This window comes from Triturus cristatus, chromosome 9, assembly GCF_964204655.1.
Source record: "Triturus cristatus chromosome 9, aTriCri1.1, whole genome shotgun sequence".
NCBI classification, from domain to species: domain Eukaryota; kingdom Metazoa; phylum Chordata; class Amphibia; order Caudata; family Salamandridae; genus Triturus; species Triturus cristatus.
This window is the reverse complement of record NC_140592.1, coordinates 502,893,986-504,047,418: the sequence shown is the minus strand read 5'-3', so window position 1 is coordinate 504,047,418 and position 1,153,433 is coordinate 502,893,986.

The window sequence follows — 1,153,433 nt, the reverse complement described above, 5'->3', positions numbered from 1 at the left end:
CCTAAGTATTATTTAATTGTCAGTTTTCTTTTGTCTGAGTGCCAAAAACCAAATTCCCAACTTGATGCACATAATACAAACAGTTAAATCTGTGTGCTGTGGCTCTTTTTTATCCTTTCTAAGTGTACAGGAAAGTTTACGTTGGTGTGGTTTTACAAATGGAATGAATACACTTATTGTTAATTATTTATAACTTAAGTAACCACACTATATGATACTACTAATTCAACTGCAACAACGCCACATTTCACTGTTTTTTTCCTGCTTGTTTGCTCTTAGGTGCACAAGAGGAGAGACATAACTCACAGTACTGCCAGACGGAAGGCCTGTGCATGTTGTGATGTATGACCACACAACACGGACATCTCTTCAGTTTGTGAAGCTAAGTGCAACTGGCAACAGACAGCTTCAAGATGGCCCCAAAGAAAGGTGCTGCCTAGAAAGTGGCCAGTGCGGAGGAGAAAAAGCTGATTTCTGCCACTAGCATGCCAGCCAGAACCTTTTTTGGCAAACTTATACCGGGGAGCAAGCTGGGAGCAACACCCAGCATCACTGGACACACCTCAACCTGGGCCCAAGCCTATGTATGGCACAGAGGCAGCCACTCTAATCACAAAAATGCTGACGAGCAGCGATATTGAAATTGACTTATCTATTTAGCAAAGTAGTACCCAATCATTGCAGAAAACTCAGATAAGAGGACAACAACAACCCCGGTCAGCAATAGTTGTTCCTCCCGAAGTAGGACAGTTCAGGAGATTGAGCTTCATGCTGAGGAAGTAGAAGAAGCCCCTCTTTCAGAGCATTCATTGTCTTCCAGATATCCAGCAAGACAAAGGAGAGGTACTCCATCATCTTCTTCTCCAAGGCCCCCTTCTGATGATCAAGTTTCCACTTGGATGCAGACTCAGTCTGAAACATGCCAGGAGAGGCTAGGGACAAAAAAGATTCCTGAAAGCCTTAGTTATGGATGAAGAAGAGGAGGATCAAAACGGGCCAGTCATCATAGGTGTAAGCCAAGCCCCAGTGGAGGCTAACATTACCCCATCTCAACCTGCTCTGAGGGATATGGCACAGATACCACCAACACCAGTTTCCAGATTTACAAAGCTTGTGCAGCAACTTATATCCTCAACCACCTCAGTAGGAGTAGGCACTGCAGAGAGGCAAACATCAAAACACCCACCTACCACCACTTCAGCTGACATTTGCAGTAGCACCATTGTCAGAAAGTGACCAACCCAGTTTGGTATTGGACCTCCTCCCTTTTTCTTTTGTTGAAGGAGTAGGTTTTCTGGAATTTACAGCGACCATCTGCCGGTCCTATTTTGCCAGAGTTGCTGTTCCAGCACTACATTACAATGTGCTGGAATTGGTTGCACAAGCTTTGCAGCAGAGTGCTGTTCCCACTATCTACCTGACGATAGACAAGCGGACCAGTAGCCAAGCCATTCCCTATATGGGCATCCCTGCATATTGGATCTCTTTTGTGGGTGTTAGAGAAAGTATATCTGCAGGTGTTGACACTGCTGAAATTTCTTATGACGCTCGAAAGCATGCAACAGTGGTCATGCTTGCCATCGAGAAATCCCATACTGCTTCAAATGTCTTGGATGACTTTAGCAGCAAGGTCCTTGAATGACTGCGACCATGAGGGCTTTACATTGGATTTCTTGCCACAGACAATGGCAGTAATATAGTTAAGGCCATGGTAGATGGTGGCCATTTCAGGGTCCTGTGTTTGGTGCACTGCATCAACATCATTGTACAGGACTTTCTCAAAATAGAAGGCAGAGTCAGCAACTTACTGTTCACCTGCAGAAGAATCTGCATTCATTCAGACATTCATTTAAAGCCCAGAAGCAGTTGAGGGTCGTTCAGCGTGATAATTGAATGCCAGTTAAAGGACTCATACAGGAGGTACCAACTAGGCCTGGGCTAAACTTCCGTTCTGCTTGCGGAAATTGCGATAATGTGACATTTTCGCGTTCCGCGGAAGGGGTGAAAATGTCAAAATTTCCTCAATCCGCATTTTACCGGAAAATTTTGCTTGCTCGCACTGTAAAATAATACATTCTTGCATGCGCATGATCGCCTTACCGGAATCCCCCCGTTAGCCGACAAGTTTTCCCGGTCCGGTCGCGTTCTCCACGAGATGTTGGATTGTTGGTAGCCATTTGCGCTGTCTAGCGACAGTTCGCGCCCGCAGTAACGTCATTCGTCGCGCGATCATGTCTTTCTTCTCGCGATCATGCACCACAAGACAAGTAAAAACAAGATGGCCGCGCCCGTGAGCAACCGCATGGGTAAGTTGGCGAGCCGCGACCGCGCAGAAAATATCGCGAACGGGTGGGAAAAAACTTCTGCATCTTCGCGATATTTCCATGTGTTTGCGGAGATTTTTAACATTTTTGAGATAATTTGCGAAAGTGAATTTCACAAATTCCGACCACCCCTAGAACCAAAACGTTGGAACTTGATTTATTACATGTTGCAGCTTCTGTCTGAGCAGTACAGACCAATCAATGAATATGCCATGCAAAGAGGGGATGAAACTGTGAAGGGCATGATCATTGAGATGGACCAATGAGGCCTAGTCAAGTGCCTCACAGAGAAGCTGCTTCCTTTTGAGGTTTTCACCTGGGTAGTCAGCAAGGAGGACAGTATCATAGGCGAAGCTCTCCTGTTATTGCATAAGCCTCAGGAACAGCTAAAGGAGGTGTCAGAAACGTATGCAGGTATGGATGAAAAAGAAGATGTGCATGAGCTGTTGGAGAACTTTATCCTTTGCTTGTCTTTTAATACAAGGGTGAAAGAGACATTGGTGCCAATTCCGATCCGGTAAAAACCGGGTACGAACCGTCGGACGGAGCTTTTTCTCCGTCCGACTCATACCCGGTGCGAAATCCATCCAAAAATGCAAGTACGATTCGTACGGAAACACCATTTCCGTACGAATCGAACAAAACACCGACCGAACAGAATCGAAACACAATTCCGATCCTGAAAAGCGCCGACCTGACGTCGGTACGCATCCAGCCTACGTTTCACGAACCAGGAAGTACGATTCGAACCGACGTCATCCCGCACGGAAAATATTTACCGGCTGCCAAAAACTGCCGGGAAATCAGGACGACACACGCAAGGAGCAGCTGGACGCGACGAACAGACATGGACCCGAACCTACGTGCCATCCCTGCCCTCCTAGCAGTCCACCTGGCATACAGGAACCGACGCAGACGCCGCAGAAGGTCAGCACAACAACCAGGGGCAAAGGGGGGGGGCAGGGGCAGGACACACAACACCAACACATGGTACCAAATCACACATGGCCTGGACATACCTGACCATCAGGGCCTGGTCACTTCCAGGGGGTGGGGGCGAGGCCAGCAACGCAAGCGTCCGCCACAACGGAAGTGGATGGTCACGCGAACCGGTACGTACCCTACCCAGGCCGCAAGAGCGTGGGTACGGAACGTATCACGCGTCCCCCTACGTCACTCCAACAATGGCGGTACGGCCCGTACCCACGTCAGAAAGGCCTTGGTACGGCTCGTACCAGCATTGCTGGGGTCATGTAGGGGTACGCGTGGTACGACCCGTAGCCACACCCCCAAGGCCTGTGTACGGTGCGGACCCCACGGCACCGCAACAATGGGGGGACGCACCGTACCCACCCACCAAAGGCATGGGTATGGGCCGTACCCAGGCACGCAGAGCGTGGGTAGGGGTATGTACGGACCGTACCCCCACCCGTGGAAGTACAGACCGTACCCCCACCCGTGTATGTACGGTCCGTACCCCCACCCGTGTATGTACGCACCGAACCCCCACCCCAGCAGTGTATGTACGCACCGTACCCCCACTCGTGTATGTACGCCCCGACCACCCACCCGTGTATGTACGCACCGAACCCCCACTCGTGTAAGTACGCCCCGAACCCCCACCCGTGTATGTACGCACCGAACCCCCACCCCAGCAGTGTATGTACGCCCCGAACCCCCACCCGTGTATGTACGCACCGAACCCCCACCCGTGTATGTACGCCCCGAACCACCACCCGTGTATGTACGCACCAAACCCCCACCCGTGTAAGTACGCTCTGAACCCCCACCCGTGTATGTACGCACCGAACCCCCACCCCAGCAGTGTATGTACGCCCCGAACCCCCACCCGTGTATGTACGCACCGAACCCCCACCCGTGTATGTACGCCCCGAACCACCACCCGTGTATGTACGCACCGAACCCCCACCCGTGTATGTACGCCCCGAACCACCACCCGTGTATGTACGCACCGAACCCCCACCCCAGCAGTGTATGTACGCCCCGAACCCCCACCCGTGTATGTACGCACCGAACCACCACCCGTGTATGTACGCCCCGAACCACCACCCGTGTATGTACGCACCGAACCCCCACCCCAGCAGTGTATGTACAACCCGAACCCCCACCCGTGTATGTACGCACCTAACCTGCAATAAGAATGGTGTGTGCCTAACACCCCCAGCAGTGCCCAGACATAGGAGGGGTGGGTGCAGAGTCCTCCCAGCAGTGCCCAGAGACAGGAGGGGTGGGTGCAGAGTCCTCCCAGCAGTGCCCAGACACAGGAGGGGTGGGTGCAGAGTCCCCCCAGCAGTGCCCAGACACAGGAGGGGTGGGTGCCTATCACTCCCAGCAGTGCCCTGAGACAGGAGGGGTGGGTGCCTAACACTCCCAGCAGTGCCCAGAGACAGGAGGGGTGGGTGCCTATCACTCCCAGCAGTGCCCAGAGACAGGAGGGGTGGGTGCCTAACACTCCCAGCAGTGCCCCGAGACAGGAGGGGTGGGTGCCTATCACTCCCAGCAGTGCCCAGAGACAGGAGGGGTGGGTGCCTAACACTCCCAGCAGTGCCCCGAGACAGGAGGGGTGGGTGCCTAACACTCCCAGCAGTGCCCAGAGACAGGAGGGGTGGGTGCCTAACACTCCCAGCAGTGCCCCGAGACAAGAGGGGTGGGTGCCTATCACTCCCAGCAGTGCCCAGAGACAGGAGGGGTGTGTGCAGAGTCCTCCCAGCAGTGCCCAGAGACAGGAGGGGTGTGTGCAGAGTCCTCCCAGCAGTGCCCAGAGACAGGAGGGGTGGGTGCAGAGTCCTCCCAGCAGTGCCCAGACACAGGAGGGGTGGGTGCAGAGTCCCCCCAGCAGTGCCCAGAGACAGGAGGGGTGGGTGCCTATCACTCCCAGCAGTGCCCAGAGACAGGAGGGGTGGGTGCCTATCACTCCCAGCAGTGCCCAGAGACAGGAGGGGTGGGTGCCTAACACTCCCAGCAGTGCCCCGAGACAGGAGGGGTGGGTGCCTATCACTCCCAGCAGTGCCCAGAGACAGGAGGGGTGTGTGCAGAGTCCTCCCAGCAGTGCCCAGACACAGGAGGGGTGGGTGCAGAGTCCCCCCAGCAGTGCCCAGACACAGGAGGGGTGGGTGCCTATCACTCCCAGCAGTGCCCTGAGACAGGAGGGGTGGGTGCCTAACACTAACCAGCAGTGCCCCGAGACAGGAGGGGTGGGTGCCTAACACTCCCAGCAGTGCCCAGAGACAGGAGGTGTGGGTGCCTAACACTCCCAGCAGTGCCCAGAGACAGGAGGGGTGTGTGTAGAGTCCTCCCAGCAGTGCCCAGACATAGGACAATATACCCCATCAACAAGTTCAGTGACCAACAAGGGTGATACCCCAGATGCAGGTGGAGCCATCGCTGAGCCAGCATGCCTATATTAAAAGGCAACCCTCACACATCCAGGAAATGTAGACACAGCACAGCACAGCATTTGGGAGACACCCTGCAGTGAAAATGGCCTGCTCCACAGAGGATGGAACACACCTTGGGACAATGTCACCATACAGTGAGAGCAAACATGACCAAATACCATTGGCAGAGACCTTTGTGATGGCACGCAGATGGCAGGGTACACCCCATAAGCAGCACACTCCAACATTTCACAGACCCCTAACACATTATCACCACCCCAACTCAGGGAGCACCAGCACCAACAGCAAGTCCAGGAAAGCATCAGTGTGCAAAACCAAAAGAAAATGCTTTATTCAGCAGGAAAATATCTCTGAGAAAATGTCCACTATGTACAAGGGCCATGGGCCAGGCCAGCAGCAAAGTCCGGGGGGGGTACACATCGGGACGTGTGTCCCCTAGCTTGCCTGCACAGTGCACATGTCCATTTCATCCACAGAAGAGGGGGCATCAGGGGGGAGGGTGGAAACAGGCACCGCAGGGACAGGAGGGGCAAGGGTAGGTGTTGTGGGTGCAGGGAGGGATGATTCTGCCACAGGGGGGGTGCCAGCGCCAAAGGTGGAGGACAGAATGGCGCTGCACACGTCGGCAAGTTCCCCCAGCGACTCCCCCGCACCCAATCGAACCACAGGCCCCAAGGAGGGGGGGGCAGAGGGATGGGTCGCAGCGCCACTGGGGGAGGGTGTGGACAGGATGGGGGACTCAACTCCCCTGGCCGGGTCCCGCCTCCACCGCTTGCGGGGTGGTGTCATCCTGGGGCTCGGGGGCACACTTGCAGTGAGTTGACCAGGAGAGCTAAGGGGAGTGGATTTGGAGGAAGTGGGTTGTGTGGACTGCGGACTCCCACTGTGGCTGCGTGTTGTACGTTTCCCCCCCGACCCAGTGGGTGTGCCTTCCTCACCCTGTGTGTGCGTGACAGGAGGTGTGCGCTTCGACTTCCCTGGTGGTGTGGTGCCTGTGTCTGTTGGGGTGCGTGCACGCTGACATCTGGATGTGCGTGGGACAGGCACGGGAGTGGGAATTGGGGATGGTGCAGGGGTAGGGGGGTAGGAAGCGCTGCAGGAGATCCAGTGCTGCAGTCAGTGTGGAGTCTATGGACCTCAGCAACTGCCGTTGGTCAGACTGCGCAGCCGACATGCCCTCCATGTATGCCTCCATCTGGGTCAGCACCTGGGTGTGGGCATGGAGGACATTTAGCATCGCAGTCTGACCAACCTGCAACTGCCTCAGGATGTCCACAGACTCCGCACTCACCGCAGCAGTGGTGACAGGGGCAGGGGGTGCGGTGCCTGGCAGGAAGGAGACATGTGGGGACCGAGCACGGAGGGAAGGGCCACGAGCAGGTGGGAGGCCGGTGATGGAAACTGAGGTGGCGGGGGGATGTGGAGGGCTGCCTTCAGCTGGGGGGGGCAGACTCCGCCACCTCTGGGAGCTCAGCCTCGGACCCGTCTGAGTCATAGTCTGTGTTGGCAGTCAACAGGTCCTCTGCCTCACTCCCCTCGGCCTCCGTGCCACTCCATGTGCCAGACAGGACAGCACTGCTGGCACTGGTGCTCAATCCCTCCTCCCGGTCCGTGCTAGTGTCTCCTTCCGTGTCCCCCGGCGATGCTGTGGGCAAGGTGAAGAGACAGGAGATAATCAGACACCTGTACACATATGTCACATGAGTCAAATATACATAGGTCACATTGCATAGCCTGAAAAGCAACAGGAGTTACACCTACAAAACAATGTACACATGTAGGCCATGGAACACACAGTTTGTCGACCCACCATGCCACTGAGAAACAATGGTGAGCATGACACAACAGCAAATCACTTCACTTCAAATTTTACAGAGGAGCCAGCCTCTGGGGACAAATGTGCACAGCATCTGCACCACACTGCGTCGTCAAAAAGGGATGAGCAGGAATCATATCCATTTACTCTTGGCACATGCTGCAAAGGCAATACATGAAACCATGCCAAACATGACTGGGTCACTGCACCTTGAGCGTATGTCCAGTCAAACATCACACACAGGCCAAACCCAGCAAGGAGGATGGAGCTTTTGACATGTAGGCCTTGTACGCACAAACCACCCACACCTGAGACAATCTCATTGAGACGGAGAAAGTATGTACACCTCTTACTCTGGGATGAAAACACATGGCCTCCACTAATTCATGACTGTACACACACTGCCCCTGGTGCGCCTGTCCACACATCATTGACAAGCAAACATCATCAGATTGTCTTAACAACACACACAGGTAATGCCCACTGTGAGTATGCACAAGCAAAATGGGTCCCCCTGTACAGTGGACACATGTAGCAACCTGTAGGTCATAACAGTTGAGCCCAGGGTACAATGCCACCCTACCCAACCCCTGGCGAAGACACAGTGAATGTCCATATTGTTGGATGACGCACATGATACCTAGGAAGAGGTGCCCCAGGGCACAGTAGTGCCCACACTCCTCCATGGTCCAGGATGGACATGACTGCAAATTAAGCAACCGTCCCTGCACTTAGCAGGCCTCCCACTCAGGCACATCATGTCAGAGGGCACACAATTGGACATGCATGCTGGAAGGCTGTACACTTTGGAGACACACCCCTATGTCGTGATTCACAATCATTGCCAAGTGACATGGACCCCACAATGACTGAAATTGGTCATGGCACACGCAAGGTCCCCAGACCTGTGACACATCACCCCCACACATGATGCTGCTAGCATTGGGCACCTGCATAAACTGCCTGCCTAAATAACCTTGTGCAAGAGTGGCTACACACAGACCAGGGAACACATGGCAAGGAGGGGAAGGGAGGGAGTGAGAACAGCACCGGGCTACTTTGGGGACAAGTTGACGCACTGCACAATCAAACCCTGGCAGTGTATCCATGCAACTGCGCACTTACATTGGCTGGGGACACACAACTGACACACATGTACCTACCCCCTTCCTGCTGCTGCTTCTCCTGTAGGCGCCTTTCCATATCGGGAAAGACCACCGCCAGCACACGCTTCTGGATGTGGGTCAGACGACGGCGCCCACGGTTCTTACGGCTCTCAGGTGAGTCCCCCAGCAGGACCCGTGCAATCCTCCTCGTCCAGCACCGGATGTCCTGCCAGCGTTTCCTCACCTGAGACAGGCTCCGCCTCCGACCCTCTGTACCCCTCACGGCACTGACGGCTTCCCTCCAGATCTCCCCCTTGGCAATGGCGCCTACCTGTGAGGATGCAAAAGTGAGAATACATTAATCCACATGAGCAAAGACACAGAGACACACATATAGAACAATCCTCTTTATGAACAGGCCATGGTATGCATGCAACTCATTGCACCTTTGTCATAGGGACATTATCCACTGTGGAAGGCCAAATGCACTACTCAGCAGAGTACACAGACACACACAGGTACAGGACAATCACATGGCATTGCCAACTGCGGGTACACACCTCACTCTGCCCATGTGCCAGTAGACGGGGGGTGTCACAGGTGTGGGGCTGGCTCAGCACGGCATGCACACAGCACTGCTCCCTGCTCACATCGGATGGCCAGGCTATATCCATCCCTCATGCTGCTTGTGTGCAACACTCCCCATATGCACTCACCCACATGACAGGGGACTTACACACACACCAATGTGCAGGGGACGAACACGGCCTTTGGACACTCACAGCACAGGTACACTGAACAAACACACATCCATGGGTACTGTCACCCGTCACACTGGGGGGAACACAGGATCACATCAGGACTGTGGAAACCACATCCCCAGGAGGAGTATGCAGGCAGAATGTGGCATGCACCATGCATTCATTGTCACGGTAGGCACTATGCAAGTGAGGAGTGCACACAGGAAACACAGCATGCTCTGCATGGGTGACATGAGGCCTTTCACACCCTGGGACCCACTCTAAACAACAGTGCATGTCTGTCACACATGGACACAATGCCAGAAGTCACAGTCACACAAAAGGGGCACAGTCTAAGCTAGTGGAGTCTGCACTCACCTGAACCCCTGGTCGACCATACAGGCTCTGGAACTGTGGGAGGATCACATCTATCAGTGCAAGGTTCTCCTCCTGGGTGAATGGCTGTGACCTCTCCACAGTCCTGGACATGGTGCCAGAGGAATCACTATCAGCAGCAGTGGTAATGGATGAATGGATGTGCAGGCAAGTGCTCTCTCATGGGACCTGGCTGCCTTATATATGCCTGGCTGGCCTGTTCATGTACAGGAGTACAGATTGATTGGTCAGTCACATTTGCATCCTACGTTTCATCCAATCCCTTCAAACCTACCCCAGTGTGTGGCTTTGCATGGTTTCAGTTTTGATGATGATGTCAAGTCAACATCCACTTTGCAACAATGTAGATTCTTTCAAACTGACTTCTGCTGGGCACCTGGTGCTCAAATTCAAAAATCTAACTCAGTCTCCATAGCAACCATCATGCATTTAGGCCCTTATACTTGTCCCTCATGTGTCCCCTATGTGTTTTCATACATTTACACACAGGTACGGTGCGTTCCACGCCCTAGGGCACCCCAAAAGCAGTGATACGAACATGGGCGCTGGCGTATGCGTACGCCACAGTAGTACGGACCGTACAAGCGCTTGTACAGTCCGTACTACTGTGGCGTACGCATACGCCAGCGCACATATTGTGATCCGGACCGTACAAGCGCGTGTACAGTCCGTACTACTGTGGCGTACGCATACGCCAGCGCACATATTGTGATCCGGACCGTACAAGCGCGTGCACAGTCCGTACTACTGTGGCGTACGCATACGCCAGCGCCCATATTGTGATCCGGACCGTACAAGCGCGTGTACAGTCCGTACTACTGTGGCGTACGCATACGCCAGCGCACATATTGGCCCAGGGACCCTATACACGCACTCAGAGCATATGTACGGTGCGTTTCACACCTGTCAGTGGTGACAGGCGGCACACAGACAGGAATGGAGCGGTCAGATTTTGCCAAGGGTGGACACCAATGCATTGTCTGTGCAATACCACATGTGTGTGACACAGGTGTGTCAGGATGTGATGTGGCACTTTACCCCTGAGGTGTGGGCAAAGCATATGTACGATGAGCTGTGTACACATGTCGTGTGTGATGGTGCGCATTGTACCACACATCCCCTCCACTCCTTTGACATGTGTGCATGTCGTACACACTAGTAGAGCCATGAGTCACTTGCATGTCCCAGTCACGGACACCCGCACCTGTCCCCTGATGCCAGGTACACGGAATATTACACATGACATGTGAATGGCTGCATTGCACGCTGCAACCATGTCATGTGTGTGGCATGTGTTGCCATGATTTTGCTGTAGGTGTGTGGTCCAATGCATCAGCAGTTGCTGCTACCAACATGTGTCTGTGTGTAGATGGCCATGGCACACTGTTCCGCACACCAGCCAACATATGTGATCTGCCATGAGGTGTGTATGTATGCAACTACACGGAGTATCAACACAAGTACATATCTACATGCTCTCAATGTATGTACGTTCTGTCTCGACATGTAATCCTCGAAGGCAATGTGTGTGGCCTGTCCTTTTCCTATGACATGTGACCAGTGCATATCGCATACACCAACCTGTCTGTACCATACGCATCCTACTTCTGCACATGTGTGGATGTCTGTGAATCCTGTGATGCGTGTGCATGTTCACTTGCACTGGCCCACAGCTGGTCTCATGCCATGTCATCGTGAGCTTGCCCCACTCCGTTAGTGGCTGTCCCTTGGTAGGAGTGTCACCTGCCTGGCGTACGTGTCCAGGAAATGTGGTACAGACCTGACTCAGAATGTGGCATTTGTGTATTGGCTGTTTAACATGTGCTCAGTGCATTGACAATGTCGTCGTACAGTGCTCACTCTTCGGTGTCCCTACCATTTCACTGCAGGGCTCCGCCTCTCCCTCGACGTATGCCAGACCTGGCTGCCCTGCATGAACGGGACTGTATACGCCGCTACAGATTCAGCCAACGGTTGATTGATGAGTTGACTGGCCGGCTGGAAGCACACCTCCTCCCGCGACACAGGTATCCCAGTGCACTGACACCCAAGTTGAAGGTGATGGCAGACCTACATTTCCTTGCCACGGGTACGTTCCAACCTACCATTGCTGACGTCGGGGGCATGTCCCAGACGATGTTCAGCCATGTTCTGCATGATTTCTTAGAGGCTATGTTGGTTCACCTGGATGAGTACATTAAATTCCCAAATCCTGAGCAGTTGACAGGTGTCAAGCGTGAGTTCTATGCCCTGGGAGGGATGCCCCATGTCATTGGGTCCATAGATGGGACACATGTAGCGTTGGTGCCACCACAGGCACAGGAGGTGGTGTATAGGAATCGCAAACATTATCACTCCATTAATGCCCTTGTGGTGTGTCTGTCCAACATGGTTATTTCACATGTCTGTGTTCGCTTTCCAGGATCAGCACACGATGCCTTCATCATGAGGCGTAGCAGGGTGCCTGAACTGATGCTGCAGCTGCGGAACGAGCGAGCATGTATTGTTGGTGGGTAGACTCTGGCAGTTCAGTGTTTGGCGTGATCTTCCAATCTCACTGCCTGTGCTGACACACTTCTGTCCATGATGTGTCCTTGTAGGGGACGCTGGCTATCCCAACATGCCATGGCTGATGACGCCTGTCCGCAACCCCAGCACGGCTGCCGAGCACCGCTACAACAACGCCCATGGGCAGACCAGGAGAGTCATTGAGAGGACGTTTGGCCTTCTGAAGAGCCGATTCCGGTGCCTCCACAAGACCGGCGGCGCACTCCCATATGCCCCAGTGAAGGTGTGCAAGATCATCATCGTCTGCTGCATGCTGCACAACATGGCAGTGGAGAAAGCTGTTCCACTCATACTGGATCCAGATGACCAGGACCATCCACCCGTGGAGGATGAAGGGCTTGGTGACGGGGAAAGTGATGTGGAGGAGGAGGAGGCTGTGGAGGACATCCGGAGTCGGCTCATACGCGAGTTCTTTGCTTAGTGGTGAGTTCCAGTGTCTGAGTGTGCACGCATTGGGCCGTGTGTGGGATGTGTTGCAATGTGTGTGTCCATCTGCATGTCTGCCAAGTGAGTCAGTGGTGTGTATTGAAGTGTCACTCGAGTGATGGCGCAATGGAAGGATGTTGTCCGAGAGTCATCATTGTCACCTGTCATGTTGACAACATGATACGTGTTGAGTACATGCTTGCGGATGTGCTCCTTTGGGCTGACTCCTTGTGTGTCTCTCTTCCACAGGTACATGGGCATGCTGTCTGCTGGTGGCATTGTTGTGCTCCTGCTACTCCTCATGAACACAGCAACATGTGCTGATTCTGCGTCACATGCACGGGCAAGTTTGGAAATCTCCTTAGGGTAAGGGATGCCTCACGGCGTTTTGGGTGTGTAAATTGTTTGTAGTCTGTGTGCACTTCTCCGGTTCAGGTGTGGTCAATTTGCATACATGTGGATCCTACATTGGGAACATGACATGGGGCAGGCTTCACCTGGAGCCATGGTCAGACTTGGTGACTGTCATGTGTCAGGGGATTGGGGACTGTGATGAGGCCATCAATGTGTGTAACACTGGCCTCGGAAACATACAGGTTGCACCGGGTTGACATGGTGTGTGATTGCCCCATCAGGGCCTCAATGGTGTATAGCAGCCTCTCCGTGGCAGCAGGGGGTGTTTAGCTGTTATCCGTCACTTGTGTGCCAGTTCAATGGATTACCAGCATCTGTGTTGCAATGGGGGGGTGCCAGTGTTGCTCCCACATGTTCATCCGCATGACCTGTGTATTTGTTGACAGAGTAGCATTGTCATTCCAACACACATGACTAATAAATTTGTCCCTCTGTCTCCAAGGTGCCTCTTCTCTGTCAATGGTGGCCTGTTGCCACTGTGCATGCGGCATGTCTGGCATAGTTTTCAGAGGTGGTGCATATGTGTCTATGTGTAGAGTAGCAAGATGCTAGCGGTTTGTCAGGGATTGGAATCTGTATTATGCACAAGATGCACAGTTCCATCCACCTCAAGGCAAGGGAGACCATCCCCCAGGGCAACTACAACATCCGTGTCTAATCCTACCCTGCAGTCTACGGACATGTGCCTTACAACTCCCATGATACTTGTCCATATCCGGAGTGCATCTGCACAGCTCTGCTACTGCATCGGGCAACCAGGCCACATCAACGTCCAAACGGGATGGGGGGAATGGTTCACAGCCAGCTGCAGGATGACCTTCTCGATCCACGCCCACACTCATGATGCAGCCCACAACCCCAACACAACCATGTGGCACTGTGATCCAAAACTGCATTCTGGCATCTCCATGCATCCAACCTTGGCCTAGCCACCATTCTCAACATCCGCCTGACGCAAGCATGCAGGACATGGTAGGGACACATGTCTAGACATACCTGGGAGCGGCAAGCCAGGTCACTCCACATGATCCCTGACCTCTGCGCATGACTGTTGGTCCCCTAAATGTGTCTGTAGCCACAGTTGTGCGGGAACCCCTCAGCTGGTTGGGCCCAGCACAGGTGAGTATGGTACTCCATGTCTGTATCAGATGATACATTGGGACCCATGTGTGTCCTGGGCAAGACTGAGACCCCACGGTTTGGATGGTTGGAGTTACTTCTGAGATCAGGCATGCTTTGACTTTACGACACACACATGTATTGTAATAATGCAGAATCACGGCATCATCTTGTAATTGTGATTAATTTATTTGTGGTGGGGTACGGGTTTGTGGGGATGACAAGAGGTGCACTGCGGGAGGGTAGAATCCAAAGTTCACTGGGGGAGTTGGTATCCTTGCCGTTGCAAATTATCAGAGTCCATGCCACATTCTTCGTCAACATAGGTCAGACAGTGACCAGCAAGTCCATGTGGCAGAGAATGTCATGTGCTGCTATTGGGCCAGAGGGCCAGGCGCCAGGCCAGGTGACCTGGGAGATGGTTATGTTCTGCTGACTCTCACAGTCTTTTTCGTGGACGACCCACCTTCCTGCGGGGACCCTCGGAAGCAGGCCGTGACGATGTCTTTGACGCTCCGTCGGATGAATCCTCCTCCTCCTGATCCCTCCCTGTGTCTGGTAATGGCCTTCGCCTGGTGCCACAGGGAGGGTTGCCCATGTTGTCGGCAATCCGACGGAGTACACCGGTCATTTGGGTTTGCACCGCCACGAGCTCAGCCTGTCTATGCTCCATCCTTCCTTGGTGTTGCAGTTGACAGGCATGTTGCTGGGCCTGCAGGGTCTTCATCTCCTCGAGGGTCCCCTTGATGTCATTGAGGGTGGACGCAATCTGGTCCATGCCCCTGGTGTCACACCGGTATGTCGCCAGGATGTTGCTGATCTGGGACACTACCGGGTCCTGAGCTCCCTGGTCAGGTTCGCGCCTCCGCCGTCCTCCACTCCCGCCACCCCTGCCCACGTGCACCTGGCCTGCCGTTGTGGGCGCGTCGGGTCTCCGGGACCCCTGAGGGATGGCATTTGCGTTGCCGCCTGCCTCCTCCTGGGTGCCCGGAGGACCGTGTCCCTCCTGGGCAGACTGGCTGGGTTGTCGTGTGCGGGCAGGGCTCCTGGACATCTCCTGGGATGTGGCAGGAATGGGGGTGGTGGTTGGCACAGTTGTACCTGACGCAGGTCCTGCAGGTGGTTGGACACCAGAGGGGCCAGGTTGGTCTGGGTCATCCACGGAGTGGTGAGAGTCGTCGCTGGCGGTGGGGTCCTCATCCCGCTGAGCCTGGTCCTGTGAGACTTCCCCCCCAGTGTTGGGGGGTGATCGACGACGTTGACCTGTGTGTGAGAGAGACAATGTTAAAAGTGTTACATGTGACATCCATGTTTCATGCATTTCTGATTTGGCACTCTTCCTCTGGGTAGTTGGATCTGTCTTGCATTCCTCTCACAGTGCACTTGTGCATGGGTATGTCCCTTGGCCACAGCTATCAGGGCTTTACGCATGTGTGACACAATCTTAGTTGATGCATCTATTTGGGTACACAGTCAGCAGTGTGGTGTGCGGGCGTAGCGAGCAATGCAGAGGCGCCTTACGTGTTGCACTGTACGTGGCCAAATCGTGTTTTCCCAATGCAATTTGATGATGCAGGTAGGTGACTGACGCATTTGTGACAGGGTTCTTACCGACACAGTGGGTGGGTATACTGGGTGTGTGGTTAGGTCTGTGCCTGCAGCAGGGATGTACTCGTGCACAGATTGACACATGGACCGGTCTTCATCTACGGTAGGGGGGAGTTGAGGCACTGCCAGACCTTGTCTGCATGCACACAGTCCACCGGCTGACGAGTGGACATGGCCACACCACCCAAGGTTGATTTAGTCTCCCTGTGTCTCCCTTCCTCCCTCCCTCTGTCACCCTCCTCCCTCTGTCGGTCTCCCTGTGTCTCCCTTCCTCCCTCCCTCTGTCACTCACCTCCCTCTGTCGGTCTCCCTCTGTCACCCTACTCCCTCCCTCTGTCTGTCTCCCTGTGTCCCCCTCTGTCTCCTTCCCTCTCAATCCCCCTCTCCCTCCCTCTATTTGTCACCCTCTGTCATCTCAGGCCAGCTTCCTGGGCACACACAGTTAGCCGGTCTTTGAATGGCCATTGGCTTGTTCATGTGAGTTAGTTTCTGTTCTCCGGGCACCCATTGGGCAGTGTGTCTGAGTGTAGGCTGCTGCTGTGGCAGTGTGTGCTGAGACTCTATCAGAGCGATGCATCTTCATTGTTTGCTGTTATGTGCAAATTGTGCCTTCAGACCCATGTCATCCTGCAAGGCGGCCACCATTTGCAGGCAAGACAGTACTGTGTGGGTACACACAGTTTGTATGGCTGTGCCCTGGGCCATATGGGCTGAGGGCATTGTTGTGTGCTTGTGAGTTGCTCAATGTTAGTTTTGATGCCCCCCCTCCCAGCATCGGCCACATCCTGTGTTGTGTTGGTGTTTTGTGTGGCCTGTGACTTGGCATGGCCCTGATTGGTGCATGGGGCATGGAGGCGCTAGTGGCATGTGTGTGTTTGTGGAGTGTGGTTGTGTCCGGTAGTGGCTTGGGGGGGGTGGCGTGCATGATTGATTGTGTATGGCATCCCCCCCATGTGAGGTGAGTTGTTTGTGTACTCACCAGGGTCTGGGAGTCCTGGTAGTCCGTGTAGTCCCTCCACCGCCAGCGTGGACATCACCTTCTCCTCCCAGGGATGGTATTGTACCGGTCTGGGGGGCGGCCCTCCTCCAGTGATGTTCCCCTGGTTGTGATTGTCAGTCATCTTCCTCTTGACCGTCCTCCGCAGATCGTACCACCTGGATTGGCACTCGTGCCTGGTCCTTCTGGTGGCCCCAACAGCATTCACAGAATCGACAATCCTCTGCCACATGGCCGATTTTTCGGATATGCTGGTCTGTCTGACCAATGTTCCAAAGAGCTGTGGCTCGACTCTGAGGATTTCGTCGACAAGGATCTCCAGCTCCTCCTTTGTGAACTTTGGATTCTTGGTAGTGGACATGGCGTGGGGTGTGGGTGTGGATGGTTGTGGGGGTGTGGGTGTGGATGGTTGTGGGTGTGTGAGTGTGGTAGTGGAGGTGTGTGTGTGAATGTGATGAGGGGGTGTTTGTGTAGGTGGTTGTGTGAAGGTATGCAAGTGTGAGGTTCAAGTATGGTAGTGTGGGTCGTCTGTGGTCTCTGGCAGCAGTGGGTCTGTTGCAAAGGCTCATGGTTTGTGTGTGTGGTCCATTTTTATTGGTCCATTTGTGGGTGTGGCTGTGTTTGAATTTTGTGTGGGTGTGTTATGAGGAGTGTTTGTGTTTTGGGCCTCTGTTTGGCAGTTGCAGGTCAGTGTATGTGATGTTTGTGGGGTTGTTGGGCATGTTTGGTGGTGTGGGGCAACTCTAATTGACTCTCCTTGTGTAAATATGGTTTGTCCTGGTTCAGTGCGTGTGTTTTTGGCGTCAGTACGGTCCGTACATGCACTGGTGGGGGTACGGTCCGTACATTCACTGGTGGGGTGGGGGTTCGGGGCGTACATACACGGGTGGTGGTTCGGTGCGTTCATACACTGCTGGGGTGCGGGTACGGTGCGTACAGACACTGCTGGGGTGGGGGTTCCGTGCGTACATACACGGGTGGGGGTTTGGGGCGTACATACACGGGTGGGGGTTCGGTGCTACATACACTGCTGGGGTGGTGGTTCGGTGCGTACATACACGGGTGGTGGTTCGGTACGTACATACATGGGTGTGTGTTCGGGGCGTACATACACGGGTGGGGTGGGGGTACGGGCCGTACTTCCACGGGTGGGGGTTCGGTGTGTACATACACGGGTGGGGGTTCGGGGCGTACATACACGGGTGGGGGTTCGGGGTGTACATACACTGCTGGGGTGGGGGTTCGGTGCGTACATACACGGGTGGGGGTTCGGTGCGTACATACACTGCTGGGGTGGGGGTTCGGTGCATACATACACGGGTGGGGGTTCGGGGCGTACATACACTGGTGGGGTGTGGGTACGGGCCGTACTTCCATGGGTGTGTGTTCGGGGCGTACATACACGGGTGGGGTGGGGGTACGGGCCGTACTTCCACGGGTGGGGGTACGGTCCGTACATACACGGGTGGGGGTTCGGGGCGTACATACACGGGTGGGGGTTCGGGGCGTACATACACGGGTGGGGGTTCGGTGCTACATACACTGCTGGGGTGGTGGTTCGGTGCGTACATACACGGGTGGTGGTTCGGTGCGTACATACACGGGTGTGTGTTCGGGGCGTACATACACGGTCAGTGCTCGGTAAGGGTGGGCGGAATTTGCGTAGTCGTGTTACACAAATTTCAGCGAAATTGTAAAAAATGGTGAGCAGTCTATATATCGACCTTTTAATATCGAGGGACATAAATATCGAGTCAAAAATATCGAATGTACAAAATATCGAAATAGATAATATCGATGTGAAAAATATCGTTTTTTTTTTTTACTTATATGTCGATGTAAGTAATATCGTTAGTAATACTATCGACATGTGAAAATATCGTTATTGTTTGTTTAGTAAATATTTTGAAGTTGTTTTTATAAATAGTTAAAATGTATATAATATGAGAAATATTTATATTGTTTTAGGGGCGGGATGTTGGGTTATAGGGGATAAGGGTGGGGAGTGTTTTAAAAAAGTTAATTTAGTTTTTTAATATATTGTAAAATTTAATTCGTAAATTTTATTTAAAATTTGAAATGTATATTTAATTTTAGGAGCGGGATGTTGGTTTATAGGGGATAAGGGTGGGAAGGGTTTTAAAAATGTTTATATATTGTTTAATTTAAAAAAATATATAATTTAGAAATTGTAAATTAAATTTAAAATTTTACAAATAATTTTAGGAGCGGGATGTTGGTTTATTGGGGATAAGGGTGGGAAGTGTTTTAAAAATGTTTATATATTTGTTAATTTAAAAAAAATAATTATTTAGAAATTGTAAATTAAATTTAGAATTTTACAAATATTTTTAGGAGCGGGATGTTGGTTTATAGGGGATAAGGGTGGGAAGTGTTTTAAAAATGTTTATATATTGTTTATTTTTTTTTAAATTTATTTAGAAATTGTAATTTATATTTAGAATTTTACAAATAATTTTAGGAGCGGGATGTTGGTTTATAGGGGATAAGGGTGGGAAGTGTTTTAAAAATGTTTATATATTTGTTAATTTTTTATTAAAATTATTTAGAAATTGTAAATTAAATTTCGATTTTTACAAATATTTTTAGGAGCGGGATGTTGGTTTATAGGGGATAAGGGTGGGAAGTGTTTTAAAAATGTTTATATATTTGTTAATTTTTTATTAAAATTATTTAGAAATTGTAAATTAAATTTCGAATTTTACAAATATTTTTAGGAGCGGGATGTTGGTTTACAGGGGATAAGGGTGGGAAGTGTTTTAAAAATGTTCTTGTATTGTTTCATTTTTTATAAAATGTATTTAGAAATTGTAAATTAAATTTAGAATTTAAAAAAAAAAATTAGGAGCGGGATGTTGGTTTATAGGGGATAAGGGTGGGAAGTGTTTTAAAAATATTTTAGATATTTGTTAATTTTTTAAAAAAAAATTAGTTAGAAATTGAAAATTAAATTTAGAATTTTACAAATAATTTTAGGAGCGGGATGTTGGGTTATAGGGGATAAGGGTGGGCAGTTATTTAAAAATGTTTATATATTTTTTAATTTAAAAAAATAATTATTTAGAAAATTAAATATAATTTAGAATTTTACAAATCCCATAATTAAATATAGATTTGAGTCAGAATAGTAAATTAATTAAGTTCAGTGTCCAGCACTTATCTTACTTAAATATAGACTGGAGTGGGAATAGTAAATTAATTAAGTTCATTGTCCAGCACTTACTGTAATTTAATATATTTTGGAGTGAGAATAGTAAATTAATTAAGTTCAGTGTCCAGCACTTATCTTAATTAAATATAGACTGGAGTGGGAATAGTAAATTAATTCAGTTCAGTGTCCAGCACATACTATAATTAAATATAGGTTGGAGTGAGAATAGGAAATTAATTAAGTTCAGTGTCCAGCACTTATCTTAATTTAATATAGACTGGAGTGGGAATAGTAAATTAATTAAGTTCAGTGTCCAGCAGCTACTCTAATTTAATATAGGTTGGAGTGAGAATAGTAAATTAATTAAGTTCAGTGTCCAGCACTTATCTTAATTAAATATAGATTGGAGTGGGAATAGTAAATTAATTAAGTTCTGTGTCCAGCAACTACCCTAATTAAATATAAATTGGAGTGAGAATAGTAAATTAATTAAGTTCAGTGTCCAGCACTTATCTTAATTAAATATAGATTGGAGTGGGAATAGTAAATTAATTAAGTTCAGTGTCCAGCACATACTCTAATTAAATATAAGTTGGAGTGAGAATAGTAAATTAATTAAGTTCAGTGTCCAGCACTTATCTTAATTAAATATAGACTGGAGTGGGAATAGTTAATTAATTAAGTTCAGTGTCCAGCACCTACTCTAATTTAATATAGGTTGGAGTGAGAATAGTAAATTTATTAAGTTCAGTGTCCAGCACTTATCTTAATTTAATATAGACTGGAGTGGGAATAGTAAATTAATTTAGTTCAGTGTCCAGCACCTACCCTAATTTAATATAGGTTGGAGTGAGAATAGTAAATTAATTAAGTTCAGTGTCCAGCAGTTATCTTAATTAAATATAGACTGGAGTGGGAATAGTAAATTAATTTAGTTCAGTGTCCAGCACCTACTCTAATTTAATATAGGTTGGAGTGAGAATAGTAAATTAATTATGTTCAGTGTCCAGCACTTATCTTAATTAAATATAGACTAGAGTGGGAATAGTAAATTAATTAAGTTCAGTGTCCAGCATCTACCCTAATTAAATATAGATTGGAGTGAGAATAGTACATTAATTAAGTTCAGTGTCCTGCACTTCTCTTAATTAAATATAGATTGGAGTGGGAATAGTGAATTAATTAAGTTCTGTGTCCAGCAACTACCCTAATTAAATATAAATTGGAGTGAGAATAGTAAATTAATTAAGTTCAGTGTCCAGCACTTATCTTAATTAAATATAGATTGGAGTGGGAATAGTAAATTAATTTAGTTCAGTGTCCAGCACATACTCTAATGAAATATAGGTTGGAGTGAGAATAGTAAATTAATTAAGTTCAGTGTCCAGCACTTATCTTAATTAAATATAGATTGGAGTGGGAATAGTAAATTAATTAAGTTTTGTGTCCAGCAACTACCCTAATTAAATATAAATTGGAGTGAGAATAGTAAATTAATTAAGTTCAGTGTCCAGCACTTATCTTAATTAAATATAGATTGGAGTGGGAATAGTAAATTAATTAAGTTCAGTGTCCAGCACATACTCTAATTAAATATACGTTGGAGTGAGAATAGTAAATTAATTAAGTTCAGTGTCCAGCACTTATCTTAATTAAATATAGACTGGAGTGGGAATAGTTAATTAATTAAGTTCAGTGTCCAGCACCTACTCTAATTTAATATAGGTTGGAGTGAGAATAGTAAATTTATTAAGTTCAGTGTCCAGCACTTATCTTAATTTAATATAGACTGGAGTGGGAATAGTAAATTAATTTAGTTCAGTGTCCAGCACCTACCCTAATTTAATATAGGTTGGAGTGAGAATAGTAAATTAATTAAGTTCAGTGTCCAGCAGTTATCTTAATTAAATATAGACTGGAGTGGGAATAGTAAATTAATGTAGTTCAGTGTCCAGCACCTACTCTAATTTAATATAGATTGGAGTGAGAATAGTTAATTAATTATGTTCAGTGTCCAGCACTTATCTTAATTAAATATAGACTAGAGTGGGAATAGTAAATTAATTAAGTTCAGTGTCCAGCATCTACCCTCATTAAATATAGATTGGAGTGAGAATAGTAAATTAATTAAGTTCAGTGTCCAGCACTTCTCTTAATTAAATATAGATTGGAGTGGGAATAGTAAATTAATTAAGTTCTGTGTCCAGCAACTACCCTAATTAAATAAAAATTGGAGTGAGAATAGTAAATTAATTAAGTTCAGTGTCCAGCACTTATCTTAATTAAATATAGACTGGAGTGGGAATAGTAAATTAATTTAGTTCAGTGTCCAGCACCTACCCTAATTTAATATAGGTTGGAGTGAGAATAGTAAATTAATTAAGTTCAGTGTCCAGCAGTTATCTTAATTAAATATAGACTGGAGTGGGAATAGTAAATTAATTTAGTTCAGTGTCCAGCACCTACTCTAATTTAATATAGGTTGGATTGAGAATAGTAAATTAATTATGTTCAGTGTCCAGCACTTACCTTAATTAAATATAGAGTAGAGTGGGAATAGTAAATTAATTAAGTTCAGTGTCCAGCATCTACCCTAATTAAATATAGATTGGAGTGAGAATAGTAAATTAATTAAGTTCAGTGTCCAGCACTTCTCTTAATTAAATATAGATTGGAGTGGGAATAGTAAATTAATTAAGTTCTGTGTCCAGCAACTACCCTAATTAAATATAAATTTGAGTGAGAATAGTAAATTAATTAAGTTCAGTGTCCAGCACTTATCTTAATTAAATATAGATTGGAGTGGGAATAGTAAATTAATTTAGTTCAGTGTCCAGCACATACTCTAATTAAATATAGGTTGGAGTGAGAATAGTAAATTAATTAAGTTCAGTGTCCAGCACTTATCTTAATTAAATATAGATTGGAGTGGGAATAGTAAATTAATTAGGTTTTGTGTCCAGCAACTACCCTAATTAAATATAAATTGGAGTGAGAATAGTAAATTAATTAAGTTCAGTGTCCAGCACTTATCTTAATTAAATATAGATTGGAGTGGGAATAGTAAATTAATTAAGTTCAGTGTCCAGCACATACTCTAATTAAATATAAGTTGGAGTGAGAATAGTAAATTAATTAAGTTCAGTGTCCAGCACTTTTCTTAATTAAATATAGACTGGAGTGGGAATAGTTAATTAATTAAGTTCAGTGTCCAGCACCTACTCTAATTTAATATAGGTTGGAGTGAGAATAGTAAATTTATTAAGTTCAGTGTCCAGCACTTATCTTAATTTAATATAGACTGGAGTGGGAATAGTAAATTAATTTAGTTCAGTGTCCAGCACCTACCCTAATTTAATATAGGTTGGAGTGAGAGTAGTAAATTAATTAAGTTCAGTGTCCAGCAGTTATCTTAATTAAATATAGACTGGAGTGGGAATAGTAAATTAATTTAGTTCAGTGTCTAGCACCTACTCTAATTTAATATAGATTGGAGTGAGAATAGTTAATTAATTATGTTCAGTGTCCAGCACTTATCTTAATTAAATATAGACTAGAGTGGGAATAGTAAATTAATTAAGTTCAGTGTCCAGCATCTACCCTAATTAAATATAGATTGGAGTGAGAATAGTAAATTAATTAAGTTCAGTGTCCAGCACTTATCTTAATTAAATATAGATTGGAGTGGGAATAGTAAATTAATTAAGTTCTGTGTCCAGCAACTACCCTAATTAAATATAAATTGGAGTGAGAATAGTAAATTAATTAAGTTCAGTGTCCAGCACTTATCTTAATTAAATATAGATTGGAGTGGGAATAGTAAATTAATTAAGTTCTGTGTCCAGCAACTACCCTAATTAAATATATATTGGAGTGAGAATGGTAAATTAATTAAGTTCAGTCTGTAGTGGGAGTAGTATGTTAATTAAGTTTGGTAAATAGCAAATATTAGAATTAAATATAGAGTTGAATAGGAACAGTTAAATTAATTTGTTTTAATTTACAAAAAATCTGTAGATTTTAGTTTTGGTTGTATAAAAGATAGAAGTTATATCAGAATGCAAATTCCAAATATTTTTATAAAATAGTAGAAAGGAAAATAAGATTGTTTTTTATAGTTGTTGGAATGTATATTCATTAGAGAGAAAATATTGTTTATTATTACGCATATTCTAATAATTAAATCATTGAAATAAACATTTAATAAAATAATTAATATTTAACATTTGTATTATTGTCATAATTTTTTTATAATGGATATATATTTGTTTAATGTATATTTTGGACATGAATATATGAACACAGAAAATAATTAAAAATAAAAAAATCTGATTTTTATAGCTGTTTAATATTTTTAAATTTATATTGTGTACTCTCAATATTTTTAGACTTTATTTGACTTTATAAGAAATTGTATGTTTTGAAATATATGATAAATATATTTTAATTATTAATATTTATATTAGATAATTAGGTGCCGACTACGATCCGGTAAAAAATTTCTCCGTGCGACTCGTATCCGGTCTTTTTACCGTACGAATCGTACAAGTGCCGTACGAACTGGCAATCACGATTCGCATGGGAAAAAGACCGTACGAATCGCATTGGGAATAATTCCCCACACGACCTCGGGTCGGAAAAAGTGTCCGACACGTCCTCGTACGATTTACCGTACAAACGTGAAAAGCGAAGTCCGACCGGGGAATCACGATCAGTCCCGGGCGTCCGAATGTACAACCGTATGGTTAAAAGACCGTCCGCACCGAACTCCTATAACAACCATGGAGACGTCCAAACAGGTGCCCGGTACGTGCCGTACCCCCCCAGCCCCCGCATGTACGCGCCGTACCCCCCCCCAGCCCCCGTACGTATGCGCCGACCCCCCCCAGCCCCCGTATGTACGCGCCAGCCCCCCCAGCCCCCGTATGTACGCGCCGACCCCCCGTGTATGTACACCCGTGTACGTTCGAGTCGAACCCCCCTGTGTACGTTCAAGTCGAACCCCCCCCCGTGTACGTTCGAGTCGAACACCCCGTGTACGTTCGAGTCGTACCCCCACCCGTGTATGTACGGTGGGGGTACGCACCGTACATACACGGGTGGGGGTACGACTCGAACGTACACGGGTGTACATACAGGGGGGTTCGACTCAAACGTACACGGGGGGGTTCGACTCGAACGTACACGGGGGGTTCGACTCAAACGTACACGGGGGGGTTCGACTCGAACGTACACGGGGGGTTCGACTCGAACGTACACGGGGGGTTCGACTCGAACGTACACGGGGGTTCGACTCGAACGTACACGGGGGGGTTCGACTCGAACGTACACGGGTGTACATACATGGGGGGGTCGGCGCGTACGTACGGGGGCTGGGGGGGGTCGGCGCGTACATACGGGGGCTGGGGGGGGTCGGCGTGTACATACGGGGGCTGGGGGGGGTCGGCGCGTACATACGGGGGCTGGGGGGGCTCAGCGCGTACGTACGGGGGCTGGGGGGGGTCGGCGCGTACGTACGGGGGCTGGGGGGGGGTCGGCGCATATGTACGGGGGCTGGGGGGTGTACGGTGCGTACCGGGCCACCTACTCTGGTCGATTCGCGCCGTACTTCGCTTTTCCGGCACTTTTTGGGTGCCGTGAAAATATTGCCGTCCGGACTGCTGTCGGTTCGAATCGTAATTCCTGGGTCGTGAAACGCTGCCTGAAAGCGTCCCGACGTCACGTCGCAGCATTCCCGGATCACATTCGTATGTATGTTTTCGTCGGTCGGTGTTTTTTACGATTCGTACGGAAATGGTGTTTCCGTGCGAATCGTAATTCCATGTTTGTAAAGTTTTACGACCGGGTACGAGTCGGACGGGGAAAATGCTCCGACCGACGGTTCGTACCCGGTTTTTACCGGATCGTGATCGGCACCTCAATATTGAAATTGTTTACATTTTAGAATATGTATTTTTATTTTTATTTTTGGTATGTTGTAGATACAATATATTAATTATATCATGTTCATCAATTTATTTTGGTAATATATACAGTTTTATTATTATATTAATAAATATATTTTATTTATTATATTTATTTTTATACGTTAAATAATTTTCACATAGATAAAAAAAAATAGGTATTCTTTTTGAGTATTTTATTCTAATGTTTTACTAATTATTAAAGTAATGTGTAATGTTAAATAAATAGTTAGGGCATTTATTGGTATTTTTTTAGTTGTTATGTTTGTTTGGGTCTTTTATTTTGTAACCGCTCGCTGTTGTTTTGGGTTATTTTGGTCGAATCCAGGTCGCGGTCGGGAGCTGTTTCGCGTTTGAGAAGGTAAGAGTTATTTTCTTTATTATTAAATAGTTTTAAGTGTTTTGTGGAAGTAGTAATGTTGTAATAAGTGTGTATGGATTGATGTTTTAGAAGTTAGGGTGTTAGTAATAGTTTGTATACGGTTTTATAATTTACGTTGTGTTCCGTGTTTGTGGCTTTGTTAGTGTTTTGTTATTTTGGTGTGTTAAAGTTTTATAGTGTTTGAATAATGTTTGAAGTGATGTTTATAGGTGCCTTATGTGTGTTTGTGGGTGGGTGGGAATGTTTGTTTCTCTTTTGTAGGTTTTACGGAGAAGATATTTTCGTCGGTTTCAAACACCTTATTTTTTTTAAAGGAAGTGTGCATTAGTTGTGTTTACTAATCTTTATTTTACACTTCCTTTATTTTTCGGGTTTCCAGGAGCGGTTATTTACCTTTTTAATATTTTTCGGGATTTTTATGGTTAATGGATAGTCGTTTTTTTGCGTAGACGTTGTTTTCGATAAACAGTTGTATTTTTACATTTTATTTGGAATTTTTTTTGATACCTATGGATTTTGAACTACCTGGATTTATTTGCAAGGAATGTTATTATCCCATTGGAGCAACTACACAGGTAAGTTCATTTAAATATTTTAATTGTTGGTGGCCAAACCTTATATATTTAATATTGTTGTTGTGTACTTGGTTTGTTTAATTATGTTGTCTAAATATATGTCGATATAATTGATTTATATATTTTAGACCACATAATTAAATATGTGATATAATAAAGTGGTTTATTTATGTTGTGATAGTTGTTTTAGTAGAATTGTGGGTTAATATTTAGGAAAGGGTTTAGAAGAGAGTTTGAGCTATTATATTTAAGTACTCAAGTCCTCTTGTGGATGGGTATAGCTGTACCTGTTGTTGTAGGTAATTATACATTTGAGTAGTTTCTCTAGATTGTTTTGGTTTTAATTGTAGGACAGATTGTTGCATTCTTAATTCTTGGAAACTTTGTTCCTTTTGTATGGCAATTAGTAGTTTTTGTAGTGTTGGAGTTGTTCTCCCAGTAGAAGTTAGGAATGCATTATGCCAGCCCTCGACGGCGTTGTTAGTTTTGGCTTGTTGGTTGAGTGTACTTACATATACATTCCACCAAGGTATTTGGAACTTGGGCTGACGTCTATGGCCTGATCTGTGTGGTCTCCCCACCCAGGTATCTTCAAAATAATCTAATAGGGGAGATAACTTTACTTCATTTTGTTTGTAGAATGGACTTTCTAATAAAAGATTGTAATGTTCTGCAACATCTGTGGTTGGTACATAAGCTAGGGCTGTTAGAAGTTTTATTTGATGTGCAAAACTTATGTTAGTGGCATATTCTACACTTAGGTGCCGATCACGATCCGGTAAAAAAATTCCCCGTGCGACTCGTATCCGGTCTTTTTACCGTACGAATCGTACAAGTGCCATACGAACTGGCAATCACGATTCGCATGGGAAAAAGACCATACGAATCGCATTGGGAATAATTCCCCACACGTCCTCGGGTCGGAAAAAGTGTCCGACACGTCCTCGTACGATTTACCGTACAAACGTGAAAAGCGAAGTCCGACCGGGGAATCACGATCCGTCCCGGGCGTCCGAATGTACAACCGTATGGTTAAAAGACCGTCCGCACCGAACTCCTATAACAACCATGGAGACGTCCAAACAGGTGCCCGGTACGTGCCGTACCCCCCCAGCCCCCGCATGTACGCGCCGTACCCCCCCGCATGTACGCGCCGTACCCCCGCCAGCCCCCGCATGTACGTGTCGAACCCCCCGTGTATGTACACCCGAGTACGTTCGAGTCGTACCCCCACCCGTGTATGTACACCCGAGTACGTGTCGAACCCCCCCGCGCTGGGGGTACGCACCGTACATACACGGGTGGGGGTACGACTCAAACGTACTCGGGTGTACATACACGGGGGGTTCGACACGTACTCGGGTGTACATACACGGGGGGGCTCGACACGTACTCGGGTGTACATACACGGGGGGGTTCGACACGTACTCGGGTGTACATACACGGGGGGTTCGACACGTACTCGGGTGTACATACACGGGGGGGTTCGACACGTACTCGGGTGTACATACACGGGGGGTTCGACACGTACTCGGGTGTACATACACGGGGGGGTTCGACACGTACATGCGGGGGCTGGGGGGGTACGGCGCGTACATGCGGGGGCTGGGGGGGGGTACGGCGCGTACATGCGGGGGCTGGGGTGGGGGTACGGCACTTACCGGGCCACCTACTCTGGTCGTTTCGCGCCGTACTTCGCATTTGCGGCACTTTTTGGGTGCCGTGAAAATATTGCCGTCCGGACTGCTGTCGGTTCGAATCGTAATTCCTGGGTCGTGAAACGCTGCCTAGAAGCGTCCCGACGACACGTCGCAGCATTCCCGGATCACATTCGTATGCATATTTTCGTCGGTCGGTGTTTTTTACGATTCCTACGGAAATGGTGTTTCCGTGCGAATCGTAATTCCATGTTTGTAATGTTTTACAACCGGGTACGAGTCGGACGGAGAATACGCTCCGACCGACGGTTCGTACCCGGTTTTTACCGGATCATAATCGGCACCTTAGTGAAGATTTTTGTAAATGTCTCCATATACATTGGTTTCGATGGAAGTAACATCCTTGGATAGCTGTATGGGGGTACAGTTTTAGAATGCAATTTATCATGGCTTGCTCAAAGTCTATGATAATTCTTTGAGGGTAAAAATCATTTGATTCTTGTTTTAGTTTTCCTAGCATTTCATTATATGTTGTGTTTCGTTTGTTAGGTAATAGTGCATGAATTAAAGGTATGGAAGTGTTGTGATATTGACCGTGTATTGTGTAAAGCTGGTAGAATGGTTTTGGGCATATTGTAAAGGTGCCATCCATCATCCATGTTTGGCATTGTTGGAGTTTAGTTATATTGTTTGCAGTAGCAAACATTATGATTCTTTTTTCTGTGCTTTTGTTATCAAAAAAAATAAAAGGTTCATTATTGTGGGTGATAGTTAATTCTGGTGGAATGATGATATCTTGAAAAGTTTTAGGGGATGGTATAGTTGTCGTGGTTGCTTTTCTGGTCCTAGCAATAGTTCTTTTTATAGAAGCAATTGATGGTAATTGGCCTCTTGCTTCTTTGGGCACTCTAGGTAATAGTTCTTTTAGGATTACACTTGTAGCAGTTTGTGAACCAGTGCTTAATTCTTTGATATTTTCGAGGGTTGATCTGACTTCTATTTCAGAGAGATTGGGTGGATGGTTATGCTCTCTTGTATATAGTACAGTTGTTTCTCTTGTTGTTGCTCGTCCGTAGCATTTGTTCGAATAATATTTAGAACACTTCCAGTTCACTTTTCGGTCCGTCTGCTTTTCTTGGGTGTATGTGTAACCCATGTAACACAATAGGAATTTTCCTTTCTGCGAAGTTATAAATTGGGCTTCTTCTGTCATCGTGATGTGTTAGAAATCTGGAAAAAATGTATATGAAAATATATGCAATAGTACTTTATATATTTCTATAAAAATAGGAAACAAACTACTTTTTTATATATACTTACCAAGTGTTTTTGGTTGTATTTGAATGAAGATGTTGTTTGTAGACAAAATGCTGTTTAGTTGATGTAGTCTCTGAAAGTTAAAGAACATATATTGTTTTGGTTGGTTTAGTTTTTTAAGTGGGGTGGTATTGTTGTTTGGTATAGACTATATTTTTTTGGTTGAAATGTATTTTATTGTTTTACAAATCAACAACTCTACAAACATTCCCCCGCCTTCACCTGTCCCGGAAGTACCACACATTTATCATCAAGACCAATTATTCAGGAGAAGGAACAACCTTCCCACCCAGTTCTCTACCCCCCCTCCCCACCACATGTCAATGTACCCCCGTCCCCTACCCCTCTTACTATGTGCCCCTCCTCCCTAATAAATAAGATGCAGTAGCCCAACCTCTCCCTAAGCAAACAGAGCCTTCCCTCATGCCCAGTGGTATAGACTATAGGTGTTAATTTATACAGGTTTTTTTAAACTTAAAAAAGAGAACATGGATTTGTTTAGGGGTTTAGGATGTTTTGGGGTTTGAGTAGGATTTAATTAATATTTAATAAAGTATTTTGATAGTATACTTACTTCAATTTCTTTCTATTGGATGGTTTGAATTTTTTTTAGTTAATTGGTTTCCTTTTATGGAAAATGCTAAGTAAGAGTATATTTAGTTTTAACCCCTTCGATGCTCATGACGGAACGGTTCCGTCATGAGCATCGGTTGGGCTGTGCTCATGACGGAACCGTTCCGTCATGAGGACAGCCCCCGGGGGAAGCGCTGGCGCTCCCCCCCTTGTGCCTCGATCTTGCCCCCCTTTACGGGGGTGGCAGCGGAAGAGCTTCCGCTGCCACCCCCGACCCCCCCGAGCCCCCCCACGCTTTCTGATGACGTCAGCGCGCACAGCGCGCGCCGGCGTCATCAGGAAGCGTTGGACGCGCTGGAATCCATTTCTTCCAGCGCGTCCAAGGGGAGCAGAGGTAGGTGTTTGTCGTCCGGTGGGGGCCGCGGCGGTGAAATCTGTAGTATTGAGGCATCGGGGGAGAGGAAAGAGTATTTCCTCTCCCCCGATGTCTCAATACAGGGCATTCCTGCTCCACGATCGCGCACAGCGTCGCGATCGTGGAGTAGGGATGCCCCACTAGACACCAGGGATTTAGTATTTCGAATTTGGGAAGCGACCCCTTAGGCAAGGGTCGCTTCCTTGGGGATGAAAATTTGGCGAAGTCTTTTCTGCCCCCCCTGGGGGCAGATCGGCCCGCTTTCTGCGCGTTTCTGCCCCCAGGGGGGGCAGAAAAGCCCACTAGACACCAGGGATGTCGTTTTTACTATGTAGGAAGCGACCCCTTAGGCAAGGGTCGCTTCCTTGGGGGCAAAATTTTTGGAAGTCTTTTCTGCCCCCCCTGGGGGCAGATCGGTCCGCTTTCTGCGCGTTTCTGCCCCCAGGGGGGGCAGAAAAGCCCACTAGACACCAGGGATGTCGTTTATGCTATGTAGGAAGCGACCCCTTAGGCAAGGGTCGCTTCCTTGGGGGGCCCAATAATTTGAAGACTTTTCTGCCCCCCCTGGGGGCAGATCGGTCTTCTTTCTGCCCGTTTCTGCCCCTAGGGGGGGCAGAAAAGCCCACTAGACACCAGGGATGTCTATTTCGTTATGTAGGAAGCGACCCCTTGGGCAAGGGTCGCTTCCTAGGGTGGTAAAGTGAATAGAAGACTTTTCTGCCCCCCCTGGGGGCAGATCGGTCGTCTTTCTGCCCGTTTCTGCCCCCAGGGGGGGCAGAAAAGCCCACTAGACACCAGGGATGTCTTTTTCTTTATGTAGGAAGCGACCCCTTGGGCAAGGGTCGCTTCCTTTGCGGCCTATTTATTTAGAATACTTTTCTGCCCCCCCTGGGGGCAGATTGGTCGTCTTTCTGTCCGTTTCTGCTCCTTGGGGGGGAGGGCAGAAAAGCCCACTAGACACCAGGGATATAAATATTATTGTAGGAAGCGACCCCTTGGGCAAGGGTCGCTTCCTTGGGCCCCTAAATGTTTTGAAGACTTTTCTGCCCCCTCTGTGGGCAGATCGGTTTTATTTTTTTGCCGTTTCTGCTCCCATTGGGGGCAGAAAAGCCCACTAGACACCAGGGAATTAGTTCAATTAGAAATAGAAGTGACCCCTCGCTTCCAGGGTGCAATTTGTTATATGTATTTGGCTCACCTGCCCCGGGACTGAATAGCCTTTTTTTTCCTGCTGTTTTCTGCCTGACCTGGCACACAAACCGATTGACCATTTGGGTAGTGACATGGCATGTTATAATGTTTATTGTTATATTTTTTGTGATTTCCAATTGTAATGTTTTTTTTGTTTACTTTTTTGTTCTAGGTGAAGGCTTTTCTTCTGTTCACGGTGACGTTTTGGTTCTGGTGGTTTTGCTGTTTGTGTAGTTTGGTAAGAGACTGTTTTTTTGTACAATGCAAATGTGTTTGATTTCTCTGCCTGTTTTTTTTGCAAATGGTGTAATAATAGCAGTATGTTTGGTTTTTGAGTTTCAAAAACTTTTTGCATTGGTGCACGATGTGTATTTTGTTGTCTTGTGAGTAATTTGTTTTTTTTTCTTCTTTCTAGTTTGATATCGCTGGTCTTTGCTGTGTCACTGCAGAGTTTGTTTCTGGTGAGTGCAGCTGTCTCTTTTGATTTTGGATTGTATAGTTTTTGAGTACATTGATCTTATTGATATAAGGTACACATTTCTTTACTTACTTGGTTTGCACATTGTTGGTTGTTGTTGACTTGTTTGTGCAGTCTTCCATCTTAGTAGGTATAATGGCTAGCCGCAGGATGACTGCTCAGCAGGTTGTTGGTTTGCTGTTTGAGTCTTCCTCTGATATTGGGTCAGAGACTGACTCTGCTTCTGAGGGAGAGGGGGCAGGGGACGATTCTGACAGTGAGTTTTCTCTCCGTATGGGGTCATCGGATGATGAAGATACTCTTAGTGCGGATGAAGTGCCTGTGTTAGAGGAGGAGACTGATGTGCCGATAGTGCGGCAAGAGGCATCTGGGCTGCAGCCTGCGGCTGCAAGGCTTCCCGTTGGTGTAGTGCGGCAAGAGACATCTGGGCTGCAGCCTGCGGCTGCAAGGCTTCCCGTTGGTGTAGTGCGGCAAGAGACATCTGGGCTGCAGGCTGGGGCTGCAAGCCTTTCCGTTGGTGTAGTGCGGCAAGAGACATCTGGGCTGCAGGCTGGGGCTGCAAGTCTTCCCGTTGAAAGTGATGACCTCTGGGTTGCCCCTGGCATGGTGCAGCCGGAATTTCCTGAGTTTACTGGTGTTCCAGGGTCTAGAGTGAATACCGAGAACTTTTTGCCTGTAAATTTTTTTCAGTTGTTTATGGACGATGTGTTTTTGGCAGAGATTGTTGAGCAGACTAATTTGTATGCCGAACAGTTTTTGAGGGACAACAGTGCCAGTCTTAAGCCACACTCTAGAGCTACCCGGTGGACTCCCACAAATGTTGAAGAGATGAAGAAGTTCTTGGGTTTAACTTTTTTGATGGGCTTGCTAAGGAAGCCATCATTGGCTTCATATTGGTCTAGCAGTCCCTTGATGGCAACGTCTATTTTTCCGGCAGTCATGAGTCGTGACAGGTATTTGCTTCTGCTTCGGATGATGCACTTTGTAGATAATGGTTTAGCGTTGCCACGAGATCACCCTGATTGTGACCGTCTTTTTAAGATTAGGCCTGTCCTTGATCACTTTGTTGATCGATTTTCTGAGATTTATGCCCCTGGTAGAGAAATTGCAGTGGATGAGTCTTTGGTGTTGTTCAAGGGCCGCTTGGTTTTTAGGCAATACATTCCTAGTAAGAGGGCACGCTATGGAATAAAGCTGTATATGCTGTGTGACAGTAGGACTGGATATGTCTCTAATTTCAGGGTGTACACCGGTAAGGAATCTAGGTTTAACCTCCCTGGTTGTCCGTCCACTTTTGGAGTGACTGAGAAAATTGTTTGGGAACTTGGAAGAGGATTTTTTAACAAAGGCCACCATTTATATGTAGATAACTTCTACACTGGTGTACGGTTGTTCAGGGAATTGGCCAAAGTGGACACTTTTGCTTGTGGCACAGTCCGCTGTAACCGTAAAGGTTTTCCGAAAGAACTTGTTTGTCAAAAGCTTGTGCGGGGACAGTGCAGTGCGTTGCGTTGCCAGGAGCTTCTTGCTGTGAAGTTTACAGACAGGAGAGATGTCTACATGCTGACTTCCATCCATGATGAAAGCACTGCACCTGTGACTGTTTGGGGTCAGGTCGCTGAAGCGCGCAAACCTGTATGTGTTTTAGACTATAATAGGTACATGGGTGGTGTTGACAGAGTAGATCAGAGGTTGGAACCTTACACTGCTCTTCGTAAGGCTTACATTTGGTACAAGAAGTTGGCTGTCCATCTTTTCCACTTGGCAATGTTTAATGCTTTTGTTGTGTTCCAGGATTCCTGCCCTGAGTCAAAGATGACTTTTGCTAAGTTTCAGGAGTCTGTAATAGGCAGCCTTGTTGTAGTGGAACAGGCAAGTGTTCCTAGAGTTGGACTGGTGGAGGATGTTGCTAGATTGAAAGAACGCCACTTTCCAGATCACATTCCTCCCACACCCGCAAAAGATTTTCCCAGTAGGAGATGTAGAGTCTGTTGGCGAAGAGGTTTGCGGAAGGAGAGTCGTATGTACTGCCCCGATTGTCCCTCTCATCCTGCACTGTGTCTCTCTGCTTGTTTCCGAGCGTACCACACGCGTAAAAACTTCTGGGAAGATTCATGAGTGGTAAAGTGAACTGCCTGGTCTGTATTCTTTGGAAAATATGATTCTGTTTCAAGGTTGGTGTTAGTGCAATGTATTTAGTTGCTGATTTTCTGTTAGAAGATTTGTATCTATTTGCAATTTGTTTGTGTTTTTATTTTTTTCTAAAAAAATCCAAAATGTGATGGCGGTGTGTGTAGGCTTGCGCTTGGCTGTTGGTGTGTGTGGACTGGCACTTGGTTGGTGGTGTGCGTGGAATGGTGCTTGGCTGACGGTGTGCGTGGACTGGCGGTGTGCATGGACTGGCGGTGTGCGTGGACTGGTGCGTGGCTGGTGGTGTGCGTGGAATGGTGCTTGGCTGGCGGTGTGCGTGGACTGGTGCGTGGCTGGTGGTGTGCGTGGAATGGTGCTTGGCTGGCGGTGTGCGTGGAATGGTGCTTGGCTGGTGGTGTGCGTGGAATGGTGCTTGGCTGGCGGTGTGCGTGGACTGGTACTTGGCTGGCAGTGTGTGTGGACTGGTGGTGTGTGCGGACTGGTGTTTGGCTGGTGGTGTCCGTGGACTGGAGCTTGGCTGGTGGTGTCCGTGGACTGGAGCTTGTCTGTTGGTGTGTGTGGACTGGAGCTTGGCTGGCGGTGTGCGTGGAATGGTGCTTGTCTGGTGGTGTCCGTGGACTGGAGCTTGGCTGGCGGTGTAGGTGGATTGGCGATTGGCTGCCGGTGTGCCTGGACTGGCGATTGGATGGCGGTGTGCCTGGACTGGCGCTTGGCTAGCGGTGTGCGTGGACTGGCGTTTGGCTAGCGGTGTGTGTCGACTGGTGCTTGGCTGGCTGTGTGTGAGTAGTGACTTTCTGCTGGTCACTACACACACTGCTAGCTGAGTTAGACTCCACGCAATCCTTCAGCCTGTGTAGTTGCTGTGTCTGGATTGTGGGCGTGTGAAAGTGATGGGCCCTTGAATGGCGCTGTGTGCTGGTGTGAGTTTTGTTATGTGATGGGCCCACGGCTGGCGGTGTGAATGGTTTTGTATGTCTCACACGTATGAAAGGTGTATGAATGGCCTGTAAAGAGGTTGGTGCCTTGTCGTGGCTTTACAGCTCACGAGCTGTGAGTCAATGGTTCAGTTTCTTGCCCTTTCAATTATTACCAGTGCATTTCATGTTTTGTGAAATCACTTGGTAATACAATTTTATCTACTGAACCATCACTCACCCTCGTGCCAAATCCAACCAGTATGTGCGTGTGCTTGCGGGTTAGATGACTGTGCAGTAATATTTGTCTTTCTGAAGCAGGGTGTACCTTGTCCCTTTTTGGTGATTTTTGTACTGTGTTGCTTTTGTACCTGGTGGTGCGAATGGTCTTGTTTGTATCGCGTATGAAAGGTGTGTGAATGGCCTGTAAAGCGGTTGGTGCCTTGACGTGGCTTTACAGCTCACGAGCTGCAAGTCATTGGTTTGGTTTTTTGTGAATTTAATTATTGACAGTGCATTTCATTTTTGTGAAATCTCTTGTTAATAAAATTTAATACACTGAACCATGACTTGCCCTCGTGCCAAATCCAACCAGTATGTGTGTGTGTTTGAGGAATAGATGGTTGTGCAGGAATCTTTGTTTTTTGTTTCTCTGCCAAGGTACACTTTCCATGTAAGATTAACCCACCAACTGTAGATATTGTCGAAAACTCTTGGGAGTTCATGGTGATGTCTCTCTAGTGATTTGAAAAATATTTTTTATCCCCATTGTCCTGTAAACCTCAAATTGTCTGCCACATTTTCTTTGCAGTATTATTCCTAAATTCTCACGCTGTAGTAACAATAGGTAATCTGGTTTTGCAAGGGGGGTTACTTTGGTTTTTTGCCCAGGGCTCGGCGGCCATCTAGGGAAACCTTTCCAACCCACGCATTTCTGAAAACTAGACACCCGGCGGCTTCCAGGGAGGTATGGCTTGCGTGGATCCCCCAACGTTTCCTTACCCAGAATCCCCTGCAAACCTCAAATTTTGCTCAAAAAATCACTTTTTTCACACATTTTGGGGTGGGAAAGTAGTGGCATCACCGGGCTCACACAAATTTACCACCACCCAGCGTTCCCCCAGGTCTCCCGGTAAAAATGGTGCCTCACTTGTGTGGGAGGCCCAAGTACCCGCGGCAGGCAAGGGCCCCAAACGTAGTGAGGCGACATCAAGATGGCCTATCGCCAAACCACCTGGTTTTGCAAGGGGGGTTACTTTGGTTTTTGGCCCGGTGAGCGGCGGCCATCTAGGGAAACCTACCAAACCCAGGCATTTTTGAAAACTAGACACCCGGCGGCTTCCAGGGAGGTATGGCTTGCGTGGATCCCCCAACGTTTCCTTACCCAGAATCCCCTGCAAACCTCAAATTTTGCTCAAAAAATCATTTTTTTCACACATTTTGGGGTGGGAAAGTAGTGGCATCACCGGGCTCACACAAATTTACCACCACCCAGCGTTCCCCCAGGTCTCCCGGTAAAAATGGTGCCTCACTTGTGTGGGAGGCCCAAGTACCCGCGGCAGGCAAGGGCCCCAAACGTAGTGAGGCGACATCAAGATGGCCTATCGCCAAACCACCTGGTTTTGCAAGGGGGGTCACTTTGGTTTTTGGCCCGGTGCGCGGCGGCCATCTAGGGAAACCTACCAAACCCAGGCATTTTTGAAAACTAGACACCCGGCGGCTTCCAGGGAGGTATGGCTTGCGTGGATCCCCCAACGTTTCCTTACCCAGAATCCCCTGCAAACCTCAAATTTTGCTCAAAAAATCACTTTTTTCACACATTTTGGGGTGGGAAAGTAGTGGCATCACCGGGCTCACACAAATTTACCACCACCCAGCGTTCCCCCAGGTCTCCCGGTAAAAATGGTGCCTCACTTGTGTGGGAGGCCCAAGTACCCGCGGCAGGCAAGGGCCCCAAACGTAGTGAGGCGACATCAAGATGGCCTATCGCCAAACCACCTGGTTTTGCAAGGGGGGTCACTTTGGTTTTTGGCCCGGTGCGCGGCGGCCATCTAGGGAAACCTACCAAACCCAGGCATTTTTGAAAACTAGACACCCGGCGGCTTCCAGGGAGGTAAGGCTTGCATGGATCCCCCAACGTTTCCTTACCCAGAATCCCCTGCAAACCTCAAATTTTGCTCAAAAAATCACTTTTTTCACACATTTTGGGGTGGGAAAGTAGTGGCATCACCGGGCTCACACAAATTTACCACCACCCAGCGTTCCCCCAGGTCTCCCGGTAAAAATGGTGCCTCACTTGTGTGGGAGGCCCAAGTACCCGCGGCAGGCAAGGGCCCCAAACGTAGTGAGGCGACATCAAGATGGCCTATCGCCAAACCACCTGGTTTTGCAAGGGGGGTCACTTTGGTTTTTGGCCCGGTGCGCGGCGGCCATCTAGGGAAACCTACCAAACCCAGGCATTTTTGAAAACTAGACACCCGGCGGCTTCCAGGGAGGTATGGCTTGCGTGGATCCCCCAACGTTTCCTTACCCAGAATCCCCTGCAAACCTCAAATTTTGCTCAAAAAATCACTTTTTTCACACATTTTGGGGTGGGAAAGTAGTGGCATCACCGGGCTCACACAAATTTACCACCACCCAGCGTTCCCCCAGGTCTCCCGGTAAAAATGGTGCCTCACTTGTGTGGGAGGCCCAAGTACCCGCGGCAGGCAAGGGCCCCAAACGTAGTGAGGCGACATCAAGATGGCCTATCGCCAAACCACCTGGTTTTGCAAGGGGGGTCACTTTGGTTTTTGGCCCGGTGCGCGGCGGCCATCTAGGGAAACCTACCAAACCCAGGCATTTTTGAAAACTAGACACCCGGCGGCTTCCAGGGAGGTATGGCTTGCGTGGATCCCCCAACGTTTCCTTACCCAGAATCCCCTGCAAACCTCAAATTTTGCTCAAAAAATCACTTTTTTCACACATTTTGGGGTGGGAAAGTAGTGGCATCACCGGGCTCACACAAATTTACCACCACCCAGCGTTCCCCCAGGTCTCCCGGTAAGAATGGTGCCTCACTTGTGTGGGAGGCCCAAGTACCCGCGGCAGGCAAGGGCCCCAAACGTAGTGAGGCGACATCAAGATGGCCTATCGCCAAACCACCTGGTTTTGCAAGGGGGGTCACTTTGGTTTTTGGCCCGGTGCGCGGCGGCCATCTAGGGAAACCTACCAAACCCAGGCATTTTTGAAAACTAGACACCCGGCGGCTTCCAGGGAGGTATGGCTTGCGTGGATCCCCCAACGTTTCCTTACCCAGAATCCCCTGCAAACCTCAAATTTTGCTCAAAAAATCACTTTTTTCACACATTTTGGGGTGGGAAAGTAGTGGCATCACCGGGCTCACACAAATTTACCACCACCCAGCGTTCCCCCAGGTCTCCCGGTAAAAATGGTGCCTCACTTGTGTGGGAGGCCCAAGTACCCGCGGCAGGCAAGGGCCCCAAACGTAGTGAGGCGACATCAAGATGGCCTATCGCCAAACCACCTGGTTTTGCAAGGGGGTCACTTTGGTTTTTGGCCCGGTGCGCGGCGGCCATCTAGGGAAACCTACCAAACCCAGGCATTTTTGAAAACTAGACACCCGGCGGCTTCCAGGGAGGTAAGGCTTGCATGGATCCCCCAACGTTTCCTTACCCAGAATCCCCTGCAAACCTCAAATTTTGCTCAAAAAATCACTTTTTTCACACATTTTGGGGTGGGAAAGTAGTGGCATCACCGGGCTCACACAAATTTACCACCACCCAGCGTTCCCCCAGGTCTCCCGGTAAAAATGGTGCCTCACTTGTGTGGGAGGCCCAAGTACCCGCGGCAGGCAAGGGCCCCAAACGTAGTGAGGCGACATCAAGATGGCCTATCGCCAAACCACCTGGTTTTGCAAGGGGGGTCACTTTGGTTTTTGGCCCGGTGCGCGGCGGCCATCTAGGGAAACCTACCAAACCCAGGCATTTTTGAAAACTAGACACCCGGCGGCTTCCAGGGAGGTATGGCTTGCGTGGATCCCCCAACGTTTCCTTACCCAGAATCCCCTGCAAACCTCAAATTTTGCTCAAAAAATCACTTTTTTCACACATTTTGGGGTGGGAAAGTAGTGGCATCACCGGGCTCACACAAATTTACCACCACCCAGCGTTCCCCCAGGTCTCCCGGTAAAAATGGTGCCTCACTTGTGTGGGAGGCCCAAGTACCCGCGGCAGGCAAGGGCCCCAAACGTAGTGAGGCGACATCAAGATGGCCTATCGCCAAACCACCTGGTTTTGCAAGGGGGGTCACTTTGGTTTTTGGCCCGGTGCGCGGCGGCCATCTAGGGAAACCTACCAAACCCAGGCATTTTTAAAAACTAGACACCCGGCGGTTTCCAGGGAGGTATGGCTTGCGTGGATCCCCCAACGTTTCCTTACCCAGAATCCCCTGCAAACCTCAAATTTTGCTCAAAAAATCACTTTTTTCACACATTTTGGGGTGGGAAAGTAGTGGCATCACTGGGCTCACACAAATTTACCACCACCCAGCGTTCCCCCAGGTCTCCCGGTAAAAATGGTGCCTCACTTGTGTGGGAGGCCCAAGTACCCGCGGCAGGCAAGGGCCCCAAACGTAGTGAGGCGACATCAAGATGGCCTATCGCCAAACCACCTGGTTTTGCAAGGGGGGTCACTTTGGTTTTTGGCCCGGTGCGCGGCGGCCATCTAGGGAAACCTACCAAACCCAGGCATTTTTGAAAACTAGACACCCGGCGGCTTCCAGGGAGGTATGGCTTGCGGGGATCCCCCAACGTTTCCTTACCCAGAATCCCCTGCAAACCTCAAATTTTGCTCAAAAAATCACTTTTTTCACACATTTTGGGGTGGGAAAGTAGTGGCATCACTGGGCTCACACAAATTTACCACCACCCAGCGTTCCCACAGGTCTCCCGGTAAAAATGGTGCCTCACTTGTGTGGGAGGCGCAAGTACCCGCGGCAGGCAAGGGCCCCAAACGTACTGAGGCGACATCAAGATGGCCTATCGCCAAACCACCTGGTTTTGCAAGGGGGGTCACTTTGGTTTTTGGCCCGGTGCGCGGCGGCCATCTAGGGAAACCTACCAAACCCAGGCATTTTTGAAAACTAGACACCCGGCGGCTTCCAGGGAGGTATGGCTTGCGTCGATCCCCCAACGTTTCCTTACCCAGAATCCCCTGCAAACCTCAATTTTTGCTCAAAAAATCACTTTTTTCACACATTTTGGGGTGGGAAAGTAGTGGCATCACCGGCCTCACACAAATTTACCACCACCCAGCGTTCCCCCAGGTCTCCCGGTAAAAATGGTGCCTCACTTGTGTGGGAGGCCCAAGTACCCGCGGCAGGCAAGGGCCCCAAACGTAGTGAGGCGACATCAAGATGGCCTGTCGCCAAACCACCTGGTTTTGCAAGGGGGGTCACTTTGGTTTTTGGCCCGGTGCGCGGCGGCCATCTAGGGAAACCTACCAAACCCAGGCATTTTTGAAAACTAGACACCCGGCGGCTTCCAGGGAGGTATGGCTTGCGTGGATCCCCCAACGTTTACTTACCCAGAATCCCCTGCAAACCTCAATTTTTGCTCAAAAAATCACTTTTTTCACACATTTTGGGGTGGGAAAGTAGTGGCTTCACCGGGCTCACACAAATTTACCACCACCCAGCGTTCCCCCAGGTCTCCCGGTAAAAATGGTGCCTCACTTGTGTGGGAGGCCCAAGTACCCGCGGCAGGCAAGGACAACAAACGTAGTGAGGCAACATCAACATTGCCTTTCCCAAATGTCGCCTCACTACGTTTGGGGCCCTTGCCTGACGCGGGTACTTGGGCCTCCCACACAAGTGAGGCACCATTTTTACCGGGAGACCTGGGGGAACGCTGGGTGGTGGTAAATTTGTGTGAGCCCAGTGATGCCACTACTTTCCCACCCCAAAATGTGTGAAAAAAGTGATTTTTTGAGCAAAATTTGAGGTTTGCAGGGGATTCTGGGTAAGGAAACTTTGGGGGATCCACGCAAGCCATACCTCCCTGGAAGCCGCCGGGTGTCTAGTTTTCAAAAATGCCTGGGTTTGGTAGGTCTCCCTAGATGGCCGCCGCGCACCGGGCCAAAAACCAAAGTGACCCCCCTTGCAAAACCAGGTGGTATGGCGATAGGCCATCTTGATGTCGCCTCACTACGTTTGGGGCCCTTGCCTGCCGCGGGTACTTGGGCCTCCCACACAAGTGAGGCACCATTTTTACCGGGAGACCTGGGGGAACGCTGGGTGGTGGTAAATTTGTGTGAGCCCGGTGATGCCACTACTTTCCCACCCCAAAATGTGTGAAAAAAGTGATTTTTTGAGCAAAATTTGAGGTTTGCAGGGGATTCTGGGTAAGGAAACGTTGGGGGATCCACGCAAGCCATACCTCCCTGGAAGCCGCCGGGTGTCTAGTTTTAAAAAATGCCTGGGTTTGGTAGGTTTCCCTAGATGGCCGCCGCGCACCGGGCCAAAAACCAAAGTGACCCCCCTTGCAAAACCAGGTGGTTTGGCGATAGGCCATCTTGATGTCGCCTCACTACGTTTGGGGCCCTTGCCTGCCGCGGGTACTTGGGCCTCCCACACAAGTGAGGCACCATTTTTACCGGGAGACCTGGGGGAACAATGGGTGGTGGTAAATTTGTGTGAGCCCGGTGATGCCACTACTTTCCCACCCCAAAATGTGTGAAAAAAGTGATTTTTTTAGCAAAATTTGAGGTTTGCAGGGGATTCTGGGTAAGGAAACGTTGGGGGATCCACGCAAGCCATACCTCCCTGGAAGCCGCCGGGTGTCTAGTTTTCAAAAATGCCTGGGTTTGGTAGGTTTCCCTAGATGGCCGCCGCGCACCGGGCCAAAAACCAAAGTGACCCCCCTTGCAAAACCAGGTGGTTTGGCGATAGGCCATCTTGATGGCGCCTCACTACGTTTGGGGCCCTTGCCTGCCGCGGGTACTTGGGCCTCCCACACAAGTGAGGCACCATTTTTACCGGGAGACCTGGGGGAACGCTGGGTGGTGGTAAATTTGTGTGAGCCCGGTGATGCCACTACTTTCCCACCCCAAAATGTGTGAAAAAAGTGATTTTTTGAGCAAAAATTGAGGTTTGCAGGGGATTCTGGGTAAGGAAACGTTGGGGGATCCACGCAAGCCATACCTCCCTGGAAGCCGCCGGGTGTCTAGTTTTCAAAAATGCCTGGGTTTGGTAGGTTTCCCTAGATGGCCGCCGCGCACCGGGCCAAAAACCAAAGTGACCCCCCTTGCAAAACCAGGTGGTTTGGCGATAGGCCATCTTGATGTCGCCTCACTACGTTTGGGGCCCTTGCCTGCCGCGGGTACTTGGGCCTCCCACACAAGTGAGGCACCATTTTTACCGGGAGACCTGGGGGAACGCTGGGTGGTGGTAAATTTGTGTGAGCCCGGTGATGCCACTACTTTCCCACCCCAAAATGTGTGAAAAAAGTGATTTTTTGGGCGAAAATTGAGGTTTGCAGGGGATTCTGGGTAAGGAAACGTTGGGGGATCCACGCAAGCCATACCTCCCTGGAAGCCGCCGGGTGTCTAGTTTTCAGAAATGTATAGGTTTGCTAGGTTTCCCTAGGTGCCGGCAGGGCTAGGGTACAAAATCTACAGCTAGTCACTTTGCCAAAAAAAGGGTCATTTTTCACTCCAAAACCACTTTGCGTTTTGCGCCATTTCCTGTTGTGGGCACTAGGCCGACCCGCACAAGTGAGGTACCATTTTTCTCGTAGGACTTTGGGGAACGCGGGGTGGGTGGAAATTTGTGATCCACGCAGGTTCCAGAACTTTCCATCACAGAAATGTGGGGAAAATGTGTTTTTTTTGTCAATTTTTTACGTTTGCAAGGGATTCTGGGTAACAGACCATGGTGGGAGGCAGTCAAGTCACCCCATCCTGGATTCCCCTGGGTGTCTAGTTTTCAAAAATGTATAGGTTTGCTAGGTTTCCCTAGTTGCCGGCAGGGCTAGGGTACAAAATCTACAGCTAGTCACTTTGCCAAAAAAAGGGTCATTTTTCACTCCAAAACCACGTTGCGTTTTGCGCCGTTTCCTGTCGCAGGCACTAGGCCGACCCGCACAAGTGAGGTACCATTTTTCTCGTAGGACTTTGGGGAACGCGGGGTGGGTGGAAATTTGTGGATCCACGCAGATTCCAGAACTTTCCATCACAGAAATGTGGGGAAAATGTGTTTTTTTTGTCAATTTTTTACGTTTGCAAGGGATTCTGGGTAACAGACCCTGGTGGGAGGCAGTCAAGTCACCCCATCCTGGATTCCCCTGGGTGTCTAGTTTTCAGAAATGTATAGGTTTGCTAGGTTTCCCTAGGTGCCGGCAGGGCTAGGGTACAAAATCTACAGCTAGTCACTTTGCCAAAAAAAGGGTCATTTTTCACTCCAAAACCACGTTGCGTTTTGCGCCGTTTCCTGTTGCGGGCACCAGGCCGACCCGCACAAGTGAGGTACCATTTTTCTCGTAGGACTTTGGGGAACGCGGAGTGGGTGGAAATTTGTGGATCCACGCAGGTTCCAGAACTTTCCATCACAGAAATGTGGGGAAAATGTGTTTTTTTTTGTCAATTGTTTACGTTTGCAAGGGATTCTGGGTAACAGACCATGGTGGGAGGCAGTCAAGTCACCCCATCCTGGATTTCCCTGGGTGTCTAGTTTTCAAAAATGTATAGGTTTGCTAGGTTTCCCTAGGTGCCGGCAGGGCTAGGGTACAAAATCTACAGCTAGTCACTTTGCCAAAAAAAGGGTCATTTTTCACTCCAAAACCACGTTGCGTTTTGCGCCGTTTCCTGTCGCGGGCACCAGGCCGACCCGCACAAGTGAGGTACCATTTTTCTCGTAGGACTTTGGGGAACGCGGGGTGGGTGGAAATTTGTGGATCCACGCAGATTCCAGAACTTTCCATCACAGAAATGTGGGGAAAATGTGTTTTTTTTGTCAATTTTTTACGTTTGCAAGGGATTCTGGGTAACAGACCATGGTGGGAGGCAGTCAAGTCACCCCATCCTGGATTCCCCTGGGTGTCTAGTTTTCAAAAATGTATAGGTTTGCTAGGTTTCCCTAGGTGCCGGCAGGGCTAGGGTACAAAATCTACAGCTAGTCACTTTGCCAAAAAAAGGGTCATTTTTCACTCCAAAACCACGTTGCGTTTTGCGCCGTTTCCTGTCGCGGGCACTAGGCCGACCCGCACAAGTGAGGTACCATTTTTCTCGTAGGACTTTGGGGAACGCGGGGTGGGTGGAAATTTGTGGATCCACGCAGATTCCAGAACTTTCCATCACAGAAATGTGGGGAAAATGTGTTTTTTTTGTCAATTTTTTACGTTTGCAAGGGATTCTGGGTAACAGACCATGGTGGGAGGCAGTCAAGTCACCCCATCCTGGATTCCCCTGGGTGTCTAGTTTTCAAAAATGTATAGGTTTGCTAGGTTTCCCTAGGTGCCGGCAGGGCTAGGGTACAAAATCTACAGCTAGTCACTTTGCCAAAAAAAGGGTCATTTTTCACTCCAAAACCACGTTGCGTTTTGCGCCGTTTCCTGTCGCGGGCACTAGGCCGACCCGCACAAGTGAGGTACCATTTTTCTCGTAGGACTTTGGGGAACGCGGGGTGCGTGGAAATTTGTGGATCCACGCAGATTACAGAACTTTCCATCACAGAAATGTGGGGAAAATGTGTTTTTTTTGTCAATTTTTTACGTTTGCAAGGGATTCTGGGTAACAGACCTTGGTGGGAGGCAGTCAAGTCACCCCATCCTGGATTCCCCTGGGTGTCTAGTTTTCAGAAATGTATAGGTTTGCTAGGTTTCCCTAGGTGCCGGCAGGGCTAGGGTACAAAATCTACAGCTAGTCACTTTGCCAAAAAAAGGGTCATTTTTCACTCCAAAACCACGTTGCGTTTTGCGCCGTTTCCTGTCGCGGGCACTAGGCCGACCCGCACAAGTGAGGTACCATTTTTCTCGTAGGACTTTGGGGAACGCGGGGTAGGTGGAAATTTGTGAATCCACGCAGATTCCAGAACTTTCCATCACAGAAATGTGGGGAAAATGTGTTTTTTTTGTCAATTTTTTACGTTTGCAAGGGATTCTGGGTAACAGACCATGGTGGGAGGCAGTCAAGTCACCCCATCCTGGATTCCCCTGGGTGTCTAGTTTTCAAAAATGTATAGGTTTGCTAGGTTTCCCTAGGTGCCGGCAGGGCTAGGGTACAAAATCTACAGCTAGTCACTTTGCCAAAAAAAGGGTAATTTTTCACTCCAAAACCACGTTGCGTTTTGCGCCGTTTCCTGTCGCGGGCACTAGGCCGACCCGCACAAGTGAGGTACCATTTTTCTCGTAGGACTTTGGGGAACGCGGGGTTGGTGGAAATTTGTGGATCCACGCAGATTCCAGAACTTTCCATCACAGAAATGTGGGGAAAATGTGTTTTTTTTGTCAATTTTTTACGTTTGCTAGGGATTCTGGGTAACAGACCATGGTGGGAGGCAGTCAAGTCACCCCATCCTGGATTTCCCTGGGTGTCTAGTTTTCAGAAATGTATAGGTTTGCTAGGTTTCCCTAGGTGCCGGCAGGGCTAGGGTACAAAATCTACAGCTAGTCACTTTGCCAAAAAAAGGGTCATTTTTCACTCCAAAACCACGTTGCGTTTTGCGCCGTTTCCTGTCGCGGGCACTAGGCCGACCCGCACAAGTGAGGTACCATTTTTCTCGTAGGACTTTGGGGAACGCAGGGTGGGTGGAAATTTGTGGATCCACGCAGATTCCAGAACTTTCCATCACAGAAATGTGGGGAAAATGTGTTTTTTTTGTCAATTTTTTACGTTTGCAAGGGATTCTGGGTAACAGACCATGGTGGGAGGCAGTCAAGTCACCCCATCCTGGATTCCCCTGGGTGTCTAGTTTTCAAAAATGTATAGGTTTGCTAGGTTTCCCTAGGTGCCGGCAGGGCTAGGGTACAAAATCTACAGCTAGTCACTTTGCCAAAAAAAGGGTCATTTTTCACTCCAAAACCACGTTGCGTTTTGCGCCGTTTCCTGTCGCGGGCACTATGCCGACCCGCACAAGTGAGGTACCATTTTTCTCGTAGGACTTTGGGGAACGCGGGGTGGGTGGAAATTTGTGGATCCACGCAGGTTCCAGAACTTTCCATCACAGAAATGTGGGGAAAATGTGTTTTTTTTGTCAATTTTTTACGTTTGCAAGGGATTCTGGGTAACAGACCATGGTGAGAGGCAGTCAAGTCACCCCATCCTGGATTCCCCTGGGTGTCTAGATTTCAAAAATGTATAGGTTTGCTAGGTTTCCCTAGGTGCCGGCAGGGCTAGGGTACAAAATCTACAGCTAGTCACTTTGCCAAAAAAAGGGTCATTTTTCACTCCAAAACCACGTTGCGTTTTGCGCTGTTTCCTGTCGCGGGCACTAGGCCGACCCGCACAAGTGAGGTACCATTTTTCTTGTAGGACTTTGGGGATCGCGGGGTGGGTGGAAATTTGTGGATCCACGCAGGTTCCAGAACTTTCCATCACAGAAATGTGGGGAAAATGTGTTTTTTTTGTCAATTTTTTACGTTTGCAAGGGATTCTGGGTAACAGACCATGGTGGGAGGCAGTCAAGTCACCCCATCTTGGATTCCCCTGGGTGTCTAGTTTTCAGAAATGTATAGGTTTGCTAGGTTTCCCTAGGTGCCGGCAGGGCTAGGGTACAAAATCTACAGCTAGCCACTTTGCCAAAAAAAGGGTCATTTTTCACTCCAAAACCACGTTGCGTTTTGCGCCGTTTCCTGTCGCGGGCACTATGCCGACCCGCACAAGTGAGGTACCATTTTTCTCGTAGGACTTTGGGGAACGCGGGGTGGGTGGAAATTTGTGGATCCACGCAGATTCCAGAACTTTCCATCACAGAAATATGGGGAAAATGTGTTTTTTTTGTCAATTTTTTACGTTTGCAAGGGATTCTGGGTAACAGACCATGGTGGGAGGCAGTCAAGTCACCCCATCCTGGATTCCCCTGGGTGTCTAGTTTTCAGAAATGTATAGGTTTGCTAGGTTTCCCTAGGTGCCGGCAGGGCTAGGGTACAAAATCTACAGCTAGTCACTTTGCCAAAAAAAGGGTCATTTTTCACTGCAAAACCACGTTGCGTTTTGCGCCGTTTCCTGCCGCGGGCACTATGCCGACCCGCACAAGTGAGGTACCATTTTTCTCGTAGGACTTTGGGGAACGCGGGGTGGGTGGAAATTTGTGGATCCACGCAGATTCCAGAACTTTCCATCACAGAAATGTGGGGAAAATGTGTTTTTTTTGTCAATTTTTTACGTTTGCAAGGGATTCTGGGTAACAGACCATGGTGGGAGGCAGTCAAGTCACCCCATCCTGGATTCCCCTGGGTGTCTAGTTTTCAAAAATGTATAGGTTTGCTAGGTTTCCCTAGGTGCCGGCAGGGCTAGGGTTCAAAAACTACAGCTAGACTCTTTGCAAAAAAAGTGTAAATTTTCAGTGTGAAAATGTGGTGTGTTCACCTTAGGTTTTGAGCCACTTCCTGTCGTGGGCACTATGCCTACCCACACAAGTGAGGTACCATTTTTCTCGGGAGACTTAGGGTAGTTCAAATTTGTAAAGCAACTGTTATTACCTATTGATTTTTGATGCATTTCTCCCTTCCAAATGAAAGACATTGTGTAAAAAAAAAGTCATTTTGAAAAATGACCAATAATTGTCATGCAAATATGAGTATTCCCAATTTCGAAAATGTGCAAATATGCACTGTTTCTGAACTCTGTAATTTGTTCCCATTTCAGAAATACATAGGTGACTTTCATACCGATTTTTCCAAGTATACATTTTTCCACAATAATTGCTATATACCCGGACCAAAAAAAAAAAACATTACAAAATGCTGCTCATTTTTCTACTCTGGGTTCGTTGGGCTCTTGGTGAACCTACAAGTCCTATATGTCCCCACAACCAGGAAGGTCTACCGGATGTAACGGTACATTGCTTTCAAAGAGATGTCATAATTCGAAGAAGTTACAGGTAAAAACGTTGACTCAAGAGGCTGCTTTTTTCAACAAATTTTTAATTTTTCCAATATTTGCCTGTAAATTTCTATAAAGAAACCTTGATGGATCTACGCAAATGACCCCTTGCTGAATTCAGAATTTTGTCTACTTTTCAAAAATGTATAGCTTTCCAGGATCCATTATTGTTTTGTTACCCTTTTCTACCGTTAACTGGAAGGAGGTTGAAAGCACAAAAAATAGCAAAAATAGGGTATGTCCCAGAAAAATGCCAAAACTGTGTAAAAAATTTTGGTTTTCTAACAAAAGTCTGTCATTCCCTAAAAGCTGGAGAAATTGTGATTTCAGCCCCACAAACCCTTTTTTGATACCATTTGCAGAGAAAAACCCAGAAGCTTTCATTTGCAGCCCGTTTTTCACATTTTTCACAAAAAAAAAAAAAATTGCTGTATTTTGACTAATTTCTGGGAACCCTCTAGGAGAATCCACAAACCCTGGGTACCTTTAGAATCCCCAAGATGTTGGAAGAAAAGGACGCAAATTTGGCGTGGATACCTAATGTGGTCAAAAAGTTACAGGGGCCTAAGCGCGCACTACCTTAAATAGCCCAAAAAGGGCTTAGCACAGGAGGGGAAAAGGCCTAGCAGCGAAGGGGTTAAAGGAGGAGAGTTTTAAATAATTATATATAAACAGATTGTTTATAATGTGTTGTAATTTTTTTTAAATGTGTTCGAAATGCAAATGTGATAATTATTTCAGTGTTTTTTTATTATGTTGTTAAATATTGAGATCGTTATAAATGTTAGGTTTATGTTCAAGTAGAATCTCATTTGAAAATGTATGTTTTCGGAAAATATTGTCTTTATGTTGTTTAAAGTATTGGTTTTATTAGTATTAGAATTGTCGATATATTTTAAAAAAAAACGATATTATTGATGTCTATATTTTGGTTATCGATATTTGTGACATGTGTCATATTTATTTACTCATGTCGATATTTAGTATTGCGATATTTATGTGTGCGATTTTTGTGTGATCGATATAATTGTATTACGATATTGTAGTGTCGATATTAGTGTAGTTTTTTAAATAAGTATACAATGTCGATATTTTTGATGTCGATATATTTGATGCGATATTTGTGTAGTTCGATAATGTGTCTGTCGATAATATGTCGATAATATGTCAGAGATCCGTAAAAAATCTCCACGAGCACGGGGAAATTCCGCGAACGCGCGGAATTGCTTGTCCCGCCCATTCGTGATGTGTTTTTGCGTGCTCACAGGGAAATATATCGCTAACTTGCCCATGCGGTCATTAATGGGCGTGGCCATCTTGTTTTTCACTTGTCTGGCCCGCTCGCAATGCTTATTTCCTGTCGTGTATTTGCGTGCTCCCGCCCATTCGCGATGAGTAATTCTTCTTCAGGAACGCGTATTACGTGTTCATAACGCTTTTTGCTTGCTCGGGGGAAATATCGCACAAACTTGCTCATGCGGTCGCAATGGGCGCGGCCATCTTGTTTTTCACTCTATTGCTATGGTTGTGGGCCGGCTTTTATAACCTCCCTCTATCTTTGCAATCCTTTGTTTCTGTACACTTTTTTAAAATCTTTTTTATTTATTATCTATCTCTCTATTTTCCTGAATCTATATTTTGATTTTTTTAAATTTTTTGTGACTTTTCCTACTACTTTTTCACTCTTTTTCTATAAATTGCTTTTTTCATTTATTTAACTTACTTTTCTAATTCCTCCCTTTTCTTTTCTGCCCCCCCCGAGTTCCAGACCCATGCCCAAGGGAGAGACCAAGAGCAACAAGGGAAAGGGCAAGGTTGCCCGTAGCCGCAGCCGCAGCGCCCACAAGGGTTGCAGGCACGGGCCCTTATTTGGTGAGGCGGAGGTGGCAGCACTTGTTTTTTTGTGCAGCGCTGCCTCCCTTTTACCCTAGCAGCAGGCGGCAGGCCTGGGTCCGGGTACGGGCTCCGAGAGCATCGCCAGCAGTGGGGAAAGGTGCGCCAGGAGGTGTTTTGCTGCTCTGGTGTCCAGCGCACCGATACCCAGCTGACGCACCGGTGGTCGGATATCCTGGACCGGGAGCAGGACCTGCTGGACCTGCTAGGAGTGGAGGTCCCGGGGCTTGGTGAGTTGCTATTTAATATTACTACTTTGTGTTCTTCTGCTCTGTGTTATATATTGCGAATATATATTTTTTCCGAACAGCAAGAATGCTGCTGCTTACATTGTAGGTAAATTACGTTTAAATATCTTCTGTGATTGTTATGACACAGGTGCTCGGTGCTACTAATCTTACTTGTTTGCAACTTTACGCTCGCTTGGCTTGATTATGTAGGAGTTTACTTTAGAGATCTTAAGTTAGGTAATGCTAGAGAGACTCTAGTCCTTCCTTTGTACTTCTGCCACTAAGAAGAGATAGTGGTGGATTGATAGGTTTAGTTACTTATTAGTATTAGTTGGTAATATTTTAGCGGTCTGCCTGACGCATCCTCTGTCACGTCACATGCTGCGGAGTGCAGCTTACCCCAGTGCTTAGTAAATTTTTTTGTAGTTTGTTTAGTGAATGGTAAAAGGCTTATCACTAGCAGAACATCAGCAGCAACCAACCAACAATTTGGTATATGTTAAACTGTATGCATGTGTCCTCCGTCTATGCATTGTTGAGGGCTAAAATAAATGCAGACTTAGTGAACAATGGGCCCGTCTGGAATAGGTGGGCTAGGTCAGGTGGTACTTAGGCTTAGTTAGTATTCTGGAATCAGAATGGAACTCTGGATTAGTGTTCATAAATATTAAGTAGACGGTCCGTGAATCCCAAATTACTACTAGTCGATCATCAGATTAGATAGGTCAATCTTATTGAAATGCTGTTTCCTAAAATGTTTTTGGGGCATTTTTTAAAATATTTTATTTGTTTTGCACCAATCATTAATGTTTGTCTCTTTCTTTATTATATCTTACATGATCAGCACTCAGGGGCAAGAAGACGAGGTCAGAGTCGGCGGGACAAGAATAAGATGCCTCCCAGGGCCAGGACCGCTCCTCAACCGAGGGCTCTGCTGCTGGCCCCAGTAAGTCCTCCAGTGGTTAATGTTAATAATTATATTTCCCTGGCTTTTACTGCACCTTATTTTTTCCGAACTATTATTTCGGTCTCCTAATTCTATTTTTTACAAAATCTTCTTCGATCTGACTATCTGTTTCTAAATTCTTGTTATTCCTGCCTCTAACTACCTCTGCTATGACTCTCTGTACCACTACTATTAGACTGTCTGTAGCTAAGCTTGCCCAGTTGGTCACTCTTTATTTAAAAGGTTTTAAATAAAACTCAGATTCACCAATAGCTCTAGTTTTGGGTTGTCCTCTTCTAGTCTCCTTAATCTTGAGGCTTTTCGACAATTCCCACCAACAAAATGCCCAACCAGATATTTTACAAATTTTAGGATAGTACATACTACTACTACTGTTGTATGGATTCTGCACATACAGAACTATGCACAAGAAGATAGGATGTTGGTGATGGGAGGTTGGACCTTCCTCACACCTCAGTCAGAACCTACAAACCCCTGACCGACTAGCTATAGTGTCTCATTAACTCCCCGAACCCCCTGAAGATACCCAATGACTAGACAACCCAGAACATAACACTCTTGACCAGGGCCGGACTGGGAACCCAAACCGGCCCTGGCAAAGTGCTCGGCCGGCTCCCATGGGGTTTGTAACAAAAACAGCCCCCAGGGACCCAAAAACAGACCCCACCCTTGCAGTTCACTGGGGGAATGCCTGATGCCCACTACGGCCAGTCCGGCCCTGCTCCTGACCTCTCAGAGTCGCTCACTCACTCGTGTAAGTCCACACCAAATACCACAGAGTCTATGTAAGTTCAAAAGGTTTATTTTCAACTAACAAGCTCTGTACGTTGTTCTATAATACAGTATATGAGCCTGCATGAGAAAAATGGTGCGCGTTAGTATAATGCAATCATTTCTCAGTCATGCCAAAAAGTGTAGCATGTTATGGCTAAGCAATACAGACCGACCTGAACTCCATAACAAAGTGGCTTGTTTTTCGACCTCTTGTACGTAGCGATCAGATAGTAGCAGTATGAGCTCATGTGGGCTCAATGGCGTCTTACACAACAAGCTGTGAGGTAACGTGCACAAAAGACACAAAGCTAAAATGGTTGCATGGCTCAAGCTAACTTAGCAAAGAGTAGACTAGAATGACCCCAGGGACCAGATAGCACTACTAGTGTCTACTCTACTCTAGTACCCGATTTGTACTAGTGATATTGGTTGTATATGTATGTATTAACTTTTTTTTCAAACTTGCTAGTGAAAAAAAAGAAATAGGAGGAGGTATATATGTCATCGAAAAAATGTGTAATGTTTTTTCTAGGCGTACTACAGACCACCAGGATCGGGGCCAGCGGCAATGGTGACACGGCCATTTCGGAGGGAGCAGGAGATGTGGCACCTGCAGGAGCTACAGGGGGTGAGCCAGCAGCAGTGGCGGGTGGTGGTAAGTTATATTCCTTACTTATTAACATTACACTCCCTGCAAGGGTGTACACTCACTGTACTGTTGAGACTTCGTAAGTATGAAGTTGTAGTGAACAACGGTTGAATAAGACACCCTTTACTTAGCATTGGCAATAGCATTAGCGGCGGGAGTTGAGTAACCAATGGCCTCTTCTATCTGACTTCAACTCAGCTTTGAAAGTTTTATTGAGAAGACTAAAAGTCAGATCAGATGACCTTGATGGATGTGTTGAACGAAAAGGGAAAGAAGGGTGGAAGGAGGAAGGAGGGGCGAGATGTAATATGACTGGCAGAGATTGATACGTGGGAAGCATGCATAGGTGGCTGATAGGAATCAGATGCATGGGTGGCTGAAGGATGGGTGGAAGGTGAAAGAAAAGATGCCTGCCTGGGTGGGTGAAACTGTATGGGTGGGAAGCAAGAATTGTCAGTGGTGTTTGGGTCAAACTCACAGCCAAGGCAAGCAAGGAAGGACGCATTGGTGTGGTTTAAAAAACAAGAATAAATGTTTGTTGTTGGTGAAACAAACTAAGGTTTGTTGAGAGATTAAGAAGAAAGATAGACATTTACTTTGAATGGATGGATGCTTGGATGGTATTTATCATAGATAGCATATGTGGAGACTGTCACTGGATGAAGAGTCTTAGTTTGAAGAGAATGTAAAAGAAACCGTGCCAGAGTAGCACAGCCGAGGAGAATATAAGTTGTATTTTCAGAATACTCCCTTGACTCACAGTAGTTTGCAAACACAGCATATATATATTGTGTATGTATGTAGTCATCAAGCGCCTTCCTCCAACTCCGAGGACCACTCCCTACCTATGTTAATTTATTTTCAACTGTGTCAGCCAGCCTGCCATTGGTGGCCTATCGGCTGGTTACACAATCAATCAAAACAAAGTACCTCATGTCGTCCCATATATATCGGCAATCATCATTGGATCAGATATCATCGGCCATTTTGTAGTTGTCAGGGCAGGGTGAAAGTGAAATTGAGCAGTTGCCCTTGATGTAACAGAGAGAGCATGGCCAGTGCCACCCGTAATAGAAAAACATGAGCCTCCCCACCTGCAGACAGTAGTAAATAAAACTAACGTTAGTCTGCGTCATGACTCGAGTATGTTTGTCATGGGCGCAAGCTGACTGAGCTGGCATGCCGGCTATAACAAGGTTATGTAATTTCGCTAAACAAGAGAGAAGAAGAAGACTGGTGTACTGTGTACTCGAGTCCATAGTGCTAGTATAATGCCTGAAACTCCCACAAATGTTAGAGGCCGAGGAAGTGGGAGGACAGATACATACCAAAAATGTTATGTACTGTGTTTGCTAGTGCTACTGTGCCACTATGTGTTGAATTAATTTTGTGTTTCTGTTTTGGTAAGAGTATTGGTAATAGTCTTTTTTTCCTTCTTGATATAGCTCCTCCTTCCCAAGCAAAACAAACCAGGAAGGAGTTGGCAGCCATGGCCCGGTGCCGAAAGCTGGAGGCCATCTGCAAAGAATACCGGTGGCTGGTGGTTCTGGCGGAGGAGAAGGAGGCGGTAGCAGCTGCAGCCTCCTCCAATGCCCCAGGCCCTGGCCAGGCCCCTCCAGTGGTACGGCCCCGCGGTCAGTTAGCTGCCCACAGCCGCACCTTAACATCCAGCACTGCTGCCCCCCCGTGGACGCAACTGCAGGGCATATGCGCGCCGCATGCTCCTACGAAATGCGTGACTAGAGGAGCAGGTAGAGGAGCTGAAGAAGAAGGTCAAAGTCCTGGAGAGGGAAGACCGAAAAGCCCGCTGCTAACTTAAAGACCCTGTTGGATTGCCCCTTTTTAATCCCATTTTTGGTGGGTGGGAAATGGGCATTGGGCTTTATTATGGACATTTTGGACATTGGTTACCGTTGGACTTTCTCGTTTTGGACATTGGTTGGGGTTAGGGAGAGGGGTGGGTCGGGTCGGGTCCGGTGTTGTGGGATTTTTTACATAGTTTATTTTTGTTCGGGCATTAAATTATATTTATACTTAAACATAGCATATGTTGCTAATGTTATGTAGGGGAGTTACTGTTTTACGTCACATGGTTTCCTTTCATGCTGCTGCAGGGCCGCAACCAGTGTTTTATTTAAATAATCTGCCGATTTTGTAACACACAAACAGATCGATACGGTACCCCTCACTAAGTGGCTTTTCCTACTAGTACTGTCAGTCTCTCCTCTAAGTCAATTATTATACCTCCCCCAAACTTCTTTTCTTACCTGTGATTGATGTTTAAGTTAGGCACAGTGATGGCTGCATGACAATGATGGTTTGATTTCCCAAGAGAATGGAAATGCCATGGTTGTGGTGGTAGTAGTAGACACTGGCAGTAGCATTTGCAAAAAAAGAAAATGAGACAGTCAGTCGACTGAGAGAGACTCTAGGAGGAGTAGTAGAACAAAGTAAATAAAACATAATGGTAGCGGGGATAGCCTAGTACAACAAGTTATTAACTGTAGTTGTGTCAAGTCACTCAAAACAAGCGTAACCTTTAGTGCTGTGTAGAGGGATGTTGATGAATCCAATCAATGCCAGAAATTAATTATGATGGATTAGGTTCCTTTGGAAAAAAAATTGAATTGCAATTTAAATATACTGAGCATGGGTGGACAAGCAGAAGAAGATCCTCGCCCTGCCTTGAAATTGAATTAGTGTTCGCTTTCGCCACATCCACCCCAGCAAGCGTGTAATCAATTATTGGTGTACATTTAATTTAGTCACACCTCAATAGATCACACAGTCCGGGGTAAGAGGGTTAGGATTTGATGAATGGTTGGAAAGGGGGGTTTGGGGAAAGGTTTGACAAAGAAAAACACTACGAATGGACAAACAACAAAACACAATCTTGGCAGACGACCATATCCATAAATCTGTTAAGGGGGAAAATGGAAATGCTTGCATGATGATGATAATGATAACTTGATGGTTAATGATAAGTAGTACTTACTAACCACTACTAGACAATTACACAGTACAGGGCAGCAGTATATTATGCAACGTGCCTTGCCTGTCTGTCCTCAGAGAGACCCAAATTACATACAGTTTCTGTTCTGTTATGCCAGGCTTACTTTTAAAGATGATGATGATGATACAAAAAATAGTGGTCCTAAACCAATTATTGACACATCAGAGCAAAAGGCTCTCACTTAGTTATATTATTCACTCAGTAACGAGCTAAATAGGAAAAGGATTTTTGATAGCTCACAGTATTCAATATAACATTCCAACATAAAGAAGACAACATCCAAAAACTAAATCACCATACATTTATTTTTCTTTTAAGGCAATTCAAATTTCTGTAATATGTACCACAATGTTGCTCCAGAGGGAACGTGCATAAAGCAAGGGTGCTGAAGGGTGAATGAGTGAGTGAGGGAGAAGGTTGTAGAACGTAGTGACAAAAAGATTCATTAAATTCACAAGGGGATCGGTTGTAAATCACCATCCAAGAAGAGCCTGGTTGCGGCTGTTGTTGCGGCTGTTGTGGCGGCTGTTGTGGTGGCTGTTGTTGCCCACTTGTCCACCTGTGTTGATTGGGTAGTACTTTGCGATAATGACATTTCAACATCACTGCTCATTAGTAGACTGGCTACCTCTGCGACACTAATGAGCTTGGGCCTAGGTTGGTGGGGTGGGCCCGCTGATGCGGAGGTGCTGCTCCCAGCTTGGTCCCCAGACACCGCTGCTGCAGGAGTACTTTTTTGTTTCCCAAAAAATATTGTGGGCGGCACACCAGTCTTGGTAAGTGCCACTTCCTTCTTCTGTTCCTTCTTCTCACTGGCAACTTTCTTGGTACTGGAGGACCTGGTAACTTTCTTTGGGGCCATCTTCTTCAGATGTCAGCAGGACGCTGTTGCACAAGTTGCAGAGATGTATGTGGCCACACATCACGTGACGTTGTGCACAGCAGGACTTCTGTCTGGCAGTACAATGGGTGATGATGACACTTCCTTCTCTGTCTTTTTGTGCAGAAGCCAGTAGAAAAACATCTGTGAAATGTTGCATTTGTTGTTGTGGTTCAATAACTACTAGTACAAACAAACAAATATAATATATAACTTAGTGTGTGGTGGTCACACTTGTTAGTGTTATATTATTAAATGTTATTAACTCTGTTTAATTTTTTTTTAAAACATAACAGTGTAGCCATTTGTGAGACTTTGACAACAAGGGCTTTCATGGTATACTGTGTACACTCAGGAAGGATAGAAAAGAAGAAGAACAAAAACAAAAATACAAATGTAATGGAAGTGGAACCTGTTTGTTTGGCATTAAATTGTTTGCTCATCAAGTCATTGAGGGAGCTGCAGCTGGCAAAGGGGATGGATGGAAGCAGTAAGCCAAGAGGAACATAGGAAAGACATGCAGACATATATGGAAAAAACAGCACACTACTAAAGTACCACCACAAAATGGCCACCAGCCACATGGACACTTACAGTCACAAGCAACAAGCAGGAGGCCTGGAAAACAATGAACTGAACCAGGCCTATAATAGCCAGGCAACGGAGGTATGCTAAACAAGACAGCTTTAATGCAATAAAATGCAAAAACGAAAATCCACAGGGCTAAACAAGGTGTGCAAGTTACACAACAAACACACCACACACAACAAAGGCATTTATTTAACACACACAAAAAAGTGAAATACCCCCCAAAAACACATTTTGCAATTCAATCCAATGCCATCCATGCCCTAAATGATGTTTAAATTCAACAGAACACACAGAAACAGTTGTTTCATGCACCCATGACTACCCCTGAGCCTACTGGATGAAAGGCCTGTTGGCAGACTAGGACACAAGCTTGCAGGCCTATGGCAAAAGCACACTGCCTGGCTTCAAAATGGCCACTGGCCACATGGCCAGACCCACAACAACAACAAGAAAGCAAAGAAAGACAATGCAGGCCTATGGCAATAGCACACTGCCTGGCTTCAAAATGGCTGCTAGCCACATGGCCAGGCCCACAACAACAAGAAGCATAGGCAAAAAAGGAACAAAGGAAACACATGCAGGCCTAGGCCCTATATGGCAAAGGCAGCACACTTATAATAACTACCACCACGAAATGGCCACCAGCCACACAGTCACAAGCAACAAGCCGGAGGCCTGAAAAACAATGAACTGAAACAGGCTGTTAACCGTCAGGCTTCTTCTACCCTTTCTCTGCCTAATTATAAACAAAAAACTACTATTCCCATGATGCACTGCGATGGTTATCACATTGTATGCTTTCCCATGCTGCACTAGTACAGGTCAGGTGACCATTCACCGCATATAGGCAGCTAGCTCAAGCTACCAGGTGCTTGGCTTTCTTCTAACGATTAGGACCATGCCCCTTTTTTCCTGCCTGTTCGTGTTCGTGTTCTAGTATCCTGACCTCCTATTCCAAACTATTGTGTTTTGTGTAATTTCTCTCGATTCTGGAGATTCCCATCTGATTGTACACTCATCGTGGATTTCATCCCTTCTATTAAGCCAGGACTCCTGACTGTTAGCCTTTAATTAGCGCGAGGACACACTGGAATCTGTCTCCCCATTTTCTCCATTAGCCTCCACCCGAACGCGAGGCATTTTGATCCTTTATTGATTCCTCCCAAGCGCGAGAACGTGCTACGATTTGATTCCCCTTCGTCTGACCTTCAGCAGCATCAGGCGCTTTGAATTTTAGGGAGCGCGAGGTCACGCTATTTCATTATTTCTTTTGTTTGTTTCGGCACTGTTGTACGCGCTATCATGCGAGTGTACGACAAACCTATTGCCAGCCTTCTGTCGCCTGAAGTCAATTTCACAGTGAATACAGCAAGGTACGCGCTATCCTAACGGGATATTTTGCTTTCCTTTTTGTCTACTTGCCACAAGCTGCGCAGCTATGAAAAACGGACTGCTGAGGACTTTTAGTTAGATTTAGTTAGCCTCATATTCTCGTGTGGATTTATAGACTGAGTATTTTTGGAATAACCACCAACAGAGTAATTTGCATACCATTTCGGAGAGTGTGTGTGCAAGGAAAGAATTACCTGCATATCTTCTGTTGCCCCTTATATTTTTTTGGGAGAGACCTGCTTTACTATTTCATGCTGGCAATGTGAAAGTGAGTATGGGGAAGCATATAATTTGAAATCTTAACACTTCCTTGTTCTATATTTCTGCCTGATTGTTTGTCATCGCTATAACTTCTGCTTCTACTGTTTATTTGTTTAACGCAGGAATACCAGCCCTATTGTTCCTTCTTCCTCATTATTGAAAGAAGTCCTGGTGGTCCTTCCTGGTCTCCTCACTCCCTGGGGGTATCAGTCTACCTTTGGTGTGCCTAAGTGGCTAGAGGTGACTATACCCTACAAAAGTGAAAAGGCGTTCTCTTCGCTCCCGTGAATATTGGCGCATCTGGCCTGGGACACAAACAAGACCCTAACACAGGCCTGTAATAGACAGGCAAGGGATGCATGCTAAACAACACAGCTTTAATGCAAAAATGCAAAAATGAAAATCCACAGAGCTAAACAAGGTGTGCAAGGTACACAACACAACACACTACACACAACAAAGGCATTTATTTAACACACACTAAAAAAGCGAAATACACCCAAAAAACACACACCAAAGGAACAGCTGTTTCATCATGCACCCACCATGACTAGCTCTGGGCCTACTGGCTACTTCCAAAAAATGTTTTTTAAAAATGATTCAAAGTACCAAAATTGTAGTTGCAGCAACTGCAATGCCCCAATCAAACAAACAACAACACCAACTTACTTGTAAAATATCAAATCCAAAAGTCCTCAAATCCAATGATATATGATGCAGCAGACACAAAGACTGATTCTTCCAGCTCCAAATCCGAATGATAAATGAATAGGAGATGGACAAAGCACTGGGATGAGCCTGCTGGGCAGGAACAGGAAGTTAGAGAATCTGTGGCACTTCCTTCCTCTCCCAATAAAAAGTTTATTTTTTTTAAAAGGACTCCTTGCACAAAAAAGTACAGCCAAATGTCAATCTGAGGAGTTTTTTTCATCCAAATCATCATTTTAGAGAAGGTTTTATGCTGCTCGAGATATTCTTCTTCTCCAGATTATAAAGTTTGCGTGTTCGGCATCGCGAGCTTCACCAAACTGCCGCCGGATGTCCGATGGCGCGTCCGAATGACGTGTTCGTGATTGCACACTCTTGCGGTGTATGTTGGTGAGGCGAATGACGTGTTCGCGATCACATACTCTCGCGGGATCACGCGGCCGGCTACCAAAATCTCGTGGCACACGTGATCGGATAGGAAAACTCGTTGGCGAATGCAGGGATCCCAGTAAGTCGCTATTGCTCGCGTGAAAATGCATTTTTAAAGCGCGAACAAGGAAATAATTCCGCTACGCCGCGGATCGCGGAATTTTCAGTAATTCCGCGTTCTCCGCGGAATGCGGAATTGCCAAAAATCTGCAAACTCCGCGAGCAGAGCAGATTTTACCGCCCAGGGTTAGTGCTCAGCAGTCTGGCATTAAAGTATCTGGCTTACTCATTAGTGAGTGTGTCTGCTGAGTGTGTGTTCAGTGCAGCTGGTGCAGTTGTTACAGTGAGAAGGGCCAGTCTCTTGCCCCAAAATGTAGAGAGATTAACCATGATCCAAATAGATCAGCACTGGTGATTGTCAGATTCAGGTCGGGGTAGTGTAATAACTGACCAACCTCTGACAAAAAACTTGAGTTTGAGGACAAACTCTATTCCCTGACTTGTACTGACGCCTGGGTCACTATAGAACTTTCTATCACCGAACTGCTATGACATTAAAATATATATAGCATTAGCTATAGGAGCATTATATTCTTTTGCATGTTTGTGTCTCACTGACTAATGCGGTAAAAAAAACAATGGTTCGGGTGTGGCCAAAAGGTCCAATAATAAAGTGATCCTAAGGACAGCATTTATGGTTAGAGAGTTGAAGATTAATTATTTTAAAGGAGCAAAAAAATTAATAATGTACATAGGGACATAAGTCAGTTCATGTGAAACATTTATTTCCACAACAATAGAATTCAGGTGCTCACACAATAAGTGAAAGAGGCGTGACGTGCAGAGTGATGGTGAAGTTTAAAATAACGGCATCGCATTGACAACAATAGTGTAAAACTCCTCAAGCAACTTTATAGAATAGGAAGAGTTTTGTTGTAAAGGGTCAACGGCGTTTCGATCTCAACTGTTCGAGATCATTGTTATTGATATTGATACTGTTATAAAACCATGTGACAAAGGAGGAGGTATAGTCTTACAGGACAATACCTCATATGACAAAAAGATCCATAGACAGCTTAGCAACACCTCACACTACGAACCCCTGGCACGCAACCCTTTGAGAGAAATCAGCGACCTGATTCTTAATGTGACCAAAAAGGGTTTAGATGAAGGCTACGTTAGCAAGAATGAATTCTTGTTCCTCAATAATAAAACCCTACGGACACCAGTACTGTACACCCTTCCCAAAATACACAAAAATCTAGAGGTACACCAGGTAGGCCTATTTTATCCGGCTGCGGCTCAATTCTAGAGCTCCTTGGTAGATACATTGACTACTTCATAAATGGTATGGTACAAGACACCACCACATATGTAAAGGATACCACTCATTTCATCAATTAGATAGAATCACAACCCTTTAATCCTCAATCAGAACTCTTGGTTACTCTTGACATTGAATCATATACACGAACATCCCTCAAGATACAGGCATAGAAGTCATCAAAATGCATCTCAACATCCGTCCCTTCCCACATCAGGTACCTACAGACTTCATCACATCACTCCTGGAAATAGCATTGACTAAAAACTACTTCCTTTTCCAAGAGAAATATTACAGACAATGCAAAGGTACATCTATGGGGGCAGTTTTCGCCCCCAATTTTGCCATTCTGTTTGTAGACGACATTGAGACGAATATCATCCTCAATATGATGAACCCATTCCTTCAAAACATTTGTTTATGGCGCAGATACATAGACAATGAGTTCATGATCTGGGGTGGCACTAACTCTGAACTTGAAGCCCTTTGCTCCTGGCTCAACAATGCACAACCTGACCTTAAATTCACCTACAGCTATGACAATACCAATATTGACTACTTGGATGTCACCATCAAAAATCACAATGACAAACTTTATACCACCTTGTTCAGAAAGCCTACTGAAAGAAATACCCTCCTCCAATACAGCAGTGCACATCCCAGGGCACTGAGAGATGGACTACCGTATGGCCAGTTCCTCAGAATCAGAAGAAACTGTAAATTCAAAGAAGATTTCTTCTTAGAAGCCAACACACTATGCAAGAAGCTCACTGACAGAGGCTATCCCAAACGCCTAGTAAAACGTTCCATGAAACGGGCCTGGTACTCACACCGTGAACACCTGTTTCAGCCCAAAGTCAAAACACCATTATCCAGAATTACATGTGTGACCACATTTTGTCCTGTGAGTAACAAACTGACGAAAATGATCAAAAAACATTGGACAGTCCTAGCGTCACTAAATCTCGCAACAGGCACCCCACTTTTTTCATTCAAAAGAGGTCGCAACATAAAAGACCATTTGGTTAGGGCCTACAAACCTACAACAAGAGATCAGATTATACACCCCTACCTCAATCTTCCTCCACTGCAAGGGCACTACAAATGTAAACTGCATGGCATGCGAGTCCACTACTAACACCAAAGTATTTGAATTTGAGAACTCTAAGTATACTTTACAGTCTTTTTCAAATTGCAATTCACAAAATGTAATCTACTGTATTGAATGTCTATGCAAACTGAGGTACATCGGCCAAACCACACAAAAGATCAAGGCAAGAATCGCCCAACACAGGAGCAGAATCCTATGCAAGATCACAACGGCGTCCCTCGTGGAACACTTTATATCAAAAGGACACTCTGAAACAGACTTCACTTGGCAGGTCATTGAAACCCTTCACTCCAATGTTAGGGGAGGAAACCAACAACAGATCCTCAACCGATTGGAATGCAAATGGATTTTTAATTGCCGCACTATTGAACATGGTCGATTGATGAATGGAATCTCATACTATAAACATTTGACTATACATATCTGCACATTTTGACCTCAGCCACCTGATACCACTATGTACTTCTTGCTTAGTGTTTTCCTAACAGATGTATACACACTTCCTTATGTTTGAACCTCTTGCTACCCATTGGTTCACGTGCTACCCATTGGTTCATGTCTAGTTTATCTGTTGCCACAGTAATTGAATATCAGTGAGTACATTGCTAGACTATATGCCTTAACTGATTTTGTGGTTGGTTTTTAATTCATATAGCAACTACCTCCGTAGGTACAAAACATTAGGGGGCATATGTATCAAACTCCCGTTTAGCGAATCCTAATTTGCGATATTTTGCGATTCGCAAATTCAGATTCGCTAAACGGGATGTAAAAAATTAATTGCTAATCATTTGCGATTTCTTAAAAATCGCAAATAATTCGCAGATACCCGTTTTGCGATTTCTTAATAGTGAAATTCGCTAATTAAGAAATCGCAAAAACGGGAATCTGCAAGCCAGGTGCAGCCTGATGACATCACAAACAGGAAACTGGAGTGATTTCCTGCACCTGCTCACCTGAGCCACACCCAGAGGCTGCTTGGGGAGTGTGAGGAGGCATCCCAGGAGAGTGCAACCAGCAATGGATTCCACCAAACAACAGCAGGGCAAGGATGCAGAGAAAAGGAAGAGAAAACATAAGTTTTCTGAAAAGGAGCAGGAGGTCCTCATTGAGGAGGTGGTCTGCAGCCATGTGCTCCTCTTCGGCAAGAAGGCACTGCGTGTCCCAGAGGCCAGGAAGAGGAAAATCTGGCTAGAAATACAGAGTAAGGTGAATGCAGTGGGAGTCACCACACGTACCATCGAAGAGCTACGCAAGCGGTGGTACGACATGCGCCAGAGGTCCAAGGAGAGGGTGGCAGCCAGACTGAAGGACGCCAATCAGACTGGAGGAGGACCATCCACAGCAGAGCAGCCAACCCCCCATGAGGAGCTCGTGGAGTCTACTCTCCTGCCTGAGAGCGTTGGTGGTGTGGCTGACATAGACAGTTCCGACCCTGCATCCAGCAGTCAAGGTAAGATGCATGCAAAATCAATCTGCACTCCTCCCCATCCCTTGCACACTTCCCCAAATGCGCATAGTAAACTCCCAAAATGTCAATCCAGGCCAGGTCTTATAGCACACCCAGCAATGCATCATGGGACTCGTAGTACTGTGTCTGACTGTGTGTCCATGACACTAACGAAATTAAATGCAACATGTGGGTTGGGGATAAGTGAATGATACAGTGTCAGAGGTTAGCCAAAAAAAAGTAGTAACTTTATTGATTGCCACATGCAGACAATAACACAAACTCATGTAGTCCCCTTTACATCCACAGCACATGGCATGGCACAAGAAGACAGCACAGAGGGAGAGGAGCCTGCACACACTGCGGACTCCAGCGATGACACAGAGCAGCAGCCAATCCAGCGCAGGAAGCGCGCACATGTGCCCCTACTGCCTCCATTTGAGAACGAATTACCTGCCACAGGGGATGACACCGACAGGAGAGAGGGGAGTCAGGGTGAGTCACATATGCCCAGTCATGACACACAAACGCCAAGGATAAGACCACAGGAGACATCCAGATCAAGGCCCAGGAGCAGCACTGCGACTGAAGCAGAAGGGTCCGTGTTCTGAGGCCTGGAACAGAGCATGCTGCAGGAACAGCGCCTGCAAAGCAAAGCACTGCGGTCAATTAATCGGCAGCTATGCCGCATACACAAGGACCAGAAGAACATGGGGGAGGGCTTTGTTGCCATGGCAGGGGCAATCCATGAGCTCTGTGCCACTTTGAGGCACACCCAAGCTGCCAATGACAGGGCTGGCCGACGTGCCAATGCACGCCTACACAATTACATAAAAGCCGTGAACCGCCTCTGCAGCACCACCAGCACCCTCACACGCAGAAGCATAACAATGAATGTCGACATGGCACACTGCTGCCAGGATATTGCCCGAGGGCTTGCGCAGGTAACCACTGCTGTGGAGCAGCTGCAGACAGCCAATGCTGGTGGCAGCGCACTCATGGCCTCTGCCGAGAGTGAGGACACCTCAAGTCGGAGCAGCCTCACTCCCACCTTGCCAGGGGAAAGACGCCGCAGTGCCAGACAGGGTGCAGGCCAAGGGAACACCATGGGGGCACTCAGCCTGGACGTCACCGAAGGAGGTGAACATCTGCGGGGACACTCACTGCAACACGGGTGCATTAACCCGAAAATGCTGTTTGCACAATTACTTGTGCCTTACCTGCACTGTGTGCACAACATGTGCTGGGGACAGCTACTATTTCTTTCATGTGAAGTGTGATTAAACACTTCACACATCATCAAGCTTTGTTGTCTCATTTCATCATTACTCACCTAGAAGTAGTTTTGTGTGATCTCTGTCCGTCTCTGGCGTCCAGCAGCTGCCCCATCTCCTGCTGCAGGTCTGGCAGGGGGAGCAGGGCGCTCGTCATCCGATGTGTCTGTATCGGACACATCATTTGTGGTGCCTTCCTCATTGCCATGTTATGTAGCATTGCACAGCTTGCCACGATTTTACAGCAGGTCTCAGGGCTGTATTGCAGTGCGCCTCCACTTTTATGCAGGCACCTGAAGCGGCTCTTCAGGATTCCAAAGGTTCGCTCAATGACGCAGCGTGTAGATCTGTGTGTCCTGTTGTAGCTCCTCTCACTTGCATTTGCAGGATCCAGATATGGGGTCAGGATAAAGTCGCGCACTGCATAGGCACTGTCACCTGCATGGACAAACACAATAGGTAAGTCAATGTCCCCCCCCTCAAGTGATGTAGTGGATGTATTGATGTGTGCCATGTATTTACCTAGCAGGTACCCCTCCCCAAACTCTCCAGCATTCAGACGTCTGTGTATTCCACTGTGTCTGAAGATGAAAGAGTCATGTGTACTGCCGGGGTATTTGGGTACGATGTCTGTGATGAGATACTTAGCGTTGCACACAATCTGTATATTGAGGGAATGGTAGCATTTCCGATTCCTGTAGACATGTTCAGTTGCTGCTGGGGGTGTGATGGCCACATGGGTCCCGTCAATGCAGCCAATGACGTGGGGGAAACGTGCAATCTGGTAGAAGTCCAATTTTGTTTGCTGTAATGCCTGTTGGGTGGTGGGGAAGTAAATGTGATGTGAGAGCCTCTGCAGCATTGCATCTAGGAAAGCATGGAAGAAACGCGACAGTGCACTCTGTGACACCCCACCAACCTCCGCTATTACCCGTTGAAAACTCCCTGACGCCAGGAGGTGCAGGGAGCACAGGACCTGCACATGTGTGGGAATTGTTTGTGTCCTGCGTGTAGGGTGCTCCAAGTAGGGTTTCAGCTCCTCAATCAGGTCCATTATGGTCTGTGGGTGCAGTCTGTACTTGTCATAGATGTCCTCTTCAGTGTGCTGGAACAGAGTGATGCGCAGCCTGAATATACGTTCCTGTCTCATTCTCCTCTGAGCAAGGGCCCGAATACGCAGCCTCCTGGCTATCACGAACATTGCTGCCATTGTGGGTGGGTCTGTTGCATTGTGGGGTGGTTTATGTACCTTGCACCAGTTTACCACCTGCAAGCAATTGGTGTTAATAGCGATTTCTTAAATTGCGAATTTCGTGAAATCGCAATTTGCGATTTTTTCATACATGCGCTTGCGATTTCTTAGTTTGCGATTTCTTGTTTGCGATTTTCGCTAAGCTAAGAAATCGCAAATTAAGTATTCGCAAGGAAAATCGCAGTTTCAATGTTTCGCAGCCTAATAAATCACTAATTTAGCGATTTCTTAGTTTTCTGTGTGGAAGTGTGTCATACATATGAAATTGAGAAAAATCAGTCGCAAACGCTGTTTTTAGCGATTCGCAGCGTTTGCGACTAATTTTTCCTTTCATACATATGCCCCCTGGTTGCTTAAGAATTAATTCTGCTATCATGTGCCTGAAACAGTTGTTGCACACACATTGATTTATTTTTTCCTATGACTTTCTTCTCTTTTCTTACTCTGCTGAGTTAGTGCTTTTCCCTCGTTCCCTTACTTGATTCCTACTGACAGCCATTTCCCTTCAGCATGCTCCCTTGCACACAACCGTTTGCAAGTGTGTGCTAATTAGCTCCACCCTGCTGGTGGTTTCACAGCTGACACAGCCCTTAAGTACTTCCTGGCTCACTCTGTCTCCCTCTCTCACTAAACGTGAACAGCCCAAGCAGCATGACGTGCTGAGCTCCTCACCCAAGACTTTCCAAATATGAACTGGGAGTGACTTTAACTGTAAGTACTATGACTGGGCATACACCTTTACCATCATTTAATCTTTACCTTGGAGTTTCTGACCCCCCACCCTCCTTTTGCCCTTAACAGAAACTTATTGGCAGCAAATCATTAAGCGCAATTTATACAGCTGACCCTGCCTTTCAAGTTTACACAGTAAGTGTTTCCTTTCACCACTTTCCTTGCAAGCGCCCTTCACGGATACACACCAGTTTCTAATTACTGCTCTAACTTTACAGCACGTGATATTCTCACGCTCGTACCTTCAGTGAATTAATCTGGGTGAACTCGTCTACCCTCAGCTGTTTTCTGAAGCCCTCAATTGCTCTTCCTTGCGCTACGAATAATTGCATCAGTAAGTCTACTCTGAGTGTTCTCCCTCTCCCCCTTCTCTCATTTAGCGGGTTGCTACCCAGCTTCATCTGCGCTCTCAACCTTCCTACTAGCGCAAATTATTCCTTGTACTCCCACCTATGCTTGCGTATTCACATGCAGCATTTTCACCATTACTGGTCTTTTGCTTCTGAATCGCTACAATTTATCTTCTCTTTTCCACCGTTTAAATACTTTCGCCACTTGTAATTTACATCGTTGACTTTTGCTTCCTAATTGCCTTTAAATCATGTCTTTCGCTTCTGTATTTGCCTTAATTCATGTATTTCCACACCTACCTTGAACCCTAGACATGTTATACAGAATAATTCAGGAGTAATATATATTTATATATGTCAATATGTTTTTTATAAAAAGGAGCCTCTGATTGTACTAATTATACTACATGAAGGAATCAAACTATAGCTTATTTATTTGCCCGTTTTTCCTCATTTTAGATTCATCTTGCTCACCCGTTATATGTCCTGATGATGATCTCGAACAGTTGAGATCGAAACGCCGTTGACCCTTTACCACAAAACTCTTCCTATTCTATAAAGTTGCTTGAGGAGTTTTACACTATTGTTGTCAATGCGATGCCGTTATTTTAAACTTCACCATCACTCTGCATGTCACGCCTCTTTCACTTATTGTGTGAGCACCTGAATTCTATTGTTGTGGAAATAAATGTTTCACATGAACTGACTTATGACCCTATGTGCATTATTAATTTTTTTGCTCCTTTAAAATAATTAATCTTCAACTCTCTAACCATAAGTGCTCTCCTTAGAATCACTTTATTATTGGACCTTTTGGCCACACCCAAACCATTGTTTTTTTACCCCATATTTCACCCCAGGTTCACGTATTAGGGTACCCTTGTTTTTCTTAAAACTCACTGACTAATGCAGCCCAACCATTTTAGATACATGTACGGCCGTATTGGTGTTAGACCAGTGTGCAGTGAAAAAGCCTCCCCCCCATTTCCCTCAAGGACATTGGAGAGAAAATGCCTGCCTCCATCCTGTGTCAATATATCCTATTTTCTTTCTCCTAGCAGGACTGCCCAACAATATTTAATTTACAAGGCTGGCCAATGTGTGTTTCATGAATCAAAGAGGATCAGCAATGTATCACAGAGCTTGAATTAGAACAGTTAAATTGCATGCACCAAAGGTTGCTATATATTATGAGTGATTGTTGTTTGTGAGTGTGCTGTTGAGATTATTGATTCATGTGGTGGTGGCAGACAGTGAGCGTGGGTGTTTAACTATAACTAGTAAGCTTGATTCTGTTTTTGATGATTTACAATGTTGTTTGCCTAACAAGGAGAATTTTTTTTTTCCTGAAGGTGATATTGTCCTTCTTCCTTGACACTTAGCGAAATTTGTTTGCAGAGTCCAAACTGCTTTGTTTTCTAGTTCACAGTTCACACTCCCTAAAGACCAGAACAGTCTCTTTAGCTAACAAACAAATGTAGTTAGTCTACACAAAAAATAACTCAATGTTTCTCTTGTTGTTCATCAATAACATTGCATTACAGGTTGATCTCTCGCACTTGAGAAGGGAGATTTGGAACTGGAGTTGATACAGAGTTGGATATATTCGTTACACGGAGTCAGGAGGATGATGAAAGCACTCAGGGCCTGACTACTTCAACAACTGCCAGAAGAAGGAAGTTATGAACTTCACAGAAAACAACATGGTGAGGCCCCTAAGTGGTCTACTCAACTCTGTCGACTGGTGAGAGGTGTGTTGATTTTACTTGATTTTGAAAATTCAAAGTTTCTGGGTGTGTGTGCTGGCTGGCTCACATTTGAAACTATGTAGTGGTGACTGGGTGGAGGCCTTGTTGTTGTAGGTAACTAGAGACAGACATGTTGATCATCACATTATACACACCCTAGGCTACTTATTATGATGATCATCATGAACAGTTGTGAGTGTGATCAACCCAAAACATGCAGCCACTTGTCTGTGATTGTTGGTTGTTGTAATTGCTCCCACCTAATTAATTGCACATCCGTCATAAAATGAATGTTTGCAAATGACTATTCTCTTTTGCTCTGCCTCTAGACTGAGTCTTCTTGGTGCACTCCTCATGAAGTTTACCTTCTGTCCTTCTCCTTGATTCTACAATATCATTTTTGTTTTACATTCTGCAGGTCGTCTCTTCTCCTGCACAAAAGGTAAAAGCACCATAACACTCATGCTTACCTTACTGGACCGCATCAAAAAGGCATCCGAGATTGATGGGCAATCGAAGAGGAAAGCAGCAGATGCACCCCCTAATTTGGCAATACAGTATTATTTTTCTTTTAATGGTCATTTTTTAGAACTGTGTGTGTTGTTCGCTTCACTCCTACATAATTTTTATTGACTATTTTTCAAACCTAGGTGACAGAACATTTAGATATATAATGAATTAATATAACTTGGGTCTCTTTGGGGCTGATGGACTGTTTGCATTGCATTTAAGTTAACTGTGCACTAGTAGTTATTCCTTTGTTTCCTTTTTCTCACACAACAGATTGATGATGATTTGCTTTCATTGCCCAGATGAATAGAGTCTCTGTGCAATGTTTGCCTTTGTCACACCTGTCCCCAAATCCCCTTTCCCATCCATTCAACAAACCTCTAACCCTCTTCCCTCAGGCTGTGTGATTTATTGAGGTGCGACTTAATAATTTACACCATTAATTGATCACACACCTGGTGAGGTGGATGTGGGGAAAGCAATACCAGCTCAGTGCAGGATCTTCAGTTCTGCTTCTATTACTGGAACAATAGCCCACACTGGCCCCATTTACCCACCCAAGCATAAAATGTGATCGATATTTTATATATGAAGAACATCATTCGTCAGCATCATCATTAAGGCATTGGGTGTTGCGTTACGTAAACGCTTAACCATGTCCACTTCAGACTTTGAGCCCTCTTCAAGATTTAAGTGTCACTTTTGTTTTAATTGAAATACTAGCTCACCATTGCTTTGAATAATTTAATATTGTTTGTTATAGTTTTCCTATCAGGTATTCTTTGTTTTGTAGTCTGGTTTCAATTGTTTGCAAAGCTATGATATAGTAATAGATAAACCACTAGCTCAATTTATTTTTCAATTTAGTTGCCTGCGATGAATAATCCTTCCGATCAAAATCCTACAGTTGGAGTTCACCTTGGTGGGAGTGAAAACTCACTTTTGATGCCTTCACGGTGGTTAGTGTGCTAGCCTGCTACTACTACCACCACCATGGCACCTTGGGAAACCCTGCAGCCCTCGCTTCATCTATTCGGTGAGAGAACTATGGAGCATTGTTCTACTGAGTTGGGGGCAATATAGGCAATGGCAACCCCCACCCTCTTAGTGGTCAATATAGTTGCAGACCGCAGAGACTAGGAGAGAAGTAGGACAAGGGTACCACATAGCACATACCTAATTGTTGTTATACATTACCAGCAAATGTTAAAAACAGGTTGCACTAAAATGCAGCAGTGAAAATTAAAACACCCCATAAAAGATTACAGGCATAAATAATGTAACATAAATATTTATCAACCCAAACAATTAAAACCCACCCCTTCATCCCACACAACAACTGGCCCACCCCCTTCCCAAACAAGTCCTCCCGTCCCCAACCATTGTCCAACCAAAATGCCCATTATTGTCCAAAAAAAAACAAAAGTCCAAACCATAACTGCCCCGGTCCCAACTCCCACATCCCCACCCTCCCCACCTACTACAAGTCCCAACCACCAAAACAAAAGTTTAAAAAAGGGTAGAAGAGGGTACTGCTAGGCACGTCGTGTCCCATACTCAGGAGCTGTGTTAGGTGCCTCTCCATCTGGTTCTGTCGGGCTTCAATCCACGACAGCCTCAAACAAATGCAGTGTTGGAAATTGCGGTCTGGGGGGCAGCAGTGAAGGATTGGCGGCGGGTGGGTGCCAGCGGACTGTAGCGCCAATGTTGAGCAGCCGGAGGCGCTGGTGATAGAGCCTAGCTAGGGCCCTGGGCAGCTGCCTCCTCCTCCTCCAGGGCCACCAGCCGCTGGTACCCGGCCATAATCATTTCCAGCCTCTGCTGCTGCAGCCGGGCTGCTGCATCCTGGCTAGATGGAAAATTATGACCAGAAGTAGCTACAAAGAGAAACGACAAATTATAAACAATGCTTTTTGCAAAGATTTTTGATAGAAAATTATGTACGTGTGACACAGTAGCAGTAGTCAAGTCAAGTTTATTTTATGCGATCAATTGCATGATCATACACAGAAACAAAAATCACAATACATACAAGATTTCATTAATGATAAAATACGCAAAGGAATAAAAAGCAGCACGACCTTCACAGTCTTATACAGCATCCAAGTGTAGAATTACAAGTTGTGACTTGATTTAGAAGATTAAAAGTTATTTTTAAGAGCTATAGTAAGCATTAAAAAAGAAATCAGCAGTTAGCAAGACAATCCTATGCCGTTATTTACACTACTGTACCTGTCAGGGACCTTGATACACACTTTCCCTATGTGTACCTAGAGGCCTGCATTAAAGCGTTATTTTGCCAGTTTGGACCTCTGCCACCAAGCATAAAGGAGATATCTAGATAAAGTGAAAACAAGCCACCTTGTTGTGTCTGATCTAAATACACGTAAAGCATCTAATGGAAGTGAGAAAGTCAACAACCGACAGGCAGGGATAATCCATGTTTTTCTCAGGTTGCCATAAGCAGGACAAAAGAGTTTCTGAGGTAGAACTATAAGATGGACACATGGGGTTACAGTAGCATTCGCCCAACCGCTTTTCATAACATTCAAAGGGAAAGTCCCAAATCTAAATTGTATGTATAGTGTTTGTGCTTGAGGTGGTTCAACGTCGTCCATATAGGTATCAAGCTTAAAAAACTTTTAACATTAAAAATTCTGGTAGTTAAAATGCCAAGTGACCTAGTATCAGTGTCGGAAGAATCAAAGAAATCACAGTACCTTATCTTGATCTGTGGTACCATTTTGTTGTGATAGACTGCGGATCATCCCACATATTCACCAACCCCAGTAGCAATATATTGATGGTCCCCTAAGGCCATTCAATTTTATGTGATTAGAGTCACAGCCTTTACCCGCATATGCTTCTCAAAAACTAAAGGTAATAGGGAAATGCATTAACTATCTGAAAGGAATTAAGGCAGAATAAACACAGCAGCATACCAGTTTAAAAAACTGTTTTTTTCCCTTTGAAGGATTTCCTAATAAAAAGTACCTAAACACAAACTGTGTGTGGAAAAATAAAAAATAAATTACCTCTCAATATAGAGAAAGGCATTATGCACTATGGAGTACAAGTATTCTCTCTTTTGTTGTGCTAAATTAATTAATGGAGGTATCCCTCAGCTGGCGCCCTAGTTGTACTTGTTAGTTGTACTTTCTAGTCTCTGCAGCTGGGGTAGCTGTAATAGACAATTATCTTATTCCCATAGCCCTGCTCTTCTCCAAAACGCTTTTCAATTTTTCCCTGACTACAACTTAGCAGATGAATAATATGAACGATACATGTTAAGTTAAAATAATAAATCATGCAGACATTGTATCTGCCATAAGTAGAAGGTGGGAAAAACAATGTACTGCAGTACAAGGAAAGGATTAAGGAATGGGATATAGCTTTGGCACGTTCGAAACCGACTATCTCATCCACAAAAGTCAAACAAATATCAATTCATCATTCCATTGTTCTTCTAGTATTCTAAATCTTCCCCCTTAGATACGCATCTTTTAAGCTTTACATTCTCTCATCCAGTGTTTCATCATAGAAAGCCATCCATCCATATATATCCAACCAATGCATCCATCCAAACATAGCTCCCAGCGAAATTTTCACCAACATCCATTTACCCATCCATGCATCCTTTCACCTATTCACCCATCCTGCTTTGCCTTTAACCCTCCTGAGAATTCCTTTCACCCACCCAGGCAGGCATTATTTCACCCATACTCTTTCCATCACCCAGGCAAGCATATTTTCATCAATATATACCCTTGCATCCATCCTTCACCCTGCCATGTAGATTCCTACCATAACCCACCTATATGCATCATTTCACCCACACATCCTTTCACTCACATTACATACATTTCACCCATTCTTTCTCCTTCCATCCTGTTTTCCAATTCCCATCATTCCATTATTGTTAAAGTTTATTTACAAAACTTTGTCTGCTGAGTTGCAGATAGAAGAGGACATAACTAATCAACTCCCGCTGTTTCTTCTAAAGGAGGGTGTTCACAAGTTAATGCCCTTGCAGTGAGTATATTACTATTTGTCAATAAGGAAGCAATGTGACTTTCCACTGCCTGTTCCTGCTGCTGCTGGGACTCCCCCTCATTGACCACTGAAGCGTCCCCTATGCTGGCGCACTCACTGCAGGCCCTTGCACTGGTGGTCTGTGAGGCTACAAAACAAAAACCTTTTTACATTTTAAATGCCAAATAGTTGCGCCTTCCCCTGTTATTTTGTCAAGCAAGAAACAACCACAAACATCACTAAAGTTCAGTTACAGTATCTTCTATCAAACATTCAAAATATCACTTTGGGCATTTTATTGGTTGCAAATGTTAAAAAGCCAGGTGGTCAAGCCAACCCAAAAACTTTTTGTAATGGAGGGCCAGAGCTGTGATGAATTGAAGCGCAATAAAAGGGTGCAATAATTGGTCAAGGAAGGACATATGGTCTAGGTTGGTACATGCAATGGGGCTGTACTCCTCATACTTCCAGCCATGCTGCACTGTCTTCAACTAACTGCTGGTATACTATACTATATGATATAATAAATACACAACATTTGGGGCATCCACCAAGACCATGGCCACTCTCTCGTTTACTGTTTAAGCAAGAAAAACAAAGCCTTCTCAACAACCATGCGTAGAAAACCTTACTTGGGCATGCAATCTTCACAGTCGACTACCTGACCTAAAAAGGTTTATCTGAGTCTTAAAGTACCACTTGTCCACCAGCTATATAAAGGGAGAGGGAAAGCTTACTGAGTATACTGACAAAGCAGAAGAAAGGAAGCTACAGACTTGTAAAGAGAGTTTGAAGCCAAGTACAGAAAATAAAAATAGAAAATGTGTAGCTAGCATAATGCAGGGATAAAGAGAATTTAGGAAACAGAACAAAAACAAGTTGGTAAAAAATTAGAAGACAGGCACAGTACATAGGAAACATCATTCTAAATATAGGGCAGCAAATGTTAGGGAAATAATAATAATATAAACAGCTGGAGGACTTATTGGGGCCTGCAGAGCCATCACCAGCGGCATTCGTGGAGGCACCTCCAGCTCCCTCACCCGCCTCGGTGGTAACCCTCCTGCTCATGGATTTCTGATGCTTGAACTAAACAAAATAAAATATCAGATTAGTGGTACAGTTAATGATCTCACAAGTACAAAAAAAAAACTGAACTCTCCCTAATCAATGAACTAGGGTATAACTCCTGAGATCAATAGAGATAAATATAATATGACCAAAAAACCTAAGCTTAACAAGCAATTTGTTTGTTTTTATTGATGTATTTTATTTTATTACTGATAATGCATACCAAAAAACTACAATAGCTAAGGGCACAAAACATATGGCTAATCATACAGCTAAACACTTCCAAAATTCAATTGCATGACATAATATATATCAGTATACAATATACATTAGTACAAATACAAATACAGACACCCAAACATCATTCAAACTAAAACATAATTATAACCATGTTTTGCAGCTCATTATTCTTTGTTACTTCTGTGAAACTGTTTATCTAAGTTTATCAGAATCATCAAATTATTTGTAAATTAATCATGACCAACCTTGCCAAACCTCTTGTTCTGTTTTACTTTTGGTGTGTTGTGTAAGAGAGAGTATGGGGAATGATTGATTTGCATGTGTTTTTAGTCGAAATGATGTTTGGGTAGCTGTCTTTGTAGTTGTACCAATGTATATTGATACATATTAACATGCAATAGAATATTGGAAGTAGTTAGCTATATGATTAGCCATTTTTTTGTGCCCTAAGCTATTGTCATTTTTTGTGCCTTATCAGTAATAAATTAAACAGATCAAATAAATTACTTGTTACTCTTAGGTGTTTGACTTCTAATCTACTTAACTTATTGATCTCAGGAGTTACACTCTAGCCTATTGGCTAAAGGGATGTAAGTTTCTTTTTTTGTGCTTGTCTTTGCTTCCCCTGGTATTCTCTATCCCTTATTTTCCTTGGGGGCCCTCTGTTTATAATCACAGTTAATAATCTCTCCAAAAATATTTTGACAGGGAGAGGCAAAGGCAGTAACATTGAACTTTTCTAAATCAGATCTCCTCTCCTATTAGTATTGCAAACCTATTCCTAATTTTCTAACCTTATTTCAAATTTCCTAAACTACATTTTGGAACCACTAATAAATTGCAACAAATAATCTTTGCTTCTCATCTTGTTCTCTCAGTCTCAAACCCCTTCGACGGGACAACTCAATCTTCATTTTTTTCAATGCTTAGATGCATGATTACATACTACTACATCTCACTTGGAAACTGATTGGGGTTGGGATTGTACGAGCTACAAAAAGAAAGTCACTAATACTATAACCACAATCTTAGAGACAGGACAGAGGAGTATCTGCACGACTTCTTAAATAATCAGCTCAAGCGAGCGTCAACAAGTAGGATTAGGTAGCGCCGAGCACCTGTCAAGATGACATAATTATCTGTAACATAAACTTAACTTACCTGAGTGTGAGCAGCATGCTTTCTATTTGGAATTTTTTAGCAAGAACACTATAAATAAATAATTATTTCTCACCAAGCCCCGCAACCTCCATACCCAGCAGGTCAAGCAGGTCCTGATCCCTATCTAGGATGTCGGCCCACCAGTGCATCAGCTGTTGTTGGATGTGCCGAACCCCAGTATTGGGGTGCACAGTCTGGCATACCCTCTCCCGGCGCTGCTGATGCTCCTGCTCCACTTCCAGGTCTGCCGCCCTCTGCCAGGGTGGAGGGGAGGTGGCGCTGCACTTTAAAAAACAAGCTCAGCCTCCTCCACCCCAAAAATAAAACAGCTCAGGGCTGCACGCCTTTGTGGTGCCGCTGACCGCAAGGTAGGCAGCTGGTGTTACAGTCCTGGGAGGTTCAGCGGGGCCTGGCACTGCCACTCCCTTGCTCTACCATGGTGCTGGGTGGGAGGAAGAGAAGAAGCAGGAAGGAAAAAAAGAAGGAAGGAAAGAAAAAATAAGGAAGTAAAGTGAAAAATAAAAAAGTACAAAAGTCACACATGTAGAAAAAACGTTAAAATACAAAAACACAAATGTAATAAAAATGAGGGGTAGATATGTTTCATAGGGGCATGAATAAATGGATTTAAAAAAAGAGGCCCCAGCACCAGAAACAGAGCAGTGAAGAAGAAGGGCGCACACATGCGGATCACATGGTGCCATTCGCGTGTGATTTCCGATGCAAGAACACACTTCGCGTAGGACTGAAAACGTCACACAAACAGACCTGGCGAGCAACTCCGCCCGCTTGCGAAGCTCCGCGTAGCTCTGCAGATTCTTTTTTGGACTTTGTGGAGTACCGCGTAGTGCAGCTGTGCAAACTCCACCTGGGCCTAATTTAGACCTCAAGGATGTCTATCCAATGGTCCCAATATGTCAGAAGCACAGGAAATGTCTTCAATTGTATTGGCAGCATCAAATTTACGGCTTCAGGTCCCCTTCAATTGGTCTGCATTTAGCTTTATGATGTTTCACTGAGTTCCTAAAGTCCATAGCAACCACCTCCAGATCTGAAGGGGTAAGGATGGTAATATATTTGGATGATATGAAATATCAGGGCCAACAGAAGGATGTGCTGGTGAACCAATTACAGTAAGCAGTGGAATTGATTAAATCTCTGGGATTTATAGTCAGTATGGAGGAATCAGACTTAATACCCCCAAAGACAACGGATTTCTTGGGGTTCCTTGTGGACTCAAAAGAAACACTTTTCTCCTTCCAGATTCAAAGCTAAAAATCATCACGAAGAGTTGAGAGGGGTGAACTCAGATCTCCCCATACAACTGGCGGAGCTGTTGGGTCTCCTGTCTACATCTATTCAAACAGTACTTCCAGGGCCTCTTTACTACAAAGTATGACAGCAGTTAAAAATTAGACATGTTCAGAGGATATTCAGTTTTTCAGATATGATTTGTTTAGACCAGGATGCAAGAGCAGAGGTGGCATGCTGGTTAGACCATTAAGAGACCTGGAATGGAAGGATAATCTTGCCCACATTGCCAGATCTTGTCTTAGAGTCAGATGCAAGTCTCTGGGTATGGGGGGCACAGTGTGGCAATTTCTAGACAGGAGATTGTCTGAGAGGGAATGATCAAAGCACAAAAAATGTTTGAGCTTCTTGCAGACTCCTTTGCAATCCAGGGTTTCGTAAAACGCAGGGCAGGTTGTGCTGTGCTCTTTTGAATGGGCAACTTAATCATGGTAAAATAAAAATTAATTTGGGAGGAACAAGGTCAAAACCTTTAGCAGAGTGAGTTGGCCAAAGCCTTGTAGGAGTTTTGCCTCGAGAAAGGTGTCCTTAGTAGCGGTGCAGATTATCTCCCTGAGTTAGACAACAGGGTACAAAACGTGTGTTGAAGAAATCTGGATAACAGCAGCAAGTGGAGCTTAGATTGGCAGATGGTCAAAGCTCTGAACAAAATATGTAGGCCATTAGATATAGATATATTGCTTCCAGACTAATTACTCAGCTGGACAGGTTTTTAAGCTGGAAACCAGATTTGGATGCCTTGCAACGGATGCCTTTGTCCAGGATTGGTTTGGTGGAGTCATTATGCTTTTCCTCCATTTGCCATGATCTCCAGATGTTTGGGCCAGATTCGCATGCAGTTGGCATCATTAGTGATAATCACCCCTTTGTGTAAGTGTCAGCTTAGGTATCCAATTTTATTGGAACTGTCAAAAGACTGCCCAATTAATCTTCCAGTACTCCCTAAGTTGTTGAGAAGCCTTTTTGCCAGGACTTTTGGAGTCAGCTTCTGGATTTATCCAAGCTTCCTGGGCAAGGAGCACAGTTAAAGCTTATAAATCTTCATGGGAGGTATGAAATTGTTGGTGTGTGGAGAGGAGTTTGGTTCCTATTTCAGCAGATATTGTAGAGGTCTTTAACTTTTTGGTGTAACTGGCACCAGAGAAAGTCATACAGGACAATAATTAGGTATGGAGCAGGGGTAGTGGCTTTGTAATCAAAAGGTTAATAGGAAGCCAGTGGGGGGACACCCATTGGTGTGCAGATTATTAAAGGGTATAAGGTACATGGGGCCAGATGTACGTAGCCTTTTTGGATCTCAAAAATGTCCAATTTGTAGAATTGGTCCATTTGCGAGCGCAAAAAGGCTCTTCTGAATGTACAAACCACAAATTGCAATTTGGTAGCATGTTACCGAATCGCAATTAGGATTTTCGAACAAAGTCCACATCGGTATAGGGTATATTTACTGCATCCCTTTCAAATACCTATTTGTTTGTTATGTGTTATAGTCTTGCAACCAAATTCCAATCGAAAAACATTCTTTTTTAGTCCCCTTCTCATTTCAGAGTGTTGAAAAAATTATTGCCAAATTTTACATACATATCTTGTTTTCCTTTGATGAAAACTGGCAAGCATTTAAACAAAAAAAAATGCTTTAACCAGAAGCATTCACAGACATAGTGGTGTGCTGGTGTCATCTGGCTACCATCCTTGTGATGGCTGCAATCCCCAGTGGGTCTCAATTCACAACCTACCTCATTAAAACTCATGATATAGGTGGAATTGCTACCCACAAGGAGATGGTAATTTGCCAACAGACATATTAGTACATAGGTCGGGTCACAAATCACCACACTGGTTGCAAAAACACTAGCCAAAAATTGCAAACAGTATTTGATAATCATTGCTACATACACCTGGCCCATGGTCCTTTCTAAACTTGGTATTTTACCATGTGGGATGTTAACCTAGTCTTGCGACTATTTCAGTAATGTGATGATCATGACAAGTTGTCATTGAAATTATTATCAGTCAAATTGGTAACTATTATGTTTGGTGTCATTTAAGAGGGTTTCAGATGTTAGGGCATTGGATATTTCTGGAATGCGTTTCCCTCAGGGTGTGTTCAGTTTGGCATTAGGAGCCACACTTAAAAAGCTTCAAATCTAATAGATTTTTCTGCTTTTTCTGTCACACCAGAAACTGTGTGTAGTTTTATGTCTTAAACAATTTGTAGAGATAACTAGATCCTTGAGAACCATCATCTCACAGTCATTAATAACCTTGTGGAAACCATTCATGACTGTATCTTCATCTTCTATTAGTAGGTGGACTGATAGTGGGATGACAATTGATTGAGTGGATCCAGATCACCTTTGGGCACACTCGGCTAGTGGTGCTATGGCATTTAAAGATTTTTGGGCTGGTGGTAGGTTGCAGGACATCTTAAAGGCAGCAGATTGGTCTAGAGTTTCAACATTTAAAACATGTTACCTTAAACCAGTTGAACATGTTTCAGAAAGAGTTGTCTATACGCCTTAACATTTAAGAGCAGGTGTTGGCCACCACACTCCCTCCCCTGTGCATCAGTCACCCATTGGCCGACACTGGGTAGGGCTGTAAAGGACCCTCTGGTGCTTACACCAGATGGTTTCATTTTAACATTTTTGAGATTGAAAGAGCTTCAACAGCAGCTCAAATATTTTATATTCTTAATGGAAGAAATGACAATCAGTGTGCATGGCTCTCTGACGTAATTTCTCTGAAAGTGAAATGAATGGATCAGCTTATCCCAAGCAGGGATACAATCACTAGACACCATGGACAGGTTTGCGGAGAGGAAGTGGCCACACTAGGCATGGGCCTGTGCTCCCCCCAGGGCCCTTAGACCTTGACTGGGAGTCAATGGGGTGTTCCCCCCAATTTGCTCTGGGGCGGCAGAAAACCCATTAGACACCAGAGAATGTAGATGCACAGTATTTTGGGTGTGGGGAGTGGGCCAACTGGGCATGGGCCTGATCCCCTTCATGTCCCAAGTCTTTCTGTGAACCCTGGAGTTGAATGGGGGTGCTCAACAAACCATATTGCCACCCGAGGAGGCAGAAAGCCTACTAGAAAAGTGAATTTTTTAGGTATAGTATTTTTTAGGCGGGTGGGGTGACCCCTCTGGGCCTGTGCTTGCCTCGCCTTGGGCATCATTTGGCTTTCTTCCCCCCTTGGAGAGTGGATGCCCCTGGGGGAGCAGAAAGCCCACTAGACACTATTTTTTGGCATAGTATTTTTTTGGGGGAGGAGTGGCACTCCTGGGCATGGGCCTTTGCTCCCCCTCCCCGGAATGCATTGGCCTTTCTGCTCCCCTTGGGGGTGGATAGGGGTGCTCAGCGCTATATGCCCCTCCAGGAAGGTAAAGGTGGTAAAGGGGGGAAGCCCACTAGACAACAGGGGTTGCTTTTCAGTTTTTTTTTTAGAGGGGACCCCTGTGGCATGGGTCTGTGCTGCTCCACATCCTGGGACTATTAGTATTTCTGCTCTCTCTGAAGGGTAAATGAGGGAGTTCACCTGCAATCTGACCCCCCCCCCAAGGGGGGAGGCAGAAAGCTCACAAAACACCACTTCATTTTTCAGGGATCATATTTTTGGGGGTGGTGCCCCCCTGGGCATGGGCTAGTGCTTCCCTACACTCTATGCCAAATTAGTCTTTCTGCTTCCCTGGAGGGGTGATATGCGGGAGTTAACCCCCAATCTGCCCCTCTAGGGGTGGCAGAAAATCCACTAAACACAAAGCTAAGTTTCAGGAATAGTATTTATTTTGGGGTGGAGAGGCCCCATAGCATGAGCCTGTACTATCCCTGCCCCGGGTCCTATTAGTATTGCTGGTGCCCTGGGGGTTGATGGGGGTGCTCACCCCCAGTATGCCCCTCCAAGTGGGTGGGGTAGAAAGCCTACTAGTCACAAGGATTACTTTTCAGTTTTCTTGGTGGGGAGAGCAGCCCCAGTGGCATGGGGCTTAGCATCCAACCTCCCTGGGCCCCATTAGTGCTGTCTGCCCTGCCTGGGGTGGTAAATAATAATCCACATTTGTTAAGCCCGAACAATCACCCGTAAGGGTCTCTAGGCGCTGGGGGCCATCAGGAAGATTAAGCAAGCTATTGCCCAGAGTCAAATGGTGCTGGGCTAATCTGCCGCCGGCGCTGGGGATCGAACCGTGATCCCTAGATTCTGGAGTCAGTCGCTCTGGCCGCGGAGCCACAACTCTTCCCTGGGGGAGTTTGCCTCCAATCTGCCCCCCACAACACTCCAGTGATTATGTTTCATCATTTTGGGGGGGATGAGCAGCCCCAGGGGCGTGGGTCTGTTCTCTGCCAAACCAGTGCCCAGTAGTCATTCTTCTCCCCTGGGAGGTAGAAGCACTATCTAGGGAAGAAAGTCTACTAGACACCTGGGATATATTTTATTTGCTGTAGAAAAAAATATGGTGTGTGGGTGGATCACCCTTGTGTTGGGCCTATCCTTCAGCCCTAAAACACCAGCAGTCTTTCTGACCGGCAGGTGTGGCACACAGCCTAATTCCCATGCCAAACAAGAGGAAATGTTTTGGCCATAGTTTTGACATATCTAGTGGCACAGTAGGATTAAATCCAGATTTCGTCCTACTTGCCATGGTAAATTGTTGCACTACTCAGGCCCATGTTTTGCCACCCAGGAAAACCAAATAAACCCAGCCATTTTCAAAACTAGACACCCAGAGAACACCAGAGCGATGTGCCTGGAATGCTGCATGGGGCCTGCCACATAGTGCAGAAATATGTACAGTGTATATTTTGTATTGCGGTGTGTGCTGCAGCCCGTGCCTCAATACAAAAGATACACATTGTGACCTCCTTGAAGGCAGGCGCATTGAGATATTGGTTGCAGGACCGCCGTTAGCAAGTTGGGCAGTCCCGTTTCCAATATGATGGTGGTCGGACGTAAGTCCGACCGCCATCCTATTCAGACCCTGAATTGAATTGTGAAAACCTTTTGCTCCATACGTGAGATTTTTTTCTTTTGTGTAGGAGTTTGTTATTCAATTTAGTATCATTCAGCAATCAACAGGATGACATGTTTTTCCACACTGAAACCAGGTTACATAAAAGGAGGAACATTTTTGACCTTTGCTAGACCTTGGTCACAGCTCACATCAGGACTGTGACATCTTTTCCCCTAGTTTAACAATGCAATTTCCTACAGTTACAATTTAATTAACTACCACATCAACACCACTATGTCATCAAAGCTAGGTATTCAGCCCTAACATTAATCCTATACCAACAAGACAGCCTTTGGGACTTGTCACACCCAACAAAGAATGTAGAAGTATATATATATAAATATAGGGCACCACCCTCAAGTCAATGTAATTTTTAGTGGAAGGGCACGCTCCAATAGCTATTCATCATCAAAGACATCTTTATTTCGGCAATTTGCCTTAAAAAGAATACAAAAAATAAACATATGCATAAACATCACCATACATTGTAATATAACATGTCGTAGCATTTTCATTGAATGTTAATCAAACCCCTTCTCTTGTTCCACATTGCTAATAAAAATTGGGAAACTGCAAATACTATGTATTTTGATGTATCTGACTTTAAAATTCTAAAAGCATAGTTACACTGTCGAAAGCCCATATTTTTACAGAGAGGTACTAGCCAATACGTCCTTGCTTTGGTGTACGCAGGCCAAAAAAACAATACATGGAGCTCATCCTCTTTGTCACAGCTGCATCCAGGACAAGTCTTGATAGAAGTATTTGACCAATTGCTATTAAAAACTCTCAAGGGTAAAGTACCATATCTCCATTGGAGATATAATTTTCTTGATGCAATAGGATAAATGATATCCATAAAATTCTCAAATTGATAAAAATCCTTAAAACTTAAAAATGATTTAGACTCCAATATTGGGGGCAGACTGTACACTAGTAAGTTGCTCAGCCACATAAATCTTGGTAAGTAACCTCTGCGGAATCGCCTGGCAGCTCCTTTCAGGGTCATACCACATGCCAGGCAAACCCAGTCTGGTAAACTGGGATTTTAAAAACCTGAACCAAGGGGTTTTTGCTGCACCACTGCTACTCAGTATTTCCTTTAACTCTGTCCTATAGTGCAATAGTTCAGGTGTAGTCCACAGCCTGTGCCAATACCTGAGAGGTTTCAAAGCCATTTCATCTTCAATAGACCTCAGGCCCAGGTCCATCCTTAAAGGATGCAGCGGGGTGCTTTGTGGGAGTGTCAGTAGCTGCCTAATAAACTTATTTTCTATTTTGAGAAATTCATTCCCAGTTAGATGCCCCCATAGTTCCCCGCCATACAGAATTGCGGCCCTCGCCTGACTCTTGTAGATCTCCATAGGGGGTTTTATAGGTTTGTATGTAGACGTGTTGGACGGCCTGAGAATACCCCCTACATACTGGGTTAGTTGCATTTGCGCTTTTACTTGTTGGGGGGCCCATGAGAGACTTTCGCTTAGGGTTACCCCCAAATACTCAAAAGTTTTTACCCTTTCGAGTCTCACTGTGTCTAGTTTGGGATTCGGCCTAGTAGAGAATGAAGGGTTAAAGACCATATACTTTGTCTTATTAACATTTATTTCAAGGCTACGACTTTTACAAAAATCCTCAAAACTATCCAACACACGCTGGATTCCCATTGGTGACTTGGGGAGTAGCAGGGTGTCATCAGCGAACATGATCGCCGGCACCCTGCTACCTGCCAGACTTGGTGCATCATTGTTAGGGGCACTGTCAAGATGGGAAATCACACCATTGACATAGAGGCAGAACAGGGTAGGTGCCAATACGCACCCCTGCCTAACCCCTCTGTCAATGGGAAACTTTGATGACAGTGCCCCGTTCCTCCCACATCTGACCCGAGCGAAATTCCTCTCGTGCAACTTCATCAGCATTTTCAGGATTGGTAGTGGAACACCCAGGCTGAGGAGCACAGTCCAAAGTTACCCCCGAGGCACCAAGTCAAAGTGGGAGAGGAGGTCCACGAATACCATGTAGAGGCTGCCACCCTCAATCTTTGCCGTTTTCCAGAATAGTAATAACAGGCGAAAGATTTGGTCCATGGTAGAGGTGTTCCTCCTAAACCCCGCTTGGTATTGACTCAGTACGGCGTGCTCCTCCATCCAGTCCTGCAGTCGGTCAAGGATGAGCCGCGCAAAGATTTTTTGCGGGACATCTATGAGGCTGATGGGCCTATAATTAGCTGGTAGCAGAGGGGAACCCTTCTTAAAGATGGGAACAATTTCTGCTCCCAGCCAGGTACAAGGAACCTTCATTCCTCTCAAGACTGCATCAAATATAATGCACAAATATGGTCCCCAGATCCCCGGTTGGTGTTTAAAGAGATCTCCCGGCAATTTATCTAGACCCGGTGCCTTTCCTGTTGCAATTTTAGAGATGGCGTTGACTACTTCCTCCGGCGTAAATTCTATGATGTCATGGGATTCTTTACATGCTTCGAGAACCGGCTTCATGTCCATGTTAGGTTCGACAGCATACAAGGCCTTAAAATGGTCTTCCCAAACATTTGCCTCAATATTTGGTTCAGTTGCGGGTTTTAAGTCACCGCCTCCTGTGTTAATTATAGCCCAGAATTTGCAAGCATCTTTCTGTTCTAGGGCACAGGATAAATCGGTCCATTTATCATAGTCCCACTCTTGTTTAGCATGCTTCATCATTGCTTTATATTGGGTTCTCTTGGCAGAGATGAGTGGCTTATCGCTGCAAAGTTTTAGAGCCCGGATCAACTCTTTTTTTGCCAGGCGACATGCAGCATTAAACCAGGAGGAGACAGGGGTCCTTTTCTTCCTCTTAGTCACCAGTGGATTGAAAACAACAAGTAGGGTGTTAACTATATTCGTATGCAGAGCCTGCAATTTGGTATGAAAGTCTGGAGGAGGTTGTTGGGAATTTAAGGCTTCTATTTCAATAAAGAAAGGAAGAATTAGATTGTACAAATTTGCGAGTTCCTCGCGGGACGCCACGACCTTGTCCCACTTGACCCTGTGCCGATCATTAGTTAAAACTGCCCTGTCTCCGAGATCATCTAGGTGTCCTTGTTCCTTCGCTCGTGGGGCGGGGAAAACCAGCTCCAACCTCAATGCATTGTGGTCACTGTCATCCCTTGCAATAACCTCAAAATCAATTACCTTAGACCACAATCTTGTCCCAACCATAATGTAATCTATACGTGAGTCGTGGCCCTTTTTGTTATATGTGCACCTCGAAGGTACATCAGAGCGGGTACGTCCATTACAGGCCCTGATAGAATGACTTAATGTTAGGGCCGTTATCTGGATCGCTAGGGGAGACCATGACCTGGGGTGTGGAGATTGAGTTGGGGGTATAGACCAAAAATCGTCCTCAGTCGCAAGAGCACCATCATCCATCCCCTGCAAGGGTTCATAATGACAGTTCAAATCTCCCGCTATTAATAAAAAAGTATCCGTTGGGATGGAATACAAAAAGTTTATCAGATCTTCCACTGTAGTAGACTCGCTGGCTATGCCTACAGGTCTCGAGTAGACATTCAGAATAGCAAGCTTAAAACAGTTAGGCCATTTCAAGACCACACACTGTAGGTCATCCGAATGGGTGGTCACAGACTCAGCCGTACAGCCCAAGTGGGTTCCCACCCATATGGTGAGCCCCCAGACGGTCGTCCCTTCCCCCCCATCGTGCCGGTATATGAAAGCCCGCAAATCCAACTCTCCTTTCCTCTTCCCTAGCCCACGTCTCTTGAAATAAACATATATCCATCCCATCTATAAAAGTAACCCAGTCTGGACAAGATAATTTACTATGTAGACCCGCCACATTCCATGACGCAATTACCAGGGGTTTAGTAATACTGGTTACCATGGAATTACAGTCACTCCTTCTAGTGATGCTTTCTCCACATAGTAGCTGCTGGGAGACCGATAAGGCTTCTGGGCAGCTGCCATCAGATAGAACCTCATCAGTCTCAGGGGGGATTTCTACAGTGGGCTACAACGCTGAAAATTAGTGCTTGTGGTGCTATCCTTGATTAGCGGGCACTCTTCCTCACAAGTAGCCTTGCCCCTACTATTATTAAACACTTGAGTTCCTCCCAGTGTCTGGTCAAGTCAATCAACCAGATCGAGACAGCTAAATCTGTTTTGGGTTGATATTTTGCCCGTTAATGACAATTGATCATAGGGAGCCCTGACAGTCCTTTCCCCTCCTCTATGCTCTACCAGGGTTCAGCCACTCTCAAAATTATTCCGGCAGATTGGGGGATAGAAATAGGACAGTAGATGTGGTTGTATCTTCGCTCCCTGATTATAATGTCTCCAATTACAGATGTATTCAACAGTTTGCGGATCGTTAAAGTTAACCAATATGCAATCACCCATAATAGTTTTTGGCCTATGTCCCACCCACGGTACTCTACGTACCATCAATATTTTGCTAGTGATGTGGGGGGAAAGTGGTCAGTTTTTGTTGAGCCAATCTATAACTTTGTTTTTGAGGGACGAAAATGATTCTATACTTGAGCTTGGTAGCTCAGGGACTCCAACCAAAATTGCCAAATAAGGACTACATTCTGGTGGCAAATTAATTCTTCGTTCTTTTAGGGAGTCCCCCGGGGTCTGGATCTGGCCACCCGAGCTAATATATGGGGGAGTATCCTCCCTCGGGGAAATAGGGCATGCAACTCCAGTTATAGGCTGCTTTGCAATTGGTGCTGTTGGTGGGGGGAGTAAAGGGTTATTAGATGTAACTATGTCAGTCTCCCCCTTTCTGGTATCAGAATCAGCAGAACCTGGGTTTGTCATATCTGGCTTCAATTTGCTCTGTATATCCAGTGTCACATGTTCAATTCGCAGGAGCTGCTGCTCGATACGGGTCAATCTCATTTCCAGGGGCTTGATAATGGCGCTTAATAGGGCACTCACAGTGGCATGTGTCTCCGATACAGTATCACTACTCCTAGGAGCTAGGGCTTGTGGAGGTGCTCCTATCGGTGTTTCAATTGGTAATAGTGAAGCATGGACTAAAACCACCTTGGAAGGTTCTTTTCCTATTTGTTTGGTTAATACATCCCTGCCATTATGACCTTTGGCGAGTTTAGCTTTTCTGCCCCCTGCCCGGGAATCCTCATTCCTCTTCCTTTTTGGCATCGGCCCCTCACGTTTGCCTCGCAGCTGGCGAAAGTTTAGTCTCTCAGGGGAGCTTGCCATGGTTGACGCTATAGTGGAATCTAGGGCTTATTCAGGTTTGGAAGAGTGAGCCAGATCCGGTCTGGTGTGTACATTGTCAACAGTTGGAAGAACATTGACTATAGTTTCCCGCCTAATGGGATTCGGTGTGCGCGCACTGGCAATATGACCCATAGAGGACCTTTTAGCGAAGGCTAGGTCTTGTGAAACTCTTCGCTCCGTTAGCAATATCCCCTAGTCAATTACAGAATTAGCTCTGGTAATGAAGCTATCAAGAGTTCCTGTTAGAGCAGACCTGCTTCTGGTATGGGAAACAGCCATATTGTTATGCACAGTCTTGGTTGCGGGAAGTACTTACGGAACTCCACAAGTATATTGGTGGCTATGTGGCAGATGATAGTTGACAGAGGGGTTGCCCGGTCCGGTCTTGACCGTGCTTGAACGGGCTTAAACGGGCACGCTCTTTGCCCGGGCTTCGCCCCGGACTACGTCCCGCACGCGTCCCGCTACGCGTCCCGCTACGCGTCCCGCTACGCGTCCCGCTACGCGTGACTAGGCGTGCCTTAAATGGGCGTGTAATGGAGGTGGGGGCGGGAAGAGGACCCAGGTGCGGCAGCCAGGAATCCAGCAGTCCTGCAAAGCACCGTGGTCCTCGCAGTCCCATCGGCGATTGCACCCCGTCACAGAGTCACCCTCTTCAGTTACGGCACGATGTCTCCTCCAAGCGAGTGGCAGAAGTGAAGTATTGCAATGTGCAAAGTCCTCGCCTACGAGCGGCTCCCGCGAAGCGGGGGCCGCGAGGCGTTAAGTACGCTAGTAGATGGGAGCGGGAAGAGGACCCAGGTGCGGCGGCCAGGAATCCAGCAGTCCTGCAAAGCACCCTGGTCCTCGCAGTCCCGTCGGCGATTGCACCCCGTCACAGAGTCACCCTCTTCAGTTATGGCACAATGTCTCCTCCAAGCGAGTGGCAGAAGTGAAGTATTGCAATGTGCAAAGTCCTCGCCTACGAGCGGCTCCCGCGAAGCGGGGGCCGCGAGGCGTTAAGTACGCTAGTAGATGGGAGCGGGAAGAGGACCCAGGTGCGGCGGCCAGGAATCCAGCAGTCCTGCAAAGCACCCTGTTCCTCGCAGTCCCGTCGGCGATTGCACCCCGTCACAGAGTCACCCTCTTCAGTTATGGCACGATGTCTCCTCCAAGCGAGTGGCAGAAGTGAAGTATTGCAATGTGCAAAGTCCTCGCCTAAGAGCGGCTCTCGCGAAGCGGGGGCCGCGAGGCGTTAAGTACGCTAGTAGATGGGAGCGGGAAGAGGACCCAGGTGCGGCGGTCAGGAATCCAGCAGTCCTGCATAGCACCCTGGTCCTCGCAGTCCCGTCGGCGATTGCACCCCGTCACAGAGTCACCCTCTTCAGTTATGGCATGATGTCTCCTCCAAGCGAATGGCAGAAGTGAAGTATTGCAATGTGCAAAGTCCTCGCCTAGCTATTCAGAGTCAGACCCTGTGTCCAAGTGTGACACATTTTTTCAAAACTGGTGCCAAGGAACCTAGTGTTGCAGGGATTCTGCTCAGGAATAGAACTATGTGCTGGATCATAGACCATCAGCATGTAGGGACTGAGTCATTATACCCCCTCAGTATCTGAGCCCGAGTCCAACTAGCTGTGGTGCCTCACTTGCTCTCCTAACCTTACCAGAGAAACAATTGAATTGGCACCCCTGAAAACAACACTCTAGATCCTCTCAGGGAATTTGGTAACAGGATACACCCTTTTGCTCTCTCACTCATACTCATCCACAATCAAATAAACAAGAGACACCAGGGAAGTTTAGAATATTTATTCAAACTATCATGTTCTAAAATGCAGTATTCGTGCCACAATTAGAAAAAATGCATATTTAAATACTGTTAGCACGGTCAATAAACCATATATCATAAAAAGCCCTGTCATGTTATAAGACAGAATATCCTAAACCCCTCCCCCTTCTACTGAAGCTAACTGATTATATAGCAGACCCCCCGTACCTTAGCATTCATAGATTGACGTTCTACATCTCAGTTGACGTAGTAGTCTTCTCTTGGAACCTTCTCTCAAAGTTTGTACTTAAATTCCTGTGCCCAGGTATATAACAAGACATGAGTGCTCATAAACAGCAGCTGCGTTCTCATGTTGTATCTAAGCGCTAATGCCTCACCAGAGAGAATAACAAGGCGCCTTGTTATTTGACCTTGTCCATGGTGTTCAGATTAAATCTCATGAAAAGAACAAAAGACGAAAACATGTGCAGGTTCTGTGTGAAAGTACAGTGTTTTACAAAAGCAAGTATGTTTATATAGTAATGTACAAAGGAAAGTGCAGCCTACAACGTGCACAGTCAGGCTAGTATAGGGAACATTATAATGGGCTATGCATGAAACACACAACACCCTCCCTTTGGTCAGGATAATAGCACTAAAGGGGATACTAAATGTAATCGAAAGGTAAACAAACTCAAAGCACAATCTGAGAATAGACCATACGGAAAATGAATAACAGGAAATGTCAATTTGGAAAGAATAACCAAATCATTGTGTCTCCATTCGCCATCTCAAATGCATATGACTCCATAAAGGAGTTCTACTTTGCATACAATGATTGGTCAACAGCCCAAGTTACGAACTCCAAAGAACAAACATGATCTCCGGTCTCATCCAATGCCAAGACAATTACCGTGTTAGTAGAGCCTGTATCCTGTGATCCATCTGCCAATGCACATGTTTCTTCGAAGGTTAGTGGTTCAAACGTCCTATTGTGAACAAGTCACAAACCTAAAGGACAGTCCTGAAAATGGGTTGCTAGGGAACTCATTAGCAGTCTAATGTCCAAGGTAGCGAGCATCTGCACAGTCAGACAAATGTCCAGTGCCCATTTGAAGGGGCACCAGATACAGTGAAATATGGTTTGTACACAGGTTAACGAGGCATGTCGAAATGTTAAGGACAAAGAAGATCCAGTCTTGCAGTAGAAACATTCCAAAGAACTGACGTATATGCTCACAGTAGTACTGGAGAAGTGCCAGCTCCAGAGCGCCCGCAAAAGGAGCATCCAATGCGCAGAATCAGGAACAGGATGAGAATGCCACAAAAGAGGAATAACAGAAACAGGAATCCTCTAAATACACTAGAAAAAATTGAGTGGATAAAAGCCAGCATTACTCCAAAGATGGTTTAAATAGAACTAATGAGGCCGAAGCCTACATTCTTAAAAAATATGGCCAAGGCTGGCCATCAAAGAGCAAATAAAGATTCAATGCACTAATTCTCTGAGGTGCAGGGTAAGATTTTTATTTGAAAATAACTGTATCTCACTAGGAGTTCTAGCCACCTGCAATTCTAAGGTTCCTGCAAGTAAGTACCTGACCAAAACGTTGGTGGCGTCATGTTGCAGGGATTCTGCTCAGGAACAGGATTATGCTTGGGATCATAGACTATTGGCAGGCAGGGACTGAGTCATCATACGACCTCAGTATATATGAGCAAGAGTGTGAATAGCTAGAATGCTTAACTTGCTCTTCTAACCTTACTGGAGAAACAAGTGAATTGGCACCCCAGAAAAACAACACTCTTCATCCTCTCAGGGATCACTGTAACAGGACAAACCCTTTCGCTCTCTCACTCATACTCATCCGCAATAAAATAAATAAGAGACACAAAGAAAATTTAGAATATTTATTCAAACTATTGTGTCCTAAAATGCAGTATACGATTAGAAAACAAATGCATACTAAATATTTTGTTAGCATGGTCAATAAACCATAAATCATAAAAAGCCCTGTCTTGTTATGAGATGGATTATCCTAAACTCTTCTGCCTTCTTCTGAAGGTAAATGATTATATATAGAAGATCTCTGGGATCAGTGGCAGACCCCGTACCTTGGCATTCATAGATGGGCGTTCTGCATCCCAGCTGATGTAGCAGTCTTGTTTCAGAATCCTTGCTCAATGTTTGTTCCTAAATTCCTCTGCTCGGTTATATGACAAGATGTGTGCTCCTAAACAGCAGCTGCGTTTTCATGTTGTGTCTAGGTGCTAGTGCCTAACCAAAGACAACAACAAGGGGCCTTGTTGCTTGACCTTGTCCATGGTTTAAAGACTAAATCCCAGGAAAAGAACAAAAGACAAAAACATGTGCAGGTTCTGTGTGAAAGTACAGTGTGGTACAAAAGCAACTGTGTTCATATAGTAATGTGTGCAAAAGAAAGTGCTGCCTACAACATGCACAATTTGGCTAGCATAGGGAAAACTACAATGATCCATGCAGGAAACACACAGCTCTACAAATCAAAAAAACTATTTAAAAAAATATACAGGAAGTGCCTCACATAAGTAACCACCATGAGCTGTTACTTACCTACTGGCTCGCTGAATCATCGTGGGCCACTCTCCTATATTAACATACACCATGTCGAGAGCTAATGGTGCTCACTGTGTATAACTCTTCTATAAGCAAACAAAAACCATCAACCTCCTGTCGGTCCTCATTCAGGAAGAAACAACAATGCTGTCTTCCTCACAAAAAAAACAAAAAAATAGTTACATACGGCATATCACTTACATCTTTATTCTAAGCCTATGCTCATGATTAAAAACAAAATTGTTTGATAACACCAGCCTTGAGGAAGAGTCATCTGGTGAACAACCTTCCACAATGACTAATACTAAAGTCCACTTTGCATCACAGAATCGGCAGGCAGAAGATCTGGGTAATCTCCTAAAGGCTTTTTTAGGACAGGATCAGAGAGTCAACATTTAGGGGGGCTGAGGAAGGAGCAGAGGTTGAGGCGGACAGGATCCCCCATGGCATTGCAACTCCCCAAGAATAACTCAGAGCATAGGGTGGGCCCCTTAAAAGGACTTTCCCCTGTAGGACTTTCGATTGTTGTGAACTTGTCCGTCTATGTCTTGTCAGAGGCCGAGAATCAGGTTCTCAATAAAGATCTGGGGTTTGTGCTGATGTCACAAGTTCTTTCAGATGTAGGATAGAGTTCCAAGAAACCATGCGCAAAATCCACCTCCATAAGATATTTATGGACAAACCTAGGGATCCGCCATCTCTTTTTTTCAACCAGTCTCCAAAGCCCATCTGGTTTTTGTCCCCCCCCCGCCCCCATCTGCTATGGGCCCATAAATAACAATCTTTGAGCAACGGGTCTTGGAAGAGATTTCGAAATTGCAGCAATCTGCTCAGCCACAGCATTTGCAGAACATAGCTAGGCCTGAATGGGTGGCTACAAAATCATTGCAGGAAAAACAAAATATATAATCAAACCCAATGTAAAATTATCCTAAAATTATACTAAAATATATCTGTATTCATATTAGATTGCTAAAGCCGGATACGGAAGCCGCTATTCACCTATATCATGTGAGTTGCTTTCATCTATGTTTCTACCATAAGTCGTTCACTGTATGCCAATAACTATTAACGGATTGGAAGTGATGGTGGAATTTCTTATGCTGCTAGTCAACAAAAGTTAAGACGCGACTCGCTTTTTAGAGGTTCTAAGCTACTTATATTACGTATATATTACAAGGACGCAATTGTAGAAATATATAGTTAGAGTACATATCTCATACGGATGGAGGATTTTATAATAATTCCGGGACTGGGTCGTATACTGCAAAGTAACATATGGTGATCTCGTATCATCGTTAACAGATTGCGGTATTGTTTGTGCCAGTAAGCAAAATACAACGCAACTCATCTATAAGTAGTTTTATACTCAGCTACGAGACAGGCTGATTATGATATATTATAGGTTTATTGGTTGCCTTCATATCATAGCAGTTGGACACTGTTTTCACACTATATCTTTGTTTCAGACATATTACTTATGTTCTGTGAAACTGATTGATCACAATTCCTGCTCTAAGTGGCCAGGACGGATATATTACTGGTCACCAGGTATCTATTTGCTTATATGAGTTACTTTGGCACTCTGGACTTTTCCACTTTCGGTCCTTATAACTGATTTATATGTTCATTTATTTTTAGGTTTTTTCCTGATTCATATTCAGCCTTTTGGTATGTTTGAATTTATCCTTGATAGTATTTCACATCATGGTTCGTTCACCATCGCTTAGTACCAGTGGTGTAATCTATGGTTTAGTTTTCAACACTGGTTTCTCACTTTCATGGAGGCTAACATATAATTCTCTATTTGTTTATATCACTCTTTTTCAGCAACGCGGGTTTTTGTCATCATATTCTGTATTTCAATCTGTTACCCACTGTTTTGAACGTTGTTCACCAATTTATTATCTTTATTGGTCTTCCATGGGCTCCACCAGTATCTCACATTATCATATTTTGTGTAGAGTCTATATACATTACAAGGAAATCTTGTATTTATTTATTTTTCCAGCCCTGAGGAAGTCGCAGGCACTCCCGGGCGACGAAACACGTGTTGGCTGGACCAATGAAAACAAAAATAAAGAGAAGATACAATGAAATGAAATAATCATGAAATTGTAGTGTATTTGCTGATAACACAGTAGTGTGTAATATGATAGTTGTGCTCAGGGATTGATTTTACATTGTGTGTGAACGCTAGGGATTACAAACTGGGAAGGGTGGATGACCCTTCTTCCTTTGAGCACCTATAATAATTTAGACCTAATATACACTGGAAAAGGGCAAGCGCCATCACCAACCAGGGACCTGTCATCCATTTATTGTGAGATATAATCAAACCCGCCAACAAGGGGGGGGGGGGGGCATTGTCATGCTTAATACATGTGACTATGATGCAGAGTTTGAGAGATTGCTGGGTGTAAAAACTAACTACATAACATTAACGAGAGACACTACTTCGGATTTACAAGGGATTATTACGACCATGGTGAGTGAAGCTAAAATAAAAAGAAGATAACAACTAAGGAGGCTGATTTATTTTTGTTTAATCCAACACCATGGGTGCCAGTCTTCTATATTTTGCCCAACACCATGGGTGCCAAGCTTTTATATTTTACCGAAGATCCACAAGCCCCAGCATCCCCAGCCAACCCCTATCCAGTCAGGGATTCGGTCATTGTTGAAACCTCTCTCCCAATGTGCGTTTTTTTTCTATGAGAAACTGTGGTCGATAAAGCTGCATATGTACAGGATACCACTAATATGTTGAACCTTTTACATGACCTTGAGTATGATGCAGCTACACAATTTTTGGTTACTCTTGAATCAAATCCGAGTATACCAGAATTCCTCAAGATGCTCTTTTGATTTCTATCTCTAGTGCTCAAAAAGAATAGTGGAGGTTTTCTGACACTCATCCATCTTTGTATTGAAATGCATCAAATTAGCATTAATCAGATTATTTTTTTTTGTATATCAAGATAAGCTTTTCTTCCAAGTTTCAAGGACTTTAATGAAAGTCACCTTTTCTCATAGACTTGTCTGCAGCTATGTTTGTCTGTTTGAGGAGAATTTAATTTTTCATTAAACCAAGATATACCACTTCAAACTGTGTGTTTGAAGAGGTATTTAGATTTTATCTTCTGTATCTAGTCAGGTCCTGAGGACGACTTGATGTCATTTTTATATTGGATAAATGGTTTTGACACTTGTCTCTATTTTACATGGTCTATTAGTGGAGATTCAGCTATCCATTTATACCTAGATATATCAGCAACTGGGTCACGATTGACATCAGAAACCCACTGATAGAAATTCTCTTCTACTTTATTAAAATCTTTTTATCCCCGGGCCCTCATCAAAAATCTTCCAGTTGGTCAATTTTTTAGACACAGAAGAAATTGTGGTGAGGTGAGCACTTTTGTGACCCAATACAGGACACTGGCAGAACGGCTAAAACAACAGTCCTATCCAAAAAGGATTATGAACCAGGTTCGAAAAAGGGCATTGAATACCCTTTGTGTTGCCCATTTGGAGAAAACATGTGTAAATAAATGATTCTTGTTTATCTGTGGTCTCCACCTTTGACTCTCTCTCAACCAGAATACATCAATTTCTGTAGAAAAAGGATGGCATCTGCTACATGTGGGCCCCATAAAAATGCTGCAACCTCGTTTATGAGTTCCAACAGGCCTCAAATTTAAAGGACAGACTAGTCCATACCCTTCCTAAGTGGGGAAGATCAAACGCCTCCAATTTACCTTCTGGTCACTTTACCTGTTGAGGGATGAAATGTTTGTTAACTTATGGCAGCATCCCAGAGTGTCACTTTGAGCAATGGCAGCACAAGTTTTCAAAATAGGTTTAGCAACTGTAATTTGAGTTTTGTAATTTACAGACTTGCCTGTAGCTGTGGTTTGCAGTCTGTTGGACCCACTACCCATAAGGCAAATGTCAGGATTCAGTAGACCATTAGCGCCCTGAGGACGGGGAAAATTTCAACCCAACTGGTGAAGCATTTTCAAAAATAGGGGCATTTGGATTTTGAGTGAATGGTCCCTGAAAAGATGGATCAGGGATATGCGGGTGCAGAGGATGGCGGCGGAGTCTTTCGGACAATGTATGTCCATCAATATATTTTTACAGTTGTCAAAAATTGGAATATATATAGGACATAAATCTGACAACAGTCCCCCGGTGAAACCGTGATAAAAACGACAATCAGTAATCACAAAACGGCTCTAGCAAATGAATTGCTTCATGGAGGTCAATTGTACCATCACCATTTCAAAATGGAACCGACAGCAACATAGGCGCACACAGCGAGACGTATACCAGTATGCAGGGGAACACGTGATTCAATATCGCAGGTGTTCGTAATTAGTAAGTTTGTATCGTATAAAGAGGGAATAGCTTCAACGGCTATTCTATCAGAGCCGGAGTCTGTTTACCACGTTGACGAAGGAAAATACGAAACCATCGATAGGTAAGATACCGCGTTAAGATAATGGACATACTAGAACCTTTTTTAGGCTGTTTTACTTAATTTAATCTTTCTCGTCTTAGTGCCTCAACAAATTAGGAAGTCTAATTGTAGTGATACCACTAATATCAAAAAAATTTTTGGGGGGGGAGAGAAATTGTAACTGGAGGCAACAATCAGAGTATACAGGACTTGTAACTCTATATGTTTAGTTTCTAGTAAAAATACGACGATTACAGACATTAGTGAGAAACGAACTCTAGTGAGATTCTTTGGTAACACTATAAGAATAACAATAAGAAGTCGCCTCATAATGCGTCCTATTCTTTTACTATTCTAATCTTTATTGCCTACTAGAGCACACAACAAGAAGGGAACCAGCCATCCCCTTTCGGAACAACGCGACTACATGATGAAATAAGAAACAAGGTCGCACTGGGAAGAATTAATACTCCTCGTTATATACAAAAAAGACTATGTAGGTAATCACACACCAACCAAAATATGCTGTACGGGTAACAACAAGACTTAGAAATACTAATTATTTCAAACCTTTTACCAGATTATATAGCACCGGGAAGACCATTTGAGGGCTGGTTAGCCATGTGCTCTGTGAAAAAGGCTTGAAAAATGAAAAAATAATTTTACAACGATCTGTGATACTGATTCTTAGGATCGTAATCCGGATTGACCAAGGTACATACAATGGAGATATAAAGCAGATACGTAGAAGAGGAAGTGTATCCACAGAAAAAGCATAATGTGTAACAATAATATGAAATCTCCTGGCAGCACTGGCCATATCAGGAAATAAGAAGAGTGACATATGAGATGCCAACTGAGAAGAAGACCTTTATTACCTGGATAACAGCATAGAACAGGTAGATCTAGGTTCTCTTCTGAATGTTCACGAATAAGATGTAATAAAATGGAGTAATCTCAGCGAGACTCCAAAAACAGAAAATATTAGCCAACAGGACATAGGCCCGTAGAAAAATAAGATCCTTATGAAAAAAGTAAGATTACTTGAAGTGTATACCTCTCTCATTTATCCTATCCTTTCTACTCTCTGAGCAATCACCATTTTTTTCAAACTCTTAGAGAGCTATATAGTCACAGGCACGTTTGTAATCTTGACAGAAGTGTAAATTCTTGGTTTTAATTGTATATATTGGAGAATAATGAAGTATTCTCCTGTGGGATACATAAATAATACATGGTGTGAAATTATGTTCTAATACTATTTAATTGATTTACAGAATAACAATCCCCTCATCTTTGCCCGCGATAAAAAATTCGTAAACTACAGGTCCTGAAGAAGGTGGCAAGAAAAGAAGTTAGATCCACCGAAACGTGCGTCGACCAGACAGAGTGACACACCCTAGTATCTTGCATCATAATTAAAGGGTCGAGCATCTGGCCCAGTCCTGGCTAGTCCAGTAACATCTTTGGTGCTTATCTGGGGTGTAGTGTGAATGTGTTGTATGATAGTGATATGCATGAAGTATGAGTAGAAGAGTGATTGCTGTGGGGATTTCTCTCAAATCATTGGAGAGACGTTTGCAGAATGACTAATAGTCTATATCTTTATGTACTGTGTTGATAAAGCTAAGTAAACGCAGAGTAATTAAGAATATTTCTGTATCGGTTGTTTTTAGTAACAAGAAAAGAATCCGATGTATATCTGAGAAAAATGTATATAAATAAGTAAAAATATTTAAAAAACAATTTATAAAAATAAATTCAATAGATGAAATGTAAATATACAATTGGTGGTCTTTTCTTTATGTGAACCCACAACAAGTTATTTGTTAAGTAAAAGCAATATAGGTCCAGAGGGATACTTATTAGCTTTGTTTGTAGTGTTTTGTTCCCCCTGATCCCTGACCTAAAACAAAACTTCTTAGGGGGTTACCTTTTTCTAATTGGCAGAGGATGCACTGTTCAGAAGAGAGGCAAACTGGATGTTTTAAAAGCAGACAAAGTGGGCCTGAACTAATTGGTTGAATGGTACAAGCTCCGTGGCTAATCCTTTATTGAGGTCAGTTTCTGGTCTGTTGGGTGTGGGAGGCTTCCTAGTTCCTTCTTGACGTTGAGCATGTATTTATGATCCCCCTGAGGATGTGTATGCATTGACCCATTTTTTTCACACAATTTATAAAGTGTATGCCTCTTTAGGTGTAGTATATCAAATCAAATCAAATCAAAAATAGCTTTATTCGATTTTAGTTCATAAAAGGTGTAGTATATACTTCTTGTGCGTTGAGAGCGCAGGAAATTGCCCTTGTGAATGTGCTGTTCAACAGTGGGAAGTCAGTTTTTCACCTGATGCTCAGCCATATACCCTTTCAGGTTTTGAGCTAAATCGGGAGGGCTGCATAAATATAGGCAAGGGGTGTGGCCAGCTCTCAATGTTTAGATAATGCCCGCTTATATGTTGGTCCCAGTTCTATGTGTCCTTGGTATGCTTGCGGCCAGCTGTTTGTTTCCCCAAACATATTTTTATTGGCATTTCAACTATTATATTTTTCAAGCAATTATTTCCACATTGATATAAAGGGCGCCCGTTTTTGGGCTCGTAAGAAATAAACATATAACTGTTTCAATAAATGTCGGTTTTCCATCATTACAGAGTCAAGGGATTGAAGCAATCTATATGTTAACATTATTTAAGGAGTCTCTCACATCCTGCATGTTGACAAGAATCCCCATTATATGTGCAGAATAAGCACCTTTTCAAATCTTCATGTAGCCATATTTATAGGGAGTGCTAGCCTCACTGAATAAGGATCCTTAAAGGAAAGCAACATAACAAACTCCAAACAATGCAAACTTTGAGAACTGGTGCAGGAAATGTATGAGCCAATGATAAAGTGGTCAGAGTGAGGAGGGTGCAGGCTAGGGGGTCCCCATAGTAGGTGTCAAGCCTACTATTGGAGCCGAATTCCGTACCCAGTAGTGAGGAGTATAATGATGTGAGGTCAAGTTCCCCCCAATATTACTCAGCAGTGTTTTAGGGTGTGATAGCTGTGCCCTCCCTTATTTCTTCGTCCTCCAGAGCATCGATGTTCTCAGGCAAGACCACTCCCAGGTTCTCCCAGGTGTAAAGTTCCTTAGCCCACAGGTCCACTATGTGGCGCTGTCGTATTCCCCGTGCTTCTTCCCTTCCTTCTGCAGCTGCCCATTGTGATACGCATTTCACCCAAGTCCCCATCACTTATCCGACCCCTGACTTCCAGGTCACAGCAATCCTCCTTTTGGCCAATGCCAGGTCTATGAACCAAGTTCCCACTTTTGTTTTAGGGGGTTTTGGATAAAGTCCCAGCAGGCAAACTTCCACAGTGGTGCCTAGTGCACGATTCAGTGTGGTATCAAGGCAGCCATGACACCCTCCCAAAAGGGACGCAGTGCAGAGCAGTCCCATGTCATGTGTATGAAGTCTGAGTTTGCCAAGGTGCAACGAGGGCAGTGGTGAGGTTTCAATCAATAAATCAATCAAGGTATTTGTTAAGCGCAACTACTCACCTGTAAGGGTCTCAAGGCGCTGGGGGCAGGGGGGTGGCTTTTAAGGAGGGGTTCTGTCGGAGAGCCAGGTTTTGAGGTTTCTTGCGAAGATGGGGAGGGATGTTGTCTGTCTGAGGTGGAGCGGAAGGTCGTTCTAGGCTTGCATCCATATACCATTTGTAGCCTGTGGGGGGGTCTTATAAGTCATGTGGAGATAATTGAACTGTGTCTTGTTTAACCTGGTGTTCCTCGAGACTTCTTTGGGGTAGGCTATGATCTTATTCCAATCAGAGTCAGTGAGTTTCTGGTTTAGAATCGCTTACCATTTGAAGCGCAGCTTGGTAAGCGGTTTGCGAGTCATGTCCGATAGTTCATTATGTAAACATTTCACTAGGTGTCTTGCCGTGCCCAGAATTAGTATGTGTTGCAGTTCTGTATGTTTCTTGGGCTCTTCACGTCCCACACCCCAAAGTGTTTTAAATGTGTAAACTAGGGCCTCGTAGTTGAGAAATTGGCCAGCCGGTAACCCATAATCAGCCATTAAATCTGCGACGGGAAAAAGAGCTCCCTGGTTATAACAATCACCTGCCGTTACCAGACCCGCATCAGTCTAAGCTGTTAACTGAGTGGCTGTGAAGAACTTCAGTGGATTCCCATGTGGAAGGCCAACCAGTGGCACTTCAGGGGCTTATAGGGGGTCCCTGTTGTCTTGACTATACAACGCTTCCAACATTGCAATGCAGTGTTCAGCAGCAGGGTCGGGCAAGAAATTCCAACTGCCAGGTTTAGCAATTTGGCCAGCAAGGGACCCATGTGGGCCGAGGAGACCACTACCCCTAATTTCCCTTGTCTCACCCCATCCAACCATTGGGTGATCCGTTGGATCTGGGATGCGGAAAAGTAAAGTTCAACACTGGGTACGCCCAGTCCTCCCACTGCTAATGGACGTTGCATTGTTTCCAGGGACACCCTTTGGCGGCCTGTATCCCATATCAGCTCTCGCAGCAAGGTGTCCAACTGACGAAACCAGTGTGAGGACATCGCCTCCGGCAGGTTGACGAAAAAGTATAAAAAGTGGGGATGCATGATCATTTTGACCAATGAAATCCGAGCCATAATCGGTAGCTGTAACAAACACCAGAAAGGAACACATGCTCTAAGCTACCTAAGTGTCTTTTCAAGGTTACCATCCCGCAGGTCCTCCAGGGTGTGGAACACCTGTATCCCCCAAATACCTGAAGGTAATTGGAGCCCAATTAAGGTTGAATGAAAGCCCCTGTGGCCGGGGTGTATCCCGGTGTACAGTTAACAAGTATGTCTTGGTCTGGTTAACCTACAGGCCGGAAAGCTGACCAAAATCATTCAAGAGAGCAAGTGCCTTAGGGCAACCCGCTGAAGCGTCCCCCAGGAAGATCTATAGGTCATCCGCATAAAGGGAATTAATATGTTTTTGGCTATCAAGTTTCATTTCCAGACCCCTCCTTGTTCCCTAACAGTGCCACCAGCGGCTCAATAGCTAATGCAAATAGGAGCAGGGAAGGGGGGCATCCCTACCTAGTACCACTGAAAATTTCATACTGCGAAGATATTATTCTCCAAGTTTTGACTCTCGCAGTGGGGTTCGTATACAAGAGTTTAACCCATTGAATCCATCCCTCCTCAAGGCCCATTTTTCTCATGACTGCAAATAGGAAATCCCACCTATTTGTCTTAAATGCCTTCTCCAGGTCTACTGACAGCAAAGTTGCTCATGGGGAGGCCTGTAGGTCTGCGTGCTATACCACACAGTAGTGACTCCACAGGTTACATGACGTACTCTAGCCTGAATGCACCCATTTTGGTCCTCATGATTAAGAGTAGGCATACATGGGAGTAGGCAGACAGCTATAATTTTACTAAGGATTTTAAAGTCCACATTCAGCATGGAGAGCTGGTGAAATCCGTGGTATGGCCCAATGTATGTTTAGTTTAGAGAGGGTGATCACAACTGCATCTCGTGTGGAGCCCGGTAGTCTTCCCTATAGCAACGATTCCGCGTACAGGGTCTCAAGTCAGGGAGTCAGTTTTCAAATATAAACTGCGTAGAACTCTGCTGGGAGACCCTCTGGGCCTGGAGGCTTTCCCGTGGCCATATATTCTTAATAGCTGTATGTATCTCATGGGTTGTTATCGGCACCCCCAGTGCTTCCTGTGCTTGGCGATCTAGTTCTCGCAGTTTCAGCGTGGCCTGAAAAGCCACCTGGGCTCCCTGTGGAACAGCAAAGGGCGATTGATATAATCTTTTATAATAGTCTCGGAACTTAGCATTAATGAGTTCCGGCGCATACACAGAAACCCCTTTATCAGATCAGATATGTGTAATAGGTGACCCACCTGATCCCAGCTTAATGAGCCATGCCAACAACCTGCCTAGACGTCCTGCTTCTTCCTGCAACTTAGTGAGATAACCGCTATAATCATGACATCTGAGCCTTTCCAATGTGGCGTTGTAGCAAGCTTGTGTCTCCTTAAAGCTTTCAAGGTCAAAGGCACCTGATCCCTGGGCATTATCCAGGTCGCGTACCAGGTCTATCAATCCCCCAAGCTCTCAATGCACTCCTTGTTGTATCTCTGTCCCTTGCCCCAGACAATGCCCTCTCAACACCACATTGAAAGCCTCCCATATCATTTGCCTCGAGGATGCTGTCCCCTTGTTTACGGCACAGTAGCCGTCTATGGCCTCCACTAGGGTTTCCCGAAAGCACACATCTTCTAAGGTTGTGGGTCGATCCTCCACACGGGAACCAGTGGGCACACCCCATGGGTATAAAATCCAGCAATAAACTACTATGGTCAGAAAATGTGCACCCTAAGTATTCTGTGTGTACTATAGATTGATTGAGACCCTTTGAACACATAAACGCGTCCAGTCTCGTGTGTAGGTGGTGTATGGGAGACTAAAATTAGTAATCCCTGACTCCCTTGTGTTGTGCCCGCCATATATCTATAAGCTCCCAATGCCCCAGCGAGTCAAGGAATCCCTCTGATATTTTATGTGTGAGAGCACCAGGCAGGAGGGGGAAGGAGCGGTCCAGGGTGATATTTGCCACACAATTAAAATCTCCCCCAAGTAGGAGGGAGTCAGAACCCCAAGAGGCCAATGATGTGGAAAGGGAGTGTAAGAATTGAACTTGAGGTTTGGTGCATAGATACTTCCCAGGGTAATGTTGCGACCCAACAGCCTCCCCTTCAACAGCACGTAGCGACCCTCTTTATTTGTTTCCCCTTTTTAATGTCTGTTTTTTGTAGTGCATCATCAAATGAAGTTTTTCAGCCTTTTGAAAAAATTCTGAATTGATTGGCCCTATCGAAATACTGTTAAATGTCAGTGCTCATTTTGAAGTTTGACCACCTCCTAATATGGCGCCCATCACGGTTCACATCCTAGTGGAACGTATGACATTGAAGGCCAATTTCCCTTGCCTTGTGGTGCTTGCGTTGGTCCTGTGGCCTTAAATGCGGTGTGCCAGCACGGACAGTCAGTTGTAGATGATGCGATTTCTAATGGGGACATTTCTTTTCTGCTATGCTGGCCATGAGTATTAGAATGATGGGGGCCGGTCATAGATGTTGCAAGTACTTGTGTGAGTATGACGTCCCGGGTGTATCACATCATACTTTAACGCAGAGGTGGTTTTGGTATTCCTCACCCTGATATGAATTTTTAAGAGACATATGTAACATCAAGCTGATATATAAGCTGGCACTGAGCCATGTATTATTGCAGATAAATGTTTGCTGGTGCAATCTTATGCATAAAATCTATTATGTGTCTTCAACTACATTGGCTATTTCCCTTTTTTAGGCGACTACAACTCATGTTCAGAAATTGTTTCCTAAAACCTACTAGTATGCATTCACCTGGGGGGGTCAAATGCTAAATATACCTTTCAATGTTATAAAAGAAAAACAGTGGGGAGTGAAGTGATTTTAGATCTACTCTAATGTGAGTTGTGTGTGTTTTGTTTCACTCCTTGTTGTCTGTCCACTTCTCCTTCTCTTATTGCAGATTCAGTGCACAATTGGGTGAATACTGCTCCTCATGCCCTGACAAATATGCCAGTAAGATTTTGTGTGGCAATAAAACATGTTGCCCATTCACAACATAATGACCTAAACATGCAATTCTGTTTTTAATCATCAGCATAGAATAAAGATGCATGTGATATGCCGTATATGACTCATTTTTAATGTTTTTTGTTGGGAAGACGGCATTGCCATTTCTTCCATAATGAGGACCGACAGGAGGTTTTTGTTAGTTTATAGAAATGCTATATACAGTCAGAACCATTAGGTTTCAACATGGTGTTGGTCCCTCCTGAGAATATAGGAAAGTGGCAGATGATGCAACAGCAAGCCAGTTGGTGAGTAACAGCTAACCGGCACACTGTGGACGCTTAAGTGAGGCATTTCCTATATATTTATTTATTAATTTTTGATTTGGCACTGGGCTTGATAAAAAGTATCACACTTAGGCACAGGGTCTGACTCTGGATTGCTATTGGTTGACCTCCCCCTAAAAATGATGTTGGCTTGAGAGTGGTGCCCTATACATTCTTCTATATTTTTTGTTTGGTGTGGCAAGTATCAAGAGCTACGTTATTGATATTGGTACTAGGAGTGGAGTGTGCCCTTGATATTTTAGTCCCTCTGTAGCTCCTTTTAGAGTATGATTTCTAACATTAACCCTAACCTGACTACTTAAACTAACTTTAACATTTACTCTAACCCGAAGTCTTATTCAAACACAGAGCCTTAACATGAAACTTGCTGTCTGAATGAAAGTCACTTGTACATCTCGTTAAAGCTATGTTTCTGAGCCATAAAGTGTTATTCTCAACAAACCCGCGTTTTTCCTCCAGTGAGCTCTGCTATCACACAAGTTTATTGGAAATGCTCAATGTATTTTTTGGTTCTGGAGGTTCGCAGAGCTTTCTTCTGAAGACTACAGGACACCCAAAGTGGCTTCCTAGTGATGGTAACTACAGTCCCATTAGGCGATGGTGGCAGAGTAATTCTATTCTAAGGGGCCAGATGATTACACCTGTGGCCTTGAAGTCAGGCTGGCTCTTGGGACTCACTAGAACAAAGTTTTGGCTGATCCACATAGCTGGAGTCCCTTGCGTTCATTTTGTCATGTATCTGTGTGGTGGATATCTCTGTGTGTCATCCACAACAATACACTACTAAGACTGATGATTTTGTGATACTCTGGTGTGGGTGTGGGTGTGGGGGAGGATAGAGAGAGAGAGATAGAGAGAGAGAGAGTGAGAGAGAGAGAGAGAGAGAGAGAGAGCGAGCGAGAGAGAGAGAGAGAGAGAGAGAGAGAGAGAGAGAGAGAGAGAGACCATTTGCGTACATGCACCATCAGACAAATTTGACCGCCTTTGATGTTTTCTGAAATACAGGCCCCAGCACAAATACAGTTCCACTGGGGTCTCTATAGTGAGGACTAACCCACTACTTCACATGTCTCTTTCAAAAGGATAAGAACTAGTTATGTCCTTGGTGCTGCCTGAACTCCAGAAGAATGTGAACTGTGTTATTCCGGTTACACCAGCGACTAGAACGAAGGACACTATTTGTCAGGGGAGGCTAATTGGATTTACACAGTGGGATCTTTACTTATTGGGTGTTTGAATTAGTAGGTTTTGGTGTGACACCATATATTTTTGTCCTGGTCTACTGGAATGTTAGACCTGGCACCTTGGCGTGAGTCTCCCTCCCTCTTTTTGTCGCTGTGCCTCATGTGTTTTTATGGTGTTGGCCGCTCAGCACGCTGTGCCACTGCCAACCAGTGTCGCGGTGCGAGTGCTCCCTTGTAAATTATATATGTTGGTTGGATTCCATGATTGGATTGTTTGGTTTACTGTCAGACCCCAGTAAAGTGCGCCAGGAGCGCCAGGGCATGTAAATGCAAACCCCGCTGGTGGGCTTGCAGCACGGGTTGTGCCACCCACAGAAGCGGCTGGTAAAATATGTCTAAGGTCTGCCGTCGCAGAACCTGCGTGCAGTCTGGTACTGACATGCTGACTGGCAAGTGCCCACACTTGCCGGTCCCTAAAACCTTCCCTTAGCTGCATGTTAGTCACCCCTCTGGTAGGCCCACGGGCAGGGTGCGTTGTAAGCATAAGGTAGGACAAGCCTAGATGCGTTGCCTGTCCTAGTAGTGAATTACCGCCATCTTGTTGTTCACTACTGCAAGGCTACCCTGTTCTCATAGGCCAGTATGGGCGGCAAGGATTGTTACATCCTATGATCCTAACCGACCCAGGGAACATGGTAGAAGATCGAGTTTAGTATGCCAGAACTCGGAATAATAAGGTACATCTTTTCCCAAGGTTTATTTTAATATTCCGCGTTTGCAAATGCCGCTTTTAGAAAGCTGGCCTTTGCTTGCCTAAACATTTCAGCCCGCCTCTGCATGATGTGTATCTGATGTCTGACTGGTGTGAGTGACAGGGCTGGGGGAACCCAGATGGGCAGGGCTAGGTAGCCTGGTGGTGAATAGGACGATCGACAGGTAGATGGGGGGGAGGAGTGCTCCTAGGCTCTGAATAGGACAGTGCTCTGCCACCTCAATGCCGGCTCCGCCCCCTGTGGAGCGTCTGAGGACTCTGCCCTGCACTCTGAAAGAAGAAGCCTGCATCACGTAAACAAAGTGCTCGGAAACTGGACTGCACTAGGCAAGGGCCCCCCTGGCCTGGGAGAACAAAAGATTTGCTGTATAAATGTAGGAGCCCTGCTCCTAAGAAACTAGATCCGCTTTTGACCAAGAAGAATCTCTGCCTGAGGAGAAGGCACCGGGAAAGCTGTAGGAGGAAGACTGTCCCTGTCCTGGGGGATTGGCCTGCAGTGGTGACCTTGCTACCAAAGGGGAGAAGAGAAACTGTTGCTGAAGACTTTGCTTTCTTTTTACTTTCAAGACTTGTGCTTTCCAAAACGATCTCCAAGGGCTTGGAACTGAGCTTGCCCCCTGAACTGAGCCCCAGGACCATTGGGCTCTACCTGATCTTCACTCGCCTGCCGCTGGACTGTGGTGTCTTTTCCCTTGCCGGAGCTGTGACCCTCGTGCCCCAGTCCCTCCCTGAGCTGTGACCAGGACTGCTTAGCCGCCCCCGCCTTGGGAAGAGCCTCGCTCGATCGGAGCCGCTCCCCCTACGCTGTGCTGGGCTGCCCCTGTCACCTCGCTCGCCGGAGGCTCGCTGTGCACCTTCACCCTCCCGCCGGAATCGGCGTTGTGAGCATCTCCAAGCCTCGGACGGCCCGGACGTAACCTGCATGCCCGGCTGCCCCGCTTTGTTCACCCGCCACCTGCAACACCCCGCTCTTGCCGTGAGCCTGAAGATCAGACCCCCATCGAGAAGTGTGGGAGCCCCGGACGCCGCCTCGCCCTTCTGCCGAAGAGCCGCTGAAATCCCGCACCCGCCTTCGCGTCAAGAAACAAGGTACTTTACTTACGAACTCGACCTCGAGCTGCATCGGATCCAGGGTCCGCAACGTTCTGATTTCCCTGTCATCTGCCGTGTGCTTCCCGGGTGCCGCCTCAGCACGAAGTGCGCTGAGGCCCACAGCTACCTTGTGCCCGCCTAAAGAACTTTCTGTAACAAAGAGACTTTACCGTATTTCCAAGAGTTGTGGCCCCATCAGTTCAACGTTACTGGGCCTTGTATTTGAATCTGCTGAATCTACCTAAAAGCTTATTTTTATATACTTCCTGATTGGTGTCCGTTTGTGGTGCATGCAAGGGGTTTACTGTATGTGTAATTGCATTTGCTTAACCGTGTACGCCTGAGACTTAGCCTAGACTGCTCGTGCCACGCACCTAGAGGGTGAACAGGGGTTATTCTGGGGAGTCATCCTTCGCCCTGACAAGAAGTAAAGGGTCCCTGCTTGTTGTGGGTACACACCTGCGTCAACCAGAGCCCCCTCATTTCTAACATGGAAACACACCTACCAAGGCTAAAGCCCACTGATTTTCTCACTGTGGCACCAAGGGCTCATTCAGGACCAGGTTTGTGTGCACCGTCCCCTACATCTGTATCCCTTGCTCACAACCTAGGGTGTTTGGTGGGAGAAAAATGTGTGCCATGAATTAGAGACTTGTGGGCTTTCAAAGACTAATTTAACTCATACCAAGTCCCACAGGATGACTTTGGCCTGAGCACCAATGTCAGTAGCACCTCAATCTCAGAATTAATAATCATGAGTGGAGTTGTCACTGGGGCCAAGAAATTGCTAGCATCTTCTGGTTTCTTTTTGCATCTTCGGCTTAACTATTCTATCCACCACCTGCCTGCTGAAAGTAATTTTCTAATTTGCATAAACATTCCCTAATCCAATCCATCCCAACCAATACCCATAGAGATACAAGACACAATTCTAAAGGCATAGTTGAAAACAACCTCACACAAATCCCACTCATACTTGAACCCAACTCAACACCCACCAAGAGATGGCTAAATTGTATACTCCTAAAATGTAGGTCGGCATCACGACACGCAACCGATATAGCTGACCTCATACTCACTAATGAACCTGACCTACTAATCCTGACTGAACCATGGCTAAACGAATCATCTTCGCCCATCCTTGACATACTGGTTCCCCCGAACTATGACATCACAAGACTAGATAGAATTGATAGGCCAGGCGGCGGTATCGCTTGCATTCATCAGAGCAATCTATCAGTGAACAGATCCAACGCCCCTGTATTGTCTTCCAGTGAATACCTTTGTTTGGACATCTCTGGTAATAACAAATCAATATGTTCACTACACACATTCTACCACCCTTCAGGGAATAACCTCACCTTCATCGAACACCTCATGGTTGTTCCTGCTACTAATGACGGACAACAAAATATTCAAATATTCCTTGGTGACTTCAACCTCCATTGGGGTGCCCTAAACGACCCAGGGGTCAACAGCCTCAAAGCTTTCCTCTCAGACCTTAACCTTAACCAAATCTGTAATAGCCCCATACACGATAAAGGCTCAACCCTCGATCTAGTAAGGTCAAAAGCGAACTCCACTCAATTTGAATTGATCCTCCCCTATGACTGATCTGACCACCACATGATTAAATTTCACATCAATGAATCAGTTAAACTACTCTCTGCACAACCCACAAGAATGAAAATTTGGAAAAAGGAATCTAAAAAACATTGGTTCTGACTTACTCTCAACCTCTAATCCTAACTTCTTGCTTCCCCCTGAAGGCCTAGCCGATGTACAGGGCCTGACTAACCTTTACTTACAATCCATGAACATGATACTAGACAAAATAGCTCCATTACAATTGAAAAGAGTCACCACTAAAGACTCAAATCCCTGGTATGATGGCAGGTTAAATGAAGACAGACGAGCCCCAAGATTCATTGAACGAAGATGGAGATCTGCGCCATCCTCTGACCACCTCAAGCTACTAAGGAAAACAAGAAACACCTACTACAGAAAGATCAGACGATCCAAATCTAACTTCTTCAATAATCAATTAGATGAAGCCAAGAATCGTCCCAAAAAGCTATTTGAATTAATCAAAACCCAAACTAAGGGTGCACCCCTCCACCACCATGCTAACCCCGACACACTACCCAATTGTGAGGAATTTGCCTCCTTCTTCACTATGAAGACAGAAACCATAAAGACTGACTTGATCAACAAACTAATATCCCTTTCTAACACTCAGATGCACACTTCATTGCCCCCGCCAGGAGGCCCACTCATATGTTCCGCAATGTTCGAACTCAAAAACAACGCATCCTGGTCCTCCTTCCACACTTACAGTGAAGAAACTGTACAAAAAACTCTAACAAACTTGAATCCCTCGAGCCACTTCACAGACCCTCTTCCCGCAAACTACCTAAAATACTTCATACCACTGTTACTGCCCCAATGGACAATGATTATAAACACCTCCATCCTTCAAGGAACCATCCCAGAAATCCTTAAAACAGGACAGGTATCCCCTATCTTAAAGAAACCAGCGGTGGACCCATCGTACTTAAATAACTCTCGCTTGATAACCAACATCCCCACTCTTGCCAAACTCTTGGGAAAAATATGTGAACAAGCAACTTAGCAATCACATTGATCAATTCAAATTGCTCAACCAATACCAATCAGGCTTCCGTGCAGGTCACAGTACAGAATCTGCCATGACCCACATAATTGACGACGCACAAAAAGTCCTTGACCAAAATGACGCCTGTTTACTAATCTTACTTGACCTGTCATCGGCAATTGACACAGTCAAACACAACAGCCTGCTAGAGCTCCTGAAATACAGAATGGGATTATCCAGATCTGTGCTTACTTGGTTCACCTCCTTCCTCCAAAATCGTTCACAAAGATTCAAGGTTAATCAATCCCTATCCAAACCCGTCCCAGTCACTTTAGGAGTACCTCAGGGATCATCCCTCTCACCCACACTTTTCAACCTTCTTATGGAACCACTCACCGAACTTCTCAGCTTCTCCAATATCCACTATCACATGCATGCAGATGATACTCAACTTTACATAAGGATCCACTCACTTGAGGACATCAAATCTCTCAACTTAGCACTTCAAAAAACGCAGACCTGGTTGGCCAAAAACCATTGAAACTAAACATCCTCAAAACTAAATTCCTCTTAATCGCCCCCCCCCCCCCAAAAACCGACCATCATCCTCGACTGGATAAATCACCTAACAGCACTCAAAGGTCAACCTCTCATTATGGACTCAGTGAAATTGCTGGGAATTACTCTGGACAGAAATCTAAACATGCAGAAACATATCAGCGCCTACACAAAAAGGAGGACATTTCCAGATGAACACTTTGAGAAAACTGAAACCTTTCCTGCCCGCAAATGACTTCAAACAGGCAGCTCAAGGTCTAGTAATCCCAAGAGTGGAATATGGGAGTCTCGCTCTTTGCGACCTGCCCAGATCGGCGACAGCCCCTCTTAGAGCCTAAATCAACACAGCTGCTAGACTCATCACAGCTCCAAGAGAAACTGTCATATCTCCCCAGACCTTAGAGCCCTCAACTGGCTACCTTTCAAGGCTAGAATTAATCTGAAAATCGCTAGTTTGACTCACAAGGCCTTACATCACAATACTCTGAGTTATCTAGCTCAGAAACTGGTACTTTCTTGTGGCAACAGATCCTCCAGGAGCTCCAGGAATGTTCTTTTCAAACCGCAACGATTTGCCAAGAAGAAAACTTACAACCGGACCTTCTCAGGAATGGCCCCAGAGTCTGGAATGCTTTGACCCCAGAAACAAGACAGAACCCTTCCACTGTCTCCTTAAAAAAAGAAGTGAAATCGATTCTCATGGCCAAATTTACTTGAACTACTTACAAGGCCTGGGCGGTAAATTCCGTTCCACTCGCGGAATGTGCGGAATTTGGGTAATTTCGCGTTCTACAGAGAACGCGGAATTGCCCAAAATTCTGCGTTCCGTGGCTTCGTGGAATTTTTTGCTTGTTCGCGTTCTCAAAATGTGTGCTCGCGAAATATTTCCCCCCGAGCATGCAAACAGCGATCGAGAACAGGAAAAAAGCATTGCGAACAAGCAATTCCGTGTGTTTGCGGAATTTCTGCGTGTTTGCTGAGATTTTTTACCATTTTGGGGAGCTTTGCATAGCGCAACTACGCAAATCCGCCCACCCCTACTTTACATATCAGTATATTTTATTCACTAGTTTGTATTAGTCATCACTATGTATTATTATCACTTATATTTTTCGATGTTGGTATTTGTTTCTTACATCTGCCCTGTAATGCGCTCTGATACTTGCAAGGGTCTTGTCTGCACTATAACAAACCTTCAAAATAAAGATAAATCACTAATTGGGCATTAATGTTATTGAGTGTAACTCACTGTGTCACTCTGTATCGGAGTATCTAGCCACCTTCACTTCTGAAGTAAGCCTTGACTGATTGTTGTTGACTGCTTGTTGTTGCCAACTTTGTTGTCCACAGAAGTATTTTGGATTTGTGGCCATGGGACATGATGGTAAATGATAGTACCCACAGAGGATTCGTCCTGGTCAGCGATCCCAAGAATAGCCTTATATTTTCCTTAACCATAAAATTCCCATCTCACCCTCACCTACCACTAAGTCTAAGCCTAAACTTAATTCAAATCTTTATGCTAAACCTAGGACGAGATTTAGCCTACAACCTAAGACTAGTTATACCCTAAACCTAACCATTAACCTAACTCTCTACCTTGTACAGTATTGAAATAGTGATGTCTGTGTAGTAGAATGTCAATGCATTGAACGTGGAGGTGCACTATAAGAGGGTGTGCTAGACAGAGAGGGAAATTGTTATGGGTAGGGTGCATTATGCTCTGCTGTTGCATAGTGTCGATCAACTGAATATCCAGTGTGAAAAGGTGACTTCCTTATATGTAATAATTTGTTTATTGGATAGATTTTGTAGAATTGCACGAGAGAAGTGCAATAATCTTCTGTTGAAATGACCCAAGGGTACAAAAACAAAAGAGCATTGATCACCTGCTGTAAACAACTGTGGCTGTGCAAAGAAGTACTTTTTTAGGTTTCCCCTGCACAATGCTTGGGCTATGCTTGGGAAATCTCTTGTATTTAATATATCTTAAAAGGGGGCTCTTCTCAGTTCCCAATGCCGATTTACTGTGTTCATTTGCTTTGTGTGGAACGTTTTTGTTTGTTAACATCTCCCGGCTGCACTCATTTACGATGTTTCTAATAAAGCTGTTCACACTGTTTCAGCCCCATTCACAATCAAGATAAGATCTCTTCCCACAGAAAAGGCAGACAGCTTCTAACAGTATGCAGGAATGCTTGCTTTTTCTTACCTGGTCGTATAAAGCAGATACTTTAGCCTCAGAACGTTTGTGTCATTTCCTATTCATGCCTCAGTACCTTTCTTTGTACTTTGTAGGCATTATCGGGTTGATTTTTGCAACTTAATCTTTTTGGTTATTATGATCAAATTCTAAATATTGTAATAACCATTGGACATTAAAAATAAAGTTAATATACAAGAGCTACACTATATCTTACTACTAAACAGGCAGCAACATGTGCCGGTATCTTGCAGACAACAAGGTTTAGGGGTGGGCGGAATTTGCGTAATCGCGTTACGCAAATCTCCGCAAAACGGTAAAAAATCTCCGCGAACATGCAGAAATTCCGCGAACTCGCGGAATTGCTTGTTCGCGATGCTTTTTTCCTGTTCACAGTTGCTGTTTGCGTGCTCGGGGAGAAATATCTCGCAAACACGCATTTTGAGAACGCGAACAAGAAAAAATTTCGCGAAGTCGCGGAAAGCAGAATTTTGGGCAATTTCGCGTTCTCCGCTTGGTTAGCACTGTTACGTTTGGTTAGATCTAGAGCGGTGGTTCGGACCCTTTGACATAGTGTGGAGCAATTTTTTTGCTTGATAAATAATGTTTCCATATGTGTATGGCTACGCTCTTGCACTGACTAGCTCGCTAAGGATGTTCTCAGGCCATCCGGTGATTGCGTGCCAATTTGTTTGTAAGGGGTCACATGCGTCAGGTGTCATTCTGGACCGCTCTGTGTGCTTGTTTGCACATTTGGTGGGGGCTAGATGATTAACAATCTCTTATTTTGTCGTGACTGCATAGAGTGCAAATGATCATACAACTTACTCTATTTTAAATCTTGTCCGTAGTATCCCATTGGATGAGTGATTCTACTCCACATCGTGCCAATACAAGGCCTGCCTAGACTGTCCGTTAGGTGAGTCATGGCTATCCATTTCTGCTACCATATTTCGGTGGCAGGTGGAACACATGAATCTTTTATCAAGGATCATTTTTGATATGTGCTTTACTTGCTTTTGCAGGTTGCCATTGTGTATTTTTAGTCCTGATGAAGACCCGCATGACGATCTAGGATCGCTTATATAGGGTTGAAATGTCGACACCACTGAGGCCCAGTCCAAGACCTTGTTTCATAAAGAATTTAAGTAATCTCTGGAAACATTGTCATTGCCTTTCTTTATACTGGCCTGTTTTACTGTGTATATATATTTTTTCTAATCACTTTGTATATATTACGCACTAATTGTGTCACTTATATCACTATGTCACTTGTTCACGAATTCACTTTAATGTGTACAACTTTTCCAGCCTTTTTTTGCTCAAAAGAATTATATGGGTGTCAATATAAATGATGCAATTTATATATAAAGAATATCTTATCACCCAGCAAATCTGACTATACGCTGGTTTGTGCATTCTCTTTTGTTTTCATGTGTTCTTTTTAAATGTAATTTGTATTTGATTTTTTGTCAATTGATATATTCAGTTTTCTCCAAATCCTATTGCAAAGCAAAGTAATTGTGTGGTTATACCCGACAGAACCTTTGTACTTTATATAATTTATACCCAGGTTCTGAGGGACACAGGGTCACCCCATTGTTTATGAAATACTCTTTGAATGCTACAGCATCAGGCTGGGGGGGGGGCAGGCTCACTCTCCGGAGTAGCGCAGCGACTCTCCCCAGAAATCTGAGTAGCTTTCAGCTCACAGCGATGCAGGAAGTCACCATTGCAGTTACCTTGCAGTTAAAAGGGACTTGATTTGAATGGTGCAGCAGGTGCAGTGGCACTGGGGCCAAAAGCTCTAGGGACCCCACTAAACCCAGATTGTTGCAAACCTTTACTACTAAACAAGACAGTCACAGGTGGATGTATCTATCAGGCTATAGAGTCATGTTTCGAATAGTGCAGCAGGTGCAGTAGCACCAGGCCAAAAAGTGCAGTTAGCTTGCAAACAACAGGGTAATGATTTGAATGGGGCAGCAGGTGCAGTGGCACCAAGCCTAACAGTTGTCATAGCTCCTCTAAACAGCTAATACTGTTATATTTTACTACTATACAGGCAGACACAATTGCAGCCATCTTTCAGTTACAAGGGGATTGATTTGAATGGTGCAGCAGGTGCAGAGTCACCGGGGCCAAAAGCTCTAGGGACCTCACTAAACACAGATTATTACTAACTTTTACTACTGAATAGGCAGTCACAAGTTCAGTTATCTAACAGGCACTAGAGCCATGATTTCAATAGTGCAGCAGGTGCAGTGACACCAAATATACTTCTAAACAGGTAGTCACAAGTGCAGTTACCTAACAGGCAATAGGTTCATGATTTGAATGGTGCTGCAGGTGCAGTGGACCAAGGGCCAAAAGTTGTCAGAACTCCTCTAAATAGCAACTATTGCTAAATGTAACTACTAAATAAGCAGTCACAAGTGCAGTTTCCTTGCAGGCACTAGGGTCATGATTTCAATGGTGCAGCAGGTGCAGTGACAAGTGGCCCAAAGCTCTAGGAACCCTTCTAAATACCAAATATTGCAATATTTTACTACTAAACAGGCAGTCACAAGCGCAGTTACCTTACAGGCAATAGGTTCATGATTTCAATGGTGCAGCACGTGCAGTGGAACCAGGGCCAAAAGTTGTCATGACTCCTTAACACACCAAATATTGCTATATTTTACTACTAAACAGGCAGTCACAAATGCAGTTATCTTGAAGGCGCTGTGGGCATGATTGGAATGGTGAAGCAGGTGCAGTAGCAACGGGCCCAAAAGTTGTCAGAACTCCACTAAACATATAATATTGCTACCACATCAATTGATTCTATTATTTCCAACTTTCATTTAATTTTTCAAAATGTTGCTATTACTCACCCGCACTATACCACTAGCAACAACACAATATATTGCCGTTTTGTACATAAGCAAGTCATAACACTTTAACAGACTGTCTGTAACTTATATTGCACAACTACTCAGCAAGCTCCACCTTGCAACAAAAAACAGCTTATTATGAACTGCATAGGCGAAACCTAAGGCATTTAACAATGTTTGTTTTACTAAAGATTGCTAGGTGTGAAGCTTGATGGGAGGGACATCCTGCAACTGGAATTCAGTCACCTGCCATTACTGTGGTTATTTTTCTGACTTCTCCCAAGTTCTCTAGCAAAGGAAAAACCTTTTTGTTCACCCTTTCAAAATTGCATTTTTTTGCACTGGTTGGTTGGTGGAATCAGGGGTAAAATTACAAAGGCTGTGTAATCTGGTCTGTATTTAAATTTCCACCATGTCATCTGAAGGCGCTCTCCAGGTACATAATGCATGCTTGTCAGTATGTGCATCCTTTCACACATTTGCCTGTTTAAGACCATTCTTAGGAAGAGAAGAATTCACGTATGCTCAGCTATATGCGTTCCCTTGCATGCCTCCATGCTTACAGCCTTTGGGGCATATTCACAAGGGGTTATCACCAATAAAACGTCACTTTTTTGACGTTCTTGTGGCGATAATCCCTTTGCCTTATTTACAAGACAGGGTTAAGCCACATAACGTGGCCTAATGCCGCCTTGTAAATAATGCCCCTATTCATACAGCACTCAGCATGAAGTGGGTGTTCCACCTCAATACCCATTGCTTTTTGACACTGCCTCCTATTTACAAGGCTAGTGTAAATATGGGCAGCGCCAAAATAATGCCAGGGAAAACCTGGTCTTAAACTGGCACAACAAGGCGAAATTAATAGTTTCTCCTCATCTTTGCTGTTTCTATGTATGCTGCATTCTGCAGCACACATAGAAAGAGCAAATCGCCAAAAGTGATTGTTCATGTGCAATAAGGTGTCCCTCCCTTCACATAAACAATCATTAAATAATGACGAGTTGCAACTTCTATGTGTGATGCATCCTGCAGCACACATAGAAGTTACACATTTCTGCATATAAGCAATCATTTCCTGCAACGCAGGTGCCCTTGCACTATGGTGTAAGGGTGCCTGCGTTGGCACTAGGCAGCTACATTTAGCACCAGTGCTAGGGGAAATGCAGGGGTGCACCGTATTTTTGTAAATTCAGTGCATCCCTGCGTTTTCAGAATGTCGGAACGCAGTGTTACAAATTATGGCGTAACACCGCTCGCCTCCATTCTGTTGTGGAGATGTCCCGTTGAGCGTGTGTGCATGTGTGTGTATGTGTGCATCTGTCCGCGTATGTGAGTGTGTGCCTGTATCGGTGAGAGAATAAGAATGTATGGTTTTCTGGCTGTGGTTGCAGTGCTCAATTTGCAGAAGAATGAAGGGCCATGCCCAAAGTCCTGCAGAGTCGCTAGTCTTCATTTCATCTCATACCTCTCTCATACACTACAAGAAGAAGAAGGGGGGACAAAGTGCTTTTTTTAGGTCCAGCATACATGGCCAAATGAAGTAAAAAAAATTGGTAGGCAGTTCCTGAAAGGCAAGGGGAATGAGGTTAGCTAAGTGAGGAAATGTCCTCACTTAATAGCAGGGGGAAAGGGGGATTCCTCCTTTCGGAATTAGGGCCCTCTCACACCCAGCAAGCTGGGTGATCATGCTTCATCATAGGGCTTGCTCCTTGTCAGGTCGGCGCTGCAATACCTGACGGGCACCTATGTGGGTCAATGGACTGTGCAAGGGTTAAAACTGGAAATGGAAGTCCATAACCGTGATAGACCACAAGCAGCACCCTAAATGTGGTACCTGATTAAGATGGCCAACGCAAGTTAGATTGGTGACTCACCCTATCGACTCCCAGCAGGTAGACCCACTTGGTAATTCCAGTGTTGTGTTGCCAACCGTTAGGTCATCAGTGGACCTACTTGAACGCTGCCGCTTCTAACTTGGGTTGGCCATCATACTCACAGGTACCACATTTAGGATGCTGCTTGTGGTCTATCATGGTTATTTACTAGCCACTAGTATAGATAGCATGTTTTTAGGTCCTGATGAATTGCCGTCAGATTTTATGACGCTAAGGCAAGAAACACACCGACCACAATGTAGAGCACAGTATCATGACGCATCATATCTGGAGTGCGCGACTTCTATATTTTCTATCCAGGTTGAAAGCCATATTCATTAAAATTGTTCTGGTTGGACTTCCATTTCCTGTTTTAACCCTTGCACGGTCCATTGACCCACACTTCACACATCTACACCTTTAGGTCCCTCACACCCACGGCACCAAACAGCATGTAATAAAAGATCTCCGCCAAAGAGCCCCCCATTGGGTGCCCGTCAGGTATTGCAGCGCTGACCTGACGAGGAGCAAGCCCCATGATGAAGCATGACACCCAGCTGCCTGGGTGTGTGAGGGCCCTAATTCCGAAAGGAGGAATTCCCTTTTCCTACTGCAATTAAGTGAGTACATTTCCACACTTAGCTAACCACATTCCCCTTGCCTTTCAGGAACTGCAGCCCAATTTTTTTTGTCTTTCATACAATATCTGTCACTTTCTATCTATTAATGTCACGCAAGCTTTCTCACTCTGTTGCTGTTTTCTGTCTTTCTCTCCCTCATTCTCTCCTCCTTTGGTGCCTTTCTTTCTCTTTTTCTGGGAAAGGTCTAATGATGAAAAATGGGTCCTGGTCTCCCAAAACGGTGCTGCTGGGCCCCACCTGCAACCTCAGGCTCCAATGAATCACTGTGTGGCTGTCTGAATGCTTGTACGTGCCTCTGTGAGTGTGTGCGCGCTCTACACCTGTCTCTGTGGAAACATGAGATCTACAGTGTGGGGAAAAAAACGAGTACTTAATGCTGTGGCTGCAGAATCTCTGCAAACCAGGTCTGATAGTCCCTGCAAGGTCAAGTCAGCCATTACCCTTTTTCATAGCAAGATAAAATGACGATCAATTCTAATTGGATCATGTTAACGTTTGTGTGAATTGTTTGTAGCTCAGTTTGGAGAAAGGGTGAAAGGTGCTCTGTTAGTGCGTAATACATTTTATTATCTCATTCCATGTCTCTGAGGACTCTCTTTGCTAGCTTTTAAATATGTTTCTGCGCAGAAAGTTAATATACCCTGTATGTGCCGCCCATCTGAGTTTTGCTTGTGATTGCTAGGGTGCCTATGAGCACTTTTGAAGAACTGGTATAGCTGCTTTGCTGAAATAAATGCTTTGCAGTAATGAAAACTCAGACTCGAGCTAACTTAAGACAAGCTAAGCCTTAGACGACATTTTTCTGTGACCTTTCATTATACTAAGTCAATAGACTTGCATTTTCGTGTCTCACTAAGATGTAAATTAAATGCTTCCCACAGAGAATGACAAAGACTTTCACAGTCTGTTCTGAATAAAGTAAACACAGGTTAAAGCTAGCTGTCCCAGGGAGAACCCCATGTTATGTAACCTTTTCAATCTCATGCTTAGATGATTGCTCATGAGAAGCTCAATGTAGTCGAATTATGAGAATCCATTAAATATTTCACTTTTGTGTTATTCTGACTGATTTAGAGCCAGTGATCCATAAACTACTGTATTGAATGTATGAAATCCTTTGTTTAGAACACTATAGAAGACTGTGAGTTCTTGTAGTGGGCGAGGGGGCTTAATTTAGAAGGCAAACCTATGCTGGAATTTCCGCCATTTTAGACTCTGCATCTTGACGATCTGAACTTTACAGACTTCTTGATTGATTCTGTACTTTAACTGAGCTTTGCACGCTGATTTATTGACAAATTGATTTGACTGTTTTGAATTTACTCCTGCATGGCTAAAATTCTTAAAATAAAACCTTTACAGCTGAGACTTCACAGTCTATCATTCTTGTAGGATCAAATGTGTTCTACATCTCTACTATTTGAATATCCAACTTTGACTTCTTAAACTGAGACAAATCTTGCACGGACGCTTCTAGGGGCTACACCGCTCCTGGTCAGTAAAGGTACGCTTTGAGAAAAGATTGAATGGGTTTTCTGTGGTGGCAGATCCCAACCCCAGGCTCAATAGGTTTGGTTTGACTGACTCCTTTTGTTTGGATCTTAATCTGTTTCTGGTTTTGTATCTATTATACTATACACCGCTCCACTAAACTCCACTCCACTCTACCCCACTCCTCGCTATTATACTGTACACAACTCCACTCAATGCCAGTCCACTCTTAGCTATTATACTGTATGCAATTCCACTGTTTACCACTTCACTATACGATACTCCACTCTACGCCACTCCAGTGTATGCCACTCCACTCTTTCTATGCTAGGCCATTTGATGCCGCTCCAGTCTAGGCCACTCCACTGTATGCTATTCCACTCTACCACACTCCATTGTACAGCACCCAGTCTATGCCACTTCACTGTAAAACACTCCACTATACTCTATTCCACTCTACTCTATTCCAATTTATGCTATTCTACTCTACACCTCTCCATTTTATGCTATTCCACAGTACGCAACTCCACTCTATGCTATTACATTGTGTGCAACTTCAGTCTTCGCCATTCTTCTGTATGGTATTATACTCTACCCACCTCCACCATACGCCACTCCAGTCAACTCTATTCCATTAGGCGTCGCTTCACTGTAGGCCACTCCACTATAGACTATTACACTCTACCCCACTCCATTGTACACCTCTCCAGTCTACACCACTCAACTTTCTGCCACTCCACTGTACGCTATTGCACTGTGCACAACTCCACTCTATGCCAGTCCACTTAATGGTATTGCACCGTGCACAACTCCACTCCACACCACACCACTTCAGTGTACACCACTCCATTGTATGCTACTCCACTAAACACTACTCCACTATATGCTTTTACACTCTATGCAATTCCACTGTAAGCTACTCCAGTCTATGCTATTCCACTGTATGCCACTCCACTATACGCTGCCCTTCTCTATGGCACTCCAGTATGCACCACTCCATTCTACACTAGTCCATTGGACGCCACTCTACTCTACACCACTTCAATGTATGCTATTTCGCTCTACCCGACTCCACTGTACACCACTCCACTGTGCACTATGCCACTGTACGCTATTCCACTTTACGTTACTCTTCTCTATCCCACTCCATTGTACTCCATTCTAATCTATTCCACTGTACACCACTCCACTCTATGCTATTACACTGTACGCAACTTCAATCTTTGCCACTCTACTGTATAGTATTACACTCTACCCCACTCCAATGTATACCACACCATTCTACACTATCCCATTGGATGTCACTCCTCTGTCCGCCACTCCAGTGTATGCTATTACACGGTACCACTCTTCCCTGTACACCACTCCAGTCTACATCATTCCACTGTATGCCACTCCACTGTACACTGCTACACTTTATGCTGTTACACTCTATGCCACTCCTCTCTATAACACTCCACTGTTCGTCACTCCACTGTACACCACTCCACCTTATGCTACTCTACTGTACTACTCACCACTGTACGCCACTACACTATATGCTCTTCCACTCTACGCCACTCCATTATAGGCTATTCCACTGTATGCCACTCCATTCTACGCTATTCCACTCTACACCATTCCACTGTGCTTTACTCTACTCTATATAACTCTACTTCACAGAACTCTATTACACTCTATGTCACTTTACTAGACTCAACTCTACTCTATCCCTGTACACTCCACTGTCCAAATTTGTACTCAACGTTATGCCCATACACTCTATTGTACAACACTCTAGTCCACTCTATGATAGTTTCAACACTGTACGAAACAGCACTTCACTCTATTATATGAGAGGCCACTCCAATTTATATCCATTCTACGCTACCCCAACGCAATGTATGCCAATCCACTCTATGCTAATCCACTAAACCCTGCTCCCTTCTACATCACACCACTTCACACCACACCACTTTATACTGTTCCACTCTGTGCTACTCCACTCTTCTATATTACTCCACTGTATGCTATTTCACTGTTTGCTACTCTATTTTACGGTAATCCACTCTACACTACTACAGTGGTTGCCAGTCCACTCTACACTGCTCCACTGTAACACTCTCCACTCTATATAACTCTACTCTATAAAAGTCTACTACACTTTATAGAACTCTACGATACTCTACTCCATACACTCTACTGTCCAGCTTTATATTCCACCCTATGTCCATACAATCTATTGTGCAACACTTTATTAACACTTTTCTATACTCTATGACACAGCACTCCCTTCTACTATAAAAGACCACACTCCAGTTTATAGTAGATTGCTACCTATGCTATGTCACTACACTACACTACACTACACTACACTACACACCATACCACTCTACTCTATAGTACACCAATACACTCTATTATACTTTAATCCACACTACGTAATGCCACTACACTCGAATTTACTACAATGTTCGAGACTTTACCTCACTCTACGCTACTGTACAACAATTCACTCTGCGCAGCTCCACTATTTGAAACACTACTGTACTCTATGAAGTTTCACTCTACTACACATTATACCACTCTCGACACTTTCCTCCTGACAATACCCTCATACTCTACTGTACAACACTACACTCCACTCTGTGCTGCTCTACAACGCTTTCCAGTACTGTACAACACGCCACTACCCTCTACTTTACAACAAGGTGCTCCAATTTATGACACTTTAACCAGCTGTATGCTACACCACTTCTACCTACTGCACTCCACACCACAATAGTCCAACCCACGCAGCAATCAGCTTCTGTATTCCCATAAAGCTCCTGGTCTCAACAGAATCCCCAATGATCTGTACAGAAAAGACCCGGAAGTGTGGGGCACTTAAATCAATATGTTATCTAATGCTTTTCATTTGGGCATGGAAATCTTTGTTCCTAGAAGTCAGCTGAGATCATACCGATGTTTAAAAAAGGGGATAGGGCAAATCCGGGTAGGTATAAACACATTAGTTTAATAGATTAATTGCTGAAAAACCCCGAAACCGGTCCTAGGATTTTTGTTTCCAGTCCAGGGAGGACCTGGCCTGGCAGTTCGGGCTGGACTGTTCCAATTGGGTGCAGGGTTAAGACTGATTTCTATATGGCGGGGTTTAAACTGGAATGGCATGAGGAGCAAAAAACGAATGATTAAGGCCCAGATCTCTGTAGTGGGGTGAATTTATGACATTGTTCTGCATTCTGTCAATCAATTGTTTTTTTTGCATTTGTCACCCTGAGTAGGATGGGTATGCCCAGATGTGGGTCCTGTGCTCTCCATGCCACTGGAGTCAAGCCATCCTGGCTGATGAGGGTTGAAACCCCGAAACCAGTCCTAGGATGTTTGTTTCCCGTCCAGGAAAACCTTGCCTGGCAGTTCTGGCTGGACTGTTCCCATTGGGCGCAGGGTTAAGACTGACTTGCATATGGCTGGGTTCAAACTGGAATGGCATGGGGAGCAAGAAAACTATGGATTTAGGCCCAGATCTCTGTTCTGGGGTGAATGTATGACATTGTTCTGCATTCTGTCCATCAATTGTTCTTTTTGCATTTGTCAACCCGAGTGGGATGGGTCCCGTGCTCTCCACGAGGTGTGAAACCCCTAAACCGGTCTTAGGATGCTTGTTTCTAGCCCAGGGAGGACTTGGCCTGGCAGTTCAGGCTGGACTGTTCCCATTGGGCGCAGGGTCAAGATTGATTTGCATATGGCTGGGTTCAAACTGGAATGGTATGGGGAGCAAAAAAACAATGGATTTGGGCCATGATCTCTGTACTGGGGTGAATGTATGACATTGTTCTGTATTCTGTCCATCAATTGTTCTTTTTGCATTTGTAACCCCGAGTGGGATGGGTCCCGTGCTCTCCACGAGGGGTGAAACCCCCAAACCGGTCTTAGGATGCTTGTTTCTAGCTCAAGAAGGACCTGACCTGGCAGTTCGGGCTGGACTGTTCCCATTGGGCGTAGGGTCAAGAATGATTTGCATATGGCTGGGTTCAAACTGGAATGGTATGGGGAGCAAAAAAACAACGGATTTGGGCCATGATCTCTGTACTGGGGTGAATGTATGACATTGTTCTGTATTCTGTCCATCAATTGTTCTTTTTGCATTTGTCACCCCGAGTGGGACGGGTATGCCCAGACATGGGTCCCGTACTCTCCATGCAACTGGAGTCAAGCTATTCTGGCTGATGAGGGGGTGAAACCCTGAAACTGCTCCTAGGATGTTTGTTTCCAGTCCAGGGAGGACCTGGCCTGGCAGTTCGGGCTGAACTGTTCCCATTGGGTGCAGGGTCAAGACTGATTTGCATATGGCTGGGTTCAAACTGGAATGGCATGGGGAGCAACAAAACAATGGATTTAGGCCCAGATCTCTGTACTGGCGTGAATGTATGACATTGATCTGCATTCTGTCCATCAATTGTTCTTTTTGCATTTGTCACTCCGAGTGGGACAGGTATGCCAGACGTGGGTCCCATGCTCTCCATGCCACTGGAGTCAAGCTATCCGGCTGATGAGGGGTGAAAGCCCGAATCCGGTCCTAGGATGTTTGTTTCCAGTGCAGGTAGGGCCCGGCCTGGCAGTTCGGGCTGGACTGTTCCCATTGAGCGTAGGGTCAAGACTGATTTGCATATGGCTGGGTTCAAACTGGAATGGCATGGGGAGCAAAGAAACAATGGATTTAGGCCCAGATCTCTGTACTGGGTTGAATGTATGACATTGTTCTGCATTCTGCCCATCAATTGTTCTTTCTTGCCAATATCAGTACTCTGGACCAGGTCTTCCAATTCTTCTGTATCTTTTGCAAAGAAGTTCTAGTCCAAGGGGAGAAGTTGTATGTAGCATTCGTGAACCTGCGCTCAGCCTTCGATTTGGTACCACGAGGCAAACTATGGAAGATTTTGGCAGGGACAGGGATCCCTCCCAACAATTCAACATTTTGCTGTGTCTACATTCGCAAAAAAGGCCCAAGTCAGGTTGGGAGATGAGGGACAACTAACAGAGCCCTTTATGATTAACCACGGAATAGACAGGGGCATCTTAGCACCCACTCTGTTTTTATTATTTATCTATGGGGTGGTAGGGTTTCTCGACTGAGATGGGTGTGACCAGTGACGGCCCGTGTAGGGCGTTTTACCAGGCGGTGACGTGGCGCAGAGGAGGGGCAGGGTGGGGGGTTGCAAAATGCAGCATACGGCCGAGTTCAGGTAAGTTACGAAAAAATTAATAAAACGAATTTCGTTGCGCGCGCTGCATCGCATTTGGCCGTCACTGGGTGTGACGCCCCAAAAGTTGGAGAGAGAAGGGCTCCAGCCCTTCTCTTTGCTGACAATACATTATTTATATCAAAGTCTCCCCAAGGGCTTCAACAGTTAATAAATGATTTTAAACATTTCTGTGATGAGCGTGGTTTGAAGTTAAATGTTTAAAAAACAAAGTACATGGTATTCTCCAATAGTATTTTGAAATCTCCTAAGAAAAGTATGTATGTAGACAACCGCACTATTGAATAGGCATCCAACTTTTACTATTTGGGGATTCTTTAACCGTGAATTTGAGCTGGTCCCCCCCATATAGCGAAAGCTCACCTGTCCCTAGTTCAACAAACTACTCATGTAACTAAGATCCATAGAAGAACTGTGCCGAGGAAGGTGGCCCTAGCACTAGAAATATACAATACAAAAGCCATAGGTTCAGCTACTTATGGAGCAGAATTGTGGGGAAGGGGGAACATTGATTGCCTCTCTGTGATCGAACATCGTTTCATAAGATCTCTATTCAATCTCCCGGCTAGTACCCCTCTGATCCCCATCTTCTTTGATCAGGCCCAACGAAAAATGTTACACAAGATGGAGTACAAGCATTGAATGTTCTGGTACAGCTTATGGACAATTGAGGAGCTTGCCTCTTATCAAGTGGGCATTAGGTACCTTATGGAATTGTCGAGGGTACATAAAATCCCCTTCTTTTGTTTGCTCATAGACCTATTGAGGAAACTAGGGTTGAAGAATTACTGGATCAACCCAGAGGAAAGTAGGGTTAAGGCTATCTATTGGGAATTCGTTTTAGTGAAGAATGTGTCTAACCCTATGGATATATTCACAGGACAGTTCAACATACTTAAATCCTTTCCCTATTTTCGAAGACACCTCAGATGAGATTGTTCCGCTATTAGCACAGAAATGATTTCTTCAGTTTAGATATAGGACTTTTGCACCAATCTGTTTTGTAGTAAATGGCGAGGTTATGCTCTTTCTGAAGTTATATGTCCTGCATGCAAAGGAAGCCCCAAATCCCTAGTCCACCTGTTATTTTTCTGTACACATTATGAGCATCTGAGAGCTAAGCTGATTATTCCATTGTGTAGTCTTATTCGCCCTGGCCACCACCTAGATGTGCTTAGACTACTTAGACAGTTAATAGCCGAATTGTGGTATTTGGCTTAGCCAAATTCCTGTTGGTTGTATGGATTAGACGTTCAGAGTGCTTCATGCAATATACCTAATTTATAGTATTTATTAACATATATTTTAATATTAAGTGCATGAAATGTTTTATATGGCCCTTATCTAGAAATGGGACTTTAAGTGTCCTTTTTATAGATTGTAGTACTCGATTGATCCCTTGGCTTTCATGCTTTTAGGAAGACTATTTTCTATTTTAAATCATTCTTGTGTTTGAAATATATGTATTGTTTGTGATATACTTTGTAAGATCTTTGTGATTGATAATAGTCATGATGATGATGAGTCCATGAGAAGTTGCTCCCCTCTATGGCACTTTACTCCACTCTACGCTACTCCACTCTACGCTACCCCTCTCCAGTGTACTCCCACTCCACTATGCCCCACATTAAACAATTTATCCCACTTTATGCCACTGTACTATGCTCTGCTCTACACCACTTCATTAACTGACACTCTTCTCCAGAGTATGCAACTCCTTTCTACAACACTATACTACACTCTATGCTGCTCAGTGACACTCATCTCCCCTCTATGCCCATCCACTGTATGCCACTGTATGACACTATATGACACTCAACAACACTCCACTCTACTCCTCTCTACGATATGCCACTCCACTATTTGACACGGCACTCCACTCTACGACTCTCTCCTTCAGTGTACTCTGACACTCAACTCAGCAATACTCAACTCTATGACACTCTACTTCACCCTATTCCACTCCGAAATGCTCTAATGCACTCTATGACAGTCCACGGCACTCTACTATACAATACTGTGCAACCAGCCGCTGCACTCTACAATACTTGACTCCACTATATGAGACACCATGCCACTACATTATAGAACAGTTTACTACACTGTACGATACGCCACTCCACTATATTACACTCTATAATAATACACTCCACGACAATAGACTTTACAACACTCTCCTCCACTGTACTGTACAACACTCCTCATAACACTCCACTCAACAACACTGGGCTCTATGATTTGAAAGCATTTAAAAAAAAAATATTTTATTCAATGAAATAAAACAAAGATTAATTCCTTGTTATAGTTAGGAAAAGTTCTTTTTTTCCCTATACCAAACTTAAACTACACAAACTTTAAAAATTCTAAAGATATAGTTATAGCTTTCATTTACAATTAATCCATCACCCTCAAATTCTTATAAGTTGCACACCTCATTACGCACCCTTTTCAGATTGCTAACCAGACAACACTAACTATACCATGCCACTCTACCATGCACTGTGTTCTCACAAATAATGAAACTACACTGTATGAAACTACACTGTACGAGACTCTCCGCCACTCCACTGTACGACACTGCACTCAGCAACACTGAACTGTACGACACTGTACTCCTTTGAACTCCACTTTATGCCACTACACTCTACAGCACTCTTCTACACTGTGTGCCACTTTACCACACTCTACTTAATGACAATCTACTCCACCACACTCTATTTCACCACACTCTTGTCAATGACACTCCACAGTACAACATTCACCTCCACTGTTTGACAAGTCACTACACTGTACATCACGCTGCTCCACTCTATGATACCTCATTCCAGCATACGACGTACCACACTACTCCCCTGTATAACACTTGACTCCACTGTATACTACGTCACTCCACTCAACTCAAATTCACTCTGGTTAACTCTAAAAATATTCCACTCTACAACAATAGACTATGTAACACTCTCCTTTACTGTACTGTACAACACTCCACTTTACAACACTTCAATGAATGAAACTTCACACTGTGATTTGAAGCACATTGTTATTAAAAAATAAAAACCATTAACATATAATGAAAAAACAAAGTTTAAGGATAATTTATATATAGAAACACTTTGTTTTTTCTTTTTATACAACACCCAACTAAAAATACACAACCATGAAAAATTGTAAACTTATAATTATAACTTCAATTTATAATTTACACACCACCCTCAACTTACTAGAAGTCATGCACCTCCAAATACAGTCCTGTCACCTCACTCACCACCATAGTTCCCTCTAAACTGCGCGCTGAGCGGGTGTGCACACTACGATTTCTCTCCGTGCAGAGACCTACAAACACGGCGCACCACAAAGGATTCCTCTGCACTTGTGAATTGCATAATTGGAGCCTTCGGAATACGGCCATAGTAATTAAGCGGAGCTGTTAAAGGCATTTTGAAAGACGTGTTTTTGTCTTAAAAAATGCTAATAGAGAAACTTTCAAACACCTGCAGTGAAGGGTAGCCAAGAAGCAGCAGGAGAGCAGTCACAAAACTTCACTGCTTCCCAAGAGTCGAAGCTGAGACATACCTTGGGAATTTGATGGTCATCAGACATTAACATACTCTGGAAGTTAGGGCACATATGCACCATTCAAGTGTTGGCCGCCACTAACATCCCACAGGCTGAATCTTCATAACTAAATATGAACCATCAATTTTGAACGCTGATAGTTTTAAAACTTACGAGCTGACAGTGCTGGATATTTTAATTTCTGAAATATCTCTTGTTTTAAAGGGTAACATGGATAGAAATTGTGAAGCAGGTGGAGAGGTTCCGGTGCCCAAGTCTGTTGGGTACCATCAGGTAGCTCTTAAATTAGCGTGATTCAAAACTCCTCTGATTTTCACTGTTGCAGATTTTCATAGTTGGAAAAATAATCTGAACAATTAATCTTCGCAGTCCCACTATTTAGGTAATTTGTTTTCAGGGTCCTCTATTCCAAGTAACATACCGGTTACAGAGAGTACCACATTCCTATTTCCATATAGTTAGGGTCACTGGAATTATGTGGCCAGGGAAGACCAAATTATGTGCCGGGATTGACTAAAATATGCAACAATAAACGGCAAATTATGCTGCTCAATGCAGCACACTTTGTAATGGTATTGCTTCCTGTGAGCGGGTCGGAAGGATAACGCAACAGGTGTCGTCTGGTTAAAGAGGGTTTTATTTTTAAACAGTCTCTTCTCTTCGAGGATGCCAGGTTGGTGTAGATCGGTAGGGGAACGTAGAGCCTCAATGATGAGTGTTCGTCTTCTCGTACGGGAAATGGTGTTTCAGCGTCAGTAAATCCGTAGGGATACGTAAAACAGAAACAGAGAAGCGTGGGTCAATACAACATCCCTTTCAGATTACTTCCAAAGGACTCGGGAGTGAGGGAAACACTCTGGTGCTCGGGTGATAAGAGAGAGTATAAGCCGTACGTGAGTGGAGAGTAGTGCTAGTGAAGGGGGGGTTTAGTTACTATATACACAATCGAGGCGACGAGCGGCAGCGTCTTTAACCCTCAGCCTTCTCCCGCTTCCTGACCCAACCCGTGAAGCGGTCCCGTACCTGGGTCAGCCACGCTCCTCCCTGGGCGTGGCTCGGCGAAGCGTGGTTGCGGAGTCCTCCAGTCTCCGGCTTCTTCTCCTCCGTCGTACTCCCTCTGCTCTCCTTGCGTCTTCGTGGTTCGTATTCTTTCTCCGGTCCTCCGATCTCCTTCTCCTCGTCTCCCGCTCCGGTGTTCACACACCCTGAGGCGCTCCTCCGGAGGTCTTATTGGCTGCCTGATACCACCGTCATCAAAGAGGGCGGGGCTGTCAGGGAGCAAGGCCCAGTTAAAGGGACCTGCTTCATTTGCCGATTCCTCCATTAGGGAAGTCGTCCACGCATCTCCCTGGGGAGCATAAAGCATAGGGTCCGTGAGATCCCGAGCTTCCCACCAGTCACCCCCTTGTCTGATGTCTTCCCCGCTGTCCTTGTGACACTCCTCCACCATTGGTTTCTCCCGATAGGGGAGAGGGAATGTCCTGGATAGGTAGTCCGCACTACCATTTTCCAATCCTTTACGATGTCTAAGTGTAAAGGAAAAGGGTTGGAGTGAGAGAAACCAACGGAGAACCCTTGGATTGTTGGAGATATTCCGACTCATCCACTGGAGGGGGGCGTGGTCTGTATATAAGGTAAAGTGACGACCCTCGAGATAGTAGCGTAACTTATCTACGGCCCATTTGATAGCAAGGCATTCACGTTCAATGGTGGGGTATCTCATCTCCCTCGGGAACAGCTTTCTGCTAATGTAGACTATGGGGTGCTCTACACCATCCGCTAACTCCTGGGATAGCACTGCACCCAGGCCGTGGTTTGAGGCATCTGTGTGTAATATGAAGGGACGAGAAAAGGCTTGGTGCTCTTTTAGGATCGTGTTCATGAGACGCTGAAATGTGGCCGGAGCGCCATGTAGTCCGAAGGGCAATACCGTGAATTCGAATAGTCCATCGGGGGTTGAAAACGCAGTCTTTTTTCGATCTTCTTCTCGTAAGGGTACTTGCCAGTACCCTTTTGTTCAAATCCAGCGTGGTAATGTATCGGGCTTCCCCTAGTTTCTCGATAAGCTCATCGATGCGGGGAATGGGGTAAGCATCGAAGGTTGATATCTCATTCAGCGCCCGAAAGTCCATGCAGAAACGGGTGCTTCCGTCTGGTTTTGACACCATCTCTGTAGGAGAAGACCATTCACTTCTGGAGGGCCTGATCACTCCCAGTTGTAGCATGTCACATACTTCTTGCTGGACTGCTTTTCTTCGGGCCTCGGGTATCCTATAAGGTCGCTGTTTGATTACTTTTCCCGGTGCGGTCTCGATTCGGTGTTCAGCGAGGTGGGTCATCCCAGGGAGATCTGAAAACAGCGAGGTGTACGAGCGCAGGACCTCCATCAGCTTCCTCGCTTCATTCCGACTTATCTCAGGGTTGATGACCAATTGCTGTAAGGTGTTCATTTCACTCCCCCGAGTGGGCAGTGTGAGGGAGGCGGTCTTCGGTGGTGGTCCTATCCATTTTTTTAGCAGGTTTATGTGGAAAACCTGGATCCGATTTGGTGATAATCGTAATTTATAAGTGGTCTTCCCAATGGAGGCGATGACCCAATAGGGGCCCTTCCATTCGCTCTTGAATTTGTGGGTGGATGGAGGGAGTAGCACCAAGGCCCAGTCGTTTACCTTTAGGGATCTCCATTTTTTTCCTCTATTGTAATAGTGGGCCTGTTTTTCTTGCTTCTTAGCGAGGCTTGAATAGGCCAGGTCGCGGAGCTTCCCGATTTTTGCTTTTAATCTCTGAGTGTATTCCAACATCTCTCGGGATTCCAGGGTTTCTTCCTTCTCCCAAGCCTCCTTAGTCATCTCCAAGAGGCTTCGTGGTTGGCGCCCGTATAGCATTTCAAAGGCGGAACAGCCGAGGCTGCTCTGTACCTGGCTTCGGATAACGTATAACGCCAACGGTAGAAGTTGGTCCCACTCTTTCCCATCTACCTCTAACATCTTCTTGAGGGTGGTTTTCAGGGTCTCATTGTAACGCTCTACCAAGCCATCCGTCTGCGGATGGTAGACGGATGTTCTGATGTGACGGAGGTCCAGGATTCAGCATACTTCTTTCATTAGTCGATATACGAATGGCGTCCCCTGATCTGTTAGTATTTCCTTGGGGAATCCTACTCGTGAAAACAGCTCCAGGAACCGGTCTGCTATGTTACGGGTGGTGGGAGTTTGAAGGGGGAAGGCCTCGGGGAATCGGGTGGCGTAGTCCACCATCACAAGTACGTACAAGTGTCCTCTTTTTGTACGGGGCAATGGTCCTATAAGGTCTATCCCACTCTCTCAAACGGGGTCCCTATCACTGGTAGTGGTTGTAGGGGTACGACAGGGGGCCGGTGAGTATTCCTTTTCTGACAAATCATACAGGCCTGGCAATGTGCTTTAATATCCTGGTAGACCCCAGGCCAGTAAAAATGTCGTAGTACATTCTGTGTTGTTTTTTCTGACCCTGTGTGTCCAGCCGTGAGGTGCGAGTGGGAAAAGAACAGGATTTGCTCTCTAAGGGAACTGGGAACCAACAGTTGGTGGGGGTCAGAAGGGGACGCCTGTCTATACAACAGAGCCTCTTTGATAAGAAAACGGGGATACCTAGGGGAGTCGGTATCAGAGGAGCCGTGAGCCTGTTCCCACGCATTATACAGGGTGGCATCGTTGGCTTGGGCAAACCTGAAACTACGATCCAGAAGCCATGGTTCTGGGGTTATCAGGGCAGGAGCAGTGGTGGGGGAAGGATTACCCAGGGTTGGACTCCATCCCGCTGTTTTGTTTAACACTCGTCGGAACATGGCCAGGAAATCCGGGTTATCTGTCCCGATGATGAGGTCCTCCGGGAGGCTGTCTAGGACCCCGACTCTTATGTGGCTTCGGGCCCCTCGTGGAGTGTATAAGGGGAACATCAGCTATCGGGTATGGCTTAACGTCCCCATGTACACATCGAATGTGTACGGACGACTCAAGCAAGAGTTGGTCGGGAGTGACCCACAACCCCTGAATGACAGACTGCTTACAGCCCGAGTCTAAGAGGGCTCGAAGGGTCTTACCGTTCACCTGCACACTCACATGAAACACTGTCCCCATCTCCGCGGTGTACAAGATGGACTTGGGTATGTAACCGACTTCCATGGGTTCTTCCGTTGGTCTCTTCTTGGGACAGACTCGGGCGATGTGGCCCCACTGCCCACAGTCAAAACACTGGGGCCCTTTTAGGATGGGGATGTCAAACCTCGGTTGTCGGGGTTTTATCGGATCTGGGGGCTTGGGCCTCTTCTCTGTTCGGAAGGGTAGGTTGCGCGGCTTCTCTCTCTCCCAACCGTATCCTCTTGGTTGAGCTCTTGAAAAGGTTGTGGCCATCTCAATGGCTTGTTGTGCCGTCAGGTGGGTATGCTGCCTCAACCACCTCTGAGTTTGGTATGGTAGTGCTACCAGATACTGCTCCAGGTATATTTTCTCCATATTTTCTTCCTTGGAGCTAGTCCCGGGAGTTAACCATTTGTCTGCTGCCATTTTTAGCCTGAAAAACAAAGTTTTCTGGTTCTCACCGGGTCCTCCTTTCTCTTTTCTGAACCTCACCCGGTAGGCCTCAGCATCCAGGCCCAAGTGATCCAATATAATGCCTTTAATGGTCCCATAAGGCGCATCTCCGGTGGCATTGGCTACCCGGTAGGCAGCTTGAGCCTCTCCTGTCAGGAGAGGGGCCAAGAAGAACGGCCACTTTTCTAGGGGCCAGCTACACGCTCTGGCCACCCTTTCAAAGATGGTGAGGAAGGCGTCCAGGTCTTCGCCGGGAATGTACTTCTGTAGGGAAACTCCTGCAGGGGTGGGGTGACTGGGGCTACGGGATTCACGCAAGGTGGCGACCTGTGGATCCGATACCGCTTTCTGTAGTCCATCGAGTTGTGCAGCGATCGTGTCTTTAAATACTTCTCGGTCTGCACTCGCGGAGGCCATCTGACGCTCGACTGCCCATTCGAGCTTTTCCTGCCCCTTGATGAGATGTTGAATCAGTGCATCCATCTTTACCGTACAGATGGGAGTTCCTATGCCCGCATTCTCCACCACTGTGAGCGGGTCGGAAGGATAACACAACAGGTGTCGTCTGGTTAAAGAGGTTTTTATTTTTAAACTGTCTTTTCTCTTCGAGGATGCCAGGTTGGTGTAGATCGGTAGGGGAACGTAGAGCCTCAACGATGAGTGTTCATCTTCTCGTAGGGGAAATGGTGCTTAAGCGTCAGTTCTCTGCGGCGTAGTTCCTCAGGGCAAGCCGGTGCAGAGAGGGGACTCCCCGGGATCCGTAAAACAGAAACAGAGAAGCGTGGGTCAATACAACATCCCTTTCAGATTACTTCCAAAGGACTCGGAGTGAGGGAAACACTCTGGTGCTCGGGTGATAAGAGAGAGCATAAGCCGTACGTGAGTGGGGAGTAGTGCTAGTGAGGGGGGGTTTTAGTTACTATATACACAATCGAGGCGACGAGCGGCAGCGTCTTTAGCCCTCAGCCTTCTCCCGCTTCCTGACCCAACCCGTGAAGCGGTCTCGTACCTGGGTCAGCCACGCTCCTCCCTGGGCGTGGCTCGGTGAAGCGTGGTTGCGGAGTCCTCCAGTCTCCGGCTTCTTCTCCTCCGTCGTACTCCCTCTGCTCTCCTCGCGTCCTCGTGGCTCGTATTCTTTCTCCGGTCCTCCGATCTCCTTCTCCTCGTCTCCCGCTCCGGTGTTCACACACCCTGAGGCGCTCCTCCGGAGGTCTTATTGGCTACCTGATACCGCCGTCATCAAAGGGGCGGGGCTGTCAGGGAGCAAGGCCCAGTTAAAGGGACCTGCTTCATTTGCCGATTCCTCCATTAGGGAAGTTGTCCACGCATCTCCCTGGGGAGCATAAAGCATAGGGTCCGTGAGATCCCGAGCTTCCCACCAGTCACCCCCTTGTCTGATGTCTTCCCCGCTGTCCTTGTGACACTTCCTTATTTTGGTATTCTTTGCACAGTTTAACACTGTCTGGAAAAAGGGATCACCTTATTAGTAGCACCCAAATACAGCAATACGTAACAGAAAGAGGACCACGCAGCAATAAGCAACAAAAAGAGGACCAGTCCACCTTTCCAAAGGGCCTTCCGCTGCGTGACAACCTTCGTTGCTGCATTTTTGGGAACTTATCATCCATTTGCACTAGGAACAGAAACCTTTTTTTTTTTTTATCTGCAGTTTGTGCATCAGATGATGGATTATGTGGCAAATGTTGAAAATCCATAAATATGCAGAAAATGCTGCAACAGCAAAATCGCGTGATTCCAGTGGCCCTGCTTATAGTCTGAACATGCTTAGGAAAACTTCAAGTACCAGAATCCTTTGCAGTGGTGTTTCTGATTTCTAATGATGTTGACAACTATGAGAGAGGTTCTACAGATATTTTTAATCACATTTGTAATTCAATAACTTTACGCTCACTGTTTATAACCTTTTGCGCACTATACAGGTTATGGTGTGAAGCCAAGGAAAAGGACTATAGACCTGGTTCATTTATTAGGAAACGTTATGTCTGATGCCATACATCTGATCTGTTTATTATAAAACGTTATGACAAAGGCAGTAGGAGTGGCTTGTTTATTGTGAAAGCATTTGTTAAAGCCAGTAGGCCTATATTGGGGATTGTTATAGTACTTAGATGGAATTTCACAGATTACCGTAGCAGGCAAGAGTTTTGGTATTGGCGACTGACTCAAATAAACTGTGGACATAAAAGATTTGCACTATGATAATCCTTGTTAGGCCTTCTTAAAGTTTTTAAAACATTTTTTAGACAATTGTAATTTTGTGTATATTTGCAATTTTACTGGTGGTTGCCTTGTGGTAAAGCTTATGCTCAGGACGGTTGGCCTGCTTCTATAACAGTGATGAGCCAATGACAAAAGCTATAGATTCAATTAGTTAATTTGGAAAAGTTATTTCATATACCATTGGTCTGATCTATCTCTTATGAAAAGTTCTGGTGCAGGCTGTAGACCTGCTTTATATATCAGTTTTTAGGCAAGACTTTGGGGCCAAGTCTGATGTCGGACGGACTCAGGTCCGTCCAACATTGGTCAGGAGCCGTAACAGACCGACCTGCTGTGGTCGGTTACGGCCCTGCTAGTACGATGCGACCGAACAGGGTTCGGCCGCACTCATATACATCACAATGCAAGCATGCATTCCGAGCAGAATGCATGCTTGCATTGTGGAAAGCAGGGGTGCAGCTCAACAATGCCCCTGTGGGCGGCACCCCAAGGTGCCTGCCACCGGGTGCAGGGATCCACAGAGGGGCACCATAGGTGCCCCCAGGCCGCCATATGGCAGCCTCACACCCATGAGGCTCTACTGGGGACCCCCAAAGACAATTTCCGACTGCCTTTTCGTCCCGGAAAAACCGGCACGAAAAGGCAGTGAAAAACTGCCATCGTACTCCCTCGGTTGCAAAGAGGCGGCCGGGGGAGTACTGAGGGATTTCCGGACGGCGGACGGTCTCTCCGAGCCTGTCATCCGCAATCCGGAAATCCGAGTTGGATTCCTTTCCAACCGAGCCCATCAGAATGGCTCTGTCAGAAAGGAAGCCTTTCTGTAGCCCTTCCGACCGAAATCGGAATCAACCTTTTTGTGTTTATTAGCATATGGACAAACCTAAAGGGTACATAATTTGCACTGTAATATTTATTTCTAGAATTTCTTCAGAAGGTCTGACAGGTTTAGTTGTCTGCTAGTATCTTGTAATAAACAAACATATATACTACTGCTATATATACCAGTGGTATATAAACCAGCTCAGTCATTGACTCTCTTGCCCCATGAATGACATTTGTTTCACCACATGTGCACAACCACCTGAAAATGAATGCAATTAAAGCCAAGGCTTGTGGGCCGGTCCTTTAGTTTTCCATGCTCTAGATACAGGCCCCTTTTCAATTCTTTCCTTCTCTTTTTATTTACATGATTAATGCCTGCTACACCTCCAAAGACAGTTCTAACTCGCAGCTTGCTACAAGCTCACTCCATCTGCAGTGTACTACAACATGTACAGCCATTGCATCTAAACCACCATGGAAGAATATTGTCCATAAGGTTTTATTGTTTTTAACATTGTGTAATGGCCAGCATGTTGTTTCTAAACGTGGCAGGCAGATGCAACTATTAAACAATACACTATGTACAGTACCATTGCAAAACGGCCATCTGCTGCTCAGTTTAATTTTGTTATTGCAAGCAGATGTCTTCCATTTTTAGGATATAGCATGTTTTCTTTTTTCTGTTTTTATTCTTTAATTTCTTGCCTATGTTGCTGACTTTGTACATGCATTTTATTGTGGTTGTGTAAACGTTGAATGTAAGAGTGATGAATACATGCATGAGTGCATGGATGAGTAAGAGAATACATATATGATGGCATATTCTGTACCTAAACCTATTAATGACTAAAGAGATATGTTCATAATATATAAGCCAGACCTATTGACATTGCCAATGCTTACTAGCAACTTTCAAGTGGTAGCTAGTCGATTTTCCACATTGCACATCTCATCACTCAGTTGTGCACACAAGTTAGAATTGTCTGCACGCAAGCATTCTGTTGCCCCACATGAGGAAAAATAATAATTAGGGGGAACATTGCTTATCACCCTAAATTAACTATAACTCATGCCTTTTCCATGCACTGGTTATACCCTTGCATACAACATCATTTATAGCATGTGAATTTATAGCATTCATAGCTGTGTTGTGCATGCTACAATGGTGAGTTATAGTTAGTGATGTCTGTTACCGAGATGAAAAGAGTGCGTAGCAATTTGTTATATATAATAAGAGCAAACCAAATGAGCATTGGGAAAGCCAAAAGTTCAGCAGGCAATATCAGACCTATTGGCTTTGTCATGACACAGTTTTGTCGTGGGGACCAAGGGGTGGAAAATGAACCAAACATGGTTACAAAGACAGAAAATGTGCAAGGTTTATGGATTGAGAGCTCAAAATAAGGGACAAAAGAAAAACGCAAAGAAGGAAAAAAGATAGAAGTGAAAAAGAAAACAGATTGGAAAGAATGCTGTAAGAAATTAAAGAAAATGGAAAGAAAAATTGAAAGGAGAAAAATGAAGGAAAAGGAAGGAAGGAAACTTTCCGTGGTGTAACAAATCCAGAGTTATTGTTTAAAACGTTGGGGATCCCAAGTTTTGGTCATTCAGTGGCAGTCATGTAGTTTTAAAGTGGGTGGAAATTTTAGTCTGGTTACTTCCTTGGTTGGAGAGGTTAACCAGCTCCCAATGCCTGCAGACTGACAATAAAACAAATCATGGAGCAATGTTTCAGAAGATTCACAAAGAAATGGAGAGAATGTTAGATACCAGCAGAAACATGCAAAGAAATGTTGCAGCAATGAGAGTGAAAATGCAATAACAAAGACTCAATTTACAAAAAGGAGAGTGTCATCTAATGGAATCTGACTCCCTGCAATTGGGATTATGCAGCCGATATAGCTATCATAGGGTAGTTTGTGAATTAAAAGCAGTGCAGGAGGACAAGAAAGTTAGACATATTCTCAAATATAAAAATAACAGTACAGGGAGACCCTGGAAGATGTGCAGTCTTTCTGCACATTGAGACAAACTTGCCTCAGTTGGAGGAACGGTAAAGCTGGGGGACACCCTCCAAACCCAGAAATGGCTTAGAGACTAAAATGACATCAAAGCTAAGACTGGAGATTGTGACTGATCAGGCACTGTAGTGGTTCTGGGACAGGAAAAGTCTGAAATATGAACGAACCGTGTCCAGGCCGTTGTGTGAAACGGTGCAGAGATAGAATATCGAAGCAGTAATATCGACTGACATGGATATTAAGTCAAGAATATCGCGGAAGAAGAATATCAACGTAAGTAATATCGATGTTGAAAATACCGAAATTTGTGTAAGTATGAAATATCGAATTTGAAAATCTCCCTGTTTAAATTAATTTAAAATATATTTGATTGAAAAAAATAAATATATATTTTTCTAATTTTAATTTGCATTTATTTTTGTAAGTTATACAAAAAAAAATTGTTTAAATAAAATAGTTTCTAAGTATAGAAAAATGTAGCGGTTTTTTGGATGTCATTGTTTTTTTATTCTATTAAGGGGTTGATTATTAAAACAAACTTATGAATTTTCTTTTCTTTTGATGATTTAAAAAAAAAGAAATTAAAAAAACTATCTTTTTGTTGGTTTAAGTTATATTTTAAATATTTTAACATATTTATGTTCATTATATGACTAATATGTATAAAATATGTTTAGTTGGTGCAATTCTTTTTTTTAAATGTTTACAAAAATTAAAAATAATTAAACTGAGAAAAATAATTGATGTATTTTAAAATGTTTGTAAAAATATATAAATTATAAATAGAGCTCCCGGTTTTCCGTTTAAACTGATTTTTACATATAAATACCGATGGAAAACACCTTTTCATTTGGCTGTATTTATATTTAAAAATGGGAAAATACTAGCACATTCTGCGGTGCTGCCGTGTTCCAGCAGAGAGTTGCCTCTCACCCGCCATCTTCCTGACTTGCAGAAAACCATGACTGTTCTTTCCATCCCTTTCCGTCATTCGTTTCCCTGTGAAATGGATTAAAAAAAGAGGAAACACTTTTGCTGCAAATGTCTTTCTCTGAAATCTTTCTATTCCAAAGTGCATCCTCAGGAGGAGAGAAAAAAGGTTTTGAAATACGAAAAATACGTACACAATTAAATAAAACAAGACAGAGTAGTCGTAAAGTGGCCAGATTGGTTTTATTCACACCCAAACACATTAGCTCCACCTTACAGAGTTTGCCTGTGAAGCACTACTTTCTTTTCATGTCCTTAGCTTTTCTAGCAAAAATACTCATTGATTTCTGAATAATGAGTGTAAAAGCTTTAAGTCGTATTCCCTATGAGTGTTTGCTTTTTCCAGAATATTGTTACTTTTTTTTCAGGTAGCATATTACTCGCCTAGTGCATAATTTGAATTGAGTTGCTTCCAGGTGTTTATAGCAGGGCACAAGTGAGTTGTAGCTGAAGGCAGTGTGAGTTTCTCTCAGTGGGGCAGTATGGTGTTCAGTGTGGGAAAGGATGTGGCATTCTGTGCCGATGACAGAAACTGCAAGGCTCTGAGACAAACTGCTTGTGATAGCAGTTTTCAGATGAATGTATTGTGTTGACCAAGAACAACAGAGTGCATGTGTGCATTGTCAATTTAAATAAATTTGGAATAATACTATCTGAAGCGGCGTCTTTTTCTTGTGGCAAAAATAAATGTGGATAAATACAGATAAAATGACCCAAAAAGAAATATGGATAAATACAGACAGAAATGGCAACAAAATAAATACCAGAAAACCGAAAGCCCTAATTATAAATTACGAAAAAAAAAATATTTTTGATTTTTTAAACTTTTTACATTTTCAATTTATGAAAATAATTTATTAACATTTAAAAGAATTAGGGGAAAATTATATTAAACAATGATTTTTTAATTATTTTCAATATAGTTTTTAATATTGTTGTATATCTTTAATTCAAATAATTGGTAAATTAAAAAAAGAATGTATTGGAATGTAAAAGCAAATGTGTAAATTTTAAGTTTATCTGCATTTGTATTACTATGTTTCTTTGTAAATTAAATGTTTATATGTATATTTTTGTTTTGGAACTTTTTTGAATATTTAATCAAACAAAAAATTAGGTTACTTTATGATAATTTAATATTGGTTTTTTTTTTGGGTTGGCGTAGCATTAGTAAATTTGATTGATTATGCATTAAGGGGCTGATTACAGTGTTGGGCGGAACCTTTCCGCCCTACACCATCTCGGAATTGGGACTGACCGACTTGCGGTTGGCGGTTTCATATGACCAATTACAATGTGATGACAACCGCCTGTAATACAGGCACCTATGGGGAAATCGGGGGTGTGTGTAAAACCCTGCACATTGTCACGGGCACCCCATTGTGCCTGCCACACAGTGCAGGGTTTTACAAGGGGTCCCTTAGCTACCCCCTTGGCCCCCAACCAGAGGCTGCAGGAAGGAATGGCCCTTGCTAGGGGCCCTCAAATTTACTTTCCGACAGCCTTTTCATGTCGAACAGGCCGACTTGGAAAGGCTGTTGGAGATCAACATCGTAATTGGTCGGAAACACTGTCCATAGAGGTGCCAATGTGACACAAATACCCCCAGAGCAAGTCGGAGCCTATTCGGAATGACCACACAGTTTACTTTTGCGCCCGCGAACATCGTAATTTGCCGGTCGAAATGTAAACCGACCAAGTTGGCTGGAGGAGTTCTGACGCGGTCGAGGAGATTCCGACTGTCAGGAAGAGGCTTTCTACCCAACATCGTAATCGGCCCCATAATGTTTATTTAATTAACTTCAAAATAGTAATTGTTTTTTGTTTCATATATATTAATTGTTTTTGAGTTTTAATATTTAAAAAATTGATTAGTTGTATGTTTTTCAGGATTAGGGTGTGGCATTTTATTTAATTTTAGTTAATTTGGAGATGGAATAGTAATTTTGTTATGGTTTATTGTCCAGACCTTTTCTGGATTTAGTCAGTTTGGAGTTGGAATAGTAATTCTCTCAGCTTTTATTGTCCAGCACTTTCCCTGAATTATGGGGCTAATTGTGATGGCGGACAGACTTCAGTCTGTCTGCCATCGTTTCGTATTTGCGACCGCCTGCCTACAATGCGGCAGTCCCACAGTACGCATTACGATGCAACCGCCACCAAGCCGGCCACATTGCCTATGTTTTGTATTGCGTCTTGTGCTGCGGTCTGCAGCACCTGCCAGAATACAAAACAAAGTCAGGTCACATATGCCTGCTACATGGTGCTGCGATATCTAGGGGGGCACCATAGGTGCCCCCAGGGCATATGTCCCAGCCCCTGGGACAGCTGCGGTCGGTAGTGGGAGTAGCTGCCAGGCGGTGACGTGGGGAGGGGGAGGGGCAGGGTAGGGGGTAGTAAACTATGGATTATGGAGGTTTACAGGTAAGGAAACATATATATTAATAAAACGAACGTCGTTGCGCACACTGCATCCCCAAATGCGATGCAGTACAAGCAACTAAATTTGTTTTATTAATTTATAGGTTTACTTACCTGTAAACCTCCGTAATCCATAGTTTACTACCCCTCACCCTGCCCCTCCCCACATAACCGCCCGGCAGCTACTCCCACTACCGACTGCGGCTGCCCAGGAATAAGGGCCCCCAAATCTGTTTCTGCCAGCCGTTTTACAGAGGGTTGACTGCTGCAGAACGACAGGCGGAAAGGGATATCATAATCCCTACGGCAGTTACTGCCACAATGCAGGGACTAGTGGTCGTTCCGACGGATGGTCAGATTGAATCCACCCATCTGAACCCTGCCAGTCGGTGTTTCTGACCGCCACACTTCCACCCGCCATCGTAATATGGCAGGTGGAAAACCGCATTACAATGGCAGAGGGACTGCCACCGACAGCCTGTTGGTGGCAGTCCCTCCACCATGTTTATCAGACCCTTAGTTAGTTTGGAGTTGGAATAGTAAGTTTTAGGTTTTATTATCCAGCACTTCCCCTGAATTTAGTTGGGAGCTTATTAGGATGGCGATGAGACAGCGGTCTCTCCGCCATCCTGAGCAAGTTTCACACCTGCCACATTAGGATGGTGGGTGGTGTGTTGGCAGTCAGAAAGACAGACCACCCTTGGCGGAGGGGTTTTTTGTCCCTACCATGGTGGTAGTGGCTGCCAGGCACTGCCGTAGGTATTACAATGTCCCTTTCCACCCACCTTTTCATGGTAGTTAACCCACCAGGAAAAGGCTGACAGAAAGAGGCTTTGGGGGCCTGTAGCATGCCCCCCCTACCCCCTGGCCCTCCGATATGGACACTGGGGACACCTATGGTACCCTCCTAATTTTCTCGCACCGTATGGTGCTTGCCACATAGTGCAGGGATATGTGGAGTGTCCCTATTTTGCAGTGAGCTGGGTGCTGCAGACTTTTTCTGAAGTTTGTTTTGTTTGGAGTTGCAATAGTCATTTTTAATTGGTATTGTAATGTATAATTTTTTATTAGTTGATTTTGGTTACGGTTAATACATTTTTTAGGGTTTGTTATTTTTTTAAATTAAGGGGCCGATTATGATGCGGCTTGGAAGGCTCCGACCGATGGTCGGAGGCTTCCGAGCCACTTCGTAATGGCCCGGTTGGATTCCTTTCTGACCACCTCATTTTGATGGAGGCAGCCTGAAAGGAATCTGACCTGTCATTTCAGCTGGCTTCCGAAGGGCTCCAACTGGAGGCCTCCAGGTAAAGGGGTGCCCACTATGGGCCCCCAAACTCAGTTTCCAACAGCCGTTTCGTGTCGGACAGACCAATTCGGAAAGGCTGTCCGAATACGACATCGCAATACGTCGTTCAGTAACGCGGTCCATAGACCTGTATGAATCTGCTCCGACCGACTCGGAGTCTCCAAATACGGATCGGGACCGAGTCAGAAAGACCGAACGGTTAGCTTTCCATCATAAACGGTTGGTCTGAAATGTTTCCGAGTCGGTCTGAAACAAAGGTTACGACACAGGTTAGATAATCCAAATGCCGTTTGGAACCTTTCCGACTGACATCATAGTTGGCCCCTTAGTGTTTACAATTTTATTTAAAATATTATGGGGCTGATTCCAATCCGGGTCGGAAGGGCTCCGAACGCGATACGTCCGGAAAAACTACGAGTCGTATGCGTGTTTTCCGGCTGACTCGTACAGCTGTACGAGCGAGCAAGTACGATGCGAGCTACGTGAGATTCACCGACCGAGTCATTTCCGGGTTCGAACCGCTCCGTACGTCTCGGTCGTAAGCTAACCGTGATGTGCAATGGATGCGATTCACGACCGAGCCAGTACGATGCACGTGTCGGATGGCCTGTGCGAACCGGAGTGTCCAGCTCGCATAAGCTCCCAGAGTCAGCCTTCGGGGGTCTGCGTCGGACCCCCTGACACCCGCAGCTCTACGACTCGGACACAGGGGGAGACCTATGGGTCTCCCCAACACAGGCATGTACGGTGCGGATGGCACCGATGCGTACCCACTGTAGGGGGTGCACTTGTTCGAAACGTGCCCATTCAGTCAATGGGAGCGCATGTACGTGTCATACAACTGGCTCCCATTGACTTCTATGGGAGTCCGACCGAACCGAGTCCGACAGCATACGTGCGCATCGTACTCGCTCGGTCGGACTATAGGGGTCCAGCTCGGTCGGAAAACACTCCGGATCCGACTCGGTCGGAGTGCTTTCCGACCTGGATCGGAATCAGCCCCTATATATTCATATGACTTAATGTTCTCAAGTGATGTTATCAAAGACTGTTCAAATACAGATAATGTTTTAAAGATTCCCTGGTTTCATTATTTGAGGAGAAAATACCCTGAGATAGGTCTTGAACATGATTTTGAAACCCCTGAAAGAATTCCCCCAAATGCCAAAACTAGTACCAAAGTGGCGTACCGTACCAGAGGTAATAGGCGTATTTGTCACTAACATGGCGATATGGGAGAGCCCCGCTTGTTTCCACCCCAATTTAATTTAAGTTTTTCTGTTAAGTCCCAGTCCTGATTTTATCTAACAGGGTTTCGTTTATGCACTGTGCACTTTTTGCTGGCTTTTCCACGTCAAGGAGGGTGGTCATCCAGGCTTACGCCCTGTCCATGTGATAATTCCTCCAGACAAAGCACTATGCACTTTGTATTGTTTTGCACATTGTATAAATAGGGAAGAACTACTTTCCTGCTGCCTCCACTAAGGAACATTTGTCCCTGTTCGTATATCAAGGGTTTTGCATTGCAGTAGCTAATTACATTAGAGGCTCTATTGCGATTATAAAGCACTATGAGTAAATCTGCATAAAGAATATTAGGGTAATAGCATATTGCTCAAACTGACCTTTTGTAAATCTTAACATGAAATTAGTGCAGTTTTATAAATTGTTTTAAACATTTAGGGGCGATTCCGATCCTGTAAAAAAGCCCTATGAATCGTCGTACGGAGCGTTTTCCCTGTACGACTCGCACCTGGTAAACTGGCCCTACAACCGAGGAAGTACGATTCGTACAGAAAGTCTATTTCCATACGAATCGTACAAAAGACCGTACGTGGAAAAAATACCTACGATTCTGATCCAGAACAGCTTGTACGCGACGGCCGGACGTATTCAGGCAGCGGTTTCCGGCCCAGCAAGTACGATTCGTCCCTACGTCACTCCATACGGCTCTTTTTCTACGGGAGTCAAACACAGCCGGAAAAGCAGAGTTCGACGTGAACCGCTATGCAACGGAGCCCCGGTACGCGACGTACATGCCATGAACCCCATCGTATGTGTCATCCTGGTCCTCTTGGCCTACGACCTGGTGCACCGCACCCGACGCACACGCCGCAGAAGGTGAGAACAACACCCAGGGGCCAGAGCGGGGTCAGAGGCACGAAACATACCCCATAACCAAACCCAAACCTATAATATGGAGGCCATACATTACCACCAGGGTCTGGTCACTTTGGGGGGCATGTCCAGCAACCCCTGCATACCGCAACAACAGAAGTGGACATGTAGGGTGAGTACCACACGTACCCCTAGGGCACCATTACAACAGTGGCAAGGACCGTACCCATGCATGAATGCGTGGGTACGGTGCGTACCACACGTACCCCTACGGCACCCTGACAACTCAGGTACGGTCCGTACCCACGCATGAATGCGTGGGCACGGTGCGTACCACACGTACCCCTACGGCACCATGACAACTCAGGTACGGACCGTACCCTGGGTACGGTGCGTACCACACGTACCCCTACGGCACCATTACAACTCAGGTACGGACTGTACCCACGCATGAATGCGTGAGTACGGTGCGTACCACACATACCCCTATGGCACCATGACAACTCAGGTACGGACCGTACCCACACATAAATGCGTGGGTACAGTGCGTACCACACATACCCCTACGACACCATGCCAACTCAGGTACGGACCGTACCCATGCATTAATGCGTGGGTACGGTGGGTACCACACGTACCCCTACGGCACCATTACAACTCAGGTATGGACCGTACCCACGCATGAATGTGTGGGTACGGTGCGTACCACACGTACCCCGTTACGGCAGCAGTACATTTGGGATAGGATGCGTACCCACACCAGGAATGTGGGCCTAGAGGACTGGCCCAGCATGTTACCTCCATATTGGTGTGTGTGTAGGTCCAGGCCAGCAGTGTACAGCCACAAGGGGGTGCGTGGGTGGGTGCATATGACTACCAGCAGCATCCAGACATATGAGGGGTGGGTGCAGAGGACTCCCAGCAGTGGACAGACATATGCGGGGTGGGTGCATATCACTACCAGTGGCATCCAGACATATGAGGGGTGGGTGCAGAGGACTCCCAGCAGTGGACAGACATATGAGGGGTGGGTGCATATCACTATCAGCAGCGTACAGACATATGCGGGGTGGGTGCAGAGGACTCCCAGCAGTGGACAGACATATGAGGGCTGGGTGCATATCACTACCAGCAGTGGACAGACATATGAGGGGTGGGTGCATATCACTACCAGCAGTGGACAGACATATGGGTGTGGGTGCATATCGCTACCAGCAGTGGACAGACATATGGGGGTGGGTGCATATCACTACCAGCAGCGTCCAGACATATGAGGGGTGGGTGCAGAGGACTCCCAGCAGTGGACAGACATATGAGGGGTGGGTGCAGAGGACTCCCAGCAGTGGACAGACATATGCGGGATGGGTGCATATCACTACCAGCAGTGGACAGACATATGGGGGTGGGTGCATATCACTACCAGCAGCGTCCAGACATATGAGGGGTGGGTGCAGAGGACTCCCAGCAGTAGACAGACATATGAGGGGTGGGTGCAGAGGACTCCCAGCAGTGGACAGACATATGAGGGGTGGGTGCATATCACTACCAGCAGCGTCCAGACATATGAGGGGTGGGTGCAGAGGACTCCCAGCAGTGGACAGACATATGAGGGGTGGGTGCAGAGGACTCCCAGCAGTGGACAGACATATGAGGGGTGGGTGCATATCACTACCAGCAGCGTCCAGACATATGAGGGGTGGGTGCAGAGGACTCCCAGCAGTGGACAGACATATGCGGGGTGGGTGCATATCACTACCAGCAGCATCCAGACATATGAGGGGTGGGTGCATATCACTACCAGCAGCGTTCAGACATATGAGGGGTGGGTGCAGAGGACTCCCAGCAGTGGACAGACACATGAGGGGTGCGTGCCTATCACTACCAGCAGCGTCCAGACATATGAGGGGTGGGTGCAGAGGACTCCCAGCAGTGGACAGAAATATGAGAGGTGGGTGCATATCACTACCAGCAGTGTCCAGACATATGAGGGGTGGGTGCAGAGGACTCCCAGCAGTGGACAGACATATGAGGGGTGGGTGCAGAGGACTCCCAGCAGTGGACAGACACATGAGGGGTGGGTGCATATCACTACCAGCAGTGTCCAAACATATGAGGGGTGGGTGCAGAGGACTCCCAGCAGTGGACAGACATATATGGGGTGGGTGCATATCACTACCAGCAGCGTCCAGACATATGAGGGGTGGGTGCAGAGGACTCCCAGCAGTGGACAGACATATGAGGGGTGGGTGCAGAGGACTCCCAGCAGCGTCCAGACATATGAGGGGTGGGTGCAAAGGACTCCGAGCAGTGGACAGACATATGCGGGGTGGGTGCATATCACTACCAGCAGCATCCAGACATATGAGGGGTGGGTGCATGTCACTACCAGCAGCGTCCAGACATATGAGGGGTGGGTGCAGAGGACTCCCAGAAGTGGACAGACATATGCGGGGTGTGTGCAGAGGACTCCCAGCAGTGTCCCACTCCCAGGAGGATGGATGTCTTACACACACTGCATGACACACCAAATGTGGGTGTGAGGACATATAACACATGCATACCCACCCATGGTGGATGCAGCACAATACACACCAGATTTCATGCCAACAGACTGTATAGTCAATTAGTCATGTAACTGCATACAAAACTAAGATAGCCAAAGGGAACACACACAGTCACGCACATCCCAGGACTGATAGGAATGTCTAGGTGCTGGTCCAGCCACCAAGATGTTGTCTCTCATGGAAGGAATAGGGTTCAATTCCACCAGATACAATGCCCACAATTGTGAGTCAGGTGCCCAAATACCCTGCATAACAAGTACCATTTGTGTGGTAGGCCGTGATTACACACATGCATAGTGCTGAAAAGGGACAATTTGTCCCCAAAGGCATTCCTACATACCCAAAACACAAGTACAGTGACTAGCAAGGATGGCACAGACGATTCAGCAGGAGACATAGGTGAGCAGGCATGGCCATTGTTGAAGGGATCCGTCACCAACAAAGGAAATGTTGACACAGGTCAGCACAACAATTGTGCAACTGTTTGCAGGGAAGATGTCATGTGCCACTGTGGAAGGAACACTCCTTGGGACAATGTATCCAAAGAAAAGGAACACACACTACCAATGCTTTTTGCAGAGACATTGTGATGGCACACAGATACCATGGTCCACCTCATGACCATCATACAAAAACATTTCTCAGAACTCTAACACATTACCAGAACAACAACTCCAGGAGCCCCATCACCAACATCAAGTACCTGAAGTGCAATAGTGTTGAAAGTAAAAGAAAAGGCTTTATTCAGCACACAAAAATAATAAATTAAGAATACACTATCTACAAAGGCCAATGGCCAGTCCTTTGTTATAGTCCAAGGGTGGACATAGGGGACTGTGTCCACCCCTACCTTGCCTGCACAAAGTAACCCTAAGGTTTGTCGACCGGGGCAACCATCATCTGTGGCAGGACCAGGCACCGCTGGGACAGGAGGGGGTTGGGTAGGTGTGGGGGTGCAGGGCTGGACGTCTCTACCACAGGGGGTGGGGCAGCGCTAAGGGTGGGCGTAGTTCGCGAAGTAGCACTTCGCGAAGCTACGCAAAGTGAAGTTCGCACTACGCGAGCTACGCGTAGCACTTCGCGAACTGCGTAGTAACATGTTCGCACTGTGCAAGATGTTGTTTTCAATGATTGCACAGTGCGGACAAGCAACCGGCACTGTGCAATCATTGAAAATGGCATCTTGCACAGTGCGAGCTGTAGTTTTCTGCTGCTCGAGTAGATTTTTACTCGAGCTGCAGCTTTCTCAACGCGAACTGGTAGTTTCTCATCGCGAGCGGTCGCGAGCATACGTGACCCCTCGCACTGAGAAACCTGACCTCCTCGCATTGGGAATCTCGCCGGGAGGTTTATTTTCCATGCTCGCGATCGCGAACAAGGAAAAAGTCTCGCCAGGATGTCATTTTGCTTGCTCGCGGTCGCCAACTTGACGTTGAGGACCGCGAGCAAGCAAAAAATGACCGCAGCACTACGCAACACTACGCTACGCGTGTTCGCACTGTGCTACGTGCAGTTCGCGTAGTGCGAAGTAGCGCGAACTTCGCAAACTACGCGAGCGTAGCGTAGTGCTTCGCCCAGGCCTAGGCAGCGCCAAAGGTGAAGGTGAGCTCGGCGCTGCACACTGCTGCCAGGGCGTCCAGAGTAACCCCTGCACCTGAAGAGACCACAGGGCCAACGGAGGGGGGGTGGCCGAGGGATGGGGTGCAGCGCTCATGGGGGAGGGGTTGGACATGGGGGGACTCAACTCCCCTGCCCGGGGACTTCCTTGCATGCTTGCGGGGTGGTATCACAGTGGGGGTGAGGGCCAGCCCACCCATGTAGAGCTCTTTGGGTGACAGTTTGGCAGGGGAGCTAAGGGGAGTAGTTTTGGAGGGACTGGGTTGTGAGGACTGCGGACTCTGACTGTGGCTGCGTGTCTGTCGTTTGCCCCCAGACCCTGTGGGTGTGCCTACATCTCCCTGAGTGTGCGTGCCAGGAGGTGTGCGCAGTGCCTTACTTGGGGGTGTGCTGGATTTGTCTGTTGGGGTGCGTGCCCATGACTGTCTGTGTGTGCGTTGGGCAGGTATGGGAGAGGGCAGTGTGGATGGGTCCGGGGTAGGGAGGGACAGAGCGCCGCAGGAGAGAAACTGCTTCCGTCAGTGAAGAGTCCATGGACCGCAGCATCCTGCGTTGCTCAGACATCATTGATGACATGCCCTCCACGAACGACACCAACTGTGTGAGCAGTTTAGCGTGTCCATGGAGGACATGCAGCACTGATGCCTGGCGCAGTGTGTCCACAGACTCTTCACTGAGGGCAACAGGGGTGACAGGGGCAGGGGGTACCGTGCCTGGTCCAAAGGAGACACGGTGGGACCCTGCACAGACAGAAGGGACGGGAGCAACTGGGAGGGCGGAGATGTCAATGGAGGAGGCGGGTACAGATGGTGGGATGCTGCCAGTTGTTGGGGCATCCTCTGCCTCCTCAGGGAGTTCAGCCTCGGACCCGTCGGCGTCGTAGATGCTCTCGCCTCCAGACAGGTCCTCCGACTGACTCCCCTCGCCCTCCGTGCCACTGGCTCCTGCTGACTCCACAGCAATGGCGGCACTGTCGCTGGGTCCCTCCTAAAGGTCCATGCAGGTGTCTCCCTCGCTTGCGGATGATGATGCTGTGGGCAAGGAGAAGAAACCAAAATGCATCAGCCACCTGTATACATTTGACACATGAGCACAAGAACAATTGATCACAGTGCATATCAGGCAATGCATCATGAGTAACAGCTAGCTTACTCCGCACATATGGTATCCCTGTACTGTCCAGTTGTTAGACCCACCATGCCACTTTGACACCAGGAAAATACATACACAAAAGGCCACAACTTGAATGAGAAATACACTGAGAAGCTAGTGTCTGTGAACCGGTGAGCACAGCAATACAATGAAGTCATGACACCTCTTCTTTAGCCTGAAAGAAACAGTAGTGATGCACTCAAGGTAAACTAACACACCTCAATACTCAAGGTGTCACCACAATCAGAGATCTGTAAGTCCTTTGGAACACAAAACAAACAAATGTTGCTACCTTGGAACTCACAATACTTAACACAATCTACATGTTTGGAATGTGTCAATTGGCCATTTCGTGAAAACAACACTCATGTGGCTGCATGCAATATGTCGCACACGGCAGTGCACACAAAAGTACATGTACACTGTCATTGAAGAAGCTGGCACCTTTGCTGAGAAGCCACTGTTAGAAATAAATTGTGTTGCAGATAGTAGATATACATGGGCCCACGGAGGTTCTGATGTCTTGAGACGCGTTAGTGTGTATCACCAACAACAAAGGAGTCTCACAAAATCAAGACTACTGCGGGAACATGTATATGGAGAATCTGCAACACCATTTAATTTGAACAGTGGATTCTTTGAATAGGTGCCAGTGTGTTCCATGAAAGTTGAAATGTTGTTTGGTGTGCGCTTCCTTGTTAGACTTTTTTCATGCAGGCACATCAGTGTACTTAACACAAATCATCCAATTTCCACATTTAAAACATGAACAACTGTTGACAAGTGCTGTGAGTGCCAAGGTACAATTTTGTAAGAGTAACAACTTTAATTATGTCAGTTGTCACCAGGCCATCCATCACCTGATTACACAGTTGGCTACACATATGACCTACTGCCTGTCATCTGGAGTGGCACACATGTCCGCACCCAGGACAATGCATGCGCTAATGGGCCTGCAACTGGCTGGTAAAAAAGCCCAGCTGTACTGTGGGGACACCCTCATGGCAAGCCAGAATGGACACACAGATGTCAGCACACAAAATCCAAAATGCGTTGCATCTGAACCACACACAGGTGCAAAAAATGTATGATCAGGATTCATGTTGGTAAAAAAATTACACAGGCTGCAAAGCACGAACATTGAGCACTGGCCACCATCACAGGGGCACTGCACAGTGTATTTTTGTACAGGCAATTTTCACACACAAGTCAGACCTGGCAATGAAAAATCAGGGTTGCATATGTATGCCTCTGCCGCACCCCCCCCCCCAATACCTGAGTCAATGTGATTGATACATATCAAGAACTGACACCTCTTATTCTGGGATACAACAACTGTGCTTGAAAAATAGCTTCATTTACACAACATCACCTCATGGGGCTGCAAACACATATTTGTGGCAAACAACCATCAACAGATTGTTGTGAAAAGCCACACAGGCACTGCCCAGTGTGAGTATGCACAAGCAAAATGGTGTGTCCCTGTCCAGTGGACAGAGGCAGCACACATTAGCAAAACACAAACTAGGCCAGGGAACAATGCCACAGAGGCAGACCTATGCAGAACACACAGAGAAAGTGCACAGTGTTGGATGACACACATGATTAGGAGGCCAGGGTGTCTCAGGGGACTGTAGTGGGCACACTGCTCCGTGGTCCTGGAATGAGCTGACTGTACCATCTTCAACCGTCATGGCACTATGTATATCTCACACTCATGCACATCATGCCTGAGGCCACAACATTGGTCATGCATGCTGCAAGGGTGTCCAGTTGAAAGCTCACACTCCTGGAGTGTGGAGAGTCAGCATCAGTGACAACAACTATGGACCCCCAACATTGTGAACAGGTCATGGCACAGGCAAGGTACCAACACAAGTCACAGACCACCCTCCCACATGATGCAGAAAGCAATGTGCACTTAGATTTACTGGCACCGTAGATGACCATGTGCAAATGTGATTACACACAGACCAGGGGACACATGTCAAGGAGGGGAAGGGATGAAAAAGAGCAACAGGTGACATTGGGGAACAGAAAAGGCACTGCACATATCAACTCTGGGAGTGTATCCAGGCTACAGAGCGCTTACAAAAGCTTGCGACACATAACACGACAAACAGCCATGTACCTACCCCCTCCTTGCTGCAGTCTCTCCTGTAACTGCCTATCGAGGTCTGGTAAGACCACCACCAGGACACGTCTCATTTGGGGGGTCAGCCGTCGGCGTCCGCCGTGGGGGCGAGGAGGGTCCAGCCCCAGCTGGACACGGGCGATCCGCCGGGTCCAGCACCGGATGTCCTGCCACCTCTTACGGACCAGTGGCAGCCGGCGACTACGCTCCCCCTCAGATCTCACGGCCCTGACGATGTGGTTCCAAATCACCCCCTTCTTGTAGGCAGTTAGTTACCTGTCAGGATGACAAAGTGACACACCATCAATATACCTGCTCCATGTCCCCGAGACACACATTTGAACCTCTTAGAAACAGGGCACAGGATGCAGACAGGAATTACATCATACACAATAAGAAATTGGCCTCTGTGCAAGCTCCAATGCAATACATGGCATTGAAAGTCAACCGGTTGGCATGAGGTTTGCGACACACTCACTGATCATGCCACACACTGTGCAGCACATGCAACAGCAGGCTGATGGCCAGCACGTGCCAAGCAGTCACATGTCTCACTCCAATGACGCACCCTCAGCATACTAGACAGACACACCCAAGCACAGATCACTGACCTGTCATTGACAACAGCAGATACAACCCTCACTCTGCACATGTGCCACTTGCCAGTGGGGTGTCACAGGTGTCATGCTAGCTATGCAAGTCAGACACACAGCATGGCCTACTTGTCACATCAGATGGGTAGATATGTTGCCACCTCCATGCAGGTGTGGCGCAACACTTCACATAGACACTCACCCACATGTAAAGGAAGATTCACACACATTAATGTCCATGAGGTCGTACACATCATTTGGACACTCTCACCACAGGTCCACTCAACTCATACACATCTGTGGGTACAGTCACCTGTCACACCGGGGGGAGCACTGAATCACCTCAGGACAATAGGAAAAAAAGCCACCAAGGATTTCACAGGCTGCATGTGTCATGCACTATGCAGTGAAAGTCACTGTAAGCACTATGCAAGTGAGGAGTGCACACAGGGACTACATCAGGCTCTGCATGAGAGACATCAGCATGTCCCCCACCCTGGGACCCACTCTAAACAACATAGCATGTCTGTCCCACCTGGACACAATATTGACAGTCACACAACAGGTGCCTAGGGAAAGGTAGTGGACTCAGCACTCACCTGCTCCCCTGGTCTCCCATACAGGCTGGTGTACTGTGGGAGGAGGGCGTCCAGCAAGGCCTGATTCTCCTCCTGGGTGAATGGCTGGGCCCTCTCCACAGTACGCGACATGGTCCAGAGGAAGCAGAGACAGCAGCAATGTTGTCGACAGGAAAGTTGTTCAGGCAAGTGCCCTCTCATGGGTTCTGGCTGCCTTATATCTGTCTTGCTGAGGGGCATTCATTTAGAGGAGTACATAGTGATTGGTCAGACTCATTAGCATCCTACGTTTACTCCAATTCCTTTAAACATACACCAATGACTTTAAACATACACCAATGACAGCATTCGCATCGTTCAAATTTTGAGCATCATGTCAAGTCAACAACCACTTTGCAACATTGTATTTTGTGGCCAACTGACTGTTCCAGGACAACTGATCGACACTTTCCAACTGAAAACTCTGTCTCCATGACAACCAGCATGCATTTAGGGCCTAATACGTGTCCCTTATGTGTCCCCTATGTAATTTTGAAATCCACACACCGGTACGGTGCGTTTCATACATACCCCTATGGCACAAGTACAATGGTGAAACGAAACATACACATACGATGATAGCGGGTGTACGGTGCGTTTCACACGTACCTCTACGGCACAAGTACAATGGTGAAACGAAGCGTACACACGCGATGATAGCGGGTGTACGGTGCATTTCACACGTACCCCTACGGCACAAGTACAATGGTGAAACGAAGCCTACACACGTGATGATAGCGGGTGTATGGTGCGTTTCACACGTACCCCTTCGGCACCAGTTGTACAGTGCGTTTGACACGTATGTGTACTTCTAGTGCATACACGTACGTGTACTACCTTAGTACATGTACCTGTACGCACTAGTACTACACGTACGGGTACGTGTACTACTAGTGCGTACATGTACGTGTACTACCTTAGTACACGTACGTGTACACACTAGTAGTACACGTACGGTACGTGTACTACTAGTGCGTAGTAGGACACATACGGGTACGTGTACTACTAGTGCGTACACGTACGTGTACTACCTTAGTACATGTAGGTGTACTACTAGTGCGTACACGTACGTGTACTACCTTAGTACACGTACGTGTACGCACTAGTAGTACATGTACGGGTACGTGTACTACAAGTGCGTACACGTACGTGTATTACCTTAGTACACATACGTGTATGCACTAGTAGTGCACATACCCATACGCACTAGTAGTACACATACCCGTACGTGTACTACTAGTGCGTACAGTTACGTGTACTAAGGTAGTACACGTACGTGTACGCACTAGTAGTAGACGTACCCATACGCACTAGTAGTACACGTACCCGTACGTGTACTACTAGTGCGTACAGGTACATGTACTAAGGTAGTACACATACCTGTATGCACTAGTAGTACATGTACCCATACGTGTACTACTAGTACGTACACGTACGGGTATGCACTAGTAGTACACGTACCCGTACGTGTACTACTAGTGCATACACGTACAGGTACGCACTAGTAGTACACGTATGGTGCATGCACTAGTAGTACAGTGCGTACCCGTACGTGTACTCATTTCACACGCTAACAATGGTAATACAGGCGTACACATGACAGGAATGGAGGACTATGAGTCGCACATGGATGTCCATCAAGTACTTGTCTTTGCATACTTACATGTGCAGGCCCTAGGTGTGTTAGTCAGTGATATTGCACAGGTCATCTCATCTAGTTGCACAATTGATGTGTGCTGACCTGTGGACACATGTCATGTGTGATAGAGCACTATGTGGCACACATCACCTTGCCACTTGCCACATGTGTGTCTGTAGTCCAACTGTGTCATGCACAGCAGCAGTGGGATGGCACAGTAATCAACACTCGCACCTGTCTCCTGATGCCAGGGACAGGGACACTCTCTCAACGGACAGGTCTCGATCACCATGCCCCTTTGGGACTATGTCAGGTGTGTATCATGTGTTCCCATGAGCTTGATGTCAGTGTCCCGTCAACTGCATCTGCTGTTGGTGCATCCAACAGGGGTCTGTGTGGAGATGGGCATGGAACACGTCTACGCACACCATGCCACATGTGGATTCCCACAGCTGTAGGGACTGTGTGCATCGTGCATATTTTCCCAGTCAGACATGTGTGCGTTGTCTCAATGGCTGTGTTTTTTAGTTGTCATGTGTACCCCTTCATCGCAATGTGTTTGATATGTACATTTGACATTCCATGTGACCTGTGCGTGTGCCTTGCAGTCAGCTGTCTGGATGAGATGACATCCTTCCAATGCAGCTATGTGGATGTGTGTCACTCTGGTGATATCTCTGGCTGTTCACGCAGACTGGCCCCCAGCTAATTTCAGGGAATGTCATGTAGACTTGACAATCAACAGGTGTATCTGTCTGTTTGTGGGAGTGCCAGCAAGCGTGCATATGTGTCCTGGATGTATTGCACTCACCCAACTCCATAGTTACCTAATGTGTATTAGCAGTGTAGCATGTGCTATGTTCATTGACATTGATGTTGGCCGACTCTCAATCTTCATTCATCCAAACAATGTCTTGCAGGGCACCACCTGTCCCAAGACTAATGCCAGACTTGGGTGCCATGAGGGAACGTGCCTGCATCCGACGATACAGATTCACTCAACAGTTGATTGAGGACTTGACCGACAGGCTGGCACCACACCTCCAACCGCGACACAGGTATCCTACTGCACTGACCCCAAAGATGAAGGTGATGGCAGCCCTACATTTTTTGCCACAGGTACGTTTCAATTCACCATAGCTGATGTTGGTGGCATGTCACAGACAATGTTTAGCCGTGTCCTGTGTGATGTTTTAGCAGCCATGTTGGAGCACCTTGATGAATTCATCACATTTCCTACTCCTGAGGAGTTGACAGATGTCAAGGGTGATTTCTTTGCCCTGGGAGGGATGCCCCATGTCATTGGGTCCATTGATGGTACACATGTGGCTTTGGTACCACCACAGGCACAGGAACAAGCCTATCGCAATAGGAAACATTACCACTCGATAAATGCCCTTGTGGTGTGTCTTGCTAACATGCTGATTTCCCATGTCTGTGCACGTTTTCCAGGATCAGCCCATGATGCCCACATCATGAGGCGTAGCAGGGTGCCACAAATGGTGCTGCTGCTGCACAACGAACGAGCATGTCTTCTTGGTGGGTATACTCTGTTTGTCCTGTGTGTTGCAGTATCTTTGGCTCTTACGGCATCTCCTGACCCTGTTTTTTACATGATGTTTCCATGTAGGGGACTCTGGATATCCCAACATGCCATGGCTAATGACACCTCTCCGCAACCCAAGAACAGCTGCAGATCACAGGTACAACGATGCACACGAGCAGACCAGGCGAGTGATTGAGAGGAAGTTTGGCCTCCTGAAGAGCCGATTCCGGTGCCTGGACAAGACAGGCGGGTCCCTCCCTTATGCCCCGGAGAATGTCTGTCGAATCTTCCTCGTGTGCTGCATGCTGCACAACATGGCAGTTGAGAAGGCAGGAACATCCACCCGTGGAGGATCAAGGGCTTGCTCACGAGGCTAGTGATGAGGAGGAGGATGATATCCAGAGTCAGCTCATACGCAACTTCTTCTCATAATGGTGAGTCACTGGGTATGAGTGTGCAAGCTTGTAGCATTGAGTGGCATGTGTTGCAATATGTGTGTCCAGCTAACTGACTGCAAAGTGACTTGGATGTGTGTTCTGATGTGTCACTAGAGTGATGATGTCATGCCACACAGTTTTGCGGAGAGACATTCTTTGAAATTTGCATGTGTCAAACATTGTTCATGTTTGGTAAATGTCCATGTGTGTGGTGAGAATTGTTTTAGGTGACTTCTTGTGTGTCTGTCATTCCCAGGTATTTAGCACCTGTTGTCTGCTCGTGTGATCGTTGTCCTCCTGCTATTCCTCATGAGGATTGCAACGTGTGCTGAATCAGCGTTCCATGCACGGACATGTGGAAAGGTCAGTCTTGGTAAGGTTTGCAGCAAGGATTTTTAGTGGTGGTATGGGTTTGGAATGTATGGGGACTGCTTCTGTGCATGATGTGGTACCATGCATACATGTCTTCTCACCATGGAGTATATAACATGTAGCATCACTCTCATGACATGATAGTCACCCTTCTTGACAGTCATCTGTAGTGGAGTGTGGTGTCTGATGAAGGCATCAATGTGTGTAAACCTTGCCTCTGAAATATTGCAGATGCTCCGGGTGGACATAGTGGGTGACATCACAACAACAGGCACCATGGGGAATTGCAGCCTCTCCGTGTGCAGCAGGATGTGTTTGGCTCATCCCCTTAACTTGTGTGCCAGTTCATTGGGATTGACATCATCCGTGTTGTGAAGGGGGTGTCCAGCATATGTCCCACATGTTCTGTCAACTGACCTGTGAGTCTGTTAACATGGATGCATATCCCTTTGTGTGTGTATGTGGAATAAAGGTGTTCAGCACAATCCAAAGTGCCTCATCTCTGTCACTGCAGCTCTCTTGAGTTTGCATGCGTCATCTATGGCATAATTGTCGAAGATTGAGCATCTGTGTGTATGTGTACTTTGGCAACATGCATGCAGTGCTTCATGGCTAATGATCTCTATTGTGCATGAAGTACCTTGTTGGGTATGTATTTGTGCAGCTTGCTCTCCACAACGGGACGTCAACGCCTGCTGATGGTGTGTGTCCTTTGCGCATCTCCGCATTTTGTTGCCTGATCCAGTGGCTGTAATTTATGGTGATTGTTCATACATTTTCTCGTAGTGACCCATGAGTGACCTGACACTCCTTCCTTTACATACACCTGTTGAACTGTGCCTTTCAGACCTTGTCTGTGTATGCTACTTTTTCCCTAATTTCTAAGCCCTTCCGCCTGCTGCTGCCTCACCTGCGGCACCGCCCCACCGAGTGCCCTGATTCTGCAACCCCCACGCCTCCGAAATGCTCTGCCCTTCCCCCTCCACCCATTCGAAATGTAGGCAGCAGCTTTTCTGAGCCACTGTAGCCCCAGTGCCGTGCCAAAGGCAGGTACGTAAGCGCCTGCAACATGCACAGTGCACGACCCTCTAGTCTTTGCATGACCCACGTCACACAACAGGCTCATGCTGCAACCACTCTCGAAGCAATGTCATTGTGTCAATCATCCTCCTGCTATCAGGCAACCCCTAAGCACACACAGGACACCTTTGCATGCTGAGTGTGCTACTCTAACTGCCTACACAGCGCTGCCCAGCCTACAAGACCCTGTCAGAACAACCAGGTAATGTGCCTCCTACTCCACACTCGCTCTGTCCACCAGCACACCATTGGACTCTGTTACCTCCTCAACACGACAGCCCCACACATCACCTTCATGACAGCAACCTGGACAAAAGCATCCTTAGCACATGACGTCTTCATTGCCATCTCACACGGATACAAGACCAACCGCAGGGACGGCAACACCAGTCCCGGGGGATCAATTGCTATTTATTCACAAGTACACCCTCAGAGTCACAAATCCGGGTTTTCAGCAACTCCATGGCAACCCTCAGTGTAACACTCCTCTACAGATCTGCAGGACTACATCCACTATTCCGCTAAGCCATCAACACGTACATCTGCATGCATGCCCTAACCTCCACGGGCTACATGTGGCTGTGTGCCAGTAACTTCTTGCTGGAGGGAAACAACACCACCATCCATCATTGGTCCATCAACATTTGACTCCATGTCTCCCACAAGCAACACACTGCCCCCCACCCTGCTCCCGATCCCCCAAAGATGCTTGCTGTAAGTCACCACAGACAAGCTGTGTGGGACAATCAAAACAACACCCCCGCCACACCCTGCAACCTCACGCACTGGATCAGCAACTGATCCAACAATCTTGCCACATTGACGGACTTTCCTGTGAAGCAAAACAACAGTTTATGCACCTGGGACAAGGCAGACCTAAAGGACTCCTACAGACTTAGCCGGACTCTTGTGCAAATCTTGCAACACAAAGAGCCATCATTTGCCTTACAGCCCTGGAAAACACCACACACAGCCATCACCATATCATCAGCAAGGACAAGTGGAGATCCTTCAGATAGTGCAGAGACTCCCAAACACACGACATCAAGGGGCTCATCAGCATTGTGAGTGAACTGACAGCAGATCTCCATCCAAGACACCCCAGCCTTGCAAGGCAGATCACATCCCTTGCAACTTTGTACCACTGCAAGCTCATGGGCAAACACAACAGCCTTGGCACACAGACGCAGACAGCACTATTATCCGCAGGACAAACCCCCATCAGGTTATGGACTCCCATCAGCAGCAATGACACAACCTGGCTCATTGCAACATACACTCTGGCTCTCCATCAGGCCCCTTCCCACACAACATCTAAACCACATCATTCCACATCCTTGAAGCCCAGGTCCAGCGCGTCCTGAATGTCTCCTTTGAGCTTGCCACATTCCATGGATGCAGGAGGCATGCAGAGACCCAGGCCCTTCTTAGACAATGGACGGCAGTACCGCAAGATCTCCTGGTACATCACCCTGCTTCCCTACCCACTAAATGTCATCAAGAAGACACTCAACAAGCAAATGACAATTTTCATCCATGCAACCTTCTCCAGGCAATCGGCACCAGACCATCTTCCACAGTAATAACACCACTGCAACCGTCAGCATTGCCACCACCAATGACAACTTTACCATGCTCAACAATGGTGAGGCCACCACCCTTGACTTCTCAATGGCATTCTACACCATGTGCTACCACACTGTCAGCTCACACATCTCCAACACTGGTATCCAGAGGAGGGCCCAGAGTTAAATCAGAAAGCCGCTCACCAGCAAGGCCCAGGGATTCTGCCTCCACCCTGCAACATGTAGTACACTGGGGTCATCTGGCCCATGCCCCAGGGCTCTTCTCTCAGCGTGACAATCTTCAATGTCTCCATGACCCCACTCTCCACCATCACATGCGCACACGACCTCATCATCATCTTGTATGCCATTGACACCCAGATGCTCCTCCAACTTACCAAAGACCCAGCCATTGCCAGATCAAAGCTTCAAGAAGGCATGAGATCCATTAAGGAATGGCTGAACATCAGCCACCTGAGGCTGGACTTGGACAGGACAGTAGTCATCATCTGAGGATTGTCCCCTTACAGCTGGCTCCACTCCTTGTGTCCACTGGTCTGCGCACCGCACCAGCACCCAGTGGCCACGCACGCAAGCTGGTGTTTATCATGGACCCATCGCTGACAATTACCATGCAACTAACCACCATCTGTACCTCATGCTGCAACACCCCCCACATGCTGCAAATGATCCACAGATGGATCCACTCCAAGGCAAGACAGACCGTTCCCCCTGGTCCACGACACCAGCCGGCTCAACTACAGCACCGGCCTCTACGGAGAACAACAGCAAAACTGCAGGAGAAGTTGTCCACATCCTGGGTGCATCCGCACACATCATCTGCAACATCCCCCAACCCAGCCCCATCACCGTCCACCTGAGATAGGTACAATGGCTCACTGTGTGCTGCAGGATCATCTTCAGACTCCTCAACCACACTCAGGAGGCAGTCCACAACCCCAGACCCAACACTGACCTTGGATGTCTGTCATCTAAAACCCTGTTGGCCCAACTCCATGCAGCCCACCTTGCCCTGGCCACCATTCATCACATCCACATAAAAACTGCATGCAGGAGATAGTTCTCCCACCTTGCAAAACAGACCTGGGACTCCCTCTCCAAGCACATCAACATGACCCATGACCTCTACACTTTCATGATACTCTACCAAATTGGTCTGTCTGAGCAGTATTGCAAGCACCCCCTCAGCATCTTGAGGCCATCACGTGTGAGTATTGGGCTCCATGTCTGTACTTTGTGATACATTGTGACCCATGTGTGTCCTTGACCGGACTCAGATCCAAGTGAGGGGATGGCTGGAGTTTGTTCCACACTCAGGCATACTTCGACATATCCCCACAAGTATGTTGTGTAATCATGCTAATTGACTGCAACATAAAATTTCATGTCTTAATTTTTTATTTATAGCTCTGGGGCGTGATTTGTGCACAGAAAAAGGTGCTATGCAGGGACCATAGAATCCAAAGTTCACAGGGGGAGATGGGATCCTTGGCATTTGAAGTCATCAGAGTCCAGACCACAGTGTTTGGCATCATTGGTCAGACTGTGACCAGCAAGTCCATGTGGCAGATGATGTCAGCCAATGAGGTGATGCTGTCGCACATGAAGGCCAGGTGCCAGGCCAGGTGACCTGGGAGATGTGGATGGGCCGCTGCCTCTCATGGTCTTTTCCGTGGATGACCCACCTTCCTCGCAGGACCCTCAGATGCAGGCCTTGACGATGCTTGGGACACTCCGTCGGACAAATCCTCCTCCTCATCCCTCTCTGTGGCTGGTGGTGGTCTTCGCCTGGTGGCACAGGGAGGGTTGCCCATGTTGTCGGCGATCCGACGGAGTGAATGGCTTATGTCCCTTTGCACCGCCAGGAGCTCAGCCAGTCTTGCCTCCATCCGTCCTTGGTGTTCTTGTTGACTGGCGTGTTGCTCGGCCTGCTGGTTCTTGATCTCTGTGAGGGTCAGCACTACCTGGCTGAACTCCCTGGTGTCATGCTGGTATGCCTCCATGATGTTATGGATGTGTGACATACCGGTCCCTTTAGCTGGCTGGTCAGGTTCTCGCCTCCGCTGTCCTCCACTCCCACCACCCCTGCCCACACGAGCCTGGCCTGCCGTTGTGGTCACATCGGGTCTACGAGACCCCTGAGGGATGGCAGTGTCGGTGTTTTCTGCCTCCTCCTGGGTGCCCGCCGCACCTTGTCCCTCCTGGTCAGACTGGCTCAGTTGTTCACTGCGGGCAGGGTTCCTCGGTGTCTCCTGGGATTTGGCAGGAATGGGGGTTGTGGTTGGCACAGATGGTCCTGAACCAGGTTCTGCAGGGGCTTGGACACCAGAGGGTCCAGGTCGGTCGGGGTCATCCGGCGGAGTGTTGAGAGGCATCGCTGCCAGTGGGATCAAGTTCCTCCCGAGCCTGTGACTGTGATTCTTCCCCCCATTGTTGGGGGGATATTCGTCACCTTGCCCTGTGTGTGAGAGACAGACAATGTTAATGCTGTTTCATGCAACATGCATGTTTGATACACATTCAAGTTGGCACTGTTCCTCCAGGTAGCTGTATGTGCCTAGCATTCTCCTCAATGTTCACTTGTGGATGGGTATGTTGCGGGGGACAGATTGATATGTTCTCCTGAGTCTTTGACATGTCGATTTGTGGCTTGGATGCTTTTTCGGCTATGTATTGGTCTTGTTGTGTTGCATGTCCATTGTGACAGTGGGTAAATTCATTGCCTGTCCTGGTGGTGTCTGCTTGTGTAAGGGGTGTGTGTGACAGGGCCTGCTGGTGAGTATAGTGTGATTTGGTAGTGGGACTCCCAGGTGATGTAGCTGTCCCCCCCATGGAGCATGCTGCCATGACAGTGAGTGTGAGTTCCTGTCCTAGATATCTGACCTTGTTGTCTTGGTGTTTGTGTTGGCACTGGTCACAGGAGGGCCTTGTGCTGCCTACACCCAGGCCGAGTGTGAGCTATCTTGTCAGTACTTTCCCAATCCCTGAGCATTGCGCATGGTGCATGGGTATGTAGCTGGACCATATGGGATGAGGGCAATTGTGTCTGATTTGGAGTTCAACAATGTGTTTTGTGCCACCCACCCTCCCAGCATACCGGACATCCATTCTTGGGTTGGTGCTTCATGTAGCATGGAACGTAGCATGGCCTTGCTTTGTCAATGGGGCATACACATGTTATTGGCATTAGCGTAGTTTTTGAGTGTGGTTCTGGCCGGTGATGGCTTGGGGGTAGTTGGGTGCATTTGGTGTAGTTGGGGTGTGGATGGCATTATCCCCATGTTACATAAGTTGTTTGTGTACTCGCCAGGCTCTGCAACTCCTTGGAGTCCATGTACTCCAACCGGCGGAAGCATGGCCATCACCTTCAACTCCCAGGGATGGTAATGTACTGGCCTGCGGGGCGTACCACCGCCAGTGATGTTGCTCTGGGCGTAGTCCTCATTCATTTTGCGCTTGACCGCCCTCCGCAGATCGCACCACCTGGCTTGGCATTCATTCCTGGTCCTTCTGATGGGTGCAACAGCATTCACCCTATCGACGATCCTCTGCCACAGGCGTGATTTTTCAGCTATGCTGGTCTGTCTGACCAATGTTCCAAACTGCTGTGGCTCGACTCTGATGACTTCATTGACAAGGTTCTCCAGCTCCTCCCTTGTGAACTTTGGATTCTTATCTGTGGGCATGGTGTGGGGTGAGGGTGTGGATGGTTGTGGGTGTGTGGGTCTGATTGTGACGGTGTGGGTGTGAATGTGTAGAGGGGGTATGTGTGAAGGAGGTTGTGTGAAGGTGTATATGGTAAGGTGGATGGGTGCAGTTGTTGGTGTGTGCTCTGTAGCTGCAGTGAGTCTGTTGCAAAGGCTCATGGTTTGTGTGTGTGAGCCCTTTATATTGGTCCATTTGTGGGTGTGACTCAGTTTGAATTTTTGGTGGGTGTGTCATAAGAGGTGGTTGTGAGTTTGCCCCTCTGTTTGCCTGTTTGGATGTGTCCAGGTGAGTCCTTTCCATTTTTTGTGCAGTGTAGACGTGTTTTGTGGTGTTGTGCGAGTCGAATAGGCCCTCCTTGTGTTGTTTTCTAGTGTCCGTGGTTCAGTACGGTACAGGGGTACGAGTCGTACAGACACACGGCCCCATGCGTTGTGTATGTATGGGGCGTAGGCCGCCATTGCTATGTACGGTGCGTACACCGCCATCGCTATGTACGGTACGTACACCGCCATTGCTTATGTACGGTGCGTACACCGCCATCGCTATGTACGGTGCGTACACCGCCATCGCTATGTACGGTGCGTACACCGCCATCGCTATGTACGGTGCGTACACCGCCATCGCTTATGTACGGTGCGGACACCGACATTGCTATGTACAGTGCGTACACAGACATTGCATTTGTACAAGTCATTCCACGTGTACGAGACGGACGTTTTCCGTACAAATCGTAAATCTGTAAGCCGGTCCGGATCGTACTTGTACGCTCGGACTGTGTTTTTACGATTCGTACGGAAAAGTGTCCGGGTCCGTCTCGTAAAACTTTTCCCGCTACAATTCGTACGGATCGGGTCGATCCGTATGTACTTTTTCCCGTACGAATCGTACTTCACCGGTCGGATGTGAGTTGTACGATTCGTACGGAAAAAAATACAGATACGAGTCGTACGGCAAAAAAAAATACAGGATCGGAATCGGCCCCTTATTGTGAATTTTATATGTTTTGTATTTTATATTTTTGAATCTGTGATACTTTTTATGGTTCTCTAAACACGTATGTTTTGTAAACAATTTATAATATTACAAGTTTATTTTTTAATATAGTTGTACTTTTGAAACATTGTTTAATCTTTTTACATTGTTTGTAAAATATTTTCATTTTACAGAAATCCAGTCATATTTTCAACATTTTTTATCATAATTGTACTTTTTATGTTTGACAATTTCAATTTATTTTTAAGTTTTTTTAGTACATTTGTTTTTACACATATTTTAACACATTTTAGATAATTGTATTGTGATCATAAAATGATTTAATATATATTTTACAATGTTCATTTTAAACAGTTGTTTTAGGCATTATTTAGTAGATTAAAGAAAAAAATATCATTACATAATTTAAATAATGTACACATTGTAGCAAAGTACACTTTTTTAATAAATCTCATTTTACAATAATTTTTTAGTTACTAAATATTGTCATATTGTTTGCATGTTAACAATATTATTTTGGTAATTTAATATTTTTCTAATTATATATATAACAAATATTTTTAATATACATTAAATATAAAATGTTATGTTATTGTAGTATTTAATATATATTTTAAAGTGTTTTTTGGTCAAATATTTTATATATTGTTATAATTTGTTATAATTCAACAATATATATTTAAGTTGTTTGAATAATTTTTTGTAAATATCTATTCTTGTCTACAGGAAAGTAGTCTTTTTTCCTGTTTTATTACGCGCCTATTTTTTGGGATTTTCTTGCTCATTTTGGAAGAGGGAACCTCGCACTTGGGAGCTGCGTTTCGACCCTTAAGGTAAGTTTGTTTCATTTTATTTAATTTGTAAGGTAATTTTGGGGCAGCAGGAAGTTGGTAAGAGTGTAGCTAGAGTAGGTGGAGTGTTAAATGTAGGTTTGTTTTGTAGTGCGGTGTGGTTTTGGTAGTTTAGTGTATGGTTTGTTTATCGTGGTCTTTCAGAGTAGGATGATGTTATAGAGTGTTAGTTATATGGTATTTAAATGTGTGATGCTATTTTGAATTAAATATAAAGGGCCTAATTATGATGCATTCAGGAACAGTTCCGACCAACGGTCAGAGCCGTTCCGACCGCATCGTAATATGTCGCTCGGATTCCTTTCCGACCGACCCACTAGTCAGCCAAAAAAGAATGCGAAAAGTCATTCCGGCTGGCTTCCGAGAGCCCGTCGGCCAGACAGAATGTGGCCCGTAATCCCAAAATCGTCACCCTAGGGATTACGATATCGAGTTTAAACAGCCTTTCTGTGCCGGCCTTTCTGACACAGTAAGTCTGTAGGAACTCAACTTTGGGGGCCTCCAGCAGGGCCCCCTTTGGTGTGTGGCCTCTGGTTGGTGGACAAGCGATCACCTATGGTGCCCCCCTGTTGATCCCGGCACTTTGTGGCAGGCACCTTGAGGGATGACCTGCACCTAATATTTTACAATGGTGGTATAGGAGTGTGACCGAACAGTGTTTAGTCGCATCCTAATTAGTCGGTCAGGACCACTGACCGGGTGTTGGTCGATCCCTTGACCAAGACAATGTCGGGTGGAGGAAACTCCACTGAACATCGTAATGAGGCCCTTAATGTATGTTGGTTTGTGTGTGTTTTTGTTGAGGGTGTTGTTTTTCTATTTTTGCAGGTTTCCGGTTTCGATTTACAATGGAGGTGAAGAGGTGTTTTTTTTGTATTTTACAATAAGGCAATTTTATTTAGTTTCATTGAAGCTATTTACTCTTTTACATTTCCTTTAATTTTGTGTAAAATCTGATTTTTGTGGGTTTCGTTATTGAGAAGATTGCATCGTTGGATCCTTTTTTTAGAGCTGTATTTTTACTTTTTTATGGGGCTTTACTATTTTGAGGGATTGGAATTTCGTTGGAGATCGTTTGGAATTCTATGCTTTTGATGACGATCTACTGGTACAAAACTGTAAATTATGTTTGAATATTATGGGTGGGCAAATTTTTTGTTTACGGTTTGCTTTGCTGTTTGCTTTTTTAATTTAATAATTATGTTATGGCCTACGTTTTTGTGTAAATTCTAATAGATCTAATGACATGATTATAATTATTGATATAAAAAGATGGATCATAGGATGTTTCCTGCTTTTGTTTGTTTTTTAAAGTTTATGTTGTTTAGATTTTTGTGATTTTTAAAGTATAGATTTGGCTATTGTATCTAGGTATTCTAGGCCTTGGGTGTTTGGGTATAGTTTAGTTTTGTACTGTAGGTGGTCGTACATTGTTTTTGATTGTTTACTAAATTTAGGACCTATTTTAGTTAGGGATTGTTCTAGCCTTATTTCTTGGTAGCTTTCTTCTTTTTTGATAGATTTGATTAGTTTCTGTAGAGTTGATTGTATGCTTCCTATTGTGGCTGGAAGGCATTATGCCATCCTTCCACTGCTCTATTTGTTTGCTTTTTGTGATAGGGTACTATCATAGACATTTCACCAGGAAATTTGTAATTTGTGTTGTCTGTGGTGTCCTGATCTATGTAGTCTTCTTACCCATGTATCTTCAAATTAGTCGAGTAAGGGTGTTAGTTTGGTTTCATTGGCTTGCTAAAAGGGGCTTTCTATGAGTGAATTATAGTAGTTTTCTAATTCTGTTGTTGGTATATAGGCTAGGGCTATTAGTTTATTCGTAATTTGGTATGCAAAGTTGCTGCTGGTTGCATATTCTACACTTAGGGCCTGATTTCGATGTCTGGTGGAATTCCTTTTGCCCGACACCGACTCGGTCCTGGGACTGACCAACACCCAGTCGACGGTCCAGACTATCTCATTAGGATTCCTACATTTCCCTATGGGAGCATGCATTACGGCCGTAAACCATCTGTAATGCATGCTCCCATAGTGAAATGGGAGGTTTGGTTCATCCCTGTACCCCGTGGCGGGTACCTCAAGGTGCCTGCCACAAGGCATAGGGATTATCAGGGGGGCATCATAGATGCCCTCTCGGCCTCCAACCGTAGGCAGTGCATTCTGACATGGTTTCCATGTCGGACAGGCGGGCATGGAAACCATGTCGGAAACCATGCATTGTAATCTCAAGGGTGGAATGGCCCGTCCTTGAGACTACTAGCCGGCGTCCAACTGGCCGACAGGCTCTCCAAACCTGTCAAAAGCCACATGGAATGACCGGGTGGTTCATCTTCCGATTGTCTATATCTTCATTAGGCGTTCAGAAAGTGATCCGAGGAGCCCATTATGATGCGGCTCTGAATCGTAATCGCTCCAAGGTGTTAATTTTTAGAGATGCTTCAATATATTCTGGTTAAAATGGTAATAGCATCCTTCTATTGCTGAATGTGGATGTATTTTTTAAAATGCTTGGATCATTGCTTGTTCAAAGTCTATTATTATTTTTTGTGGGAAGAAATGTTCTGTTTGTTATTTAATTATTATTAGTGGTTCTATATAGGTTGTTCTTTGTTAGTTGGGAAGTAGGGCGCATATGAAAGGGATGTTAGTTTCTTGACATTCGCCATGGATAGTGTAAAGTTGATAGAATGGCTTTGGACAGATTTTAAATGTGCCATCGATCATCCATGTTTCACATTGTTTTAATTTTTAGATATTTGTATTGGTGGCAAAGATGAGAATTCTTTTTTCATGACTATTATTGTCAAAAAGAATGAATTTTTCATCTTTGTGTGTGACTGTATATTCTGGTAGGATTTCTATTTCAGAGAAAGATTGAAGGGGTGGTGTTTGACTGCTTGATTTTTTTTGTTCTGACTCTAAGGCGTTTTAGGGTTTAGAATGGCAGGTAACTGTCCAGGTACGTGCTCTGGGACATGGCTTAGGACATTTTTTAAGATTTCTGTGCTAGATTGTTGTGAGCTGGTGCTTGCATCTTTGATGTTTTCTACAATGTCTTTAATCTCTATTTCTGTAACATTGGGGGGTGGTTGTGTTATTTCCTGGTGGTTGCCCTCCCATAGCAAGAATTGGAGTAGTGTGTAGTACATTTCCAATGTATTTTATTGTCTGATAATTTTTGTTGTGTATAACTGTAGCCAATGTAACACAGTAGTAATGTTCCTTCTTTTTGTGAGGAAAAATGTCCCCTTCTGTCATTTTCTTTGTATTTCTGTGAATATATATATATATATATATATATATATATTCACAGAAATACAAAGAAAATATATGTTCATTGTTAATAAGTGAATAGTAAACGTTTTAGTATGTATTTAAAATTTTTAGCAATGCTTACATCTACGTTGTTTTTTCTTTCTTGATGTTTTTTCAAAGTTTGTTGGTGGTTTTCCTGCTTTAATGTTTTTGTTGGTTAAAAAAATAAGTTGTTAGTTTTATTGAAGTTTATACATTTGTTGTTAGTTTAGTTCAGTTAGTGCCTATTTATCATTTAGGGGCTGATTACGATGGAGGTCGGACTTAGGTCTGACTGCCATCTTATTGAGGAAGGGGCCGCCTGACAAGCTGCCGGTGGTCCCGCACCCCGAATTACAATGTGACCACCTTCAATGCGGGTGCAAAGTGTATTTTTTGTACTGTGGCACGTGCTGCTGGCTGCAGCACATGATGCAGTCCAAAAACACACACATTGTACGTATGCCTGCACTATGTGGCAAGCACCATGCAGTGCCTGCCACATGGTGCAGGGATATGTAGGGGAGCATCATAGGTGCCACCAAAAACCAAAACTGAGGCCCAGGGGGGCAAGGGGGCTTGCTACGGGCCCCTAGTGTCTCTTTTTTCCTGCCTTTTCATAGTGGTGAAAGGAACATCTTAATGCCTATGGCGCAATTTTAGGCATTACTCCGCCTCTGCCACACCGGTGGGCTCCGACCGCCAACAAACCGCCCGCCACCATAACATGACAGGCGGGAAACATGCTTAGGATGGCAGTGAGACCGCCACCGACGGGCTGTCGGTGGCGGTCTCACCGCCATCCTAATAAGCCGCTTAATTATTTTTTATGTTAGGTAAAATACGTAATATATTTGGTTGATTTCGTTAATTTCTTTGATGTTGTTTTGGACATTTTGTAGGCTGTAAAAGGGAAATAAAAATAAAGATGTTTATTATTTATGTTTTTGTTAGGATTGCTTTTAAGTTTATTTAGCTAAGTCTTACAAATAATGAAGAAATATACTTACTTTATTTTTTGTCTTTTGTTAATGTTGATTTTCGTATTCTTTTTGGGAACCAATGATGAACGGAAAAGTTCTCTGTAGAGTAGACTTTTGGTAAAATTTATAAATCTGTGTATCTTGTCTATAAAAAATAAATAGAAAAAAATGCATTTGCGTAGTAGGTGTATATGTTTAATTATTTGTAAGTTAAGTTAGGGGGATTTAGTTATTTAAAAAGTTTGTACTTACTTTGAATGAGAATTTTCAGGTGTAGTAGTATTTGTAGATTTTTTTCTTTGCTTCGTCGTTCTGGCAGAGTTTTGTCCTTCTTCAATTTTTGTCAATTTTGAGGTAAATTTAGGTTAATTAATTGGTTAGTTTTATAGTGTTAGCTTAATTGGTTGAAGCTTTCTATTGGTCTTTTTTGTTGTAGTTTAATTTCATAGGTTGGAATAGAGTCTGTGTGATTATTTTGGCAGTTATACTTTTATTTCTTTAATGTTATATGTATTGATTTATGTTTATATTATTTTATATTAGAATGTATTTAGAATATGTGGTTTTATAAATGTTATATATATTTTTTTAAATAAGTTGTATATATGTTTGTGTATATTTGATGGTGATAATTAATATTTTATGTATTATATTTTGTGTATTTATTTACATATGCTGTTTTTTAGTTTATTAGAAAGTAGTTTGTTTTTTGTAGTTGTTACATTTTTTATATATAATTTGATGTTTGAAATGTTTATTATTTCTGTTTTTTTAAAGAGTAAAATGTATTTATTTATAATGTTCAAATGTTATTTTTATGTTGAGTTAAGATGTATTTTAGCGATGATTCTGTTGTCGATATTGTGTATGTCGATATTGTTGTTGGATTATGTGTTATGTTGAATTTTCCAATATTTTTGTGTACGATAATTTTGTAGTTGATATTTTTTGGGATGATTTTCTCTCATCAATATTTGTGGAACTTTAATTTTGGGGATTGGTAGTCAATATTTTTGTATCAGATATTAGTGACTCGATAATTGTGTAGGTCGATTTTATGGGCGTTGAAATAGTGTCAGTGAACCATGTGAAACAGAAACGATCATGACAAATTTGATTCTGAAGACAAATGATGCAAAAATAGGAATTCTGGAAAATACTGTTGATCATGACTTGTAATATGTTTTACTACATCTCTTTTGGTGAAGTTTTTAAAAAATATTTTTTTTAAAAAGGAAACATAAAAGAAAACCTAGGCAAAATGAAGAATTCAGTGATAATTTCTAGCAAGCGCCAGTTTCAGCTATTTTGACATGTTGATGTAAATATCCCTCCTATCAGGACGACGCAATCCAATCTTGTAACCAAAATAAGGATGGAGGGTTGCCACTCTTGCGGAACTTTGCTTTGCTTTGGATGATGACTTCCAGCATATATATTCTCTGGTGTCCAAAAAAAGGCCTTTTTTTATGAAGCTTGTCACATGACGCCCCAGCTCTTTTTTGATCTGACTGGGGAAAGGACTGAAAACCATTTGTGTCTAGATAAATGGGAGGCTCAGTACGCAGCACTTATGGAGCTTGCACAAAACTATATGTACTCTACTATACTCTATTTAATTCTACTCATATGTGGTGCTTCTAACCAAGAGTAAACAGAATTATACTTACCAATCCGAAACAGGGCCAAAAGTCCTTCCTTTGCCACACACAATTCCAGACTCCTTTTTTAAACTGACTAGGAGAACTTGCCTTTCCAAGTCTTCTTCAGGTGGTATAAATGTAAAACTAAGGGCCTCATTAGGATGTCGGTCGGAGTTTTGTCATTCCGACTCCGACACCAACTTGGAATCGGGACCAACCGACTTGTGGTCATCGGTTCCTCACAACCAATAACTATGCAACCAAACACTGTTTGGTCGGATTCCCATTGACTCCTATGGGATCCCATGTTCCGCCCAACAACACATGCTTCTATGGGGAAATGGGGGGTGTGTGGAAAACTCGGCACCATGTCGCAGGTAGCCTGTCACACAGTACGGTGTTTTACAGGGGGGTCCCTTAGGTACCCCCTTGGCCCCCACCGGAGGCCGCAGGATGAAGGGTCTCTGCTAGGGGCTCCAAAAGTCACTTCCCGACAGCCTTTTAGTTTCAGACAGGCCGACTCAGAAAGCTGTTGGAAACCGACATCGTAATCGCTCGGTCGGAATCGCAGTCCATAGAGCTGTATGATGGAGGTCCGATCGACACAAATTCTCAGAGAGCTGGTCGGAACTGATTACGAAAGACCGTACAATTTACAAACCAACCGCAAACATCAGAATTGGTCGGTCGGATTGTAAACCGGCTGAGTCGGTTCGAAGAGTTACTACACGATCTAAGCGATTCCGACTGTCGGGAGGAGGCTTTCCGCCTGACAACATAATAGGGCCCCCAACTATTGGTTGGAAATCCTTATACAGTTTGAAAATCAAAAATCTTATTTAAGAAAAACAGTGCCTAAAGTTTTGACTCCTGCAATGGCATTAGCCAGGCAGAGAGGAATTGCAGAAAAAGTTCTCCTTCCAGCAGGACAGGTAGCAAACCTGGCTGAGAACACGGATGCCAACATTTCAGAAAACCTACGTGTGAGGCTTAGGGAAGAACATTGTGGGAAAATAGGGCTAGATATACTAAACCATTTTAATGTCACAAATTATTTATTTTCTAAACCCATAGGGGCCGATTCCGGCCGCAAAACGAACCGACCGACACGGACCCGGACCGAATACCGACCGACACGGACCAGCGCCGTACAACCCGTGCAGTACGATGCAACGCGAGTGAATTACAATTGACACGTACGGAATACAAGCCGTACGACCGAGCCGGAGGGAAAATAGTGATCCGGCTGGAAAACCGACGCGATTTTCACCGACCGACACGAACCCGGAATCAACCCGACCGACCCATACCCGCGATGTATGATTAGCGCAGTAAAACTAGACCGACTTGCACGGAGACCAAGCCGCACGACCGACACTCACAGACAACCCAGCACACAAGCAATAGAGACCGCCGTGAACGACGCCTACTAAACACAGAAGACAGGCAGCGTGAACGAGGCAGAGAAGCCTGCAGGAGACAACAGCAGCGTCCGTTTCCATCACATGAACGTCTCCTACATGCCTACAAAACACAAAGGAAAAAACACAAAAAAGGACCAAACTAGCAACGACTAAGCCAATAAATACCCAACACAAATTAATTGGACAAAGACACACCCACAACTACAACTATATAAAGGACTACAATCACTACCATCATCCCTTGCAAACAGGAGACACAGCCAGCAACAAACACCAGTACACAGAAACCACAGACACACTCCCAACTCACCCATCACACAACTCACACACCATCAGCACCTCATCCAAAATCATACACACATACACTCAGCAAAACCAACACCAAACCAACATCACTTGCACCCTCAAACACACATCCCTCACCACCACCACCACCCATCACCATACCCCCAAAGAAGAATCCAAAGTTCACAGATAGTGAGTTAGAAGTGCTGGTAGACGAGATCATCAGAGTAGAGCCACATTTGTTTGGTACATTGGTTCAAAGGACCCCCATCTCACAGAAAACAAAGATGTGGGCGAGGATTGTGGACAAGGTGAACGCACAAGCGCCAACGTTGCGCACAAAGGACAATATCCAGGACAGGCGGTATGACGTCGCGCAGGGGGTCAAGAAACTAATCGAGAAAGATCACGCCTTGAGTCAGCGCACCGGCGGTGGCCCTCCTGCCAAACCAGTCTACTTCAGGACCTGGGAGGAGAAGGTGCGGGACATCCTACAACCAGAGAGCGTCCATGGCCTAACAGACATCCCAGAGACTGGTGAGTACACAAACAACAAACCCAAGATTGTTTGGCAAGGGGACAGTGAAACCATGCACCCCAAGCAAACCTACACTAACCAATAGATAATAAACCAAGATGTGTATGCCAGTCACACAAACACAATACCTGCCATCTCATAGTGACTGGGGACTTTGTCATGACATGCACCAACCTACAAACAAAGCAAGTCACTGGCACTAAGACAAATACATCCAGCAAGACAGTTTGCCACCACAAACACACCACCTCATAGTGCAGCTGACTGTCAGGAAGGAATAGTGAGGATGCAGGTGAAGTGAGTGTAGCCAAAAGCATGATGGGGCCTGTAGTCACAGATTATGTTCCCCCTCCTCATTGGCCCATCAAGAACTCTCTGAAACATGCCCACATCACAGGGAGTGGAAAATGACTGACAAGATGGCTGACACTGGCTCCTGCTAGGGGTTGTGTGCAAATCAGAGCAGGACACCACTGACTGACATCCTGAAAGACAACTTGCACGCCCTGCAATGGAAGCACGTGTCATGATAGGAAGGAGGACTGACAGCCCTGACCATACTAATCAGCATGGGGAGACACCCCCCCCAACACAAACTCCACACAACTCACCGGGTAAAATGCTTTGACACACACCTCATTGAAATATCAGCAAAAGATTCCCCATACTAGCTGCTGCTGTGTGAAGCACAGGGGCTCACTTGGGACTTGTAGCCAAACAAACACCAGGATTTCACAGTCAGCCATCTTGCCATTGCTGTCACACCCCCTCACAGGGAAGCAGAATCAAGAGGGAGGAAGCATGGGCATGCTGGGTAGGGGGGTGTAGCCAAGAGTATGATGGGACTCACAGTCACACCCAACCTACACCCACCCACATGGCCCAGCAAGATCAACCTGAACCATACTCGCCCCACAGGGAGTGGGAAGGGACCGACAAGATGTCTGAGACTGGGCTTTGTTGTGGGGAGCACAAGGCCATGCTGGGACTGCTAGCCAAACAAACACCAGGATTCCACAGTCAGCCATCTTGCCATTGCTGTCACACCCCCTCACAGGGAAGCAGAGTCAAGAGGGAGGAAGCATGGGCATGCTGGGTAGGGAGGTGTAGCCAAGAGTATGATGGGACTCGCAGTCACACCCAATCTACACCCACCCACATGGCCCAGCAAGATCAACCTGAACCATACTCACCTCACAGGGAGTGGGAAGGGACCGACAAGATGTCTGACACTGGGCTGTGTTGTGGGGAGCACAAGGCCATGCTGGCAAATGGCCAACAACAAGATCAAACTCTGTCCGTGACAAGCTGGGAAAAAGAAGTGTACAGGCAGGCATCTGTTATAAAAGTAGAAAATGTCATGTTTGTGAACCAACGATGCATGTAGAAACTTAAATCACATTGTGTGTCTCTTCCAAACACAGGTCGTGCTGGGCACCCACTGATAAATGACGAGGATACCCAGTCCCAGACTCTGGTGGACACTGAGCACTCTGGTCTGACTCTCTCACTGTCCTCTTCGGATGACGACGACCAACCTGGCCCCTCCGGTGTGAGCCATCATGCAGCACCAGCAGCAGCAACATCTACCCCCCCTGTACTCACGCCTCCACCATCTGGACACCGACAGGGCACCCCCGCCAACACGGACAGACCAAGGACAATCAACATCCACAGCACAGGGACACAGGACCCCCCGGAAGCTACAGCCAACACCACCAGCAACATCACCCAAGGGGTCCCAGGGTCACCTGTGCGTACCGCCGCTGGTCCTGCACGTGTGGAGAGGGGTGCTGGGAGGGGTGGGAGGCACAGGGCATGCCTTGCAGAGGGGTCTGGACTGCATGATGACCCCCAACTGGCAAGCATCATAGATGCGTACCAGGATAGCACCAGAGGATTTGGCCAGGTAGTGGGGATCCTCAAGGACATGCAACAGGAGCAGGTCGCCCACCATGCCCGCATGGAGGCAAAGTGGGATGCCCTTACTGCGGTGCATCGGGACATACTACAATGCCTCCGCCAGATCAACACCAACCTGTCCCCACCCCCCTGTGTGCCCACAACATCTGTCGCAACACCATCTGCCAGCGCCACAGGGAGGGAGGAGGACTCTGGCGGAGAGTCCCCTGCACCGCAGAGGCCTGCACATGAGGATCCCCCCCGGAAGAAGAGGGGTCATCCAAAGAAGGACATGTGAGAGGCAGATGTCCCAGCACATCCCCCAGGGCCTCTAAACCTGTTCTGGACAATGTTCTTTTTGCGCAACCCGTTCACCTTGTCCAATCGCACACAACTCGCCCACATGACATGGAGGGTTCATGTTGGGCCAATGTATCAGATGACTGTGGACTTTACTCTGGACATTTCATCTACCAGCACGTCCAACTCAAATGTGAACTTTGGATTCCCAAACCACTGTACAGCACCCAACATCCTGTGCACCTCACTCACACATGTTTGTAAATAAACTCACCAGTGCACCATACTTGCCTCTGTTGTGATTCAAACTTGTCATGTTCAGGGCGAAGTCGATCTGTTACACAAAACAGTGCATGCCAAATACTGCAACCATGTGACCAACGTAAGGTCAGTCACGGGGATGTGACACATGTGAGGGAGACACACCACTATGGCAACACAAAACATACTCACCATGGCCATGTGTCTCATCACACACAATGATGTTGACCTGAAACTCATTGGCATGCACAGACACAACACCAAGCACAGTCAGTGGTAACAAGTCCAGAGGTGAGGTAAGCAGATGTCACTCAGATGTGGGAAGACAGACAACGCACATAACAAAGCGTAGCACAGGTTCATTAAACACCAGCAACACGTTTATTCCACAATAGTTGCACGGTAATTCTACGTAACAGTGGACACACGCTCACAATGTTTTGGAGAATGGAAGTCCAGGGATGTGTGGTACATCAGTTGATGGGAATTCTCAACTTCCACACTGGTGTTGGCTTCTGGGTGTTGGGGGTCAGTGTTGACCACACAACAGGCAAAGGACCCTGGGAAGGACAGACAAGATACAGTCAAAAGTAGACGAACAGGAGAGAAATGCAATACACATGCACAAAACATGTTGCAAAACACCTACACAAACACTAGTTAGCAGTACTACCCTATTGTGGAGTATACACCACCTGAATAGACACATCACAGCACGCATCAGTCAAGTGGCACACAGACACAGTCGGACAGCAACAGAGCTGGCTCAACACATTCCTGGCTACCTCCATACATTCACATAACAGCCCTGGAAACTGACATTCAGGTGAAGAAGTTGTTGATGAGCTGGGAGCGGACGTCACCATCATCTTCATCATCACTGGCATCTTGGCCCAGGCTGGGATCCTCCACAGGTGCCGGACGTTGGTCGTCGTCATCCTCATCCTGGATGAGAGGCACCACCTTCCGCACCACCATGTTGTGGAGCATGCAGCAGCCCAGTATTATCTTAGACACCTTTGCAGGCTCATATGGGAGGGCCCCTCCGGTCTTGTCCAGGAGGCCGAATGTCCGCTCAATCCCCCTCCTGCTCCGACCATGTGCCTCATTGTAGCGCAGCTCGGCTGGTGTCACAGGGTTCCTGAGGGGTGTCAGCAACCACGGCAGGTTGGGGTATCCGGAGTCACATACACACACAAAAATGAACAAGTAGATGAGTTTTGTAGGAGTGCGGAATACAACACTGACAAACACAGACAATGAGAAACAGTCAGTACACACCGACAAGCCAGGCACACTGATCTGGAATCTGTGACATCAGCGTTGCAATGTGACTTCTCCTCAAAATGTAGGCATCGTGCGCCGAACCAGGGAACCGTGCACACACATGTGTGTAACATGTCAGCAAGACAGACCACCAGAGCATTGATCGAATGGTAGTGCTTCCTGTTACGGTATGCCTGCTCATGTGCCTGTGGTGGTATCAGGGCAACATGTGTCCCATCAATGGATCCAATGACGTTCTGCATCCTCCCCAGTGTATAAAAGGCATCCTTAATTTCAGGGAGTTCATCTTGGCTCGAGAACTTGATATACAGGTTGAGGAATTGCAACATCCCCTCCAAGACATCACGTAGCACCCGACTAAACATCGTTTGCGACATACCACCAGCAGTAGCCACAGTGTACTGGAAGGTACCAGTAGCAAAGTGCAGGGCTGCCATCACATTCACCTCTGGGGTCAGTGCTGTAGGGTATGTCCGGCCAGGTAGCAGATGTGGCGCCATCTGCTCCGCCAACTCCTCAATCAGTAGCCTGGTGAAGCGGTACCGTCTGATGCTGTCGCGTTCCTGCATGGTTGCAAGGTCTGGGAACGGACGATGGACAGCTGGTGCCCTGCAGTACAGAGATGCACAAAGGAAAATTGTCAGTACATCCCCCCATGTGGCCAGGACCACGATCACTATCACATGCTAGTTCATGACATTACACAATGTACTGAGGTGTGTGCTGTTGGGCATGGACACATATGTCACCTACAAGACCACCACCTCACATCTCAATTCCACATGTCCACATGAGTGTCATGTAGTGCAATGGGCTAATCATCTGGCTGTGTCACCCAACCTATGTGCTGCTGCAACGTTCAAAAAACCCACCCCTGTGACTAATGAGGACTCATGTCTCCCAGGCATCACAGATCTTTGCCATGCAGAAACCCAGTCTCCCTGTATTGCCACATCAACACAGCAATGGACATGGCGTAGCACGTACACACCACAAGGCAAGCGTAAGTCCCACAGGTAGTGGCCACTGTTGTTCATGCCGGCCCTACATGTACGTCTTTTAGACACACACCCCATCAAGGTTGATGCATATACCACATGGATGTGGAGACTGTCACCCATTGGTAACATGTGATCAGACACATCTGAGACACAACATGCACACAGACTGCGGGTACACATCAGTATTGGGGCTACAGGTCTCACTGTGACGTACATGCCATCACCCCCAGGACTCAGGGTGTATGTAACATGCCCCAAACATATCTAACCTGACACTGTGGCCTTCACTCATGCCAATTACTGTCCAATTGCACATCACAGTGCTAATGTGCACAACACACAAAGGACTCTCCCCCCCATGTACAAGATAACAGCCTGGGAGAGGCTGCACAAAGTGCCAGACAAAAAAACTGCTGTGGCCCCCTCAAACACCCAGGGAATGCAGCCTCACATGCCATGGGACACTGTGTGGCCAATGCTATAGTGTGGCAGGTGTGTGCAGGTGTCCATGGCCAGTATATGTGTGTTGCATCCGTCTAATAGTCACACTAATGCGGTCCGAAACGGGTGACTATGCGTACGCATTGCACGGGTCATGTCTGAGCCCTGCGTACGCCTTGTCATTGAATCCAATGAGGTCGACGCGGGTGACAATGCGTATGCATTGCACGGGTCATGTCCGAGCCGTGCGTACGCCTTGTCATCGAATCCAATGAGGTCCGACGTGGGTGACTATCATGCATACGCATCGGACAGGCATGGTCCGAGACAGGCGTACGCCTTGGCCATTGAATCGTATGGAGACGGGTGCATGTGTACATTCAAAATACGCGTTGTACAGTCAGTTGAACGAGCCGGGCGCACCCATTGGCTCAGGACTGTCATGGAGACGGATGCGGATTCAAAACTTGTACGAGTTGTGCACTGGAAATTCAGTTGGATGCCTACAACAATGTTGCAATTTCAAGTGTTCCATGAAGGTGAAGATTTGAACGATGCGGAAGGCGTGTACGAGTCGTACTTTTGAATGGAGTGGCCAGATTCATAGAATGCAACCGTGTTGGACCTCGTACTTTGGACACATGGCACAGAGTCTGCCTCTGCAGCACAGATATATGGCTGGCTGGACCCCAAGGAGCTCACTTGCCTGCACTACATGCTACTGGACCACACACCTGCTACCACTGCTGCTGTCTATGCATCCTCTGGCTCCTGCTATGGCACGTACACTGGAGAGGGCCCCAGCCTTGACTGAGGAGAAGAACCAGGCCCTGCTGGACGGGCTCCTTCCAGAGTACAGAAGGCTCTATGGGACACCAGGGGAGCAGGTGAGTGTGCTGTCCACTGCCTTCCTAATTATGCATGTTGTCTGACTAGCAGTACTAGCAGTGCGTTCAGCAGTGGCAAGCATTCTCACTGACTACTTTCATCCCCCAAAGTGTGTAGGTACATGTACTGAATATTTTTCCTGCTGCTAAAGTGAATTTTTGCCAGCTTAAACTATCCAGGCATTGTTAACATGTCAGACATGCATGTGAGTTTTCATTCCCCAGGGTTGCACTACCTGTGTAATTAATTTCCCTTTGTGATGATGACATGTATATCTAATTGTGTGCTGCACAAATCTGGGGCATGTGTGTTAATGTACTTTTCACTTTGTCCTCCTCACAGGTTGATGCCCACCAGAAGCAGGAGATCTGGCTGACCATCGCCCGGGCTGTTCGTTCTGTGGGAGTCTACAAGACCCGCATCCGCAACTGCCAGAAGAGGTGGCAGGACCTTCGGAGCTGGACCCGGAGGATAGCTAGAGTCCAGCTGAAGCTGTCACCTCCACGCAGGAGGGGCGGACACCGGACCCTGACTCCCCACATGCTCTGGATACTGGCGGTGGTCTTCCCAGACCTGGATAGGCAGCTGAAGGCCAGACAGCAGCAGGAAGGGGATAAGTCCATGCCTGATCTGTGTACTATGTCTGACATGCAAATAGCAGTCTTTTGTCCGGGTCACACTTCCACATTACGTAGGTCTTGTAGTCCCAAAATCAGGTCCCTAATCTGTGTGATGCACCCTCCTCATCTGTTCCACAGGTGTGGCCCCTACAGTCTTTTGCTAGTGTTACTAGGGCACTGTGTCCCTGCAGTCAGCTATGTATCAGGTACCAGTCAGCATCAGTTCCCGTGACTCTATTGTGTGTTTCATGGGTGGGTCAATTGTTTACACAATGCCTGAGATCTGACATGTGAACTGTGTGTGCCCTTGAGATGTGTACCAATTGCTGGTCTGACTCACAACATGTTTCTGGGGTATTCAATACAAAACCATGCAGCAGGGTACTCCAATTTTTGGGCATCAGGAGTAGGCATAGCAAGTATGCCACAATTGCTTAGCCACCTGACTACTGTCCGGGGCAAAACACTTGTTCACTTAGTCCTGCCCAGTCCTGCCCCCTCAAGGGCATTCAGAAACACTCTGTAATCCCACTCCTGTGTGTGAAATTGCAGGTTGTGCTTCGTGACATGTGTCCTCAGGTGTGTGCCTCTGTGTCATTAGGGTGTGGCTTGTTGCTACGTACAACTGGGGTGTCCATGATTCAGAGGGTCAGCATGACATCTGCAATGTGACTGTGGGAGACAAGACCTGTGTGACATATAGGTGTGTGATCATCTGACAGCGCACAATGGTGTATGCAACTCTGTCCCTCATGCAGCTGGGTTATATGCATGGCAGACTGTGATGTGTTAATGTATATGGATTTGTGTTTGCTGAAACTCATATGTCTGATTTTCATGATGTGGGGTCTTCTGGGTCCTGGATATGTTGTTTGCATGGGATGGGCAAGTGCGCCGGTCATCTGCAGAGTCAGATTTGCCCCTGAGCTAGGATTGTGAGTCAGTGCATATTGTTGTTGTCTGGATGCCCTGCCCCTGTGACAGGAGACAGTGTTGACTGACTTTCAGGGCAACCCAGTGCCATGGCATTGAACTTGCTATGAGTGAGCCTGCGTTGTGTTCAAGTATGCACTATGCACCCCATTGTGGCCTTGCCCATCAGGACAGGAGTACATCATAGTGTGGGTTGCTGGCATGCATCCAAAGCATGTGAAATGAGTCTCTGCCCATCCCTTCATCCGGACACCTGTGCTGAGTCAGTCGCAAGAGATGTACTTTGGGTCTAGTGACATACTCCTACATGTTCACTTGCATGTACAACTAATGTGTAGGTGGTGCATGTTGGCACATTGGGGTATTAGCATCCAACATGCCACGTCCATATGTGTGCAAGTCAAGGAAGGATATGTGTGCCATGGTTGATGTTGAAAATGACAATTGGCTTATTCTAAACAGTGTTGGCACTTTGAGCTGTGGTCAGCTGATGATGCCAGGGCTTGCCCTGTGAAGTGATGTACTCATTGTGGTGTGTCCAGTTGGTGCAGGTGACTGATGTTGTTCTCTTACTTCCTATTCCTATCAGATACATTCACGGCCACAGGAGGGGACAGTTCCACGGACCAGGAGGAGCCACAGAGCCTTACAGGGACAGAAGGAGATGAGTCAGGTGGACCCAGTGGCATGGGGGGCGATTTGAGCCACACAGAGGAATCATCAGCACCACCCCCCCCAGCTGAAGGCCACAGCAGCTCTGAGGATGACTCCCCTGTGGAGGCGGGTGTCAGCAGCCACCAAACCCCAGCTATTGATGCTGTCTCCGCCACTGCCACCACTACCACCACTACCACCACCACTCCCCTCCCATCGGCTCCCATCCCAGAGGTCCCTGTGGGCTCCCGTGTTCGTGAGCATGTCTCCTTTGTGCCAGGCACCGCACCCCCTGCCCCTGTGACCCCTGCTGCCCTGAGTAAGGAGTCTGTAGACTTACTTAGACAGATGCATGTAGGGCAGACGTCGATGCTGAAGGTCCTCCATGCACACACAGGTCTGTTGACACAACTGGTGTCATTCATGGAGGGCATTTCCTGGGGAATGTCTGCCCAAAGGGACCAACCAGTCCGTGGCCTCCTCCCTGACGGCAGCAGTGTCCCTCCTCCAACAGTCCCACACCCCTCCTACCCCTCCACCACCCACGATTCCTAGCACACTACCTGTCCAAAGCACAGAAACCCCCAAACCAAGGGCTAGACGTGCACACAAGCAAGCACAGGGGACTGATTCCACACTCACAGGGGCTGGTTTGCTGACACACACACAGTCATCCACAGCCACTCCACAGTCCTCCGAGACCTCTCCCTCCCAGCCCCCTTCCCTTGCCTCACCTGCAACCTCATCCCCCCAGAATCTCTTCCTCTGTGACCATGGCCTCTTCCCCACCGACCCAGCAGATCCTGATTACAAGGGGAAGAGGAAGTCCTCACACACAGAAGGGAGTGCCCCGCACACCCGGACACCCTCCCCCAGGCGCAGTCAGACCGAGACGCCCACCCGCAATTCCCCCGGCGCAAGAAGAGCAAGACCCCCCCGCCAGCACGCAGCTCCAAGGCAAAGTCTCTGTCCTCCATCCCCCAGGCCACCACTCCAGAGGTTCCCTCGCCACTCCCTGCCCCGGGTTCCCCCACACACAGATACACCATCCCCAAAATGCTAAGGCCATCCCCCCTAGCACTTGCTCCTCCACACCTGGTCATACAGTTGGTGCCACTGATGTGGGGATCGTGTCCCCACCCCCTGCCCTGCAGACCTCACCTGTCCCCCATTCCGCTCCCATGGATGTAGGCACTGCTTTGGAGTCCACGCCCACCCCGTCTGACTTGGGCACTGTAGTGGTGATCCAATCCACTCCATCTGACCTGCCCACTGGAGTTGTGCCAGCACCCACCCCATCTGACTTGTGCCCCACAGTTGTGACAGCACCCACCACTTCAGTCATCTCCACTGCAGTTGCAAGTGTCTCGCCTGCATCTCCCACCTCTTCACTGCCTCCTTCTGCTGCGCCCTGATCCTGTCCCTGCGGTGCCTGGCCTGCCCCCATGTATGCCCCTCTGAGGGGATGACCCCGGTCCTTAGCAGTGCAGGCAAGCAAGGTGTGACAGTTGTCACTCTAGTTCACTCCTTGGCAATTTGACATGGACTGGCCATTGGCCTTTTGGTTGCACAGACGTTTCGAATTTCATATACTGAATTTGTCACTCTAGTTCACTCCTTGCCATTTGAACATGGACTGGCCATTGGCCTTTAGTTGGATAAGACGTTTCACTTTTCATATGCTGAATAAAGCTTTTTACTTTGTCCCTGTGAACTTGATTTAGCTGTACATCATGTTGTGGTTGTTTTAGATGCCCTTGCACCTGTAATGCTTAGTTTACAATGTTGCATACTGATGTGTTGATGTGTGGTACTCCCTGTGGTCCATGAGATATGTATCCTATTCTGGTGGGTATCCATGTCACAATACACAAACCTATATAAGGACAGATCCCTAGTTAGGTTAAGGGGCCGAGAGGAACTCGATGAGGGAGTACACCCTCCCGTGTTTTAACACTATGGGCCATATGTAGGTAGCTTCACATTTACCGACTCATAAATACCGAATTTTACCGATTCGGTATTTATGAATCGGTAAATGAGATGTAGGTAATAAATCGGTAAAATTTACTGATTCGGAAAAAGTCGGTAATTTTGAATCGGTATTTACCGATTCGGTAATGAGGCATACCTTCCCATTGATTCCTATGGGCCAGGAGGCCCATAGGAATGAATGGGAAGCCAGTTACCATTACCGATTCGGTAAATACCGAATCGGTAATGGGGGAGGCAGTATCATGGGTGGCAGGATGTCACATTGACACCCTGTTGCACCCCTGATTCGTCCATGTGTGCACATGTGGCGCACATACATGTCTGCCACATGGCACTTGTACATCAGCAAAATATCACGTTTTGCAAGGTATTCGGTATTTATCACCAACCTATATTTGGTGGTAAATACCGAATTCTAATTCCTACTCATCACTCATTAGAGTGTTTCCCACATATCATTTCAGGATTCGGTATTTACCGAATCGGTAATTTTACCGATTCGGTACCGAATCCTGAAATATGCCCCCTACATCTCAATTAGCTAAATACCGGTCGGTAACGGGATATTTACCGAATTTCGGCCGTTACCGACCGGTATTTAGCTACCTACATATGGCCCTATATCACTATAGGTACTCCCAAAGTGGACCAGTAGGCAACAGAAGAACTTTTTTGCTATCAGTACAAGTGTTTGTATGCCCTATTTTAAGAAAATAACACCACCTAGGCGTGGGAAAGGAAGCAAGTCCTATAGTGATATAGTGTTAAACCACGGGAGGGTGTACTCCCTCATCGAGTTCCTCTCGGCCTCTTAACCTAACTAGGGATCTGTCCTTATATAGGTTTGTGTATTGTGTCTTGAGCAGCGCACAGCTGTGGGGCTTCAATCCCAATACATATTGGTAGCACACTTGTATAAACCCGGAAAATGTCTTTTGGTTATAGATCTAGCGATCTCGTTGTTCTGATTTTTAGTAGTGCACCAATAATCCACTGTCAACTTCCGAATTCACACACTGAGAACTACACACTTCCCCCACTCCACCTCATCAATACTGAGAAGTAAAAAAAAAAAAAAAAAAATTTCCCCCACTCCTATCCCGCCCACCTATGGATAGGGAGATGACAGACCAACTCTCCATTTCGGAAGCCCTCGGCTTGGGATACTCTGACGACATGGCAGCTTTGATTCTGGCAGGACCATCGTTACTACCAGACACAAACATAAACCAGAGTTTGAACCAGGCCCAGAATTGGGATGAATTAAAAGAACTCAAAAGATCACAAATGAAGATTCTCCTACATGGTGCAATCCTAACCGAGTACCTAAGGGGAAATGCAGCACCAAGAGGACTTCTGGTAAATAATGCTCCCAGGATTTTCCTTGATGACCAACTATTTAAAAAGGAGTGGTCCCTTATCGCGTGGCGATGCACCCGCGATTGGCTCATATTAATCATCAACACCGCAAAAAGACTATCAGATGCCATCCTGGTTAAAATAAAAACGAGCGAGGATGCACTAATGACAGAAATTAAGATCACTCTGTATCGGAAAAAACTGGAAGAAGTCAATAAAGAAATAAACGAACACAAAGACTTTTTGATGCAAAGTAAAATCACAAAATTACAAAAGGATTTGAAGAAATTTGCACACAACAAGGTATATCACCCGGAAAAGACAGATTCCGGCTCTTCCTATCAAAGTGATTCAAGCCGTTCAGAACCAGAACAAGACAGCTGGTCTAGCGACGGGTCAGAAAAAAGCTGGAGAAGAAGATCGAGGAGACGAGGTAGAGGTAACTTTAACAGAGGCTACCAACATCCACATATGTACCCATGGCCAGGACCCTATGGACCGATGCCCTTTCAGGGCCCACCACCTCCATACCAAGGACAACAACTCTTTCAACCGGGACCTTTCTTCCAGCCAAACTTCAACCAGAGTCATTTTTTAGGACAGGGCGGAAGGAGAGGAAGACGTGGCAGGAGAAACAGTACAAACAAACAAGTTAAACCAGATTGGTCGCACACTGCTACATCTACCAGGCGTGTTCCCCCAATGAAAATGGTCCCTGAAGGTCAGCGTCGGCAGATACACCTATGCTCAAGTTTGAATGCAAGTATGCGTGGCGTGTGCCATCTCTGGACACGTGTTTCGAGGTAGTTGCCTCACGTCAGCAGGGAGTAGGAAAATGTGTGGGGTTGCTGTGTAAGCTGCTAAAATCATTATCAGGTCTAGTACCTCTCGTAGCGCGCAGGTGCGTAACCATGAGTGCGTCGACTCCACCGGCTCAAGGGAGCCTGAATATAAAGTTAAACCAGATTGGTCGCACACTGCTACACCTACCAGGCGTGTTCCCCCAATGAAAATGGTCCCTGAAGGTCAGCGTCGGCGGATACACCTATGCTCGAGTTTGAATGCAAGTATGCGTGGCGTGTGCCATCCCTGGACACGTGTTTCGAGGTAGTTGCCTCAAACAAACAAGTCCAGTGGGAAGACAGCAACATACCAGTGAGTACACGAAGCATGTCGAAGGGACCCATTGCAGGGACAAGCAATCAACGGGATTAGTGGTTAACCTTACAGACATCCACCTGACTAAAGAAGAAACAGATATTCTTAACAAAGGCCTGGGTTTTGTACCTACAACTTACATGGACAAGTTCCAGATGCGGTGTGAACTCAGCGAGTTCTTCAGTAAGATACGTGTAAAAGCTTTCTTTATGGACAAAGAAAAACCTGATGAGGACGACACACACACACCATTGAGGCTAAAATCTAATTTCCTTCCTCCAGCATCTCTTATGCCTCCTGAAATACTGGCTTTCGAAGAGAGTGTCACAAAAGAGATCGAGGAGCTCTCCGTCCAAAAAGAGACATATAACAATATGAGTAAAAAAGAAAGAGAAGCTTTAAAGAATCTAAGCTCGAGGAACGACATTATAATCAAACCAGCAGATAAAGGCGGAGCCACCGTAATCCAGAGCACCACCGCCTACCGCATAACATGCCTGAACCTCCTGGCTGACACTAAATTTTACCAACCTTTCACTAGAGACCCTACCACACGGCTAAAGAAAACCATAAAATCTATAACGGCCGAAGCATTGGAAGAAGGATGGATTAACAACAAGGAACTCGCATTTTTGAACTGTGACGACCCAAGAACACCCATTTTCTACACCATCCCTAAGATACATAAGAACAAGTTTCCTCCTCCGGGTAGACCTATTGTATCTGGGATCGGATCCCTCCTGGATCCTCTCTCAAAATATACAGACTGGTTTCTATGTCCTTTAGTCACACGTATCCGGTCGTATATACAGGACACTAAACATCTTTTGAACATTCTCCAAGAAGTGCCATACAACCCGAAAAAGAATGTATTAGTGTGTCTAGACGTGGAAGCTCTCTACACAAGCATCCCTCAGGAAGAAAGCATTGAGGTGATTCAGACTGTTTTAAACAAAGAGAACAGGTCCTGGGAAGCCCCGGTAAGCTGGGTCATTACCCTGTTACGGCTGGCATTGAAGGAGAACTTCTTTAGATTTGATGACCAGCTCTATTTACAAGTCCACGGAACATCTACGGGTAGTACATGTGCTCCTAGCATAGCATGTCTGTACATGGGGCATTTTGAAGACGAACATATATGGACCCCTAACCCTTTTTCAACCAACATAAAGAAATGGTGGCGGTACATAGATGATGTCCTAGTTGTATGGGAAGGAGATATAACTATACTAGGACAGTTTTACACATGGCTCAACAACCTCAACCCACATCTGAAGTTCACAATGTCCTACGATCAAAACCATATATCTTTCCTAGATATCACGATCAATGCGAGGAACAATGGCATTTTCAGTACCCTGTATACAAAACCCACAGTCAAGAATAGTCTGCTACACTTTAACAGCGCCCACCCATGTGCGTTAAGAGAAAATCTACCAGTGGGTCAGTTCCTACGAATACGTAGGAACTGTTCAGATTTGAAAGAATACAAACTTGAGGCCCAAATCCTGACTGAAAAATTGGCAGAGGTCATATCCAAGAAGGATCATTGAAAAAGCGCAAAAACGATCCCGCAATACCCCACGGGACGTTTTATTGGAGACCCACCGCAAAGAAGAACTTAATACTCTCATCTGCGTTACTACCTTTAATGCATCATCCAATGAGTTCAAAAAAATCATCAACAGGAAATGGCCAATATTAACTTCGAACAAGTTGAAATTTGAAAAACCCATGTTCTCCTTCAAAAGGAATAAAAGCCTGAGGGATACACTGATCCATACAGACCTACGGAAAGTAAAAACCACCTACCAAAGTACCTTATGGAGTCAACCATCTGTTGTTGGTCACTATCCATGTGGGTCATGTGTGGCGTGCGAGTTTACGGAACACACAAAAGAAATTGATTTAGGTATGCATCACAAATGGGAACAGAGATCCCACACCAATTGTAACTCAGAGAGAGTGATTTACGTCATCAAATGCCCTTGTCAACTTTTGTACATAGGTATGACAGGGAGAAAAATAAAAGTTCGCATTAATGAACACAGGAGTACCATCAGAAGATCCATAACAGCTACTAAACTCACTGCACATTACCTTGAGAAAAAACACTCAGACAGCGATCTCTGGTGGTCTGTGATTGAAAAAGTCAAAGGAGATGGTAACATGTCTAAGATCCTTTTAGAACGGGAACAAAGATGGGTCCATAGATTGAAAACCCATATAACCGGTCTCAACGACCACATTCCTTGGAACCAACTTAATAAGAATCGTCAGTAGAGACTTTTCCATCCATGCCAATATGATACATCTCCCCCACCAGGTTGACACATGAGGTCTTTGTTTATGATAACATCCCCCTTTTTCCGTCACGTTCTTTAGTCAGACTTATATATAAATGCCATATGAATTCTCAGGAACCTTATAAAAGAATGAGTCTCCATCTCACGATACGTTCTGTTATATTGGTATTTGGATACACCATTACATATATATATATATAGATTTATATAGATGCACCCTGGGTAATATGGTCAGTGATGTCATCTATGTGGAATTAGCCTTTGTATTTCACATATTCGATTCGACCTCAAAATAACTTTCTTTACACCCCCCTGTTTTCTTGTGTCTATGAATACGAACATAAAATATCCGTAATTTGGTATTTAATATTACTTAACTTCAGAGTTCATACAAACACGAGTTCCGTGAGGTGATGACGAAATGTTAACCCCCCACGGAGTTATGACTGGGGAGTATCCAGAGTAATAAGTCTGTTTATCCAGCACTACCACGCATTAACACCAGAAACTACAAGTCCCATGTTTATTGAGACCACGCATGCGTAGGACCTACTTCCGCAGAGGGCGGCGTCACAGGACCTCGATAGCAACGGAAGCAGCAATTGAAGCCCGCATACAAGCTTTAAAAGTGTGACTACGGCAACGGCAGTGATTCCAAGCTGTGGGAACCCATACCGATTAGGTGTTCATACGGGGCAGGACCCTTGGTGGCGTTAGTAATATGGGCATGTACAGTGCATTGAAGAGTGAAGAGCGAATTGGGGAGAAGTATGTTTACGTACGCTTGCATGACCATTCTACCTCATACCGAGTAAGTGTTTAATCGGGGCAGGACCCTTGGTGGCAAGAGCAATATTGAAGCGTACAGGGCATATAAATGTGAATAGTGAGTTGAGACTTGGTGTGAGTACAAACTGACACGTGACTTTTACACCGGATTTGGCGGGAGTAATACTAGAACATAGAATGCATGGAAAGGTGAAGAACGAGTTGGGACATAGTGTGATCACGAATCAATGCGTGACCGTTATACCTCACTGTTGTTTCCTTTTTCTTTGCTTCTCTTCACATATCTCGGCCTCTATTACTGGATTGGATTATGATCGGCTATTTTCCGAACACCTGGGTCATCTAACCGGGAACTTAACGGTTGAATGTATTTGTTTGGCATGAATACACAGTGTGTGACTACAGGGCTACCCTGAGTGTAGCAGTCCCACATGACGTTTACCCTCTCCTAAATTAGGGTAAGCATATACCATATGATTACAGTGAGAGTGTATTCGTGACATATATACGAGTAGGGAGTTGTGTGTTTTAATTTCGTGTCTGTACACCGGAAGTTCGACTGTTGAGTCTTTGGTCTTATAAACACACGCAAATGGATGTGTGAGATTTGGATGCGGTAATTTTTCCGCCACTTTGATAATCAGACACCATAATTATGAGTGCCTATAGAATTCGGAAAATTCCGCTACACAAACTAGATATACGCCAAATTGCTGTGTGTCACATTAGTGAATGGTTATGCCTAAAAATCACGCGCACATTCTATTTTGGTGGTTTCACGTATGATGATGTGGAAAAGGCAGAGACGTACACATTGCAAATGGTGGTATGTCTCCTTACCGAAAAGAATTGACGCGTTTTTATATGTTGTTTGTCATTTTTCTGTTTCTCACAGATGGAGTGATTTCAATGGCGGAATGACATTATAATAAGGAGCAGCTATCTGCCCTTAACATACAATAGTGTAGGGAATTTCTTTCTTTTTTCCCTAATTTCACAGGGGGCACAAGCCCTGATGAATGTCCGTGCACCCTTTACGGGGCATTAAGGACAGAAACATGTTTGCAATAGGGTCCTAGGACCATAATAACCCTAGAAAACCCTTATCTTTATCATATTTTTAACATCAGTGCCAAACCCAAGAATAAAGGGATACTGGGGTTTGACGCCAATTTTTAATCTTTATACCCCCTGGCCAAAAAAACGTCTCATCAAGTGCTCCCTAAAATATATTGGTCGAGCCCACCATGACCGTTAGACGTTGGGGTGTCCCAATGATGAAGCATGACACCACTAGGGTGTGTGAGGGAATATAACAACAAAAGGACTTGCTTCCTTCCCCACGCCTAGGTGGTGTTATTTTCTTCAAATAGGGCATACCAACACTTGTACTGATAGCAAAAAAGTTCTTCTTTTGCCTACTGGTCCACTTTTGGAGTACCTATAGTGATATAGGGTATCCATGTCATCCTTTGCAGCTACCTTGGTGTGTCTAGCTCAACTATTTGTGTACATCTCTCTGTGAGCATTTAATTACCATGGTCACATCTGTGGCTTGCACCCCTGCACATATAATGTGCTTCTCATTGTCCAAATTGTCACTTGCACATACTTCGTGCTCATCACTACTGGCCCTACAGGTGTGGGCATCATTGTAATAGGAGAAACTTGGTCCTCTGTGCAACTTGCTAGACATATGTTTGGGCTATTTGCAGCTGACTTAGGGGTGACTCCCGTACCCAGGCTGTTGTGACCATTGCCTTCATTGTGTGGTAATTGATGGCTGACTGACCAAGTGTTCTGCGGACATGAGTGGGTCTTGCAGTGAATATGTTTGGCACAGCTGTGCTAACACAGGAGTTGTGTCCCCTCAAGTTAGTGTGTTGTCCAGTGACATGGCCTGGGCCCATGGTGTGTGTTGTATGTGCATGTGTGTGTGTGTCCACATCCCTGTTCATACACAGACAGTGTTCCCTTGATATGTTCCTGTTGTTGATGCTTGCTGAGTGGTACTGGGTTAATCCCACTACTTTTCCAATGGGCTACCAGATGTGTGGGTGCATGACTCACTACTGTTAATTGGTGTATCATCATTGTGATCAGTTCTGAGTGGTGCTGATGTTGTCAGACACAGATGGGACACAGTGAGGGTTCCTCAAGGCACTTGTTTGTTCGCAATATCATGTAGTTGTCCCTAGGTGGAAGTTTTCAGTGATTGAGACATTTGTATGTGTGTGTGACTGCTCCCACTTGTCGGGTTCACGGCAGCGATGCTGGCAGGTGTCAGCATGGGTGCCTTGGGTTCCTCCTTGGCATCTGCATAGTGCTGGGACTGTGGCAGGGATTGTGAAGGTCACATGAGCTTTGAGGTCATGGCCATGTACCGCATACTGTGCAGTGTGTCTGTCACTCCCCAGGGTTGTAAACAGTCCTTGTGTGATGTGTGTGTGCACCTTAGTTCCTGCCAACATTCCTGTGTTTGTCATGTGGGCATGTGCAATGTCACCTGTCCATGTGGGCTTCACAGATACACATTGTTGCAGTTAAGGTGTGTGGTGTTGATGGTGGACTGATGTGAATGTTTGCATGGATGGTCCCCTAGCTCCCGTTTGTCCATGGATGAGGGGCCATGCTGAGTGATTTGTGTTGTGTATGTGTGATGTACGTTTGTGGCACAGGACACATGTCTGGGTTTCCCAGTTTGTACGACATCTGCCTTTGTCATCACAGAGGAGGTGTCATGTATGCTTTTGTCACCCCAATGTCTTGTCCTTGGGGATTGTGCTGTTGTGTGTCAGTCTCTTGCTGTGTTAGTTGGTGTTCATTCCAGCTAGTGTCACATGTGTCTGTTGTGCTTCCTCTCATCTCCCAACGTCTGATTGCCCACTGAGGGTGTCCCAATGATGGTTTACTTTTGTATGGCACTGTGTCCACATCTGTGTCACTGTGGTTCAGCCCCTCTCATGTGTTGTGTAGTTGCCTGGGGATACTGTGACACACACACACACACACATGTTGTGTCCGATGTGCAGTGTGAGTTTGCCTGTTTGTGTTTGTGCATCTGCACCAGTGCATTGGTATTGCTGTTGTGGGCCTTTGTCTGGATGCTGTTTCTGTGATTTTGCATGCTGTCCCTGTGAGTCATTTCACATCATTGTGCACATTCATCCTGGTTGTTGGGTGCCATTGCTGGCATGGAATGTGAGTTAGTGAGCTGACACCTACAGTCTACACATGTTGTTTTGATGGGTGTGTCTATTTTCGAGATGTGTGCATGCTTGTTGATAGTCACTTCTGCTGTTGTGTCATTGTACGCTGTGTGCATTGTCAGCCCCCATGTGTGGTGCTTGTCTGCACATGGCCGAGATTGTTATGTTTTCACAGCACTATTTGCCTTGCCACATCTCTGTGTGTATGGGACACAACCACTAGTTTGCCCCAGAAGTGTTTGATGTGTTGGGATCAGGGATCATACATGCTGTTTGTTATTTGCAGCTTTAACCATGATGACACTTACCTTTTAGTCACTGTGTTGAGGGGGGTTTGGTCCCCATCACCACAATGCTCCACATCTGCTGCATTTTGTGAGCCCCCACTTGACTTCTGTTCTACACAGTGAGGGGGTGATATTTTTACATTGCCACATGCTATGGTGATGCTTGCCTTGTGGATGTCACACTCATGTGTTGGTCACACATGTGCTGTTACTTACATTGTATGCTCGTAGCCATATTCACTGTTGTGGGCATTTGTCACAGACTACACACTGTTGTCATGATGTCATGGGGGATGTATTTTGCGGACATACCTGATGTTTGCGTATGCTGGATGTGTTGTGCATCACCCATACTATGACTGGGGGTGGCAAGGGTGATGTGCAACAGTTCCCCTGTGAGTGGGGGTGGCAGGGGTGATGGGCAACAGGTCCCCTATGGCTGGGTGTGGGTGGCAGGGGTGAAGGGCAACATAAGGCCTGTGACTAGGGGTGGCAGGGGTGATGGGAAACATAAGCTCTGTGAGTGGGTGTGGCAGGGGTGATGGGCACCAGGTCCCCTGAGAGTGGGGGTGGCAGGGGTGATGGGCAACAGGTCCACTATGGGTGGGGGTGGCAGGGGTGATGGGCAACATAAGCCCTGTGAGTGGGGGTGGCAGGGGTAATGGGCAACAGGTCCCCTGTGAGTGGGGGTGGCAGGGGTGATGGGCAACAGGTCCACTATGGGTGTGGGTGGCAGTGGTGATGGGCATCATAAGCCCTGTGAGTGGGGGTGGCAGGGGTGATGGGAAACATAAGCCCTGTGAGTGGGGGTGGCAGGGGTGATGGGCACCAGGTCCCCTGTGAGTGGGGGTGGCAGGTGTCATTGGCAACAGGTCCACTATGGGTGGGGGTGGCAGGGGTGATGGGCAACATAAGCCCTGTGAGTGGCAGGGGTAATGGGCAACAGGTCCCCTGTGAGTGGGGGTGGCAGGGGTGATGGGCAACATAAGCCCTGTGAGTGGGGGTGGCAGGGGTAATGGGCAACAGGTCCCCTGTGAGTGGGGGTGGGAGGGGTGATGGGCAACAGGTCCACTATGGGTGTGGGTGGCAGGGGTGATGGGCAACATAAGCCCTGTGAGTGGGGGTGGCAGGGGTGATGGGCAACAGGTCCCCTGTGAGTGGGGGTGGCAGGGGTGATGGGCAACAGGTCCACTATGGGTGGGGATGGCAGGGGTGATGGGCAACATAAGCCCTGTGAGTGGGGGTGGCAGGGGTAATGTGCAACAGGTCCCCTGTGAGTGGGGGTGGCAGGTGTGATGGGCAACATAAGCCCTGTGAGTGGGGGTGGCAGGGGTAATGGGCAACAGGTCCCCTGTGAGTGGGGGTGGCAGGGGTGATGGGCAACAGGTCTACTATGGGTGTGGGTGGCAGGGGTGATGGGCATCATAAGCCCTGTGAGTGGAGGTGGCAGGGGTGATGGGCAACAGGTCCCCTGTGAGTGGGGATGGCAGGGGTGATGGGCAACATAATCCCTGTGAGTGGGGGTGGCAGGGGTGATGGGCAACAGGTCCCCTGTGAGTGGGGATGGCAGGGGTAATGGGCAACATGCCCCCTATGGGTGGGGGTGTTAGTGGTGCTGGCCATGCAACCCCTATGGTGGGCTGTTGTTATTGGCCAGGATATGTATCCACTGTGTGTGTGTGCCATTTTGCGGGCACATGTTTGTTTATGTGGTAGGTGTCTGACTTACCGCCTGCTCCGTCGTCGTCGGTTCCTGATCCGGTCATAGATGTAGAGTACTGGTATGACCTGCGCGATGGGATTCATGATGTGTTAGTGTCGTACATGCTGCTTGTTGCTCCGTCTCATACCCGCTGCAAGCTGTTCCGTCTCGTAGCCGTGTATTGATTTGTGGCACGAATCGTAGCTGATATGCTTGTTTTCCGGATGCCGTACGTGACGACCCGTCCGGCGCGTAGGAAGTACGCATCGTACTTGTCATGCTGGAAACTGCTATGGATACTGCTTCTGGGCGACACGGTTCCTCTTTGGGAGTTACGGCTCGGACGGAGAATGGGGCTTGAATCACAGCCTACGTGCCGGTTGTGTTTTTGGCAGTTATGCGCATCGTACTTACTCTACAGGAAGGATCGGCTCCGGGTACGTGTCAGTCGCAGGGTAAGGCTACGGACAGCTGTCCGACCGGCCATCGGAATCGGCCCCTGTGTGCAAATTGCATATCCAGGTTTGCAAACAGGTCTTAGTACACCACACTCTTCGGGGCATATTTACAGGCCCCTATCGCCACGATAACGTGGTTTAATGCTGCCTTGTAAATAAGGAACCATTTCACGCTATACTTAGCGTGAAATGCATAGGCAATGGGTGTTGCAGTGGGTGTTCCGCCGCATTGATTTTGATGCTGCTCTGTATTTACATGAGTGCCGTAAATATGGGGTAGCGCCAAAATTTAGACCAGGAAAACCTAGTCTTAACAGAGCACAACGAGGAGAAATGTTTTATTTCTTCTCGTTTGTGCTGTTTTTATGTGTGTTGCATTGTGCACCACACATAAAAACAGTAAAACGCCATGCATGATTATTTATGTGCAGGAATGTGTCCCTTCCTGCACATAAACAATCATTTTAAAAATGATGTGATGCAACTTCTATGTGTGTTGCAAAAAGTAGCACATATAGGAATTACAAATAGCCATTTAAGATTGTTTATGTGCAAGAAGGGACACCTTCCTGCACATAAACAATCATTCATCACAATGCAGTGCAAGGGTGCATGCGTTTGTTTTAGGCAGCTACATTCAGCGAGCACAGGGGGAAATGCAGGGCTGCACTGTATTGTTGTAAATATGGTGCAGCTCTGCATTTTAGAAGTGGCGGAACACAACGTTAATCCAAGAAGGCTAACACACACTCTGTCACTTCTTTGTAAATACCCCCTTCATTTTAATTTTGTATTGGAGTGCAGGATGTTTTCAGTGGGATAAAGCTAAAAAAAAAAAGCTTAACTTTAAGTTAAAATGCAAGTCTTCCTTCTAAATTGGGAAGTGATGGTCTATTTATTTCACTATTGTGTATTTCCTCCTGCCAATCCGTTTGTTAAGTGTGGGCGTCAAATTACGTTCCGTTCGTGGAATTTGCGATATTTTGACATTTTCGCGTTCTGCGTACAATGCGAAAATGCCCAAATTTCCACGATTCGCAGCGTTGCGAAGATTTTTTTCATGTTCGTGCTTTGAAAATGTGTTCCCGTGCGTGCGATCGCCTTACCGGGAACCCCGCGTTTGCCGACGAGTTTTCCAATCCGTTTGTGTGCTCCACGAGATGTTGATAGCAGGTTGCACTATCCCTTGAGAGTTCGCGATCGCAATCACGTCATTCGCCTCGCCATCAGACACCGCGAGAGTCTGAGATCGCGAACACGTCAATCTCCACCGCGACAGAGAGCATGAGATCGCCAACACCTCATTTTGGACGCGCCATCGACATTCGGCAGAAGTGTGGTGAAGCTCGCGATCGCGAACACGCCAAATTTTCAATCTGGAGAAGAATATTATCTCTAGCAGCATAAAGCCTTCTGTAAATGATTATTTGGATGAAAAAAACTCCTCAGATTGACATTTGGCTGTCCTTTTTTGTGCAAGGAGTCCTTTTTTTTAAAAAAACTTTGGGGGGGGGGAGAGGGAGGAAGTGCCACAGAGTCTCCAACTTCCTGTTCCTGTCCAGCAGACTCCTCCCAGCGCTTTGTCCATCTCCTGTTCATTCTGCCTTTGGATTTTGAGCTGGAAATATCACTCTTTGTGTCTGCTGCATCATTATCATTGGATTTGGGGGCTTTTGAATTTGATATTTTTCAAGTAAGTTGGTGTTGTGTCTGTTTGATTGAGGGCATTGCAGTTGCTGCAACTACAATTTTGGTACTTATCATTCTTTTTTTTTTTTAATTGTTGGGGGTAGCCAGTAGGCCCAGAGCTAGTCATGAGTGGGTGCATGATGAAGCAACTGTTCCTTTGGTGTGTGTTGAATGTTTTTCAAACATCATTTAGGGCATGTATGGCATTAGATGGAGTTGGAAAATGTGTTTTTGGGGGGTATTTCTGTTTTTGGGTATGTGTTAAAGAAATGCCTTTGTTGTGTGTCCCTGGTGTGTTGGTGTGCACCCTGCAGACCTTGTTTTGCCCTGTGGATTTTCGTTTTTGCATTTTATTGCATTTAAAAGGCAAAGCAGTGTGGTTTAGCATGCATCTTTTGCCTGGCTTCTTTTATAGGCCTTTTGTCAGTTCATTGTTTCCCAGGCCTCCTGCTTGTTGCTTGTGATTTGTGAGTGTCCATGTGGCTGGTGGCCTTTTCTGGTGGGAGTTATTAGTGTGCTGCTTTTGCCATATATAGGCCTGCATGGTATTCCTTGTGGCCTAGGCTTCTTGTTGTGGGCCTGGCCATGAGGCTGGCGGCTATTTTGAAGGCAGGCAGTGTGCTTTTTGCAATAGGCCTGCATTGTCTGTCTTCTGTTTCTTGTAGTTGGGTGGGCCTGGCCATGTGGCTGGTGGCCATTTTGAAGCCTAGGCCTGCAAGCCACAACAACAAATGCAACATTTCACGAATGTTCTTCTCCTGGCTTATTTGCTTTTAGGTGTACAAAAAGACAGAGGAGGAGGTAACTATCAACATCATCCGTTGTACTGCCAGACAGAAGTCCTGCTGCGCACTGCATCACGTCCACGTGTGACCACAGACATCTCTGCAACTTGTGCACCTGCGTCCTGCCTGACATCTGAAGAAGATGGCCACAAAGAAAGGCACTAGGTCCTCCAGTACCAAGAAATTTGCCGGTGAGAAGAAGAAGGAACAGAAAAAGGAAGAGGCACTAACCACGACTGGTGTGCCAGCAAATGTGTTTTTTGGGACAAAAACAATTACGCCTGCAGCAGCGTTGTCCGGGAACCTAGCTGGGAGCAGCACCTCCGCACCAGCGGGACAACCCCACCAACCTAGGCCCAAACCCATGAGTGTCGCAGAGGTAGCCAGTCTATTAACGAGCAGCGATGTTGAAATGTCATTATAGCAAAGAAGTACACAATCAACGTAGGCGGAAACTCAGCAGATAAGTGTGCAGCAGCAGGTGCAGCCGCAAGAACAGCAGCAGCCGCAAGAACAACAGCAGCCGCATGAACAGCAGCAGCCGCAAGAACAGCAGCAGCCGCAAGAACAGCAGCCGCCGCAAGAACAGCAGCCGCCGCAAGAACAGCAGCCGCCGCAAGAACAGCAGCCGCCGCAAGAACAGCAGCCGCCACAAGAACAGCAGCAGCCACAACAACAGCTACAATAACAGCCCACAATAGTAGTTGTTCCTCCTGAAGTAGGGGCATTTCAGGAAATCGAGCTTCCAGCAGACAAAGTGGAGCAAACCACTGTTTCAGAAGTTCCATTGTCTTCCAGACCCCCAGCAAGGAAAAGGAGGGCTAGTCCATCATCTTCTTCTTCAAGCCCCGCTTATGATGATCTTGATGCCACTTGGAATCCACCAGCTTAGTTTGAGAGTGATGCACGCCACGAGACAAGGCTAGTGAAAAGGAAAGTTCCAGAAAGCCTTAGAGTTATGGAGGTAGATGTATAAGAGGGGGTGATGATGATGATGATGAGCCAGTCATCACGGACATCACTCCCGGCCCAAAGGAGATGGAGACCAACACTATTACCCTATCCAAAATGGCTGCAAGGGATGTAGCACGGATACCACCAACATCGGTAATACCACCACGACCTCCAGCTTCCAATTTTTATTTGCAAAGGAAAGGCAGGGACATACATCCAGCTCAACCACCACCTCAGTAGGTAGTGGTAGAAGTCACGGTGTAGCTCCACAGAGTCACATTCCAAGCACACCCTCCAGTTCATCTGGTATTGAAAGTGGCACATCCAGCAGCCCCAGAAAGTTCTCCTCCCCAGTTTGGAAGAGAACATTGCCATATGCTCAATTTGTCGACATGCTGTTAGGCGGGGTATGCTTGGTACAAACTTTGGTACTAGAGGCCAAACAAGTCATCTCAAAATACACCATACTATTGTGTGGGAGGCTCACCTACTTCGCTTAGAACAAAGTAAAACTCAACCCATTGTTGTTGTGCATTAAGAATCAGGGGACGATATTATCGTGGTGGAAGGTGAACAAGAGGGAGACATTTCTAGCCCTGTCCCCAGTAGTGTAGTGGTACCGCGCACATCCTCAGCAACATCTCAGTGGCACCGCAGTGAGTCAGAGTAAGGCTGAGACACCAAGGCGACTGAGTAGTACTGCAATGAAACAAAGTGCGTCGTTGAGCCTAACTGGGTTAAAGAAAACAAGTGCACCACAAAGGACAATAATCCAACCTAGCATTGACAGCATGCTTAGGTTGAAGAGGCAGTACCAACGCAACCACCCAACGGCACGATTGTACAATGCGAAGCTGGCTAAAATGTTAGCGCTGGACCTTCTCCCTTTTTCATTTGTGGAAGGGGTGGGTTTCCTTGAATTTGTGTCAACCATCTACCCTAAATGGAAGATCCCCAGCCGGTGCTATTTCGCAAGAGTTGCTGTTCCAGCACTACATCATGATGTGCTGGAATTGGTTGGACAAGCTTTGCAGCAGAGTTCTGTTCACAATATCCACCTGACAACAGACATGTGGACAAGTTTCCAAGCCACTGATTATATGTGCATCACTGCACACTGGGTCTCTTTTGTGGGGGTTAGAGATAAGCTATCTGAAGTAGGTGCTGTTGACACAGCTGAGATTTTTAAAGCTACTTGAAAACATGCAACTGTATCCATGTTCACCATGGAGAAATCTCATACTGCTGTAAACATATTGGAAGAGTTTCACAGCAAGGTTTTTGAATGGCTGCGCCCAAGAGGGCTTTAGATTTATTTTGTTTCCACAGATAATGGCAGTAATGTACTTATGGCCATGGAGCTTGGTTCCTATTTCAGGGTTCCGTGTTAGGCGCACTGCATTAACATTATAGTTCAAGACTTTCTGAAAAAAGAAGCCATAGTCAGCAACTTACTGACCACCTGCCGAAGAATATGCACAAATTTCAGCCATTCTTTTAATGCTCGGAAGCAGCTGAGGATCATTCAACGTGACCATAGAATGCCAGTCAAAGCACTCATCCAGGAGGTGGCAACACGTTGGAACTCAACTTATTATATGCTTGACCGTCTGTTTGAGCAGTACAGGCCAATCAATGAATATGTCATGCGAAGAGGAGATGCTACTGTGAAAGGCATGACCCTTCAGATGGACCAATGGTGCCTAGTTAAATGCCTGACTGAGATGCTTCTTCCATTCGAGGTCTTCACACGTGAAGTAAGCAAGGAGGACTGTACTATGGGCCAAGCTATCCCATTGTTGCAAATGCTAGAGCATCAGCTGAAGGAGGTGTCTGAAGCATATAAAGGTGTAGAGGAAAAAAAGAAGGACGTGAGATGGTGGAGAGCTTAGCCCGTCGCTTAGCTGACAATACAAGGGTGCAAAAAAAGATTTTGTCACAAAAACATTTAATTTGCGCCACAATTCTGGATCCACGGACAAAATGGCCACTGAAGACATTAATTCCTTTTTCAGACATGGATGTTGCCCGGTACAAAACTTGGATAGCTGAGTCAGCGAGTAATTTGGAAAATGAACAGCTGCTAATTAAAAGTCCGCTAGATGAACCCACAAGAACTACTGCAGCAGGGCATCCGGCGTCAAGTTCAACTTCAGAGCCTGAGGGCAGTGCGTTTGGCGCAGAACACTCACCAACACTATCGACAACAGCAAGAACTGGATCATTAGGCCCAGTAAAATCGTTAAACGATTGGTATTTACAGCAAGGCATTGGTAAATCCAGTGCTGATGCAACGAGAAAAGAGCCCGAAAAACGTTTAGCACCCCTGTACATTAAGCGAATGGTCCAGGCCTATCTGGACGACCCAACAGAGGTGTACATTGATCAAAACCCATTGCGGTATTGGTATGGAAAAGGGGCCAATGGCCACTGCTCAGCAGGCTGCTGATAAACTATATGGCTTGCCCTGTCGCAAGTGTCTCTTCTGAACGTGTTTTCAGTGCTGCTGGTTCCATTGTAACAGTGAGAAGAACCAGTCTCTCACCCAAAAACGTGGAGAGCTAAACCATGATCAAAATGAATCAGCACTTTATACCACGAATTACACAATACATGAATCAAGGGAGGACGATGAGGACAGCGGCTCAGGTGACGGAAGTGGTGTGTTAGATGATGATTACCTACTTCTGGTTGAACCCCCAGAGTTTGAGGACGAGCTATACTTCCCTGACAATTAGGCTTGCAGTTTTTACTGTCTTCCTCCCTTATTTTCTTTTATTTGTGTGTCTATCTTTCTGGTTAGAAACTTTGAATCACAACAAATCCATCATCACCGTCTTCTACTCGTTTTATCGCCATATACGAGTTTCAGCTGTCTGCATTTCATAGTACACTCCTCCGAATCCTGCTCCTCCATCCTCCGAATCCTGCTCCTCCATCCTCCTGAATCTCCCTAAATCCATTGCCCTCAAGAAGATAGATGATGATTGGGTGATACAAAATAGAAGAAAAAGAAAATCTTTCCTTGTCCCTCCAAAAGATGCGGAACATGATTGATGAGGACTACTATAGCTATCCTCCTTTCTGATGTGAGAGAGACTGCCCATTAACTGAAGATGAGAAGGAACAGCTAATGAATGATGCCATACATTGGACGCTGACTGAGTGATTTTGTTGTTGTTTTTTGTTGTGCATGAAGTTACTTCATTGTGTACTATATGTAATAATATACACACTAAAAGTAACTCAAGGCACTCTTTCCCTTCTTGTATTTTTTAATAACAAATGTGTACTTCTACTGCAGGCCGATACATTGCATTTTGAATATAGAAAGGGGACTTAATCTGCACACTGAGTAGGACAACACCATGATGATGGCGAGAGAGACGGCCCCTTCACTTAAGATGAGAAGGAACAGGTAATGAATGGTATGCATTGGACACCGACTCTGAGTGATTGGTGTTTATGTTTTTGTTGTTTGTTGTACATGAAGGGAAGTCAAAGTGTACTAGTGTTTACTCTACACACTAACAGTGACTCAAGACAATATTTCCAGTCTTATTGTTTAATAACAAAATTGTACTTGTACTGCAGGCCGATCCATTGCATTTTTGAATATGGAATCTGGACTTACTCGGTACACTGCAGACTGAGTTGAACAACACCATCATGATGACCACAGTGACATAGTACCTTGACAGTCACTCAGTACAAGGATCGGAGATGATTGATGGAATAAGTCAGGGCGTTTCATGAGTGGCATAAAAGGTAAACAAGTAAACAACAACCACAGCAGACCTAAATGTCTATGTAGCGGGGGAGTTGAGTTTAGCGGTGGTATGACTGCGGTGCATTGATTTAGTCACTTAAATTGTAAAATGCTATTTTGCTGGACATGTGCTTTGTTCAACTCTTTCAAAAAATGTACGCTAAATGGAAGATGTGCAAAGGGTGCCGTCACCGTGGGCCTGCTCTGTCCTGTTGGTGTTGTAGGTTGTCTGGAAACAGACTAGAGTAGAGAAGATGCATCAATGCCGCCTCGGAAAGTGTTCTTGTTGCACTACACCATAACTTGTGCATTTTTTTCAACTTGGTTTCTCAATATCCCTTTTGTTTTTCCATCTACAATTGCAGGCTGGGCCTTACCCTGTGCTATACTTGGGAAAACAATGCACACTTACCTTACCAATTCAATTCAAATATACTTTATTCGGTATCCAACAATACCATAAAAGTGCAGAACAGTTATTTAAAAACACAATCGATAAAACACTACATTTGTTTAAATACTTAATAAAATTATGTACGGATATCAGTGCAAGACATCGTAAGAATACTACTAGGTCAGACTAACAATTATTTTAAATGAAGGCCCACGTCACAGTAAAAAGCAAGGATATGGGTTACCGGACCGAAACAACAATAAGTCCATCCTGAGAAGGGGGCATTTACCCCCGATCACAACGAAAATAATTCATCTGTATTAAAAAGAAAAAAAACCCAACTATATAAAACAGCATACAGAACCACCCAAATACCGGAAGAGGAATTTCATAACCCAATTCAGCAGCCTGAATCTATCGTATTTCTTAATCACACTTACCTTACCAATGAATCTACATCTGCCAGGCAGGCAGTGGTGACACCCAAGATTGATGGACGGAGCATCCATGGAAGGGAGGACCAAGAGGAATGCCGAGATTCAACTTCCCATTTCACCAGGATAACACAGTAACAGTATCAACTTTCATCATCTTTTAAATAATTTGATTCATTTTTTTGTCTACAATCATTACAACAGTGTGTTCTTGTTATTATTATTATCATTAGGTTTGCTCTCTGTTTATAATTCATCCCTACAGATATTTTAAAATTTTCTTTGCTATCTGTAAAAGTAAGCCCGGTAACATGAACACAAACTGTATGTAATCCGGGTCTCCTTATCATCATCATGCATGCATTTCCTTTATGGTAGTCTACAAAGATTCTGTCGTTTGTTGTTTGTCCATGCGTACTGTTTTTCTTTCTCAAACCTTTCCCCAAAAACCCCTTCCCAACCATTCAACAAACCCTAACCCTCTTCTCCCGGGCTGTGTGACTTATTGAGGTGTGACTAAATTAAATGTACACCAATAATTTATCAAACGCTTGTTGGGGCGGATGTGGCAAAAGCAACAGTACTACAATTTCAAGGCAGGGCGGAGATCTTCTTCTGCTTGCCCACTCATGAGCAGTATACTTGTGAGGTAATTTTTAACCAAAGGAACCTAATACATCAGCATTAGTTGCCGGCATCGATTGGATTAATGGATTTGTTGTCATCCTCCTACACAGCACTAACAGTTACGCTTGTGTCCAGTGTACTGTAGGCCTAGTCAAGTGACTCGACACAACTAGAGTTTATAATTCTGTGTACTACTAGGCTATCCCCACCACCATTATGTTTTGTTGTATTTTTGCATATTATTGTTTGACAGTAAGTTCTGTACTGTACTTCATTCTACTACTCCTCTAAGAGTCTCTCTCAGGCTACTGACTGTCTGATTTTCTTTTTTTGCAAATGCTGCTGTCAGTGTCTACTACTACTACTACCACCACAACCATGGCATGTTAGGAAAGAAAACCCTCATCACCATGCAGCCATCGCTGTGCCTAAGTTAAACATCAAGCAAAGGTAAGAGAAGTTTGGGGAAGGCATAATTAATAATGGACTTGTTTTCATTAACCTAAGTAGTGCCACGGGCCGATCTAATCGGCCCTATGTTAAAAGCGAAAGTGCTCAGGCCGATCAGATCGGCCCAGGAGCTGACACTCATTTGGGAGGGGTTTATTTCCTGTTATGCCTTTTAAAACTGGAAACTAACCTCTAATTGCACTCAAGGACATCTCCCTCTTTCTTCGCAATAGCTGTATTTTTCCATATTCTGTCCGAATTGCAGCTATTTCGGTTTGTAAACGTTGCGGCGAAATCATGTTTACAGAATAGAAGAATCCAGTCTGCTGAAAGCTGCACAGGTCGTTCTCCACCATTAGAGGGCGCAGATAGCTCAGAGACATTGCTCTAATCTGCCGTCAGCCCCAGAGACAGTACAGCCAGTGTGGACACGTGACTTGCCTGAATCGTTTTGGGTTTGAACTGCAGACACCCTGCGCAGGTACGGCTCATTTATTTCCTAAATAAAACATTCACTTCACGTTTGAATCTTGGGTGATGACATGTGTGTTCGCCTTCGTTTTTCATTCCGCCAAATACTTTCACCCTTACTCCCATTTCTGTTATTATTATGTGGTCAGTCCGCTGCTCCATGAGTACAGCTGCCTTTTTCCCAATTGTTTCTGCCTCCGGCTACGTAAGTAAAATTCAACCCATAGAGCCTTTTTCTGTGTTTGGGCTGTTAGAACAATTTTGCTAAGTTCCAACTAACCTGCTGCCTTCCAAGCCAGTAGCACTGCACCATGGTTCTTTCAAAAGGCACAGGCCCGCGCCTCCCCTCTGAATTGATTCTAACAGCCCACACACAGAACAAGCATTTACAATGCAATGGTCTCGTCCTTTGCATAAATTGGAGCTATTGGTATTGTAAATGAAAACAGATAAATAAATGGCATAGTCATTTACAATGCCAATAGCTTTAGCTCTCGCAAAGGCCAGACCTATTGCATTTATACACACACACACAAACAAACACACCGAGCCCCACACACACAATCCTTTGGTGAATATGTCGTGTTGGAAGGGGTCCACAGGGGGCACAGCGGCGGGGAAACGAGTGGGACAGAGGGCAGAAGGGCACAGAAAAACGAGAGGAACAGAGGGCAGAAAGGCACAAAAAACGAGTGGCACAGAGGGCAGAAGGGCACAAAAAAACGACTGGAACAGAGGGCACAAACAACGAGAGGAGCAGAGGGCAGAAAGGCACAAAAAAAAAGAGGGAAACGAGTGGAACAGAGGACAGAAAGGCACAAAAAAAGAGTGGAAAACGAGTGGCACAGAGGGCAGAAAGGCACAAAAACGAGTGGCACAGAGGGCAGAAGGGCACAAAAACGAGTGGCACAGAGGGCAGAAGGGCACAAAAGACGAGAGGAGCAGAGGGCAGAAAGGCACAAAAAAAAGAGGGAAACGAGTGCAACAGAGGACAGAAAGGCACAAAAAAAAGAGTGGAAAACGAGTGGAACAGAGGACAGAAAGGCACAAAAAAAGAGTGGAAAACGAGTGGCACAGAGGGCAGAAAGGCACAAAAACGAGTGGCACAGAGGGCAGAAGGGCACAAAAGACGAGAGGAGCAGAGGGCAGAAAGGCACAAAAAAACGAGTGGAACAGAGGGCAGAAGGGCACAAAAACGAGAGGAGCAGAGGGCAGAAAGGCACTAAAAAACGAGTGGAACAGAGGGCAGAAGGGCACAAAAACGAGAGGAGCAGAGGGCAGAAAGGAATAAAAAAAAGAGGGAAAACGAGTGGAACAGAGGACAGAAAGGCACAAAAAAAGAGGGACACACGAGTGGCACAGAGGGCAGAAAGGCACAAAAACGAGTGGCACAGAGGGCAGAAGGGCACAAAAGAGCCACACACCGAGCCACACACACACAATCCTTTGGTGAATATGTAGTGTTGGAAGGGGTCCACAGCGGCGGGGAAACCAGTGGGACAGAGGGCAAAAGGGGCACAAAAGGGAAAAAAAACAAGGGGCACAGAAAAAACGAGAGGAACAGAGGGCAGAAAGGCACAAAACACGAGGGAAAAAACGAGTGGCACAGAGGGCAGAAGGGCACAAAAAACGAGTGGAACAGAGGGCAGAAAAAACGAGAGGAGCAGAGGGCAGAAAGGCACAAAACAAGAGTATGTTGGGGGGGGGTGCAATAAGCAGCAGGAAGGTCCTTCTTTTTTGGGGGTGCGGCTAACAGTTGGGGAAAGGAGTGAGCGGGGGGGGCGGCGGCGGTGGCGAGGTGTGTGCGCGCACGTTAGGCGCGTGCGTGTGTCTGTGTGTGCGGCTGCGCAAGCGCGTCCACAGACCCCGACCCCAATCGCTGCACGTGCCCCGGTCTGTCTCCCTTGAGAGGCATCTCGGCGACAATAGGTCTCGAGAGCGAGACCTAAAAAGGCTCCATGGTTTGAAATTTACTTATGAATGTAGTTTTATTGAACACGTAGCACCAAAGCTCCAGCCCGGAGAGAAAACAATTGGAAATCAGGCAGATGCACACACGGAGCAGGGGACTGACTGAATAATAGTGTCACTGAGCCTGCTACCATTGCACGAGATGTCTGCACAGTGAGTCCGACTACCGCACTACATGTAGCACTGAATAGGCATGACTCAAGCACAAGTGACAGCAACGCATCTACTACTGAGACATTACAGCCGAGCTCCGTGTTTTTTATGTTGGGGCCTCACAGCCTTTGACTTGACTGCTTTCTGGCAGCAAGGAGGATTCAGGGGGCAATGTGGGTGAAGACTGCTCTAAATAAATAACATTAATGCTTTAATTATTCTAAGTTGCCTGTAGCGCTAAGAACTGTGCAGTCACGCAGTCTGACTCTGCTCAGTTTTTTGCTGCCTGCCTTTGACCCACTTTAGTTCTACGACTTTCTAGTTTCTATTTGCTCAAATGGGTGTAATTTTTGATATTATTTATATTTACCTCTTCTAAATTGCTTCATGTTGTCATGAGAATTCATAGTCACTGACCTGAAACCTTGGCTGCTATGTATTATAGTTTCGTCCATTCCGTTCTCTCGTACCCCAGCAGTGACAGTAGGTCATGTAAGCATGGCCCCAATGAAAATAGCATGAGCAGGCAAGTTCCAGAGTTGTATTGAAGTCTAATACATTTGCAGCAGGGGTGGAGGTAGTAATGTGCTTATGGGGCAGCAAAAAATACAGTAATCAGGGGTTGCATCATGAATGAAGCAGGATACACCATACTTTCATTACCTTGAATCATGCTGGCCGGTATTTTTAAAATATTTGTGCTAAAATTCGAGCATCAAAGTGTGCAGTGAATATATTATAAAATATGAAAGGATCAAGCAGCGAAAATGAGGACGGTGATGCATGCATGTGACGCAAGTAATTTTTCATGCACTAATGGGTACATTTCAGTAGGTCGTGCTTTTGCATTCTGACCTCTTCAAACTGAAGATATACTTTGCTATGATTTAATTTTAGTGGTTGTGCAATTAACTTGGCCTGTCTTACCTGACAAGCTTATCAGTAAGAACGATTTATGAGTAAAGATCTCTCTCATGAAATGAAAACACAATTTTCTGCTTCCTAACTGGTATTTCCTATAAAGCAGCTTTACAAAAGAAAGGCTCAAGGTTGAAAGCTGTGGTTTCACACTTTTCTAAGTTGTGCCATGTACATGTTTTTGCAGCCTTCAACGGTATGCAACTTGAACACATAGGGAGACAACTAGTTTAAATATTTCATGCAGGATGGATGGAAGGACAAATGCATATGTTTTCAATACTGTGGCCGCGATTTTTAATAGGCTTCAGACTACTTTTGTCGGAAAGAGCTGTACGTTTTTGGTGAATTCAGGTGGTATGTAAGGAGCAGGCACAGTGACATGGTGGACAAGGTTTGAGGGAGAGAGGTGGGCTGGGTAATTACCAGCAGCAATTAAATGTGCTTCAGACTGTCAGAGTCTTGCACCCAGTCATACCAGTTGAGGGATGAAAAAGGCACATGATGCTCAGCCAGTTTCTGAGAAAGCACTTTATGTGTCTATCTCCCTGATGTCACAAGCTGTTATCATTTAGCAGCTCCAAGGGATCTGCTCGTACAAAATATCATGACAAGACCAGTGTGGCTACAGACACCTCGCTCCTATTACCCACTACCTATCATATGAATATGGACATAGGTAGTTGTATGTGAGTTTTTTTTTACTGTGTTAGATGTTATTGTTTTATATCGCATTCATACTACTTTTTTTTGCTGACTAGACACCTAATGCATGCAAAGACACACTAGTATTTACAAACCGAGGCCCAACTGCAGACCACGAAAGCAACTGGCCTCTGTTTACTCTTGAGAAGCTTGGATTCCTAGCCATTTGCAAAAATAGATGCAAGCAACATTTTAATGCACTATTACATATTTAAAATTTGCAAAAGGGCAGCTGGATTTTCCTGCTGCATATTTTCAAATTACGTTTAGCAGTATTATGTTTTTACTTGTGTCAGGCTGGACCTGCACTTTCTCCAGGTTTTCGCAAATGTATTATTGTGGTAGTCGTGCATTTTTGCAAAAATGAAATATCCTCACAGACTAAAATTTGCAGACCTTGTTGGGTTGGAAGGAGCTATGTATTCACAAGGCTGTGTTGTGCAAGAAGGGTTTGGTTAAAAGGTTGGTGGTTTTATCACTCAGGTGAGTTTTTGTGATCTTGAGACTCGCCCCATCAACCTCTTCCTGCCCTTATGCTGAAACAAGCAGAAAGAAGGAGGTGATTCCCATTACAAATAGCACGGTACATACATTGTGAGAGTATTTGAGTATTCATAAGTGTTGCTTTATATGTACTGGTTTGTGATATGTTAGACTGGGTGTTGCTCTCTGTGGATATGTATGTGGATGTCTGTGGTGTTGGTGTCTGAGGTCTTGGTCTTTGTTCTTTTGGGTGTATGAGTGTATCTCTGGGTGTATCGTAGTGTCTTCAGGGCCATTGGGCCACTATTTAGCTGTTTAGGGTGTGTGGTGTGAATATTTTTACCTGGCTGGTGGGGGTGATTGTAGGTGTTTGGGGGGATTTGTAAGAGTATCTTGAATGTTGTAAGCTGGCGCAGATTGAATGTTTGGCAATGTTTTGTGGATGTTTGGTTGTGTTGGGAAAGTTGGCAGAGAGGTAAGCGCATCGACAAAGTGCAAGAAATTAAATCTACATAGTCGTTTTTTTTTAGCATACCAGCCACAGTCCATAAGAAGGCAGTGGTTTTCTTTCCACATATGGTTTTCACTTGCCCTTGCATGACTGGATGCTAGTCAGCCCTGTTTTCTTTCTGGAGGTCCTAGGTTTTCTTTGGCGGGGAACTGCAATTGTAAAAAGTTTTGTTTGAAGAGTTTGTTGGTCATGTTTTTTTCTTGGGTACAGGACACTTTTCCTTTTCTTTTAATCACATTAGTGAGGTTCCAGAAAAAAATATGGAAACATGAGGGTATTTCCTGTGTTTGGGCTTTATTTTTTGAGTGATGCTTTGGAAGTCTGATTTTTTGTGACTGATCTGTTTGCAGTGTTTGGAGTCCTAAAACATTGTGCATTAGTATTCATCCCTAAAATATTTTGCATTAATATTTGTCTGCTGGTTGCTTTTAAAATGTACCATATAAACCCGTGGAAAGTCAGTCACGTTTGATGTGGGGGTGAGAGAGGGTGACCAATGTCTTTTTGGAAGTGATATGATTGCCCTTGGTTTAGCACTACATGGTTTCACTAATACCAACCATGTTCTGCATGAGACTTTCTGATGGGATGCTCTGCCTCTGAAAATGCTACTTACAATCCAACTCTGCATAGTAGGAGGGCGAGTATCAAATAAATGGATGGGTGCGATTTGGGGATTTGTGACTAATAGTATTTATTCATTTTCTTCACATGGTGGAAACTTTACTCATGAGAACACTTTGATGGTGTCTGCGATGAAGGTGAAGAAGATGAACAATCACGTCACGCTGGAAAGACTGTAGGATGTTGCCAAAGAAACATCATTCAGGTAAGTCGGTGACTAGAAGGTATACCAAATCTGTGGACCTCCTGGGAAGCATCTTGGTATACGCTCTAGGAATCCGGATCTAGTTTTTACTCTTTCAACAAGAGGAGCATAGGGTCAGGTTATAGACATATTCTTTTTTCCCTCCTAGGTGGACCAGGAACTTCAACAATAGTCAACTACACGTTTAGCTTAAGGACAGCTTGCAGGTTTATGGCAGCTTGCCTTGAGCTAATGCCCTCACTGAGGTGTTTTTGCTGCCAGCAGAGCCACAGCACCACTTTGTACAGTTGGTTCAAGGCAACCTGCCTCTCGTTTTGCATCTCCTCGATCTGCCATGAATGTTTAGAACAGGGACAGGAGGTAGGCACACTCTCTCTCTTTTTCCCTGTTTAGGTGGACCAGAACTTCGACAACCGTCAACTAGACATGTTTAACCTAGGGACAGCTTGTAGGTACATGCTTTGCAGCTTGCCTTGAGCTAATGCCCTCACTGAAGTGCGTTTATTGGCAGCAGAGCCACAGCACCAATTTGTACAGTTGGTTCAAGGCAACCTAGCTCCTGTTTTGTGTCTCCTGGCTCTGCCATGAATGTTTAGAACAGCGACAGGTTGTAGGCACACTCTCTCTCTTTTTCCCTGTTTAGGTGGACCAGAACTTCGACAACCGTCAACTAGACATGTTTAGCCGAGGGACAGCTTGTAGGTACATGCTTTGCAGCTTGCCTTGAGCTAATGCCCTCACTGAGGTGCGTTTATTGGCAGCAGAGCCACAGCACCACTTTGTACAGTTGGTTCAAGGCAACCTAGCTCCTGTTTTGTGTCTCCTGGCTCTGCCATGAATGTTTAGAACAGGGACAGGTTGTAGGCACACTCTCTCTCTTTTTCCCCGTTTAGGTGGACCAGAACTTCGACAACCGTCAACTAGACATGTTTAGCCTAGGGACAGCTTGTAGGTACATGCTTTGCAGTTTGCCTTGAGCTAATGCCCTCACTGAGGTGCGTTTGCTGCCAGCAGAGCCACAGCACCACTTTGTACAGTTGGTTCAAGGCAACCTGCCTCTCGTTTTGTATCACCTGGCTCTGCCATGAATGTTTAGAACAGGGACAGGTTGTAGGCACACTCTCTCTCTTTTTCCCCTTCTAGGTGGATCAGGCATTTCTACAACCATAAACAACACATGTTTAGCCTAGGGTCAGCTTGTAGGTACATGCATTGAAGTTTGCCTTGAGCTAATGCCCTCATTGAGGTGTGTTTGCTACCAGCAGCAGAGCCACAGCACCACTTTGTACAGTTTGTTCAAGGCAACCTCGCTCTTGTTTTGTATCTCTTCGCTCTCCCATGAATGTTTAGAACAGGGACAGGTTGTAGGCACACTCTCTCTCTTTTTCCCCGTTTAGGTGGACCAGAACTTCAACAACCGTCAACTACACAGGTTTAGCCTAGGGACAGCTTGTAGGTCCATGCTTTGCAGCTTTCCTTGAGGTAATGCCCTCACTGAGGTGCGTTTGCTGCCAGCAGAGCCACAGAACCACTTAGTACAGTTGGTTCAAGGCAACCTCGCTCTTGTTATGTGTCTCCTGACTCTGCCAAGAATGTTATTTTTTTAACATATCTTTATTGCCAGTTTACAACATACATTCCAATCATATATTCATAGCACTCAGCTTTTAAATGGATTAAAGATTTTCTCACCAGTCGGCCTTTTCAGGTCTTTTCCCCATCTTCTAGCTCTAAGACCCATGCGTCTCTGTATGGGGTACCACAGGGCTCGATCCTTAGCCCAGTGCTATTTAATCTCTATGTTAACCCGCTAGCTACAATTGCCGAAGAAGCTGGGTTGTCTATCTTTTCTTATGCGGATAACACCCAGCTAATCTTCTCCTTATCCTCCAACGAGCTATCTAGAGTGAGAGTACAAAAAGACAAGGTGGAGCTGCAGGAGAGGTGAATTGGAGGTACAAGCAAATATGGCGTGTGCTAAAAGAGACTGGTTTGAAAGTTGAGTTACAAGTGGAAAGTAGGTCGTGAAGGGAGACGTGTTTGAACAAGATCGCCTGACAGAGTGGGATCTAGTGGAGTAGAGAGTCAATCATGATTCTGTGCTTTGAGTTAGTGCGCTCAGCTTCACCTGACCTAAATAAACACGATCCTGGCACAAGTACTTTTTGAGCTCTGTTCTGCAACCCTCAGAAGATATGGAAAACCTGAAGCAATTGTGAAAAGATTTTTTGGTGACGTGTTGTGTTAGGGATGCTTGATAGGTATTTTTGGGGACACTATAGCTACCTTTGCTTGATTCTTATCTGGATATGGCTGACAATGCTTTCAACTCAGCTTCGCATGCCACATCACCTCACCACATCACCTGCGACAGCCTCTGAAGGCTGTCGCAGGTGATAAGGCCACCTGTGAACTCTTATGTACCTGAAGCAAACTACTATACCAATCGGTCCAGGGTGATGTTCAATCTGTCTGTGGACGTTTTTGGTGGGAATTGTGACATGTTGCCTGGTGTGGGTGCTTTTTGACACCTGGAGGGAGTTGCATACCTGACTGCTATATTGGATGATATTAAGCAAATTAGAGGGGGGAAGGGGGTGAATAACCTGTCTAAAACCTGGGCATTTAACAATATTGCAAAGAAAGGGTTCTCTGTAGGGATAAATCAAGCAATTCATTTGTCAACAATATTCAACTTGTAGGTATGTCTAAAGCAGTGGGATCTATGGGTGTCTGTTCACATTGGTGTTTGATTGTAGGCATAAGTGAATGGCCCAATGAAAAGGTGTCATCCTCAATCATACTTTGTGTCATTTTGGAAAGTTGGGAAAGTCCTAGAAAAAATAAAGATGCCTTTAAGTTCTGTGTTTAGCTTGTCACCTCTGCAAGTGCTACAAAGACAGAGGTCAAATGTCTGGCTATCTCTTCTGACAAATTGCTGCAGAATTGGTGTTTATATTTCTTTCTCTGACTGCAAAGTGAAAGGAGTTTTCAAAGTGAATTATGTGAAAAAGTGTAGGAAGCTGGCTCCGTATGTGATATTGCCACTAGGTGATAACATGCAGAGAGTCCAAGGGGTCTCCAAGTGTACAGGGCTCAATGTTGAACCCAAAATGTTCTATTAGTGGTAGTGTTAGCAAGCAGCATTAGGCCTAACACAGAGGACTGTAAAACATGTATTGCACAACCATGATCAATAAAGGACATATGACTCAAAAAGAAGATCCACAACAATTTTAGAAAATATACTTTGTTTGTATTTTATTTTAAGACTAAGATCTTCACAATCAGGTAAGTACGTTTATAAATAAAAATACTTTTCACTTTCATAAGTTGACAGACTATTTTCAAAACAGTTCAATATCCCATGGTGAAAACAATATAGCAGTAAAACAGGTAAGTACCACATTTGCAGTTTCAGTCTTCGGGACCAAAGGTCAGCTAGGGCAAAGGGTAAGGAGAGTACCAAAACTGCACCACCAGTGGCACAGGGGCGGCTGGGTGCAGAGGTCAAAGTTGGAGGTTGGTCCAATGCTTTCCAATGGAGACTGGGAGTGCCTAGAGCCACACTGCTTGCAGATAAGTAGATCAGTTGCCGGTTCCAAGCTTTGGGGGTTAGCTCAAGCACAGGGGACTTCAAAGCAGAACCAAACATACACCACCAGGGGCGTAGGGGTTGCCAAGTGCAGGGTGCCAATTAAACGCCAGGCGCCCATTGCTTCTCAATGGAGTTTCTTCTTTTGACAAACAGTTTACAGGTGTGGTACTGGAGGTTGCAGGCGAGAGACCAATGATAGCAGAGTTAAGTAGAGGTGTAGGGGGTCATAGGGGCAGGAAGTATCCAGTCGTAATGCATTAATGACATTGAAAGACTTAGAAAAGTGTAATTAGAGGTCAAAGGTCAACAGACATGATCCCCCGACACCAATTAAACCAATGAAAACGCAAGTATTTATCAAGACAATTACAATAATGCAACACTAGTAACAAATGATCCAAGGGTAATGCAATAACGACCTTGATACACCTAAACAAGTATAAATAGAGGTCAAAGGTCAAAAAGCATAACCTCCTCCAACACAGTAACTAAGGAGGATGTAGGTACTCATATTTACAATTCCAATAATGCCTCACTTGTAATAAATGATCTAACAGTAATGGATTAATGACCATGAAACACTTAGAACAGTGGAAATAGAGGTCAAAGGTCAAATTACATGACCCCCTCCCACCAATTTAATGAACAAAAATGTAAGTACTTATCATTACAATTCAAACACTGCAACACTTGTAAACAATGGTCTCACCATAATGGAATAAACACCTTAAAACACCTACAATGATGGCAAATAGAGGTCAAAGGTCAAATATTGTGACATCTACAATAATTTGAAGAAGGAAAAAAATAGTACTTTGCATGTTGAGTCCAATAATGCCCCACTTGTTGAAATTGATCCAAGGGTAACAGAATAAAGAGAAAAAAGGTTAAAAAAATGTGTATTTAGGGGTCAAAGGTCACGTTTTTTTCACCTCTTATAAAATTTGACTAGTTGACCTGTGAGACCAGACAATGACCTTTCCGAAGATACCTCACTTTGCAAAAACAATTTCACTGTTACAAAGATATATCCTTTGTACACTTCCAGGAGCTACCATTTAGGGTCAAAGGTCAAGGACTGTGACCTTCAGGAGTTATATGCATGAAATCATATGCCAACTATTCACAAAATATGCATCACTAGTGTGCATAAAAGTCAGAAAATACATTTTGAGGTGTTGAACATGTGTCCAATAACAAGACTAAGATCATTATATGAAAAACATCAACAGACGAAACAACATGTCGGCCATTTTGTAGCATGTAAAGTGCTGTGAAAGGCAGCAAAAATATGTATTTTTATATATTTACTAACAGCAGTCTCTGAAACATCCATTTTACTTCTGTGAACCAATTCTGCTAGGCTTATATAAGTTTAGATTCTGCACAACAATAGAAAAACATGAAAAATGTATGTGCCTTATATCTATGTCATTGTATGACAAAGAGCCATAAAAAACACAAAAACAAAATTAAAATCAAAATCTGTCCTATTACCAGGTGAGCAAACAGACTAATAAATATTTCTGCGTATCTGCTTTTGGAAAACACTATTTTTGTTATTACCCTACCAACGCGGTCATTTACTCTTAACATTTTCACAGTCACCTGGCGGCCATCTTGAATTGTGTCATGTGACTTCAGGGTGTTTTATAAATGTAAGTTTTATATATAAAATAATAGCACAAGAAGTACTGAAACCAAAAATATATAGTTTCCCAACATTATAATCATAATTACACAAACTACAGCATGTTGAAGCAAAGCACTCCAAAAAGTCATTAAATGGCTTGGCACTGAAGGATTTTCAATGGGCACTAATATGGTTAATTCAATTTCACACACCCCTTTGAGTCCAGTTGCAGAATGCATCGAGTAGAAGAGACTGACAGTACTAGTAGGACAAGTCACTCAGTGAGGGGTGCCCCATCTATCTGTTTGTGTCATACAAAGTTAGCCAATTATTTAAATCAAACACTGGCTGTGGGTGGCCCTGCACCAGCAAGGAAACAGTGTGATGTAAAACAGTAACCCCACCCAGAAAACATTAACAACATTGTATGTAAAGTAGAAATATATTATTTAATCCCCCAACAAAAATAAACTATGTAAAAAAATCCCACAACACCAGACCCACCCCTCTCCCTAACCCCAACCAATGTCCATAAAGAAAAAGTCCAACATAATGTCTAATTGTCCAAAGAAAACAGAGAACCCAACGCCCGATTCCCACCCACCAAAAGAATAAATAAAAAAGGGGCAATGAACAGGATCTTATGTTCGGCGGGCTCGACTCTGGAGGACACGTACTTTCTCCTCTAGGCAGGCAACACGGCTCTTCAATGTGCGGCAGTTGCATCCACAGGGGGGGCAGCAGTGATGTTAAAGGAGGGGCGGCGGTGGGCAGATGCCAGGCGGTGGCGCCGTACCACTGGAGGGTGGTGGCTGGGGCCCGGGGCACTGGAGGAGGCTGCAGCTGCTGCCGCCTCTTCCTCCTCCTCTTCCAAAACCACCAGCCGACGGTATTCACGCTGTTTGGCCTCCAGCTTCCAGCGCTGGACCTTGGCTCCCAACTCCTTCCTGTCAGGTTTTCCCTTGGAAGGAGTAGCTATATATCAAGAAGAAAAAACAAGACTATTGTAAGATGTACTCTTAGCAAAGCAGTAAGACAAATTAATTCTACACATGGTGGCACGGTAGTACTAGCAAGCACAGTACATAACATTTGTGGTATGTATCTATCCTCCCACTTTCTTGGACTTTAACATTTGTGGGAGTTTCAGGCATTCAACCAACCATGCATCTGATTCCCATCAGCCACCTATGCATGCATGCATCCCACGTATCTTTCTCTGCCAATCATAAATATTAAATCTCGCCCGTCCTTCTTCCTTCCACTCTTCTTTCCCTTTTCGTTCAACCCATCCATCAAGGTCATCTGATCTGACTTTTAGTCTTCTCCGTAAAACTTTACCAGCTGAGTTGAAATCAGATAGAAGAGGCCATTGGTTACTCAACACTCTCGCCGCTAATGCTTTTACTAATGCTAAGTAAAGGGTGTCTTCAACCGTTCACAACAACTTCTTACTTAGTAAGTCTCAACTGTACAGTATACAGTACACCCTTGCAGTAAGTCTAATGTCAATAAGTAAGGATTAGGAATCTAACTTACCACCGCCCACCACTGCTGCTGGCTCACCCCCTGCAGCTCCTCCTGCAACTGTCGCATCCTCTCCTCCGTCAGCAGCCGCGTCGCCTTCGCCGCTGGCCCCGGCACTGGTGGTTGGTAGTGCGCCTTGAAAAAACATTACACATTTTTTTAGGTGTCATATACACCTCCCCCTATTTTTCACTAGCAAGATTGAAAAATTAGTTAATAGTAATACATACATATACAACATACATCACTAGTACAAATCAGGTAGTAGTAGAGTAGACACTAGTAGTTACATGGTCCCTAGGGTCATTCTAGTCTTTGCTTAGTTAGCCTGAGCCATGCAACCATTGTACCTTTGTGTCTTTTATTTTTGCACACGCGTCGTTACCTCGCAGCATGTTGTATAAAGACGCCTTAGAGACCACATGAGCTCATACTGCTACTGTCTAAGCGCTGCGTACAAGGTCAAACAAAACAAGCCACTTTGTTATAGAGTTGTGGTGTTAGTCCATATTGCTTATCCATAAAAATGCTACACTTTTTGGCACGACTGAGAAATGCTTGCAATATACTAACACGCACCATTTTTCTCATAACAGACAGAAGATTCCCTTCTACGAACCAGAGCTTTGCAGAGCTTATGATGTAACCAGTACTAGGTTCTTCTAAGGTGAGGGGTCCACAGAATTCCCTCAGAGATCTTCATTTATAATTTTATATAAACTATATTCCTACCAAGGGGATGGTGGTGCTTCAAACCACTGTTCACTTATCATGATTTCTCTTTTTTTTTTCTTCGTTCTATGGACTTGTAGTTGTTGTAAGTGTAACCGTGTGTAACAATGTTTATAGTTTTAATCTTATGCATTTTGCTGTTGGTACTGCATTACAGAACAACGTACAGAGCTTGTCAGTTGCATATAAAACTTTTGAACTTACATAGACTCGGTGGTATTTGGTGTGGATGAACTTACACGAGTGAGCGAGCGAAAGGAAGGGTGTGCATGTGCATTGCTTCCACGACTGAGAGGTCGGGAGTGTTATGTTCTGGGTTGTCTACTCATTGGGTATCTTGGGGGGGTTCGGAGAGCTAATAGTAATGAAACACTACTACAACAAGGCGGGCAAGGGATTGTGGTGGGTTCTGTTCTGATTGAGGTGTGAGGAAGGTCAAACCTCCCATCACCAACATCCTATTTTCTTGTGCAAAGATCTGTATGTGCAAAATCCCTACAACAGTAGTAGTATGTCCTATCCTATAAAAATAGTAAAATCTGGTTGGGCATTTTGTTGGTGGGAATTGTCGAAAAACATCAAGATTAATAAAGCCTCAAGATTAAGAAGACTAGAAGGAGTACAAGAGGAAACCCAAAGGACTGGACTCAATGGCTAGAGCTACTGGTGAATCTGAGTTTTATTTAAAACCTTTTAAATAAAGAGTGGCCAACTGGGCAAGCTGAGCTACAGACAGACTAATAGTAGTAGTACAGAGAGTCATAACAGAGGCAGTTAGAGGCAGGGATTACAAGAATTTAGAAACAGATAGTCTAGATCGAAGGATAATTGTTGGTAAAAAAATAGCATTAAGAAACGGAAACAATAGTTCGGAAAAAATGCGGTGCAGTAAAAGTTACTGAATAAGAATTATTAATATTAAAAACAGGAAGACTTACTGGGGCCAGCAGAAGAGCCCTCCTTCTGGTCCTCCTGTCCTTGGTGTTGAACTGCTCCCGCCGACTCTGACCCCGTCTTCTTGCCCCTGGGTGCTGATCATGAAAGATATAAGAAAGAAAGAGACAAACATTGATGATTGGTGTGAAACAAATAAAATATTTTTAAAAGACGGTCAAAAAAACATTTATGTAAACAACAATTGCAATAAAATTGATCTATCTAATCTGGTCGACAAGTAGTATCGGGGGATTCGTGGACTGGCTAGTTATTATTTATCAACACTAATCCAGTTTTCCATTCTGATTCCAGAATACTAACTAAGCCTAAGTAGGACACACCACCTGACCTAGCCCACCTGTTCCAAGCGAGCCAATTGGACATTAAGTAAGCATTTCCACTTCTTTTAGTCCTCAAAAATGCATAAATGTAAATGGAGGACACATACCTACATTTTTGCATACACCAAATTGTTGGTTGGTTGATGCTGATGTTCTGCTAGTGCTAAGCCTATTGCCACTCACTGAACAAACTACAAAAGGTTCTACTAAGGACTGGGGTAAGCACAAGCAGCACTCAGCAGCACGTGACGCAACAGAGGGGGTGTCAGGCAGACCACTAAAAAAATTACAAACTCATAATAAGTAACTAAACCTAAGTATCAATCCACCCCTGTCTCTTAGTGACAGGACAAAGGAAGGACTAGAGTCACTCTAACATTACCTAACTTAAGTTCTCTAAAATAAACTCTTACATAATCACTCAAAACGAGCGCAAACGCAAAGTTGCAAATAACAAGATTAGTAGCGCAGAGTACCTGTGTCATAACAATCACAGAAGACTTTTAAACGTAATTTACCTGTAATGTAAGCAGCAGCATTCTAGCTAGTTGGAAAAATATATATTCACAATATATAACACATAGCAGAAGAACAGACACAAAGTAGTAATAATTAAATAGCTACTCACCAAGTCCCGGGACCTCCACTCCTAGCAGGTCCAGAAGGACCTGCTCCCGGTCCAGGATTTCGAACCACCGGTGCGTTAACTGGCTCTAGCTGCGCCGGACACCAGAGCAGCGAAACACTGCCCAGCGCACCTTTCCCCACCGCTGCCGACGCTCTCGGAGCCCGTACCCGGACCCAGGCCTGTCGCCTGCTGCCAGGGTTAAGGGGAGGTGGCGCTGCACAAAAAAAACCAGTGCGGCCAACTCCACCTCCCCAAATAAGGCCCGTGCCTGCACCCCTTGTGGGCGCTGCCTTCCGCAAGGAAGGCGGTCGCGGCTCTGGCTGCGATGATGAGCCCTGCTGTGGCCCTTTGCCATGGTTCTGGGGTAGGCAGGGGCGGAAAAGAAGAGGTAAAAATTAAAAAAGTAAGTAAAAGAAATGAACAAAGCAGGTAATAGAAAAAGAGTGAAAAAGTAGTTAAAAAACACACAAAAAGTAGACAAAAACAAAAAATATAGAATCAGGAAAATAGAGAGAGAGATAATAAATAAAAAAGATCAAAAAAAAGTTTTCAGAAACAAAGGATTGAAAAGATAGAGGGAGGATTAAAAAGCAGGCCCCAGAACCATAGCAATAGAGTGAAAAACAAGATGGCTGCACCCATTGCAACTGCATGGGCAAGTTTGCGCGATATTTTCCTCCCGAGCACGCAGAAAGCGTCGCAAACACGTAATACGCATTCCCGAACAGGAAATACTTATGGCAAATGGGCGCGAGCATGCATTGCGCGACCCAGAACAGGAAATAACATAGTGAGCGGGCAGGACAAGTGAAAACAAGATGGCCGCGCCCATTATCGACCGCATGGGCAAGTTGGTGACACATTTCCAATGCGATCACGCAAAAAACATCGCGAACAGGCGGGACAAGCACTTCTGCGTCTTCGCGATATTTCCGCGTGTTTGCGGAGATTTGACGTTTTCGCGAAGATGTGCGTACCGCGATTACGCCAATCCAGGCGTTTCCACGTCTCTTGCCCACTCTGATGGCCGAGTCTTGTCGCTCATGGCGGAGTCTGACTGGCTACCCTATGCAGTGAAGTCTACCCAGCGATCCGGACCCCATGTTGAGCATTAGTTGACCTCTCCTTATCCCCACGACGGCGCCTGCAGTGTGAATCCAGAGGGTCCCCCTGACCATGATCGACTTCGGGAAGAAGACTCGGATGTCAAAAGACAGCCCTGCAACAGAAGCCCCTGGGTCTTGGTGAGCTAAACCGACGGTGCCCCTACGGCTCCTACATCTCTACTTACCTCCACTGTCGTTGGTCTTCCTCCTGCAACCATGAGTGCCATTTCTGCAGCATCTTTGCCAAAAGACGAATGCACCTTGCCGGCCCTGGGCCATTGGTGGTGCATGTTTTTGGTGCTGCTTTTTGGCCCCCCTTGTGCTTAAGCTAATCCACAAAGCTTGGCCCCTGCAACTGATCTACTTACCTGCAAGCAGTGTGGCTCCAGGCACCCCCAATCTCCACTGAAAAGCATTGAGCCGAACTTCAATTTTGACCTCTGCACCCAGCCGCCCCTGTGCCGTTGGTGTTGCAGTTTTGGTGCTCACCTGACCCTTGGCCCTTGCTGACTTTTGGTTCTGAAGATTGGGATTGTAAGTGCTTTACTTACCTTTTTAACCGCAATATTGTTTTCCCCATAGGATAACATTGAACTGTGCTGAAAAGTTTCTTAGTGTTGATTTTTCAAAGTGAAAAGTATTTTTAATTAAAAACATACTAACCTTATTGTGAAGATCTTGGTCTTAAAATAAAGTACAAGCAAAGTATGATTTTTTTAAATTGGTCTGTATCTCCTTTTTGAGTCATGTGTCCATTATTGATCACTGTTGTGCAATAAATGTCTTACACTCCTGTGTTAGGCCTAAGGCTGCTCACCCACACTACCACTAATAGAGCACTTTGGCTTTTACATTGAGCCCTCTATACTTTTTGGGAACCCCTGGACTCTGTGCACGGTATAACCACCTTGTGGTAATACCATATACAGAGCCAGCTTCCTACAGCATGAATCACACACAATGAAAAAGAGCCTTGCCTGCCTTGCACTTCCATCAGAGGAGTGACGTTTCAGAGGTAAATAATTGAGAATGCGCTCCTGGCAGAGAATTCCATCTGGGAGCAGGCACCGTCTGTCAACACCCCCCTTGCGTAACTGCTTTAGTCTCCTGGCAGCCCATAACCATGGTTACAACTCACGAGGGGCATAACACCCATTGCGTAATGTAGGCACATATGTTTGAAAACTACATTCACAGACTTATCCAAAATATGTCTTTTTAATTGGAACGGCAGCCTTATGCAAAAAATCATTCCATTGCATTTACATTCACTGAAAGACTGGAGGGATTTATTTATAACAAAGATCTGAAAAGGGACAGAAAGTCAGTCAGCCAGGAGTGTATTTTTGGCTGTAACCATAGACTGAAAAGGTAGGTAGAACAATATCTTTTTAGGTCTGGTATTGGCCAAGATCTTTTGATTTTAACAAAAGTATATATGACATACTTACTTGCAGGGGCTTTCTGTCAGCTCTCTGTTTTAACAGTCGGCCAGCTACATTATTTTCCGCCCCCACAGCAGACAGCAGGGGGCACAGGGTCAGCCCATTATAGCCATTGGCATACCGCTCTGAGTAGTGCCCTTCTGTTGTTGAACTATGTGTACTTACACACAGAAAGTAGTCCCCGTGTACAGCTTTACAACAAAAAAAAAATCACATGTAATGGTAAAGACAAAAGTTGCTAATGAACACCAGACCTACTGGCTTTGCCAATACCTGTTTAAATCAGTGCTTAATTTGTAAAATAAAAATAAAAGTTCCAGGGCCTTCGTCAGGAGGTCACTGCAGCTTGCACCACCTTTTACCCCTGCCAACGCTGCCAATGACAGTGCCAACAAAACTACTAGCCATCAGACTCCTATAACTGTGACAATTCAGACAATTCTAGGCCCCAAAGGCTATAAGAAAGGCTTGGGTTGCATGTATTAATTGTAGTTCATGAACATTGGATTAACAAACAACTGTTGTACTCATATATAAATTACACAAACAGCGCCACCATGTGCCAGTCTGTCATAAGTGCTGGTATTGGCAATTAAGTGCCGTTGCTGAGCACTGGAAACCAACGGCTCAAATCAAGCACGGGTTTAAATATGGGTCTAGCACTTTATCACGTAGCATCTGATATTCCCACTTAAATTCATTAAAAAAGCACATAGTTACTGGGATCCCATTTAGCTTGGTGTTGTGTTTCTCCAGAAAAATAAATAGTTCATATTTTCAGTCATACGAAAGCTATATTGTCCAACAGAATATATTGTAAAATATTCCATGTGTGGCAGCTGCTCTCAGGGTGGTTGATGTCACGGTTTGCTCTGGCCCTAGGTAGCCAAGCACATTAAAGACATTTAATTTTCCAATTTTTCTGGTATTTCATTATCTGCCACCCAAAAACAAAAAACCTTTTCAAAGGAAAATCGCATGCGCTTTTAGATTTTTCACTGAAAATGTTTTTTTATGTCCCGAGAAATTCTGTTGCATTTAGAAAATTATTTTGATCTACACCACATTTTTCAGCAAACGTCTCTGCTGTTGTGCCAAAAGCAATATTTGATGGAAAAGAGTTGAAAATCAGGTCAACAAAGGGCTGGTTGCACTACAGATTTTAATAAATTCCTTTATTTATGACAGATTTACTTCTCAAGAAGTGGGTTTGACTAGCAGGTCTCTCAAATTTGGGTGGTACAAAACAAGATGCATGTCGACCCCACTCACAAAATTCTTAGCAGGGCTGTCCAAAGATGTGCAGCGGAGTGCTGCACGAAGGGTGAACAATTGTGCAGTGCTGTATTTTCAAGGAGGTGTGTGGTGATGATGACAAATTGTCGGATGGTAAGCCTTGGGAGAGAGGACACTGTCTCTCCATGCCATGTGTTCTTCAGGGATACCCTCCACTACATACAGAGGAGACAACCGGTCAGCGGTGTTTTGCATGAGAATTTTCTCAATAAACAACGTCCAGTAAAAAATCTATGAGGTTAACAACTGCCCAGTGGTTAATCGTGTAATAGGTGTAATTTTGGTGATATTCTGCTTAATACGTAGGATAGAACACTCAGTTCTACTTATGCATCTGCTTATATTTGGTTCTAGGAATTCATGCAAACCTAGGTCGTGCTACGTTGGTTTTGCATGGATTCCCAGGGGTTCTTGGCTGTTCCTGCGTTTGAATACATTGATGGGATTAGCACAACATGATGCAAAGAATATGTTGTGTGTCTTCATTCCCTCTATATCGGAGCTTGTGCCTGGAATGCTGAGAGTAATTGATGTAATAGAATGTTGGTGTGTGTGGTTTGGCATGGAAGCTAGCAGATGTGGACAGCTGGAGGGAGGATGAAACTCTGATAGCACTTACCTGCTGTTTTTTTGGTTTTTTTGCAGATTTAGTATTGCGCTAACTCGACCGTAGGTATTGGAGTGCTTTACATGAGCACCAGTTATGTTACACAAGGACACATTCATTCTTTTGTAGGCAAGGGGAGATTAAGTGGTTTGCCCAGAATCACAGGATGCTGAGCCTACGCAGAGGCTCGAACCTGGTTCCTCAGCTCCAACGTCGACAGCTCTGGCCTTAAGGCCACAACCTCTACCATGTCCTGGTTCCTTTGACCAAAGAAAGGAAGAAATGACTTCCTACCTAATTAGCTCCGGTTTCTTGTATGAAGAACCTGCTCTCTGACTACAACATTTTCGTGACAAATTGTTAAGGACCTGCATGAAGATGCAGCAAGACTGGAAACTGTGAGCAACTTTAGCCAGCGAACATTTGTCGCGAGAAGGAAGACGGCCCTATGACAATGGAGGACTAGTTTGAGGCCACCCACCCTCAAATATACTGGCAAAAGATTTCAGCTTAGGCTGCTACTCAGGAGAAACCCAGTGTGGAGGGTGTCTCAAACAAAATACAGGGCAATCTGGTATGCCTACAAATCTGGGTATATTTGTTACAAAATAAATGATGGTTCCCCCGGAGGAAGCTTAAAGTCTATGCTTCCTAGGCAACAGTGGAATGCGATACATCAACAGTATCATATGTAGGTGCTCCAAAGAAAAATGCGCAATGTTGGTAATTTGTGCAATTGCTGAACAGAATTGCAATAGTATATAAAACCAGAAGGTGATGACTTAAAGACTCGGGGGCAGATTTACAAGCCCCTTGCAACACTTTTGCGTCACTTTTAACATGGGAAAAGTGCCGCAAAAGTGGAGCAAGGGGCATGTAAATAAGCCCCTCAATGTTTATCAGATCATAGACTCAAAGTTGGTGTACAAGTTCCAATGAAAACAGTAAACATCTGTTAAAGTCAACATTTTTGCATCAACATTTCAACCCCTATGTAAATGCTTTTGTCAAGAGACTTCATTGGAGTTAAATGGCATTTGGTGGCTTCAGCGCTCACTTTATGATGGTATCGTTCATTGACCGTCCTGAGCGGATATGAAAGTTATGTGGATTGCACATGCCAAGAGACAATTGCTTCTGCACTTGACCCAAGATTAGACGTTGCTACCTGTATGGTCGTGATGAAGACTCTTCACAAAAGTGTTTACATAGGGTTTGAAATCTGTGTTGAAAACCGTCAAGCCGGATTAAATTCCTGTGTTGGCTAAGAAGCATGGGTTTTAAGCTTCCTCCAAGGGGACCATTGTTTAGTTTGTAACAGTGAGGAGTGTGGGTAAGGCCTGGCAAGGACAAGATGCCACCGAAGGGGAGTTATACAATATGGTGACATGTCCAAGAGTATGGTCCTAAGTTTAAGCGCCAGGATACCCGTCGGGTGATAGAGCGCTATATAAGCACCTCATTACATTACATTACAGTTAAGGTCAATGCTATGGAGACATTGTTCTAAGAACAGCACTGTGGAGATAGTGCTATGGAGACAATGCTGTGGAGGCAGTGAGAAGAGGCAGGACATCTTATATTGAGCAGAAATATGAAACAACCCATGGAGATATAGGCAGCAATACATTCAACAGACACAAGTAGAGTTAGAAGTAGAAGCAGAACTAGAAGTAGAAGGTGAGTGTGCAGTAGGATTTCTCAATTAGCTCGACTTTGGCACAGGCTAGTTCATGCCTTTCAATGGTCCTGTGTGCATCTTGAATATTTTATGGTGCCCAGTGTAAAGTGAACACAGAGGATGATGCAGTACTGGGTAAAAGGGGAATTTTCTTTCTGGCACTAGTCAGTTGGTGCTTGGAAAATGCTTCCCTCTTTATAGCAGTGCAACTTGTTCATGAGAAAGGCTCACCACTGTCTTAGATTTCAGACCTGGGTGTCTGAGTGGAGGTGCTGGTTATGTAGACTTGGACATCATGAAAGAGACTAGTATGTTGATGCTTAATTTGGAGAGGTCTGGAGGTTTATCACCAAGGACACAAGAGATAGAAATAAGGCTGTGTTGTAAGAGGGCATACTGTGTCTTGAAGTCATGGGAAGTCAAAGCATCACAGGCCTGCCATTTGTTCAATTGTGAAGGTAACATATGGCATCCGTTAATCAATATGTGGGGTCATTTGGCATTCATGGAGTGGATATTGTTCTATGTACTCTGGTGTTAAAAAATATGCATTTTGCCCACTAATTGTGATGTTTATTAGGTTAGGTAACCATTTGGTTGGTGAATCTTATGTATTCACTTGTTCTATTTACATCCCATTTGTAATGCAAGTGTAGGGTTAGTAAGTTTATGTGTAAGCTGACTTCTGTTATTTGAGAATTGAAGTTTAGTTTAATGGTTGTGATGTTCTTAGTACTTCACGACATGTCTGGAAGTTGAAATGATGATCCTGTAAGTTGTTTTGTGAGCACGTAGTGTGCATTTACTTTCAACTCAATACGGAGTCTAGTTAGCAGTTAGGGGAAAAGGCTGTTTTAAACATCTCTGTGTTGTTCTGTAGATACGTGTTGGTTGTGGTTCTTTATGTATCTTCGAGGTTGGAAAGAGTAGTATATTGTGAAAAGTATGAGTAGTACACATGCATGGGTTGGTGAGAACCAAGGAAAGAGCAGTACCCTCTCACCAAAGGTTATATGCTGTAAGTATCCTTTGATATACATATTTGGGGTAGTGTAGTACTCTGTCATGAGAAGTTGTATGGGGAGGACCCTATAGTGTGCCTGTTAGGTTTCTGGTTGGCAGAGGTATGCACCCTGTCCAAGCAGGAATCACAATCCTGGTCAGGGTAAGTCATATACACACCATAAATTAACCTGAGTTCACCATCTGGTAGATTGGCACAGAGCAGTCAGGCTTAACTTAAAAGGAAATGTGTAAAGTATTTGTGCCACACTTCCAATTGTAACACAGTTAAAACACCACAGAAAGACTCCACACCAAGTTAGAAAAATAAGTTGCATTTTTATTAATAAAACAACAAAAATCAAATAAGTGCAACAAAGTTATGAATTTTTTAAGAATAAATGAAAATGTAGTGTTGCCAACCAGGGATATCTGGTCACCCTAGACAGGGGTAAATCCAAAAGTTCAGGCTGATCGCGATGGAGCGTGGCTCGGATACAGGGACTATCCTTGGCGCGCCACAAAATACCTTAGATATGTCATTGATGGATTCAAGATTCAAGAAGCAATGTAGTGATGCGTCATCTTCGAACTGCGGGATTGAAGGCGATGCGTTGGCATCGAGCCGTGCAAAATCGTAGATGCGTCGGAAACTGATGCTCCGTGCAGTTAGCGATGCAAGTTCCCTGGTCCATTCAGCAGCGGTGATGTGTCGACGTCGAGGGAGATGCGCCGGTTCCAATCGGTGCAATGTCGTCCATGTGTGGCTTCTAGCAGTTGCAGAACTTCATAACCACTTCCAAGGGCCCAGGACTATATTGATAGCACTTGGCTGGGCAAGACTTGTAGCAAGCAAAGTCCAGGTACTGTTGCAGGTTCATGAAAAGTCTTTAATGTCCATGAGACTTAGAACATGGGGCAAGCCAGCATACCCTTGGAGCTACTCTGGATTCAAGTGAGATGGGTCCTGTCCGTCCTCAGCAGGGCAGAGGGTAGCAGGCAGCAGGACAGCACAGCAGTTCTTTCAGAGCAGCAGTCCAGCAGAGTGGCAGACCTTGTAGTCACACAGCAGTCCTTCCTCCTGGCTGAGGTCCAGTAGTACACTGATTTGGTGGGATCAGAGACCCAGTACTTATACCGAGTTGTGCATTTGAAGCAGGGGTGACTTCAAAGAGGGGCTTTGAAGTGCACGGAGGTCCTCCCTCCCAGATCTGGGTCTAGACTCCCTCCAGGAGGTTATGCCAGCCCTTGTCTGAGGACAGGACACAGACTATTCAGGTGCAAGTATTAGCTCCTCCCTCTTATCCTGCCCAGGATGATACATCAGGATATAGATGGACACTGTCACTTCTAAGCTCCATTTGTGTGTGACTGTCTAGAGGGAACGCACAAAGTCCTTCTGTCACCCACCCCAGACGTGTAGTAGAGACAGGCTGCAGGCACACAGGACTAAGAGCAAAAAAGTGCCATCTTTCCAAAAGTGTCATTTCTAAAAGGGTAATTATATAAGTTCAACTTTACCAGTAAAGAGGATTTATCATCATCATTCCAGTGATATGTAGCATGACAGCTCTACTGCTTCTCAACCAGGAATTACAGGTTATAAGTGTTATAAGGAATGCCCAATGTTAACCTATGAGAACGGTCCGCAGTAGTGAAAACTGAATTTGGATGTTTTTCACTACCAGGACATGCAAAACATAAATGAACATGTCCAACCTTTTGATCATACAGCACCCTGCCCTATGGGCTACCTAGGGCCTACCTTAGGGGTGACTTATATGCAATAAGAGGTGTTTTAAAGGCTAGGCAATGGGTTTTAAATGCCAAGTCCACATGGCAGTGTAAATTGCACACACAGGCTCTGCATTGGCAGGCCTTAGACATGTTTAAAGTGCTACTTGTGTGGATGCCACAATCAGTGCTGCAGGCCCCCTAGTAGCATTTAATTTACAGGCCCTGGGCACATGTGTTGCACTCTACTAGGGACTTAAAGATATATCAAATATGCCAATTGTGGATATGTCCATCAAACCATGTTTAGGGGAAAGAGCACATGCACGTTAGCACCGATTGGCAGTGGTAAAGTGCTCAGAGTCGTAAGGCTAACAATAGGAGTTTAGCAAAATTGGAGGCAAGCAGGCAAAATGTTTCGGGAAAGAACTCCCTAAGACTGACAGGTCTAGCATGTATCCCCCCAGCTGAAAGTTAGGAGAGCTACCCAACCTCCTGGAATTTCTCTCCACTAAGGCGTAAGAACCTGGACAGACCATCAGCATTGGTGTGATCTGCCCCAGGTCTGTGTTTCACATGAAAATCTATTCCCTGTAGGGAGATGGACCACCTCAACAATTTTGGATTCTCACCCCTCATTTGCATTAGCCACCTGAGTGGCCTGTGTTATGTCTGAATCTGGAAGTGAGTCTCAAACAGATATGTTCTCAACTTCTTCAGTGCCCAGATCACAGCAAAGGCTTCTCTTTCAATAACACTCCACCTCTGTTTCCTGTTTCCTGAACCCTCGGAAAGCATGTTTAGGAAGAAACTGAAAACCCACCTCTTTCCGCCTGGTTAGCTCTCCTTGATCCTCTACGTGACGTGCACCGCAGCGCGGGGACACACTGTCTAGTGTAACCAGGCGCTTTATAAACTCGATTATTATATTATGGCCTGGAAGAGCTGCACCTTACCCCTGCACACCAGGTGTCCCAGGTACACCACAGACCCCTGCCTTATCTGGCACTTACTGGCCTTGATAGTCAGGCCTGAATTTTTTAGGGCCTGAAGAACTTCCTGCAGGCAAAAAGGGTGATACTTTCAGCTGCTACTGAAGACAGATGAGTCCTCCAAGTAAGCAGCACGGAAGGCCTACTTACCAAGCAACACCTGGTTCATCAGCCTCTGGAAGGTGGCAGGGGCATTCTTTAGTACAAAGGGTATCACTCTGAATTAGTAGTGGCCCTCTGAAGTTGAGAAGGCTGTACTCTCATTGGCTCCTTCAGTACCCTGAAGTTAGACCAAAGGTACTGAGGAACTAGGAATCCCCTAACCTATCAATGAGCTCATCATCCTGAGGAAGGGGATGAGCACCAGTCTTGGTGACCGAATTGAGCCCCCTTTAATACACAGAACCTGAGCTCTGGATTGGTGCCAGGTGGGGCAGCTTTTGGTGCCAGCAATACAGGGCTGGACAAGGTGCTACTGGAGGGTTCAATCACCCCCAACTCCAGCATCTTCAAATCCTCATGTTTGATGCTGGCCTCACCTTGTCAGACAACTTATAGATCTTATTCTTGACAGGGAGGCTGTCTCTTGTGTCTACATCATGGGTACACAGGTGGGTAAAACAGAAAGGAGAACTGTCCCAGTAACTGGTGACAGTCCCTCTGCTGTTTTGATATTGTCCCAGCCCCACTCACCTGAATCACAGGTCCTGCGGGAGCGAAGAAAGTTCCATTCACCCACCCTGTATCTTGACCCTCCATGCCTAGATAGACATCAGCACAGGTGGACAATGCACCGGGGGGAAGGAAAACAAAACAAGGATGGCAGTAGTGACACAAGTCTGCTTCTCTCTGAACTGCACCAACACTTCAGGCACACCAGTGAACCCCAAAGGAATCACACTGCAGAAGAAGAAAAGACAATAATCAGTAGACAAATCCCCCCAAAAGCTGGGCAATGTACTACACAGATCATAACAATCAAATAAACCCCTGCTCACCCCCTTGTGATAGGGACCAGTCTCCACAGGCTCCAGAAAAGTCTTCTTGGTATGATGCACGCAGGAAAAAGGAGACCCTTGAAGAAGATGTACACTGCACAAGGTTCAGGGTAGAAATACTGTGCAAAATACGAGAAAGGCGGGAAAAAGCACAAAGGCACAAAAAACCCGCCAAAGAGAAGGAGGTAGTCCATTTGTGTAACACTCCGCCAGTGCACTGGAAAAAGTAAAAACAAGAATCACGGGCAACCAGGTTAAAAAAGTCCCAAAGCCAAACTTCAGTGAAAGGAAGGGGGAATCGATAAAGTTCTAGCCAGAACTAATTACTGCATGAAAAAAGCAGAGAAATCAGAATCCAATCCAATCAGCAGGAGCTCCATAGTAAGGACGGCATCCAGAATCCTTCCGGACACAAACTGGAAGAGAACCCAAGCAAGGAAGTCCCGGGAGGTGGTTCTTAAATACTCCCCAAACCGCCTTTGAACCAATAGCGGCTGCGCTTACACAGCAAAAGGAAAGCCGCAGCACGCAGAAAGAAAACAAAAGAAGGACCCCCCCCCCCAGGAGCAAAGCCAAAAGACAAATCGCCAGTAAAACATCACACAACAGTGTGAACCATGCACAGGAGGCAGATAAGGTAAATCAGACCGTAACAGTACCCCCCTCAAAAGAGCCCCCACATGGCGAGGCTTGGCAGGGTGACGGATATGAAACAAAAACACCAATCGAGGAGCATGTACGTTACCAGCTGGTTCCCAAGTATTATCATCAGGGGGATAACCCTTCCAATCCACAAAGTAAAACAAACGACCCTGTCGTCTCCTGGAGTCAAGAATGGAATGAACCTCAAACTCCTCACACCCATCAACCAACTAAGGGGGAGGAGTTGGCAAGGCCACAGTGGTGAAAGCATAGGGTTTCAGAAGGGAGGTATAAACACAGGGTGAATGCGGTAATTATCAGGTAATTCCAGCTCTACAGCAACCGGATTAACCACCCGAAGTACCCGAAAGGGACCCACAAATCAAGGCTGTAATTTACGGGGGCCCCCCAAATGCAAATTCTTACAAGCCAGACACACCCTATCCCCTGGGGCATGAGCAGGTGCCGGGAGACAATGTCTCTCTGCTTTGGTTTTCATTCCCTTTTTGGCAGCCAACAAATGTTCCTGGGCCGTACTTCATATAGCTGTTAAATCACGACTCAAAAAGTCTACAGTGGGATCCCTACCAGCTGGCTGAATGGGTATAGCCTGAGGATGAAAACCCATAGAACAAAAGAAAGGGGAACCACCCAAGGCCAAATGAAGGCTATTGTTATAAGCAAACTCAGCAATGGGGAGAGCCTTCACCCAACTGCCAGTAAGGGAGGTAAGAAGACAACGAATATACTGTTCCATCGTCTGATTCGTGTGCTCCGATTGCCCATCACACGGAGGATGGTAAGCAGAGGGTAAACGGATTTCCATTTTCAGAGAAGAACACAATTCCCTCCAGAAGTGGGACACAAACTGCGCTTCCCTGTCGGTGACAACGGCAGTGGGGAACACCATGCAAATGTAAAATATATTTTTTAAATACCTCAACCAACTCCTGATCAGTGGGCACCTTGGGTAAAGGAATAAAATTAGCTGTTTTGGTGAACAAATCAACAACAACCAGTATTTCTAATGTTTTCAAATATAACAAACATTATTATTCACAATATTAAACCACTTACATGGACAGATCACTCCTTAATGTCTTTTCCCTAGCTATTCCAACTAAGTCATCTAAGACTAAAGCTACACATCAATCAGGGATAATATCTTGGAAACTAATTACTCAGGAAACATTTCCTGTGCACTTCACTCACCTAGACCAGAACACATTTCACTCTCACTGTGCTAGTACCTCAGCCACCCTACTACAACAAGAAATAAAATTGTAAATTGTAAATTGATACTTGTATAGCGCACTACTCACCCGCAAGGGTCTCAAGGCGCTTGTACGAATACCGCTGTGGAACCCATCCTGGCTTTCCCTGTGAGGCGTCCACTCCTGGGCACCCCCAAGGTGGAGGCCAGGCATCCTTAGCGTTGTGGGGGCCGTTGTGGAGATTAAGCAAGCTATTGCCCAGAGTTGCAGAGTGGGACTCCATGATTGGAATGGCACCGAGGCGAGAATTATCAGGTCCGTGGAATTTTTGAGCCCAAGACCCGCCGAGACGGGGAATTGAACCCTGGTCCCGGGCTAGACCTCTGCATCAGGGTCTGCCGCTCTAATCATTGAGCCACACTTCTCCACTCATTGAGCCACACTTCTCCAAATAAAGAAGTCGCTTGACAAATGTAACCCCAAACTAAAAAAAAAAACACTACCAACTCGAGATCAGAAAAGTGGTACGCTTCTGAACTAAAAATAAACAAACGAAAATGTCGCACTTTGGAGCATAAATGGAAACTATCAAAGGACAACGTAGATAGACAGAACTACTTAGCTGAATTGAAAATCTACCACCATGCTCTAAAAAATGCCAAATCGAAATACTACACAAGAAGGATAGAAGATAACGGCAGTTCATCCAAGGAACTCTATAAAGTGGTTCGTGAGCTGTATAAACCTACCAGCCTATCACAAACCATGGCTCCTACGGTAGAGAACTGCGAATTAATAAATAATTTCTTCACTGACAAAGTGACAAAAATGTATGCACCCTTCGATAATCCGCCCGAAGGTGATAATATTGACTGGGAAAATCTGGCTCCTCACCCCTCTGCACAAATCCACCTAGACACTATGACTCCCTTTTCAGAGGAAGAAGTGACCATGATTGAGGTCAAGGCGGGATCTCCACTTGACCCTTGTCCGCATTTTATTTTCTCAAAACTAGCGCCAATCCTATCCCCCATGTCACTAAAATATTCAACCAATCTCTGAAACAAGCGTCATTCCCAGACATTTGGAAGAAAACAGTAGTATTTCCACTCTTAAAAAAACAGGACTTGGAATATATGACCCAGCTAATTATCGCCCCATCTCTCAACTACCTCATTTATCCAAAGTTCTGGAGCGCTTAGCAACTCACCACCTTCCTCGAGTCTAACAACCTATTCGATCCCCTCACAGACGGGCTTTAGAACCAACAACAGCACAGAAGCAACTCTACTAGCTGTGTCCGATAACATTAGAACACTAGTAGACCAGGGCAGAGTGCTAGCATTGATCTTATTAGATCTTACTACAGCCGTCGATACTGTTTCCCATACTAAACTACTCCAAATTTGGGGGCGTGGCCAAGCCGGAGACCGAGATGGTCGCTCGGCGTTGAAGCTCATCCGGCCGTTGTGGCAACAATGTGAATTCCCGCTATCCAGCGAGGCTACCGGGCAGGGAAAAGACGTTTAAATGCAGTTGAGGGGATCCTGATTGACGGTCTCCCTGCGGCACAGTGAGAACTCCATCAGAACGGCGGAAATCGGAGGCTACAGGTGGACGAACGATCTCCAAGATGGCGGCGTAGACGATGTGAGGAGACTCCGGGAGCTGCGGCAGAGGGTCTGAGCCAGCGACTGGCGTGCGGTGAGTCGCCAGGCCGCGAGTCGGAGCACTGATCGGCCAAATGTTGGGCAAAGCGGCGCTCGTTACTTGTGGTAGGTCCGTTTGACCTCCGGCGGTCCGAGCGCGGCACTATTATATCGGCGCTGCTCGCGGGGGCGCACTGGGACAGGGCCTGTGAACGCCTCCGCATTTCGACCTGGCAGAGCATTCCTGTAGCGCTTTTGGAGATTTCCTCCCTGAGTTTGCACTCGCTCGGCCGCGGCCTGCGCTGTTCTCCCTCCCCCCCTGCAAGGCTCCATTGTTGTAGTGCTGCCTTGAATGGCTGCGTTGCTCCCGGAGGAATAAAAACATCAATAACTTTTTTTTTTTTAAACCAAAAAAACAACGGAATCCATACCTTAGCAGTATCTCCGCCCTAGCCACCAATATATGCTGCAGCAAACTTGAGACATTGTTAGTCCACCACGCATTGCCTTGTCTCTAACTAACCAGCTCTGTGGTAGTACTATGCCTGGACCACTGCTGCTCCACAATAGGGAAATACCCGAAACCTCCCTTGTTGCCAGGAAAGTGCAAACACGGGTAGGAAGCCCATTCATTACTGGTCAGTTCTACTTGCCTAATCTCTCTTCGCCAGCTACTTACACCTACTCTGCGGCCATAACCAGGAGATTCTGACATTGGGCCTAATTAATACTCGGCGGGAGGAACTGCGGTATGGGCCGCAAAGACCCCAGACAGTGCCTTCTCTCCTTCGAAAAGGTCACCGAAGCAGCCCAAGACGCCCCTGACACCATGGCGGAAGGTGGCCAGAAAAACACAATGCCAGAGGGTGATGCCAACCAATTAGATTCCCTGCTGCGAGAGATTAGATCGGGTTTCAGAGTGCTAGATGTGCGCTTTGATGCCCTAGATAAGCACATGGCTTATCTGGGTTCGAAGATCCAAGTTCACGACAGGCGTCTCAACGTGGTGGAATCGTGTACATCAGATTTAGAAGTTGGGGCGGCACAATCCTTGAAAAGGTTTGACCGAATGGAACGCATCCTCAAAGACGTAGTGATCAAGAACGAGGACTTGGAGGAGCGCAGTCACCAAAATAACTTGCGCATTTTGGGCGTTCCCGAGTCGACAGCCACTGGTCGCATGGACACCTTGGTAGAAACAATCCTGATAGACTTGTTTGGTAGAGAAGGCTTCACTACGTGCTTTGTGATAGAACGCGCTCATAGATCGCTGGGTCCCAGGCCCAATCCTGGATGCCTGCCCAGACCCATCATTGCCCGTGTCATGAACTGTAGGGATCGAGACACGGCCCTGCGCCTGGCACGAGAACGGGGCGAAACGTTATGGCAGGGCTCCAAGCTGTCCCTATACCCAGACTTTACAATCATGGTTCAGGAAGCCAGGCAAAATACACTGGAGTTAAGGCTGCCCTCAGGAATCTTGGACTGAAATATGGTATGTTCTATCCAGCTCGGTTACGTGTTGAGGTCAATGGGAAAGCCCATTTCTTTGACAATCCTACGGAGGGGCAGGAGTTCGGTCACACTTACAAACATAACAACAAACGCTCAGCTGAGAACAACAGACTTTCCCCTCCGCAGAGAGGATCCGACGCCAGCATGGAACTGTTCTCGGGATCTGGAAACGGCTGAACTGTTTTATATGGCCTTCCTTTACATGATGACTTTAATAAGTTGGGATTTCATTCAATCACTTTATTGTACACTTTTCTTATTGCCACGCAGCCGTAGGGGCACTGCCACCAACCCTAATGGTGTTCACCTTACAATTGTTGTGTGAATTTAGTAAGTACCATTTATGGTTGTTTTTCAGCGATGCAGAAGAACTATTGGTACTGCACTGCTTTTTGGATAGTAATGGTTTTGCCTCTCTGGTTGGGTGGGGAGGCTGGGTGGGGGGTGAGGTTGGCACCTTGTTTAGCTACATTGGGACGTTCTTAGGTACACAGTTGGATGTAAATGGCAAGTATGCATGGTTGATTTCATTAAGCACTCATTTTTACCACTGACATGGCTCAGTTAGGGCATAATTCTGGCCCCTCGGAGGTGGTTTTGGCGACATGGAACATCTGCGGCCTGAACAACACTCGCAAGAAAAGGCAGATAACACAGTATTTACTGCGTCACAGGGTAGATGTAGCCTTCTTACAGGAAACTCATCTGCCTCCTAGTGATCAGGCCCGCTTTGCCGCAAATTGGGGAACACTTGGATATTTTGCAAACTTCAGCAACTATGCAAGGGGCACTGCCATTCTTATACATAAACAACTGCCCTTCCATTTGCACTCTGTAACAAGGGATAGCGAAGGCAGGTATATTATTGTCAGGGGCACAATAATGGGTCACAGGGTGGCATTGGTCTGTGTGTATGGCCCCAATAGCGACTCCCTGGACTTTTTTTATACCCTACTCTCTAAACTAGCACAGCTAGGCCCGGTTCCTCTTTTATTGGGGGGTGATTTTAATGTATTCCAGGACCAGTCACTTGACACCACTTCGAGAGCACCAGATCCCAAACCACAAGCGCGAAAGGCATTGAGCTCGCTTTGCGATCAATTCTCCTTAATTGACATAGGTCGTGCGCAAAACCCGCATAGCACTGACTATACTCACTACACTGGCAGTCACAACACGTGGACGAGGCTCGACTATTGCCTGACATCCCCAGAAATGGTCAGCTAATGCCATGTGGTCCGAACGCTACCTCACACATATTCTGATCACTCCCCAGTATTGTTAACATTAAAGGTCCCGCGACCCGAGGGTTTTGAACGGCAGTGGCGATTCCCCAGCCGCGCACTAGATGATGAAGTTTTTCGACAGGAATTGCGAGACGCAATAGAGGACTACTTCGACATTAACACTGGTTCAGTAGACACCGTGGCAATGTTATGGGGAGGGGTTTAAAGCATACATGAGGGGTGTATGTATATCCAAGAACGCCGGTGTATTGCGGGATTTACGCAGTACGTTAGCCCGCCTGGAAAGGACTTAGGGGCGTTAGACTCTGAACAACACCAGGCGACAGGTCCCGAGCTAGACAAGCGACAGTTGTCCCTGCTCACAGAATACAAAGATACCACTGAGAGAGAGATCCTTTTTATGAGGAAATACTACAACGCCAGGAAATAAGGTGAAGGCGAGTGGCCGGGACAAATCCTAGCACAGATGATCAGTCCTCCCTATTGTAAGGCATACATCCCCGAGTTGAGAACTCTATCGGGACAGAAAATCACCGACCCACTGGACAGCCAGGGGGAATTTATGTCCTATTTTAAAACATTATACACCACTAGATTGGGTCAAGACAGGGCGGAGCAGGAGAGTTATTTGTCTGAGGTCGCTTTAGTGTATCTCGAGAAATATATGCAGGACTTCCTCGCTGCGCCTATCACTGAGGAGAGCATTGATGAGGCCACCTCTGCCCTGAAGAGTTCGTCGGCTCCGGGGCTCGACGGTTTCACAGCTAATTTTTATAAGGCCTATAAAGATTTATTGATTCCTCATCTCCTTGATGTATATGCAGAAGCCCTGGAGAGGCAGTTATTACCTCCCACTCTGCGTGAGGCAGTCATCATTCTTCTCCCCAAACCTGGCAAAGACCCCCTACTGTGCAGTTCCTACTGACCATTATCACTCTTAAACCTAGACTACAAAACACTGGCAAAGGCTCTGGCATGTCATCTGTCCCTCTTAATGGAATAGATCATTTCCCCGGCTCAGTCTGGTTTCATACCTCATCGCTCAACAGCCTTCAATCTATGCACGTTATTTAACACTTTGCATAGAATTAACCCGGAAATCCCTGCTGCGACAATCCTACTGGATACAGAAAAGACATTTGACTCACTTGAATGGCCTTTTATTTTATCCATCATGAAGCGTATGGGGATGCCTTTCTGTTTCATTGACACAACTGCCCTACTATACAGTCAACCGTTGGTCCGTCTCTGACTGAATGGTACCTTGACGGCTCCCTTCTCCCTTTCACGTGGCACAAGACAGGGCTGCCCGTTGTCGCCTCTGTTGTTAATTTTAGCCATGGACCCACTAATACGACACTTCCAAGAGAAACACCTTCATAGGGGTTTACAGTTTACCACCGGCCCATTGTTAGTATCATTGTATGCAGATGATACAATTTTATACGTTCGCAACCCCCAGACTAATTTGGATCCCCTTATCTGGGAAATTCTGCGATTTGGCAGACATTCCGGACTAGGAATCAACTGGCACAAATCTGAAATTTTTCCGCTCACCACCAGCACAGTCAAGCGGGACTTGGAATTCCCCCTGGAATGGAATACTGATTTGGTTACATACCTGGGCATACATATACACCTATAAACAGAGCAGATCATCCGCAGCAATTATGAGACGGCTATTTCAAAATTAGAGACTCAAATAGAGCAGTGGCTAAAGCTCCCACTATCCATGGCTGGATGAGTTTCCCTCATTAAAATGGTTGTGCTTCCTACATTTTTATATCTATTTCAAAACATCCCGATCCCTCTCACAAATAAATTCTTTTCAACCCTCCAATCACACTTAATAAGATTAGTATGGGGTGGCAGAAACGCCAGGGTAAACTGGCGGGTTATGACACTCCCCTGCGATAGAGGTGGGTTCGGGGTTCCTGATTTACAACTGTACTATTTAGTTGCGCAGTGCAGTTTTGCACAGACATGGTACCACCCTGACGCCAGAATTCCATACCTCCAACCAGCGTCTGACTTACTCCTCCCGGATGTTTTAGCGGCAATATTACCGAAGGGCTTCCCCAAAGACCCTAAGGACATCCAACCCGTATCGACTACTAGTTGGGCATGGGAGCAACTACGTTGCATAACGCACACACCATTGCTTTATTCTTCTGATCTCCCACTCCCGAACCCTAAATGGATACCTATAACTAGCGAAAAGCCCATACAGAAGACATGCTCTAAAGTTGATATTGCTAAAATAGGCGATCTATTTCCAGATGGACATATTTTTGATCCCGATGATGAGTCCTTATTCCCTGGAGCCACATTTATGGACAGATTTGTCCTTCTATGAATCCGTTCTGCCCTTCAAGCTACTTTCCCGGACTACCCTCTGGAACCTCCTTCCTTTACCCCATTCACGACAGTGATAGGCAACAAGAGAGGGGTACATATAGTTTCCCAGCTCTATAAGGCATGCGCTGCCTTCGTACCGATTAACGATGACAGAATACGCAGTGCCTGGGAGACGGACAAACAGTGGGCTGCCTGCTGTGCAGTTACAAAAAACTTTTCCCTTAATAGCCGACACAAATTTATTCACTTTAAGTTTCTCCGTAGGATATACATTACCCCCTTCAGACTCCACAGGATAGACCCTGCCAGACCGCACCATTGTGCAAGATGCAACGCTCCAAATGCAGAATTCGCCCACCTCGCCTGGACCTGTCCGCGCATACACTCATACTGGGTAGGAATACATAAGATAGTAAGTGTCATGATTAAAGTACCAATGACCCCCTTGCCTGAGATTGCACTGTTGGGATATGTAAAGCAGTTCCCACCGGCAACTCGCAGGTTTGTTGCCATTTGCTTGCTACCGGCCAAAAGGGAGGTATCCATTCATTGGGGTGGCAGAACAGCACCCTCGGTGAAGGGGTGGCTGAAGAGCATGGCGTCCTGTTCTACAAACAGTGACCTATACGCAACAACAGTCCCCCCACCTCCAGGCCCAAAGATATCTGGGGCCCTTTCAGAGCATACCTAGAGGCACAGCAACAAGACCCTCCTACACAGAAAGAGCAGGGCATTGTCCCAGCCGGGGTGGGTTAGGCGGTCCCGAAATACATGTGAATAATCAACTACATTGGATGCGAAGTTTTTTTTTTTTTAATGATAATGCAGTTGATATATTTTCATCACACCGTTTAAGTGAGTCGGAGTCAAGAACGATTGTACCAGAAACTTTGTTGGGAGCCGAGGTACTTGCTTTATGTAAAATGAGAACACTCTGCGGCATTGATTGAGCCTTTGACGGTGTGTATTTTCTCTACCTATACTTGCCTAAGGATTTTACCTGTCCTAGTGAACCACTTTACTTATACCTAAATGCAAAATAATGTAAAAAAAAAAAAAAAACTACTCCAAAGTTTGCACAAAAAAGGGATCAGTTCCAAAGCCCTATCATGGTTTGCCTCTTTTTTGAAAGATCAAACCCAAACAATTCAAATGGGATCCTGCACCTCCACTGCAAAGAACATTAAGTAAGGAGTCCCGCAGAGAGCTACCTTAAGCCCCACTCTTTTTAATGCCTACGTTTCATCGGTGGCGGATATTAGTAGGAAATGGGGATTTGACATTTGCTCCTACGCCGATGATACACCATTGGTGATTCCCTTGATAGACAGGCTGACCAACACTGAAACAAAAAACAATCTAATTAACTGTCTCACTGAAAATCGCAGATTGGATGTCCCAGAACTTTCTAAAACTGAACGCCAGAAAGTTGGAAATGCTGCTCTTCGGAGGTGCCAAGGATATCTGGGAGAGTAGCTGGTGGCCCCAGGCACTAGGCACCACCCCAGAACCTAAGCCAATGGCAAAAAATCTGGGCATTATCTTCGATGATACCTTATCTATGTTGAACCAAGTACGTACACTGTGCGGTAAAATCTATGCCATTCTGAAACTTTTCAGGCGACTCTTTCTCTGGATCCCACAAAAATGCAGACAAACGGTCACCCAGGCCCTGCTCATGAGCAGACTTAATTATGGCAACGCCCTTTATGTAGGAATGGCTGACTATCTTTTCACCAGACTCTAGGTAGTTCAGAATGTGGCCGCCAAACTCATTTGTAATAAAAAAATATATAGTTCAGCATCCCTCTGCCTGAAGGAACTACACTGGCTCCCAGAGAGCCAGAGAGCCAGCTTCAAGCTCTTCTGTTTTGCGCATAAAACCCTCCATAAAAAGGGGCCACAAATTCTACACGATAAATTACAATTCCACATCCCTTCGCATAACCTGAGATCATGCTATCTAGCTCTTGCCTCTGTCAAGCGCACTTCCAAGGCCAAAATGGGCGACCGGTCCTTCTCAAAATCAGCCGCGGTCTCTGGAACAACCTACCCCATGATCTTCGCTTAACAGACAATTATCTACTGTTCAGGAAAACATTGAAAACCTACCTGTTCCCTAGAGACTGACCCTACCAATGATCAATCACATCGCACTCTAATCCGTCCTAGCGCCATGATGTCCCCCGGGATGATTGATGTGCTTTACACATACTGTTAAATTACAAATTACAATTATGGTGGTATACCCCGCTTCCATGGGCAAATCAGTAACAAAATGCATACTAACCGTGTGTTGAAGGTCAGGGGGAACCGGCAATGGATGCAAAAGACCTTCTGGAAGAGTGTATGAAGCTTTATTAATAACACATACTGGACAAGAGGACACAAACACCTGTACATCATGACATATCGTGTTCCACCAAAACCAATGAAGACATATGTCCGGTGTCTTAGTGATTCCAGGATGACCCATTACAGAAGAAGAATGAAACCAAGTTAGAACCTTATCCCTGAGTTCGGGGGGTAAAAACAACTGAGAACCATGATATAACACCCCATCATTCAACTGAAATGAGGTGTCAGATTACCAAGGGGTCATATCAACAGAGGATAACAACCCCTTTATCTCAACCATATATTCATCAAAGGAACAAAAATCAAATATCCTCTCTGTGGGAATCAAGTGCTGCTCACCCTGAGGAATAGCATCACCCACTGAAGACACATGTAAGCGGGACAAGGCATCCGATTTCACTTGCTGGGCAGCAGGCCTATATGTGATGATAAAATCGAATTCGTTAAAATCAAGCTGAGACAGAACCCCACCCGCAGCATATTTTGAGGCATCAGCCTCCACATAAAATGGAAGTGCGGGATCTGGATGTTTCAAAACAGGGGCAGAGTAAATCTTTCAACCAAGGTCTGAAAAACCAACTGAGCCATCGGAGTCCATTGAAAGGCGACCCCTTTCTTTAGTAAAGAGGTAATAGGATTAACTATATCGAAGAAATTAGATATAAATCGCCGATAAAAATTGCAAAACCTGCACATCCCTGACACATGCCGGAACAGGCCAGGTGGTTATAGCCTCGGTCTTTTTAGGATCCATTTGAATACCATCCGCGGCGATGACAAAACCTAGAAACTCCACTCGAGGTGTTCAGAACTTAAATTTTTCCATTTTCACAAACAGATGGTTGTCACGTAATTTCTTCAAAACCTGAGTCACATGAAAATCATGATCCAAGGCATTCTTGGAAAACACCAGAATGTCATCGATATACACGATGACACTTATATCCAAAAGATCCCGTAACACCTCGTTGATGAAAAACTGAAATGCCGTGGGGGCATTACACAGACCGAAAGGCATAACGCAATACTCATATAAACCAAACTTTGTATGGAAAACGGTCTTCCATTCGTCCCACTCATGGACACGAATGAGATGATATGCCTTGCAGATCTAGTTTTGTGAAAATAGTGGCATGTCTCAGTTGATCTAATAACACCGATATCAAGGGAAGGGGATATTTGTTCTTAATCGTCACCTTGTTTAATGCCCTATAATCAATACAGGTGCGCAAATCTCCACCCTTCTGAGGTACAAAGAAGAGGGGAGAGGACACCGGAGAGGAGGACTGCCTGATGAAACCCACAGCCAACATCTCATCCAGATAAACCTGCAAATGCTGTGTGTTGGGTTGAGACAAGGCATAAATCCGGCTACAGGGTAGAACAGCTCCAGGAACTAAATCTATGCGACAATCAAAGTCACGGTGTGGTGGTAAAACACATGACTTGACCTCATCAAACACATCAACATACTCCATACACTGAGCAGGAATACGAGGTGTCTCGGTAGAACAACCCGTAGCACAAACCAGAGGAGACACCCAATCAGTTGCTTCCTGATAACAATGTCTCAGGCTATGTATTGTATCCCAGGTTACTGAACATCTAGCCCAATCTATCCTGGGATTATGACTCTTCAACCACGGTACCCCAAGTATGATTCCAAACGTAGGGGCATCAATAAGGTCAAAACACATAGTTTCTGAATGACTATTATCGCAGATCAGAACAAGAGGTTCTGTCTGCTTTATGATCAACCCAGACGACAGATCAGTGCCATTAATCTCCCTCACAAGTTCCGGCTGTTTTTTCTGAATGCAAGGAATCTCATATTTTCGGGCTAACTGGATATCCATGAAATCACCCATTGCAGCAGAACCAAGTAAAACAGGAAAGGTGTTTCTCTTGCAGTTGGTAATCACTAGGGTGACTGTAATAGTAAAATGACGTGGCATACGAGATATTGATCCAGCCACATCATAGGGATTAAAATCACTTATTGATTCTGACCATACCAATGCCTCCCCAGGCCCAACACGTGCCACAGACTTCCTAACGGGCTCAACAGATGGCTTCACAGGACATTCACATGCAAAATGCCCACTCTTCCCGCAATACAGGCAGAGATTAAGCACTCAACGCCGGTCCTTTTCCTTCTTGGACAAAGGACCACGTACCCCTCCTAACTGCATGGGTTCAGGTGGATTCTTATACCCAATCTCTTCTTTATGATCACCTCGACCGGTATATTACTGGGATGCAGGCATCTGATTTCTCTGACCCCGACGTTCTGTTAGTCTGTGATTCAACTTGACCACTAGATCAATAAACTCTGTGCAATCATCAGGGGGATCCACTACCTGAGACAAGACATCTTTCAGCTCCTCACATAGACCCTGATTAAAAGTAGTGACATGTACCAATAAATCCTGTTTTCCCTGTCTCAATTTAAGCAGCTTTGCATCACTCGCCTGCATAAAAGTATGTTTAGAAAACAGACGGCACATCTGCTCCTTAAAAGCCGGAAAGTTGTAAAGTAGAGGATCATCATTAGCCACCTAAGGTACAGACCACATGGCTGCAGTACCAGCAAAATAGAAAATAACAAAAGCCACCTTAGCGGCATCATCGGGGAAATCTGCAGGTCTACACATAAAGTGTAGATGGGATTGGTTCATAAATATGCCATATTTATTGCTGTCCCCGGAGAACCTTTCAGGAACAGCCAATGGTACCGGAATTGCTGTATTTACAGTAAGGGAAACAGGGGAACCCCCAGAGGCGCTAGACGCTCGATCAAAATAAAAAGTGTCTGGTTGTACTAAAGGTACATGTGGTTTAGGTACCCCCCCGAATCCCTTCAGCAGGAACTCTCCCTTGACTTATAGGCAATAAGTTGTAATTGCACAGCCTGATTCTCTTGTCGTAAATCCCTCACTTCACTCTGAACTGAGGAAAGGGCTAGTGCTAAGTCCTGTAGGGTAGGACCAACCCCCAAGCCACCAGATAAGGACACGGATTCACCCTGGTCCAGGTTCGTGCAGCCTAATTTTCGTGGGCTTGGGTTTCATTACCAGCCCCACTCACCTGAATCACAGGTACTGCGGGAACGAAGAAGTCCCATTCACCCACCATGTACCTTGACCCTGCTTAGCTAAATAGATATCAGCACGGGCGGACAACGCACCGGGGGAAGGTGGGAAGGAAAAGAAAACAAGGATGGCACTGGTGACACGAGTCTGCTTCTCTCTGGACTGCACCAACACTTCAGGCACACCAGTGAACCCAAAGGAATCACACTGCAGAAGAAGAAAAGACAATAATCAGTAGACAAATCTCCCCAAAAGCTGGGCAATGTACTACACAGATCATAACTATCAAATAAACCCCTGCTCACCCCCTTGTGATAGGGACCAGTCCCTACAGGCTCCAGAAAAGTCTCCTTCTTGGTATGATGCACCCAGGAATAAAGGAGACCCTCAAAGTAGATGTACACTGCACAAGGTTCAGGGGAGAAATAATATGCAAAATACAGAAAAGGCAGGAAAAAGCACAAAGGCACAAAAAACCTGTCTTTGATCTGTAAATATAGATCCAAACAGAAGGAGGAAGTCTGCTTGTGTAACATTCCTCCAGTGCACTGGAAAAAGAAAAAACAAGAATCACGGGCAACGAAGCTCAAAAATCATCTTGCACCTCTGATTACAATGTCGAATGAAATCCCCAGTCCCAATGCCAAACTTCAGTGAAAGGAAGGGGGAATCGATAAAGTTATAGCCAGAACTTATTGCTGCATGAAAAAAGCAGAGAAAACAGGAATCCAATCCGTTCAGCAGGATCTCCGTAGTAAGGTAGGCATCCAGAATCCTTCTGGGACACGAACCGGAAGAGAACCCAAGCAAGGAAGTTCCGGGAGGTGGCTCTTTAATACTCCCCATAGCGCCTTTGAACCAATGGCGGCTGCGCTAACTAAGCGAAAGGAAAGCCACAGTGTGCAGAAAGAAAACAAAAGAAGGACCCCCCAGAGGAGCAAAGCCAAAAGAGAAATCACCAGTAAAATATCACACAACATGCACACGGGCCAGGCAAGGGAAATCAGACCATAACAGATATGGAGCACCCTCAGGGGGTCTTTAGGTCCACCAGGTAGGGGAACTTCCCCTTCCTCTCAACTATCTGATTGGACCCAGTCCAATGGTCTTGGCGGCCCCTGGGCTCTACGTTTTCCATCACCCACACTTTCTGCCCAGACTACAATTCCACAGGGGTAGCCGTTTAGTCATACCACTACTTCATCACCTCCTGGTTGGCCTCTAAGTTGTCAGAAGCTTTCTTCTTCAACTTGGCCATCTGGCTCCAGGAGGCCAGCATATAGCTAACTACATTCTGGGAGGATTCCAGAGAGCTTGCACATATCCCTTCTTCACCAGACTGCGAGATCCCTTTACAGGATGATTGCACAGAAGCTCAAAGGGGCTAGACACAACCCGTTCCTGTGTTACCTCTTTGTAAGCAAAGAGTAGGAATGACCAGAGGACGTCCCAATTATGCCTCATGGCCACAGACAGGTCTTTGATCATGTATTTGAGGGTTTTGTTGAATCTTTCAAAAAAGCCCATTGGTTTGTGGATTGTAGGGGGGGACAACTTTTTTTAAAAAACAGACTTTAATGGGTTTTACATCAACTTTATTTAACAAAAAAAGCTGTTTCTTCTATTTCCTTTCTATGCACAAGGTCACCCCATCCTATTCCACATAAAATCAGTTTTTAGCCCTCCCGAACATCTTTAACATAATGCATGCCTAATAAGTACAGAAGTGTTAGATCATTATACAATGTCCATGAGCGTCCTAATGGGAAATACATTTCTCATGAAAATACAATTGTCTTGCTTAGTGATTTGGTCTATAGGACACTTAGGCTGAGGGGGCAGCTTATATGAATGCCCAGAATACTGATGAGTGACAGTTGCAGGTGTTCCCTCAGCTGATATTTCTGATGATGGGGGCTCTGGGTCTTTGAGGCTTTCCACCAGTGTCTCCCAGGCCCAGGCTGTATCCAGGGAGCCTACCCCCCTTTGTGCCTCTCTCAGCAACACTCCTTTTTTATATCCTGCCCATTGCTCAAGTTCCCTGTGCTATGTAGTCACTTGGGGTCCCCAAGGGGCCTTCCAGTTTCTAGTAATTTCTCTTTTTGGCAATATAAAAGCCAGATCTTAAAATATGCTGGTGACCTTAGTTGTGGAGGTATGTGGGAACCAGCTCAGTAGGCAATGACCAGGAGAAAATGGGACCGCCCTCTCTATAATTTCAACGACTAGTCTCATTATATCATCCCAGTAATTATGCAGCGAGGGACAAGACTACGACATATGTTGCAGCTTGGTTCCTACTTCCTCACATCTCGGGCATGCTGCGTCGGCCGTGTGGAAGTATTTGTTACTGCACCCGAACTTAGTAATTGATCAAACTGAATTGGGCATTCCTAGATACCTTAGGGACTCTGTCTAAGCCAGTCTCCCAATCCCTTTCTGGTATGGGGATACCTAAGTCTCCCCCCCAGTGCGCCAGCAAGGTCTCCTGGTGCTGGATTATATCTCACCCGTATCATCCTATATAAACATGTGAACACCTTGAAGGTGCCTGAAGAGAGAACAATATGTTGACAGCTTTTATGAGGCTGTGATTCTGACATACCATTAATCCAATGTTTATGGAACGCCGCTGTCATTGCTCTATGGAGTAAGAAGTGTCCTGAGGATGGTTAAATTCAGAGCAAAATTCCTGGAGTGGAAGTAGCTCTGCTGTGCAGAACAGTTTCCCATTCTCTCATTGCTCCTGTTGTAGCCCGGTCCTCTAATCCCCCAGTGTCCGCCGTGAGGTAGCACTGCTAGCATAGTCAGGGGCAGGTCAGGTGAATATGGAATCTGTCTACGTGTTTTCTGTAAGCATCTGTTCCAGCACCGACATATCGTTTGGAATTCATGGGTGTCATCGCCTGAAGGACGTCCAACTCTGAGCAGTGCCCTAGATGGTCTGTGACACTCTGGGACACACGATCAAAGTGTGCCTTCCGGGACCCGTCAGCCTACCAGCCATTGTGTAAATCATTGGATTTGTGCTGCGAGGTAATATGTCTCAAAGTCTGGGATGCTAGCCCTCCCATGCAATGGGTTAAAGAAACGGGGTATACCCAAAATCACTGGGACCTGGGTGTAAGACAATATAGAACAAGTTGGTCCCAGTACAAATATACAAAGGCAATGTAAAACAAACATTAACAAATAAGTCAAAAGATTTGAAAAGAGTTCAAGTGTTATTTAATCACACTGAACCTCTATCGCAGATTTTTTTAATACAGTAAGCAACAATCATTCAGAAAAACATAGTTGATGTGCCCAGGGGGGTGAGAACGGAAAGGGGCAATGAGTTGTGTGAAGTTGTGGGGTACGTGAACAATATTATAAACACTTGTTTACAATCAAATTGTTAGTCATGTCTATTCAATGCAGCATATTCTACATACGTTTCATCTCACAATACACTACAGTAAATTTGTGTACAGCCATGTAAAACGGAGGTCACAGTGCGACATGCACTGTTGGCGTTACTGGCATCAGTGGTGTGTCAACGTTTTGACCCCCGGATTCGTGTAATATACCTCGATAAGTTAACGCCAACTTACGCGGCCAAAGGGGAGATCCCCTAATAATTCGGTTGGATGCAGTCCAAGTCCTGCCTGGGAAAAGCCACGGTCAAAAGATCGTGGGCTGAAGCATAAAGGCTTAAACTCGATTGAATTAGCTTGAGGAATAAATCTACAATTAAACGAGAAGAAAAGGAGGATAAAATCAGTGCTATGGACCCTGTAGCCATTCTGAAGACACGTTATGAAGTGGTTTGTTCGAGTTTTTTTTTTAAAAAGGGGGGTGGAGAGCAGAGTCGAGTGAGAAGAATCTGGGGTCTACGTCCCGTAATCTAAAACGTATGTGCAATGTAATTCTATTGTGGAGGGGGAAATGACATGCTGCGCTTGATAGAGCAAATAACGATTGCTCTGTGTTTAATTGTGGCGAAAGCGAGTGGCCCAGGTCTGGTCCTGTATGGGTATGCCGTTAAAATAAGTTAAAAGTGGAGATGTGCTCAACATGCTGCGCTTAATACAGAAAATAACGATCGCCGTGTGTCTGGTAGTGAAGAAAGCTAATAGCAGGGTTCTAATCCTGTATATGCATGCAGTTACAACAGGTTAGCAGCGGGGGTGCGCTCGGTCCTATCGGTCCTGTGAGTCTATACGGGAGTAGATGTTGAAAGCCCAGAATCACTGTTCAGTTATCCGGTAGCTAAACACCCAAGTGGATGTGCATGATGATAATGGCGGAGATGTATTGTGAGATGAAACATATGTATAATATGCGGCATTGAATAGACATGCCTAACAATTTGATTGTAAACAAGTGTTTATAATATTGTTCACGTACCCCACAACTTCACACAACTCACTGCCCCTTTCCCTTCCCACCCCCCTGGGCACATCAACTATGTTTTTCTGAATGATTGTTGCTTACTGTATTTAAAAAATCTGCGATAGAGGTTCAGTGTAATTAAATAACACTTGAACTGCTTTCAAATCTTTTGACTTATTTGTTAATGTTTGTTTAACATTGCCTTTGTATATTTGTACTGGGACCACCTTGTTCCATATTACTCCCCCTGCAATGGGGCACTGTAGTGCAGACTGCACAACTCTCCTACAGCGTGACCCACATGGGAATGCATAACCAAGAAATTCAGCTCTCTGAACATTGGCCGAGGGATCCAAACTAGGAGAGTCTCAAAAAAGTATAGCAGCTGAGGGAGCACCACCCTTTTAAGAAGTGCCACTCACCCGCTACTGAAAAAGGATGCATTTTCCAAACTTTTGTGTTCATTCCAAGCAATCTGATAGCTAGCCCCACATCTCCCTCTAGTAGATCAGCCGTGGACATGAAATATCTTGACCCCCAGATAGGACAGGCAGCGAGGCTCCCATTGCAGTAAGTCTAACACCTCCGGAGGATCACAACCCTCTGTCATTGGGAACTGTCTAGATGTATTTCTGGTAACATTCAGGCCCGATAAGGAGCCAAACTCTTCCATAATTTCCCTAGCCCGGCAAGATTTGCGTCCGTGTTCTTGAGGAACATCAGTAGGTTGTACGCGTACAAGACTATGCGGTGATAATGGTCCCCAGTCTGTATACCCTGATACCTATTCCCTGTTCTTGCATGGCGGCCAGAGATTCCATAACCAGCACAAAGAGTAAGGGCGACAGGGCATCCCTGCTGCGTCCCCTGCCCTACCCTATAACTCTTATATATGGTCCTACCTGTGTGGACCCTAGCTGCGGGGTCCGTGTACAGCGACTTGGTTCATGTGAGGAAGCCTCTTCTTAGATGCATGTGTTCCATTGCACAGAATAGAAAGTCCTGCTCCAGGCTATCAAAGGCCTTTTCTATGTCCATGGCAAACACCGCTGCCTACCCTTGGTCGTAAGTGTTAGTCTCCAACAGCATCACAAGGTGCCAGATGTTAAGTGCCGTGTTACAGCCAAGGATAAATCTCACCTAATCTGGGTGTATTAACTTGGCCATGAACGGAAGTAGTCTGGCAGCTAAGATCCTCCTCAAAATCTTATAGTTGATGTTAAGCATCGACAACGGTCTATAAGCTTTACAGTTGTATGCAGGTGTTCTGGGCTTTAGTAGGGGCACCACTAGTGCCTCCCAGGTAGAACCTGTCAGACGATTGTCTCTCTTACCTACGCAGTACAACACTGGGGACAGATGGCTTACCAGTCAAGTCAAGTTTTATACCACGCATGTTAGGAAATTATTCCCTAAACTGTTGGACCTCTACCGCAGAGATGCACCTTTAAAAATGGCTGGCAGGCACCTACTGTCAGTAGGGCCCTCGCGCTGCTCCGGTTCACCCAATGCGGGACCAGCTCCAATTTGGGTCCGCTTCAGGTGCAGTTGCAGCTGTAACCTCTGCTCTCTTTCTTTATGTTTATTTCCCCTACTCAGGGTCTCTGCAGTTCTCTTCTTCTTGCCCGGCAACCTGGGTCAATGGGCTGCCCAGTCCCCGCTGGTGGCTTCCCAGGGTGTCAGTTCACTCGCTGCTCATCTTGCAGCTCGTTGCAGCCCGAATTCTCACCGGAGTGGTCCTCCAGTCAGTCCCAGGGGTTTTGGCAGGTCAGGCTCTGGTGGGGGTCCATCCCTGGCCTTAGGTTAGGTTTCGGCCGCCATCTTGGTGCACGGCCGCTCGGCTCCGTGTATGTCCAGCGGTGGCCATAAAGTGCCCTCAAGGACTGCAGCCGCCGTTCAACTGGTCATCCCGAGCCTCATGGGCTTCACAGCTTCACGTTGGTGCTATTCAAATTGGTCTTCATTGTCAGGATGATGCTGAATGGGTCTTTGCCGGTAAGAGCATCGCTCTGTGCTTTCTATGCTATTGGCACCAAGACACGTCTGTTGGGGGGTGGAGAACTTGTAAGTAACTCCACACTCTTTACATATTGACTGCATACAAGCAGACATGAAGCTGCTGCCACTGTCCAACATCACTTCCTTGGAGAAATCCATTCTGATAAAAATCTGCATTAGGGTCTTAGCCACTGCAGGTTCCGTTGCAGTCCTCAAAGGTATGGCTTCTGTGTATTTTGTGGCATAGTCCACCAGTACCATGACAACACTGTTGCCAGAGGCTGTCTGGGATCCATGGGCCCTACATTGTTGATGCTCCCCCTCTCAAAAGGGAGTGACAATAACTGGACAGGGGAACTTTTAGCTTCTGCCCTGTCTTCCCGCTGGCCTGGCAGGTCAAGCAAGCCCTACAGATGCACCTGAGCAAATCTTCATCTGGGGCTAATAAAAGTGGGTGATACACCTTGCAAAGTTCTTGTCCTGTCCCAGATGTCCTGCCAAAAGTATCTCATGAGCCAACTCCAGTAGGAAAGCCCTGCAGCATTGGGGAATGACCAGTGACATTGTTGTCCCATTACAGGTGCCTTGAGCTCACTATACGGGAGGTTTCCCTCCCAGTAAATTCACTGATTCCCAGAGGCATCACCTGTTGCCTGGGCTTAGCCTGTTGCCTCATTCACTACAGGATTGAACACTCTCTCTGTGCCTTGCATAACTCCTGTATGATAGGCCCCCCCTCTATTGCCATCCAGCAAGTTCAGGTAGGTCACTAAGAGAGTCAATGTCCTCCTCAGTGGACTCCAGGGCAACCTCCTCTACCGCACCACCCACTTCAGCTGGGAGACATTCAGGGGCTGTTTTCCCATGACCATTGCCCTTCCCTCTTTTGGCAGCTGCCCCAGCCATTCTTCCAGGCTCCAGACTTCCTTTTTTTTTTTTTTACTTTATTTATCGTTTTGGCAGTAAGCAAGGCAGATCAGGCGTACAAATTCACTGTCGGTGACATTACATCAGAATGAGTAATGAGAAGGAACATAATATTATCATTACAAAACAGACAAGACATAGGTTGAGTGATATCAACGATGTAACGACTTATTAAAAAAAAACAAAGTCCCACAGGTCAATCCCTTCCTGCATATCATGGCCACTATCAACTGGTGGCCAAATTCTAGTCCCATGTAAAGTCCACAGAAAGAATGAGCCGTAGAGTCAGTAAGAGCCACACACTTTGAGGAGTAAGAAGAATATGTAGTACAAGTATTATGAGGAGAGGAGCCCTTTACCCCACACCTTCTGGGACTATGCCCTGCTCCAATTGAGAGACAGCGGCCTGCCGAATGGTTTCAACATATGATCTGTAGAGACCCCAAACGTCTTTAGGACGGGAAGAGCTTGGCAGAATACTGACATAAACCTCGCAGTTGGTATTACAGTAAGCCAGGCTGCACAGCCAGCCCTGTAAGGTAGGAGCTTACTTGCGGCCCCCTAATAGAGCAATTTCTCTTTTGGCTAGTAGCAAAATGAGGGATACAAAACGTTTGATATTTTTGGGGAAGTTCAACGTGTATCATAATAGGGCCACTTCCGGTATGGGGGCAAGGGTCAGCTTTGTCATGGCCCCTAATGTGCTGTGTACTTCTTCCCAATATGTGCAGAGTTTTGGACAGGTCCATGTGAGGTGTGCAAAATCAGCATGTGGGGCAGCGCACTTGCGACATATGTGGTCTGGCCGGATCTAGTCTGTGTGCTTTGGCAGGGGTAATATAAATTCTACGTAAGATCTCAAAATGAAGCAGTTTATGTCTGCTGTTGAGAGAGACTTCCTTTGTTACTGCGCAGCACTAAGCCCACTGATCATCCGTGATGGGGTGGCCTAAGTCTACTCCCAGACTGTGAGAACCTTGTCGTCATTAACAGGCCTCAGCGAAGCGCATGCTTTATATAGTTTAGAAATTAGATGATGTCCGCTCGTGCTCTCAATTATCAGTGTGAGAGGTGTAAACAAGCCTGGTTCTAGGGGGAAACTGGGCAGCGCAGCGCGCAGAGCCGAACAGATTTGACTCAGCACGAAGCTGTCCATAAAGGTGACGTCATGGAAACTTGTATCTTCCGACTAGGAGAAGATATGCCCCCCTGGGTAAAAGTCCCCCAGTGTGGAGATATCAAATTTGGTTAAGGTGTATCAATCTCTTGCCGGTGATTGGCAGCCAGCGGGCGTTTGGGACAGGCAGGGCAGAGGAGTACATTATGGCGGCACCGGTGACCCATCTCAGTTTAACCCAGGCCCAGCTGGTGGTGGAAACTGTCTGAGTATCATTGGGGTCTCTGGGAACTCCCTTGGGTAGTACGGTGGACAACCGCTCAGGAAGGACAAAATCTGCCTCTGGGCGGAGATATGGGATCCTGGTGTCTGGGTGAAACCATGCGTAGGTTTAGCAGCATTGAAATCGTAGTATTTCTCTAATGAGTGGCTCTGAGTTTACCCGAGGATCTCTGACATAGAGGATATTGTCGTCGGCGTAGAGAGAGACTATGAGGGGGCCGGTGTCGAATTGTGAGCCCCTCTGTAGATGCCGTTCCTGGAAGTGGCAAATTAAGAGGTCCATGGCTAAAATAAACGATAACGGAGATAAGGGACAGCCTTGGTGTGTGCCGCGGAAGAGTGAAAAGGGTCAAGATGAGGTTCCGTTTAGGTGGAGCCGTGCCATGGGGCGGCTGTATAGCAAGGCGGTGGTGGCTGTAAAGCCCACTGGCATGCCCATGCGGCGCATAACAGAAATGAAAAAGGGCCATTCTAGGGATCAAAGGCCTTCTCGGTTTCTAACAGGATTTTGGTGGCCGGAACCGCTGGATTAATTCTGTGGAGGACCGAAAAGAGTGACCTAAGATTCAAAGAGGTAGATCGGCGGGGGATAAAGCCGGATTGGGCTGGAGATATGATGAATTCCATCAATTGGGATCGGCGATTGGCGATGATTTTAGCTAAGATTTTATAATCTGATTTCAAACAGGAAAATGGTCTGTAGGACCCGCATAGCGTCGAATCTTTGCCAGGTTTAGGGAAGAGGATCACAACCGCTTCCCTAAGCGTGGGGTGCAGTATTTGTTTCTCGAGGGCCTCTGCGTAAACCTCAATCAGCTGCGGGGCCAATAGCTTTTTGTATGCCTTGTAAAATTCCCCTGTGAAGCCGTCCAGCCCAGGGGCCGAGGAACAGCCGAGGGTACCAATGGCACCAAGAACATCGGCTTCTGAGATTGGTTTGCAAGGAAGCCCTGCATGGTTTTTTCCAGATAAACCAATGCAATTTCCGACAGATAAGCTTCCTGCGCCGAAGGGTAATGCCCTGTTCTGGTAGTATACAAGGCCATGAAATAATCCAGGAATTCATCACGAATCTCCGATGTGGAGATGAGTGTCTGATTTGTAGAAGAGCGCAGATCAGTGATACAGGCTTTACTGTAAGGGGGCCTTAACATCTGTGCCAGTAATCAGGCCAGCTGCTCTCCCTCTCCGTACCGCCTAGCGGTCTAATATTTGCCCAAGTATAATATATCGTGGTCCACGGTCTCCCGGAATTCTATAAGGAGAGCTAAACCTCGACCTGTCATGTCCAGAACAGACGAGTGTAATGTTGTGATATCCACGTTCAATGCGGGAGATCGTGGTGCAGAGACTTTTAAGCACTCCTGCGTGTTTGGCTATGCAAACGCCCCTAATGTACACTTTGAAGCCCTCCCATACGACTGCCCAAGAGTCAACTGAGCCTGTATGGATAGTGAAGTAGTCTTCAATGGCTTCGTGCACGTCTGCATTAAAAAGGTCATTGTTAAGTGCGCGGCTCGGGAAGTGCCATTGTCGTTCAAACCCCTCCAGACGAGGGACCCTCAGGAGGAGCTTTAACCGGAGAGTTGTTGGAATACATCCTCGGGAGTATCTCAAGTGCCTGGAACCAGTTAGAAATGCCAGGGGAAACCAGCCAAAAGTTGATTCTCATCTAGGTGTTATGTTGGCCAGCGTAATGTGTATATTTGGTGAGGGTGGGACTGCGCAGTTGCCAAATGTCTAGGAGAGATAGTTGCTTGCAGAGAACCAGGAGAGCGTGTCGTGCCCGCGGTTTAGTGTCAGGGGTTGTGGCTGTACTATCTAAAATGGGATTAAGGAGCAAATTAAACTCCCCCCCAGTAAGAGCAGACAAGGTTCTAATTTTAATATTTGGGCATGTAAGGAGTGGAAAAAATCAGGAGAATCAATGTTCTGGGCGTACAAGCACACCAGAGTCGCCCTGTGTCCCATGAGAGATCCCGTGACAATGATGTTATGTTATTTGGGAATTTGTATAAGCGCACGTTCATCTACAGGTCTCTTGGCGCTGGTGGGTTTGAGCAGAAAAAGAAGTAAAAACAGATAGAGGATCAACTAATTATAGGCCAGGGAGAACAGCCAGGTTTTTACAGATTTCCTGAACTGCATGTAGTCAGCCTCCAGCCTAATAGAAGTAGGCAAGGAGTTCCAGAACTTCGTGCCCAGATGGGCGAACCGGGTCCCACCACTTCGTTTCTGTTTAATTCTATGCACCATCAAAAGATTCAGATGATTCGATCTCAGGTTATGCTGAGGCAGGTGCTTTCTGATGCATGAGAGAATGAAACTTGGGCCGGCTTCTTGAGTGGCTTTGAAAAGGATGCAGACAATTTTAAACGTCACACAGAAGCCAGTGGAGATCTTTAGGTAACGGAGTCATGTGACATCTCCTATCCTTAAGATGGATGATTCTAGCTGCCTGATTTTGAATCATCTGAAGACGGTGACTCAGATATAGTGGAATTTCAAGATAAAGGGCATTTCCATAATCTAATTTAGAAAGGATGAGGGCAATCACAATTTGAATGCTGGCCTCTCTACTGAAGAAGCGTCTGATCTTACGCAGTTTACGAAGTTGGACAAAGCAGGCAGAAGTAACTGCGTTAATTTGAGCGCTCATAGAGAGGATAGAGTCAATGTGAAGACCGAAACTCTTGATTGCTGGTTTGGTGATTGGGACCGCACCTAACTCAGGTGGCCAATAATAGAGTGTTCGGTGAGTAAGTTTGTTGCTCAGCATGATTATCTCCGTTATTTCAGAATTTAGTTTTAGTTGGTTTGTATCTATCCAGGCTTTTACATACATCATGGAGCTCCTGACAAAATCTTTGCATCTACCATCACAATCCCCTATAACAAAGCCTAAGCTGAAGGGGGCCCGTTTGTGAATAAGGATGGCTGTGCCCCTGACATAGCTACTAAAATTGGCAAAATACCGGTGTGCCCCCCAACTGGCAGCAAAGCGGAGCAAGACTGTTTTAGGTAAGTGCGTTTCATGCAAATAGCCAATGTCCTCTCTATGCCTGAGGAGATAATGAATAACATGTCTTCTTTTACGATTATCGTTAAGGGCTCTGACGTTCCAGGACATCAGGGACAAGCCTGAAGGACCAAATACATTACCCAGCTGAGCCATTGGGAGAACGCATCAAGCCTGTCATGCATATATAACAACAATAAGAACGATCCTGCAGCCAACTATAAACATCTAAACAATAATCTTTTGCCCCACTCTGTAATAGAACAGCTTTCCCCCCACCCACTACCCAGCCTCATCCAAAAGGGAGCGAGGCATGCCCCAGAAATGAATGCGTAGCAAAATATAACAATAGACTTTAAGCTATAATAGAAAAAAAAACAACTCGGTATATCCGAATCCCAAGAAATTAAACCAAAGGCGTACACTACAAGGGGTGGCAACGCCACACCAGTCGGTCAGTCATTGGAAACATTATGGAGTGAGGAACATTAATATCCCAAACTAGGAATGACCTCAATCGGTCGCCTTGCAGGATGTGGTAGTCAGCCTGTGCCCGCGCTTGAAAACAGTTCCATGCTTGCGTTGCAGCTGCTGCCCAGGGGTGAGGATCTGTTCTTGTCTGCCCTTGCCTGGCTGTTGTTCTGTTTGTAAGTATGGCAGAATTCCTGCGCCTCCGTCGGGGTGTTGAAAATGCATGACCGGCCGTTGACTTCGACTCGCAGTCTCGCCGGGTAGAGCATGCCGTATTTCAGACCCAAGTTCCTGAGTGTGGCCTTGACGCCATTGTATTTGCAGCTGGCTTCCTGCACCATGAGTGTAAAGTCTGGGTAGAGTGCTATTTTGGAGCCTTGCCAATCAGTCTCCCCCTCTCTCTGGCGAGGCGCAATGCTGTGTCACGGTCGCAAAAGTTCATTATGCGGGCAATGATAGCTCGTGGGGGAAGGCCTGGATTTGGCCGAGGGACCAGAGTGCGGTGTGCGCACACCACCACGAAACCTGGGGTGAAGGACTCCCTGCCAAACATGTCCGCAAACAAGGTCTTGACGAAGAGGTCCAGGCGGCCCATTGCAGTGGTCTCTGGAACCCCTAAAATGCGGATGTTGTTGCGCCGACTGTGCTCCTCAAGATCTTCGTTTTTAATCGCCACATCTTTGAGGATGCGCTCCACGCTCTCCAGCCTATTGAGGGACTGTGCCATTCCGTCCTCGATGTCGGAGATACCTGCCTTAGCAACGTTCAGGCGCCTGTCCTGCATTTGGATTTTAGCCCCCATGTCTTCCAGGCGCTTATCCAGTGTGTCTAATCGCCCATCCAGTGCATGAAAACCTGCCCTCATCTCCTGGAGCAGCGTGGATGTCTGTGTCGTGAGATTGTGAGACCGCACCCTTGCTACTCTCCACCATGGTGGGGTCGTCATCTTGACGTTGCTCCATGACTTTTTCAAATGGAAGGGTCCTTTGTTTAGGGTCTTTGCGGCCCATGCCGCTGTTGGGCCAAGCAGCGGCGCCTAGGCCACGTCACAGGCGATGATAAGGCCTGGAAGAAAAGCTGGCATTGTGGCAAGGAATTAAGGTGGGGGGCTGGTGTTGGAGCCCCCGATGCCAGTGAGCTGACATCCTAATCAACCTGATATTGGGGGGGTGCCTTTCCAAGTAATGACCCAGGAGTTCGCTGCAACAGTGATGGCAGGCCCTGTGAAGGGGCGCGAGGTGGAAGCAGGGTATCTCCCCGCATGCAGCTATGTCCCGTGGAGGCCAGGGGAAGATGTAGGCAATGTGGCGGCGATGGCAGGCCAAAAAGGCAGACTGCTGAGGCGTTGCGGGGTGGAGAGCTGCAATGGCAGGCCAGGAGCTGGATGTCTGGGCCTCGCAAGCGATTAGCCTGAGGTCTGTTCTGCCGGAAACGGTAGGCACTGGGGGGGGGGGCGCTTTGTTGAAGCAGGACCTCTACCCGCATGCGTCTATGTCCCGTGAGTGCCTGGGGAAAGCGGTAGGTAGTGTAGCAGATGCGGGCCCAAATGGCGGACTGCTGGGGCAGTGCAAGGCGGAAATTTGCAATCTCGGGCCAGACGCTGGATTTCTGGGCCTTGAGCCGTCCGGCGTCACAAAGGAACTGCCGAGCAACGGGTACAGCGGCTCAGCCCCTAACGCCCCCTGGCCCGCACCCGCTGGAGGCTGACTATGTGCTTCCCAGGCCCAACGTGGGCCCTGTGGGGCTTATGGGGGAGGAGGGTCGGGTGGTGTGGGCCTATGAAGCCGAACGGGCCACAAACCGGCAGAATGGAGGGGTGCTCGGGGGGGGGGAGAGCGCAGATTGCAACCCGCGCCCGACGGACTCACCCCGATTCTCGGCATCTTCTCAGGCTGGGGATTCCGCTGTCGCAGGTATCCGCATCCAATGCTGGCCGCGTTGGCAGTGGGAGCCGCTCCAGCGAAGGTTCACTCCTCCCCGCCGTACATCGATCGCTTGGAGCCCTGTGTAGCCGCCATATGGTCACAGTCTAGATATAGCTGTGCGATCGCCACGATGTGGGCAGTTCCCTGGAGCCAAGCAGAGTTGCGGTTGCGTGGTGTTTAGGGGGATATTGCTGCTGGACTGAGGGCGACTGGCAGAGCTTGTTGGTCGTCGGCTTGGCCACGACCCCGCTCCAGACTTCCTTGACTCCCTTCCTGGGCAGCCATGGACCTGGTGGTAGCACATATCCATTCAGGCAACCTTAACATTTCCAGGTGTGACTTGAGTTCCACTTCCTTCCAAGTAGTGTGCTAAAGTAGCAGAACAAAGTCACTGCTCTACTCAATGGGGACGGAGAGCGACTGGGGGGGGGGGACCAACGCCTAGAGTTGGGGCTTCCGTGTGCAGAGGACACGGTTTGCTACCTAGGGATTCGGATCAGTAGGATTAAGGCAGAGTTTTATCAGCACAACATGGGGAGGATAATCCGGGGGCTGCAGGGTAGTATTACCTTTTGGAACACGCTTAGCCTCTCCCTGATGGGAAAGATTGCATTAATAAAGATGGTGATCCTACCCCGATGTCTCTACACCATGCAATGCTCCTTCTTCAAAATTCCGCACCGGATATTCAGGGAACTCGATACACTGCTGGTCCAATTATTATGGAACGGAAAGCGATGCAGGATTAGTTTAGAAGTCATGAAACGCAGTTGGGGTAGAGGGGATTTGGAAATTCCAGACTTGGAACTTTATTATTTTGCATCGCAATTGCAACATGCCATTGCCTGGTTGGACATGGATCCATCCTGGGAGAGGTCCCTGTTGGCAGGTACATATGGGGACCGACAGCTGGGGGCATTGTTATGGCGGGCCGGGGGGCCCAAGGTGCACGCTCCTCCTTTGGTACGGCTTGGGGCTGCAATTTGGCATTGAATGGTCCGTAGAATAATTTATTAACAACCTTTCGCCCCGGAGGCGGACTTCTGGCTGATGCCGCCCTTTGCTCAAATTGACCAGGTGATGTCAACAGAGGCTTGGAAGGCGGAGGGCTGCCTGATGTTATCTGACCGCTACCCGGTCAGTAAATTTATCACTTACCAGGAGAGCGGTGACCACTTTTGAGTTGGGGGCAGGGCAGTTTTTGCAATATGCAAAAATAGTGTCAACGGCGCGACAATTATGGCCCACATTTCCGGAAACCCCGGGGCACACCCACACCCTGGTCACTTTGATTGCTATGGCGGGAGGGCGAAAGTGTGTCACTCACCTTTATAGGGCATTGAGGGACGATAAAAAGTACGGCCCCCTAAAAATAGAAGAAAAATGGCAGCAGGTGAGTCCACAGGAGATCACGGCGCGAGACTGGGAAAAGATACACGGGAGTGTAAGGAAGGTGTCGGTGAGCAATCGATTTAAGTAAATCCAGTACAATATAATACAGATGACGTACCTCTCACCCAGGAGGCTGCATGCCATTGATGGCTCCAGAGATCCCCACTGCCCCAGATGTTGCTATGATCAGGCAGATTTTCTACATATGGTATGGACATACCCAATGATCCAGACGTATTGGGGGGGCGGTTCTCGAGAATTTGACCCGGATAACGGGGTGGACAATAGCCTTGGATCCACGCGCTTGTCTGCTGGGCTTGATTCCTCGGGATCCGAAACGTAAGATAAGTAGGCGGTTCCTGGTCCTAGGTCTAGTTATAGCCAAAAGGCGTATTGCGATCCACTGGTTAACTAAGCAAGGGCGTTACTGACAAAATGGAGGACTGATCTACAGGAGTGGGCCCTAGCAGAGGAGGGGCACATACGGAACACCAGGAGAGATGCCAAACTACCCGAGGTGCTACTGGCATGGGGAGCGATGATGCAGGAGATAGCAGGACAGGCCTCTCAAGTCACCATAGACAGTGCGGATGAGACGTCCCCCGTAGAGGGGGGGCTCCAGGACAGGGGAGGGAGACACAAGGTGACCCCACATGAACACTGATACGTGGACCTTAAGTTACATAGACCCGACAGAGGGGGGGAGGGTACTGAGGGGGGATATTGGGACAGGGGGGGTTGGGAGGCAGGGGGAGTTTAACACAGTTGGGTTTGATTATGCATGTATAAAGACAAACTAAAGATACTGTTGAAGATAGGGGACTCTCCACGGCTGTGAATTCAGGCATTATTGTTGACATGTATTCTTATTGTGATAATCATCACCTCGGCAGAGGTGGACGAACTGGATACTTGTTGTTTTGGATGCGAGCTGCTGATTTGGAGAAAACCTAATAAAAAAATAAAATTTAAAAATTTTAAAAAAGTAGTGTGCTAAAGAACATTCCCTAACAAACTGTCCACAGGCATGGCAGGGCTCACAGCAACTTTTAGAAGACCTGAGACACCCACTCACTCAAATGGAACAAGGGTCACTGGATAGTGACCCTCACGGTTGTCGGCTACTACAATCTGGTGGAATACATTGGGTATAACTTGATCTGGGGCCACTAGCTGGTTCCTTACCATAGTCATACTGGCTATTTTGCTTTTCAGAACCTCAACACACTGCCCATTGGTGGTAACCCATTGCCTATACTTTGCTCTATTGGAAGACACATGGGAATTAGGCACCATCTCAATGTCACCCAGGTACATTAGAGTAACCTCCCTGAGTTCACCCCACTTAGTTACTCCTCCCCAAGCATTAAACCTACCATCCCAGGTGTCTCACCTCCAGTGAGAGAATGTGTTCTTTTTGGGCACTTTGGATCCCCCTTGTAATGCCCATACTCCTAGCACTCATAGCATTTGGGAGACTGTTCTGACTATTGTCAGGGAAGCTTTTTTTCTGGAGGCCAGAATCAGAATCAAACCCTTTCACTGTGTGTTGTTTTGGAGGCCTTGAGAAAACTCTTTCTTCTTATCTCCCACCCCTCTTTTCTCTGTTAGCAACTCTGGTCACCCTTTTGGGAGTCCCTTCCCGGATACCTTCTTGGACACTCTGGTGCTGTCCCAGATGTCTGCCTCCTTAGCAAGCTTCCTTGGGTCAGTCAGCTTGCTATCAAATAGGTGTTGGCGCAGCTTTGGAAAACCAATATCAAGCAGTGCTCCTCAAAATTAAGTTGTACAGCCCAGAATAGTAATCAACCTTGCTGTCCCTCACACAGTAATTCAGTGCCTTGCTAGCATAACCAAAAAGTCCTCCAATGTCTGGGTAGAGATTTTTTGGCTGCCCCTGAACCTCTCTTTGTACCTCACAGAGGTCAGCACAAATTTACTAACAAGCATGGCTTTCATAGGGGTGTACTGTGTAGTGTCAGGAGTGTGTCACTCCCCACCGTGGGCATGTATCTCCTAACCCTGTTTGGAGTCCGCGGAGTTACAAGGAACTCCGTAAGGGGCACAAATAACTCTGCCGCAATACGTGGAGCTCTGGAAGCTCAAAGTGCAGTAGATAAATGCAGTTTGCAGTGATTTTCAGTGCCTGGTGTTTGTCAGCAATGTGCAATCATCGCGAATGGCACCATGCACAGCCCAAGCGGGCGCTGCTTGCTTTCTGCTGCTTGAGTAGATTTTTTACTCCAGCGGCAGCTTTCTTAACGCGAACAGACAGTTTCTCAACACGAGCGGTCATGAGCACACGCAATCCCTCGCAATGAGAAATCAGAACGCCTGCGTTGAGAAATCTCGCCGGAAGGTTGATTTTTAGCACTTGCGCTTGCCAACTTGATGTTGAAGTTTACGAATTAGGAAAAATCTCGCCGGGAGGTGGATTTTCCTCACTCATGCTCACCAACTTGAGGAAAAAAAACTCATAGGGGAGCTGAGTTTTCGGAACTCCGCGAGCTCCGCGTAACGTGGAATGCAGAAAACCTCCACAACCTCTGGGATCGGAGTTCACTGCCCAGGCTTAGTATCTCAACAGGCTACCCCAACTTGACTCCTCAGGAACCTTGTGCAGCCTTAGAGCCACCTCATAGGCAGAAAAACATTTGTCAATATCATCCCCCACAACAAAACTCAGTACCAAATCTTTTGGGATGCAAACCTTCCCTTCACCAGCAGACACTCCAGGTACACTGCTGCCATTACTGCTGGACTCTACTTGCATGGCTTTGAGGTCCAGCTGCCTTGAGGCTTAGCTCATGGCCATTCTTTTTTCCTTCATGGCCAGCCTCTTGTCCTCCGGAGCTTGTTCTCTCTCCATCTTCTTTTTGCAAACTCGTGTTTAAGCTTTCGCTCCTCCCTTCTGTCCTCCAGCTCCTCTGGGGACAGGCCCCTAGATGACACACTGCTCCCTGCACTTGGATGGACTTCCAGTCCTTGGAGGATGCCCCCTCTCCCAAACAGGTCGCATGTCGAGACCCTCAGGCAGGTCTTGTTCCGTTTCCTCCTCAGATTCTGACTCTTTCTCCTCATTGTCTGTGTGGGTCTCTTCCCTTGCTCTTAAAGCTTTGTGGAGCTCTACTTTTCTTGTGCTCCAGTGGGCAAGCAACCTCTTCTCCTGGCAAAATACCTTGAGCTCTCTAGTCAGTGTAATCAGTGTAGCTCTCTATGTTGGTCAGCGCAAACTCTATCTTGGAAAGTAGGTCACAGACATAACAGTAGAAATGGGAAGAGGACACATTTGAAAATCAGAAAGTGTCAATCAGGGAGACTTTAATCTAATTAGTCTAGATATGCAGTGGTAGTGTACATCTAGTCACTGTATGTAACTACATAAACACAAGTCCTATCTTCACCGCTAATCACCAATGTTAGACATTGGGTTTCTGGTTGGTAGAGGTATGCACCCTGTTCAAGCAGGAACCACAATCTTAGTGAGAATACACATCATAAATGAACCTGTGCTCACCCTCTGGTACTCTGGTAGCTTGGGACAGAGCTTTCAGGCTTAACTTAAGAGGCAATGTGTAAAGTATGTGTGCAGCACTTCAAACACAGTGAAAACACCACAAAAAGACTCCATACCAAGTTAGAATAGGTTGTATTTTTATGAACAAAAAAGACCAAAATGACAAAAATCCAATAAGTATAACCTTGTTATGAATTTTTGAAGAATACATGAAAATGAAGTGTTTAAAAGCCTAAAGCGCCAACCAGAGATATCTGGTCATGCTAGACTGGGGTAAATCCAAACGTTCAGGCTGACCACGATGGAGCATGGATTAGATACAGGTACCATTCTTTACCCGGAACAAAATACCTTAGATGTGTCATTGACGGAGTCGAAGATGAAAGAAGCAATGAAGTGATGCATCATCATCTAACCCCTGGATTGAAGGCGATGTGTGGTGTCGAGCCACACATAGTCGGAGATGTGTCGGAAACTGGAGATGATGCACCACGCAATCGGCGATGCAGGATCCGCAGTCTGTGCAGCAGTAGCCATGTGTTGGTGTTGAGGGAGATGCGCTGGTTCCGATTGATGTAAAGTCGTTGATTCATGGGTTCGAGCAGTTGCAGCAATTTATGACCACGTCCAAGGGCCCAGGACTGGATGGGAAGTACTTGGCAGGGAAGAACTTGCAGCAAGCAAAGTCCAAGTGCTGTGGTAGGTTGATGAAAAGTCTTTAATGCTCCTGAGACTTAGAACAGGGGCCCTTGGAGTCACTCTGGGTTCAGGTGTGATTGGTCCAGTCCTTCCTTAGCAAGGCAGAGAGTAGCAGGCAGCAGGGCAACACAGCAGAACAGCAGTTTTTCCATAGCAGCTGTGAAGCAGAGGGGGAGTCCTTGTAGCAGCACAGCAGCCCTTCCTCCTGGCAGACTTCTTCACAGGTCCACTAGTGTACTGATTTGGTAGGGTCAGAAACCCAGTACTTATACCCAGTTGTGCCTTTGAAGTGGGGCTTTGTAGTGTACAGGGGTCCTCCCTCCCAGCTCTTGCTCCAGACTCCCAGGGTGTAGGCAGCCCTTTGATTGGGGATGGGACACAGACTATTCAGGAGTAATTGTCAGCTCCTCCCTGCCACCCTGCCCATGATGACCCATCAGGATGTGGATGACTCAGTCACAGCTAGGCTCCCGTTGTGTGTGACTGTCTAGAGGGAATGCCCTGCCCCAGACATGTGTTGGAGACAGACTGCAGGCACACAGGGCTAGGAGAAGAAAAATGCCATCTGTCTAAAAGTTCAATTTTTAAAAGGTTAATGATAAATTGCGATTCTCCTATTACCATGACTAGAGAATCTGGATTTCATTAAAGACACGGAGGCTAACATTATGCATATTTCTTTTAATGCAGAACTCCAAGCCGCATACATCATAAAGCAAAAGTTCCAGAACGTGAACAACAATAAAAGGCATGAGCCCATAGCAATCTGCCTCTTTTAAATGAAGTGTAGAGCAGGATAAGTTCCAAGGAATAGATAACTTCGATAATCAACAGTGAAAAGACTTGAACAGTAGTGAAGAACATCCGAGCATCAGCAACATCCGAGCATCAGCAACTTGAAGATTAAGAAAGATTATCTGTAAAAAGAGAGATATGCAAGTAAATCTTGAATAAAGAAGGATGAAGAAAGGAAGCAAAACAAAATTGGTTAGGCATAGGTAAAACAAAAGACATTCAAAAAAGAATAAAATGACATTCATTAATAGAATTCTCAATATGTACTGAATGAACAACAACATCATAAAAAGTATGAACTTAAAAATATAATTAATGTTAAAAGGGACAAAGGGAAGCGGAGGGGGGGATAATGTTAGCCTCCGTGTCTTTAATGAAATCCAGATTCTCTAGTCATGGTAACAGGAGAATCGCAATTTCATCACAAGACCGGAGGCTACCATTATGCATGTTGGTAGCCTTGTAAGACTACATCAGACATATGAGAAATTGGTTTGCAATAATGGTGAGCAAAGGTACTAGCATTGGACCAATCGGCAGCTTTGAGAATATCGTCCAACTTACCTCCGGACCAGAAGGACTTACTGGCCATGGCACCCCGGATGGAATGGGGTTTGAATAAATTTAGATCTATACCTGCCAAGCTCATGGCAGTTTTAACCCATCTAGCGATAGAAGCAGAGGAGATAGCTTTGTGAGGTCTAACGAAGGAGATAAGAAGTTGATTAACGCCAGGGAGGCGAAGAGGATTCATTCTGCGCTCATACTCTAACTATATCAAAATTGACCCCAAACATGTTGTAGTATCTATTGGAGATGTCGAGGGCCTTAACATCCGAGACCCTACGGCAAGAGACTAGGCAAAGAAGGGTTGCGAGTTTAATAGAAAGATTCTTATTATTCAAGAGTGTATTATCAGGCCAATTGGAAAAGAGATTGAGGATCAAATTCACATCCCATAGAGATTGATATCTAGGCTTAGGAGGTCTCCTAAGTCTAATACTTTTGAGAACTCTACAAATGATGTTATTTTTACCAACGGTTTTACCATTAACAAGAGCGTGACCAGCGGAGATAGCAGATCTATAACAATTGATAGATCTATAACTAAGTCCTCTTTCGAATTGTTCCACGAGGAAGTTAACTATGTCAACAATAGGTGCCTCCACGGAATCCAGGTTCCTCTCCAGGCACCAACGAACCCATAATTTCCAGATGTTATTATACCGGTAGTGAGTACCGGGAGCCCAGGATTCTCCGAGGAGAGTAGAAGCTGTTGACGAAAGTCCTGAGAGATGGTTGGATCACCTGACACTCTCCAGGCAAGAAGGTTCAAACTCCCGGAATGAACCAGGGGATGAATTCGGCCGTCTATGTCTGTAAGGAGGTCCCTGAGGGGAGGAATCAGGAAGGGAAGGTCGTAGGCAAGCTCCAGCGTTGTTGGGAACCAGGCTTGGGAGGGCCAGAAGGGAGTGATTAAGACGATGGAAGAGCGTTCGTGTCTGATTTTCTGGAGAACCCTCTGAATCATGGAGAAAGGAGGGAAAGCATAACCCTTGGCTCCGATCCAGGATTGGAGAAAGGCATTTACTGCTAGAGCACCCGGGTCTGGCATCCAGCTGAAGTAGTTCTTTACTTGGAAAGTTAGTCTGCTCGCAAAGAGATCTAATTCCAGAGGACCCCAAGAAATGTTGAGAGAGTTGAAGACAGAGGGATTGAGTTTCCAATCCGTGTGGTCCAGGAGGAACCTTGAGTTCCAATCCGCCGAGATGTTTGTCTTGCCTGGGAGGTATTCGGCTCTTAGAGATATCTTGTGTTCTAGACAAAACATCCAAAGTTTCTTGGCTAGATTTGAAAGATCTACAGATTTTGTTCCACCCAGGCGATTTATATTAGCAACAGATCTCCCTTGAAGGGAATGCTTGAAGCTCATTAAGGCATATAGTCCCGCGGTCAATTTTAGGAAATTTACATGATGGGAAGATTCTTCCAGAGACCAGACTCCACCCGTGTTCTGATCTAAGAAACAGGCTCCCCAGCCATGGAGACTCGCATCGGATTCTAAGACAAATTCCGGAGTTGAGCCAAAAATTGCTTTCCCATTCCAAGCATCCAGGTTTTCTAACCACCAATTCAGTTCTAGAATTGCTTCTTGATCTAGGGAGATGCGATCTCCGTACCAGAGACCTGAATGAAGGGCTTTCAATTTTATTCTCTGAAGGGCACGATAGTTTAGAGGACCCGGAAAGATAGCTTGAATAGAAGACGAGAGGAGACCGAGTAACCTGGCTAATTCCCTTAGGGATAAGAACTGTTGAGACAGAACATGTCTTATCTCTTTCTTTATTTTTGACATCTTCTTTTGAGGAAGAAGGAGACATTTTGTGGTATCTACCGTGAAACCCAGAAACTCCAAAGATTTCGAGGGGAAGAGAATAGACTTCTCCTTGTTTATAATGAAACCTAGGTTTTCTAAAAGGTCTATTACAGTATTCAGGTCCTGAATGATTTGAGACTGGTCCTGAGAAAGAATAAGGATATCGTCGAGGTAAATGATCATCCGAATACCCTTCTCCCTTTGTGAAGATGCGACTGATCTCATCACCTTGGTGAAGCACCATGGTGCTGAAGAGAGACCGAAGGGGAGAGCTTGGAATTGAAAAAGATGCTTTTTCCACATAAATTGAAGGAAGGGTTGATGACACCTGGCCATAGGGATGGTAAAGTAAGCGTCTTTTAGATCTAATTTGACTAACCAATCTCCCTCTAGAAGAAGGTCTCTGAGAAGGTGAATACCTTCCATCTTGAAATGTCTGTAGACAAGGTATTTGTTGAGCTCCCTTAAGTTTATAACGGGTTTATAACGGGTCTCCAACCCTTGTCTTTTTTCTTGACGAGAAAGAGTGTGCTTATGAATCTTAACATTTCTAAGGGTACTTCTCTGATGGCACCTTTCTGAAGCATTGAGGAAATCTCCTCTTCTATTATTTTTTCCTGATCTACGGAGAGGGGATATCTTTTGGGAAATGAGATTGACTCGGGATCTGAGTAAAGTCTAACATAAATCCCTTCACAGTATTTAAGACCCATGGGTCTTGGGTAATTAATTTCCAATTCTGGAAAAAGAATTTGAGTCTCCCTCCCACTTTGGTTGGAAGAGGAGCGAAAGGGAAAGAAAGAGAAATTATACTTACTTTGAGGGGTGCCTTCGTTAGAGGGACCGCGTGATCTGAAGCCTCTGGATCGAAATCCTCTTCCTCTTTGTGGAAAGAACTGAGGGATGTTGGAGGGTTGGTACCCTCTTCCTCCATATCCTCTGGATCTAGGGTAGGGCCTTCGGTTGAACCCGCAGGAAGAGAGGCCCCTTCTCCCGGCCCTTCCAAAAAGGTTGGTGGTATTAAAGACCTTTCTCATGTTTTGATGGGCCTTGTCTAAGGCAGTGAAAGTAGAAACGTATTTGCCTAGAGTCTTGATAAGGTCTTCCCCAAAAAGAAGCCCTGTAGGATTTAGAGAGGGTCCCTTATCAGCAAGGTCGTTAAGTTTAGGAGAGATCTTATTAAGGACCACTCTCCTTCTTTCAGCGTTGAGGCTGGCGTTGGCATTACCCAACAGAATCAAGGCTCTCTGGCTTAAGCCTCTAATCAAGTCAGCATTAAGGGGGGTCCCATTAATGTGACTATCTTCTGCCATATCGATAATCCTTGCTAGAGGGCCAAGGATATTGAGGTCCCGGTCTTGACATCCCTTTAGGGATCTCTCCATTCCTTTTCTTGGGTCCCTTCCCAGTTTAAATAAGTATTTGATAAGCTCCGGGTCCAAATTTGGGGTTTGGCACGTTTTGTCATCTATTTCAGGTCTTGAGCATTCCGCTCTCAATAAATTACGGGTATTTCTTTCTAGGGGAAATCCTAACCATTGTTTAATGAATTTACTGACATGATCCTGGGGAAACCATTCGGAACTCCTAGGGTGTTTTAAATTGAGGGGAGAAAACATATCTTCGCCAAGAGGATCTTTAATATTATCATTAGAAGTAGAAGGCGTTTCCTCATCAAGAGGCTGTGAATTAAACTCTTGGTCATCTTCGTCGAGGTCCAGGATATATTCATCTGGGGGGTCAGAGTAATCGTTTTCGGTATCCTGGAATTCCTCATCTCCAAATTGGAGATCATACTTATGAGCACTCCGATAATTTGTGCCGCGAGGGACACCCTGATAGTTTGTGCCGCTGAGGACACCTTTAAGAATTGTGCCGCTAAGGACACCCATAGAGTCTGAGGTGCGGAGACCTCCCGTAAGGGAAGAGGTGCTGAGACCTTCCATAGTGCTCTTGGGGGTTGCATGATCAATATTCTTATTCTTCTTAATTCTTTTCCCCCTTATCTCACTGAGATCTTCGTTAGGTAGAGATAGATAACTCTCAGTGGTATCGAATTCATGAGACCTTTTAGAGGTTATGGCTTTAGAAAGTGTTTGAAACATACAAGATCTCATTTCCTTGTGGATCATGCTTTTGATTCTGTCATCATCCATCATAGGTATAGAGTTACCTTCGTCAGAATCAACTTCAGACATAATGAGATGACCAGGAGTATTCAAAAAAGTTAAAATCTCTAAATTTCCCCTCCTTTTTTTTTTTTTAATATTATTTTATATTAATTCTTATTTTATATTTAGATCTGGGTAATTTAAATTAAACGTTGGTATATATAATTAAAATTGGGAATATCTGAGGGTTTTAATCATGTTAGCAGACTAAAAATAATTTAAATGGTAATTTTAATTAATTCCGTATGGAAAAGCCAAAGTGGCGATATAATGACAGACATCCGTTGAAAAAAACGAGCTAAGCAAGCGGCAGTTGAGGGGGTCAAGCGATCAATACGACAGAAGCTGGCCGGGTGATTGAAGAGGAGGAATGCACCTTAGCGGAGAGGCCACGCAATGCGTGCGTTGCTAAGGTGCATTCCTCTAAAGGCAGTCTCCGTGAGGGTGCCAACGGACGACGTCTATGGAGGAGTTTCCCGAAAGAAGAAGCGGGTAAGAAACGAGGGGAGAGCCATAGTTGAGACGAGGCTCTCCCCCCGTAAGAGGGTACGATTATCGCTTGCAGTACAAATTTAAAAAAGGGGTGAAATATAGGCAAAGTCGATCTCCGTAAATTGGAGGTCGTTTGAAAAAAGGAAAAGAAAAGTAGGGGGATTATTCCCGAAAGAAGAGAGAGACTGGAAATAAACAGTGCAAGACAATAGGAAACAAGCGCTTTTTAAATAAACGTAATAAAACGTAATTACATTAAGACAAAGTAGAACAAAAGGCAGTATTAATAAACGGAATTAAACATGACATAGTATCGATAAATAGAAATAAACATTATAAAATCAAAGGACAGTAGCGTAGCGAAGAAAAATGAAATGACTTATCTTGCTTGGAGCCGCATTTAAAAGAGGCAGATTGCTATGGGCTCATGCCTTTTATTGTTGTTCACGTTCTGGAACTTTTGCTTTATGATGTATGCGGCTTGGAGTTCTGCATTAAAAGAAATATGCATAATGTTAGCCTCCGGTCTTGTAATGAAATTCAAGCTTACCATTAAAGAGGATTTACTATCACCATTCCAGTGATATGAACCATGACAGATCTACTCCTTCTCAATCAGGAATTACGCCTTGTAAGTGTAATAAAGAATTCCCAATATTAACCTATGAGAGGGGTAGGCCTCACAGTAGGGAAAAATGAATGTGGGTGTTTTTCACTACCCGGACATGCAAAATCTAAAAGTACATGTCCTACCTTTTGGTTACACAGCATCTTGTTGTATGGGCTACCTAGGGCCTACCTTAGGGGTGACCTATATGTAATAAAGGGGAGTTTAAGGTTTTGGCAAGGAGTTTTAAACACCAAGTCGACATGGTAGTGTTAATTGTACTCACAGTAGTGGCAGGCCTGAGACATGTTTACAGTGCTACTTGTGGGGTTAGCACAATCAGTGCGGCAGGCCCACTAGTAGCATTTAATTCACAGGTCCTGGGCACATGTAGTGCATGCTTCTAGGTACATATAGATAAATTAAATATGCCTGTTGTGGATAAGTCAATCGCACCATGTTTAGGGGAGAGAGCACGTGCACTTCAGCACTGGTTGACAGTGGTAAAGTGCTCGGAAGACTACCCTAAGGCTGACAGGTCTAACAGTGCCTAGTTGGGGAAGAGTAGTAGCCTCTCATAAGAGTTTGCATGGTGGAGTATTCTATAGTGTGCTGAGGAAACCTCAGAACCCCGTCATGAGAAGTTGCAAGGCAGCGTGCACTCTAATGCTCTGATTTGGGAAACAGTAATGCCCTGTTGTGAGAAAGTGCATGGGGGAGTACCCCTTAGTATGCCAAGTTGGAGAACAGTAGTACCCTGTTATGTGAAGTTAAAAGACGGAATACCCTGTGATTGTTGTGTGTGAGAAGAGAAGTACCTAAGGTCCCAAGAGGTTGTTCCCAGTGAAGTGAAAATGTGGGGAAGTGTAGTACTAAGAGGTGTTGTGGGTAATAGTTACAAGTGTCACCGATTGTTGTGGATGATATCTTTTAGTTTCACCTGAGTCGCTACTGTGTACAAATGGAAGGATTTGTACCTTTTTCAGTTTGGGGACAATGGAGTCAGTCAATATTGAGTTTGAATGGTAGTGCTTATTGTAGCTTTGTAGCTCTATTGTGGTGTAGGTGAGTACTTCTTTGCCTGCTGATGTGGTTTGGTGTCAATGGTTGTATTGCTGAAATGAAAAGTGTTTGATTGTTGGCTTTAGTCAATTCTTCAGTATGCGTCTACTACAGGCTGTCATCCTTGTGTTCGGAAGATGTCCCAACTTTTTCAGGTGCGATTTCCAGAGCTCATGGTGCTGTGTATAGATTAAGAGCGTTTCTTGCCCTGGCCTCAGGTCATGTTGGCTTGGCCATCTAGTGAGACTGAGGGCCTTATTTATGAGGAATTGGCATAGGGCAGGGCCGCAAGTCTTTTTGCTGCGCAGCCCTACACCAATGTGAAAGGGCAGGAATGCACCTTATTCATCAGATACGGTGTAGTCCTGTCCTTTCCCCCTGTGCTGGCGCACAATTTTCTGTCTAGCGCCAACGTAGGCACCCTTGCACAATGATGCAAGGGTGCCTCCATTGCAGGTAGTATTGTTTCTCTGCAGGAAGGTGTACCTTCTTGCACAAAAACAATCCAGAGAACTATTTTCTTATGTGTGAATGCAGCACACATGGAAAGAGGAAAAAACAAGGAGAAATAAAAATACTTCTCCTCGTTACGTTTGCTCTGGCGAGGCGTAAGGTTTTGGCGCTGCTCCAGGTTTATGTGATGAAGCAATACTGGGGCAGAGTCAAAATCCATGGTTGTTGTGTGGGAAAACCCACCTCAATGCCCATGGAATGACTCCTTGATGCAAGGGAAGGCAGCAACTTACTTCTTACTCCCTATCTATGAGGCCATGCAAAGGCACACAGAGTGACTGTTCATCACCTCATAGATTTGATTGAGAGGTTTGAGCCACCGGAGCGTCCAAAAAACTGAAGCACCGGTGGTGCAAGCCTCTCATAAATAAGCACCAGATGTCAAGCATGTTGGGGGCACTGGGCTGCACTTTTGTGTGTATGTCTGTGGTGCAATTGGTATCCTTGTGGGGATGTGGGTGCTGCGTGTGGATGATGTAGAAGGTATAAGAGTTTGTTATGCTGTGTAGTTGATTAATATCAGATCGATGTATGTTGAAGTTCTGCATGAGTGTAGTTGTGATGAAGTTTTATGCTGGTGTTTTGTCAAGGGAGTTTTGAGTTAAGGTGACATACAGTTAAACTTTCTATTTTTGCTTTGTTTGTGCCTTGAAAGTGTTGACTGAGGGAAGGCTCGCAAACACTTTGTTGAAGGCTGTTGTGTAACTGAGGATCCATGAGTACATGTCCTGTGTATATAAAAGTTGTATAGTTTTGCGAGTGTTCAGCCATGTGGTGTTTGGGCCTCATGCTCAAGGAAGCCACAAGACACCTTTAATCTTTGTGCAATGGTTGTCACAACGTACTTGTTACTTGTTATCTTGTTTCTTTGCTTGACATGAGGTATGGGGAGCTTTATGTCTTGCCCTGCTGTAGAGAGTATATGACTGTTCTTTGTCTTCGTTTGTCTGTGTCGGTATTGGAGAGTTTAACAGGTTGTTGTTTGCTGAATTTGTAAGTGAGACAAGTTGGAGGCTGAGCGATTGTGAATAATTATCCTTGTACTTGAAATGCAATGGAATTGCTGTTCAGTGTTTGAAAGAAAGGGAGATATGTGATATCCTGCCTGCCTTCATTCCCTGTATTTCTGAGATGATAATGCTGAGAGTGAATGATGTAATAGAATGTTGATGTGTCATATGGCTTGGAAGCTAGGATTATGGACATTTTTTGTATCCTTAGGATCTCAGATGAAAGAAAATAATATACCTCTTATTTGAGTAGCTCCAGACTCTTGTATGGGAACTCTGTTCTCTCTCTCACTATAACACACAGCTATTTTGCTGTATACTCATCAACTTTAAGGCATAAAATACTTTTGGTAGTATACGTTGATTGACTCAGCTGTTTGAGCCCCTTAGCAGCATCATGCAGGCACTGGCGAAAAGCAACGGTCAAACGTTTCACTTTAAAGCCCACTTTTGGATGTACCTCATGACTTTCTTCCGCCACCCTGGCCCTTTTGGCAGGTTCACCCCTAAACTTTTTGCCTTTTAATGTGACCTGATGTTAGTTGTTTTTGGCTTCTGCGCACTTTCGCACTGTGGCCCAGTGTAAAGTGCGTGCACACTGAGTGTGTGTGGTGAGATTGGCCTGCCCTCCCATAGGAATGCATGGGAGATATGTGTGTCCATGGTAGTTCCTGATTTGAGAGGAATGCAGGGGCGAGTTTGGTATGTGCGAACTAGTGAGAATAAATGCTGCGCAATGGTGTGTGCAGATTTATTGTGACTGGTGGAGAAGTGCCACTTTTAGAAGTTGGTATTTCTGTGTACAGTATGATGTGAATTGCCTGTCTGGCTTGTGAGTGACAGGGGCTGGATGGTGTGGGGAATTCCAGGAGCCAGGATGGGACTGCCAGGTGGTGAATGGAGAGATCTGCATGTAGATGGAAGGGAGGAGTTGCACCTGGGACCTGAATAGGGCTGTGCCTTCCCTACACAATGCTGTCTCCACCTCCTGTAGTGCGTCTGATGTCCCTAGCCTGTCCTGTGAATAGGGAGAGAGGCTGAGCAAAACAAAGTGTTCCAGAACCAGTTGTAACTGGTTCTCCCCTTGCCCTGCAGTTTGTGACAAAGGAAATGTGTGTATAAGAAGGGGCTGTGACCCCATGAGGGGGGTTCTGTTGTGCTTGTGTTCTTGAGGAGACACTCTGCCAGGAGGAACCACCGCGGGACCCAGCTGCTGTTTCCTGTGGGTCCCTGCATGCTGGCCTGCCTGGCTGCGCCTTGCTGGGGTCTCCCCAACACCAAAGATCCTCTGATTCTGCCTTCCTGGGGCTTTGTGGAACCTAGCGCCTGGGAGCGCTTTTGTGCAGCCTTTGAGGAGCAGCGCTTCTGTTTTCACTGCAGCACGGAGCTGCGAGCATTTTGAAAAGGGGATTCCCCCGCTTTTGGTGCCTTTAATTAATAGCGGATGCCCACCTCACGTTTTTGCAGCCTCTGGTGCCTTTAATTAATAGCGGGTGCCCACACCGAATTTTTGCCACTGAACGGGAGCCCCGTATTGCCTGCGAAGAAGGAATCACCGCTGCGACCCGGAAGTCCAGAAGGGCGGCCTTGGTGTGGGCGGGGCGCTCCACTAACCAGGAAGCGGATGGGAGCCTATCCCGCGCTCCTGTGATCACCGCAACCAAGAAACCGACCGGAGCCTACCCCGTGCTCCTGTGATCACCGCAGCGAGGAAGCGGACGGGAGCCCACCCTGCGCTTCTGAAAAGTGAAGAAGACCATGGGGACAAAGGCGGCGATTGCACCCGGCCCCCCGAGAGCGAGGGAGAGCCCTGTGGTGCAGAGTGAGGCATGGAGGAGTGCTGCAGTGGCTGGCGGGGATCCCGTGTGAAGAAGGGAGCCTGCGTGCAGCTGCAGAGGCCCCCAAAGAGCGAGAGGACCCCACCGGAGGAGCAGCCAAGACAGTCCGGTGAGCGGAGTAGAGAGGGGGCCGTGTCTTCCTTCTCCAAGGAGGGCCTGAGTCTGGCCAGTACTTTGGTGCCGGTGCCCGCCCCCCTCCAGCCAGTACTAACTTTTCTGGGGGCACAGTTGCTGAGCAGTCCCGCAGGGCAGCGGACCACTCCAGCATTGTTGGGGGCCTTTTTCTAAAAAGAGGAGCCCCGGGAAGGAGAAGCTCCCCAGCCCCTTCGTGGTGCCTGCGCTAATTTCTTCTTTGGGGCACATTGTATTAGAAGTCCCAGAGAGGCTTCGGTGGCACAGTGGTGCCCGCGCTAATTTCTTCTTTGGGGCACATTGTATTAGAAGTCCCAGAGGGGCTTCGGTGGCACAGTGGTGCCCGCACTAATTTCTTCTGGGGGCATATTGTTTCTAAGGCCCCAGTGAGGGTTCGGGGGCACCGCAGTGCCAGCCCCATGTTTCCTGGGAGGCATTTTATATTTAGAATCCCAGACAGAGGGCACAGTGAATGCCAATGGCCATCTTCGTGATTTCACAGCTGCCCAGCAAGTAGTGGGCAGTTGCCACGTTTAGGCCTGATCTTTTGCTTTGCTGCTTTTGCTGCGTGCGCAGCCAGGCCAGACATTCTGGACATCGGGCATTTGAGCCTCTGTGAGAGGCCAGTTAGCCTGGGGCCCGGTTCAGTGTGTTGTGCCCCCGACTGGGGCACACTGTTTTTAAGCTAATCTGTTGCCTAGGATGTTTACGCTTGTGATGCCCAATGTGATGCTATGGTGTTTATGCATAATTTATTTATGCCCCTGAGGTTTATGCAGAATATGTTTTAGGCCTAATGTGAGGATTATTGCACAGTGTGATTTACGTTGCAGGATCTAGGCCTTAGTTCAGTATTTCACCAGTAGTTACTGGTTGTGCTCTACATTTATTACCTGTTCTACATTTACATTTGGTGATTTGTGATAGTTCTGGCAGTGGCCCAATTGGCCCTGTCAGGTGTATATAATCCCCTGTAGATACTGCCCAGTGCCAGTTGGCACAGTGTATATTATGTGATTATGATCTAATGTGTTTATTATAATACAAAGGCTATTTTTATATATAACCTTGTGTGGAGTTCCTTTTGTGGTGTGCCTGGGGTGTTGTTGCTGTGTGCGCGTGCAAACGCTTTACACATTGCCTCCGGGATAAGCCTGACTGCTCGTGCCAAGCTACCAAGGGGGTGAGCAGGGGTTATCTTTGGCGTGTAACTTCCTTGCCCTGACTAGAGTGGTGGTTTCTGCCTGACTTTGGCGCAAGCCTTAGCCAACCAGAAATCCCATTTCTAGCACTTTCTTTCTCTAAATCTCACAATTGCAGATTCGTTTCCGTCCCCACTTTCTTTCTTTATCACTGTTTTCCTATCTTTGTCTTCATTTTGTCTCCCTTTCTGCCTTTCTCTCTTTTGCACTGAGTCAAAGTCTGATAATTGAAAAGAAATCCTGAAAATCAACTGTTAGTACTCACTACCTGCAAACACCTGCACAAATTAAGCACTAGTTCTAAGACATAACACTGAGTAACTGTTGATCATGAGAGCCAAAATGATAGCCAGTATTATTTCATGTATCAAACAACGATTTTCTGAGGCCTCATAAGATAACTTTCTCCACCTCCACTACAGATCTATTCATGCCACTGGATTGTCAGAGAAGCTTATTGGTAACCATGCTTTCTCTCTTCAAGCCACCTTTATTGACAATGTCTCCCTTCACCTTACTAAAGTACTTGCTGATCCAGTGATGGCTCCTCCGCTAAGGTGGAGGAGTGTCGCCCCACTGCGTTGCAGCAGTGAAGGAAAGGAAAAATAAAATTATAAACGCTTGATGTTATTAACATTTTATTTGTTCCTGCTGCCGCAGCATGGGGGCAGCAAGGGGCTGCTCTGCTCACCGAGCAGGGCAGGAGAGGAGTGGTGAGCACACTGAAGTGTGCATGACACTTTGGCTGGCCATCTTGGGCCGACCAAACAGTCATGTTCACTTAGCATGTTCTCCACCCAGGCTGCATTACAGCCTGAGTGGAGAACATGCCCAAGCTTCCAGAGCCCGTCTGAACACTGAATTACGGAGCTGAGACCAATCACAATGCTGCAATGCAGCATTGTGATTAGCTTAGGAGAGCCAATCACAATGCTTCTTTGCCTTGTTGTGATTGGCACAGGGAACCTGGCTGCTTCCTGTGGTTGGCTGACGGAGGGGAGATGACGTGGGAGAGAGCGGCAAGGAGGTAAGTGTATTTTTCTTGTTTTGCACCCCCTTGCCCCCCTCCCTGCCACCCCAGATCCGTGCTGGCTGCCACTGTGCTGATCACTTTTATTTCCAGAAGGCCCTGATGCCACAACTCATTCAAAAATAGGCTTCAATCAGGGCTGAATGAGACCAGATTTTTTGCAGCAGTTGGTATTTTGAGTCGACTATACTATTGACAACATTTAATGCTTTTAATAACAGAACAATAACCTACTGCCCATCAAGAAAAATCCGAGGAGGCACTTCTAAATGTGCCACAGCCATTTCTGTAAGGTAATGCACTCACTCATAAGTTCTCGACAAAATAATATGAAAGATATAGTGGCCCACCCAAACACACCTTTTCCTTGTAAATATTATGCAGTAGTATATGGTCACTTCTAGCCATAAATGTATTGACTGTGAAGAAAAGGTATGTACACATATATGAGTAAGTCAATGGTTGTCCCCATGTACTTACCCAAACTGCAGGAAAATCCTATAGTGAATGCTGACCGCTTAGTGCAGCGAGGAATGTAAATAAAGGATATATCTAATGAGAAATGCATTTCTTGGAAACGGGGTACTCAAGAACTAAGAAATGACAAAATATGATGGAAAGTAATGGAAGGGAAAATAATGGATCTTAACTCAGAAGAAGCCTATGAAAGCGAGGCATCAAGCCATTACATTTTTGGACCTGAACATTGTCCCCCACAAAATATTTTACTCTGTTGTAAATATATTGATTGACATTCATACTGATTGTTCATGAAGCTCTGCTTAAAACAAAAGTTTGAAGCTAATTGAAGATGTGACTATGGTCCTGATTTAGAATTTGGCAGATGGGTACTTCGTCACAAATGTGGCAGATATTCTGTCCATCTAATTACAAGGACATTAGGATATAATGCAATTCTAAGAAGGTGGGCGGGATATCCATCACATTTATGAAAGTGTATATGTCACCAAGTCTAAATCAACCCCTCAATACATTGTTCTGAAAGCAATTGTAAAGATACCAATAATCATGCCAAGGCACAACCGATGCTTCCAACATCTATACATGAAGAAGACACATATGCAAATTTGGTTATGACTATAACTAAGCACTGTTGGGCAAGAAGAGGTCCAAAATGAAAGTAGGAAACAATTCAGCATGGGGGAAATGGTTTCCTAGATCAACATGCTGCAGAAAGGAACAATGGAAAATAAAGGAGGAATTACTTCTAAATTAAATCATAAAAAACAATAATTTGACAGAAAAGTTACTCTTAAGGGGCTGGCCTTTACATATAAAGGGTGACAGTCTCAGCTTCTGCAACATATTAACTTCAGAATTTGAAAGCAACCTGTTCTATGGAAATTGATTAATTTCCATTAGGCGACAACCCATTGTATCCTCATAGTCTTATTGATTAAGAGCTATTGTGTTTTTTTTCAACATGACATGAATGAATCTGGGAATGTGGCCAAATTTCTGCTTCGTTGTAATTTATGGGAGCTATTTGGAAACTCCAGATTCTGTGCACCAAAATGGGAACTCTAAAAACATTCAATCAAGTGAAGGAGGTAGTGATTCATGTGGATACCACAAAGTGATGTCAAATACCACAAAGAGTGATACTATTAATAAGAAATTGATACTTCTTTAAAAAAAAAAAAAAAGACCAAACGGGAAAGATGTACGACCTTGTATGAGGTGGAGTGAGTGGATTGCCTCACCTACTGAAAGATATTAGAACCTTGGTATAGTGGGTGCGCCACTGAAGACAATGAAGTGGCTCGGGTGCTAATAATGGTCGATATATGCCTTCTGCACCAACATTCCAATGTTTGTCTTTCTGTTTCTCTCTTTTAGATATAGGACATTTTATCCTAACTGGTTTGCAAATTCTAAGAGCCTTTTAGACTACCTGTTGTTAAAGGATCTTTGCCTCATTATAGGTCCTAACCTGTGGCTTGGGCTTATAACTCAGGTTCAGGTCCTTTAACCACTGGCATAGCCCTCAACAGCGGGCTATAAAGTTTCAGTGATCTTTCAATGCACTGAGTTTTCTTTCATCAAACAAGTCGCAAAGACAGTGCAGCTCATAGGTGACCACTGTTCAAGAATTTTCCCAAAGTCATTAAATAGTCTATCTGAATGAAGAATTGGTCAGACACTACTTTTGCAATGGAGGAACATTTTTTGCAATGCCAAACATGAAAATAGACTGTGAAAAGACTGCACGGTATGTAAACAACTTCCTAAATTTTCTTTTGCAGACTAGACTATTGATTCTCACAGAACCTTAGCAAGCAGCTGGCGTTTGATGATCTTAGCAGGAATAATACTGGCATCTTAATCATTTTCAGCAGGAAGATTATGTGTCAATAGCTGAGAATTTGCTGCTAGAAGTTAGAAGGCCATTCCCTATTATTGGGTTGTTGTAGTTAGAGATTGAAGGCTTATTTCAGAAAACAATAAAGCTGTTCCCTGACCGAAAATGTCCGTGCTGCATTTAATATTACCCGCACAGGGCTATGGGGATATTATTAATAAAAAGAGTAGTTGGAGACTGAAAATCAGATTTTAAAAATTGAATGTTGTTAATAGATGGTCGCACCATGCCTGATATGATCAGAAAGTAAGAACATGATGCATTTGGGAAACGGAAACTTACTGGTCAGTTGCAGCAGATCACTAGGACAGAGATATTTATTTTGAAATAATGTCCTACTGAGCAATAATGCTTCTCTTTTCTTTTTTCTTCAGCAAAAACACATACAATTTTTTTGTCATGGCAAATGCATTACATATCATACAGTCACTTTCTGCAGTATCATCGCAAAAAAAAAAAAAAACAGGAAGAAAACAAGCTTATTTTACTCCAGCCATCTGTATTGGGGCCCAGATTTTCCTGCCCAATTCGCGCCTCCTATGACCTCTCAATCTATATACAGCAGATTCCAAATTACATATCGCTAAAAGCCGTGCCCACCAATTATTAAACGTAGGGGGGGTCAGATCTGATCCATTGAGAAGTTATACAAAGTCTGACAATAGCCATTGCAATAAACACAAATCCAACCTCCGTACTTGTCCAAATATGAACTGCTGAATTTCCTTCTAAACCCAAAATGAATAGATCAGATGTTAGAATTATTGGGAAATCAAGAATCAGATTCGGAAAGGATTCAATATCCTGTAAATATTTAGCAAGATTAGGACAAACGAAGAACATATGTGTGGTGTCAACAGCCCATGTCCCACACCTACTACACGAGCTGCCACGTGGCCCCCTCCCCCCCCCCCATTTAGAGACTTTTGCAGGGGTATAGTATAGGTCAAAAGCAGACATGAAATGCTGGGCCCTCAAGCTCCCTGTTATAATTTTATAAGCTAAACCCAGAAAGCCCTCTAGATCCACAGACTCTATTCCGAGCTTCCTCTCCCACCTGATAGTCTGAGCACTCAGATCATCAGGAAGACCTTCCATAAGTTTTTGGTACATTACCCCAACCCGAGATCTATTCCCTATTATATCGACCAGAGCAATTTTACCCATATTTACATGCGGCCGTTGCATGATTTTACCCAAAAAACTCCTAATCTGCAAAAACTTTAAAAAATCATTCCTAGAGAGATCAAACTTTTCCTGCAATTCGGTAAAAGAAAAGATTTGGCCTTCCCAACAGACGTCCCCAAGAGCATCTTTCCCCAAGGCTATTTCATAAATGGTTGGGGCAGATGCAGCCTTTGCCCCTACTAGTAGTATCTCCATGTTTTGTAGAAGAGCGGCCCAATGATACAAAAGAAGACAAGGCACACCCCAGCCGCCCCTCAATTTCGGTAGCCTCATCCATTTACTAGCCCTTCTAAATCTGCTATATCCCCATAGGAATCTAAAACAAGTTCTTTCCGCTTTGGCAATACAAGATGTTGGAATTTCCAGAGGTATTGTCCGAAACAAATACAAGAACTTTGGGAGGATCATCATCTTAATAACATTATTGCGACCGTGCATAGACAGATGTAGATGATCCAGTCTCTCCAGTGTCTTGTTAACCTCACTGACCACGGGCAGAATATTTAGTTAAGGTATACACTCCACAGATGTTGATAACTTCACCCCCAGATATGTAGCTACAGGAACAGTTGATATATCTGCTGGAAGCCCTATATCCGTGTGCAAAATCTGTGTTTTGTCGATATTTAATTTATATTTTAGAAATAGAAGTGTCCTCTGGGGGAATTGATCAACCACACCTTCGTCCTCACTCGCGTTTCATATCTCATTCATACAACTACTCCTCTCTGAGTCTATTACGAATTGGCACAAATATTTGAAATTAATACACTCAAAAAAATATTTTTTTAAATATATCAAAGCAAATTATTCCTCAGACTTGCCACAATTAGATACAATTTTATCAAAATAAAACACAATAAACCGTAAAACAATTACAATGTAATCAATATTAAAAACCAACTCATCAAGTTACTATCTACAGCATATTTTACATGAGAGTATACTGCTTAGACAATATTCTTTGTCATTGTTTGCCACAACTGGTGTATCTATTTAGCCACATAAACCCCGATATCCCCTAATTATTATATATCTGGGGAAATATTCATACACCCAGGTTTGTGGTTACATAAAAGCGTCGACGCGTTTCGTAGGAATAATTATATGAAACCTTCTTTCTCAAGACAATGGATTTTGTTACTCTTGTGTTTCCAATCTACAAAAATAAATGAATCATTTAAAATTACAGTAAGGTTATATCACCTATAATACAATTCATATTTGTGTTATAAAGAACAGTTTAAAAAAAAAAAATTCTTTTACATTTGTCTCCCTCAATGTGAGCTAGACCAAGAAGAATATTTTATGCCAATACCATAAACCTAAAAGGAAGGATATCCCTTGATAAAGACCTATGTCAACCACCAATCATACTTCACATCTCCCATTTTGATTTGAATTTAATAAACTAGGGTAATATAAGCCTCTTTGGTATTTTTTACTTTTACTTCCCCGGTTTGTATACATCTCAATGTTTCCATTCTAGAGACATCTATAGTATAAGAATGATTCGTTTGGGGCAGAGATACCTTCACTTGCCCTTATGTCTAAGCCTGGGCGAAGCACTACGCTACGCTCGCGTAGTTTGCGAAGTTCGCGCTACTTCGCACTACGCGAACTGCACGTAGCACAGTGCGAACACGCGTAGCGTAGTGTTGCGTAGTGCTGCGGTCATTTTTTGCTTGCTCGCGGTTCTCAACGTCAAGTTGGCGACCGCGAGCAAGCAAAATGACATCCCGGCGAGACTTTTTCCTTGTTCGCGATCAGCAACATCAAGTTGGCGATCACGAGCATGGAAAATAAACCTCCCGGCGAGATTCCCAACGCGAGGAGGTCAGGTTTCTCATTGAGAGGGGCTCGCGACCGCTCGCGATGAGAAACTACCAGTTTGCGTTGAGAAAGCTGCCGCTCGAGTAAAAATCTACTCGAGCAGCAGAAAACTACAGCTCGCACTGTGCAAGATGCCATTTTCAATGATTGCACAGTGCCGGTTGCTTGTCCGTACTGTGCAATCATTGAAAACAACATCTTGCACAGTGCGAACACGTTACTACGCAGTTCACAAAGTGTTACGCGTAGCTCGCGAAGTGCTAACTTCACTTTGCGTAGCTTCGCGAAGTGCTACTTCGCGAACTACGCCCACCCTTACTTATGTCCTTAATGGAACCTATTCATGTAAATACAATCCGAAACCATCCTCATCTCCTCTATAACCATGTTGGGGATCACATAGTTTAATTAAATAATGTATATATATATATATATATGTATATGTCGGATGTATTAATGATTCTAGATTGTCTCAGATCCAATATTACTCAGCTGTTCATTACTAAAGGGCCTAAATTAAAGTCGGACCTTCATCTCTTACCATAAACCCTTTGTAAGAAATGGAGCCCTCAATGTGTGTAACCGACCCAATTTCCGCAGTCGTTTTGGTTTTGCTATTTGCTGCCTAAATCAAACAAAAAGACTTTTTTTAATTCATAGAGTCATTGTGGAGTATTAATTCATTAATCTATACTCAATTTAATATTTCTATATCATACATACCTTCTAATTGGTAAATGGTGTCCTATTTGATGTATTTTCTTATATAGGTTTTATACAGTCACTGCAACCATTTCCGCCTTGATATAAGATATATAAATAGAAATTCCACCTTAAGTTTCATATGTATTGACCTGATTGTATCTTTTTTTTTTTTTTTTTTGAAAATCTGTTTTTATTGTTTTAAACAAGAACATACCTTGGTATATGACACAATAGGTAAGCAGAGAGATGAAAACATAGGTGGGGGATCGCCCCGCATCAGGGTCTATAACTACTACTTTATGGCATGCAATCAGTCTTATTTGTGAACACTGTCCCCAGCGGAGTCATCTACAGTCTCTTTGACAGTTCCAGTGCAGTCACATCGAGAAGGACAGTGTTAACCATACCTCAGCCAGGCTCCGTGCCTGTGCGCGGGTGCTTCCCGCCTCATTCAGGTAATGAAGAACAGGCAAAATACCCTCAAGGTCCAAAGATTATACATAACAAAACCGTAACAATGGCAGCATAAACTGTACATACAGGCTCAGTACCCCCCCAGCTGTCAGTAGACCCCCACCCCTCCGCACCCCCCCGAGGATCCCCCATGTGTGTGTGCCTCGGCTGTGAACAACGCCTTGCAAGTGTGGGTGTCGTGGCGCCAAGGGAGAAAGCAGTCAGGGGCCTATCATCTCGACAGGGGGGCATCCCCCGATCCACCCCCACCCTCGTCAGCTCCGTCGGTCGCCTCCTGCAACTCCGCGCAACCCTCCGCGCCTAGGCGTCTGAGCTTCCCCAGCAGCTGCTTCCAGCGGTCTGCCATGGGTTCCCTCCGCAGGCCCAGCGTTTCCTCCCTCTGAATGGCGGTCCCCTCAGCCCCGGCCCATGCCTGAAATGAGGCACTCCAAGCCTGCACGCGCGGCGGGTCATGCGCTTTCCACCGCTTCGTAATGAGGCGTACCGCTACCACCAGCCCCAGGTCTATGAATCGAGACGTCACCTTATCCTTACGCGATCGCTTAAAGTGATGCAATATGTGTTCGGGCCAGTCGAATGGGATGCTGCGGCCCACACTCTCTAGCAGTAACCCACTGACCGATCTCCAGTAGGGACCCAGCCGCGAACAGCTCCACAGCATATGTAGGAAACCCGCCCCCGGCTCACTGCATCTAGGGCACACTGCGTCAGTACGGTGGAAATACCTATTGATTAACTCCGGCGTGAGGTAAGCTCTGTGCACAATAAATAACTGGATTTGGCGGAACCGCAAGTTTCGGGGTATACGCACCGGGCCCTTGAGTATCCTTTCCCACTCTCTGTCCGTTAGCGGCCTTCCCAGGTCCAGATCCCACTTAGCACGGAGGCGGTCCAGACTGATGGACGACAGCTCCCTCAGTGAAGCTGCGAACCAGCGGATCAGGTGTCCTCCCCTCCCCATGACATGCAGGTATTGCATGGTCAGGTGCAGGGTGGGTTCCGAGGCCATATCTCCCCACTGGGCGGGTATGCTCGCTATCAGCGAGCGGTGCATCAGGAACCCCCCGGGTGGGAGCCCGTCCTCCGATACCAGGGTCTCGTATGGTATGAGCTCGCCCTCCCGGTACAAATCTCCCAGCGTGCGCACATCAGCTCCCCACCAATCCGCCAGCATGGGGGCCGTGAGCACCCCTCCTCCACCAGGTGAGCCCTCCAGCGGTATTGCCGGCGCATACGGGACAGTAGTACGCGTGAGGAACAAGGCCCTCCGGAAACACCTGTGCGCCACGTCCAGAAGGAGTGGCAGCGGGCGTGCGATCCTATGAAGAGGATGGAAGGACCTGATTATTCGCTCCAGGGAGTAAGGCGCCAACCCCGAGGCCGTGTCATCCCTGCCCCTATCAGCTAACCAGCGGGCCACCCATTGTAATTGAGCGGCCAGGTAGTAGTGCTCGAAGCAAGGGGCGGCTAGACCACCTCTGTCTGTCGGTAGATACAACTTCGCGAGCGCCAGCCTGTGTCTGGCATTGCCCCAGAAAAAAGTCCCGCAGCAGCTGATTAAGCTTACCAAAGAATGCGGGGGAAATATACATCGGAAGGTTGGCAAAATAGTACAGGAGGCGGGGGAGCATGACCATTTTGGCCAGCGCCACCCTGCCCGTGATCGTCAGTGGGAGTGCGCTCCAGAAGAGTACCTGCGACCTGAGCGCCGTGACCGCCCTCCCCAGGTTCCCGTCGAAGAGGTCGGCCGGGCAGCGGTATATTTGGATCCCCAGGTAGCGGAAGGTGTCTTCCTTCCATTGGACCAGCGTGCCATCCAGGCAGTATCTCGGATCGTCGATACCGGCGTTAAAGGCATACAGGCATGATTTGGCTGCGTTCACACGCAGCCCCGAGACGTCGGCAAACGTCCTCAGCAGCAGCGGTAGCTCCTCTGGCACACGCCCCACATCTTGCACATAGACCAGCATGTCATCAGCGTAGAGCGACACTTGGTGGACAGCGTCCCACAGCTGTATACCATCTCCCAGGGTCGCCTGCACAGCCACAGCCAGAGGCTCAATTGCCAAGGCGAACAGGAGCGGGGAGAGCGGGCACCCCTGGCGGGTGCCTCGGCCCACCGGTATCGCCTCCGAGACGTGAGGGCCCAGACGGACACGGACCGTGGGTCGCCTGTATAACAGGTCGACCATCTTCAGGAATTCCCAATCCAACCCATATCGCAGCAGCACCTCGGCTAAGTAACCCCACTCCAGACTATCAAATGCCTTCTCTAAGTCCAGGATGAGACACCCTGCCCTGGGCCACCTGTGCACTGCCTCAGTTGCTACCCTGAAGTATCGCCGAATGTTCAGGGACGTTGACCGTGCCGGGACAAAGCCATTCTGGTCGGTGTGCACCAGATGGGGGACCACCGGCGCCAGCCGCTCCGCCAGCACTTTGGCGAGGATTTTGTAATCCACATTCAGCATCGCTAAGGGACGGTAGGAGCCCAACTCTGTGTGGTCTCTGTCAGGCTTAGGCAGGGAGACCAGGAACGCCTCCCGCATAGAAGGGGGGAGCGACCCCACCTCAAGTGCTTTATTGTAGAGCTCTCTCAGCAGCGGCACCAGGGACTCGCGGTAAGCTTTGTAATATTCCGCGGGCAGGCCATCCGGCCCCGGCGTCTTCGCAGATGCCATTGATTGAATTGCCTCCCCTATTTCCTCCAAAGAGAGAGGCCCGGCAAGTTCCCCATTGTGCGCCGCCGTGACCTCGGGGAGCTGGACAGAGGCCAAAAAGTCCCCAAGAAGCTGCGGGGGGCCAGTGCCCCTCGCATTGTACAGTTGCCTATAGTGGTCAGCAAAGGCCCGGTGTATTTCACGCTGTGTGTGGACTAGCATGCCATCCTCCCTGCGGATCGTTCCTATAGGGTACGTCGGTCCTCCTGCCGTATGAGCCAGGCCAGGAGGCGGCCCGCCCTGTCCGCCCTAGCGTGCGTCCTGGCTGTGTGCGCAGCGTAGTTGTGGCACCGGAGCCGCTCCAGGAGGTCCACGTGCTTTACCCGGAGGTCCGACAGGGTGTGTGAGCGGCGACCCCCTCCTTCCCCCTCCCTCTCATGCCGCAGGAGCTCATTCTCCAGGCTCGTCAGAGAGTCCGAGAGGCCCCTGCGTATGTTCCAGGTGGCTCCCAGGCAGTGGCCTCGAATGGTCGCCTTATGGGCCTCCCACTCCACCAGTGTATCACTCGCGGTCCCTTCGTTTGCTTCAAAGTATGCCAGAATGGCCGTGCCAAGGGAAGACCTAAATTCCGGGTCCTCAGGCGCGCTCGGCTGGAGCCGCCAAGTGGGCACCGGCTGCCGTTCCACCTCCCAGCTAAGCTGGAACCACAAGGGGTTATGATCGGAGTGCGTTCGGCCCAGATATTCAGAACGCGCTATAAGCGGGAGTAGCGACTGCGAGCCCACCAACCTATCCAGCCGGACGTGCAGATCGTGCACCGCCGAATAATAAGAATATATCCTGTCTCTCGGGTGGAGGGTGCGCCACAGGTCCTGTAGCGCCCAGTGCGCAAGCCAGTCTCCCAGCGCCCGAGCATTGGACTCCACCATCGCAGCGCACAGAGGAGGGAAGGATCTGTCCAGCTGAACATCTAGCACCATATTAAAGTCCCCACCCAGCAGCCAGGGGAGCCCCCCATAAGGGTGCAGGATTTGTGTCAGGCGTTCCAGGAAGGTCGGCTGATCCACATTGGGTGCGTATATCGACCCCAGCAAGATCTCCTGCCCGTTCAGGTGTCCCCGCACCAGCGTGTACCTGCCCTCGACGTCCACCACCACCTCCTCGTACCGGAAGGGGACCCCCGCCCGCACCCATATCAACGTGCCGCGCGCGTGCGCCGAGTAAGTGGTGCCATATGTGTGCCCTCTCCTTCGCCTAGAAAGCCTACCCAGTTCTAGCTGTGACATATGCGTCTCCTGTAGGAGGGCGATCCCCACAGAGTGACGTTGTAAGTAGGAGAAGATGGAGTAGCGCTTTGACGGCGTGTGCATGCCCCGTATATTCCAGGTCACAACATTAGTGTGCGTCATCGTGAAGGTAGGAAAGCCATCCGGGCTGGAAGTAGAGCGTCCGCACCCGGGAAGGAGGGGGAGGGGCCGGCCACACGACCCAGGGGAACATATAAACGCGCTGCCATGTGAACAGTGGAACTGCCGTGAACAGTAGAACAAAAGGGGCGTATTCCCAACGGGGCATCCGTCCAAACTGCAAAGAAACTAGTTAACAATGCAATGTGTCAGTACAGTGTCTGATGGGGTACGCGCGGGAGTATCGACTAGTTGGCACAGTTTCCCCCACCCCAGTCACCTCTAAGTGGAGGAAAAAGCAGCAGCATATCTAGCATGAAACTGTCGCGCTGTCCGGGCTCGAGGGCTCGGTAGTAGGGACTCCCCACTGTAAAATCTAGCGGCACGCGCCACAGGTGAGTCGCCATGCCCTGCCGGGCGCCCCCACGCTAAGCCTATGCCCTTCGTGGAAGAACCCCCTCTCCCTCAGGTCCCCGCCCCTCCTCTAGGTGCATAGTTGCATGACAATGGCGTGGGCATACCCACCCCACATGGCTCCCACCTCAGTGTGGTGCAGCAGTGTCCCATCACACAATCAAGTCAGCAGTCTGTGGGGTCACCACCGGCAGCACCAGTTCCTCCGAAATCACCGTGGACGGGGACGAGGCACCACTGGTCCCCGGAGCACTGCACGCTCCAGTCTCCATGCAGTCTCCACCAGGTGGCGTCCCCAGAGTCGCCACCGCGTCAAGGGCCTCCTGTCTCTCCACCCTAATCCGCTCAGGGCTAGGCGCCACCAGCCCCATCCACATCTGCTGTCGGGCTCCCCGCCTCCTGCGCCTCCTGGGTCCTCTCTCTGGGCGGCCGTCAGGCACCGCACCCGTGGGCCTCTCCCCCGTCCATTGCCCCGTCTCCTCCAGCCAGTCCCAGACATCCGCCGGGGAGTCGAAGAAGCGGGTCCCCTCCTTTGCCACCACTCGCAGACGGGCCGGGAACAGCAGGGAGTAGGGCAGCGCCAGTTCCCGAAGTTGCCTCTTCACCGCCAGGTAGTTGCTCCTGCGCCGTTGCACCGCCGCGGTGTAGTCGGGGAAGAACATGACGCGACTACTGCCAACCGTCGGGTCCCCAGATTTGCGTGTTTCACTCAGGACCGCATCTCGGTCGCGATAGTTCAGGAGCCTGAAGAGGAACGGGCGGGGCCGGGCTCCCTGTGCGCTCGTTCTACCGCAAAGTGTTGGGAGAGTGCCCCTTGCGGCAAGAGGTCCTTCAGCCAGCGCTCTATATACTGCTCCGGGTTCCGTCCTTCCACACCCTCTGGAAGTCCCACGACGCGTACATTATTGCGGCGGGAGCGCCCTTCTGCTTCATCAACCCGGTCTTCAAGTGCATTAACCCTGTCCAACACATCCTGCAGCGCAGCCCCATGGCTCTGGGTGATTGGCTGGAGCTCCCGAAGTGTCTGGCCCTGGACCGTTTGACCTCATTGTATCTTTAACTTAATTCTAAAAAATACTTAACAAGTTCCTAATTGTTTTGCGTACCTTATATTCAGCCTAACATTCATAAATTCAATCAATGGATTTCCAATTGTAGTTTTTTTTCCCCCGTAGTACTTGCTTTACTGCTCCAATATGGTTGTTCTTGGAGATATCGTTCGCTACAATAAAATAAGACCAGGGTCTTAGTAAGTGTAGCGTTTTTTAACTATTGGTCTTAAAAGAAGTGTAAACTGTTCTTTAGCAATCTAGAATCTCCTTTTACTAGTATTAGACGCATATCATTAAACTTTTTATTACCCATTTTTATTAACCCTTGAGCGCTATCTTTTTCTGTCAAAAAAGTATTATATTTTTTAAGGCTGATTAAAGGCTGATTCTGATTCATTTGCCCATCATTATCTCCGTGCCACAGATGTGTCCACTTATTTACATGGGGCCATTCACAAAATTGTTTCGTCAATTCGAGTGAGACCAGGACTCTATCAGACATCATATTTCCCAGAACTCACTCTCCTCAGAAGCCCTAATCTGTCAAACAACCATCCCAATTGTTGTTAATTCCTATCCAATTGTATACCTTGTGTCTCTATCTTTTGGGCCTCGATTACATGTGAAAAAGCCAGCTCTTATATTCCCTTGTATATATCTCACACGGAAATATTGCTACCCCACACTCACATTTATCATCCTCACCTTCTTTTAAAACGGAAAGACACACCGGCGATATATTCATATGTTCGTCCTGGTGGCGTATAGTGGCCGTTTGACGCTGCACTATTTAAACCGTATTTGTTTAAAAAAACGGGACCCTCTCTTCTGGTTGTGCCTTGTGCGTACATCTAACTTCATTACGTACTGTGTGCTACTTTCAATTGGTTTCCATATTTTTTGAAAAAGTCAGAACCCTCTCTTCCGGTGGTGCCCTGTGCGTGTATCTCACGTCACTGCGTGTGGCGCGATGCTTTCGATTGGTTACTAAGACCCGGAAGTGCTTGGTCCTATTTTGCTCTCTTTTCTCTCCTTGCTACAGCGTTTTTTTAGAAAAAGTACTGACACGGCTGGAATTAACTTTATTGAATCAGCACATCTAGGGCAATGTTATTAACTTGACAACTAAAGCTCATATCCATGCTGTTTATCAACTTCTTTAGGGATGAGGCTTTTTTTTAATAACAGTCCTTTTATTTTACCAAAAGATTTTATGTGTCTAGGGTATCTATAAAGGAAAACATTTTTTATATCTACAGAAAGGACGCTCTTTAGTATATAATTATTTTAATGTTATCAATATTATTTATAAATAAACAGGTCTCCTTCTCATACAAAAATGGACCAATCCCTATAGTGTGCAGTAATTAAAACCTATTTGTTGGCCAATGGATTTATCCAAAGGTTAGTTGATTTCCAGTCTATGAGTCGTTTTAAACCAAACACACAGATGTAGGCACGCCTACACCTCGTGTGTAAAAATGGATGAGTCTCTATTTTTTACTTGTGAATGATTTATATACCAATATGTCTATTCATGAGAAAATCTTATACCTTTGTATATTCGATTTTAAGAAATTATTGACATCCAGTCTTCACGGGAGTTTAGCCCCTTCTGGACAGTATTTAATTTATAGCCTGATACAGTACCACATTTTTTGGTTAGATCCGTCACTGCCGGAAGGGCAGTCCTAATATCAGTCGTAAATATTGCGACATCATCAGCGTAAGCCAATGATTTATACTCACTGTTATTAACCTTTACACCTATGATGTTCAAACTAAAATCTATTTTATTAAGAAAAGGATCAATATATAATGAGAATAACAGCGGGGAGCAAGGGCACCCCTGCCTGGTACCTCTACTAATACTGAACATATTGGATTCTTGGCCAGATATTCAGATTCAAGCTTCTGGTAATACATAAAGTGCCTGTATGGCTTGAACAAAATCCATGGATATCCCCTTCCAAACTAAAACCGCCCAGAGGAACCTCCAGGAGACCCTGTCGAAAGCCTTCTCTGCGTACAACATGATCATCCCTAGAGGTGCCTTCGTGGCCTGGGCCCAATCAAAGAGGGCAATAGCTCGCCTTACATGATCCGTGGTATCCCGCCCGGGAATGAACCAATGGGGTAATGACCTAACCCAGCTTTGAGGCGATGATCTTAGAATAAATCTTACTGTCTGCACTTATGAGTGAAATAGGCCTATAAGATGATGGACTAAGTGCGGGTTTGTCTTTTTTTTTTTTAAGACTTCTATGGTCGTCTTCCTCCAAGAGTCGGGTATCCGGCCCTGTTGAGCCTGCTGGAATAAAGACTCGAGCTCATTTCAAAGTGCTGGTCGAAATGTCCAATAAAATTCTAAAGGTAGAGCGTCAGGTCCAACAGCTTTGCCTGCAGCTAAAGATGTTATTGCATGCTCGATCTCTTCCCAGATAATCGGAGCAGCCAGAATTTCATTTTGTTCCTGAGTAACCTTCACTGTCTCATAATTCCTAAAATATTCTTCTACAGATACTGCTGCCGGTCCCCCTTCCTCTGGATATAGTTGTTGATAATAATTCTGAAAAACCCTCAGGACCTCATCCGCAGTGTCCTGAGTGTGACCCAGTTGATCTTAAATCTTGCCAATCCTATTCGAAACTCCCCTCTGTTGTATGCGTTTGGCTAGCAGTCTCCCCGTGTTTTCCCCAAATTTGTATATATCCACCCGATGCTATACATATTTAATAGCTAGTTCTTCCCCAAAGTGCTGATGTAATCTACTTTTTAATACCGCGATAATCTGGCGACACTGGTTGATATTTTGAGCCTCCCTGATTCCCCTCATAAGCTCTACTTCGCGTTCCTGAGCTGTTCTACCCACCCTTTGATCTTTTCCTGTGCCTTCCTCTGCTGCTATATCAAAAAACTGAGAGTCTCCCCCCTGACAGCAGCTTTAAAAGCGTCCCAAACAATAATTGCAGGCGCAGTGCCTCTATTTATGTTGAAGAAATCTGTGATCCATTTGGCCATATGGACGCCGTATGCCTGATCTGATAATAACTTCCTTTCAAAGGTCCATGTGGTGTGAGATCGAGGGGCATGGCTAACCGGTAATTCGACAACTAACAGGTTATGATCAAAAATTAGCCTGGGATATAGCTCAATTGTGACCTTCTCGGCAATTTCATTTGAGATAAAAAAATAATCTAGATGAACAAATGTGTTGTGAGGTGCCGAAAAAAAGTGTACCCTGGATCTCGCTGCCTGAACCTATGCCAGACATCGGTCAGTCCATGTTCTCTGACAATACCCCGTAATGCCTTAAAAGACCGGCCCTTTCTGCCATCATACAAAAAACTGCTGAAAAGATCAACGTTGCTGTCAAGATGGATATTAAAATCGCCACACAAAACTAAAGGAGATGGCCAAAGCGCTAATTATATACTTAAAAATTCCAACACAGCTGGACCATCTAAGTTCCATCCATACAGAGAGCAGATTGAGAATGTAGTTTTATTAATTCCAACATCCAAAATTACCCACCGTCCTAATTTGTCCTCCTTAATATGACGAGGTGTTACCAATCCATGTCTTGCTAGAATGGCCACCCCCCGAGTTGTAGTGCCTTGATGAGTGCTTGACAGTAAATCAAGGCCCATGTCCTTCAGCCAGCCCCGATTATTCCTAGATACATGGGTTTCTTGCAGACATAGCACATCTATCCGCATATATCTAATAAACTTAGCAAGCAAGCCCCTTTTTTTCTGGTCATTAAGACCACAAATATTTATTTATTTATTTAATTATTTAATTCACTTATAGAGCGCACGGTTACACCACCAGTGTGTCCCCGCGCTAAGAGATCGCTCTAGGAGATGAGGTTACAAAGTGCCCGACCTGCAGTAACATGTGGCCATATCACATCCTATCCTAAACTAGGTTGTACAAACAGCCATGTCTTTAGCTGTCTACGAAAACTGCTTTCGCATGGTTCAATTCTTAGGTCCATCGGGAGGCTATTCCAAATTCTTGCTGCACAGTACCTGAATGAGCGTTCCCCCATTCTCGCTCTGAACATTCTCGGTACCGTCATCAGAGCCTTTTCTGATGATCTTAAACTACATCCTGGTGTGTATTTGGTGATTAGCGGTAGCAGATATCTTGGTCCTTTCTTTTGTAAGATGCGGTGGCAGTGGCACATTGCCTTAAACACGACTCTCTTTTCCACTGGCGCAGCCGTTGGAGGGCTTTCAAGGCTTTCTTCGTGTTAGATCTTCTCGGAAGGCCAAGTACCAAACGCACCGCCGCATTTTGTACCCTCTGTAGTTTGGACAGTGCCTTTTTAGTGGTTCCAAGGTATAAAACATTCCCATAGTCCAATTGGGATGTTATTACCGAGTGTACAATGGTTTTCCTGGCATTAAGTGGTAAAAGATCTAGGACTTTCCGCAGAATTTTCATGGCCCCAAAGCATTTTCCAGCTACCTTCTGTATTTGGTTCTCAAATGTCAACTCTGAGTCAAACCAGACTCTGAGGTTTTTCACTTCTGTTTTAGGGGTGGGTAGTTGGCCTAATGCATCAGGCCACCATGTGGTTGACCATATGGATGGGGTTTTGCCTACTATCAGTACCTCCGTTTTATTCCCATTTAACTTGTGGCAATGATTCGACATCCAGTATGCTACTTCTGTCAAACATTCTGAGAAATGCATGGCTGCTTGATCCTTATTCTGTGATAGCAGCACAATGAGCTTTGTGTCATCAGCATAGGAGACAATTGACACATTATGTTTCTCCACTCTTTCTGCCAGTGGTCCCACATAAATGTTAAATAGAGTAGGGCTCAGAATAGAGCCCTGTGGAACCCCCTGGGGCAAGGGAAAGCTTTCAGATAAAAAGGATTGTTGTGCAACTTTGAAGCTCCTTGCTGAAAGGAATGAGGTCAACCAGCTTAGAGCCCTCTGCTTGACACCACATGCCTCTAACCTGTGAAGGAGCAGTTTGTGGGAGACGGTATCAAACGCTGCACTGAGATCCAGCAGGATCAGTGCAGCTGTTTGTCCTTCATCTGCATATTTTCTTAGATTTTCCGAGGCCATAAGTAGCGCTGACTCTGTAGAGTGAGCCCTCCTAAATCCTGATTGGGATGGATGCAGAACATCATTCCTGCTTATATGGTCTGCTAGCTGTTTGTTTGTTACCTTCTCTGCTATTTTAGCCACAAACGGAAACAGTGAGATCGGGCGTAGATTTTCTAATACTGTTTGATCTAACAGGTTTTTTTTTTTGAGTGGCTTAACAATGGCCTGTTTCCATTTGGTGGGAACAATGCCAGTTTGGAAGGAGTGTAGAATGAGCTCCGAGACATGTGGCACAATTGCAATCGCTACCTCCATCATTATTTTTGGTCGAGCTAGATCCAACGGGGAGCCAGATTTGATCCCTTTTGCTATTGCTGTAAGTTATTCTATTTCCAGGATCTTGAATTCATCCAGTGTCACCCCTGTAAACTTTGTCTGGCTACCGCAGGATAAGCCTGTTCCTTGACGCACTTCCACCGGAAAAGTGTCATATATATTAGTGATTTTATTAGAGAATAATTCTGCCACCTTATTATAGCTCTCTGTAGAGGCAATAGTGTCCTCTCTGGTTTCATGTGTTCTAAGGGTCTTGAGTATGGTAAACATTTCTTTGGAGGAGTTGCTAGCCTTTTCAATGTTTTCCATATAGAAAGTACTTCTGGATTTCTTTATTGAGGCATGGTAGTGTTTTAGTTCCCTTTTATAGTTTTCTTTGGCTGGAGTACAGTACTCCTTCCTCCATACTCGCTCAAGCTTTTTACATTCTTTCTTTTTTTTGTGTTGAAATTTTTTAATAAAGTTTTGTAAAACAAATACATCAAAGCATAAACAACAGAAAATGAAGAGAAAATAGATCCATGTTGAGAGAAATAGTGCAAAAAGATACTGATGAATAAATATTAGATAAATATGATATAAATATGCATTTAAATATATAAATACTAATTGAAGTAATAATTATGTCAAGACATAGAATGATATATTATAAAGACATAACCTATAAGGGGAGGAAAAAGGGAAGGAGCTTAGACAATAGAAGTGCAGGAAATATAAATAAATAGATAAAACAAAGGTAAAATGATTAGATAAAGACGGATGAACACTGTAGCGAATAAAACAGAGAGTACAGAAGACAAGAAAAGAAAAGAAATAAACAAAGGACAAGAGAGGGTAGAAGCAGATTAATGTGCTTGGATAGAAGTAGAAGCAGGGGAGTTAGCAGAATTTGATTTAAGAAATGGAGACCAAATTCGGAGAAAGGTGTCAGCTTGATCCTGAAGGTTATAGATTGTGCGTTCATGTGAGGCAGTCTGTATCATCGCTACCAACCAATCTTCTTGAGAGGGAGGCAAAGATGATTTCCAATGACGCAGGATACATATTTTAGCAGTAGCCAGTGAGATATGAAAAAGACGGAGTTGTGGCTTCGAGAGCTTTGGGGAGTGGCGGACATCATGCAGGAGGATATTAGTTGGTGTAAGTGGCAATTTTAGGGGCATAGTGGAATTCAAAGTAGTACCAATGTAAGCCCAATAAGATCGGATACTAGGGCAATCACAAATGATATGAGTAATATCGCAACCTGAATTGGAGCATCTCCAGCAATTGGAATGGGAAAGAAGGCCAGCTTTGTGCAATTTGACTGGAGACCAGTGCCAATCGTGTAGTATTTTAAAAAGACAAAATTTAAGCCTTGATTCACGGGCTCCCTTGTTCAAATTCTCCAGAATCAGATCCCATTCAATGTCAGAAAAGGAAATTGAGAGGCGAACTTGCCATTTACGCTGAAGATCATGTGAAAGGGGTTTAGAGAAGAGGTGGGACGATAACATTTTATATATGCCGGAGGTAACACCTTTAAATTTCCCCCAAACGTGCAAATAGGATAAAATAGGGGAATCTTGTAATATCCATGGCGGTGACCCCATATGGATCTTCAGACATTGCTGAAGCTGGAGGTATTTAAAAGAATGGTGTAGGGGAAGATCAAATTCTACTCTTAGCTGAGAGAATGGCTTAAAATCCCCATCATGCAGAAGCTGATCCGGATAAAGGACACCTGCAGCACGCCATTCAGGCCAGGATAACATACGACCATTGATACGAATGCCCGAATTATTCCATAGGGGGGCTTTGATATGAATTCTTGGATTCGAACCCAACAGCCTATGACTTCTCTGCCAGGATTTATGCATGGCAGATAAAATCGGATTTTTCGGGTCAAGACGGCTAGTGCCACTACCATACAAAGGAGTAAGATTCGATTCTGAGGATAGAAGATGTCGTTCTATTTGGACCCATTGTGGCAAGTCTTTAATACCAGGTAAAAAATATGAGAGTTGGGAGATATGTAACGCCAAGGAGTAGTGTTCAATGGATGGGAGACCAATGCCACCAGATAACTGATGAGCCTTCAGCTTAGTTATGGCAAGACGTGGCTTGGCATTACCCCAAATGAAGGTTTTAATCTGGGCATCTACTGATCGGAGTAAGGATAAGGGAATCTGTAGGGGAAGCATGCCTAGAATGTAAATAAATCTCGGAAGAGTAACCATTTTAACAGCCTGAGCCCTACCCCAGAGAGAAAGACCCAGAGCCTTCCATTTATCAAAGTCCCGACGCATTTGGGAGATAAGAGGAGATAGATTATCTGTAACCATGTCCTGTAACCCTTTATTAACTAGGACACCCAAGTATTTGAGGCGTGAGGCCTGCCAACGAAAAGGAAAACCAAAGATGGCAGCTTTTGTGGTACCATTAGAAATGGGTAGAGCCTCACTTTTGTCCCAATTAATCTTATAACCTGAAAAGGAAGAGAAATCATTAATAATCTGAAGAAGAGAGGGGATCGACTGAGGAAGACGAGTAAGGGTGAGTAAAATATCATCAGCGTACAGGTATATTTTAGAATGTCCAATAGGGAGGGGAATACCAGAAACTTCATCGGATTGACGGATGGTTGCAGCTAGAGGTTCCATAGCTAAAAGAAACAGAAGGGGGGATAGTGGGCAACCTTGGCGTGTCCCTCTCTTGATTGTAAAGGTATCAGATAGAAATCCACCACAGTTCACTTGAGCAGAAGGATGATCGTAAAGTAAACGCACTTTATTAATAAATTTTGTACCCAAGCCAAATTTTTCCATGACCGTGAAAAGGTAGTTCCATTCGATGCGATCAAACGCTTTCTCTGCGTCAAGTGAAAGGGCTAACGCATCATCTGTGAGATGTTGAGCCGACCACAGTGCATGGGACAGGGAACGCAGATGATTCCGGGAAGAGCGTCCCGGTACAAAGCCTACTTGGGAATGATGTATCAAAGAAGGTAAGACTTTACGCAGACGAGACGCAAGGATACTGGCCAGAATTTTAATATCAGAGTTCAACAGAGAAATGGGACGATAACTACTGCAAAGCTGGGGATCTTTGCCTGGCTTTGGTAGCACGACAATGATAGCTTTGTTAGAAAGGGAACCCAGTGAAGATGCAGCATCCGCCTCCTGGAATGCAGCATGTAGAGTGTCAATAATATTGAGACCCGCCCAACGATAGAATTCAGGAGGAAACCCATCCTCACCAGGGGCCTTGTGATAGGGCAGAGCAGCTATCGCACTGGAAACCTCATCCCTAGTTATTTCACCCTCAAGGATGGCCTTACCATCCGCTGAAAGAGAAGGGAGATGCACATTCGCAAGGAATGCCGTCATCTTATCCGAATCCATTCGATTATCAGAAGTATAGAGAGATTCATAAAAGGAGGCGAACTCATTGACAATGTCATGAGGTTTTGTGCACAAGTGTCCTTGCGCAGATCTGATGGCCGGAATGGCCATAGATGCCTCCCTTTGACGCAACTGTGCGGCTAATAACCTTCCCGCCTTTTCTCCCTGCTCATAATGTCGACCTTTCATTTTCTGTAAGGCGTATTCTGCCTTAGATGTAAAAAGACTGTTTAAGGCCATTCGGGCTTGTTCAAGCAATTTCCGATTTTGTAGGGACGGAGAGGTGATATATAGGCGAGAATAGGTTTGTATGTCATGTTCGAGTTCCACTTGCTTCCTCGCATTTTGCTTATTAGCGAGTGCTGCATCGCGCATTAGTTGACCCCTTAAAGTAGCCTTAGCAGCAGCCCAAAGAGTCCTGCTGGAAGTCACGGATCCCTGATTATTAGAAAGATAAGTTTGAAGGTGTGACTGCAGTTGGGATTTACCAACAGGAGTTCTGTGGCGCTGAATGTTCATTCGCCAGGGCTTACGTCCAGGATTAGAAAGTCCCAGGTCTAGGGAAAGGAGAACCGGAGAGTGGTCAGACAATGCCGCTTCCAAGATGCAGGAATCTGTGACCAACTTAACTGCATTCTGTGAGATAAGGAAGTAGTCAAGGCGAGAAAACGTACCATGAGTCGACGAAAAGAAAGTATATTCCTTATCCGTTGGGTGACTGATACGCCAATGGTCAACCAACCCGATATCTGACACAATATCGCCTAGCAAAGCTCTATCTGACGCATTACCCCTATCTAATGGACCAGTTTTATCTAGAATAGAATCTTGCGTCACGTTCCAGTCACCACCAATCAAATATTGCGATGCATTAATTTCAAGCAACAATCGGGATAGTTGAAGAAAAAATGTTTTCTTGGTATCTGTAGGGGCATATACAGACCCTACACAAACGTGAGAATCACCAATTTTAAGTTTAGCAAAAACATAGCGGCCATTTACATCTGACCATGTTTTAGAAACAGTGACCGGAAGGGACTTGCGAAGAAGAATTGCAACTCCACATTTGCGGAGGGGGCCTGTGTCCGTGGATTCATCTTGTTGAATGCTGCTATGTATAACTTTACCCACCCAATCCCTACAAAGTTTGTCTGATTCTAGAGCATCCAAATGGGTCTCTTGAAGCAAGGCTACATCTACATGCTTAGTCTGAAGGTAGGAGAGAACTTTTTTCCGTTTTATGTAATGGGTGAGACCATGTACATTCCAAGTAATTGCATTAAGAGAGTGTGTTTTTGCCATATTAAAACAACGTAAATATCAGAAACCGTAGAATGGAGCACAAAACAACGTGTTAAACCAAACAAAGGAAAAAGAAAAGAAATGACAAAAAGAAAGGGAAACAAGGATAAAATAAATAGAAACGAAACTACAATTTAAATGGAATACATGAAAAAAGCGATAAGAAGAATGATGAAAAAAGAAGAAAAAGGGAGATAAGATTTAGAGAGGTGATATAATATTAAAGAGAACTAGAAAATATTGAGTAAAAGCAAAGAGAGAACACGAGACCGTAGACTGTTACCCGCGGGCCTGGGCGCACTAGAGCACCGCCACGGGAAAGGACCCCACAGAAAAGAGAAAAGATTAGGAGAGTAATAATGATATAGAAGGGAAGCCCAGAATAACATTGTGGAAAAGAACCTAGGTGTAATAAAAAGGTAGGTAGAGCAAAATAGAGGTTGAGAATCCAGAGATAATTAAATGTAAAGTAACCTAATATCATAAGGCATACAATGTGTGTTTAAATAAACCAACATAGAAACATGCAAGTAGAATAATAAAACTGTAATTAAACCATTAAGCGCCAAGACGCCCCAATAGATACAAAATTGTTGGGGAAATATTTAAGGCAATAAATTGTAACAGGAAAAGCAATGAATGTAAGAAGAAGAAAGAATGGAATTATTATTAGGCAGAGGAATAACAGTAAGCAGGTTGGAGGAGAAAAGAAAATAAGATGAAAAGCTAGAAAGAGAGAGGTAAAAAAGGGACAAGCAGATATTATAAGAACAGCAAAACATGTGAAAAATGTGGTAAATAATTAACAGTAAAAAATAAGACTCTCAAGACAAGAGAATCTACAGCTAACTGCCAATAGTATTAAGGACAACAACCTCTAGGAGTGAAAGGATTATTCAGTCCGCATCCGAAGGAGTTTTAAGAGGAGACCGTGACTTGTCTCTCTGTAGATCTTGTGAAAACGTAGCAACCGAGACCGATTGAATTGCAGCTTTCCTATCTTCTTGTGAGCGATGAAGACGTTCAAAATCCCTTCCCCTTGGTCGGGGGCTGCTAGGAGGGCGCCTGTTGCGATCTGACAATGTAGTGGAAGACTTAGAGGGTGAATGGAACTGAGCTTGCTGTGAGGGTGTAGTAAGAACCTCCATTTCTTGAGGATGAAGACGGTCCAGGAACTGTTGAAGATGCTCGGGGTCGAAAAAGTCCTTAGAGACTCCATCTTTGGTAACGCGAAAGCGTGCTGGATCGAATAGGCCATATTTGATACCTAGCTGACGCAGTTGAGGTCGCATGGAGAGAAAGGCTTTCCGCCGCTCATTAGTTTCCTTGGAGAAATCAGCTGCCATAAAAATGCGATGACCTTCAAAGGAAAAGGAGCCTTGCAGCCGAGCCGCAGATAATATTTGTCTTGTTTGTTCATGACGAAGAAGACAGGCAATAATCGGTCGTGGACGTGCGGCAGGATCATCACGTGGAGGACCAATTCTATGAGCACGTTGTATCTCCAGGGGTGGATTGAAAGGAATACCAGTTAGCTTTGGGAGTATACGACACAGAAATACACTGGAATTCTGCCCTTCAATGCGTTCTGGAAAGCCAAAAAAACGAATGTTGTCCCTCCTACTTCTGTCTTCCAAGTCAATGAGTTTACTATGGAAGAGTAAAAGGTCCCGGTCTTGATTTGGAAGAGATTCCAATCGATTCTCCACTGCCAAAACCCTAGAATCAAGGGATTCAAACTTCGTATGAAAGGTGGTGAGTTCTGTCTTAATAGATTTAGTCTCTTCAGCTAGTGATGTGATTGTGAGGTGCATGTCATCTAACCGACGACTGACCTCGGATATTTCGTGCAGGATACGTTGCAAAGCTGCCGCCGACGCCTGCCCACCATTAGAGGTCGACGCCTGAGGTGAGGCGGAAGGAGAGGAGGCATTGTCTTTTGTAGGCATACTGGTGGATTGCTTGAGAGCTTCTGCAAAAAGAAGTGGTTTAGAAGCCTTGTTTCCTTGCTTAGAGGCAGGCATTTGAGGAGAATGTTTAATAAAAACTTTGAAAGAACGTAAAGCCGTCTTGCTGCCAAGGAATGCTTATATATAGTTGCAGAACAACACCAAGACATGCAAAAGAAACACCTGATAACTGTATATGTACAGCATTAATAAGCAAAAAGAAACTTATAACGCGTTTCTAGACAGTAAAATGTAAAAGTGTATCATTGCTTAATGACCCCCACTGCCTACACTTGTAAATATAATAACAACTGTCGCTATATTCACAGGTATGTAAATAGAGGTAAAATAAAATGAAACATCATTCGCGCGTTTGTGGTAATAACAATAAGCACAGCTACATGCACAGCAATATGAACAGGGCTGTAGAATGCAAAGTAATCATAGTCAAAGCAGAAAAGGCACAGCCTGACTGAAGGAGTTGACATGAGCGCTATAATGGCGTTAGAGGAAAGCACTCTCTTGTGTAGGACATATATACTGCGCTAAAGGAGGCCATGAAGCGTCAATTGTAACCAAAAGTCAAAAAGGCGCGAAACTGTAACTGCAGCAAAAAATTTCCCAGCTTTGAAGAACAGTTTAGCGTGATGAAGCGCAAATTGCTTGCTGACCTGATAATATGCTCATTGGCTGATTGAGGCGAATGACATGTGTGCCACAACAGGAGTATAGAAGGAAGTTATCCTACCAGTGGCTGAGCGACGACACGTCCAAAAAATCTAACTCCTGTCAGGTGACATTCCTGAAGAGAAGTATTGCAGGCAGGTTGAGAAAAGCGCGACCTCATGAGGAGGCAAACAGTCGTCAGGAGCAACGAAGGCGCGGCCTCATGAGGAGGCGGGCGCCCGTCGTCAGCAACGAAGGCGCGGCCTCATGAGGAGGCGGGCGCCCGTCGTCAGCAGCGAAGGCGCGGCCTCATGAGGAGACGAGCGCTCTTCAGTAGCAGCAAAGGCGCGGCCTCATGGGGGCAGGCGGTCTTCGTGGCATAGGCGCGGCTTAAGGAGGGAGGAGAAGCAGCCTGTGTGAATACGTCAGGCGAGCCCCGCCGGACGCGCAGCTCCACACCACTCCGTCATCCGAGCAGCAAACACCGGGGAGACTTCGCCGTCACATCGCCGGAAGCACACCCAAGTCGTGCCCACCACTCTCCGGCTGTCGCAGGGCACAAGAAGAGGACTCCAAAGCAGACGTGAGGTAGGAATTTTTCTGTTAAGGGTCCATCCCGCGACGGAGCTCACTTGTCAGGCGGCCATCTTCCTGCGTGGCCAGACCACGCCCCCTACATTCTTTCTTGGCCATCTTTAATTGATCGTTGAACCAAGTTGCGGCTTCCTTTTGTCTCTTTGGGATCCTAGTGCTCCAAGGTGCTATCTTATCTAGTGCCTCTATAATCCATGTTTCTAGATTGCTATTTGCTCGATTAATATCTTTATCTAGTGTAGGCTCTTTTTCCATCAGTGCTCTGGTGAAGGTGGTGGAGTTAAATGTTTTCCACTTTCTGCTAGTGATTTCCTTAGGTTGTTGTTTTAGCCTCTTTCTGTGGGAAGGTACTGTAACTTGGACTAGATAGTGATCTGACCAGGTAATTGGCCAAGGTGTAGCCACCTTTATCTCCATAATATTTGAGAAAATGGGGTCCAAGATGTGACCTCCTTGGTGAGTTTGTGTTTCTATCTTTTGTACTAAGTTAAGTGTCGATAGCTCCTTACATATTGGATTAGCTTCTCGATTCTGTTTATTGTCGAAGTGTATATTAAGATCTCCTAGAGCCAGAAAATGTTTGTGTCGAAGAGCTGGGTGTATTATCTTCTCTTCCAGACTCGTAATAAATTGAGATGATGGACCTGGCGGACGGTAAATTAGTAAGCCTGCTATGGTGTTATCATCCGTTGCTGCTAGTGTAAATAAAAATGCTTCACAGTTTTCAAGGTCAGCTTTTTTATATCTCACACTTCAGTGTTGATTTATAAATTATGGCAATAACGCCACCTATTTGACCTTCACGGTCCTGCCTTACTAGCCTATAATCGTTGGAGGTTGCATCTAGAACATCTGGAGTAGAACTCTCATTAAGCCAAGTCTCGGTCAGGAAGAGAGCGTCCAACGATTTTTCCCTAAGTAGGTCATGGATCTCATATTTATGTTTGGCTAATGACCAACAGTTTAGTAGAGCTAACTGCATCTTTTCCTCCTTGTTCTTGTTCGTTTGAAAAGTTAGGGTCATATTACAGTGCTCGCACTTCTCTTCCATACTATCAACATTTATGGTGTGTCTACATGATATATCAGTAGGCTTTGATAGTCTCCGTAATTCCTCTCCTGAGTACCTAATCCTCCCTTGCAGCCCCAGAGGTCCAGGGGTTCTTGCCCCTGGGCCCATTCGGCGGCATCGGTAGAACTGCACAGGTAAAGCAAGGCAAAAGGGGCTGTCAGTATAGAGGAGCTGTTTGAAGCCAATCTTGAGGGAAGCAGCAGTCCCCACAGCCAAATCCTCGAGCGCCAATTCATTTACTGGTGCTAGATAATGCAAGTTTTACATCGGCACTGCATAATCCTGATCAAAGAGCCTAAGAAGAAGAGGTTAGCCGGGAGGGGTCTGACGGTCAGCTCACTCGACCGCGGAGGTCCTGGATGTAGAACACACGACAATAATGCTTCTCAAAGGACTTTGTTGAATGCCAGGCACTTCAAAGCAGGGTGATGTGAGGAACTAGCTCCAAAGTCTAAGGTTGGATCCAGACAATGAGTTTCCGTTTATATTTTCTGAAGAGTTGTAAGCCATTCATTGTTTTGATGAGCATTGTTTGTTCAAAGGTTGGTGGACCTTTTGGGGAAACAATGCAGTTCAAATGTAAAATGCATAATGTTACGATGAAGCTTGTAGAAAACTAACAGCTGATGAATAAGGATGCTGCTAGGGACAGGACATTCAAACAATAACTTTGGGAAATTGACAGATTCCTAAAAGAAAGGAGAAAGTTAAGTAAGAAGTAATATCAAGTAATGAGAATAAATCATAGCAGTCTTTAAACCTTCTAGAGAAATGTCATGGTATTGTGTAATGTAAACTCCCTGTAAATTGTGGCAGTTGGTCAAGGATGGTTAGGGAACAAAGAAAACATGACCCGCAGTGGTTCTTGCCATTAGCGATGGATCCTGTATGTTGGGATCACCTTCAGACATACATGTTAGTTCCGGCTACAGGAAGGGATAATATCTTGCATGTAAATGGTAAGCCTGGGCAAAGCACTACGCTACGCTCGCGTAGTTTGCGAAGTTCGCGCTACTTCGCACTACACGAACTGCACGTAGCACAGTGCGAACACGCGTAGCGTAGTGTTGCGTAGTGCTGCGGTCATTTTTTGCTTGCTCGCGGTCCTCAACGTCAAGTTGGCGACCGCGAGCAAGCAAAATGACATCCCGGCGAGACTTTTTCCTTGTTCGCGATCAGCAACTTCAAGTTGGCGATCGCGAGCATGGAAAATAAACCTCCCGGCGAGATTCCCAACGCGAGGAGGTCAGGTTTATCATTGCGAGTGGTCGCATATGCTCGCGACCGCTCGTGATGAGAAACTACCAGTTCGCGTTGAGAAAGCTGAAGCTCGAGTAAAAATCTACTCGAGCAGCAGAAAACTACAGCTCGCACTGTGCAAGATGCCATTTTCAATGATTGCACAGTGCCGGTTGCTTGTCCGCACTGTGCAATCATTGAAAACGACATCTGGCACAGTGCGAACAAGGTACTACGCAGTTCGCGAAGTGCTACGCGTAGCTCGCGTAGTGCGAACTTCACTTTGCGTAGCTTCGCGAAGTGCAACTTCGCGAACTACGCCCAGGGTTAGTAAATGGTACCTGCTCTCAAGATAGTCAGACTGATACAAAAGGTAAGTTGGTTGCGTACACGCAGACCAGATGCAGTCTCACATGGCCCCCACACAGATTAACCTGGAGCGGTTTACAGGTAACATGTACCGTCTTTTCAGTTGTTATCTTTCGTCAACAGCATCAGATATTCCTTTGGTTATTTCTCCTCGTAGGGTTTGTCTCAGCGGCGACTAATCAATGGGCAGGCAGGCAGTGAGTGAATGCCACTAAATCGTGCTTAACCCAGGCGGGTTGGCCTTGGGGTACAGGCGGCTGAAAGCTGATTATCGGCGCAGTGCCTTGGAGCTCTCCTAAAGAGCGTTCGCCATGTTCTGCACCCCTCTCTAACACTCTTGCTACTGTTCACCAATTGCTGTTCCCCTTCACGTATAAATACCTGGTAAGTAGCTTTCATGATTCATCACTCAAATTTTCAAAAGGATCCAAGTGATATCTATCTAACAGTATTGAGAAATTGTTCCGGAAACACCTCTGGGTGTACCTGAACCTAAGCATAGAATAATTTATAAAAGGGAAAACTCTCTTGGAGTACGCATGTCTCCCTTAATCCACAAATATTTTCAAAGCAACTGCAATAATGTTGTCTAAGTTGTGTGTACCACTTCAGTCTATTTCATAGTGGTTGCAGAAGCATTTTATGCACCACGTTAGTGTCAATGGGTATCAGAAGGGACAGGGTTCTACTTTGTTGGTTAAAATTGTTACCCATTGGTGCACGGATCCAAGCGCTCAAGTGAAACACTAGGCCATTAACGCGCATAAATAATTTTCAGTATAAAGAACCTCTAAGGTTGTGCTTACACCTCTATTGGTTTTTAATGTACTAATGTATTCAGTCAGTACTGTCACTTCTAAAAGGAACCTTTTCTGTTATGTTATGTTACAGATACTTTTAAAGCACACGATTACCCAAGGGTGTCTTGGCACTGAATTGGGATGTTTACAGTGTCGAGGGAACTAAGGCGGCTAGGCATTAAAAAGCCACGTTTTATCAAGTCTCCTAAAGCTCAGTAACGTGGGAGCTGCTTTGATATTGTTATGGGGCCCCTGCTTTGGAATCAACGTCCAAAGTCTGTCCCTTTACTGAAATTCGTAAGTTTGTCCAGATGGTTCTCAACTGCGTTTTTTCAGATATGATAACAGCTGGTGGCTGGGAAGGGATCACTGATTGGTTACTCCCAGTGCCAAGATACCTTTGGGAGCCAGGCCCGGTTCTAGCGGGTGGGCCAGGCCCACCCAAACATGAGCCTTGGCCCTCGCAGTGAGGGCTTGAAGGCAGGGGCTCAACGCCATTTGGCTCCGAGTGCTTCAACCCCCAGTCGTGTGTGTCAGCCCGGGCCGAGACAGCTGCCTGGGCGCGCACACACACAGACAGTTTTTGAGATTATCGCAGCCGCACCCGAGTACTTCACAGGTCTTTAAAAGACCATTTACATGTTAATGAGGCTTTGTTTATTTTTTCACCCCTTCATTTCCACATGGCGAAAGGGACAAATCCTTTGTTTGACAAAGGTAACCTTTGCCTACTGTCCTGCTGCGTGGATATTTCTTCTTCTGTGCATTGCAGAAGAAAATACGTTTGTTTAGTGATATAGTTAGAACTTCCCCAGGCTTTCAATATTCTAATGTTGCTAAAATGAGTATGTTTGGGCAGATACACATTTTTATCAGTAAAGCTGACCCCCATGGAATACTCTTTAAATCCTAAAGTTGTGTTTCCCCAGACCAAACCCTCTTAAAATACACTGCCCACCACTATGGATGACATGTGATCTTACACCTTGTAATCCTCATTGGCTTATGTGACATTCCCTATAGACTGATTTATATACTTGTATGACTCATTGTCTCTGTATAATGTGTGCGTGGTGTAAAGTACTGACATACACTACACTGATATGAGTTGCGCTATACAACAAATGAAATGCATATGAGAGAGGGGCTACGTAAAGATGAGGGGCACTGTTGGAAGGTGGCAGTAAGAGAATCTGAGGAGGAGGTAGTGGGAGGGGCTATGGAGCGAAGAGGGGCACTGTTGGAGGGTGGCAGTGAGGGAATTCGAGGAGGAGGTCATGGGGTGGAGAGGGGAGCTAGGGAGAGACCAGGGGCAATGGTGGAGGGTGGTAGTGAGGGAGTCTGAGGATGAGGTCATGAGGGGGAGGAGCTACAGAGAGATGAGGGGGCACTGGTGGAGGGTGGCAGTGAGGGAAACCAAGGAGGAGGTCACGAGGGGGAGGGGCTATGGGGAGATGAGGGGCACTTGTGGCGTGTGGCAGTGAGGGAATCCAAGGAATAGGTCAATAGGGGGGCCATGGAGGGATGAGTGGCACTGTTGGAAGGTGGTAGTAAAGGTATTTATGGAGAAAGAGGTTATTGGTGTGGCGCCAAAAAAGACTTTCGCATCAGCGCTAAACCCTGTCATGGCCTTTCTGTTTTTGTTTATTTAATTAGCAGTCTGGTCATAAGGGCTACTGTGGAACATACTTTAAAGTGCATGCTAATTATATTTACTGCTATATTCAATGTTTTAAGTTTGAAGGTGATTTTACTAATGTTTTTACCGAGAAAAATGAAAGTGGAGCCCAATAATGCCTAGTATGGGGCTGGGGCACAAGGTCAGCTGTGAGATAAGGTGCACTGGAGAGGAGAAGTGGATAATCAAGCCTGTAAGGGAGTGCGTTGCAGAGTCCGGGGCCAGGTGGAGGTAGTAATGAAGAGGGATTCTCCCTGAAGGCTCGCACAGAGGGAGCCCGAGAAGTGTCCGTTGCCTGATACTCCCACCTCAGAAACCTCCTTTTCCCATCAAAGGAACATTACATGGGAAAAACACTTTTGAGAGTGATAATATTTAGAAAGAGATTTGAAAAAGAGTGCTTTTTACTGGGCCTTGTAAGACTAAAAAGAGATAAAGGAGGGCCCTGAAGCAGGCCTGCCTAGACATATATGCCACAAATCGAGCCCGCAGTGGCCCACCCAAATGCACCCTTGGCCCACCCAAATAAAAATTCCTGGAGCCGGGCCTGTTGGGAGCTCGTGTGCTCTAGAATTATTTTCACTCACCCACTTACCTCCTACTGGGCCATAGTGTATTTCAAGTAACCTAACTGCCTGCTGCTTGAAAAAGGGTTTGATTATAAATATTAATAAAACCTAGGTGGCGTAGTGTGGTAGCTGATGAGTGAGCAAATATTAAGAATGGTACCTAGATAGGGGGAGTCTGCCTTTCGGAGGAAGCAAGCTTGAAGCTCCTAGAGACCCCTTTCGGTGGAACTGGCAACTGGTCGACACCTTTGAAGAGTCGATGTGCTAAGTGGGAGTGCGCGAAATTTGCTTTTTTGTAATTACGTAAAATGAGGCACAAAATATACGAAATGAACATGTGAGCCCTATATTTCAGTTCCAAACGCATATTCAAACAATAGTGCAAACACAAAAGTGGCAAAAACAGCAGCTGGCATCCCTGTCATTCGTAGTGTTCCTTTTCTCCAGCGTTAAAATTCTGTCTAACCGCCGTTAGGAGATTCAACCACAGGTATGAAAGAAAGTGCAATTTACGGCTGCACCGCGCAGTTCAGCGTGTCTCGTGGTATCACGCTGCACACGCTGCAGCGCGCCTGTTTGATCTCTTCGTGAATCTCTTTCAAGACGCCATTTTCTACGTGTTTGAGGACCGTGGCACCCGTAGTGAAGCGTTGTGAATAATCAATGAGTGTACCAAGCGGCACCGCAATGACTTTGATATCGAAAGGTGGTGTATCTGTTAACATGAGGTGCCGTTTGATCAGGAGGACAGATTCAGCAGAATACCTAGGGGCAGATTTACAAGCCTCTTGCGCCACTTTTGCGTCACATGTCCCATGTAAAAAGTGAGGCAAAAGTGGTGCAAGGGGCATGTAAATCTGCCCCCAGTGCCTTCATATTAATCATAGGGCTACCAGTCCCAAGGGACCCTCCTACCTGCCCCTCCCTCGGTTATACACCTATACTTAGAAAATGCATGAAGATTAGATTGACTGTTGTAGAGAGATGGCAGGAAGGAAAAGGAAGTGATTGGATTAATGTGAGTGGATTATAACAATGTGTCCTATAGGGAAAGAAAGAACAATGCAGATCAGCATCTGGTACCATAAATATGTTGCAGCACAAGCACGGGGCCCTCAAAAAGTGCAGGGCATGGAGACTAATTACCCCATTACACCCACCCTATCCTACCCTTTCAACAGGCCTGCACATAATGTTACACGAAGAGCCAGAAGAGTTTGATATAGTTCTACTGATCTGACATTCGGGAGATTCGAATATTCTCAGGAATGAGAGAAGGGGAGTTTTTCCTGGAAACAGGTCCAAGTCTTTGGTGAGCATCTGTGGGTTTAAGGTACCCTCCAAAGACCGCATTTTGTGTAGAAGTACTCGGTGAAGCTTCTTTTGATAATAATTACAACCCTTACACATTTTACTCCTTCACTTGCCTGGTCCCTCAGCACCGATAGAAGGTGTGAATTACAACCCAAGCAGTGACGCTCGCACAGGTAATGCTGTGGGGTGGTGAGGTGGAGTGGGGTGGGGGGTAGTGAAGTTCGACTAGGGTGACCAACCGTCTGTAAATTTCACAGACAGTCCGTAATTTCGGCCGTCTGTCCGTTGTCCATGAAGGATTCTTTAACAGACGCATTTTGTCCGTAATTTTAACCGGGCACCGTCGCACCACCCTAAAGCCAGCATATCTTCCACCCACCTCCCTTCCTGACTCCGATACTGTTGAGGTCAGGTGTAACAGACTCCGATGCAGTACCAAAGCTCAGATACCCAGCAGCATTGCACAGCGGGATGGCAACCCTCACACCTTCCGCCCTTGATGAGCTGTTAAGAGGTGCTTGAAGGTGACTGAGAAGGAGGGGCTGCAGATTCAGGCGCAGGGGCATCTATTCAGATGCAAACAGCCCTAAATGCGTCATGTCTCTGCAATTTAGAGGGGCTTCACACATTCCCTTTCTGCCCAGGGCCCCAAACATCCTAGAACCGGCCCTGATTACCCAGAGGCAGCACGTGGTTCTCTTCACAGAGCTTAATTAATGTCACTAAATTGTAAGCAAACCTTGGTTCTTCAAACATGCAGTCTATAATGTAATAAAATAAAGAAATGGTACAATCGCACCCACACTGATTAACAAAGTATGGACGACTATCAGTTAAATTAGTTCTCTTGGAGTATCTCCTTTAAGTACTGTACATCACAGTGGGGGATGGCAAAACTAACATTTTGGAAAGAGAGCCTGTCTTCTCGTTGTCTTGTCCAGGAGGGGGTGAGGAGCCCTACCCCACCCTGGAAGAGACTAAGATGATACTAGACTACTGCATGCCCACCCCTGTCCCCACCCTGGTGGATCCTGTTCCCCCTCCTGTGATGGCTCCTGCCCTCCCCCCGTGATGGCTCCTGTCCCCCCATGTGGTGGCTCATGTCCCCCCCGCCTGTAATGGCTCCTGTCCCCCCTGTGGTGGCTCCTGTCTCCGCCCTGGGTGGCTTCTGTCCCAGTCCTGGAATGGCTCCTGCAGCGAGGGTGAAGTTCTTGATGAGCCTCTTCTCAAAAAGGCTCAGCTCAAAATTAATATGAAAAGGTGGGCGAGTGAGTGAGGGAAGAGATGGGTGGATGGCTGGATGAATTAGTGAAAGGGTGAATGGATGAATGAAAGATTGAATAGATGGATAATGAGAGAGGATGGATGGATTGATGAGTGTGGAAGGATGGATGAGATAAAAGGTAAATAGCTGGATGTATGGGTGAAAGGGTAGCTGGATGGGTAAAAGGGTGGATGGATGAGTGAAAGGATGGATGAGTGAAAAAGGTGGATGATTGAGTGGGTCGATGGATGAGTGAAATAATGGATGGATTGATGAATTGATAAGTGCAAGGGTGAATGGATGGACGGATGAGTGAAAGGGTGGATGTAAGGATGGATGAGTGAGTGAACTGGAGGGTAGATGGACAAAAGGATGAATAGATGAGTGTAGGAGTGAAAGGATAAATGGATGAGAGAAAGGATGGATGAGTGATAGGGTCAATGGATGGATTCATGAGTGGATGGGTGGGTGGATGGAAGGAAGGATGGCTAAGTGAAAGGGTCGATGGAGAGAGAAAGGGAGGATGGATGGATGACTGAAAGGGTGGATGGGTGGAAGGATAAGTGACTGGGTGGATGGATGGATGAGTAAATGAAAGGATGGCTGGATGGGTGAAAGGGTAAATGGCTGGATGGATGAGTGAATGGATGGATGGGTAGAAGAGTGGATGGATGAGTGTACAGATGGATAGGGTGAAAGGGTGGATGGATAATGGATAGATGAGTGAAAGGATGGAGGAAGGGATGGATGGATGAGTGAAATGATAGATGGAAGGATACATGATGGATAGGTTTGCAAATGGTTGAATATGTTTGAATATGGCTGGGCTTACTTATTTACTATTGCACAACCTCCTCTGATGTGTCTGTAAAACTTACCTATTGTCCTGAAGTTTTGTCCTGAATTTTAACCTCCTGTCCTGAATTTGTGTCCTGAATTTTGACCCTTTGTCCTGATTTTTTACACTCACTGTCCTGAATTTGCACCAATGCCAGTTGGTCATCCTAAATTCGACATACGACAGAAAAGGTGAAAGTAAAGAAAGAAATAAAACCACCTACCACGATTCGGCGAAACGGTGAGTGCAAGGTAAGTGGTTTTATTTCTTTACTTTAACCTTTCCCGTCGTATGACGAACTCCACTACCCCTCCACCTGGTATCGCCCCCACTGCCTCACCGCATTACCTGTGCAAGCCGCCACTGAACCAAGTCAATGGTATTCATACGATTGACTTTAGAAGGATGAAAGACAGAGCTGACTCTAGTAGGATTTGAACCTCTAATCTTCATATTCCATATATATATATATATATATATATATATATATATATATATATTCACTGAAAAAAACATAGGTTTCACACACGTTATAGTTAGGAATTAGCATTTAAAAAACCTTGCAAATTCACTTAAAAAACCATAGGTTTCACACAAGTTATAGTTAGCTGTACATTTCACTCGTAAAAAACCAATGAAATTCCACGTTATAGTTAGATCAGGTAACTATAACTTGCGCGACCGCAATCCACTGCTGATGACGTCACATATTACATCACTCATGACATGGTCAGTGACATCACTCATCACATCAATGATGACATCTCAAATGACACATTGTGGATTGCAGTCGCGCAATGGGGGGGGTTTCACCGTGCACCGCGCACCCCCGCAATTAAAAAAAAAAAAAAAAATGTTCTGCCTTCGGGGTCCTTCAGGCACCCCCTGACAAAGGCTAGGGGGTCAGGAACTCTCTACCCTGCCCCCTTTTCACGTTCGCCACCTTCCTTTTTCACTCTCGCACTGAAAACAAACAAAATGGCGGCCGACACTTCCTGATTTCGACCGATTCGAACGTTGACTAACATGTAACCACCAATCAGAATTACGCTTGCGCACGTTAGGGTGGGCGCACCCTGCACGCGTATAGATATTGATATGCTTTTAAATGCTATTTTCTCAGGAAATACTGAACAGATTTACACCAGACCTGCAAAAGGCACTTCCTTGACCTTATGGCTACCTCTCTGCCAAATTTCAAGTAATTCTGTTCAGCCGTTCGGGCTGTAGCTGCGTCTAAAGGTCCTATGGAAAAATGCAATGGGGAAAACGCGTTTTGGGACCCCCCTTTTTTCTCGGCCCCTTGACGAATCACCCCGAGACTTTCAGGGTAGGAGCTGAACGGAGCGCCCCATTAGTTTGGAAAATTTCGCGAGGATTCGTCAACCGGCGCCAAAGTTATTCAAAATAGAATTTTGAGATTTCCTATCGAAACACGGTCCTAACTATAACTATCTACTATATATATATATATGTATGTATATATAGATATAGATTACCTACTGGCGGTCGCCAGTAGGTAGTTATAGTTAGGACCCCTTTTCCATAGGAAAACCGCAACATTCTATTTTGATTAACTTTGGCGCCGGTTGACGAATCCTCGCGAATTTCTCAAAATAGGTGGGGCGCTACGCTCCGCTCCTACCCTGAAAGTCTCGGGGGGATTCGTCAAGCGGGGGCTGAGATAAAAGGGGGGTCCCAAAACGCGTTTTCCCCATGCATTTTTCCATAGGACCTTTAGAACGAGCTACAGCCCGAACGGCTGAACAGAATTACTAGAAATTTGGCAGAGAGGTAGTCCTCAGGTCAAGGAAGTGCCTTTTGTAGGTTTGGTGTAAATCTGTTCAGTAGATTCTGAGAAAATAGCCTTTAAATCAATATATATATCTGAGCCAGCTTACGGTACGCTTACCGTAAGCTTACCGTACGCGTACGGTGGCGTGCGCGAGCGCGATTCTGATTGGCTCTTAGATCTTAGTAAACATTCGAATCGGCCGAAACCAGGAAGCGGCGGCCGCCATTTTGTGTATTTCACTCTGAAAAAAAAGAGTGCAAACAAGAAAAGGGGGCAATGAGGAGAGTTACAGACCCCCTAACATTTGTAAGGGGGTCAAAGAAGGACAGAAAAGTACAAAAAAAACATTTATTGATTTTTAAAAAAATCGCGGGGTACGCGTACGGTAAGCTAACCGTACGCGTACGGTAGAAAAAAAAAATAAAAAGAAATAAAATTCAGATTTAAGTGTTTAGATATTAGGGGCTCTAAAAAGAGCCGTTGTGTTTTTGAAGTGATTTTTTAGTGGTACCTACAAGTAAGTACCGATGCAGAGTCTAAGGTTCAAAAGGAAGACTCTGTTCCCTTCATCATTGAAGTGCACACCATCTCCTCTATAAATGTCTTGCATGTCATAACGCAAGTTGTTGTGGTAAATGGCACCCATACCATAGTCACGGAGGAAAGCAGAAACAGATTTGTTGACGTGCTTTCTTGCTTTGTCAATCTGCGGACAGAAATGATTGGACCAGTTCCATTTTTGCCTTTGGCATATGTTGGAAAACACAAAGGCAGTTTTAGGGAAAAGTGAAAACAGTTGTGCAAAGGTGTCCTTCATAAGCATTTCCAGACCTACCCCAGTCAAAGTGCCTAGGTCATTGCCACCACAGTGCACTATTATGAGGTCAGGGTGTTGGATTTGCATGAAGGATTTCACCAATGGCATCAACTGGTGCCACTTTAACCCTCTCTGACCAATCCATTTAATGTCTACATTTGGCAAAGCAAGGTCTCTCACCATATCTGTTTTCTCTGCAAACTTTTCACTCCAGAAGACATAGCTGTGCCCTACAATCCACACTGTGAACATCTTCAAAGGAGAACTGGATGCACTCAGGAGGTGTCTTTCAGTAGAATGGCAATATGAAAAGAAAGACAGTTTGGAAATGGAGGCATACATATTTTTTTCAAAACAAAAAGAACTGATTGGCTGTTTCATACCATTCTAGAATAAAAACTAGGCTGTATGTGTAAATTAATAGAAGCATGTTTTGTATTGGTACAGAAAAATGTGTTACCAAAGAACAGTACTATGGATTTGCTGTTAGGTTTGAAAAGTCAAGCACTCTTGCTCTGTGGAATTGAAACATTGTGTGGCGAACTTCTGACCTAACTCCACACAGCAGTGTTCCATGAGCTGTTGCTATGGTAGCAGGCAGAAGTCAAGTTGGGGGAAGGGTACTAGGCAGAAGTCAAGTTGGGGGCAGGGTACTTTTGGAAAAGGGTTGGTTTTCAACCAATAGAAATGTGTGATTACATTTGAAAAAAAGGGGGAAGCACTGAGATTTGAAACTTACATGTATATGTGTGGAAAAATAGAGGGAAAGTTTGCCATTATCTGGTTCTGCTGAGAGGAGAGAGGTGAACACAACAGAGATCCTGGCTCTGATAATCTGCTGTTTGAGTGCCACATTTCTTTCACAACTAACTAATTTTAAAGGTGAGGATAGAGTTTGAGAGGAGATGTATATGGTAAATTAAGAAATGAATAATAGAAATGGAAATTCTTTTTGTTGAAGTTGCGTTTATCATTTTCTGTTTTGGGAGAAATTTAAATGTGAGGAACATGTAAAATAATATGGACTATGTTTTCACAATAAATTAAGGTGTACTGGAAAAAAAAAGAATAGTTTAAGGGTTTGAGGTTGGACTCAGTAATGCAAATACATTCAGCATCACTAAGGCTGGTTGCCCTTGCTGGAATGTAGGCAGCCACCCAGGTTACACATGGTGGTGGTCTGTAAAAGCAGTTTGGACATGTGCATTTAAGAAAATCAAAAAAGTGGTTTCATAATGTGTCAGTCTGTAAAAGTGATTTTCACTTGCCCAAAAAAAAGAGCAGTAAGTGTGCTTTCAAATTGGCAAAGAAATTTCGTTTTGGGACTAATGTGAAAACATGACTCTGTGTGCAAAGAGGAATTATAGGCAGAGATTTATTGCGTTTTTTTCTGGTGATTTCACAGTTGCATTAGTAGGAAAAAGGGGGAGCGATTTTTTGGGGGAAGAAGCAGACTCTTAGCACACACCCATGTGCTTGCCATGTATAATCATGCACAGTATTTACAAGCGAGTGGGGTTTTCAGGTTTCAGTCTGTAATGCAAATACATTCAGCATCACTAAGGCTGGTTGCCCTTGCTGGAGTGTAGGCAGCCACCCAGGTTACACATGGTGGTAGTCTGAAAAAGAAGTTTGGACATGTGCATTTAAGAAAATCAAAAAAGTGGTTTCATAATGTGTCAGTCTGTAAAAGTGATTTTCACTTGCCAAAAAAAAAGAGCAGTAAGTGTGCTATCAAATTGGCAAAGAAATTTCGTTTTGGGACTAATGTGAAAACATGACTCTGTGCAAAGAGGAATTATAGGCAGAGATTTATTGCGTTTTTATTTGGTGATTTCACAGTTGCATTAGATGGAAAGGGGGAGCGATTTTTTGGGGGAAGAAGCAGACTCTTAGCACACACCCATGTGCTTGCCATGTATAATCATGCACAGTATTTACAAGCGAGTGGGGTTTTCAGGTTTCAGTCTGTAATGCAAATACATTCAGCATCACTAAGGCTGGTTGCCCTTGCTGGAGTGTAGGCAGCCACCCAGGTTACACATGGTGGTAGTCTGAAAAAGAAGTTTGGACATGTGCATTTAAGAAAATCAAAAAAGTGGTTTCATAATGTGTCAGTCTGTAAAAGTGATTTTCACTTGCCCAAAAAAAAGAGCAGTAAGTGTGCATTCAAATTGGCAAAGAAATTTCGTTTTGGGACTAATGTGAAAACATGACTCTGTGTGCAAAGAGGAATTATAGGCAGAGATTTATTGTGTTTTGCTCTGGTGATTTCACAGTTGCATTAGATGGAAAGGGGGAGCGATTTTTTGGGGGAAGAAGTAGACTCTTAGCACACACCCATGTGCTTGCCATGTATAATCATGCACAGTATTTACAAGCGAGTGGGGTTTTCAGGTTTCAGTCTGTAATGCAAATACATTCAGCATCACTAAGGCTGGTTGCCCTTGCTGGAGTGTAGGCAGCCACCCAGGTTACACATGGTGGTAGTCTGAAAAAGAAGTTTGGACATGTGCATTTAAGAAAATCAAAAAAGTGGTTTCATAATGTGTCAGTCTGTAAAAGTGATTTTCACTTGCCAAAAAAAAAGAGCAGTAAGTGTGCTATCAAATTGGCAAAGAAATTTCGTTTTGGGACTAATGTGAAAACATGACTCTGTGCAAAGAGGAATTATAGGCAGAGATTTATTGCGTTTTTATTTGGTGATTTCACAGTTGCATTAGATGGAAAGGGGGAGCGATTTTTTGGGGGAAGAAGCAGACTCTTAGCACACACCCATGTGCTTGCCATGTATAATCATGCACAGTATTTACAAGCGAGTGGGGTTTTCAGGTTTCAGTCTGTAATGAAAATACATTCAGCATCACTAAGGCTGGTTGCCCTTGCTGGAGTGTAGGCAGCCACCCAGGTTACACATGGTGGTAGTCTGAAAAAGAAGTTTGCACATGTGCATTTAAGAAAATCAAAAAAGTGGTTTTATAATGTGTCAGTCTGTAAAAGTGATTTACACTTGATAAAAAAAAGAGCAGTAAGTGTGCTATCAAATTGGCAAAGAAATTTTGTTTTGTGCCTAATGTGAAAACATGACTCTGTGTGCAAAGAGGAATTATAGGCAGAGATTTATTGCGTTTTGCTCTGGTGATTTCACAGTTGCATTAGATGGAAAGGGGGAGCGATTTTTTGGGGGAAGAAGCAGACTCTTAGCACACACCCATGTGCTTGCCATGTATAATCATGCACAGTATTTACAAGCGAGTGGGGTTTTCAGGTTTCAGTCTGTAATGCAAATACATTCAGCATCACTAAGGCTGGTTGCCCTTGCTGGAGTGTAGGCAGCCACCCAGGTTACACATGGTGGTGGTCTGAAAAAGAAGTTTGGACATGTGCATTTAAGAAAATCAAAAAAGTGATTTCATAATGTGTCAGTCTGTAAAAGTGATTTTCACTTGCCCAAAAAAAAAGAGCAGTAAGTGTGCTTTCAAATTGGCAAAGAAATTTCGTTTTGGGACTAATGTGAAAACATGACTCTGTGTGCAAAGAGGAATTATAGGCAGAGATTTATTGCGTTTTTTTCTAGTGATTTCACAGTTGCATTAGTAGGAAAAAGGGGGAGCGATTTTTTGGGGGAAGAAGCAGACTCTTAGCACACACCCATGTGCTTGCCATGTATAATCATGCACAGTATTTACAAGCGAGTGGGGTTTTCAGGTTTCAGTCTGTAATGCAAATACATTCAGCATCACTAAGGCTGGTTGCCCTTGCTGGAGTGTAGGCAGCCACCCAGGTTACACATGGTGGTGGTCTGAAAAAGAAGTTTGGGCATGTGCATTTAAGAAAATCAAAAAAGTGGTTTCATAATGTGTCAGTCTGTAAAAGTGATTTTCACTTGCCAAAAAAAAAAGAGCAGTAAGTGTGCATTCAAATTGGCAAAGAAATTTCGTTTTGGGACTAATGTGAAAACATGACTCTGTGTGCAAAGAGGAATTATAGGCAGAGATTTATTGCGTTTTGCTCTGGTGATTTCACAGTTGCATTAGTAGGAAAAAGGGGGAGCGATTTTTTGGGGGAAGAAGCAGACTCTTAGCACACACCCATCTGCTTGCCATGTATAATCATGCACAGTATTTACAAGCGAGTGGGGTTTTCAGGTTTCAGTCTGTAATGCAAAAACATTCAGCATCACTAAGGCTGGTTGCCCTTGCTGGAGTGTAGCAGTCTGGACATGGGCTTTTTAAAAAATCTGAAAAGTGGTTTCATAATGTGTCAGTCTGTAAAAGTGATTTTCACTTGCCAAAAAAAAAGAGCAGTAAGTGTGCATTCAAATTGGCAAAGAAATTTCGTTTTGTGAGTATTGTGAAAAGAAATGTAGTAATATATTTAAATAAAATAAAGGAATTTTTTTTTTAGTTTTTTTCAGGTATTGCTGAAGAGCAGTGAACAAAATTTAAGATGCCTACAAAATCCAGAGTTCAAAAAACGCTAAAAAAAAACTATATTTGAAGACAACTAGAGGATCAAAGTTAGTAGAAGATGCTGATGTTGGGAGGAAGAAAAAATCTTCTGGTAAGCAAAAAAAAGATTTTCTAAGGAATATATTCAAAAAAAGGAAAAATGTACAAAATGTCTGTACAGGAAAGAATGATTTCAAACAAAAAGGACAAGAAAAAATTGAGAATTTAGTTAATGCAAATATACCTTCTGCAACTAAAAAGTTAAACTTAAACAGAAAAACAGCGTTTAAAGAGATACGTAGAAAAATGTTTCAGAGAAGAGTTATGTCCAATTTGATAAAGGATGTGAAGAAATATAAGCAAAAGGCAAAATATTACAAGAGAAAAAAAGAAATTGAAGCCATTGCAGCAAAGGCATTAGAATTAAAAAGGAAACTATTCATATTAATTTTGAATAGGATGCGTACATTAGACAAAATGGTTAATGTACTGAAATCACATAGCAAAAGGAAAAGAGTAGTGAACAGAACAAACTTTTGTAAAGTGTTTTTAGGAAAGTGGATGCATAGTTCAAGTAGTGAACCTTTTTTTAATGAAGAGAGCTATTTTCAAAGTAATAGTTTGCTGCATGCAGTTGACACCAGAGGTCGTTCATACGAAGTAAAAAATGGTTGCATAATGGAGAAGGAGATAATGGTTCCAAGAGATGAGGTACAAGTGATGGCAGATGAGGCAATGGGGAGACGTCCTAAAGCCCCAGTGTACACTTGGAATTGTAGTAGTATTTGCACTGTGCGTCAGGAATCTATTGACAAATTTCGAGAGTTTCTAAGAGAATATAGTAAAAAAAGTATAAAACAGAAGATTAAGGTGCTTCAAAGTCTGGATCCATGCAGAGTGAGAGAGAATACTGGTTTGCAGGGTCATTCTCTGGCTTGTCTATCTAGAAAAGTGTGCAATAGTGTTTTCCATCATTTTAGGATGCTGGCTGTTCATCATACTGAAATGAGAAAGTTTGTGAGACGGTTGTATTTTGCCAAAAGTCCAGCAATAAAGTTAAATGAATTGAATAGGGCTCTGTTCCGAGGAACGGTATCAGATGTAGAGAAGGTTGTTGATGAAATTCAGTTTTGTTACTTTTGTCCTGAACAAAACAGTGCAGAGAAGGACACAGTAAATGAGGAAGAAGTGGAAGAGAATGTAGAACCCTCTGTAAGTAACACATTTAATGATCACATAACAAAATTTGCAATAGTCTCTAATGAAAGACCAAATTTTACTTGTATTTGTTGCCGCAGAACTCATTATAGAAAACAAACTAGGAATGTTGATCTCTACAGAAAGAGTGAAAATGAAGATAATTATAAGTGGAAGGATTTTGCCACATATATATTTCTAGAAAATTGTTTTGAATTGGGTGAAGATCAGCGTATTTGTAAATACTGTTACAACAAGTTAGAGGAAAATAGAATGCCGACCAGAGCTGTACATAATAATTTAGAATTGGATGCTATTCCTGCTGAACTTTCTGAATTAAATACATATGAGTCTATACTCATTCAATGTGTTCATCCGTTCCAGACCATAGTACGTATGGAGCCCAAAACTGGTAAATTACCTCCTTCAGATTTACTGAGAGGTTTAAAAGGTAGAGTGGTGTATTTTCCCTTGGATTTGAAAAAAATATGGAAACTATTGATGCGGATACTTTGGAAACTGAACCATTAATTATTCTGGTTAATGGTGTACCTACAAAGAATAAGAAGATTTGGCAGGAGCTGGTAGATGTACGGAAAGTACAAAAAGCAAATTTGTATTTGAAAAGGAATAACAAATGGTATGAATCAATTTATATAGAAGAAGAAGAAGAAGAAGAAGATTTACAAGAAGACACAGAAACACCAACTGGACAAATTGAAAAAGTGGACAAGTCAAAGGAAGAAGAAATTTATGAACATTTTAGCATACATCCTCTTCATTCAAAAGAAGTTATGGGAGACAATATTGATCTCTTTCAGATGAAGAAAGCAAAAGGAACTCCCGTGAGTGTATGGGAGGAGAGCTTGGAAGCTCGATGTTTTCCCCAGCTGTTTCCTAAAGGAAAAGGAGGACGATACGATGAACGTCCAGAACAGATTCCAGCTTCTGAGTATCGGACTACAAGACTATATGCTGAAGATCCCAGATTTCGACAAAGTATTCCTTATTTGTTCCATCTTTTATTTGAAAGCGACTTGTCTGCACTGTCTTATGCAGTAAATCACATTTTAAAAAGTGGAGTACATTTACAAAATGTGTCTGCTAAGGATTTTATGGAGAAAGTGCAGCACCGAGATGATCATTTGGAAACACAACTGACCAATCTGATGGCTTGTCAGCGTGGGACACATGAATATTGGTACCGATGCCATGGTGAACTAAAATGCATGTTACGGAATTTAGGAACACCAACATGGTTCCTTACCCTAAGCTGTGCCGAGTACGCTTGGGATGATTTACTGGATTTTCTACGAGAGGCAAATTCAAACATTAAAAACATCGAATACAAGACAGCAGGAGAACTGTGCTCATTGGATCCGGTTAATGTTTGCAGATATTTCAATCATAGATTTGAGGCTATGATGTCCTTCATCTGCAATAAAAAAAATCCACCTCTTGGAGAAGTAGTGGATTTCTTTTGGAGAAAAGAGTACCAGGCAAGAGGTGCTCCTCATATTCATATGCTGTTGTGGATCAAGGATGCCCCAAAGTTTGGAACAGATACTGATGAAGCAGTGTTATCTTACATTGAAGAATATGCAACATGTGCTATACCAAAAAGCACAGAAGAGAAAAAGTTAAAGGAGCAAGTTTTACGTTTCCAAAGTCATCGGTGTGGAAAATACTGTCGACGGAAATACAAGAGCAAAGAAAAATACTACACTAAATGTCGATTTGGATTTCCTAGACCTGTTCTTTCAAATGGAAGAGTAAACAGTTTTATGTCAGCTGTGAGACATACTATCACAAGGAAATCACCAAAGAATACCTACAACCTTAAAAGAAAAGAAGAATCAAAAAATATAAATGACTACAACCCAGTCATTTTATCCATGTGGAACGCTAACATGGATATACAGTATGTTGCTGACAATTCCATTGCTGTTGCTCGATATGTAACGTCTTACATGACGAAATCAGAAAAAACAGAATTGAAGGAAATGTGGGAAGAGATTTCTCACGAGAAGACTGTCAGTAAGAAGCTGTACAGTTTCAGTTTGAAGATGTTATCGCATCGAGAAATTGGATCCTACGAATGTTCAGATAGGTTATCTTCTGCAAGTCTCTACTCGAAGTCAAGAAGAATAATTTGGGCAAGTTTAGGCCTTGCAGCAATGAGAAATCGGGTACTGAAATCTGTAGGAGAAATTGAATATTTGGCAGAGAATGACCCAGAAAGTACAGATATTTTGAAATCAAACATGTTGGACACTTATTATCCCAAGAGAAGTCATCATCTGGAGAACATGTGTCTCTATGAAGTGTTGCAGAACTACATTTATTCACGGAAAGCTGCAGAAGACATCAACAATGGAAAATATAAAGTCGTTGGTGAAGAAGGATGTTTGGTGAAGCAAACAAAAGGAAGTTTGATAAATCACCGGAAGCTGAGTTGTGACACTACTGACAAGAAGGAATTTTACTACTTGGCTCTTTTACAGTTGTTTAAACCATGGCGTACAGAGGATGAACTACTGGGAGAATTTCAAAGCTATGAAGATTCTTTTAATGCTTGCAAAGACAGCATACAATGCAGTACATTCTCAACTTATCTGCAAATGTTAAATGAAGAAATTGAACAGGAAACTACAATTGCAGCAGAAATAGCTAGAGACAGTTCTCAGGACAGCCAAAGTTCAGGAACACTCAGTCAAGATCCCCTAGGACAACCAATCGTTGAAAATGAAGCATCAATAGCCATGAATGAAGTGGAAACGGCTATGAATCAAGCTCAAGAAGAATTTATAGACTTAGAAAATTTGGAAAGACAACTGAATCAAGAGCAGCAACAAATTTATGAAGAGATCAAAAACAAAATTGATCACGGATTTCTACATGAAAAAAAAGAGTGCTCATGCACATCATTTCATCCAATCAGGATGTATGTAAGCGGACAAGCTGGAACTGGAAAAAGTTTCCTAATAAAAGTCATCAGAAGCTACCTAAAGCAAAAAACGGATTCTACTTTGTCTTGTGTGGTTACTGCTCCAACTGGGTTAGCAGCATATAACATAAAAGGAATCACTTTACATCGTTTGCTAATGTTACCAGTGGAGCATGAGAACAAAATACAATTCAACAAGCTAACTGGAGAAGCATCCTTGGAAGTTTCAAGAGTATTGAAGAAGATGCAAGTTCTCATTATTGATGAGGTGAGCATGGTATCAAACTTAATGCTTGCCTTTGTGCATTTAAGAATGCAGCAAATTTTGAAGACAGACTATGACATGTTATTTGGTGGAAAACACGTCATAGTTTTTGGAGATCTTTTGCAACTTACTCCAGTTAAAGGACAACCAGTGTTTAGTACTGTCACACATGAAGACACAAAGAAGTCATTGGGAAGCATCGGAAATACAAATATTTGGTCCTTCTTTGAGTACAAGGAACTTACTACTAATATGAGGCAAGCAAGCGATGAAGAATATGGAAGTATTCTGAAGGATATCAGAATTGGACTACTCACAGAAGTTGGCAAAAAAGCATTACAGAGTCGGCTGCTACATATTTTATTTCCAAAGGAAGAAATAGTTGCAGAGAAGATATACAAGAACATTGCAGAAAACAAAAGTGTCATCTGCTTAATGCCAACTCTACGTGAATGCTCAATATTCAATGAGGAGCTTTTGAAATTGGAAAAGGAAGAGATCAGGAAATTGGAAGCAGTGGACAAAATTGAGGATGGAAGAATTACTGTCACAGTAACAGGCAAACTGAAAAATAAATTGGACTCACTAGAGAAGAACATCTCCAAAACAGCTGGATTAGAAAAAAATCTATATGTTTGCATGAACTGTAGAGTATTTTTAAGGAGAAATTTGGATGTTGAAAAAGGTTTAGTTAATGGAGCTATGGGAAGAGTTGTGGGTTTTATTAATTATCAGAAAAAAGATGGAATTGAATGTTTAAAAATAAAATTTGATCAGATAGAAGAAGTTAAAGACATTTGTCGTTGTACAGTTCGTTTCATGCTTGTGAAAGACTTATATGTACGTAGGAAGCAGTTTCCGTTTTCTCTAGCATATGCTGTAACTATTCACAAGTCTCAAGGATTGACTGTAGATTGTGCATTTGTGAACATTGGTTCAACTGTGTTCAAAGAAGGTATGGCATATGTTGCTTTGTCACGAGTGAAAACTTTATCAGGTTTATTCATGATAGACTTTGATGACTCAAAAGTTAGTGCTGATACAAACTGTGTAAAGGAGTATAATAGATTAAGAAGAAGCTATGCTCCTCATTTAGGTCAGTATCCTGTGTTAGAGAAACGTGTAGTTTCTCGTAAAAGAAAAAATGACAATATCTGTAATGAAGATGTAGAGAAGAGGAAAAAAAAGAGGAGTGATGTAATTGCAAGCAAAAAGAAAAAGGAAAATGAAGAACAGGTTGTAGGATGTCATTTTGAAAATAGCTCTGGTGTCAACTGCTACGCAAATGTAGTGCTGAATGTTGCATTTTATCTGGAAAGTTTGCAAGAGCAGATAATAGTAAATCAGGGAAAAAGATTCTGTTCAGAGCTGAGTCTCCTTTTTCAAAAGCTGAGTAAAGATAAAACTCAAATAGAAAGTGCTACTGAAATTAGAAAACTTTTAGATGTATGTTCAGGACGAACACAGTTTTCTCAAAATGTACAGCAAGACGTACAGGAATTTTTGATGTATTTTCTTCAGGTAGTGGAAGAAGAAGGAGTTCCCATTGACATTTTTTTTGGTCTCTCTTATAAATGGGAACATAGTTGTGATAATTGTTATAATATATGTGGTTCTAATGTTGATAATGAAAGGTTTATTTATTTGACATTGCCAGAAAGTAAAACAGTTACTTTTGCAAAATTAGTTAAAGATGCTAATCATAGCATGAAATGTGGTGAGTGTAAATCTGACATGTTTTCAACATTAATTTTAAAGGAATACGGACAGTATGTAATTTTAATGATGCAACGATGTAGAGCTGATGGTTCAAAATTGGATACTTTAATAAAGAAGTTTACAGGACAGCAATTATCAATTTCAGGAAAAACTTTTGTAACTGTTGCAATAATTTTCCATGATGGACCTACTGTTACTTCTGGACATTACACAGTTTATCTTAAATGTGAAAAAGGTTGGACACTGTGTAATGATTCCCAATTGATTTTCAAACAACGTTTGCCTTTTGATTTAGCAAATTCCTATCTAATCTTCCTGAAACCTAAATTTTAGACAGATTTGGCAAGATCGGGACAAAATAATTTTACCATTTTACTGCATTACCATTACAATTTTGTAGAAAAATGATTTTTTAAATTATCATTTGGCCTAATGGAAAGATAACCAATTGTAATGTGGACTTTTTTAATTTTTAATGAAACTTTGAAAAACCAATAATTTAGAGATAATCGGTAACATCTGCACAATTTAAATTTTGGAATGTTATTGGACTGCCATTGGAATTTTTTTCAAAAATGATTAAAAAAATTACTATTTGGCCATGCGGAAAAGTAACCAATTCTATTGTGGACTTAATAAATTATTCCAAAAATTTTCTTTAACCAAAATGTAACAGAGAATCAGTGAGATCTGGACAAATTAAACTTTAGAATTTTATTTGATTACTGTTGGAAATTTATTCCAAACAAAATTTTAAAATTACTATTTGCCCTAAAGGAAATGGAATCAGATGTATTGTGGAGTTATTTGAGATATAATATTGTGATTATACTTCTGAAACAAACATATCAGACGGTATTTTAAAGAAATAACTATTGGTATTAGATGATATTTTTTTAGAATATTATGCATTTCTATAATGTTAAGTTTAAGTAAAAAGAGATTCTGGGCTTTTTTATTACAATCTTTGTGATTGTTATTTTTTTTTGCCCGTTGTAAAATGATGAATGCAATTGCTTCACAATTTATAGTGAAATGCAATATATTCTTAAAACAGCAAAAATAAGGCAAAAATATTTTTTGGAAAAAAATGTAAATATGTGTACTGTATTATAAAATGTTTTAAAAATATTAATACTTTTTTCTTTTTTTTCAGATTCATATAGAAAATTTTTGAAAACTAGAACCATTTTTAAAGCTATTTTTTAAAAAAACAAATGAATAAATATTTTTTTGAGTGAGTATGGTAAGTCAATAATAATAATTGTAGTCTCTCAAGGACCTTGTAATGTGATAATTGATTTTTAGTGTTTTTAAAAAAAAAAAAAAAAAAAATTACGCGTACCGTACGCGTACGGTAAAAAAAAAAAAAAAAGTTTTTAAAAACATATATAAAAAATAGATGAAAGGTAAGGTTGGCTCTTAAAAGAGCCGTTGTGTTCATGCAGGGACAGAGGAAAGAAAGATTGGGAATATTAGACGGTACGACAAGTGTGCTGATCTATTTTACTGTTCACTAGGGAAACACTGGTCTCCCTATAAGTAATTAGATCGTGACAAGTGGCGCACCGTACTTCAACCCTCGCAAACCGAGGGTTAATTTCCAGAGGGCCAGCAAAAGGAGATGCTCCCCCCACAGATGAAGGGCTCACCTGACCTGCAGAAGAAGGAGTCAGCTCTGCAGATGATGGTCCAGGCTGAGCTGCTGTGGATGTACTTGCTTGTCTTTCTGAAGAGTTACCTCCAAAAAGATGACCATGTGTCCTTTTGTGTACATCCTTGAGGTGTCTCTTCATGGTGTGATTCCCAAAGGAATACTTCCTGTCAGGATTACCTCTAGAAAGTACACGCTGACACAGCCTGCAAGTTACTAAGGGTGCATTCACCTTTTGCTGGCCTTCAGGAAAAGTAAAATAATCCCATACATAAGAGGGCTTTTGTTTCCTCGATCTCTGCCTCAAGACAGTGCTGCTAGTGCTAGCCTCACTCTCAGAAGAGCTCTGCTGTTCTGCCATCGTATCCCAAAGACAAACCAGCTCCTTCTCCTAAGGGATCACAAGCAGAAATGAGGGGAATGGGTGTGGTGTAGGAGAGTTCTAGAACTGAAAGTAGTTTCAACCAATCAAAAGTTGTGTTTCATGATCACATGACCTACCGTACGCTTACGGTACGCTTACGGCAAAAGTGCGCATGCGCGTAAAAAAGACACGCGCTTGCGCGCATGCGCATAACAGACACTACCCGACCCTTCCGCGTAACGTGCGCGTGTAGCGCACACGCGTACGTGTCCCACGCGGAGTACGCGCGGCTACGCAAATTGCGTAACTATACGCAAGCAGCGTGGATAAATTACTGACGTAGCGTAAACCGTATGCTTACCGTAAGCTTACGGTACGCGTACTAAAAAAATAATAAAAAAAATAGAAAAAAAGTGCTGCAAATAAATTTTACATGTTTATTTTTAAAAAAATATAAAAAAAAAACATATTAAAGAATTTTAAAAATTTAACCATAGTCTTTATAAAAGGTAAGAAAAATAAAATAAAAATATGTTAAAAAAAATAGAAGAAAAAAAAAACAATTAGCATTTAAAAAACCTTGCAAATTCACTGAAAAAACCATGGGTTTCACACACGTTATAGTTAGGACTTAGCATTTAAAAAACCATAGAAATTCAGTGAAAAAACCATAGGTTTCACACACGTTATAGTTAGGAATTAGCATTTAAAAAACCTTAGAAATTCAGTGAAAAAACCATAGGTTTCACACATGTTATAGTTAGCTGGACATTTTACTCGTAAAAAACCAATGAAATTCCCCCGTTATAGTTAGTTCAGCTAACTATAACTCGCGCGCCCGCAATGCACTGCTGATGACGTCACATATTACATCACTCATGACATGGTCAGTGACATCACTCATGACATCACTGATGACATCTCAAATGACATCACTGATGACCTCACTGATGACATCATCCTTGTGATAGAGTGGCAGACCTCCTCTTCCCCTAATAAAACCTTTGATACACACAAACAAAAATAGAGACTAAAATATTCAAAACAATGGACATACCAATAACAGTTACAACAACCTCTTCAGTAATTCTAAGATCCACATACACATCCACTCATTCACCAACAGTCCAATACAGTCACTCATACATGTACTCACTTATCATATGTACTCATACACCTATACATCCTGCTACACAACGCCACTCATCCATAGAGCTACTCACACACATAGTCACTCATGCCAATAAAGAATCAAACATCCATTTACTTGCATATACAGTTAAACACACACCACCACACTTACTTCTACGGAAACGTACACATACTTAGTCTTTTTAACAATCACTTATAGAAACACATACTTATTCATACAGGAACTCTTTCAATCTCTCACTCTCACATATACTCACATATATAAACCAATAGTCACATATACTAGTTTTAAACATATGTAGTTACTCATAAAGACACTATTGAGACAGTCATTCACTCACTAACACACCCATACACACACTCATCCACCCATGCAGTCCTGCACACATGCTCTGTTCAACACATACAAACAGTGAGTCACTCATTCATGCACCTATGCACTACGTCATACCCCCCACCGAACCATGCAGACACTCATACTGATACTCAAAAAACCAACTAATAACCTATATAGACACCCATGTAGCTACTCTCCAACCCATGCAGCCACTTATACACAAAGTGAGAGACTGATACAGATATTTATATATTTAAACATTACTCACTAAGCCATGTATTCACTATGATACACTTAATCAGTCAGTTACACAATCAATTTTTCAAAAAGAAATCATCCATTTAGACAGTAATATACCCATTTATTCTTCCATCGACCTTGAGATATACATATATAAAACATATTTAATTTTCAGAAAAATACACATTCACTGGATGATGTCATCAGTGAGGTCATCAGTGATGTCATTTGAGATGTCATCAGTGATGTCATGAGTGATGTCACTGACCATGTCATGAGTGATGTAATATGTGACGTCATCAGCAGTGCATTGCGGGCGCGCGAGTTATAGTTAGCTGAACTAACTATAACGGGGAATTTCATTGGTTTTTTACGAGTAAAATGTCCAGCTAACTATAATATAGATATAGATATAGATATAGATATAGATATGGATATAGATATATAGATATAGACATGTATATGTATACATATATATTGCAATACCATTTTGTAGAAACACCGTTGATGCTTGTGAATTCCTCTGACAGAGGGAATGCTAGGGCCACACTCCCGGGGACTGTTAAGATGGCCTTTGACGACAACTTGGCTGCTCCTGCTTGGTGAAGGAGGCGCTTGGTGGAGTCTCGGCGACTGTCGGTTAGATTTAGTACCACTAGGCTGACTGAAGTGTTCAATTGTTTGAGGGGCGCTTCTTTCAAGGGCGCTCGAGCAGGCCGTCAGGGCAGTATTTCATGCCACGAGTGAGAGAAGGCAGCGGACAACACTTTTAGATCCAGACGGCGCCCCAGAGCTCGGGGGCATGACAAGCTTCACCGAGTCAGGTCGATGCTCTGACAGGCCTTCTTATATCAACAAGCATTTGCAATGCAATAGGTCTCGCATTTACGCGAGTTTGAGTTATTGACATTGCAAATAACAATGCCTATTGGCATTGTCATTTACAATGCCAATAGCTTTAACTCGTGTAACTGCGAGACCTATTGCATTGCAAATGCTTGTTATCTTAAGTGTTTTAACCCACGCCCTTAATTAGATTGGCTACTCCCCTTTGAGAGACCCGCAGTTTTTTCATCCCACTTAAAGCCCTGCTTAACACTCATAAGGTCCCAAAGGCAAGAACTATTAGCTATGCCAATGCTTGTTTTTCAAAAATGCAGCCAGGAAGCTTCGCAGAAAGGTTTCATTTTTTCCAGTCAATGTTTTCGTTTTACAATGGAAAATAATTCTCACAACCTCCTTCTCTCAATGTAGATGTGTCAGTAAGTTTGCTACGTGGCGGATATTTCAATTACCTCTTCTGCAAAGTACCAAGGCATACATTTTGAAGCGATCTCGAAAGAACGTATTTCAGAAAACAAATATCGCCGAAGCCAACATACAGGCCTCCTACTTACTGCTCTTTTATATAATGTAGTGAACTGTAAAGCGAAGGTAGTACCTAAGGTCTTGATAAAGTAAATGTTTACTCTTCCTCGTAGTCCCTCCCACCTCTTCGCCTCAGAGCTGTGTGGCCGTAGTTTGAAAGTCTGGGGCAGAGGAGATGTAATCTAGCCTTGATTAAGAAACTCAAGTGTACCCCCAGCGGGTGAAGCGAAGATTTGCCTGCTAATGTCCTGTGAACCGATGCTAATGAGACCTTCAATATGTAAATCTGGGAGTTCAAAGGGGACTACGGGGTAGAGAAGCTGCGGGTGGCAGCTCGTCGCCGAGTGAGTGTATTACTGCCAATTATCAGGGTCTTCTGATAAACCATGCCTGCTGTAGGATATGAGCTCTGCAGACTGCCCTCCCAGGGCGGTGTCCAGCCCGGCGAGATAAAGCCCCGGAGTCAGGAGAGGGGCATTTGTGGAGCTTTTCTGGCGTAATGTCCAGAGCTGCCGTCTTCAGAGGGAGGGAGCCAAGTTCGAGTCTGGGCATGGGCTCTAACAAAACAATTAATGAGTCATTGTGTAACGTAACTGCTGCTCATGTAAAGCCCTCCAATACTTTGGGGTCGAGTTCGTGCGATATAAAACTGCAAATTTTTTTTTTTTCTAAAAACAGAAGAACCATCCATCAAGGTGTCAGATGTCAGATGTGGCAACTTGGTCCCCTGATGTAGCGAAATGCACATACTGATGTTAATCTTCGTCTGTGGGACACCGGGAGTAGACATCGAATTATCCTCCTATGGAGGAAGTGATGGGAGGTGCATACTGTATTAGGAGAGTCGTAAAAACGCTTTGTTATGATATAATAAAGCCAAGTCCCTAACAGCCTGTTGGACTGCGGTTGCTGCTCCAGAGTAATGTTTGCTGTACTGTGCAGACAACAGTGGCGTAATGCAAAACAAGCGCGCACTGAAGCTGACGAAGTGGGAGGGGGGAGTGGGGGCGGGCACGCAGGCTGCCAAATGGTGCGCTGAAAGTGATCGCGATTGCGATCACATCACGGCGAAAGTGAAAGCAAACGAGTGCTTTCAGGCCTCCAAATGGTGCGCGCGCCCGGACGGCGCACATGCACTGTACTTTTGAAATATTGCGTCATCTATCGTTGTGTTGACTGGACAGTTTTAGTGAGCAGCATTGCTCACATGGCCAAGTACGCCGCAATATTGCATGAGTGTCAAAAGCACAGTATGTAATAATGTTAACATTAAAAGCTTATGATCCTGGCAAAACTTGTGCTGTGCAAATTCGCAATGTAGTTTAATGGCACGGCAAGATGCAAATGTCTTTGAGAGTCACTGTGTCAATATTGTGATTACGTATGAATTGCAAGAAAAGGGGGGATGGCAAAGAGGTTCTACATTATTCTTGGAATCTGAAGGAAATGTATAAATGCTGTAGGATTTATCCAGTAGGCTCCTGGCTGCCCTTGTAAGTCGGCAAGGATTCTCATAGTAGAAGCTGTCTATGACTGACAGCAGTGGAGAAACAGACACATTGGTGAAGCAGACACTGCTCTCATGGGATGCTGCATGCTGCCCCTGATGCCCTCTCTGAAGAATTTATTTTGGCACTGCAACCCTCGTCCTTGCAAGTGTACAAATAGAAGTTTCCTCCCAGCAGGCCTTTTGGGCACTTGCAACACCAGCTCAAATTAAGCACTGCTTGCAAACATCCTCTGTGCTGGATTGATACATCCTGTAAAGACCAAATAAGTGGCTGTTCACGTCGCAATGCTTCGCTGTGATAACACCCGCCTAACGGTGTAGCTGTCATTGGTGCAGCAGGGGCAGTGCCACTGAGGTCCATAGTCTTGAGGGCCCTTTAAACCCTGTAAATGCTGTTGTATATTACTATCCCAACGGCAGTCAAAGTGGCTATTTTCCATGCTTCCACTAGGGCCTGTGGCATCCTCACTACGTTACTGACCCAGACAATAATACATCAGTCTCAACATGTTCCTTAAGAAGTGTACGATGCTCGGGGGTTTCAGCCTCGCGCAAATTAACAAGCAGGCAGCAACCCTTTCTGTGCCAGGCAGTTGCACTCAACATGTTTTGCTTACCTTTATTTGAGAATGTGCGCTTCAGGAATGTGCTTTGTGGTGCACCACCATGTTTACTAGCACAACATAAATTCCATGTGTCACGAGATAAATTAACATATTTTGTTTTCATTTCACTGGTTGAAATTCCATTCTGAAATCTGTGTAAAGGCGTTTTGCTAGTTTCAGTTACTGCACTGGGTTTTACAGCATTACGTATTGTATGCCCAGTAGGAAAATATAAGGGGAATTTTACAAGTTAACAAAAAAATATGTAGTAGAAAGGCACTGGCACGATAAACAGTTTAAAAATGCAAGCAACTCGATTTAGCTGGAAATGTCTTCATAGCAGATCTTTAGATGTTCAAAAACTCACATCCCAGAAAACATTCACACCAGGTGCAGAGAAATAAAACAAACCCCAGCCTGATGTATCGGTGTAGACTTGTGTTTAGATGAGAATATGTCAAAATTATATTTTTTCAGATTCTCTGTTAGACACAACTTAAATGTGCAACAGCTGCCGAAAATGTAATATTCGCATCTGCGTTTATCACAAACCCGGGTGTGTGCACAACTTAATGATTCGGCATAACAATGACTGAAATACGACGACAGCTGTGCAAACGACGGTGCACAAATCAGTGTTTGCATGACAGCATATTGTTTCTGACATGGCTCCTTGACGTGTGGCACATTTTCCACATGATGCACACGGACATGTACAAATTGTTCTTTTACCCCACCCGTGCACACGTCTAGAGGGGTTGAGAGGGGTGTCACCCTGGTCCACTGTATTCACCACCCCTCCACGGAATCAGGAGGAAAGCAGAAGTCAAGAACTGTCACAAAGAACTTGAAAATGGACCAACGCTCGACCCCATCCCAAAATAGATCGTGCAAACAGCAAAGCGCCTGTTTTGGGGAAAAAGTAGGATGGAACTGTGATATTTTTGTACATTATGTAACTAGGCCCTTCAGAAGCCTGGGAGGGGCAGGGGTCATTATTCTACAGGCCCCGTGCATGTTGAGAGCCCGTGTTCATACTGTATTAGAGTCGTAAAAACGCTTTGTTATGATAAAGCCAAGTCCCTAACAGCCTGTTGGACTGCGGTTGCTGCTCCAGAGTCATGTTTGCTGTACTGTGCAGACAACAGTGGCGTAATGCAAAACAAGCGCGCACTGAAGCTGACGGAGTGGGAGGGGGAGTGGGGGCGGGCACGCAGGCTGCCAAATGGTGCGATGAATCACGGCTAAAGTGAAAGCAAACAAGTGGTTGCAGGACTCCAAATGGTGCGCGCGCCCGGACGGGTCACATGCACTGTAGTTGGAGGCCTGCAAAGCCACTGTTTGCACTTCCAAAACGCGCTTACTATAAGTCTCGCCAGAGCAGCGCTAAAGCGCTGGTCAGGCGAGACCTAAAAACCGAAGTCACCAGGCGACGTCGCGGACGCTCCCTGTAGATGGTCCGTCGTTAGTGACATTCTTGCTCAGCACCTTTCCCCTCGATGACAGCCGCAGTGACAGCGAAACATTTTTCCTTGTCACTTTTCCTGTTTCCTGATCTCACAATGACTGTTGTAGCCAGAGACACATCTGCCGTAAAGCTGGTCTGATCTGGGACACTCGCGCGCCGCTTGTCCTTCAGCCGGGCCACTAGACACAACCAGGACGTCCACGGGCGGGAAATGGCAGGTATTGCAGCAGCAGAGATTGCTACTCGAGCATCGGTTTGTGACCATAATACGTCCTATGTGTTTCTAGTGGAGTAGCGCACACTGACGGGGCTTACCTGCAGAATGTGATGAGAGGCAAAGAGTCCCCCATACCTCACAGACAGGGCACAAGTCCTAAAAATCAAAAGTGGAGGCACTATCTAACTTAAGCAGTATGAAAGTGACCTCATGGCTTATGACAGCATGGCCTGTGACATCACACTGGCATCACATGATGTGACATCACAGGAATTGGCATCACAACCCATCACCTCATAGGAAACGATATCACAAGAAGTGACATCAGACGTTAACACCTCAGACATATATTTATAGTATATTTAAGCGCATTTTGAGATGTAACAAGTGAGATTTTGTGTAGGGGTTGTGCCATAAACGAGACACAACCCCGAAACATTTTTTTTTAACTCTTCCACAAAGAATTGCCAGGAAGGAGAAATGTGTAAGTAAATCTGTTCTGCTTGATTAGTTGCCAAGTCTGCAATTTAAAATATCTTATGTGGTTAAGGCACATGCTGCTGAGATCTTTGTGCTCCCAGTAAATCTCAGGGAATTATAATAATGGTAAAATGAGTCTGGTGGTTAACATAGTTGCTGGAGGTATCTGTGTTTTGTCTAGTCACTGTTTTGAATCAAAGTAGTGCCAGCCTTTCCCGAATTCTAACTCAAAGGATGCGCTCACATCTAGGATCGGGGGCGGAGAAATACCAATACGGACTTTGGTGCTCTCGGAATGGAACTGTCTCTTTTCATTAGGAAAACATTCTCATCATATGACAGAATCTCCTGCAAAGCACATCATGTAAAATGCATATGACAGATTTTACATTTATGTAGCTATGTAAGTGGTTTACTGATTTTAACACAAAAATCCATTTGTTACTTACAGTTCATAAATTGTAATCTTTCTAATATAACATAGTTATGAAGGGCATGTGACTCCTACACCTTGTAACCCTTGCTGCCTTATGTAACACATCTTGCATATTGATTTACATTCCTAGGATTTATTGTCAATGTATAATGTTTACACATGCTGTAAAGCTCTCTGAGACCCTGCATTGGGATGAGTTGCACTATACAAGAAATGAAACAAAATAGTGGTTTTGAGATTGTTATTTGTGTAAATACTGTGACAGACCAACACATCTGACATTTTTACAGTGCATGCATATCTGTTATATATAGGGACTGAACAAAGTCAAAAGCATGTCTCTCTTAAGTTCCTGTGAAGGGATAAGCTGTGTGCCTTTGTTTCCCCTCCATTGCATGTTGGTGGGAGACTCAATATAGCTCCCAGTCTGAATACCCGAACAAAAAGAGGCCTGATGACCACTTAACTTCGGCCTTTGTTTTGGGCTAGCTGGAATTTAAAAAAAGAAAGCCCTCTCCCCACTTGCACGTTGCTGCTCTGAACCAAAACAGATAACGTGCACACCCTGCTGAAAGCACCCCAGTGTCTAAAACCTACACAGGGACAAATTCAGCATATTTCAGCGGGGCCCAACTTTGTGGCAGGGAGATGGTACCCGCCCTGTGAAAGTGGTGGGTAGACACCGTCCACCCACATGTACTCCCAACTTGTGCCCTACTCACAGAAATGAGTTGGCTGTGGGCTAAATGCACCCCACCCCAAGGCTTTTATTGGCCCCTGAAGGGTTGCACCCACCTGCTCTGGAGGGGCTGTGTTACACTCTTCTGTGCTTACAATTATCTTGTGAATTCCAAATGGCACCTATGTGCATCCTAGCAACAGTAATAGTAATGCAGAGAAGGGTGTTGTAAGAAATGGGGGTCTCTAGTTGGCAATGGCTGGCCACTGTCCAATTAGGGACCCTTCTTCCTAAGTCAGAGTAAGCGGGCTACACCCTTTGATAACCCCTGCTCAACGTAGCATGAGCAGCTAGGCTTATCTCAGTGGCAGCGTGTGAAGCATTTATGACCATACACAGTAACACAGTGAGGAACACTACAAAGGGACACCACACAAGTAGTTATAAAAAATAAGTATCTTTATATATAGACTTAACACAAGACCAATAACAGTAAAAAGACACAATACTAGAAAAATAGGGTTACTCTTGAAAGGCTGCAAAAATAGTTCAAAGTGTGCAAAGAGGAGTTCAGTTCAAAGCAGTGGTCTCTGAGACCCTTTTACTTACAAAGTACCTGGATTCTGTAGCAAAACAACCAAAATGTCGCCAAGGAGCTGTAGCGATGATTTTCCTCACGCAAGACCAGCGATGCGTTGAATACTTGCCGCAAGGGAGGATGATGCGCTGATCTGTGTGCAGGACAAAGAGACAAACTTCTCCACGCTAAGCCGGCGATGCGTTGAAATCCTTGCCGCGAGGGCCTGTTGCGTGTGCGATCTTGTTACGATGAAAAGAAATGGCGCTCCGCGAGGGAGCTATGATCCTGATGCGATGCGATGAAAATGGCGGACGCCCTGCGTCCGCGCTGGGATGTTCGTGAAGGGATGAACTCAATGCAATGATCTTGGAGGCCCGCAAACATGCGATGCGATGATCTTCGGGTTAGCGAGTCTTTGGCAGCCCGCACACGTGCGATGCGATAATCTTGAGGTCAGCGAGCATTTCGCAGCCCGCAAACATGTGATGCGATGCTCTCCATAGCGAGCACTCAGCAGCAGTAGTGCGATGATTTTCGTACACGCTTCAGCTGCGGCGGCTCGCAAACGGGCGTTAGCAATGATTTTCAGCACTCTCTTCTCTGTAGTAGAACTAGAGGACCTGGAACTCACAGGAGCCTCACCTGCAGATAGAAATCATCGCTGGGAGGAAACAGGATGCTGGTGGTGGAGTCTGATGTGCCTGAGACTCCAGCAGGAGGCTAGCTCTCTTCTAGCCCTTGGGTGATTGCTGTAGCAAGACAAAATAAAAGTTCCTTCAAAGTCCTTTTCCTCTTCTTCCAAGTCCAGTAGTAACCACTGCAGGCCAAACCAAGAAACAGCACACAAGGACAGTCACCTCCTGCAGATTCCTTCAGTTACACGGACAGAGGTTCTTCTTGTTGTCCTGGAGCAGTACAAATTGTAGGGGTTTCAGCACAGATATTTATACCCCGAAAGTCTTTGTTCTCAGAAGCTACAAGTCACTGAACCCAGCCAGAACCAGTTCTGTCCAGTCCTGGAGCACTTTGTTTACCAGGCTGCATCCTTCCTTTCAGAAAGAGGGGGTCTGTCATCAGACACACAGTGGGAGATGGAGCCAGCATTCACCTTGCCAGGCACAGCCCTATTGAGGTCAAAGAGCTACTCCTCCCCATACTCCAATGCAGATCTCTCTATTCAACCCAGGTCTGACTCAGCCTGCCCTGTCCCTCCAAAACCAGACAGCCAATACACATAACAGCAGAGCACACTGGAAGGCTTAGGCAAGAAAATACGTACTTTCTAAAAGTGGTATTTTCAAACACAGAATATAAAAATAAACTTCACTAAAATATGTATTTTAATATTCTGAGCTCAGGCATACTAAATTCGTTTCTCTACCATGTTCTTTGGGTCAGTTAGGACTATAGAATGTAATAGTCAAACTGCCCATTCTGGCCTATGGAGAACAGGTAGCCTTCCAGTAGTGAAAAACGAAATTGGGTGTATTTCACTTAGGGGTGGGCGGAATTACCGGAAGTGCCTTTCGCCAAATATCGCGAAACGGCACAAAATCTCCGCGATCTCGCGATATTTCGCATGATCGCGGAAATTAGTGCTTCCGGTTGGGTGCCCTCGAGTCAGCTGTCCGTCATAGTGGGGGAAAGGGCGAAAAGACGTTGCCCACCGCTGGTGTGTGTGGCGGGGCTTCCATGCAGTTTACATGCCGCTTGTTTAAAGGGCCAGAGACCGATCAGAGCAGCAGACGAGGAGACAGAACCTCCTGGTGTCAGGAACTACACGGGGATTGAGCTCGAAAAAGTCGTGGATGCACAGAGCTCCATCGAGGATCACAGCTAATTTTTGACGGGAGATAACTGGACTCGGAGTACTTTCTACTGGCTAATCAGTAAGTGCTACCTCGTTGGGTAAATGTATAGTGCTTTTCCTACACTACAACTGCGTAAAGGGCCAGAAGAGTTGTCTACAGTGACCATGTGTGTCTTTAACGTTGCCACGGCGCCGACGGGCCCCGGGGTTCCGTGAGTCAGCTGTCCATCATAGTGGGGGAAAGGGCGGGAAGACGATGCCCATCGCTGGTGTGTGTGGCGGGGCTTCCATGCAGTTCACATGCCGCTTGTTTATAAAGGGCCAGAGACCGATCAGAGCAGCAGATGAGGAGACAGAACCTCCTGGCGTCAGGAGTTACACGGGGGTTGAGCTCGAGAAAGACGTGGATGCACAGAGCTCCATCGAGGATCACAGCAAATTTTTTACCGTAGATGTGGGGAGAAAAGCACACCTGCCCAGCCTCGACCTAGCTACTCCAGAATGTTTTGTGCTGATTAATGCGTTACTGAATTTGAGCTCCAACTCGGGCACCTGCTTTATTTATATCTGTAAGTGCTTCCTGTTGAGGTTTAATTTTTGTGACAGGAGCATCGTGCCAGAATGAATCCTGTCCTGCATATGTCCGTTCCGGTCGCGGATCGCGGAAGTTTCGACATTTTCGCGTTCCGCATGGAACGCGAAAATGTCGAAATGTCGCAATTACCGCGAGCGGAACGGAAATCTCGCCCTCCCCTAATTTCACTACCAGGACATGATACACACATCAGAGCATGTCCTACCTTGCACATACAATGCAGCCTACCATAGGGGTGACTCACATGATGCCAAGGGAAGGTTCAGGGGCTGGGAAGTGGGTGCCCTTCACAGCCAAGATAGCAGTTCTGGACTGCACGCAGACTCTGCAGTGGCAGGTCTGAGACACACTTTACAAGCTGCTTCTGTGGGTGGTGCAAATCAGCGCTGCAGCATTTTTTACCAGCCCTGGGCACACACAGGCCACGCTGCTAGAGACTAACAGGTAAACCAAATAAGCCAATCATGGATATACCAATTCACATGTCATATTTACACAGGGAGCACTCGCGCTGTGGCACTGAATGGAAGTGGCACAGCGCCCAGAGCATCTAATACCAGCAAAAACAGAGGAGATGACAGCGAAAAATGGAAGGGAGACCCATGCCAATGGTGCCAGGTCTAACACGTGTCACCTCCAGCTGAAATGTGGGGAGAACTACCCATCCCCTTGGAAGTTCTCATCACTAAGGCGGAAAAATCTGGACAGACCATCAGCATTGGCGTGTGTTGTAAAGGCTCTCTCCTTTTTATTTTAAGATATATCATTACATCTCACTGTGAGATGTCTAATGTTCTAGAATGTCAGTGACTAAGCTAGCTGTAAGAATGTTTGAGGTCAGTGTGGTGATGAGCCTGCTCACGGTTGGGTGGATGAGCTGTTAAACCTTCTACTGAGGGGGCGTGGCTAGCCGGGCAGCGAAATGGCCGCTCTGTGAGCGAGCTCCTCCGGCCGGAAAGTAATCCTGGCATTATCCTGCACTTCGGGGAGATCGTGTGCCGCCCAGACCAGCTGGCACTGTGCAGTAGGCAGTGGTGCACCGGCAGTGGCGAGCAGAGCCCGACATCCACCGTGTTGGCGAAGATCGGAACCCGCGAGACCAGCGGGCGGGCCGTTGGGAGGCGCATCCTGATGGTCGGACCGGGGTGAGCTGTGACTCGAGCCCGGGGTGGACGCAGCTGAGTAGGCCGGAGCGGGCGCGGTGAAGGGCCGCGGCGGAGTCCCCGCCTCACCGGAGCTGACAAATTTGTGCTGCTAGAGCCTGTGACCGTAGTGGAACCTGAGCTGGTGCCGATGGGAGCGGTGGTGAGCCGGGAAGCTGCGAGGAGATCCGCGATCGCTGCGCTACTTGTCGCGGCGTGGGGTGCCCATTGTTGACCCGGACGGCCGCGGCCCCTGTGGAGTGACTGCAGCGTCCCGGCGTGCCCTGCAGAGAGTGTGCTGCCGATCAGGGCGAAGCCCGTGGCCTGGTCGTCCTGGAGAGCGGGCCGTTGGAATGCGGGGGGCTGCTGTGAGGCCCTGTGGCGGCCACGTGGAGACGAGCTGGAGCCCGCTGTAAATCCGAGGTTGGTGGTGGATGCCCGGCCCTCCAGCGGGCCGCAAGAGACACAGCGTGCGACGCGAGCAGAGTGACTGGTGGTGCTGGGCCAGAATCGGGGTGCGAGAGGAGGTCTGTGGACTCTATGCTGGCGGGGGGCGTGTAAAGAGATGGATGCTGCAACGTGTTGACCTGGTGTACGGGGGCCATTGGCGGTGACCAATAAGCTGCCATCTTTCTCCCCCGGGGCCCTGCGGAAGTGTGGAGGACGTCTGCCCGATCTTGCGCTGTGGGCTGCCCTGCCCTGTGCTGCGGCCCCGTGGTGGCCTGGGAGCGGCGCTGACGTTGTTCGTGGGGGCCTGGCCGGGTGGTCCTGTAGTGGGGAGTGCTGCGGGACGGTGGCGGACTGACCCCCCGCCTTTTGCAGAGGCGTGTTTCTGCAGTGAGGACTTGAGGCGGTGTGCCAGTGACCCGGTTCTGGTAGGCGGTTGGCGGCTCGTGGTGCGGGCTGGTCGCGCCTTCTCCGCCATGGGTAAGCACGACTCAAAGCAGCCGAAGCTGAACTTCGACAACAAACGATCGACGCGCGCTGGCGAGATGGAGCGGGGCCCCCAGGAGGCGGAGAGGCTGGACTCCACTTCTGAAGATCACGGCGAAGATTTACGCACATTGATGCTCGAGATGCGCTCTAGTCTCCGTAATATCGACACTAAATTAGACAACCTCACAAGCCAGTTGGACTCTGTGAAAACGCAGGTGGCGTCGCATGAGACGCGGCTGGACACGCTTGAGTCTCGTCAATCGGAGTTCCATGAATTTCGAGTGGAGACGAAGGACCAGCTCCTACATATGGACAAATTGTTGGGCATCATTCGCGTCAAGAACGAGGATTTGGAGGCGCGCTCTCGGCGCAATAATCTGCGCGTCACTGGGGTCCCGGAGACCACTGCCATATCTAAAATGGAGACCTATGTCAGCGACCTCCTTCACAAACTGTTTGACCCTGGCCTCTCAGCGGTGTTTGCAGTGGAGAGGGCGCACAGGTCGCTGGGTCAGAGGCCCCCAGTCGGTGCACCGCCCCGGCCCATAATTGCTCGACTCCTGAACTATCAAGATCGCGATGTGATCCTTAAATTGGCTAGGGAGAGAGGAACCATCACGCACAAGGGCAACACGCTCTCATTCTATCCTGACTTCACCCCGGCTGTCCAGGCCGCCCGCCGGGAATTCCTACCGGCCAAAAGACTTCTCCTGCAAGCGCAGGTTCCCTATTCGCTCCTATATCCAGCCAAGTTAAAGGTGTCCTTTGAGGGGTCTGCCCACATCTTCACGGATGCTAAGGAAGCGATGAAGTTCGCCAAACATGTGGGTCGTAAATCCGGACAACGATCCAACGGTGCTGCGGCGGCGGTGCCTGGAGGTCTCAGTGACGTTGAGTAACTGCGGGCCTCCGTACTGGTATCTTTGAGTAAGGGGCTCATGTTTGTTTGGGGTCTCCTTTTCATTCTACGGGGGAGTGCTTTGGGGAAGCCCTGTAACCTGGTGTTGCCACCTGCCAACGTAAGTAGATCTCTTGTATTAGGGCTTGGGCGGCTCGCATCCCCTGCAGATCTTCCGGCCACCCTGTTCCACACGGGGAAGTAGCCGACATAGCCACACCCCATTGGGAATGTTCCCGTGTCCATTTAAGGGGTGTTTGGGGGCAGGTTGGGGAGGGCTATTCTACGACCCGGTTGGGGGGTTGGAGTGGGTGGGGGGAGGCTGGTTGGGGTTGTTGTTTGGATGTTTATTGCCAGACTTGATCTTCTGCTCTAGGTGTGGTGTCAAGACCGTGAAGGTTAGCTTTCGTCATTGTTTTTTTTTTTGCAATCCATTTAATATGTGTGGGGAATGTCCGGATCTGGGAAAACATTGAATTGCATTACCTGGAATGTTCGGGGGCTCAATAACCATAGGAAGGCCAGGTTGGTGCATGCATATCTGGTACGGCACTGTGTGGATATCTGCTTACTGCAGGAAACCCATTTGAATACCGCCCCTGCCCCAAGACTGAGACACACCAGATGGGGACATGTCTATTCTGCAATTTACTTTAACTATGCCCGAGGGGTGGCAATATTGATCCGTCGCGGGTTGGACTGGCGGGAGGGCCCCGTCCAATGTGACCCGGAGGGTAGATATGTTCTAGTTCAGGGTATTGTGTGTGGCATGTCGGTGGTGTTTGTCGCAGTGTACGGGCCCAATGTTGACTCCCCTGGGTTCTTCCACAAACTTTGGGGGCAGGTGAAGAACACTGGCTGCGATACCATAATATGGGGGGGGATTTCAATGCCGTGATTGATGACAGAGCAGATAGGCAGGGGGTGGCTCGCGCGCTGAATCCGATGGCGAGCTCCGCGCTACGCGATATTATGGTGGATGGGGCGTTGGTGGATGTGTGGCGCGGTCGTCACGGGAGTCTGAGGGAGGGCACCTGTATATCGGCCCATGGTGGAGCGTGGTCCCGCTTGGACTTCTGGCTGGTGTCGCGGGACGTCACGCTGTGGACGTCGCAGGTAGAGCACATGCCCCGCTCGTTGTCCAATCATGCGCCGTGCATGCTAAAGCTGCTGCTCCCGGGTGACTCTCTCCCGGCGTTTTCGTGGCGGCTCCCGCCCCACGCGTTACTAGATGATGCCTTCAAAGAGGAAATACGTATGGATGTCACCGACTATTTCGAGCGCAATGTGGGATCGGTGAGCACGGCGGCGACTCTATGGGAGGCCTTTAAGGTCGTCATTCGGAGCCAGTGCATAGCACGTCAGGCAGGCGTCCTGAGGGCTATACGGGGCACCCTGGCTACGCTGGAGGCCGATATAAAACAGCTCGAACGCACTTTCTTTGAGGGTGGGGGCTCAGAGGTAGCTGGGTTGCTGAAAACCAAACTATTGGCGTACGACGAAGAGGCGATGCGGGAAGTTAAATTCCTAGGGAAATATGCAGAGGCTAGGCGCTATGGCGAGGGTGGGAGACCGGGGAAGGTATTGGCTAACATGACCAGGCCGACGCGTCCCGCGACATATATCCATGAGCTGCGCACGACCACGGGCGAACTGCTTCATACTAAGGGGGAGATTGTAGGTGCATTCTCCAAGTTCTACTCCAGATTATACACTCACACCCAGGATGCGTGTCCGGAGGGGCTCGAGTCCTTCCTGGACTCCATTGCGCTGGCATGGTTCAATAACAAACACAGAGAATATATGGACCTCCCGATAGACGCTAGGGATGTGGCGCAGGTCATCCGGAGCTTGCCGCCTGATAAGGCGCCGGGGCCGGATGGCCTTACGACTGCCTTCTATAAGGCGTATGCGGACGAGCTGTCGCCCCGGCTGCTGGCAGTATACGAGGAGGCCTTGGAAACCGGTGTTCTGCCTGCCACCATGCGTGAAGCGATGATCATTACATTGCTGAAGCCGGAGAAGCCCGCGGATGACCTAAATTCATACCGGCCCCTATCTTTGATTAATGTGGATGTGAAGATCCTGGCTAAGCTACTCGCGAACCGGGTGCAGCCGATGCTGCCGATGATTGCCCTCCCGGATCAATCAGGATTTATACCCGGGAGAGCGACCTCCCACAATTTGCGTACGATATTCGCTGTACTGCATTACCTACATCCTGAGGTCAAGGCGGCGGTGGTGTTCTTGGACGCCACGAAGGCCTTTGACACCCTGGAATGGCCCTATTTATTCCGAATACTGGAGAGGATGGGATTCAGCGAGCTGTTACTTAAGAAAATTCGACTGCTATACACCCTACCTACCGCCAGAGTGCGGGTGAACGGCCTGGTGCCTGACCCGTTCACTATATCGCGAGGGACTAGGCAAGGGTGCCCTCTCTCCCCGCTGCTGTTCGCTATAGCTATGGAGCCGCTGGCAGCCAGGATCCGGCAACACCACACGGCGAGAGGCATAGGTTTCAGTACTAGAAGCCTTTTGGTCTCGCTATATGCGGACGATGTGACCCTTTATCTGATTAATCCCGCGGACAACCTTGATCCCATTTTGCGGGAATTCTTCCGCTTTGAGGGCCTCGCTGGCATCTCCATAAATTGGTCTAAGTCGGTGCTCTTTCCCCTTACGGACAGCACCGCTGAGGTGTCCTCCGAATACCCCCTGCGTTGGGAGGCGCAGGAGGTCAAATATTTGGGGATTTGGATTAGTCGCAACACTCAGGAGATCTGGAATCTCAACTTTGGCAGGGCAGTGGAGTGGCTCAGAGCAAAGGTGAAACTATGGGCTTCTCTGGCCTTGACGCTGACTGGGCGCATTGCGCTAACAAAAATGATAGTGCTGCCAAAATTCCTTTATCTATTTGCCAATATACCTGCGCCACTTACAGCGCATTTCTTTGCCGCTCTGCGCTCCTGCCTGGTGGAGCTGGTATGGGCGGGCGGTCAGGCCAGGGTGGCGTGGGAAACGTTAGCGCTGCCCCTGCGACGGGGAGGGCTGGGTGCCCCGGATATGAAGCTGTATGCTCTCTGTGCTCAGGCACAGTACCTGCATTTCTGGGCCCACCCTACTCCCTTTCAGCCCCACGTGGCGGAGGAGCGAGATGTGGTGGCGCCCCTTCCACTGGGTGTAGCAATCTGCGCCAGGGCGCGCCGCCCGGGGGTGGAAGTCGATACAGTGGGGCTGTTGCAATGGGTATGGGAGGAGCTGCGTCGGAAGGCACAGGTTCCGTTGCTATATGCTCCTTCGCTTCCTCTGATGCATAACCCGCTGCTGCCCTGTGTTGCGGATGGGATAGCCGGACACCTTGTCAAGAAGCTGCGTCTTCGTACACTTGCTGACCTCTTCCCCGATGGCACGTTCTTGCCTCCCCCGACGCCGGGAGACGGGGGGACGGTGCCTTTTTCCGAGTTATTTTTGTACCACCAGCTTCGTGCGGCATGCCGGGCGATATCGCGGGAGTTCCCAGCCGAGCCACTAGTCTTTCCAGCCTTGGAGGCGGTGGTGGGTTCCCCGTCTCCTCGTAAATTGGTCACTCGTATTTATCGCCATATGCAGGACGGGACTCAGGTGGAGGCGCCGAACGCTCTGCTGCATTGGAACGGGGAGAACCAACCTGAGATATCGGAGGAACAGTGGGGGTTCTGCTGCGGGCAGCTTACCGAGCTTTCGCCGAACTATAATTTGCGTCTAATACATTTTAAATATCTGCATAGATTTTACAGGACCCCCATCAGCCTGAAAAGGATGGGCCTTAGGGAGACGGATGAATGCTGGCGGTGCGGATCTGCCGCTGCTTCTTTTCTGCATATCGCGTGGTCCTGCCCCAAACTAGACAGCTATTGGTCTCAGGTTTTTATGTTGGTCAACCAGATTGTGGGCCGGGCGGACGTCCCCTGCCCCCTGATTGGGCTGCTGGGTTATGTCAGAGACACTCCGCCACCGTCGCGTAAGCTGCATGCTTTACTTTTATTGTTTGCCAAGAGGCGGGTGGCTATTCATTGGGGCCGGAGGGGGGTGCCCACGGTGAAGAGCTGGCTGGCGGATGTAACATATGGCTGCACGCAGCTTACTACGTTTTGGGAGTTGATGCCGGCTGCTTCCCGGCCCAGGGACATCTGGGATCCATTTGTGTGTTGGGCTCGTGAGCATCAGCGCGGGGACTCGGAGGCGGGTGGCCTGAGTGAATGATACGACAGGGGGGTTAGAGGCGGGTGGGCACGGCGCTTCGCTCCTAGCTAGCCGCGGGGGCGTCGCCTGCGACACTTGCATGGCCGGTTGGCGACCCGTGTTTCCTTCCAGGGATGCTCTATTTAGGTGCCGTTGCAATGAATGATGGTCTGGTGGGCTCCTGAACTGGGTTTATTAGTATGTGGTCCCTATCACGGTATTGTTTAGACGAAGATTGCACTGTTTCCTTTTCTGTATGACACCTACTAGCGATACAATAAAGGTTTTTGAAACGCAAAAAAAAAAAACCTTCTACTTTGAATAAACCTCCTTGAGTCCTCATCTCAAGCCTCTGCATCTTTCTTCATCGTAAGAAGTTACCTTTTAACACTGGCGACAACTGGGATCATCATCAGCTCAACTCCAACCCTCAACAACATCTAAGGAGACCAACCTACATCATTTCTACTCTCAAGAGGACAGAACTTTCAAGTAAGACCTTTCCTTCCTTAATACCTATCACGAAGGACATCAAAATCTACTTCTGTCTCAGCTTCACATTGCACTACCACCGTATTTCATCTACATGACTTATTTTTACAGTTCAAAATACGGAGATTATTATTCTCATCGTGACAACTGAGACCTCTGAATAGTTTTGCCTGTTTTTTTGGGCCCCTCACTTTCCAATCTAACTGTTGAACTGTTGGGAAATAAAAGGGTTAAATCTTTCCATATTTCATTCTAACGTCTGCCTATTTCTATTTGAAAATACTCACGTTAGCACTCACGCTGTCACGCGCTGGTCTTCCAAGTTCTTTGATTTCTCCCATGCGCGGACTCTCTCATGTTGAAGTTATGACGTTCAAACCTTCGAAGTACCTCGTCTGTCACATGCGAAGATACGCTGTATCTGGAACGCAACGTGAATATTTCGAGTCTTGGAACGCAACGCTGCTGGTTCTTCTTTCTTGCCCGTGATTGGCTGAGACGCAAGGTCTATGTAATTACAACATCAACAATGGAGATTTGCAGTTGCCAAGAAACCTTTCCTTAACAACCGCATTTGTTTACACTCTTTCGTCTCTTGCAAATCGCTGCGACTTCAAAGACGAAACAACACCGAGTGTTTTCGTGAATATTTCCTTTTCTTCGAGGATTTATGCTTTCATGCTGACATGCTCAGCTATACTATTGTGGCGTGCATTTTCAACGTATCTTCTTTCAATTTGGTCAACTATTAATCAATGCACAGCTACATGCCTATCAGTTTCTCTTAGTGGATTGTACATTACTACACTGACACGCACAGTTTCAATTCCATGATTAAGCGTGTCAATGACCTATTATACTACAGCGCTGACACGCACAGCCTACTTCCCATGAAACTCTTTACATTTCATTACTAATGTCAACTACCTATTATACTACGGCGCTGACACGCACAGCCTATTTTTAAGAAACTGTTGACAACGTGTAACTAATCATCACCTTATCTTACTTCTTCATGGAACTGTTCATTCCAAAGTTCATAATACTCATGTATATGTCTTTCTTTAATGGACTTACATATTATACTGTGTCTTGATTTAATCTTTACGTGTGATGCATGCATGTGTATTCTCTCAACAAACACAGTTGAGTCAAACCATGAAGAATTCAATGCCTAACTATCGCGTTTGATGGTTATACATATACTTAATTAGCATAAACTCGTTCTTATTAAGGTTGTGCTATACTCCTCTTCTTTAGTACATTCTATTTAATTCAAGACACTCACTATTTTTTTTTCTTTCTTTCTTTCTTCTTTCTTCTTCTCCTTTTCTTTTGTTTTAAAAAAAAATTTAAAGACATCGACGTTCACATATTTATTTTTGTGCTGTCTCTTGCACAATCCTTACTATTTTTTTTTTCTTCTTCTTAGTTTTGCAAACATCTAATCATGCAAAATGTTACGGCAGCTCCTTTCTTCCTACAGTCTCCAGGCGATCCTCCCATCAAATGGTCCAAATGGAAGAAAGTTTTCGAGTGCTATGCTCGGGTATGTGGCACCTCTCTCAGTGTTGAGAGGAAGACGGCTTTGTTAATGCACTGTCTTGGTTCTGAGGGACAAGATGTTTTTGATCATCTTCCAGATGTCCCTAACAGTACTGCATCTAGTCTGAATGAGTTTGAACAAGGCATTTATAAGCTTGATGCACATTATTTACCAAAGGTCAGCACTATTTTAGAGCGCTACCATTTCGGTAAGCGTATGCAAAATGAAGGTGAAAGCATAGAGAACTATGTAACAGACCTGAGACGTTTGGCGTCCGCCTGTAAATTAAATGTTCTTATCAAAGAAAGGATACGAGATCAGTTTATGCTTGGTTGTGTGTCTGAGAGGGTGCGTGATGAGCTCTGGCTGAAAGACGAACCATCTATGGACGAAGTCTTAGTGGTGGCAAAGAGAATAGAACACTCCCTACAATGTGTAAAAGAGATGAAAAAAGATCTCAATAAGGATGTTTCAGTAGTCAATACCAACTTGAGCTCAAAAATGAAAGACTCTCAAACAAAATCACAACTCAAAGAGAAAAATACTAACAAGTCTCGAGCTAGTCTCAACAAAGAAAATAAGTGTTATAGATGCAATAGCACTTCTCACTGGGCCAATGATAAATCGTGTCCTGCTCTAAATGCTACATGCTCTTATTGCAAAAAGAAGGGTCACTTTGTGAACGCTTGCAGGATCAAAGCTTCAAAAAAAATGTTAGTGAGGTTTCTATTGGAAACATGTCTGACTAGCATGATTTCGAGTGTGGGCAAATTGTAGTCCAAGTTGGTGGTGATGGACCCCTTGATTTTATTCTTGTGGAAGGCTACAAGACTAAAGTGTTGTTTAAATCAGGGGCAAAGATTGCCATTGTCTCCAGTAAATTCTTTGATGACAATTTGTGTGGGAAAGTTAAATTACTAAAACCTGACATTCGTCCCACCGCATATGGCGGAGATCCCATTGAATTAAGGGGGTATTTTGATGGACTGTTTGAATATGATGGCCGTTTTGCTCCTGGGAAAGTTTATGTTTCCAAGAAAGGTGATATCATTATCAGCTGGTGGTACCAAAAAGATCTAGGTGTCATGTTAGACCCCAATAATGCTCCTCCCATTATTGTCAAAGAGAGGAAAACCATTGAGTCTGTTGTTAATGATTCTTCTTTACAAACTCTTTTGGTAAGTGAATATCCACAGGTGTTTAGGGATAAGTTAGGCTGTCTTTATGGTTACTGCCACAAGATTAAGCTACCTCCAGGTTCAGTTCCAGTATCTAGTAAGGTGCGTAATGTCCTATTTAGCGTCAAAGAGGACATGCTTAAAGAATTGAACAAACTCAAGTCCCAAGGCATCATAGAGGAGGTAGAAGGGACATCATGGCTAGCTCCGGTGGTGGCCGCTAGGAAGGCTAACGGATCTTTGAGGCTCTGTGTTGATCTCAGACAACTCAATAAGTGTGTACTTGTGGGCAGGTATCCTCTTCCAACCATATCTGAGTTGTTGAGTATGGTGGGTGGTGCAAAGATATTCAGTACCATTGATCTGACATCAGCGTACCACCAAATCTTGCTTGACGAGTCCTCCATGGATTTGACTGCTTTTGTCACAGCGTTTGAAACATTTACATTCATAAGACTCCCGTTTGGTTTAGTTTCTGCCGCTTCGGTTTTTCAACGTGTCATTAAAAAGGTCTTAGTTAACATTCCTGGTGTCTGTGTGTACCAGGATGACATTTTGGTATATGGTTCAAGTGTGGCAGAACATGGTAAGAGAGTTAGGCAGGTGCTGGACAGGCTTACTACTCACAATGTAACTATTAAACGAGAGAAATGTAGATTTGGCCTTAGTAAAATTGATTATTTGGGACATACCATAAGCGCTGATGGTGTCATTCCTAAAGCTGATCTTGTGAACACCATCAAAGACCTCATGGCTTCCTCTTCGAAGGAGGAGCACATGCGTTTTCTGGGGATGGCTGAATACTACAGAAAATTAATTACAAAGCTGTTCCTTTACAAAAGGGGATGAGACAATCCATGTATTGAGCAAAGGATTTTGCTTGTCGGATATTGTGGCCCTCACACAACCATCGGGGTGTCGTGGATCACGTACCCTTCAGGATGTATCGTGTCATCATCGGGCTGCTCCTGCGTCGAGTCGGCTGGTGCAATACCCGACGGGCTCTTTTTAGGGAGCTCTCTTTTGGAGTTATATTTATCCGGTACAGCCGTAGGGTGAGGTGGGAGTGTGGGGCTAATTTTTTATATAATGTAGATGAAAAACAGTAATTAGAAATTAAAATAGGGTTCGGAGTGCTTGTCTCAAACTATTTATTTAGGAAGCCTCCTTGCCTAATTAAAACTGTGAGGTGGAGTGTGGGTAACCTAGAATAATGAGCTAAGTTATGTACACTGCCTCCTAGGGGTCGACATGTTTCTCGCTCAAGTAGAGAATTTCTCTGGCGATTCTTCAGGACCAATAATTATTCTATCTACATGTGAGTTTACACTAATAATCCTAAAAAACAGTGAGCATTCTCAATATGTAGTTTTTACCTGCAGCTCGGACTACCTGCGGGATTAGAAGGAAAAATTCAAGATGGTTATAGAATGCGTTTGATCAATCACTGTGTATAAACATGGTATGCCTCGTGAACTTATCGAGTGCTACTATAGTGATAGTGCACCCTATACGTGGTAGTGAAAACATTAAAATTGCAGTGAATAGGAGCCTCGTGAAGTGATCACACTGACCAGTGGTGGTTGTTAACACTTGAAACAACTAAAGGAACTGTATTAATGGACTTACCCTAAGATTTGCATAGAATAATCCTCTGCAGTTCCTGGTAGGTTTAAGCAAGGAGTTCCTTGCTTTCTGTAAGTCATATAGTGGAAAAAGCTAGTTGTTCAGAAATGGTTATTCCATAATACTCCAGGGTTAATTTAACCCCTTCTCTTATTTATACAATCATATTTGAGAAAAAACTTGAAGACCGGTTTATCATATGCAGTGCTGTATTCAAAATTATATCTACCCCTAGTCTCTGTCACATATAGTCTTGTCAATATGACTGATACTATAAGGGGTCACTGGTGTTCGAGGTCGCTGTGTAGTCTGTTGCCTCCATATTTTTAGAAATATTTCTAATGGACATTTCAACCGGCTATTTAGCAAGATTTACTCGGAACTGGTGTACTGGTTTCATTCATTTAGATGTGTAACTGTCATGCAGGTCATACTCGCGTGTAAGGCTGTATCTCCTCTCGTTATTAGCCTAAGAGATATGATCTCCTACAAAGCCAACCAATTACTTTATAGCCCGTTAGGATACGCTATAGTGGAGTAACCACCCGCAAGTCCCACATACCAGCAACACGGAGCTCAAGGTCCCCGCAACTAGCATCCCCAAGACCTCTCGTGTGTCACATCAGTAATAATGATTCCACCACACAATTCTCTCGAGCCCCATGCCGCCTGCACACGGAACGCGCAGGCGATACCCCCAAAAAAACGCAGCGCGCCCAAACAGGGTTAACCTGTGTGCTCATGCGTCGGCTCAATTTTAGGGAAAAAAGGAATAGATATGTAATACTTACAGACACGCCGAGTCCGTGTCTCTGTTTCACCTACCCCTCTCTACCAGGTCTGGGCGGTGAGATTCCCGGCAACTTGCAGTGTATAAAAGGTGTTCCGCTTTCATTAGCGGAAGTGGGTGTCGGGATACCGCTAGTCCGTTGCCGCTTGAATTATGGTTCAGTGTGGGCGCCATGTTGGATGGGGACAAGACTAATCTGCGGTGAATGCAAGGTCTATTAATCGTTAACAAGTGTTAATTCAAAAATTCTTTATTTTCAACCGCTCTGTAGTTATATTCAAACAAGTAGAGTCACCATTAAATCACGTTTAAAACTGATTGGTCCCAGGTATCCTGAAAATGTACCAGAGATCTCCTCATTCTAATTATTCGTACTGCCAAGAGATTAGCAGATACACTCCTAGCAAGAATCCAACTGGGGGAAAGCACACTGAAGAGTGCAACCACCACAACTCTCTTTAAGACCAAATTGTCAGAAATTAACAATGAAATGGCCGAACATCGCGAATACTTAATGAAACAAAAGGTCAAGAAATTACAAAAAGATGTGAGTAATTTCAGTAAAGAGAAGATGTACCCCTATTTAAAAGAAGATTTCATACCTCCCAACACCAACAATGGAGGGGACTCAGATTCACTCTCTAACTCCACAAGAAGAGGGTCCTCTAGCAATAGCAATTCTAGCTCTGATTCAGCTAACTACGGTACCTTTCGTAAGGGAAACCGCTAGAACCACCACAATTTACAGACAATGGCCTTCCAACATCCAGCCTTCTGGCAATATCCTATACTTCCCCATGGTCCACCACAATATCCCATGCCACCACAGGGACCACCCCAATTCTACCCCCCGATGTACAACCAGCCTTTTTTAGGCAGAGGTTGGGGCAGAGGGCGAGGGCAAAGAAGAAGAAACAATCAATCAAACCCACAAGGGACACGAGTCCAGTGGGAGGACACCCCGAGAACAATGGAAACTCGGAGCCACACCAACGGCAGGAAGAAGACCTAGTAGTCAATCTGTCATGCAAAACCCTTACCAATGTAGAACATGATGTACTACAGAGAGGGTTGGGGTTTGTACCAACACCTAAGATTGACTTGTTCAAGCAACAATGCGAAATCCAACAATTCTTCCGCAAAGTTAGGTTGAAATCTTTCTTTCAAGATGCTGAAACAGTACTAAGGACAGATAGTGGGCTACACACGAAATCCACGTTTACTCCTAATGTATCCATGATCCCACCAGAAGTTATTAATTTACTTTCGAACAAGCGGTGCTTAAAGACCTGACCAATATGAGGAAACCTAGACAGTATAACAACATGTCTAAAGCAGAAAATGAAGCGATTAATAACTTGGCTAATGACACATCAATCACTATAAAACAAGCGGATAAAGGTGGGGCAACGGTAATAATGGATACTGTGGATTATGAATTGGAATGTAGACGACAACTGTGTGACAGAACCTATTACACCCCTGTCCCTACCAACCCAACCAAACGACTACTCACTACGATCACAGCCTTGGTTTTCTCGGCTGAGAGCCAAGGCTGGATAAGTAAAAAAGAGGCCAACTTTTTGGTTAAGAAAGACCCACGCACCCCCTATTTTTATACCCTTCCAAAAATACACAAAGGGACTATACCAGTTCCAGGAAGGCCTATTGTATCGGGCATCGATTCTGTTCTCGAACCCTTGTCGCAATTTTGTGACTACTTCCTCCAACCACTCGTAAAAACCACAATGTCTTACATCCAAGACACTGCAGATTTATTGAGACTCCTCATCGGGCTCCAACCTACGGATGAGATCACACTTCTAGTGACCCTAGATGTACAAGCCCTGTACACCAACATACCTCAGAGGGCCACCCTTGATGTGGTAGAAAACGTCTTAAACCACGAACATTGGGAACACAACACGCCCATTAGTTTTATCATGGATTGCGCAACCTTAGCCCTTACAGAAAACTTCTTTGAGTTTAAAGGTCAGATCTACCAACAAACACAAGGAACTTGTATGGGCAGTACATTTGCGCCAAGTCTAGCGTGTCTATATATGTCTGATTTTGAGACTCGCTACATTTTCCACGACTCAAATCCATTTGATGTCGATATATACCTTTGGAAAAGGTTTATAGACGACATTTTAATTCTATGGAAAGGAGAGATGGCAGCCTTTATCGAATTCTGCAACTGGATAAATACTCTCGATCCACATCTCAAATTTTCCCATACAATTTCTGCTGAAACTATACCTTTTCTAGACCTAAATGTAAATCTACATAGAGGTACACTATCAACAACTCTATACAAAAAACCAACGGACCGTAACAGCCTGCTACTCTACTCCAGTCATCACCCACGGAGTTTGAGAGATAACCTACCTATAGGACAATTCCTTAGGGTGAGACGAAACTGCAGCAACCTGACAGACTATAGGACGGAGGCTGAAAAACTAGCCAACCACCTCAAAGCACGCGAATACCCAGCTAAACAGATAGCTTTAGCTAATAAAAGAGCCCGTAACAATCATCGAGAAGCTTTATTGGAACCAAGAATACAAACCACCACGGAGGCCCTCACATGTGTCAGCTCGTTCACACCAGTGTCTAATCAGATCACTAAGATAATAAAGAAACACTGGGGTATTTTAAATACAGGCAGAATGAATCTTGAGGTCCCTAGGTTCTCATTCAAACGCACCAAAAACCTTAAGGTCACTCTGATTCATACACGCCCTTGCTTACAAGGGCAACAAATCCAAAGGCAACTATTGGATCTACCACCTGTCACAGGGCACCACCCATGTGGATCATGTACAGTATGTCCCCTCACCGCAATCCACAAGACTGTCCATTTCCCGAACAATTTTAAGTGGGAGTTGCGCCGTCACACCAATTGCAATACAACCAATTGCGTGTATCTAATTACATGCCTTTGCAAACTACAATATATCGGCATGACAACCCGCCCAATCAAGACACGCATGATGGAACATCGCAGCAATTTTCGCTGCAAAAAAATCAATACCAGAATGTGTACACATTTTCAAGAAATGGGACACCCCCCCGAATCATTTAGATGGCTTATTTTGGAGTCATTCACCAATATTACTAAAGAAGCCTTACTAGTCAAGGAACAGAGGTGGGTGTATAGATTGGGAACCCATGTCACAGGACTAAACGATGCCATCCCTTGGTCCTCCCTTAAACCACCTTGAATCTCACTCAACAGATATTAAGTAATTATCTGTACCAAGCTATTTTTTTTGTAAAACTTATGGTTTGGGCAATTACTTTATGAGTTCCTAACCACAGTCTCCCCCTTAAAAAACATCCTTGAGTAATGAACAAAACCGCTACAATTGACCTAATTCTGGTATACTGCAACCTTAAATCATTGCCCACTACATGTCTATACCTTTATACAACGGATGATGACGTCACCAATTTGAGCACAACGTCCTTAAAAACATCATAATTATCAACAATTTAATGGTGACTCTACTTGTTTGAATATAACTACAGAGCGGTTGAAAATAAAGAATTTTTGAATTAACACTTGTTAACGATTAATAGACCTTGCATTCACCGCAGATTAGTCTTGTCCCCATCCAACATGGCGCCCACACTGAACCATAATTCAAGCGGCAACGGACTAGCGGTATCCCGACACCCACTTCCGCTAATGAAAGCGGAACACCTTTTATACACTGCAAGTTGCCGGGAATCTCACCGCCCAGACCTGGTAGAGAGGGGTAGGTGAAACAGAGACACGGACTCGGCGTGTCTGTAAGTATTACATATCTATTCCTTTTTTCCCTAAAATTGAGCCGACGCATGAGCACGGTTAACCCTGTTTGGGCGCGCTGCGTTTTTTTGGGGGTATCGCCTGCGCGTTCCGTGTGCAGGCGGCATGGGGCTCGAGAGAATTGTGTGGTGGAATCATTATTACTGATGTGACACACGAGAGGTCTTGGGGATGCTAGTTGCGGGGACCTTGAGCTCCGTGTTGCTGGTATGTGGGACTTGCGGGTGGTTACTCCACTATAGCGTATCCTAACGGGCTATAAAGTAATTGGTTGGCTTTGTAGGAGATCATATCTCTTAGGCTAATAACGAGAGGAGATACAGCCTTACACGCGAGTATGACCTGCATGACAGTTACACATCTAAATGAATGAAACCAGTACACCAGTTCCGAGTAAATCTTGCTAAATAGCCGGTTGAAATGTCCATTAGAAATATTTCTAAAAATATGGAGGCAACAGACTACACAGCGACCTCGAACACCAGTGACCCCTTATAGTATCAGTCATATTGACAAGACTATATGTGACAGAGACTAGGGGTAGATATAATTTTGAATACAGCACTGCATATGATAAACCGGTCTTCAAGTTTTTTCTCAAATATGATTGTATAAATAAGAGAAGGGGTTAAATTAACCCTGGAGTATTATGGAATAACCATTTCTGAACAACTAGCTTTTTCCACTATATGACTTACAGAAAGCAAGGAACTCCTTGCTTAAACCTACCAGGAACTGCAGAGGATTATTCTATGCAAATCTTAGGGTAAGTCCATTAATACAGTTCCTTTAGTTGTTTCAAGTGTTAACAACCACCACTGGTCAGTGTGATCACTTCACGAGGCTCCTATTCACTGCAATTTTAATGTTTTCACTACCACGTATAGGGTGCACTATCACTATAGTAGCACTCGATAAGTTCACGAGGCATACCATGTTTATACACAGTGATTGATCAAACGCATTCTATAACCATCTTGAATTTTTCCTTCTAATCCCGCAGGTAGTCCGAGCTGCAGGTAAAAACTACATATTGAGAATGCTCACTGTTTTTTAGGATTATTAGTGTAAACTCACATGTAGATAGAATAATTATTGGTCCTGAAGAATCGCCAGAGAAATTCTCTACTTGAGCGAGAAACATGTCGACCCCTAGGAGGCAGTGTACATAACTTAGCTCATTATTCTAGGTTACCCACACTCCACCTCACAGTTTTAATTAGGCAAGGAGGCTTCCTAAATAAATAGTTTGAGACAAGCACTCCGAACCCTATTTTAATTTCTAATTACTGTTTTTCATCTACATTATATAAAAAATTAGCCCCACACTCCCACCTCACCCTACGGCTGTACCGGATAAAAAGAACTCCAAAAGAGAGCTCCCTAAAAAGAGCCCGTCGGGTATTGCACCAGCCGACTCGACGCAGGAGCAGCCCGATGATGACACGATACATCCTGAAGGGTACGTGATCCACGACACCCCGATGGTTGTGTGAGGGCCACAATATCCGACAAGCAAAATCCTTTGCTCAATACATGGATTGTCTCATCCCCTTTTGTAAAGGAACAGCTTTGTAATTAATTTTCTGTACATTTTAGGGCACACTCAGCTGGACCTCCTTAAAAAGCCCGTTATGCGCCCCCCCCTTTTCGTTCTTGATATATGATGGCTGAATATTACAACAAGTTCATTAGGAATGTTGCTGAGGTGACCTTCAACATGAGAAATCTACTAAAAAAGGGAGAAAAATTTGTTTGGGATAAACTGTGTGACAAAGAATTCAATGACATAAAGCTCAGATTACAGAATGCACCCAATCTCAGGAATTTTGATCCAACCAAAAGATCGATTATTACAACTGATGCAAGTTTGAAAGGGATTGGTGCAGTCCTGTATCAAGGGGGTACCTCCCCTGACAACACCATCATGTTAATTTCTAGGTGTTTAAAAGGTGCTGAATGTCGATATTCGGTGATTGAACGTGAAGCTTTTGCGGTATATTGGGCTATCAAGAAATTTAAAAAGTCCTTGTGGGGCACTCCCTTTGTTGTGAGAACTGATCACAAACCTCTTTGTGAGGTATTGACTAACAAGGGCATTGACTCCATATCTCCTAGAATCTCAAAGTGGGTTGTTGATTTACAGGGGTTTGACTTTCTTATCAAGCATGTTCCTGGTTCAGATAACATTGTTGCTGATACTCTTTCGAGGTTAGTTCCTGCTAATCAATCAGACATACCTGACACGAATTATGATCCATCATTTGGTCATCCTCATGATTTTGTTTGTGGGGTGGATTATAAAGCAATTTCTCGTGAGCGGTGGTTGGATGCTTGCAAGAATGATACAATCATTAAGGATGTCTCTAAGCTCATTTGTGATGGCTGGCATCATAAAGAACAAGGTGGGGTTTCTGTGAGAGATTTTGGTTGGTTAAGGACCAACTCTCCAGTTGTGAAGGATTATTGCTGAGAGGTCACAGGTTAGTTCCTCCAGTTTTCTTAACGAAAGAAATTTTAGATCTAGCACATGAGGCACATTTGGGCATTTCCAAAACTAAAGAGAGAGTGCGCTCCAGCTATTGGTGGCCAGGACTTGACATCCAGATTGAACATCTGGTTAGGGAATGTGTTCAATGTTCTCTTAGCGAAAAGAGTTTGAAAACCAGGACACAACCCATGGAGAAAAGAACACGTCCCTGTGGTCCCTGGAAGGATATAGCTCTTGACATTTTAGGGCCCATTTATGGGGATGGAACTGACACATTTATTATTGTTGTCATGGATCTATTTTCAAGGTGGCCGGAAGTATTCTTTGTAAAGAATGTAAACACTGTTATAAATTGTTTGAAAGATCTCATTGCTAGGCAAGGGAATCCTGAAACTTTACTCACGGATAACGGTGTACAGCTTGTCTCAAGGGACATGGAAACCTTTCTCTGTAATTGTGGTATTACTCATAAAAGATGTGCTTTGTACCACCCTGAGTCCAATGGCACTGCTGAACGATTCAGTAGAGTTCTAAAGGAAACTGTGTCTTTAGCAAAAGTAAATGGTCTCAATTGGAAGGATGAAGTTTCTAAAAGGGTATGTGTGTATCGTTTTGCCCCGCATACCACTACAGGGAAGTCTCCTTTTCTTTTGTTTCGGGGAAGAGATCCTGATACTTTCTTAGAACCACCATGGGTGAACAAGTTTCTTTCTAACAGGTCTCAAACTTTAGATTCTACCTCGTGGCAAGAGAAAGAGGATTTGAGATGTTCTAAGAGTTAGGAAAACTATGATGAACGACATGCTGTTAAGTCAACAAAGGTTAAGGTGGGTGATCTTGTTCGGATCAAAAGGCCTGGGTTTGGTGTTTCTGGATCTAAATTTTCCAAGCCTATAAGGGTTAAAAGAGTTTTTGACAATGCTATAAGAACGTCTGATCACAGGGTGTGGAATCTGGATCGTGTTGCTCCATGCAATGCAAACAATGCTTCAAGTTCCTCTCGTACCATCTCAGAGAGAAAAGATGTTCCTGAAGCTATTATAAGGCCCAACAGGGTTTCACACATTCCCTCCTATTTGAATGATTATGTCACATGATGATTTATGTATTTGGTTGAATATACTATAATTTCTTTTTATGTTTTAATGGGTTTCTCTGTTGTATTGTGTGAAGAAGGGATATATGTTGTAAAGGCTTTCTCCTTTTTATTTTAAGATATATAATTACATCTCACTGTGAGATGTCTAGTGTTCTAGAATGTCAGTGACTAAGCTAGCTGTAAGAATGTTTGAGGTAAGTGTGGTGATGAGCCTACTGACGGTTGGGTGGATGAGCTGTTGAACCTTCTACTGAGAATAAACCTCCTTGAGTCCTCATCTCAAGCCTCTGCATCTTTCTTCATCGTAAGAAGTTACCTTTTAACAGCGTGTTCTGTACCAGGGCGGTGTTCCACCGTAAAGTCCATACCCTGTAGGGAAATGGACCACCTCAACAACTTGGGATTCTCACTCCTCATCTGCATCAGCCATCTGAGGGGCCTGTTGTCTGTCTGAACCCGGAAGTGAGTCCCAAACAGGTATGGTCTCAGCTTCTTCAGTGCCCAGACCACAGTAAGTGCCTCACGCTCAATTGCACTCCACCTCTGTTCCCGTGGAAGTAACCTCCTACTGATGAAGGCTACAGGTTGGTCTAGTCCCTCCTCATTTATCTGTGACAGAACGGCCCCCACCCCATGCTCTGAAGCGTCTGTCTGGACAATAAATTCCTTAGCAAAATTGGGCACTTGGAGTGCAGGTGCTGTACACGTGGCAGTCTTGAGGGCGTCAAAACCTTTCTGACCGGTGTCAGTCCAGTTCATAATCTTTGGCTGCTTCAGGGGTTGGGAATTCCTATCTCCCGACGCCCGAGACATCTAGATTCTTTACAAGGGCAAGAAGTTTTAATTTCTAACTTGTCCAAAGGACAAGTAGACAGTCTTACAGTAATCCGATACAGCTGCAGCCTGTTTAACCCTTTTGGTCTCAGCTAGTTAATAAGTAGCTCTGAGCAGTTTATTGGCAGTGAAAGGGCAATACAAAAGCTGGGGCCTGCACTTTAATTTCGGTAAGAGTCTTTTTGCTTTCTCCCCGAGGCTCTTGTGTGGCTTCCAGGCCCTCCTCTGGTCCTTTCAGTTTCTTTTAGCACCAGACAAACATGGAGCTTCTGCAGCTCCATAACACTCAAATCACTGGAATGTAAGTGGCTGCCTTAAGGGCCTCTTGGCTCCTGCTCTGACTTTAACCTTGTGACCCCCCCTGCCTTTTATTCTGTGCTTCACTCTTGAGCCTCAAATCGGCCCCAAGATCCCTCCTCACCCATGGCCTCCATGGGCCTGCAGTAAAGCCGATGCTTTCCCTTCTCATTATGCCCCTGCACAACCCTCCTTTGCACTTTGCTTTTCCTTTACACCTTATGTTTAACCTGGTGCCTGTACATGTTAACCCCACCCCACTCCCCTCTGCTGCCCCCTCTGACTGACCTGACCCGTCCCCCCTTGGCCTCCTATATCTTATCTCATCCAGGGCTTACATTAAAGCTCATTAGTTTCCCCATGGGGAATTCATGCAATCCTCAGGTACACCCTCATTTCTCTCCTTGCACTGGGCCTCTCATCACACTTTGTGCATGCACCAGGGGCATCTGAACACGCCGCTGTAGCAGCTACAGCAGCTGTGGCGTTCTTAATGGGCCTCTTCTTTCTGCATGTCCAGACAAAGGTTCATAATTGACATGAAAGGGTGGATGGATATATACATGGATGAATGAGTGAAAGGGTGGATGTAAGGATGGATGAGTGAAAGAAGGGATGGATGAGTGCAAGGGTGAATGGATGGATGGGGTGAAAGTGGATGGATGAGTGAAAGGGTGGATGTAAGGATGGATGAGCGAGGGGGTGAATGAATGGATGAAGTGAAAGTGGATGGATGAGTGAGAGGATTGATGGTTGAATGAAAAGGGTGGATTGATGAATGAGAGAAAGAGTGGATGAATGGCTGATGGAGTGGGTGAATGGATGGCTGGGTGGAAGGATTGATAGATTGATGGGTGGAAGGATGGATAGATTGATGGGTGGAAGGATGGATAGATTGATGGGTGGATAGTTGAGTGAAAGGGTGAATGGAGGGATGAGTGAAAGGGTGGATGGTTATGAATGAAAAGGAGGATGGATGGGGAGAAAGACGGAAGAGCAGATGGATGGATGGATGAGTGAAAGGGTGGATGGATAGGAGTGGAAAGGAGGATGGAGGGGTGAAAGATAGAAGAGCAAAAGGATGGCTGGATGGAGGGATGAGTGAAAGAGTGGATGGATATGAGTGAAAGGGTGGATGGAGGGGGTGAAAGTGGATGGATGAGCGAAAGGACGTATGGATGGATGGATGGATGAGTAGAAGGGAGGAAGGATGGATGAGTTAGAATGATAGATTTGGAGCTGGAAGGATAGGCTTGGCCAGGGGAGTTGTGAACCACTCGCTTTAGCAGCTACAGCGGGGGTGGAGCTCTTGATGAGCCTCTTCTCTCTGCAGCTCGGCAGACAGAGGCCCATAATTAACGTGTAAGGGTGAGTGAGTGAATGGATGGATGTGTGGGTGAAAGGGTGGATAGATGAGTGAGTGTATGAATATAAGTGTGGCTTGTTAGATGGATGAATGAGTAAAAGGATAGATGAGTGACAGGGATGGTGGATGGACGATGGATGTGTTGATGAAGGAAAGGGTGAAAAGATAGATGGGTTGCAGAGTGGATGGATCAGTAAGCAGAAGGATGGATGAGTGAAAGGGTAAATTGATGGATGAATGGAAAAATGGGTGAGCGAAAGGATGGACAGATGGCCGAGATGGATGGATGGATAGGTTTGGGGATGGATCGGTAGATTTGGATATGGATGGGTGGATGGATGGATTGACAAACAGAATGGTGAAAGGTTGATGAAAGAATGAATGGAACCAATGTAAAAGGGAAATGCAAGATATCAGTGGGTGAATGAAAGGAAAAGGATGAATGGGTAGATCTGCAGAAAAGGAAATCACTAGTATTCAAATCCTTCTATACTATGAGCCTGACATAACCAGAGAGGCTATTATCCGAGCTCTTCTATAATGAGTGCTGTCATTATTTGACGGTTTACTACATAGCACCAAAGGGACAAGTGGCTTTTGTACAGGACAAGTAGATTTATGAAGCTACCTGTCCCACGGACAAGTAGATATTTTATTAAATTCCACACCCCTGCTGCTTCTTGGAAGTCAGCTCAGTCAAGGGTGCAACAATATTTCCATACCCCTTGACAAACCTCCTGTAGTAACCCGTGAGTCCTAAGAAGGCCCTCACATGGGTCTGGGTCCTTGGGGGCTCCCAAGCCAGGATGGCTTCAATCTTGGGCTGTAGGGGTACCACCTGGCCACTCCCCACCTGGTGTCCCAAGTACACCACAGAACCCTGCCCAATCTGGCACTTACTGGCCTTGATTGTGAGGCCTGCTCTGCGCAGCACCATCAACACTTCCCAGAGGTGGCGCAAGTGGTCCTCCCAGGATGAACTAAACACTGCAATGTCATCCAGGTAGGCGGCACTCAAATCCTCCAGCCCAACCAACACCTGGTTGACCAACCTCTGAAAGATGGCAGGGGCATTCTTCACCCCAAAGGGCATCACCCGGAACTGGTAGTGCCATCTGGTGTGGAGAATGCTGACCTCTCCTTTGCCCCATTAGTTAAGGCGATCTGCCAGTACCCAGACGTTAGATCAAACGTGCTGAGGTACCGGGCAGCCCCTAACCGATCTATGAGCTCATCAGCTCTGGGGATGGGGTGCGCGTCGGTTTTCGTAACCAAATTGAGACCTCGGTAGTCCACACAGAACCTAAGTTCAGGAGTGTCACCAGGCGCTTCAGCTTTTGGTACCAAGACCACGGGGCTGGACCAGGGGGTGCTAGAGGACTCAATCACCCCTAGGGCAAACATTTTGGAGACCTCCTCCTTAATGTAGGCCCTGACCCTGTCAGTTACTCTGTAAGCCTTGTGCTTGACAGGAGGACTGTTCCCGGTGTCCACTTCATGGACGCACCACTCAGTGACACCAGGCACCAGGGAAAAAAATCAGGGAATTGCCCCAACAGCTGGCGACAATCTCTCTGCTGCTCCGGGGTCAGTGTGGTGGAGAGGACCACACCCTCCACTGACCCATCCTTCTCTCCTGCGCACAGGAGGTCAGGAAGAGGCTCACTCTCCTCCTCCGTTCCAGCATCTGTGGCAAGAAGCATGCCCACTTCAGACCTCTCAAAGTGGGGCTTCAGGCGGTTCACATGCAGGACCCGTAAGGGGTTCCTGGGAGACTTAAAGTCCACCAAGTAGGTAACTGGACTTTTGCGCTCCACCACCTCAAATGGACCGGTCCACTTGGAGGACACATGGCTCCACTGGGGCCAGTACCCAAACCTTCTGACCAGATTGAAATTCGACCAGAGTGGTGTTCTGGTCGTACCAACGTTTCATTTCCTCCTGGCTGGCTTCCAGATTTGCCTCAGCAATATTTCTGAAACGCTGAGTCTGGTTCCTGAAGGCCACCATGTAGCTAAATACATCTTGGGGAGGTTTCCTCGGAGATTGCTCCCAGCCTTCCTTGACCAGACTCAGAGGTCCTCTTACCAGATGGCCATAGAGCAGTGCAAAGGGGCTGAACCCTAAGGACTTCTGTGGCACCTCCCGGTAGGCAAACAACAGGCATGGCAAGAGGACGTCCCACTTACACTTTGGGGGCTCCTCTAGGCCCATGATCATGCCCTTCAAGGTCCGGTTGAACCTTTCAACCAGACTATTACCTTGAGGGTGGTAAGGAGTGGTGAACTTATAAGTTACCCCACACTCCTTCCACAGAGACTTCATATACTGGGAGATGAAGTTGGTCAACCTGTCAGACACCACCTCTCTGGGGAACCCCAAATGGGCGAAGATCCCCATCTGTGCACGTCCCACCATGGGGGCCATCACTGTCCTGAGCGGGATGGCTTCAGGGTACCGGGTGGCATGGTCCACCAAGACCAGGATATACCTGTTTCCCATGGCTGTCTTGGGGTCCAGAGGCCCCACAATGTCAATGCCCACTAACTCGAATGGGGTACTAACAACTGGAAAGGGCTGGAGTGGGGCCTTGATCTTCCCCCCACTCTTCCCACTTGCCTGGCAAGTCTCACAGGTTTTGCAATAGGTATCTAAGCTCTTGCACATCTGGGGCCAATAGAAGTGGGTTGCCAGCCTCTCAAAGGTCTTGGTCTGCCCCAGATGTCCTGCCAATGGAATGTCATGAGCCAACCCCAGAAGGAAGGCTCTGAAGCACTCAGGTACCACCAGCACACGGGCTGGCCCCAGCTCAGCAGCCTTAGGCTCGCTATACAGGAGACTGTTCTCCCAATAAATCAGATGTGAACCAGACATATCACCTGCTTCCTGGGCTGCAGCCTGTCGCCGCGCACCCTCAAGAGAAGGGCAAACTCGTTGCTGCTCACAAAACTCCTCCCTGGTGGGCCCCCCTTCCTGCTGCCAATGGGTCAGCTCAGGCAGGTCCCCCAGTTTGGCGATCTGTTCCCCCATAAGCTCCAGGGCATTCCCCTCAGGGTCTGCTCCCTCCTAGGCTGTGGGAACCAAGGGGGCCGGCTTCCTGTGCCCCCTGCCCCTTCTCTCTAAGGAGGGGACCTGGGCCATACTTTCAGGCTCCAGGTCTTTCTCAACACCCTCCTTGGCTGCCATGGACCGAGTCATAGCACACGCCCACTCAGGCAGACCCAAGATTTCCAAGTGAGATCTCCTCTCCACCGTAGCCCACGGGGAGTTCTCTAAATCATTGCCCAACAGACGGTCTACAGGCATGGCGGGCCTCACAGCCACCTTAAGAGTTCCTGAGAACCCCCCCACTCAAAGGGAACCTGAGACACCTCACATTGGCTCTCTGAGTTGTCTGCGGACACTACTGGGTAGAATGCATGGGGAACAACCTGCTCTTTGGACACCAACCGGAAGCTGACAGCAGTTGCACTGACTCCTGCGTCTCTTAGAGCCTCTACTCTTTGGCCATTGATGGTCACCCACTGCCTGTACTTTTTAGTGTTATCAGGCAGTGCAGGCTTAGGGACCATCTCAAAGTCTCCTAGTGAGACAAGGGTCAACTCTTTGGGATCCCACACACCTTGGACACCCATCTCCTCCCCTCCCAGGGCTACACTAGCAAGCTGGCAGGGTGGTGCACGGGGTGGTGCAGGAGCATCCCTTTGAGGACACTGTGGATCAAAGTATCTGTGGCCCACTTGACCAAACTTAAAACAAATAAGGGCCCCCCTCTGAACAGGCCTACCTGTCGGGGGCACTGGCTTCCTATCTTGGGGAGGCTGGGTCACAACTGCTTGGTTCTCTTGGGAATTACTTTGGGGCCCTCTGTGGAACTCCCTTGGTTTACCCCTGTCCCCCCCACTTCTCTGCTGGGGACCCTGCCCACCTTTGGCAAAGTCTCCCACTGGACCCTTGCGAACCTGGGTGCTCACCCAGCGGTCCGCCTCCTCAGCAAGCTTCCTAGGGTTAGTTAGCTTGCAATCAATCAGGTGCTGGCGTAGCTCAGGAAAACAGTTACTAGATAAATGCTCCCATGCAATCAAATCATAAAGCTGCTGAAAAGTTTCTACTTTGCTACCTTTTACCCAGCGCTCCATTGCTCTGCAAACAAAAGACACATATTCAGCCCACGTGGTACCCTCTAGCTTCTTGCAGGTTCTAAATCTCTGCCTATACTTCTCAGGGGTCAATCCATAGCGGGTAATCAAAGCTAACCCTGGGCGTAGTTCGCGAAGTGGCGCTACGCGTAGCTACGCAAAGTGCACTTCGCACTACGCGAGCTACGCGTAGCACTTTGCGAACTGCGTAGTACCCTGTTCGAACTTTGCAAGATGTCGTTTTCAATGATTGCACAGTGTGAACAAGAAACCGGCACTGTGCAATCATTGAAAATGGCATCTTGCACAGTGCGAGCTGTAGTTTTCTGCCGCTCGAGTAGATTTTTACTCGAGCGGCAGCTTTCTCAACGCGGACTGGTAGTTTCTCATCGCGAGCGGTCACGAGCATACGTGACCACTCGCAATGAGAAACCTGACCTCCCCGCATTGAGAATCTCGCCGGGAGGTTTATTTTCCATGCTCGCGATCGCCAACTTGATGTTGCTGATCGCGAACGAGGAAAATGTCTCGTCGGGATGTCATTTTGCTTGCTCGTGGTCGCCAACTTGACTTTGAGGACCGCGAACAAGCAAAAAATGACCGCTGCACTATGTAACGCTAGGCTACGCCTGTTTGCACTGTGCTACGTGCAATTTGCGTAGTGCGAAGTAGCGCAAACTTCACAAATCACGCAAGTGTAGCGTAGTGCTTTGCCCAGGCTTAATCAAAGCTTCTTTAATGTGGGCATAAACCATCCTACTTTCTGGGGGCAGGTCCAACAAGGTATCCCTCTCCTCACTCACAAAGCATCCCCACAACCCCACTCCCCAATCCTTCTAAGGGACCCGGTGGGACACCATGGCTAATTCATAAGCGGCAAACCATTGCCCAATATCTTCACTTTTATGGAAATCCTTAATAACCTCCTTAGGCATATACACTCTACTCTCAGTGTGCACTACTGGTATGCTGCCACCAGAGGGGGAGATCTCTACACTCTTTGCTTTAATCTCCAACTACCTCAATATTCTCTCATGCTCAAGTTTCACTTTCATTATTTAAAATTCTAACTTCTTGTTCTCTATGTCCCTCTGACCATCCATTTTAAGCTTAGCCATCTCCATGTTATGCCGCCTATCTCTCTCCCTTTCCTCCATCTCTTCTGGGGACAGACCCCTTGAGGACACACTAGTGCCCGGGCTGGAAACTGCTTTATCTCCCACCAAATCTACCACTTCATCCTGCTGCTCTCCCGCATTCTCTTCCCCCTCCACAGGCTCTCCCATATTCCTAGGGGCATCCCTGGCTTCTAGCCAGGCCTTCAGCACCTTGTAATACTCTTCCCTTCTAGTGAGACCTGTGATAGGGACTGTGAAGCGTTTGCAAATATATTTGAGCTGCTTGGCATTGTAGGTTTCTAATTTCTCTTCTTCCCAGGAGAGATCCTCAGAGGCATTGGATCTGGGCTTGCCCCATTGTAGCACTAACTGGCAATATCAATCAAAAATAGAAACAAAAAACCTCACAAACGGATGTGGTTATGTTATGGTCCAGATCCTCACCGCTGACCACCAATGTTAGAAATGGGGGTCTCTAGTTGGCAATGGCTGGCCACTGTCCAAGTAGGGACCCTTCTTCCTAATTCAGAGTAAGCGGGCTACACCCTTTGATAACCCCTGATCAACCCTGTGGTAATGTAGCACGAGCAGCTAAGCTTATCTCAGAGGCAGTGTGTGAAGCATTTATGACCATACACAGTAACACAGTGAGGAACACTACAAAGGGACACCACACAAGTAGTTATAAAAAATAAGTATCTTAATGTATAGACTTAACACAAGACCAATAACAATAAAAAGACACAATACTAGAAAAATAGGGTTACTCTTCAAAGGCTGCAAAAATAGTTCAAAGTGTGCAAAGAGGAGTTCAGTTCAAAGCAGTGGTCTCTGCGACCCTTTTACTTACAAAGTACCTGGATTCTGTAGCAAAACAACCAAAATGTCGCTAAGGAGCTGTAGCGATGATTTTCCTCACGCGAGACCAGCGATACGTTGAATCCTTGCCACAAGGGAGGATGATGCACTGATCTGTGTGCAGGACAAAGCGACAAACTTCTCCACGCTAAGCCGGCGATGCGTTGAAATCCTTGCCGCGAGGGAGGATGATGCGCCGGGCCTGTTGCGTGTGCGATCTTGTTGCGATGAAAAGAAATGGTGCTCCGCGAGGGAGCGACGATCCTGATGCGATGAAAATGGTGGACACCCGTCGTCCGCGCTGCGATGTCCGTGAAGCGATTAACTCGATGCGATGATCTTTGATTAGCGAGCACTTGGAGGCCCGCAAATGTGCGATGCTATGATCTTCGGGTTAGCGAGCCTTTGACAGCCCGCAAACATGCGATGCGATAAACTTGAGGTCAGCGAGCATTTGGCAGCCCGCAAACGTGTAGCGAGCACTCAGCGGCAGCAGCGCGATGATTTTTCGTATGCGCTTCAGCTGCGGCGGCTCGCAAACGGGCGTTAGCGACGGTTTTCAGTACTCTCTTCTCTGTAGTAGAACTAGATGCCCTGGAACTCACAGGAGCCTCACCTGCAGATAGAAATCCTCGCTGGGAGGAAACAGGAGACTGGTGGTGGAGTCTGATGTGCCTGAGACTCCAGCAGGAGGCTAGCTCTCTTCTAGTCCTTGGGTGATTGCTGTAGCAAGATAAAATAAAAGTTCCTTCAAACTCCTTTTCCTCTTTTTCAAGTCTAGTAGTAACCACTGCAGGCCAATCCAAGAAACAGCACACAAGCACAAGGACAGTCACTTCCTGCAGATTCCTTCAGTTACACGGACAGAGGTTCTTCTTGTTATCCAGGAGCAATACAAATTGTAGGGATTTCAGCACAGATATTTATACCCCGAAAGTCTTTGTTCTCAGAAGCTACAAGTCACTGAACCCAGCCAGAACCAGTTCTGCCCAGTCCTGGAGCACTTTGTTTACCAGGCTGCATCCTTCCTTTCAGAAAGATGGGGTCTGCCATCAGACAGACAGTGGGAGGTGGAGCCAGCATTCACCTTGCCAGGCACAGCCCTATTCAGGTCAAGGAGCTACCCCTCCCCATACTGCAATGCAGATCTCTCTATTCAACCCAGGTCTGACTCAGCCTGCCCTGTCCCTCCAAAACCAGACAGCCAATACACATAACAGCAGAGCACACTGGAAGGCGTAGGCAATAAAATACCTACTTTCTAAAAGTGGTATTTTCAAACACAGAATATAAAAATAAACTTCACTAAAAGATGTATTTTAATATTCTGAGCTCAGGCATACTAAATTTGTTTTTCTACCATGTCCTTTGGGTCAGTTAGGACTATAGAATGTAATAGTCAAACTGCCCATTCTGGCCTATGGAGAACAGGTAGCCTTACAGTAGTGAAAAACGAAATTGGTTGTATTTCACTACCAGGACATGCTACACACATCAGAGCATGTCCTACCGTACACATACAATGCACCCTACCATAGGGGTGACTCACATGATGCCAAGGGAAGGTTCAGGGGCTGGGAAGTGGGTGCACTTCACAGCCAAGATGGCAGTTCTGGACTGCACGCAGACTCTGCAGTGGCAGGTCTTAGACACACTTTACAAGCTGCTTCTGTTGGTGGCGCAAATCAGTGCTGCAGGCCCACCAGCAGCATTTGGTTTACCATCCCTGGGCACACACAGGCCACTCTACTAGGGACTAACAGGTAAACCAAATAGGCCAATCAAGGATATACCAATTCACATTTCATATTTACACAGGGAGCATTCGCGCTGTGGCACTGAATGGCAGTGGCACAGCGCCCAGAGCATCTAATACCAGCAAATACAGAGGAGATAACAGCGAAAAATGGAAGGGAGAGCCACGCCAATGGTGCCAGGTCGAATAGGTGTATTCAAATTAAATTGGGTAGCCAAAACGTAAATATCGAGCGCTGTGCTACCTGAGGGGATATGGCTGAATACTCACAGTAAAGTCTAGTTTGTGCCTTCGTGACTGAATTAACTTCTACAGCATCATATCTGAAAGAGGCCTCTTGCCTCTATGGTCATGTTTGGCCATTTAGTCAAACAGAACACTATCCATATTCTTCCAGAATTCCAGCAATGAGGCAAAACGCCTGATATTCAAAGGAGATTACTACCACCAATAGGAATGATGAGAACTGTGGTAAATTTGTAGAAATGGGGCCTTCTCGAAAACCAAGATTGCACTAATTCTTCATTTCTTAGGGGACACTCAGCGTCCATCATGTAATACCCGATAACTCTGCCGCTTAAAGTTATCAGTGCTCCTGGTATCCATACCTGGTGGGAGGGATGAGTTCTGAACATTACACTTGTAATGGTGTTCTAAGAGGTCATACTTACTAAAGTGACACCAAACATTATTAATTCTGCTAGCAGTAGTTTTAATGCAACTACTATTCACAATTGTAGTCAGAGGGTACAGTGTTTCTTCATTTTTTAAAGTCATCTTCAGAAAATATGCACAAAAGTCATACTTGATGGCCACTATCAATATAGCATCACTGTCGCCCATACACAATTGTTGCAGTTCAAAACAAACAGCAGCATTTTCCCTTACTGGTAATAACACAACACAACACCATACCTTTGTCAGTTATACACAAATGTGATAGGCATGCATAAAGGCCAGCATTGTGCCTCATAGTCAGTCCAGCATCATACATACTCCTTTCTAAGAGTTACCCACATCTTGGCTGCGGTAGTATGCCCAGTGGTTGAAATGGAAATATAAAAGTGCAGGCACTCTGTATCTCATAGTAGCTACTTGCTATTGGGAAGTGCTGGTAATCCCCTAAACAGTATTGCACCCTTGCCTATAAGTGCTGGCATTCTCCCTTTCAACATTAGGAAGTGCAGGTGATCAACCCCAATGCAAGAGTCATCAATAACTATAATACAAATGCTATTGGAAAGACCATGCTGCCTCATGGCTTCTGAACTCGTTCACCAACAATCTGCAGTGAATCCTCTCTCAGCACTGGTGCTGGATGCTGAGTTTCATGGGACTTAATGCAACATGGGACAACTGCAAATACCACAGAAGTTTGTCTTTGCCATGGCAAGGTCCTCGTTGACAACACTGCCTTGTTTCATTTTATCCGTTTTCTGAAGATCGTTCACCAAAGCACATCTAACAACTATAGTGCATACATATTTTAAATCGGATATAAGTGAGGCAATCAGTAAAGCAAATGTCCTTTAAGAGGATGTGGAAGAGGCGAGGACCAGTAACTGAGCACACAGAAATAGAGCATTGCAGAATTCAATGTCAATATAAAAAGACATTGCTAAAAGCAAATATATATTTTTGTTCTCAGAAAGCACACATTGCCTTAATATTTTCTGCTCATGTTGTATGATGTAGTGGGCGGAAGAAAAATGTGAATGGCACTGAAACAAACCAATGGATGAAGAGGGCTGACTGAAAGCTTCTATACTAAGTATCAAAGTGTATTTTATATATATATATATATCACTTAAAAAACCATAGGTTTCACACATGTTATAGTTAGGTGGACATTTCACTCGTAAAAAACCAATGAAATTCCCCCGTTATACTTAGTTCAGATATCTATAACTCGTGCGACCGCCACTCTATCAAAAGGATGATGTCATCAGTGATGTCATGAGTGATGCCACTGACCATGTCATGAGTGATGTAATATGTGACGTCATGAGCAGTGGATTGCGGGCGCGCGAGTTATAGTTATCTGAACTAACTATAACGGGGGAATTTCATTGGTTTTTTACGAGTGAAATGTCCACCTAACTATAACATGTGTGAAGCCTATGGTTTTTTAAGTGAATATATGTATATATATATATATATATACTTGTGTGTGTCTACATCTATGAATGTGTACGAACATATATATATATATATATATATATTACTGCAAACGTTTAAGTGATGAACAAAAACGTGGCGCACACACTTCAAAGGTACTTGTGTTTTTTATTCCGCTCCAATGGCAGACAAACGCGTTTCGGCCATGTTGGCCTTTGTCAATGTCAATGCATGCAATGTTTACGCCGAATAAATAAACATGATTCCACCCACGTCGTCTTTGATTCAAGTAGAAAGAGGACTATACAGCTGAAAACTCATTCAATAATGCAGGTCTAAAAAGCTGCCATTTTGAACTGGTACAGAGATACAATGATTCTACATCTCAAGTTCAAAGGATATATGTGTATACATATGTACAGAGAGCATGTCACAAATTATTTTTCAGAGTTTTCCTTAGTTAATTAGAATACTCTTTCTAAATGAAGTTTCGCCCTAAATGGGCAAGGGACATGCCATGCACTACTTTCCAGGGTTATTCTTATTTCATTGATTAGAATTCCCTTTATGAATAAAGTTACGCCCTGAATGGGCAGTTATAGCCTCAGCATCTCAAATTATATCACATCATTTTATCTTTTTTTCTTTTTTTCTTTTTCATTTGGGTTGAAGTTTTACAATAATTAAAAGCAATCAAATCCTTACAAAATATCAAATTCTTAGGAGGGAAGCGTCTTGAAAAATGTATATATGTATATATTGGGAAGGTCCATACCTTCTATCTGTTATAAACAGTTGAAGCTTCCACTTCCATTTAACATCTTTTTTTCTTTTTTTTTCAATATATCTCCAATACTCACTAAAGATCATTTACTCTCAAGAAGATAAACAACATTTCTGAACAGTATTTTTTTTTTGATAAGCAAATTTTTATTTTGGCAAATAAACATACAAAAATACATGGACAACCGTCCAAGCGAACTGGCATCAAAAGATATCTCATACGTTCATTGACCTTCAACAGCAAAACCTCCCACCCCCTCCCCGACCACTGCACTCCCTCCACCCGCATCGTCACCCCTAAATTATACCCCCTAGCCACTTTCCCCACACTCTGTGAAATTTCTTAGGACAGCCCCGCACCGAATACATCATGCGCTCCTGTGTTGCACACCAGTCCACCCCCTCCTCCACGCAGCACATTTGGGTGGGTCAGACCTCTTCCATGCGGCGGCAATATCTCGTTTCGCTACTGCCAAAGCTGTAGTTAGGAAAAATTTCTCATGACGGGAACCGTCCAGACCGTCCGTTATCCCCAGCAGGGCCATTCTGGGATCATGGGGAACCTCCCACCCCAGTGTCTCAGTTAGCTCAGCCTCAATCTCGCCCCAGTAGGCTCCCAGACGCGGGCAGGTCCACACCATGTGGAAAAAATCCGCCGGGTCCGCCCCACAACGTGCACATGAAGCATCTGGAGAAAGACTCGCACGGTGGAGGCTCTCCTGGGTCAGATAGGCGATGTGCAAATAATACAGCTGGATGAGCCGCAGCCTGGCTGAGGAGGTGATCGTCCTAGGTGCCATAAGGGCGTCCCTCCAGTCGGCCTCATCCAGTGGTCCCACCCAGGCCTCCCAGCGCAATTTTGTGTCCTCCCCTTCCAGTGGGGTGTTATTAACCAGGGTCCGGTAAATACGGGAGATACCCCCCCTTCCCAGAAACCACATCATCACCTGCGCTTCTGGTGGGCTATGGTCAGGGAGCCGCGAATCTAGAGGGACATGGGACCGAATCGCGTGGCGCAGCTGGAGATATTTGTAAAACTGTGAGGGGCGCAACGAGAAGCGAGCCTGAAGTTCCCGGAAGGAGCACATGTGACTCCCTCGCCACAGATCGCCTAATTTCTGAACAGTATTACAGTTAATTCATTATAATGTACTGTACTTATCATGAAACATACGATTATTGCTCTTTTTCTATGTTCATTTTCATAATTTTCACCTCTTCATTGTATACTCTGCTTTTATTTTACGCATCCTGTGTCTTCCTCATACTATATTCATTCATTCTGTTATACCTTGGTTTCCAGCATGTTTCTCTTTTTCTCTTTTTCTATTGTCTTTAACCAACATGTATCCACATTTCTTCCTCACAGTTTAATCCATTTGGTGCCAGGGTACGGAGTTCTATAATGTATTTTGATTCTAACTGCCTTAAAGCTCTTATCCGGTTACCACCTCTTCTAAGGGGTGGAACCCGATCCAGGCAGAAGAATTTTAATAAATTACTATTACTTTTGTGCCTTTCGGCAAAGTGCCTGGCCACAGGATAGTTGTTATCAATTTTAGTTATCGCACGCATGTGCTCTAAAATACTCTTCTTTGTCTGGTGTATCGTGCTTCCCACGTATCGTAGGTTGCACGGACACATCAGACAATAAACAGTAAAATCTAAATTCCAATTAAGTAATTTAGTGACAATTTTAGGCTGATCATTGCCAGGAATCATATAGGTTTTTACTGCTGTGCTATTTTTGCATGTCTTGCAAAAAAAAAAAAAAAAGGAAAAAACATATATATATATATATTATTTTTTCATTAAAAAAACAACAGTTTCAGGGAAGTAATAGTTAGGCTCAGATTTCACTCATACAAGACCATTGAAATTCAGCAGCTATAGTTACCTAAGCTAACTATAACTTACACCCCTGCAATGCACTGCTTATGACCTCACACATTACATCACTCATGACATGGTCAGTGACATCACTGATGACACCTGAAATGACATCACTGATTACATCATCCGCAGTACCACTCACACATCCATTCACACCCCAATACAACCTCTCATACACCTATGCACACACCCACACAGCCACTCACATACCCATTCACAGACTCATACAAGTACTCACACAACCATTCTCACATCCATTGAGCCACTCACACAACCACTCACTCACCAATAGCCACTCATACAACCAGTCACTCACCCATATAGCCACTTACACAGCCACTCACTCACCCATATAGCTACTCACACACCCACTTAATCACCCACACAGCCTCTCAACAGAGCCACTCACTCACCCATACAACCACCCACACACTCACTCACATACCCACATAACCACTTACATGCCCATTCACAAATCCATACAACCACTCACACAGCCACTCACTCACCCATACAGCCATTCATTGACACTCACTCTCAAATACAACCACTCACACATCAACTCACTTAACCAATCACCCACTCAAACAGCCATCCACTCACCGATACAGCCACTTACACACCCAGTCACTCACTCACACAGCCATTCAGACAGCCACTCACTCACCCATACAGTCACTCACACACATACTCACCCACCCATACAGTCACGCACTCAGCCACACACTCACCCATACAGGTACTGACACACCCCATCACTCACCAGTAAATCCTCTGACACAGCCACTAAGTCACCCACACAGCTTCTCACATAGCTTCTTATACGCCCATACAGCCACTCACACACCCACTCAAGTAAACGTTAGTGTTTTTAGGAGTTTATGGGTTTTAAACAAATATTCTAATCTACTACAAAAGTTAGATTAGTATTATAGCTGTGCTACAGAGTGATTCTATCACTAACATGTGTGATCTGAATGGGTGTGTGACTGTCTGTATCAGTGTGTGAGTGGGTGTGTCAGTGGCTGTATGAGTGCATGCATGAATGACTGTATGGGTGAGCGAGTGGATTTCTGACTAGTCAGTAGGTGCATGAATGGTTGTGTCAGTGCTTGTATGTGTGTGTGAGTGGGTATCTGTGTAGTTGTATGGGTGTGTGAGTGTGTGTGATTGGCTGTATGGGTGTGCGACTAGTTGTGTGTGTGGCTGTATGGGTGTTGAGTAGCTGCATGGGTGAGTGAGTGGGTGTGTCAGAAGCTGTAAGGGTGAGTGAGTGGCTGTTTGAGTGAGTGTTTGGTTAGGTGAGTTCGTATGTGAGTTGTAATGGAGAGTAAATGTCTGTGTGAATGACTGTATGGGTGAGTGAGCAGATATGGGAGTGCTTGTATGGATTTGTGAATGTGTATGTAAGTTGTTGTGTGGGCATGTGAGTGGCTATGTTGAGAGGCTGTATATATGTGTGAGTGGGTGTGTGAGTGGCTGTGTCAGTGAATAAGTCCGTGTGTGAGTAGCTGTATGGGTGAGTGTATGGCTGTGTGAGCGGCTGTATGAGTGAGTGAGTGTGTATGTGAGTTGCTCTAAGGAAGAATTAGTGGTTGTGTTTGTACTTGTATGGGTCTGTGAATGGGTATGTGAGTTGTGTGTGTGTGTGTGGGCATATGAGAGGTTGTATGGGGGTGTGAGTGGGTGTGAGAGTGGTTATGTGGATGATATCAACAGGGATGGCATTTGAGATGTCATCAGTGATGTCACTGACCATGACATGAATGATGTAATATGTGAAGTTATAGGGGTAATAAGTTATAGTTAGGTCAGGTTACTTTATCTGCTAAATTTCAATGTTTGTGTATGAGTGAAGTCTGGGCCTAACTTTAATGTCCCTGTAACCTCTGTTTTTTTCAGTGAATTTCTATGGTTTTCATAATCCTATTTCCTAACTAGAACGCCCTGAAACCTTTGTTTTTTTCAGTGAATTTCTGTGTTTTAAATGATATCATTTCCTAACTATAGTGTCCCTGTAAAAATTGTTTCTGAAAGTGAATTTCTATGGTTTTTATAACTACTAGGTGCATTTGCAGAGTGATGGAGAAAGGGGATGGGGCCTCTGACCAGCTTTCAGCAATCCTCTTGTGTGGGACCCACTGCTGGTAAGAAGAGGGCTTCTTAACCCCCAAGGACCCTCAGCATCCAAAGGGACTTTATCCCCTACAAGTAGTGTGCCAGGAGGCTCATTTGCAGAGTGGTGGAGAAAAGGGGTGGGGCCTCCAATGATCTCTCAACAATCCCACAGTGTGGGACTTCCTGGAGGTAACAGGAGGGGTCTTGGCCCCCAAGGATCCTCAGCATCCAAGGGAACTTCATCCCCAAAGGGGGTGGGGCCTTGGATGAGGTCTCAGCAATCCCACAGTGTTGGACTTACTGGAGGTAACAGGAGGGGTTGTTGGTCCCCAAGGACCCTCAGCAGCCAAAGGCACTTCTTACCCCAACCAGTAATGCGCCACGAGGCGTGTTTGCAAAGTGGTGGAGAAAGGGGGCAGGCTTCCGATGTCCTCTCAGCAATCCTGCTGTGTGGGAATGGAGGTAACATGAGGGGTTGTTGGCCCCCAAGGACCCTCACCAGCCAAGCAAACTTCATACCCCAACAAGTTGTACTCCAGGAGGCCCCTATGCAGAGTGGATGAGAAAGGGGACACCACCACACACCGGCCTTCCAAAAACAAAATTCTATCATTTTATGTATGTAAAATCTGAACCTAACTATACCGTCCCTGTAACCTTTATTTTTTAGTTAACATCTACGTTTTTTAAATTCTATTTCCTAACTATACCGTCCCTGTAACCTTTGTTGTTTTAGTGAATATATATACAGCACCACCGTGAGACCCGAGCAGGTCCGCCGCTGCGCACTGGAGAAGCTGTAATGCGGAGCAGGAAGTGCTTTCAAACAGCACAAGCGAGCCTCCAGGACATTGTGTGCCTCTTTAAGAAACTTTATTTTAAGGTTTTAATCGGCAGCGACCCACATGGGTTTTACTTGGACTACCAGTCCCAGAATGCTATTTTGTTGCTCATATTTGATGAAACGATATAAATAAGGGACTTTCTGGTATCTCATGCTTGCCTTTTATCTCCACAGTCTGTTCAGGAAGAAGGGCGTTGGCCCGAAACGTGTCAACAGTGTGACATGAGGAGTGTGTCCGAGGGGATCGCTGTGGCAAATGGGGATGACCTCCTGGGAGTGCATTTCCACCAAGGGGCAACCTTTGCAATTCATATATATATAGACATATACTATGTCTTTTGTCATTTTACAGCTCGGCGTGGATAGCACTGTGCTAATCCTATGCTTAAAGACTACTTTGCTGTAGAAATGGCAAGAGAATTTGTCCCTTTCTATCTCGGCGTGGATAGCACTGTGCTAATCCTATGCTTAAAAACTTTAATAGGAAAACAGACATTTGAGATGAGCAAATTTAGAGTGTCGCTGGTGTTGAGGGTGCTCTATACAGGAGCTACCTTCCACCTAAACTTGGGAACTACCCAGAGTTCTCTGCTTCTTTTTATATATATATATATATATATATATATTCAGTGAAAAAACCATAGGTTTCACACACGTTATAGTTAGCTGGACATTTTACTCGTAAAAAACCATTGAAATTCCCCCATTATAGTTAGTGCAGGCAACTATAACTCACGCGACCGCAATTCTCTGCTGATGCTAATACTGTATTTAGACACTTATTTGCCCATGTCTTCTTCCATTAAATTTTAGCTATACATATATTACAAATATTTTTTTTTCATACAGACACATATGTCATCAGCAGAGGATTGCGGTCGCGTGAGTTATAGTTGCCTGCACTAACTATAACGGGGGAATTTCAATGTTTTTTTACGAGTAAAATGTCCAGCTAACTATAACGTGTGTGAAACCTATGGTTTTTTCACTGAATTTGCAAGGTTTTTTAAATGCTAATTCCTAACTATAACGTGTGTGAAACCTATGGTTTTTTCAGTGAATTTGTACGGTTTTTTAAATGCTAAGTTACTTTACGCCGTTCGTGGCGTGCGCGCCCACTTAACGCACTTCGTTCCGTGCGCGCACGGTGCGCTTCGCGCACCGTGCGCGCACTGCGCGCCCAGTTTACGCAGTTAGTGCCGTGCACGCACGGTGGGCACGCGGTGCGCTACGCGCACCACGTGCCCACATTACGCTGGATGGGCCACGTACGCACGATGCGCTTCGCGCATCGTCCGCACACGGAGGACATATTATGCGCTTCGTTGAGAAACTAAATCTATTAATTGTTCATTTCATTGCTATGCCATGCACAAATGGTGCCCTGCGGGAACCTTTTGAACACGGGGGAGGGGTGAGTGTGGATATTTTTTTTTTTTAATTAATTTTTACCGTACGCGTACGGTAAGCGTAATCGGCGTTTTTTCGAAAAAAAATAAAATTGCTTTTTTTGCCTTGGGGGGTCTTGTGGGGCCCCTTAATCAATGCTAGGTGGTTAGGAGCTGTCTAACATGCTCCTTTACATATTTTCCACCTTTGTTTTTCCTCCCCCCCTCAGAGTGCGAGAGAGAAAATGGCGGCCGCCGCTTCCTGGTTTCGACCGATTCGAATGTTTACTAAGATCTAACAGCCAATCAGAATCGCGCTCGCGCACGTCACCGTACGCGTACGGTAAGCTTACGGTAAGCGCACCGTAAGCTGCCACAGATATATATATTGATTTAAAGGCTATTTTCTCAGGAACTACTGAACAGACCTACAAAAGGCACTTCCTTGACCTGAGGACTACCTCTCTGCCAAATTTCAAGTAACTCTGTTCAGCCGTTCGGGCTGTAGCTGTGTCTAAAGGTCCTATGGAAAAATGCATGGGAAAAACGCGTTTTGGGACCCCCCTTTTTTCTCAGCCCCCGCTTGACGAATCCCCCCGAGACTTTCAGGGTAGGAGCGGAGCGTAGCGCCCCACCTATTTTGAAAATTTCGCGAGGATTCGTCGACCGGCGCCAAAGTTATTCCAAATAGAATGTTGCGGTTTTCCTATGGAAACAGAGTCCTAACTATAACTACCCACTGGCGACCGCCAGTAGGTAATATATATATATATATATATATGCTATATATATATATTATCTACTGGCAGTCGCCAGTAGATAGTTATAGTTACAAGCTAGTTTCCATAGGAAATCTCAAAATTCTATTTTGAATAACTTTGGCGCCGGTTGACTAATCCTTGCGAAATTTTCAAAACTAATGGGGCGCTCCGCTCAGCTCCTACCCTGAAAATCTCGGGGTGATTCGTCAAGCGGGGGCCGAGAAAAAAGGGGGGTCCCAAAACACGTTTTCCCCATGCATTTTTCCATAGGACCTTTAGACACAGCTACAGCCCGAACGGCTGAACAGAATTACTTGAAATTTGGCAGAGAGGTAGCCATAAGGTCAAGGAAGTGCCTTTTGCAGGTCTGGTGTAAATCTGTTCAGTATTTCCTGAGAAAATAGCATTTAAAAGCATATCAATATCTATATGCGCGCACCGTGCGCGCACTTTGCGCGCACCCTGCCGTGCGCGAGCGCAATTCTCATTGGTTGTTAGATGTCGGTAAACATTCGAATCGGTCGAAACCAGGAAGTGTCGGCCGCCATTTTGTCTCTCGCAGTCTGAGGGGGTGAAAAAAAAAGGTGGAGAACGTGAAAAGGGGGCAGAGTGGACAGTTCCTGACCCCCTAGCCTTGGTCAGGGGGTCACAGAAGGACCCCCAAGGGAGAAAAAAACAATTTTTTTTTTTTTTAAATCGCGAGGTGCGTGCACCTTGCGCGCACGGCACGCACTTTGCACGCACGGCACACACTGCGAACCGTGGGCGCTCGGTGCGCGAAGCGCACCGTGCGCGCAGGGTGGGCGCTCCTCGCGATTCAAAAAATAAATAAATAATTCACGGTGCGCGCACGGTGAAAAACTTGAAAAAAAAATTAATTAATAAATATATAACTTAGCATTTAAAAAAACGTACAAATTCAATGAAAAAACCATAGGTTTCACACACGTTATAGTTACGAATTAGCATTTAAAAAACCTTGCAAATTCACTTAAAAAACCATAGGTTTCACACATGTTATAGTTAGCTGGACATTTCACTCGTAAAAAACCAATGAAATTCCCCCGTTATAGTTACTGCAGGCAACTATAACTCACGCGACCGCAATCCTCTGCTGATAACGTCAGATATTACATCACTGCTGACATATGTGTCTTTATGAAAAATAAATATTTGTAATATATGTATAGCTAAAGATTAATGGAAGAAGACATGGGTGAATAAGTGTCTAAATACAGTGATGTAATTTCTGACGTCATCAGCAGAGGATTGCGGTCGCATGAGTTATAGTTGCCTGCAGTAACTATAACGGGGGAATTTCATTGGTTTTTTACGAGTGAAATGTCCAGCTAACTATAACATGTGTGAAACCTATGGTTTTTAAGTGAATATATATATATGTATATGTATATGTATATGTATATGTATATATCTATATATATATATATATATATATATATATATATATATATATATATATTATCTACTGGTGGTCGCCAGTAGATAGTTATAGTTAGGACCGTGTTTCCATAGGAAATCCGCAACATTCTATTTGGAATAACTTTGGCGCCGGTTGACGAATCCTCGCAAAGTTTTCAAAATAGGTGGAGCGCTCCGCTCCGCTCCTACCCTGAAAGTCTCGGGGGGATTCGTCAAGCGGGGGCTGAGAAAAAAGGGGGGTCCCAAAACGCATTTTCCCCATGCAATTTTCCGTAGGGACCTTTAGTCCAAGGTACAGCCCGACCGGCTGAACAGAATTACTTGAAATTTGGCAGAGAGGTAGTCCTCAGGTCAGGGATGTTCCTTTTGCAGGTCTGGTGTCAATCTGTTCAGTAGTTCCTGAGAAAATCAAAAGTAAAATTATATATATATGTGGGCGGAGCCTAACCACACATCTCATCCTGAGATCTGATTGGCTGTCAGCACTTCATCCAAGAAGTGTTGGCAGCCATCTTGGCACCAATATACATGATAGCACCTCATTAAAAAGCATTGCAGTTAATAGAAGGTTTTAAGACTTTAGTTACATTATAAATCATTTGTTGATGGTACCATACTCATTTTAGGAACTGTGGTATGTTCTCAGGTGATTTCACCATGTGAAAAAGCCTTCTGCTGGTATATCATGATTGAGAGAAAAATATTTTCTCCTGCTTTTCCCACAGAGGTTTGGAAGGTGATCTATAAGCTAAACTGAGAGCTTATTTTCTGTAAATTCACATTATCTTTCTCAGTCATGTGAGAATGAAGTCTGACATTCTCAGTAAAACATGTACATCCAACAAGGGCAGAGACTGTCAGTTGATTCCTTTGTGTTCTACTGCAGCTTCCCAGAGTGTTCCAAAGAACAGCTAGAGCGCTAACAGTCCTACGTATGATAAACATATGGCAGACCTGAAGCCATCTTGCTTAGATTAAAGTGGTAACTCTTAAAACATTTAATTTAAAAAGGAACAAAATGAGGGGGTTCATTTTTCCATAAAAAGTATGATTAGTGCTGCAGAAAGAAAAATTAGGGCACATTTTGAGTGACTTCTCAAATCCTCTTCTATTTCATTAAAAAATTCTGACATGCAGACTGAAACATGCACTTTCAATACCAGCAGCAGTTTTCCCTGGTGAGCAGTAGCTTTACTACAGTGATCTAATGAGCAAAAATAGTGCTAACATTCTGAATTTATGGCAAATGTGTGACACATCTGAATGCCTTCTTGATGGAATCAAACTAAAAAACTGAAAGTATTTCCTACTGAGGAGACTGCAGTAAGTGAGGAAATTAGGAAACTTCATAACAAATAAGTCTCCCAAGATGGCCACCAGAGACAAAAGAGCCCAAATGTAGCCCAAATATCACCCAGATGTAGCCCAAGTATAGCCCAATGACAGAATGTTCCAGAGTGTTCTTAAGAACAACTAGAGCGCTTACTGCCTTCATTATGACAAAAGTATGACACACCTGAAGCCATCTTGATTGGAATAAACTGGTAACACTTAAAACATTTAATTTAAAATTATGATTAATGCTGAAGAAAGAAAATGAGGGCACATTTTGAGTGACTTCTCAAATTCTCTTCTATTTCATTAAAAAATTCTGACATGCAGACTGAAACATGCACTTTTAATACCAGGAGCAGAGTTCCATGGTGAACAGTAGTTTTACTACAGTGATCTAATGAGCAACTAGAGTGCTAACATTCAGAATTTATGGCAAATGTGTGACATATCTGAATACCTTCATGATGGAATTAAAGTAAAAAACTGAAAGCATTTCCTACTGAGGAGACTGCAGTACATGAGGAAATTAGGAAACTTCAAAACAAATAAATCTCCCAAGATGGCCACCGGAGACAAAGGAGCCCAAATGTAGCCCAAAATCACCCAGATGTAGCCCAAATATAGCCCAATGACAGAAGTGTGAAAAACACTTATTATTTTGTGTTTTTGCAGTGTTATATAGTGCAGACTTGTCAGGTATTGGAGTGCTTTACATGAGCATTGGTTACATCACACAAGAACAAATTCATTTTGGTTGTAGACATGGGGAGACTAAGTGATTTGACCAGAATCACAGAATATCGAGCTGAAGCAGAAACTCCAACCTGGTTCCCCAGTTGCAAAGTCTGCAGTTCTGGAAGTAACACCACATCCTCTCCCCTAAGTGCAACATTTAATCAAGTGGTCAACTGGATAAAAAAACATAAAGATAACAAATAATTTAAAAGTGCTTTGTCGCTATTTGAAAACTCAGAAAATATGTCCTTATTTTAGTCTTTTAGTGCACTAACCATAATTTTGATGCCAATAAGACCCTCTCATATATGTAATTTCTAAAGGAAATGCTCTAGGTATTACAGTTTTGATTACATCAAGATGACGTCAGACGTTCCACACTTTTGTAATAAATATAGAATGTTAGCAATCTAGTTGTTCATTAGGATACTGTTGAGAGGCAGAGGCCAGGGGCACGGACTCTGAAAATTGAAGGGAGGTAGGAGGGTGCAAAGGCAACAATTTAACCACACTAAGCAGGCAGGAAGGGCCGTGGCAGCACAACAGACTATGGAGGGCAGTTGAAAGGGGGGCAGGGGCAACAAACCAACAATACAGGACTTGCAAGAGAGGCTGTGGCAATGTAATAGACCATTGTGGGCAGAAGGAAGAGGCAATGGTAGTACAACCATACATGCCAACAGACCCGATTCAGCCAGGAAAATCCAATGTTTTTAAGCTCAAATGGGCTTTATTTGATCTGTCTCCTGTCTACAATCTCCTCTTTTTCAATGTAACTCAAAGGGGAAAATCAATACCCCAGTTTTTTTTCAAAATCTCCCTCTTACCAAGTTCAAAATGTTCGCAAGTATGGTACATTGGATCATGGAAGGAAATGGGGTAGGGACATGGACTTGGATAACAGAGGACAGGAGGGACATGGAGAGGTGCACCAAACTGACCCTGCAGGGCAGGCATCAGGGTTTGCAGCAGCACAATACACCACACAGGGCATGCGGGACGGGAGTGCAGCACAACAATCCATAGAAAGAAAGAGGGAGGGGACAGGACCATGCACATGGACAACAGAGAACAGAGGGGCAAGAGGCAATGGTAGCTAGCTGACCATAATGGACAGACAGGAGAGAAAGCTGCAGCATAACAGACCATAAAGGGCAGGAGGGACGGATCAGGGGCATTACAATGGAACAGACAAGCCAGGAGGGAGGGAGTAGGGGTCTGCACATGTAAACAGAGGGCTGGGGGCAAGGGGGCAGGGCAGGAGCAGCAAGATAGCCATGGAGGTTAGGCAGGATGGGCACTAGAAGCAAGACACACCATGAAGAGCAACACTGAGACTGTGATGGCATACACACAGACCATGGAGGGAAGGTGGGAGGGGGTCAGGGGCAGCTAACTGACCACACAGGGAAGGTGGGAGGGACCATGGCAGCACAGAAGACCATGCATGGCAAGTGGGAGGGTTAGTGGCAGCACAATGGCTATGATGGGCAAGAAGGAGGGTGCAGGGGCATGCACAAAGGACGATGGAGGATAGAAGGGAGGGTCAAGAAAGTTCAGGGGAAGGGGCCTCACAACAGACCGCACGGGGCAGGCAGGAGGAGCAGTTGCAGCACAACAGACCAGGGAGGGCAGAAGGGTGTGGCAGTACAATGGACCATGTAGGACAGGAGGAAGAGGATAGGGGCATGGCATGTGGACAGGCAGGGTGGAGGTGGCAGGGACAGGTTACAGTCATCTGACAATGCTAGGCAGGTGGGAGGGGAGTGGCAGCTCAACAGAACACTCAGAGTAGATAGGAGTGGCAGGTCCATGGAACATGGTGGGCAAAAAGGATGGAGCAGGGACATGCACAAAGACATCGGAGGGCAGGGGGAAGGAGAATAGGGGCAGCAAGCTAAGCACAGAGTTTAAGCAGGAGGTCAATGATGGGGCATAGAATTGGGCAATGGAGGGCAGGAGGAGTGGACTGGTACATCATACTAAATTGAGGGCAGTGGCAGCACATCAGACCATGCATGGCAGGAGGGAGGAGGCTAGTCCATGGATTCACACAACAGAGGATAGGGAGGATAGGGAGGAGGGGGATGGGGCAGCAAGCTAACTGTTCAGAGAAGGCGGGTATTAGGAACTTTATTGTTTTTAAAACGTGTGTCTGTGCGAACTACTTAAAATATGAACAAGTATGCAGCATAATCTCACTTTTATTCAGGAAGAAGAGGACGTTTGTGACTGTGACTCCGGGCTCACTTGGCAGAAACACACCCTTACCCTCCACCCCCTATCGCAAAATGTAATGCCCGTGAAAAGGGTAGGTGAACACAGTGTTATATAGAACATAGTCCTGAGAGCACGATTGAAAATGAAAACTAGATATAGTGTATGGTATAAACTATGCACCAAAAAGTGTGATATAAGATAAACCGGCGTGAAATATAATATGCAATACATTGCGCGCAATTACAGATTCATTGGAGAGCGCGAGTTAGCACAGGCACTAGCGCGTGCTATGCGATATGCGCCTTGGAGTGTAATATGCACAGGGCAGTGTTGTGTCATTGAGATGTCATCAGTGATGTCATGAGTGATGTCACTGACCATGTCATGAGTGATGTAATATGTGACATCATCAGCAGTGCATTGCGGGCGCGCACGTTATAGTTAGCTGAACTAACTATAACGGGGGAATTTCAATGGTTTTGTACAAGTGAAAAGTCCAGCTAACTATAACACCCCTGAAACCTATGGTTTTTTCAGTGAATTTCTGAGGTTTTTTAAATGCTAATTCCTAACTATAACGTGCCTGAAACCTATGGTTTTTTCTGTGAATATATATATAAACGAATACTTCCTTTTCAGAGAGGAAAGTCGACGCCTTGTCTGTTGCGCAAAATTGTTTTATTTCGTCAGCTAAAGCGTTAAACGCGTTTTGCCTGCCCTGCAGGCTTGTTCACTAACAATTAGCATAAAGTTTTTCAGCCATTTTAAACAATCAGTGACTACGTGATACGTGTAGAACTACTCAACCATAAAAAGTGATAACAGACTAGTAGTTCAGTGCAGATTAAACAGTGTACGCAGCTCAGGGTTAAAATTGTAAACAGTTAATATGTTATAAAACAGTTTGATGCATTGAAATCACTTATAATGCTTCACGTAATGGCTGTTCTGAAATTTGTAAACATTATTAAACTTAATCCACAATTTAATAAAAAAATGAATTAAAGAGATTCGAACCCTGGTCGATGAAGAACATTGATTGCAAGTACAGACACCGCCCCAGTGGGCTAATCAATGGTCACAATAAACCTGACTGATAAAAAAGCAGTACTAAGGAACCAAGATTCAAGTAATCCAGCCCAAGTGGGCAAAATTGACACTGTTCTGAGCCCTTGAGCAGACTCGCCTTGTCTTCTACTGCATTGCACTAGTCTATATAAAGTGCTTGTGCTAGATTTAAAATAAGTTCTAAAAACTTTACATACAGTACATGTTAAAATCAGAGTAGGGAGTAGAGCGGTAATGACTTCATAGATGTGTATGAAAGTCTTCCTCAATGTTAAGACCTTCATGGATTTTGGTATTGAGTCGGATGATATAATTTGATTCCAATTTTCTCAATTTTTTGACTCGATCAGCTCCCCTTACGCTCATTGGGACTGCATCGATTACGTAATACTCAAATCCCTTGATATTTCTGTCATGGTACTGATCAAAGTGTCTTGCCACGGGGTAGGTTTTATCCCCATTTTTAATGGGCCTTAGGTGCTGTAAGATTCGCTCATGCACAGGAAGGATCACAGCAAAATCGGTCCTGCAGGAGTATTGTCCCTTAATCTTGTTTGCCTAAGACGAAAGGCCTCCCACAAAGGTGGAAGTATTCTTACCATGGATACAAGCTTTACATTTTGCACATTTGGAAAATCCTTCCTTTCTTCTAAGCCAATTTTTTGACATTTGACCCTGCGTCGCTGGCAGCATATTGCTGACCAATGATTGCTTGAGCGACTTAGCTTTCCTGAAGGTTATTTGTGGTTTGCGCCCCACAAATTTCTGAAGTATAGGGTCATTGGTAATAATATGCCAGTGCTTTTGCAAAATCTTACGCAAACTGCCCTCTTGGGTGTTATAGCTGGTAATTAATCTACACTGGTCCTCACTGTTATTGACTTGCATGCCTGATTGCTTTTCACGGCTAAAGAGTATTTCCTCCCTCGATTTCTTTCGAGCTTTCCAAATAGCTGTATTTACCCAGGCCGGGGGATAACCTCGAGCTGCAAAGCGGCCCTTTAGACATCTTAGTTCTGCATTTAAGTCTTCAGTGTTACTACAATTCCTCATAGCCCTCAGGCATTCGCCATAGGGGATACTTCTTACTAAATTCTTAGGATGGAAGCTAGTGGCAGGCAGCAGGGTATTTCCATCTGTAGCTTTGCGGTAGAGTTTTGTTTCCAATTTATCATTTTTGATATATACAGTCACATCCAGAAAACTAACATTGGTCTTACTAATGTCATGTGTCAGCTTTAAATTAAGGTCATTGACCTGCAATCTATTGACAAAATCTCTAGCACTCTCCTCGGAGCCCTTCCATACGACAAAGAGATTGTCAATGTAGCGGCACCAAAACATCACATTATCTTGCCATTCTTTTGGAAACTGAGATGGGACCACCTGCTCCTCCCACCAGCCCATATGCAAATTCGCATAGCTGGGGGCGAAGCAGGTGCCCATCGCAGTCCCACATACTTGGTGAAACAATTCTCCGTTGAATAAAAAATAATTGATACTAAGGCAGGTAGAAATCATTGTCAGTAACATCTGAGTATGATGCCATAACTGCAGAGACCTCTCTCCCAAATAGTACTTAATAGCATTAAGACCATCTGAATGCCTAATGCTTGTATACAGGGTTGTCGCATCAATTGACATCAATAGAAAATCAGATTCCCACGGTATATCGTAGATTTTACGCAAAAAGTCACCCGTATCTTGGATAAAGGACGGGAGCTTTTTTACCAAGGGAGCTAAAAAATAATCAACATATTTCGAGGTGTTTTCAAGGGCACTGGCAATAGCCGATATAATTGGCCTACCCGGGGGGTTCTCAATGTTCTTGTGCACCTTTGGTATTAGATACAAAACAGGTATTGTTGGATTATTGATTTTCAAGAATAACATTTCATCATTACTGATTAGTCCATGCCTATACCAATCCAACTGTGGTAAATAATTTAATTACCGGGACTTAATTTGATACAGAAACATAATAAAATAGCTCAGTAAATAAGAGGCAGAATCCGTGGTATTAGAGGTTCGGAATGGGCTTTATTCCAGTGGTCGATTATAATCGGTTGCTCCAGGTTCCATCACCACGAAGGTTCAGGAAGTGAAGTACACACGTTATTGACAATCAATTACTTTTATACAATAGGCATTACAGTGAGGCCAATACAAGAGGCGTAACAATTGATAGTGGTGATAATATATTCATACGTAGCAAAAATAGGCGTAACTGGGAGTGATGAAAGAACGTCATCAGATGTGATGTCATAAGAGGGTGGTTACATGAAAGAATTTCGCAATGTCAGCAGAAATACTTGGCAGATATGCGCGCGCAGCAGTATGACGTGTGATTGACGTGCAACTAGGGGGTGAAGGGGACTTGACATTTAGCTCTACATGTGGCGACAGAAGTCTGGAGGGTCAAGTCAACCTAATCCCAAATCATATCTAACATCCTATGTTTAAAGAACTATGTTATCCAAAAGAGAGGTCTCTTAGAGTAGAATCTTATTCTATACTGACTATACTGACTGTTAGTGCGTGTACAAGCGTCTAAGTGTCTACACTAGATGCGAGGGCGGAATCTTCCATAGTAACAGGGCTATGAATTACTTGCATGAAGACAGAGAAACCGGGCCTTTGCTCGGTAGCTGGCAGAATGTTTACTTAAGCTACTAGACAGGAATGCATTGGGCCGGGAGCGGAGCAGATAATTTTCGAAGGTGAAATACAGTTCTTGGCAGGCAGCAAGCTGATGTCAGGCTTCGTGAGCCGCGCAGAGAATGAGACAAAGTTCATGGTCACAGATGCAGGCTCAGACTGGAGCTTTCAGAGACAGAAGGCAAGAAGAGTTCGATGACAGAATCAGGGCCTACTTGCCTGGACTGTAAAAATGGCATAAGTGAACCATATAAAGGCGGTGGCCTTTCATACTTAGGAATGGAATATCCGGCCTATTCATGGCGGATCTGACAGAGGACATGTTAACGGTGGACGCACATGTATTTGCGTCTTCATAACTGGAACTGGAGGGAACATACATGTACTTGTAACATGCACATAGAACCGTTGGGGTCCAAGATAGGGGACATAACTGACCAGAAAAATCCATATTTCCACATTCCCTCCTTGTCCCCTACTTGCCCGTCAAGAGATATCAATCTTCATTAATCCATTGATCTGTTCATATAGCATCATTTGTTCTTCTTTCTTCTTCCGGGATCTTGAATGAAAATCTTGATGTGGAATGCACGATGTGGCACACAGACCACAAATCGCTGGTCCACATTGCAGGCATAGACAGCAACTGAATAGTATGAGAAGGCCAATACCTAGGAAAGATAGGACCTTCCATCCAAAGGTAGATAATACACTCCAAAACCAACCGGACCAAGTCCAGGTGCCTGGATTCTGGTGTATCTGGCTTACAATCTTATGCAGACGAGTTATGGCTTTATATACAGATGGCGAATTTTCTGGTATGAAAATACAACAGCTTGATCCGATGACCCTACAAGCTCCGCCCCTATCGGCTAGGATGACGTCAAGGACAAGACGATTTTGAAGCACAACAATCCGCATAGCAGACTGCTCTTCTGTTAAATTGCCTAAGGCGGAAATAGTTTCGTTCACTACTGCTTCAAGGGTTCTAGTTAATCTACGTATCAGCTTACTATTAGTAACGGTACCTATATAGGGAAAGAGACCTTTATTGAAATCTGTGTATTTTTCCCATGCTGTTTCAGTGTAATCGACTATCGGGAGATCTCTCCTTACTCTATTATATACTAAATGAATATTTCTGTGATAATCAGCAGGAGCTAGAAAAACAGGTGGCAAAAGGAATCCAATATAGCAAGTACCATCCCAATCTAGAGGTAAACGTACATATGCCGTCTGACCACATATGAAATAGGAATGGCGGGAAGCTCTAAATGTAGACTTGCCTTGATCACTAAATTCTACTACAGTGGTGCATTTACTATGGCCCATGTGTATGGAACCATTCTTTCTTATACATAATTCACCTTTTACTGGAAATATTGGCATAGCGGGCAAAATTGAAGTAGCTTCTGATTCGACATTTAGGATCATAAGATTGAGCGTAAAATTACCTAATCCATACACTTCATTTTCTAGATCAGTTCCTGTTCTCTGGGGAAGTCCCTCCTTGTTAGGGTGGCAGACTTTAAGCAAAACTAAGTTCAAATTTCCCCATACCCAGTTATCTTGATAAACTGCAGAATTCGAATCTAGAGAATTAATTAAACTAAACCATGCTCCACAGGAGCCGTTGTGTGTGAACGGGTATGGAAAGAGAGGCAGAATTCCTTTATAATTCTGATAGGGAGGGAGTCGGCCACATATCCAACAATTTGTAGCATTGCTAACCTGATGGGAATGATGCAACATACTAATAAACGTGTTATTGCGCAGTGCAAATCTATAAGACAACTCAAGCGGAGGTAATTCACTAAAAGAATGTTCAGCAGTAACATTGTAAACATGTCTAGAAATAGGATAATATATGTGCAACAATATACTTGCAGTAATTATTAAAAGACTTGAGAAAAACAAAATTAATAACGTCACTATGCAATGACTACGCAGTGATTTACAGTACGCCTGTCGTTTCAACATTTTTCGGGTGCTTTCTCTATTCAGGTCCAAGGGATACATGTCAGAGACAATTCAACCGCTTCACCTTGGAGAGGACTTAAACAATCAAATTGCTCGACTGATTGGGCCTGAGCTTTAATTTATAATGTTCGGAATCACTTTTTTCCACAAAAGGAAGTTTTGAGTCAATGGGTGAAGACACACAAGGTGTGGTATTCACATCTGATTTTAGTCCATGAAATTTCTTGATATGACTTGAATGAATCCATCCTTTTCTGCCTTCGATCTTTACGGCTGTTCTTGTGGTGAGCAACACCAGCTGAGGTGACCTCCACCTAGGTTCCAGCTGCGTCTTTCGATCAAAGTTCCTCACGAGGACCAAGTCTCCCGGAACCACGTCATGGGGTTTCACCTCAGTGTTGTCAGGAAAAGCTGCAGCTACCTGTGAACGACAAGATTGTAGTGCAGACATCAAGGAAGCCAAGTAATCTGTCAGCATGTTACAGTCAATATCAGTTATTTTGCGTGGTATAGGCGTCCCCCACATATTTGGTGGTCTGCCGAAGATCACTTCATACGGGGATAGCCCTGTTCGAGAGTGTGCTACCATTCTTGTGTAAAAGAGTGCAACTGGTAATGCTACTACCCAGTCGACACCTTTTTCTCTGCATATTTTGGATAATCTTATTTTCAGAGTCTGATTATGTCTTTCTACGAGACCTGCTGCTTCGGGGTGTCGGACACAGTGGAATTTCCACTGATAGCCTAACAAAAGTGAAACGTGTTTCATTAATTCGGATGAGAACGGCTGGCCGTTATCTGAGTGAACAACACGTGGTAAACCGTATCGTGGGAAGAATTCTCGAACCAACTGTTTGGCAGTAGTCGGGGCAGTGTAATCTGAAACCGGGTATGCCTCCGTCCAACGGGAAAGAGCACACACAACTACGAGAACATATTTGAATCCTCTACATCGTTCCATCTGGATATAATCCATCTGGAGGACTTCAAAAGGATGATCAGGAGGATGAAATCCACCCTGTTCTACGGGAACGCTTTTTCCTGGGTTGAACTGGCAACAGATCAGACAGGTACGAACTTTTTGTTTGGCTGCAGCTCGTAAATGTTTATTAAACCAAATGTGTTGAATGCTATCTAGCATAGCTTTTTCTCCTAGATGTGCTGGACTATGTACAGTGTTAATTATAACTTGGACCATTGAATCAGGAAGGAACCACACAGACTTTTCCTTCATCATCCATCCTTGATCGGTTTGGATCCCTCCTAATTCAGTCCATTTCTTTATTTCGTCTGGTGTAGCATGTGTCTGTATGTCAATTACGTCAAGAGTAGGATCTTTAACCGTCATACAATGTGTTGGCGTCGGGACTATTGTCTTTGTCATGTCGGATGTTTGAGTTTGAGCAGTCTGTTTAGCTGTTCTATCAGCTAAATCATTGCCTTGAGAAATGATATCAGTAACTTTCGTATGTGCTTTGCATTTCATAATCGATATTGCAATGGGTAAATGTATTGCATCTAATAAAGCATGAATGAGGGGTCCGTGCTGAATGTGGCCACCGTGAGAAGTTAAATAACCTCTCTCTCGCCACAGTACGCCGAAATCATGGACGACTCCGAATGCATAACGTGAATCTGTGTATATGTTGACTTTTTTATTTGTGGCTTGAATACAGGCTTGTGTCAGAGCGACGAGCTCTGCTGCTTGAGCAGACAAGGTATTTATGCAATTTGTTTCAATGATTTCAGTGTCTGTTGTGACTGCGTAAGCGGCCACTAGTTCTCCTGTACCTTTTCTCATACATGAACCATCTACATACAACGTCAGGTCTGGGTCTGATAATGGGACATCGGTTAAATCTTGTCTGGGTTTCGTCGTGATTGTAATAACTTCAATACAGTCATGGGCTAGTGGGTCTGTTCCATTCACAGGTAAAAGTGTGGCAGGATTCAATGTGTTACAACGTCTGATTTCTATATGTGGCTGAAACAGTGTTAGTTCATACCCTGTAAGTCTTGCTATAGTCAAATGTTGTGTTTGTGTTCGATTCACAAGAACCTCCACTGCATGTGGTACTTGTACTGTCAATGGATGTCCTAACACTATGGCATCGCTTTGTCTGATTGCTAAAGCTGTCGCTGCCACTGATTTCAGGCACGCAGGCAGAGCCTGAGCTACGGGATCTAATGTACTAGAAAAATAAGCACATGGTTTGTGTGCTCCTGCTTGTTCCTGTGTGAGTACTGACAAGGCAGTACCTTCGCGTTCTGTAATAAAGAGTGTAAACTGTTTACTGTAACATGGTGTTGCTAAAACAGGTGCTTGGCATAGAGCTTTCTTTAAGCTTTCAAAAGCTTGTGTATGTTCCTGAGTCCAAGGGAGAACAGTCGATGTGGCTGCCTCCTGTGTTGTCAACTGAATGAGTGGTTTTGCCAGAAATGCATACTGAGGGATCCACTGCCTACAATATGAAGTGAGGCCTATGAAAGCCCGTACCTCCTTTTGTGTCTTGGGTATTGGCATGTTAGCTATTAACTGAATGCGGTCGGGTGTAAGCTGCCTTCCCTCCTTGGACAGCGAGTGTCCAAGATAAACAACTCGCTGGACACAGAATTGCAGCTTAGAAGGGGACACCTTGTGCCCCTTTTCGGCTAGAAATTGTAAAACTGTCAGTGATGCTTTCTCACAGTCGGGTTCGCTTCTAGCGGTGATCAGCAGATCATCGACATATTGAAGCAAGGCAGTGTTAACTGGCATGTGGATACTGTCGAGTTCTCGTTTCAGTGCTTGGCTATAGATGCTGGGGCTTTCTGTAAATCCTTGAGGTGCGCGTGAGAATTTAAAGCTACGTCCATTTAAACTAAATCCGAACAAATATTGGCTTTCCGGATCTATTGGGACGCTGAAAAAGGCATTTTTGAGATCAATTACAGTAAAGAATGTTGCTTCGGAATCAATAGCTGTCAGTAATGATGAGATATCGGGGACCACAGGGAATTGTGGCACAATGCACTTGTTTAATTCGCGCAGATCAATAACCAATCGGTATACTGGCGGGGCCTTCGGATCTGTTCGTTTGAGAATCGGAATTATCGGTGAATTACATACATTGGAGTCTGTTTCTACAACCACTCCTTGGGCAATGAGTTCGTCAATGATTTGCAGTAAAGCCACTACAGCATCTGGTGGTAACTTGTATTGTCGCATTCGTGGTAGTACCACTCCTGCCTTTAGTGTAACTCGATATGGTGTAATATTCATGCAACCAACATCAGTAGGGCCTTGTGCCCATAGATGTGTAGGTAAAGTCTGCAACCGGGGATCCATGTCTCTAGACACATAATGACCTTTAAAATCACGTAAAAACAATCTTACTCCTTCCGGAGAACAACATATTATAGCTCCTAGAGCTTTCAATGTCTTTATTCCTAACAGGTTTTCAGGACATGATTTAGTAAGCAATAAATCTGTAGTTCGGGTCAAAGGTCCTATCGTAAGTGGAAGAGGTTGTGACACTTCATTAACAATAGGTTTTCCTGAAAAACCAAGGGAAATATTCTGTGAGCCTGAGAGGGGTGCCCCTGGAACTTCACTACGTTTTATAGTTGTTCGACTTGCCCCTGTATCGAGTAAAAATTTTCTGTCTTGGCCTAATAATTCACTATGTACATAAGGTCCTTCTTGATCTACAGGGATCTCGATAAGGGGTAAGTCCACTTCCCTCTCTAGGCTGGTTCATGCATATCGTTGATAATCAGGATAGTCATACTGTGCGGTCTGGTACAGTTGTCGTGTCGTGGTTTGCGTGGCAGCAACAGGCAGCGCTGGTGCAGCTGGCACAAACTGTATAGTCTGTTGTGGAGCTGGCATGGACTGAGCATGCTGCAAGGCTCCTTGTTCATTCTGATCTTGTCTAAGTGGCCGTGGTCTTTCTTTTGTAATACCCGTGGCGATATTACGCTTCAGGACTGGACAATCGTGTACATGATGACCTAGTTGTTTACAATAGTTGCGTGTCCCTTTTACAGGTCCTGCTAAATCGCCAGAATGTGTCGTACCCTTTTTATGTCCTTCAGCTGGAACTGTCTGGGAGACTAGCATTTTCATTTTCGTGTCTTTCATGCGTCTTTGTTCATGATCTTGTTCCTCTCTAATTCTATTGTGATGATACTGTAACATTTGTAACATTTGTGATGGAGTGTTACCTTGCCAGGTACTCTCGAATTTTAATACTCTATTCTTCACTTGGGGCAAGGAATTTTCAACTAATTTTGTCACAAACAGATGTGGGTAGGACTCGCTACTTGCTTTTATACCACTATTTATACCAAAACATTTTTCGAATCGGGCATAGAAATCACTAGTGTCTTCATCTTGCTTTTGTTTACAGGCTGAAATTGCACCCCAGTCTTCCTTTTTCGTGGTTAATAAACGTGGCAGTACCTGGACTAATAAACCTGGCAGTGCTTTAGTTTTGTCCCCAAGCCCCGAACCTGGACCTCGGGCCTTTTCTTCATTTTCTAATGCTGTCCAATCTATCTTTTGGTCTCCCACCTCCCACTCTTTTTCCTTGAGTTTTTCATAAATGCCAGCAGGCATTAATACCTTTAATATTGTCATAATGTCGGGATAGGTATACTCTCCCATGAGTAACATGTCTTTAATTTCTCGGTGGAAACCCGCTGGGTCCTTGTCATGACTGGGTACCACTTTCTTCATTTCCAACAATTCTATTTTCGATATGGGCGTATATACATATACACGTTTAAACTCATTGTCCTCGCCCTTTATTGGGTGCACTTCTCGTAAGGGATTCTGTCTGTCCATGTAATACGTGGTTCTTTCTTTGATGGGCAGTGAGACATGTTCTGGGCATATAAAAAGAATGTACTGCTTTCTTGATTCTAGTATTTCTTTAATTAGCTTAGTACCTGAACCTCTCCATCTATTCGTGAGTAATTCGGTCAATATATCAGGTAAGGGACCAGGATCTGAATGTTGGCTTTTATATAGTATAAGAAGTTGTTGAATCATATAAATCCCAGCTAAACGCTGTTCATCTGGGGTGAGATTCAAAAATGTGTGTGCTACTGTATCATCACTATACTTCCCGGGACTGTCAACCCAATGGACAGCTGACCTGGCTAATTCTTGTTCATCCATAGAATCGAGAAAATGATAACCCCTTCGTTCTCAGAGTAATTTATCAGCTGCTTGGAATGAATGCTCGTTAGACCTTATATTTATTATTGGTGTTTGAAAATTCCTGTTATTTTCTAGACATATCGGACGTATCGGATCAGTAGGACATCTAGTACTATTACAAGATCTTCCTCTACCTACATAGGCTATAGTTTCTGACTGTCCTGTGGGCAGTCCTGATGCTTCTTCCTCGCTTTGTTCGAACTGGTCTACCGCTAATCTTTCTTCGTGTAGGCGTTCTATTTCTTTACGGATCTTTCGGCACATGGCTATTATACAGTTTTGCTTATCATGTCTCCCTTCTGATATATTCTGGCTCCATCTGGTAAGAATCTGCATTGCTTCCGGGTCTACCCCCGGTCGGTCTTGATTTCTGATCACACAATTTATGAGGAAACGCAACAGTTCCCCCTGTATTTCCACTTTCTGGTATTCCATAGCTCTGTTAATACATTCAGAATCTCGCCCGGTTTGGACAAAATGGTATATATTATCTAGATGTGCAGTCATTCCTGGTAATTTCCCTAAATACACTGCGGCTCGTCTGATACGTAATGATGCTAGGGTCATTTCGTCCTCTTTTCCGGGCATAGGGTCATATCTACAATCTATAAGAAGTTCCTTAAGCGTACGGGCATTTATGAGTTTAGGGGTACGTGAATGTGCTGACTCTTGAAAGGTAAGTTTATTTATTCTAGGTGGCGTAGAAAAGATATTGGTAGCACCTCCGGTAGCCCCGTCTGGGGTATCGGGTGTGAAAGGATTCGTAGAACGTGATACAGCAACTATAGGTGTGGATACAGCTATAGAAGTAGCTGTAGGAACAGATGTAGAAACAGATGTGCTTGCCGGAACTTGTGTCAGAACTTGTTGCTGTAGGGATACGGGTACTGGATCTTGGCGTTGAACCTCCCTGGCAGGCGGTCTATGTGGGGCGGGATTAGCATACTCGGGAGCTGCGTCATCTAAATATGAGGAAAGAAAAACATCTTCTGCGGTTCTAGGATGCCCCTTAGGATGTACCTTTATTGGAAATAATGGGGTTGGCAAGTCTTTTGGTATCCCTGGAGTAGCCTTAGGTAATCCTTCGGCCAGAAGGGGATACATACCATTCATAAGGGCATTTCTTTGTCTGTCTACTTGTTCTGATTTCACTCGTGCACCTTCTTCAATTAATAGATTTTCTCGGACTTCATTGGAATTCTCTTTACTCTTCTCTTCCTGTCTACGTGCTTTTTCTGTACGTCTATATGATTCTTTACGCCATAATTCAATGGCGTCTTTCTGTGATTGTCTAGCTTTCTTTTTCCATAATTCTTCCTCTACTTTCACGATGCACTCTGCATCCCAGGTCCCCGCTACGGGCCACCTCTGACTTTCTGGTAATTCCTTAGTGTAGTCTACCCATAAATCAAGAAATAATATAGCATCTAAGCCGTGTTTATGATACATGAAGTACCCTGGAGTGTCCCTAGGAGGAATAGGAACAGCTTCTTCGAGTACCCCTTTTCTAGTTGTGATCTGTCTTAATTTCGAAAAGAGCGGCATATTGAGAACTGATCTGATACTTGATCTTGAACAAACTTAATACAGTAATCACAATAATGGACAGTCATTCATACCACAATATGCAGAATGTACAAAAAAACATTTAACATTTAACATTTAACTGAGCAACGATAATGATGACGATCTAAAGAAAACTTAATCACTAAACATAATACTCGACTTGAACTGAATTATTCTGAATTTATATACCTGATATACTAGATATACTGCTAAACAGTACAGATGCACTGCTGAAACAGTGCAGACCGGATTTGTGTACCCAAACCCGTCTGGACCGGCACAACTTATGTGCACGCCAGAACGCCTCCCCAGTAATGGTACTCACCGGGTAGCTCGGAAACGGAAGGCCTCAGAAACTGGACTGAACTTGAACCGGACTGGACTCGACTCGAACGCTTCGGACACTGGACTCGACTTGGGACTTTGGAAACTGGTGGGCCTCCGTATACCTCGGATCTTGCTCTCTCAGCTAGGCTCTGGTCGGGATACTTCGCACTTCTCACCGCCTCGTCTGGGTGTTGATCGCAGCCTCAGTCGCCCCCGCTTGACCGGAGGGAGATACAGGAAATCCTGCTGGTACGCGTTATTGTCCGTCCAGCTGTGGCAGGAGACCGGGCCTGCAACGCACCGCCGGCGCGTGAGATGAGAAAGTGTCCCTATTCGGGCGCCATTCATGTGGTAAATAATTTAATTACCGGGACTTAATTTGATACAGAAACATAATAAAATAGCTCAGTAAATAAGAGGCAGAATCCGTGGTATTAGAGGTTCGGAATGGGCTTTATTCCAGTGGTCGATTATAATCGGTTGCTCCAGGTTCCATCACCACGAAGGTTCAGGAAGTGAAGTACACACGTTATTGACAATCAATTACTTTTATACAATAGGCATTACAGTGAGGCCAAAACAAGAGGCGTAACAATTGATAGTGGTGATAATATATTCATACGTAGCAAAAATAGGCGTAACTGGGAGTGATGAAAGAACGTCATCAGATGTGATGTCATAAGAGGGTGGTTACATGAAAGAATTTCGCAATGTCAGCAGAAATACTTGGCAGATATGCGCGCGCAGCAGTATGACGTGTGATTGACGTGCAACTAGGGGGTGAAGGGGACTTGACATTTAGCTCTACATGTGGCGACAGAAGTCTGGAGGGTCAAGTCAACCTAATCCCAAATCATATCTAACATCCTATGTTTAAAGAACTATGTTATCCAAAAGAGAGGTCTCTTAGAGTAGAATCCTATTCTATACTGACTATACTGACTGTTAGTGCGTGTACAAGCGTCTAAGTGTCTACACTAGATGCGAGGGCGGAATCTTCCATAGTAACAGGGCTATGAATTACTTGCATGAAGACAGAGAAACCGGGCCTTTGCTCGGTAGCTGGCAGAATGTTTACTTAAGCTACTAGACAGGAATGCATTGGGCCGGGAGCGGAGCAGATAATTTTCGAAGGTGAAATACAGTTCTTGGCAGGCAGCAAGCTGATGTCAGGCTTCGTGAGCCGCGCAGAGAATGAGACAAAGTTCATGGTCACAGATGCAGGCTCAGACTGGAGCTTTCAGAGACAGAAGGCAAGAAGAGTTCGATGACAGAATCAGGGCCTACTTGCCTGGACTGTAAAAATGGCATAAGTGAACCATATAAAGGCGGTGGCCTTTCATACTTAGGAATGGAATATCCGGCCTATTCATGGCGGATCTGACAGAGGACATGTTAACGGTGGACGCACATGTATTTGCGTCTTCATAACTGGAACTGGAGGGAACATACATGTACTTGTAACATGCACATAGAACCGTTGGGGTCCAAGATAGGGGACATAACTGACCAGAAAAATCCATATTTCCACACAACAGTGAATCATTATACTTATCATGACTTACAATCATTATTTCCTTGCTCACTCTCACATAATTTGATTTATTATTGAGCTGCTTGTATGCTTCTTTGAGGTACTGATCTTTACCCCATAGCACCAAATTCCCCCCTTTGTCAGCATCGCGTACAATACATGTATCATTGTTTGTCAGTTTTTGACTAAAGCATGGTACTCTTTATCACGCGGGGTAAATGCTTGCTTCTTCATCTTTAGTGTGAGGCATAGATTTTTTACATCATTAACCACTAGGTCATTGTACTCATCTACGGAATCCCTGCTAGTCAGTGGTGTAAATTTGGATTTCAACTTGAAACTGGTGGGTGCACTCTGTTCTATGTTCAAGTTCTCATTATGGGCTAGACTGAGTGCCTGCTGCAAAGTATTAGGCATTTCCTGCGATGAATGTGCACCTTGACTGATATCATTGTCCAAGTCAGCCATTACCATCATAAGGTTCATATCATCAACTGCTAATTCAGCAGGTTCATCAACTACTGATCCTCTCCTTGGTCCAGCCGGACGTTTGGGAGCAACTGCAAAGAATTTCTTCAAGTTCAGCGTTCTGGTGAACTTAAAAATGTCCACTCTAGTTTGTACATAGTCGATGTCTGCTTTGGGACAGTAGGATAAGCCCAATTTAAGAATGTTTTGTTCCTTATCAGATAGCACAGTGTCCGTTAGATTAATGACTGTGGCAGCCTTACTCTGGTCTACTTGTTGGTTTTCATTGTCTTCTTGTTGCTGCTGCTTGAATTGCTTTGCCCCTTTGCGCAGTCGCTTCCTCTGCCTCTTCCTCTTGGAGGCCTTGCATTTACCGGGGGGCGTGGACGTAGTTTGAATCATCTTTCCTTCCTTAAAAAATCAAATTCATCAATGACTGATGGGATTGATACTCCAGTACTCGGCCCTTCCTCCAAGTCAGTATCCAATTCAGAACTCTGCAGACTACTTAGATCAGACTGCTGGTCTTGTCTGCTTCCACTGGCAACATTGAGTCTTTGTTTCCGCATGTTATCAAACTTTTTTGCAAAGGTGTAGATCTGACCCCGGTCGTAATCGATTTTGTCGCGCAGAAAGTTTTGCGCCTTCCTCTCCTTAATTGTGCTTTCCAGCTTGGTCAGGCGATCTTTCATTCCCGCCATAAATTTGGTGATCACGTCCTGGTCTACTTCTTTATCTAACATTTGCACGATCTGATCGATTTCCCTCAGTATCTTGACACGGTCAATGTCTGCGTACTTGACAAGGATTGATAGCATTCTGCTGGAAGCATCTTGGTTGTTGTCCGCCCATTCCCTTAGCATGTTGGGATTGGGATCTTCATATGTGGGTGCCACCAGGATCCTAAGTCCTCTAGGGATCCTCTTAACTTCCAGATAACGCTGTAGTGATTTGGATTCCCACCATTTGGACAACTCCGAACGTTTCAACTTCTCCAGTCTTCTCAGTCTTGCCATTACATCAGAGACTTTGGCATTACCCACCGGAGCAGAGCTCGTATGAGCGACAGTCACAATATCATTGAATATCGAAAGCGCCGCCTCCTCCCTCTCCTGAAATTCTGTAGCTGACATTATATATCGATTGGTGTAATTGGATTAATCCTAGCGCACAGAACCGCCAGTGTCCGCATTACTTGAAACTTGGTTCCGTAGTTCTGCTTTTTGATCAGTCAGGTTTATTGTGACCATTGATTAGCCCACTGGGGCGGTGTCTGTACTTGCAATCAATGTTCTTCATCGACCAGGCTTCGAATCTCTTTAATTCATTTTTTTATTAAATTGTGGATTAAGTTTAATAATGTTTACAAATTTCAGAACAGCCATTATGTGAAGCATTATAAGTGATTTCAATGCTTAGAACTGTTTTATAACATATTAACTGTTTACAATTTTAACCCTGAGCTGCGTACACTGTTTAATCTGCACTGAACTACTAGTCTGTTTTCACTTTTTATGGTTGAGTAGTTCTACACGTATCACGTAGTCACTGATTGTTTAAAATGGCTGAAAAACTTTATGCTAATTGTTAGTGAACAAGCCTGCAGGGCAGGCGAAACGCGTTTAACGTTTTAGCTGACGAAATAAAACAATTTTGCGCAACAGACAAGGCGTCGACTTTCCTCTCTGAAAAGGAAGTATTCGTTAATATTTTCGGGCCGTGCTTTGGAGGTCTGTTCGTCGACACGCCCTCTGGTCTGGAGGTGGTGGGCATACCGAAGCATTTGGAGGAGCAATATATATATATATATATACATATATATATATATATATATATATATATATATATATTCACCGAAAAAAACATAGCTTTCAGGGGCTTTATAGTTAGCTGGACATTTCCCTCGCACAAAACCCTAGAAATTCCCCCGTTATAGTTAGTTCAGCTAACTATAACTCGCGCTCCCGCAATGCACTGCTGATGACTTCACATATTACATCACTCATGACATGCTCAGTGACATCACTGATGACATCACTGATGACATCTCAAATGACATCCTTGATGACATCACTGATGACGTCATCCAGTGACTGTGTGTTTCTGTAAAGTTTAAATATGTTTAATATGTATAGGGAAAGGCCTATGGAAGAATGAGTGGGTGTATAAGTGTGTGAATGGATGATTTAGTAGGTGCGTGACTGACTCTATAAGTGAGTCATTAAACATATGTTACTGCAGACTAGTGACTAAACTGTGTGAATGTCTGTATCTGTCTGTCTGTTGCTGTGTAAGAGGCTGTATGGTTTTCTGAATAGTTACATGAGTGTCTATATGGGTTATTGATTGGTTGTCTGAGTATCTGTATGGGTGTCTGAGTGTTTGTGTGGGTGGTCTGTTTGTGACTCTGTGCATTGATGTGTGAGTGGGTGATTCTATGGGTGCATGGTTTTAAGAGTGCATCTGTGATAGACTGTATGGTTAGGTGAGTGTATGTATGGGTGTGTTAGTGATTGAATGTATATCTCAGTGGTACATGTGTGAGTAACTACATCTGTGACAGCCAGTAGATATGTGTGTAAGAGTATATAAGTACATATATTTGAGAGTGTGTGATTGTGAGAGTGGCTGTATGGATGAGTGTGTGCTTGTATCAGAGATCATTGTATAAGAGCGTAAGAATGTGGTAGTATTTTTATGAGTAAGTGAACTTGTGTGAGTATAACTGGATAGATGAGTAAATGGGAGTGTGATTAATTATTTGCATGACTGACTAGGTGTGTGAGTACCTCTATGGATGATTGGTGGTGTACGAGTGTCTATATAGGTGTATAAATGCATATGATAGTCCTGTACTGAGTGACTGTAAGTATGAGTGACTGTACAGATGAGTGACTGGATGTGTGTGTAGACCTAAGAGTCAATGAGTGGGTATGTAGTTATTGGTATTGGAGTATCTATGGTTTTGAGAATGTACGTCTGAAATTTTCATTGGGAATATCAAAGGGTGTGAGAAGATGCACTAATTTATCACATGGATGACGTCTTCAGTGATGTCATCAGTGATGTCATTTGAGATGTCATCAGTGATGTCATCAGTGATGTCACTGACCATGTCATGAGTGATGTAATATGTGACGTCATCAGCAGTGCATTGCGGGGACGCGAGTTATAGTTAGCTGAACTAACTATAACGGGGGAATTTCTAGGGTTTTGTACGAGGGAAATATCCAGCTAACAATAACTCCCCTGAAACCTATGGTTTTTTCAGTGAATTTCTAAGGTTTTTTAAATGCCAATACCTAACTATAACGCCCCTGAAACCTATGGTTTTTTCAGTGAATTTCTAAGGTTTTTTAAATGCCAATTCCTAGCTGTAACGTGCGTGAAATCCTATGGTTTTTTCAGTGAATTGTAAAAGGTTTTTTAAATGCTAATTCCTATCTATAACTTATCTCTAAAGATATCATGTTTAATGATTTTCATTGGATTTCTATATTTTTCAATTTCAGTGTGTCAATTTCATTAATTATGTTTTTTTTTAAATACTTTTTTATCACCATTTTTAAAGTTATTTTTAAAATTAATTATTTTAAAAATTAAAAAATATTATTTGTTTTTATTGGGTTTTAAAAAAATATTTTTTTATATTTGTAAAAATATTTTTTAAACTATATTTTCAAAACTTTATGTTTTATTTTTTTGTTTCCATTTTTTTGGGATCCGCGCACCCTATGCGCACCGTTCTCGATCCCTACGCGAAAGCATCCGCGCGCGGTATGCGTTGGGTACATGTTTTATGCGCAATTGCAATGCGACCGGTACGCGACTCCAAGCCTATACGCGACACGTACGATGTACGTAACGCGACGCTTGCGTGCTTCCGCGATGCGTCACATGCGTGTATGACGCGGTGGGTGCCGCGGATCCCGCTAAATATTGAACTTTTAAAAAAACATATATATATATATATTTCATGTGAATATTAATTGAAGACAAACTCTAAACTACTCTTAAAAGTAATATATTTTTACATCTAATCCTATATTCCTTTTAAATTCAGTTTCGGGGATGCGTGCTGAGTGCGTGCTGCGTAAGCGCAGGGTGTGCGGATCCCATGTGACCGGCAAAAAGAGAGATTTGATTGGTTCATTACACTTCCTGTTCTAACTATTGAAAGACCCCACCCATTTCAATCATTCTTCTTTGACCTTCTTTGGAAAGGCATCTCTTTGCAGAGAAGAAGCTTTTTTGACTAAGTTTTTACTTAGCACAAACATTTTTTCAGAACAAACAATGGCTTCAGGGCAGCAGGCATCTCCTGCATCTCCATCTGAGGATGATTTTGTGGAAGAGCCACCACACACACCACGTTTTTCATCTGTCGTGTGGATTTTTTTACCTATCTTGAGGGGCAAAGTAAGACCAATGCCACCTTGGTGACTTGCAAGATCTGCCAGAGAGTGCTGTCTCGAGGGGATCCTAACAAAAAATATTCATGCGGAACAGCTAGCATGATGAAGCATCTGAGGACCCTTCATCCAGTAAATCTTGCTCGGGAGGAATGACGAAGGATGAGAGTCGCTCCTGCTCCTTCCGACTCATCGCAGCCGAGCACTTCAAGAGTGCATCCTTCAGCACAAAATTTGGACATCCGTCCACAATTCCAATTTTTGAAAGTGCTCTGCACTAAATGCAATGCGACTTTATGCTACGGAGAGCAGTCTATCGATCTGATCTGCTGTAGGCAAGAAAGTCACCATTGCTAGTTTTTTTGTTTTTTTTTCCTGAAGTTCATTGTTTTTTCCCTCCTGTTCTGTTTTTTCCTTTTTTTTTTGCAGAAAAACCCCAAAAATGTAAAAATTGTTCAGAAAACCCCCCAAAAAAATATAAAAGAAGAAAGAAGAAGAAAAAAAAGTTCTTGTAAGAACTAACTTTCCTGGTTTAAAAAAAGAGCTATATTTGTTTGTTTGTGTGTGAAAGTTTAGATGAATGTATGTGTAGTATGTAATTGACTGAATGAATGCATTAGTAGCGTATGGTGAATGTATAAGTGGAAAACTATGAGGAAGTGCTGCAGCATCACACAGTAACCTCTTTAACTGTAGTGTGCTGTAGTACTTCCGAAGCACAGGGATGCAACATATGTACATAAATATGTTGCAAATCTATGCTTCTCTCTGCACGGCTGCTTAAACTGCAGCCATGTGGTGACACAGGCACCCTTGCACCATAGGGCAAGGATATCTGTGCCATGTGCTGTTTGTTTTTGTGCAGGAAGACACACCTTCCTGCACAAAAACAATGAGAAAACGCATTTTTCTCCATCAATGTATGCTGAACATGTTAGCATGCATTGAAGATATAAAAATGTGGAGAAATGAAAACAATTTTCCTTGTTGTGCTTTCCTACACCAATTTTAGAATGGTGCAGCATTCACACACATATCGAGATTTATGATTTCTGATAAATCTAGAGATGTGTCTTGTTCTATGAGTATTCAGTGCAATCATGCACAACAACACTTATAGAACACCCTTTCAACGCAAAGTGGTGTGTATGATGAGGTTGTATTTACATGGAGTAGAAAAAGTGCACAGAGTGCCTTTTCCTCTCTTTGTAAATATGAAAGAGTGTCTTGCGCAATAACTATGTTACAAAAAGTGACATATTTCTGTTTTTAAAATTGCTTGCGAATGATAGAAGGTAAGCACAGAGTTTTGTCTGCAAAGATGTTCAAAGAAGAATGATTGAAATGATTGCGGTCCTTCAATAGGTACAATGGGAAATATTAGGAACCCCTCAAATCTCTTTTTTTGCAGGTCACATGATATCCGATTTCGGTCAGATTTCAAAACTACATAGGTATAAACAGAGTGGTTTTAAAAACGTGTTTAAACTTTGTAGCTTCTTGCAGATCTCACCAGTCTGCATATTGATACTTAGTTAAACTTACCTTCACAGTAATAGAAATAAAAAATTGTATACATTTTTTTCAGATTTTCTTTGCAATCTAAATTGATGTAAATTGCTTATTTTAAAATTAGGATCTGTGAAAAAAAAGAAAAAAATAGTTATAACATGTCACAATAATTTTTTTACAACACAGCATAGTTTCCACAAAGTAATTTGTTTGCCTTTTTTGCTGCTCTCAGAATATATTGAATTTCACTAGAAATAGTGATTTCAATCGTACTCATCACTTAACAGCGGGCAAAAAAAAAACAATCAGAAAGATTTTTTTTAAAAAACCAACATGCTATTCTCAGTAAACTACCAAAAATACAAATCACACAGATATGAAATGCTTACGGCTAACAAAGTTTTATAACTTTAACGTATAAAAACTGTAAATGTTGCCGCTTTAAAATATTCACCGAATCAATGACCACCAAAAAGTCCATAATTCAAACATATACCTTTCCTTGAGGCCAAATGGTATTTTTGCACTCCTTTTTTATGTAAATTATCCAATGGTAGTTGTATTAAATTATAATAATAAATTCGTCAGAGAGGGAATTATCTTCCTAAAAACTTTGACCTTAAAAATATTAGGTAGGAATTTTGTAATTCCCTAGGCAAAAGTTGTTTGAAAACCAACTGGGAATCATTACAAAGTGTCCAGCCTTTGTCACATTTTAGATAGGCAGTGTAATGTCCAGATGTGGTGGAAGGACCATCATGGAAAATTATAGCAATTTCTACAAAAGTCCTTCCTGATATTGATAGTTGTGGTGCTACAAATTGCTTTATTAAAGTATCCAATTTTCTTCCGTCAGCTGTACAAGGTTGCATCATTAAAATTATGTATTTGCCATATTTTGTTAAAAATAATGTGGATAACATTTCTGATTTACATTGCCTACACTCCATGTTTTGATTTGCAGCTTTATCTAATTTATTGAAAGACACTGATTTACAGTCTGGTAATATTAAATACAGAAATCTCTCAGTGTCTACATTGGAGCTACATGTATAAATGAAATTTTCACAATAATTTTCCCATTTGTACGAAAGGCCAAAAATATTTTCTATTTCTACACCTTCATTTTCAAAAATGGTAAGCATATACAAAATTCCTGAGCATCTTGTTGGATATTTTGTGAAAATTGTGTAGAACCAGAACACACATCCAAAAGATTACGAACATCTGAAACAGATTGTATTTTACTTGTGTCTGTTGTCAATATTTCAGAATCAGAATGCAACAGAGAACAAAATCTTTGTTGCCGATTCTGCATAATTTGTTCTTGCAAACCTTCAAGATAAAAAACAACATTGACCACTATATTAGCAAAGCAGTTGACACCTGAACTATTTTCAAACTGATAACCAACAACCTCTTCAACTGTGTCCAATTTCTTTTTACTTGCAATCACAACATTATCTTGTGCTATTCCCTTCTTAACACCCTCAGAACAAATACTGTCAAACCTTCTTTTTCGACCAACCACACGCTTTTCAAATACAGGATATTGACCTAAATTTGGAGCATACACCCTTCTTAACCTATTATACTCTTTTACACAGTTTGCATCTGCAGTAACCTTTGTCTCATCAAAATCAATCAAAAACAAACCAGATAATGTTCTGACTCGCGACAAAGCAACATATGCCATACCCTCTTTAAATACAGTAGATCCAATGTTCACCAATGCACTGTCTACAATTAATCCTTGAGATTTATGAATAGTCACTGCATATGCCAGAGAAAATGGAAATTGTTTCCTACGGACATATAAATCTTTAACAAGCAAAAAACGAACTGAACAACAACCAATTTCTTTAACTTCTTCAATCTGATCAAATTTAATTTGTAAAAATTCAATTCTTTCTTTTTTCTGATAATTAACACAATCTACCACTTTACCCATTGCGCCATTAACTAACCCTTTTTTACATCCACATTTCGCCTTAAAATTACCCGACAGTTTACACAAGCATACAGTGTCTTTTCTAAACCAGCTGTTTTAGATATTTTTTTTTCTAAAGAATCCAGTTTTGTTTTCAACTTTCCAGTCAAAATAATAGTAATTCCTTCATGCTCTATTTTATCGATGGCTTCCATTTTTATAATTTCTTCATTTTCCAGTTTCAATAGTTCTTCGTTGAATATGGAACACTCTCGCAGTGTTGGCATTAAACAGATCACTGATTTATTTTCAGCAACTTTCATGTACACTTTTGCAGGAAGTACATTTTCATTTGGAAAGACATTGCAAAGTAATCGACTTTCCAAAGCTTGTTTGCCATGTTTTGTAAGAATTCCAATTCTTATATCTTGAAGAATACTTCCATATTCAGCATCATTTGCCTGTTGCATATTTGTTGTCAGTTCTTTGTCAGTTCTTTGTATTCAAAATGAGTCCAAATGTTCACATTACCAACACTACCAAGAGACTTTCTGGTATCTTCATGTGCAAGTGTTTTAAATACCGGTTGTCCTTTTACCGGAGTAAGTTGCAATAGATCTCCAAAAACGATGACATGTTTTCCTCCAAATAACACGTCATTCTCTGTTTTAAGAATTTATTGCATTCTTAAATGCACAAAGGCAAGCATCAAGTTTGAGACCATGCTCACCTCATCAAAGAAGTTTCATTTTCTTCAAAACTCTTGAAACTTCACAACAAGCTTCTCCAGATAGCTGGTGGTATTCCAATTTGTTCTCATGCTCTACTGGGAGCATTAGTAAACAATGTAAAGTAATTCCTTTAGTGTTATGTGCTGCCAACCCAGTTGGAGCAGTGACAACACAAGACAAGTGTGACTCAGTTTTTTTTTTGCAGATAACTTGTAATTACTTTAATTAAGAAACTTTTTCCTGTTCCAGCTTGACCACTCACATACATTCGGATAGGTTGAAATGATGTACATGAGCACCCTTTCTTTTCATGAAGTAATCCATGGTTAATCTTCTCTTTCACTTGTTGATATATTTGTTTCTGTTCAACATTTAGTTGTTCTTCCAAGTTTCCTAACTGTACTACATCTTCTTGAGCTTGAAACATTGCTGTTTCCACCTCATTCATGGCAGTTGCTGCTTCATTTTCAACAATTGGTTGTCCTAGTGGATCTTGACTCAGTGCAGCATAACTTTGACTGTCTTGAGAACTGTCTCTAGCAATCTCAGCTGCAATTGTAGCTTCTTGATCAATTTCATCAGTCAACATTTTCACATAATTTGCAAAAGCACTGCAATGTATGCTATCTTTACAAGCATTAAATCAAGCTTCATAGCTCTGAAAATCTCCAAGTAATTCCAGTTCTGAACGCCATGGTTTGAACATTTGCAAAAGGGCTAAATAGTAAAATTCCCTTTTATCAGCAGTGTCGCAACTCATTTTCCTGTGATTAATTAAATTTCCTTTCCTCTGTTTCACCAGACATCCTTCAGAACCAATAACTGCATATTTTCCATCATTGATGTTCTCTGTAGTATTCCGTTTAAAAGTGTAGTTTTGCAGCACTTCATAGAGACACATGCTCTCAAGATGATGACTTCTGTTCGGGTAATATGTGTCCAACATATTCGTTTTCAAAATATCTGTACTTTCTGGTTCTTTTTCTGCTAAATATTCAAGTTCTTGAACAGATTTCAGTACCCGATTTCGCATTCCTGCAAGACCTAGACTCACCCAAATGATTCTTCTACTTTTTGAATATAGACTTGCAGATTATAACTGATCTGAACATTTATATGCTCCAATTTCACGATGTGATAACATCTTCAAACTGAAACTGTATAATTTCTTACTTAGAGTCTTCTTGTGAGAAATCTCTTCCCACATTTCTTTCAATTCCGCCTTTTCTGATTTAGTAATGTAGGACGTTACATACCGAGCGACAGCAATGGAATTGTCCGCAACATACTGAATATCCATGTTAGTATTCCACATGGATAAAATAACTGAATTGTAGTCATTTATGTATTTTGATTCTTCACTTCTTTTTGAGTTGCAGGTATTTTTCGGAGACTTTCTTGTGATAGTATGTCGCACAGCTGACATAAAACTGTTCACTCTTCCTTTGGGTAATACAGGACGTGGAAATCCAAAACGACATTTGGTATAGAACTTATCCTTTGACTTGTACTTTCGTCGACAGTATTTTCCACATCAATGGCTTTGGAATCGTAAGACTTGTTGTTTTAAGTTTTTATGTTCTTTGCTATTGGGTACAGCACATGTGGCATAATTCTCAATGAAAGACAAAACAGTTTCACCTGAATCTGTTCCAAATTTGGGGGCATCCATGATCCATAACAGCATATGTATATGAGGAGCACCTCTTACTTGATGCTCCTTTCTCCAAAAGAAATCCACAACTTCTCCAAGAGGAGGATTCTTTTTATTGCAGATGAAAGACATCATAGCTTCAAATCTATGATTGAAATATCTGCATACATTAACAGGATCCAATGAGCACAATTCTGCAGGTGTCTTTTATTCAATATTTTTTATATTGCAATTTGCCTATCGAAGAAATTCAAGTAAATCATCCCAAGCATACTCAGCACAGCTTAGTGTAACAAACCATGTAGGAGTTCCCAAGTTCCGTAGCATACATTTCAGTTCTCTATGACGAAGGTACCAATATTCATTAGTCCCTCACTGACATGCCATCAGATTAATCAACTGAGATTCTAAATGATCATCTCTCAGATGCACTTTATCCATAAAATGCTTAGCAGTTACATTTTGCAGATGCATTCCAGTTTTTAAAATGTGATTTACTGCATATGAAAGTCCAGACAAGTCACTTTCAAACAGAAGATGAAACATATAAGGGATACATTGTCGAAATCTTGGATCTTCTGCATATAATCTTGTTGTCCGATATTCAGATGCAGGAATCTGCACAGGACGTTCATCATTTCGTCCACCTTTTCCTATTGGAAAAGACTGCGCGAAACAACAAGCTTCCAAACTCTCTTCCCATACACTCATGGCACTTTCTGTTGCTTTTTGCATTTGGAACAACTCAATCGTATTCCCCATCACCTCTTTAGTATGAAGTGGATGTACACTGTAATGTTCATAGATTTCTTCACATCTGGGCATGTCCACTTTTTCAATTTGTCCACTTAATATTTCAGTATCTTCTGCTAAATCTAATTCTTCTTCTCCTACAAACACATTTTTATAGTACTCATTATTTTTTGACAGATACAATGATGTCTTTTGCACTTTTCTAACATCCACTAACTCTTGCCAGATTTTTTATTCTTAGTAGGAACACCATTAACTAGAATGACTAGTGGCTCATTTTCTGCATGGTGTACACCAATAGTTTCAATATTTTTCCTTAAGTCTAATGGTAAATACACAACTCTTCCTTTCAATCCTCTTTGCAACTCTGATGGAGGTAATTTACCTGTTTTAGGCTCCATACGAACAATAGCCTGAAACGGGTGAACACATTGAATGAGAATAGACTCATACGTATTTAAAGCTATCAGCTCTGGAGGAATAGCAACCAACTCTAGATTATTATGAACTGCTCTAGCAGGCATTTTATTCTCATCTAATTTGTTATAACAATATTTGCAAATACACTGCTCAGATCCCAAATCAAAACAATCCTCTACCAGCAAATAAGTTGCAAATTCCATCCACTTATCATTATCTTCTATTTCACTTTTTTAATACAGATTGACACCCCTAGTCTGATTTTTATAGTGAGTTCGCCGACAACAAATACAAGAAACATTTAGTCTTTCACCTGAAATTACCTTAAACTTTGTGATTTCATCCTCAAAATTTCACAGGTTCTACATTGTCTTCAACATTTTCTTCTACTAATGTCACAGTTTCTCCACTCTCTTGCTGAGGACCAAAGTAACAAAACTCAATATCCTCACAAACCTTCTTTACATCTGATACTGAGCAACGTAAAAGAGCACTGTTCAACTCAATTAACTTTAGTGCTTGACTGTTCGCATAATACAATCTTCTCACTATCTTCCGCATTTGATTATGATGTACTGCCAGCATAATTAAATGGTGAAAAACACTTTCACAAACTTTCCTAGAAAGACAAGCCAGAGAATGACCTTGCAAACCAGTATTTTTTCTCACTCTGCAAGGGTCTAGTCCTTGCAACACCTTAATCTTTTCTTTAACACTTTTTTAGTATATGCTCGTAAAAAATGACATAATTTATCAATAGATTCCTGTTGTACACTACAAATACTACTGCAATCCCATGTATACACAGGGTGTTTAGGACGTCTCCCAAGAATCACTTCTTCTGCATTTCTTTCAACCATTTTCTCTTTCTCAATTGGACAACCATCTCTAACTTCGTAACCTCTACCACTGGTGTCAACTGCAAACAGTAATTTTTTGCTCTGTAAATAACTCTTTTCATTAAATAAAGGCTCTGAACTGGAACTGTGTTTCCATTCTCCCAAAAAAATATCAATTTTTTTTTTCTATTAATTATTCTTTTCCTCCTACTTTTGGCCTTCATTAAATTGATTGGTTTATCTAGTGATCGAATTCTGTTTAATACTAAAATGAATAGTTTCCTTTTTACTTCTAAAGCCTTTTCAACAATGTTTTCAATATGCTTCTTCTTTTTATAAAACAGAGCTCTCTTTTTAAATTTCTTCACTTCTTTCAGCAAATTATGTACTACTCTCTTGTAAAATATGTTTTTTTGTAATTCCTTATACTGATTTTGCCTTCTTTTAGCACACTTTGTCTCCTTTGACTGAATATTAGTTTTTTTGCTTTTCCTCTTATTTTGAATTTTTTTCTAGTTGAAACATTCACAGTGGATTCAGCGTTCTGTACATTCTGTTTCCTCCTACAAACATTTTTAATAAATTGCTTTGTGATCTTACCAGAAGATTTTTTCTTTTTAGCCACATTATCTTGTACATTCAATAGTTGTGGTTGACTTTTCTTCAAGTAATTCTCCTGTCTCTGTTTTTTTCTTTTTTTTTCAGGCATGATTTCTCTATTTTAACGTCGAAAAACAGTATCTGTAAAAAAGAATCACAAATAAAGTATATTAATAACTTTCAAATTCATACTATTCTATTACTGTAAAAACACATTTTATATAAAAACTGACTAAGAAACTATAGCCATGAAGCACAAGTGTGACGATGGTTAAAACACTACAAGCATAGTGCATACTACTTTGAAACAGTTTATGCCCTAAAGCCTACCTTACTAAAAGAGTACATGCTAACTGACTGAATGATTGCAATACTATTAGGAAACAAACTGGGTGTGTGACAGGGTATTTCCTAGAGTTGTATGAATACTGACATGATTATTGATGGTGTGAAAGACAAGTGTGAAGGTGATTAGAGACCTACATGCATACTGGACACATGTTTCAATCCATTCATACGTTAAGGCCTGTCTCACTCCAATACTATTTGGATACTGATTAAATGATTAGAGTACTGCAAGAAGAAGGCCTGGGTGAGTTTATAAGTGTTCGGGTTTTGGCACAGTGAATGGATTACTCAATGGTGCTGAATGGGTCACTAGAGGACTCCAAGAGGAGTGACAGAGTATTTGCTAGAAGTGTATGAATACTGACGAGGGAATTGAAGGTGTAAAACACAAGTGTGTTGGTGATTAGAGGACTGCATGCATAGTGGATAGGCATTTGAAGCAATTCATGTACTAAGGCCTGGCTCACTGCATGAGTACTTGGGTACTGACTGAATGATTAGAGTATTGCAAAGAGAGTGCCTGGGTGAATTTATAAGTGTTTGGGTTTTGGCGCACTAAATGGATTAGTAGTAGTACATGGTGCTGAATGGATCACTGGAGGAGTACAAGGGGAGTGATAGGATGTTTGCTGCACTATATGTATACAGAGTGGGGAATTAAAGATGTGAAAGACAAGTGTGTAGGTCATTAGAAGACTGCATGCATTCTGGATAGACGTTTGAAGCAATTCATGTGCTAAGAGCTGGCTCACTGTATGAGTACTTGAATACTGACTGAATGATTAAAGCACTGCAAGGAGACTACCTGGGTGAATTTATAAGTGGTTGCCTTTCAGTGCAGTGAATGGATTAGTACATGGTGCTGAATGGGTCACTGTAGTAGTATAAGGAGAGTGAGAGAGTATTTGCAGGAACTGTATGAATACTGTCTGGGATATTGAAGTTGTGAAAGACAAGTATGTAGGTGGCTAGAGACCTACATCCATAATGGATAGACGTTTGAAACAGTCCATAGAGTAACACTTGGATCACTGCAAAACTACCTGACTACTGACTGAATCATTAGAGTACTACAAAAAAAAGTGACTCGGCGAATCTTTTTAAGATTTTGGATTCTAGTGCAGTGAATAGGTTAGTACTTAATGCCAAATGAGTCAGTGGAGGTGTGCAATTAAAGTGACTGAGTGTTTATTGCAGTTTATAGATACTGACTGAGAAATTGAACGTCTCAAAGGCAATTGTGTTGGTACTTACAGGCCTCCATGCATACTGGAAACACATTTGAATCAATCCATGTGCTAAGGCCTGCCTCACTCCATTAGTACTTAGGTACTGACTGAATGATTAGACTATTGCAAGAAGCGTATCTGGGTGAATTTACAAGTGTTTCAGTTTTGGCACAGTGAATGCATTACTACATGGTGCTGAATAAGTCACTGGAACACTGCAAGGGGAGTGACAGGATGTTTGCTGAAAGTACATGGATACTGACTGGGGAATTGAAGCTATTAAGGACAAGTGTATAGTGTGTTACAAGACTGCATGCATATTGCATAGACATTTGTAGCCCTCTATGTGGTAATGCATGGTTCACTACACGAGTACCTGGAAACTGACTGAATCATAAGACTACTGCTAGCAGAGTGCCTGGGTAAAACTGTCAGTTTTTCAGTTTTGGCACAGTAAAAAGAAACTGACTAGTTAATTAAAGAAGTGAAAGACAAATGTGTAGGTGACTAGAGGCCTGTATGCATACTGCATAGGGGATTCAAGCAGTCCATGTTGTAAGGCCTGGCTCGCTGCATGAGCACTTGGATACTGACTGAATGATAAGAGTACTAAAAAAAGAGTGCCTGAGTGAATTTATAAGTGTTTGGGTTTTGGCAAAGTGAATGGTTTAGTATATGCTACTGAATGGGTCACTAGAGGAGTACATGGGGAGTAACAGAGTGTTTGCTTGAAGTGTATGAATACTGACTGTGGAATTAAAGGTGTGAAAGAGAACTGTGTAGAGGACTGCATGCATAGTGGATAGGCATTTGAATCAATGCATATGCTAAGGCCTGCCTCACTTAGTTACTACTCGAATATTAACTGAATGTTTACAGTATTGCAAGGACACTTCCTGGGTGATTACATAAGCAATAACTGCCTTCTAATTCTAACAAAACTTGAGAACAGGAAAGTTTTATAAGCAGTTATGCATATTGAAACATATGAAGTACTCAAATGCTTCTCTCACAGTGGTTCCCAAATGCACACAGACTCACAGTGTGATTCTAGACGAGCAACACTATCTCTAGGAGTTTACCAAAACTCATTCACTACTGTGGAAGGGGTAAGGGTACTGTAACACAACCTACATATTTCAGTACTACACTTTACTGTCAATGCCTGTCTCATTTTATCAATGCATAAACAATGACTGGCTTCTAATGCTACTAAAACCTGACAACATGACAGGTTTTAAAACAGTTATCTGTCAGCAAATACATGATGTTCCCAAATGCTTCTCTCACAGTGGTTCCCAAATGCACACAGACTCACAGTGTGATTCTAGACAAGCAACACTATCCCTAGGAGTTTACCAAAACTCATTCACTACTGTGCAAAGAGTAAAGGGACTGCACACAATCAACATATTTCACGACTCCAGTTTAGTGTCAGAGCCTAACTCATTTTATCAAAGCATAAGCAAAGACTGGTTTCTAATGCTACTAAAACCTGACAACATTGCAGGTTTAAAAACAGTCATCCGTCAGCAAATACATGATGTTCCCAAAAGCTTCTCTCACAGTGGTTCCCAAATGCACACAGACTCACAGTGTGATTCTAGACAAGCAACACTATCCCTAGGAGTTTACCAAAACTCATTCGCTACTGTGCAAGGGGTAAGGGGACTGCACATAATCTACATATTTAAGTACTGCACTTGAGTGTCAAAGCCTAACTCATTTTATCAAAGCATAAGCAAAGACTGGCTTCTAATGCTACTAAAACTTGACAACATGGCAGGCTTTAAAACAGTTATCTGTCAGCAAATAAATGATGTTCCCAAATGCTTCTCTCACAGTAGTTCCCAAATGCACACAGACTCACCGTGTGATTCTAGACAAGCAACACTATCCCTAGGAGTTTACCAAAACTCATTCACTACTGTGCAAAGGGTAAGGGGACTGCACATAATCTACATATTTAAGTACTGCACTTTAGTGTCAAAGTCTAACTCATTTTATATAAGCATAAGCAAAGACTGGCTTCTAATGGTACTAAAACTTAACAACATGGCAGGTTTTAAAACTGTTATCTGTCAGCAAATACATGATTTTCCCAAATGCTTCTCTCACAGTAGTTCCCAAATGCACACAGACTCACCGTGTGATTCTAGACAAGCAACACTATCCCTAGGAGTTTACCAAAACTCATTCACTGCTGTGCAAGGGGTAAGGAGACTACACACAATCTACATATTAAAGTACAGCACATTAGTGTCAAAGCATGCCTTATTTTATCAATGCATAAGCAAAGACTGGCTTCTAATGCTACTAAAACTTGACAACATGGCAGGTTTTAAAACAGTTATCTGTCAGCAAATACATGGGTGCCGATTACGATCCTGTAAAAACCGGGTACGAACCGTCGGATGGAGCATATTCTCCGTCCGACGCGTACCCGGTCGTAACAATATACAAACATGGAATTACGATTCGCACGGAAACTCAATTTCCGTACGAATCGTACAAAACCCCGACCGTCGAAAATAAACATACAAATGTGATCCGGGAAAGCGCCGACGTGACGTCGGGACGCACGCAGCCTGCCATTCACGAACCAGGAATTATGATTCGCACCGACGTCATCCCGCACGGTGAATATTTTCCAGCTGCCAAAAACTGCCGGGAAATCAGGACGACGCGAACAAGGAGTACCTGTACGCGACGGACAGACATGGACCCGAACCTACGTGTCATTCCGGCCCTCATAGCAGTCGACCTCCTCTACAGGTTACGACGCAGACGCCGCAGAAGGTCAGAACAACAAAGGGAGGGGGGAAAGGAGGGGGGCAGGACCAGGGGCAGGCCACAAAACCCCCACCAAACTCACACAGCACACATGCCCTGGACATACCTGACCCCAGGACCTGGTCACCACGAGGGGGTGGGGGCGTGTCCAGCAAAGCCAGCGTCCGCCACAACGGAAGTGCCTGACGACGCGAACCGGCAACACAACAATACAGGTACGTCCCGTACCCACGCCTTAAGAGCGTGGGTACGAGTCGTACCACGCCCACACCTACGTCATCCCAACAATGGCGGGACGGCTGTACCCACGTGGCAAAGGCCTGGGTACGGCCCGCACAAGCACCACATAGCGTAGGGACGCATATGTACGACCCTTACCCCCACACGCGTACGTATGGAGCGTACCCCCCACCCCAACAGTGTAAGTACGACCCGTACCCTCACACGCGTATGTATGGAGCGTACCCCCCACCCCAACAGTGTAAGTACGACCCGTACCCTCACACGCATACGTATGGAGCGTACCCCCCACCCCAACAGTGTAAGTATGACCCGTTCCCTCACACGCGTACGTATGGAGCGTACCCCCCACCCCAACAGTGTAAGTACAACCCGTACCCTCACACACGTACGTATGGAGCATACCCCCCACCCCAACAGTGTAAGTACGACCCGTACCCTCACACGCGTACGTATGGAGCGTACCCCCCACCCCAACAGTGTAAGTACGACCCGTACCCTCTCACGCGTACGTATGGAGCGTACCCCCCACCCCAACAGTGTAAGTACGACCCGTACCCTCACACGCGTACGTATGGAGCGTACCCCCCACCCCAACAGTGTAAGTACGACCCGTTCCCTCACACGCGTACGTATGGAGCGTACCCCCCACCCCAACAGTGTAAGTACGACCCGTACCCTCACACACGTACGTATGGAGCGTACCCCCCACCCCAACAGTGTAAGTACGACCCGTACCCTCACACGTGTACGTATGGAGCGTACCCCCCACCCCAACAGTGTAAGTATGACCCATACCCTCACACGCGTACGTATGGAGCGTACCCCCCACCCCAACAGTGTAAGTATGACCCGTACCCTCACACGCGTACGTATGGAGCATACCCCCCACCCTAACAGTGTAAGTACGACCCGTACCCTCACACGCGTACGTATGGAGCATACCCCCACTCCAACAGTGGAAGTACGACCCGTACCCTCACACGCGTACGTATGGAGTGTACCCCCCACCCCAACAGTGTAAGTACGACCCGTACCCTCACACACGTACATATGGAGCGTACCCCCCACCCCAACAGTGTAAGTACGACCCATACCCTCACACGCGTACGTATGGAGCATACCCCCCACCCCAACAGTGTAAGTACAACCCGTTCCCTCACACGCGTACGTATGGAGCATACCCCCCACCCCAACAGTGTAAGTATGACCCATACCCTCACACGCGTACGTATGGAGCGTACCCCCCACCCCAACAGTGTAAGTACGACCCGTACCCTCAAACGCGTACATATGGAGCGTACCTCCCACCCCAACAGTGTAAGTATGACCCGTACCCTCACACGCGTACGTATGGAGCGTACCCCCCACTCCAACAGTGTAAGTACGACCCGTACCCTCACACGCATACATATGGAGCGTACCCCCACCCCAACAGTGGAAGTACGACCCGTACCCTCACACGCGTACGTATGGAGCGTACCCCCACCCCAACAGTGTAAGTACGACGCGTACCCTCACACACGTATGTATGGAGCGTACCCCCACCCCAACAGTGTAAGTACGACCCGTACCCTCACACGCGTACGTATGGAGTGTACCCCCCACCCCAACAGTGTAAGTACGACCCGTACCCTCACACGCGTACGTATGGAGCATACCCCCCACCCCAACAGTGTAAGTACGACCCGTACCCTCACACGCTATGCATGGAGCGTACCCCCACCCCAACCGTGTATGTACGACACGTACCCCCCCTCGTATGCATGCAGCAGCTAACCCACACCCGTGTATGTCCTAAGCGTACAAATCATGAAATAGGAGGGGTGTGTGCAGAGTCCTCCCAGCAGTGCCCAGAGACAGGAGGGGTAGGTGCCTAACACTCACAGCAGTGCCCAGACACAGGAGGGGGGGGTGCAGAGTCCTCCCAGCAGTGCCCAGACACAGGAGGGGTGTGTGCAGAGTCCTCGCAGCAGTGCCCAGAGACAGGAGGGGTGGGTGCAGAGTCCTCCCAGCAGTGCCCAGACACAGGAGGGGTGGGTGCAGAGTCCTCCCAGCAGTGCCCAGACACAGGAGGGGTGGGTGCAGAGTCCTCCCAGCAGTGCCCACACACAGGAGGGGTGTGTGCAGAGTCCTCCCGGCAGTGCCCAGACACAGGAGGGGTGGGTGCAGAGTCCTCCCAGCAGTGCCCAGAGACAGGAGGGGTGGGTGCCTAACACTCACAGCAGTGCCCAGACACAGGAGGGGTGGGTGCAGAGTCCTCCCAGCAGTGCCCAGACACAGGAGGGGTGGGTGCAGAGTCCTCCCAGCAGTGCCCAGAGACAGGAGGGGTGGGTGCCTAACACTCCCAGCAGTGCCCAGAGACAGGAGGGGTGGGTGCCTAACACTCCCAGCAGTGCCCAGAGACAGGAGGGGTGTGTGCAGAGTCCTTCCAGCAGTGCCCAGACACAGGAGGGGTGGGTGCAGAGTCCTCCCAGCAGTGCCCAGACACAGGAGGGGTGTGTGCAGAGTCCTCCCGGCAGTGCCCAGAGACAGGAGGGGTGGGTGCCTAACACTCCCAGCAGTGCCCAGAGACAGGAGGGGTGGGTGCAGAGTCCTCCCAGCAGTGCCCAGAGACAGGAGGGGTGGGTGCAGAGTCCTCCCAGCAGTGCCCAGACGCAGGAGGGGTGGGTGCCTAACACTCACAGCAGTGCCCCTGCAAAGAAAAGGGTGGAGTACCCACAGATCCAATGCCCACAAATGTCAGTCAGGTGCACAAAGATCCTGCAGTACATGTACCACATGTGTGCGAGGCTGGGAGTACACACATGCATAGCGCCAAAAAGAAAACATGTACACATGAAGTCATGGCAACAGTCTACATACACAAGTACAGTGACCACCAAGGATGCCACGAATGATGCAGGTGGAGACATCGCTCCGCATGCATGTGCAAAGTTGAAGGAGTCCCTCACACCCCCAGCTGATGTAGACACAGCTCAGCACCACATAGTGGAAACACCCTGCAGGGAAGATGTCATGTTACACAGAGGAAGGAACACACCTTGGGACAGTTTCACCATGCAGTAACTGCTTACATGAACAAAGACACTTAGCTAACACCTTGTGATGGCACACAGATACCAGGGTCCCCCCTATGACCAGCACACTTCTACATTTCCCACACACCCAACACATGTTCACCACCCAAAATCATGTAGCAGCCCCACCAACAGCAATACCAGAAAAGCAGTAGTGATCTAAGGAAAAAAAAGTGGCTTTATTCAGCATTACCAAAAATGTTTGTGTGGATAAAGTTCAATATTTACAAAGCCCATAGGGCAGTCCATGAGTCACAGCTGGATGGGGGACACAGTGGGACGCGTGTCCCCTAGCTTGCCTGCACAGTCAGACTCCTTCGTCTTCCACAGCGGGGAGGGCATCATGTAGGGGGGAATGACCAGGCACCGCAGGGACATGAGGGCGAAGGGTAGGTGTCGTGGGTGCAGGGATGGAGGACTCCACCACAGGGGGTGGGGCAGGGCCAAAGGCGGAGGCCAGGATCTCGCTGCACACCAAGGTCCTCCAGCGTCTCCCCTGCACCCGAAGGAACCACAAGCCCCAAGGAGGGGGGGGGCGGAGGGATGGGTCGCAGCGCCACTGGGGGAGGGTGTGGAGAGGGGGGGACTCAACCACCCTGACCGGGGACTCCCTTGACCGCTTGCGGGGTGGTGTCACAGTGGGGCTAAGGGACAGAGCGGCCATGAAGGAGTCCTTGCCGGATATGTGGCCAGGAGAGCTGAGGGGAGGGGATTTGGAGGGAGTGGATTGGGTGGAATGCGGACTCCCACTCTGGCTGCATGACTTGCGTTTGCCCCTGACCCAGTGGGTGTGCCTACTTCACCCTGTGTGTGCGTGCCAGGAGGTGTGCGCTTTGCCTTCCCTGCTGGTGTGGTGCCTGTGTCTGGTGGGGTGGGTGCATGCTGACATCTGGGTGTACGTGGGACAGGCATGGGAGTGGGAAGTGTGGATGGGGCAGGGGTAGGGGGTGGGACGTAGCGCTGCAGGAGACCCACTGCTGCAGTCAGTGTTGAGTCTATGGACCTCAGCAACTGGCGTTGGTCAGCCTGCGATGAAAAAATGCCCTCCAAGTATGCCTCCATGTTGTGCAGCACTTGGCTGTGGCCATGGAGGACATTAAGGATCGCAGCCTGACCAACCTGCAACTGCCGCTGGATGTCCACAGACTCAGCATTGGCGGCAGCAGTGGAGACAGGGGCAGGGGGTGTGGTGCCTGGCAGGAAGGAGACATGTGGTGACCGGGCACGCTGGGAAGGGACACGAGCAAGTGGGAGGCGGCTGATGGCAATGGAGGGGGCGGGGTGCGATGTTGTGCCGCTGTCAGCTGGTGGTACAGCCTCCGCCCACTCGGAGAGATCATCCTCGGACCCGTCAGCTTCATATTCAGTTGTGCCAGTGGACAGGTCCTCGGCCTCACTCTCCTCCGCCTCTGTACCACTCAATGTGCCAGGCACGATGTCAACGCTGGCACTGGTGCTCGGTCCCTCCGCTCCGTCTGTGCTCATGTCTCCCTACATGTCCCCCGACGATGCTGTGGGCAAGGTGAAGAGACAGCAATTAATCACACACCTGTATACATATGTCACATGAGTCCAATATACATAGGTTACAGTGCATAGCCTGCAAAGAAAGATCAGTAATACCTACAAAACAAGGGACAGATGTAGGGCATGCAACACACAGTTGGTTGACCCACCATGCCAATGAGAATCCATGGAGAGCATGACACAATAGCAAATGACATGAAATGGAGTTTGACATAGGAGCCAGGCCCTGGGGACAATCCAGCACTGCATCTGCACCACACAGCGTTGCCGAAAATAGGGATGAGGTGGGACCATATCCATGAACTTGAGGCGCATGCTGCATAGGTAATACTGAAAACATGCCCACCATGACTGGCTCACTGCACCTTGAGTGTATGTCCAGACAAACATCACACTCTGGCCAGACCTAGCAAGGAGAACTCTGGTTTTGACATGTAGGCTTGGCCCGCACCAACCACCCCCTACATGAGACAATTTGTTGAGACACAGGTGGCACTTACATCTCTTAGTCTGGGTGAAATACACAGGGGCTGCATAAATGCAAGATTGGACGCCAAATACCCAAGGTGCGCCTGTCCAAATAATCATGTACAATTGGCCACCATCAGATGATTGTAACAAGACACACAGGCACTGGCCACCGTGAGTATGAACAAGGAAAATCAGGTCAGGCTGTACAGTGGACACTTGTACTACATTTTACGCCATTATACATGGCGCCAGGGGACAATGGCACAGAGCACAACCTATGCTGTAGACACTGAGAGTGTCCATGTTTTGTGATGACACACATGACACCTAGGAAAATATGACCCAGGGGACAGTAGTGGCCACACAACTCCATGGTCCTGAATGGGAATGACTGCAACACACGCCACCATCCCTGCACCATGCGTATCGCACACTCATGCACATCATGTCACAGGCCACAACATAGGACATGCGCGCTGTAAGGCATTACACTTGAGAGACTAACTCCCATGTCTGGACTCAGCATCAGTGCCAACTGACATGGGACCCACATGTACTGAACTGGACAGGGCACAGGCAAGGTCCCAAAACCTGTTACACACCACCCCTACACATGATGCTACAGGCATTGTTCACGTGGATAAAGTGCCAGCCTAGATAACCTTGTGAAGGAGTGACTACACACAGACCAGGGAACACATTGCAAGGAGGGGAAGGGAGGCAGGAGAGCACCGCTATACTGTGGGTAACTGGATCTGCACAGCACCTTTAAACCCTGGCAGTGTATCCATGCAACTGTGCACTTACAAATGCTGGTGACACACAACAAACACACATGTACCTACCCCCTTCCTGCTGCTGCTTCTCCTGTAAGCGCCTGTCCAAGTCTGGAAAGACCACCGCCAGCACACGCTTGTGGATGTGGGTCAGACGGCGGCGCCCGCGGTTCTTATGGGTCTCAGGTGAGTCCCCCAGCAGGACCCGTGCGATCCTCCGTGTCCAGCACCGAATATCCTGCCAGCGTTTCCTCACCTGGGGCAGGCGCCGCTTGCGACCATCCGCACTCCTCACGGCACTGACGGCGGTCAGCCATATCTGCTTCTTGGCAGAGGCGCCTACCTGTGAGGATGAACAAGTGACACTACATCAATACACCAGGCACATGTCACAGAGAGACATATTTGAACAAAATTGCTGTTTACAACAAGGCATAGTATGCATCCAACGCATTGCACCTTTTTCATAGGGACATGATCCTCTGGGGAAGGGCTAAAGCAGTACGTGCCATTGAAAGTACACAGGTGGAATGAGGGCAACCACACAATCAATGATCCAGGCTCACACTGTGCATCACAAGCTACACCAGGATTATGTGCAGCACCTCAAAGCAGTCACATGCCACAGGCCACTGACGCTACCGCAGCAGAGTACACAGACACACACAGGCACAGGCATTTGCCATTGCCAAATGCAGCGACAAACCGCACTCTGCACATGTGCCACTAGACGGGGGGGGCTCACAGGTGTGGGGCTGGCTCTGCACGTCAGACACACAGCACTGCTCCCTGCTCACATCACATGGGCAGGGTATCTCCATCCCTCATGCAGCCCGGGTGCTACACTCCACATATGCACCCACCCACATGACAGGGGACTTACACACACACACATGTCCTGGGTACAAACACATCATGTGGACACTCTCAGCACATGTACACAGAACTAACACACATCTGTGGGTACAGTCACCTGTCACACTGGGCTGACCACATAATCACATGAGGACTGTAGAGGCTACATTCCCAGGAGGATAAGACAGGCAGAATGTGGCATGCACCATGCAGTGATTGTCACAGTAAACCCAATGCAAGTGAGGACGGCAGACATGCACCACTGCATGCTCTGGCTGGGAGACATCAGGCATTCCCCCCCGGGACCCCCCCTACAGTACATAGCATGTGTGAGACACCTGGACACAATGGCAGAAGTCACAGTCACAAAAAAGGGACACAGTCTGTGCTAGTGGACTCTGCACTCACCTGATACCCTGATCGCCCATACAGCATGGGGTACTGTGGGAGGATCACATCCAGCAAAGCCAGGTTCTCCTCCAGGGTGAAAGGCTGTGACCTCTCCACAGACCTTGACATGGTTCCAGGGAATCAGTAGCAGCAGCTGGGTCGTCGAATACAAAGATGTGCAGGCGAGTGCTCCCTCATGGGACCTGGCTGCCTTATATCTGCCTTGCTGGCCTGTTTCATGCACAGGAGTACAGAGTGATTGGTCACTCACATTTGCATCCTATGTTTCCTCCAATCCCTTCAAACCAAGCACAGTCAGTGGGTTCTTATTGTGTTTTTTTCTTCAGCATGATGTCACCTCCAGAACCACATTGCAACAAAGTAGATTCATTCAAACTGACTACTGCTGTGCACCTGTTTGAATAAATTCAAACTTTAAACTGGGTCTCCATGACAACCAGCATGCATGTAGGCCTTAATACTTGTCCCTCATGTGTCCCCTATGTAATTTGGAGCTCCACACACAGGTACGGTGCGTCCCGGGGCCCTAGGGTACCCCAAATGCATGTCAACGGCCCGTACAGGCGTGTGTACGGTCCGTATCACTATGGGTGTTCTCGCGTATGCGTACTCATAGTGGTACGGACCCTACACGCGTGCGTACGCTCACTTTCACTATGAGTACGCATACGCGAGAACACCCATAGTGATACGGACCGTACACGCGTGCGTACGCTCACCTTCACTATGGGTGTTCTCGCGTATGCGTACTCATAGTGGTACGGACCGTACACGCGTGCGTACGCTCACTTTCACTATGAGTACGCATACGCGAGAACACCCATAGTGATACGGACCGTACACGCGTGCTTACACTCACCTTCACTATGGGTGTTCTCGCGTATGTGTACTCATAGTGATAGTGAGCGTACAGGCGTGTGTACGGTCCGTACCACTATGGGTGTTCTCGCGTATGCGTACTCATAGTGATAGTGAGCGCACAGGCGTGTGTACGGTCTGTACCACTATGGGTGTTCTCGCGTATGCGTACTCATGGTGTAACGGAGCGTACACACGCCTGTACGCTCACTATCACTATGAGTACGCATACGCGAGAACACACATAGTGAGACGGGCCGTACACGCGTGTGTACGCTCCGTACCACTATGGGTGTTCTCGCGTATGCGTACTCATAGTGATACGGACCGTACACACGCCTGTACGCTCACTATCACTATGGGTGTTCTCGCGTATGCATACCCATAGTGATACGGACCGTACACACGCCTGTACGCTCACTATCACTATGGGTGTTCTCGCGTATGCGTACCCATAGTGATACGGACCGTACACGCGTGCGTACGCTCACTATCACTATGGGTACACATACGGCAGCACTCCCATAGTGATACGGGAACGTACACAGGCCCTCTTTGCGAAAGTACGGTGCTTTTCACACATCACAGTGGTGACAGGCAGCACACAGGAAGGAATAGGGCTGACATACTTGTCCACGGATGGACATCAAGGCATTGTCTAGGCAGTACTACATGTGTGGGGCACAGGTGTGAAAGGCTGTGATGTGGCACATTACTCCTGAGTCGAGAAGGCACCAGATGTATGATGAGATGTGTACACATGTAATGTGTGACGGTGCAATGTGTGCCAGGCATGCCCTTGACTCCTTTGACATGTGTGCATGTCGTACTGCACACTTGGGATGAGCGTCACTGGCATGGCACGGGCAACAACACACGCAAGTGTCCCCTGAGGCCCGGTACAGGGGTTACCACACCTGACATGTCACTACCCACGGTGCACGATGTGACTATGTCATGTATGTGTGGGGGGTTCCCCTTAGGTTGATGTTGGAGCTCCCTCAAAAGCAGCAGCTGTTGCAGCAACCAACATGTGTCTGTGTGTAGATTGACATGGCACACTGTTCCGCACACCATGCCACATGTGGTATCGGATGTGAGGTGCGTATGTATGCATGGGACACGGAGTAGCGTAACAAGGACATGTCTGCATCCTCTCTATGAATGTGTGGTGAGTCATCACATGTACACCTTCATGGCAAGGTGTGTGGGCTGTCCTAGTGTAATGTCATGTGACCTGTGGCTCTAGTGTTCCGCTACCAGTCTCTGCAATCGACATCCTACTTCTGCTGATGTGTGGATGTATGTCACCCCTGTGTTGCGTCTGGCTGTTCACTTACACTGGGACACAGCTAATCCCATGCCATGGCATGTGGAGGTTCACAATCTCCGTGTGTAGCTGGGTCTTGGTAGGAGTGTCACCTGGCAGCCATACGTGTCCAGGGCATGTGGCACATACCTGACTCCGTATGTAGCATATGAGTATTGACAGATTAACATGTGCTCAGTACAAATAAATTGTTGTTGTGGTGCACTCACTCTTCCTTGTCACTTCCAAATTTCTGCAGAGCGCCGCCTCTTCCCCGACCAATTCCGGACTTGGCTGCCATGCGGGAGAATGACTGTATCCGGTGCTACCGCTTCCCCCAACCGTTGATTCTGGAGTTGATGGCGAGACTGGCACCACACCTGCAACCGCTGCACAGGTATCCTACGGCACTGACACCCAAGCTGAAGGTAATGGCAGCCCTACATTTTCTTGCCACGGGTACCTTTCAAAATACCATAGCTCATGTTGGTGGCATGTCCCAGAGCATGTTCTGCCGTGTGCTGCATGATTTCTTAGAGGCCATGTTGATTCACTTGGATGACTTCATCCATTTCCCAACCCCTGAAATGTTGACTGGGGTCAAGCGTGGATTCTATGCCCTGGGAGGGATGCCCCATGTCATTGGGTCCATAGATGGGACACATGTGGCTTTGGTACCACCACAGGCACAGGAGGTAGCGTACAGGAATCGCAAGCACTACCACTCCATCAATACCCTTGTAGTGTGTCTGTCCAACATGGTGATTTCACATGTCTGTGCTCGTTTTCCAGGATCAGCACACGATGCCTACATCATGAGTCGTAGCAGGATGCCTGAAATGATGACGCAGCTGCGCAATGAACGAGCATGTGTTGTTGGTGGGTACAGTCTGTCTGTCCTGTATTTTGCGTAGGCTTCCAGCACGACCGCTTCTCCTGTCCTACTTATGTCCATGTGCTTTCCATGTAAGGGGCGTTGGCTATCCCAACATGCCATGGCTGATCACACCTCTCCGCAACCCCATCACGCCGGCTCAGCTCCGCTACAACACCGCCCATGGCCGGACAAGGCGAGTGATAGAGAGGACGTTTGGCCTCCTGAAGAGCCGATTCCGATGCCTCCACAAGACCGGCGGCGCGCTCCCATATGCCCGGGCGAAGGTCTGCAAAATCTTCATGGTCTGCTGCATGCTGCACAACATGGCAGTTGAGAAAGCTGTGCCACTCATCCTGGATCAAGATGATCAGGACCATCCACCCGTGGAGGACGAAGGTCTTGGCAATGGGGCTAGTGATGTGGAGGACGTGGTTCCGCAAGAGGACATCCGGACTCGGCTCATACGCGACTTCTTTGCTTAGTGGTGAGTACCAGTGTCTGTGTGTGCACACATTGGTCCCCGTGTGGCATGTGTTGCGATGTGTGTGTCCATCTGCATGTATGCCACGTGAGTCAGAGGTGTGTGTGGATGTGTCACTGGAGTGATGGTGGCAGTGATGTGTATTTCCCCAGTCATAATTGTGACCTGGCATGTTGTCATCCTTACATGTGTCGAGTACATGCACATGCAAGTGGCTGTGCTTTTTGTGGCTGACTTCTTGTGTGTCTCTCATCCCCAGGTACTTGTGCATGCCGTCTGCTGGTTGCATTGTTGTGGCACTGCTATTCCTCATGGACACGTCATCGTGTGCTGACTCAGCGTTACACGCACGGACAAGTTTGGAAGTCTCCTTAGGGTAAGGGATGCATCAGGGGTGTATTGGGTGTGGCAGTTGTTCATGATGTATGCACACTGCCCCTGTCGATGTTTGGTTCCTCTGCAGACATGTCACATCACCATGGTACACATTACATGCAGCTGGGTACACCTGAATAGATGGTCAGACTTGTTGACAGTCATCAGTGATGGGATTGTGGAATGTGATGATGGCATCAATGTGTGTTACACTGCCCTCGGACACATATGGTTTGCCTTGGCTTGACATGCTGTGGGACTTCCACATCAGCGGATCAATGGTGTATGGCAGTCTCTCCGTGAGCAGCAGGGGGTGTTTAGCTGTTAGCCGACACTTGTGTGCCAGTTCCATGGCTATCACGCATTTGGGCTGCAGAAGGGGGGTTCCAGTGTTGGACCCACATGTTACTCCACATGACCCGTTCATGTGTACTCCGAGTTGCCTCTGCAATCCCGAATACATGAATAATAAAGGTGTCCCTATGCCTCCAAGGTGCCTTTTCTCAGTCAATGCTGGTGTGTTGCCACGGTGCTTCCGGCATGTCTGCCATGGTTTTCCGTGATAGTGGCTATGTGTCTATGTGTAGAGTAGCAAGATGCAAGCTGTTTGTGTGGGATTAGACTGTGTATTGTGCATGTAGTCAATCACTGTGTGGGTATTGTGACATGTGCCATCCCCATGCATCCAACGTTGGCCAGGCCACCATTCACTGCATCCACCTGACTCAAGCTTGCAGGACATGGTTCTGCCACCTGTCCACACATACCTGGGTGCCCCCAGGACACTCCACATGATCCCTGACCTCTGCGCATGGCTGTCGCTGTACTCAATATGTCTGTCGGCACGGTTGTGCGGCCACCCCCTCAGCTGGTTGGGCCCATCACGGGTGTGTATGGTGCTCCATGTCTGTCTTGCCTAATACAATGTGACCCATGTGTGTCCTGTGCCAGACTCAGGCCCCAGGGTGTGGATGGTTGCAGTCAAATGAGAACTCAGGCATAGTTAGACTTTACAAGACACATGTAAGGTAATAATGCAATCAGTAGGCATCTTCTCTTTATGGTGTGACTTTTTTATTTTGGTTGGGGTGGGGGGGGGGGGGTTTGACATGAGGGGCTTTCCGGGTGTGTGGAATCCAAAGTTCACTAGGGGAGTTGGTGTCCTTGCCATTTGAAATCCTCAGAGTCCATGCCACAGTCTTTGTCAACATTGGTCAGACAGTGACCAGCAAGTCCATGTGGCAGAGAATGTCTTTTGATGCTGTGCTGCTGTTGCTCCAGTGGGCCAGGTGCCAGGCCAGGTGTCCTGGGAGATGGTGCTGTTGCGCTGACCCTCACGGTCTTCTCCGTGGACGACCCGCCCTCCTGCGGGGACCCTCAGAAGCAGGCCGTGACGATGTTTGGGATGCTCCGTCGGATGTCTCCTCCTCCTCCTCATCCCTCCCTGTGGGTGGGATGAGGTGGGCTCAGCCTGTCTGTCCTCCATCCTCCGTTGGTGTTGCAGTAGACAGGCATGTTGCTCCGCATGTTGCTGGGCCTGCTGGGTCTTGATCTCATCGAGGGTCCCCTTCATATCGTTGAGGGTGGACACAACCTGGGCCATGCCATGTGGGAATATACCGGTTCCCCAGCCAACCAGTCAGGCTCGCGCCTCCGCCGTCCTCCACTCCCACCACCCCTGCCCACTTGCACCTGGCCTGCCCTTGTGGGCACATCGGGTCTCCGGGACCCCTGAGGGGTGGCATTGGCGTTGTCTCCTGCCTCCTCCTGGGTGCCCGGGACACCGTGTCCCTCCTGGCCAGCCTGGCTGCATTGTGGTAGTGGGGCAGGGATCCTGGGGGTCTCCTGGGATGTGGCAGGAGTGGGGGTGGTGGTTGGCCCAGTTGTACCTGACGCAGGTGCTGCAGGTCGTTGGACACCAGAGGGGCCAGGTTGGTCGGGGTCGGGTTCGTCCACAGAGTGGTGAGAGTCGTCGCTGCCAGTGGCTCTGTCAGTGTTGGGGGGTGATCCACGGCGTTGACCTGTGTGTGAGAGAGACAATGTTAATTTTGTTCCATGCAACATCCATGTTTCATTGGTTTCAAAGTTGGCACATTTCCTCTGGGAATTTGGATATGTCTTGCATTCCACTCACAGTGCACTTGTGCATGGGTATGTCCCTTGGGCACAGCTTTTGCAACTTTACCTATGTGTGGCACAGTCTTACTTGCTGCGTCAATTGTGACAGCAGTCAGCAGTGGAGTGGGCAGGTGTGGCGAGCCATGCATTAGTGCCTTCCGTGTAGCACTGTACGTGTGTACATGGAGTGGTTCCACACACTTATATGATGCAGGTAGCTGTCGTTGTGCTCGTGCACAGGTTGTGACATGGCCCTGTGTTTTGGCATGGAGAAGAGGGGGGGTTCTGGCACTGGCTACCCTTGTCTACATGCACGTAGTCCACCTGCTGAGGAGCAGACATTCCCACGCACCACAAGGCTGATTTGCTCTCCCTGTGTGTCCCTTTCTCGCTCCCTCTCTGTCCCCCTCTCCCTCCCTCTGTGTGTCAGCCTCCTCCCTCTGTCCGTCCCCCTGTGTCTCCGTCCCTCTCTGTACCCCTCTCCCTCCCTCTGTGTGTCAGCCTCCTCCCTCTGTCCGTCTCCCTGTGTCTCCGTCCCTCTCTGTCCTCCTCTCCCTCCCTCTGTGTGTCAGCCTCCTCCCTCTGTCCGTCTCCCTGTGTCTCCCTCCCTCTCTGTCCCCCTCTCCCTCCCTCCGTGTGTCAGCCTCCTCCCTCTGTCCGTCTCCCTGTGTCTCTGTCCCTCTCTGTCCCCCTCTCCCTCCCTCTGTGTGTCAGCCTCCTCCCTCTGTCCGTCTCCCTGTGTCTCCCTCCCTCTCTGTCCCCCTCTCCCTCCCTCTGTGTGTCACCCTCTGTCACCTCAGCCCAGCTTCCTGGGTACAGACTGTTAGCAGATCTTTGAATGGCCCTTGGATTGTTGATGTGAGTTTGTTTCTGATCTCCAGGCACCCATTGGGTGTAGTGTGTGTGTCTGCACTGCTGCTGTGGTGGTGTGTGCTGCCACTCTTTCACAGTGTTGGCTGTTCATTAGCTGCTGTCATGTGCAAGAACGTGCCGTCACCCCCATGTGTTGATGCAAGGCGTCCGCCATTTGCTGGCGAGTCTTTCCTGTGTGGGGACACACTGTTTGTCTGGCTGTGACCTAGGCAATATTGGCAGATGGCATTGTTGTCTGCTTCTGAGTTGCACTATGTGATTTTTGGGGCCCACACTCCCGCCATCCGGGTTACCGTGTCTTGTGTTGGTGTTTTCTGTGGCCTGTGACTTGACATTGTCCAGCTGGGTGCATGGGGCATGGTGTCGCTAGTGGCATGTGCGTGTTCATGGAGTGTGGTTGAGTCATGCGATAGCTTGGGGTGGTTGCGTGCCTGTTTGTGAGTTTGGTTGTGGATGATGTTCCCCCCATGTGAGGTGAGTTGTTTGTGTACTCACCCGGGTCTCGGAGTCCGTCTAATCCGTCCACTGCCACCACCGGCAGTATGGCCATCACCCTCTCCTCCCAGGGATGGTATTGTACGCATCTGCGGGGCGGCCCCCCTCCAGTGACGTTGGCCTGGTTGTGTTCATCCGTCATTTTGGCTCGGACCCTCCTCCGCAGATCGTACCACCTGGCTTGGCATTCATGCCTGGTCCTTCTGGTGTCCGCAACAGCATTCACAGCATCGACGATGGTCTGCCACATGGATGTTTTTTCTGAAATGCTGGTCTGTCTGACCAATGTTCGAAAGAGGTGTGGCTCAACTCTGAGGATTTCATCGACAAGGACCTCCAACTCTCGGCTAGTGAACTTTGGATTCTTGTTAGTGGGCATGGTGAGGGGTGTGGGTGTGGATGGTGGGGGCGGGGTGTGTGGATGGTTGTGGGTGTGTGGGTGTGGTTGTGCAGGTGTGTGTGTGAATGTGATGTGGGGGTGTTTGTGAAGGTGTGTGTGTGAAGGTGTGCAAGTGTAAGGTGTGGTAAAGCTTCTAGTATGGTGCTGTAGGTTGTCTGTGGGGTCTGGCAGCAGTGAGTCTGTTGCAAAGGCTCATGGTTTGTGTGTGTGGGCCCTTTTTATTGGTCCATTGGTGGGTGTGGCTGTGTTTGAACTTTGGGTGGGTGTGTTATAAGGAGTGGTTGTGTTTTGGGCCTCTGTTTTGGATTTTGGCAGTTGCAGGTCAGTGATTGTGTTGTTTTTGAGCTTGTTGGACATGTGTAGTGCCTTTGTGCCATTCGAATGGTGTATTCTTGTGTTGTTTTGGTTTGTCCTGGTTGTGTACATGCGTTTTTAGCGTGTGTACGGTGTGTACTTCGGGCATTTTGTTGTACAGTGCTGTCCTTGTGTTTGGCTTGGTATGACTCGTACATGCGCGGTGTTGTGTGGAGGTGCTGGTGTTGGGGCCTGGGGTACGCTCCATTCGTCCGCGGGTGAGGGTACGGGTCGTACATACACGGTTGGGGGTACGACACGTACACGGGTGTACATACACGGGGGTACGACACGTACAGGGGTGTACATACAGGGGGGGTAGGACACGTACACGGGTGTACATACACGGGTGGGGGTGCGACTCGAACGTACACGGGTGTACATGCACGGGTGGGGGTACGACTCGTACACGGGTGTACATACACGGGGGTACGACACGTACAGGGGTGTACATACACGGGGGTACGACACGTACAGGGGTGTACATACACGGGGGTAGGACACGTACACGGGTGTACATACACGGGTGGGGGTACGACTCGAACGTACACATGTGTACATGCACGGGTGGGGGTACGACACGTACAGGGGTGTACATACAGGGGGGGTAGGACACGTACACGGGTGTACATACACGGGTGGGGGTACGACTCGAACGTACACGGGTGTACATGCACGGGTGGGGGTACGACTCGTACACAGGTGTACATACACGGGGGGTACGACACGTACAGGGGTGTACATACACGGGGGTACGACACATACAGGGGTGTACATACACGGGGGTTACGACACGTACCGGGGTGTACATACATGGGGGTAGGACACGTACACGGGTGTACATACACGGGTGGGGGTACGACTCGAACGTACATGGGTGTACATGCACGGGTGGGGGTACGACACGTACAGGGGTGTACATACACGGGGGTAGGACACGTACACGGGTGTACATACACGGGTGGGGGTACGACTCGAACGTACACGGGTGTACATGCATGGGTGGGGGTACGACTCGTACATGGGTGTACATGCACGGGTGGGGGTACGACTCGTACACGGGTGTACATACACGGGGGTATGACACGTACACGGGAGTACATGCACGGGTGGGGGTACGACTCGTACACGGGTGTACATGCACGGGTGGGGGTACGACTCATACACAGGTGTACATACACGGGGGTACGACACGTACACGGGTGTACATGCACGGGTGGGGGTACGACTCGATCGTACGGGGGCTGGGGGGGTGTTGGGCGCGTATGCGGGCACATGTCTCCATGGTTGCTATGGGAGTTCGGTGCGGACGGGGTTTTTTCCATACGGTTGTAACATCGGACGCACGGGATGGATCGTGATTCCGCGGTCGGACTTCACTTTTCACATTTGTATGGTAAATCGTCCGGGAACGTGTCGGACACATTTTCCGACCCGAGGACGTGTGGGGAATTATTCCCAATGCGATTCGTATGGTCTTTTTCCCATGCGAATCGTAATTGGCAGTTTGTACGGCACTTGTACGATTCGTACGGTAAAAAGACCGGATACGAGTCGTACGGGGAATTTTTTTACCGGATCGTGATCGGCACCATGATGTTCCCAAATGCTTCTCTCGCAGTAGTTCCCAAATGCACACAGACTCACAGTGTGATTCTATACAAGCAACACTATCCCGAGGAGTTTACCAAAACTCATTCACTACTATGGAATGGGTAAGGGGACTGCACACAATCTACATATTTCAGGACTCCACTTTAGTGTCAATGCCTGACTCATTTAATCAAAGCATAAGCAAAGACTGGCTTCTAATGCTACTAAAACTTGACAACAATACAGGTTTTAAAACAGTTATCTGTCAGCAAATATACAATGCTACCAAATCCTTGTCTCACAATCCTTACCCAAATGCACACAGACTCACAGTGTGATTTTAGGCAAGCAACACTATCATAGGAGTTTACCAAAACTCATTCAGTAGTGTAGAAGGCGTAAGAGTACTGTACACAATCTACATATTTAAGTACGGCACTTTAGTGTCAAAGCCTGACTCATTGTATCAATGCATATGCAAAGACTGGCTTCTAATACTACCAAAACTTGACAACAATACAGGTTTTAAAACAGTTATCTGTCAGCAAATACACGATGCTACCAAATCCTTGTCTCACAATCCTTACCCAAATGCACACAGACTCACAGTGTGATTTTAGGCAAGCAACACTATCCTAGGAGTTTACCAAAACTCATTCACTAGTCTAGAAGAGGTAAGGGTACTGCACACAATCTACATATTTAAGTACTGCCCTTTAGTGTCAAAGCCTGACTCATTGTATAAATGCATAAGCAAAGACTGGCTTCTAATACTACTAAAACTTGACAACATGACGGGTTTTAAAACAGTTATCTCTCTGCAAATGCATAATGTTACCAAATGCTTCTCTCACAGTGGTTCCCAAATGCACACTAACTCACAATGTGATTCTAGACAATCAACACTATCTCTAGGAGTTTACCAAAACACATTCACTACTGTGGAAAGGGTAAAGTATTGAAGAGGAATTAATTCCCCAACTTACAACTCGCCAGGGGGCGCGTTTGCAGAGTGCTGCAAGGAGGGGGAGTGGCCTCCGGCACGATGCCAGTCTTTTATTTATTTTAATTTTTTAAGAAGGGGGGCTGTGTGGTTCCCCTTCTTATTCTAATTTATTGGCCCTGATGACCCCATCCCCCAGGGCCTGTCTCCTAATTATATTTTTTTGACCCCAATCCCCAGGGCCGGCCACTGTTTTTTATTATTTTAAAAAACATATATATTTATAGACACACCTAGGACATGCTCGACAAACCGTACGTACCTATCACCATGACGATTTGCGTGATATTCATTAAAAGGCGACTATGCATACAATGAATCCACGTGGAATGTATTTACACCCCTAGTGACATGTCTGATGCCCTACCGTGCCTAATCCCGGTAGACACCCTTGTCGTTTATTTATACAAACATGGGTAGCTATTGACGGGCACATTTAATACACATGCACACCAAGCCATTCAAAGGGGATTCGACAAAAATTCGACCAAAACTATGCAAGAAACCCCCCTCACGGTTAATAAAACACACATCCACTGCCGGATGTGTAATACTTTTTATTTTACTCTCTGGAAAGGTGACGAACATCACTTGAGAGTCACAGCGCGCTCCTGGCAGAGCCCAATGCTGTGTTACACCCACCATTGCCTGCTGAGTGCCACACACCTCTGTGTTGTATTCCACTAGCTAGTGCATATGCTATGACACTCTCTAGCCCATGTGCACTGTAACACCACCCCGTGAATATGTCATGCCACACTTGTCTTCGCACGGGTTATATTGTCCCATCTAACGTGCCTTCCTCGACGCCTATGTTATAACGCACAGTGCTATGCCATACATATTACAATCTGGGATCCATATCTTTGTCACAGTGCATATACAACGTTACACTCTCCAGCACATATTTTATATTAAAACTTTAGAGACTAGTTAGGTTACACAACACTGCCCTGTGCATATTACACTCCAAGGCGCATATCGCATAGCACGCGCTAGTGCCTGTGCTATCTCGCACTCTCCAATGAATCTGTCATTGCGCACAATGTATTGCATATTATATTTCACGCCCGGTTCATCTTGTATCACACTTTTTGGTGCATAGTTTATACCATACACTATATCTAGTTTTCATTTTCAATCGTGCTCTCAGGACTATGTTCTATATAACACTGTGTTCACCCACCCTTTTCACGGGCATTACATTTTGCGATAGGGGGTGGAGGGTCAGGGGGTGTTTCTGCCAAGTGAGCCTGGAGTCACAGTCACAAACGTCCTCTTCTTCCTGAATAAAAGTGAGATTATGCTGCATACTTGTTCATATTTTAAGTAGTTCGCACAGACACACGTTTTAAAAACAATAAAGTTCCTAATACCCGCCTTCTCTGAACAGTTAGCTTGCTGCCCCATCCCCCTCCTCCCTATCCTCTGTTGTGTGAATCCATGGACTAGCCTCCTCCCTCCTGCCATGCATGGTCTGATGTGCTGCCACTGCCCTCAATTTAGTATGATGTACCAGTCCACTCCTCCTGCCCTCCATTGCCCAATTCTATGCCCCATCATTGACCTCCTGCTTAAACTCTGTGCTTAGCTTGCTGCCCCTATTCTCCTTCCCCCTGCCCTCCGATGTCTTTGTGCATGCCCCTGCTCCATCCTTTTTGCCAACCATGTTTCATAGACCTGCCACTCCTATCTACTCTGAGTGTTCTGTTGAGCTGCCAGTCCCCTCCCACCTGCCTAGCATTCTCAGATGACTGTAACCTGTCCCTGCCACCTCCACCCTGCCTGTCCACATGCCATGCCCCTATCCTCTTCCTCCTGTCCTACATGGTCCATTGTACTACCACACCCTTCTGCCCTCCCTGGTCTGTTGTGCTGCAACTGCTCCTTCTGCCTGCCCCGTGTGGTCTGTTGTGAGGCCCCTTCCCCTGAACTTTCTTGTCTGTGCACAGGTCCTGATCCTCCCTTCTATCCTCCATCGTCCTTTGTGCATGCCCCTGCACCCTCCTTCTTGCCCATCATAGCCATTGTGCTGCCACTAACCCTCCCACTTGCCATGCATGGTCTTCTGTGCTGCCATGGCCCCTCCCACCTTCCCTGTGTGGTCAGTTAGCTGCCCCTGAATCCCTCCCACCTTCCCTCCATGGTCTGTGGTTATGCCATCACAGTCTCACTGTTGCTCTTCATGGTGTGTCTTGCTTCTAGTGCCCATCCTGCCTGACCTCCATGGCTGTCTTGCTGCTCCTGCCCTGCCCCCTTGCCCCCAGCACTCTGTTTACATGTGCAGACCCCTACTCCCTCCCTCCTGGCTTGTCTGTTCCATTGTAATGCCCCTGATCCGTCCGTCCTGCCCTTTATGGTCTGTTATGCTGCAGCTTTCTCTCCTGTCTGTCCATGATGGTCAGCTAGCTACCATTGCCTCTTGCCCCTCTGTTCTCTGTTGTCCATGTGCATGGTCCTGTCCCCTCCCTCTTGCTTTCTATGGATTGCTGTGCTGCACTCCCGTCCCGCATGCCCTGTGTGGTGTATTGTGCTGCTGCAAACCCTGATGCCTGCCCTGCAGGGTCAGTTTGGTGCACCTCTTCATGTCCCTCCTGTCCTCTGTTATCAAAGTCCATGTCCCTACCCCATTTCCTTCCATGGTCCAATGTACCATACTTGCGAACATTTTGAACTTGGTAAGAGGGAGATTTTGAAAAAAAACTGGGGTATTGATTTTCCCCTGTGAGTTACATTTGAAAAGAGGAGATTGTAGACAGGAGACAGATCAAATAAAGCCCATTTGAGCTTAAAAACATTGGACGTTTCCTGGCTAAATCGGGTCTGTTGGCATGTATGATTGTACTACCATTGCCTCTTCCTTCTGCCCACAATGGTCTATTACATTGCCACAGCCTCTCTTGCAAGTCCTGTATTGTTGGTTTGTTGCCCCTGCCCCCCTTTCCACTGCCCTCCATAGTCTGTTGTGCTGCCACGGCCCTTCCTGCCTGCTCAGTGTGGTTAAATTGTTGCCTTTGCACCCTCCTACCTGCCTTTTAATTTTCAGAGTCCGTGCCCCTGGCCTCTGCCTCTCAACAGTATCCTAATGAACAACTAGATTGCTAACATTCTATAATTATTACAAAAGTTTGGAACGCCTGACGTCATCTTGATGTAATCAAAACTGTAATACCTAGAGCATTTCCTTTAGAAATTACATATATGAGAGGGTCTTATTGGCATCAAAATTATGGTTAGTGCTCTAAAAGACTAAAATAAGGACATATTTTCTGAGTTTTCAAATAGCGACAAAGCACTTTTAAATTATTTGTTACCTTTATGTTTTTTTATCCAGTTGACCACTTGATTAAATGTTGCACTTAGGGGAGAGGATGTGGTGTTACTTCCAGAACTGCAGACTTCGCAACTGGGGAACCAGGTTGGAGTTTCTGCTTCAGCTCGACATTCTGTGATTCTGGTCAAATCACTTAGTCTCCCCATGTCTACAACCAAAATGAATTTGTTCTTGTGTGATGTAACCAATGCTCATGTAAAGCACTCCAATACTTGACAAGTCTGCACTATATAACACTGCAAAAACACAAATAATAAGTGCTTTGCACACTTCTCTCATTGGGCTATATTTGGGCTACATCTGGGTGATTTTGGGCTACATTTGGGCTCTTTTGTCTCCGGTGGCCATCTTGGGAGATTTATTTGTTATGAAGTTTCCTAATTTCCTCATGTACTGCAGTCTCCTCAGTAGAAAATGCTTTCAGTTTTTTACTTTGATTCCATCATGAAGGTATTCAGATATGTCACACATTTGCCATACATTCTGATTGTTAGCACTCTTTTTGCTCATTAGATCACTGTAGTAAAACTACTGTTCACCATGGAAGTCTGCTCCTGGTATTAAAAGTGCATGTTTCAGTCTGCATGTCAGAATTTTTTAATGAAATAGAAGAGGATTTGAGAAGTCACTCAAAATGTGCCCTCATTTTCTTTCTTCAACATTAATCATAATTTCTATGGCAAAATGAACCCCCTCATTGTGTTCCTTTTTAAATTAAATGTTTTAAGTGTTACCAGTTTATTCCAATCAAGATGGCTTCAGGTGTGCCATACTTTTGTCATAATGAAGACAGTAAGCGCTCTAGTTGTTTTTAAGAACACTCTGGGACATTCTGTCATTGGGCTATACTTGGGCTACATCTGGGTGATATTTGGGCTACATTTGGGCTCTTTTGTCTTTGGTGGCCATCTTGGGAGACTTATTTGTTATGAAGTTTCCTAATGTCCTCATTTACTGCAGTCTTCTCAGTAGGAAATAGTTTCAGTTTTTTACTTTGATTCCATCAAGAAGGCATTCAGATGTGTCACACATTTGCCATAAATTCAGAATGTTAGCACTCTTTTTGCTCATTAGATCACTGTAGTAAAGCTACTGCTCACCAGGAAAAACTGCTGCTGGTATTGAAAGTGCATGTTTCAGTCCGCATGTCAGAATTTTTTAATGAAATAGAAGAGGATTTGAGAAGTCACTCATAATGTGCCCTAATTTTTCTTTCTGCAGCACTAATCATACTTTTTATGGAAAAATGAACCCCCTAATTTTGTTCCTTTTTAAATTAAATGTTTTAAGAGTTACCACTTTAATCCAAGCAAGATGGCTTCAGGTGTGCCATACGTTTATCATAAGTAGGACTGTTAGCGCTCTAGTTGTTCTTTGGAACACTCTGGGAAGCTGCAGTAGAACACAAAGGAATCAACTGACAGTCTCTGCCCTTGATGGATGTACATGTTTTACTGAGAATGTCAGACTTCATTCTCACATGACTGAGAAAGATAATGTGAATTTACAGAAATAAGCTCTCAGTTTAGCTTATAGATCACCTTCCAAACCTCTGTGGGAAAAGCATGAGAAAATATTTTTCTCTCAATCATGATATCCCAGCAGAAGGCTTTTACACATGGTGAAATCACCTTAGAACATACCACAATTCCTAAAATGAGTATGGTACCATCAACAAATGATTTATAATGTAACTAAAGTCTTAAAACCGTCTATTAACTGCAATGCTTTTTAATGAGGTGCTATCATGTATATTGGTCCCAAGATGGCTGCCAACACTTCTTGGATGAAGTGCTGACAGCCAATCAGATCTCAGGATGAGATGTGTGGTTAGGCTCCGCCCACATACATATATAATTTTACTTTTGATTTTCTCAGGAACTACTGAACAGATTGACACCAGACCTGCAAAAGGAACATCCCTGACCTGAGGACTACCTCTCTGCCAAATTTCAAGTAATTCTGTTCAGCCGTTCGGGCTGTACCTTGGACTAAAGGTCCCTATGGAAAATTGCATGGGGAAAACGCGTTTTGGGACCTCCCTTTTTTCTCAGCCCCCGCTTGACGAATCCCCCCGAGACTTTCAGGGTAGGAGCAGAGCGCCCCACCTATTTTGAAAATTTTGCGAGGATTTGTCAACCGGCGCCAAAGTTATTCCAAATAGAATGTTGTGGATTTCCTATGGAAACACGGTCCTAACTATAACTATCTACTGGCGACCGCCAGTAGATAATATATATATATATATATTCACTGAAAAAAACATAGGTTTCAGGGGTGTTATAGTTAGCTGGACATTTCCCTCGTACAAAACCCTAGAAATTCCTCTGTTATTGTTAGTTCAGCTAACTATAACTCGCGCCCCCGCAATGCACTGCTGATGACGTCACATATTACATCACTCATGACATGGTCAGTGACATCACTGATGACATCACTGATGACATCTCAAATGACATCACTGATGACATCACTGATGACGTCATCCAGTGAGTCTGTGTTTCTGTAAAGTTTTAATATGTTTAATATATATAGGGAAAGGCCTGTTGAAGAATGAGTGGGTGTACAAGTGTGTGAATGGATGATTTTCTAGGTGCGTAACTGACTATAAGTGAGTCATTAAATGTATCTTACTGCAGACTAGTGACTAAACTGTGTGAATGTCTGTATGTGTCTGTCTGTTGGTATATAAGTAGCTGCACGGTTTTGTGAATAGCTACATGAGTGTCTATATGGGTTATTGATTGGCTGTGTGAGTATCTGTATGGGTGCCTGAGTGTTTGTGGGGTAGGGTGTGTGTGACTCTGTGCATAGATGTGTGAGTGGGTGATTCAGTGGGTGCATGGTTTTAAGAGTGCATCTGTGATGGACTGTATGGTTGGGTGACTGTATGTAAGGGTGTGTTAGGGATTGAATGTATATCTCAGTGGTACATGTGTGACTAACTACATATGTGAAAGGCAGTATATATGCGTCTAAGAGTATATGAGTGGGTATATGTGCGAGTGTGTGATTGTGAGAGTGGCTGTATGGATGAGTGTGTGCTTGTATCAATGATTGTATAAGAGCGTAAGAATGTGGCAATTATGAGTAAGTGAACTTGAGTGTGTATAACTGCATAGGTGAGTAAATGGGAGTGTGATTAATTATTTGCATGACTGACTAGGTGTGAGAGTACCTCTATGGATGATTGGTGGTGTGTGAGTGTCTATGTAGGTGTATAAATGCATATGATAGTCTTGTACGGAGTGACTGTAAGTATGAGTGACTGTACAGGTGAGTGAGTGGAGGTGTATATAGACCTAAGAGTTAATGAGTGGGTTATTGGTATTGGAGTATCTATGGTTTTGAGAATGTACGTCTAAAATTTTGAGTTGGTGTATCAACGGTTAAATTAGGGTGTGAGAAGATGCAGTAATTTATCACATGGATGATGTCATCAGTGATGTCATCAGTGATGTCATTTGAGATGTCATCAGTGATGTCATCAGTGATGTTACTGACCATGTCATGAGTGATGTAATATGTGACGTCATCAGCAGTGCATTGCGGGGGCGGGAGTTATAGTTAGCTGAACTAACTATAACAGGGGAATTTCTAGGGTTTTGTACGAGGGAAATGTCCAGCTAAATATAACACCCCTGAAACCTATGGTTTTTTCAGTGAATTTCTAAGGTTTTTTAAATGCCAATTCCTAACTATAACACCCCTGAAACCTTTGGTTTTTTCAGTGAATTTCAAAGGTTTTTCAAATGCCAATTCCTAACTATAACGTGCATGAAACCTATGGTTTTTTCAGTGAATTTCAAAGGTTTTTTAAATGCTAATTCCTATTTATAACTTATCTCTGAGGATATCATGTTTAATGATTTTGATTGGATTTCTATATTTTTCAATTTCAGTGTGTCAATTTCATTTTTATTTTTTTTAAATACTTTTTTATCACCATTTTTTAAACTTATTTTTTCAATTAATTCTTTTAAAAATTAAAAAATATTATTTGAATTTAATGGGTTTTTCAAACATATTTTTTTATATTTCTCAAAATATTTTTTTAACTATATGTTCAAAACTTTATTTTATATATATTTTTTCCATGTTTTTGGATCCGCGCACCCAATCGCACCGTTCCCGATCCCTACGCGATAGCATCCGCGCATGGTATGCATCGGGTACGTGGTTAATGCGACCGGTACATGACTCCCAGCCTATACGCGACACGTTCGATATACGTAACGCGAGGTTTACGCGCTTCCGCGATGCGTCATCTGCATCTATGACGCGGTTGTTGCGCGGATCCCGCGAAGTATTTAACATTTAAAAAAACATATTTATGTATTTCATGTGAATATTAATTGAAGACAAACTCTAAACTAGTCTTAAAAGTACTATATTTTTACATCTAATCCTACAATTTTTCTTAATTGAATTTCGCGGATGCGCACTGGGTGCGTGCTGCATAAGCGGAGGGTGAGCGGATCCCATGTGACCTGCAAAAAAAGAGATTTGATTGGTTCATTACACTTCCTCTTCTAACTATTGAAAGACCCTACCCATTTCAATCATTCTTCTTTGACCTTCTTTAGAGGACCATCTCTTTGGAGAGAAGAAGATTTTTTAGACTAAGTTTACACTTAGCTCTAACTTTTTTCAACCAAAAATGGTTTCAGGGCAGCAGGCATCTCCTCATATTTCTGAGGATGAATTTTAGGAGGAGGCACCACCCAAAGAACGTTTTTCTTCAGTGGTGTGGAAATTTTTTACTTTTCCCGAGGGGCAGAATAAGACCAATGCCACCTTGGTCACGTGCAAAATTTGCGAAAGAGTCCTGTCGTGAGGGGATCCTAACAAGAAATACTCGTGCGGCACGGCAAGTATGATGAAGCACATGAGGACCCTTCATCCAAACAATGTTGCACGAGAAGAGTGCAGACGGATGAGAAACACTCCTGCTCCTGCGCCTTCCACCTCATCGCAGCTGAGCACATCAAGAGTGCATCCATCAGCCCAAACCTTGGACATCCGTCCTCAATTTCAATTTTTAAAAGTGCTCTGCACTAAGTGCAATGCGACTTTGTTCTATGGTGAGCAGTCGATCGATCTGATATGCCGCCGGCAAGAAAGTCACATTTGCTCGTTTTTTTTTGCTTTTTTTATTGTTCCCTGAAGTTCATTGTTTGGTTTCTCCTGTCTTTTTTGGTGTTTTTTTTCAGAAAAACCAAAAAAATCACAAAATTGTTAAAAGAAGAAAAAAAAAAGTTCTTGTAAGAACTAACGTTTCTGGTTTAAAAAAGAGCTACATTTCTTTGTTAGTGTGTGAAAGTTTAGATGAATGTAAGTGTAGTACGTAATTGACTGAATGAATGCATTAGTAGCGTATGGTGAATGTATAAGTGCAGAACTATGAGGAAGTGCTGCAGCTTCACACAGTAACCTTTTTAACTACAGTGTGCTAGAGTACTTCCGAAGCACAGGGATGCAACATATGTACATAAATATGTTGGAAATCTATGCTTCTCTCGGCACGGCTGCTTAAACTGCAGCCATGTGGTGACACAGGCACCCTTGCACCATAGTGCAAGGATATCTGTGTCATGTGCTGTTTGTTTTTCTGCAGGAAGACCCACCTTCCTGCACATAAACAATGAGAAAATGCATTTTTCTCCTTCAATGTATGCTGAACATTTCAGCATGGATTGAAGATATAAAAATGTGGAGAAATGAAAAAAATTCTCCTTGTTGTGCTTTCCTACACCAATTTTAGAATGGTGCAGCATTCACACACACATATCGAGATTCATGATTTCTAATAAATCTAGACATGTGTCTTGTTCTATGAGTATTCACTGCAATCATGCACAACTGCACAACAACACTTATAGAACACCCTTTCAACGCAAAGTGGTGTGCATAATGAGGTTGTATTTACATGGAGTATAAAAAGTGCACAGAGTGCCTTTTCCTCTCTTTGTAAATATGAAAGAGTGTCTTGCACAATAACTATGTTACAAAAAGTGACATATTTCCGTTTTTAAAATTCCTTGCAAATGATACACAGTAAGCACAGAGTTTTGTCTGCAAAGATGTTCAAAGAAGAATGATTGAAAAAATTGCGGTCCTTTAATAGCTAAAATAGGAAATATTATGAACACCTCAAATCTCTTTTTTTGCAGGTCACATGATATCTGATTATGATCAGATTTCAAAACTACATAGGTATAAACAGAGTGTTTTTAGAAACATGTTTCAACTTTGTAGCTTCTTGCAAACCTCCTCATTCTGCATATTGTAACTTAGTTAAACTTACCTTCACAATAATAATAATAAAAAATAGTACACATTTTTTTCACATTTTCATTCCAATCTAAATTCATAAAAATTGCTTATTTTAAAATTTGGATCTGTGAAAGAAAAGGAAAAAAAAATGATAACGTTTAATAATACATTTTGTGCAACACAGCATAATTTCCACAAAGTAATTTTTTTGCCTTTTTTGCTGTTCTCCGAATATATTAAATTTCACTAAAAATAGTGATTTCAATCGTACTCATCACTTGACAGCGGGCAAAAAAAAATCTATCTCACAGATTGTTAAAAAACAACAACATGCTATTCTAAAAAAAAAACAAGATACAAATCACAGATATATAAAATGCATACAGCGAACAAAATTTTATAACTTTAACTTACAAAAACTGTAAATGTTGTCGCTTTAAAATATTCACCGAATCTAAGGATGAATTTTTGGAGGATGCACCACGCCCACAATGTTTTCCTTCAGTGGTGTGGAAATGTTCTACTTTTCTCGAGGGGCAAACAAAGAACAATGCCACCTTCGTCACGCGCAAGATTTGCAAAAGAGTTCTGTTACAAGGGGATCCTAACAAAAAATACTCATGCGGCACGGCAAGTATGATGAAACACCTAAGGACCCTTCATCCAAAGAATCTTGCACGAGAAGAGTGCAAACAAATGAGAAACACTCCTGTTCTGTATCTGTAAAAAAGAATCACAAATAAATGTAGATTAATAACTTTCAAATTTATGCTATTCCATTACTGTACAAACATATTTTATATAAAAACTGACTAAGAAACTATAGCCCTGAACCACAAGTGTGACGATGGTTAAAACACTACATGCATAGTGCATACTACTTTGAAGCAGTTCATGCCCTAAAGCCTACCTCTCTAAAAACCTACATGCTAACTGACTAAATGATTACAGTACTATAAGGAGACACACTGGGTGAGTGACAGGGTGTTTTCTAGAAGTGTATGAATACTAACTAGGGAATTGAAGGTGTGAAAGACAACTGTGTAGGTGATTAGAGGACTGCATCCATACTGGATAGGCATTTAAAGCAGTCCATGTGCTAAGGCCTGGCTCACTGCATGAGTACTTGGGTACTGACTGAATGATTGGAGTACAGCAAGGAGAGTGCCTAGGTGGATTTATAAGTGGTAGGATTTTGGCGCAGGGATTGGATTTGTACTTGGTACTGAATGGGTCACTAGAGAAGTGCAAAGGGAGTGACAGGATGTTTGCTGGACTGTATGGATACTGACTAGGGAATTGAAAGTGTGAAAGACAAGTGTCTAGGTGGTTAGAAGACTGACTAGCGAATTAAAATGAAATGAAAAAAAATGAAAGACAAGTGTATAGTATGTTAGAAGACTGCATGCATACTGCATAGACATTTGAAGCAATCTATGTGGTAATGTAGGGTTTACAACATGAGTACTTGGAAACTTACTAAATCATCAGACTACTGCTAGGTTAGTGCCTGGGTAAAACTTTTAAATTTTCAGTTCTGGCACAGTGAAGAGAATAGTACATGGTACTGCACTTTAGTGTCAACCCCTGACTCATTTAATCAATGCATAAGCAAAGAATAGCTTTTAAAGCTACTAAAACTTGACAACATGACCGATTTTAAAACAGTTATCTGTCCTCAAATACACTATGTTACCAAATGCTTCTCTCACAATCCTTACCCAAATGTACACAGATTCACAGTGTGATTTTAGACAAGCAACACTATCCCTAGCAGTTTACCAAAACTCATTCACTAGTCTAGAAGAGGTATTGGTACTGCACACAATCTACATATTTAGGTACAGGACATTAGTGTCAAAGCATGACTCATTTAATCAACGCATAAGCAAAGACTGGATTCTAATGCTACTAAAACTTGACAACATGACAGGTTTTAAAAGAGTTATCTGTGAAAAAATACATGATTTTACCAAATGCTCCTCTCACAGTGGTTCCCAAATGCACACAGACTCACAGTGTGATTCTAGACAACAACCACTATACCTAGGAGGAAATTTTCTACTTTTCTCGAGGGGCAAACAAACACCAATGCCACCTTCGTCATGCACAAGATTTGCAAAAGAGTTCTGTTACAAGGGGATCCTAACAAAAAAAACTCGTGCAGCACAGCAAGTATGATGAAACCCCTAAGGACCCTTCATCCAAACAATCTTGCACGAGAAGAGTGCAAACAGATGAGAAACACTCCTGTTCTGTATCTGTAAAAAAGAAACACAAATAAATGTATATTAATAACTTTCAAATTTATACTATTCCATTCCTGTACACATACATTTTATATAAAAACGGACTAAGAAACTATAGCCCTGAACCACAAGTGTGACGATGGTTAAAACACTACATGCATAGTGCATACTACTTTGAAGCAGTTCATGCCCTAAAGCCTACCTCACTAAAAGACTACATGCTAACTGACTAAATTATTGCAGTACTATAAGGAGACACACTGGGTGAGTGACAGGGTGTTTGCTAGAAGTGTAAGAATACTAACTAGGGAATTGAAGTTGTGAAAGACAACTGTGTAGGTGATTAGATGACTGCATCCATACTGGATAGGCATTTAAAGCAGTCCATGTGCTAAGGCCTGGCTCACTGCATGAGTACTTGGGTACTGACTGAATGATTAGAGTACAGCAATGAGAGTGCCTAGGTGAATTTATAAGTGGTAGGCTTTTAGCACAGGGAATGGATTAGTACTTGGTACTGAATGGGTCACTAGAGGAGTGCAAAGGGAGTGACAGGATGTTTGCTGGACTGTATGGATACTGACTAGGGAATTGAAAGTGTGAAAGACAAGTGTCTAGGTGGTTAGAAGACTGCATACATAGTGGATAGGGGTTTGAAGCAGTCCATGTTCTAAGGCCTGGCTCAGTGCATGAATACTTAGGCACTGATTAAATGATTAGAGTACTGCAAAGATAGTACCTTGGTGAATTTATAAGTGTTTGGGTTTTGGCACAGTGAATGGATTAGTACATGATGCTGAATGGGTCACTAGAGGACTGCAAAGGGAGTTACAGGGTGTTTCCTAGAAGTGTATGGATACTGACTAGCGAATTGAAAATGTGAAAGACAAGTGTATAGTATGTTAGAAGACTGCATGCATACTGCATAGACATTTGAAACAATCTATGTGGTAAGGTAAAAACATTTTTTTGAATATCAGGGTACACTGTACCTTCAGTCTACAGGCACTTCGATGGGCAGTACTTTTGCGCCGATTGTGGCTGGGCTGTATGTTTATGATTTTGAACGTAAACACATTTTGAGTGCGTCTAATCCCTTTTCCTCTCACCTTTTATTTTGGAAGAGGTATATAGACCTTATCTCCATCATTTGGCAAAGTCCTGAAAACATCTTATTTGAATTTTTTGTTTGGATCAATACTTGTGATCCAAATCTGCTCTTTACACATACCCACAGTAGAGATGAGATGGTATTTTTGGATGTGGTTGTTTACCAAGACAGAGGGGATTCTACTGACTAAGACACATTATAAGCCCACTGCCAAAAACAACCTCCTGACTTTTCCAGCTTTCATCCGCGACCGTTAAGGGAAAACTTGCCCTATGGTCATTTTTTGCGCATTCAACGCAATGCAGCACTGTGGGGGATTTTCGGGTATAGTCCAAAGAGTTGACACAAAAGTTGAGACAGAGGGGTTATCCTGAAAGGATACTTACCAAGAGTTGTAAGAGGGCTAGGAATCAACCTAGAGAGATTCTCTTGCAAGATTTTCCCAAACAAACGAGTGACATTCCCCTCACATGTGTAACCACCTACAATGTTGCTTCCAATGCCATTTCAAAATCCATCACAAAACATTGGCGGATACTTGAGAGCAACCATATCAAATGGGAGAGCCATTATTTTCGTATAAAAAGGCCAAGAGCATAAGAGACTCCCTGGTTCACACTAGACCCAGAATTTTGAAGACTTCCACTGAAACCTCTGTTCTCAATGCATGGGGTTTACCACCTGTTTTGGGACATTTTCCGTGTGGATCATGTAGTGTCTGCCATTTAACTTCAACCACTAAGACACTGGTCTTGGAAAATGGCAAAGTTTGGACTCAACGGGGACATACCAATTGTAACACCACGGATGTGGTATATTTGATCACCTGTCCCTGTGACCTGAACTATGTGGGGATGACCACAAGGAAGGTCAAACAGCGGATTGGAGAGCATCGGAGTAATATCTGTTGTAAAAAAAGCACCACTAAACTGACTGAACATTTTCTTCGTCTAAATCACACTGTGGATGATCTACATTGGACCATTATTGAGCAAGTCAAATCAGGGCTCAATTCATCTAACTCATTGTTCGAAAAAGAACAGAGATGGATTTACCGCATGTCAACACATCTAGTGGGGTTGAACGAGAATATCCCGTGGGAGTTAGTCATGAGACGTAGCAATTAATGTTAATGTTTTTTAATACATTTTTTGCTACCCCTCCTACTATTTGTAATACCCCCATTATGACTGTGGTGCTTGTTCTCACCTTGTTCTCACTTTTTTCTGCTGGGGTTCTTATTCAAAACAACAAGGGGTATTATCGATTCTCTTTGTTGGGGTTCGTTTACTATTCTGTTTGTTTGTTTTATACTCTCATTGATTCCTTTTAATTGACACTACCCTTTATTACACTGAGCCATGAACTGGAACACCATTTCCTCCTGGCTTGATGGTGTATTTCTTTTTTGACTTCCGAAATCTGTTAATCGTCTGCGCTTGGGTTAGATCATTTATGAAGTTCACCGTCTTTTTCACGGAAAAGACGGGTTGGCATTCTAGCTTCATTCTTAATACAGGCGGTTTAGTCCTTCTTTCTTGTTGGTAAGGACGTCCTCACGCCGGTCACGTGGCGTGTGGGACGGCTTGCAACAGTTGAATGAGACTTCTCGCCTCTAGTCTTCTCTACTTAAACACGAAGACTTCATACCTATGATGACTCCGGGCTCGGTGGTTCCAATAGGTTGATTTACTTGGCGGTGGACTTGGATGATGTGAGTACCGCTCGATATATTTTTATAACGGTACGCTGTGGGTTATGATTTAACAGGGATGGTAAAATGACATGTATTTTCCCTGCTTTTTCTTTTTCCCGCTATAGTTGTTCTGTAGTCCCGCCACCCACCTGTATGCCTAAGGAGCAGGTTAACTTTCTTTTTCACGTAAGCCCTGTTTTTATTAGTTTTTTTATTTGTTTTTATTCCTCCTGAGTGGTAGTACTCGCCATTTGTTGTTGGTGTTGTTTCTATAAATCAAAGTGCCAAAGCTTTAGCGTGATTACAGTAACATCTCAGTAATCCTGTAGTGTTTCTTCTCACTTGATAAATGGCGTAATTGGGTAGACTCACTCATTTTACGCAACAGATTCGAAGGATTTATATAAAGTTTTGATTTCCTTTTATGAATCTTTACACTGGGAGTTATGTAACATTGTCACTGTCAATGTACTGGCAAATGCTATTATAACAAGTCGTCATTGTGCTTATGACCGTTCAACCGGTATGTAATGAAGCCGCAAATTTTATTATTGTTTGGGGAACATATGCAAAATATGCACTATACACATACATTTGTTCCGTTACAGATATCCTGAGGCCTTTGTGGAGTTCTCGAAGGCCCGCACAAAACCGTGAGTGTGTCCGGTTCTTTTGCACTTGAGGTTAGTGGGAGCCTTAGCGAGCTCATACCGCCAAGGTGCTGGTTCTGTATATAAGGTCCTGAAGAAAGCTTTGCTAATAAACGATAATAAGCTGAAACATGTCGACCAAATATTAAATAGGATGTACCTGACCAATTAAAGCCAGTATTAACCATCCTACACTGTTTTTACTAGTGCCAGATCCATCACCATTAAAATTGTTTTGTGGACGAATCACCGGCATTTTTTAACTTCACTATCACTTTTTTCATTTATCAGACATGAGAACCTCGTTGATCTGATATTTGCGCCCCGCTCTAAGGAAGCGTCGAAGCACACCAGAGGTGCAGTAGGCACCCCTGGTGGAACCCTATGATGAAGCATGTCACTGACTAGGTTGGTGAGTGAGGGTTCTATACACATATCTGATTGATTGGTTTGTGGCGCACACATATTTATCTACATAGACATTAATATACATTTTTTGCCATTGGGATTTCTCTTTTTTGCTTTTCCCTCTTCACACTCTTTTGTTGTTGAATTTATGATATAGGGGGAGTAAGAGTGTGACTTAACCCTCTCTCTCTTGTTGTTTTGTACAATGTATGGTTCACAAAATGAGTACTTGGAAACTGACTAAATCATCAGATTACTGCTAGGTTAGTGCCTGGGTAAAACTTTTAAATTTTCAGTTCTGGCACAGTGAAGAGAATAGTACATGGTACTGCACTTTAGTGTCAAACCCTGACTCATTTTATCAATGCATAAGCAAAGAATAGCTTCTAAAGCTACTAAAACTTGACAACATGAACGATTTCAAAACAGTTATCTATCATCAAATACATTATGTTACCAAATGCTTCTCTCACAATCCTTACCCAAATATACACAGACTCACAGTGTGATTTTAGACAAGCAATACTATCCCTAGCAGTTTACCAAAACTCATTCACTAGTCTAGAAGAGGTAATGGTACTGCACACAATCTACATATTTAAGTACAGCACATTAGTGTCAAAGCATGACTCATTTAATCAACGCATAAGCAAAGACTGGCTTCTAATGCTACTAAAACTTGACAACATGACAGGTTTTACAAGAGTTATCTGCTAAAAAATACACGATGTTACCAAATGCTTCTCTCACAGTGGTTCCCAAATGCACACAGACTCACAGTGTGATTCTAGACAACAACCACTATACCTAGGAGTTTACCAAAAATAATTCAGTACTGTGGAAGTGGTAAGGGAACTGCACACAATCTACATATTTCAGGACTACACTTTTGTGTCAAAGCCTAACTCATTTAATCAACGCATAAGCAATGACTGGCTTCTAATGCTACTAAAACCTGACAACATGACAGGTTTTAAAACAGTTATCTGTCAGCAAATACATGATGTTCCCAAATGCTTCTCTCACAGTGGTTCCCAAATGCACACAGACTCACAGTGTGATTCTAGACAAGCACCACTATCCCTAGGAGTTATACCAAAACCCATTCACTACAGTGCAAGTGGTAAGAGAACTGCACACAATCTACATATTTCAGGACTGCACTTTTGTGTCAAAGCCTGACTCATTTAATCAAAGCATAAGCAAAAACTGCCTTCTAATGCAACTAAAACTTGACAACAAGACAGGTTTTAAAACAGTTATCTGTCAGCAAATACACAATATTACCACATACTTCTCTCACAGTGGTTCCCAAATGCACACAGACTCACAGTGTGATTCTAGAAAAGCAACACTATCCCTAGCAGCTTACCAAAACTCATTCACTACTGTGCAAGGGGTAAGGATACTACACACAATCTACATATTAAAGTACAGCACATTAGTGTCAAAGCATGACTTATTTTATCAATGCATAATCAAAGACTGGCTTCTAATGCTACTAAAACTTGACAACATTTTTTTTTTTAACTTTTTTTATTGAAATTGAATGGTGTCATACATATTCAAAATACAAACTATAGAATAATGATACCCATAATTTTTTCATAGAGCATGCCCCGCTTTCAACCGCGGATATGGACAAAATAGTTAACTTACAATTTTCCAAAATCAAAAGACAAACAAAGGATTTTTACAGATTATTCGAAAGATGTCCCCCAAATTTTTTCAAATTTTCTTACCCCCCCAATCCTCAAAGCATGGCTTCGCTCACTTATCTTTACTCTTTGCATTTTGAATAACCATTCATGCATGGATGAAGTCTGATTTGTACGCCAGTTTTGAAGTAACAACGATCTGGCAACTGCCATGCAAATATAAACTAATTTAGCGAATGATTCAGATAAATTGAGGTGCGGATCGAAACCATAAAGCATCAGTTTTACATTTGAAGATATCTGAATATGACAATTAGAGCTTAAAAAAACAAAAATGTCATCCCAGACTGCTTTTACCATACAACAATCAGCTATTACATGAGTCCAATTAGCAGGGGCGAAGTTCAAACATTGGAAACAATTCAGAATATAGTTGCTGTACATTTTGGCTATTGCCGCCGGGGTACGATACAAAAGCTATTTTCCAAAAAATAACATTCTGCGCCAGTTAGCTCCCCTTAATGTGGAAAAATGAAACTTATTAATGGTTCGCAACGTAGACAATGTCAAAACATGATTTTCTTGTTCCCACCATTTTTTAACAACTTTAGCGCCCAGATCCCTTTGTCTGGATTGAGCGAGGCAACGCTTCCACTCTCCGGGTTTCCTTATCAAAGTATTGTTAAAAAAAGATCATTGTTTAAAGAAGAAATCTGAGTAAACGATGTGGGAGCATGCTGCTGCAAGGATTGATAAATGTAAGTATAAGACCCGGCTAACAAAACATTTCTTGAAATTAATAATCGCATCTCCGGCGGAGTTATCCACCTTGTATGTTGCAAAAAATCACCCACTTTGCTAAATCCAGCATTTGTCCAATGACCCATTAAATCAGAGTCAACCACCTGCCCATAAAATGAGAGTAAATTAATCAACAAAGAGGAAGAATTAAACAGAGAAAGAGAATATCTTCTGAGCATAGCCGTACGCTTCCTAAAAAAACAGGCAATTATTTTATACCTAACCAATTTCGGAGATTTAGGAACTTGAAGAGGGGGAAAAATTTGACTTTCCGAAAAAATTAAATAAAAAAAAAAACTAATAAATACGTTAGAGTTTGATATTGGAAATTTAAATAGAGTCAGATACTGAGCAAAGTAAGCATTATAATAATCTCTAATATTCGGTAGTGCGAGGCCTCCATTGTCTAATTCCTCATAGAGAATATTCAGCGCAATACGAGGCGTTTTATGTGCCCACAAAAAGCGTGAAAATATAGATTCAATTTTAGTAAAAAAAATACCCGGAAGAAAGCAGGGAATCATTGAAAACAAAAAAATTAAACAACGGTAAAATTGACATTTTGATCAAAGCAACTCGGCCCAAAATTGATAACGGTAATTTATGCCAGCGAGTAAGCATTGAGCCAACTTTCTGAAGGAGGGGATCAAAATTAAGACTATAGAGATCTTTAACTGAAGCTGTAAAAAAGACCCCGAGATATCTTTTAGGTTTATTATTGATACAGCCCCTTAAATCCGGATATAATTCAGGTTTATGATTGCCACAGACCAATATTTCTGTCTTCTTTTTGTTAATACGGTAGCCCCCGAAAGTCTCAAATTCCTCAAAAAGCTGAAATACGCGAACTTGTGACTGCAAATCGGATTGGATAAGAAGCATAATATCATCAGCGTATAGTTTTATCTTTGACGTTAATGGAATTGGAGGCGAAATCTCTACCCACTGCCGAATTGCGATTGCAAGGGGTTCGATAAAAAAGCAAAAAGAATCGGTGATAAGGGACAACCCTGACGTGTACCCCGATTAACTGACACTGATCCTACTGTTAGTGAATTAATAATAATATTTGCTTTGGCACCGGTGTAAAGATTACGAATAAAATTAATAATAATTAATGGAATATGAAAATGTTGCAAAATAATAAAAAGTGTCTCCCAGACCACCAAATCAAAAGCTTCTTCCGCATCAAATAACATAAGCTGGAATCCTCAGTGTCTGAAAGTAATCCAGGGCTTCCGAGAGATAATGGGTATTAGTCATCAATTGTCTACCGGCAATAAACCCATTTTGATCTTCGTGAATCAAATCCGTGGCAATATGATTAAATCGAATGGCGAGTAATTTAGTAACGATCTTATAGTCCGAGTTTAAAAGGGTGATGGGACGATATGAATTAGGATCCCTAGCGTCCTTCCCCTTCTTCAGAAAGCTAACCACAGTACCCTTGCGAAACGAGTCTGGGATGGAGGTTCCTGCGAGCATGGAATTAAGGAGTTGTAAAAAAATATCAGAAAAGGCAGGGAAAAAACTTTAAAAAATTCAGTGGGTAATCCGTCTGGACCGGAAGCTTTCCCTGATGGAAGATCTTTCACTACCGATTGTACCTCTTCTAAAGAGAATTCACTTGCCATATTTAATTGCTCGGATAGGGAGAGGGAAGGGATCACGTCCTTCCTCAAAAAAGCATTTAATTTTAGCTGCTCTATTTCATGCTGATGGCTATTTATTTTTTGATAGTGGAAGTGCATTATCTTACCTATCCCATCCGAGTCAGTTATATATTGATTAGTAACGGGGCAGATTAAACCCCGAATTAAATTGGAGGCAGCTTGTTCTTTAGCCAAAAATCTACCCGTAAAATTGCTTTCTTCGTAAGACTTTCTGGTATTGACTACGAAAAATCGCCTCTCCTTGCTCAAATAAATATGTACTAAATTCACGTTTAGCTTCACTTAGTTGATCTTTAATATTTCTAGAGGGATTTTGTTGTCTTAGAGCACTAAGAACCTGTATACGATGTTCAAAGGAGTTTTTTATAGCCCTAGCAGCGATAGATGTGGCAGCATCTTTCCCAATAACAATTCCATGAATAAAAGCCTTTAGGGCGTCCCAAATAAAACTGAGAGGGGCGGTGCCAGTATTGCGGATTATGAATTCTCTAATCATAACTTTGAATTCGGAGACCCATATTTCATCGTTGAGATATAATTTATTAAAAACCCATCTTTTAGGAGACCTTCTAGTATCCCCGAAAATAAATTCCCTAATAAGCATAGCATGGTCGGAAAATACATTATGCACCGTTAACCTGAGTTTACGTGAAGCAAGAAAAAAGTCAATGCGGGATGGAGACTTAAATCTACTCGACCAGCAGGTATATTCTTTTTTAGAGGGATTATCTAGACGCCAATGATCAGAGAGATCCAATAGTCTTTTATAATTGGAAATAGTCTGGAAAATTTTAGGTTTGAGTTGTTTTTTTGATTGGGACGATGAGTCCAGTTTGGGATCCATCAAGACATTAAAGTCGCCACCGATCACAACATCCCCTGACACCGTCAATAAGGATTGAAACATATCTTCAAACATATTAGAATCATCATTTAATGGGCCATAGCAACTAAGCAAAATAAGAGGTCTCTGTCTATTTTTGACTCTGCATGAGACCCAGCACCAACACCCTAAACCTCCTTCTTCTGAATGAATTATTTCAGCATGTATGTTCTTATTTAAAAATATCGCCACCCCTCGTTTAGATTCGTTGCATGATGCAAAACACCGAAACAAAGCCCATGATTTAAACATTGAAAACTGATCTATCTTAAGAGAGGAAATATGAGTCTCCTGTAATAAGATTACAGAAGGATTTTTTGCCTTAATCCAGATTTCCACAGCTCGCCTTTTCTTAATATTATTTAAACCATTAACATTAAGAGAAAACAATTTCAAACTCTCCCTATTTGACATTGACATCTTAGATTATCTAATTGTAAGCAGTTATCATCAGGTCTAGCATTACCCATTGTAAACATTCTGGCACTTTGAATTGACTCATAAGTAAATAAACAAAACCTGACACCATCAACTTCATTTTTTGTTATAACCCACCCATCACCACCCTCAACCCCATCCCCACCCCCACCCTGAACCCCCCAAACCCTGCCCTCCAATGGCCCAACTTCTTCCCCCCACGCAGACCATCGGAACCTGCCCCACTGCATTGGGGTGACCTGTCGCACCCCCTAGCCCCCTGGGTTCCGCACTCCTTCATCCTCTCATAGCCCGCCCCCCACCCTCCAATTAATCAGCTCCCAGAAAAAAACCCTATAGCATCCTACGGACAGAAAAAGACATAGCTCAACATATACTCCTCCCAATCTAACTAGATTGAGAGGACGAAATCTCCTTAAGTAGATCCTGTGCTGCTGCTATATCAGATAACAGAAAAAATTTGCCTTTAACCAAAACTTTAAGCTTAGACTGTTGCGCTATCGTCGCTTGGGCGCCTTTAGCTTTAAACAAGTGTAACATTTGCACAAACTCTTTTCTCCTCCGAGCTGCGGAAGCCGACATGTCTGAAAAAATACGACACTTCGAAGATTCAGTAACAAAAAATTGTCTTTTCTGGATTGCCATTGAAAGAATAGTCTCTTTAATCCGTATATCAGAAAAATGTACTAATATTGTTCGAGGAAGAGAAGAATTTGAAAAAGGCTGGACAGGAACTCGGTGTGCACGCGTAATAGTTAAGTCACCCTCATGATTAGGGATCACTTTTGATTTTAAAAAAGAGGTAGCCCATTGCAACGTACTGGCTCCTTCAAGGCCTTCCGGAACCCCCACTATACGAAAGTTCGAACGACGATTATAATTTTCCAAATCGTCCAGTTTAGTTTCTAGAGAACGTGTAGTAAGGGAAAGCCGACTAGTATCTTTTTTAACCTCGATCATTTGATCCTCAAGATTAGAAATGCGAGTTTCGGCTTCTTGAAGGCGGGCAGGAAATGTAGAAAAAAGATCCTCCATTTTATCCAATCGCTGATTGATCAAAGCCAACTCCGACTTTTGAAACCTCTTTAATTCTCGAACCTCATCCAGAATTAAATTTAGCATATCTTTGACAGACATCTGGATCTCACCGACAGTCTCAGTGTCCAAATCTAACAAAGGACTCAGGTGACTATCATTTGAAACTAAGTCAACAGCAGTTTTGGGAAGCTTGCTGAACAATGAAGCGGCTGTGGCCGAATTTTCCGAGGACAAAGCCTCTTTCTGAGTGTCGTCCATAATTTTCAAGGAATGTTCCAAAGAGTTTTCTTTGAGTGGAGAAGTCACACTTGTTGAGGGTGCCAAGAGGTTAGGTTTATGCAAAAAATTTGGGGGTTGAATGAATGAGGGAGCAGAGGAGGAACATATAAGAGCGGGAGTTATCTGACAAGATGCTGCATGTTTTTTATCAAAAAGAGGAAAAGATTTAGCACCTTTTGACACATCCGTAGAACCTTCTTGTTCGAAATAGTACCCGAAGCGGGAGAAGAACATGCCACCTCTACACTTTGGGAGTCCTCAAAATCCGGAAGCGGAGTCGAAAACTCCACGAAGGACTCCTGCATCTCATCCGATCTTTCAGAACTATCAATTTTATCCCCTGCATCGCCTTTATCGCAGATGGTATCTTTATTTTTATTTAATAACTTGGCTGCGTTTTTTGCTTCTCTGGCCTGAACACGAAGCGCTTTTGCCTTACGTGTATTAGTTAGCTTCCCCATATTTAAAGAAAGACGGGGGCAGCAGAGAATTCATTAATTAATGCCTGAAATTGAAATTCAAGCCCAAAGCCGCTGTACCTGGAATCCACGTCCTGCCGTCCCATCAGATACAGACACCAAGGTCCAAAGATAGTGGCTGAAGCCAGCAGTTTTCCGCTGCACAGGCAGAGAAAGGCAGAAAAAGAACTCCACAAGTGCAGCTCACCCCAGCTCATCACAGCTCCCCACAGCGTCCTCTGCAACTCTTCCAGCATCCAACACAACCAAAGAAGACAAACGGCTCCACTCTACGCCGTTTTGCAGTGAACAAAGGCACCCCCTTTGGCGAGGCGGCACGAATTTTCAGCACCACAAAAGAGAAAAGAAAAAAGCCGCTCCGCTCCGTTACGGTGTCTCGTATCCTCGGAGCCCGGAATCAGCATCCTTCACTGCCGTCCACCATCAGCCTCGCCGTGCAACGAAGGGGAGGGGAGGAGCCTGGAGCCGGAGACTTCAGGTGTGCACGGAGGCGTGGAACTCCATGCCGGGCCCCTACAGGTTTTAAAACAGTTATCTGTCAGCAAATACACGATGTTACCAAATGCTTCTCTCACAGTGGTTCCCAAATGCACACATAGTCACTGTGTAATTTTAGACAAACAACACTATCCATTGCACTATACCAAAACACATTTCTTCGTCTAGAAGAAGTACTACATTTTAGTATAGAAACATAACATAACTCATTTCACAAATTCATAAACAATGACTGGTTTCTAATTCTGCCAAAATATAAAAACAGCACAGTTATCTGTCTGCAAAGACAGGAAAAATACAAATGCTTATCACAGAATGGTTTCTACATGCACACACACTGTCAATAAGATTGTAGAGAAAAAAAGTACTCCCTACACTTTAGCAGGAGAAATACATTAGTCTGATTAAAATCAAAATACTCTACATACATCCCCTCACAATTAAATAACTCACCTTTCAAGTTGTTTTGTAGATTAAGAAGTATATCAGTCACAAACCAGATTTTCTTTTACAGAATCTCTGCACTGTGCACCTCTCAGCAAAAACAAAGAATGGCAAAGTTTCCCTTTCATTTTCCACACATATACATGTAAACATCAAATCACAATCCTTCACACATACACTCAAAAGCAAACACACATTTCTATTGGTTAAACATTTCAACTCCAACTGAAATAAATTTCAACCCTTCCCCCAATCTGACTTCTGCCTCTTACCATAGAAACAGGTTGTGAAACACTGCACTGAGCACACAGGTCACAAGTTCAGCACACAATGTTGCTAAACAAGACAGGAAGTGTGCTTGACTTTTCAACATATCAGCTTATCATATATAATATGTTCCTTACAATCTGTTTTTGTTAACCAATAAGAATCATACATTTAACAAGCAGAAATATACACCCTACCTTTCAGTGTAGAAAGTAGTCATACAACCAATTATTTCTTGTCTTTTTTCAAAACAAAATTCTGTGGATCCGCGCACCCAACGCGAGAGAATCCGTGCACCCAACGCGATAGGATGCGCGCACTGTGCGCGCATTTCGACATTTCATTTTTTTTTAAAAGGGGGCCCCAGGGGGTCCTTCTGGGACCCCCTAAGCACCTCTAGAGGGTCAGAGTATTTCCATTCTGCCCCCTTTATATGTTTTACACACTTATTCCCCTTGCTTCTTCAGCCTCGCTTCTACCGAGGCAGAAAATGGCAGCCAACAGTTCCTGGTTTCGAATGTAGACAGACACTCGACAGCCAATTAGCATTCAGCGCGCGATCGGGAGGGTGCGCGCTTGGTTCGGTGAGGGTGCGCATACAGTACGGGTAGGGTCCGCGGATCCTCCTCGGCCACAGATATTTATGTACTTTTAACTCTCAGGAACTACTGAATGGATTCACACCATTTATGCAAAAGGCATGAGTCTGAATTAAGGACTATCTCTTTGCCAAATTTGGTGTCATTCCATTCAGCGGTTTGGGCTGTAGCTGCGACAACAGATCCTATGGGAAATTGTATGGGGAAAACGCGTTTTGGGACCCCCCTTTTTTCTCGGCCCCCGCTTGACGAATCAACCCGAGACTTTCAGGGTAGGAGCTGAGCGGAGCGCCCCATTAGTTTTGAAAATTTCGCGAGGATTCGTCAACCGGCGCCAAAGTTATTCAAAATAGAATTTTCAGATTTCCTATGGAAACACGGTCCTAACTATAACTATCTACTGGCGACCGCCAGTAGATAATATGTGTTATGAATTCCTCCGTTCTTCCGGTCTGCTGCTGAATTTGGCGAAGGATCACAGCACCACGTCCAGAAAGGTTTTCCAAAGTCCTTTTATTAAACCATTGTGCAAATACAAACGTTAGAGGACGGTCTACGCGTTTCAGCTCTCAGCCTTCTACTGGTCCATATATATGCAGGGCCGGACTGGGAACCGAAACCGGCCCTGGCAAACTGCTCGGCCGGGCCCCCTTGGGGGGAGAGAGTTGCAGCAGAGCGGTTTGCTAGGGCCAGTTTCGGACGATTTTGTTACAGGGGGCCGATTTTTCTGACCCCCTGTAACAAAAACGCCGCATGGGGCCCAAAACCAGCCCCTACCCTGGTGGCCCACCGGGGAAATGCCCGGTGCCTGCTACGGCCAGTCCGGCCGTATATATATATATATATATATATATATATATATATATATATATATATATATATATATATATATATATTATCTACTGGCGGTCGCCAGTAGATAGTTAAAGTTAGGACAGTGTTTCCATAGGAAATCCGCAACATTCTATTTGGAATAACTTTGGCGCCGATTGACGAATCCTCGCGAAATTCTCAAAATAGGTGGGGCGCTCCGCTTTGCTCCTTCCCTGAAAGTCTCGGGGGGATTCGTCAAGCGGGAGCGGAGAAAAAGGGGGATCCCAAAACACGTTTTCCCCATGCATTTTTCCATTGGACCTTTAGTCCGAGCTACAGCCCGAACGGCTGAACAGAATTACTTGAAATTTGGCAGACAGGTAGCCCTCAGGTCAGGGATGTGCCTTTTGAAGGTCTTGTGTAAATCTGTTCAGTATTTCCTGAGAAAATAGCAAATCAATATATATATCTATAGGCGCGCTCCGAGCGCGTACCGTAAGCTTACCGTACGCGCACGCCGCCGTGCGCGAGCGCGATTCTGATTGGTTGTTAGATCTTAGTAAACATTCGAATCGGTCAAAACCAGGAAGTGTCGGCCACCATTTTGTCTCTCGCACTCTGAGGGGGTGAAAAACAAAGGTGGAGAACGTGAAAAGGAGGCAGGGTGGACAGTTCCTGACCCCCTAGCCTTTGTCAGGGGGTCCCAGAAGGACCCCCAAGGGCAAAAATTAATTGTAATTTTTTTTCGAAAAATCGCGGAATGCGCGTAGCGTACGCGCACGGCGTAAACGGAAAAATTCCGCGAACTTCGCGTAACGATTCCGCAACTACGCGTACCGTACGCGCACGGCAAAAAAAAAATTCAAAAAAGGAGAGGTTAAAAAAAAATAAAAAAAATTGTGAGGTAAGGTTGGCTCTTAAAAGAGCCGTTGTGTTAATACAGGGATAGAGGAAAGAAAGAATGGGAATATTATGAACATCTACAAACGTGCTGGTCTATCTTATTGTTAACCCCTTCCATGCTGCGCAGATTCCGCCGCTGTGCTGACGGAATCTTGCGCGGGCGTGGTCATGACGGAACGGTTCCGTCATGAGCACAGCTCAACCGTGGCTCATGACGGAACCGTTCCGTCATGAGCACCGAAGGGGTTAATAAGGGAAACACTGGTCTCCCCCAAAACAATAAGACCACAACACGTTGTACACCTCATTGAAACCCTCCGAAATCGAGGGTTAATGTCCAGAGGAGCTGAAGAAGGTGATGCTCCCACCTCAGAGGAAGGGCTCAGCTGAGCTGCTGATGATGTACTCGGCTGAGCTTCTGAGGTTGGGCTCCGGTGACTTACTGAAGAGTTTTCTTCAGTATGTCGAGCAAAGGTCCTGGGATGTTTATCCCTAATGTGTCTCATCATAGAGTGATTTCCAAAGGAATACTTCTTCCTTGGATTTCCTCTAGATAAAACACGGTCACAAAGTTTGCAAGTGACCAATGGAGCATTGACCTTTTTCTGCCCCTCTGGAAAAGTAAAATACTCCCACACAAAAGAATCCTTTTGTTTCCTCCTTCTCTGTCTGATGATGGTGCTGCTAGGCTCACTTTCAGAAGAGGACTGCTGCTCTGCCATTGTATCTCAATGTCAATTCAGCTCCTTCTCCTAGGGGATCTCAAGCAGTAATGAGGGGAATGGGTGTGGTGTTGGAAGTTTCTGGAACTGAAAGTAGTTTCAACCAATGAAAAGTGTTCTTTGTGGATCACATGACCTACCGTGCGTGCTCCGTAAGCTTACGGTACGCGCTCGTAAACAAGTACGCATGCGCAAACGTGACGTAAACATGCGCTTACGGAGCGCTTACTGAGCGCGTACGTAGGACGCACTCGCGCATGCGCATTACACGCACCCGCGTAACCGCGACGTTGGTTCCGCGCAACGCGCATGCGTGTACGCGTACGTCACATACGTATCACGTAAGCGCACCGTTCTTATGACGTACGGAGCGCGTAGCGTCAGCTTACCGTACGCGCACGGCAAAAAATCAATAAAAAAAAAAAATTCAAGTTTCAAGGGTTGTAGAAGATAATAACTGTGATGTACAACTGTATGTAAACATTAATTTAAAAAAAATTAACCATTCCATAAAGCAGGATACAGTACATATATTATTTTATACATAGGTTGGATATTGTTTTTTAACAAAAATCTCAAAAAAAAATGTGCATTTAAAAAACCTTTGAAATTCACTGAAAAAACCATAGGTTTCACACACGTTATAGTTCGGAATTAGCATTTAAAAAACCTTGTAATTCACTGAAAAAACCATAGGTTTCACACATGTTATAGTTAGCAGGACATTTCACTCGTGAAAAACCAATGAAATTCCCCCCGTTATAGTTAGCGCAGGCAACTATAACTCACGCGACCGCAATCCTCTGCTGATGACGTCAGATATTACATCACTGATGACATATGTGTCTTTCTGAAAAAAAAATATTTGTAATATATGTATAGCAAAAAATTAATGGAAGAAGACATGGGTAAATAAGTGTCTAAATACAGTGATGTAATATCTGACGTCATCAGCAGAGGATTGCGGTCGCGTGAGTTATAGTTGCCTGCACTAACTATAACGGGGGAATTTCATTGGTTTTTCACGAGTGAAATGTCCTGCTAACTATAACATGTGTGAAACCTATGGTTTTTTCAGTGAATTTGCAAGGTTTTTTAAATGCTAATTCCTAACTATAACGTGTGTGAAACCTATGGTTTTTTCGAATATATATATATATATATATATCTAATGTCATTAAGATCCATAGGTCTTGGCTAACACCAGACCTCAAAATGGGAATGAAAACTTCAAGTGGAACAGCAATTGTTGAACAGTAGCAAGAGTGTTAGAGAGGGGTGCAGAACATAGAAGACGCTCTTTAGGAGAGCTGCCTGTTCCCCAAGGCCAATCCACCTGGGTTGAGCACAACTCAGTGGCATTCACCCACTGCCTGCTCCACTGTTAATTAGTCACCGCTGAGACAAACCCTACGAGAAGAAATAGCCAAAGGAGTACCTGTTGCTACATGTGATGTGGGCCTATCGGGCCAAGAGGTGATTGGGCTGCTGTCTCCTCCGTGCCCCTACCGTGACAAACATTTCTGGTGCACCCGAGGTCAGAGGAGTGGGCTGTCACAGAGGGACCCCCCTCTTAGCCTGCATCATGTTACTGCATCCTAGCCGCTTGGCGGGCTCTCGAGCTAAGACCCTACCGGGGGCCTACACCACACTCTAGGTGTGAGGAGGAGCATCGCTGCCTGATCCGAGGTTCCCCGGTGCTGTTTGCCCTGTGCTGGGTTCAAGTGACACCAGAAGACCTGCTGCCTGGTGGGTTTTGGACGGACCCAGATGTGAGAGCCGCGGTGAGGCTAAAACCATGACCCTCGCTGGGACCTGGCCTGCAAGATTCTTCCCGGCATATCCGCACCTATGGTGTTTCACTCTAAAGCGCTGGGAGCAACCTCTTACTGCCATGAGAGGAGCTGTGCAGCTGCCGTACTGGATGGGTGCGGGTAGCTGTGAGACTGTCTGGGTGAGCAGGGGGACGTGGGTCTGGACGGCCCCTGGTTGCTACCGATGACCAGGGCCTTCTGGTGAATTTTAAGCAGCGGCTGCCACGTGTTGGCCCTCTGAGACCTAACACAATGTGCTCTTAATGGCTTCCTTACCCGGGGGTCCTCTGGTCACATAAATGGTGTACTGCTGCTGTGAGGGCCCACATTGATGTGGGGATGGCTGTGTGGCCCTGCTGAGATGGAACTGAGTCAGCGGCATGACTGAGCCATGTGGCCCATTGATCTTCTCAGCTGACAGCCTCAGAAGTTGGGGCACCTACAGACAGAGCCTGTGCGAATGGACTGGATGGGCCTGCAATGACAATTCATGTATTAGTTGCAACACTTGTTTTGAGTAGGTGGCATCCCCCATGGCCGGAGAGCGTAGCCACTTGAGGCATGTGTGGTCGCCCTTTCCTTGGATGCTACCCGTGGATTACTGTCTTTCACGCCTGCAAACTTTCTGCCATTGGGCATCCTAAGTGGTTAGGGCCCCCCAAGCTTCTTCTTTATCTGTTCTGCCCTGTTTGGTGTTCTTTGGTTCGACTATGGTGGAAGACAAGCCAACTGGTTCTGCCTCCCAGCAGAAAATTGATAAATTCACCAAACAGATGACCCTGGCCGAGGATGCTGCTGCTGTTGGGGGTGACCTGCCGCCAGCGGATGGGCTCCAGACTTCCACCATTCTGTAGACAGTCCAGGTCCTCAAGGACACAAAGGTGGGCAATATGGAGGAACTTAAGGTCAATTTTGCCCTTATTGAACTGGACCTGCGGTACACTCTCTACAAGGTCCCAGAAGTGGAAACTAGAGTCTCATAGATTGAAGACGCAGTCAAATCCCATGAATCCCAAGTGGTGAGCCTGCAATGTTTAGTTGGACAGTGGAGGCCTGGGTGGAAGATGCTGAGCGCAGGTTGACATGCAACAATTTTTGCTTTGTGGGTATCTGTGCAGATCCTGAAGGGACTGCGCCTAGCTCCTTCATCTAGGACTGGTTGAAGTGATGGGTGCCCGCAACTGAGGTTTCCAACTGCTTCATAGTGGAGTGAGAACACCATACACTGACTGGTAAGCCCCCAGTTGGTGCCCCACCCCACCCTTTCATCTTACAAGCAGCACACAATGTGGACTTGTTGACATTCAAGTACTCTCCTTTGATAAATTTCCCGGACTACACCTTGAACATCTAGCAGCAGCAGCGATCCTTCCACGAGAAAAAGAAGAAACTTAGGGCCATGGACATCACTAACCTACTCCTCTTCCAATCCTGAAGTTTATTTTTCGGGACAAGACATTATTCTTTGACACTCATGAGGTGGGCTGGAACTGGATAGAGGAGCTTCCTTTACTGCGTACTGCCGGGTCTTCCTCTTCGGGGGTGGTAGGAGAGGCAGGAGGGGGGCAAGCACTGGAGACTCCCTGGGTGAGTGGCAGACTTCCCTGAGATGGCGGATGAGCCAGTTGGAGTGTAGAGAGCGGTCCTTTAGACCTAAGATGTCCCCTAGTCTATGGTGGCCAAGGATACACCTGCTCAAGACGCATCCACTGACCCTTTAGTGACTCCTCCGGAACACACATGAATTCTCATTCAGCATAGGCTGGCAGGTCCATCTCCACACATTTGTGCAGGCACGACGACACACTGATCCACATGTTAGAACCCCACCCACTAATTATTCTTTGGTGGGTTTGAGTTTCTTTTGTTGAGAGGCCTTTTCTCTTGGGGTGTTGGAAAGGGGGTTCTCCTAAAAGGGGAGACACACATCTCCGGTTAGGCCAATTGGGTACTCTTCCATGTTGCATCATGACAGTTACTTCTAGTTCACAAAGTATAGGGAGAGAGTTATGGGTGAGGTGGGAGGGTTTCTTTTGTTTATTTCCACTGGTGGTGCTACATGTGAGGGTGGCACAACCACCGCATGAAGGACTTTCATTGAAACTTTTGACAAAACTACACCATGCATGGCAGACTGCAGCATGTGGGTGGTACAAAACCGGTCCCCCAGTAGGATGTCGGCCCTCTAGTGGAACGTTAATGGTTTGCTTTATAGGATCAAATGCAGGGTGGTGCTCAAAGTGGCACAAAGATCCACTTGCAACATCCTGCTGCTTCAAGAAACCCATCTTTGAGGTAACAAATGTCCCTTCCTGGTCCATAGGGGCTTCTAGCTGGTCTATCACATGGCGTTTCATCTAGGCTCGCGGGCGTGGTTATTCAAATACAGAAGCATACCCCTCTGGTGGTGTCCCAGGTGTAGCATGACAGTCTGGGCTGCTACATTGCGATAGCAAGTACTCTGATCTCCATCATCTCTGTTTATGCACCCCCAACCCTCTGTGCAGACTTCTTGGGTAAGCTGAGGGTCTTCATAGGTAACTGCCCGATGCTCTATGGATCTTAGGGGGGTGACCTCAACACTCAACAGGGTGTTTGATCCCATTCTAGACCGCTTTACCACGTCTTCCACTGCAAGCCATGGATCAACATTCTATCCACCTTTTTGCATAAGTTTGCAATAGTGGATGTGTGGCAGGCACACCACCCGACTGAGTGCGCTTATACCGTTTACCCCGGGGCCCACCAGTCCTTTACCTGTTTGGACTATTTGTTTATGCCCTGTCAAGAGGGTTATTGAGTACTTGATGACCAATTTTTAACCAGGTGCCTTTTGGGCTAGTCGCCGATGGTAATGGACTTGGCGTGAGGTCCCCCCCATTTGGAGTGGGGAGGAGTTCCAGGAGACTTGCCAACTCATGAGTCAGATATTTTTGAGTGAGAGCCAGGGTTCTGTCGACTCCCCAGGTGTTATCTGGCAGGCCCACAAGGCCACACTCCGTGGCGACATTCTTAGTTTTTGGAAGGGTCAGCGAGACCGTACCCAGCAGCAGGCAAGAGACCTTGATGAGCGGGTGCTTGAGCTGGAGCAGAGCTATATTTGCCTCTGCGGAGGACATCTTCCTCCATAAACTCCTCCATACTCAAACAATGCTTAAACAGGAGATCGTGCAAGAGGCTTGAGAAGCTTGGCTATATACCAGTGGCTGCATCAATCAGTGGGGTGACAAATCAAGTATAACGTTGCACTACCTGTGCCCTCCACAGGTGGTGGGTGCTCCAGTTACATACCTTAAGGCTGAGTAGGGTTCATGTATGATGTGTAGTAAGGCAATAGCAGCCACATTTGCGGCCTACTATGGCTATTTGTATAGCTCAGAACCCGCTAGTCCTAGGGAGGACCGTTGTCGTTTTTTGGCAAATATGCCGGTGCCCTGCCTGTCCCCTGACAACAGCGAGTCCTTGGAGACATAGGTCGAATGCGAGGAGAGGCCCTGGGGCAACTTCACTATTGTTCTGGTCCCACACGGGCCCTTTGTTGATCAAAACTTTAAGTGAGGCTCTTGATAACAGTGTGTTGAGCCAGGACTTCAGAGCAGTGGAGAGTGTGGTAATCCCGAAACCGGGCCTTGCTGGTACCAAATGCAAAGAAATCCGACTAATTTCTCTGCTCAATTCAGAGGTGAAAAGCGGGGCCAGGATGTTGGTCAATCTGCTTGCGAGTGTTATCACTCGCCTCATTCATTTGGATCCATCCAGGGTTATGCCTTGTCAAGCTACTCACCACAACATACACAGAGTTCACAACTCCATAAAATTGAGTGGTAGGTTGCCCGATAATCATGTCCTGCTAATGGTCGACTTTAAGAAAGCATTATTTGTTTATCATCCTGCATGAATTTGTCTTTGGACCACAATTTATCAGTTCTGTGTGACTCCTCTATACTAACCTCATGTCCATGGTGTTCATTGGAGGGGCTGTTTCAGAGTGCTTTGGCATCAAGAGGGGTACTTGCAAGGGGTGCCCCCTACTATTTGTCTTGGCCATCAAGCCTTTGGCAGCGTGGGTGCGCATTGATACTCAGTATCATGGTTTCCAGTGGTCTTCGGAGGTGAGCGATAGAATATCTCTGTATGCAGACAATGTGCTCTTGTTTTTGGATGACCCAGGAGAGTTGGCACCTTGGCTCTTCAGATCCTCTGGATCTTTGGGTCTTACTCCGGCCTTCGTATGAAGTAGGACAAATCCTCCATCTATCCTATTGTCCCATGCCTGCCATCATGCCGTGGGCACCGCATTTATGGGTGCTCCTGATGGGGTTAAAAATAAAATATCTTGGAGTTTTTATCACTACTGATAAGTCATGAGCATAACCTGCAGACCTAGGAGGATGGCCTTGCTAGTGACGTGAAATTTTAGTCAGCCCTACCGTTGTCCCTTTGAGGCTGTTCGGCCATCTTTAAAATAGTCTCTCTTCTGCTGCTACTATATTAAGTGCAAAATTACGCATTCCCACTGAGCCGCACCTTCTTCGCCAGAATCAACACCTTGATTCACACCTTGCTATGGGGTGGAGGATTCCCCCAGATTTACCTTGGAAATTGCTGTTACTTGATTTCTGAGGGGGGATTGCCCCCCCAATATGTTTTTGTAATTTCAGGCCATGTATCTACTCGTCTTGAACTACTAGTGGTTCAAGGGATTCGAGGACCCGACATATGCGACTGAGGGGTGAATCATGGGCCTCAGTAACCTACTGAAGTTGCTCTATGGTGGCGACATTTCTGCACCTATGCCCACCACCACTAGAGTTGTCCTTTCGGTGTGGACGGACGCATTAAATTGTATGGCTAGGGCGGGCAGACTCACTTTGGACACCCTGTTGTGGAGAGGAAACCGTCTCCAGCAGATCGGGTGGGCTCTGTGATTTTTCCGCTTTGGATACTTTTGGCATCTCAGTGCTGGGAGATGTTCTGCACAATGGGTCACTGAAGTGCATTCGGGATTTTCAGATGGAATACAACATGTATTTCACCCAGTTCTTTGGATACCTCCAGCTCCGCCATGCACTTATACCCTACTGACAATCTGTGGCAGACATTCCTGAATACTCACCCTTAACAGCCAAGATTCTACTTATCAACATCCAAACCCACAAACTTTCAGTGATTTACCAAATGATTCTCTGCATAATGCCACATCCAATGGTCCGGTGAGGGAGGCATGGGGTCTGGGGTGCGTGGACGATGAGGACTGGGTTGCGGCCAAGGATGCCCCAAGAGAAGTGGTGATAGCAGCCCAGTTTCAACTGATCCAACTTAAATTACTTATTCTAAAGAGACATGGAAACCATGAAAGTCAAACGAGACCTAGGGTGTCAGTATCTATAACAAAAACAGTGGTTCCTTCCAATGCAGGTAAGCAATAAATATAATGATGTCTATGTTTGTAAACTTCAAATGGAGATTCAGTTATTTATTTTCACAAAACATATTTCAAAACCATAAAAGTGGGAAAATATGCGGACAGAAAGAACGAGGGAAATCATGGGATTTCCAAACCCCAGGCATTATACATTTACGTGGCTTAAAATGTCATTAACAATCAGTGAGCCACAATTGCAAAGTATCTTTGCTCATAGACAATACCAAATAAATAACTGTAGTCAAGACACTGAAGTCGACGATGTTGCGATCCCTACTGAGGTAGGGGGATCATCATCAGGACACAAGGGATTATGCCTGAGACATTGCCTGGTAGTAAGTCTTGGTGGTGGTTGGAGAAGCGTGTGGATTAACAGGAGTAAGGTCTTAATCCTTATAGGGTGGCAAAAAACAATGATGTCAGTGATAAGAAGCCTCCTCGGGGAGCAGCAAAGGTTTCCACTAAAATTGAGATAACTCGGTCTGAGACTTGGATAGATCCTTATCTGTATTTATGTCCAGAATGGCATAGGGCTCGAGCTGGAAACCCGCAATGATGAATGGCCTACCCAGGCCCGACGGTAAAATCCAATTTTCTTCAAAGTAGGTGTGAGCCGTGCCAAATCTTACAGTGCAGTCAACTAGGGTTGACTGCACTGTAAGACTAGGTATGGGCCGATTCGGGCTGCGCACCATCAATGAATCATATTGGAGAAAGGGGGAGAGTAGAAGAAAGAAATGGGTGAAAGTAGGAGACAGACAAGCTAGGTGTGATTATGAAGATAAAAACAGAAATTCTGTTTTGTTATGGTTGAAGTGGGGAGTATTATAGCTTATGCAAAAATAAAACAACCTACTAAGGTGATAGAATTGAGAAAGAATAAGGAGACAGAGATCTTGTTATGTTAATGTTAATGTTACCGGGATTTATAAAGCGCACGAATACCCGGAGGTGTCTTGGCACTAAGAACACAGTAAGCCCGCTCTAGCATCTAGTTCTGGAACAACCAGGTTTTTAGTCCTTTCCTGAAGGTGGAGAGGGAGCTCGCACTTCTGAGCTCACTCGGAAGAGTGTTCCAGAGTTTGGAGGTGCCATAGTAAAAGCTGCGGCCACCCCAGTGCGCCGTTCGAATTCTGGGCACTGTCAAGAATCTGGCCCCTATAGAATGGAGGTATCTGGTAGGTTCATACCAGGCAACAAGGTTTTGCAGGAAGGAAGGACCTGTGTGGTTCTGTGTTTTGTAAGCCAGACACCGAGCCTTAAATTTGATACGTTGTGATACAGGAAGCCAGTGCAGGCCGTGAATCTCTTTAGATACAGATTTGCGCCTAGGGATGTTAACCGTGTTGATGTATTTTGAACGATCTGAAGCTTTTTTAACACTGCTTCTGTATGTTCAAATAAAGCCCATTGCAGTAATCCAGTTTAGACTGGATTAGCGATGTTACCTCAGTTTTTCTAGGGTCCGCGGGGATATAAGGAAAAATCTTCCTTATTTTCTTGATAAGAAAGTGGGAGGCAGACACAGTTGCATTTGTCTGCTGAGAAAGCGATAGTTTGTTGTCAAACAAAACTCCCAGGTTCTTAGCCGTGACCACAGGTTTTGGAGATTCTCCCATCTCTGCCGGCCACCACAGATTGCCCCAGATTGGCTGCATATTACCAAAGATCATGACCTCTGTTTTTGCAGAGTTGATTTTGAGACAATGTGTACTCATCCATCTGTTTATTGTACAAATACAGTTCTGAAATTTTTGAGTAGGATGAGCCTGATTTTTATATGCAGCCACCACTATCTGGGTGTCATCAGCGTAAGAAGTCAGACTAAACCCAAAGACCCGGATCAGAGGCTCCTCAGTTCGGAGATATAAACGTTAAAAAGAGAAGGGCTTAAGAAGGAGCCCTGTGGTACTCCGCACGGGAGGGTATAAGGCTGTGAATGAAACCCATCAACCGATACTGTTAATCGCCTGTCCCTAAGAAAGGAGGACAGTATGGCTAGTGCCGTACCCCTGACCCCCAGACACTCCAGCCGCTGTTGTAAGAGAGAGTGATCAACAGTATCAAAAGCAGCTGACAGATCGAGGAGCACAAGGGCAGCTGTGCCTCCTCCATCCATCACCGCTCTGATCTCCTCTGTGGCTTTAATGAGTGCCATTTCCGTGCTGTGTTCTTGACGGAAACAAAACTGGGAGTAATCAAGCAAGTTATTTTCACGAATAAATTGGGTTAATTGAATATTCATGATTTTGTAAATTATTTTGGCTGGTAACGGCAACCGGGCTATTGGTCAGTAGTTGTTTGGGTTAGTCGCATCCAGGTTATTTTTTTTTAGCAGCGGAAGGATGGAGGTATCTTTCCACCTGGAAGGAAAGTAGCCGGAGTCAAACATACAGTTAAAAATATCTGTAAGCCCAGGACTCACCAGGTCCGCAATTTCTTTCAGAAATGCCTGCGGGCATGGGTCGGAGGGGGATCCCGACTTTGCTTCTTTTATATATTTTTCCACTGCTTCAGATGAAGTGGGGGAAAAGCTGAGCAGGGTGTTTTTTCCAGAGTCAGGGCTTGTCGGTAGAGTGATGGGGAGGTGAACTGATGTAGCCTCAAAGATCTTATAAATGTCCAGGACTTTGGCTTTAAAAGCAGCTGCAATGTCGTCACAAAACGTTTGATTGCCCTTGATCCCTGTATTTTTGGGTATGGTAAGTTTGTTTACTACTGCAAATAATAATTTAGAGGAATTTTTTGCTTTCTCAATCTGTTTGGTAAAATAATCCCTCTTTTCTGATATCAATATATTTTTATATTTCGTTAGGGCAGTTCTATATACGCTTTTCTCTCAGGTGAGTGATAATTTGCTCACCAACACCTTTCTAGTCGGCGACATTTTTGCTTTTCTGTCTGTAGTGCGTCTGAAAACCAGGGGGCAGAGGGGGTGCTCCTGTTCCCTGAAGTTTCCACAAGAACTGAGGTGGAAACAATGATGTAAGTGGTTATCAGAGCCAGTGACACTGGTGCAGATTGGGGTGTACAAATTCTCCCTACTTCCACGGATAGAGTAAATTCACAGATACACGCACATACACTCATCATATGCTTGGGCCCATTTCACTAACATACACTCAGATTACTCCATTAGCACTGAACCTGTGGAAAGAAACCTTCTAAACACCCTGCATCTACACACATGGTCGATAAGACCTAATTGACACTGTCTCGAGTCATGATTTAACTAATAATAATCAACAATAATCAAAATAGAGTACTCAATAATTGACAAGAAATAATAACCAACACTGTATTTAAAATTATGATTCTTTATCTAAAATTAGTTCAAATGGAAAATCAATCAAAATAAATCATTATTCTCATAATTACCTATTCTAGCTAAATGTCAGAATGGGTCAGGACAGGTCTCTCAGTAAAAGTCTCCCAAGTCGCCGTCCTCACAGCATAGATCCTCACCAACGCAGGTTTGGGAAGAAGTGGCAAAGTGGCAAAAACCCTCTCTAGGCAATCAATATTTATAATAATTCTAACAATAGAAGGCAACATAAAATGTTTTCGATATCCGCTGAACCGCTGAGCAGAGCGAGCAGGAAAGGATGTAGCATCGCTACATTTGGAAAACCTCCGCTCAGAAAAATCACAAAAATAAAAAGACAGAACACGGAACTGGAAATTAAAAAGTAACTCTTCATGTTCATCTTTCCTCGGAACCAACATCATGATCTCAGAGTTCATTCATTATGGCTCCTTTGTCCTCCAAGGTTGCTCAGATGTATCTGGATATTTGCCCAGAACTGCTGCTGTCCTCACGGAAAATTTTAACCAGGCGAAGACTGTGGTCAGATGACTCTCGACCATGTTCAGCAAGGCCTTCTCATCACGAATCACTCACTCGAGGCCAGGCTGCAAACGGCAGCCATTTTATTCTAGGCCAGAACGTACCATCTTAATTAAAAGAAACAAAAACAACGTTACCACAGCATAGTGATTAAACAGTGTTAACCCCACTAATACCCTTATGTGTATGTAATTATCTAGCCTTTGCAACACAAGAAAAGCATTAGTACATGACATTTAAAAAGCGTTTTCGTGCTTTAAAATAAACCGCACTCAGCAACGTTTATTAATAAAACATACACATTATTAAAGCAACGCAAAAGCATCCCCACGTATAATTTTCTCCTGTTAGTTTATATTGATTAGTCAAAACATTTACACAAGACAAATAATTAATAGTTAAAAATTAATATTTTATTAATCGACAAATAGACAAACCAGAGCTTAAAAAAACCCAATAGATTTTCATCAGAAAACTCTGCTCCAGCAATCCCCCCTTTGGTGATATTATCACCAAATAAACAACCCAAAAAAAAAATTTGCAAAATTTTTAATCCCAATTTTTTAGGAGAAACTGGAAATGTCTTTTTCTTTTACACAACACTAGACACCAGACTCCCTTTCATCATCCCTCTTTGTCTCCAAATAAACACTCTCCCTCAATTCTTCTAATTCTATTTCTTGTGGATCTCTTTTTCTTTTATTTCTCTTTTCAATATTTCTTTTAATCAATTTCTTTTTCCCTCCCCTGTTTTTACAACACAAACACACCAATCTTAGTATCCATAAAGCAACAATTATACAAGTCAAAGGAAACAATATCTTACCTATAATAGTACTACCTATTTTTGCAATAAAATTCTTAACAGCAACTATTTTACTAGCTATTTTAGTCCAAATACTCTCAGCTTCCAGTGGTACTAATTCTTCATGCAAATCAGTCATATTTTTGATATAGACCTTTAAGTCTTTACTTTCGTCTGGAATGTAAGTGCAACAATGTTGAACTTTCAGTATTCCACAAACTCCACCCTCCTTGGCCAATAGAATATCAAGGGCAAGTCGATTTTGCATAGACATGGCACATACGGCAATCAATTCCGTATTCACCAAAACAAACCCTCCAGCGGTATTTGTCGATAAGCGATCCACCACTGTTGACAGTTTCCGAATTTTATATGCATTCAAAGAAATTTCCACTGCTGGAATTAAAGCTCCAAAAATGTCACCCACTATTTCAGACCAAGTTTCTCTCTTAAAACGTGTTAGTAAATTAATATGTTCTACATCTTCTATTCTATCTATATGAAAAATCTTTGGAAAGACCAGGCCCACATAACACGTGCCATACCAATGGTTAGGCAACTTGTAATAAGCCTTGTTCCCACAAACATAATACACTCCTGGGAAAACTGGATCCTCTCCTCCTCTAAAACCCCATCCTGTCGCAATGAAGTATGTATCATGACACTCACTAGTCCCAACAAAGTATGTATCATATTGGGATTTCCTTCTTGTAATGCACATCTTACCCTTCTGTGGTGCATCTAAAGCTAAAGTTGGACTAACTCCATTTCTCAATTCTTTTCCCATCTCAATGTCCCAAATTGTCTCACTCACTTTGTATTTCCCTGCCTTTTCATGCATGCTCAATCTCCTTTCCTCCACCATATTTAGGAAAGCTTTCTCCTCTTCTTTCAAACTACAAGTTAAATTATTCTTAAAAATGTAATCTAATGTTAATTCTTTTTCAATAAAAATCTCACCAAAAATGTTAGCTTCTTTAGCTGGATTCAGCTTCTCATTCATAGGCAATTGCCCAAAAATACTATCTTTGTTATACATCTTATAATCTATTTTCCCTAGCAAATAAAAAACACTACTCAACACACTACAAGAAATTCCATACGTAGCTGGTAAATGGTGATAAGTCACACCCTCTGAAACGGATGCAGGTAACTGCATACATACATAGCAATCCCTTACTTCCATTGTCTTCACATATTCATACAATAATTTTGAAAAAACATTACTAGAAAAATCATTAATTGACCTATCTTTATGCATGTAAGTATTACTAATTCTAGTTGGAACTACTTTTTGCGAACTTTTCTCTACATTAGTCTCATTCCCAGTATGTATCTCAAATGTACCTATTGTAACTCTAAGTGTAACTAATAAAGCTAAAACACCCCATAGTAGCATTAATAATGCAGTACAGCAACAGCACATCCTACACCATCTTTTCAAGAAGGCACATCTACTTTGATTATTCTCTATGTTAGCCATTTTACTACTTTGACCTTGTCTTTTGACTTAGCCTCTACTACTCCACTACTGTATTACTCTTTATTTCTGGATTACTTCAAACAGCTGGATTTCAGACTTTCTCCTTTTCACTTTTCTCCAAGTGATTTCTTCAGTTCACTCAATTTGGATATTCATCACTTTTCACTCCTTCTTCTTCAGCAACATCAAATTGTATCAGATCATCAACAACATCCTGTGCATCCGACTCTTCTCCAATGTCAGTCAGGATAACTTTTAAGATTCCAACAGATTTGTCCTTTTCCTCAACCACTTTTCTCAAGATCCCCTCCGGATTGTCTCGATTCACTGTTTCTTCTTCTTCTCCTCCTTCAGACAGTGCCACATAAGACCATTCCGGTGATCTGTACTTTTGGTTGGGTTTTCTAATTCTCTTTATCTCCTCAGGTTCTCTCGACTCCTTTTGCTCCTTCCTTTTTACTTCGTTTTGACTCGACACCTCATTCACTTGTTCAGCTTTCGATGTATTTGCTCTTATCAGTCTGTATCTCAGCCTCTTTACTCTGTTGTTAGGCCAAAAATCTCCTCTTACAACCTTTTTCGGTCTTGTTTCTGTATTATTTCTTTCTCCAATCCAAGTTCTCTTTCTCAGAACTCGACCTTCTGATTTTTCATTCTCACTTTCATCCGATTCTGTTTCAAATGCCTCTTCTTCTTCAGCAGTTTTCTTTTGCTCCACAGTCTTTTTCACCACTGTTTGAGACTTCCCTACTTCTTTCCCTCCTCGAGTCTCCAACACGCAATCTTCTTGCTGTCTACTTGTCCCTTCACCTAGCTTATCAGAAGTGTTCCCTACACCTACTCGGGGGTCTTCCGCAATCTGTCCCTCTCTATCTTCTTCTGACCCTACTTCTTCAGGTATAATCTCAAGTGGTTCTTCAATCTCCTCCTCTTCTGATTCAGGAGTAATTTCTGTGGAACTGCTCTTTTCTCTTCTTTTTCCTCCACTGCTTTTTGGAACTTCAGGCTCTCTTACAGAATCTGATCTCCCTTCTGAGACTCTCAATGGTTCTCTTGAAGTCTTTTCTGCTTCTTTTCCTGAACTTTGATTTTTTCTCACTGGTTCTGGGTCTTCATCATCACTGGAATCTGATTCTTCAAAATACTCCTTGCCAGTCCCATCCTTTGGGTTTGGAACTCTCAGAGTATGACTCGCATGTACCCAGTTTTTCACACCAGCACACTTCACTGCAGTTGTCGTAGTCAAAATAACTTGTCTTGGTCTTCCCCACCTTGGAACCAAGCAATTTCTTCTTCTGTGTACTTTAATCCTCACCCAGTCTCCTGGACTCAGATCATGAGCTTGCTTCTTCTCAAGTGTGGTAGCTTCTTCTCCAACCTGGTGAAACACAGAATGAACTGCGTCAGCCAGGCCTTTACAGTAATCCAAAATCATGTCATCAGTTATTGTCATCAACTTATTGACAGGCACATATGCATGTCGCATTGCGCGTCCCATTAGGATTTCGTGCGGACTCAACCCAGTAGTTCTATCTGGAGTAGATCTAATAGTCATTAGCACTAGAGGCAAGACATCAGGCCATTTCATTCCAGTGGCTAAACACATCTTACCAATCCTGTTCTTTATTGTGCCATTAATCTGCTCAACCACACCAGAAGCCTCTGGCCTGTATGCACAATGTAGCTTTTGCTGTATGCCCAATGCTTCACAAATCAAACTCATGAGCTCATTATAGAAGTGTCCACCTCTATGAGACTCAATCGTTACTGGAAACCCGTACCTAGGAATCAACTCTCTTAATAGTAACTTTGCCACTGTTATTCCATCATTTCTCCTAGTCGGATAGGCCTCCACCCATCTTGAGAACAAACAGACTACCACTAGAACATACCTCAGTCTGTTCACTTGGGGCATTTCAATGAAATCTACCTGCATTCTCGTAAAAGGACCACCTTCTCTACCTATCGTTCCCAGACTCACCACTGTCTTTTTCCCAGTGTTAAATTGCTGGCAAATCAAACACCTCTGACAGATGCTCTCTGCAATTGTCCTGAACTTTGCATTGTACCAAGTCTGTTTAAAAGACCTGATCATCGCATCCCTTCCCAAATGTCCCTGGCCATGATACATCCTTGCCATTGTCGACAGCATGGAATTAGGCATGACTGGTCTGCCATCTCTATAGACCCAAACATGGTCTGTTTCTCTTGGGGCACAACCTGCCTTGATCCAGTCTTTCTTTTCTTCCTTTCCTGCCTCATCCTGCAACTGTTTCACTTCATCCCACATTTCTAGGACATTAGTAAACATCACAGAACAAAAAGACATTTCACCTTCTCGTTCCCTATTAATTGAGTGATTGTTTTTCGCGCAATATTGTGCAATGTCGTTAGCAAATCTATTGCCAACAGTCACAAAATCATCTCCTTGTCCATGAGCAGCACATTTTACCACTGCTAATTCTTTAGGCAGCTGTATCGCCTCAAGCAATTTCCCAATCACTTCAGCATTCTTTATTGGAGTCCCACTCGACGTCAAGAAACCTCTCTGTAGCCAAAGTTGGCCAAAATCATGCACAACTCCAAATCCATACTGACTATCAGTCATCACAGTTACTCTCAGATCTTTCCCAATTTCACAAGCTTTCGTCAATGCCACCAATTCAGCAACTTGTGCGGATTTCACTCCTTTCAATGGTGATGCTTCCATTACTTCTGAAACCTTGCACACTGCATATGCTGCACTCAGCACACCCTCATCATTCCTCAGGCATGATCCATCTACAAACAGCACATGATCACTCTCAAGTAAGGGAAGATCCCTTATCTCTGGTCTCGGTTTTGTACAGTAATCCAGCACATCCAAACAAATGTGATCATCTTCTGTCTTCACACCCACATTTTCAACATCCGGCAACAATGTCGCTGGATTCACATTCACACATCTCTCAAGAGTCACATTTGATGCTCCCAGAATGACTTTCTCATATTTAGTCAACCGACTATGTGACATGTACTGAGTTCTGCTTCTTGTCAAAAGAATTGCCACATTATGAGGTACGAATACCCTTACAGGATATCCCATTATGATTCCCTCACTCTGTTCCAGACTTCTGCATGTTGCAGCCACAGATTTCAGACAACCTGGTAAACCCACAGCTACAGGGTCAAGTGTCGATGAGAAGTACGCAATAGGCCTTCTCAGTAATCCATGCTTCTGAATTAACACTGAAAGTGCACATCCATTTCTCTCACTGCAGTACAATTCAAACTCTTTCTCATAGTTTGGCATACCCAAAGCAGGGGCTTCACACATTCTGCTCTTCAGCCCCTCAAATGCTGCCATTTGTTCTCCATCTAATTCCAATGGATCTGTCATCTCACTTTTTGTCAGCTTAATCAGTGGCTTTGCTATCAGCGAGAAATTAATTATCCACTGACGACAATAACCCACCATTCCCAGGAACATTCTCACTTCTCTCTGGGTCTTTGGGGCTTTCATTTCTCTGATAATTTTGATCCTGTCATCAGTCACTTTTCTCAGACCTTTTTCAATATTGTGTCCAAGATAATGCACCTCTTTCTTGCAAAATTGCAATTTAGCCGGAGATACCTTTAACCCTCCATCTGCCAGATGATTCAGTAAAGCTATAGTATCTACTTCACAAGCTTCACGTGTCTTTGATGCCACAAGTAAGTCATCAATATATTGCACTAGTACTGAGTTTTCAGGCATGATCAAACTCTCTAATGACTTTTTCAATAACTGATTGAATATCGATGGACTCTCTGTGTACCCCTGTGGGATTCGACACCATGCTAAAATACGCTGGCCAAACCTAAATGCAAAAATCGGCTGGCTGTCATGATGCAATGGAATTGAAAAGAAAGCATGACACAAATCAATCACTGTGTACCACTCAGCATCATGTGGAATCTGATACAAAATCACTGACGGATTTGGCACAATAGGACAACATGCCACCACAATTTGATTAACTTTTCTCAAATCCTGTACAATCCTGAACTTCCCATTAGGTTTCTTTAGCCCCATTATCGGTGAGTTACACGGACTACTCAATAGTTCTCTCAAAACTCCTTGCTGAATTATTTTCTCAATTATAGGAGTTATTCCTTCAATTATTTCTGGTGTCATTTTGTACTGAGGAATGTTAGGATAAGTAATTCCCTCTTTCACTGCAATTTTCACAGGATCTACATTATTCATCAATCCCACATCTTCTCCAGTAAAATCCCAAACTGTCCTTTTCACTGTGTCTCTCAGCTCTTGAGGCAAATCCTCCGGATCAAACACAGCATATGCACCAATTAACTCACTCTCTCTATTTTCTAGAGTCATTCGGTACAAAACATCCTCATCTGGTGTTTCAAAAGCTATTCCATCCGGTGTACAAGAAATTGTACAATTCATCTTACAAAGTAGATCCCTACCTAACAGGTTCACTGGACTAGTGTCACAGACAATAAATCTGTGCATGTCTGAAAATTTCCCTATTTGTACTCTTACTGGTTCAGTAAGACGTGTCTTGATTTGTGTATTGGCTACACCAACTACTTGGATTGCTTCATCCGAGAGAGGAAGATTTCTAATATCTGCTGACCTGACAGTTGATCTTGTCGCACCTGTGTCTACTAAAAAAGTAACACCTTCTTCATTTATTTTTCCATCCACAAATGGTCCTGCCTGGTCTATTTCTAGAGTTGCACCAAGTATGCACTCTTCCTCCTTTCTTCGGCACCGTCAATAATCACCTTCAGACTCACTCCCTTCATTCTTTAACAAGTACTGTTGTACCTGGTTAGAACGCCTTGGTTTGTTTACCTGCTCATCATGGTAGAATCCCGAATCCTTATTATACTTTTGTGACCCTCTATTCTGCGGCAAGGGCGGTTTTGGCTCTTGACTCTGCTGTTTCACAACAGAAGATTGTTGCTGCTGTCGATTATTCCCTTCGTTCTGCACCTGTTGATTTAAGTTTTTATTCTCATTATTCGCTAATGGTGGATTGGTACATTCAGATCTCCAATGTCCCAGTTGGCCACAGTTGTGACACGGGAACTTCTTTTTGGCTTCCTCAAGATTCCCCTTTCCTTTCCCTGCATATCTAGGTCTATTCCCTTGATTATTTCCTGCATTATTCGCCTGTTCCACCAATTGTGCTTCCTGTCTTTCCGCAACTTTCACTTGTGCCCACATTGCTTTCTCTTTCAGCTTTCTCTGTTTTGCTTCAATTTCATCACTGAAGTATTTTGCATGTCTCAAAATCTCATCTATTTTCTTACTCTGCCAATCTACTGTATGCTCACGAATTCTCTCACTAATCTCAGGTCTCAGGCCATATACAAATCTGTATACAAAATGACTCAAATCCTTGTCACCCAGGTGTTCATCCCCACTGAATTGTTTAAAAGCCAGTATCAGCCTCTCATAAAAAGCATGAACCGATTCTTTTGCTTCCTGGTGTGTTCGATCTATTTTAACCCAGTCTGTCTCTTTTGGAGGTACTTTATTTTTCAGGTATACGATCACCTGCTCATACTTTCTCATTACCTCTGGATCTGGTGCTCCTGTTCTTTGATCTCTTGGATATTCCTCAGTAGGCCAACTTACAACTATTTTACACTCAGCCCACAAATCTGCTGGAACAATTATATCAAACAGACTATTCAGGTCAATCCACAGCACTTTTGACAATTTCACAAATCTGTCTACCTGCCTATACCACTCGACGGGCTTTTCTCTCAGCCGAGGGAAATCATTCGTAAATGATAAAATATCCTGTCTGGTCCATGGAACATGTACATATCCTCCTCCAGGTATTTCTCTCATAGGATAAGCTAAAGTGGATGCTTTGTCTTTTTCTCTCACAGGAAATGCTGAATAAGTCCTATCCCCTGATTCTTCTCTTTTCTCGTACCACCTATCCTTCCACTTCTCAACATCACCCCATTTCCGCAATAAAGCGATCATCTCTTTAATCTGTCCTGTTCTACCAGCACCATTCAAATTTTCAATGTCTTTATCCGTGAAATCCATCCTGTAAGACTTCTGCAAAGCTTTCACTTTATCCATATCAACTCCCTGCTCATTCGCTATTGCTCTTAACCTGTCATGTGTATTTTTAGTTCTCCAGGTGATATTTTTACACATAAATAACAATTCACCATCATGATGATTTTTTTGAATTTCTGTAGGAACTGTCCCTGCAACAAGCTCTTCTAATTCTACACGTAACCTAGCCACATCAATTGCCTGTGAATCTTTATCCCTCTTTTGAAGAACTTTCATCCATTCATTCAAATCTTCAGCTGATATTTCATTAGATTTTCTCACTGGAACCACTTTCTTCTGCGGTTCTAAAATCGGCATCCCTGAACAACTAGCTTCACCAGCATTCAATCCTGAATTAGACTGTATCTCTAATCCTTCACTACATGTCTCATGTCTGGATTGTCTCAGATCACTACTTCCTGTCCTTTTTCCTGAATCTCCTGAAGGACCAGCCAAATTTGTCAATCTATTCCCAACATATGGAATCACCAAACCATTCTCACCTGTCCTCTGCTTATCAAAAACAGGCATAATCGGACCTATGGTTACAGGCACCGTAACAGCATCTAGATTCTTTGTCAGCTCTTTGATCCTTTCAGTCAACTCCGATGTAGTTCTGGCTAATTCTCTCGTATTTTCGCCACTACTTCTATTCTCTCTTTCCCTAAAAGGATTACCACTTCTTGACTCAGGTGTCACATTTTCTGTTTCAATAAGGCGCAATGTATCTCTTATCGGAGAAACAACTGGTGTGCTCTCTTCTGGTTCTGGTCTATATGGGGGTGGTCTTTTGTAAATCATGTCATTCAAGACTTCATCCTCATACTCATTAACTCCATATCTTCTCACTTCTGCCTCAGGAACCCTTTCTGTACCCTTCTCTTCAACTGTTCTCATAGGGTATAATTCCTCTGACATACTAGCATCTCGCCATCTCGTCATTCGATCATGATGAGTTTTACGACCATGTCTCCTCCCAAACATATACCTATAATTTCCCCCAGACCTCTGCTTCTCTCGCTCATGTACTTCCTCTTCCCATTCCACTAAAGCCTCAAACTGTGTCGGCCTTGGTCTTGGGTCAAGACATAACATCTTTTCCCGCAAATTTTTCAACACGGCCAAATTAAATGAACCATGTTCTGGAAATGCTAAAACACCATCTTCCTTTGTATACCTAACCCAATTCTCCAACCATATACAGGTATGATACCCATATCTCGCAGCCATGAAGGATGCAGGCGTTTTCGATGGAGGTAACAATTCACCTTCTCTCGTTTTAACATCTTTATCCTTGTCGAACCAATTTTTAATCTTTCTGAATAAAGATGTTTTCTTTTTCTCTTCTTGGTAATACATTTTAGCTTTTACCAAACTTTCTAATCCCTTCCATAATACAACTCAATAGTACGATGTTTTATCCTGGAGCGTCTACGTCACTAGAGTACAAAGTGACTCTTTCCAATCCTTGCGCGGCTCACACCAACGCACCAATCTCAGCGCGAGCACTGTTCTGATCTAATATCCAATCAGAGCGCGGTCTGTTTGACGTCAGCAGTCGCTGCAGTCTCTTGCTCTTGTCTCCTGTCAGTCGTCTACCCCTCCTTTACAAAATTTCTCAGTAGAATTCGTGTCAGATTCTACAAAATCTATTAGTTACAACATATAAACATTTCCATTGTCTGCTTCGCTAACCAAACAATAGTAAAGAAAATCTATTTCACAAGAATCCCGTTGACACAGTAGCACATCCCTCTACTCTGCCCTTCTAACATGCATTTATTAACTGTTTCCTCTAGGACTGCTCCAAAGAGTATTACAATTAACTAAATATATGAGCATTCACGCACATTCATACAAGAAAATATATAGTACATACACACAGAATCCTGCCTTTCCCGAGAACAGCAAACAATCTTCTCCACTACAGAATTATATCATACGTTAACCAAGCAGTGTTTACCTCTGCCTAGTCCTTCAAACAAGCTCAGAGAATACCTATTACTCCTCCCGCAATAAGCTTTAACGGTGAACCTTACGGATCCCTGGGACTTAAGACCAGAGTTTCACAGATAACCTTCACTACCATACACACTCCTTTTATACCAGAAATATTTCTAATAGTAACACACAACGATGTCACTAATTCCGAACACAGACAATGTGACGCGTAACTTCAATTGTCACACGTTTTTCCTGCATACGTACAGGACCAACAATCCCGTCTTTCCCGAGAGCAGCATATACTTCCCTCTGCCCTACTACGGAACTGCTACCAGCTCCCAAATTCCAGAAGCACTACATAAAACTCAACATGTCGACTTCAACATATAGTATTAGTACATATATCAACATCAATAAATCATAAAATCAAAACCAATATACAAGCAATCTAATCAGATCAAGACAATCATCAATAACCATCAAATTCTGCTACCAGGAAATTGGTGCAGATTGGGGTGTACAAATTCTCCCTACTTCCACGGATAGAGTAAATTCACAGATACACGCACATACACTCATCATATGCTTGGGCCCATTTCACTAACATACACTCAGATTACTCCATTAGCACTGAACCTGTGGAAAGAAACCTTCTAAACACCCTGCATCTACACACATGGTCGATAAGACCTAATTGACACTGTCTCAAGTCATGATTTAACTAATAATAATCAACAATAATCAAAATAGAGTACTCAATAATTGACAAGAAATAATAACCAACACTGTATTTAAAATTATGATTCTTTATCTAAAATTAGTTCAAATGGAAAATCAATCAAAATAAATCATTATTCTCATAATTACCTATTCTAGCTAAATGTCAGAATGGTTCAGGACAGGTCTCTCAGTAAAAGTCTCCCAAGTCGCCGTCCTCACAGCATAGATCCTCACCAACGCAGGTTTGGGAAGAAGTGGCAAAGTGGCAAAAACCCTCTCTAGGCAATCAATATTTATAATAATTCTAACAATAGAAGGCAACATAAAATGTTTTCGATATCCGCTGAACCGCTGAGCAGAGCGAGCAGGAAAGGATGTAGCATCGCTACATTTGGAAAACCTCCGCTCAGAAAAATCACAAAAATAAAAAGACAGAACACGGAACTGGAAATTAAAAAGTAACTCTTCATGTTCATCTTTCCTCGGAACCAACATCATGATCTCAGAGTTCATTCATTATGGCTCCTTTGTCCTCCAAGGTTGCTCAGATATATCTGGATATTTGCCCAGAACTGCTGCAGTCCTCACGGAAAATTTTAACCAGGCGAAGACTGTGGTCAGATGACTCTCGACCATGTTCAGCAAGGCCTTCTCATCACGAATCACTCACTCGAGGCCAGGCTGCAAACGGCAGCCATTTTATTCTAGGCCAGAACGTACCATCTTAATTAAAAGAAACAAAAACAATGTTACCACAGCATAGTGATTAAACAGTGTTAACCCCACTAATACCCTTATGTGTATGTAATTATCTAGCCTTTGCAACACAAGAAAAGCATTAGTACATGACATTTAAAAAGCGTTTTCGTGCTTTAAAATAAACAGCACTCAGCAACGTTTATTAATAAAACATACACATTATTAAAGCAACGCACAAGCATCCCCACGTATAATTTTCTCCTGTTAGTTTATATTGATTAGTCAAAACATTTACACAAGACAAATAATTAATAGTTAAAAATTAATATTTTATTAATCGACAAATAGACAAACCAGAGCTTAAAAAAACCCAATAGATTTTCATCAGAAAACTCTGCTCCAGCAACACAGCCATGGAGGACACAATATTGTAAAATAAAGGAAATGTAACCAGCTGACAACACTGGATTAATTTAGGAAGTGGAAATAACAATGGAGTGCAAAGCCAAAGATCGGGAAGGACAAGAAGAGAGAGACGAGTGTGGGTTAAAAAGATAGATATAGAAGAAATGAGTCAGTTAAGTGTGCAGAATAAAATTCAGCCTAGAGTAGTTAGAGAAGTCAATTAGAGACAAGAAAGTTAAGCTGATGCTGCAAAGACTTTAGAACAACATGCTTTAGCAAGTTAGGAGAAACAGCAGACAAGAGTCAATGACTGAACAAAGTGGTGTAATACAGGTCCAGATTTACATAGAGCTAATTCTGCACAGCAAGTAAATTTGCTTTGCTGCATTGCATTGATGGGAGAGAGCCGAACTGGAGTGGAGCAATTCTACTCTCTCCCTGTACTAGCTTACTTTTGGCAGCCACTCGCCAATGGAAGCACTCCTGCGCCATAGGCAAAGGTTTTGTGGAGGAAGGGATCCCTACCTGTAGAAAAACTATTCTGTTAAGCATTTTCCTCTTTTCATGCATGCTGTAGAATGCAGTACACATACAAAGAAGAAAAAAGGAGAAATGAAACACCAGCCTGAGAGAAGCACATGATTCTGCTGCAAATCCCTGTCTACAATGCTTTGCAGATAAGGATTTGCATCAAAATCCAATTGGTGGTTTTATGGGACTACCCATGCACCAACCATGGAACTCCTCTGTGACCCAAAGTAATGCAAGGCAACGTAGTGTGCTCTGTTGCATTACTTTGGGTTACAATCCAAGATAAACCATGATTTGTGTTGGATTGTAAATTCCACCAGTAGACGTTGTGTTGGTTCTGCACTACAAAAAAGAATGTAAACCTGATGAAAATTCTTTCTAAATTTGGGCCAGTGCACATGTGTTGTATACACATACATATTTACACAAAGATATTCACCAGTGGTGGCTGGTAATTTTAGCAGGGAGGGGACAGGGGGCCATGCATTAACACACACACACACACCCATTCATAACACTCACTCACAAATACACATACATTCATACATTCATACATACATGCACACATGCACCAAACATTCAAACATCAAAAAACATAAAACTTATCTTCCCTGCTGCTCTCCAGGAGAGAAGCCTCGGAGGTCCCAGGAGGGTTGGGACTGATTTCTTCTCCCATTGGCTGACCTTACGTCATTAAATGAGGGAAGCAGCAGTACCTCACTCTGCACAGAGTGGGATGGGGACAATGAGGCTGCTGACCCCACCCCACTCTGTGACAAGGTGTCACTGGTTGACACTTGGTCCTTGGCATTTGTGGGCTTAAAACTGAAGTGTCTATGACATCAAAAAATATTAATGGGATTCCCGCCTCGCAGCAATTAACCAGTGCACATACAGACCGCAGAGTGACCCCGCCTTCCAGGTCGACAGGTGGCTCCTTCGGGGAGGGAGCTTTGATTGGGCACTATACTCACGTCTGGTTAAGCCAGCCTTAACCGGACCCATTGGGCATGCGGTGCAGGTGTGGAAGGCGGCCACGAAAAGTCTGGGATGGGTAGGTAAGATCACACAGGCCACACCATTCCGGCATAGCGAGCAACTGGGCAGACTGATCCGATCGAAGGACTTTGACCGTTGAGACCTCATAGGCATATCAAGGATGGGAGACATGTGGAAGGCATGTGAATAATTCCTTTCACCCGGCTGCAGGTGGAATATGAACTGGCGCAAACCGAACACTGTAGGTACTTACAAATCAGACATGCTTTGTTCGCGGTACTGCACAGGGGAGAGTCAACTCCGGAGTCCTCCCCTCTTGAAGATAGAGTTTTAGATGGAGACCTGCTAGAGAAGGCCATTTAACTAATTTATAAAAAATTGATTAACAACACTGCTGATCCATTAGTCCGGCTGGGGGCGAAATGGGACCATGACCTAGCGGGACTGGACGACGATGAGTGACTTGCGGCAACGGCCTCTCCTCGGGAGGTGGCCATCTCCTCCAGGCTCCGACTGATACAGTTAAAGCTTCTGCATAGATCCTACTTGTCTGGACCTCTATTGGTTCAAATGGGCTAACATACAGAGGGTGGCTGCTGCAGGCAGTGTGGGCAAGAGGGCACCTTTATCCACACTCTATGGGAGTGCATGGCTATCCAAGGATACTGGGCGGCAGTAGTGGGATGCATGGAAGGGGTGTTGGGACAGAAGATTGACTGTAACATTAAGCTGGCCATCTTAAATACCTTGGGCCCAATTGTCCTGAATTCTAAGGAGCGGACCTGGGTTACTTTGGGACTGATGGTGGCGAAGCGAAAAATTGTGCCATTGTGGAAGGCTCTTAATCTGCCACGCTCAGTCGACTGGGGCAAAGATATGGACTGGTGCATGGTCACTGAGAAGACCATATATGAAGCTAGAGGGTGCCCCACCAAGTGGACGTAGATCTGGGAGAACTGGAATAATTATAGGGGTGGGATATGTGTACCCCCGCCGACGAGGGATGATGCTACCACGCGGGGTCTGCACATGATAGAACTATGATCATTCTGTTGCTGCTTTGTAACTATTATGTGCTGTGCCTACCCTGTATACTAATTATGTTGCTATTGCTTGTTAGTGCTGCCTCTTTTGAATGTCATAACCGAATTTCAATAAAAAGAGTTATTAAAAAAAAGAAACTGAAGCGTCTAGGTCTGAGACTGTCAGTGATGCTCTCCCTCATCATGTAGGGGAGAACCTTGAGGCACTTTTGCCAGACTGAGAAGGTCGTGCCCATTGGGCTGTGAAATCCTCAGTCTAGCATAGTTCAGGTCAGGGAGCCAGGATCCAGCACATTTAGTGCATGTCTAGCTCCTGTCTGCCTGACCAGAAAGAAAAAACTATCTGTCAGGCTGAAGTTTGGCGGACACTCTTCTTTTTGGGAAAAAAAGATGGGGGGTGTGGCCCCTAAGCCGGTACACCAACAACAGAGAAAGAGATACACGCACAAACATCAAGTCACATGCTCAAAAGTTAACACTTCAAGACGTTAAGATTATAAAGCAAGAAATGGCCCATAATTCAATAATTTAGATACATTCCCAAAGTTGAACATCCTAAATAGAGAATCTAAATGAATCCAAATGCTGGCCCTCCATGCAGGGAGGGCCAGGAAAGCCTGTACCTAAAGTGCACAGTGGTGGTGGGCAGATAAGATGAGGCCAGGGGCACAGATAAAAAATGTAAACTCTGACTGCAGATACAGCATGACTGCCTGGTATGCAGCAACGGGGAGGAACAATTTGTGGAGAGGGTATGAAATGACATGGGCCGGAGGAGCAGGCAGGGGTGACCAGGGCACAAAAAAACAACTTGCAACTAGTGACACATTTTCTACTTGTCAATAACAAAATAAAAGGGAGCATCAGAAAGCAGTCAGAAAGGAAAACATACTCTGGCATATGAAAAGGAGGCAGCATCCCTCGTGCGACTTTAAAGCAAAACGGTACAAAAAGAGTGGTGATGGACGGAGCATCAGAACCAATCAAACAGTCACACCCAGTCAACAGATCTGGGTTTGATCCATCACCGTTCTTTAGCCCACTCTGCCACCCCAGTTCAGACATGGCCATATGCAAATCAGTCTGACCCTGTGCCTCATGGGAACAGTCCAGCCCGAACTGCCAAGCCATGCCTTCCCTGGACTGGAAACAAGCTTCCTAGGACCGGTTTCTGGCATTTCAGCTGTCTTTAGCCAGACTTGCTTGAATCCAGTGGCAAAGTGAGCAAGGGACTCACGTCTGAGCATACCCTGCCAACTTATGGTGAACAAAGCGGTACAAAAAGGGTGGTGATGGACGGAGCATCAGAACCAATCAAACAGTCACACCCAGTCAACAGATCTGGGTTTGATCCATCACCGTTCTTTAGCCCACTCTGCCACCCCAGTTCAGACATGGCCATATGCAAATCAGTCTGACCCTGTGCCTCATGGGAACAGTCCAGCCCGAACTGCCAAGCCATGCCTTCCCTGGACTGGAAACAAGCTTCCTAGGACCGGTTTCTGGCATTTCAGCCGTCTTCAGCCAGGCTTGCTTGAATCCAGTGGCAAAGTGACCAGGGCACAAAAAAACAACTTGCAACTAGTGACACATTTTCTACTTGTCAATAACAAAATAAAAGGAAGCATCAGAAAGCAGTCAGAAAGGAAAACATACTCTGGCATATGAAAAGGAGGCAGCATCCCTCGTGCGACTTTAAAGCAAAAGTCATGAGTGGCATCCTGGCCTTAGGACATGTAGCATTACGGTCACCAGGCATCATGGACCCCAGGAAGAAACACTAATGTGGGCCATCACCATAGCTAACATCATCTCACCGCTTCCAAATTGAAGTCACCACCCCACCGACGCTGTCTCAGTGGTGCCGGGGGATGGACTGTTGTGCGCAGCAGGAAAAGATGGTACATGAGACCTGGGGCTAGCCTCATACGCATGGCACGATCTGGAGGAAATACTGGAAACGCTTTGAGCAGGGCTGTTTTTTTTTATTTCAAATAACTTTATTGCCATTCGAGATTCATAAACAGGCAATTACAGTACAGGAAATACTCAAGGATATGTCTATCCCCCCTCCCGGGTTCCCTTCTCCAAATGACCACAGATCAAGGAACCGTTGTTTTCAATTTCTCACTATATCTCATGCCAACATGAAAGTTATGAACTCCCCCATTATCTTACCCCCTCCCGAGCCTTCGTGTCAATCAGCTCTCATTCTAGTCAAGACTGGTTATCTATGAACATCCAAGATGTACCAAGGTGTCCCTAATTAGTTTTTACCACCCTCCATTCCTCTATCGGTGGCGTGTTGTATCTATGTCCCCCCACTCAGTCCTCCCAGCTCACCCTCGTCGCAGAGATCAACTAACACAGTTTCCCATGCATGTATGTCATCTTCAAGTTTTTTCTCTCTCCTGACGTGTTTCATTTTCACCACCTCAGCGGTCACCCATTCACAGAAGTCTTTCAACTAGGCGCCAGGTAACAGGGGCTTAGGGGCCAAACATGCTATCATAAGATGTCTTTTGGTGAGAACTAGCCCCTGTAGAAGGGACCTTAATGTCTTGTTTTTGGGAGTGGGAAGAAAGTCCAGGACCACCTACCTGATCTCTCTGAGACCCGTCCATCCATAGCTCTTTTCAATTGGGCCAGCATGGTGTCCCAATACAGTGCCGTGGGAGGACAAGTTCATATCATATGTAAGATCCCTGCTACTATCGATCCACAATGGTGGCATTAGAGCACACCTCTCGCACATCCTCATGCACTTGATCTGTTAATGGTTCCTCCATTATAGCATCCCACGTACTCTGCATCGGCAGAGTCCCACCTGGATAATCATCTCGAAGCACTCGGTACAGATGTAAGACTAGTCGTCGTCCCCGGGCCATATAAAGCGTCACTGTCAGGACATTGGTACGGGAGTTCCTCAGGGAAGCACTGCCACATCTCCCCGGCCACTCTTGAGATGTATTCGTATTGCTGGAACTGCCCTGCTCCCAGCGCAAAGGTGGTCTCTGCCTCCTCCCTTGATAAGAAGTGCCAATTTTTACATAAATCCCCCATCAGCACGCACCCACCCTCCCTCCATCTCTTCACCGACATTGAGACAGCAATGCTGGCAATGGGTCTCACCACCCATAAAGGCATTTCAGGGGCATAGGGCGCATGTTTCACCACTCTCCAGACCGTGGATGTCCACATGGCAGCCACTGAACGTATAATGTATGGGAGATAGGTAGGAACTTCCAATCCAAGCATTAGTAATTCTGGCAGTGTGTGGATTCTGTATGTACCAGCTAAAATTTGAATTTCCCAATTGCCGTCCTCATCTAACCGGTGGACTGCATGTTGAAGATGAGAGGCCATGCAGAAGAATTCCTCGACATGGAACCTCAAGTCCCCCCCGGCCCCAGGTTCTCTGTAACGTCTTCAAGCTCATACGTTTGCCCCCCATACCCCACAAAAGATCCACCAACAACCCATCTAACACCCAGAAGTACCGCCTGGGGACTGTATACAAGGAATGCTGTAGCACATAGAGACACCGGGGTGAAATGTTTACTTTTACTATGGCTACCTAGCCCATAAGGTAGGTCAAACCAGAACCATATAGAGTCACGTAGACCTTCCACCACTCTGCCCACGTTGAGATCTAAGTATAGGAGGTGGTATTCGCCAGTCGGATCCCCAGATACCTCTTGCTATCTGTGACCCATGGAAGCCCTAGCTCGGATAACTGCTCTACCGGCCACGCTGTCAATCTCCCCAGTGGGACCAGTTTGGATTTCCCTTGGCTCATCCGAAGACCCAAAATGTTCCCAAATCTCTGCAGCACTGTGAAGAGAATGGGCACTCAATGCGTCGGCAGGAGAAGATATACCAACATACCGTCAGCGTATAGAGACACCACATGGTTTGTCGCCCCAAGCGATAGTCCCCAGGCTTCCATCTCTCCCCGCAGAGCCGCCGCCAGGAGCTCCATCGCAATCGCAAATATGAGCAGCGATAAGGGATAGCCCTGTTCGGTGCCCCAGTCCCAATGCAAATGAGTCAGATATCATTCTCCCAGCCCGTACGCTGGCCTTAAGGGCGATATAAAGCAGCTGCATCCACCGAAGGAGATTGGTGCCCACCCCAACATGCCGTACAACCTGCCAAATATATGACAAACCACTGAGTCGAAGGCATGCTCTATGTCGAGCAACATCAGGGCATAATCCTCCTCCCTCAGGCATGGAGCGTGCCAGACGTGCACAAGGTCATAAGTGGTGCTTCACCTTGGGATGAGCCTGGACTGGTCTGTGTGTATGAGGTAAGGTATATGTGGGAGAAGACGGGCTGCCAGGATCCAGCTAAGGATTTTTACATCCAAATTCAGGAGTGAGATCAAGCTGTAGGAGATGCCCATTAAGAGGTCCCTCTCAGGCTTCAGTATCATTGCCAACACCTCCTCCGGCATGGATGCCGGAAGAGACCCGGCCTCAAGTGCATCCCTGTATACCTCTAAGAGGCGGTAAGCTAGCAGGGGAGCATAGCTCTGACCAACCTCTGCCAGCAGGCCATCACTTCAGGGGCTCTTTGCCGACTTAAGGCACTGAATTGCCTCCAAGAGTGCTCCTTTATTGATTGGGGCATTGAGTGCCGCTGCCACTTCAGGATCCAGCCTGGGCAACAGCACAGACGTCAGGAAGTTCTATATGGCCGCTTCCGAGGGGGCCTCCTGTTGTGTGTATACCTTAGCTAAATGTGTTACCAGGACCTTGAGGATTGACTGCTGCGTACATACTGTATCCCCCCTACCATCCTTAATCTGTAGTATAGTCATCACAGGTGTCTCCCACTTAGCCAAGCAGGCAGGTAAGGCTCCTGTCTTGTCCCCCTCCATATGCAGGCATTGCCAGAACACGGTGTAGGTGAATTTTTCTAATCTACACCCTTTTTCCTGTAGGACCTCTCGGGTGTTAAATCACGCTTCCATTGCATGGGGTGCCGTAGGGAAGCACTGCCTCGAACCTGCCTAATTACTTTCCTTGCATTTTTATATCTTGTTCCAGCTGCCGTCACACCCTGTAGGTCGTTTTAATGCATACCTCTCTGAGGACCACCTTTAGCCGCAAAAGGGGAGGGGGGGTCAGTTAATGCCGCCGCCCTAAGGAGCCATAATGGTATAGCTGATCGGGCTCCCGCCAAGCTCAGCAAATTAGGTGAATGATATGATAGGTATCTGGGCAAAAAAGTAATCCCATGCACATCAGGTAAAAGCTCTGCTGAAAGAAAACAGTAGTCTAAGCAACTAAAGGTACCAGACGCCAGAGAATGACATGAGAACACCTTCTAAGTGGGGTAGCGGTTCCTCCATACATCACGTAGCTGAAGACCCTGCATGATATATTTTAAGGCACCTGTCATACAAGGTTTAGTATGTTCTCAGGGGGGCTCTCTATCCATTCCCCCATCCAGAACACAGTTGATGTCCCCCACCAGTACAGTTGCTATATCAAGATAGGGGAGGCTGACGTCATCACGGCAGGAAAAAAGGTAGGGCAGTTAGTGTTAGGACATAGAAATTGAGAATACTTTTTTGCTTCCCCTCCAGCTTACTGTGCAGGATAATGTATCTCCCCTCAGCATCTGCAACATGGTGCACTGGAAGGGAGTCCCTGGGGCCACCCGTATGGGAGCCCCCATGTAAAGCCTGAATAAGAAGTCTCAAAAAGTTGACCCATCCATCTCTGCCTCAGACATAGAAACTAATCCCCCGAACATGTGTCTCTTGCTGGCTTGCCATCACCACCCCATAGTGTTTCACATAAGCAAACACCATTCTGCATTTTTCAACTGAGGCCATTCCACGGACTTTCCAGGTAAGTAACTTTGTTACTAGTGAAGCCATGATTCATATGCTGATTGCCTGTCCATCCATACCCTCCAAGTCATCTCTCATAGCTTTAACTTCCACTGGAACCTCGCCTTTATTGCAAACAGTGGAGTTGGACACGGAGGCTTCAAATACCACCCCGCCCACACAAAAACAAGAACCTCATGCACCAACACAACACCCTCCCTCCCCTTGGGCAGCGCTAGTACCTCTGATGATAGCAAAGAGAGTAATGTTTGCATGTGCCGCCCCATTGCCCAGCCGAATCCCAGTGAAAAAAGAACTTTGTGCCACATCATTGTTATCATCATTACAAGTCCTGTGTTTAGTCCGATATGCAAAATGTGGTGCATGAGTCCCCAAACATTTTGCTAGTGGGTGGATCGCCAGTGGGGTGTGAGGCCAGCCTTTAGCCCCATCTGGGTATCAACCACTGTGGGGAAATTCCCTGCTGACAATATGTAACTGCATAGTTGAGGAACCATTCCCCTTTGCCGCGTCTTTTGCAGCATCTCCTCTTTTAGGACATCCCCAGCTGTCTATGAAGACCCCCCAAATTTCTTTTATCTGCATCACTCATGTGTATCAGCATAGATCAGTCATAGTCCCAGCCTTCAATTGGCCGCATCCTTTGTCGAGCCTTGATCAGCCTCCTGCCCCTGGGAGGCCTCATCCAATTACAGGACAGACCCTGAGTCCACCAGTGTAGCATCAGGGCAGACCCAGATCTGACCCGAGCTTTTTGCCAGGATTTCCACTGAGTCAGGAGCCTCCTGTCCTGCGCAGGCCAGTTTGACATTGCCGACCAAATTAATCAGTCGAGGGCACCAAACATGCACACAGATGTCCACAAGAGTTCAACCAGCTCACCTCCGCAGCAGAAAAAAAGAAGAAAGCTTTGCCATTCCATTGAACCCATAGTTTGGCTGAGAAGAGGAGTCTGTATTTGAGTTTAAGACCACATAGCAGTTGTTTGATTTCCAGGAACGTTTTCCTTGGTCTTGCACACATTGCATGTAGTCTGGGTTGATGGAAATAGGGTGACCCTCGAACATCAAGGCTCCCCTGGTGCGTGTGACCTGCAGGATGGCACCCTGATCCCTATAATTGAAGAGGCAGGCTATAATTGCCCTAGGCAGTGCTCCACGTGGTCGCTTAAAGTCAAAGAATTTTGGGAGTCTCTTTGGGGCGACTATCCAGTCTTCCAAAAACAGCTCAACTGACAATCCCTCCGCCTTCTCAGTGAGCCCAACAAAGCGCAGATTATTCCTGCGGGACCTCTTTTCAGAGTCTTCCGCTTGGTCATCTTGGCTCCCACGCCCCTCTGGAGGTCAAGGATCATATCCTGGGGAGGGCAAACTTCCGCCTGCAACGTGTCCATGTTATGTTCTGTTGTGGTCACCCGTTCCTACACTTTACGAAGGTCGCATCACAATATATTAACCTCAATAGCAACTGAGTCAATTGTTTGTAGCATTTCATCCCGGGTGGTCTATATTGCTGCCACCACATATACAAAAAAGAAGGGCTCGTATCCGCCTCCCTCTGTATCTCTTCATCGCAGTCAGCTATACCCCTCTCCTGCGGCCCAGGACCTGCAAACACTGGCTGTGTGTAATTTGATATTTTATTGGTCTGTGGCAGTCTGTTTGCTTTGTCTTTCACCATCATGGATCCCTGTTGGAGATCGAGCAATTCAAAGGCCCACCGGAGCCACCACTGGGGGGGCGAGAGCACAAGTGCAGCAGTCAGCCCCCTACGGGCAGCATTCTCCACAATCACAAGCAGCCGGTCTCCCACAGAGACCCTCGTACTCGCATTCACAATTGTTACTGGGGGTCTTTCGATGCACTCAAGCGGGATCTAGACTCTCGTTGATTTTCCACAGGGCCACTCAATTCCCCGTTAGGAACACAATTCCTGGCCCCAGAATGAAATCCACCTTTTTAACTAGCAGCCCCTCAGTACCAGGGGGCCATCACCTCCGGGGTTGGGCCCCTCTGTCCCCGTACACCTCTTGGGTGTAGGCATAAGGGGTTCACGGGTCAAGGATGGTCTCAGGTTCCCCCGTCCTTCTGGCCGCCCCTCACTGCAATGTCCCAGGGCTTGGCTGCCTCCTATTCAGTAAGCCTCGGTGGAGTTCACAGTATGCGGAGCTCCGCAAAGTGTACAAAAAACTCCGCTGCTCTACGCTGAGCTCCACAAGCGGCGAAGTGAGTTAGATAAATGCCGTTCATGGGGATTTTCAGTGCCAGGTGTTTGTCCGCACTGTGCAATCATCGCAAACGGCACCATGCAAAGCGCTGAAGAACCAGAACCTTATGGGCCTGGCGGCGCAGGGTACGCCTTAATCTCCTGGGTTCTCCTGCTTCAGCTAACAGAGACACGGGGACACTCTGTCGGCGTAAAAGATCAGATTTTATTAGCTGCAGCTAGCACAGTTGTCCTAGAAGTACACACGGTATGTTCTCAGGAGACTGCCACTTCACTCCGTGGCGCACAATCATTTTTTTAGTATATAGGAGACATATACATTAACCAGAAAACACACATAATACATACATCGAGAACCAATAAGGGAAGTTCGAGATAGGACAGAGCCAATAGAGAGGGTTGGAAAACAAAGTATTGAGTAACCCAAAGAAGCCTCTCCTTCAACTGTGTTTATCGCTCCTCCTTACGGGTTAATTTATTAACGTGTCTGTAGCTGACTCACAGGTGGCGAGATACATTTGTGTGTTTTGGAGGACAGTTGTGAAACGAGAGAATACGAGCAGAGGACAGCGAAGGCCAGAAGATAAGATAAAGTCAGAAGAGAATAATGTGAACCAACAGATAGTTGATACAGGGATTAGAAAAACCAGACAGGGATTAGTGTACTCGGCCAGTCCCTAACACCAGCTTTGTAAACAGAGGCAGAAAGCTATTTTGACACAATACTGCAGGAAAAGCAGAAAAGACTTCGTTCGTCGTGCTGCCTGAGTGTGGGCAACACAAAATGGCGACGGTTTACAAAATGGCGGGTCAATACGATCGAGATCGAAAATCGAATTTCCTCAGACCCTCCTTTTGCCAGAACTCAGGCAATAATACACGGACTCATGTTAATCTGAGTCGATGTCAATGGCCATGAGGTCATCAAGCTGTTGTTGCAACATCATTTTAATATTCTCTGTTCTCTGTGACTTAGGGTTTGGGATGCACATAGTAGCACAAAGGTCACAAATGGCGGAACCACAGTGCATACAGAGACAACAATGATGGCTAAAACCATTCCAAGGAATGTTAATACCTTCCAACCCCACTTAGACAGTAGTCCCCAAAACCACCCTAATAACGACCAATCTTCTTCGTCCTGATGAATCGACTCAGAGATTATGTGTAATTTAGAGATGGCCTGGTATACTGTCGGAGCATCATCAGGTATATAAATACAGCAACTTGATTTGATCAATTTACAGACTCCACCACGATCGGCAAGAATAATATCTAAGGCAACTCGATTCTGTAATGTCATAAGACGATCCGCCTGTAGTTCCGCTGTAATATACTCAAAGCTCCTACAGTGATGTCTATGGTAGTCTCTCCAACACGAACCAGTTGCCTCACATTCCTACTGTTTGCCATAGGACCCCAAAAAGGAAGAAATCCTTTTAGAAAGTCTCCTCCCTCTTGTCCTGCTGTGTCTTTAGAATCAATAATTCCTCTCCCATATCTGTTTTTATGAAAATTTGAAGAAGCAGTGTATGTAGGGGGAAGAAGAAAAGCTATATAACAAGTTCCAGAGAAACCAGTCGGTAACCACGTATAGGCTCTATCGTGACAGATGAAATACGTGCCCTGAGATGGCACTAACGGCGGCGAATTCTGAGATGAATGGATGTACGTATGAGAACAAGAGCTTTTTCTCTGTTCAGTGTCAGCAGTCTGGCCAGTTATTTGTAAACAGAAATTGCATTGATGAGGTACAGTCCAAATTGGTGGAGATTTTCCCTGTTTAACCTTATCATTAAGACTAGTGATATAATGAGTGACGTTCCAATTAGTGTATGCTTTTCTCTCATCAATAGAAATTTTACTATTTTCCATGATTTTAGCCATAGCTACCATTCCCTTTATCAATGAACTATGACTGAAATCTGGTCCACCAATATAAGAAATGACAGGTCGTTTAAATCGGCTTTGATAGGCATTAGAGAAAATTACAAAATAAGCCCAAGCAGAACCTTCATAAGAGAACGGAAGGACTAAATATGGCATCCCTTTTTCTGTGGCATGGGGCATTAGTCCACACACCCAACAGTCGGTTGTATTAATTACCAATTGGTGTTGGTGTAATAACTGGATAAAGGAGTTATTTTAATATTCGGTTCTTCTAATCAGTTCATGTTGAGGAAGTGTATGAAATAGATGTGGAGAGATAGTAGAATAAGAGGGCACAGTGATAGAAGAAGGGACAACTTTTTGCTGCATAGCATGAACAATCCAACCTATACACGCCAATAAAATACACAATAACATGAAAATACATAAGGTTATACCACAACGACTATACATTAATTTACAGTAGTTTTTCATCTTATCCTTTTTCTCTCTTTCTCCTAATGTAGTATCCATCTTCTAAGTGGATGCTCACGGCAATTTTCCTCAATCACTTGGTTATGATTATCTGCCGTCCTATGACACTGCACGTCCTGCAGACCTATTGTCACTACTCAGGTCACAACCAAGACTCCTACCGTGACCCTGCAACCGGGATAGAAACTACATGGAAGAGAGAATCTCAAGTTTCCTTCTTCAGTCTTGGTCTTAAATTGTAATGAGCCTTATCAGGTACAGTCTGATCCTGAAACAATGTTCGTGGATCTGTGGTATTCAGACGAAGATGTGGTGGTACAGCTTCTTGGAGAATGTTGTTGTTTTCTTTCTCTGACAATGTTCCATTCAAGCGTGCATCACTAAAAGGTACAAATCGAGGAACCTTCTCGCTTTCAGAGTCACTTATACCCTTGCGGACCCACTGATCGAAAAGCAAAGGCAAAGGCACCTTCTTGCAGTGCACACCGTGAATCCAATTCTTCTTTCCTTCAACTTTCACTGCTGTACGGGTGGTCAGGAGCACCTGCCGGGGTTCTCTCCAGCGAGGCTCCAAATTCTTCGTCCTTTGGAAATTCTTCACACAAACCCAGTCACCTGGTTGGATGGAATGACCTGAGTCTGTGGAGGCCTCGGGCAAAGTGCTCTGAACCTGTTGATAGAGAATACGCAATTTAGTTGTGAGGTCATGCAGATAATCAATCAACATCGGGTATGGTATATCAGAGTACTTTTTAGGGCGAGGGACTCCCCATACATTAGCTGGGCATCCGAAAACTACCTCATAAGGGCTAAGTCCCAAACGAGAATGCACAGCCGTTCTGGTGGATAGAAGAGCCAAAGGTAGGGCATCGGGCCAACTAAGGCCTGTACTGGCTTGTATTTTAGCAAGCTTAAGTTTTAGAGTACCATTATAGCACTTTTCGCATGACTTGGCCCACAAATTCACTCCCATTGTCACTCCAGAAAATGCGCGGCAACCCAAATCTAGGAAAAAACTCTTTTAGAAGTATTTTGGCTGTGGATAGAGCAGTATTGTCTTTCAGGGGGTATGCCTCTATCCATCTGGAAAAGGCACATACCACCACTAGAACATATTTGAGATTGTTGCATCGTTCCATGTGAATGTAATCGATTTGCAACACCTCAAATGGATAGGTCGGAGGAGCAAAATGACCTGCTGGAGTTGGGGTTCCCTTTCCTGGATTGTACATTAAGCAAATGATACAATGTTTCACTACATTTTCTGCACACTTCGGTATTCGTTCATTCTGCCACACTGGAGCCAAAAGCTTGCATATTCCTTTTGCACTTAGGTGAGCTGGACCATGCGCCATAGTAACTACAGGTAGTACATAGGCGTCTGGTAACAGCCAATGTTGGTGCTCTGATAATTCCACCCAACATCCCATCTCATCTAACATTCCTGTACTTTCTTTCCACTTACTCAATTCTTTCTCTGTAGCCTCTTCTTGAATTGATTTCACACTTTCTACTGTGTCCTCATACATTCCTCTTTCTCTGACCCAATTTGCAGGGCCCGCAACATACATGCGACTTGTAGCATCTCTGGCTGTCTTTTTCGCTACCTCGTCCGCAAAGGCATTCCCGCGACCAACATCGTCAGTAATCTTCTTATGCGCACTACACTTCACAATTGCTATCTGGGTAGGTAAAGCAAGTGACTCAAGAAGGTCAGTCACCAACTGACCATGTTGTATCTTCGTGCCATGGGAAGTAAGGAATCCCCTTTCTTTCCACAAACGCCCAAAATTGAACGCCACACCAAAAGCGTACTGGCTATCGGTATACACGTTCACTCTTTTTCCCTTGGATAACACACACGCTCTGGTTAAAGCTATCAGTTCAGCTGCCTGAGCTGAATTATGTCTGATGCGTGCTGTTTCCACAACTGTATGTAAGGTAGTAACCACATAGGCTGAAGTTGTCTCTCCATTAGGAAGCTTAAAACAAGAACCATCTACCCATAGCGTTCCATCCGGATTCCCTAATGGCGTATCTGTTAAGTCAATTCTACCTTTTGTCTCTTCCTCAGTACGGAGGAAACAATCATGTTGTTCTTGAACACCTTTCTCTTCTGGAAGAGGCAACAAATTAGCTGGATTTAAAGTGTTACATCGTTTGATGTGTACGTGGCTAGCCAAGAGCGTCAGCTCATATCCAGTCAAACGAGCACTCGTAAGATGCTGTGTTTTTGTTCTGTTTAGCAAAGTATCCACTGCATGTGGCACCATAACAATGAGAGTATTATCTAGCACCACTCCAGCCGACTGACGAATGGAAATTGCTGCTGCTGCTGTCGCTTTAAGACAACTAGGCAATGCTTTGGCTACTGGATCTAACGTAGCCGAAAAATAGGCACATGGTCGCTGTTTGTCTCCAAATCGCTGTGTTAAGACTGACAATGCACAACCTTCTCTTTCATGAACATAGAGCGTAAAAGGCTTACTGTAATCAGGAGTACCTAGTACAGGAGCAGAACACAGAGCAGCACGTAAGTCAGTAAAACTCCGCTGACATTCGTCAGTCCACGGAAGGGGCTGAGGTGTATCTTTCAAAGTGAGCGCCAACAAAGGTTTGGCCAACAGAGAAACGTTAGGGATCCACTGCCTACAATAGGAAGTAATGCCCAGAAAGGCACGTACCTCTCTTTGTGTGGATGGCTAAGACATTTGCGCAATTGCTTGGATACGTTCTGGGGTTAGTCGTCTTACCTCCTTTGATAAGATATGACCCAAGTAGGTAACCTCTCGGCGAACATATTGTAGCTTAGAAGGTGAAACCTTATGATTAAGATCGGACAAGTGTCGCAACAATGCAACCGTCACATTCTTACATATATCCTCTGAATCAGCAGCAATTAACAAATCGTCCATGTACTGAATAAGAGCAGCACCAGACGGCAAAGAAAAAGCATCAAGATGACATTTTAGAGCTTGACTATAAATAGAGGGACTTTCACAATAGCCTTGAGGTGCGCGCTTGAACCGGAAGCTTCGGCCTCCAAGAGAGAAGCCAAAAATATCCCTACTCTCTTCGGCAATGGGAATACTAAAGAAAGCATTTTTCAGCAGTTATAGCATCCCAGTCTCCACCTAATTCTTGGGCATGATTCTCTTTACGATTCTAGCCCATAACGCTTGTGGGACTACATTCCCCATCAACATGTCGATGTCTGCTAAATTCATAATACAGGCATCAACGGTCTGTGACAATTCTTTATAATAACCTGCAGGGTTCTTACGATGATCCGGTAGAGACTGTTTAAGAGCCAAAACTTCAGGTCTTTTCCAGGGGACATGTACCCATATACGCTGGAAGTGAGCAGGAATAGCTTGATTAGCACCTACTGCTGCAACCTCTTCTCTCCATACTGGGGGAACCTCTCTCATTGGGTAATTTTTCAGTGTCAACCTAACTGAGGGATCGGAGTCAAGAAAAGTCTGTGAGGTAAATAAGGTTCTAAAGGTAACAAGTCGCTTTACAGCGTCCTCAACCTTGCAACCCACAATAAGTCCCTTATCAAAATCAGCCTGAATATTTAACAGACCCTGAGGAACCGAACCCAAATCCATATCCTCCCATCCTTTAACGAGAGTATCACACATGACATTGAAAACATATCTCTGCTTAGGCGCATTCCACTATGATAAGGTAATGTCGGGCACACTATACTGGGGACCCTTCTCAATCCATTTACGAGCGAGAGAGTCCAACCTTTTTTATTCTTCGGAAGCTGGGAACTGACTATGAGACTGTCTTCGAGAAAAAGCCGGAGACACATTTAAAGCCTCAAAGAAAGGAGATAAAAGACCAGAAACCGTATCTGTGAGTCGTTTACACATAGACGGAGAATTGGTCATAAGCATAGGGGACAAGGTATTAGGCGAACTAACTGAAGAGGGATCAGTAATTGCCGGGGGAGCAGAGGGCAAAGAAGATGAAGGCAAAGGAGTCGAAGGCAAAGCTGGCAGAGGCGGCAATACTTGAGGGGGCAAATGTGCAAGAGCCGGAGCAAGCGGAGGCGCAGCTGGCGGCTGAACAGGCTGTAACAACGGGGGTGCATTAGCACCTTGTACATAGGGCGGAGGCAATCTCAATAAGTGAGACATCAAGGGATCTTCCTCTGAATCCTTTCTTTTATCAGAAGGGGAAGCTGGCAACATCGGATAGCATTTATCTATCGCCATACGATGCTGTCTCTCTGAAATTTCCATTGTATTATCAACTTCATTATCTTTAAATTGCTGAGCAGCCTGTATAATTGTCATACCCTGTGTTTTCCTATTTCGTTTTTCTTGCTTAATTTTTCTCTGTTTGGCTTCCTTACGCCAAAGGCAGAAAGAGTCAAACATTGCCGGCCGGGCTTTTCTTTTAAATAAAATAGCTTCCAAATTATCTAGTATGTCAGGCTCAAAACTACCATTTTCTGACCATTTTAAAACACCATCATTCTTCGTGTATCGGATCCATGCCTCGTTAAAGGCAATGGGGCCAACACCATGTTTAGAATAGAGCTCATAAGTGGGAGTTCCAACCGAAGGAATTGGACAAGAGTCTTCCAGCCGGGAATCCCTATTACAACCAAAGCAACAAAGTTTCCTAAACTTAGTCAGACCAGGCATCGTTATTTCACTGGACTGTTCACAAACATCAAGGGGGTTAAATCAATTGACACAGCACAAATGTACTTACCCCTCGGATTCGGTTATTGCAATACCCGAATCAAAGACCCAAAGAACCTAAGAACCAAAGAACCAAAGGACCAAAGAACCAAAGAACCAATGTGGGAGCGACCCACCAATACTTAACTAAGATGTCTTCTTACACCAACAGAGGCCCGTCTATCGTCTCGCCTTACCATACATCACCAAAAAGAGGGCCAAGGCAGGGCGGCAGTCAGGGCAGCAGTCGTCAGTAGCCATCAGGAAGGAGTAACCACGCTGAAAAAGACCTTCGGACCACTTTCGACATACAGGGGTCGCTTGACGTGGCTCGCCATTCCTCCAGAATTTTCTTGCAGGGTTCCTCACGACCTTCAGGCAGAACCACTACCTCTGAAACCGGTCCACGTTGGGCGCCAGTTGAAGAACCAGAACCTTATGGGCCTGGCGGCGCAGGGTACGCCTTAATCTCCTGGGTTCTCCTGCTTCAGCTAACAGAGACACGGGGACACTCTGTCGGCGTAAAAGATCAGATTTTATCAGCTGCAGCTAGTACAGTTGTCCTAGAAGTACACACGGTATGTTCTCAGGAGACTGCCACTTCACTCCGTGGTGCACAATCTTTTATAGTATATAGGAGACATATACATTAACCAGAAAACACACATAATACATATATCGAGAACCAATAGGGGAAGTTCGAGATAGGACAGAGCCAATAGAGAGGGTTGGAAAACAAAGTATCGAGTAACCCGAAGAAGCCTCTCCTTCAACTGTGTTTGTCACTCCTCCTTACGGGTTAATTTATTAACGTGTCTGTAGCTGACTCGCAGGTGGCGAGATACATTTGTGTGTTTTGGAGGACAGTTGTGAAACGAGAAAATACGAGCAGAGGACAGCGAAGGCCAGAAGATAAGATAAAGTCAGAAGAGAATAGTGTGAACCAACAGATAGTTGAGACAGGGATTAGAAAAACCAGACAGGGATTAGTGTACTCGGCCAGTCCCTAACACAAGCTTTGTAAACAGAGGCAGAAAGCTATTTTGACACGATGCTGCAGGAAAAGCAGAAAAGACTTCGTTCGTCGTGCTGCCTGAGTGAGGGCAACACAAAATGGTGACGGTTTACAAAATGGCGGGTCAATACGATCGAGATCGAAAATCGAATTTCCTCAGCGCAAATGGGCGCTGCTTCCTTTCTGCTGCTTGAGTTGATTTTTTACTCGAGCGGCAGCTTTCTCAACGAGAATGGATGGTTTCTCAACATGAGCAGTCGTGAGCATATGCGACCACTCGAAATGAGAAATCCGACCACCCGCATTGACAAATCTCGCCGGGAGGTTGCTTTTCCACGGTCGTGCTTGCCAATTTGACCATGACGATCGCAAACGAGGAAAAATCTCGCCGGGAGGTGGATTTTCCTTGCTTGTGCTTGCCAACTTGCTGTTAACGAATGCGAGCGAGGAAAAAAGGTTTTTCAGAGCTTCGTGTAACGCGGAGTGCATAAAACTCTGGAGTTCACAGCCCAGACTTAGTATTCAGCCCGCTAAAGGCTTAGGACTCATGCTTAGCCCTCTTGAAGTCTCAGTTCTATGGGTCAATCAGGGTTGTATAGATGAACTCTCACCACCGCAGCCCTCTCCGTGTGTCCGCTCCAGGGCCCCAATGTGGTCCCGCCTCAGCCCTGCATGGTACATTATATGTTTGGGCCTTCTAGTGGGTCCCGCCGCAAGCTCCGCTCTTACTGCCTTAACTCGTCACGTTTACGGAGAGCCTCCCCAAGCCTGGAAGGCCATCTTCACCTCTGCGGGGCTTCATTGTACAAAGTGTCGCCGGCCCGCTGCTCCAGCAGCTAGCATCGGCCGCGAGTGGGCCACAGATACACTTATGCCACACTGTCTCTTAGGCACCAGATCCCCTCACCACAGTGGATACGTGGAAGGCCACCAGCACCAATCCCTCTCTCTGCTGGATCATGTCTCCCCACGGTTCCAGGCTGTCATGTTGCTGCCTCAGGCAGCCTTCCTCTGGTGCGGCCCCCTCGTCTTCTCTCCTTCTGAGGTGCAGGCAGGCAATCCGGTCGTCTCATCTTCTCTCCTTCAGAGGTGCAAGCATTCAATCCGGTCGTTTCCCCCAGGCTCTGAAATCGATGCCTGCTTATGACTCTAGATGTGCCGCCTGCCTGCTACTCTCTTCTGCCTTTCCACCTCGCCTTAGATGCACTTTTCTACTAACAGCATGGTAAGCACCTACTGCATGCTGTATTGTATTGAGAATTTTAATTGTTGTATGTGGTTACATTTTCAGGTCGGCGTCTCCACAAGGTACTCCACATTTAGTTTTTTTAGTGCTTGGTCTATCCTTTTCACCAACTAGGATTCCAACAAATGTGTAGGTAAGCATTTTATTTTTAGTCCTGATGAATTGCTAACTGATCACTTATGAGACAAACGAAGCAAGAAACATGTTGACCTCTGTAATAGCAACCACTGAAAAATTATGCTGGTGGGTTGCTATCTCTGGTTTTTAACTAGACAAGTAGACTCATCGATTAAAACTTCTTTAGAGTACTACTTAGTCTTTTTTTTAAATTTCTTTACAATTTAAACACCCTATACACCTATCCCCACCCCATGGCCCTACACTTGCACTTTACATTATGGCCTGTGAACAAAAGATCTCCTATACAGAGCCTCTTAAAGGGTGCCCGTCGGACATTGCAGCGCAGCCAGATGAGGAGCAAGCCCTATGATGAAGCATGACACCCTGCTGCGTGTGTGAGGACCTCAGTTCCAAAAGGAGAAGACTCCGGCTCCACCCTTAGGATAGATATACTGACCAATCCACTAAATCTCTCTCTATATATCCTTAGGAACTGCATACCTTATTGATATAATTGATATGTTCTTTCTCTTAATAACCATGTTTAGTTCCTTTACCACTGCTTAACCTCCCACCCCACAACTGTGACTTGGTACCCTCTTTCTTGCTATGTTATTTATTAGCTTCAGCTCCTGTCTTCTGACCTGCATGTAGAGCCATAAAAAACAAATCTGTTCAATGACACTCAATTTGGTATGTGGGGTGCTTCTAGAAGCCATTTTTCATATCATAATGAAATGTTTTGCATGCATATCGATATTGACATGCAACACGCAAATGTATTTACTGTGCAATTTTCATATTTTACTTGAATGTAGTAACCATAGGCTACATATTAAAATGGCCAACATTAGATTCCTAAGCTTTTCTTTTCATGTATCTTCTTTTTCATTTCAGGAGAAAAGCTCTATCAGCTGTTCAAACGATGTGCCATTTGTTGTTATTTTCTCATGTGAATGCTTAACTTTATGCAATCCCTGAAGCACACACTGATGAGCACTTGGGAGAGAACATCTTGGAATGAGTGCATCTTCTTATGTTGCAGATACTGAAGCTGAAGGACACTTAGATGAGATTTCATTGTGCTTTAAATTGCTAAAGTAATGAGACTGTCTTACCAGCGTGTAGTCCAACTTGATTGGTCCCCTTCATGGTAACTGTATGTAGTGGAAGGAAACTGCTGAAAATGTGCGTTTTAAACTAGTGTAATGCAGATTTAGCACTCAAATGCCTTCCCCACTTGCCAGATGAAGCTTAGTTTGATTCATATATACTCCCTCTCAGAGGCTTGTCCACACTGACACCTTCTTACTGACGTCTCCCCAGCTTCCCCAACCATTTCCTAGCTTAGCTGAGAAGGGATTTCCCTTAACATAAGAATGAGTCTGCTTTCTGTTATTTGAGGCAACTTTATACCAGTTTGTCTTGGCATTTACTGGTTTTGAATTGTGTTGAATATATACATTGACTAATGCATTCATGTACTCGCTATTGATTTACAACTAATTTGCTGATTTAAACGTGTACCTTTGCTAATATTTTAATAAACCTTCATGGTTCGCAAATGAAATAATCTCTCACCTCTTTGTGAGGGTAATGTGCTTCATGTTATTGAAATGTATTCATTACTGTGACAGCCTCAGTCTGAACTAAATGTTCATCAGAGTGAATGCAGCCTGTCCTTGAGTTTGAACCAATTTTGCACAGTGCAACATGCTGCGTCAAAACTGGCAGCAGAGTATGGTTTTTACTAAGGATTAGAGAGGTCACATTTTCTCAATAGATAGTTAAAATTTGCCCAGCCCCAGTCTGCTTTCCAAAGTTTCCTTTTTTCCTTTCGGAGTACTGATAGCTAGGCCTGGGCAGCAAATTCCGTTCCGCTCGTGAAATTTGCGGAATTTGGGTAATTTCACGTTCCGCGGCTTAGCGGAATTTTTTGCTTGTTCGCGTTCTCAAAATGGGTGTGTAGTATCCTCAGTCTAAGGGATGGGAGTGGGTTTTTAGTCCCATGACCCCTATTTCGCATGTGTTATCCCTGCCTAAGGGATAGAAGTGGGTTTTAGTCCCATTTCCTTTAACGGTATTTTTATCCCTGCTTAGGGATGGGAGTGGGTTTTTAGTCCCATCACCCCACGTTCACAGTAATGTTTTGCTTAAAGGGGGTGTGAGTCCCACCTTTGTTACGTTTGTGTTGGGTATTAGTCCCTTCATTTAAATATTCGCTGTCGTGTGTGTGGGTAGCCATCTTTTGATGCCACATTGTGCTGCATTGCTGTTTTACATGCTGCACAAGTCCGTGGGTTTTAGTCCCATGTGACGTATTCTGTACATTTGGGTGTCAGTCCCAAACAATGTTTATTTCACTTGGGTTTAAGTCCCATAGTGTCCCTCACATGAGGGGTGGCGTATTGGGTTTTTGCCACAGTCTTCTCACATGAGAAGTACTTCCTTGGGTGCCGTTCTACCCATAGGATTCCAGTCTGGGCATCATAGTCACTTGTTTTATGTGAGCTCTTATTTCACTTCTTAAATTTTCTTTGTTCAGTATTAAAGGAGGAGGATGGTGTTTGTGTGTTGATCTATGCTTTCATCTTTCCTTCCTCCTTAGTGTGTCTGTTTATGGACTCTTTACATCTTTTGTACATTTCTGTATTTATTTGTTTTCATTTTAGTTTGGGTTTAGTTTAGGTCTTATTAATTTTCAGTGTAAAGGGAGAGGATGTGTAGTATCCTCAGGTCATGTTACTATGTTCCCTTTCATTCTGTACCTAGCTGCTCAGCCAGTGTGAGTGTTCCTCGTAGAATGTTAGTGTGAGTGTGAGTGGAATGCTTGGGTGCCTGTGTGTGTGTGAGACAGTTGGGAAGATGGGCTGAACAGCTAGGAGGCTGCTCCTGGTGGGGCCTGTTCTGGGCTTGTTCTAACTTGCTGTAACTACTACTTATGGACTTAATAAATTACATAAAATCATCTCGGCTATGTCTACTTCATCACCTGAACACGTGGGGCCAGCCCACTACAGCGTGTTTGCGAGATATTTCCTCCCGACCATGCAAACAGCGTTCGCGAATAGGAAAGAAGCATTGCGAACAAGCAATTCCACGTGTTCGCAGAATTTATGCGTGCTCACAGAGATTTTTTACCCCGTTTCACGGAGATTTGCGTCCCACCCCTACTGATAGCATTCCAGCATTCCTGAAGCGGCTGCAGTGCCATAGGAGTATGAGGAGTGCTTGATCCAGTGATTGCCGGTAGGGGCCACTGGCACTCATATTTTGAAACTGGCACTTATTTCTCATTATCAGACATTTCCCAAGAGGAAAAAAATGCACAAACAGTAAAAAAGGTGGAAGAGAAAGACAGAAAACCATCACCTAGGAAGAAAGCAGTAACCTGCAAGTGTGAGATAAAGGGGCACAGAGTGTCTGGCACTCGATTAAAGAGGCCCTGGGTGAATTCAGGACTACGCAGCCTTAGAATTCGGTTAGCTGACATCTTATAGCTCCAGCTGCAGGCTTCTGAGCAGCACTTTGGGCACCAGAACTCATTATTTTGCAAATTAAGCCCCGAGTGTGAGGATAAATAGGGTTATGTATTTTGGATTGTGAGTTGTTAAGAGTTGCAGTGTTTGCAGTTTTTTGATGAGTTATCATGTTTTGAGGTGTGGTGTCAATTTGGGTATGATCGGGATCCATGTTGAAGCTGAGATTTTAAATGCTTTTTTTTGTGAATATTGCTGTATTTATAAAAATAAGTACGCTGAAAAGAGTTAGAGTTCGGTTTTCAGATTCCTAGTAATCCAACATCCCAGGATAGTTTTTAGTTTTATTCAGGGTTTTACTTTTCCGTTAAGGTTGAGGTGTCAGACTGTGAAACGCTATCAGCCCCACCAAGATAGAGTCTTATTAAACTTCTATTGTGAGAGTGTACTGACTGAGCTTGGTGTTCAGTTGATCCTTTGTGTACTGGTGTAGACTGTACTAATCAGATTGATTTCCCACTAGTCGAGGTGTTCACTTCTTATGTTTGATAGTGCCATGACAATGTTATTTCCCATATCCCCTAAAGTGATTGCAGGCTTTGGATTTTCTAGTGAACAGACAAGAGATATTGTTTTATTTTTGAATTTCTGATATTTTGCCTCGTGAAGATGGCCACTGTTAAGTGAGAGCTACTCTGATGTGCTTTGAGTTGCCAGAAGGCAACCTGCACAATACATGACGCCCAAGGTTGGTTTGCACATGTGTATCTGGGTTAAAACAATGGAATAATTTCACAATAAATGCAATTTCCCTCACATGATACCTTTAACTTGATAATAATTGAGAACTTTGGGTGACTGCTAGATGAGATGACCCATTATTGAGAGCCACGAAAACCACTGTTATCAGTACGAACCCAGGAGCCGTATTATGCAAAGTGCCCCAGGGGTGCAGGGGAATTTTGCGCTAGATTTGTGTGCCTCTGGGGCACTTTTGTATTACAGAAGAGACAGCAGATGCTTGTGCATTCCCTTCTGTAATACTGAAAGCACTGGCACACATACAGCGCCAGTGCTTTCTCAAGAAGGCATTCCCTCATTTGCATGGGGCGTGCCCTCATGCAAGTGAGGGAATCCCTTTGTCTATGCGCCCAGGCCGTACTATAGACATGGACACAGAGGCAAAGAAGCTGTCAGGAGTGCAATGACAGTGTGCCACGTAAAAGGTGAACAGTAATAAATAACAGACGTACTCCAATTTGTAAACTGTGTATACTGTTGATCAAGGTCGGTGGTGCTTAAGGGTTAATCCTTCTGAGAGCAAGGATGAATGTAGAACAGTAGAAGCGCTATCCTTCGTAAAGGAGCTTCCCCCTTTAGCACTCATAAATGCAGTTTGCTCATTTCATTAACTTCCAAATGAGTATTTAAGGCTGTTATAAATAAAGTTTTATTTGTTTCGAACTGAACTTCAGTATTTCCAAAAAGAAATCAAGTCATTTGACTGTGGTTAATCCATTTAATCCATACTTATGTTATTCACACTTCATTGACGTCTTACACTTCTGAAAATGTTACAATTTGTCATAAGCCCAATGCATTTCGGGCCATAGCCCTTCTTCAGGGGAAAAACTCTGAAAATAAAAATATTGGAAATAGTGTATTTGTCAGTCAAGGCACCGAGTTAAATTAATTATGGCTAGAATGATCTTTGAGTATTGTTAAGGGCTTTAGGTGCACTTAACAAAAAAAAAATAAAAAAAAAGTGAATGTGACTTAGTTGAAAGAGCAGATAACCACATGAAGAAGAAACCAAACTTGGTGGTGATCGAATTTATCCACTACGTTTTGTCGTGAAGTGCGACTAAAATCTGTGCTAAACACACACAGGATATAAATTTAAGAAATTTCATAACCGAAACGGATCGATTCAGTAATAAGGGGTGCGTCTAGTATGTGAAATAAAGAAGGGGACGTACGTTATTGTGAGTAAAAACATTATAATGTCTGAGAGAAAGACGATGTAGAGACTCGTATTTTAAGCGGTCGCCATTAGCAGTCTACTTACTGCAAGTGTGGATAACAACTTGTAAAAATAAATCATCTGTGGAACAGAAGAAAACATGTTATAGAAAACCGAAAAAGTGAAATCTATCGAGTGCTAAACTGTGCGTCTCTAAACTAAATAAAGGCTTACCTCAAAGTAATGAAAAGCTTCGAAAGTTGGAGAACGCCATGTAGACTTCCGTAGTGTACGTAAGTAAAGAGGTGTGGCTCTATAGGCCTATGTCACCGCATCACGTGACCGTTAAACGTATTTAAAATATGGACTGCTTTAATTTTTAAGAAGAAATATTTTCCGATACTCGGTCGTAAACTCGAGTGTATAGAAGGTGGAAAAAACATAATAGTTAATTTAGATAATGAAATATGAAAAAAGGTCACAAATCGTGTAATACGTGTGACGCTATATTTTGAAAATGTATGTAACGGATTAAAAAAAAAGATAAAGAATTTAAATGGAGGCAAAGATGCCAAAGTGTCCGAAGAACTATAAAATCCCTATCTAATATTTGACAATAAATCTCATGATCATAGAAATAGAAGATTTTGTCGTTCGGACTGCGCAATTCCTAAAAAATGCTGAATACTGGTGTGTAAAGAATGTGTGCGACATAGCATTGTAAAGGTTAATGAACATTACGATCCAATGGGGGAATGTGCTTGGACATTTATCTGAAAATAAGTGTAAAAAAGTGTAAAAAAAGGAGGACATAAATTGCTTAAGTGTGACAACCAACTAAAAAAACGAAATTATAAATAGATCATATGGTGTAATAAATTAAAGTGATTAACATCAACAATGTTAGCAAACAGTTGATACTGTATATTCTCAAAGAAAGCAACTCAATTCAAGTTTTTCGTTGAGACCATGAGGGCTGGTAGTGTTCATGCGATAAATCCATGATGTCTCTCGTTGTAGTAAGAATTTCGTATGATCTCGGCCAGGCATAACTGTATTTTGTTCCAGGATACAGAAACGTAATTGGCTGATGTTGTGCTTAAATTCCTTAAAGTGGACTTCCACTGGAGATTTGATGTTGTTGGTACATATTTTGCTCTTATGTTCATTGATACGTTTACTCACTTTGCGTTCGTTTTTCCCAATGTATGCTAGTCCACATGAACATTTTAAAAGATATATCACGTTCGTGCTATTGCAATACGCAGTTACTTTCAATTTGATAGGAGTCCCTGTATGTGGGTACCGAATGGTGTCTCCTTTAATAATGGCATTACAGTTCCCACAGTTGTAGCATGGTACAGTACCTTTAAATGTACATGGTTCACTGGGCGGGCTCTTCAAAATTTGTTGAAGATTTCGGGTGCGTTGATACGCGAATCTAGGATTGAATTCAAAAATACCATTGAAGTCTATTTCCACCTTTAACATGGGCCAATATTTTAAAATTATTTGTTTGATCCGAAAACTCTCAGTCGAAAATTTTGACACAAATGCCAATCTTTTGGTTTCAATAGCTTTGTGTGTGAGTTTGAGTAAATCATTTCTGGTTTTGGTTTGTGCTTTAATTTTGGCTTCTTGTACGATTTTGAGAGAATATCCTCTGTTCAGAAATTTATGAATGCAAACATTTGCACTATTTTCATATGTTTCCTCATTTGATGATATATTTTAAGTCGCAATAGCTGAGAGTATGGAAGATGTTTTTTTAAAGAAGGCTGATGGAATGAAGAAAAATGCAGTAAATTGTTTCTGTCCGTGGGTTTGGTGTAAACCTTGGTCGTCAATTGTTTATTAGAAATCTTGACAATGGTGTCTAGAAAGTTGATTTGCTGGGTGTTGATAGATGCTGTGAATTCAATTCTTTCATCCACTTCATTAAGTTTATTAATGGCTTGTAAAAGAGATTCTTCCGGGCCATTCCAAAGTACAAATATGTCATCAATATATCGTTTGTATGTGATTATGTGGTTTTGCCATATTTCTTGATTTAAAATGTTGTCTAATTCAAAACGATACATGAAGAGATTCGCGTAGGTGGGAGCAGCACAATTGCCCATTGAAGTTCCCATGACTGTATGTAGAATTTGTCTTGCCATTTGAAGTATGAGTGATATAACATAAAATGTAGTAATTCCATTAGAAATACTTTCAATGAAAGATCTTTCTCACTGGTAAGTAATATTGATTCAACGGCCATGATTCCTAGATTGTGAGGAATGGAAGTATATAAAGATTTGACATCAATGGTACATAAAATTGTGTGACCGGTGATTTTGGATTTCAAACTTTCTAAAATGTTTAGAAAATCTGTGGTGTCCTTGATGTACGTGGACATATTTTGTACCAATGGTTGTAGATGTTTATCCAGGTATTTGCCAATTGGCTCATGAATGGAGTTTACTGTAGACACAATGGGTCTGAACGGCGGTAATGTGGCATGTGTGTATTTACGGAATCATATACAAGTAGGGGATTGCAGGATTCTTCTTGGAGAGATATTCTTTGTCATCTTTTGTGATGCTGCCATTATCTACGTATTTGTTAAGAATATTCATTAGAATGTTCTGAAATTCATTGGTTGGGTCAAAGTCAATAGGTGTATATGTATGGACATCCTCTACAAGTTGATTGACATTTTGTAAATAGTAGCTGGTGTCCAAAATCACCATTGCTCCTCCTGTGTCCACTTGGCAGATGGTAATGTCAGTGTAAGATGCTAGTTGTGCTAATGCTCGTCGTTCTTTTGTGGTTATGTTGGAGGACTTAGATGAAGTTTGTTTGTAAATATTGTGAATTTCTTTCTTGAGAATGGTTTCAAAAGCATCTATGACTTTGTGATTCATTGGTGGTAAATAAGAGCTTTTGATTGTAAGTCCTAAAAGAGTGTTCTTTCTAGGTACATTGGGTTCTTGGACAATATTATTGAAAAAATGTTGTAGACGGATAACTCCCACGTAAAAGTTTTCACATTCTCTGTGCGCCCTCTGATAGCAGCACTCTGGAGGGGGAAAAGGGGGTCCTATGGACCCCTCCAGACATCCCCTTGCAGGCAGATGCAGTCACTCACTGCACACACCTGCAAGTGGATCTCTAATCCACTTTGAAAGTGCAGGCGGGTTGCCGTCTGCACAGTGGAAGATGGAGCAGCTGCTTCAAAGCAGCTCCATTTTTCACCTGAGTGCGAGATCACGGCTGCCCTGGGGGCAGCGTATTCTATGTAATAGGGTGCACTTTCTCTGTTTGCGCCCGGTGTTCCTGTTTTAAGGTTTGCCAAGCACAAACAGGGAATTTGCACCCTATTTATAATAGGTCCCAAGATATACCTACTGTTACTACTGCCCAGGTACATCTGGTAATGTTACTACACTAGATTTGGGAGCCCAACCCCAAGCTAGAAGAGGTCTCCTTGTGAGTTTGCCTGTTGTGGATGTTGAGAGAGACACTGAGAGATGGAGATACCCCTTCAAGGGTACTAGATGTTTTCTGGTTAAAGACAGAATTTGAGGAGCTTGTCAAATCAAACCTTGAGTTGGGATTTTAAGTAAGGAAGCTGCAAGACATGCTTGTGAAACCCACGAAAAATTGGAGGATTTAGCATTGGAAAATGGGGTTGACTTGTCTAAAACTCAGGAGAACTTTCCAAATCTTTCTAAGTGAATACACTATGAAGAATATGAGCAAATCAGGTGTGAAATTACATGTCAGGGAATTAGTTGGTAGTATTTGGAGTGAAGTGAGTTTCGAAAGCACAAGGATCAGTGGTCTAGGAAGGAAACAGAAAAAACACACGATTTGGGGATCAAAGAGGGGGACTAGTGTAGGCAATGTTGTGGTCAAGGAGTACCCATCGAGAGAGGTGCATGGTGGTTGATATGTGCATAAACCCTGGAGTTGTGGCAATCTTTCCACATTTACAAATCAGTGTTCAAAATTGTGAGAAAACCCGACCTTTGGTACACACAATTGAGGAGGTCTGTGAAATTGTTTAAAGTTCTGTGATAAGATTTGAATACATTCCTTGATATTGTGGCTCCAAATGATTTGTGAGTAGAATGTAAAGTGGCTGTGGCTTGGCCAGCTACTAAGCCATGGTGAGATGCTAGGACTAATTTGCCTTCCCCTAATATTATTGGCAAGCATAACCAGGGGATGTATGACGTTACAACGCACACTTTTACAACGCATGCACTTACAACGCATTTTTTACAACGCATAATCCATTACAACGCATAATCCATTACAACGCATGACATTACAACGCATGACACTACAACGCACTTTTAAAAACTACCTTTACAACGCATTTCCATTACAACGCATAATACCTTTACAACGCATACCATTACAACGCATAATATTAAATTGCATTTAAGGTAAGTATTAGATAGTATAGGGGTAAAAGTTACTTTTATAACTCCAAGGGGTGCAACAGTGGGATAAGTGTTGGATAGTATAGGGGTAAAAATTACTATTCTAACTCCAGGCGGTGCATCAGTAGGGAAAGTGTTGGATAGTATAGGGGTAAAAATTACTATTCTAACTCCAGGGGGTGCAACAGTAGGGTAAGTGTTGGATAGTATAGGGGTAAAAATTACTATTCTAACTCCAGGGGGTGCATCAGTAGGGTAAGTGTTGGATAGTATAGGGGTAAAAATTACTATTCTAACTCCAGGGGGTGCAACAGTAGGGTAAGTGTTGGATAGTATAGGGGTAAAAATTACTATTCTAACTCCAGGGGGTGCAACAGTAGGGTAAGTGTTGGATAGTATAGGGGTAAAAATTACTATTCTAACTCCAGGGGGTGCAACAGTAGGGTAAGTGTTGGATAGTATAGGGGTAAAAATTACTATTCTAACTCCAGGGGGTGCAACAGTAGGGTAAGTGTTGGATAGTATAGGGGTAAAAATTACTATTCTAACTCCAGGGGGTGCAACAGTAGGGTAAGTGTTGGATAGTATAGGGGTAAAAATTACTATTCTAACTCCAGGGGGTGCAACAGTAGGGTAAGTGTTGGATAGTATAGGGGTAAAAATTACTATTCTAACTCCAGGGGGTGCAACAGTAGGGTAAGTGTTGGATAGTATAGGGGTAAAAATTACTATTCTAACTCCAGGGGGTGCAACAGTAGGGTAAGTGTTGGATAGTGTAGTGTAATATTATGCGTTGTAATGGTATGCGTTGTAATGGTAGTATGCGTTGTAATGGAATGCGTTGTAAAGGTAGTTTTTAAAAATGCGTTGTAGTGTCATGCGTTGTAATGTCATGCGTTGTAATGGATTATGCGTTGTAAAAAATGCGTTGTAAAGGTACTGCGTTGTAAAAGTTGCGTTGTAAAGGTTGTTCCCCATAACCAGGTAATTACTTTTATAAAAATAAAGGTCTCACTGAAAAAAGCCAATTGACTCAAAATAACCAGAATTACCCGAAAGTCTGAGCAGTCTGTGCATTCTTATCATGCAGTGTTTTCAGACAGAAAGTGGTGTTGAAATCCAGAAAGGGAAAATCTCAGCAGTGTCCAGTCACAGTTTGATCTTGGTTTGCATCCAGAGATTAGTGCCCATATACAACAGAATGTGATCTGTTGTAGTCAAAGTCTCCTGATGAGATTTTGATGTATGTGAAGTATAGCAGGGCAGATTTGAAAGCATGGCAGAAAAAGATAATGGAGAAATTCACAAAAAGTGGGTCAGAATTGCCCAAATGTGGCAAATTTAGGATCTTGTTCTGTCCTTGGTGAAGGAATGCAGGTATTTGGCATCATGGTGGCGGTCAGATGAGCCAAATAAGGGAACTTTGTTCCAGAGGTAGAGCTGAGAGATGGCTGTTGATCAGAATTCAGAAGTGGACGTAGCTACGTTGAAAAAGACTAATTCATGTCGTATTTGTAATGAAGTGGGACATTGGAAACGTGAATGTAGGCGGAATCCAAGTCGAATGCAAAATGATGTTCAAACAACAAACATGAATGCCATGCCAATGCAAAATGTGCAAATGCAAAGACCTCATAATGCCAATATGCCTAAAGCTCCAATGATGCAACAAAACATGGCTAACTCAACGTTTAACTGAAATCTGAACCCTAAGATTCAGCAAAATCCTTTCATAACCCTTGAAAGTTTCCAACGGTTCCCAGTCTACGACATTGCGGGAGACCCGGATTCTAATCAATCACAATGATGGTGACAGAGAAGCAAGCAGGATTAGTTGCTTGGGTATTCGTCTCAGGCTCTCTCTCTATTTCTAGTACAGTGTTGCATCTATTCTCAAACTAACAACACATGTGAACTCACCAGCAAGGAAAAAGTCATGTGAGCAGAAATGGAAAACAGAAATTTACGCAGAATGGAAAGAGGCCTACTTTAGGCAACTTTAGAACATTAAATCAATGGTGCACATTTAATATGCGTGTGTAGTTTCGAACACAAATGAACAGAAACTTCTCAGTACATTAGGTTCATATTGCATGTTGCATACAGCAATATATTTAATAGCCATGTGTAAGTATGGCCAAGTATTACATTTTATTTGAAACATTAGTACACACATTACATAAATCATTACTGTTTCTAAAGCAAACACTTTCTAAATATGAATTGATGGTTTATTCATCAAACCTCCAAAGAATGGCTCATTTACCATGATCAAGGCACACAGGGTTATGCATGAATTCTCTCATTCTATAATGAATACTCCTCCATAATAATAGTAAGTGCAACATCTTTATCATTAATGTCGCTAGGCCACACAGCAAATGTGCTAAGTGCATGTTTATACTATGCATTTGTGATGTATAAAGGTGGAGCCAAAATTACGCTGCTCCACCTATGTGCCTAAAACTAGCAATGAAATTAATCAGCCACTTGATCTTCCACTCACCTGCTTCTTCCGCCGCTCCTGAGGCCCCGACGCTGTGTGTCTCCTCTGTGGCCGCTCCATTACACCGCGCGGTCTGCAGGGGGAGACTATAGCTCCCAGGCTGCTTAGCGGCTGACACGCACCATTCTCGTGCCCGGAGGCGGAGAAAAGAGAGAGGCTCCCTCGGTGGAGCGGAGGTCTGCACAGAGCTGCCTGCATTGACCAGCCACTTGATCTTCCACTCACCAGCTTCTTCCGCCGCTCCTGGGGCCCGACGTTGTGTGTCTCCTCTGTGGCCGCTCCATTCCACCGCGCGGTCTGCAGGGGGAGACTACAGCTCCCAGGCTGCTTAGTGGCTGACACGCACCATTCTCGCGCCCGGAGGCGGAGAAAAGAGAGAGGCTCCCTCGGTGGAGCGGGGGTCTGCACAGAGCTGCCTGCATTGACCAGCCACTTGATCTTCCACTCACCTGCTTCTTCGGCCGCTCCTGGGGCCCCGACGCTGTGCGTCTCCTCTGTGGCCGCTCCATTCCACCGCGCGATCTGCAGGGGGAGACTACAGCTCCCAGGCTTCTTAGCGGCTGACACGCACCATTCTCGCGCCCGGAGGCGGAGAAAAGAGAGAGGCTCCCTCGGTGGAGCGGGGGTCTGCACAGAGCTGCCTGCATTGACCAGCCACTTGATCTTCCACTCACCTGCTTCTACCACCGCTCCTGGGGCCCCGACGCTGTGTGTCTCCTCTGTGGCCGCTCCATTCCACCGCGCGGTCTGCAGGGGGAGACTACAGCTCCCAGGCTGCTTAGCGGCTGACACGCACCATTCTCGTGCCCGGAGGCGGAGAAAAGAGAGAGGCTTCCTCCGCGTCGCGGGACGCACGCGGGCGGCGCCGGGCAAAGCCCGGGCAAAGGGCGGGCCATCTGAGGCCATCAGGGGCCGGAGAAGGCCGGGCCGAGCCACCCCCTAACACGAAGCTACTGACGATTATCAACCGCCTAAGAGCTAAGGTACTGTGTCCCGTCAAAAGGAGTTTTACGTACCTCCCTGGGGGCCCGTGACATTGCCATTTATCCACGATCAGGTTTCCTGTAAACTTTTTGTGTGTTGCCACTCAGTTTGTGTCCATCCCTCTTGGTGCTGGGCTCTCATCATGGGTAAAAGGAAAGCTGCAGAGGGAGGACTGATGGGCAGTAGCAAAAAGGGTAAAACACCTAAGAAAAGTACTCATGCTGCCATGAATTGCGTTCTGACCAGAATTATGGAGATTGTTAATGATTGTGAGGATTCTTTGGCTGGTGGACAGGCGGGGGGTCAGACAGTTAAAACCGCCCCAAATCTCAACAATACAATTCCATCTATGTTTCATAGCCAGCGTCTGACTAAACAACAAAGTATTATCCCCGCCCCTATCATAACAATCCCTGATCCTCAAGTCATCCCTCTCCAGTCTACGGGCACTATGAATGTTACAGAAGCGGACCCAGTTATCCCTGATTGTGCCCCTCAACCTATTTTATGTTCTAATAGGTTCGCCCCCCTCGATCCTGATCTATCTTACTCCACTAGTTCTGCAGCAAAGCCTATTGTGGATCTTGTGACTTCTATCAGGTCCGATGTCGATACCTTGGCGGCGCTTCAAGATAGAATTAAGAGATTAGAGGAGTTGGTGGCGGATCTCAACAAGAGGGTGGAGAGTCTTGTTGTAAGCCAAGTTTCTTCCCCGACTCCCCCCGTTCTTCCACCATCTTCTGGGGTCGCCCCTTCTAGGAAGAAGTTTGTTCCACCCAAGCTAATCCCCCCGAAAATCAATGTTGATTCTGTATATGGGGGGGCTTACAATGAGGATAATAATATCAGAATAAATGGCCTTACTAAGTCATATGCAGATATGACAAGATGCTCTGAGCTAGTAAGTGCACCAAATGTAAATTCTCTCACTAGGCGCCCCTCTAGTTCTCTCCTACCTCTTAGATGGGGTAATAATAATCTACCACTCCATACGCCAGTTTACTCGCCCATTTTCCATCCTGTGCAGCCTAAGTCCTCTGTTTTCATGACCCACGTACCGAAATTGCCATCACGGTGCGCTTCTGAAAACAGTGATTCATTACATAACAAAGCTACACACTGGCTGAGACATGTCAGAGGGTGTAGATCGATTATTAGAGAGGACATTACAAGGGTAAGAAGGTTATCACGGGCGAACGCTATCACTGACTGTGTAGAGATTGTATTTGGGGATCCTGCCTTAGCAGAAAACTTACTATTGCTGGAGTATATGTCATCACCTCCCGCTCATTCTTCAATTCAGATTCGTAGGTTTCCCGCTTGGACCCACCTGAGGGAGGGAGAGGACTCTGGTCTAAGACAAGTGGACTGACTATCCAATTTTCATACAAGACTCCCCTCACACTCACCTACATTTCATTCTGACGAAGGGCCAGTTCTGAACACCACCCCTGCTCCCAACTTGTCTTTAAATGGTTTGGGTGAAACGGTTGATATTATGGCAGCTGACGAGGGGTGTCAAGATAGCATGGTGGTGGATGTGGGGATTTCCTCAATGCCCATTCCCTCGGGAGTCATTAAGTTTTTATCGTGGAATGTTGTGGGGCTAAAGAGGAATCTCATAGATCCTGTCTGGAGTGATTTCATTGATAAGTTCGATGTCATCCTCTTTCAAGAAACCTGGAGCCTGGTCCCCCTGCATAGATCAGGGTTCATTACCCTCTTTGTCCCCGCAATCAGGTCAACACGAGGACGACCCTCGGGGGGCCTTTTAATCTGGTTCAATATCAGCTTGAACTGGGCAGTCAGGAGTCATGTAACTACATCTTCTGACCTCTTGCACATATCCATCAATGGGGTTGACCATCAACCCCCCCTTGAAATATTTAACATCTATGCTAGAGGGACCCCCGGTGCACAAGTAAGCCCCACTGTATCAGCTCTCGAGTCTGAACTCACAGCAATTACCACTAAGGCAGATGTCATCGTTGCCGGGGATCTCAACTGTACTTTTGAGCCCCTGAGCAGCGATGACATCCTGGGCATTGGAGATGTTGACTCTAAGCAGGGTATACTCCAACTCACTCTCCCACCAGTAAAGAAATGGTCCAAGAGAGCTGTGCAACTCAACGCTTTAACTTTGGAGTTTAACCTGAGGGCGACAAATGGACAAACTCGCTCAGATGGCCAGGGAGCCCCTACTTTCACGAGAACTGGTGCCCCCTCGAGTATTGATTACATCTTGTTGGGCACCGAGCTGTGGCCCGATCTTATCGACATGGAAGTTGTCTATCGGTGCGAGAGAGACCACAGCCCGCTGTCCATGCAACTCAGGCGCGAGTCGGTCACCACTTCCATTGAGCCCTCAAATAAGCAGAGGCCTGGGGCAAGAGAGGTTGTCCCGACTAACTGTAATAGGCGCCTCAAGTGGCCAAGGGTAGTAAAGCGAGAGATGGACCTGAGCAAAATTAAAAGGCTAGTAGAAGGCACTGTAGCTTTGGACATGCCCACGGGCTGTCTGTCAGAGGCTCTCTCTCCCAAAGACTTCTTAGAAGTCTATCAACAGACTGTGGCAAGGGTGGGGAACTTTTTTGAGTTGCAGGAAAAGGGGGATCAAAAGCGCCCCCCCCCCAAAGACAGAAAACCCTTGGTTTTCACAGGACTGCAGGGAAAAGAGACAGATTCTATCTCGAGCCATAAATTCTAAGGAACAGCCATCCATTGTCAATGCCCGGAAAACTTATTACAAAGCCTTAAGGAAGGCGAAGCGACTGTGGGATGAAACTCACTGGCAGGAATTAAAGGCCGCAGCCCTATTGAAAGACTCAACCTCCTTCTGGAGTCTTATCAACATCAGCGCTAGGGGAGGGGCTGATCCAATCCCGAATCACATTACGGGGAGTCAATGGCATCTACACTTCCCTGATCTTTACTCACTTAGGGAAAGAGGGGCTCTAGAGGAGCAGACCCCGGTAATAGAGTATTCGGTACCCTTGGAGATAGAGGCCCAGTTTGGGCTAACAGAGGTCCTCTCTGCGATCAATATGATCACTCCGGGAAAGGCAGCTGGACCCGACGGTCTCCCTGGCGACCTTTTGCTCCATGAAAAAGACCTTTGGGCAGAATTCATCCTTCGGACTCTAAACAACCTAGCTTTAGGATATCAAGTACCGGATTCATGGAAGGGGGCGGAGGTGGTGGCTATCTACAAGAAAGGGGACAGGGAGGACCCCGCCAACTACAGACCGATTAGTCTAATCGATGTAATACAAAAAGTGGTTGGCAGAGTCCTCCTGACTAGGATCAAGGCCTGGATAGATGAGGAGGGCATTTTGAGTCACTTTCAAGCAGGATTCAGGGAAGGAGTTGGTACTATGGACCAGGTCTTCAGATTCTGTACTATATACTGCAAATCTTTTATTATTGAAAAAGGCAGCCTGTATTTGGCGTTTATTGATTTAAAAACAGCCTTCGACCTGGTCCCACGATTACAGCTGTGGCAGGTGCTGTGCGATCTGGGCATCCCTCCCCTAATCCTGGACCTCCTCAAATGCCTTCATGAAGGCAATTTTGCCAAAGTCAGGTGGGGACACCAGGGCCAGCTCATAGAGAGGATAGCTGTCGAGAAAGGGGTGTGCCAGGGTTGTGTCCTAGCCCCGACCCTGTTCTCTCTTTTTATAAATGGGGTGGCAGACCATTTGAGAGACGACATGGCCAACGCCCCAACCCTGTGCGGGGAAAAAACACCTACCCTGCTCTTTGCTGACGACACTTTGTTGATATCAAAAAGCCCTATGGGCTTACAAATATTGTTTTCCTGTTTCTCCCAGTTTTGCGACATCAGGGGCTTGAAAATAAATACAACAAAAACCAAGCTGATGACGCTATCACCCTCAAAAAGCTTTAGGAATAACATCAAGCTAAATGACACCACACTGGAGCTAGTGGAGGCTTTTAATTACCTCGGAGTGAGGGTCAATAATAAGCTCAAATGGGCCCCCCATCTGTCGAAAATGCTCCTCGTCCACAAAAGAGTCTCAGGGGCAATAGCGAAACATCAGAGGCTCTCATATAGTAGGCCAATAGCTGCGGCAGTCAAGGTCTACGAGGGGAAGGCCATGTCAGGGGCCCTCTACGGGGCGGAACTGTGGGGATTTGAAAATCTAACAGAGCTGCTTAAATCTGAGAATAAGTTCTTTAGAGACTTAGTCTCGCTTCCTCTGTCTACCCCGCTAGTTCCACTTCGCAATGATCTCGGTAGACATAACATCAGCAATGTGGCTAGGCTGCGCCCTATATTATATTGGACAAGGCTCAGAAGGTCCCCCGAACTTCATCATTACGCTTCTGCTCTGGATGAGTTATTAAAACTTGGAGCAGAGCACAAGATCCCCTGGGTATCGAATCTGAAAAAACAGCTGCAGAAGATAGGCCTGGAAGAGGCTTGGGAGAGTCAGCTCCCTCCACCCAAATCAACGATAAAAAAGATCTATTGGGAATGGGTCATGATTGACACTCTAAGAAATCAGAGGGGCGTTCTAACTGTGAATTTTTTGGATGTGAACCCTGCTCCCAGTATGGAATCCTTTATGGACCTGATTGAATCTCCTGGAGACAGGTCACTATATCTAAAAATGAGATATGGTACCCTTCCACTTCACGTGTTCCAATCTAGCTGGAGTAAGGTAATCGTGAGCCCAAAAGGCTGCCCAGGCTGTGCCTCGCCCATAGAGTCCATCGGCCATTTTATGTTTGCCTGTCAGGCGTACAGGCAACCAAGATTAAGATGGCTGAAACCGGTTTGTAATAACCTGGGCACTAGGTCTTCTAGGGTGGCGTTGCGCATCCTGACCTATGAAACATCAGTCCCTAGTGTTATCTGTGGGACTTTGCACCATGCATATTTTGGTGCACACTAAAGTACGGGCTGACCTAATTTTGATGAATCTTTAGTTCCAACTGAGGCTGTCAGAAAGATTAATAAATTCCTGGCCTCACAAAAATGGAAGAGAGAATTAGATTTACCAAAACAGGAAGATTTATTAAACAAATAGAAAAGTTACAAATTCTAATCATGAAATTAGTTGTAAAACAATAGCCAATACATGGCCCAATGAAACCATCTTAGAAATGGCAAATCTACCCAGAAGAGACAGGAGCAATGGAGACCAAGACTTCCCCTCCCTAACTTGCACAAGCATCAGGGCCAGGTTATAGCTCCAGGAGACAGCGGGATTGGGCGAAAGAAACACCATAAGATATTTAAACCCTCCAACAGCCAACGTCAGTCCCACAGCCCACTCCAAGCCATGCGGTGAACCACCCAGTGGAAACAGCACAGACTTGCCAATGTTCACATACAATCCGGAGGTCTAGCCAAAGACCAGCAGGATTTGTAGAATTCAACGAACTGAGGCTGCCGGGTTTGTCATGAAGAACAGGATGTCGTCAGCATATAAGGTGACTCTGTCAGACAGTCTTACTGACCCTTCAAAGCCCCGTACCTGGGCATCAACCCTGACCCATGCAGGCAAAAGCTCCATTGCCAGGGCTCCATTGCCAGGGCAAACAGCAACTATGACAGTGGGCAGTCCTGCCTAGTACCACGTCAAATAGGGAACGGATCAGATACCGTTCCTGTCACACGAACCAAAGCTGCCAGGTCAATGTATAGCAACCGTATATAAGAGAGGAACCTTGACCGAAATTAAGTTACTGGAAAAGCGCAAATATGTACTCCAAACTCACTGAATCGAAGGCCTTGTCATTATCGATCAGTGACAGTGCCGCAGGTCAACCCAATCGGTGTGCCAAAGCTATAGTGGCTCAAAAGGGCATAAAGTTAGCTTGGTATGGATGGACCAGGTCGTGCACGTGCACTTACAATCTAGTTGCCAGGGCTTTAGCAAGAAGCTTGACCTCAATGTTAAGAAGGGAAATGGGGCAGTATGAGGAATGTACTTCAGGTGGTTGCCCTGGTTTGGGAAATACCACAATTCCTGCATTTCTCCAACCTGGGGGGAGCCGCATTTCTTTAAGCTCTGTTTGGAGCGCCCCCAGCAGGTGTTTTCCCAGTTGTGACATATAAGCTTTGAGAAATTCACTGGGAAAACCATTAGGTAAGAGGGCCTTCCCGGGCAGCAACACCGCTAGAGCTGCAGCCAGTTCCTTCTCAGTAAGCAGCTCGTCCAGCTGTATGCTAGCAGACGTGGCTAGGGATTTGGTAGCAAGGCTTCTATGAAATCGGCTATTTGGTCCACGGTTGCAACCTCTCTCTTGGCATATAAGTCTTTACAATAGTCAGCAAAGCTCCGAGCTGCCTCTCCAGGGCCTGACAGTAGCCCCTCGCTTATAATTAATAACTGGCAAAAGTGCCACTGCACAGTATACCTGGCACAACCTGTGAAGCAACAAGCTGGATTTATCCCCCCATTGGTATATGTGGCTCAGAGATGCCTGCCAGGCAAGCTTGGCCTCTTCTAGGAGCACCTGCTGGTATTTTAATTGGGTCAGATATAGCTGTCTTTGGGCCATTCTGCTGCCCCCACCACGACCACTTTCCTTGAGGTCTAATATCTGCACTTTGAGTTGAGACAACTCATGAGTTCTGCGCCTTTGCTTGCACCACAGAAACTCATATTGACACCCCAAAGCGTGGGCTTCATGGCCTCCATAGAACTATCTTAGAGGAGATGGTCTAAGCCTTAAGGGAGAAAAATTCCAATATAGCGTGGTATAACAGTGCTCAGTAGGACAGATTTCGCAAGTGCCAGGGCGACAGCCACCAACGAAAGGGAGGATGTCGCAGGCCCATATGAAGCCATAGTGCCACTGGGGAAGGGTCAGATAGTCCTCTAGGCAAAATATCTACCCCAGATACATGATGTATGAGGCAGGAATGGACCAAGAAATGGTCCAGTCGGGAGAAGGAGCCATGAACTACAGAATAATATATGAATGTGGATTCGGAGGGATGATAGGCCCTCCAGGCATCTGCCCACCCCAGCGTTGCCACAAGAGACCGCAGTATGGACCTCCGGACTCCTATTTCCCCTTCCCCCGCATACCATCTATCTACCTCCAGGGACTTAGCATCATGCGGTCAATGAAGGATTTTCCCAATGACAGGGGGTATATACGTTGCCAATGACAAGGTATTCCCCAAATATTATACAAATACATACATGTCCTGTGTATCTGCCCACGTTCTCAGGGATCTAAAGTGAACCCTATGGTGTATAAGGACAGTGACACCCTGTGATCCCCTTCAGAAATCTGCAATGAAATTTCTGTGTGTACCCAAATCTGGCCAGACAAGGGACTTTGGACCCCAGGAGGTGCGTCTCCTGTAAAAGGAGAATGTCAGCTTGTAACGTTTTAGCTTGTCTAAACACCGCTCCACACTTGATCTTATGGAGGACTCCACAAACATTCCATGTCAATACATAGAGGCGCCCGACAGATCCGGTGGTGTCTGTATAAGCCATCTGGACCTGAGATAGGAATAGCGTGGACAGCTCCCCATGGAATCGCGGTCAAGCGGGCACAAGGCCTGTACATTTCAAGATTTAACAAAACATAAAAACAAACCCTCCCTACCCACCCTCTACCCCTTTACCTCTCAAACATAAAAGTATTTGTCGTGGGGAAGGCCTACGTCTGACCCCAACGGGGGCCGAGTATAGGACCCATCCAATGAATCCACATATCCCATTAACAACCAAGAGTCTTCACTAGAGAACTATTGTCCAAGTTAATCCAGAGGTGCAGCCTTATTAGATGTGCTTCGTAATCACACAAGGGGAAGTACACAGTCCAACGCCCAACACAGTGACGCTCCACGAGCCGCTACGAAGTGCAACCTGTACTCTCATTTAAATAGGGATTGCTAAGCGTTTACCATCATGATGCTTGTTCCATCAGGAGAAACGGGAATGGTTTCAATGGTGCACCTCAGGCCCAGTATGTTGCAAGTGCCTTTCACTCTGAGACAAATCATAGTACCCCCAGGGGCACCCCGCTGTCCCCCCTCCCCCATAGTAGGTTACCCAAATGACACACACAAGACAGTTGGTGTTGCTGCAGGTTTATTACATAATACCAGAATATGTAATGGGTGGGTTATCTTACGGGCGATCCAAGGGCAGGCAACCAACTGGGTCGCCTGCTCGCCTGATGAGCCGGGCAGCGCGGGAGCGATGCCCGCAGTTGCTGCCCTCCAGGTGATTCTTTCTACGATCACGTGCCGTTGGTAACTTCTACTCACGCCCCCCTCTCGGGGTGGAGCGTCGCTTAGCAAGCCCCCGGTTGTTCAGGCCCACAACCGCCCACAGGACTAGCGGGGCGCCGACACGGCTTCCGGGACCCTCCCCTGAGGCTCCTCGGTTTTGGCTCAGGCACCCCCTATGGTGCCGCGCAGAGGTACCCTTTGTACCGGCCTGCTTCCAGATCGCCCTCTAACCCTGCCACAGCCCTGGAGGCGGCTCACCGTCGCAGCCAGGGCCCCCCACCAACCCGCTATAGTCTTACCTGCAACCTTGCCTATATAGGGCTTCCTGCAACTAGCTGGAAGGGAACCATCCTAGCAGAAAGAAGAGTTTGAAATTCTGCCACCTCATGACAGTATGACAGCGCTAGGGACCCAAACCCTGTGAGATCCCTTATATCCACAGGCCCAAGACTTACCAGTGAGCTATAGCTCCTGGTGTTGTAGATGGCCCCATCTATGTCCCTAAAGCCCGAGACGCCATCCCAATCGGATAGGGTCTGCTGAAATAAAGGACCCGTTGGGCCTGCGAAGATGTGCCAAGAACTATTCGCCCCCCAGCGGGAAGGTTACACCTCTTCACAATTCTGGGTCTGCCCTCTTCGGCTATTAAGGCGAGAAGGGTTTTACTTAACCTCCGGCCAGTCCCCTCTGATTGCTAAACCTGGAGCACAGGAGTGCTCCTAGCTGGCCGCGCGTGACCATGGGCAAGGGGCGACTCTTCCCCCTGCCCACCATCCCTTATTCCTTATGGGAGTTATGCCCGTACTGATCTGTCAGTGATGAAACCCCCCTAGGCATACCATCTTCGGGAATCTGTCTGGCTTAAGCATTGCGCGCTGTCTGTAAAGTTCAAGCATTGAGGATTGACTAAGTCCTACTTCACCCCTCCCATCATGCTCCCTAGTACTAGGGTGGCAGGGGGGGTGCCCCCCCCCCCCACCAACCCAGAGCATCCCCAGCGGTGCCAAATTCCTGCTCCGTTGAAGTAGAGATTTAGTGCACCCTGGGCGTGTCAAGTGTTCTATTGACATAATGTCCCCTTGTGTTTGCCCCGCTGACACCCCAATTATTGGGACAGCAGCACCATATGTAGGCTGGCAGCACTCCTTGAGCGCGGTAAAAGTGTCCGTAAACCAGGATCCCAGTCTCCTGCAGCTGCAGTACGCGACCAGTGATTCCGTTGGGGGATACCCCCAACCGCAATGGTCCTCTAGACATGAAGAAACCCCATTTTACCTGGGCCTATCTCCAAACTATGGTGGTTTCACCCAGCTATGGAACCTATTTACTTGTTTTGCTACTCGGCCCCCATATGGGTGTGTGCAGTTCCTGTGGTGGGGGGGATCGAGATGCAGGTTACAAAGCGTCACGTGTGGTCAGGATCGGACAGCGCGACCATTGCTGTAAATAGCACTTTTATATCGCGTGAACTCGACCCGAAGGTATAGCAGCGCTGTGCATGAGCACCATATTTACACACATATTCGGGCACGGGAGTGAGATCATGAGCCACCAGGTCCGCGACCCTCGGCAACCCGTGTGCGCACACCGGCGATGCCTTCTTGAGACACCGGTTGAGGGGGGAAGAAGCATCTGTCCATAGCGCAACTGCGCGCCAAAGTAACTGAGCACCGGACACGAGCACCGTACCACATTAATCAGTTCAGGTGCGGGAGATGTAGTCATGCCCGGGATCACGTAATGAGCGTGCGAGCAACGTGTCACACATTCCTGCGCGTGGAATGTCGAAATTCCTTTAAACCGTAATGTGCGCGAAAGTATTAGAGCGCCGGACACGAGCACCGACCAAATAACCCATTCAGGTGTAAGGGGTGCCGTAATGCCCAGAATCACATAATGCGCGCGAATGGACACCCTTCACTACAACGCAACCTCATTTATCAGGCCCAGTTCGCTAACTGGGCACGGGCTGTCAGTGTGTACATAGCCGTGATACCGACCAATCAACCAAGGAGCCATGCACTGGGGCTCTTCCTGCCAGCTTGCAGGACGTGAACAGACCCGCGACGCAGCTGAGCCCGATCTGTCCCAGCGCGTGTCTGGCCGCCTCGCGTGGCAGAGAGCGCCCCCCAGCCATTCGTAGTCGGGGACTCGGACTCAAGATGTGAAACAGAGAGATTTGTTCCGCCCTACGCCAGTCAGCCCTACGCCAGCCAGACCCAGCCGGAAGGACCAGACCTGGCCGGGTGGGGCGATGGGGTGCTAGCCGCCCAATCCGTCCCCGGCGCCGTTGACATCAGAGACACATACTCGGGGAGAGCAGGGTACGCGGCGCAAAGGCGAGGGGCGGAGTCAGACCCGCATATGTGGGAGCGCACTGGCTTTAAAGATTTTCGTAGTCGGCAGGATCTGAAACTGCGCGGGGGAACCCCAATAGATTTCTAGTCTTTCACCTTAACCACTCGGCCACGACATTAAAGCATTAATGCGCGCTAATGTATTGGAGCGCCGGACATGAGCGCCGTGCAAAATTCACATTGAGGTGCAGGGGGGTGTCGTAATGTCCGGAATCGTCTAATGCGCGCAAATATGGGCACGAGCGAAATCTTGTGAACAATGCATACACATGTATCATATATCCCCATTCTTCGGCAGCCAGCAATTACAGCTTGCATATTTATATAGCGCAAATTCAACTTGAAGGTATTGGCGCAAAATTCTTGTGAACAATGCAATCCCTGCATCAGCATCTGCCCATATAGGCAGCCAGCCAATGCATGTTGCATATTATATAGCGCGAAATCGACCCGAAGGTATTGGAGCGCTCTACATGAGCACCGTATTTACCTTACACATCCAGGTACGGGGAGCTTAGTACAATATTACATGCTAGACTGTCCCAGATCTTGAGCACCGTATTTACATTACACATCAGGCACGAGAAGCTTAAGTACAACATTACATGCTCGAATGTCCCAGATCCCACGAGCTCTGCACCCGCGAATGCGGACGCGACCTCGCGGGCCGGTACCCGATTACTCCAAACCCGCGTCCCGCTCGCAGGTTACACCGCCCCGCCCGTTCCTCTCAGCACCCTCACGACAACGCACTCGCTGCCCCTGAGCACGAAGCCCAATGCATGCCCACCCCCGCCCTCACTGCATCGAAGCCACCGGAGGGGGGGGATCGACTGATCCCGGGAGCGCCACGGGTTTGCACCGCCCACGATCCGCCGGAACCCAGGCAGCTCCCAACCTTGTAGTACAGGTGGGGGGGGACAAGGGTCCGAGTACCCATGCACGCTCCTAACGGCTCCAACCGGGCGCCGGGTGTGCGGCTTATTAGCCGGCCGCTCCCTTATACACTTACTTGCGTGAAGTGCGCCGCCATTGAGAAATACACCCCAAGGGATGAAAGGCCGACGGACACCCGATTGATTTAGTGTGTGCCCGACAGGACCTTAATGGAGCTTTACCCCACACGCAGGTCCAGCAGCTCGCATACATATCCGGGCCTGGGAAGATTCAGAGATTTGGCCCGAGTCACAATCACAGCGCGAACTCGATCCGAAGGTATTGGCGCGCAGTTCCGGAGCACCGTATTTACATACATCATCGGGCATGGGGAGATCAAGTGATCTGCCCAGAGTCACAGCGTGACTCGCCCAAAGGTGTTGGAGCGTAGTACATAAGCCCCGTATTTACATAAATATTCAGGCACGGTGGATTATAGATTTGCTGAGAGTCACAGCGCGACTCAAGCTTTAATAATTTCCCCGAGTCCCAGCGTGACACGCCCTCAAAGGTATTGGAGTGCCGTACATGAGCCCATATCTATCTACAAATTCGTGCACTCGACATTAAGCGCGCAGTTCCGGAGCACCGTATTTACATACATCATCGGGCACGGGGAGATCAAGTGATCTGCCCAGAGTCACAGCGTGACTCGCCCGAAGGTGTTGGAGCACAGTACATGTGCCCCGTATTTACATAAATATTCGGGCATGGTGGATTATTGATTTGCCGAGAGACACGGTGCGACTCAAGCTTTAATGATATGCCCCGAGACCCAGCGTGACTCGCCCATAAAGGTATTGGAGCGCCGTACATGAGCCCATATCTATCCACACATTTGTGAACTCGACGTTAAGCGCGCAGTTCCGGAGCACCGTATTTACATACATCATCGGGCACGGGGAGATCAAGTGATCTGCCCAGAGTTACAGTGTGACGCGTCCGAAGGTGTTGGAGCACAGTACATGAGCCCCGTATTTACATAAATATTCGGGCACGGTGGATTATTGATTTGCCGAGAGACACGGCGCGACTCAAGCTTTAATGTTTCGCCCTGAGTCCCGGCGTGACTCGCCCAGAAAGGTATTGGAGCACCATACATGAGCCCATATCTATCCACACATTCGTGCACTCGATGTTAAGTGCCCATATTCACCACGCGACTCGACCCGAATGCATTGGAGCGCAGTACATGAGCACCGTATTTACACACATATCCAGGCACGGGACAGATTAAGTGATTTGCCCAGAGTGCAGTACATAGCGAACTCGGGATTTAATAGATCAGCCCCGGGTCACGGCGTGACTCTCCCGAAGGTATTGGACCGCAGTACACAGAGAATGGCAGCCCTCTCTGTTCGCCGCCAGCTATTGACCTTGCCCCCCCTCCGCCCATGACAATCAGTGCCACAGGGCCCCGCATCAGCAACCCCACTTTGACCCAACTCGAGGCGGAGGGGGGGGGTGATTAATTTGCCAGGATCTAGCGGCGCGGGGATACTAAATGACTAGCCGCCGGATGGGTGGGCGGCTTCGAAGCCAACCTCACCCAAGGGATTACCTGCTTGCAAAACGTGGGGTGCGGGCATCGATCCCGCTACTTTTAGCACGCCATCGGGAGCTCTACCAATCGGGGCTATGTCCCTCACTACACCGATAAATTCGGCCAGCGGACCGCGTCACTGCCCTTTAAAGTCGCCACCCTCGTCCTAATCTTGCGCCCCCTCCGCCCGTGGCCATCCGAGCCACAGGGCCCTGTCGACCTGGTACTGCCCAGGAACAGGGCCGGGGCGGAGTGGGTGCAGCAAGACTCACCGCAATCTGGAGACACGACGACGACCATTCAATGGTCCATTCAAAGCTACTGTCCACTGGGGAATTTTTCTTATTGTGGAGCCACCTTTAAATAGTGTGGACTACCTAGAAGGTTCAAACAGTGCATTTAGGATCATCTTTTTCCAAATTATTCATGAGAAGCAATGTGAGATTGTAACATCCACAAATAATTCATTCAATTTAAATTGGTGGACAGTAGCTTTAGTTTGTTGTTTTTTAGTTGCAGATGTGTTAAATGTAAATATATGTTTATTGTATATGCTCAATGACAAAATGTTGAAAGAATTACAATGCGAATTTATACGCAGACGACAGGATAATTAAAGGTATCCGTGTCCAAAAATATTTGTGTATCTTTTCCTCCTTACCAATTGCTTTTATATTGTGTTTCAAATACCCAGGTAAAAGGGGAGGGTGATTGTTGGGTATACGCCTAACCAATAGAATAACAACTGCACGACATGGCTGCCAAATCCGCCTTGTCCGAACAGCCCCAGTGCAGGGCCAGATGTCCTGCAGCTGCTGCTAACGGTCAGCAAACAACACTCTGAGACCCGTACTGCCTCGCACCACACATCCAGAGCTCCAACCCACATTGGATCCTCGCCTCTCAACTACCACTTGATTGTCTCTCCGTGCAGCTCAGCAATCAGGGCAAGACTGAGGGAAAAATACAAGCGCGATATAAGAAGGATAATGAAGGATATTGGGTAGGCTGCATGGAACTTACCCAATGCATGTCCTCCGTAATGTACTGTTAGGCCACGACCCTAGCACATTCATTTTTAATCCTAAGAAGCAATACTCCTACCAATAAATAATCGAAGATCAACAATATCCTGACACAAGTCCTTTTGTGGGGCCACTAACACAATCATCTAAACATGTTGCATCAACATTATTCTGAAGAATAAGAGGTATGGATGGTGTAGATGCGATCTTATGTCCTCAGGCCGCTTGTCCATAACTATCTTTAGCCATTGAAGGGTTTGGGAAGCCTGTGAGAATAGCGCACCAGGCAGTGAGGAGTTGATACACAGCATTGTCTCTCAACCGAGGGATCAGCAAAGATGGACCATTGGATCCTGTGGCCCAGCTGTGCTCTTTAATTCAGCCTAGTAAGGGGCAGACTATGGAGCACAATTACAAGGAAATGACGGAGCGCAGAACTGTGGCAAATTTTTAAGCTTCACTCTCGGCCAGTTCCAAAACGCAGGGTTGCACCATATTTAAAATGCGTGGGGAGGGAGCTCGCAAGGGGGGAGGTTAATTTAATAATTTTAAAAAACTTAACGTATTTTCCTGCCGTGCCGGGTCCCACATCGTCTCTGCTCCTCTCCGGCTCTCCTGCCTTTAGCAGTACCAGAAGCAAGCAGTCAGGCTCCCAGTCCCACCCCTAAGCCAATCGGAACACTGCAAGCAACAGAAGGGCAGAGTGTGCATTACTGGTTTTGTTGGCCCAAGAGGGCCGACCAAACCAGTCGTGCGCACTCAGGAGTGGGCACACCACACCTCCCCTGCCCAGCCCTGCTTCCACAGCAGAACCGCCTTCCCGCCCGCCCGCCCACAACCAGACCCATCTGCTTTCTTGCAGTGCGCGAAGCAGAAGCTTAAAATGGTAGTTATTACCATTTTATGTTTCTGCTTCATACACTGCGCAAACGCAGTGGGGTGATGCTCCTCCACCCTAGTGGAGGAGCTGCCCCTGCCATTCAGTGCTATGCTACCTCCTCCATGTACTCTTATGAATGGCAACATATTTTGGCAAGCTTAGAATTGCAGTGAATGCGCGATTACTCAGTCAAAATCCCATATTAAGATCATTACTTTGTGCCCATATCTAATTAATATTTTTACTCAATTTGGTAAATGTCTAAAGTGTTGAATTGATAAATATAGTATTTCTTGCTCTATCGTGCTCACTTAATTGTCCCATTACTTGATTTCGAATTATGAGAATATTTGTGGAAATTGGATGGTGCAAATCCTTCCACTCTTACTGTTTGTATAATAGAGGGTAACACACCTTAGAAACACATCAGAGCACTAAGCAAAGCCTGCATTATATTTTAGTATCCTGATTTATTTTGTCCTTTGAGGAAGAGTGCGTCTTAACCACATTTCTAAGTGCTTGATTGCTTAGTAAAAGTTGTGAAAAATCTGAGCGAGATTTGCTTCAAACGTTTTTTTTCAATTATTTAAACTACACTTAAACAGCTGTTGGGCTCGCTCCTTGTTGGCATTCGTCCTGGGCAAATATACATAGGCCAAGCCAGTGCTTAATTTGAGCCGGAGCTTTCCGGTGCTCAGCACCCGCACCTAATCATCAGCACCGGAGCTTCTAGCACCAATTAAGGACACACACATTTGGAAGTAAAATGATTTTTCCCATGATCACAGAATGTTGAGGCACGCCGAGACTCGAACCTGGTTCCCCCGCTCCGAAATCTGCAGCTCTAGCCATTAGGCCAAGTCCTCTCCAGTATAAGTGCCGGGGCTCTAGTCACGAGGCATTTTGCACCAGCACATTTCTCCTGCTGGCGCTGCCTCCTGAGGAGAGCCCCGGCACTTTTTATATTACAAATTAACCACTGGGCCAAACCCAGGAAGCTATATTTGGCCTTCGTAGATCATAGTTCCACGTTCGACTGCGTCAGACATGATAAACTTTGTAGTATCTTAGAGGGAATGGGTGTGGAAATTTCATTTATTAACTTCACGAGGCAGCTATACTGATACGCCCATGCCAGGGTCCTTTATGGAAATATGGGAGAGCGTACTGCTAAGTTTCCTATAAGGAAAGGGGTAGGACAAGAATGTGTTCTGGCCCCCTTCCTTTTTACTTTGTATATTAACGGTCTCGGTCAAGTTTTAGTTAGCCAGTGTCATGATCTGCCATACATCGATAAGCGTCCAATTCCAGCCTTACTGTATGCAGATGATGTTGTTTTAATGTTACGTACACAACTTGGGCTACAAAGAGTAGTGTCTAGTTTCTCAACTTTTATGTATAATCTGGGCCTGCAAGTAAACACTTCAAAAACATTTGTCATGAAATGCAGAACAAATAGTGCAAAATGCAGAGACGTTTTAACAGTAATAACAAGGTTGAGTTTAATAATAGATTTTCTTATTTGGGCATCCTTTTTTACCAAAGGGGGACTTGGTCTCATGCTGTTTTGGCAAGAAAATTTTTATTTTCTAAAGACACAGCCGCTCTAGCTAACTTTGCTAGAAAACTGGGCAGAAGGCCGGTCGTGGAATTAATGCAAATCTATAAAGATAAGTGTGTTACAACTGCTATGTATGGTGCCGGCATTTGTGGCTATGCAGACTGTCAGCCCCTGCAATTAATTGAGAATGAATTTTTTTAGGTACCTACAAGCAGTTCCGAATAGTACTGCCACCTATATTTGCCATGCTGAGCTAGGGATGCCGTATATATCAGATCTAATTAAGATACAGCCGATTTTATTATGGCTCAAGATATGGTTAACAACACATACTAGTTTTAACCGGGTTATTGTATATGACTGTCTAGAGCTGCAAAGTGTGTTTTGCATTCCTTGGTTAAACTATGTTAAAAACTTCATGATAGACATTGGGCATTCCGAATATTTTGACAAACCGGGTAGTATTATCACAATCCCAAGAAAAACCTTGAAAACTGAAGGGCAGATTTATGAGGTTTTGCCGTAGGGAAGCGCAGCAGGCCTTCCTGCTGCACTTCCCTACGGCAAAAGAAAAGGGCAGGGATGCGCCGTATCTATAAAATGCGGCGCATTCCTGTCCTTTTCCCCTGCGCCGGCGCACAATGGGCTGCCTGCGCCAACGCAGGCACCTCTGCACCATGGTGCAAGGGTGCCTGCGTTGCGGAGATGAATATTTTTGTACAGGAAGGGAAACCTTTCTGTACAAAAATAATCACAAGAGGTTTTTCCTCTTTGTATGGGTGCTGCAGAATGCAGCCACATAGAAAAAGGAAAAACGAGGAGAACTAAAGATATTTCTCCTTGTTGCGCCTCCCTTACGCCTCCCCTGGGGAGGCGGAAGCTTTTGGCGCTGCCTCAGATTTACGATTTCTCGTAAATCTGGGGCAGTGTCAAAAGGCCATGGGTGTTGCTGGGAACGCCCCCAGCAACACCCATTGCACGCCCCTTTAACGCAGAACACTGCGTTAAAGGGACTGATATTTATGAGGCAGCATTAAGCCAAAAAAAGTGGCTCAGTGCTGCTTGATAAATATCACGCAGGCTTCTGCGCCACGGAACGTCACAAAAAGTGACGTTCCGATGGCGCAACGGGCCTCATAAATCTGCCCCTGACTGTCTAATGCAACTGGAGACAATCAGATTCTCAAACGAAAGTGTGAAGCCCACGGTCAAGGAAAATCACTTGTTACTAATATGTCACGGTATTCAGCCATATCTTGAAAATGTAATCAGGGGTTATGATTGGATGCGGTTGACCCGCTTTCGTCTGTGAACTTTCACAGACTAACATGCATTACAGTCATGAATGACTGGTCTAGAACTTTGGGCCGATGCTCATGCGATGATATGTCCTTACAATCTACAACGCACATTCTGTCATTCTGTAAATTTTACGTTGTCCCAAGAAAAAGGTGGATTGTTCCCATTCTAAAGGCATTAGGCTTGGGGCAATGTCACCCAGCATTTTTAACGTTACAACTGTGACAGCATTAATTGTTCATTAGCCCTTTATCTATTTACCTGAAATGCGTGATTAGATACAGGAAAACAATGTGGAAGATGAACCTGGCTTTCTAATGTATTGTATACATGATCTTTTTTTTGATAATTTTACATTATTGCTGATCGGTTTTTCTTAATTATATGTGATATAATGTGCTTTTATAATTTACACTTCTAAATCGAATAAAGCTTGTCTTGACTTGACTAGTAAAGGTTGTGAAAAATCTGAGCGAAATTTGATTAAAACTTTTTTTTCAATTATTTAAACTACTCTTTAACAGCTGTTGGGCCCACTCCTTGTTGGTATTCTGCACAGTCTACTTACATTTTCATCTTTTTTCGCTCTGTGATGTTTGCTTAACTTGCCCAGGTGCTGAAATATATCTGAAACCTTTCCTGTGTTCAGCATTTTTCAGCAACAGAGCTCCTATTATAGTGACATGACTCGCCCATTCAAAGGGTGGCTTTCTGTTATTCTCTCCCAACATTTCCACCAGTCCTCTCCTCCCACAGCCAGCTCAGCCCCCTCCTATGCTTCCGGTATGGGAGGAGGCTGGTAAGAGAATGGGGACTCAAACAAGCTGCAGGAGAGCATGTCCTGCTGATCTGGTGAACACCGCCAACCAACCTCTGCCCATAGACAGTGACACGGAGCCTAACAATGCCAGCGCCAAGGGCTGCACACAATAAAATGGCCTCGCTCCTTCCAACCACCACAGCGCTTCTCGCTTTCATTCCTCCCTCCCCCTCGGTCAAGTTAGAATAGCAGCCCGCGGACGAACGGACCGTGTTTCTTTCCGAAACAATCTATTGCTTTAGATTTTCCCGGAGCGAGGGAGGTTTCTTCATTTCACTCACAATAGGAGGCAGATTAAGTTCATGGACGGAAATAATGAGACATCGGTGTATTTTTAACAGCACAACATTGTATAAAGAGAGAAACGAATTGCAGAGGGAGATTAAACATCCACGGGCACATTCCTTATAATGACTCTCCTCCTGTCTGACTCGTCTATTTGACAGGACGTGTTTTGTTCTCTTTCATTTGCAGTAGTAGTTCCCCAATGTCACTTTCTTTCTCTCGCATTGATCTCTATCTTTCTCCCCCCTTCCCCTCCTTTCTCAGAATGCTCGCTCTACCACTGCCTTCCTTATTCAACATTTTGCCCATTTTTTCAGTCGCTATCTTCATTTTCTCTTCCTTCTCCTCTCTCAGTTAATGTCCTTACACCTCCTCCCTCATTCTCACTCATCTACTCTCTTCCTCCCTCTCTCTCTCGTAAGAAGGCAGACTGGATTAGACACAATGTTCTACCCTGCACTCTTCCTGCACCTGTCTTTCTCGAAGCCTGGCTTTTTCTGTTTCTCTTTTTCATCCCCTGTCTCTCTTTCTCCCTTTCCTTCCTCCCTGTCTCTTCATTCGTTTGCCATTTGCAACACTCCCTGTTCTTAATGAGTTTCACTTTTACCCGTCTCACTTCTCGATCCGTTTTTATGCTGTCTCGCCCCTCACATCCTTCTATTTCAGGCCCGGCTCCAGGAATTTTTATTTGGGTGGGCCAAGGGTGCATTTGGGTGGGCCACTGCGGGCTTGATTTGTTGCATATATGTCTAGGCAGGCCTGCTTCAGGGCCCTCCTTTATCTCTTCTTAGTCTTACAAGGCCCAGTAAAACGTATTCTTTTCCAAATCTCTTTCTAAATATTATCACTCTCAAAAAGTGTTTTTTCCATGTAATGTTCCTTTGATGGGAAGAGGAGGTTTCTGAGGTGGGAGTATCAGGCAAGTGACACTTCTCGGGCTCCCTCTGTGCGAGCCTTCAGGGAGAATCCTTCTTCATTACTACCTCCACCTGACCCCTGACTCTGCAGCGCACTCCCTTACAGACTTGATTATCCACTGCTCCTCTCCAGTGCACCTTATCTCACAGCTGACCTTGGGCCCCAGCCACATATCAGGCACCATCGGGCTCCACTTTCATTTTTCCTGGTAAAAACATTAGTAAAATCACCTTCAAACTTAAAACAATGAATATAGCAGTAAATATAATTAGCACACACTTAAAAGTATGTTCCACAGTAGCTCTTATGACCCGACTGCTAATTAAATAAACAAAAGCAGAAAGGCCATGACAGGGCCGACTTTAGCGCTGATGCGAAAGTCTTTTTTGGTGCCGCACCAATAACCGTTTTCTCCGTAAATACCTTTACTACCACTTTCCAACAGTGCCCCTCATCCCTCCATGTCCCCCCCTCTATTGACCTCCTCCTCAGATTTCCTCATGCCACCCTCCACCAGTGCCCCTCATTTCTATGTAGCCCCTCCCCCTCATGACCTCCTCCTCAGACTCCCTCACTACCACCCTCCAACAGTGCCCCTCATCTCTCCCTAGCTCCCCCCTCCACCCCATGACCTCTTCCTCGGATTCCCTCACTGCCACCCTCCAACAGTGCCCCTCATCGCTCCATAGCCACTCCCACTACCTCCTCCTCGGATTCCCTCACTGCCACCCTCCAACAGTGCCCCTCATCACTTCATAGCCCCTCCCACTACCTCCTCCTTGGATTCCCTCACTGACACCCTCCAACAGTGCCCCTCATCTTCACGTAGCCCCTCTCTCATATGCATTTCATTTGTTGTGTAGCGCTACTCATATCAGTGTAGTGTGTGTCAGTACTTTACACCACGCACACATTATACAGAGACAACGAATCATACAAGTATGTAAATCAGCCTACAGGGAATGTCACATAAGCCAATGAGGATTACAAGGTTTATGAATCACATGTCATCCATACTGGTGGGCATTTTAAGAGGGTTTGGTCTGGAGAAACACAAACTCAGGATTTAAAGAGTACTCCAGTGATTAGGGGTTGGCTTTACTGATAAAAATGTATATCTGCCCAAAGATACTAATTTTAGCAACATTAGAATAATGAAAGACTGGGGAAGTTCTAACTATATCACAAAACAAAAAAAGCGAAGTTCTAACTATACCATTCAGGTTTGTATGCAGCTCTTTGATGACAGTTCATTGGTCACTGTCTTATGTTAGGATTGAAACTTCTGAACTGCAAGTAACACAAGGATCTCTGTGACAAAGGCAGTAACCCACTGAGCTTCCACATAAAATACAGTTCACATGCATTTAAAAACTACTAACAGACAAATGATTGCTCTCCAGCAGGATCATTAATCACCAGCGTTATCTGGGCATTTTTCATTGTCTTATTGTCCTGCATCTGCCATGAAAATGATAAAAACTGTTTAAATGAAGCACACACGAAGTACATGTCCTTCTGGACCTGTGCAGATTTTAAAAAGAAAAACAAATAGTGATACATTCTCTTACCTACTCCATTAGTCAAACTTAGTGTCGCAGGCTGATGTGATAAGCCGCTGCAGGGGTCAGGAAAGGTGAATCTGAATAAACAAACTTATTTTCTCCTGTGCTGCATAGAAAAAGAAATATCCATGCAGCAGTACAGTAGGCAAAGGTTACCGCGGCCAAAGAAAGGATTTGTTGCTTTTCGCCATGTGGAGATGAAGGGGTGAAAAACATAAACAAAGCCTTGTTAACATGTAAATGGTCTTTTAAAGACCTGTGAAGTACTCAGGTGCGGCCCGGGCGCACACATACGACAGGGTGGGGGGGCTTTGAAGCACTTTGAGCCCCCTGGCGTTGCGCGCCTGCCTTCAAGCCCTCACTGCGAAGGCCAAGGCTCCTGTTTGGGTGGGCCTGGCCCACCCGGCCCACCCGCTAGAACCGGGCCTGTTCTATTTTATATCTATTCTTCTCTCCTTTGCCTGTCTTGTCTTCCGCTATGGCATGTTCATTGTTGGGACAGGAATGTACCCTGCATGTTATCCTTGGTTGTTCACATAAGGTGGTGTTGGCAGCGTACAGTTTTTATGAATTATTATTACTCACTCACCAGACCTTTTTTCCTATATCAGAGATGCCTGCACTCGTGCAAAGTCCTGAATCAATGTGACCCCCTAGAACCTTGTTGTAACATTCTTTGGGAATGTTGAGTGTTTGTATGTAGGGTGAATCTGTAGCATATGCATGGAAATCAGATCCTTTATATGGTGGGAAACCAGTGGGATCCATGTTGGATGGCCGCAGGTTTAGCATGGTACAAGATAGAGGGTGGATGTGCAGCTTCCCCAGACAGTGGAAGTGTATTCACGTTGGTGGATGGTGGAGACCCAAACAATGAAGTGCGGGAAGATGAAGACAGGGGTAACCCTTTAAATCCAATTAAAGTCATTTTGACCAGGTCCTGCTGATTCATTTTTCCTGAGCGCTGCCATTTGGTGGATGGTAGGGATGATGGGATGCTCAGCAGTTTTCTATTCTTAAAGTTGAGGATGTTTTTAGGCAGGATATGGCCATTTCTTCTTTCCCATTACTGCAAAAGGAAGGCTGATGACTACGAGGTGCAGAGATCTCACTTTTCATTGGGAATTTGTTTTAGATCCTGTTGCTTGGAGTCAGCCCCTTCATTACCTGCTGTGAAAGCCATTATCTTGCAAATGTCTGTATCTGCCCTGTAGCTAGAACCTAAGTTTTGGAAAGGAACCACCACAAACCAGTTCCAGGACCTTACGGTGTGGATCCATATCCTGTGTCTGAAAAATAAGTATAAAACTGAGACCCAAACCACCCCACTTTGTACCACTTTCAAGTTCTTCTTGACAAAAAAATGAAAGTCCTCAGCAGCGTATTTGAAGAGCTGCAGTGTGGCCAGGGCTGTTGTCTACATGACAGCCAGTCTACCAGCGGTGAGGTGACATTGCCTTGGATCTACACACGTTGCTGAAGAAGTTCAGGTTCTGCATAGCACCTAGAAGCAAGACTGCAGGAGGAGAGACAGCATAGAAAAATCAAGCACAAAAGCACATTGTTGCCATCTGGCACCCCTTCAGCATATCCTAAGGACTGGTTGTTCTGCTGCCTGAGATTTGCCTACCTGGTAAGGTAGCTGTCATTGCAACAGAAGGGGGTGCTCTGTTTTTAGCCCAGTGGCTGCAAATGCCAAAGAGAAGCACCAGTCTGAAAGTGGCATGGATTCCTCAACTGCTGGAGATGATCACCCATTTAATCCCAATCCAAAGCCTAAATCTGCTGAAGCATGTGCCTGCTCTACTCTTAGTGGTCTGAGTCCAGAGACAGGCCGCTACCCCAGTTACACATCTCAGAAAGGGGCAGGTTTGATTTGTGCATCTGCCAGTGCCACACAATGCATGTCTCTCTGCTCAGATGAAGTGAGTCTAAACACGAAAGACTGAAATAATGAGCTAACATTTTTGTGAGAACACTAAATATTGCAATTGTGTTAACTTTTGGGAAAAAATGTTTAAACTGATCAACACATTATCCTATGGGATAATCACCAGTAAACTGCACTTGCGCTTGATTTATTCTGATGCTGTGCTCTTCTATTAGAAAACTGCATATATTGTGAGTGCCTCCCAGAATGAGGTAAATGCAGCCTAATTGTTATAAAGCTTGAGTAGGAAACATAGGTGTGATCACAGTCCTGTAACTGAGCCCCTATTGAACAGTTCTTCAATCAACCTTCTTGGCACTCTAAGTATTCGACCTGGTCTGGTTACTGCAAGTTGGGAGCTGTCATTTCAATGTCCGAGATCTTCGAAGACAGTGAAGAAATAGCAGCTGTCACTGGGATTTCAGTTTCAGTCTTTTGTTCACCATCTTGATCAGAAGACCAATGAATCAAATTCCAAAAGTGAGAAGAGCCTCTGGTAATACATTTCCCAGGATGCTGGGCAGTCACTCTATGTCCCTTGGTGGACACAACTTGGAAAGGTGCAACATCATATGGAGCATCACATTTTCTCCTTTGCAGTTGGAGGGCAATCACTGGATCTCTTGTCTTAAATTCAATGTTCTTTGCATATCACCACTTGTTAGAATAGACTTTCATCTTCTTTTTATTAACCAAGTCCTTCATTCGAGTTGTATTCTCTTTTGTTGGTCCATTGAGGTAACTTGGTTGTCATTGGTCTCCTGGACATCAAAGTCACTGGACTTTCAACTGTGGTCGGGTCAGGTGTTGAACAATAGGCTCGTAGGGTGGAATTCAACACAGTTTGCAAATTGAGCCTCTCAAAAGTTGCACGCTATACTGCTTTCTTTATTGAACTTGTTGGACTTGTTGCAGGGTCATCCCTGAACTTTTTGCCTTCCTCCTGTTTTTGTTGGTTTTATGACTCTGGGCACTTTACCACTGCTGATCAGGTCTAAAGTGCATATGCCCTCCCTATTGTTAAATTGATGTACTGATTAGTGATTCCATGATTGGGTTATTTGGTTTACCTGTCAGACCCTAGTCAAGTGCATAATGGGTGCCCAGGGCTTGTAAATCAAATGCTGCTGGTAGGCTTGCAGCACTGGTTGTGCCACCCACAGAAGCAGCTTGTAAAGTGTGTCTCAGGCCTGCCACTGCAGAGCCTGTGTGCAGTCTCTGACTGCCATGTTGACTGGTCAAGTGCACCCACTTGCCAGTCCCTAAACCTACCCTTGTCTTCATATCAGACACCCCTATGGTAGGCCCAAGGGCAGGGTGCATTGTAAGTATAAGGTAGGACATGCCCTGGTGTGTGTATGGAATGTCCTAATAGTGAATTACAGCCATTTTCGTTTTTCACTATTGCAAGGCTACCTGTTCCCCATAGGCCAGAATGGGCAGTTTGATTATTACAGTTTATAATCCTAACTGACTCAGGGAACTAGGTAGAAATCCTGGGGGATTCCAGGAGAGAGGGTGAGTCAGCACAGGGCTGAATAGAGAGATCTGCATGTGGATGGGTGGGAGGAGCTGCACCTGGGACCTGAATAGGGCTGTGCCTTCCCTCCACAATGCTGGCTCCATCTCCTGTGGTGCGTCTGATGTCCCTGGCCTGCTCTGTGAAAGGAAAGAAGGAATCTTGTCAACAAAGTGCTCCAGGACTGACCAGAACTGGTTTGGACTAGGCAAAGGCCTGTCTGCCTTCAGAGAACAAAGAGAAAGTAGTATAAATATGGGGACCCAGACCTCAAGACTTTAGATCACTTCTGGAACAACAAGAAGAAACCTCTGCCAAGGAGAAGAACCAAAAGAAACTGTAGGAGTGGACTGCCCCCATGCCAGAGTGCTGTGTTGCTGGGTTGGCCTACAGTGGTGTCTTTAGTGCCAATGAGAGGGGAAGGAACTTTGTGTGTACTTCATCATCTTGCAGAATATTTCTCCAAGGGCTTGAACTTGTGCTTGCCTCCTGCTGAAGTCTCAGGGACAACAGACTTCACCACCAGCTCCTCTCTGAATTTCCTTGCTGAGAATTCTATCTGCAGGAGCCTGCGTGTCGCTGGGAGCTGGAAGCGCGACGCAACGAGAAGAAGCGTGTCGCAGCTATAGTCATCGCATCGCCAGAGAAGAGTGCCGCCGCCGCATCTCTCAGAAGCGTGCCTTCGTCGCAACTTTCTGCTGTCGCATCACCGGAGAAGCGCGTCGCAACCGTGAGGGTCGCCATCGCATCATCGGAGAAGAGTGTCGCAGGGCCTGTCGCGGCTCCAAAGTACAGAGTCGCCGCAAGGCTGCCAGGGCATGTCGCATCATCTCAACGTCATCGCATCAAGGGTGCCATCTTATCGCATCGCACCGGATTGTCGCATCGCATCAAGGTGCCATCTTGCCGCATCGCAACCGGGCTGCGGCACGAGAACCTACTCATCACCTCCTCTCCAGTAAGGATCAAGACGCATCCCCTACTCTGCGCAAGCATTGAGGCGCAGCGCATCGTCTCCCCCAAAGCAGGGAACCGATGCATCTCCAATGCTGCGAGCCTTTTGTGTATTTTGCGTTACGCATACAGGTACTTTTGTGAGAACTGTGTCGTATTTACCAACAAGTTGATCTGAACTAAATCTACCATCTTTCAGTCAATTTTGAGTACAGTATTGTCGATTTTTGTCGTTTGTGGTCTTGTGTCAAGTCTATATAAAGAATACTTATTTTTATAAAACTGGTGTGGTGTCCATCTGTAGTGTTTTCACTGTACTACTGTATGTGTTCAGAAATGCTTAACACACTGCCTCTGAGATAAGCCTGTCTGCTCGTGCCAAGCTACCAAGGGGGTGAGCAGGGGTTATCCAGTAGTGTAATCCCCTTTCCCTGACCTAGAAGCAAGGGTCCCTATTTGGTCAAAGGTACCTACCTCTGCCAACTAGAGACCCCCAGTTCTAAACTCTCAACAAGTCCTTTGGTCTGAGGCCACAGAGGTGTTGTCTTCTGATGCTTTACTTTCAGTTACTCCAGAAAATCCTTGAATTCTTGACTGTTCATCACCAGATTAAAAATGGCTGGAATGCCCATGTTACAAAAATGGCATCAAGTATCTTAATGACTCGCTAATGAGTTGTGGATGAGAGACCCTCTATTATTAGAAATGTAGAGTACTTATCCACAGTCAGATGATGTCCATGTCAAGTGGACCAAAGAAATCAATCGATGGCTATTATTTTCTATACATGCTTAGGAAGCTCTGAAATCGTAAAAGCATGTTGAGTAATGTTTGTAGGGAGGCAGTTACATAGATGACAGGCCTTTAGTTCCATTTAAACCCTCTCATCTGAATATGGAAACAAAAGTCGATCTCGGAGAGCTCTTTGGTGGCAACAATACAACGATGCTCTTTGTGCGCCATTTCAATTCTTTTCTGTCTTATAAACTCTCCAGAATTTGGATTCTTGACTCTCACAATATAACTGCTTTCTGAGTTATAGACAGTTCATCTTTAAAATGTTTGTACTTTTGGTATTCACACCATCACTGGTGAGTGATCGAGTGCGTCGGTTCCATGACTGATGTGTAATTATATCTTTCAACTTCAGCATGTCACTATCATGGCTTGTGACAGTGATGATCTGGGCTAATGATATGGCAGCTGGCGTGTTTGACTTTACAATGGAATTAATGCAGTGTTCAGCCGTCTTTGATGAGTAAATTGACCTTGTATAGGCACTCTGAAAAAGTAGCCAGCAGGGTTTTGATCCTTTCCTGTATGATGTACAATGGTGTAATCATACTCTTGTAATCAGAGTCCCCTCCATTCAATGCGAGGAGGCATCGTGGCTTTTGGATAGCCAAAGTTAGTCAGTAAAGATTGATGATCAGTTACCAGCGTAAAAGGCTTTCCACCCAGGAATACATGGAAATGTTCACAAGCCCATACCACAGCCAAACTGTATTTCTCGGGTTGAGAGTAAGCACGTTCTGTTTGGGACAAACTTCTACTGCCATTTGCCACAATATGTCTTCCACCATCAGGGTGTCCGCTGTGCTGTGCCAGGACAGCACCTAACCTGAAGGGGCCAGAGTCAACAACAACCTGTGGATAACTCTTTGGATTCAAACAGGCTATTTCAGTGGCAGCTTCAATGGCTTGCTTGAATTTCTTGAAATTTCTCTCACATTGAATGAAACATTTTTCTTTGTTAACTCTTCTTAGGGAGCACTTATTGTAGCAAAGTCTCATATGTATCTCAAACAGTAACTGGCCAAGCCAAGAAATGAATGCATCGTAGAAACATCTTGTGGGAGATCAGCATTTGACAGTGCTTGTACTTTAGCAGGATCCGGGGTCATGTCCCTATCAGAAAGGATAGAGCCAAAGAATTTTCAACTTTCTCTTGTGGAACTCACACTTGTCTCCATTCAAAGTCATACCAGATTTATCAGCCAGTAAGTGACATACTTGGATGAGAGCCTTATCATGCTCCTTTTGCGTAGCTCCAAAAATCAATATGTCATTGCTATAGTTAAATGCATTCACAACCAACTGTATGACACGTCGAATAACATATTGGAAAAGTTCAGCAGCGGATGATACACCAAAACTAAGGGCCAGATGTATAACCATTTTTCCGGTCACAAACGGGGAATTGGCCCGTTTGCAACCGCAAAATAGGTCTGGCCCATGTACAAACCCTATTTTGTAACTCAGTAACCTATTACCCACTTGCAAAATAGGGTTTGCAACTCGCTATTAGGAAGGGGTGTGCAAAAGGCGTCCCTTCCTAATAGCGAGTCCCAATGGTATGTACCATTGTTTTGTGACCGCAATTGTGGTCGCAAACCACTCGCAGTTTACTACTACTTCAAGTAGGTGTTAAGCCACTCGCAAAATGGAAGGTGTCCCCAGGGGACCCCTTCCCCTTTGTGACTGGCATTCAAAATATGTTTTAAGAGCAGACAGTAGTACCATGGACCACTGTCTACTCTTAAAAAAAATTAAACAGCAACGTTTAATTTTTCTTTTGTTAAATGCATCCCGTTTTCCTTTAAGGAAAACGGATTGCATTTAAAAAACAACTGCTTTCCTTAAAAAGCAGTGACAGACATGGTGGTCTGCTGACCCCAGCAGGCCACCCTTCTTGGGTGTGCTAGCCATTCCTAATGGGGTCACAAATTGCACCTGCCTCATGAATATTAATTAGGCAGGCAATTTGCGACCCAATTAGGAATCGCAAAGAGTGTCTGAGACACTGTTGTACATTGCAAATTTGTAGGGTCGTACATCTGGTTATATGTCTTTTATATTGAAGCACGCCAACATGTCTAGAAAAGGTTGTAAATATACCTGCAACCTTCTTCCAGTTCCAGCTGATGATAACCTTTATTTAAATCAAATCGAGAGAAAACCTTTCCACCATTTAATTTTGTTACCATGTCAGCAATGTATGGACCTGGATGTCATTCTCATTCAATTGCCTTGCTAGCTTGGCGCATATCAATGCATATGCATACCTGCTCCTTCAGTGTCCCTATAGGGCACTAACACTATGGGGGAAACCCATGTCGCCGGACCATTTGAATGCTCATTAATGGTGTAATTCACAAAAATCATTCCCATATCAACAGCGGTTGTGAAACTGAGCAGACAGGCACTTGCTGCTGTACCTTGGTGTAAATGGATGGGTGCTTGCACCTTTGTTTTCTTGTGTTTCAATGTCGCTACAAATGAACCTTAACTTTTGATGGGCATCGATACAGCCCAAGTAAAACTTTGGTTTTCGAATGCGTAAGTCGAGGCAATGGAGACGATTCATTGTATTTCTCTTCAGGCATTATGTTTATCAATGTGCCACTGTTGATGATGAAATGTATTTAGCAGTAATTTATTTTCAATGTAATTTTCAGACAATGTTCGGGTGTTTTGGTATGTCAACTTTTCTTTGACTGACATTTTTCCTCGCATGTAGCCAGTCCAAAATGTGCATGTTTCTCTGAGGTTAACATTGACATGGCGCGACCGTCTTCCTCATTTTCACTGGATATTGAGGCAAACAAATTGTTTAACAATGGTTTAGATGACAATCAACTTTGTTCTGTTTCAAATTGCCTCAATTGATGTCGTTGCTTGGCCGTGTGTGGAGATGTTGAACATTGATTCTGGAATGTTCTGCAATCATATTAATTTCATGCGGTGATGCACTTGCTTTTTCCTTCACTTTACAAACCGTCAGAAAATGGTTCTCTTTTCCACAGCCTTTACATATCTGTCCAATGGCGGGACATTTACCTTCGTGTGGAAGTGAAAATCCAAATCTAATACATAACTTTATTTTACTATTCGATAGTACTTTGTGCCCTTCAGTCTTTTGCTTTGACTTACTTTTTATAATCATGACTGATTCACACTGGGCACCTCTGGCGTCGATGTCAACGGCATGTCTTTAAGCACGCTCCTCAGCTCTGGCATCCATCAACACTCTAGACGAATGGCCCAATTAAGATGCAGGCAGTCGGAGTGCCGGATCACAACTGTGGCGGTTGGGAGACCGCGAACCAGCATGCAGCGGTCCGACCACCATGTGACTATGGGACTGCCTGGCTGGCAGTCCAAAGTTGGCAGTACCGCAGTGGGGGCATGCCATGGCCATAGAAAAGGGCAGTGAAGGAAGTGACCCGTTAAGGGCCACCCGGGTCACTTACGACCACCTATTAGCCTTCTACAAGTGAAGAGTCGATCAGACAGTAGAGAATATAAACAATAGTTTATTAGTAAATTACACTGCAGTGGAGCCCAGTCTGATCAACACCTACAGATGTCTATCGAGGGGTCTGGTTCCCCAACCCTTGGTATCACATATTCATTCTTCTGACAAGCCCCCAACCATGCCCCCCAATGGAAAGTTACAGGCCTAAGCTGTACATGAACAATGGAGGTACAGAAGGATGGGCTGCCACCTGCACGGTGGGTACACATTATCACTATCTCAGGATTGCCTTGCGGAGCCTGGCTCCTCCTAACATGGGAGCAGGGCTACGAGGGAGGATAGGCATGCAGAGACAGAACGGTTTATTCATGGAAATTGGAACAGCAAAACTCAACCTTGGAGAAATAAAATATCGAGGCTGCTTTCTGCTGAGGCAGACAGAATGAGACAGACATTTAGTTTCGGTCATGATACAAAAAGGCAGCTAAATACAAAATGGCGCCGCAAATGCTAACCTAAGCTTGCACGGTAACTTTAACGTATTGAAGCACACTTCGGGCCTAGCGGTTTCAACTAATCATAGCCTTCTAAATGCTAACATATAACGTAAAATGAGTCCACATGAGTACATAAATTGTCAAAATCTAACAGCAGCAACAGCTGCCATCACAGTGCACCACCTTCGCACACTCTGCACTGCGCACCATGCACCATTTCCTGCATGGCAGACAGTGCACGCAGGACAGTGCCACGACAGGAGGGCACTACATGTGCCCCCAGGCACATTTTCCTCTGGGCTCCTATGCCCAGGGACCCTGTTTAGGACCCTTTCCTACCCTTCCTGACAACCTTTTCATGACAGGTCCTTGCCATGAAATTGTTGTTGAATAGGGATATCATAATTCTGACTGCAGTGCCTGCCTTGGCACCGCTGCCATTGCTTGCTGCACCTTTGGGATCCAGGATCCTGGTGGTGGCAACGGCGTGGCCTCTGGCTGCTATCGGTCCAACTGCCACTATTCTAAATTGGCAATCGGATTGATGGGCTCTCAGCGGTCGGACCCCAGGTCTGACTGCCTGCATCGTAATCAGGGCCCAAAGAGTTTCTCTCAACATTCGTCATCTGAATGAAACTGACAAGCATCCTTCAATAGCTCTAAGTTGCATACCTTCCTTATTACTAAATTCATTGAACTTACAGTGTTTGATGAGCGTATTAAGTCTCCTCACAAATTCATCAATGGTTTCACCAACTTTTTGGTGTTCTTGACTGAAAATGCATCTTTCATAATCAACATTTGGGATTGGATTGAACTTTAGATTCAGCATTTCTTTAATCTGACAATATGTAATTTCTTAACCAGTTTGCTGCATTTTCTTTATGACTTCTATCATACCATCATCTGCAAGATTTTTGAGATACTTTATAATCTTTTTGCTATCTGTCTCTTCAAGTGCATCAATGAAATCATCAAATTTCTCTATCCAGGCAGAACATTTATAGCCAACATTTTCGCTTTTGGTGGGATTGAAAGGTGGTGGTGATTTTAAAAAGGTGGCTGCATGGTTACTAATTATAAAAGTGGCTGACCTTGAGGGTTGAATACTTTCTGCTTCTGTCAACTGTCCATTTGAACCTACATCATTTGTTCTATTTCAAAGGCCTTGCGATGAACCAATTGCTGAGTTGTCATGGACAATCGGGGAAATCATGACTATCTCCTTGGTCTCCATCAGAGCCCTTCACTTGTTCGAGACCTCTGTGGTTGTTCTAAGCTGTCACCTGGCAGCTTTGGTGATGGGCCGCTTCAGGTTTCAAACAGTTCAGTAAGCACAACCCTCACGTTTCTTCATGTATCAGTACATAACCACCATTTGCAGTATCTCTCCGTGTAATGTATAACTTTATCTTGCGTGGCAGCTTGGTAGTACCTCTATACATGGTTTGACCATCAGGTTCTTGACCATCAGTGTGTACATTCTTTGCAATGCTTCTGTAGTCCTCACACTTTACAGTAGCTGGTGTTGCACTTTCAGTGAAGCGTCTATTCCGTTTTATGACAGTGACACACGTGACACTCGAAAGCAGTTTGCTTGGACCACAGCAAACTCTCTAGGAGAGCATGGTAATTCTTAAGGTTACTTATCCTCTATCTCATCACCACTTGCAGTGCCTTCTCAGTGACCACGCCACACACGGAACATAATATTACACATCTTTATTCTTCTCCTTGTAACTGCGAACTCAACATTCTAAAACAAACTTTCATGGCATTGCTCTCTGACACCTATGTCAGTTATACAGAATCCGTTAGGTGCCAAAAGGGTTCTGTCATAAAATACCACAAGACACTACCATTATTGTATCTGTTGCCCTCCACACCACCTTCTGGCGTAGCCTTTAACTGCTCACCTTGCTACCCTGAGAGTTACGCACAGAAGGGGTGTACTTGTGACCGTTTTCGGCACCATAGAATGAGAAATACAAGGACACCAGTGGAAAACAATCTCAATTCCACCGGTTCTGGCCAAGTAGCCCTTACCTGCTTATGGCTACCCCCCAAAGGGGTGTAACATTCTTTGCTTTTCCTCTTTACTCCTTTTTGCTTGGTCTCCATTCCTCGTCCTGTCTCCTATGCTTGCTTTTTCCTTGCCCCTCCTCTGTTTTGCTTTTCTCTTTCTCTCTTTGGGGCTCATTTGGACAGAGGTGGAAAGGGAAAAATATTCAGAGACCCAATTTAAGCACATTTTACAGCTTAATCCTATTTGACTTAGAGTCAGTGCTTTAAATGGGCTGGCACGTCTCAAACCAATCCTGATCTTAATTGCTACCTCTCTCTTTTTCCTTCGTTTAACTTCTTTCCCCTAGTCTTTCACCCTCTTTTTGATGTGACTTTTCTTTAGTATTTATTTTTCTCTTTCTTCATCTGACCAGCACAGTCGCATGCTTGTTTATATGTTTGATGTGCAATGGCACCTACTCCATACATGGTACACATAGTTAGGACCTATTTTCCATAGGAAATCCGCAACATTCTATTCCCAATAAGTCTGGCGCCGGTTGATGAATCCTCGCGAAATTTTCAAACTTTTGGCCAGCTCCGCTCCTACCCTGAAAGTTTTGTGGTGATTCGTAAAGTGGGGGCCGAGAAAAAAGGGGGGTCCCAAAACGCGTTTTCCCCATGCAATTTCCCATAGGATCTGTTGTCGCAGCTACAGCCCGAACCGCTGAACGGAATGACACCAAATTTGGGAAAGAGGTAGTCCTCAGTTCAGACCCATGCCTTTTGCATAAATGGTGTGAATCTGTTCATTAGTTCCTGAGAAAATTAGGGTAAAAAAGTTAGTGATATCTATGGCCGGGGAGGATCCGCGGACCCTACCCGCACCGTAAGCGCACCCTCCCCGAATCGAGCGCGCAACCTCCCGATCGCGTGCTGAATGCTAATTGGCTGTCGAGTGTCTGTCTACATTCAAAACTAGGAACTGTTGGCGGCCATTTTCTGTCTCGGTAGAAGCGAGGCTGAAGAAGCAAGGGGAATAAGTGTGTAAAACATATAAAGGGGGCAGAGTGGAAATACTCTGACCCTCTAGAGGTGCTTAGGGGGTCCCAGAAGGACCCCTGGGGCACCCTTTTAAAAAAAAAAAAACAGTGAAATGCGCTCACAGTGCGCGCATTCTATCGCGTTGGGTACGCGTATCCACGGATTTTTTTTAAAAAAAGACAAGAAATCATTGGTTGAATGACTACTTTGTACACTGAAAGGTAGGGCGTATATTTCTATTTTTTAAAGGTATGATTCTTATTGGTTAACAAAAACAGATTGTAAGGAACACTATATATGATTAGCTGATATGTTGAAAAGTGAAGCACACTTCCTCTCTTGTGTAGGAACATTGCGTGCTGAACTTCTGACCTGTGTGCTTAGTGCAGTGTTCTATGACCTGTTTCTATGGTAACAGGCAGAAGGCAGATTGGGGGAAGGGTTGAAAAGTATTTCATTTGGAAAGGGTTGAAATGTTTAACCAATAGAAATGTGTGTTTGCTTTTGAATTTATGTGTGAAGGATTGTGATTTGATGTTTACATGTTTATGTGTGGAAAATGAAAGGGAAACTTTGCCATTCTTTGTTTTTGCTGAGAGGTGACAAGTGCAGAGATTCTGTATAAGAAAATCTGGTGTGTGACTGATATCTGGTGTGTGACTGATATACTTCTTAATCTACAAAACAACTTGAAAGGTGAGTTATTTAATTGTGGGGGATGTATGTAGACTATTTTGATTTTAATCAGACTAATGTATTTCTCCTGCTAAAGTGTAGGGAGCGCTTTTTTTCTCTACAATCTTATTGACAGTGTGTGTGCATGTAGAAACCATTCTGTGATAAGCATTTGTGTTTTTCATGTGTTTGCAGACAGATAACTGTGCTGTTTTTATATTTTGGTATAATTAGAAACCAGACATTGTTTATGAATTTGTGAAATGAGTTATGTTTCTATACTAAAATGTAGTACTCCTTCTAGATGAAAAAATGTGTTTTGGTGTAGTGCAAGGGATAGTGCTGTTTGTCTAGAATCACACAGTGAGTATGTGTGAATCTGGGAACCACTGTGAGAGAAGCATTTGTTGGTAACATCGTGTATTTGCTGACAGATAACTGTTTTAAAACCTGTCATGTTGTCAAGTTTTAGTAGCATTAGAAGCCAGTCTTTGCTTATGCATTGATAAAATAAGTCATGCTTTGACATTAATGTGCTGTACTTTAATATGTAGATTGTGTGTAGTCTCCTTACCCCTTGCACAGTAGTGAATGAGTTTTTGTAATCTGCTAGGGATAGTGTTGCTTGTCTAGAATCACACTGTGAGTCTGTGTGCATTTGGGAACCACTGTGAGAGAAATATTTGGTAACATAGTGTATTTGCTGACAGATAACTGTTTTAAAACCTGTCTTGTTGTCAAGTTTTAGTAGCATTAGAAGGCAGTTTTTGCTTATGCTTTGATTAAATGAGTGAGGCTTTGACACAAAAGTGCAGTCCTGAAATATGTAGATTGTGTGCAGTTCCCTTATCACTTCCACTGTAGTGAATGAGTTTTGGAAAACTCCTAGGGATAGTGGTGCTTGTCTAGAATCACACTGTGAGTCTGTGTGCATTTGGGAACCACTGTGAGAGAAGCATTTGGTAACATCGTGTATTTTCTGACAGATAACTTTTTTAAAACCTGTCATGTTGTCAAGTTTTAGTAGCATTAGAAGCCAGTCTTTGCTTATGCGTTGATTAAATGAGTTAGGCTTTGACACAAATGTGCAGTCCTGAAATATGTAGATTGTGTGCAGTTCCCTTACCACTTCCACAGTAGTGAATGATTTTTGGTAAACTCCTAGGTATAGTGGTTGTTGTCTAGAATCACACTGTGAGTCTGTGTGCATTTGGGAACCACTGTGAGAGAAGCATTTGGTAACATTGTGTATTTTCTGGCAGATAACTCTTTTAAAACCTGTCATGTTGTCAAGTTTTAGCAGCATTAGAAGCCAGTCTTTGCTTATGCGTTGATTAAATGAGTCATGCTTTGACACTAATGTGCTGTACTTAAATATGTAGATTGTGTGCAGTACCCTTACCTCTTCTATACTAGTGAATGAGTTTTGGTAAACTCCTAGGATAGTGTTGCTTGTCTAAAATCACACTGTGAGTCTGTGTGCATTTGGGTAAGGATTGTGATAGAAGCATTTGTTAACATCGTGTATTTGCTGACAGATAACTGTTTTAAAACCGGTCATGTTGTCAAGTTTTAGTAGTTTTAGAAGCTATTCTTTGCTTATGCATTGATAAAATGAGTCAGGGTTTGACACTAAAGTGCAGTACCATGTACTATTCTCTTCACTGTGCCAGAACTGAACATTCAAAAGTTTTGCCCAGGCACTGTCCTAGCAGTAGTCTGATGATTTAGTCAGTTTCCAAGTACTCATGTTGTGAACCATACATTACCACATAGACTGCTTCAAATGTCTATACAGTATGCATGCAGTCTTCTAACATACTATACACTTGTCTTTCACACCTTCAATTCCCTAGTCTGTATCCATACAGTCCAGCAAACATCCTGTCACTCCCTTTGCACTCCTCTAGTGACCCATTCAGTACCAAGTACTAATCCATTCACTGTGTCAAAAGCCAACTACTTATAAATTCACCCAAGCACTCTCCTTGCTGTACTCTAATCATCCCGTCAGTACCCAAGTACTCATGCAGTGAGCCAGGCCTTAGCACATAGACTGCTTCAAATGCCTATTCACTATGGATGCAGTCCTCTAATCACCAACACAGTTGTCTTTCACACCTTCAATTCCCCAATCAGTATTCATACACTTCTAGCAAACACCCTGTCACTCACCCATTGTGTCTCCTTATAGTACTGTAATCATTCAGTCAGTTAGCATGTAGTCTTTTAGTGAGGTAGGCTTTAGGGCATGAACTGCTTCAAAGTAGTATGCACTATGCATGTAGTGTTTTAACCATCGTCACACTTATGGTTCAGGGCTATAGTTACTCAGTCAGTTTTTATATAAAATGTCTTTGTACAGTAATGGAATAGTATAAATTTGAAAGCTATTAATATACCTTTATTTGTGATTCTTTTTTACAGATACTGTTTTTCAACGTAAAAATAGAGAAATCATGCCAGAAAAGAAACTCAGAAAGGACCAGGAGCAGGAGTGTTTCTCATCCGTTTGCACTCTTCTCGTGCAAGATTGTTCGGATGAAGGGTCCTTAGGTGTTTCATCATACTTGCTGTGCCGTACAAGTATTCTTGTTAGGATCCCCTCGCGACAGAACTCTTTTGCAAATCTTGCACGTGACCAAGGTGGCATTGGTCTTTGTTTGCCCCACGGGAAAAGTAAAACATTTCCAAACTTTGTTGGCGTGGTGCCTTCTCCAAACATGTATCCTCAGATTCAGTGAATATTTTAAAGCGGCAACATTTACCGTTTTTGTAAGTTAAACTTATAAAATTTTGTTAGCTGTAAGCATTTTATATATCTGTGATTTGTATCTTGTGGTATTTTGCTGAGAATAGCATGTTGTTGTTTTTTTAACAATCTTTCTGATTGTTTTTTATTTGCCCGCTGTTAAGTGATGAGTACGATTGAAATCACTATTTTTAGTGAAATTCAACATATTCTGAAAACAGCAAAAAAGGCAAACAAATTACTTTGTGGAAATTATGCTGTGTTGTAAAAAATGTATTATTACATGTTATAATTTTTTTTCCTTTTCTTTCTCAGAGACAAATTTTAAAATAAGCAATTTATATGAATTTGGATTGCAATGAAAATCTGAAAAAAAAGTATACCATTTTTTATTCCTATTACTGTGAAGGTAAGTTTAACTAAGTCTCAATATGCAGAATGAGGAGGTCTGCACGAAGCTACAAAGTTGAAACACGTTTCTAAAAACACTCTGTGTATACCTATGTAGTTTTTAAATCTGACCATAATCAGATATCATGTGACCTGCAAAAAAAGAGATTTGAGGGGTTCATAATATTTCCCATTGTACCTATTGAAGGACCACAATCATTTTACTCATTCTTTTTTGAACATCTTTGCAGACAAAACTGTGCTTACCTTCTATCATTCGCAAGGAATTTTAAAACCTGAAATATGTCACTTTTTGTAACATATTTATTGTGCAAGACACTCTTTCATATTTACAAAAAGAGGAAAAGGCACTCTGTGCACTTTTTATACTCCATGTAAATACAACCTCATTATGCATACCACTTTGCGTTGAAAGGGTGTTCTATAAATGTTGTTGTGCATGATTGCACTGAATACTCATAGAACAAGACACATGTCTAGATTTATCAGAAATGATAAATCTCGATATGTGTGTGAATGCTGCACCATTCTAAAACTGGTGTAGGAAAGCACAACAAGTAGAATTGTTTTCATTTCTCCACATTTTTATATCTTCAATGCATGCTACAATGCTCAGCATACTTTGAAAGAGAAAAATACCTTTACTGATTGTTTTTGTGCAGGAAGGTGTGTCTTCCTGCACAAAAACAAACAGCACATGACACAGATATCCTTGCACTATGGTGCAAGGGTGCCTGTGTCACCACATGGCTGCAGTTTAAGCAGCTGTTCAGAGAGAAGCATAGATTTGCAACATATTTATGTACATATGTTGCATCCCTGTGCTTCGGAAGTACTACAGCACACTGCAGTTAAAGAGGTTATTGTGTGAAACTGCAGCACTTCCTCATAGTTCTGAACTTATACATTCACCATACGCTACTAATGCATTCATTTAGTCAATTACATACTACACATACATTCATCTAAACTTTCACACACTAACAAAGAAATTTAGCTCTTTATTTAAACCAGGAAAGTTAGTTCTTACAAGAACTTTTTTTCTTCTTTTTTTTTTTCCTTCTTTTTTTTGGTTTTTCCAACAATTTTGTGATTTTTTTGGATATTTTGGAAAAAAACCAAAAAAAAAAACCAGGAGGAACCAAACAATGAACTTCAGGGAACAATAATAAAAACAAAGAAAAACCTAGCAAATGTGACTTTCTTGCCGGCGGCAGATCAGATCGATCGACTGCTCACCGTAGCACAAAGTCGCATTGCACTTAGTGCAGAGCACTTTTAAAAATTGAAATTGAGGACGGATGTCCAAGTTATGGGCTGATGGATGCACTCTTGAAGTGCTCGGCTGCGAGGAGGTGGAAGGCGCAGGAGCAGGAGTGTTTCTCATCCATTTACACTCTTCTTGTGCAAGATTGTTTGGATGAAAGGTCCTCAGGTGCTTCATCATACTAGCCGTGCCGCACGAGTATTTCTTGTTAGGATCCCCTCGCGACAGCACTCTTTTGCAAATCTTGCATGTGACCAAGGTGGCATTGGTCTTATTCTGCCCCTCGGGAAAAGTAAAAAATTTCCACACCACTGAAGAAAAACGTTCTTTGCGTGGTGCCTCCTCCAAAAATTAATCCTCAGATGTATGAGGAGATGCAGGTGATGCCTGCTGCCCTGAAGCCATTTTTAGTTGAAAAAAGTTAGAGCTAAGGGTAAACTTAGTCTAAAAAATCTTCTTCTCTGCAAAGAGATGCTCCTCCAAAGAAGGTCAAAGAAGAATGATTGAATTGGGTGGGGTCTTTCAATAGTTAGAACAGGAAGTGTAATGACCAATCAAATCTCTTTTTTTGCAGGTCACATGGGATCCGCGCACCCTGCGCATAGGCAGCACGCACACAGCGCGCATCCGCGAAATTGAATTTGTCTTCAATTAATATTCACATGAAATACATATATATTTGTTTTTTTAAATGTTAAATATTTCGCGGGATCCGCGAACCTACCGCGTCATAGACGCAGATGACGCAACGCGGAAGCACGTAAACGTCGCCTTACGTACATCGAACGTGTCGCGTATAGGCTAGGAGTCGCGTACCAGTCGCAATGCGATTGCGCACTAAACACGTACCCAATGCATACCATGCGCGGATGCTAACGCGTAAGGATCGAGAACGGTGCGCATAGGGTGCGCGGATCCAAAAACATGGGAAAAAAATATATAAAATAAAGGTTTGAACATATAGTTAAAGAAATATTTTTTTAAATATAAAAAAATATGTTTGAAAAACCCAATAAAAAAAAAATATTATTTTTTAAGTTTTTAAAAGAATTCATTAAAAACATACATTTATAAAAAATGGTGATAAAAAGAATTTCATAAAAACATTATTAATGTAATTGACACACTGAATTTGACAAATTATAGAAATCCAATGAAAATCATTAAACATGATATCTTTAGAGATAAGTTATAGATAGGAATTAGCATTTAAAAAACCTTTGAAATTCACTAAAAAAACATAGGTTTCATGCACGTTATAGTTAGGAATTGGCATTTAAAAAACCTTTGAAATTCACTGAAAAAACCATAGGTTTCAGGGGCGTTATAGTTAGGAATTAGCATTTAAAAAACCTTGCAAATTCACTTAAAAAACCATAGGTTTCACACATGTTATAGTTAGCTGGACATTTCACTCGTGAAAAACCATTGAAATTCCCCCGTTATAGTTAGTGCAGGCAACTATAACTCACGCGACCGCAATCCTCTGCTGATGACGTCAGATATTACATCACTGATGACATATGTGTCTTTCTGAAAAAAAAATATTTGTAATATATGTATAGCTAAAAATTAATGGAAGAAGACATGGGTAAATAAGTGTCTAAATACAGTGATGTAATATCTGACGTCATCAGCAGAGGATTGCGGTCGCATGAGTTATAGTTGCCTGCACTAACTATAACGGGGGAATTTCAATGGTTTTTCACGAGTGAAATGTCCAACTAACTATAACATGTGTGAAACCTATGGTTTTTTAAGTGAATTTGCAAGGTTTATTAAATGCTAATTCCTAACTATAACGTGTGTGAAACCTATGGTTTTTTCAGTGAATATATATATATATATATATATTATATATATATTATCACAGAAGCGATAACTAAAATATCTAGCAGGCCCAGAGATTCACTGCTGAATCCTGACACTTCCAAGAATCAGGAAAAAGTATCTGAAAATAGTACACCCAGATTAATCACTACCTTTAATCGACAAGAAAGAAAAATACGAGCTATTGTCAAACAGAATTGGCCAATCATACACACTGATGCAGTATTGGCACCTACATTAACTAAGGATCCCACCATAACTTTTAGGAAGGGTGTATCTATGAGAAATCAAATAGTCAGGAGCACTCCAGAGTCCAATTTGAAAAAGAAAAAAACTTGGCTACAAGCTAGACAGGGATTTTTCAAATGCTCTAGCTGCAGGGCGTGCAAATTTGGGCAAAACAAATCCAAATATAGTACTCCCTTCCAGGATGATGAGATAATTATCAAAGGCAACTACAATTGTAAGACTGAGTATGCTGTCTATGTTCTGACATGCACCTGTGGTTTACAATATGTGGGCAGCACTAGGCTGCAGGTGCATGTCAGAATTCTACAACATCTTAGAGCTATTGTCAACAATGACACAGCATACCCAGTTGCCAGACATTTTAAGGCATGCCATGATAACAACTTAAACTGCCTTAGGTACTATGTAATCGCAGCAGTACCACCTTTGCCGAAGGGAGGTAATAGGGAAAAACTCCTGCGCCAACTAGAATCACGTATGATTCTGGAACTTGACTGTAAAGCTCCAAGAGGTCTCAATAATACGGAGGATCTCCATAATTTCTTGTAATTAATCTCTATTTCTACCTCGTATACATTTTTACTTGCAGCTACAATATTTGTGCAGAATACATTTTATGCAGAAGGGATATACACTTATTTAGATGATATCTACAAGTGTATTTACATTCTTTTCCCTACACACATTGCAGAACCAACTTCAGGCAGTTATATTAACACATATATATTTTTTATCTATACTTTCACTTCTATTTTTTGGATAATTTCATTATTCGAGGAAAAAGAAAAAATCCATAGACATATGCACTTTAAGGTTTAGGCACCAGCACTTTACACAAAATAATTTAGGAACGGCTGTTCCTTTATTTGTTCTTGATTAGTAGCAATCATGCAGCTTTTTGCACATAGCCTTTGCACTTTATCATTCTGTGTACATTTATATCTTCTTGGAGTGAAACAACAATTTTTGTATACATTTAATCTCATGTCATAACATAAAAAAGTTTCATCTTGTAGCATTTGGCCCAACTCAGGATAATTTTTGACTATGTCCAACAGCATTAACGCAGCTATAAAACAGGACATATGCGAAATGAGTAATATATATCCCGAAGTTGAATACTTTCCCAATAGGCCATGTTTCTCTTTTCTGTATATAATAATTTTATTGGATTTTAGCACACCTGATTCTATTATACAAAGCAATGCATTTATGCAGATATACTATGTCTCAATAGAATTGTGGATCTATTTAGTATATAAGTCTTTGTCATATGTTTAGAAAAATATTTATATTTATATATCTATTTATTTATTTATATATTTATAGCATTGTACATGTTTACATGATGAATTTTATTTACATGATATACTCGGATTGTTGTGGAAACAGTAATACCAATAGTACACAGAGTTACGAATGTTTTTTATGTCTATGGTTTTTGAACGGCATCACATGATGCATCACATGATTGGGGAGGTGGCATTTGAAAATACAAAAGTGAAAGGGGACTAAAGTTCTTCCATATGTGATCAAGGGCACGGAGGTGCTCGAAACGCGTCATATAACGGCTTGAAAGAATAAAAACAACCTATTTTGCCACGTATTTTGGAGTCCGGGTCTCTCTTACCGCTGCAAAGGAAGTGCAAGCTTTGGGAGATCAAGTACACTTCTCATTTTGAACAACGGAACTGGGTTGATTCCGTGAACGGACCCCCTCCCTCGGAGCAGGCAGCCGCCCACAACCTGTGTTCTTCCGAGGCATCCTGAATGGATTTTTTCGGTGGCTGCCCCCTACCACAGCTGAGAAAAGTTGACGCCGACGAAGGTAATCGCCAGTGAGAGAGTCGGAGGACTCTCCTACGACGCTGCCATATCGGTGAGTTTTTCGAACAGCTGTCAGTGTAGGTTGGGAGGTGTGGTATAGGTTGTTGCCATTAGCCTAAACCAAAGAGGCTTGGCTTACGTAATTGCCGATTATGTCAGCGGAAGTAGTCCGGGAAAGAGAAGCTGCAGCTGAGGTTTTGTTCAGCAATGTGCCAAAAGTTTCTGCAACTGGTTCGGGATTGAGCAATGATGGCAGTCAAAACAATGACAGTGGAAGCGCTAAAAACCTATTAAGAAAATTGGAAAAATGCATGAAAAGCGAATTGACCAAATGGTGGGAAAATAAATCGCTCACAAAGTACCAGGAAGTGGGTCGTGTACCTCGAGGTCTAAGGATTTTATGAGCACCCAGTTTTGACAACCCGAACCCTCTGATGCTAAAGGAGTGGGGAGAAAGCAATCTTGCGGCATCCATGAACCTTGTATGTATTCTCATTAAATATGCTGAAATAGATCGGCTAGAATTGGTCAAAGAAATTGATAATATCAATGAACAGATCAACAAATTGGAACAAAATGAATATATAAGTAAGACGCGTAAAGAAATAAATGAACGTTTGAAGAAACAAGAAGAAAAAATCAAAAATAGAAAAATATTCAAGTTTGCACGCGACCTAGCCGACTATGAGAATGGCCAAATATATACATTTGCACGCAAATATGTTAACGCAAGAAAAATGAAATTAGACGCGAGAAGCAAACAAAATACTGACCCGATGGAAAGATGCCAATCTAATGATGCAAGGGCTTCAACAACAGCAGCAATGGATTCAGACTCACTGACCAGCGATACCGGTTCGGAAAGTGGAAGTCTTCATAATTCCAATGTTATAACAGAAGCAACTAGACTCAACTTGGGGGAAGAGGTCGATTTTTTAGCCCTAGAACGACGCAACACGTTGAGACCACGAAAACAGCAAACACACGACGAAATGTCAGACGGAGGGAAAGACGCAAAAAAACCAAATCAAAAGTCTACAAAAAAAAATATTGGCGCAAGTAGATGATATGGAAGATAATACTATCATTAATTTGTCCAATGTAAAATTTACAAAAGCAGAGAAACAAATACTAATGCTTGGTCTTTCATTCTGTCCATCTGAAGATTTTAATTATGCGCAAACGAGAATTGATTTGTTCTGTTTTATTAGGAAATTAAAACTCCAAAAATTCTTTGCCATTAAGAATGGATTGGCAACAAACAAAAATGAACAATTAAAATTGAAAACTACGAGCAATCTACAGACATCAGACATTTCGTCCCTATTAACAATACAGCAACTTTATGATGACAATGACAATCCATCATCTAATGTCTCTACACAGCAAAATTTACTGGATATGGGCATCTTACAACAAGGAGCAGGCAGTAGTCCTTTTAAGAATAAATCAACATTCATCCCCATGATGCCCAAGGATGCGATAGACATTTTTCATGAAAGGGTCACAGAAAATATAAAACAACTTTATCAAAAAGTAAAGCGGAAAAAACGAGACAAGAAATACAAAGAAATTGAATATGCAAGATTAATTAAGAAGATCCAAAGTAATCAAGAAATCGTGGTAATGCAATCAGACAAAGGTGGCAACATTGTGATCTGGCCTATTAATGATTACACAAGAGAAGCAATAGGACAACTTTCTGATTCAAGTTGCTATGAAAAATCGACCATACAGCAATACAACAAAGCAAAAGAAAACCTGTCAAAAAAACTACACCAATATAAAAGAGAAGGACTAATATCAATGGACGAGTTTAAGTACTTATGGGTGGAATATCCTAGAATGCCATCAATATATTTCATCCCCAAGACCCATAAAAATACAAATCCTATTCCAGGACGTCCAATAATCTCTGCCATAAACAGCATGGGAGAACATGTATCCCAGTATGTAGACTTTTTTTTGCAACCGATGGTTAAAGCACTACCGACATATGTTAAGGACACGGGAGATTTCTTAAATAAACTGAGCACTATCATATGGACCGACGATATGCTATTAATGACCCTGGACATAGAGTCCTTATATACATGTATCGAACATTGTTCAGGAATAGAAGCTATTTGTGAATTTTTGAAGACCAGACCAATAGAATGCCACAATCACAACAAAATTCTGATTGACTTGATCCAATGGTGTTTGAACAATAATTTCTTCATGTATGACAATCAAGTGTACAGGCAACTGAGAGGGGTGGCGATGGGAGCTTGCTTCTCCCCCAGCTATGCCTGTTTGATGGTTGGTTGGTGGGAGGAGCTGGCTCTTGGGGCCACCCACTCAGGCCTTCTGGATAAACGTGTCAAACATTTTTTCAGATACATAGACGATGTGTTCATTGTGTGGCAGGGTGATGTGGAGAGTGCAAACATTTTTGTTAATTCCATGAATATTAACGATGCCAATTTGAAATTTACATCCCACATTGACAAAGAAAGTGTAGATTTCTTAGATGTAAAAGTATACATAAAAAATGGGAGTATTGCAACTACATTGCACAGGAAAAAATTGGCAGGGAATTCTACACTCCATGCAAATAGCGCACACCCACACCACCTGATTAAGAGTATCCCCTATGGGGAATTTCTTCGCCTCAAACGAATATGCAGCACCAAGGAAGATCTGGATGTGTGCATAAAAGACTCAGCAATGCGATTCAGGAGTAGAGGCTACAGTGAGAACATTATCACAGAAGCGATAACTAAAATATCTAGCAGGCCCAGAGATTCACTGCTGAATCCTGACACTTCCAAGAATCAGGAAAAAGTATCTGAAAATAGTACACCCAGATTAATCACTACCTTTAATCGACAAGAAAGAAAAATACGAGCTATTGTCAAACAGAATTGGCCAATCATACACACTGATGCAGTATTGGCACCTACATTAACTAAGGATCCCACCATAACTTTTAGGAAGGGTGTATCTATGAGAAATCAAATAGTCAGGAGCACTCCAGAGTCCAATTTGAAAAAGAAAAAAACTTGGCTACAAGCTAGACAGGGATTTTTCAAATGCTCTAGCTGCAGGGCGTGCAAATTTGGGCAAAACAAATCCAAATATAGTACTCCCTTCCAGGATGATGAGATAATTATTAAAGGCAACTACAATTGTAAGACTGAGTATGCTGTCTATGTTCTGACATGCACCTGTGGTTTACAATATGTGGGCAGCACTAGGCTGCAGGTGCATGTCAGAATTCTACAACATCTTAGAGCTATTGTCAACAATGACACAGCATACCCAGTTGCCAGACATTTTAAGGCATGCCATGATAACAACTTAAACTGCCTTAGGTACTATGTAATCGCAGCAGTACCACCTTTGCCGAAGGGAGGTAATAGGGAAAAACTCCTGCGCCAACTAGAATCACGTATGATTCTGGAACTTGACTGTAAAGCTCCAAGAGGTCTCAATAATACGGAGGATCTCCATAATTTCTTGTAATTAATCTCTATTTCTACCTCGTATACATTTTTACTTGCAGCTACAATATTTGTGCAGAATACATTTTATGCAGAAGGGATATACACTTATTTAGATGATATCTACAAGTGTATTTACATTCTTTTCCCTACACACATTGCAGAACCGACTTCAGGCAGTTATATTAACACATATATATTTTTTATCTATACTTTCACTTCTATTTTTTGGATAATTTCATTATTCGAGGAAAAAGAAAAAATCCATAGACATATGCACTTTAAGGTTTAGGCACCAGCACTTTACACAAAATAATTTAGGAACGGCTGTTCCTTTATTTGTTCTTGATTAGTAGCAATCATGCAGCTTTTTGCACATAGCCTTTGCACTTTATCATTCTGTGTACATTTATATCTTCTTGGAGTGAAACAACAATTTTTGTATACATTTAATCTCATGTCATAACATAAAAAAGTTTCATCTTGTAGCATTTGGCCCAACTCAGGATAATTTTTGACTATGTCCAACAGCATTAACGCAGCTATAAAACAGGACATATGCGAAATGAGTAATATATATCCCGAAGTTGAATACTTTCCCAATAGGCCATGTTTCTCTTTTCTGTATATAATAATTTTATTGGATTTTAGCACATCTGATTCTATTATACAAAGCAATGCATTTATGCAGATATACTATGTCTCAATAGAATTGTGGATCTATTTTGTATATAAGTCTTTGTCATATGTTTAGAAAAATATTTATATTTATATATCTATTTATTTATTTATATATTTATAGCATTGTACATGTTTACATGATGAATTTTATTTACATGATATACTCGGATTGTTGTGGAAACAGTAATACCAATAGTACACAGAGTTACGAATGTTTTTTATGTCTATGGTTTTTGAACGGCATCACATGATGCATCACATGATTGGGGAGGTGGCATTTGAAAATACAAAAGTGAAAGGGGACTAAAGTTCTTCCATATGTGATCAAGGGCACGGAGGTGCTCGAAACGCGTCATATAACGGCTTGAAAGAATAAAAACAACCTATTTTGCCACGTATTTTGGAGTCCGGGTCTCTCTTACCGCTGCAAAGGAAGTGCAAGCTTTGGGAGATCAAGTACACTTCTCATATATATATATATATATATATATATATATATATATATATATATATATATATTACCTACTGGCGGTCGCCAGTAGGTAGTTATAGTTAGGACCCTGTTTCCATAGGAAATCCGCAACATTCTATTTGGAATAACTTTGGCGCCGGTCGACGAATCCTCGCGAAATTTTCAAAATAGGTGGGGCGCTACGCTCCGCTCCTACCCTGAAAGTCTCGGGGGGATTCGTCAAGCGGGGGCTGAGAAAAAAGGGGGGTCCCAAAACGCGTTTTCCCCATGCATTTTTCCATAGGACCTTTAGACACAGCTACAGCCTGAACGGCTGAACAGAGTTACTTGAGATTTGGCAGAGAGGTAGCCATAAGTTCAAGGAAGTGCCTTTTGCAGGTCTGGTGTACATCTGTTCAGTATTTCCTGAGAAAATAGCATTTAAAAGCATATATATATGTGGGCGGAGCCTAGCCACACATCTCATCCTGAGATCTGATTGGCTGTCAGCACTTCATCCAAGAAGTGTTGGCAGCCATCTTGGGACCAATATACATGATAGCACCTCATTAAAAAGCATTGCAGTTAATAGAAGGTTTTAAGACTTTAGTTACATTATAAATCATTTGTTGATGGTACCATACTCATTTTAGGAATTGTGGTATGTTCTAAGGTGATTTCACCATGTGAAAAAGCCTTCTGCTGGGATATCATGATTGAGAGAAAAATATTTTCTCATGCTTTTACCACAGAGGTTTGGAAGGTGATCTATAAGCTAAACTGAGAGCTTATTTTCTGTAAATTCACATTATCTTTCTCAGTCATGTGAGAATGAAGTCTGACATTCTCAGTAAAACATGTACATCCAACAAGGGCAGAGACTGTCAGTTGATTCCTTTGTGTTCTACTGCAGCTTCCCAGAGTGTTCCAAAGAACTACTAGAGCGCTAACCGTCCTACTTATGATAAACGTATGGCACACCTGAAGCCATCTTGCTTGGATTAAAGTGGTAACTCTTAAAACATTTAATTTAAAAAGGAACAAAATGAGGGGGTTCATTTTTCCATAAAAAGTATGATTAGTGCTGCAGAAAGAGAAATTAGGGCACATTTTGAGTGACTTCTCAAATCCTCTTCTATTTCATTAAAAACATCTGACATGCAGACTGAAACATGCACTTTCAATACCAGCAGCAGTTTTCCCTGGTGAGCAGTAGCTTTACTACAGTGATCTAATGGCAAATGTGTGACACATCTGAATGCCTTCTTGATGGAATCAAAGTAAAAAAACTGAAAGTATTTCCTACTGAGGAGACTGCAGTAAATGAGGAAATTAGGAAACTTCATAACAAATAAGTCTCCCAAGATGGCCACCAGAGACAAAAGAGCCCAAATGTAGCCCAAATGTCACCCAGATGTAGCCCAAGTATAGCCCAATGACAGAATGTCCAAGAATGTTCTTAAAAACAACTAGAGCGCTTACTGTCTTCATTATGACAAAAGTATGGCACACCTGAAGCCATCTTGATTGGAATAAACTGGTAACACTTAAAACATTTAATTTAAAAAGGAACACAATGAGGGGGTTCATTTTGCCATAGAAATTATGATTAATGCTGAAGAAAGACAATGAGGGCACATTTTGAGTGACTTCTCAAATCCTCTTCTATTTCATTAAAAAATTCTGACATGCAGACTGAAACATGCACTTTTAATACCAGGAGCAGACTTCCATGGTGTACAGTAGTTTTACTACAGTGATCTAATGAGCAACTAGAGTGCTAACATTCAGAATGTATGGCAAATGTGTGACATATCTGAATACCTTCATGATGGAATCAAAGTAAAAAACTGAAAGCATTTCCTACTGAGGAGACTGCAGTACATGAGGAAATTAGGAAACTTCATAAGAAATAAATCTCCCAAGATGGCCACCGGAGACAAAAGAGCCCAAATGTAGCCCAAAATCACCCAGATATAGCCCAAATATAGCCCAATGACAGAAGTGTGCAAAACACTTATTATTTTGTGTTTTTGCAGTGTTATATAGTGCAGACTTGTCAGGTATTGGAGTGCTTTACATGAGCATTGGTTACATCACACAAGAACACATTCATTTTGGTTGTAGACATGGGGAGACTAAGTGATTTGACCAGAATCACAGAATGTCGAGCTGAAGCAGAAACTTCAACCTGGTTCCCCAGTTGCAAAGTCTGCAGTTCTGGAAGTAACACCACATCCTCTCCCCTAAGTGCAACATTTAATCAAGTGGTCAACTGGATAAAAAAACATAAAGATAACAAATAATTTAAAAGTGCTTTGTCGCTATTTGAAAACTCAGAAAATATGTCCTTATTTTAGTCTTTTAGAGCACTAACCATAATTTTGATGCCAATAAGACCCTCTCATATATGTAATTTCTAAAGGAAATGCTCTAGGTATTACAGTTTTGATTACATCAAGATGATGTCAGGCGTTCCACACTTTTGTAATAAATATAGAATGTTAGCAATCTAGTTGTTCATTAGGATACTGTTGAGAGGCAGAGGCCAGGGGCACGGACTCTGAAAATTGAAGGCAGGTAGGAGGGTGCAAAGGCAACAATTTAACCACACTGAGCAGGCAGGAAGGGCCATGGAAGCACAACAGACTATGGAGGGCAGTGGAAAGGGGGGCAGGGGCAACAAACCAACAATACAGGACTTGCAAGAGAGGCTGTTGGAGGGAAGATCTATTACGGGTCAAGGAAGCTAGGGGCGGTCCCCAGAGCCCCAGGAGCCACCACAGAACTGAGCAGGAGAGTGAGTCAGGGACAAAAGGGGCACCTTAATTTGAGCCGGGGTGCCTAGGAACGCTTGCTCCAAAAATGAAGAAAACAGACATATGAGACATGGAATTGGAGGCAGAATACAATGGCAGTTTAATGAGAAGATGCAACTTCAAAGAAACCGCAGAATAGAAACATAAAGTACAAAATACAGAATCCAGATAATCATACAGCTGTCATGATATTCTCTGTATCTCAATTAATGTACTGACAGAGAGAGAGAGAAAACACATCTATAAATGCATCATGAGAAACAAGTTACACCAAGGAAAATGTTACCTAGGAACACTCACGTTTACTCTTAGAGCAAGCATTCCTGCAATTACAATACAAAATCTTTTAAATGCAAAAGTAAAGAGAACAATGGTTAAACATAACATGACATTTCATATAGGTAAAATAGAATAAGATACTTCAAGCAAAGCAGAGCAAGACATTTTAAGCAAAGGAAGACAAGAGCTCCCAGCTCTTGGGGAAAACCTGCACAGCCTGTTAACCTACATACAGACGGCGAGGTAGTCCGTCGATATCTGTGGGTGCTCCCTTTTTATATCATTTTGTGGGCTCCTTTGCACGCTACATCTACCTACGTATGCTACCCAAAAGCTTCGTCTGCAGATTTTACCAGACATTTCGTCATTTACCCACTTAATGCTGACAATGGACTGGGTGAAAAGGTCAGTCTCTCAGGCCAATCGTTTATCGTAAGTTCCATAGAGCAAGCAGAAAATAATGGGTATTGTACGGGAATTCAATATATTCATGTATAAAATCTCCTCAGTTCTCCTAACTTGACGCTCTGCGGTTGCCACTTCCTTAAAAGCGGGAAACCTGCCCAGGAAGCAAGTACCAGTCCAGGATGCAGCCTACTGTACGTCGACAGCTTCAGGGGGATGTTGAACTTTGATACCGAGCACGGAGCACTCGGGTAGGGTGGGGGCTACTAGTTTAGAGCAGAAGGCCTCGCAGACCTGCCTTCAGACTGCTATACACTAAAATTGCAGAGCTATGGTCAATTTAACAAAGAGGCCTACATATTGAACAGAAGGGCCTACACAGGGGTTTTATGCTGGCTGAGTGGTAAGGATGTCTCAGGATAATTATATAGCAACACAGGACCCGCTGGTCAATTTAATACGGCCTACAAATGCGGCTGGCAGGGCAAGGACAAGGGTCTCATACTTCAGGTGTGGACAGAACGGGCCAGGGGCCCCCTGTGATACAAAATCTACCCTCCTTCAAGGCTGTGGCAATGTAATAGACCATTGTGGGCAGAAGGAAGAGGGAATGGTAGTACAACCATACATGCCAACAGACCCGATTCAGCCAGGAAACGTCCAATGTTTTTAAGCTCAAATGGGCTTTATTTGATCTGTCTCCTGTCTACAATATCCTCTTTTTCAATGTAACTCAAAGGGGAAAATCAATACCCCAGTTTTTTTCAAAATCTCCCTCTTACCAAGTTCAAAATGTTCGCAAGTATGGTACATTTGATCATGGAAGGAAATGGGATAGGGACATGGACTTGGATAACAGAGGACAGGAGGGACATGGAGAGGTGCACCAAACTGACCCTGCAGGGCAGGCATCAGGGTTTGCAGCAGCACAATACACCACACAGGGCATGCAGGACGGGAGTGCAGCACAACAATCCATAGAAAGCAAGAGGGAGGGGACAGGACCATGCACATGGACAACAGAGAACAGAGGGGCAAGAGGCAATGGTAGCTAGCTGACCATAATGGACAGACAGGAGAGAAAGCTGCAGCATAACAGACCATAAAGGGCAGGAGGGACGGATCAGGGGCATTACAATGGAACAGACAAGCCAGGAGGGAGGGAGTAGGGGTCTGCTCATGTAAACAGAGGGCTGGGGGCAAGGGGGCAGGGCAGGAGCAGCAAGATAGCCATGGAGGTCAGGCAGGATGGGCACTAGAAGCAAGGCACACCATGAAGAGTAACAGTGAGACTGTGATGGCATACACACAGACCATGGAGGGAAGGTGGGAGGGGGTCAGGGGCAGCTAACTGACCACACAGGGAAGGTGGGAGGGGCCATGGCAGCACAGAAGACCATGCATGGCAAGCAGGAGGGTTAGTGGCAGCACAATGGCTATGATGGGCAAGAAGGAGGGTGCAGGGGCATGCACAAAGGACGATGGAGGATAGAAGGGAGGGTCAGGACCTGTGCACAGACAAGAAAGATCAGGGGAAGGGGCCTCACAACAGACCACACGGGGCAGGCAGGAGGAGCAGTTGCAGCACAACAGACCAGGGAGGGCAGAAGGGTGTGGCAGTACAATGGACCAAGTAGGAGAGGAGGAAGAGGATAGGGGCATGGCATGTGGACAGGCAGGGTGGAGGTGGCAGGGACAGGTTACAGTCATCTGACAATGCTAGGCAGGTGAGAGGGGAGTGGCAGCTCAACAGAACACTAAGAGTAGATAGGAGTGGCAGGTCCATGGGACATGGTGGGCAAAAAGGATGGAGCAGGGGCATGCACAAAGACATCGGAGGGCAGGGGGAAGGAGAATAGGGGCAGCAAGCTAAGCACAGAGTTTAAGCAGGAGGTCAATGATGGGGCATAGAATTTGGCAATGGAGGGCAGGAGGACTGGACTGGTACATCATACTAAATTGAGGGCAGTGGCAGCACATCAGACCATGCATGGCAGGAGGGAGGAGGCTAGTCCATGGATTCACACAACAGAGGATAGGGAGGAGGGGGATGGGGCAGCAAGCTAACTGTTCAGAGAAGGCGGGTATTAGGAACGTTATTGTTTTTAAAACATTGTGTCTGTGCGAACTACTTAAAATATGAACAAGTATGCAGCATAATCTCACTTTTATTCAGGAAGAAGAGGACGTTTGTGACTGTGACTCCGGGCTCACTTTGCAGAAACACCCCCTGACCCTCCACCCCCTATCGCAAAATGTAATGCCCGTGAAAAGGGTAGGTGAACACAGTGTTATATAGAACATAGTCCTGAGAGCACGATTGAAAATGAAAACTAGATATAGTGTATGGTATAAACTATGCACCAAAAAGTGTGATATAAGATGAACCAGGCGTGAAATATAATATGCAATACATTGTGCGCAATGACAGATTCATTGGAGAGCGCGAGATAGCACAGGCACTAGCGCGTGCTATGCGATATGCGCCTTGGAGTGTAATATGCACAGGGCAGTGTTGTGTAACCTAACTAGTCTCTAAAGTTGTAATATAAAATATGTGCTGGGGAGTGTAATGTTGCATATTCACTGTGACAAAGATATGGATCCCAGATTGTAATATGTATGGCATAGCACTGTGCGTTATAACATAGGCATCGAGGAAGGCACGTTAGATGGGGCAATATAACCCGTGCGAAGACAAGTGTGGCATGACATATTCACGGGGTGGTGTTACAGTGCACATGGGCTAGAGAGTGTCATAACATATGCACTAGCTAGTGGAATACAACACAGAGGTGTGTGGCACTCGGCAGGCAATGGTTGGTGTAACACAGCATTGGGCTCTGTCAGGAGCACGCTGTGACTCTCAAGTGATGTTCGTCCCCTTTCCAGAGAGTAAAATAAAAAGTATTACACATCCGGCAGTGGATGTGTGTTTTATTAACCGTGAGGGGGGTTTCTTGCATAGTTTTGGTCGAGATTTTGTCGAATCCCCTTTGAATGGCTTGGTGTGCATGTGTATTAAATGTGCCCGTCAATAGCTTCCCATGTTTGTATAAATAAACGACAAGGGTGTCTACCGAGATTAGGCACGGTAGGGCATCAGACATGTCAGAGCTTCACTAGTGGTGTAAATACATTCCACGTGGATTCATTGCATGCATAGTCGCCTTTTAATGAATATCACGCAAATCGTCATGGTGATAGGTACGTACGGTTTGTCCAGCATGTCCTAGGTGTGTCTATAAATATATATTTTTTTAAAATAATAAAAAACAGTGGCCAGCCCTGGGGATTGGGGTCAAAAAAATATAATTAGGAGACAGGCCCTGGGGGATGGGGTCATCAGGGCCAATAAATTAGAATAAGAAGGGGAACCACACAGCCCCCCTTCTTAAAAAATTCAAATAAATAAAAGACTGGCATCGTGCCGGAGGCCATGCCCCCTCCGTGCAGCACTCTGCAAACGCGCCCCCAACAGGCATCACCAGTATGCGTCAGGGAGCTGCGCTGCAGACAGGTGTTCTGAGGCCAAGCCCCTTTTTCCACCTCTCTGCAATGCAGCTCTGTGGCGCTTACTGGAGGTACCTAGTGGTCTAGTGTGACCCTAGGGACCCTTAGGATTCAAGGGAACTTAATCTCTCAACTTAGAACAGCCACAGGGCGCGTTTACACAGTGGTGAAGGGAGGGGACGGGGCCTAAGGTGACGTGTGCAAACATGCACTATGGCACGTTTTAAATTGGGGATATAATTTCCCTTCAATACTGAGGGCCCCTGGGGGCTAACTAGCCCACCAAGTGCTTCCAGTAAGTGCCACTGAGCTGCATTGCAGAGAGGTGGTCCAGGCCGTGCCACTTTTTACACCTCTCTGCAACGCAGCTCTGTGGCACTTACTGGAGGTACCTAGTGGGCTAGTTGGACCCTAGGGACCCTCAGGATTCAAATGAACTTAATCTCCCAACTAAAAACGGACACAGGGTGTGTTTACACAGTGGTGAAGGGAGGGGACGGGACCTGAGTTAACGTGTGCAAAAACGCCCTGTGGCCTGTTTTAAGAGGTAGTTTTAATCCCCATGCCCTATTATATACTAGGGGCTTACAGAGGAGGTCAGGCTAATCACAGGGGGACCCCAACACATAATGTTCCCTAGTGTATGTAGGTGTTTTCACTGTATTCTAAGTGTCTTTTAACAGAGCACTGGCTCTAGGACTGGTTAGTCAGACTCAGTTACCACCAGTATCCATCTGAAAAAGTTGAGGGTACAGGATGATTTTGCAACAAGGCTTCTTTCTGATCTTCTTTTTGTTCTTTCTGCACGTTATCCTTCTTCCTGCACTTATCTTCGTATTTGAGGACTCCTGTTGCTTCTTTCTGCACTTCTTTTGTTTCTTTCTGTGCATTTTTTCTTCTTTCTTCACATGTCCTATCTCTGTAGGCATAGTTAGAAATTAGCATTTAAAAAACCTTTGAAATTCACAGAAAAAACCATAGGTTTCAGGCACGTTATAGTTAGGAATTAGCATTTAAAAAACCTCAGAAATTCACTGAATAAACCATAGGTTTCAGGGGTGTTATAGTTAGCTGGACTTTTCACTTGTACAAAACCATTGAAATTCCCCCGTTATAGTTAGTTCAGCTAACTATAACTCGCGCGCCCGCAATGCACTGCTGATGACGTCACATATTACATCACTCATGACATGGTCAGTGACATCACTCATGACATCACTGATGACATCTCAAATGACATCACTGATGACATCACTGATGGCATCATCCTTGTGATAGAGTGGCAGACCTCCTCTCACCCTAATATAACCTTTGATACACACATTCAAAAATAGAGATTAAAATTTTCAAAATAATGGACATACCAATACCAGTTACAACAACCTCTTCGGTAATTCTAAGATCCACATACACATCCACTCATTCACCAACAGTCCTATACAGTCACTCATACATGTACTCACTCATCATATGTACTCATACACTTATACATCCTGTTACACAATGCCACTCATCCATAGAGTTACTCACACACATAGTCACTCATGCTAATAAAGAATCAAACATACATTTACTTGCATATACAGTTATACACACACCACCACACTTACTTCTACGGAAACTTACACATACTTAGTCTTTTAAACAATCACTTATAGAAACACATACTTATTCATACAGGAACTCTTTCAATATCTCACTCTAACATATACTCACTTATATACACCAATAGTTACAAATACTAGTTTAAAACATATGTAGTTACTCATAAAGACACTATTGAGGCAGTCATTCACTCACTAACACACCCATACACACACTCATCCACCCATACAGTCCTGCACCCATGCTGTGTTCAACACATACAAACAGTGAGTCACTCATTCATGCACCTATGCACTACGTAATACCCCCCACCGAACCATGCAGACCCTCAGACTGATACTCAAAAAACCAACTAATAACCTATATAGACACCCATGTAGCTACTCACCAACCCATGCAGCCACTTATACACAAAGTGAGAGACTGATACAGATATTTACATATTTAAACATTACTCACTAAGCCATGTATTCACTATGATACACTTAATCAGTCAGTTACACAATCAATTTTTCAAAAACAAATCATCCATTTAGACACTTATATACCCATTTATTCTTCCATCGACCTTGAGATATACATATATAAAACATATTTAATTTTCAGAAAAACACACATTCACTGGATGATGTCATCAGTGATGTCATCAGTGATGTCATTTGAGATGTCATCAGTGATGTCATGAGTGATGTCACTGACCATGTCATGAGTGATATAATATGTGACGTCATCAGCAGTGCATTGCGGGCGCGCGAGTTATAGTTAGCTGAACTAACTATAACGGGGGAATTTCAATGGTTTTGTACAAGTGAAAAGTCCAGCTAACTATAACACCCCTGAAACCTATGGTTTTTTCAGTGAATATATATATATATATATATATATATATATATATGAGGCTCCATGGGGATGTCCAGAAACGAACAGCACTCGGACACAGAACAGCTTTTTCCCCAATCAAGCTTTATTCAAGGTATGGACAGTCACTCTCACCAGTCATTAAAGCCTTTGTCTGCACCCGACGCGTTTCGAGAGGATCTCTTTTTCAAGGGTGATGTGGACAAAGAGCGCATGTGCGCCTGCAGCTTCCTTTTCAGCGATATCGCACACCATTGATTGGTCCCTCTGTATGAGAAGTGCGTTGCTTTCTGGGAGCTGTAGTGCGTGATTTCTTCCCTTAATGGATGCGCTCCAAATTTCAGGCGAATTCTAGGCTCTCACACGAGCCATTGGGGGGAGCAGTAGTCCTTGATCCTAATTCTGTGTCCCGCTTCGTGAGCTTGGTGTATCCAGTGCTCCGCGGCCCCCTGTTATCGGGGTGGTGCGCGTTCAGCGGCAGGACGGCCGCTATAGATATGAGGCTCCATGGGGATGTCCAGAAACGAACAGCACTCAGACACAGAACAGCTTTTTCCCCAATCAAGCTTTATTCAAGGTATGGACAGTCACTCTCACCAGTCATTAAAGCCTTTGTCTGCACCCGACGCGTTTCGAGAGGATCTCTTTTTCAAGGGTGATGTGGACAAAGAGCGCATGTGCGCCTGCAGCTTCCTTTTCAGCGATATCGCACACCATTGATTGGTCCCTCTGTATGAGAAGTGCGTTGCTTTCTGGGAGCTGTAGTGCGTGATTTCTTCCCTTAATGGATGCGCTCCAAATTTCAGGCGAATTCTAGGCTCTCACACGAGCCATTGGGGGGAGCAGTAGTCCTTGATCCTAATTCTGTGTCCCGCTTCATGAGCTTGGTGTATCCAGTGCTCCGCGGCCCCCTGTTATCGGGGTGGTGCGCGTTCAGCAGCAGGACGGCCGCTATAGATATGAGGCTCCATGGGGATGTCCAGAAACGAACAGCACTCGGACACAGAACAGCTTTTTCCCCAATCAAGCTTTATTCAAGGTATGGACAGTCACTCTCACCAGTCATTAAAGCCTTTGTCTGCACCCGACGCGTTTCGAGAGGATCTCTTTTTCAAGGGTGATGTGGACAAAGAGCGTATGTGCGCCTGCAGCTTCCTTTTCAGCGATATCGCACACCATTGATTGGTCCCTCTGTATGAGAAGTGCGTTGCTTTCTGGGAGCTGTAGTGCGTGATTTCTTCCCTTAATGGATGCGCTCCAAATTTCAGGCGAATTCTAGGCTCTCACACGAGCCATTGGGGGGAGCAGTAGTCCTTGATCCTAATTCTGTGTCCCGCTTCGTGAGCTTGGTGTATCCAGTGCTCCGCGGCCCCCTGTTATCGGGGTGGTGCGCGTTCAGCGGCAGGACGGCCGCTATAGATATGAGGCTCCATGGGGATGTCCAGAAACGAACAGCACTCGGACACAGAACAGCTTTTTCCCCAATCAAGCTTTATTCAAGGTATGGACAGTCACTCTCACCAGTCATTAAAAGCCTTTGTCTGCACCCGACGCGTTTCGAGAGGATCTCTTTTTCAAGGGTGATGTGGACAAAGAGCGCATATGCGCCTGCAGCTTCCTTTTCAGCGATATCGCACACCATTGATTGGTCCCTCTGTATGAGAAGTGCGTTGCTTTCTGGGAGCTGTAGTGCGTGATTTCTTCCCTTAATGGATGCGCTCCAAATTTCAGGTGAATTCTAGGCTCTCACACGAGCCATTGGGGGGAGCAGTAGTCCTTGATCCTAATTCTGTGTCCCGCTTCGTGAGCTTGGTGTATCCAGTGCTCCGCGGCCCCCTGTTATCGGGGTGGTGCGCGTTCAGCGGCAGGACGGCCGCTATAGATATGAGGCTCAATGGGGATGTCCAGAAACGAACAGCACTCGGACACAGAACAGCTTTTTCCCCAATCAAGCTTTATTCAAGGTATGGACAGTCACTCTCACCAGTCATTAAAGCCTTTGTCTGCACCCGACGCGTTTCGAGAGGATCTCTTTTTCAAGGGTGATGTGGACAAAGAGCGCATGTGCGCCTGCAGCTTCCTTTTCAGCGATATCGCACACCATTGATTGGTCCCTCCCTTGATCCTTGAGCTTGATTGGGGAAAAAGCTGTTCTGTGTCCGAGTGCTGTTCGTTTCTGGACATCCCCATGGAGCCTCATATCTATAGCGGCCGTCCTGCCGCTGAACGCGCACCACCCCGATAACAGGGGGCCGCGGAGCACTGGATACACCAAGCTCACGAAGCGGGACACAGAATTAGGATCAAGGACTACTGCTCCCCCCAATGGCTCGTGTGAGAGCCTAGAATTCGCCTGCAATTTGGAGCGCATCCATTAAGGGAAGAAATCACGCACTACAGCTCCCAGAAAGCAACGCACTTCTCATACAGAGGGACCAATCAATGGTGTGCGATATCGCTGAAAAGGAAGCTGCAGGCGCACATGCGCTCTTTGTCCACATCACCCTTGAAAAAGAGATCCTCTCGAAACGCGTCGGGTGCAGACAAAGGCTTTAATGACTGGTGAGAGTGACTGTCCATACCTTGAATAAAGCTTGATTGGGGAAAAAGCTGTTCTGTGTCCGAGTGCTGTTCGTTTCTGGACATCCCCATGGAGCCTCATATCTATAGCGGCCGTCCTGCCGCTGAACGCGCACCACCCCGATAACAGGGGGCCGCGGAGCACTGGATACACCAAGCTCACGAAGCGGGACACAGAATTAGGATCAAGGACTACTGCTCCCCCCAATGGCTCGTGTGAGAGCCTAGAATTCGCCTGAAATTTGGAGCGCATCCATTAAGGGAAGAAATCACGCACTACAGCTCCCAGAAAGCAACGCACTTCTCATACAGAGGGACCAATCAATGGTGTGCGATATCGCTGAAAAGGAAGCTGCAGGCGCACATGCGCTCTTTGTCCACATCACCCTTGAAAAAGAGATCCTCTCGAAACGCGTCGGGTGCAGACAAAGGCTTTAATGACTGGTGAGAGTGACTGTCCATACCTTGAATAAAGCTTGATTGGGGAAAAAGCTGTTCTGTGTCCGAGTGCTGTTCGTTTCTGGACATCCCCATGGAGCCTCATATCTATAGCGGCCGTCCTGCCGCTGAACGCGCACCACCCCGATAACAGGGGGCCGCGGAGCACTGGATACACCAAGCTCACGAAGCGGGACACAGAATTAGGATCAAGGACTACTGCTCCCCCCAATGGCTCGTGTGAGAGCCTAGAATTCGCCTGAAATTTGGAGCGCATCCATTAAGGGAAGAAATCACGCACTACAGCTCCCAGAAAGCAACGCACTTCTCATACAGAGGGACCAATCAATGGTGTGCGATATCGCTGAAAAGGAAGCTGCAGGCGCACATGCGCTCTTTGTCCACATCACCCTTGAAAAAGAGATCCTCTCGAAACGCGTCGGGTGCAGACAAAGGCTTTAATGACTGGTGAGAGTGACTGTCCATACCTTGAATAAAGCTTGATTGGGGAAAAAGCTGTTCTGTGTCCGAGTGCTGTTCGTTTCTGGACATCCCCATGGAGCCTCATATATATATATATACCCATTGAGGAAAAACTAAAGAAATATGAGAAATTGAAAATTGAAATGGCATGAGATCTCAAAGTGGTGTGAAGCGACCTCACTACAAAATTACGTTGACCAAGACATGGTGCCCAGGGGACTTAGAACTTTAGCCACGCCCACTTACGAGCTACCAAATCCCAAAATGTTGGAGGAATGGTCAATGAATTCTGCACAGAGTTCAAGGAGGATGCTGGAGATCCTAATCAAATATGCATGGTTGGATCGCGAGGCTTTATTTGAAGAAACAAAAGAAGCCATGGACTACTTCAGTAAGAACATGGAATCAGAACTGTTGAATAAATCGTTAACAACTATTAACGACCATCTCAAGAGGCATGAGGAGGATATAATGGCACGCAAACAGAGAAAGTTGAATCAAGACTACAATGACTATGACAGTAGTAGGATATTGACCTTTAGCCACAAATATGATCACCTGTATAAACAGGGACCGAGTGAAGTGACAATCACCAACACAACCAGTGAAATCACAACTAATGAGCTGACAACCACAAGTGAAAGCGAGTCTGATGTATCCACTCACAGCACCATACCTGAGCAACGCTCAACTCGTCAACTTACTTTTTCAGACGAGTATTGGACTCTGAGACGGGGTCAGCAGATAATGATGGAAACACCTGTACCAAAGACAAGAGGCCTAGAGAGGAAGGGGCCGGGGCAGGGGAAGAGGAAACGCAGAAACCGGCGGACAAGAATCCGGCAGCGATGGCAGAAGAGGCAGGGGACGTGGCGCCATGGGAAGCAACCGGACATGCGCCAGAAGTGCCAATTAATGGACGACACAACGGTTAATAAAATGATTATTAACCTTTCTGAAAGACATTTGAGCATTGTTGAGAAAAGGACACTTTGTCTCGGCCTCTCCTTCTGTCCCTCCTATTCTTCCAATTATGCCAATACCAGGATAGACCTTTTTAAGTATGTGAGAAAACTTAAATTAAAGAAATGGCACAAGATCAAGGGCAGTGGCAGGGAGAGAGGGATCAATAGAGAGAGCAATAACACCTACAGAAATGTTGACATCTGTGATGCTGATGTTTTAAATACCATGCTTGAATTAGGTCAGAGCGACACCAAGTCAGATCAAGAGTTTACCACCACGCAACTGCTTGCAGAACTTGATATTACCACTGACGCATCATCCATCACTAGTTTCAGACCTAAGTCCGGTTTTATTCCCATATTACCTCACGATAACATAGACACATTCCACGAATGTGTCAGTAAAGCCCTTAATGAATATAGACACAGTAACAAAGGAAATCACACTAGGATCAAGGCCAACCTCACATGCATACAGAGACAGGCATTGAAATCTCTCATGGAGGATGACAGCATTGTCATTCGTGCTGCGGACAAGGGTGGCAATGTTGTCATCCTTGATCGAGTACGGTACATAGAGGAAGCATCCAGACAAATAGATGATGACAAGTTTTATGAACCTATCTCTACGGACCGGTACAACACCAGTATCACAATTAGCTGGGATCTATTTACCATGTGGAAAGACAAAGGCATTCTCACATGGGAAGAATTTTGCTATTTAAAAAGAGATTATCCTATTCTTCCAGTGTTTTACCTACTTCCCAAGGTTCACAAGGATTCCAGCAGACCCCCAGGATGCCCAATAGTGTCATCTAGAGGCAGTGCAGCGGAACACATTTCCAAAGACATTGATCATTTTTTGAGAGAATATGTGGTGAATCTTCCCAGCTACATAAGGGATACCAAGGATTTCCTCAAGAAGATAAAGGATCTCTCTTGGGATGATGATTTACTATTCATCACCTTAGACGTTCATAGCCTTTACACTATCATTAATCACCAACAGGGGCTGGAGGCATGCAGTCATTATCTGAATGCCAGACCGGTAAGATTTCATGAACATACTCGCATGTTATTGGACATGACAGAGTACTGTCTGACCAATAACATCTTCATGGCAGCCTCTTTCGTCAGGTGACCGGCACAGCGATGGGATCGTGCTTCGCTCCCAGCTTCGCCATTTTATTTATGGGTCGTTGGGAGGAAGGCATAAGATCCCAACTTGATCCCCAACCTGATTTCGAGCATGTGCTGATGTGGCTCCGGTACATCGACGATTTGTTTATCGTCTGGAGGGGGTCAACAGTGGAGGCAACAAATTTTATTCAAAAACTCAACACGAATGACTACAATATCGTGCTGAGTGGTAACATCAGTAACACTGAGACAGAGTAGCTGGATGTCAAACTTGAAGTTGTCAACAAAAGCGTACGCACATCACTGTTTAGAAAAACCACTGCAGGCAACAGCGTCCTTCATGCCCTCAGCAGTCATCCCTATACACTCAAGTGGAGTATCCCCTATGGGGAACTGCTGAGGGCTAAGAGGAACTGTAACAGTGAAACAGCCTACCAAAGTGAAAGTACTATCATCATAGAACACTTTCGTGAACGCGGGTATCCCAAATGGGTATTGAAGAAGGCCCATGACAGAGCAAATCTGACTGACAGAGCAGTGACTATTGCAGACAAACCCGATCAAGACACTGACATCAGTGACAGCAATTCAAGGATGATTATGACTTTCAGCTCTGATGCTGACAATATCAAAAAAATTGTGACTAAGCATTGGGAGATTCTGAGAAATGATAATGTCATAGGTAATAGTGTCCCTGAGAGACCCAGCATCACATACAGAAGAGACAGAAACATCAGGGACATGCTGGTACACAGTGATATTACCATCTACCCACAGAGAAACCAACATGGCCTCAAGGGATTTTATCCTTGCGGCCATTGTAAAGCTTGCAACAACAGCATATCCAAGAAACAGGTTACTTACAATGGTGTTAGTAAGGATCTTTACCCAATTTCTTACATGCAGTACCACCTATGTCATATATGCCATAGAGTGCACTTGCAATATTTGGTATATCGGCAGCACCACATGTATGGCAAAAAAGCGCATCTTGGAACACAGCAGGGCCAATTACCAACTTTGACCCCAAGTATCCTGTGGCGAGACATTTCAGGGACATACATTTCTACAACACCAAGGAGATGAGTTTTTTCATTCTGTAGCACATTGACAAACATCCTAGGAGTGGCAATAGGGCCCTTATACTACAACAAAAAGAGTCTAGATACATCATTGACTTTCAAACAAAAAATCCAGGGGGACTCAACCAGGAAGAACAATTGTCCATACATCTCAAAGAGTAACCAACAGCATTTAGGACTTTTTGTCTCTCTCTGCTTAGCCTTCCACACCATTGATTTGGCAATTTGTTGATATGACATGGTCTCTTCCATCTTTTTCTTTTTCTTTTCTTCATATTTTCTCTCATGATCTGTGCCTATACAGCTTCCTTCCCCTTCCACCTGTTTTTCCATCTCTTTTTATACATGAAGTGACTTACATCGTATTCCCTAGGACGATTTTACAAACCAGGTGTATTTTTGGAATACTTTCTGTATAGATACAGGATCAGTGGATTCTGGTTTTAATTATCTTTTTTGTTTTATCTTGTTTTTACAGGAGGAAAGATAGGGGCCCATTCATCAGTATTCACCAGCACAGGCTCCCTACCCTTTTTTCCCCTTCAAGATCACAAGAGCACATCATCACTCCATGTTGATAATTTGTTTTGGACTATCCGTCATGGTTTTGGACATATGGACATGTTGACTCAGTGAATCAGTGTGAGGCACTTGCCTATGAGTGAGTATCATATGGGGTCCTTCTTTTGACTGTACATTGAGCATGGAATGATACTTTGTCATTGCACATTGTGTGGGTCCTATTTTGCATTTTGTTTCTCAGGAGGTTGTTCTGTTCAAGTGATCTACACTACAGGCACCTTCACATGTGTTTTGAGGGACATACACATGGTCTAGGTTACACACATACCAGCCTTGTCTACACAGCCACCAGGGCGATGACTAGCAAACATAGCCGCATCAAGTTTATGCACTTTCTGCAATTATAGACATGTGTTGACTCAGGGATCCATTGTCAGGCACTTGCAAAACAACAGATTTCTATACGTGCACGTTTATCTGTGTGGGCATCTGTGTAATAGATACACTTCATCATTACAGCTCTAAATACACACACTGCTGCGTATGGGGCTGTTCATGTTCAAGCGGTCCATGTTACAGTCACCTTGTCCTCAGGTCTAAAGTCTAAGGTGACACAGGGACTCATTATCAGGCACTTGCCAACAACTGATTTTCACACGTGCCGTTTAATCTGTAGGTATCAAACTACACTTCACCTTTATAGCTCAAACTGCATACACTGCTGCTTATTGGGCTGTTCAGGTTCAAGCGGTCCATGCCTCAGTCAGCGTGACAAGTGGCTTGAGGGACATTTAAATACATTACAGCCGGGTCCACGCTGCCACCTTGGTGTTGTCTCTTGGACCACGGCTCTAATGTACTCATGCACATTCTGTAATTACAGACATATGCAGCATTTGTGATCTTGCTGTACCAGACTTATATAAGGCTTGGTACCCATATCGGAGACATGTTGCAGAGGCAACTACTTATGCTTACAACTTTATTTAGGCATGTGTGTTCTTGACAAACAACAGAGCATGTCCTCCGAGCCTCCGCTATGACACCACTACGGTGCGGAAGGTACTTTCACATTCTCACTGTTTACGATCCACAACATCCACTTTGGTTTTAGGCATTTACTCTCAGCGGGGCGAGAACGCATTTAACAACACATCACTGAGCAGCAGAGCTTTCCGTCAAATAGAGCAGTTATTAATTGTTGCTAGTACCACATCAGTTGTCTGTTGAAATTGCAGCATAAACCTTGTTTTCCTTTGCCGACAATATTTTGCTGTTACAATGCATACTTTGATATGTATCGTTACGAGACACAAACCATTTCAATATGTCCGTTACAGAGTGATTATCAGTCCTATGTTCATATCCATGACTTCATGCTATTATATGTCGCACACATTGGTTGCAGAATTCACGAGATCAAGCTTCTAAGGAAGTGAAACGCGTTGTGAATAAACACGGTGGTGAACCTGCATTGATATAGAATCTGTCTTTCCCGAGAGCGTGCTAATTTTGGATTTGCTTATTTGTACTCTTACAGCCGGGGTGCTCTGCCGGCGTGCACGCCACTCTCCATGGGTCCATCAGAGTCTGGAAGGAGTGTTTTTTGTTTGGATATATAGATATTGCTCTCTGTTGCTGCTTACCGCAGTTCACCCTCCAATGGTGTCAGGGCCTGCTGGTACGGCGGCAGCCGCGGTCGTACTTTTTTTCACAGAGTGATAACATCCGACACTCCAAAACAAAAACACAAAGTGGCACACTAGGGGACTTTTGCACAATCCTTTAAAGGATTGTGCAAAAGTCCCCTAGTGGGCCACTTTGTGTTTTTCTTCTGGAGCGCTGAAGGATATCACTTGGTGAAAAAAAATGAAAAAAAAGTTTATATTATATATATATATATATATATATATATATATATATATATATATATATATATATGTAATATGGGACTTAAATGCCCCAAAACCCCGGCCATTAGTTACAGAAGAGCTAAATCTATGCGCCAGGAATTGGTACGCAATTCACCTTCTGTAGCGAAAAGTCAAACTTGGCTACAATCACCAAAAGGCTTCATTAGGTGTAGTAGATGCAAAGCCTGCAGACACGGCACCAACACCAAGTCTGTTATAATGCCTTTCAGACATTCACCATACCTTATTCGTGGCAGCTTTAATTGCAAAACGGACTTTGCCGTGTACGTGTTACAATGCACATGCCCGAAACTGTATGTTGGCAGCACGATCCACCAAGTTCACGTTCGCATTTTGCAACACCTGAGAGCAATGGCGAATGATGACCAAACATACCCAGTGGCACGTCATATCAATCTGTGCCACGGAAGCAAGACCCAGGACCTCTCCTATTTTGTGATTGATAGTGTCCCTAAAAATCCTCTGGGAGGCAATAGGCAACTGGCATTACGGAGATTGGAATCAAGATATAGCATTCTCCTTAATTCCAAAATCCCACATGGGATGAATGCCGATGAAGCGCTTAATGCCCATCTCTGACTCTTTATTTGAGAAGATTGGCCTCTACGTCAGAACCCTATCCTCGTAGCATGTCTGTTCCAACCCTGACATTATGTTATCGCACTGCACATTTACCTGGAATACCGCCCCACCATACATGTGTTTCTATTCCAGATTATTCTTTGTTTAAGTACAGTAGGAGGGCACTAGGTAATACACTTTATTTTCCCGGCCAGCCATTATAGATTGTATAAGTTTTCTTTTGCCCACTTGGGCGGGAGATCCACTTAGGTTTGTATTTACATTTCCCCTTTTTAATTAGGCACTATGGCTTAGCATTAGGGGCTCAATATGGTGACACATAACCTACCTTTTCATTTTAATTCTACAGATAGAGGCACATGCCATCTATGCTGGTCCCATCATATGGGTGCAAGGAAATACTTAGAGTGGCAGTCTTCAGTTTCTTTACTTTGCATTACGATTTGTATTTTTCTCTCGTAATATGAGACTGTACACACTAGCGGAGACTGGTTAGGCCGGTTGAGTTTACAATTATTGTTACATGATAATTATATACCACACACCCCCCTCTGCACGTCAATATATCCACCTTGGCATAGAGCACATTACATGGGATACACTGAGACTGGATGTTCCGTCTCTTTCCAAGCGGTATTCCTAATTACCTATGTTTTCTATTTTTAGAGTGACTTTCTAACTCCATCTTCATTTTAGGAATTTATTCGTTTTATGTTGCTAGCTTTTATTGTTTAGCTATCGATGTATGTTTATGCATTTTTTCACATACCATTGTATTTTGCAAAGTCACGGTGAAAACTTCTATATCTATGACATTTTTTGGTTGTCTTGGCAACCAAAGGTAAATGGTGGAGGTATTTGTATGGCTGACACTGACAGAACATTTCATGCAGTGAGCAAGGCGGTTTTACCGCCGAAACGCGTCTGACCTGGATTTGAAATAAATCTCCGTCTGTGCCAAAATATTTCACGGTGTTGGTGCCTGTTTGTGGAAAGACCATCAGGTTGTTATTATATATATATAGATAGATAGATAGATAGATAGATAGATAGATAGATAGATAGATAGATAGATAGATAGATAGATAGATAGATAGATAGATAGATAGATAGATAGATAGATAGATAGATAGATAGATAGATAGATAGATAGATAGATAGATAGATAGATAGATAGATAGATAGATAGATAGATAGATAGATAGATAGATAGATAGATAACTGTACTAGCCCGCCGTTTTACTTGGAAGTCATCCCATTAAACTGGGAAATGTTTGGGGCTGTAGAATTCCATGGTAGCCTAGTCCTGATTCCACCTTTGCCTCCTGCTCCCACCACCCTACACTTCATGTCTTTTTATCATATTCTTGTTCGTCCGTATTCTCCATTGCCTATGTTAATCTTCCTTTCTCTGTCCTGCTTTGGGCCAAAGTCTGATGATAAAACACCATTTATGAAAAGTGTAGCATTTTTAGTGGGCCCTCCTTGCGACACCATGGAAGTACCGTCTTTATTGTACGGCGCCCTATGTTGCAAGGATTGACAGATACATCAGGAATCCTGACCTATCTGTCGGTGCAAAAATGTTGCATTGCTGGAGTATGTCTGGAAACAGATGCAACTCCATCAATTTGTCATTTCACATGGGGCAAGCCTCATGTGAAAAGGACTGCGTCACCTCTTACACCTGCTTCAAGCAGGCGTAAGGATTTGGCGCAGTGAGGCCATAGAAGTGTCGCAGCGAAATCTCATAGATTTCACTACAACACTTCTACAAGCCTTTTCTGTGCTGGAACGACCACCCTGCATACATTATATCTGTCACAGACATAATGTAGAGCAGGTGTTTACCAAGTGACGCATCTGCCTAAATATGATGCAGGATGGCATTTTTTACACCACTGCAGCAGCACAAAAAGTGACGCAATAGCGGCGTGGGGGGCTCATAAATAAGGTCCTAAGTCATAGTACACCAAAATGAGAGCCAGTATCCTCTACCTGCAACTAGTGTTGCAAATTAAGAACCGATGGGCATTAATTCCCAATAATCTACCAAGTGTGTTAGAATGCCCAGTCTCTGTACCACATACATCCAGTCAGTGTGCACTGTGTTGTCTCCAGACTTGTCCTCCGCAGCGCAGCTTTTCAGGCACGTGACAGACTCCCTTCCCCATCTCCCCGCCGCAGCCTGATGCGTGATTTAATTTTTGCTTGCTCTGGTTCACAATACCTGTGTGGTACATAGAACAATCACAACATGATTCATATATTCTCTGTATGTCAAGATCTATTTGAGATGATGTCTGCTTCTCAGCTGTCACTTCCCTGTTACCTTTCTATGTCTCTCTCAGCTTCCCTCCTCCCACGCTTTCGCTGTCTATTGCTGTTATCTGCTCCCAAGCACTAGCTCTATTTGTCCCTTTTCTGCAACAGTCATGTGTTGCTTTCGTTGCTATGGGTGTAAGAAATCTCACATTTTTTTCTGAAATGACACAAATGTCAGGGAAATAGAATACAATTATGTGTAAATTACATGAAATGCACTTTGGCATATCTCAAGTGAATATTCAATGCAAGGGCATACCACAATTTCGAAAGAGACTCAAGAGAACTGGTTCAAGGAAAAAAAAATTCTCACGACAATTTTCTGCTTGAATATGTTGTCTCCCACAAAACATTTTCTGCGGAAGCAATCTTCTGCAGCACAAAAAAACCTGTCCAAAATCGTATGCTGGTGTAATTTCTGGCATGTTGCATGAAATGCATAATTGTGAATTTGAGCTAATTACACGAACTTAAAATGAGTTTTTTTTAAAGTTGCCTACTTATTTCCTCAGGCTCTCTGTGGCTGTCTGTTTCCATGTGTTTGTGTCTGTCTCCTAGGCATCGGTCCGTTTTACACTCTGTCCTTCCCCAGAACTTCTTTGGTCTCTTATTATTTTTATTTTATGTAAGATAGCAGGCATTAACATTGGACTCTTTTTGTTATGCTGTCAAGCACTTTAGCCCTCTCTTGCTGCCGGCCTTCAACACCGCTCTACAATGTCTTCGTCGCTAACCTTCGTCCTTTCTCTCAATCGATCTCTCTCACACTCTCGCTTGCGGTATCTGTGCTCACACGAACTCCAATGTGTATTTTGTGTGCCTCTCTTTGGGGCATATTATCAAGCACGGCGTTAAAATTATCGCCGCTTTAGCAGCAGAAAACTGCCGCTAAAGCGGCGATAATGTGCTTGATAATATGCCGCAGAGAATTCCAATAGAAGCCCATGTTAGATGTGAAGGACATCTAACCTGAGCTTCAATTGGAATTCCATAGAGCATATTATCAAGCCCATTATCGCCGTTTTAGCGGCAGTTTTCTGCCGCTAAAGCGGCGATAATTTTATCGCCTGTCTTGATAATATGCCTCCAAATCTTTACGCCTCCGGGCTGTCTGTTTCTCACTTTATGTCACTCACATTCGTGTTCATATTCGGTTTCTCTGTGGCTTCTTTAATGCTCCTTCCTTCTCTTTCTCTTTCTATTGTACTTTCTTGTTACATGTTAGTCCTCTCTCTCTCTCTTTCCCTGGTAGATTCTCAAAGCTTAGTGCCTCTTTAATATTTGGCAATGCGCATTCTTCCTGGCATGTTGGTCTCCTCCTGCCCCTCTCATAGGTCTGGCTTATTTAGGTCGACCCTAGAAGCGTGCATGCGCTGCTCTGAGAGGCATACTGTATCTGCTTGGGGTGCTTAGACCACACCCACTGCTTTCCATTTATCCCTTTGTGTGCCTTTCTGAATTCCTTACTTTTTATTAGCAAAACGCTGCTTTGTCCCGTCTTTGGGTGTGTTTTTCACTTTGTGGTGACTTTCCCTTCTACATTGATTTATTTATCCTTTGTTCTGCATAGTCTTTTATTCACTGAATTGGTCCTGTGCCGTGAAGACAGCTTCAACATGGCCATGCTATATTTTTCAACACTTTATTTAAATATGGCTGCGGCTGCCTGGGCAGGTGACAGCAGGCATGGGAGGAATATGGGGGAGAACGGGGCAGCTTTGCCAGCGCACACCTGCCGAGCTCGGGCGCTCTTCAATAAAGTCAGAAAATTCTTCAGGAAACGCTGGTATTGCTTCAGGTTTGCATCAGAACATTGCCCTACATGCATATAATCCCTGGCTTCCTACATCACTGGCTTTGTCACTTATTCCACTTTACTTTTCAACACTTTTTAGGTCTCGCCTGAGACAGCGCTTTAGCGCTGCTCTGGCGAGACTTATAGTAAGCGAGTTTTGGAAGTGCAAACAGTGGCTTTTCAGGCCTCCAAATACAGTGCATGTGCGTCGGCCGGGCGCACGCACCATTTGGAGGCCTGAAAGCATTTGTTTGCTTTCACTTTCGCGGGCCTTAGGTCTCGCCTGAGACAGCGCTTTAGCGCTGCTCTGGCGAGACTTATAGTAAGCGAGTTTTGGAAGTGCAAACAGTGGCTTTTCAGGCTTCCAAATACAGTGCATGTGCGTCGGCCGGGCGCGCGCACCATTTGGAGGCCTGAAAGCACTCGTTTGCTTTCACTTTCGCGGGCCGCACGGCCGCTTTGATGTGGCCCCATCCTCTCAGCTACAAAACACCACCCCTCCACCCCCCCCACACACACAACCCCGTCAGCAGCCAACAGACGCTCATTGGCCTGTTTATTATGCATGCAGAGAAAACTCACTTTTCTTCCCCCTTAAATCCGCCATTACAATTAACAAAACACAGAGCCCTGCTACCACATGTGGCGCCCTCGAACGTCTCATCAGGCCGCCCACACCCAATGCCTCAGAACTTCACGCCAGTTTTGTGTCCAGAACTCTCAAACGGGAACTTTGTCTACACTAAGAATCGAAAGCTCCTTGTTAAATTAAAGTTCTTAAATTGCGCTATCCTCAAAAGCGCTCCGCGCTTAAGGACGAGGAGTTCTCAATGCTCACCTGAGAGACGACCCAGAGAACATTCTGCTGCTGTCTGTACTTCTATCGGCGACGTTAGCATGAGATGGAGGAGGTAAAAAAATGCTTCCTGTAACGCAGCACTCTCAGGCACAGGGCATGCCTAATGAAGCATGAACAATGTGTGCCCGCTTTCAGCTACATTTTGTGTCACGCATCAGATTATCCCATTGTTAATGTGATGCTCAGGGCGCAATGTTGTATCACATTAGTGAACATGCCACAGGACACCACACAGCGTCGCAACGTTTTTATTAACAACACACGTTAAATTGGAGGCTGAGTTATGCATCTGCATGAACACGTTGTGCGTATGGACCCTGCACGTTTGAAACATCCCAAACTAGAAAGCTTTATTACCCAGATCGGCAACGGAGAATTGAAACCGAAACTTAAAGTAAAATTATTGCGCAAGGTATAAAAACAAGCATTTGCAATGCAATAGGTCTCGCATTTATACGAGTTTGAGCTATTGGCATTGTAAATGACAATGCTTTTTATTTAAGTTTGGTTTTTTTAAAACATAAATAAAAGGCACTGTCATTTACAATGCCAATAGCTCAAACTCGTATAAATGCGAGACCTATTGCATTGCAAATGCTTGTTTTTATATGGTTACAGCTGCCTGGACAGCAGGACTGGGAGGTGTACAGGGGGAAACTACATTGCAAAAATGCCGCCCGTGCTCTCCAGCAGTATTTGCAAATGGTGGAGTGGCAGGCGGAGCATGTGGGAGAAGCAAACCTGCAGGCTTAGTCTTACTTAGGTTCGATAGCCCCTCGCGGCACCGCCGCATCTTTAAATTCAACCCCTCCTCTGCCAGTATGCCTCCCGTGGCGCTTCCCATGCCTGCTCACAGTCCCCACATCTGCTAGCACTCCCAGAGGCCGTCCAGCTGTTACTTCCTGCTTGTGAGATGAAGCAAAACCTTCTTCTTTTCCAGATAAGAGGTTACCTTTTGCATTTCAGCCTGTGTGTAAATAATAAATTCCCTCAATTGATTCACTGTTGTCAAGGCATCAGAAAATGTGTGTTCACTTCATGTTTGCAGGGGGAGCGGCGGAAGAAGGAAGACCTGCTGGATGGGCGAGGATACAAGAATCATTTGTCATCTACAGAGCACTGACTCTCTTCTTTTTGAAGTACCCACATCCAAAAAAATACGCACTGTCTTTCTCACATTTCCTGCCAAGTGTTTTTACTGTATTTTGCATCCTGTGAGGAAGGATTCTCTCCATTTGAGTGTGTTTCCTGTTATTCCATTCTGGTGGAATCTTTGGATGAGGGGGAGGTGTGTGACGGTGTTGAAGGCTGCGGAGAGGTCTAGGGGGATGAGGGCGGTCATCTCTTCTCTGTCGAGTACTGTTAAAATGTCATCTGTGGCTGCGATCAAGACTGTCTCGGTGCTGTGATTGGCTCTGAAGCCCAATTAAGATGAGTCTAGTAGGTTGTTTTTCACCAGGTGTCTGGTCAGTTGAGTGTTGATGGCTTTCTGAAGTACTTTGGCTGGGAATGGAAGGAGAGACTTGGAACGGTAGTTCTGGATGTTGTTGGGGTCTGCTGATGGCTTATTGAGGAGAGGACGGACCTCTGTGTGCTTCCATGCTTCTGGGAAGGTGCTGGTGGTGATTGAGGTGTTCAGTACGGTGGTGAACTGGGTATTTTGCTGTCTCCAAGGTTGAAAATTTGGTATAGGCAGGGATCGTTGGGTACTCCTGAGTTGATGGATTTCATCAGGACGGTGGTAGTGGGTGTGGTGAGTTGGTCCCATGTGGAGAGTTGTTGGATGTTGTCTTTGCTGGGTGTGTGGTTGTGGGTGGCAGCTGGCTGGTGGTAAAAGTGTTTTTAGATAGTTGCAATCTGGTTGTGGAAGTTGTTGGCGAGTGTTTCGCAGAGCTGTTGAGAGAGAGGGATTGAGTTCTCTGTGGCTTGGGGGCAGGAGAATAAGGTCTAAACATAGACTTCAGGTCTACGTTTACCTTTGTGAATTGGGCCCACAGTGTTTGGGGCTAGCTGCATAATGAAGGAACAGATCAGGAGTCAGACTCCCTTTTATTATCTAAATACATGTTGCAAAAGGAGTAGGGCCCACAGGAAGTGAGCCTCGGTTTGGCCTCTTCCTCTTGTTAAGGTCCTGCAGAATAGGAATTTAAGCTCACCTCTTTATGGGACAAATCTTTTTATTGATTTAGTTGGTAGGTATCTCCGAAACTTGTACACAGCCAATCGCCTACAACCACAGGGGCCGGCGGCTAAAAGACAATGCATAGAGTGTGTATATAGACCCTCAGCTTTAATGCCGACATCCCAGAGACTGGCAGCGCTCAAAATCAAGCCGAAGGAATAAGAACAGCATAAACCGGCAAGGGGCAGTGCAGGTACAGAAACGAGAACCCACCAAAAAAGGAGCAAAACCCCCTCTTATCCACCCCCCAGAAGAAAATGGAAAACAAAGGGGGACCCGTACCAAGGTCTTCAGGAATTGTATAGCGACCCGATCCACCCACCCAGCCCCCTCCGGGCCTCACACCAGCCCTGGTGGGGAACTCCTTATTCTGGTGCTGGAGGTATTAGATGTAGAACTTGCAGGAGTTTGGGGCAGGTGACCTCGCGGAGGTCTTTCGATAGTAACGTTATGAAAGGAGCCCAAAGTTCTGAATATTTCTCGCTCTTCTGGTCTTGAACCAGCGAGAGTCGTTCCATGGCAAGGGTCATCCAGAGCCTATGGAGCCAAGCCGTGTGATCCGGAACAGTGGTAGTACCCGAGTGAACCAATATCGCTTGCCGCGCCGCGAGCAATGCTAACGCCACCTGCCTGCCTCGCAATGACCGCAATGGGAAAGTGAGTGTGTTCGAGTGTCCCAGCAGGATGTATGCCAGGAAGCGAGGAATCTCAGTGTCAAATGCTGTGTCAATATCATGGAGCACTTGCTCCCAAAATCTCTCTAGCCTCGGGCAGTACCAGAGGAGATGTGCAAGGGAGCCTGTCAGGCCGCAACCACGCCAACACTCTTCAGTGTGATTCTTGTCCCATTGGTGTATCCGAGCGGGTGTAAGATACCAATAGGAGGCGACCTTGAATGTGGATTCAGTCCCAGCAGTGTTGTACGCCGTGTGGTGGGCTCTGTAATGGATGTTGTCCCAGTCCTTGTCCGTAAGAGCCCGTCCCAGTTCCGCCTCCCATCGAAGTTGACCACCTGAGCGCTTCTCTGTCTTGTGCGGGGCAAGGAGGACATAAAGTTCCGCTATGAGATGCTTGTCATCTTTCTTATTAGCTATTCACTTCTCAAACAGGGTGAGCTTGCGAGAGACATGCGGTAGATAGGCCCCAGAGGTAGCCCAGTGCCGGAGCTGTAGGTAATAGAACTCGGCAGTTCGGGGAAGGTCAAGGTCTGTGCGAACCCGGTCAAAGGGAATGATACCATCGAGGACTAATAAGTGGCCCAAGCTCTTACAGCCTGTTTCCCGCCATCGCTGGGCAACGGCAAACTTACATCCCGGGGGGAAATCTGGGTTGTCCATCATCAGCGTCATTGGGGAGGGGAAGGTTGTGAGGCCTTTCAAGAGCGCTACTGCGTCCCATACTTTCATTGTCGCCACCATGACTGGGACCCCACAAACGTGATCGGTGAGGGAGCCAGATTTCATGCCAGACATTCGCACCGGCTATTGCCTGGTCCATGAACGTCCAGTGCTTCTCGGAGAATGGGCGATTCCACTCCAAAACATATCGAAGGTGCGCGGTCTGTCAATATCTGTGGACTAACGGCAGGTTCACCCCCGTCACTTTTGGGACACGACAGTTGTGCCACAGAAAGGCATGCCTTCTTATTGCCCCAGATGAATTTGTTCATGGCCAGCTGCAGAGCTCGCAGGGCTTTAGGTGGCGATACCAAAGGCAGGGTCTGGAACAGTTAGAGTATACGCGGCAGGACCGTCATTTTTACCGCAGCAATGTGCCCGAACCAGTACAAATTGAGTTTAGTCCACCTTTCCAGCGCTTTCCGAGTCTGGGCCACCAGCGCTGAGTAGTTCAGCTCCAACGTACGTGGGAGCGAGGGGATCAGGAGGATGCCCAAATAGGGGACAGGGTCACAAGCCCAATGCAGAGGAAGGGTCTGCCCCAAGGCCTCCACCTGCGCTTGTGGTAAGGATAAGTTGAACACCTGGGACTTGCCAAGATTGACCTTACAGCCAGAGAGTCGTCCAAAGGCCTCGAGTTCTTCAACCAACGTGGGGAGGGAGGTTAGCAGATGCGCGAGGGAGAGGATGACATCATCCGCATAGAGCCTTATTTTGTGAGTGTAGCCTCTGAACCGGAGACCCTGGATGCCCGGGTGGTCACAAATTTTCTGCACGAGGGGTTCCATGTAAAGAGCGAATAAAAGGGGCAAGAGTGGACACCCTTGTCTTGTGCGCCTGGCTATCTCAAAAGGGGACAATGACACTCCACTGACTCTAACAAAGGCCCAGGGGGCATGGTAAATACACTGCACCCATTGGACAAAGCGGGGGCCAAACCCAAAGCCCCGCAAGACGTCAAAGGGATATTTCCAGCATACTCTGTCAAACGCCTTTTCACCGTCGACGGAGAAGAGCACAGCACCTATCTGGGAGCAATGAACGCTGTCCAGGAGGTGCATAAGGCGTTTGGTATCGTCGCTGCCCTGTGGGTGGGAATGAATCCCGCCTGATCCGGATCGATTAGGCCCGCCATTAGGGGGTTCAACCGAGATGCTAGGATGCCTGTGAAGAGCTTCGCATCGATGTTGAGCAGCGAGATCGGGCGGTAAAAGCTACAGAGCCCTGGTTCTTTATTAGGCTTAAGGTGTACGGAAATCGCTGCCACGGACATAGAATCCGTAACTGCCCCACTGTCTAGAAAAGAGTTGAACAGCCGGGTTGAGAGGGGAGCTAATTTGTGACAAAATGTTTTATAAAACAGAGCAGGGTAGCCGTCGGGGCCCGGGGATTTGTCGAGTTTCAGCCAAGAGATAGCTGAGATAACCACCTCCATCCGAATGGGCTCCTCCAGGGGTCCTGCCTGTGCCTTAGGAAGGCGGGTAAAGTTGCTAGACTTCAGGTACTCTTGTGCGTCAGGGGGACCATTCGCATCCGCACTATAGAGAAATTGGTAGAATTGTCGGAATTCCTCTAGGATCTGGGAGTCCAGGTGAATCTCCTCGCCTGTAGACCATTTTAAGGAGGGGATAGTCCCTGCCACCGCCCTGGCGTGCAATATCTGTGCCAACATCCTCCCACATCTATCACTACCCAAATAAAACTTATAGCGGAGGTGAAGCAAAGCAAAGCATATTCCACCCTGTCAAGGTCTATATGTTTAAGAAACATCCGCTTCTTTTCCAATGATCGCCAAACTCTCGGGGCCCCGGTGGGTTTATGTATTGCTTCCAGTTCTGCCACTTCCTTTTCCAGGCACTAACTGGCTTCCTTACGCTGCCGGTTGTCAGCAGAGGAGGTGGCCATAAATTCCCCGTGGATCACCACTTTGAGAGTTTCCCAAACGGTGGCTAGAGAGGTCTTGCCAGTGTCATTGTGTTGGTGGTAGTCTAATAGCTTGGCACGTACACTCTTTACAGTGCTAGGGGAATGTAAGAGACCTACGCGCAGCCGTTATCTAGCAGGGATGCGTCCAACCCCTTCTGGTCATATGGAAATAGAGATATGTGCATGGTCAGAGAGGGAGAGTGTGGCTATAGAGGTGTCGCTGATCTTGGGGAGAAGCGCATTAGAGACCAAGAACATGTCTAGACGTGCATAGGATTTGTGAGCCGCAGAGTAATGGGTGTAATCGTGCATGTCCGAGTGCTTAAGGCGCCAGACATCGTGAAGGCCGCTATCGGCCAACCATTGCTTACCCTCCGGAGAGAGGGCACCCACTTGTGTGTAGCGCTGACCCGACTGGTCATAATTGTTGTCCATGACCAGGTTCAGGTCCTCACCCACCACTAAAGCAGAATCCAGGGAGGCCAGGCCCGATGTGACATGCCTGCGTGAAAAGGGCTTCTGATGTGCATTAGGTACGTAGATATTTAGCAAAGTGAGAACCGTGGACCCCCATTGAATTCGGAGAGCTAGAACCCTGCCCTTGGACTTATAAAAAGTGGATAGCACCTTGCCGTAATATTTTGCCCCCAGAAGGTTGGCCACCCCATTCTTTTTCGCTGACCAGTATTGATGAGGGAATCCCCGCGTACGCATACGAGGGTGACCTTAGCAAGCAAGTGGGTCTCCTGAAGCAGACAGATATCTCTCTCGGAGTGCTCCAGTAAGGAAAGGATTGCAGAGTGCTTTGCAGGGTGGTTCAGGCCCCAGACATTAAGGCTCATAATTTTCAGGTCTGAGTCATAACGGGTGGGGGTCAGCGTGCGGGGCGCAGCCATAGAATGTGGGTCAATGGGAAGGAGATGAAAGCGCAGTGCCTGGTACGGGAAACCCCTAAAAGTAACACCAACAATTACAAATAATAAAACATCCCTCAGTAACTCAACCCCAAAAAGGAACAATAGACATAAGTCTGTCAGTAAAGAGAGACCTCAAGGGGTCGTCACTTTGGCTGTAAGTCATAGAACAAAGAGTTTGGAAAGCCAAGAACTATGGAAGGGCATTTCGCTGATCTGGGAAAGGTGACAGTCCCAGGTGCCCAACCAGCTTCACTCCATGCAACCCCTCCTGTGAGATTGATTGAGATGTTCAAGGGGAACTGGGACGATCATGAGGCTGAGAGAGAGAGGAGATCACAGCCTTCCGTTCCTTCACTATTTCCTCCGGGTCTGGTTTCCCAGAGGCTGACGGCTTTCCAACAATTTGCCATCTTGGGAGTCTTCGTGTGGCCCGGTCTCTAGGGCCTTCCTTCCACTCTGTAGTCATTGTGTTGTCCAACCCCAGCAGATCAAGAGCCTCAGCGAGCGAGTGAATCTGTCTAGTTTCCCTTGATGCTTAAAGATGATGCAAAAGGGATGGCCCCATGAATATGGAATACCCATTGTCGCGAAGATGGGAGGTGACCACTCTAAATTCTCTACTTTTGGTTAGCGTGGATACAGCAAGGTCATGGAAGAGGGCCAGTGAGTGCCCTTGAAACTGGATAGGCTGGGCTGCAGGGGCCTTGCGCAGGATTTGCTCCTTGAGCTGGATTTCATGCACGCATATGAGTATGTCGGGCGGGGGAGGGGCCTTCTCTCCCCTGGGCAGGCCCACACGATGTACCCGGTCCATCTGCACCTCCGAGGGCTGTCGTCTCCGAACACCTGCCGAAAGAGGGCCAGGACGTATGATCGGTGGTTATCCCCCTCCGCTCGCCAGGGCACTGTGCGGATTAGGATGTTATTCCTCCATGAGTAGTTCTCGAGATCCTCCACGTGGGCCTGCAAGTCCAGGTTTTGATCCAGCAATCGGAGTACTTCCTGCTGTAGCTTGTGAAAGTCATCTTGGTGGAGAAGTGTGGCTCAATGATTAGAGCGGCAGACCCTGATGCAGAGGTCTAGCCCGGGACCAGGGTTCAATTCCCCGCCTCGGCGGGTCTTGGGCTCAAAAATTCCATGGACCTGATAATTCTCGCCTCGGTGCCTATTCCAATCATGGAGTCCCACTCTGCAACTCTGGGCAATAGCTTGCTTAATCTCCACAACGGCCCCCACAACGCTAAGGATGCCTGGCCTCCACCTTGGGGGTGCCCAGGAGTGGACGCCTCACAGGGAAAGCCAGGTTGGTTCCACAGTGGTATTCGTACAAGCGCCTTGAGACCCTTGCGGGTGAGTAGTGCGCTATACAAGTATCAAATTAACATTTTTTTTTTAACCTTTTATCTTCCCGGCTCAATTTGTGTTCCTCGAGGACCGCCACCCTTTCGCCTACTTCATCTATGTCCCACCGGACATCTTTGAGATCAGCAGAGAGTTGGCCCTTCAGCTCTAGAATGTCCTCCTTGATGGCAGAGAATAGCTCCATCATTAAGGCTTTCATAGCCGGGCTGTCAGACCCTTCCAGGTGTTCAGAGTGACCCAAGTCCCGGGGCACTGCGTTTGCTGCGTCAGGCCCACTGGACTGTTTAAGCAGCAAGTCCTTGAGGGACTTCTCCCTCTTTCGCTTAGTCAGGAAATGGCTGGCCTCTTTCTTCACGATGTGGCAGCCGGTCTTGGTGCAAGGGTCAGCTACTTTGCTGCTGTTGTTGGGTTGTAGCTTGTCAGTGGCACAGCTAATGCGGCTAGATCGGAGTCCCAAAGTCTCCCTCCTCAGCGCCTTTACGGTCCAAACTCTGCTGCCAGGGACGACGCGGCCTCTACGCTAGCAAACAAGATGGCGGGCGTTATCTCCAGGCCACTCCGGTCCGCCACCACATACCTCGCTCAGCATCTTCTCCGGTCATTTCCAGGTAGGAGTGATATGAAGCTGATTCTGTGCCTCCAGCACCTGCAGCAAGCTTACGCTGCTCCTCCGCTCTGGGGCCTGGGCGGCCTCCCCCGCTGTGCCCTCGGCCCGCGCTCCATACCGGCTGGTTCTTAAAGTAGCTCTGGGGATCAGCCGGAGTGCTCGAGAAGCTTGTTGCAGGTACCCCGCCACTCCTCATAAGCACCTGGTTCTTCCCAATTGCTTAGAGGAACCGAGGATAGGCTGCAATACAAAGCTAGGGAATAGCTGAGCCGGAGGGACACAATCGCGCGTCCTATCTAGCCGCCATCTTGTCCACGCCCCAAGCTCACCTCTTTAAACCCTGTATTGTGAGAAAAACAAGTACATGTTGCAGGATTTGAATTCTACTTGCATGGATTCCAGAACTGAGAAGGCATGTTTTGCCCCACTCATAAACAATTTAATTTGGGTTCTTTAAGGAAGCTTGGTACCTTCTTGATGATTTGATTTCCAATGGCAGTGAGTTCCATCACCTCATAGACTTTTGTTATAGTTTCTTATACATAGCAAGTATGTTCATGATGTCTGCTGAGCCCCCATTTTGGTTTACTTGTGTGGCTGGACAGTTAAGTTTTTTATCCACAAGGAAGTTTTTCTTGTGATGTAGAGTGCCGCATGTTAGGCATCCTGCATGGTGTTTTTATACTCGGCTATGTTAACCCAATGTGCCCCCGCTACTTCAACTCCACAACATCGGGAGTCACTGCTTCTCCAAATTACATTAGGAGTAATTACTTTGCATGTAAGTTTTCAGCACAATTACATCAGTAAATTACATGGCATCTAAGTATATGTGAGTATTACATATTTTTGTACATGACGATCTTGACCATATCCATTACTCAGTGGGTAGTTATAGTCAGTTTCCATTCCCATAGGAAAACCTTTTTTTACCTAATAACGTTGGCTCCTTTAACGAATCTTCACAAATCTTTCCATATAAAAGTCTCATCCACTTCAGCTCCTTCCTGGAAAGTTTTGGGGTGATCCATCAAGCAAGAGTAAAGAAAGATAGGAGTCGCAAAACATGTTTTCCCCGTTCATTAAGCTATGGGCGTTTCCCTTATTGTGATCATAGTCGATGATTATAGCATCTCTTGCTTATTTCATCTTTATCAAATTATGATGGAATGGCCATGTAGCCTTTGGGTATTGATGTCTGTCTTACCTGTTATGACAGCTAGCTTTTGGCATAGCTCATTTCTTTGTATGAAATTCTTAAAGTCTTAATATAGACTGATCTAAAAAAATAGAGGAGTTTGCAGTGGCCATGAAGAGTTTGAAGGCTAGGTATATCTGGACGTCTTGCTAGAGTCCTGCAGTACAGAAAATATTCTGAATATACCCAGTTTATCTCCCACCAATGAAAGGCTAAAGAAGAATGTCCTTTGCTGTCTGTTCAAGATTTTCTGTTCTGGGAGTTTGTAAGATTTGTGTACATAGAGTCCATGAGAGGGTTGTTGGGAGTAATACATTGTGACTGGTGAGTGGAGTGAATCTATGAAATATGGCTGTATATTGTATTATTGTGATTTATTGTAGTACTGTTTGTAAATCTTTCTATTAGTTTTAAGCACCGTTTTTGACAAAATCTTTGTTAATAATGAAAACAAGAATTGATTTAAAAAAATACGCAAAATGAAACAAATATGAAAATGTATTTGGTTGCGGTCCTTCCACATTGGATTTAGTCCATCAATGGATGTGGATAGGTTAAACGGGAGCTGTTATTATTTGTTACTGTTGTTTTTCTCTCTTTCCCGAACTGTAAATAATTTTTGGGGGAGATACCCTTTTGTGTGAAGACTAATTATCATTTATGTCCCACCATTCCCTGCTTATAATCTCACACCCCCTGCCACGCATGGTCGTTTGCCCTGACTTGCACCCAAATCCCCCGTGGGTAGCCATTAGCCCACATACCCCTACTCCACATCGCTCATATTTTAACAATAACTTTTGGTACCAAGAGGCAACCTATGGTATGATATGGCCATGTAAGCTTCAGTTTGTGAAGTTAGCATTAGTCTTGCAGTACCAGTCTGGCACAGGAGTCTCTCAAAACCACAAGTGTGGGAGCCACGCTGAGTCCTGTAGAAATACTACAGTACCAGTGGCACAAAAAACATGTCTTTTTTTACATTTTGCCCTCGAGGGTGGAGTCCCTCTGGGTCCTTCTCAATTGTGCCAGGAGGTTAGGGTACTCTACTCTGCCCATTTATGTTTCACTTTTTAAATTAAACTTAGAAAACAAGTACCAATTCCTAAGTCCTATAATTGTGGCTGCAACATTTTCCATCAGGTTGTGGCCAGTCAATCAAGTCACTCAGTACCGTGGGAATGGTACTAGTCCTAAGGGACAGACGGATAAAAAAGACCCCTCAGCCAATCAGAATGCTCTAAATTTTAAACCGTCCAGATACCACTTTATTTTGAACCTTTATTTCTTGAAAACAGCTGAACGGCTTTCCATCAAATCACAAAAGGCATGATTTGAGAGTACAGCTCTAGCTTTGTGACAAAATTGGTATAATTCTACTTGGCCGTTTTTTCTGTATCACTTCCCTAAATTTGGGATTCCCCTTTTTTCCCCCGCGCTGTTTGATGGATCAAACTGAAACTTTACAAGAACGAGCTGAAGTGGATTAGCTTTTTTTTAGAAAGATTTGTGAAGATTTTTCAAAAAGTGCTAAAGTTATTGGCAAACTAGAAAACTCTCTTTCTATAGCAACACTGACCAAATATAACTACACAGTAGTGACTGCCACTGTGTAATATATGTGTGTGTGTGTAGGAGAAACAAGATATTATATATAAAGATGTGTACATGTACATGCATTTACTTCTATATACATAGAGATATATAGATACATATATTTTCACATTTATATGTATAATACATATCTAGACAATAAAGGGATGAAAAGAATGTCATTATTGATACAATTAATTAGCCATATATGCCCATTCAGGGCTGAATGGAAGTCAATTTTTGCTATTCAAACCACTATTTGGTGATTGGCATTGAATGAATGAGTAGGTGACCAATACGTACAGATTGGTATTTGCCCATCCAGGGCTCAATTTTGGCTAATTAATTGCATTAGTAGGTGATTAACATGTACAGTATCTGCCCATCCAGAGCCGAAATCTAGTTTATTAATTCGCCGTGCAACATGCATTATGGAATGTATTAGTGGCGATCAGGCAATGTATAAAGAGATGTGAAATGTGCACTATAATAAGGTGGAATTCTACATGAAATAGAGATGATATATCTATATCAAGAAGGAATGTTATCTGGTTTTAAAAATAGGCATTAGGGGTCTAATAAGATATAATTAATTGTTGATATCTTGACATTGTGGACGCCACAGCAAATGATGAATTTTTGCCTTAAGAATCGCCACTTAAAGATGGCGACATCATGAATGCCTGCCCTGTAATGGGAATAGTTGATGTAACTGAAATAAAAGAGGCACTGACGCGGCGGCTGCCAATACTGAAGAAGGCGAACCGCTGAAACGAAACGAAACGAGTATGTTGTAGAGAGTACGAATAATACGAATAAATCCATATGAGGATTTAAAACCCCAGTGAGTCCAGGTCTTTCTTTGTTGAGCTTTGGATATATATATATACATGATGAAAATCTTGATTAAATATGCTGTGAAAGACCGGGAAAGAATACTAGCTGAAATTACTGTGTTGGAAGCAGAATTATTGAAATGCTTGGGAGAGGAGGATGTAAATAAATTTAAGTCCGACCTCAGCATTCGCTTAACCAAATATGAACAATCAATAACAGCATGTAAGGCTACAAAGTTTCACCGGGACAGGCAGGATTATATGCTTGGTCAAATTTACACCTTTGCACGTCGTTTTGACTCAATCCGCAAACAACGTCTTTCAAAGGCAACTGTGACAGCATGTAATCCAATTATGAACATCCCGTCTTCAAATACCCCAGGTGAAACTTCCGATCTAAGCTCAGTAGTTAGCTCCGATGTAGACTCACTCCCGGATGATGGAGCATCACAACCATTGGCGATGACAAACCCCCCATCTGTAATTGAAGAATTTGTTTTTTTATACCAGGACCGGACCCAAAACCTACGTCCACCGTTTCAAAATCAAAGAAAAGAAAATTACGCAAACGAAAAAAACGACGGGCCAGGCATGGAACTGCGATCAGGGAAGAAGAAGCAGTTCCAACGCAAGGGATGGAAGAAATAGCGCCAACGGTTATCAATCTAACAGATCTCATGTTATCAGACGAAGAAACAAAAATGCTTTCACTTGGTTTTTCCTTTTGCAAACGTGCCAATTTCAACTATACGCAAACGCGTATTGACTATTTCAAATTTGTGAGGAAACTCAAGTTGAAAAAATTCTTTGATACGAAAATTACTAACCGAAAGGAGACAAAACAAAAGGTCAGTGAAGAACCTGGTAATCTTGATGTGGGGGACATGCAGGTACTATTTGACTGTCAGCAACTTATAAGAGAAGGGGTTGGTGAGAGTATGGTGGACGAAATCAGCCAGGCTGATGATCTTTTTTGTCTTGATGTTTTTGACAGTTCTGCCACCAAATTTAGACCAAAATCGAATTTTACACCTAATACCCCTAAAGACGCGTTAGATTTGTACTCCGATTTGGTAATTAAAGATTTGAAGGAGATATCCTTAAGTTCTAGCAAAGAATTTTTGAAGAATGAAACAGGTTTTGATAAGAAATACCAATCTGTGATGGTTAAAATACAAAGTAGACAAGACATAGTAGTGAGACAGGCAGATAAAGGAGGTAATCTGGTATTGTGGTCCCTTGAAGCATATCATGGTGAGGCAGCCTCACAATTGAGAGATAAAGACTGCTATTCATTAGTCCCTCACAGTAATCTAGTTGAAGTTAAACTAAAATATGATAAGGACCTTGCAAGATGGCGAGGAATAGGTTTAATTAATCAAACAGAATATTTGTTTTTGAACGTTGATAAACCAGTGGTACCTATATTATACTTGATACCAAAAATCCACAAGCACAAGGATAAACCACCTGGACGTCCCATCATTTCCACCATAGGGAGTCTTTTTGAACCAACCTCCAAATATCTGGATTCATTCTTACAACAGTATGTGAGAGCACTACCAGCATATATTCAAGATTCGAGGGACTTTCTGAATAAAATAGAAAATGTGAGATGGGAAGATTCTTATCTCCTCATAACACTAGACGTCGTGAGCCTTTATACAAGCATTGCTCATGAGGATGGGTTAAGGGCTTTGAGGCACTTCTTAAATTTGAGACCGATCAACCTCTACCAACACACTAATATGTTGTTGGAGATGTGTAGGTTGAGTCACACTAACAATCATTTTTTATTTGGAGGTGACACCTACAGGCAACTCAAAGGCACGGCGATGGGCACCTGCTTCGCCCCCAGTTATGCCAATCTACATATGGGCTGGTGGGAGGAGCAGGTGCTCAGAGTTGAGTATATTAGTGAATGGAGAGATCATGTCATCAAATGGATCCGTTTCATCGATGATTTATTCATCATATGGAACGGATCTAGAGAATCAGCTCAAAAGTTCATCGAAAGCATTAACGTAAACAAGCTAAATTTAAAATTCACTGAGGAAATAAGTACGGGGAGAGTAACTTATTTAGATTTAGAGGTGTACATTGCACAGAATTCAATTCAAACTTGTACCTACAGGAAACCAACTGCTGGAAATTCAATTTTGCACGCAGCTAGTTTCCATCCTACTAAACTCAAAATGAGTATCCCTTATGCAGAGAATCTAAGACTGAAAAGAAACTGCGGTGAACCGGCTGCTCTGGGTCAGGCCCAGGGAGCTTTAACCGATAGATTCCTTCAGAGAGGATACAGGATGGACACATTAAATCAGGCAAAATTGAAAGTACAGAATATGGAAAGAAGTGCATTATTAAAACCAGATGCTAAAAAAGTGGAACAAAAGAGGAAGCATACTGAGAGTCAAATCCGCATGATTACAGGTTTCAGTGCATACCAGGCTAGGGTGAGAGACAGCCTGAGTAGACATTGGCACCTTGTCAGACAGGACCCTATCCTACAAGGGAAAATCTCAAGATATCCTTTGGTGACTTTCAATCGCGCTAAATCTATGAGAGATGATTTGTTTAAAACGAATTTGGAAACCAAAAAAGGAGGTGGTTGGCTCAAAGTAAGCCCAGGTTTCCATAAATGTTTTAAGTGTAAAGCTTGTAGGCATGGCAAGAACACGCAACAAATAATATCCCCTCTCTTAAATAGCCCCTGGAAATTAAGAAAACCTCTTAATTGTAAAAGTGACTTTGTTGTTTACGTTTTGAAGTGCTCTTGCCCCAAGATGTATGTAGGTAGTACTATCCACATGGTTCATGTGCGTATCCTGCAACATCTTAGGGCAATAAGTAATAATGACAAAAACTATGTAGTTGCTCGTCACATAAATGAAGTTCACAAAGGAAACACGAGTGAACTGGTGTACTTTGCTATTGATCAAGTCCCCAAGGATCAAAGAGGGTGCCACAGAGAAAGTAAATTAAGGAAAATGGAGTCAAAATATATACTCATGTTTAATACGAAAAGTCCTCCCGGTATGAATGTTGAAGAAGATCTACATGTACATTTGAAATAGAGGTATCTTTATCAATTAGTTTTGGTTTTAATCGTTTCTGTTATTTTAACTTATATCAAGTCACAAATGATTGTTCCTTCTATTTGTTTTTATTTGTAAAAATATTGTCATAAGGAGAGTTCTTTGACACTGATAGAACCTTGATAAAAAGTTTTTTTTTTTAAGGATCTTTTACAAGTACTGTATTGCACTAGCACTTTATTGTGATAAGATTGCGGTTTTTGCACATAATGAGGCACTTGCACTTTATTATAGCATTGTTCGCACACAGTCTTGAACTGAATTAAGCACTAGCACTTTATCATCGTAAAATTAGATCCAAGCATTATCTCTGCAAAACTATGTTCTATAAAGACATTATTATATGTCCTTTTACTCTCTCCTTTACCTTTTTCTATCAACAGCGGATTGAAATGAAATAATCACCGTGGGTTGTCTCAAACAAAAACATTGAAAGATGGATAAGAATTATTTGACAATGATTTTTATAATAACTTGTTGCATGGAATGATAAGGACTAAATGTTACCGAACAATGATTTAGAGCATTCTATTTTTGTATCAAATAATGTCAAATTTTCTCTGTAATTTAATGTTGTCTAAATGGATGATTCGATTAAATTGTAAATATATGAGATAATATGTATCTTTTTAAATCTAATCCATTTTTGACTAGAGTGAATTAGAACAAATGACGTTAAGAGATTATGTGGCACTATGTCAAGATAACATATCATTGAGGCGCAAAACGGTTGAAAAAACATGTATTAGTCTGTTTACCATGTTTAGTGAGGAACTAATCATGTGACTTTGTGTCTTGGTTTTAAAAGAAACTGATTTGTTCGCATGTGATTGTGTGATCAAGGGAGTTGTCCCGAAACGCGTAACGCGAAGAATAAATACCTAAGCCGGATGGCTGAAAAGCATCTCCAGTGTCGGTGTCTGATTTTTGATAAGAAGTCGGATTTGGTTGGAATATATATATATATATATATATATATATATATATATATATATATATATATATATATATATATATATCCGCTACTTTCCGTAGTTTCGTCAAGTCCGCCCGCTTCTGGTGCCGGTCCCCAACAGTACAGACACTGACCTCGGTTTTGGTGCAATTTTTATTTACATATCTCGCGTGCTAGTCGCCATAACGTTTCGGCTCCACCTGAGCCTTGTTCACATATATTATCTACTGGCGGTCGCCAGTAGATAGTTATAGTTAGGACCGTGTTTCCATAGGAAATCCGCAACATTCTATTTTGAATAAATTTGGGCCGATTGACGAATCCTCGCGAAATTTTCAAAATAGGTGGGGCGCTCCGCTCCGCTCCTTCCCTGAAAGTCTCGGGGGGATTCGTCAAGCGGGGGCTGAGAAAAAGGGGGGGTCCCAAAACGCGTTTTCCCCATGCATTTTTCCATAGGACCTTTAGTCCAAGCTGCAGCACGAACGGCTGAACAGAATTACTTGAAATTTGGCAGAGAGGTAGTCCTCAGGTCAGGGATGTGCCTTTTGCAGGTCTGGTGTAAATCTGTTCAGTATTTCCTGAGAAAATAGCATTTAAATCAATATATATATCTATAGGCGCGCTTCGAGCGCGTACCGTAAGCTTACCGTACGTGCACGCTAGAAACGGAAAAATTCCGCGAACTACGTAACGTGGGTGCGCGGTGTGCGAAGCGCACCGCGCGCTCACAGCGCGCGCACGGTGCGCGCAAATTCACTGAAAAAACCATAGGTTTCACACACGTTATAGTTAGGAATTAACATTTAAAAAACCTTGCAAATTCACTTAAAAAACCATAGGTTTCACACATGTTATAGTTAGCTGGGCATTTCACTCGTGAAAAACCCTTGAAATTTCCACGTTATAGTTAGTGCAGGCAACTATAACTCACGCGACCGCAATCCTCTGTTGATGCTAATACTGTATTTAGACACTTATTTACCCATGTCTTCTTCCATTAATTTTTAGCTATACATATATTACATTTTTTTCAGAAAGACACATATGTCATCAGTGATGTAATATCTGACGTCATCAGCAGAGGATTGCGGTCGCGTGAGTTATAGTTGCCTGCACTAACTATAACGTGGAAATTTCAATGGTTTTTCACGAGTGAAATGCCCAGCTAACTATAACATGTGTGAAACCTATGGTTTTTTAAGTGAATATATATATTATATATATATATATATATACATATTGCCAAACACCACGTCTCTGGAAAAAACGTGCGGCGCACTCAGGCTCACACACGCGTTCCGGCACCCTGGCCTTCGTCAGTGTTAGTTGACTGTACTTATTATTTATATGTGTGTTTTGAACATGACAAACTAACACTGACGAAGGCCAGGGTGCCGGAACGCGTGTGTTAGTCTTCACGGAGAAAAACGAATAAAGCCAATTTCTATTGATTGAGCCTGAGTGCGCCGCACGTTTTTTCCAGAGACGTGGTGTTTGGCAATATGTATATATATATATATATATAATATATATATTCACTTAAAAAACCATAGGTTTCACACATGTTATAGTTAGCTGGGCATTTCACTCGTGAAAAACCATTGAAATTTCCACGTTATAGTTAGTGCAGGCAACTATAACTCACGCGACCGCAATCCTCTGCTGATGACGTCAGATATTACATCACTGATGACATATGTGTCTTTCTGAAAAAAATGTAATATATGTATAGCTAAAAATTAATGGAAGAAGACATGGGTAAATAAGTGTCTAAATACAGTATTAGCATCAACAGAGGATTGCGGTCGCGTGAGTTATAGTTGCCTGCACTAACTATAACGTGGAAATTTCTATTGATTGAGCCTGAGTGCGCCGCACGTTTTTTCCAGAGACGTGGTGTTTGGCAATAATTATTTGCGCTATCGCCGGCGCAATTGGTGCACCCGCACTGCAGAGAGCAAAGCAGTGGGGCGGTGTTGTTTTTTGCATATATATACATATATATATATATTACTCCTCCAAGTTGCTCCAGAATGCTCACCACCTCCAAACCGGAGGGCGCGTCGACGTACGGGCCTCCAAAGCACGGCCCGAAAATATCAAAATAAAGAATCCTCTTGTCAAAAAGGAAGGTCGACGCCTTGTCTGCTGCGCATAAATCTTTAATCAGCTCAAAACGTTATACGCGTTTCGCCTGCAAAGCAGGCTTGTTCACCAACATTTGAGATAAAGTTTTCAGCCTTTTTGAAGTAAACAGTGATCACGTGACAATTGAGAACTACTGAAGCATAGAAAGTGTAAACAGACTCGTAGTTCCGGAACATATGCGATTAGAATGTGCGCTCACGGTTACAATTACAAACAATTGATACAGTGTGAATACAGTGTCATGCTCTACAATTAACCATCTATTTATACGTTGCAATTCACAATATTACAGAATTACAAAAAAGGGTTAGAACCGTTACCATTATAGAAATATAAAAAGGAAATAAATTCAAAAATATTCAAAAAGATTACCACCCCAGCGGGTGCGTACCACAGTCCCAGTGGACAGAATTTCTATAATTGCGGTTCTGCGTGTATAGCCCCAGTGGGCAAACTCGACACTGTAGTAGACCTATGTGCAAATTGCTCATATCAATTTCCGAATTGTATTTAGTCTGTGTAAAGTGCTTGTGCTAGTTAAAATAAGTTCTAAGACTTATAAGTGTGATAATTAAAATACAGGTAGGGAGGTGCGTCCGAGATGGGATCATAAATGTGTGTGAAAGTCCTCCTCAATATTAAGACCTTCAGGAATTTTGGAGTTGAGGCGAATGATGTAACTGGATTCTAATTGCCTCAATTTTTTCACTCGGTCACCTCCTCTTGCGCTCACTGGGACTGCATCAATTACGTAGTATTCAAGGCCCTTAATGTCCCTTTTATGGTATGTGTCGAAGTGCCTAGCCACGGGGTAGGTTTTATCCCCATTTTTAATGGCCCTAAGGTGCTGGAGAATACGCTTGTGTACAGGGAGGATTGTGCTGCCCACGTACCGCAAGCCACATGGGCAACGCAGCACGTAGACAGCATAATCAGTTTTACAGGAGTAATACCCCTTGATTTTACTTTCATGGGATGATAGACCTCCCATGAAAGCCGAAGTATTTTTGCCATGGATACAGGCCTTACATTTCATGCACTTGACAAATCCTTCCTTTCTCTTAAGCCAAATATTGGACGTCTGCCCCTTGGACACTGGCAGCATGTTAGATACCAATGATTGTTTTAATGATTTGGCTTTCCTGAAGGTTATCAGAGGTTTACGTCCTACTTGCTTTCCAAGCACTGGATCATTGGCAATGATATGCCAATGTCTATGCAGTATCTTACGTAGGTTGCCCTCCTGTGCATTGTAGTTGGTAATTAGTCTACACTGATCCTCATTAGTAGTAGATTGGGTGCCTGCATTTTGACCCCTGTCAAAGAGTATTGCCTCCCTAGATGTCTTCTGTGTTTTCCAAATAGCTGTTTTCACCCAGGATTGAGGATATCCTCTGGCTGCAAAGCGTCCCTTGAGACAACCCAGTTCTAAGTTAAAGTCTTGGACATTACTGCAATTCCTCATTGCCCTAAGGCACTCACCATAGGGGATGCTTCTCACTAGATTATTTGGATGGAAGCTTGTGGCATGTAGTAAGGTATTTCCATCTGTCGCCTTACGATATAGTTTGGTCTCCAGTTTGCCGTCAACAATGTAGACTGTTACATTTAAGAAATTAACATTGGACTCACTGATCTCATGTGTAAGTTTCAAATTTAGGTCGTTCTCCTGTAAACCATTGACAAAATCCCTTGCACTCCCAGCAGATCCTTTCCATACCACAAAAAGATCGTCAATGTAACGACACCAAAACATCACATTCTCCTGCCATATCATGGAGAACCGCGATTGGACTACCTGCTCCTCCCACCAGCCCATATGCAGATTCGCATAGCTGGGGGCGAAGCAGGCACCCATCGCAGTCCCGCAGATCTGATGGAATAGTTCCCCATTAAAGAGAAAGAAGTTATTATTAAGGCAGGTGGAAATCATTGTCAACAGCATCTGGGTATGATGCCATAATTTCAAAGGTCTCTCTCCCAAATAGTGCTTAACAGCATTGAGGCCATCTGTGTGCCTAATGCTTGTATAGAGAGTTGTTGCATCGATTGTCATCAATAGAAAATCTGGTACCCAAGGGATGTCGTAAATTTTACGCAAAAAGTCACCCGTGTCTTGGATGAAGGACGGGAGCTTTTTTACCATGGGTGCTAAAAAATAATCCACATACTTAGAGGTGTTTTCAAAGGCACTCGCAATTGCCGAAATTATTGGCCTACCCGGAGGATTTTCCATGCTTTTATGCACTTTGGGTATCAGGTATAGAACCGGTGTAGTGGGACAGTTGATTTTCAAAAATAACAATTCATCACTGCTAATCAATCCATGCCTAAACCAATTCTGCAATTGCTCGTTATACTTAACATGACTGGCAAACATCACATCTTTGCTAACTCTCACATAGTTTGTCTTGTTGTTGAGTTGCTTATATGCTTCTTTGAGGTATTGATCTTTGCCCCATAGAACCACATTGCCCCCTTTGTCTGCATCACGCACAATACATGCATCATTCTTTTTCAGCTTTCTCACTAAAGCATGATATTCTTTATCCCGTTGGGTAAATGCTTGCTTTTTCGTATTTAATGTGCGACATAGGTTTTTGACATCATTAACCACAAGGTCATTAAACACATCCACAGAGTCTCTGTTGGTCATTGGTGTAAATGTTGACTTTAACTTGAACCCAGTAAGTACATTTTGTTCAATGTTTAAGTTTTCATTATGTGCTAGGCTCAGTGCTTGTTGCAAGGTGTTCGGCACTTCCTGCGAAGTAGAAGACTCTTGGCTGTTGTCATTATCCAGATCGGCCATTACCAACATGAGGCTCATATGCTCTACTGCCAGGTTAGCAGGATCCTCAGTCGCAGGTCCTTTCATTGGTCCAGCCGGACGCTTAGGAGCCACTGCGAAAAACTTTTTTAATTTGAGTGATCTAGTGAACTTAAAACTGTCCACCCTGGTTTGCACATAATTGATATCTGCTTTCGAACAGTAGGATAAACCCAGTTTGAGTATATCTTGATCTTTGTTGGATAGCACAATGTCCGTGAGGTTAACGACAGTCGCAACCTTGCTGTGATCTATTTGTTGGCTTTCGTTAGCTTCTTGCTGTTGCCGGTGGAATTGTTTTGCGCTTTTTGAAACGTCTCTCCTCTCGTAAAAAATCAAACTCATCGATGACTGATCGAAATCGAAATGATTTGGAAAGCAAGTAGGACGTAAACCTCTGATAACCTTCAGGAAAGCCAAATCATTAAAACAATCATTGGTATCTAACATGCTGCCAGTGTCCAAGGGGCAGACGTCCAATATTTGGCTTAAGAGAAAGGAAGGATTTGTCAAGTGCATGAAATGTAAGGCCTGTATCCATGGCAAAAATACTTCGGCTTTCATGGGAGGTCTATCATCCCATGAAAGTAAAATCAAGGGGTATTACTCCTGTAAAACTGATTATGCTGTCTACGTGCTGCGTTGCCCATGTGGCTTGCGGTACGTGGGCAGCACAATCCTCCCTGTACACAAGCGTATTCTCCAGCACCTTAGGGCCATTAAAAATGGGGATAAAACCTACCCCGTGGCTAGGCACTTCGACACATACCATAAAAGGGACATTAAGGGCCTTGAATACTACATAATTGATGCAGTCCCAGTGAGCGCAAGAGGAGGTGATCGAGTGAAAAAATTGAGGCAATTAGAATCCAGTTACATCATTCGCCTCAACTCCAAAATTCCTGAAGGTCTTAATATTGAGGAGGACTTTCACACACATTTATGATCCCATCTCGGACGCACCTCCCTACCTGTATTTTAATTATCACACTTATAAGTCTTAGAACTTATTTTAACTAGCACAAGCACTTTACACAGACTAAATACAATTCGGAAATTGATATGAGCAATTTGCACATAGGTCTACTACAGTGTCGAGTTTGCCCACTGGGGCTATACACGCAGAACCGTAATTATAGAAATTCTGTCCACTGGGACTGTGGTACGCACCCGCTGGGGTGGTAATCTTTTTGAATCTTTTTGAATTTATTTCCTTTTTATATTTCTATAATGGTAACGGTTCTAACCCTTTTTTGTAATATTGTGAATTGCAACGTATAAATAGATGGTTAATTGTAGAGCATGACACTGTATTCACACTGTATCAATTGTTTGTAATTGTAACCGTGAGCGCACATTCTAATCGCATATGTTCCGGAACTACGAGTCTGTTTATACTTTCTATGCTTCAGTAGTTCTCAATTGTCACGTGATCACTGTTTACTTCAAAAAGGCTGAAAACTTTATCTCAAACGTTGGTGAACAAGCCTGCTTTGCAGGCGAAACGCGTATAACGTTTTGAGCTGAATAAAGATTTATGCGATAAGGCGTCGACCTTCCTTTTTGACAAGAGGATTCTTTATTTTGATATATATATATATATATATATACATAGATACATACATACAGGCCCCCTCCGGATGCATTAAGGAGCTCTTTGGGCAGAACAGTGTGCTGAGGGGGCCCCCTGGAACTTGAGGGCCCTGCAGGGGCCTGTGTTACACCATTGCCAGTAGGTAGTTATAGTTAGGATGTGTTTTCCATAGGAAGAGCGTTTTTTGTTTTACCAATAACTTTTGCATTGTTGACGAATCTTTGCGAAATTTTCAAACCTAGTTTGATGCTCACTTCAGCTGCTGTTTTAAAGTTTTGTGGTGATCCATCAAGTGGAGGCCGATGAAAAGGGGTGGTCCCAAAAAGCATTTTACCTATGTCAATTTCTATTGAAAATTTGAAGCAAGGCTACAGCCTGAACTGCTGAATAGAATTACACCAAATTTGGCAGAAAGGTAGCGGTTGGTCCAGAAAGCGACTTTTTTGTTAAATGGTGTAAATCCGTTCAGTAGCTTTGGAACATATTTAAAGAAATTTCCAGTTGTATTTATAGGGATATAGGGACATGGTGGATTTGCTACCCCTCCCGATCTCATGCTGAGATCTGATTGGCTGGCAACACTTAAAACAAGGAAGTGTTGGCAGCAATCTTGTGATTCAGTTGAACCGAGTCACCGGAAAAACATTAAAAAAAGAAAAAGGGGCAGGGTAGATACATACTAACCCCTAAGCCTCTTGGGGGGGGGGGGTCCGACAGGGCCCAAAAAAGCTTTGTTTAAATAAAAAAAATTGTCGGGAGTCAAACTGGATCCACAAATTCTGCAGAAAATTTTAAAGCTTGGGCTACCGTGCTTTGTTTCTAATCGCCCCTTGGTGGGCCAGGTCCTGAGGGCATGTTCAAATATGTAGGAGGGGAGCACATGGGATCCCAGGACCCCTTACGCTCCAGGGGCTGCCACCTATCCAGAGAATGTTTTCATAATTTATGCGAGGGTTGCCAAGGGCAACCCAGTGCCCTGGAGACCATCACATTCCCCAGGCAAATGTTTTATTAATGCAGGGGGTGCTGCAGTCCTGGGGATCACCACCTTCCCACAGCAGGGCCCCATGACCCCCACAGCCCCGGGGACCGCCACCTCCCCAGGGCTAAATGTGATATTAATGCGGAGGGATTCTGCCCCAGCCCTGGGGACTACCACCTCCTCCGGGCTGATCCCTGTAAAGGAGGGGGCTGCGCGGCCACCCTTGTGGAACCGTATATAGCCTTGGGAACCACCATCCCCCAGAGACAGTTACAGCAATGTCCCGGGCTGCCCACCTCCGGGACATTGCAGTTTTCTGTGGCGGTGCTCCCGCCAAGGCATAGCAAACTCTGGTCCACTTCTAGTAAGCAAGAGCAGAACAAAACTGCTTTTCCTTATGAGAAGTGAGCAGAATTGTTTTTGGACAGAGAGAACTGCATGTTTAGTAGCTCCGTCTGCCCAAAAGTGATGCTGGCTCCCTCAGGATGCGGAGAGGCGGCAGGGATCGTGGGAGCCTTCAGGCTCTCCCCATAGTCCCCAACACAAGTGACTTTATTAAAAAAAAATCCAGAAAGATAAATTTGCCCTGGAAGGGGTGCCTTATGCCCCCACCCCCTCTTGTAATAAATGGGAAAAAAAGATGCGGGACCAGCAAGTCGCTGGAGGCCCCATCCCATTTCTCCCCAACTCTGCAAATGCGCCTCCTGGCACACTGCTGCTTGGGGGATGAAGCCCCCTTTGCTGCAGAGGATCCTTGGAGGCCAAAAAGCCCTCCTATTACCTCCAGTAAGTTCCACACAACAGGATTGCTGAGAGGTCTTCGGCGGCTACTCCCTCTTTCTTCACCACTCTGCAAACGTGCTTCCTAGCACACTGCTGGTTGGAGGATGAAGTCCCCTTGAATGCTGAGGGTTCTTGGGGGCCAACAAGCCCTCCTGTTACCTCCAGTAAGTCCCACAAAGCGTGATCATTAATAGGACTTTAGAGGCTACACCCCCTTTCTCCACCACTCTGAAAACATGTTTCCTGGTGCAGTGCTGTTTGGGGGATGAAGTCCCCATGATTCTAGAGTGTCCTTGGGGGTCAACAAGGCCTCTTGTTACCTCTAGTAACACCCAGACAGCAGAACTGCTGAGAAGTCTTCAGAGGCCTTGCCTCCTTTGTTCACAACTCTGCAAACACGCCTCCATGCTGAAGGTTCTTGGGGGCCAAAATGCCCTCTTGTTAACCACCAGTAAGTCTGTCACAGCAGGGTTTCTGAGAGCTGGTCGGAGGCCCCACCACTTTCTCTGCCGCTCTGCCAACACGACTACTAGTTAAAAAACATAAAAATTACCTTTAAAATCCAAAGGTTTCAGGGACGCTATAGTTAGGAAATACATTTTAACCCCTTCCATGCGAGTGATGGAGCGGTTCCGTCATGCGCGTCGTTTGCGCTGTGCGCATGACGGAACCGCTCCGTCATGGCCCCGCCCGCGCACGGAACCTTCAGCACGGCGCGGTAAACCGCGCCGCGCTGAAGGGGTTAAAAACCTTAGAAATTCACCTAAAAACCCCAAAGGTTACAGGATTTTACAGTTAGCATATAGAATAAAAAAAAAAAACTTAGAAATTCACTGAAAAAAACAAAGGTTGCAGGGACGTTATAGTTAGGCTCAGATTTTACTTGTGCAAAACCAGTGAAATTCAGCAGTTATAGTTGCCAGAGCTGTAACTATAACTTACTCCCCCGCAATGCATGGCTTTTAACCTCACATATTACATCGCTCATGACATGGTCAGCGACATCACTGATGACATCTCAAATGACATCACTGATGACATCTCAAATGACATCATCCACAGAACCACTGACACCCCATACAACCTCTCATATGCTCACTCCCACTCCCACACAACCACTCACATACCCATTCATAGGCCCATACCAGTAGTCACACACCCACTTACTCCTCCATATAGGCACTCACACACCCACTCACTCATACAGCCACTCACACAACCATTCACTCACTCATTCAACCACTCATGTAACCACTCACATACCCATACAGCCACTCACATAGCCACACACTTACCCTTACAGCTACTCCAACACCCACTTATCTACACAGTCACTCACATACCACTCACTCACCCACACTGCCTCTCGACACAACCCTCACTCACCCATACAAGCACTCACTCACACACTCACTCACACACCCACACAAACAAAGCACTCACACACTCACTCACACACCCACACAAACACTTATAAAGCCATTTACAAATCCATACAAGTTATCACACATCCACCTACTCACCCATACAGCCATTCACACAGACACTCTCAGTACAGTCACTCACACACCAACTCACTTAACCAAACACCAACTCAAACAGCCACTCACTCGCTCATACAGCTGCTTAAACATGGAGTCACTCACTCATACAGCCATTCAGACACCCACTCACTCACCCATACCGTCACTACACACCCACTCACTCATCAATACCACCACTCACACATCATCTCACTCACCCACCCAGCTACTCACACACCCACTTATGCATCCATACCCACAAGGACACATACAGTCACATACCTACTCACATAATATATGTTAGAAGTAGTATCACTCCGTAGTAGTGCACCTACTATACTAATTCAACATTTATAGTAGGTTAGTATATTTGGTTAACACTGATAAACTATTAAAAATACTTACACTCACTTGCATTCTGTCCATCAATTGTTCTTTTTGAATTTGTCACCACTATTGGGACGGGTATTCCCAGACATGTGTCCCATACTCTCCATGCTACTGGAGTCAAGTTAGCCTGGCTAATGAGGGGTGATACCTCAAAACTGGTCCCAGGGTGCTTGTTTCTGGTCCAGGGAGGACCTGGCATGGCAGTTTGGGCTGGACTGTTCCCATGAGGAGAAGGGTCAAGACTGATTTGCATATGGCTGAGTCTAAACGGGGTGACATGGTGAGCAAAAGAATGATAGATTTAACCCAGATCTGTTGACTGGGGGTGAACTTTTGATGTGTTCCACATTCCATCCATCATTTGCGTGTCTTTTGCTTTCTTGCCCTAAGTGCACCAGGTATGCCCAGATGTGGGTGCCAGGCTCACTATGCCACTGGATTCAAGCTAGCTTGGCTGATGAGGGGTGAACCCCGAAACTGGTCCCAGGATGCTTGCTTCTTGTCCAGGGAAGAACTGGCTTGGCAGTTCAGGATGGACTGTTCCCCTGAGAAGCAGGGTCAAAACTGATTTGCATATGGCTGGGTCTCAAGTGGGGTGGCAAGGTGAGCAATAGAACAATGGATTTAACCCAGATCTGCTGACTGGGGTGACTGTTTGATTTGTTCCACGTTCCATCCATCATTTGTGTGTCTTTTGCTTTCTCACCCTAATGCAAGGCAGAGGATAATACAACTCTTTGTGATAGGAGAAATTGTTAATGAAGGAAGGGCAGGCTTTTCTTAGTGGATAAACTCTTGCTCCATATTTGCAGCCTCAGTCTCCTTTTAGCAGTGGATGCATGCTTCCGTGTGGAGCCCTGACAGCTGTATCACCTGTCAGACAAAATATCTGTGATTATCGCCACTTTCCAAATTTTGACTTTGAGTAATAGGTATAGGCTTAAATGCTGGAATTAGCAGCAATAATACCACCAGCAAAAGGCTTGAAAATGTACAAAAGCTGGTGTTATCTCCTGTGGTTTTTTTAAGCACAGAATGTTTTCTCATGAGCTAAAGCAAAGCGCATCTGGTAACTGTGCTGTCGTGTTTCTCCTCCTGATTTAGCCCAGAAGGATAAAGGAGGCCTCTGTCTTATTCCCCCCCAAGCGCCCTTGCTGCATTGAGTTAGACTTACCTGTTGATAACACAGATGCCACCAGTTCACATTGCGGTCACCCTGATGGAAACATAGGCGTAGAGAATGGGGGACAGGGTACTCTGCCTCAAACGTGATGGAGCATCCTGTCTGCAAAACTGACAGTCTGCTTGCTCTTTTTAGAGCCAGGTGGACAGTCATGTTTCTGCTGGTGGAGCCTCTGTTTGGGCTGCGCACCTGGTGGACATGGACCTAGGCCGCCAGTGTAACTACTTGATACCGTCCACCCTATTTACAGCAGATGATCTGATGTACTTTTTTTCTATTCAGGTCACCAGGGGAAGCCTGGTGGTCCTGAACAGAAGTAAAGAAACCTCCAAGGTGTCAAAGCCATTAGTATTTTGCTTTTCAAACAGTTTTGAGCTTGAGCATATTAAATGTAATATGCACTTATAGCACGGGTGTAAAAGCCTCTGCACTTTCACCAATGCATCATTACAAATCGTATCGTTGAGGAGACTCCTATTGCTAGCATTGTGGAAGCCTGGCCTGCCTGCTCCACCTACTACATGATCTTTGTTTATATTCCAGTCTCCACAGATCACCAGTGTGGTCTTACCAACCTCTGTTAGAACCTTGGTAATTGAGGCAAAGAAAAACATCTTGCTGCCATTTGGGATATAAATAGAGCCTACCACAATCATCTGCCCCCTGACACAATCTTAGCAAAAACATATCACCCTCCTGGTTCGTCCAGATCTAGAAATGTTAATGCCACCCGCCTCTCTTGCATGGTGTTTTATTTGTTTGGAGTGTGGATGTTGTGTGTTACAGACATAGGTGACTTTTCCCACCCAATCTCTTCTTTTTTTCTCTGATTGCTAAGGGAATGGTGCATTTTCCGTATCAAAGCTATGTCTGTTCGATCAAATGCCACGTTTGGCAGGTTTTGTGTGAGGCCATTCTTATTAACAGAGATTATTGTAAGATTTTGGAACATATATTTGTCCCCATGTCCCACTTGTCTAGTTTTGGTACATAAGAAGCCAGGGCAAACTATTGGACACATAGACCTACATAACATGTTTATACAGAAGAGGTTAAAGATAATGGAATAAACCAGCTCGGAGAAGCGCACCAATAAAAATTAAACCTGGGGAAAAGGAGGAGAGGTGTAAAAAGTGTCAATAAAATGAGAATCTGGTTAAATATCAACCTACAAGGATTTCACCGGTCAAGTATAATACATGGTCTGTACTATCTAAATCCATAATAGGTAGCAGGAAACTAAACTTCCCTGTATACTGGCGTGTTAAACCCTCCAAACTCAGACACCCTGCAGGTTACCTGGAACCAGGACATATTTCCACCCTGCAGTTTGTATTTAATAATCAATACAGGCACTGCAGACCAGCCCATAATGGTTGCCACCGAATAATCTTGTTCCCTATGTTATATGTGCTCATGTTCCACCCATCATGAATTACTCCCACATTTAATTACAATGGTCCTAGACCTTTAGTTTGAAAGGATATGAATCAGTTCTCTATTCAAATATAATTTGATGGTAATTCATATGAGCATTATTAGGTACCATGTACCAACTCAAAGTATTAAATACCTTATTCAATTATAACATTCAAACAGTGCAAGACCCATTATTTTGATCACCAAGCATTTTATTATGTCAATGGTGTATAATTGCAATTTTTTAAATCAAATTATTAGGCATCCAACATTAGATATAAGGTTGCTCCAGGCGGAACGTGCAGAAGAAAAGTGCTCAAGTGTAAAAGGATGTGAAAAAGGAACTACAAAAAAGTGACATATAAAACAAAAGAATTTATATTTCTAAAACAAGTAGACCGGTTGTAATTCACCGTCCTATTCGGCCTGGCCAAATTCACAATAAACAACAAGTTGATTACACTTCACAGTTTAAGCAAAAACCAATTCATTGCATTGCACGTTTATTAACGAAAAAATATAAGGTCCAGGCTAAATGTTAGGGGCGTCGACGTTTTGACCCGACTTGTGACCACGAGGGAGATCAAAGCCTCGGTCTTGCGGGTCTTCCTCAGGACTGGGTGGAGCAACCCGATTACTCATAGAACTTAACCATATACCTGAAAAGGCGAAAAGATAAAAAACTAAAATCAGGGAATTGCACTAATGAAAGCCAAGAAACTACTAAGGGTCCAAAAATGGAGCTTACCCGTCAATCTACAGGTAATGAATTCCCATTAAATGGAGGTCCATGAAATTTCTATGGTCCAAAGGACATCTCAACCAATGAATGCACTTAAGGGCACAAGCCTACAAATTCCAAGAGAAAGGAGATTAGGTGAATATTCCCAAACTCAAAAACTCCGAACCTAACTCCCAGTCACACCAAGTGAATATACAAAAATAGTTTTACCGTAGTTCTACAGAATGTCAAGTACTGTGCAGTAGACGGTCCTTAAGACCTTCCGGTGCTGAATTAAATATTAATCCATGTTGTTTCTAAAGGCACCTCAAAGCCGTCGTCTACAAATTAGAAAGATTTAAGAAGATTTCAAAAAGAAGGAGTAAAATAGGCGAGAATCCCCACTATATAGCCGATCACCACGGAAAACCTGTGATTTTTACCTTAGTTATACTGAATGTAAGGGAACGTTCCTTACGACGAAAATATTCACTTTTTACCGTCGCAACTGCCCATCCAATGACTGAAAGGTAAGATGGAAACGGGTTTCAGTATGAAAAACTCCATGGGGCCAAAATCCTTTTACCCATCTACTCTGGGATCCAACCTACCTTGTCTCCGTAAATGAATCTATCGTTTAGTCAATGCTGCTGAAAGGGAGTGCCCGGGAAATGCCATATCGCATTTGTAGACGCAAACGTCAGAGTAACGACGTCGCGTGTTAAACATAGAAAAAAGACTATGAAAAGGTATGACGGCCATTTTCACCGAAACGGAGTGAGGAAAGGGATTATTTGAAAATAATGACAACTTCCCAATATTAACTCCTAAAAATAAGTTTAACATTAAATGATCCCATTGCAAGAGTCGATGTTACGACGTCACGCGTTAGACCTTAAGGAGAGACTATCAATGTTATGCCGGTCTTTTGCACCACAGCACAGGGAGGAAGGGAATTTTCGATAGTAGTGGCATCTCTCAATATTCACTCTTAAAAATAAGGACAACAGCCTTAACATTAAATGGTCACATTGGAAAAAAAAATGTGATTTTTTTTTCAACAAATAATAATAACACAAAATGATAATACAGTCCTGCAAATCCAACAATACAATATACATCATAATTGGAAAGGTACTTCCCACGAGCATACCAGACAGATTATTTGCTAATACTCGATGTACCAACGAGTTAGGAGACATTATGTACAGCGATCTACCATCCGTACTCTGGGTGAAACAAAGCCCAATCCTAGTGTCTATACAAGAATCAGATCATAAAGGTCAGAGTATCACAAACATCGAATCAGAAGGTTTCATTAGGCTCGTGGAATTGAAACCTTAGTGCCCCTCAAAAGGCACCCCATGAATTGAAATACAGCAAAAACGTCAAACTGTTACGAAAAATCAGAACATACATCATCCATTATTGATTAACGAGACCTGTCTACTGATTTCTTCTGATTCGTTCAAGCCTCTTACAATCGTGTCCAATGAATGTATCCATCTACATTCACGTTTACTAAGGATAGTGGCAAAGTTTCCCCCTCTAGGATTGGGTTTCACCCTCTCCAGCACCCACCATCTTAGACTATCCGCTGTATGATCAAACGTACTAAAGTGCTCCACAAGTGGTGCACCCTGTAACTTACAGCGTATGCGACTACAATGTTGTAGGATTTGGCATTTTACTTTCTGAGTGGTCTGTCCTTCATACAAGAATCAACACGGACATTAAATCACTCCGGTGAAACGGGGTGTGTGGCACACGCACTGCGTAATGATACTTAGGTTGCTGATAGGTTGTTTCGTGCACCGAGGTCTCGCTTTCCGAAAAAGAGTGAGTGAAACCTGAAAAATGCACTCCCCAACACATGGGGTGTGTCCCTCGGGCACAGATGTAGTCCTCTCGAGGAGGTTTCAAATGTTATTCAATGAGTAAAGTTAAACTTTCATCGATTTGAAAAAGCTTTATTCGTCTTTTTTGCTGGCGTTCAGTTCAAGCATATCACGGTGAACATTGCTTAGGTTACACATTCCCAATGCATTTCGGCTTGAGCCTTCATCAGGGGTGATCTACAAATAGTAAAGAGGATGGATAAATGTAGGATACAATAATGGTGCGACATTTATTTACAATTGGTGATGATGGTTGTCAGAACGAACTAAAAAAGTGAAAGGCAACGTAGAAAAATAAACGTTGGCCCCATGGAGTTTTTCATACTGAAACCCGTTTCCATCTTACCTTTCAGTCATTGGATGGGCAGTTGCGACGGTAAAAAGTGAATATTTTCATCGTAAGGAACGTTCCCTTACATTCAGTATAACTAAGGTAAAAATCACATGTTTTCCGTGGTGATCGGCTATATAGTGGGGATTCTCGCCTATTTTACTCCTTCTTTTTGAAATCTTCTTAAATCTTTCTAATTTGTAGAGGACGGCTTTGAGGTGCCTTTAGAAACTACATGGATTAATGCTTAATTCAGCACCGGAAGGTCTTAAGGACCGTCTACTGCACAGTACTTGACATTCTGTAGAACTAAGGTAAAACAATTTTTGTATATTCACTTTGTGTGACTGGGAGTTAGGTTCAGAGTTTTTGAGTTTGGGAATATTCACCTAATCTCCTTTCTCTTGGAATTTGTAGGCTTGTGCCCTTAAGTGCATTCATTGGTTGAGATGTCCTTTGCCCCATAGAAATTTCATGGACCTCCATTTAATGGGAATTCATTACCTGTAGATTGACGGGTAAGCTCCATTTTTGGACCCTTAGTAGTTTCTTGGCTTTCATTAGTGCAATTCCCTGATTTTAGTTTTTTATCTTTTCGCCTTTTCAGGTATATGGTTAAGTTCTATGAGTAATCGGGTTGCTCCACCCAGTCCTGAGGAAGACCCGCAAGACCGAGGCTTTGATCTCCCTCGTGGTCACAAGTCGGGTCGAAACGTCGACGCCCCTAACATTTAGCCTGGCCCTTATATTCTTTCATTAATAAACGTGCAATGCAATGAATTGGTTTTTGCTTAAACTGTGAAGTGTAATCAACTTGTCGTTTATTGTGAATGCGGCCAGGCCGAACAGGACGGTGAATTACAACCGGTCTACTTGTTTTAGAAATATAAATTCTTTTGTTTTATATGTCACTACTTTGTAGTTCCTTTTTCACATCCTTTTGCACTTGAGCACTTTGCTTCTGCACGTTCCGCCTGGAGCAACCTTATATCTAATGTTGGATGCCTAATAATTTGATTAAAAAAATTGTAATTATACACCATTGACATAATAAAATGCTTGGCGATCAATATAATGGGTCTTGCACTGTTTGAATGTTATAATTGAATAAGGTATTTAATACTTTGAGTTGGTACATGGTACCTAATAATGCTCATATGAATTACCATCAAATTATATTTGAACAGAGAACTGATTCATATCCTTTCAAACTAAAGGTCTAGGACCATTGTTTTTTGTATTACATTGTACCCAGGTCCTTGACTAATTTAGGGTTACCCCATTTTTGTAATGGCCCCCACATTTAACTACAGTCTATATTTTAAAAGACAGGTAAGTACAAATGAAGGAATTCCGTGATATCATGAATTCTATAACTAGTGGCCGCAGTTAATTGACAGTTCAAACATAAACACACCTATGCTTGCTGGTTTGTTTGAGTCTCTCCAGTTATTTATTAGTCAAGCATCTCATGGCGGGTTCCAGTTGCACCCTCTTAACTCATAGGGGTATATTCACAAGATCTCATCTCCAATTTATCTCCACCTTAACGCATCAAAAGTGGAGATAGATTTGACACCGCAGTCACAAGCTGGTGCAAACTGCAGACAACGGCAGTAATCCCGCGATAACTGCCCTAAAATTTAACTCCGCAGCTGACACCACCAACTAACCCGAATGAGATGCGTAGTAGGCGTTCCCATGAAAAAAACCACAAAAAACCACAACACCACTTTCACAACGAACTGTCGGATCTGCGAAGCGAACCAAAGACAGGTGATAAGCTGCGGCAGCACCTTGGATTTAACACCTGCCTTTTGCTGGTGCTAAGCAGGATGACTACCCACAGCATGAAAGGGAGCCCAGCCAAGAGCCAGACCTGAAGACACACAGATGCCCTGGAGACAATGATCATGCAGCTCTGATACCCATGAGGGTCTCAACACCCACCACCACCACCCCCATCCCCGCAATATACACATACCGTGCATGACACAAGAGCCACAAAAAGCGCATGATGACACACATTGCCAACAAAAAACACACGTGTGGCCAGAAGAACAAGAAACAGTCACACAGCACTGAAGTAACAACCAAAAACTTTATTGAAATACAACACAAAACACCAATGCGGAAGACTCTTGTTGGGTCCGTCAGGGACAATCTTGTCGTCACAGCCTGGAAAACAAAGCACAAAATCAAGACGTGTGTCATGCACACGTCAAAGGAGCAAGACACAGAGAAACAGAGAAGGAAAGAAAGCCAGAGAGAGAAAGAGAGAGAAGGAAAGGAAGGGAGAGAGAGAGAGAGAGAGAGAGAGAGAGAGAGAGAGAGGGAAGGGGGAGAGAGAGACACCGCCGCCCATGCGCAACCATGCCCCACTGCTCACCTGCTGCCACCGGTGGGTCCATCAGTGGGCAGACCACATGCCCGTGCAAGCTCCAGGCCCCGGTCCTGCCTCCATGGCATGGTAGACATCATGCGGACCCGCCCTGTGGCCCAGCAGGTCCCACATATGATGCTGAGTCCTGAGTCATCAATGGCGGAGACCACATCAGTGCACACGTCATCATCGCAGGCTGCACACCCGCTCGGCTATTTCGGTGCCATTAACCCTGTGCAACGCCAGTCAGCGCCACGTGGGGGTAGGCCCGAGACGGCTGCAAGTCTTCGGGAGCCACTGACCCTGTGAGCAACAACTCATGGGCCCATTATGATTGAGAACCATGGAGCGTGCGTCATCCAGTTACCACCGGCAGAGGGGAATGTGATGTTGTCGGCCCCTTATATTTGCAGGGTCACATGGCCTGTGACGCCTGTGCCGGATGGGTGTAGGGTGTGTGCAAACCTGCTCTCAGGGAGTGGCCGTGACATGCTGACAACTAGACCAGTGACCTGCACACCACCAGCGAGTACGCCTGCGACAGGTAGCTATGTGGGCACCCCCTCGGAGCGTAAGCGGAGTGGGTTGGCCCGGCGAACGCCGGACCAGCGCAGGGCTTGCAACAATTACTCGGGGGCTCTGGGCATGGTTCAGTCCATGTCCGGACAAGGAAGTGACTACTGCGGGTGTCCGTGTTGTAGTGTCCAAGGCACCCGGAACACAATAGGCAATTTAGCACACTGTGACTGGCATCCCACTAGATGAGCATCACTGACGTAAGGGAAATCACTGTCCCTACATCCATCCACACATTCATACATGAATGATAAAAGACATGACACAGCAGTGCGTTACTGGGTGTTTATTGCACATCCAGTGGAGTTTTGTAGCTGGAGTGGTACAGGGCCATCCCAAGCACACCACACAATATGGGCCCGTGGAGGGCCAGCCAGAGTCCATCCAGGGATGACAAGTACTGCGGAAGAGGAAGGGTACAGTCCGCAGTCTGGTCGCAGTGTCATTGGTCATCAAACAGGAAACGGCAGTCCATGTCGCGGTTCAAGGTGAGTGCAGCAGAGTGTATTGGGGTCAGTGGAAGGTCATGGGGCCATGTGCGGCACCAAGCAGAAACAGGCCAGGTTGCGGAAATGAATGCTAGTGGCTCCTTCTGAACTCAACGCCATCCACGTCCTTGTCCTCGGATGTATGCTCTGCCCCACCTGTGGGTGTTGCAGTACTGGCTGTGGCACTGTGTGCCACTGACACATCAGGGGCCAGAGGAGGATTGTCGGCTGCACTGTGTGGCAGTGACACATCAGGTGCCGGAGTGGATATGCCTGCCGCACTGTGAGGCACTGACACACCAGGGGGCGGAGATGTGGATGGTGTGCCACGCCTTGTGGCAGCAATGCCATGAAGAGGATCAGCAGGGCATGGTAGATCCCAGCTACATTTCACTGATGTGCAGCGGTGACTGCCATCCTTTCCGCCTCCATCCCCACCATGTCCTCCATGAGCCTCCGCATGTATGCCAGCTCACGGCTGGGATCCCTGAAGCCACTCTGAGCAGACAGGAGTTTTTCTCTCCGCGTCATGACTCCAGCAATGTCAGTCAGGGCTCGTTGGAGACCATGGAGCGGGCCTATACACCCATGGATGGCGTCCAGTTTGGTAGCCATGATGTCGAACCCCACCCACACCTGCCCAGCTGTCTCCCTCTGGCCCTCCAGCACACAGCGTTGGAAGGCCATGTGTTGTTCCTGGGGTCTTGGGAGAGTGCCGGGGTTGTGGGTGCCTCCTGCTGGGTGGTTTGGGTAGTGGATGGGGTCTTCTCGATGCAGCTGGGCTGCCCTGATCCTTGAGGGGAGTTGCGGATGATGTCAATGATGTCTTGGAGGGCTTGGGTATCGATGCTGGTGGTGTCCTCCTCGTCATCAGTCATCAGTGAAGAATGGCTGGGACTGCTCTGCAGGAGGTGTTGAAGGTGTCCCTGCAATGTAAAGGGGAGATGGTGTATTACAATGTGTCCACATGTATGTAGCCGCATGGTATATGTTGACATTCAGACAGCATGGCATTGTACATTGTGACAGTCTCTAGATCAGGGCCATGACCCAGAGTCATTGTGGGTGTGCACTGTGCTCTGCTTGATTGTGCATGTGTGCCATTGTGGCCATCTCCACCTGTCCCCCCAGTACCTGGTGGTCACTCACCCTGTTGCGGTTGTGTTGTGTCCTGTCGAGCAGTGTCCGGTCCCCTGACTCCGGCCACAGTCTCCACACTGATGACTGTCGACACCAGCTCCTCCATGTCATCCAGCACGAGCTGTGGCGCTGGGCTCCCACCTCTAGTCTGAGTCTGCATTGCTGTCTTCTGGTTGGCTGCGAGTTTATCCTTGGTCTTGCGCTTGATGTCAGTCCATCGCCTCTTGACCTCGTCCATTGACCTCTTGTACTCTCTGACGGCATTCACCTTGTCCACGATGTCCCGCCATATTCCATTTTTGGTGCCCAATGACACGTTGGAGGTGACGAAGAGTTGATGATGGTGTTCCATCACCTCCGTGACTATGATCCTGTTTTCCTGCGGACTGAACTTCATCTTCCTCTTCTTCTTGTCCTTGCCCTTCCCTGTCCCCGAGGTCCCGGGCTGGCCATCTGGGGTGCTTGTGGGGTTGCGCTCGTCCTCTGCGCATGCTCCGGCTGCCTCCATGGTGCTTGGGTGTTGGTCAGTTTGTGTTTGAGTGTTTTTTCTACTTTCATAGTGATTTTTCCCGCCTGCCATGTGTGTATTGCAGGCCTGGTGCTGCTTATCGCTGATTTCCTCATTGCGCTTTGGCCCATCGCATGTTTTTTCGCGTTGAGGTTTGTGTTTTTATCTCCGTCGAGGTGGTTGTATCATGGACATTGGCTGCGTTTTTTGTGGACTATCGCATGGTACCGCCGTGTTGTGAATTCCACATTGACACAGGGTTATTTTCCTGTGATAGGCTGCGATGTGTAAAGTTGCGTTAGCATTTTTTGGAGATGTTTAGCTCATGTTCTTGTGAATATACCCCATAGTCTTCTGTCATGATATGGGTGCTCACAGCAAGTGGTACTGTTAAGTTCTTCCTACAGCAGGTATCTGGACATGATGTGTCCATGGTTGAGTGTCTAAAGTTTCCGAAATTTCCACCAGTTTTTCCAACTCATTGTCTTGCCATCTTTCATGATCAACACTGTGGGTGGTTCCAGCAATCCATATACTTAAGTGTTGGACATAACGCCAGGAGTCTCCAACTTTTTGGTCTGCCTCCTGCAAACAATCAACTAATACAAAGATCTTGTGGATTTTGTATATTTGGGAAACTTAGTTCTTTTTTGCCAAAGTTATTATTTGTTGTTCTTATTGGTGTTAGTCAAAGCAAGCTTTAATCGTTCTTAGAGCGCCCTGTTTATGGAGTGACAGGAATGAATATATGCACCCTGTGAAGTTCCAGAAGGGGCGCAAATTTGTATTGTTTCAGTTCTGGGAGTAGTGTTGACATAAAAAGTAAAATATCCGACTGTTCTGCTTCTTCCGCTGCTCACAATAATCAAATAATATCCAACTTCTTTCTCCCAAATCCACCAAATTCTCCTGTAAATTCTAGGTCACTTATCCCCCATAGCAGCACTTGTTCGTGACCTCAGATTAATTTTTAACAGTCTGTATTCTTTTGTCTGATGGATCTTACTTGAAATGTTGCAGTGTCTACTCCCATCGACGTAACTCAGCAGCTTATTCCACAGAGCTGTCCTTAGCTGTCCTATTCTTCATAGATGTTAGTTTGTGCTTCATAGTATCTATGTCTGTGGATTGCTTAGACATCTGTCCACATTTCTGTCCCCATCTACTGCATCATAGAATTCTAACGGTCTCTGGAATTTGTGTTTAGACATAACTAATAGCAGTATTCAAGCACATGAGTAATCAAAGGGATGTGCTCCATACAGCACAGTGGACTAGGGCCAGATGTATCAAACATTTTTCAGATCACAAACAGCCACATTCACTGAATCGGGCCATTTGCAGCCGGAAAAATGCATTTTGATATGTATCATTCCTAAATTGCAATTCGGTAACGTTACTGAATAGCAGTTTACAATTAAAAATACATACTGTTTTGGTATTAGAAAGAGGCGTGTTTAGGGTGACCCTTCCTAATATTGAAGCGCAGTGGTATGTAAGAATGTTTAACTACCAAAATGCAGTCGCTAAACATCACCATTTTACCACCTTCTTCAAGAAGGTGGCAACCTATTTGCAAGCGGGAAGAGATCCCCAAGGGACCCTTTACCCTTTGTGAATGCTCGCAAAAACGTTTTTTAAGAGCAGGTAGTGGTCCCTGGATTACTCTTAAATAATGAAGAGAAAACTTTTCATTTTTATTTTTTAAATGCAAACTATTTTCCTTTAAGGAAAACAGGCTGTATTTAAAAAAAAAAGAATTGCTTTATTTAAAAGCAATTACTGACATGGTGGTCTGCTGACCCGGCATGTCACCATTGATTACTTAGCCTGTATTTACTTATGTGCTGCTATGTGTTTTTGGCTGTGTTTTCTACGGAGAGTATTTTACAGTTTCACTTTAAAAAAAAAGTTTCCACTGGTCCCCGTTCCACCGCAGCATGTGCTGTTTGTGTGGAGGGACGTGGCTCCGCCATTTCTGCCTTCATTTCCGCTACCGGGGGCACTACATAAACAGCATGGGTGCCGGGCCGCGCAGCGATAGGTGACAGTGTGCCGCCCGGCAACGTAACCAGTGTTTACTTAGCCTGTATTTACTTATGTGCTGCTATATGTTTTTAGCTGTGTTTCTTACGGAGAGTATTTTACAGTTTTACTTTTAAAAAAACTAAGCTTACCTGCGCATTTGCACTCCTTTTCCCACCGGTCCTCGTTCCACTGCATCGTGTGCTGTTTGTGTGGAGGGACGTGTCTCCGCCCTTTCTGCCTTCATTTCCGCTACCGGGGGCACTACATAAACAGCATGGGTGCCCGGCCGCGCAGCAGGCGCGCCGTCTGCACACTAAAGGCATGCCAAAGGCAAGCCCGACTGCGCCAGTCTGCACCAGTTCATCGCCAGGCGCCAGACATGCTGCCAACTTTGATAAAATGGGGTACACCTACGCCCGGAATGAGTTGCTAACAATCAGGATACGGGTGGGCAGGTGCAAACAATCTGGCCTGGGTGGCTTAGAGGGTCCTTTCGGCTGTAAATGCGGTGGCTTCATGTCTGTCATCCCGGCAGTTATTCGCAGCCGCCACCCCCCCTCTAGTTAAAACACGACCATTTTCCACCTAAATTGCCACTCCCTAGCCAAACACTTTGCTGATGTCCATGATCTTCTGGAAGCAGAATCCCCTGATGTCCTGTTTCTCACAGAGACCTGGGTCTCGGAGGACATGGTGGCTGAGGCAGGGCTCGCACTCCCGGAGGGCTATAACTTACACACTTTCAATAGGGAAACGAGAGGCGGGGGTATTGCGGTTATTTTTAAAACCAGCTACCTTTGCACCTTCATAAAGTAACCCGTCGCTGGTTGCGAATGTGGGCGTTTTAAAATCACCCTTAATCCTATACACACTATGACAGGCCTATTAATTTATCGATCTCCGGGTCCATCAAAGGTCTTCAGGGAAGCTCTTATCGAGACAGTCAGTGCCCTGCCGGTTAATGCCTTGAGTTTTAGAGTCACAGGAGATCTTAACCTGCATCTGGATAATCCCTCTGACTCCGATGTGGTTAATTTTGTGGCTGATCTTGCAGCTTGTCAGCTCGATCAACGGGTCTCAGGACAAACGCATTCGACTGGCCACCTGTTGGACCCAGTTTTCACAAATATACCTTCCCTTACTGTCCGACCCCCTGTCCCGATGAGATGGTCCGATCATTATCTGGTCCCTATGTCCATTCAGGGCATCGCGCTAGCGCGTAATTTAGACAAAACGCTCTCCCTCAAACACCTGTGGCAAAAACTGAATTGGGACCAATTCCTAGCCCACCTCTCCGCCACCACCCCAGTTCTACCGGCTGACCCTAATGAGGCTAACTCGGTCTTTACCGATTGGAGTAGCCAGCCGTTGGATAGCCTGATTCCAGCTAAGTTGTCTATGAACCGCAAATTAAAACCCAACCCATGGTACAAGACTCAATTAGCTGAACTGCGCAAAATCTGTAAAAGGCTGGAAAGAATCTGGAGAAGAGATTTTGACCCGACCTCTAAGGATCGCTACCGGGTAGCCGTAAGGAGATATCATAGGGCCATCCAAGTAGAACGTGCAGCATTCTATGCTCAGCAAATCCGCAAAAGTACCAACCCGGCTAAGAGTATCTTTTCAATAGTCTCATGCCTTTAAGCTCAGAAATTGAAATCACAGAAAGGTGTCAAGGAAGGTTTATTTTAAATATTCGTGATAAACCTGAGACCACTAATTCTGAGGCTTTTGAGCATTTATTCTGCTTAATTTTGATAATTCAAAAAGACATTCATAAATCAATTGGATATGTCTTTTAAAAGGAAACACCACATTAGTAAATCACACCATTGCAACACATTTTTATGCGTGATTTAGAATCATTTCTTTTGTGTCGACAATATATACCACACATACATAATACCAAACTTTATTTGTGACAAAAATATATACAGCAACGAATGATCACAAAAGAAACATCAACAAATTATGTGTGCCAGCCTGACATTAAACCAGTCCTGCATTTGCACTGAAGGCGGACAATTGCTCATTCAAAGACACATGTCCTGCCTGTGGGAGGGTGAGTATGCATATCCTACTTAAGGGTGTTGACAACCTAGAAAAAGGATGAAATCATTTCTATTCAGTCCCTTCGTGGCACACCCTGTTCTACCTTCCCCCACACTCAACAGCCAATGCGTTTTGAATCCCCAACAATTATGGGATTCTCTTCAGGACTCGGACTTGGTTTTGTTTGTTTGCTGCCGGTTTGAATGAGAGGAGCGAGAGGCTTTCGCATGCCTGAAATGAAAGGAAACAGTCAGGATTATTGGAGAAGAAATTCACGTTGACGCGCCCGTGGGCTCTAACTACATTTCACGAGTCTCAAGATCCTGGACCTTTTTAAATCATTATGAAGAACTTCCACACACCCATAAAATGTAAGCCTCGATTAATACTATGAATTGAAGAACAGATAATGGACATCTGTCTGCAGCACAATTGAGAGCCCAAACCAAACCAAGTCCGAGTCCTGAAGAGAATCCCGGAATTGTTGGGGATTCGAAACGCATTGGCTGTTGAGTGTGGGGGAAGGTAGAACAGGGTGTGCCACGATGGGACTGAATAGAAATTATTTCCCCCTTTTTCTAGGTTGTCAACACCCTTACGTAGGATATGCATCCCCACCCTCCCACAGGCAGGACAGTAGACATGTGTCTTTGAATGAGCAATTGTCCGCCTTGTGTTTTACACATAATTTGTCGATGTTTCTCTTGTGATCATCGGTTTGCTGTATATACTTTTGTCACAAATAACGTTTGGTATTATGTATGTGTTGTATATATTGTCTCCCAAAAGAAAGGATTCTAAATCACGCATACAAATGTGCTGCAATTGTGTGATTTACTAATGTGGTGTTTCCTTTTAAAAGACATGTCCAGTTGATTTATGAATGTATTTTTGTGATTTCAGTATTTGGGTGGTGCAGTCTGGGGAGTACAGGACCCAAGCCTTCCTTGTTTTCACTAGTTAAAGCTCAGAAAGGCGCCGCAGGTCCACTGATCACCTCTGATCAGCAGTGTGAAGAGGTTGCCTCCTTCTTTGTTAGAAAGGTAGAAGACATTTATAAATGCTTCCCCACGGACCAATTTGACCCTCCTGAGGTATCTTGCAACCATACTAATGTCACACTAGAGGCTTTTCCTCCTATCCCTCCGGAACAATTACTTGCCCTATGCTCCAAAATCATGTCAGGCTCTCTGGCCGATCCACTGAAGCCTGACCAACTTCGGAAAATTCTATCCACCATCTCCCTTCCCCTACGACAGGTGATCAATGGGTCTTTCAATACAACGGTCATGCCTACAGCTTGGAAGCAGGCCAGGGTGATACCGCTTTTTAAAAAACCCTCTTTATACCCAAAAAAGCCAGAAAACATTCAGCCAATTTCCCTGCTACCTTGTACCGCAAAGATCACGGAGGCTTATATCAACTCTCTCCTCACGGTCCACCTGAACACCAACAACAGATTAGACTCTTCCCAAAATGGCTTTCGTGCTGGCCACAGCAGAGAGTCGGCGCTCCTGGCTGTGACAGAACATCTTTGGACAGCTTTGGATGCAGGGCAGATGTCGACACTGATCCTTCTGGATCTCAGTGCAGCGTTTGACCCAGTGTCGCACGCCATTCTGTTGCGACACCTGGAGTAGGCTGGAATTGTAGGCTCAGCCCTGAAGTGGCTGGCCTCATTCCTTGCTAATAGGATGTTTCAGGTGATAGCCCCCCCTTCGCCTCTGGCATCTTTCCCATCAAGCAAGGGTTGCCACAGGGCTCTTCCCTGATCCCTCTGCTTTTCAACCTATATGTACAACCTCTGGCTGTAGTAGCCAAGAGCAGAGGGTTGACCATGGTCTCCTACGCCGACGACACACAGCTGGTGGTGTCTCTCTCGAGCAACTCTAAGCAGGACGCTCTTAAATTTCAAAGTGATCTTGCGATAGTCGCCGAGTAGATGACTGCCAACTGTCTCCAACTTAATGCTAACAAGTCAGAGGTGTTGTTGGTGGGAAAAGACCATGGTCTATGGAATGAGCTCTGGTGACCCAAGAGCCTGGGTATTGCCCCCTCCCACGAGCAGGCAGGGAAAAACTTAGGGGTTTTGATGGATGCTTCCCTCAACTTCCAGACTTAAACAAAAAAGGTAGCGAGAACCTGCTTTGGGTTGTTGCGAGGACTCAAACCCATCTTTGGCTTTTTTGATGCCCCTAGTAGGCAGATATCATTCAGGCCTTGATTTTGTCTAGACTCAATTACGCCACCTCACTGTATCTGGGAGCAAACAAGACAGAAATACACAGGCTACAGAGAGTTCAGAATGTGGCCGTAAGATCTCTCCTCGGTCTGCGCAGAGCCTGCTCGGTGACTAACGCTATTCGCCGTCTCCACTGGCAATCTGTGGCCAAGCGGGTTGAGTTTAAGGCTCTATGCATAGCCTTTAAAGTCCTGAAATTTGCCTCTCCTGGTATTCTGACTGACCTGTTTCTGCCCTATGTTCCTCCCGCCAGCTCCGTTCCATGGGACAACACCTGGTGGTGGTTCCCCAGGTTAGGAGTGTTCGCGCCAGAGGTCGTTCTTTCTGGAACAGAGCGGCCATCCTCTGGAACACGCTGCCTGCCCACATTCGTGGGCTCAACAATTACCTAGAATTCATGAAAGCCATAAAAACCTTTCTCTTTCCCACTCCGTAGGCCTCTCCGGGGCCCTCCCTGATCCTGTCCACCTCATTGCTGTCAGCGCCGAGACGCCTCTTTGCTGGGGCAGCTGTTTCACTTTATAAAACCCACTAACATAACATAACAGCCCTATGATTTTTGTGATTCCTACTGGGTTGAAAATTGCGACCAACCTCATCAATATTCATGAGGTAGGTCGTTTATGACCCTCTAGGTATGCTTAATGAAACTCTATGAGTTTCATACATTAGGAAGAGTGATTAACTAATTGCAATTCGCTAGAGAATCGCCATTAGGTAATCGTTATTCCCAATACTGATGCATCTGGCCCTAGACGTACTAAAGGATTTGGAGATAATAAACCCTTCAATCACAAAATCGCAGGATTTACAACTGTAAATCCCTTTTTGTAATATCCAAAGCCAATTTTACGAGTTATAAAAGATTTACCAACATGGGGTTTGTGCTTGAATCGCACTTTGGGAATGGCATGAAAGGGGTGCTCCTTCTAAATTGTGAGCGTATGGTTTGTGTCAACAGTTTGCGACTGGTCGCAAACAATTGACCAGTTACTAACTCCTCATAGGAGTTGGTAACTGATTTGCATAGGCGGTGGATTCTTTGAGAATCGTGTTGGCAGCCTCAACAGCCTCAACAGGAATAGGCAGTTTTCCATCGTTTTACTGCCCGTTCTCCTTGATGTTTTCCCAGCAGGAAATATTTCTTTTTTAAAGCAGTGATGGTTCCTTGAGGAAACACGGGCAACTTTAAAAAAAAGAAATCATGTTTGGGAATACAAATTCATGGTGGTCTGCTGCCCCTTGCAAGCCACCATTCTGTGTTAGTAGCTAATCAAAACTGTGACTTGCCTAGTTAATATTAAAATATTCAGGACATTCTGCAACCTCCTGTGATTAGTGATTTTGTAAACTGACATAATAGTATGTAGGTAGGTTCGCAAAATCCAATATATCAGTCTAGGTTGCTAAATTTCAAAACTATACCCTTGTCCCTGAAAGGCTGCAGAAGCTCAATGGAGAGAGGCATCACAGGTAAAGCTAAACCCCACCTCTATGCAGTTTTCTTCTTGAAAACAAATGAATTACCAGTTGAGGGCATCATTAGACACTGAAAATGTCCTCTATGTGCTGCACATATGAACAGTTCAGACCAGAGAGAAAACAAATGTTTCTTGAAAAATATAAACTACTGTTGCTGTAAGACTGAATGTAGAAATGTATTTAAGAGGACAGTTCTAGTTCTATCTTAATGCACCATGCGATAAAACAGTATAGTCCCAGTTTGAAATGTTAAAGAAAAGAATAGCTGTCATACGTTATGGGTTCCTAATATCTTAAAGAGCATAAAATGAGGCCTATTGGCAGTAAAATGTACGAAAACACTCAGGACAATATTTGTGAGAGATAGAAGAGTGCCATGTATGTGTGTGCTAAATGAGTGATTGGAGGAGCAACAGGGCTTTGAGAGTGGAACAAGATTGTTACTGTGTCATGAGTTCGTGTTTTTAAAGGTTTTCTGTCTAAACTGAAGCAGAGTTGACCTGCCCTGATGGATGCAAAGGTATTGTTCCAGATTCTCCATCCAGAAAAGGGGAAGGCTGGTAGCCATCTTTTTTTCTTTCAATCCAGTGTAATGGTGTTCTGGCTATTGGTCTGCTGAGAGACCCAAGAGATTGTGTATTTGTCAGCCATGTATAATATTAAAGAGTTAGTCTTGGCATCCTTAGGGTGGTCTTTCCCCAGATGTTTTGCCTTTTACCTCCTGTTTTCCTGATTCTCTTTTTGTTGGCCTCACACCTCTGAGCACTTTACCACTGCTAACCAGTGCTAAAGTGCATATGCTTCTTTCCTAAACATGTTTGTAACTGATGTATACCTGAATAATATATTTAATGTATGTGTAAGTTTCTTACAGAGTTATACCCCCTGTACTCAGCGTCTGTTAGTTAAATGCTACTAGTGGGCTGCAGCGCTGATTGTGTCACACACAGAAGTAGCCTTTCAAACCTGTCTCCGGCCTGCCAATGACATGCCTGGGTGTGCAGTTGCACTACCACTTCAACTTGCCATTTAAAAGTACTTGCCAAGCCGTAAACTCCCCTTTTATCACATATAAGTCGCCCCTAAAATGAGTCTTTAGTATACCTAAGGACAGCGTGCTATGTAAGTAAAAGGTAGGACATGTACTTTTATTCTTTAGTAGTGACAAACAGCCTATTTAGTTTTTCACTAGTGTAAGGCCTACCTCTCTCAATAGTTAGCATTGAGAATTCCCTTATACCTTTTTAATTGGTAATTCATGATCAGAGAGGAGTAGCTTTTTGATGTTTCATGTGTTTGGAATAGTATTGGTAAATCCTACTTACTGATGAGGTTGGATTTAAATTTACTATTTTAGAAATGCCACTTTTAAAAAGTGGACATTTCTCTACACTTACAGCTCTATGTGACTGAGACTCCAATACACATCTGAGTGGGGCTTGGTGACAGCTACACGTGTGCATTCCCTTTAGATAGGCACAACAGGACAATCAACTGCATTTGCATTATCCTGCATTCTGATGGGTCTTACTGGGCTGGGAGGGTTGGGGGGGCTTGCCATCTTCTTGAATAGGTAGTGTCCTGCCCACACACAAGGTACTGATAACCCCCCACTGCAGTAGCGGCCCGTGGTGGGAGTGCTGCTGGGCACTGACGTGGGGCGGGGGAGGGGCAGGATGGGGGGTAGTAAACTACGGATTATGGCTGATTAGAAGTAAGTAAGCATATAAATAAATAAAACTAATTTCGTTGCGCGCGCTGCATCGCCAAATGCGATGCAGCGCACACAACGAACTTCGTTTTATTTATTTATATGTTTACTTACCTCTAATCAGCCATAATCCGTAGTTTACTACCCCCCACCCTGCTCCTCCCCCACCCCACTTCAGCGCCCAACAGCACTCCAACCACGGGCCGCTACTGCCCCACTGATACCTGACAGACAGGACTGGGTTGAAAGGGATCCTTGTGCACTTCAGAGAAGAACTCATTTGTCGTCACCCCCTACATCAAAGGCACTTTTGGGTATAAGTACAGGGTCTCTAAACCCCTAAAAACAAACACTTTTGGTCCTGTTTCCAGACATTGCTGGTTCTACATCTGCACATTACTAGAAGGACTGCTGTGCTGCCAGGAGAGACTGCTACTTGGCTAACTGCTCTGCTGTGTTGGCCTGTAGCTTGTTGATTAGCAGGAGGGAGTTCTACTGTCCAATCAGCATTACTGTCCCTGCCAACTACCTCTGCAATGTGACTGATCATTCTCCAAGGGGTTGTTGGCTTGGACCCTGTTCCCCGAAGTGTCAGGGTCATCAAAGACTTTGCTTCCTGACTTTTTATTATTCTGCCACAAGGGCTGCTCTCTGAGCACTGGCATTTCCCCAGCGCTTCACTCTGCATCAGGAAGGGCTTCACCACCAAGAAACAAGTGCCACACTTCACCGGCATACCGTGCTCTCTTTGTGCTGCATGTATCCAGTTCAGCGCCATGCGCTGAGTGAAAGCAGTGCCTTGAGCCCAAACTGACACTGCCAATTCGAGGGAAGCCTTTCCAGCAGGACCCCCGCATTGCCTCAACAACCAATCATCTCCAGAAGCGGCGCGTCTGCTGTGGTATACGCTACTCGCCACAGAGGAGGCCAGCAGGACTTGTCCACTCCTTACATATGGGCATCTCGATATCAGTATGGAAAAGGAGGTGAATGCATTGATTTACTAACCTTAGATCCGGGGGTGTATGACAAAGGTTGCATCCTTGCACCTATTTTGTTTCTAATATATGTAAACACTCTGAACGTTTTTTTTTTATTTCCTATGGTAAGGACAAGCCTAAGGTACGTTTCATAACCATGCCTGCTTTATTATATGACGATAACACAATTTTAATGTCCAGAACCTCAAACGGCCCTATATAGCAGGTGACTCAAAGAACTGAAAGACAAGTGAAATTATTACCCCTACTTAGGAATCACAACTGACTGATCTAGTTCTTGATCCCATTGCTTTTCTAGAAGGTGCCTATGGTTCAATAAATGCACAGAGAGTCGAAAGTAAACCGATTAGGCTTCTCCTTGAAATTAATAAACGTAAAAATGTAGCAATCCTAACCTACGGGGCAGTTATTTAGGGTTACTGTGAAACGGCTATCCTTCAGGCAGAGGAAAATTACATCTGCAGGAGCCTTCTATGGCTAGAACCCTGCAGTACGCATTACTTTCTTCATCAAAGAATTAGATTTAAGTTAGATGAAGGTTGCATTAAATTAGCCCAATCACGTCTGCAAGATCCTTCTAGGGCTAGAACCCTGCAGGACTCATCACTTTCTTCGTCAAAGAATTAGATTTAAGTTAGATGGAGGTTGCATTAAATTAGCCCAATCACGTCTGCAAGAGCCTTCTAGGGCTAGAACCCTGCAGGACTCATCACTTTCTTCGTCAAAGAATTAGATTTAAGTTAGATGGAGGTTGCACTAAATTAGCCCAATCACGTCTGCAAGAGCCTTCTAGGGCTAGAACCCTGCAGGACTCATCACTTTCTTCGTCAAAGAATTAGATTTAAGTTAGATGGAGGTTGCATTAAATTAGCCCAAATGATTCTATGTCTCTCTGTTTGTCCAATGCCCATGCCTCCTTAAACAGGCACATCATTGTGGATTGTCTCAGTTGTAATGTTGGGCCTGAAAAAGCCTGGCATCAGCATATTAAAAACATTGCTGTTACCCTTAGCAGGCCTGATTGTTTGAGTGGCCCCAAATTATCACACGGTGGGAAATCCTATGAGTGAAAGATAAATGTGAAGCTTATATGATCTCTTTTCTGGATGCAGAGGAGTTGAATAACCTACTATAGGGGACTATGGGCCTGATTTAGATCTTAGCGGAAAGGTTACTCTGTCTCAGCTGTGAGCAATATCCAGGTTTTTAACAGGATTTGAATTTCGGCAGACGGGATATTGGTCACCATTGTGAGGGAGTAACCCATCTGTGGAGATCTAAATCAGGCCCTATGTTATTATGTAAACCACTGGGGCAATGGAGCCATATTTAACACTGGTTACAAACACTGGAGAGAGAGCATTATTATTAAACAAATTTCGAGAGGGCAGCAATCAATGCTGTCTTATCTTTTTGGGCAAAAATGAATCTGCGTCTATTCTTATATGCCATTGAGATTAATTCTCTGCGCACATTTTGATGCACATAATATTTTTTGTGTACAGTTTATAACTCTTAAATGCGCCGCTTTTTTGAAGACCGATGGCTTTTATAAATGCAGACTTTCACTTTATTTCCTACAGATGTGGAGTACCTCTGCTGTGTGTAACTCACTTACTTTTTTAAATCTGCACTATATCATCACAAATAACTGTTATCTTCAGCTGGATTCGATTTACCACTAATGTGTTTTTTTAGTTGTACTGTACAGTTGCTATTTCGTTCATGGTTAGCTGGTCTCTTCTGCCAGTTTGTTCAAACAGCTGGCTGTGAGTTCCATTACAGGAATTAATTTTAGAAATGTGTGAGCTGCATTCTCGCTACAATATCTCTGACAGCTGTGCTGTTAATGTAAAAAAAAAAATCTACTCCTTAAGCCTACAAATTACTAGGAGTTGGAGATGGTAGGCGGTGGAAATTATTGTATGTAATCGCACAGAAAAATAATCTGTAGAATACTATTTTGATAATCCATTTTCCCAAACCTGTTTCCTCAAAACATTCACAATAAATAGCTTTCCCCAAGTGTTAGACTCCAACTCGGTGAATATGCGTCATGTCAAAATTATATATTCCCCAAAAAATTTCATTAAGGATGACATACGTTTTTACCCTAATTCTTCACTTGTTGCACTGTTTCCACTTCAGTTGAAACCCCCTAATCCTAACCCATGATTTTTCTGCTTTCCTTTCCATACCTTTACTGCACACCTCCATTTCGAAATTGTTCATTTTTAAGTTTGAAGCCTACCAGACAGCGCTGGCTGTCTGTTTTGCTAACCACATCTTGAGGACATTTGGGAAGCTTCTACCCATTGTTTACCATTGGCTTTGTGGTTTGTGTAGCGTCCTCTCCAGCCTGGGTGCCCACCAATAACCATGCCACATATGGAGCTTAATATTCAACGTCTTTATTCTGCTAGTTTAACTGTGTGTGTATATCTATATCTATATCTATATCTATATCTATATCTATATCTATATATTACCTACTGGCGGTCGCCAGTAGGTAGTTATAGTTAGGACCACGTTTCCATAGGAAAACCTCAACATTCTATTTTGAATAACTTTGGCGCCGGTCGACGAATCCTCGCGAATTTCTCAAAATAGGTGGGGCGCTACGCTCCGCTCCTACCCTGAAAGTCTCGGGGGGATCCGTCAAGCGGGGGCTGAGATAAAAGGGGGGTCCCAAAACGCGTTTTTCCCATGCATTTTTCCATAGGACCTTTAGAACGACCTACAGCCCGAACGGCTGAACAGAATTACTAGAAATTTGGCAGAGAGGTAGTCCCTAGGTCAAGGAAGTGCCTTTTGTAGGTTTGGTGTAAATCTGTTCAGTAGATTCTGAGAAAATAGCCTTTAAATCAATATATATATCTGAGCCAGCTTACGGTATGCTTACCGTACGCTTACGGTAAGCGTACGGTGGCGTGCGCGAGCGCGATTCTGATTGGCTCTTAGATCTTAGTAAACATTCGAATCGGCCGAAACCAGGAAGCGGCGGCCGCCATTTTGTGTATTTCACTCTGAAAAAAAAGAGTGAAAACAAAGAAAGGGGGCAATGAGGAGAGTTACAGACCCCCTAACAATTGTAAGGGGGTCAAAGAAGGACAGAAAAGTACAAAAAAAACATTTATTGATTTTAAAAAAAATCACGGGGTACGCGTACGGTAAGCTCACGGTAAGCGTACGGTAAAAAAAATAAAAATAAATAAATGAAAAGCAGATTTAAGAGTTTAGAAATTAGGGAGCTCTAAAAAGAGCTGTTGTGTTTATGGAGTCATTTTTTTAGTGGTACTTACAAGTAAGTACCGATGCAGAGTCTAAGGTTCAAGAGGAAGACTCTGTTCCCTTCATCATTGAAGTGCACACCATCTCCTCTATAAATGTCTTGCATGTCGTAACGCAAGTTGTTGTGGTAAATGGCACCCATACCATAGTCACGGAGGAAAGCAGAAACAGATTTGTTGACGTGCATTCTTGCTTTGTCAATCTGTGGACAGAAATGATTGGACCAGTTCCATTTTTGCCTTTGGCATATGTTGGAAAACACAAAGGCAGTTTTAGGGAAAAGTGTAAACAGTTGTGCAAAGGTGTCCTTCATAAGCATTTCCAGACCTACCCCAGTCAAAGTGCCTAGGTCATTGCCACCACAGTGCACTATTATGAGGTCAGGGTGTTGGATTTGCATGAAGGATTTCACCAATGGCATCAATTGGTGCCACTTTAACCCTCTCTGACCAATCCATTTAATGTCTACATTTGGCAAAGCAAGGTCTCTCACCATATCTGTTTTCTCTGCAAACTTTTCACTCCAGAAGACATAGCTGTGCCCTACAATCCACACTGTGAACATCTTCAAAGGAGAACTGGATGCACTCAGGAGGTGTCTTTCAGTAGAATGGCAATATGAAAATAAAGACAGTTTGGAAATGGAGGCATACATATTTTTTACAAAAAAAAAAGAACTGATTGGCTGTTTCATACCATTCTAGAATAAAAACTAGGCTGTATGTGTAAATTAATAGAAGCATGTTTTGTATTGGTACAAAAAAATGTGTAACCAAAGAACAGTACTATGGATTTGCAGTTAGGATTGAAAAGTCAAGCACTCTTGCTCTGTGGAATTGAAACATTGTGTGTCGAACTTCTGACCTAACTGCACACAGCAGTGTTCCATGAGCTGTTGCTATGGTAGCAGGCAGAAGTCAAGTTGGGGGAAGGGTACTAGGCAGAAGTCAAGTTGGGGGCAGGGTACTTTTGGAAAAGGGTTGGTTTTCAACCAATAGAAATGTGTCATTACATTTGAAAAAAAGGGGGAAGCACTGAGATTTGAAACTTACATGTATATGTGTGGAAAAATAGAGGGAAAGTTTGCCATTATCTGGTTCTGCTGAGAGAAGAGAGGTGTACAGAACAGAGATCCTGGCTCTGATAATCTGCTGTTTGAGTGACACATTTCTTTCACAACTAACTAAATTTAAAGGTGAGTTTACAGTTTGAGAGGGGATGTATGTGGTAACTTAAGAAATGAATAATAGAAATGGGAATTGTTTTTGTTGTAGTTACACATGGTGGATTCATAATGTGTCAGTCTGTAAAAGAGATTTTCACTTGGCCCAAAAAAAAAAGAGCAGTAAGTGTGCTTTCAAATTGGCAAAGAAATTTCGTTTTGGCACTTATGTGAAAACATGACTCTGTGTGCATAGAAGAATTATAGGCAGAAATGTATTGCGTCTTGCTCTGGTGATTTCACAGTTGCAGTAGATGGAAAAGAGGAGCGAATTTTTGGGGGAAGAAGCAGAGGCTTAGCACACACCCATGTGCTTGCCATGTATAGTCATGCACAGTAATTAGAAGCGAGTGGGGTTTTCAGGTTTAAGTCTGTAATGCAAATACATTCAGCATCACTAAGGCTGGTTGCCCCTGCTGGAGTGTAGGCAGTCACAGAGAATACACACGGTGGTGGTCTGAAAAAAAAACAGCTTGGACATGTGCATTTAAATAAATTTAAAAAAAAGGTTTCAGAATGTGTCAGTCTGTAAAAGTGATTTCAAAGTGTAAAAAGAGATTTTCACTTGGCCCAAAAAAAAAAGAGCAGTAAGTGTGCTTTCAAATTGGCAAAGAAATTTCGTTTTGGCACTTATGTGAAAACATGACTCTGTGTGCATAGAAGAATTATAGGCAGAAATGTATTGCGTCTTGCTCTGGTGAAAATGGTTTAAAGATATTAATACTTTTTTCTTTTTTTTCAGATCGATATAGAAAATTTTCGTAAACTACAACCATTTTAAAAACTATTTTTTAAAAAAACAAATGAATAAATATTTTTTTCAGTGAGTATGGTAAGTCAATAGTAATAATTGTAGTCTTTCAAGGACCTTGTAATGTGAAAAATGATTTTTAGTGTTTTTTTTAAAAAATAAAAAAAAAGGTACGCTTACCGTACGCGTACGGTAAAAAAAAAAAAAAAAAGTTTTTAAAAAAAAATGTAAAAAAAAGATGAAAGATAAGGTTGGCTCTTAAAAGAACCGTTGTGTTCATGCAGGGACAGAGGAAAGGAACCATGGGAAAATCATTCAAAGCTACAAATGTGCTGATCTATTTTGTTATTCACTAGGGAAACACTGGTCTCCCTATAACAAATTAGAGCTTTACAAAATGTGCAATGAATATCAACCTTCCGAAATCGAGGGTTCATTTCCAGAGGGCCAGCAAAAGGAGATTCTCCCCCCACAGATGAAGGGCTCACCTGAGCTGCAGAAGAAGGAGTAAGCTCTGCAGGTGATGGTCCAGGCTGAGCTGCTGTGGATGTACTGGCTCGTCTTTCTGAAGAGTTACCTCCAAAAAGTTGAGCATGTGTCCTTTTGTGTACATCCTTGAGGTGCCTCATCATGGTGTGATTCCCAAAGGAATACTTCCTGTCAGGATTACCTCTAGAAAGTACACGCTGACACAGCTTGCAAGTAACTAAGGGTGCATTCACCTTTTGCTGGCCTTCTGGAAAAGTAAAATAATCCCAAACATAAGAAGGTTTTACTTTCCTCGCTCTCTGCCTCAAGACAGTGCTGCTGGTGCTAGCCTCACTCTCAGAAGAGCTCTGCTGTTCTGCCATCGTATCCCAAAGACAAACCAGCTCCTTCTCCCAAGGGATCACAAGCAGAAATGAGGGGAATGGGTGTGGTGTAGGAGAGTTCTAGAACTGAAAGTAGTTTCAACCAATCAAAAGTTGTGTTTCAAGATCACATGACCTACCGTACGCTTACGGTACGCTTACGGTACGCTTACGGCAAAAAGTACGCGTGCGCGTAAAAAAGACACGCGCTTGCGCGCATGCGCATAACAGTCATTTCCGGCACTTCCGCGTAACGTGCGCGTGTTGCGTAAGCGCGCACGCGTCCCACGCGCAGTACGCGCGCTACGCAAAGTACGTAACTATACGCAAGCAGCGTAGATAGATTACGGACGGTGCGTAAACCGTACGCTTACCGTGAGCTTACGGTACGCGTACTATAAAAAAAAAAAAAAAAAAAAAAAATCTGGAAATAAATGTCACTTGTTTATTTTAAAAAATTTATATAAAATAAATATTTAATAAATATAAAAAAAAAAACATAGTCTTTAAAAAAGGTAAAAAATTAAATTAAAAATATGTTTGAAAAAAATGAAGAAAAAAAACAAAAAATAGCATTTAAAAAACCTTGCAAATTCACTGAAAAAAACATGGGTTTCACACACGTTATAGTTAGGAATTAGCATTTAAAAAACCTTAGAAATTCACTGAAAAAACCATAGGTTTCACACACGTTATAGTTAGGAATTAGCATTTAAAAAACCTTAGAAATTCAGTGAAAAAACCATAGGTTTCACACACGTTATAGTTAGGAATTAGCATTTAAAAAACCTTAGAAATTCAGTGAAAAAACCATAGGTTTCACACATGTTATAGTTAGCTGGACATTTTACTCGTAAAAAACCAATGAAATTGCCCCGTTATAGTTAGTTCAGCTAACTATAACTCGCGCGCCCGCAATGCACTGCTGATGACGTCACATATTACATCACTCATGACATGGTCAGTGACATCACTCATGACATCACTGATGACATCTCAAATGACATCACTGATGACATCACTGATGACATCATCCTTGTGATAGAGTGGCAGACCTCCTCTCACCTTAATATAAGCTTTGATACACACATTCAAAAATAGAGACTAAAAATTTCAAAACAATGGACATACCAATACCAGTTACAACAACCTCTTCAGTAATTCTAAGATCCACATACTCATCCACTCATTCACCAACAGTCCTATACAGTCACTCATACATGTACTCACTCATCATATGTACTCATACATCTATACATCCTGTTACACAATGCCACTCATCCATAGAGTTACTCACACACATAGTCACTCATGCTAATAAAGAATAAAACATACATTTACTTGCATATACAGTAATACACACACCACCATACTTACTTCTACGGAAACTAACACATACTTAGTCTTTTAAACAATCACTTATAGATACACATACTAATTCATACAGGAACTCTTTCAATCTCTCCCTCTCATATATACTCACATATATACACCAATACTCACATATACTAGTTTAAAACATATGTAGTTACTCCTGAAGACACTATTGAGACAGTCATTCACTCACTAACACACCCATACACACACTCATCCACCCATACAGTCCTGCACACATGCTGTCTTCAACACATACAAACAGTGAGTCACTCATTCATGCATCTATGCACTACGTAATACCCCCCACCGTACCATACAGACACTCAGACTGATACTCAAAAAAACAACTAATAACCTATATAGACACCCATGTAGCTACTCACCAACCCATGCAGCCACTTATACACAAAGTGAGAGATACACTTAATCAGTCAGTTACACAATCAATTTTTCAAAAACAAATCATCCATTTAGACACTTATATACCCATTTATTCTTCCATCGACCTTGAGATATACATATATAAAACATATGTAATGTTCAGAATAACACACATTCACTGGATGATGTCATCAGTGATGTCATCAGTGATGTCATTTGAGATGTCATCAGTGATGTCATGAGTGATGTCACTGACCATGTCATGAGTGATGTAATATGTGACGTCATCAGCAGTGCATTGCGGGCGCGCGAGTTATAGTTAGCTGAACTAACTATAACGGGGCAATTTCATTGGTTTTTTACGAGTAAAATGTCCAGCTAACTATAACATGTGTGAAACCTATGGTTTTTTCACTGAATTTCTAAGGTTTTTTAAATGCTAATTCCTAACTATAACGTGTGTGAAACCTATGGTTTTTTCACTGAATATATATATATATATATATTATCTACTGGCGGTCGCCAGTAGATAGTTGTAGTTAGGACCGTGTTTCCATAGGAAATCCGCAACATTCTATTTGGAATAACTTTGGCGCCGGTTGACGAATCCTCGCAAAATTTTCAAAATAGGTGGGGCGCTCCGCTCCGCTCCGCTCCGCTCCGCTCCTACCCTGAAAGTCTCGGGGTGATTCGTCAAGCGGGGGCCGAGAAAAAAGGGGGTCCCAAAACGCGTTTTTCCCATGCATTTTTCCATAGGACCTTTAGTCGAAGGTACAGCCCGAACGGCTGAACAGAATTACTTGAAATTTGGCAGAGAGGTAGTCCTCAGGTCAGGGAAGTGCCTTTTGCAGGTCTGGTGTCAATCTGTTCAGTAGTTCCTGAGAAAATCAAAAGTAAAATCATATATATATGTGGGCTGAGCCTAACCACACATCTCATCCTGAGATCTGATTGGCTGTCAGCACTTCATCCAAGAAGTGTTGGCAGCCATCTTGGGACCAATATACATGATAGCTCCTCATTAAAAAGCATTGCAGTTAATAGAAGGTTTTAAGACTTTAGTTACATTATAAATCATTTGTTGATGGTACCATACTCATTTTAGGAATTGTGGTATGTTCTAAGGTGATTTCACCATGTGAAAAAGCCTTCTGCTGGGATATCATGATTGAGAGAAAAATATTTTCTCATGCTTTTCCCACAGAGGTTTGGAAGGTGATCTATAAGCTAAACTGAGAGCTTATTTTCTGTAAATTCACATTATCTTTCTCAGTCATGTGAGAATGAAGTCTGACATTCTCAGTAAAACATGTACATCCAACAAGGGCAGAGACTGTCAGTTGATTCCTTTGTGTTCTACTGCAGCTTCCCAGAGTGTTCCAAAGAACAACTAGAGCGCTAACAGTCCTACTTATGATAAACGTATGGCACACCTGAAGCCATCTTGCTTGGATTAAAGTGGTAACTCTTAAAACATTCCATTTAAAAAGGAACAAAATGAGGGCGTTCATTTTTCCATAAAAAGTATGATTAGTGCTGCAGAAAAAAAAATTAGGGCACATTTTGAGTGACTTCTCAAATCCTCTTCTATTTCATTAAAAAATTCTGACATGCAGACTGAAACATGCACTTTCAATACCAGCAGCAGTTTTCCCTGGTGAGCAGAAGCTTTACTACAGTGATCTAATGAGCAAAAAGAGTGCTAACATTCTGAATTTATGGCAAATGTGTGACACATCTGAATGCCTTCTTGATGGAATCAAAGTAAAAAACTGAAAGTATTTCCTACTGAGGAGACTGCAGTAAATGAGGAAATTAGGAAACTTCATAACAAATAAGTCTCCCAAGATGGCCACCAGACACAAAAGAGCCCAAATGTAGCCCAAATATCACCCAGATGTAGCCCAAGTATAGCCCAATGACAGAATGTCCCAGAGTGTTCTTAAAAACAACTAGAGCGCTTACTGTCTTCATTATGACAAAAGTATGGCACACCTGAAGCCATCTTGATTGGAATAAACTGGTAGCACTTAAAACATTTAATTTAAAAAGGAACACAATGAGGGGGTTCATTTTGCCATAGAATTTTTGATTAATGCTGAAGAAAGAAAATGAGGGCACATTTTGAGTGACTTCTCAAATCCTCTTCTAATTCATTAAAAAATTCTGACATGCAGACTGAAACATGCACTTATAATACCAGGAGCAGACTTCCATGGTGAACAGTAGTTTTACTACAGTGATCTAATGAGCAACTAGAGTGCTAACATTCAGAATTTATGGCAAATGTGTGACATATCTGAATACCTTCATGATGGAATCAAGTAAAAAACTGAAAGCATTTCCTACTGAGGAGACTGCAGTACGTGAGGAAATTAGGAAACTTCATAACAAATAAATCTCCCAAGATGGCCACCGGAGACAAAAGAGCCCAAATGTAGCCCAAAATCACCCAGATGTAGCCCAAATATAGCCCAATGACAGAAGTGTGCAAAACACTTATTATTTTGTGTTTTTGCAGTGTTATATAGTGTAGACTTGTCAGGTATTGGAGTGCTTTCCATGAGCATTGGTTACATCACACAAGAACAAATTCATTTTGGTTGTAGACATGGGGAGACTAAGGGACTTGACCAGAATCACAGAATGTCGAGCTGAAGCAGAAACTTCAACCTGGTTCCCCAGTTGCAAAGTCTGCAGTTCTGGAAGTAACACCACATCCTCTCCCCTAAGTACAACATTTAATCAAGTGGTCAACTGGATAAAAAAACATAAAGATAACAAATAATTTAAAAGTGCTTTGTCGCTATTTGAAAACTCAGAAAATATGTCCTTATTTTAGTCTTTTAGAGCACTAACCATAATTTTGATGCCAATAAGACCCTCTCATATATGTAATTTCTAAAGGAAATGCTCTAGGTATTACAGTTTTTATTACATCAAGATGACGTCAGGCGTTCCACACTTTTGGAATAAATATAGAATGTTAGCAATCTAGTTGTTCATTAGGATACTGTTGAGAGGCAGAGGCCAGGGGCACGGACTCTGAAAATTGAAGGCAGGTAGGAGGGTGCAAAGGCAACAATTTAACCACACTGAGCAGGCAGGAAGGGCCGTGGCAGTACAACAGACTATGGAGGGCAGTGGAAAGGGGGGCAGGGGCAACAAACCAACAATACAGGACTTGCAAGAGAGGCTGTGGCAATGTAATAGACCATTGTGGGCAGAAGGAAGAGGCAATGGTAGTACAACCATACATGCCAACAGACCCGATTCAGCCAGGAAACGTCCAATGTTTTTAAGCTCAAATGGGCTTTATTTGATCTGTCTCCTGTCTACAATCTCCTCTTTTTCAATGTAACTTAAAGGGGAAAATCAATACCCCAGTTTTTTTTCAAAATCTCCCTCTTACCAAGTTCAAAATGTTCGCAAGTATAGTACATTGGATCATGGAAGGAAATGGGATAGGGACATGGACTTGGATAACAGAGGACAGGAGGGACATGGAGAGTTGCACCAAACTGACCCTGCAGGGCAGGCATCAGGGTTTGCAGCAGCACAATACACCACACAGGGCATGCGGGATGGGAGTGCAGCACAACAATCCATAGAAAGCAAGAGGGAGGGGACAGGACCATGCACATGGACAACAGAGAACAGAGGGGCAAGAGGCAATGGTAGCTAGCTGACCATAATGGACAGACAGGAGAGAAAGCTGCAGCATAACAAACCATAAAGGGCAGGAGGGACGGATCAGGGGCCTTACAATGGAACAGACAAGCCAGGAGGGAGGGAGTAGGGGTCTGCACATGTAAACAGAGGGCTGGGGGCAAGGGGGCAGGGCAGGAGCAGCAAGATAGCCATGGAGGTCAGGCAGGATGGGCACTAGAAGCAAGACACACCATGAAGAGCAACAGTGAGACTGTGATGGCATACACACAGACCATGGAGGGAAGGTGGGAGGGGGTCAGGGGCAGCTAACTGACCACACAGGGAAGGTGGGAGGGGCCATGGCAGCACAGAAGACCATGCATGGCAAGTGGGAGGGTTAGTGGCAGCACAATGGCTATGATGGGCAAGAAGGAGGGTGCAGGGGCATGCACAAAGGACGATGGAGGATAGAAGGGAGGGTCAGGACCTGTGCACAGACAAGAAAGTTCAGGGGAAGGGGCCTCACAACAGACCGCACGGGGCAGGCAGGAGGAGCAGTTGCAGCACAACAGACCAGGGAGGGCAGAAGGGTGTGGCAGTACAATGGACCTGAGAGCACGATTGAAAATGAAAACTAGATATAGTGTATGGTATAAACTATGCACCAAAAAGTGTGATATAAGATGAACCGGGCGTGAAATATAATATGCAATACATTGTGCGTAATGACAGATTCATTGGAGAGCATGAGATAGCACAGGCACTAGCGCGTGCTATGCGATATGCGCCTTGGAGTGTAATATGCACAGGGCAGTGTTGTGTATTAGAATAAGAAGGGGAACCACACAGCCCCCCTTCTTAAAAAATTTAAATAAATAAAAGACTGGCATCGTGCTGGAGGCCACGCCCCCTCCTTGCAGCACCCTGCAAACGCACCCTCTGGCGAGTTGTAAGTTGGGGAATTAATTCCTCTTCAATACTGAGGGTCCCTGAGGGCCAACTAGGCCAACAGGCATCTCCAGTATGCGCCAGGGAGCTGCGCTGCAGACAGGTGTTCTGAGGCCAAGCCCCTTTTTACACCTCTCTGCAACGCAGCTCTGTGGCGCTTACTGGAGGTACCTAGTGGTCTAGTTTGACCCTAGGGACCCTTAGGATTCAAGGGGACTTAATCTCTCAAATAGGCCTGGGCAAAGCACTACGCTACGCTCGCGAAGTTTGCGAAGTTCGCGCTACTTGGCACTACGCGAATTGCATGTAGCACAGTGCGAACACGCGTAGCGTAGTCTTGCGTAGTGCTGCGGTCATTTTTTGCTTGCTCGCGGTCCTCAACGTCAAGTTGGCGATCGCGAGCAAGCAAAATGACATCCCGGCGAGACTTTTTCCTTGTTCGCGATCAGCAACATCAAGTTGGCGATCGCGAACAAGGAAAATAAACCTCCCGGCGAGATTCCCAACGCGAGGAGGTCAGGTTTCTCATTGCGAGGGGTTGCGTATGCTTGCGACCGCTCGCGATAAGAAACTACCAGTTCGCGTTGAGAAAGCTGCCGCTCGAGTAAAAATCTCCTCGAGCAGCAGAAAACTACAGCTCGCACTGTGCAAGATGCCATTTTCAATGATTGCACAGTGCCAGTTGCTTGTCCGCACTGTGCAATCATTGAAAACAACATCTTGCACAGTGCGAACATGTTACTACGCAGTTCGCGAAGTGCTACGCGAAGCTCGCGTAGTGCGAACTGCACTTTGCGTAGCTTCGCGAAGTGCTACTTCGCGAACTACGCCCACCCTTACTCTCAAATTAGAACAGCCACAGGGCGCGTTTACACAGTGGTGAAGGGAGGGGACGGGGCCTGAGGTGACCTGTGCAAACACGCACTATGGCACGTTTTAAATTTGGGATATAATTTCCCTTCAATACTGAGGCCCCTGGGGGCTAACTAGCCCACCAAGTGCTTCCAGTAAGCGCCACTGAGCTGCATTGCAGAGAGGTGGTCCAGGCCGTGCCACTTTTTACACCTCTCTGCAACGCAGCTCTGTGGCACTTACTTGAGGTACCTAGTGGGCTAGTTGGACCCTAGGGACCCTCAGGATTCAAATGAACTTAATCTCCCAACTAAAAACGGACACAGGGCGTGTTTACACAGTGGTGAAGGGAGGGGACGGGGCCTGAGTTAACGTGTGCAAAAACGCCCTGTGGCCTGTTTTAAGAGGTAGTTTTAATCCCCCTGCCCTATTATATACTAAGGGCTTACAGAGGAGGTCATGATAATCACAGGGGGACCCCAACGCATAATGTTCCCTAGTGTATGTAGGTGTTTTCACTGTATTCTAAGTGTCTTTTAACATAGCACTGGCTCTAGGACTGATTAGTCAGACTCAGTTACCACCAGTAACCGTCTGAAAAAGTTGAGGGTACAGGATGATTTTGCAACAAGGCTTCTTTCTGCTCTTCTTTTTGTTCTTTCTGCACGTTATCCTTCTTCCTGCACTTTTCTTCGTCTTTGTGGACTTCTGTTGCTTCTTTCTGCACTTCTTCTTTTCTTTCTGTGCATTTTTTCTTCTTTCTTCACATGTCCTATCTCTGTAGGCATAGTTAGAAATTAGCATTTAAAAAACCTTTGAAATTCACAGAAAAAACCATAGGTTTCAGGCACGTTATAGTTAGGAATTAGCATTTAAAAAACCTCAGAAATTCACTGAAAAAACCATAGGTTTCAGGGGTGTTATAGTTAGCTGGACTTTTCACTTGTACAAAACCATTGAAATTCCCCCGTTATAATTAGTTCAGCTAACTATAACTCGCACGCCCGCAATGCACTGATGATGACGTCACATATTACATCACTCATGACATGGTCAGTGACATCACTCATGACATCACTGATGACATCTCAAATGACATCACTGATGACATCACTGATGACATCATGCTTGTGATAGAGTGGCAGACCTCCTCTCACCCTAATATAACCTTTGATACACACATTCAAAAATCGAGACTAAAATTTTCAAAACAATGGACATACCAATACCAGTTACAACAACCTCTTCAGTAATTCTAAGATCCACATACACATCCACTCATTCACCAACAGTCCTATACAGTCACTCATACATGTACTCACACATCATATGTACTCATACACCTATACATCCTGTTACACAATGCCACTCATCCATAGAGTTACTCACACACATAGTCACTCATGCTAATAAAGAATCAAACATACATTTACTTGCATATACAGTTATACACACACCACCACACTTACTTCTAGGGAAACTTACACATACTTAGTCTTTTAACCCCTTCAGTGCCCCGCCCTTTCCCCCTCCTGTGCCGGGCCTTTCATTAGCGGGCGGGGTCCATGACGAGATAGTCTCGTCATGGGCACAGCGCAACCGTGCTCCACATACTTATTCATACAGGAACTCTTTCAATCGCTCACTCTCACATATACTCACTTATATACACCAATAGTCACATATACTAGTTTAAAACATATGTAGTTACTCATAAAGACACTATTGAGACAGTCATTCACTCACTAACACACCCATACACACACTCATCCACCCATACAGTCCTGCACACATGCTGTCTTCAACACATACAAACAGTGAGTCACTCATTCATGCACCTATGCACTACGTAATACCCCCCACCGAACCATGCAGACACTCAGACTGATACTCAAAAAACCAACTAATAACCTATATAGACACCCATGTAGCTACTCACCAACCCATGCAGCCACTTATACACAAAGTGAGAGACTGATACAGATATTTACATATTTAAACATTACTCACTAAGCCATGTATTCTCTATGATACACTTAATCAGTCAGTTACACAATCAATTTTTCAAAAACAAATCATCCATTTAGACACTTATATACCCATTTATTCTTCCATCGACCTTGAGATATACATATATAAAACATATTTAATTTTCAGAAAAACACACATTCACTGGATGATGTCATAAGTGATGTCATCAGTGATGTCATTTGAGATGTCATCAGTGATGTCATGAGTGATGTCACTGACCATGTCATGAATGATGTAATATGTGACGTCATCAGCAGTGCATTGCGGGCGCGCGAGTTATAGTTAGCTGAACTAACTATAACGGGGGAATTTCAATGGTTTTGTACAAGTGAAAAGTCCAGCTAACTATAACACCCCTGAAACCTATGGTTTTTTCAGTGAATATATATATATATATATATATATATATATATATATTATCTACTGGCGGTCGCCAGTAGATAGTTATAGTTAGGATCGTGTTTCCATAGGAAATCCACAACATTCTATTTGGAATAACTTTGGCGCCAATTGACGAATCCTCGCGAAATTTTCAAAATAGGTGGGGCGCTCCGCTCCACTCCTTCCCTGAAAGTCTAGGGGGGATTCGTCAAGCGGGGGCTGAGAAAAAGGGGGGGTCCCAAAACGCATTTTCCCCATGCATTTTTCCATAGGACCTTTAGTCCAAGCTAGAGCCCGAACGGTAGAGGTAGTCCTCAGGTCAGGGATGTGCCTTTTGCAGGTCTGGTGTAAATCTGTTCAGTATTTCCTGAGAAAATAGCATTTAAAAGCATATATATATCTATAAGCGCGCACCGTGCGTGTACAGTAAAACTTACCGTACGCGCACGCTGCCGTGCGCGAGCGCGATTCTGATTGGTTGTTAGATCTTAGTAAACATTCGAATCGGTCGAAACCAGGAAGTGTCGTCCACCATTTTGTCTCCCGCAGTCTGAGGGGGTGAAAAACAAAGGTGGAGAACGTGAAAAGGGGGCAGGGTGGACAGTTCCTGACCCCCTAGCCTTTGTCAGGGGGTCCCAGAAGGACCCCCAAGGGCCAAAATTTCCTTTAATTTTTTTGCGAAAAATCGCGGAGTACGCGTAGCGTGCGCGTACGGTAGAAACGGAAAAATTCCGTGACCTGCGTAATGTGGGTGCGCGAAGCGCACCGTGCGCGTATGGTACGCGCACGGTGAAAAACCTTAAAAAAAATAAAAAATAAATCCATAACTTAGCATTTAAAAAACCGTACAAATTCACTGAAAAAACCATAGGTTTCACACACGTTATAGTTAGGAATTAGCATTTAAAAAACCTTGCAAATTCACTTACAAAACCATAGGTTTCACACATGTTATAGTTAGCTGGACATTTCACTCGTGAAAAACTATTGAAATTCCCCCGTTATAGTTACTGCAGGCAACTATAACTCACGCGACCGCAATCCTCTGCTGATGATGATGGAAACCTGGACGGACGATGCATCCGGCCCTGATTTAGTTAAAGCCACCCCACCAGGTTTTTATTGTGAAGTCCTCAACCGACCTAATAAGAGGGGTGGAGGCCTGGCTATTATTTACCATAGCACTTATTCGGGAACTTTTAACGCACTCTATTCCCCAGCCTGCGAAGCACTCGCATTCAATATTAGATTAAGTAGTCATTTTTCATTCAGAGGCACTCTCATTTATAGACCCCCTGAGGCCAAACATACGTTTTTTCCCACGCTAGGTACCCTTGTAGAAAATGCACTTTTGGGAAACTCACATACCATATTAGGAGACTTCAATTTTTACCTTGAGCTGGCAGACGAGCCTGATACGGCCCGCCTCCTAAATCTTATGGAAACAGCAGAGTTGGTACAGCAAGTAATTGGCCCCTCGCACCTTGCTGGACATACTCTGGAATGGGTTTTCTCTAATACCCCGGAGCTATCCTTCATAGCATTAATACCCCTGGCCTGGTCAGACCATGCGGGAGTTCGCTTTAATCTTAATCTTATACCCCATACAGCAAACGGTCAGCACCAGACTGATAGGAAAGAAGTTAGAGCCTGGAATAGGATGGATCTAAAGCTCTGACTAACATTTCTACTCCCATCCCTAGGAATCCGAATGAGGCTGCACAGGCCTATACCAAATGGCTGACGCAGGCCTGTGCTGACCTTGCTCCTCCTAAACAAGTTCTTTTTAAAAGGACTGTACCTTCAGCCCCCTGGTACTCGAGCGATCTCAAAATGCAAAAATGTATTTGTAAGAGATTGGAGCGTAATTGGAGGAAGAATTATACCGTTATGGAAAAAAGACTATATCTGGCAAGCTTAGCATCCTACAAATGTATGTTGCGAGAAGCAAAACAGAAATATTACGCGACCCAGATCTTAGCACCCAAAAACTCCTCAAGGGAGCTGTTCTCCACTATCACCAAGATATCCTCTGTGGCACCAGCCCCCATCTCGTCTAGCACAGAGCTCTGCGAAAAGATTGCCTTGTTTTTTTCCACTAAAGTTAATAACATTTTTACTAGCTTCAGCAACTCTATCAGGTGCGAGCAGGAGTCAGAAGAAGGGTCCACTGAAGGGGCCACGTCATCAGTCACCCTGGAGGAATTTTGTCCTCTCACCGTACAAGACAGCCTGGATCTGCTAGCTAAAGCTAACTCGGGATCCCCTCTGGACCCCTGCCCACTGAGGATTACTAAATTAGCATCTGTGCCGATAGCCAACCTTCTCACACCTATCTTTAATGGTATGTTCCAAGAAGGAATCTTTCCTAAACTTTGGAAGACGGCTTCTATTCTTCCTCTGTTGAAGAAACCTAGTTTAGATCCGGCGGATCCTAACAATTTCCGCCCTATTTCCCGGCTCCCTCTTCCGGCTAAACTAGTGGAGAAGGCAATGAATATACAACTCACAGCATTTGTAAAGAAATCCTCAGTGCTGGATGTATCTCAGCATGGGTTTAGGGAGGGACACAGCACCGAATCTGCTTTTATTGCGGCCACAGAACAGATTAGGTCAGCAGTAGACCAAGGCGGCAGAGCAGCCTTGATACTTTTGGACCTATCTGCCGCGTTTGACACGGTCCATCACGGATTGTTGATGGACCGGCTGAGGAAAGGAGGTATTCGGCAAAGAGCATGGGAATTGCTGAACTCCTTTCTCTCCAAGCGGAGTCGAACAGTGGCCACGGGTAATTTTACATCCCGTCCCTTCTCTCTGCCTTGTGGGGTCCGGCAAGGGTCCTCACTAAGTCCAACACTTTTTAACATCTACGTAGCCTCCCTTGCTCCCATCATTAGAAGTCATGGATTTAGTGTCACCTCGTATGCGGATGACACGCAGATCATCATGTCTCTATACCCTGGACGTGAAGTGGGGATGGACCACAATTTCCGGGCCTGTATGTTGGAGGTGGCCCGCTGGATGGCTAGCAACTGTCTTAGGCTAAACTCTAACAAAACGGAGGTAATGCTGTTTGGGAACAACCCTAGTTTCTGGACCCCTACTTGGTGGCCGCAGGAATTAGGAACGTGTCCCAGCCCGGTTAACAACGTAAAATACCTCGGAATGGTGTTGGACGACAATCTCACCATGGCACTACAGGTCAAGGCAGTAGCTTCCAAAACGGGTTTTATTTTAAGAATGTTAAAAAAGATCCTGTTTTTGCTTCCTCCTGATAGTCGACAAATGGTGGTCACCGCCCTTGTAACTTCCGGACTCGATTATTGCAATAGTTTGTATCTGAATATACAGGAAAATCTGCTGCACAGACTGCAGCTATTGCAGAATGCGGCTGCTAGACTACTTACGGGCATTCCAAAATTCTCCCCGATATCCAAGGCCATCCGTGATTTACATTGGTTGCCAATCCATAAGAGAGTCCAGTTCAAATCTCTGTGCTTGGTGTTTAAGGCCTTGAAGGGAGAAGGCGCAGAATACTTGATTAAGCATCTTACCTGGTACGTCCCTGCCCGGTATCTTTGTTCAGCGGAAGCCAGGCTTGTTAGGGTCCCAGCCATAAAAAAAGCCCGTTGGGGAGGACGTAGTTTTTCCTACGGGGCCGCCAAGCTTTGGAACAAACTGCCTCTCCACCTAAAACGTTTGGAGAATCTACTGCATTTTAGGAAAGCTTTAAAAACCTGGTTGTTTCAGTAATTAAGTCAGCTTAAGGATCTAGGAATTGTGGACAGCGCCAGGACACCTATTGGCAATCGCGCGCTTTACAAATCACCATAACATAACATAACATCACTGTCTCTGTTGTTGTATAACATGCTGCTTCAGTTGGTCAGTAACTACATGAGTGTGTAAATTAGTTATTGATTAGATGGGTGAGTATTTGTATGGGACACTGAGTTTGTGTGTGGTTGGATGGGGTGTGTGTAACTCTATGCATAGATGTGTGAATGTTTGATTGCCTAGGTATATAGGTTTAAGAGTGCATGTGGAAACAGTTGTTTGGGTGACTGAGTGTATTTATTTGTGTGTTGGTGAGCGAATATGTGTTTTAGTTGTACATCTTCAACAAAGTAAAAAAATAAAAGGCATTGTATGTGAGAGTTGGTGTATATAAATAAGTACATATAAGAGTTAGTGATTGTGAGAGTAACTATATGAATGAGTGTATAATTGTAATGGTGATTTTTTAACATATTAACTATGAGTTACTATGTGTTTGAATAAATGAGGTGTTGTGTGTATAATTGTGTAAGTGAGTAAATGTAAGTGTGATTAATTTTTTTCATGAGTGAGTAGGATGACTGCATAACCGACTAAGATGACTGCTGATGTGTCAATGTCTATATATGTGTATAAGTGCATTTGATAGTGTTCTATTAATTAGTGACTGCATGTATAAGTGATTCTGTTGTTGAATGGGTAGTTGTGTGTGTAGACTTAGGAATCAGTGAGTGGGTACGTAGTAACTGGTATTGGTGTGTCAATGGTTTCATATATGGTACTCTGTATTTTACAGTGAGTGATGAAAGGTTATACTAGTGTATGATGAGGTGTATCAGATTGTCACGTGGATGATGTCATCAGTGATGTCATCAGTGATGTCATTTGAGATGTCATCATTGATGTCATCAGTGATGTCACTGCCCATGTCATGAATTATGTAATATGTGACATCATCAGCAGTGCATTGCGGGCTCACAAGTTATAGTTAGCAGAACTAACTGTAACAGAGGAATTTCTATGGTTTTGTACGAGTGAAATGTCCAGCAAACTATAACACCCATGAAACCTATGTTTTTTTCTGTGAATTTCTAAGCTTTTTTAAATGCTAATTTCTAACTATAACGTCTCTGAACCCTATGCTTTTTTTCAGTGAATTTCAAAGGTTTTTTAAATGCTAATTATTAAGTGTAATAGTAGTTATACCTTTTTAACAGTTTATTTATAAATATTTTATTCATTAAATAATATTATATATTTTTCTGAAAATTAAAAAAAATAAAAAAAATAAAACTGAAATATTGTTTAATTTTTTTGTTTTTCTTTTTTTCTTTTAATATATTTATATTATTTTCTTTTTGAATTTATTTTTTCCAAAATGTTTTCGGAGTCGCGCACCCAAAGCGTACACATCACAGTGGGTGCGCAGATTTTAGCCACCATTTTAGACACGTCGTGAAGGATCCGCGTACGGTGTGCGACGGCTGCGTGTTTTTCAGTGACATCATATACATTTAATATTACGTGATGTGCGTGATTGGTATGCGACCAGTCCGCAACTCCTGTTCCTGCGCATTCACGACACATGTGCATTACGGTACGAGATGATTGTACGGTGGTGGGTCCCGCGTGACGTTATATACGTGCTGGGGCGCGCTGGGTGCGCGACTCCTGCAGAAAATGTTTATGTTTTAAAATGATATGTATGCGTGTTTAATATACATATTAGGGCAAGAGACTATCTAAGATATTCATAAAAATAATATATTTGTACTTATAATAAACTTATATTATTTTTAAATATGTTTTCGTGAAGTCGCGCCGGGTGCGTGCTTCGTGAGCGCAGAGTGCGCAGATCCCATGTGACCTAAAAAAAAAAGATTTCATTGGTTCGTAACATTTCCCACTGTAACTAGTGATGGACCCCACCCATTTTAATCATTCTTGTTGGAGCATCTTTAGAGAAACATCTCTTCTCCTTTTTGCATGTTTTTTTTTGGTGTTTTTCAAAAAATATCAAACAAAATGGCATCTGGACAGCAGCAGCAGCAGGAGGAAGTATCTTCTGAAGAAGAATTCTTGCAGGAGGCACCACGTCCACAGAGGCCGGAATCTGTCGTGTGGAAATTCTTCACTTTTCCACCTGGAGAGAAGAAAGTAAATGCGAGAAAGGTGACGTGCAAAATTTGTGACCGAGTCCTGTCAAGAGGCAGTGAAAAAAAATGCTCTTGTGGCACTGCTTCTATGTACAAGCATCTCCGGACCACACATGCTCTCAATCTTGCTTGGGAGGAAATGAGGCGAGCTGCTTTGAACCCCTCACCTGATGTGGCAAGTACATCTGGAGCGTCCTCAGGAACACCTGCAATGGACATTAGGCCAGACTTCGCCTTTCTTGAGCAACACTGCTTGAAGTGTAAGAAACTTATATGCTTCGGTGAGCAGTCGGTGGATGCAGTTTGTGCTGCGCAACCCAACCATTGTTGTTAATTTTTTTGTTTTTGGAATGATAAGTAATTCCAAACGTTTCCTGTTTTATTCAGTTTTTTTTGTTCATTTTTTGAAAAAAACAAAAAATTACAAAATTGTTCCAAAAAATAAAAAATACAAAAGAAAAAAAAAGTTCTTATCAGAACTACCTTACCTGGTTAAAGAAAGAACTATAATTGCAAGGTAATGTGTGAAAGTTTGGTTGAATATATGTATACAGCATGTTTGACTGAAAGAATGCATTAGTAGTGTATGGTGAATTTATAGGTGAAGATTTATGAGGAAGTACTGCAGCGTGACACTGCAAGCTCTTTAGCTGCACTGCACTGTGGCACTTCTGAAGCACAGGGATGTGACATATGTACATGAATATGTTGCAACTCTGTGCTTCCCTCTGCACTGCTGCACAAACTGCAGCCATGCGGTGACACAGGCACCCTTGCACCATGGTGCAAGGATGTCTGTGTCATGTGAACATTGTTTTTGTGCAGGAAGGGACACCTTCCTGCACAAAAACAGTTAGAGGTCTGCTTGGATAGTGCACACAATATTATAGAGGTACTTGTGTTAATAGCTAGGCCATTCCATAAGTTCATGACTAGTAACTAGAATAATTACAGTATTACAAACAGAGTGTATAGTGAATTTATAAGTGCTTAGGTATTGGTGGAGTAATAGGATAAGTAGATAGTGCTGGATGGGTGATTGGAGAAATGTATGAGGCAGACAGGAGCATTCCTACACTGCATAGGTACTAACTGGGTATTTAGAAGAGTGTATCAATAGTTTGTAGCTGGCTAGAGGTGTGCATGCATAGTGTACAACATATTGTACCTGGACTTGTGTTTTTGAATACGCCATTCCTTAAGTATACGACTAATAACTGGTGTAATTTCAGTGTTGCAAAGAAAGTGCGTGCTGAATTTAAGACAGAAGGATTCCTAGACTGCATAGGTACTAACTGAGTATTTAAAAGACTGTATCAAAACTATGTAGCTGATTAGAGAGCTGCATGTATAGGGCACAGAATATTGTAGCTGTACTAGTATTGGTGTGTCTATGGTTTCGAGAATGGTAGTCTGTATTTTAGGGTGTGAGGAGGTGCATCAGATGATCACGTAGATGATGTCATCAGTGATGTAATTTGAGATGTCATCAGTGATGTCATCAGTGATGTCACTGACCATGTCATGAGTGATGTAATATGTGACGTCATCAGCAGTGCATTACTTTAATCCAAAAAGCTGGTGGCCATATTGGCCTGGTCACGATGTGAAAATTCAGGAATTGATACAATAAAGAAAAGAAAACAAGTGTTAATATGCACACAATGTCATTTCAGCATATCTTGCCCCATGACCGCCATACCTGTATGTTCGTCAACGTGACTTATTCATAATAAACATACTTAAAATTGCAAACATCAACATTGACAATGGACTACATATTACTTTAAAGTGAAAGGCTATCGGCCATATTAATCTGGGCATGTTGCGTATTATAATGGTCCTTACAAGAAAGAAAAGGAAAAAAAGGGGTGTTAATATACACACACTATCCCTAAATAAAGTTCTAGCGATTATAGTTCCATTCCATTCACAGCTCATTAGAGATGTCATGAGTGATATCATGAGTGATGTAACTGACCATGTTATGAATGATGTAATGTCTGAGGTCATTAGCAGTACATTGCGGGAGCGTAAGTTATAGTTAGCTCAGGTAACTATAACTGCTGAATTTCACTGGTTGTGTATGAGTGAAATCTGAGTCTAACTATACTGTCCATGTAATCTTTGCTTTTTTCAGCAAATTTCTAGTTTTATTTTAACGTTAAGTAAGATGCATATCACAATGGATGGTGGGGTGTTGGAAGCAGGGCCTGGCATTGTGCTGCCCGCACCCAAGCTTGCTGCTCCTGCCTTCCCTCCTAGCCATCCATTGTCCAAGTCCATGTCCCTGCTCCCTTATTACAGCCCTGTGTGGCTGTTGTTCTGCCACTGGCCTTCCCGCCTTCTCTGAACAGTTAGCTTGCTGCCCCATCCACCTCCTCCCTATCCTCTGTTGTCTGAATCCATGGACTAGCCTCCTCCCTCCTGCCATGCATGGTCTGATGTGCTACCAATGCCCTCCATTTAGCATGATATACCAGTCCACTCCACCTGCCCTCCATTGCCCAATTCTATGCCCCATCATTGACCTCCTGCTTAGCCTCTGTGCTTAGCTTGCTGCCCATATTCTCCTTCCCCCTTCCCTCCGACGTCTTTGTGCATGCCCCTAGCACTCCCATCCAGTGTGAAGAGAATAGATTTTGTCACAAAGTCTTGGGCGCACCACTTTTTTCCTCTACGTATGCTGGTCATAGCGAACTTAACCTACCGTACATAGAGGACAACATTAGGGCTCGTCCGACTTTGTTCTGGTTGAGAATTTGGAAAAACCCGGCTGCACAACTGACAAGAGAGATCATTTTCGATTGTTTGAAATGCGACAAAGGGATAGACATACCATGGTTGGCAGCAGTTCATAAAAGCCTAAGTAGTGTGAACATGGATGACCTTTTTTTAAACCCCTTAGACCATAGCCCTATTAGTATCAAATTTCTTGAAAAAACTCTTTATGCAATATATAAAGAAATAAGATTAGCAACGGAACGTAAAAAAACCTCAGTTGTCAGATATATATTAATCGAGAATGTGATTCCAGCGATGCCCAGATATCTTTTAAAATCAATTGGCCGCTGGGAAAGGGGTTTACTCTTCCGGTTAAGGACAGACACAATGAAATATCTGCTGTCATTTCCTACCGGTTTTACTGCCAACCTCGATCTTTTATACTGTCCCTGTAATAACATACATAAGCAATTTTTATTCTTCTGCTCTTATTATTCGCTTCCCACTAAAAGATTCCTTACCCCATATTTTAAAGCTCGACATGTAACTGATTATAAGGCAGCCTATCGGATGGTGCTAGCTATAATTGATGATGAATTATGTTTTCGTGTTGGATCTTTTTTTAAAACGGCGGTGCGTACCCATAACTCTATGCACCCCGGTTAATTCAAATGGTTTTTGTTTTAAACTTTTGACCCGAACGTTTTTTATCTGATTGTATTTTTTCTAATTCTAATGTATTCACCTAACGTCTCTGATTTACATTTTTAAATGGTATTGTATAATTATGACCTATCCACTAATATTGGAGACCATTTTAATCGTAATGAATTATGTTTCTTTTAAATTTGTACTTTCATGGATATGTTGTTTTTATCCGAATAAAGTTCATATTGATTGATTGATTTATGCCCCTGCTCCATCCTTTTTGCCCACCATGTTCCATGGACCTGCCACTCCTATCTACTCTGAGTGTTCTGTTGAGCTGCCACTCCCCTCCCACCTGCCTAGCATTGTCAGATGACTGTAAACTGTCCCTGCCACCTCCACCCTGCCTGTCCACATTCTATGCCCCTATCCCCTTCCTCCTGTCCTCCATGGTCTATTTTACTGCCACACCCTTCTGCCCTCCCTGGTCTGTTGTGCTGCAACTGCTCCTCCTGCCTGCCCCGCATGGTCTGTTGTGAGGCCCCTTTCCCTGAACTCTCTTGTCTGTGCCCCGGTATTGACCCTCCCTTCTATCCTCCATGGTCCTTTGTGCAATCCCCTGCACCCTCCTTCTTGCCCATCATAGCCATTCTGCTGCCACTAACCCTCTCGCTTGCCATGCATGGTCTTCTGTGCTGCTACGGCCCCTCCCACCTTCCCTGTGTGGTCAGCTAGCTGCCCCTGACCCCCTCCCACCTTCCCTCCATGGTCTGTGGGTATGCCATCATAGTCTCACTGTTGCTCTCCATGGTGTGTCTTGCTTCTAGTGCCCATCCTGCCTGACCTCCATGGTCATATTGCTGCTCCTGCCCTGCCCCTTTGCCCCCAGCTCTCTGTTTCCATGTGCAGACCCCTATTTCCTCCTTCCTAGCTTGTCTGTTCCATTGTAATGCCCCTGATCCGTCCCTCCTGCCCTTTATGGTCTGTTATGCTGCAGCTTTCTCTCCTGTCTGTCCATTATGGTCAGCTAGCTACCATTGCCTCTTTCCACTCTGTTCTCTGTTGTCCATGTGCATGGTCCTGTCCCCTCCCTATTGCTTTCTATGGATTGTTGTGCTGCACTCCCGTCCTGCATGCCCTGTGTGGTGTATTGTGCTGCTGCAAACCCTGATGCCTGCCCTGTAGGGTCAGTCTGGTGTACCTCTCCATGTCCCTCCTGTCCTCTGTTATCCGAGTCCATGTCCCTACACCAATTCCTCCTGCCTTCCATGATCCAATGTACCATACTTGCGAACATTTTGAACTTGGTAAGAGGGAGATTTTGAAAAAAAACTCGGGTATTGATTTTCCCCTTTGAGTTACATTGAAAAAGAGGAGATTGTAGACAGCTCAAATAAAGCCCATTTGACCTTAAAAACATTGGACGTTTTCAGGCTGAATCGGGTCTGTTGGCATGTATGGTTGTACTTGCACTGCCTCTCCCTTCTGCCCACAATGGTCTATTATTTTGCCACAGCCTCTCTTGCCAGTCCTGTATTGTAGATTTGTTGCCCCTGCCCCCCTTTCCACTACCCTCCATAGTCTGTTGCGCTGCCACTGCCCTTCCTGCCTGCCCAGTGTGGTCAAATTGTTGCCTCTGCACCCTCCTACCTGCCTTCAATTTTCAGAGTCCGTGCCCCTGGCCTCTGCCTCTCAACAGTATCCTAATGAACAACTAGACTGCTAACATTCTATATATGTTACAAAAGTGTCGAACGCACGACGTCATCTTGATGTAATCAAAACTGTAATACCTAGAGCATTTCCTTTAGAAATTGCATATATGAGAGGGTCTTATTTGCATCAAAATGATGGTTAGTGCTCTAAAAAACTAAAATGAGGACATATTTTCTGAGTTTTCAAATAGCAATAAAGCACTTTTAAATTATTTGTTATCTTTATGTTTTTTTATCCAGTTGACCACTTGATTAAATGTTGCAATTAGGGGAGAGGATGTGGTGTTACTTCCAGAGCTGCAGACTTTGCAACTGGGAACCAGGTTGGAGTTTCTGCTTCAGCTCGACATTCTGTGATTCTGGTCAAATCACTTAATCTCCCCATGTCTACAACCAAAATGAATTTGTTCTTGTGTGATGAAACCAATGCTCATGTAAAGCTCGACAATACCTGACAAGTCTGCACTATATAAAACTGCAAAAACACAAAAAATAAAAAGTGTTTTGCCCACTTCTGTCATTGGGCTACATCTGGGTGATATTTGTGCTGCATTTGGGCTCTTTTGTCTCTGGTGGCAATCTTGGGAGATTTATTTGTTAAGAAGTTTCCTAATTTCCTCAGTTACTGCAGTCTCCTCAGTAGGAAATGCTTTCAGTTTTTTACTTTGATTCCATCAAAAAGGTATTCAGATATGTCACACATTTGCCATAAATTCTGAATGTTAGCACTCTAGTTGCTCATTAGATCACTGTAGTAAAGCTACTGCTCACCACGGAAGTATGCTGCTGGTATTGAAAGTGCATGTTTCAGTCTGCATGTCAGAATTTTTTAATCAAATAGAAGAGGATTTGAGAAGTCACTCAAAATGTGCCCTAATTGTTCTTTCTCCAGCACTAATCATAATTTCTATGGCAAAATGAACCCCCTCATTTGGTTCCTTTGCAAATTAAATGTTTTATGTGTTACCACTTTATTCCAATCAAGATGGCTTCAGGTGTGCCATACTTTTGTCATAAGTAAGACTGTTAGCGCTTAAGTTGTTCTTTAGAACACTCTGAGACATTCTGTCATTGGCCTATACTTGGGCTACATCTGGGTGATATTTGTGCTACATTTGGGCTCTTTTGTCTCTGGTGGCCATCTTGGGAGACTTATTTGTTATGAAGTTTCCTAATTTCCTCATTTACTACAGTCTCCTCAGTAGAAAATACTTTCAATTTTTACTTTGATTCCATCAAGAAGACATTCAGATGTGTCACACATTTGCCATAAATTCAGAATGTTAGCACTGTAGTTGCTCATTAGATTACTGTAGTAAAGCTACTGTTCACCAGGGAAGTCGGCTGCTGGTATTGAAAGTGCATGTTTCAGTCTTCATGTCAGAATTTTTGTATGAAATAGAAGAGGATTTGAGAAGTCACTCAAAATGTGCCCCCATTTTTCTTTCTGCAGCACTAATCATAATTTCTATGGCAAAATAAACCCCCTCATTTTGTTCCTTTTTAAATTAACTGTTTTAAGAGTTACCACTTTATTCCAATCAAGATGGCTTCAGGTGTGCAATACGTTTGTCATAAGTAGGACTGTTAGCGCTCTAGTTGTTCTTTAGAACACTCTGGGAAGCTGCAGTAGAACACAAAGGAATCAACTGACAGCCTCTGCCCTTGTTGGATGTACATGTTTTACTGAGAATGTCAGACTTCATTCTCACATGACTGAGAAAGATAATGTGAATTTACAGAAAATATGCTCTCAGTTTAGCTTATAGATCACCTTCCAAACCTCTGTGGGAAAAGCATAAGAAAATAGATTTCTCTCAAACATGATTCATGATATCCCAGCAGAAGGCTTTTTCACATGGTAAAATCACCTTAGAACACACCACAATTCCTAAAATGAGTATGGTACCATCAACAAACGATTTATAATGTAACTAAAGTCTTAAAACCTTCTTTTAACTGCAATGCTTTTTAATGAGGTGCTATCATGTATATTGGTCCCAAGATGGCTGCCAACACTTCTTGGATGAAGTGCTGACAGCCCAATCAGATCTCATGATGAGATGTGTGGTTAGGCTCTGCCCAGATATATATGTGATTTTACTTTTGATTTTCTCAGGAACTACTGAATGGATTTACACCATTTAACAAAAAGGCACGAGTGTGTACCAAGGGCTACCTCTTTGCCAAATTTGGTGTAATTCCGTTCAGCAGTTTGGGCTGTAGCAATTAAAGTTTCCAATGGAAAATTGCATGGGGAAAACTAGCTTTGGGACCCCTTTTTTCTTGGTCCCCACTTGACGAATCACCCCGAGATTTTCAGGATAGGAGCGTACCAGAGTGCCCCACCAGTTTTGAAAATTTGGCGAAGATTCGTCAACCGGCGCCAAAGTTATTCCAAATAGAATGTTGCAGATTTCCTATGGATAATAGGTCCTAACTATAACTACCTATTGGCGACTGCCAGTAGGTAATATATATATATATGTATATATATTGGATTATTGACTAAGACTCTTTTCAAAAATCTAGATGATTTGCACTTAATTGCACATTTTTTGCACTAGATATCAACAACATTTTTTTTTTTTACTTGGGTTTTTTAATGATGTCACAATGATATAACATATGAGCACCAATGATCAGCATCAAGCAAACACATGTATGGATAAAATTATGCAGAGGTGATATTTAAATCACAACGAGATTCTAAACTATGTGGATTTCCACTTTTAATGTCTCCCCTTTTATCTATTTTTATGAAATCTGTAATTAAGTTTTTTATAATTATGTAAATGTTATTTATACATACCTATTTATTTATTTATGTATTTATAAAGATTGGTTCAACGGTCTATTTTGAAACAATAACATTGTTTTGTACAATAACCATGACATCAACATCTGCATGTATTCACACATGTGATTGTATTTATGGTCCTCAAATTGTGGCTCTGGCATTTGACCGATATGCAACGACATGATATAAACCCCAAAAGAGATATGTAATTAGATATTTTATGCACTGTCACTTTAACACTGACCGGAAGGTGAGAAAAAAAGCACCAAAAAAGTAAAGAAAAAAATGTATTTAAATAATCAGGTGACTTTGTGGCGTGTCATGTGATCAAGGCTCTACGGAGTTGAAACGCGTCATGGCTGGCATACCTTGAGAGAATAAATCATTTTGTATGCACTGAATTGTGGTCCGTGCGCCTTTCCTTTCGACACAACGAAACGCTCGCAAAAGCGGAGGAGTGCTTCTGGTAATTTAAACCGGTTTTTGTCTTCCCCGGTTTTACACGGACCCCCCCTCGACGTTGGGCTGACAGCACGCAAGGAAGACGCCGTCTGGCAACGGACAGAAGGAAGCGAATACAGGAAGATTATCGTCAGTGCAGCCCCCCAGTGACGGATATTAATCGGACAGCACAACCTACGACCGGAGGTAGGAGCTGTATCCCACGTTACTAAACTGGGTAGAGGGGTGTGCTTGAGACTTAAAACGGTGAAGTTACCACGCAATATCTACTACGATAAAATACTCACAGTGCTATAGTCTATCTACAATACATTTTGAATACAACTCAAGGATATGTCAGCAGACACGCTCAGAGATCGTGAGGCTGCGGCTTCAGCGATGTTCGACGATTCGAAAACGCCAAGTACAAACTACATAGCCCAGAATGCACCAGCAACAACTAGAAACGCAAGTCTCCGTGACAAATATCGGAGCTTAGAGAAGCTGATGAAAGGCGAACAAAGTAAGTCGTGGGAGGGCCGCTCCCTTCAACGCTATTTGGATGTTGGAAGGATTCCTCGGGGGCTGCGCATACTAATCTCCCCCAGTTACGAGACACCAGACCCACAGATGCTCAAAGAGTGGGCAGAAACTAATTTGGAATCCTCAAAAAGATTGGTAATCTTGCTAGTCAAATATGCGGAGTCAGACCGCCTCAAAATACAAGAACAAATAGACATTCTGAATGCAGAAATAGAAACCACGGACCAAAAGGAGGAATCCAAAAAACTAAAAGAGGAAATGCTATTACGCTTAAAAAAGAGGAGGATAAAATCAGAGAACGCAAAACATACAAATATCACCGCGACAAAGCGGATTATGAATGTGGACATATTTTCACTTTTGCAAAAAATATGAAAATATCCAAATATAATGCAAGTTCTCAAATAGGATCCAAAAACAACAAGGGATCAAAACAGGCTAACTCGTCCACCTCCGACCTAAGTTCAGCAATTGAAAGTGAAACAGAGGCAGATAACAGAGATAAAAGAATCCCAGTAGCAATTTATCTCGCTGAAGAACTTGATTTTTTAGTCGAAAAGAGAAAACAAACGCTTCGACCAAAAAAACCGCAACAACAACCATCAACAAAAAAACAGTCACCCGAAGAGAAAGGAGAAGGGCACAACAAAAGAGAACCAACTAGGCGGTATCAAACACGCCGGTGGAACCGGAAGTAGATGATGTACAAATTAAAGGTAACAACATCACGGTGACCAACTTAACACCTTTGGCCCTAAACACTGCTGAACTATAACTGCTGTCATTGGGACTGTCTTTCTGCCCGGTAAGTTCATTCAATTATGCTGCAACTAGGATTGATGTATACAAAGCCATTCGAAAACTAAAACTTCGTAAATATCACCTGATTAAAGGGACAAATCCCAAAGAGATGGCGACATTATCACCTCCTCTCAGTGGCTCCCCCTCAACATACAGTCTGACAAATGAGGACATGCCACTATTAAAAGATTTACAATCATTGGCATTATCCACAAATGCCCAAGATGAATTGGCGACATCAACGACAGCCAATACTGAACATTTAAAGTCAACATCTAAGTTCAAACCATGTTCAGTTTTTGTACCAATCATGCCAAGAGATGCCATAGATGTATACCACGAACAAATAATCATGGGACTAAAAAATTTGAATTTAAAGATTACCAAAACAAGTAAAGAGACCCATAAAACAGATATGAAAAAACAAAACATAAAATATCACCATCTCATGAAGAAATTGTCAAGTAACCAGGACATTTTCATAACAAACGCCAACAAGGGTGGGAATTTAGTAATCTGGACAAAGGAAGATTACAATGCAGAAGCCCTAAGTCAACATACTGATTTACAATGCTATCGGAGAAGTGACCCTCTAAGGCTAAAATTGACATACAATAGCTATTACAGCAAACTCATGGCATGGAGGAGTTTGGGGCTGAATAAAGATGAATATGGTTTCCAGAGAAAAAATAAACCTACAACCCCGGAAATCTACTTCATACCTAAACTGCACAAGAATCCCACCAAACCACCTGGGAGCCCAATTATCTCGGCAAGAAATAGTCTGACCGAAAACACGTCACAATACATAGACTATTTCCTTCAGGAGTTTGTACAGGCACTGCCTTCATATTTAAGAGACACTGGGGACTTTTTAACGAAAATTCATGACTTTAAGTGGGAACAAGGTTACTTACTAATAACCATGGACATCACAGCATTATACACGAGCATCAATCACCATGATGGCCTGAAAGCAGTGCAATATTATCTGGCAAAAAGGGCACCTATCCACAAAGCCCATAACAAAATGCTTGTTGATATGATTGACTTTTGTCTTCACAATAATCTATTTTTATTTCAGAACAATGTCTATCAACAACTACGAGGCGTGGCGATGAGGGCCAGTTTCTCATCGAGTTATGCCTGCCTCCATATGGGGTGGTGGGAGGAACTGGTCCTACATAGAAACTTCTCTGACATTTTGGAAAACAAAGTAAAATGTTGGTGGCATTACATAGACGACCTGTTTTTGATATGGGATGGTACTGAGGTTGAGGCCAGAACATTTGTGAATAAACTCAAAGTAAATGACATCAATTTGAATTTCACATACGAGATTAGTGCTTCAAAAGTCACTTTTTTGGATGTTGAAATTTACATAGATAATGGGAGTATTGAAACTAAAATTCATAGAAAACCCACGGCAGTTAACTCAGTACTTTATGCAACCAGCTTACATCCCAAACATCTCATACAGAGTATCCCATATGGAGAGATGATCCGGCTAAAGAGAATTTGTAGCACTAATAATGAACTACTCAAAGCCCAACACAACAGCCGTATAAGATTTCTCCAATGGGGTTACTCTAAAAAGTGCATTGAAGCGGCCATTTCAAAATGCGCCCTGATAGAAAGAGATACTCTCCTCAAAATACAAACAAAAGAATCGTCTGGCCAAACATCCAACATAACATCTAGCCCCAAAAAAGATGAATTCCGGATGGTGTTGGGATTTAACAAACAAAGCCGGGAAATAAATCGGATTGTACAGAAAAGCTGGCCTTTGATAAAAAATGACCCTATCTTAGGACCCACCTTACCGTCCAAACTCTCTATAACCAACAGAAGAGCGCCTAACATGCGCGACAGATTGGTACAGAACAATCCAATTGTTAAACCAAAAGGAAACTGGCTAAGTCAGAGAAAGGGCTTTTTCAAATGCAGTAGCTGCAAAGCCTGTCAATGCGGCATAAACACATTGACATATAGAACTGCATTCAGTGACCAAGAACAAATTATCAGCAAAGCCCTCTCCTGCAAAACAGAATTTGTTGTGTATGTTCTTGAGTGCCCCTGCAGGCTTAGATACGTGGGAAGTACTAAGCTGCAGGGGCACAAAAGGATTTTATAACACATTAGAGCGATATCTAACAAAGACCCAACCTATCCGGTGGCTCGTCATTTCATGGAACACCACCAATCTGATCCCAAATATCTCAAATACTTTATAATTGACAGTGTACCATTCAACAAACGTGAAGGCAATAGAGAGAGAATTTTGAGACAATTGGAGACCTGTTTCATTTTGGAACTTGATTCTAAAAGTCCCAATGGTCTGAATGCAACAGATGACATGAACACTTATCTGTAAGTCAGCAGTAATTACCCAAACTTATTTCTAAGTACCCCAATACCACATAGCTTAACCGCCTTTCTGAAAACTTCCTTTAGTCAATAAGTATTGGCAAACAATAGATACATCCTGTTGTTTTCTTTTACTTTATTTTTGCTATACATCAACACAATTTTTGGTGAATTAAACCAATATGATGTAGCAACTGAAAGCCTCACAGTTCATAGAAGTCTCCTTAGAATAAGGATTTTAAAATTTATTTACCACATATACACATTTTTGAAGGTTTTTACGTTTTTTTAGGTGTTTGTGCAAATCAAAAGATTATTGACTAAGACTTTTTTCAAAAATCTAGATGATTTGAACTTAATTGCACATGTTTTGCACTAGATATCAACAAAACATTTTTTTTTACTTGGGGTTTTTAATGATGTCACAATGATATAACATATGAGCACCAATGATCAGCATCAAGCAAACACATGTATGGATACAATTATGCAGAGGTGATATTTAAATCACAACGAGATTCTAAACTATGTGGATTTCCACTTTTAATGTCTCCCCTTTTATCTATTTTTATGAAAACTGTAATTAAGTTTTTTATAATTATGTACATGTGTTAAAAATGTTATTTATACATACCTATTTATTTATGTATTTATAAAGATTGGTTCAACGGTCTATTTTGAACCAATAACATTGTTTTGTACAATAACCATGACATCAACATCTGCATGTATTCACACATGTGATTGTATTTATGGTCCAAAAATTGTGGCTCTGGCATTTGACTGATATGCAACGACATGATATAAACCCCAAAAGAGATATGTAATTAGATATTTTATGCACTGTCACTTTAACACTGACCGGAAGGTGAGAAAAAAGCACCGAAAACATAAAGAAAAAAATGTATTTAAATAATAAGGTGACTTTGTGGCGTGTCATGTGATCAAGGCTCTACGGAGTTGAAACGCATCATGGCTGGCATACCTTGAGAGAATAAATCATTTTGTATGCACTGAATTGTGGTCCGTGCTCCTTTCCTTTCGACACAACGAAATGCTCGCAAAAGCGGAGGAGTGCTTCTGATATATATTGGGGAATTAAATCCCCTTAAATACTGAGGGTCACTGGGGCCCAACTAGCCCACCAGGTACCTCCAGTAAGCACCACAGAGCTGGATTGCAGAGAGGTGGTCCGAGGCCAAACCCCTTTTTACACCTCTCTGCAAATGCGACTCTTGGTGCACTGCTGGTGGGGCGAAGAGGTCCTTTTGTGTCCTGAGGACCTCAGGATACAAGTGGACTTCATCCCCTGAGCAGCAGTTCGCTAGGAGGCGCATTTGCAGAGTGGTGTAGAAAAGGGGGCGTGGCCATGGACCACTCTCAGCAAACCAGCTGCGTGGAGCTTACTGGAGGTACCTGGTGGGCTAGTTGGCCCCCAGGGACCCTCATGAGGAAAGGGGACTTCATCTCCCAACCAAGAGTGCACCAGGAGGTGCATTTGCAGAGTGGTGGAGAAAGAGGTTGTGGCTTCTGTCCACCTCTCAGCAATCCCACTGTGTGGGGCTTACTGGAGGTAAGAGGTAGGCTAGTTGGCCCCTAAAGATCCCCAGCAGTGAAGGAGACTTCAATCCCCATCCAAGAGCGCGCCAGAGAGTGTGTTTGCAGAGTGGTGGGCAAAGGGGCCTTGGCCTGTTATGAGAACTGAGAAATCCTGTTGTGTGGTACTTAGTGGAGATAATAGGAGGGATAGTTGGCACCCAAGGATGTCCTTGGGGGCCAACTACCCTGCTTGTTACCTCCAGTAAGTACCACATAGTAGGATTGCTAAGATGTCTTCGGAGGCCACGCCCCCTTTCTCCACCACTCTGCAAACGTGCCTCATGGCAGACTATGGGATGAGGGATGAAGTCCACTTTACTCCTGAGGGACTTTGGTTGCCAAGAAGTCCTCCTGGTATCTCCTGTAAGTCCTACGCAGCGGAATTCCTTTCTCTACCACTCTGCAAACATGACTAATACTTAAAGAATCATCTTCTGCACCTCTGACTTAGAGGTAGTTTTAATCCCCCTGCCCTATTATGTACTAGGGCCTTACAGAGGAGGTCATGCCAATCACAGGGGTTCCCCAACACATAGTGTTCCCTAGTGTATGTAGGTGTTTTCATTGTATTTTAAGTGTCTTTTAGCATAGCACTAGCTCTAGGCCTGGTTAGTCAGAGTCAGTTACCACCAGTACCAGTCAGCAAAAAGTTGGGGGCAAAGGATGACTTTGCAACAAGGTCTCTTTCTGCACCTCCGTTGGTTCTTTCTGCATATCTCTTACTTCTTCCTGCACTTTTCTTCGTCTTTCTTGACTTCTGTTGCCTCTTTCTGCACACCAAGTGGTGTCCCAACAGAGCTGGCCACGGACACAAAACTTGCAGGACAGTCTACTCGGGGGGCATTGATGGTAAGTTTCTTTTACAAACACCTTCCCACAGTCAATGCTGGTACCTCTCTCCCCAACGGCAATGACAATCACAGTGGATGTTTTAACTTTCTGGGGGGGCGTCGCGCTGTATTTTCAATACTTCACCACACTTTTACAAGCTCCAGACTGAGAGGGTGTGCCGGTACTCAATGCTTGTAAACTCGAGAAAAACATCCAAACCAGTCCCACTTCTCCAAGAACATATACACAAACACAATTACAGCTCTTCAATCAATCTTCTGGGTGCTTTAATTATTCAACCTGATCTGGTTATTAGAAGCTGTGGCATGTCATCTTCAGTGTCAGATTTTCAAAGATGAGGAAGAGGAGGTAACAGAAGTCACTGAGTTTTCAGGTTCAATCTTTCCTACACCATCTCATCTGAAGACCGATTATCAAATGTCGAAAGTGAGAAGAGTCTCTGGTAACAGATTTTTCAGGATGCTGGGCAATCACCATGTGTCCTTGGTGGACACTATGTGGAAAGGTTCAGCATCATATGGAGCATCAGATTTCCTCCTTCTCATTTGGCGGGCAATGACTAGCTCTCTTCTCTTTATAATCAATGTTCTTTGCATGTCTTCTCATTTTCTCCTCTTTTGTTGGTCCATTGAGGTAACGTTGCTCTCCTGAATATCAACTTTGCAAGAATTTCACCTGTGGTCGAGTGAGGTGTTGAATGATAGGCTCGTAAGGTGGAATTCAATACAGTTTTTAAAGTGAGCCTCCCAAGAGTTTCACACTGTACTGCATTCTTTAACCTGCTGATATTGCGTTCAACCAGTCAGTTTGCCTGTGGCCACAAAGTTGTAGTCTTCTGATGCTTTATGTGCAGATGCACCTGAAAATGCTTGAATTTTTGTCTGTTAAAAGGCGGGCCATTATCAGAATTCAAAATGCCTGGAACGCCCCACGCTGCAACAGTGCCATCTAATCTCTCAATGATTTGCTCGTGAGTTGCGGATGAGAGAATTTCTATTTTTTGGAAAATGTGAGAACTCAATCAACATCAGATAATGTCGATTATTGAGTGGACCAAATAAATCGATGGCTATTCTCTCCCATGAATGCTTATAGAGGTTTGACACGTTAAAAGTATGTTAAGTAATATTTGTAGAAAGACACTTACAAAGATGACATACCTTGAGCTCCTTTTCAAAACTTTCATCTAAATATGGACACCAAACTTGGTCTTGGATAGCACTTTAAGTGGCAAAAATACCACAGTGTCCTTCGTGAGCTACTTCAATTATCTTCTGTCATATGGTCTCCCGAATTAGGATTTCCAACTCCTGCAGTATAACTCCGTCCTGAGTTATGGACAGTTCATCTTTAACACTTTTGTATTTTTGGTATTCATCATCACTGGTGAGAGGTCAAGTGTGTCGGTTACATGACTGATGTGTAATTATATCTTTCCACTTCAGCATGTAACTATCATCGCTCATGGCAGTGACGATCTGGGCTAACGATATAGCAGCTGGTGTATTAGGTTTTACAATGAAATTAATGTAGGCTTCAGCCATCTTGGATGGAGTACTCTGACCTTGCTTAGGCACTCTGGCAAAAGTAGTTAGCTGGGTTTTGATATTTCCCTGCATGATGCGCAATCGTATGGTTGCACGATTGTAATTGTAGTCCCCACCATTGAATATGAGGAGGCATCTTAACTTTTGGATTGCCAAAAATAGTCAGTAAAGCTTGATGATCAGTTACCAGCATAAAAGGCTTTCCGAACGGAATTCATGAAAATATTCACACAGCCATACCACGGCTAAAGTTTCTTTCTCCGGTTGTGAGTAAGCATATTTGGTCTGGAATAAACGTCCACTGGCTTATGTCACAATATATCCTTGAGCATTTGGGTGTCCACAACCTCTGTATGAAGCTTTGGATTGAAGTAAGCCATTTCAGCAGCAGTTTCAATGACTCATTTGATTTTCTTGAAACTTCTCTCACATTCTTGTGACCACTTGAATAAAACATTTTTTTTGTTAACTCTTGTAATGGAGCACTTATAGTAGCAAAGTCTTGTATGTATCTTGTATGTATCTTGAACAGTAACTAGTCATGCCAAGAAATGAGTGTATCATAGAAACATCTTGTGGCATTTGACAGGGTTGTACTTTTGCAGGTGTCATACCCCCATCTGAAAAAATAGTGCCAAAGAATTTTAACTTTGTCTTGTGGAACTCACACTTGTCTGCATTCAAAGTCAAACCTGCATCAGTAAGTAAATGAAATACTTGTGTGAGAGCGTTATCATGCTCCTTCTGTGCAGCTCAGAAAAGCAATTTGTCATCGCTGTAATCGAAAGCTTTCATAACAATCTGTATGAAATGTGGAAAGACTTCTTGGAAAACCTCTGTAGCCGAAAACACACTAAAACTTGCATTGAAACAGACCAAAAATGTTTAGAAAAGGTTGTAACATACCTGCAATCTTCTTTGAGTTCCAGCTGATGATCAGCTTTATTTAAATCAAGGCAAGAGAAGACCTTTGCACCATTTAATTGTGTTAAAATGTCTGCAATGTGAGGGCCTGTATGTCATTTTCGCTCAATTGCCTTGTTTGCTTAACACATGGCAACCCATTTGCAGACAGCTCCTTCATTGTTCTTTTTGGGTACTTCCACTATGAGAGAAACCCATGGCATCAGACCATTTGAACACTCAATGCTGTCATGCTTAAGTAACAATTCAAGTTCTTTTTCAACAGCAACTTGTAAATGAAAAGTAATTTGCCTATTTCTCTGAGCAACAGGACGAACGTTCTCATTAATATGCAACTTTAATTTCATAGTCTTCAGCTTTCCCAAACCATGACACAAAGAAAGGAAACGGAATTACTATTTCATGCTGAGCATTCATGTTTTAGTTCATGGAAATCAGTCCTATATCAGCAGCTATGCTAAAGTTGAGCAGACAGGCACTTGACGCTGTACCTCGAAGAACATGGATGAGTGCTTGCACCTTCGCTTTCTTGTGTTTCATTGTCACTACAAATAAAGCTTGACTTTTAATGGGTGTCGAGGCAGCCAGTATTTACACCTTGTTTTTTTTTTTTTTTTTTTTGAAACCGTTTATTACAAAATTCAAAATATATACACAGATGGGCCTACAACCTTCAGGCCGGCCGCTAGCAGACAGAAGGAGCATATGGTACAAACAATAGTGCACATGCTGCGGCAAAGGGAAATGCACAGGAGTTAGCAGCGTTGATAGCCACACCATCCGGAACCCATATAACGGTTTCATTTTGATATAAATAACAACAAAAAACAAATCCACAAGGCAACCCACAATCGGAAACAGCAACATGTGCTCCCCTAGAAGGGGGACCCTACCAATCCATAGGAGTATCAAGGGGGGGAAAAGGTCAGGACAGGGACTAGGTGGACTCAGTGCCCGGTACCGGGGCGTTAAACCGGCTAAGGGGACGGGGCCGGAGATGGATCGGGCAATAACGGCGGGGTACAAATTCCCCCGCGGTAGGCGTTCCAGGGGCCCCATACTTTCACCCATGTCCCAGGCTTACCTCTCGCAACATACACCACCTTTTCCCGAAACATGCACCAGTCCATGTTGTCCTTCCAGGCCGAGATGGTCGGCGACCTCTGGGAACCCCACAGTTGGGCAATGTCGCGTTTGGCCACCATGTATCCCAGAGTCACCCACCACGTCTGCGGCGCCGAGTAGTCGGTTGGTTCCCTCACATTCAGAAGGCATCTCCTCGCTTCAGGCGGCAGCGACACACGCGTAACCACCCGCAGGACCTCATGCACATCACGCCAGAATCGCTCCATCTCCGGGCAGTCCCACAAAATATGAAGAAAGGTCCCCAAGGAACCACACCCACGCTTACACAGCCCGTCCACAGCATAACCCATACGCAATAGCCTTGGCCCCGTGACGTAGACCCTATGGAGTATCTTGAGCTGGACGAAGCGAAGGCGGGCCGGTATGGCCACCTCTTTCGGGGAGGCCACCGCAGAGACCCAGTCCTCGTCGTCCAGCTCCAAGCCATCGGCAACCCATGCCTCACGAAGGCTAGTTAGCAATCCCGCGCGGTCATTAATAAGTTTTTTATAGATTAGTGAAATCGTGCTTTCCGGTACATGCCCATCTAGCACTCTGTCTTCCAGAGGGGAATACTCCGGGATGGATGCAACATCCGGGAAGACGGAGCCTAGCGCATGACGGTTCTGCATATACCGAAAGTACTCCCTGTCCTGCAACTGGAATTCCGTCTGCAGCATCTCGAACGTTTTGAATCCCCCCCTAGTCCAAAGATCACCCACCCTGCTGATGCCTATCATGTCCCACCTCTCGAAGCCCTTCGAAGTCCACAGGGTGCCCAACTGCTCAGCTGCGTATAGTGGCGACACCCGGGTCAAACGATCTTTCCACCCCATCGCTACATTGGCCGCGTGCCACACTTGTACCATGACACGCGTGGGCCCCGTCAGACGTGCGTCGAGCGAGCAGGAGTAAAGCGCACGGTTATAATCACCACCCGGCAGTAACATCTTATCCATTTCAAAGGCCGGGTTTAGAGCGGGCCCGTACATGCCGTGATTAATCGCAGCCAGCTGGGAGGCCCAATAATACCGCTTGATATCCGGGAGGGCGATCCCCCTCGCCGTACCACGGGAGCGTCAGCTTCGCCAGAGCGATACGCGGTCTCCCCTCCCAGAACAGGCGGCGCTGCAAACTCTCTACTTCGCGGAAGTAGCGCGCCGGGACGACGTCCATTGTGTTCTGCAGAGCGTACAGGAAACGCGGCAGCGACATCATCTTAAACAATGCCGCCCGGCCAAGCGGCGAGAGCGGCAAGCGCCTCCAACGTGCGACATCCTCCTTCAGGCGCTGGAGGGGGGGAAGCAAGTTCTGACTATATCGGGCCTCCGCATCCAGGGTAATGAAGACCCCCAGGTACCGAAATCCCCGTGGGGCGATCTGGATAGGACAGCCCCGCGGAAGGATAGGTTCCTCCCCAGAGGGAACATAGACGCACGATTTAGCCCAGTTGATGACAAGGCCGGAGTTAAGACCAAATGAATGCAATACATCAACCAGTACTATCAATGACTTACGTGGGGAAGCCAGGTATAGGAGAATATCGTCAGCGTAGAGAGATACGCGGTCCTCATACTCGGGGGTCCAGCGGAGACCACGAATAGAAGGTTCCCACTGCAGCCACTCCGCCAGGGGCTCCAAGGCGAGCGCGAAAAGGAGCGGCGATAACGGGCAGCCCTGCCGCGTGCCTCTGCCCAGCTCGAATGGAGCCGATACTCTACCGTTCACGACCACCTGTGCCAGCGGGCAAGAGTACAACAATTTAACCCAACTGATAAACCCAGGGCCAAACCCAAATTTCGCGAGCGTTGCCCAAATATATGGCCATTCCAGTGTATCAAACGCCATAGTGGCGTCCAAGGACGCCAAGATGGCCGGCTCCCGTATGTACGGGACACGTGCGAGCACCCCATGCAAACGCCGCAGGTTAAGCGCTGTGTTGCGATGGGGGATGAAGCCGGAATGATCTTGGTGAATCAAGTCACACACTACGCCGACCAGCCGATTGGCCAACACTTTAGCAAGAATTTTGGGCTCCGCATTCAATAGCGAAATGGGCCGATAGGATGTGACTCGGTCCCGCGGCCTCCCCTCCTTGTGGATAACCACAATTGTGGCCAGACGCTGGTCTAGCGGGAGGGAACCCATCGAGTGGGCCGCAAGGAACATAGCACGGAGATGTGGTGTCAGCGTATCCGGTCGCAATTTATACAACTCGATGGGAAGACCATTAGGACCCATGGCCTTGCCTGAAGCGACCGAGCGTATGGCGAGGGCAATTTCGTCAGAAGTTGGAGCGGCGTCCAACGACACTCTGTCCTCCTCCGAAAGGGAAGGCAGTGCGATATCTCTGAGCAGGGCGTGGGAATCCTGTTCAGAGCGGGAGGACACCGGCTCGCTCTCTCCTTTTTGTCCAGCCACGCAAGCAATTTACCAGCCTTATCACCCACATCATACAGTCTCCCCTGTTGCTCTCTACTGAGGCCCCTGGCCGCCTCCGTGACGAGGGCCTTATAGGCCGCTTGCTTGAGTCGGAGAACATGTAATTTGTTATCCGTCACCCCACATTCTAGATCACCCTCAAACTCGGTTATCTCAGCTTCAACACGGGTCACCTCCTCCTGCTCACGCCTCCGGGAGTGGGAAATAAGGGACAGGGCCTCTCCTCGGAGTACCGTCTTGAACGCCTCCCACAGTGAGACCGCCGATGACACAGACCCCATATTCTCGTCAAAGTAGCGCTTAAGGGATTTAACCAACTCCGCGCGGATGGTGGGGTCACGCAGGTACCAGGGATTAATCGGGACCACCCTACCCTCTCCCCTCGGAAGAATATCAAAGCGCAACAAGAGCGGGGAGTGGTCCGAGATACCCCGAGCCAAATGGCTCACCTCTCCCACCCTCCCCACATGAGCCGCCGGAACCAGGACATAATCTAGCCGCGAAAGACTACCATGGACCCCGGAGTGGAAGGTATACTGGAGCTGTGTGGGATGTTTCAAACGCCAACAATCCACCAGCCCCAAGGTATCCAAGAGGCCAGGCAACCACGCCTGGGCCCGGGGGAGATCCCTAGGGGGGTGAAGGTCCACAGTTCCGGAAACCACAGCATTAAAATCCCCCCCCACCACTAGAATCCCCTCCGGGAGGCCAAGGAGGAGGCGCCCCAGGTCCGCAAAGGTGGTCGTATGCAGCCCCGGCGGGACATATACTGACACAAAAACGACCACTCTGCCCTCCATTCTGCCCACCAAAACCGTGTAGCGTCCCCTGTCGTCATGGAGCACCTCATCAATCTCCAACGGGAGCGAGTTCTTAACCATAATGCCCACACCCCTTGAACCAGACGTGAAGCCCGAATGGGCCACAAGGCGGTAGCCCCGTCGATTCATAGCACGAAAGGAGTTGCCAATGAGGTGTGTTTCCTGCAGAAAAACTATATCGGGCGAAATTCGCTTCAAGAACTGCAGGACCACACCTCGTTTTATCCTGTCCCCCAGTCCATTAACATTCCAGGACAACAAACTCAGTCCCCTACCCCCCATCATAAACAGAAGCCATCGCTCGTCCCCCAGAGAGCACTTTAAAGATAACACAATGATACATTTGCCTTGTGGTGTAAACGAACAACACCCACCCCAACCCACCCGCCCCAACAAAACTCCCCCCTCCCTGCACCCCTGCATGAGCCCGGACAGCCCCCCCAACTTGCAGTGTGCCTGTCGCCCCTATATAATGAAACTAGCTAGACCCCCTAGAGGAGGAAAGAGTACCCCTTCCAGACCCCTCACAACCTCCATGGGAGAGGAAAGAACAAAGACAGAAGCTTAGTCGAAAGTGGCATCATAGTCGTCCAGAGTGAGGCCCAATATCAACCCCTCAGTCCCGATCCAGTGGGCCGTCTCCTCCCGCCGCCCCCCCCCGCCATCCCGACCACGATCCCCAGACAGAGTATCCAGCCAGTCCCCGGCTGCTTCGGGACGATCGAAAAAGTGCGTGCGACCATCCACCTCCACTCGCAGCTTGGCCGGGAAGAGCATGGCATATTTTAGGTTCATGTCCCGAAGTCGGCGCTTGACGCCCAGGAAGCTCAGTCTCTGCTTTTGGACCGCTTGGGTAAAATCAGGGTAAAAGTTCACCTCCATATTTTCCAGCTTAATCGGCCCTTGCAGTCTGGAGGCTTGCAAGATCGCGTCCCTGTCCCGAAAGTTAAAAATCCGGGCAATGAGAGGTCGCGGAGGGGCTCCGACCTTCGGCCTTCCCCCGGGAACTCTGTGGGCCCTCTCCACGGCAAAAAATGTACTCAGTCCCCAAGGCTGGAGATGGGTAGCGATCAGGTCTTCCACAAATAGATCCGCCGCCGCTTCCTCCCGTCCCTCGGGCACCCCGATGATGCGGATGTTGTTCCTCCGGGCCCGACTCTCGGAATCCTCAAGGCGCCGATCCATAAGCGCACTCGTCTGACGAAGTCGGCGCACCTCCGTTTGTAGGGCCGCCACCTCAGTCGTGAGGCCCGATGCGGTGTGGGCCAAAGAATCAACCCGGTCGTTGGTCTTAGAGAGATCAGCCCTCACCAGGCCAACATCCACGAGGACCGCGTCGATCTTATGTGCCAGGGTATCAAACCGCTGGCCCACCGAGGCCTTCATCTCGGTAATGGCGCCCATGACGTCTTGCAGAGTCAGATCCGTGGGCAAGTCCGGAGCATCGGAAGGGCCCTCAGAGGACTTGTGTGGTCCGCCAGGAGATCCCCTCTGAAGGGTATAGCGGTCCATGATGTTGGACTGGTGTGCGGCACCACGCCGGGTCGACTTGGTCTTTGATCGATCTCCATCTTGTTTTGTGGCCATCGCCACCGTTCTCACACTCGCACCAGCGACGCCGTAGAGGGCAGGCAATCGGGGCCACAAGCACCGAGGGGGGCCACCACAGATCGGCGGGGTGGGTCACCGCCGGCAGGCAGGCAGGGTCCCCCAGCGAGGCCACACCAACGCAAAAAGCTCCGAGATCTCACTCGCAGAGAAGGCGAGGGGTGCGAAAGTGAAAGCGAAAGTGCGGGGTACGCGACCCACCAGGCCCAGCCCGCCGTTGTTGTTCACTTTGCCACCAGGTCACCCCTCAGCGCAAATCCGGGGTCCGGCGAGGAGAAGGCCGCAAACTTCAATCGGTGCTCACTCCGGCACACGAGGTCCGATTTGAGAACGGGAAACGGGTACCACCTCAGCTCAGGCTCACCAACACAGTCCCCTCAACCGAGGCAGGATAAATACAGGATAAATGTAGGAGGTTGCGGAGGTCCTCGGGAGCCTCGCACCTACGCGGCCATCTTGGTTGCGCGCTAGGCTCCTCCCCCTACACCATGGTTTTTGATCGCGTTAGTCGGGGCAATAGAGATAATTCATTGCATATCTCTTCAGGCATTACATTTATCGACACATCACTGTTAATGATGAAAGGGATCGAGCAACCATTTATCCCCAATGTATTCTTTGAACAATGTTTGTATGACTTTGGTGCTTTGGCATGTCAACTTTTCTTTGACTGACATTTTTCCTCACACTCAGCCAAATCCTCATGTGCACGTTTCCCTGAGGTAAACATCGACATGGCGCAACCATCTTCCTCAATCTCACTTGATATTGAGGTGGAAGAACTGTTTGACGGTGATTTAGATGAAGAGCAACTTCGTTCAGTGTCAATTTGCCTCAATTGATGTCGCCGCATAGCCTCGTGGGTGTGTGTCGATCGTGTTTATGGAATGTTCTGGTGGCCATTTTGTCTTTGCGCCATGAGGCAATTACTTTACCCTTTGCTTTACACACCATCACACAATGTTTCTCTTTCCCATAGCCTTTACATATCAGTCCAATGGTGGACCACTTACCTTCAAGTAGGAACGGAAATCCGCATTTAAAACATAAATTCTTTTTTTGTTTTTGATCAATCAATCAAACAACATTTGTAAAGCGCAACACTGTCACCTCAGGAGTATCTGGGCTCTATGTCTCAATCGAAGAGCCAAGTCTTGAGTCTCTTTCTCAAGTCTGTCAGCAAGGGGGCTGTACGGAACTGTATGGGAAGGTCATTCCAGGTCTTGGAAGCAATGTAGGAGTGGCCATGGATGTGGCTGCAATGAATGCAGTGGATGTATGTGAGGGTGGGTGAAGAGGAGCACGGGTATCCAGAGAGTTGGTAGAAGTTCAGTCGATGGTTGATGTAGGCAGGTCCTAGGTTGTGGAGGTCTTCGTAGGTGTGTGTGAGGATCTTGAACTGACACTTCTTCTGGATGGGAAGCCAGTGGAGCTTTCTCAGGTGGGGGTGACGTGGGTTTGTTTGGGGAGGTCCAGGATGAGTCTGGCTGCAGCGTTCTGTATGGTCTGTAGTCTTCTGAGAAACTGGCATGAGATGCTGGCGTAGAGGGCATTGCCGTAGTCAAGGCAGCTGGTGATGAGGGCTTAAATTACGGTCTTTCTGGTGTTGGTTGGAATCTGTCTGAAGAATCTGCAGAGAATATAGAGTGTGTGGAAGCAGGCAGGGACTGCGTTCACTTGTCATTTCATGGTCGGTTGGATGTTGAGGATGATGCCAAGGTTGCGTGCATCATCGGTCGGTGTGGGTGTAGGTCTGAGTTCTGCAGGCCACCAGCTGCGGTCCCATGCGGAGGTGTTCTTCCTGAAGATCAGTACTTCAGTTTTGTCACTCATCCATTTGGTTACGTTGGTCATGGTGTCGCAGAAGTTAGTTTTGGCTATGGATGGGTCCTTGGTGAGCGAGAGGATCAGTTGAATGTCATCTGCATAGGAGATTATGTTGAGTACATGGAATCTAACGACGTCTGTAAGGGGGAACATATAGATGTCGAACAGGATGGGGCTGATGGATGATCCTTGTGGTATGCCTCATATGATATTTTTGGGTGCCGTGGTGCAGGGAGGCAGGCGGATGTTCTGTGTGCATTTCATAAGGAAAGTGGCGATCGACTTGAGGGAGTCTTGTTGCATGCGTATGTCATAGAGTCTGTTGATGAGGGTGTTGTGGGAGAAGGTGTTGAATGTCCCAGAGAGGTCGGGGAAGATCAGGGCCACAGTTTCTCCACAGTCAAGGAGTGTTCTGATGTCATCCATGGTGGCGATCAGAGCAGTATCAGTGCTGTGGTTGGCCCAGAATCCTGAATGCGAGGTGTCCAGTTGATGGTTTTGTTCCAGGAATTCGGTGAGCTGCTGGTTAATTGCTTACTTGAGTACTTTGGCCAGGCAAGGGAGCTGAAAGATCGTACGATCATTTCTTTAGATCGCTGGGGTCAGCGGAGGCTCTTTTTAGGAGCAGTCTGATGTCTGCATGTTTCCATCTGTCCGGGAAGGTTGCTGTGGAGATGAAGGAGTAGCGAGGTTGTTGAGGTGGTGGGGGCAGGGGTGGTGGGTGCCCTGGAGTGGATGGAAGACATGATGGCTGAGGTGGCCAGGGCAGTGAGCGGAGACTAGGTGGTAATGGTTTGGCTGATGTTCGCTGGTTGATTGAGATCATTGGGGTTGAGGGTGAAGTGTTGGAGGTGATCAGTCCAGGTGAGCTCTGTGGTGGCTGAATTTGATTCTGTTGCTGAAGGTGAAAATGGGGTTGAGTATGTCTCCGGCTCTGTGCATTGTTTTGATGACCAGTTGGTTGAGGCTGATGTTGTTCGGGTTCTCCAGGAGGGAAATGGAGTTGGCATTGGTGGGTTCATTGAAGTGGAAGTTGAGGTTGCCGAGTAGGACGTAGTGGTGAGAGTTGTTTGCTAAGGGAACAATGAGGTTGGGATGGCATTGTAGAATGTTGCTTGGGGTCCCTGGGGTCTGTAGCCGAGAGTGTCTCTTATCATGGTCTTTGCATCAGTTTGTAGTAGGAAGTTGAGGTGTTCCATGAGAGTCATGGGGTCGTCCTTGGTGATGGTGCATCTGTTGGTTTCCTTGAAGATGATGGTGATGCCTCAGCCTTGTTTATTGGCGTGGTCTTGGTGTATCATCTTGTAGCCTTCAGGAGTGGCATTGGTGATGTTGGGGTTCAAGGAAGGGTTGAGCCACATTTCGGTGCTGAAGGCAACCTGTCTAGAGGGTAGTGATGGCGTCCCAGACTTCTGTGGCATGTTTGCAGAGTGAGCGAGCGTTGAGCAGGATACAATGGAGTGGTTGCGAGGTGTTATTGGTCTTATGGGTAGGAGCAGTAAGGGGTCTTTCATAGGTTTTGTCACAGGAGAAGTGGCAGTGTCGGCAGGTGAAGGGTCGTTTCATGGATCATCAGGAGGAGGAGATGCAGCTGTTGTTTCAATGTCTGGGGTCCAGGAGTTTCTTGGCGGTTTACTATCAGGGTGACGGCAGGGCCAGGGTTCCTGGCGCTGGACATTGTCCAACTGGTGGTGCGCTAGCAGAGCACTCACTGCAGGCATCTACTGCCTGGCAGTGGGTCAGCCTTCATTAGTAGTCCTGGTAAGTTTTCTTAGTGGACCATGGCACGGGCAAGGACCTGGATCGGGCAGCACAGAGACAGCATGCATCACAGGGACTGGGACAGCAGGCAGCACAGGGCCAGACCAGGGAGCAGACAAGGCAGAGACAAGGACTGCAGGTGGTGCAGGGATAGCATGCGGCGCAGCGACAGCAGACAGGGCAGGGACAGCAGGCAGCGCAGGGACAGCAGACAGCACAGGGACCGGGACTGCAAGCAGTGCAGGGAGCAAATAGAAGGAATTCGAGAAGAAAGAGGGATGAAAGAAGGGGCAAAGCAAGGACAAGAGGGTGATAAGAGAAAAGGAAGGAACAAGAATGTGAGAATGGGACTAAAGAAAGGGAAGATGGAAAGCAGGAAGAAAAATTAAACAAGAAGACATAAACATAAAGAAGTACAGAAAGCTCAAGACACCTGAAAGAAGAATGGACAGAAAAACAGAAAATGGCAAAATGGAATGACAAGGGATGGAATTTATAAATAGAATGTGGGAAAGAAAGATGGAGAGAAAAAAAGGAAAGAATAAATCAAAGAAAAAAGTCACTGCTAGTGAATGTGCATTCTTTTCCAATCATGCTTTAAAATGCATCATTTTGAAACATTTTCCTATGGGTAATAATGCCTACTGGCTCTTTAATAGAAAGGTTCAGGATTGCTCACTTTGCTGGGACATTTCATTCATGTGGCTCAAAGTGGGGGTATTTTATTTTTCTGGCTACTCCCTACACTCTGCTCCATTTTACGACAGTTCAGTCCACGCAGCTCTCCTTTACCCCACAAACTTTTGGCCATGCTGAACGGTAGCCATGCTGGTGTACAACATGGCTAAAACATATTGGCAAATCCAATAGCTCTTCCACAGGCTAGACCTATTGGCTTAGCCTATGCTTTTCTTCTATTTGACTTTCAGAACCAAGTGCCCTCTGCTTATATCCACCTCCAGTTTCCTTTGTTTTCCTCCGTTTCCTTCCTCCCTCGCGACCTTGTTTCCTACACATGCCACATTTCCTTACTTGTTTCCCTTTTGCTTCTGTTCGTCACTATGCTCACTTTCTTCGTTAGGGTCATTGTAGAAAACAAACTAACGTAAATGTCAACTGTTTATTTTATGACATATTTCATTAGATGCTTTTAAAAATGAACCCTTTTCTAATTCTTTTTTTTTTTCGAGAATTATTGTAAGTTTTTGTACCTGTTCAAAAATGTATCAATTGAGATGTTCTCCTGTCAGGAAATGAAGGACGAGAGAACTAGTTTTAAAATCTGAAATGTTGATTTGTAGTAGATCATTATAATGTAAACAACATGGTGTTAATCTATCTAATTGACTTCCTTCCTTTTCTCACACCTTATGCTATTTAGGTGGTGGGAACGTCTTTGGCAAAAACGTCTCTTCACGTCACTTTTTTTTTGCAACATGTGTGAAAGCGGCATAGCACCATCTGGACAGTGTAACATATAAGTGTACATCATCAACGGTGATATAACATAGCGTTTACAGGCAGTTTGGCGCATCACTTCAAGTCACTTTAAAGGTTTTTAAGGTTTACAGAGGCATGGCTACTGATTCAATGTGCATCCCAAAGAAAGAGGCTGCAGGAAGCAACTCAAACTCCCTGGAGTCAAATGGGGAGATTTACAAAAAATTCACACAGCCCCCGCGAGGCTGCGCTGTGTTGCGCGACAAGGAGGGAGCAGGAGAGCGCCATATCTTCAGGGATATGGCTCGCTCCTCCCCTTTTCCTTGCGCCGCGCTGATTACAGCTACCTTGGGCCACGCATACACCTTAGTGCCCTAGCACGAGGGTGTGTGCATTAGTCTAGCATAGGTTTTGCACAGGAAGGGTACCCTTTCCTGTACAAAATACGATGGCCAGACACAATTCAAAGTTTTTCCCACTTTGTATGCGTCATGCACAGTGTAACACACATACAAAGTTGGAAAAGGAAGGAGAAATGAAGTCATTTCTCCTTCCGTGCGCCTACTTGATGGATGCCAGGTCATGAGTGGTAGCAGTGCTTTATAAGTAGGGCTCCTGGTTTTATGATACTTATTTTTTTGACATGCCCATCTGTATTTATCCATATTTATCTGTAGTTATCCATGTTTATTTTGGGTTTTGTTAAAACAATGAAGTTGAAACTGGTATATTCCCACATTTATTTAATCGATAAATATGCACCCATGCTTGCATGCCTGCCAGGTACCAGTGCTGTAAACACCAGCAAAAGACAAATCAATGCACTTATATGAAAATATGCAAATTTCATTGTCAACCTTGTGCATATCTACTGCCCTTAAAGACTCTTAAATAAAATTAATTTCTTTTTTAACCCCTTTACCTATCAATGTACACAGCTATTGGCCTGGCAGTCATGGTAAAGAGCATTTAGAATCATTCAAATAACAACCCAATTTCCATTTTTATCCACATTTAGAAATAAACACAGGCAAGAAAATACATTGTTTTATGTCTGTATTTATCTATAAATATCAGTAAAAACGGAAAACAGGGAGCCTTATTTATGAGCAGTCCACTTCCCTTGGGAATGTGTCTGGCCACTTCACGTATTGCTTTGGCTGTTTCTCTATTGCTCTCATTCATTCATCATATTACTTGGACTACATGTTTATTTTCTTCTTGTGTCAGTTTCCTTTGATTTCCTGTATTTTGCCTAAACCTTGACCTGATTGTAGTTTATGATTTGGCTTGGCCTGTTATTTTGTTTCGTGCTCTTTCTTTCCTTTTTCCAGGATTGCTTTCAAACTGGAGTTAGTCATGATCAATTCCTGCTTCCTCCTCGTTGGCTTAGGTTCACTCTGGGCCCCATTCTGAAGCCTTACAACGAAAACCACCTCTGTTATGTTATTGCTTCTGACTGTGAACTATAGAAAACGTCTGTTTGTTTCTTTCTTGTATCTAAAGTAAATACTTGAGGTTCTCCTATAAAAAGCTTCGGTTAGAGACATGTACGCCAGACGAGACGGTGGCGCACCAGCTATATTTATTCTCACCCCTTCTGCATCCCCTTCGGAGTTTGGTCCTGTTGTCACTGCTTACTCGTGCATGGGCAAAAATATTTTTGGGCAGTGGAATGGATTGTCACAGTCTCTGCTCTTCAGGTTCTGCAAATCCTGACACAACCCCTCTATGTATTTAAGATACACAGCTCTACGGTTTTCCATTGGAATATCAGATTTATGAAATTACACCAGTCAATCATTTACGTACTGCACATTATGAACTGAAATGTTTTGTGGTACATAAGTGAATGGAGGCCATTTTATCAACATAAGAATACGTCTGATTACAATCTGCAAGGATTGAATCTTATGTGTTGAAGGATTCATGTAACTGTTTGCAGATGGTTCACAACTCAATACATGTTACCAATCAATCAATACGTGGATTTTAAGCACACTACTCACCCGTGAGGTATCCAGGGGCAGGGGTGCAGCTCCGGGTCAGCCGAAAAGCCAGTTCTTGAGGCTCTTGGCTGCGACTTAAGAGAAGGCCCCTCCACCTGCTCTGGTTCTGAGGATGCGTGGGGTTTCTGCTATGGCGAGGTCAGCGTAGCGGAGGTTTCTCTTGGATACGTGGAAAGAGACTTGTTGAGAAGAATGAAACTTGTCAGGTAAGACACAAGTTTATTAAGACATCACCAACTGTGTCCAAAGCCTTTCTGACAAACAGTGCCAGAGGAGGCTACAGTAGAACGTTGACAGCAGGAGGGGGAAGATACCATGTGGAAGGGAAAAGGAGGGGGGGGCAGAGCAAACCAAGATTACAACACATCTCCCTGGGCAAAGGGATATCAAAAGGCAGCAACAAGATAATAAAAATAACTGCAAATTAAGTAATAACATAGTCTTTGTGCCAAACAGGACTTGTAGTGTTCCTTGTAGAACTGCGAACACTGTCGTGGTTCCTAGACACAGGTACATAAGTACCACCATCATTTTTTGGAGGGTTACATTTTACCACTCTGTCCATACCCCATGTTTGTCCATTATCCAAATGGACCACATTTCTTCCAACACTTGCTATCTTGATAGGCTCCGAAAACCTAGAAGAATTCCTCCTTCTAGCAGGTGGTAAGTCTATACGGACCCAATCACCTGATTCCATTGAAGGTACTTTGTCGCTCTTTTTCTGGTCATACCTCAACTTATACTTCTCCTGTTGCTTTCCAATTTTTCTCGCAATGTCCAACCTGTCTATGTTGCAGTTGTAGGTATTACACAACCACCCTGCTGTGAGAATAGTTTTTGGTTTCCTTCCTTTCAAAGACACAAAAGGAGAAATATGAGTGACAGTGTTGGGTGCCGTTCGGTACGACCATATCATTTCTTGTAGTGCTTGTTTGGCCGGAATGCCGGTGGCCTCTGCTCTTTGTATGCATTCTTTAATGACCCTGTTCATACGTTCCACAAGACCATTGGCTCTCGGACAATACAACGCTGTTTTCAAATGGTTGATGCGTAGGTCAGACAAAAATTCCTTCATCAACTCTGAAGTAAACTGGACACCATTGTCCGTCACAATGGCATCAGGAATACCCTCTTCATAAAAAGTTTCTCTTAAGAACTGGATCAAGATCTTGGTATCAATCATATTCACCCATTTGGTTACTACCCATCTTGAGTGATAGTCTATAAGGACCAGGATAAAGCGGTCTGAGGCTTGTCTTAGGTTTAACCGCCCAATAATGTCCAATGCCAGTTTGGACCATGGACGGTCAGGAACATCAACGGGTGATAAAGGAGGTTTCCTAGTAGACAGAGTCTTGTCACTCTTGGCACAGTTCTCACAGTTCTTTACTACTTCCTCTACTTCTTTGTCCATGCTAGGCCACCAGTAACTTTCTCTTACTTTGTTTTTTGTTAAACTCCGCCCTAGATGACCCACATGTGCTAGAGTAATGATTTTGTTCCTCATACCTTCAGGGGGTACGATTTTCTCCCCCCTATGTATAGTTCCATTGATTTCAACCATTTCGTGTCTAACTTCCCAGAATTTTCCAACCAGGTCAGTTAACATGCTCTTTTGCTCTGGCCAACCCTTGTGGATGCATTCTTTTACAGTTTTCAATGTGTTGTCTAGTTCTTGTTGTTCTTCCCATTCTTCCTTAGTTAAACCTGTTACTTCTAATACAATCACATCACTCCCCTCCTCCTTCACATCATCGATGACTTTTAAAGGGGAGCGAGAAAGGAAGTCCGCAATTACATTTGTTCTCCCAGGTACATACTCTACTTTGAAATTGAACCCTTCTAAACCTATCATCCATTTATCTATCCTTGGGGTTGCCTAATGGACCCCTTGGTCGTGAATACATATGTGAGTGGTTTGTGATCCGTTTTGATAGTAAACGGTATCCCCCAAAGAAAAAACTTAAAATGGTTAGCAGCCCAAAAACAAGCTAACGCTTCCTTCTCGATGACCGAGTAGTTTAGTTCAGCACCTTTTAGAGTTCTGGATGCAAATGCTATCACTTGCTCAGTATTTCCTACTTTTTGTGTAAGGCTGGCTCCCAACCCTTTATTACTGGCATCCGTGGAAAGGTAAGTAGTTTTTGTGGGATCAAACCGACCCAGGAAAGGAGCTTGGGTAATGCAATTTTTTATGTCTGCAAAAGCTCCTTTGCAGTTTTCATTCCATACAAATGGCATTTTATTTTTGAGAAGATTTCTTAACGGTTCTACTCTGCTGGCATAATTTTGAATGAACTTAGAGTAATATTCGGATAACCCTAAAAAGGATTTTAATTCCTCTACATTAGTGGGAGCAGGTGCTTCCAGTATTGCCTCCACAAGGTTCATTTTGGGTTTGATACCTTCACTGGAGATGGTGTGTCCTAAAGATTCTACAGACTTTACACCTATTTGGCATTTGTCTCTTTTTAAGGTAAGACCTGCTTGACTCAATTTTTTCAGGGTACTTCTCAACCTGTCATCGTGTTCAAACTCATTTTTTCCAAATATCAAAATATCGTCCTGAAAGCACATCGTGCCTGGAGCATCCTTGAGTACATGCTGCATGATTCTTTGAAATGCAGCTGCCGCCGAGGCTAGCCCAAAAGGCATACGGAGGTACTGAAACGCCCCTAGCGGAGTAACAAAAGAGGTTAGATGTCTGCACTCCAGATGTAACTCTACTTGGTGGTAGGCTGATGATAAATCAAGGACACTAAAATGACTGGCATCTTTGATTAAAGTTAGAATTTCATGTATTCTGGGTAGCGGGTGCCTATCTACCCAAATTTCTTTGTTTAAGTCCCTAAGATCAATGCAAAGCCTAATATCCTTGCTGGCAGCCTTGGACTTGATAACAATTGGAGACAACCATTGGGAACATTCAATGGGCTCTATGACCCCTAGCTCAAGCAGTCTGTCTAGTTCTTTTTGTAACGGTTCATGCATTAAATGAGGAATAGGCCTCACTTTATGTGCGATGGCTTTAGCCTTGTCTTTAAGTTTTATGCAATGTTGGTAGTTTTTAAATAGGCCCAATTCATTAGTGAAAACCTCCGGGAATTCTTCACAGATAGTTTGACCACACACTGATCTATCCACTAAAAGAACTTGGTCAGTGCTGTTAAGATCTAGCTTCATACCCAGATCTTTTTGATGTCTCCAACCAATTAAATTGGATCCTTTCTCTGACACATAGATTTTCCCAACTGTGCTTCTGCCTTTATACTCAATTCTCATGGTAGTCATCCCCAACAACGAGATAGGGTCTCCCCCATACCCTCTGGGTTTTATATCAGCTTCTTCAAGAGTTCCTAATTTGTTAGGAAATAACCCTTCAAATACTTTACCATCTAACAAAGTGTATGGGGAGCATGAATCAGCGAAGACTTTTATCAACTTGTTGTCTACCTTGATGGTGCATTCCGGAAACTTAACAGTACTGTCCTTGTCTTCGACCTGAAAAATCAACTTATAATCATCTGGTACATTTTCTGAATTAACCAAGGAAACTGTCATAGAATTATTATTACATACCCTGGCTATGTGTCCTTTCTTGCCACAATTATGGCATGTAGCACTCCTAGCAGGGCAAGAGGGACTATTAGCCAAATGTGCAGGATTACCACATCTGTAACATTTAATTTTGACACTTGAAGTACTCACAGTTTTTAGTTTAACCTCCTTTTCCTTTGATCTATCTTGCTTGACAATAGCATTAACTTCATGACATTTAGTAGCATCCCCCACATTAATCTCTTTTATGCACTCCGCTGTGTGTTCCACACTTAACGCTATGTCCACTGCTTGTTTAAGATCAGGATTTCCTGTTAACAGTTTCTCTTGAATTTTATGGTTGTTCGTACACCTGACCAACTGGTCTCTGATGAGAGAATCAGTTAACCCTTCGAAATCACAAGTATTAGATAACCCCTTAAGAGCTGCAATGTATGATTTGACTTTTTCACTCTTGCCTTGAACCCTTGAGAAACAATTATGTCTCTCCAATACAACATTTATCGCTTTACCAAATTGTTTCTCTAACTTATTCATTGTAGCCAAATACACATTGAAATCCCCATCACTACCTCCTTCATCCTCTGTATCAGGTCCTTCCAAATTATTATAAATTTTCCTACCCTCTATTCCTAGATTATGTAGCAAAATATGTTGTTTCCTGAAATTAGAAATGTTTTCTCCTCCTATCGCAACCAAGTATGATTCAAATATGACTCTCCAATCTTTCCAACATATGGCTGGATCCCCCTCTTCATTGAGGAAAGATGGAGGTAACGCCATATTTAACGCAGCCATACTGGAAACCCTGACTAGAAAAACACCCAATAAGTAGTGAAAATAATGACAAAATGGAAGGAAGCCAAAAAAATTACCAAGAATGATGAAAATTTTCACAAAGAAGGAATAACCACTTACTAAAGCGGATAAATGACTTCAAAGGTACCAACCATGTGATAAGATATTGTTTCTGAAAATATACAATGTGATAGAACGACCAATACTTTTTATATATATATATATCTCATAGGAATAATAGGCAAAAACAACTTGTGCCTATCAGCGTGTGGAACAATGTCACGACCCAACCAGAGAGTACGAATTTCCACAATGACAGGCGAAAAAGGCTGTGCCCATCAGCGTTGAAGAATTTGTGGAAACTGAGGAACAGAATAAAACTATTTTCCTTCAAAATAGCCTCTGATTGAAACGAGGAATCCGCTGAAAGGAAAATTAAACCACCAGGGGCGCTCTCATGACGAAATCTCCTCGGAACACGGAAGAAGCTGATCGAGAGGCGGGAGGCAGAAACACCAGAAACACTCCCAACTATCGGCTCACACACGGTTGCACCCAGGATCACAGAAACCCGCTAAGGAGAACCGGAACGGGTGAGCTGCACAACGCGGCTGAAGGACGAGGTGAATGAAGCGTAGCAGCACAAACAAAGCAGGGAGGCCAGCAAAGAGTACCACTCTGACCGAAACTGCGGTGACGCACAAAACTCGTGGGGAATATCCACCGTCACAAACAGCCGGGCAACAGCAGCTGACAGACCAGAGCAGGTGACAGGAACACGACCCGGAACAGCGCCACAAAGCAGGAAGGCCAAAAGAGAGTCACACTCTGACAATGACTCCGGTGATGTAACGCAGTCACAAAACAGCAAGACAGCAGGCAGCTGACCAACCAGTGCAGACGAACGCCTTGAATCAGAGTGAACGCACTCACTTGACTGGAACAGGAACACAGAACCAGGGTCCGTGACCGTCGGTGAAGAAGGAATCCTTTATGGCGGAACCCAAGAAAGGATGGTCAGGGAATTGTTGACAGCTGGGGATGGTGATGTACTGCCCCCACGCAGTATTCGTCGCCAGTGTTGAGAAGAATGAAACTTGTCAGGTAAGACACAAGTTTATTAAGACATCACCAACTGTGTCCAAAGCCTTTCTGACAAACAGTGCCAGAGGAGGCTACAGTAGAACATTGACAGCAGGAGGGGGAAGATACCATGTGGAAGGGAAAAGGAGGGGGGGCAGAGCAAACCAAGATTACAACAAGACTCTTTTGTTGAATTATTTCGGTCCGATGTTGTGGAGGGATTTGTAGGCATGGGTGGGTAGTTTGAAAGTTACTCTCTTTTCAACGGGGAGCCAATGGAGGTCAGGAAGGTGTTGTGTCATGTGCTCCTGCCATGGGGTGCCGAGGACGAATCTGGCTGTGGAGTTCTGAATGGTCTGGAGTTTGTGTAGCAGGGATTTGTTGATTCTGGCGTAGAAGGTGTTTCTGTAGTCCAGTCTGCTGGTTAAGAGTGCGTGGGTGACGGTGTTTCTGGCTTCAAGGAGATCCACTTGAAGGTCTTCCGGAGGATGCGGAGGGAGTTGAAGAAGGTGGAGGCGATGGCGTTGATCTGGCGAGTCATGGTGAGGAGGAGTCGAGAATGATGCAGAGGTTCTGGCTGTGATCCGTAGGGGTGGGAGGCTTTCCGAGGGCAGGGGGCCTCCAGGTGTAGTTCCCTGCGGTAGGGGTGGGTCCCAGGACGAGGACCTTAGTCTTCTCCGAGCTGAGCTTTAGGCCGCTGCTGCTCATTCAGGTTGCGAAGACTTTCATTACTTCCTGGAAGCTGAGTATGGTGGGTTCACTGTTAGAATATCGACCCCCAAAATATCCCCGAACACAAATATCGGGCTATAATATCAATGTCAAAATATCAACAATTTATATTTATAATGGTAAGTACCAAAATATCGGAAATAAAATATTGAAGTAAAAAATATAGTTGTAAAAAATATCGATTTAAATATATGTATAAAAATAATATTAAATATATTAAATAATAAAATTAACTTTATAAAAATAAATTTGATTTAATATACATTTTATCAAATATAACAAATAAATTTAAATTAAATATAATATACATTTTAACAAATATAACAAATAAATTCAAACGTATACATTTAAACATACGTATATAAAATGTAATATATATATATATTTACTTTAAAACAATTATTAAACAATGAAATTGTATTTATTTTATAATTGTATATATGAAAATTTACAAATAAATATATATATATATGCAAATGCATCAATAACATAAAATCTAATTAAAAAAATATTATATTATAAATAAAAACATTAAACTATTTAAAAGTCTTTAAACTTAAATTTTCACCTTCAGTGAGTGCACCAGTAAGTAAAATGTTGGATAGTAGAGGGGTAAAAATTACTATTCCCACTCCAGTAAGTGCAACAGTATGGAAAGTGCTGGATAGCAGAGGGGTGAAAAAAATACTATTCCCACTCCATTGAGTGCAACAGTAGGGAAAGTGTTGGATAGCGGAGGGGTAAAAATTACTATTCCCACTCCAGTTAGTGCAACAGTATGCAAAGTGTTGGATAGCAAAGAGGTAAAAATTACAATTCGCACTCCAGTTAGTGCAACAGTAGGGAGAGTGTTGGATAGCGTAGGAATAAAAAACGACTATTCCCACTCCAGTGAGTGCAACAGTAGGTAAAATGTTAGATAGCGGTAGGGATAAAATGTCTATTTCCACTCCAGTCAGTGCAACAATAGAGAAAGAGCTGGATAGCGGAGTGGTAGAAAATACTATTCCCACTCCAGTTTCTGCAACAATAGGGAAAGTGTTGGATAGCGGAGGCGTAAAAAATTAATATTCCCACTCCGGTCAGTTCAAAATGAAAAACAAAACAAATATCACCAAAACAAAATATAAACAAGGAAAAATATATAAAAATATTTACAATATATAAAAAACTATAAACATATTATAATGTAAAATAGATATGACAAACACCTAAAAATATTATATTAAATACATTTAAAAATATTTTACAAACAAATAACTATTTTTCATTGGAAATTATTTATAAATAAAAAGATCAATTACTAAATAAATGTAATCTTTAATTAACTATCAATTAAAGAAATATTATTAATTAAAAAACAAATTAAAACAAATAAAAAAACAGATAAAAAATAATTTACTCCCCAAACAGTACCCCTATAAAACCAAAACTCACACACAAAAAAATAAACAATTATCCTTATTAACTATTAATTGATGAATCAATATTAATGAACACTCCTAAAGAAATGACACCATTAACATAATTAATTACCAATTAATTAATTAATATTAATTAACAACCAATTAATAATGAATTATTAATAAATTTCTTCCCACAATTAACACTATAAAATCTAAATTAAATATATATTACTAAATGAAAAATAATCATTAATTTATTATAATTAAAATACTTTCCACTGTTTACCCCAATAAACCCCACAACCTGCTCCTAAATAAATAACACAATTACCATAATTAATTATCAATTAATTAATTAATTAATAATAATTTACAACCAATTAATAATTAATAATAAATTACTTCCCGCAATTAACACTATAAAATCTAAATTAAATAAATATTACTAAATAAAAAATAATCATTAATTTATTATAATTAAATTACTTTCCACCCTATTCCCCTATAAACCCACAACCCGCTACGGAACTTAAAATGGCAAAATGTATTTAAAATAAAATTGATAACTACTGAAAATGTAACACATATATTAAAAAACAAAAACAATACTTATACAAAAAAATAGATCACATTCATTTAAAATACATACTAAAATACATACCACTAATTAAAAAATAGATATTTTAAACAACTATTTTGCGAACGATATTAATGACTTCAGTATTTTTTTTAATGATATTTCTTACTTTAAGTCGATATTCTTAACCACAATATTCTTGGTACTCCTGTATCATAATAATTCCAACTTGATATTTGTGTAAGTCAACATTTCCAACTCGATATTCTGTCTGCATACCAGTCTGGTGTCTACGGGGTTTTTCGTGAGAGAGAGGATGAGCTGGGTGTCGTCAGCGAAGGATACTATGCTGAGTCCATGCTGTCTGACGATGACGTTGAGGGGGGCCATGCAGATGTTGAAGAGCGTGGGGCTGAGCTATGATCCTTAGGGTATTCCGCAGTTGATCTCAGTGGGTTTGGAGAGGAAAGGAGGAAGTCTGATCCTTTGGGTTCTACCGGCGAGAAAGGAGCAGATCCAGTTGAGGGTGGTTCCCTGTATGCAAGCGTCATGGAGTCTGGCTATAGGAGTGTCGTGGGAGACATTGTCGAAGGCAGCGGAGAGGTCGAGCAGGATGAGGGCCATGGTGTGGCCCTGGTCGAGGAGCATGCAGATGTCATCGGTGGCGGCAAGGAGTACAGTCTCGGTGCTGTGGTTGCTGCGGAATCCAGACTGGGAGAAGTTGAGGATGGCGTTGTCTTCGATGAAGGTAGTCAGCTGGGCGTTGACGATTTTCTCAGTGACTTTGGCTGCGAAGGGAAGGAGAGAGATGAGAAGGGAGTTTTTCAGGTCCATCGGGTCTGCAGAGGGTTTCTTGAGGAGGGGTTTGACCTCTGCCCGCTTTCAGTCATCAGGAAAAGTGCCGGATTCGAAGGTGGCGCTTATGGTGTGGCATAGCCCAGGTGCTATGGCGGCGGCGGCTCTTTGGAAGATGTACGGAGGGCAGGGGTCCATGGGGGCTCCTCCTGAGTGTGTGCTCTTCATGGTTGTGGTGGTGTCCTCGGTGGTGACCAGGTGGTGATGGTGGGCTGGCTGTCAAAACTGGAGGGAAGGGTGGTTTCTGGAGTCTGTTCGCTGAAGTTTTCATAGAAGGCCTTGATTTTCAGGTGGAAGTAGGAGCCGATCCTGTTGGAGATTTCCTGGGAGGCTGTGACTTCTGTGGTTTCGCTGGGGGGCTTGCTGAGTTGCTGGATGATGTTGAAGAATTCCTTCGAGTTGCTGGAGTTGGTGAGGATTTTGTTCTGGATGAAGGTCCTCTTGGTGGATCTTATGAGTTGGCGTTTTTGTAGGTTGTCTGGTCTCCAGTGGTTTTGATGTTTCTCCATCGTTTTTCGAAATGTCTGCAGGAGCGTCTGGCTTCTTGGAGGTCGGTGGTGAATCAGGTGGCCATCAGAGGGCGTAGTCTGCCAGGGTTGCGGAGGGGTGTGAAATTGTCCGCGCAGCTGGTGATTCAGCGTTATAGTTCCCTGGCTGTGGCGTTGGTCGTAGCAGAGGGGGTGTCGTGGATGAGGGTGGAGTTGAGCTGCTCCTCTGTGACCTTGCTCCAGTTACTTCATGGTGGGTGCAGAGCGGGCTTGTGAGTTGTGGTGGTGATGAAAGAGAAGTGTACGCAGTGGTGGTCTGTGAAGAGGGGCTGTGAGATGTGGCTGAAGCGGATGTTGGTCCCTCCTATGAAGATGGGGTTGAGGGTGTGTCCTGCCTTGTGAGTGGGGGTGGTGACAAGCTGATTCAGTCCGAGGTCGGCAAGGTTGTCCAGGAGGGTGGTGTAGTCGGGGTGTCTGCGGTTGTCGAGGTGGAAATTCAGGTCTCTGATGAGTATATAGTCGGTGGAGGTGATGGCGTGGGGTGCGATGATGTCTGCAATGTTAGTGGTGTAAGAAGCACAGGGCCCAGAGGGTCAGTAGGCGAGGGTGCCACGAAGCGGGGTTCTGGGGCTGGTCTGGCTCTGGAAGTGGAGGTGTTCAGTGTTGGAGAGGGAGTTGCTTGTGCTGGAGGTGGATAGTCGGAGGGAGCTCTTGTGTGCAATGGCGAGTCCTCCTCCTGGGGGTGGGGGCAGTCCTTCCTCTGGATCTTGTATCCATCAGGAATGGCGGTGGTGATGTCGTAGGCGGAGGAGGCATTGGTCCAGGTTTCTGTGAAGAAGGCGACGTCTGGCGAGTGGGTGTCGAGGACGTCCCAAATCTCTACGGCATGTCTGTGCAGGGAGCGTACATTGAGGAGAATGCACTTCAGGACTTCGTGGTGCTGGTGTTCAGTGTGGATGTGGCTGTCAAGGGGGTGCTGTGGCTGGTGAAGGATTGTTGGCAGTGTCGGCAGGAGAACTGGCCATGGGTGGTGTTTGACGTCGACAGCTGGAAATTGTTGTTCCTTCCGGGTTTGAGCGCGAAGAGGGCAGCAGATTTGGGGCGGTAGGAGGTCGGAGAACCAGGGTCCCTGGCGCTGGTTGTGGTCGGGTCGCGGACGGGTGCTCATTTGGCGCGCCAGTAGCTAAGCCGCTGTGCGGCCACTCTGCGGCCATCATTAAAGAGGGAAGCGTAGCTGGGAGGTGGGAATCGGCAGGGGGAGGGGCCGCAGGGGGTCAACAGCGTGAAAAAGGGTGGTGAAAAACACTGACAGGGAAACACAAAGGCAACAGGCAAAAATGGGGGGGTCAACACTAGCTTAAAATCGCAGGCACAACATTGCAGGAGAAAACAGGGGATAACACCAGGCAGACAATAAGAGGGCCTCAAACCCTACCAGGAGGAGGAGTCGGGGACAGCGGCAGGCGAGTAACAGCGGAGCTGCTGGGGCGGAGAGTGGAACACTGGCCTCGAGGTCAGAGGTCCCGCTCCTCATGATTGTAATTTGTGCTCTGTAGGTTACTTAGGTCCTCTTCAACAAACAGGATTACTGCAAGAAACTGTGATTGTTATATAGAAAGCAAATATGTGACCTACATGTTGCACACAATTCGCTACAACAGTTACATCAACATTCTAGGAAATGTTATAATGATTCAAGCATGTGACCAGAAATTACACAGGATGTCTCCAGTAAATGTTTTAATCATCTAAGATATCTTACTTGTTCACACTATGAGGCCTGGAGGATACACATACATATCTGCAGCATCTGCCTTAGTTCTTTAAACTACCTTAAAATACTACAGTGTGTAACCACAACTTTACTAACTTTTTTCCGTGCTGTGATTTTCTTTTGGGGCAGAGATTGACTAAGTTAAACACATGTACCGACAAGCCAAAGGCTGACTTTCATTGACCCTGCTGCTACACATGAAGCTGTACTTCATCATGAGAAGGACCCCCATGACTTTTTACCTTTTCTGCCCTCACTCTCCCCCCATTTCCATTTCCAGCACTGCTCTTGGCCCACAATCTGTCTCGATTAACTGTTGAAACCAGAACAAGAGCAATCCAGTGTGTTCTCTAAGTATGCAGAACTGCCCTATTACTTACCGGTAATCTTCATTACTCCTGGTTCCGTTGTCCTCGTCCCATTCCATTCAAAGTGGAGATGACCATCTCCACGACAGAAAAAAAGAACAGATGAATGCTGGGACACCTAAACCCACACTCTCCCACTGGGAGTACATAAGCTGTATCTACCGAATTTTCAGCCTAAATTAGCAAGCCACCAACAGGACGTATAAGGAATGGGACGAGGACAACGGAACCAGGAGTAATGAAAATTACTGGTAAGTAATAGGGCATTACCTCCCGGTCCCTCCAGTCCTCGTCCCATTCCATACAAAGTGAAGCATACCAAAGCCAGAAATCGGCCTTCCAGACAACACAACACCAGGCACACCACACCAAAAGCAGCATCCCAAAAGAAGCAAATGGGAGAACCACAGGAAAAAAACACAAGTAGGAGACGGCCAAGAAGAACAAAACAAGGAGCCAAACCACAGAGCCGCCACCCAAATGTCAGACAACCCACACGGGGAACACCTCCGAACCAACCACAGGGAAGGAGAACCCAACAACAAAGGACCAGAGAAACCACGACCCCCCCAAAACTACCAGCAGAAGGGGGCCCAGAAAAAGCTAAAAAAAAAAAAAACGGCAAAAAAACACAGAAGGGCACTGACCTGCGAGAAGGCCGCCAAGGTCAGGAACACCACACAATGCCCAGAACCAGCAGCAGAAACAACAGAGAGCGAACCCCGCAGACAAGGGAAGAATGCCCCACACTGACGAAAAAACCCACAACGACCCCACCAGAATGCCGAAAGGAGCAAGCCAAAGCAGGAGACAAAGGATTGACATGACCAACTACATGACAAACCCCAACACACCGGGGAGGCCCCCAGCAGAGCAGCCCAGACAAAAGAGGACAAGGCCCCCCAGAAAGAGACAAAGCACTGACCCAGAGGATCAACCATGGGCAGGCCCAGAAAAAGCTAACTAGGAAGAGAGGGAGCAGTGACCAAGTGCAAGCTCCCCCCAACCAAACAGCCCTGGCTGCCAGAAAGCCCAGAGGACTCCACAACAGAAACCCCCAGAGGATCACAAGGCAACAGTGCAGGAACGTCCAGCACCAACCATTAGGGGAGACACCAGACAACATCCCAAAACCCCCAAACCCAGAAAGGACCCCACCAAATGAAGGCAAGGGAGAGGCCAGAACCAAAACCCTCCCAACCAAAATGAGTCCAACAGGACCATGCTCAAGGAAAAGTAAGGGGCAGATCCCAGCAGACCCCAACCAGACCAAGGCACAAAACCACGAGTGGGGAGAGGCAAAACCCCCAAGGCCACTGAGACTAGGGGAACCCAAAGACCAAACAGGGCCAACGGGGAAGAAGTAGCCACAAACAACAGACACCAAGGGTGACCTCGCCAACTAGAACAGCGGGGGAAAAATACAGGGGAGAAAACACGGGACAGGGAAACCCCTTGCCACCTGGGACCGTAGATGAACCCAGAACAGGGAAGGGGGGAACTCCAAACGAACCAACAGCTGACCAACCTGCCAGGACGGCAAAGGAGGACACCAAGGTACCACCCCTGGCGAGACCAAAGAGCAGCCGCAAAAGGGCAAAAACAGGAGAGAATTAAACAGGGCGGCCCACAGCCCAACCCCGCAGAGGCCTCCTCAAATACCCAAGAAGCCAGCATAGGGAACAACAGACACGCCACCAGGACACAAGGCCACCAACAGGACACCCCCACGGGGTGGGAAGGAGCAGCACAGGGCAACCACCACAACCCCGAAACCCCCAACCATCGAGGGCACAGAGAAAGGAGAGAGGAGTTGGCCTAATGGCTAGGGCGGTCGACTTCGAATCTGGGTAACTGGGTTTGAGTCTTGGCAATGACGCTGAACATCCAGTAATTCTGGGCAAATCACTTAATCTCCCTGTGTCTAACAAAAAAAATGAAAGTGTCCTCATGTAAGGCAACTGGTGCTATGTAAAGCGCTCTGATACCTGATTCTGGTCAAATTTGCGCTATATAAAACTCTGTAAACATTTTTTTTTAAAAGCCACAGGACCCAGCCTGGCCACACAGGGAACACAAAGCAGAAGGAAAACAGAGGGGAGCCAAACAGCCCACACCTGCATGCCAACACCAAGGCCCAGCCCACACCAGCAGGCACAGAAGAGAGGCCAGAGGAAAGGGAAAGAAGGCCGGCCCAGATCCCAGCAACACCAGGCACAGGATCGCCAACCACCAACGGGCCGAAAGACCCAAACCAGGCGCAAAGCGAGCAGAGAAATGAAAACCAGACACGTACACAGGGAGACACCCAAAGATGACCCCCAAGGGACCAAGGCCCCCATGGCAAGAGCCAGACCCAACTAGGTAGAAAAGGCACCTCCAACCCCCCCTGCAGAGGTAAACGAGGGGCCAAACACAGGGACAGCGAGGCCAAGACAGACAGCGGCAAAGCCAAGGCCCCACCGCCAGACCGGAAGACTCGAGGCCACACCGCAACCCACGGAGGGACGAGCCCCGAGAACCCAAAGGCGAATAACCCACCGAGGGTGTAGAAACCGAAGGCCAGCAGACCTCACACTTGCAGAGCCACCAAAAAGATCCAGAAAAACAGGGACTAGAGACAACACGGGCAAAAAAACAGCCCCCGAACCAGAGCTCACAGCCGGAAAAAATTCAGCCGGAAGGCGCACAGGAAAACCAAAGAACCAAGCCCAAATGACAAGCCCCAAGAGGAAAGAGACAGGATCAGGTCAACACCACAGGCACCTCTAAAAACTGGGCCATCCGTAACCAGGTCCACTAGGGACATTCTGCACAAAACCCCGCAAAGCCACTGCCCCAGGGCCGAGACAAGGCCAGGGCAGAGAAAAGACACATCCAGGAAACAGGAAACAACCGGGCCGCCAAGCAAGAGTGAAAAATGGAAAGCCACAACGTGGCACACACCCCCGGCAGGCAGACAGCAAATCACACCGGCCGCCCCACCAATACCCCCACCAGCCAGGCAGAAGCAACAGGGGAGAAACCCAGGAGCCGCAGAGGCGAAGGCCGACCCACAACACCCAGCCCCTACTGGCGGCAAACGAACCGGCAACAGAGAGGCAGAGGACCCCCAAAAGGGGCCAAAGCAACAATGCTAGAAACCCCCTAGCAGCTAGACCAGGCACAGACCATCAACGAAGCGCCGGGCAACAGACAGAAAACACATACTCAACCAACAGGGAAGCCGGGGACCCCGAAGGCCAGAGCCAGAGAGCCAGAACAGGAGACAAACCGCAATGCGGTAATTACACAGAGGGAGGCAGACATCACAACACACATCCTGCCCCCACTAGCCAGCCCAGAAACCGACAACCAGTTCAGGGCTGGGCAAAAAGCCATCTGGAAATACCCCCTGAAAGAGAGAGAGACAACAGCGACTCAAACACTAAGCAAGCAACAGGGATGCAGGGGCCATAAAGCCAGCTAGCAACCAACATCTACAGGCATTCCCAGGCTGCCCCCCAGGGAAGGCACCAACCAGGCCGAAACCCGAGAGCAGACCAAAATACAGGCAAAAAGGGTGTAAGGCCACAGGTAGAACCAGGACCAGAAAAAACCCGCTATGTGGTACTCACCCCCCGGGGCAGGCAGGCACCATCAAACACCCTTCGCCCACACCAGCCAGCCCAGGCGCCCTCCAGCAGACCAGCACCGGGCAAACATGAAAAGCCTGCAGCAACCGGCAGTCCCAGGCAAACCCAATCATATAAGTCCACAGCACCTAGGAGACCCAGTCGCTTTCCTAATCAGGAACCAACCAGGCACAATGCTGCTCAACATCAGAGAGCAGACAGGAAGAGGAGCCATCAGGGAGCTGCAGGAGGAAAAGGCTTCCGCCATCCAGGAACTCTCGGGTCATCACCAAGGCCAGCCCCGAATTACCCCACAGGAGACGCAGCAGCTCGTTCTCCAGATTGGCCCAGCCACAAGAAGATGCGCCCTCCAAACCGGAACAGACCAGGAGGACCGGTTCCCCAGCCTCAAAGGGCCGGCCGACTAAGACATGTTATGTTATGTTATGTTATGTTATGTTATGTTAAAATGGCTTTTATAGAGCGCACGGCTACTCAAAAAGAGTGTCCCGGCGCTTTTATTTAGGGTAGGCTGCTGTATACTAACATAACACATTAAAAGAGAAAGTGTCACAGACAGAAAGAAAACAACGAGCAAAAAAAGACCTACTGGGTGAACAACCAGGTTTTGAGGTCCTTTCTAAAAGCTAGTAAGCTGGTGGCTCCCCGAAGTGTAAGAGGCAGAGAGTTCCACAGCTGTGGCGCCAGTAGTCCAAAGGAGCGACCTCCCAAGCGCACTCTCTTCACTCGCGGAACGATCGCCAAAAACAGGGATTCTGATCTCAGAGAGCGAGCCGGTCGGTAGAAGGCAAGTCTCCTTTGGAGGTACTTTGCTCCCGTCGCATGGAGGGCCTTGTATGTCAGGGTCAAAGCCTTAAAGGCGATCCGCTTGCGGATTGGGAGCCAGTGCAGGGTCTGGAGCAAGCCCGCAGCACTAACGCGTCTATTCAATCCAAAAATCGCTCTCGCCGCAGCATTCTGCACAATTTGGAGCCGCTGTAGCAGGTACTCTGGCAGGCCCAGGTACAGAACGTTAGAATAATCTAGCCTAGAGCCTATCAGGGCCTGCACAGTCAGCTTCCTGTGCTCCTCCGATAAGAGGGGAAGAAACCTCCGTAACATCCTAAGGAGGCCGAAGCAAGTGCCCGACACCCCCAGGATCTGGGACTTCATAGTCAACCCCTTGTCCATCTTGACCCCCAAGTTCTTAGCCATTTGGGATGAACAAGTTGGGGGGAACATATTGGTAGGCCACCAAGCCTGCCAGTCTGGCTCCGTGTCACACCCAAAGAAAAGTACCTCGGACTTATCGGAATTGCACTTGAGGCTGTTCAGTTGAAACCATTGAAACACAGCCCCAAGGCAATCCCGGATACTCTCCCCATCAAAGTCTCCTCCTCTCTTGCACGAGAAGAGGAGCTGGGTGTCGTCTGCATAAGATACGATCCGGGCCCCAAACGACTCCGCCAACGCCGCCAACGCCGCCAAAGGGGTCATGAAGATATTAAAGAGGGTCGGGCTCAAAATAGAGCCCTGAGGGACCCCGACTCCCAGAGGCGGCATCACGGCGGAATCTGGCGAGGCCCAGACCGTTTGCCGGCGGCCCGCTAGAAAGGAGGAAAACCAGCTGAACACCGTCCCCCGTAGTCCAATCTCATAGAGTCTTGTGAGAAGACCGTCATGGGGGACGGTGTCGAAAGCCGCCGACAAGTCCAGCATCACCAGCATGGCTTTGCCCCCAGTATCCAGAACCCCTTTAATAGTTTCTGAGACCTCGAGGAGCGCAGTCTCCGTGCTGAGATTTGGGCGAAAACCCGACTGGGTGGCATGCAGAATCTCATTCGACTCTAGAAAATTGGACAGCACCGTCTGCACGTGCTTTTCAACAACTTTCGTGAGAGCCGGCAGCAGAGAGATAGGCCGGTAGTTGACTGGGGCCTTTGGATCCAGACCAGGCTTCTTGAGCAGCGGGATGACCATTGCCTGCTTCCAAGCCTGCGGAACCACTCCCTGGCTCAGCGAGAGATTCAGTAGCGGGTTGGCCAATGGATTAACCACCTCGGCCAATTTCGCCAGAATTTTAGCAGGGCATGGGTCCAGGGGCGAGCCCGATTTCAAGTTGCCCAAAAGTGCTAAAGAGGCGGGCGCAGATATAGGTGGAAATACGCCCAGCATCAAGCCTGGCAAAGCCGGGGGCGATCGGTTGGCCTCAGAATTAATTCGCTCCACGGGTACAGCCGATGGAAAAGAATCCTGTATAAGTTGGACCTTGCTGGTAAAAAAACTAGCAAGATCAGAGGCCCAAGAGTCAGAGGGTCTCTCCTCAAAGATGTTAGTCCGTGGAGAAATAAATTCTCTAACTATAGAGAAAATCTCCTTACAGGAGTTGGAGGCAGCTTCTATCCTCCCTGCCAAGTAGGCTTTCTTACCCAGGCGAATGTCCCGGTGATACTCCTTAACCGCGCTCTTATAGGTCAACTTAGCATCCGAGTCATATTTTACCCGCCAGGCTCTTTCAGCTACCTTGCACTGCTGCCGCCTGGCCGACAGTGCTGCGGTGAACCCAGGGGCGGAAACTCGTTTAGGAGTAAGACGGGGGGCCAGTTCCGGGGCAAGATCGTTGAGCCTGTCAGAAAGCCATGCCTGCAAGGACTCCAAATCCTTCGTCAGGTCGCCAGAGAGGGGGCAGGGATGATCCAGGGCAGCCTGAGCCAGCATCTCAGGGGTCACTCGATGGCACGCCCTATGGGTGCGACCATGCTGCTGTGGGGCGGCAACAGCCGATATAACTGTGCCTTTGATCAAAAATTTAGCCAGCGAATGGTCTGACCATAGTACCGGGATAATCTCTAGGACCTCAAAAGGGGAAGTCGAGAAAACCTGGTCAAGAGTGTGCCCCTTGTCATGCGTCGGCCCCTGCAGATAGGGGAGCAATCCCAGCGGTGCCATAGCCTCTGAGATTTTAATAGCGGCCGCGTCGGATGGATCATCCATCCGGAAGTTGAAATCTCCGGCCACGATGCAGTGTTCTGCTTTCAGGGCCAGTCCCAGTAAAACGGAGTCAAGATCTTCAAAGAACGTTCCGGGTGGGCCAGGCGGTCTATAGACCAATAATCCCTTGACTGATTGATGCGGAGCCAAAGCGATAGAAAAAGCGAGGGACTCCGAGCCACGAATATCCTCCACTGGCAAGATAGTACAAGCCGTGCCTTTCTTCACCACCAGTGCCACTCCACCGCCCCTTCCCTTCGCTCTGTCCTTCCTGAAGACGTTATAGTCAGGCGGAATTGCCATGGCGACGTCTGGATTCGAAAATTCTCCCCACCATGTCTCGGTGAGCATAAGACACAGTGGCTTAGCCGTGTCAAGAAGCTCAAAGACGTCTTGTGCATGTCTGCACGCCGATCTGGTGTTTAGTAGCATGCAGAGATATCCCACACTGGCGATGTTATTGCCAGGGGAACAAGGCAAGCAGCAAGAAGCAGCAGCAGGTAAGATCAACCAGCAATCACGTCCTATTCTGTCGGAAGACAGCAAAAAAAAGAACAGGCGGAACGCTGGGTAGGTATAGCTTATGTTCTACCAGTGGGAGGGGGTGGTGGGACCGGGAGGTAATGCCCTGCAGCTTGTGGGAGCAAGAACTAGAAATCACAGTGGAAGTATAACATGTACATTTTGGATTTTGAAAAAGTTGTCTTAATTGTGTACTGCCCTAGAAGCAGTGCAACTGGAATTATGTGACTCTTGCTGCTGCATCTATGCATTATTATGGAATTACTGCATTTGTCATATAATCCATTATCTGCAGCTTAAATTTCAGACTTCAGCAAAAAAAATGATGCTAGCTTGAATAAATCAAGTAAAAATAAAAAAAGGTACCATTTGTAGTGTTGCTCAGTGACAGACCCTTTGCAAAAGTGAACTGGTAGCCTTTTAGTTTTAATACAAAATAGCGAAATCATTTTGACACATTATTTGACGTATTATGCACTATAAACTACTCCTTTTCACCGCATATCGTAGCCACATATTTTCTCGTTATTGCCACATAATTCCACTAGCCTTCTGCACAATCTGCTATGCCCAGTACTTCAATCCTGATCCATTTTCCAACAAGGAACCAGTCAACTGTTCTCTCTTTTTTCATCACTGCATTTAACACCCTCCTTCTTTTTAGGTTGAGCCTGATCGATCTGTTGTATCCTCCTCTGTAGGGTCTGATAAACCCACCAATTACCATTGGTTATTTCTTGTGCCAATCCACAATGCTGGCCTTCTATTGGTCCATTCCTCTCAACTGTCCCTCCTCTGGGTGCATGTTTCAGCTGAGGCAATATCACAAAGGGATTGTTTTACCACCCAATTCAACGCAACCAAAACGCCTCTGCATGACTGACCCTAGAGGTACCACACCACAGCCACATCACTCCCTACCTGCACTGGCTCCCCGTCAACAAGAGGATATCCTTCAAGCTCCTCATCCACGCACACAAGGCACTCCACAAGACCGGCCCAGCCTACCTCAACAGATGACTTTCCTTCTACATCCCCAACCGCCAGCTCAACTCCGCCGACCTCGCCCTCGCATCCGAAGAACAACCAACGGCGGGAGATCGTTCTCCCACCTCGCTGCCAAGACCTGGAACACCCTCCCACTGAGCCTACGACAGACCCAAGACCTGCTGACCTTCAGGAGGCTACTCAAGACCTGGCTGTTCGACCAGTAGCGCCCCCCCCCCCCCTCCCAGCACCTTGAGACCCTCGCGGGTATGTAGAGCGCTCTAAAAATGACTGATTGATTAAGTGTTTTTGTTGGCCATCCTCCTCCTTGAACAGGGCGCAATGTCCCCTCCTCCCCTGGCTCCGCCTCCCATGTGGGGACAAGTAAACTCCATGGCAATAAGGGAGGACACGGAAGTAGGCTTCCAGTTACCGAGGGACATATATTATTATGCCTGAGACAAGCAAAGTAGCTTTGACAAAACTCTTCTGGGATCTCCCTATACTGTACGTCTGCGGCGGGGTTTCATATGCGCACAGTGCATGATTCTCAAACGCCACTGCCTCAGAACATTTTAGCCCACGTGGTACGTAATAGAGAGGAGCTCCGCTGTGATTGCAAGCAGTAGAAAATCCTTGGATACATTTGACCAGTGCGCTTGAGCTGCTGCAACCGAGAAGCATCGAACATGCGCACCGCTGTCTACGTGTGTTGTAATGTCTCGCACCACACTCCTAGCTGAAGCTCGCTCCAGGGCCGGACTGGCCGTAGCGGGCACCGGGCATTTCGCCGGTGGGCCGCTAGGATGGGGCAGGTTTTGGGCCTCTGGGGGGCCGTTTTTGTTACAGGGACGTTTTTGCAGCATAACAAAATCGGCCAAAACCGGCCCTGGCAAACAGCTCGGCTGTCTCCCTCCAGCCCCCATGGGGTCAGCTGAGCATTTTGCCAGGGATGGCTTTGGTTCCCAGTCCGGCCCTGGCTGGCTCTATCCAAGGAATGTGTCAGGTGTTCCCCATTTCGCACGCCCCGCCTGTAAACACACCTCCCTCCTCGCCTCTTCCCATACAGCCTTGATGGGTTCCGGCCATGCTTTGTCAAACTCCTTCCCGGTGCGTGTGTGTCCAGTGCCCGCCTCTCTCTCTCCCTTCTTTATTTATTGGAAGAACTCCTACATACCAACGTCAAGTGGGCTAATTGATTCCTTCTCTCTAAATGCAGCAGTTAGACCTGTGTAGCTCTCCAGCTTCGCCTCAGTTCGGACATCTGGGACCTGTGAGTCCTCTCCAGGTATGGGGGTGCTTTGGTGGCAAATCTACTCGGTGCCGCTTTGTGACGCTACCTGGCTTTTCTGTACCATTCTGAGCATGGGACGCGCGCCCCCGACCTTGCTACTTGCCTCCCTTTTTGCCAAGACTACTCCCTAACTCCCATGCTGACTTCCCTGGACTTTCTTCTTGCGGGTCGTCGACACCGATGCCCCCGTGGTCCAGAGCCTCTGCGAGCATCATACAGCCTTTCGTTTGCCTTTGGTTTTGTGGCTGCGTCCCCCTCTGACTCTAGTCAATGGAATACTGCTCTCTGGGTTCCTCTTCTGGATTCTTGACTTTGGTGACTTTTGTGCCAGTTTTGGAGATGGTCTCCGTCTATACCCATGACCCGGACCCGCCATTTTGTTTGACCTTTGTTCCGTTCCTTCTCCCCTCCCGACTCCCCCTGATGACCCTCGATCGTTTCTCTCTTTTTGCTGGACTGCCTTAAATATATATATATATGTATATATGTGTTATATAATTGTCCAAGCCTAATCGCTGTTAAAATTTAATCCTGTGTGAACTTACTATTTGTATATATAGAACTATAACCTCTAGTATATGTAGTAGACCTTTGTACTTACTACCATTCCTATGTGATTTTAGAGTTTATCTGTTTGTATCTCTTCCTTGAGTGACTTAGGGGCATATTTACAAGAAGGCTATAAAAAATTATCGCCGCTTTTACGGCCGTTTTCGGCCGAAAACCGGCGATAATTTTATCGCCTAATTAGCAAGGCCACGCTAACGTGTGAAACCTTGCTTTAGCGTGGGGATTCCTAACGCCCAGCTTTGCATCTCTAATGAGATGCAAAGTGGGCGTTCCTGACCTAACATGACAGGAGAAATGTCTCTAAGCGACATTTCTCCTATCATCAAGCCCCACGCTATGAAGCATAGCGTCAGGAGAAGTAGAGATACACCTGTTATCGCTACTTTCTTTACGCCTGCTTCAGGACTGACTTAGCCATGATATCCTATGTAAGGTGGATATCATAGTTAAGTTTGTGAGTCCCTATCAGCAAGCTAACACCACATTGCGTGAGATTATCGCTGGGTTTCCAGCAATAATCTCACGTTAGGCAGTTAGCGTGAGGTTATTTATCGCTGAGGAGATAAGCGTTGCAAATAGCACGCTATCTCAGCGATAAAAATCCACGTTACCCGGCGATAATTATCCTCACGCTAAGAGCGCTGAGCGATAATTATCGCCGGGTGTTGCTGATATGCCCCTTTACAACTTGTACATGTGCAATTTTTTCCTGTTTATATCTCTTCCTTGAGTGACTTTACACATTGTACATTTGCAATTTTTTTCTGTTTGTATCTCTTATGTAACTCATGTAATCCAAAGTCCTTATGTAACGCAACTGGTTCTTTTGTAAAGCGCTCTGACACCTTTGGGTAATGTTCGCGCTATATAAAGTCGCATTAAATAAATAAATAACCCGACTGCTAACATAATGCACATTGCTTCAGATGACAAGCATTTGCAGCAAGGCTGGTAGTAAACATTGCAGCCAGTTTAGCTAGTTGCCTCCTAACAAGATGCTATCAGCAGGCTTCTGGAGAGCAGCATGACCTGCCTTACTTAGTGCAATGAAAAGATTTCATTTGTGTCGAGGTAAAACGGTTCCACAGCACCGCTTCGCTACCCTACACTCATGTAGCCGGGGGAATCAAATATCGAGCAAAGCTATAGTTACACTGAAGTGTGGTGAACAGGAAGAGCGACCAGCCACAGAAGTGCAGTCAACCCTCACATAAGGTAAGTAACACGGGTAGAACCCTTTGTAGCTTTGCTTTGTTTCACAGGATGTACAATACCGTAAAGTATGAAACTCTGCCAGTCAACTTGGAGCTCTCGGGTGGAAAGTCTCTAGTGTCAGAAGTGCTGGAACGCTTCGATCCCTGCCTCGTGCCCATCCCTCAATCCCTTTCTTAGTTGAACTATGAATGTTTTAAATAGGGTGCTGTAAGTCTCAATTCCTAGCGGTTACCAGTCTCACGTGCATACAGTATAGTCCAGCTTGAAAACAATCTAATAACTGGTCCGAACTTTGTGCTTCTCTAATTAACAGTTCCTTCTGAAATTCTCCTGTTTAATTGTTGTTTTATTTGTAGAGTTTGGCTTAATCGGAAGAGCTGTTTGCTTGCTCCGTTGACAAGACACTTTTTCAACAGCCTCATGTAACCGAAGCTCTAGCTTAAATACTCATGTCAAATTCTTTGTTTCTTCTGATGGGTGACTAGACCTTTCAACTTCCTCCAGACCCCCACCACTCTCCCGTTCCTTTCAAATTTCTATTTTGAAAACACAACGGGGCATATTATCGAGGAAGGGCGATAAACATCGCTAAGCGCACTTAGCGCTTTTCTGTTTAGCCGTCTATCGCAGAATTACATCGCCGCGTTAGCGGTGTATTATCAACGCCTTGCGAACAGGCGATGTAATTCCAGCGATAGACAGCGAGTAACAGAAACATCGCCTGATATCCAGCGATGATAATGGAGATGCTTGCTGATAGGGGAGTGTGGTCGTGACATGGCGATCCACCTCCCATTATCAGCATAGCTAAGTAAAAGCAAAACTAGACGTTAACTTCATGCGATAACCGCGGTTAGCGCGGTTTTTTACATCGCTGGGGCTGCATTGCTAATATTGGGAAGTTCTGTTTGCCACGTAAATGAAGCAGACCTTATGGGGAATGCCCATTTTGCATGTCATTAGCGATAGTAATTGCTGACATGCAAAATGGTGAAAAAACGGCAACTGCATCAAGGAACACGCGTTAGCGTGTCCTTGAAAATAGTGAGATAATTATTTTGCCGCTTTTCGGCCGAAATCGGCCGCTACAGCTGCGAAAATGGGCTTGATGATAGGCCCCCAAAAGTCTTTCTAAAACACACAAGTCCTGTCTGGTGCTCACTTCTCCTTCTTGTTCGTGCTACTGAAGGCCAGGAGCAGGATTGGAAGTTTTCTTTGCACATTTGCATCAATTGGCAGCTGACTCCTGAAGCAATGTCGTAGAACTTCAAATGCCCTTATGTCTTTGTCTTTGTGTTACAGCTTACTTTGTAGACGTTTCAGTTTGCTCACCACTCACTATGGAGCATATCAACAACAACCGGCGATAATTATCGCTAAGCGCACTTAGCGCTAGGATAATTATCGCCGGCTAGCGTTGATTTTTATCGCTGAGATAGCGTGCTATTAGCAACGCTTATCTCAATAGCGATAACAATCCTCACGCTAAGTGGCTAACGTGAGATTATTGCTGGAAACCCAGCGATAATCTCACGTTAGCTTGTTGATAGGGATAGACAAACTTAGCTATGATATCCTCCTTCCATAGGATATCATGGCTAAGTCAGAAAAATACCAGACGTAAAAAAGCAGCGTTAACCGCGGTTAGCGCTGCTTTTTTTGTCTCTAACAGGGTTAGCGATATTCTTGATAATAGGAAAAATGTCGCTTAGCGACATTTCTCCTATTATTTTACTCTGGAACGCCCCCTTTGCATCTCATTAGAGATGCAAGGGGAAGCGTAGAGTAAAAGGGTGCTAACATGCAAATTTGCATGTTAGCACCCTGTTGTTGATAGGGTGCTAGTTTTATCTCTGCTTTTTTGGCTTTTAAAGCCAAAAAAGCAGAGATAAAGCCCTTGTTGATATGCCCCTAAGTTTTAGCCTGATTCAGTGAGTGAAATCTGGAATTGTGGACAACTAAACTTCTGAGACCAAAATCCCAGTTGCTTACAGTTACGGCTTTTTCCTATTAGTGTCTTGTTTGTTAACATTGTTTTTCTACAGCATCATTTCACCAGTTTGCACTAAACAAGCTTTTGCAATGCAATAGGTCTCACATTACTTAAAGTTTGATGTAGCCATTTGTCTCTTAATGTGATTGCATCCATACAACTGTTCTGATATTTTTTTTCTTTGCTTCTTTCAAAGATGGAATATGAAGTTGAAGCGCAGCGTCTCCTGATTGACCTTTGTTGAGACAACCGATCCTTTTGTATAATGCAAGTACTGCCTAGAATACTGTATGAGTTATAAAGTGTGCAGTGGAAGTAGCAGAGTGCACACAAGTATTTAGGGGTTAGATAAATGCGTTTTGCACAATCAAATTAAGAATCGGACAAACGTTGGTAGTTAGGATTTTCTCCACAACATGCTAAATTGTATCTAAAGAGATTGCATTTATAATCTTAGTTAAATGTTATCAAGAGACAAATATAAAATATTCGCAAGCAAGTTTTTTTTGTCCCCTAAGGTGCTGATCTCAAGTTGTGCAGAGTAGGGTGGACTATTTACCACACACAGTAAATAATATTGCACAGGGGTGAAGTAGTTACCAGGTATGGTAACTGCCTCCTGTTCCGAGATTTCAATCTGGAAATGGGGCAGACCATAAAGGATCATACCAGATTCAGAATGGTTTACCTTTTGTGTGTACCCACACCTCCCAATAAATCTTGTTTAATAGGGTTGTTCAATTGTACATAATGTTTTATTGATTATATATAAGGAAACAAAAATGCTTATAATACTTTTTTAGTATAACTTCTCAACATGCTGCATAGCAGCCATGCTGCTCTACAGCATAGTTTAAATACATTGGCAACGCCAATAGCTCTGGCTAAACAGTTATAAGGTGGCAAAGCCAATAGCTCTGGCTAAACACTTATAAGGTGGCAAAGGTAATTAGCTCTGGCAAAACACTTATAAGGTCCCAGAGGCGAGACCCATTGGATATGCCAATACTTGTTTATCTCTGTCGTTAGTTTTTAGGTCTCGCCTGACCAGCGCTTTAGCGCTGCACTGGCGAGACTTATAGTAAGCGCGTTTTGGAAGTGCAAACAGTGGCTTTGCAGGCCTCCAACTACAGTGCATGTGACCCGTCCGGGCGCGCGCACCATTTGGAGTCCTGCAACCACTTGTTTGCTTTCACTTTAGCCGTGATTCATCGCACCATTTGGCAGCCTGCGTGCCCGCCCCCACTCCCCCTCCCACTCCGTCAGCTTCAGTGCGCGCTTGTTTTCTTTCTTCCTCTTTAACTTTGCATCTTCTTTCCCCGTTCTCTTTTTGTATCTTACTCCATCCTCTTTCCGTTATATTCCACTTTCTCTATTTCTTTCCTTTCTCCGTCTCACGCTTTCTCTTCATTTTGACCCCTATATTTCTTTCTTCGCTGGTATTCGTTGTTTTTCTCTTTGGTTGTATTTCACTTTCTCCATTTTACTCTTTCTTCGCTCTCTGTCTCACACTCTTTCCTTTTTCTTTGAGCTCTATATTTGTCTTACTTCCCTTGTTCTTTTTCTCCCATTCTTTTTGCATGCCTCGCTCGTTTTTTTCTCTCTTTTCACCTCCCCTTTCTACCTTGCTTTGTTTCTCTCTCTGCCCTTCTCTGTTTAACCCATCCAGGCCCCCGTTGCCTCCATCTAAGCCTCTCTCTTCCTATTTTTTAAGTTGTGCGTCGTTGCAGTATCTGACTTCTCCCACACTCGGATACATCGCCAGGTAGGAGGCAGCACGCGCCTCCCGAGGACGTCTCGTGACCATCTCTTTGTTCCATGATATAGTTGAAATTGATATGCCTACAACAGGCTTCCTGGAAATAGCATATATTTCCAAATCTTCCTGAAATAAGACGGCATCCGCCTAGGCGCTGCATTGAACTGCATTAAAATTACAGTTATGTAGCGCTTGGCACCCCTGACGAGAGGCGGCAGCGCTATATGTTGTGTTAAGTAAATGAAGCACGTGCCGTGCTGATCAGTGTTGATCAAGGTGGGATAATGGCATTTTAATGGCAGCTGGTGTGTGACAAGTGTATGACCGGTCTCAGTTTGTTACAAACACCGATGTCGTGGTCCAGGTATATCCACACAGTGCGCACAGCCCGGCTGCCCGGGGGAGGGGTGAGGAGGGGGTGTGCTGAGCACGGCTCTGCAGCTGAGTTCTCCGTCTCACATTATCAGGTACAACATTAAACTAGGGGAAACCGTACATTAGTGCAGCCTACCAGCTGTCCTTAATCACGTGCGCCCCCTGCGTGCAACAATTCACTGTCCCCCCCCCCCCCCCCCCCCCCCCGCCCCACTGCCCTCGCGAAAAATATTTCGGAGTAAAAACCTAGCACAGTGGTCAGATTTCTATCCTTGTGATATAGATTTGCCCACGTTTAATGCACACACGAGTGAACTTTTCTTACTGACTCCTGTGGGTATGTGTAGTTTCTTCCTTCTTATGTAATCACCTCACGTGCAATATTGTATATATCTTGTTTCACATATGTTATTGGGGTATCTGTCTATTAGGAAACAACTGATTCATAAAATGATAATTTATTTTTCACTGAAACATTTTAAGTGTATTAATGAGAAGAACTAATTAACAGATATAAAAACACTCTGTGTAAGATCTAGGCAAACGCAGGCGCAGAACAAAACTCTCAGCAACACCCAGGCTTCAGACAAGTCCATACCTTTTTTTGGAGAAAACCACTCCATCCCTAAAGGTTGCACTTTCTTCCTCAGTTCCATATCTGTTCTTTTCCCCTGTCTCTGTTCCTCTGTTTCATTTCGCCTGTCCCTCCTGAAGGCTTTGAGTTAATCTTACAGAGTGCATAAAGTGCTGGGCAAACATTCAGCATAACTTAACTAAACACACACACACGCAATCACTCTCTCTTTTCGCTCCCTCCCTCCATCTTCCCTCTCTCTCTCTCGCCCTAACTCTCTCTCTCTTCTTCTTCTTGTTCTCTCTTTCTCCCTGCCTCTTCCCCCTCTCTCTCCCTCTTCCCACCTCTCTCCCGCCTCTCTCCCTCCCCCCCTCTCCCACTCCCCCTCCCACTGCACGCCTCACACTGCTGCATGCCGCACACTGCTGCACACCGCACGCTGCTGCACGCCGCACACTGCTACACACCACACACTGCTGCATGCCACACACTGCTGCACGCCACACACTGCTGCATGCCGCTGCACGCCACACACTGCTGCACGCCACACACTGCTGCACGCCACACACTGCTGCACGCCGCACACTGCTGCACGCCGCACACTGCTGCACGCTGCAAACTGCTACACGAAACACTGCTGCACGCCACACACTGCTGCATGCCACACACTGCTGCATGCCACACACTGCTGCACGCCGCACAATGCTACACGAAACACTGTTGCACGCCACACACTGCTGCACGGCACACACTGCTGCATGCTGCACACTGCTGCATGCCACACACTGCTGCACACTGCTGAATTACTCACTGCTGCATGCTGCACAACACTGCTGCACGCAGCACACTGCTGCAGCCGCACACTGCTGCACGCTGCACACTGCTGCACGCCGCTGCATGCCACACAGTGCTGCATGCCTCACACTGCTACACGAAACACTGCTGCACGCCACACACTGCTGCACGCAGCACACTGCTGCACGCCGCACACTGCTGCATGCCGCACACTGCTACACGAAACACTGCTGCACGCCACGCACTGTTGCACGCCACACACTGCTGCACGCCACACACTGCTGCACGCCGCACAATGCTACACGATACACTGCTGCACGCCACACACTGCTGCACTGCACACACTGCTGCATGCCGCACACTGCTGCACGCCACACACTGCTGCACGCCACACACTGCTGCACACTGCTGCATTACTCACTGCTGCATGCTGCACGACACTGCTGCACGCAGCACACTGCTGCACGCCGCACACTGCTGCATGCCACACACTGCTGCACGCCGCTGCACGCCACACAGTGCTGCATGCCTCACACTGCTTCACGAAACACTGCTGCACGCCACACACTGCTGCATGCCACACACTGCTGCACGCCACACACTGCTGCACGCCACACACTTCTGCACACCGCACACTGCTGCATGCCGCACACTGCTGCATGCCTCACACTGCTGCACGCCTCACACTGCTGCACGCCACACACTGCTGCACGCCGCACACTGCTGCACACCGCACACTGCTGCACGCCGCACCCTGCTTTTATGCAAGTTTATGCTACTGACATTATAAATGACAATGCCTTTTATTTGTTTTAAAACCAAAACATAAATAAAAGGCATTGTAATTTTACAATGCCAATAGCTCAAACTCTTATAAATGCGAGACCTATTGCATTGCAAATGCTTGTTTCATCCTTCTTCTGGCTTTGCCAACCCTTCTCTATTGTACTCCTTGTTTGTCCTATCTTCCTAGCCTCCTTCCCTTTCTTTATCCTGCACTTCTATTTCCCTACACCTCTTAATCCCCCGTTCTGAGGTCACTACTGTCCAACCGCCCACTCTCCCCACCTTCTCTCCTTTTCAGTCCAGCCTGTCCACAAAACCACCGCTTCAGCTGGTTGGCTGTCGGGCAGGGGCTCTGACGTGTTCCTTGTTTGTCAGAGTGAGATACTGTAACAGGCAGCTTTCAGGTGTCCATTAGAGGTAAAAAGCAGATGCTTTTATCCTGACAGGATAAATGATGTGTCAGGAGCCAGCAGGCAGGAAATGAGTACATTCACCTTGATATTCTGATCTTGCTCCGTTTTCAGATTTATTTAAGCCATTTCATTTCCCGACAGGAGACATGTTTAGTTCTTGACTGTTTAAACTCCGGATGGCAGTGTGCCAGAGCCCAGGAGATTGCAAAGTTTATTGCCCTTCAACCACTACAGTCTATAAAATGTGGAGAGCCTCAGGTCGATGTTTTAAGAGGCGGCCATCATATAAGCCTGCGCAGCACCGCCCAACGGCAAAGCCCTGGATTTAGTTGGACAGGGGTACAACAACGAGAAAAAAAAAAAACTCGTGTTTCTGAAAATAATTACATTTTTATCTGTTGTTAGTGTCTGGCGTCTGCTGCCTGATTACTGATCAGTCCGGACATCAGAGCTCTTAATCAGAAAATTAAGCGACCGCGGCTGGCCTGCTGAGTGATATCATACATTGTCTCCTCTCACACGCAGGTAATGGGCATTGAATTCCCTCTCGACAGCGCTGCCCCCCCCCCTCCCCCCTCAAGAATGGAAGGAGCTGAGACAGGAGCAGCAGTGACACCTAGTGACTAGCTAGAATATGACAGTGGCTAAAGTCCAAGATGGCGCCTGGTGTGTCTCTTTCAGCCACAGGTCATCTGTGGTATTCTACTTTGGAATGCTGGCATTGTTAAGTCAGTTTCTGTAAGCTGTGTCTTGTAATGGTGAGTAAATATAATCGCTATTTTAATTACCCACCGGGTCTGAGGTTATTTCAAGTTGAGGACAATGATGGAGGTATAGAGGTGTGTGTAGTAAATTACTTGTCAGGTATTCTCCACTGTACTGCCCTGTTAGAATGTTGCATGACATCATAGAATGCCTGGGTGCCTCTCTGGGTGAGATTGTCAGTTGGTCTACTCAGGCTGAGCTGTAAGGCGCATGCTCCTGGTCGGGCTATCTTTATACCAACTATCTTCTCCTACTATCCTGACCACCTATGCTGGAACCAAGCTACCAATAAAGAAGTATCCTACATGAACAGATGGACTCTGTAGCTTCGTTTACAACAATTTTGGCGACGATCTGAAGAACTGACGTGTGCATTAAGGAGTTAAGACTACTGAGGAACCAAGCAACTAAAGCAAGAGGAACTCAAGACTTTAATAATTTTCAAGACGTCAATTGAAATTCAGAGGTCACGCCCTGGCCAGCCCCACCAGTGTCCTGTACCACCTGGACAGCCTGTAACCTGGGCGTTAGCTACTAAGTTCACTAAAGACCCTGCTGTCATTTGAAAGACTTCAGCTACTCTCTATGAGGCACAACAGGCACAGCACTGAACCACCGATTTATTTTTGAGCTACAATTGGCTTCCAACAGGGCCTTGCAGTGTGCTCAAACAGCGTGCTTCAAAGACTGGTGAATGTGGTTCTAAACGGTTAAGTTGGCAGTGTACTCATTTGCGAGCTACATCAGACGACACTCTCCGCACTCTTTGTGGGTGTGTTTCGCTCTGGGTACTTTTGCGGAGTCTGACTTCACTAAATCGTCTTTGGAGCTTCTCTGGAGGAACTGCCGATTGGTGACTTGAGGAACGGCACCTTTGGTGAGCACTTGGACATATTTGCTGGCAGAGACTGTGTATTTTGGGTGCGCACACGCAAGTGTGGTGCTAGAGGGACCTCGTAAACTAGCCCATTATCCTAGTTTATCTTGTTTAATGATGGGACTGTTTGCTTTGGAGAGTGAAGTCACGTGCGAGGCTATGTCGGATTAGGTTGGAGCAAACTGCCGAACCAGCGCGCAGAAAAAATGAAAAGAGAGCAACTCGTCGGCGTACCTGAGGCAGTCCCTGGTAGTGGCGGTTATTTCGTGAGGAGGTCCGTTGCCTGCGATCCCTCATCTTGCTCTGGTGACATCATCGAATTTTCGGTGGTGACAGCGGAGCCTCGCAGGTACAGCGTTCTACGTTCTTCCTTGTTCCGTGTTGTCAGACGTTTGAGCGTCATCCACGTCCTCACGCGATTACGTTGTCACCACCATCTTGAAGGTTGTCATGGTTACCCTTCTGTCATTGTGCCTCACTTCATCATCGTAACTACGAGTGCTGTGAGTCCTGTGAATTACTGGAGTTCGCGAGCTGCGTACATTTTGTGGTGAATCTTGGTGCTTGTGGTCAGCACGCACACAGCGATTCACACGCTTTGGGGTTCTCACGTTGATTCAAGGGGGTAGAGCCAAGGAGCTCAGAAGATTCGAGGTGAGAAGCGATTTTCACAAGCGGTGACTTCATATTCCCAGCAATGTGTTGGGGGTGCGGACAACAGAACAGACAACGTATGGACCTGCAGCTTCTATTCTGGCAAGGGCAAGTACTGCGCCCCTGCCTTTGTGGGCACTGCGCAGACAACTGTGTGAAATATGCTTTGGCGGGTGGAGGTTTTAGTGGCACTCAGTTTCCCTTTTAAGTTAGCGCAGCATGTATCCTTTTCTTTGGGGAGGTTGTGGGTGTGTCTATTCCTGTGTAGCGTGCCATTAGAAGGTGGGTGTCCTGATATAGTTGCAGTACATAGATGTACCCATTGCATTGGGGAGGTCGTGAGTGTAGTCAATGTCTTCAAATTCGTAGTCTCTGTACATAGAGTGTACCCATTTCTTTGGGGAGGTTGTGAGGGTAGTCAATGCCTTTAATTTCGTAGTCTCTGTACTTAGAGTGTACCCATTTCTTTGGGGAGGTTGTGGGGGGTAGGCAATGCCTCTAGTTTAGTTTTCAGTTTTCCAGGGTTGTTACCCTGTGGTGTACCCTATTTAGGGGAGGTTGTGTTATTTTCCGGAGCTATTACTCTGTGGTGTACTCTATTTAGGGGAGGTGTTGTTGTTTTCCAGGGTGTCTACCCTGCGGTGTACCCTACATAGGGGAAGTCGTGTTGTTTTCTGGGGTGGTTAACTTGTTGTGTGCCTGTCTCTTTGGGGGTAATTAATGCCTCTAATTTAGTTTTCAGTTTTCCAGGGTTAGTACTCTGTGGTGTACCCTTCTAGGTTTAAACTAGTTAGGGGAAGTTGTGTTTGTGGGTAGTCAATGCCTCATGTCAGTACCCTACATAGGGGAAGTCAGTTGTTTTGTAAAGTGTTTAACTCGTAGTGTACCCATCTCTTTGGGGAGGTTGTGGGGGTAATCAACGCCTCTATTTTAGTTGTCAGTTTTCTTGGGTGCGTGTACCCTTTGGTGTACCCTATCTACGGGGAGGTTGTTGTGTTTTCATGAGTTAGTACCCTGTCGTGTTCCTTGGTGAAGTTTTTGGTTGGTTCCTAATGTTATCTTGGGTCTTCCTGTCATGTGGACACCATGCTCCGGTCGAAGTCTACCTGCGTGGAATTCGTGGCCAAGGGTTTCACGCTTGTACAACTTTGAGTGGGAAGCTTTTTCGTTAGTGTTTAGACTTCTTTAAGTGTCAGCATGCCTTCTACCAAGGGACCTCGTGTTTCTTTTCAGAGTGTTTCCTCTCTGTAGTATATTTGTTGTTGTGGTGGCACTCTTTTTGTTATCTAGAGTGTTTAGCCACTATTGTATTTCTTTGTTGGGGATGTTGTTTTCTCCCAAGGGTCTGTGTTTTACACCCACTTTTGTTTAACACGGTGTCTACCCTGTGGTGTACCCGAGTATGGAGAGGTTGTGTGGGTGACCACCCTTCTTTGTTGCAGTGTTTTTATCTAAGCTGCTGTGTTTTCCCTTAGGGAGGGGGATGGGGCGTGTAGTAATGTTGTTTGCGATTTTAATGTTTAACAGCTTAACACATTTCTGTTCATGCCAGTGGAATTCATGATACCTCATGCAATACACCTGTGGATATGTGCACCTCATTATTGCACCTTCTTGCTAAAGATTTATTGGGGTATCTTATTTGTCTTTACTTTTACTTCTGTTGTTCCCTAAGGAAAGAGGATGTGTAGTAGATTACTTGTCAGCTATTCTCCACTGTACTGCTCTGTTAGAATGTTGCATGACATCATAGAATGCCTGGGTGCCTCTCTGGGTGAGATTGTCAGTTGGTCTACTCAGGCTGAGCTGTAAGGAGCTTGCTCCTGGTGGGGCTATCTTTATACCAACTATCTTCTCCTACTATCCTGACCACCTATGCTGGAACCAAGCTACCAATAAAGAAGTATCCTACATGAACAGATGGACTCTGTAGCTTCCTTTACAACAGTGTGCAATCCACTGAAACCTGAGCCAGACTTGAGCCAGATGCCTGGCTCAGTTTAAAGTCCTTTAGAAACCCCAAGCCTAAAATGAGCCGAGGTTTTATGGGAGGCAATGTGGCCTAGTGGCTACAATGAAATACCATTCAACATGGGGGACCAGGTTTGAATCCTAGTTGGGTTGTGGTCTAGCAGGTTTCCTTCCAAAATGACCAGTATTTTAATGTCCCTGTCCGTACAGAAATTAGGAAATCGCCAAAAGCCAGTATTTTTCCCCCTTATCAATACATATTTCAAACAGCAAATTAAAGAAGATAGCTGTTGCATGCTTACTTTGTAGCATCACACGATGGCATGCAATAGTTATGGCGTGCACTTCCTCGTGCTGTGTTCATTTGTATTTGCTTGCAGCCGTAGTCCGTGCAGGTAACAGCGGTGGGGCGGAGGGGCCCCATGGTGGGAGGGGTATTTTGAAGGACGGAGGTCGCTGAGGGATGGACTCCTTGTAACGACTTCTGCCATTGGAATAAAAGTGGTTAAACATAAGTAACCTACCTGCATCCTTGGATCCTTCCTTTGTTGCAACACCTTTTTGGTGACGAGGATTCGATAGTTGAAATTGGACCCATTTTTGTTTCTCCTCAAGCCGTGTCTGGAGCCCACCCTATTCGGCGCGCTGTTTCCTGTGTAGGCAGAGCATACGTGTCACCGCCACAGACTAGTCCTGCACCTTTGGATTTTAACAAGTCAGTGTCTACTTCATTTTTCATAAGGCAGCAGCCGCCTATCATCGCTCCTATTGGAGGCAAAGCTGAACAGCTGTTTAGCCTGTTGCCTCATTGGATAAGCATCGATCAGCTTCCGGTCTGTGCACAGAACGTTTTTTTTCTACCACTTCCATTTCTGTGTAGCACAGTACAGCGATTCACGAGATATTCTCACTGCCTTTCTCCTCAAATTGTTGTACATGCGCAACAATCTGTGGATCATTTAGTCAACCATTGGATTCTACATTTGTTTAAGTATATCATTACACTTATGACTATTTTAACCAACATTTTCCTTTCTTCTTTTTACAAGTATGTTGTCAGTACTTCGCTAGCATAATCTTTTCATACTATGTCTGGAAGAGGGAATTCACACCAACAACCCCCCAACTTTTTAGATAGTCCTGGCAATCCAAAACCTGAATGGAAACTTTGGCTCAAGGTATTTAAAAACGATTTAGTAGCTATAGATGGTGGGGACTACAGTTCAACAAGGAAACAAGCAATTCTGTATGGTTGTTTAGGCACTGAAGGACAACATTTTTTTGACAATCTTCCCATAATTCCTGTTCCTGGGGGGAGAAGCTGCTGATGATGCCTGGAATGTTTTTGTAGAAGCTGAAAAAAGACTTGAAAAGCAATTTATGCTCAACCCAATGTTGTGTTAGAGTATTTTAAATTTTATTGCAGGAAACAATTTCCTGATGAAGGCATTGAACAATATGTAGTCAGCTTATGTATTTTAGCCAGTACTTGTAGTTTTGAAATTGTCACCGATCAATGCTTAAGAGATCAGATTGTACTCAGCTGTTTTTCAAAGAAAGTACAAGAACATCTTTTATGCTGCACTAATCCTACTCTTGATCAAACAGTTAAACTTGCTCAAGGCATAGAACATTCTGTTTCCTCTTTTAAAGCCCTAACACAAGCGTCCACTGCACCAATCATAGCTAGCAATACTGTTGGAAAGTGGGTTATTGGTAAGGGCAAATGTAGGTCTGCCACTGGCAATAAGGCCACTAACACATGGTAGGACTCAGCATAGGTCTTAGAAAATTATTCCTATGCTCAACCCTTGGTAACGTGGCAGCGAGCAGACAGGCTTAACTTCAAAGACAGGTAAGTAAAGCATTAAAAAACACAATTTCAGTGAATAATTAAGACACAACACAGAATAAAAATCCGACACCAATTTATAAAAATAGGAAATATTGTTATCTTTAAAATTACATCAAAATGATAAACATCCAATGTAGGGAACCGGAGATATGAATTTTCAAAGATGTAATAAAATATAGCACTTAAAAGATTATAGCACCATATTTTGATACCTGCTTGCGATAGACCGGGCCACACTCAAAGTTTCAGGCCAGGCGCGATGGAGCCCTGAGCGGCTACAGCTCGCAGCAGGTCCCGGTCTCAGTTTCTACCTTCACACTTAGAAACTTTTCTGGAGCTTTTCTTCCCGAGGGCCCTCAAAGCTCCCAGCCAGTCTGGATCCGTGAGGGTTCGCTGGCTGGACTTGAGACGAGGTCCCGGTCAACTTCCCTGGAGCCGACGTAGAAATTTTCTCAAGATCACTTCAGCGAGCAACCCGGGAATCCAGGCTGGCACGTGTTGGAAGGCAGGCAGCTTGGCTCTCGCAGTTGCTCCCGGTCACCTTTTCTACGAGCGGCTTAGAAACTTTTCTGGAGCTTTTTCTCGCGAGATCTCTCGATGCTTCTCATGTAACCGGATCCGGTGAGGGTTCGCCGGCTTCAGTCTTCTTCTAGTCCCGGTAAATCTCTGGAAGTTGGACCCATGGAGCTTTTAGCGGGATGAACCTGGTTGGCTTGGCAGGCTCGCGGTTGAAGGCAGGTGGCCTGGCTGGCCAGGTTGAGTCGGTCCCTTATGGAGCTTTTTTTCAAAGTTGCCCCAAAGTTCTCCAAACTTCTTGAACTTCTTTCTGAAGTTCCTCAAGGGGTCCCAAAGTGTCTCAAACGTACTCCAACGGTCTGGAAACGCCAAGATGGTCCTTGAAAGTTAAGGACGTCAGTTCCCACAATCCACTGGTACAAAACGCTTACAAATCCACCGATGGTTCTCCAAGGTGTAGATTTAGTTGGTGATGTTCCAGATGAGCTCTTTTAACCTGTAGCTTTCAGGGAATCCACTCTTTAGTTCCTTTTCAGCAAGATAATCCACAGGGCTGTAGTTTCAGAAAGGGCACTTCTTGTTTCAGCAAGTCTCAAGCAGCAGATCTGGAAGGCTCTGCCCCTCTCAGATACTTATTCCTAGTTCTCTGGGTCATGCAGGAGGTCACTTTTGACCAATGGGAGCAGGGTAACTCCTCAAAGTTATGACCACATCCTGTAGAGTGTGGCATTATTTTGTCCCAGAGTGCATCAAATCTTCCAAATCCATAATGGCTGATTTTCCAGCAAGGAGGTAAGAGCTGGTTCAACACACCCCTAAGATTGCTAATTTACTTAGACTCTTCCCCCATGCATCTGCTCATACCTTCCTTAATCCTACCATCTGTCCATCTGCCTGAGGTGGTAAGTTAAGAGCTGTAAATGACACTGGTCTCTGCTCTCCTCTTTGAAGACCATGGTTTACGACTCCTCCCCGTGGCCAGGAATTCATATGGAACAGCACACTGCCCTCCCAGCAGAGCTGGTGAACCCCAGGGGCTCTTTATCACTTCTACAAGGCAGCCTGGCTAATACACTAAATTCTGACCAATCAGGGCAGACCACTGGAAGGCACAAACAAGAATGTCTTATAACTTCTTGTATGTACACTTTAACTTTAGGAGAAATTCAACAATATGAAATTGTTGGATTTATTAATACCATTATGAGAATGCTTTGAATGGCATTTCTAGCCCTCTACTATCAAGAGTTATTAATCAATAACTTCCTACCATGTTAACCTATGTAACAGGGGATTTGCAATGGGAAAAATGACCTTGGCCATTTTTCCAGTACCAGGACTAACAAAAACATATTTTATAAGTACTTGCCTTATATCTACAGGAACCCCAGCCCATGTGCAACTAGGGGAGACTTTAGGGGTTCTGAATCAATCTGTAGATATTGCAGATCCTCCCTCCACAGTGCTCCTAGCATCAAAGTCGAATTTGAGCAGCACTTTACCACAATGTGGGGAGTGAAATGTGAAATTTCACTTTACCCAGGCATATAGAAACCTATTTTATAAGGGTGCACCTTGTACATACCTGACCCCCCCCCCCCCCCGCCCCCCCGGGATACCTAGGGGAGACCCTGGGGGTCTCTAATAAGCCAAAACATTGTAGTTTATCTATTTCTAAGTGCTCCAAACACCAAAGTCAAGTTTGGTCACAATTTACTTTTTAAAAGCAGTCCTGGCACCCAGGGCTCTTTTTAAACTGACCTTAGGCTTCAGCAGTGCACGCATGCAAGTGCAAAAAGAGCAGCTGGCCTCTAAACTGCCATGCCCCAGGGTACTGGGCACTTCTAGATAGTTTATATAGGTATATACTAGGGGCCTATAGGGGAGGTCATGCCAATCACATGGGTACTCCACCATACCATTGTGTACCCTAGTGTATGTAGGTGTTTTAACGGTATTCTAATGTGTCTCTTTCAGCATAGCACTGACCAGGGCCTGGTTAGGCAGATCCCAGGATCAGTCAGAGTCAGTTACCACCATTATCAGTCAGCAAAATGTTGGGGGGTGCCCAGGGCACAGGGTGACTTTGCAACAAATACAAATAGCACAGAGTAAATGCTGTAAAAAATATTAGGAGTAATACGGTCAACAGAATGAATACCTGTTAATGATGTGGCGCTTTTAATCATTTAGGTAACAACCTAAATTGTCCTGCCCTGGGGAAGAGGTGCAATAAATGCAGGAAGTTTGTTCACTTCATGATAGGATGCAGAAGTTCTGTTTCCAATGCAGTTAGAGTGAGTTGTGTGACTGATGTTTCTGAACAAGTTATTTACGAAAATGAGGAATGTGTTAATAATGTCAGGATTTTAACCTTAAAAACCAAGTCTACTTGTGATACTACTGTTTTTACTCAACAAGACGCTTCAAATATTGGTAAGAAAAATGGTCGATTTTGTAATGTTTACATTGGTACTGTAGGCCTTCAAATTATGGTGGACTCGGGTTCACCTGTAACTATGCTTGCTGAAGATACTTTTTAAAAACTGTGGGGTGATAAGCTTCAGGGAACTCCTGACATCAGAGCAGTAGCTTATGGTGAGTCAGAGACTCTCACTAAAGGATATTTTGTGGATGTTTTAGAATTCTCTGGTAGGTTCATTTCCACAAAAATCTATGTAGCTGTTAATGGACGTGATATCATGGGTTGGATAGACCAGGGAAGACTGGGCATCATATTGAGACCAGGTACTACCGTACCAGTTATGACTGTGGAGAAGACTCACTTAGACATTGAAGAAATTTTACAAAAATCTTCTCATGTGTTTTCAGACAAAATTATTACTGTTGAAGATTTTGAACATGAGATTGTTTTGAAACCAGGTGCCATTCCTGTAAAACATGAAGTCAGAGACGTTCCCCTTTCCATTAGGCAAGATCTGAGATTACACTTAGATCAGATGTGTGCATATAAGATTATTGAATCAATAGATTCTGCTGAATGGGTCAGTGCTGTGGTGATTCCAAAAAAACGATGGAAAAATGTGTTTGTGTGATGACTTACGCACTCTGAAGAAAACATTTTAATTGATTGCTATCCGCTTCCCAAATTAATGAGCTTATTTCTACTCTTAGTTGGGCTACCATTTTTAGCAATATATATCTAAGAGCAGCCTATCATCAAGTCAGGCTCAAAAAAGAATCCCAAGCACTTTGTACTTTTAGAACATCCATTGGTGCTTTTTAAGTATCTACGCATGCCGATTGGTGTTGCATCACCGGCAAGCGTATTTCAAAAGCTGATGTTTTCTCTATTCAAGGATGTGCAGGGAGTTTTAGATTTTCAAGACAATATACTAATTTTCGCCAAGAATATCCAGGAACACAATTTCATCTTGGTCAATGTATTGGAAATATTGTCCAAGCATAGAATGACTATATCAAAGGATAAATGCAAATTTCTTACTGACAATGTAGAATACTTAGGTCACCACATAACTGCACAGGTGGTCAAGCCCAATGAAGATCTTGTCAAAGCCTTAATAGAAGTACCTCCACCCACTAACAAAGATGAACTAAGATCCTTTTTGAGGTTGTGTGAGTACTATTCTAGATTTGTTAATGGATATGCTACTCTAATGGAATCTCTAAAGAAAGTGCTACAAAAAAAGAGAGTTTTTACTGGGGCACAGAAGAACAGAATGCCTTTCAAGACATAAAAAAATGCTTTCCATTGTCCCCACTCATAAATCCTATGTAAGTGGCCAAAAATGTATCATAACAGTGGATGTAAGTGCTGTCGGCCTTGGCGCTGTTTTGTGTCAAAAAGATGGTTCATCTGAAACCACAGTTGCTTTTGCTTCCAGAGCTTACTTTGTAGCATCGCCCAATGGCACACGATAGTTATGGCATGCGTATTCTTGTGCTGTTTTCATTTGTATTTGCTTGCATCCTTCAAGCAATTCTACATTCTGCAGGCCTCGTTTCTGAATCCGTCGTTTGTAACGCCATTCAGCAGCAGAACTGCGAGCGTGGAGGTCGCTGAGGGATGGGCTCCATTTAACGACTTCTGTCATTGGAATAAAAGTGCTTGAACATAACCTACCTGCGTCCTTGGATCCTTCCTTTGTTGCAACAATAGCACTTTAAAACTTGCTCTAGAGCTGCCTTTGTGATCCCTGACTCATGAGTGAAAAACAAATGAATACAGATGTATTTATATGACATTCTATTTAATTATCAAGCCCAGTTCTTATTTTGAGCCGGTGGTTTCCGCTGGTCGACGCCGGTACTTAATTGTCAACACCTTTGCTTGTAAAAGTTTGTCACAAGGTGGCACCGTCTGGCTAATTTAGAGATCGCCGCAGCAATAGTTAATCATTAATTCAATAGACATTAAAAATTACTATTAGCTGCCACCCAAGCCAATCTTTAGCTTTGGGGACCTGGAATAGTTTGAATTGTCACACTTCTAAGAGTGTGATGGTTAGGAGTTGTGTTGTTACTATCATTGGAAGCATGGCAGGGGCAATCTGTGGTGCAAGCTAAAGAAGCTCCTGGAGAGAACCCTAGAACTTATTTTTTTACTAATAAGGCACGATTCATGTCCCTGCCTTTGCATACTCTCAAAACATGAACAAATGGTAGGTATTTTACTCTTGGGAACCCTAGCTTCAGCTCAGCATCCTGTGAACTCCAGCAAATCTCCTGGTGCCCAAAAAATGTAACTTAGTCTGTGTCTGTTGTGAGTTGCTCTTATGTCCCTTGGCAAGATTCACGCTAGTTAAAACTGCCCAAAATTAAATGTGGAGCCTGCCTGTCACCAACGCTCTAGCCTAGGATTGCCACCTGTGTTGGAAAAAACATCTCTTCCTTTTTGTTACCATAAATGTGAAAAAGGTCCCATTTCCCACTAAGCTAATAGTCACCATGGTGCTTCAGGCTAAAAAATGTGAACATCTTGGTTAGACGGAGTTGGTATATAAAATATTACTCATGTTGGGAAACACATAGTAATGCAGATTAAATCTCCCCACATTAATATACACTTCTAAATAGAGTCAAATAAAAATCAAAAAATCTGATGTAAACAGAGGTAGGTACCTCGGAAAACAAATACGCTTTTCTTCATGAATGTTTGTGGCTGAATATATTTACTAGTACTTTCTTAGTGTGATACTCACTGGACGCCAGAACGCATGGCTGCCTGAAAGTCAAAGGCAGCATACTTTATCCATGTCCAATCCTCAGCAAGTTTGTCTTCTTGTGGATGATATGCTGCACAGTGTCTGTTAGCCTTCCAGTAGGTATGAGCGGAAGGGCCGGGTTGGGGGGGGGGATTCGACAGACAACCACGAGGGAAAATTAAATAAATATTTAATTTTCACTCCTCGTCGCCTGTCGAAAACCCCCCCACCCGGCCCCACCAGTCTTACCTGCATGAGCCGCTGCTGCAGCCTTCAGGCTCTTCATCCTCACGGAGCTGGGTGATGTGGCGTATTAGGTGAAAGAAAGTTCGGTTCTCGCTTGCATGCCTTCACCTGTGCAACGGTCGATGCTCCGAGACACAGCCCACACAATTTGCTTCCTCGCTAACTGATGTCTTCAAATAGTGCATGCCTGAAGTCAGCCTGAAGAACTAAGGGCCAGATTTACCAAAGTGTCATGTAACACAGCATATCAGCCAATAATGCTGCCCTGCATTGGTGACAGGGAGAGAGCAGGAGAGTGCCACATCTACAGAGATATGGCAATCTCCACCTATCTTCCTGGCACTGGCACATAATTTTGCTGGCAAGCTCCACACACGCACACCTGTGTGCCCTAGTGCAAGGATGTGTGTGTGAGTTTAGCATAGGGTTTTGTACAAAATACAATGCCTAGACCAGTTTTAAATCTTTTCCTACCTTGTATGTGTTTTGTACAGTTCAGCACACAAGCAAAGTCAGAAAATACAGGAGAAATGAAAATAATTCTCCTTTTAACGCCTCCTTTGAATTTCTTTTAATTTGGGGCGCAAAACCTTGTCTACTATTGTTAGTAGAAAGGTTTTTCCGTAAAAAAGCATGGCCGGTTGCATGGGAACACCCATGTACCATCCACGTAACTACTCCTTGACACTAAATAATGCAAAGCAGTGCTTTGCAGTTCTTTTACTGTAATCCTAACAAAGGTTCAAGTATGATACTTAAAGTAGTGAAGAAATACAGAATAACATACCCAAAGAATTTGTAAATTATACAAGAAAAGAAGAGGAAAAAAGAAAGAGAGAAACCAACATAATTTTCTAATAAACAGTAAGAAAAGATACCAAGATGCTATTTGGACACATGATACCCATGTATAAATTATTTCTTTACATAGACAATTTATTAACAAAACATTTGAAAATCGGAACAATAATAAGATGATAATCGTGCTCAACAAGTTACACAAACAACAATAAAGATACAAATGATATAATGTGTAATTAAAAGAAGTGGCTGAGGAAAAACCTTATACAAAGGAGAAGTTCAGGACAAAACGAAAACAACACACAGCAAAAAATGCGTCCTCTTCAATTAAGGCCTCATGTAGGCTTCGACTGCATTTCGACCATAATAAAAATGAATGATCATAATCAGGACAAAACAATTAATATTGGAGCATCCACAAAATTCAATAAAACATCTAAAATGGAATATGTACACAGGTATCAGGAAAGTAAAATATACATAGAATCATATCATAGCATAAGATAAGTCAGAAACAAAATGGGAGGAAGAATAAGGTATGTGAAGAAAAGAAACAAAGGAGACCCTCAAACTCCAATCAAAAGTCCAGTGCTTAAAAAATTAAATAAAAGTGCTTTGACCACGTGAAAAGAAGATATTGCCTACACCCAAAGAAAGTTCTTTTAGGCTACGTTCCAGTGTAAAACAAATTTTTCCCTAGAAAATTAATTGGAAAAAAAATGTTTTGTGCTAGTTAATCCAGCACAAAAAGTTGGTAAATCTACCCCTTAGTCTTTAGAGAGATGTGAGAGGTGGAACAGTGCATGTTGATCAGTCGACCAGATGCCTTGGTAACATCCAAACAGAGAAGAGACTCAACCTCTACATACAATTTACTGGCTTTTCCAGTGGCCCGTATGCCGTCATAATCAGCACCGGCCACAGCAGTAAATTTTCTGGGGTGGCCATTGAAATACCAGCTGGGTGGCAACCCAACTCCAATCACATCCTCAGCGAAATAAGAGCAAATAATTAACCTTTGATGTCCGAATGAGATATACATCTAGTGGCTTAATTGCCTAGTTTGAAATTGGAAAATCTGGGGTCAATCCCAGGTTGCCCTGCTTACCAAATTGTGAGATGCTTGGCAAATATGTGATTTCACAGACACTCATATTTGTTCATTATCACATATGATACCACCTTCAAATATGTAAGGTCAGGATGTATGCTGTACAAAAACCTCTCTTGTTTTTGATTTTATAGCCTATAATGGCGCTCCATTTATAATAAGAATCTAGGTCGTGTACAGGGTACAGATGACTACTGAGATTTTTCTTTGTTCACTAATAGCATTGTCATCCGGGAAGGGCAGAGTTGTTTCTTAGTTCATGTTTAAAACCTCTCACTTTTAATAAATACTTCTCAATGCAGAGATATAATCTGATGTACTCATGTGAAATGTTTCTGTGTGTTAAAGAAGTACACATTTTTTAATTCTAAAGACACCTTATAATATGCTACCATGATGTTTGTTGCATGATTTACATGCCAAATATTTTGAAGGCTGGGCTTATGCACGAACTATTAGAGCCAGAGCTGACTCTTGGCTTGGCTCGCTCCATGCTCTCCTTGTTAATGTTGCCCGCACCCCCTATAAGAACGCCAGCTAGATATCTGCTAATGGAAATTTGACAGCCGAAACACAGCAAATTCTCTTTTGAAGCCTCCTTACCAGATGTTTGAAATTTGGACAAGAGGATACTAGGGCTATAAATACCTATAACAGGTAGTTATACATGTAGACCTGGTATTACTATGTCCTTTTCTGGAAGCGCATTGCAATTTGGTGCCCAATAATGGGCACTTTTCTCCTCCTGGATGGCTTCTGAGGTGTCATGGTGCAGGGCAGGCAGCAATGGTTGGGTGAGCTCTCCTGTTGGCATAGTGTCAAGGAGGAGCTGGGCTATGTACCAGCCTGCAGCCCTTACCCTCTGCTGCCTGCGGTTTTAAAGGGTGATTAAAATTGGGAGCTCCGTTCTTGCACCTGGGAATTGCTGGTGTGGGAACTCATCATCTGGCCAAGTGGTATTGCTCTTCCATCACACTGTAAGGGGATGCTTGTCTGGGCAGTAAATAGGAAATAAAAAGAAAGAAGTCCCCAATATATTTTGTACTCGCTGTATTTGATAAAGCTCAATTAACACCTTTTGGAGGTTGTTTTGTAGTTACTTGTTGCTTGGGAATAGCGCAAAGTTGGACGAGGCCACACCCCTCCCATGATACATCTAGCTTTCTAACTAGCATTGGAATCTGAAGCATGATTTGTACACACATATCTTTGTAGTAGATGCTGTAAACAACTGGACTCTCTTTTCAGTGGATACACCTTGGTATCAATGCAGCTGTCTGAGGCTTTGGGAACTCAAGGGCAAATCAGCAATCCATTTACAAACATTGCCTGTGTTCCTGCAACCTTAGCAACCAGATATCCCTGAAATCTTACTGAAACCAAGGATCTCCTGAATAGATCATGGCTTTGTATGGGTAGCAAGGTCACACAGTAAAGGCTTAACCTTGGAGGGTGATGCAGGTTTAGACATTCTAAAACAGTTAAGAAAGGGATAGTACTCAATAAATGAGAATGTCCATAAGTCTTATATATTTTTTGCATCAGACTGAAGAACGTTATGCACATTTACTTTATAAATAATAAAACAGCAAAGTCTGCAGGAAAAGGTCAGCGGGTTCTGTGAGTGTTTGTGGCTAGCATTCTTTTATGGCTTTGAATGTCACATGTGAACATGGGCAATAGAATTCTCATAGTAAATTCCACGCAGTCAGCATGCCACATACTTGGCAGGCTGTTGAAGCCAAGTGGTGTATGAGGGCAGCATACCAGGTGTAAAGTGGATCTGGTTGTAGGGTAACACACATGGCACAGTCAGCACCATCCACCGATATGCATCGGGGGATGCTGTCTCCTTGCAGGGAATTTAGTAAAGCAACCTTTGGGGTTCAGCAGGTGATGGTGACTAGGCAATAGAAAGCATTGGAGGTACACCACCCCTCAGTGCTTGAGGTAAAAGTTTGCCCTGAAGTCATAGAGAACTTTGAGCAGCTTTCCGTAAGGCAAATGTTCCATTGATGACTGATTAATTCTTCCCTCATGCTGCTCTGTTCCAACCCTGCATACCAAGGGCTTTTTCTCTGGGAAATATGGAGAGATAGCAAGAATAATTTTAACATGATGGGCTACTTTTGAGGTCAGGCTAGGTAGTTGCAGCAACACACCAACCTCAGACAGACTACTTCTCCTCAAACAAAAATCCACATGGAAGTACTTGTACAAGGCCATATCAGTTTCTTAAATGCATTCACACAGATTCATTGCTCACAATATAGTTGACCTTCTTCACTTAGGTGAAAAACAATCCAGCTTTACCGACTATTCCTGACAGTCAGTTTTATTCCTTGCACACTGTGTATTAGGTTTCTCCAAAGTCAGAAGGTGAAATGCCTATCTGGCCAATGGGCCAGATTATGTTACCAAAAGGCATTTGATGCTGGGCCAAAAAGCCACCCAGAAGTTGTGCAGCACTGATGTTTTGAAAGGAACCAATCAAATCTAACTGTATCTTACTTCAAGAAACAGTCAGCTCTATGTTAACCAACACCACACAATAGTACAGTGTCTCTCACTCCATGGTGATGATTGGGCTGAGTTCCCCATCCTAAATTTTTGAACCCTTGGTCGATGGATCGTTGGTTCCTGCTTAAGAGTGTGGCGGGAAGAAAGGATCTTATCAGGTTAGAATTCCCAGTTTCAATAAACATGACAAAAAATCACCGACTCCAGGTTCTAAGTTTAGTTAGCTTATTACAAAGCCAAAAACAATTGGACATACAAGCACATCAAAATGAGGGTGTAGAAATACATTGGAACTAATACAAAGCCAAACCAACGGGCAAAGTTTATGCAGTAAAGCATACAAAGGATTACCAGTTCCAGAATCAGAACGCAGGCAAGCGTCAACAGCATCTGACTGTCAGATGCTGTTGACGCTGCCCGGGAGCTCTGGTTACGTGTGAACCACTGTCCACTCTGATTCTTCAGATACCGATAAGAATATTCTCAGTCAAGTACCGGTTTTTCAACATCCAATGGAGCCGTTTGGGCCCATTCCACATATCGTCCAGCATGAGTCATCCCTGCTGATGTTGGTGTAAGTCCATCCCCCCTTACTGGTCCTGAAGAAGACCCCGCTTCCAAGAATTCCTAATTGCTGGCTCGATTAGGGGTCGAAACGTCGACGACTTTTTCCTTGTTTGTTTTCAATACATGAGACTGACAGTGATTATACAACTGCTTTTGTTGTTCATGTTATTGCATTTGTGTGTATTGCCATTTAAGTGGCAGGTTAGGTCTTCAAATTGATTTTGGATGTTCTTAAACACACGACCTTCCCCTTCACATCGTTTGCACCTATCCCTATTTATGTTGCACTTATCACTTTACTTACACCCTTATTAATTGAAAATGATGATTTTGACATGCTTTTGTCTGTCGAACAGGTTGATATGTTGACCTTTTTCTATGCTCAAATGATTAAATCCAGTCATTTATCTAACATCATGTTTAGCTTGGTTCTTTCTGTGCTCTCTCCTGCATAATTCCCATTAAAGATGCAACCTTTTTCAGCGCAGAAACGTGCAACTTCATCAACGTACCTGTTGTCCAATGTTACAAAGTCCTCCCATTTCCCATGGGCAGTACACTTAACCACAGCTATTTCTTTTGGTTGTTGCAAAGCTTCCAACAATTGTCTCACATATTCCCCATTTCTGACGGGAGATTCTGATGATGTTAGGAACCCCTATGTGTCCATAGCTGTCCGAAGTCATGAACCACACCGCACCCATATTGGCTATTGGTGTAGATGATGACTTAAATTTGATCGGAAACAAGGCATGCACGTGTCAAGGCAATGATTTTAGCTACTTGTGTGGAGTGTACTCCATGTAAGCAAGCAGCTTTCACAGCTCTAGAAACAGTACAGACAGTAAACGGTACTCTCAAAGAACCTGCATTGTCTCTTAGGTATGAACCATCAACAAAGAGAATTTGGTCTGGCTCAGGCAGAGGTTCATCAACAATGGTGGGCCTCAGTTCGGTGCAAAGTTCAGGCACATTGAGACAGTCATGGTCCTCACAATCTTCCCCTTCAGTATTTGGAATGGGCATCAAAGTAGCAGGATTCAACACAGAACATCTTTTCAGGGATACATTTCCTGATGTAAGAATAACTCACTCATAATATGTGAGCCGGTTATTCGTTAAATGCTGTGTTTTGGCTGGGTTCAAACTGGAATGGCACGGGGAGCAAAACAACGATAGATTTAGGCCCAGATCTCTGTACTGGGGTGAATGTATGACTTTGTTTTGTATTTTGTCCATCAATTGTTCTTTTTGCACTTGTCACCCCGAGTGGGACAGTTATGCCCAGACGTGGGTCCCGTGCTCTCCATGCCACTGGAGTCAAGCTATCCTGACTGATGAGGGGTGAAACCCTGAAACCAGTCCTAGGACGCTTGTGTCCAGGGAGGACCTGGCCTGGCAGTTTAGACTGGACTGTTCCCATTGGGCATAGGGTCAAGACTGATTTGCATATGGCTGAAGTTCAATCTGGAATGGCATGGGGAGCAAAAAACGATAGATTTAATCCCAGATCTCTGTACTGGGTTGAATGTATGACATTGTTCTGCATTCTGTCCATCAATTGTTCTTTTTGCATTTGTCACCCCGAGTGGGACAGGTATGCCCAGATGTGGGTCGCATGCTCTCCATGCCACTGGAGTCAAGCTATCCTGGCTGATGAGAGGTGAAATCCTGAAACCAGTCCTAGGATGCTTGTTTCCAGTCCAGGGAGGACCTGGCCTGGCAGTTCGGGCTGGACTGTTCCCATTGGGTGCAGGGTCAAGAATGATTTGCATTTTGCTGGGTTCAAAATGGAATGGCATGGGGAGCACAAAAATGATGGATTTAGGCCCAGATCTCTGTACTGGGGTGAATGGATGACATTGTTCGCATTCTGTCCATCAATTATTCTTTTTGCATTTGTGTTTTGGTTCTCCTCATCAGGAGCTCAACTGAGTGTGGAACATAAACAGCAAGAGGATGACCCATCACAATACTTTCACATCTTTCAATGCTGACACCTGTTGCAGGAACAGATCAGGGACATCCGGGCAATGCCGAAGCTACAGGATCTAATTTAGATGAGAAATGGGCGACTGGTCTACGGACACCTCCATGTGTCTGGGTGAGTACAGATATTGCACACCCCTCACAACAAAATACTAAGAATGCTTTGTTATAATCAGGCATTCCTAGAGCCGGAGCGCAACACAGGCTTTCTCTCAGCTCCAAGAAGGCAACCAAAGAGTCGCTATCCCATGGTACTGAATCACTCACATCCTTGTGTGTCAACCACTGCAAAGGTTTTGCTTTCAATGAGAAGTTGGGAATCCACTGACGACAGTACCCAACCATTCCCAAAAACTTCCTGACTTCCTTTTGCGTAGTAGGCGCGTTCATTTTCATGATCGCCTCAATGCAGTCTGATGACACCTTCCTTATGCCTTTCTCAATACGATGACCCAAATACTGATCTTCAGGCAAACAATACTGGAATTTGCTTCAGGACACCTTGGGGCAAATTTACAAGCCCCTTGCGACACTTTTACGCCGCCATTGCGTCACGTTTGTGATGCAGCGGAGTCGTAAACAATGTACCACGTTGTGACATATTTACAACGTGATGCATCTAGGGAGATGCGTCACATTGTAAAGCCCTGCGCTACATTATACCTGCGTCAGGTATAATGTATGTAGGGTGGGCGTTCCGACACAAGTAAGCCTCGTAAAAGTGACGCATTGAAATCTACAAGATTTCACCGAGACACTTTTACGACGCCACTGCATCAAAACCTTACGCATGTTTGAAGCAGGCGTAAGGAGTGCCACAGCACAATTAGTATAGGCTGCCCCTGAGAATTGCTGGAGTTGCGTCATGCTTGCAACACAACTCCAGCGATGCGCTGCCCTTATGACAAAAGATTCAACACACATCTGTCTATCCATGTGCCACGGTGCGCCGCATTGTAAATGCGATGCATCTGTGGTGGCGCAAGGGTATTTTTGCATGTCGCATCTTAACTGGCGCATTCCTGCTAATATGCAGAGATGCTCCAGTTCTTGTAAATCTGCCCCCGTGTGTCCATTTTCTGCCAGGCGGTCTAACAGTGCAACAGTATCTACCCTACGAGCCTCCTCAGTCTCTGATGCAATCAGGAGGTCATCAAAATACTGCACGACTACCAAACTCTGCGGCAGTACTAGACTCTCAAGGTTCTACTTCAGAATCTGGTAAAAGATTGATGGACTCTCGGTATACACTTGTGCGATACGACACCATGTTAATACACGGTTTTCCAGATGGAAAGCAAATAAAAATTGTTTTTCCTCATGCAAGAATATCGAGAAGAATGGCTAACATAGATCAATCACTGTAAACCATTCAGCCTCACAAGGAATCTGGAACAAGATCACAGATGGATTCGGTACCACAGGACAACACGGAACCACGATCCTGTTGACCTTTCACAGGTTCTGCACTATCCTGTACTTCCCACTCGGCTTCTGCAGCCCCATTATGGGAGAATTTCATGGGCTCCCCATAATTTCCATCAGAATGCCCTGCTCGATCATCGACTCAATCACAGGTGTAATTCCTGCTACCGTTTCTGGAGTCAGGTTGTACTTGGAAACTCAGCATTCATCTTGATCTGCTCAACCCCTCGGATCAGTCCTATCTCTTCTCCCATGAAATCCCACACCACTGGAGAGACTGAGTTCCTCAAGTTACATGGCAGGTCTTCCACCGTTAACATAGGGAACATATCTATGCAGAGATTCTAGTTCACCAATTAAAATGCAATGTCATCATCGTTAGTCTGCAGCTCTTAGGCGTGCAATAAATGGTCCAGTTCAGCTTACACAAAAGGTCACGACCCAACAGACAGACTCGACTTGAATCGCACACCACAAATTGGTGTAGATCCTGAAATGTTCCTATTCTTACAGGTATCTTATTCGTCAATGGGTGTGTAATTTTGTTATTAGCGACTCCTACAACTTGGATCGATTGTTCAGAGGGACTACTGCGGATCTCACAGTAGAACGGGTAGCACCAGTGTCAATCAAGACTGTAATGGGATGACTGTCAACATCTGCCTCTACATATGGTCCTCTCTGGCCTACCTCTAAGACTGCTCCAAGGGTACAGTCTTCTTCCCCCCTCAGGCACCTTCATTGCAACGGGTCTGGATCAAAATCATCGAGATATTCAATGAAGGGCATCTGCTCGTAAACTCCATTTCCCTGTGGAATTCTCAGTGGTTGGGGAACCTGCACTTGCAGGCTCGGACGTCCTCCGTTCATGGACTTGGGTCTCGTTACAGTATTTACAATCTCAGGTACCTGCACTACCTACTTATCCTGAAGCTGATTTGCTGTATTCAATCGACACTCGCGTTTTCATGCTTTTTTGACAATAATGACATGCAGTGGTGTTCTTTAGGGTACTGACCTCCATTCCTGTCTAGGGATCTATGGCTCTCCCTCTTTCCTGACCCGTGTGTGTGTACTCAATCTGAGTCCCTCCATGATTATTTCTCTGCTTCCGAACAAATGTTACTCCGTTTGTCTACAGTTGGTCTACCCTTTCTGCATTTCTCACCTGAACTAGCACCAGTTTGTCCTATGCTTAGAATTCACTTTGTCACTACAATATCTGGCATATCGCAGAATTTCATCCACAGATTTGTTCAGCCAGCAAATCAGATGCTGTTGAATCATAAAACTAATTTCTGGTCTCAATCCCAACACAAACTTAAAAACAAACTGTCCCATAGCCTTCGAGTCTAGAGTGTCCATCACACTATACTGCTTAAAGGCTTGCAAGAGCCTTTCATAATAAGCATGTACTGTTTCCTTGGGCACCCAGGTGGTTTGATCTATTTTAACCCAATAAATATCTTGTGGCGAGATCTTGGATTGCAACCACGTTATTACCTGCTCAAACTTTTGATCAAGGGTGAAGGACCATGTGTTACGGGGTCTCGGTCTGGTTCGGTAGATGGCCAGTTTTACAAGCAGACCACAAATCACTAGGTACCACAATTTCAAACAGGGTGTTCAAATCAACCTACAATACTTTTGAGATCTTCACAAAGCGCTCAACTTGTTTATATCATTCAACAAGTTTCTCCCTCAACCGAGGAAAATCATTTGTTAGAGCTGCCAAACCACCCCTGCTCCAAGGCACATGCACCTACCCTCTACTCGGTACCTCTCGCAATTAGTAAGCCTCTACTCCTGCTGGCCCTCTTGGTGGCTATCTCCTATTCCCTTTTTGACATTCTTTTTCTTCGTCCATCTTGTCTCCCACTTGTCAAGCATGCTCCATGCGCATATCCCTATAACCAATTCTCTAATATGTGTTTTCAAGCCTATGACCCTTTTCTCGTCCAATTCCTGGTTACTGTAATTTAGCCTATGAGTCCCCTGCAACGTTTTTGTTGTAGAAAAACTCATATCAAATTTCTGTGCCTATTCTGTCAATTTCTCATGTGCCCTCCTTGACTTTCGAGTAACATCCTTTGCCACAAACAACAACTCATCTGGCTCATAAAGCTCTATCCTTTCCAAGAGCAAACCCCAGAATGATTATCTCCTCTACTTCTGCCTTTAACCTCACTACGTCCAACATCTTGGCTTTTACTGCAGCTCTGATGATTCCCTGACTTGACATGCTACTCTGTTCTTCCCCTTCACTGATCTGATTTCTGTCAAGATTGTCGCTCTACCCTGTAAGTCATGCTGACCTCCAGAAACTCCCAGATCGACACTCGCTTCTGGCATCCTTCCAGCGTGTCCTCTAAGTGGAGCTTCCCACATCCTCAAATTTAAAAGTGAATCTGCCAATGACATTTATCATACAGCACTAGACCCAACGCGCACCCCAGAAGGATCTGTGGTTGCTGGCAATGGAGTACTAGCTTCTACAGGCACCAACTATGGACCGTTTCCATTTACTGTCCTATTTCCCCCTGAATTGACCCTCTCTCACAATCTTTACTGTTGCTGATGACTATTTTTCCCTAAACTTGGGTCATTCACTGACACTATAGGTTCAATGGTGACCGGCACCATAAGGGCTTCTGGTAACTGCATAGCAGCATTAACTCTGCTCATCTCCACACTTCTCAATGCTGGTATCCCCATTCCTTCCATTCCTGTTGAAATCTTTCCCACTACCCTCGCACTAGGGTATATCTGCGGAACTCCCATTCTCTCCATAGTCATTGCATTTGCCAATTCCCGTCTTCCCTCTTCGGAAATTGGGTTGTATGGGGGAGGACGCTCTGCTAATAGCCTATCTAGCAAACTGTCATCGGTGTCAGTATCATTCTCTTCCTTCCTTCTTCTAGCGTCTCCCTCTTTACCAATAGTGAGTATAACTTCTCTCCCTCAATAGTGTCTACTCTCCACCTCTTCAACTGTGCATCCCATTGCGCATCGTGGTATGCCTTCATCGCTTTTTTCACCCTTCCCTAACTTATTTTCCTGCTCTTCACCTGTGCTGCTTGATCCAGGCATCCAATGCCTCAAACTGTGTTGGTCTAGGCGGACATCGCAAAGAGGACATCACTCCCCTCAACTGATATAGCACCTCCAATCTGAATGAACCACAATGTGGAAAAGCCAAATCTCTCTTTTTTCTGTTATCTTATGCCAATTTCGGAGCCAAACTATAGTGTGTAGTCCTAAATTTATTGCCATGTAATGTGCTGGCATATCCTCGGGCAGGGCTTCCTCACCCACTCGAGTTACCACTCCTCAATCTCCCCTACAAAGGTCTCGTAATACTCGTTTCAACTTCTGCGCTAGCCACTCGGATCACTGTGGTCCACCCCTGTACACAAGTCTTCCCACACAATTCTAACAAATCCACTCAAACAAAGTTCCTTTTTTCAGGAGGGTCATCGATAGTGTTTCACAACTCCCCAACAAATCAATGGTCAAACAATTACAACAAATCGGTGTCGTCTACACCACAAATTTATCCCAGGATCTTAGGCTACTCCTTGAGCCTGACATCAAAATCAAATCATATCTCCAGGACCATGAGCGTCTGGCCCAAAACCACATTTACTCGACTCTCATGCCAACGCCGCAAGACATCACACAGTCAAATCATCACCGCAATCTAACACACACCATCCCTATTCATACTCACTACACCGTTCTCGTCGCACCGCCACTTTCCGTCGGACACTGCCAAAGTCCATAGTTCTCAGCTCTCGATATTCTGGCCTGTCACTCTATGGGCTCTTTGGGTTTTATGGTTCTAATTTTTTTCTAGAATTTACTAGATTCTCCCCTCACTTCAAGAGGAAACTATCCAATATTGCTACCAACTGATGGGGCTGGGTTCCCTGTTCTACATTTACTCTGGAATGATTGATCGACGGATCATTGGTTCCTGCTTAAAAGTGTGGAGAGGAGAAGTATCTTATCAGGTTAGAATTCTCAACTTCAATAACCATGACTTTGAAGAATCACCGACTACAGGTTCTAAGTTTAGTTAGTTTATTAAAAAGCCAAGAACAAGTCATTTTTGTTTGTCTATAGACCGGCCTTTCTACAATACCATCTGGCTCAGTTCTTCATGGGTGAATCAAGACCTCCCAAAGCCGGAGTGTCTTCTTACAGGCAATGACCATACCAGGCAAGTTTGCAAGATCTTTGACAGATCATGGCACTTGAACAGCGGTTTATAATTGTTGATTGCCAGCAGACATCTAATTGTACTCTTGTCCTTGATAATTCCAAGATACGAATCCAAAATGTAAGCATACGTTGGGTCCGGTTGAGAAATGAGCTATTACTTCTGCTGATGAGATAACTAAGTTGTAATGTCACGAAGCCATGGTCAGACAGCGACAAGGTCAGCAGGCTAGGCTTCTGAGCAACGGGACTTCCTGTGCAGGTCACAGTACAGGAAAGGGAATCTGCATGCACTCTGAGAGAGAGTCTGGACGTACGAGCAGTGGTCGAAGAGCATTAAAGAAAGTATGGGAACTGTAATGCTGCATGCAAGGGGGGCAGGGTGAGTAAGAGTGTGTGCATGATCAAATGCATGGCTAAAAAAAACTAAATAATCTGGAGCTTTTCTTAGTCTTTCACCTTCAGGTAACTACATTGCACAGCTTAAATGAAAATTAAAAGCAAGTTATGTGAATCAGTGAGACATGCACTTTTGTACATGGTGAAACCTCTATTAATTATTGCACTGCACCAGAGAGCAACATAATTGAATCCTGGTTGGTGCAGTGAAGAATAGTGACAGGTGTATGTTTAATTCTACAAGGTCCCAGTCTGTGACAGAAAGCACTGTGAACATGTAAGTAATTATTTCAAACTTGCATTACCCACAGTATAAGATAGGCTGCTACAAAATACGCAAGATTGTTTAAGATAAAAAAGTGTTTCTAAAATATAGATTCTAGTAATACCCAGACTGTACACAGTGCAATTTTTTTATAACTGTCTTTTAAAAAGCATGCACGTCGCAGCGTATCTGGTAGCTCTCTTACAGTACCTCTCAAAAAAATTAATTTGTGTCATCATGAAGCTTCAAGTGATTCTATCAATTAAAGCCCATACCGGCTTCCGAGCACCATTTACATTTGCAGATTGACCTTAAAGGAGCTGGGTTCCACGTACTAGACTTACTTTGGAATCCCTGGCTGATGGTTCTTTTTTGCTTGGAAGTGTGGAGGGAAAAAAATTATAGTTATCCAATTACATATTACAGATTCAATGACCCATGACCCCAAAGAAACACAGACTCCCAAATCAGTTTAGTTAGTATATTACAAAGCCAAGAACAGCTAGACATACAAGCACCTTAAAATGAGGGTGTAGAAATACATCGGAACTAATACAAAGCCAAACCTACAGGGAAAGTTTATGCGGTGGAGCATACAAAGGATTACCAGTTGCAGAATCAGAAGACAGGCAATGACTGACCCTACATCAAGATTATTCTTCAATGGAGGTTTATAAGTAAAAAGCATTAGTCTGTCCCTACACTACCACTAGGGTGACATCTCTACATAACATTTCCCCAGGCAAGTTTAGGAAAAGGTGTCAGTACATTATGACCTCCTAAGAAATACACTCACATTGCATGGGACAAGTAGCATAAAGCTACAGAGCTCGTTCTAAGATGCTCCTTCTCTCTCCTCTAGATCTCTTCTCTCTTAACTCAACCCTCGGGCAATTGTCCATAATTCCAATATGGAAATCCTAGGACACACCCATCTTCACATCATGTGATCATCCCATCCAGCAAAACACCTCCTTGTAGGTAACTTTCCTGTTGATTTCAATACTTCCAGCCTCTGGCTCAATGATCTTGATTACCAGACCTTCTCCAGTGAGAAAGAACACCGTCTCACAGTATCAGCACTACTTGTTCAAATGTATCCTCTCCTCCATAAGTCTAACTCCTAAAACAAAAACGTTATTCTAACTACAAGGATACATTTCTCCATCTGCAACAGAAACATGAGAAAGCAAAGATTCTACATACACAAGAACATTACGAACAAATATTATTGAGAGCCAGGGACATACACATGAGGCCTACAGAAAATCGGCTGACATAAGAATGAATTACAAAACGCTGTTAATCATACATATACATGAACATTATTATTGGGCACGTTAAACCAGTGTGTTACATAATCAATATATTAAGTTCTCATTAGCCATTCGTAAAACAACATTAAGAATTCATCATTTAGGACACAATTACAATGTTAATTTGTCTACGTTGTTCAAAATCCCTCTATCACTTCACTTTACACATTATTACAGTACATATTCTGATAACCAAATATTAACATGACAAAAGAATATATGCAGGTGCAACCTACTCCTGATTATAATGCACCCCTACAAATTGTAGAGCACAGTCGCACTCTATCATTAATGACTCCTATCCTATAATGCTGCAAGGGAATGTGCATCTCTCCCAGACAGTCCTTCAGCCAATTAGGGTTGTTGCTGGAGATCAGGTATGGTTGCCAAAGCTGACTACAGGATACGGGGGTAGGGTGGTAGCACAACTCTTTCATTCAGCAGTGAGCATGTCTTTGACCACAGACTTTGCCAAGATGTATAAGCTGCTTGTGGCTTGCTGATAATGCCTTTAAGACTGCACAATGGGTTAATGTTCAACATGAGGAAATGTGTGAGCTACATGAATGTCTCTGGTTCAAGTATTGCTGCAGCTAATTCAGGGTTTTGCAAGCTTGATATAATGAGTACAGAACTAATGTGGAAGGAAGTTTGTTTTTTATACAATTGCTTGCTTTTTAGATATGTTTCTAATAAGGGATTATTCACAAAGTGATGTAGATGTAGGAAGCGGCACAACAACTCCCCATCCCATCTCCATCGATAATCACTGGGGAGAAAGGTATAAAGAGACCTAAGAATTTGGGATGAGCAGACTTGAAGGCAGGTTTATAGGGGAGAATTCTGGAGATTCGATGCACTACTGCAGACCTGAGAGCTTAGTCCAGGGATGCTGGGATAATATATGACTTCGCATAAAGTAGGGCTTTGCATAAAGTAGTGAGGAACGGCACTAAACATTTAGCCAATATCATAATCAGGAGTCCAATGAATTTTAGATATACATTGTTAGGTAGAGGTTAATTTGATTATTACAGATGGTAGGGATTTTAGATATCAGATGCTTTGGGATTTTCTAATATTCATCTTGTTTTATATTATGGATACTGATAAAACAACAATAATTTTCATAATTCCGATTGTGCGCTGAGAGTACAAAGTAAATAACCAATCATAAACACCAATTGCTGTGTGTGTCTACTGCTTTCAGGTGTCAGGCTGAGAGTTGAGGACACTACAAATAACCCCTGCTGGTAGGAGCTTCCCTGGCAGGGCTGTTTCACTAGAGCTAGGTGAGACTAGCTCATTATAGAGAAAAGTGAGAGACACCTATCTGTTTTCAATTTCTTGAAAGGGGTTACAATAAGCAGATTCCCCTGCGGCTAAGAAAATCTTTACATTTATGCCCATTTAATTGGGGGGGGTTCTTGACATGGCACCCTGCCATGTGGCATGAACCTTAGGGATCTTAAAAAGCTGATGGCACGGAGAAGCTAACCAGTGATGTCTGAAGGAATTTTGAGATCCTCCTCTGAATTCGGAAAGGTACCACCTACTTCTGCTAAGATTTGTTAAGTGCTTAACAGATACAAAGGATTCACCATTATCGTGACTGCTGAGTTTTAGTCTTTATGTACAATGACTGGATAATCTGAGGAACTGAGTTACAGGAGATAAAAATTCCAGAGAATGTTTGCCCAGCCGTTAATACTCATTTAACAGCTAGGGGATACCCATTAAGTAGGGGTGAAGTAATACTAGTAGCTGGTGCTGCCCCAGTATATGCTACAGAGGTATTGTACTCTTGGAATGAATTAGAAGTTGCAGAAGCATGACAGCCATTCACAAGGAATGTCAATATTGAACCTTCCTCTCAATATGATCTATTTGTGTATACTGAAGTGCCTGTAAAATATAGTAAGTATGTGTTCTGCTTGGGTTTTCGGATCAGATAGAACCCGCTCAGCAGAGCCTCTCTAACCCAAACCAGAACGTTACCCCCTCCCTAGGGCCTATTCACACCTAAATAACCACATATATGTACCACCTAAGGACAGGGAATTCCTACTATATATACCAAGACCTACAAGTCACAGCCTCGCGGTCCCAAACGGACCCAGGACTTCCTGCCCAGACGGCAGCCACAGACTTCCTGCCCAGACGGCAGTCACAGCCTCGCGGTCCCAAATGGACCCAGGACTTCCTGCCCAGACGGCAGCCACAGCCTCGCGGTCCCAAATGGACCCAGGACTTCCTGCCCAGACGGCAGCCACAGCCTCGCGGTCCCAAACGGACTCAGGACTTCCTGCCCAGACGGCAGCCACAGCCTCGCGGTCCCAAACGGACCCAGGACTTCCTGCCCAGACGGCAGCCACAGCCTCGCGGTCCCAAACGGACCCAGGACTTCCTGCCCAGACGGCAGCCTTAGACAAGTCACAGCCTCGCGGTCCCAAACGGACCCAGGACTTCCTGCCCAGACGGCAGCCACAGACTTCCTGCCCAGACGGCAGTCACAGCCTCGCGGTCCCAAACGGACCCAGGACTTCCTGCCCAGACGGCAGCCTTAACACGAGTTCATCCTATAATTACCACGACATACAACAAGGGAATCAGTGTTACTATATATCAGATCACACAAAGACAGCTAGTTGAGCACAACTTGTTCCCCAGTTCAAAGGGCTCCTTTCTCCCTTATTCAGTTACCACCTACCTGATCAGGATTAACATCTGTCCATGTCAAGTCACAGCTGACTAGAAGAATAGGTTACCCTCTTACACAAGAACACGTAGCACATATTGCTTTACTACTTTATTTAGTTATTACATACACACTCACGGAACATAATACATATCACATAACCTGCAAAGAAAAGTGAAAGATTGAGTTGTACACTCTAATAGTAAGGGGTTGACATCACCTCGGTCGTATGTAGCCTGCACTCAATGGTCATCTAGGTTCCCTTCTCGTCTGCGCCTCGGCTTCGCCTGGAAGTCACACCTCCGCAATCACGGGTTTACTCTCGTCTCCCTCTCCGAGTCACTGGGACCTCTTCCTCATCGGCTACTCTCTTCTCTTTGGAATATCTATTTCTCGGTTTTTCTCCACCTCCAAGTTTGTCATCTGTCTTCCCTGGAATAAGTAGCAGCTTTACTACTAACGGCCAGGTGCCGCCCATGGACTAGAAGCAAGTGCCAGTATCTGCCTCAAACTTTTACTAATATAGACATGCATTTCCTCATGGAAAATTCCAGCCCGTAACCTGCCGCCCACCAAATTCTTGTACCTCCCCGTGCCAAGGACACGTTCCCAGCCGGCCGGCCTGATGTAGTGTCTTCGGCATGAAGAAAAATACAATCCTTCGATAAGGGCCGGCCTGAACCGGTTCTCTCCAAGCGAATAACACCTCCTAACTAAAACACTGCCTATGACCTAGAAACATCCCGAGCTGCCAGAGCAGGAGGAAAGATGGAGTCTCTCCCGTTTAAGGCCTACCAGGCCTGAATTCAGCACGGCTCCATGAAATACCCTCACTACAGAACAGATTACCCCTAATGCTAACGAATCTATCCCCTAGGATGTATATGCAAACCCTGATCTATGGGGAAGAACACAGGATCATGTCGAAGTGCCTAATAAATAGGCTCTATACACTACTCTAACCCTTAGACTTGAATGGGAAGAGACTGAAGTCACCTAAATCACCCTTCAACACAATAAGACCGGAAAAATCGAGCAGTACATTTCACCCTTGACTTCAGTCTATTATACATTCATTAAATGGAGCTAACATCTGTGGAAGAATAATATGAAACAAAGCTAACTGATCTATGTCTAGTACCAAGTGTGCAGAATTGAAATAATGAAGGAATACACTGAATAAAGCAACAGATAGAAATCAAAACAACAACAGCAATCAAAATACCACCTAATATTTGGCGTAGCACGTGTATATCAGGTAACCAATTAAAGAGCCAGTCAAACCAGCCCTGGTCAATGTGTTTTCTAACTTCTTCTGTTAAGTCACGCAACTTGTCGATGTGAGCACGAATGGATTGTGTATGGTCAGACAAGTTAAAACAACAGAGACCTTCGAAGTCCGAGCAATCATGTCCATGTTTAAGCAAAAGATAATCAATAGCTGCTCTATTTTGCAAAATGGCCCTACGTTCACCCTGGGCGTCTAATAGCATGTCAGACAAAATTGTAGAAGTATGATTAATAGATTTCACCATCCAGCAGGCCATTTTCCCAATAGATTTGGCATTATAAACCGCCAAAGCAGGAACACCAATAATTGAAACAGCTAAGCTAAGGTATTCAGACTTGGAATATAAATGCAAAGATGGGTCACAATCCTCCTGTAACATTACAGTATCTCGAAGCACACGAGAGTTGGCATTCGGATGCGATGCGAACATCAACAAACTGAGTCTCGTAATGGCACAAGGGCCTCCGGAAATGTTTGCAGGGACAAATGGCCAGGAAGTATTACCACATGAGAAAAGCCATCCGGCAGGTAGTAACATCGTGCGATAGTGACTGGGGGTAACCACCAAACTATTACAAGTCATATTGTTCTGAACTGAAACACATGTGGTCGGTGTCCTTTGAAAGCACAAAGTCCGTTCGTGAGCTGTAAACGAAGTGGCGCCTTTTAGTTTTAGGCGCAGACATTCAGAGATCGCACTAGAATCACACGTAAGAAAGAAGCACAAATCACCTTGTGTGATATTATAAGTAAGTATTTGGGACTGGATGGGGGGTTGCTCGTTCGGCAATTCAATACATAGGGGGCAATATACATGGGTAGCAAAATCACCCAGGAGAATATTGGGACGGGCCTTCGAGACATTAAAAATATGAGTTAAAGTTTCCAACGAGGCGGGGACAGCAACCAGGCAGGTCGCCAGAATATCATGTACAGATCTCATCGGTGTCAAACAGAAGTGAGGGGCGTCAGTCACCCTCTTAGCAAGTGCGGTCCAAAAGTTCGATGATGAATCCCATGCGGCGAAGGAACGCAACACTCGGGTTCCCAGTTCATCCCGGGTTGATAGGATCCCTCCTTTCTCGTCGTACCAGTCCGAAAACAGTCCGGCTCCGACACATCCTGCAGCAACAATCCAAAGAATGATCTGAAAGAGAACCAAATACAGGCATTAATCATTCTCGTAAATAACATTTATCAGCCGGGACCGCTTCCCAGCTATCTTTCCCTGGTCTCATAACCAAAATGGTATTATCCTGACCGGTGGCAATGACCTCTGCTTGTTCAGGGGGATTCTTAGGCGACTGCACCCAAACTCTGGCCCCAGGATTATCCGTGGAGCCAAAACCTTTCTGGCCACGTACGGAGCAGTGCCTTTCATTAATACACCACTGAAAACAGGCATTATGAGTAATTGAGCCACTCGGTCAGTGCGATGTATCAGTAAGTCAACCTCACTGCTATTCAGCAGGAGCACCTTAATCTCTCCCTGATAATCACTGTCGATAATTCCTCCAAGCACCTGAATGCCTTTTACAGCCAGCCCCGATCTAGGGGCGATCAATCCGAAATTTCCAGGTGGTATCTGAACACCAACACCTGTCTCTATGATGACTCGATCTCTACTTTTTATAACAATGTCATCCATAGCATGCAAGTCTAAACCTGCCGACCCTGGGGTCGCTCTACATGGAGCCAAAGCTCCGGGAGTAATTTCCCAATACATCACAGTTTCTCTGATTTCATTAGGCATAGCCTCAGCATTCGGGGGAAACAAACGCATGAGTGGAGATTCAGCATTTAAAAAAGGACGATTATTCAAAATCAATAGTGCTTGGGGCAAAAAGTCTCGCCAATTTTTATACTTGTCATCCGTTAACTTACGCAGCTGGTCCTTTAGCAGGCCATTCAATCTCTCCACCAGGCCCGAGGCCTGTGGGTAGTAGGGGATATGGAATATCCATTCAATATTGTTTTCCGCACAGAACTCCTGTACCAATCTTCCACGAAAATGGGATGCATTATCAGATTGAATTTGGAATGGCACACCATAGTACATCATAATTAATTCTAATGTTTTAATGGTATTCAATTGGGTAGCTTGCTTACAGGGAAGGGCTACCAGCAGGCCACTGTATGTATCAACAATAGTGCAAACATATTGACAATTCCTACTCATGGGAAGTGGACCAATGTAATCGATCTGCCAAATTTGAGCGGGCAATTTGCCGCGATGTAAATGACCTTTAACAATTTGGGGCACCTTACGCCGTCTGATATGCTGACAAACGGGGCAGTGTAAAATAACATTTTTGATTAAATCTAAGGGAATATAAATTCCTCGATCAGCAGCCCACCTGCTAGTGGCCTTCTCTCCAAAATGTCCTGCCTTCTGGTGTGCCCATTTCGCCAATCCCGCAATATCAGAATCTTGCCTGTCCACCACTGCCTCAGCAATTTTAGACTTCTCATCTGCAATGTTATGAAAAAATTTGTCAAGAGAATCTATCGGGGTGTGAGCGTCCACATGGAAGATTGTAACAGTACTCTGTGGGAGCATCTCCCAAATTTCTTGCCATAACTCTTTTCCCCATAATTCTTTGGAATGTAACTTCCAATTATGGGAATGCCAAGTTGGCAACCAAACAGCCAGTCCATTGGCAGTAGACCAAGAATCAGTGAAAATATGACATGTACCAGGTAACTCTTGTTTCAAAACTTGGTAAACAGCGTAAAGCTCGGCAAATTGGCTGCTTTTACCTTCACCAGTTGTGCTCAACAATTTCTGTGTGATCGGATTATAGGACACCGCCTTCCAGTGCCGTGTCATCCCTATAAACCTCGCTGAACCATCAGTGAACCAAACATGGTTTCTTTCCGCTGCGGACAAATCATCAAAAGGCTTACCCCACTTGACAGGAGACTCCTGTGCTAAAGGTACGGAACATTCACTCTCAGTCTCAGTCGATGGCACTCGCGCCACCTGCTCATGTAAAGAAGCAACTCCTTTCGGGCCCACACGTGCCCTGTCTTGTATGTACCATTTCCATTTAATCACACTCGCCTCTTGAGCGTGTCCAATTCGGTGAGTTTTCGGCGAACTCAGAACCCACTGCATGATAGGAATTTCCGGACGCAGAACTATATCATGTTCCAAAGTCAATTGCTCGGTATCCACCAGAGCCCAATAACAAGCAAGTAACTGTTTCTCAAAGGGTGTGTAACGTTCACCAGCATCAGGTAACTTTTTGGTCCAAAAACCTAACGGTACTTTACTCCTGCCTTGTTTCTGCCACAAACTCCAATTTGCATAAAGGCCCTGTACAGACACATTCAAATCCACGTCACCATCACGTACAGGCCATAAATCCAGAGCATGTTGAATTGCCTCTTTTGCCAGACTAAACGCATCTTGCTGTGGTTTATCCCATTCAAATGCATTCTTTTTACGCGTGACCCGGTACAAGGGGGCCAATATTTGACTCAAATGAGGAATATGCTGGCGCCAAAAGCCAAACAGACCAATGAAGCTCTGGGCTTCTTTCCTATTTCTAGGAACTGCAAAATCAAGAATCTTCAGTTTAACCTGAGGGATCACTTCACGGTGCCCTTCATGCCAATTAATACCCAAAAATTTTACAGCCTGGGACGGACCTTGCAATTTATCTGGGTTGATTTCCCAACCTTTCTCACGCAGGCACTCAATGACTCTGTCTAATTGGGTCTGAACTTCCTCTTGTGTTTCGCCTTGGATCAAAACATCATCAATATAATGACATATCTGAATTTGGGGATGAACCGGTACCTCAGCCAAATGCTCTGCCACCAGCCGGTGGCATATCGTAGGATTATGCACATAGCCCTGGGGAAGACTTCTAAACGTCATCTGACGCCCGTTCCAGGTAAAACTGAATTGTTCCTGACACTCTGGGGCAATCGGAATTGAAAAGAAAGCATTAGCAATATCAATGGACGCGTACCATGTACCTGGATGCTTTTGGATTCTCTCAATAAGTGTAATAACATCCGGTACTGCAACAGTCAAAGAGGATGTGTGCTTGTTCAATTCTCGATAATCAACGGTCATGCGCCAAGAGTTATCACTCTTACGCACCGGCCAAACAGGATTATTCCAAGCAGAAGTAACTGGGTTTATGACTCCTGCATCCACTAACTCCTGAATAGTGGTACTAATCTCCTCATGACCACCTGGAATACGATACTGCTTCTGACAAACCACTTTTGTCGCATGGGGAACTTGTATGGGGGGCATTCTTAAACGACCAACCCGTATAGGTCTGGACGATATATAATGCGTTGTTCCAAATTGGTAACATCCGTCATCTAGATGCAAAGTCATTCCTCTCAAAATATCAATCCCAATTATGAATTCTAGAAGTGGCACTACTAGTACAGAATACTCTTTTCTGGGAATTCTACCTATTCTCATTTCAAGCAAAGTTTGAACTGCAGGGGTTTCTTTTCCACCTAATCCGGTAATAGTAAAAGGCTGACCTGTAAACTTCTTTGATTTTCCATGAATAAGAGTGGCCTCCGCTCCTGTATCTACCAATGCTCGGGCCCTTTGGATATTACGATGTCTCCAATAAATATCAATATCTACAGAGGGTCTATTATCTCTGTGAGCCCATCTGTGTACCGGAGCTTGACCTATTTCCTAGTCATTCTTACTGCATTCTGTGTACCAGGATAAATCAGGATAAAGACTCTCACGTTTCTTAGGTATCGGTACCTCCTGTTCATATCCATTCCCAGTACGGAACGGATTCGTATCTTCTGCATTGTACTGCGGGTTACGATCGACCAAACTGTGACGATCCTCTCTCCTCCTCACCTCAGGGGATTGATCCCTATCATCTCTATGTCTGCTGTAAACATAGTCAGTTCTCCCCCTTTCTCTTTCCCCCTCTCTCTCCCTGTCTCTCTCTCGACGGGGGGACACATCACGTGCAGAACGTCGATCATCACGACGAACAGAGCGCCCACGGCGGTCGTCATCACCGCTACCGTCAGAACCACCACGATCACACTCAGTGGTCCGAACACGCCGGGCACCCTCCTTTCGATCCAAGCCACGTTTGCGAAACAACTCCCACAAACGAGCGGTAGTCTCACCATCAATGTCCTCCCTCCGCACACCATCAGCCAGAAGACCAGAAAAAATATCACGTCTAGTAAGTTTATTTTCACCAGGAGTACGAGTGTCAGGCCGGGACTGACGTTCAGGTTTAAACCACTCACCCAACTCACCGAGTTGGCGCACCGATTCCAAAACCGTAGATAATACGTTACCAGTCTGATTAATCAATAAAGTCATCATGACCTGCTTATAGGCAACAGGGGAAGATCGAATGATACGGTTCCGCACAGAAGATGTCAATGAACCATCAAGCAACCTGTCAGCAGTACCCAGAAAAATTGCCGTTTTCATCACCTCCTCTTTGAGACGTTGAGCAGCATCACGCAAAGTATACCATGGCTTGTCATTCACAGGCCAGTCAGATTCAGTAGGATATTTTAGATTACAACCCTCAGTCGCCAATTGGAGTAAAGAAATCTGACCAACACCATTATAGTTACGAAAATGATCCTGCACAGTAGAATCCAAACTCAAGGAACAGAACTTTAAACAATCGCCAGTATCCAACATAATACCAGCAGCGCCCAGTTCATAAAGGCGCACCATCCATGTGAGCAAGGACTCACCAGCTCGCTGCCGAAATCGCTGCAAAATATCACTAATTTCCTGCTGAGTAAAGTCTTCTAAACAGTCCAAAGAAATACCCTGCGGAGCATTGGGAGACTGCTGCAACTTCCGACGGAAAACTGGATGCGCAGAAACCGCGGGACGAGCATCACAAGGAGCCTGATCAGTACTCGTAGAGGGACAATCAGTGTAAGAAGCATTGATCCCACTCGAAGAACGAGCGTAATCACGGGGTGCACCATCAAAGGTGCGAGAAGCAGACTTACAATCATGGCGGGAGCGAGAAGACTCGCGCTTGGCAGACTCCTCACCCGAGGAACAAGAATCAGTCGAGTTCCAGATATTACCATCCCATTCATCAGGATTCCAATCCAGCCCGGCTGTCGCCACGACCAGACGCACCTTTCGCGTCGAAACCCGACCGCGCCTGTTCTTGTATTTATAACGAGCAATTCGCACAGCCGCCCGTTCGGCAATAGTTTGGTAAGTCTCAAGTTTATCAGCAAGCAACTTATTTTGCCACCGCAACAAAGTATGAGAATTCTGAATCTCAACAAAGTGCGCTTCCACATCTTTAAGAGATATCTGTAGCTTCAACAGTCTCTCATGCAGAATCCTGTATGCAGACAAAAGAATCCAACCTCTGCGCCCCAAAATGGGAATCTCCTCACCCTTCGATACGGGTGCCTTCTGCAAACAAGCAATCACATCAGCCGGCTCTGCCAGCTCCAAAGAAGAATTCCAATTCTCACTCAAACCAGTAGAATCAGCCCACTCACGGGCCAAGGCTTCATAAGGCGTTGAATCCCATCCGGGAATATCAACGGGCAACTTAAAAGTAGATTTAGACCTTCTAGAAAACATCGTGAAAAAGGAAAAAGAAGAAAAGAAGAGAAAGAAAAGAAGGAAGAAAAATAAAAACTATACACACAAATATACAAAAATAAAATGCAAACAAAACCACGCACGCGCCGAAAGCAAACACAAGACAACCACAACGCACACAGGTTTCGTAAACGGTTCGTGACGCCAAATGTTCTGCTTGGGTTTTCGGATCAGATAGAACCCGCTCAGCAGAGCCTCTCTAACCCAAACCAGAACGTTACCCCCTCCCTAGGGCCTATTCACACCTAAATAACCACATATATGTACCACCTAAGGACAGGGAATTCCTACTATATATACCAAGACCTACAAGTCACAGCCTTGCGGTCCCAAACGGACCCAGGACTTCCTGCCCAGACGGCAGCCACAGACTTCCTGCCCAGACGGCAGTCACAGCCTCGCGGTCCCAAATGGACCCAGGACTTCCTGCCCAGACGGCAGCCACAGCCTCGCGGTCCCAAATGGACCCAGGACTTCCTGCCCAGACGGCAGCCACAGCCTCGCGGTCCCAAACGGACCCAGGACTTCCTGCCCAGACGGCAGCCACAGCCTCGCGGTCCCAAACGGACCCAGGACTTCCTGCCCAGACGGCAGCCACAGCCTCGCGGTCCCAAACGGACCCAGGACTTCCTGCCCAGACGGCAGCCTTAGACAAGTCACAGCCTCGCGGTCCCAAACGGACCCAGGACTTCCTGCCCAGACGGCAGCCACAGACTTCCTGCCCAGACGGCAGTCACAGCCTCGCGGTCCCAAACGGACCCAGGACTTCCTGCCCAGACGGCAGCCTTAACACGAGTTCATCCTATAATTACCACGACATACAACAAGGGAATCAGTGTTACTATATATCAGATCACACAAAGACAGCTAGTTGAGCACAACTTGTTCCCCAGTTCGAAGGGCTCCTTTCTCCCTTATTCAGTTACCACCTACCTGATCAGGATTAACATCTGTCCATGTCAAGTCACAGCTGACTAGAAGAATAGGTTACCCTCTTACACAAGAACACGTAGCACATATTGCTTTACTACTTTATTTAGTTATTACATACACACTCACGGAACATAATACATATCACATAACCTGCAAAGAAAAGTGAAAGATTGAGTTGTACACTCTAATAGTAAGGGGTTGACATCACCTCGGTCGTATGTAGCCTGCACTCAATGGTCATCTAGGTTCCCTTCTCGTCTGTGCCTCGGCTTCGCCTGGAAGTCACACCTCCGCAATCACGGGTTTACTCTCGTCTCCCTCTCCGAGTCACTGGGACCTCTTCCTCATCGGCTACTCTCTTCTCTTTGGAATATCTATTTCTCGGTTTTTCTCCACCTCCAAGTTTGTCATCTGTCTTCCCTGGAATAAGTAGCAGCTTTACTACTAACGGCCAGGTGCCGCCCATGGACTAGAAGCAAGTGCCAGTATCTGCCTCAAACTTTTACTAATATAGACATGCATTTCCTCATGGAAAATTCCAGCCCGTAACCTGCCGCCCACCAAATTCTTGTACCTCCCCGTGCCAAGGACACGTTCCCAGCCGGCCGGCCTGATGTAGTGTCTTCGGCATGAAGAAAAATACAATCCTTCGATAAGGGCCGGCCTGAACCGGTTCTCTCCAAGCGAATAACACCTCCTAACTAAAACACTGCCTATGACCTAGAAACATCCCGAGCTGCCAGAGCAGGAGGAAAGATGGAGTCTCTCCCGTTTAAGGCCTACCAGGCCTGAATTCAGCACGGCTCCATGAAATACCCTCACTACAGAACAGATTACCCCTAATGCTAACGAATCTATCCCCTAGGATGTATATGCAAACCCTGATCTATGGGGAAGAACACAGGATCATGTCGAAGTGCCTAATAAATAGGCTCTATACACTACTCTAACCCTTAGACTTGAATGGGAAGAGACTGAAGTCACCTAAATCACCCTTCAACACAATAAGACCGGAAAAATCGAGCAGTACAGTATGTAACACTGTTTCAGGGGAAAAATCCCACATGTAGTGCAAAGTGTATGCTTAGGACCCTTTCCAATGCCAGGACATACTTGGATAGTGCAACTATATACACCACACCTCAGTGAGCATCTCCCTAGAATCTGTAGCAAAAGCTAGGGAGATGCTCACTGAGATTAGAAATATATATAGACAATGAACGCAGTATATTTTACAACATCGAGGTAACGAGGTGATAGGGGCTGTGAAAAACATCTACACAAGCTATGACTATTATTCTACAAACAATAAGTGCTATAATGGGGCAGTGCCCGACTAAATGGAATGAAATACTGTTTAGGTTAATAAGAAAAACCTACCAAACAGAAGCAGTGTTTCCTCATTCTACTTCACCGGGCAAATATTAAATATTAAGCAAAAGACACACTATTGATGGACGGAATGCAGAACAAATCAAAACATTCACCCCCAGTCAAGAGATCTGGGTTAAATCCATCATTCTTTTGCTCACCATGCCACCCCAGTTTAGACCTGGTCATATGCAAATCAGTCTTGACCCTGTGCCTCATGGGAACAGTCCAACCGAAACTGCCAAGCCAGGTCCTCCCTGGACCGGAAACAAGCATCCTAGGACCGGTTTCTGGGTTTCACCCCTCTTCAGACAGAATAGCTTGATTCCAGTGGCACAGGGTCAAGACATTTGCATATGGCTGGGTTCAAATTGGAACAGCATGGTGAGCAAAAAAACGATGGATTTAGGCCCAGATCTCTGTACTGGGGTGAATGTATGACATTGTTCTGCATTCTGTCCATCAACTGCTGTTTTTGCAAATATTAAATATGTTCACAGATGCGTATTGTACCAAATGTTCAACAATGTCAGCCATGGAGAATTGTCATTGCTAGCCATTACATGTCTATACATGGTATGACTTCAATAGCAGTATCAGCAGAAGTATTGAAACAGATTCAGAAGATCATTGAGCTTCACCTGCAGTTGATATAGGGATGAAACTTAAAGGGAATATAGACACAATATCTGAAATAGTTCTTATTGATAATAAAAGTTGTGCAGCATTATTGGCTATTTGTCAAAGATATGCTGTGACTCCACAAGATCATAAAGATGAAAAGTTACTGAAAATAAAATCTCAAGTCGATGCTTCCCTTGGGTGAGATACCTTAAGGGCAATACTGCAGAGTTCCCAGTTAAAAACAGGGCAGAGAATGAGAGTCCACCAAACGATACAAAGCCAGAGCTGCAAAGATTCTGGGGAGAGAATGTGAAGTTCCTTAGTGGATTTAAAAATAACCCACAACTTTATTATGAAGTAGAAGACCAGGGGACATAACCTAAGAGAGAGGAGGGGATTATGGATCTAGAGAGATGTCAGTTCACTGATGAGCTCTTTTCCCATTCTTCACAGGATCAGGTAGAGAAGAAGGTGAGAAGATAGAGGTGAACACAAGGAGATGATGGCTGGAGCACTGAAACTTTTCAGACACTCACCACCAGTCACAGATCTGGGTTGAATCCATCATCATTTTTTAGCTCACTTAGCTACTACAGTTCAGATCCAGCTATATGCAAATTAGTCTTGACCATGTTCCTTATGGGAACAGTCCAGTCAGAACTGCCAAGCCAGGTCTTCCCTGAACCAGAAACAAGCATCCCGGTACCAGTTTTGGGCAGTGGCGGTGCGTCCATTGGGGGCGCTGGGGCGTTGCCCCACTAATGCCACGGAATTCAAATTCTTTGTTCTACTTCTCCGATGCTAATTCCAATCAGGACTCCTGATTGGAATTAGCTTCGGAGAAGTAGAACGAGGGACACTAAAGGGGGTGGGAGGGGCCGGGGCTATAGCAGCAGTGACAGCAGCACACTACACTCACAGCAATAGTGCGCATGTTCTTTTTTGGGCTGATCATTTTTACGATCAACCCGTACATGCGCACTAGCCTTCCCCTTAAGAGACCGAGGGTTGCTTCATGCCGCAGCCCCTGGTCTCCTAATGGGCAGGGAGTATCTCGGCAGTCAACCAATCCTGGCGCTGCTGGAGCAGCGTCAGTAGAGGGGTTGGCAGGGACGTCGCGGCTGTTCCTGTTTGTTGAAGAGCGCGCACGGGACCCCAGCCCAGGAGCAGTCGAGCAGAGGCGGCGCGGACTGGTAAGTTTGCTTTTATTACATTTTAATTTTAAACTTCCCCGGCCCCCAACCTACCAACCTCCCCCCCCCTTCCCCTCCCCCGCGAGTATTGCTAATGTGGCCGGGGTCAGGAAAGCAGCGGATGGCGTGAGTGATCAGCTCGAGTTCGTTACCAATGTTGAAGGCTGAATATGCATGTGGAAAGCGAGAACAAGGCCAGTTAGAATTATTGCTAGTTATGGCTATATCCACTTAGATGGGCTCGTACCAACCACAATTGGGTGTTGATGTAATGGATAAAAGCAAGGCTAGCTATTCACAATGATTAGAAATGGCAAGAACTGCTATATAAAACGTTATATAAATGTGAATGTGCAGCTGCAGGCCCGGATACTAGATTGTTCAGGCAGCAAATGGCCATGCAGTCGAGTTCTAAACGTGTCTTCACTACATGGCCAAATGCTGCGATCCTGGGCAAATCCCTTATCTTCCAGTTCGTCTTAGGTAAGCCATGCTACTTGCTTGCGCGGTGCTGGATGAACACACCACCCCCTCCCCATTCTGAATACGTAAAACAGAGCCCCATTGCATATCAGTTTGAAAAGAGACAATCGTATTACCCGCATTTCAATAGGATCTCCTTACACTACAGGACAAAACAGGCCCGGGAGACTGTGGGGGGTGCGGCACAATGACTGTGTTTACTGTAAGCACGCACCTACTAAATGCACACAAACATTGAACTCTGCAGAAAGCACCTCAAACGTTCATAATAACGCCCATTCTTCACTGCCGCATAATGGATGTACACAATGGGTGCTTTACTGGCCCATACATAGATTGTGTCTGAGCACGCACAAGTTCATATGCAGATATTTGTTGCTTCAGGTTATGTGACTCTAATTACAAGCGAGTCTGAAAATTTGAACTTTTCAGAGGTTTCCAGACATGAGGAAAACTGGTTAAAGGTAACCGGCAGACCACGGAAACAACCGTGATTCTGCTGGGATTAGGAATAGAGAAGTGGACATCTGCTAATGGCGGCCGCTGTCTGAACGGTATGGATGCCATGGGTGTGAGGAAGTTAAGTGTACGAATCGGAGAGCTTATTAGTTCAGTTTCTTGGGCGAGTGGAATGAAAACAGCACTGCACAGTTACACAAACCAGTGCACGCAAGGACTTGATCTAAAATACCACACAGACAATTATTAAAATAATTAACATGGTGTTGTCACACGGTTTGTTTTCCCTCAATGATTCTGGTGTTTGCAGATTATTGTATTTTATGGGGTGGGATGTGCAGCCTTGGTAAGGACCTGGCTGTGTGATGTCACTTGTAGTGAAATGTTCTGCGAGGAGCTTAGATGGCATGGAGTCTCATAAATGAGCATTTTAGTGTTTCTTTCCTGGTTGGTAAATTCATTTATTTCGTTCATGAATATGTTTATTTCTGTTTTTTCTGCTCTCTTCATAATCTATTCATTTTGCATGCATACTACTTTATCGTTGCATCCATGCTGGGTGGTGTTCGTGGGTCACATTATCACTGCCTAGGGGCTTGTTCTCTGCATATGTTGCCTGTTTTCAGGGTGTCAATCGCCCCAATCCCTTTTGTTGTTACCCACTGTGGCCAATTACCTCACATGTGCATGAATTGTGAGCCTGTCCAATACTGTGTGCGCTTCGGTGGTCACGGTACCATCTCTGTGCAGTGTTTGCCATTTTCACCCAGAGTTTTTTCAGATATTACACAACAGCTTAATCAGCATCTGAATACTGATAGCCTGTGTTAGTTGAGCTCTGGGGATAGTCATAGTAATTACAAAAAAGGCGAGAAGGACCCTCGAACCCACCTTATGGCAGTCAGGCTCACTCGCTAGGCTCACTCGCCACCGTGCACTCACCCCAAACTTTTACGCCTCACTACTTTCAAATGTCACCAGCCGCCACTGGTTTTCGGGTAATACCCATCATCCGCCAGGTTCGCTTGAATCCAGGGGCAAAGTGAGCAAGGAACCCACATCTGGGCATACCCTACCAACTTAGGGCAACAAAGCAAACTCAAGGAGATGATGGACAGAGCACTGAAACTTTTCAGACAGTCACCCCCAGTCACAGATCTGGGTTGAATTCATCATCATTTTTCAGCTCACTTTGCTACCCCAGTTCAGATCCAGCTATATGCAAACCAGTCTTGAACCTGTTCCTTATGGGAACAGTCCAGCCGAACTTCCAAGCCAGGTCTTCCCTGGACCAGAAACAAGCACCCTGGGACCAGTTTCTGGGTAGCACCCCTCATCAGCCAGGCTTGCTTGAATCCAGTGGCAAAGTGAGCAAGAGACCCATGTCTGGGCATGCTCTGTCAACTTAGGGCGAACAAGCAAACACAAGGAGATGATGGACGGAGCACTGAAAGTTTTCAGACACTCACCCCCAGTCACAAATCTGGGTTGAATCTATCATCGTTTTTTAGCTCACTTCGCCACCACAGTTCAGACCCAGCTATATACAAATGAGTCTTGACCCTGTTCCTAGATAGAGATGAAAGTGGCCATTCTTCCCTGGTTTCTGGATAAGGGGCCAGCCTATGAGCAGGGAAGAGGAGACAGTCGGGGACAGGTCCCTCAAAACCACCTTTTTCAGAAAAACCAAAAGTAGCAGTAAGGAAACTGGGTGCCTCAGGGAAAACGAGTTGTGATGAGAAAAGAGCATTGGTGGTGGCTGTACTAGACAGTGTGGCGGGGATAACCATAACCCATGAGAAACTGAAACCTTTCCTGAATGTGGAACAGACTGATGATTTTGTACAAATAGAAATAGATGTGCATTTAAATATTTAAATGAACCAGATTTAATACACAGGGTTCAAATACAAATTGAAGCAGATAAAGAAGAAACAATGTCAGTGATTCTTTGGGAAAAGGAATTGATTCTTGTTTAGCTGTCCTAGCACAAGAGGATAGGCCCACAAGTAATTATTGAGGCTCCATTGGGGCAGGAAGTTATAACTGGAAATCTTTTCTTGCTTATACACCAGCCACCTAAGGACTGGTGTGTTACAAAGTGGGCATTACCCAAACATCAACAATAGCCACAGTGCCCAACTCTGATAATCAGGAATAAACCAGCATCCGAAGCAAATGTTCCCTATTGTAAATCTCCATTGAAGTATAAGAATGAAACTGAAAAATATTTTGTAATCAAAATGCTATGACGTGGTACATGAGTTTATTTTATAGTAACAAAGTGTTATATTTGTTTGAATTTTTAGAAAAAGGTTATTCAGCCACTGGCCTCATCTCCAACCACCGGCTTAAATGCATTTTCGTTGGAAACTATAAAGCAACATGTAGATACCAAAGAGAAAAGAAAAAAAAAATGCAAGACTTTAATTGTTTTAAAGCTGTCACAAATAGATCTGCTGCAGAAGCTTGCAAAACATTAGAGAAATAGATGCAGAAAGTATATGAGAAACATATGAGGCAATAGATACTGATTTTAAGATGATGGTAGAGAAGATCTATTCAATTTCAGAAATTATTTTAATTGCTTTAGATGCAGCAAAAAGCACATTAAAAAGTATAGATAAAAGCAGGAACACCTTAAAGAACATTTTAAAACCATATTTACTTTGCAGACGTCCTTACAAGAACTAAAATCGTATAGAGTTCTATGAAACCTCATGAACAAAACTGCAATATTTCATATGTATAATCTAAGTGATCATCAAAAAATGCTAGGTAAGTGAGATTTGGTGTACAGTTCAATTTCAGTACGAGAGTTACAATTCTTACCTTATACTCCTTATGAAACATCTAGTAGTTCATTGTTAATATATAGATATATTACAATACCTATAAATGTATTTTAAGTAGGAGGATATTTCATCAAGAAAGATGTTGGATGGTACACACAACTAGTACATTTAGTTTTAAAATAAACATGGGAAATTCCATATGCAATGCATTGTTTACTTGAAGAAAAATATATTTTTAAATGCAAAAGAAAGTTCAAGTCTATTAGCAATTTCACTTATATGGAAACAAATCATTGAAATCAAAATAACTACAGCTCACAAAATTTGAAGATAAAAAATATCACAGCAAGTGAACAAGCAGGAAAAAAATGTACTCTTACATTGTGGGTGTCAGAACAAATTGTTGCTCACATAAAGAAGGAATTGCATATTTAGTAACTGTGAATGAGCCAATTAGATGTTGTGTACATTACCCCTGAGCCTGTCAACCCCTTGTGAGCACTTGGCTTCCCACCAGTCCGGAAGATCCCTCATGCAGCACTCTTTTTAGATTTCAAAGGGCTTGTAAAAGCATGGGAACAGCCACTAAGAGCACCCACATTGCATTCTGGTAGAGCAAAACCCCACCACCCCAAAACCCTCAAGCACTTTCGGATTAATATATCACTGCCTTATCATATGGCTTTTGACACACCAAAGGACCAGGGATGAGAGGGGACAGGGATTAGGGATCATTTTTTACCTCCTTTGTTGTTTAATGTTTTTCTACAAACGCAAAAACATCTGTGCTGTATGTCTAAGCAATACTGTAATACCCCAATGCCTGTAGGATACATTAAGGGGAAGCCAGAGTTAGGTGATGATAACTATGGCTATGGCCTTGAATAGAAGCCCTGATTATAGGATGTGGAATACTCATCGTCTACAAAACAAATCTATTGTGTATCTACTGCGTCTATATGAAAAGTAATCAAATATGTTTGCAAAATAAGAAAATGTTGTATACACTACACCTGCCAGCACAAGATGTGATAACTACACTCCTTTAGCCAAATATTACCATACTGTTGTATCCAAATCTTAATAAATTGATGAGCATATTTGCATTGTTATAAAAATAAGATTTAGGGCATGATTGATGCCTTGGTGGATGGTACTCCCTCCGACATGGGTCATGGAGGCATGTAGGCTAATATCTCCACCAACCTGATGGATTACCAGCCGGCAAATTTTTAGATGACTGCCAGCCCATCAGTCATGTCTGTACTTTGAAAGGCACCACATTTGCAGCTTTCCCCCCCAAAAAAATTGTATAGACTTCCAGAATTTTAAAATCACAGAACAAAATATGAAACTACATCAACGTGTTCATAACAAATCAACACATGAATTCATTACTCAGCTTTGATAGTTAACATCAGAGAGCTTGAAGAGAAAAATGTGCTATTTGGGCAATGCTTACAGATTAGAAGAAATTGCTTTGACCATCTTGATCTTGAATCACTCTACCAAAAAATACACTACCAAATAATATTGTCACTTTTAGAATGGCACTCCAAGGAACAAAACCACAAAATTACCTGTGTCGCTACATAAAATTCTCTCCCGTAGTTAACCAAATGAAAATCAATCAGCTTCAGAATATTTGGATAAATGGCAAGAATAACTCTGAAAATAGCAGCGGGCCGTGCAGGTATGAGCGGTGGGGACGAGGGAAAATAAATTATTTATTTAATTTTTCCTTCTGGTTGTCTGTCAAATCCCCCCCGCCCCACCAAACACGGCCCCACACTCTTACATGCACGGGCCGCTGCTGTCTGAAAACAATGTTTGCCTTCAAACGAGGGAAAACCGTTTGGGGCAGGCCAGTTCAAACAAGGCCTAAAAGACTAGAAAAACCGACCAATCAACACACTCAGTGAGGTCTGCAACTAGCCTTAGCCACATGGGTGTGCAGTTAATGAAGTAACACAACATAATCAAAAACATATTGACACAGGGTTATGTACCCTGTGGGAACAATAAAAATTCACAAACTGTAATTACGAGAAGTTGATCAATCTATTGACTTTCCCATGAGGCTTAATATATGTGGATGTGATCATGAGAAAGATAAAAACCAAAATAAAAATCAAATAATGAAACACAAGAGCAGCATGTCATATTGAAACTTAACAATATAATAGGCAAGCAACATACCAAAAGGTTATAGCTTGAACACATATTGCAAAAAAATAATGTATGCTAACATAGTATATGACCCAATTCTTATTGAAAAAAGAACAATGATGGGTTATTGCTTACATAAACTTAGAAAATGGACTCAGCCTTGAATTTTCTTAGAGGAAATATCATATTGATAAACGGATTCACGTGTGATGAGATGAATATCCAGTTCTTTCACTAGCACAACTACAGACATATTTACACTTGACATAAATAAAACAAATTGATTTGTCAGTCTGTTGTTACAAGTAGCAAGCACAGCTAGAAACTGTACCAAGAAAGACTAAACCCTGTGATGACAGATCCTTATCGAGACTACACTTCCCAAGATTCACTTGATTGAAAAAACTAAAAGAATTGTGACACCACTTATTGTAAAGCAGATTCATGATAATAATGTGAGTCAATTAGCAGGATCCCTTTGCTGTTAAGTCTACATTTCCCTAGCTGCAGAAGGATAAATAACTAAAGTCTTACAACACGGTGTATAATAAACAGATACACAATAATAATTGTGATTTGCCAGTTAGAAAGAAACCTTACCTGGTACGCCCACAACTGTGATTGTAAAAAAGACTATAAGACTAGTATCTAACAAGTAAAGAATATAAAGAAAGTTACCAAAGCCTGTTGATGGTAGTTTTCAATTCAAACTAAGGTCTGATTGCGATCTTGGCAGATGGGTTACTCCGTCACAACAGTGATGTGTAAACCATCTGCCGAAATTTTAATCCCATAGTTTATAATGAGATTTATGTTTCAGTGGGCAGGATATCTGTCATCATAATGACGGAGTAACCCGTCCGCTAAGATCACTAATCAGTCCCTTAATTTCCCAATATCCATAAAGACTGTAACAATGAAAGATATGTGACACTATGTATGTACCACAACACATATAGCAAAGGAAGGTCACACAAATGCTATACGGAGGAAGAGAGGGAAGCCTAGGGTTCTTCCTCCCACCTTAAACAAATATCACAATGAGGTATCCTCAGTGAAAGAGAGGAGATTAGTTGTCACAAGTCCACAACCTTTTTTGGTTTTTTGTTCGATTGTCAGACACCCTATTGGTTTCATGCTTCATCAACAGATATTATTCTGGTCCCTAAAAGCAGGATGGGCTCCACCATATTCCAGAGAGTACTTTGGGTAATTTTGTGCTGAGTTCTCTACAAAAAAGATATCTCAATACATCTAGGTATCCCTTTAGTCTTGGTTTTCCTGATATGATTAAAAAAAGTAAGGGAGGGGTGCCTGGGGAAATAATGGTCCTACAACCTAAATAAAAGTAAACATATGTATGTATTGTAACCAGATACACACAATCATCTAGCCACTTGCAGCTTTCAGTATCATGTTATGATGCAATCAAATCAAGATAACCTTTGAAGCACCAACACATATAGTGCAATGGAGGACTCCCATGGTTGATAAAAAGCCAACCAAAGTAACAAATAATGAAAAAGGCAGAAGAGGAGCATGATGCATGACAAAAAGATTAAAGATGGAGTAATAAGTAGGGATAAAGAAAAAATGCAGGTTCCTATAAAAGCACATGGAAATATTACCTCATTTGTCACTATATATAAGCTTTTTCCACTTTAGTACTAGCAGTTGTTTATTCGATCAATTTAGGACCTTAAAACACAGTTCCACATAAAACACTAATAAATACAATGCACAATATAAAAAAAAAGATATCATAAAGTGTTAAAATGAAACATTGATTTTAATACAAAATTATTCTCCAACCTCTACTGAAATAGTAACATCTATTTGAGTTACTATTGTAGAATATGCATCTATCTCCCTGATCAATATTTATTTAAAAGAAAAGACAGTACAGTTTACATGGGCACTGTAGCAGAATTTATACATATAATCAGTTTATAATGCAATGAAAAACTTACCCATCGTAAAAGTGCAGGTGTTTACGTTCATAAGCATCATGACAGCAATAAAAGGATTAATGGTTTCCAACTATTTCTCCAAGTGTATCTTAAAGATCCGAATTTTTTTAGGGAGAAAAGCAGTGCTTACTTTAAACCGGTGTTTTCTGGTGCACAACACCGGCACTTAATCATCAACACTGGCGCTTTTCATGAGTACCAGTTAAGGACACATTAGTTTACAGGGAGATTAAGTGACTTCCCAGAATCACAGGATGTTGAGCCAACGCCGAGATTCAAACCTACTTCCCAGCTCCGAAGTTGGCAGCTCTGGCCATTGCGCCACACACTTTCCCCAGTATCATGGTTAGTGGTTGGTTCTGTTTTAGGCAGCGCTAACAGGAGAAATGGGTTGGTGCAAGCTGCCTCCTGAGGAAAGCTCCGGCACTTTTTTGTTTACAAATTAACCACTGTAGAAAAGCAGTACCTGTGACCTCCCCGAATTCCTGAAACAGCAAATAAAGCGTACAGAAATTGATGATGACAATCTGAAAACTGACTATTATGGAAAGTGCATGTGCTTACATTCAACAGCTATCAAAGGGATGTTGTTTTGTGCCTAATGCTCTACATTTAATGCACCAATTATACAGTAAATACCTTGATACTGAAAACACAACCGACTCGGTATTTTCAGAGCCTAATATGCAAATAGCATCTGTGAGTCATTCTGTAGAAAGTAACCGGCAAACTGGGAATACCCATTTCCTATTGGTTTTCGCATCGCCAGGCCAGGAAAACATAAAATGCTCCACAGATTCAATGCTAAAATTACAAGCCGTACAGGATGGCATTGTGGAGCTCATCCGCCACTTATCTCTAACTCTATTCACTGGTAGGATCCCATATCGAAATTGTAGAAAAACAAATATAGGTAATAGGTAATTGTATCTAATCCTCCTGCAAGTGCTTTCTTTTTTTGTCAATTGCACCCTCTCTGTCATATTTGTTAATTGTGCAACTTGTGTTCGTAAGTTAGGTATTTGTTCCCCATCTACCCAATAGTATATTTAAGTTCTTTTACACTTTTATTGCACTCACACTCCTTCGTCGTGTTAAATGTTGTACCTCCCCGTGTTGCTCTGGTCTTCGAGACCATGGTCCCTCCATCAGCAAGGGGGGGGGGGGACTATAACGATTTGCATAGAGTACCTGAGGGATATAAGCAGTGTTATTAATATTACATTCAGCTGTGCTGCCCTGCGTTTGCCTCATGTCATTCTCAGTCCTAGCCGTCTCAGTTTCCTGAATATCATCTGAGAATCACCCCTCCCTGTTAGTCCTTATTTTGTCTGAGGTCTGCTTAGATGTTTTAGTAGTTTTTATGCCCTTTTTTCAATATACCAGCAATTTTCAGCCCAGTTTCAGGACAGTTAGTCTGCTTCTCCTAGTTAAGGATTGTTTCCACTACTTTGATAAGATTATCAATCTGATCGATGGTGCAGTTCCCTGCAGCACATTGGGCAGCCCTTTTACTGTACCATACAAGCTGCTTTGAGCTTCCCTTTTCCGCATATTTTCACAGTTAAGAATTAATCACACTAATAAATTAATCCAACCAGCTCAATCAATCAGTGAATCAGTTAAGCTAACCTAATGGTTAATTATTTGTATGGTCCAGTGGCCTTTGGCTCAACAATTAGCAGCAACATCATTACTTTGGGCATATGTGAGACCTTACCAAATCAGTGACCTCATGAAGTCTGCCAGCACCTGTTTCCAATGTTGTATCCAGTGGCGCAGCATGATTTTGGTTCCTCTCTTTTATGTTTGACCAGGCCACATATACATACTTACACATCACCTCATGTATTCATGTGACTTAATATCATTAACATGATTTGGTGCACATAACAGCTACAGAAAGTGCATTTACGGTGTAATCTTGACATTTATACAAGTGTACATACTAATGTTTTCATTACAGTAACATTGAATTGCAGTTCCCATGTATATTTGCATTTGTGTTTTGAATAATGTTGTTGACTCCTATACAATTGTGTATTCATTCGAATAGTACTCTGCATCTTTATTGTAACTGTATATGGAGCCATAATCATGCATTTGAACGTGCATTGAAATGTTTGCTATGTTAACTTGACGAAAGGCCCTAGGACTATGCATTTGGATTTCTTAATGTTTAACCTTCAACAAAAAGCTTGTTTTGGTTGCAATATTTTTTTCTCCTCTGCAGGTGCAGTCATATGATCACATTAATAGGGATGTATGTCGTTACAACGCACACTTTTACAACGCATGCACTTACAACGCATTTTTTACAACGCAACATCCACTACAACGCATTCCATTACATAGCATGACACTACAACGCATGTTTAAAAACTACCTTTACAACGCATTCCATTACATCGCATACTACCTTTACAACGCATACCATTACAACGCATAGTATAGGGGTAAAAGTTACTATTCTAACTCCAGGGGGTGCAACAGTAGGGTAAGTGTTGGATTGCGTTGTAATGGTATGCGTTGTAAAGGTAGTATGCGATGTAATGGAATGCGTTGTAAAGGTAGTTTTTAAACATGCGTTGTAGTGTCATGCTATGTAATGGAATGCGTTGTAGTGGATGTTGCGTTGTAAAAATTTTGTTGTAAGTGTAGTGCGTTGTAACAGTTGCGTTGTAAAGGTTGTTCACCCATTAATAGAGAAAGGCACATTATGTGTGAAAGTTAGGGAGGTTCGGGAGGAGTACTTTTGGCAAGGACGAGAAACCTTAACGAACAAAGGCAGGACCACTGGCTGTGCGGAGTTGGGAGACAGGAGGAATCCAAGGACGTTCTGGTCTGCGGACCAACGGAAAGATTTACTGTGTGAAGGTGGAAAGTAATGAGGCATGTGATATGGGATTCTCGAAATTTCTTTTGTGGGATTTAATTGGTGATCACACTTCAGCTTTAGTTCATATTTTCTTTCGGCTTAGAGGGGTACAGACCTCTTTAAAATATCCCTGTTGTGTGGATCTATGCTACACAATACTCTATATTTTACTGGATCTGATTAGGGATTTCCCCAAATCAGTGCTTTTAGTTCAGGCTTAGTTTAGGAGATTTAGATTTCCTCATGCATCATAGGCAAAGGGACCACAAATCTTATACTGGTCATCAAATTGTATTCTTTATTTTCTGCATTGTTATCACCAAATTCCTTGTATGATTCATGTTATTGAGGCTAAACTTTGTTAGATAATTTGGCCTGCTGGCAGTGATTCTGTACTTTTACAATATATTCTTAAGATGTGTGTACATCAGTCTGGCTTTGAATTTGTAATAAATCCATACTTAATCTCATTTGTTGACTTTGGGTCCTCATTGTATGTCCTAATTGGTTACACTGTAAATTAAACTTGTGGATGACGTTAACTCCCTTTTATTCCTTAGGCATTTAAAAAGGTCTGTTGCAGGGAAATTTGAATCAAGAGCTTGGTGTTCTAGCACCAGCAATACCAGTTGTCAGAAGGGGTAGCCATGCTCTGCTTCTTCCTGGCTCTAACAGGCCTGTCTTGGCATGCGCGCAGACTAGACCCACAAGCATCCCATGGCATGGTGAGCAAATGCACTGAAAAGCTCTTGTGGAGATGAGTCCCTCTTCCTAGGCTACTGTTGTATGAAGGGGCTTGCAGTCCCCCTGAGTGATGGGAAAGATGCAGGCAAAGATGCAGAAATTAGGCATTCCCACTTATAATGATGATCTAGAGAAGCATATGCACATTGTTCCTTCAATTTCCTACCCTCTTAGGAGGCTATGAATCTGATTTATATATTTGCAGAGAGAATATTTTGTCGCATCAGCGACAGAGTTCTCTCAATCCACTATAGTGGTCCCCCTGCTGCATTCACATGGGGGCAGACCTTATGGTTAAACGCTCCAGAGACTAATCTGTCTCTGCCATGATTAGTCCCTTCTGACAGGGTTTTGTGAGAAATGTTACATGTCCGCTCACCCAATTTAGATGGGTGCACATGTAGTCATTGTTTACTGTTCCTTACCGCCATGTAAACCCTGGCAGTAAGGAACAATAAAAACATTGTAATGCTCCCTCAGTCATGAGAGGAAGGTAGCATTACTCTACTCCTTTTAAAATAGAATATCTCATTTCGGGATATTTGTTTGGAAAAGAAGAAAAGAATACTGTTTGCTACAGGGCTGGGTCCTTTTGATGCAGCCCTGTAGCAAACAGTAACATGCATTGACAGGAACTGCCAATGGAGGCTCCTGCCAATGCCTTTATAAATGATTGGCAGTTTGGTGGTCATTTATAAATCCGGCCGGCGGAGTAGTCTCAGCCTGGCAGACGTAAAGTCCTCCGCCGGGCCAAAGGAGGATACTCCGTCTGCCAGAAAATAAATCAGGCCCTATATTAGGCTCTGCAAATGCAGCATGCTTTTCCTTTTCTTCCTCCTAGAACATACAAAAACAATTAACATTGTAAAATACAGACATTGCGGGCCCGATTCACAGAACTAACTTAAGACAAAATCCTAAACTTACTACCATTTTGGTATTCACAGAAGGCACTTACTCATTTTGGTATTCACAGAAGGCACTTACTCATTTCGGTATTCACAGAACTTAGGAGTCCTAACTTTAGGACTCCTAAATGCCTTCTGTGAATACCGAAAGCAGAAAATTACGATTTTTCTCAGTTTAGTAATAGTATAGTTAGGACTCCTCACTTTAGGACTCCTAAATGCCTTCTGTGAATACCGAAAGTCTTAAAATTAGGATTTTTCTCAATTTAGTAGTCCTAAAGTTAGGAGTCCTAACTTTAGGACTCCTAAATGCCTTCTGTGAATACCGAAAGCCATAAAATTACGATTTTTCTCAGTTTAGTAATAGTATAGTTAGGACTCCTCACTTTAGGACTCCTAAATACCTTCTGTGAATACCGAAAGTCTTAAAATTAGAATTTTACTCAATTTAGTAGTCCTAAGTCTAAATTTAGGACTACTAAATTGAGAAAAATCCTAATTTTAAGACTTTCGGTATTCACAGAAGGCATTTAGGAGTCCTAAAGTTAGGAGTCCTAACTATACTACTACTAAACTGAGAAAAATCCTAATTTTAAGACTTTCGGTATTCACAGAAGGCATTTAGGAGTCCTAAAGTTAGGACTCCTAACTTCTGTGAATACCGAAATGAGTAAGTGCCTTCTGTGAATACCAAAATGAGTAAGTGCCTTTTGTGAATACGAAAATGGTAGTAAGTTTAGGATTTTGTCTTAAGTTAGTTCTGTGAATCGGGCCCTGCATGCTGTAATTAAATGCACATCTTCCAGAGTGCTGTGTGCAGTGGATAACTGTAATTGTTTTTGCTAAATAGATACAAGAATAATGGTTGTTGTAAGTGCTAAGTAAAATATCTGTAAGTGTGCATTAAAATATACTAATACTCCAGGGCGAAAGGCATCATTTAACATCTCAAATAATATGTAAAATATTAAAGAAGCTCATCACCCTGTGTTTTTTTATATTGCAGATAAACATGCGAGCAAAGAGATATAAAAATGGCAACTGGTTTAGTATCAGCTGTTTTGAACTGTACACATACAAACACACATGAAGTTGGAAAGAGAGATCCACACCTACCTAGACAGTAAGGTAGGGATGTCCATCAGGGAGGAGTTTCATAAAGTCCTGATGAAATTATGGACCTAGTACAGGTAGGAATGGCTGAAAGGTCAACCTATTTAGCTGACAAAAATAGGGTTCTTGTAGTTTTTTTAACTTGTGGGTAGTGGGACACACACTAAATAGAACATTTTCCTAACAGTGCAGTATTTTAATTTTAGAAGTGCCAAACAAGAACAGAGACGAGAAATATCAGAAGGCAAGATTTCAATGCAATATTGGATGAGGTTTTTTAAGTACCTCTGATCAACTAGGAATGTGTTCCAGGTGGTGAAATCTGCATTGGGGAAGCACAGTGTGACAGATTTGCTAGAGCTGTTTTTTTGGATTCTGCACTAAACCTATTGAAAAGCCTCACATTTATGGTACCACCAGAGATTTTAAGAGAGGCCCCTAATGGACCTGAATGTGATGCATTTTTTAGGTCTCGCCTGACCCAGCGCATGCGCTGGTCTGGCGAGACTTATTGAGAGGGCTACAAAAAGTGCTACCAGGCCAGCCTAGAGCGACAGTGCATGTGCGCGGGCGCGCGCTGCGCTTTACCGTGATTACTTTCACTTTCGCGGCCGTGCGGCCGTTTTGATGTTTGATCATGATCGCGATCGCGAGCACTTTAATTTTTGCACTTTGCATAGCCAATAGGTCTCGCTTTTGGAACCTTACAAGTATTTAGTTATGCAACTGTTGCATGGCTAAACACTTAGAAGGTCCCAAAGGCGAGACCTATTGGCTATGCCAATGCTTGTCTTAAACTGTGTGCTGTTTTCTAGAGGAAACCAGTGATATGTGGTTCAGCCTTTTGGTTCTAGATGTCATCCAAGGCGCAGAATATAGAATTAATTTCCTAAGTGTGCTAGAGGGTAATTATCAGTGTCCAAGTGAGATATTGTAATATCCTAAACAGCAGTGCAGAGGCATTAGGATGAAGCAGGGGTTTAATATTTATTGGGTTGTGGAGCGAGGCTCTTCAAGCAGCAGCTGTGTGAGATTGTGAGCTTTTAGACAATTGAGAATCAACGCACAATCCCAATAATTTTGCCTTATTTGCAGTAGGGAGTGAGAAAACATTGACGCTGAGCTTGGATAGCCAGTCGATTTAAATTTGGAGCTGTGAGCATCTCTGATGCAGATCACCTTGATTTTATTTTCAGATTTAACTTGAAGAAATTTGCTCACATCCTGCTGCAGAGTTTTGCTTTAAAATTTCTGGTAGTACAGCATCTTGTGGTGAAGATATTTTTAAGTATATTGAGGTATTGTCTGTAACTTTTGCCTCTTCCAACAGAATCCTTAGTGGCTCCATCCACACGCTGAGCAACCTGGGTAAGGTAATAAATGAATGAGGATTGGTTGAGAAGTGTTGTTGCCCTTCCTAACAAGATATCTTTTATTAGTCAGGAAAGGGGAAAATCATCCAAGGTCCCTATTGCTGAAGCACCTGTGAGATTCAAGTAAAGTGATGAGCATTGGTGATCAATCATTTCAAATGCCAATAAATGAAGAGCATGACGGCTGACATTTTCATTGTCCAGAATACAGCAAATTTAATAAAGGATTTTATTTGTTGTGGTTTCAGTGCTACACACTTTTCAGAAGATTAATTGGTTTGGAGCTAATGAATTTTCCTGGTCAACAAACATAACATTTCTTTGAAATGCACACATTCACCTTGAAGGGTACTTTAGCACTAAAATAATAGATGTATACTGTGACCCAACATAATGGTACTCATTTTATTGACGGTTGAGACGGTGTATCAGACAGTTGAGCGCACCCACCAGGATTCAAAACTATGACCATGAAGTCAAACACAGATTCCTGCAGGGGATTCATTAGCCATTGAGTCACCAAACCCGGCAAACATATTTATCTCTGACTGCCCAGCTAAGAGTGATACTTGACCTCAGAAAAATAACACATCACATATTGCCCCATGGTTTTGTTTAGTCTCTCCGTTAGTCAGCAATGAGGGAAAGAGGGAAACTAGTGGTAAAATGACTGTTGGAGGCTACCTCTGAACAACAAGCCTTCCAATAATGTGAGGTGAATTGGGCTCCCTTATCCATGATAATTACCTGAAACACTCTATTCAAGAGTGCTATTTTTGTACGAAAAGCACCACCAAGTGAGGACAATGTCATAATACGGAGGTCAAGAATATTGACCTACACATTTATTAGTGCAACAAAGAGCATCATCCCAATATATAATCATACTTGGCTAAATTTCCTATTGTTAATTCTATATCTACTTACTTTGAGAATATGTTCATATTGTGAAGTTGATACAAGTGCAAGTCTATATTTAAGCTTTAATGTTAATGTAAGATGCCAAGAAAAGTGCAGTGGCAGTTAGTGGTCTTTGAAAGTGGTGGAGTGTAATACTTATATTACTTATAGGGTATCCATCCTAATCTCATGACTTGATTAGAAAAAGTGTTTGCCCCACTTACACTCCACATCACTAGGAGTGGGAAAGGAAAATAATTAATTTTTCATATATAGCCCTCACACACTCTATTAATGTCATGCTTCATCATCAGGTTCACCCTGACTCCTGAAGGTCAGGGTGGTCTCGACCACATTCTAGGGAGCTCTGATAAGAAAAGGAGATGGGTGGAACTAGAAGATAAAAACCCCTCAACCACTCAGTGGACAGTAAAAACTCAGTTATGGAAGGGATTTAGTGGATTTAATTCTGCATGTCTTTGTTTGTCCTGCGTACGCTTGCCCCTGCAAGTTTTGGGTAGTTCCTATCTGCAGGTGACTATGACCAGTGTAGCCACCAAGTGGAACTCCTCATACTGAGATCTGATTGCTATCCATCACTTGCCATACCACTTTCTTGGAGGAGGAAACACCATGACAACTGTGGTGGAGAGGAATCTTGTAATGTGCTTAGCAGGACCACGCTGGTTACGCCATGCATATTAGTGCTTTTACACCGCCGCACCACCACCAGGGAACGGCGGTTCTTTAGCGGCCGATAGCCCTAATTGTAATAAAGCAGATGGGAGACCGCCACTGCTGCGCCCCCGCAAGTCTGGCAGTCCATGGACTAGCAGAGTCATCATCAAGCCCTTAGAGCCTCACATTGTCTCACTCACTGCCTTACTCTTGTTCATTGTCCCACTCACCCATATTTGCTTTCTCACCAACAGTTGCACTCTGTCTCACTCATTGTCACTCACAGTTTTGCTCACTATTTCACACACCTCTTCTTACTTTGTCTCCCATAGTCTCACTTACTGTCACTCACTGTCAGTACTTCATTCGCAGTCTCACTCACTCTTATGCACTCTCACTGTTTCCCTCACATGCTCACACTCTCCACGCTCATTCACTGCCTCACTTATTGTCACTCACTCTTGCTTTCTCACTCAGATGCTCACACTGTCTCACTCAGATACTCGCACGCTGACCTACTCACATGCTTGCTCATACTTTCACTAGCTCACAAAGTCTCCATCACATCTCACTATCTCCCTCTAAATCTTACAATCACTCACTCACACTTACTCTCACCTCTCTCTCTCTAACACACACACACTCATACTCTGACAGCCATCATTACACACCTTTAACTTAGGAGCATATTTTACTTACCCATTGGTGTCTGTACAGTTGTTGCTTTATTAGGGGCTACTGACTCAAGTAGTCATGGAAGGGAGCTGAAACTGTTCAGCACATCATCATGTACCTGATGTTAAAGCACTGCACAGCTTCAGCTTGTTTCTAACTCATCACACTCTGGGAAACAGCCTTTACAACAAGGTTTTTACCTCGTTGTGCCTTTACCATGCATTTTTTAGAACACATATTTTTACAGTGAATGTGCATTTACAACGCATGCCAATACCATGCATTTAAGATATGTTGGGGGGTGGGGGATCTCCCTCACAAATACATTGTTTTAAAATCTAAAAACAATGTGTGGTATTGGCATGTGTTGTAAATGCATATTTGCAGTAAAAATATGCGTGCTAAAAAATGCATGGCAAAGGCATGGGATGTATTTACCTGCGTTGTACCGTCGTACAACCCACACTCTTTGCTAACTCTGTGACAATTTCGGAAACAATGTGGTGGGAGGTGTGGTGTTCACCCCATAAGGAATAAGAAAGCTCCACGCCTCTTGTAGGTGTCAAGTTTATTTACTTCATCCATCAACCGCCTCCAGCAACAGCCTCATCAGAACCCCTTTGCATTCCAAGATCCATATGGAACCTTGGATTATGACATATCACACATCTTTCCGTTTTACAACATAAAAGAAACTTAGCAAAAATACAAATGACCTCTCTTAATGTAAGGCTTACAAATATTAAGGATAATAAAGAAGGCCAACGGAGATATATGAGTAAAATGTATCATAAAATATTCACAAACCTAACAAACATAATCTTTCATTTACATAGGTTGTCTACGCACTCTTTGGCTCCTCTCCCTAACAGAGCCTGACAAAGAATGTGACCCTAAGAGTGAAGAATCACAACCAATTTTAGAATACTGATTGCTATCACACCCATTTTGCATAAAAGCAGAATCTGAAATAGATTTGACTACAACAACCCTGCTTTTATTCCAAAGTCTCCTATCATCAGTCTTCACAGCATTCTTGAATAATGTAACAGCCCTTTTCACATTGGTATATTTTGACCATGGTTGACATCCTACAGGTGCCCTTATTTTAACATAGTCACCCACGATCATTTCTTTTCATTAAAGTACCACTTCCTAACCTTTTGTTGTTTAAATTCTTTACACCTCCAATCACCTCTTTCATTGTTCTTCAACCCTTTGTTCCACACCATCCAACCTGGATACAACTTTGAGTTGGAAGCTTTTCCTTTGTACAATTCAAATAGTGTTCTCCCCGTGGTTGAGTGAGGAGACATGTGATACGCTGTTATCCTGTTTTGCAGGACAGATTTTCAATTTAGATTACTTGTTCTACCTAATAGAATGCTCTCTTTGAGAGTTTTATTCACCCTCTCCAAAGCACTATTGGTTTCTGGGTGATAAATTGAACTCTGTTTATGAATTATCCCACATTCTTTCAAATATTCCTGCATTTCTGTTGAGCAAAACTGAGGACCATTATCTGAAAGAATGGAATTGGGATAGCTTTCTCTCTTAAATATTTTCTCTGAAATATTTATCACACTTGCAGAAAAAACTTTTCTAACAGAGCTTACTTCAATCCATTTTAAATATAGATCCAACACAAATATCAAATAAGGGGTATCACTCACACCAACTGTGTCTATGGCAACTTGATCCCAGGGATGATTCGGAAGATTCCTGCAGACCATGGGCATTTGTTTATTTTTCTAAATCTTATCACTCACACAACATTCCAAGCAATCCCTCACCATCCTTTTTATCTTCTTTATCCATCCTTGGCCACCAGAATTGCATCCTTAATTTCTCTTTAGCCTATACCATGCCCAAATGACCATTGTGTGCAAAGTTGAGTAATTTTCTCCATACCCCTGACGGTGGTAAAAGTTTAGTTCCACGAACAAGCATACCATCTGTCACCGACAATTCCTCACAAACCATAGACAAAGGTTTTTTAAGATGTTTAGTTTTCCCTACTAACAACAACTCAATTAATTTGGAAATTTCCATGTCCTTAACCATCTCTCTCTTCCATTCCATCTCTTTGACTGCACCCATTGTCACCTCACAGACATTTATATCTTTATCCACAAGTCTCTCCTCTTCCTAGTCAGCCTCCTTAGCATCCACCAAACGTGACAAACAATCTGCTGAACAATTGATCACACCAGGAATACAATCAACTTCAAAATCATACTCTCAAAGTGAAATGATCCACTCCCTAATTCTTGACGAAATTGAATCTTGTCCCTTTTTTGAGAAAACCTCCTTTAAGGGATTCTGATCTGAAAGTACCCTAACGTTCATACCCGAAATCAAATTCCTGTACTTTCTCAAAGCCCAATAGATTACCAAGGCCTCTTTCTCAATAACAGAGTAATTTAACTCTGAACCTCTCAAGCACCTGGAAGCACAAGCTAATAAATGTTCTACACCATTTCTCTAGCAACACTGCCCCTATGCCCTTAGCACTAATGTCAGTCATGATATGTGTCTATTCACCCGGTACAAAAGCCTGCAAACAAGGTGCTTTCTTAAAGTCTTCCTTGATAGAATTAGATTCTTTGTCACACTCAGAACTCCAATCGAAGGACACATTCTTTCCAATCAACTTTCTAAGGCTTTGTGTCTTGTCTGCATATTCTGGAATAAATTTACAGTAATACTCCACCATCCCCCTAAAGGATACCAAGAACCTCTTTATTCCTGCAATTTCGCTATGGTGTCAACTCACTCTTTTTTAGGAAATACACCTTGTCCTGTGATGCAATATCCAAGGTAATTAACTTTCTCTACACAGAATTAAAAATGTTTGTTCCTTAACATCAATTCAGCTTTCCTCAATCGTTCCAATACAGCGTACACCCTTGAATGATGTTTTACTTTTGTGCTCCCATAGATTAACAAATCATCCTGGTAACATTTTACACCAGATGGACCCTTAAACACATTCAACATGATTCACTGAAGCACAGAGACTGCTGAGACAACCCCAAATGGCATTCTCAGGAATTTAAATATTCCCATAGGGTTTATGAATGCTGTCAAATCTTGCGATATTTTATCTAGCTCCATCTGATGATAAGCGGAAGCTAAATCTAAAGTAGTGAAGTACTTAGCACCTGCCAGTGTGCTGATAATCTAGTCAATGTTAGGTAGAGGAAACCTATTCAACAACCACCTCCTTTTTAAGAGCATGCAAATGAATACATAGGCGAATTTCGCCACTAGGTGTTTTGGCAACTACAATCGGAGCCAACCACTCAGTTGCCTCAATGGATTCAATAACACCCATCTTAATCAGGTGCTCAATCTCCTTCTCCATACCGGCTCGTTCATTCAAAGGTATTCTCCTTACTTTGACAACAATAGTAATAGCACCATCTTTCACTGTTATGTGATGTTTATACCCTTTAAGACACCCCAACTTATCTTGAAACACATCAGCAAACTGTTCATCCGGAACTGTCATAGAATCATCAACTTCTTGCACTTGTACATGTGGATCAGCATTCAGATTGAACAGAACACCGAGTAAACATTTATGTGGCCACCCTAAAAGTGTGTCCCCTCTCCTGGCAACATATACGTTTCCAGCAGTCATCCTACCACTCAGTTCGATACATACCGTGAAATACCCCTGCATGTTTATCGGCAACCCTCCATATCCTACAGCTGAAATATCTGTTTTTAGAAATGTCACTCTATCTCTAAAGTAGACATCAAACATATCTTTGTTAATCATAATCAGGTGTGAACATGAATGAAACTTCATTTCAAGTTTAATTCCTTCAATCATGACAACATGGGACGGATGTTTGGCTTTTCCCTCATCCACCTGATATACGATCTCTTTGACTTTTGGCTGATCTCTTCTTTTAACCTTACTTTTACAACATTTAGCAAAATTACCTTTCCTCCCGCAAGCATTGCAAATGACCTGCAAAGCCGGTCAGAAAGTAGCATTCGCTCTATGACCTAATGTGCCACATCTAAAGCAGGTTACCCTGTTATTTTGCGCACTGTTACTTTCTGTGGCCCGAGTAGATCTCCTCTTTTCTAAATCCAAAGAAGTCTTACTCTTAACTTGACATACAACCTCCTCAATACTTGTAACAGATTATTTAGACTTGTTTTCAGCATTGCTCAATTCATCTACACATTTCATCATGTGTTCTACACGTTTTGCAATTGCCAACACTTCATCTAAGGGCGGTTCATCTTTCAACCATAATTCTTCTCTTATTTTATCATGAGCGTACTTTAACACAAATTGGTTCCTTATTCTTTCTTTTATGGCTCCACCAAATTTGCAGCTGGTCGCTAACGTCCTTAAACCTGTGAAGTACTGGGTATTTTAGACCCAGCGGTGCAGGGGCACACACCCTATGACTTCTGGGTTCACCCTGTTCCAGACCTACAGAAACACAGAGTCTTCTGGGTGAAGTCAAAGATTGTTTATTGGCTGCAGACCAATTACAGGTATCCTAGAAGTACAACAGCGTGTATGTTCTCAGGAGACTGCTGAAAATCATAGAAACGGACTTCACTTTAAATACAGTTTTTCCTCCCTCAAGCTTACATTCCTCGGTTTATGATACGGCAATATACAAGTGTACATTACAAAGAAAAGGCAGAGTCATGATGACCATCCCACATTCCAGTTCGGTCAGCCCACAATGATTTACACAGTAAGGTTCAGATCCCACATCGGACATCAATAGACCCCCCAATAAACGTGAGCATCTCCTGTTTTGGGAAACAAGTCATAAAGCAGGAACAAGCAGGTGTGAAAGAGATTAGCCGGAGGCTTGTGTAGAATGAAAGGGTTTTATGACGGGTCAAGCCCTGATGCTAATCACAGGTGGACGGAGGAAGGGGAGCTCGTGAGACCAGTTTGACCCGGGGCAGCAGAGCCAGCTGCCCAGGTCACAGAGAAGTCAGAGGAGAAGCCCATGTACTGTGAGGCCCGTATTTGCTCCATTATAGCCTATGTGAGGGCAATGACAAGATGGCCACTGCTTCCAAAATGGAACCCGCGTAGTGAAGCAGAATAACGTGTACACCGTGCATTCATAGCTAGAACGTTATATAAAGCACTCGTACATACCGCATTTACCATTTGCGGTTTGCTAATACCGGGATAAACAGGGGTAGGGCCCTGTCCCCTACGCGGTCCCAAAGATTAAAGTACGACAGACCCTCCTTTTGCCCTTACATAGGCAATCACTATACTCATCTTAATCCGAGTCTAGGTCGATGTTCACGAAGTCATGGAGATGTTGCTGTAGCATCATCCTATTACTTAGCTCGTCCCTCGATACAGGTTTCCTTACACATAAGGTAGCACAGAGGCCACATATCGCAGGAGCACACTGTATACACAGACAGAACAGGAAAAGAATGGCTAAGATCATTCCAATGACCATCAGAACTTTCCAACCCCAGGCAGATATTAGTTCCCAGAACCACCCCACCAGTGACCAATCTCCTTTATCCACGTGTATGGATTCAGATATTTTATGGAGTTTGGAGATGGCTTGATATACTGTTGGAGCGTTGTCTGGTATGAAAATGCAACAACTGGATTGGATGACCTTGCATACCCCACCGCGGTCTGCAAGAATAACGTCTAGAACCATGCGGTTCTGCAAAGTCATAAGGCGATCCGCTTGGAGCTCAGCTGTCAGATTACCAAGGGCACCAGCCGTTACATTGACAGTGGATTCAACCACACGAGTCAGCTGTCTCAGGTTCCTACTATTGACCATAGGTCCCCAAAACGGCAGGAAACCCAAGAAGAAGTCTCCTGCTTCTTGACCGGCAGTATCATCCTTACTAATCACACCTCTCACAACTCTGGTCTTGTGATAGTCGGAGGCGGCAGTAAATGTAGGTGGTAGCAGATTTGCAATATAACATGTGCCCGAGAAATCAGGGGGCAACCATGTATATGCTCGGTCATTGCAGATGAAATATGTACCCTTGGCAGCCAAAAACGCAGGGGAAAACTGTGACGGGAAAGTGTACGTTTCAGTACAGTCACTTCTTCCCAGTTGAGCTCTAGGATTCTGACCATTACCCTGTAAGCAGAACCGACCCATGTGGGGTACGACCCAGATTGGAGATGAGATTTTTCGCTGTCTTTCACCCAGACTAATACTATACCCCGTCGCGTTCCACCCTACATAGGCTCTCAGCTCTTCTTTGGGAATGGATGAGTATGCATCAATATCCCTACTCATATCGGCAATTCCTCTCACTAAGGCTTTATTATTTGTACCAGGTCTGATGGAACGCGGTTGTCGCGGGGAGTAAGCATCTAGAGCATAGAGGAACATAGTTTGGAATGCCCATGACGATCCATTGTAACTATATGGCAGCACTAGATAAGGAATACCCTTGTTAATGGTATGTGGCATTAACCCACACACCCAGCAATTGGTCGTGTTCATTACCAGTTGGTGCTAGTGCAAGAGCTGGATAAACGAGTTATTTGCAAACTCCGATCGTCTGGTCTGTTCGTGCTCAGGCAAAGGGTGAAAAGAGTGAGAGGAGGCGGTAGAAAGAGGTATAGGCTGTTCAGTGGGTGCAATGGGCATTTGAGCGGAGAAAAACACAAATCCTACGATGAACATTATTATGCTACACAGTGTAAATAGGCATAAGAATACAAAACATTTACTTTTTACAATTCTACACATCCTTGCTTTAAAGTTCATTTCCTCAATCGGTCTCTCCATCTTAAAAAACTCCATCCTCTAATCGGGCCGCTCGCGGCGGAGGAGTTTCTTCTGCTAAGGAGTACACCTGTCAGTCCAGGGAAACGCCCTAGTCCAACCAGAACCGTTGACCTAACGTCTTCGGCCTGTACCCCAAAGTCTTGGCACCGCGACCCTGCGGCTGAACCCGGATGGTGGTTCCAAAAACAAAAATCAAGAAAGTCCTTCAGATGGGAGAGCCAAAAAATGTCAAAAAGGGAATAATAAGGAAATCTTTATTTGTCCATGGGCCTAGGTCTCAAATTATAGCGGAGACGGCCAGGTGCTGTTTGGTCTTGGAACAAAAGTTCAGGCTCAGTGGTGTCCAGTCGATTTGATGGGGGCACAGCTTCCTGCAGAATATTGTCACTCTCTTGGTCTGAAACTGTGCCTCTTATGCGTGCGTCACTGAATGGTACAAAACGAGGTACAGTGTCTGCCTCAGAGTCGGCGATACCCTCCTTGACCCACTGGTCATATGGCAGAGGCAAGGGGACTACTTTACAGTGGGTGCCATGGATCCAGTGCTTCCTCCCTTTTACTCGCACCGCTGATCTTGTCGATAGAAGCACAAGGTGAGGGCCGATCCAGGGAGGCTCGTCGTTGCTCTTACGCTGGAAATTCCGGACCAGGACCCACGAGCCAGGGTTGATAGGGTGTCCAGGAGGTTCAGAAGCTTGGGGAAGAGTATCATGTACCTGTTGGTGCAAAACACGCAGTTTAACAGTCAAATCATACAGGTAATCGAGTAGTACTGGATGCTCAATCTCACTAAACTTCGTAGGCCTTGGTACACCCCACACGTTAGCCGGACGGCCAAAAACTACTTCGTAAGGACTAAGTCCCACTCGTGAGTGTATGGTCATTCTGGTGGACAGGAGTGCTAAAGGCAGAGCGTCAGGCCATTTAAGACCGGTGCTCGCCTGAATTTTGGCCAGCTTGAGCTTTAAGGCTCCATTGTAGCGCTCTACTAGTCCAGCTGATTGGGGGTGATTTGCAGCGTGGAACTTCTGCTTTATACCTAGCCCTTCACATACATCCTTCATCACTTTACCCACGAACTCACTTCCATTATCACACCACACCATTCTTGGCATTCCAAACCTAGGGAAAAATTCCTTCACAAGGGCTTTGGCTGTGGATAGGGCAGTGTTATCTTTCAGAGGATAAGCCTCTATCCATTTTGAGAAAGCACAAACAACCACCAGTACATATTTCAGGTTGTTACATCTTTCCATATGAATAAAGTCCAGCTGCAAAACTTCGAACGGACATGATGGGGGTGCAAAGTGACCAGCTGGAGTTGGGGTTCCCCTACCAGGGTTGTACTTCAAGCATACCATGCAATTCTTGACCACATTCTCTGCACACTTGGGAATCCCAGCATTCTGCCATACTGGAGCCAACAACTTACAAATTCCTTTCGTACTGATATGTGCCATTCCATGTGCCATAGTAACCACTGGAAGCACATATGCGTCAGGCAACAACCATCGCTTATGTTCTGTCAGATCAATCCAACAACCATTCTCATCCAACTTACCCATACTTTCTCTCCACTTGCTTAACTCTTTCTCTGTGGCTTCAGCTTGAAGCAACTTCACACTCTCTATTGTGTTCTCACACATTCCAACATCATTAACCCATTTTGCGGGGCCTGCAACATACATTCTAGTCTTCACATTCTGTGCCGTTTCTTTCGCGGTCTCATCAGCAAACGCATTCCCACGTCCAACATCATCTGTGACTTTCCTGTGCGCACTGCATTTCATGATCGCAACTTGCAACGGTAGGGTCAGTGACTCAAGGAGATCATTCACCAGCTTGCCATTCTGAATTTTAGCTCCATGCGACGTCAGGAACCCACGCTCTTTCCACAGTCGCCCAAAATTATGAGCCACGCCAAAGGCGTACTGGCTATCTGTATATATATTCACTCTCATTCCTTCAGACAACACACATGCTCTTGTGAGGGCGATTAATTCTGCTGCTTGGGCCGAATTATGTGGCACTCGTGCATTTTCCACGACCGTGTGTAGAGTCGTGATGGCATATGCAGCAGTCGTGTCACCATTAGGGAGCTTAAAACATGAACCATCCACCCATAAAGTACCATCACACTCAGTCAGGGGAGTATCTTTTAAAACTACTCTCCCTTTTGTCTCTTCTTCTGTTCTGAACAGACAGTCATGTTGCTCAATCTCATCTGAGTCTGCTGGGATTGGCAACAACGTAGCTGGATTCAGAGTATTGCATCTCTTTATGTGTATGTGATTTGCTAACAGTGTAAGCTCATAGCCCGATAATCGCGCACTAGTCAAGTGTTGTGTCTTGGTCCTATTTAATAATGTATCTACAGCATGTGGAACCATAACGATCAATGTGTTGTCCATTACCAAACCAGCAGATTGTCGGATAGACATTGCTGCAGCAGCTGTCGCTCTCAGACAGCTTGGCAATGCCCTTGCTACAGGGTCCAAGGTTGATGAAAAATATGCGCATGGGCGCGGTCTGTCGCCAAAAGGCTGTGTTAACACTGACAACGCACATCCATCTTTCTCGTGAACATACAATGTAAAAGGTTTGCTGTAGTCAGGAGTACCCAACACAGGTGCTGAACATAATGCATTGCGCAATTCCACAAAACTTTTCTGGCACTCTTCAGACCATGGGATAGGATTCGGTGTGTCTTTGCATGTTAAGGCTAACAAAGGCTTTGCCAACAAAGAAAAACTTGGTATCCAATGCCTACAGTATGAAGTGATGCCCAAGAAAGCACGCACTTCTCTCTGTGTTCTTGGCACACTCAACTGTGCAATGGCTTGAATTCTCTCTGGGGTCAGTTTCCTTCCCTCCTTCGATAAGAGATGACCCAAGTAGGTCACTTCTTGTCGACAATATTGCAGCTTAGAGAGAGACACTTTGTGATGGAAAGCGGATAAATGGCGTAACAATGACAATGTGGCTTCTTTACAGATCTGTTCAGTATCCGCGGCGATTAGTAAATCGTCCACGTATTGAATCAGGATAGCGCCACTAGGTAAAACAAGTGCATCAAGCTGCGCTTTCAAAGCTTGACTGTATATGGATGGACTCTCACAGTAGCCCTGGGGAGCGCGTTTAAAGCGGAAGCTTCGGCCTCCCAGACTAAAGCCAAAAATATCTCTGCTCTCTTCTGCAATTGGGATGCTAAAGAAAGCATTCTTTAAATCGATCACTGAAAACCATGCAGCAGAGGCTGGAATCATCGTTAACAAGGCAGTTATATCAGGAACAACCGGAAACTGTGGCACAACAATCTTATTAACCTCTCTAAGATCAATCACAAATCTGTAAACAGGTGGCTGTGAAGGGTCCGTTCGTTTTAAGACAGGTAAAATCGGACTATTGCAAACGTTGCCTCTTGTCTCTTCAATTACACCCTTATTAATCAAGTCGCCGACGATGTCTAACAATGCTTTTTGGCCTTCATTAGAGATTTTGTACTGGGGAATACGCGGCAGTCTGACATTAGCCTTTAGAGTCACCACGTATGGCGGTATCTCCAAGAGGCCCACATCATTGGGACCAGTAGCCCAAAGGGCATCCGGAAGGGATGACAATTCAGGTGGCATTGTATTTTTAGACAAGTACATCGGGGAAATCACTCTATTGCCTAATGTAAGTTGTACTCCTGAAGGAGAACAATACAGTGTAGCGTGCAATCTTTTCAACAAATCTAATCCCAGCAAATTCTCACCACAACCTGTTGTTAGGATCAGGGGTGTTTTCAGCTCGCAAGGTCCAATAGAAAGTGACATGGGACTAGAAATCGGGTTCCTAACTGGGGCGCCAGAAAAACCTACTGAAACATTTATATCGCCAGACAAAGGTGCGCCAGGGAGTTTTGAATGCATGATTGAACTCTTTGCAGCACCAGTGTCTAGCAGAAAAGGCTCCGTTACATTTGCTGTAGTCACCTCAACATACGGTCCACTCTGATCCACTGGCACTGAAACAACTCCCTCTCTCTGTCTATGGCTGTCCTAATAATCATTTTTTTCTGCATCGCCATCCTCTGCATAATAATCATTATTATAATACTGAGCTGTATTACTAGTCGCGGTAGCTTGCTGATCAAAGCTATTAATGGCGCTTTGGGGCGGAAGAGGACGCGCGTTCTGGGGAACATTTCCACGCCCTCTGCCTCTAGGAGCTTGCTGACCACCCCTACCTCTTGCGCCATACGCATTACCGTTCCGCTGCATTAATCTAGGGCAACTATATTTATAATGACCTTCCTCTTTGCAGTATGAACATTGGTTGGGACCTACAGGGACACGTGGTTGATAATATCCGTTCATTTGCTGATTGTTCTGAAATTGTTGGGGTTGGTGATAAACACCTTGGGGTTGCCTATAATTATTCTGACCTCCACGTGGCGGATAGGCCTGCTGTAAAAGGACCTTTGTCTTTAATTCCTTCGTTTTCTTTTCTGTTCTATCTTTCTCGTCTTTATCTCTGTTTTCATAATACTGTGCAGTAGCCAGTATTTGCGCTGAAGAAGAAACAGCCCAAGAACTCTCTGAGTCTTTCAACTTTTTACACAGGTCAGGAAGTAAATTCTGCACAAACTTATCCACAAATAACCGTTGGCCACCCTCAGTACTCATATCCTGCCCACTGTGGTCAATAAATGTTTCTTCAAACCTAGTAAAGAAGTCTGACACTGTCTCATCTTTCTTCTGCTTGCATGCAGATAGCTTGTCCCAATTTACGCGCATCGCAGGCATTATTGTCTTCATATACGTGATGATTCTACCAGGCAGTTCAGCTATTAAAGGTTCAGGTTTCGCGCCACCAGTTTGTCTAGCATCAGCAGCAATGATGTTAGCCCATGTATCCCCTAGTTCTGCATCGTGATCTGCATTACGAATTGACCCCCATAGAGGCTGTGGAACAACATTACCAAACAACATGTCTATGTCTGCCAGATTCATAACGCATGATCCTGCCGTCTGTGACAACTCTTTATAATAACCTGCTGGGTTTTTACGGGGATCAGGTAATGACTGCTTAAGCGCTAACACCTCAGAACGCTTCCACGGAACATGCACCCAAACACGCTGGAAATGCGCAGGCGCAGCGGCGATACCGGCATTGGCATCAGCTGCAACTGCTTCCTTCCATACCGGGGGAACTTCTCTCATGGGGTATTGTCGCGCTTTTACCTTTTTCCCCACAAGGACATCTTGTTCAAACAATGACTGTTGACAATCATCATTCCTGAAGGACAATACAACCGCAACTGCTTTATCTACCTCGCGATCCACAATTATATCAGTTCCAAAATCAAACCTCACTCTACACAACTCCTGCGGGCTCGGGTTTTTACCACTATCTTCTAATTCTTCACAGAGAATTTCGCACATTTTCTCAAACACATATCTCTGTTTTGGGGCATCCCACTGATGGAAAACGTTGACAACTGATTCCACATCATACAATGAAGGGAAAACAATCCATCTACGCGCCATGTTATCTATTACCTTTTTCTCATCAGGGTTAGGCAACTGACTACGCAATTGCTTACGCTGTAAACCAGGAGTCGCACCAGATGACTCAAAGAGGGGCGACATTAATGTAGTAACCACATTAGCTAAGCGCTGTCGCGCTGAAGGAGAAGCTGAGGCGAAAACAGGGGGAAAAACAGAGGGGAGAAAAGAGGATGTAGAAACAGGTACTGGAGTGGTGCAAAGAAGAGTGTCAGGGGAGGCAGCTGCTGAATTAGGCAAAGTCGCAGGAAGTGCGGGGGCAGTCGGAAGCACAACTGGCGGCCCTTGAGAGGGCTGCGCTACATGGATAAGAGCCGGCTGCAAAGCAGCTGGCGGTAGCGGCAAGGCTTGCAGTATATTAACTGGAGGTGGCATATTCACAAGCTGGGGAGGCGCTGTGGCATTTTGCGCATACGGGGGTGGCGAACTCAACAAATGCGCCATCAGGGGATCTTTCTCCTTTTCTTCTAACTCATTCTGCTTAGAGTGTGGTAAAGCTGGGTAACATTTGTCGATCCCTAACTTGCGCTGTCTGTGCAATTGCTCATTCATCTGCTCCTCCACATTGTCTTTAAATTGTACAGCTGCTTGCATTACTGTCATACCTCTCTCTCTTTTGTTCTTTTTCGCTAGCTTAATTTCCTTCTGTTTGGCTTCCTTTCACCATAAGCGAAAAGAGTCAAACATCGCCGGCCGGGCTTTCTTTTTGAACAATCTAATTTCCAAATTATCTAAAATATCGGTATCGAAACTACCATTTTGGGGCCATTTTAAAACACCGTCTTTCCTGGTGTAGTGGATCCATACTTCATTATATGCAATGGGGCCTACGCCATGTTTTACATAGAGCTCATAAGTTGGAGTTCCAACCGGAGGAACCGGGCATGATTCCTCCAGCTGGAAATCGTTTCCACAACCCAAACAGAATAATCTACCAAATATTCCAGAACCAGGCATCTTCGCTCACTAGTCTAGATCCAAACGTCAAAGGATTATCGATTACGATAGTCTCGTGAATACACGAGTCCTCTGGCTTTGGCGTTTGCAAACTCCAAATTACCAAATTTCCAAATCAAACGATCCCGAAGGATACCAAACAAATGGGAGACGCTCCACTTATACTTAACTGAATATTGCTGATCTATGGCGTCACCAGAAGACTCTCTCGATTGTTTCGCTCTCTCAAACTCGTCAAGGGTCCAAAACAGGTCGATTAATCAGGGCAGCAGTCCTTCGTAGCCGTCGGGACGCGGAGAACCTCGCAGAAAAGACTTTCGGACCACGTCGACATGCAGGGGTCGATGAAGTGGCGGCCTTCCTCCGGAATTTCCACACGAAGCTCCTCACGAACCTCTGGCTTGGACTGGTACCGCTGAAATCGCCCCGAGTTGGGCGCCAAACTGAAGTACTGGGTATTTTAGACCCAGCGGTGCAGGGGCACACACCCTATGACTTCTGGGTTCACCCTGTTCCAGACCTACAGAAACACAGAGTCTTCTGGGTGAAGTCAAAGATTGTTTATTGGCTGCAGACCAATTACAGGTATCCTAGAAGTACAACAGCGTGTATGTTCTCAGGAGACTGCTGAAAATCATAGAAACAAACTTCACTTTAAATACAGTTTTTCCTGCCTCAAGCTTACATTCCTCGGTTTATGATACGGCAATATACAAGTGTACATTACAAAGAAAAGGCAGAGTCATGATGACCATCCCACATTCCAGTTCGGTCAGCCCACAATGATTTACACAGTAAGGTTCAGATCCCACATCGGACATCAATAGACCCCCCAATAAACGTGAGCATCTCCTGTTTTGGGAAACAAGTCATAAAGCAGGAACAAGCAGGTGTGAAAGAGATTAGCCGGAGGCTTGTGTAGAATGAAAGGGTTTTATGACGGGTCAAGCCCTGATGCTAATCACAGGTGGACGGAGGAAGGGGAGCTCGTGAGACCAGTTTGACCCGGGGCAGCAGAGCCAGCTGCCCAGGTCACAGAGAAGTCAGAGGAGAAGCCCATGTACTGTGAGGCCCGTATTTGCTCCATTATAGCCTATGTGAGGGCAATGACAAGATGGCCACTGCTTCCAAAATGGAACCCGCGTAGTGAAGCAGAATAACGTGTACACAGTGCATTCATAGCTAGAACGTTATATAAAGCACTCGTACATACCGCATTTACCATTTGCGGTTTGCTAATACCGGGATAGACAGGGGTAGGGCCCTGTCCCCTACGCGGTCCCAAAGATTAAAGTACGACACCTGTTACAGACTCTTCAACTGATTCATCTTTCCTTTGCCCTCGCAAACCAAAATGCTGTCTCTCCATAATGGTGTTGACACGTGGGAGATAATGTCGATTTAATTGTAATATACATATTTCATACTCATTTAATGTCCTCTGATCAGCAGTCCTTGGTTCCGGTAAATTCTCAAGTACCTCCTGACCTTCTGCACCTAAACAATGAAGTAATAAAAAGTGTTTGCATTCTGCACTCAAGTTTGTAACGCAAACTCTTGCATAGTTCACAAAGATCCTCTTCCATTTCTGCCACTTAATTGTTGGCTCTCCAGGACTGGTAAAAAAAAATGGTGGCTGTTTCATGTTATGTATTTCCTCTTGGAATGTACAATGTAAATTATTAAACCCTACACACTTGTATGGTGAAAAATGTACACAGTAATCCCTTCTGACACAGTTATAACTCTGTTTGGAAAATGAAACAATAATTTTTATAAATTAAAAACGAAAGAGTCACCATTGAAGTTCTAAAAATTAATAGTCGTTTTAATGCTGTACCAACCTCCAAGCATAAGTCTTAAATCCTGAAGATGTAGATTACCGGCAAAATAGAGCTGTGTTTATTCTCATGACACAATTTCAGCAGTAAAACAAAACTTGCTGAGATAATTAATATGGAGGTAAAACTACCCAAAGAAATTGATGATTGGAAATGGTCTGCCAATCATCGAACCTCCTATGAGTCGGCACACAAAGACAGTTCCTTTACTAAGAAAATAATGTGTCAATCACCGATGCTCACCTGAAACTACACGAAGAAAGGTGACTGAAGATGGTGTGCTAATCACCGAAGCTCCTAAAAGTGTATAAAGCAGTTTTTAATCTTCCTAAAGGAGCATCCCCAGCACAGATACGCTTGGAATTTGGCCTCCAGAACCAGGAATATCAAAGAAAAGCAACATTTGCGAAATTGTGCTGGAAATTCAGAGCATCGGAACCTGGATCGCTGAACAACTTATGTTGGACCGAAATAAGATCGCAGTTTGTGCAAAAAACCAAAAATTCATGGGGCGATTATCTGTGTACAGCCCTGGAAGAATTAGAGATTGATGAAGCCTCGAATAGCAAGTTGGAAAGAACAACATTTAATAGAGCGTGTAACGCCATGGCTAAGAAATTATCGCTCATGGAAGACAAAAGAAGATTGACACATGTAGTTCCTTCTGGGCTCGATGTTGAGGTGACAGGACTACTAATCCCCTGCTCATTGCCAAATTATGTGGTGTTCACCACAAAAGGAATAAGAAAGCTCCACACCTCTTGGAGGTGTCAAGACCAAGTTTATTCAACTCATCCAGCAACCACCTCCAGCAACTGCCTCATCAGAACCCCTTTGCATGTCAAGATCCACATGGAACCTTGGATTATGACACATCACAAGAGGCTGGTGAATATGTATCTCCTGGAACTGCAGGGTTTAAACCTAAAGCTCTTTGACTAACTTTTCCCGTGACCCTGCATAGGGCACAAGTAGGGAGGCAAAGGCCATGGCTGGGACTCTGTCAGTTTTGGACATTCTTTCTGATGGCTCAGGCTCGCCTCTTCATGCTTCTGTGCCAGCCATCACAAAGATTTCTCCTCCTGCCTCAGACTACTGCTTTACTTGGTCAGCATTTTTTCTACTATACTAATATCGAATGACAGTTTAATACTCACTATTAGTATAGTGGAAAATAAGGGGCAGTATATAAGGAGGGTGGATCCTTAAGCCTATATAAACAAGCAGTAGTGGGTGAATTATGACAAGGAATAAAATGTGACATTTTTATGATAAATCTATTACTTCTAAGTTGATACCCAAGCTTTCGACATTGAGCCCATCTGCCATAAAATCTCTAGAGGCCAAGTCCGGGAGTATTTTGGATGTAGGCAAAGGTACAGCTTGCTGTGTGGTTTTATTATACATGATGCCATGTTTGTTCCCTCACAGACTTCAAAGGTCTTCATGCACTGATGCATATCCGGACCAGCCCTCAGTGTGAGTGGCTCCGGAGGAGGGATGTGGTATTTATTTGCTGAAGAAATGCAGATACCCCGGGATCTGTATTTTCTGGATCAATAAATATCTTCTATCACAAGTTTTCCCATCTAAATGAGTGATGTCACGTGGTTTATGGTGAGGTAATCGGTGCATGGCATTATTTACCCTATAAATTTCAGCAGGTTTGAACTAATGGCTACGCCTGAAATTTACCAGAACACTGGGAATGAGAGTCCCCAAAGCAGGCCCTACTAACTCAATATCAGGGCGCCATTGCAGGCACTTCTTTTATATAAAAGTTTGTTTTAACAAGGTCAGTCTAATACCTAATCATGGACATGCACCTTAGTGTACACCTCTCAGAATGCTGTTAGGAAGGAAGGGGATCAGGTACAAGCACAACAGTCAAACTATACTGGGATCATTGCCTTTGATACCTGGAGTCGGTGACTGCCAGATGAGCACTTATTTCTGGTCAAGGCATCGCCTGTCCGGTTTTATGAGCATGAATGGCGAGTAACACTAATTTCTGTTCCTCCAAAAAACAAACTCCATTGTGGCTGTCGTGCATTCAAACACCAGGTGAATTTTAGGACATATAGCTTTTGATAGGGTGGCAGTACCTAAACCAATGCCATGTTCACAGCAAGTGGGTTTATATCGTGAAAAAAATATCTGTTAAGGCCTTATCAACAACGGTGTATTTTAACGCTCATTAAGGCAACTTCTAAGATAAAGAAAAGCCATAGGATGAAGTTCTTCAAATTGAAGATCTCAGTGAGACAAATTGGCTCCAATTGATTCTGAGTATGCGTAAGATAAATTATGTGCACGTGCTAAAAACAATCATTTAGGCACCAATTACATTTTAATGCTGTGAGGAGAAGGGAATGTTTAGAGCTGTTAAGAACAGAAGCATAGGGCTATGACAGAAGAAGGACTTGTTCTGAGCCTCTGTGAATTTTGTACTTCCCGATATGTTAGAAAAAAAGAATATTGTTTTCAACAATTGCATACAAATATGATTGCTTTTTTCAAGATGCCAAATTGATGTCATGTCACTGACCTCCTTCTTCAAGAACCTTATGATAGAAGCCACTTCAGTTGAGAAGTAGGAAAAAAAGCAGTGGTGAAGATTGGAAAATCCCCCAAAAAACTGAATTCCTTAACATTTTGGTGAGAGCCAAGACAAGGCCAATTTAGCCTACACCAGACTCGTTTGTATAACTTCCGTCTTAAAAGAAATGACAAAGAATTTTGCTGAAAATACACACACTTATTCAAATCAACAAGGAAAAAGTGCCTCAGAGGTTTTGATGTATCCGTCATGTGGAAGAATCCACTTGCATTCCCACTGCATAGCATCACAACCAATGTCCTGTCGTATGAGTGGGGCTACAGCAAGAAATGAGTCTAGTAGGATACTTTTTAGGAGCCTCGTTCATCTGGCTCGTGAAACCTGAAACGTTGAAATCCCCTAAGCAACTGCCCTGGCAAAGTCTACGATGACAACAGGAGGCAAAATGAACTTCATAGGTTTACTTGAAGTAAAACACAGGCCCACAAGATGTATTTTATTAAACAACCCCCTTCAGCAGGAAATTCTCTGAAATGAATCACCAGCATTCCATAACGCTGAACAGATACCTAACATAACATTCTACATTTATTAACATAGAAATTCCTCTTACCCGTACAGTGAAAAAACATAAAATATATACAACATCTTTTTTCCAACAAAGCAAAAAAAAAAAATACATCTGATACAAAATATAGTTATTACATTTTGAAGGAATAATCATTTAGCTTTTTCTGCTAAAACGGATGTCATTACATGCATTATAGGAATTGCGAACAATGCTCTCTGCTTGTTGATTCGCACATAAATGATATTCAGGACCACTGTTAGTGATGGCTCTTTTTTAAGAATGACTCCTTTCAATCCCATTGTTCACTTGCACATTGCGCAACCTGTTGGTACTTCCTTTTACATCATAAAAATCTTTGTTGCTCTCTAGTAACACCTCTTGTCCTGGTTTAAGTATAACCACTACACTCCTGTTCCACCATCCTTTATCCTTCAGCAGCACAGCATTATCAGAACCTTGTATAACCTGTTTTGGTTAAGGATACACATCACCTTTCTCTTTCTGAACACTTACAGGTTTTTTTTATTAACAATAATCCAATATCCTCCTCAGTCAGAACTGTTTAAAATGTGTTCTATGAACCATTACATGGTAGACTTTATCCTTAACCTGTTTCTGAACAATTTTATCCTTAACATTTAATCTGGCATCGTCAATTTCAACTTTTTCGGTTTTCTTTTTACAAGATTCAATTTTAGGTGTAATTAAGGTGCAACCAACCCTTCCTCGCATCAAATAAAAAGGAGAAAATCCTGCAACTGAATGCGGGGTATTATTGTAACTGCAATCCTTCACTCTTAAACATTCAGTTACAGACAATTTGAATGCTACAGCCATTTGGATACCTTCTTTTAGAAATCTGTTGATGAGCTAAACCAAACCATTTGAAGAAGTACTATATCAAGGTGTTTTTTCCTGTTTTGAACCACATTTTTCAAAAACAAAGACATTTTCCTTGAACTTAATTGAGTACCAATATCTGAAACTAAAATATGTGTTAAACCTTCACTCGAAGCAGTTATTCACAATATCAGAAGCGAGGTTTGCAATAAATTCATAATCTATCCATTTAGAATAATATTAAGTAAAAACCAATACGTGATTCATGCTTTTCTCCAAACAATAAAATGGACCAGCAAAATCAATAGCTAATTCATTCTAAGGTCCATCCAAAATTTGAACTGAATGCACATCTTAATAGAAATGTCAAATGTTTGTCTAATCTGACACATTCTACACATTTATCAATGAATACATCAACATCTGAGTCCATACCTGCCCACCAGTAATGTTCCCTTAGCATTTTTTTTAGTGGCAGTCCCTCCAGGGTGAACTTCATGAGCTATTTTCAATAATTTATTTCTCAATATGACCAGTGGTATAAACACATCATGTCTCCTAAGCAAATCAGTTTCCCATGGTAACTCGTCAGGTACCTGAAAATAAATTCTCAGCGATTGTTCTAAATTCCTAATTGGTGGCCAACCATATATAACATGATATTTAACAAATTTAAAAACTTGATCTTTTTCAAATGCTTCCCACCACTAATTTTCAGAAACAGACCACTCAAAACATCCAACCGCATCAACAATAACTATAACACATTTTTTATCACAAATATCTGTAATTTCTTCAACATCCCTAATTGGTAACCTAGATAAACAATCTCTGATTTAATATGCCTCACAAAAAAATTATACTCTTTTAATCCTGAAATCAGTCTAATGAGCCAAGAAGATGCCTTCACAGACCCTCTTCCATCATCATCAACCATAAACAACAAAGGCTTTTGCTCTGTTACTTTTTCAAACATTCCCCCCTTCAAATAACTTTTCAATTTCTCTATTGGCCATACAAAAGTCAAAACCTCTCTTTCAAAAGTGCTGTAATGTTTTTCTGCATTTTTCACATCACGTGAAATAAAAGCAATCATATACCCCTTTTCATTCATTACTTGACTACACAACACCCTCAATCCTATGGCACTAAGATCAACTGTGAAGACGTTTCTACCATTTGGATCATATGGTCTAAGTGCCAGTGTTTTCAAGATTGTATTTAACTTCCTTAAAAACATTATTTTGATCTATGCCTCATTCAAATTTCACACGCTTCTTCAATAATCTACTGAAGGGCTCAACAATAATGGCATACCCTTGAATAAATCGAGCATAGTATTCAGGCATACCTAAAAATGACCTCAATTCAACTTTATTTATTGGAATAGGTACTTCTTTGATAGCTCTTACCAGATGATCCTTAGGTGTGATACCATCCAATGAGACAGTATGTCCTAAGTATTCTACATTGGTTTGTAGAAACTTACATTGATTTGCTAACTGTCACACCTCTGCTTTCTAGTATCCCCAGAACTGTATTTAAAAATGTGCTGTGCTCACTCACATCTTTAGCATGAATCTAGATATCATGTTTTGCCTGCTTTTGGGTGAGAGTTTGCATGAGAGGAGGAGCCTGTGCAACACCACAAGATCTGCACCAGACCCCTCATGCCCCTGAAGCAGCCAGGAAGGGAGCCGCCAGGAAACCTAAGCAGAGGGGGAAAACTGAGGAAACTGAACATTAGAACGTCAATCATCAAGGGGGGCCGAGGGTTTGACCCAACTTCTAAGTGGCTACGACAGTGGCCCATTCTGCCCCGGCAGCTGATCCCCCGAACCTCACAAGCCGCCGCACCACCCCTCCAGCACACACCATATAGTAAGCAGTAGATGAACATGGACAAAGAGGCTATGGCAGGGAGTAGGTCACAGATTGACAGACTACGCAGGGGCTCGTGGTTACAGGCAGAGAGTGGGGGTGTGTTTATGGCCCATTCTGTTGTGCAACTTGTTTAAATTCTCATGACACTTCCTACCGCCCCCAACTCTCACTTGACAGCTCATACGCCGGCCCCCTCCTCGCCCAAGAAGAGTCTAGGAGGGTTCAAGGAGTCAAAGGTGCAACAACAATACTGATACTCTACAGTTGCAAACAAAGTCATATGAAGCTAACAGCTACTCTACTTTGAAGCCACTGCGGCAACCTACAGCAACCATGATGAAACACAGGATTAGTGTAGTCGCAATATGTTACATGACCAGCTAAGGATCAACTAACAGCGGGCACTGCGGGCTAGGTCTCGCAGTAGTGCTAGAGCCCCTAGGACTGCGGAAGCGGCCAACCTAAGTGGGTGTGGCTTGCGTTCGGGGAGTGCTCACCCACGCATCAATGCAAACAGCCACAGTCACACGTAGTGTATATCAAGGATGAAGGTGGATCAGAGAGTGATCCTCAAATTTCCCTTGCTGCGTGCTCATTTTCATCCACAGCTACAGAACTCCAGGAGGTGAGGCAGCACAGCCCGGGTAATTCAGACCCATTACGCCAGACCACACTCCCACTGGTTGGAGACAGTCAAGAAACTGAGAAGGCTTGTGATCCCCAGGCCAAGTGTAACATCTTGAAAATGGTGAGATGGAAGGAGCTAATGTTCAAAAAAGGTCTGGTTGGTGACACTTTCGAATGAGGCTTGTATGGCTTGTGCATTCACTGTGTTTTCTCCACACCAGAAGTGCAGATCCAAGTTTAAACAGGATCTCGACTACTGCTAAAATCTACGTAGCCCTGTACTGAACCTCAGAACTGACAAGCCCTCTGGCTGCGTCACCATAAAATAAATGAAACGCCTATAAATTAAAAAACACGTTCGCACTTTACCCAGAAGGGAGAGTTTCACGGATCAAGAACTGCGATTTCTGTTGTAACGTTTACTTTCAAATATAGAGCCACAAATAGATGAAACACTTGAGCAATCTCCGATAGTGGAAAACGCCACTAAGCCAGCTTTGACCCCTCGGGGCACACCGCACATTCAAGACCTGGTGGCAGATGGAGACAGGGCCCTACTCTGGCAGTCAAGCAAAATGGAACTACAATTAGACTTGATTCAATCACTGGCAATTCACCTGGCAGACGCGGCCTCCGAAACCAGAGCAGATCCCCAGCCCCTCTCACCATCCAGCCTGACAAGAAGGGCAAAAAAAAGGTTATAAGAAAAAATTATCAAAAGTTTTTTTACTGAAAAGAATCACACCGTCACATAAATCACCCAAAGCAATAAAACTCAAGGAAACATTAATCCTGGCAAACTCTTTCAAAATGTTCGCCCCTCTGACACAGAAAAAACCTCAGTCCCTTTTCTACATTAGTACATCCACCGCTGTTTCAATAGCCATACCTGTACTCTACGAAAGGGAGGAGGCACTCCCAAACAGGGGGCCCCGGAGATCGCTGGCCAGATGGTGCAAAATACAATTTGGAAAGCGGAACCCTTGGAGGGTGGAGAGACGCGGAAAGTGCCCCCACCCTGAACTGGGGAGGTGAACCTATAGGAGCAGGCGGGATGCCAGGCACACAAAGTGAAAGGACAGACCAAGATACCCAATCCAAATAGGAGACCCTGGAAATACCAGGTCCCAACCCATGTGGGTCCTCAAAGGAACCCATCAACTTTCAGGAGCAAAGCCAAACTCCAAGTGGTCGGAAGGGGGAGACTACCACCATGCTGGAGTATTGCGGCACCCTCAGTGATCAGAAGTGAGAATCAACTACTGGACATGGAAAACATAGGGCCTCAATTGAACTCTACTTGCCAGGAAGCATTATTTTGTCAGTAGCAGAGAGGTGAGCACAAAAGTACCACAGACAATAGCCGCTCAGCTAAGTTCAGCCCAGGACTACCAGCAGAGGCCTCTCTACAGGCCAGCTGGATGAGCAGCAAGGAGGTACCAACCAGCATAAGTGCAAGGAGGAGGACTGTACACATCTAGAACTGCTCTTTACCCCTGATACACCGTTAAGGGCTCCATGGACATCCTCAACAGAGGGTGCTTGTTACAGCTGTTTACTCATATCCCTGCATTAAAGAGCATAACTTCAGAGGACTTGGACTTGTTAAATTCGGTGACCTCTGTTAAATTCAACTGGGGATGTAACCATGACAATCTGGAAAAGAATGGCACAACAGAATGCCATATGGGCTGATTGGGCCACTTTTGAAGAATGGGGTATCGATCTTCACATCCCCACTCCAGTGAAATACCCGTTTTGTTCTTCCACATTGAGCTCAAACATGAACCTGTGTGTTGAAGGGTGCAAGTGAGGGTAATCATGGCTGAGCCTCGGCCCTAGAGGGCCCAAGCGCCCTCACAATACAACAAAGGCGTGACCAGAGGGAGGTATTATCTGGCACCATGCAGGGGAGGGAGCTGCTGCTCGATCCCAATAGACAGCTCTATCGCCCCTAACATCATGCGTGCCCCAAACATTCGTTCAAGGGTTCCAAGTCTTTGCTAACAGTCATCTCTTGTAATCTAGCAAGCCTTAGAAGTACCATATCGAACAACGAAGCAATGATCTATTTGGAATCATGTGACATCCTGTGACTCCAGGATATCTGGGCACTTGCCCCCACCACTCTGTCATGCTTCTACGAGATTTTTAAAGTAGCAAATCTGTTTGGGTTCCCATTAGGAAGGCTATCAATTTTCATCAAGCTCTCAAGCAAATGAATGGCTGCTCCTCTGGTCTTTTCCAACACTATTGCCCAAGCGGTCTCTATCACCAGCTTGAAATTCAACCAGAGAGCTGCCAAACTAATACCGGTGAACTGGTATCTCAACTTTGGCAAGAGTGCCAAGGTAGCTACAGTACACAAGCTGCTGGACAGCTTGGAATCTTTTATCCTAGACTACCCCAGCCACAACTTCATACTAGCTGGGAACTTTAAAACTCGTGGGCTGGGGGCATCGGCTGATGGTGCCAAGCAGGAGAGAGCAGGAGACCTCATTCAGGACTTTCAGTCAACCTATAAATTTGTCTCTGCTCAAGGGGAGGCTGAAGCAAAAGAGAAAGAATGACGTTTCCCCCTACCTGCTAAGGCCACTCAACAATCTGCTACGTCTTCCTTTCCGAGCACGTAGCCTCGCCGCTAGCTATCTTTGACATGGAAGAAAGACTTGAAAGTGATCACAATCTCTAAAGTATGCCCTGAACCTGCTAGTTCAATTGTGTTTGGAATAAAGACATGCGGACAGGTTAGAGAAGGAACGAAAGGGTTAAACTTGTTAGAAGAATTACATGGAAAGTAGATTACACATCACCAATCATAGCTTGGATAAGCAAACAAGAGCTGGCCCTAAAAGCGGGACATCAGGCCTTAGTACCAGTGGAGGAAGGGTTGTGTGGAAGAGCTCATATTGCTCTTGATGTGTGATGGATCCAGGCGTGCCCCACAGCAACTCGGTGGGGGCAAATGTTCATGCAGTCAATTCGCCCAAACCATCATGGCCTCCAGGAGGGAGCTCTGCAGAGTCCAGTGGTCCTTCAAGCACAGCCCGACAGCACCTGCAACCGAGACACTGAAACAAATGCACTCCACCCACAAAAAAGCAGTTTGGGACCAGAAGCGAGCAAGAAGTCAATAGGAATGGGCAGCCTTATTCCATTTGTAAAGAGATAATAATCAAGGGCAATTCTGTGAGTATGTTATCAATATAAAGAACAGCAAGAACAGGAGAGAATGGTGTTCTAGATGCAGCCTGGATAATGCACATGCTGGAACTTTACACGGATAATCAAGCAGCCCCGCTGGTGACCAGCCACCTCGTGGCACCGCTCCACAAGCAAATATTTACAGGGGTAATGCCAATTGGAAAGTCAACCAGGGGAGAGGATGTGTTCCGTCGGCTAGACTGCCGACTTTGGTGCTGGAAACCAGGGTTCGAGCCTCGGGGTCGCGTCCACATCTTGTGATTCTGGGCAAATCAGTTAATCTCCCCGTGCCTGAATGTGTAATGTAAATACGGTGCTTGTGTAAAGAGCTCCAATACCTTCGGGTCGAGTTCGCGCTATATAAATCTGCAAAAAAAACACAACAACAAAAAACACCAGCATGTTGGGAAGTGTCAACATGAGGCTGGCATCTATATCTTACTCGGAGGAGGGCAAGAGCACAGTTGATAGTCAAACAATTGCAAGTAAGTCGAAACTATCATCAGGTGATTGAGAAAAGACGAGGCCCCTGACCCGAATGGTCTACTTGCAAGCGTGTTCACATGAGCATCAGACACCTGGGCACGGCTGTTGTCCCCCCTCTTCAACTGCACACTACAATAGCGACTGTTCCAGATGGCTGGAGAGGTTCAATTCTCTGCCCCATATACAAAAAGGGAGACTGGTTATTGGCCGTAAATTACCATCTAATTGCACTCCTCGATGTGGAAGTCAAAACCTATGCCCCCATTCTGCTGGAGCAGTCAACATTGTGGGTGCTGGAGCAGGAAATATTACATTTTTTTCAATCAGGCTTTAGGGCTGGGATGTCTCCTGTGGACAATATCATTGCTCTATCTTATCTGAGGTATGAGGCCACTCAAATGAACAGCCTCGCACAATGGTGTTGCTTTATCAATTATATAAATCAAATGTAACTACCACTCATTCACCCAGGTATGACATAAGACTATATTAGCGCTCATGGAGGAAATATTTATAATATTAGAAGGGTGGTTCATTAAGAATCTACCAGTTGAATCTACCAGTTAAATATAAAAGTTGATGACTTATCCATTCATTATAAAGCCATTTGCCACTTAAACTACTTCTTTTATTATTATATACCATGAGGGCAATCTCTCATAAATTATTACATAAACTGAAGTTTTCATCCTCCTCCACTTCACCAAATTCAAATAATTAAAATCACCTCTAATTTTAATTGCAAAATGACATGTTTTTCCTATAACTAATGAAGACGTTCAATTAGTTTGTGAGATGCAGACTTTTAAGTTTCCTTAACAGGTTTGAAATATACATTAATCAGTAGGAATTAAGCTGGTTTAGAGCCCAAAGTAGCATCAATACGCACAACAAGAAAGCAAAGCAGGGCTAAAAAATGGTTCCTAAGAATTATCAAAGTTATGAGGCCACCTTAGGGCGACTATGTAAAGAAGGCTACCGTTTAATGTTAAAAGTACAGTGCCCATTGACTGAAATATCAGTTATTTTCCATATTTCTTGTAGACACACAAAATCATATAGATGGAAAAAATGCCAGCATTATTATTTGCCATGTGTGTAAACAAACCGGCTACATTTCATGAACATAGTTTCAGTTGGGCAGTTCTAGAAGAGAAGTGCTCCATGGTTCATGCACCATCCTGACTCGAATCCCCCACGTGCTTAGTCAAAAACCCTCCCACTCCTCTATTTCTTAGACTCTTGGATTGTCATCCAGTGGCGGCTCCTCTGCTAAGGCAGAGGAGCATCGCCCACTGCTTTATAGCAATTATATAAAGAGAAAATAAAGTGACAATAACTCGCGTTATTATCATTTTATTTTCTCCTACTTCCGCAGCTTAGCGTGAGGCAGGGTAGAAGTAGCAGCACCCTCCCAAGTGCACAATGACTGGTTGGCTAGCCCTAAACAGTCTTGCGCACTTCACATGTTCTTGTGCATTACAGCCTGCAAGGAGAACATGCCCAGGCTCTCAGTCAGCATCTGAGCGCCCAAACACAACACTCAGACCAATCACAATGCTGCTAAGTAAGCGTTGTGATTGACTGACTGGGAGCCAGGATGTGCTTCCTGTTGTTCAGGTCAGCGAGGGAGGACTATGGGGGAGAGACACGGTGAGGAAGTGGTGAGAACGTACGTTTTTATTTCATTTTTTGCTGCCCGCTTCCCCCGCGTACTCCGCCCCTACCGCCCCTGTCCCCACACCCCTAACTCCGATCTGCCGCTGTTGTCCTCACTAGCTGATTGGCCTGCTTCCAATTTAATCTGCTATTCGTTTATTTTTAACTTGGACCTGTAATACAATTGCTGGAGTAAATATACCTGGTTCTGGGCTAGAAGAAGCACTAAAACGTGTGTGTAGTATACCAACATCAATTTGATTGATAGAGTACGTTTCTAAACACTTTGAAGAAAGAAGGCACATTAGATAACGTGTTTCACATTCAGTTTCTAACTATACCCTTATTGCCAGAAAACTCGAAAAGTATTTGAGCACCCAAATTGTGTGAGAATTTTGTGCAGTGGTAACCATGGTACATTCGTGTTGTAGGCCCTTCTTTGCCTCCATGAATTCAACTTGTTCACCTTCTCTAGAATAAAGATTGCTTGGATGTTTGAAATTTAGTGAAAGAACCTTTCTGACAAAAACATTGGGTTAAAATCAGAAGAAAGAAAAAAATACACTTACCTTTTCATCATGCCTCTCCTCCGTCGTCCCTCTGCTTCTCTTCCGGCTGAAACAGAAGCAGGAAGCACACAGGCTCCCGTAAACCAATCACAACACTACTGTCAGCAGCATTGCGATTGGTCTGAGTGCCGTGGTTCGGCACTCAGACAGGCTGTAGAAGCCTGTGCATGTTCTCCACCCAGGGTGTGCATGACCATCGGGGGAGAATATGCAAAGTGCGCCTGAATGTTTGGCTGGCTTTAGACAGCCGGCCAGACTGTCATGTGCACTGACAGAGTGCACTCTCCACTCCTCCCCTTACTCTGTGAGCAGAGCAGCTCAACCCCGCCCGCTCTCCAAAACTGCTTCAACAATGAAAAATAAAATGATAATAACATTGTGTTAATATCATTTTATTTTTCCTCTTTTTACACTACTGAAAAGCAGTTAGGCAACACTGCTCCGCCTAAGTGGAGGAGCCGCATGTAGGAGAGTAGGATCTGCTTCACATGGGTACCCTCACATTTTGCTGGTGTTTCACTGTTTGTCGACCTTAGTCTGGCTGTGGCCCTGCTAATCAGGACCACATCCTAGCTGCTTCCTCTCTAAAATGGTTTCCATGTACATTAGGTACATATCCGATTAGATTCTTGAGTGCCTTATAAGCCCCAAGTATATGGTATACTATGTACCTAGGGCATAGGTGCCTCAGAAGCCTACCAGGGGCTGCAGCATGTATTATGCCACCCCTGGGAAGCACTCCAAAATGACACCACAGGTCTGCTATTGCAGCCTGGGTAAGGGTGTGCTTGCACCCCTTACTGTGGTATAGGCTACCTATATCACTACCCTATACAGACACATATACACCTATAAGCCACTCCTATGGCAGGCCTTGACAATCCTGAAGGAAGAGTGCTTGGTTTTATGTGAGAGGGTGCCCAAGCATGAGCTGAGCCCCTCTGCAGCATTCAGAAATGCTTCCTTATGGCTATTCTGTGATACAGCCATACCATATACTCTTAAGTGCATTATAACCTCGCGGTAAATGCTAACTTTGGAATGGCTGCATCAAAACATGTCATGCTTGGTGTCAAACATCTTGGAATACTACCCCCTTCCCGCCAGTCCTGGTGGCAGGGGTAGCATTCCACCCTTCTAGAGGGAGAGACATGTTCACACTGGCTAAACCCGGTTAAAACTTTCCAAAGCCCTGGCATCACAAAATGGATGCCACAGCCACAGACACGGGTCTGGCCTCATGCTGCTGACCAAAACTCCAGCAGGGGAGGCCTGGACAATAGGTTTCCTGTCGAGGGGAGGTGTCCCCACCTCCCCAGACAGGCTGATGTGTATTGGGGCAGGGTGGGTGCATTCAGAGAATGCTTTTGAGACACTGCCTGGGGCACACAAGGTGTTCCTGTGCATAGCCCAGTTCAAAACGGTTGCAGGGGCACTCAGCCCCTGCTCTGGCGTGAAACTGGACAAAGGGGAAGGGGTGTAACCACCCCCACCCCAGGTCCACCCATAGGTGGGGCCTTAGAGTTAGTCCATCCCCTAAACTTAGTATAAGTATAGGAATCCAGTCCCTAGGACTTTAGATTACCCTGGACGAAACTCTGCAACATATATCCTGGACCTTCAACTTTCTATTTCGACTAGAAGATGGAAGAAATCTCCCTTGGGGTCAAGGAGTGACTCCCCTGCTTGGCAGGCACCAAAGAAGCAACTAACCAGTCTGCAATTCTGTAGCTCCCACCGGACGCCGAAGTCTCTGCATCCCCAGAGGTAAATTTCCAGACTTCCTCGAGGCTACCCTGAGTCCACAGCAAAGCTGAGGCCCGTGGCTATCGTGGGTAACATAGAACCATGACCCTTGGACACCGTGAACTTTTGCAGAAACACTACTTTCCTGGTCATCCTTGAAGTTGTGCTTTGGGCTCCGAGTAGCCCCAGGCTTGAGCACCTCCTGCATCGAAGATTGCTGGCCTCCACTTCACGAGTGACCCGTGGGCTAGTTTTAAGTGTGACTGCTTAAGGCTCCTTCGCGATCGCTAGCCCATTGGCTAGTAGGTCCCCATGAAGGCAACTCCTCTTCTACTTAGGCTTTCCTGGTTTCTCCAGACGTGCCCTGACTTACCATTGCTGGGTGAGTCCCTCAGACCTTGCTGGTCTGCACCACAGTCCTTTCTCTGCATTCCTGTTACTTGCCGTTGCCAAGGCTTTTTGGGTCCTTTCTGGTCGCCGATACCGCAGCACTTGACAGACTTCGTGGGACAGCTCGAATCCGGCTTGTGGACTTCGTCGACACCTCCTGGACCTCATGGCTGAAGAGTCAAGACACCCATCAACTCACCTGAAGCACCCGACATCTGTGGGCATTGGTCCATCCTGCCCTAGGTCACTGGCTAGTGACCCAGACTCTGTCCCCTTCTGCTTTCAGGTTCCTTACATCCTAGATCCAGGCTTGGATCTCTCCGGACACTTCTCCTCTTCACGGCAGTAGTAGTTCTTTGCAGGCTTCCATTTAAATCGACGACGCGACCCGACACCAAAATACACCTATGCACCCGGCTTCCCTGGGTGAGGTAACTCGAGTACTCCAGTGCTCTCATGGGTGCTAGCCCTAGAACTATCTAAGTCTAAAAGGGTTTGGTCCTGACTCGATTAGAAGTGTCCCTAATATTTAAAATTCCAACGCCAACATTCCCCATAGAAGATCATAGGAAGCCCGCGGTTGTGTTTCCACACTGCATACAGTTCCAGTGGGTCCCCTGTGTCACTACCTTGGGTGGTTCCCTGGGGTCCCAGTGATTCTAGAGGCAATAGCCTAGTGCCTATTTCAGTCGTGGTTCTTATACCACTTTTTTAGTATATGGTTTGGTACGCCCCTAGGGCTCAAACGTGTATTTGTGCTTTTACTGATGCTTGATCACTTGTAAACTAAGTACTTCGAACTCCAGTCTCATAAAGAGACTAGAGGGGTGTTTTTATCTTAAATACATATATTTTGAATATATACCTGGTGTGGTTGTCTTTTCATTTGATCATTCAAGAGATTATAGACTGGTAAAACAAGCTGCTTTACATTCCTACAAGACTTAGCCTTAAGGCTGGTCTCCATAGCTACCACTAGGATAGCTTTCACATAAGGTTGTCTTTAACCATTCACCATAAGGGGTTGTTTGGACTGATACAAGGTGCCCACTAGAATTAGTGGACAGCATATATCAGGCCACCTTCTCACACCGCCACTGGACTAAAACACATTATAATGAAAGATATCGTGGACACCCTCAACAAGGCATTAACACATTGGAGTTCTCAGCGCTCGTGCTTTAGCACTTCTGCCATTAAAACCTTTTTTACCTGCTGATTCATGGTGCTGACTCCAAGAATTCCAAATACCTTGATTTAAAATTGTTGACCAGTAGTAGTGCCTGAACATTTTTATATATAGATCACACCAAGGGCTTGATTGCACATAGTATGTTAATGATGGGTGGCAAATCCACACACTGAATTACTGTTACCATGTGTATCACCCATCCATTATCCTGTAATTGCATGCAGGGTACAGTATTACCGCACCTGTATACGCATAATTTCCTCATTATCAGGCCAGTTACTGGACACATATTGCATCTGCTTTTGGGAGGTGGAGCTGCGCTGTGTTTGCTGTCTTGCTGTCACTAGTTGCTGTCACTAGTTATTTCAGGTACGGTAAAACCTACCAAGTTGTCAATCTGTTCCGTCCAAAAACATGAGTTACCACCCAAAGGGCAATCAGGCTCATAGGGTTCATAGTGTCAACTAATAATAGGGAAAATGGGGCCACATGTACAAAAGGTTTTAGTGGCCACAAATAAAGAATCAGGCTGTTTGTGACCCCTAAATAACCTTTGTACTTGTACTTACTCTATTTTGCGAATGGGTAACTTATTACCAAATTGCAAAATAGGGTTTGTGAGTTGGTATTAGGAAGGGGCGTGTTAAGGGCATCCCTTCCTTATAGTGAGTGGCAGGGGGATGTGTGAATGTTTTGCGACCAGAATGCGTTGGCAAAACATTTGCAGTTTACGATCAACTTCAAGTTGGTGGTAACCCATATGCAAAGGGGAAGGGGTCCCCAAGGGACCCTTTCCCCATTGCAAATGTGGGCGCAAACATTTTTTAAGAGCAGGTAGTGGTCTCATGGACCGCTGCCTACTCATAAAAATTGAAAAGAAAACTTTTCATTTTTGTAAGACCTGGGGTCTCCAGGCCCTAAGGGGGTAACGTGACACGAGCGGCTGGGCACCCAAAGGCTTGTGTGTAAAGCGACCATACAACAACCACATCCCCTGAAGCAAGGAACGCACACAATAAGGGACGCCACACTGTAGTCTGTATGAAAATACTCAAGTTTATCCAAGCATTGAGGCAAATGCAGTTCATGAAATATACATGCCGTTCTTGAGGTAACAATGCAGTTCAGGAGGTGTACATGCAGGTCATGAGGTATACATGCAGTTCATGAGATATCATTAGCAGGGCTCGCTTAGATTGGCAATCGATTCACTAGCATTATTCTCACCAGCACTTCTTAACCTCTGTGGTAATGATGGTGGGTCATAGCGCCACACTGGGGGCCAACCGGGACTCAGGGCAGATCTTGCGGCCTTCCCGCCACCCCTAGTACCCTTAGCGTCTCAGCGGGCAAATACCACTAAGCTTTGGACACTTGCACGCTGCTCGTAATTAGAGCGCATAGACTTTTCGCATGAAGCTTCCAACCGTAGCGCTACTTGTAACAACGAAGCGACGACCCTCTCAGGGCAGAGCCTACAATCTTAGCGCTACTCGTATAATGATAACCTAGAACATCTCAGGGTAGATCCTGCAATCGTAGCATGAATCGTATCAATGACACTTAGAACAGTTCAGCGCAAACCTGCAATCGTAGCAGGAATCGTATCAAGGCCACTTAGAACAGTTCAGCGCAAACCTGCAATCGTAGCAGGAATCGTATCAAGGCCACTTAGAATGTTTCAGAGCGGGGCTTGCAATCGGAGCGGTACTCGTATCCGCAAGCTTCAAGGGTTTCCGTGCAGTTCGTGGGGCACTACTCTCCTTGTCAGTCCGCTCGGACGGGGCCAATCCCTCAGAGGGGTATCGTCGTCGGGGGTGAGCAGGGGGGGGCTCCCATGGAGAGGTACCAGGGACGCAGGGTGCGGTGCAGCTCCCGGACGATAGGGGGCGCACCGGGGACCTTCCCAAGCCTTCCCTGCTTACCTTGATCGCGACGTCGCTCGGCGTCCGCACCAGCTCTGCACTCCTCCTTCGATCTTTCTGCCACCTTCACCCAGCGGCGACGGCAGCAACGGGGCCCCGGGCTTCTCCGCGGGCCTCGTCACCACGAGGGGTACACTTCAGCTTCCGGGCCGCGACGGTGAGCGCTCTTTGGATCCCTCACGCAGGGGGGGGGGGTCAAATTAAGCGGGTCTGGTCAGCGCTCAGCAGGGCCCGGTGCAGGGGATCCCAGGCCAGTTCAGGGAGTCTCAGCGCTAATACCTGGTTGATCACCAGCAGTACCGCATTCCGCTTTTGGGCATTTGTAATGTTCAGTTATATCAGAAAGTCTCCGCTGTCAGTTTCCGCCTGCAGTTGGTACATGTAGTTTCAGCATTCAGGTTCAGCATGCAATTGGCACATGCAGCTTGATGGCGCTGTTGTCTCTGGTGCCCTTAGGGGCTCTGTTTCTGGGGGGTTGGGAGTGAGTTGGCGACTAGGACCTTCCTAGTCAGGCTGGGCAGAGGTGTCCTGGGTCCTCCTACTGCTGGGCAAGATCACAGGGTCCCTCACTCACTTAAGAGGCAGCACCTAAATCCTGTCACTCTCAGAGGCATAGGTCCCTGGCTAGGCCCTACCGCCTACACTCCTGTGTGGATTCTCCAGCTCTGCTTTACCCCACTGGCCAACTGACTAGAAAAAGGGGTACCGCCCGAGGGTTTGGTCTTCGCTGTTTGCTGCTGCCTGGATTCCTACCTCTGATCCTAACACTGCGCCTCGCGACCCCGCTTTGCGGGTGCCGCTCGAGGGACTTGGACTCTGTTGCCTGCTGCCTGGATTATCATTAGCGATCTGACTCCAAGCTGCCTGGATTGCCACGCTGTACCTTGATTGGCGAGGGGGCGTCGCTGGACGTTTGGATTGCAGTGAGCGCCCGGCGCGCTCGGGACTGCGAGGACCAGGGTGCTGCGCGTGACGCTGACCAGCTGCACCTGGTCCTCTTCCCGACTCCTCCCCCAACACCGCTTCCCCTCGCCTTATTAACATTCCTCCGCCTATACGCGCCAGCGGGACGTGCGCGGGGCTAAGCCCGGGCAAAGGGCGGGCCGTCTGAGGCCGTCCGAGGTCGTACAATGTCAGGTTGGGCCACATTCCTTGCATCCAGTTACGCCCCATTAGATAAGTAGACATTATCATTACTATTAATCCCTTGTTTTTGGGGGACTGTGCTGAGTGTGTTGGGATTCGATCTGGACTGAGCTCCCGTTTGTTATGTAAACTCGCTCCGGTAAAAGTGTGAGGGGGGGAGGTGGGGGAGGGGAGGGAGACGGGGGGAGTATGATTGGCACCATGGATCGTTTTATGACCCACGTGGCCAATGTAATCGATAAGGAAATTGGTATGGCTGAGCGCCGATTGTCGTGAGGGCACCTTGGTACTCGACGTTCATCGTTGGGACCGTTAGCTTTGGTGCCTTCACCTGAACATAGTCAGGAGCCCCCTTCCCATGCCCCCTTTCCCCTGGACCATCCCCGGGTGGCAGCCCTGAGAGCCAATATAGATGATCTTGAAGTGCTGACAGATTCTGTACTTCAAGCGGAATATAATATGGCCACAGATTTAGTGATTAATGAGGCAGACACCATGCTTTCGCCCTTGGCCAGTTCCCCTAACCATGCAAAAACAACTGTTGTTCCAGCCTTAGTGGTTCAGGCGGAAACTCACCCTGTCCCTAATAAAAGGAAAAGGTTGCTTACCCCGCAGAAAGGTAATCTGGCTAAAGATTACAAGAGGCGCAGGCAGGCTGGTGCCAAGTTGGGTGGTCCTCACAAGAAAGTGGGGCGAGATTCTTGCCCGCCGCAGGGAGATATAGAGGAAGGTATATTAGGAGGGACACCGAATACTGGTTGTGGAGTACCTTTTGGAGGCATTTTAACACAACCACTCCCGGACTCCCTACTCGTAACACATTTAGAGAAAATGATGAAATCTCTACTTCTCCCGGTGTTGGACAAAATTGGGGGGCTCTTACAGCGGGTGGACAAAATGGAGCAGGAAACCCTGGATAATTTTGCTCGCTAAAATCATTCATCAAATTACAGTTGAGAAATAGGGAGGCTGGCCAAGGGAGAGGGGATGACAGTAGGGAGTCATATATAGTGCCTCAAAGCCCAGCCCTTACAACAGGCACCCCAATAGTAGTACCGGAGGTGCCTGTTTGTGCCCCACAGCCTACCCCTACAACTGCAGGTTCGGGAAGGAAGTCTGGTCCGCCAGCAACTAAAACCGCAAATAAAACCAAGCCCACTAAAATATCCAACATTAAGTTAAGTAAAAAGAAGACCTGTCCCATAGCTTCTGGTACTGCTTCCAAAGATAATCCTATTACCCCTGCCTTTATGCCTGCGGCTTCTAGCCTATCCATGATTCCAAACCCTGAAGCATCCAAGCCTGTAAAGGCCTGCACTCATCCGACAGGCGAGGGATTAAGAGAGGGAAGGGTGAATAACGTCAATCTCCCCCCTGCCTGCCAGCCTTACGTAGCTGTTTTGACCGGGGTGCCTGTGCTTAGCCCGGCCAAGCGGGAGACGTTCGAGGATTTGTACAATAAGACTCTTTTTTGGTTCAAAGAAAATAGGCCTTTGCCTAAACCTTTGGAGGGACGGATCATACATGTTAAAAAAACGATAAACGGGGATTGTATTATTGTGAACTTTGTCGACCCAAGGGTGGCTAGGTATGTATGCAGTGGACCCCAGAGGATGTGTAGCCCACTCACCTGTGGGGGTCAAATTGATATACATGACCTTAGTTACTTCTATTCCCCTAACTTGCCTGGGAAGACAGTTGGTTCTTATGGGTGGGAGGAGAGGGACGGCAGCCAGTTCTGTGGACCCCTCCTTCACCCTAGCTTTTCTGACAGGCCTCCATACCAGCCACGAGATTGGCTTTTTCAATATTATTGACATCCTACCTGCCCAATATGGGAAACACACTTCGAGGTAATAGAGGAGTTGCCAAATATTAGCCAACCAACTGGTGTGGAATTGGTGAGGTCTCCCACTTGTACTCCATCTAATATAAATCCCCCTAGGGAACAATTGCAATCGCCTTTGCCATGTCCTAAACCACTTGCCCCGTCCTCCCAAATTAAGGCTGCTTTGAAGGAGGTCATTACATCTAAAGCGACCATGTCGTTGCCGACTATTGAGGCAATTGCAACTACTGCTAGCGCCCCCCTCGTCAGTAATTTGGAGCTGGGGTGGGAGGAGGGAGGCAGTGCCCCATTGAAGGTTGTTAGTTGGAATATAGCAGGACTCGGACGGAATTTAGGTATGCCAGATTGGAATGCCATGATTGAATCATATGGGATTTGTCTGTTCCAGGAGACTTGGTCCCTGGAACCTCAATATAAGATGGGCTATACCACCTATTCTGTCCCCGCCATACGCCCAAAGGGAGGGAAAGGCCGTCCTTCGGGAGGGCTGACAATCTGGGTGAATATTTCCCTGCGATATTCTATCAAACTTATTACTACGAAGTCTCCTGATCTCCAAAGGATAACAGTCAGAGGCCCATGTGGAGGGAAAGTACTCGAAATTTTGAACATTTACGTCAGAGGAGCACGGGGGGGGTTCTTCTACGTTATCCTCAACTGGCCTTGATGAGGAACTCAGAAAAATCAAATCTGATGCCTTTATCTTGCTAGCGGGGGATTTTAATTGTACGTATGAACCCCTTGCCCTGGACGATGTGTTGGGTAATAGAGAAGATGATAATAGGAGAGGTATCCCAACATTGCAAATTCCACCAATCAGGAGATGGAATCAAGGTGTTATTGATTTCAATGCACTCTGTATGGAGTATGATCTTAGAGCCACTAATGGTAGATCCAACTCAGACCAAATGGGGGCCCACACGTTCAACAGAGTGGGGCATTCCTCACGGATTGACTACATTCTGCTGAACTACTGTTTATGGCCCTACTTGTTGGATATGGTGGTCTTGCCGTCTACTGATAGCGACCATAATTCATTGTCTCTATCCCTGTGCCCCCCTTGGGTGGGCCACTCCCTACCTCGACTCCCTCACACGTGGAGAGTTACACATGAAATATGCCCTTCAAATTGTGGTAGGCGCTTAAAATGGAACAACTTTGCTGCCAGGGAGTGCAAGATACAGGAGGTAAACTCAATAATGTCAAATGTTCCTCAACGTCTAGATTCTCCCCTTCCTAGTGCACAGGAGATCTCATTATTGTTTGACCAAACTACGCATGCACTAGGTGATTTATTCTTAGTCCACACTGTGGGAAAGAAACCTAATAAAGAGGCGCCACAAAGGGCAATGTCGGGTGGTTCACTCCTGTCTGCCGAGAGGCTAAAAGGGAACTAATTAAGGCGGTTAAATCTAAGAACAGAGCCTTGATTAGTGCTGCAAGAGGCAACCAAAGGAGAATTATAAAGGAGGCTAAAATAGCATGGGAGGATCTGTTTTGGCATGATTTAAAGGCCGCTAGCACAAGGAAGGACTCTAAGGGTTTCTGGGATTTACTAAGAGCAAGGGATAAGCCCGCGGACTCATTAATAACATGCAATATACCAGAGGACGCGTGGTTTGACCATTTTTCCAAGCTCTATACTGTGGTTCTGAGTGCGGAGACATGTTTGACTGAAAGTTATTCTGTAGTACCCTGTGAACTCATTGAGGAGCATTTGTTCACTGTCAAGGAAGTGGTGGGGGCTATTACATGTCTTGTCCCCAATAAAGCTGCAGGCCCGGATGGCTTGCCAGGGGACTTGTTACGTATCAACCCAGTAGAGTGGGCGAAACTTATCGCTGCTCTACTGAATGCTAGCTTCAGTGGGGCAACTCTCCCAGGCTCATGGAAGGGCGCTGAAGTTGTTCCCATCTTTAAAAAAGGGAGTCGGTCCGACCCCGCCAATTATCGCCCCATAAGCCTTTTAGACTCCTCCCAGAAAGTGGCAGGCAAAGTGGTTTTAGGCAGGTTACTACAATGGATTGAGGAAAAAAGTATTCTTTCTGATTTTCAGGCCGGTTTTAGATCAGGTATGGGGACGATAGAGCAATCTTTTCGGCTTTTGATGCTCTATTGGAAAGTGGTTGTACTGGGCAAGGGCAGTCTGTATCTCGCCTTTATAGATTTGCGGACTGCCTTTGACCTGGTCCCGCGCAACCAACTTTGGGGTGTGCTGAATGACCTGGGCATTCCTCCTTACCTTCTAAGCTTATTGGTAAAGTTGCATGCCGACAACTTTGCGCAGATCAGGTGGGGTAACCAGGGCCAAAAAACAAATCGAATACCTGTAAATAGAGGAGTACGCCAGGGGTGTGTTTTAGCCCCCACTCTGTTTTCTCTGTATGTAAATGGAGTGGTGGACTATCTATCCGAAGTTCCATCAGACGCACCATCCCTGGCCGGTAGAAGAATACCTACTCTTCTATTTGCAGATGATACCCTACTGATCTCCAAAACCCCGGTAGGCCTGCAGAGTCTGCTATCTAGCTTCAAATCTTTTTGTGATGTAAGGGGGCTAGTTATTAACACTGGGAAAACAAAGTATCTAGCTCTCAACCCTCCGAAAAAGACAATTAAACCGCCAATTTTAGATGCTGTTTCTTTAGAGAGGGTTACTGAGTTCGACTATCTTGGTATCCGCCTCTGTGATTCGATGAGTTGGGAATGTCATCTACACAAGATGTTGCTGACTCATAAAAGGGTATTGGGTGTCCTTCTTAAGGAACAACGTGCCTCAACCCTAAAACCCAGTGCACCAATTCTTGACATTTACAGGGCAAGGGGTGTCAGCGCAGTCTTATATGGGGCCGAACTTTGGGGGACACACAAGGTGGATCAGTTGTCTCGCTCGGAAAGCAAGTTTTTGAAAGATTTAATGGGGCTTCCTTATAGCACCCCAACCCTCCCACTGTTATTAGACATGGGGTTAAGATCAATTAGCGACCAGGCTAGGCTCCGCCCTCTTCTTTTATGGGCAAGAATCTGGAGAGTCCCAGAGTTGTCTTGCTTTGCGGACGGCCTAACTGATGTGCTGGAGTCGCCGGGCTGGTCCAAGATCCATTGGTTGAGAGAAGTCAAGGGTCTTCTTCTCAACATGGGTCTTGGGAATGCCTGGGTTAATAGAACTGCTCCCCCAATATCTGTGCTAAAGAAATTATATTGGAATTGGGTAGCTGATAGCAGATCCAGTAATTCTAAACTGTGTAGAACCTCCTTGGGCTTCCTATTAATAAAAGATATGCCCCTTTGTGAACCATATCTGACATTGTCGCAAAGCGCTGTGATAGGGCATTATATTTTCAGTTTAGGATAGGCCTACTTCCCGTCGGGGAACTTACTTCTAGGTGGAAGTACTCGACTCAAACCACCTCTATGTGCCCATTTTGTGAGCACAGGATAGAGTCAATCCCGCACCTGTTTTTTGAATGTTCGGCCTATGCCCTTCCCCGCAGTAGATGGTTAAAACCACTATGCAGAGAACTTGGGACAAGGCATTTTAAGGAGGCCTTACGTGTTTTAAAAAATGATCCACGCCCACTTTATGCCTGCGGCATAGCCAAGTTCCTGGGTTGGGCCTGGCGCATTAGATCATCTAGGCGTTCCTATCTTGTTTAATTTGTTCTTAAATGATTTTATCTAACTTATTGGGGTCATTTGTATAATGAATTGTATGTTAATGTACTGGCTACTTTTATTGTCTTATTGTTTTGTGCCAAATGTACTGCTTTTTAAGATATTTTTTATATCGAAATTAAGCCTATGATGATGATGACTAGAAAAAGTTCCCTCCCTCTGTTAAGTAGCCCTAGGTCAGGTGACCTCTAGCCAAGGCGGCAAAAGTAAAACCACACCTCCCTTCTAGAAGGTTCCAGCACATTCCAGGAGCTTCCCCATTCTACCTATGGGACAAAAAGGCGGGCTGGTGTCGCAACATTGTTGTGGGGTTCCAGCCAGCTCCTGGCAGCTAGGGTGCTACTAATAAAGACCACTCTGCAGTAGCAGGGGTCTGTGGCAGCCATCTTGGGAGAAGGGAACACCTGCACCTTAACACTGATTGGCAATGAAAAGGCGCCCGGAGACCTAGTCCAACATAAAAATGAGGGTGGAAAAATGAGGCACGATAAAAAATAGATGGGGAGACCACCCTAGGGCTGACAGGTCTAACAATTTTGGGTTTTGAAATGCATCCTGTTTTCCTTTAAGTAAGAGGACTGCACTTTCCACCCCCCAAAAAATGCTCTATTGAAAAAGAAATCACATACATGGTGGTCTGCAGACCCCAGCAGGCCACCATACCTGTGATTTTGGGCATTCCCAATGGGTTGCAAATTGCAATCTGCCTCATGAATATTGATAAGGCAGTTCCATTTGAGACCCACTGGGAATCGCAAGCAGTGTCAGACAAACTGCTGTACATCGCAGTTTATGGCTTCCTAATTACAAGTCACAAAAATGTCGCAATTAGGAACTCGCAAAATGTAGCGATCGTACATGTGGCCCATGAAGTGCAAAATTCAGCGCCTGAGCATTAAGTCCGCAGCACCTTCCAAAGGCTTCCTTCTGTTGGCTTCACAGTTGTGTGCCGCCATTTCTTTCCATTAGGGGCTCTGCGTAAGTTAAATTTCCCTCCTTGAAATGGTGCTTCCAGAGCTCTCTGCTGCAGTAGTGGTGGCCGAAGCTAAGGCACTGCTAACGCTGCTGCCACTATACCAATATCAGCCGTCTAGGTCTATACCAGTTGTTAAAAACCCTCTACCAGAGTAATAGGGCCGAGCTGCAAGCGATGGCCTATAATGAGTCACTTTCAGTGGACTGTTCACCCCCATCGTGAATAATTAAGTCCACACAAAGTTTAACTGAACAATTTTGCATGGAAGCGATGTCAGGGGCAGGGTGAGGCGGAGGACAGGGCGTTTTTCAAATAATCTAATTCAGTTTTATTGGCCCAAGTCGACTGCCAGAATTGCAGAAGCAATTATAACCCCATAAAATGAGCAGCCGGCTGAAGCGAGGTTTTATAGGTCCTGGGGCCTGTATGAATGCCTAACACTGTGGCACCGCAATTACCACCCTGGCCTCCGCGCCGAGATCTTCAGTAAAATTCCAAGCTTTAGTTTTAAGTGTTTCTGCAGTGAAGTGGTGTTCCCTATACTGAGAAATGCCTGCCATAAATGGGTGCGGAATTTCTAGCTAATACTCATCACGTTTTAATATTTGCTGAGCTCTCGTGTCCTGGCCTGTTTGTCTTCTTTGTCTTTACATTCGTCCCGACCTCCCTTTTTTTATTGGTTTATTTTTTCTCTTCTGCTCATATGATTTTATTCTGTTTCTTTGCACTTACTGCTCTCCTCTCTTTCACACACTGCAGCTCCAGATTTATGAGTATTAAGTTAATGATCACACCTAAATGGCATATATATATATATTCACAGAAAAAACCATAGGTTTCAGGCACATTATAGTTAGGAATTAGCATTTAAAAAACCTCAGAAATTCCCTGAAAAAACCATAGGTTTCAGGGGTGTTATAGTTAGCTGGACTTTTCACTTGTACAAAACCATTGAAATTCCCCCGTTATAGTTAGTTCAGCTAACTATATCTCGCGCGCCCGCAATGCACTGCTGATGACGTCACATATTACATCACTCATGACATGGTCAGTGACATCACTCATGACATCACTGATGACATCTCAAATGACATCACTGATGACATCACTGATGACATCATCCAGTGAATGTGTGTTTTTCTGAAAATTAAATATGTTTTATATATGTATATCTCAAGGTCGATGGAAGAATAAATGGGTATATAAGTGTCTAAATGGATGATTTGTTTTTGAAAAATTGATTGTGTAACTGACTGATTAAGTGTATCATAGTGAATACATGGCTTAGTGAGTAATGTTTAAATATGTAAATATCTGTATCAGTCTCTCACTTTGTGTATAAGTGGCTGCATGGGTTGGTGAGTAGCTACATGGGTGTATATAGGTTATTAGTTGTTTTTTTGAGTATCAGTCTGAGTGTCTGCATGGTTCGGTGGAGGGTATTACGTAGTGCATAGGTGCATGAATGAGTGACTCACTGTTTGTATGTGTTGAAGACAGCATGTGTGCAGGACTGTATGGGTGGATGAGTGTGTGTATGGGTGTGTTAGTGAGTGAATGACTGTCTCAATAGTGTCTTTATGAGTAACTACATATGTTTTAAACTAGTATATGTGACTATTGGTGTATATAAGTGAGTATATGTGAGAGTGAGAGATTGAAAGAGTTCCTGTATGAATAAGTATGTGTTTCTATAAGTGATTGTTTAAAAGACTAAGTATGTGTAAGTTTCCGTAGAAGTAAGTGTGGTGGTGTGTGTATAACTGTATATGCAAGTAAATGTATGTTTGATTCTTTATTAGCATGAGTGACTATGTGTGTGAGTAACTCTATGGATGAGTGGCATTGTGTAACAGGATGTATAGGTGTATGAGTACATATGATGAGTGAGTACATGTATGAGTGACTGTATAGGACTGTTGGTGAATGAGTGGATGTGTATGTGGATCTTAGAATTACTGAAGAGGTTGTTGTAACTGGTATTGGTATGTCCATTGTTTTGAAAATTTTAGTCTCTATTTTTGAATGTGTGTATCAAAGGTTATATTAGGGTGAGAGGAGGTCTGCCACTCTATCACAAGGATGATGTCATCAGTGATGTCATTTGAGATGTCATCAGTGATGTCCTGAGTGATGTCACTGACCATGTCATGAGTGATGTAATATGTGACGTCATCAGCAGTGCATTGCGGGCGCGCGAGTTATAGTTAGCTGAACTAACTATAATGGGGGAATTTCAATGGTTTTGTACAAGTGAAAAGTCCAGCTAACTATAACACCCCTGAAACCTATGGTTTTTTCAGTGAATTTCTGAGGTTTTTTAAATGCTAATTCCTAACTATAACGTGCCTGAAACCTATGGTTTTTTCTGTGAATTTCAAAGGTTTTTTAAATGCTAATTTCTAACTATGCCTACAGAGATAGGACATGTGAAGAAAGAAGAAAAAATGCACAGAAAGAAAAAAAAGAAGTGCAGAAAGAAGCAACAGAAGTCCTCAAAGACGAAGAAAAGTGCAGGAAGAAGGATAACGTGCAGAAAGAACAAAAAGAAGAGCAGAAAGAAGCCTTGTTGCAAAATCATCCTGTACCCTCAACTTTTTCAGACGGATACTGGTGGTAACTGAGTCTGACTAACCAGTCCTAGAGCCAGTGCTATGTTAAAAGACACTTAGAATACAGTGAAAACACCTACATACACTAGGGATAATTATGTGTTGGGGTCCCCCTGTGATTAGCATGACCTCCTCTGTAAGCCCCTAGTATATAATAGGGCAGGGGGATTAAAACTACCTCTTAAAACAGGCCACAGGGCGTTTTTGCACACGTTAACTCAGGCCCCGTCCCCTCCCTTCACCACTGTGTAAACATGCCCTGTGTCCGTTTTTAGTTGGGAGATTAAGTTCATTTGAATCCTGAGGGTCCCTAGGGTCCAACTAGCCCACTAGGTACCTCCAGTAAGTGCCACAGAGCTGCGTTGCAGAGAGGTGTAAAAAGTGGCACGGCCTGGACCACCTCTCTGCAATGCAGCTCAGTGGCGCTTACTGGAAGCACTTGGTGGGCTAGTTAGCCCCCAGGGGCCCTCAGTATTGAAGGTAAATTATATCCCCAATTTAAAACGTGCCATAGTGCGTGTTTGCACACGTCACCTCAGGCCCCGTCCCCTCCCTTCACCACTGTGTAAACGCGCCCTGTGGCTGTTCTAAGTTGAGAGATTAAGTCCCCTTGAATCCTAAGGGTCCCTAGGGGCAAACTAGACCACTAGGTACCTCCAGTAAGCGCCACAGAGCTGCGTTGCAGAGAGGTGTAAAAAGGGGCTTGGCCTCAGAACACCTGTCTGCAGCGCAGCTCCCTGGCGCATACTGGAGATGCCTGTTGGGCTAGTTGGCCCTCAGGGACCTTCAGTATTGAAGAGGAATTAATTCCCCAACTTACAACTCGCCAGGGGGCGCGTTTGCAGAGTGCTGCAAGGAGGGGGCGTGGCCTCCGGCACGATGCCAGTCTTTTATTTATTTAAATTTTTTAAGAAGTGTGTGGTTCCCCTTCTTATTCTAATTTATTGGACCTGATGACCCCATCCCCCCGGGCCTGTCTCCTAATTATATTTTTTTGACCCCAATACCCAGGGCCAGCCACTGTTTTTTATTATTTTTAAAAAATATATATTTATAGACACACCTAGGACATGCTGGACAAACCGTACGTACCTATCACCATGACGATTTGCGTGATATTCATTAAAAGGCGACTATGCATAAAATGAATCCACGTGGAATGTATTTACACCACTAGTGAAGCTCTGACATGTCTGATGCCCTACCGTGCCTAATCCCGGTAGACACCCTTGTCGTTTATTTATACAAACATGGGTAGCTATTGACGGGCACATTTAATACACATGCACACCAAGCCATTCAAAGGGGATTCGACAAAAATTCGACCAAAACTATGCAAGAAACCCCCCTCACGGTTAATAAAACACACATCCACTGCCGGATGTGTAATACTTTTTATTTTACTCTCTGGAAAGGGGACGAACATCACTTGAGAGTCACAGCGCGCTCCTGGCAGAGCCCAATGCTGTGTTACACCCACCATTGCCTGCTGAGTGCCACACACCTCTGTGTTGTATTCCACTAGCTAGTGCATATGCTATGACACTCTCTAGCCCATGTGCACTGTAACACCACCCCGTGAATATGTCATGCCACACTTGTCTTCGCACAGGTTATATTGCCCCATCTAACGTGCCTTCCTCGATGCCTACGTTATAACGCACAGTGCTATGCCATACATATTACAATCTGGGATCCATATCTTTGTCACAGTGCATAGGCAACGTTACACTCCCCAGCACATATTTTATATTACAACTTTAGAGACTAGGTAGGTTACACAACACTGCCCTGTGCATATTACACCCCAAGGCACATATCGCATAGCACGCGCTAGTGCCTGTGCTAACTCGCGCTCTCCAATGAATCTGTCATTGCGCACAATGTATTGCATATTATATTTCACGCCCGGTTCATCTTATATCACACTTTTTGGTGCATAGTTTATACCATACACTATATCTAGTTTTCATTTTCAATCGTGCTCTCAGGACTATGTTCTATATAACACTATGTTCACCTACCCTTTTCACGGGCATTACATTTTGCGATAGGGGGTGGAGGGTCAGGGGGTGGAGGGTCAGGGGGTGTTTCTGCCAAGTGAGCCCGGAGTCACAGTCACAAATGTCCTCTTCTTCCTGAATAAAAGTGAGATTATGCTGCATACTTGTTCATATTTTAAGTAGTTCGCACAGACACACGTTTTAAAAACAATAAAGTTCCTAATACCCGCCTTCTCTGAACAGTTAGCTTGCTGCCCCATCCCCCTCCTCCCTATCCTCTGTTGTGTGAATCCATGGACTAGCCTCCTCCCTCCTGCCATGCATGGTCTGATGTGCTGCCACTGCCCTCAATTTAGTATGATGTACCAGTCCACTCCTCCTGCCCTCCCTTGCCCAATTCTATGCCCCATCATTGACCTCCTGCTTAAACTCTGTGCTTAGCTTGCTGCCCCTATTCTCCTTCCCCTTGCCCTCCGATGTCTTTGTGCATGCCCCTGCTCCATCCTTTTTGCCCACCATGTTCCATGGACCTGCCACACCTATCTACTCTGAGTGTTCTGTTGAGCTGCCACTGCCCTCCCACCTGCCTAGCATTGTCAGATGACTGTAACCTGTCCCTGCCACCTCCACCCTGCCTGTCCACATGCCATGCCCCTATCCTCTTCCTCCTGTCCTACATGGTCCATTGTACTGCCACACCCTTCTGCCCTCCCTGGTCTGTTGTGCTGCAACGGCTCCTCCTGCCTGCCCCGTGCAGTCTGTTGTGAGGCCCCTTACCCTGAACTTTCTTGTCTGTGCACAGGTCCTGACCCTCCCTTCTATCCTCCATCGTCCTTTGTGCATGCCCCTGCACCCTCCTTCTTGCCCATCATAGCCATTGTGCTGCCACTAACCCTCCCACTTGCCATGCATGGTCTTCTGTGCTGCCATGGCCCCTCCCACCTTCCCTGTGTGGTCAGTTAGCTGCCCCTGACCCCCTCCCACCTTCCCTCCATGGTCTGTGTGTATGCCATCACAGTCTCACTGTTGCTCTACATGGTGTGTCTTGCTTCTAGTGCCCACCCTGCCTGACCTCCATGGCTATCTTGCTGCTCCTGCCCTGCCCCCTTGCCCCCAGCCCTCTGTTTACATGTGCAGACCCCTACTCCCTCCCTCCTGGCTTGTCTGTTCCATTGTAATGCCCCTGATCCGTCCCTCCTGCCCTTTATGGTCTGTTATGCTGCAGCTTTCTTTCCTGTCTGTCCATTATGGTCAGCTAGCTACCATTGCCTCTTGCCCCTCTGTTCTCTGTTGTCCATGTGCATGGTCCTGTCCCCTCCCTCTTGCTTTCTATGGATTGTTGTGCTGCACTCCCGTCCCGCGTGCCCTGTGTGGTGTATTGTGCTGCTGCAAACCCTGATGCCTGCCCTGCAGGGTCAGTTTGGTGCACCTCTCCATGTCCCTCCTGTCCTCTGTTATCCAAGTCCATGTCCCTACCCCATTTCCTTCCATGATCCAATTTACCATACTTGCGAACATTTTGAACTTGGTAAGAGGGAGATTTTGAAAAAAAACTGGGGTATTGATTTTCCCCTTTGAGTTACATTGAAAAAGAGGAGATTGTAGACAGGAGACAGATCAAATAAAGCCCATTTGAGCTTAAAAACATTGGACGTTTCCTGGCTGAATCGGGTCTGTTGGCATGTATGGTTGTACTACCATTGCCTCTTCCTTCTGCCCACAATGGTCTATTACATTGCCACAGCCTCTCTTGCAAGTCCTGTATTGTTGGTTTGTTGCCCTTGCCCCCCTTTCCACTGCCCTCCATAGTCTGTTGTGCTGCCACGGCCCTTCCTGCCTGCTCAGTATGGTTAAATTGTTGCCTTTGCACCCTCCTACCTGCCTTCAATTTTCAGAGTCCGTGCCCCTGGCCTCTGCCTCTCAACAGTATCCTAATGAACAACTAGATTGCTAACATTCTATATTTATTACAAAAGTGTGGAACGCCTGACGTCATCTTGATGTAATCAAAACTGTAATACCTAGAGCATTTCCTTTAGAAATGACATATATGAGAGGGTGTTATTGGCATCAAAATTATGGTTAGTGCTCTAAAAGACTAAAATAAGGACATATTTTCTGAGTTTTCAAATAGCGACAAAGCACTTTTAAATTATTTGTTATCTTTATGTTTTTTTATCCAGTTGACCACTTGATTAAATGTTGCACTTAGGGGAGAGGATGTGGTGTTACTTCCAGAATTGCAGACTTTGCAGCTGAGGAACCAGGTTGGAGTTTCTGCTTCAGCTCGACATTCTGTGATTCTGGTCAAATCACTAAGGGCCATATGTAGGTAGGGACACATTTACCACTTCATAAATACCGAATTTTACCGATTCGGTATTTATGAAGTGGTAAATGATATGTAGGTAATTGGTCGGTAAATATTACCGATTCGGAATAATTCGGTAATTCCCGAATCGGTATTTACCGATTCGGTAATGAGGCATACCTTCCCATTGATGGGAAGGTATGCCTCATTACCGAATCGGTAAATACCGATTCGGTAATGGGGGGAACACATGCAAGGGTGGCAGGGTGTCACATTGACACCCTGTTGCACCCCTGAAACAGCCATGTGTGCACATGTGGCACACATACATGCCCGAAGGGCATGTATGTCTGCCACATTGCACACTTGTAGGCGCTATGAAATGCATTTCACCATCCATACTTTATTTACCACCAACCATTAGTTGTTGGTAAATACCGACTCCAAACATCACCCACACACTCCCCCTACATCTCATTTTTGTATTCGGAATTTACCGAATCGGTAAAATTACCGAATCGGTAATTTTACCGATTCGGTAAATTCCGAATACAGAAATTGTCCCCCTACATACCAAAAGCCAAAATACCGGTCGGTAACGGTATAATTACCGAAAATCGGCCGTTACCGACCGGTATTTGGCTTCCTACATGAGGCCCTTAGTCTCCCCATGTCTACAACCAAAATGAATTTGTTCTTGTGTGATGTAAACAATGCTCATGTAAAGCACTCCAATACCTGACAAGTCTGCACTATATAACACTGCAAAAACATAAAATAATAAGTGTTTTGCACACTTCTGTCATTGGGCTATATTTGGGCTACATCTGGGTGATTTTGGGCTACATTTGTGGTTTCTTGTGTCTCCGGTGGCCATCTTGGGAGATTTATTTGTTATGAAGTTTCCTAATTTCCTCATGTACTGCAGTCTCCTCAGTAGGAAATGCTTCCAGTTTTTTACTTTGATTCCATCATGAAGGTATTCAGATATGTCACACATTTGCCATAAATTCTGAATGTTAGCACTCTAGTTGCTCATTAGATCACTGTAGTAAAACTACTGTTCACCATGGAAGTCTGCTCCTGGTATTAAAAGTACATGTTTCAGTCTGCATGTCAGAATTTTTTTATGAAATAGAAGAGGATTTGAGAAGTCACTCAAAATGTGCCCTCATTTTCTTTCTTCAGCATTAATCATAAATTCTATGGCAAAATGAACCCCCTCAGTGTGTTCCTTTTTAAATTAAATGTTTTAAGTGTTACCAGTTTATTCCAATCAAGATGGCTTCAGGTGTGCCATACTTTTGTCATAATGAAGACAGTACGCGCTCTAGTTGTTTTTAAGAACACTCTGGGACATTCTGTCATTGGGCTATACTTAGGCTACATCTGGGTGATATTTGGGCTACATTTGGGCTCTTTTGTCTCTGGTGGCCATCTTGGGAGACTTATTTGTTATGAAGTTTCCTAATTTCCTCATTTACTGCAGTCTCCTCAGTAGGAAATACTTTCAGTTTTTTACTTTGATTCCATCAAGAAGGCATTCAGATGTGTCACACATTTGCCATAAATTCAGAATGTTAGCACTCTTTTTGCTCATTAGATCACTGTAGTAAAGCTACTGCTCACCAGGGAAAACTGCTGCTGGTATTGAAAGTGCATGTTTCAGTCTGCATGTCAGAATTTTTTAATGAAATAGAAGAGGATTTGAGAAGTCACTCAAAATGTGCCCTAATTTTTCTTTCTGCAGCACTAATCATACTTTTTATGGAAACATGAACCCCCTCATTTGGTTCCTTTTTAAATAAATGTTTTAAGAGTTACCACTTAAATCCAAGCAAGATGGCTTCAGGTGTGCCATACGTTTATCATAAGTAGGACTGTTAGCGCTCTAGTTGTTCTTTGGAACACTCTGGGAAGCTGCAGTAGAACACAAAGGAATCAACTGACAGTCTCTGCCCTTGTTGGATGTACATGTTTTACTGAGAATGTCAGACTTCATTGTCACATGACTGAGAAAGATAATGTGAATTTACAGAAAATAAGCTCTCAGTTTAGCTTATAGATCACCTTCCAAACCTCTGTGGGAAAAGCATGAGCAAATATTTTTCTCTCAATCATGATATCCCAGCAGAAGGCTTTTTCACATGGTGAAATCACCTTAGAACATACCACAATTCCTAAAATGAGTATGGTACCATCAACAAATGATTTATAATGTAACTAAAGTCTTAAAACCTTCTATTAACTGCAATGCTTTTTAATGAGGTGCTATCATGTATATTGGTCCCAAGATGGCTGCCAACAATTCTTGGATGAAGTGCTGACAGCCAATCAGATCTCAAGATGAGATGTGTGGTTAGGCTCCACCCACATATATATATGATTTTACTTTTGATTTTCTCAGGAACTACTGAACAGATTGACACCAGACCTGCAAAAGGCACTTCCCTGGCCTGAGGACTACCTCTCTGCCAAATTTCAAGTAATTCTGTTCAGCCGTTTGGGCTGTACCTTGGACTAAAGGTCCCTATGGAAAATTGCATGGGGAAAATGCGTTTTGGGACCCCCCTTTTTTCTCAGCCCCCGCTTGACGAATCCCCCCGAGACTTTCAGGGTAGGAGCGGAGCAGGGTAGTGTAGGGTTTGTGCTGGGGTAGATTTATTGTTTAGGGTAGTGCAGTGGTGTTTGGGTAGTGCAGGGGATTATTCTGGGGTAATGTTTTTTGGGTTTAGGTTAGAGCAGTGGTGTTTGGGTAATGTAGGGGGTCGTGCTGGGGGTAGTGTCATAGGGTTTAGGGTAACGTAGAGGTGTTTGGGTAGTGTAGGGTGTCGTGCTGGTGGTAGTGTTTTAGGGTTTAGGGTAGCACATTGGTGTTTGGGTAGTGTTGGGTGTTGTGCTGGGGGTAGTGTTTTAGGGTGTAGGGTACCGACTTGATGTTTGGGTAGTGTAGGGGGTCATGCTCGGTGTAGTGTTTTAGGGTTTACGGTAGCTCAGTGGTGTTTGGGTAATGTAGGGGGTCGTGATGGGGATAGAGTTTTAGGGTTTAGGGAACCACAGTGATGTTTGGGTAGTGTAGGGTGTCGTGGTGGGGTAGTGTTTTAGGGTTTAGGGTAGCGCAGTGGTGTTTAGGTAGTGTTGGTGGTCATGCTGGGGATAGTGTTTTAGGGTTTAGGGTAGCCCACTTGTGTTTGGGTAGTATAGGGTGTCATGCTGGGGGTAGTGTTTTAGGGTAGTGCAGTGGTGTTTCGGTAGTGTAAGGGGTCGTGCTGGGGGTAGACTTAGGGTTTAGGGTAGGTCAGTCGTGTTTGGGTAGTGTAGGGGGTCTTGTTGTGCATAGATTTAGGCTTTATTTAGTGCAGTGCTTTGGGTGGTGTTTGGGGGTTCATGCTGAGGTTAGTGTTTTACAGTTTAGGGTAGTGCAGCGGTGTTTGTGTAGTTTAGGGGTCATGCTGAGGGTAGTGTTTTAGGGTTTAGGGTAGTGCAGTGGTGTCTGTGTAGTGTAGGGGGTAGTGTTTTAGGGTTTAGGGTAGTGCAGTGGTGTCTGTGTAGAGTAGGGGGTCGTGCTGGGGGTAGTGTTAGGGTTAAGGGTAGTGCAGTGGTGTTTGTGTAGTAGAGGGGTCATGTTTTAGGGTTTAGGGTAGTGCAGTGGTGTTTGGGTAGTGGAGGGGTTGTGCTGGGGGTAGATTTATTGTTTAGGGTAGTGCAGTGGTGTTTGGGTCGTGTAGGGGGTCGTGCTGGGGTAGTGTTTTAGGATTAAGGGTAGGGCAGTGGTGTTTGGGTAGTGTAGGGGGTCTTGCTGGGGTAGTGTTTGTGGGTTTAGGGTAGCACAGTGGTGTTTGGGTAATGTAGGGGGTCGTGCTGGGGGTAGTGTTTTAGGGTTTACGGTAGAGCAGTGGTGTTTGGGTAGTGTAGGGTGTCGTTCTGGTGGTAGTGTTTTAGGGTTCAGGGTAGCGCATTGGTGTTTGGGTAGTGTAGGGGGTTATGCTTATCGGAGTGTGTTAGCGTGTAGGGTACTGCATTGATGTTTCGGTAGTGTAGGGGGTCATGCTCGGTACAGTGTTTTAGGGTTTAGGATAGCGCAGTGGTGTTTAGGCAATGTAGGGGTCGTGCTGGGGTAGTGTTTTAGGGTTTAGGGTAGTGCAGTGGTGTTTGGGTAGTGTAGGTGTGCATTCTTGGGGTAGTGTTTTAGGGTTTTGGGTAGTGCCGTGTTGTTTCGGTAGTGTAGGGGGTCGTGCTGAGGGTGGTGTTTTGGGGTTTTGAGTAGCGCAGTGGTGTTTGGGTAGTGTAGGTGTCGTGCTGGTGGTAGTGTTTTAGGGTTTAGGGTAGCGCATTGGTGTTTGGGTACTGTAGGGGGTCGTGCTGGGGGTAGTGTTTTGGGGTTTAGGGTAGCGCAGTGGTGTTTGTGTAGTGTAGGGGGTCGTGCTGGAGGTAGTGGTTTAGGGTAGCACAGTGGTGTTTGGGTACTGTAGTGGGTCGTGCTGGGGGTAGTGTTTTAGGGTTTAGGGCAGCACAGTGGTGTTTGGGTAGTGTAGGGGTCGTGCTGGGGGTAGTGTTTTAGTTTAGCACAGTGGTGTTTGGGTAGTGTAGGGGGTCGTGATGGGGGTAGTGTTTTAGGCTTCAGGTAGCACAGTGGTGCTTGTGTAGTATATGGGGTCATACTGGGGGTAGTGTTTTAGGGTTTACGGTAGTGCAGTTGTGTTGGGTAGTGTAGAGGGTCATGCTGGAGGTAGTGTTTTATGGTTTAGGGTAGCGCAGTGGTGTTTGGGTATTACAGGGGATCGTGCTGGGGCAGTGTTTTAGGGTTTAGGGTAGCGCAGTGTTTTTTGTGTAGTGTATTGGGTCGTGCTGGGGATAGTGTTTTACGGTTTAGGGTAGCGCAGTGGTGTTTGGGTAGTATTGGGTGTCATGCTGGGGGTAGTGTTTTAGAGTTTTGGGTAGAGCAGTGATGTTTGCGTAGTGTAGGGGGTCGTGCTGGGGTTGAGTTTTAGGGTTTAGGGTACCACAGTGATGTTTGGGTAGTGTAGGGTGTCGTGGTCAGGTAGCGTTTTAGGGTTTAGGGTAGCGCAGTGGTCTTTGGGTAGTGTAGGGGGTCGTGCTGGGGATAGTGTTTTACAGTTTAGGGTAGTGCAGTGGTGTTTGTGTACTGTAGGGGGTTGTGTTGAGCGTAGTGTTTTAGGGTTTAGGGTAGTGCAGTGGTGTGTGTGTAGTGTAGGGGTACTGTTTTAGGGTTTAGAGTAGTATTATAGTCGTGTTTGTGTAGTGTAGGGGGTCGTGCTGGGGGTAGTGTTTTAGGGTTAAGGGTAATGCAGTGTTGTTTCTGTAGTGTAGGGTGTCATGCTGGGGGTAAATTTATTGTTTAGGGTAGTGCAGTGGTGTTTGAGTAATGTTGGGGTCATGCTGGGTAGTGTTTTAGGGTTAAGGGTAGTGCAGTGGTGTTTGCGTAGCAGTGTAGGAGGTCGTGCTGTGGTTGTGTTTTTGGGTTTACGGTATCGCAGTGGGGTTTGGGTAATGTAGGTGGTGATGCTGGGGGTAGTGTTTTAGGGTTTAGGGTGCAGTGGTGTTTGGGTAGTGTAGGGTGTCGTGCTGGTGCTAGTGTTTTAGGGTTTAGGGTAGCGCATTGGTATTTGGGTAGAGTAGGCGGTTGTGCTGGGGGTAGTGTTTTGGGGTATAGGGTACCGCTTTGATGTTTGGGTAGTGTAGGGGGTCGTGCTGTGGGTAGTGTTTTAGGGTTTAGGGTAGCACAGTGGTGTTTGGGTAATGTAGGGGGTCATGCTGGGGTAGTGTTTTAGGGTTTAGGGTAGCGCCGTAGTATTTGGGTAGTGTAGGGTGGCGTGCTGGGGGTGGTGTTTTTGGGTTTTGGGTAGCGCAGTGATGTTTAGGTAGTGTAGGGGGTCATGCTGGGGGTGGTGTTTTGGGTAGCAGAGTGGTGTTTGGGTAGTGTAGGGGGTCGTGCTGGAGGTAGTGTTTTAGGGTTTAGGGTAGAGCAGTGGTGTTTGGGTAGTGTAGGGGGTCATGATGGGGGTAGTGTTTTAGGGTTTAGCTGGTGCTGTGGTGTTTCTGTAGTGTACAGGGTCATGCTGGGGGTAGTGTTTTAGGGTTTAGGGTAGTGCAGTGGTGTTTGGGTAGTGTAGGGGGTCTTGCTGGGGTAGTGTTTTTGGGTTTAGGGTAGCACAGTGGTGTTTGGGTAATGTAGGGGGTCGTGCTGGGGGTAGTGTTTTAGGGTTTACGGTAGAGCAGTGGTGTTTGGGTAGTGTAGGGTGTCGTTCTGGTGGTAGTGTTTTAGGGTTCAGGGTAGCGCATTGGTGTTTGGGTAGTGTAGGGGGTTATGCTGATCGGAGTGTGTTAGCGTGTAGGGTACTGCATTGATGTTTCGGTAGTGTAGGGGGTCATGCTCGGTACAGTGTTTTAGGGTTTAGGATAGCGCAGTGGTGTTTAGGCAATGTAGGGGTCGTGCTGGGGTAGTGTTTTAGGGTTTAGGGTAGTGCAGTGGTGTTTGGGTAGTGTAGGTGTGCATTCTTGGGGTAGTGTTTTAGGGTTTTGGGTAGTGCCGTGTTGTTTCGGTAGTGTAGGGGGTCGTGCTGAGGGTGGTGTTTTGGGGTTTTGAGTAGCGCAGTGGTGTTTGGGTAGTGTAGGTGTCGTGCTGGTGGTAGTGTTTTAGGGTTTAGGGTAGCGCATTGGTGTTTGGGTACTGTAGGGGGTCGTGCTGGGGGTAGTGTTTTGGGGTTTAGGGTAGCGCAGTGGTGTTTGTGTAGTGTAGGGGGTCGTGCTGGAGGTAGTGGTTTAGGGTAGCACAGTGGTGTTTGGGTACTGTAGTGGGTCGTGCTGGGGGTAGTGTTTTAGGGTTTAGGGCAGCACAGTGGTGTTTGGGTAGTGTAGGGGTTGTGCTGGGGGTAGTGTTTTAGTTTAGCACAGTGGTGTTTGGGTAGTGTAGGGGGTCGTGATGGGGGTAGTGTTTTAGGCTTCAGGTAGCACAGTGGTGCTTGTGTAGTATATGGGGTCATACTGGGGGTAGTGTTTTAGGGTTTACGGTAGTGCAGTTGTGTTGGGTAGTGTAGAGGGTCATGCTGGAGGTAGTGTTTTATGGTTTAGGGTAGCGCAGTGGTGTTTGGGTATTACAGGGGATCGTGCTGGGGTAGTGTTTTAGGGTTTAGGGTAGCGCAGTGTTTTTTGTGTAGTGTATTGGGTCGTGCTGGGGATAGTGTTTTACGGTTTAGGGTAGCGCAGTGGTGTTTGGGTAGTATTGGGTGTCATGCTGGGGGTAGTGTTTTAGAGTTTTGGGTAGAGCAGTGATGTTTGCGTAGTGTAGGGGGTCGTGCTGGGGTTGAGTTTTAGGGTTTAGGGTACCACAGTGATGTTTGGGTAGTGTAGGGTGTCGTGGTCAGGTAGCGTTTTAGGGTTTAGGGTAGCGCAGTGGTCTTTGGGTAGTGTAGGGGGTCGTGCTGGGGATAGTGTTTTACAGTTTAGGGTAGTGCAGTGGTGTTTGTGTACTGTAGGGGGTTGTGTTGAGCGTAGTGTTTTAGGGTTTAGGGTAGTGCAGTGGTGTGTGTGTAGTGTAGGGGGTACTGTTTTAGGGTTTAGAGTAGTATTATAGTCGTGTTTGTGTAGTGTAGGGGGTCGTGCTGGGGGTAGTGTTTTAGGGTTAAGGGTAATGCAGTGTTGTTTCTGTAGTGTAGGGTGTCATGCTGGGGGTAAATTTATTGTTTAGGGTAGTGCAGTGGTGTTTGAGTAATGTTGGGGTCATGCTGGGTAGTGTTTTAGGGTTAAGGGTAGTGCAGTGGTGTTTGCGTAGCAGTGTAGGAGGTCGTGCTGTGGTTATGTTTTTGGGTTTACGGTATCGCAGTGGGGTTTGGGTAATGTAGGTGGTGATGCTGGGGGTAGTGTTTTAGGGTTTAGGGTGCAGTGGTGTTTGGGTAGTGTAGGGTGTCGTGCTGGTGCTAGTGTTTTAGGGTTTAGGGTAGCGCATTGGTATTTGGGTAGAGTAGGCGGTTGTGCTGGGGGTAGTGTTTTGGGGTATAGGGTACCGCTTTGATGTTTGGGTAGTGTAGGGGGTCGTGCTGTGGGTAGTGTTTTAGGGTTTAGGGTAGCACAGTGGTGTTTGGGTAATGTAGGGGGTCATGCTGGGGTAGTGTTTTAGGGTTTAGGGTAGCGCCGTAGTATTTGGGTAGTGTAGGGTGGCGTGCTGGGGGTGGTGTTTTTGGGTTTTGGGTAGCGCAGTGATGTTTAGGTAGTGTAGGGGGTCATGCTGGGGGTGGTGTTTTGGGTAGCAGAGTGGTGTTTGGGTAGTGTAGGGGGTCGTGCTGGAGGTAGTGTTTTAGGGTTTAGGGTAGAGCAGTGGTGTTTGGGTAGTGTAGGGGGTCATGATGGGGGTAGTGTTTTAGGGTTTAGCTGGTGCTGTGGTGTTTCTGTAGTGTACAGGGTCATGCTGGGGGTAGTGTTTTAGGGTTTAGGGTAGTGCAGTGGTGTTTGTGTAGTGTAGAGGGTCGTGCTGTGGGTAGTGTTTTAGGGTTTACGGTTGTTACGTTGATTTTTGTGTAGTGAAGGGAGTCGTGCTGGGGAGAGTGTTTTAGGGTTTAGAGTAGTGCAGTGGTGTTTGTGTAGTGTAGTGGACCATGATGGTGGGGTTAGTGTCTTAGGGTTTAGATTAGTGCAGTGGTGTTTTGGTAGTGTAGGGGGTCATGCTGGGGGTAGTGTTTTAGGGTTTAGGGTATTGCAGTGGTGTTTGGATAGTGTAGGGGGTTGTTCTGGGGGTAGTGTTTTAGGGTTTTGGGTAGTGCAGTGGTGTTTGGGTAGTGTAGGGGGTTATGCTGGGGTAGTATTTTAGGGTTAATGGTAGTGCAGTGGTGTTTGCGTAGTGTAGGGAGTCGTGCTGGGGTTGTGTTTTTGGGTTTACGGTATCGCAGTGGTGTTTGGGTAATGTAGGGGGTGATACTGGGGGTAGTGTTTTAGGGTTTAGGGTGCAGTGGTGTTTGGGTAGTGTAGGGTGTCGTGCTGGTGGTAGTGTTTTAGGGTTTAGGGTAGCGCATTGGTATTTGGGTAGAGTAGGGGATTGTGCTGGGGGTTGTGTTTTAAGGTATAGGGTACCGCTTTGATGTTTGGGTAGTGGAGGGGGTCGTGCTGTGGGTAGTGTTTTAGGGTTTAGGGTAGCACAGTGGTGTTTGGGTAATGTAGGGGGTCATGCTGGGGTAGTGTTTTAGGGTTTAGGGTAGCGCCGTAGTATTTGGGTAGTGTAGGGTGGCGTGCTGGGGGTGGTGTTTTAGGGTTTTGGGTAGCGCAGTGGTGTTTAGGTAGTGTAGGGGGTCATGCTGGGGGTGGTGTTTTGGGTAGCGCAGTGGTGTTTGGGTAGTGTAGGGTGTCGTGCTGGTGGTAGTGTTTTAGGGTTTAGGGTAGCGCATTGGAGTTTGGGTAGTGTAGGGGGTCATGCTGGGGGGAGTGTTTTAGGGTTTAAGGTAGCGCAGTGGTGTTTGGGTAGTGTAGAGGGTCATGCTGGAGGTAGTGTTTTAGGGTTTAGGGTAGCGCAGTGGTGTTTGGGTAGTGTAGGGGGTCATGATGGGGGTAGTATTTTAGGGTTTAGCTAGCACTGTGGTGTTTCTGTAGTGTACAGGGTCATGCTGGTGGTAGTGTTTTAGGGTTTAGGGTAGCACATTGGTGTTTGGGTAGTGTTGGGTGTTGTGCTGGGGGTAGTGTTTTAGGGTGTAGGGTACCGACTTGATGTTTGGGTAGTGTAGGGGGTCATGCTCGGTGTAGTGTTTTAGGGTTTACGGTAGCTCAGTGGTGTTTGGGTAATGTAGGGGGTCGTGATGGGGGTAGAGTTTTAGGGTTTAGGGAACCACAGTGATGTTTGGGTAGTGTAGGGTGTCGTGGTGGGGTAGTGTTTTAGGGTTTAGGGTAGTGCAGTGGTGTTTGGGTAGTGTTGGTGGTCATGCTGGGGATAGTGTTTTAGGGTTTAGGGTAGCCCACTTGTGTTTGTGTAGTATAGGGTGTCATGCTGGGTGTAGTGTTTTAGGGTAGTGCAGCGGTGTTTCGGTAGTGTAGGGGGTCGTGCTGGGGGTAGACTTAGGGTTTAGGGTAGGTCAATCGTGTTTGGGTAGTGTAGGGGGTCTTGCTGTGCATAGATTTAGGCTTTATTTAGTACAGTGCTTTGGGTGGTGTTTGGGGGTTCATGCTGAGGTTAGTGTTTTACAGTTTAGGGTAGTGCAGCGGTGTTTGTGTAGTTTAGGGGGTCATGCTGAGGGTAGTGTTTTAGGGTTTAGGGTAGTGCAGTGGTGTCTGTGTAGTGTAGTGGGTAGTGTTTTAGGGTTTAGGGTAGTGCAGTGGTGTCTGTGTAGAGTAGGGGGTCGTGCTGGGGGTAGTGTTTTAGGGTTAAGGGTAGTGCAGTGGTGTTTGTGTAGTAGAGGGGTCATGTTTTAGGGTTTAGGGTAGTGCAGTGGTGTTTGGGTAGTGTAGGGGTTGTGCTGGGGGTAGATTTATTGTTTAGGGTAGTGCAGTGGTGTTTGGGTCGTGTAGGGGGTCGTGCTGGGGTAGTGTTTTAGGATTAAGGGTAGGGCAGTGGTGTTTGGGTAGTGTAGGGGGTCTTGCTGGGGTAGTGTTTTTGGGTTTAGGGTAGCACAGTGGTGTTTGGGTAATGTAGGGGGTCGTGCTGGGGGGTAGTGTTTTAGGGTTTACGGTAGAGCAGTGGTGTTTGGGTAGTGTAGGGTGTCGTTCTGGTGGTAGTGTTTTAGGGTTCAGGGTAGCGCATTGGTGTTTGGGTAGTGTAGGGGGTTATGCTGATCTGAGTGTGTTAGCGTGTAGGGTACTGCATTGATGTTTCGGTAGTGTAGGGGGTCATGCTCGGTACAGTGTTTTAGGGTTTAGGATAGCACAGTGGTGTTTGGGCAATGTAGGGGTCGTGCTGGAGTAGTGTTTTAGGGTTTAGGGTAGTGCAGTGGTGTTTGGGTAGTGTAGGTGTGCATTCTTGGGGTAGTGTTTTAGGGTTTTGGGTAGTGCCGTGTTGTTTCGGTAGTGTAGGGGGTCGTGCTGAGGGTGGTGTTTTGGGGTTTTGAGTAGCGCAGTGGTGTTTGGGTAGTGTAGGTGTCGTGCTGGTGGTAGTGTTTTAGGGTTTAGGGTAGCGCATTGGTGTTTGGGTAATGTAGGGGTCGTGCTGGGGGTAGTGTTTTGGGGTTTAGGGTAGCGCAGTGGTGTTTGGGTAGTGTAGGGGGTCGTGCTGGAGGTAGTGTTTTAGGGTTTAGGGTAGCACAGTGGTGTTTGGGTACTGTAGTGGGTCGTGCTGGGGGTAGTGTTTTAGGGTTTAGGGCAGCACAGTGGTGTTTGGGTAGTGTAGGGGTCGTGCTGGGGGTAGTGTTTTAGTTTAGCACAGTGGTGTTTGGGTAGTATAGGGGGTCGTGATGGGGGTAGTGTTTTAGGCTTTAGGCAGCACAGTGGTGCTTGTGTAGTATATGGGGTCATATTGGGGGTAGTGTTTTAGGGTTTACGGTAGTGCAGTTGTGTTGGGTAGTGTAGAGGGTCATGCTGGAGGTAGTGTTTTATGGTTTAGGGAGCGCAGTGGTGTTTGGGTATTACAGGGGATCGTGCTGGGGTAGTGTTTTAGGGTTTAGGGTAGCGCAGTGTTTTTTGTGTAGTGTATTGGGTCGTGCTGGTGATAGTGTTTTATGGTTTAGGGTAGCGCAGTGGTGTTTGGGTAGTGTTGGGTGTCATGCTGGGGGTAGTGTTTTAGAGTTTAGGGTAGAGCAGTGATGTTTGCGTAGGGTAGGGGGTCGTGCTGGGGTTGAGTTTTAGGGTTTAGGGTACCACAGTGATGTTTGGGTAGTGTAGGGTGTCGTGGTCAGGTAGCGTTTTAGGGTTTAGGGTAGCGCAGTGGTCTTTGGGTAGTGTAGGGGGTCGTGCTGGGGATAGTGTTTTACAGTTTAGGGTAGTGCAGTGGTGTTTGTGTACTGTAGGGGGTTGTGTTGAGGGTAGTGTTTTAGGGTTTAGGGTAGTGCAGTGGTATGTGTGTAGTGTAGGGGGTACTGTTTTAGGGTTTAGAGTAGTATTATAGTCGTGTTTGTGTAGTGTAGGGGGTCGTGCTGGGGGTAGTGTTTTAGGGTTAAGGGTAATGCAGTGTTGTTTCTGTAGTGTAGGGTGTCATGCTGGGGGTAGATTTATTGTTTAGGGTAGTGCAGTGGTGTTTGAGTAATGTTGGGGGTCATGCTGGGTAGTGTTTTAGGGTTAAGGGTAGTGCAGTGGTGTTTGCGTAGTAGTGTAGGAGGTCGTGCTGTGGTTGTGGTTTTGGGTTTACGGTATCGCAGTGGTGTTTGGGTAATGTAGGTGGTGATGCTGGGGGTAGTGTTTTAGGGTTTAGGGTGCAGTGGTGTTTGGGTAGTGTAGGGTGTCGTGCTGGTGGTAGTGTTTTAGGGTTTAGGGTAGCGCATTGGTATTTGGGTAGAGTAGGCGGTTGTGCTGGGGGTAGTGTTTTGGGGTATAGGGTACCGCTTTGATGTTTGGGTAGTGTAGGGGTCGTGCTGTGGGTAGTGTTTTAGGGTTAAGGGTAGCACAGTGGTGTTTGGGTAATGTAGGGGGTCATGCTGGGGTAGTGTTTTAGGGTTTAGGGTAGCACCATAGTATTTGGGTAGTGTAGGGTGGCGTGCTGGGGGTGGTGTTTTTGGGTTTTGGGTAGCGCAGTGATGTTTAGGTAGTGTAGGGGGTCATGCTGGGGGTGGTGTTTTGGGTAGCAGAGTGGTGTTTGGGTAGTGTAGGGGGTCGTGCTGGAGGTAGTGTTTTAGGGTTTAGGGTAGAGCAGTGGTGTTTGGGTAGCGTAGGGGGTCATGATGGGGGTAGTGTTTTAGGGTTTAGCTGGTGCTGTGGTGTTTCTGTAGTGTACAGGGTCATGCTGGGGGTAGTGTTTTAGGGTTTAGGGTAGTGCAGTGGTGTTTGTGTAGTGTAGAGGGTCGTGCTGTGGGTAGTGTTTTAGGGTTTACGGTTGTTACGTTGATTTTTGTGTAGTGAAGGGAGTCGTGCTGGGGAGAGTGTTTTAGGGTTTAGAGTAGTGCAGTGGTGTTTGTGTAGTGTAGTGGACCATGATGGTGGGGTTAGTGTCTTAGGGTTTAGGTTAGTGCAGTGGTGTTTTGGTAGTGTAGGGGGTCATGCTGGGGGTAGTGTTTTAGGGTTTAGGGTATTGCAGTGGTGTTTGGATAGTGTAGGGGGTTGTTCTGGGGGTAGTGTTTTAGGGTTTTGGGTAGTGCAGTGGTGTTTGGGTAGTGTAGGGGGTTATGCTGGGGTAGTATTTTAGGGTTAATGGTAGTGCAGTGGTGTTTGCGTAGTGTAGGGAGTCGTGCTGGGGTTGTGTTTTTGGGTTTACGGTATCGCAGTGGTGTTTGGTTAATGTAGGGGGTGATACTGGGGGTAGTGTTTTAGGGTTTAGGGTGCAGTGGTGTTTGGGTAGTGTAGGGTGTCGTGCTGGTGGTAGTGTTTTAGGGTTTAGGGTAGCACATTGGTATTTGGGTAGAGTAGGGGGTTGTGCTGGGGGTTGTGTTTTAAGGTATAGGGTACCGCTTTGATGTTTGGGTAGTGGAGGGGGTCGTGCTGTGGGTAGTGTTTTAGGGTTTAGGGTAGCACAGTGGTGTTTGGGTAATGTAGGGGGTCATGCTGGGGTAGTGTTTTAGGGTTTAGGGTAGCGCCGTAGTATTTGGGTAGTGTAGGGTGGCGTGCTGGGGGTGGTGTTTTAGGGTTTTGGGTAGCGCAGTGGTGTTTAGGTAGTGTAGGGGGTCATGCTGGGGGTGGTGTTTTGGGTAGCGCAGTGGTGTTTGGGTAGTGTAGGGTGTCGTGCTGGTGGTAGTGTTTTAGAGTTTAGGGTAGCGCATTGGAGTTTGGGTAGTGTAGGGGGTCATGCTGGGGGGAGTGTTTTAGGGTTTAAGGTAGCGCAGTGGTGTTTGGGTAGTGTAGGGGGTCATGCTGGAGGTAGTGTTTTAGGGTTTAGGGTAGCGCAGTGGTGTTTGGGTAGTGTAGGGGGTCATGATGGGGGTAGTATTTTAGGGTTCAGCTAGCACTGTGGTGTTTCTGTAGTGTACAGGGTCATGCTGGGGGTAGTGTTTTAGGGTTTAGGGTAGTGCAGTGGTGTTTGTGTAGTGTAGAGGGTCATGCTGTGGGTAGTGTTTTAGGGTTTACGGTTGTTACGTTGATGTTTGTGTAGTGAAGGGAGTCGTGCTGGGGAGAGTGTTTTAGGGTTTAGATTAGTGCAGGGTCCCGCTTCGCTGAGAGTCCTACCTGGCGCGGAGGTGTTGCTTTCTTCCGTTGTTGCCCTAGGAGGAGCTGTTTGTCATCGCTGCTGTGTCTGGAGGCGCTGCAGAGGGGTAAAGGCACGACTCGGGACTCCGTATCCCAGGAGCCCGTGGTCAGTTGCACCTGTGCTCTTTCCCCACCCACCCGCCTAAGACTTGCAATGCCCTATATAAGTGGTGACGATAACCGCTACGCGGTACGCGAGCGGGACGCGCCGGACGAAGCCCGGACAAAGGGCGGGCTGTCTGTGGCCGTCCGGGGCTGGCCAAGGCTGGGCTGGGCCATCCCTCTTCCAGCGAGTGTTTGAAGTAAGGCGACGGTGAACCGTTAACCGAACTGTGTCTCTCGTGTGGCTCATTTAACAATAACACACGCTAGGAATTTATTAGATCTGCAATACATGGCTGGGAAGGGGAAGCGTGCCACAGCTCATACAACAGTGTCTGGCACCATGGACCAATTTATAACCAGAGCAGTCTCGGTAATAGAGCATGAAATCGCCATCACTGAGAGGCGTCTTTCTACTGATCCCATGCTCGCAAGACGATCCTCATTAGGAATATTGGCTCAATCTAAATCACCAATTAAATCAAGGGAGCAGTTTCGGAGGGACGCACCTCCGTCGGCTGAGTCTGAAACGCATCCTAATGTATCAACATCTTCGGATAGGTCGCTTGAAGCTATTGCTTTGACTGATGGAGCACCTGCAGCATCAGCAATGGCCTCACCTAACGCCAATCCTACTCCCCCTCAGACAAGAGCTGCGACCAAATTTTCTAGACCTGTCAACTCTAAAAGGAAAAGGGGTGGAACCATGGAACGCACCAGGCAGGCGAAAATGCCAAAAACATGCAAAAACTTCGCAATCCCTGACCCTTCACGTACCCAGGAACGCTTAAATGGGGAGGACGCTAGTACAAGTACCCCTTTTTTGCTAGATAGTAGAGACATGATCTCCCAGCTTGAACAGGCTGTTCGATCCTTAATTTTGCCAATTCTAGAAAGGGTCAAATCAGTTATTGAAAAAGTTGATAGGCTGGAACAAACTATTTTGGACAATTTTTGCTCACTAAAGAACGTTGTCAAAATGTCTACTAGAGACACTGTCAAAACTAGTTGCCCCCATATTGCAAACTCTTCGAATTGTGCACCGCTCCCATTTGAAAAACACACTCCATCAACCAATACAGGCTTAGGCACTAGCTCTCTCAATTCTGTGACTAATACCCATCAGTTGCCCGGGAGGGAGGGACATGTAAGGAACCTATGAGTAATAACTCAAAGCATATTGTGGAAGAGAGAGAAGTTGTTAACCTTGTTACCCCCGCAAAATCTTCAAGTCCACCCTTAGCCCAAATTCATTTACCACCAGAGTCTCTCCCATATGTAGTAGTTTTAACTGGGGTCCCAGAATTATCCGTAGGCAAAACTGAATCTTTCCAGGAGCTAAAGAACAAAGTGAGTCATTGGCTAAATATAAATAGGCCAATTCCTAACAACCTGAACGGGAGAATTTTATTTGCAAGAAGAGTAAATTGGGTAGGCTCAAGTATCAAAAATGTACCGGATGATTGCATTATTGTTAACTTCGAAGATACTCGAATTCCGAGGTTCATTACGGACCACACACCACATGGGCTCAGTACAGGGATAGAGGCACACACCCTACACCATTTTTATGATACAGGTCCTCGATATTGACACTCACACCGCAAGACGAACTATACACTTTCCAAAGTCCAAAGGGCAAATGAATGTGACGCTACTGGCGGCCATGATGTTGTCACCCCTGGTCCATCAGGGGTGCCTACTCCATCCAAGGTTTGTTCAACAGGCCCCCGCAGTGTGAGTGGGAAGTCGAGTGAGCCTAGTCAGGCTGTCGCATACCAGGGCCCATTGTTGGGGAAAAGACCAGGCACTTTGTTATCTTGGAATTTAGCAGGCATGAAGACCAAACTAGATTCCCCTGATTGGGTGGGATTTGTCAACAATTATGATGTCTGCATTCTGCAGGAAACATGGACCTGCGAGCCCCAGTTTCTGCTGGGCTACCTGAATTTTTATGTCCCAGCGACTAAGGGCCCAAAAGGCCGACCTATGGGCGGACTAACCATCTGGGCTCGACAGGATTTATTCTCTAGGGCAGTTACGATTGATACGGGCTCCCCAGACATCCAACTAGTGAGACTAACCTTCGGTTCAATGCACACGATAGACATTTATAATTTATACCTTCGCGGGACGAAAGGGAAAAGGTCACGGGTATTGGACACTCTGACTAGTCTTATTGAAATCAACTCGAGCAATAGGGATATGATTGTCGCAGGTGATTTTAATGTTACATTTGAACCCCTTCTAGATACGGACTCCGAATGGGGCCTCGACCCCGAAGAAGATCGGCTATGGGGAATACCTGTCCTGCCGCTTTGCCCAATTAAAAGGTGGTCTACGATAGCAGTGCAGGTAAATGCACTATGCTACGAGAAAGGCCTAAGGGCCTTGAACGGAAGGACCCCTGGAGACAAGAATGGTGCATTCACCTTTGACAATGGACGTTCAGCTAGTAGGATCGATTACGTTCTTTGTTGCATGAGGTTGTGGCAGCACATTGTCGATATGGTGGTTGTATCAAGAGCCGAGAGCGACCACAATCCTATTTGTGCTACCCATAGTTGGTGGGGGGATCGTAGTATGGCGAGAGAGGAACATCAATCGGGTCACCCTGACCATGTTCCTACTAATGACATGAGAAGACTTAAGTGGCCCCAGGTCAAGATTAATGTCGAGGTCATTGCTAGTATCGATGACGAGCTTGCCAAGACTATTGTAAAATTGGAAGATGTCCTGGTGACCAACCAAGCCAGTGACCAAGTCACCAGACTACACGAGTCCTTCTTCGAGGGACTACGTAATTTTTTCTATAAACCAATAAGTAAGGGTATCAAGCCACTCTTCAAACGTCTAAGATGGTATGATGAGGAGTGCAGACGAGCCAGAGGCAATCTGGCGCAAGCTCTTTCTAGCAGGAGCAAGACTACTATTCAAATAGCTAGACACCATTATAAGAAGTGTCTCGCTCAAGCCAAAAAAATATGGGATGAATCGTATTGGTCTGACCTGAAGGAGGCTTGCTACGCCAGGGACTCCAGATTGTTCTGGAATGTGATTAAATGGAACAGAGGGGGCACGCCTGATAGCCCATCCAACCATGTCACCCAGGAGGACTGGATAGGGTATTTTAAACCACAATACGCATGTAATCCCCTATACAAATCTCCAGGGTTGACATCGTATGTATTTTATTCGCACGGTCCCTTTAGCCCAAACGATGTTCTAGTAGCCCTGGCCTGTGTAGCTGTAGGGAGGGCACCGGGTTTGGATGGTGTCCCATCAGATCTCTTCCTTAACAACAAGCCCAGATGGAGTAAATACATCTCACTAGTGGCCAACGCTGTGGCTGAAGGGGCTCCCGTGCCCAAATCATGGGGGGGCGCAATTATAATACCCATTTTCAAAAAGGGAGATAAATCCCTTCCAGGGAACTATAGACCTATTAGTCTAATAGACACAATCCAGAAGGTCATCGGGAGGATGGCCCTGAACGTGCTAATGGATTGGATCAAAGACAACAGGATACTCTCCTCCTTTCAAGCGGGTTTCCGTAAATTCACCAGTACGGTGGACCAGGTGTTCCGCTTTGTACAACTGCACTGGAAAGTAGTAACATTAGGCAAAGGCAGTCTCTACGTCGCTTTTGTGGACTTAAGAGCTGCCTTTGACCTTGTCCCTCGAGAGCAGTTGTGGAGGGTTCTCAAAAAGTTAGGACTTTCCTTGGAACTTTTGACCTTAATTAGGCGGCTACATGAGCCGAATTTTGCAAGAATCCAGTGGGGAGGCCCGGGGGACATTACCCCGGAGTTTCCGGTGAAGCGTGGTGTGCGCCAAGGTTGCGCCATGGCACCCACGCTCTTCTCCCTGTACATCAATGGAATAGTCGACTATATGACTCGAGTTAACACTGATGCTCCTAAGTTGGCTGGAGTGAGCACTCCAATATTGATGTTTGCTGATGATACTCTTATTGTATCTAAAACTCCGAGCGGTATGCAAAGGGCATTGTTAGTTTTTGAAGATTTTTGCAGAAATCACGGCCTAGAGGTCAATGTGACCAAAACCAAACTTATGGCCTTTAATCCTCACCCAAGTTACAGAGCAGGAAAGTTTGTCATGAGTGGACAGAAACTTGAGGAAGTAAAAAACTTTGTCTATTTGGGCATGCATGTGACACATGATAACAAGTGGAATAGACACTTGGAAATGTCCAGACTGAAACTCAGGCAGATAACTGGAACCCTGATTGGTGAACACAAAAAATCTTACACTAGGCCTATCAAACCGTTGCTCCAAGTATATGAGGCAAAGGCTCTAAGCTCAGTGTTGTATGGGGCCGAGTTATGGGGTTTCGACGCATTGTCATCTCTAACAGTCGTTGAAAATAAATTTTACCGTAACATAGTCGGCCTCCCGCAGAGCACGCCCTGGTCCCATTACGGTACGATTTAGGTAGGAAGGCAATTAAGGACATAGCCAAACTCCGCCCGGTCCTTTACTGGAGGAGACTCTGGACTACTCCAGAGCTCCACTCATATGCTATGGGCCTTATGGATGTAATACAGGCCGACACGTTTCATAAGATTGGGTGGTTAAGGAACCTCCGAGAAACTTTGATAGACCTGGGTATGGAGGGGCTATGGAGTGATCCGGCGGCCACCGGGTTCCCTTCAAAGAGATCCCTGAAAATGCTATATTGGGAATGGGTAAATCATCGGGTCTGGAATGATTCTGCCTCACCTACAATGACCAGCCGTTTTTTGGAGGCGAAGGTTTCCCCACTTTTTGAACCTTACTGGGATTTGATCACCCAACCCAGAGACCGGAAACTCTATTTCCAATTAAGAGCAGGCACGCTTCCACTCAGGGTTCTAACTAATGGGTGGGCTGGAGTAAGTGTAGGGACCTGTCCCGTTTGTGGCCTCCATGAGGAAACAATTGCCCATTTTCTGTTTGTTTGCCCCGTATACGCCAACCCTAGAAGGACATGGCTGTCCCCTTTGTGTAAAATTTTTGCCACAAGGAGTTCTGTTGTTGCTTTAAGACTTCTGTGCACAAGTACTCTTCCAGTACTGTCAATTGCCTTAGCCAAATACTTGGGATGGGCTTGGTCCTTAAGGCATAGGGCTCTCAAGCAATCCGCGGGAGCATCCACCGTAGGGTCTCATGGGTAGTTAGTAGTAAATCCCCTTCTATGAATAGAAGCATTACTTTGAACTGCATTTTTAAAATGTCTCCATCTTTAGTCTTTTGCCATGTTTAATTCTTGTCTTAAACTGTAATTTTTTAGTCCGTCGATATGTTTGATTCTTTGTCTTAATTGGAACTTTTAGATATTTAAAGGATGATTTTATCTATTTCATAAGGATTAGATTATTGTTAATTGTGTCTTTTGTATATGTTTGTGTCTTCTATGAATTTTTTTAAAAATTCGAATAAAGACTATGATGATTAGTGCAGTGATGTTTGTGTAGTGGGTCATGATGGTGGGGTTAGTGTCTTAGGGTTTAGGGTAGTGCAGTGGTGGGTGTGTAGTGTAGGGGGTCGTGTTTTAGTGTTTAGGGTACTGCAGTGGTGTTTTGGTAGTGTAGGGGGTCATGCTGGGGGTAGTGTTTTAGGGTTTAGGGTATTGCAGTGGTGTTTGGATAGTGTAGGGGGTTGTGCTGGGGGTAGTGTTTTAGGGTTTTGGGTAGTGCAGTGGTGTTTGGGTAGTGTAGAGGGTTATGCTGGGGGAAGTGTTTAGGGGTTTAGGGTAGTGCAGTGGTGTTTGGGTTGTGTAGGGGGTCATGCTGGGGGTAGTGTTTTAGGGTTTAGGGTAGTGCCATGGTGTTTGGGTTGCGTAGGGGTCGTGCTGGGGGTAGAGTTAGGGTTTAGGGAATAGTGCAGTGATGTTTGTGTAGTGTAGGGGGTCGTGCTTTAGGGTTTAGGGTAGTGCAGTGGTGTTTGTGTAGTGTAGGGGTAGTGTAGGCGGTCGCTTTTTAGGGTTTAGGGTACTGCAGTGGTGTTTGGGTAGTGTAGGGGGTTGTGTTTTAGGGTTGAGGGTAGTGCAGTGGTGTTTGGGTAGTGTAGGGGGTCGTGCTTGGGGTAGATTTAGGGTTTAAGGTAGTGCAGTGGTGTTCGGGTACTGTAGGGGGTCATGCTGGGGGTAGTGTTTTAGGGTTTAGGGTAGCGCAGTGGTGTTTGGGTAGTGTAGAGCTTCCTGCTGGGGGTACTGTTTTAGGGTTTAGGTTAGCACAGTGGTCTTTGGATAGAATAGGGGGTCATGCTGGGGGTAGTATTTTAGGGTTTATGGTAGCGAAGTGGTGTTTGGGTAGTGTAGTGGGTCATGCTGGGGGTAGTGTTTTAGGGTTTAGGGTATCGCAGTGGTGTTTGTGTAGTATAGGGAGTCGTTCTGGGGTAGTGTATTCGGTTTAGGGTAGCACAGTGGTGTTTGTGTAGTGTATGGGGTCGTGCTCGGGGTCGTGTTTTAGGGTTTAGGGTAGCACAGTGGTGTTTGGGTAGTGTAAGGGGTCGTCCGGAGGGTAGTGATTTAGGGTTTAGGGTAGCGCAGTGGTGTTTGGCTAGCGTAGGGGGTCGAACTTGGGGTAGTTCCTTAGGGTTTAGGGTAGCGCAGGGGAGTTTGGTTAGCGTAGGTGGTCATGCTTGGGGTAGTGTTTTAGGGTTTAGGGTAGCGCAGTGGTGTTTGGTTAGTGTAGGGTGTCATGCGTGGGGTAGATTTAGGGTTTAGGGTAGCGCAGTGGTGTTTGGGTTGTGTAGGGGTCGTGCTGGGGGTAGTGTTTTAGGGTTTAGGGTAGCACAGTTGTGTTTGTGTAGTGTAGGGGTTCAAACTGGGGGTAGTGTTTTAGGGTTTAGCATAGTTCAATTGTGTTTGGGTAGTGTAGGGGGTCGTGCTGTGGGTAGATTTAGGGTTAAGGTATTGCGGTGGTGTTTGTATAGTGTAGGGGGTCGTGGGGGGGTAGTGTTTTAAGGTTTAGGGTAGTGCAGTGGTGTTTGTGTAGTGTAGGGGTTCATGATGGGGTAGTGTTTTTTGGTTTAGTGTAGTGCAGTGGTGTTTGTGTAGTGTAGGGGGTAGTGCTTTAGGGTTTAGGGTAGTGAAGTGGTGTTTGAGTAGTGTAGGGGGTCATGCTGTGGATGGTGGTCAGTCAAAATATCGAGTTTTTGATATCGACCTACAATAATATCGAGTTGTTAATATCGTAGGGACAGAATATCGAAGTTAAGAATATCGATGGACACAATATCGACCCCAAGGTAAGTAATATCGAAGTAAATAATATCGAAGTAATTAATATTAATGTAAGTAATATCGTAAGCAAAAATATCGATGTCAATAATATCGTTATTTTTTTAGTGGTATGTATTTTAATATGTATTTTATTTGTATGTTAAAGATTATTGTAATGTATTTTAATAAATTTAAAAATAAATGTTTAGAGATTAATAATTATTTTAAAGTAAATTTAGCATTTTAGTATCAGAGCGGGTTGTGGGTTTATAGGGGAATAGGGTGAGAAGTAATTTATTTATAATTAATGAATTAATATGTATTGTTTAATTGGTATTGATGATTAATTAATTGTTAATTAATTATTAATTGTAAAGTAATTTTATTAATTGGTTAATTATATTAGTTATCATTACTTTATTATTAATATATATTTATTGTCATTGTTAATTAATTAATTGTTAATTAATAATTAATTGGTGATTTAGTTGTTATTAAGTGATTAATTGATAATTAAATTAATTATGTGAATTTTTATGTGTAGTGGGTTGTGGGTTTATAGGGGAATAGGGTGGGATGTAATTAAATTAAAATAATTAATGATATTGTTTTTGTATTTGGATTTATTATTAATTAATTGTTAATTAATTATTAATTGGTAATTAATTGTTATTAGTTAGTTAAATATAGTAAACATAAATAATTCATGTATTCATTTTATTTGTTTTTATTGCTAATTAATGTATTGTTAATTAATAATGAATTGGTGATTAATTGTAATTTGCTAGTTAATATGTATTAACTAGTAAATTAATAACTATATTAATTATAAAGAATGTATTATTAATTGTAAATAATAGATAAATTGATCGTTAAATTTATTGTGTTTTGTGTATGTGTAGTGTGTTGTGTGTTAAAGGGGGAATAGTGTGGGATGTTATTTAATGGTATTTATTTTAATATTTAGTTTAAATTATTGGTATTTAATATTAATTATTTTGTAAATTAATTATTAATATGCTATTTTTTAATAACAAATTATTTAATTGGTTATTATGTTCATAGAACCCCTATGCTATCCAGTGCTTTCCCAACTGTTTTACTATCTGGAGTGGGAATTGTAATTTTTACCCCTACGCTATCCAGCGCTTTCCCTACTGTTGCACTCTCTGGAGTTGGAATAGTAATTTTTACCCCTACGCTATTCGGCGCTTTCCCTACTGTTTCACTTACTGGAGTGGGAATAGTAATTTGTACCCCTACGCTATCCAGCCCTTTCCCTACTGTTGCACTCTCTAGAGTGGAATAGTAATTTTTACCCCTACGCTATGCAATGCTTTCCCTACTGTTGCACTCACTGGAGTGGGAATAGTAATTTTTACTCGTAAGCTATCCAGCGCTTTCCCTACTGTTGCACTCTCTGGAGTTGGAATAGTTATTTTTTCCCTTACGCTATCCAACACTTTCCCTACTGTTGCACTCTCTGGAGTTGGAATAGTAATTTTACCCCTACGCTATCCAACGCTTTCCCTTCTGTTGCACTCTCTGGAGTGGGAATAGTAAATTTTACTCTTACGCTATCCAACATTTTCCCTACTGTTGCACTCTCTGGAGTTGGAATAGTAATTTTTACCCCTACGCTATCCAACGCTTTCCCTACTGTTGCACTCTTTGGATTTGGAATAGTAATTTTTACCCCTACGCTATCCAACGCTTTCCCTACTGTTGCACTCTCTGGAGTTGGAATAGGAATTTTTACCCCTACGCTATCCAGCGCTTTCCCTACTGTTTCACTTACTGGAGTGGGAATAGTAATTTGTACCCCTACGCTATCCAGCCCTTTCCCTACTGTTGCACTCTCTATAGTGGGAATAGTAATTTTTACCCCTACGCTATGCAATGCTTTCCCTACTGTTGCACTCACTGGAGTGGGAATAGTAATTTTTACTCCTAAGCTATCCAGCGCTTTCCCTACTGTTGCACTCTCTGGAGTTGGAATAGTTATTTTTTCCCTTACGCTATCCAACACTTTCCCTACTGTTGCACTCTCTGGAGTTGGAATAGTAATTTTTACCCCTACGCTATCCAACGCTTTCCCTACTGTTGCACTCTTTGTAGTTGGAATAGTAATTTTGACCCCTACGCTATCCAACACTTTCCCTACTGTTGCACTCTCTGGAGTGGGATAGTAAATTTTACTCTTACGCTATCCAACATTTTCCCTACTGTTGCACTCTATGGAGTTGGAATAGTAATTTTTACTCCTACGCTATCCAACGCTTTCCCTACTGTTGCACTCTTTGGAGTTGGAATAGTAATTTTTACCCCTACGCTATCCAACGCTTTCCCTACTGTTGCACTCTCTGGAGTTGGAATAGGTATTTTTATCCCTACGCTATCCAACACTTTCCCTACTGTTACACTCCCTGTAGTGGAAATAGTAATTTTTAGCCCTACGCTATCCAACATTTTCCTTACTGTTGTTTTTGTTGGAGTTGGACTAGTAGTTTTTTTCTCTCTGATATTTAATATGTTTTGTATTATTTTAGCTAATGTAATATATCATTAATAGTAAAAAATATTCAAATTAAATTTATTTATTTTTATTTGCTATATGTAATTATTTAATATTTATTAATGTTATTGTTTTAAGTGTATAGATGTTTTGGTATTTTTTCTAAAAATTAATAATTTATACGTTAATAAAATAATTATTAAAACTAATTATTAAGTAAGTATATATATTATATATTATATGTATATGTTTAATTAATGTTTTATTAAATTATATATATTAATTATTAATTTTACATATTATAAAATATATTTATGTTTATTTTATTTATGAGTAATATTTGGTTTATCTTACATATATTTTTAAACTTAAAAAAACGATATTTTTTACTAACGATATTTTTGACATCGATATTTCATTAAAGATATTTTTGTACTTACCATGTTGTAGATAGGATGTCGATAATCTTGACATCGATAATTTTGTTCCGATATTTTTGTAGGTAGATATTTTGTCCTTCGATATTTAGTCAGTGATCCGCTGGGGATAGTGTTTTAAATTTTAGGGTAGTGCAGTGGTGTTTTTGTAGTGTAGGGGGGCCGTGTTTTAGGGTTTAGGGTAGTACAGTGGTGTTTGGTTAGTGAAGGGGGTCGTGCTGGTAATAGTGTTTTAGGGTTTAGGGTAGTGCAGTGGTGTTTGTGTAGTGTAGGGGGTAGTGTTTTAGGGTTTAGGGTAGTGCAGTGGTGTTTGTGTAGTGTAGGGGGCCATGCTGGGGGTAGTGTTTTAGGGTTTGGTGTAGTGCAGTTTTGTTTGTGTAGTATAGGGTGTCGTGTTTTAGGGTTTAGGGTAGTGCAGTTGTGTTTGTGTAGTGTAGGAGGTCATGCTGGGGGTAGTGTTTTAGGGTTTAGGATAGTGCAGTGGTGTTTGGGTAGTGTAGGGGGTTGAGCTGGGGGTAGTGTTTTAGGGTTTAGTGTAGTGCAGTGGTGTTTGGGTAGTGTAGGGGGCATGCTGGGGGTCATTTTTTATGGTTTAGGGCAGTGCAGTGGTGATTGGGTAGTGTAGGGGGTCATGCTGGGTATAGTGTTTAGGGTTTAGAGTAGTGCGGTGGTGGCTGTGTAGTGTAGGAGGTAGTGTTTTAGGGTTTAGGGTAGTGCAGTGGTGTTTTGGTAGTGTAGGGTTCATGCTGGGGGTAGTGTTTTAGGGTTTAGGATAGTGCAGTGGTGTTTGGGTAGTGTAGGGGGTTGAGCTGGGGGTAGTGTTTTAGGGTTTAGTGTAGAGCAGTGGTGTTTGGGTATTGTAGGGGGTCATGCTGGGGGAGGTTTTTGTTGGTTTAGGGCAGTGCAGTGGTGATTGGGTAGTGTAGGGGGTCTTACTGGGGGTAGTGTTTTAGCTTTTAGAGTAGTGCAGTGGTGTTTTATGTAGTGTAGGGGTCGTGCTGGGTGTATATTTAGGGTATAGGGTAGTGCAGTGGTGTTTGTGTAGTGTAGGGGGTAGTGCTGGGGGTACTGTTTTAGGTTTTAGGGTAGTGCAGTGGTGTTTGTGTAGTGTAGGGTGTAGTGCTGGGGGTAGTGTTTTAGGGTTTAGGGAAGTGCAGTGTTGTTTGTGTAGTGTAGGGGGTCGTGTTTTATGGTTTAGGGTAGTACAGTGGTGTTTGGATAGTGTAGGGGTTTGTGTTTTAGGGTTGAGGGTAGTGCAGTGGTGTTTGGGTAGTGTACGGAGTCGTGCTGGGGGTAGATTTATGGTTTAGGGTAGTGCAGTGGTGTTTTATGTAGTGTAGGCGGTCGTGCTGGTCGTAGATTTAGGGTATAGGGTAGTGCAGTGGTGTTTGTGTAGTGTAGGGGGTCATGCTGGGGGGTAGTGTTTTAAGGTTTAGGGTAGCGCAGTTGTGTTTGAGTAGTGTAGAGGGTCGTGCTAGGGGTAGTGTTTTAGGGTGTAGGGTAGCGCAGTGGTGTTTGGGTAGTGTAGGGGGTTGTGCTAGGTGTAGTATTTTAGGGTTTATGGTAGCACAGTGGTGTTTGAGTAGTGTAGGGGGTCGTGCTGGGGGTAGTGTTTTAGGGTTTAGGGTAGTGCAGTGGTGTTTGTGTAGTGTAGGGGGTCGTGCTGGGAGTAGTGTTTTTGGGTTTCGAGTAGCGTAGGGGTGGTTGTTTAGTGTAGGGCGTCGTTCTGGGGGTAGTGTTTTAAGATTTAGGGTAGCGCAGTGTTGTTCGGGTAGTGTATGGGGTCATGCTGGGGGTAGTGTTTTAGGGATTAGGGTAGCGCAGTGGTGTTTGTGTAGTGTAGGGGGTCATGCTGGGGGTAGTGTTGTAGGGTTTAGGGTAGTGCAGTGGTGACTGTGTAGTGTAGGGGTAGTGTTTTAGGGTTTAGGGTTTAGGGTAGTGCAGTGGTGTTTGTGTAGTGTAGGGGGTCGTGTTTTAGGGTTTAGGGTTGTGCATTGGAGTTTGGTAGTGTAGGGGGTCGGCTGGTGGTAGATTTAGGATTTGAGTTTTGCAGTGTTGTGTGTGTAGGTTAGGGGGTCAAGCTGGGGGTAGTGTTTTAAGGTTTAGCATAGTGCAGTGGTGTTTGGATAGTGTAGGGGGTCGTGCTGGGGGTAGATTTAGGGTTTAGGGTAGTGCAGTGGTGTTTGTATAGTGCAGGGGGTCGTGCTGGGGGTCGTGTTTTAGGGTTTAGGGTAGTGCAGTGGTGTTTGGGTAGTGTAGAGGGTCCTGCTGGGGGTACTGTTTTAGGGTTTAGGTGAGCACAGTGGTGTTTGGATAGTATAGGGGGTCATGCTGGGGCTAGTATTTTAAGGTTTATGGTAGCGAAGTGGTGTTTGGGTAGTGTAGTGGGTCATACTGGGGGTAGTGTTTTAGGGTTTCGGGTATCGCAGTGGTGTTTGTGTAGTGTAGGGGGTCTTTCTGGGGTAGTGTTATTGGGTTTAGGGTAGCACAGTGGTGTTTGTGTAGTGTATGGGGTCGTGCTCGGGGTCGTGTTTTAGGGTTTAGAGTAGCGCAGTGGTGTTTGGGTAGTGTAGGGGGTCGTCCGGAGGGTAGTGTTTTAGGGTTTTCGGTAGCGCAGTGGTGTTTGGCTAGCGTAGGGGGTCGAACTTGGGGTAGTTCCTTAGGGTTTTATTGTAGCGCAGTGGGGTTTGGTTAGCGTAGGTGGTCATGCTTGGGGTAGTGTTTTAGGGTTTAGGGTAGCACAGTGATGTTTGGTTAGTGTAGGGTGTCATGCGGGGGGTAGATCATTTTGTTCCGATATTTTTGTAGGTAGATATTTTGTCCTTCAATATTTAGTCAGTGATCTGCTGGGGATAGTGTTTTAAATTTTAGGGTAGTGCAGTGGTGTTTTTGTAGTGTAGGGGGTCGTGTTTTAGAATTTAGGGTAGTGCAGTTGTGTTTGGGTAGTGTAGGGGGGCCGTGTTTTAGGGTTTAGGGTAGTACAGTGGTGTTTGGTTAGTGAAGGGGTCGTGCTGGTAATAGTGTTTTAGGGTAGTGCAGTGGTGTTTGTGTAGTGTAGGGGGTAGTGTTTTAGGCTTTAGGGTAGTGCAGTGGTGTTTGTGTAGTGTAGGGGGCCATGCTGGGGGTAGTGTTTTCGGGTTTGGTGTAGTGCAGTTTTGTTTGTGTAGTATAGGGTGTCGTGTTTTAGGGTTTAGGGTAGTGCAGTTGTGTTTGTGTAGTGTAGGAGGTCATGCTGGGGGTAGTGATTTTGAGGGTTTAGGGTAGTGCAGTGGTGTTTGGGTAGTGTAGGGGGTCGTGCTGGGGTAGTGTTTTAGGGTTTATAGTAGTGCGGTGGTGTCTGTGTAGTGTAGGAGGTAGTGTTTTAGGGTTTAGGGTAGTGCAGTGGTGTTTTGGTAGTGTAGGGTTCATGCTGGGGGTAGTGTTTTAGGGTTTAGGATAGAGCAGTGGTGTTTGGGTAGTGTAGGGGGTTATGCTGGGGGACATTTTTTATGGTTTAGGGCAGTGTAGTGGTGATTGGGTAGTGTAGAGGGTTATGCTGGGTATAGTGTTTAGGGTTTAGAGTAGTGCGGTGGTGGCTGTGTAGTGTAGGAGGTAGTGTTTTAGGGTTTAGGGTAGTGCAGTGGTCTTTTGGTAGTGTAGGGTTCATGCTGGGGGTGGTGTTTTAGGGTTTAGGATAGTGCAGTGGTGTTTGGGTAGTGTAGGGGGTTGAGCTGGGGGTAGTGTTTTAGGGTTTAGTGTAGTACAGTGGTGTTTGGGTATTGTAGGGGGTCATGCTGGGGACGTTTTTGATGGTTTAGGGCAGTGCAGTGGTGATTGGGTCGTGTAGGGGGTCTTACTGGGGGTAGTGTTTTAGCTTTTAGAGTAGTGCAGTGGTGTTTTATGTAGTGCGGGGTCGTGCTGGGCGTAGATTTAGGGTATAGGGTAGTGCAGTGGTGTTTGTGTAGTGTAGGGGGTAGTGCTGGGGGTAGTGTTTTAGGGTTTAGGGTAGTGCAGTGGTGTTTGTGTAGTGTAGGGTATAGTGCTGGGGTAGTGTTTTAGGGTTTAGGGAAGTGCAGTGTTGTTTGTGTAGTGTAGGGGGTCGTGTTTTATGGTTTAGGGTAGTACAGTGGTGTTTGGGTAGTGTAGGGGTTTGTGTTTTAGGGTTGAGGGTAGTGCAGTGGTGTTTGGGTAGTGTACGGAGTCGTGCTGGGGGTAGATTTAGGGTTTAGGGTAGTGCAGTGGTGTTTTATGTAGTGTAGGGGGTCGTGCTGGTCGTAGATTTAGGGTATAGGGTAGTGCAGTGGTGTTGTGTAGTGTAGGGGGTCATGCTGGGGGTAGTGTTTTAAGGTTTAGGGTAGCGCAGTTGTGTTTGGGTAGTGTAAAGGGTCGTGCTAGGGGTAGTGTTTTAGGGTGTAGGGTAGTGCAGTGGTGTTTGGGTAGTGTAGGGGATTGTGCTAGGTGTAGTATTTTAGAGTTTATGGTAGCACAGTGGTGTTTGAGTAGTGTAGGGGGTCGTGCTGGGGGTAGTGTTTTAGGGTTTATGGTAGTGCAGTAGTGTTTGTGTAGTGTAGGGGGTCGTGCTGGGGGTAGTGTTTTAGGGTTTCGGGTAGCATAGTGGTGGTTGTTTAGTGTAGGGGGTCGTGCTGGGGGTAGTGTTTTAAGATTTAGGGTAGCGCAGTGTTGTTTGGGTAGTGCAGGGGGTCATGCTGGGGGTAGTGTTTTAGGGATTAGGGTAGCGCAGTGGTGTTTGTGTAGTGTAGGGGGTCGTGCTGGGGGTAGTGTTGTAGGGTAGTGCAGTGGTGACTGTGTAGTGTAGGGGTAGTGTTTTAGGGTTTAGGGTTTAGGGTAGTGCAGTGGTGTTTGTGTAGTGTAGGGGGTCGTGTTTTAGGGTTTAGGGTTGTGCATTGGAGTTTGGTTGTGTAGGGGGTCGGCTGGTGGTAGATTTAGGATTTGAGTTTTGCAGTGGTGTTTGTGTAGTGTAGGGGGTCAAGCTGGGGGTAGTGTTTTAGGGTTTAGCATAGTGCAGTGGTGTTTGGATAGTGTAGGGGGTCATGCTGGGGGTAGATTTAGGGTTTAGGGTAGTGCAGTGGTGTTTGTATAGTGCAGGTGGTCGTGCTGGGGGTCGTGTTTTAGGGTTTAGGGTAGTGCAGTGGTGTTTGGGTAGTGTAGAGGGTCCTGCTGGGGGTACTGTTTTGGGGTTTAGGTGAGCACAGTGGTGTTTGGATAGTATAGGGGGTCATGCTGGGGCTAGTATTTTCTGGTTTATGGTAGCGAAGTGGTGTTTGGGTAGTGTAGTGGGTCATGCTGGGGGTAGTGTTTTAGGGTTTAGGGTATCGCAGTGGTGTTTGTGTAGTGTAGGGGGTCGTTCTGGGGTAGTGTTATTGGGTTTAGGGTAGCACAGTGGTGTTTGTGTAGTGTATTGGGTCGTGCTCGCGGTCGTGTTTTAGGGTTTAGAGTAGCGCAGTGGTGTTTGGGTAGTGTAGGGGGTCATACGGAGGGTAGTGTTTTAGGGTTTAGGGTAGTGCAGTGGTGTTTGGCTAGCGTAGGGGGTCGAACTTGGGGTAGTTCCTTAGGGTTTTATTGTAGCGCAGTGGGGTTTGGTTAGCGTAGGTGGTCATGCTTGGGGTAGTGTTTTAGGGTTTAGGGTAGCGCAGTGATGTTTGGTTAGTGTAGGGTGTCATGCGGGGGGTAGATTTAGGGTTTAGGGTAGCGCAGTGGTGTTTGTGTTATGTAGGGGGTCGTGCTGGGGGTAGTGTTTTAGGGTTTAGGGTAGCACAGTGGTGTTTGGGTAGTGTAGGGGGTCGTGCTAGGGGTAGTGTTTTAGGGTGTAGGGTAGTGCAGTGGTGTTTGGGTAGTGTAGGGGATTGTGCTAGGTGTAGTATTTTAGAGTTTATGGTAGCACAGTGGTGTTTGAGTAGTGTAGGGGGTCGTGCTGGGGGTAGTGTTTTAGGGTTTATGGCAGTGCAGTAGTGTTTGTGTAGTGTAGGGGGTCGTGCTGGGGGTAGTGTTTTAGGGTTTCGGGTAGCGTAGTGGTGGTTGTTTAGTGTAGGGGGTCGTGCTGGGGGTAGTGTTTTAAGATTTAGGGTAGCGCAGTGTTGTTTGGGTAGTGCAGGGGGTCATGCTGGGGTTAGTGTTTTAGGGATTAGGGTAGCGCAGTGGTGTTTGTGTAGTGTAGGGGGTCGTGCTGGGGGTAGTGTTGTAGGGTAGTGCAGTGGTGACTGTGTAGTGTAGGGGTAGTGTTTTAGGGTTTAGGGTTTAGGGTAGTGCAGTGGTGTTTGTGTAGTGTAGGGGGTCGTGTTTTAGGGTTTAGGGTTGTGCATTGGAGTTTGGTAGTGTAGGGGGTCGGCTGGTGGTAGATTTAGGATTTGAGTTTTGCAGTGGTGTTTGTGTAGTGTAGGGGGTCAAGCTGGGGGTAGTGTTTTAGGGTTTAGCATAGTGCAGTGGTGTTTGGATAGTGTAGGGGGTCATGCTGGGGGTAGATTTAGGGTTTAGGGTAGTGCAGTGGTGTTTGTATAGTGCAGGGGGTCGTGCTGGGGGTCGTGTTTTAGGGTTTAGGGTAGTGCAGTGGTGTTTGGGTAGTGTAGAGGGTCCTGCTGGGGGTACTGTTTTGGGGTTTAGGTGAGCACAGTGGTGTTTGGATAGTATAGGGGGTCATGCTGGGGCTAGTATTTTCTGGTTTATGGTAGCGAAGTGGTGTTTGGGTAGTGTAGTGGGTCATGCTGGGGGTAGTGTTTTAGGGTTTAGGGTATCGCAGTGGTGTTTGTGTAGTGTAGGGGGTCGTTCTTGGGTAGTGTTATTGGGTTTAGGGTAGCACAGTGGTGTTTGTGTAGTGTATTGGGTCGTGCTCGCGGTCGTGTTTTAGGGTTTAGAGTAGCGCAGTGGTGTTTGGGTAGTGTAGGGGGTCATCCGGAGGGTAGTGTTTTAGCGTTTAGGGTAGCGCAGTGGTGTTTGGCTAGCGTAGGGGGTCGAACTTGGGGTAGTTCCTTAGGGTTTTATTGTAGCGCAGTGGGGTTTGGTTAGCGTAGGTGGTCATGCTTGGGGTAGTGTTTTAGGGTTTAGGGTAGCGCAGTGATGTTTGGTTAGTGTAGGGTGTCATGCGGGGGGTAGATTTAGGGTTTAGGGTAGCGCAGTGGTGTTTGTGTTATGTAGGGGGTCGTGCTGGGGGTAGTGTTTTAGGGTTTAGGGTAGCACAGTGGTGTTTGGGTAGTGTAGGGGGTCGTGCTGGGGGTAGTGTTTTAAGGTTTAGGGTAGAGCAGTGGTATTTGTGTAGTGTAGAAGGTAGTGCAGTGGGTAGTGTTTTAGGGTTTAGGGTAGCGCAGTTGTGTTTGTGTAGTGTAGGGGGTCGTGCTGTGGGTAGATTTAGGGTTTAGGGTACTGCAGTGGTGTTTGTATAGTGTAGGGGTTGTGCGGGGTGTAGTGCTTTAAGGTTTAGGGTAGTGCAATGGTGTTTTTGTAGTGTAGGGGTTCGTGATGGGGTAGGGTTTTAGGGTTTAGTGTAGTGCAGTGGTGTTTGTGTAGTGTAGGGGGTAGTGTTTTAGGGTTTAGGGTTGTGCAGTGATGTTTGTGTAGTGTAGGGAGTCATGCTGGGGAAAGTGTTTTAAATTTCAGGGTAGTGCAGTGGTGTTTTTGTAGTGTAGGTGGTCGTGTTTTAGAGTTTAGGGTAGTGCAGTTGTGTTTGGGTAGTGTAGGGGGGCCGTGTTTTAGGGTTTAGGGTACTACGGTGGTGTTTGGGTAGTGAAGGGGGTCATGCTGGTAATACTGTTTTAGGGTTTAGGGTAGTACAGTAGTGTTTGTGTAGTGTAGGGGGTAGTGTTTTAGGGATTAGGGTAGTGCAGTGGTGTTTGTGTATTGTAGGGGGCCATGCTGGGGATAGTGTTTTAGGGTTTGGTGTAGTGTAGTGTTCTTTGTGTAGTATAGGGTGTCGTGTTTTAGGGTTTAGGGTAGTGCAGTTGTGTTTGTGTAGTGTAGGAGGTCATGCTGGGAGTAGTGATTTCGGTTTAGGGTAGTGCAGTGGTGTTTGGGTAGTGTAGGGGGTCGTGCTGGGGTAGTGTTTTAGGGTTTAGAGTACTGCAGTGTTGTTTGTGTAGTGTAGGGGGTAGTGTTTTATGGTTTAGTGTAGTGCAGTGGTGTTTGTGTAGTGTAGGGGGTCATGCTGGTTATAGTGTTAGGGTTTAGAGTAGTGCAGTGGTGGCTGTGTAGTGTAGGGGGTAGAGTTTTAGGGTTTAGGGTAGTGCAGTGGTGTCTTGGTAGTGTAGGGTTCATGCTGGGGGTAGTGTTTTAGGGTTTAGGATAGTGCAGTGGTGTTTGGGTAGTGTAGGGGGTTGAGCTGGGGGTAGTGTTTTAGGGTTTAGGGTAGTACAGTGATGTTTGGGTAGTGTAGGGGGTCATGCTGGGGGACGTTTTTGGGGGTTTAGGGCAGTGCAGTGGTGATTGGGTAGTGTAGGGGGTCTTACTGGGGGTAGTGTTTTAGCGTTTAGAGTAGTGCAGTGGTGTTTTATGTAGTCTTGGTGGTTGTGCTGGGTATAGATTTAGGGTATAGGGTTGAAGTACTTAACAAAAATCCCAAGGGCCCCACTTACCGATGGTCCGCAATAGCTTTTCTAAATAACAGTCAGTTGGCAATGGAGACGGTTCAAACGTTTTATTTGCCAAAGCAAAAACTCTACATAGAGGAGCCTCGTCGATCCTCACCCATCAGGTGCGCCGAGGAAGACTGCTGGCTCCTTGACAAAACCACACTTATATACATAACAGATTCAGCATACAAAGCCATACAAGTGGAAAAATACCAGTTAGTCCATGGGCTCCTGGATGAGCTCATACAGTGTTCAGTTTCAGTCTCACACAAAGGGTTGCTATCTATACAGAGGAGGTCGGCAGGGTGACTCCCTTTTCGTCCCAGGGCCTGAAGGAATTTGCTTGATACTCCCTATAGCAGATGTGACCGTGGGTCTCGGCCGTAAATACAACTAACCTGTCTTGGGGCTGGTACGAACTAAATCATGAAGATGGTAGGCAAAGGAAACCACGTGATCTGAAACATGGTCTATCATAGACCAAGAAGGCTACAGTATGGTTTTCGGCCCTTTTGTCGTGCAGTGAGAAACGAAAGAAATAACGCTTCTTCTAGAACATATCAATAGGTGTTTATGTGATCAGAATACCGTCATAGATACATTGTGCTAACTTTACATGGTGTGAATAAACAGAACAAATGATTTTTATCCTTCAGATCGGCCCTTTTAGCACAATGTAGCTAACATACCAACTTCATCTTCAAAGATGCCTTCATCTATCTGCATCATGTCGTATATTTCCTTCTGTACTAACTGAGTGCCTATCTTTGCTGGGTTTGGTTTAGATTCGGGAAGGGCAAGAAGAAGTCGATTTGTGCAATAAGAACAGCAGGCAGGTCCACATTCTATGCAGACACAACAGGTGAAAAGGAAACCCGTTATACCTAAAAGGATCATGAATAATTTCCATCCCCAAGTGGTAATGAGGCCCCAGAACCAGCTAGAAATGGACCAGGTACCGGTGTCTGTATGAATTTCAGATGCTAATTGGTGCAGTTTTTGAATGGCTAAATGCACTGAGGGGGCGGAGTCAGGTATATACACACAGCAAGAACTGCCAATCACTCTGCATGCTCCTCCACGATCAGCTAAGATAACGTCTAAAATCATACGGTTTTGAAGATTTACAAGCCTGATCGCTTGAAGCTCAACAGTTATGTTAGTTAGTATTCCTGCAGTGGTATTCACTACTCCCTCTACTACTCTAGATAATCTTCTGATTTCTTTACTAGTCAAAATGGGTCCCCATATGGGCAGGACTCCTTTCATTATGTCCACAAAGTGTTGTGCAGGGGTATCGGTCTGATCAGTAGCATCCCCCGTAGTAGCTCTTTTTCCTAAACTCCGCCGGTTCAGTGAATGGGTCTTATGATAGTCAGAAGGGGCTATATAGACTGGTGGGTATAGGAAAGACAAATAGCATCTACCTGACCATCCTCTAGGGAGCCATGTGTATGCATTTTCCCCGCATACAAAATACACATTCGGAGGAGTAAGCATTGGTGGGCTGCTGAATGTTCGTAATCGGTACGTATAATTGCATTTACTAAAACCAACTGATAGATGACCAGTACCATGTATACAAAAGGAAGATGATGCGTTCAATACAGGGACCGGAATGACCCTATCATCTGATACATTTCGTTCCTGAAAATATTTAAAATACTCAGTGAAATTGAAAGACATAAAATCCAATACTTCATCCCTTAACCAAGTGTCATTTGCATATTCAGTATACTCATTCATGCAAGCGGTTGGGTCTAGAGTACCATCTGTACCATCTTCATTCGGAGTGAATCCCTGATGTACTTCTATATATGCTAGAATCATTTCATAATCCTTTTCTGAAAATCTGTGCTCATCAACAGTATAGTGCGTATATATCATTGACAGTAACTTAAACCAGGCTTCACAACTGCCTAGATATGACAAGGGCATTGAAATAAAAAGGTCATGTTTGTGCATAACCGAGGGGAGGCGGCCACAGACCCAGCAATTTGTAGCATTAGTCGAGCTATGGGTCTGGTGCAACATTTCAATAAAGGCATTCTTTACATATGTCTGACGATGTCTTTCCTTATGCGGGGCAAAAGTATGAAAACGATGCTCTTCAGGAACAGGAGTAGAAGTTATAAGGGTGTGCACAGGGTGACGAAATTCTAAATAAATGAACACACCTAAACATGTCACTAGTGATACAGCTATTATAGTTATGAATACTATCTTGATACTCAAACTCCAAGTAGAAAACATAGGCATATACGGGCAAAGGACTGGGCACCATAGGTCGCTCCTCTTCGGGAACAAAGCGAGCAACAGGATACATTCTTACCAAAAGTTCAAATATAATCTAAGGGGAATAAGTCTACTTGCAGTCCAACCTGCCAGAGGGTGCTTCTTTCCTGTGTCCGTTTCAGAGCCTCACCGGCAGACTCCTATTGTTCATAAAAAGAAAATACAAAAAGAAAAAATGCTAAAAATTCTCGCGTTGGAGCTGTACTTGACGCAACTCTTACTGAGGGATTCCACCTGGGCCCCACTAACCAATCAATGTCTCTATTTTCCTTCTGAACAGAGCTTACTGAAAGTTCCGCGCTCTCAACTAGTTCAGTCCAGTGTTCTTTAATTATACCAGGATTTACTCAAGTCTTTCTTCTTTTTCTCTAGACTGAACCTGGTATTTTAGCCTTTTGTCGGGGCCGCAGGTTGTAACGAACATGACCAGGGGTTCTGGGATCAGGAAAAAGAGTAGGCACAGTAGGATCAAACAAACTACTGGATGTGTGCTCTATCTGATCAGATGCAGTATTCCCGGAGGCAGAACTGATAGTCGAGCCAGCTGCTGCAGATGTTTCTGAACTCACAGCACCCTCCTCTCACCCGTTCACTTCGCCTCAGGCTTCAGAGAAAGGTAAATCCTCAATGGGCTGTTCACCTTCATGCACTAACCCTTCACTCTGATCCTGCTGGTCATCCGGCAATGGGAGAGGAACTCTTTTTAGGTGTGACACGTGGATCCAGCGCCGCTTCCCTTCAACCTTAACAGCCGTTCTTGTAGAAAGGAGGATCTGATGGGGTTTGGTCCATCGTGGATCCAAACTCGATTTTCGCTGGTAGTTCCGGATCAAAACCCACTGTCCAGGTTCAAGACGATGTCCAGGACCCTCCGGCAGGGGCTGCAATACTGCTGATATCTGTTGGTGAATGGAACGAAGACCTTTAGTTAATGTGTAAAGATAATCTGTCAACATAGGGTACTCAATGTCTCTAAAGGATTTCGGTCTCAGTACTCCCCAGATATTAGCGGGTCTACCAAATATCACCTCATACGGTGATATCCCAGAACGAGAGTGAGGAGTGGTTCTCACAGACAACAAAGCTAGGGGTCAGAGATCAGGCCATTTCAACCCTGTGGTGTCTTGCAATTTAGCCAATTTCAACTTTAGAATCCCATTATACTTTTCTACCAACCCCGCTGATTGAGGGTGGCAGGCAGCGTGAAATTTTTGCTTAATGGATAGGCCCTTACAAATATGTTCAATGAGGTCGGCATTAAAATGCTTTCCGTTGTCACTCCAAATTACGCGTGGCAAACCATAGCGAGGAAAAAATTCCTTTACTAAAGCTTTGGCTGTGGCTAGAGCGGTATTCTCTTTGGTGGTGTATGCCTCCGCCCATTTACTGAACGCACAAACCACTACTAGGACATATTTGAGATTGTTGACCCGCTCTAACTGAATGAAGTCCATCTGTAACACCTCAAAGGGTAAGGTAGGAGGTGCAAAATTACCTTTCAGAACAGGGACACTACATCCTGGATTATGCTGTAAACAGATCATACAGTTCTGGACCAAATGTGTTGCAGTCTTATTGATATTGGTATCATACCACACAGGATCTAGTACTGCACAAATACCTTTAACACCTATATGCGCAGGACCATGTGCCATGGATACTATTACATTCACAAATGCATTTGGCAGTAACCACTTGCATTTGTCTGACAGGTCAATCCAACATCCATTTTCGTGTAGTTTCCCTATCTTCTCTTGCCAATGTACTAGTTCTTCAGGGGTCGCTTCTTGTTGTATTTCTCTAACACTATCCATAGTGCTATTGAATAATTCTGTTTCTACCATTCCTCTCGATGAACTGGTTACAAACATAGAGATGGTGTTTGACTGGGCAGTTTCTTTAGCGATCCTGTCAGCAAATGAATTTCCTTTGCCCACAGCATCAATTACAGCTTTATGGGCGCTACATTTAACAACAGCAATTTCTTTTGGTAAAGTCAGAGCAGTCAACAGTCTCAGAACCAACGGGCCATTCCTTATTTTCTGACCATGCGAAGTAAGGAAACCTCTTTCTGCCCATAACCTACCAAAGCTATGTGCTACACCGAAAGCGTATTGGCTATCGGTATAGACATTTACTCTCAAACCTTCACTTAACTCACAAGCTCGAAGCAAGGTTACTAATTCGGCAGCCTGGGCAGATTGATAAGACACTTTAGCTGTTTCGACTACAGTCTGGAGAGTGGTGATCGCATAGGCGGATGTGGTAGTGCCATTCGGTAACTTAAAACAAGGAGCCATCGACATATATCTCCTCTTGTGGGTCAGATAAGGGAGTGTCTGTCAGGTCTATCCGTCCCTTCGTTTCTTCCTCTGTCCGAAATATACAATCATGTATGTCCTGATTTTGCTCTTCCGAAGGGAGTTGTAATAATGTGGCAGGATTCAGAGTGGCACATCTTTTGATAGTGATGTGGGGTGCAAACAGGGTCAATTCATACCCTGTAAGACGCGCACTAGTTAAGTGCTGAGTCTTGGTCCTGTTTAATAATACATCCACAGCGTGAGGCACCATCACTGTGAGGTCAGTATTCAGGATGAGCCCTTCTGATTGTCGAATTGCCACCGCAACAGCAGCCGTGGCCCTTAGACAACTGGGAAGTGCTCTGGCGACATTGTCCAATACCGCCGAAAAATATGCGCAAGGTTTTTGCTTACCACCAAAACCCTTTGTTAACACAGACAGCGAGCAACCGTCCACCTCATGCACATAGAGTGTAAAAGGCTTCCGGTAGTCAGGAGTGCCAAGCACAGGAGCAGAACAAAGAGCAGATTTCAGAGAGACAAAAGCATCCTGACATTCAACAGTCCAAGGTAAAGGTTCATGCACATCCTTAGTTGTCAAATATAGTAGGGGTTTAGTCAGAAGGGAAAAGTTAGGAATCCACTGGCGACAATAAGAGATTATGCCAAGGAAAGCGCGGACATCATGTTGCATGCAAGGAACAGACATGTTAGATATAGCTGTTATACGATCAGGAGTTAGACGCCTACCCTCCTTCGACAGGAGATGACCTAAATAAGTCACCTCCGGTCGACAATATTGAAATTTAGACAAGGATACCTTATTACCATGGTTTGCCAAATGCTGCAACAATTGAACTGTAGCATCCCGGCAACCCTGTTCAGTATTCGAAGCCACCAATAGATCATCGACGTACTGTAACAGTACGTTACCATCGGGCAAAATTAGAGTATCCAATAGGACTTTGAGCACTTGACTATAAATACTAGGGCTTTCAGTATAGCCCTGAGGAGCGCGACAAAATCTGAAGCTGCGACCAGCTAATGAGAATCCGAAAAGATATCGGCTATCAGGAAGAATGGGAATGCTGAAGAAAGCATTTTTCAGATCAATCACAGAGAAATATTGAGCTGTAGGAGGAATCATAGTTAATATGGTGGTTATATCAGGCACCACGGGATACTGAGGCACCACAATCTTGTTAATTTCTCGCAGATCAATCACAAAATGATATGTATCTACATAATCAGGATTGTGATTTATGGGAGCCCTTTTAAGAATAGGAAGAATGGGACTCCTCCACCACCCCAGAGTGGATCAGATCCTGAATAATGGACAACAAGGCTCGTTCACCTGCGGGGGCAATTTTATATTGCGGTATTTTCGGTAGACGAGAATTTTGCTTCAAGGTAATTGAAATAGGGGGTATCCTCAACAAACCCACATCAGTGTCTCCGGTAGCCCAAAGTGTTTTTGGAATCTTCGCAAATTCAGGGGGTAAGGTATCCGTCTTGGAGAAGTACTGCACCGAAGGGGTAAAAGGGGTTTTAATAGTCAAATAGACACCATCTGGGGAACAATATATACGAGCATATAACCTTTTCAATAAGTCTATGCCTAATAAATTCTCCCCACATTGCGAAGTTAAAAGAAATGGTGAATCAATAGAAATAGGGCCCAGAGTGAAAGAAAGAGGTTGGGAAATGGGGCTCACCACCAGACTTCCAGAGAAACCTACGGACACATTATTCTGGCCAGACAGAGCAGCCCCAGGGACAAGGGCATGTGAAACAGAACTGTTCATAGCTCCCGTGTCAACTAGAAACTTACCCGATGCGCCCATTAAATGTGCATTAACATAAGGTCCGTTTTGATCTATAGGAATTGACACACGTCCCCCACTCTGCCTTCGGCTATCCTATGCATTAGGATAGCCTGCCGATGCATCACTGGCACATTCTTCGTTGAAGTACTGCTTTCCCTCACCATGATCAAAATAGTTTTGACTATTCCCACCTTGTCCAGACTCATCCTGCCTTGTATGTCCACCCCGATTACCACCTCCGCGTCCTCTCCCTTGGCACCGCATAGTACTGTGTTGCGCATATAACAACGGACACTGAGAACGCTAATGTCCTTCCTGTTTACAGAATGCGCATTGGTTTATTCCTAAATCAGTTCTTCCTCCACCCTGTACTTGGCCAGCCCCTCGTGGAGCAGAAGTCGGCACTCCCCGACCCCTTCCACGGCCTCTCTCAACCTGCTGTAACAGGACCCGCGTTTTTAAATCCTTTGCTTTCTTTTCCGTTTTATCCTTACTTTCATTCTCTCGGTGCTCATAGTATTGAGACATGCTTAATATAATCGAAGGAGTAGACGTTGTCCAAGTACTTTCTGCTGCCTGGAGTCGGGCAGAAATTTCAGGCAGTAAATTAGTTACAAACCTATTGACAAACAAACGTATGCCACCCTCCTTGGATAAATCTTGTCCGCAGAAGTCAATAAAAACACCTTCAAATCTAGTGAAAAAGTCCGACACACTCTCATCTTTCTTTTGTCGGCACGCTGTCAATTTATCCCAGTCAACTTTTCTAGGAGGGATTAACGAATGCATGTATGTAATTATTTTGTCAGGTAACGTTAATATTTCAGCCCTGGGCTTATCTCCTGGTTTTCGATCTCTATCCCAATCTTTCAATTGATCCCATGTTCCCCCAAATTCAGTCACATGATCTTGGTCATGAACCTGACGCCATATATCTACTGGTACTAATAAAACAAAGAATAATTCTATATCGGCCAACGTCATTACCGCCAATGAGGCGGCTTCAGTAAGTTCTTTATAATATGCTGTAGGATTTTTCCTAGGATCGGGCAAATGAGCCTTTAATGACAGCACTTCCCTGCGTTTCCACGGGGTGTACACCCACTGTTCCTGAAACCGAGCATCTACTCGCGGGCGGGTAACCACCCCTAGTGCATCTACTATTTCAGTAATTTCTGGATGATAAATAGGGTGGACTTCACGCATTGGGAAATGTGTGGAGCCCGCAGGAACAGCAGTTTGAAGTCGAGTTCTGTAACTAATCATTGTTCTAATATTTCTGTACACCTTTTCCGGGCTTAATTGAAATTTATGCGCTTGGTCATGAATATCATATAATATTGCTGGAGCCACCCCCCATCATGAACCTGTTCCCATAATGATATGAGGCGTCCAGCCATGTGTTCTAACGCATGCTGTTGCATCACGGGCTCATAGTCTTTCATAGTGCTCCATATATCGGACAAAGTATAAATAGGCTGTTGCATCCATTGTGAGGCTTGTTGCGCAATGACCTCCTTTTCCTCTAATCCTAAGGCTGACCGGGTAAACAGCTTTTTACCATCAAGAAAACCGGACGGATGTACCGGAGTGGAAACAGCTGGTAAAGGAGTCGCACTCGCTGAGGAAGAGGTCAACACATGGGGAGAATGTGTTGACCCGGGTGACAACTGAAGGGGTTCAGCTGCCGCAGACGACAACAAATTGGGCAATAAAGTCATAATCTCTGAGACAGACGAGGACAACCGGGATAAATTTGTTGGAGGCGTAAGGAGGGGAGGGGCTGGAGGTGCCGACGCAGCAGGAGCTACCGTCGTCACAGCTGAAACTTGCGCAGGGGTGACTGGCCCTGCAACGGCTGATACCGGGGCATCTGGTACTGCCGGATATAACCGTTGCGGAACATATGGGGGTGGTGGACGCATGTCCAATAGGTCTCCTATTTCATCTTCAGCGTCAGGCCGAGCCACGTAACTTTTATCGACCTGTAATCTAAACTCACGATTCACACATTCAATCCCTTCTTCCGTTCGGGCTCTGTCGTAGGCAACAGCCTTCTGAGTAATGGTTTGCCCTGCTTTAACTCTAGCTAGTTTCTCTTCTCTCATTCACCTTCGCTTAGATTCCTTCTGCCAGGTGTTTAATGCTTCAAACATAGACTGCCTACTGCGTCTAGAAAATAACTGATCCTGTAAGAAGGCAATTTTCTTTTCATCGAAGGAACCCGTTTTAGGCCATTGCAATTCTTCATTACCTCTGGTATACTTATGCCACAAAGTATTGAACAATAGAGGAGCTATTCCGTGTTTTATGTACATATAATGACTAGGACTGCCTTCCGGTGGGGCAGGCTGGCTTTCGGCCAGACGAGAGCCACTAGTCTGACAACAACAACCAAAACAATTCAATTTACTGAAGCACGGCATGTTAGTTAGCAGACAAACACCAACAACATACAAACAAATTCTTGTATCACATATAACACATATTGATTGTTCCTATATAACGTTTTCTGCAGTTCAACCTCAACCTACTTATTCAAACTTGATGCATCCAAACAAACGAACCGAGCCCGTCGACTCCCGTTCGTGGAGAATTATTCAAAATACCGGACCGACAGAATCACAACGAGCAGTCTTCCAAAAAGACTGGCAAGAGGCAGTCAGACAGGTGCAACCACGGACTGGACTACAGACCATCCCATGACCTCCTTGGTTCACCACTGAGACCGTTCTGATGTAGTGCGAGCCTCACCTCAGGAATGTGTCATGGCTACCCAATTACAGCCACAAGCTTTTCTGAATACAATCCGGCCGTGTGTTACACACAGGTAACAACTAGGAATCGTATCAGTATCTCTAAATCACAAAAGCTCTGTGGAGTCTCTACAGTCAGTCCCTACCAGACCACCTTGCAAGACCTCCGTAATTCTCCTAGGGTACTCATGACCCCCAAATCAAAATACAGTTAACTGTTTCCAAATGCACCGCTCAAAGCGTGCGTCAAAACAAACAAATTACTCACCGGGTGCACCCAGGTACGGACGTTCGTTCTCCGCTGCCAACTTCTTGGGACCAACATGGTCAGCTCCTGGATTAAACCCGTAGGACCTCGGTGAAGGGCTACTAGCAGCAGAGGACACCCTGATCGGGAGTGCGGGGTGGACGTGGCCAAAGAAAAATATTGATCAGGGAGAAGGAAAAAATAAAATCCCTCTCCCCCACCCGCCCGATCAGAACACCCTCAATCCTACCACCCGAATACGGGGAGGAAGAGACCCTATCACGGGGTCCCACCAGAGTCGCCAACTAGAGTACTTAACTAAAATCCCAAGGGCCACACTTACCGATGGCCCGCAATAGCTTTTCTTAATAACAGTCAGTTGGCAACGGAGAAGGTTCAAACGTTTTATTGGCCAAAGCAAAAACTCTACATAGAGGAGCCTCGTCGATCCTCACCCATCAGGTGCACCGAGGAAGACTGCTGGCTCCTTGGCAAAACCACACTTATATACATAACAGATTCAGCATACAAAGCCATACAAGTGGAAAAATACCAGTTAGTCCATGGGCTCCTGGATGAGCTCATACAGTGTTCAGTTTCAGTCTCACACAAAGGGTTGCTATCTATACAGAGGAGGTCGGCAGGGTGACTCCCTTTTCGTCCCAGGGCCTGAAGGAATTTGCTTGATACTCCCTACAGCAGATGTGACCTTGGGCCTCGGCCGTAAATACAACTAACCTGTCTTGGGGCTGGTATGAACTAAATCATTAAGATGGTAGGCAAAGGAAACCATGTGATCTGAAACGTGGTCTATCATAGACCAAGAAGGCTACAGTATGGTTTTCGGCCCTTTTGTCGTGCAGTGAGAAACGAAAGAAATAACGCTTCTTCTAGAACATATCAATAGGTGTTTATGTGATCAGAATACCGTCATAGATACATTGTGCTAACTTTACATGGTGTGAATAAACAGAACAAATGATTTTTATCCTTCAGGGTAGTGCAGTGGTGTTTGTGTAGTGCAGGGGGTAGTGTTAGGGGTAGTGTTTTAGGGTTTAGGGTAGTGCAGTGGTGTTTGTATAGTGTAGGGTGTAGTGCTGGGGGTAGTGTTTTAGGGTTTAGGGTAGTGCAGTGCTGTTTGTGTAGTGTACGGAGTCATGTTTTATGGTTTAGGGTAGTACAGTGGTGTTTGGGTAGTGTAGGGGTTTGTGTTTTGGGGTTGAGGGTAGTGCAGTGGTGTTTGGGTAGTGTACGGGGTCGTGCTGGCTGTAGATTTAGGGTTTAGGGTAGTTCAGTGTTGTTTTATGTAATGTAGGGGGTCGTGCTGGGCGTAGATTTAGGGTATAGGGTAGTGCAGTGGTGTTTTTGTAGGGTAGGGGGTCATGCTGGGGGTAGTGTTTTAAGGTTTAGGGTAGCGCAGTGGTGTTTGGGTAGTGTAGAGGGTCATGCTAGGGGTAGTGTTTTAGGGTGTAGTGTAGCGCAGTGGTGTTTGGGTAGTGTAGTGGGTCATGCTGGTCATAGTGTTTTAGGGTTTAGGGTAGTGCAGTGGTGTTTGTGTAGTGTAGGGGGTAGTGTTTTAGGGTTTAGGGTAGTGCAGTGGTGTTTGTGTAGTGTAGGGGGCCATGCTGGGGGTAGTGTTTTAGGGGTTTGGTGTAGTGCAGTGGTGTTTGTAAAGTATAGGGTGTCGTGTTTTAGGGTTTAGGGTAGTGCAGTTGTGCTTGTGTAGTGTAGGAGGTCATGCTGGGGGTAGTGTTTTAGGGTTTAGGGTAGGGCAGTGGTGTTTGGGTAGTGTAGGGGGTCGTGCTGGGGTAGTGTTTTAGGGTTTAGAGTAGTGCAGTGGTGTTTGTGTAGTGTAGGGAGTAGTGTTTTATGGTTTAGTGTAGTGCAGTAGTGTTTGTGAAGTGTAGGGGGTCATGCTGGGGATAGTGTTTTAGGGTTTAGAGTAGTGCAGTGGTGGCTGTGTAATATAGGGGGTAGTGTTTTAGGGTTTAGGGTAGAGCAGAGGTGTTTTGGTAGTGTAGGGCGTCATGCTGGGGGTAGTGTTTTAGGGTTTAGGATAGTGCAGTGGTGTTCGGGTAGTGTAGGGGGCCATGCTGGGGGTAGTGTTTTAGGGGTTTGGTGTAGTGCAGTGGTGTTTGTGAAGTATAGGGTGTCGTGTTTTAGGGTTTAGGGTAGTGCAGTTGTGCTTGTGTAGTGTAGGAGGTCATGCTGGGGGTAGTGTTTTAGGGTTTAGGGTAGGGCAGTGGTGTTTGGGTAGTGTAGGGGGTCGTGCTGGGGTAGTGTTTTAGGGTTTAGAGTAGTGCAGTAGTGTTTGTGTAGTGTAGGGAGTAGTGTTTTAGGGTTTAGTGTAGTGCAGTAGTGTTTGTGAAGTGTAGGGGGTCATGCTGGGGATAGTGTTTTAGGGTTTAGAGTAGTGCAGTGGTGGCTGTGTAATATAGGGGGTAGTGTTTTAGGGTTTAGGGTAGTGCAGAGGTGTTTTGGTAGTGTAGGGGGTCGTGCTTGGGGGTAGTGTTTTAGGGTTTAGGGTAGTGCAGTGGTGTTTGTGTAGTGTAGGGGGTCATGCTGGGGGTAGTGTTTTAGGGTTTCGGGTAGCGTAGTGGTGGTTGTTTATTGTAGGGGTCGTGCTCGGGGTAGTGTTTGAAGATTTAGGGTAGCACAGTGTTGTTCGGGTAGTGTAGGGGGTCATGCTGGGTGTAGTGTTTTAGGGTTTAGGGTAGCTCAGTGGTGTTTGTGTAGTGTAGGGGGTCGTGCTGGGGATGGTGTTTTAGGGTTTAGGGTAGTGCAGTGGTGTTTGTGTAGTGTAGGGGGTCGTGCTGGGGGTAGTGTTCTAGGGTTTAGGGTAGTGCAGTGGTGACTGTGTAGTGTAGGGGGTAGTGTTTTAGGGTTTACGGTTTAGGGTAGTGCAGTGGTGTTTGTGTAGTGTAGGGGGACGTACTGGGCATAGATTTAGGGTATATGGTAGTGCAGTGGTGTTTGTAGTTTAGGGGTAGTGCTGGGGGTAGTGTTTTAGGGTTTAGGGTAGTGCAGTGGTGTTTGTGTAGTGTAGGGGGTAGTGCTGGGGGTAGTGTTTTAGTTTTTAGGGTAATGCAGGGGACGTGTTTTAGGGTTTAGGGTAGTGCATTGTAGTTTGGTAGTGTAGGGGGTCGGCTGGTGGTAGATTTAGGATTTGGGTAGTGCAGTGGTGTTTGTGTAGTGTAGGGGGTCAAGCTGGGGGTAGTGTTTTAGGGTTTAGCATAGTGCAGTGGTGTTTGGGTAGTGTAGGAGGTCGTGCTGGGGTAGATTTTGGGTTTAGGGTAGTGCAGTGGTGTTTGTATAGTGTAGTGGTCGTACTGGGGGTCATGTTTTAGGACTTAGGGTAGTGCAGTGGTGTTTGTGTAGTGTAGGTGTTTGTGATGGGGTAGTGTTTTAGGGTTTAGTGTAGTGCAGTGGGGTTTGTGTAGTGTAGGGCATAGTGTTTTAGGGTTTAAAGTAGTGCAGTGGTGTTTATGTAGTGTAGGGGGTAATGCTGGGGATAGTGTTTTAAATTTTAGGGTAGTGCAGTGGTGTTTTTGTAGTGTAGGGGTCATGTTTTATGGTTTAGGGTAGTGCAGTTGTGTTTGGGTAGTGTAGGGGGCCGTGTTTTAGGGTTTAGGGTAGTACAGTGGTGTTTGGGTAGTGTAGTGGGTCATGCTGGTCATAGTGTTTTAGGGTTTAGGGTGGTGCAGTGGTGTTTGTGTAGTGTAGGGGTAGTGTTTCAGGGTTTAGGGTAGTGCAGTGGTGTTTGTGTAGTATAGGGGGCCATGCTGGGGGTAGTGTTTTAGGGGTTTGTTGTAGTGCAGTGGTGTTTGTGAAGTATAGGGTGTCGTGTTTTAGGGTTTAGGGTAGTGCAGTTGTGCTTGTGTAGTGTAGGAGGTCATGCTGGGGGTAGTGTTTTAGGGTTTAGGGTAGGGCAGTGGTGTTTGGGTAGTGTAGGGGGTTGTGCTGGGGTAGTGTTTTAGGGCTTAGAGTAGTGCAGTGGTGTTTGTGTAGTGTAGGGAGTAGTGTTTTATGGTTTAGTGTAGTGCAGTAGTGTTTGTGAAGTGTAGGGGGTCATGCTGGGGATAGTGTTTTAGGGTTTATAGTAGTGCAGTGGTGGCTGTGTAATATAGGGGGTAGTGTTTTAGGGTTTAGGTTAGTGCAGAGGTGTTTTGGTAGTGTAGGGGGTTTTAGGGTTTAGGATAGTGCAGTGGTGTTTGGGTAGTGTAGGGGGTTGTGCTGGGGATAGTGTTTTAGAGTTTAGGGTAGTGCAGTGGTGTTTGGGTAGTGTAGGGGGTCATGCTGGGGGAAGTTTTTAAGGGTTTAGGGTAGTGCAGTGGTAATTGGGTAGTGTAGGGGGTCTTACTGGGGGTTGTGTTTTAGGGTTTAGAGTAGTGCAGTGGTGTTTGTGTAGTGTAGGGGGTCGTACTGGGCATAGATTTAGGGTATATGGTAGTGCAGTGGTGTTTGTAGTGTAGGGGTAGTGCTGGGGGTAGTGTTTTAGGGTTTAGGGTAGTGCAGTGGTGTTTGTGTAGTGTAGGGGGTAGTGCTGGGGGTAGTGTTTTAGTTTTTAGGGTAATGCAGTGCTGTTTGCGTAGTGTAGGGGGTCGTGTTTTACGGTGTAGGGTAGTACAGTGGTGTTTGGGCAGTGTAGGGGTTTGTTTTTTTAGGGTTGAGGGTAGTGCAGTGGTGTTTGGGTAGTGTACGGGGTCGTGCTGGGGAGAGATTTAGGATTTAAGGCAGACCAGTGGTGTTCGGGTACTGTAGGGGGTCATGCTGGGTGTAGTGTTTTAGGGTTTAGGGTAGCGCAGTGGTGTTTGGGTAGTGTAGAGGGTCGTGCTAGCGGTAGTGTTTTAGGGTGTAGGGTAGCACAGTGGTGTTTGGGTAGTGTAGAGGGTCATGCTGGGTGTAGTATTTTATGGTTTATGGTAGCGCAGTGTTCTTTGAGTAGTGTAGGGGATCGTGCTGGGGTAGTGTGTTAGGATGTAGGGTACTGCTTTGATGTTTGGGTAGTGTAGGGGGTCATTCTCGGTGTAGTTTTTTAGGGTTTAGGGTAGCGCAGTGGTGTTTGGGCAATGTAGGGGGTTGTGATGGGGTAGTGTTTTATGGTTTAGGGTAGTGCAGTGGTGTTTGGGTAGTGTAGGTGTGCATGCTTGGGGTGGTGTTTTAGGGTTTTGGGTAGTGCAGTGTTGTTTCGGTAGTGTAGGGGGTCGTACTGAGGGCGGTGTTTTGGGGTTTTGAGAAGCGCAGTGGTGTTTGGGTAATATAGGTGTCGTGCTGGTGGTAGTGTTTTAGGGATTAGGGAAGCGCATTGGTGTTTGGGTACTGTAGGGGGTTGTGCTAGGTGTAGTATTTTAGGGTTTATGGTAGCGCAGTGGTATTTGAGTAGTGTAGGGGGTCGTGCTTGGGGGTAGTGTTTTAGGGTTTAGGGTAGTGCAGTGGTGTTTGTGTAGTGTAGGGGGTCATGCTGGGGGTAGTGTTTTAGGGTTTCGGGTAGCGTAGTGGTGGTTGTTTATTGTAGGGGTCGTGCTCGGGGTAGTGTTTGAAGATTTAGGGTAGCACAGTGTTGTTCGGGTAGTGTAGGGGGTCATGCTGGGTGTAGTGTTTTAGGGTTTAGGGTAGCTCAGTGGTGTTTGTGTAGTGTAGGGGGTCGTGCTGGGGATGGTGTTTTAGGGTTTAGGGTAGTGCAGTGGTGACTGTGTAGTGTAGGGGGTAGTGTTTTAGGGTTTACGGTTTAGGGTAGTGCAGTGGTGTTTGTGTAGTGTAGGGGGACGTACTGGGCATAGATTTAGGGTATATGGTAGTGCAGTGGTGTTTGTAGTTTAGGGGTAGTGCTGGGGGTAGTGTTTTAGGGTTTAGGGTAGTGCAGTGGTGTTTGTGTAGTGTAGGGGGTAGTGCTGGGGGTAGTGTTTTAGTTTTTAGGGTAATGCAGGGGACGTGTTTTAGGGTTTAGGGTAGTGCATTGTAGTTTGGTAGTGTAGGGGGTCGGCTGGTGGTAGATTTAGGATTTGGGTAGTGCAGTGGTGTTTGTGTAGTGTAGGGGGTCAAGCTGGGGGTAGTGTTTTAGGGTTTAGCATAGTGCAGTGGTGTTTGGGTAGTGTAGGAGGTCGTGCTGGGGTAGATTTTGGGTTTAGGGTAGTGCAGTGGTGTTTGTATAGTGTAGTGGTCGTACTGGGGGTCATGTTTTAGGACTTAGGGTAGTGCAGTGGTGTTTGTGTAGTGTAGGTGTTTGTGATGGGGTAGTGTTTTAGGGTTTAGTGTAGTGCAGTGGGGTTTGTGTAGTGTAGGGCATAGTGTTTTAGGGTTTAAAGTAGTGCAGTGGTGTTTATGTAGTGTAGGGGGTAATGCTGGGGATAGTGTTTTAAATTTTAGGGTAGTGCAGTGGTGTTTTTGTAGTGTAGGGGTCATGTTTTATGGTTTAGGGTAGTGCAGTTGTGTTTGGGTAGTGTAGGGGGCCGTGTTTTAGGGTTTAGGGTAGTACAGTGGTGTTTGGGTAGTGTAGTGGGTCATGCTGGTCATAGTGTTTTAGGGTTTAGGGTGGTGCAGTGGTGTTTGTGTAGTGTAGGGGTAGTGTTTCAGGGTTTAGGGTAGTGCAGTGGTGTTTGTGTAGTATAGGGGGCCATGCTGGGGGTAGTGTTTTAGGGGTTTGTTGTAGTGCAGTGGTGTTTGTGAAGTATAGGGTGTCGTGTTTTAGGGTTTAGGGTAGTGCAGTTGTGCTTGTGTAGTGTAGGAGGTCATGCTGGGGGTAGTGTTTTAGGGTTTAGGGTAGGGCAGTGGTGTTTGGGTAGTGTAGGTGTGCATGCTTGGGGTGGTGTTTTAGGGTTTTGGGTAGTGCAGTGTTGTTTCGGTAGTGTAGGGGGTCGTACTGAGGGCGGTGTTTTGGGGTTTTGAGAAGCGCAGTGGTGTTTGGGTAATATAGGTGTCGTGCTGGTGGTAGTGTTTTAGGGATTAGGGAAGCGCATTGGTGTTTGGGTACTGTAGGGGGTTGTGCTAGGTGTAGTATTTTAGGGTTTATGGTAGCGCAGTGGTATTTGAGTAGTGTAGGGGGTCGTGCTTGGGGGTAGTGTTTTAGGGTTTAGGGTAGTGCAGTGGTGTTTGTGTAGTGTAGGGGGTCATGCTGGGGGTAGTGTTTTAGGGTTTCGGGTAGCGTAGTGGTGGTTGTTTATTGTAGGGGTCGTGCTCGGGGTAGTGTTTGAAGATTTAGGGTAGCACAGTGTTGTTCGGGTAGTGTAGGGGGTCATGCTGGGTGTAGTGTTTTAGGGTTTAGGGTAGCTCAGTGGTGTTTGTGTAGTGTAGGGGGTCGTGCTGGGGATGGTGTTTTAGGGTTTAGGGTAGTGCAGTGGTGTTTGTGTAGTGTAGGGGGTCGTGCTGGGGGTAGTGTTCTAGGGTTTAGGGTAGTGCAGTGGTGACTGTGTAGTGTAGGGGGTAGTGTTTTAGGGTTTACGGTTTAGGGTAGTGCAGTGGTGTTTGTGTAGTGTAGGGGGACGTACTGGGCATAGATTTAGGGTATATGGTAGTGCAGTGGTGTTTGTAGTTTAGGGGTAGTGCTGGGGGTAGTGTTTTAGGGTTTAGGGTAGTGCAGTGGTGTTTGTGTAGTGTAGGGGGTAGTGCTGGGGGTAGTGTTTTAGTTTTTAGGGTAATGCAGGGGACGTGTTTTAGGGTTTAGGGTAGTGCATTGTAGTTTGGTAGTGTAGGGGGTCGGCTGGTGGTAGATTTAGGATTTGGGTAGTGCAGTGGTGTTTGTGTAGTGTAGGGGGTCAAGCTGGGGGTAGTGTTTTAGGGTTTAGCATAGTGCAGTGGTGTTTGGGTAGTGTAGGAGGTCGTGCTGGGGTAGATTTTGGGTTTAGGGTAGTGCAGTGGTGTTTGTATAGTGTAGTGGTCGTACTGGGGGTCATGTTTTAGGACTTAGGGTAGTGCAGTGGTGTTTGTGTAGTGTAGGTGTTTGTGATGGGGTAGTGTTTTAGGGTTTAGTGTAGTGCAGTGGGGTTTGTGTAGTGTAGGGCATAGTGTTTTAGGGTTTAAAGTAGTGCAGTGGTGTTTATGTAGTGTAGGGGGTAATGCTGGGGATAGTGTTTTAAATTTTAGGGTAGTGCAGTGGTGTTTTTGTAGTGTAGGGGTCATGTTTTATGGTTTAGGGTAGTGCAGTTGTGTTTGGGTAGTGTAGGGGGCCGTGTTTTAGGGTTTAGGGTAGTACAGTGGTGTTTGGGTAGTGTAGTGGGTCATGCTGGTCATAGTGTTTTAGGGTTTAGGGTGGTGCAGTGGTGTTTGTGTAGTGTAGGGGTAGTGTTTCAGGGTTTAGGGTAGTGCAGTGGTGTTTGTGTAGTATAGGGGGCCATGCTGGGGGTAGTGTTTTAGGGGTTTGTTGTAGTGCAGTGGTGTTTGTGAAGTATAGGGTGTCGTGTTTTAGGGTTTAGGGTAGTGCAGTTGTGCTTGTGTAGTGTAGGAGGTCATGCTGGGGGTAGTGTTTTAGGGTTTAGGGTAGGGCAGTGGTGTTTGGGTAGTGTAGGGGGTTGTGCTGGGGTAGTGTTTTAGGGCTTAGAGTAGTGCAGTGGTGTTTGTGTAGTGTAGGGAGTAGTGTTTTATGGTTTAGTGTAGTGCAGTAGTGTTTGTGAAGTGTAGGGGGTCATGCTGGGGATAGTGTTTTAGGGTTTATAGTAGTGCAGTGGTGGCTGTGTAATATAGGGGGTAGTGTTTTAGGGTTTAGGTTAGTGCAGAGGTGTTTTGGTAGTGTAGGGGGTTTTAGGGTTTAGGATAGTGCAGTGGTGTTTGGGTAGTGTAGGGGGTTGTGCTGGGGATAGTGTTTTAGGGTTTAGGGTAGTGCAGTGGTGTTTGGGTAGTGTAGGGGGTCATGCTGGGGGAAGTTTTTAAGGGTTTAGGGTAGTGCAGTGGTAATTGGGTAGTGTAGGGGGTCTTACTGGGGGTTGTGTTTTAGGGTTTAGAGTAGTGCAGTGGTGTTTGTGTAGTGTAGGGGGTCGTACTGGGCATAGATTTAGGGTATATGGTAGTGCAGTGGTGTTTGTAGTGTAGGGGTAGTGCTGGGGGTAGTGTTTTAGGGTTTAGGGTAGTGCAGTGGTGTTTGTGTAGTGTAGGGGGTAGTGCTGGGGGTAGTGTTTTAGTTTTTAGGGTAATGCAGTGCTGTTTGCGTAGTGTAGGGGGTCGTGTTTTACGGTGTAGGGTAGTACAGTGGTGTTTGGGCAGTGTAGGGGTTTGTTTTTTTAGGGTTGAGGGTAGTGCAGTGGTGTTTGGGTAGTGTACGGGGTCGTGCTGGGGAGAGATTTAGGATTTAAGGCAGACCAGTGGTGTTCGGGTACTGTAGGGGGTCATGCTGGGTGTAGTGTTTTAGGGTTTAGGGTAGCGCAGTGGTGTTTGGGTAGTGTAGAGGGTCGTGCTAGCGGTAGTGTTTTAGGGTGTAGGGTAGCACAGTGGTGTTTGGGTAGTGTAGAGGGTCATGCTGGGTGTAGTATTTTATGGTTTATGGTAGCGCAGTGTTCTTTGAGTAGTGTAGGGGATCGTGCTGGGGTAGTGTGTTAGGATGTAGGGTACTGCTTTGATGTTTGGGTAGTGTAGGGGGTCATTCTCGGTGTAGTTTTTTAGGGTTTAGGGTAGCGCAGTGGTGTTTGGGCAATGTAGGGGGTTGTGATGGGGTAGTGTTTTATGGTTTAGGGTAGTGCAGTGGTGTTTGGGTAGTGTAGGTGTGCATGCTTGGGGTGGTGTTTTAGGGTTTTGGGTAGTGCAGTGTTGTTTCGGTAGTGTAGGGGGTCGTACTGAGGGCGGTGTTTTGGGGTTTTGAGAAGCGCAGTGGTGTTTGGGTAATATAGGTGTCGTGCTGGTGGTAGTGTTTTAGGGATTAGGGAAGCGCATTGGTGTTTGGGTACTGTAGGGGGTTGTGCTGGGGGTAGTGTTTTGGGGTTTTGGGAAGCGCAGAGGTGTTTGGGTAGTGTAGGGGGTTGTGCTGGGCCTAGTGTTTTAGGGTTTAGGGTAACACAGTGGTGTTTGGGTACTGTAGGGGGTCGTGCTCGGGTAGTGTTTTAGGTTTTAGGGTAGCACAGTGGTGTTTGGGTAGTTTAGGGGGTCGTGCTGGGGGCAGTGTTTTAGTTTAGCACAGTGGTGTTTAGGTAGTGTAGGGGGTTGTGCTGGGTGTAGTGTTTTAGAGTTTAGGTAGCACAGTGGTGCTTGTGTAGTGTATGGGGTCATACGGGGGTAGTGTTTTAGGGTTTATGGTAGTGCAGTTGTGTTTGGGTAGTGTTAGAAATGGGATTTCTGGTTGGCTAGGGCCTGCGCCAAAGCCAGGTAGAAACCACCACTCTAGTCAGGGCTGGGGAGTTACACGGCAAAGATAACCCCTGCTCACCCCCTTGGTAGCTTGGCACGAGCAGTCAGGCTTATCCCGGAGGCAATGTGTAAAGCGTTTGCGCGCGCACCCAGCAACAACACCCAAGGCCCACCACAAAGGAAACTCCACACAAGGTATTATATAAAAATAGCCTTTGTATTATACCAAACACATTAGATAATATTCACACAATTTACACTGTGCCAACTGGCACTGGGCAGAATTTTACAAGGGATTATATGTACAGGGGACAGGGCCACATGGACCACTGTCAGGAATTAGCACTTTTAGAACTTAGCACTTAGAGCATAGGATATAAAATTACTGTAGCACAAAATAACACATGTAGCACACAACCAGTAACTACTGGTAACAGGTAAGTACCACCTACGCAACCCTAACCACCTTAGGAAAATACTGCGCAGGGAACCAGGACCTCACTAGCACCACCTGTACTAGAAGAAAAACAACCACCTAAGTATCACAATACCTGTAGGGGTATAAGCACATTACACATGATGCATAAAAACACATTCAGAGGTGTAAACACAAGGCACATGACGGCTAAAAACACATTCAGAGGTGCAGGTTTAGGAACACTAGCATAAAAACTCACATTAGCCACCACCTGTGGCAGTCCCTAGGCCAACTGGCCTTGTCGGGGCTAGGACGCCCTGTCCAGCAGAGTCAGGGGCCTAAACGGAGCAGCTGCCCACGAAGTGCTGGGCAGCTGTAAAACAATGAGGGGGCCAACGCTGGAGCCTTGCAGGCTCTGTCCCACTGACTGTCCCCTGAGCCCCTCTGGGCTCTAAACAAGAAGAAAGGCCCCCCTAGAGCCTCCGTGGCTCTGTAGAAATAATGCCCGGCGTGGGAGCCTCGTGGGCTCTGGACCCCATGTGGGGGCAACGTTGGAGCGGCCCGCTGCCTTCCGGGGCCGCTCTTACCATAAAGAAAAATGCCCCTTCACAGTTGGAGCCCTCTCGTGGCTCTTTACCTAGCACAGCGCGGAGGAGAGGCCGGCGGGGACACCCCCACTTACCGTACTGACGCGCAGCTCCTCCGGTTGGGTCTTCTCTCTCCTTGAAGACCTGCAGGGCTCCCTCCACACACGGGGGCCCTGCGCGGGGAGCCACCGTCCTAACTCTCCCGGTCGTCTTCTTCAGAGCAGACGTGCTCTTCACCCGGGCCCCCTTCTGGGACCCAGGACTTTCTCCCTGGAGCTCCGGGAGGCGGGGTAGGCTCCCATCCTCCTCCGTACGTCCCGGCGCGGGGTAGTCTCCCGCCCGGGTTTTCGATGATCTTCCCTCAGGGAAGCGCGGGGTAGGCTCCCGCCTTCCTCTTTCCTGTTCCGGTTCTCCCGGAGGCCCGCCCCCGGCCCGCCTGACTTCCTGGTCGGGTGCCGGAGGGGCGATTCGGCGCGACTCGCGGGCAAATGCCGGGTGGGCACCGGCGCTTTTAAAAGGCAATAAATCAAGGTGGGCACTCGATATGGGCGGCCATGTCCCTGGCAGGGTGGGCACCTGCCAGGGGACTTCAGGATCGGCCAAGAATGGGGCAAATGCCGGGTGGGCACTGGCTTTCAGAAATAAAGCGCTCCGAGCGCTAAAGGCAAATAAAAGTGCTTCCAGGCGCTTAGGGATACAAATAAAGCGCTCCTAGCGCTTAGGGGAGAATATACAAAGTCCAGCAAGGTTCTCCCCTGCATACAGCAAGGCAGGGGTGGGGGGGCAAGGCTGGACCCAGAGCCAGCTCACTGGGCCTCCAGGCAGGGAGGTAGTCCAAGTGGCAGTCCTCTGGTCCAGCAGCAGCAGCAGCCCCCCTCAGGCAGGATCCGGGAAGAGAACAACATCTGTGGGGACACAGCCCCATTTTTATACATCTTTTCCCTTTGTCTCAAGGTGAAGGGAAGTGGCGAACCAGTTACAACTGGTTCCTGAGCACTTTGTTTTGCTCAGCCCCTCTCCCTATTCAGAGAGCAGGCCAGGGTCATCAGTCGCACCACAGGGGCGGAGCGAGCATTGTGTGGGGAAAGCCCAGCCCTATTCAGGTCCTAGGTGTACTCCTCCCACCCATCTGGCTGCTGATCTCCCCATTCACCACTGGGCGACTCCTCCTGACTGGGGATTCCCTAGCTCGTCACATGACCTCAGTCAGCCAATCACGCGACAGGCAGTCTCTACACATTTATGCCAGCATCCAGAAGTGGCACTTCCATACTAGCTACATGCATGCCGCACACATCATCGCGCAGCATTTCATCACACAAATCTGTACATACGTGACTCGACCCTGCACACCCCACGTATCAGGAACTACCAGGGACACATACATTCCCCATGCATTCCTATGGGAGGGCAGGCCTATCTCACCACATGCACTCAGAGTGCGCACGCACTTTACTCTGGGACACAGGGAAAGTGCGCAGAAACCAAAAATCACTACCACCAGGTCACCAGTAAAAGCAAAAAAGTTTAGGGGTGAACCTGCCAGAAGGGCCAAGTCCAACAGGTAGTGTAGAGGGTCGTGCTGGAGGTAGTGTTTTAGGGTTTAGTGTAGCGCAGTGGTGTTTGGGTATTACAGGGGATCGTGCTGAGGTAGTGTTTTAGGGTTTAGGGTAGCGCAGTGGTGTTTGGGCAATGTAAGGGGTCGTGGTGGGGTAGTGTTTTATGGTTTAGGGTAGTGCAGTGGTGTTTGGGTAGTGTAGGTGTGCGTGCTTGGGGTGGTGTTTTAGAGTTTAGGGTAGAGCAGTGATGTTTGCGTAGTGTAGGGGGTCGTACTGGGGGTAGAGTTTTAGGGTTTAGGGTACCACAGTGATGTTTGGGTAGGGTAGGGTGTCGTGATCAGGTAGTGTTTTAGGGTTTAGGGTAGCGCAGTGGTCTTTGGGTAGTATAGGGGTCGTGCTGGGGATAGTGTTTTACAGTTTAGGGTAGTGCAGTGGTGTTTGTGTACTGTAGGGGGTTGTGTTGAGGGTAGTGTTTTCGGGTTTAGGGTAGTGCAGTGGTATGTGTGTAGTGTAGGGGGTACTGTTTTAGGGTTTAGAGTAGTGCAGTGGTGTTTGTGTAGTATAGGGGTTCGTGCTGGGGTAGTGTTTTAGGGTTAAGGGTAATGCAATGGTGTTTGTGTAGTGTAGGGTGTCATGCTGGGGGTAGATGTATTGATTAGGGTAGCGCAGTGGTGTTTGAGTAGTGTAGGGGGTCGTGCTGGGGGTAGTGTTTTAGGGTGTAGGGTACCGCTTTGATGTTTGGGTAGTGTAGGGGGTCATGCTGTGGGTAGTGTTTTAGGGTTTAGGGTAGTGCAGTGGTGTTTGGGTAATGTAGGGGGTCGTGCTGGGGTAGTGTTTTAGGGTTTAGGGTAGCACCGTAGTATTTGGGTAGTGTAGGGTGGCGTGCTGGGGGTGGTGTTTTAGGGTTTTGGGTAGCGCAGTGGTGTTTAGGTAGTGTAGGGGGTCATGCTGGGGGTCGGGTTTTGGGTAGCGCAGTGGTGTTTGGGTAGTGTAGGGTGTTGTGCTGGTGGTAGTGTTTTAGGGTTTAGGGTAGCGCATTGGTGTTTGGGTAGTGTAGGGGGTCATGCTGGGGGGAGTGTTTTAGGGTTTAAGGTAGCGCAGTGGTGTTTGTGTAGTGTAGGGGGTCGTGCTGGAGGTAGTGTTTTAGGGTTTAGGGTAGCGCTGTGGTGTTTCTGTAGTGTACAGGGTCATGCTGGGGGTAGTGTTTTAGGGTTTAGAGTAGTGCAGTGGTGTTTGTGTAGTGTAGGGGTAGTGTTTTAGGGTTTATTGTAGTGCAGTGGTATTTGTGTAGTGTGGGGGGTCATGGTGGGGTTAGTGTCTTAGGGTTTAGAGTAGTGCAGTGGTGGTTGTGTAGTGTAGGGGGTCGTGTTTTAGGGTTTAGGGTACTGCAGTGGTGTTTTGGTAGTGTAGTGGGTCATGCTGGAGGTAGTGTTTTAGGGTTTAGGGTAGTGCAGTGGTGTTTGGATAGTGTAGAGGGTTGTGCTGGGTGTAGTGTTTTAGGGTTTCGGGTAGTGCAGTGGTGTTTGGGTAGTGTAGGGGGTTATGCTGGGGGAAGTGTTTAAGGGTTTAGGGTAATACAGTGGTGTTTGGGTTGTGTAGGGGGTCGTGCTGGGGGTAGTGTTTTAGGGTTTAGGGTAGTGCCGTGGTGTTTGGGTTGTGTAGGGGTCGTGCTGGGGGTAGAGTTAAGGTTTAGGGTAGTGCTGTCATGTTTGGGTAGTGTAGGGGGTAGTGCTGGGGGTAGTGTTTTAGGGTTTAGGGTAGTGCAGTGGTGTCTGTGTAGTGTAGGGTGTCGTGCTTTAGGGTTTAGGGTAGGCCTGGGCTAAAATTCCGTTCCGCTCGCGGAAATTGCGATAATTTGACATTTCGCGTTCCGCGGAGAGCGCGAAAATGTCAAAATTTCCGCAATCCGCATTTTACCAGAAATGTTTTGCTTGCTCGCGCTGTAAAAGAATACATTCTCGCATGCGCGCGATCGCCTTACCTGAATCCCCGCATTCGCCGTCAAGTTTTCCCGATCCGGTCGCGTTCTCCACGAGATGTTGGATTGTTGGTAGGCATTTTCGCTGTCTCGCGACAGTTTGCGCCCGGAGTAACGCCATTCGTCGCGCGATCACGTCTTTCTTCTGGCGATCATGCACCGCGAGACAAGTGAAATTAAGATGGCCACGTCCGTGAGCAACCGCATGGGTAAGTTGGCGAGCTGCAACCACGCAGAAAATACCGCGAACGGGCGGGAAAAAAACTTCCGCATCTTCGCGATATTTCTGCGTGTTTGCGGAGATTTTTAACATTTTCGCGATAATTTGCGAAAGTGAATTACGCAAATTCCGCTCACCCCTAGTTTAGGGTACTGCAGTGGTGTTTGTGTAGTGTAGGGGGTAGTGTAGGCGGTCGTTTTTTAGGGTTTAGGGTACTGCAGTGGTTTTTGAGTAGTGTAGGGGGTTGTGTTTTAGGGTTGAGGGTAGTGCAGTGGTGTTTGGCTAGTGTAGGGGGTTGTGCTTGGGGTAGATTTAGGGTTTAAGGTAATGCAGTGGTGTTCAGGTACTGTAGGGAGTCATGCTGGTGGTAGTGTTTTAGGGTTTAGGGTAGCGCAGTGGTGTTTGGGTAGTGTAGAGGGTCCTGCTGGGGGTACTGTTTTAGGGTTTAGGTTAGCGCAGTGGTGTTTGGGTAGTGTAGGGGTCATGCTGCGGGTAGTATTTTAGGGTTTATGGTAGCGGAGGGGTGTTTGGGTAGTGTAGTGGGCCATGCTGGGGCTAGTGTTTTAGGGTTTAGGGTATCGCAGTGGTGTTTGTGTAGTGTAGGGGGTCGTTCTGGGGTAGTGTTATTGGGTTTAGGGTAGCGCAGTGGCGTTTGTGTAGTGTATGGGGTCGTGCTCGGGTCGTGTTTTAGGGTTTAGGGTAGCGCAGTGGTGTTTGGGTAGCGTAGGGGGTCGTCCGGAGGGTAGCGTTTTAGGGTTTAGGGTAGTGCAGTAGCGTTTGGCTAGCATAGGGGGTCAAACTTGGGGTAGTTCTTTAGGGTTTAGGGTAACCCCGGGCGTAGCACTACGCTTCGCCCACGTAGTGTACGTAGCGCTGCCTGCTTCGCACTTTCCGAAGTAGGCGAAGCAGGGCAGCGCTACGCACACGCCGAGGGCGAAGCGTAGCTGCTTGCCACCCGCCACCCACCTCCCGCCTGCCCTCCTTTTAATAATATAAGCAATGAAAAATAAATTAAAGTAAGTCGACTTACCGTAAGCGCGGCGTCTCCGGGGCACCCTCTTTCTGTTTCTAATTTCTTCTGGCAAATGCGCATGCGCGGACACCCGCGCATGCGCATTTCTCGCGAGAAATGCGCATGCGCGGGCGTCCGCGCATGCGCATTTGTCAGAAGAAATTAGAAACGAAGAAGAGGGAGCCCCGGAGACGCCGCGCTTACGGTAAGTCGCTTTACTTTAATTTATTTTATATTGCTGATATTATTTAAAAGAAGGGCGGGCGGGAGGTGGGTGGCACGTAGTGGGGCTACGCGAAGCGCGTAGTGTGCGTAGATTTGGGCACACTACGTGCTGCTTCACGTAGCCCCACTACGCCCACTACGCCCACCCTTAGTTTAGGGTAGCGCAGTGGTGTTTGGTTAGCGTAGGGGGTCATGCTGGGGATAGTGGTTTAAATTTTAGGGTAGTGCAGTGGTGTTTTTGTAGTGTAGGGGGTCATGTTTTAGAGTTTAGGGTAGTGCAGTTGTGTTTGGGTAGTGTAGGGGGGCCGTGTTTTAGGGTTTAGGGGAGTACAGTGGTGTTTGGGTAGTGAAGGAGGTCGTGCTGGTAATAGTGTTTTAAGGTTTAGGGTAGTGCAGTGGTGTTTGTGTAGTGTAGGGGGTAGTGTTTTAGGGTTTAGGGTAGTTCAGTGGTGTTTGTGTAGTGTAGGGGGCCATGCTGGGGGTAGTGTTTTAGGGTTTGGTCAAGTGCAGTGTTTTTGTGTAGTATAGGGTGTCGTCTTTTAGGGTTTAGGGTAGTGGAGTTGTGTTTGTGTAGTGTAGGAGGTCATGCTGGCTGTAGTGATTTAGGGTTTAGGGTAGTGCAGTGGTGTTTGGGTAGCGTAGGGGATTGTCCGGAGGGTAGTGTTTTACGGTTCAGGGTAGTACAGTGGTGTTTGGCTAGCGTATGGGGTCGAACTTGGTGTAGTTCTTTAGGGTAGCGCAGTGGTGTTTGGTTAGCGTAGGGGGTCGTGCTGGGGGTATTGTTTTAGGGTTTAGGGTAGCGCAGTGATGTTTGGTTAGTGTAGGGTTTCATTCGGGGGTAGATTTAGGGTTTAGGGTATCGCAGTGGTGTTTGGGTTGTGTAGGGGGTCGTGCTGGGGTAGTGTTTTAGGGTTTAGAGTACCACAGTGGTGTTTGGGTAGTGTAGGGGATGTTGCTGGGGGTAGTGTTTTAAGGTTTAGGGTAGAGCAGTGGTGTTTGTGTAGTGTAGAAGGTAGTGCTGTGGGTAGTGTTTTAGGGTTTAGGGTAGCCCAGTTGTGTTTGTGTACTGTAGGGTGTCAATCTGGAGGTAGTGTTTTAGGGTTTAGCATAATGCAGTTGTGTTTGGGTAGTGTAGGGGGTCGTGCTGTGGGTAGATTTAGGGTTTAGGGTATTGCAGTGGTGTTTGTATAGTGTAAGGGTCGTGAGGGGGGTAGTGCTTTAAGGTTTAGGGTAGTGCAGTGGTGTATGTGTAGTGTAGGGGTTCGTGATGGGGTAGTGTTTTAGGGTTTAGTGTAGTGCAGTGGTGTTTGTGTAGTGTAGGGGGTAGTGTTTTAGGGTTTAGGGTTGTGCAGTGGTGTTTGTGTAGTGTAGGGGGTCATGCTGGGGATAGTGTTATAAATTTTAGGGTCGTATAGTGTTGTTTTTGTAGTGTAGGTGGTCGTGTTTTAGAGTTTAGGGTAGTTCAGTGGTGTTTGTGTAGTGTAGGGGGTCATGCTGGGTATAGTGTTTTAGGGTTTAGAGTAGTGCAGTGGTGGCTGTGTAGTGTAGGGGGTGGAGTTTTAGGGTTTAGGGTAGTGCAGTGGTGTCTTGGTAGTGTAGGGTTCATGCTGGGGGTAGTGTTTTAGGGTTCAGGATAGTGCAGTGGTGTTTGGGTAGTGTAGGGGGTTGAGCTGAGGGTAGTGTTTTAGGGTTTCGGGTAGTGCAGTGGTGTTTGGGTAGTGTAGGGGGTCATGCTGGGGGACGTTTTTAGGGTTTAGGGCAGTGCAGTGGTGATTGGGTAGTGTAGGGGGTCTTACTGGGGGTAGTGTTTTAGTGTTTAGAGTAGTGCAGTGTTGTTTTATGTAGTGTAGGGGGTCGTGTTGGGCGTAAATTTAGGGTATAGGGTAGTGCGTTGGTGTTTGTGTAGTGTAGGGGATAGTGCTGGGGGTAGTGTTTTAGGGTTTAGGGTAGTTCAGTGGTGTTTGTGTAGTGTAGGGTGTAGTGCTGGGGGTAGTGTTTTAGGGTTTAGGGTAGTGCAGTGCTGTTTGTGTAGTGTAGGGGGTCATGTTTTATGGTTTAGGGTAGTACAGTGGTGTTTGGGTAGTGTAGGGGTTTGTGTTTTAGGGTTGAGGGTAATGAAGTGGTGTTTGGGTAGTGTAAGGGGTCGTGCTGGGGGTAGATTTCGGGTTTAGGGTACTTCAGTGGTGTTTTATGTAATGTAGGGGGTCGTGCTGGGCATAGATTTAGGGTATAGGGTAGTGCAGTGGTGTTTTTGTAGTGTAGGGGGTCATGCTGGGGGTAGTGTTTTAAGGTTTAGGGTAGCGCAGTGGTGTTTGGGTAGTGTAGAGGGTCGTGCTAGGGGTAGTGTTTTAGGGTGTAGGGTAGCGCAGTGGTGTTTGGGTAGTGTAGGGGGTTGTGCTAGGTGTAGAATTTTATTGTTTATGGTAGCACAGTGGCATTTGAGTAGTGTAGGGGGTTGTGCTGGGGGTAGTGTTTTAGGGTTTAGGGCAGTGCAGTGGTGTTTGTGTAGTGTAGGGGGTCGTGCTGGGGGTAGTGTTTTAGGGTTTCGGGTAGCGTAGTGGTGGTTGTTTAGTGTAGGGGGTCGTGCTCGGGGTAGTGTTTGAAGATTTAGGGTAGCGCAGTGTTGTTCGGGTAGTGTAGGGGGTCATGCTGGGGGTAGTGTTTTAGGGTTTAGGTTAGCTCAGTGGTGTTTGTGTGGTGTAGGGGGTCGTGCTGGGGATGGTGTTTTAGGGTTAGGGTAGTGCAGTGGTGTTTGTATAGTGTAGGGGGTTGTGCTGGGGGTAGTGTTCAAGGGTGTAGGGTAGTGCAGTGGTGACTGGGTAGTGTAGGGGGTAGTGTTTAAGGGTTTAGGGTTTAGGGTAGTGCAGTGGTGTTTGTGTAGTGTAGGGGGACGTGTTTTAGGGTTTAGGGTAGTGCATTGTAATTTGGTAGTGTAGGGGGTCGGCTGGTGGTAGATTTAGGATTTGGGTAGTGCAGTGGTGTTTGTGTAGTGTAGGGGGTCAAGCTGGGGGTAGTGTTTTAGTGTTTAGCATAGTGCAGTGGTGTTTGGGTAGTGTAGGGGGTTGTGCTGGGGGTAGATATAGGGTTTAGGGTAGTGCAGTTGTGTTTGTATAGTGTAGGGGTCGTACTGGGGGTCGTGTTTTAGGGTTTAGGGTAGTGCAGTGGTGTTTGTGTAGTGTAGGGGTTAGTGATGGGGTAGTGTTTTAGGGTTTAGTGTAGTGAAGTGGGGTTTGTGTAGTGTAGGGGGTAGTGTTTTAGGGTTTAAAGTAGTGCAGTGGTGTTTTTGTAGTGTAGGGGTCATGTTTTATGGTTTAGGGTCGTGCAGTTGTGTTTGGGTAGTGTAGGGGGCCGTGTTTTAGGGTTTAGGGTAGTACAGTGGTGTTTGGGTAGTGTAGTGGGTCATGCTGGTCAGTGTTTTAGGGTTTAGGGTAGTGCAGTGGTGTTTGTTTAGTGTAGGGGGCCATGCTGGGGGTAGTGTTTTAGGGGTTTGGTGTAGTGCAGTGGTGTTTGTGAAGTATAGGGTGTCGTGTTTTAGGGTTTAGGGTAGTGCAGTTGTGCTTGTGTAGTGTAGGAGGTCATGCTGGGGGTAGTGTTTTAGGGTTTAGGGTAGGGCAGTGGTGTTTGGGTAGTGTAGGGGGTCGTGCTGGGGTAGTGTTTTAGGGTTTAGGGTAGTGCAGTGGTATTTGTGTAGTGTAGGGAGTAGTGTTTTATGGTTTAGTGTAGTGCAGTAGTGTTTGTGAAGTGTAGGGGGTCATGCTAGGGATAGTGTTTTAGGGTTTAGAGTAGTGCAGTGGTGGCTGTGTAATGTAGGTGGTAGTGTTTTAGGGTTTAGGGTAGTGCAGAGATGTTTTGGTAGTGTAGGGGGTCATGCTGGGGGTAGTGTTTTAGGGTTTAGGGTAGTGCAGTGGTGTTTGGGTAGTGTAGGGGGTCATGCTGGGGGAAGTTTTTAAGGGTTTAGGGTAGTGCAGTGGTAATTGGGTAGTGTAGGGGGTCTTACTGGGGGTTGTGTTTTAGGGTTTAGAGTAGTGCAGTGGTGTTTGGGTAGTGTAGGGGGTCGTACTGGGCAGAGATTTAGGGTAAATGGTAGAGCAGTGGTGTTTGTAGTGTAGGGAGTAGTGCTGGGGGTAGTGTTTTAGGGTTTAGGGTAGTGCAGTGGTGTTTGTGTAGTGTAGGGGGTAGTGCAGGGGGTAGTGTTTTAGTTTTTAGGGTAGTGCAGTGCTGTTTGCGTAGTGTAGGGGGTTGTTTTTTAGAGTTGAGGGTAGTGCAGTGGTGTTTGGGTAGTGTACGGGGTCGTGCTGGATGTAGATTTAGGATTTAAGGCAGACCAGTGGTGTTCGGGTACTGTAGGGGGTCATGCTGGGTGTAGTGATTTAGGGTTTAGGGTAGCGCAGTGGTGTTTGGGTAGTGTAGAGGGTCGTGCTAGCGGTAGTGTTTTAGGGTGTAGGGTAGCACAGTGGTGTTTGGGTAGTGTAGAGGGTTGTGCTGGGTGTAGTATTTTAGGGTTTATGGTAGCGCAGTGGTGTTTGAGTAGTGTAGGGGATCGTGCTGGGGGTAGTGTGTTAGGGTGTAGGGTACTGCTTTGATGTTTTGGTAGTGTAGGGGGTCATTCTCGGTGTAGTTTTTTAGGGTTTAGGGTAGCGCAGTGGTGTTTAGGCAATGTAGGGGGTCATGATGGGGTAGTGTTTTATGGTTTAGGGTAGTGCAGTGGTGTTTGGGTAGTGTAGGTGTGCGTGCTTGGGGTGGTGTTTTAGGGTTTTGGGTAGTGCAATGTTTTTTCGGTAGTGTAGGGGGTCGTGCTGAGGGTGGTGTTTTGGGGTTTTGAGTAGCGCAGTGGTGTTTGGGAAGTGTAGGTGTTGTGCTGGTGGTAGTGTTTTAGGGTTTAGGGTAGCGCATTAGTGTTTGGGTACTGTAGGGGGTTGTGCTGGGGTAGTGTTTTGGGGTTTAGGGAAGCGCAGTGGTGGTTGGGTAGTGTAGGGGGTCGTGCTGGACCTAGTGTTTTAGGGTTTTGGGTAGCACAGTGGTGTTTGGGTACTGTAGGGGGTCGTGCTTGGGGTAGTGTTTTAGGGTTTAGGGTAGCACAGTGGTGTTTGGGTAGTGTAGGGGGTCGTGCTGGGGGTAGTGTTTTAGTTTAGCACAGTGGTGTTTGGGTAGTGTAGGGGGTCGTGCTGGGGGTAGTGTTTTAGGGTTTAGGTAGCACAGTGGTGCTTGTGTAGTGTATGGGGTCATACTGGGGGTAGTGTTTTAGGGTTTACGGTAGTGCAGTTGTGTCTGGGTAGTGTAGAGGGTCGTGCTGGAGGTAGTGTTTTAGGGTTTAGAGTAGCGCAGTGGTGTTTGGGTATTACAGGGGATCGTGCTGAGGTAGTGTTTTAGGGTTTAGGGTAGCGCAGTGGTTTTTGTGTAGTGTATTGGGTCGTGCTGTGGATAGTGTTTTAGGGTTTACGGTAGCGCAGTGGTGTTTGGGTAGTGTAGGGTGTCGTGACCAGGTAGTGTTTTAGGGTTTAGGGTAGCGCAGTGGTCTTTGGGTAGTATATGAGGTCGTGCTGGGGATAGTGTTTTACAGTTTAGGGTAGTGCAGAGGTGTTTGTGTACTGTAGGGGGTTGTGTTGAGGGTAGTGTTTTCGGGTTTAGGATAGTGCAGTGGTGTGTGTGTAGTGTAGGGGGTCCTGTTTTAGGGTTTAGAGTAGTGCAGTGGTGTTTGTGTACTGTAGGGGGTTGTGTTGAGGGTAGTATTTTAGGGTTTAGGGTAGTGCAGTGGTGTGTGTGTAGTGTAGGGGCTACTGTTTTAGGGTTAAGAGTAGTGCAGTTGTGTTTGAGTAGTGTAGAGGGTCGTGCTGGAGGTAGTGTTTTAGGGTTTAGGGTAGCGCAGTGGTGTTTGGGTATTACAGGGGATCGTGCTGAGGTAGTGTTTTAGGGTTTAGGGTAGCGCAGTGGTTTTTGTGTAGTGTATTGGGTCGTGCTGGGGATAGTGTTTTAGGGTTTAGGGTAGCGCAGTGGTGTTTGGGTAGTGTAGGGTGTCATGCTGGGGGTAGTGTTTTAGAGTTTAGGGTAGAGCAGTGATGTTTGTGTAGTGTAGGGGTCATGCTGGGGGTAGATGTATTGATTAGGTTAGTGCAGTGGTGTTTGAGTAGTGCTGGGGGTAGTGTTTTAGGGTGTAGGGTACCGCTTTGATGTTTGGGTAGTGTAGGGGGTGTTGCTGTGGGTAGTGTTTTAGGGTTTAGGGTAGCGCAGTGGTGTTTGGGTAATGTAGGGGGTCGTGCTGGGGTAGTGTTTTAGGGTTAGGGTAGCACCGTAGTATTTGGGTAGTGTAGGGTGGCGTGCTGGGGGGGGGGTTTTAGGGTTTTGGGTAGCGCAGTGGTGTTTAGGTAGTGTAGGGGGTCATGCTGGGGGTGGTGTTTTGGGTAGCGCAGTGGTGTTTGGATAGTGTAGGGTGTCGTGCTGGTGGTAGTGTTTTAGGGTTGTAGCGCATTGGTGTTTGGGTAGCATAGGGGGTCATGCTGGGGGGGGTGTTTTAGGGTTTAAGGTAGTGCAGTGGTGTTTGTAGTGTAGGGGGTAGTGCTGGGGGTAGGGTTTTAGGGTTTAGGGTAGTGCAGTGGTGTTTGTGTAGTGTAGGGGGTAGTGCTGGGGGTAGTGTTTTAGTTTTTAGGGTAGTGCAGTGCTGTTTGCGTAGTGTAGGGGGTTGTTTTTTAGAGTTGAGGGTAGTGCAGTGGTGTTTGGGTAGTGTACGGGGTCGTGCTGGGGGTAGATTTAGGATTTAAGGCAGACCAGTGGTGTTCGGGTACTGTAGGGGGTCATGCTGGGTGTAGTGATTTAGAGTTTAGGGTAGCGCAGTGGTGTTTGGGTAGTGTAGAGGGTCGTGCTAGCGGTAGTGTTTTAGGGTGTAGGGTAGCACAGTGGTGTTTGGGTAGTGTAGAGGGTTGTGCTGGGCGTAGTATTTTAGGGTTTATGATAGCGCAGTGGTGTTTGAGTAGTGTAGGGGATCGTGCTGGGGGTAGTGTGTTAGGGTGTAGGGTACTGCTTTGATGTTTTGGTAGTGTAGGGGGTCATTCTCGGTGTAGTTTTTTAGGGTTTAGGGTAGCGCAGTGGTGTTTGGGCAATGTAGGGGGTCATGATGGGGTAGTGTTTTATGGTTTAGGGTAGTGCAGTGGTGTTTGGGTAGTGTAGGTGTGCGTGCTTGGGGTGGTGTTTTAGGGTTTTGGGTAGTGCAATGTTTTTTCGGTAGTGTAGGGGGTCGTGCTGAGGGTGGTGTTTTGGGGTTTTGAGTAGCGCAGTGGTGTTTGGGTAGTGTAGGTGTCGTGCTGGTGGTAGTGTTTTAGGGTTTAGGGTAGCGCATTGTTGTTTGGGTACTGTAGGGGGTCGTGCTGGGGTAGTGTTTTGGGGTTTAGGGAAGCGCAGTGGTGTTTGGGTAGTGTAGGGGGTCGTGCTGGACCTAGTGTTTTAGGGTTATGGGTAGCACAGTGGTGTTTGGGTACTGTAGGGGGTCGTGCTTGGGGTAGTGTTTTAGGGTTTAGGGTAGCACAGTGGTGTTTGGGTAGTGTAGGGGGTCGTGCTGGGGTAGTGTTTTAGTTTAGCACAGTGGTGTTTGGGTAGTGTAGGGGGTCGTGCTGGGGGTAGTGTTTTAGGGTTTAGGTAGCACAGTGGTGCTTGTGTAGTGTATGGGGTCATACTGGGGGTAGTGTTTTAGGGTTTACGGTAGTGCAGTTGTGTCTGGGTAGTGTAGAGGGTCGTGCTGGAGGTAGTGTTTTAGGGTTTAGGGTAGCGCAGTGGTGTTTGGGTATTACAGGGGATCGTGCTGAGGTAGTGTTTTAGGGTTTAGGGTAGCGCAGTGGTTTTTGTGTAGTGTATTGGGTCGTGCTGGGGATAGTGTTTTAGGGTTTAGGGTAGCGCAGTGGTGTTTGGGTAGTGTAGGGTGTCATGCTGGGGGTAGTGTTTTAGAGTTTAGGGTAGAGCAGTGATGTTTGTGTAGTGTAGGGGTCATGCTGGGGGTAGATGTATTGATTAGGTTAGTGCAGTGGTGTTTGAGTAGTGCTGGGGGTAGTGTTTTAGGGTGTAGGGTACCGCTTTGATGTTTGGGTAGTGTAGGGGGTGTTGCTGTGGGTAGTGTTTTAGGGTTTAGGGTAGCGCAGTGGTGTTTGGGTAATGTAGGGGGTCGTGCTGGGGTAGTGTTTTAGGGTTAGGGTAGCACCGTAGTATTTGGGTAGTGTAGGGTGGCATGCTGGGGGTGGGGTTTTAGGGTTTTGGGTAGCGCAGTGGTGTTTAGGTAGTGTAGGGGGTCATGCTGGGGGTGGTGTTTTGGGTAGCGCAGTGGTGCTTGGATAGTGTAGGGTGTCGTGCTGGTGGTAGTGTTTTAGGGTTGTAGCGCATTGGTGTTTGGGTAGCATAGGGGGTCATGCTGGGGGGGGTGTTTTAGGGTTTAAGGTAGTGCAGTGGTGTTTGTAGTGTAGGGGGTAGTGCTGGGGGTAGTGTTTTAGGGTTTAGGGTAGTGCAGTGGTGTTTGTGTAGTGTAGGGGGTAGTGCTGGGGGTAGTGTTTTAGTTTTTAGGGTAGTGCAGTGCTGTTTGCGTAGTGTAGGGGGTTGTTTTTTAGAGTTGAGGGTAGTGCAGTGGTGTTTGGGTAGTGTACGGGGTCGTGCTGGGGGTAGATTTAGGATTTAAGGCAGACCAGTGGTGTTCGGGTACTGTAGGGGGTCATGCTGGGTGTAGTGATTTAGAGTTTAGGGTAGCGCAGTGGTGTTTGGGTAGTGTAGAGGGTCGTGCTAGCGGTAGTGTTTTAGGGTGTAGGGTAGCACAGTGGTGTTTGGGTAGTGTAGAGGGTTGTGCTGGGCGTAGTATTTTAGGGTTTATGATAGCGCAGTGGTGTTTGAGTAGTGTAGGGGATCGTGCTGGGGGTAGTGTGTTAGGGTGTAGGGTACTGCTTTGATGTTTTGGTAGTGTAGGGGGTCATTCTCGGTGTAGTTTTTTAGGGTTTAGGGTAGCGCAGTGGTGTTTGGGCAATGTAGGGGGTCATGATGGGGTAGTGTTTTATTGTTTAGGGTAGTGCAGTGGTGTTTGGGTAGTGTAGGTGTGCGTGCTTGGGGTGGTGTTTTAGGGTTTTGGGTAGTGCAATGTTTTTTCGGTAGTGTAGGGGGTCGTGCTGAGGGTGGTGTTTTGGGGTTTTGAGTAGCGCAGTGGTGTTTGGGTAGTGTAGGTGTCGTGCTGGTGGTAGTGTTTTAGGGTTTAGGGTAGCGCATTGTTGTTTGGGTACTGTAGGGGGTCGTGCTGGGGTAGTGTTTTGGGGTTTAGGGAAGCGCAGTGGTGTTTGGGTAGTGTAGGGGGTCGTGCTGGACCTAGTGTTTTAGGGTTATGGGTAGCACAGTGGTGTTTGGGTACTGTAGGGGGTCGTGCTTGGGGTAGTGTTTTAGGGTTTAGGGTAGCACAGTGGTGTTTGGGTAGTGTAGGGGGTCGTGCTGGGGGTAGTGTTTTAGTTTAGCACAGTGGTGTTTGGGTAGTGTAGGGGGTCGTGCTGGGGGTAGTGTTTTAGGGTTTAGGTAGCACAGTGGTGCTTGTGTAGTGTATGGGGTCATACTGGGGGTAGTGTTTTAGGGTTTACGGTAGTGCAGTTGTGTCTGGGTAGTGTAGAGGGTCGTGCTGGAGGTAGTGTTTTAGGGTTTAGGGTAGCGCAGTGGTGTTTGGGTATTACAGGGGATCGTGCTGAGGTAGTGTTTTAGGGTTTAGGGTAGCGCAGTGGTTTTTGTGTAGTGTATTGGGTCGTGCTGGGGATAGTGTTTTATGGTTTAGGGTAGCGCAGTGGTGTTTGGGTAGTGTAGGTTGTCATGCTGGGGGTAGTGTTTTAGAGTTTAGGGTAGAGCAGTGATGTTTGCGTAGTGTAGGGGGTCGTGCTGGGCGGTAGAGTTTTAGGCTTTAGGGTACCACAGTGATGTTTGGGTAGTGTAGGGTGTCGTGACCAGGTAGTGTTTTAGGGTTTAGGGTAGCGCAGTGGTCTTTGGGTAGTATATGGGGTCGTGCTGGGGATAGTGTTTTACAGTTTAGGGTAGTGCAGAGGTGTTTGTGTACTGTAGGGGGTTGTGTTGAGGGTAGTGTTTTCGGGTTTAGGGTAGTGCAGTGGTGTGTGTGTAGTGTAGGGGGTCCTGTTTTAGGGTTTAGAGTAGTGCAGTGGTGTTTGTGTACTGTAGGGGGTTGTGTTGAGGGTAGTATTTTAGGGTTTAGGGTAGTGCAGTGGTGTGTGTGTAGTGTAGGGGGTACTGTTTTAGGGTTAAGAGTAGTGCAGTTGTGTTTGAGTAGTGGAGAGGGTCGTGCTGGAGGTAGTGTTTTAGGGTTTAGGGTATCGCAGTGGTGTTTGGGTATTGCAGGGGATCGTGCTGAGGTAGTGTTTTAGGGTTTAGGGTAGCGCAGTGGTGTTTGGGTAGTGTAGGTGTCGTGCTGGTGGTAGTGTTTTAGGGTTTAGGGTAGCGCATTGGTGTTTGGGTACTGTAGGGGGTCGTGCTGGGGTAGTGTTTTGGGGTTTAGGGAAGCGCAGTGGTGTTTGGGTAGTGTAGGGGGTCGTGCTGGACCTAGTGTTTTAGGGTTATGGGTAGCACAGTGGTGTTTGGGTACTGTAGGGGGTCGTGCTTGGGGTAGTGTTTTAGGGTTTAGGGTAGCACAGTGGTGTTTGGGTAGTGTAGGGGGTCATGCTGGGGGTAGTGTTTTAGGGTTTAGGGTAGCTCAGTGGTGTTTGTGTGGTGTAGGGGGTCGTGCTGGGGATGGTGTTTTAGGGTTAGGGTAGTGCAGTGGTGTTTGTATAGTGTAGGGGGTTGTGCTGGGGGTAGTGTTCAAGGGTGTGGGGTAGTGCAGTGGTGACTGTGTAGTGTAGGGGTAGTGTTTAAGGGTTTAGGGTTTAGGGTAGTGCAGTGGTGTTTGTGTAGTGTAGGGGGACGTGTTTTAGGGTTTAGGGTAGTGCATTGTAATTTGGTAGTGTAGGGGGTCGCCTGGTGGTAGATTTAGGATTTGGGTAGTGCAGTGGTGTTTGTGTAGTGTAGGGGGTCAAGCTGGGGGTAGTGTTTTAGTGTTTAGCATAGTGCAGTGGTGTTTGGGTAGTGTAGGTGGTTGTGCTGGGGGTAGATTTATGGTTTAGGGTAGTGCAGTTGTGTTTGTATAGTGTAGGGGTCGTACTGGGGGTCGTGTTTTAGGGTTTAGGGTAGTGCAGTGGTGTTTGTGTAGTGTAGGGGTTAGTGATGGGGTAGTGTTTTAGGGTTTAGTGTAGTGAAGTGGGGTTTGTGTAGTGTAGGGGGTAGTGTTTTAGGGTTTAAAGTAGTGCAGTGGTGTTTTTGTAGTGTAGGGGTCATGTTTTATGGTTTAGGGTCGTGCAGTTGTGTTTGGGTAGTGTAGGGGGGCCGTGTTTTAGGGTTTAGGGTAGTACAGTGGTGTTTGGGTAGTGTAGTGGGTCATGCTGGTCAGTGTTTTAGGGTTTAGGGTAGTGCAGTGGTGTTTGTTTAGTGTAGGGGGCCATGCTGGGTGTAGTGTTTTAGGGGTTAGGTGTAGTGCAGTGGTGTTTGTGAAGTATAGGGTGTTGTGTTTTAGGGTTTAGGGTAGTGCAGTTGTGCTTGTGTAGTGTAGGAGGTCATGCTGGGGGTAGTGTTTTAGGGTTTAGGGTAGGGCAGTGGTGTTTGGGTAGTGTAGGGGGTCGTGCTGGGGTAGTGTTTTAGGGTTTAGGGTAGTGCAGTGGTGTTTGTGTAGTGTAGGGAGTAGTGTGTTATGGTTTAGTGTAGTGCAGTAGTGTTTGTGAAGTGTAGGGGGTCATGCTAGGGATAGTGTTTTAGGGTTTAGAGTAGTGCAGTGGTGGCTGTGTAATGTAGGTGGTAGTGTTTTAGGGTTTAGGGTAGTGCAGAGATGTTTTGGTAGTGTAGGGGGTCATGCTGGGGGTAGTGTTTTAGGGTTTAGGGTAGTGCAGTGGTGTTTGGGTAGTGTAGGGGGTCATGCTGGGGGAAGTTTTTAAGGGTTTAGGGTAGTGCAGTGGTAATTGGGTAGTGTGGGGGTCTTACTGGGGGTTGTGTTTTAGGGTTTAGAGTAGTGCAGTGGTGTTTGGGTAGTGTAGGGGGTCGTACTGGGCAGAGATTTAGGGTAAATGGTAGTGCAGTGGTGTTTGTAGTGTAGGGGGTAGTGCTGGGGGTAGTGTTTTAGGGTTTAGGGTAGTGCAGTGGTGTTTGTGTAGTGTAGGGGGTAGTGCTGGGGGTAGTGTTTTAGTTTTTAGGGTAGTGCAGTGCTGTTTGCGTAGTGTAGGGGGTTGTTTTTTACAGTTGAGGGTAGTGCAGTGGTGTTTGGGTAGTGTACGGGGTCGTGCTGGATGTAGATTTAGGATTTATGGCAGACCAGTGGTGTTCGGGTACTGTAGGGGGTCATGCTGGGTGTAGTGATTTAGGGTTTAGGGTAGCGCAGTGGTGTTTGGGTAGTGTAGAGGGTCGTGCTAGCGGTAGTGTTTTAGGGTGTAGGGTAGCACAGTGGTGTTTGGGTAGTGTAGAGGGTTGTGCTGGGTGTAGTATTTTAGGGTTTATGGTAGCGTAGTGGTGTTTGAGTAGTGTAGGGGATCGTGCTGGGGGTAGTGTGTTAGGGTGTAGGGTACTGCTTTGATGTTTTGGTAGTGTAGGGGGTCATTCTCGGTGTAGTTTTTTAGGGTTTAGGGTAGCGCAGTGGTGTTTAGGCAATGTAGGGGGTCATGATGGGGTAGTGTTTTATGGTTTAGGGTAGTGCAGTGGTGTTTGGGTAGTGTAGGTGTGCGTGCTTGGGGTGGTGTTTTAGGGTTTTTTTGGGTAGTGCAATGTTTTTTCGGTAGTGTAGGGGGTCGTGCTGAGGGTGGTGTTTTGGGGTTTTGAGTAGCGCAGTGGTGTTTGGGTAGTGTAGGTGTCGTGCTGGTGGTAGTGTTTTAGGGTTTAGGGTAGCGCATTGGTGTTTGGGTACTGTAGGGGGTTGTGCTGGGGTAGTGTTTTGGGGTTTAGGGAAGCGCAGTGGTGTTTGGGTAGTGTAGGGGGTCGTGCTGGACCTAGTGTTTTAGGGTTTTGGGTAGCACTTTGGTGTTTGGGTACTGTAGGGGGTTGTGCTTGGGGTAGTTTTTTAGGGTTTAGGGTAGCACAGTGGTGTTTGGGTAGGGTAGGGGGTCGTGCTGGGGGTAGTGTTTTAGTTTAGCACAGTGGTGTTTGGGTAGTGTAGGGGGTCGTGCTGGGGGTAGTGTTTTAGGGTTTAGGTAGCACAGTGGTGCTTGTGTAGTGTATGGGGTCATACTGGGGGTAGTGTTTTAGGGTTTACGGTAGTGCAGTTGTGTCTGGGTAGTGTAGAGGGTCGTGCTGGAGGTAGTGTCTTAGGGTTTAGAGTAGCGCAGTGGTGTTTGGGTATTACAGGGGATCGTGCTGAGGTAGTGTTTTAGGTTTTAGGGTAGCGCAGTGGTTTTTGTGTAGTGTATTGGGTCGTGCTGGGGATAGTGTTTTAGGGTTTAGGGTAGCGCAGTGGTGTTTGGGTAGTGTAGGGTGTCATGCTGGGGTAGTGTTTTAGAGTTTAGGGTAGAGCAGTGATGTTTGCGTAGTGTAGGGGGTCGTGCTGGGCGGTAGAGTTTTAGGCTTTAGGGTACCACAGTGATGTTTGGGTAGTGTAGGGTGTCGTGACCAGGTAGTGTTTTAGGGTTTAGGGTAGCGCAGTGGTCTTTGGGTAGTATATGAGGTCGTGCTGGGGATAGTGTTTTACAGTTTAGGGTAGTGCAGAGGTGTTTGTGTACTGTAGGGGGTTGTGTTGAGGGTAGTGTTTTCGGGTTTAGGATAGTGCAGTGGTGTGTGTGTAGTGTAGGGGGTCCTGTTTTAGGGTTTAGAGTAGTGCAGTGGTGTTTGTGTACTGTAGGGGGTTGTGTTGAGGGTAGTATTTTAGGGTTTAGGGTAGTGCAGTGGTGTGTGTGTAGTGTAGGGGCTACTGTTTTAGGGTTAAGAGTAGTGCAGTTGTGTTTGAGTAGTGTAGAGGGTCGTGCTGGAGGTAGTGTTTTAGGGTTTAGGGTAGCGCAGTGGTGTTTGGGTATTACAGGGGATCGTGCTGAGGTAGTGTTTTAGGGTTTAGGGTAGCGCAGTGGTTTTTGTGTAGTGTATTGGGTCGTGCTGGGGATAGTGTTTTAGGGTTTAGGGTAGCGCAGTGGTGTTTGGGTAGTGTAGGGTGTCATGCTGGGGGTAGTGTTTTAGAGTTTAGGGTAGAGCAGTGATGTTTGTGTAGTGTAGGGGTCATGCTGGGGGTAGATGTATTGATTAGGTTAGTGCAGTGGTGTTTGAGTAGTGCTGGGGGTAGTGTTTTAGGGTGTAGGGTACCGCTTTGATGTTTGGGTAGTGTAGGGGGTGTTGCTGTGGGTAGTGTTTTAGGGTTTAGGGTAGCACAGTGGTGTTTGGGTAATGTAGGGGGTCGTGCTGGGGTAGTGTTTTAGGGTTTAGGGTAGCACCGTAGTATTTGGGTAGTGTAGGGTGGCGTGCTGGGGTGGGGTTTTAGGGTTTTGGGTAGCGCAGTGGTGTTTAGGTAGTGTAGGGGGTCATGCTGGGGGTGGTGTTTTGGGTAGCGCAGTGGTGTTTGGGTAGCATAGGGGGTCATGCTGGGGGGGTGTTTTAGGGTTTAAGGTAGTGCAGTGGTGTTTGTAGTGTAGGGGGTAGTGCTGGGGGTAGTGTTTTAGGGTTTAGGGTAGTGCAGTGGTGTTTGTGTAGTGTAGGGGGTAGTGCTGGGGGTAGTGTTTTAGTTTTTAGGGTAGTGCAGTGCTGTTTGCTTAGTGTAGGGGGTTGTTTTTTAGAGTTGAGGGTAGTGCAGTGGTGTTTGGGTAGTGTACGGGGTCGTGCTGGGGGTAGATTTAGGATTTAAGGCAGACCAGTGGTGTTCGGGTACTGTAGGGGGTCATGCTGGGTGTAGTGATTTAGAGTTTAGGGTAGCGCAGTGGTGTTTGGGTAGTGTAGAGGGTCGTGCTAGCGGTAGTGTTTTAGGGTGTAGGGTAGCACAGTGGTGTTTGGGTAGTGTAGAGGGTTGTGCTGGGTGTAGTATATTAGGGTTTATGGTAGCACAGTGGTGTTTGAGTAGTGTAGGGGATCGTGCTGGGGGTAGTGTGTTAGGGTGTAGGGTACTGCTTTGATGTTTTGGTAGTGTAGGGGGTCATTCTCGGTGTAGTTTTTTAGGGTTTAGGGTAGCGCAGTGGTGTTTGGGCAATGTAGGGGGTCATGATGGGGTAGTGTTTTATGGTTTAGGGTAGTGCAGTGGTGTTTGGGTAGTGTAGGTGTGCGTGCTTGGGGTGGTGTTTTAGGGTTTTGGGTAGTGCAATATTTTTTCGGTAGTGTAGGGGGTCGTGCTGAGGGTGGTGTTTTGGGGTTTTGAGTAGCGCAGTGGTGTTTGGGTACTGTAGGGGGTCGTGCTGGGGTAGTGTTTTGGGGTTTAGGGAAGCGCAGTGGTGTTTGGGTAGTGTAGGGGGTCGTGCTGGACCTAGTGTTTTAGGGTTATGGGTAGCACAGTGGTGTTTGGGTACTGTAGGGGGTCGTGCTTGGGGTAGTGTTTTAGGGTTTAGGGTAGCACAGTGGTGTTTGGGTAGTGTAGGGGGTCGTGCTGGGGGTAGTGTTTTAGTTTAGCACAGTGGTGTTTGGGTAGTGTAGGGGGTCGTGCTGGGGGTAGTGTTTTAGGGTTTAGGTAGCACAGTGGTGCTTGTGTAGTGTAGGGGTCATGCTGGGGGTAGATGTATTGATTAGGTTAGTGCAGTGGTGTTTGAGTAGTGCTGGGGGTAGTGTTTTAGGGTGTAGGGTACCGCTTTGATGTTTGGGTAGTGTAGGGGGTGTTGCCGTGGGTAGTTTTTAGGGTTTAGGGTAGCGCAGTGGTGTTTGGGTAATGTAGGGGGTCGTGCTGGGGTAGTATTTTAGGGTTTTGGGTAGCACCGTAGTATTTGGGTAGTGTAGGGTGGCGTGCTGGGGGTGGGGTTTTAGGGTTTTGGGTAGCGCAGTGGTGTTTAGGTAGTGTAGGGGGTCATGCTGGGGGTGGTGTTTTGGGTAGCGCAGTGGTGTTTGGATAGTGTAGGGTATCGTGCTGGTGGTAGTGTTTTAGGGTTGTAGCGCATTGGTGTTTGGGTAGCGTAGGGGGTCATCCTGGGGGGGGTGTTTTAGGGTTTAAGGTAGCGCAGTGGTGTTTGTGTAGTGTAGGGGGTCATGATGGGGGTAGTGTTTTAGGGTTTAGGTAGCGCTGTGGTGTTTGTGTAGTGTAGAGGGTCATGCTGTGGGTAGTGTTTTAGGGTTTACGGTTGTTACGTTGATTTTTGTGTAGTGAAGGGAGTCATGCTGGGGAGAGTGTTTTAGGGTTTAGAGTAGTGCAGTGGTGTTTGTGTAGTGTAGGGGGAGTGTTTTAGTAGGGGGAGTGTTTTAGCGTTTATTGTAGTGCAGTGGTATTTGTGTAGTGTGGGGGGTCATGGTGGGGTTATTGTCTTAGGGTTTAGAGTAGTGCAGTGGTGGTCGTGTAGTGTAGGGGGTCGTGTTTTAGGGTTTAGGGTACTGCAGTGGTGTTTTTTTAGTGTAGTGGGTCATGCTGGAGGTAGTGTTTTAGGGTTTAGGGTATTGCAGTGGTGTTTGGAAAGTGTAGGGGGTTGTGCTGGGTGTAGTGTTTTAGGGTTTCGGGAAGTGCAGTGGTGTTTGGGTAGTGTAGGGGGTTATGCTGGTGGAAGTGTTTAAGGGTTTAGGGTAGTGCAGTGGTGTGTGGGTTGTGTAGTGGGTCGTGCTGGGGGTAGTGTTTTAGGGTTTAGGGTAGTGCCGTGATGTTTGGGTTGTGTAGGGGTCGTGCTGGGGGTAGAGTTAGGGTTTAGGGTAGTGCCGTCTTTTTTGTGTAGTGTAGGGGGTAGTGCTGGGGTAGTGTTTTAGGGTTTAGGGTAGTGCAGTGGTGTTTGTGTAGTGTAGGGTGTCGTGCTTTACGGTTTAGGGTAGGCCTGGGCTAAAATTCCGTTCCGCTCGCGGAAATTGCGATAATTTGACATTTTCGCGTCCCGCGGAGAGCGCGAAAATGTCAAAATTTCCACAATCCACATCTTACCGGAAATGTTTTGCTTGCTTGCGCTGTAAAATAATACATTCTCACGTACGCGCGATCGCCTTACCTGAATCGCCGCGTTCGCCGACAAGTTTTCCCGATCCGGTCGCTTTCTCCACGAGATGTTGGATTGTTGGTAGCCATTTTCGCTGTCTCGCAACAGTTCGCGCCCGCAGTAACGTCATTCGACGCGCGATCACGTCTTTCTACTGGCGATCATGCACGGCGAGACAAGTGAAAACAAGATGGCCGCATGCGTGAGCAACCGCATGGGTAAGTTGGTGAGCCGCAACCACGCAGAAAATACCACAAACGGGCGATATTTCTCGATATTTCTGCGTGTTTGCAGAGATTTTTTTCATTTTCGCGATAATTTGCGAAAGTGAATTGTGCAAATTCCGCCCACCCCTAGTTTAGGGTAGTGCAGTGGTGTTTGTGTAGTGTAGGGGGTAGTGTAGGCGGTCGTTTTTTAGGGTTTAGGGTACTGCAGTGGTTTTTGAGTAGTGTAGGGGGTTGTGTTTTTGGGTTGAGGGTAGTGCAGTGGTGTTTGGGTAGTGTAGGGGGTCGTGCTTGGGGTAGATTTAGGGTTTAAGGTAGTGCAGTGGTGTTCAGGTACTGTAGGGAGTCATGCTGGTGGTAGTGTTTTAGGGTTTAGGGTAGCGCAGTGGTGTTTGGGTAGTGTAGAGGGTCCTGCTGGGGGTACTGTTTTAGGGTTTAGGTTAGCGCAGTGGTGTTTGGGTAGTGTAGGGGTCATACTGGGGGTAGTATTTTAGGGTTTATGGTAGCGAAGTGGTGTTTGGGTAGTGTAGTGGGCCGTGCTGGGGCTAGTGTTTTAGGGTTTAGGGTATCGCAGTTGTGTTTGTGTAGTGTAGGGGGTCGTTCTGGGGTAGTGTTATTGGGTTTAGGGTAGCACAGTGGTGTTTGTTTAGTGTATGGGGTCGTGCTCGGGTCGTGTTTTAGGGTTTAGGGTAGCGCAGTGGTGTTTGGGTAGCGTAGAGGGTCATCCGGAAGATAGTGTTTTAGGGTTTAGGGTAGTGCAGTGGTGTTTGGCTAGCGTAGGGGGTTGAACTTGGGGTAGTTCTTTAGGGTTTAGGGTAGCGCAGTGGTGTTTGGTTAGCGTAGGGGGTCGTGCTGGGGGTAGTGTTTTAGGGTTTAGGGTAGCGCAGTGATGTTTGGTTAGTGTAGGGTTTCATTCGGGTGTAGATTTAGGGTTTACGGTATCGCAGTGGTGTTTGGGTTGTATAGGGGGTCATGCTGGGGTAGTGTTTTAGGGTTTGGGGTAGCAGAGTGGTGTTTGGGTAGTGTAGGGGGTTGTGCTGGGGGTAGTGTTTTAAGGTTTTGGGTAGAGCAGTCGTGTTTGTGTAGTGTAGAAGGTAGTGCTGTGGGTAGTGTGTTAGGGTTTAGGGTAGCGCAGTTGTGTTTGTGTAGTGTAGGGGGTCAAACTGGGGGTAGTGTTTTAGGGTTTAGCATAGTGCAGTTGTGTTTGGGTAGTGTGGGGGGTCGTGCTATGGGTAGATTTAGGGTTTAGGGTATTGCAGTGGTGTTTGTATAGTGTAGGGGGTCGTGCGGGGGTAGTGTTTTAAGGTTTAGGGTAGTGCAGTGGTGTTTGTGTAGTGTAGGGGTTTGTGATGGGTTAGTGTTTTAGGGTTTAGTGTAGTGCAGTGGTGTTTGTGTAGTGTAGGGGGTAGTGTTTTAGGGTTTAGGGTAGTGCAGCAGTGTTTGTGTAGTGTAGGGGGTCATGCTGGGGATTGTGGTTTAAATTTTAGGGTAGTGCAGTGGTGTTTTTGTAGTGTAGGGGGTCATATTTTAGAGTTTAGGGTAGTGCAGTTGTGTTTGGGTAGTGTAGGGGGGCTGTGTTTTAGGGTTTAGGGGAGTACAGTGGTGTTTGGGTAGTGAAGGGGGTCGTGCTGGTAATAGTGTTTTAGGGTTTAGGGTAGTGCAGTGGTGTTTGTGTAATGTAGGGGGTAGTGTTTTAGGGTGTAGGGTAGTGCAGTGGTGTTTGTGTAGTGTGGGGGCCATGCTGGGGGTAGTGTTTTTGGGTTTGGTCAAGTGCAGTGTTGTTTGTGTAGTATAGGGTGTCGTGTTTTAGGGTTTAGGGTAGTGCAGTTGTGTTTGTGTAGTGTAGGAGGTCATGCTGGGGGTAGTGATTTAGGGTTTAGGGTAGTGCAGTGGTTTTTGGGTAGTGTAGGGGGTCGTGCTGGGGTAGTGTTTTAGGGTTTAGAGTAGCGCAGTTGTGTTTGGGTAGCGTAGGGGGTCGTCCGGAGGGTAGTGTTTTAGGGTTTAGGGTAGTGCAGTGGTGTTTGGCTAGCGTAGGGGGTTGAACTTGGGGTAGTTCTTTAGGGTTTAGGGTAGCGCAGTGGTGTTTGGTTAGCGTAGGGGGTCGAGCTGGGGGTAGTGTTTTAGGGTTTAGGGTAGCGCAGTGATGTTTGGTTAGTGTAGGGTTTCATTCAGGGTTAGATTTAGGGTTTAGGGTATCGCAGTGGTGTTTGGGTTGTGTAGGGGGTCGTGCTGGGGTAGTGTTTTAGGGTTTGGGGTAGCACAGTGGTGTTTGGGTAGTGTAGGGTGTCGTGCTGGGGGTAGTGTTTTAAGGTTTGGGGTAGAGCAGTCGTGTTTGTGTAGTGTAGAAGGTAGTGCTGTGGGTAGTGTGTTAGGGTTTAGGGTAGCGCAGTTGTGTTTGTGTAGTGTAGGGGGTCAAACTGGGGGTAGTGTTTTAGGGTTTAGGGTAGAGCAGTCGTGTTTGTGTAGTGTAGAAGGTAGTGCTGTGGGTAGTGTGTTAGGGTTTAGGGTAGCGCAGTTGTGTTTGTGTAGTGTAGGGGGTCAAACTGGGGGTAGTGTTTTAGGGTTTAGCATAGTGCAGTTGTGTTTGGGTAGTGTGGGGGGTCGTGCTATGGGTAGATTTAGGGTTTAGGGTATTGCAGTGGTGTTTGTATAGTGTAGGGGGTTGTGCGGGGGTAGTGTTTTAAGGTTTAGGGTAGTGCAGTGGTGTTTGTGTAGTGTAGGGGTTTGTGATGGGGTAGTGTTTTAGGGTTTAGTGTAGTGCAGTGGTGTTTGTGTAGTGTAGGGGGTAGTGTTTTAGGGTTTAGGGTAGTGCAGCAGTGTTTGTGTAGTGTAGGGGGTCATGCTGGGGATTGTGGTTTAAATTTTAGGGTAGTGCAGTGGTGTTTTTGTAGTGTAGGGGGTCATATTTTAGAGTTTAGGGTAGTGCAGTTGTGTTTGGGTAGTGTAGGGGGGCTGTGTTTTAGGGTTTAGGGGAGTACAGTGGTGTTTGGGTAGTGAAGGGGGTCGTGCTGGTAATAGTGTTTTAGGGTTTAGGGTAGTGCAGTGGTGTTTGTGTAATGTAGGGGGTAGTGTTTTAGGGTGTAGGGTAGTGCAGTGGTGTTTGTGTAGTGTGGGGGCCATGCTGGGGGTAGTGTTTTAGGGTTTGGTCAAGTGCAGTGTTGTTTGTGTAGTATAGGGTGTCGTGTTTTAGGGTTTAGGGTAGTGCAGTTGTGTTTGTGTAGTGTAGGAGGTCATGCTGGGGGTAGTGATTTAGGGTTTAGGGTAGTGCAGTGGTTTTTGGGTAGTGTAGGGGGTCGTGCTGGGGTAGTGTTTTAGGGTTTAGAGTAGCGCAGTTGTGTTTGGGTAGCGTAGGGGGTCGTCCGGAGGGTAGTGTTTTAGGGTTTAGGGTAGTGCAGTGGTGTTTGGCTAGCGTAGGGGGTTGAACTTGGGGTAGTTCTTTAGGGTTTAGGGTAGCGCAGTGGTGTTTGGTTGGCGTAGGGGGTCGAGCTGGGGGTAGTGTTTTAGGGTTTAGGGTAGCGCAGTGATGTTTGGTTAGTGTAGGGTTTCATTCAGGGTTAGATTTAGGGTTTAGGGTATCGCAGTGGTGTTTGGGTTGTGTAGGGGGTCGTGCTGGGGTAGTGTTTTAGGGTTTGGGGTAGCACAGTGGTGTTTGGGTAGTGTAGGGTGTCGTGCTGGGGGTAGTGTTTTAAGGTTTGGGGTAGAGCAGTCGTGTTTGTGTAGTGTAGAAGGTAGTGCTGTGGGTAGTGTTTTAGGGTTTAGGGTAGCGCAGTTGTGTTTGTGTAGTGTATGGGGTCAAACTGGGGGTAGTGTTTTAGGGTTTAGCATAGTGCAGTTGTGTTTGGGTAGTGTGGGGGGTCGTGCTGTGGGTATATTTAGGGTTTAGGGTATTGCAGTGGTGTTTGTATAGTGTAGGGGGTCGTGCGGGGGTAGTGTTTTAAGGTTTAGGGTAGTGCAGTGGTGTTTGTGTAGTGTAGGGGTTCGTGATGGGGTAGTGTTTTAGGGTTTAGTGTAGTGCAGTGGTGTTTGTGTAGTGTAGTGGGTAGTGTTTTAGGGTTTAGGGTAGTGCAGTGGTGTTTGTGTAGTGTAGGGGGTCATGCTGGGGATAGTGGTTTAAATTTTAGGGTAGTGCAGTGGTGTTTTTGTAGTGTAGGGGGTCATGTTTTAGAGTTTAGGGTAGTGCAGTTGTGTTTGGGTAGTGTAGGGGGGTCGTGTTTTAGGGTTTAGGGGAGTACAGTGGTGTTTGGGTAGTGAAGGGGGTCGTGCTGGTAATAGTGTTTTAGGGTTTAGGGTAGTGCAGTGGTGTTTGTGTAGTGTAGGGGGTAGTGTTTTAGGGTAGTGCAGTGGTGTTTGTGTAGTGTAGGGGGCCATGCTGGAGGTAGTGTTTTAGGGTTTGGTCAAGTGCAGTGTTGTTTGTGTAGTATAGGGTGTCGTGTTTTAGGGTTTAGGGTAGTGCAGTTGTGTTTGTGTAGTGTAGGAGGTCATGCTGGGGGTAGTGATTTAGGGTTTAGGGTAGTGCAGTGGTGTTTGGGTAGTGTAGGGGGTCGTGCTGGGGTAGTGTTTTAGGGTTTAGAGTTGTGCAGTGTTGTTTGTGTAGTGTAGGGGGTAGTCTTGTATGGTGTAGTGTAGTGCAGTGGTGTTTGTGTAGTGTAGGGGGTCATGCTGGGGATAGTGTTTTAGGGTTTAGAGTAGTGCAGTGGTGACTGTGTAGTGTAGGGGGTAGTGTTTTAGGGTTTAGGGTAGTGCAGTGGTGTTTTGGTAGTGTACGGGTCATGCGCGGGTCGTATTTTAGGGTTTAGGGTAGCGCAGTGGTGTTTGGGTAGCGTAGGGGGTCGTCCGGAGGGTAGTGTTTTAGGGTTTAGGGTAGTACAGTGGTGTTTGGCTAGCGTAGGGGGTTGAACTTGGGGTAGTTCTTTAGGGTTTAGGGTAGCGCAGTGGTGTTTGGTTAGCGTAGGGGGTCGTGCTGGGGGTAGTGTTTTAGGGTTTAGGGTAGCGCAGTGATGTTTGGTTAGTGTAGGGTTTCATTCGGGGGTAGATTTAGGGTTTAGGGTATCGCAGTGGTGTTTGGGTTGTATAGGGGGTCATGCTGGGGGATGTTCTTGAGGGTTTCGGGTAGTGCAGTGGTGATTGGGTAGTGTAGGGGGTCTTACTGGGGGTAGTGTTTTAGCGTTTGGGGTAGCACAGTGGTGTTTGGGTAGTGTAGGGGGTTGTGCTGGGGGTAGTGTTTTAAGGTTTAGGGTAGAGCAGTCGTGTTTGTGTAGTGTAGAAGGTAGTGCTGTGGGTAGTGTTTTAGGGTTTAGGGTAGCGCAGTTGTGTTTGTGTAGTATAGGGGGTCAAACTGGGGGTAGGGTTTTAGGGTTTAGCATAGTGCAGTTGTGTTTGGGTAGTGTGGGGGGTTGTGCTGTGGGTAGAGTTAGGGTTTAGGGTATTGCAGTGGTGTTTGTATAGTGTTGGCGAGCCGCAACCACGCAGAAAATACCGCGAACAGGCGGGAAAAAAACTTCCGCATCTTCGCGATATTTCTGCGTGTTTGCGGAGATTTTTACATTTTCGCGATAATTTGCGAAAGTGAATTGTGCAAATTCCGCCCACCCCTAGTTTAGGGTAGTGCAGTGGTGTTTGTGTAGTGTAGGGGGTAATGTAGGCGTTCGTTTTTTAGGGTTTAGGGTACTGCAGTGGTTTTTGAATAGTGTAGGGGGTTGTGTTTTCAGGTTGAGGGTAGTGCAGTGGTGTTTGGGTAGTGTAGGGGTCGTGCTTGGGGTAGATTTAGGGTTTAAGGTAGTGCAGTGGTGTTCAGGTACTGTAGGGAGTCATGCTGGTGGTAGTGTTTTAGGGTTTAGGGTAGCGCAGTGCTGTTTGGGTAGTGTAGAGGGTCCTGCTGGGGGTACTGTTTTAGGGTTTAGGTTAGCGCAGTGGTGTTTGGGTAGTGTAGGGGTCATGCTGGGGGTAGTATTTTAGGGTTTATGGTAGCGAAGTGGTGTTTGGGTAGTGCAATGGGCCGTGCTGGGGCTAGTGTTTTAAGGTTTAGGGTATTGCAGTGGTGTTTGTGTAGTGTAGGAGGTCGTGCTCGGGTCGTGTTTTAGGGTTTAGGGTAGCGCAGTGGTGTTTGGGTAGCGTAGGGGGTCGTCCGGAGGGTAGTGTTTTAGGGTTTAGGGTAGTGCAGTGGTGTTTGGCTAGCGTAGGGGGTTGAACTTGGGGTAGTTCTTTAGGGTTTAGGGTAGCGCAGTGGTGTTTGGTTAGCGTAGGGGGTCGTGCTGGGGGTAGTGTTTTAGGGTTTAGGGTAGCGCAGTGATGTTTGGTTAGTGTAGGGTTTCATTCGGGGGTAGATTTAGGGTTTAGGGTATCGCAGTGGTGTTTGGGTTGTATAGGGGGTCATGCTGGGGGATGTTTTTGAGGGTTTCGGGTAGTGCAGTGGTGATTGGGTAGTGTAGGGGGTCTTACGGAGGGTAGTGTTTTAGCGTTTAGAGTAGGGCAGTGGTGTTTTATGTAGTGTATGGGTCGTGCTGGGCGTAGATTTAGGGTATAGGGTAGTGCAGTGGTGTTTGTGTAGTGTAGGGGGTAGTGCTGGGGGTAGTGTTTTAGGGTTTAGGGTAGTGCAGTGTTGTTTGTGTAGTGTAGGGTGTAGTGCTGGGGGTAGTGTTTTAGGGTTTAGGGTAGTGCAGTGCTGTTTTTGTAGTGTAGGGGGTCGTGTTTTATGGTTGAGGGTAGTACAGTGGTGTTTGGGTAATGTATGTGCTTGTGTTTTAGGGTTGAGGGTAGTGCAGTGGTGTTTGGGTAGTGTACGGGGTCGTGCTGGGGGTAGATTTAGGGTTTGGGTAGTGCAGTGGTGTTCGGGTACTGTAGGGGGTCATGCTATGGGTAGTGTTTTAGGGTGTAGGGTAGCACAGTGGTGTTTGGGTAGTGTAGGGGGTCGTGCTAGGTGTAGTATATTAGGGTTTATGGTAGCGCAGTGGTGTTTGAGTAGTGTAGGGGATCGTGCTGGGGGTAGGGTTTTAGGGTTTAGGGTAGCGCAGTGGTGTTTGAGTAGTGTAGGGGATCGTGCTGGGGGTAGGGTTTTAGGGTTTAGGGTAGCGCAGTGGTGTTTGTGTAATGTAGGGGGTCGTGCTGGGGGTAGTGTTTTAGGGTTTAGGGTAGTGCAGTGGTGTTTGTGTAGTGTAGGGGGTCATGCTGGGGGTAGTGTTTTAGGGTTTAGGGTAGCGTAGAGGTGTTTGTTTAGTATAGGGGGTCGTGCTGGGGGTAGTGTTTTAAGATTTAGGGTAGCGCAGTGTTGTTCGGGTAGTGTAGGGGGTCGTGCTGGGGGTAGTGTTTTAGGGTTTAGGGTAGCGCAGTGGTGTTTGTGTAGTGTAGGGGGTTATGCTGGGGATGGTGTTTTAGGGTTTAGGGTAGTGCAGTGGTGTTTGTGTAGTGTAGGGGGTCGTGCTGGGTGTAGTGTTCTAGGGTTTAGGGTAGTGCAGTGGTGACTGTGTAGTATAGTGGTAGTATTTTAGGGTATAGGGTAGTGCAGTGGTGTTTGTGTAGTGTAGGGGGTCGTGTTTTAGGGTTTAGGGTAGTGCATTGGAGTTTGGTAGTGTAGGGGGTCGGCTGGTGGAAGATGTAGGATTTGGGTAGTGCAGTGGTGTTTGTGTAGTGTAGGGGGTCAAACTGGGGGTAGATTTAGGGTTTCGGGTAGTGCAGTGGTATTTGGGTAGTGTAGGGGGTTATGCTGGGTGAAGTGTTTAAGGGTTTAGGGTAGTGCAGTGGTGTTTGGGTTGTGTAGGGGGTCGTGCTGGGGGTAGTGTTTTAGGGTTTAGGGTAGTGCCGTGGTGTTTGGGTTGTGTAGGGGTCGTGCTGGGGGTAGAGTTAGGGTTTAGGGTAGTGCCGTCTTTTTTGTGTAGTGTAGGGGGTCATGCTGGGGGTAGTGTTTTAGGGTTTAGGGTAGCGCAGTGGTGTTTGTGTTGTGTAGGGGGTTATGCTGGGGATGGTGTTTTAGGGTTTAGGGTAGTGCAGTGGTGTTTGTGTAGTGTAGGGGGTCGTGCTGGGTGTAGTGTTCTATGGTTTAGGGTAGTGCAGTGGTGACTGTGTAGTATAGTGGTAGTATTTTAGGGTTTAGGGTAGTGCAGTGGTGTTTGTGTAGTGTAGGGGGTCATGTTTTAGGGTTTAGGGTAGTGCATTGGAGTTTGGTAGTGTAGGGGGTCGGCTGGTGGTAGATGTAGGATTTGGGTAGTGCAGTGGTGTTTGTGTAGTGTAGGGGGTCAAACTGGGGGTAGATTTAGGGTTTCGGGTAGTGCAGTGGTGTTTGGGTAGTGTAGGGGGTTATGCTGGGGGAAGTGTTTAAGGGTTTAGGGTAGTGCAGTGGTGTTTGGGTTGTGTAGGGGGTCGTGCTGGGGGTAGTGTTTTAGGGTTTAGGGTAGTGCCGTGGTGTTTGGGTTGTGTAGGGGTCATGCTGGGGGTAGAGTTAGGGTTTAGGGTAGTGCCGTCTTTTTTGTGTAGTGTAGGGGGTAGTGCTGGGGTAGTGTTTTAGGGTTTAGGGTAGTGCAGTGGGGTTTGTGTAGTGTAGGGTGTCGTGCTTTAGGGTTTAGGGTAGGCCTGGGCTAAAATTCCGTTCAGCTCGCAGAGATTGCGATAATTTGACATTTTCACGTTCCGCGGAGGGCGCGAAAATGTCAAACTTTCCGCAATCCGCATCTTACCGGAAATGTTTTGCTTGCTCGCGCTGTAAAATAACACATTCTCGCGTACGCGCGATCGCCTTACCTGAATCCCAGCGTTCGCCGACAAGTTTTCCCGATCCGGTCGCTTTCTCCACGAGATGTTGGATTGTTGGTAGCCATTTTCGCTGTCTCGTGACAGTTCGCGCCCGCAGTAACGTCATTCGACGCGCGATCACGTCTTTCTTCTGGCGATCATGCACCGCGAGACAAGTGAAAACAAGATGGCCGCATCCGTGAGCAACCGCATGGGTAAGTTGGCGAGCCGCAACCACGCAGAAAATACCGCAAACGGGCGGGAAAAAAACTTCCGCATCTTCGCGATATTTCTGCGTGTTTGCTGAGATTTTTTACATTTTCGCGATAATTTGTGAAAGTGAATTGTGCAAATTCCGCCCACCCCTAGTTTAGGGTAGTGCAGTGGTGTTTGTGTATTGTAGGGGGTAGTGTAGGCGGTCGTTTTTTAGGGTTTAGGGTACTGCAGTGGTTTTTGAGTAGTGTAGGGGGGTTATGTTTTAGGGTTGAGGGTAGCGCAGTGGTGTTTGGGTAGTGTAGAGGGTCCTGCTGGGGCTACTGTTTTAGGGTTTAGGTTAGCGCAGTGGTGTTTGGGTAGTGTAGGGGTCATGCTGGGGGTAGTATTTTAGGGTTTATGGTAGCGAAGTGGTGTTTGGGTAGTGTAGTGGGCCGTGCTGGGGCTAGTGTTTTAGGGTTTAGGGTATCGCAGTGGTGTTTGTGTAGTGTAGGGGGTCGTTCTGGGGTAGTGTTATTGGGTTTAGGGTAGCGCAGTGGTGTTTGTGTACTGCATGGGGTCATGCTCGGGTCGTGTTTTAGGGTTTAGGGTAGCGCAGTGGTGTTTGGGTAGCGTAGGGGGTTGTCCGGAGGGTAGTGTTTTAGGGTTTAGGGTAGTGCAGTGGTGTTTGGCTAGCATAGGGGGTCGAACTTGGGGTAGTTCTTTAGTGTTTAGGGTAGCACAGTGGTGTTTGGTTAGCGTAGGGGGTCGTGCTGGGGGTAGTGTTTTAGGGTTTAGGGTAGCGCAGTGATGTTTGGTTAGTGTAGGGTTTCATTCGGGGTTAGATTTGGTCAAGTGCAGTGTTGTTTGTGTAGTATAGGGTGTCGTGTTTTGGGGTTTAGGGTAGTGCAGTTGTGTTTGTGTAGTGTAGGAGGTCATGCTGGGGGTAGTGATTTAGGGTTTAGGTTAGTGCAGTTGTGTTTGGGTAGTGTAGGGGGGTCGTGTTTTAGGGTTTAGGGGATTACAGTGGTGTTTGGGTAGTGAAGGGGGTCGTGCTGGTAATAGTGTTTTAGGGTTTAGGGTAGTGCAGTGGTGTTTGTGTAGTGTAGGGGGTAGTGTTTTAGGGTAGTGCAGTGGTGTTTGTGTAGTGTAGGGGGTCATGCTGGGGGTAGTGTTTTAGGGTATGGTCAAGTGCAGTGTTGTTTGTGTAGTATAGGGTGTTGTGTTTTAGGGTTTAGGGTAGTGCAGTTGTGTTTGTGTAGTGTAGGAGGTCATGCTGGGGGTAGTGATTTAGGGTTTAGGGTAGTGCAGTGGTGTTTGGGTAGTGTAGGGGGTCGTGCTGGGGTAGTGTTTTAGGGTTTAGAGTTGTGCAGTGTTGTTTGTGTAGTGTAGGGGGTAGTTTTGTATGGTTTAGTGTAGTGCAGTGGTGTTTGTGTAGTGTGGGGGTCATGCTGGGGATAGTGTTTTAGGGTTTAGAGTAGTGCAGTGGTGGCTGTGTAGTGTAGGGGGTAGTGTTTTAGGGTTTAGGGTAGTGCAGTGGTGTTTTGGTAGTGTACGGGTCATGCTGGGGGTAGTGTTTTAGGGTTTAGGATAGTGCAGTGGTGTTTGGGTAGTGTAGGGGGTTGAGCTGGGGGTAGTGTTGTAGGGTTTAGGGTAGTGCAGTGGGGTTTGGGTAGTGAAGGGGGTCATGCTGGGGGATGTTTTTGAGGGTTTCGGGTAGTGCAGTGGTGATTGGGTAGTGTAGGGGGTCTTACTGGGGGTAGTGTTTTAGCGTTTAGAGTAGGGCAGTGGTGTTTTATGTAGTGTATGGGTCGCGCTGGGCGCAGATTTAGGGTATAGGGTAGTGCAGTTGTGTTTGTGTAGTGTAGGGGTTGTGCTGGGGGTAGTGTTTTAGGGTTTAGGGTAGTGCAGTGGTGTTTGTGTAGTGTAGGGTATAGTGCCGGGGGTAGTGTTTTAGGGTATAGGGTAGTGCAGTGGTGTTTGGGTAGTGTAGGGGGTCTTGCTAGGTGTAGTATTTTAGGGTTTATGGTAGCGCAGTGGTGTTTGAGTAGTGTAGGGGATCATGCTGGGGGTAGTGTTGTAGGGTTTAGGGTAGTGCAGTGGTGTTTGGGTAGTGAAGGGGGTCATGCTGGGGGATGTTTTTGAGGGTTTCGGGTAGTGCAGTGGTGATTGGGTAGTGTGGGGGTCTTACTGGGGGTAGTGTTTTAGCATTTAGAGTAGGGCAGTGGTGTTTTATGTAGTGTATGGGTCGCGCTGGGCGTAGATTTAGGGTATAGGGTAGTGCAGTGGTGTTTGTGTAGTAGTAGGGGTTGTGCTGGGGGTAGTGTTTTAGGGTTTAGGGTAGTGCAGTGGTGTTTGTGTAGTGTAGGGTGTAGTGCCGGGGGTAGTGTTTTAGAGTATAGGGTAGTGCAGTGGTGTTTGGGTAGTGTAGAGGGTTGTGCTTGGGGTAGTGTTTTAGGGTGTAGGGTAGCGCAGTGGTGTTTGGGTAGTGTAGGGGGTCTTGCTAGGTGTAGTATTTTAGGGTTTATGGTAGCGCAGTGGTGTTTGAGTAGTGTAGGGGATCGTGCTGGGGGTAGGGTTTGAGGGTTTAGGGTAGCGCAGTGGTGTTTGTGTAATGTAGGGGGTCGTGCTGGGGGTAGTGTTTTAGGGTTTAGGGTAGTGCAGTGGTGTTTGTGTAGTGTAGGGGGTCGTGCTGGGGGTAGTGTTTTATGGTTTAGGGTAGCGTAGTGGTGTTTGTTTAGTGTAGGGGATCGTGCTGGGCGTAATGTTTTAAGGTTTAGGGTAGCGCAGTGGTGTTTGTGTAGTGTAGGGGGTTGTGCTGGGGATGGTGTTTTAGGGTTTAGGGTAGTGCATTGGAGTTTGGTAGTGTAGGGGGTCGGCTGGTGGTAGATGTAGGATTTGGGTAGTGCAGTGGTGTTTGTGTAGTGTAGGGGTCAAACTGGGGGTACATTTAGGGTTTCGGGTAGTGCAGTGGTGTTTGGGTAGTGTAGGGGGTCGTGCTGGGGGTAGTGTTTTAGGGTTTAGGGTAGTGCCGTGGTGTTTGGGTTGTGTAGGGGTCTTGCTGGGGGTAGAGTTAGGGTTTAGGGTAATGCCGTCTTTTTTGTGTAGTGTAGGGGGTAGTGCTGGGGTAGTGTTTTAGGGTTTAGGGTAGTGCAGTGGTGTTTGTGTAGTGTATGGTGTCGTGCCTTAGGGTTTAGGGTAGGCCTGGGCTAAAATTCCGTTCCGCTCGCGGAAATTCCGATAATTTGAAATTTTCACGTTCCGCGGAGAGCGCGAAAATGTCAAAATTTCCGCAATCCGCATCTTACCGGAAATGTTTTGCTTGCTCGCGCTGTAAAATAATACATTCTCGCGTACGCGGGATTGCCTTACCTGAATCCCCGCGTTCGCCGACAAGTTTTAACGATCCGGTCACTTTCTCCACGAGATGTTGGCTTGTTGGTAGCCATTTTCGCTGTCTCGCGACAGTTCGTGCCCGCAGTAACGTCATTCGACGCACGATCACGTCTTTCTTCTGGCGATCATGCACCGCGAGACAAGTGAAAACAAGATGGCCGCATCCGTGAGCAACCGCATGGGTAAGTTGGCAAGCCGCAACCACGCAGAAAATACCGCGAACGGGCGGGAAAAAAACTTCTGCATCTTCGCGATATTTCTGCGTGTTTGCGGAGATTTTTTACATTTTCGCGATAATTTGCGAAAGTGAATTGTGCAAATTCCGCCCACCCCTAGTTTAGGGTAGTGCAGTGGTGTTTGTGTAGTGTAGGGGGTAGTGTAGGCGGTCGTTTTTTAGGGTTTAGGGTACTGCAGTGGTTTTTGAGTAGTGTAGGGGGTTGTGTTTTAGGGTTGAGGGTAGTCCAGTGGTGTTTGGGTAGTGTAGGGGGTCGTGCTTGGGGTAGATTTAGGGTTTAAGGTAGTGCAGTGGTGTTCAGGTACTGTAGGGAGTCATGCTGGTGGTAGTGTTTTAGGGTTTAGGGTAGCGCAGTAGTGTTTGGGTAGTGTAGAGGGTCCTGCTGGGGGTACTGTTTTAGGGTTTAGGTTAGCGCAGTGGTGTTTGGGTAGTGTAGGGGTCATGCTGGGGGTAGTATTTTAGGCTTTATGGTAGCAAAATGGTGTTTGGGTAGTGTAGTGGGCCGTGCTGGGGCTAGTGTTTTAGGGTTTAGGGCATCGCAGTGGTGTTTGTGTAGTGTAGGGGGTCGTTCTGGGGTAGTGTTATTGGGTTTAGGGTAGCGCAGTGGTGTTTGTGTAGTGTATGGGGTCGTGCTCGGGTCGTGTTTTAGGGTTTAGGGTAGCGCAGTGGTGTTTGGGTAGCGTAGGGGGTCGTCCGGAGGGTAGTGTTTTAGGGTTTAGGGTAGTGCAGTGGTGTTTGGCTAGCGTAGGGGGTTGAACTTGGGGTAGTTCTTTAGGGTTTAGGGTAGCGCAGTGGTGTTTGGTTAGCGTAGGGGGTCGTCCTGGGGGTAGTGTTTTAGGGTTTAGGGTAGCGCAGTGATGTTTGGTTAGTGTAGGGTTTCATTCGGGGGTAGATTTAGGGTTTAGGGTATCGCAGTGGTGTTTGGGTTGTATGGGGGTCATGCTGGGGTAGTGTTTTAGGGTTTGGGGTAGCACAGTGGTGTTTGGGTAATGTAGGGGGTTGTGCTGGGGGTAGTGTTTTAAGGTTTAGGGTAGAGCAGTCGTGTTTGTGTAGTGTAGGGGGTCAAACGGAGGGTAGTGTTTTAGGGTTTAGCATAGTGCAGTTGTGTTTGGGTAGTGTGGGGGTCGTGCTGTGGGTAGATTTAGGGTTTAGGGTACTGCAGTGGTGTTTGTATATTGTAGGGGGTCGTGCAGGGGTAGTGTTTTAAGGTTTAGGGTAGTGCAGTGGTGTTTGTGTAGTGTAGGGGGTCGTGCTTGGGGTAGATTTAGGGTTTAAGGTAGTGCAGTGGTGTTCAGGTACTGTAGGGAGTCATGCTGGTGGTAGTGTTTTAGGGTTTAGGGTAGCGCAGTAGTGTTTGGGTAGTGTAGAGGGTCCTGCTGGGGGTACTGTTTTAGGGTTTAGGTTAGCGCAGTGGTGTTTGGGTAGTGTAGGGGTCATGCTGGGGGTAGTATTTTAGGGTTTATGGTAGCAAAATGGTGTTTGGGTAGTGTAGTGGGCCGTGCTGGGGCTAGTGTTTTAGGGTTTAGGGCATCGCAGTGGTGTTTGTGTAGTGTAGGGGGTCATTCTGGGGTAGTGTTATTGGGTTTAGGGTAGCGCAGTGGTGTTTGTGTAGTGTATGGGGTCGTGCTCGGGTCGTGTTTTAGGGTTTAGGGTAGCGCAGTGGTGTTTGGGTAGCGTAGGGGGTCGTCCGGAGAGTAGTGTTTTAGGGTTTAGGGTAGTGCAGTGGTGTTTGGCTAGCGTAGGGGGTTGAACTTGGGATAGTTCTTTAGGGTTTAGGGTAGCGCAGTGGTGTTTGGTTAGCGTAGGGGGTCGTCCTGGGGGTAGTGTTTTAGGGTTTAGGGTAGTGCAGTGATGTTTGGTTAGTGTAGGGTTTCATTCGGGGGTAGATTTAGGGTTTAGGGTATCGCAGTGGTGTTTGGGTTGTATGGGGGTCATGCTGGGGTAGTGTTTTAGGGTTTGGGGTAGCACAGTGGTGTTTGGGTAATGTAGGGGGTTGTGCTGGGGGTAGTGTTTTAAGGTTTAGGGTAGAGCAGTCATGTTTGTGTAGTGTAGAAGGTAGTGCTGTGGGTAGTGTTTTAGGGTTTAGGGTAGCGCAGTTGTGTTTGTGTAGTGTAGGGGGTCAAACTGGGGGTAGTGTGTTTGGGTTTAGCATAGTGCAGTTGTGTTTGGGTAGTGTGGGGGGTCGTGCTGTGGGTAGATTTAGGGTTTAGGGTATTGCAGTGTTGTTTGTATAGTGTAGGGGGTCATGCGGGGGTAGTGTTTTAAGGTTTAGGGTAGTGCAGTGGTGTTTGTGTAGTGTAGGGGTTCGTGATGGGGTAGTGTTTTAGGGTTTAGTGTAGTGCAGTGGTGTTTGTGTAGTGTAGGGGGTAGTGTTTTAGGGTTTAGGGTAGTGCAGTGGTGTTTGTGTAGTGTTGGGGGTCATGCTGGGGATAGTGGTGTAAATTTTAGGGTAGTGCAGTGGTGTTTTTGTAGTGTAGGGGGTCATGTTTTAGAGTTTAGGGTAGTACAGTTGTGTTTGTGTAGTGTAGGGGGGCCGTGTTTTAGGGTTTAGGGGAGTACAGTGGTGTTTGGGTAGTGAAGGGGGTCGTGCTGGTAATAGTGTTTTAGGGTTTAGGCTAGTGCAGTGGTGTTTGTGTAGTGTAGGGGGCCATGCTGGGGGTTGTGTTTTAGGGTTGGTCAAGTGCAGTGTTGTTTGTGTAGTATAGGGTGTCGTGTTTTAGGGTTTAGGGTAGTGCAGTTGTGTTTGTGTAGTGTAGGAGGTCATGCTGGGGGTAGTGATTTAGGGTTTAGGTTAGTGCAGTGGAGTTTGGGTAGTGTAGGGGGTCGTGCTGGGGTAGATTTTTAGGGTTTAGAGTAGCGCAGTGGTGTTTCGGTAGCGTAGGGGGTTGTCCCGAGTGTAGTGTTTTAGGGTTTAGGGTAGTGCAGTGGTGTTTGGCTAGCATAGGGGGGTCGAACTTGGGGTAGTTCTTTAGTGTTTAGGGTAGCGCAGTGGTGTTTGGTTAGCGTAGGGGGTCGTGCTGGGGGTAGTGTTTTAGGGTTTAGGGTAGCGCAGTGATGTTTGGTTAGTGTAGGGTCTCATTCGGGGTTAGATTTAGGGTTTAGGGTATCGCAGTGGTGTTTGGGTTGTGTAGGGGGTCATGCTGGGGTAGTGTTTTAGGGTTTGGGGTAGCACAGTGGTGTTTGGGTAGTGTAGGGGGTCGTGCTGGGGGTAGAGTTTTAAGGTTTAGGGTAGAGCAGTCGTGTTTGTGTAGTGTAGAAGGTAGTGCTGTGGGTAGTGTTTTAGGGCTTAGGGTAGCACAGTTGTGTTTGTGTAGTGTAGGGGGTCAAACTGAGGGTAGTGTTTTAGGGTTTAGCATAGTGCAGTTGTGTTTGGGTAGTGTGGGGGGTCGTGCTGTGGGTAGATTTAGGGTTTAGGGTACTGCAGTGGTGTTTGTGTAGTGTAGAGGGTCGTGCAGGGGTAGCGTTTTAGGGTTTAGTGTAGTGCAGAGGTGTTTGTGTAGTGTAGGGGGTAGTGTTTTAGGGTTTAGGGTAGTGCAGTGGTGTTTGTGTAGTGTAGGGGGTCATGCTGGGGATAGTGGTTTAAATGTTAGGGTAGTGCAGTAGTGTTTTTGTAGTGTAGGGGGTCATGTTTTAGAGTTTAGGGTAGTGCAGTTGTGTTTGGGTAGTGTAGGGGGGTCGTGTTTTAGGGTTTAGGGGAGTACAGTGGTGTTTGGGTAGTGAAGGGGGTCGTGCTGGTAATAGTGTTTTAGGGTTTAGGGTAGTGCAGTGGTGTTTGTGTAGTGTAGGGGGTAGTGTTTTAGGGTAGTGCAGTGGTGTTTGTGTAGTGTAGGGGGTCATGCTGGGGGTAGTATTTTAGGGTATGGTCAAGTGCAGTGTTGTTTGTGTAGTATAGGGTGTCGTGTTTTAGGGTTTAGGGTAGTGCAGTTGTGTTTGTGTAGTGTAGGAGGTCATGCTGGGGGTAGTGAATTAGGGTTTAGGGTATTGCAGTGGTGTTTGGGTAGTGTAGGGGGTCGTGCTGGGGTAGTGTTTTAGGGTTTAGAGTTGTGCAGTGTTGTTTGTGTAGTGTAGGGGGTAGTTTTGTATGGTTTAGTGTAGTGCAGTGGTGTTTGTGTAGTGTAGGGGTCATGCTGGGGATAGTGTTTTAGGGTTTAGAGTAGTGCAGTGGTGGCTGTGTAGTGTAGGGGATAGTGTTTTAGGGTTTAGGGTAGTGCAGTGGTGTTTTGGTAGTGTACGGGTCATGCTGGGGGTAGTGTTTTAGGGTTTAGGATAGTGCAGTGGTGTTTGGGTAGTGTAGGGGGTTGAGCTGGGGGTAGTGTTGTAGGGTTTAGGGTAGTGCAGTGGTGTTTGGGTAGTGAAGGGGGTCATGCTGGGGGATGTTTTTGAGGGTTTCGGGTAGTGCAGTGGTGATTGGGTAGTGTAGGGGGTCTTACTGGGGGTAGTGTTTTAGCGTTTAGAGTAGGGCAGTGGTGTTTTATGTAGTGTATGGGTCGCGCTGGGCGTAGATTTAGGGTATAGGGTAGTGAAGTGGTGTTTGTGTAGTGTAGGGGTTGTGCTGGGGGTAGTGTTTTAGGGTTTAGGGTAGTGCAGTGGTGTTTGTGTAGTGTAGGGTGTAGTGCCGGGGGTAGTGTTTTAGGGTATAGGGTAGTGCAGCGGTGTTTGGGTAGTGTAGAGGGTCGTGCTTGGGGTAGTGTTTTAGGGTGTAGGGTAGCGCAGTGGTATTTGGGTAGTGTACGGGGTCTTGCTAGGTGTAGTATTTTAGGGTTTATGGTAGCGCAGTGGTGTTTGAGTAGTGTAGGGGATCGTGCTGGGGGTAGGGTTTGAGGGTTTAGGGTAGCGCAGTGGTGTTTGTGGAATGTAGGGGGTCGTGCTGGTGGTAGTTTTTAGGGTTTAGGGTAGTGCAGTGGTGTTTTGGTAGTGTACGGGTCATGCTGGGGGTAGTGTTTTAGGGTTTAGGATAGTGCAGTGGTGTTTGGGTAGTGTAGGGGGTTGAGCTGGGGGTAGTGTTGTAGGGTTTAGGGTAGTGCAGTGGTGTTTGGGTAGTGAAGGGGGTCATGCTGGGGGATGTTTTTGAGGGTTTCGGGTAGTGCAGTGGTGATTGGGTAGTGTAGGGGGTCTTACTGGGGTAGTGTTTTAGCGTTTAGAGTAGGGCAGTGGTGTTTTTATGTAGTGTATGGGTCGCGCTGGGCGTAGATTTAGGGTATAGGGTAGTGCAGTGGTGTTTGTGTAGTGTAGGGGTTGTGCTGGGGGTAGTGTTTTAGGGTTTAGGGTAGTGCAGTGGTGTTTGTGTAGTGTAGGGTGTAGTGCCGGGGGTAGTGTTTTAGGGTATAGGGTAGTGCAGTGGTGTTTGGGTAGTGTAGAGGGTCGTGCTTGGGGTAGTGTTTTAGGGTGTAGGGTAGCGCAGTGGTGTTTGGGTAGTGTAGGGGGTCTTGCTAGGTGTAGTATTTTAGGGTTTATGGTAGCGCCGTGGTGTTTGAGTAGTGTAGGGGATCGTGCTGGGGGTAGGGTTTGAGGGTTTAGGGTAGTGCAGTGGTGTTTGTGTAATGTAGGGGGTCGTGCTGGGGGTAGTGTTTTAGGTTTTAGGGTAGTGCAGTGGTGTTTGTGTAGTGTAGGGGGTCGTGCTGGGGGTAGTGTTTTAGGGTTTAGGGTAGCGTAGTGGTGTTTGTTTAGTGTAGGGGGTCGTGCTGGGCATAATGTTTTAAGGTTTAGGGTAGCGCAGTGGTGTTTGTGTAGTGTAGGGGGTTGTGCTGGGGATGGTGTTTTAGGGTTTAGGGTAGTGCAGTGGTGTTTGTGTAGTGTAGGGGGTCGTGCTGGGTGTAGTGTTCTAGGGTTTAGGGTAGTGCAGTGGTGACTGTGTAGTGTAGTGGTAGTATTTTAGGGTTTAGGGTAGTGCAGTGGTGTTTGTGTAGTGTAGGGGGTTGTGTTTTAGGGTTTAGGGTAGTGCATTGGAGTTTGGTAGTGTAGGGTTTCATTCGGGGGTAGATTTAGGGTTTAGGGTATCGCAGTGGTGTTTGGGTTGTATGGGGGTCATGCTGGGGTAGTGTTTTAGGGTTTGGGGTAGCACAGTGGTGTTTGGGTAATGTAGGGGGTTGTGCTGGGGGTAGTGTTTTAAGGTTTAGGGTAGAGCAGTCATGTTTGTGTAGTGTAGAAGGTAGTGCTGTGGGTAGTGTTTTAGGGTTTAGGGTAGCGCAGTTGTGTTTGTGTAGTGTAGGGGGTCAAACTGGGGGTAGTGTTTTAGGGTTTAGCATAGTGCAGTTGTGTTTGGGTAGTGTGGGGGGTCGTGCTGTGGGTAGATTTAGGGTTTAGGGTATTGCAGTGGTGTTTGTATAGTGTAGGGGGTCATGCGGGGGTAGTGTTTTAGGGTTTAGGGTAGTGCAGTGGTGTTTGTGTAGTGTAGGGGGTCATGCTGGGGGTAGTGTTTTAGGGTTTAGGGTAGCGTAGTGGTGTTTGTTTAGTGTAGGGGGTCGTGCTGGGGGTAGTGTTTTAAGATTTAGGGCAGTGCAGTGTTGTTCGGGTAGTGTAGGGAGTCGTGCTGGGGGTAGTGTTTTAGGGTTTATGGTAGCGCAGTGGTGTTTGTGTAGTGTAGGGGGTTGTGCTGGGGATGGTGTTTTAGGGTTTAGGGTAGTGCAGTGGTGTTTGTGTAGTGTAGGGGGCCGTGCTGGGTGTAGTGTTCTAGGGTTTAGGGTAGTGCAGTGGTGACTGTGTAGTGTAGTAGTAGTATTTTAGGGTTTAGGGTAGTGCTGGGGTGTTTGTGTAGTGTAGGGGGTCGTGTTTTAGGGTTTAGGGTAGTGCATTGGAGTTTGGTAGTGTAGGGGGTCGGCTGGTGGTGATGTAGGATTTGGGTAGTGCAGTGGTGTTTGTGTAGTGTTGGGGGTCAAACTGGGGGTAGATTTAGGGTTTAGGGTAGTGCAGTGGTGTTTGTGTAGTTTAGGGGGTAGTGTTTTAGGGTTTAAAGTATTGCAGTGGTGTTTGTGTAGTGTAGGGGGTCATGCTGGGGATAGTGTTTTAAATTTTAGGGTAGTGCAGTGGTGTTTTTGTAGTGTAGGGTTCATGTTTTAGGGTTTAGGGTAGTGCAGTTGTGTTTAGGTAGTATAGGGGGTCCGTGTTTTAGGGATTAGGGTAGTACAGTGGTGTTTGGGTAGTGTAGTGGGTCATGCTGGTCATAGTGTTTTAGGGTTTAGGGTAGTGCAGTGGTGTTTGTGTAGTGTAGGGGGTGGTGTTTTAGGGTTTAGGGTAGTGCAGTGGTGATTGTATAGTGTAGGGGGCCATGCTGGGGTAGTGTAGTGCAGTGGTGTTTGTGTCCCTCCCTTCTTGGGAGTGGGGGTTCTGTGGCCTCAGGGTCACAAACGGAAGACTGGACTTCTCTAACCACGTTGAAAAGGGAGTGGATTAAGATCACACTACATGGGGCCCTTATGACGGAATATTTAAGAGCGAATATTGCGCCTAGTGGACTCATTATTAACGTCTTTCCTAGACTTTTCTTGGAAGACCCTACTTTCAAGAAGGAATGGAGTCTAGTCTCGTGGAAATGCACGAGAGATCTCTTGGTTCTCATAATCAACACGGCCCAGAGATTAGCAGACGCCCTTTTAGTGAGGATACAGGCAGCGGAGAGTGCACTTAAATCTACGACCCAGAATACCGCATTTAAAGCTAAACTGGCGGAAATAAACAATGAGATTGCTGAAAACAAAGAGTATCTACTCAAATTGAAGATCAACAAACTTCAGAAGGACATTCAGAAGTTTGATAAAGAGAAGATCTTTCCCTACTTGAGAGCAGACTTTCAGGCAAATAAGAATAGCTACTCATCTGATGAGAGTCCCGACAATTCGAGAAGGGGGTCAACGAGCAGTGACTCGAGTTCCAATAGCTGGGGAGGGAACCAACAGAAAAGGAACTATCAATCTCCTTACCCTGTTTACAACAACGCCCCAGTCTATACGGGTCCACCACAACCTCCTTTTTGGCAGTTCCCTATGTTTCCACACGGCCAGCCCCAATTCTATCCCCCTGGCAACCCTCCTTTTTTAGACAGAGGTTGGGGCAGAGGAAGAGGTCGAAAAAGAGGGCCAACCAAAGGAGTTCAGTGGCAGGACCAGGAACAATTCCAGTCAGCACCCAGGGGCAGAAACAGAGGGAAAAAGAATTAGTGGTGAACCTGTCAGACAGACCCTTGAGCCGCTTGGAGGAGGAAGTCCTCGAGAAAGGACTCGGTTATGTCCCCACACCGAGAACTGACAATTTCAGGGACAATTGTGAAATTCACGAATTCCTTAGAAAAATACGTCTCAAGGCATTCTTTCAAGACCAACCTGCCACTGAGTCCATGGACACGGGGTTGCGTAATCCATCCAGATTCACCCCCACTAACAACATGGTGCCCCCCGAAGTACTCACATTTGAGAAAGCTGTGCTTCGTGACTTGGGGTCAATTCCCTCTAGGGGATTTTATCACAATATGTCCAATGCGGAGTTGACAGCAGCTAACACCCTAGCCAATGATAGTAGCATTATTATCAAACAGGCAGACAAGGGAGGAGCGACGGTGATACAGAACGTCACTGACTATGACCAAGAGTGTAGACGCCAACTTAATAACACCAAGTACTACACCCCTATCTCCGTTGACCCCACACCTAGGCTTACCACCAGGATCGCGACCATCACTTTTGAAGCTGAGAGCAATGGATGGATCAGCAAAAAGGAAGCTGAATTCCTCAATACCAGGGAGCCTAGGACCCCGTACTTTTACACTTTACCTAAGATACATAAGGGCACAACACCAGTCCCGGGACGACCTATTGTATCGGGTATAGGTTCACTCCTGGAACCACTCTCTAGATTTGTTGATCACTTCTTACAGCCTCTGGTTAAGAAAACTCCATCTTACATCCGTGACACTACGGACATCTTACAAATCATAGAGGAGACACATGACACGAGCAATATCGACCTCCTGGTCACGTTGGATGTGGAGGCACTGTACACGAATATCCCCCAACGTGCTACCTTGGTAGCAATCGAGGATGCCCTCATGAAAGAGGAATGGACATCACCTACCCCTATTCCCTTTGTGATGGAGTGCGCCACACTGGCTTTAACTGAAAACTACTTTGAGTATAATTCACAGCTATTCCACCAATCACAGGGTACATCGATGGGGAGCACCTTCGCCCCTAGTGTGGCCTGTATTTACATGGCCAGCTTTGAGGAGGAAGTCATCAGGCACCCCAGTAATCCCTTTATCACTAATCTAACTCTGTGGAGGCGTTTTATTGATGACATTTTGATCTTCTGGAAGGGGGACCAGCAGACATGCCTAGCATTTTGTGATTGGATCAATACCCAGAACCCTTTCCTGAAGTTTACACACACTATCTCTGTCTCTAATGTACCCTTCTTGGATCTCATTGTCACACTAGGGGACACAGGCCTGAGCACCACGCTTTACAAAAAACCTACTGATAGGAATAGTTTACTCTTATACAGTAGCCATCACCCCAAGGCCCTTAGGGATAATTTGCCCTTTGGGCAATTCCTCCGTCTGAGGAGGAACTGTTCTAACACCAATGACTACTTAATTGAAGCTGACCAGTTGAGTAAAAACCTTAGGCAAAGAGGCTACCCTGAGCGCCAAGTTAAGAACTCATTGAAAAGGGCTCGCAATAACCCGCGAGAAGTTCTACTACAAACTAACAATAAGGAGAAGACAGAAACTTTAACCTGTGTCACATCTTTTACTCCCAATTCCACTACCATCAAGGGTATAATCAAGAAACATTGGGGAATACTCAATGCAGGTGACCTCACTATTCCGCCCCCTCGCTTTGCATTCAAGCGCACACAAAATCTGAAAGATATTCTTATCAACACGAGGCCCAGACAGACTCACCACCACGACCAAAACACTCTCTGGGGTCTCCCCCCTGTGAGAGGACACTACCCCTGTGGATCCTGTGCTGTATGCCATCAAACTTCTGTGACTAAAGAGGTGGTTTTTTCTGACTCATTCACATGGAGGCTACAACGGCATACCAATTGCAACACGCTGCAGTGTATTTATTTAATTACCTGCCCCTGTGAACAGAGATATATAGGCATGACCATGCGATCTGTAAAAACACGCATAACTGAGCACAAGAGCAATGTGAGATGTCAGAGAGTCACCACTAAATTGTACACCCACTGCAAAGAAAACAACCACACACCAGACTCTCTCAGATGGATAATCCTGGAGGCACATCCTAGGATTACACAGAGAGCACTGTTCAAGATCGAACAGCGTTGGGTGCATCGCCTTAAGACAGACCGAGAAGGCTTAAATGATCAGATCCCGTGGGCAGCACTTATGGACAGATAAAGCAGTCTTCCACGGCTCTTAGCAGCTTACACTCTCCATGTCTCCACCTGATTACCCCCATTTCCAGAGGGTCCCTTAGATTACAGTGTATAAAGACACCATTCTATGGTGGCCACTGTAGTTGACACCCTATGTGGGATTCCAGCCATAACAACCACACTCGTTTTCTTAGGTTGACTTAGTCCTGTGTGTACATAGACACCTTTCCAAGATGGCCGCTGCAATTGACACCCTATGTGGTACAACGGCCATGCTTGTCTCTTTTTATCACCAGATTTGTTTTTCAAGGGTTACGTATACTTATATGAACTTAGACACCATTCCAAGATGGCCCCCATTGTCCGACACTCTCATGCGAGGCGGTATCCTCACTCACGCTTTCCACACACTTCCGGGTAGTAGACACGCCCTCCGCGATACGCCCTCCGCTTAACGATTCAGCCGGTATATCTGTTCTGGCACTACACCGGCCATCAGCATTCCCGGGTCGAGTGGCGCGAGGGTAGGTTGATAGCACTTCCTGCAACAACCTCAAAGTAAGTAGAACGGCGATTTGACTGCACGCGCTGAGGCTACTGACTGGTCAGGTGAGTGGTGTGTTTGCGCTTTCTGCCTTGATGGGGATATCTGTTGGTGTTCTTACTTCCGCCGCCAAACTGACAATACATGATTTGGACACTTTGTTGTCAGTGCCTGCTCCGCTTTAGATCCTGTCACAATATCTCGCTAGTGAGTAACACGGGACAGACACAACGGGCGCAATTACGCGTCTCACTCGATACTGGGCAGAGCTGGTGGTTCCTTGACACTTTGCCGATTAAACACTGACGGCAGACCCGGATTTGCCCCTGATTCTCTGAGTGGTACGAGCGAGTGTGAATTGGTGCCTTTAGTCTACGGTCACGCGGTTTCTACTGGCTGATACCCTGACCGACCTTGGCATTGACAATTATTGTGACTTCCTCTTTATTTGTTTTTAAGTTTGCTCAGTGGTGCTATCCAACCATCTGATTACCTCCAGCGGGCTGGGACTCGCATCACAGCAGCTCATACAACTGGACCACACATGGGCATCAGAGTTGATGTGTGGATTTGCCCTTAATAATTGTCGGTACAGTTGTTGTCACCCCATGTATCATTTTATCTTTACTAGGACACCTGAGTCTTGGTGTCCAGGTGGCGCCACGGCCACGGATAGGAGTATGGTACCAAACCATATTAGGTGAGTGTCCGTTGAGTTTCACTTTGAGCCTCTAGAACACCCTAGTCACTTTATCCTAGTATCGATTGGGACAACATGTGAATTACAGTCTTCTGTTTTAATTTTTATTGGTTTTTAATTTCACTATTTGTAGGTCTATCACCACTTACTGTATGGAGTCACTGACACTTGGTGTATATAGACGTCATGCTAGACCACATAGTCAATAAGGGGGTTTATATCACCCTGTGAATTAGACGTTGTATTATAGCCACTTTTGACATTGCCTTTGCTAGGGATGCCTTGCTCATGATCCTCTCTCTTTTTAGGTTTCCCTAGGCAGATGGCGAGACCGTTCCCTTACAACAGGTAGTAGGTAACAGTTGTACTTGCCACCAAGTGTAGATTATTGACAGCTTTTAGGTCCTGAGGAATTGCCACGGATCACTAGGACCAACAGGCAAGAAACATGTCGACCAGCGCAGATGAGCATAGCCAAACTGAATCTTAACATCAGTTAGCTGCCATTCTGTTTCCACACAATTTTTATTCAGGTAGAGAGCCATCCCCAATAAAATTATTTTTGGACTCTCTAACTTGTTTTAATTCACTTACCTGCACTCACATCTACACCACTAGGTCCCTCTCACACACACTGCATCATACGGCCAGGAACTGAAGATCTCCGCCAAAGAGCCCCTTTTAGGGTGCCCGTCGGGCATTGCAGCGCCGGCCCGACGAGGAGCAGGTCCATATGATGAAGCATGACACCTAGCTTGCTGGGTGTGTGAGGACCCTAGTTCCGAATAGAGGTATTCCTCTGTTGCACGGTCTCTTCTTTTCTTTGGCACCCCCCCGCCTTTCTTTGAGGAACTGCATACCCTCTTCTACACACATGACTAAACTGGGCATGTATGCTGGACCTCCTTGAATAAAAGCCCAACAGTCCCTCTCTTGTTTACATAGTTTGTGTCGTATAGTCAGTGCTTAATTTGTGCTGGTGCTTTCCGGTGCTTAGCACCGGCACTTATTTATTAGAGCCGGGTCTACAGCTGAGTGCCAACTCACATTAACCACTGCATGACACGAAATGACTGCAGTATTCCCACTCTTTCTCCCGAGTCCCTGGTGATGAGTGCTGCTGAGGCAGTGCCCTGCTTCAAATATTTGTTATGTTTGGAGTTGCGGTGGGGGCAGGAGACCTTGGCTGATGGATCGGATTTTCACCGGATGCATAGACTTAACAGTGCACATGGAATTCCATGATCAGTGGAGTTTGGAGAGACTCGTTGTATGGCATTTGTAAGGTACATTAAACTGCAAATATTTTTATTGTTAACACTGGGGCTTAATTGTTTGCATTAGCATTGTGGAATGTCAAAAGAATCAAGATGCTGTAACTTACGAAAAGGTGTTTCCTGGCATAATTAGGCCTGTGACTGGAAGGCAGCACGCCTGCTTGGAACAGCAGTTTATGGGTGTATATTTTAAGATAAAAGACAGTGCCTACAATAAATGCATACCAATTTGACACTGGTTTGGCAGGATTTGGTACTGTGGGGCTGCGGCATCTGCCGCAGCGTGCGCAACCTTTTTTTAAATTCCACGCCCTGCACACAACACAAGTCACGACGCACCAGCACCGCCTAACTCAAACGCCATGTTGCTTTATGCAAATCTGAAGAAGGAAGGTTTAAATCAGCAGTTCTCATCCAAATTCATCGTGTCTGCTGGATCTGAGCTTTGGTGAGTGGTGCTGTTTCCATTTTAAACATGTGTATTATTCTATTCACTAAATCTTGCACAGATTGATCTGAAAAGGAGGTGCTGTGCTTCACGGTTCTAAATCCCAGCTTCTTGAACATTCCAATTCCCACAGATAAATCGGCAGTGCGAGTGTCACGCTGGTTTTCTGAGAATTGTATTGTAAAAATATCAGCCATGCAAGTGCAACAGAGTCTTTCATTACCTGTCACAAGTGTGGGGCTCTCATCTATCCCACTCATGTAGTCCATGGAATCGGTTTCTCTGTCCCTGGGCACAGCTTTTTTGGGGGGGAAATTGGCGTTCAGCAATTCCTCTGCTGACTGAGTGTGCCGTGGCCAGTACGTGCTTTCACAGGCAATACCATGAATTACTAATGATTATAATATGCTGTGCTAGAAGCCAGGATTTGGGTTTTTGATGCTAGAAGTGCTGTCGTGATGATGGTAGGAATAATAACACTTATGTAGCACACAGTAGCATTTGTCTGGTCTCTAGGCCCTGATAACTATATTAATACTCATCCCACTTATGTAGCATACAATTCCATTTTTGTATGTTTATTCGTGTCAGGCTGTGGGTGGGATCAAATTTCTCTGCCACCTCCTGAAGTAAGTGTGGACTGTTCACTAGCCTCTTTTCTTGCTAATCACAGAGCCCTGTTTGTGCCTGGTTGCTGGTGTTTTTTTCCTTCACCAGAGGTTTTTAAACCAAACATATCTTGTCCCCAGCACCAAACAACGCACCAGGGTAGAGCAGTGGTTGAAGGGGGGAATCTGAGGGGCACCACTTACCCATACTTTTAACATTTTAGACGAACAGTTCCCCTACTTTTTCTCAAAAGACAATCGTCCTGGGACGGTTAGAGAGAGTAGGCATCTCCAACCCAAATGAAATGTTTACAGCTGCAGTTCAACGTATGCTTTTCACTCAACCTACCCCCACCCACCACCTCCTCAGCTTGCTTAGTCGTCCATGTACTCCCTCTGAATCTCAGTGTGGCGTGCCCTTTCATAACTACGTACCAACACATAACCAAGCACTTCTTTCCTGCAGGGACTGGAATTGGAATAGTAAGTTAGCCTGGTTCATAAAGTTAGTCTGGTTTTTTATTGAAATATCTAAATTGTTAATAAAAAAAATAATGTGGTGATAATTAGGGTATGTAAACAGCGTAAGAGCAGGTCGAGTTTATTGTAGTGGATATTTTTGGCACTGATATTTGAATGGTATATATTTTTGGTGCCTCAGTTAAGGCAGGGAACCCTGTTAGCTGTGTTGCCCCGGTGTAACGTTCGCCTGCGTCATAATGTTGAGTATCGCATTTTGACCTCCCTGACAACTTGCATTCATATTGAGAAGGACAACTGTCCTTCAAATCTCAAAGCAAGGAGGTAAATGCAAATCCCAGAAGAAAACGTCACCATGGTGAAATAAGACCACATAACATGACCCAATGCATTGTTAAAAACTCCTGTTGTCTACACAGTTGCCCTTGAGACTGCTTCTTTTTCTTTCTACATGCACACCCCCCTCCTCTCTTTCTTACAGCATCACGTTCATGGGAAGTATGTCATGTTGTGATACTGTGTTTAACAAGTAAAGCATAAGTTACACGCCTAAACTGTGACCGACACTCCTTCAGTGGGAAGATAGCTCAGTGATATATGTTCTAGCTGTTGAGAAGCGTGTATATATTTGTGTGTGTAATCTGCAAGCATCCCACTTAGTCATTCATCCTTCTGAAGTAGATGCACTGAAGTAACACCTAGTATTTACAGTGCTTTAAAGTGACAGTGCCCACAGTTAGCAAGCAAATTACCACATTATATGGTTCTAATTTTTAATTCGGCCATATAACACTATATGAAGTAAATTGTCTAGGCACAGATGTTATTCACTTTTTTGCTTCAGAGTCGGAAGACACCCTTTCAGAAAGTCAGGTCAGGGATTACATCTGCCAGTGCCAGTTGAGGATGTGGGTGGAGCCATTAGAGTAAGTGGGCGGAGCCAATGGAAGAAGTGGGTGGAGCCGGGGAACGTGGGTGTGGCCTCTGACAAACCTTTGAGCACCTGGACTTCATATTTTACAAATTAAGTACTGAGTATAGTGTGTCGTGTTTTAGAGTTTAGGGTATTGCAGTTGTGCTTGTGTAGTGTAGGAGGTCATGCTGGGGGTAGTGTTTTAGGGTTTAGGGTCGGGCAGTGGTATTTGGGTAGTGTAGGAGGTCGTGCTGGGGTGGTGTTTTAGGGTTTAGAGTAGTGCAGTGGTGTTTGTGTAGTGTAGGGAGTAGTGTTTTATGGTTTAGTGTAGTGCAGTAGTGTTTGTGAAGTGTAGGGGGTCATGCTGGGGATAGTGTTTTAGGGTTTAGAGTAGTGCAGTGGTGGCTGTGTAATGTAGGGGGTAGTGTTTTAGGGTTTAGGGTAGTGCAGAGGTGTTTTGGTAGTGTAGGGGTTCATGCTGGGGGTAGTGTTTTAGGGTTTAGGATAGTGCAGTGGTGTTTGGGAAGTGTAGGGTGTTGTGCCGGGGTTAGTGTTTTAGGGTTTAGAGTAGTGCAGTGGTGTTTGGGTAGTGTAGGGGGTCGTGCAGGGCATAGATTTAGGGTATTGGGTAGTGCAGTGGTGTTTGTGTAGTGCAGGGGGTAGTGCTGATGGTAGTGTTTTAGGGTTTAGGGTAGTGCAGTGGTGTTTGTGTAGTGTAGGGGGTAGTGCTGGGGGTAGTGTTTTAGTTTTTAGGGCAGTGCTGTTTGTGTAGTGTAGGGGGTCGTGTCTTACGGTTTAGGGTAGTACAGTGGTGTTTGGGCAGTGTAGGGGGTTGTGTTTTAGGGCTGAGGGTTGTGCAGTGGTGTTTGGGTAGTGTGTGGGCTCGTGCTGGGGGTAGATTTAGGGTTTAAGGTAGGCCAGTGGTGTTCGGGTACTGTAGGGGGTCATGCTGGGTGTAGTGTTTTAGGGTTTAGGGTAGCGCAGTGGTGTTTGGGTAGTGTAGAGGGTCGTGCTAGGTGTAGTGTTTTAGAGTGTAGGGTAGCACAGTGGTGTTTGGGTAGTGTAGGGGGTCGTGCTGGGTGTAGTATTTTAGGGTTTATGGTAGCGCGGTGGTGTTTGAGTAGTATAGGGGATCGTGCTGGGGGTAGGGTTTTAGGGTTTAGGGTAGCGCAGTGGTGTTTGTGTAATGTAGGGGGTCGTGCTGGGGTAGTATTTTAGGGTTTATGGTAGCGCGGTGGTGTTTGAGTAGTATAGGGGATCGTGCTGGGGGTAGGGTTTTAGGGTTTAGGGTAGCGCAGTGGTGTTTGTGTAGTGTAGGGGGTCGTGCTGGGGGTAATGTTTTAGGGTTTATTGTAGTGCAGTGGTGACCGTGTAGGGGTAGTGTTTTAGGGTTTAGGGTAGTGCAGTGGTGTTTGTGTAGTGTAGGGTGTCGTGATTTAGGGTTTAGGGTAGTGCAATGGAGTTTGGTAGTGTAGGGGATCGTGCTGGTGGTAGATTTAGGATTTGGATAGTGCAGTGGTGTTTGTGTAGTGTAGGGGGTAGTGCTGGGGGTGGTGTTTTAGGGTTTAGGGTAGTGCAATGCTGATTGTGTAGTATAGGCGGTCGTTTTTTAGGGTTTAGGGTAGTGGAGTGGTGTCTGTTTAGTGTAGGGGTTGTGTTTTAGGGTTGAGAGTAGTGCAGTGGTTTTTGGGTAGTGTAGGGGGTCGTACTTGGGGTAGATTTAGGGTTTAAGGTAGTGCAGTGGTGTTCGGGTACTGTAGGGGGTCATGCTGAGGGTAGTGTTTTAGGATTTAGGGTAGAGCAGTGGTGTTGGGTAGTGTAGAGGGTCCTGCTGGGGGTAAATTTTAGGGTTTAGGTTAGCGCAGTGGTGTTTGGGTAGTGTAGGGGGTCGTGCTGGGGGTTGTGTTTTAGGGTTTAGAGTAGCGCAGTGGTGTTTATGTAGTGTAGGGGGTCGTTCTGGGGTAGTGTTATACGGTTTAGGGTAGCGCAGTGGTGTTTGTGTAGTGTATGGGGTCGTGCTGGGGGTTGAGTTTTAGGGTTTATGGTAGCGTAGTTGTGTTTGTGTAGTGTAGGGGGTCCTGCTGGGGGTAGTGTTTTAAGGTTTAGGGTAGAGCAGTGGTGTTTGGGTATTGTAGGGGGTCGAGCTGGGGGTAGTGTTTTAGGGTTTAGGGTATCACAGTGGTGTTTGGGATTGAGGGGGTCCTCCTGTGGGTAGTGTTTTAGGGTTTAAGGTAGCACAGTGGTGTTAGGGTAGTGTAGGGGGTCATGCTGGGAGTAGTGTTTTAAGGTTTAGGGTAGCGCAGTGGTGTTTGTGTAGTGTTGAGTGTAGTGCTGTGGGTAGTGTTTTAGGGTTTAGGGTAGCGCAGTGGTGTTTGTGTAGTGTTGGGGGTAGTGTTTTAGGGTTTAAAGTATTGCAGTGGTGTTTGTGTAGTGTAGGGGTTCATGCTGGGGATAGTGTTTTAAATTTTAGGGTAGTGCAGTTGTGTTTTTGTAGTGTAGGGTTCATGTTTTAGGGTTTAGGGTAGTGCAGTTGTGTTTAGGTAGTATAGGGGGTCCGTGTTTTAGGGTTTAGGGTAGTACAGTGGTGTTTGGGTAGTGTAGTGGGTCATGCTGGTCATAGTGTTTTAGGGTTTAGGGTAGTGCAGTGGTGTTTGTGTAGTGTAGGGGGTGGTGTTTTAGGGTTTAGGGTAGTGCAGTGGTGATTGTATAGTGTAGGGGGCCATGCTGGGGTAGTGTAGTGCAGTGGTGTTTGTGTAGTATAGTCAGTGCTTAATTTGTGCTGGTGCTTTCCGGTGCTTAGCACCGGCACCTATTTATTAGAGCCGGGTCTACAGCTGAGTGCCAACTCACATCAACCACTGCATGACACGAAATGACTGCAGTATTCCCACTCTTTCTCCCGAGTCCCTGGTGATGAGTGCTGCTGAGGCAGTGCCCTGCTTCAAATATTTGTTATGTTTGGAGTTGCGGTGGGGGCAGGAGACCTTGGCTGATGGATCGGATTTCACCGGATGCATAGATTTAACAGTGCACATGGAATTCCATGATCAGTGGAGTTTGGAGAGACTCGTTGTATGGCATTTGTAAGGTACATTAAACTGCAAATATTTTTATTGTTAACACTGGGGCTTAATTGTTTGCATTAGCATTGTGGAATGTCAAAAGAATCAAGATGCTGTAGCTTACGAAAAGGTGTTTCCTGGCATAATTAGGCCTGTGACTGGAAGGCAGCACACCTGCTTGGAACAGCAGTTTATGGGTGTATATTTTAAGATAAAAGACAGTGCCTACAATAAATGCATACCAATTTGACACTGGTTTGGCAGGATTTGGTACTGTGGGGCTGCGGCATCTGCCGCAGCGTGCGCAACCTTTTTTTAAATTCCACGCCCTGCACACACGCACAAGTCACGACGCACCAGCACCGCCTAACTCAAACGCCATGTTGCTTTATGCAAATCTGAAGAAGGAAGGTTTAAATCTGCAGTTCTCATCCAAATTCATCGTGTCTGCTGGATCTGAGCTTTGGTGAGTGGTGCTGTTTCCATTTTAAACATGTGTTTTATTCTATTCACTAAATCTTGCACAGATTGATCTGAAAAGGAGGTGCTGTGCTTCACGGTTCTAAATCCCAGCTTCTTGAACATTCCAATTCCCACAGATAAATCGGCAGTGCGAGTGTCACGCTGGTTTTCTGAGAATTGTATTGTAAAAATATCAGCCATGCAAGTGCAACAGAGTCTTTCATTACCTGTCACAAGTGTGGGGCTCTCATCTATCCCACTCATGTAGTCCATGGAATCGGTTTCTCTGTCCCTGGGCACAGCTTTTTTGGGGGGGAAATTGGCGTTCAGCAATTCCTCTGCTGACTGAGTGTGCCGTGGCCAGTACGTGCTTTCACAGGCAATACCATGAATTACTAATGATTATAATATGCTGTGCTAGAAGCCAGGATTTGGGTTTTTGATGCTAGAAGTGCTGTCGTGATGATGGTAGGAATAATAACACTTATGTAGCACACAGTAGCATTTGTCTGGTCTCTAGGCCCTGATAACTATATTAATACTCATCCCACTTATGTAGCATACAATTCCATTTTTGTATGTTTATTCGTGTCAGGCTGTGGGTGGGATCAAATTTCTCTGCCACCTCCTGAAGTAAGTGTGGACTGTTCACTAGCCTCTTTTCTTGCTAATCACAGAGCCCTGTTTGTGCCTGGTTGCTGGTGTTTTTTTCCTTCACCAGAGGTTTTTAAACCAAACATATCTTGTCCCCAGCACCAAACAACGCACCAGGGTAGAGCAGTGGTTGAAGGGGGGAATCTGAGGGGCACCACTTACCCATACTTTTAACATTTTAGACGAACAGTTCCCCTACTTTTTCTCAAAAGACAATCGTCCTGGGACGGTTAGAGAGAGTAGGCATCTCCAACCCAAATGAAATGTTTACAGCTGCAGTTCAACGTATGCTTTTCACTCAACCTACCCCCACCCACCACCTCCTCAGCTTGCTTAGTCGTCCATGTACTCCCTCTGAATCTCAGTGTGGCGTGCCCTTTCATAACTACGTACCAACACATAACCAAGCACTTCTTTCCTGCAGGGACTGGAATTGGAATAGTAAGTTAGCCTGGTTCATAAAGTTAGTCTGGTTTTTTATTGAAATATCTAAATTGTTAATAAAAAAAATAATGTGGTGATAATTAGGGTATGTAAACAGCGTAAGAGCAGGTCGAGTTTATTGTAGTGGATATTTTTGGCACTGATATTTGAATGGTATATATTTTTGGTGCCTCAGTTAAGGCAGGGAACCCTGTTAGCTGTGTTGCCCCGGTGTAACGTTCGCCTGCGTCATAATGTTGAGTATCGCATTTTGACCTCCCTGACAACTTGCATTCATATTGAGAAGGACAACTGTCCTTCAAATCTCAAAGCAAGGAGGTAAATGCAAATCCCAGAAGAAAACGTCACCATGGTGAAATAAGACCACATAACATGACCCAATGCATTGTTAAAAACTCCTGTTGTCTACACAGTTGCCCTTGAGACTGCTTCTTTTTCTTTCTAAATGCACACCCCCCTCCTCTCTTTCTTACAGCATCACGTTCATGGGAAGTATGTCATGTTGTGATACTGTGTTTAACAAGTAAAGCATAAGTTACACGCCTGAACTGTGACCGACACTCCTTCCGTGGGAAGATAGCTCAGTGATATATGTTCTAGCTGTTGAGAGGGGTGTATATATTTGTGTGTGTAATCTGCAAGCTTCCCACTTAGTCATTCATCCTTCTGAAGTAGATGCACTGAAGTAACACCTAGTATTTACAGTGCTTTAAAGTGACAGTGCCCACAGTTAGCAAGCACTCTAAAAGCAAATTACCACATTATATGGTTCTAATTTTTAATTTGGCCATATAACACTATATGAAGTAAATTGTCTAGGCACAGATGTTATTCACTTTTTTGGCTTCAGAGCCGGAAGACACCCTTTCAGAAAGTCAGGTCAGGGATTACATCTGCCAGTGCCAGTTGAGGATGTGGGTGGAGCCATTAGAGTAAGTGGGCGGGGCCAATGGAGGAAGTGGGTGGAGCCAGGGAACGTGGGTTGGGCCTCCGACAAACCTTTGAGCACCTGGACTTCATATTTTACAAATTAAGTACTGAGTATAGTGTGTCGTGTTTTAGAGTTTAAGGTATTGCAGTTGTGCTTGTGTAGTGTAGGAGGTCATGCTGGGGGTAGTGTTTTAGGGTTTAGGGTCGAGCAGTGGTGTTTGGGTAGTGTAGGAGGTCGTGCTGGGGTGGTGTTTTAGGGTTTAGAGTAGTGCAGTGGTGTTTGTGTAGTGTAGGGAGTAGTGTTTTATGGTTTAGTGTAGTGCAGTAGTGTTTGTGAAGTGTAGGGGGTCATGCTGGGGATAGTGTTTTAGGGTTTAGAGTAGTGCAGTGGTGGCTGTGTAATGTAGGGGGTAGTGTTTTAGGGTTTAGGGTAGTGCAGAGGTGTTTTGGTAGTGTAGGGGGTCATGCTGGGGATAGTGTTTTAGGGTTTAGGATAGTGCAGTGGTGTTTGGGAAGTGTAGGGTGTTGTGCCGGGGTTAGTGTTTTAGGGTTTAGGGTAGTGCAGTGGTGTTTGGGTAGTGTAGGGTGTCATGCTGGGCATAGATTTAGGGTTTAGAGTAGTGCAGTGGTGTTTGGGTAGTGTAGGGGGTCGTGCAGGGCATAGATTTAGGGTATAGGGTAGTGCAGTGGTGTTTGTGTAGTGTAGGGGTAGTGCTGATGGTAGTGTTTTAGGGTTTAGGGTAGTGCAGTGGTGTTTGTGTAGTGTAGGGGGTAGTGCTGGGGGTAGTGTTTTAGTTTTTAGGGCAGTGCAGTGCTGTTTGTGTAGTGTAGGGGGTAGTGTCTTACGGTTTAGGGTAGTACAGTGGTGTTTGGGCAGTGTAGGGGGTTGTGTTTTAGGGCTGAGGGTTGTGCAGTGGTGTTTGGGTAGTGTATGGGCTCGTGCTGGGGGTAGATTTAGGGTTTAAGGTAGACCAGTGGTGTTCGGGTACTGTAGGGGGTCATGCTGGGTGTAGTGTTTTAGGGTTTAGGGTAGCACAGTGGTGTTTGGGTAGTGTAGAGGGTCGTGCTAGGTGTAGTGTTTTAGGGTGTAGGGTAGCACAGTGGTGTTTGGGTAGTGTAGGGGGTCGTGCTGGGTGTAGTATTTTAGGGTTTATGGTAGCACGGTGGTGTTTGAGTAGTGTAAGGGATCGTGCTGGGGGTAGGGTTTTAGGGTTTAGGGTAGCGCAGTGGTGTTTGTGTAATGTAGGGGGTCGTGCTGGGGTAGTGTTTTAGGGTTTAGGGTAGCGCAGTGGTGTTGGTGTAGTGTAGGGGGTCGTGCTGGGGGTAATGTTTTAGGGTTTATTGTAGTGCAGTGGTGACCGTGTAGTGTAGGGGTAGTGTTTTAGGGTTTAGGGTAGTGCAGTGGTGTTTGTGTAGTGTAGGGTGTCGTGATTTAGGGTTTAGGGTAGTGCAATGGAGTTTGGTAGTGTAGGGGATCGTGCTGGTGGTAGATTTAGGATTTGGATAGTGCAGTGGTGTTTGTGTAGTGTAGGGGGTGGTGCTGGGGGTGGTGTTTTAGGGTTTAGGGTAGTGCAGTGCAGATTGTGTAGTATAGGCGGTCGTTTTTTAGGGTTTAGGGTAGTGGAGTGGTGTTTGTTTAGTGTAGGGGTTGTGTTTTAGGGTTGAGAGTAGTGCAGTGGTTTTTGGGTAGTGTAGGGGGTCGTACTTAGGGTAGATTTAGGGTTTAAGGTAGTGCAGTGGTGTTCGGGTACTGTAGGGGGTCATGCTGGGGGTAGTGTTTTAGGATTTAGGGTAGAGCAGTGGTGTTGGGTAGTGTAGAGGGTCCTGCTGGGGGTAAATTTTAGGGTTCAGGTTAGCGCAGTGGTGTTTGGGTAGTGTAGGGGGTCGTGCTGGGGGTTGTGTTTTAGGGTTTAGAGTAGCGCAGTGGTGTTTATGTTGTGTAGGGGTCGTTCTGGGGTAGTGTTATACGGTTTAGGGTAGCGCAGTGGTGTTTGTGTAGTGTATGGGGTCGTGCTGGGGGTTGAGTTTTAGGGTTTAGGGTAGCGTAGTGGTGTTTGTGTAGTGTAGGGGGTCCTGCTGGGGGTAGTGTTTTAAGGTTTAGGGTAGAGCAGTGGTGTTTGGGTATTGTAGGGGGTCGAGCTGGGGGTAGTGTTTTATGGTTTAGGGTATCACAGTGGTGTTTGGGATTGAGGGGGTCCTCCTGAGGGTAGTGTTTTAGGGTTTAAGGTAGCACAGTGGTGTTTGGGTAGTGTAGGGGGTCATGCTGGGAGTAGTGTTTTAAGGTTTAGGGTAGCGCAGTGGTGTTTGTGTAGTGTTGAGTGTAGTGCTGTGGGTAGTGTTTTAGGGTAGCGCAGTGGTGTTTGTGTAGTGTAGGGGGTCATACTGGGGGTAGTGTTTTAGGGTTTAGCATAGTGCAGTGGTGATTGGTATTGTAGTGGGTCGTGCTGGGGGTAGATTTATGGTTTAGGGTAGTGCAGTGGTGTTTGTATAGTGTAGGGGGTCGTGCTGGGGGTAGTGTTTTAGGGTTTAGGGTAGTGCAGTGGTGTTTATGTAGTGTAGGGGGTTGTGTTTTAGGTTCAGGGTAGTGCAGTGGTGTTTGTGTAGTGTAGGGGGTCATGCTGGGTATAGTTTTTTAGGGTTCAGGGTAGTGCAGTGGTGTTTATGTAGTGTAGGGGGTAGTGTTTTAGGGGGTTAGGGTAGTGTTTTTGTGTTTGTGTAGTGTAGGGGGCCATGCTGGGGGTACTGTTTTAGGGTGTGGTGTAGTGCAGTGGTGTTTGTGTAGTATAGGGTGTTGTGTTTTAGGGTTTAGGGTAGTGCAGTTGTTTTTGGGTAGTGTAGGGGGTCATGCAGTGGGTAGTGTTTTAGGGTTTAGGGTAGTGCAGTGGTGTTTCGGTAGTGTAGGGGGTTGTGCTGGGGTAGTGTTTTAGAGTTTAGAGTAGTGCAGTGGTGTTTGTGTAGTGTAGGGGGTCATGCTGGGGACAGTGTTTTAGGGTTTAGGGTAGTGAGATGGTGGTTGTGTAGTATAGGGGGTAGTGCTGGGGGTAGTGTTTTAGTTTTTAGGGCAGTGCAGTGCTGTTTGTGTAGTGTAGGGGGTCGTGTCTTACGGTTTAGGGTAGTACAGTGGTGTTTGGGCAGTGTAGGGGGTTGTGTTTTAGGGCTGAGGGTTGTGCAGTGGTGTTTGGGTAGTGTATGGGGTCGTGCTGGGGGTAGATTTAGGGTTTAAGGTAGACCAGTGGTGTTCGGGTACTGTAGGGGGTCATGCTGGGTGTAGTGTTTTAGGGTTTAGGGTAGCGCAGTGGTGTTTGGGTAGTGTAGAGGGTCGTGCTAGGTGTAGTGTTTTAGGGTGTAGGGTAGCACAGTGGTGTTTGGGTAGTGTAGGGGTCGTGCTGGGTGTAGTATTTTAGGGTTTATGGTAGCGCAGTGGTGTTTGAGTAGTGTAGGGGATCGTGCTGGGGGTATGGTTTTAGGGTTTAGGGTAGCGCAGTGGTGTTTGTGTAATGTAGGGGGTCGTGCTGGGGTAGTGTTTTAGGGTTTAGGGTAGCGCAGTGGTGTTTGTGTAGTGTAGGGGGTCGTGTTGGGGATGGTGCTTTAGGGTTTAGGGTAGTGCAGTGGTGTTTGTGTAGTGTAGGGGGTCGTGCTGGGTGTAATGTTTTAGGGTTTATTGTAGTGCAGTGGTGACCGTGTAGTGTAGGGGTAGTGTTTTAGGGTTTAGGGTAGTGCAGTGGTGTTTGTGGAGTGTAGGGTGTCGTGTTTTAGGGTTTAGGGTAGTGCAATGGAGTTTGGTAGAGTAGGGGGTCGTGCTGGTGGTAGATTTAGGATTTGGGTAGTGCAGTGGTGTCTGTGTAGTGTAGGGGGTAGTGCTGGGGGTAGTGTTTTAGGGTTTAGGGTAGTGCAGTGCTGATTGTGTAGTATAGGCAGTCGTTTTTTAGGGTTTAGGGTAGTGGAGTGGTGTTTGGTTAGTGTAGGGGTTGTGTTTCAGGGTTGAGAGTAGTGCAGTGGTGTTTGGGTAGTGTAGGGGGTCGTGCTTGGGGTAGATTAAGGGTTTAAGATAGTGCAGTGGTGTTCGGGTACTGTAGGGGGTCATGCTGGGGGTAGTGTTTTAGGATTTAGGGTAGAGCAGTGGTGTTTGGGTAGTGTAGGGGGTCGTGCTGGGGGTTGTGTTTTAGGGTTTAGAGTAGCGCAGTGGTGTTTATGTAGTGTAGGGGGTCGTTCTGGGGTAGTGTTATACGGTTTAGGGTAGCGCAGTGGTGTTGGGTAGTGTAGAGGGTCCTGCTGGGGGTAATGTTTTAGGGTTTAGGTTAGCGCAGTGGTGTTTGTGTAGTGTAGGGGGTCTTGCTGGGGGTAGTGTTTGAAGGTTTAGGGTAGAGCAGTGGTGTTTGGGTATTGTAGGGGGTCGAGCTGGGAGTAGTGTTTTAGGGTTTAGGGTAGCACAGTGGTGTTTGGGATAGAGGGGGTCCTCCTGTGGGTAGTGTTTTAGGGTTTAAGGTAGCACAGTGGTGTTTGGGTAATGTAGGGGGTCATGCTGGGAGTAGTGTTTTAAGGTTTAGGGTAGCGCAGTGGTGTTTGTGTAGTGTTGAGTGTAGTGCTGTGGGTAGTGTTTTAGGGTTTAGGGTAGCGCAGTGGTGTTTGTGTAGTGTAGGGGGTCATACTGGGGTAGTGTTTTAGGGTTTAGCATAGTGCAGTGGTGTTTGGTATTGTAGTGGGTCGTGCTGGGGGTAGATTTATGGTTTAGGGTAGTGCAGTGGTGTTTGTATATTGTAGGGGGTCGTGCTGGGGGTAGTGTTTTAGGGTTTAGGGTAGTGCAGTGGTGTTTATGCAGTGTAGGGGGTTGTGTTTTAGGGTTTAGGGTAGTGCAGTGGTGTTTGTGTAGTGTAGGGGGTCATGCTGGGTATAGTGTTTTAAATTTTAGCGTAGTGCAGTGGTGTGTTTGTAGTGTAGGGGGTCCTGTTTCAGGGTTTAGGGTAGTGCAGTTGTGTTTGGGTAGTGTAGGGGACCGTGTTTTAGGGTTTAGGGTAGTGCAGTGGTGTTTGGGTAGTGTAGGGGGTCATCCTGGTGATAGTGTTTTAGGGTTTAGGGTAGTGCAGTGGTGTTTGTGTAGTGTAGGGGTAGTGTTTTAGGGGGTTAGGGTAGTGTAGTTGTGTTTGTGTAGTGTAGGGGGCCATGCTGGGGGTAGTGTTTTAGGGTTTGGAGTAGTGCAGTGGTGTTTGTGTAGTATAGGGTGTTGTGTTTTAGGGTTTAGGGTAGTGCAGTTGTTTTTGGGTAGTGTAGGGGGTCATGCTGTGGGTAGTGTTTTAGGGTTTAGGGTAGTGCAGTGGTGTTTGGGTAGTGTAGGGGGTCGTGCTGGGGTAGTGTTTTAGAGTTTAGAGTAGTGCAGTGGTGTTTGTGTAGTGTAGGGGGTCATGCTGGGGACAGTGTGTTAGGGTTTAGGGTAGTGAGGTGGTGGTTGTGTAGTGTAGGGGGTAGTGTTTTAGGGTTTAGGGTAGTGCAGCGGTCTTTGGGTAGTGTAGAGGGTCGTGCTAGGGGTGGTGTTTTAGGGTTTATGGTAGCGCAGTGGTGTTTGGGTAGTGTAAGGTGTCATGCTGGGTGTAGTATTTCAGGTTTTATGGTAGCGCAGTAGTGTTTGGGTAGTGTAGGGGGTCGTGCTTGGGGTAGGGTTTTAGGGTTTAGGGTAGCGCAGTGGTGTTTGTGTAATGTAGGGGGTCGTGCTGGGGGTAGTGTTTTAGGGTTTAGGTTAGCGCAGTGGTGTTTGGGTAGTGTACGTGGTCATGCTGGGGGTAGTATTTTAGGGTTTATGGTAGCGATGTGGTGTTTTGGTAGTGTAGGGGGTCTTCCTGGGGGTAGTGTTTTAGGGTTTAGGGTAGCGCAGTGGTGTTTGTGGAGTGTAGGGGGTCGTTCTGGGGTAGTGTTAAACGGTTTAGGGTAGCGCAGTGGTGTTTGTGTACTGTATGGGGTCGTGCTGGGGTAGTGTTTTAGGGTTTGGCATAGTGCAGTGGTGTTTGGTATTGTAGTGGGTCGTGCTGGGGGTAGATTTATGGTTTAGGGTAGTGCAGTGGTGTTTGTATATTGTAGGGGGTCGTGCTGGGGGTAGTGTTTTAGGGTTTAGGGTAGTGCAGTGGTGTTTATGCAGTGTAGGGGGTTGTGTTTTAGGGTTTAGGGTAGTGCAGAGGTGTTTGTGTAGTGTAGGGGGTCATGCTGGGTATAGTGTTTTAAATTTTAGCGTAGTGCAGTGGTGTGTTTGTAGTGTAGGGGGTCCTGTTTCAGGGTTTAGGGTAGTGTAGTTGTGTTTGGGTAGTGTAGGGGACCGTGTTTTAGGGTTTAGGGTAGTGCAGTGGTGTTTGGGTAGTGTAGGGGGTCATCCTGGTGATAGTGTTTTAGGGTTTAGGGTAGTGCAGTGGTGTTTGTGTAGTGTAGGGGTAGTGTTTTAGGGGGTTAGGGTAGTGTAGTTGTGTTTGTGTAGTGTAGGGGGCCATGCTGGGGGTAGTGTTTTAGAGTTTGGAGTAGTGCAGTGGTGTTTGTGTAGTATAGGGTGTTGTGTTTTAGGGTTTAGGGTAGTGCAGTTGTTTTTGGGTAGTGTAGGGGGTCATGCTGTGGGTAGTGTTTTAGGGTTTAGGGTAGTGCAGTGGTGTTTGGGTAGTGTAGGGGGTCGTGCTGGGGTAGTGTTTTAGAGTTTAGAGTAGTGCAGTGGTGTTTGTGTAGTGTAGGGGGTCATACTGGGGACAGTGTGTTAGGGTTTAGGGTAGTGAGGTGGTGGTTGTGTAGTGTAGGGGGTAGTGTTTTAGGGTTTAGGGTAGTGCAGTGGTGTTTTGGTAGTGTAGGGGGTCATGCTGGGGATATTGTTTAAGGGTTTAGGGTAGTGCAGTGGTGTTTGGGTAGTGTAGGGGGGTGTGCTGGGAGTAGGGTTTTAGGGTTTAGGGTAGTGCAGTGGTGTTTAGGTAGTGTAGGGGGTCATGTTGGGGGAAGTTTTTAAGGGTTTAGGGTAGTGCAGTGGTTATTGTGTAGTGTAGAGGGTCTTACTGGGATAGTGTTTTAGGGTTTAGAGTAGTGCAGTGGTGTTTGGGTAGTGTAGGGGGTCGTGCTGTGCGTAGATTTAGGGTATAGGGTTATGCAGTGGTGTTTGTGTAGTGTAGGGGGTAGTGCTGGGGGTAGTGTTTTAGGATTCAGGGTAGTGCAGTGGTGTTTGTGTAGTGTAGGAGGTAGGGCTGGGGCTAGTGTTTTAGGACTTAGGGTAGCGCCGTGCTGTTTGTGTAGTGTAGGGGGTCGTGTTTTACGGTTTAGGGCTGTGCAGTGGTGTTTCGGTAGTGTAGGGGCTTGTGTTTTAGGGTTGAGGGCAGTGCAGTGGTGTTTGGGTAGTGTACTGGGTAGTGCTGGGGTAGATTTAGGGTTTAGGGTAGTGCAGTGGTGTTCAGGTACTGTAGGGGGTCATGTTGGGGGTGGTGTTTTAGGAATTAGGGGAGCACAGTGGTGTTTGTGTAGTGTAGGGGGTTGTGTTTTAGGGTTTAGGGTAGTGCAGCGGTCTTTGGGTAGTGTAGAGGGTTGTGCTAGGGGTAGTGTTTTAGGGTTTATGGTAGCGTAGTGGTGTTTGGGTAGTGTAAGGGGTCATGCTGGGTGTAGTATTTAATGTTTTATGGTAGCGCTGTAGTGTTTGGGTAGTGTAGGGGGTCGTGCTGGGGGTAGGGTTTTAGGGTTTAGGGTAGCGCAGTGGTGTTTGTGTAATGTAGGGGGTCATGCTGGGGGTAGTGTTTTAGGATTTAGGTTAGCGCAGTGGTGTTTGGGTAGTGTACGTGGTCATGCTGGGGGTAGTATTTTAGGGTTTATGGTAGCGATGTGGTGTTTTGGTAGTGTAGGGGGTCTTCCTGGGGGTAGTGTTTTAGGGTTTAGGGTAGCGCAGTGGTGTTTTTGTAGTGTAGGGGGTCGTTCTGGGGTAGTGTTAAACGGTTTAGGGTAGCGCAGTGGTGTTTGTGTAGTGTATGGGGTCGTGCTGGGTGTTGTGTTTTAGGGTTTAGTGTAGTGTAGTGCTGTTTGTGTAGTGTAGGGGGTCTTGCTGGGGGTAGTGTTTTAAGGTTTAGGGTAGTGCAGTGGTGTTTGGGTATTGTAGGGGGTCAAGCTGGGGGTAGTGTTTTAGGGTTTTGGGTAGCACAGTGGTGTTTGGGTAGCGTAGGGGGTCCTCCTGGGGGTAGTGATTTAGGGTTTAGGGTAGCACAGTGGTGTTTGGGTAGTGTAGGGGATCATGCTGGGGGTAGTGTTTTAAGGTTTAGGGTAGCGCAGTGGTGTTTGTGTAGTGTTGAGTGTAGTGCTGTGGGTAGTGTTTTAGGGTTTGGAGTAGCGCAGTGTTGTTTGTGTAGTGTATAGGGTCATACTGGGGGTAGTGTTTTAGGGTTTAGCATAGTCCAGTGGTGTTTGGGTATTGTAGGGGGTCGTGCTGGGGGTAGATTTGCGGTTTAGGGTAGTGCAGTGGTGTTTGTATAGTGTAGGGGGTCATTCTTGGGGTAGTGTTTTAGGGTTTAGGATAGTGCAGTGGTGTTTGTGTAGTGTAGGGGGTTGTGTTTTAGGGTTTAGGGTAGTGCAGTGGTGTTTGTGTAGTGTAGGGGGTCATTCTTGGGGTAGTGTTTTAGGGTTTAGGATAGTGCAATGGTGTTTGTGTAGTGTAGGGGGTTTTGTTTTAGGGTTTAGGGTAGTGCAGTGGTGTTTGTGTAGTGTAGGGGGTCATGCTGGGGATAGTGTTTTAAATTTTAGGGTAGTGCAGTGGTGTTGTTGAAGTGTAGGGGGTCGTGTTTCAGGTTTTAGGGTAGTGCAGTTGTGTTTGGGTAGTGTAGGGGGGCCGTATTTTAGGGTTTAGGGTAGTGCAGTGGTGGTTGTGTAGTGTAGGGGGTAGCGTTTTAGGGGGTTAGGGTAGTGTAGTTGTGTTTGTGTAGTATAGGGTGTCGTGTTTTAGGGTTTAGGGTAGTGCAGTTGTTTTTGGGTAGTGTAGGGGATCATGCTGGGGGTAGTGTTTTAGGGTTTCGGGTAGTGCAGTGGTGTTTGGGTAGTGTAGGGGGTCGTGCTGGGGTAGTGTTTTAGGGTTTAGAGTAGTGCAGTGGTGTTTGTGTAGTGTTGGGGGTCATGCTGGGTATATTGTTTTAGGGTTTAGGGTAGTGCAGTGGTGGTTGTGTAGTGTAGGGGGTAGTGTTTTAGGGTTTAGGGTAGTGCAGTTGTGTTTTGGTAGTGTATGGAGTCATGCTGGGGATAGTGTTTGAGGGTTTACGATAGTGCAGTGGCGTTTGGGTAGTGTAGGGGGTAGTGCTGGGGGTAGTGTTTTAGGATTCAGGGTAGTGCAGTGGTGTTTGTGTAGTGTAGGAGGTAGGGCTGGGGCTAGTGTTTTAGGACTTAGGGTAGTGCCGTGCTGTTTGTGTAGTGTAGGGGGTCGTGTTTTACGGTTTAGGGCTGTGCAGTGGTGTTTCGGTAGTGTAGGGGCTTGTGTTTTAGGGTTGAGGGCAGTGCAGTGGTGTTTGGGTAGTGTACTGGGTAGTGCTGGGGTAGATTTAGGGTTTAGGGTAGTGCAGTGGTGTTCAGGTACTGTAGGGGGTCATGTTGGGGGTGGTGTTTTAGGGATTAGGGGAGCACAGTGGTGTTTGTGTAGTGTAGGGGGTTGTGTTTTAGGGTTTAGGGTAGTGCAGCGGTCTTTGGGTAGTGTAGAGGGTCGTGCTAGGGGTAGTGTTTTAGGGTTTATGGTAGCGTAGTGGTGTTTGGGTAGTGTAAGGGGTCATGCTGGGTGTAGTATTTAATGTTTTATGGTAGCGCTGTAGTGTTTGGGTAGTGTAGGGGGTCGTGCTGGGGGTAGGGTTTTAGGGTTTAGGGTAGCGCAGTGGTGTTTGTGTAATGTAGGGGGTCATGCTGGGGGTAGTGTTTTAGGATTTAGGTTAGCGCAGTGGTGTTTGGGTAGTGTACGTGGTCATGCTGGGGGTAGTATTTTAGGGTTTATGGTAGCGATGTGGTGTTTTGGTAGTGTAGGGGGTCTTCCTGGGGGTAGTGTTTTAGGGTTTAGGGTAGCGCAGTGGTGTTTTTGTAGTGTAGGGGGTCGTTCTGGGGTAGTGTTAAACGGTTTAGGGTAGCGCAGTGGTGTTTGTGTAGTGTATGGGGTCGTGCTGGGTGTTGTGTTTTAGGGTTTAGTGTAGTGTAGTGCTGTTTGTGTAGTGTAGGGGGTCTTGCTGGGGGTAGTGTTTTAAGGTTTAGGGTAGTGCAGTGGTGTTTGGGTATTGTAGGGGGTCAAGCTGGGGGTAGTGTTTTAGGGTTTTGGGTAGCACAGTGGTGTTTGGGTAGCGTAGGGGGTCCTCCTGGGGGTAGTGATTTAGGGTTTAGGGTAGCACAGTGGTGTTTGGGTAGTGTAGGGGATCATGCTGGGGGTAGTGTTTTAAGGTTTAGGGTAGCGCAGTGGTGTTTGTGTAGTGTTGAGTGTAGTGCTGTGGGTAGTGTTTTAGGGTTTGGAGTAGCGCAGTGTTGTTTGTGTAGTGTATAGGGTCATACTGGGGGTAGTGTTTTAGGGTTTAGCATAGTCCAGTGGTGTTTGGGTATTGTAGGGGGTCGTGCTGGGGGTAGATTTAGGGTTTAGGGTAGTGCAGTGGTGTTTGTATAGTGTAGGGGGTCATTCTTGGGGTAGTGTTTTAGGGTTTAGGATAGTGCAGTGGTGTTTGTGTAGTGTAGGGGGTTGTGTTTTAGGGTTTAGGGTAGTGCAGTGGTGTTTGTGTAGTGTAGGGGGTCATTCTTGGGGTAGTGTTTTAGGGTTTAGGATAGTGCAGTGGTGTTTGTGTAGTGTAGGGGGTTTTGTTTTAGGGTTTAGGGTAGTGCAGTGGTGTTTGTGTAGTGTAGGGGGTCATGCTGGGGATAGTGTTTTAAATTTTAGGGTAGTGCAGTGGTGTTGTTGAAGTGTAGGGGGTCGTGTTTCAGGTTTTAGGGTAGTGCAGTTGTGTTTGGGTAGTGTAGGGGGGCCGTATTTTAGGGTTTAGGGTAGTGCAGTGGTGGTTGTGTAGTGTAGGGGGTAGCGTTTTAGGGGGTTAGGGTAGTGTAGTTGTGTTTGTGTAGTATAGGGTGTCGTGTTTTAGGGTTTAGGGTAGTGCAGTTGTTTTTGGGTAGTGTAGGGGATCATGCTGGGGGTAGTGTTTTAGGGTTTCGGGTAGTGCAGTGGTGTTTGGGTAGTGTAGGGGGTCGTGCTGGGGTAGTGTTTTAGGGTTTAGAGTAGTGCAGTGGTGTTTGTGTAGTGTTGGGGGTCATGCTGGGTATATTGTTTTAGGGTTTAGGGTAGTGCAGTGGTGGTTGTGTAGTGTAGGGGGTAGTGTTTTAGGGTTTAGGGTAGTGCAGTTGTGTTTTGGTAGTGTATGGAGTCATGCTGGGGATAGTGTTTGAGGGTTTACGATAGTGCAGTGGCGTTTGGGTAGTGTAGGGGGTTGTGCTGGGGGTAGTGTTTTAGGGTTTAGGGTAGTGCAGTGGTGTTTGGGTAGTGTAGGGGGTCATGCGGGGGGAAGTTTTTAAGGGTTTAGGGTAGTGCAGTGGTTATTGTGTAGTGTAGTGTAGGGGGTCTTACTGGGGTAGTGTTTTAGGGTTTAGAGTTGTGCAGTGGTGTTTGGATGGTGTAGGGTGTCGTGCTGGGCGTAGATTTAGGGTATAGGGTTGTGCAGTGGTGTTTGTGTAGTGTAGGGGGTAGTGCTGGGGGTAGTGTTTTAGGGTTTAGGGTAGTGCAGTGGTGTTTGTGTAGTGTAGAAGGTAGTGTAGGGGGTTGTGTTTTACGGTTTAGGGTAGTGCTGTGCTGTTTGGGTAGTGTAGGGGGTTGTGTTTTAGGGTTGATTGTAGTGCGGTGGTGTTTGGGTAGTGTATGGGGTCGTGCTGGGATAGATTTAGGGTTTAGGGTAGTGTAGTGGTGTTCGGGTACTGTAGGGGGTCATGTTGGGGGTAGTGTTTTAGGGTTTAGGGTAGCACAGTGGTGTTTGGGTAGTGTAGAGGGTCGTGCTAGGGGTAGTGTTTTAGGGTTTAGGGTAGCGCAGTTGTGTTTGGGTAGTGTAAGGGGTCGTGCTGGGTGTAATATTTCCGGGTTTATGGGAGCGCAGTAGTGTTTGTGTAGTGTAGGGGGTTGTGCCGGGGGTAGTGTTTTAGGGTTTAGGGTAGCGCAGTGGTGTTTGGGTAATGTAGGGGGTCGTGCTGGGGGTAGTGTTGTAGGGTTTAGGGTAGCGCAGTGGTGTTTGTGTAGTGTAGGGGGTCGTGCTGGGGGTAGTGTTTTAGGATTTAGGTTAGCGCAGTGGTGTTTGGGTAGTGTACGGGGTCATGCTTGGGGTAGTATTTTAGGGTTTATGGTAGCGATGTGGTTTTTTGGTAGTATAGGGGGTCTTTCTGGGGGTAGTGTTTTAGGGTTTAGGGTAGCGCAGTGGTGTTTGTGTAGTGTAGGGGGTCGTTCTGGGGTAGTGTTAAACGGTTTAGGGTAGCGCAGTGGTGTTTGTATAGTATATGGGGTCGTGCTGGGTGTTGTGTTTTAGGGTTTAGTGTAGCGTAGTGCTGTTTGTGTAGTGTAGGGGGTCTTGCTGGAGGTAGTGTTTTAAGGTTTAGGGTAGTGCAGTGGTGTTTGGGTATTGTAGGTGGTCAAGCTGGGGGTAGTGTTTTAGGGTTTTGGGTAGCACAGTGGTGTTTGGGTAGCGTAGGGGGTCCTCCTGGGGGTAGTGTTTTAGGGTTTAGGGTAGCACAGTGGTGTTTGGGTAGTGTAGGGGATCATGCTGGGGGTAGTGTTTTAAGGTTTAGGGTAGCGCAGTGGTGTTTGTGTAGTGTTGAGTGTAGTGCTGTGGGTAGTGTTTTAGGGTTTAGAGTAGCGCAGTGTTGTTTGTGTAGTGTATAGGGTCATACTGGGGGTAGTGTTTTAGGGTTTAGCATAGTGCAGTGGCGTTTGCGTAGTGTAGGGGGTTGTGCTGGGGGTAGTGTTTTAGGGTTTAGGGTAGTGCAGTGGTGTTTGGATAGTGTAGGGGATCATGCTGGGGGTAGTGTTTTAGGGTTTCGGGTAGTGCAGTGGTGTTTGGGTAGTGTAGGGGGTCGTGCTGGGGTAGTGTTTTAGGGTTTAGAGTAGTGCAGTGGTGTTTGTGTAGTGTAGGGGGTCATGCTGGGTATATTGTTTTAGGGTTTAGGGTAGTGCAGTGGTGGTTGTGTAGTGTAGGAGGTAGTGTTTTAGGGTTTAGGGTAGTGCAGTGGTGTTTGTGTAGTGTAGGAGGTAGTGTAGGGGGTTGTGTTTTACGGTTTAGGGTAGTGCTGTGCTGTTTGGGTAGTGTAGGGGGTTGTGTTTTAGGTTTGAGGGTAGTGCTGTGGTGTTTGGGTAGTGTATGGGGTCGTGCTGGGATAGATTAAGGGTTTAGGGTAGTGTAGTGGTGTTCGGGTACTGTAGGGGGTCATGTTGGGGGTAGTGTTTTAGGGTTTAGGGTAGCACAGTGGTGTTTGGGTAGTGTAGAGGGTCGTGCTAGGGGGAAGTGTTTTAGGGTTTAGGGTAGCGCAGTTGTGTTTGGGTAGTGTAAGGGGTCGTGCTGGGTGTAATATTTCAGGGTTTATGGTAGCGCAGTAGTGTTTGTGTAGTGTAGGGGGTTGTGCCGGGGGTAGTGTTTAGGGTTTAGGGTAGCGCAGTGGTGTTTGGGTAATGTAGGGGGTCGTGCTGGGGGTAGTGTTGTAGGGTTTAGGGTAGCGCAGTGGTGTTTGTGTAGTGTAGGGGGTCATCCTGGGGGTAGTGTTTTAGGGTTTAGGGTAGCGCAGTGGTGTTTGGGTAGGGTAGGGTGTCGTGCTGGGGGTAGTGTTTTAAGGTTTAGGGTAGCGCAGTGGTGTTTGGGTAGTTTAGGGCGTTGTGCTGGGGGTAGTGTTTTAGGGTTTAGGGTAGCGCAGTGGTGTTTGTGTAGTGTAGGGGGTCGTTCTGGGGGTTGTGTTTTAGGGTTTAGTGTATCGTTGTGGTGTTTGTGTAGTGTACGGGGTCTTGCTGGGGGTAGTGTTTTAAGGTTTAGGGTAGCGCAGTGGTGTTTGGGTATTGTATGTGGTCGTGCTGGGGGTTGTGTTTTAGGGTTTTGTGTAGCGTAGTGGTGTTTGTGTAGTGTAGGGGGTCTTGCTGGGGGTAGTGTTTTAAGGTTTAGGGTAGCGCAGTGGTGTTTGGGTAGCGTAGGGGGTCCTCCTGGGGGTAGTGTTTTAGGGTTTAGGGTAGCACAGAGGTGTTTGGGTAGTGTAGGGGATCATGCTGGGGGTAGTGTTTTAAGGTTTAGGGTAGCGCAGTGGTGTTTGTGTAGTGTTGAATGTAGTGCTGTGGGTAGTGTTTTAGGGTTTAGGGTAGCGCAGTGGTGTTTGTGTAGTGTAGGGATTCATAGTGGGGGTAGTGTTTTAGGATTTAGCATAGTGCAGTGGTTTTTGGGTATTGTAGGGGGTCGTGCTGGGGGTAGATTTAGGGTTTAGGGTAGTGCAGTGGTGTTTGTATAGTGTAGGGGGTCATGCTGGGGGTAGTGTTTTAGGGTTTAGGGTAGTGCAGTGGTGTTTGTGTAGTGTAGGGGGTCATGCTGGGGATAGTGTTTTAAATTTTAGGGTAGTGCAGTGGTGTTTTTGTAGTGTAGGGGGTCGTGTTTCAGGGTTTAGGGTAGTGCAGTTGTGTTTGGGTAGTGTAGGAGGGCCGTGTTTTAGGGTTTAGGATAGCACAGTGGTGTTTGGGTAGTGTAGAGGGTCGTGCTAGGGGTAGTTTTTTAGGGTTTAGGGTAGTGCAGTTGTTTTTTGGTAGTGTAGGGGGTCATGCAGGAAGTAGGGTTTTAGGGTTCAGGAAAGTGCAGTGGTGTTTGGGTAGTGTAGGGGGTTGTGCTGGGAGTAGTGTTTTAGCGTTTAGGGTAGTGCAGTGGTGTTTGGGTAGTGTAGGGGGTCATGCTGGGGGAAGTTTTTAAGGGTTTAGGGTAGTGCAGTGGTTATTGTGTAGTGTAGAGGGTCTTACTGGGGGTAGTGTTTTAGGGTTTAGAGTAGTGCAGTGGTGTTTGGGTAGTGTAGGGGGTCATGCTGTGCGTAGATTTAGGGTATAGGGTTGAGCAGTGGTGTTTGTGTAGTGTAGGGGGTAGTGCTGGGGGTAGAGTTTTAGGATTTAGGATAGGGCAGTGGTGTTTGTGTAGTGTAGGAGGTAGGGCTGGGGCTAGTGTTTTAGGGTTTAGGGTAGTGCCGTGCTGTTTGTGTAGTGTAGGGGGTCGTATTTTAGGGTTTAGGGTTGTGCAGTGGTGTTTCGGTAGTGTAGGGGGTTGTGTTTTAGGGTTGAGGGTAGTGCAGTGGTGTATGGGTAGTGTACGGGGTCGTGCTGGGGTAGATTTAGGGTTTAGGGTAGTGCAGTGGTGTTCGGGTACTGTAGGGGGTCATGTTGGGGGTAGTGTTTTAGGGATTAGGGTATCACAGTGGTGTTTGTGTAGTGTAGTGTAGGGTGTTGTGTTTTAGGGTTTAGCGTAGTGCAGTGGTCTTTGGGTAGTGTAGAGGGTCGTGCTAGGGGTAGTGTTTTAGGGTTAAGGGTAGCGCAGTGGTGTTTGGGGAGTGTAAGGGGTCATGCTGGGTGTAGTATTTCAGGTTTTATGGTAGCGCAGTAGTGTTTGGGTAGTGTAGGGGGTCGTGCTGGGGGTAGGGTTTTAGGGTTTAGGGTAGCGCAGTGGTGTTTGAGTAATGTAGGGGGTCGTGCCTGTGGGGTAGTGTTTTAGGGTTTAGCTTAGCGCAGTGGTGTTTGGGTAGTGTAGGGGGTCATGATGGGGTAGTATTTTAGGGTTTTATGGTAGCGATGTGGTGTTTTGGTAGTGTAGGGGGTCGTGCTGGGGGGTAGTGTTTTAGGGTTTAGGTTAGCGCAGTGGTGTTTGTGTAGTGTATGGGGTCGTGCTGGGTGTTGTGTTTTAGGGTTTAGTGTAGCGTAGTGGTGTTTGTGTAGTGTAGGGGGTCTTGCTGGGGGTAGTGTTTTAAGGTTTAGGGTAGCGCAGTGGTGTTTGGGAATTGTAGGGGGTCAAGCTGGGGGTAGTGTTTTAGGGTTTAGGGTAGCACAGTGGTGTTTGGGTAGCGTAGGGGGTCCTCCTGGGGGTAGTATTTTAGGATTTAGGGTAGCACAGTGGTGTTTGGGTAGTGTAGGGGATCATGCTGGGGGTAGTGTTTTATGGTTTAGGGTAGCACAGTGGTGTTTGTGTAGTGTTGAGTGTAGTGCTGTGGGTAGTGTTTTAGGGTTTAGAGTAGCGCAGTGTTGTTTGTGTAGTGTAGGGGGTCATACTGGGGGTAGTGTTTTAGGGTTTAGCATAGTGAAGTGGTGTTTGGGTATTGTAGGGGGTCGTGCTGGGGGTAGATTTAGGGTTTAGGGTAGTGCAGTGGTGTTTGTATAGTGTAGGGGGTCATTCTTGCGGTAGCGTTTTAGGGTTTAGGGTAGTGCAGTGGTGTTTGTGTAGTGTAGGGGGTGGTGTTTTAGGGTTTAGGGTAGTGCAGTGGTGTTTGTGTAGTGTAGGGGGTCATGCTGGGGATAGTGTTTTAAATTTAAGGGTAGTGCAGTGGTGTTTTTGTAGTGTAGGGGGTCGTGTTTCAGGGTTTAGGGTAGTGCAGCTGTGTTTGGGTAGTGTAGGGGGGCATGTTTTAGGGTTTAGGGTAGTGCAGTGGTGGTTGTGTGGTGTAAGGGGTAGTGTTTTAGGGGGTTAGGGTAGTGTAGTTGTGTTTGTGTAGTATAGGGTGTCGTGTTTTAGGGTTTAGCGTAGTGCAGTGGTTTTTTGGTAATGTAGGGGATCATGCTGGGGTAGTGTTTTAGGGTTTAGTGTAGTGCAGCGGTGTTTGGGTAGTGTAGGGGGTCGTGCTGGGGTAGTGTTTTAGGGTTTAGAGTAGTGCAGTGGTGTTTGTGTAGTGTAGGGGGTCATACTGGGGATAGTGTTTAGGGTAGTGAGGTGGTGGTTGTGTAGTGTAGGGGGTAGTGTTTTAGGGTTTACGGTAGTGCATGTGGTGTTTTGGGAGTGTAGGGGGTCATGCTGGGTATATTGTTTTAGGGTTTAGGGTAGTGCAGTGGTGGTTGTGTAGTGTAGGGGGTAGTGTTTTAGGTTTAGGGTAGTGCAGTTGTGTTTTGGTAGTGTAGGGGGTCATGCTGGGGATAGTGTTTGAGGGTTTAGGATAGTGCAGTGGTGTTTGGGTAGTATAGGGGGTTGTGCTGGGGGTAGTGTTTTAGGGTTTAGGGTAGTGCAGTGGTGTTTGGGTAGTGTAGGCGGTCATGTGGGGGACGTTTTTAAGGGTTTAGGGTAGTGCAGTGGTTATTTTGTGGTGTAGGGGGTCTTACTGGGGTAGTGTTTTAGGGTTTAGAGTAGTGCAGTGGTGTTTGGATAATGTAGGGTGTCGTGTTGGGCGTAGATTTAGGGTATAGGGTTGTGCAGTGGTGTTTGTGTAGTGTAGGGGGTAGTGCTGGGGGTAGTGTTTTAGGGTTGAGGGTAGTGCAGTGGTGTTTGTGTAGTGTAGGAGGTAGTGCTTGGGCTAGTGTTTTAAGGTTTAGGGTAGTGCTGTGCTGTTTGTGTAGTGTAGGGGGTCGTGTTTTACGGTTTAGGGTAGTGCAGTGGTGTTTGGGTAGTGTAGGGGGTTGTGCTTTAGGGTTGAGGGTAGTGCAGTGGTGTTTGGGTAGTGTATGGGGTCGTGCTGGGGTAGATGTAGGGTTTAGGGTAGTGTAGTGGTGTTCGGGTACTGTAGGGGGTCATGTTGGGGGTAGTGTTTTAGGGTTTAGGGTAGAACAGTGGTGTTTGGGTAGTGTAGAGGGTCGTGCTAGGTGTAGTGTTTTAGGGTTTAGGGTAGCGAAGTTGTGTTTGGGTAGTGTAAGGGGTCGTGCTGGGTGTAATATTTCATGGTTTATGGTAGCTCAGTAGTGTTTGTGTAGTGTAGGGGGTTGTGCCGGGGGTAGTGTTTTAGGGTTTAGGGTAGCACAGTGGTGTTTGGGTAATGTAGGGGGTCGTGCTGGGGGTAGTGTTTTAGGGTTTAGGGTAGCGCAGTGGTGTTTGTGTAGTGTAGGGGGTCATTCTGGAGGTAGTGTTTTAGGGTTTAGGGTAGCGCAGTGGTGTTTGGGTAGTGTAGGGAGTCATGCTGGGGGTAGTGTTTTAAGGTTTAGGGTAGCGCAGTGGTGTTTGGGTAGTTTAGGGGGTTGTGCTGGGGGTAGTGCTTTAGGGTTCAGGGTAGCGCAGTGGTGTTTGTGTAGTGTAGGGGGTCGTTCTGGGAGTTGTGTTTTAGGGTTTAGTGTAGCGTTGTGGTGTTTGTGTAGTGTAGGGAGTCTTGCTGGGGGTAGTGTTTTAAGGTTTAGGGTAGCGCAGTGGTGTTTGGGTATTGTATGGGGTCGTGCTGGGGTTGTGTTTTAGGGTTTTGTGTAGCGTAGTGGTGTTTGTGTAGTGTAGGGGGTCTTGCTGGGGGTAGTGTTTTAAGGTTTAGGGTAGCGCAGTGGTGTTTGGGTAGCGTAGGGGGTCCTCCTGGGGGTAGTGTTTTAGGGTTTAGGGTAGCACAGTGGTGTTTGGGTAGTGTAGGGGATCATGCTGGGGGTAGTGTTTTAAGGTTTAGGGTAGCGCAGTGGTGTTTGTGTAGTGTTGAGTGTAGTGCTGTGGGTAGTGTTTTAGGGTTTAGGGTAGCGCAGTGGTGTTTGTGTAGTGTAGGGGGTCATACTGGGGGTAGTGTTTTAGGATTTAGCATAGTGCAGTGGTGTTTGGGTATTGTAGGGGGTCATGCTGGGGGTAGTGTTTTAGGGTTTTGGGTAGTGCAGTGGTGTTTGTGTAGTGTAGGGGGTTGTGTTTTAGGGTTTAGGGTAGTGCAGTGGTGTTTGTGTAGTGTAAGGGGTCATGCTGGGGATAGTGTTTTAAATTTTAGGGTAGTGCAGTGGTGTTTTTGTAGTGTAGGGGGTCGTGTTTCAGGGTTTAGGGTAGTGCAGTTGTGTTTGGGTAGTGTAGGAGGGACGTGTTTTAGGGTTTAGGGTAGCACAGTGGTGTTTGGGTAGTGTAGAGGGTCGTGCTAGGGGTAGTGTTTTAGGGTTTAGGGAAGCGCAGTTGTGTTTGGGTAGTGTAAGGGGTAGTGCTGGGTGTAGTATTTCAGGTTTTATGGTAGCGCAGTAGTGTTTGGGTAGTGTAGGGGGTCGTGCCGGGGGTAGTGTTTAAGGGTTTAGGGTAGCGCAGTGGTGTTTGGGTAATGTAGGGGGTCGTGCTTGGGGTAGTGTTTTAGGGTTTAGGGTAGCGCAGTGGTGTTTGTGTAGTTTAGGGGTCATGCTGGGGGTAGTGTTTTAGGGTTTAGGGTAGCGCAGTGGTGTTTGGGTAGTGTAGGGGGTCATGCTGGGGGTAGTGTTTTAAGGTTTAGGGTAGCGCAGTGGTGTTTGGGTAGTTTAGGTGGTTGTGCTGGGGGTAGTGTTTTAGGGTTTAGGGTAGCGCAGTGGTGTTTGTGTAGTGTAGGGGTTCGTTCTGGGGGTTGTGTTTTAGGGTTTAGTGTAGCGTTGTGGTGTTTGTGTAATGTAGGGGGTCTTGCTGGGGGTAGTGTTTTAAGGTTTAGGGTAGCGCAGTGGTGTTTGGGTATTGTATGGGGTCGTGCTGGGGGTTGTGTTGTAGGGTTTTGTGTAGCGTAGTGGTGTTTGTGTAGTGTAGGGGTCTTGCTGGGGGTAGTGTTTTAGGGTTTAGGGTAGCACAGTGATGTTTGGGTAGTGTAGGGGGTCCTCCTGGGGGTCGTGTTTTAGGGTTTAGGGTAGCACAGTGGTGTTTGGGTAGTGTAGGAGATCATGCTGGGGGTAGTGTTTTAAGGTTTAGGGTAGCGCAGTGGTGTTTGTTTAGTGTTGAGTGTAGTGCTGTGGGTAGTGTTTTAGGGGCTAGGGTAGCACAGTGGTGTTTGTGTAGTGTAGGGGGTCATACTGGGGGTAGTGTTTTAGGGTTTAGCATAGTGCAGTGGTGTTTGGGTATTGTTGGGGGTCGTGCTGGGGGTAGATTTAGGGTTTAGGGTAGTGCAGTGGTGTTTGTATAGTGTAGGGGGTCATGGTGGGGGTAGTGTTTTAGGGTTTAGGGTAGTGCAGTGGTGTTTGTGTAGTGTAGGGGGTTGTGTTTTAGGGTTAGGGTAGTGCAGTAATGTTTGTGTAGTGTAGGGGTCATGCTGGGGATAGTGTTTTAAATTTTAGGGTAGTGCAGTGGTGTTTTTGTAGTGTAGGGGGTCATGTTTCAGGGTTTAGGGTAGTGCAGTTGTGTTTGGGTAGTGAAGGAGGGCCGTGTTTTAGGGTTTAGGGTAGTGCAGTTGTGTTTGGGTAGTGTAGGGGGTCATACTGGTGATAGTGTAGGGGGCCATGCTTGGGATAGTGTTTTAGGGTTTGGTGTAGTGCAGTTGTGTTTGTGTAGTATAGGGTGTCGTGTTTTAGGGTTAAGGGTAGTGCAGTTGCTTTTGGGTAGTGTAGGGGGTCATGCTGGTGGTAGTGTTTTAGGGTTTAGGGTAGTGCAGTGGTGTTTGGGTAGTGTAGGGGGTCATGCTGGGGTAGTGTTTTAGGGTTTAGAGTATATGCAGTGTGTTTGTGTAGTGTAGGGGATCATGCTGGGGATAGTGTTTTAGGGTTTAGGGTAGTGAGGTGGTGGTTGTGTAGTGTAGGGGGTAGTGTTTTAGGGTTTAGGGTAGTGCAGTGGTGGTTGTGTAGTGTAGGGGGTAGTGTTTTAGGGTTTAGGGTAGTGCAGTTGTGTTTTGGTAGTGTAGGGGTTCATGCTGGGGGTAGTGTTTTAGGGTTTAGGATAGTGCAGTGGTGTTTGGGTAGTGTAGGGGTTGTGCTGGTGGTAGTGTTTTAGGGTTTAGAGTAATGCAGTGGTGTTTGGGTAGTGTAGGGGGTCTTGCTGGGCATAGATTTAGGGTATAGGGTTGTGCAGTGGTGTTTGTGTAGTGTAGGAGGTTGTGCTGGGGCTAGTGTTTTAGAGTTTGGGGTAGTGCTGTGCTGTTTGTGTAGTGTAGGGGGTCGTGTTTTACGGTTTAGGGTAGTGCAGTGGTGTTTGGGTAGTGTAGGGGGTTGTGTTTTAGGGTTGAGGGTAGTGCAGTGGTGTTTGGGTAGTGTACGGGGTCGTGCTGGGGTAGATTTAGGATTTAGGGTAGTGCAGTGGTGTTCGGGGACTGTCGGGGGTAATGTTGGGGGTAGTGTTTTAGGGTTTAGGGTAGCACAGTGGTGTTTGGGTAGTGTAGAGGGTCGTGCTGGTGGTAATGTTTTAGGGTTTAGGGTAGCACAGTGGTGTTTGGGTAGTGTGGGGGGTCGTGCCGGGGGGTAGATTTAGGGTTTAGGGTAGCGCAGTGGTGTTTGGGTAGTGTAGGGGGTCATGCTGGGGGTTTTGTTATAGGGTTTAGTGTAGCGCAGTGGTGTTTGGGGAATGTAGGGGGTCGTGCTGGGGGTAGTGTTTTAAGGTTTAGGGTAGCGCAGTGGTGTTTCGGTAGTGTAGGGGGTAGTGGTTAAGGGTTTAGTGTAGCGCAGTGGTGTTTGTGTAGTGTTGGGGATTGTGCTGGGGTAATGTTTTAGGGTTTAGGGTAGTGCAGTGGTGTTTGGTAGTGTAGGGGGTCATGCTGGGTGTAGATTTAGGGTTTAGGGTAGTGCAGTGGTGTTCATGTCTGATCCTCATTTCATCTAGGATGCGGTAGGCATCTGTACTTATGTTCATTCAATCAGGGTCATTTTGAAGTTCGTGTAACGGCATTAGAGTGTCGATGTCACCTATGGCAAGTTCATCATTAAGTGCTGTTCTTTCAATCTGGTGGGTTCCCCTACTTCTTGTGGTATTGAGTTTGTGCCATTTTCTTAATTTTCATTTTCTGCAAAATTTGTATATGTCAATTTTATTATCTACAAAACTCATGGCTGTGGTCGCGCATCACGCAACAGGAGTTGTCTAGAAGTCTCTCATGCGCCGTTTATTTATTATTTACTTACCAAGGGCAGAGCACATGCCGTAAAATCCCCTTGTCTCTGGTCCTAGAAAACCGCACACACGCGAGTGGATTAGGTACCGCAGCATGCACCATCCCACTACAGGGTCAAATAGGTTGATGACTGTACAGACCACCACAGGGTGAAGACAACGGCGTGAGTAGAGACATAATACATGTGCCACGAAGCACTGTGCATGGGACTTAGTATACATAGTCATATATACTGACAGCCCGCAGGCTATCGCGAGCAGAGGGAAACTATGCACTACCAATACTATAGTGCACCATGCGCTGCATAGAGATTACACAAACAATCACATTGACAGTCCGCCGAAGTATAACAGATCAGGTCCTTTACACTTATGATGCTGCATTGCGAACACACACTCGAAAGATACACTGAGAAACATACACTCACCAAGATTATGTACTCACATAGATTGTGTTATATTGCACTTTCCAAAATGGCGCTTGCATTCTTGCAAATGATGGACCGTAGTCCACTTTCTATGTACATGGTTACTGACGGAATGTATGTGAAGCCTTTACTCACTGTGGCACCGTTGTGTGAACAAGCCCCTTGAAAATGGAAACGCGTCACGGCGGGTTTCTGAAGTAATAAACCCCTTTTGATGAAACCTGGATTTGTTGCTTATATTATGTTCTGCGAGCGCGACTGGAACTTCGTTCGCTGCAAAAAAAAATAATAAATAAGTAAATATATATATATATATATATATATATATATATATATATATATATATATATATATATATATATATATATATATATATATTCAACAAACCTCAAACTTGCGAGAGAGCAGAGACCACACAGGGGAAGACCTTGGAAGCAAACTTTATTCCTTGTATGGCGAATGCATTTCGGCAATTTGTCAGCCTTCGTCAGCGCCCAAGTGTCCAGGAGGCTTCCAACATCGCGAGTGTCAATCCTGCCGCCCTCTTATTGGCCGAGGGCCCACTCCGCCCCCTTGCGCTGTCATCACACCTGTAGTCCGTTCACACAGTGCGTATGGACCACAGCACCCAGAATGCAAGCTGTTGAGCCCAGGTAGGTGTTTCAGGGGGAGTATGTCACCAAATGGTGTCGTGGGAATGGCAGTACAGTTCACGGGTTGCAGCCCAATTCTCCTGTTTGTTGAAGGAACAAAAGCGCCTCCTCGGGTCCCCAAACCGCAACAGCCTCAGGCAACCGGGGAACATTCCTGCGGGGGTAGGTATGGCAATCCATGCCACCCAGCATGAGGTCAATGACTTCAAAACCGACTCAAATTATCCCCAGAGTCCAAGGCGTGCCCAAACCTTCCAATATCATGGATGCACAAGAAAGCCGCCGCAGCAGCAAGGCCAGTGATGTCAGGGCCGACTTGCGTTGCGGGGATCTCTGTAGCGTGTCTCTGGCCGACACGGAATTAGATTCAACAAACCTCAAACTTGCGAGAGAGCAGAGACCACACAGGGGAAGACCTTGGAAGCAAACTTTATTCCTTGTATGGCGAATGCATTTCGGCAATTTGTCAGCCTTCGTCAGCGCCCAAGTGTCCAGGAGGCTTCCAACATCGCGAGTGTCAATCCTGCCGCCCTCTTATTGGCCGAGGGCCCACTCCGCCCCCTTGCGCTGTCATCACACCTGTAGTCCGTTCACACAGTGCGTATGGACCACAGCACCCAGAATGCAAGCTGTTGAGCCCAGGTAGGTGTTTCAGGGGGAGTATGTCACCAAATGGTGTCGTGGGAATGGCAGTACAGTTCACGGGTTGCAGCCCAATTCTCCTGTTTGTTGAAGGAACAAAAGCGCCTCCTCGGGTCCCCAAACCGCAACAGCCTCAGGCAACCGGGGAACATTCCTGCGGGGGTAGGTATGGCAATCCATGCCACCCAGCATGAGGTCAATGACTTCAAAACCGACTCAAATTATCCCCAGAGTCCAAGGCGTGCCCAAACCTTCCAATATCATGGATGCACAAGAAAGCCGCCGCAGCAGCAAGGCCAGTGATGTCAGGGCCGACTTGCGTTGCGGGGATCTCTGTAGCGTGTCTCTGGCCGACACGGAATTAGATTCAACAAACCTCAAACTTGCGAGAGAGCAGAGACCACACAGGGGAAGACCTTGGAAGCAAACTTTATTCCTTGTATGGCGAATGCATTTCGGCAATTTGTCAGCCTTCGTCAGCGCCCAAGTGTCCAGGAGGCTTCCAACATCGCGAGTGTCAATCCTGCCGCCCTCTTATTGGCCGAGGGCCCTCTCCGCCCCCTTGCGCTGTCATCACACCTGTAGTCCGTTCACACAGTGCGTATGGACCACAGCACCCAGAATGCAAGCTGTTGAGCCCAGGTAGGTGTTTCAGGGGGAGTATGTCACCAAATGGTGTCGTGGGAATGGCAGTACAGTTCACGGGTTGCAGCCCAATTCTCCTGTTTGTTGAAGGAACAAAAGCGCCTCCTCGGGTCCCCAAACCGCAACAGCCTCAGGCAACCGGGGAACATTCCTGCGGGGGTAGGTATGGCAATCCATGCCACCCAGCATGAGGTCAATGACTTCAAAACCGACTCAAATTATCCCCAGAGTCCAAGGCGTGCCCAAACCTTCCAATATCATGGATGCACAAGAAAGCCGCCGCAGCAGCAAGGCCAGTGATGTCAGGGCCGACTTGCGTTGCGGGGATCTCTGTAGCGTGTCTTTGGCCGACACGGAATTAGATTCAACAAACCTCAAACTTGCGAGAGAGCAGAGACCACACAGGGGAAGACCTTGGAAGCAAACTTTATTCCTTGTATGGCGAATGCATTTCGGCAATTTGTCAGCCTTCGTCAGCGCCCAAGTGTCCAGGAGGCTTCCAACATCGCGAGTGTCAATCCTGCCGCCCTCTTATTGGCCGAGGGCCCACTCCGCCCCCTTGCGCTGTCATCACACCTGTAGTCCGTTCACACAGTGCGTATGGACCACAGCACCCAGAATGCAAGCTGTTGAGCCCAGGTAGGTGTTTCAGGGGGAGTATGTCACCAAATGGTGTCGTGGGAATGGCAGTACAGTTCACGGGTTGCAGCCCAATTCTCCTGTTTGTTGAAGGAACAAAAGCGCCTCCTCGGGTCCCCAAACCGCAACAGCCTCAGGCAACCGGGGAACATTCCTGCGGGGGTAGGTATGGCAATCCATGCCACCCAGCATGAGGTCAATGACTTCAAAACCGACTCAAATTATCCCCAGAGTCCAAGGCGTGCCCAAACCTTCCAATATCATGGATGCACAAGAAAGCCGCCGCAGCAGCAAGGCCAGTGATGTCAGGGCCGACTTGCGTTGCGGGGATCTCTGTAGCGTGTCTCTGGCCGACACGGAATTAGATTCAACAAACCTCAAACTTGCGAGAGAGCAGAGACCACACAGGGGAAGACCTTGGAAGCAAACTTTATTCCTTGTATGGCGAATGCATTTCGGCAATTTGTCAGCCTTCGTCAGCGCCCAAGTGTCCAGGAGGCTTCCAACATCGCGAGTGTCAATCCTGCCGCCCTCTTATTGGCCGAGGGCCCACTCCGCCCCCTTGCGCTGTCATCACACCTGTAGTCCGTTCACACAGTGCGTATGGACCACAGCACCCAGAATGCAAGCTGTTGAGCCCAGGTAGGTGTTTCAGGGGGAGTATGTCACCAAATGGTGTCGTGGGAATGGCAGTACAGTTCACGGGTTGCAGCCCAATTCTCCTGTTTGTTGAAGGAACAAAAGCGCCTCCTCGGGTCCCCAAACCGCAACAGCCTCAGGCAACCGGGGAACATTCCTGCGGGGGTAGGTATGGCAATCCATGCCACCCAGCATGAGGTCAATGACTTCAAAACCGACTCAAATTATCCCCAGAGTCCAAGGCGTGCCCAAACCTTCCAATATCATGGATGCACAAGAAAGCCGCCGCAGCAGCAAGGCCAGTGATGTCAGGGCCGACTTGCGTTGCGGGGATCTCTGTAGCGTGTCTCTGGCCGACACGGAATTAGATTCAACAAACCTCAAACTTGCGAGAGAGCAGAGACCACACAGGGGAAGACCTTGGAAGCAAACTTTATTCCTTGTATGGCGAATGCATTTCGGCAATTTGTCAGCCTTCGTCAGCGCCCAAGTGTCCAGGAGGCTTCCAACATCGCGAGTGTCAATCCTGCCGCCCTCTTATTGGCCGAGGGCCCACTCCGCCCCCTTGCGCTGTCATCACACCTGTAGTCCGTTCATATATATGGATATATATCCATATATATATGGCACATACTGGGGATACCTGGTGGGCTAGTTGGCCCCCAGGGACCCTCAGGATTAAAGAGGAATTAATTCCCCAACTTGAAACGCGACACAGTGCGTGTTTGCACATATGTCACCTCAGGCCCCACCCCCTCCCTTCACCACTGTGCAAACGCGCCCCATGGTGCGTTTTAAGTTGGGGGATTAACTGCCCTTGAATCCTGAGGGTCCCTGGGGGCCAACTAACCCACCAGGTACCTTCAGTAAGCGCCACAGAGCTGTGTTGCAGTGTGTTGTAAAAAGGGGCGTGGCCTCTGAACATTTCTCTGCAATGTAGCTTTCTGGTGCATACTGGAGGGACCTGGTGGGCTAGTTGGCCCCCAGGGACTCTCAGGATTGAGAAGCAATTAATTCTCCAACTTAAAACGCGCCACAGGGCGAGTTTGCAGAAATGTCACCTCAGGCCACGCCCCCTTGCTTCAGCATTGTGCAAACGCGCCCCGTGCTGGGTTGTAAGTTGGGGAATTAATTCTCTTTCAATACTGAGGGTCTATGAGGGCCAACTAGACCTCCAGTATGTGCCAGGGAGCTGCGTTGCAGACAGGTGTTCAGAGGCCATGCCCCTTTTTACATCTCTCTGCAACGCTGCTCTGTGGCGCTTACTGGAGGTACCTAGTGGGCTAGTTTGACCCTAGGGACCCTTAGGACTCAAGGGGACTTAATCTCTCAACTTAGAACCGCCACAGGGCGCTTTTACACAGTGGTGAAGGGAGGGTGCGGGGCCTGAGGTGACGTGTGCAAACACGCCCTGTGGCACATTTTAAATTGGGGAAATAATTCCCCTTCAATGCAGAGGGACCCTGGGGGCCCACTAACCCACCAGGTGCTTCCAGTAAGCGGCACTGCGCTGCGTTGCAGAGAGGTGGTGCTGGTCGTGCCCCTCTTTACACTTGTCTGCAATTGCACTTACTGGAGGTTCCTAGTGGGCTAATTTGACCCTATGGACCCTCAGGATTCAAGGGGACTTAATCTCCCAACTTAAATTGGCCACAGGGCGTGTTTACACAGTGGGGAAGGGAGGGGACGGGGCCTGAGGTGACATGTGCAACCACGCCCTGTGGCGCGTTTTAAGTTGGGGAAATAATTCCCCTTCAATTTTGAGGGCCCCTGGGGGCCAACTAGCCCACCAGGTACTTCCAGTAAGCACTACTGTGCTGCGTTGCAGAGAGGTGGTTTAGGCCGTGCCCCTTTTTACACCTCTCTGCAACGCACTATGTGGCACTTACTGGAGGTACCTAGTGGGCTTGTTGGACCCTCTGGATTCAATGGGACTGAATCTCCCAACTTAAAACTGCCACAGGGCGCGTTTACACAGTGGTGAAGGTAGGGGAAGGGGCCTGAGGTGATGTGTGCAAACACGCCCTGTGGCGCGTTTTAAGTTGGGGAAATAATTCCCTTACAATCCTGAGGGACCCTGGGGGCCAATTAGTCCACCAGGTGCTTCCTGTAAGCGCAACTGCGCTGCGTTGCAGAGAGGTGGTCTAGGCTGTGTCCCTTCTTACATCTCTCTGCAACGCAGCACTGTGGTGCTTACTGGAGGTACCTAGTGGGCTAGTTGGACCCTAGGGACCCTCAGGATTCAAGGGGACTTAATCTTCCAACTTAAAACAGCCACAGGGCGCGTTTCCACAGTGGGGAAGGGAGGGGACAGGGCCTGAGGTGACGTGTGCAAACACGCCCTGTGACGAGTTTAAAGTTGGGCAGATAATTCCTCTTCAATCCTGTGGGCCCCTGGGGGTCAACTAGCTCACCAGGTGCTTCCAGTAAGCGCCACTGCGCTGCATTGCAGAGAGGTGGACTAGGCCGTGCCCCTTTTTACATCTCTCTGCAACCCAGCTCTGTGGCGCTTACTGGAGGAACCTAGTGGGCTAGTTGGACCCTAGGGACCCTCAGGATTCAAGGGGACTTAATCTCCCAACTTAAAACGGCCACAGAGCGTGTTTGCACCGTGGTGAAGGGAGGGGACGGGGCCTGAGGTGACGTGTGCAAGCACGCCCTGCGGCGCGTTTTAAGAGGTAGTTTTAATCCCCCTGCCCTATTATATACTAGGGGCTTACAGAGGAGGTCATGCTAATCACAGGGAGACTCCAACGCATAGTGTTCCCTAGTGTATGTAGGTGTTTTCACTGTATTCTAAGGGTCTTTTAACATAGCACTGGCTCTAGGACTGGTCAGTCAGACTCAGTTACCACCAGTATCCGTCTGAAAAAATTGAGGGTACAGGATGATTTTGCAACAAGGCTTCTTTCTGCTCTTCGGTTTGTTCTTTCTGTATGTTTTCCTTCTTCCTGCACTTTTCTTCGTCTTTGAGGACTTCTGTTGCTTCTTTCTGCATTTCTTTTTTTCTTTCTGTGCGTTTTTTCTTCTTTCTTCACATGTCCTATCTCTGTAGGCATAGTTAGAAATTAGCATTTAAAAAACCTTTGAAATTAACTAAAAAAACATAGGTTTCAGGCAAGTTATACTTACAAATTAGCATTTAAAAAACCTTTGAAATTCACTCAAAAAACCATAGGTTTCAGGTACGTTATGGTTAGGAATTAGCATTTAAAAAACCTTGGAAATTCACTGAAAAAACCATAAGTTTCAGGGGCGTTATAGTTAGATGGACATTTCGCTCGTACAAAACCATTGAAATTCCCCCGTTATAGTTAGTTCAGCTAACTATAACTTGCGCGCCCGCAATGCACTGCTGATGACGTCACATATTACATCACTCATGATATGGTCAGTGACATCACTCATGACATCACTGATGACATCTCAAATGACATCACTGATGACATCATCCTTGTGATAGAGTGGCAGACCTCCTCTCACCCTCAGATAACCTTTGATACACACATACAAAAATAGAAACTAACATTTTCAAAACAATGGACATACCAATACCAGTTACAACAACCTATTCAGTAATTCAAAGATCTACATACACATCCACTCTTTCACCAACAGTCCTATATAGTCACTCATACATGTACTCACTCATCATATGTACTCATACACCTATACATCCTGCTACAAACCGCCACTCATCCATAGAGTTACTCACACACATAGTCACTCATGCTAATAAAGAATCAAACATCCATTTACTTGCATATACAGTTATACATACACCACCACACTTACTTCTACAGAAACTTACACATACTTACTCTTTTGAACAATCACTTATAGAAACACATACTTATTCATACAGGAACTCTTCCAATCTTTCACTCTCACATATACTCACTTATATACACCAATACTCACATATACTAGTTTAAAACATATGTAGTTACTTATAAAGACACTATTGAGACAGTCATTCACTCACTAACACACCCATACACACACTCATCCACCCATACAGTCTGGAACACATACTGTCTTCAACACATACAAATAGTGACTCACTCATTCATGCATGTATGCACTAAGTAATACCCCCCACTGAGCCATACAGACACTTAGACACTCATACTGATACTCGAAAAACCAAGTAATAACCCATATAGACACTCATGTAGCTACTCACCAACCCATGCAGCCACTTATACACAAAGTGAGAGACTGATACAGATATTTATATATTTAAACATTACTCACTAACCCATGTATTCACTAAGATACACTTAATCAGTCAGTTATACAATCAATTTTGCATTAAAAAAATCATCCATTTAGACACCTATGTACCCATTTATTCTTCCATCGACCTTGAGATATACACATATAAAACATATTTAATTTTCAGAAAAACACACATTCACTGGATGATGTAATCAGTGATGTCATTAGTGATGTCATTTGAGATGTCATCAGTGATGCTATGAGTGATGTCACTGACCATGTCATGAGTGATGTAATATGTGATGTCATCAACAGTCCATTGCGGGCGCGCGAGTTATAGTTAGCTGAACTAACTATAACGGAGGAATTTCAATGGTTTTGTATGAGCCAAATTTCCAACTATAACGTGCCTGAAACCTATGTTTTTTTCAGTGAATATATATATATATATATATGAGCTTGCTTCGCTCACACGTTTCTTCCAAGAAAAACAAGAACGAACGTGGACCTCGTTGTGTGGTTCAAAGGTTTTTTATTTCTCCTTGTCTGCCATTACGCGTTTCAGCCGTCAAAGCGGCCTTGATCACATGACAATGTTCAGAGATTTTTTCTCAATATTTAAAGTGCTCGTGCTTGCAAAACCAGCCTATCACACATGTTGAAGTTAATAGACAATGAAGAAAGACTGAACTTGTATCCTGTTAATAAGGATACACATATGAAGTTCATGTACTAAAGACTTGTTTGTAAAAATACAGTAAGAGACAATATTGGTAAAATACCTCCTTAGTACATATCATAAACATCCATGAAGGCAGTTGTTACAATTAAGAACATCGATGGCATTTACAATTAACTGTTTAAATACAGAGGGGTGCATAACCTTCATAGGACTATTCTCAGTCGTTCAGGTATTTACAAATAACTGTTTAAATACAGATAAGTAAATAACCTTCATGGAAATATTTTCAGTCGTTCTATTCCTACTTGCATGTGTGAATGTGTGAAAAAAATATTATTAAATGAATGATTGGAATCTACTTGCCGTTAATCCATATGAACTACCTCGTGAGTGCTGCCTCGGATGTAATTTGAAGACAAATGTCTGTATTAAGGGCCTCAATATTGAATACAACAGAGAGGTGCATTGATAAATAATCATTGCATTAAATTCCCATACTTACAAAATGTAAATTCATTAATACAAATCAGAGGCACTAAGTAAGTGAAAAAGTGCAGAAAGTGCAAATTGGTTCAAATGAGCCAATAAAAAAAATATACTTAAATAGATATAAAACAAGAGGAATTGATATTTTTACATACATGCCAATAGAGATGCTAATAGGGGAGTCAGGATGACTAAGCTGGTATTTGCTATATCATATGATATCATTGATCTGTAAACCATCAGAACAAACAGTAGACATAAAATATATTAAAACCATATGTCTAAAATGTAAGTCTAAAAGGTTTAAAACACAATAAATATTAAGATAAGAGCAATAAGATATCCTATAAATAGACAAGGCCAAAAGTACATGGTAAATAATTCACAAATTCATTTTTTCAGGTAAAATCTATTTTACAAGTTCGGTAAGAGATTACAAATAAGTGTAGAGGTCCTCGGTTGCATTTAGTCCTCTTGGATGCTTACAGTCAAATTCCAATATATAGTGAGTTTCTAGCCGCCTAAGCTTTGCTTCTCAGTCCCCTCCCCTTTTGGTGACCGGGATAGCCTCTATGACAAAGTATTTTAAATGATTGGGATCACTGTCATGAAAGGTTTGGAAGTGTCTTGTGACTGGATAGTTTTGATCTTTGTTAATGATCGCTCATATATGCTGCAGTATTCTCTTGTGTGCAGCTGATCTTGTACTCCCTATATACTTCAGATGGCAACTACATTCCAAAACATACACTGCAAATTCCGTTTTACATGTAAGGTGTTGCTTAATCTCCCGGATCTTGGGTGAGAATGCTGTAGTATATGTTTTTGCGTTGTTACCGAATTTGCAGGCCTTACAAGTAGAACACTTGAAGAAACCCTTTCTAGCATTGAGCCACATATCCTTGCGACTCACATCCTGACTGTTGTTTGTTAATTTGTTACCCAAACTTTTTGTTTTCCTGTAAGTGATGGAGGGATTAGTAAGCATGTTGCTTCCTAACCCCGGGTCATCCTGTATAAAATGCCAATTCCGCTTAATCATATTTCTAATCTGCCTTTCCTGTTTAGAGTATGACAGAATCAGTCTAACCGGTTGGGCGGAAGTATTGACCCTTTGCTCTGGACGATTGGCCCTGTAAATTAAAAGTTCCTCTCTTGCCTTGGAACGTGACCTTCTGATGGCTGCGTCAACCACTCCTGCATTATATCCTCTAGCTAGGAACCTGGTACGGCTCTCCTGCGGTTTGTTTTTCATTTCCTCCTCACTGCTACATATTCTCCGAATACGTAGCATTTCCCCGTATGGAATGCTTTTAATTAAGTGAGGAGGGTGAGCACTGGACGCGTGGAGGATAGTGTTCCCTGCACTGGGCTTTCGAAATAATGTAGTGGTTAAACTGCTATTCTCCACTGTTATCTGCACATCTAGAAAGGACACTGTTTGTTTACTGATGGTATGAGTAAATTTTAAATTGATATAATTATGATTGATCTGATCAATGAATTCAACAGCTTCCCTCTCAGTTCCCCTCCAAACAATAAACAAATCATCAATAAATCTGAGCCAACAAATCACATTATTGTTATAGGTGTGTTCAAATTGTCGCATGAGGACCAGTTCCTCCCACCAGCCCATGAAAATACAGGCATAGCTGGGAGAAAAACTGGCCCCCATGGCTACACCCTGCGTTTGTTGGTACATTTGACCATTAAAAAGGAAGAGGTTGTTATCAAGACTAAATAATAACATGTACAAAAGCATTTTTGTGTGTTGAGCATACACGATGGATCTGCTGCTAAGAAAATACTCTACTGCTCTCAAGCCATCCTTATTACGAATACATGTGTATAGTGAGCACACATCTAAAGTTATCAGTAGGTAATCTGTGCTCCATTCCAGATTGTTAATTTTGTTTAAAAAATTACATGTATCTTGAATATACGATTTTAAGTTCCTCATATATGGCTGCAGAAAGTAGTCTATATATTTAGATAGATTTTCCAGTGGTCCATCGCAAGCGGCAATGATTGGTCTGCCAGGGGGTTTATTCATGTTTTTATGTACTTTAGGTATAAAATATATATATATATTTTTCAACAACTCGCAATAGAAGCTCCCTGAAAGGGAATCACGGGCGCAGACCTCTTAGAGTGCCAAACAGTTTATTCAGTAATTAACCCCAGCAAAGATATATATATATATTGGTATTGGTATTGGTAGGGGTTTTTTATAGAGCGCACAACTCACCCTGGGGCATCTAGGCGCTTAACTGGGAGAATGCGGGAGAAAAAGTAACCACAATGACCGGGAACCGATTAGAACAGGAAGGTTTTTAATTTCTTCCTGAAAGCAGTCAGTGACTGAGTATTGCGGACTGCTAACGGAAGTTTGTTCCAATAGTTAGGGGCTAAGAATGAGAAGGATCTGCCTCCCGTCCGCGTGAGGCGGATTCTGGGAACTTGAAGGAGGTCCAGAGAATTGGATCTAAGATTTCTCTGAGAGGAATATTTGACCACTTTCTTTCGAAGATAGTGAGGCCCACTTCCCTTTAGAGCCTTGTAAGTCAGACTGCAGATCTTAAAGATAGATCGATTTCTAACATTCAGCCAATGCAGTTCTTTCAGCAAAGGTATAGAGGCTGAGCCTGGAGGGCGATTCAGGACAAGCCGTGCTGCCGTATTTTGGATAACCTGAAGTTTAGCCAGGTGGATTTGGCTCACTTCAGCCAGCATCGCATTTCCATAATCTAAGCGACTGATAACCATTGCCTGGACTAAGGTTCTGCGCTGAGAAATGGGGAGAAATGGGAAGATTTTCCTAAGCAACCTTAGCCCATAATAGCAAGAGCTGGTTGTTGCCGCTACCTGATCTTTCATAGATAGGGTCTGGTCCAAATAGATCCCAAGGGTCTTGACCAACTTCTGGGGAGTGGGGGGGGACCAAGTTGATTGGGCCACCACTCATCCGACCAGCTGTTATTCGCTTTACCTAAAAGCATAACCTCCGTTTTACCGGGGTTAAGCTGGAGGCAGTTTCTCGACATCCAGTCAAAGATGGCCAGCATACCGGCGGCGAAGCGGGATTTGTCGAGTTCTGGGTCCGCACCAATTGTGAACATTAGCTGGGTGTCATCAGCATATGACACAATTTCGAAACCCAGATGCTCGACTACCTTCGCCAGAGGAGCCATATATAAATTGAAGAGAGTAGGGCTCAAGCAGGAGCCCTGAGGGACTCCCCTGTCCAGCAGCATTTTTTTAGAGACAAACTGTCCCAGCATAACAGTTTGCGTGCGACCCAATAGGTACTGTTCTAGCCATTTCCAGGCTTGACCTTTAATGCCACAATCCTGGAGTCTCTCCAACAGCTTCGAATGGGAGATCGTATCGAAGGCTGCGGAGAGATCAAGGAGAATCAGAATAACTGATCCTCCTTTATCAACAGTTAGCCTCAGAGAGTCGGTAACAGCCAGCACAGCCGTCTCTGTACTGAATCCGGGACGAAAACCGGACTGGGATGGATCTAAAAGATGGTTTTCCTCTAAGTACAGGCTTAGTTGGCTGTTAATGTGACTTTCCAAGATTTTCCCTAGGAGAGGTAGAAGGGAAATGGGGCTCCAACGTTCCCACCTGTGGAGATGCACTCTGACATCCACTGCAGCAACCTTCATGAGGTAAAAGCCGGATCGGCGGGCGGATCCAGTTTACAGCATGCCTGTCGATTGACGCCTGACGTGTTTCGTGCTCATTGCACTCTTCAGAGGCGAAACAGTCATTTTGGCGTAGAGGCCCCACCTCCCACTTTGAAATATGAGCCCGCCAATGGGCGACTCGAATGAGGTTAAAATATTAAGCCAAATTGCATATCAACAGCTGACTTCAGAGGGTTTATTCGCGGTTGGTTGCATCAGAATAGCGTATCTGGTATAAACATTGGATTTTAATACCAATGTTTGGCTTAAGCCGCTGTAGGTTGCAGTGGCATGCACCGACTTAAGATGGCTGTCACGTGGGGTTTTACCAGTGAACACTGTCATTTAGGTGATGCTGTAAATATTGTGCTTAATGCAATGTGTCTGTGAACGTAATTCGGCTTTCTATTTTAACCTCAGGAAGACTACTTGATTTCTGTACTCTTCAGTTTGTTGGGTTTCGGTTTCTTGTGAGAGTGTCAGACGAGACATTCTCATTATATGTGTTTTTTATTTAAACTATTTTCTAAGATGGCGCTCATGTTTCTCCTTTGTTTCCGCCACGTGATAGGGTTCTACTTCGAATAATACACACAACGGTATTCTTTAGTTTCAAAGCGTCGTTCTTGTGTTGAGCTAGATGATATAATCCTGGAGGATTGTTTGATTAGCTATCGTTTAGTAGGCGGGGATATCTTTTGATCTTGCAAAACGCTTATACACGCTTTTCTGAGCAAGATTAGGCTTCTTTTTTCCAGTTCAAGATGGTGCTCTTTGGTTACCACAGCACTTTCCATATGGACTTCTGGGAGTGCAGAAGTTGAACGTGGGTATTTTGGGGATATTTATCGTGTTGTCACTGCTTCCTCGCTTTCTGATTTCTGAATGTACACACTTTTTAAATCCACTTTCTTATATTACAGACCCATCATGCATGTTGTAACCAGCATAATGAGAGTGTTCATTCTTTTTCAGCTCATATACATTTTTTACAGTCCGTTTATTAGACCTTACTTATTTGATTCTTTGTACATCCAGTGAGTATAGTTCAGTTTGGATTTGATTGATACTGGATCTTATCTTTTTCCTTCTTCTTTCCTCTGTGGTTTCGGACCATCATCTTGACTGTTGCAGTTGGCTGATTATTTCTTCTTCTCCCACATTCTGTGACTTAGTTGTAAGCATGATGAGATTGCCACTGTTGGACTATTTATGTGTTTAAAAAGGTTACACTGGTATACGTTGAAGAGGTGACTATTGTTCTGCGTAAATGTACATGACACAGTAATGTATTGTTAATTTTTGTTTTTTGCAGAGATGCCCCTGAGGAAGGGACAATTGTCCCGAAATGCATTGTGCTATGCCATCTACACTTGTTATGTTTTGGATGTCATGATATTGATTTAGTATTGTTAATTTTTGGACTGTTATAATGGCATTTCTATATGTGTATGTATATTGCTGAGAGTTGAATTACGGGAAACATTCCCGAAGTTTGAAACTTTATGGTCATAACAAGTCCATGACAAAACATTAATTCCTATGTGAAAATAATATTCATTTTATTGTTTCATAAGTGAAGGTCTGTATAACACTTGAGTTGTGCGCATCTGAGTCCAGCAGACAGATTTGCTGCTAGCCCCCCTTCTTAGTTTCAGTGTAGTGTGTTAGGTACACACTGTCAGATGCAGCACACTGATCATTACATTGAGAAATCTCAGGTTTAATTTAATGTAGCCGAAGTTCACAGTCCACACCACTTTATTAATTACCCCAAAGGAAGCAGCATGTTCAAAAGTGTAATTTTCATAAAAGTGCAAAATGCAATCATTATATCCTTCTTAAAAAAAGTTGCAGCTTATGAGAGAAAGTGCAAGTTGGTAAAAGTGCTACATACATGGCGACTTTTCCTGCCTTGACTAGACCAGCAGCAATAAAGTGCAATGTGCCGGGGATCATTTGTCCTGCCTTAGAGAAGGAGTCCTATTCCAAAGTGCAATTTTCATTAAAGTGCAAACTGCAATTATTGTATCCTACCCAAGAAAAGGTGGCATTTATAGATTAGTGCAATTTAAACAAAATGCTACATACAGGACGGTTTTTCTGCCCTGTCTAGACAAGCAGCGTATATAACAGGGTGCTAGTTAATCTAAAGTGCATGGTGCCATTTTCAACATCGTTTCCCTCTAATCACATATTCAATTTCAAGAAGTACATTACATTTAGAGTTCCTTTCTTCTGCTGGGTTGGTAAGATACATTTTCCATCTGTCATTGTAGAATCTTTTATTGGGCCAGGCTGGTCCCTAAGTCTCCAAGTAACTGAGTGGTCAAACCACCATTTTAACGTCACTCCATAGATGGGACAGATCAAGGTAAATGCTGATCCCCTTACGCCCATGTAGCAACTGACTCACACATCCATGCACCCAGTCACTGACACATTAACGTACCTAGTCACCTATTCACAATTCCACTTAGTCAATCTCAAACATCAATACACTCAGTTGCTTTACACACACCCATACCTCTGCCGTTCACTCATATTGCTGTCAAGTGTTCCCATATTATATGTGATGCCTTTAGTCAGTCCTGGATTTTTTTTCTCCAACACCACTTTGCATGCAACAACAAACTTGTGGTGTTGTGGGAAAAACTTAGGACTGGGAAAGGTATGTGGATCATCCAGGATCTATGCACTCAATCATGCTCTCTTTCCTTGTGATGCTGCACAAACAAATGATGGATAGAATGCTGAGCAAATCAAACATCCACCCCCAGTCAAGAGATATGGGTTAAATCAATCATTCTTTTTCCCACCATGCCACCCCAATTAGAACCCACCCACATGTAAACCTGACAAGCAACATGCATCCTGGGACTGGTTTCAGAGTGTCTCCCTTCATCAGCCAGGCTAGCTTGAATCCAGTTACCTAGCTAGCAAGGGACTCACGTCTGGGTACACCCCTCCCACTTAAGGTGAAAAATGCTACACTAACAAATGATGGATGGAATGTGTGCAAATCAAATATTCAACCCGGTCATAAGATCTGGGTGAAATCTATTCGCTTTTTGCTCACCATGCCACCCCAGTTTGAACCCAGCCATAGGCATATCAGTTGACCCTTCTCATGGGAATAGTCCAGCCCAAATTGCCAAGCTAGGTCCTCCCTGGACTGGAAACAAGCATCCTGGGACCATTTTCGGGGTATCATCCCTCATCCACAAGGCTACCTTGAATCCAGTGATACAGCAAACAGGGGACCCACGTCTGGGTGTACCCATCCCACTTAGGGCAAAAAAAGCTGTGAAAACAAATGATGGACAGAATGCTGAGCAACTCAAACATATACCTCTGTCAGGAAATCTGGGTTAAATCCAATGTTCTTTTGCTCACCCTGCAACCCTAGTTTGAATCCAGCCATATGCAAATCAGTCTTGATTCTGCTCCTCATGGGAACAGCCCAGCCCGAGCTGCAAATGCAGGTCCTCCCTGAGCCAGAAACAAGCATCCTTGGACTGGTTTTGGGGTATCACCCCTCATCAACTAATCTAGTGGCACAACAAGGAGGGGACCGGATGTGGGTCTAGTGCTCAGTGAGCCTGAAATGGCAGTAAAACAAGGAACAAGTGCTGGACAAACAAGACATACCGGCGCTGGGTGTGCCGGATGAAGGCTACTTACCTGGGGATGCCTTACTGCATGGCAAGTCGGCCGATGGGGGAGTATACAGAACGCGGCGCTCGCAGCCCAGAACCGCCAGATGGCAGGGCACGAATGGACAGACAAGGTAGCGGGTTTAGCGTAACAGCAGTGAGAGGCTATCCCCTCTCACAGTCAGAGAAGAAATTTAACACAGAAACTTCATTACCTCAGAAAATTGATGTATATGATTGATGACATTGCAACAATTAAACTATGTTATGAATTATGGCAGGAGTTATGACCAAATGTGAAATGATTTAGGACGGGGTACGGTCTATGACCTGTCCAAATGTTTTTATGTCCCTGTCAAAATGATTTATGATCTTGTCAAAATAATCTATGACCCTGTCAAAGTAATTTAAGAACCAGTAAAAATGATTTATGACATCAAATAATATACAAGTACCGATAATACATGATAAAAAAACAACATAAAAAAAATCCCAAAAGCATAACTTAAGCCTTATGTCTTTTTAACATAATTCAGTTTATGTGAATGTTTGGAGTGGGCCAAGTGCAAGGGTTTCAGCAGATGTCGCCCACGAAGGGGAAATGAAGGGCTGTTGCATTAACAGACGCCGGGGCCCATAAAAACCGGTTTTCTACACCATAGCATGCCATGGTAATGGTGGACCCCCTCTCCCCCCAGTAAATGAGGGTGTAGAAGAAAAAGGAGCATCCAGAAGGGCGTGAAACTTTGGACCAATCAGGGGCCTAGTATTTTTTTTAACCTTCCCTATGGGGGTCCCAACAGAACCAGCTGGGGGAGAAAGGGGTTATAAGCATCACTGCCCATTGACTACGCTCAATATAGCTCAACGGAAACCCACCCCCACCTGGAGCAGAAGTAATGTTGCAGGAGCTAGAGGCAGTAAAACAAGGAACAAGTTTAGGAAAAAAGGAGGCACACCAGCAGGGCAGTATGCCAGATGAAGATCAGTTACCTGGGGATGTCTTACTACAGGGTAAGTGGGCTGATGAGGGGAGTACATGGCGCAAGGCACGACACAGCCCAGACCCGTCGATGGCAGGGCACAAATGGACAGACAAGGTAGACAGTTGAGCCCAACAGCAGTGAGAGACTACACTCCCTCGCAGTCAGAGGAGAACACAGAAACTTTATTATCTTACAAAATTGACATGTATGATTGATGACATAGCAATAATTAAAGAATATCATGAATTATGGCAGGAGTTATGAACAAATGTGATTGATTTATGATGGGGCATATGATCTGTGACCTGTACCAGTGCCTTTATGATTCTGTCAAAATGATTTATAGCCCTGGCAAAGTGATTTATGAATCGGCTATGTGATTCATGACATCAAATGACATACAAGTACCAATCATACATGATAACAACACTGCAGCCAAGAATTCAGAAAGCACAACCCACGCCTGGTGTGTTTTCAAAATAAGTCATTGTATATGCATGTTTGAAATGCACCAAGAGCAGGGGTCATGCCCTAAACTTCCCTGGCAAAGATCCTCTCATCAGACCTAGAGATCCCCTATGTCTGCAATCCATCCACCGCTTGCTGGGTGCACTTTAGGCACTACTAAAAGGCAAGTGGGCGCCATATTGTTTTTTCCCATTTTGCATTTCTTTATTGTTTTACAGAAACAAGTCTCCAAAATGAGAGTTTGTGTAAAAAGACTTCAAAGACCTTACACATAGCGAGTTTTCTCCCTGCGTTTGAGAGCTATTGTAAGTTTTCACTTCATGTGAATTATTGCCCTCACCTAAATGTGGCAGGGAGGGCACTGCTGTGAGTTATGGCACCTGGGTGTACAAGTTGTTAGGACAAGGGTTTCTGACAACAAAGTTAGCTGAAACTCTGCGCCAGCAACCCTGATGTATCACCAACTCAAAATAAAGGGGCCAACCACCAAAATATGACTGTGCACTGTCCCCTCAAACTCTAAATGAGGTCCTCTATCTTTGTTAGGCAGGTTCAATACAAAATCACCACATCATAAAGCTCAGAGCAATAAACTACTGCTGTATTTGTGATAGTTCCATTCATGACCAAGCCAATAAAGTCCTAACATTATCTTAAAAGTGCACTTTTTTTTAATTCTGCATCAGTCATCCACAATAAACTTCACTTTGAATGTTTTAATGGTGTTCTGTACTTCATCCACACACCATTTTGCTGAACAGCTCATAGAGGATGCGCATTCGGTTTAGAGATTGTCTCAAAAAAGCTCTGCTTAGGTGAAATTTTAATTACGCAGGAGTAATCAGAGCAATTTCAGTAATTTCATGTAACTCTTTTGACGCAAAATTACTGAAAATGAAGCAATTACGCCCCTTCTCCTAAGTGTGAGTAAATTGGCTCAACAATTCTACTGCAGGAGAACAGGAAAAATGAATTTAGCAAAAATGAGCGGCTGCTGGTGGCTGCCGCTCATGTTCTTTTGCATTCAGCACTTTTTTCTTAGCACAAAATGCATCCGCCGATCCATTTTGGATGTGTGGGTGAATTTGTGCTTAGAAAATCGATCTAAGTTCACGGTAATGTACTGCAGGTAATTCTGTGATCTCTTGCATATTTATCCTGTAATTTTGCATAATTACGCTACAGCAAATTACGCAAGTTACGCCCACCTTAACAAAAAGCATGAAAATTAGGCAGGAGCGTAATCAATTCCAATTTTTATTAATGAGGGAAGGAAAGGTAAATTGGAAAATGTCTCTCTGGACTGTCAAGCTGGGTGTGTCCCGCAGCTGCTTGTGATGGACTAGCAACGTTAAACACTTGACTTTAGAAACTACATATATAATACGATGAGCAAGAGCGTAATTCACGTACACTTTTCATGCAGGTAAACAACCGGAATTCTAGTGAGAATTATGGCGATTATACAAGAAACAAATATGAAAATTGGCCAACCCATTTGGAATCCAAAAATCTATGTGAATTTCCAATGTTATTAATTTCCACCGGAGAAGTTGTATCTGATGAATCTAGTTTAGATCATTGCACTTTTTTCTGCGTAGCCAACACCACCAGTTTGCGCAGACTCGTGTCTTTGCAAAAAGAAGAATCCTAATCATTGTACCACTGCTTATGCACTGCTTCCATGATGACCAATGAGAAAGATTGCATTAATCCCAATTGGACCCCCTTTTCCTCACATTATTCAAAATGCTCAGGACACTTTTCAATGCCATCAAGTAATTTCACTTATCAAAAGCATTAATCATGCCTAAAAGGTGTTTTGTTAAAAACCTAGAATTTCTATTAAATAAAAAAACGCATAAGGGCACTGTAAGATCTTATTCAGCTATACTCTCAGACAACTAGTGCACATTGTGATCCCTATCAAATAAACAAAAGTTCGGATACTTATACCATCATCTTTTATCTTTACCTTTAGAATGTGCCATGAATATCTTTTACCCGGTCCCTAGATAAAGGATTTAAGATTCTGAATAAGCCTGTTTTTTAAGTTTACTGAAGCACAACACCTTGTGTTCTGCTCTATGGTCAGGATCAGAGCATTCCCCAAATTTAGGCTTTGTTGATGTGCCTCCAAGGTTTACTGTCTCGAGGGTTGGGTAGCAATCCAATGTGATGTAGTTGTTCCCTGATTCCTGACTAGATATGGTTGGGAAATCATTATGCAAGTCCCAAAGACCTGTATCCAATTAATTTTGTGTGTATTCTGCGCACTGTACACTTACTTCTTTTTTTAGATTGGTAGCCTGAGAAGTGTTTTATCTGGTTATCCTTTGGAGATTCTGTCATAATATGGCTGTCAGATTCGGTTAACATTTGATTTTTATCACTCCATTTTTTGAAAGTCCTGAAAAGAGTACATTACGCTCATTACACTGGTGCCATTACCAAAGATCTCGTCAGTTCCACACAGTGAAAAGATCCAAGCTAGGTTAGGATCTTTTGGTCCACAGACAGTTGCAAGTTGACCCTTTTAACCACAGCATTTATTGGTGAAGAGATAGACTTGCCAGCATCAAACAGAACTTCCAGCTTTTTGTCAGCGAAGTTGTGTATGGTGGTCTCTCCCCAGATTCTGTGTCCATTTGAATATAATCGATTTTAGTCTGTTCATTGAGCACAAGTATATATTTGTTTCATTCAAACAAAAGACATTTTCTTACATTCAGGGGCGTATTTACAAGGAAGTGGTGGAGCACGGCGTTAGCCTCCTTGGCTTGACTCCACGTTCCGCCACTTCTGAAATGCAGGGTTGTACCGTATTTACAAGAATACGGTGCAGGCTTGCATTTCCCCTTGCGTTGCTGCTAATTTAGCTGCCTAGGTGCCAATACAGGCACCAAGGGTTCGTGCATTAAGGGGAATGATTGTTTATGTGCTGGAAGGTGTCCCTCCCTCCATGTCGTGCTTTCTGATGACTAGAATGCTTTTTTTCCCCCAAAGTATACTTTTCCCAGAAGTGACCTTATATGCCAGTCTTGCTCAGTCTGAGAGGAAAGACTGTAGCATGTTCATTTTTTTTCCAACACATAATTTGAACTGTAGAAATATTTCAAAATAGGTCAGCAGTTAAGAAAGCACAAAAGAAGCACTTTCTTTTCTAATTCTTGAACGTGATGGAAACAAATTTCTAAATAGAATCAAAACAAGACACTATACTTGATGATGTAGAAATGACAAATATTCACTGACACCGGATTGCCACACATTATCATTTGTGCTCTGTATAGTGTTATCAGTAAAACTACAAGTCCGTGCAAACCTAGCGCCAAGAGACCTTCCGGTGAACGTGCACTTTAGAAAAACTCAGTGACATAACATAACATAACATAACATAACATAACACGTAGTGGTCATTTCAAAGGAAAATGTGCTATCTGTAAATTGCAATGCACCCCCACGCCATGTTTTATCAATATACTTGTGACAGTGTGCTCTAAAACGGGGAACAGCCATTACAGCGCGGTTTTTACCACGCAGTGCAGTTACATCGCATGCGTTACAACGCATGCGATGTTACAACGCTATGCCATTACAACGCAAGTCTGTACATCGACTTGCGCTAGATGGCGTGCTAACATTACAAATAGTGTAGTTTACTATCCCAACACCTTCCCTACTGTTAAGTGGACTGGAGTTGGAATAGTAAATTACACTTTTTTAATGTTAGCACGCCATCTAGCGCAAGTCGATGTAAAGACTTGCATTGGAATGGCATAGCGTTGTAACATCGCACGCGTTGTAACGCATGCGATGTAACTGTACGCGTGGTAAAAACCCGCGTTGTAATGTCATACAGCCCTCTAAAACGCACCACTGGCTTCCCCTTACCACTCTCCTGATGAATGGGTGTGCCTCATTTGCTACACGTGTTCTTTGTATGATTCTTGGATTTTTCAGCACCCCTATGATTTAAGTGAGGTAACACTGATTGCAGCACCCACACTGCAAATTGTTCCAGGAACACTGCGTGCTGCTTCTGCTTTCAGTGTCCTCAGCTAAACTCTGGATTACTCTGGCCCATTTTGCAGGCCCTGGAAATGTTTCTGTATTTCAACGTGCCTAATTGCGTTGGCCTCTATAAGTAACCCTGCTCCCCACTTTGGCCTAGTAAGTGCGATATGCGAATTATTGACAAGACCGTGATAATTTAATATAACAGCCTCCTCTCTCCCTCCGCCATCCATATTTAGGACCTATTTCTTCGGGTCAGGGCGGATGCCCCGCCCTCCTCATCTACGGCTGGGTGCGTCGGCCACCTGCACGTACATTTCCCCGCACGCTGCGCACCTGCGCTCGCCAGGGGATAATCGCGGCCGATGATGGGTGATGTGCGGCTGACTGGCAGGACACCTCTCTGCGCGCCTGTTTACCAAGGCAGTAATCAGGTCTGAGCAAGCAGGTGCAATTGCCCGTGAAACTGACAGACTGCGCTGTCACCGGGTGCTAACCAGCCAGCGGAAACAAATAGATTTTAACCAGCGAGAGCGGTTTGCATCTGGATGTTTCTGGCTCATTAGTCTTCAGCTAATATACAAGGGTAGCAAATGAGTGGATGGGCGGAGGGAGACATCGAGGCCTTTTTATCCGTATCTTGTCTCTCAGAGCCGATGGTTGCCTTATTTGCGGTGACAGCCTATCTCTCGCCCAGAGAGCATCAAACCGGGGTTGTCTGGCTCAGAAACCTTCACCCACTGGCTCATGGGAGGAACTGGGCGGTCGGAAGATGGCTAATACCAGTCTTTTGCGTCATCAGGGAAGAGTGCTTCTTCCTTTTGGTTGTTCCAGATTGGAGGAGGACCGCGGTGTGAGTAACAATAGCGCACCAGGTGCAGTGGCGCTGGGGCAGGGCCGTGAAACCACTCAGCACTCCAATGATGCTTTTTGTCTCCTGTGGGCAGGGGGCTTCATTTTGTGTGCCTGACGTAGCCCCTGTGCCAGCCTAGTTTCGTCACTCAAGTAGGGAACAGGAACGGCATTTCAAAGAGAATGTATGTATGGGCTGTCAGTATAACACACCCCTGAACTTCTCAGTGACCTTTGACATGGCGGCTCAGCAGGCACCCTGCCCCAGACTGGCTCTGAAATTTACAAAACAATGAAGGATGGAATGCTTGAATTAATCTCAGCCACTGATAATTAACTGGTGTCCGCATCCCAGTCGATGTTTATGTTGCTCACCATGTCACCTCAGCTTGGACCTAGTTATACACAAATAAGTCTTGACCCGCTCCAATGGGAGCAGTGCAGCCCGAACTGCCAGGCCATGACCTCCCCGAAATGGAACATGAGCAACCTAGGAAGGCTTTCTCCCTACTAGAGCTCACCTGCCAGGTAAGGCTTGGCTCCAGTTACACAGGGCCCGATTTAGATCTTGCCGGACGGGTCACTCCATCACAAAGGTGATGGATATCCCATCCCCCGAGGTATAAATCACATTGGCTGGTTGGATCTCCTAAACCTAACATAAACTGCGAAACCGAACACAACCCTGTTTCCTGTCATCCATTGCTTATACAGTTGTTTTGTTCTATAAATGTTGTGGACATTTCATGCTAATACGCATTTTTACTCATAACGTGTGCACAATTGGTATTTTATAAATCACATTATATCCGCTGGGATTTATATTTCGGCGGCCAGGATATCCGTCACTGCTGTGACGGAGTAACCCATTCGACAAGATCTAAATAATGCTCTCCCTGTCCAAGGAGGTGGGCACTGTATGGTACAATAATCGAAGAATTTAGTTCAAAAGCGTCACATTTACCAGGCTTTGTTCAGTGGGTTCTCAAAAAATGAGGCTCTGCTTACCGAGTCTGACCTTCCACAGTGTGTTTTGGGGATTCCCTCCAGTAAAGTAATGTTGCCTGTAACTTAATAACATAAAAAAGGGGCAGCTAAGTGTGGTGTCTAGATCACACTGAGCAAACATCCAGTTTTCTATCATCCACTGTTATGTTCGTGTTTATCTTTTTCAAGTTCAGCATGCAACTATAAGTGCATATATGATTATAATTCGTGGCACCCCTGTAACTAAATAACCTGGATGATTGGTGATTAAGAACTTTGAAGGCATCAAAGATCATCAAGATGGGAAACTGTCCAATGGGAATTCTGGCATTCAAAAACGATCTTGTTCCTAAGTAACAGACTCCCAAGGGAAAGTTCAACTATGCCCTGGCCATACTTATTTTGAATGTCCTTCTGTATTCCACTTCTATTGCAACGTGAAAGAATTTAAAAGGAATAATATCAATCAATCAATCAATCAATCAGGGGTTGGTAAAGAGCGCTACTCATCCGTGAGGGTCTCAAGGCGCTGGGGGAGGAAAAGCGGGGCTGCTCAGGTCAGTCAAAAAGCCAGGTCTTGAGAGCCCGTCTGAAGGTGTTCAGGGTTGGAGAGCGTCTCAGTTCTACTGGGAGAGTGTTCCATGCTGTGGCTGCGATGTAGGGGAAAGCTCTCCCTCCAGCTCTGCTTCTGTGGATGCGGGGGACCTCTGCCACGGTGAGGTCGGCTGAGCGGAGGTTCCTCTTGGGTGCGTGGAAACTCATTCGGTTGTTCAGGTATTTGGGTCCGATGTTGTTGAGGGATTTGTAGGCGTGAGTGAGTAGTTTGTAGGTGACCCTCTTATCGATGGGGAGCCAGCGGAGTTCTTGCAGGAGCGGAGTCATAAGTTCGTGGCGCGGTATCCCTAGGATGAGCCTGGCGGCCGCGTTTTGGATGGTTTGGAGCTTGCTTAGTCAGAAAAGAATAGACTTTTCTGACAGAGCCTGTATATTTAGTCAAACCAGAAATTAATTTTTCGATTCAGTACAAACCAGAGACAACAAACGATGGTGTGGAACTGCAGGTAATGCGGCAGCGAGAGAGAGCCTATGCTATAATCTCTAGGACTTCACGCAAGTTTGTCCTCTGTCCTAATGCCCCCAATGTACTTCTGATCTGTGCTACTGTGCTTGTGACACTTTGACCACTGAAGTGCCACACTGTCATCCACTCAAAAGTGGTATAAAAGGCCCTATGTAGGTTGTCTTTCTGTTTGTGGAGTACAACCCAATGAAACAGCGGTGATCCTGGTACAGGGAGGTGTGAACCTAACTGGTGCTGCCTGTTCTGTGAGAGCATGAGATACATGTCGCCGGCCAAAAGGGTTCAATGTGGAGGCCTCATGACACCACTGATTAGAATTTAGCAGGGAAATCAGTACTTTTGTTCTGAACACCTGTAGTTATTCCTCATTTCTTCACATTGTTTCATCTGGGGAATACACATGATTTAAGCAGATGGAGCCTCTGGATAAAATGTCTTGGACAATGGACTTACAGCAGGACCTGTAATTCTTATCGGGCTGGTAACTCGTGTTCAGTCCTCCAAAGGCAGCCTGGAGGATTTGGCATGGGCAGCAAGGTCGCTGACTCAGAGAGGGGATGGAGGATTTTAGGAGTGTCAGCCTTCTTTTTTCGTGAACCCTCACTTAAATATTCATATGGACTACACATACAGAGTTTGTCTCTCGTTCGCAGTGGTCGAAGTGGGGAGGATCTGAGGGGCACGACATGCCCATGCTTTTTAATTTTAGAAAAACAGGTCCCCTACTTTTCGTGAAAAGATTACCATCCCGGGACAGTTAATCTGGACAGTTGAAATGCTTCAGCTGAAAAGCAGGTGCGGCTGGCACAGGTAAGAGTGGTAGGCCGTGGGGGGAATTCGACAGACGACGTGATAGGTAAAATAAAAAAAACACTTACCTTGTGCTCTCCGCATCGCCTAGAGCTAGGTATGTGGTTTTATTTATTTATTTTACCTATCCCGTCTGTCGCCTTTCCCCATCGCTCCACCTGCTCTTACCCATGCCGGCCACACCTGCTGAAGTGTAAGGCAGGAAGTCTCCTGTTTTGTGAAACCAAGGGAGGGACAGACAGCTAAATAAGCCTTCTTGCCAGGGTACCTGCTTCCCTGAAAGAAATGTGAAGGATGCGCAACAGGCAGACATAGCACAATTTGCTCTGGCAGTTGTAGGGGTGCGTCATAATCATGGATAGTTCACACCCACACATAATCTTTTATTGTGTTAACATTTGCACCATTAGAATGTGTACTGTAATAACGTATAAAGAGAAGTGATAAACATTTTCTGTATAACGTTGAGAATCTGCATGACAATTACATATAATTAGACTAAAATGTTGTTGTGAAGAATTCTACAAGTGACTGATGAACATTATAATTTTTATGTTTATGTAGCCCATTGCTTTAAACGTGCTGTGTGACAATAATTATGTATACGAGTGTTTATGTATTTATGTGCTGTTTCCTATGTTGGCCGATTTCTGTAGGCCTAATTTGTATTTTTCCCTGTCGGTCTTGAGTCAGGTTTGTTAGTAGAATCCATGTGCATGCAGAACTTGTTCTTTCTCACGTTTTCTGTTGCAGGTGGAGAAACGGATCTTTGTTAGTTAGAATAATGTCTTTGTTTTAGGAGTTAGGTTTAGGGAGGAGAAGAGACATTGAACCACGATGCTGATAATGTGAGATGGTGTTCTTTCTCACCGAAGAGAGCCTGGGAATTAAAGTCATCGAGACAAGGCCTGGGACCATCGCTGCCACATGGAAAGTCACCTACGAGGAGGTGTCTTGCATGGATGAGGTGATGCCGCACTGCCCTCTTGGAGTTTGCATTTGATCCTTGTTTTGGGGTTAGGGATAGAGTCCAGGGACTTCTGCCTTGACTTGAGAGGAGAGAGCATCTTAGAATGAGCTCTGTAGCTTTATGCTACCTGACTTATTCAACATGAATGGTCTTCTTAGGAAGCCTTCATGAGCTGACACCTTTCTAGAACTTGCCTTGGGAAATGCTAAGTAGGGATGTCACATTAGGGCTAATGTAGGTATAGACTAATGCTCTTTACCCACGAACCTCCAATGAGGGGTACTCAGGATGTCGGTGCAATAATCTTCTGTGTCCTGATTCACAAATTGTTTATTTTGAGTCTGCTACATCGTCCTAACTTTACCCCTAGGTTTGGCTTTGTATTAGTTCCAAAGTATTTCTACCATCTCATCTTGAGGTGTATGTATGTCCAGCTGTTCTTGGCTTTGTAATAAACTAGCTAAACCGATTTGGGAGTCTGTGATTCTTCGGGGTCATGGGTCATTGAATCTGTAATATGTATTTGGATACCTATAATTTTCTCCACTCCACACGTTCAAGCAGATAAAAAGAACCCTCAGCCAGAGATTCCAGAGTAAGCCTAGAACGTGGAACCCAGCTCCTTCAAGGCCAATCTACAAATGTAAATCGTGCTCGGAAGCGGGCATGGGCTTTAATTGATGGAATCACTTGAAGCTTCATGATGACACATTTATTTTTTTGAGAGGTATTGTAAGGGAGCTACCAGTTAAGCTGCAAAGTGCGTGATTTTTAAAAGGCAGTTATATAAAAATATTGCCCTATGTACAGTCTGGGTATTACTAGAATCTATATTTTGGAAGCATTTTTTTATCTTAAACTATCTTGCGTATTTTGTAACAGCCTATCTTATACTGTGAGTAATGCAAGTTTGAAATAATTACTTACATGTTCACAGTGCTTTCTATCATAGACTGGGACCTTGTAGAATTAAACATACACCTGTCACTATTCTCCACTGCACCAACCAGGATTCAATTTTGTTGCTCTCTGGTGCAGTGCATTAATTAATAGAGGTTTCATCATGTACAATAGTGTATTACCCACTGATTCACATAACTTGCATTTAATTTTCATTTAATCTGTGCAATGTAGTTACCTGAAGGTGAAAGACCAAGAAAAGCTCCAGAATATTTTGTATTTTTAAGCCATGCCTTTGATCATGCCCACACGCTCACTCACCCTGCCCCCATTGTATGCAGCATCACAGTTCCCATACTTTCTTTAATGCTCTTTGACCACTGCTCGTACGTCCAGACTCTCTCTCAGAGTGCATGCAGATTCCCTTTCCTGTACTGCGACCTGCACAGGAAGTCCCGTTGCTCAGAAGCCTAGACTGCTGACCTTGTCGCTGTCTGACCATGGCTTGGTGACATTACAACTCAGTTATCTCATCAGCAGAAGTAATAGTGCGTTCTAAATGGGACCCAACGTATGCTTACATTTTGGAATCCTATCTTTGGATTATCAAGGACAAGAGTACAATTAGATGGCTGCTGGCATTCAACAATTATAAACCGCTGTTAAAGTGCTGTGATCTGTCACAGAGCTTGCAAACTTTCCTGGTATGGTCGTTGCCTATAAGAAGGCACTCCGGCTTTGGGAGGTCTTGATTCACCCATAAAGAACTGAGCCAGATGGTATTGTAGGAAGGCCGGTCTAGGGACAAAAAAAAAACTGCCCAGCAAACCATGAAGAGAGAACTCCTTGCAGGGCCAGGAAAACTTTGAGATATAGAAAAACAACAGGAAGACGGAAATGCTAGGTACGTGGATCTGGCCCACCAAGCTCAACACAGTAAATTTTGCAGGAACAGACACCACAAACAGGAGGTATTGTGGGACTTCATGGCCTTTATACTACTTGTACGGGAATGAGTTTGAGGGTAGGGGACAGATATCTAATGGGAGGATACCTGTTTCAAGTTTTAGCTAAGTCACATGATGTCTGGGTGGAGGTGGACACACCTAATTTGGCAAGTACTGTGACGAGGAAGGGTTGAGAAGGTATTCACCAGATAGCAACAGTTACAGAAGATGTGATTTGTTAATAGTATTTGGAAAGCTGCATCTTATGCCAGTAACATTGCCTTGATAGCAGAGCCTATGGCTAAAGGCCAGCTTTGCAACCGTTATTTGTTGTATGAATATTTGAGAGACAGAGTGTGAAAATAAACAAGTGTGTGCCCGGGGTCTTTGCCCTTGTCGTGCAAGCCTCAGTCTCCTGGAAGTCTGACATCTTTTTTCAGCCGCACCCATCATATTCACCACAAGTAGGTATGGATCGACTATCGGAGTCTTTACTGTTCCTAAAGCAATTATTTCAAGGTCTGCCCAGTTTGAAATGCCGGATCTGAATTTTGTGTGTCTTAGCAAAAATAAGTGGGAAGGTGGTAATATCTGCAGGATTTGATGGGTATGTAAGATGGAGTTCTCTTTCAGGAAACCAAGGCTCTTTTCTCTTCCACTTTAAGGATTATACAACTTGCATCTGCTGTCATGTCAAAATGGAAAAGAGTCATCCAAAGAGCTGACTTGTCATTCTTTAAAAAAAAAAAAAAATCGATTTTGGAATATGAACACAGCCCCTGAAGGCTAAAAGGCAAAACCACAAACAGAGGAAAATAGCTGCCCCCCAGCAACACTTTTCCCACCCACGCTCCAGTGATAGAATACACAACAATTCCAGGAGCCAGATCACATGTTCCACCCCCTCCCAATCTCATCCTTTCCCATAAATATCCAAATTTCATCATTCACCATTTGTCGACTAGAACAGACAGGTTCCAACCTAATGCCTCTGTGATCCTCCCATTACCTGCCATATCTTGGGATGTTTTTGTGGGCAGCATGAAGATTTGTACACTGCCACCTCTAAGCCCATGCAGTGATCCACCTTTTTTCAGACTGCCTAGGATGGAGGGGCGTGGCTTTTCACTCTATCACTGTATATCGTTTTGCCAGAGTCAGACCCAGAAATAATAGTGTGAACTTGCATCTGTTGTCATCCAATGTATCTTTGTTATGGAGGAGGGTAAGTTTTAGGTCCATTGGAACTGACCAGGCCCAGGCAGGATGTCACCCCATGCCAGAACTGGTCTGGAGCAGAGTCAACCTCATACCATGCGTAAGAATGTTCTATCTGCTGCACTGCACCGGAGACATGCCGGGGAGGCAATTACCCTCATCTGCCATAGTCAGCAGCATGTGAGATAGACCCTATGAAGGTATCTAAGCTGGATCAACCAAAGTCTGGCCATGATGGCCCCTACCCTCGGTGCTCCCAAGGCCTCAGTCCAGTCTTCGCCCTCTAGATCCCCCAGGTCCACTTCCCACACCCTCTAAAGAGTGGAGAATGTGTCATGTTGATTAGAGATAAGCGTCCGGTATATCTTGGCAATCTTATGGTCTCCAAGGTCTTCCATGATAAGTTTACTTTCCAATGGATTAAATTCAGCAAAGTCAGACAGGGCCACAATGTATGGGGTCAGTGCATGGTGGGGCAGGAAGTAACAATGTAACTGACTGCTATGGAGCGTTTATTCCGCCTGTAGAGCCTGAAAGGACTTGAGGACGGTTCCACTCCTGACATCTCCCAGGATAGAAATCCCTATCAGGTCCCATTTCCGAAATCCCTACAGCGCAGCCACCTGCGGCAGCATGCTACCCGCCAGAGCAGCATCCACTCTGTCAGTTTCCCCCACCACCTTATCCGTCGGAGAGTACTTCTCCATTGGTTAAGTAACACTCTTGTGGCCAGAGGAAGACCAACAGAGCCACCCCCACCATATAAATACGAGATGAGAGAGGTGTCTCCCATTGCCCTTGCTGCCTTTTGGTGGGTTGCTATTTGACACCCTTCTTGGCACGTTGGCAAGACCACTCTCGGGTGACCCTGTGGATCGGGACTTTGCACATCAGCATCGTTCAGCTCCAGATGACCCTGTCTGCTTGTGCCTTCATCCTAGGGCTCAGGGCCGGGTCGTCCAGGTGGCTTTTGCCACGCAGCCTTCCTCCCCTCTCCCGTTACTGTCTCCCACCAGGGAGTCTCGTTAGTTGGAGACCTGTGGTCATCATATTTTTGCGTCCACTAGTTCGGGCATCCGTGCTTTGAACACGACTTGCGTGTTTGCACGGGCTACTTTTGCCCTTTGGGACTCAGTAGAGGGTCTTCTCTCCTCTCTTTCAGAGGGTCCGCGTACTGACCTGGCTCGTCTCCTTCATCATGGCCGGGACATGGCACAATTTACCATTAGATCGGCCTTGGATTCTACCAACTCTGTGGGCCGGGCGATGGCCAGGTCCGTCGCTCTGCATCGCCATGCCTCGGGAGAGTCTACGGCATTTGACGTTTGATGGCGTATCCCTTTTTGACAGTCATGCGGACTCAGCAGTCAACCTCCTCATGTCTAGTATGCCATAATTTCATGTTTTTGAAATCCTTTTACAGACTGTTGCTTCTATGTGCAGTGTTTTTCTGGGTCCTGGGTTCATGCGGTAATACCCAGGGGCGCTGGACGGCTTTGCGCCGTTTTTGCTTCCCTTTATTGCAGCTGCTTGGCTGCTTCTGTTCTGTTGATCCTCTGACTATGAGCCCCGGCTCAAGAGGTGCCCCTAGTTGGGGTTGAGGCTTACCCTAGGTGGGGTATTTGTTGGCTACTGTGTAGCTGCCTCCCTTACACATAAGGCTTGGTAGACTACTGTGGAGTCTTTTTCGGAGGGCGTTGCCCTGCGGATGTGAATGTGGTCTTTTTCTCTTTCATGCGGTCCACCGGTTGGCATCGCTGTACGGCCTATCCGTTGGAGTCTGCAGTTCGTCCGCGGCACTCCTTTGCAAGGGTAGCTGCTCACTTCTCTGTGTTTCTACATCCTATGTTTTTTCACTGAGAGTCCTTTCAGCCTCCCCTTCTTGTCTGTTTCAGTTCTGCATGGTTCTGCCGCTGCACATGTCCTACCTGTGGACGGTCTTGGTCAGTGGCCTGTCGCTGTACTAAGGTGTGCAGGGCTGCCACGTGCACTTCTCCTATGTTCTTTGCACGTCTGGTGGTTGCTCTCCACTGTAGTGATTGTTACGGAGGGCTGATGCTTTTTGATGCCTTGTTCTCCCCTCCTCTTCCGTGGTGGGTAGTGCTTTTCGTCCTTTGTTCTTGCATGGCGGCATCTTAGCCACTTGCGCCGCTCATGTACATTGCCTTGTGCCTTGCTTTTCTGGGTACTTCCCCGTCATGGGTTTTCCTCTTCCCCTGCTGCCATCTGAGAAGGAGTTCTGGCATGCTTCTACTTCGGAATGCTGCTGCTGCTCTCTGTAGAGGTGCTTTCCTCAGGACGTTCACTGTCTTCTGTGTACTTGTATGGACATCTCTATACAATTCCTGTTACTCTATGAACGTTTCGTTGGTAAGACCGTCTGCCGCTTTACCGCCGGTCGAATTTCTGACCAGGCGGAAAAGGGCCTGAATATGGTGGCGGTGCCTTGCAGGCACCACCATCCCACCATCCATATTAGGATGTTTCATATTCCATGCCTTTCCATGGCGGAGACTCCGCCATGGAAAGGCATGCGGTGTTTGCTACGGGGGCCCGTAGCAGGCCCCCAGGGGGGTGGGGGGTATCCATGCTACCCCCAAACATTAGCATGGAAAAGGTGGCAGGCACCCCGTAGTGTCTGTCACGTTGTGCGTGCCAATGCACATCGGCCATTCACAACATTGTGGCCGGCAGTGCTGTGAGCACCGCCCGCCACAATGTTATAAATGCAGGATGCCACCGACACGGTGGCATCCTAATTGATGGTGCGGGACCGCCGCACCACTGGTGGCCGGTCCCGGCACCGCTAGGGTGGCGGGCGGACAGGAGTCCGCCCGCCATCCTAATGGGGCCCTTAGTTTTTGAACCATTGTAGTGGAATATTGTACAGGAAATTCTGCAACTGGTACAGCAATGATACCATTTTTAAAATTGTTAACCTGCCAGTCAGGGACAGAGGCAAGACCAACCACACGGAACATCTTCTCTCAAGCGAGCCAATACTGGCTCCAGTTACGTCTCCACACTAATGCTGTGGCAGGGTACACAAAGCCACCCAGATATTTATTCACTCCTGAGGTGATCCGTAACCCAGTTGCCCAACCGAATTCCTGTGGGAAGGTATTTTCAGAGAATGCTATAGATTTAGACACATTAATGAAAGGTCGGAGGTTTCACCAAATATACGCAGAATCTGCAGGATGCGGGGCTCGAGTGTTATGGGGCAGACAGGAAGAAGAGAACATCACTAATGTATAACGCTATTTTATCAGTGATTCCCTCCCCCACTTGAAATCACCCACCTGGGCGTCCATCCTCCCCCAAACCGCCAGAGGCTCCATGGCAATAGCGAACAGCAGGGAAGATAGAGGGCATCCTTGCCTCGTTCTCCGCTAGATTCAGAATGTATCTGATCTGGCACTAGCCACCCACACCGTCACTGTCAAGTTGGTGTACAGAAGTTTGAGGTAGGAAAGAAATCCAGGGCCAAAATTCAGGTGACAAAGGAGTATGAAAAAGTAATCCCAGCTCATGGAATCGAACGCCTTGTCAATATCTGCAAGAAGGACAGCTAACACCAGCACGTTATATAACCGTCTGATATTGTGTCGGGTAGCACGGTGGGGGATAAACCCGACCTGGTCAGGATGTACAAGGTCAGGGATAGCCGTACCATCACCGAATCTTCACCTCCAAGTTTAAAATGATAATCGAGCGATAGGAGGAGTGTTCATCTATCAGCCAGCCAGGCTTCAAGAACACCACAATCTCTGCATGTCGCCAGTCTGTTGGTAGGACGGCACTGTCAGCAGCGGAGTGAGACACCTCCAGTATGTTTTCCTGGCGCTTAGGCATGTAGGCTTTGAAGAATTCACAAGGAAACCCATTAGGCCCTGGGGCCTTCCCGGGGCACAGTCCTACCAGGGTCGATGACAGTTCCGACCCTGTGAGGGCACCTTCCAATAAGTCACGGTCAATTGATGGGAGTGTTTTAAGGGGAAGTGCATGCGTAAACTCTACTATCAGTTCATGCGACAGGACCACCCTCTGAGTGTACACGCCTTCATAGTGAGCAGCCTTTTCCCAATGAGAGGAATGGAGTACTCTGGCACAGTCTATGTAGCATTTTGCTCGACTTGTCCCCCCATTGATATATGTGGCTTGGGCCACCTGCCAGGACTTTTTGGCCACTACCAGCAGGGACTGCTGGTATTGTTGCAGTGCAAGGCCTAATTGTCTCTGCGCCATCTGCCCATTATCTTGTGGTAAATAATTTAATTACCGGGACTTAATTTGATACAGACACATAATAAAAATAGCTCAATAAATAAGAGGCAGAATCCGTGGTATTAGAGGTTCGGAATGGGCTTTATTCCAATGGACGATTCGAATCGGTGACTACAGGTTCCATCACCACGGAGGTTCAGGAAGTGAAGTACATACTTTATTGATAAGTAATTACTTTTATACAATAGGCATTACAGTGAAGCAAATGCAAGAGGCGTAACAATTGATAGTGTAGATAAAACATACATGCGTAGCAAAAGTGGGCGTAACTGGGTGTGACTAAAGAACGTCATCAGGTGTGATGTCATAATAGGGTGGTTCCATGAAAGAATTTCACAATGTCAGCAGAAATACTTGGCAGAAATGCGCGCGCAGCAGCATGACGTGTGATTGACGTGCAACTAGGGGGTGAAGGGGACTTGACATTTAGCTCTACATGTGGCGACAGAAGTCTGGAGGGTCAAGTCAACCTAATCCCAAATCATATCTAACATCCTATGTTTAAAGAACTATGTTATCCAAAAGAGAGGTCTCTTAGAGTAGAATCTTATTCTATACTGACTATACTGACTGTTAGTGCGTGTACAAGCGTCTAAGTGTCTACACTAGATGCGAGGGCAGAAATCTTCCATAATAATAGGGCTATGAATTACTTGCATAAAGACAGAGAAGCCGGGCCTTTGCTCGGTAGCTGGAAGAATGTTTACTTAAACTACTAGACAGGAATGCATTGGGCAGGGAGCGGAGCAGATAATTTCGAAGGTGAAATACAGTTTTTGGCAGGCAACAGGCTGATGTCAGACATCGTGAGCCGCGCAGGGAATGAGACAAAGTTCATGGTCACAGATGCAGGCTCAGACTGGAGCTTTCGGAGGCAGAAGGCAAGAAAGAGCTTGATGACAGAATCAGGGCCTACTTGCCTGGACTGTAAAATGGCATAAGTGAACCATATAAAGCCGGTGGCCTTTCATACTTAGGAATGGAATATCCGGCCTATTCATGGCGGATCTGAAAGAGGACATGTTGACGGTGGACGCACATGTGTTTGCGTCTTCATAACTGGAACTGGAGGGAACATACATGTACTTGTGATTCATACATGAAACCGTTGGGGTCCAAGATAGGGGACATAACTGATCAGAAAAATCCATATTTCCACATTCCCTCCTTGTCCCCTACTTGCCCGTTAAGAGATATCAATCTTCATCAATCCGTTGATCTGTTCATATAGCATCATTTGTTCTTCTTTTTTCTTCTGGGATGAATGAAATCTTGGTGATGGAATACATGATGTGGCACACAGACCACAGATCGCTGGTCCACATTGTAGACATAGACAACAACTGAATAGTATGAGAAAGCCAATACCTAGGAAGGATAAGACCTTCCATCCAAAGGTAGATAATACACTCCAAAACCAACCGGACCAAGTCCAGGTGCCTGGATTCTGGTGTATCTGGCTTACAATCTTATGAAGGCGAGTTATGGCTTTATATACAGATGGCGAATTTTCTGGTATGAAAATGCAACAACTTGATCCGATGACCCTACAAGCTCCGCCCCTATCGGCCAGGATGACGTCAAGGACAAGACGATTTTGAAGCACAACAATCCGCATAGCAGACTGCTCTTCTGTTAAATTGCCTAGGGCGGAAATAGTTTTGTTCACTACTGCTTCAAGGGTTCTAGTTAATCTACGTATCAGCTTACTATTAGTAACGGTACCTATATAGGGAAAGAGACCTTTATTAAAATCTGTGTATTTTTCCCATGCTGTTTCAGTGTAATCGACTATTGGGAGATCTCTCCTTTCTCTATTGTGTACTAAATGAGTATTTCTGTGATAATCAGGAGGAGCTAGGAAAACAGGTGGCAAAAGGAATCCAATGTAGCAGGTACCATCCCAATCTAAAGGCAAACGTACATATGCCGTCTGACCACATATAAAATAAGAATGGCGGGAAGCTCTAAATGTCGACTTGCCTTGATCACTAAATTCTATTATAGTGGTGCATCTACTATGGCCCATATGTATGGAACCATTCTTTCTTACACATAATTCACCTTTTACTGGGAATATTGACATAGCGGGCAAAATTGGAGTAGCTTCGGATTCGACATTTAGGATCATAAGATTAAGCGTAAAATTACCTAATCCATAAACTTCATTTTCTAGATCAGTTCCTGTTCTCTTGGGAAGTCCCTCCTTGTTAGGGTAGCAGACTCTAAGTAAAACTAAGTTCAAATTTCCCCATACCCAGTTGTCTTGATAAACTGCAGAATTCGAATCTAGGGAATTAATTAGACTAAACCATGCTCCACAGGAGCCGTTGTGTGTGAACGGGTATGGAAAGAGAGGTAGAATTCCTTTATAATTCTGATAGGGAGGGAGTCGGCCACATATCCAACAATTTGTCGCATTGCTAACCTGATGGGAATGATGTAACATACTAATAAACGTGTTATTGCGCAGCGCAAATCTATAAGACAACTCATGCGGAGGTAATTCACTAAAAGAATGTTCAGCAGTAACATTATAAACATGTCTAGAAATAGGATAATATATGTGCAACAATATACTTGCAGTAATTATTAAAAGACTTAAGAAAAACAAAATTAATAACGTCACTATACAATGACTACGCAGTGATTTACAGTATGCATGTCGTTTCAACATTTTTCGAGTTTTTTCTCTATTCAGGTCTAAGGGATACATGTCAGAGACAAATTCAACCGCTTCACCTTGGAGAGGACTTAAACAATCAAATTGCCTGACTGGTTAGACCTGAGTTTTAGTTTATATTGTTCGTGATTACTCATTTCAACCAAAGGAAGCTTTGAGTCAATGGGTGAAGACACACGAGGTGTGGTATTTACATCCGATGGTAGTCCATGAAATTTCTTGATATGACTTGAATGTACCCAGCCTTTCCTGCCTTCGATCTTCACGGCTGTCCTTGTGGTAAGCAAGACCAGTTGCGGCGACTTCCACCTAGGATCCAGCTGAGTCTTCCGATCAAAGTTCCTCACTAAGACCAGGTCCCCCGGAACTACGTCATGGGGTTTCACCTCAGTGTTGTCAGGAAAAGCTGCAGCTACCTGTGAACGACAAGATTGTAGTGCAGACATCAAGGAAGCCAAGTAATCTGTCAGCATATTACAGTCAATATCAGTTATTTTGCGTGGTATAGGCGTCCCCCACATATTTGGTGGTCTGCCAAAGATCACCTCATACGGGGATAGCCCTGTTTGAGAGTGTGCTACCATTCTCATGTAAAAAAGTGCAACTGGTAACGCTACTACCCAGTCGACACCTTTCTCTCTGCATATTTTGGACAATCTAATTTTCAGGGTCTGATTATGTCTTTCTACGAGACCTGCTGCCTCGGGGTGTCGGACACAGTGGAATTTCCACTGATAGCCTAACAAAAGTGAAACGTGTTTCATTAGTTCGGATGAAAACGGCTGGCCGTTATCTGAGTAGACAACACGTGGTAAACCGTATCGTGGGAAGAATTCTCGAACCAACTGTTTGGCAGTAGTCGGGGCAGTGTAATCTGAAACCGGGTATGCCTCTGTCCAACGGGAAAGAGCACAGACAACTACGAGAACATATTTGAATCCTTGACATCGTTCCATCTGGATATAATCCATCTGGAGGACTTCAAAAGGGTGATCAGGAGGCTGAAATCCACCCTGTTCTATGGGAATGCCTTTTCCTGGGTTGAACTGACAACAGATCATACAGGTACGAACTTTTTGTTTGGCTGCTGCTCGTAAATGTTTGTTGAACCAAATGTGTTGAATGCTGTCTAGCATAGCTTTTTCTCCTAGATGCGCTGGACTATGTATAGTGTTAATAATGACTTGGACCATTGAATCAGGAAGGAACCACACAGATTTTTCCTTCGTCATCCATCCTTGATCCGTTTGAATCCCTCCTAATTCAGTCCATTTCCCTATTTCGTCTGGTGTAGCATGTGTCTGTATGTCAATTACGTCAAGAGCGGGATCTTTAACCGTCATACAATGTGTTGGCGTCGGACCTATTGTCTTTGTCATGTCGGATGTTTGAGTTTGAGCAGTCTGTTTAGCTGTTCTGTCAGCTAGATCATTGCCTTGAGAAATGATATCAGTAACTTTCGTATGAGCTTTACATTTCATAATTGATATTGCAGTGGGTAGATGTATTGCATCTAATAAGGCATGAATGAGGGGTCCGTGCTGAATGTGGGCACCGTGAGAAGTTAAATAACCTCTCTCTCGCCACAGCACGCCGAAGTCATGTACAACTCCGAATGCATAACGTGAATCAGTGTATATGTTGACTTTTTTATTTGTGGCTTGAATACAGGCTTGTGTCAGAGCGATGAGCTCTGCGGCTTGAGCTGACAATGTATTTATGCAATTTGTTTCAATGATTTCAGTGTCTGTTGTGACTGCGTAAGCGGCCACTAACTCTCCTGTACTTGTTCTCATACATGAACCATCTACATACAACGTCAGGTCTGGGTCTGACAATGGGACATCTGTCAAGTCTTGTCTGGGTTTCGTCGTGATTGTAATAACTTCAATACAGTCATGAGCTAGTGGGTCTGTTCCGATTACAGGTAAAAGTGTGGCAGGATTCAATGTGTTACAACGTCTGATTTCTATATGTGGTTGAAATAATGTTAATTCATACCCTGTAAGTCGCGCTATAGTCAAGTGTTGTGTTTGCGTTCTATTCACAAGAACCTCTACTGTATGTGGTACTTGAACTGTCAATGGATGTCCTAACACTATGGCATCGCTTTGTCTGATTGCTAAAGCTGTTGCTGCCACTGATTTTAGGCACGCAGGCAAAGCCTGAGCTACGGGATCTAATGTACTAGAAAAATAAGCACATGGTTTGTGTGATCCTGCTTGTTCCTGTGTGAGTACTGACAAGGCAGTACCTTCGCGTTCTGTAACAAAGAGTGTAAACTGTTTATTGTAACATGGTGTTGCTAAAACAGGTGCTTGGCATAAGGCTTTCTTTAGGCTTTCAAAAGCTTGTGTATGTTCCTGAGTCCAAGGGAGAACAGTCGATGTGGCTGCCTCCTGTGTTGTCAATTGAATGAGTGGTTTTGCTAGAAATGCATACTGAGGGATCCACTGCCTACAATATGAGGTGAGGCCTATGAAAGCCCGCACTTCCTTTTGTGTCTTGGGTATTGGCATGTTAGCTATTAACTGAATGCGGTCGGGTGTAAGCTGCCTTCCCTCCTTGGACAGCGAGTGTCCAAGATAAACAACTCGCTGGACACAGAATTGCAGCTTAGAAGGGGACACCTTGTGCCCCTTTTCGGCTAGAAATTGTAAAACTGTCAGTGATGCTTTCTCACATTCAGGTTCGCTTCTAGCGGTGATCAGCAGATCATCGACATATTGAAGTAGGGCAGTGTTTACTGGCATGTGGATACTGTCGAGTTCTCGTTTCAGTGCTTGGCTATAGATGCTGGGGCTTTCTGTAAATCCTTGAGGTGCGCGTGTGAATTTAAAGCTACGTCCATTTAAACTAAATCCGAACAAGTATTGGCTTTCCGGATCTATTGGGACGCTGAAAAAGGCATTCTTGAGATCAATTACAGTAAAGAATGTTGCTTCAGAATCAATAGCTGTCAGTAATGACGAGATATCTGGAACCACAGGGAATTGTGGCACAATGCATTTGTTCAATTCGCGCAGATCAATAACCAAACGATATACTGGCGGGGCCTTTGGATCTGTTCGTTTAAGAATCGGAATTATCGGGGAATTACATACATTGGAGTCTGTTTCCACAACCACTCCTTGGGCAATGAGCTCGTCAATGATTTGTAGTAAAGCCACTACAGCATCTGGTGGTAACTTGTATTGTCGCATTCGTGGTAGTACCACTCCTGCCTTTAGTGTAACTCGATATGGTGTAATATTCATGCAACCAACATCAGTAGGGCCTTGTGCCCATAAATGTGTAGGTAAAGTCTGCAGTCGGGGATCCATGTCTCTAGACACATAGTGACCTTTGAAATCACGTAAAAACAATCTTACTCCTTCCGGAGAACAACATATTATAGCTCCTAGAGCTTTCAGTGTTTTTATACCTAACAAGTTTTCTGGACATGATTTAGTAAGTAATAAATCTGTAGTTCGGGTTAAAGGTCCTATCGTAAGTGGAAGAGGCTGTGATACTTCATTAACAATAGGTTTTCCTGAAAAGCCAAGGGAAATATTCTGTGAGCCTGAGAGGGGTGCCCCTGGAACTTCACTACGTTTTATAGTTGTTCGACTTGCCCCTGTATCAAGTAAAAATTTTCTATCTTGGCCTAATAATTCACTATGTACATAAGGTCCTTCTTGGTCTACAGGGACCTCGATAAGGGGTAAGTCAACTTCCCTCTCTAGGCTGGTTCATGCGTATCGTTGATAATCAGGATAGTCGTACTGTGCGGTCTGGTACAGCTGTCGTGTCGTGGTTTGTGTGGCAGCAACAGGCAGCGCTGGTGCGGCTGGCACAAACTGTATAGACTGTTGTGGAGCTGGCATGGACTGTGCATGCTGCGGGGATCCTTGTTCATTCTGATCCTGTCTAGGTGGCCGTGGTCTTTCTTGTGTTTTACCTGTGGCAATATTACGCTTCAGGACTGGGCAATCGTGTATGTAATGTCCTGGCTGTTTACAATAGTTGCATGTCCCTTTTACAGGTCCTGCTGAATCACCGGAATGTGTCGTACCCTTTTTATGTCCTTCAGCTGGAACTGTCTGAGAGACTAGCATTTTCATTTTCGTGTCTTTCATGCGTCTATGTTCATGTTCTTGTTCCTCTCTAATTCTATTGTGATGATACTGTAACATTTGTAACATTTGTGATGGGGTATTACCTTGCCAGGTACTCTCGAATTTTAATACTCTATTTTTCACTTGGGGCAAGGAATTTTCAACTAATTTTGTCACAAACAGATGTGGGTATGATTCGCTACTTGCTTTTATGCCACTATTTATACCAAAACATTTTTCAAATCGGGCATAGAAATCACTAGTGTCTTCATCTTGCTTTTGTTTACAGGCTGAGATTGTACCCCAGTCTTCTTTTTTCGTAGTTAATAAACGTGGCAGTACCTGTACTAGTAGACCTGGTAGTGCTTTAGTTTTATCCCCAAGCCCTGCTCCTGCAGTTCGGGCCTTTTCTTCTGCTTCTAATGCTGTCCAGTCTATCTTTTGGTCTCCCACCTCCCACTCTTTTTCCTTAAGTTTTTCATAAATGCCAGCAGGCATTAATACCTTTAATATAGTCATAATGTCGGGATAGGTATACTCTCCCATGAGTAACATGTCTTTAATTTCTCGGTGGAAACCCGCTGGGTCTTTGTCATGACTGGGTACCACTTTCTTCATTTGTAACAATTCTATTTTCGATATGGGCGTATATACAAATACACGCTTAAACTCATTGTCCTCGCCTTTTATTGGGTGTACTTCTCGTAAGGGATTCTGTCTGTCCATGTAATACGTCGTTCTTTCCTTGATGGGCAGTGAGACATGTTCTGGGCATACAAAAAGAATGTACTGCTTTCTTGATTCTAGTATTTCTCTAATTAACTTAGTACCTGAACCTCTCCATCTATTCGTGAGTAATTCAGTCAATATATCAGGTAAGGGACCAGGATCTGAATGTTGGCTTTTATATAGTATAAGGAGTTGTTGAATCATATAAATCCCGGCTAAACGCTGTTCATCTGGGGTGAGGTTCAAAAATGTGTGTGCTACTGTATTATCACCATACTTTCCGGGACTGTCAACCCAATGAACGGCTGACCTGGCTAATTCTTGTTCATCCATAGAATCGAGTAAATGATAACCCCTTCGTTCTCGGAGTAATTTGTCAGCGGCTTGGAACGAATGCTCGGGGGACCTTATATTTATTATAGGCGTTTGGAAATTCCTGTTATTATCTGGACATATCGGGCGTATCGGTTCAGAAAAACATCTAGTACTATTACAAGATCTTCCTCTACCTACATAGGCTATGGTTTCTGACTGTCCTGTGGGCAGTCCTGATCCTTCCTCCTCGCTTTGTTCGAACTGGTCTACCGCTAATCTCTCTTCGTGTAGGCGTTCTATTTCTCTACGGATCTTTCGGCACATGGCTATTATACATTTTTGCTTATCATGTCTCCCTTCTGATATATTCTGGCTCCATCTGGTAAGAGTTTGCATTGCTTCCGGATCTACCCCCGGTCGGTCTTGATTTCTGATCACACAATTTATGAGGAAACGCAACAGTTCCCCCTGTATCTCCACTTTCTGGTATTCCATAGCTCTGTTAATACTTTCAGAATCTCGCCCTGTTTGGACAAAATGGTATATATTATCTAGATGCACAGTCATTCCTGGTAACTTTACTAAATACACCGCGGCTCGTCTGATACGTAATGATGCCATGATCATTTCGTCCTCTTTGCCGGGCACAGGGTCATATCTACACTCTACAAGAAGTTCCTTAAGCGTGCGGGCATTTATGAGTTTGGGGGTACGAGGATGTGCTGACTCTTGAAAGGTAAGTTTATTTATTCTGGGTGGCGTAGAAAAGAGGTTGGTAGCACCTCTGGTAGCCCCATCTGAGGTATCGGGCGTGAAAGGATTCGTTGAACGTGATACAGCAACTATAGGTGTGGACACGGTTATAGAAGTAGCTGTAGGAACAGATGTGGAAACAGATGTGCTTGCCGGAACCTGTGTCAGGATTTGTTGTTGTAGAGGTACAGATACGGGATCTTGGCGTTGAACTTCCCTGGCAGACGGTCTATGTGGGGCAGGGTTAGCATACTCGGGAGCTGAGTCATCTAAATATGAGGAAAGAAAAACATCTTCTGCGGTTCTAGGATGCCCCTTAGGATGTACTTTTATTGGAAATAATGGGGGTGGCAAGTCTTTTGGTATCTCCGGAGTAGCCTTAGGTAATCCCTCGGCCAGAAGAGGATACATACCATTCATAAGAGCATTTCTTTGTCTGTCTATTTGTTCTGATTTCACTCGTGTACCTTCTTCAATTAATAGATTTTCTCGGACTTTATTTGAACTCTCCTTATTTTTCTCCTCCTGTCGGAATGCTTTTTCTGTACGTCTATGAGATTCTTTACGCCATAACTCAACGGCGTCTTTCTGCGACTGTCTGGCTTTCCTTTTCCATAACTCTTCTTCTACTTTCATGATGCACTCTGCATCCCAGGTCCCAGCTGCGGGCCACCTCTGACTTTCTGGTAATTCCTTGGTGTAGTCTACCCATAAATCAAGAAATAATATAGCGTCTAAGCCGTGCTTCTGATACATGAAGTACCCTGGAGTGTCCCTAGAAGGAATAGGAACAGCTTCTTCGAGTACCCCTTTTCTAGTTGTGATCTGTCTTAATTTTGAAAAGAGCGGCATATTGAGAACTGATCTGATACTTGATCTTGAACAAACTTAATACAATAAACACGATAATGAACAGTCATTCACACCACAATATGCAGGACGTAATTAACACATTTAACATTTAACATTTAAATGAGCAACAATAATGATGACGATCTAAGGAAACTTAATCACTAAACATAATACTCGGCATTAACTGAATTATTCTGAATTTATATACTTGATATACTAGATATACTGCTAAACAGTACAGATACACTGCTAAAACAGTGCAGACCGGATTTGTGTACCCAAACCCGTCTTGACCGGCACAACCTATGTGCACGTCAGAACGCCTCCCCAGTAATGGTACTCACCGGGTAGCTCGGAACGGAAGGCCTCGGAACGGAACTGAACTGGACCGGACTGGACTCGACTCGAAAACTTCGGACACTTCGGAACATCGGAAAACCTCGGAACTTCGGAACTTCGGAACTTGGTGGGCCTCTGTATACCTCGGATCTTGCTCTCTCAGCTAGGCTCTGGTCGAGATACTTCGCACTTCTCACCGCCTCGTCTGGGTGTTGATCGCAGCCTCAGTCGCCCCCGCTTGACCGGAGGGAGATACAGGAAATCCTGCTGGTACGCGTTGTTGTCCGTCCAGCTGTGGCAGGAGACCGGGCCTGCAACGCACCGCCGGCGCGTGAGATGAGAAAGGGTCCCTGTTCGGGCGCCATTCATGTGGTAAATAATTTAATTACCGGGACTTAATTTGATACAGAAACATAATAAAAATAGCTCAATAAATAAGAGGCAGAATCCGTGGTATTAGAGGTTCGGAATGGGCTTTATTCCAATGGACGATTCGAATCGGTGACTACAGGTTCCATCACCACGGAGGTTCAGGAAGTGAAGTACATACTTTATTGATAAGTAATTACTTTTATACAATAGGCATTACAGTGAAGCAAATGCAAGAGGCGTAACAATTGATAGTGTAGATAAAACATACATGCGTAGCAAAAGTGGGCGTAACTGGGTGTGACTAAAGAACGTCATCAGGTGTGATGTCATAATAGGGTGGTTCCATGAAAGAATTTCACAATGTCAGCAGAAATACTTGGCAGAAATGCGCGCGCAGCAGCATGACGAGTGATTGACGTGCAACTAGGGGGTGAAGGGGACTTGACATTTAGCTCTACATGTGGCGACAGAAGTCTGGAGGGTCAAGTCAACCTAATCCCAAATCATATCTAACATCCTATGTTTAAAGAACTATGTTATCCAAAAGAGAGGTCTCTTAGAGTAGAATCTTATTCTATACTGACTATACTGACTGTTAGTGCGTGTACAAGCGTCTAAGTGTCTACACTAGATGCGAGGGCAGAAATCTTCCATAATAATAGGGCTATGAATTACTTGCATAAAGACAGAGAAGCCGGGCCTTTGCTCGGTAGCTGGAAGAATGTTTACTTAAACTACTAGACAGGAATGCATTGGGCAGGGAGCGGAGCAGATAATTTCGAAGGTGAAATACAGTTTTTGGCAGGCAACAGGCTGATGTCAGACATCGTGAGCCGCGCAGGGAATGAGACAAAGTTCATGGTCACAGATGCAGGCTCAGACTGGAGCTTTCGGAGGCAGAAGGCAAGAAAGAGCTTGATGACAGAATCAGGGCCTACTTGCCTGGACTGTAAAATGGCATAAGTGAACCATATAAAGCCGGTGGCCTTTCATACTTAGGAATGGAATATCCGGCCTATTCATGGCGGATCTGAAAGAGGACATGTTGACGGTGGACGCACATGTGTTTGCGTCTTCATAACTGGAACTGGAGGGAACATACATGTACTTGTGATTCATACATGAAACCGTTGGAGTCCAAGATAGGGGACATAACTGATCAGAAAAATCCATATTTCCACAATCTCAAGGGCTCTGTGCCTCCAAATCTGCAATCCAAGAGTCAAGATTTACCAAGTCCTGCGCCTGACGTCACTGTTATCCTGTAGTGTAACTAATATCCCCCCCATAGTCTGGGCTTCATGGCCTCCCACAGCACTCCACATATGTCATGGAGCCAAGGTTGTGGGCAAAATGCTCCATGTGAGATCTATAGTCTGGATTTTGTAGGTTCCATGGGGAGAGGTGCCAACTGAAGGTCTTGTGCCAACAGCCCTTGCGGAGTCGGATAGCTACCAGGGAGTGATCCAAAAGCCCCTGTGCCAGGACAGGTTCATCAGAAATGCTATACAAACATGAGTGTGGGATAAGAAAGTAATCTAGGAGGGAAAAGGAGGCATGTGCCGGGGAGAAAAAGGTGTAACCCTCTGTAGATGGATGAGCTGCCCTCCATACATCTACCAAACCTAAGGCAGCAACAAAAGAAGGTAAATAAGCACTCCCAGCCCCCTGGGGCCGTCCATGTGGATGCCACCGGTCCACTGATTGGTCCAAGACACCATTTCAGGCATACCTCGATACCATGAGTCTCTCAGGGAGTTCACCCACAAACTTGTCTTTCAGTTCACAAATGACTGGCTTAGGGGAGATGGCGCATAGACAAAGAAAAATAGGAGAGGTTCCCCATTAATGCTCCCACCACGGCTGTGTACCAGCCCTATTAGTCCACCCATGTCTTAATGTGTTACATTTAATGTGATCTTTGTTCAGAATACTCGTACTCCTTGATCCCCTTGTGAACCCAGAGTGGAAAACCTGTGTGTAACCAAACCTGGCCAGACAAGGGACCTTATTGCCCAGTAGGTGGGTCTCTTGAAATAGCAGAACATCTGCCCGCACCCTTCAGAACTGTCCCCCATTTAATCTTGTTGAACAAGCCATTAACATTTTATGATTCCACACAGAGCTGTTCCATGAAGTCACCTATCTGAGGACCTCTCATGATGTACTAAGGTAGAACTCTTGGCAGGTAATGTTGCCAATGGGTTAGGTGTGTGGCAGGTTTGCAAAATTAAAACAAGAATGTATACGGAATCCCAACTCCGCACCCATAATTTGAGAACTAAATGTATCTGCTGCGGGGCAGGCCATCTCCAGGCTCCAATAGGGAACCCCGCCAGGCCCATCCCATTGGATCCCCGTACCCAAAAATGTCAGTCATCTGAGGAGGCAAAATGTATCACCCTCATTGTATTGTGGTCGTGAATGTCCTGGACCACATCGGAGCTTGTTACAAGCACCTCAGGGATCCCTTCCCACACCAGTGGCACGTAGAAGGTGATGTGGCTAAAATCTAGGGCTCTGGGGGGTCTCTGCCCCTGGCCAGGGCCTTCCCATCCTGCTGAGAGCTCCTCCACGAGGAGTGAGGACCTGTTGCGTTTCTTCACCTGGGTTTATGTGGACCAGCTTCATCCGTCTCCCTGGGATGAGTCAAAAGTCCACATACAGAGGAGTGTGCAGTTTCAAATGGATTCTCTCATCAGTCCATTTAAAGACCTCCTCTAGTGACTGAAAGAAAAATGTTTGTGAACTGTAGATGACCTTATTTTTAGCTGGATATAGGAGCATGTATTGAACATTGAGATCGCAAAACCTTTTTTTCAGCTGCCAAGAAGGATTGTTTTGGCTGCTGCACCATTCTGGTATAATATGGAAAGATCATGATAGTTATGGGACTGATATGTGATCATGTTCTGGAGCAATACATGTTTGAGGATAGCATCTTTGTCCATGTAGTGTAAAAGCTTCATGATAACTGGTTGGGGCAGAGCTCCAGGCAGAGGGAGCCAATCTAAAGTTCTGTGGGCCCATTCAAAGATGAATCAGGAGTACAGGGCCTCTGGGGACACAAGGGATCAGAGCATTTGTCTAGGAAGAGTTTCATGGATGCACCCTCATACCCTGCAGGTTATTGCGGCAAGGTCTGCCCTCCGTGTCCTCCACCCTTTACGCCAGCTCCCTGGTCACGCAGTAAGTTTGGTCACCACCGCTTTACTGAGGTCTTGGTAGTGCAAGGTAACATCAGTGGCCACCGCTACGATTTTGGCATCCAACATGCCCCTCGACTGACTGATAGCTGCCAGGAGCACAGCATTGCCTGGGATTTGACCATTTTGTCCACAGGCCCCAGCAATATGAGACATCCCCCCAGGATGGTCATTCTTGTCAAGGATGCTTTGTTTGGTTCCAGGGGTAACTTTCTTCTCTGCCATGTTAATGATAGCAGCTGGAAACGTAGTAGCCTGGTCGCTCCAGTAGGTATAACAATCACTGACCCGCATGACCCCCACCTTGGCCTAGCATGTGAGACGGCACAAGCTGTCAGGTCTCAGGGCCCTCTTAACTTTGGCAATATGGGGTACTCTATGAAGGAACATGGGAAGGGCTGAGAGGCCCAGGATAAGAGGGTGTGCTGCCGTAGACCAAACAAAGTCCTAGCTTGGTCATCTCCGCAGCATGCACATTCTCCCCTAATGGGGCCCCCTAATGGGGGCACCTTCCAGGACAATGTATAAGCATGTCAGGGACACCAGACAGCAGGCATAGTGGGGTGGAGGTGGGCATCACCACATCACTAGTCTCCAATATCGGTCGGTCCCTCTGGCTCCTCGCACCCCTCCTCTTTAGCATGGTTAACTCTGGAGCCCGCCACCCCCTTACCACAGTGTTGCATTCTCTCACTGATAACCACAGGGAGTCAGTGGGGCTAGACCAGGGGCTGACTCCCATCTCTCCTCTGAAGCTGGCTCCAGGCTGCGAGGCGTCGTCCGGCCGACTGGCCACGTCACGGGGCTCAGATAAAGTAATTGCCCCAGTAGAGGGGCCTAGGTTGCCTCTTCAGATTAGAGGGGGGGGCACAGTGGTGCTTCCCATGACTGCTCCCCTGTCCCTGATGCTGGGGAAATGGGTCCTGCTGCACAGCAGGCTGCAGCGTCCTTCATGGCCTACCTGCATGGCAGCACCTCCCAGCTGCCACAGCTCGCTCCACCCAGCTAACGGATGCCGTCAACACCATTGAATGTTGTCCTCAACACCTCAGCAGTCTAGTAGGCCCCCAGTGGGTCAAGCTTGTGAATCTACCACCTTGATGAGATCAAGGATAAAGGCAGATTTGTGGCAACCACAAATGAGCCATATCAAGCCACCATGATCGGCGATCAAGCCATGTACCCCCCAGCTTGTCATTCTGATATAAATTGGGAGTAAAAGGGAACTAGTGATATCCGTCATGCATAGATTGAAATTGCAGTGAAACTGTACTTTTTGGTAAATACCTAAACAGTATGGCACACTGGCAGTGTCTCTTGTAAGTTTCTTGGAAAATAAGCACCTGGAGTTCCAAGCCAGAGGCAGAAGGAACCCATTATCATTACTGCAAGGTATTTCACACCAGGTTTAGCTATGAGCAACCAGAAACCTCCCTGTGCTGGGGTGAGACAAAGGATGACGGATATGGGATTCTGCTTCCAGTGGTAATTAGGAGCACTAAAGGGCAAGGAGGTCCTATGCAGGATTTCATTCTTCTACCTCAGAATAAACAGATTTAAGAGACATACTGATTCCTCTGCCATTGCTAACTTTTACACATGGACTCACTCCACATTAATTGATCATTTATTTGTACAGAGGTTCATTGACCAATAGTGTCTTACTTTAGATCATACCTTATGTTAGAATCTGATTGCAACCCATTAGTGTAGCAATGATGTAATTGACCCTGGTGCAAGCAAGTAAAATGGCCCTTTTATTGCTGTTGAGATAGTAAATTACAGCAATTATCAGCATTCAATGGGCCCCTCAGGGTTCTGGGCCTTGATGTACCTTGCAGTTCCCTGTATGCCGGCGTCATGGAGTCTGGTGGCTAGTGTGCAGTGGGAGATGGTGTTAAGGGCAGTTGAGAGGTCTAGTAGAACGAGGGCTGCAGTGTGGCCTTGGTCGAGGAGTGTGTGAATATCGTCTGTGGTGGCTAGGTGGTCGGCCTCGGTGCTGTGGTTGCTGTGAAAGCCAGATTGAGATGTGTCGAGGATGTTGGTGGATTCTATGAAGTTCGTTACCTGGATGTTGACGATCTTCTCAGTGACTTTGGCAGCGAAGGGGAGGAGGGAGATGGGCCTGTAGTTCTTGAGGTCCTTCGGATCTATGGAGGGCTTCTTGAGTAGGGGTTTGACTTCTGCACATTTCCAGTCATCAGGGACCATGTCTGTTTCAAGGGTTCAGTTTATTGTCCGTCGTAGTTCTGGTGCGATTGTGGAGGCGGCCTTGTGGAAGATGTGCGATGGGCAGGGGTCAAGAGGTGCTCTGGAGAGTATGCTCCTCATGGTCTTTGCAGTGTCTTCTGTGGTGGCAGGGGTCCAGGCAAGGATGGTCAGCTGAGTGAAGTTGCTGGTCGAGGTGTTGGGTTGGTGCCTTGGTTCTGTTTGTCTAAGTTGTTGTAGAGTGTCCTCCTGATGGTGGTGGAAGAAGGAGCTGAGTTTGTTGCAGAGGTCCTGGGAGGTAGGGACGTCAGAGGTTTCGCAGGGGGGTCAGGTGAATTCTAGTATGGTATTGAAGAGTTTCCTGGAGTTGGAGAGGATAATGTCTTGGATGAAGCTCCTCTTCGTAGATCTGATGAGTTGGTGGTGTGCTGTAGTGACGGTCCTGTAGGCGGTGCGTGCTTACGGTGTTTTGCTGTTCCTCCACGCTTTCTCAAGTCATCGGCACGAGCGCTTGGATTGTTGGAGATCCATGGTGAACCAGATTGCTTTTGTGGTGTGTTGTCTGTCTGTTGGAGTTCTGGAGGAGTGCCAGCGTTTTGGCGCAGTCTGTGATCCATTTGTGGAGTTTGTTGGCTGTAGGGTTTACGTCGGTTGTGGTGAGGGGAGGAGTGCAGCTGAGGGCAGAGGCGAGGTGCTCTTCGGTAATCTTGCTCCAGTTTCTGCGCTGGGGCGTGGCGTTGGCTTGTGTGCGGTGGGTTTTGAGAAGGAGAAGTGAACGCAGTGGTGGGCCGTCCAGAGGGGTTGCGTGGTGTGACTGAAGCAAATGTTGATTCCTCTGGCGAAGATGGGGTCGAGGGTGTGTCCCACCTTGTGGGTGGGAGTGGTGACGAGTTGTTTCAGTCTGATGTTGGCAAGGTTGTCTAGGATGGTGGTGGAGTTGGGGTCGCTGAGGTTGTCAAGTTGGAAATTCAGGTCTCCGAGCAGTATGTAGTCTGTGGAGTTGAGGGCTCGGGGCACAACCTAGTTTGCGATGGTATTAGTGAGCAGGGTACAGGGTCCGGGAGGTCTGTAGGCGAGAGTTCTGCGTAGAGTTGTTCTGGGGTTGACCTGGATCTGGAAGGTGATGTGTTCAATTGGGGATGAGGAGTTGTTTGAGATGGAGGTAGTCAGTAGGAGGAAGATTTTGTGGATGATGGCGAGGTCTCTTCCAGGGTGGTTGGGGCAGTCTTTCCTCTGGATATTGTACCCATCGGCATGGCAGTTGCGATGCTGGGTGCAGAGCTGGCATTGGCCCAGGTCTCTGTGAGAAAGGCAACGTTGGATGAGAGAGTGTTAAGGAGGTCCCAGATTTCTACTGCGTGTCTGCAGGGAGTGTACGTTGAGAAGGATGCAGCTCAGGGGTTTGGGTTTGCTGGAGTCCGGTGGGTTGGCGGTAGATGTCGGGGTCCGGAGGTGGGTGAAGGTGCAGTGGGAGTGTCGGCAGGAGAACAGGCCCTGGGTGATGCTCGGTGCCGAGAGCTGGCAGTTGTTGTTGCCTTCAGGGTTAATTGCGTGAGGGTTGTTTTAGGCGGGATAGTTTAGCGAAGCGTGTGGACCTCTAGAAGCATTGTTTTTTTTTTTTTTGTTTTTTTTTTTGAAACCGTTTATTACAAATCTCAAGAATATACAAATATGGGCCCACAACCTTCCGGCCGGCCGCTAGGAATAGCAGAAACATATGGCATACGTTCATAGAACACTTGGCGTTACAAAGGAGCATAAGCAGGAGTCATCAACATCATGGGCCACAGCCATAATACGTCACAGTGCGGTTTCATTTTATACAAACAACAAGAAAACAACACCCACAAGGCTACCCTACAGTCGAAAGTAGCAGCACGTGCTCCCCAATGGGGAACCCCAACTATCAGAGGAGTCCAAGGAGGGGAAGGGAAACAAAGCGAGGACTGGGGGAACCCTGTGCCCGGGGCTAGGGGAAGGGGTCAGCTAAGGGGACGGGGCTGGTGAGGCAGCAGGCAGCAATGGTGGCGCGCAAATACTCCCACGGTAGGCGTTCCAGGGGCCCCACACTTTCACCCATGTCCCAGGCTTACCCCTCGCCACATACACCACCTTTTCTCGAAACATGCACCAGTCCATGTGCTCTTTCCAGGCCGACACAGTCGGGGGGTTCTGGGATCCCCACAGTTGCGCAATGTCACGCTTAGCAATCATATATCCCAGAGTCACCCACCACGTTTGCGGAGCCGAGTAGTCAGTTGGTTCCCACACATTCAACAGGCATCTCCTCGCTTCCGGCAGCAGCGCAACACGCGTAACCACTCGCAGGACCTCGTGCACACCGCGCCAGAATCGCTCCACCTTCGGGCATTCCCATAAAATATGCAGGAAGGTCGCCACGGCACCACAACCACGCTTACACAATCCATCCACAGTATAGCCCATGCGCTGGAGCCTTGGCCCCGTCATATAGACCCGGTGGAGTATCTTGAGCTGGACGAAGCGAAGGCGAGCCGGTATAGCCACCTCCTTCGGAGAGGCCACCGCGGAGATCCAGTCCTCATCGTCCAATTCCAGACCGTCGGCAACCCAAGCCTCGCGAAGGCCAATCAGCAAGCCCGATCGATCATTCATCAGTTTTTTATAAATAAGGGAGATCGTACTGTCTGGGACGTGGCCATCTAGCACTCTATCCTCCAGGGGGGAAGACTCCGGGATGGAGGCGACGTCTAGGAAGACGGAGCCCAGTGCATGACGGATCTGCAGGTATCGAAAGTATTCACTGCCCTGCAACTGAAACTCCGTCTGCAGCATCTCGAATGTTTTAAATCCTCCCCTCGACCAGAGATCCCCCACTTTACTGTTGCCTATCATGTCCCATTTCGCGAAGCCCTTCGAGGTCCAGAGAGAGCCCAACTTCTCAGACGCATACAGCGGTGACGCCCGGGTCAAACGGTCCTTCCACCCCATAGCTGCATTAGCCGCATGCCATACTCTGACCATGACACGCGTAGGTCCCGTCAAGCGAGCGTCGGGCGCGCCAGAGTAGAGCGCTCGATTGTAGTCGCCACCGGGCAGTAGCATCTTGTCCATCTCAAACGCCGGGTTCAAGGCGGGCCCATAGAGGCCATGGTTAATTGCAGCTAGCTGGGAGGCCCAGTAATACCGTTTAATGTCCGGGAGGGCAATCCCCCCGTCATACCATGGGAGCGTCAACTTCGCCAGGGCAATGCGCGGCCTCCCGTCCCAGAACAGGCGGCGCTGTAAACTCTCCACCTCACGGAAGTAGCGCGCCGGGACTGGGTCCATAGTGTTCTGGAGAGCGTATAAGAAACGTGGCAACGACATCATCTTAAACAACGCCGCCCGGCCGAGCGGCGAAAGCGGCAGGCGCCGCCAGCGCACGACGTCCTCCTTCAAGCGCTGGAGAGGGGGAAGCAAGTTCCGCTCGTAGCGAGCCTCTGGGTCCAGAGTAATGTAGACACCCAGGTATCGAAACCCCTGAGAGGCAATCTGAATCAGACAACCCCGCGGAAGGACAGGAGCCTCCCCAGAGAGCACATACACGCATGATTTAGCCCAGTTGATGACAAGGCCTGAGTTCCGGCCGAATGAACGTAAAACATCAACCAGGACTATGAGTGACTTACGTGGGGAGGCTAGGTACAAAAGGATGTCGTCAGCGTATAGGGACACACGGTCCTCATATTCGGGGGTCCAACGGAGACCACGGATGGAGGGGTGCCACCGCAGCCACTCCGCCAGGGGCTCCAAGGCCAGCGCAAACAGGAGCGGCGACAAGGGGCAGCCCTGTCGCGTGCCCCGGCCCAGCTCGAATGGGGCCGAAACTCTTCCATTCACCACCACCTGCGCCAATGGGCCCGAATACAACAATTTGACCCAACTGATGAAGCCCGGGCCGAATCCAAACTTCGCCAGCATCGCCCAAATGTATGGCCACTCAAGCGTGTCAAACGCCATAGTGGCGTCTAAGGACGCCAAAATGGCCGGCTCCCGCACGAATGGGACACGTGCGAGCACCCCGTGCAAGCGCCGCAAATTAAGGGCTGTATTGCGATGGGGGATAAAGCCGGACTGGTCTTGGTGAACCAGGTCGCCCACCACGCCGACCAGCCGATTGGCCAGCACCTTGGCGAGAATTTTGGGCTCCGCATTCAAAAGCGAGATAGGCCGATAGGATGTGACCCGGTCCCGAGGCCTCCCCTCCTTGTGGATCACCACGATAGTAGCCAGACGCTGGTCCGGCGGGAGGGAGCCCAGCGAGTGGGCCGCCAGGAACATCGCGCGGAGGTGGGGCGCCAGTACATCTGGTCGCAACTTATATAACTCGATAGGGATGCCATTCGGGCCCATGGCCTTGCCAGAGGCAACCGAACGTATGGCGAGGGCAATTTCGTCGGATGTAGGAGCGGCATCCAGCGACACCCTGTCCTCCTCCGAGAGGGAGGGCAGCGCGATATCCCTAAGCAGGGAATGGGAGTCCTCCTCCGAGCAAGGAGAGACCGGAGAATACACCTCGCGGAAATAATCCGCGAAACAGGAGACAATTTCTTCTGGCTCGGTGACACTCACACCATCCGTCCTCTCAATCAGCGGGACCACACGATTCACTCTCTCCTTTTTATCCAACCACGCTATCAGTTTGCCCGCCTTATCACCCACATCATACAGTCGCCCCTGCTGCTCCCTACTGAGGCCCCTGGCCGCCTCCGTAACGAGGGCCCTGTAGGCCGCCTGCTTAAGTTGTAGGACATGCAGTGCAGCATCCGTCACTCCGCCCTCTAAATCACCCTCCAATTCAGCAATTTCGGCCTCCACCCGGGTAACCTCCTCCCGCTCGCGCCTCCGGGCATGGGAAATGAGGGACAGGGCCTCTCCTCTGAGGACTGTCTTGAAGGCTTCCCACAAGGAGATAGCCGAAGGGACGGACCCCACATTCTCATCAAAGTATCGCTGCAGGGATTTAATCACAGCAGCGCGAATGGTGGGGTCGCGCAGGTACCAGGCATTGATGGGAACTACCCTGCCCTCACCCCTCGGAAGGACATCAAAATGGAACAGGAGCGGGGAATGATCTGAGATACCCCGCGCCAGATGGCGCACCTCCCCCACACTCCCAGCATAGGCCGCCGGGACAAGGACATGATCAAGCCGTGAGAGGCTACCATGTGCCCCCGAGTGGAAAGTGTACTGCTGCTGCGTGGGATGTTTTAAGCGCCAGCAGTCCACCAATCCCAGTGTATCCAAGAGGCCAGATAGCCACGCCTGGGCCCGGGGGAGGTCCCTAGGGGGGTGACGATCCAGAGTCCCAGAAACCACCGCATTGAAGTCCCCCCCAACCACTAGGAGTCCCCCCGGAAGGCCCAGGAGGAGGCGCCCCAGGTCTGCAAAAGTGGTCGCCTGTAACCCCGGTGGGACGTATACCGATACAAAAACCACTACTTTGCCTTCCATTCTCCCCACTAAAACAGCATAGCGTCCCCTATCATCATGGCGCACCTCATCAATTTCCAACGGGAGCGAGTTCTTCACCATAATGCCCACACCCCGTGAGCCCGACGTGAAGCCCGAGTGGGCCACCAAACGATAGCCACGCCGATTCATGGCACAAAAAGAGTTTCCAATAAGGTGTGTCTCCTGCAGGAAGACTACATCGGGTGAGATTTGTTTCAAATACTGCAGGATCACACCTCGTTTGATCCTATCCCCCAGTCCATTAACGTTCCAAGACAAAAAAGTCAACTCCCTACCCCCCATCACACACAGGAGCCATCAATCGTCCCCCGGAGAGCACCTTAAAAACAATACAGAAAAGGGTTTGCCTTGTGGTAAAAATGAACAACAACACCCCACCCCAACTCCCCCCCCCCCAACAGAACTCCCCCCTCCCTGCACCCCTGCATGAGCCCAATCAGCCCCCCCAAAGTGCAGTGTGCCTGTCGCCCCATAGATGGTGAAACTAACTAAACCCCCAGAGGAGGAGGGAGAACCCCCAAGAGACCCCACATGACCTCCACAGGAGGAGACTTACTCGAACAGGCGAACAGTCAAAAGTGACATCAATTTTGTCCAGAGCGAGGCATAATATTAGTCCCTCAGTCCTGATCCGGCGGGCCCTCTCCCCCCACCGCTCCCCCCCTACCCCCCCGATCCCGATCCCCAGGCAAGGTATCTAACCAGTCCCCGGCTGCTTCGGGACGATCAAAGAAGTGCGTACGGCCATCCAACTCCACCCGCAGCTTAGCCGGGAAAAGCATAGCATACTTGAGATTTAGGTCCCGTAGACGACGTTTGACTCCGAGAAAGCTTAGTCTCTGCTTTTGGACTGCTGGGGTGAAGTCAGGATAAAAATTTATATCCATATTGTCGAGTCTGACCGGCCCCTGTAGTCTGGAGGATTGCAGGATAGCGTCTCTGTCCCGAAAGTTGAAAATCCGGGCGATGAGAGGCCTCGGGGGGGCTCCGGCCTTGGGCCTTCCCCCGGGAACCCTGTGGGCCCGCTCCACCGCGAAGAATTTACTCAGTCCCCGGGGCTGGAGGTGGGTGAGAATCAAGTCCTCCACGAATAGATCCGCCGCCGCCTCCTCCCGTCCCTCAGGCACCCCGAGAATACGGACATTGTTCCTCCGGGCCCGACCCTCAGAATCCTCCAGGCGACGATCCATCAGCGCGCTCGCCTGGCCAAGCCGGCGCACCTCCTTTTGGAGGGCTGCCACATCCGTCGTGAGGCCCGATGTGGTGTGGGCCAACGAATCGACCCGGTCATTAGTCTTGGATAAATCGGCCCTTACCAGGCCAACATCCACAAGGACCGAGTCAATTTTCTGCGCCAGTGTATCAAAACGCTGGTCCACCGAGGCCTTCATCTCAGCGATGGCGCCCATCACGTCTCGCAGGGTCAGGTCCGCGGGCAGAGCAGGAGCATCAGTCGGGCCCTCAGGGGACCTACGCGGCACCTCGGGAGATCCCTTCTGGAGGGTATAGCGGTCCATGCTGTTAGACTGGTGGACTGCGCCACGTCGGGTCGAGTTCACCTTTGCCCGATCTCCATCTTGCTTTGTGGACATGGTTCCAGTCCCACGGCCGTGCCAGGCACGTCGTAAAGGGCGGGCAAGCCGGTTCACGGGATCCGGGGGGGGGTCACCACAGGGCCACGGGGCAAGTCACAGCCGGCGGGCCGGCAGGGCACCCCAACGGGGCCACACTACCTCACAGTGCCCCGCGACCCAACCTCGCCGAGACAGCAAGGAGGGTGCAAAAGCGAAAGTGAAAGTGCGGGGTACGCGAGCCGCCGCGCCCAGCCCGCCGCTGTTGTTGACTTTGCCTCCGGATCACCCCACAACTCCAATCCGGGGTCCGGCGTGGAGAAGGCCAGAAATCTCAATCGGTGCTACCGCCGGAGTCCGAGGTCCAATTTGGAAGCGGAAAGCGGGTGCCACCTCAGCTCGGGCTCACCAACACAGTCCCCTCATCTAGGACAGGATATTGTCAGGATATATGTAGGAGGTCGCGGAGGTCCTCGGGAGCCTCGCACCTACGCGGCCATCTTGGTTGCGCGCTAGGCTCCTCCCCTCTAGAAGCATTGTTGAACACATATCCTCCTTGTTCACAAGTGTAAGAGTCATATGGAAATCTTTTCTAATCTGTATGAGAATCTTATCACAATGGCCCATTCCTGGTAAACCTTGATTGAATCATCAATGAGAGTGGCCAAAAAGCAATTGTCTTGTCAATGATCTGAGGCCTTTTCTAGGCACTGGAACAGTGAAACCAATCTAAAAGGGATATATTGGATCTGGTGCAGATTCAGTGGAGGAAAGATAAGGGGATTGCCTTAAAAGGTGCCAACTATGTTACCTGTGACCCCCACTCACAATCCCAGCCCCCACCTCCCCTAATAGGACTATTCACCCCTGGAGAAGTATGCATTGGTTTAAAACAGAAGATGAACACACATCAGTCAGATATTCAATTTAAGGGCTAATCTGCCATGTGTTATACATAATGGTTCTCAAGTTGGGTCCTATGCTGACGTTGGTGGTTAGATTTGCAATGGGGCATGAGGGGTGCCATGACTAGAATAGCATAGTGGAAACTGCCAAGAAGAGCAAAGAGTTTGGAAGAAAGTGAATGGCCTACCATGGTAAAAGGCATGTGGATAAGGAGAATCAGCATTTGGGTCCCTTGGTGTTAGAAGGCAAGAGTCAAGTCACTCAGTAACAGGACAGGGGAGATTGTAGTGACACAAATATATTTCCCTTGTGCAGAATATCCTCGAAACAGTGTTTAATTTACAGCATTATTTTTACTGGCACTGCATTCAGCACGTAGACGTCCATTGATGTTCGGGTGCAGCTCTTTGACACTGCTCTGCGAGGAGCATTGCCTCTCTAATCTTAGAGCAGTGTGTTCTGCTTGGGTCTTCGGATCAGATAGAACCCGCTCATCAGAGCCTCTCTAACCCAGCCAGAACGTTACCCTCTCCCTAGGGCCTATTCACAACAAGTAACCACAGATATATACCACCTAAGGACAGGGAATTCCTACTATAACTATATATATATATATATATATATATATATATATATATATATATATATATATATATATATATATCTAGACCTCTTATAATACAAGTGGCGGCCTCGCGATCCCAGACGGACCCAGGACTTCCTACCCAGACGGCAGCCTCAGCCTCGCGGTCCCAGACGGACCCAGGACTTCCTACCCAGACGGCAGCCTCAGCCTCGCGGTCCCAGACGGACCCAGGACTTCCTACCCAGACGGCAGCCTCAGCCTCGCGGTCCCAGACGGACCCAGGACTTCCTACCCAGACGGCAGCCTCAGCCTCGCGGTCCCAGACGGACCCAGGACTTCCTACCCAGACGGCAGCCTCAGCCTCGCGGTCCCAGACGGACCCAGGACTTCCTACCCAGACGGCAGCCTCAGCCTCGCGGTCCCAGACGGACCCAGGACATCCTACCCAGACGGCAGCCTCAGCCTCGCGGTCCCAGACGGACCCAGGACTTCCTACCCAGACGGCAGCCTCAGCCTCGCGGTCCCAGACGTACCCAGGACTTCCTACCCAGACGGCAGCCTCAGCACAAGTTCATCCTATGATTACCATAACATATAACTATTTATCAGATCACACAAGAACTGCCAGTTTGAGCACAACCTGTTCTCTGGTTCGAGGGGCTCCTCTCTCCCTTATTCAGTTACCACTTACCTGATCAGGGTTAACATCTGTTCATGTCAAGTCACAGCTGACTAGAAGAATAGGCTACCCTCTTATACAAGAACACGCAGCACATGTTGATTCACTACAAACTGGATACTTTATTACTCATTACACATACAATCACATAACATTACGATATAACACATAACCTGCAAGGAAAAGTGTAAGATTAAGTTGTACACTCTAATAAGAAAGGGTCGACATCACCTTAGTAGTATGTAGCCTGCACTCAGTGGTCATCTAGGCTCCCTTCTCGTCTGTGCCTCGGCTCGCCTGGAATCACCCTTCTCCGAGTCACTGGGACCTCTTCCTTATCGGCTACTCTCTCCTCTCTGGCTATTCTGTTAGGAAAGCATCTGTCTCTCGATTCTTCTCCGCCTTCAAGATGGCGTCTGTCTTCCCTGGAATAAGTAGTAGCTCTACTGCTAACGGCTAGATGCCGCCTACGGACTGAACATGTAACTGCCTCAGACTTTCACTAATATAGAGGTGCATTTCCTCATGGAAAATTCCGGCCCGTAACCTGCTGCCCACCAAATTCTTGTACCTCCCCGTACCAAGGACACGTTCCCAGCCGGCCGGCCTGATGTAGTGTCTTCGGCATGAAGAAAAGTACAATCCTTCGATAAGGGCCGGCCTGAACCGGTTCTCTCCAAGCGAATAACACCTCATAACTAAAACATAACTCTTGACCTAGAAGAATCCCAAGCTGCCGGAGCAGAAAGAAAGATGGAGTCTCTCCCGTTTGAGGCCTACCAGGCCTGAATTCAGCACGGCTCCATGAAATACCCTCACTACAGGACAGGTTATCCCTAATACTAACGAATCTATCCCCTAGGATATGTGTGCAAGCCCTGATCTATGGGGAAGAACACAGGATCATGTCGAAGTGCCTAGTAAATAGGCTCCATTCACTACTCTAACCCTTAGACTTGGATGGTAAGAGACTGAAGTCACACTAGTCACCCTTTAACACAAAAAGGCCGGGAAAATCAAGCAGTACACAGTGTAAGAGAGAAAATACAATTATAATAACTGAATGTTATTATTATTTTATTTTTGGTTGCTGCGGGGCTGGGTTAGAGGGGGCGGGGCTGGTGGCTCAGGGAGTAGGAGTGGACTATGCAAACTAAATGCGTATGATTGCTTGGCCAGCCGTTTTGGCTAGCCAAGCAGTCATGCAGACTCTGCATATTCCCCACCAGGCTGTAATGGACAGCCTGGTGGGGAATATGCACAGGCTCCCTGTCCCCATCTGAGAGCTAATCCATGGTGATCAGACCAATCACAATGCTGCATTGCAGCATTGTGATTGGCTCAGGGGAACCTGTGTGTCAGGTGCTTCCTCCAGCTTTTTCTGGACTGGAGTCAGGAAGAGCAGAGAAGCAGAGAGATGCGGCTGGTGGAAAAGGTAAGTGCGTTTTTTATTTTATATTTACAACCTCCTCATTGTTGTCCCTCCCCGCCTTACCACCCCCATTCCCTACTAGCCACCACTGCTGCTCTTGAAGGGGTGTATCCATGGCCAGAAGGCAGTAGGGGGCTTTCAACAAAGGCACGCGGATAAGGGTGTTATGATTCAGGATTATGGGGTAATCCATCACAATATTATCATCTTGCCATTGTATAATTTGCCGAATATCAACTTCCACCATATCATGAAAAAAGTATGTACAGTTCAGGAGTATCCAACCTTTCCCATGACGAGAACTGATTCTGACCACTGAAAACTATCCTGAGCTACTGCCAAATCTAGGAATTCAATAGAGGTACGCAAAGGTCAAGAAACGTAAACAGCACTACTGAAGTACCCTAGTAGTGTCCCTGTGAGCAAGTAGAATTAAAATCACAAGAGTTGCGTCACAAAAGGTTTACCTCTGGATTAGGAGTACAGAAGGACCAGTTCTGTCCCTTTTATCTTGAGAAAGAAAAAAGGCGAGAGAGAGAGGCAAAGAAAGAGAGAGAAAGAAGGAGAGGAAAATAGAGAAAACAGAGAGAGAAAGGACGTAATGACACAGGCCAGGAAGAAACGAAAAGAAGAATGAAAGAAGCAGTACAATTCAGGGAAAGAAAAACAAAACAAAAAAAGGAAGGAGAGAAAAAGGAAGAAAAAGAAACCAGCAGTGAAAAGAATGAATAAAGGGCGAGGAAGAAAGAAAATGACAAATGGAAGAACAAGACAAAAAGAAATAAAAAACAAAGAAAGCAATGGAAAGACAAAAGATAGAAAGACGAGAGAATAGAAGGAGAGAAAGGGGAGGAAAGGGGGAACAACAAAAACACGGAAGAGACGAGAAAAGAAAGTATTGGAAGAAAGGAGAAAAGGTGTGTAAAAATATATAAATAAACAAAACACAAGGGATAGAATGGGACACAGACAGAAAAAAGAGACACAGAGGAACAATTCAAAACTGAAAAGAAAATCAAGCAGGAAAGTAGGGGAAGAAGCAGATAAAAAAGAAATAGTGAAACAAAGAGAGGGAGGAGGGAATGCAAGAAAAAGGGGAGAGATAACAGATAGAGAAAGAATGAAAGTAAGACAAATAGGAGGAAAAGAAAGAGAAGAAGAAAGAAGGTCTTGTAAGAAAGAAAGGAGAGAAAATAGAGAAAGAAAGGAAAATAACAAAAAAACAAGAAAGAAAGACAGAATGAGAGAAAAAAGGAAGGAAATAAGAGCAGTAGAAGAAGAAATAAGAAAATAGAGAATAGTTTGAAACAGAATCATAGCAAGAGGAAGACGAAAATACATGGAAATAAAATAAAGAAAGAAGCAGAAAGAATAGAAAATAGAAGTAAAAGAAGAAATTAGAGACTAAAAGAGATAGAAGAAAGAAGTAGAGGGAGAGAAAGTGAGAATGAGATGAGAAAAGGAAATGAAGAAAGGATAAAAAGAACTAAACAAAGAACAAAAGAAAATGTTTCTAGGGTTTCACAGTAACGGGTGCATATTCTCAAACCAGCTGACATGGGAATATCATGTGTGATCTAATGAGAAGTGCCTCGAAGCTACTGTTAGTTTGCAATCGACCTGCTGGAGTTCATTATAGATTTACTATGCTTAACTCCACAGGTACATACCTTTACTATACACACATACACACACACACAAACCCCTTATAGATAATTATATATACATATATATTTGAAATTCACAGAAAAAACCATAGGTTTCAGGGGTGTTATAGTTAGCTGGACTTTTCACTTGTACAAAACCATTGAAATTCCCCCGTTATAGTTAGTTCAGCTAACTATAACTCGCGCGCCCGCAATGCACTGCTGATGACGTCACATATTACATCACTCATGACATGGTCAGTGACATCACTCATGACATCACGGATGACATCTCAAATGACATCACTGATGACATCACTGATGACATCATCCAGTGAATGTGTGTTTTTCTGAAAATTAAATATGTTTTATATATGTATATCTCAAGGTCGATGGAAGAATAAATGGGTATATAAGTGTCTAAATGGATGATTTGTTTTTGAAAAATTGATTGTGTAACTGACTGATTAAGTGTATCATAGTGAATACATGGCTTAGTGCGTAATGTTTAAATATGTAAATATCTGTATCAGTCTCTCACTTTGTGTATAAGTGGCTGCATGGGTTGGTGAGTAGCTACATGGGTGTCTATATAGGTTATTAGTTGGTTTTTTGAGTATCAGTCTGAGTGTCTGCATGGTTCGGTGGGGGTATTATGTAGTGCATAGGTGCATGAATGAGTGACTCTCTGTTTGTATGTGTTGAAGACAGCATGTGTGCAGGACTGTATGGGTGGATGAGTGTGTGTATGGGTGTGTTAGTGAGTGAATGACTGTCTCAATAGTGTCTTTATGAGTAACTACATATGTTTTAAACTAGTATATGTGACTATTGGTGTATATAAGTGAGTATATGTGAGAGTGAGAGATTGAAAGAGTTCCTGTATGAATAAGTATGTGTTTCTATAAGTGATTGTTTAAAAGACTAAGTATGTGTAAGTTTCCGTAGAAGTAAGTGTGGTGGTGTGTGTATAACTGTATATGCAAGTAAATGTATGTTTGATTCTTTATTAGCATGAGTGACTATGTGTGTGAGTAACTCTATGGATGAGTGGCATTGTGTAACAGGATGTATAGGTGTATGAGTACATATGATGAGTGAGTACATGTATGAGTGACTGTATACGACTGTTGGTGAATGAGTGGCTGTGTATGTGGATCTTAGAATTACTGAAGAGGTTGTTGTAACTGGTATTGGTATGTCCATTGTTTTGAAAATTTTAGTCTCTATTTTTGAATGTGTGTATCAAAGGTTATATTAGGGTGAGAGGAGGTCTGCCACTATCACAAGGATGATGTCATCAGTGATGTCATCAGTGATGTCATTTGAGATGTCATCAGTGATGTCATGAGTGATGTCACTGACCATGTCATGAGTGATGTAATATGTGACGTCATCAGCAGTGCATTGCGGGCGCGCGAGTTATAGTTAGCTGAACTAACTATAACGGGGGAATTTCAATGGTTTTGTACAAGTGAAAAGTCCAGCTAAGTATAACACCCCTGAAACCTATGCTTTTTCTGTGAATTTCAAAGGTTTTTTAAATGCTAATTTTTAACTATGCCTACAGAGATAGGACATGTGAAGAAAGAAGAAAAAATGCACAGAAAGAAAAAAAAGAAGTGCAGAAAGAAGCAACAGAAGTCCTCAAAGACGAAGAAAAGTGCAGGAAGAAGGATAACGTGCAGAAAGAACAAAAAGAAGAGCAGAAAGAAGCCTTGTTGCAAAATCATCCTGTACCCTCAACTTTTTCAGACGGATACTGGTGGTAACTGAGTCTGACTAACCTGTCCTAGAGCCAGTGTTATGTTAAAAGACACTTAGAATACAGTGAAAACACCTACATACACTAGGGAACATTATGCATTGGGGTCCCCCTGTGATTAGCATGACCTCCTCTGTAAGCCCCTAGTATATAATAGGGCAGGTGGATTAAAACTACCTCTTAAAACAGGCCACAGGGCGTTTTTGCACACGTTAACTCAGGCCCCGTCCCCTCCCTTCACCACTGTGTTAACACGCCCTGTGTCCGTTTTTAGTTGGGAGATTAAGTTCATTTGAATCCTGAGGGTCCCTAGGGTCCAACTAGCCCACTAGGTACCACCAGTAAGTGCCACAGAGCTGCGTTGCAGGGAGGTGTAAAAAGTGGCACGGCCTGGACCACCTCTCTGCAATGCAGCTCAGTGGCGCTTACTGGAAGCACTTGGTGGGCTAGTTAGCCCCCAGGGGCCCTCAGTATTGAAGGGAAATTATATCCCCAATTTAAAACGTGCCATAGTGCGTGTTTGCACACGTCACCTCAGGCCCCGTCCCCTCCCTTCACCACTGTGTAAACGCGCCCTGTGGCTGTTCCAAGTTGAGAGATTAAGTCCCCTTGAATCCTAAGGGACCCTAGGGTCAAACTAGACCACTAGGTGCCTCCAGTAAGCACCACAGAGCTGCGTTGCAGAGAGGTGTAAAAAGGGGCTTGGCCTCAGAACACCTGTCTGCAGCGCAGCTCCCTGGCGCATACTGGAGATGCCTGTTGGGCTAGTTGGCCCTCAGGGACCCTCAGTATTGAAGAGGAATTAATTCCCCAACTTACAATTCACCAGGGGGCGCGTTTGCAGAGTGCTGCAAGGAGGGGGCGTGGCCTCCGGCATGATGCCAGTCTTTTATTTATTTTAATTTTTTAAGAAGGGGGGCTGTGTGGTTCCCCTTCTTATTCTAATTTATTGGCCATGATGACCCCATCCCCCAGGGCCTGTCTCCTAATTATATTTTTTTGACCCCAATCCCCAGGGCCAGCCACTGTTTTTTATTATTTTTAAAAAATATATATTTATAGACACACCTAGGACATACTGGACAAACCGTACGTACCTATCACCATGACGATTTGCGTGATATTCATTAAAAGGCGACTATGCATACAATAAATCCACGAGGAATGTATTTACACCACTAGTGAAGCTCTGACATGTCTGATGCCCTACCGTGCCTAATCCCGGTAGACACCCTTGTCGTTTATTTATACAAACATGGGTAGCTATTGACGAGCACATTTAATACACATGCACACCAAGCCATTCAAAGGGGATTCGACAAAAATTCGACCAAAACTATGCAAGAAACCCCCCTCGCGGTTAATAAAACACACATCCACTGCCGGATGTGTAATACTTTTTATTTTACTCTCTGGAAAGGGGACGAATATCACTTGAGAGTCACAGCGCGCTCCTGGCAGAGCCCAATGCTGTGTTACACCCACCATTGCCTGCTGAGTGCCACACACCTCTGTGTTGTATTCCACTAGCTAGTGCATATGCTATGACACTCTCTAGTCCATGTGCACTGTAACACCACCCCGTGAATATGTCATGCCACACTTGTCTTCGCACGGGTTATATTGCCCCATCTAACGTGCCTTCCTCGATGCCTATGTTATAACGCACAGTGCTATGCCATACATATTACAATCTGGGATCCATATCTTTGTCACAGTGCATATGCAACGTTACACTCCCCGGCACATATTTTATATTACAACTTTAGAGACTAGTTAGGTTACACAACACTGCCCTGTGCATATTACACTCCAAGGCGCATATCGCATAGCACGCGCTAGTGCCTGTGCTATCTCGCGCTCTCCAATGAATCTGCAATTGCGCACAATGTATTGCATATTATATTTCACGCCCGGTTCATCTTATATCACACTTTTTGGTGCATAGTTTATACCATACACTATATCTAGTTTTCATTTTCAATCGTGCTCTCAGGACTATGTTCTATATAACACTGTGTTCACCTATCCTTTTCACGGGCATTACATTTTGCGATAGGGGGTGGAGGGTCAGGGGGTGTTTCTTCCAAGTGAGCCCGGAGTCACAGTCACAAACGTCCTCTTCTTCCTGAATAAAAGTGAGATTATGCTGCATACTTGTTCATATTTTAAGTAGTTCGCACAGACACACGTTTTAAAAACAATAAAGTTCCTAATACCCGCCTTCTCTGAACAGTTAGCTTGCTGCCCCATCCCCCTCCTCCCTATCCTCTGTTGTGTGAATCCATGGACTAGCCTCCTCCCTCCTGCCATGCATGGTCTGATGTGCTGCCACTGCCCTCAATTTAGTATGATGTACCAGTCCACTCCTCCTGCCCTCCATTGCCCAATTCTATGCCCCATCATTGACCTCCTGCTTAAACTCTGTGCTTAGCTTGCCGCCCCTATTCTCCTTCCCCCTGCCCTCCGATGTGTTCGTTCATCCTTTTTGCCCACCATGTTCCATGGACCTGCCACTCCTATTACACTGAGTGTTCTGTTGAGCTGCCACTCCCCTCCCACCTGCCTAGCATTGTCAGATGACTGTAACCTGTCCCTGCCACCTCCACCCTGCCTGCCCACATGCCATGCCCCTATCCTCTTCCTCCTGTCCTACATGGTCCATTGTACTGCCACACCCTTATTCCCTCCCTCGTCTGTTGTGCTGCAACTGCTCCTCCTGCCTGCCCCGTGCGGTCTGTTGTGAGGCCCCTTCCCCTGAACTTTCTTGTCTGTGCACAGGTCCTGACCCTCCCTTCTATCCTGCATCGTCCTTTGTGCATGCCCCTGTACCCTCCTTCTTGCCCATCATAGCCATTGTGCTGCCACTAACCCTCCCACTTTCCATGCATGGTCTTCTGTGCTGCCATGGCCCCTCCCACCTTCACTGTGTGGTCAGTTAGCTGCCCCTGACCCCCTCCCACCTTCCCTCCATGGTCTGTGTGTATGCCATCACAGTCTCACTGTTGCTCTTCATGGTGTGTCTTGCTTCTAGTGCCCATCCTGCCTGACCTCCATGGCTATCTTGCTGCTCCTGCCCTGCCCCCTTGCCCCCAGCCCTCTGTTTACATGTGCAGACCCCTACTCCCTCCCTCCTGGTTTGTCTGTTCCATTGTAATGCCCCAGATCCGTCCCTCCTGCCCTTTATGGTCTGTTATGCTGCAGCTTTCTCTCCTGTCTGTCCATTATGGTCAGCTAGCTACCATTGCCTCTTGACCCTCTGTTCTCTGTTGTCCATGTGCATGGTCCTGTCCCCTCCCTCTTGCTTTCTATGGATTGTTGTGCTGCACTCCCGTCCCGCATGCCCTGTGTGGTGTATTGTGCTGCTGCAAACCCTGATGCCTGCCCTGCAGGGTCAGTTTGGTGCACCTCTCCATGTCCCTCCTGTCCTCTGTTATCCAAGTCCATGTCCCTACCCCATTTCCTTCCATGATCCAATGTACCATACTTGCGAACATTTTGAACTTGGTAAGAGGGAGATTTTGAAAAAAAACTGGGGTATTGATTTTCCCCTTTGAGTTACATTGAAAAAGAGGAGATTGTAGACAGGAAACAGATCAAATAAAGCCCCATTTGAGCTAAAAAACATTGGACGTTTCCTGGCTGAATCGGGTCTGTTGGCATGTATGGTTGTACTACCATTGCCTCTTCCTTCTGCCCACAATGGTCTATTACATTGCCACAGCCTCTCTTGCAAGTCCTGTATTGTTGGTTTGTTGCCCCTGCCCCCTTTCCACTGCCCTCCATAGTCTGTTGTGCTGCCACGGCCCTTCCTGTCTGTTCAGTGTGGTTAAATTGTTGCCTTTGCACCCTCCTACCTGCCTTCAATTTTCAGAGTCCGTGCCCCTGGCCTCTGCCTCTCAACAGTATCCTAATGAACAACTAGATTGCTAACATTCTATATTTATTACAAAAGCGTGGAACGCCTGACGTCATCTTGATGTAATCAAAACTGTACTACCTAGAGCATTTCCTTTAGAAATTACATATCTGAGAGGGTCTTATTGGCATCAAAATTATGGTTAGTGCTCTAAAAGACTAAAATAAGGACATATTTTCTGAGTTTTCAAATAGCGACAAAGCACTTTTAAATTATTTGTTATCTTTATGTTTTTTTATCCAGTTGACCACTTGATTAAATGTTGCACTTAGGGGAGAGGATGTGGTGTTACTTCCAGAACTGCAGACTTTGCAACTGGGGAACCAGGTTGGAGTTTCTGCTTCAACTCGACATTCTGTGATTCTGGTCAAATCACTTAGTCTCCCCATGTCTACAACCAAAATGAATTTGTTCTTGTGTGATGTAACCAATGCTCATGTAAAGCACTCCAATACCTGACAAGTCTGCACTATATAACACTGCAAAAACACAAAATAATAAGTGTTTTGCACACTTCTGTCATTGGGCTATATTTGGGCTACATCTGGGTGATTTTGGGCTACATTTGGACTCTTTTGTCTCCGGTGGCCATCTTGCGAGATTTATTTGTTATGAAGTTTCCTAATTTCCTCATGTACTGCAGTCTGCTCAGTAGGAAATGCTTTCAGTTTTTTACTTTGATTCCATCATGAAGGTATTCAGATATGTCACACATTTGCCATAAATTCTGAATGTTAGCACTCTAGTTGCTAATTAGATCACTGTAGTAAAACTACTGTTCACCATGGAAATCTGCTCCTGGTATTAAAAGTGCATGTTTCAGTCTGCATGTCAGAATTTTTTAATGAAATAGAAGAGGATTTGAGAAGTCACTCAAAATGTGCGCTCATTTTCTTTCTTCAGCATTAATCATAATTTCTATGGCAAAATGAACCCCCTCATTGTGTTCCTTTTTAAAATAAATGTTTTAAGTGTTACCAGTTTATTCCAATCAAGATGGCTTCAGGTGTGCCATACTTTTGTCATAATGAAGACAGTAAGCGCTCTAGTTGTTTTTAAGAACACTCTGCGACATTCTGTCATTGGGCTATACTTGGGCTACATCTGGGTGATTTTGGGCTACATTTGGGCTCTTTTGTCTCCGGTGGCCATCTTGGGAGATTTATTTGTTATGAAGTTTCCTAATTTCCTCATTTACTGCAGTCTCCTCAGTAGGAAATACTTTCAGTTTTTTACTTTGATTCCATCAAGAAGGCATTCAGATGTATCACACATTTGCCATAAATTCAGAATGTTAGCACTCTTTTCGCTCATTAGATCACTGTAGTAAAGCTACTGCTCACCAGGGAAAACTGATGCTGGTATTGAAAGTGCATGTTTCAGTCTGCATGTCAGAATTTTTTAATGAAATAGAAGAGGATTTGAGAAGTCACTCAAAATGTGCCCTAATTTTTCTTTCTGCAGCACTAATCATACTTTCTATGGCAAAATGAACCCCCTCATTTTGTTCCTTTTTAAATTAAATGTTTTAAGAGTTACCACTTTATTCCAACCAAGATGGCTTCAGTTGTGCCATATGTTTGTCATAAGTAGGACTGTTAGCGCTCTAGTTGTTCTTTAGAACACTCTGGGAAGCTGCAGTAGAACACAAAGGAATCAACTGACAGTCTCTGCCCTTGTTGGATGTACATCATTTATTGAGAATGTCAGACTTCATTCTCACGTGACTGAGAAAGATAATGTGAATTTACAGAAAATAAGCTCTCAGTTTAGCTTATAGATCACCTTCCAAACCTCTGTGGGAAAAGCATGAGAAAATATTTTTCTCTCAATCATGATATCCCAGCAGAAGGCTTTTTCACATGGTGAAATCACCTTAGAACATACCACAATTCCTAAAATGAGTATGGTACCATCAACAAATGATTTATAATGTAACTAAAGTCTTAAAACCTTCTATTAACTGCAATGCTTTTTAATGAGGTGCTATCATGTATATTGGTCCCAAGATGGCTGCCAACACTTCTTGGATGAAGTGCTGACAGCCAATCAGATCTCAGGATGAGATGTGTGGTTAGGCTCCGCCCACATATATATATGATTTTACTTTTGATTTTCTCAGGAACTACTGAACAGATTGACACCAGACCTGCAAATGGCACTTCCCTGACCTGAGGACCTCCTCTCTGCCAAATGTCAAGTAATTCTGTTCAGCCGTTCGGGCTGTACCTTGGACTAAAGGTCCCTATGGAAAATTGCATGGGGAAAACGTGTTTTGGGACCCCCCTTTTTTCTCAGCCCCCGCTTGACGAATCCCCCCAAAACTTTCAGGGTAGGAGCGGAGCAGAGCGCCCCATCTATTTTGAATATTTCGCGAGGATTCGTCAACCGGCGCCAAAGTTATTCCAAATAGAATGTTGCGGATTTCCTATGGAAACACGGTCCTAACTATAACTATCTATTGGCGACCGCCAGTAGATAATATATATATATATTCACTGAAAAAACCATAGGTTTCACACACGTTATAGTTAGGAATTAGCATTTTAAAAACCTTGCAAATTCAATGAAAAAACCAGAGGTTTCACACATGTTATAGTTAGCTGGACATTTCACTCGTACAAAACCATTGAAATTCCCCCGTTATAGTTAGTTCAGCTAACTATAACTCGCGCGCCCGCAATCCACTGCTGATGACGTCACATATTACATCACTCATGACATGGTCAGTGACATTACTCATGACATCACTGATGACATCTCAAATGACATCACTGATGACATCACTGATGACATCATCCATTGAGTATGTGTTCTGAACAATTTTAATATGTTTAATATATATAGGGAAAGGCCTGTTGAAGAATGAGTGGGTGTACAAGTGTGTAAATGGATGATTTTCTGTGGTGCGTAACATGATTCTATAAGTGAGTCATTAAATTTATCTTACTGCAGACTAGTGACTAAACTGTGTAAATGTGTGTATGTGTCTGTATGTTGGTGTATAAGTGGCTGCATGGTTTTGTGAATAGCTATATGAGTGTCTATATAAGTTATTGATTGCTTGTCTCAGTATCTGTATGGGTTCCTGAGTGTTTGTGTGGGTAGGGTGTGTGTGACTCTATGCATAGATGTGTGAGTGGGTGATTCTATGGGTGCATGGTTTTAAGAGTGCATCTGTGATGGACTGTATGGTTGAGTGAGTGTATGTATGGGTGTGTTAGGGATTGAATGTATATCTCAGTGGTACATTTGTGACTAACTACATATGTGAAAGGCAGTATATGTGCGTGTAAGAGTATATAAGTGGGTAGATGTGAGAGTGTGTGATTGTGAAAGTGACTGTATGGATGAGTGTGTGCTTGTATCTATGATTCTATAAGAGTGTAAGAATGTGATTCTATTTTTATGAGTAAGTGAACTTGAGTGTGTATAACCGCATATGTGAGTAAATGGGAGTGTGATTATTTGCATGACTGAGTAGGTGTAAGAGTAGCTCAATGGATACTTGTTAGTGTATGAGTGTCTATATAAGTGTATAAATGTATATGATAGTTTTGTATGGAGTGACTGTAAGTATGAGTGACTGTACAGGTGAGTGAGTGGAGGTGTATGAAGACCTAAGAGTTAATAAGTGGGTATGTAATGATTGGTATTGCAGTATGTATGGTTTTGAGAATGGAACTCTTAAATTTTGAGTCGGTGTATCAAAGGTTATATTAGGGTGTGAGAAGATGTGGTAATTTATCACATGGATGATGTCATCAGTGATGTCATCAGTGATGTCATTTGAGATGTTATAAGTGATGTCATGAGTGATGTCACTGACCATGTCATGAGTGATGTAATATGTGACGTCATCAGCAGTGGATTGCGGGCGCGCGAGTTATAGTTAGCTGAACTAACTATAACGGGGAAATTTCAATGGTTTTGTACGAGTGAAATGTCCGGCTAACTATAACATGTGTGAAACCTCTGGTTTTTTCATTGAATCTGCAAGGTTTTTAAAATGCTAATTCCTAACTATAACTTGTGTGAAACCTATGGTTTTTTAAGTGAATTTGTAAGGTTTTTTAAATCCTTTTTTTTCTTTTGATTTTTTTTTTAAACAATATGCTACCTATGTATATAATCATTGATTTACTGTATCCTGCAATATAGAAAGGTTCACCTTTTTTAAATAAATGGTTAGATATAGTTGAATAACATAGTTAATATCTTCTACAAACCTTTTTTTTTTTTTTAGGATTTTTTACCGTGCGCGTACGGTAAGCTTACCGTACGCGCACGGTACATTTTATGTACGGTGCGCGTACGTAATGTTTATGCTCCGTGTGCGCATGTGTACGCGATTTACGTACGCGTCTGTAATTCGTGTGTGACGCGTAAGCGCTTGCTCCCTACGCGCACGCGCGCACGTTACGCGGAACTGCCGTACGTGCGTGCGCGTGTGCGCGCGTGCCTCTAATGCGCATGCACGCATCTTGCGTACGTGCATGCGTACTTTTACCGTGCGCGTACGGTAAGCGTACGGAGCGCGCACGGTAGGTCATGTGATCCAGAAACAACATTTTTCATTGGTTTAAACTTGTTTTATTTCCAGAAACTTCCAACATCACACCCATTCCCCTCATTACTGCTTGTGATTCCCTAGGAGAAGCAGCCGAATTGTCTTTGGGATACAATGGCAGAGCAGCAGTCCTCTTCTGAGAGTGAGCAGGGGAGCAGCATCATTAGACAGAGAAGGAGGAAACAGAAGAATTCTTTTGTTTGGGAATATTTCACATTTCCAGAGGGGCAGAAAAAGGTAAATGCTCCATTAGTCACCTGCTCACTTTGTGAGCGATTCTTATCTAGAGGTAATCCAAGGAAGAAGTATTCCTTTGGTAATTACACTATGTTTAGACACATTAGGGATGTACATCCCAGGACTTTTGCTCGACATACTGAAGCAAACCCTCCAGTAAGTCACCCGAGCACATCCGCAGAAGCTCAGCCGAGTACATCTTCGGCAGCTCAGCCGAGCACTTCCTCTGCGGTGGGAGCATCACCCTCTTCTGCTCTTCTGGACATCTACCCTCGGTGTCAGAGAGTACATATAAGGTGCAATACTTGTTACTCTCTTATTGCTGGGGAACAACCTTTACAACGCAACTCTTACAACGCACTACACTTACAACGCATTTTTTACAACGCAAAATCCATTACAACGCACTACACTTACAACGCATGACAGTACAACGCATTTTTAAAAACTACCTTTACAACGCATTCCATTACAACGCCTACCATTACAACGCATAATATTACACTACACTATCCAACACTTACCCTACTGTTGCACCCCCTGGAGTTAGAATAGTAATTTTTACCCCTATTCTATCCAACACTTACCCTACTGTTGCACCCCCTGGAGTTAGAATAGTAATTTTTACCCCTATACTATCCAACACTTACCCTACTGTTGCACCCCCTGGAGTTAGAATAGTAATTTTTACCCCTATACTATCCAACACTTACCCTACTGTTGCACCCCCTGGAGTTAGAATAGTAATTTTTACCCCTATACTATCCAACACTTACCCTACTGTTGCACCCCCTGGAGTTAGAATAGTAATTTTTACCCCTATACTATTCAACACTTACTCTACTGTTGCACCCCCTGGAGTTAGAATAGCAATTTTTACCCCTATACTATCCAACACTTACTCTACTGTTGCACCCCCTGGAGTTAGAATAGCAATTTTTACCCCTATACTATCCAACACTTTCCCTACTGTTGCACCCCTGGAGTTAGAATAGCAATTTTTACCCCTATACTATCCAACACTTACCCTACTGTTGCACCCCCTGGAGTTAGAATAGTAATTTTTACCCCTATACTATCCAACACTTACCCTACTGTTGCACCCCCTGGAGTTAGAAAAGTAATTTTTACCCCTATACTATCTAATACTTACCTTAAATGCAATTTACTATTATGCGTTGTAATGGTATGCGTTGTAAAGGTAGTTTTTAAAAATGCATTGTAGTGTCATGCGTTGTAAGTGTAGTGCGTTGTAATGGATTTTACGTTGTAAAAAATGCGTTGTAAGTGCATGCGTTGTAAAAGTGTGCGTTGTAACGACATACATCCCTTATTGCTATTGGGGAATCTAGTATTCCTCTAATAGATAATAAGATTGAGCAGCACAAGTGCGGTCCCTTCTAATATTCCCATTCTTTCTCTCCTCTGTCCCTGTTTTAACACAAGGGCTCTTTTAAGAGCCACCCTACCTCACAATTTTTTAAAAATTTATTTTATCAGTCTCTAAAAAAACATTTTTTTACCGTGCGCGCACTTTTTTTTTTTTTTTTTTAAATAAAATATTTATTACACCCTTCAATGTACTTGAGGGACCACAAGGGAAATGACAAAAGCAGAGTGAGGAGAAGTGAAAACAAGGGACTATGAAAGTAAATGTGTGATAAATACAGATATTTCAAACTTACCTGACCAACTTAATTTTCATTTAATGTTTTTTTTAAATTGCTAGAAAACAGGATTAATTTTCCTAAAATTTCATTCTCAATCTGTAACAAAAGAAAAAAGTATTAATATTTAACAATACATTTTACAATACAGTACACATATTTTCATATTTAACAAAGACATGTTTTACCCTTTTTTTGCTGTTTTCAAAATATGTTGAATTTCACTGCAAATTGTGAAACCAATTGCATTCATCACTTAACAGCGGGCAAAAAAATTAACAACCTGAAAGATTGTTTAAAAAAGCCCTGAATCTCTTCTCAGTAAAACATACCTTGATAGAAATATAATATATATAATAAAGGTCTCATCTAACAACAATAACTATTTGCAATAAATAACGTCTGTAAATCTTGTTGCTTAAGCTCATACACCCAAATAATATCTGTCAAAGAAGTCCGCAAGAGAAATTTTTACCTTTCCATGAGGCCAAATGGTAATTTTTAAATTCTTTTTTGATGAAATATCCAAAGGTAATCCAATAAAATCGCAAAAAATGATTTGTTCAGATGTTGCAATTTGTATCTAAAATTTTGGTTTTAGAAAAAATAAATAGGAATTTGGTAATTCTGCAGGCAAACGTTGCTTGCATATCAATTGAGAATCATTACACAGTGTCCAGCCTTTTTCACATTGAAGATAAACTGTGTAATGACCAGAAGTTATCAAAGGTCCATCATGGAAAATTATTGCAACTGCAACAAAAGTTTTTCCTGATATTGATAATTGTTTCCTACAAACTTCTTTATAGAAGTGTCCAATTTTGTTCCATCAGCTCTACAACGTTGCATCATTAAAATTACATACTGTCCATATTTCTTTAAAAATAACGTTGAAAACATGTCTGATTTACATTTAGAACATTCCATGCTGTGATTGGCATCTTTAACTAATTTACTAAAAGTGACTGATTGACTCTCTGGTAATGTTAAATATATGAACCTTTCAGAATCAACATTAGAGCTGCATGTGTTGAAACAGTTTTCACAACTATGTTCCCAGAGAGACCAAACATATTTTCTATTTCTACCCCTTCTTCTTACAGTACCATAAGAATATACATCAAGAATTCCTGTGCATCTTGCTGGACATTTTGAGTAAACTGTGTACTTCCTGAACATACATCTAAAAGTTTTCTAACATCAGAAGCACTTTCTATTTTAGTTTTATCATTACTCAGCTTCTCAAAAAGAAAACTCAGCAGAGAAAAGAATCTTTTTTCATGATTTAGTATTATCTGCTCTTGCAAACTTTCAAGATAAAATACAACATTCAGCACTACATTAGCATAGCAGTTGACACCAGAGCTATTTTCAAAATGACAACCAACAACCTCTTCAGCATTGTCCTTTTTCTTTTTGCTTGCAATCACATCACTCTCCTTTTGTTTTCTCTTCTGTACATCCTCATTACAGATATTCTCAATTCTCCTTTTCCGACAAACAACACATTTTTCAAACACAGGATACTGACCTAAATGAGGAGCATAGCTTCTTCTTAATCTATTATATTCCTTTACACAGTTTGCATCAGCACTAACTTTTGAGTCATCAAAGTCTATCATGAATAGACCAGATAATGTTTTCACTCGTGACAAAGCAACATATGCCATACCTTCTTTGAACACAGTTGAACCAATGTTTACAAAAGCACTATCCACAGTTAATCCTTGAGATTTGTGAATAGTTACAGCATATGCTAGAGAAAACGGAAACTGCTTCCTACGTACATATAAGTCTTTCACAAGCAAGAAACGAACTGAACAACGACAAATGTCTTTAACCTCTTCAATCTGATCAAATTTTATTTTTTAAAATTCAATTCCATCTTTTTTCTGGTATTTCACAAAACCCACAACTTTACCCATAGCTCCATTCACTAAACCTTTTTCTACATCCAAATTTCTTCTTAAAAATACTCGACAGTTCATACAAACATAAATATTTTTTTCTAATCCAGCTGTTTTCGAAATGTTCTTCGCTAGAGAATCCAATTTATTTTTCAGGTTGCCTGTTAATGTAATAGTAATTCCTTCATGCTGAATTTTGTCCACTGCTTCCATTTTCTTAATCTTTTCCTTTTCCATTTTCAAAAGTTCCTCATTGAATATCGAGCATTCACGTAGTGTTGGCATTAAGCAGATTACAGTATTTTTTTCTGCAATGTTCTGGTATATTTTCTCTGCAACTATTTCTTCATTTGGAAATAAATGATGTAGCATCCAACTCTGTAATGCTTCTCTGCCAACTTCTGTAAGTAGTCCAATTCTGATATCTTTCAGAATACTTGCATAATCTTCATCGTTTGCTTGCCTCATATTGGTAGTGAGTTCTTTGTACTCAAAGAATGACCAAATATTCGCATTACCAATACTTCCTAATGACTTCTTTGTGTCTTCATGTGTCACAGTATTAAACACTGGTTGTCCTTTAACTGGAGTGAGCTGCAGAAGATCCCCAAAAACTATAACATGTTTTCCTCCAAATAACACGTCATAGTCTCTCTTTAGAATTTGCTGCATTCTTAAATGCACAAAGGCAAGCATTAAGTTTGATACCATGCTTACCTCATCAATAATGAGAACTTGCATCTTCTTCAACACTCTTGAAACTTCGAAGCATGCTTCTCCTGTTAACTTGTGATATTCTATTTTGTTCTCATGCTCCACTGGTAACATTAGCAAGCGATGTAAGGTAATTCCTTTTATGTTATATGCTGCTAACCCAGTTGGAGCAGTAACAACACAAGACAAAGTTGAATCTGTTTTTTGCTGTAGGTAGCTTCGGATGACTTTAATTAAGAAACTTTTTCCAGTTCCAGCTTGTCCACTCACATACATCCTGATTGGTTCAAATGATGCACATGAGCACTCTTTCTTTTCATGTAGTAATCCATGATCAATTTTTTTTGTGACTTCTTCATAAATTTGTTTTTGTTCTTCATTCAGTTGCTGTTCCAAATATGTTAAGTCTACTAAATCTTCCTGAGCTTGATTCATAGCTGTTTCCACTTCAGTCATTGCTATTGCAGCTTCATTTTCTACGATTGGTTGTCCTAGGGGATCTTGACTGAGTGTTCCAGAACTTTGGCTGTCTTGAGAACTGTCTCTAGCTACTTCAGCTGCAATTGTAGCTTCCTGTTCAATTTCTTCATTTAACATTTGCACATAATTTGTGAAAGTACTGCATTCAATCGTATCTTTACATGCATTAAAGGAATCTTCATAGCTGTGAAAATCTCCAAGTAATTAATCCTCTGAACGCCATGGTTTAAACAGCTGTAAAAGTGCTAAGTAGTAAAATTCCTTTTTGTCAGGAGTGTTGCAACTCAGCTTCCTGTGATTAATCAAGCTTCCTTTTGTTTGCTTCACCAAACATCCTTCCTCACCAATGACTTTATATTTTCCATTGTTGATGTCTTCTGTGGCTTTCCGTGTAAAAATGTAGTTCTGCAGCACTTCATAGAGACAGATGTTTTCAAGATGACGACTTCTTTTTGGGTAATATGTGTCCAACATGTTTGATTTCAAAATATCTGTACTTTCCGGGTCATTCTCTGCCAAATATTCAATTTCTCCAACAGATTTCATTCCTGCAAGGCCTAAACTTACCCAAATTATACTTCTGGATTTGGAGTACAGACTTGCAGATGATAACCTATCTGAGCATTCGTAGGATCCAATTTCTCGATGCGATAACATCTTTAAACTGAACTGTATAGCTTTTTACTGACAGTCTTCTCGTGAGAAATCTCTTCCCACATTTCCTTCAATTCCGTTTTCTCAGATTTAGTGATGTAAGATGTGACATACCGAGCAACAGCAATAGAATTGTCAGCTACATACTGAATATCCATGTTAGCATTCCACATGGATAAAATGACTGGGTTGTAGTCATTTATATATTTTGACTCTTCTTTTCTTCTTAGGTTGTAGGTATTTTTAGGCGATTTGCTTGTAATAGTATGTCGCACAGCTGACATAAAACTGTTGACTCTTCCTTTTGAAAGAACAGGTCGTGGAAATCCAAATCGGCATTTTGTGTAGAATTTTTCTTTACTCTTGTACTTTTGTCGACAGTATTTTCCACAGCGATGACTTTGGAAACATAAAACTTGCTCTTTTAAGTGTTTCTCTTCTGTGCTTTTAGGTATAGCACATGTTGCATATCCTTCGATGAAACTTAAAACTGCATCATCAGAATCTGTTCCAAATTTTGGGGCATCCTTGATCCACAACAGCATATGAATATGAGGAGCACCTCTCGCTTGGTACACTTTTCTCCAAAAGAAATCCACAACTTCTCCAAGAGGTGGATTTTTTTTATTGCAGATGAAGGACATCATAGCCTCAAATCTATGATTGAAATATCTGCAAACATTAACCGGATCCAATGAGCACAATTCTCCTGCTGTCTTGTATTGGATGTTTTCAATATTTGAATTTGCCTCAAGAAGAAAATCCAGAAGATCATCCCAAGCGTACTCAGCACAGCTTAGGGTGAGAAACCATGTAGGAGTTCCTAAATTCCGTAACATACACTTCAATTCTCCATGGTGTCGGTACCAATATTCATTTGTCCCACGCTGACAAGCCATTAGATTAATCAATTGAGATTCCAAATGATCATCTCGCTGTTGCACTTTGTTCATAAAATCCTTTGCAGACACATTACGTAGATGTACTCCAGTTTTCAAAATGTGATTTACTGCATAAGATAGTGCTGACAAGTCACTTTCAAATAGAAGATGGAACAAATAAGGAATACTTTGACGAAATCTGGGATCTTCTGCATATAATCTTGTAGTCCGATACTCAGAAGCAGGAATCTGTACTGGACGTTCATCATATCGTCCACCTTTTCCTGTAGGAAACAGCTGGGGAAAACAACGAGCTTCCAAGCTCTCCTCCCATACACTCACGGGAGTTCCTTGTGCTTTCTTCATCTGAAACAGATCAATAGTGTTTGCCATAACTTCTTTTGAATGAAGAGGATGTATGCTGAAATGTTCATAAATTTCTTCTTCTTTTGACTTTTCCACTTTTTCAATTTGCCCAGCTGATATTCCTAAGTCTGGTACTAAAACTTCTTCATCTTCATCCATATAAATTGTTTCATACCATTTATTATATCTTTTCAAATATAAATTTGCTCTTTGTACTTTTCGTACATCTACCAGCTCCTGCCAAATTTTCTTGTTCTTTGTTGGTACTCCATTAACCAAAATAACTAATGGTTCAGTTTCCAATGTATCTGCATCAATAGTTTCCATATTTTTTTTCAAATCCAATGGCAAAACCTCTTTGTAAATCAGAAGGAGGTAATTTGCCTGTTTTGGGCTCCATACGAACTATAGTCTGGAACGGATGGACACATTGTATGAGTATAGACTCATACGTATTTAAATCACCAAGTTCTGCAGGAATTTCAACCAATTCTAAATTATTATGTACAGCTCTTGCTGGCATTTTATTTTCTTCTAACTTGTTATAACAGTATTTACAAATACGGTGATATTCACCCAAATCAAAACATTTTTCCAGAAAGAAATATGTAGCAAAATCCAACCACTTAGTATTATTTTCTTTTTCACTTTTTTTATAGAGATCAACATACCTTGTTTGTTTTTTATAATGGCTTCTCCGGCAACAAATACAAGTAATATTTGGTCTTTCATTAGAGATGATAGTAAATTTTGTCATTTGATCTTCAAAATTTTTACTAATAGTAGGTTCTACATTGTCTTCCACATTTTCTTCAATTACTGTGTCATTATCTGCACTTTCTTGTTCCGGACCAAAGTAACAAAACTGAATTTCATCAGTAACCTTCTCTACATCTCACACAGATCCATGGAACAGAGCCCTATTCAACTCATTTAACTTTAGTGCTGGACTTTTAGCAAAATACAATCTTCTCACAAACTTTCTCATTTCAGTATGATGAACTGCCAGCATCCTAAAATGGTGAAAAACACTTTGGCAAACTTTCCTAGAAAGACAAGCCAGAGAATGTCCTTGCAAACCAGTATTCTCTCTCACTCTACATGGATCTAGTCTTTGAAGCACCTTAATCTTCTGTTTAACACTTTTTTAACTATATTCTCTTAGAAATTCACGTAATTTATCAATAGATTCCTGTCGTACAGTACAAATACTACTACAATTCCAAGTGTACACTGGAGCTTTAGGATGTCTCCCCATAACCTCATCAGCTATCACTTCTTCCTCATTTCTTGGAACCATTTTCTCCTTTTCCATTATACAACCATCTTTCACTTCATAAGCACGACCTCTGGTGTCAACTGCATGCAGCAAACTATTACTTTGAAGATAACTCTCTTCATTAAAAAATGGTTCAGTACTTGAACTATGCATCCATTCTCCTAAAAACACTTTACAAAAGTTATTTCTTTTCACTACTCTTTTTGTTTTGCTTTGTGACTTCATTACATTGACCATTTTATCTAATGTACGGATCCTGTTCAAAATTAAAATGAATAGTTTTCTTTTTAAATCTAAAGCCTTAGCTACAATTGATTCAATATCTTTTTTTCGCTTATCAAATTTCGCTTTCTTCTTATATTTTTTCAAATCCTTTAGCAAATCGGACATCACTCTTCTCTGAAACATTTTTCTACGAATGTGTTTAAATGCTGTTTTTCTTTTTAAGTCAATCTTTATTGCTTCTAATTGTACATTGGCATTTTCTAATTGCTCACTTTTGTCCTGTTGTTTTCTACTTGAAACTCTATTTGCAGTGGGGAAATTTTTCAAATTTGTTCTTTTTTTGAAGATATTTTTTTAAAAATCCTTGGTTTGCTTACCAGAAGACTTTTTCTTTTTTCCAACATGAGGACCTTCAACTAATTTGGGTCCTCCAGTTGTCTTCAAATATAAATGTTTTTTCTGTTCTTTTCTCTTCCTTGATTTTATAGGCATCTTTAACTTATTTCACTGTTGTTCAGCAATACCTGAAAGAAACTAAAAAAAATACCTTTATGTAATTTAAATTTATTACTATATTTTTTTTGTGCTTTTCAAATCTTATAATACTATCTACCCCTTTCCTACAAGTGAAAAACACAATAAAACCAACACGAATTAAAGCTTCCCCTTTCCTACGAATGTAATTCTAAAAAAACCAGAGTACCACGAATTTAATCTCTGACAACAATTCCTGTGTGCGCACAGACTCATGGTGTGATTCTAGGCAGAAAACAAAATTTGATTTGCAATTTGAAAGCATACTTACTACTGTGGTAGAGCAAGTGATAATTACTCTAACAGTCTGACACATTTTTATTATTTATTTCAGAAACAGAAAAGAGCACATGCCCAAACTGCTTTTTGAGACCATGAACATGTGCAACCTGAATAACGTACTACACTCTAGAAAAAGGAAATGAGCCTTGGTGATGTTCAATGTATTAGCGTTACTCACTGCTATCTGAAACACCACACAGCGCTGAATAGTAAGCATGACTGTACATGAGAAACAGCTTGCTCTCTGCTAAGAGTGTGCTTCTGGAGACTGTCTACTGTCAAGTGCAAAAGAGATCTGCATTGACCCATGCGTAACTGCATACACATTGGAGACATGTATGTAACACTACATGTGTGGTAAGAGTTAATTGGACTTTTGAACATGTACAAACTACATGACCCATTGCAGGAGTGGAAGGACAATATACCATGTTGATGTCAAATGGTTTGCATTGCCCTCTCATTTGTGACATATTAATTTGGGCTCAATGGTAGCCATCACAGTTCAATAAAACAAGCTGCTCCTTTCCCACGAATGCAATTCTGAAAGAACCAGAGTAACACGAATTGAATCTCTGACAACAATTCCTGTGTGCGCACAGACTCATGGTGTGATTCTAGGCAGAAAACGAAATTTGATTTGCAATTTGAAACCACACTTACGACTGTGGTAGAGCAAGTGATAATTACTGTAACAGTCTGACACATTTTCATTATATTTTTCAGAAACAGAAAACAGCACATGCCCAAATTGCTTTTTGAGACCATGAACATGTGCAACCTGAATGACATACTACACTCTAGCAAAGAAAATGAGCCTTGGTGAGATTCAATGTATTAGCGTTACTCACTGCTATCTGAAACACCACACAGCACTGAATAGTAAGCTTGACTGTACATGAGAAACAGCTTGCTCTCTGCTAAGAGTGTGCTTCTGGAGACTGTCTACTGTCAAGTGCAAAAGAGATCTGCATTGATCCTTGCGCAACTGCATTAACATTGGAGACATGTATGTAACACTACATGTGTGGTAAGGGTTAATTGGACTTTTGAACATGTACAAACTACATGACCCATTGCAGGAGTGTAAGGAAAATCTACCATGTTGATGTCAAATGTGTTTGCATTGCCCTCTCATTTGTGACATATTAATTTGGGCTCAATACAGTTCAATAAAACAAGCTGCCCCTTTCCCACGAATGCAATTCTGAAAGAACCAGAGTAACACAAATTGAATCTCTGACAACAATTTCTGTGTGCGCACAGACTCATGGTGTGATTCTAGGCAGAAAACGAAATTTGATTTGCAATTTGAAAGCACACTTACGACTGTGGTAGAGCAAGTGATAATTACTGTAACAGTCTGACACATTTTTATTATATTTTTCAGAAACAGAAAATAGCACATGCCCAAACAGCTTTTTTATGCTGAATACAAACCATCACAGTCCCAAAAAACAAGCTGCCCCTTTCCTGCGAGTGCAAGGCTAACAGAGAAAGAGCAACACAAATTAAATCTCTGATAACAATTCCTGTGTGCACACTGTTTCATGGTGTGATTCTAGGCAGAAAACAGTATTCCTGGGTGATACCAGTACACCTTAACTTATGGTGAAGACATACTCCATAATATCTAACATGTTCAAGGCACTTAAATATCTTCCTTAACATAAAATGTAAAACACAACTTTTAAAGTGGTAGGAAAATGGACCATGCTATTTTCAAATGTGTTTGCATTTGCCTCTCATTTGTGAGAAAGTGATTTCTGCTGAATGCTAACCATCACACTTTAAGAAAACAAACTGCCCCTTTCCTGCGAGTGCAAGGCTAACAGAGCAAGAGCAACACGAATTAAATCTCTGATAACAATTCCTGTGTGCACACAGACTCATGGTGTGATTCTAGGCAGAAAACATTATTCCTGGGTGATACCAGTACACCTTAACTTATGGTGAAGACATACTCAATAATATCTCACAACTTCAAGACAGTTAAATATCTCCCAAAACACAAAATGTGAAAAACAACTTTAAAAGAAGAATCACATTTCTATTATTTATATCAAAATGCTCCACATACATTCCCTCTCAAATTCATAACTCACCTTTAAAAGTAGTTAGTTCAGAAATAAATGTGGCAATCAAACAGCAGATTATCAGAGCCAGAATATCTGAGCTGTAAACCTCTCTCCTCTCACCAGAACCAGTTAATGGCAATGTTTCCCTCTCTTTTTCCACACATATGCATGTTAACTCCAAATCACAGTGCTTCCCACAATTTTTTCAAATGGAAACACACATTTCTATTGGTTGCAAATGTCATCCCTTTCCAAATGATCCCTTCCCCCAACATGACTTCTGACTGCTACCAGATCATGGAACACTGGTGTGAGCAGAGAGGTCAGAAGTTCAGCACACAATGTTTCTAATCCAAAGAGCAAGAGTGCTTGACTTTTCAAACCTAACAGCAAATCCAAAGTAATGTTCTGTGTGAACACATTTTTCTGAACCAATACAAAACATGCTTGTAAAAATCTAAACATACAGCCTAGTTTTAACTGTAAAATGGTTTGAATCAGCCAATCAGTTCTTTTAAAAAAAAAAAAGTATGTTAGCCTCCATTTTACAACTATCTTTCTTTTCATATTGCCATTCTACTGAAAGACACCTTCTGAGTGCATCCAGATCTCCTTGAAAGATGTTCACAGTGTGGATTGTAGGTCACAGCTATGTCTTCTGGAGTGAAAAGTTTGCAGAAAAAAGAGGTATTGTGAAAGACCTTGCTTTGCCAAATGTAGACATTAAATGGATTGGTCAGAGAGGGTTAAAGTAGCACCAATTAATGCCTTTGGTGAAAACCTTTCTACATCTCCCACAGCCTAACCTTATTATTGTGCACTGTGGTGGAAATGACCTAGGCACTTTAACTGGGGTAGGTCTGGAAATGCTTATTAAGGACACCTTTGTGCAATTGATGTCACTTTTTCCACAAACTGTCTTTGTATATTCTAATATATGCCAAAGGCAAAAGTGGAACTGGTCAAACCAATTTTGTCCGCAGATTGACAAAGCAAGAAAGCACGTCAATAAGTCTGTTTCTGCTTTCCTCAGAGACTATGGTATGGGTTCTATATACCACAACAACGTGTGTTACAACATGCAAGACATTTATAGAGGAGACGGTGTACATTTCAATGATGAAGGGAACAGAGTCTTCCTCTTGAACTTTAGACTCTGCATCGGTACTTACGTATAGGTCCAAAAAAAAACTCCATGAACACAACGGCTCTTTTTAGAGCCAACCAACATCCAAACATTTCATTTTGATTTTTCTTTCTATTTTTTTTATTTATTTTTTCCGCCGTACGCAATTAAAAAAAAAAAATGTATTTTTCACACTTCTGAGTCCTTTTTGGGCCCCCTGACAAATGCTAGGGGGTCTGCAACTCTCTACCTTGCCCCCTTTTCACGTTCTCCACCTTTGTTTTTTAGTGTGAGACACACAAAATGGCGGCTGACACTTCCTGATTTCGACCGACTGGAATGTTTACTGTCATGTAACCACCAATCAGAATTACGCTCGTGCACGGCAGCGTGCGCGCACGGTGCGCGCTTATAGATATATGTACTTTTAACTGAAACATTCTCAGGAACTACTGAACAGATTGACCCCAGATATTCAAAAGGCACATCCCTGACCTGAGGACTACCTCTTTCCCAAATTTCAAATAATTCTGTTCAGCCGTTCGGGCTGTACCTTGGACTTAAGGTCCCTATGGAAAAATGCATGGGGAAAATGCATTTTGGGACCCCCCCTTTTTTCTCGGCTCCCGCTTGACTAATCACCCCTAGACTTTCAGGGTAGGAGCGGAGCATATATGGTGTCAATCTGTTCAGTAGTTCTTGAGAAAATCAAAAGTAAAATCACATATATATCTGGGCGGAGCCTAACTACACATCTCATCGTGAGATCTGATTGGCTGTCAGCACTTTATCCAAGAAGTGTTGTCAGCCATCTTAGGACCAATATACATGATAGCAACTCATTAAAAAGCATTGCAGTTAATAGAAGGTTTTAAGACTTTAGTTACATTATAAATCATGTGTTGATGGTACCATACTCATTTTAGGTATTGTGGTGTGTTCTAAGGTGATTTTACCATGTGAAAAAGCCTTCTGCTGTGATATCATGAATCATGTTTGAGAGAAAACTATTTTATCATGCTTTTCCCACAGAGGTTTGGAAGGTGATCTATAAGCTAAACTGAGAGCATATTTTCTATAAATTCACATTATCTTTCTCAGTCACGTGAGAATGAAGTCTGACATTCTCAATAAATGATGTACATCCAACAAGGGCAGAGACTGTCAGTTGATTCCTTTGTGTTCTACTGCAGCTTCCCAGAGTGTTCTAAAGAACAACTAGAGCGCTAACAGTCCTACTTATGACAAACGTATGGCACAACTGAAGCCATCTTGGTTGGAATAAAGTGGTAACTCTTAAAACATTTAATTTAAAAAGGAACAAAATGAGGGGGTTCATTTTGCCATAGAAAGTATGATTAGTGCTGCAGAAAGAAAAATTAGGGCACATTTTGAGTGACTTCTCAAATCCTCTTCTATTTCATTAAAAAATTCTGACATGCAGACTGAAACATGCACTTTCACTACCAGCAGCAGACTTCCCTGGTGAGCAGTAGCTTTACTACAGTGATCTAATAAGCAACTAGTGTGCTAACATTCTGAATTTATGGCAAATGTGTGACACATCTGAATGCCTTCTTAATGGAATCAAAGTAAAAAACTGAAAGTTTTTCCTACTGAGGAGACTGTAGTAAATGAGGAAATTAGGAAACATCATAACAAATAAGTCTCTCAAAATGGCCACCAGAGACAAAAGAGCCCAAATGTTGCCCAAATATCACCAAGATGTAGCCCAAGTATAGCCCAATGACAGAATACCCCAGAGTGTTCTAACGAACAACTAGAGCGCTAACAGTCTTACTTATGACAAAAGTATGGCACACCTGAAGCCATCTTGATTGGAATAAAGTGGTAACACTTAAAACATTTAATTTACAAAGGAACAAAATGAGGGGGTTCATTTTGCCATAGAAATTATGATTAGTGCTGCAGAAAGAAAAATTAGGGCACATTTTGACTTCTCAAATCCTCTTCTATTTTATAAAAAAATTCTGACATGCAGACTGAAACATGCACTTTGAATACCAGCAGCAGACTTATCTGGTGAGCAGTAGCTTTACTACAGTGATCTAATGAGCAACTAGAGTGCTAACATTCAGAATTTATGGCAAATGTGTGACACATCTGAATGCCTTCTTGATGGAACCAAAGTAAAAAACTGAAAGTATTTCCTACTGAGGAGACTGCAGTAAATGAGGAAATTAGGAAACTTCATAACAAATAAATCTCCCAAGATGGACACCAGAGACAAAAGAGCCCAAATGTAGACCAAATATCACCCAGATGTAGCCCAAGTATAGCCCAATGACAGAATGTCCCAGAGTGTTCTAACGAACAACTAGAGCGCTAACAGTCTTACTTATGACAAAAGTATGGCACACCTGAAGCCATCTTAATGGTAATAAAGTGGTAACACTTAAAACATTTAATTTACAAAGGAACAAAATGAGGGTTTCATTTTGCCATAGAAATTATGATTAGTTCTGCAGAAAAAAGAATTAGGGCACATTTTGACTTCTCAAATCCTCTTCTATTTTATAAAAAAATTCTGACATGCAGACTGAAACATGCACTTTGAATACCAGCAGCAGACTTCCCTGGTGAGCAGTAGTTTTACTACAGTGATCTAATGAGCAACTAGAGTGCTAACATTCAGAATTTATGGCAAATGTGTGACACATCTGAATGCCTTCTTGATGGAACCAAAATAAAAAACTGAAAGTATTCCCACTGAGGAGACTGCAGTAAATGAGGAAATTAGGAAACTTCATAACAAATAAATCTCCCTAGATGGCCACCAGAGACAAAAGAGCCCAAATGTAGCCCAAATATCACCCAGATGTAGCCCAAGTATAGCCCGGTGACAGAATGTCCCAGAGTGTTCTTAAGAACAACTAGAGCGCTTACTGTCTTACTTATGACAAAAGTATGGCGCACCTGAAGCCATCTTGATAGGAATAAACTGGTAACACTTAAAACTTCATAACAAATAAATCTCCCAAGATGGCCACCAGAGACAAAAGAGCCCAAATGCAGCACAAATATCACCCAGATGTAGCCCACATGTAGCCCAATGACAGAAGTGTGCAAAACACTTATTTTTGTGTATTTGCAGTTTTTCAGGTATTGGAGTGCTTTACATGAGCATTGGTTACATCACACAAGATCAAATTCATTTTGGTTGTAGACATGGGGAGATCAAGTGATTTGACCAGAATCACAGAATGTTGAGCTGAAGCAGAAACTCCAACCTGGTTCCCCAGTTGCAAAGTCTGCAGCTCTGGAAGTAACACCACATCCTCTCCCCTAGGTGCAACATTTAATCAAGTGGTCAACTTGATTAAAAAAACATAAAGATTACAAATAATGTTAAAGCTCTTTGTCCCTATTTGAAAACTCAGAAAATATGTCCTTGTTTTAGTTTTGTAGAGCACTAACCATACTTTTGATGCAAATAAGACCCTCTCATATATGTAATTTCTAAAGGAAATTCTCTAGGTATTACAGTTTTGATTACATCAAGATGACGTCAGGCGTTCCACACTTTTGTAATAAATATAGAATGTTAGCAATCTAGTTGTTCATTGGGATACTGTTGAGAGGCAGAGGCCAGGGGCACGGACTCTGAAAATTGAAGGCAGGTAGGAGAGTGCAGAGGCAACAATTTTACCACACTGGGCAGGCAGGAAGGGCAGTGGCAGCACAACAGACTATGGAGGGCAGTGGAAAGGGGGGCAGGGGCAACAAACCAACAATACAGGACTGGCAAGATAGGCTGTGGCAATATAATAGACCATTGTGGGCAGAAGGAAGAGGCAGTGGTAGTACAACCATACATACCAACAGACCCGTTTCAGCCAAGAAACGTCCAATGTTTTTAAGCTCAAATGGGCTTTATTTGATCTGTCTCCTGTCTACAATCTCCTCTTTTTCAATGTAACTCAAAGGGGAAAATCAATACCCCAGTTTTTTTTCAAAATCTCCCTCTTACCAAGTTCAAAATGTTAGCAAGTATGGTACATTGGATCATGGTAGGCAGGAGGAGTTGGCGTAGGGACATGGACTCGGATAACAGAGGACAGGAGGGACATGGAGAGGTGCACCAAACTGACCCTACAGGGCAGGCATCAGGGTTTGCAGCAGCACAATACACCACACAGCGCATGCGGGACGGGAGTGCAGCACAACAATCCATAGAAAGCAATAGGGAGGGGACAGGACCATGCACATGGACAACAGAGAACAGAGGGGAAAGAGGCAATGGTAGCTAGTTGAACATAATGGACAGACAGGAGAGAAAGCTGCAGCATAACAGACCATAAATGGCGGCGGGACGGATCAGGGGCATTACAATGGAACAGACAAGCCAGGAGGGAGGGAATAGGGGTCTGCACATAGAAACAGAGGGCTGGGGGCAAGGGGGCAGGGCAGGAGCAGCAAGATGACCATGGAGGTCAGGCAGGATGGGCACTAGAAGCAAGACACACTATGAAGAGCAACAGTGAGACTGTGATGGCATACACACAGACCATGGAGGGAAGGTGGGAGGGGGTCAGGGGCAGCTAACTGACCACACAGGGAAGGTGGGAGGGGCCATGGCAGCACAGAAGACCATGCATGGCAAGTGGGAGGGTTAGTGGCAGCACAATGGCTATGATGGGCAAGAAGGAGGGTGCAGGGGCATGCACAAAGGACGATGGAGGATAGAAGGGAGGGTCAGGACCTGTGCACAGACAAGAAAGTTCAGGGGAAGGGGCCTCACAACAGACCGCACGGGGCAGGCAGGAGGAGCAGTTGCAGCACAACAGACGAGGGAGGGAAGAAGGGTGTGGCAGTACAATGGACCATGTAGGACAGGAGGAAGAGGATAGGGGCATGGCATGTGGACAGGCAGGGTGGAGGTGGCAGGGACAGGTTACAGTCATCTGACAATGCTAGGCAGGTGGGAGGGGAGTGGCAGCTCAACAGAACACTCAGAGTAGATAGGAGTGGCAGGTCCATGGTACATGGTGGGCAAAAAGGATGGAGCAGGGGCATTCAAAAAGACATCAGAGGGCAGGGGAAAGGAGAATAGGGTTGGCAAGCTAAGCACAGAGGCTAAGCAGGAGGTCAATGATGGGCTATAGAATTGGGCAATGGAGGGCAGGTGGAGTGGACTGGTACATCATGCTAAATGGAGGGCAGTGGCAGCAAGTCAGACCATGCATGGCAGGAGGGAGGAGGCTAGTTCATGGATTCAGACAACAGAGGATAGGGAGGAGTTGGATGGGGCAGCAATCTAACTGTTCAGAGAAGGTGGGTATTAGGAACTTTATTGTTTTTAAAATGTGTGTCTGTCTGAACTACTTAAAATATGAACAAGTATGCAGCATAATCTCACTTTTATTCAGGAAGAAGAGGACGTTTGTGACTGTGACTCCGGGCTCACTTGGCAGAAACACCCCCTGACCCTCCACCCCCCATCGCAAAATGTAATGCCCGTGAAAAGGGTAGGTGGACGCAGTGTTATATAGAACATAGTCCTGAGAGCACGATTGAAAATGAAAACTAGATATAGTATATGGTATAAACTATGCACCAAAAAGTGTGATATAAGATGAACCGGGGCTTGAAATATAATATGCAATACATTGTGCGCAATGACAGATTCATTGGAGAGCGCGAGATAGCACAGGCACTAGCGTGTGCTATGTAATATGCGCCTTGGAGTGTAATATGCACAGGGCAGTGTTGTGTAACCTAACTAGTCTCTAAAGTTGTAATATAAAATACGTGCGGGGGAGTGTAATGTTGCATATGCACTGTGACAAAGATATGGATCCCAGATTGTAATATGTATGGCATAGCGTTGTGCGTTATAACATAGGCATTGAGGAAGGCACGTTAGATGGGGCAATATAACCCGTGCGAAGGCAAGTGTGGCATGACATATTCACGGGGTGGTGTTACAGTGCACATGGGCTAGAGAGTGTCATAGCATACGCACTAGCTGGTGGAATACAACACAGAGGTGTGAGGCACTCGGCGGGCACTGGTGGGTGTAACACAGCATTGGGCTCAGCCCGGAGCACGCTGTGACTCTCAAGTGAGATTCATCTCCTTTCCAGAGAGTAAAACAAAAAGTATTACACATCCGGTGGTGGATGTGTATTTTATTAATCGTGAGAGGGGTTTCTTGCATAGTTTGGTCGAATTTTTGTCGAATCTCCTTTGAATGGCTTGGTGTGCGTGTATATTAAATGTGCCCGTCAATAGCTATCCATGTTTGTATAAATAAACGACAAGGGTGTCTACTTGGAGAGTACCCACTGGCGGGGACGCCGGGATTAGGCACGGTGGGTCGTCAGACACGTCAGAGCTTCACTAGCGGTGTAAATACATTCTACGTGGATTCATTCTATGCATAGTCGCCTTTTAATGAATATCACGCAAATCGTCATGGTGATAGGTACATACGGTTTGTCCAGCATGTCCTAGGTGTTTCTATAAATATATATATTTTTTAAATATTAAAAAACAAAGGCCGGCCCCGGGGGATGGGGTCCCCAGGGCCATAAGTGGCCTGAAGAGGGGGGCCACGCAGCCCCCTCCTAAAGATTTTTTTTTAAAAAGGCCATGACCCGGGGGTTGGGGTCCCCTGGGCCGATTAACATCTTGGGAGGGCCAAATTAATTTTTTTCAACAAAAAAAATTAGGGTGCAGACCTTGGGGGATGGGGTCCCCAGGGCCAGTAAATTAGAAAAAGAAGGGGGGCCACACAGCCCTTTATTGGTCAGTGTTTGGAGTTTTGCCGATATGGGACACATTTTCCAAGGTGTGTGAGGTTTTATCAACGTGGTGGAAGAACAGTGCACCTAACCTCACGATGCCTAAAGTATGGGGTGTAGGGAAGAGCATGAGAACAGAGGGCACGGGGCATCCAGGTAGTTACCAACTAGTGGTGTACAATGACAACTTTAGATGGACGTGATCAATTGTAGAACGGATCACTGACAAAATATCGACAGACAGAATATCGAGGTACCAAAATATCGATGCAAGAATATCGAAGTCAAAAATATCGACATCCTATCTACATCATGATAAACACAAAAACATCAAGAAAATAAATATCGATGTCAAAAATATAGTTGTAAAAAATATCGATTTTTTAATGTTATAAAAATAATGTAAAATAAAGCAAATAATACATATAATTAAAAGAAACATAGTTAAAAAAATTAAAACATGTTTAAAAATGTATAACTGATACACATAATGATAAAATAAATTAAAAATATACAAATATAAAAAAATATATAATGATCACGGGGTTTTGAGTCACCCTGCTTCCTGGACCTGAAAGCACGAACTAATATAACTTGATTTTAAAAGCACTACTACAAATACTAATTTGTCACAAAGGTTGTCTTGTTTTGGAAATCGCCTTCATTTCTTTACGTAGATTGCACTATAAATCGAAACAAAATTATCATTTCGTATTACCATCACCCTTGAAACTAAGTAGATCATCTTCCTTTTTATCTGATAAATGGGATTATTTTCTATTCTCTCACATTCTTTCTTGAGCACCTTTCTAGCGTCACCATCCTTTTTGTTTATAGATAACGTTCACTATCTTCACATCCCACTGGGTGGAATCTCGATGATATTGAGACTCTGAGCGAAACCTTTTAAACACTGCCTCATTAATATCTCCTTTCAGCCTTGAAAAGGCCCTGGCCCAACTTTGAGCCTCTGGGTGAAACACGTGTCGGCTGTTCACTTTGTTGTAAACGTGAAGAAAGAAATAATAAGGCTGTCTACTTTGTTGCAAACGTGAAGAAAGAAATAATAAAATACATAAAAAATACAAGAAAAATAGAACTCTCTTGAATAAGCAAAATAAAAACTTGCACTGATCCAAGTACTCTGATTACCTTTATTTCAAACGAATCAAGGAAGAGTTTTTGACTCACACCTTAAGCATATACAGTAGGGAAAGTGTTGGATAGCGTAGGGATGAAAATTACTATTCCAACTCCAGAGAGTGCAACAGTAGGCAAAGTGTTGGATAGCGTAGGGGTAAAAATTACTATTCCCACTCCAATGAGTGCAACAGTAGGGAAAGTCTTGGATAGCGTCGAGGTAAAAATTACTATTCCCACTCCAGAGAGGGTAACAGTAGGAAAAGTGTTGGATAGCGTATGTGTAAAAATTACTATTCCAACTCCAGAGAGTGCAACAGTAGGGAAAGTGTTGGACAGCATAGGGATAAAAATTACTATTCTCACTCCAAAGAGTGCAACAGTAGGGAAAGTGTTGGATAGCGTAGGGGTAAAAATACTATTCCCACTCCAAGGGGTGCAACAGTAGCGAAAGCGGAGGATAGCGTAGGGGTTAAAAATAACATACTTATACACTTTAAAAAAATTGTAATTCAATAATGATTTATTATTAAATTAATACATTAATTAAAAATACCAATACATTAAAATTAATAATTAGTTTAATAACATTAAATTACTTTCCACCCTATTCCCCAATAAACACGCAACCCACTCCACATAAAATTCCACACAATTAATGTACCTATCAATTAATTAATTAATAAAAAGTAATTACTAAATAATAATTAATTAACAATAAATTAATTATCAATACCAATAAATACTATTTAATAAACACTAATTGCCAATTAATAATTCATTACCAATAAATTAATTATCAATACCCAAAAATAAAAATGTATAATTACTTAATTACAATTAAACGCAAAATTACTTAATTACTTAATTACAATTAAACGCAAAATGTAATCAAAAATTATTAATCATTTCTAAAATTATTATTTAATTTAATATAATTAAATTACTTCCCACAACCTTTTCCCCTATAAACCCACAACCCGCTACTAAAATGCATAATTTACTTTTTTTTTAAATTACTAAATTTTATACATATATTTTAAAAAAACAGTACAATACTTAACAAAAAATATAGAACACATACATATAAAATGCATGCTAAAATACATAAAACTAATATAAACATGGATATTTTTAACATCGATATTTTTGCTATCGATATTACTTACTTCGATATTAACAAAAACAATATTTCTCACCTAGGTCAATATTCTGGTCGTCGATATTCTTGATGTCGATATTCTGTCCCTATGATATTTAAAACTTGATATTAATGTAGGTCGATATTAAAAACTCGATATTAAGTTTGTGCACCATCAGAAATATCAAGGACATAACTATTGAATGTAAGAATATAATTGTGAGTGTTGTTTTTAATAGCTTTGTAAAATATATTGCTTCCTGCTGCTCCTCACGGCCTGTACGAGGCAGTGCCGGGGTATAGGAGTCTGTAGCCCTCACCATGCAAAGGAAGTCCTGTGCCCTTCTCTGCTTCGCCCTGCTCTGGGAGCTGGCATCACCTAATTAATGTACTCGGGGTTCACGAGCAGCAGCGGCGCCAGCAACAAGAGAAAGAAAAGTAAACACCAAGCTCCCTGGAAGACTGAGCTGTTGCAGAGTGGGGGCGGACCACAAGCCCCAGCGATCTCTGGGACAGAGGAAGCCACAGGAAGCCACCGAGTCCCTTCCGCTCCGGGGGTGCTTGTTAAAAGCCCACCTGTCTCCGCAGTTGTTGCAGAGTACGGCAAGACCGCAAGTCCTAGCCGTCTCTGCGGCAGAGAAGCCCCGTCTGCGCCCATCTGCGGACGGTCGAGGCTGACCTGGGACAACTCTCTTAGCTGTTGTGTCTGGATCCTGTTTTTACATTTCTGACACAGAATCTCTGAAGATTTAAGCAGAGGCAAAGATTTGTCTGCGGCTGTCAATGGGCCATGATCATTTGAGGCGACACTTTTGATTCCTTTACATATTGTTTATAAGTGGATTACTAATCATAGAAAGATGGAAAGCAGCAGCAGTTGCACCCCGCTAGTGCCAGACTGGATGGTTTTCTGCAGAAGGCTGTGGATGGTAATAAACAAGAAAATTGAAATAACGGAGTGAAGACTTTCACCTTTCCCTATTCAATTAGTTTCTTCTCTGGCCTCGTCAGACATTTTTTATCAGTAACGCTGAGGCCAGGCCCCCATTGCCATTTTTTCTAGAGGTGAACTTTATCGTCAAAGACAACGGTTGTATAAATGTTGACTCAAATTATCCGCAACCTAACCTGTCTATGGGGGAGCCAGATGCTGACAGGCTGTAGGAAGGAAAAGGAAAAGGTTAGAAGGGGCGGAGATAAATCCCAAGTCAAAGGTTCAGTGACCTGTGCTTAAAAAAGCCAGCAAGGAGCCTTTAAAGTGGAGTGCCAACAGGGCAAGAGCTAGAGACACTGGATACTTCCTTCCTCATCAAACTAAATCAAATGACAGTAGATGCCTTAAACCCTATTTTCAAATATCTGGGGCATATTGAAGGTCAGCTCTGTTTATTGGTGAGGAACTCTAAAATTGAAACATCACACAGCCAGGTAAGGGATGTGGCTACCCACATTGATAATCATGATACCACCTCCGCTAAGAGAAGCGCCCCCTCGACTATCGCACATTCCCACACTTCGAATTTAGCTGACCCCAATAAGTCTACTTTTCAAGTTAATCAGGATCCCTGGGTAACAGTTCCATCTAGGAGAACACAGGAGTCGTGTCAAGGGGGTGGCACTTTTGGTCAGATCAGGTGGACCAATGGGAGATTGCACCATGTATACACCAATTGTCTACCCCTTTCATCTCCTGAAGGCAGGGAAGGTTTGCAAGTTGTATTAAATCTACTGCCTGACTGCACCCCCTATACCCTGGTATTAGCTGGAGTCAACCCACTGCCCTTGGGGTCACATGAAGACTGCCAAAGCCTTATAAATAAATCTGCCCATTGGGGCTGCAGCAAAATATATTGACAGACTAAGTTGTTCAATATTATTATTATGGCTCGACGGGTGGTCTGGTTAGGCCATACACTGAAATCCATTGGGGGTGACTGACTGCGTGGTCCTCACCTTTTGGGACGCATGATGTACATTCTTTGTGTTGCAACACATTAAGGATGTGTTGGGGGAGAACGGTCCCAGAAGGGAATATCCCCTAGGGTTCTTTTGTCCTCCTCAAATGGGCTTATACCTCTGAGAAAGGCAAAATCATTCCATTTTTAGTTACTCCCAGCCTATCACCCTGTCAAATTATGTTGAAGGGTTTTCTGGTCTAGCATATATTGATTGACTGCAGGATTTGCCCTGTCAACCAGATGATGAGAGAAGCCTGGCCAAGTTAGGAAAACATCTTCGGGCCTGGCATGTGTGGAGGTAAATGTATCTGTAGAAGAGGGTTCTCCAGTTGATTACATATTTGAGGTGCCTGCCAGCTTAAATCAGGGCCCTGCTCAGCAGGCAGTTGTTGCCACAGAAAACGTTAAAACACTATCATGGAACATAGCAGGTATTCTCTCTAAATTGGGGAATGAGGACTGGGTATGTTTCATTAAGGGCTTTGACCTTTTATGTTTACAAAAAACCTGGTCATTAGATGATATTTATATTGATGGCTACCGCTCTTTTTGTATTCCCATAACTCAATCCTCATCAGTGAGAGCTAATGGTGGTATTTTGTTGCTTATTGTGATTAAACATGGACCTATAGTATTCAAATATATAAGGGTATCGCCTTGGTTCCAACTAATAACCATCTCGGGTCTGGCCAAGGTTAAAATATTATTGGCAAATTAGTACCATAACATTTTTGACAAAGGGAATTGTCAAGTCATAGAGTCCCTGCAAGTTGAAATTACCAAAGCAACCATGAAACAGCAACCATTATGTCTTTTATGGGTTGGGGATTTTAATTGTACAATTTGTAAGTTTAGATCTCAGTGTGTGTGGCATGGAAGACATTTTTAGGCAGCCCCTGACTCAATTTACTCACTCTCCCCAGGGTGATGCACTAAATTCTATTCTTATGGCCAATGATCTAAGTTTTTTAAAAATAACTATGGTTGCAAGCCTTCTTTGGATCACCCAACTTTCATTGGTGGTGGTAGGGCCAGCTCGATTGATTTTATGTAAATTTCAAAGCACTTCACCGCTTTGGTCCAGGATTTTAAAGTTGAGCCAAATTGTGCGAGTGATCACTACCCTCTCATTGCTTCTTTTGATCTGCAACCAAATAGAGGATGTGGTGTTAATCGCCCAATCCATTTTAACCCTAACAAAGGATGTAGGCTGAACTGGGGACAAGTAAACCTGGTTAAAACTGAGGAAGGTGCTATTGTAAGTAATTATAACCTAATAGATAGATGTTTACAGTTTGATTCATCCCCGGCAGGAGTGGTTCGGGTGTTCAAGCTATTTTGCCTTGATGTAGTGCAGAGGCTGACCAGGAAGGTCACCCAAAAGTGAAAGCTTGAGGTGCGATGGCTCAGTACAGAATTCTCCAAAGCCCACAAGGAATTAAAAAGTGCACCACATAATACCCCCCATGATAGGGAGCTAATCAAAGCCACAAGGAGTAAAAATAAAAGGGTGACTGAAGATAGGAAAAAGGAATTTAAGACGATGGCATGGGAGGACCTGGAACAAACTGACTTGCTCAAAGATTCTAAAATATTCTGGGAAATCGTTAATCACCCATTGTTTCGCGAAGAGGTGAGGCAGATGGACTCATTTATCCTAGTAGAAACATGGGAAGCCCATTTTGCAGGCATTTTTAATCCCTTACATAAGGGGCCAGAGGATGAAACAGGGGAAACAGCCATTGATCTAACTTTAGCCACCGAACTAAGTCTATCCATTACAGTGGATGAGGTGGAAGTTGCTCTATCACAGGACATTTGTCTGAAAGCCCCTGGCTTGATGGGGTGCCCTTTGACCTCTTTAAAAATAATCCTAAACTCTGGACTCCTGTGCTTACGAATATCTTCAAAGCAGCCATTATTGGCCAATTGCCCTCATCATGGAAGGAAGTAACAGTGGTCCCAGTCTTTAAAAAAGGAGGAAGAAGTGACCATGCCTGCTGTAGGCCCATTTCATTGATAGAGGCCATGGCTAAGGTTTTGGGCAGGGTCCTCCTTGCACGCTTGGAAGATTGGGCATTAGAAAATTGGATTATGTCCAATACTCAATATGGCTTTAGGAGAGGGCGGGGTACAACTGAATTGTACCCCGCCTTCTCTATTTATCTCTAATTATTAATAAGCATGTAAGGTCCATGAAGAGCTCTATCCATCTGGCCTTCATTGACTTTTCTAGTGCTTTCGGTACTGTCAACCAAGATAAATTATGATCCATCTGGCCTTCATTGACTTTTCTAGTGCTTTTGGTACTGTTAACCAAGATAAATTATGAGCTATGTTGGAAGATATGAGGGTGGAAAAGGTGTTAGTAACCCTACTCTGCAGGCTTCACTCCGGTACCTCAGTCAAAATAAGAAATGGCAGTAAAGGGGAAAAACACACCCATTTAGGAGTCAGGCAAGGATGCATCTTCGCCCCCTCCCTGTCTTTAATTTATTCAAATGGGTTGGAGGCTTTCTTATTAAAAAAAGACATTGATTTTCCCAAAATTGGCAATAAACCTGTCTAGTTTTTATCTTCTGCAGATGACTTGGTTTTATTGGCAAGGACAACTATGAGTTTGCAGAAATCTCTTGATGCTTTTACTGATTTTATGACCTCGGTTGATTTAAAAGTTACTTTGATAAAATCATATACAATGGTGCGGACCTAAAACCACTAAAAGCAAAACTTTTATTGTGCTGGGAAAAAAGATAGAAAAGGTCAGTAATTTATCATACTTGGTCAATCTTTTTATTAGCCAGTTGAGATGGGAACCCCATTTAACCTTCAGAGCACAGCAGACAAGTAGCCCAATGGATGCACTTTTCCGTTCTACTTGTAAATTGAGGCATAAGCCTGTGAAGGAACTAAGGGGCATATCATCAACGGCCAGCAATAATTATCGCTGGCCGCTCTTAGCGTTAAAATGTTTAACGCCGGCTATCGCAGATAATTATCGCCATGCTAGCGCTGTATTAACAACGCTCAGCGCAATGGCGATAATCATCCTAGCAATAGCGATGTTTTCCATGGAACATCGCTGTGTTCCATGGAAAACGGCGATACCCTTGAAAATAGGGGCCTGTGGTCTTAGCCACAAAATCCACCCCCCATGTTAAGTATGCCTTAGTCAGGAATTTAACAGACGTTAAATTCCTGCGTTAAGGTATACTTAGCGCGATTTAAATAATCGCTTCCCCGCATTGTAAATATCACGAAGCTGATATTTACCCATGTTGTTTCCACAGACACGCCTACTTTGCATCTCATTAGCGATGCAAAGTTAGGCCTGCTGGAAACAGGAGCAAAATCAGCAAAACACGCGATAGCGTGTCTTTGCTGATAAGGCGATAAAATTATCGCAGCTTTTCGGCCGAAAACGGCCGCAAAAGCGGCGATAATTTGTTATCGCCACATTGTTAATATGCCCCTAATTTCCCTTTATACAGCCAAATGTCTCTCTATTGCCATGTATGGAGCTGGGGGTTGGGGCTACTCTAAAAGCCAACAGCTTGTAGTAATCAAAAATACATTTATGAAAAGGTTACTGATGCTCCCGAAAAGCGCTCCTACCCTATTCGGCCACACAGAACTTGGCCTAGAATTGATAGAAGACTGTATAGGCAGTATCCCTTTGCTCCTATGGGCCAAGATATGGACCTCTAAGGATTTAATGTTTTCACGTGATGTTATTAAAGACTGCCTAAAATTAGACAATGTTTTAAAGATTCCATGATTTCACTATTTAGGGAGGAAATACCATGAGATTGGATAGAATACTTTTTTGAAAACCCTGAAGAAATTCCCCTGAATGCCAAAAGTATTATCTGAGCCGAAATAAAGTTATTCGTGACTTGATATTGTTACCTAAAATACCTTTATATGCAATGTCTTTTTCACTATATTTTTGATAAATTATTGTGTTACTTTTTATATGTTTTTATGTACTCACTTTTATATGTATTTACTTAAACAAGTAACTGAAATGATTATTATATTTTATTTTAAAATTATATTTTTTGAATTCTTCAAATTAAAAGATATGTTTAGTAGCAGGATGTTTGGCTTGCAAGGGGAAAGGAAGGGAAGGTATTAAGAGTATGTTTGTTTACATCATCTTTTAAATATATGTTTTTAATTTAAACTTAAAATATTAATTTGATGTTTTACAAATTTTAAATTAAAAATATTGATATGTAAAGTTTAAAATTGTTTTTGTTGTTTTTTGAAAAGTTTTAATTGTTTTAATAATGTCAATTTAGATAATAATATATGACTATGTTTGTGCAATTCACATTTTTGAGAATTTATTTAGAATTTGTTTTATTCTATGCTTATGTTTACAATTATGTTAGGTTACATTACAGTTTAGTTAAATTATTTAACTTACTTCCGAATGTGACTTGTTTTTTGGTTGAAGTCTTTCTTCTGGCTTTTCAGCACACAGTCCGGCAGAGTGTCCATTTCTTGTAGATGTTCATTTTTTCTGTGAAAATAATGAGGTTTTGTGCTCTTTATATACTGTTAATTTAAAGAGGTTTATATTTCTATTAGTTAATTTGCATTACAATAAATTCTATTGGTGTAGTTTGAATTGTTTTTTCACTGATCTTTTTTTACGGTGGACGTTATGTGGTTTCCTATTTAATTTTAAGTATGTGCATTTGTGAGAAAGTGCCATCTTTCTTGCATGGTATGCCCCCACTTTTTGCTGAATTGCTGAATGTACTTTGACTGAGTGTGCCCTGGACTCCTGCCAATCAGGGGCCCAGGGCCTATGTTCCTTCCCTAAAACCTAAAACCCAAATTGGCAAACGCTGGCCACATATCAGCCCCTGGTAAATGGAACCCTAGGTACCCAGGGCCTTGTGACCAGGGAAGGCCTCTAAGGGCTGCAGCACTTATTGTGCCACACTTAGAGGCCCTGTATCCTAACACAAACACACTGCCCTTGCAGGCTAAGTGTCTGGGTACGAGACAAAACAAAGAGTCGACATGGCCCACATCCCTGTGTTCCATGCCCACAACCTACACTGCCCTGGCATACATCAGCCACCCCTCTAGCTGGGTGCCCTATGCCAGTGATGTGGGCACAGGAGCATGAGCCCTGTGCCCCTACAGAATCCAGGTCCATTCAAGTGCAGTTCTGCCATTTAAGAGTATATGGTGCTGAGAGCTCGTCAAACCCGAACTCCACAGCACCATAATGGCAACACTGAAGACTGAGAAGTTTGGTATCAAACTTATCAGCACATTAAACCCGCACTGATGCCAGTGTGGGATTTAATGTACAGAGCACTACAGAGGGCATCTTAGAGATGCCCCCTGAAACCTAACCTACAATCCACGTCTTGTCTCAGAGGCTGCCTAGGCTGCCACACAGCAGACATGTTGCTGGACCCCTGGGTGGAGAGCCCCCGCTCTCTCGGGCCTGCAACAATGCACATCCTGGCCGAGGTGCTAGGTCTCCTCCCCCAGGATGGGCAGGGGGAAGCTTCAAAGGGGGAAGCTTTGTGAGCTTCTCCAGGCCACTTGCTGTACCCAGCAACTGGCCCCCAGCAGTTCTGACCCCCACTCTGGTGGGAAGACTGGCCGGAAACCCCAAGTAAGGACAGGGGATGTGAGGTGAAGCACTTCTCCGGGCTCTCGCCATCTTGAAGATGGGAAGCCCTGCCCAATCAGGACTAGGCTACTGCCCCCTCCCACCGGAGAGTGGCAGGATAGGGGGTGTACCCACCCCAGGGCAGGGACCCATTGGTCCCTTCCCTTTACCTACCTGAAACACCCCTAAATCTAGTATTTCGGGGCACCCTGAACCCTCCTTCCTCAGATTCCAGATTCCGAAAAGGCAAAGAAGAACAAGAAGAAAGAAGACCTGCCGTGCAACTGCTAAGAAGAGGAAGACACCAACTGCTTTGGCCCCAGCCCTACCGGCCTGTTGACCCTCGAACCTGCTCCTGCTAAATCCCGGCACCTCCTGTGGCCAGCAACCTCACAAACCCCGGAGGACTTGGCTACCTTGTGACTCTGAGCATCTGGAACTCCCATGAGCAGTGGCTTTGCTCAAAGCAAGTTTCTAACCCCTGGCATCAGCCCGGAACCGCAAACTCTGCACACTCTGCACCCGCCAAGCCTGACCTGTGCCAGAGTGGACAAAGACCCCGAGGACGTCCCTTCGGCGACGGTGACCCCAAATCCAGCACCCAAGGACCCACCTTGATGCTCCTGATGACGCCTGCAGCCTCAGAACCAGGGACCCCCCCAACCGCGATCAACAGAGGGTAAGATTTCCCGACATCAAAAGGCACCCCTGCACCCGGCGCCCTGCGGACCCCTGTGCCCGACTCCTGGGTACCTACCTATCCTCCAACTATCCAACTTACCTCTCAAAGTGGTGGTGGCACCCGAAGAATCTTCGTCCCAGAGCTTGCAGCCTTTGTTTGTCCTTGAGCTTTCCCATTGAAATCCATTGAGCGCCCGAAGGCTCAAAAGCACCCTGCACCCAGCCACCCGAGTGGCCCTGGCAGTGCAACTTCTACTCCTACCTACTTCCCCATTTGCCCTGAGCAAGAGACCAGGAGCCCAGCTCCCACAGCCGCGTGGCCTGCTAGTCAGCAGCCACCAATCAAGGCTCCCCTGCCTCCCATAGGATAACATTGGGCCTAACTTACTCTGCACCCAGCCGTCCCAGTGCCGCTGAGGGTGTAACAACTGTACCAACCTGACCCGGGGAGATCTCTGAGTCTTTGACCAGAACCTTAACTCTGCCAGTCGAGTACTTACCCAAAAGCCGATAACTCACTTTTTTCTTAAATAGGGTAACATTGACTGGTTTCTTCTGAAATTTCTTCTAAGTGTGGAGTTTCTAAAACTTAAAATATTCACCTAAAATCAACCGAGTAACGAAAACGGAAATACTCACCTGCTATTAGGAGAGATCCCAGTGCTGGATCTTAGTGCCCAGCACTGACCCTGTACTCACAACCGTACTTACCACTAACCCAATTTTCTTCCATAGGAAATCATTGACTGTTTTTCTGTGAAATTTCTTCCAAGTGACGATTTTTGCAAAATACAAATATTCTTTAAAAATCGTAATTACTTACCTGTTTTAGATAGAGGTCCCAGTACTGAGCATAGCAGCACAGCCCTGGATTACAAAAGTAACGAGAACATACTTTACCCATAACTTGAATTTTCTTACATAGGGAACCATTGACTGTTTTTCTATGAAATTTCTTCTGTGTCGATTTTACAAACTTATAATATTCCTTAAAAATCGCCTGTACAATTTAAACGCAGTTTCTCAACTGCTTACAGGTGGTACCCTAGTGCTGGATCCAGCATCCAACACTGACCTAGAAAAAGTACCCATAAACCCACTTACCTGCTAAGTGAATATCCTTCCATAGGATAATATTGGTAATTTGATCAGAAAAAGTTTCTAAGTGTCAACTTTTAAAATAGCAAAGTATTGCTTACAAATCACAACAGTAACTTAACCGAATTTACTCACTCGTTTCCAAGAACTGTCCCAGGACTGAATCTAGGATCCAGTCCTGGAGTTAGAAAAGTAATCCTGAAAGTAATTAATTGCATACAACTTAAAGTTCCCATTGAGCTAAATGTATTATTGTGTTTGAAATTGTGTTGCCTATTGCAACAACCTGTAACTATTACCTACCAAAGTCAATTGCATATTGCAAAAGTATTTAACTAAAGCATCTCATTCTGAGATAGTATATTTTTGAAACCCATTGTTGGTTCTAAAATAAAGCAACCATATATTTTTTTAATAAACCATTGGCCTAGAGTTCAGTTCTTGAGTGTGTGAGACCATTTGCTGACTGAGTGTGTACGACAAATGCTTTACACTGTCCTCTGATACTGCCTTACTGCTCGATCAAGCTACCACTTTGGAGAGTAAAGTTAGATCTAACTTTAATCTCTGCCAAACCTCTGGGGACAGAGCCACTTTCTCACAGCATTTTTTCCGATTTTATATTTAATCTATTTTAATGTCTATTTTCTTGTGATATTGATTATTTTTAATTAATTATTTTTAAATGTATTTCTTTCTAATGCATAAATATTGTAACTCAATATGGTTTTATATATGAAAAATATTATGTTTGTGGTTTTAAGGCATTATTATTTATATTTATATTTTTATGTTTATCTTATTCAAAAGAAGGAATTTAAGATTGCTATTATTATTTTGGTTGTATTTTTGTGATATTATTGTAGTTGAAATTGAGTGTTTTGATACTTATTACGGGACGCACCTGGGGACTTTAATCCCGTAATTCTTGTTGGCGCTACTGTTTGCTTCTGCTGCTGGGCTGTGGGCTGCCGTTCACGCTCCTCCTGACACCGAGCCCACAAATCTTCATACCCTGGTGGGACTCGCTGTCCCAGGGTACATTGTGTCACAACACCCGCATTGGTTGCAGCTGCCGCTTGGGGAGGCGTGGTGATCACACTATAAAGCGCTGACTCGACCCCCGTGGCTCGGGACACACCTGGGGACTTTAATCCCGTAATTCTTGTTGGCGCTACTGTTTGCTTCTGCTGCTGGGCTGCGGGTTGCCGCTCACGCTCCTCCTGACACCGAGCCCATGAATCTTCATACCCTGGTGGGACTCGCTGTCCCAGGGTACATCGTGCCACAACGCCCGCATTGGTTGCAGCTGCCACTGGGGGAGGCATGGTGATCACGCTATAAAGCGCTGCCTCAACCCCCGCGGCGCAGGACTCGTGTGGGCGCACCGGGCAAAGCACGGGCCAAGCACGGGCCAGGCCCGGGCCAAGGGCGGGCCTGTCTGTGCCCGTCGTGGGCCGGAGGAGGCTGGGCCAGGCCCCCTCTCTGTCTTGCGGGATCGGAGCTCCTAAATACTTGGTAATTAGCTTTTATCTGCGGGCATTAAACATGGTCATGGGTGATTTCTAAGTCAAATCTTAAGGATTGCCAAGTATTGCCCTGGGTCATCTAATACGCGTGTATCACATGTGTTTGTCATTTACGCAGACCACCCTGTTTTTGTTTTATATATGACTATCCTGTTGTGGTGGCATTTTTTTTTGTTAATTGATATTTTGCTTTTTAATATCCCACTCCTTAATGGATTTCTCATTTTTCAACAATTATGGGCAGGCGTGAGTTTGCCCCTGTTCCCACTAAGACGGCAAAGGGGAAGCCGGGTGTGTCCGTAACTGTTTCTACCATGGATTCGTTTTTGCAAAGGACCGCCTCCGTGTTGGACAAGGCAATCTAGTTGGTAAATAGGTGCCTTTCGAGGTCCCCAAATAACATCCAGCGCCTATGTGTTCCAGAGTCTGAGCTGCTTGAGGCAACCGTTGATCCTGCCACCCACAGAGACACAAGCATGGATTCTGAGTATGATGCTGGGACTTTCAAATTGCCACCTACTTATGCTGGTGAGCCCATTTTGGTGGATCCTTTATCACCTGTCATTGTAATTGGTAACGAGGGAGGTGGGGGAAGAGACCCTTTGGGAGCTGATGCCAGTTTACCTAGTATTACAGAGAAACTACCCTTTGCTTTACCAAAAGAAAAAGCAGCCCAGATAATGATAGGGACTCTGCAGTCGGGGGGTGGCACCAAAAGAAAAACTCAATCTGTAGGGGGTCAATAAAAAAAAAAGAAATCTGCCCTAGGTGTTAAATCTCCCAGACTTAATATAGCTCCCCCTATTTACCCCCCAACCCTGGATCTTTCTGGGGCATTAGCATCACTACAGGCTTCTCTGTCTAACATACTGGATGCAAAACTAGGCCCTATCATGGAGAGGCTGACCAGGATTGAGGATTCCGTACCTCTGCTTATTAGTAAGGTTACACCATCCCTCTCAGGGGATCTAAGTGCTGACCCTGGACAGAATAACGAAAGGGTATCTGGGCTCCGGTCCTTCCAATCGATTAGCCAGCCAACCCCTGTGGTTCCCCCTCCAATTCACCCGCCAAAACCATCTGAAGCCTCTGTGGGGTATGACGATAGGATTGCTGCAGTTGGTTTTAGTGGGGACATACCTGTCTGTAGCAGTGGTAGCGGCCCTGGTAGTGCCTCTGGCATCTGCCATCAAGCCAGGGACGGGAAACTCGAGAATAGTGAAGTGCAGTTACAGAGCTTACCAGTAATAGATCTTCCACCTGAATCTACCCACTATGTAGTGGTTTGGGGGAATGTTCCATCTCTCACCGGGGAGGGGGGTAGTGAGGACTATGGTCAGCTTAAAAATAAATACTGTCCTGGGGGCTAGAGTGGCTAAAAATATCATCATGGTCTGCAGGGTTAGCTGGATTGGGAGCCTTAGCAAAACAAGCACGGGTGATTGCATTATTATTAATTTTGACAATCCTCATATAGCGGGTAGGATATTGTTTGGGGACGCACATCGAACCTCTAGTAAGCCAGGATCAGTAATCAGGGCACTCCCGCTAGGTTACTTTTATAAACCCGACCAACCTAGAGCAAGACCCCGTAATGCTATTACGCCAGTTGCCCAAGGTGGGTGGTCACATGGTTCGATCCCTGCGCACATGCAACAGTTGACAACTGCGGTCCATCCTCCAGCTCTATTTGTTGGACAGCAAGGTGTAGGTTTCATGATAAATCTGTGTAATAGATTTTCCCCACTAATAGGGATGGAGGGCTGTGACTGACTAGGAAACGACATGAGAAATGATTTGAGAGAGGGCCCCAATCTTGTTATAAATATCCAGCATTCACAAGAGGCAGAGAATGACACCCCTAGCGTACCTGTGGTAAAAAATAAAAACTTTTAATCCTGGAAAATTGCAGGCTTAGCGAGCAAATTCAAGGATCTGCTCTGGCTAAAATTTGTGAGGCAAATCCTTGTTATTAACCTCCAGGAAACTTGGTCAGTGGAATGTGATTTATTCCTGGAGGGCTACAGGGCTTTTTTTGTGCCAACTATCCCCTCAGCTTGGGGTAGACCATTGGGAGGATTAGTAACCTATAGCTCCCTGAGAGTTGATTGCCAGATTCAGGTCATCTCATACCCTAGCCCAGGTATATTGTCATTGATTTTAAATAGGGGAGACAAAAGTTGGGGAATAATTAATTTCTATAACTCTGCAACTTGCCCACCTGGTGTGAGTAATATAGCTACTTTGGGCACTCTTATTTATCAATCTTACGGTTCCATTCTTCACAACTTAACGGTTTCTGGGGATTTTAATATTCACCCGTGCGGAAACCCCATGCTCACCGGAGTCTCCGAGATGGGTTGTCCACGACTCAAGGAGTTCCATTTTGAACATTCTATACAAGGGGAGGCATTAAATAATTTGATGAGTGATCTGGACATGATGTGCACCATGACCATTTCTGACCCACTTCGCAATTTCCCTGTACCTACCTTTAACGGAAGAGGGAGGGGGTCATTCATCGATTATATTTTAATTTCCTCCTCTTCACATGCATTATTTAATGGGTTTCATATTGAGGACAGTGTATTTAGTGATCACAACCCTCTATATGTGTATCTGCAGGGACCACTGTCAGTTCAGATCAGTGGAGCAGTATCAACGGGAGCGCTTAAAGCAACGGACGGCTTACGCTGACTTAAATGGTCCCAGATTACTCCAGATAATTTTTACCGGAAGGTAAGAGAATCGTGCACTGTTGAGGTAGGGTTGTGTCTGGATGAAGGCTCTCCGCCAGGCGAGGTTATTAATGCCTATGCATCTATTGTAAAAAAAGATGAAAAGATCTTAAGTGTCCCGGGTGGCAGACGGGCGCACCATGGACTGAGATGGTTTGATTCCGCTTGCTCTAAGGCCGCTAAAAAACTAAGGGAATCTTTGTCAGCAAATCCTCGAGATTCTGCACTGGTGCGAGTCTGCCGGAAGGAATACAAGGATTGCTTGGCAAAAAGGAAAGGTGACATGAAGGAAGACGCCTGGAAGGAGTTGATTAACTCTAGTACCCTACGGAGTAGCTCCAGGTTCTGGAGCATTGTGAATGGGCCCCTTTTTGCTCAGGATAGTGTGAAGGCCCTTGACTCCCATATAACGGAGGAGGAATGGGTGCTTCATTTTAAATCAATGTTTGAGAGTCCTACGGAGCTCCTCCCACAGGTTGGCCATGATACGAACGCCCCCGTAGTGAATTTTAAATTGGGTGAGGTGGTGGAAGGCATTTTAGGCTTAACAAGCAAAAAAACGCCCCAGGCCCGGACGGTATCCCCCTTAACTTATTTAAGTCTGACCCTTCATTCTGGGCGCCAATACTTTTGGCAGTGTTTAACGCAGCCACAAAAAATGGGTGCCCTGAGTGCTGTGCGACCTCTTGCCCGGGGACAGGAATAGCACCTACTGCCATAGGCCAATCTCCCTTCTTGATTCAGTGGTCAAGATTATGGGACGTGTACTCTTGGACAGATTGTCTAGCTGGGCGGAGGAGCAAAAAATCTTATCAGATGTCCAGTTTGGCTTTCGCCCCGGGCGTTCTACTGTGGCTCAATGCCTTAATCTCTCTTTAATACTGAGTAAATATACAGTTGCGCGCCCAGGTACTGTATACCTTGCCTTCATGGACCTGTCCTCAGCTTTTGACTGTGTCAATAGGGTCAAGCTGTGGCAGGCCATGAAGGCAATGGGGGTAGAGAACAGCTTAGTCGACTTCTTGGAAGATCTGCATAGGTCATCCAAGGCCAATGTAAGGTTCTCCCAGGATCTCAGGGTCACCAGGGATTTGGATATTGAAAGGGGAGTAAGACAGGGGTGTATAATGGCTCCATTTTTATTTAATTTTTATATAAATGATCTGGACAAAGTATTAATCAGTTTGGAGGTAGATTTCCCATACATAGGGTGGCGTGGACTCCCTGTCCTACTGTAAGCGGACGATGCCGTCCTCCTAGCGAGGACGGCATTAGGCCTTCAATCTCTACTTGAGGCTTTTTCCAGCTTTATGTCGGATCGGGATCTGGTCATTAACAATACGAAATCTTATGTCATGCAAGTGGGATTGCCCCCCCAAAAAAGCTTCCAATTTAGGGTTGGCTCTTCCCCCATCCCCCGTACGAATGTTTTCTCATATTTAGGGGTTTCCTGGATGATCAGTTACAATGGGGGCCCCATATTACCAAGAACAGGGGGGCTTTGGTCAGGGTCAATGCGGCAATTTTTAATTTTGCCACAAAGATAGGGAGGAGACCAATGGGTGCCATGTTAAAGGTGTATCAGGCTAAAAGCCTGGCTATTGCCAGTTACGGGAGTGAAATTTGGGGTCACACTATAGTGAATCTGTTACAGGTGGCAGAGAACAAATTTCTTAAGCGCCTGTTGTGTGCCCCCCAAAGCCTTTCTAATTTGGCGGCCCATGAAGAATTAGGGTTCCCTTACCTGAGTGATACCTTGGCCTCGCTCCCTCTTGTATTCTGGTTAAAATGCTGGTTGAATCAGGAGTTAAACCTCACCCACACGATAACGAGAGAGTGCTTGACACTTGATAAAGTACTCCAAATTCCATGGCTTAATTATATTAAAAGAAGCCTGGAAGAGGTAGGTCGCGTAGAGCTATTTTATAAGCCTGAAACTATCACTAAGAAGGATGTGGAACTAGTTAAGGTAGCCTACCTATCATTAAAGAAACTGGATAGGGACGAGCAGGAACTTAAGAAAGTAAGTGTCCGTAGGTTTTTAATGCTCAAAACAACTCCTAGGATCCCTGTCCACACATGAGAAGTTTCTTCTAACCAGGTTCCGGACGAACCTCTTTCATCTTCTGGTGGCTAGACCCAAGGGCTGTCACAGAGGACAAGTGTTAGCATCCTGTGGCTGCGACGGTCAGTCTCCACAGGATTTGCTGCACTTCATGTTCTTCTGCAAATTTTACTTAGTTCCACGGAAACATTTCCTGATCCCTATTCTAAAGAAACTGAATTTTAGACAAGCTCGCCCAGCCCTCTTGTATTTAAAACTACATAATGAGGATTGTATATTTTTTGTCGTGGGTTATTTAAAATCTATAATGAAATCAAGGGCTTGTATGGATGTATAATGAGGGGTTGTTGTTTCTTTGGGTAGAGAACAGCATGTTGGCCTAAGTTCCCTTTAGGGTGTAAAATGAAAAGCAGGCCTATTTTATTTTTTCCATGATGTTTTATGGGACGTTTGTTCCTCATGAATTAGTAGCTTTGCACATTCCAATCTTTCTAGCCCCTTTCTTTTAATAACGAGAAATACCCTGGAGCGGGTTTGTTTTTTATGTTGTGCTTTAACATGCCTGATTTTATGTATATGTTGATTTGTAACTTTTATGGTTGACCTGGTGTAACCAAATAAAGTTTAATTTTGTATATATTTAGTGTTTTGGTATTTGTATGTTCAATATTGGAAAATGTAGATTTTTTTATGGTGTTATTTGTGTCATCAACATTTGTGGGGTTTCTTGGTTTCATATAGGGTGATAATATTTTTTTAAATCAATATTATTTTGACACTATTTTGGTGAGTTCATTTTGTTTTCCACAATATTCTACCATGCAGCCTCTACAAACACCACCATGAACATGGTTTTTTAATGGTACTCATGGAGGTCCCTGAACTAGGGGTACCTGAGAAGTGAGGTAGCTGGTACAGCTGGCGATTCTGCAGAGGAATTACATTTCAGATAGCAAGAAAGTGGTGGCTATGGAGGAAGACAGTGGAAGATAAGGCTCTCTGGCAAAGGCCATATCCCGTCCTACTAGGCTCAAACAGGGAAGATGTATCAGGAAGACACGCTTAACCAGTCTCCCTTTACAGGGATGCCCGATGGGCACCCTGAGAAAGTAGTTAAGTAGCAGATGGGGTTCTCAGTTCTGTGTTTTTTTATTAAGTGGGTGGTGTGGACGAGGACAACAAACAAGTAAGTTCCATTACCAGGATGATTTTATGTAAGCACAAAGTGAGTAAGAAAGGGGAGTGTGCTAAGGGTCAACAGGTTTTTCCAAAATTGGCATGGAATTCTGGAACACATTAGTGCAACAGAATACAGAAAGGTGAGAAGGAAAGACTATATTCTCAGCAACTAATTTTTCGGTGCACATGGGGTTAGATGAAGACTATTGCAGGTTATGGAAGAGCTTCTAGAGCAGGTCTCGGAGAAAGGAATGCACTCCGAAGAGATCAAGCTCAGAATTGTGTAGTTCTTCCTAGGTCATCTCAATTTTGTGTGCAAAGTAGTGAGGACGTAGAGCACATTTGGTAGGCTTTTTGTCATCCCTGTTTGGCACTTTTAAACCTCATCAAAAAGTGCTTCATTTGATCCAGTGGTTGTTGGTGGTGGCCACTGGCACACATTTTGTGGGGGCTAGCACTTATTTTTCCCCATTGGACATTTACAAGAGCAAGAAAGGGAAAAACACAGTAAGTGGAAAGATGGAAGAAGAGAAAGACGGAATAAACCGTCACACATGGAGAAAGCAATCAAACCAAACCAAACAAACAACTTTATTTGGTTTTAGCAGATAAAACCATAAAAGTTACCAATACATAAAAATCCATTACGAATTTACACAATTCCTCACATAATATTCCAGATTCCACAGAAATCTATAAAATATAAAGTTAGAAACACATTCCCTTCAGCCTAGGATAAAAAATTAAAACCAGTGTATGAATAAGCCCCAATGCTTTTTCTGATATATATATCATCTGAATAGAGTTAAACCTTAAATGTTACTAACATTTAATCGAGGCAAGTCCTGGCCTTCACAGCAGATTTAACAAAACTGAGGACAAAAAGAATACAATCTTTATGCAACAATTGTAAATAATAAAAAGCGCTGGATGAGCCAGCTTGAAATTCAACTTCTTTAAAAAGGGGTAACAAAAGTTTTCTGGGGGACCTCATAAAACTTACAAAATACCAAAAATGTAGCAAATCCTGGGGAGGCACATGGTCGCAGCCACAGGGTGCTAACAACCGTACTCTACTAATCCCCCGTGGCAAAGCCAACAAAAGAAGAAAAAAATCCAAACGAAATCTGGTCAATAAAAAACGTTCGTAAGTACTAAAAAACCCCAATAAATATGGCTCAGTCCATGGTGTTGTTTCCAGCATCATAAATTTCCGCACACTAGTTTTCCTCAGTTCCAGCTCTTCCCTCTCTAGTTTCTTTAGACTGTTAAATACTCCCTTATCCACCGCAAATCATTTTTGGTTACCGATTCGGGGGTGGTATACAATTCAAGTCTTCCTAAACTTTCAAAACTACTCTTAATGTATCTGAGTCAAGTGATGTGGTGAGCATAATCAAGAGTCATACACTCTTTCAATATCAGTTGGTTCAATGACAATTCTTCACTCAGCCAGATTTTCAACCAAAAGGTTAGCGGGCGGAGGGCCAGAATGTCACTCAAATAAGGCACCCCCAATTCTTCGTGTGCCACCATGTTAGATGTACCTTGGGGCACGCCTAATTAGCGCTTCAGAAATGCGTTCTCAGCCACTTGTATGATGTCTGTCGTGAGATGTCCCGATATTTCACTGCCATAAGAGACAGTCGTGACATACTTGGCCTGATATATTTTTAGAAGGGCCGCGATCGGTCTCTTACCTAATTTTGAAGCAAAATTGAAAATGGCCTTATTCACCTGCACCAGGTGTCCCCTCTTTCTTTGTTTAAGAGGGCCATATTTCATTTGCTCATCCAATACAACCCCCAGATACGAGAAGACATCAGTGCGGGGAACCTTGGCAGATCCTACCCTAAATTCAAAGATCTTTTTCGTATGGGGTCCCACCTGCATAACATAAGATTTAGAGTCATTTATTGAAAGATTCTGATCCGCCATAAAGGTAGAGAAGGAGTCAAACAGTGGTTGTAGCCCCCTCGCGGTCCTAGATATAAGGACTGCATCGTCCACGTAAAATAAAACTGGCAGACCACGTCTACCTACCTGGGTAATCAACCCCTGTCATCAATAGCACTTTATCCAGCTCATTAATATACAAATTAAATAGAAAGGGGGCCAAAATACACCCTTGATGTACTCCTCTTCCTATGTCAAACTTACGGGAGACTCTTAGATCCTGCGAAAATCTGAAATGGGCCTTAGTTGCTCGATGAAGATCTTCTAAAAAGAAAACAATGTTACTGCCTACCCCACTAGCCAGCATAGACTGCCAAAGTTTAACCCTGTTCACGCGGTCAAATGCGGAAGACAGATCCATGAATGCTAAGTAGATAGTACCAGGGCGAGCAACCGTATATTTATTAAGGATCATGCATAGATTGAGGCACTGAGCCACAGTGGACTTCCCAAGGTGGAATCCTTACTGTACGTCCAATAGAATAGCGTGTTCCTCCGCCCACCTTGTCAGCCTATCTAAAAGTACTCGACCCACCACCTTGACCACCGAATCCAACAAAGAAATCGGTCTGTAGCAATGGGTACTATTTCGATCAGCTTTTTTAAAAACACGCACTATGGTCAAAGTAGCCCAAGACTCAGGGCAACCGGTTTTCACTGCAGCATTAATTACTGTAGTAAAAACCGGAGCCTAGGAGGATGGATCTGAATTGAAAAGCTCCGACGGGATACCATCAGGTCCCAGGGCTTGTTACTTGACCACCCGATAATGCCCTCCTTGATCTCCTATACATTAAAAACAAAATCAGGGCTATCTGCCTCACATCCAGGCGGGAAGTTTAACTCAGGGGGACTCTCAAACATGGTTTCAAAATGGAGTACCCACTCCTCCCCAGTGATATGTGCACCTACTGCACTTCCACCATCATAAATTAAAAAAGGGCTATTGATGATGCTCCAAAATCTTGAGCTATTCCTCAGTGTGCTAGCCTCAATTAACACCCTCCATGCTTTCACCTTTAAAATGGACTTTCGTCTAACCAGTTCCTTTTTATAATCTCTTTGGCATGATCTCACCTAAGTCGGGTCTCTTGGGCTCCTATTTAAGGTTTCCCGCATTTTCCTTGGTATTTGAGAGCAGGAGGAATCAAACCATCTAGGGGTCTGAGTAACTGATCATTGAGCCGGTGTACTTAAAAACTCACTTATTTTAACAGAGATGGTTTTAAAAGCGCAAATAACCTCACCCGGTGGTGTTAATGGTATAGTGCATAAGGCTAACTCATTGGCGCATAAAGCTGAAATTGTCTCATAAAATTCTTCTGGGGAAATCTGGGTCAATTTTACCCGTCTCCCACCTTCAATTGGCCTCACTACCCCACTCTGCCCTACCCCTCCTTCGGGCATTAGTAAGGGTCCACGTAGATTGACACACAAAGGATTGTGGTCACTATACTCACTGGCTAGTAGAGAGAAACCTACAAATAGGTCTTGTAAGGGGAATGAAATTAGTATGAAGTCAATGAATGAGCCACCACCCCTCCCTTTAAAAGATGGGACAATGACCTTGCTACATGGATCAGATAAAAAAATGAGGTACAATAAATCAAATTCCTGAAAAAGAACATTCAACATGTCCCCTTGCGCAGAAAGATCAAAATGAATTCCCCTCACACGTGGGCAACCCAGATCAGCCAGACTTGAAACCCTAGGGTCACCACACAGGTGGATGTTAAAATCCCCAGCAATCATGAAGTTTTGGAAGTCAGCAATACAATGTTGCCTTACAAAAGAGCCTAACGTGGTAATATTACATACTCGCTTGGTACAAGATATTGAGTTATAAAAATTAATACGCCACACTTTGTTAGACCCCTTGCATAATACCAAGAACTGTATAAATGGGCTATCTGTGGGCAAGACCAATATCTTACATTCTACTGCCAGAGAGATGTAAATTACAAGACCACCTTTTGGTCTTCCTACAGATGATGGGGTGGCAGGAATGAAGAAAGACTTATGACCTTCTAAAAATAGACTAATATCGGTAAGCCATGTTTCCTGTACGCATATCACGTTAAATTGTTTTATGAATACAGTGCACAGCGGGTCAAAGAAATTATTAGCTAACCCTGCAATGTTCCATGATATAACATTTCTGCCACATTCGCCCCGAGTCCCATGACTTTGCCCTGTAGTATCCCACTGGACAAATGGTTTCACTGTATCCATAAAAGAAGGTCTACTAAGTCAATCACAGTCATCCATGGCAACTAGGGATGTAAAGCGGTTTGTCAGCTCAAAAAAAGGCGGCTGTGGAGAAAGCAGAAAACTGCAATAGTGAAATAAACGGACGGGAAGTGTCTGATACTAGATTAGAGAGACATAAGGTAGATTTCAGGCGATGCAGCCTTGCTGTTCGACACACCGACACTTAATTGTACTGGCCGTGGGCTTCTGTGCAGAACTCTGGGCACCGGCATGCTTTCTATTACAAGATGAGCACAGAAATGTGGTTGAAATGGGAAGTTGAAGCAGGTTTGAATAATTAGCAGAGGAGTTTTAAGATTTTTTTCATGGATGAACATGCCAACTGATGGAAAACTCTAGCCAACATGGTTGTTTCTAGGCTTTGGTTCGTAATTGGAAGGCTGGTAGTGTGCAGAGGTATGGAATGAATGCTGGTTGTGCAGGTAATGAAGCATTGCCTTTCTGAAGATTTTCCCTCATTGTGGTAGAGGCAGAAGCCTCCTTATGTTTAACTGCTTGATACACAACATGTTTTCAAGGCACTCACATCCAGGGTATGGACAATACCATTGCAGACATATTTCTTCTTTTGTAGCAGAAACAGTTCAGTGGAGAAATGAAATACCAATGTTACTGAATTACTTGTGGTATTGGGTTCATCAAAATTCTCCATCTTGGGAAAACGTCTTTTGTACAGTTCACCCAGAAAGCAGATAGGCATGAGTGGTCAGGTATGGCAGTTATTGAGGCAGGAAGGAGTAACAAGAAGCAGGGTTCATGGAGGGGGGTAAGCAGAGACTGTACACTTTTTGTTAAGTATGATCATGAGGACTTAATCACTAGTGACAGAAGCAGTCATCAGAAATTACCTTTGATGATAAGATTTATTAGTGGGAAAAGTGGATAAAAGTATGCAGGAGAATTTTGAGGACAACAAGGGGAGAAAAGAGATGGTTACACAGCTAATAACAGCAGAGATCGTATGGTAATTGATGATGGCATTAACCAGAGTATGCGCCTAAAAATGAGAAGTTGGGTAGTGTAGGTTGTGCACGGTTTAACATTTCATTTGGATATTCAGTATATCCTAGTTGCTGACCCAGTATATGATGCTGGGATTAAAGTTTGCGGAGGTTGAAGAAATGGTGGTGACAGCACGAATAAGCATTAGGCAGATCCAAGATGGAATGGTTAATGTATGAATGGAATAAACAAAGAGAGAGCGAGGACATCCCTATCCCCAATCAAAGCTATACATAAACAATGTGGACGGACCCACTTGCAAAAGTCGACTCACTTGCAAACAGATTTACAAGAGTGCCAAAAAACCCTTTGGTTTTGTAAAAGACCCCTCACACACCAACCTAGTTGGTGTCATACTTCATCATTGGGGTCCTTGCCGGGTAGCCGAATGCCACCCGGTTGTGCTACAACACCTGAAAAACACGGAGCTGGTTTTTTATGATATGTGAGGAAAGTGGTGCTGAATTAAAATTATCTCTTGCGATCCTTACTAAATATCCTTTATTCCTAGCGGCCCAGGATAAGGTTAAAATCAAAAAAGAAGGCAACTTTGGAGAAAAGTGCGCCTTGTTGTCACAAGAAATAGGTCTACATGTTTCAACCCTCAGAAGAATATATAGGGCTTTCGTCAGGACCAAGTGCGTGAAGTGCAGGGGTGGCAAAATTACGCCACGTGTACAATGAATTATCAACACACGTGCTAAGGTGTATTGTAGTGAAAGTGGTGCCTGTATACTCACAGACCCACTGAGAAATGAAAACCTGTAAGAAGAGAAAGACAAGACAAAACACAAATAGCATAAATGCAATCTTTGTCGCAGTATTAGAGTGTCACTGTGAGTGTCTCAGGTAGGTTGGCACAGGTGTGAGTCGATCAATGGTGTAAACCAGGTATTACCTGGTAATTCAAACTTTTCAAGCGTGAGGTACTCCCTAATCGTGCATCGTTCTACCAGGGTTTTCATCAGGATTTACGAGCTGGTATTTTGTATCTGTAAAGCTGACAAGGTGACCCCCTAGAAAAGTATACTTTAAAGGTCAGGGAGAAAGGGGGAAAAGAGCAACCAAAAATACAGGAACACACTCTCTCACAACTCATATTTCTTTGTTATTGGCTCTCATAATCTCAAATACAGGGCATTAATATTAGTCTTATCTACACAAAATATATTTGTTACTGTTATTTCATATTTTATTTAGTTTTTTTCCTTTTTTTCTTATATATCACACTTTACATATAATCATTTCATTTTTTTTACAACACTCTGCGTATACATTGCTGTGAATATCATCATTATTTGAAAACTAGTGCAATCTGTATGTTACATCTAATCTCAACACCTGTGTCCTCTCCTAACTGATGGAGATGGCAGACTCTTACCGCTTGATCAATTAGATGACTCACAGAGCTGAACTGCCTAAGGTGAAATTTAGTTTCATACAATTTTGGGGTTCAGGAGATTAATGGGGTTCGCCTCCTACAAGATGACCGGCGGGTCCTGCATCCATACAAGGTCAGAAGCGTTTGGTGGAGACTTCTAGCATTTTTTTTAATTCAACACATACATTTCAATCCAATACAAATTTTGCTAAATCTTTTTGAAGTCAATCAAGTTTTAGCTCCTAAATTTGCTTCAGATTTTGTTGGTGGGATAACATAAACCTTCCCTCAGAGGATAGGGCTCTCTTGACTCGCTCAGAGAATTAAGGAACCAGGATCAAAACATATTCCAGGGTTGCTTTTAGCTCCCATTCAGGCTTTGCAATATGAAGCAAAAAAGTATACCATGAGTGTCACGTCCTTTTGTCTTGCTGCACCAGGTCACAATCCACCAACGAAAAAACGTATCCTTCAATCCCATATTGACATTGTAAGCACAATTCACTAAACCACATTTATGCCTGAAAAAGTATGCATGCCACATATTCACTAAGGCACATCTAGAATTTACTGTTTGAGGGCATTCACAAACTCCTTTCTGACTTATTTCCACTTTGTGAGTAGTCAGAGATTTGCTACAGCAAAGCACAGGAGTAAAACCCCTTCTAGGATTGGAAGTATAATGGAATACCCCAAACATTTCTGGGAGTGAAAGGATTTCTCCAGGGGCTAATATTTTTTCCACAAATAAAAAAAAAAAGTTGAACTGCAATGGAGCCTGTTCCAAACGGGAAATGAACTGTGTCTGGCATCTACATTTTAGAAATAATAACATTTTAAAATGTTACATGAACAAAATGTCAGATGACATTGCCAGTAGTAAGATCTGGAACATACGACTGGTACAGTTATCCAAGCCTACTGCTTCCAATGTTTGTGGATTCCAAAAAGTAACAAATCTACACCAATCCAAAGAAGTACGTGCAAGAGTGAAAAATGTACTACTTTTTATTTGTAAACCAGTCGCTATACATCTTTAAGTTGCTGATCCCAAAAATTAACCAGACAAATTAAGTTTCAATTTTTTGGCTGTTTGATTAATAGGGAATTGAGCAAAGGTATTTGCACACATTCAATAATGACACAAACTGCAAAATATTATTGCTTTCTTATCAATATGAGAAAGTGAGAGAACACATATTCTTTATGAATTTGAAGGATGCGGCTACTTTTAAGTCTGTTACATACGTAGCAAAAAAGGTGCCAAATAACTACTATCTTCACCTAATGAAAGAAAATGACAATACACTTTAAAACAAGAAATGCCTCTTTGCTTGAAATCAGCAGAAAAACCAACACAGACATAGCAGGCCCGACTCAAGTCCCCCAGACCCAACTACCAAACCAAGAATACCTTTACTTGGGGCGTGTCACACCCAAAACAGACCCTCTGAGACGCTACGCCCCTGTCGATCATTGAGAAAGTGACAATAGAACCTTCTCAGATGGATAGTTTTGCCATTTCTTTATTTATAAAGTTGTCAGTGATGCTTCAGGTACGTTCGAATTGTCTGTATCGGCTTGTTGTGCTGTATCGTTTGTGTGTGGTGTTCCGCTTTGCATTGATTTTACGGTAACGTTTCTGACAGAAACTGACTGCTCCTGTTCCAGCTCCACTCAATAACACTTGCAAATGGTGTCCCACTGATCAAAACCAAAATAGAAATGTGTCTTGGCACCTTCCGCGGCAGCAGCGAGTGTGCGCGAGAGCTACTCCTCAGGGGGTGCTGTCACGGCCCTTTTGTCCACATCACTTGCACGAATGGCTCCATTTTTCTTGGCGGCGGATGTAATTGAGCCGCTCAATTATTTACTATTGTAACAATAAGCCAGACATGTATCCCTTTTCTGTTTACATTTTGTGACTAAGCTCTGTATATTTTCCCTAATGAAATCAATAGTCCGTGCACTCTGAAGCGAGAGAGAAACACATTACTCCTTGTACTTCTTAAGCTTCGCTTCAAATCTTTAGAGCTACTCCACGAATGTACAATCCAGAAAGGTACAAATACCAAAATCAGAGACACAAATACTGGGCCGCATGCACAACTCTTTCCAAATAGTTTTTATTTAACTTTCGCATAATGATTTTTCGTCTGCTGTTTATGCATTTTTTTTTTTACCTATGGGCCTTTATGGTCATTTTTACAGTTACTCTTTTTCTTGTGGCTCCTTCACAAATAATGAGCCTGCAGCCTTTGTTCTACTGCAAACCAAGTACCCTATTGTAGCACTTGACTCTCTCAGGGAAGTGAGGCAGAGAAGTCCAAAGCTTACTCAGGGAAGATGGTGTGGACTAGTATACCCGTCGATAAGCATGCAGCAAACATCCAATAACTCATCGTCCAGTTAGGGCCAGAGGCTCCTCCTGTGCCCTATAGTCCCACATCCCATTCCTTGCGCCACATATAGTTCCCCAGCTTTTGTGCCTCCAGTGTATCTCGAGTGGTTCATCCTCATTATCTTGCCTATCTTAGAAAGTGAGGAATTTGCGAGTCTCAGGTATGAGTGAACGAGTGTCTTGATTCGGAATCTTCAGGAACAGTACCCTCGCTAAGCCCAGTTACCTGCACTATTGACTCTGATGCAAAGCCTTCAGAGTGTCAGTGTGGACAGACAAGGGAAGAGATTCTGGGACAGATAGAACAGGAAAGGAGAAAGCCTATAGGTATGATGCAATACTCAGCCATGAATATGAATATTCTTTGTCAATATTCTTTGGTAATTCTGGGAACACTATTCAAATGTATCTTCTCAAACAGAAATTGCTAATTGCCTTATGGCACTTGTTGCCTCATGATTTGCCTTTCCTTTCAGGCTTTGCATTGAAGCAAACTTCCTGACTACAACCTTGGCTCCAAAGCTTTAACTAGGCATAGAGCCAGCCTGGCTCATTGTGTTCTCGATTCCAACAACATCAGCTTTTAACCCTTTCGCTGCGGCGGGAATTCCGCCGCAGCGCTGGGGGGTGCGGGGGGCAGCGCGGTGGCGCTGTGCTCATGACGGAGCCACTCCGTCATGAGCCACGGTTTAGCTGTGCTCATGACGGAGCGGTTCCGTCATGACTCCGCCCAGTTGCGTTGTCCCCCCGCACAGGCGGGAAAACTGCGCCGCGTGGGCGGAGCGGCCGCCAACGGTCGTGGCATGACGGAACCGCTCCGTCATGAGCACACGCCAACCGTGGCTCATGACGGAGCGGTTCCGTCATGAGCGGGGAAGGGGTTAAAGCAGTTGTTGCGATATTTACCTAAAAGGCCCTACCAGATAATGCGATCATCTCTGCTCTTCAATTTTCCTCACTGAGGGTGGGCGTAGTTCGCGAAGTAGCACTTCGCGAAGCTACGCAAAGTGAAGTTCGCACTACGCGAGCTACGCGTAGCACTTCGCGAACTGCGTAGTAACATGTTCGCACTGTGCAAGATGTTGTTTTCAATGATTGCACAGTGCGGACAAGCAACCGGCACAGTGCAATCATTGAAAATGGCATCTTGCACAGTGCGAGCTGTAGTTTTCTGCTGCTCGAGTAGATTTTTACTCGAGCGGCAGCTTTCTCAAAGCGAACTGGTAGTTTCTCATCGCGAGCGGTCGCGAGCATACGCGACCACTCGCAATGAGAAACCTGACCTCCTCGCGTTGGGAATCTCGCCGGGAGGTTTATTTTCCATGCTCGCGATCGCCAACTTGATGTTGCTGATCGTGAACAAGGAAAAAGTCTCGCCGGGATGTCATTTTGCTTGCTCGCGGTCGCCAACTTGACGTTGAGGACCGCGAGCAAGCAAAAAATGACCGCAGCACTACGCAACACTACGCTACGCGTGTTCGCACTGTGGTACGTGCAGTTCGCGTAGTGCGAAGTAGCGCGAACTTCGCAAACTACGCGAGCATAGCGTAGTGCTTTGCCCAGGCTTACTGATTATCTTGAGCAGTTTAAGCTCATCAAGCCTCAAAGTTGCTCTCGCGGAGCTCTCCCAGCACAGGTACCTCGCCAAAGCTGCACAGAATACGGCCAGCCAAACCACATCACTCAGAAGCCAAGAATAACTGACAGAGACATGAGGCCTCATGTAGGTAGCCAAATACCGGTCGGTAACGGCCGATTTTCGGTAATTATACCGTTACCGACCGGTATTTAGGCTTTTGGTATGTAGGGGGACAATTTCTGTATTCGGAATTTACCGAATCGGTAAAATTACCGAATCGGTAAAATTACCGATTCGGTAATTTTACCGAATCGGTAATTTTACCGATTCGGTAAATTCCGAATACAGAAATGAGATGTAGGGAGAGTGTGTGGGTGATGTTTTGAGTCGGTATTTACCACCAACTAATAGTTGGTGGTAAATAATGTATGGATGTGTAAACGCATGTGATAGCGCTTAGAAGTGTGCAATGTGGCAGACATACATGCCCTTAGGGCATGTATGTGTGCCACATGTGCACACATGGCCGATTCAGGGGTGCAACAGGGTGTCAATGTGACACCCTGCCACCCTTGCATGTGCTCCCCCCATTACCGAATCGGTATTTACCGATTCGGTAATGAGGCATACCTTCCCATCAATGGGAAGGTATGCCTCATTACCGAATCGGTAAATACCGATTCGGTAATTACCGACTCACTCCGATTCGGTAACATTTACCGAATTTTTACCTACATACACTTTACCGATTCTAAAATACCGAATCGGTATGATTCGGTATTTTAGAATCGGTAAAGTGTATGCCACCTACATGAGGCCCATGGTGTGGTCTCTTTATCTCAAAGATGGCTAATGTCATTTCTCAAATCTCATGAGATCTTGTTACAAGTCCCAAATCTCATGAGATCTTGCTAAAAGTCCCAAATCTCATGAGATCTCTCTCCAAATCTCAGATTTTGCAATATCTTGCATTGAGAGGCCCAAAACAATAGCACCAGAACCATCTGCACTTGACCAAAGAGCCGCGCTGAAAGGCATAATGTGAAAAACTAGGCATTAGTGAAATCTCCCTATCCCTTCTGTAGATTTATTATGATCTCTCGATAGGCATTGGGCAGATGCTTGATAATGAGTGAACTGTGAGTGAGTAAGAGGAATTCAAGCGAATGAATGGAGCACAACTAAACATGTAGACTGTAGCACAGGTGCATAAAAGGAATGTGAGACAATGAATTAAGTGAAGTGTGAATGAATGGATCACAACCGAATGAGCAGAGCACAGTGATTGAATTGGTCCAAGATAAGAGTAACATTACCTCATCCACAGGGGTTCATGGTCGACGTATGGAGGGTTTATGTTCCCCTTCAGTGTGTTCACCTGGGTGCTGGAGGGCTTGGAAGTTATATATCAGTTGTGCTGCTTATAATCTGCTGTGACACGGATGTGCAATCAAAGCTACTGGAGTATTGCACCCAGCCCACGAAATATGTGTTGTTATTGCACGGGTATGAGTTTTGTTATAGAAGAGTGAATGGACCCCAAGAACCCGAATACTGGCACCAAATATGCCCATGGGACTGATAATGGTTTATGCCCATGGAATAAGTGCTGCAGACTGGACTCGTGTTCGTGTTCACGTCAAGTCTAAAACCTGAGACGTGCTGATGGAGGAGGGTGGTTGGGGACTTTCAGGAAAAGAAATGAAGGAAGTGATAGAAAAGCAAAAAAATAAGTGGGCAGCTCCATGGAGAAATTAGTCCAAAACTGAATGAGAAGACAATGAGGAGAGTCGAAGGATGCTCAGAGTGAGCTGCCCGGGATGTGGTGGGGGCAGCAAAGCTTGGCCGCGAAAAGAGGATAAGGAGAGGGAATGCCCTCCTGAGACTTGACATCACTAATTCCATTCACGTTTGTCACTGGTAATGAGATCGAAAGTAGCAGTGCAACCTTCCTAGCAGGAAGAACATGCACATGACAAGAGAATCAGCATCAGGGAAAATGTCCCTAACAAGAAGAACGGGTACAAGACCGGTGTCAGCAGCAACAGTGCAAGGTCACTTAACACCAAGAGGAGTCCCTGGAACAGATTGCAATGTAGTGGTAGTGCAAACGTTTACACCCTCTAGCGCCATTTCCAATTGCAAAGAGAACAAGGACACAGACACATGCACATACACACTCACACACAGACACACACACACGCACACACGCATGCACACACCCACACACATATTGGATTAGCCTGCACAGGAACAATGCAAGCTTCCAAAGTACAAAGATTAGTCAAAACAGACATCAGTAGTGTATGGTTCCTCACATGCAAAACAAGGAACCACATTTGAGTTTTCTTGAATAGCTAGTACGAGTGGCTGTATCTAGGATAGGATCTTCCTGGCTAGCAATAAACTAAAATCAGACTCACTTCTGTGAGTCTGAATTGTCAAGCAGCCCTTGCAGTGCCTGGACAGATTTGTGGATTGACAACACCAAAACACCCCCATACTTCTACTAAGAACTGGGGCACATTGCACAGAGTCACTGTGCACACAAGGGAGGAAACAGTGTGAAAATACCCAAATTAAATACCAGTCACCTTCATTACAATAAGTCCTCTCTTCATCATCCCAACCTTGGGGGTGATTAGGATGGTGGGCGGACTTAAGTCCGCCTTCCATCCCTGCGGTGTTGGGACCAGCAGCCAGACATGCGGCGGTCCCGCACCGCGAATCAGGATGGGACCACCACCCTGTCGGTCGTATTCTGCAGATTGACATTGCAGCGGGGGCTGCTTACAGCAGCACAAGCCGCAATGCCAAATTGCCAGGTTGTGCATTCCCATGCACAACATGGCAGGCACCGCCGCACGGTGCCTGCCACCATGTGCATAGGAACTGTACCCCCCAAGTGCACCCCCTACATCCCCGGGGGCCCGCAACGGGCCCCCATTGCAAATCTCTGCCAGCTTTTCCAAGGCGGCTGATAGGCCTTTAAAACCCAGCATCCTAATATGGATGACGGTGACTACTAGGCATCGCCACCATACTGAGGCCCAAGTCCGCCTGGCCGGAAATCAGAATGATTGCCGACCTGCGGAAAAGCAGCAGATGCAAAGTACGTCCACCATGATGGCGGGGGGTAAATCAGGTTGCGATCCGCCCGCCATCCTAATGACCCCCATTGTTTTAATGAGGTCATCGCCACTGATACAATCTATTTCTATTCCTAATAACAGGGTAATCTCTTTCAATGAATGTGAAGATGGTAGATGCCCTGCCAGTAGTGCTTAATTTGAGCTGGGGGTTGCAGGTGAGGTCCACTGGGTCTCATTTTTGGGGACTGCCACTTATTTTTAGGTTGAGCCCGGAGGCAGTGCACATGCACTTGGCAACAACCTTTTGTATCTAAAAGAAACTCTCTAAAAAGGGGTTTTAAGTCTGCCGATTACTTACCATTCGTTGGCATCCTTATCACTCTTCTTTGCTGCCTTCTAATTCAACAGCACTTGTGAGGCATCACTTTCTGCGTGACTTCCTTATGTTTGTGTCGATCATGGACGAAGAACAGATTTAAGGTAATTGGTGTCCGTCTGCTGCTCCGACTGTAAATTGAGGCATTGTTTTTTTTTTTTTATAGAGCACAAACTCATCTTGACCAGAATGCATTGGGCACTTTACATGAGCACCAGTTACATTACACAAGTTTACATTCATTTTTTATGCCAGAGACTAAGTTATTTGCCCAGAATCACAGGAATTCGAGGTGAGGGAGCTTGTTTCTTTCAGGAGAAGCCCTCCATTGTTGCAATTGTTGAACCGTTAATGCACCACTGTGGGTGGGCTTGTTTCCAGTTAGCAGCAGTAAACATGCTACCCGTGTACTTTCACTGTTACCACTACAAATCCCGCCATGGAGACTGCGCTGCACTGGCTGAAAAACAACAGGGTAGCTGGAAGGCACCCTGTTGGCAGGACCAGCTGCATCTATGTGACCTGTTCATTTTATGCAGGTAAAGAATGTCATCTGTCATCAAGAATGCAGCCCATTTGCATGTTCCATGGTGACTGCTGCTGCCTTGAAATCTACCCAACTCCAACCTACCTCACCCCACTACAATCTACCTCAAACTACCCCACTATAATCTACCCCACTCTACCATAATCTACCCCACTCCAATCTACCCTACTGCACCCTACCCCAATCTACCCCATCCCAATCTAAGTCAATCTACCTCACACTCATCTACCCCCTTCCAATATACCCCCACGCCACTCCACCCCACTCCACTTTACCTCAACACAAACTAGCATAATTTACCCCACTCCACCCACTCTACTGTATCCAAATTTACCCCATTTCACTCCATCCCAATCTAGCAAACTCAAATCTAGCCCAATCTGCCCCACTCCAATCTCACCTTCTCCACTGCAATATACCCCACTCAATCTCTCTGGACTGTATCCCAATCTACCACAATCAACCACATCGATCCCATTCCATCTATTCCTGTCTTCCCCACTTTACTCCACCACAGTCTACCCCACTCCCCTAACCCAATCTACCCCACTTCAATAATCCACCCCAATCTACCCCACTCCACTCCAATCTAACCCACTCCAATCCGCCCCCTAGAAAACCAATCTATTCTACTCCATTCTACCCAACCATATCCCAAAATTCCCAACTCCAGTCTACCTCACTCTACCCCAATCTATCCCTATCCACTCTGCCTCAGTCTACCCCACCCCAAGCTATGATTTTTCCACTCTACCCCACCCCACTTCACTCTGCTCTAACACAATCTACCCACTCCACTTCACCCAAATCTACCCCATCCTAATCTACCCCAACCAACTCCACTATACCCCACTCCACCTCACTCTACTCTACTCAAATCTACCTCACTCCACTCTCCCCTAATCCTCCCCACTAAACTGTTCCATTCCACTCCACGCCACTCCAATACAATCAACCCCAGTCTACCCCACCCAATCTACCCCACCCCACTCCAATCTACCCACTCTCTCCATTTCCAATGTATACCACTCTAATCCAGTTTACCTCACCTCAATCTACCACAATATACCCTACTCTACCCCACTTCTCCCTACCCCACTCTACCTCACTCCACTCATCCCAATCTACCCCACTCCAATCTACCCCAATCTACCCCAATCAACCCCACTCCAATCTACCCCACTCCACCACAATCTGCCAAAATCTACCACATTGAAATCTACCCCACACTAACCCAATCTATCCCACTCCAGTTTACTCCCTCTATCCACTCCACCATTTCTCAATCTACCTCACTCTAATCTAACTTAATCTACCTCACTCCCATCCACCCCACTCCAGTCCACTACAATCCACCCCACTCTACCACCATTCCACCCATTCTACTCTACCTCTCCCCAATCTATCCAAATCTACCCCACTCTAACCGAATCAACCTATGTCGCTCAACCTGAATGTACCCCACTCCTCTCTATCCCAATCTACCCCATGCAAATCTAGCCCAATCTACCCCACATCAATTTACCACAATCTACCCCATTCCAATTTACCACACTCCACTCCAGCCTACCCCGATCTACCCCACTCCAATCTATCACAAGCCACACCACTCCAATTTACCCCAATTGACCCCACTCCACTCTTTCCCTGCCTTCCCCCACTTTACCTTAATCTACCCCACTCCTCTCTACCCCAATCTACCCCACTAAAGACTACCCCAATCTACCCTACTCCAATTGACTCCAAACTACCCCACTCCAATCTACCCCACTCCGCCCCAGTCTACCTACTCCAATCTACCCTAGTCTACCCTAATATAGCCCACCCCAATCTACTAACTCAACCCCAATGTACCCCTGTACCCCACTCCAAGCTACCACACTCTACCACACTCCATTCTTCCCCAATCTACACCACTCCACTCATCCCTAGTCTACCCCACCCAAGCTAGCCCATTATACCCCGATCTACCTCACTCTACCCTAGTCCACTGTACCCCAATCATCCCCACTCCACTTTACCCAATCTACCTCAAGCAAATCCACTCTACCCTGTTCCACTTCACTCTATCCCAATCTACCCCACTAAACTGTACCCTTAATCTACCCCACTCCAATCTACCTCACTCCAGTACAAACTACCCCAATCTATCACACCCCACTCTAATCCAATCTACCCAAACCCAATCTAAACCACTCTAGCCCACTCCATTCTACCCAAATCTAACCACTCCAATCTACTCTACTGCAATCCACTCCAATGTATCCCACTCTACTCTGATCTACCCCTACCCAACTCCACTCTATCCCAGTCTATCTTACCCCATTCTACCCAACTCGATCCCACTCTAACTCACTCCACTCTACCCCAATCTGCCCCACTCCACTCTACCCCAATGTACCCCACTCCAAACTGCCACAATCTATTCCACTCCACCCCACCCCACCTTATCCACTACACTCCACTCCACCCCACCCACCCCACCCCACCCTACTCCACTCCATTTCACCCCACCCAATTCCACCCCATCACTCTCCCCTCATCTTTACCATACCCCTCTCCACTCCACCCTGCCCCACCCCTCTAACTTTTGGCCATGCTGAACAGCAGCTGCACTTCAGTACAACTTGGCTAAAACACATTACCAAAGCCAATAGCTTTTTCAAAGATGAGACTTATTGGCTTTGCCAATGATTGTTCTTAAAAAGACTTTGACCCAGAGCAAGAGAGAGAAAAACACAAAAGGGGGAAATAAGGATGAAGAGATAGACGGTTAAACAGTGACAAATGGAAAAAGCAAGAGTGAAAAAGAACAGACAGGGAGCGTATGGGAGTAGATAAAAGAGTCATGAGAAGGAATCAAGACCAGAACTTTGGTTTTCAGTACCCAAGCATTCAATAGCACCAGCTTTGGGTGTCTGAACAAATCTTTGTCCACCTTTACTTATTCTTTTACAAATTAAACACTACCTCACCTGTCACAACACCTTCCCGTTCATGTGTCCAGAAAGTACACCAGGCAGGAACAGGACTGGTAAGCACGGAAGGGTGGGAGGAATGCAGGAATGGGACCATGAAATGAGGACTCCATGTGATAAAGATCACCTGTAAGTAGGGTTTCCTCCTGGTCGGCGTTTTGCCGGCATGTCGAGTATACTTATGTCAAGGACGGTAAAATATTAAGAAAAGTATCCAAACCTGGTATTTAAGACATTTTCACTAATTACTTAAATCTTCAAATGCAAGAGGAAATAACGTAAAACTTTATCTGGTGCAGTCGCAATGATCCCTGAATTATAATTAAAGTAAACAGAGGCAGAATTGCAATAAAAAATGAATTTATAGGAGTTATCATACATTCTTATTTAAGCAGCATGCCCCACCCCATCCTCGCATCTGAAATATGAACAAAAGGTCAGTGTTTTTCTCTGAGAAAGGCTGCCATGCTTCTTTCGCATTCTAGTCCTCTGTTAATGAGGATATAACAAGCAGTGAGCCCAGTCTTGGCTGGCGTAGAAAAATAAATACTGCAAATCAACTTATTTTATTTAAAAACAAAAATGAGAAATGCAGAACATAGAATATATCCAAATGTCTAATTAGTGAGGACTGCTCTGGAATAAATGTGTATCATCAAAACCACCAATCTTCGACCTATAATGTGTCATGAATGTGTGTCGAGTTTCCCAGGTTTCTGCCATGTCAGTATCAGACCTCTGGAGAACTCTTGATGTGAAAGACCCTGGACCAGCCGTGGGAAGGGGCGTGGTTCTGCTTATTTGTGAAAATGATGTTCTTCTCCACCCACCAGCTCAACTTTACCATAGGAGGTTCTGTACCTTTGGTTCCAGACCAAAACGTCACACAGAAGTAGATTGATCTTGTGAAGGTGGCTGCTCCCTCAGGCCACCCACCCCACCTGGGTCCGACTGGCCATTCTGCCACACCAGCATTTCCACTATAGGTTTCCAGTTAAGGTGGCAGCTGCTTTCAGAGCTGGATGGGCTATTAGGACCGAGTATGCCTTAATGGCCGCCTTTAGCTCAGGCGTCTTGCAGGGCCGGACTGGCTACTGGGCGTTTTGATCGGCTGCCAAGCTGGGGCCTGATTTTACTGCCGTGGGAGCTGATTTGTGTTGATGGGGACCTGCATTTGCTTCTAAGTAAACAAAGCAAAACAAATGGTTTTAAAGCAAACTTTAAAACCATTTGGTTTTCTATTCTATACTTAGAAAGGCCCGGTCCTGGCCTGTTGTAGTGTTGTAGTGTGGGGCTGGTCTGAACAATTTTCACAGGACTGTTGTTGGTTACAGGGCCGGACTGGGAACCCAAAGCAGCCCTGTCAATTTGATTGGACCAGCCCTGAGGGAGGGGGTTGCAAGTGCTGCTTTTGTTACTGGGGGCCGTTATTGCAGCACCTCTGCAAAACCGGGCCCCAGTGACAAAACTGGCCCCCACCTGCAAAACCAGAACCAAACTCCAGCCTTCCGGGGTAACGCCCTATGCCTGGCACCGCCAGTCCAGCCCTCGTTTGGTACCAGTCTGGCCCTACTCCCCATGTTTCGGAGGTACAGAGACCCCATCGTCTCATATCCTCCTTGGGAACCCAAGTAATGTAAGACTGTGTCCTGCCCATAAGTAAAAGATGATCTGATCTTAGGACAAAAAAGAAAGGGCATATGGAGAAAAAAACCTTCTACAGGAAACATAAGCAAGACAAACCATTACAGTGCTCCAAGATGTCTCTTTACTTAAGTGACGAGAATCAAAGAAGAGGATTTTCATAGTCACTTTTTCCAGGAGTTAAAACAGTAGAGAATGGATGTTGCCATGATTGTAAAACAAACAACACAGGAGGGCACCAGACCTGGAAACTTTTAAGTAGACGAGCCTCGTAAGCTTCAGTCAGCCCACATATCCGAGGGAGTTTTGCATAGACTGATTGCTTCTAACTAGGGAATAAGGGCAAAGACTGCAAATATCACTGAGAAACCCCTTGGAGAACACCCACTTTCCTTGTTAGATTGGCTAACATGGGCCATTGATTCCTCTGGTTGCAACTAAGATAAGGTCAGCCAGTGCCTCTCTGTTAAGTTGAGCAAGGAGGGGCCTATTGACTCCCAGACGCAAGTGTCTCCTTTCCAGACATGCCATTGGTTATCAGACCCCTGTTACAAATTATGGAATGCCAACTTTAGTGTCCAGAGAATTTAGCTGGGAAGGTCATGTCATCTCTAGGGGGATAGGGAGGGATGAATGACCCATTCACAAACTTCATGTATGTGGCCCAATACAGGAAAACGAAACATAATGTGCATGATAGTGCAACATCATTGCACTCTCTCCTGAAATTTCTTAGGATCTGCTAAACCACAGGGTATAGGGAAACAGTGAACAACAGACCAAATGTCAGTCCAAAGATAAAATCCTTGTGAGTAGAGCATTTTCTGAATACTCATACTACACCAGCTGGCTGAGTGATAGTGCAAAATGGAGAGCCAGCCTTGGGCATCAGGGTGGTGAGAAAGGAAGGGCGTACTCTGCATAACATGCTCACCCTTCACTACCCGCGCTTTGGTTTTGTCCCTGGACCTGGAGCTTTCTTTGGCTGCCCTCGTTGTCCTCCTGCCGCCGCCGCAGCTACACTCCATTGCGGCCGCAGTGCGCAGGTGAGACTACAGTCCCCAGGAACCTTTGCGGCGGAAGCCCGCCAACGTCACCATCGTTGCGCACAGAGGCGCATAAATCTACAGTCAGCCTCCGCGTTGCGGGATCGAGCGCGGGTGGCGCCGGGCTAAGCCCGGGCAAAGGGCGGGCCCTCTGTGGCCCTCAGAGGCCTGCAGAGACTGGACTGGGCCTGAGACTTAGTATGTGCAAGTATTTTTGACTTTATTACCTAATATGTAAAGATCGATGTGTATTTGGTGTTCGCACTGTGTGTTTAACTGGTAAACCTCTCACCTGCAACTAGCGACTAGCTTTATTGTCACCTGATGGCCAAGGGTAAAAATGCGATTACGCTGCAAGGGGTGGGCACCTTGGACAACTACCTAATCAAAAAGGTAAATCAAATCAACTCTGCTCGAAGAGCCTCCTTGGGAAAGGATGCCCACATTATTTTATCTGAAGAGTTGGTTACCACCCCGGCAGATATACACGCCCCAAGTGATCCCATTGTTAATGTTGGGAATCTTGTATTGACAACTTCGCAGGTGTATGATAAAACACATGTACCTCAATTAGCTAATCCTAAAACAGATTCCGAAACGGCTTTGCCATCTGTTAAATCGGCACGTAAATTTAAAAAAGCTCTCCGGAGACATAGGGGGAACGAAAACCAAAATAAAGTATCAGTCTCCAAACACAATAAGGATTTGTCCATGGGGGACACAGGGACTGTGATACCCACATCAACCAACCCCACTATTCTTTCTGTAGATCATTCAGACCTACCTAACTCTGGGGTTGTGGAGGTAGTGGAGGATGAGGGGGAATTCCTGGTTAGCCCTCGTTTGGATCATCCCTTCAGTTTGCCTGATATAGACGGCGAGTTTTTGCCAAGTTTTCCTACTAGCAGTGATGGAGGGGGCTCATCGTATTGTCCGGGATTTTCTCCTGCGTCTTCCTCTTCCCCAAAAAACACGTCTTCACATAATGTCAATTGCAAGCAAAGAGGGGGAGGCTTACCGCTAAAGCCGCAAAGAGAAAACTCAAAGAGGAATTTATATCCAACCTTGAGGACTGTGAATGATCTTTTAATTCCCTGTGAGGCCACCTGTAATGCTATCAATGAGGAGGACCTCTTGGGAAAAATTGAGCTTTTGATTAAACTTTCAATGAAACCCCTCTTTGAAAAGATCACGAGAATTAATATGCACCTGGACCTGATTGAGAAGAAAGTAGAAGAAAACTCATCTTCACTTTCTGGCTTGGCAAGTAACTTAGGTAATATGAACCCCAGTAAAGCCCCTGTAAAAGTGTTGACAGCGTTAACATCAATTCCATCATGCCCTGCGACTACCCTTAAATCTACTCAGAGTGGTCAAACTCTATCTTGCCCTTCTCAACTTATGTAGCCAACTGCCCTCTTGCCAACTATAAAGTCTGTCAAGAGGACGGAATCTCATAGTAAAACAGGGGATTTAAAAATGGTCAACACGACTTTGGAAGGAAAACTTGAATCCTCTCAACACAAACAATTAAAGCCAATAAGGATAGGGAGGTAGGAAATATTAGTAATAAAACTAGGTATCCCCATTGTACTGTAGATTTACCCCCGGAAGCTGCCCCATGCGTGATTGTTATGGTGGGTGTCCCTGAGCTTCCTCTTGAAAATAAGGAAGATCATCAAGCTCTAAGGAATAAAGTCATTTATTGGCTGAGTAATAATAGGCCTTTGCCCGCCCACATAAACGGGGAAATTCTACATGTTAGGCGCTGCAACTGGGTGGGGGCTCGCCCCAAAGATAAATCAGGTGATGTGATCATTGTAAACTTCAAAGATCATAGAGCAGTTAGGCACATCGGGGATTGGTTTGATTCAAGTGGTAATGACTCCATCTCCACCCATTACCTAAACTATTTCTACCCATATCCTCTAGCCCAAAGTTGTAAGAACCATGAGACAAGAAGGCACCCTATGAGTAGGCCCGCTCATATGTGTTATGATTCCAGTTGGACCCAAATGTGGCAACCAGTTAACCTATCTAACTTCCATCCTAGGCAGCATTTTCCCTATATCAGAGGTCTGAACTATGGTCCTAATTCCATACGGGTCAACAGAGGCATGGTCCCATCTTTCTACAATATACCAACCTATAATCGGTTTGTGGCCTTTACGGACCTTGATTGTGTGGATTGACACGAGAAGGTTTCCCGTGACAGACCAACGCTAGTCTCAGGGGGGCATGCCAATATCGTTAGTGACAATATAAATGTACAGAGGCCCTTGATTTCTATTGAGGGCAGCTTACAAACTCAAACAGTTCTTAGTGTGACTACTACTGATACTGGGAATGATTACTGTGAGGCAGGAAGTATATCTGATGTTAAGGTTGAGGTAAATAATGAAGGCTCCCGCCACAAGCATACTGGAAAGGCTATAGTTAAAGATCATTTATGTGAAGCCCGGGACAATGAAATAAGGAAAACCTGCACATTCCTATTTTGGAATGTGGCAGGATTAAAGGAGAGAATTACAAATCCATCTTGGGAAACTGTTACAGAAGGACATGACATACTGGCCATTCAGGAAACCTGGTCTACAGACCCAGTCTATTTTAATGGGTACAGAAGTTTTGTCACTCCGGCAGAGGGAAGCCAGCATGGAAGAGCAAAGGGTGGCCTACTTACCCTGGTATCAAACCTGCTTAATTGCGCCAAGATTCAGTTTACGCCCAAAACTAGTTTTTATCAACTAATTACCCTAAGAAACAAGAAGGGGTTTAGTATTGTTTTTATTAACTTCTATAACAATATTCCTAGGAAAGAAATCCCTAGCATCTTAACAATGCTGAGGGAGGATATACAACATGAAACAGATAAAATTGGCAGGGAATTTATGCTCTTATGGGGAGGGGATTTTAATTGTAAACTTTGCCCTAGGGGTTTTCAGGGCATTTGCGGTTTAACAACAGAGCGGGACATAAATCCATCTCATTTTAATCATTCTTTGCTTGGGGACTTATTAAATGATATACTGTTCATGCATGACTTGGGCTTTGTAAATGAAATTGTCCAGATACCTACAGCCTTTGTGCCCACATTTATTCGCAGAGGAGCTCACTCTACAATTGATTTTATTATCGCCTCAAATAATTGCAATTATAGGATTCTCAATTCAAACATTTTGGATTTACCAATAAGTGATCATCTGCCCCAAATAATGGAGGTTGAAAATCTTTTTAATCAGCTTGAAGATGTACCCACTATGTGCACTGCCCCTGATGTAGTCTTGGGTAGACAGAATGGGTATAACTTAAAGTGGAGCAAGGTGGTCCCGGAAATGTTTTTGGGTAGGCTGTTGAATGCCTGCCCAAATAGTTTCTCTATCTGTTTGGATCAGGAATCTAATAATGAGATGATAATTGAGCACTTCAATAAAATAGCCTCTACAATAAAGGACAATTTGTGGGTGGAGGTAACAAAGAGGACTAAGGGTAAGAAAAGTTGGTTTGACAATGGCTGCACCCGGTCTCTTACTGACCTTAAACGTGCAATCCATAGGATACCTCGAAATCCATTAGAAGTAAGAGGCTGTAGGAAAAAATATAACGAAGCTCTAAAAAACAGGAAAAATACTATTAAAAAAGAGGCCCTGGTAGCTCTATGTGAAGCATCACAACTAAAGGATGCATCTGCATTCTGGAGGGCCGTAAATACCCCGTTCCTCTACGATAACTCCAAAGCACGTATAGAGATTGCTATCGCGGAGGAGGACTGGGTGGAGCATTTTTCATCCCTTTACAAATCGCAAGATGCATGTTATAGGATAGATTCTCCAGTAAGGACTTCTGTGGATGTAGGGAATGTACGACTCGTAGTGACCTTGGAGGAAGTTATTGCGGGTCTTAAGGCAATGAAGGGTGGCAAGGCGGCAGGGCCGGATGGGATCCCCGTAGATCTGTTTAAGGCAAACCTTGAGGTCTGGGGTCCATTGCTGGTGCAGCTCTTTAATGCTGCACTAGCAAGGGGCCTAAATCCGTCTTGGCTCACCTCGATCATTGTACCCATTTATAAGAAGGGAGACAGACAAAGCTGTGCTTGTTATAGACCTATCTCCCTCCTGATTCATCCATAAAAATCCTGGGGAGAATCGTCCTGGCAAGATTACAAAGCTGGATCGAGGAAAATGACTTAATGAGTGATTTGCAATATGGATTCCAAAAGGGCATCGGCACAATCGAACAATGCCTAAATTTAATGATCCTCATGCCGCTCGTGCCAGGATTTGTGAACTCATCGTATACCAGGTCATCGCTGGGCGCTTGTACTGGGTGTGAGGGACTGCGAGGCGCTTGCAGCGTGAAGATTGCAAACAGCTGCTGCCTCTTCCCGGACACTCCCCCCACGCTTGTTTGCCCGCCTACCTGCCTTCAAAAGCTGACTCGCGGCCCCCGCTCCACGGGTGCCGCTCGTGCCAGGATTTGTGAACTCATCGTATACCAGGTCATCGCTGGGCGCTTGTACTGGGTGTGAGGGATTGCGAGGCGCTTGCAGCGTGAAGATTGCAAACAGCTGCTGCCTCTTCCCGGACACTCCCCCCTCGCTTGTTTGCCCGACTACCTGCCTTTTAAAACCAGAACTTTCTGACACAGCCAAGGGCGGGCCCGTTCATGCCCGTTCCAGACCGAGCAAGACCGGACCGGGCCCCCCCTCTAACGTTTAATGCTCAGTAGGTCAGTAGTATTAACGGGAAAATTTAAAATACATCCAGGCTTAAGTGTTTATCTGTTGACAGCTATATTCACTACTGCTACAGATGGCGACTACCAGAGGGAGCAGGAGTAGGTTGAATGTGGACGTATCAAACATCACTGGCCCAATAGACAATTTTATTGTTAGAGCAAATTCAGTAATTGATCAAGGTATTGCAATTATGTAACGGAGAGGGTCACAAGACCTACTATTAGCACGGCGTTCCTATATGGGACACTTTGCTACAGTCAAAACTCCCGTCCCACAAAGTAATAAGGTAACCACGAATGTAACACATGCAGATTTACATAGCATCCCAAACACCGTGGATCTGTCACCATCAATGGTGGACTCTTTATCCCTTACTCAATTAGAGAGATCTCCGCTCCTTGCTTCAGAGTTATTGAGTATTGAATTATCATCACAAGACTCAATAAATGATCAGTTGCGAGGAGCAAGTGATGGAGTTGGTACAAAAATAACAAAATTACCGAAAAAACCTAGGAAAAAGATAAATGATAATACTCCTAAAAGGACCAGGACGTCAAAAAAATCTACTGCCACAGGGGAGAAAGGGGAAAGTAAACATTCGCTCAGGTCTGCAGCCCATAAAGGTCAGCAGTCCAAGGATGTGTCCACACGAAAATGCCCATTAGAAACTGTAGTCAATTTGGATTCGAATAGTGGGGGGGCCCCCTCTGTTATTGACACAAATCACGAAATCTTTGAAACTGACCATCCCTTAGCCGAGTATATCAAGGAGCTTTTTAAAACCTATCTTTTTCCCATAGAAACTAGGCTGAAGCGGATTGAGGCACAGTTAATGGACTTGACTGATGCCTCAAAAATCCCGTTAATTGCAGGGATATCAAAGAATGTGAGTGAAAGTTTAACTCGTACAAAACCATCATTATCGACCCCCCCGACTCTTAATCCACTAGTTCCTGAAATTAAGGTAATTAAATCGACATCTACTATGACGGAGAATATAACAAATGCGGATATCAAAAATCCCCCTACAAATTTGGCGCAGGAGGCCAATACTGCCAAACATTCCACTTGGGGAGCAAATTTAGGAAACTCGAGCATTAGTTTACCCCCAGAAGCATCGCCATATGTGGTAATACTGACTGGAGTCCCTAAATTGAAGGAGGAAAATGAAGAATCAACCGGATCACTAAAAAATAAGGCACAACACTGGTTAAATATCAACCGACCCCTACCACCTAATAGATGCAGCAAGATTTTAATGGTCCGTAGGGTACCCTGGGTGGGGCCAGGAAGAAAATCGATACAGGGCGACTGTGTTCTGGTCAATTTTGATAACCCAGACACGGTCGACTATATTTCCTCTTGGGACACCCAATTTAACAACGAGGGTATTAAACCTAAACGCCTTTCCTTCTTTTATCCACCTAGTCCTCTTTACCATCAATTTCACTGTGATGAAAATTGGACTACTGTGGGCACTCAAGATAGCGGTATGGCCAATAGGCGTTGGGAAAGGCAGCTCATTAGAGATCTAACAACTAGGGATACCTGGAGAGGTATACCAACCTCCAACACATTTAATAGCTTGGAGATGGTGGATTGACTTTTTCGGAGAGACCGAGGTTCTAATGTTTACTGTCCCAGTGCAGACAAATTGTATATTAATACCAACTCCAGGATATCGGGCTCCCTAGTGGAAACCGACGAGTTTAGGGCTAATCAGTTACCAATAACCCCGATAGCAACTTCAATACCTAGCCCATTATTAAATGAAAACTCATATGGAGTAGATCAGGGAAACCCCATATATCCAGTCCTGGACCTGGAATTGGCCCCAAATACCCGAAATTCCGAAATTATTACGGGGATAGAAATCGAAAGTAACTCGTCTTTGAGTGAAACAGATCTTTGTGTTGACTATCTCCATAATTTAAAATGCCAAGGGGAAAAATCAAGAGGGGAACTGTCCTTCCTGTCATGGAATATAGCGGGATTATCAAATAAGGTGAATGATCCCATTTTTTGCGATTTAATTGCGAAATATGATATCATTTGCCTCCAGGAATGCTGGGAACAAACTGAGATCCATCTGCCAGGTTATCGGACATATTTTACCCCTGCCACTCAGTCACGGAGAGGCAGGTGTTCTGGGGGCCTTTGTACGTACATCTCTAATACAACTACTTTGTCTATTAACCAACAGACTACACTGGGGCATAATAGTTTTCAGGTTCTCAGTCTAACAGCAGGTGGGAAACGACTTCTCATTTTAGTGAATTTATATAATAACATCCCAAAAGAAGAACAGCATAAAGTCTTAGAAGATCTAAATGACTGTATATGTTCGCTTAGTCTTAATCATGAACAAAATGACACTTGCATCATCCTGTTGGGCGACTTCAATTGTCATTTGTGCCCTATAAGTGATTCAGGTATTTGTGGTATGGTTAACCTGTCTGGCGAACCATGCACACACTTTGAGCATACTTCTTTGGGAAATTCGTTTAATGCCTTAATTTTTGACTTGAACCTGGGGTTCGCAAACGAACTTTGCAATCCCCCGGTTGCTTTTCAAACCACTTTCAATGGGCGTGGCTTACAGTCTGTAATAGACTACACATTGATTTCAACTTTTCACCACCATAATGTACTGTCCTTTATAACACTGGATACTGTGTTGAGTGACCATTATCCGATCAGTACAATCTTTGATATTGAGCTGAGTATTAGATCGGGTACCAACGTAGCCGAAAATTTGTATCGCCATGCCCTTTCATTGGCGAGACAAAACGACTACGCTTTAAAATGGAACAAAGTCGACCCTATAAATTTTCTTAAAAATCTAATTAAGGAACACCAAAATAATATCAAGATTTGTCTGGAGGAAAATCCTGACCCGGGTATGACTGTTAATGCTTTTAACCAGATTACTTTGTATATTGGTGAAAAACTGATAGGAACATCTCGAACAGGGGCGAGAGAAACAACTGAGGGATGGTTTAACTCTGACTGCACTAAAGCACATTCGCGCTTAAAGCAGATTTTAAAGAATATACCGAAAGACCTGCCAGCAGTTAGAGCTGCGAGACTAGCTTACAAAACCTGCTTGAAAAAACGGAAACAGGAGTTGAAGGAGATTGCGTGGGACACTCTAACAAAAGCCAGCCAGTTGAGAGATAGTACTGCCTTCTGGAAAGCAGTAAATGCTCCCTTTTTCGCAGATAGAAAATCAGACAAGGTAGAGCTTGCCATTGACGGACCAACTTGGGTGGAACACTTTACTGAATTATATAAAGAAGACGTTCTTCCCACTATAGATTTGACCTCCCACAACTACCAGCTTTTAACTGAGTGTGCTCCTTCCGTTTTATTCCCTATAAGTATTTCGTTCTCTGTCCCTGAAGTAGAATTAGCACTACTAGAAAGTTCGAGAAATAAAGCTCCCGGCCCTGACTGAGTGCCTATTGATATATATAAAGATACAATATCCCTATGGTCTCCTCTGCTGACTAACGTATTAAATAGTTTTAATAGCATTGGTTTTCCATCGACCTGGCAAGAAGCCATAGTTGTGCCTATTTTTAAAAAGGGTGATCGTAATGATCCCAAATGCTATAGGCCTATCTCCCTACTTGATTCGTTGATGAAAGTGGCAGGTAGGGTTATTTTAAACAGATTAAATTCCTGGGCCGAGGAAAAGGATATCCTTTCTAAGTTCCAATATGGTTTTAAGACAGGTTTAGGTACAATCGAACAAGGACTTAATTTGGCCCTAATTATCGGTAAATATATGACGGCAAAAAAAAGGTAATCTTTTTATGACGTTCATCGATTTAAGCTCTGCTTTCGATTGTCTGAACCACGAGGTACTATGGAATACTTTGATAGGCCTGGGCATTGACATAAACAGTCTCAATTTTATTAAAGAATTATATAGGGGGGCTGGGGCAAAGGTACGCTTTGGAAATAAAGGAGAGTGTTCTACTAAGTTCCCAATAAACAAAGGAGTTCGACAGGGGTGCATCCTGGCACCATTTCTTTTTAACTTATATATTAATGGTGTGGCGGAATTTTTAACCAAACAAAAGGTAGATTATCCTCAAATTGATGGCACAGCGGTTCCCATTTTACTTTATGCGGACGACGCAGTTATCATGGCTAGAACCCAATTGGGCCTCCAAAAAGCTCTAACCTGTTTTACATTGTTTATGAGCTCTAGAGGTCTAAAAATAAATATTGGAAAAACATTTTCCATGTGCTGCTCTTTGAAGAAAAAACTTTCTTGTAACGTTTTTATTGAAAAGTCTAAGATAGGACTCACAAGTACTTTCTCATATTTAGGGGTTGTTTTTAATGAAAAAGGTACCTGGAAAGCAGCGATTAGGAGCAGGAATCTTGCCTTCGCTCGTGCACTAGGAGCAATAAAACAGTTTTCCAACAAGTTGGGGAGCAGGCCTGTCCGTATCCTAATGGACATTTATAATGCCAAATGCGTTTCAACTGCATTATATGGTTCTGGCATATGGGGTATCGCTGACTGTCAGGAGATCCAAGTAAAAGAAAACTCTTTCCTGCGTTACCTGTTAGCGGTCCCCAACTCGTCCCCCACATATATCTGCCACAAGGAATTAGATCTGGCCCATATTTCCGACTTGGTTAAAGTTAGTCCCCTATTGTTATGGCACAAGATATGGACCACAGAGGAAACTGTTTTTAATAGATCTATTTTGATTGACTGCCTCAAATTAGAAAGATGCATGGATATTCCCTGGATTGCCTACATAAAAGAATTTATGATTAAGATGGGACATTTAGCCTTTTTCGAAAACCCTGGTTCCTTAACCTCGATTTCCAGGAAGGATTACAAAAAAAGGTGTCTTGACTTCCTGGATAATCGACGATGGTGTGATGAAAAAAGCAAGAAATCCGTACTCCAACATAATTCACTGTTACAGGCCCCCGGCCTACAGTTGTACCTGTCTTCCAATTATTCCAGTTACGACAGGATGTTGCTAGCTCGCTTAAGAGTTGGATCCTATCATAGATTAATAACCTTTCCAGATAGAAACGATTGGTCTTCAAATTTAATTAATTGCCCATGTGATAATCTTGCAGTGCAATCGCAAATACATTGTGTTCTGTTTTGTAAATTCTATTCATGGGGAAGAAGGCAATATTTGATTCCCTTAAACATATGAGAAGTAAGCAGCTGGGTTTGAGCACATTTGCACTGCCTGAACAAGTCACTTATGAGTAATGCGTGCGTTGCCCACCTCAAATAGTCAGCCGCTTAAAAGACCATAAACAATAATGATAAACACAAAGTATGAGAGGCAACGCGAGAATAAAGTAGCTAGTATAGTGTGATATTACAAAGTTATCATAATACACATAGAGCTGAATAGTTTTTCAAATTTCTTCTTTATTGCAATGGTGTTGTCATATCCACAGCCAACGCGTTTCGCCCAAACATGGGATTCTTCAGGGCTGTTAAAATCATACAAAAAGTCATATCAGATTTATTCATAAAAACATGTTAAATGAACAGACAACTATGAACCTAATTTTAGCGAAGAATAGAAACCTTAAGCCAAGGTACCAGCTTTTGCATCAGGGCCGAAAGCCTACCCGTAGCGAAAACCGAAATGCCGTGAATGGGAAAGGTCAGAGTGAAGAAGTTTTTTAGAATGTGAATGCAAGAGACAATCATCACCGAAAAAAGTGTAGGAAAAAAGAGAAATAGTCCACAGTGCAAATAGGACTAATGAAGAAGTGATCAGAAAATAACACCTAGGAACCAAGAATGTATATCCTGATGCACAAATCGCTTACCAACGAATCAAGCTGTCGAACTTAGTGGCGCAGAATTGTTCAATTGCAGCAATGTAGAAAGTTCCCAATATGCAAGAGTCTAGAGAGCGTAAAAAAGAAGAAGCGTGGTTGGTATATCTATATTGATCAATGCCGAAATTTGCAAAGGAAGATGTCATTATTTCTGTCAGTCCACAGTCCCTAACCTTTAGGAATAAGACTCAAAGTATTGGTGTCGGAGTTATCCGAATTAGAATAGAAACGTATAGAGACTCAAAGCATGACAGAATGTGCACATCCAGTCACACAGTCGTTTATACAGTCACCCAGTACATTATAGGCATACATACAGCCTTAATACTTGGTGTCCTTACCGAATTATAATAATACGGCCGGTAGACAAGCGTAGACGATGGAAAGTGATTCAAAGCAACAGTAATTCAGAGTAGTCCAAGCTGTATTGTTCCAACAGTGAACAGACCCTGATAAACACCAAAGTGGAATATCATAAACAAAAGAAAACAATGATTGTGAATTAAAAGTATTCATACAATAATGCACTTTTCAGTCATGACAATTGCAAAACTCAGCCTCCCAACCCTAATGATGAGGAAGCCGGATGCGCTATCAAACAGAATTCGAGAAACAACCAAAATTCGGTATGTTGAGCTGTAGGTATATTCGAACCATATGTCCGTATTAACGGTCACACAGTCTAGCCACCCAATCCTGCAAGTTGTGATACTAAATCAACAAGCAGGTGTACATCCAAACGACAGCTTATAAACGCTGCAAGATGCAGCGACGTATTGTGTGTAATTATCGTAATATAACGATGTCACCACACACAGCGGACCCCTCGAACGAGAATCCCTCAGTGAAAAGGGCGATTTTCATACATAGCTCGTGCATTAGTGCACATCTATTACACAGTGACTTTCTGAGTACCATAATAAAAGTTAACAAAATGTATTGTTATGGCACAAGATATGGACCACAGAGGAATCTGTTTTTAATAGATCTATTTTGATTGACTGCCTCAAATTAGAAAGATGCATGGATATTCCCTGGATTGCCTACATAAAAGAATTTATGATTAAGATGGGACATTTAGCCTTTTTCGAAAACCCTGGTTCCTTAACCTCGATTTCCAGGAAGGATTACAAAAAAAGGTGTCTTGACTTCCTGGATAATCGACGATGGTGTGATGAAAAAAGCAAGAAATCCGTACTCCAACATAATTCCATGTTACAGGCCCCCGGCCTACAGTTGTACCTGTCTTCCAATTATTCCAGTTACGACAGGATGTTGCTAGCTCGCTTAAGAGTTGGATCCTATCATAGATTAATAACCTTTCCAGATAGAAACGATTGGTCTTCAAATTTAATTTATTGCCCATGTGATAAACTTGCAGTGCAATCGCAAATACATTGTGTTCTGTTTTGTAAATTCTATTCATGGGGAAGAAGGCAATATTTGATTCCCCTATTGAAGACCTGGGGACTCAGGCAGTGTAGGCCTGCTTTTCTGAAACTGCTTTTACTACAGGATGAAATAACCATTAATGCCTTATCTTAGTTTTTAAAATTTGCTATTCGGTGCAGATTGTCGATGAACTAACTTAGAGTCTGCCCTCATGTTGATTACCCCGACCAAGACGTACGTGAGCTGTAATATCTTTCGATTTTTAATTCAGTATCTTTTAATATGTATGTATTTTTGTGTTGCTTTTATGATTTTATATTTGAAATCGAATAAAGCTATCTTGACTTGACTTGACTAATGATCCTCCAACCCAAATATACAAGGATAAAGGGCGAACGTTTGTATCTTACGTTCGTGGACCTTTCTTCGGCCTTCGATTGTGTATCTCATGCCAAATTATGGGCAATTTTGAAAGAAATGGGTGTGGAAGATCCCATTGTCTGCTTTCTTAAAGACCTATATTCTGGGGCCACAGCTTCGGTCCGTTACGGTAATGGGGGTCAGTGCACTTGAAGGTTTGTGGTGGGTCAGGGTGTGCGCCAGGGCTGTGTTCTGGCCCCCTTCCTATTTTTGTTTTACATAAATGGTCTGGAGCGCCATTTATTGCAGGAGTGTGAGGACATGCCTAAGGTTGGGAGGAGGTCTGTCCCTGCGCTCCTGTATGCGGATGATGCGGTCCTGATGGCCCGTACTCCCATGGCACTACAAAATCTGGTCAACTCTTTTGAGACCTTTATGTCTAGTCTTGATTTGAAGGTTAACTGTAATAAAACCTTCTCTATGTACTGTGGAAATGGTCCTGGAAAGCAGAAAAAAAGAATGTTTTTGAATAATGTTCCCTTAGAAATTGTCCCTACTTTTTCTTATCTCGGAGTCTTGTTCCATGACACTGGGGCATGGTTTAGTGCGGTCAAGGCCAGAACCTTGTTGTTCCAAAAAACTATAATGGCCTTGAAAAATTGTATTAAAAAACTCGGTAAGAAACCAACAAAGGAAATTTTAATAATATATAAAGCTACTTGTACTTCGGTAGCTATGTATGGGTCGGCCCTCTGGGGGTATTCCAATATTGACTTAATTCAAAAAGCTGAGAACAGGTTCTTGAGGTACATCTTGACAGTCCCCCAAAGTGTTGCGACATATATATGCCACACTGAATTGGGCCTTTCCTACATTTCTGATATTATTAGAATTCAACCCATACTCTTGTGGCATAGGGTATGGACAATAAGAGAGTGTGTCATGAACCGGGCCATCCTACGGGATGTTTTAACCCTGGATAATGTTGGCAGATCTGATTGGTTAAATTATGTCAAAAACTTTATGGTTAATATTGGATGCCAACAATTTTATGAAGACCCACTCTCAATGATCAATATATCTAGGAACCTATTGTCTAAGTTATGTTTGGAATACCTCGAGGACATAAGAAGACAAGAGGAAGTGAAGAAAAATTCAGTAACCCTGCACCTCTGTGTGTCAACCCATTCTAAAGTACAGCCTTATTTAACCTTGTCATTGTCTAATTATGATCAATTTCTCTTGACTCGCTTCAGGTTAAATATTCTGTTTAGACTCCTGACCTTCCCAGAAATGAATTTATGGTCGCGTAATCTCCCCTTGTGTCCGTGTGATGAATCTTCACTCCAATCTGATATCCATATTTTATTTTTCTGTAAATTCTATACCTTACCTCGTAGGCAGTTGATTATACCGTTCCTTAAAGAAATGAATTTAAATCAATGTCGCCCAGCTTTTTTAGAATTTCAACGAATGGAGACTGTTCTAACTGTTACCGTACTTTTAAGCTTTTTTAAACATGTTTTTAAACTTCGGAAACGATTTCTTTTTAACATTGTCCCTGTGTAAATTTGTATCCTGATGTTGTTGCTTTCATGGTTTTTGTTTTTTTAAACCGAATAAAGTTTTTCTTGATCTTGATCTTGAGAAAGGAAGGTGGGAACAGAAGAGATCAAACATGGAACACGGATCGTGCTGGGGACAGGTACCAAGGCATGACAGAGAGTAAAATGTCAAGTTATGCTGCAGGAGAGAGAGAGATACAGAGAGAGAATGGAATGCACTCTTATGTAGGGCTCCTATGCAGCACCAAAACCATACAAGTGCTCTTTGGCTGCAGTTGCTTTACCTGCCTTACTATTATTTCTTTCAGTTCCAGCGAGAATAAACTCCGTGTTGGCTGTGTAGTCCTCATAGTGTGTGCATTGAGCATAGTGTTGTCTCTCCACAGATCTCTGAACTGACTTCTTGTGGATAGCACTTTTCTGCCTGCAGGTCTTTCTCTCTTATGTGGTAGTGCAGCACACACCTCAAAACGTCCCACACTAAGGTAGGGGAACTCTGTGCATTAGATGTTATGAACATAGTGCCTGTTCACCAGTAACCACCCATCAAAGTTGCAAACTGTCCTTGTATGTTCCCAAATCAAATTCTATGCCTGGGCATGTCTTAAGCAGATGTGGCCAGCAGAGATAACAGCGGTGGGGTGGGTGGAGGGAAGTGGACAGATGACTTGATAGGGAAAGTAAAATAAAAAAGTAAATAAAACCACTTACCTTGCGCTCACCGCATGAGCAAGTAGGCGATGGGGCGAGCACAAGGTAAGTTTAAAAAATATATATATATTTTACTTTCCCTATCCCATCCTCTGTCCACTCACCCCCCTCCCCTCATTCTCCCCTCCCTCACCCCACCGCTGTTACCTGTGTCAGTCGCGCCTGGTCTTAAGTAGATCCTCGAGTAAGGACTTAACTGCATAACCCGTTGCATGGTTATATGAAGAATATTCATTATTAAATCAAGCCCTTTGTGAACACTGAAGGACCAGACCGAAGATCATATAGTAAATTGTAATATTAATGGCGTGCTGCCTAAGGAACCGCTGTTAAAACTTCCTGACGGTAACATGGAAGTAAGAGCCTTCTAGTTCAAGTCAGGTTCAGTCAGTGTGCTGTTCTCGCCTTGCGCCATAACAATAAAAAATGATACAATAATGCAAATTGTTGCATTCAATTGTAAAACAATACAATCAGTTACATTGTAAAATAAGTTAAAATAATTACCAGGAATCTGCAAAGTTAAACTAATACTAAAAGGCAGACCACACCCTTCTACTCTGCTCAGAAATCCCATACCCTTCTGTTCGAAATGCTCCATTACAGCCTTGCAGGTCAAATCATGCAAGGAACTCCCATCGCCAGCCAATGGTGTATGGACTGAATTCTCAAGGAAAAGTGCCTTATGAAGCATTGGTTGACCATCTTGATATCTAACATGGGTTCATAATTTTCAGATGCCTTCTCTAAGAATTTGAAGCATTATTTGAGGATGTGGAAACTCCAGCCAATTTTTGCAGGAGCAAATATATTACCACTTCCAAGGTGTGAAAATCTCACATTTTTGTGGGAGTTGAGACGCTCACAAAGCTAACCACACCTTGGAATGCCCACTTACTCCTGAATAATTGTTCACAGTAGATTTTAAACTATTATGCATCCTTCTGTGAATACCTGGCAGGTGTGAATTAAGACATTTCCTAACTTATACACATATTTATTGTCTAATATGCCTTTGTGAATTGGGCCCCAAGACTATAGGGATGCGATAGTGCAGCGGAGGTGGACGATAGGTCATTGGAAACAGTCATTGTCTGGCTTTGTGGGAGTGTTTTTGTGGCAGCTTGAAAACGACTTCAATTACGGAATCAGTGCATGATGTTATGGTATGATTGTGAAACATCAGTGCTTGCACTATTTTAGATGGTCGTTATATTTTTTTGAGTACCTCTTCATCACTGGTGAGAGAGACGCAGTTGAGGTGTTTTTTCCGTGCAATACATTTTTACCACATTACGTGTAATACATCTATATCAACCTTCCATAATCTTGCCTAAAACTTCCTCTCTATTGTGTTTTAATATATCTTCTATGTGTTTACTGAGAGCTATACGATCTAAGTCCATTTTTTTACCACTGCACCTATACATTTGCTAAAATTACCCCAGATTAAGAGATTGGCATTACATTTGTCTTTGATCTAAATTGATAAACTGAGACTCTAGTACACTGGGATATTATATAAGTATCTTTTTTCATTGACATTCTCATATAAAATAGCAATAACAAAGCATAATCTGCGTAAGCTAATTTTGTATGCATGTTTGATTACATTTCCTAAAGATAACTGGTATTCTTTCAATTTAATAAGTAAAGGGTTCATGTGAAAAATCTAAGGTGTGGAAGTGAACACCTTGAGTTGGTGGCCTAATCTTTCTATATATAAATAAAACAAATTATTTTTAAAAGGTTTTGATCTGATTGGACATTAAACTTAGTGTGTGTGTTTACTGTGCCATGCAGTTTCAAACCCACTAGCACCTTCTGGAGCGAGCCTTCACTGTTTGCTCTCGCTACTTTTGAAGCATCAGGGCTCATATTATGTGTAGGGTGCACACCCCAGTTCTGCGCCATAGCCCACCTTGAACTGGGTGTGCTGGACTCAGAGCAGGTCAGTGCACCATATTACAGCTAATTCACTGTACCATCCTCAGTGCAGCAGCTGTGAACTTGCCCCTTTCCTCTGGCTAGTGCATTAGCGAAAGATGCACCAGCTCTCCTAGACCGCAGGTAGACTTTCACTCTGTAGATGGGACCCACATACATTGAAAGTGGGAAGAAATCCCTCTACAGGAGGGTGCAGTGAGTCACTGCACCAGCCTCCAAGGAGATGTCTGCTGGCCCATAAGCACCTCAAGGGGGTGCAATACCTGTACACCACCTCCTTGTGGCACACAATTAGAGCCCCCCCCCCGACAGGTCTGTTGCTCTTTTTCCTGTGTCTGCAATAATTGAGTGTGCAAAGGCAAAGTGGTTCCTCATTTGCATGTGGCCACGCCACAGCAAAAGAAGTAATATCCACAGGTGAGCAAGCCGGCACTACCTGTGCACCAATGCAATGTGTATTACAGGGGGGGGCGTACAAGTGTCTGCAGCTCCTTCTGTAATACCTAAGTGCATCCGGAACGAAGAAAGCTTGGGCTCATTCCCATTGGGGGATTTGTGTAAAATGGATAAAAGAGTACAAAGGTGGTAGCTTGGCTATATTATTAGACAGCATTATTAATGAATGATCTAGGGCACCATAGGTAAATGTCCAGTGATGGGATACTATGCAGTGACCTTTTACTACGCAGCAACCAGAGTCAAATACTTCCAGGCCAATCTTGTCAGGCGTACCCCTAGCAAAACACCCCTCTAGCCTGGGAGTCCCTAAAGGTGTGTTGTTAACACCTCTTTCTCTGACAAGGACTTTTCTATGGGACCCATCGACAGCTCAGGCGCTCCGCTTGAGTGGGTGTTGCTCAAAGGCCAGTGACTCCCCTTCTGTAGACATCAAAGACTGAAATACGGGCTGTTTTCAGGTCAGGAGTCCCCTAACTGCAATGTGCCTAACCTTTCAGAACCCAAAATTATTGGAAATACCTGACCAGGGACCAAGATATGGCACGATGTTGGCCCACAGTAACCCATATCCTGCAAGCTAGCCTTCAAAGGGATCACCAGGCTACCAACAATTCTAGACCAATAAAGAGATACGCCAAAATTAATTTCAAGAAATGTAGGCTTAGCCTTATTTCTCTAAGTGCAATACAGCAGTGCCAAGAAAACCTGGAGGCCCATGAAAAAATGGGCCCTGAGTGTCACAACCCTCACAACTTTAAAGGAGGTATATTTTCAGAATCCTTACCAGAGGCTTCCTTTTTAAAGAGTTTCAGCATAATACAGGTAGCAACATTTCTTCTCAAGACAAGAGTGGATTTAATGGCACCCACCAAGGTAAAACATTGCATTTCAAATACAGGGGGGAACTGAGCCATCGATCTAACTCAACAAACATTTCAGGGTATTTCCTACAGTGCTATTTCACTCATAGGAAAGAGTTTTTAAGGTTTATAAGTTGACATTTCAGCACCCATTTGGGAGAATCAACAATGGCATAAATATTAATACAGTGGTAAACCAACTCATACCTCAATCTTAAAACCCATATTCTTGGTAGACACAAGATCATTAGTATAGAAGTTTCAATTTTGATCTTCAAACAAGTACATTTCTCCCAACTGATAGGCTAAAGATACACCAGTCCTGCAATGTACCAGGAAAATAAATAATACATCAAAGTCACTCAAAGTACTTGCCACAAAGGGTTACTTATAGTTCCCATTTTTTAAGTCGAGCATTCGAGACCTGTTGTAACTTCTCTTGTGGGGTGAAAACCATCCCCCTGCTTTTAATTTGTTTGTTTCGCCGTCCTTCAAAAATCCTTTATAGCTAGTGGTCAGTCCTGCCTCTTTTTCCCTCCTTTTTGTCTTCAGTTCCTCCCAGGCAGCAGGGACTAAGTACTGTCTCATTACACTATGGTTCTTCATTAGTTCATTGGGGGAATATTTTGTTCTTGGTTTCCTGCTCTGTTACTGTCTGCCTGTGATCAGCTTTGCTGCCATAGCTGTTTAGATTATACTAAACCATTCCTCCCTCCCACCTTCTCTTAATGCCCTAGTTGTGTTAGTGCTATGTCCCTCCATCCCTCCCCTCCCGTCTGGGCCTCCCACTCCTTTGTGTTTATGTTTTTTTATAGATTTTTTGCACTTTTCGATCTCCACCGCCAGTTGGGCCTTTTTGGGTAGGATATTCGCATGTTTGGGCTTCATTTTAAGGAAAATTGGGCTTGTTTTGCAGCTCACTGCCCTCATTTAATCTCCGCTCTTCCACCCCTCTACACAACACTGCTTGCTGCCCCCAACTTCCAGATAGCTGCATTTATTGTAGATGTTATTTCTTGCCCTTATTTTCAATTAGAGGCTTTCATTTATCACAGGGTGTTGAGCGGACACCAGACTCGAACCGGGATCCCCAGCTCACGAGTCGGCAGCTCTCACCATTGCCATATCCTTTTCCTAGCCCTATTGGAGGGTGCAGTACCTCATGTGGCCAAAAGAGGTCGCAGGGGAAGCCCAGTGAAAGCCTGTGGTACTGCACGCTCGCAACACTTCTTGTGTTATGCTGCCTTCCTGGGTCATGGGGCAGAAGCTGTGCTGGAGGCAGGGAGCAGACTTCTGGTGTTTTTGCTCTTAATAATCTGATGGTGTGGCCGCCCTTTCTGATACACTTCTGCATGTCAACAGTTAAAATTGCTGCATAACTAATAAACTATAAACGTCACAGATACTTTCTCTCATCCACTCATACTTGGCTTGCAGCGTATTTTCACTTGCTTAAGATCTAATGCCTCGTTGCCACTGTGTGTGCAAGCACAATTCCCAAGCGCTTCAAGGTTGAGACTGAAGCCGGCTTTCTGGCCTCCTGGTTCTCCATTCATTTCTCCAACCCATAATTTAACATTTGGTCCAGTTTCTTCTGACAGTGTAGTCATAGCTCAGTCCTGCCAAGAACCACGCATCAGGCTAAGACTAACGCATTTCAGTGTGGTGGTCTGCATCACTGTACTGAAATGCATTAGTCACGTACAGAGCTTCCCGACAGTGTTGTGATGATTATGAGGAGCTCCAAGCTGCCTCGTGCAAGGTGCTTAATCTGCATGCACTGCAGCTCTGCTTCAGCCTGACCGTTCACCTGGGCTCAACCTGTTGCTGTAATAGTGACAGCCCAGCATAGTCTTTGTGGATACATTTTGAATAAATTGTTCTCACTCTCTCTCGCGGCCGCACCGGCCTCTACGATACACATCACGGGGAGGGGCAGTTGTTTAAAAAAAATAAGCGGCGAGTCTAACACAACATCTAACATTTCTGTTCCTTTCGGGCACCACACGGCAGGCTGACATCATGATTGGGCCAGGCGGAGTGCACTGGGCTGCATTACCAGATCGTAAATTTTGCTAGCAACAACTAATTATCAACTGGTTTTGTGTGAACTTTTCCCGGCCTTTGGTTTACAGAAGCACCGATCCGCAACTTATTGTGATTTCCCAGGTCAGCCAATTTAGAGAGTGAATTAATTCTGTGATGAAGTCTTCTGATACAATTTTCTTCGGGAACGGTAGTGTTTATCCAACTTGATCAGCCAGCTAACCTTGTTAACAATTCTTCTGAGGAGGCTTCATTGACATTGATTGATTGGATTGTTTTTTTCTGTGATCTGCCTGCCCAAAGAAGTGGAGCCACGCAACACAGCACTTTAACGACATGCCAGCTTGACAGAAGAGAGTGTTTTTTTTATGCCTGGCCATCGTGCTGAGCTTCACCAGTGCCCTCCCGATTGCAGCCGCCATTGGCACCCAGTTGTGGATTTGAGGCACGATGCTCTGAGATCGGTGTGCAGCTTGTCAACGCCATGGGAGAAGAGCTCGAGAAGTTCATCTGTGAGATCCAGTGGGGCCTGGCTGCAGTGACGCACAGCCTCCAGGCAGCAGTCTAGGTTAGTGCCCTTGCATTTCTTGTGCTTGCTTGATGTAACAGTTAGCGCACCAGCTTTCCTCGCTGGTGTGCGTTCACCGATCCCTGCTCCTGCGCTCATGCCGGCCAGCGTGAGCACGTGTATAAATAAAGTAGGCGGGGCTGCGCAGTCAGTCCGCGAGTAACTCACACTGTGTATCCGTGTCTTCCTACAGCACGCAGCGAGGCTCGCTAGTGCGCAGCACACTATGGGAGGACGCACCCCGCTACACAAAACTGGCGACCAGGCGTAGAGAACATGCCTGCTTTCTGCCTTGTGCAGTGTGTGAAGCCGGCAGCTTCACTCCTCTATAACCACGAGGCCCCACCTGGGTGCAGCAGGCCCACCACATGTGCTCCCTGATTTGGCCTCAGGCCCGGAAGACGCTATCTCCTGGAGGCACCTACGTCCCCACAGCTATTCCTGGCCGCCGCAGCCACCCAGTGGGCTGCTGTCGACACATTAGAAGGGTGAGTTGTGCATGCCCCAAGGAGAGCCTCAAGTACACCCTGGTGACCCATACCAGCCCGGTGAGTGCCACGTGCCTGAGCACACGTGGGCCTACACGACACCCAGTGCCACTGCACCATCTCCTGTGCCCGTAGGCCGTCCACAAGCAGCAAGTATTCTCGCTAGGCCGCACATCGGCGCCCACGTCCAACACCATGGGAGATCAAGATGATGCCTCCCAGGCCCCTGTGCCAGCGACCCCACATCACCCACACTCGGGCATCCTGCCTCCCTTCAGTGAGTCGGCAGACCCCTCCACAGCCGCACCAAGATGGCAAACGTGGCTTGGCCGCCTGGAGAACTACTTCATCGCCACGCGGGAAAAGGATGGAGAAGTACATCGCTCACTTTTACTACATTATGCCGGGGAAGAGATCTACCTTTTGTTCAAGCATCTACTGAACACAGGCCCTTCCAATGATTATGCTGCAGCAGTTCAGTCCTCAATGCCCATTTCGATCCACAAATGAACCCAGATTTCGAACATTTCAAGCTAAGGCAAACCAAACGAAGAGAGGGCGAGTCAGTGGACGCTTTTCACGCACGGCTTAGGGAGTTAGCCGTCACTCACCTCATGGGTGACCAGGCCGCAGAAGAAATCAGAGCCCAGCTGATCCTTGCGATATGCATCAAGGTCCTACGTGGCCTCACACTCAGGCAACCGAACATACTGATGAATGATATTCTGGTACTAGCATGGTCTCACGACCTGTCAGCGGTGCGGGCAGAAGAAATGGACATGGCATTGATGAAAGGGGCAGAAAAGAGCATCACAGTCAAATCAGAAAGAACTGATGCAGTCAGGACAAGAGACAAGGCCCACAGACCACGGGATCACCAGCCGCAGGCCCCAAGGAATCACTGGGGATACTGTGGGTATGAGGAACATCCCTCACAGTCGAGCCGGCACAAGGGAAGACCTGCACCAACTGTGGCATTGCAAACCACTTCGCATCTGTGTGCAGAAGAAAGACACAGCGCAAGGAAGGAAACCGGCCCAAACCGATGAGAAGGATGGTCTGCCAACTGTCGCAAGTCTTGCTAACGTCACTACCCGGGAGCGAGAAAAGGGAACAGACAGCCTACCAAGGGTACGAGTCCTCATCGGAAGACGAAGGGGAGAAATATCTAATCTCGTTCACCTGAACCCTGAAGAGTAAGAGGCGACCCCAACCTCACTGCACGATCCAAATTGCAGGATCTGACGTCAATGCGGTGATTGACACTGGCGCATCAGTGAATGTAATGGGAATCCAACAGTACAACAAGCTGAGACCCAAGCCAGAATTCAGACCGTCAAAGGCCCAGATCTTCGCATACGGCAGTGACTCACCACTGCCGCTCAAAGGAAAGATGACCGTGCTTGTACGGTCAGAAGGCATTGAAATTACCATCGACATCCACGTAATTAACCAGGAGGTGAGCACGCTGCTCAGCAGCCATACGGCCGAGGATTTAGGCCTGGTGATGTTTGCCAGGAGGGTACAGATGGACCAGACGGAAGAGTTGCTGAGCCAATTCAAAGACTTGTTTAGGGGGCTAGGCAAGATAAGGAGAGCCCCCATTAAATTACATATAGACCCGACTGTCCCACCAACAGCCCTAAGACACCGGAGTATCCCTTTTCACCTCCGACCGCTGGTAGAAGAAGAACTACAGAAGCTCGAAGACCAAGGGGTCATTGAGAAAGTGTCAGGGCCCACGCCGTAGGTGTCACCCATGGTAAGCGTGGCAAAGCTCCGTCAACCAGGTAAGATCAGACTTTGCATAGACATGCGCCTCCCAAACAAGGCCATTCGGCGCAAACGTCACATAACGCCGACCATGGATGACATCGTGGCCAATCTAAACGGCTCCAGCTGGTTCTCGAAGCTGGACCTGAACGCCGGCTATCACCAACTAACACTCGCCAAGGACAGCCAGTACATAACCACGTTCAGCACTCACCTAGGCCTCCGGAGGTATACGAGGCTGAATTTCGGCAAATCATCTGCTGCAGAAATATTCCAAAACGCTGTCAAGGAAATCCTGGTCAGGCTCCCCGGGGAAACGTGAGTGATGATATCCTCATCCACTCGAAGACAGTGGAAGAACATTACCCGCACGTGAGGGATGCGCTGAAACGACTGTTAGAACACGTAGTTACCTTACACAAGGAGAAGTGCCTGTTGTTCCAACAAACCATTGAGTTCTTCTGGTACACATTCACCCAAGAAGGCTTAGAGGTCGACCCACGGAAATTCCAAGCTATTAAGACCGCAGCTGCACCGCTCACCGTAGCGGAGGTCGGCAGTTTCCTGGGAATGGCCACATACTGTGGCCGGTTCATTCCAGACCTAGCCACACTTGTGGAACCTTTCCGGAACCTCACCCGGGCAGATGCCATGTGGCAATGGGGTCCAGCCAAAGAGATGGCGTTCCAGGCCGTCAAGAAAGCTCTCCTCGACCATACCACGCTGGTGTACTTCGATTCCGCAAAGAAAATCGAAATACTTGTAGACGCCAGCCCCAGGCGTCTAGGAGCCATACTTACACAAGAGCAAGAACCCGGGAGATGGGCTGCTTTAGCGTATGCCAGCAAAGCGCTATCGCCAATGGAAAAATGATACTCGCAAATTGAAAAAGAAGCCCTAGCAATCCGTTGGGGCTGCAGACATTTTCACCTGTACATATGCGGACACCCATTCACCGTTGTCACAGATCACCAACCCCTGGTACCACTATTCAGGGGATCAGCACACCATACCCTACCACGCATTGAGAGATGGGCTATCGGGCTCCAAAACTATGACATGGACTTGATCTACCGGCCCGGCACCAAGAACCCAGACGATTTCCTGTCAAAGCACCCAGACGCAACCGGGGATGGGAGAGAGGAGGGAAACTGTGAGGACACAGAAGCCCACCTGGACATGATAGCGGCACTAATGTGCCCCCGAGCACTGATGCTTGAAGAGATAGCCACCAAAGCCGAAGAGGATCCTGTCCTGATCAAAGTTCGGGACACTATCCAAGGAGGGCTATGGCGTCAGTTTCTGCAGTCAGCGAACACATGGTCAAGCCCAGAGAAAGAAAGCTGATGCACATGTGGGGGGTAAGGAACAAACTGAGCCTCACCCAAGGTGACATTCTCCTGAGGGGGCCCCGCATCATCATTCAGGCATCCCTACAGCTGCGAGCAACACAACTTGCCCACGGAGTGCACCAAGGGATGGAAAAGATGAAGGCCCGCATGAGAGAATAGGTTTGGTTCCCAGGGATGGATGCCCGGATAGAAGAATTAGTCCAGAAGTGCCCTTCATGCCAAATAACGAGCAGGCCCGAGAGACCAGCGCCCGTCCACACAGAAGAACACAGTCAGAGCCCATGGGAGAAAGTGAGCGCGGACTTTGGGAGTTTCCCCGATGGGTGAGTCACACTAGCTCTCATTGACAGCTGCTCCTCATATCCGATAGTGGAAGTCATGAACTCAACAGCTTTCCTACACGTTGGCCCTGCCCTGCCCTGTAGAAAATATTTGGCATGTTCGTATGTCCGAAAGAACTCCGCAGTGACAATGGACCCCCCATTCCAAGGACATGAATTCTGCGAATTCATGCACCACCACGGCGCATCACCCCACAATGGCCCCAAGCCAATGGGGAGATCGAATGCTTCATGAGAACAATAAACAAGACCCTTCGTATTGCCGTGGTGGAGCAGAATGACCCCGAGCAAGAGCTCCAGAGACTCCTAAGAGAGTATCGGAGCATGCCACATTGTTCAATGCGCCAAACACTCTGGGAGCTAATGTTCAACGGCACCCGCCGAGGTGGCATCCCCACTGCCCTAGGCTGGTCACCCTCTCCATTCGATGAAGAGGGGGCACTCAGGAGGAGAGAGAAGCGTAATGACAAAGCCAGCCAGACTCGGATGGCGGCAGTCCGCCCGCTCCAGCAAGGAGACATTGTCATTCTGAGAGACCGAAGGCCCGGAGGAAAGTTCCGAACTCGGTACAAACAAGGTCACTGGACAGTGATCGGCAGACAAGGGACCATGGTGACAGTCAAGAAAGCAGGAGAAACAGTGACCCGCAACATCTCGTGGTTTAAACAAGTAGATAGGCCCCTCTCTCCTGCTACCATCGAGGACCAGACTGAGGAAGCCGAGAGCGGCCATTGGCACCCAGTTATGGATTCGAGGCACGATGCTCTGAGATCGGTGCGCAGCTTATCAAAGCCATGGAAGAAGAGCTCGAGAAGTTCATCTGTGAGATCCAGTTGGGCCTGGCGGCAGTGACCCACAGCCTCCAGGCAGCAGTCTAGGTTAATGCCCTTGCATTTCTTGTGCTTGCTTGATGTAACAGTTAGCGCACCAGCTTTCCCCCGCTGGCGCGCTGTTATAACTTTGCCACTTGGTATATTCCTCGCCCCCCCTCCTCTGTTCGCACAATGGTATAGCTATAGAACCCTGACTTGAAGGCAGCCTTAGAATGTTGATGAGGCTGCCACTTCAGAGGGGTTGAACAACGAACAAGACGGTGAGGCGCAAAGATTCTTTTGGCAGGAACACTGCTTGAAAATATATGAAGCTTTCGGTGCTGTTGTCTTTGCGCAATCGATTTGTAGCTCGTCAACTATGCTTCTAAGGGGACTGTCTTCAGGCTGGTGGATAAATTAAGAGAGCAGTGTGCCAGTATCCCCTCTATAATCTCTGCTGTGAATGTTCAAGGGGGTGAGGCGAAGATTAAAACTTTTGAGGCAGCAGTCGTAATTTCATTCAAAACTGTCCCCACTGACGTTTAAGTAATTTGTTGGCGGAGATTGGTCCGTTTCTTTCCCGTGTTATGGAAAGATAAATCTGCATGAAGGTCCACTTTGAGTAAGCATTTTGTGAAGGCTGAAGAGGAGCAGAAGGGCTTTGGCACTTGCCTCCCGTTTTCTCCGTGTGATCGTGGCGTTGGCTGTGACATCTACGTCTGGAAGGGGGCGATGCTGTTGTAGGCTGATCAACAGAATCGGTGCTCAGATACAAGCGGCGAAACCAAAGTAGCCTGCCTCGAGTTTACCGCTCTTCCTGTTTACGTCTAAAACGCAGTGAAAGCTCACCAGGGGGACGGTTTTAATGTATTCTTACGGAGGTCGCTGATCCTTTCATTATTTTCTGGTGGAGTCTGGTGAATTGTGACTCAGTGAGGAGACTTCGAAGTCAGTGTTTCCTGCTCCACATCGGCACATTGGCTGGAAGTACCCGCCCTTGTCTCTTGGGAGGCGTTTCTGAGGAACTTTTCTAGTCACAGAAATAGTACTATACTTTTGTGTGCAGTACATTTCTTAAGAATTCATATTTTGCTGAGTTTTGGAGCCAATTTTTTATTTTTTTTATATTTACTTTGGGTTTGCTTAAAAATGATATGCAAAAATAGTGCTAAAAGAAGGAGCTATACCAGTAGTTCACAAAACACGATCAATCCCCTTATTAATGAGAGAACCTTTAACCCCTTGAGTGCCCGCCCCTTTCCCCGCCCTGTGCCGGCCGTTGCATTAGCGGGCGGGGTGTATGACGAGCTGGTCTCGTCATGGGCACAGCGCTACCGCGGCCCATGACGAGACCAGCTCGTCATGGGCACTCAAGAGGTTAAGGATGGAATTAGAAAAATTGGTTAAACAGGGAGTTATTCAAGAGATTGAGTGTTCAGCGTGGTTGGCACCCATCGTCATTACTAGAGAAAATAATAATATGAAGGTGGTGGCTTTTGCATCAAGAACTTTATCAGCAGCAGAATCCAACTATTCCACAATAGAAAAGGAGGCATTGGCAGTGTTTTGGGCAATCAAACATTTCAGTTTTTATGTGTGGGGTATGCCTTTTGAAGTATTCACAGATCACAAACCTTTAGTCTGCTTGTTTGGCAATAAAGACATGGAGAATATGACACGACAAATTGCAAAATGGGTTCTGGGTTTACAGGGATTTACCTTCAGAATGGGTTTTTTTCCTGGTCAACAAAACAAAGTTGTTGATTTTCTATCTAGGGCACCTCTAGAAAAACATGATGAAGGATGTACTGGCAAGGAGTGTGTTATGGAGGTAAAGATCCCAGCAGTAACGAGAGAGTTATGGGACTTTCACACTGATCAGGATAACATCCTTGGCAAAGTAAAAACTTATGTGATCAAGGGGTGGCCCAACAAGTGCAAAGATCTTCCAGGGGACATTCAACCATTTTGGAATGTGCGTAATGATTTGTCTATTCAAAGGAGGTTGCTACTCAAGTCAGGGAAAATTGTTCCTCCTGAGGGTTTAAGAATCAAAATTATTGATCTTACTCACGAGGCCTACCTGGGTAGTAGTCTGTGTAAGGCAAGATTAAGAGCTGATTATTGGTTCCCGGGAATGGATCAGCTAATGGAAGATAAAGTGAAAGACTGCTATTCCTGTGGTATCAGTCACAAGTCAAGATGTATTAGGCGTTCCCCACTCATACCTGTTGAAATCCCAAGGTCTCCTTGGGACAAGCTAGGATTTGATATCACAGGCCCCATACGTGCTAAAGGACCTCAAGAGTGGTACCTTTTAGTGCTTATTGATTATTTCTCCAATTGGATCTCTTACAAATTTGTGAACATCATCAATACTTATAGATTTCATGATTGAGATGTTTTCTAAGGAGGGTATTCCCTCCACCATTGTCACAGATAATGGGGTTCAGTTTGTTTCAGAGGAGATGAAAGAGTTCCTAAAAGACATGTCTATATCCCATGTGCGCACCCCGTTGTATTGTCCTAAGGCCAATGGGAAGGTTGAGAGGGCAAATCGGATGTTGAAAGAGTGCATACAACTAGCCGTCAAATCGTGGATTTCGATTGAGCCTGCCATTAGAGACATGTTATGGTCATACCACACCACACCTAGCCTCTCAACAGGTCATACCCCCTTTGAATTGTTGAGAGGAAGGAAAGCAGGTTCAAAGTTGTCTCCAAATTGGTTGTGTCCCAATGAGAAGGTGGTGGTTAACCCGGAAGAATTCATGGAAAAAAATGATTCCAGACAAAAAAAGTACAAGGAGTGGTATGACAGGAAATGGGGTGCAAAGGAGAGGTCTCTCAGTCAGGGGCAAAGTGTGTATATCAGGAAACCTGAGAGCTTAGGTAGTAAAGGTGGAAAATACTATGCCCCAGAGAAAATAAAGGAGGTAAAAAGAAATGTGGTAATTCTGGAAGATGGGAAAAAATGGAGTATGGATCGGGTGGCCATAGATGTGTTGGAAGGGGGCCACAGGGCGGACAACAAGACTCACGGGCAAAGCTCCAGGTCTGGGGAAGCTCAAATGAGAAGAGGGTGGCGATAAAGAAATGCTCTGAATTGGCATAAAGATTTCAGTATGGTGTGACATGTTATATGCTGTGTAACTTTTTCTTGGGAACATTTGCTAAGAGGACTTATGCCTTGTGCTTTCTCTTTTTCCATTCCACCCTACACCTTTTGTTGTATTTTCCTCCTTTGTGTTTTTAGGGGAGGAAGATGTGTTATAACTTTGCCACTTGGTATATTCCTCGCCCCCCCTCCTCTGTTCGCACAATGGTATAGCTATAGAACCCTGACTTGAAGGCAGCCTTAGAATGTTGATGAGGCTTCCACTTCAGAGGGGTTGACCTGGCTTCTCTAGAAAGCTGAGGATGCAGCTACTTTTCTTATGAATAAAGAAGTTTCACTCTTACCTGCGTTGGTTCTTCACTTCACGCACGTTCACCGATCCCTCTTCCTGCGCTCATGCCGGCCGGCATGAGCACGTGTATAAATAAAGTAGGCGAAGCTGCGCAGTCAGTCCACGAGTAACTAACACTGTCTGTCCGTGTCTTTCTACAGCACGCTGCGAAGCCCGCTAGCGCGCAGCACACCGCGGGAGGATGCTCCCCGCTACACAACACTTACAGCAGTTTTAATATCTTACAGTTTCTTGTTGCTCAGGTAGGTGTAATTTATATTATTTATATATGTTTCCCTTGTCTATATTGCGTGATTTTGCTCGTAAGATAGTGCCACTCATAATCTTTGAATGTCACTCATGATTACACTGAAGTTATGAAAATGTCACACATAAGCAGTCTGAAACCTTGGCAGCTATTTTAGCTGTCTGCTAAGCGTGCTCATTGAAACTTGGCGCTATAAAAAAATGCACAATTCTACTATAAAATGTGACATTCGTGCACAGGCCATAGCTTGAGGGGAAGTGCTTGTGGAGATTGGGACTGGCCCGACGTCAGACCCGCACTGCATCTCTGCTGGCTAACACTAGCTAGTGTCTGCTGTGGCTAGGTCCGGCCTCAGACTCTGAAACTCGTGCGCTGGGCCCCGTGCGTGCAGATTTCGTCTCTGCTGTGTTTATCATGGCACGAGCCCCGGATTGATACAGGGGTGCTCCTGTCAGCTGACAGCTCATGTGAGAATGAAGTGCTCTCAACAGGATGGCTACTCCTGTCCACTCCGCCAGCCCTCACGGATCTTCGGCAGGCACTTCACCTCTAGCCACTCAACGAAAGTGCAGGCTAAACTGCAGCAGGATCTTTTCATAACAAATGCATGCCACGGCCACAATTGCTCTGCCACTGACAGAATTCTTAATCATTCCACCTCCATAACCTCCTTTCTCTGGTGGCTGTGTCAGACACGGTGACCCTGACAACGGGCGCCGTGTCTCAAGGCGTAGGGCACAACTCTGGACACAGCGTGCCACACCATGCCCTCTCACCCTAACCACACTCTACATCTGCAAACGGGTCAGCAACATCTGTGTCACTGTGCCAGCCGACCCTCACTGGAATGGTAACTGACTCCTGTCTCCAGCACATCACGCTGTCAGAGCACCTGTCTGCAGTGAGTGACCCCACAGACCCCAGCTGCAGCGACCAGGCTGAGGTGCAGGAATTTACCCAGCACTCAGTGACTCCGTAGGTAAGTGAAAGATAACTTGGGGGCATATTATCAAGCCAGGCGATAAAATTGTCGCCGCTTTAGCGGCAGAAAACTGCCGCTAAAGCGGCGATAATGGGCTTGATAATATGCTCTATGGAATTCCAATTGAAGCCCATGTTAGATATGAAGGACATCTAACATGGGTTTCAATTGGAATTCCATAGAGCATATTATCAAGCCCATTATCGCCGTTTTAGCTGCAGTTTTCTGCCGCTAAAGCGGCGATAATTTTATCGCCTGGCTTGATAATATGCCCCATAGTGATGAATCATGTTCCTGCTGGAAAGAAATCAGACATGTCTCGTGTAACTTTAGACTCACCAGTAGCACAGATGGTTAACACATGCCTGTAGCAAAGAAGGTGTATTCTGTATATCACAGAACAGTATTTTATGTGGGTAGCTCAATGGGCAATGTTTTTGTCACAGACATCCTAATCTACAAAGTGACCTAAAAACTGTCATCAAAGACATCAGCTGCATGCAAAGTGCACAGTATGAACAGAATCGTCATGACTGAACTGGCCCGTATCATGGTGGCGCTCACTCTGTCCAGTGCCAAAGTATTTATCTCCTAATTTTATTTAAGTTACTCAGAAGAGACTAACGACACCTGGCATGTATTCAATGATGCAAAAACTGAGAGGACATTCACAGAAGTAGGATTTCAAAAGTTGGTAATTTTCACATGTAGGCTGATACCTATGTTTGTGTAAAGATCCGACTCAATCCTCAGATAATTCTAGGAGTAAGCTTTTTCAGGATTGCACACATTCATTTACACTTCACCACATGCACGTGTTCATTTCTAGGCCTGGGCAAAAATTTCGTTCCGTTCGCGGAAATTGCGATAATTTGACATTTTCGCGTCCCGCCTTACCTGAATCCCTGCGTTTGCCGACAAGTTTTCTTGATCCGGTCGCGTTCTCCATGAGATGTTGGATTGTTTTTAGCCATTTGCGCTGTCTCGCGACAGTTCGCGCCCGCAGTGACGTCATGCGTCGCGCGATCACGTCTTTCTTCTCGCGATCATGCAAGGCGAGACAACTCAAAACAAGATGGCCACGCCCGCGAGCAACCACATGGGTACGTTGGCGACCCGCAACCATGCAGAAAATCTCGCGAACATGCGGGAAAAAAAATTTCGCATCTTCGCGATATTTCCGCTTGTTTGTGATAATTTTAAACATTTTCGCGATAATTTGCGAAAGTGGATTTTGCAAATTCCGCCCACCCCTATTCATTTCCACATAAAAAAGTGCATTTTATCTTCGTAACTCTCTTTTTCTCCACAGGAATATTTTGTCCTGCCGAGTAAACCCTTATCTAAATTCCCTTGTATTTTAAGCCTTGCCATTTCCCAAACACACCCGAAAATAAATGTAATTATGCTCTTAACAGGATTAAACCAAGTACGATGTTATAATTAGAAAACGACCTTAAAACAATTCTGAATATTGCCCAAAATGCAAATTTGACAGTTTTCACCCTCTTTTACGGAAACGCCCACTTTAAAATGCACGCTAGCTCACCCAAAGAGCACAGTTGTTCAAATACACATTCCAACAACTGGCATACTTTGTTTGTGAGTAAATCACTCACTTTTGAGTCTTAGAATCATGAATTGCATTTTAATTTTGTAAAGGCCTGTTATGATCACAACTATATTGCACCTAGTTGAGAAAATGCCTTTGTGAATCGGGTCTGAGATGTTTGGAACGATTCCACTCAAATCCTGACTAGAGAAAACTCGAGCCAGTCTCAAGCATGAAGAAGCCTGGGCATGGCTCAGCTCGAAGTTGTGCTGTAACCTCGAGCTCATAACAAGCCGAGCTTTCTTGTGGCTTCAGCCTGCCCCTCTCCCTACACACTCATGCACAGAAGTAAAAACAAAGAATTAACGTTTGGGGTAAAAAAGGAGTGACAAATAGATACCCATTTAGGGGCCGATTCCGATCCGTTAAAAATATTCCCCGTACGAATCGTATCCGGATTTTTTTCCGTACGAATCGTACAAGTCCCGTACAAACTGGCAAGTATGATTGGTATGTTAAAAAATCCATATGAATCGCACTGGGAAAATTCCCCGACACGTCCTCGGGTCGGAAACAGTGTCCGACACGTCCCCGGACAGTTTTACGTACGAATCGGTAAACTGAAGTCCGAGCGCGCAAGTACGATCCGTCCCGTCTGTCCGAATGCACAACCGTATGGAAAAAACACCGTACGGAGTGAACTCCCATGGCAACCATGGAGATGTCCAAAGATGTGCCTGCATATGCGCCGAGCACCCCCCCAGCCCACCCCCCCACGTACGTGCCGTACCCCCAGCCCCACCCCCGTAGGTACGGAGCGTACCCCCACCCCACCCCCGTAGGTACGGAGCGTTGCCCCACACCCCCGTAGGTACGGAGCGTACCACCACCCCCGTAGGTACGGCACGTACCACCACCCCCGTAGGTATGGCGCGTACCACCACCCCCGTAGGTACGGAGCGTACCCCCACCCCCATAGGTACGGCGCGTACCACTACCCCCGTAGGTACGGCACGTACCACCACCCCCGTAGGTACGGCACGTACCCCCACCCCCGTAGGTACGGCGCATACCCCGACCCCCGTAGGTACGGCGCGTAACCACACCCCCGTAGGTGTGGTTAGCGCCGTACCTACGGGGGTGGGGTGGGGGTACGCTCCTAAGTGTCTGATTTGTACTTAATGAAATCAGAACAGCCACATAAATTCCGGCATCCCCAATTAACCAAATTGTGTGATCTTCAGCAAATATTGCATTTTACCAATCCTCCTGTTTCTTCACTATCGCATATGAAAGCACACAAGTTCATAATTCCAGTTGCACAAAAACCCTTTGTTTTAATTTCACTGACTATAATATTGCTCTGTCTATAAGAATCTGGGCCATTTAGAAGGTTCATGTGACAATTGTCTTGCCTCCTAGTTGACTAATGGTACTCTCGCCAGCATGGGGGCAGGGCAGAATGTTTCTACGTTCTTGTTTAAAAACTATCACTTTTAATAAGTACTTCGCTATACAGCACTAAAATATGACATATTATTATTAAAGCTTTCACATGTTAAAGAAACGCACTTTTAAAAAAAATACTTCATCCTACTTGATGTTATGCACTTTGTTGTATGATTTACATGGCCAGAGCTTGGCTCGTACACAAGCTGTAAGAGACAAGCAAGACCCATGGCTCTGTTCACCATGTAGTATGCTGGCTCGCCCACTTCTACAACCTGAAGCCTCAAACATGACAATTGTAAATGCACAGGGCTAGTAACCGATTCCAAGTAGGTCGTAATAGGGGGTGTAATTTATTATTGCCCATCTGTGCAGCGACTACAAAGATTGAGGTCATAGAGCTCTGTTTATTCCACCCCGAGCCGCCCAGCTTGCGGTGCACTCAGCACGCACCAACAAATTGCAAAGGATATTCATGCGAGCTCTCACTGCAGCCATTCCTCCAATTCTTCAATTCTGAGCTTGAGTAACTTGCTTTTCAGGATGCTTTAACTTAACACTGGTCACTTCAGAGGATCCATATTATGTATCATGGTGTATTTCCACAGCTACAAGCAGCCAATGCGTCCAGCTGTCTTGTGATCTTCACAACCTTTGGCGTTAATCTGCTTCTCAAACACCCTAACAAGCAGCTCGTCCATGGATCAAAACTGTACAGTGTCTTCCAAGACTACAGCAGGCCATGAGCGCAAGTTAGTGTCACTGTCTGCAATTTTTTATTTTTTGGAAAGTGTATCCTACCCTTCACTGCGTGTTTTGGTTTTAAGTTGGCCAAATTGCTGTGTTCTGCACCTGTACTGTGAATGTTTGACGAGTCACAATTCTGACTATGCTCTGAAATCTCTCGGAAAATGCTGCCTCCATCTACAGAAGTTGTAGCATTGCCATTTCAAACTACTACTTTAAACTGGAAAACTCCACTCCTCGTGACTCCAACTCCATTCTACCCCTTTACTACAATTTATGGTCTGAAGGTGAAATTATAAAAAAATTGTGGCTGCTATGTTCCACTTAACACTTCATCTAGGGACCAGCAGTGGAATTGCAGGCTTTGAAGCAGCTTTCAGAAGGGACATCTATTGGTGCATTAGTACCATTGAAGCCTCTTTGAAGGGACATCTTCGTACACTGAGCATGCTTCGTTTGCTCCTGCATGTTAAGCAATACTCCATCTGCAGTGCACCTCCTGATCAGTGGGTATGCGCAGAAGTTATACATAATGTGCTGCATAGCTAAACACTTAAAAGGTCCCAAAGCTAAAACATAGATAAAAGACATTATCATTTACAATGCCAATAGCTATAACACTCCCAAAGGTGAGACCTATTGCATTGCAAATGCTTGTTTATATTATTTGAAGGTAAAGGTACCCTATTGTAATCCACAGTCGTAGAACAAACCTTTCTCTGATGAAGGTGTCTTCAACAATTTTTCAACGAGGCATGACATGATGTATTGTTCCATTACCTCAAAAGGAGAGACCCAAAATACAGTCTCTGTTGACTCAAAAAAAAAAGCCTCAATACTGTCACTAACGCAGGAGATACATGCCACAGTGTCTTACACTGAAGAACAATCATCAAGTTTCGCTAATACACGGAAGGCATCTTACAATACCGTTCAAACGATCTGATAACGACAAACTTGAATACAACACCCAAAAGACTTGGATGTATGTATAAACCGTCAGGGGTCATTGAATGTAGATATTTGTATCTCATCTGGAATCTAGTGCTTGCACAATAAAAGAGTCAGAAATGGAAGTCAGGGAAAATCGGGTTACTCAATTGCTGTGGCATAACATTTTTGCCAGAATGTCTCAATCTAACTAAAAATGGAGCGTTCAGAAAGAAAATTACAAAGACCGGAGGTGCAGTCTTAAAATGACCTTTCGAACTCTGTTCGAATCACTAACATGTCTACAAACATGTTAACGTGCACTACAACCACAAAGATCTATGATCACATTCAGATCCACAAACCAATACTAAAATGTCATACCACTGTGCACAAAACGGTCATATTAATGCTGCAAGCTAAGGATGCCCTTCTTTGCATTCTTAAAAAACCCGTCCATGCACAACAATAAAGATTAGACCCATGATGCGGTCCTGTAATTAAAAAGACAGGCTATTTAAACTTTGAATCTTAATGGCCCTCAAGAGAGATCAAGTCTTTCTCATTAATGTTCTTAGCAGCAAAGGTTCCCCTTCAACACTTCCGACATAAAGACAGGAATGAGAATGCTTGTAGTACACAGGCTGAAATACTTTGTATCCTTGCACCACAAGCAACCAACCGGGAAATGCTCGCTCCCATAAATGTAGTATTAGGCAGTGAAAGGCATTAGCCTCGCACAATTGACAAGACACTATGGGGTATATTCACAAGAACGTGTGATAACTACCGCAAGAGTAGCTTAACGCAACTCTCACCATCACAGCCTATCGCGGGACAATTAGGCTGTGTCAACCAAGTATTCACAACGCGGCGGTAGCATGCGACAGCCACCAGATAACGCGTCAAATGTCAGCGTTAAAATCAACGCCACGACGCAAAAATGCAAAACGTGAGCGCGAAAAATCATGCGATGAGGCCAATCGCAGTACAAAAATTAGCGAAAGTCAGCCACAGGCCTGCAAATCCCACGCGTCTGGCAGGAAAATGCACTATAAAAGAAAGAAAAAAAAACACCAAAACCAATTCAAACTGCGTAGCACCATGGATGCACTAGCACCAAGTGCAGAGGACAAGCCAAACTCCACAAGCCCCGCGGAGGACCAGCATGGAACCCCGTGTTCGGGGAAGGGCAAGGAGAAGAGGAAGAGGAAGAGGAAGACGGGGTTCAGTCAGCAGGAAGAACGGATCATCGCCACAGAGGTGATAGAACACTATCAACAACTGTTCATCACCTCCACTGCGGCACTGGCAACCCAAACGGAAATATGGCAGTCCATCGTCACCAACGTCAATGCCGTCAGAGTGTCGAGGAGGTCAATGGAGGAGGTCAAGAGACGCTGGCATAAAGTGCACAGCCAAACAAAGTAGAAACTCGCCGCCAACAGGAAGGCAGCAACGGTGACTGGAGGTGGGAGTCCTGCGACACAAGAGGAGCTGGATGAGCTGGAGGAAATGGTGGCTACAGTCAGCAGTGTGGAGACGGTGGCAGGATTTGGGGGTCTGGACACAGCTCGATATGACCTGACCCAACAGCGACAGGATGAGGTATGACCAGGGACTGGGGGATGGGGGGTGATAGGCACAATGGCACAAATGCACAATTATGTGTAGGACACTGCACACCCACAATGATCATGGAACATGTCCCTGATAGCCTTGGCACACTGCAGCACACATAGAAACACCAAGTAGGCCCCCGTCCACAATGTACATAAAGGGGCCCCCCTCCCTATCACCAATATCACAACCTACCAATGCACATGTGCTGAATCCAGCAAAGCAGCGGCTCTGTTAGCCACACTGACTATGCAAGTGACACTGCATGCCCGAGAGCATGGCAGCAGCCAAAAAACATGACATGGCCCATAAATCGAAATGGAGCTGGCCCAGTGCAGATCACATCCATAAAGGAGCAGGCCACACTCTAACATAGCCACGTGCATCCACAACCCATTTCATACAATACACGCAGCAGACGAACAATGCACCAGGCCACAAAATCTGTCAGAGAGCACATATGACCCAAGTCAAAAACAATTCAGACCCCGAAAAGCACAAAATTCAAAGGCACCCTGCCTCAAAGGGAGAAGGGAACACGAAATCAGAGCTGCAGGGGCAACTCTCCCACAAAGTAGCACACACACATAGCAATCACAGAACATCAGCAATGAAGGCAATGTGGTACAAAGTGCAACACCAACACCACAGGACAGAGCTCTCAACAGGTTCCGCTTGTGCGTATTAACTGTCCACTCACATCTGGCATTTCCTGACACTGTGTGATGATAATGTACGGGTACTACCACACATCCGTCAGGTAGTCGAAAAACACACTGACTGCTATCAAATAGCCAGCTCCACCAAAACAATCACAATGTACATTGGCATGCAATCTGAATGTAAACATCTGCAAATCTTCAACATACATGTGAAAATCTGTTAACCTGCATCTCCCCTTTACATTGCAGAGGGACAAATAACATCTCCTGCAGAGCACACCACACTTCTCATCATTGATGATGAAGAGGACAACCTGCACATATGTCAAGACACCCTCCAATGGATAATGGACAGCCTCCGCACCCCATCCCCAGGAGCAGGGCAGGCCAGCTGCCTCGAGATGACCCCACCACCTGCACAGACCACATAACAGGAAACACACACCACCAAGGCTGTCTCCCAGGACCCCCCTGACCAAGACATGGAATTCCAACAGCATGTGTGGGGTTGCCAGGTGGAGTTGGCTGATCAGCTGTGGGTGGGTTTCGAGCTCGTGGCAGCCAAACTCGATGCCATACGTGGGTGTCTGAGTCCCATCAGGGACCACGCACAGTCCCTATCTGATACCCCCTGTACGCACCATGCTCCACCACAGACCTTGGCTGACCTCGCTGGGGCCATTAATCGGGTACAAGAACTGTCTGGTCATACAGGCACCAGCGATGACAGCACAGAGTTGGCACAGATGCTGAGGTCAATGGAGACCATGGAGCAGATGCAGGCTGGAAGTATGGCTGCCACGGCTGGACACCAGCGAGTAGTAGCTGGGAACTTCAATGCCCTGCAGTTCATCATCTTGCCATTGCTGCCACTGAGCCTGTCCCACATGACTGCAGCGGGAACATCAACACACACAGCTCCTACCCCTGATGTGTCAGTGGCACACAAAGATGCAGCCCCATCACCTTTGCAGTCTGATGTGTCAGTGGCACACAGTGATTCAGCCATTATCCCGCCACACACACCGGACACAGCGGACACAGAACCAGTATCAGGGGAGTAAGATGGGGATGGTAATTACTGTGTGAGGAAGGAGGCAGTAGCATCCATCACCGCCATATGGTCTGTCCCTGCCTGGTTCTGACGTATGCATCATGCCCTGGGACAATACCTTCCACTGACCCCCGGAACACCCTGCAACATTCACCCGGACTGGATGCAGGGACAATGATTGTACATGAAGGTACACCCTGGTAACTGACATCTCTGTGCATGTGTATCCCTGAGACACATGGCCAATTGGATGACTGTGAAGGTGAGTACTAGCTATGTCCCCATTGCACATCAACAACAATCTCACAACCCCCCAACGTAGGCACACGTCCATGTATTGAATAGGGCTGTGTGTAGGAATGACCAAATTGGTAGCAGGCCAGAAGTGGTGTCCTACATCACATGTGACAACCGAACTTCATGTCGCATACCTACCCACACACATCTGTGTGGACACGTCCTGCTACAATTCATAACATTGCTCCACATGGTCTGAGTTTGGTCACCATACTCACATTGCTTGAGTCACCTAAATGCACAGGTCGGCCAGCAACTATTCCAAAACAATGTCTTGCTCACAGAGGTGGAGCTTGCAAAAGGGAGCCACTCATTGTACATGTGTCAGTCAGTTCCTCCCTGTGTAGGGACAATGATCATTGTGGCACACAAGTGGACAATCTAATCAACACTCATCACAGTTAGACACGCATGGAGTTGCATAGACTTTATTGGCATGTGCGTGTCAGTACGGACGAGACAACGGCCACGACAGGCAGGGACATGCTTAAGACACTTACACGCAGCATGGGAACATGTCGAGGTTCAGAAAATGGTGAGGCAAAAATGGACAACAATCATCACGGATGGCAACGGTCTCAGCCCACCTTGCCGTGCTGGACGAGTCATGTGTTGTTTGGCGTCTGCCCATTGCCTCGTGTGAGGGGACACGACTCACTGACCATGGGATCTGCATAGTGCTCTGCCACCAAAGTGCGCCGATTGTCTGCTCTGCTGACAGTGATCAGGTGAAAGGGTCAGACAGGTTCACATGTCACGCTACATTGCCATGTGTGTACTCTCCCCCCAGCAGTGTGTCCAAATTGGTAACGTTGCCAAACAATGCTGTGTTGCTCCAACCATGGACCTGCATCACCTTGCACAGGTGTGTGTACGCACGCGTAGTTCCAACCACATGCATCCAGAGTCCTGACAAAGGCAGACATGACCTCTGTTGTGGTGAGATATGTGAGCATTTCCCATGATGCAACAAGTTGTTGGCACCTGTGCTGTGGGTAACAATCCGATGTGGCTGCAGGAACATAGTTACTCGTCCATGAATGCCCATGCAGCTTCATGTGCAATGTGCTACAATAGTACGTCGTTGTCGTGTTCAAGGAACACCATAGTGAGACGATCCATTAACTGGTCCAGGCAGGTGTACTCAGCCCACGCCGTTTCACCAATCCGCAACACAGCCCAATAGGGGAGCACCTCGATGTGGTCACTGCACAAGAGGAATTGTGCAATCTCCCATGCACAACTGCCAATACATACGCAGTATGTCAAGGCATCCCATGCACAGCTGTCTCGGTTACACTCCTGTACGTGATCCAACAGGGGGCGCAAACACAAGTCATAGTCCAATTCATCTACGGTTGGGTAGGATAGGCAGACATCTATGGCACACTCAAATATGCATGTTTGGCAGTGGAACCAGGGCTGGATGCAGGTGACGTAGGCATGGTGGAAGCTCAGCCGGTAACTGATCCGCAGCACTGCCACTGGCAGTGCGCCCAGTAAATGCAGCATACGTGCACAGTACTGTTCCACGTGACGGGGGTTGTGCATGTGCCCGGGATGGCCTGCCATTGCATTGATGCATCTTGTGGAACCGGCACTCTTCTGAACTGCGGCAGTTGTGTGGAGGATATGCCACAGCTCTGAGCAATGATTCAAATGTGTGTGCAACGTTGGGGAGAATGGGTTGCTGTTTCCGTGAGTGTCAAGGGCATCCCATGTGGGGGTACCTCAGGCAGGGGCTTCTGTGTGTTGTGTGTGGATAAGTTGGATAGTTCATTTGCTCAATGCGTGGTGTGGGAGTCGTCCGTATCTGCCATGGCATCTCTCTCAGGGTTTTCCAGACACTTTCAGGACCAAGGTCAGAGGTGCAGGTGTCCTCCCGCTTTCTGCATTGGAACAAAGGAGCTTTCATCCCTAATGTTTGTCTGACTAGTACTTGTGTTTTTGGAATGTGATGTGGCTTTGGCGCTGAGATTGAGACAAGGCCTTGGGCTCATGGTGTACCGATAGCGATACACACACACATGTTGGCATGTGGAGCCAGGTGCCTGAGAGGCCTTGCACTGCTTGTGCAATCTCACTCCATCTCTCTTCCTCGCTCTCTCCCTCTCTTTCCTTTGTTGGGCGCATGGCACACCTTATTCTCTTGGATTTTGTCTTCCAGGCAGTGTCCTACAGATTGTACAGTGAGGACCCGCTAGGACTCATCCGAATGGTTGTTTTGGCTTTTGTTTGAATGGTGTTTTGTGTTGCTGATTGCATTGCTGTATGACTGAGTCTCCATTTTCTGGTCGCGCATGTATATTGATTTTCCTGCTTGTGCGACAACAGGGAAAACATGTTGTTTTGGGATTCGTAGTGTTGGTGTGCAGTTTCTTTGTCAGGGGTTGGAGGGGGGCCCGGGGGGGTTGCGGGCCTGGGTGTGGTGTCGGTGGGTGTTGTGGCCCTCTTGGATGTCCGTGCTGCATGGGCAGTTGCTCAGGGGCATCTGTTGTTCTTCATGTGTGGCTATGGGCTGTGCTCCCTTGTCTGGTGCAGGTTGTGGTCCGACTTTGCACCAGGTCAGAGCAGGTGTTAATTTCCTGGTGCTAACGCGCCTTATCGCATGTTTTGTGTTCTTATCGCAGATCTGGCTGGTCGTTGAGGATGTTGAGGTGTGATGTTGTTGCTGCCTTTTGCTCGGGAACGCCTACTCTGCATCTCATTAGCGATAGTTGCCGGGGTCATTCATGGCGATGTTTGTTGCGGATGCTAACGCCGGAAAAGTGGTGCTGTAGGCTGTTTGCACCGGCTTGTGAATGGGGCGGTAAATTTATCACGATTTTGGCTGCGCTAAAGTGCCGTTAACTCGGATAGCTCCTTGAGAATATGGCCCTATGTTGTACTTTTGTCCGAAGGCATTAGCCTTGCACAATTCAGCCCACAGGGAACCCTTGTTGCAACCCTGTACTGGATTATAAAGACTATGCTGTTTAATTCTGAAAATAATTTGTAGTGGAAAAATGAAAAAAGAACTCAAGAGTCATCAAAGGTCTAAAAACGACTTCGCAAGTGAAACAGTACAAAAAAGGAGCGATTCCAGAAGCCAACCTCCAATATTAGGTTAAAACAATCCTTATATTATTTAGCAGTGTCATACATTGCTATATGTTTTTATTCAAAACGATCAACCCATTATATTGTATTCTTGCCTTCAAATGTGATGAGAAAGCTAGCATGTCCCTTTTTGTGGTAAGTGCAAAATAAGAAGGATACACATCACAAACTCACTAATTTACATAAGGATGAGTCAAGTCGAAGGATTCGAAAAGAAGCATAGTAAGAGATGAGAGCTACCGAAGTCTAGCATCTCGATTATGTAACATCGCCATCAGCTGCTTAACAATGCGAGAATGGAGGTAGAGCCTCTGTATTTGTTCTTTGTCTTTAGCTAAGTTACTAAGTAAGAGTGGGCTAGAAAGGACTAATTTCGAAAAAGATGTTTTGTCTAATGGAATAATTCATGTCCCATTGGTGTTTGGATTCAAAAGTCCAAGAATCTAAAACACTCCAGACATGAAGAGCGGTGCCCACACACTTTTACTAATGTATTATAATGAACACATCAACTCCATCAATTAAAAAAAAAAACCACAACCAAAGCAAAGTCGGCCTTATGTTAAAGTATAGTGGGAAAGAAATGTATGATGGGATAAACCCAAGAACTTAAATATCAGGGGAGTGGGCAAATTCATTACTAAACTGTTGACATTAGGCCATGTTGTATTTACCCCACACATATGTGGATACTTAGGTGAAGTAGTGAATAACAGAATGAAATAGTAGGGACAGTTTGAATGAAAATAACATCCAAAAATTATAGTTAAATCTTCAGCAATTACTTCATATTATAGCATAAACATACAACAATCCGGTTAACTGCGTGTAAATAGTTCACTGTCAATATAACATCTAAAATTAATACACTGCAGTGTGTGTATCCATCTTTTTTCAATATGTCTTAATAATAATTTAAGTTCTGTATGTCCACTTCGACCGTGTGATTGGATATGTGGCATTACTGGCAGCTTAATGTTGGATAAGTCTTATGTTTCTTGTGATGCCCAAAAGTGCTTGCCCTTAGGGTAGCTATTGTTCTTATTGCATAGAGCACAAAAATGCTCCTTCCGTCTATGGTTTAGGGCTTTTGAGGAGAAAGTACTAAATCCAGAGATGAGAGTTGGCTGTCATTATCTACCTTGTCACTAGCAGACTATAGAAATGGTCTGCATTTCTGGTCAAAGCTCTTCATATTTTCGAAATCTCAAAGGTTCCACAACACTTCTGCAAGGCAGTTACTTCACCATTGCCCTTGTGAACAAATCACACCAGTGCTCAAGGCACTTCATTGGCTCCAGATAGCCATATATTCTATCTTTGAAGAACTCTTCTTCAAGCACTGGGCTATCCATGGTAAAAACGTGTTGCTCATCCAGGCTAAATTCCAAAGGTACTCGCAAAACAGACTTTTACCTCACACATACATCCATTCCTACAGTAAATAGAGTGGATCACATACATAATATCAGAATCAACAATATCGTGTAACAGAAAAATTGTATATTGATTTTCTATCCATCCTTATAATGGTAAGTACAAAAATATTGGAAAAAAATATTGTTTCACACTAATATCGTTAAAAACATACAGAAATATTGTTTTTCATATATATATATATATATATATATATATATATATATATATATATATAGGTATATATATGTATATATATATATATATATATATATATATATATATCCTCCACAAAGGTTCCTTTTTGCCGGTTGTTCTCAGCGCTCTTCGTGGGTGCGTTGCCCCGCGGTTGAACCATACCGCTATTAATTTGCACAACAATCCTCCTGGAATGGAGGAAAAACGGGCCGCACTCCCAAAGTATCAGTTGCAAACGTTTTATTTCTTTACATCAGGGCCGCAGCAGAGCTAGATCTACGCGTTTCGATGCCGCCTGGCAGGCGGCATCGAAACGCGTAGATCTAGCTCTGCTACGGCCCTGATGTAAAGAAATAAAATGTTTGCAACTGATACTTTGGGAGTGCGGCCCATTTTTCCTCCATTCCAGGAGGATTGTTGTGCAAAATATATATATATATAAATATATAATATATATATATGTATATTACCTACTGGCGATCGCTAGTAGGTAGATATAGTTAGGACCTATTTTCCATAGGAAATCCACAACATTCTATTTGGAATAACTTTGGAGCCGATTGACGAATCTTCGCGAAATGTTCCAAACTTTTGGCCAGCTCCGGTTTGCTCCTATCCTGAAAGTTTCACGTTGATTCGTCAAGCGGGGCCCGAGAAAAAAGGGGGGTCCCAAAACGCTTTTTCCACATGCAATTTCCCATAGGACCTTTAGCCGCAGCTACAGCCCGAACTGCTGAACAGAATTACACCAAATTTGGCAAAGAGGTAGCCCTTAGTTCAGACTCGTGCTTTTTGCTTAAATGGTGTAAATCCGTTCAGTAGTTCCTGAGAAAATGACATTTAAAAGTACATATATCTATGGCCTCGGAGGATTCGCGCACCCTATGCGCACCCACTGCGCACCCTGCCGTGCACGAGCTGTATTCTAATTGGCTGTCAACACTCCAAATCAGGAAGTGTTGGCAGCCATCTTGTGCCTCGGTAGATCCGAGGCACAAGAAACCTAAAAAACAAACACGAAAAATGCAAAAAGGGGGCAGGGTTGAAACACCCTGACCCCCTAGGCCTGCTCAGGGGGTCCCACAAGGACCCCCAGGGCCAAAAAAAGCATTTAACAAAAAAAAAATCACGAATTTCGGCCGAAAAAAATAATAATTCAGCGCCGGCTCCCACGCTGAATATGCTAATTTGCCCCCAGGTGGCCAAATCCCGGGGGCATATTGAAAAATTAAGTGTGGGGGGTCCCAATCCCCCCACACTGCCCCAGGGACCGCCACCCCCTGGGGCTCTAATCTAATATCTAATAAAAACACCACTTCATCTATTCATATAGATAATAACTCATACTTACTGTGTTATAAAAACACTATTACAAGTATACAGTTATCCATACAGTCACTGATACAATCACTGAGTCTTATGTATACTTATTTATATACAACAACTGCCACATACACTGGCTTTTATTTTTCTAGTTTGTTGGACATGTACCATTGAGACATATATTTGCTTATCGCCACACCCAGAAAGATATTCACTCACCCAAACAACTGTTATAACATGTAGTTTTAACTTCAGATACCTACTGAATCAACTATTCACACATCTTTGGGCAGTCACACACCCCCCTCCGAACCACACACACATTCACTCTCCCATACAAATACTCAGTTAACTAATCAATAAATAATATAGACTTTCACGTAGCTAGCAACCAACTTGTGCAGCAGTTTACACAACAACTGACAAAGTGATACAGATATTCACACAGTTTAGTCACTATCCAATATATTTAGTGAGACACTATAAATTAGTCAAGTAAACAGTCAATCACACTGCTACGAAATCCTCCATCCATATATTTATATTTATATATCGGCTCATTCTTCAATGCAAATTGCTATATATATTATACATATTTAAATAATGAACCAAACCACATTCACTGGATGATGTCATCCGTGATGTCATCAGTGATGTCATTTGAGATGTCATCAGTGATGTCACTGACCATGTCATGAATGATGTAATATGTGACATCATCAGCAGTGGATTGCGGGCGCGCGAGATGTAGTTAGTACAACTAACTATATCGGAGGAATTTCAATGGTTTTGTTCGAGTGAAATGTCCAGCTAACTATAACAGCCCTAAAACCTATTGTTTTTTCAGTGAATTTCTAAGGTTTTTAAATGCTAATTCCTAACTATATCAGGCCTGAAACCTATGATTTTTTTAGTGAATATATATATATCTACATAGTTTAAAGTAATAAATCTTAAATATTTTAATAAATACCATTAACATAATGTTAATTAACCCCTTCGCTGCTAGGCCTTTTCCCCTCCTGTGCTAAGCCTTTTTTTGGGCTATTTGGGGTAGTGCGCGCTTAGGCCTCTGTAACTTTTTGACCACATTAGGTATCCACGCCAAATTTGCGTCCTTTTCTTCCAACATCTTGGGGATTCTAAAGGTACCCAGGGTTTGTGGATTCTCCTAGAGGGTTCCCAGAAATTAGTCAAAATACAGCAACATTTTTTTTTTTGTGAAAAATGGGAAAAACGGGCTGCAAATGAAAGCTTCTGGGTTTTTCTCTGCAAATGGTATCAAAAAAGGGTTTGTGGGGCTGAAATCACCATTTCTCCAGCTTTTAGGGAATGACAGAATTTTGTTAGAAAACCAACATTTTTTACACAGTTTTGGCATTTTTCTGGGACATACCCTATTTTTGCTATTTTTTGTGCTTTCAACCTCCTTCCAGTTAACGGTAGAAATGGGTACAAAAACAATAATGGATCCTGGAAAGCTATACATTTTTGAAAAGTAGACAAAATTCTGAATTCATCAAGGGGTCATTTGTGTAGATCCATCAAGGTTTCTTTATAGAAATTTACAGGTAAATATAGGAAAAGTTAAAAATTTGTTGAAAAAAGCAGCCTTTTGAGTCAACGTTTTCACCTGTAACTTCTTCGAATTATGACATCTCTTTGAAAGCAATGTACCGTTACATCCGGTAGACCTTCCTGGTTGTGGGGACATATAGGACTTGTAGGTTCACCAAGAGCCCAACGAACCCAGAGTAGAAAACTGAGCAGCATTTTGTAATGTTTTTTTTTTTTGTTCCGGGTATATAGCAATTATTGTGGGAAAATGTATACATGGAAAAATCGGTATGAAAGTCACCTATGTATTTCTGAAATGGGAACAAATTACAGAGTTTAGAAACAGTGCATATTTGCACATTTTCGAAATTGGGAATACTCATATTTGCATGACAATTATTGGTCATTTTTCAAAATGACTTTTTTTTTACACAATGTCTTTCATTTGGAAGGGAGAAATGCATCAAAAATCAATAGGTAATAACAGTTGCTTTGCAAATTTGAACTACCCTAAGTCTCCCGATAAAAATGGTACCTCACTTGTGTGGGTAGGCATAGTGCCCACGACAGGAAGTGGCTCAAAACCTAAGGTGAACGCACCACATTTTCACACTGAAAATTTACACTTTATTTGCGAAGAGTCTAGCTGTAGTTTTTGAACCCTAGCCCTGCCGGCACCTAGGGAAACCTAGCAAACCTATACATTTTTGAAAACTAGACACCCAGGGGAATCCAGGATGGGGTGACTTGACTGCCTCCCACCATGGTCTGTTACCCAGAATCCCTTGCAAACGTAAAAAATTGACAAAAAAAACATATTTTCCCCACATTTCTGTGATGGAAAGTTCTGGAATCTGCGTGGATCCACAAATTTCCACCCACCCCGCGTTCCCCAAAGTCCTACGAGAAAAATGGTACCTCACTTGTGCGGGTCGGCATAGTGCCCGCGACAGGAAACGGTGCAAAACGCAACGTGGTTTTGCAGTGAAAAATGACCCTTTTTTTGGCAAAGTGACTAGCTGTAGATTTTGAACCCTAGCCCTGCCGGCACCTAGGGAAACCTAGCAAACCTATACATTTTTGAAAACTAGACACCCAGGGGAATCCGGGATGGGGTGACTTGACTGCCTCCCACCATGGTCTGTTACCCAGAATCCCTTGCAAACGTAAACAATTGACAAAAAAAACACATTTTCCCCACATTTCTGTGATGGAAAGTTCTGGAATCTGCGTGGATCCACAAATTTCCACCCACCCCGCGTTCCCCAAAGTCCTACAAGAAAAATGGTACCTCACTTGTGCGGGTCGGCCTAGTGCCCGCGACAGGAAACGGCGCAAAACGCAACGTGGTTTTGCAGTGAAAAATGACCCTTTTTTTGGCAAAGTGACTAGCTGTAGATTTTGAACCCTAGCCCTGCCGGCACCTAGGGAAACCTAGCAAACCTATACATTTTTGAAAACTAGACACCCAGGGGAATCCGGGATGGGGTGACTTGACTGCCTCCCACCATGGTCTGTTACCCAGAATCCCTTGCAAACGTAAAAAATTGACAAAAAAAACACACTTTCCCCACATTTCTGTGATGGAAAGTTCTGGAATCTGCGTGGATCCACAAATTTCCACCCACCCCGCGTTCCCCAAAGTCCTACGAGAAAAATGGTACCTCACTTGTGCGGGTCGGCCTAGTGCCCGCGACAGGAAACGGCGCAAAACGCAATGTGGTTTTGCAGTGAAAAATGACCCTTTTTTTGGCAAAGTGACTAGCTGTAGATTTTGAACCCTAGCCCTGCCGGCACCTAGGGAAACCTAGCAAACCTATACATTTTTGAAAACTAGACACCCAGGGGAATCCAGGATGGGGTGACTTGACTGCCTCCCACCATGGTCTGTTACCCAGAATCCCTTGCAAACGTAAAAAATTGACAAAAAAAACACATTTTCCCCACATTTCTGTGATGGAAAGTTCTGGAATCTGCGTGGATCCACAAATCTCCACCCACCCCGCGTTCCGCAAAGTCCTACGAGAAAAATGGTACCTCACTTGTGCGGGTCGGCATAGTGCCCGCGACAGGAAACGGCGCAAAATGCAACGTGGTTTTGCAGTGAAAAATGACCCTTTTTTTGGCAAAGTGACTAGCTGTAGATTTTGAACCCTAGCCCTGCCGGCACCTAGGGTCCCCTAGCAAACCTATACATTTTTGAAAACTAGACACCCAGGGGAATCCAGGATGGGGTGACTTGACTGCCTCCCACCATGGTCTGTTACCCAGAATCCCTTGCAAACGTAAAAAATTGACCAAAAAAACACATTTTCCCCACATTTCTGTGATGGAAAGTTCTGGAATCTGCGTGGATCCACAAATTTCCACCCACCCCGTGTTCCCCAAAGTCCTACGAGAAAAATGGTACCTCACTTGTGTGGGTCGGCATAGTGCCCGCGACAGGAAACGGCGCAAAACGCAACATGGTTTTGCAGTGAAAAATGACCCTTTTTTTGGCAAAGTGACTAGCTGTAGATTTTGAACCCTAGCCCTGCCGGCACCTAGGGAAACCTAGCAAACCTATACATTTTTGAAAACTAGACACCCAGGGGAATCCAGGATGGGGTGACTTGACTGCCTCCCACCATGGTCTGTTACCCAGAATCCCTTGCAAACGTAAAAAATTGACAAAAAAACACATTTTCCCCACATTTCTGTGATGGAAAGTTCTGGAATCTGCGTGGATCCACAAATTTCCACCCACCCCGCGTTCCCCAAAGTCCTACGAGAAAAATGGTACCTCACTTGTGCGGGTCGGCCTAGTGCCCGCGACACGAAACGGCGCAAAACGCAACGTGGTTTTGCAGTGAAAAATGACCCTTTTTTTGGCAAAGTGCCTAGCTGTAGATTTTGAACCCTAGCCCTGCCGGCACCTAGGGAAACCTAGCAAACCTATACATTTTTGAAAACTAGACACCCAGGGGAATCCAGGATGGGGTGACTTGACTGCCTCCCACCATGGTCTGTTACCCAGAATCCCTTGCAAACGTAAAAAATTGACAAAAAAAACACATTTTCCCCACATTTCTGTGATGGAAAGTTCTGGAATCTGCGTGGATCCACAAATTTCCACCCACCCCGCGTTCCCCAAAGTCCTACGAGAAAAATGGTACCTCACTTGTGCGGGTCGGCCTAGTGCCCGCGACAGGAAACGGCGCAAAACGCAACGTGGTTTTGCAGTGAAAAATGACCCTTTTTTTGGCAAAGTGACTAGCTGTAGATTTTGAACCCTAGCCCTGCCGGCACCTAGGGAAACCTAGCAAACCTATACATTTTTGAAAACTAGACACCCAGGGGAATCCAGGATGGGGTGACTTGACTGCCTCCCACCATGGTCTGTTACCCAGAATCCCTTGCAAACGTAAAAAATTGACAAAAAAAACACATTTTCCCCACATTTCTGTGATGGAAAGTTCTGGAATCTGTGTGGATCCACAAATTTCCACCCACCCCGCGTTCCCCAAAGTCCTACGAGAAAAATGGTACCTCACTTGTGCGGGTCGGCCTAGTGCCCGCGACAGGAAACGGCGCAAAACGCAACGTGGTTTTGCAGTGAAAAATGACCCTTTTTTTGGCAAAGTGACTAGCTGTAGATTTTGAACTCTAGCCCTGCCGGCACCTAGGGAAACCTACCAAACCCATGCATTTCTGAAAACTAGACACCCGGCGGCTTCCAGGGAGGTATGGCTTGCGTTGATCCCCCAACGTTTCCTTACCCAGAATCCCTTGCAAACCTCAGTTTTTGCTCAAAAAAATCACTTTTTTCACACATTTCGGGGTGGGAAAGTAGTGGCATCACCGGGCTCACACAAATTTACCACCACCCTGCGTTCCCCCAGGTCTCCCGGTAAAAATTGTGCCTCACTTGTGTGGGAGGCCCAAGTACCCGCGGCAGGCAAGGGCCCAAAACGTAGTGAGGCGACATCAAAATGGCCTATCGCAAAACCACCTGGTTTTGCAAGGGCGGTCACTTTGGTTTTTGGCCCGGTGCTCGGCGGCCATCTAGGGAAACCTACCAAACCCACGCATTTCTGAAAACTAGACACCCGGCGGCTTCCAGGGAGGTATGGCTTGCGTGGATCCCCCAACGTTTCCTTACCCAGAATCCCCTGCAAACCTCAGTTTTTGCTCAAATATCACTTTTTTCACACATTTTGGGGTGGGAAAGTAGTGGCATCACCGGGCTCACACAAATTTACCACCACCCAGCGTTCCCCCAGGTCTCCCGGTAAAAATGGTGCCTCACTTGTGTGGGAGGCCCAAGTACCCGCGGCAGGCAAGGGCCCAAAACGTAGTGAGGCGACATCAAAATGGCCTATCGCAAAACCACCTGGTTTTGCAAGGGGGGTCACTTTGGTTTTTGGCCCGGTGCTCGGCGGCCATCTAGGGAAACCTACCAAACCCACGCATTTCTGAAAACTAGACACCCGGCGGCTTCCAGGGAGGTATGGCTTGCGTGGATCCCCCAACGTTTCCTTACCCAGAATCCCCTGCAAACCTCAGTTTTTGCTCAAAAAATCACTTTTTTCACACATTTCGGGGTGGGAAAGTAGTGGCATCACCGGGCTCACACAAATTTACCACCACCCAGCGTTCCCCCAGGTCTCCCGGTAAAAATGGTGCCTCACTTGTGTGGGAGGCCCAAGTACCCGCGGCAGGCAAGGGCCAAAAGCGTAGTGAGGCGACATCAAAATGGCCTACCGCAAAACCACCTGGTTTTGCAAGGGGGGTCACTTTGGTTTTTGGCCCGGTGCTCAGCGGCCATCTAGGGAAACCTACCAAACCCATGCATTTCTGAAAACTAGACACCCAGCGGCTTCCAGGGAGGTATGGCTTGCGTGGATCCCCCAACGTTTCCTTACCCAGAATCCCTTGCAAACCTCAGTTTTTGCTCAAAAAATCACTTTTTTCACACATTTTGGGGTGGTAAAGTAGTGGCATCACCGGGCTCACACAAATTTCCACCCACCCCGCGTTCCCCAAAGTCCTACGAGAAAAATGGTACCTCACTTGTTCGGGTCGGCATAGTGCCCGCGACAGGAAACGGTGCAAAACGCAACGTGGTTTTGCAGTGAAAAATGACCCTTTTTTTGGCAAAGTGACTAGCTGTAGATTTTGAACCCTAGCCCTGCCGGCACCTAGGGAAACCTAGCAAACCTATACATTTTTGAAAACTAGACACCCAGGGGAATCCAGGATAGGGTGACTTGACTGCCTGCCACCATGGTCTGTTACCCAGAATCCCTTGCAAACATAAAAAATTGACAAAAAAAACACATTTTCCTCACATTTCTGTGATGGTAAGTTCTGGAATCTGCGTGGATCCACAAATTTCCACCCACCCCGCGTTCCCCAAAGTCCTACGAGAAAAATGGTACCTCACTTGTGCGGGTCGGCCTAGTGCCCGCGACAGGAAACGGCGCAAAACGCAACATGGTTTTGCAGTGAAAAATGACCCTTTTTTTGGCAAAGTGACTAGCTGTAGATTTTGAACCCTAGCCCTGCCGGCACCTAGGGAAACCTAGCAAACCTATACATTTTTGAAAAATAGACACCCAGGGGAATCCAGGATGGGGTGACTTGACTGCCTCCCACCATGGTCTGTTACCCAGAATCCATTGCAAACGTAAAACATTGACAAAAAAAACACATTTTCCCCACATTTCTGTGATGGAAAGTTCTGGAATCTGCGTGGATCCACAAATTTCCACCCACCCCGCGTTCCCCAAAGTCCTACGAGAAAAATGGTACCTCACTTGTGCGGGTCGGCCTAGTGCCCGCGACAGGAAACGGCACAAAACGCAACGTGGTTTTGCAGTGAAAAATGACCCTTTTTTTGGCAAAGTGACTAGCTGTAGATTTTGAACCCTAGCCCTGCCGGCACCTAGGGAAACCTAGCAAACCTATACATTTTTGAAAACTAGACACCCAGGGGAATCCAGAATGGGGTGACTTGACTGTCTCCCACCATGGTCTGTTACCCAGAATCCCTTGCAAACGTAAAAAATTGACAAAAAAAACACATTTTCATCACATTTCTGTGATGGAAAGTTCTGGAATCTGCGTGGATCCACAAATTTCCACCCACCCCGCAATCCCCAAAGTCCTACGAGAAAAATGGTACCTCACTTGTGCGGGTCGGCATAGTGCCCGCGACAGGAAACGGCGCAAAACGCAACGTGGTTTTGCAGTGAAAAATGACCCTTTTTTTGGCAAAGTGACTAGCTGTAGATTTTGAACCCTAGCCCTGCCGGCACCTAGGGAAACCTAGCAAACCGATACATTTTTGAAAACTAGACACCCAGGGGAATCCAGGATGGGGTGACTTGACTGCCTTCCACCATGGTCTGTTACCCAGAATCCCTTGCAAACGTAAAAAATTGACAAAAAAAACACATTTTCCCCACATTTCTGTGATGGAAAGTTCTGGAATCTGCGTGGATCCACAAATTTCCACCCACCCCGCGTTCCCCAAAGTCCTACGAGAAAAATGGTACCTCACTTGTGCGGGTCGGCCTAGTGCCCGCGACAGGAAACGGCGCAAAACGCAAAGTGGTTTTGCAGTGAAAAATGACCCTTTTTTTGGCAAAGTGACTAGCTGTAGATTTTGAACCCTAGCCCTGCCGGCACCTAGAGAAACCTAGCAAACCTATACATTTTTGAAAACTAGACACCCAGGGGAATCCAGGATGGGGTGACTTGACTGCCTCCCACCATGGTCTGTTACCCAGAATCCCTTGCAAACGTAAAAAATTGACAAAAAAAACACATTTTCCCCATATTTCTGTGATGGAAAGTTCTGGAATCTGCGTGGATCCACAAATTTCCACCCACCCCGCGTTCCCCAAAGTCCTACGAGAAAAATGGTACCTCACTTGTGCGGGTCGGCATAGTGCCCGCGACAGGAAACGGCGCAAAACGCAACGTGGTTTTGCAGTGAAAAATACCCCTTTTTTTGGCAAAGTGACTAGCTGTAGATTTTGAACCCTAGCCATGCCGGCACCTAGGGAAACCTAGCAAACCTATACATTTCTGAAAACTAGACACCCAGGGGAATCCAGGATGGGGTGACTTGACTGCCTCCCACCATGGTCTGTTACCCAGAATCCCTTGCAAACGTAAAAAATTGACAAAAAAAACACATTTTCCCCACATTTCTGTGATGGAAAGTTCTGGAATCTGCGTGGATCCACAAATTTCCACCCACCCCGTGTTCCCCAAAGTCCTACAAGAAAAATGGTACCTCACTTGTGTGGGTCGGCATAGTGCCCGCGACAGGAAACGGCGCAAAACGCAACGTGGTTTTGCAGTGAAAAATGACCCTTTTTTTGGCAAAGTGACTAGCTGTAGATTTTGAACCCTAGCCCTGCCGGCACCTAGGGAAACCTAGCAAACCTATACATTTTTGAAAACTAGACACCCAGGGGAATCCAGGATGGGGTGACTTGACTGCCTCCCACCATGGTCTGTTACCCAGAATCCCTTGCAAACGTAAAAAATTGACAAAAAAACACATTTTCCCCACATTTCTGTGATGGAAAGTTCTGGAATCTGCGTGGATCCACAAATTTCCACCCACCCCGCGTTCCCCAAAGTCCTACGAGAAAAATGGTACCTCACTTGTGCGGGTCGGCCTAGTGCCCGCGACAGGAAACGGCGCAAAACGCAACGTGGTTTTGCAGTGAAAAATGACCCTTTTTTTGGCAAAGTGCCTAGCTGTAGATTTTGAACCCTAGCCCTGCCGGCACTTAGGGAAACCTAGCAAACCTATACATTTTTGAAAACAAGACACCCAGGGGAATCCAGGATGGGGTGACTTGACTGCCTCCCACCATGGTCTGTTACCCAGAATCCCTTGCAAACGTAAAAAATTGACAAAAAAAACACATTTTCCCCACATTTCTTTGATGGAAAGTTCTGGAATCTGCGTGGATCCACAAATTTCCACCCACCCCGCGTTCCCCAAAGTCCTACGAGAAAAATGGTACCTCACTTGTGCGGGTCGGCCTAGTGCCCGCGACAGGAAACGGCGCAAAATGCAACGTGGTTTTGCAGTGAAAAATGACCCTTTTTTTGGCAAAGTGACTAGCTGTAGATTTTGAACCCTAGCCCTGCCGGCACCTAGGGCAACCTACCAAACCCACGCATTTCTGAAAACTAGACACCCGGCGGCTTCCAGGGAGGTGTGGCTTGCGTGGATCCCCCAACGTTTCCTTACCCAGAATCCCCTACAAACCTCAGTTTTTGCTCAAAAAATCACTTTTTTCACACATTTCGGGGTGGGAAAGTAGTGGCATCACCGGGCTCACACAAATTTACCACCACCCTGCGTTCCCCCAGGTCTCCTGGTAAAAATGGTGCCTCACTTGTGTGGGAGGAACAAGTACCCGCGGCAGGCAAGGACCCAAAACGGAGTGAGGCGACATCAAAATGGCCTATCGCAAAACCACCTGGTTTTGCAAGGGGGGTCACTTTGGTTTTTGGCCCGGTGCTCGGCGGCCATCTAAGGAAACCTACCAAACCCACGCATTTCTGAAAACTAGACACCCGGCGGCTTCCAGGGAGGTATGGCTTGCGTGGATCCCCCAACGTTTCCTTACCCAGAATCCCCTGCAAACCTCAGTTTTTGCTCAAAAAATCACTTTTTTCACACATTTTGGGGTGGGAAAGTAGTGGCATCACCGGGCTCACACAAATTTACCACCACCCTGCGTTCCCCCAGGTCTCCCGGTAAAAATGGTGCCTCACTTGTGTGGGAGGCCCAAGTACCCGCGGCAGGCAAGGGCCCAAAACATAGTGAGGCGACATCAAAATGGCCTATCGCAAAACCACCTGGTTTTGCAAGGGGGGTCACTTTGGTTTTTGGCCCGGTGCTCGGCGGCCATCTAGGGAAACCTACCAAACCCACGCATTTCTGAAAACTAGACACCCGGCGGCTTCCAGGGAGGTATGGCTTGCGTGGATCCCCCAACGTTTCCTTACCCAGAATCCCCTGCAAACCTCAGTTTTTGCTCAAAAAATCACTTTTTTCACACATTTCGGGGTGGGAAAGTAGTGGCATCACCGGGCTCACACAAATTTACCACCACCCAGCGTTCCCCCAGGTCTCCCGGTAAAAATGGTGCCTCACTTGTGTGGGAGGCCCAAGTACCCGCGGCAGGCAAGGGCCAAAAACGTAGTGAGGCGACATCAAAATGGCCTACCGCAAAACCACCTGGTTTTGCAAGGGGGGTCACTTTGGTTTTTGGCCCGGTGCTCGGCGGCCATCTAGGGAAACCTACCAAACCCATGCATTTCTGAAAACTAGACACCAAGCGACTTCCAGGGAGGTATGGCTTGCGTGGATCCCCCAACGTTTCCTTACCCAGAATCCCTTGCAAACCTCAGTTTTTGCTCAAAAAATCACTTTTTTCACACATTTTGGGGTGGGAAAGTAGTGGCATCACCGGGCTCACACAAATTTCCACCCACCCCGCGTTCCTCAAAGTCCTACGAGAAAAATGGTACCTCACTTGTTCGGGTCGGCATAGTGCCCGCGACAGGAAACGGTGCAAAACGCAACGTGGTTTTGCAGTGAAAAATGACCCTTTTTTTGGCAAAGTGACTAGCTGTAGATTTTGAACCCTAGCCCTGCCGGCACCTAGGGAAACCTAGCAAACCTATACATTTTTGAAAACTAGACACCCAGGGGAATCCAGGATGGGGTGACTTGACTGCCTGCCACCATGGTCTGTTACCCAGAATCCCTTGCAAACATAAAAAATTGACAAAAAAAACACATTTTCCCCACATTTCTGTGATGGAAAGTTCTGGAATCTGCGTGGATCCACAAATTTCCACCCACCCCGCGTTCCCCAAAGTCCTACGAGAAAAATGGTACCTCACTTGTGCGGGTCGGGCTAGTGCCCGCGACAGGAAACGGCGCAAAACGCAACATGGTTTTGCAGTGAAAAATGACCCTTTTTTTGGCAAAGTGACTAGCTGTAGATTTTGAACCCTAGCCCTGCCGGCACCTAGGGAAACCTAGCAAACCTATACATTTTTGAAAACTAGACACCCAGGGGAATCCAGGATGGGGTGACTTGACTGCCTGCCACCATGGTCTGTTACCCAGAATCCCTTGCAAACATAAAAAATTGACAAAAAAAACACATTTTCCCCACATTTCTGTGATGGAAAGTTCTGGAATCTGCGTGGATCCACAAATTTCCACCCACCCCGCGTTCCCCAAAGTCCTACGAGAAAAATGGTACCTCACTTGTGCGGGTCGGGCTAGTGCCCGCGACAGGAAACGGCGCAAAACGCAACATGGTTTTGCAGTGAAAAATGACCCTTTTTTTGGCAAAGTGACTAGCTGTAGATTTTGAACCCTAGCCCTGCCGGCACCTAGGGAAACCTAGCAAACCTATACATTTTTGAAAACTAGACACCCAGGGGAATCCAGGAGGGGTGACTTGACTGCCTCCCACCATGGTCTGTTACCCAGAATCCATTGCAAACGTAAAAAATTGACAAAAAAAACACATTTTCCCCACATTTCTGTGATGGAAAGTTCTGGAATCTGCGTGGATCCACAAATTTCCACCCACCCCGCGTTCCCCAAAGTCCTACGAGAAAAATGGTACCTCACTTGTGCGGGTCGGCCTAGTGCCCGCGACAGGAAACGGCGCAAAACGCAACGTGGTTTTGCAGTGAAAAATGACCCTTTTTTGGCAAAGTGACTAGCTGTAGATTTTGAACCCTAGCCCTGCCGGCACCTAGGAAAACCTAGCAAACCTATACATTTTTAAAAACTAGACACCCAGGGGAATCCAGTATGGGGTGACTTGACTGTCTCCCACCATGGTCTGTTACCCAGAATCCCTTGCAAACGTAAAAAATTGACAAAAAAAACACATTTTCACCACATTTCTGTGATGGAAAGTTCTGAAATCTGCGTGGATCCAAAAATTTCCACCCACCCCGCGTTCCCCAAAGTCCTACGAGAAAAATGGTACCTCACTTGTGCGGGTCGGCCTAGTGCCCGCGACAGGAAACGGCGCAAAACGCAAAGTGGTTTTGCAGTGAAAAATGACCCTTTTTTTGGCAAAGTGACTAGCTGTAGATTTTGAACCCTAGCCCTGCCGGCACCTAGAGAAACCTAGCAAACCTATACATTTTTGAAAACTAGACACCCAGGGGAATCCAGGATGGGGTGACTTGACTGCCTCCCACCATGGTCTGTTACCCAGAATCCCTTGCAAACGTAAAAAATTGACAAAAAAAACACATTTTCCCCACATTTCTGTGATGGAAAGTTCTGGAATCTGCGTGGATCCACAAATTTTTACCCACCCCGCGTTCCCCAAAGTCCTACGAGAAAAATGGTACCTCACTTGTGCGGGTCGGCCTAGTGCCCGCGACAGGAAACGGCGCAAAACGCAACGTGGTTTTGCAGTGAAAAATGACCCTTTTTTTGGCAAAGTGACTAGCTGTAGATTTTGAACCCTAGCCCTGCCGGCACCTAGGGAAACCTAGCAAACCTATACATTTTTGAAAACTAGACACCCAGGGGAATCCAGGATGGGGTGACTTGACTGCCTCCCACCATGGTCTGTTACCCAGAATCCCTTGCAAACGTAAAAAATTGACAAAAAAAAACACATTTTCCCCACATTTCTGTGATGGAAAGTTCTGGAATCTGCGTGGATCCACAAATTTCCACCCACCCTGCATTCCCCAAAGTCCTACGAGAAAAATGGTACCTCACTTGTGCGGGTCGGCATAGTGCCCGCGACAGGAAACGGCGCAAAACGCAACGTGGTTTTGCAGTGAAAAATGACCCTTTTTTTGGCAAAGTGACTAGCTGTAGATTTTGAACCCTAGCCCTGCCGGCACCTAGGGAAACCTAGCAAACCTATACATTTTTGAAAGCTAGACACCCAGGGGAATCCAGGATGGGGTGACTTGACTGCCTCCCACCATGGTCTGTTACCCAGAATCCCTTGCAAACGTAAAAAATTGACAAAAAAACCACATTTTCCCCACATTTCTGTGATGGAAAGTTCTGGAATCTGCGTGGATCCACAAATTTCCACCCACCCCGCGTTCCCCAAAGTCCTTCGAGAAAAATGGTACCTCACTTGTGCGGGTCGGCCTAGTGCCCGCGACAGGAAACGGCGCAAAACGCAACGTGGTTTTGCAGCGAAAAATGACCCTTTTTTTGGCAAAGTGACTAGCTGTAGATTTTGAACCCTAGCCCTGCCGGCACCTAGGGAAACCTACCAAACCCACGCATTTCTGAAAACTAGACACCCGGCGGCTTCCAGGGAGGTATGGCTTGCGTGGATCCCCCAACGTTTCCTTACCCAGAATCCCCTACAAACCTCAGTTTTTGCTCAAAAAATCACTTTTTTCACACATTTCGGGGTGGGAAAGTAGTGGCATCACCGGGCTCACACAAATTTACCACCACCCTGCGTTCCCCCAGGTCTCCTGGTAAAAATGGTGCCTCACTTGTGTGAGAGGCCCAAGTACCCGCGGCAGGCAAGGGCCCAAAACGTAGTGAGGCGACATCAAAATGGCCTATCGCAAAACCACCTGGTTTTGCAAGGGGGGTCACTTTGGTTTTTGGCCCGGTGCTCGGCGGCCATCTAGGGAAACCTACCAAACCCACGCATTTCTGAAAACTAGACACCCGGCGGCTTCCAAGGAGGTATGGCTTGCGTGGATCCCCCAACGTTTCCTTACCCAGAATCCCCTGCAAACCTCAGTTTTTGCTCAAAAAATCACTTTTTTCACACATTTTGGGGTGGGAAAGTAGTGGCATCACCGGGCTCACACAAATTTACCACCACCCAGCGTTCCCCCAGGTCTCCCGGTAAAAATGGTGCCTCACTTGTGTGGGAGGCCCAAGTACCCACGGCAGGCAAGGGCCCAAAACGTAGTGAGGTGACTTCAAAGTCCTACGAGAAAAATGGTACCTCACTTGTTCGGGTCGGCATAGTGCCCGCGACAGGAAACGGTGCAAAACGCAACGTGGTTTTGCAGTGAAAAATGACCCTTTTTTTGGCAAAGTGACTAGCTGTAGATTTTGAACCCTAGCCCTGCCGGCACCTAGGGAAACCTAGCAAACCTATACATTTTTGAAAACTAGACACCCAGGGGAATCCAGGATGGGGTGACTTGACTGCCTGCCACCATGGTCTGTTACCCAGAATCCCTTGCAAACGTAAAAAATTGACAAAAAAAACACATTTTCCCCACATTTCTGTGATGGAAAGTTCTGGAATCTGCGTGGATCCACAAATTTCCACCCACCCCGCGTTCCCCAAAGTCCTACGAGAAAAATGGTACCTCACTTGTGCGGGTCGGCCTAGTGTCCGCGACAGGAAACGGCGCAAAACGCAACGTGGTTTTGCAGTGAAAAATGACCCTTTTTTTGGCAAAGTGACTAGCTGTAGATTTTGAACCCTAGCCCTGCCGGCACCTAGGGAAACCTAGCAAACCTATACATTTTTGAAAACTAGACACCCAGGGGAATCCAGGATGGGGTGACTTGACTGCCTCCCACCATGGTCTGTTACCCAGAATCCATTGCAAACGTAAAAAATTGACAAAAAAAACACATTTTCCCCACATTTCTGTGATGGAAAGTTCTGGAATCTGCGTGGATCCACAAATTTCCACCCACCCCGCGTTCCCCAAAGTCCTACGAGAAAAATGGTACCTCACTTGTGCGGGTCGGCCTAGTGCCCTCGACAGGAAACGGCGCAAAACGCAACGTGGTTTTGCAGTGAAAAATGACCCTTTTTTTGGCAAAGTGACTAGCTGTAGATTTTGAACCCTAGCCCTGCCGGCACCTAGGGAAACCTAGCAAACCTATACATTTTTGAAAACTAGACACCCAGGGGAATTCAGGATGGGGTGACTTGACTGCCTCCCACCATGGTCTGTTACCCAGAATCCCTTGCAAACGTAAAAAATTGACAAAAAACACATTTTCCCCACATTTCTGTGATGGAAAGTTCTGGAATCTGCGTGGATCCACAAATTTCCACCCACCCCGCAATCCCCAAAGTCCTACGAGAAAAATGGTACCTCACTTGTGCGGGTCGGCATAGTGCCCGCGACAGGAAACGGCGCAAAACGCAACGTGGTTTTGCAGTGAAAAATGACCCTTTTTTTGGCAAAGTGACTAGCTGTAGATTTTGAACCCTAGCCCTGCCGGCACCTAGGGAAACCTAGCAAACCGATACATTTTTGAAAACTAGACACCCAGGGGAATCCAGGATGGGGTGACTTGACTGCCTCCCACCATGGTCTGTTACCCAGAATCCCTTGCAAACGTAAAAAATTGACAAAAAAAACACATTTTCCCCACATTTCTGTGATGGAAAGTTCTGGAATCTGCGTGGATCCACAAATTTCCACCCACCCCGTGTTCCCCAAAGTCCTACGAGAAAAATGGTACCTCACTTGTGCGGGTCGGCCTAGTGCCCGCGACAGGAAACGGCGCAAAACGCAACGTGGTTTTGCAGTGAAAAATGACCCTTTTTTTGGCAAAGTGACTAGCTGTAGATTTTGAACCCTAGCCCTGCCGGCACCTAGAGAAACCTAGCCAACCTATACATTTTTGAAAACTAGACACCCAGGGGAATCCAGGATGGGGTGACTTGACTGCCTCCCACCATGGTCTGTTACCCAGAATCCCTTGCAAACGTAAAAAATTGACAAAAAAAACACATTTTCCCCACATTTCTGTGATGGAAAGTTCTGTAATCTGCGTGGATCCACAAATTTCCACCCACCCCGCGTTCCCCAAAGTCCTACGAGAAAAATGGTACCTCACTTGTGCGGGTCGGCATAGTGCCCGCGACAGGAAACGGCGCAAAACGCAACGTGGTTTTGCAGTGAAAAATGACCCTTTTTTTGGCAAAGTGACTAGCTGTAGATTTTGAACCCTAGCCCTGCCGGCACCTAGGGAAACCTAGCAAACCTATACATTTTTGAAAACTAGACACCCAGGGGAATCCAGGATGGGGTGACTTGACTGCCTCCCACCATGGTCTGTTACCCAGAATCCCTTGCAAACGTAAAAAATTGACAAAAAAAACACATTTTCCCCACATTTCTGTGATGGAAAGTTCTGGAATCTGCGTGGATCCACAAATTTCCACCCACCCCGCGTTCCCCAAAGTCCTACGAGAAAAATGGTACCTCACTTGTGCGGGTCGGCCTAGTGCCCGCGACAGGAAACGGCGCAAAACGCAACGTGGTTTTGCAGTGAAAAATGACCCTTTTTTTGGCAAAGTGACTAGCTGTAGATTTTGAACCCTAGCCCTGCCGGCACCTAGGGAAACCTAGCAAACCTATACATTTTTGAAAACTAGACACCCAGGGGAATCCAGGATGGGGTGACTTGACTGCCTCCCACCATGGTCTGTTACCCAGAATCCCTTGCAAACATAAACAATTGACAAAAAAAACACATTTTCCCCACATTTCTGTGATGGAAAGTTCTGGAATCTGCGTGGATCCACAAATTTCCACCCACCCCGCGTTCCCCAAAGTCCTACGAGAAAAATGGTACCTCACTTGTGCGGGTCGGCATAGTGCCCGCGACAGGAAACGGCGCAAAACGCAACGTGGTTTTGCAGTGAAAAATGACCCTTTTTTTGGCAAAGTGACTAGCTGTAGATTTTGAACCCTAGCCCTGCCGGCACCTAGGGAAACCTAGCAAACCTATACATTTTTGAAAACTAGACACCCAGGGGAATCCAGGATGGGGTGACTTGACTGCCTCCCACCATGGTCTGTTACCCAGAATCCCTTGCAAACGTAAAAAATTGACAAAAAAACACATTTTCCCCACATTTCTGTGATGGAAAGTTCTGGAATCTGCGTGGATCCACAAATTTCCACCCACCCCGCGTTCCCCAAAGTCCTTCGAGAAAAATGGTACCTCACTTGTGCGGGTCGGCCTAGTGCCCGCGACAGGAAACGGCGCAAAACGCAACGTGGTTTTGCAGCGAAAAATGACCCTTTTTTTGGCAAAGTGACTAGCTGTAGATTTTGAACCCTAGCCCTGCCGGCACCTAGGGAAACCTAGCAAACCTATACATTTTTGAAAACTAGACACCCAGGGGAATCCAGGATGGGGTGACTTGACTGCCTCCCACCATGGTCTGTTACCCAGAATCCCTTGCAAACGTAAAAAATTGACAAAAAAAACACATTTTCCCCACATTTCTTTGATGGAAAGTTCTGGAATCTGCGTGGATCCACAAATTTCCACCCACCCCTCGTTCCCCAAAGTCCTACGAGAAAAATGGTACCTCACTTGTGCGGGTCGGCCTAGTGCCCGCGACAGGAAACGGCGCAAAACGCAACGTGGTTTTGCAGTGAAAAATGACCCTTTTTTTGGCAAAGTGACTAGCTGTAGATTTTGAACCCTAGCCCTGCCGGCACCTAGGGAAACCTACCAAACCCACGCATTTCTGAAAACTAGACACCCGGCGGCTTCCAGGGAGGTATGGCTTGCGTGGATCCCCCAACGTTTCCTTACCCATAATCCCCTACAAACCTCAGTTTTTGCTCAAAAAATCACTTTTTTCACACATTTCGGGGTGGGAAAGTAGTGGCATCACCGGGCTCACACAAATTTACCACCACCCTGCGTTCCCCCAGGTCTCCTGGTAAAAATGGTGCCTCACTTGTGTGGGAGGCCCAAGTACCCGCGGCAGGCAAGGGCCCAAAACGTAGTGAGGCGACATCAAAATGGCCTATCGCAAAACCACCTGGTTTTGCAAGGGGGGTCACTTTGGTTTTTGGCCCGGTGCTCGGCGGCCATCTAGGGAAACCGACCAAACCCACGCATTTCTGAAAACTAGACACCCGGCGGCTTCCAGGGAGGTATGGCTTGCGTGGATCCCCCAACGTTTCCTTACCCAGAATCCCCTGCAAACCTCAGTTTTTGCTCAAAAAATCACTTTTTTCACACATTTTGGGGTGGGAAAGTAGTGGCATCACCGGGCTCACACAAATTTACCACCACCCAGCGTTCCCCCAGGTCTCCCGGTAAAAATGGTGCCTCACTTGTGTGGGAGGCCCAAGTACCCGCGGCAGGCAAGGGCCCAAAACGTAGTGAGGCGACATCAAAATGGCCTATCGCAAAACCACCTGGTTTTGCAAGGGGGGTCACTTTGGTTTTTGGCCCGGTGCTCGGCGGCCATCTAGGGAAACCTACCAAACCCACGCATTTCTGAAAACTAGACACCCGGCGGCTTCCAGGGAGGTATGGCTTGCGTGGATCCCCCAACGTTTCCTTACCCAGAATCCCCTGCAAACCTCAGTTTTTGCTCAAAAAATCACTTTTTTCACACATTTCGGGGTGGGAAAGTAGTGGCATCACCGGGCTCACACAAATTTACCACCACCCAGCGTTCCCACAGGTCTCCCGGTAAAAATGGTGCCTCACTTGTGTGGGAGGCCCAAGTACCCGCGGCAGGCAAGGGCCCAAAACGTAGCAGGTGGTTTTGCGATAGGCCATTTTGATATCGCCTCACTACGTTTTGGGCCCTTGCCTGCCGCGGGTACTTGGGCCTCCCACACAAGTGAAAGTGGTAAATTTGTGTGAGCCCGGTGATGCCACTACTTTCCCACCCCAAAATGTGTGAAAAAAGTGATTTTTTGAGCAAAAACTGAGTACTGGGCAAGCTATGAAGACAATAGCCACGAATTACTAAGAGCGCTAGATAGCGCTACAACTTTATTGTTTTTGCCTTAAAAAACGAATTGAGAAAACGAACTGTGGTGCTTTATTAAGACTCCTCTTATCAACGCAGACATCCTTCATTTGGAAAGAAGAGACGTTCTGATATATATATCACAAAACTCCTATCGGTTTTCAAGTTAGTGTCTGAGTGAACATTTGTTTTATAAGAAGCACACGTTTGATTAACTCCCCAAGATACATTTTCAAGTTATTTACGGACTGTATTGACGCCGGTAGCAGCTCGGCTGAGCTGCTCAGTTTACAGCGTTGAAGGTTGCACCTAGCAGACGCCCGACGCCCGAACAGCGAGTTGGATAGGTATTTACGCTGACCGCTGAGATCCTGGAGCTGGCCGGCAACGCTGCCCGTGACAACAAGAAGACCCGCATCATCCCCAGACACCTCCAGCTGGCCATCCAGGGTCCCTTACTGTTTGGAGCGCTGCTCCTGGTTCCTGTTGCTCTCCGGCCACTTCGCCACGCCTCGCGGCCCCCGCTTCGCGGGAGCCGCTCGTAGGCAAAGATTTTGGTTACTGTGGACTTAGCCTCCTGTCCCTCGACGTGCATGAACACCAACGCGCTTCCTGGAAACCAACAGCTGGTCACCAAGGTCAGAGGCGGGACTGCGAGGACCAGCGTGCCTAGCGGCGCGGATCGGTCACAGCTGGTCCTCTTCCCGCCCCCTCCACTTGACCTCTCCTTAGATAAGCTGTGGCAGCAACGCGCACGCGGGACGTGCGCGGGGCAAAGACCGGGGCGTTTAAGGCCGTTCAAGGAAGGCAGAGGACGACCCTGGCCCTGAACCCCTGTATCCTCGCCCTTCATCCGTTGGCAAGGTAGGCGGAACTGTGATTTCCATCTCTTTTATAAACACATAGTGCCCGCCTCCTAGCCCTATCATCTACCGCTTTTGAGAGGCCCCTTCTTGCATCTGACCCAGCACCACAGATGTCAACTATGCGCAATAGAACTAGAAGCTGTACTAAAAAAGCCATGGCGGTAGCACAAGTGACTGGACCTATAGATCTTTTTATTTCACGGGTGAATGAGACCATCAATAAAAGTATTATATTGCTGGAAAAAAGAGTTTCCTTGGACCTCATGAACGCTAAGCGCTCTTCCTTGGGCTCTCTTGCAAACGCAAATTCACCCTCCCAGCAAGCTTTGATTAATTGTTCCTTACCCCTACCCTTGACCACCGCTGGCGAATTCACAGTTCCGAACGTTGTCGATTTGTCAGTCACCCAATCTGACTCGGATCCGTCTTATGTTGATCTTGAGGCTACCCCAGATCTAGAAGTCTGCCAGAC